This window comes from Mustela erminea, chromosome 2, assembly GCF_009829155.1.
Source record: "Mustela erminea isolate mMusErm1 chromosome 2, mMusErm1.Pri, whole genome shotgun sequence".
In the NCBI taxonomy this organism is placed as follows: Eukaryota; Metazoa; Chordata; class Mammalia; order Carnivora; family Mustelidae; genus Mustela; species Mustela erminea.
Genome location: NC_045615.1, coordinates 139,203,610 through 140,357,042, shown reverse-complemented (window position 1 = coordinate 140,357,042; position 1,153,433 = coordinate 139,203,610). Strand labels below are relative to the sequence as shown.

The 1,153,433-nt window shown below is 42.3% G+C and overlaps 5 protein-coding genes, 3 long non-coding RNA genes, 3 other non-coding genes and 1 pseudogene across 39 annotated transcripts; 8 read left to right on the top strand and 4 right to left on the bottom strand.

The window, feature by feature from the left end:
* Positions 1 to 187,935: 187,935 nt before the first annotated feature.
* On the top strand, positions 187,936 to 203,910 carry LOC116585088. The gene is made up of 3 exons (XR_004283458.1): positions 187,936 to 187,947; positions 193,702 to 193,704; positions 203,749 to 203,910. It is a non-coding gene; the product is annotated as an uncharacterized LOC116585088 (long non-coding RNA).
* A 42,899-nt stretch (positions 203,911 to 246,809) lies between these two features.
* Positions 246,810 to 426,861, top strand: LNX1 (ligand of numb-protein X 1). Of its 3 annotated transcripts, none has more exons than XM_032334302.1 (12): positions 246,810 to 247,508; positions 306,750 to 306,877; positions 322,275 to 322,760; positions 389,267 to 389,508; positions 390,019 to 390,171; positions 395,345 to 395,547; positions 397,866 to 398,237; positions 410,470 to 410,604; positions 416,585 to 416,762; positions 418,334 to 418,562; positions 425,784 to 425,942; positions 426,322 to 426,861. In XM_032334302.1, exons 3-12 carry the CDS (start codon positions 322,369 to 322,371, stop codon positions 426,455 to 426,457), a joined length of 2,199 nt encoding a protein of 732 aa, XP_032190193.1. In that variant the 5' UTR covers positions 246,810 to 247,508; positions 306,750 to 306,877; positions 322,275 to 322,368; the 3' UTR covers positions 426,458 to 426,861. The 3 variants fall into 3 exon arrangements, with proteins under 3 accessions (XP_032190193.1, XP_032190192.1, XP_032190194.1); XM_032334301.1 differs by lacking the exon at positions 246,810 to 247,508 and adding an exon at positions 306,435 to 306,616; XM_032334303.1 differs by lacking the exons at positions 246,810 to 247,508; positions 306,750 to 306,877; positions 322,275 to 322,760 and adding an exon at positions 330,437 to 331,327 and having other exon boundaries at positions 426,322 to 426,860.
* Positions 279,295 to 286,085, bottom strand: LOC116585087. The gene is made up of 3 exons (XR_004283457.1): positions 285,817 to 286,085; positions 280,539 to 280,639; positions 279,295 to 280,014 (listed from the first exon to the last, which is right to left on the bottom strand). It is a non-coding gene; the product is annotated as an uncharacterized LOC116585087 (long non-coding RNA).
* An 852-nt stretch (positions 426,862 to 427,713) lies between the features above and the next one.
* Positions 427,714 to 503,119, bottom strand: FIP1L1 (factor interacting with PAPOLA and CPSF1). Of its 25 annotated transcripts, none has more exons than XM_032334304.1 (19): positions 502,788 to 503,119; positions 501,581 to 501,625; positions 501,438 to 501,477; positions 495,635 to 495,692; positions 494,420 to 494,523; positions 488,312 to 488,376; positions 487,485 to 487,592; positions 486,840 to 486,970; positions 486,469 to 486,537; positions 477,032 to 477,141; positions 470,543 to 470,650; positions 461,103 to 461,196; positions 459,274 to 459,430; positions 445,904 to 445,930; positions 443,851 to 443,905; positions 442,384 to 442,439; positions 435,316 to 435,529; positions 428,609 to 428,746; positions 427,714 to 428,024 (listed from the first exon to the last, which is right to left on the bottom strand). In XM_032334304.1, exons 1-19 carry the CDS (start codon positions 502,870 to 502,872, stop codon positions 427,877 to 427,879), a joined length of 1,812 nt encoding a protein of 603 aa, XP_032190195.1. In that variant the 5' UTR covers positions 502,873 to 503,119; the 3' UTR covers positions 427,714 to 427,876. The 25 variants fall into 25 exon arrangements, with proteins under 25 accessions (XP_032190195.1, XP_032190197.1, XP_032190198.1 ...); XM_032334306.1 differs by having other exon boundaries at positions 477,032 to 477,135; XM_032334307.1 differs by lacking the exon at positions 445,904 to 445,930.
* LOC116584100 lies at positions 492,288 to 492,575 on the top strand (annotated as a pseudogene).
* Positions 503,120 to 511,708: 8,589 nt separating the features above from the next.
* Positions 511,709 to 939,982, top strand: SCFD2 (sec1 family domain containing 2). 2 transcript variants are annotated; one of them, XM_032334293.1, is made up of 9 exons: positions 511,709 to 512,686; positions 531,686 to 531,854; positions 590,347 to 590,474; positions 613,144 to 613,319; positions 705,324 to 705,573; positions 904,830 to 904,975; positions 916,017 to 916,151; positions 927,934 to 928,053; positions 938,488 to 939,982. In XM_032334293.1, exons 1-9 carry the CDS (start codon positions 511,852 to 511,854, stop codon positions 938,578 to 938,580), a joined length of 2,052 nt encoding a protein of 683 aa, XP_032190184.1. In that variant the 5' UTR covers positions 511,709 to 511,851; the 3' UTR covers positions 938,581 to 939,982. The 2 variants fall into 2 exon arrangements, with proteins under 2 accessions (XP_032190184.1, XP_032190185.1); XM_032334294.1 differs by lacking the exons at positions 904,830 to 904,975; positions 916,017 to 916,151; positions 927,934 to 928,053; positions 938,488 to 939,982 and adding an exon at positions 721,273 to 721,471.
* Positions 939,983 to 946,021: 6,039 nt separating this feature from the next.
* Positions 946,022 to 950,694, bottom strand: RASL11B (RAS like family 11 member B). The gene is made up of 4 exons (XM_032334292.1): positions 950,336 to 950,694; positions 949,626 to 949,682; positions 948,338 to 948,414; positions 946,022 to 947,528 (listed from the first exon to the last, which is right to left on the bottom strand). Exons 1-4 carry the CDS (start codon positions 950,478 to 950,480, stop codon positions 947,058 to 947,060), a joined length of 750 nt encoding a protein of 249 aa, XP_032190183.1. The 5' UTR covers positions 950,481 to 950,694; the 3' UTR covers positions 946,022 to 947,057.
* A 73,294-nt stretch (positions 950,695 to 1,023,988) lies between these two features.
* On the top strand, positions 1,023,989 to 1,039,934 carry LOC116585078. Its single transcript, XR_004283456.1, has 3 exons — positions 1,023,989 to 1,024,104; positions 1,035,356 to 1,035,428; positions 1,039,903 to 1,039,934. It is a non-coding gene; the product is annotated as an uncharacterized LOC116585078 (long non-coding RNA).
* LOC116585461 lies at positions 1,024,369 to 1,024,490 on the top strand. Its single transcript, XR_004283648.1, has one exon. It is a non-coding gene; the product is annotated as a small nucleolar RNA SNORA26 (small nucleolar RNA).
* An 11,045-nt stretch (positions 1,039,935 to 1,050,979) lies between the features above and the next one.
* Positions 1,050,980 to 1,051,118, top strand: LOC116585353. The gene has a single exon (XR_004283562.1). It is a non-coding gene; the product is annotated as a U4 spliceosomal RNA (small nuclear RNA).
* A 7,857-nt stretch (positions 1,051,119 to 1,058,975) lies between these two features.
* LOC116585460 lies at positions 1,058,976 to 1,059,097 on the bottom strand. The gene has a single exon (XR_004283647.1). It is a non-coding gene; the product is annotated as a small nucleolar RNA SNORA26 (small nucleolar RNA).
* A 34,986-nt stretch (positions 1,059,098 to 1,094,083) lies between these two features.
* Positions 1,094,084 to 1,152,330, top strand: USP46 (ubiquitin specific peptidase 46). Of its 2 annotated transcripts, none has more exons than XM_032334289.1 (9): positions 1,094,084 to 1,094,297; positions 1,117,765 to 1,117,845; positions 1,120,327 to 1,120,540; positions 1,121,937 to 1,122,166; positions 1,135,198 to 1,135,274; positions 1,141,890 to 1,141,973; positions 1,144,095 to 1,144,292; positions 1,145,568 to 1,145,646; positions 1,146,741 to 1,152,330. In XM_032334289.1, exons 1-9 carry the CDS (start codon positions 1,094,262 to 1,094,264, stop codon positions 1,146,840 to 1,146,842), a joined length of 1,101 nt encoding a protein of 366 aa, XP_032190180.1. In that variant the 5' UTR covers positions 1,094,084 to 1,094,261; the 3' UTR covers positions 1,146,843 to 1,152,330. The 2 variants fall into 2 exon arrangements, with proteins under 2 accessions (XP_032190180.1, XP_032190182.1); XM_032334291.1 differs by lacking the exon at positions 1,094,084 to 1,094,297 and adding an exon at positions 1,096,644 to 1,096,770.
* The last annotated feature ends 1,103 nt before the right edge of the window (positions 1,152,331 to 1,153,433 follow it).

The window sequence follows — 1,153,433 nt, the reverse complement described above, 5'->3', positions numbered from 1 at the left end:
CAGAATAAAGGGCTGCGCCCAGCCCCCACTCTTAAGAGAAAGTGTGGTAATGTGCCCCACCTCACTGGGGTCAAAGGGCAGGTGTTTGTGGCTTTCCTTCCCTCCTCCCCCCTGGTGCAGCAGCGCCCCCATGGGTTCAGGCAGATATCCACGGCCAAGACCTTGTGGGTTAGAGTGACCTCGAGGGCTGACTTCGATAACCGCCCTGGGGCCATCAAGTGGAGACGGTTTGCAGCTGGGGTGGGTGCTGGGGAGGGCCCAGTGGGGAGGGCCATCTGGCTCTGGTGGGATCTGGTACGGCCAAGGTCAGCAGGAACACGGTCTTGGTCTTGCTTCCCCCTTTCCGCCCATGTGCTGTGCTGGCCTGAGGGCCCCCTGTTGGCCTGTACCCCTCGGGGTTCTCATCCCAGGACATCAGGTCTCAGCAGAGGCTGGCCCGCCTTCCCTCAACGCCCCCGAAGGCTGGGACTTTCCACACCTAACTCAGGTACTGCAGGCTTTTTGTTGTTTCTCTAGCCCATTCATTCATCCGGTGGTTGTTAGAAATAATTCCTTGGCGGCTCAGAAACCCGCATGCCTGTGAAATAACAAACCACCTCTGATTAATTTATCAGGGGGACTTGCCAGCTGGTTCTGTTCCTAGCCCTGCGACTTAGATAAATCAAGCAGCCCCTGTGGGTCTGTACCCACCCCCTCTGTTGGTAATGGTGGTAACCATGATGGTGTAGGTCAGGCTCCCAAGAAGGGGAGCCTGAGGTGTGGATCCTTGTGTAAGTGATTTTGGGGGGTGGCCTCCGGAGAAGGGGGTGTGGAAGCAGGACAGGGAGACAGAATACGCTTCGTTGGATTCCTACTCAGTCCACTCCTATGGGTAGCTCTGGAGTGGAGATGGCCCCTTGAAGCCTCTCCTGCCTTAAGGTAGGGCGCAGGTCTTCGGGCCCCATGTCACGTGTTGCTGAAGAGTCCTGGAGGGGCAGCTCAGACACGGGGTACCCACAGGGGGACCGTCTAGGTCAGGCTGCTCCCTTTGGTATAGGCACGCGTTCAAAGAAAGGAGACAGGGTGGGCCATTCATAGCAGGCTCTAGTGGCAGCGAGGTAGGGGTGGGGTGGGTGGAGCACGTGCGGGGCTGGACGTTCATGCGGGGCACTGCAACGATAGTGGTAAACTCTGACGTGGCTGGAGCACTCACTGTGTGCCCGGCGTTATCCGGAGCCCCTTATAGACATGACATTTGATGCTCACAGCTGCCCTGTGAAATCCGTATTTCATTCTATTATCTGCATTTTGTGGATCAAGACACTGAATCAGAGAGAGGTTAAGCAACTTACCCAAGGCCATACAGTAAGAAGGAGAACTGGGTTGGGAAAAATGGTCTCTATAGTCTTTCTGTGACCCTACAGAAGAGTAACTTTAGTTACAGTTTGAGACCAGTGTCATGTATTTGCTTAGTTAGTTATCCATTTGACATTTACCGAGAGCCCCCCACATACCAGGAATTACAAAAATTAGCTCAGCCCCTCTCCAGCCCTTCAGGAACTTACCCTATTGGGAGAAATGCTGAGTGCACGTCCGTCAGAGGGGACTGAACAGCGAGTGCCCCAGGAAAGGGAGGTACAGAAGGCCAAGGGCAGCAAGCACCTTGCTCTGCTCTGGGGCAGTAGGAAAGGCAGCAAGGAATAGGGGCGCCCCCAGCATGGTCTGGAAGGATCGGCAGACATTATAGCTGGAAGGAAGGGGATGGGCGTTCTTGGCAGTGGGAGCACCACAGACAAAGGCCAGGGGCGACGAAGGTGTGGGGTGGCAGGTAGAGGGTGACAAGTGTCCGGAGACAGGCTGGGGGGCCTGCAGGGTTAGCGGAGGCAGAGGAGGGAGGCCCCACAGCGTCCATCAGACTGCACTGGCCCCGAGGCCAGCCTGTGGTCCCTCTTCTACCCGAACCGGCAGCCGGTTCAGTGGCGGTGGCAATGGGTGGCTGCCTCATCCTCAACGTCTCAGGACCTGGAGACGGGATGAGCAGACGCTGCACCTGCCCTCAGTTCAGCCCAGGGCGGGCGAGCTCTCTGAGCCACGTGCAGCCTGGAAAATCACCGTGAGCAAGGTCCACAGGTTACATTCCAGAGAGGGTGGTTCCGGGGACCTCTCTGCGCCTGGCTCGATAAGAAAACCGAATTGTATAATCACAAAAGGCATTATGATACAGATCCACTGTCACATGCCTCTGTCTAGCAACCCATCGTGGATACTCCTTTAAAAACACACACAAAACAAACCAAGGAGCACAATGCTTGCTTTTATCTCTGCTCATCCCGTAGAAAGCGTAATGGTGATCTCAGCAGGTCTAGCGCCCTCCCGCCTTTATCAAAGCGTTCCCCAGCTGCTAGATAACCACCTCTGGGGAAGCTGGGAGTGGAGGCCAAGCCAGGGACGTTCACGGTTCTCTCCCTGTGAACCGGGTCATGTCCTGGTGATCCAACTCTGGGCCAAGGGAAAACATTTCCAAGAACTAGGACACCTCCTTTCTTTCATCATGAAAGGGTTGACACAATGTTAAATTTTCAGAGGGGTGTCTGTCCCTATAGTTAGTAAGAACCACTGAGAAAGCAGGAGATTTTATTAACTTACTATCATGTCTTCAGTGCCTTATAGACTTCCTGGCAAACAGTGGGTGCCTAATAAATGTTTATTTCTCCTTTTGAAAATAGGAGCTTTTGTTTTTCCCAATGTCTCTTTCTGATGATTATACGTAACCACTGGATGAATCCCAGCATCTCAGGGTTTTACAAGATCACCTAAGATTTTCAGTTTTGTTTTTTTTTTTAATTTTTAGGCACAGGTTTTTTTTTAATTTTTAAAAATTGTGTTATGTTAGTCACCATAACCGTAGGTGTAAATTGTAATAGTTAGCATTTCCTGAGCATCTATGATGTGTCAAGCTCTTGCTAAAGCTATACTAATAGCAATTATTAACAATTAATAGCAACTAATTAGCAATTATGAAGTTATACCTAATCCTTATATAAACTACTCTTCCAGGTACCTGAAATATAACAACTCATTTAACCCTTACACCCTTACAAGAACTCTCTGTAGTATTTACCCAGGAGAACAATGAGGCTGTAAGGGTTGTATCACTTTCCCAAGGTAACTTAACCTGGGACTCTAACCTTTGATTCCACATCTGTAGTGTGGAAGGGAACTGCTAGGCTTGTCTTGGGTCCAGCTCACTCCCTGGGGGCAGGTTCCTAGAGTATGGTGTGCTGTCTGGCTTCATGCCCCCGTGGAGAGGGGTCTTCAAGTGTGGGGGCACATATGGAAATGCACACCCCTTAGCCATCCTGGTACCACTGGAGTCATTAATCTGGTTCCAGAAGGCAGAATAGCACCTTGGATCATTTCCTGGGATGGCCTGTCTTACGGCCTCAAGCCTCTTTGTGTTTCCTTTTTGGGGTGACTACGTAACAAAGCTTCTCCGTAGATTACTGGGAGCAGATAAACATGGTGGACAAGATGTGGGCTGAAACTGCCCCGCGCCTTTCTCAGAGAAGAAAAACCGTGTCTAGAGCACTTGGCTTCCCTTCAGTGGCATGGCCTTTGTGCTCCTGAGGAAGCTTCTCTCTAGATTTGAGCAATGGTGTCGGCTGCAGGGGTGGGGAAGGTCTTTTGAGAGGACAGTGGCAGGAAGTCCTCAGTGAGACTTACGGTTTCTAGGAGTTTGTTGAAATAATCTCTCCTGTCCTCCCGACACGTCGGGCTATGTACAGACTCTAGGCAACCCGCAGGCAAGGGCTGAGGCAGGCTCCAGCTGCTCCCCTCTCTCCACTCCCCTGCCCTATCCCTGCAGCCTGGGTATCCAGAACTTGTTTATAAAGGACCTGGGCGTTGAGCTCTGCCTGGAATTTCCTTCTTGGTTGGCTTTCTTTTCACCTCACGCCATTAAATGTTTATCTTTGAACTTTACTTCTTCGGCATTTTTGCAAAATCATTTAAACCCTTTTAGGTGAGTTGCCCATTGATGCTTAGCTGTGTTTGTGTGAAAGTTTGCAAAATTTGAGAGGCTGGGAGAATTTACAAAGTTCCAGTGAAAGCTAATACGGCTTTGAGCTCTTGGTGGTTTCCCCATAATCATTCAGTGATTGATTGAATGAATGAATGGATAGCGTAATGAATTAATTGAGCCATTGTAAGGGTTGAAGTATGAGTCGAATATCGCAGAATCAATGCTTTTTCTAATAGTGAGGGCTAGAATGGTTGTGTAAAAAGGGGTGGGGCAAAGGGACTAATCAGGGCAAACTCTTAGGTTTGGGGCCTGAGCTCCTTGGGAGTGACTTCATCTTTTCCAGAGAACAGGGCAGACTGCGGGAGGAATGGATTTGGGGCACAGAAATCAAGAGTTGTTTTTTCAGAGTTTTGTAACCTTGGTACTACTAACCTTTGGGTCCAGATAATTCTTGGTCATGGGGGCCCTCCTGTGCGTAGTAGGCTGTCTAGCAGTCTGTCTGGCTTCCGCCCACTAGCTGCCTATTAACACATCCCCTCCCCCAGAAATATCTTGAGCCAAGGCTCAATGTCCCCAGGGGTGCAAAACGTTCCTGGTTGGGAGGCAGTGGATTAAAGTGAATGAATGACTTGTGAGGTCACCATGGCTGGGAGGGGTGTCCGGGACGCAGGGAGAAGCCCAAGAGAGGCATAAATTGTAGCAGATGAGATTTATAGTAGATGCTGAGAAGAACTTTCTGTCAGATGATAAGATCCTGAAATGTATGGCTTTTGGTCTCAGAAATCATAGGGGAAAGGACTAAGAGCTGAGTGGACACCCTGTGGATTGGAAGGAATGCAGACTCTGGAGCCGGATGGGTCTGGCTCAAACCAGCTTCAGGCACTTAGGGCCACTTAGCAACTCTGGGTGCATGCTTACCCGTCAAAGGGAGCTAACAGCGTCTGCCTCCTGTAGTGGAAAAGAAGATTCGAGGTCTATTTAGAGTTGTGTGTGGGAGATCCCTAGCCCAGTGCCTGGCATATGGTAGGGCACTTGGAAATAGTAGTGATTGCTGTGACTTCTTTCTGCCGGGTTGTACGTTGGTGTCTTCTCCCCGGGCTTGCCAGCTGATGGTAGGCCACCGAGAGCCTTTTGGAACCTGTCATCCTGACCGGAATCTGTGCATACCTTCCTGTGGCAGTGCTTGGAACACAAAATGCAATTATCTAGAAAACAATTCCCAGTTACACAGTCACAGAAGAGGTTAGAACGACACTGTGGATATTTTTATATTTCAGCCCACCCCGTTCCTGGCAGAGAATGCTACATGTGTGTATTTAACAGCTACTTAGGTAGGCTTCTAGTAGGTTTTAGAAACAAACTTTCTGTATGGAAATGCTTCCTTTATTATCTTTTATATTTTTAACACAAGGGACACGTGATGTAGCAAGCCCTCTGGCGGCTGTCTCCTGGAGCAGCCACTGTTCGCGGGCAAATTTTGCATTTGCATTCAGGGCAGCTGGTTAAGTAACAAGTTGTAGGATCGCCTTTGCACCAAGGAGAAAATCAGGACACAGAGAGACAGATGCGTGCCCAAAGTCACACAGCTGATGCGTGGCTGAGTGGGGATTTTAAACCTAGATATTCTGCTCTAATAGCCTGAAACTTTAACCACTATGTCATGTGGCTAACTCAAAGTTTGAAGGGGACCTGTCTGGAGACCTTAATGATACCTTGAGGACCATTTTGTCATTTCTTATACGCTGGTCCACATTCCCAATTATGTTTTTTTCCACATACATCTGTTGGCATTCCATTTCATTTTGATCCCATTTTGCTTTTTTTTCCCCAAGGACTATTTTATACTCATATTTAATATTATATTTAAAACATCAGGCACAAGAGAACCCTTCAAAAGAAAAAGCCCTGTGAGTTTCTGAAGAAAATGCTTATGCAGTGCTCTTTATCTCATGCAGCTGAATATAATTTCCCCCCCAGATGTGACTTCAGTAACTTGGTAAACTAATCCTTAGCGAATGGAAACCAGTAGGAACACCACCAAGATCTGAGCTAACCAAGAGGACCCACAAACCTGGACAGCTGATAAATTTGTAGACAGTCTCTTTGGCCTCTTTGATCTCCACCAACCACCTCCTTAATAAACCTGACTGAGGACAATGCAGTTGGGTCATTTGCATATTCAAATTTTCTAGCCTTCTCTTCCTGGATGTGAATGAGTGAGACAGCTGAGGGACCAGAAGGACTCAGTGGGGTTGATCCATTTCTGGAGCAAACATGGAGGACTGAGTCAACCTTGTTGGCTCTTGAGTGGAGGCTCTTGGCTGAGTGTCCATCCTGGCTGCAGCCCAAGCCTGGAAGGAAGTCTGTACCAGTTGGGTCCATGGCTGCTTTGGGATGTTTGGAGCCTAAATGGAGACACATTGAGCTGGCTTCCCCTAAGGCCTTTTAACAACTTTGTGGACTAGAGCTTCTTGATTTTTCAAAAGGAAATGCCACTCCCCAGGCACGGTTCCAGGAGAAGAATCTGCTAGCCTTGTGATTTTAGGGCTCATCTCCCTGAAATTCTGTTCTGGTTGGGAGGAGGTGTGGATGGAGTCCCTGCTCATCTCTAGGCATACCTCAGCCCTTCTGCATTCCCCAAAGTCACCAGTATTGCTTCTTTCTACACATTGGTCTTTCGCTTTCTTCAGGGGTCTCAGAGAAAATGGTGGCTGAGGACTTGGGTTATGGCACCAAGAAAGGGTCTCCAGGGATCTCCTGTCTTCTCTGTCCTCCCCACCCCCACTGCTATAAACAAACTGGCATTGAATTGTCAACAGCCCTGACCCTGGCTGGGGGCTGGGCCCCCTGGAACCAGGCCTCATTACTCTCCTAAGGTGGCCAAAGTCTCCCCACGGGAGGTGCTAACAAGCTTTGAAGAGGAAACAAACAGGAGAAATTCAAAAAGTGCAGAAACTGTCAAAGTGAATTTTTTTTTTTTTAAAGCCTCCCACTGGAGCTTATCTCTGGTGTTCACTAAGAGCTGTTAGACTTTTTAAATGCTGAACTCATTAGTCCTATTATTGTGTCATTCTGCCACACTCGCCCACCAGTCACTTCGTGCCTCCCCACAAGCTGAATTCCGCCACCTTCAGGTCTTCTGAATCGGAAGGTGGTGGAACGGAACCCCCTAAAATACGCTCTTCTTTTAAAATATGTTTACATTCAAGTCACTCAGGTGCTCTGTAACTTAGTCAAAGATGTCAGACATTTTAAGGAAGAAGGATAGAGATGTTGTTAATCGGGCCTTTGGTCTAGTGTTCTGAGGTATTTTTCTAATGCTTCACTCAGCCCCTGCCCGTTCCCCCATCTTAACCTTTCGCCACGGTTCTCAGATGTTCCCCGAGCCAAGGAGCTCAGTCGTACCACAGGACAAAAGTAGCAGGAGCCGAGAGGTTCGAGACTTTTGGGTTTTTGTGGTATTAAGTTGGGATCCTAGAGATCCCAGAGCCTTTCTGCTCTGACCTTTTCTTTGCCCCAGTGGTTCTCCCCTTTGGCACTCCCCTGTCTGGCCATCTGTTCTCTCCCGTCCACACCTGACTTTAGGGAGTGGAGGGCCCAGTGGTTCAGGAGAACCAAGGCTTGGGAGTCAATCAGACTCTGGCTTCAAATCTAAGGTCCGTGTGACCTTGACCAGGTGTCCTTACCCTCTCTAGACTCAGCTTTCTCATGGGAATAATAGTACCAGTATCTAATTTATAGGGTTTTTGTAAGGGCTACATGAACAAATTTATGCATGTGCTTTTTGTTTTTTCAAAAAGAACTGAGATGGGGGTGCGTGGGTGGCTCAGTTGGTTAAGCGTCAGACTCAATTTCTGCTTGGGTCATGATCTCGAGGTTGTGAGATCAAGTCCCATGTCGGGCTTCCCATGTAAGATTTCTCTCCCTCTCCTCCTTCCCCTCCCCGCCTCCCTATCCTTCTCTGAAAAAAAAAAAATTAGATGAAACTTACATAGTATAAAATTAACCATTTAAAGTGAACAATTCAGTGATATTTAGTGCATTCACAATGTTGTGCAACCACTACCTTTATCTATATTTGAAAACATTTTCCTCACTCCAAAATAAAATTCCATACTCACTGAGCAGTCACTTGTCCTAGTCCCTGGCAACCACCAATTTGCTTTCTATCTCTGTGGATTTACAGAGCTTTCCTCTAAGTGGAATGGTACAACATGTATGTCTGGCCTCTTCCGTTCAGCATGCTGTTTTTTGAGGTTCATTCATGCTGAGGCATGGATCCTGACTCCATCTGTTTTATGGCTGAATGATATTCCACTGTATATATCCAGCAGAATTTGTTTATCCCTTTGTTCACAGACATTTGGGTTGTTTCTACATTTGGCTCTTTAAAATAGTGCTATTGGGGGGGGGGAGTCTGCTTCCCCTCCTCTCTCTCTGCCTGCCTCTCTGCCTACTTATGATCTCTGTCAAATAAATAAATAAGATCTTAAAAAAATAGTGCTATTAGGAATATTTGTGTGTATGTGCCTTCTTTAGAATGTAGTAAGTATTTAATAAATACCAAAGAAACAAAATCAAAGCCCAGGGTTTTATGTTGATGACCAGAAGATTTCTGGCCTTCCCAGGATCCCACACAGAGGTGACTCACAGCTTTATCTTTCATGAATGACAGGGCTTTTTGAATCTGTGCTTATCTAAGACTGAATCTGTCTTCACTGACACAGTACAAGTGAGGAGGAGTTTGAGAGAAACATGCTGAGTCTTGCTCAGGTTCGGCTGAATGACTTGTTGGACTGGATGACCTAAACAGGCCAGTGCAAGGCTCATGTTTCTAAGGCGCTAGAACAATCAGAATCCCACTAAACCTCACTAACCCTTAGAATCTCATCAAGCCTCAGTTTTCTTTACTGTAAAATGGGGTGACAGAGGAAATGACCGATTGTCCTGGTTTACCTGGGAAGCTAGTCATCAGTCCAGGATAGGACCTTGGACATGGACTGCCTCTTTCTTCCTTCCTACTGAAAACAAGTAAATATCAAAACAATAATTTCCTGATGAAAGAAAGATAATGTCATGCCCTTTAATTTACATAGCATATCATTTCTGAGCTTCTAATAATGTGCCAGGGACTGTTCTAGGCTCTGGGGACACAACAGAGAACAAAACAGATAAAACACTTGTCCTAATTAAGTTTATATTCAACTGGGAGGGGACAGATAATATGTAAATAAAATAAATTAAAAAGATGTTAGAATGTAGTAAGATCTCTGGGAGAAAATAATGCTGGCGAGAGGGGAAGGGTCTCTTGGCAAGAGAGAGAAGAGTGGTTTTGCGGTTTTTTCGAAGAGTGGTGTGGCTGGGACTGATTTCCTCGAGAAGGTGATATTTGGCCAAAGAGTTGAAGGAGGTGAAGGGAGAGGCAAGTGAATGTCTGGGGATGAGCAGGCCATACTGAGAGAACGGCAAGGACACAGGTCCTGAGGCAGAAGGAAGACTGGAGGTATTGAGACATGGCAAGATGGCCGCCAGTGAGCAAGCAGGAGCTCTGTTGGGGGAAATCAGAGAGGGAGTGGGAGCCAGGTGGTGTAGGGTCAGGCAGTAGGGACTTTGGCCATTGGATGGAGAGAGCTGGCAGGGCTTGTAGAAGGGGTGGCAAAGACTAGCTGAGGCTCTCCAGCTCATCTCCAGGAAAGCCAAGTCTTTACAATGGCTGCCAATAGCTACCATTACATAGAAATGGGAACTTGTGTTCCAACCCCAGCCCAAACATGTCCCTCCCTTCCCATGTCCCATCTTTTTCATCCCAGTGGGTGATGTCACCACCTGCCCAGCTGCTCGAGGCACACATTTCGGACTTCTATCATGTTTATGCTCATTCTCATACATCTTTGTCCGTCTGTCAGGAAGTTTCGTCAATCCTACCTCCCAAAGAGATCCCAAACGTGACCAGTTCTCTGTCTCACTGCTGCCAGCCTTGTCCACGTCACCAGCCCTCTGACTTGGTGTCCTCCACTGAAGTCCCCTCAGTCCCCCGGCCACAGAGCAGCCAGAGGGGTCATTTCAAAATGCGAATCTGACTGCGCTACCCTCCCTGCTTACAGACCTCTAGCGGCTCCCAAACACACTCAGAGAAATGGAAACTCCCTACTGTAGCCGACAAGGACATCTGTCCAGCCACACTATCCTTCTGACATCATCTGCATATGCAGTTGCGCTAGCCACTGACCTTCATCCCTTATCAGGGCCCCTGCATCAGCACTTGCCTTTGCCCTCTATATAACATGCTTTTCTCCCAGTTTCTGTGTCATTCTGGTTCCATCTTCAGTGTCACTAGGGTTTCCAAGGTCACATTGTCTAAGGTAGGCTTCCTTCCTCAACCAACCTGTTACCCTTTATTAAATATCCCCTTTTATGGTCTTTATAGCACTCAATTCTCTTAGAATTCATCTTATTTATTAGACATAGTGATTTATTTGTTTATAAGGCATGTAAGTTCCTTGAAAGTTAGGACCCTATCTGTCTGGTCCATTATGGCTCCTGTTATGGGCCAGACCCTGGGGATACGGCCGTGAGCAACAGTAAAAATGTTCTGTCCTCATGTAACTTGTATTCCAGTGAAGGGAAGCAGAGCATAAAATAAATAAAATGATAAATGCTGGATGGTGGTAGGTGCTTTGGAGGTTATACAACAGGGATGGGGAATGATGGGGTGCTAGTGGGAGGAGTATCCCGATTTTAGATGTGGAAGTAGATAAAGAGCCCACTGAAAGATGTTATGAGAGCAGAGACCAGAATGAAGTGAGGGAGCAAGACAGAGAATATAGAGGGAATGAGACTCCCAGATTGTGGGGACAGAAAGTACTGAGGGTCTGAGACAGAAGCCTGCTTGGGGGTGTTCAGAGAACGTCAAGTGCAGTTGGCTCAGAGAGGGTGAGGAGATGGGTGATACATGAAGTGAGCAGTGATGTGACCACTTAGGGGAGACTGTAAGTAACACCGCAGGGTACAATTGTGCAGGTTGTTTACTGCGCAAGGATGCCGGACCTCACCAAGCCTTGTGCCCTGATGCAAAGCTACTATCTCTGCCTGGAGGAAGGAGAATGTGTAGGGCCAGCAACCAGCTTTCTTTTGAATAACTATGGCTTATTCCACAAGACTTAGACACTCATTGTAGGATTTGGTGCAGAGGAATGACATAATCTGACTTAGGCCTTGGAGACTGTGCTAAAAATAGACTCAATAGCAACACACACACACACACACACACACACACACACACACACACACACACCAGTTCAATTACAAAATGGGCAGAAGATCAGAATAGACATTTTTCTAAAGAAAACATCCAGATGGCCAACAGGCACATGAACAGATGTTCAACATCATTAATCATCAGGGAAATGCAAATCAGAACCACAATGATATGGCACCTCAAACCTGGTAGAATGAATGGCTAGTATCAAAAAGACAAGAAATTACAAGTGTTGGTGAAGATGTGGAGAAAAGGAAGCCCTCATACCCTGTTGGTGGGAATGCAAACTGGTGTGGCCACTATGAAAAACAGTATGGAGGCTCCTTGAAAACTTAAAAATAGAACTATCCTATGACCCAGGAATTCTATTTCTGGCGATTTATGCAGAGAAAACAAAAGCACGAACTTGCAAAGATATATTCACTCCCATGTGTACTGCAGCACTATTTACAATAGCCAAGATATGGAAACAGATGAAGTTACCATTGATGGATAAAGTAGGGGTGTGTGTGTGTATGTTGTGTATGTGTGCATACGTCTGCACACACACACACGCGTTTGCTTGCAATGGAGTGTTACTCAGTTAGGAAAAAGAAGGAAATCCTGTCTTTTGCAACAACATGGATAAACTTGGAGGGTATAAATGCTAAGTCAAATAAGTCAGAGAAAGACAAATACTGTATGAGCTCTCTTATGTGTGGCATCTTAGAAAAACAAAAAACCAAAAAACAAATAAACCAAAAATGAGCTCGTACAGAGAACAAACAAATAAACAAAAAAAATGAGCTCTGATACAGAGAACAGATTGGGGTCGCCAGAAGTGGGGATGAGGATGGGAGAGATGGGTAACGGGGATCAAAACATATACAAAAAGTTGGCCTAATTCTCCATTTTGCCTGTGTAGACACAGCCTTGGTATTCTATCCCCACGAGTGTGTTTCCATCTGGAAATAGGTTGGTCAAAGGTCCCTGGCAAGGTGGGGACTGGAAAAAGAAGATAAAGGGAGAAACAGAAAAATTTCCCTCAGTGAGAGGGAAAATGAACAAACAAACAGAATGAAATCCATTGAAGACAGCAGCATTCAACTTAAGCGATGTGATTTTTGTGGCACACAAACCGTGGAGCTGAAGCTCTGGGAGGACGTGATCTAGTCCAGTGCATGCTTGGGTGCTGAAGAGCGTGTGAAATGTAGATTCTCAAGGAATGAGAAAGCTGAGGGATAGGACAGAAAGCTTAATACAGAGAAGAATCAGTCCTACAGTCTGAAAATTTGCATGTATGCAGCTGAGTTGGAAGTCTAAAAAAATAAAAAGATACCTAACCTCATTATTAATCCTAGATAAGCAAATTAAGGCCATAATGAACTATTGGTTCATATCCACCAGATTAGCAGAAATTTTAAAGTCGAATAATAAAACCATGTGGAAGGTTGCCTGGGTGGCTCAGTGGGCTAGTGTCTGCCTTCGGCTTAGGTCATGATCCCAGGATCCTGGGAGGGAGCCCCACATCGGGCTCCCTGCTCAATGGGGAGCCTGCTTCCCCCTCTCCTGCTCACCCTGCTTGTGCTCTCTACCTGTCAAATAAATAAATAAAATCTTAAAAAAAACAACACGTGGCACCACCTACACAGCTGAATATGCACATATATCCCAATAATTTAGCTCCGGTCAGTCTACACCTCAGATAAAAATACACCGCGGAAGTGGAAGTGAATAAACTACGAGTTCCCACCATAATGTGGTTGCATCATAAAAGAAAAAGGGGAAAAAAAGAAAAGACAGAAGAGGGCTTCCGAGCAGGGAGACCGAGTAGAAGCTTTAGCAAAGTAGGGTGACTCAGCCCCTTTGACAGAGTTAGCATCCGGGTACCCATCTAGAGGAGGGCAGCCTGGTCCAGCACTTAGCTCTCACAAGGCTGGCTCAGACTTTTCTGGAACCCTGTGTTAGCACCTTGCAGCCCCCTTGTGAAAGACCATCTATGAAACTTGGCCTGTTGTGTAACACTCCAAGTCACTGTTCGTGGAGCACCTGCCATGTGCCGCATGAACACTGTGCACATTCCTATCCCTTATGCCTCATGTGATGAGTCTTACAAGGAACCCGTGATGCAGAGCCCAGGAACTTGCCCCAGGTTGCACCATGGGTGATGGACGCCTCGGGGATGGAAAACACACTGATCCTACCCAGGCCTGGACCTTCACTACCTCGTGATTCACTGCCCTCACTGGAAGGCACCCTAGGGGAGGAGGAAGAAACTTTTCAGCTCTGCTCTGAGCTGTTGTTAGTCAAGCTGCAAAGAACAAGTCTCCCCCCAACACTTGATATGAATCTCTCCCAGGCCTTTGCTCTCTTGTGCTCCAGAGAAGCTGGCCAGACAGGCGGCTGATGAAGAGACGGCTATTTTTAAGGAGAAGAACGTACCATCATTTCCTTCGGTAAGTCAGTTGCTTCTGGTAAACAGTGACCCTACTGTCACCTAACAGGGCAGGACTGTGTCTTTTCATCTAAAGCCTCATAGGATGCTGACTCAATTAGTATTTGCTAAACAGATGAATGGAAATCACAAAGCTAGCAGAGAATTGGATTGAAGCCTGGGGAGGGAAGAGAGCCAGAGCCTAACCCTTGGGGCTGATCCCAATACACAAAGTTTCTGTAGAACCTGACCTTTTATCTTCTGGGGGCTGGGGAGATAGGGGAGAAGGCAAGAAAGGAGCAGGACACAGGTAGCTCTCAGGGAAAATTCTTAATACAAGAGAGGGGACTTTGAGAATTCTGAGTGGGAGCTCCTTTAAGGCCTATAGTGCTGAGGGGGGTGGGGGAGGAGACAGATCTTTTAGGGCCTCAGTTTTCTCCCTGGGAAAGCGTAGGGGGTATGGCCCTCCTGGTCTAGGAGTGCTCCCAGCTCTGTCATCTTCCTTAAGCTCCATGATAACCGATGTGCAGTGTTCTCCATTGGCCCTATTCTGCAGAGGTGGTGCTGAGGCACAGAGAGGGTAACGCCTGTCCAGGGTCACACAGCTATTGAGTAGTAGAACAGAGACTTGACTCCACTCGGTCTGTGATCTTAACATTGATTTCTACCAGCCTTGTTGTGGGGCTCAAGGGGGCTGCCCACCACAAAATTGCATTCCCATCTGTTTTTGCAGTAATAGTGCCTTCACTGGTCTTCCCACTTTCTGTCTCACCCCCATCTCTACACCCCACCACCCCGAATCTGCCTGGCTTCTCCATGTCAGAATTTTTAGATTTCCTGGGGCACCTGGGTGGTTCAGTCGTTAAGCGCCTGCCTTTGGCTCAGGTCATGATCCCAGGGTCCTGAAATCCAGTCCCACAATGGGCTCCCTGCTCATCGGAGAGCCTGCTTCTCCCTCTCCCTCTGCCTGCCTCTCTGCCTACGTGTGCTCTCTCCATATCCCCGGGGGTCAAGTTAAATAAAATTTTTTTTTCCCTAAAAGTAGCTCCAGTCATGGTCTTGCTTGCCTCAAAAATGGTTTCCTCTTACTGCTTTTGGAATCCACTCCCCTGGCTGATGAGCTGAAGCTCTCCACAATGTGGCTTTAGCCAGCTTTTCCAGCCTTTTCTTCTATCTCCTCCCTTGGCATGTGTAAGCCACGGGCCAGTGGCTCCTCTTGAACTGGGCCCACACTCTTCTCCATCTTGGCCTTGACTCAGGCCTGAGCTTCTCTTCCTGGGCTGTCTTGCCGGCTGTCGAAACTTAGCTGTTTTTCAATGCGAGTCTCTCCCTTATGAAGCTTCACTTCCGCTCCCCACTCTAGATGAATACAATCTGTCCTGCTCTTTGTTGGTATTCTTCTCAGTGGACTCCATTCTGCCTTATATCATGGTTATTTGTCACCTTGTATGATTTTTCTTGATGCTCAGTCCCTTAAAGCCTCGAACCCATGTCCTCCTCCCCTTTAAGGGTTTCACAAGAGCCTTATATGGAGCAGGAGGTTAGAAACGTGTAGAAAGAAAGAGGGAATTAACCCGGAATTAAAGACTCCTTCCCTTGCAAGAGAAGCCTGTAGGTTTCCCTCATTAAGAATAGGTAGAGGGTGCCTGGGTGGCTCAGTGGGTTAAAGCCTCTGCCTTTAGCTCAGGTCATGATCCCAGGGTCAGAGCCCTTATTGGGCTCTCTGCTTGGCAGGGAGCCTGCTTCCCCCCCCCCCCCACCTCTCTCTGCCTACTCTCTGCCTACGTGTGATCTCTGTCTGTGAAATAAATAAATAAAATCTTAAAAAAAAAAAAAAGAATAGGTAGATTTCATCGGCTTGCGTCTCAGGTTGTATGGAATCCTTTATTGGCTAAAGTGACATGTGTGTAGAAAACCTTCCCAAAGATTGCACATCAAGTCTGGCTCAGTGTGCCAACGTTCTGGGCAGTCCCCAAGAGTCCTTTGCTGGGGCCTCGATGTTTTGCGCAGAAGGCGTCCCTGGATCTTATTTTGAAATGACTGAAAATTCTTTTAGTACCTCCAAGAGGAAAATCTGACTCCCCTTTCCCCCAGGCTGATAGATAATAAAATCTGAGCACAAAGAGAAGTGAAAGATAAGTGTACAAACCTGCTCTTTGTCTGCAAAATGAAGGGTTTGAACCCAGAGAGCTCTCTGATACGTTATATATAGTTTGAAAAAAAAAAAGTATATCTTGCATTATATTCTTTGAGAAGTTTGGTCAATCTGGCTAAACACTGGAACGCCCAAATCGCCATTGGCCAGGCTTTCGTAGAGGGGGAAGAAAAGCGACTTCTACACACACACATTGCTTATTTTGTGGTGACCGCCGAGAGCTCAGTATCTCATCTCTTCCCCCATTTCCTGTGTTATGAAATGCTGGGCATAGTTTTCCCTTGGCTCAGCGGCGTTTTGATAAAGACCGAGGAGCTGGGATGAAAGGCGCAGTGAACACTGCCCTCTTTTGTCCGCACTGGGTTCCTGCCGGTTCTCCCCGCTGGGCGTGCGTCCGGCAGACAGTTTCAAAATCCTGCTAAGGAAACCTTAGCTTGGAATTGCGGTGCATTTGTTCTCCACGTGCCTCCAAAAAATTTCAGCAGCGTGGAGCATCCTTACTTTGGGTCACAAACGATTTACCCGAGGCTGCCACTTTGCAGCAGCAACCATTTAATGATGGTGGTTCCAGGCTGACCCCCCAAAAGTAGGTGGAAAGCAGAAAAGAGGCCCTATTGTCTGAGCTTTCCCTGCTCCTTTGCATTACCAGGAAGCCAGAGATAACCACCGGCAGAAAGCAACTGTCAGCAGGAATGGGGCAAGATTCCCTTTCCTGGCTGAGTAACCCCTCACTGGAAAGAGAAGCCTTTTGTCCCAGCAGCTTGAGAACGTCTCAAATCAATTGGTTATGACGTTCTTGTGTGTTGTGTGATATACGAAGGAAAGGACTTGGGGAAGCGAATATACTGTCACAGCGTTTGAATGGACTCAAAGCAGTACTGGCTAGGGGAGGGCATTTCTGGTTTTGGGACAACTTACATTTTTTTATAGGCATAACTAGAAATTAAAAATGAGTATGACCTCCTTTCCTGGTAGACCCGAACGACACTTTGCAGTACTTTCCTTCCTGTGAAAGTACGTTTGTGTTTGGAGGGGCTGCAGGGAGCATGGGAAGGGGTGTAGAGGCAGTTTGGGGGCAGGTGGAGGGTACATTACCTAGGAAGGCAGTGTCCCCCCGCCTCTGGGCCCCAATGCAAATTATTTAATTTGGAATGAAAGCTGTAAAAATCGTAGTGATGAGGCTTCCGGTGCATCAATAAACCATCGTGCGTTTTTGCCTCTGCCGTGCACTCAAGCAAGCATCTGAGCCCATGACACCGGTAAAGCTGTGTTATGATCGGAAAGGGGGACGTGTAATAGTTGATTCTAATTCAAGGAAATAGAATTTGGAGTCCTCATCACATCCTTTTGTTCCTGAACTTTCGCTTGAGTTACAGCAACTTTGTGTCCTTTATATCCCAGGATGGTTCTGGGGGTTGATATTCAGCTCCTTTCGGCTCCTAAAGGAACTTGTACATTTTAGACTGTGTGCTTTGATGGGTAGCTTGGAAAACACAGTCTGATAAAGTCATAATCAGCACAAATGGAGCTGTCAGGGAATGGGGCCCAGAGAACTTTTTCCATCCCGACTACTCTTTGCAAAGCCCTGCGAAGAGGCTATTGCAAATTTCTCTCTCATCCAGCCAGGAATACTGCCTTTGCAAAATGAATGTCAAGACTCTTCTGAGCCAGGGCATCCTCGCCCCCATGCTAGTTCTCCAAGTTATCAGGGGTAAAGTAAATTTAAGAGTTAGAAAATATCCATCAAAGAACAAAGTCAGGAAGCTGATCTGTTTCTGTTTTTTCTTTCTGCTAAGTGCCCTGACGGCACATTTGCATTGGCTTATGCTTCTGAGTCCAGAAGCAGCCAGAACAAAGTGGAGAATTTTCAGCCAGGTGCTGGTCCAAGAGCTCCATCTCTGTGATCGCTTCCATTCAGATACACGGAGGGGAAATCTGACACTCAGGGCTCTGTCTGTCCTTAGTACCTTTCTTGTATAGAGCTGCACAGTAGCCTGGTTAGGAATGGTTACTGTGTTGAAATATTTTGCAAGTACTGATACCAAAAGGTTTTATTCTGAAACAATTGTTCTCTAATACAGAAAACAAAAAGAAACCTATTATAGAAAATTCTACAGTCCCTAGGGATTGATGGTAGCACACATCATTTCAATGACTTACTTCAGAGAAAAGCAACTTTATAGGCTTTCCGGAAAAAATTATGAAGTCTCAGTCCTCGCCTCCAACACAGGCAGGCCAGAGGGAAGGAGATGTCTGTTTATTAACAAGAAAGTGTACATTTGCTTGGAAAGCTAAGGGACTCTTCTTTTTATAATAGCCTCCTAAGTTCATTTGCAATGTGAGACAAATATGAAGACTCCTTTTTTGCATTGATCTAGTACGCTACTTGTCAAAGATCTTTCTCACGGTCCGTTCATTTGGCAGTAAAGATGAGCCTGGGGACTCAGGTTAGGAGAGGAGCCAGCCTAGGGTGTTAGTTTAGGAAGCAAACTGGAAACAGAAAGGAAAGAATGTTATTTTCCCTCACTGGAGTAATAGGCTGGTGTTTGGCAAACTGTCCAGGGAGGGATTCAAGCAAAGAGCAAGCAGGGTGACAGGCTTCTTTCTCTTCTTTTCATCCCCACACTTCTCTGACCACAGTTTGCACACATTTGCATCACCAGCAGCATCAGCAGGGCCAGCCGGCCACAGGCTTGCTAAGAGTGTCCCCAGGGCTGCGTCTCCCCACGCTTCTCGGAAGTGCGGCTATAGACCAGGGAGTTACCGCATTTCCCCTACAAAAGCAGCCCTAAAAAAAAATGCAATCAGTGGGGCTGGCTGCAAGCCACTACTATGTGTTGGCACTGGGTGTACCACACTTCCAGGTCTTGCTCGGTAGTCCAAAATAATACAGGGCAAGCAAGTCGGTGTCTGTTAAGTGCCACGACTGTTTAGTTGGCTTTTACCATGGGAACATGGAATCAGTTTCTTTAGAGCTATTCTAGGAATCCCTCCTAGCCCTGAGGTCCCAGTGTTCAAGGGCATTTTTCACAGACTGGCTTAAGCTTTTGCAGCATTAAATAAATAAATGAAAGCACAAAGCTGCTAATGTCTGGAAGACAGCAGGTCCTTCTCTGCAGCAGGGGAAGGGTGTACACAGTGCACAGAGCCTCTCTGAACCCTTAGAGATGAGCTTCCCATCTGACAAAAGAGATTGGCTGGTTTGACTTTGAACTTAAGGGAGACAGAAACAAAAGGGAGGGCCAGGGACTCTTTTGCTAACTAAGGAGGCCTCTTTATAAGGGTATTAGTCCTTGATTTTTCAGAGCCTTTCCATGAGACAATATGTCTGAGAGTATTTTATAAACCACAGAGTCCTTCATAAAGCAACCATGAAGGCAATTACTACGTTGATGCATTTCTAACCTCATCAGGGCATGAGTACTGAGAGCATCAGGTGAGAGTGGACAGAAGCATGAAAGAGACAAGGAGTCCCTTCTAGGTACACAAGATGGCACGTTCATTTTCAGGGATCTCATTCTATAGCATGAAGATATTGCAGTAATTTAGAATACAGAGACAGGGACCCATGCAAAATGATAGCAGATAAAAGAGGGGACCTTAATGTGTTAGATGCTCTCCCATCCAGGTCTTGTTACTCTATACATCCTCCCTTCTTGACCCCGCTTTGGAGTGGGAAAACGTAGCCCTGCTCCGCCAAGGGGCACCTGGCAGCTCCCCTGCCATGTAAATGTGCAGGCTTACCCTATATTCTCAGGGTTAAGAAGTTGGGCCAAGGAAGGGTGGCCCATTGCAGCTCACAGGAGGAGGCAGCTATGGTGTCCGAGGCTGCCTGTCCCTCATCGGTCATTAAGCCTGTCACCAGCTGCTAAGATCTAAAGCTGAAAGGATGGATGTTATGGCACAATAAAATGTACAAGCCAATAAAGCCCTCCTTGCTGATTGGTCATGCTCTTGGGTATCCTGCCTGGCCGTAGCTCGTTTTTATCACCCAGGCTCATGGCGGGCCTCCGCTCACGGAGCTTGTCTACAACAAAGGCTCATTAGTTCCAGACAGAAGCATTGCCCCTGGGACAGCCTCTAACCTCTCTTGAGCAAGAAGCCGGAGGGAGAAACAGCTCTAACAGTGACCAGAACAACAAGACAATTTAAGATGGGACACTCCTAGCAACACTTTCCTCTGGGGAGAGCTGGTCTGGGGTGAGTTGGATGCTGGTTCCTGGGAAGGAGTATTATACGTTGGTATTGGTGGGTGCTGGAAAGACGATGCTGAACATTCTCTGGGGACCCCCGTATTGATGAAAAACTCAAGCCCCGTTTGGAGGGACTGTAGGACTTGGAAGGTGTGGGTCTCCCATGCCCCAGCCTCTCTGTGGAAATGACCTGCATACCTGGCAGAGAGAGGTCCTGCCCCTGTCAGGGTCTTCATTACTACGTGAAGAGAACCTGTGGTATTGTGGTGCGTTATAATTTATGGAGAACTTCCATGTACCCCTCAGAAGAGGATTCCACACCTCCTCTCAAGGTAGGTATTCCCCCTTATCAGCCACAAACGTGACCTTAAAGCACAAAGCTCCATTTCTTGTCCAACCATGACCCTCTACACAGATGCGCAATCTTGAGCCAAACATGGCAGAGAATACCATGGCTCGAGAAAGTTAAGTGACTTGCTTCTTCTGGGCGGAAGGGACAGCTAATGTAAAGATTCTCAGGGCAGGGACATCTGGGTGGCTCAGTCAGTTGAGGGTCTGACTCCTGGCTTGGGCTCAGGTCGTGGTCTTCGGGTCTGGAGATAGACCCCCAGGTGGAGCCCTACCTCGAGCCCTGAGCCTGGTGTCGGGCTCACTCTCAGCACTGAGTCTGCTTGTCCCTCTTCCTCTCCCTCTGCTCCTCCCCCTGCTCTGTCTCTCTCTCTCTACATAGGTAAATGAATAAAATCTTTAAAAAAAAAAAAAAAGATCCTGAGGTTGGAACAGGCATAGTCTGGGGGCCCTATTCTAAGGATGACTCAGTCAAGGTGCCTGACATTGGCCCTTCTCATGGCTGCTGCTTCTCTCCATGGCGATCTCTCTGTCGCGCCATCATAACTCTGTCCCGTTCTTCTGAATTAGTTTCTCCAGAACACTTATCACCCTCAAATTCTACATTGGCTTCCTTGTCATTTCCTGGCAGCTGAAGAGTCAGTTCCATGGAAGTGAGGACCTTGGCTGTGTTACCTCCACCATGGTATTTGCCGCACCTGAGACAAGGCTGGGAGACGCCTTTATTCAGGTGCACGTTCCAGACTCCTCATCTGAAGCCCGCGGGGTCCCAGTGTTTTGGAAATCCAGAACTTTTGGACTTGAGGAGGGTCACGGGATGCATATCATTAAGTTATGCAATACCCCCCAAGAGTCTGGGGGAGCATCGTATAATCAGACACATTGGCATATCTGCAGTGAAACATGCAGAATCTATAAATATTCATGCTAAGGGAGATGAATAAAGGTTTTTAAAGAGCCTCAGATCTGTTCAGGTCAGAAGCCCTTGTCAAATGAGGTTGCTGTCCACATAGAGAAAATCTTTTGGTTTTCAGAGGTTTTTGGAGTTCGGAATTGCAGATAAAGGATTGTCGATGTGCATTCCATTAGTATATTTTGGATGCATAAATTAGCAAATAGGATCGCCCAGGCATGGTGACAGGGCCGGCTCTAGAGCAATGGGGTAAAACACATAGGATCTTGTCCTTCTCAGACCTGCTAGGAAAACAGGCAGTTAAGCCATGCACCATACCACTCGGGAGAGCAAACCTCTGGTTTTTACAGTCATCAAAGGAAGAAGCTAATTAACCCTTCCCTTTCTCCCGCACATGGATCACATCTCAGATCCAAGCAAAATCAGTCATGGACTTTGGGAATCTGATCTTCAAGTGTAGTCCTTAGGGCCATAATGGAACCAGAGGTAGGAGAGGGAGTTTTACCCCTAGATGCCATTGTTTCTCTGTCCCTTCTCCCCACTATTCTCTTGGACACCTCCCCAGTAGGTCACAGTGTCAACCCTTCTGGCGGCTAGACCTTCTCTAGAGACCACAAATGCCAGGTAGAAACGCCAACCTTGCTAGGGGTGTTGTCGAACACTTTCTGGTCAGGGAAAGGCATGTGGGACTCCCTGGAATGTCAGTAGCATTTGTCCCAGAGGCAGGAAGCTGATTTCCCGATTCCACGGTGCTAAAGTCATCCGTCTCATAAGCAAAGGACTGTTGGCCTCTCTCTCTTTGATGGTCTTCAGAGAAGCCCTCCTCCCCTTCCTCTTTCTTTTCCCTCCTCCCAACAAGTGCTTGCTGAACACCTGCTCTGTGCTTGGCCCGTCCTAGATACAACGGTAATCTGGCTAAACTTCAAGCATGTAGAATACAGGAAAAGACCATCACTGATGCGACCGCCCCTTCCAAAAAAGAAAACGTTTGCCAAGTGACTTCGTATTGCAGTGATCTGAGAGACTAGGAGGCACAGCAGCTAGGAGACTTCAGCCCTGACCCGAAGCCAGCTCTGCCTCTTTCCAGCAAGTTTCCGAACTTGAATTGACAAAGCCTGCTTCTTCATCTGAAAATATAGGTTACAACCCAGCTTCATAGGACTGTGTGAGGATGAGACTGGAAAGATCACGCATAGGAAAATGACCAGCACTGTGTCAGACGCCTCATCAGTTTGTATCTGATTCTCTGGGTGTCGGCTCTGTCAGGTTGTGCCCTGAGGGCTGTGGATACCGAAATGAGCCAGACACACTCCCTGTCTTCCAGAATCTGTTAAGAACCTGTGCTGATTAGATATCCTACATATTTAAAATGGAGTTGGAATTCAGGTAGACCAATGTTTTCTCTTAAAAAAAAATTAATGTTGTCGTGATTATCATAAACGAAATCCATGCTCATTAGAAAGAAGAGGAAGAACGTAGGAGTAGAAAAGCACAGTGGTTTTGCATTCATGCTGAATTCGCTCAGCAAATATTTGCCGAGGACCTCCTGTGAACCGGGGCTGTTCCAGGTGCAGGGGACATGACAGTGGAAAACCAGACAAGACCTCTGCTCTCATGACGCTTTCATTCTGGTGGGAAGAGAGACATAAACAAATAAGATAATTCCTGGCAGTGATAAGTGCCCTAAAGAAAGAAGGTGATAGTGTAACAGGAGGGGGTGGGGTTGAGTATCAGAGAAAGAGACCACAGCGAGGTGATAATGGCGTGGAGAGGAGAATGACAAGGAACCAGCATGTGAAGGTTGGGAGAAGCGTCCTTAGCCGTTAGCCAACGTGAGCTTTTCCAGTGGTTTCTCAGTCCAAACACCGAGCTGTTTCTCATCTAGCCCCAGAGGAAAATGACGTAGAGAACACTGGCCCAAGATTTATAATTTAACCTTTCTAGTTCCAGAGCCAGTCCTTCCACTAGCAAGGAAACCCCTTTAACTCTTTAGTTCTTGTGCTCTTTAGAACGTAAAGATTCCTTTCAGAGAGGATCAGAAGGGTTTGGGCTCTCTACCGTAATGGAGATAACGATTTACACCAATCGGAACAGGACACGAAAACCTCAGGAAACGATCTGTCTCCAGACTTGGCATCTGCCAGGATCTTTTCCAAATGTTATGCTCACGGCTGGTCTCTGGAGAGATTGGGCCACGTCCAGCAGAACGCGGTCCGCTCTGTGTAAAGATAAAGTTGAAGGGTGTCCTCGAATATATTGAGATTTATGAAAAGTCTGATCCCGAATGCCTCCCCTGAGACAAGAGGGTGTCCACTCCAAGGGAGTTTTTGCCTAGACAGATGGTCATTCTTTATTTTGGCTGTCCGGGCAGTTCTCAGTCCATTTAAGTTAATTTCTTTCAGCAAAAGTCATTTGTTTATTCCATGTATGTAGAAGTGTGATTAAACTTTTATACCTTTTTGCAGGAGTTTTCAAAAAATCCTTTGCATATAAAGTGTCTCCATCTTAGAATCTAAAAGGATGGCCACGATAGCTGAAAGCACTTGAAGGTGGATTGAACTTCGGAATATAATATTTAAGGCGGTTATTCTACTGATAAGTAGAAATGGTTATTAAAAATAGGTAGAAAACATATCTCTTCATCTTAATGGGGCAGATATAGCTCTGCCTTCAAATAAGGAGATGTAGTTAGAGAGGAAATCGCACACCCCACCACTTATATTAATTTATGGCAAAAGCAATATTAAAGGGGCACCTGGGTGGCCTAGTCGGTTAAGCATCTGCCTTCAGGGGGCACCTGGTGACTCAGTTGTTAAGCCTCTGCCTTCGGCTCAGGTCATGATCCCGGGGTCCTGGGATTGAACCCTACATCAGGCTCCCTGCTCAGCGGGGAGTCTGCTTCTCCCTTTCCCACTCCCCCTGCTTGTGTTCCGTCTCTCTCTCTCTCTCTCTGTCAAATAAATAAATAAAATCTTAAACAAACAAACAAACAAAAAAGCATCTGCCTTTGGCTCAGGCCATGGTCTCAGGGTCCAGGGCTTGAGTCCCACACGGGGCTCCCTCCTCAGTGTAGACACTCTTCTCCCTCTCCCTCTGCTCCTCCCCCAACTCGTGCTCACTCTCTCTTTCTCAAATGAATAAATAAAATCTTTAAAAAGGGGGCCTGGGTGGCTCAGTTGGTTAAACAGCTGCCTTCAGCTCAGGTCATAATCCCGGAGTCCCAGGATCGAGTCCCACATAGGGTTCCCAGCTCCACGGGGAGTCTGCTTCTCCCTCTGACCTTTTCCTCTCTCATTCTCTCTCTCACTGTCTCTCTCCCAAATAAGTAAATAAAGTCTTAAAAAAAAAAGTCTTAAGCTACCCTATGACCCAGGAATTGCACTACTGGGTATTTACCCTAAAGATACAAACGTAGTGATCCAAAGGGGCACGTGCACCCGAATGTTTATAGCAGCAATGTCCACAATAGCCAAATTTTGGAAAGAACCTAGATGTCCATTAATAAATGAATGGATAAAGAAGATGTGGTATATATACACAATGGAATACTATGCAGCCATCAAACAAAATGAAATCTTGCCATTTGCAATGACGTGGATGGAACTAGAGGGTATCATGCTTAGTGAAATAAGTCAATCGGAGAAAGACAACTATCATATGATCTCCCTGATATGAGGAAGTGGAGATGCAATGTGGGAGGCTTGGGGGGTAGGAAAAGAAAAAATGAAAGAAGGTGGGATTGGGAGGGAGACAAACCATAAAAGATTCAATCTCAAAAAACAGACTGAGGGTTACTGGGGTGGGGTGATGGACATTGGGGCGGGTATGTGCTATGATGAGTGCTGTGAAGTGTGTAAACCTGGTGATTCACAGACCTGATATAAAGACCTGGGGATAAAAATACATTATATGTTTATTAAAAAAAATAAATTTAATTTAAAAAAATCTTAAAAAAAGCAATATTAAAACAAAATCCCACACAAGGATTGCTGACAATATGATCATGTCATCAAAATGGTTTCATGTAACTGTATTATCTCTATCATGTCATCTTGATACACACTTAATAGGCCCATCTTTGCAGAAATATTATAGACAGAATTTTAAAATAACAAACACATTCATTTAGTACTGCTATGTGCCAGGCCTTGTCCTAAGCCCTTTAAAAACACTAATTCATTTCATTCTCGCCGTAGCAGCCCTCTGACATGATATGATTCCCATATCAACTTAACGTGAGGAAACTGGAGTATTTTCCATTGTCTAGTTTATATTTCGGCTTTGGGCTATAATATTTTTCTCAAACTTTCATTTCACTTAATATTTTCCCCCTTTAACCTCTTCTTCTTTTCTTCTCATATTATGTCCATTTTTCCACAGCTTGTTTTTCTCCTCTAATAAATACACGGTGGACATTTTTCTACATCAATAGACGTGGACCTATCTCATTCTTTTTGAAATGCTGTCTAATATTCCATAGCATAGGTATTGTGCATGTATCCTATCTACTAGGTAAGTTTATTTCTAGAGGCTGGATTTCCGGAGTAGAAATGCTATCTGAGAGAAAACATATGTTTAAATGATGAGTTGCCACCAGATTCATTTTCTAAGTGGTGCAACCCTTCAAGTTCCTGCCAATAACATGTGCCTCCTCATACCGTTGTGTGCAGTGGGTAGAGCCTCCCTTTAGTTTTTTTTTTTTTAATAATTTTTTATTTTTTAATCAACATATAATGTATTATTAGCCCCAGGGGTACAGGTCTCTGAATCGCCAGGTTTACGCACTTTGATATTCAAATAGCTTAGGTGATGTTGAAAAGAAAATGGAAACTGCTTGTTCACTGTTAAAGACTATAGTTTTCTAATTTGCTGTTGGTTTTATCACGGATGTCAATGTAAGGCTTGACACAGACACCCCAAATGAAGTTTTTTAAAAGAAAATTTAGGGGCTCCTGGGTGGCACAGTCGGTTAAGTGTCCCACTCTTGGCTTTGGCTCAGGTGGTGACCTCAGGGTCTTGAGATTGAGCCCGCACCCCCACCCGCCAACAGCCACTAGCTCAGCAGAAAGTCTGCTTAGAGATTCTCTTTCTCTCCCTCTGCCCCTGCCTACTCTCTCTCTTTCTCTAAATACATAAATAAAATCTTTAAAAGAAAATTCAGTAAGGAAGAAACAGGATTTGGAGAGAGCATAAGAGTGTATTGCTTATGCCTTCAATCTGACAAGTTGTTGAAATACATGCAGACATCAATATCTTGTGTATTGGACTTCCTATACCAGGTTTTGGAAAGAGAGGTGGATATATATATACACACATATTTTTTTAAAGATTTTATTTATTTATTTGACAGAGACAGAAAGAGAGAGTGTAAAGTAGGCAGAGTGGCAGGCAGAGGGAGAGGGGGAAGCAGGCTCCCCACTGAGCAAGGAGCCTGATGTGGGGCTCGATCCCAGGACCCAGGGACCATGACCTGATCTGAAGGCAGACACCCAACAACTAGCCCCAGGTGTACCCAGGTGCCCCCAAACAGATGAATATTAGTGAGCCAATCACTTTAATCTGTAAAGCACTCAGTTTGATGATAGGATGGGAAACTATTTTCACCACTCCCTCAGTGGGTCTTATCTTTGCTTACATCCCTGTTCATGGGCATTTTTGCTATATTCTCGCTGCCAAGTATGTGTTAAGAGTGTGGCCTCTAGAGTTAGACTGAGAGAACTGGGTTCAAATCCCAGCTCTGCCTTTTCCTGTTTGATTTTTATGTTATTTAACTTCTGTGTGCTTCTGTTTCCCCAAATGTAAATGGGATAACAGTAGGATTTTACAAGGTTGTTTTGATGATTTAAATGAGGTAGTTTTTATAAAGTGCTTAGAATGTGCCTTAAAAATTAGTGTACACTAAGGGTACAATAGGAAACTTTTCTGATATTGAGTTAGAATCTTTTTTTCAATGATAAAAATTAAATGATGAAGTAAATCCAGATAGAAATCATCTTAAAACTAAATTCTGTAAGGAGTTAGAGTTTACAAAATTCTTTATAGCATAGTTTGGTGATTAAAATAGAGGGTCCTAGAGATTTGGACCCAAGTTTCAATTTTTTTTCTGTTATAAGTTAAGTAAATTGAGCAAATTATTTCATTTTTTTAAAAAAAGATTTTATTTGTGGGCGCCTAGGTGGCTCAGTTGGTTAAGCCACTGCCTTCGGCTCAGGTTGTGATCCCAGAGTCCTGGGATCCGATCCTGCCTTGGGCTCCCAGCTCTGCGGGGAGTCTGCTTCTCCCTCTGACCTTCTCCCCTCTCATCCTCTCTCTCACTCTATCTCTCAAATAAATAAAATAAAATAAAATAAAATAAAGATTTGTTTGAGAGAGAGAGAGCACAATTAGGGGGAGCAGCAGATGGGGAGGGAAAAGCAGACTCCCTCCTGAGCAGAAAGCCCCAGGCGGGACTCAATCCCAGGACCCTGGGATCATGACCAGAGAGGAAGGCAGATGTTTAACCGACTGAGCCACCCGGGTGCCCCTACTTCATTGTTTATAATGTTAAGAGTTGATTTGAACAAAAATTGATTCGAACAAGGCAGTGCCAAACCAGAAGCCCAAATTACTTGATCTTTTAAAGCCTCCATTTGTCTGTAAAATAGGGTTTGCATTGTTACCTACCTCATTGAGTTGTTTTGGGAATAAAATGAGATAATGTAGAAAAAGGGTTTGGCACAAAATAAAAACTTAATAGACGGTAGCTCTTACCATTATTTGGTTTATGTGCTTTGGCGTTAGAATTCTGACTGTAGTTGTTCAGCACCGCGCATCGAAGCATGGCGATTACATCCTACTCCTCCTGAAGGGGCTCTTCCATTCAAGAACTTGATAAAGCTGGCAAAGTTGCGCTAAAAATCTGAAATTTAGAAGATGCACCCTTCTCCATTTACCCCTCACAAGGGAAAAAAATGACCCTCCAAAAATCCAGTTCTGGGCCAGCCTGGATTCATCTGTTCGCTTTGGGGACACACGGGTAGACCCCAGACGGTAACATTAGGACGGCTCCATCTAGAGCACCTGGTGGTCGGTCGGTTAAGCCTCTGCCTTCTGCTCAGGTCATGATGTCAGGGTCCTGGGATCGAGTCCCACATCGGGCTCTCTGCTCAGCGGGGAGCCTGCTTCTCCCTCTCCTCCTGCTATTCTCCTGCTCACTGTCTCTCTCAAATAAAAGAAATAAAACCTTGGGACACCTGGGTGGCTCAGTTGGTTAAGCTCCTGCCTTTGGTTCAGGTCATGATCCCAGGGTCCTGGGATTGAGTCCCATATTGGGCTCCTTGCTCAGCGGGGAGCCTGCTTCTCTCTCTGCCTCTGCCTCCCACTCTGTGTGCTTGTGCTCACTCTCTCGCTTTCTCTGACAAAAGAAATCTTTAAAAAAAAGAAAGAAAGAAAGAAAGAAAAAAAGAAAGAAAGAAGGAAAGAAAACCTTAAAAAAAAAAAGGATGGCTCTCTCTTAATATCAGGGCTTTCAGTACTCATGATAGAAAGTTCTTAGGCTTCGCTTTTACATTTGTTGAGAAGACAGACTTTAAGAACTAAGTTTTAATCAATGTTTCATTTGGAAGGCTTGGTTTCCCTGGCTCTCCTCTACTCGGGGCTGTCTTCTCGCCACGGCAGCTGAAAGGAAATGGCTGCTGTTACCACAGCTGTCGCTCTGCCCTCGCTGACTTGTTTTGTGTCTTCGCATTCTTAGGCCACTCACCTCTACCGAGATAATTTTAGAATTGCATTTTTGGTATGGGAAAGGGCATTTCAATCTCTCCTGAGTGGAAAAATCCATTTTCTGTGGGAGTCGAAATACTGTCCCTCTTGGGTGGCCTCTGACACTTCCCAGAAGCACAAGCATCCATCCTAACCTTGTCCTCACTCCTGTACCACCGTTGTTTCTGCCTCATCAATGACTGTTTAATCTCCAGTGCGTGGAAACTTTTCATGCTGATTGTGGGAAACTCGAAGCAATGCAAGAAAAACAGAGGTAAAGAAATCATTCTCCAAAGACAACATCGATCACATTTCAGTGTATTGTCTTCCAGGCCCCCAAGGTGCTTCCCCCTCTTTATTATTATTTTTTAATAAGGAGTAGAGAGCAAACTGTTTATATACTTTCCTTATTGATTCTTTTTTGCTGGGTATTATAATAAGCATTCCCCCATGATTTGTGGCATTCTTTGTAGTTATAGCCAAAATGACCTTTACTGGGTTTTTACATATTACAAGAAAAAACATGTTACTTATTAAATCGGAAAGCGCAGATAAACTTAAATAAAAACCCATTAAGAGCATGCATAATCCCACTGCTCAGAGACAATCTCTGCTAATATTTTGGTACCTTTCCCTCTATATTTAGATCACCCATGTTATAGATCTGCATAGAGAACCTATTCTATGGATCATTTTTAACCTGGGTTATTCACTCAAAAAGACTTTGGGTCATCTTTTTTTTTTTTTTTTTTGTTGGGGAGTCATCTTTTTAAAGAATTTTATTTATTTATTTGACAGACAGAGATCCCAAGTAGGCAGAGAGGCAGGCAGAGAGAGAGAGGAGGAAGCAGGCTCCCCGCTTGAGCAGAGAGCCCGATGCGGGACTTGATCTCAGGACCCTGAGATCATGACCTGAGCTGAAGGCAGAGGCTTTAACCCATGGAGCCACCCAGGCACCCCTTAAATTAAGACTTACAGTTGTGGGTTTGGGTGAAATGGGTAAAGGTGGTCAAAAGGCATAAGCTTCAAATTACAAAGTAAATAGGTCCCGGGGTTATAACGTACAGGATGGGACTATAGTTAATAATATTCTATTCAAGTTCTCAAGACAAGAAAAGTTCTCAAGACAAGAAAAAAATCTGTAACTCTGTCTGGTCATGGATGGAAACTAGACTTACTGCGGTGATCATTTGGCAGTACACACAAATATCAGATCATTATGTCATAAACCTGAAACAATATATCAGTTATATCTCAGTAGAAAAAAGAGATGTACGATTCTATGAATGTTTGCACGGAATTCCAACTTATGTATGATTCTTTCATTCAAACATTTTCTTCTCATTGAACATTTACTCTTATTGTTGGACTTAGTTTTAAATTATTGCCCAATGGGCCAATGTTTCATGCTGCTAGCCACTGTGTCTTCCTTGCCTCTTCCACAAGCCTTGAGTGCCTAGATGGCAGCGAGAATCTCCAAGCCAGCTTATCATCCAGCTTGCTGCCTTGCGCCCGTGATATGGTCAATGCTATAAATGTCGGGGCGGGATGAGTGAATTCTTACTGAGCTCAGATGACCTGTACCCAACATACAGAGCTGATGAAATACAGAACAGAAAGGTTGCTGGCCTTGGGGGAGCTGTAGTCCTGGGGTTGGGATGAAAGTCTGTTGGTCTCTTCTACCTCCGTTAGAGTTTTCTCCAGGACCTGCAGTTTAGCTCATATTTATTTTTGAATTGCGGGCCTCTAGGTGTTACTTGCATTTCTCATTATTTGGGGAAAGTAAGCACTTTGGAAGAGGTGATGTAAGACATCGTAGTAGAAAGAACTCTGGATTTGCAATACATAGACCTGGGTTTGGTCCCTTGTTCAGCCTCTCAGCTTTGCAATCATGGGAAATTCACACAACCTTCCAAGCTTTGGTATCCTTCATCGTCAAGTGAGAAAATGGAAATAATACACAGTCTTCCTCTGTATACAGGGTTATTGTGATAGACGTGAGAAGGGCTGGGTGGGTACGGGAAAGGGGTGAGGTAAGAAGGTAGGCCCTTTGGCTTCACAGTCACAAAGATACACCCATGTATCTGTACACATATCAATGAAATACAATTGCATTGCATTGATGGCTTTTGTGTATGTGTGTTAAAAGTAGTAGTTTGCTGAGTATACATGTTTTAACTGACCCGTGATTTTTAGAACTTTCTTTGGGTCTGACTTTTCTCCACTCTGAGTGTGCTGGCAACCTTGGTCGAAGGAAGTGGCCGAGGTCTCCTGACTTGTGGGAAACCCTCCTTACATGCCAAGTCACCTCATAAACTACACACAACTCTGAGAATGTTGGAAACAAGATTGGAAGGGGAAAGAGCAGGGCTGTTCTTTGGTGGAGAGGGTGATGAAGGAGAGAAAGTTGGAGAGCAGACAGGAGTTTCTGGGGAATTGGTCCTTCCCCCACATTCCCGCTGCCCCTGGCAGCACCTGCCCCATGAATCCTCCAGCTGGAAACAGAGTCAGTGAAGTGAGAGCAATGAAGAAAAACTCATTTTAAATGTTGCCTTTCTTTCCTCAGAGAAACAGACACTTCTCAGTTTTTAGGCGAAACGGAGACATTCAGAGTCAGGGTTTTGAGCAGAAAGCCCAAAGGCACTTACATGCTACTGCAGGGAGCCCATCAAGGTGCTCATTGTAAGGGTAACCCTGTTACTGTGTTCCAGGGGGCCCACTGCAATGGGCTCAAGGTCTGTGGTTTCCCTTGTGACTTTCTAAAACCTGTTTAGGTCATCATTTATTACAGAGGGCAGTTTGTATCACAAAGCCCATCAAGTCCTTCCCATTCCAGATTTAATTGTGCAATCGGAAAGGAAGTTACCTCCCGATTGAATAAGGCAAAACCGAGCATTTTAGCATTATCTGGTGTTTTATAACCGGCTCGAGTTAATCATTCTTCCCTTTCACTTATGGAAAGGGAGTCCCAGCTGCCTCACATTTGGAATTTTCCAGGGTAGTCTTGATTTGGAATCCTCTACCAGAGGCTCTCTCACAGACACTCCTGGTTCTGATTACTGTTTCTGGAGATTTGCTGGTGACTGCTGGGTCTCGTTTGTGTGGGAAGTGAGACCAGTCCACCTGAGTCTCTATCCTGAGGGGACAGTCTGTCTCATCATCTAGATCACTGTTCACTATTCTCAAACCTGCTACAAAGGAGGAGAGCCCAGAACTCACGATTCTCTTTGCAGAAATTCATCCTGAACTGCTGCTCCATTTTATGGCACAGTTTGAATTAGAAGTGCTTTTAATGTGATGATTGCTTCTATGAACACTGGGGTACAGATGGCCCTTCTTTTCACTGCATCCATATCTTTGGGGTAAATACCCAGTAGTGCAATTGTCGGGTCATAGGGAAGCTCTGTTTTTAATTTTTTTGAGGATAGCCAAACTGTAGAAAGAGCCAAGATTCTCTTCAACAGAAAAATGGATAAAGAAGATATGGTCCATATACACAATGGAATATTACGCAGCCATCAGAAAGGACGACTACCCAACTTTATATCGACATCGATGGGACTGGAGGAGATTATGCTGAGTGAAATAAGCCAAGCAGAGAAAGTCAGTTGTCATATGGTTTCACTTACTTGTGGAGCATAAGGAATAACACCGAGGACATTAGGAGAAGGAAGGGAAAAGTGAAGGGGGGAAAACTGGGTGGGAGGGAGACATACCACGAGAGACTGTGGAGTCTGAGAAACAATCTGAGGGCTTTAGAAGGGAGGAAGGAGGGGTATGGGTGATCCTGGTGATGGGTATTAAGGAGGGCATGTATTACATGGGGCACTGATGTTATATGCAAACAATGAGTCATACAACACTATATCGGAAACAAATGATGTACTGTATGGTGACTAACATAACATAATAAAAAAAGTGCTTTTAATGATGATAACTGTGGCTTTCATAGGGAATGTTTTATCTAAAAATAAAGCACATGCATGGACTTCACGACACATAAATATAAATAGTTTGAGCCCCTTGACCCACTCTTTTCACTGTTCTTAGGGTCATCCAGGGCCTCCTCACTGGCCGGTTCTCTGGGCTAAGCTTCCCGAAATCATGTAATAAGCAGCAGTGGACATAGACGCTAACTCATTCCCTAAGTAGCTTTTCGTGACTCCCAGTCTACCAGTCCACCAGCTCTCCCCCTACTTCACCAGCTGCCCTTGCTGGGGATCCCCAGTCTGCTCTCCCAGGGGAGTGTGGGAAGGCTGTGGCCCAGGGAAATGTGCCTCCTTCCCAGAAAACAGCCATGTTTGCTCTCCCCGCCCTCTGGCTTCCCGCCCCCGCCCCTCCTCTCTCCTCCACTTCCCAGGGCTCTGAGACTAGAGAGTGTCTGAGCAACTCTTCTCCAGCCCCGAGGGCCCGCTGTAGGCAGAGTGGTTACAGGTGGGTCTGGCTCCCACCTCCATGAATCCGTTCCCTTACTGGCTTCCTCAGCCACCTCACCTGTAGGGCGGCCATGACACTTGTGCCAGCCTCACTGGCCTGTGGGGTATACTAAACCCTCCAAGGCCATGGTTCTCTAAGAGGGATGATTCTGTGTCCCAGGGGACATATGGCAACCTCTAGAGACATTTTTGGGGGGACAGCATGAGTGGGGTGGAGAGGTTGCCCCTGGTGTGTCGTGGGCAGAGGCCGGAGAGTGATCTTGCCGGGCAGTTCAGTAGAGCTGAGGTTGAGGAATCCTGGTGGCAGGCCTGAGGTGTGAGGAAGGTCATTGTTGTTGTGGTTGCTGTTACTCTTGGTGCAGCTGCTCCCCTGTCAGAGCTAGGAACGTTCTTTCCATTGCTCTCAGAAAGAGCATTTATTTTAGCCTTTCCATCTGTATTGCAAGAACACGACTCAGTAGCACAAACATGGGTGGAAAAATGGCACGTTGAACAACACGGCTGGAAGAAATGAGAAAAGAGAGAAAATTGGCTACATGTCTCAATCAAACACTAACGGGGGAAAACGGTATGTTATCAAAATAACAATACTTTTTACATATGACCAGTAATCATCCCTGCCAGTGAGGCGTGTTATGCTCCCTTTGGAGATGAGGAAGCCAACATTCTCAGCAGTTGGATGACTTGGCCCAGTGGAATGTTCTGGTGAATGATGGATCTGGGCTATGAACCCAGGTATTTTGACTCCACGAACTTTCCAGCAGACGGCTGCCTATCCTCTGCCTGCGCCCCTCTCACACCCCCCTTACCCCCCAGGTTAACCAGGCTTGACGATGTTCTGGAATCAGACCAGATAAAGCATATTTAGGTAATAAGTTTGACAATATGGAAAGGACACGAGGACATCAAAAGACAGTCGTTACCTTGAGATGATCTGTGTTTATTTGGAAATTTTTATTTTTGAAAAAGTCGTAACAGACTTAAAAAAAAAAAAAAGAGGTCTATGCAGAGACCCATGTCACAGTAACTTCCAATCCTGGTACCCATCTAAGACTCTTAAAGTCAAGAATAAATGAAAACCAAATGTGATTTTGATCTAATTAAGGAGCTGGACTGGTGATTCTTTGCTTTGTGAAAACACTGTCGTAAACTGGGAGTGATCTTCCGACCTCCGCTCTGTCCACCACCCCCAACACACAGATATCTTCATAATGTTCTGTTCTTTCTGAGTCCATTTCTCAGATATCTCTTTTTTCCCTCTGCGTCTGAAACAGGTTAGCATCTGACTGGAGATAAGTGGTTCCAGCACTTCCATTAGGGGAGAGACTACTGGGTGGGTGGTGGAAGCAAGGAAGAAAGTTTAGCAAGACAAAAGCCACAATTCTGAAGTGCACTAGTATTTCTCATCAGAAACAGTCTTTCTTTCTTTCTTTCTTTCTTTTTCTTTTCTTTAATTTCTTTTAGAGGGAGAACAGCCAAGTGGTGAGTTACAGAGAAGTGCCTCAGACGCTGGGCCCTCTGTACCGTTTCCCCAAACGAAGACAGTCGTGTGAGCAGTAACATCTGGATGGGGTCAAGCCCACTTTGAAACCCGAACATACAATAACAGCGCTTATTTAAACATTGTTTGTGTTTGAATAATGGCAAGAGTTAGAGCCCGCGAGGGACTTTATTTTTCAGGCGTTTGGACGTGGGCATAGAGAATGTCTGACAGGGTGAAGGCATCTGGAGTCGAGTGTGGGGGCTTTGCAGGGGGACATGAGACACAGTGGGTTCGAGCAACGCATTTATAGTCATGTTGGATTTTGGCGAAGTTTCTCTTTTCTTCTGTATTCAGCAGCTTTAAAGCATAAAATCCCTTAAAAAAAAAAAAAAGGCAGAGGAACCCATGGAGAAGTATGTGTAGGTGAGGATTTGTGGCTTTGGTGGCCGAGGGGCTGAGAAGGCTGGAGATGGGCTCTGTGGCCGGCACTGACCATGGGCGTTGATGAGGTGAGGCCTTCCAGAGCCCGGGAGTCTGTGGGGCCCACAGAGAATCCGTCAGCTTGCTTTGTGTTCTAGTCATTCTCCCCATCTTTTGCCAGGGTTAAAGGCTTTGAAAGCCCCTGTGTGACCATAACAGACCTTCTTCTCTCCCTCCCCCAGAGCACCAACCCCTCACTAGGTTGGGCTGCACCCATGTCCCCCTTTCAGGTCACTAGCGGCCTTGGTCCAAAGGGCCACCCCAAATACTCATACTGGGAATCCCCAGACTTTCTTCCCACCCATACCTGCACCCAACTGGCCACTTGTTTTTGTGTTTCTCCTACTTGTTTGTATCGTTTTGAAGGTAGGCCACAGAAGGTGGTTGACCAGAGCCAGATTTTGGAGTCAGATTGCGGCTCTCCGCTCATTAGCTCTGGGACTACGGGCAGGTCATCTAACTTCCTTGGTGCCGTGGACTGAATGGTTGTGTCCCCTACCATTCTTATGTTGAAACCCAATCCCCAATGTGATAGTATCGGGAGGTGGGGCCTTTGGGAGGTGATGAGGTCATGGGGGGAGAGTCCTCGTGATGAGATTAGTGCCCTTATTAAAGACACCCAATGGGGCCCTCTCCACCTCTTCCACCCTATGAGGACACAGCGAGAAGATGGCTTTCTATGCAGCAGGAAGTGGCCCTCACTAGACACCAAACCTGCTGGCAACTTGATCTCAGACTTCCCTGCCTCCAGAACTGGGAGAAATACATTTCTGTTGATTATGAGCCACCCAGTCTATGATAGTCTGTTAATTGCCGCTGGAACTAAGATACCTGGACTTCAATTTCTCATCTGGGTCAGGCACATCATTGACAAATGCTTAATAAATATTTGTCAGATGAATTGCTGTCTCTTAGAATCGCTGGCAGAACTGTATTAAAGAATGTAACACAGCACAATACCAGGCATGTGGTCCCAGTCCAATAGTTGCTACTGTCACATAATATACAATGTATGATAACCATGTAATACAGGTTAAAAAAGAATAATATTTGCTTATATAATAATAGTAAGATCTAATACATGTATATACGGTCTTACTGCATAACAGATCTTATTCCAAGTGCTTTATTAGGTAATTTATTCCTTTCAACAACACGAAGTAGGTGCTATTATCATCCCTATTTTACGAATAAGAAAACTGAGGCAGGAGAGGTTCAGTGAGTTGTCCGAGGTCTCACAGTTGGTCAGTGGCACAGGTGTGATTTGAACGAGGCCGTCTGGCCCAGAGGCTCCACTCTTCCGTCAGTCAGGCTGTGTTTTTGAGAAGCGAGGGGTGGCTGGCACGAAGATCTAACTGTCGAGGGGCAAGAGGTCCATCCCAGACATCCCAGGGGCTCATAGGTGAGTTGGGCAGACAAGACACAGAAAGATAACTTGATTTAGGGAGCAGTTTCAGATGCTCCCCCACGGATTCCAAGTTCAGCCACCTATGGGATTGTATAAGAATGAGCGTGTTATTAATGGTTCTCAAATCTTCATGTGCATTCATGATAACCAAGGGTCTTGTTAAAATGCAGATGTGAGATAGTGAGTCTGGATTGAAACCTAAGTTTTTTTTTAAATTGTGATATAATTAACCTACCATAAAATTCACCATTTTAAAGTGTACAATTCAGTGATTTTTAATAAATTCATAAGGTTGTGCAACCGTCATCACCATCTAATTTCAGGACATCTTCCTCACCCCAAAAAGAAACACCATGACCAGTGGCAGTCATTCCTTGATTTCCCTCCCCCTGACCGAACAAACTCTAGTGTACTTTCTGTCTCTATGGAGTTGTCTATGTTGGGCATTTCATATAAACTGGATAGTCCAATACATGACCTTTTGTGACAGCTTTCTTTCACTAAGCATGATGTTCTCCAGGCTCATGAATATTCTGGCATTTATCAATACACCATTTCCCCTTTCCCTCCCTTTTTAAATTTTTAAAATTTTAATTCCAGTGTCATTGGCATAGTGCTATTTTACTTTCAAGTGTACAATATAGTATCTCAGCACTTCCATACATCACCCTGTGCTCATCGTGACAAGCCCTCCTTAGTCCCCATCACCTGTTTCACCCATCCCCTCACCCACCTCTCCTCTGGTAACCATCAGCTTGTTCTCTATAGTTAAGAGTCTGTTTCTTGGTTTGTCTCTTTTTTTCTTTGTTCATTTATTTTTTTCCTTAAATTCCACACATGAAATCCTGTGGTATTTGCCTTTCTTTGAGTGACTTATTTTGCTTAGATTTTACTCTCTAGCTCCATCCATGTTGTTGCAAATGACAAGATTTCATTCCTTTTTATGACTGAATAATATTCCACTCTCCATACATCACATCTTTATTATCCATTCATCTATTGATGGGCACTTGGGCTGCTTCCATAATTTGGCTGTTGTAAATAATGCTCCTATAAACATAGGGGACATATATCCTTTCAAATTAGTGTTTTGGTATTTTGGGGGTCAATACCCAGTAATGTGATCATTGGATTGTAGGTAGTTCTATTTCTTTTTAAAGATTCATTTATTTATTTGAGAGAGAGCAAGAGAGAGAGCAGAAGAGCTTAGGGGGAGGAGCCGAGGGAGAGGGAGAAGCAGACACCCTGCTGAGCCCAGAGTCGTGTCCGGTGCAGGGCTGGATTCCACAAATCTGAGATCATGACCTGAGCTGAAACCAAGAGTCAGATGCTTAACTGACTGAGACACCCAGGCACACCAGTAGTTCTATTTTTAAATTTTTGAGGAATCTCCGTGATGTTTTCCATCATGTCTATACCAGTCTGCATTCCCACCAGCAGTGCACAAGGGTTCCTTGTTCTCCACATCATCACGGATATCTGTTGTTTCTTGCATTGTGGAGGTTAACCATTCTGATCAGTATAAGGTGACATCTCGTAGTTTTGATTTGTATTTTCCTGAAGCATGGCATTTCTTTTGATATCTGATTCCACTGTATGAATATGCCACGTTGGTGAACAAATGGGTTACTTCCACTTTTTGACTGTTATAAATAATGTTGGTAAGAACCATTGTGTATGAGTTTTTGTGTGGACATGTGTTTCTGATTCTGGTGGATACATACCTAGGAGTAGAATTGCTGAACCATATGGTAATTCTATGTTAGACTTTTTTGAGGAATTACCAAACTGGTTTTCAGAATTGCTGCACTATTTTACATTCCCACCAAATGTATGAGAGTTCCAGTTTCTCTGCATTCTTGTCAACTCTTGTTATTGTCTGATCTTTTTATTATAACCATCCTAGTGGGTGTGAAATGGTATTTCATTGTGTTTTTTACTTGCATTTCCCTAATGACTAATGATGTTGAGAATCTTTTCATGTATGAATTTGGTCATTGATATATGTTCTTTAGGGAATTGTCTATTCAAATCCTTGGCACATTTTATTTTATTTTTAAAGATTTTATTTATTTATTTGAGAGAGAGAGTGAGAGCATGAGTGTGGGGAGAGGTAAGGGGGGAGAAGCAGTCTCCCCACTGAGCAGGGAGCCTGATGTGGGGCTCGATCCCAGGACTCTGAGATCATGACCTGAGCAGAAGGCAGACACTTAACTGACGGAGCCCCCAGGCGCCCCAATCCTTGACACGTTTTAAATGCATTTTTAAAAAGTAATTTCTGTACTCAATTGGAGTTCAGACTCATGACCCCTAGATCAAGGGTTGCATGTTCTCCCAACTGAGCCAGCCAGGCACCCCTCCTTTTAAAATGGGTGCTCTTTTTATTGTTGAGCTCTGTTTATACATTCTGGATACTAGATTTTTTTTTATCAGATATATGATTCACAAATATTTCCTTTCATTTTAGAGGCTGTCTTTTCACTTTTTTGGATCATACTCTTTGATGTCTAAACTTGATGATGACCAATTTATCTGTTTTTTGTTTTGTATTTCATGCTTGTGGTGTAATATCTAAAAAACCATTGCCTAATCCAGGGTCACAAAAATTTTTCATTTTTAAAAATTCTCAGACTGGAGGCACCTGACTGGCTCAGCTGGTTAAGTGACTACCTTCAGCTCAGATTCCAGGGTCCTGGGATTGAGTACTGCATTGGGCTCCTTGCTCAGTGGGGTTTCTGCTTCTGTTCCGCACCTCCCTACTCATGCTCTCTCTCTCTCTCAAATAAATAAGTAAATAAGTAAGTAAATAAATAAATAAATAAATAAATAAAATCTTAAAAAAATCACAGTAATTCCAATGCTGCTTGTTCAAAATAGTTTGGGTAACAAGAAGCTAAAGCATTTCTTTATCTTTCCAAAGACCTAATGGAATTGAAGCTACTGCTCTCTTTTGGATGGCTTAGGGGATCAACCCTGATCCAGCCTGAATCAAACTGGAGTTTTTCTTAATCTATCAGGGCTCTCCCACAGGGCTCCAGGTGGGGCTGGAATCATGGCAGTGGGCTGCCTTCTCTTTTAGTTGAAAGTTCTGAACTCAAGACTATGGATCAGTTCAAATCCAGTTCTGTAAACTCTAGGTAAACAATGCTTTTGCTGTGTTGGAATTTAGTTGTTGAAAGTGTAGCTTAAATGAGTGAGCCTTTGTTTGTAGTGCTGAGCAAAGAGAAACTTCTGTCCTAGAAGCTTTGGCTGTAATGAGATTTGAGACCTAAATGGTAGGCAGCACTTCCAAACAAATCACAGAGCATGTGAACAATATAGTTGTGTGATTCTCCCAGCAAGCTCAGTTTCAGAATAAAATGCTCCCTCTAATGATAGGTTTATTAGCAGAAAGTTTAGTCTGGTCTCCTCTCCTTTGTTTGTTTTTTTTTTTTTTGTGTGTGTGTGTGTGTGTGTTTGTTCTTTACATTTGGTTGATGGTTTAACCAAACCACCACTTTCAGATCCAGAGCCTCAAAAATTATCCTGGGTTATTGATGTCTTTTTTTCCTGAACAATGGTCTTTCTTCCTCTCGACCATTTCCTTTCATAGATTAAGTGAAGGTGATCCCCACTGCCTGCACATACTCCAGAAAGCCATCCTAAAGGAGGTCATTGGCTAAGGGCTCAACCAGCCTGGCCACTGGACAGGAAATGTTGGCTGTGGACACTCTGGGTGAGCAGAGGAGTTAGTGGGTAACATTTTCCTGGCAAAGTCAGAATGAGTCCAGCCCTAGGGGGTGGAAAATATCACAAGGTCTCCTCCCCTGCCCCACCAACCTGGCCTTCTGTCCATTGTCCTGAGCCATTTCTCAACAACCCTCTCCATTTAGCCTTCTCTGAACTATTTCTTCTTGGAATGTGTGTGATGTTCACTGTTTAGTAAAGAAGTGTGAATGGGATTCATGTATTCATCAGTCATGCATTTGCTCCTTCTTACATATTTATTGAGCCCCTACTATGTACAGGTCTCTGCGCTTGTCACTGGAGGGATTACAAATACTGTCTTTGCCCTCACAACATTTGTAGTCTGATGGAGAGAGCTATTCTAATTCATTAGTCCAGCAAAGGTTTACTGAGCATCAGGCACTGTTCTAGGTGTTGTGGCTAAAGCAGCGACAAGAACAGGCCAGGCTTCTGCCCTCATCGTGCTTACATGTACAGCCAAGAGCTAGCTTTAACATAGGGTGGTTCAGTTAAAGAAGGATCTGCTGTCCTCATTCTCCATTCACTCACTCATTCACTTAACCATTTCGGAAGTAGTTACCAAACTCCTACTGTACACCAGTCCCCCTGTGGACTTCTGTGGAGTCAAGAAAGACCAGGTCCTTTCTCACTTGGTACTTATAGTCTAGTGGGGGAATTCACCATGAATCAAGTAATTATCCTAACAAGCCTGTACTTACAAACTGAGAAAATTATTTGAAGAACACCTAAAACAGAACTGTCCTTGCCTGATGCTCCTCCAGGAACTTACTGGCTCAGCGCACTCAGCTGAATTCCAACCACCAGCATCGGCACCTCTTCCCTTCACATCCCCAGCAAACTTTATCCAAAGACTTTCTGGGTTTGTTGGGCACAGAAAAATTACTATTACTTAACTTGTAGGGTTAAGGAATTAGTGACTTTCCCAGTTACCTAGTCCCAACTCCTCCATGCCAAAGGTTCATAGCTTTCCCTCTTTTGTTGACTATTTTGATAGAAACTTCCTGAAGTAATATATACTTTTCTGCTTTTAAGACCAATATATGTTGAGTGTAATTTAATCATAGCTCAATGAGTAGGCTAATATTAATGGAACGGCTTCCATCCAATATTTTAGTACCAATTGTCTTTACCTGAGTTGATTATTGATTTGGGAGTTGCTAAAAAGTGATTTTCTAATTTTATTATTCTTTCTATATTTGCTGGCTGCCATTCTTTTATAAAGAAGAGTCCCATCATGTATGCTCCTCTCTCCTTATATTCTCTTTCTTTACCTCTCTTTTTTAGTGTTACTGTGGATTCATGGATTATTTTCCTTATTCTATACATTGCCATTATTATTTCTTTTCTTTTTTTTTTTAAAGATTTTATTTATTTATCAGAGAGAGAGGGGGAGAGAGCGAGCACAGGCAGACAGAATGGCAGGCAGAGGCAGAGGGAGAAGCAGGCTCCCCGCCAAGCAAGGAGCCTGATGTGGGACTCGATCCCAGGACGCTGGGATCATGACCTGAGCTGAAGGCAGCCGCTTAACCAACTGAGCCACCCAGGCGTCCCATTGCCATTATTATTTCTTTTCATGCACAACTTGTCCTGAATTTGGCCAGGGAGAACCTATTTTAAATCAATTCTTGTATTCTTTTTTAAAAAGAAATAGTTTTATTATGGTATAACTGAAATACAGTAAATTGCACATATTCAAAGTGTACAATTTGATAAGTTTTGACGTATGTATATACCTATAAAATTATCATCACAATCAAGATGATAAACATATCCATCACTCCCTAAAGTTCCCTTGTGTTCCTTTGCAATTCCTCCCCACTCTTGCAGATTTCCTTCTTTCCCCAGGCCCTCAGGGAAATATAGATCTGTTTTCTTTTACAATAAAGTAGGTTGCATATTCTTGAACGTGATCTAAATGGAATCATATAGTATGCACTCTTATTTTGTCTGTTTTTTTTTCCACTCAGCATAATTATTTTCAAGTCTTCTTAAATTGTAGAGTATGTTTATAGCTTATTCCTTTTTATTGTTGGACAGTATTTCAGCAATAGTTTTTCTTTTTTTTTTTTTTTTAATTTATTTATTTTTTTTTTATTTCCAGCATAACAGTATTCATTATTTTTGCACCACACCCCGTGCTCCATGCAATCCGTGCCCTCTATAATACCCACCACCTGGTACCCCAACCTCCCACCCCCCGTCCCTTCAAAACCCTCAGATTGTTTTTCAGAGTCCATAGTCTCTCATGGTTCACCTCCGCTTCCAATTTCCCCCAACTCCCTTCTCCACTCTAAGTCCCCATGTCCTCCATGCTATTTGTTATGCTCCACAAATAAGTGAAACCATATGATAATTGACTCTCTCTGCTTGACTTATTTCACTCAGCATAATCTCTTCCAGTCCCGTCCATGTTGCTACAGAAGTTGGGTATTCATCCTTTCTGATGGAGGCATAATACTCTATCCCCAGGGGTACAGGTCTGTGAATCACCAGGTTTACACACTTCACAGCACTCACCAAAGCACATACCCTCCCCAATGTCCATAATCCCACCCCCCCCCCATTCACCTATGGATGGACATTTGTTTTCAATTTTGGACTTTTAAAAATGAAACTGCTATGAATGGTCATGTGTTTGTCTTTGTGGGACATATGCACTCCTTCCTTTCTCTTGGTAATTATGTAGGCGTGGAATGGCTGTAGCTTATGCTAAGTATATGGTTAACATTTTAAGAAACTGCCAACTATTTTGCAAAGTGGTTATACCATTTCACATCTTCCAATGGCATATGAGAATTCCTATTCCTCCACATCCTTATGAACACTTGATACAGCCAGTTTTTAAAATTTTAGTCATTCTAATAGATTTACCGTTGCATCTCATAATGATTTTAATTTGCACTTCCCTAATAACTAATGATGTTGTGTGGATTTTTATCTATTTGACATTCTTATATATATATGGAGATAGAGAGAGAGAAGTATCTGTTCAAATGTTTTTCTCTTTTTAAAGTTGGATTGTGCATAGCTCGATTTTAGAATTGCTAAGAATTCTGTGTGCCTCTTGTTCCCCCAGCCCCATTTTGAATATGAAAGCATATAGCACATATTCTTGCCTGTTTTGATGTTATATGTTGGGAGATGGTGGCAACTAACTTGTCTCTTTAGTTCGCAGTACAGATAGAAAAGAATGGTACCCAAGGAGTCACACCAAAGAAGCCTTGGCTCCACCAACCTGAATGTGATTTAAATGATAAGATCCTAGATTTCAAGCTAATTTCATAATGGGATAAAACATGGTGGTCTTGAGAAGAGGGAATGAGTATATTTGGCTAGTTGAAGGGATATAAACTGTTGTGTTCCAAAATGGCCACACAACAAGATATGTTGTCCTTCTTACTGTGTAATGCTGACATTCCTCCTTCTATCAACAGTGTCTACGTTCCTTTCCCCTGGGTCTAGGCAGGTCTGTGACCATAGGGAAAATGACACTATAGGTTTAAAGGCAATATAGTTTTCACCTAATATTTTTGGACACTCTTGGAAACCAGCCTTCAACGTATGAGGAAGTTAAAGTACATAGAGATGCTACAGTTGGTGTTCTGGGCAACACCCCATATCACCCAGCCTTTGAGATAACACCAGACAACATTTGACTGAAACTATGTAAGAAAACTGCTTTTGTCCTTTTTTTCTTTCTGTTTAGTCATATATTCATTAGCTTTTTAGTCAAGTTTCCCTTGATAAAGTCCTACTTATCTTAGCTGAACTAAGAATAGTTTTCATATATCAGCATGTAGAGAAAAGAGAGATCAGTGGCTTTATTGGTGGTAGACAGATAGGTAGCAGCAGCAGGAACCAATCACCCTAGAGCTCAGATAAAACACGGACCTGAGACAGAGTGTAGCCATCTATAAGGACTAGGTATATAAACAATGGTCCCGATCCACAAGTCATTTCATCACAGAAGTATCTAAGTTCAAGAACAGGCAATACAGAGGCACCTGGGTGGTTCAATTGACAATACATTTCTGAACATGGAATTCTGTTTGAAGTGACTTTGACTTTCGGGGTGCCTGGGTGGCTCAGTCAGTTAAGCCTTCGACTCTTGGTTTTGGGTCAGGTTATGATCTCGGAGTTGTGAGACTGAGCCCTGCATCTGGCTCAACATGAAGTCTGCTTAAGATTCTCTTTCTTCCTTCCCCCTCCCCTGCTCACACAATCTCACTTTCTAAAATAAAATAGATAAAATCTTTAAAGTGACTTTCAATAGAAAGTTGAAAATGCATGGGTATGAAAAGTATGTTGGGGGTGCCTGGGTGGCTCAGTGGATTAAGCCGCTGCCTTCAGCTCAGATCATGATCTCAGGGTCCTGGGATCAAGACCCGCATTGGGCTCTCTGCTCAGCAGGGAGCATGCTTCCTCCTCTCTCTCTACCTACTTGTGATTTCTCTCTCTCTCTCTCTGTCAAATAAATAAATAAATAAAATCTTTAAAAAAAAAAGAAAAGTATGTTGGCTCAATTATAATACAATTATCTCTCTGCAACTTCTCTGGAAATCTATACATTTATGAAAAGAACTAATTCCTGATTAAGGTATTGAAAGTAAGTTGTATTTTCTTTGTTTTGCTTTGAGGACAAATGACTGCCCTAAGCTTAAAAATGTAAAGCAAAAATAGCAATTAAAGCTTCATTGAATGCAAAAAAAAAAAGTTGAATTGTTTCTTATTATTGATTTTTGTATGTTTTTTAGTATAAGAAAAGTCTTGCCTTCACAATAGGAAATAATTAGTCCTAGAATGAGTACTTTCTGCCACCAATTAACTAATCTAAAAAGCAAAAGCCCCAAAGATCGAACTCTTTCAAAGTGATATAACTGTGCTCCAGAACAAAGCTTAAGATATACATAGGAATATAAGAGAATTCAGCAACCAACAAGGTAAAATTTGCAATGTCTGGAGTCATTCCATAAAATTACCAGCATGCAAAGAAGGAGAAAAATATTGCCCATAATGGAGAGAAACAAGTTATTCAATTGCAACTGATCCAGAACTAACACAGATGTTAGAATGAACAAATCACAATACTAAAATAGTAATTATAACCTTAAACATATGTTCAAAAGTTAAGAAGAGACGTGAATAGGAAAAATCCCTATAGAATATTTAGAAATGAAAGCTACAATGTATGATAAAATTCACTGGGGTAAACAGCAGATTTGATATTGCCGAAAAAAATATTTGTGAACTTGAAGACACAGTAATAGAAACTACTGACAGTGAAATACTAAAAGATAAAAAAAATTAAAAAAGTAAAAGAAACATCAGTGAGCTGTGGGAAAGATTTAAGTGGCTTAATATATATGTAATTGGAGTCCCCAGATGATACAGGGAGGGGAGAAAAAAGGTATTTGAAGAAATAATGGCTGAAGGATTTCCAGATTTGATGACAGCAATGAACCCACAGAGCCAAGAAACTCAATAAACCTCAAACATATGAAACATGATGAAAACTACATCAAAGGACATCAGAATCTAATTAGTTAAAAACAGCCATAAAAAATGTATTAAAAATAGCCAGAGGAAAAAAAAAGAAATGTACTAAGGAGCAAAGGTAAAAATGACAGCAAATATCTTATTGGAAATAATACTACAGAGAAAACAATGAAACAATATCTTTAAATTACTGAAAAGAAGAAAAGAAAACCCTGTCAAATAAAAATAGTACTACACTACAATCCAGCAATTACACTACTAGGTATTGATCCTTAGGATACAAAAATACTGATTTGAAGTGGCACATGCACCCTAATGTTTATAGCAGCATTATCAACGTAACCAAATTATGAAAAGAGCCCAAACGTCCATTGACGGATGAATAGATAAAGAAGAGTTGGTATATATAAACAATGGACTATTACTCAGTTATCAAAAAGAATGAAATATTGCCATTTGCAACAAACATGGATGGAGCTAGAATGTATTATGCTAAGTTAAATAAGGCAGAGAGAGACAAATATTGTATGATTTCACTCATATGTGGAATTTAAGAAACAAAACAGATGAACATAGGGGAAAGGAAAAAACAAACTGTAAACATCTCTTAACTATAGAGAACAAATTGAGGGTTGATGGAGGGAGGTGAGTGGGGAATGGGCTAAATGAGTGATGGGTGTTAAAGAGGGAACTAGTTGTGATCAGCACTGGATGTTATATGTAAGTGACGAATCACTGAATGCTATACCTGAAACCAATTTCACCATATGTGTTAACTAACTAGAATTTAAATAAGAATGTAGAAAAATGAAGCAAACAACAGAGATATTTGTTTTTTAAACATTTTAACTAATTTACCTTATAGAACACATATATAGAACACAAAATACAACTTCAAAATTCTTTGTTTTCTCAACAAGATCCTAGCCAACAGGATCCAACAGCACATTAAAAAGATTATCCACCATGATCAGGTGGGATTCATCCCTGGGCTATAAGGATGGTTCTTTGTTTTCAAATATACAATGAACCTTTACCAAAATTGACCATATCTAGGCCAGTAAGACAGGTCTCAATTTCAAAGAATAGAAATCCTATAGAGTACATTCTGTTTGTGCAGTGCAATTAAACGATAAGTTCAATATCAGAAAAAAACAGATATATTTAAATCCAGCCATATCAGTAATCACATTAAATGTAAATGATTTAAATATTCTAATTAGAAGGCAAGAGGAAAAATAAACAGGACCCAACTATATGCTGACTACAAAAAAGGCCTTTTAAATATGAAGAAAAAATAGATTAAAAGTAAAAAAAAAAAGAAAAAGACATACCTTATTAACACTAATTAAAAGAAAGCTAGGATAGTTTTATTAATAGATAACAGATTTCAGAACAAAGAATATTTCCAGTGATAAGTCTATTGATAAACTGATAAAGGATTCAATTCGTCAATAGGACATAACGATTCTAAATGTTTATTCACCTAATAACATAGCTTTGAAATACATGATGCAGGAAGCCAGAGTGGAATTTTGAAATAATTAATCTTGTCCAACTGCTTTCTCTCTCTATAATTCTCCCCTCTCTCCCTTCTTTCCTTCTTCTTTATTTCTCATCTTCCTTCCTCTTCTCCTCCTCCTCCTTATTTCACAAATGAAGAAACCATGTCCAGAGGTAAAGTAATTGCAGAGGTACACATCCAGTGAGAAGCAGAGCTGGGTCTAAGACTCAAATTGTCACACTTCTTATCTAGGACCTTTCCTTCTTCACTGCACTTTACTGAGGTTGAACAAACATTGTTCTTGAAAGAGAAGTATACAGAAGAGTATACAACCCTTAAACTGAAGGTATTAATGGTTCATAAATAATCAGACCACTAGATACAAAACAGAATTGTGACCCAGCCACTGTTCCTCATTTTTTGCTGGTTGACTGGCATCAGCCAGCAGAGAAGCCAAACAAAAGGTTGAAAAGAAAATTGGAGAAACTCCTGTCTTGTGGATTGAGAATTGTTCATTGAATTCCTGCTTTTAGAAGACTGGGAACCCTGGGATAGGAATCCTTTTTAGCAGTCATCATATCTTTCTGGCACTAGGTGGGTAAGACCACTTAAGTACAGGACTTTTTTGACATGAATATTCTAGTGGTTGCCATAGGCTGCCTCCTGCCTGTGCTGTCAACATGTCCAATGGCCCTGTTCTGCCAACAGGCCCAGGAATTCACATGGAAATCAATTACTAGCTGAGCAAGAGCTATGGGAGATGTTGAGTGCTGACCCATGCACTGGGATGAAGGCAATCAAATACAGGGTCATCTGAGGTCAAGCCCATGGCTTTGGATAGCCATTTGTCATGTAGAATTGGGCAGAGAACCATAAACACAAGAGACAGTGAGTGAAGCTAACTAATTATACACAACTGTGACCATAGCTTGGGTTGCTCAGACAGGGCAAGGCAGAGGCAGTTAGAATGCAAAAGTATATTTGAAAACATAACCTCTCCCAGCCAGAAATGGTGGAGTCACCACTGTAAAGGCATGAGTAGGAGTTAGAGCAGACGTCTCCAATTTGAAGACCATGGAACATGGGTTTGGAGAGGAGTAGAGGGTAATTTCAAGGTTCCTGGGCAATTAAACCAATGAGAGCTGCATTATGTCAGCTTAGGGTAACTACCAAGACAGGCAGAATAAAAAACAGAAGCTTCTAAAAATGCTTCTCCACTGAACAGTAACTCTGGGGCACTATAATCCAGAGCTTCATGGAAAAGAGGTTGTCAGCCAGACAGTCCATCAGATTGGCTTATCTCCCTCATTTATTATTATAAAGGGGGGATAAAAAGAAAAAAAAAATCTAACAACAGTATGCCAGAAAGAAGGCATATAGACTTTGGAGTTAAACAGATCTGAGTTCAAATCCCTTTTCAACCATTAGAAACTATGTGACTAGATCAAATTAACCAATTTTTCTGAGCCTCAATTTCCTCAACTGTCAGAGGAGGATGATTATATATACCTCATAGGATTGTTGTAAGGCCTAGGAATACTAAGTGCATGTATATAAGGTCCTTCATATGTAGCAGGAGTTGGTAAAATGGTCTTCCCCCTTCTCATTACCACACAGATGGTTTTGGGCAAGCTGTCTTCTTTTTCCTTTGCCTTTAGTTTAGTTTAGTTTTGTCTCAGGGTGGAAAAACTAGGATCATAATCCTGGTTACTAGACCAGAATCCTCTTTCCACTATGGAGTATATAATTTTGCCTTTCCCTCCACCGAGATGGTAAAAGTGGCTTCAGTTCTTGCTGTTTACGAGATTAAGTGTGAAGTTGCCAAGGCCAGGTTTCTGCATTATACACATGCCTAGCTAGTTCCTCCCTAAACTATGTACCTATCCTCTGTTTGATTAGAAGAAACTTAAGGGGCCACAACTAAATACATTTAATTTAATATCTATAAAAATCAATAATAGGTCAATGAGGCAATTGCAACTCAACTGATTGATTTCACAATCAATGCACATACATTATATTTGATTTTGGTAGTTGGTGTAGGAGCAGTTAAAGATGTTTACAAAGGAATTCTGTGGAACCATGGTAATTACCCTGCTTATAATCCCATAGGACCCCATTGAATATTATTTCCCAAACAACAAACATAAAAACAACTCTCAAGGCAGACCCATACTCCAGAGTAAGAGATAAAATCATCCCCTTCTCCACCGTTTACTACCCCTCCATGGCTGAGCCCTGCTGTTCCTATGGTTGAACACCTCTAATCCCTGCCCTATGACTTCCGACATATGTTTGTTTCTGATTTCACCATGTTTACCTCATCCCAATTCCTCTCTGTCACCTACCTTGATGGTTTGGGGTTGGCACTCCTGTCCCCCCAACTGCTCAAGAAGAGCTAAACTTCTGGTATAAGCATGAAGGCAGAAGAAAACCCAAGGTGTCAGCTCAAAGTCTGTCAGGCAAGAGGAATTCCCTTTTATTCAGGAGATGGTCAGTCTTTTTAAAACCTTCAACTGATTAGATGAAACCCACCCATATTAGCATGTAGCTGCACACCAGCAGACTCTAAGCCAAGGGTGAATGATGGTCCAGCAAGACTAGAGAAAAAACCAGAGATATCAGTCAAGATATAGTTTGATTAGGAGAACTTACAAAAAGGGAATCCAGGAACAGCCAACTGGACAAAGCATCTGCTGCTGGGATCTACATGCAGCAAACTCTTATAGTGTAGCAACTTAGCCTGGCAACTATCTGTAGCACTTCCCTTCCTTACGCAGCCAGCATTTCAAGGAATCAAGGCCTGCCCTTTGGACATTCTTCATTACCAGGGAAACATTCCAAGTTGGCTGCTCCTAGAGTACCCAACCTTGAACACTGAACAACACAGTCTTCTACATATTCTATTTAGTAGGAATATGGGGGGGGATGGGATCTCTACATTCTCAAGATAGCAATTAACAGTACATTCAGGGTGTGCTTGCACAAACTAGCTACCTCGCATGTACTGTACAGTTAGGGAGGGCAGTCTGCTTTTTTCAGATTCTGGATTTAAATGTTAAACTCCTCCAAAAACACCCTTGTTGGAGTCTAGTTTAAGATGGCAACACAGGAAGATCCTTTCCCCACATATATGCTGAGTCCATGGTTACCTGTGGAACAATTTTCTCTTTAAAAAAACAAAAAACAAAACCCTAAAGACCAGCTGAGTGACGACTATACATTAGGTGAACAAGAAGAAAACCATACTGAGGTGGGTAGGAAAGGCTGGGACATACTTTCACTGTAAACTCTACACCTGGGGTAGTATCTCATAACTGAGAAGGAATTTGGTCCTGTAGCCTCTCTGAGAAGTGAGGGGTCCAGACCCCACATTGAGCATCCCAACTTTTAGAATGTACACTTAGATAAGCTTCTGAAACATCTGGCTTTTAGAAAACCTTTAGGACTCATATCCTGAAGCCCACAAGACTCTAGAAATCCGAGAAGTTGATCTTGAAGGGCTTATGAAGTCAGAGTTGCCCACCCCAGACCAAGCTTAGAGGCAGCAATCATGCCCAGACTTAAAGAGAAGGAGACTAACCTTCTTAAAGCATCAGTTTGAGGGATAGGCATTTAACTTAACACGCACATCTAGGAATCTGCCTGATCACTCTCCAGGGATAGAGACTTAGGTGTGGGGTTCTATCTTTTCACTCTCTTTGCCATGCTCCAGAGCACTGGTGTTTCTTGGCAGGGAGAGTTTGTATGTATCTGGTGTCCTAATTCTTGTGGCTGCTGGTGAGGAGACACCTCTTGATCATCTGGTCCTAGGGAGCAGAAGAGCCTATGCTCCTGGTTACATGGGATTGTAATAATCAGTGTTACCCAGAAAGGAGCTTATGGGATTTTTTGCACCCGGTGTCAAGGGACATCGCTATATCACCTGGCTCTGTTGGCAAGTGGGGTTTATGCTTGTGGGTCCAAGGATTGTAATGAATGAAGAAAGAGTTCTTTTTTTTTTAATAAACATTTAAAAAAATTTAAATTCAATTAATTAACATAATAGTGTATTAGTAGTTTCAGAGGTAGTGTTCAGGGATTCATCAGTCTTATATAACATTGTGTTCATTACATCACATGCCCTCCTTAATGCCCATCACCCAGTTACTCCACCCCTCCACCCTCCTCCTCTCCAGAAACCCTAGTTTGTTTCCTATGATTAAGAGTCTCTTATGGTTTGTCTCCCCCTCTGCTTTGGTCTTGTTTTATTTTTCCCTCCTTTCACCTATGATCCTGTTTTGTTTCTTAAATTCCACATATGAGTGAGATCATATGATAATTGTCTTTCTCTGATTGACTTATTTTGCTTAGCCTGATATATTTAAGTTCCATCCACATTATTGCAAATGGTAAGATTTAAAAAAAAAATTATGTATTTTTTTGACACAGAGAGAGAGTGACAGTGAGAGACGGAACATAGCAGGGGAAGTGGGAGAGCAAGAAGCAGGCTTCCTGCTGATCAGGGAGCCTGATGCGGAGTTTGATCCCAGGGCCCTGGGATCATGACCTGAGCTGAAGGCAGACACTTAACGACTGAGCCACCCAGGTGCCCCACAAGATTTTTTCTTGATGGCTGAGTAGTATTCCATTGTATACGCATGCCACATCTTCTTTGTCCATTCATCTGTTGATAGAAAGCTGGTCTCTTTCCATAGATTGGCTATTGTGGACATTGCTGCCATAAACATGGGGTGCAGGTGCCCCTTTTGTTCACTACATTTGTATCTTTGGGGTAGATACCTAGTAGTGCAATTACTGGGTTGTAGGGTAGCTCTATTTTCAACTTTTTGAGGAACCTCCATACTGTTTTCCAGAGTGGCTGCACCAGTGGCATTACCACCACCAACAGTATAAGAGGGTTCCCCGGAAGAGTTCTTAAATAGCTATAACACTTAGGGCACAGCAAGAGACAACAGGCTCAGGCACTCAGCCTTTCTATGAAGGGAACTTATTAGCTAATCATTTGCCCAGGGGATGCCCCTTGATCACCTGCCTCTAGTGTTCGGGGGGTGGGCTGGAGCTTGCATTTCTGGGCCCTACAGGCCTGTGGCAATCAAAGAGATGGTTCTTGGCAGGTAACCAGTGTCAGGACCCTTTGCAGTCAGTCTTTCTGTGAAGAAGCCCTCTTTGTTTCTTCTGGAGCATCAGCCTGAGGAGCAGGCTTTGGGTTTGGCATACATTTAGTGGCCTGTGAAGCTTCTCTCAAGGAACGTAGGCTGTGGATGCCATCTTGGCACACTCCCTCTGTTTTGTTGTAACTTGCTGGTATCATTCAGAAGAGAGCTTATACACTTATCTGGAGCCCCAATTTCTGCAGCTGCCACTCAGAAGACATGTCCAGATGGTTAGCTCTGGTAGCCGGTAGGCTTATTCCTACAGTCCTATAGGACTGTATTTATTCGCATACTTTAAAAAGCTGATGCCTGAGGGTCTGGCTTTCAGTCAGTCTGAATCTAAATGCTGAGATCCTCCCTTTTGGGACACTGACAGGTCTTGGCACATCCTCAACCACTGGGAGCCATTTAAAATATAATAGGCTGCTGGATAAGCACAGAGGTTTGAGAGACAGGCAAGAACTGAGGCAGAGTTGAATAAGGGTCATCTCCTACATGAGGCCACACCTTCCACACTGGGAGAATTCATTGTTTCATCTACTGTATAGAAGCCAACACAGAGGCAAGCAAAATGAAGAACAAAGATGTTCCAAATGAAAGAATATGATAAAACCTCAGGAAAAAAAAAAAACTTGATGAAACAGAGATAGATAATTTACCAGATAAAGAGTTCAAAGTAATTGTTGTAAAGATGCTCACCGATCTCAGAAGAAGAATCGATGATTATAGAGAGGATTTCAAAAAAGAAATAGAAAATACAAGAAAGTACCAAGTAGAAGTCACAAAGCTGAAGAATACAGTAGTTGAACTAAAAATACACACTACAGAATTTCAGCAGCAGACTAGATGAGCAGAAGAAAGGATCAGTCAACTTGAAGACAAGGCAGTGGGATTCAATCAATTAGATAGGCAAAAAGAAAAAAAAGATGAAGAAAAGTGAAGAGTGCTATAGGACAACATGAAATGGACTAACATTTACATCATAGGGCTCCCAAAAGGAGAGGAGAGAGAAAAGAGGAAGAAATCTTACTTGAAGAAGTAATGGCTAAAAAAATTCCTTAACCTAAGGAAGGAAGCAGACATCCAGATCCAGGAATCCCAGAGAGTTCCAAATAAGAGGAATGCAAAGAGACTCACACCAAGACACAGTATAATTAAAACATCAAAAGTTAAAGATAAGGAAATAATATAAAAATCAGCAAAAACAATTTGTTACATACAAGGGAACTCCCATAAGACTACCAGTGGACTTTTCAGCAGAAACTTTGCAGACCAGAAGAGAGTAGCATGATATCTTCAAAGTGCTGAAAGAAAAAAAAAAAAACCCTTTCAACCAAGAATATTCCACCTGGCAAAGTTACTACTCAGAAGTGAAGACAAGGTAAAAAGTTTTCCAGACAAGTGAAAGCTAAAGGAGTTCATCACCACTAAACCAGCCTTATAATAAATGTGAAAGGGACTTCTTTAAGCTATAAAGAAAAGGTGCTAATTAGTAATAAGAACACATATGAAAGAATAAATATCATAGAAAAAATAAATAAATGGTAAAGGCAGTGAATTAATCACTTATAAAGCTAGTATGAAGTTTAAAAGATAAAAATAGTAAAAATAATTGATTTGAATAATTAGTTAAGGGATACACAAGATAAAAAAGATATAGAATATGACATCAAAAACATGAAACATGCTGGGGTGCCTGGGTGGCTCAGTCAGTTAAGCGTAGGAATCTTGGTTTCAGCTCAGGTCATGATCTCAGGGTTGTGAGATTGAGCCCCATGTTGGCTCCATGCTCAGTGGGGAGTCTGCTTGACATTCTCTCTCCCTTTCCTTCCCCCTGCTCATGTGAGCATGCTATCTCTCTCAAATAAATAAATAAAATCTTGAAAGAAAAACGACCTTGACATTTATTTTATTTGTTGTATTTTTTTTTAAAGATTTATTTATTTATTTGACAGAGAGATCACAAGTAGGTAGCGAGGCAGGCGGGGAGAGAGAGAGAGAAGTGGAAGCAGGCTCCCTGCTGAGCAGAGAGACCAATGCGGGACTCGATCCCAGGACCCTGAGATCATGACCTGAGCCAAAGGCAGAGGCTTAACCCACTGAGCCACCCATGTGTCCCCGACCTTGACATAAAAAAAAAATATATACAACATACAGTGGGAAGATAAGAATAATAATGCTGAATTATACAATAGGATTAAACTTAAGTTGTTACCAAGTTAAAATAGATTATCACAGATACAAGTTGTTATATTCAAGCCTCATGGTAAGTACGAAACAAAAAACTTATAGTAAATACATAAAAGATAAAGAGAAAGGAACCTAAGCATATCTCTAAAGAAAGTCATCAAACCACAAAGGAAGAGAACCAGAGATGAAAGGACCAGAGAGGAACTACAAAACACTCAGAAAACAATTTAAAAAGGGCAATAAGCACATACCTCTCAATAATTATTTACATGTAATTTAAACACATAGAGTGGCTGATTGGATTAAAAACCAACCAAACAAATAAAAACAAAGCCCATCTATTTGCTACCTACAAGAGACTCACTTTGAATGTAAAGACACATTCAGACTTCAGTGAAGGGATGGAGGAAGCTATTTCAAGCAAATGAAAACAACAACAACAAAAAGCTGCAATAATTCTGCTTATACCAGACAAAACAGACTTTAAACAAAGACAATAATAAGAGACAAAGTAGGGTGTTATATAATGATAAAAGGATAATCAAATTATGTAACATTTGTAAACATTTATGCACTCAACATAGGAGTACCTAAATATGTAAAGCAAATATTAACAGATCTAAGGGGAGAAATACAGTAATAAAGGACTTTAGTAGAAGTATATATAGTGTATATATAGAAATATAGTAATAGAAGACCTCACTTACATCCATGGGTAGATTGTCCATACAGAAAGTAAATAAGGAAAACATTGGTCTTAAATGATATGTTAACACAGATGGACTTAACAGATATTTATAGTCATTTCATCCAAAAGCAACAGAATACATTTTCTTCTCAAGTGCATATGGAACATTCTCCAGGACAGATCATATGTTAAACCACAAAACAAGTCTTGATACTTGAAATAATCTCAAGCATCTTTTTGGACCACAGTGGTATGAAACTAAAAATAATTACACAAAGAAAATTGGAAAACTCACAAATATGTGGAGACTAAACAACATGTTACTAAATAACCAAGTGTCTAAAGAAGAGATCAAAAGAGAAATTTAAAAAATACCTTGAGACAAATAAAAATAGAAATGCAACATTCCAACATTTATGGGATGCAACAAAAGCAGTTCTAAGAGGAAAGTTTATAGTGATAAATGCCTATATTAAGAAATAAGAAAGTCTTAAACAACCTAACTTTATATCTCAAGGAACTAGAAAAAGAACAAAGTTAGTAAGAAGGAAGGAAATAACAAAGATTAGAATATAAAGTAAAGAAAAAACACACAAAAGAAATAGATACTGAAAGGACAGAAGAATGAAAACAATGAAACTAAGACCTGATTATTTGAAAAGATAAACATAATTGATAAGCTTTTACCAGACTCAGCAAGAAAAAAAGAGAGGACTCAAAATCAGAAATGAAAGAGGAAATGTTACAGCTGATACCACGGAAATACAAAGGATCAAAAGAGACCATTTTAAACAATTATATGCTAAAAACTGAAAAACCTAGAAGAAATGGAATTCCTAGAAACATACAGTCTACCAAGACTGAATTGTGATGCAATAGGAAAACCAAAGACTGATTACTGGTAAGGAGATTGAATCAGTGATCATAAATCTCCTCCAAAATAAGGCTGGGCCTAGACGGCTTCACTGGTGAATTCTACCAAACATTTAAAGAAGAATTAAACCCATCCTTCTTGGGGTCTGGGTGGCTTAACTGGCTTAGTCTGACTCTTGATTTCAGCTCAGATCATGATCTCAGGGTCATGAGACTGAGCTCTGCTCAATATTCTCTCTCTCTCCCCCTCTCCTTCTGTCCCTTCCTGACCTCTTTAAAAATTTTTTGAAAAATTAAAAAAAAGTCCTTCTCAAACACTTACAAAAAATAGAAGAGGAAGAAACTCTTCCAAACTTGTTTTATGAAGCCAGCATAACTCTGATGACAAAACCAGACAGAGACACCACAAAAAAGAAAATTACTGGCCAATATCCCTGATGAACATAGATGCAAAAATACAAAATATAGCAAATTGAAATCAAAATGCATTGAAAAGATTATAAACCATGACCAATGGGATTTATTCCAGGGATGCAAGAATGATTCAACATTCACAAGTCAGTCAATGTGATACTCCACATTTACAAAATGAAAGAAACATCATATGGTTATCTCAGTAGATGCAGAAAAAGCATCTGACAAAATTCAACATCCGTTTATGATAAAAACTAAAAACATATATAAGGGCACATATCTCAATATAATAAAAGTCATGTATGATAAGCCCACAGCTAGCCTCATACTGAATGGTGAAAAGCTGAAAGCTTTCTCTCTAAGATCAGGAAAAAGACAAGGATGTCCAGTCTCACACTTTTATTCAACGTAATATTGATAGCTACAGCAATTAGGCAAATAACAAAACAAAAAACAAAGACAAAACAAAACCTCCAGACATCCCAATTGGAAAGGAAGAAGTAAAATTGTCACTACTTATAATGACATAATATAAATAGAAAACCATAAAGACTACAAAAACAAACAAACAAACCCTGTTAGAACTAATAAATGAAATCAGTTAAGTTACAGGATACAAAATCAATACACAAAAGTTTATGCCTTTATACAAATTAATTATCAGAAGGATAAATTAAGAAAACAATTCTATTTACAATTAAATAAAAAAGACTAAACTACCTAAGAATAAATTTAACCAAGGAGGTAAAAAAACCCTGTATATTAAACTCTATAAAACATTAATGAAAGAAATTGAAGAAGACACAAATAAATGCAGAGATATTTCATGCTCATGGATTGGAAGAATATTCTACCCAAAGCAATCTACAGATTCAATGTAATCCCCATCAAAATTTCTATGGCATTTTTCATAGAAATAAAAATAAAACATCCTAAAATTTATACAGAACCATAAAAGACCTTGAATAGTCAAAGAACAAAGCTAGAGACATCATGCACCCTGATTTCAAGCTAGATTTTAAAGCTTTAGGAATTTAAACAGTATGGTATTGGCATAAAAACAGGTACATAGATCAGTGGAACAGAATGGAGAACCTAGAAATGAACCCGCATATATAATTAATTTAGGAGAATAGAGCCAGGGGTATACAATGAAGAAAAGATAGTCTCCTCAATAAATGGTGTTGGAAAAATTGGACCGCTACATGCAAAATAATGAAACCGGCTCATTTTCTTACGCCATGCCCCGAGATTAACTCAAAATGCATTAAAGACTTGAACATAAGACCTGAAACCATAAAATTCCTAGAGAAAAACATAGGCTATAAGCTCTTTTACAATGGTCTTGTCATGGCATTTTGAACCTGACTTCAAAGGCAAGGGCAGTGGAAGCAAAAATAAGCAAGTGGGACTACATGAAACTAAAAATCTTCTGCACAGCAAAGGAAATAATCAGCAAAATGAAAAGGCAACCTACTGAATGGAAAAATATAATCGCAAATCATATATCTGATAAAGGAAAAATATCCAAAATATCGAAAGAATTCATACAAATCTATGGCAAACAACAAACAAACAAAAACCAATCGGATTAAAAAATAGGCAGAAAGTCAGAATAGACATTTTTGGAAGAAGATATACAGACGGCTAACTGCAACATGAAAAGATTCTCAATACCATTAACTATCTGAGAGTTCTAATCGAAACTACAATGAAGTATCATTTCATACATGTGAAAATGGCTACTATCAAGAAAAGTAGTAATAATAAGTGTTGGCACAGATGTGGAGAAAAGTGAATCCTTGCTCATTATTGATGGGAATGTGAATTGGTGAAGCCACCATGGAAAACAGTATGGAGGTTCTTCAAAATTAAAAATAGAACTACCATATGATCCCGCAGTTCCACTTTTAGCTATTTATCTGAAGAAAATGAAAACACTAATTTGAAAAGATACGCACACTCTTACTATCATAGCAGCATTATTTACAGAGGCAAGACATGGAAACAACCTAAGTGTCCCTGGGTGAACGAATGGATAAAGAAGATTTGGTATATGTACACGCACACACACGTACAGTGTAATATTATTCAGCCTTACAAAATCTCAGCCTTGCTATTAGTTGACAACATGGATGGGTCTTGAGGGCTTATGCTAAGTGAAATAAGTCAGAGAAAGACAAATACCATATAATTTCACACACACACAAACTGAGCTCATAGATACAGGGAATAGATGGGTGGTCATTAGAGGGGGGCGGGGGCGGGAAAATGGGTGGATTGTTTTTGTTTAAATAAATTGAATTTAAAAACCAGAAACAACATCAGAAAAAACACCTTCACAGAAACACCCATAACAATGTTTAACCAAATACCTGGGCAGCTCATGACCCAGGCGAATTGGGACTTAAAATTAACCGTCACAGATATGTATGGTACTACCTGGTCTGATAATTTTAGTTAATACAAGAAAGTGCCAGGCAAATGGTGAGCAGAAAATACATCCTTTGAAGTCAGTTGGATTTCCAGTCAAATTCAGCTGTGCCTCTCGTTACCCCATCAGTCTTTGATGTCTCACTAATAAAATACGGATCATATGTGTTCTGTTAGGTTCTAAGTTTAGCTGAGATGATATATGTAAAGCCTCCAGTAAATAAACAGGAAATGCTTAACAAGGGGTGGCTATTATGATTAATAATAATAATGTGTGATGATAGTAATAACGTCAGATATGTGATCTTTAGCTTACCAGTTGTGCTCTCTCTCTTACGCAGTTTTCTTTGGCTTTCGATCAGCACAATCTCATAGCAAGCCCAACTTTCCATTTCCAAATACACTGCTTAGTTTCTCAAAGTGCAGGAGATTGGATCTCTTTCTAGCTACTGTCCTTGGTTGAAAGACAGGGACATTTAATCCACTACAGGCACAATATGTAGGGCTTATGAGATTTTCAAAGGCCAGTAAAAATTTTGTTTTGAGAATTCCCTTTTCCAAAATATAAAAAGAAAGCTACAAAATTTTAATTAAGTATCTATTACGGTTAATTAAGTATCTATTAAAAGTAATTTTGGGGCGCCTGGGTGGTGCAGTCCGTTAAGTGTCTGATTTGTGGTTTCAGCTCAGGTCAAGATCTCAAGGTCATGAGATCAAGCCCTGACTTGAGCTCCATGCTCAGTGTGGAGTCTGCTTAGGACTTTTTCTCCTTCTCCCTTGGCCCTTCCCTGCTGAACTCATTCACTTGCTCTCTCTCTGTCTCTCTTTAAAATAAATACATAAGTCTTAAAAAAAAAGTAATTGCATGTCAACTTGTCAACAGCAGCAACTCAATCCGTCTATTATTATGTGGAAATTCTCTTTGATTGTGGATGTGGAGACAGTTTAGGATGTCGTTTTGTTTATGGGGTGGGACCTTCAAGAGTAAGAATGCTTAGGGTCTGTGAAGGTCTTAAAATAATCCTACAAAAGACTGGGGAATGTGGGTTGGAATGTGAAGGGGAGAGCAAATGGAAGAGGCTTTAGGAGAGGAATATGGGAAGAACTGGATGCTGATCAGGTGTGCGTGGCATAGCCTGTGAAGCTGCGGAGAGCCTGGAAATTGAATGGTCCTGGAGGCACCATTGGATAAAGGGGGAGTCAGGGAGGCCCTCTGGTGGTCCTATCACTGTCAGAGCCCCCGCTTCAGCATTGAAGTTATTGGAGAGAAAGATTCTCTGCCTGAGAAGAATTTAGCAAGTGGGGCAGGGAAAACCATCAGATGGAGAAGCAAGAAGTAACTGCTGGCAGCTCGAACCCCAATGTGTTTAACTAGGAAGGAGCAATTCCATTGGAGCTGAATTGCCACGAGCAATTCTAGTGTTAGTCATCACTTGTCCTCTCAGACCACCACTGATGGTTCCTTTTTGTGTTCCCTTTCTCTAGGCTCTTATGCTACAATCCATCTTCTTTGAGCAGTGGGCTCAATGGGTGAGCCTTATCCTCCTCTTTTCAGACAAAATAAATAAGGGTCAATTGATATAACTGACCCCAAACAACCATGACACAAGGGCCCTGTTTGCTGATTTCCTTTGATCCTTTCTTCAGTGTCAAATGGTGTGTGGTGAGCCCATACTTGTTATTGAGAGTTTGGGTTTTTTTTTTTTTTTTTTTTGGAGGATTTCCTCTCCAGGCTAGACCACCTCAGGCTCCCAACATTTTCTTAAGGGAAACATTTATGATTTTATTTAATAAACCCTTGTATATAGGGTTATATATAGCTTATATATAAGCTTGAAAGATGCCAAACATGGCTCTAGGTACAAGTATCAAACTATTTTATCCTACTCTGTGAGACAGGCACCTATACTGTTATGGTCTTCATTTTACAGAGAGGTAAAAGCAGGACAGAGAGGTTAGGTAATTTTTCCAAGGTCACTCTGCTTACAAGAGGCAGAGCAAGGCTCTGAGCCCAGCAGTCCCTTAGCCATGTGCTCTCGCTGGCCCATTTCTATCACTGTGGCTTTCCTTAATTCTCCTAAAATTTAAAATTACTCACGACACTCCAACGATGATTTTGCCTGTACTAGGTATGTGGGAGAGTCATCACTGAACCCAGTTTGTTCTCATATTCTAGTAGCAGCTTTGATTTAAATCTTAGATTTGACTTAAACTCCTTTCTTTCCCATACTTCCCTGTCCAGAGGCCCCACAGTTTCCTCAGGCTGTGTCAGAAAACCTGGAGGAGCAAAGAGGGTGGGACGGCATGAGGAGAAGGTTGACACCACCAAGAATAGCAAGATGTGGGAGAAACCCATCCCTGTCTATGAGCCCAGAACTTAGGGAGATGCCTTGGTATTTGCATTTGTTTTTTGTTTATTTATAAGCAGTGAAAATGGACTCTGGTTAAGACAAAAGAAAAAGAAAAAAGGAAAAGAAAAAGGGAAGATATCAGAAGGATTCTAGGTGGTTCAAAGAATCAAGAAAGGTTGACTGATTTGGCGAATTAGGTCTCAGGAAGGACTGGAATGAGGGTAGCTTGGAAGATTTCAGTAGTAGGATTCATGAATTTTTTTTAAAGGTCCTTCTAAGAAATATAGTCTCTTTAGACTTTTCCTATCCATGTGCCACTCCAGTAAAGATTTCATTCCTAGCAAAGAGAAGCTGAATGGAATAGGGCCATTCCCACGGAAGGCTGTTGTTTGGGCTGTGGGTACGGTACATGAGTGAAGGAATGGAGAGCTCCCCAGAGGAAAGTCAGGAAGGAGGAACAAATGCTGGGCAGGCAAAACCAGCAGCAGTCCACTGAGCGCCCCATATCCTCCATGGTTGAGCCCCGCTGTCCCTATGGTTGGACACCTCTAATCCCTATCCTACGATCTCCCACATATGTCTGTTTCTGATTTCACCGTGTTTATCTCATCCCGATTCCTCTCTGTCAACCTGCCTTGATGGTTTGTGGTTGGTGCTCCCGTCCCTCCCACTGCTCACTGCGTACCATCACCTCAGCCATAGTGCCATGGTAGGAGGGCTGTGCCCAGATTTCATTTCTCTTCTTGTGTTTGTGCCTAGGGATCATTTCCAATTTTTTCCCCAAAGATTTTATGTATTTATTTGACAGAGAGAGATCACAAGTAGGCAGAGGGGTGGGCAGAGAGAGAGGGGGAAGCAGGCTCCACTCTGAGCAGAGATCCCGATGCGGGGCTCAATCCCAGGACCCTGAGATCATGACCTGAGCTGAAGGCAGAGGCTTAACCCACTGAGCCACCCAGGCACCCTGATCATTACCATTTTTATTCTATAATCATTAACACTGGTTGACAATTTCACCTATGTTTTCTCATCTCATCTCAAAACCCCAATGAAGTTGGCCCAGTAGATACTATTCTCACCATCTCATAGATGAACAAACTAGGGCCTAGACAGACTGGCTGGCTCTGTCACAAAGCAATTAAGGAGCAGGCTACTCTACTAATATCTAGGATTTCCAATTCTGTGATTCTGAATGGCTTCCCACTTCTCCAACTGTTATGGTTATGGTTTCCATGTTGCTATTCATCTCCCCAGAAGGGTGTCTGTGATTAATTTAATGAACATCCTCTATTTTTGAGTAAGGAAAGAGAATGAGCAGGAAAAAGAAATGGCAAAGAGCAGGAGACTGTTTCCCCTGCTGAACATTTCTGCTGATGAAACAAGAATGTCACACAGTCACATTTATGTGATCAGGGTAACCAGGTTTTTCTTCCACATGCCACATTCATTTTTTCTTTTTTAATCCCTTGAAAAATCAGTCACAATTCCCTCGGAAGGTGAATAAGATCCAGCTCTCATTTTGGCTTTCCCTCAACCGACATCCCTGGCTACATCGTATTTCCTTCAACCTTGGTAGGAAAGTCCCCTCACCATTTAGATCCCTGTCAACGCTCATGGAAAACTAACACGAATGACAAATAGGTTGCTACTATCAGTCTTGTCAAACCTCAGATCCTGTTGAGTAGACTCACATGTGCTGGTTTTCCAAGACTCGCTTAGCAGATGCAGCAGGGTGTCTGGGAGGCTGGTGGTCTGGCTGGAATGGGTGTTCAGCCATCCTTCATGCTACCCAGAGATTATCCCAGAGAGTCCTCTGGTGCCGAAGTCCTGGGGGTGCTGACCGCCTCCAGCCTCCCTCTGAATTAAATTACTTAGGGACACATCTGTGAATTCACTTATTCATTCACAAGATATTTATTAAGGGCCAACTGTGTGCCAGGTGCTGTTCTGGGGGACAGAGCGGACAATTTAAATGTCCAGATCTCATTTAATATCAAGTGTCTCCTGATGGATGTGCATGTGTGGGAGCGTGCTTGCGTGTGCCTAAGGATATGCAGAGGGGCTGCTGGGTCTCCAGGCCCACCTCCTTTCATCATCCAGAAGCCAAGATAGATGAGTAATGTCAAGGGTGTGCTATCAGCAGAACAAGACACCTCAAAACTGAGTGGCCTCAAGCAAGTGCTTAATAGTAGAATCTGGGTTGGACTTGGTGGGTCACTTTCTCCTCTGGCCTCACCTGGGCTCATTCATGTGGCTAGCCTCAGTTCCTGGTTCAGCTGGGTTTGCCCAGTCTGGAAGGCCCTCCCTGTCTGGGGAGATTGTGGGTTGCTTCGGTTGTCCTCCTCTGGGCCTTCCCAGTGGCCCAGACTGGTTTGTTCTCAGGACGGCCTTGTGGTTCTCAGCAGCCAGAGACAATAGTCTTCCCTGTTCAAGCACTTTTCAAGCTTCAGCTGGTGTTTCCATTTGCCACTGTCCCATTGACTGAAGTGAGTCACCCATGCAAGACTAGAGTCCTGGGAGTACAGAAGAAAATGGTGATAGGGCATGGATGCCAAGAGGCACAGATACCCTGGGCCATTACTGCAGAGACCTATGAGGTATCACAGGGTAGGAAGGGCCTGCTGTGCCTTCACCTAGACACCTGCCTCTCCCACAGGGAGCAGCCACTGCCCGCTCCGCTCTCCCGCAGGGAATGTAGGTCTGGGATAGCCAGGTCTCTGGAATTCCATTCTTATTATCTTAGCTTGACTGGGAGATGATTGACAGTGTATAAGTTTAAGGTGTACAGTGTGATCATTTAATATACATATATATTACAAAATGATTCCCCAAATAAGGTTTGTTAACACATTCATTTCCTCACATACTTATTATTATTATTATTTTTTGTGGTAAGAATATTGAGGATCTATTCTCCTAGCACTTTTCAAGTACATAATACAATATTGTTAATTATAGTCATTATGCTGAATGTTAGAACCCCAGAATATAACTCGTAACTGGGCATTTATATTTCCTTTGACAAACATTCTCCCATTTCCCCCTGCCCTTGGCTACCACCATTCCATCTGTTTCTTTGTTTGGCTTTTTGTTGTTGTTGTTAGATTCCACATAAAAGTGAAATCATGCAATATTTGTCCTTCTCCGACTATTTCACTTAGCATCATGTCCTCAAGTGCCATCCATGTTGTCTCAAAGGACAGGATTTCATTTTTAGATCATCTGAACTTTAAGGAGAAGCCAGAAATCCAGAGTTGTATCTACATTCTTCTATTTAAAATATTGTCAGTTAGAATTTTACCATCCTTTGTGGCCAAACCACAATCCTCTACAATCTTTTACAATCCTCTGTGGGCTGAATTTGACTCATTAAGCCTCCAGTCTGTGACCTCTGTCAGTAAGAATGGGAAACCATGTTGGAAGGTGCATTGGTTCTCAAACATTTGGAGTTTTCAAAGAGTAAAAGGGAAAAAACTACAAAGAGTTCAGAGAAGACAACTAAGGATTTCTGCCAACTAAGGATTTTTTTTTTTAAAGCTACTATCATCTGTCATTCTCTAAAGGAATTAAACACCCAGAAGTAGTTAACATGAACTCAGAATAAATGCACAGCTTTTCAGTTATGACAGAATTCTACACCAACACATTCTCTTTATTTCTTCAATTCTAACCACATCTTTATCATCTATGAACAAACTTGAAATCAAGTTTGCCAGGACTCGCTGACTTTCAGAGTCTTTCTCAAGATCATTTTCCATGGAGTTCTGGTGGTGGTGAGTCTTATTTGCTATTCCTCTTTCAAATATGTCAGGCTAGGCCAGTGCAGTCTGCCTTGTTTTACATGGCTATTAATCATATACAATTGAAATTTTCTTTCTCTAACTTTGAGGCAAGGCTTCATGCCCACGGTGATCCAAACTCTGTGTTAAGCATACCTGTCCCCTACTCTGCACTTACTCCTTATTTTGTCGGACCTCTATGGGAGTAAGCAGCATTAGAGTGGCACCAAACCCAGATATAGTCAGAGGCATATTTAAATGTATAGCTCTTGGTGCAGCTAGGTATTAAAAGGGTTACCACTCTTCTTTCTGTTGGTGACCTCCTTATACAGTCTTGCCCTGTTCCAGCAGGTGACTGGATGCTTTCCTCACCTGTGCTCACCTTGAACACTGATGTTCCTGGTCCTCACTTAACAATTGGATTGACTTCCCTTGATTCCTAAACTGTGGCACGAGAACCTTAATCTGATTTGGATCCTTCATGCTCCTGATTTTGCTTCCTCTGTTCCCCATAGAAAGAAGGGAGAAAAGTAGAACAAAGACTTTAGGGTTAGATAAACCTTTTATTTTTATGTTATGTTAGTCACCATACAGACATCATTAGTTTTTTTTTAATTAATTTACTTATTTTCAGCATAACAGTATTCATTATTTTTTCACCACACCCAGTGCTCCATGCAATCCGTGCCCTCTATAATACCCACCACCTGGTACCCCAACCTCCCACCCCCCCGCCGCTTCAAACCCCTCAGATTGTTTTTCAGAGTCCACAGTCTCTCATGATTCACCTCCCCTTCCAATTTACCCCAACTCCCTTCTCCTCTCTGACTCCCCATGTCTTCCATGCTATTTGTTATGCTCCACAAATAAGTGAAACCATATGATAACTGACTCTCTCTGCTTGACTTATTTCACTCAGCATAATCTCTTCCAGTCCCGTCCATGTTGCTACAAGTTGGGTATTCATCCTTTCTATTTGTCTGTTGAAGGGCATCTTGGTTCTTTCCATAGTTTGGTGACCGTGGCCATTGCTGCTATAAACATTGGAGTACAGATGACCCTTCTTTTCACGACATCTGTATCTTTGGGGTAAATACCCAGGAGTGCAATGGCAGGGTCATAGGGAAGTTCTATTTTTAATTTCTTGAGGAATCTCCACACTGTTCTCCAAAGAGGCTGCACCAACTTGCATTCCCACCAACAGTGGAAGAGGGTTCCCCTTTCTCCACATCCCCTCCAACACATGTTGTTTCCTGTCTTGCTAATTTTGGCCATTCTAACTGATGTAAGGTGATATCTCAATGTGGTTTTAATTTGAATCTCCCTGATGGTGAGTGATGATGAACATTTTTTCATGTGTCTGATAGCCATTTGTATGTCTTCATTGGAGAAGTGTCTGTTCATATCTTCTGCCCATTTTTTGATATGATTGCCTGTTTTGTGTTTGTTGAATTTGAGGAGTTCATTATAGATCCTGGATATCAACCTTTTGTCTGTACTGTCATTTGCAAGTATCTTCTCCCATTCTGTGGGTTGCCTCTTTGTTTTGTTGACTGTTTCCTTTGCTGTGCAGAAGCTTTTGATTTTGATGAAGAGGACATCATTAGTTTTTGATGTAGTGTTCCAAGATTTATTGTTTGCATGTAACACCCATTGCTCCATGCAATACATGCCTTCCTTAATACCATCACCAGGCTCATCCATTCCCCCACCCACCTTCCTTCTTAAACCCCATTTGTTTCCTGGAGTCCATAGTCTCTCATAGTTCATCTCCCATTCCTATGTCCCCCCGTTCATTTTTCCCTTCCTTCTCCTAATGTCCTCCATGCTATTTCCTATGTTCCACCAATAAATGAAGCCATATGATAATTAACTTTCTCTGCTTGACTTATTTCACTCAGCATAATCTCCTCCAGTCCCATCCATGTTGATGTAAAAGTTGCATATTCATCCTTTCTGATGGCTACGTAATATTCTATTGTGTATATCTTTATCCATTCATCTGTTGAAGGGCATCTCAGTTCCTTCCACTGTTTGACCATTGTGGACATTGCTTCTATGACCACTGGGGTGCATATGGCCCTTCTTTTCACTACATCTGTATCTTTGGGGTCAATACCCAGTAGTGCAATTGCTGGGTCATAGGGTAGCTCTATTTTTGATTTTTTTTGAGGAACCTCCATACTCTTTTCCAAAGTGGCTGCACCAACAGCCACTTTGTTGCATTTCCACCAACAGTGTAAGAGGGTTCCCCTTTCTCCACAACTTCTCAAACGTTTGTTGTTTCTTGTCTTGTCCATTTTTGCCATTCTAACTAGTATAAGGTCGTATCTTATTGTGGTTTTGATTTGAATTTCTCTGATGGCTAATGATAATGAACATTTTTTTCAGGTGTCTGCTAGCCATTTGTATGTCTTCTTTGGAGAAGTGTCTGTTCATGTCTTCTGCCCATTTTTTAACTTGATTATTTATTTATTGGGTGTTGAGTTTGAGAAGTTCTTTATAGATCGTGGATATCAGCCCTTTGTAGTGTCATTTGCAAATATCTTTTTCCATTCTGTGGGTTGCCTCTTTGTTTTGTTGATTGTTTCCTTTGCTGTGCAGGAGCTTTTTATCCTGATGAAGTCCCAAAAGCTTGTTTTCACTTTTTGTTTCCCTTGCCTTTGGATATGTGTCTTGAAAGAAATTGCTGTGGCCAATGTTGAACACTCATGAAAGAAATGGAAGACACAAAAAGGTGGAAAGACATTCCAAGTTCATGGATTGGAAGGAAAACATTGTTAAAATGTCTATCCTGCCGAGAGCAATCTATACTTTCAATGCCATCCCGATCAAAATACCGATGGCATTTTTAAAAGTGCTGGAACAAACAATCCAAAAATTTGTATGGAACCAGAAAAGACCCTGAATCATCAAGGAAATGTTGAAAAAGAAAAACAAAATTGGGGACATCATGATGCCTGATTTCAATCTTTATTACAAAACTGTGATCACCAAGATAGCATGGTACTGGCACAAAAACAGACACATAAATCAATGGAACAGAATGGAGAACCCAGATATGGACCCACAGCTCTATGGTCAAGTAATCTTCAACAAAGCAGGAAAAAATATTGACTGGAAAAAAGAAAGTCTCTTCAATAAATGGTGCTGGGAAAACTGAACAGCTATATGCTAAGAATGAAAGTTGACAATTCTCTTACACCATACACAAAGAGAAACTCTAAATGGATGAAAGACCTCAATGTGAGACAGGGTTAGATAAACTTGGGCTCAGTTGCTGCTTACTAGCTCTGTGCCATTGACAGAATTGATTAGTTTTTCTGGACTTTGGTTTCCTCATTTGTACAATGGGTATGACAATGCCTGTCACATAGCATTGTCATGAGGATTAAATGTGATGTCATTTTTTTCCTGTTATAAAGTGATTTTGTTAAATTGATTTACACATACTGTAGGTCAAACAATACTTTCTGAGGATAACATTCATGGACTTTCAAGCTCGACATAAAGTTAATAGCTCTAAAACGTTAACTTTAGTGTGGCAGAATAATTCAAGTATGTAGAAGTATAAAACTCTAGAACTAACTGAATTATGTTGTTATGGAAAGAGCCTGGCACAGTGCTTGATTTGGAGTAGGCACTTAATGAGTCCAACAAGTATCTATTCACTATTCAACTTTTGCTACCCTCTAGATAGCATTCTAGCAATGGGGATGAGGCAGGGAATAAAACACATCTTCCTATTCACATCAAAGTTATTTTCTATAGCAAGTATTTATAAGTAAGTGGTGCTCACTGTCTAGACAGCAGGCAGGTAAATGAACAAAAGATGTCAGATTTGAAGTACTCTCAAGTGAATATGTCAGGGGAGATGAGAGAAAGAGATTGAGATGATGGGGGGGGGGCCCTCCAGGAAGGAGACTCAGCAAAGTTCTCACAGAGGAGGAGATCATTGGCCAAGACCTAGTTAACAAGAAGGAGCCAGACATGTGGGGATGTGAAAGAGGAACTTTTTGAGCAGAGGAGTCAGCAAATACAAAGTCCCTATGGACACATGTGAGCCCAGCTGGGTGTGGGTAAGAGGCCAGTGTGACTGCTGTGAGGGGGAGACAAGGGAGATGAGGTAGGGAAGCAGACAGTGTGTTTTGCAGGCCAGAGTAAGGTGTTCAGAATTTATTTGAAGCATGGTATTATTTTTTCTTTCTGCCCTTCCTTCTGAATGCAACATCAGCTGGGGGTGTCAGCCCCAGACAAAATCCTGATTCTAGTTTCCTCTGTCTCAGTGGGAAGGGCCTAAGGATCTTTCCCTGATACAGCCCAGATGCATTTTATTCCTAACTGTTGAGACTCATTTTCTCTGAGAAACCCATCTGCCTCACTTGAACTTGTCCTGATCACTACCTTATTTCCTGTACCTTGTCTTTGGACTTCCAGATTTTCATGTAGGTTTTGCATATTTATGATGTTCTCTGAGCCCTTACATACTGACTTCATCTCTCCAGCTAAATATAAGGTCTTTCAAACAGAAATATTACTCCTTTTATTTCTTTGATAACCCTCCATTGCCTACTATCATGTTTAGTTGCTGAGCGGATGAAAGCTCTCATCTTTCCACTCAAGCTAAAATAACCACTCCTACCTCAATGTTGATACCACCTTCCTGTTTTATGTTCTTTAGAGCTTTATCACTACCTATATTTGTCTGGTTTATTTATTGACTGTCTGCCCCAACAAGAATATAAGTGTCAAGAGAACAAGGACCTTACCCATCTTTTCACTGAGACTAGAGCAGTTGCCTGCCCAGAGGAACAGCTCAATGAATGAATGAATCTGCACCCAAGACTTGGTCTCCAGTGGATAACATTAGCTAAGTTAGAACCATTGGTCAGGTGAGCCTAACTTCATCATGCAGGGAAGAAACTCTGCTCTGGAAAGTTATTTTATGCTTTTCCCTGGGCTTTAATTCTTGGAACTCAAGACTATGGTGGCGGGGTGGGTGGGGATGTTCTGTCAAAGGCATGTTGCGTTGGGTCAATGGCAAAATCATTAGTGTCCTGTTGTGTCCCTGTAGTCTTTCTCTTGATACTCGATCTAGAGGTGGGAAGTTTTAGAGGAGTAGAAGCAGCTGCCCTATGTTATACATGTTCCCTGAAGCTGTGACTTCGTTTGTTTAATTCATTTCAACCAACTCCCCTTTAATTGACCATTTACAATCTCCTGGGACAATAGCAATGACCTGGGGGTTTAAGAGGAAAATAATGGTGTGTCGATGAGGGAGTCTGTTCCCTGAGCTCTGACACCCCACTCTGCCTCCCCCATTGGCTCAGGGAAGATGTGGTTTATATTAGTGACCTGGAGAAAGTTCATGCCCTCTGGGAAAAGTATGTCCATGAAATGGCAGGGTGATTAATGGTTTATTTACAGCACTGACATCCAGCCTGTCAGGACCCTTCAGTGGTCTTTGATGTAAAACATACCGAGAGGCATTGGGTCGTCCTTATCTCCTCAGAGGAGAGAAATCAGAAATGAAGAATGGTGGGCCAAGGCTCTGAATGCTGGGCTTCAGGGGTCTGAATGGTGAAAACAGACAGGGGCCAGGAATGGGGGTGGGCAGCACTCAGCAGGATGCTCCGGTGTCTTTCTCCAGGCGCTCATTTTTCCTTTTCTTTCTTGTATCTTCTTCTTCCTTGGGCATCCCCATGTCAACTCAGATCCCTCAAGTCACACAAGATAATGATTTCACAAATTACGCATGAATGTTCCCAGGAGTCATGTCATGGATGTTTGTATTTCTAAGGGTGGGTGGGTGGGCAATGGCTATGCCTCAGTATGAAACCATTAATGATCATTTAAAGCTCTTTGGCCTCTGGTTGAAGAAGCCATGTTTCTTTAAGAGAACAAAAGATCCCAAGATGATTCCCAGTTGCCCAGGGTAGAGGACAGAGTTTGCAAAGCCTACAAGCTGAATCCAGCCCACAGCTGTATTTTGTTTGGCTGCAGAGAGCTGAAAAACTTTTTAAATAGCTGCCAATATTTAACAATAAGATTTCAATTTCACATGAAAATTTGGATTTTTGCATTCTCCTAAAAGACTGGAGGTCTGGAAACACTGGGTTTGTATTCCCTCACAGCAAAAGGGGCTAAAGGTGAAGAGAGGTAGCTCCCCTGAATTAAGGCAAGCTCTCCTTTCAATGTCTTCTCAAATGTACTGTGTGTCCATTGTCATTTATCATTATGCTTGAAGTTCTGTTTCATTTATTCCTAGCCCACTTTATGCATGTTTTGAGTGAGTTATTTAGTCCAAATTTTTTGATTTCCATTGTTTTCATCAGTAGGTATAGACACCAGAAATACCCTAATAAGGTATTGCAATATTTACAAGAGATAGTGCAAATAAAGAGTTTAGCATAGTGTCTGGCATATAAAACATGTTCAGCATTGTTCAGACATAAAAAAAGAATGAGATCTTGTCATTCACGACAACAGGAATGGACCCAGAAGGTATTATGCTAAGTGAAATAAGTCAGACAGAGAAAGAAAAATATTGTATGATTTCATTTATATGTGGACTCTGAACAAACAAACAGAGAGAAATAGATTCATAAATGTGGAGAACAAATTGGTAGTTGCTAGAGGGAAGGGAGATGGGGGGATGGGCAAAATAGGTGAAAGAGGTACCATTTCTAGTTATAAAATAAATAAGTCATGGGGATGAAAATTACAGTGTAGGGAATACAGTCAATATGTTAAGCTTTATATGATGACAGATAATAACTACATTTACAGTGGTAAGCATTTCACAATGTATATAATTGCCAAATCACTATGTTGTTGACTTAAAACTAGTATAATATTGTATGTCGACTATACCTCAATTAAAAAAAAATAACTGGGGCTGGTAATAAGCCCAGCCATTTATAATTTGAATAAATTTGGCCTCAAATAAAATAAAAAAGTTCAGCAAGTGGTGCTGATTATCTTACTGTAGACATGACTTTAGGTTTTCCACTCAATAAAATCCCTCTGGTGGTCCTTTATTGGTTTTGAAGCTAAATTATTCAAATCAATGCTTTAAAAAATGTTTTGTCTTACTTTATCTATGAAGACCTCTCTGAGGTCAAAAGTATTTTTAAAGCAGTCTAGATTTGGAGTTTTAAAGAACTATATGAGAACACTGCCTGCAAACAATCCACTTTCTGAGGAGAGAATTATCACTTCAAGGTAAACTGGTATTAAGTTAACCAGAAATTCATCTGGCCAGCAATGAAAAGATACAAGAGAAGAAAGAAATATCCCACAAAAAAAGGATATGAGGATATTCTACAGCAGCTCTCTGCCTGCCATTTCTCTATTCTCCTGTGGAAAAAGTGAGGCAAAGGAGAGCAGCAGTTGGTCTAGTGAGTCATGTGACACATGAGTCATATGTGTCACCCATAACACGACACATGTGGCTTCAAATACTTGACTTCTAGTGACTTACTGTTTGCCTTCCTTATTTTGTAATTCTTCCTATGATTCTTCTCAGGCTGTTACCTACAGCATGGGAATCTGGAGCAATGGTGCTTGGTTTGATGTACAGTTACAAGTAATTCTGTCTATGGCCATGAAAGCATCATACTTAGATGTAGGGGACATGTTTGTTCATTTGAAATTAGGTACACTAAGGAGATTACCAACTCTTTTTTTTTTTATTTAAAGAAATTTATTAAAATGTGTACACTTTTATTTGCATATTAACAGCATTTAACTATGATGGTGCCAAATAATGCTTTTATTTTATTTTAATTAAATTTATTTATTTTCAGCATAACAGTATTCATTATTTTTTCACCACACCCAGTGCTCCATGCAATCCGTGCCCTCTATAATACCCACCACCTGGTACCCCAACCTCCCACCCTCCCGCCACTTCAAACCCCTCAGATTGTTTTTCAGAGTCCATAGTCTCTCATGATTACCAACTCTTATTTATTGTTCCTACATTATTTTATGAATAGAAAGATCTATATTTCTGGATAAGTTTGTCCAAGTTGTTTTCCATCATGGTTAATTTGCATGCTTTTGGCTACAAGTAACAGAGAGATGGAGGTATTTTGTTATCTCCCTCATCAACATGTCTGGTGTGGGTTTAGTTCTTTCCTATCAATAGGGGCTCAAGTTTTTGCTGATGGTCAAGCTACATTTCCCAGTGGCACTCATAGAAGAAACCTAGAATAAGACTTCAGAAATAGAAAAAGAATACTCTAACACTAAAACTCTATTTTATGTTATAGATAAAGTCTCATGTTGAGAAGTAGCTGGTATTCTATGGATGAACTCCACTGGGGTCTTATTTAAGTGTTGTTTGTTGGTGATTTTTTTTTTGTTTGTTTGTTTTTGTTTTTTCTTGCCACAGGTGGGAGAAGAAAAACATGTTGAGAATTTATTGATATCCATCAGTCTAAGGAAGGGACTATCCATGAGCTTGCATGTTATGGCAGACATCATCTGAGATTTTTGGCTGCAATGGCAGTGGGATGGCAACTGGATAAGCAAGGAATGCAATAACATGTTTCTGTTGGGTGATTTCAGGCTGTTTTAGCTGGAGCAGTAGCTGGCACATGGTGCCAGACACCTTCCTGGGAAGGGCTCCTGGGGGAGTGTCAGAAGCTCCTTAGCAGCTAGTATAGCACTTGCATTCCGAGCAGCAATTGGAGAAGATACGAAGCAAATTCCCAGATAGAGATGGTACTATGGGGGAATAGTAGGTAAGGATATAGGCCGGAATTTCTCACTCTGTATAGCTGTATCAAGTCCCCTGGGCAAATTTCTGAACGCTGGTCATCAACCTTACATTTTAAGGTCCATGGTCTGAGAATATGCATTTTAATCAAGATCTTCTAGGGAATTTGAAGGCCTAGAACTGAAAAGGCAATATGAACTGTACAGCTAAGACTCCAGAGGTTGGTAAATTCAGAGAAGTGAACTGATTATTCATTAGATTTAACCCTAGGAGGATGTGGCATGTCTGGGCGCAGGCTGAAGGTGAAGATCTCAGGTTTGTACCTTCAGAGGGCTGCATCCTTTAGAAGAGAACTGAAGGGATGCCTGGGTGGCTCAGTTGGAAAAGCTGCTGCCTTTGGCTCAGGTCATGATCCCAGTGTCTTGGGACTGAGTCTCACATCTGGCTCCATGTTCCATGGGGAGCCTGCTTCTCCCTCTGCCTCTGTCTGCCACTCTGCCTGCCTGTTCTCTCTCTGTCTTTCTGACAAATAAATAAATAAAATCTTTTAAAAAAATTTAAAAAAAGATTTAGAAGAGAATTGAAGGCCTCAAGCACATGACCAACTTTTCCCTTGGGACTTTTGTATCATTTGAGGATTGAACTGGAGAGACCATAGATATAGACAGCAAGCCTTTGAAAATCAGAGAATTTGTCTATCATGCAAGGCAAAAGTTAGTGTTGAGAACCTATCAGGGAGAGGGACTATGTATAATACACCTGGTCTGCAACAGAAGATCTTTAAGATCAAGGGAAAACAAATAGCATATTAAGATCATGAGGGCTGAAACAGAACTGTGCTATAACATCACATCTATTGGCTCAAGTAGATATAGTAGGGTATACCCTCTCTGAATGAAGTCCAGTCATCATCTGGAGCCTCTGCAGTTTTTTATATGCAATGTCCTTCATTAAAAAATCACTAGTCATGCTAAAGACAGGATAACAAGAATAAAAACCAAGTGATAAAACAGATCATAGAAATGGGCCAACATTGGAGTTAGCTAACAAGAACTTTAACATAACTATGACTAACATAACATAATAAAAAATGTATTACTTCTAAAAAAACTATAACTACTATATTTAAGAAAATAAAGGAAAAGGTAGAGAAACTATATGATAAAAGAAAATTTCACCAACTAATAGGAATTACAGGAAAGAATCAAATCCAAGTCTAGTACCAAATCAGAATACCTGAAATTAAGAGCTCATTAGCTAAATGCAACAGCAGATTAGGTACTGTAGGATATAGGATTAATGAACTAAAAAACATATTGACTGAAATTAACCAAACTGAGGCACAGAGAGGAAAAAAGAACAAGATTGACATAAAGATCATTGAGATATATGGGGCGTATTGTGATTGGAGTCCTAGTAGAAGAGGAGAGAGAAATAATAGGACAAAAGAATATTTGAAGAGATAATGGCTTAGAATATTTCCAAAATTGAGAAAAGATACTTACCTACAGATTCAAGAAGTTTTTGCAAACCCTAAGCAAAATTAATACAAAGAAAACCCATCTAGATTGATCATAGTAAGACTGTTGAAAATTAAAAACAAAAAGAAAAATATCAAAAGGAGCTTGGAAAAAAACCACATACTATCCGCAAAGGAGCAAATATTATCCCGATAACTGACCTTAAGTTGATGAAAAAACATCTTTAAAGTGCTGGAAGAAAATACTGTCAACCTGGAATTCTATACTTGGTGAAAATATTCTTCAAAAATCAAAGGAAAAAAAGATACTTTAGATTAAAACAGAAAAGAAAGGATTTATTGCCAGAAAACCCTCAGTAAGATTCTGAAAAGAATTTTTGAGACAGTTGGAGAGTGATTGCAGAGGAAAACCCAGAACTGTAAAAATAAAGAACAACCAAAATGTTGCTATACAAATGTGGATAAATATAAATGAATATTGACTGAATATTAATCATGTAATATATGTATAGAATTAAAATGCAGGACAACATTAATGTAAAATTTGGGAAGGATGTAAATGGAGTTAAAAGTTTTCTAAAGTTTTAGTGATATATGGGAAATGATAAAAACAGTAATTTGTTATAGTAAGTTAAGAAAGCACTATTTAAAAAAAAAGATTTTATTTATTTATTTGACAGACAGAGATAACAAGTAGGCAGAGAGGCAGGCAGAGAGAGAGGAGGAAGCAGGCTCCCTGCGGAGCAGAAAGCCTGATGTGGGGCTTGATCCCAGGACCCTGGGATTGTGACCCAAGCCGAAGGCACCACCCAGGTGCCCTTTAGGAAGCACTTTTAACCTGTAGGTAAACACTAAATTAGTAGTAAAACATGTGTAAAAGAAAAATGAAATAATAAATAATTGATTAATCAAAAGAAGGCAGAAAAAGAGAGAAAAAGGGACTGTGGGTTACATATGAACTAAATGGTAAGATGGTAATAAAACCCTCACTATAGCATTAACTACACTAAATATAAATGGACTCAATTAAATGACAGCATTTTGTTTTATTATTTTTATTATTATTATGTTCAGTTAACCAGCATATAGCACATTATTAGTTGTTGAGGTAGCTTTCAATGATTCTTCAGTTGTGTTTAACACGCAGTACTCATCACCACAGGTGCCCTCCTTAATACCCATCTCTCAGTTACCCCATACCCAAATCCTCCTCCCTTCTGTAACACTCAGTTTTGTTCCCAGAGTCCAGAGTCTCTCATGGTTTGAAATGATATCATTTTAGTAGTCAGATGGCAGACAGTGATATTGCAGGTTGGAAGATAGTGATCCATGTATTGCAGTGGGAAACACATTTGTTACTACTGTGTCTGAGCTCATGCAGCAAGAAGACCAAGAAGCTGTCAGCCCTGTAAATTTAGAAAAAAGTTTGGAAGATAGAATGTTAATAGTGTGTGTTGGTTTTAACTGGCTGCGTTTATCAAATTACCAGAAGGAAGAGATGAGTTCAGATAAGGATTTCTTGATTTGAAAGCCTAAGTAAAAAGTAATCTAAGGAGTCCAGTGTTTGTGTATTGAAAGATTGAAAAAGCCATCTGTTTTTAGATGCCAAACAGTAGGAAGTAAGATGGAGAAAGCCTTTCCAGAAGCAATGGTTCATTAAGATTCAGATTTATAGCAAGGATCAAATTAGGTGTATGGCTTTTCTATACAATCTGGATGGCCCAATGTTGATTGCCATTGAATTAGGAGAAAGTTATGAGGACAAGAGAGCAAAGAAATATATCAGGCTTGAGAATTATATCTAAAAACTCTCATGCAACTGACTGGAAGCAGATAGGTGGGAAACATACTATAGTTTAGAGGAAATTTTATTATCAAAGAAATATGGAGAAAAAAATCATGAAACTAGCTTGTAAAAGCCTTTTCTTGTTTGAAGCTTGAAACAATATTTATGACTGCCAACTTGAAACTTCAGGAACAAATTTGATAGCTGGGAACCTCCTAGAAGGGCATACTTTCCAATACCTACTTCAGATATAGCCCAGGAGGTCACGATGGACAAGGAAGTATGTCCCAGAAGGTAGATCCATGAGTCATGGAGAATAATAGACCTCTAATGTTCATCTAAAACAGCAAAATCAGAATCTAATCAAGAAAACTTTCCTATTTCTAGACTAGAGATTTTCATTGTACTTGTCCAGCAAAATTCTATCATTGCTAGGTTATAATTATGCTGAGTATCCTCCATGCTTCTTACTTGAGAATGGGAGTTTTTATTGTGGCTTTTCTTTCCTCCTCACTGCATAGGGTGTGTATATGTGTGTGTCCAGGAGATTGGATCACAAGAAGTCACATGTGGGTATGACCAATAGGAAAGAATCTGCATCTCTTGGAGGTCCTAGACTCTGAAGTGATTGGATGGGACTCCAGGTTTTCTCCCTTGGGAAGCCAAAATGTGGTTGATGTGGAAAGACAAGAAAAACGGATATTTGGTCACTAAAGTGTTAGACAGTGGCCAAGAATAGTATGTGATCACCAAAACCTGAGCCCACACCCAGACCCTTTGCTCAGTTTCCCTTGCAGTAACTTGAGGTCAAATGTCTGAGTTCTGTGGGTAAAGGGCCTTGTGCCACTTCTAGTCCTGGTCCATGGAAACCTCCTATATGATCTTCCATGTTTTCTCTTCATCCATAGACCAACTGGATGTCAATGTCCAAGGTGACTTTGGAAAACATTGGTTAAAGGTAGGGCCTCCAACAACCAAGGTCTCTGAATGACTTCATGGAGCCCCCTCATAGCCCCATTCTCAGATGATTGGCCTTTATAAACTTCCACTGTATTAAGTCACAAGATTTTCAAGTTTTATCAGTTTCAGTAGCATTATATATACATATATACATATATATCATCTCTAAATCAGTTTTCTCTACAACTCATCTACTGTTTTTTTTTTTTTTTTTTTTTTTAACATCCTTTAACTTGTAATACACACCAGTGGTACAAAGAACAGAGTGAGCTTTGACAGGTGGGCAACTGATAGTAGAGAACAAAGTACATTACCTTGCTGGAATTTGACCAACCCAGAGAACTGAAAGGGTAAAGCATATGGTCATGGATTACTCTAGAGCCATTGGGTGGAGAGTCATTTTATAACCCCCTACTGCCTTAATACACTTTTCATAATCCCAGTTATTGAAGTGGTGGCAAGTGTTGTGGAGAGAATATCCCCTTAATATTCAAAAGCTTTATTCAGCAATGGATATGCTTACAACATGTCCCTCTTAGGGCAGTTTTCTGAAATAGGGTCAACATATTTTTCCAAAAGCACAAATCCTGGAAATGTCTGACTAACTCTAGCATCATGTCTTTAAGGGGGTAAAATAGTTTTACTATCTGGCCCCAGGAATGTGGGCCTCCTAATTTCAAGTAATTTATCTCCTAGGGGTGTTTTTGTGTGTCTTTGTGTTTTTCTTGGTCAACTATACAGTCATCTCATTCTGCAGCCAGAAGCAATTTGTATCTCTGAAACCATCCAGCTTACAAGGTTTGCTTTCCAACCAGGAAGGGCGTTGCGGTGAACGGTCCTGTGTGACACAGACTGATTCATGATTGCGTTAGGGAAACAGTTTCTTGTCATCCTAGTAGAATATGAATTTGGCAGCCGGGGAAGACTGCAGTTTACAAAAAGAACAGTGGAGAATAAGGATGTTGTTGGGGCTGCGTGTGACCATGTGTGTCTGTCTTTTATTATGCAATGAGACTCAAAAATCTCAGCGAGATTCTCAGAGCCGTAGAACATGCATGCTTTGTCATGAAAACAGGAAGCCGGTTTTCTGGCAAGGCTGAGTATAGACCCAATTAAACTGTGATGAGGAGGAATCATAAGCTAACTGGTTGTCTTTTTCAAACATAGAAGAGTAGGCCACAGGAGGTTGTACTTTACTTTTGTCAATTAGAGGGAACCCCCTACCCCCTGGGGCCCCATGTTTGGGGAAGATAACTTCAAACAACTGTGTAGTTGGATTGTAGTGTGCCATTCACCCAAATGATCCAGAATCGAGAACTTGAGATTTGGGGATCTAGTGCTAGAATCTTACTGTTCTGTTTTGCAATGAGGCTGAGACTGAGCCACTGGCTGACTAATTCATTCACTCAACATGTACTTATTGAACAGCTGCCATGGTAGAGATTCTGAGCTAGGCCCTGGGAATGAGAACTATAGAGAGTTTCTGTCTCTGTGGAGGTTACTGTCCAGTGGGGGATACAGATCAATAGACAGACTTGGTTATAGTGGAGTATAGGGAATGTTCTGAAGTGGGTAATAGCATGGCTCAGGGAGGCCAGAGCAGGGTCAGCCAACCCAGCTTTGTGAAAGGGTCAGGGAAGTGTTCTTGGAAGAAATGATGTCTAGACTGTGACATGAGCAATGAGAGAGAATCAGCTGGGCGTGGGGCAGTGGTCAGGGTCAGGGAGAATTTGGTGAGGGAAGGGGGAGTCTAGAGAGTTTTAGGCAGAGGGGCTCACAGGAAGTATATAGAGTGGGTAGTGGGAGAAAGTGACAAGTGACTGGACTCTAACATGTGAGGAAGGAAAATTAAAATCTGAGTGAAGACGAAAGTCAGGTCTCACTGAGACTCCTGGAACATTCTAGAAGAGGTTGGACTTTATTTCAAGAGAGAGATGGGAGCTGTTGAACAAGGCTACATTAGTTTGCATTCTTAATTAGTCCTGTTTTTGCTGAGTAAAGAGAAAGAGGGAGGTTAGGATAAACCAGGGAGCCTCACGAAATCCACACAGTAGTGAGACTGGTGGTAGCACTTCCAATGGAAGAGCCTCTGGGCTTACAGATTCTCAGGACCTGTTTGTCGGTGTGGCTTTCTTCTCACCTCTGCCATGTGCCAGTTTTGTCCCACTTCTGACAGTCTCCAGAAATCTCACTTCTCTCAAGGATCTGCGCTAACAAGGTGGAGATGAGAAGTAGGTACCACAGAGTGATAGACAATCCTAGATCCTTCACTTGGTTTGGGAACGTGAAAAGGCACACGCGTGAGTGTGCACGCACGCACACTCCTCCACATCAACATATGCACTTTTTTAAGAACAGCTCTCTGAGCCCAATCGCTATCTGAGGAACTGCACATAGTCCTCATAACCATCTGATGAGTTTGGACATATGCATATCCACGTGAAATTGTTACCACAGTCAGGTAATAGACATCTATCACCTCTGCACGTTTTCTTGGTGCTTCTTTGGTTTTGTTTGTTTACCTGCTTTGTTGTTGTGGTAAAACACTTAACACGAGATCTACTCTCTTAACATATGTTGAGGTGCACAATGCAATATTGGTAAATGCAGGCACGGTGCTGGACAGCGCACACCTAGAACGTTATCGCCTCTTGTAACGGAAACTTTACATGCTTTGAACAACAGCCCTTCATCTCCCCTTCCGGGCCCTGGTGACCACCATTCTCCTCTCTGTCTCTGGGAGTCCTATTGTTCTAGATACATAGAAGTGGAATCATGCAGTATCTGTCCTCCTGTGTCTGGCTTAGTTCTATTAGCACATTGGCCTTGAGGTTCATCTGTGTTCTCACAGGAAGACTATTTCCTTATGTTTAAGCCTGCATTTACTTTTCTATTATTGTGTAATCACTCCAAAGCCATCATGGGACAAGGCTTAGGAGTAGGGTTTTCCATGCCAGCACCAGGGAAAGGGAGAGAGGTTGTGACGAAATGGGAAAATGGGTGTTGCCAACTATTTCCTGGCACCTTCACTTGGTACCCATGAACTTCGGGAGTCATAGCATTCTTTAATGTCAAACGGTGTTTTCCGAACTACCTTACATGGAACCCTAAGTTCTCAGGCTTTCAGGAGACAATGTTGAAAAAGGGGATCCCATGTTAAGCCATGCTAAGTAGCATAAGGTGAAGTTATTTCTTTTTAATAAATAGTTAAGTCCTTTCTTTACAAAGAAATTTAAGGCACATTGAATACACTAACGTGCATTATGACTCAGAGAAAAGACCACAATTTGCAACATGTTTGAAACTGTTCTCTGGAGGTTCTCCCAGCCTACTTGTCCACCGAAATCTTTTTATTTCTTTGTGGAGTTTCCTGCAGCATGGGGCTGATTGCATGTGGTTAAGGGAGGGGACTTTGTATCTCCAAGGCCAGAAGTGACTCGGGGACAGGGTGGTCCCAGGGGCCCAGGAGCTTGTGATTTGCCCGTGCATCTGTGACAGAAACATAATGTGGCCAACACACTAGCAGCCATTGGTTTCTTCTTTCCAGGAGAGACAGTTTGTCGGTTTGCTGAATTCTCCAGGGGAACATTCACAGAGTGAAGTAACAGGACCCGAGGAACAGCCATTCCTTTGTAAAAACAAACACAGACGCCCCTGCGTCAGCAAACCCCACGGAGAGCAACTTGCTCAATATTTTAAATAGATTTTAAAGGAGGATTTGGGGTCTTAAACTTGACATTGGGAAGAAAAAAAATAATCTGTGTTAAGAAAGAACATATGTGAGACAAATGTTGAGCAGCTGAAAATCACAGATAATTTTGACACATTTAAATTTTAATTTCAATTGAAAAATGATTTAGAAAACTGTCTTTTCAAAAGCTCCCCTCCCCTGCCCCTGCCACCAAAAAAAACCCAACCAACCAAACAAACAAAAAAACCTGTTGAAAAAGACAAGCAGCTCTCTGTGACATCTGCCTAATGGCGTGAAGTTTTGAAAACAAGAAAAGTGTGAGAGAATTCCTGAGACACATTTGTTGATAGATCCTAAATAGAAATAAACCAGATCTGTAGGATTTTCCTGAACGGTACATTCATTCTCAGACTATTCTTGCCCATCCATGTAATTTTCACCAGTTCTTTGTATCATTGGAAAGGTGACTCAGATAGAGTGAACAGGTAAACATGACTTAAGAATCATATTAATAGCAGCAACACCCACCAACAGAAAAGTTTCAACTGTTTACATCCGAAGACCACCCCCAAATCTACTTTGAACCATTGATCCAGGCTTTCAAAAATTGTAAGAGAACAAGTTGAATGCAGGGAGGGTAAAGCAAAAAGATAAAGCCTGGATCTTAACCAGAAGAGGACTTACATTTTTTTCCCCGGTAGGCTATACGCCAAGTGATTTCCACAATAACTTTTATTAATCTCACAACAGCTCAGAAAGGTTCACATTATTGCCAATTCACTAACAACTAAATTGAGTTCAGAGAAGTTAAGAAACTTTCCCAAGTCTTATTATATAGTTACTGTAGTATTGAATTCATATATTTTTAAAAGATTTTATTTATTTATTTGACAGAGACAGAGATCACAAGTAGGCAGAGAAGCAGGCAAAGAGAAAGGAGGAAGCAGTTTCTCTGCTCAGCAGGGAGCCTGATGTGGGGCTCAATCCCAGGACTCTGGGATCATGACCTGAGCTGAAGGCAGAGGCTTTAACCCACTGAGCCACCCAAGTGCCCCTTGAATTCATATTTTATCCCCAATACATCAGGCAATGAATGCCTGACCTTTACCCAGGGTTCCCACTTCCAATGGCAAAGTTATTCCTACCTAAAAAATTTTAATTTGAAAGTTAATGGTCTTGGACAATCAAGGAAAGTTCTGCTTTTATTTTTTTAATTTTAATTTTTTTCATTTTTAAAATATTTAAATTCAATTAACTAACATATAAAGTGTTACTGGTTTCAGAGGTAGAGGTCAGTGATTCGTCGGTCTTATATAACAGCCCGTGCTCATTATATCATGTGCGCTCCTTAATGCCCATCTCCCAGTCACCCCAACCCACCAACCTGTTCTGTTATTTTTTTAATTTTTTTTTTAAAGATTTTATTTATTTATTTGACAGAGAGAGATCACAAGTAGACAGAGAGGCAGGCAGAGAGAGAGGAGGAAGCAGGCTCCCTGCTGAGCAGAGAGCCCGATGCTGGACTCGATCCCAGGACCCTGAGATCATGACCTGAGCCGAAGGCAGCAGCTTAACCCACTGAGCCACCCAGGCGCCCCGTTCTGTTATTTTTAAACTATGCCGAATCCCAGGGTGAAAGCAGTGAAACTAGGAATGAAATAATTTCTGTATATCTATTCATTTTATTTGGCACACACTTAACACAGCTTTTACCTGACTCTGGTTTAAGCACTTTCTAAATGTGTACCTCCTAATAACCCTACAAAATAGGTATAATCTCCTTTTTACAGAAAATGAACAAGTTACGTGACTTGCTCAGGGCTACTGGGTGGACAAATGGCAGTGCAGAGTCCAAATCCAGGCTGTCAGGCTCCAGAGTCCATGTTTTGAATTTCACTGGTAGATTGTTTCTTTGGAGTACTTGAGGTGTAAGGAAATGCCACCTTGGATGCTGGGGCAGATGTGTGGGTTTACAATGCCTTTACTTGCCTACTGTGAGATGCACTTGAGGCCAAAGCAAATTTTCAAAGCTTTCTTGAATACTCCCAGGTCACAGAATATGAGGCCTGGGTGTCTGAATCTTATGTGGATCTCTTGACCCCGCACAACCTGCATGTCCTCTTCTCAGGGGTGGTCTAATTTCACTGGCCATGGTGAATCAAATCTCCCCCACTTCCCATTTTGGTAGACAGTAGATGGAGGGTCTGTGTCGCCTCCAGCATCAGGACCGTCTTATTGGCTGAGTAACAATGACCACACTATGCGCTACTCCATCATTTATAGTGCTTAGCCATATTATGCACTAAGATGTGCCCCCCTAACCCAGATTAAGAGTAAGCCTCATCACTAACACACACACACACACACACACACACACACACACACACACACACGTGCACATGCACACAGCTGAGTCAAGATCCATATGAATAAACATCCGTGCAGAGGCCCTGATGGGTTGCTGTGCTGGGGATAAGGACTGAGAACCCTCCCAGAAATGGTTTTAGCAGAGTCAAGGCCGCAACTGGCCCTACAAATAATTATGGCCTTGGGAAATAAGGAGGGTGATGGTAGAATACAGCACAGCGCTTTTGACTAGCAGTCTACTGATGGACAAAGTACTTCATGTTAGTGTATTCCCACTGAATTCCTTTTCCTCTGTCTAGGCCAAAGCATAAAGAATTTTTTTCCCTTTACTTTGAAAGATAAGTTATACAAACTATGAAGGAAAAGATAGGGAAAAATATAGATGCAGTTCTCTTTAAATCATGAAGTAGATGCTTCTGTTTTCTTTGGCTGACCATTTTCTTTTATGTAAAAAAACATGATAAAAACTTCCTTTCACTTGCTTCTATTTTCCATTGGTCTACCAACTTTATAAAAATTTCCATTTGTTTCTTTTAACCATTTTCCCCTCAGAAAGGTCTAAGGCACAGGATCTAACTTGCCCAGTTCAATTGGTTCTTAAAAGACACGTGAAGTCTTTGGGGAAAAAATATTTTCAAATGGAATATTTAATCTAGGGAGTATCATTTAAAATATGTCTCCTTATGGTCCAAACCTAACAGGTATTATTAGATCGACATAGGTCCGGATTTTTCCAACTGAAAACACCAGAAAGCTTAATCCTGTGGTCTGAGCATTGAAACCCATTCTGTTTTTGGAAAGTCAGTTTCTGGAATGTCCTGGGCATCTGCAAACAAGAGTGCTTGCCTGCGAGGTATGTTGAAGTTTTGCTCAAGAAGAGAATGACCACAATGCTAAGAATCATAACTGACCCTCAGCATTTCCAGATGTGGAACCAAGTGTCAGCATAAATTTCCCCAGATGTGTTTCGAGTCTGGGCTTGGCTAGCTGTGTTGCCCGGAACACACATGGAGAGGGCGCAGAGGTAGTGATTGACCTTTCGTGGGAAAGGGCTTTATCTGAGTGCCACCCAGCATATATCTTCTGTGAAAGCCAGCTCTGAAGAGACAAAACCAAGCCATGGTGTTGATTGCTTTGAAAGATCATAACCACTCCCAGTCCCAGAATGAGAAATACCAAGAAACTGAGAAGGGACACCCAAGAGAGAGGGATCCATCCCTCACTCATGAAGCCTAATCTTTATTTCAAGACACTTTGTTTCTTTGATTGGCTTTCTTCACTAGTGCGTTACTCTACACATTTTCGTGTGTATACGTGGTCATATAATCCTTATAATCACAATTTAAATTGTTGATAATATTCCCTCTCAGAGGTATCTTATTACTTAATTCATCATTCCCCTGCTATTGGAAATAGAGCACCTTCTAATTATTTAACACAATTAATGACCTGTAATTTGCATTTCCGTGGATATGGTTGACTTCAGGCCATTTTATGGTGTTTCCTTTTTTCCGGAGTGTCTCTTTTACTGGGATCTACATGCATCATTGGTATGCAAACCCCGTAAACTCTTTAGTCACACCATCACTTGGAAATCCATTAACAAGCAAGCCAAAAAAAAAAAAAAAAAAAAAAAACCCAAAAAACAAAAACCAAAAAACCCAACTAAGAAAATGTCCATTCAATGAAATCTGAATATAAATCTGTAGTGAGATCTATGCAAACCTTTAAAAATCAAAGTAACTTTTTAAAATGCAAAAGTGGAAAAATAGGCAAAAATGACCACAATCACAACCATACTAATATAATCATTCCACAGCCACATATACCAGAACAATACTCTTGTGTTATTTTTGCCTAACCCTTCTGCATTTGTAGGGGTAAAACAGCAGAGCAAAACTTAAAAGTGCTTACTTAGTACCAAGTTATTTTAATAAGAGTGACATAATAACTCACTGAACCCTTGAAAGAAAGCTATGAGAAAGCCACTATTATTTTCCTACTTTGCAAGTGAGGGAATTGAGCATCTGAGAGGTTAAATAAGCTTCCCAGGATCACAGCTCCAGGTGATGGTACTGGAATATGAGTCCAGGCCATTGGGCTCTGGAATTTATGCTCTTAACCACTCTGCTTCCTCCTGTTCTAGAAAGCACACACAAGTTGTCTGTATTTGGCTTTTTTCAGTAACATTATATCACATACATACTTCCCATTTATATGTGGTTATAGACTTTATAACAACCATTTGAATTATTGCATAATATTTCCTAATTATTTTCCATAATAATTCAACTAACCATTCCTCCACTCTTAGAAATCAAAATCTTCTAATTGTTTAAAATTATTTATAATCTGTAATAAGTTATTTTATGAACATCATTGTTTTCATAATTTCCTTGGTATAGAGTCCCATAAATGGCATTTCCAAGTCAAAGGGTAAACATTTTTGTGACTCTTTAAAAAATTTAAATTCAATTAATTAACATATAGTGTATTTTAGTTTCAGTGATTTACCAGTTGTATATAAGATCTGGTACTCATGACATCACGTGTCCTCAACACCCCTCACCCAGTTGCCCCCCCGCCCCCCCGAAACCCATTTTTGTGATTCCCGATACATATTTCAAGAATGATTTCCAGGGGCACCTGGCTGGCTCAGTCGGTAGAGCATGTGACTTTTGATCTCGAAGTTATAAATTTGAGCCCTGTGTTGGGTGTAGAAATTACTTAAAAAGAAAATCTTATCTTCGCTTTTGTTCCCTTTGCCTTTGGAGACATATCTTGAAAGAAGTTGCTGTGGCTGATATCGAAGAGTTTACCGCCTATGTTCTCCTCTAGGATTCTGATGGATTCCTGTTGAGGTCTTTTATCCATTTTGAGTTTATCTTTGTGTACGGTGTAAGAGAATGGTTGAGTTTCATTCTTCTACATATAGCTGTCCAGTTTCCCCAGCACCATTTATTGAAGAGACTGTCTTTTTTCCACTGTATATTTTTTCCTGTTTTGTCGAAGATGAATTGACCATAGAGTTGAGGGTCCATATCTGGGCTCTCTACTCTGTTCCACTGGTCTATGTGTCTGTTTTTATGCCAGTACCATGCTGTCTTGGTGATCACAGCTTTGTAATAAAGCTTCAAATCAGGTAACGTGATGCCCCCAATTTTATTTTTGTTTTTCAACATTTCCTTAGTGATTCGGGGTCTCTTCTGATTCCATACAAATTTTTGGATTATTTGCTCCAGCTCTTTGAAGAATACTGGTGGAATTTTGATCGGAATGGCATTAAAAGTATAGATTGCTCTAGGCAGTATAGACATTTTAACAATGTTTATTCTTCCGATCCAAGAGCATGGAATGGTCTTCCATCTTTTTGTGTCTTCTTCAATTTCTTTCATGAGTGTTCTGTAGTTCCTCAAGTACAGATCCTTTACCTCTTTGGTTAGGTTTATTCCTAGGTATCTTATAGTTCTTGGTGCTATAGTAAATGGAATCGATTCTCTAACTTCCCTTTCTGTATTTTCATTGTTAGTGTATAAGAAAGCCACTGATTTCTGCACTTTGACTTTGTATCCTGCCATGTTGCTGAATTGCTGTATGAGTTCTAGTAGTTTGGGGGTGGAGTCTTTGGGTTTTCCATATAAAGAATCATGTCGTCTGCAAAGAGAGAGAGAGAGTTTGACTTCTTCATTGCCAATTTGGATACCTTTTATTTCTCTTTGTTGTCTGGTTGCTGTTGCTAGGACTTCTAATACTATGTTGAACAAGAGTGGTGAAAATGGGCATCCTTGTCTTGTTCCTGATCTCAATGGGAAGGCTGCAAGCTTTTTCCCATTGAGGATGATATTTTCTGTGGGTCTTTCATAGATAGATTTGATGAAGTTCAGGAATGTTCCCTCTGTCCCTAAAGTTTGAAGCATTTTAATCAGGAATGGATGCTGGATTTTGTCAAATGCTTTTTCTGCATCAATTGAGAGGACCATGTGGTTCTTCTCTCTTCTCTTATTAATTTGTTGTATCACATTGATTGATTTGTGAATGTTGAACGATCCTTGTAGCCCAGGGATGAATCCCACCTGGTCATGGTGGATAATCTTTTTAATGTGCTGTTGGATCCTGTTTGCAAAATATGTCTCCAAAGGCAAAGGAAACAAAAGCGAAAGTAAACTTTTGGGACTTCATCAAAATCAAAAGCTTCTGCACAGCAAAGGAAACAGACAAAAAAACAAAGAGGCAACCCATGGAATGGGAGAAGATATTTGCAAATGACAGTACAGACAAAAGATTGATATCCAGGATCTATAATGAACTCCTCAAACTCAACACACACAGAAGAGGCAATCATATCAAAAAATGGGCAGAAGATATGAACAGACACTTCTCCAATGAAGACATACAAATGGCTATCAGACACATGAAAAAATGTTCATCATCACTCACCATCAGGGAGATTCAAATTAAAACCACATTGAGATATCACCTTACATCAGTTAGAATGGCCAAAATTAACAAGACAGGAAACAACATGTGTTGAAGGGGATGTGGAGAAAGGGGAACCCTCTTCCACTGTTGGTGGGAATGCAAGTTGGTGCAGCCTCTTTGGAGAACAGTGTGGAGATTCCTCAAGAAATTAAAAATAGAACTTCCCTATGACCCTGCCATTGCACTCCTGGGTATTTACCCCAAAGATACAGATGTCGTGAAAAGTAGGGTCATCTGTACTCCAATGTTTATAGCAACAATGGCCACGGTCACCAAACTATGGAAAGAACCAAGATGCCCTTCAACAGACGAATAGATAAGGAAGATGTGGTCCATATACACTATGAACTATTATGCCTCCATCAGAAAGGATGAATACCCAACTTTTGTAGCAACATGGATGGGACTGGAAGAGATGATGCTGAGTGAAATAAGTCAAGCAGAGAGAGTCAATTATCATATGGTTTCACTTATTTGTGGAGCATAACAAATAGCATGGAGGACATGGGGAGTTAGAGAGGAGAAGGGAGTTGGGGGAAATTGGAAGGGGAGGTGAACCATGAGAGACTATGGACTCTGAAAAACAATCTGAGGGGTTTGAAGTGGCGGGGGGATGGGAGATTGAGGTACCAGGTGGTGGGTATTATAGAGGGCATGGATTGCATGGAGCACTGGGTGTGGTGAAAAAATAATGAATACTGTTATGCTGAAAATAAATAAATTAATTTAAAAAATGAAAAAAAAAGAAAATCTTAAAAAAAAATGATTTCCAAAAGAGTCTTTCCAATTCACACCACCAACATGACTATATGAGAATACCAAATTCTTTGAAACTCAGCCAGAATTGGTTATTCAATTGTATTTATAAATTAATTAGGTTAAAAATGACCCCTTTTAATGTTAACTTTCATTTATTTGATTACCAGTAGTATGAAACATGGTCTATTTGGCTTTTTAAAACCAAGTTTATTGAGGTATAAGTTATATACAGTAACATTCATCATTTTTAAGTATATGGTTTTGGCAAATGCTTATGGTCCTGTAACCATCACCTTAGTCAAGATATAAAATATTAGCTTCACCCTACAAAGTTCTCTTTGTAGTCAATCTCCTCCCAATTTCCCCAATCCCTGCATCCTCAAATATGTTTTCTGTTCCTACAGTTTTTCTTTTTCCAGAATATCATATAAATGGAATCACATAATATGTATGATTCACTTGTGTCTGACTTATATCACTTAGCATCATTATCTTGAGATTTAGCTCTGTTGTTGCTTGTGTCAGTGGTTTGTTCCTTCTTGCAGAGTGCTACTCTATTGTACAAATGTGCTATAATTTGTTTATCCATTTGCCAGTTTGACATTTGAGTTTTGACATTTGACGTTTGACATTTGAGTTGTTTCCTTTTTGGACAATTATGAATAAGGTGGTTATAAATATTTGCAAACAGGTTTTTATGTGAACTCTCACCTTCTTTTGAGCAATTTTGTCCATCTAATTGTCTTTACTGGTATTTTAGGCTTTTGGTATCTTTTTTTATCAGCTCCACATTGAAAAAAATGTTTTAACTCTTTCTCAAACATGCTTTCCACACTTGTCTATCCTAGTCTTTAGAATTGTTTTTTTTAACTATAGATGTAAATTCTAAAATGCAAAGAAACCTGTCAACCTCTTCCCTTGTTATTTATTCTATTATCCTTCTATGCTTAGAAAATGACACTTATGTCAGAATTGTGATATTACATTTTCTTCATTGATAGATGGTTTGAGTTTTTTTTAAGATTTTATTTATTTATTTGACAGAGATCACAAGTAGGCAGAGAGACAGGCAGAGAGAGAGAGAGAGAGAGAGAGAGGAAGAATGTTCCCCACTGAGCAGAGAGCCTGATGCTGGGCTCGATCCCAGGACCCCGAGATCATGACCTGAGCCAAAGGCAGAGGCTTTAACCCACTAAGCCACCCAGGCACCCCTAGATGGTTTGAATTTTTACACTGAATTTCTAAGCCACTTGGAGTTGATTTTGATTCACAAGGTAAAATCTTTCATGTTTAGCTACTGTGTGATACTGTTTGTAAATATGGTCCTTTCACAGAATCCTATAAAGGGCAGTAAGTGAGGTTGGTCTGTGCAGAAGACATTAGTCAACACCCACTGTGTTCTTTGAAGCTTTGAGATAGAATTAGGATAGTATGCAGTTTCAGAGGAGCTAAGATGATGTATTAGGGTTCTCCAGAGAAAGAGAACCAATGGGACATATCAATATATACTGGGTATATATGATTTATTATAAAGAATTGGCTCACATGATTATGAAGGCTGGGAAGATCTACCTTCTGCTTTCAGGAAGCTGAAACGCAGGAAAGCTGGTGGTGTAGCTCCAATCTGAGTTTGAAGATCTGAAAAACAGGTGTAGGTCCCAGTCTAGAAGAGTAGGAGACCAGATCCCCAGCTCAAGGAATCAGGCAGAGAGCAGATCCTCCCTCCTCCACTTTTTCCTTCTATTCAGGCCCTCCAAAAATAGATGATGCCCACCCACACTGGGGAGGGAATCCACTTTACTCCGTCTGCTGATTCAAATATTAGTCTCATAAGGGAACACCCTCACAGAATCACCCAGAAATGATGTTTAACCAAATCACTGGGCCCCTGTGACCCCAGGGTGGTTAGCACAAAATGAACCATCACAGACAGGTACTTAAGATAGAAGGATAATTCAGAGTAAGTATTTGTTTGTTATCAGTAGTTATAGTTTCTGTGGTCCCAGAATTAATGGCAGCACCAGGAGGGCTGGAATGTTAATTTGGAATTTTAGGACTTATCAAAATCATGTACTAACTGGGCTGATGCCCATCAGCCCATATCAGAAATAACCAGGCCAAATCTGCCATGGATAGCCTTTGCCCAATCTTCTGAACATGATCACAGTCAACCAAAAAGTCAATTTAGAAAAATTCACTGTCTCAGCTTACATCTTCAGCCACTGGCATTCTTTCTGCCCTTTGTCCAGACTCCCAGAGAAAGGAAGTTGAGGAGGCAGAGTAGGCTGTAGCTTGACTTGCCCACTTAGCTGTTTGAGGGGGGAAAAAGCGGGAGCAAGAGGAGGAGTGAAAAATGGTGAACCAGCAGTGTCTGCTAGTTAGCATGTCCTATTCAGTGTCTTGGTCTGTCTCCAATCCTGTTAGCAAAAAGCCCTTGTTTGGAGGGAGGATGGGAAAGAAGTGAACAGAGAGATGGGGAGAAGGGAATGAAGGTCTCTCCTTTTGCGTGGTTGGCACTTGGGTATTCTCAACATAAGATCCCCGTGGTCTGGTATTCTCTTCTAAGACACTTCTTTGTTAGGGCTCAGGAGTCAGACAGGTTCAATTCCTAGATCTACCACTTATTATTAAGATTGTTAAGTTTGCAAATATATTTCTGTGTATATATATATTGTTGACTGATAAAAAGAAACACTATGAATCACTGAAAGAGGGAGAATTGCTGCTCTCCTTAGAATTAATGTGGAAGTGACCTCATCAATAGTGATCAAACCCTGAGGAGAAGAAGATCCCATCCTCATAATGCCAGCTGACATCCAGTGGCTCGCTATTGTATGCTGATACTGCGAGAACGTGTCACGACCTCTTCGCTACAGCTCTGTAAGGGACACAATTACTAATTTTACTAATAACTAAGTTGAGGTTCAAGGAACGTAGATAATTTCCCTAATAACCCTACATAGGTCTGTAATAAAGGAGTTGGGATTTGAATCTAATCCCTCAGATTCTAGAACATAAATTCTAACCTTGACACTTGCACTTCATAACACTAGTGGGGGCTACTAGGTGATTTTACCTCTCTTTCCTGGTACTTTTGCTTCCAATGCTAACCCTTGGAGGGTCTGTGTTTTGTTTTAGTAGGGTGGTCATTTCCCTAACAGCCCCCAAATCTCCATGAATATGCATGTTCTCTGTACAGGTCCCGAAACACTTATTTCCCTCCCATTTTCTCAATCATGTGATGTATTATTTGCACTTACTCTTTATAAAGGAAACCAGTCCAGGGGCAGAGAGGAAAGGGCTTTTGCAGGACTAACCCTTACATGGTTTTGCAAGGCAGGTCCCAGAGGTGCTTCCAAGGTACCACTATCATAGGTTGGTGTCTCCCCTGCGACCTTGAATCCCACGCTAAGAAACGTTCTTGACCCCATTTAGTGTTTGCACAAAGTGAAGGGCATATTCCTTTCTCTAGGAAATCTAACAACTTTCTCTTGCCCAGGCTGGCTTGACATGGGAGGGGTATTTAAGGGGATGCTCCAAAAGTAGCCTGGAGTGAAAGAGATGGAAGGTATTTGACACCTTTGATCTCTTGTCAGATTAGGGCAGTGGGATGACCACCATCAGAGGGTAGAAACTTAAATGTGGGTGGATGGAGGAGATTAGGGAGTTTGCATGGAGGTTGGTGGGGTTACTTGAGGGGAAGGAGGAGACTGGACCCCTCAGGTGTCATTTGGTAATTTACTGTTGGTTGTGGAATCCACTGGCCATCAATCTTAATGAGCTGCCCTGGTCACAGAGGTCATGTGTAAGCTCCTTGACCAGAGCTCTTCATTTGTTCTCTGTGTGTGAAGGCTGGCAGTCTGTTGGCTTCACTGGTTTTCTCTTATTTCTGCTCTTGCTTGACCAACGACTCCCTTCTACTTGGGGTAGAAAGATTCCAAGGCAGGCAGAGGTCTGGGGCTACTGGTTTATATCAGCATCTGATGTCTGCATTGAGTAATCCATGGTTACCGCCTCTCATGAGAAGTATAATAGATTTAGAAATCCGTGGGACTATGCCTATCTTTCCATCTTTGCTGTGGTTGCCTCCCTTAAAGGTACAGATAATTTAAGCCAAAAGAAATCTAGACTCAAAGTGTAGAAAGTAGGGGAGTTCACCATGTCAGTGAATCTTCTAGTACTTCTCCAGTTCATCCAGTGGATTTTTTTTTGGTTAGATATATAAATTCTTATATACAAAACTATTATGTATAGTTATATATCTAAATTCATATATACACACTTGTGTATGTGTACATCTATATGTGTATATATGAATTTTAAGCCAGTGGTCTTATTTAAATTGAAAAACTTGGTCAGCTAGGCAGTTTTCTTCTCCCCTGAGTATTCTCTAGTGATGCACAGTTGGACATGAACATCCCCCAATGGTAGTACCTCATTTATCACCTTTGGGGTAACTTCCTTGGCCACCACCTGGGAAAACAAAAAAAGGTACCTCCAAAAACCAAGGTTGAGGTTAGCATCCATTCTTTTTTGTTTGTTTGTTTTAAAGATTTTATTTATTTACTTGGCAGATAGAGATCACAAGTAGGCAGAGAGAGAGAGGAGGAAGCAGGCTCCCTGCTGAGCAAAGAACCCAACGTGGGGCTCAATCCCAGGACCCTGGGATCATGACCCAAGCCGAAGGCAGAGGCTTTAATGCACTGAGCCACCCAGGCGCCCCAGCATCCATTCTTTATGTATAGCTCCCTTTGGAGCTATTGTCATGACAATCAGCATGGCTCAAGGTGTGTAGACCATCTAACCCAGTGTGAGAGAGATGTAGACTAGACCCACAGCTTCCATGTTCAGTACTTAGTAAGGATCAGTAACAGGATGAGCCTCCAGAAAACCTGGGCAAGAGAGTGAGGATATTGGAAAGAGAGAACGTGGCAGCCTTGGTGTGTTGTCTGCAGTTGTGAGATTTGTGAGCCTGTGTGAAAAACTACTTTGGAGACTCGCACAGTGGGTGGAGAGGGTAAGGACTCTTGTTCTGAAAACAAGCAAATGGGAATTCTTACTTTGGCATTAATATCTGTGTGACCACATGTGAGTTCACAAGTTGCTGAAGCCCCAGATAGTCCAGGCTCTTCTCAATTTCCTCCCAACTAGCAAGCTCCAGGTCTGACCCTGCTGCCAGGGTGTTTTTCGTCCTTAAGCTTCATCACTCTACTTGCACCATTTGGTCCATAGTCAGCTTTTTCTCTCAGCAGCTAAGCTCCCTTGAGAAAAATGTTTTCCTCAGCCTGGGCTCCCAGCCAGTACCTGATCAAAACTTGCCCTCCTCACAGCATTTTATTCCAAAATCTAGTCAGTGTCCTCTGATACCTGTCCCTGGAGGCATTTACATTTTAAATGCAGTTTTGAAAATCAAAATTATACTGCACATCTTTTAAAATCGCATGCATCTATAAGGCATTCAGAATATATAGCAGACTCTCCCCACCTGTTTATCCCTCCTCTAAATCTCCCACTTTCAATGCCCTTTGTCTTTCTGATGAACTTTACCTTCCTGTCCTTAACATGGTCCTGCTACTTCTGGAATTTTCAGTGTTAAGCATGATCTATTGACTTTCTTTCTTTCTTTCTTTTTTCTTAAGATTTTATTTATTTATTTGACACACACAGAGAAATCACAAGTACGTAGAGAGGCAGGCAGAGAGAGAGAGCTGAACAGAGAGCCCAATGCGGGACTTGATCCCAGGACCCTGAGATCATGACCTGAGCCGAAGGCAGAGACTTAACCCACTGAGCCACCCAGGCACCCGATCTATTGACTTTCACTGTGGAAGATGACCAGAGCGCTTCATTTGCTCTTTTGCCCTTCTTTCCAATCCCCCTGTACTGTGGCACACATATGCTTTTTTTGTCCCCTGCCTTCCCAGTATATAATTTTGATAAGATTGATTGTAGCACATTTGATGACTGTGTAAATCCTATTCACATGCATGTTGTGAATGGTTATTTTCCTAGCACAAATTTTTGTTGTCCTTAAAGTTAATAATGGTTTTGTGTTTACATTTGCTTGGTTTCCTGTGCCATCGTCACCACTATATTCCTCAACTCTCCCCACATTGTGTAACTCAGTATCTTCATACACCTTAGATAGTCTATCAATTTTGTATGCTGTAAAGGGATTTCTCTTGGAGCCTGACTGGTAGGCCTGTTCATGACTGTCATCTTAGATCTGCCTTCATCATTTCCCTGCATATTCTCTTTACCTCTCTTTTTTGTTGGGCCTCCTATGTCCTGCATTCTATGTCTGCCTCTTCCTTGACTGCCTTCTTTATTTTGGTGAAACATTTCTAAGAAAGATGTGAAGGATATAGCATTTTTAAGACCTTGAATTCTGAAAATGTCTTGGGTTTCTTTCCTTCCATTTGTCTTGGATACTCAACATCAAGTCCTATGTTGGAAAATATTTTCCTTCAGCATCTTTAAGGAACTGCTCTACTGTCTTCTTGCTTTCAGTGTTGAGAAAACGGATGCCATTCTGGTTCTTGATCCTTTATATGAAGACTGCTTTCTGTCTCTGCTTTTGGGATCCTTTCTTTGTCTCCTATCACTTAAGATTGGGTTTCCTAGAAACAGAGATTGAGGCAGGGTTTTGAGTACATGTGATTAATTGGGGGATTAATCTCATGAGAAGGTAAATGAGGGAAGGAAATGGGGAAAGAGCTAAGGACATGGTCTCTCCTGGAGTCTAGCTTTGGCCTGATACGTGGAGCACAAGTTATACCACAGACTCAGTCTTCCTTTTGAGACAAGGTTATTGACCTTTCAAACCTTCTAGTCAATCACTGGTTGTGAGCTCTCCTATGCAGAAGCTGGAGAGGTTGGTGAAGGTCCCAGGAGATAGAGCTGCCATTTGGCTGAGGGCAGTTCCTCAGAGGAGGAGGCTAGGAGCCCTGAGGAACCAATACTCAAAGCTCTTAGATGTGCTAGCCTGGTACAGGTATTGAACAAGGGATGAACAATGTATTCTAGACATATGTCCTGAAGGTCTCAATGACTGTCTTTCACTCTAGAAACACATACTTCAGTTCTGGGGAATTTTCTTCAATTATTTTGCCCATAACATCATCTTTTCTGGAACTCTTTTTATTAAGATGTTGGAGTTTCTGAAATTGTTCTTTGATATCTTCTTACCTGTCCTCTCCTATTTCCTTTGTTTTCTTCAATTTGTTCTTCATTTATCTTCTTTTCTTTTCTTTCTTCTTTCTTTCTTTCCATTATCTTACTAATTTCTGAGATCTCATCTTATTTTTTTTTAAGATTTCATTTATTTGGCAGAGAGAGAGATAGACAGCAAGAGAGGGAACACAAGCAGAGGGAATGGGAGTAGGAGAAGCAGGCTTCCTGCTGAACAGAGAGCCTGATGTGGGATTCAATCCCAAGACCCCAGGATTATGACCTGAGCCCAAAGCAGATGCTTAACTACTGAGACCCCCAGGTGCCCCTGAGAGCTCATCTTTAAATCATCTCTTGATTCTGTTTCATATTCTTGTTTTGTTGTAATATCTTCTTTTTCCAAAGATATTAATAATCATTTTTTTCCTCAGTTTTTTTTCTTTGCATTTGTAGTCTCTGTCTCCAAGTTGTTTTCCTTATCATTCCTCCCCACTGCCAATCTTTTATAATTGAGGTGTTCCAATACTATATCTGTTTAGCTGTATGTTCATACTTAAAAGTAGGACACTCAAAAGCTGGCTGGAAATTCTGGGTCATTGGGGTTATCAGCTGTCAACTGGATTAGCCATTTTCTGAGGAACCGAAAGATCTTTAGGGGAGTTGATCAGATTCCATACAGAAGGCTCTGCTAATCTTCTGCATGAAGGATGTAAACCTGATTTCCAGTGTTCTATGAGCCAAGTAGGGGGAGACAAATTATTGAGTTTCAACATTCAGGACATGTTCATGTGGTCCATATATATATATATATATATATATATATATTTTTTTTTTTTTTCTTTTACATCCTCTCCACCCTCAACTGTGGTTCGTATCTTTCTGTCCAGAGACTATGACTTACCTTTTCCAAATACCAACTCTCAATCTTCTTTCAGGGTTGGGGATAGCTGGTCATCTGGTTCCATGGGATAGGGGAAAGTATACAGAGGGTCTAATTGCCTCTTAAACAGCCTTTCCTTCAATACCACTTGTTTTAGCCTCAACTATCCTCCAAGTTCTAGAAGTGACTGATGCCTTTAATTCCTAAGACTTTTGTGGATTCTTCATTATAAATTGTGTCTCTGCTTCTTTCTTTTTTTTTTAATTTATTTTTAATTTATTTTCAGCATAACAGTATTCATTATTTTTGCACCACACCCAGTGCTCCATGCAATCCGTGCCCTCTATAATACCCACCACCTTGTACCCCAACCTCCCACCCCCCGCCCCTTCAAACCCCTCAGATTGTTTTTCAGAGTCCATAGTCTCTCATGGTTCACCCCCCTTTCCAATTTCCCCAAACTCCCTTCTCCTCTCTAACTCCCCATGTCCTCCATGCTATTTGTTATGCTCCACAAATAAGTGAAACCATATGATAATTGACTCTCTCAGTCTGCTTGACTTATTTCACTCAGCATCATCGCTTCCAGTCCCGTCCATGTTGCTACAAAAGTTGGGTATTCATCCTTTCTGATGGAGGCATAATAGTTCATAGTGTATATGGACCACATCTTCCTTATCTATTCGTCTGTTGAAGGGCATCTTGGTTCTTTCCACAGTTGGGCGACTGTGGGCATTGCTGCTATAAACATTGGGGTACAGATGACCCTTCTTTTCATGACATCTGTATCTTTGGGGTAAATACCCAAGAGTGCAATGGCAGGGTCATAGGGAAGTTCTATTTTTAATTTCTTGAGGAATCTCCACACTGTTCTCCAAAGAGGCTGCACCAACTTGCATTCTCACCAACAGTGGAAGAGGGTTCCCCTTTCTCCACATCCCCTCCAACACATGTTGTTTCCTGTCTTGTTAATTTTGGCCATTCTAGCTGGTGTAAGGTGATATCTCACTGTGGTTTTAATTTGAATCTCCCTGATGGCGAGTGATGATGAACATTTCTTCATGTGTCTGATAGCCATTTGTATGTCTTCATTGGAGAAGTGTCTGTTCTTATCTTCTGCCCATTTTTTGATATGATTGTTTGTGTTGTATGTGTTGAGTTTGAGGAGTTCTTTATAGATCCTGGATATCAATCTTTTGTCTGTACTGTCATCTGCAAATATCTTCTCCCATTCCATGGGTTGCCTCTTTGTTTTCTTGACTGTTTCCTTTGCTGTACAGAAGCTTTTGATTTTGATGAAGTCCCAAAAGTTTATTTTGGCTTTTGTTTCCTTTGCTTTTGGAGACATATCTTGAAAGAAGTTGCTGTGGCCGATATTGAAGAGTTTACTGCCTATGTTCTCCTCTAGGATTCTGATGGATTCCTGTCTCACGTTGAGGTCTTTATTCCATTTAGAGTTTATCTTTGTGTATGGTGTAAGAGAATGGTCGAGTTTCATTCTTTTACATATAGCTGTCCAGTTTTCCCAGAACCATTTATTGAAGAGACTGTCTTTTTTTTACTGTATATTTTTTCCCGTTTTGTCAAAGATTATTTGACCATAGAGTTCTTTCATTCAGGATTTATCATTCTTGAGTGTACTAATCAGAAACTACTCATGCATCTGCTTTTTAACTTCCAAAATTTCGTTTCTACTGTATCCTCTCTGGAATTCTTTGTCTTTATGTACTTATACTTTTTTCATCCTTTTACTGTTATTTAAGTGGAATGTCAGGAGGGAGTAGACATTAAGGGATACTTTATATTCAACATCACTAATTGAAATCCCCAACAGGATTTTATAATCTTTCTGTCAAGGGAAAGAAATTTCCCAGGGAATTTCTCTTCACTCCATATTATTTATCTTAATCACATTGAGCTTGTCTTCTTCATCAGGAGTGATTGTCCTCATAACACAAACCCTCTTTCTAGTATGTACTTCATGTCAGGGGCATAATAATAATTTACTTTTTGCTAAATATTTATGCCACATTGTATGTCCAACATTATGCTAGACACTCAATGGGGAAAAAACACATTCATAGTACAACAGAGGGTTGTTCTAACATGTTAAAGAAGCAATAATCCATTCTGACATTCTGCAACAAAATATTTTTGAAAGGGCATATTCAGAACTCCAAATTAACATTTCACTAATTCACATGCTTAATCTAAGTTCCCTCAAGCTACAAACACTTTGTGAGAGATGGTGTTTTGACCATATGCTCCTAAGGTCAGCATCAGAAACAGTCGTGGTGAAATGCAAAGCTACTTCCCCTTCTTCATCTCCTCATTCCCCACTCCTGAAGATCATGAAAAGGCCAGTGCTTATAATTAGGAGAAAGAAACTTCTAAATTTGGGAACCACAGAGAAATAATCTTTTAGCATACACTGTTGGTGCTCTACTTACACTGCCTTGGCACTCACTTCTATTCACCCAAAGATGTTTGCTGTGAACATCTGGAACTCTATTCCTATAGAGTTTTTACCTGATTGTAGGATCAAGCTCAGCTTGTGCACAGGCCAGAAATACCAGAGTTAATACCCTTGAGAATCACCCTTGAATCAGTGGCAGACTGTGGAGAGGCAGATTTCCCAGCTTTCTAGTCCCTCCTAGTTAGTTGGGGTAATGCTGAGGCATATTCTACATTATCTTGCAGAACGCCCCAGCAGGATTCAATTCTAGTTGTCCACCCTGGTAACTGGCTCAGATATGCATCCTTCATTTCTTCCTTCCCTGTCTTGTTCTACTTCTCCACTTCCCTACAAGTGCTTCCTATGGTCACCCCATAAATCAAATATTTGCACTCGAGTTTTTGCCCCTGTTGAAACCCAGACCAGATATTCCCTAAAGAATAATATATCTCAGAGAGAGGTCATACTCTTACTCTGAACTTTATGCAAGCAGAATTAACTCAAGAGATATACAAGGAGAATGTAACCCCAGGCACACAGAACATTAGAATAATTCAAGAGCCAACGGCTTACACAGTTCCATATATCGAAGCTGGAAAGGGTTCATATGGTAATTTAGTTCAACTTCCCACTTATAACTGGAACCTCTCATTCTAAAGGTCTCTGGCCAGTGACTATTCAAATACTGCAAAACACAACAGACCATATAAAGAAACCCAACCCTTCATGTTTAAGTACCTTCCTTGGGTTGACTGTGGTAGACTCTAGAAAAGAAGGAAGGTAACAAGAGATATCCAAAAAGCATGGGTAGTTATTGGGAGAGAGCAATTTAGACTATCATCTATAAGAATATCAGTAAAACCCACCTTGGATCAACATGCTCAAGCCAATAAGCCAAACATTAAACCGCACTGTTTCTTTGGCTCTGAATTTCCAAAAGATTTTCTTTTTCAGTGTCTAAGCCGTCCTGCTTTTCCCTAAATAGAAATTTTCCTTCTCTGTCCCTCCCTCCCATTCTCTGTTTGAATGAACATATCTTGACAGCCACACCGTGGACCCTCTTGACACTCAGTAGATGGTAAACAGTTTTCACAGCACATGTCCTCTCCTGGTCACATAAACCTCATTAGAGACTCCTTATCACAGAGTCACACCCCCTGGATCAACAAAGAAAGGCTAAGAAGTAGTGTGGATACACAACTTAGTGCCAAGAACAGGAGCTGCTTATGCCAAGTGCAGCAGCAAACCCCGTCTTCCAGGGAGGATGCTAGAACGCTGGGCCGTTTGCCAGTCTTCTCCTCCTCTCCTCCCCCAACACAGCAACACTTTCAGAACCGAAGGAATACTGACATGCAAGTTACTAGACAGAAAGGAATCAACCAATCTAGGAAGTCCTTGAGGCCAGTGACAAGATTTCAGAAGCTGAGGACACACTGCAGTGGCGGTGTGAGTGTGAATGTCAGTAGCGTGAAGGGAAGAACATGTATTTGGGGATTTGTTAAGATGTGGGCTTCAATCCCAAGTTATGTGAATCTAGGACACTTACCCAATCTCTCTAAACCGTTGTTGTTTCAGTAAAATGGAAATAATACGGACATTTAAAAGATTCTTTTTGAGAGCAAACAAACATTTGAGTATGTTTAGTAAAACATCAGGTTAGAAGGCAGTGTACCAATGTTAGTCATTATTGCCTCTTCTTGTGGCCAGACTGTATTAAGTAACAACAAAACTGTGCCCTACTGTTATGAGCAACCCAGCCTGAATTGGGTAGCCTTAGTCAATACAAAACAGTGATTAGTTGTTGTTTTTTTTTTTTTAAAGTAGGCTCCATGCCCAGTGGGGAGCCCACTAGAGGGCTCAAACTTATGACCCAAGATCAAGACCTGAGCAGAGATCAAGAGACAGATGCTTAACCAACTTGAGCCACCTAGGCGCTCCAACAGGGATCAGTTTTAATTAAAAAATATTAATAATTACTACTGTTAAGACCATGACTTATGGAAACTTTACTGCATGTCAGGTACTATTGTGTGCTTTTCCTTATCATCTCATTGAATTCTTAAAATAGATGCATCACATGGGATATTATTCCTATTCTACAGGTAAGGAAACTAGGACTCAGAGAACTTAAAATTGCCTGTATGAAGAACACAGTGACCATTTTGGGGAGCCAGGACTAACACTCAGTTTTCTCTGATCTAAAACCTGTCTTGGGAACTGTCAATTAATACTTAGTAAACCATAGTGATTGGGGTCAGTGGAGTGGGGGAGCTGGGGCACCCCCAAGGAGGATGAAGTTGAGTGACTGGAGAAAGGCATCAACCAGGGGCAGCCTGGGAGACCAAACTTTGTCCTCTGATGGGGATAAATGAAGAGTTTGGCCTAGGTGTTGGTGGGAGTGTAATGAGTGCTTTCACCAGAGGTGTTCTGTTGAGGGGAAGAACACCATGAGAAGTCTAGTGCAATAAACTGAAGACTCAACTCAAAGTAGCCTAGACAGAATGGGCTTTATTGTCTCACTGAATACACAGTCCAGAGAGAAAATGCTTCCGATGTTAATTCAGCCATTTGATGACATCATGCTGCTCTTCCATTGGCAGAACGTCATAGCCCCTCCCCCTCACTCCTGCCAAGTTTTGTGTGCTGGTTGCAAAAGTCCCTGACATGTCTTAGAGAAACTCTGTATCCATCAAAGAAGAGGGGTGTTTCCTTCTATAAGCCTGTCTTTTCTTATTATGAAGAAAAACCTTCCCAGAAGTCATGAGAAGAATGCTTCTCAGATTCCGTTTGTCAGACGGGTTATCTGATCATGTCCAAACCAGCCCTTGGAAAAGGAAAGAAATAACCATGCTCTGTTTAAATTAACCAATATTCAATACATTGTGGGACCAGGACCAGGATGAGGGTTTTCTTTCCCTGACCACATGGTAGGTGAGGGCACCTACACAAAATCAAGTCTCTACCAGCAAGGAAGAGTACGTGTGTGTGTGTGTGTGTGTGTGTAGGGGGGGCTGTGCATGTGCACATGCATACACGTGCAAGTGTGAGCTTTTGGAGAGCAAATGACAGGGTCAGCCACAAGCAGGCAGCTTGCAATCTTTCTCTGGAAAGCAATGAGAAGGGAAAAAACTTTTCTGGAATTACACCCATAAAAATTAGTTTGCACCCAAACCTCCAAGCCAGAGATCTCTCTTTTCTCCCTAAGCATTCTTATTTTTTTGTTGATCCCTTTTACCTGGAACACGGCCCGTGACCACCTGGCCTAAATCAGGCCTGGCTCAGTTGACCATCTTCCAGACCAGTGAACTGTCTCTCACTACTTCCTATGGTTGATTCTAGAGCTCTTATTCTGAAGCTCTTTATTTTCTGATTTTTTTTTTTGATACCAGAACTTTCCACCTACATTTTTAAAACAAGTATCTCCTGACACCATAGAATTCAGTTTAGGAAATGCTAATGTCAGCCCTCCAAAATATAATCTGAAGGAGAAACAAAACAACAAAGACCATCTCGGGGAAAGAGCAGCCCGTCCTAAGTATTTCCACATTTTTCATTCCTGCCAGAAAAGCTCCTCTCTATCTCCCCTTAGATACCAGAGAAACAAAACCCTCCTTGCTGCTTCTCCAGGGCACATCCCTGTGACCGTCCCCAGGCGACTTGGCTTCCTCGGTAGGCATGAAACACGACGGAGCCCATCTTCTCTCATCAGAAGGGTGGTGAGGGTGGGAGGGTGGGCCTAATATTAAACAGAGCTGCATCTCGTCCTGAAATAAACAGTGGCAAGGAGCCCAGCAGTAAAGACATTAATAAGCTACAGGTTTTCAGAAACTTGCCAGCGACCCTCAGCAACAGGAAGAGGATACTTAGAGCTGTCCTGCTAATTCTCAACCGTGAGCCTTCTGCTCAGGTCTGAGGCTCAGGTCTGCTGAAACCACCAGCCTTGGAGCTGCCTCCAAGGGCACCGGGCTGAGAAGCTGCCGGAGATACCCAGGCATGCCGATGGGGGAAATCTCAAGATAACCTCTCCACTTGCAGGCACAGAGGGGGGTTATAAATGTCATTCCTTTTCTGGGAGATGTGGTATCTGACGCCATTAGACTTCTAGGAGGGCTAAAAACAAACAAACAGAAAATGAAAGGGCTTAGGATAATGGAGTGGGATCAGGGTTGCCACTTTAGCTGGGACCCATGCACCCTGCATTCCCGGCCCCAAGCGTGGCTGGGATTCAGGACTGTGCTGCTGCATCATGGAAGGGGCTGCAATAAGTCTGTGTGGCACAGCTGCGATCAGACCAGGCTTTGGGCTTCTCAAAGCTGAGAGCCTTTAGTTTTATGTGATAAGCTATTAGGAAGAATACAACCAGGAGAGTTAAAACAGATTGCTCACATGAAACCGAATGATAGTCAAGGCCTGGCAGATAGCCTAGTTAGTCCATCAGTATTTGATAACATAACATTCCCATCCAGTGGAAGCCTGAGGATCATGCATTAGAATTCATGGCAATGAGAATCAGGCCTGGCAGTTAGAACTCTGAACGTTATCATTCAATAAGAATGGTCTGTGCTCAAAGACACAAAAGTTGTGTCTTCTTCAAAACCTACTTTCTATTATTTAAAACCTTAACATCACCACAGACGTGTATCAAGTCAAATAATGATTTATTTTTGTAAGGCTTTTATTTATTTATTTGACACAGAGAGAGAGAGAGGGAACACAAGCAGGGGGAGTGGGAGAGGAAGAAGCAAGCTTCACGCAGAGCAGGGAACCTGATGCGGGGGTCAATCCCAGGACCCCGGGATCATGACCTGAGCCGAAGGCAGATGCTTAACAATTGAGCCACCCAGGTGCCACAAGAGCACATGAGAGGTCACGGGCACTATCTGAGCAGATAGTGTGTCTGGGGTATGGCAGCCCACCTGTGAATGGCGGGGTGGGAAGTAGCCTATGGAGGCTTCACAGAGAAGGAAGGATCTGGCTGGAGGAAGGGGGGAGAGACGGAAGAGCATGGCACAGTCACGTGTGAAAAGTCTGGTTTCACATTGGAGTTATTTACGCCCATACCCATCCACTTGTAATCACCTACCTGAAAATGGTTCTTCCTATGATCTTCTTTGTGTGGCTGCTTTAAAAGTTAATTATTTTTATTTTTAAGACAGCTTCGTTGAGTTATAATTGAAATGCAATAAATTGTACATGTTGGAAGTACATAATTTGATGTTTTGACAGACAAACACAACTCCAGAGTCAGCAGAGTGAGCGTATTCATCACCCCTAAAAAGGAGTAATCTTCTCTTCAAATAGGGAGCCAGAAATGTGGCTTCAAGACCTTCATTATACTTGGATTCTAAAAGCCAATTCTTCTCCTTCTCTGACATGAGGGCCCCTTCCTCTCCACCACAGAACATGGATTTCACATTTTAATAAGAATCAAAAGAGCCACTCTTCATGGAGGACATTTGGCAGCCTGGGGTTGTACTTATTTCTCTATTACCCAAGGACAATCCCAATGAGGTAGGTGTGAACCCTATTCCCATTTTGGAGACTGAGGCAGCAAACCTTAGGATATCAGTCACTTGCCCAGGGCTGACGGGTGGCGGGGCCACTACTGGATCTCAAGGGAGTCTACCTTTCAGGCATATACACGTGTATACATACTCTGTGACATTTGCAAACCATTTCTGGGGGTATAAAGATCCTTCCGTCTTGCACACAGGGAAGGAGGTTATTGAGGATTGAGTTTATAATCATTGAATCCCGACCATGGGTGATACAGTAACCTCAGTATGGCTGATTCAGCTTTTGAAAGTTGGACAGTATCAAGTTACAGTCTCTGCACAGGACTTCCTGTGCTCCTCATTGCCACCAATCCTTGTTACCTTTGTCTTTCTGGTAACAGCCATCCTGGGAGAGGAGAGATGATACCTCATTGTGGCTTTGATTTGCATTTCCCTGATGATGAACCTGCACTCCCATGGTCATTTCAGCATTATTCACAATGGCCAAGATGTTGAAATATGGAAACAACATAAATGTCTTTCAGTGGATGAATAAATAAATTAAAATGTGATAAGTGTATACACACATACACAATGGAATATTTTTCAGCTTTAAAAAAGAAGGAAATCCTTCCATTTGTGACGACATGGATGAACCTGGAGGGCATTATGCTAAGTGACATAAACCAGACTCAGAAAGACAAATACTGTATGATCTCACTTACATGTGGAATCTGAAAGTCAAATTCATAGACGCAGAGAGTACAGCGATGGTTACTAGGGACTGGGGACTGTCAATTATACCTCCATAAAACTGGGGGAAGAAAGAGCGTAACTTCTTCCCTTCTGCTTCCTAAGAAAGAGCTTTGTGGTTCCGAGGGGCAGCATTGCTGTCCCTGCAATGCTACTATTCTGAAACTCGGGGAGGATCTTTCATAACCAACAGAAGAAGCCAGAAAGAAGAAAAGCTGGGCATCTTCCTTTCCCAGTCTCCCCTCCTGGCCTCCACCACACCCGGGAAGGAGGGCTCTGCTCCAATCGCTGCTGTATAAATGTCCTGTCAAGCTGTTTATACTCACAGTGCATTTTCTTGGCTTCCCCAGCTCTGTTAATTGCCCTCAGTTCAGGAACCTTTGAAGGGATGAAAGCCAGATTGCAGAAACACACCAGTGTTTATCGTGAGGGACTTTCCAGGGGATCCCTATAACAGAAAGGGGCAGGTCCTTTTCTTCAGAAGCCAAAGCTTTACTGCTTCAAGTCCAGGCCTGAGTCTTGCTCCTTCACCAGCTCCCTTTGAACTGGGGGCCTCTGATTTGTAGGAGATGGCTGATTCCTCCTCATAAGTTCTAGCCTCCAAACTTGTATGAAGCTGCAGCTCATGATGCGAAATGCCTGTGCTGGGTGAATGGTTTTTTGATTGTGTGTTTCTGCATCACAATAACACATCCTCAAGCCCTTCCAGACAATGCTTCATGCATCCTCTGAATACTAATCTCACCCCACTCCTCCTTCCCAGCAAAGCTCACTCCTGTGCACCTCTATTTCTTTGTTAGCAAGAAATGCAGAGATCTGCAAATGTAAGTACTCAAAGAGGGTGTTGAAGAGTATGTATTTGCAAGGTACCATGTCAGAAGCACCCTTCTGTCAAGGAAAATACCCCCTGTGCAAGAATAACTAGAATATAAGAGAAAACAGGGAGAGTTCTCCAAAGAGACTCAACAAAATATGGGAGCTCAAAGGAGGATGAGAAGGCACCCTGTTATGGAGCAGCAGCAGGGATGTGTGAATTCACCGTGTCTCAGCTGTTTATCCTCAGGTAAGGTAAGGAAATCAGGGCTTGGAGAGAGGGAGTAACTTAATCAGGCTTCCACAGAATGTAAGCATTAGAGTAGGGATTTGGACTCTGGAAGCTTGGCCCTTAACTACAATGCCACACTGTTGAAGTGGTACTGAAGCTGGCCCCCTGGAAGATGAATGGGATCATGACTGGTGGAGCTGGGAACAAGCATCCTAGTCGGGAGAACAGGAGGAAAGCAGTAAAAGAAATGTAGTAAGAAAATCATCAAAAACATCCCTAGGGAAATTCATTCCTTCCTTCCTTCCTTCCTTCCTTCCTTCCTTCCTTCCTTCCTTCCACAACTATTTGTTGCACACTGTGTCCCAGGCATCGGGCAGCCTCTTGGGATTCATCAGGGTGCAAACAAAGATCCCTACATCCATGGAGCTCCTAGTCTAGCATGGGGAGACAGATGATAAAAGTGTAGTAGGTTCTAAGTTACAGCAATAGAGAAACACAGCCTGGTAAGGAAGGCCTGGGAGTGAGGAGTGGGACGGAGACGGGTGGCAGGTAGCACAAGGTGCTGAGGGGTAGGCTCATCACTCACTGCTCCAACTCTCCCTTCTCCTTTCATCCATTTGTTTATCCATCTCTCACACCAGACTCAGAAACCATGACATTCTTGAGGTAGTGTCTTAGGACAAATTCTTCCTGCTGCACTGACAATCTCAAGCTGCTGGAACTATCTTTGAACCAGCCTGGGAAGTGCTGCAGCCTCAGAAGGTTGTGATCTGGGCACAGGGCTGAGCACAGTCGCTGATGTTTCCTGCTCTCCAAGCCAAGCAGGGCTTGCTGTCTTCCTGTTTACCACATCCCACTTTGCTCCCATCCACACAAGAGGGTCAACTACTAGGGCAAGGTTGGGTACAAGCCCTCTACGGGCTGTGCAGCCAATAGCTTTGTTCCAAAATGACCCTCCAGCTCAGAGAAGGCATCAAAGGAATGCAGAGTGTGACTCAGGAAGGGGAGTGTGGAATTCCACTGAAGAACTACAACCCATCCCCAGCACCCTGGCCTGGATTCTGCAGTAAACAACTCAGGCAGAGAGTAGCACATTGAGGGATATGCGGAGACAGACGCAGTCTCAGAGCGGAGACACTGCCTTAGAGCAGAGTGCCATTAGGGAACTGAAAATGAACCAATGCTCTTCCTAACAACTCAATAACAAGGATGCAGAAGAACTTGTTTCTGGTCTAGTCAAGCAGCATGTGAGTGCCTGGGGGGTAAGGTGAGACAGGAGGACCTCTTTAACCCTTTGTCACTTAGAGAGCATGCCACCACATTGGTGTATCACCCCACACACTAAAATATCTTCTCTTGACCTCCAACTAAGGAATGAATCAAATCACAGATGTATATCAATATGGTGTGGTCCTTGCATGGTTCTCTCTTGGGGAGTCCTGTTGACCCCACCCCAGGGATCGCCAGCAAGCATTCATTATTTTTTCAGGGATTAGGAGAGTACGCAATGATGTCATGAGCTGGTTGAGACCAGGTTAAGGTTAGGTATTGTAAACTCACAAAAAGCTGAGGGCCTTTCCCAGTCAGATATTTAATTTCAAAGACCTGAAGACCATTCCAACTGGTTTCAATGAAGAAATTAATAAGGGTAGAGAGGAAGGTGAGGACTTATTGCTGGAAGGCTACAGAGGTATCGCATACACTCAGGTGTGGGGGAGCCAGTCTTCAGGAGGGCCTGGAACAGGAAGCCACAAGCTGAGCCCATTCTGAAGACCTCTCTTTGCACACACGTGTCTCCCTTCTTTCTCTGCCCACTGGCTTTCTTGCTTGCTGGGTACCTGCGGGCGTACTCCTAATATCACATGGCATCCAGTTCTTGCCAAGCGCTGACCAGAGTCTCTGGATCCCAATTCTAAATGCTTATGGGGCAGGTTTGGCCCACCTTGGGTCAACTGTTTATACTTCCCTTAATTAGACAGAGCCAGGGAGGACCAGGATTATTTATTACAAAAATGGCACAGAAGTTCTTAGAAAGGAGAGGTGGAAGTAGAAGTAGAAGAAGGACAATTTCCTGAGAAAGGGATTTAGTTAGGCAGTTATTTCAGAATATGTGTACCGCAGGGTCCTCCCTAATTGGAGAAATGTCTCATAGGATGAAAAAAATTAGATGTTATTGATTAAATTACAAGTGTGGCTACTCTAAGGAGGACCCTACTTTAAAGAAGATGGTGTTTATTCCACTTGCCCATAGTGGTTGTAGCATAAATAGACCGACAATGAGAGGCAACTCCACGGTGTCAGGATCTAGAGAAGGCAGCCTCTCAAATGGTTCCTACTGATCCTTTCCTCCTGGTTGGTATGCCCTTGTGTAATCACATCCCCTTGAGTGTGGGCTGGATCCAGATACTCCCAGTGGAGTCCAGTGACAAACAATACATGGCAGAAGGAGTGGGCTCTCAGTTTTGAGACTGGGATAAAAAAGAACCACTTTCCATTTTGCTGGCTCTCCCTCTTTTGCTGACTCTGGGAGAGGCCAGCTTCCATGTTGTGAGCTGCCCTATGGAGAGGCCCAGACTAAGTGATGTCTTAGATCAATCCAGTTGAGGCCTGATGGCTGCCAATAAGCACATGAATAAACCTGGACGTGGGTTCCACCACAGTCGAGCTCAGATTCAGCAGCCCTGCCCAACACCTTGACTGCAGCCTTGTGAGAGCCCCTGAGCCAGAGGATGCTGTAAAGCCATGCCCAGATTTCTGACCCAGAGAAACTGGGAGCTCAAAAATGTTTGTCATTTAAGTCACTATATTTTGGGATGAATTATTATAGAGAAGCAGCTAACAGAGGTTTCTTCCGTCTTGTTTCTCTGTCATTTGGGGGTGTCACCCTCATTCATACAGTCCAAGGTGACTCAACAGCATGCTCGTATCTCAGCTGGTAGAAAGGGGAAAGGGAATGGAAGGCATGCTTCTGATTTTTCAGGACCTAATTCAGAAGTGACCCCAATTGCTTGCACTCACATCTCATTGGCCAGAACTTAGCTGCATGGCTTAGCTACCAAGTAGGATGGAAGGGAAAATCAGGGATTCTATTACAATGGAAGAACAGGAGAATGGACTGGGGGATAATTAGCAGTCTACCAAAGACACCAATGCCACAAGTCTTTATTGGCTTTGAGTATATGATGGGGTTATAGCTACATCTCTATGGTCCATAGAGGCTGGGATATATATCATGATGAACCCAAAAAAGGTGAGAGATGGAAGCTAACCCCCATAGACCTGGCACGTTGCCTGCATGGAGGGTGACAGGTGCACGGGAGAGTTTGCTGAAGGGATTTACGAACTAGAAACCTAGGCCTTGTCTGTTATTTCTTCAGGGTCTCACCGCAATTGAGCAGCAGATCCATTATCAACCCAAGGGCTTCTGCCTCTCCATTCAGAGCTCCTTCTGCTTCTAAATGGCAACCTTAAAGTACTTATTTTGGGTAGGATTAAATGTGTGGTAGGATTAAATGTGTGGTATGAAAATGAGGAGAGAATGACACACAGCAAAAGGCTCATGATCATCACTTGCAGACCTGGCATTTTTTTACTCCTCTGTCAAACCCAAATAGTTTAATTTCTAGTACCTAGTGAATATGATGCCAGCTCTTTCTATCACCATGATCTCATTGGTACCCTATCATCCATGGATGTGCAAAACATTTTCAGTCAATTGAATCCAGGTGAGAGGAGAAAAGGTTCATCTCTGCTATGATTTCCCACAAAGAAGTGACTATATAAGGGATGGTCTTGTGACTTTAATTTAAAAATGGTAGGATTTTCCTTTTAAAAGTATCATGCTAATGAAACCCTTTTTTCTTGGAAGATTATCTCCACAGTAAAATAGAATATGGCACACAGAAAACATCCAATAAAGGTTTGTTCCATGAAATCATAGGCTCAATTTCTTTATAGTAATTACTGATGCATAGAAGACTTCTGTTACCTCCCGCCCCTCCCCGTATTTGTTTCCTCATTTTTCGTTTATAAACAGAACCCCTGGGTCTCACTGGGCACGTTGGTGCCCGTCAGCAGACTGTATTATCTAGCATCACTTGTGGCTTGGTGACCACATTTGGGTCAATGACATGAGGAAGGAAGGGAGGTGCAAGATATCTGAGATGTGCTGACCATGGGGAATGGTGGCAGTGGCCTTTGCAGCAGCATGTTTAGATCTGGAAATGCGAGCCACGTATTGAGAAGGGAAGAGACTCCAAGTGCATGCATGAGCTCATGGACTAGAACCCTTTCCACCCAAGACCACCTGCTTCACTTGGGACATTTATATTAGAGAGAAATAAATTTCCATCTTATTTAAAACTTCTTACTTGGAGTCTCTTAGTTTTTAGCTTAAATAATACATAAGGAAGTGTATCATTACTAAGACTGAGACATTGTTTAACCAATGGCTTTTCCTTTCTTCTTAAACTGCGTGTACACTTTAAAAATGTTTAGCCTCAAGTGTATAAAGCATTTTAAGACTTGGTGGTTAAAATCTCTCCAAGGTGGTCCCCAGTTAGAGTAAAGGACCACTGACCACTCAGTACAGATCTGCTATTCTGCTTCTCCTTCCATAGATAATGACATTGATTTTCCTCCATTAAGATACATTTCCACTTTGCCACATAGAGACTTTATCAGAAAATTAAGCTTACTTGTGGAGCATAAGGAATAACGTGGAGGACATTAGGAGAAGAAAAGGAAAAGTGAATTGGGGGAAATTGGAGGGGGGTGACGAAGTATGAGAGACTATGGACTCTGAGAAACAAACTGAAGGTTTTGGAGGGGAGGAGTGTAAGGGGATGGGTGAGCCTGGTGGTGGGTATGAAGGAGGGCACACACTGCATGGAGCAGTGGGTGTGGTGCATAAACAACGAATCTCGAAACACTGAAAAAAGTAAAATTAAGATGTTAAAAAAATTAGGGTTCTATGACTACTCAATGTGTTCTGTGAAGAGTAGGTCTTTTAAAAAAGAAGGCATGATGATTATATTTTATGGAGTTTAGAGTGTAAGAAATTCCACTGAGGTGATGGAAATACTTATTATTTGAAAAGAACAAAATGTACATCCCTGAGGACATCGTGAACCCCCATGAAATGTCCACTAAAAGTAATGAAATAATGTAAAAATGGACACTTGCCCCAACTGACTATCCTGAGTTTTCAGTCTGGCATCTGTTCCCAAATACAATGCTCTCCCCACTATTTTCTGTGTATTTGTCATGTGCTGACTTTTTAAAAAGCTTTTTTTTTTTAAATTTAAGTGTAGTTGAGGCACAATGTTACATTAGTTTCAGGTGTACAACATAGTGATTCCACTTCTCTACATTTTCCTGAGCTCACCACAAGTGCCTGCTACCCTCTGTCAGCATACATTGCTATTACAATATCACTGTGTTGACTTTTAATGACAAATTCTTGACATACAGTCTTGCTTTCTCTCTGAGGATCCAAGAAAGATCCTTGGCATTTGCTTCATCCTTTGCAGACCTGACTGGTTCCTACAACCATTGTAATGTGCCATCTTGGAATGGTATAGCACCTCTCTGCCTTATGCTTATGAACAATATGCAAACAGAGTTGTGTGTGTGTTGCACAGAAGTATGCATAATTGAATGAACTGAACATCAAAAATTCTAACCATGTCAACCCTTTCTTCCTATTCTCTACCAGATTCTCTGAGGCTTGAATTGTTCTTCCTTTCCCATTGGGTAAAATCTCAGGTGGATCCAGTAGCCATTTTGGTTCATTTCAGATCTTAAAGTCCAGTCCCACCCAGCGTGGAAACTCTGAGGTCGTACCCAATGAGAACTTTTCCCCTCTTCCATCTCCAACCTGCCTTGGGCCAGGGACCTGCAGTGGAAAAGACGTGGTCATTTTTTTCTCCCTTCCTCACTGCACTTCTTCCTCCTTCTCTTCTACGTGTTGCTTTGTGCTCAGATTCAGGACGGATGGGGTATGTGTGTTGGGTGAATTATGGGGTGACAGCAAAGTTGTCATTGTGGGTGAGCATTAAAGCCCTCTGTGGGCTGCATGCCCCATAGTCTCATCTTCCTCTGGGTTCCTTGGGGCCCTTGGCAGTGAAGATCTCATATCTGAGGTTCCTTTGGGGCAGTATCTCCTTTGGCTGCAATCACTCTCTACCCCATTCTCTGGCTTCTGGTTGGTGCTCTGATGGGTTCATCCCATCAGAGAGGGGAGGACTTCTTGTGCAAATCCCTTCAGAGATTACCTATCCCCCAGCTTCTTTCTTAAGGGGTCCACATTTGCCTTGGAAAACATGTATGCAAAGTTGCCCTCCCCATCCCAAACTCAGTGAGCTCTAGCCTTTCTCAGGCAAGGCTCTATTCCATGCTGCACTCACTTGCACACATCTTAGGTGGAACTATCAGCCTCTCCCAATTCCAGGGGACACACGTCATTTTCTCTAGTGGGTTGCTTTAAGTACCCCACAGTGGAGTCCTCATATGCCTTTTCTCTTCATGTTGAACAAGAGAAAGATCTGGCTTAGATCCACTAACCACAAAGTCTGGCTGAGGCTGCTCCCTTGGTTCACTTTTGACCTAGCCCAGACATGTCCATTAGAGTCATTTCCCTAAAGCCCTTCTTTCTGGTGATGGGCTGTCAGACGGGCAGTTGACAGCAGTCTTGTACCTAGCTGCATGGGGCCAGGGGTGGGGGCTGGACTCAGGGCACATTTGTCTCTTTAGCCAAAGTCCAATTTAGGTTGCATTTGAGAGGGGAGAGACTCGTGGTTAAGGGCCCAGTCTCTGGAGCCAGAGTCTGAGTTCTGGCTCCATCAGTCACTCATTGTATAACCTGGAACAAACACGATATGCATTAACCAATACACATTCCCATTGCCTTTCTGTTCAGTTAGGAGAATAATCCACAAAGTGTTCAGAACAGGGCCTGGCACTTGTCCGCTGTGCTAATTAAGCAGGGGAGGGTTGAGTATCTCAGTTACGCCATGGTGCTGTGGTCCTGTGTTGGCAAAGATGCTAAGAACCCAGCACAGCTGTGTGTGTGTTACATGTTAAGCTGGCTATAGACACTGACTGTGAACATACTACATCCCAATTGTGTCCTACAAAGACCCAGAAGCATTATTTTAGGCATCCTCAGCTGTCTCGGCTCAGGCTGCTACAACAAGATACCCAAACCTGGGTGGCTTATAAAGGTAATCATGCATGTAAAGGCACTTAGCACAGTACCCACCAAACAGAAACCTGAATTTGTGTTGGATATTAGCACGGTGAAAGTCACTAAGATGCCTACCATTGAAATTAGTGGTATAATGGTTTCAGGTAACGAGTCCATGATTTAGACCAGCAGTGCGTTAGAATCACCTGAAGGGCTGGTTAAGAGTACTGCTTCTTGTCTTGGGAGTTTCTGATTGAGTAGATCTGGTGTGGGGCCCTGAAATTTGCATTGTTAATGGATTGCCAGGCTAAGGGTGCTGCCGGGGACCTCAATTTGAGAACCATTTATTAGATGATATCCACCCTAGCCAGATCAACCTCTTTCTTATTTCTTGCAAGTGAAGTCAGGAGCACACAGAGTGGGCACCATAACCTTGACCTTAGGCATTGCTCTGAGTTTTTCAAAGACAAGGAGTATATCCACCTGCAGACGTCTGCATGAAGAGCAGAAGCTCTGACATTGGAGAAAAAGAAATGCCAACTCCTAAACTTTGGAGGAGAAGAGCAGGGGCCTCCACTCTACCCTTCCTCCCACTGACAGCCATATGTTCCCAAACAGGAAAGCTTGCACAGTTGTGCCGGAACTTCAAAGGAAGGTCTGTTTGCCAAATGTCTGCACGTGCTGAGCAGTCACAGAGCATCAGGGGCCCCTGGAGTTGCTGTGTCCTGGGGACAATTGTTTTACCTTGGCAGTGTGGGGCACTAGTGTTCCTCTGCTCTCCTGAGTCCCCGGCGGGACACTGCACCAAACAGAGCAAGTGCTGTGCTCCTCTTGTGCAACTTTGCAGTACAGCTGCGATGACTCAGGGGCACAGCAAGGCTGAATTGCATTTGAAGCACTTTGGGGGGCTCACAGACACATATTTTTGGAATGATTGTGGGGAAAAGCCCAGCTGGAGTGGTGATGGGATTGCAGAGTAGTTCCTGGTCATTGTTGTGCCCACTGTCATTGTTCAGCCCCGGGGGTGGGGGCTGGGCAGGAGGAGGTAGCCGAGTTTTATGTGGGGCTGGCCTTCAATCGATTTAACCATTTTGCCCAATGGGCGGTCTGAAGGTGGTTGGCACCATGAGCGTCGGTGGAATGGAAGTCTACGGGGTCCGCTTCTGATTGCATCTGGGACCGAACCCTTTGCTGGTGCTTCCTTTAACACACATGTAGACACTGGCTCTCTGAGCTCCCCTTCAGGGGACAGCAGGACTAGCTTCCTCGCTCACAGGTGTGAGACCTGTGCCGTCACCATGGGCTGCACGCTCAGAAATGTCCATACCCGATTGTATGTTCTCTGATCACCATCTTGAAATTCTGAGCAATTTTTGAATGGGTCCTCAATTTTCATTTTGCACAGAACCCTGAAAATTATGAAGCTGATTTTGGGGAGCCGTCTCAACCAGAAAGCAAGAAAAGAGGCATGGGGGGGGTGGGACGAATTTCGATGACAGCTGCTACATCAAGTGAGCCTTCAGTTTTGTTCTCCTGAAACCCTGGGAACTGCTGGCAGGGAAGTACTGCTCAGGTTCACTACTGACAAGTCAATCCACTCAACTCCCGTCTTCCTGGAAACTTCTTTGATGAAGTCTTACTGACTGTAAAGATTAGGATGGTGGGTAGAAGCAGGGAAAATTTTTTCTCCTATAGGGAACTCATTTCTCAACCAGCATGTGATGAAAGAAATCCGGCCACTCATTACATTCAGATGGAATTTCTCATGAGGTATCATCCTGTGGCGAGATCATTGCTTTTCTAGAGCACTGGCCCTCCCTCATACCTCATCCCCACCCAGCACTTGGCCTATGCTAGGCGCCCTCATAATTATTATTGATGGCGATAGTACTGATGGTGAATGCAAGTTTCATCTTTGCCTCCTCTGGATTCCCACAAAGCTAGGGCCACCTATCACCTGGAAGGATCCCTCCTAGTGAAACTGCAACTGCTTACTCTCCAAATTGCTTTCTTCAATACAGACAGGAAGTCAACCCTAAGTAAAACAAACCAGTCCCCCAAAGATATCAATAAGGGATCAAATATTTTTACTCATTCAGCAGTCATTCTTTTCTCTTTTGCTACTTCACTCTGATTATTTTGCAGTAAATCACACCTTCCCCTAGTTCATCAATGGAGTTACATCATAGCTGCCCTTTGGCTACCTCTGGTTCCAAAGGAAGACACATGACGTCATAATGATTCTTGTGAAGAGTCACATATCCCAGTATGTACCAAGTCTCTGTCGGTTGTTTGCTGGGTTGGCAGTAAAAAGTCTGGAGCTGCTGGTTCTTATCTTGTCCGCCACAATGGATAAGCCTGCTAGAGAGTGAAGTCAGTACAAAGGAAAGCAAGCAAAGGATTTTAGGAACAACTCTGAGCACCTGAATCAAACAGGTGCCTGAAGATGTATCTTCTGGACCTTTCCACCGCACAAACCAACACATGGCTGGAGTTGTTTCAACTAGTTTGAGCTTGGTGTCTTTCACTTGCGACTGATAGAGTTCTGAGGGATAGAATACAGTCTTGGAAGTGGGACCCACAGCATCACAAGCAAGTGAGATTGATCAGAGTTGAGCAAAGCTCAGGATTCACCCAGCTAGGCGCGCGCGCGCACATACAGTATTCTAGACCTGGGGACCAGACTTCCTTAGTAGTTATTGAGGCACTTCTAAAGCAAAGAAGCTTGACAAATGAATACAGCTATTCAGTATACCTGTGTATGCCAAGAGAGTCCTAATCGCATTATTTAAAATTGCTCGTATCGAGGACTGCCACAATGGCTACGGTTTTCTCTCTCCCTATTCCCACTAGTAACATTTTCAGTAGCTTCTTCCCAGGAATTGGGTAGAAGCATCTCCCTGAAGTCATTTCTTTTTGTCCATTTGGCTGTGATGAGAAGGCAGAAGCCTAACTCTGGACAGCAGGAAATAATGCATCACTTTGAACATGTTGTCTTTTTATTATAAATATGGTGATATGGTTAGGTGGGACAGTTTCAAAGAGACAGGATATTACCTTAAACATTTACAAAGCTGTGGTGAAAAAGGTCTCCTTAAACTACCTTTTCAACCCATGGAGCTTACATAAATATTTGGTTGCTGGTGACAGGCCTAATAAATCTGTTTAGAATGTTGCAGCAATATTTACTTACAAAGTAAAGGCATAAGCTCACATTGGCCAATAATTTTAAGAAGGAGAGATGCTACTTTTGAGCACCTTGCATAAATATTTGCAAGACCTGTAAATCCAAGATAACCCTGCCTCTTCCCTGATGCTATTTACTGCTTCCTACCATGTTCCACCTCAGTGCCCCTTTTAAGTGTCTCTCAGTTCCGTTGGAAAGCTTGACGTTTACTGGAGATGTATTGGAAGACATCAGTTATTCTGGGCTATCATGGGGGAGTTCTTCAATTTCTCCATGGTCTAACATTCTGCATGATACATTCGGGCTAGGGGAAGAGGAGAATCTTGTGCCTCTAAAGTCTGTGAACCAGAACATGAATATTTGGGGGAATAAATCTCATCATGTCTGACCAGGAACTAAAGAAGGCAATCTTTGTTTGTCCTTCTATGTTATAGGGATTCTAGAAAGTGCCTGAGACCAAATTATGAAGAATGGTGGCTCAGCAGAGCACCGTCTGCCCTGGAGAAATCAAGAGGGTAACCTAAATTTTTTTTTTATTAACATAATGTGTTATTTGCTTCAGGTGTACAGATCTGTGAATCATCAGTCTTACACATTTTACAGCACTCACCATAGCACATACCCTCCCCAATGTCCATCACCCAGCCACCCTATCCTTCCCCCCCAAACCCCCCAAAACCCTCAGTTTGTTCGTGAGATTAAGTCTCTCATGGTTTGTCTCCTTCCCTGGTCCCATTGTGTTTCATTTTTTACCCCCTCCTTGCTCCTATGACCCCAGACCCTGACTCTCAAATTCCTCATATAAGAGATTATATGATAATTGTCTTTCTCTGATTGACTTATTTTGCTTAGCATAATACCCTCTAGTTCCATCCATGTCGTTGCAAATGGCAAGATTTCATTTCTTTTGATGGCTGCTTAGTATTCCACTGTATATGTATACCACCTCTTCTTTATTTACTCATCTGTCAATGGACATCTGGGCTCTTTCCATAATTTGGCTATTGTGGACATTGCTGCTATAAACATTCAGGTGCACGTACCCCTTTGGATCACCACATCTGTATCTTTGGGGTAAATAACCAGTAGTGCAATTGCTGGGTCATAGGGTAGCTCTATTTTCAACTTTTTGAGGAACCTCCATACTGTTCTCCAGAGTGGCTGCACCAGCTTGCATCCCTACCAAAAGGGCAGGAGGTTTTCCCTTTCTCTACATCCTCGCTGACATCTGTTGTTGTGTTTTGAGCAAGGCTGTTGTACAAAATGCAGTCTACCATTCAGGAAAGAGAATGAGGGGCCATTTGACTTCTCTCTGGCTCTCTTCAGGAGCTGAGTTTTCCCCTGAATTTCAAGAGATGATTCCCCAAGAGGAAAGACACCAACAGTGGCTGACATCTTCTTATGAAGATCAAACAACACAATAACCTCTTGATTGCCCAATGTATCCCTGTACTGTTTTTTCATGGTTGAGTTTTTCAGAAACTTTAAGTGGTATTTCCTGTTTACTGAGTGGCAGAGAAACAAGCTGTAGAAAACTCATCCTAAGCACAAACACCAAAGAATCCTTAAGTATTTGATACTTGTATATTGCACTTATGTTATCACATTTAATTTCCAGTGACTGCCAATAAGCACATGGTCACACTTTACAAGAAAAAAGAGGAATTAATTTATAAAAATAACATTTCAAAGTATCGTGTGAAATTGGCTTTTTTTTCTAGACTTCTAATGAGTCCTCCTGGTCTGAACATTCTAGAGGAAGGAGAACAAAAGAACTTTGCTTTGGTGTTTTTACATTATCTAGGGCTAGAAGGAAAGACTACAGGACGACTTTGATGTTCTGAGGAGGACGGGAGATTATTTGGTATTTATTCCTTTTTAGTATGTGAATTTATACCAGATGGTCCATTTAAAATAGACCCCATTTTAAACCATTTTGCATGAAGTGAAGTGGGTCCTTCCAGAAAGCCGTCATTTCCTCTCTGGCAGTGGTTAATGTGAGATCAGCCTCCTGGGAGTGACTAGGCTGCTGGTCTTGCTTCTGCTGCCAGCCTGCAGGAACTCATCTACTTCTGCCCTGCCACCAGTTAATGCCAGCCTGCCACAAGGAACTCTAGTAAGAAAAGTGCTGGCCAGTGACTGCCATGCAGGTCACAACATTTTCTCTCATCTTTGGGAATGGTAGATGTTAACTGAACTTTCTTAGTGGGTTTCCTTTATTGCTGGGAGAATTGGAAAAGGCTTCACAGAAGATTCAATGATTATGTTAGTCAGATGGGCTACGTGCAGTGAGAAGCATCCACTGACAGGGCAGTAGACTCTTGGGGTCACAAAGTGAGCAGATTTATATGTTGGGAATTATTGAGTTTCCCAGTTTGACTCGAGTTGAAATCTGAAAGAACATAGTGCCTTTGAAGCATGCAAGATTTGAGGTGGCTGTGGTGTAGGGGGAGTCTGGTCAGAGAAGCGGGTTGAGAATGGAAAGTTGACAAGACAGGTGAGCCTAAAAGGAAATTTGAAACCAGATTGTGAAGTCCTTCTATGTTTTGTCTCTTCCAAGTGGTTTTCAACTCTGGCCTTTATACACTGGATAACCCATGAACATATTTAAGAATCATTATAGTTACATATTAGAAAGGTTAGTCTGTCTACAGTATGGAGTAGAGTTATGAGAGGGAGAAGCTAGAAAAAAGATTTGTTAGGAATTTGTATTTATTTATGTATTTATTTATTTTTCTCTCTCCCTCTCTTTCCCTTTTCTTTCTTTCTCTCTCTCTCTCTCTCATTCATGGAGCCCAACATGGGGCTTGAACTCACGACCCTGAGTTCAAGACCTGAGGTGAGATCAAGAATTGGACAGTTAGCTGGCTAAACCACCCAGTCACCCAAGGACTTTATATTCTTAAATATCATTGGTCTCCTTAATTCATGAAGGCCATTCAGACTTTCTTTTTTATGATCAAACAATCCTAAATGCACACCTAATATCTTTGTGCTCATAAACATTATGCGGAATGAGTTTAAGGAGTTTTCTTCATGGGAGGACATAGTGCAAGTAACTTCCAGAGCTCACCAAGGTCTTCATCCAAAGGTGAAAGACTAGGTCTTGATAGACTGAATAATTGTATCTTGATGAAACCATGTCATACGTGACCTGTCTGATACATTCCTAAACATAGGGAAGACAGTTAGATGCCGGATGGCCCCAAAGACTCACTGTGTCCAATACAATTATTATCAATCACCATGTTATAGTTCTTAAAGTAAAAAGATCTTTCAGAGGATTCATTTCCTATGGCTGCTATAACAAATACCTCAAAGTGCATGGCCTAAAATAGGAGAAATGTATTCTCTCTCAGTTTTGGAGAGAAACACAGAACCCAAGTCAAGTTGCCCACAGGGCCTCACTCTCTCTGAGACTCTAGGGAGCAGTCTGGTCTTTGCCTCCTCCAGCTTCTGGTGGCTGTGGGCTTACCTTGACTCATGTCTGCATCACTGTGTCTCTGCCTTTGTGGTCACATCGCCTCTTCCTCTCTTTTCTGTCTTCTCCTCTGTGTGTCTCTTATAGGGACATTTGTCACTGGACTTAAGACCCATCGTTCAAGATGTTCTCCTCTTAAAAGCCTTAATTACATCTTTAAGATCCTTTTCCAAATAGCAATATTCACAGCTTCTAGCAATTAGGATGTACGTACATCTTTTGAGGGCCATGATTTAACCCAGTGTAGGTACATCTTTTGGGGGCCCTGATTTAGCCCAGTGCAGAAGACATTGGTTCATTCCCTCCTCCACGTGAGTTGGGACAGCAGCCCATTTCCACTCGTTGTTGGTGTTGTTTGGGGACTGATGGTGTGTCCCCACTGGACTGAGAAGGCTGATGCAGAGGGAAAGACACCTTTAGGGGTGGGAGGATGCAAGGACACTGACCTCTCTTAAAGTATAAATCGCAATACTATGGAAACAATTTGGTACCACTTCTTTCTTTCTCTATTAAGGATGTGCTCAGTTACAGCCTTTTAACTCTAACTTGTTCATTTTAGAGTTTCCCTTTTAGCCCATATTACATGCTATCATGTTTCTCAGTGAGTTTGCATGTTGACCTTCACTTCCATATCATGAAATAAGGGCAAAAACAACTTATTCTTTTCTGTCTCCTCCCCTATAGCACCTGGAACAATCCTCTACATGGTACAGAATTCCTCAAATTGTGGTGAAGTTTTGTTTATGGGTGGGACTCAGAGATGGTATCTGCCAGGTTGTTTCCAACAACTTTGTTTACCCAATTCAGTTGAAAACAAATCCACAAAAACCCTGCACACAGATATTTACAGCAGTTTTTTCCATAATTGCCAATACAGGTTTCCCCCACTCTCCGAAGGCAGTGCTCTTATGAAAGCTTTCAGAAGCTCAAATGGCATAAAGTGAAAATCAAGTATCATTAATTTTCATGGAAAATTTTTCATCATTCCCAGACACACAAAAATAACCTCTCTTGGTCTCTTCTGATACCTTAGGGCACATCTTGCTAATGGATGCACAGAATAAATGGAGATAAAGCCCAGGTGCTCACAGACAGAGTTCAAGGCTCTTGCGGCTTGACACTGAGATGCTGAGTATGGTCCCAGTACTAGGATGCAGAGTGTGGTCTTGGGGATCTTGGTGGAACCCCATTCATGGCTCAGGGTGCAGTTATCCCTAGATGGTCTCTCGCTGTAAAACAAATGCTGAACACTACTTTTACTTTTGGTCTTTTTTTTTTTTTTTTGGTAAAAGTAAAAATTCTCCCCAGATTTCTTTCAGTTAGTGAAAACAGATACTAATGTAGGTCTTTGGGAAAGCAGAGGATACCTGCATTTGGAAGGAGTCAAGATGTCCCTCCTGCAGCAGGTAAATGGATACACAAACAGTCCTACAACCAGATGATGGAATATTATTATCCAGTCCTGAAAGAAATGAGCTATCAACCCACAAAAAGACATGGAGGAATCGTAAATGCATATTAGTAGGAAAGAAGCTAGTTTGAAAAGGCTAAATACTGTGTGATTCCAACTATATGACATTCTGGAAAAGATAAAACTATGGAGAGAGCAAAAAGATCAGGGGTTGCCAGATGGTGGGGAGGGAGGGGTAACTAGGTAGATGCATGGAATTTTTAGGGCAGTACAGCTATTATTATGGTGAATATGTCATTATACATGTGTTCAAATCCATGGAACGTTTAACTCCAACAATGAGCTCTAATGTACAATATGGATTTTGGTGATCAACACATATGTCATGTTGGCTCGAGGGATATTGATAATGGGGATGTATGTGGAGTAAATGGGGTAAATGGGAACTTTATACTTCCCCCTCAACTTTGCTATGAGACTTAAACTGCTCCAAAAAATGAAGCTCATACATTTTTTAAAAATCAGCCATCTTGTTTTTCCATTCTAGAAAGGTTGGTGATTCATAAGTACAAGTCTCATTTTGGAAACTTTCTCTCAAGCAGATTTCTGCTATCTTATCTTACCCCCCTTGAGGATAAAACCCAAGTTTCATATTCAGACCATTAGATAAATAATATTTTTGGATACAAATTTAAGGCTAATAAGCCATGGAACCAGCATTTCTTCTGAAATGGTAGTTCTGGACAACTGAGAATGCTGCTCATTTGGGAGTGTTTGTTGGATGGGAGAGGGTAATTTCATGGCCATCTCTCAAGGAGATCCCACAGAGGGAGGGAAATGCTTACCACGGGAGTTACAAAGAAGGCCGTGTTCTCCACCAGGGCTTCATTCCCCGGGCTGTAGAGCAAAGTCCTACAGCTTATTCTATGGTGACAAAACTTGAGTGTTTGGTATCCAAAAATGATGTCATACCCACCTAACCTTCGGTAAATCATGGGTTTGGTTACATTGGTTGAATTTCAAGACTAAGAGGAAAATTAGAGAATAAGTTGGTTCCTTTTGATCACACCCTGGCACACACAGACAGAAATCAAATAGAAAAGCCAGCTGTCATCAAGTAGTGAAAATATTGGGACAAGCAATAGACAGTAAACAGTGAGGCATCACAAGGAAATTCTGCAAGGCTCAGTTAGCTACAGTCAGCCACCAAGTCTGCTGAATGACTACTGAGCACCTCCTTTCTCTGCTCTCTGCTAAGTATTCCAGTCCTCAGTGAGGTAGACTCAGGACTAAAGAGTCTTTGAGAACATCTGGGTGCTTGATGATAGCCTGACCTCTCATGGCCTGAGTGGCCTCAAATGGCCTCTGTGCTGTCAGGGACTGACGTACCTGCCAACTCAAGGCCACCCTAACCTAACAATTCTGATGAACACACACACACGCAAGTACTTGCGCATACACACACACACACACGCAAAATAGACTTCCTCATCTTGTTCTTTAATGCTTAAAACTTTTCAGATGTGTTTCAGAGAAAGAATCATAGAATCTTCACAATATAGGTAGAGTTAGAAAATGATTTAATAATAAATCACTTAATAGTTTATTCATCGTAAGTAATAAGTGGATAATATTGTTCATTTACTTATAAGCCTTATCAGTACCAGCCACAGTGCTGGGGGCACGGGCGGTGGGACAAATCAGAGATGATCCTACACCCAGACACTCCCAGGCACCTGATGGGATGAAGTTCTAAGAACAATAACGTGAGGAGGCAGACAGTGTTTAATGCCCGAGAACAGCGCCAATGACAAGCAGCAGGGGCCTAAAGGGAGGAGTGGGGGATTCCTTCCAGCTGAGGCAGTGGAGGAAGTAATATCAGTGCTATAAGCAGTCCGTTGGGGAGGCAAGGTTGGGTCTGCAGACAGACAGATGGGAGGGCAGAGCATCCTAGGGGCCACTTGAACACCAGTTCTGGTGGAGGAGACATGCCTGCCTTGTGAGTGTGAGGGAAGGGGGCCTGGGGAGGGTCTGAGGGAGAGAAGGCAGTCAGGACCGCCCCAGCAAGGTCAGGCCTAGAGCAGGGGTTGCCGGGAGCGGAGATGCCAACACTTCTTGCTTCCTGGAGACCTGAGGAGCAGAGAAAGGAGAGGAAAGTGGTGAAGAGGCGGACTCGGTGGGAAGGTTTCTTAAAACGATCTGTTTCTTTTCATTTCTGTCAGGAGAGTTTTGGCCCTGTGTGGAGGCCAAGGGAGAGAAGCGAGGGCAGAGGGAGGAGGAAGCCCTGAGTGGAGAACCGGGGCAGGGGGTAGGTGGCAGGAAGAGCCCTGGAAGATGCCTCCAGGAGCGTCCAGAGCAGCTTTATTGAGCTGTCCAGCCCCGGGAGTGCTTCCACACACTGTGGCAGATGCGTTCTCACAACCGAATGCTACCCAGCAAGGCAAAAGTGGGAAGCTCGTATTTTAGGAACAGCATGGATGAGTCTCCCAGACACAACGCTGAGGGACACTGCACCAGTGCAGACCCCAAAGAGCTCCTAGCGTATGACAGCAGTTATGGGAAGTTCAGCATTAGGCATCGCTCCTCTGTGGCGAAAGCGGTCGGGAGAGCGGTTACCGGTGAGGAGGGCACCGGCAGGCGAGGACCACAAAGCAGCCCGTTGCGGGGTGGGGGGTGGCTGGAAATGGTCCACGTCCTGACTGAGGCGGGGAGTGATAGCGCAGGTGTATGCCTATGTAAAAACTCACTGCACCCTACATGTAAGAGCTGTGCGTTTTATGTAATTTATTCCTTTAGAGAGACACAGAGAGAGAGAGAGAGAGGAGAAGTTGGACGGAGCAAAGAGGTAGATGAGAAGAAGACTGGAACGGAGCAGGGGGAGGAGTCAGGAGGCGAGGCCTTTAGGGTAGAGTGCGGACCAACGTCGGTAGTGCTCTGACCCTCCCTGTCCGGTCATGAGCGGAAGAAAGCTTCACCTGGAGCGGTGGGCAAGATGTGGATGGGAAGACAGGGATGGATTCTGCCAAGGAACAATCTACAGGAGCTGGTAACGGAGTGTGGAGCAGAGGGGCCATCCACGTGTGAAGGGGTAAGCTAAGACGCTTCTGGGGCCCAGAACCTAGATGCGTGCCCGAGACACTGTTGTGTCCAGGAGATGGTCATTGACTCGCCTACCAGGGGCTCATCCCATTTCCAGAACGTGAGTACACGTCTAATTCGTGGCGCTCGGTCTTGTGGCAGTATTATTTAGCTGCTGGTTCTAGCTGACTCGTCAAGAACATCTGGCATATAAGCAAATAACAGATATCTTGGGGACTATTTCAGTTCCCATCGGCTCTCCATCTGATCCATGGTAAGACTGAATGAAACAAGGTTTGGGGTTTACAGTCTGCTCAATGCAGTCACTCATGAGGGAGCTAGCGATATTGTGAATTACGGGTGCCAATCCTAGGAGTTCACAAAGTCCACACAACGAAGGCCTGTACCTCCCCATACTGGTTGCAGCGGCCCAGGGCAGAAAGCAAAGGGAGGGAGATGCAGGAAGCCCATCATGGGCATAAGCTTCGCCTCTCCCAGGCAGCATCAGAAGAGCTAGGGGAGCACAATGTACATGGCTGTGCTCTCCCACTGGCCTCATGTCCTTCCTGAGGCACTCTGAGCCCCAGTGGGAGTTCTTTTCCTAGGTGATAGATAATTAGCTGCAGAAGTCTTGACCATCTAGGCAAGTTCAGGAAATGGGCTCTCAGGAATGCTGGGGGGCTGGAGGCAGAGACATTGCCCAGGGTCCACTGGGCACTGATCCTGTCTTGTCCCTGCAGATGAGGATGTGATCTCACTGCTGCTGAGTACAGGTCAGATCCTGGAGAGCCTGATGTTTGTAAACATTTCCATAAATGCAAGTACACAGATTGTTAGTGTAAGTTCTTCTTGGGGTGGGATGAGCCTGAGGCTAAAAGGACAGTGCTTGAATGAGGCCTGGGATGCTTTCTCAGCTCTGGCAGAGTCCCCTCTGCAGAGTGCAGCCAGCAGCTGTGCATTGTAATGGAACCCAGGAGCAAAGGAGGAACCCCTTCAAGATACACTGCACCTGCTTCTGCTCGGTGTGACCACTTCCCTTCCCTTATGCTCTGTCTCTTGGCTAAATAAACAGGGCGGTAGCATGAACATACCCACGCAGCCTGTAGATGAGAGCCCTTCACTGAGACCTAACTCACTGAGCCAGTGCTGTAAGGCACTGGGACTGCATTATGGACTAAGGGGATGGGTGAGGCATGAGGGGATTCGGGTGCCGGGGTGGGGTGTCTCAGGGAACACCGCAAAGATGAGATGCACCACTGGGCTTCAAAATATGTATAGCCTAAAATGCAGACAGCTTAAGGTGGGCCCAAAAGACACAAACATGAGATAACTCAAGGCCTAGTGGGTGATACAGAAAAGAGGTACTGAGAACTGAGGGGCAGGGAGAGAAAGGGACAGGAAAAGGGAGGGGAGAGAGTGGCCAGCAGGGGCAGTCTGAGAGGGAAGGCATCATGATGAGAGCTTAATCTGGGTCTTAGGGACACAGCTTAAATTTAGGATCAGCTGAGAGAAGGGAGAACGTTCCAGAAGAAAGAACTGGTGGGCACAAAGGCATGGAGTTGGGGAAGTGGACACAATGTTCAGGCACAGGTAAGGAACAGAGAAGAGCCATTGGGTGGCAACCGTGCCTGAGTGAGTCTACTTGCCACATATATGAAGCTGTGAGCTAAGTAGAAGGTGGGAAGATTAAGAAAATGTTCTGGAAGGAGTAGTAGACTATAACAGATTTGCTAACTTAGTACTGCATAGTTGGTGAACATAGCAGAAAGAAAGACAAGGCAGCCTGCTGCCATGCTCTCATAGTCACTGTGTGACGCTCCGCTTGAACGTCCTCAAGGCCTCCCAGCAGCCTGGCCATGTGAGGTAGCCGTCCTGGAGCCTGGCCTACAGACAGGCACATCTGGTTCAAATCCTGGCCCTGCCACTTTCCAGCCACAGGACGCTTAGCAAATTACTTGACCTCCCTGGGCCTTAGTTTTCTCATCCATAAATAAGAATCCCACAATAGTATGAACCTCAGAAGATTGTTGTAAGGTGTAATGAACCTGGAAAGAACCAAGTTCAGAGTCTGGCACATGGTGGGCACTCAGCAAATGTTAGTTTCTTTTCCTATTACTATAGTTTCTTTTCCTATTAGAGGAGCTGACAAGGTTCTCTGCACTTGCCACACGAGTGCTAAGACTTGCGTGATTCACAAAGACCCCATGGCAGAGAGCTCTGGTTGCCCACCCAATAGCTCTTCTCTCCCTCCTCCTTACCGACTAACCTTTCATTTTATTCAGTGTAGCAGTGTGCCCAGATTAAACACACACACACCTGCATTTCCTACCTTGCCTTGAAGCTACGAGTTACCAGGTTCCGGCCAATGAGATGTCAGCATCGAGTGTACCTTCTATGAAGCTCTCTACGGGAGCTGACTCAACAAGCTCACACCACTCTGTCCTTCATATTTTTCCTCCTTCCTGCCTGAGATACAGATGTGATGGCCGAAGCTTCAGCAGTCTGGTTGAACCACCTGTCACTCTTAAGTATGGAAACTTTGGACTAAAGCTGGATGGAGAGATAAGGAACAGAAGAATAGGTAGGTGGTGCTTGGGGCCCAGAAGATGATGTAACAGCACGATAGTCTTAAACTATCTCTTAGTTTTTCATTACATGATAAACATAAACCCCTACACTGTTTAAGTCACTGTGTCTGTGATACTCACCGCTGATTGCAAATTGGAAATGGTGCATTTCCCTTTGACCAAAAAATGTGATTGGGCTAGAGCCAGCTGGACTGATGCCAGAATTCTTAGGTAGGCAACTGGTTCCTTCCATGCCCTGACTTCTTCCTTTATCTCTCTCTCATGCTAGTTCCTGCAATGGACTGAATAATGGTCTCAAAGGAAAAAAAAATATGTTCATGCCCTCCTCTCTAGAATCTGAGAAGGTCACCTTATTTGGAAAAAGTGATGTAATTAAGTTAAGGATCTTGAGAGGAGATCATCCTGGATTCTCTGGGTGAGTTCTAAATCTAGTGCCAGGTGTCCCTTTGAGAGACACACAGAGGAGAAGACAGACAAGAGAGGAAGAGGTGATGTGACCACAGAGTCCGAGACACAGCGATGTGGCCATGAGTCAAGCTAAGCCCACAGCCAGCAGAAGCTGGAGGAGGCAAAGACCAATTGTTCCCTAGAGCCTCCAGAGAGAGTGTGGCCCTGCTGCCACCTGGACTTTGGGCTTCAAGGCTGTGAGAGAAGACATGTTTGCGGTTGTGAGCCTCCCAGCTTGTGGTGAATTGTCATAGAAGCCACAGGAAACTCATACAGACCCACCGGCACACGGCATCCCAGGATTGTTTGTGCGGTGTGGGGTTGGGGCCATGAATCCATTGCAACCCTTCAATTCTCCTTGACCCAAATACTATGTTGTCAACAGACACTCGCAGGCCAGGCTATTCGCCTGTCCTAAGGGAGAAAGAAGCAGGCCTACCCCATTGACATTCCCTGCATATTCCCTTTCACGGACTCTATAAACAGCTGTATTCCAGTGGCAGCAGCAATCCGACCATACACAGAAGACTAAAGCCACTTAGAGCCATCTGCAGGACATAGCCAGACCCTCTTTGCTCTGAAATGTCTCTGAGTTTAGAAATCTAAACACATATTCTAGCTTGTCAAACTTCCTGAAGGACTGGGATGTATTATATGGTTGCAAAACGCAGCTAAATGACTATACTGCCTGTGTCTACTTCCACCCCCACACCCGGACCCGTGTTGGGAGAGGAAGGAAGCAGGCTGGAGAAGACTGGGCTGGAGGATGGGAAACAGAAGGGCAGAGAAACACGGGGAAGCGCGCCCAAGACTGAAGAACCTTCCAAGGGGCTCTGGAAAGAAAAGCGGTCGCGCTAGCTTTCTCAGAACTGGAAAGCAACGCACAGTGGTGGTTGCATGTTGCGGTCAGTCATGAATCTGAGTCCAGGTTCTTCCCCTAGCCAGCTGTGTGTCCTGGACCAATTCAATCTGTTCAAGATTTGTTTTACTTATCCACAAAAGTGGGAGGTAACTATGCCTACTTCTTTGAGTTTCTAGGGGGATTACGTAGAATAAATGCATGAAAAATATTTTGGAAGTATCTGGTGCATGGGAAGAGCATGGTGTTCATAGAAACAAGGCTTACTTTTCTACAGAATCCTTGACTATATAAGCACGAGGCCTTTTCAGTCTTAGAAACCCATCAGTAGGGACGCCTGAGTGGCTCAGTCAGTTAAGTGTCTACCTTCGGCTCAGGTCATGATCTCAGGGTCCTGGGATCGAGCCCCACATCAGGCTCTCTGCTCAGCTGGGAGCCTGCTTCTACCTTTCCCTCTTCCCTTCTTGGCTGCTCATGCTCTCTCTCTCTTTCCTGAGTAAATAAAAATTCTTAAAAAACAAACAAACCCATCAACAATACATCCGTTTCCTGTGGAAAAGTTGTTCAATCCCAAACTTTCAAGACTTCTGTTTGTATCTTTTTTGTTTGTTTGTTTGCTTTTAGACAGAGCTGGCCCAAGCCTCTTACCATAAAATTCCTCCCTTCCCTTCCTCTTGCCTACAGTTCCACTGTAAGGGCTTTACTCCTCCAGAATCCAGAGGGGTCAGAAAACTACCTGGTGAGAACCAGAGAGTAAATATCATAGGTGACACGTGGTCTCTGTCATGTATCCGTCTTTTAAAAATTTTTTAACTTGAGAGGACTCTGGAGGCTGGATTTGGCCCAGGATCAGGGTTTGCCAACTGCTGCCAGATGATGGCATAAAGAAACCTGGAGTTCATCTGGTTAGATTGCTGATCTGCATAAATGGGGCTCTGGGAGGTATCAAACAGGGAAAGGGGCCCATTGCCCTCTCTCTCTCTCTCTATCTGTCAGGAGAAGAGGAGAGGACAATGGTGGCCACAGAGGGAAGGGACCCATCCCAGAGACGAGCTGGCTGATGGATGTAATGTAGACAGGAGGATGGGGTCACGTCTACACTGCCTGATCCTGCCCAGGGCCAGACTGTTTCTGACTATTCAGCCATCAGTGACGAACAGGTGAGAACCAGACTAACATCTGTGCTTCAATATGGCTTTCATCCCATTCCTCAGAAATGCTGTCATTTTTCAGAAGTCCAACCCAGGAAGACACTCAGAAGTTAAAATGCTTAAAGCCCAATTTCATTAATAATTCACTCCTGTTGATATGTTCTCCTCATCTCATAAGTTTTCATTCCAAGCAGCAGAAGACGGGCCTATACTTTGGACTCTGACAGCAACAAAGAAACTGTCTGGATGATAAAATGAGCTCATAAACGTGAACCCCAGGGACAGCAGACTTCCATCTGCATTTGGTAGAAAACGGGCTGGTGAAGGTACTGGCTACTGAGACAGGTTTGAACAGATACAGGTTCACAGAAAAGAAAAGAAGAATGCTAGACATTGATGAAATTGAGCCTGGAAGGAGTGTAAGCTCTTCTCTGATGCAGAGAAATTGTGCTAGATCAAATTTTCTTTATCCAAAATTTTGAAAAGAAAAAAAATTATAAACATGGTCCACAGAATTTGGAATGATAGTTTTTAAAAAGATTTTATGTATTTATTTGACAGGCAGAGATCACAAGCAGGCAGAGAGGCAGGCAGAGAGTGGGGGGGGGGAGCAGACTCCTCACTGAGCAGAGAGCCTGACTTGGGGCTCAATCCCAGGACCCTGAGGTCATGATCTGAGCTAAAGGCAGAGGCTTAACCCAATGAGCCACCCAGGCACCCCTGGAATGATAATTCTTAATGGTTCCCACTCAGGTGTATATTTCAAAGAAGTCTTTGTTTCCCAATCAGAATTCCCTTGTTCCCTGGGTTTCTTTATTCCCAATGTATTCCCAATGTATTTGTCACGTTTCTCCAGAGCAACAGAGCCAAGAGAATATGGTGTGTGTGTGTGTGTGTGTGTGTGTGAGAGAGAGAGAGAGAGAGAGAGAGAGAGAGAGAAATAGATTTATTTTAAGGAATTGGCACACTGAATTGTAGGGGCTGGCAAATCCAAAATCTGTAAGGTAGCACGCAGGCTAGAAACCCAGGGAAGTGTTCAATTTGTAGTTCAAGTCCACAGACAGTCTGCAGGCAGAATTCCCCCTTCCTTGGGAAACTTCAGTCTTTCTTTTTCTTTTTTTTTTTTAACAAATTTATTTATTTTCAGAAAAACAGTATTCATTATTTTTTCACCACACCCAGTGCTCCATGTTAGCCGTCGGGATGAGGTCTACAGGCATGATGGAGGGTGATCGGTTTTACTTTACTTTTCACTGATTTAAATGTTAATCTCTTCTAAAAATATCTTCACAGCAGCATATATATAGACTGGCGTTTGACCAAAGAGCTGGGTACAGTAGCCTAGCCACACTGACACGTAAAATTAGCCGTCCTACTTTTCTCTTTGGACTCCCCAGATTAGCCACAGGTACGGGACAATCTAATTGGGACCGTGTCGTCTTTTGTTATGTGGGCTGAGAAAAAGAATAGATATTATCCCCAAATGGTAGATTCTATCCATTGGATGCCTTTGGCTGTAAGCGATGCAAAATTGGACAGATAATAGCTCAGAAGAAGAGTTTATTTTTCTGTCATATCCAGAAACCCAGCGGTGCCATAAGGAACACATATTCTTTCTGTCCTTTGTTTTGCTACCTTAAATGTGTTGGAATCTTCCCCCCTCATGTGCATTGTTTCATGTTAGCTCAGACAGCACACAAGCATTCAGGGCACAGGAAAAGTGGGGCAGAGGGGAGGAGGGGTGGTATGGGCTGTGGCTTTCCCCTTTGTTACAAAAGCAGAACTTTTCCAGAAACTTCCTCAGCAGCCTTCCACTTGTTTCAACAGACCGACCCCTCGAGAGGCAAGAGAGGCTGGAAAAGCAAGTCCTTCCTAGGGCTGGACACATTGCCATTCCAAATAGAACTAGGATTCTGTTAGCAAGAAAAAAAGAGAAGACCTGACAATCTCCAGTGATTTTTATCTGGATTTGAGAAGTGTTTCTTTAGTTATGCATTTAGTCATTCATTCAATAAACACATCTTCTTTATGGTAGATTTGAGACGCCCTGTTGAATACAACAGCGTACTTGCTTTTAAGAAAAGTCTGTGCCAGTTTCCAGAAATAAACCACTTTTTATGAGAGAGATGTGTGGGAGAGGGATACCTAATTCACTATTCAGGAGGAAGTGGGAGGAAGCATTGGGACAGCTTCAATGAGAAGGTGATGGTAGGGCAAAGGCTTAAAGGATGACGAAGAGTTGACCTTGGGGACGGGCAGGGAGAGGGGCAGCAGAAGCCAAGGCCTGCGGCGGGCAAGCAGGTGCCGTGAATCAGTCTGTGTCTTCCCCCAGAAAACAGACACGTCTTTGGGTTTATACGACAGAAGGAATCGAAAGCACGGGATGGCTCTATGACAGAGAGAGATGCTGAGAGTCGAACATGGGCTGATGAGGCAATGCAGAAGGTGCCGTCAACAGAAAGCCAGTGTCGCCACTGCTAGAGGGATAAAGAAGGGTTGGAACCCTGAGAGCTACAACTTCTGCAGAAGACACATGCTTACTGCTTTAGAAGCCACCAAGGCAGCAAGGAAGGAAACACCCGGCCTTCTCCCCCCTTCCTAGCCTCCATGATTTTACCAGTGCCTCTCAGGGACTCAACCCAATGAGCTGGGCCTCTGAAACAACACCGCAGCCTGCAAGGGTCACTCAGGATGGGTAAAAACAGAGCAGGGAAGGGATGAGGCTGGATTCTGGACCAGTAATGCCTTTTCAGGTAACTGCGAGTATCACTCATGGGCAGTAATGACCGCCAACATATATAAGCATTTGTGAGATGCTGGACAGTGTGCTGATGTTCTACATGCATTACCCTGTTGAAGTAGATCAGGGATGGAAAGAGGAATGGCAGGACATGGTGCTGCAAGATGGAATTTCAAGCAAGGCTTACCTCCCAAAGAGTATTTATGCCACGCCCAGAGTTTTCGACTTACTTGTGAAAGCACTGGGGAAACTGAGACACTGGAAGCAGAGAAATTATATAACTTGCCTCGTATTTCTCAAAGATCATTCTATGACTCTGTCTGAAGTTCTGAGCATTGCTAATTCACCAACGTAAATAATGGAGATATGACCCAGGCTGCTTGGGAGTGTGACCAGCTTCTTGTTCCGTCTTCTCTGTGCCTCTGCTTGGAGCAGACAGCATCACTTCTGAACACTTGTGTCATCTGTTGACATACTAGGATTTTCGTTTACTTTAGCTCAGCAACCTGGAGCAGTAAAACCTTTTTAAAGCATGTCCTCTGCCCATTTCTTGATTGGATTATTAAAAATATTTATTGCTAATCTATACAATTGTTACAATAGTTAATGTATTAACATATTACTCACCTCATTAACACACTTCCAGAGGAATCTAGATCCTAGCAATGGTTTAGAGATAGTCTTGCTCTACTTCCTAGTCCCTTAGAGAATACATGGTCCTTCTGATTTGGTTTTCAACTTCTAAATAAATCAGTGTCCTCTGTCATTGGGTGTGGAGGTGGCATTTAGAGACAGAAACTCAGAGTAACTTGAAGTGTTGACATAATGTTACCACAGAGCTAAGCCTTACAGCCTCAGAAGATACATTCAGAGCTTCTCTCTTCCAACAACCTCTTTCACAGATGAGAAAAGCGAGCCACACAAACGAAAGAACTAGCCCAAGGATGTGAAAGTCTTTAGAGGAGGTAGGGCTACAACCCAGACTCCCAGACCAATAATCCTTTCACACTCGACTTCATTGCCAAGAGGTGTAGAGCTAATAAGAAGATGCTGTGGTTTTTGGTTTTTGGTTTTGTTTTGTTTTTGATTATTGAGAAAAGTGCTCAGGTGACAGAAATGTCATTTCACACAGACGTAAGCAGAAAAGGGGGTTAGTTGGTTCAGGAAACAATTTAGGGGGGATTCCAACTTCAGGCCTTCAGGGTCCATCTAGGGACTCACTGCAGTGGTTAGGACTCAGTCCCCTTCTGTTTCTTGGGTCTGCTTTCCTCTGAGCAGGCAAGGTTTCATTCAGACAGGCTTCTCCCGTGAGGACAAGGTGGCGACCAAGGTTCAGGCTCACGTCTGCTCAGCATCATGAGTAGAAAGAACGCAGCTCTTTCTCATTACTATCAAAGCGGTCTAGGCTTTGAATTTTACTGGTCAGCTTGAGTCATGTGCCTGTCCATGAACCAAACACCGCAACCGAAGGAAATGGGACACTCTGATTGGCTAGGTCTGACTCCGATGCCCACATATCATCAGGGAATGGGCTCAGCTCCCCCACTGTCCGATTATGTATTTGGAGAGTGAAAGCAGTGAGATTCCTCAAAGGAAAAACAAAGTTCCATCACCCCAAAAGGAGAGAACGGGTGCTGTGGGTAGGCACAAAACTGGGCTATACTCTAGACACTGGGACTAGGTCAAACCACAGAGTGGATTTCTAGATAATATGGGTTAGATTTTCCTGTCAGCCTGTTGGACATTACCCCTCACCGTAAAATGAATTTCTCATGTGCAAAGTACATGTGACCACCATGAAATTCAGAGAAGCCAATTACTTCACCGGCTTTGAGTCTGTGGTTTTATAAGGGTTTTGAAGAATATTTAAGGTCACTCTGAGTACAGGACCACGCCACCCCATCGAGTCCCACCCCCAGGGACTGATAACTTTTCTTTCTGGGCCATTCTCTGGGAAAAACTCTCTTAACAAGGAGGATCTCTTCTTGGCTCTGCATAAGAGGCAATTGTTCCAACTAGTTGAGCAAACTGAGTATTTAACAAGTAAGACGCTCAGGGGTGAGGAAGGAGCTTGAGGTAAGGTGAATGTATGTGCTCAGAACTCCCCCCAAAGAAACAGGATTCCAAATGAACCTGAGAACTCAAACAAAGAAGCAGCGTGCCTTTGGGTATCCTTGTGTATTGGGGGCTTCAATGGACTTTTCATCCTCTATGATAAATAAGCAAAACCAAGCCAACACCAGTAAACAAAAATATATAAGATTTTATTCCATTATAATATAAATCTTACCAATCTATTCACTGCCTCTGTTCTTTTTCATAAAAAATTCATAAAGCATAGCCTTGGGGTTTGATGAACCTCATCTAAAAGGCACCATCTTTCCTCAGAGAGCAGAGATCAATGGAGAAATTTGTCAGCATGATCCCCAGGCAGAAATCTTTTTTCTTCTTTTTAAATCTGAACAAAACCTTCTTTGGGTATATGGAAAACACTATTAAAAAGTTAAAGTGCAAATGACAAACTTTGCGGAAATATATAACTTGTATTAAAATGTGATAAAGAATATCTTTTACAGGGGTGCCCGGGTGGCTCAGTGGGTTAAAGCCTCAGCCTTCAGCTCAGGTCATGATCCCAGGGTCCTGGGATTGAGCCCGGCATTGGGCTCTCTGCTCAGCGGGGAGCCTGCTTCCCCTCCTCTCTCTCTGCCTACCTCTCTGCCTACTTATAATCTCTCTGTCAAATAAATAAATAAAATCTTTAAAAAAAGAATATTTTTTTACATATAAAAGGTTCTTATGATAACAAGATAAATATCACAATAAGAAAAATGGGCTAAGGAGATGAATAGCAAGTTAGTAAAAGAAAAACAAATGGAAAATACCTAAATGAAAAATAATGCATCTTACTATTAATGGAAGAGACGAAACAGCTGGACACAGTTTCCCTGGTCCTAGAGGTTAGTGTCTCTCTGAACCTGAGACCGGCCAAGCCCAGAAGCTCATAGGAGGCAACAGAGGGTAGATGCCTTCAATAAACGATTATTTCAAGTCTACTGAAAACATAAAACAAGAGTACCATCTTTTTTACATTACCAGATTAGCTGAATATTGACACTACCCAGAGGTAGCCACAGGTGTAACAGATGGGCAAGAAGATTGATAAAACTTGGCACAGGGTAGGTGCTGGGAAGGTTGCAATTTGACAACAACCATTCTAAGAAGGCACAGAACAGACACAGCATTGAATCGACATGTCTAGGAATTTATCCTAAGGAAATAAATCAGGAATCTGCACAAAGATTTAGCTTCAGGTCATTTATAATAACAAAATACTGGAAACAACCAAGCTGTGGAATACTGGGGAATTCAGTAAACGTATGAGGACATAATAATTGTAGGTATTGCTAAGTGGGAGGAGTGAGCAAATTATAAAAAGCGAGGTAGTGTAATCTTTCCCTTGGTTTCATCAAGGTTCTGAAGAATACTTGAGAAAATGTTAACAGCAGTTTTCTTTTTTGCTCATCTGTACTTTAGTCTTAAATGAACACAAATGAAAATTCTAATTTCAAATTATATTACATTTCAAATTATTATTTCTTTCTCTAAACTGCTTGTTTAATAGGGACCTTTCCTTAGGCACCCTCCTCGCTGCTGGGAGAGGCACAGAAACTTCTGCTTCCTTCCTGGGGTGGCCCTACAAATCCCTTCGGAAGATAGAAGAAAATGCCTATTTATTCTGCCCAGAGAGGCTTCTGATTTGGGTGTTCATGGTGGGATATTCATGCCTGGGTCCCCCTAGATTTGAGGGAGCCCCTAGATCAGTAATAAACAAGTCTGGCCAACACAGAAGGCTTTTGAAGTTTATGCCTAGACAAGCAAGTCCAAGGCTTAGCTAAGACTTGTTCACCATGCCAATGTGAAGAAGGAGAGAGGCCTTTTCACATATACTCGGGTGGCTTTTTCTTTTATTTTGGAAATATAATGTCTCTTGAATTCCCCACTGCCTTTGCACACACATATCTATCAGCTTTTCCCAAAGAAGAAAAATGGAAGGAGAGACAAAGGGAATTCAGTTGGTTCAACTTGTCTCCAGATCCTATCTTGTGTATATTTTAAGTCTGCTGCTTCCTATCTCCTTCTGGATTCTAAAACCCCTTGATAAGATTCCCCTTTGGTATCTCTATGCTTTTCAGGGAAAGAGGCTCAGAGCTGGTCAGACCCTTTCATCTCTGGCTGATAAAGTTCTATGTTTATTTAGATCCAGCCATATTGAATCCATTTCAACAATTACATATTACCACCCCCTGACCCTGAACAATGGATGCTCTCTTTCCCCCTCCCCTTAGGCCCACTCCTGGACTTCCAAGGAATGTAAGAGAAGAGAATCAGAGCTCTGGGATGGAATGGTAGGAAAAGAATTTCTAGTCCAGGAGTGCAATGAATCGGCGTGCAGTATTTTCAAATGTTGATCTCTTCCCGGCTCCTCTCCCACGCCATCTCATCTCATTTGATTTCATTTGGTTTTGTTTCATTTTTCAGCGTAGACCCTTCATTGTTCTGATCCCGTCTCATCTGGATGGAATTGCAGTGTTCTCCTCTCCCACCTGATGGATAATTTCCTGCGTGCACTTTGCAGGACAATCTGGTCAACACTCCTTCCTCCTGCTGAGCCAAAATGTTTCATAATTCTTCAGTCTTTCCCAAGAGGATCTAGCTCCGAAGCTGCAGTGACTCAGAGAGGATGAATGTTTCCTCTGGTCTTATCTTTTTTTTTTTTTTTTTTTTAAGTTTCTTAGTACATGTCTTGAGTTCTACCTGGGACTGTTGGGTCTTGTGGGTTGAGTCCTGCTTCAGAACTCGGGGGATGACATCTTCATGGCCATCCACCTCACTGGTGACTTTTTCAGTGGCTCCAAAAAGGCCAGGGGGAGGCAATGTACTTTCTTTCCCATCTGTTTATAATAAGACCTCAGAAAGCCCCATCAGGCTGGATAAGCCTAGTTCATGGAGTGCTTAGAAATCCCCCAAGGATAACCCATTCTCCCCCAAAGTCTTTTCATAGTTAGCAGACCTGTAGCTAGGAAGCAGATACTCCACATAATGGGGTAACCTGTTCCTTTCCTGGCTCTAAAAGTCAGTTTGTAATGGAGTTGTCCCAACTCCAGCTTCTAAGTTCCCACATGCATTAAAATCTTTGCTTCTAATGGTAAGTAAATAATGTTTTTCTTTACCTTGGGAAAAACATGGACACACTTTAGAAGTAAGGAAGAGACATCCAAACTCCATAGGGAATCTCTGGGGGTGATCTCTGATGGTATTTTTCTTGATTGTGGTGATGGCCTCCCAAACATATATATATGTATATGTATTTATCAAAGCTGACACTTTATTTTTTTAATTTTTATTTTTAGAGAAAGAGAGAAAGGGTGTGTGCAAGGGGTAGAGGGACACAGGGAGAGAATTTTTTTTTTTTGAGAGAGACTCTTGTTTTTTTTAAATTTTATTTATTTATTTGACAGACAGAGATCTCAAGCAGGCAGAGAGGCAATCAGAGAGAGGAGGAAGCAGGCTCTCTGCTCAGCGGGGCTCGATCCCAGGACCCTGGGATCATGACCTGAGCCGAAGGCTGAGGCTTTAACCCACTGAGCCACCCAGGTGCCCCTTGAGAGAGACTCTTAAGCAGGCTCCCTGCTCGGCATGGAGCCTGACGTGGGGCTCGATCTTACAACCCTGAGGTCATGATTTGAACTGAAATCTAGAGTCAGATGCTTCACAAACTGAGTCACCCAATACCCCATCAAAGTTCACAGTTCAAATGTGTGTAGTTCATCATGTGCCAATTATGCATCCAACATTCCCCATTTCCGGGGCCGAGTCTGCTACATTGCCTTGCACAGTTACTGGTAAAGAGGTGTCTGTTAAGAACAAACTCCACGAGGAAATAAGGTGGGCACAGGCAAAACCCTTTAAAGTGGCCCAGTGCCTCACTTCATCCAACTATCTTGCCTGCTTTCAGAACCTAGGAGAAAAAAAAAAAAAAACCAAAACCAAGATTCTATTTCTGGAAAGAGTTTGAAGGGTAAGATGCCATCAGAAGGAAGAAAAAGTGGTGAAGTTCTACCAGAAATTATTTAGGACAAAGCTGGATACAGGAGACAGCTGGGAATCTGCTCTTAAACAACCTTTAACATTTCTAGCCGTAGCTAAGGTGATCTTAATTGTTATCATATGGCTAACTTCTCACCCTTCTCGTCGACTGTGATTTCGGCAGTAGTTATTGGTCATTTTTAAGGCTAATGTTTCAAACAAGGCTCTGTGGATTGGAACAGGAAGCATGAGGCAGGAAAAGAAAAGAATCAACTATCATCTAAATGGTGAGAAATTGCCTTTTCTCTTTCACTGTCGAAAGTACATTGATTTTGCTCATTTACTTGGATCAAATGTTAAAACTGTTCTTCAACAGAGGACAAACAAACAAACAAACCCTGTTTGTAGACAGGGAGCAGACCAAGGGGGCACAGATCAGCAAGGCACTCACAGTGACTTTTCAAGAGTGACACTGGCTAATACTCACTGGGAGGGTGATCAACAGCAATGCTCGGCTCTACCACCCCGTGATGGTTTTCTCTCTCCATGGTGAGGGTGCACGAGAGGGGTCGTGGGTTGTAAAGCAAGTCCATTTTCCACCTGATGATGGCCAGGTTTGTTTGTTTGTAATGGTTTATACATTGCAAACAATGTATTTGTTTGTAATACATTGTTGCAAACAATGTGTCGATTGCAATACATTGCTTTATATGTATATATATAAAGCATGCTTTATATATATACATATAAACGTAAATGAGCAAAAATCAATGCCTTATACATGACATTTTTCCCTAAACCTCACACTTTGAAATAGGTGTATCGTTCCCACTTGATAGAAGGGTATCCTAAAGCATAGATATGTGAAGCAAGCTGCGTCATGTAATTCTAATAGGAATGTGAATGTTATTACTAAACCCAACAAGTGCCTGTATAGCATTTATTATGAGCCAGGGACGACTGGTTGTTTTATATATATTAACATATTTATCCTCCCAATGACCTTAGGAACTACTGAATATTGTTATGTCCACTAAAGATAAGGAAACTGAAGTAAGAAGAGCAAGAGAAACGTGTCCAAAGCTACACATTTGATAAGGGGCACTGTGTTTTATTGAATACAACATTGTGCATCTTTCTAGTGTGTTATAGGCACTCAGTGAAGTATGTGTGTGTGTGTGTGTGTGTGTGTGTGTGTGTGTGTGTGACAGTGAGTTTTTGTAGATGTCATTGGGACAGTAGGTTCTGGCAATATAATAAAGTTATTCTATTTCTAACCTGACTCCCCTTTTTAGCTCAAATGATTAAGGCTGGATTGGTTTTAACTCTGCTCTAGGTTTATGTTCTGCTGGAGACAGAGAATGACACATAGGACACTGTAGCCAGTTTCCACTGATAGTTTCCAACTCCCTTTGGGGAACGTGCCTACTCCCACTCCTGGTGGTTCTAGGAGGGTTGCTAATCACAGCGCTTACGCTTTGACCACAGAAGTGAGCATGTGTTCTATGCCTGGCCAGTCTGAAACGTCTCCAGGGGCTACAGTGACAGTGGGTCCAGCATTAAACATCTCACTGAACAAGAACTACTGAGGGTCCTTCCTGGGGATTGTATGTTTATATGCTTAGAGAACAAATCTCTGCTTTCCTCTGGAAATTTTCATGAGAAGTGGTTGTGCTTGAAGCTGTGCAAGGCCATGCTTCTCTTCACACCGTCCCTGCCCAAGGTGGAGGTTCAACCATAATGAGAGGAACTGAGGCCCAAATACAGCAAAAGCAGAGATTGGCCATGGGGACAGAAAAGGACAGAGGGAGAAAGCGAGGGCAAATGACATCATCTGAGTCTTAGGTTTTCAGGCCCTCTTGACTTCTGCCTTTCCTAGTTATGTGGACAAATAAATTTCCTTTATTATGTAGGGTGGTTTTATTCAAGTTTTTTTCATTTGTCACCTTACAAATACTGACATATACAGGAGTCTGCTTCTCCTTCTGCCCTTCCCCCAACTCATGAGCACGGGAGCATGGGGGCTCCCTCTTCCACAAAAATAAATACATAAAATAAAAAAAATACTGGCACATACATGAAATAGTCCTTTTCCTTTTCCTTAAAATGATAAAATTATATCCACTTAAATTTACTTTTAATAATAGTGGGAATCATACTTATGAGTGAAAGTAATTGTGATTATATACTCATAGTGAGAATATTATTCTATGTATTTTTTAAAGATTTTATTTATTTATTTGTCAGAGAGAGAGAGATAAAGAGTACAAGCAGAGGGAGTAGTAGGCAGAGGGTGAGGGAGAAGCAGGTTCCCTGCTGAGCAAGTAGCTTGATAGGAGACTCCATCCCAGAACCCTGAGATCATGACCATGAACCATAGGCAGACGTTTAACTGACCGAGCCACCCAGCTATCTCTGTTCTATGTATTTTTAAATAAGCCGTACTGTGGAATATGGTGTCAGTAGAGAGGAAAGTAGGAAAATTAAAAAAATCAGCGTTATAGTCCCTATTGTAATCAAAACAGAACCAGAAGAGCAGAGAGGGAACTTGCACATGACTAGTGAAATCCACTAGGTCTGAGGATAAAAATACACCCCTTATTAAAGATGGCTCCCTTGGGCAACCCAAAACATTAACCAGGATTGGTAAAAACGTGGTCAGCATTCTAGAATTTCCCTTTAAATCAGAATGCATTTGAGTGTTTTCTTATAAAATCTATCCTATCAAATAGATTTTAAAGACTAAGGGCTCTGGGGCAGGGAAGTTCCCATAGAGTTCTGTTCACCCCCATATGTTTTCTTTGGCTCCCTAATACCTGACAGTACACCTCTGGAGAGTCAAACTTTTGGATTAAGCATTCTGTCTTTCTCTGGTTTTCCTTGAAAAAGCTTCTTTGCAGAATAAAATAGTACATGGCTTTCTTCTTAAGACAGTAATTTTATAGCAGTTAACTGTATGAACTGAAGCCTGGAAGCTTGGGGTCAAATCTTGGCTTCACCATTCAGAAGCTGTGTGCCTTTATCTCTGATAACTGGACTTCTCTCTTTCTGTACTTTATTACCCCGTGCACCCCATGTAAATGGGGATAATGGTAATACCAACCTGGGAGGTTTGTCGTGGGATTAAAGAAGATAACACTCAGAGGGCTCTTCACATGGTACCTGGCACATAGGATGTGCGCAGTAAATGTCAGCTGTTATCCCGAGAGGGCGGCATCCTGGTTTTGTGCGAAGAGCACTGAGAAACCAGCCCTGAGTCCTGACACTGAGGCTGCTTCTCCGAACGCCATGTGAGGGGCATTGACTAAGAGCGATTTGATTTCCTCACCTGACAAAGGGCAGCACTCGTGCCCGTCATGCCAAGTTCCCAGTGGTGCCAAGCCCGAGATGAGTGTGGTGAGGATCAAATGAGCTGATAGCGACGAAAAAGAGGCTTGGAATGAGTCCGTGGACTTGACAAATAATCAGCACTAGTATGGGAAGGGAGTTCCTTCATTCAACTGCTTTTTACCAAACATTTACTGCATGCAAGGACCAAACTTCAGTTCTATGTTCAAGGAGGTGGGGAATCCTACTTTGTGAGGGAAGGAATTCAGAAGAGGGCACAGAAGCCAGATAAAATTAGGGGAAAAATTAGAAATTGCAGATGAGGGTAAGACCAACCTCACCTTCTTGGCGTTTTTGCAACAGGCTAATTCCACAGATTATTTTCTGGACCTTTTCTCAGGGTGGCCAACCCAGAGTCTGCCAGAAAGCACTCTAGTCTTCAAGGCAGTCCCCACGGAAGGTAAGTTGGGCACGAGTTTCTAAACAGGCAGGGAGAGAGGCCATTTCCACACGTCGTGCCCATGGCTTGGAATTAATGCAAGTCACTCCCCGAGGAGCAGGACGTACATATATTTAATTATGGCAAAATACATGTGACATAAATTTACCATCTTCATCACTTTTAAATGTACAGTTTGGTGGTGTTAAGCACATTCATTACGCTGTACTAGCATCACCACCTTCTAGCTCCAGAACTCTTTCCATTGTGTAGAACTGAGACTCTGTGCCCACCAAAAACACTCACTCCCTGTTCCCCTCTCCCAACCCTGGCCACAGGCATTCTCCTCATGAGCTCTATGATTTTGACTACTCTAAGTTCTTCACACAGAGATAATCACATAGTTGTCTTTTTGTGACTGGCTTATTCCTCACACAGCTTTTATTTTTTTAAAAGATCTAAAATCATTGTCCCTAGAAATTTGGGATTTGCCTCCACCCCCCTTTTTAAACATGTCCCATGCCCCTAATTTGTGCCGGGTTCTCTTCTTCTAGATTTTAATGCACCCAGGCCTCAGTAAAATGCCAGAAGGTGCCACTCTGTTTCTTATGGCTTCTAATCAAAGCAGCGGTGTCTGGTTCCTTGAATTTCACCTTTTGGGGGGATGCTCTCCATTTCCCTCTACTCTTCACATAAACAAGGCCTTCAGGGGGGTGGGGGTGGGCGGTGTGTGAGCCGTGTGGCTCCTTGGACACTTGAGTCCAAGGGGTTTAATGGAAGCTTCTGAAGTCTGCAAAGAAGTATGAGAAACAACGGCTGCTCATCCCCTCCGAGCCTCCATTAATAATGAGATGTGTGTTTGTCGTAAAATAAACAAACTCTGAAACAGAAACATCACAAGGAGGGCCCTGAGAGAGACTTACCGGTGCAGGGAGGCCAAAGGTACAGAATCTCCGGGCCAAATGACAGAGGTGTATTGCCCGTTGCCTTAGGAACAGACCTCCGCTCCCCAAACCTAGGAAGAACATGGGGTCTGTGTGTCCTCATCAGCTACAATCTGGATTCCCTACCTGTACTCTCAGCTAAGCAAAGCCCACCTCCTTTGTACAGCTGACTCTTTTTTTTTTTTAAAGATTTTATTTATTTATTTGACAGACAGTGATCACAAGTAGGCAGAGAGGCAGGCAGAGAGAGAGGGGGAAGCAGGCTCCCTGCTGAGCAGAGAGCCCGATGCGGGGCTCGATCCCAGGACCCTGAGATCATGACCTGAGCTGAAGGCAGAGGATTTAACGCACTAAGCCACCCAGGTGCCCCTACCATACCTTATTTAATTGTCACAATAAACTCATGGTTTGGAGAGTTCATCTCAGTTTTATAGAGCAGGAAACTGAGGTACGCAGATGCAAAGTAATGTGGTCAATATTACAGAGCTGCTGAGGGGAGCGTTGGAGTCCAGCTCCGTGAAGTCTGATTCCAGAAGCATTGCTCTGAACCATTCACTACTCTGGCTCCCTGATTGACTTGGGTGGCCTAGAAACTGCTGAACTGAGAGGTGCCATAGGGACTTACAGTCTCCGTCTCTTATTTTCCCCTAGGTCCACGAGGCCTGTTGTCTGACCATTAGAGTTGTTTCTTAGGCATTTTGTTTTCCCAAAGGTTCCTGTTAAAATGCATGTGTGTTGCTATGCAGAACATTCAGTTGTGTTTAATAAGTTAAAAAGACTCAGCAGAGAGAGGGAAGGCAGGACAGCACATTTTGACAAAGCGAGATGTAGTAAGAGATCCTAATCCTAGAATTCTATGGGATGAGAGTAGTCTGGGGGTCCTATCCAACCATCCTTCCATCCATCCAACCACCCAAACTCCCATCCATTTTTATTTAACATCCATCTTTAACAGATATTTATTGAAGGACTGTGATAGTCTACACATCACGCCAAAAGCTGGAATACAATGTTGAGCTGGAGCAGAAATAGACCAAGCTGTTCTGAGAGTGGAGTCTAGAAGGGGCAAAGCAAAATTTGAACTGTGATGAGATCTGGGAGAGAGGACAAAATACTATGAGAACAGATAACATAAGGCTGGACTAGAATGATCTGAGGGCACTGTGTGTTTGGAGGGGAGGGGGAAGAGACGCCAAAAGAGGCAGGGAAGGGGCTCAGCATGGCAATATTCAGCGTGATCTCCAAGTTAATGCCCCCTTGACATTTGGTGATGGACAAGTACATACGTGTGCAAACAGCTCTAGCTCTGTGAGGAAGTTATTATCGTCATACAGTGTGCTGTCATTCAGAGGAAAAGAAATAATGACCAAGCATGCAATCAGCCTTGACTCTCTTCTCTCTAACTTGATTGCTGAGGTACTTTAATAACATTAACTTTAGTTGCATCATAGAGAAAATGATAAGGCCAAACACTGTCTCTAATCTCTCTGGAGAGTCTGTGTGGCAATGGCAGGAGCCCAGAGGGATGCCTCCTCTGTCTGTCTTCCACTTTCTTGGAGTCTCTGTGGAACGTGAGTGACATGGGAGGCATCTGGAAGGCAACATGGCAGCAAAGGCAGTTAGGCCCCGGGAGTCCACGATGAGGGAAAGGGAGAGCAGAGAGGGTTTCCTTCGCTCTGTTCTTGGAGGGAGGAGAATCAGACAGAAAAGTCTCAACACTTTGTATACTACAATCTGAAAGCTGGGCTCATTTTTTTTTTTTAAAGATTTTATCCATTCATTAGACACAGAGAGATCACAAGTAGGCAGAGAGGCAGGCAGAGAGAGAGAGGAGGAAGCAGGCTCCCCGCGGAGCAGAGAACCCGATGCGGGACTCGATCCCAGGACCCCGAGATCATGACCTGAGCCGAAGGCAGCGGCTCAACCCACTGAGCCACCCAGGTGCCCAAGCTGGGCTCATTTAATGGGGATCGAATCAACTCATTTTGGAAACATCCCGCTAGACAGGATTTGCTTGGCAAATTCATAAAATAAAGAGTGCCATTCAAGCTACTTCTAAGAGCACATGTTTCAAGCAGTCATGTATCGGCTACTACTGTTACTAATAACAACAACAGGTAACATTCATAGAGCATTTACTATGTGCTAATTGCTTCACGTTTATTTTCTCATTTACTTCTCACATTAATTCTGAGAAAGAGATACTGCACTATTATCCCCATTTTACAGATGAGGAAACAGAGGTCTGGAGATGTTATGGGACTTGCCCCAGGTCTCACCACTGTCAGTGGTACAGCCAAGGTTGAAATTGAGGTCTGCTCATCACAAAGCCCATGCTCTTAAACACTTCTCTCAATTCCCCCCTGATATCCAAATATTTACGAACCTCTTACTTCTTCATTAAGAAAGGCAGGTCTCTAAAGACCATAAGCCCAGTGTTGCTAGATTTTACAATTGAATAACATTTTCAAAATATTTGGGCATTTGACAAAGGGATGTCAAATATTTGCTTTGCTAAATAAGTAATTTCTTTTTTTAAAGCCTCTTTCATTGTTTCATTAGAGAAAGAATAATCTAAAAATCAAAAAAATTAAGAATTAACTAATCTCAGAATTTAGAGGCTAAGTAAATTTAACCCCACAAACAAATCACTGCATGGTTCTCGCTTATTCCATTTTGTTCCAAATCAGTGAAAACAGGGACCCCACCCAGCTGACTGGCACCAGTGTGAGAACAGACACTGCAAGTAGCTATCTAGATACTAGCACTTTATTAACAACACATTAAATTTGAATCTAGCTTGGATAAAAAATAGGATGGTGTTTCTTATAATCTTTTGGAACTCAGACTTCCCAATAACTTTATCTGGTTTCTATCCTTTTCCACCACACAATTAGTCTGAATATTTGAGGTTTCCTTATTGTCTCCAGTAAGGTTCTTGGAGACAAGGTCAAATTAAGGGTAAGACTCACAGGTCAAAGTATCCTGTTTGGAGCCATATAAATGTGTCTTTAAATAATTCTTTGAAATCACTGTGTTACTGAAGTTATTTGGTTTTCAAACCAAATAGGTGAGTGAGCCATGGGTTCCAACCAAAGACCATTATTTGAAAGATGACGAATGATTTTAAAATGATAATCCATCATTGTACAAATGGACAAAGAATTCACTGCAACTATAGGGAAGGCAAGGCTCTAATCAGTGTTTGGGTGGGTCTGATTTGTTTGGGGCCAGTGACCTTGTCCTGCTCTGGCATTTTTTCAGGCTTTTTTTTGACCATTCAACAATCACAGTTCTTAGTTTATGAGTCCCAGGTCATCTTGAGGGCAACGTCTCCTTTTCCTGGGGGTCTGTATGAAAATCCAACCATGTAAGCTGAGCGCCATCATCTTTCTATTCCCTTCTTTGACACTTCAGGGACAATCTGTCAAAAGTGTGTGAAACATCTTAACATCTTCTTTTTTAAATAAAGTAAAGCTCACTGTGAGGAAAGACTACTCAGTGAGTTAATTAATGTTAAAAATAAAATACTGTACCCAATACTCATAAGATCAGTGAGAATATCATCAGTCTTAAACCAAGTCTCCACACCCTCAAGTCACTCATATAGTTCAAATGGTATAGACAGTTATTCAAATATTTCTGGATTTTGACCTTTCATTTCCCTCTCAGTTTTCACAGTGATTGAGAAGACAAATAAAAAGAAAGATAGGGCTTTGAGATTTTTAGTAAAAAATATTCCATTAGTATAGCCTAGTGCCTATAGACTTCTGGTGATAGACATTCCTGAATCCCCATGTGTGTTCTGCCACACCTGGACAACTTAACCTCTATAAGTCTCAGTTTCCACTTGGATAAAAAAGGAATGCAGCAAAACACTATATGTAGAGCTCCTAGCACTATGGCTCATGCATGATAAAAGTTCAGAAAAATGTGATAGAGACCATTTGAGCTCACCAAATACTCTATCTGCTCCCCTATATCTCCCAACTTTCCTCACTTATTAGTTGGAACAAATGGACCTTGAACATTTGTGTCCTATTGGGTTGAGGTCGTGAAAAGCTGATGTGCATCCTCTCTGTGTCTCCCCCCACCATAGTGATCGTGAACATTTTATGTTGAGATGGTAGTGTCACAGGACAGAGGGATCCTGGATCCTGTGTCTCCTGGAGGAGAACTTCTGCTGAGCCACATCAAATTTTCTTGTAAAGACACATCAAACTTTTTCCTACAAATGCCCTGAGGTTTTAAGGATTGTCTGTGTGGTAGCTTATGTTAATTAGCAGAACACAGCTAGTTACTGAGATACAAATTCACTTTCATTCAAATCATCAAACCTCCTTACTTCTACTGGGAGACCATGTTCATGGAGCTACCTCAGTTCCTTTTTGTAGGAAATTCAGGGATGCCTTTCTAGCTCATGAATAATTTTTCTCCTGACTCCTAGGAGGAGAAGCTCATTTGGAGATAGGACTTCCAACCATCCAGTTTCAAGTCACTGGGAGAATCTGCTTACCTGATGGCTGTGAGTTTGCTCTGTGGCCTGCCGGGATTTCCAACTTCTTTGCTCAGAATATTTCTACTCACTATAAGCATATATAACTTTCCATGGTCACATGTATTATTATTATTATTTTTAGCTTAAATAATAAGTTTAAAACCTGAATGAAAACTGGGATATGAGTTTCCTATACCTGTTATAACAAAGTACCACAGACTGGGTGACTTAACAAAAATTTGTTTTCTCACAGTTGTGGAGGCTGGAAGTCCAAGATCAAGGTGTCGTAGGGTTGGTTTCTCCTGAGGCCTCTATCCTTGGCTTCAAAAGGAAGGTCTCTAAAGACCATGAGCCCAGTGTTGCTAGATTTTATAGATGAATAACATTTTTAAAATATTTGGGCAATGGCGCAAATTTGGCCACTTTCTCCTTGGGTCTTTACACGGCCGTCCCTCTGTATGTGTCTGTGTCCGAAATTCCTCTTCTTTTAACACTAATCATGTTGGATTAGGGATCATTCTAATGACTTTATTTTAATTAATTACCTCTTTAGAGACCCTCTCTTGAAATACAGTCACATTTTGGGGTACTAGGGGTTAGGACTGCAACATATTAATTTGGGGGGAACATAATTCAGCCCATCACACTGGGCAACCAAGATATCAATAAGAGAAGAAGCCAGTACACTGAGTCCCTTGACTTCTGGCCTCACTGCATGCCTCTGAGACAAAGGGCTTTGAAGAGCATGTGGTGGGCCACAGTGTGGCAAGATTACTGGGACCAAGCTCAAGGCAGTAGCGGTCAATCTACATGCTTCTTCATGTAGCCACTTTGAATGATCTCAGCATTGATCGTTGATCTATCTAGAGCCAGCTCAAAGAATATATTGGGTAAAATATTACGTAGGATAGAAACATGAGTGTGCCTGGGTGGCTCAGTTGGTTGAGCAACTGTCTTCAGCTTGGGTCATGATCCTGGAGTCGGGGGATCGAGTCCACATCAGGCTCCCTGCTCAGCAGGGGATCTGCTTCTCCCTTTGACCTTCTCCCTCTCATGCTGTCTCTCTCTCTTATTCTCTCTCAGATAAATAAATATTTATATCTATGCAGATATATATAAATAAATATAAATAAATATCTCTCTCAGATAAATAAATAAAATCTTTTTTAAAAAAGATAGAAACATGAGGGGAGCTTTTCAATGGTTTCTCTTCCCCAAGTTAACCAACAATACTGGAAGATACAAAAGCAAGAGGATATTCAGTTTCCAGTTTGTTCTTTAGCTTTTGTGACTTTGTTTAGTTTGTGTTTATCAGTCGGCTGGAACTGGAAAGCTGGATCCGCTGATTTACTGAGTTAGTGTGAGTGGAAAGGCAGGTTAGCATGCCTTACTCTGGGGCCCACGGCCAGTCCTGCAAATAAATAAGGCTTGGCCATCATCTTTTCTAATTAGATGAAAACATTTCCTCTTAAATTGGTTTTGCTGTAATTTTTGAACATGTAAAAGACTGATTTGGGGTTTCATATGTACTTTAGGGTCGTTCCACTGTTTCAAACTCATGCATAAGTGTAAAAACATAAAGGGAAGTTCAATCGAGACTATTTGAGCAGGGAGACGTGATTAATTACTGGCCTTTTTAAGGCAAGCCACTACACCAAGTCGAGTAATAAATTAATAATGCCTCAGATCATGAGTTAATGAAGATGGCTTGCCTAAAAGGCAGATGAGAGTTTGTAAAGTCCTGTGCAGGCAAAATGTTTCAGACAGCCCTTAGGAGATAAAACAATTGAGAATAACATTCACCATGACAGCCCCCGCGTATTACTGTAAGAAATTTAACAAATCAATCTCAGATCCCAGAGCTAATTTCAGTTTGGTTGATAAAGAAGACTATTTCTTTTGACCTGCAGAGACTTTGGGCAGGGATGGTGGGGGTGGAGGGGCTAGTTCGTGGTGATGTTGGGGAGATGGTGGGGAAGAGTTCCAACAAAAACCTTCACGATCTGGCCTAACATACCAAATGTTCACTGATGTCCCAGAAGTCTGCAAATGAGCATCATGGGAAATAAAGCAGGTAGGAATCTGTCAGGCTAGGAAGTCGGTTATGGCAAAGAGGTCAGTGGCTGTCCTTCCAGTGGGAGAGGGGGGCCATCTCCAGGCTCCATCTCACTGACTCCTCCCCACCCCCGCCCCAGAGCATCCATTCTGTGCATCCCGCCCCCCTCCCAGGCGTCCAGCCCTGGTCCAAGAGGCCCCTCTCTGAGACAGGTGGCTGGGTCAGCAAGGCTGCTGAGAGCCTGCGGCCAACCCAGAGGAGACCAGGTTCAATCATTAAATCTGCCCCTTTCCCTGAATGCACCTGCATTTGGCACCAAAGGAAAAAAAAATCCTGTTCTGATGGGGGAGGGGGAGCCCAGATGCCATCCCTTTCTTACTGCCGCTCACTGCCTGAGGTTGATTTGTGCTCCTCACAAACTCTTAACCTTTCTGCGCCCTGTCACTCATCTGCTTGTTATGAGGTTTAATGAGGTAATATTTATAAAATGCATAGCACATGCCTGGCACATGGTAAGGGCTATAGAGAATTTTCTTAAAGAAGTCAGAGACTGATAAAATCTGCCGGTAGGGCGCCTGGGTGGCTCAGTGGGTTAAGACGCTGCCTTAGGCTCAGGTCATGATCTCAGGGTCCTGGGATCGAGTCCCGCATCGGGCTCTCTGCTCAGCAGGGAGCCTGCTTCCCTATCTCTGTCTACTTGTGATCTCTCTCTGTCAAATAAATAAATAAAATCTTAAAAAAAAAATCTACCTCATTTAAAAAAAAAAAAAAAATCTGCCGGTAGTGCTATGGAGTGAGCTCACTCAAGGCCTGGATGGAGGCCATTCAAGATCTGTTCTTTCTGTTCTGGACAGCATTAGCCCTGGGACACATCTCTCTTGAATCCCCATAGTCAGGCCTTTCCTTGGGGAGGGGCATGCACGGAAGCTTGGGGAGTTGCGGGAGGGGCTGGACCAGAGCTTCTGGGAGGACCCAGACCACACCTGACCTACTTCTTCCAGGCCCATTTGGAGGACCCCGTAAGGAGCGACCACAGGGCCTTTGAAAGCCCGACAGAGGGTGTGGCAGAAATGTCAGGATGGGGACAAATGGGACACACCCATCAGGAGGCGGAGTCAGAGCCTCCCGGCCCCTGTTCTTATCACTCCTCCTCTCCGGCCCTCCACCCCCTCCACCTGCATCTTCATAATGGTATGCAAAGGGCCTTGTAACCTGGTGAATTAGGGAAGGTGGGCCAGGGAGAGGACCGGAAGGAAGGTGGGGACCAGAGATGCTCGGCACCCACTCTTCCTCCGCTGCTCAACAAGACTGAGGTCATGTGTTCTAACCCCGTTCTCCCGCTGAGGAGATGGAAGCTTTACACTGGTGAAGTGACTTAGTCAATAAGCCCAGCCAGTAAATTGGGGGCGGGGGAGGGGGCTGTGTTAGTACTGGCTAAGCACCTCAGTGCTGAAGTCACTGTCTCAATATCGTGGCTCACATCCTGCCCTGGGGGGAGAAAACTGGGCTGTTGGCAAAAAGGGACCAAGTCCTTATTACTGGGAGAAATAGAAAAAAGTCAATCTCTGATCTCAGAGCTGACTCCAGATTAGATTAGAGGGACTGTTCCCTTTGACCCACACGGAGTTTGGGCTGGGGGGACAGTTTCATGCTTCCGACAAAATCCAACAAAATTTGTAGTGGTCAAGGCCAACGTAACAGCACGCACAGGTGGCCAGGGTCCGTGACGAGCACTGCAGAAAGCAAAGCAGGTTCGGCTGGGGGTAGGTTCAGCAGCAGGGGTCTGCTGCCTGGCTCCCAGCGTGGACCGGGGGGCTGGCTGGGGTCTGTCGGTGCTCGGGGACAGCGGCAACCAGCTCGTCTAGCCTCAGACTGGTTGCTGAGGAAAACAGGCTCAAAGTGCCTGGCGGGGAGCACTGTGCTCAGGGTTGGGAGTGTGGATTTGAGTTCTGACCGCCTTCCACATGTCCTGCGTGTGTGGCAAGGCACGTCACCTCCATGACCTCTGTTTCTTCCCTGGGAGACTGAGAACCGGAGAGGGCTTCCCAGCTGTTTGTAGCTGTCTACCTCTTTGTTCAGCCCCAAGCTGAAGGCCTGTCCGACCTGAGGGACCTCTTCAGAGAGCACAGCTTAAATGCCACAGTTTAAAGCAGTGCTTCTTGGGGCACCTGGGTGGCTCAATGGATTAAGCCTCTGCCTTTTTGCTCAGATCATGATCTCTGGGTCCTGGGATCGAGCCCCGCAGCGGGGGGCCTGCTCAGCAGGGAGCCTACTTCCTCCCCACGCCCGCCCTCTCTCTGCCTACTTGTGATCTCTCTGTCAAATAAATAAATAAAATCTTAAAAAATAATAATAATAAGGCAGTGCTTCTCACATTTTCATGTGCATTAGCATCACCTGGATCTTGTTAAAACGGATTCTGATTCACAAGTTCCGGAGCGGGGAGGGTGGGGCGTGGAGAGTGTGGAGGGGTGGGTGGGTGGGAGCTGATTATCCGTATTTGGGTCAGTCCCCCAGGGTGAGCTGCTATGTTTGGTCAATGAACCATACTTCGAGAAGTGAGATGCTCTGTTTAGCTCTAAAAGCTGACACATGCTTTTGACCCCTGACTCTGTGCACATCACTACCTGAGGTCCCCTCCAGTGATGGTTCTCGATGGAGTGGGGGAGATACCAAACACAACTTGCTGTGTCTGTCTGTCTGTCTGTCTCTATAGAAATTGAATGGGCACTTTTGGACCTCCCAGTGAGTAAGCACAGAGTTGGTAGAAGCTCAGAAAGTGCTAGATGTTCTGGGAAGTATGGGGCTGCCCCACATGGTGAAGAATTGGCCAGTATTCTGCATAGCTTTTTCTTATGTAAGCTCTGCAGCTAACAAAACCCTTGTTCCCTCTTCTTGAACTTCTTATTTTGGAAAATATTTGCCCGTACAGAAAAGATGCAAGAATAGTCCAAGGAGCACAGAGTCCCTTTCACCTGTATTCTCCAAGTGGCAATATTTTGGCACATTTGCCATATTATTTTCTCTGTCTTCCATATTTCTGTGTTCTTAGGACATCCTCTTAAGGCCTTTTTTTTTTTTTAAATATTTTTGTTTCTTACTGCATGTAATTATCTGTTTATAATTCTTCTTTTGTGTTAGACTAGGAATTTCTCAGGACAAGATGGTGTTTTATCTCTACTTTACCAGAACCCAAAGAAAAATTGACACCTATTAGGTATGTAATAAATACCAGATCAGCTGAACTGAAACATTCTAGCAAATGGGTCTCACTGCCTTCCATTGTTCCCAGCCTCCGTATTTCTGAAATAAAAATCCTTTTGGGGTTGCTTTTCCCTCTTGTCTTTAGGAACTAGAAGTTATCCTTGAGGTCTCCCTGCACCTTTAAAAGGTCATCTTCTGGGTGTGTCTCTGTCGACTGCAAGGCCAGAAGCGAAGAGGGCTTGTCTCCTATTTCTGCCTACTGTGACCCTATCTCCTTGGGGGAACCTGGGCTTTTCTGTCCATACTGTGACTGGGAACTGAAAGGACCCTGTACTTTCACTTGCCTTTCCTCTGTCCTTCTCTGAAGTCCACTTGGGATGACTTTTCTATGGATGTCTGGTCCAAGATTGCCAGAATGTCTAATTTCTCTATTAGATCCCACTGTATGTCCCACTGGGGACTTTCCCACCAGCACCAACTCCAATGACACTGACAGGTGATGTTTTTCTGTTTCTCAGGTCATTCCCAGTGAAACAGTTGTAAACACTGGCTAACCTCCCCCACCCCCCGCCCCCGCCCCACCCTGGGGGCTTCTGCTGAACCTTTTCCTTCCCTTCCTTGGAGCCTTAGGCTGGAGGCAACACTATTTATCACTTCTTTGGCTGAAAATTGTGGAGGAAGATGGATTCCATTTCCAGAAAATGGAATACAAATAAAATGGCATCTTCTCTCTCCCTTTCTCTCCTTCTGTCCCCCTTCTTCTTCCCCTCCCCCTCCATTTTCCTTTCTCTCTCTCCCTCCCCTTCTCTCAACATTTCTTCTGTGTCTCCCCAGGTTAGTGCTTAAGTGCCCGAACTCTGGAGCTAGGTGCCCTGGGTTTGGATCCTTGTTCCTTCACCGAAGGGCTACATGATCTTGGGGGAGAAATGTCACCCTTTTATACTGAATTCCCTCATCTCACGAGTGCTGATCATTATGCTACACCTAACCTTGTGGGATTGTTTGGAGTAGTAAAGGTAGCATGGAAGGGGTTTAAGTATATGCAGGACTTAAACAAGCAAGTACACCAAGGTTTAAGTGCCGGGGGGTTAAGGGTTCTCTTACTACCATTTCTACTCCCATCACCATGGACACCACCACCACCATGGACACTACCCTGGCTACCATCATTGAGCATATACCATTTTGTTTTTTTTTAAGATTTAATTTATTCATTTGTCAGAGAGAGAGAGAGAGAGAGAGCAAGCACACAAGCAAGGGGGAGCAACAGGCAGACTGAGAAACAGGCTCCCCGCTGAGCAGGGAGCTGAGTGTGGGGCTCAGTTGTAGGACCCTGGGATCATGATCTGAGATGAAGGCAGACGCTTAACCCACTGAGCCACCCAGGCTCATGCTGTTTTTTTTTTTTTTTTAAAGTACATACTGTTTTGTGTTTTTTTTTTTTAAGATTTAATTTATTTATTTTGGAGAGAGAGAGCATGAGCAGGATTGGGGGGAGGGGCAGAGAGAGAGGAAGAGAGAGTCGCAAGCAGACCCCTCACTGAGAGAGGAGCCCAACATGGGGCTCCATCTCACAACCCTGAGATCATGATCTAAGCAGAAATCAAGAGTCAAGGGCTTCACTGAGTGAACCACCCAGGAGCCCTGAGCATAGACTGTTTATTACTTGCCTGCTGTTTGCTGTACTAAACTCCAAAACCCTTAGTCCTTTTCATCCTCATTACAGCCTTAAGAGATAGTTGAAAAGCTAAGTTTTTAAGCGCTCTGTGTCAGGCTCTTTCACGCATTCTGTATACCTATTCTATTACTTTATTTTCACAACAAGCCTGTATGGTAGCTTCCACCGAAGTCCCACTGACACAGAGGAGAAGACTAAGTGTCTTTCCCAAGTCACCCCAGTTATATGTGGAGGAATTGAGATTGGAATTCAGGTTTGTCTAAACCTGTGATTCTCAAACACTAGTAGGCATCACATCACCTGGGGGGGCTTATTAAAACAGATTCCTGGGCCCCACATGACCTACACCCAGCAAGTCTCTGATTCTGGGTGAGTCTGGGTGGGGTCTGAGAATTAGCATTTCTAGTAAATTTCCAGGTGATGACAACACTGCCAGTCTGCGGTCATATTTTGAAGTCCCTATTAGTGGTGGCAGTGGTTTATCCTTAGAAGGCTTAATTCTTGGGTGCCTGGGTGGCTCAGTGGGTTAAGCCATTGCCTTCGGCTCAGGTCATGATTTCAGGGTCCTGGGATCGAGTCCCGCATCGGGCTCTCTGCTCAGCAGGGAGCCTGCTTCCCTCTCTCTCTCTCTCTGCCTGCCTCTCTGCCTACTTGTGATCTCTCTCTGTCAAATAAATAAATAAAATCTTTAAAAAAAAAAAGAAGGCTTAATTCTTTAGCTGATGTCTTGAATTTTGCCAAAAAGTCTTATGTAAAGTCATATTTTTTAATCAGCAGAATAAAGGGAACATTTTGCATTCATCACTCCACTGATAATGTTCCAGGGGACTTCAGCTCAAAATCTTACTTAAGAGCTAGTGGTTTCAAGCTAGTGCTCAAGGAAACAGACTCTCACCTACATCCCATGCTCTGGGTAGGCTCCTCTCCCTCTTTAGGTGTGTGTTATTTTATTAGTTGCTGTCTTTTCCCACAAAGATCTTTTTTTTTTCCCCCAGAGATTTCCCTGCAAACAAATCATGAGTCTGAGCACTAGAGATGTTGATGTTGTAGATTTCAAGTGGTGATACGTGGAGAGGCAGAGGAGACAATCAGGCATCAGACTGGTAAAGGGGATGTGACAGGTAATTTTATGGGTTAATTTGATGGGGCCCTGGGACACTCAGATTTAATGTTATTTTTGGGTATATTTGTGAGTGTTTCTGGATGAGATTAACATTTGAATTGGTGGACTCTTGGCCTCCCCAGTGTGAGTGAGTGTCATCCAATCCATTGAGGACCCAAATAAATAAGAGGTATAGAAAGAAAAAAACCTCACCCCTCTTCTCCTTGCCAAGCTGCTTGAATGGGACATATCTCACCTTCTTTAGCCATTAGACACAGACTTATAGTTTTTGAGTCATACCGCCAGCTTTCCAGGATCTCCAGCTTGCAGATAATCATAGGATATCTCAGCCTCTCTGCTCACATGAGCCAAAGCCTCATAGTCACTCTCTTTTTCTACACCCGCCCCCTATACATCCACGCACACATGCTTGAGTGCAGTGAGGAGCTCCTTGCCAGTGGGAAAGAGATGCCAATCATGGCATCCAGTGGCTAAGATGACTGGTGAAGAATGATCTGTAGCGAGGCACGTTGGATGGGTCCTCCTAGGAGCAGTAGAGCATTTAGAGAAAGCAAATGATGAGCTAAGGTCTCTCAAGCCATGCTCTGAGAACCAGAAGGTTGCTACGGCAGACCTGAGAAAATGGTTTGTTCATTGTAGTCACAGACTCACCTTGCTGAACATCAAACACAAAACGTGATTGGGAGGGTTGCAAAATTACAAGGTCATTTGAATTCACAGCCTTCCCAAAGTTTCTCATGTAAAAGAGAGTTGATGGAGAAGGAAAGAGATGCTAAACCATGAAGGGAGGTGTGACACTCTCAATGTGGCCAAGTCACTCTGGGCCTCCCCTGACACTGGGCATGTGTTCCTCCTGTGTCTAAGCAGACTAGCCTTTCTTTGATTGAAAACCCCGTGGTGACTTCACCCAAGACAGAAGCCTTGCAAGGGGCACTCCTTCTCTTCCAGACACACCGCAGCTTCCCTTTTTTGCTACTAGACCAATAACTAAGGTCAAATCTCAACATGCACCAGGGCCAGAAACACCTGAGGAGGATGTAGCTAATACACTTACATTGTAAGATTTTACTTAGATATAATGGCTGAAGCATAAAGAATGTGTGTGGGAGTGGATTTTGTAAAATATAATACTACGTCTTTTCTTTGGAGCATAATCAAGAGTACTTTTTTAAAAAAACAAACATTTTATGAAAGATTTATGGGGAGATTAGCCTCCATAGAAACTGAAAACATGTCATAAAGCCACAGTATTTGAAGCAGAATGATGTTAATACATGAATGAACAGAACAATCAGTTGAATGGAGTCCAGAGAAATACCTACATATGAATAGTAATTTGATTTATGGAAACAGTGTTATTTCATAGAAATTGTCAAAGAACAAATCAACCAACCAATCAGTCAATTAGTGTTCAGACAAGAGACTAGTGATGGGGGGGTGGGGGGAATGAGAGGAGAAAGGGAGAGAAAGAGGAAGCTGAGTTCCTACACCATTCCTTGACTAAAGGAAATTCCATTTTGGTCTATTATTTGTAACATATAAGAAAATCCATAAAAACTTTAGAGTAAAGGTAGAATAATATCCCCTTGGAGTAGCAAGGATCCTTTCAAGCATGACATAAGACCCAGAAGGTATAAAGAATAGGTTTATAAATGTGGCCACACACAGATTTTAAACAGCAATACACACAAAGCCAAGAGACAAACAACAAACTGGAAAATATAACAGCTCCCCATTTTGCAGACTAAGATTCACTTGTTTGATTTACAAAGAACTTCTGAAATTCAATAAGAAAAAAAGGTGAAAGCCAAACAGGAAAAGAAAAATGAAAAAAAAAAAAAAAAACAAACCCTGAGCATTTCACACTCAAATAAATACAAAAAACTATCCACAAGGCAAATGGGTGTCTAAATGTACTCAGAATTCAAGAATATAGGTGAACACGATGCAAAAAAACAGCACAAAGACCGATGAGACCCAGTGTTGATGAAGGTATAGATGAAGGGGAACTCGCCAACGCTCTTGGTGGAAATACAAATTGATTCAGTTTCTGAAAGTGTAACTAGTGAAAGCTATCAAAATTTAATATGTATATGCCCTTTGACCCAACTCTAAAGTATTTAGGAGAGAGACACTCACACAGGTGCACAAGATTCCTAACACGGGCTTGTATTAGTGAGGAGAATGGGGGAAACAGTCCAAATGCCCATTAGAGAGCTGGTCAAATAAATCATAATCCATCAAATGATAAAACACTGCAGGGCCATTTAAAACAATGAGGTAGACCTATAAGCATTGACGCAGAAAGACCTGCATAATATATTATTAAGCAAAAAAAAAAAAAAAAAAAAAAAAAAGCTAATTACCAAACCAGGTGCCAAACCATTGTATAATCTCACTTATGTTAAAAAAAAAAAAAAGTACATATATGCATAGAAAAAATCTGGAAGACACGCTGAAAATTGTGAACAGTTTTGACCTGTGGAGAATGAGACGGGGAGGCTGCGCCTGACAAGGAGCAAGAGATTTTCCCATTTTATTTCATACAGTTGTCATTTTAGTGAACATATACCAATTTTGTATTTGAAAAACACATTCCTTTCTCTTCTCCCTCTCCCCTTTTTTATTTTATTTATTCATTTATTAGATCTTATTTATTTGACAGAGAGAGAGAGAAAGAGAGATCAGAAGTACACAGAGCAGCAGGCAGAGAGAGAGAGGGGAAAGCAGGCTCCCCGCTGAGCAGAAAGCCCAACGCGAGACTCCGTCCCAGGACCCTGAGATCATGACCTGAGCCTAAGGCAGAGGCTTAACCCACTGAGCTACCCAGGCACCCCTCCCCCTTTTTAAAAAAGCATCTTCCTCTCCCTTTCTTCCTTGGTGCTCTCCTGCTTCATGGAAGCTTTTTCTCCAACATTTCGGCTGACACCTGGAACAATCACACCCAAGCTCCATGTGGGTAGAAACCTTTGGGAAGGCACCAACTGGGCTGGGCAGTGGGAGACCTGGGTCCTTCTCCTGGGTTCTGCCTGAGCCTGACAGTGTGACCTCAGGTAACTCCTGTAAGCTCTTAGAGCATCTTAGAGTTTCTTTTGGAGATGAGGCTGGAGGGAAGGCTTCTTCTAAGGTCTATGTCATATCAAGGGCCTGAGCAATGACCTTCTCCAGCCCGGCAGGTTGCCAACCCCTCCCTTGTCTCTGGAGGACCCCTCTCCTGCCTTATATGGGAAGCTCGCAGCGCTCTGATTCCCCAGCGCCCACCTTTCACACATAGGTGCTGCTGACACTGACGGGCAACAGAGGGCTTTTATTCCTGCTCACATCAGCTCTATTTTGGGGTTGCTATCAGCCATTTCACATCTCAGACTTGCCTTTGTTATCTAAATGGCCTATTTGGGCAGAAGGCGGGTAGGGACAGACGCCTGAGCCATCAGGGAGCACTGTCTTTTTCTGGGTTTGAAGAGAGTTTCTCTGAACAACGCTGCCACTCCAGCACCCGGTTGGCTCCTCCATTGAGCCTGGAGATCCTGGAGGTTGGATCACCCATATGTGGAAGGACATAACATGCCAAGCCTAACATGCCAGGGACAACTCCATAAACATGACCTTGGGCTTGTGCGTGCATGACTGTCTCTCATGGGGCACTCCCTCTGTGCCTGTGGGTGCTTTCCATAGGACCTCCCACGGACTCCCCCAACTGCCCTAGGAGTCCGTGTGGGTAACCCCATTTCACAGATGAGGAAGACTGAGACTCAGAGAGACAAAGTAATTGGTAGACACATTTGTAAGAGACCAGTGTTTTAAGAACTTGAGTCAAAGGGTAGACCCCAAAACTCTCTCCATCTAGATCCAGACCATCTTTTGGTTTGCTTTTGGCAAGAACATAGCAGGTTACCCAAAACACTCTCGTGAACAGGGGAGGAAAAGGAAATTCCTTACTGGTCTTTTCTCAATTCTTCCCCCACCTTCGCCGCCCCCAACCACCACCAAAATATGATTATTTCCATTCTCTTTCTTCACCAGATATTTGTTTAAATAAAAAAAACCTTATGGCCAGCAGTATCTGCCAAGTCGTGGTGGCTGGGTGGCAGTGGGGGGAGGCTACACTGAGGAGAAGGGGTGCAGAGCAAATTGTTTCTGTGTCACTTAAAATATAGTCTGTGCCTCTGTCAGCGGCTTGCACAGAGCTCTGAATCAGTGCCTTGACTCGGGCACATTTTGGAGGAAAATCAACGTTTCCTGAAATGTGGGCAAGGAAGCAACTTTATTGGAGTTTGTTTCTGGGTGGCAAATTCCACCTTATCTCAAGTAGCTCCATTCCTAAAACTATAAGCATATGTCCTATGACGATTGAAAATAAATTTGTTGGGATAACACACTGCCATGGTGGGGGACAGCGGGCAAAACAGGAAACCACTGACGTGTTTTCATGCTTCTTCCAGAGACAAATTACTTCGCCATTTTCACTAGCAGCAACCACAGAAGTTAGTGTTTTATTTCCCGGACCTATAAAACCTAATTGGTGCCCATATGTCAGATTAATATTTCTTCCAGCTCTTTTTATACTCTGCTGCAAGTTTAGCATGGGAGGGCAGGAGCAAGAATACTTGTGTTCTCTGGAGAACCAGATGACTTCTCCCTAAGATGCCCAGACTCCACCTATGAACTGTTTGGATATTACCTTTAATTTTCTTGGCTCCTCTCTTAGTCCCTCTCTCACAAGGAAAACCCCACCCAGCTCTTTGCATCTTCCCCATAATGGGAAAGTCCTAAACTGCTTTTTTTTTTTTTTTTTAATGACCCTAGAGATTATTCTAGAGCCCCCTAGTGAGTTTGGTAATATTCCAGAAGAAGATACGCATAAGGTTTTCAAGAGGACACAAGAACCTGCTTCATCATTATTGAATGTGAAGGACCTTTTGGGAGGACACAGGATTTGTCTGTTTTTCTCACTTCACATCCCCATCGTCTGTGACAAGTCCAGGAACATTCTTGGTGTTTCGATAAACATTTGTGAATCAAGAAATAAATTATAGTGGACATCAGCACTTGTCACCTCTTCGCATTCATTCCTTACGTTCTGCTAAGAGCGCACGGACGCTTCTCGGGAGAGCCTTCTATTTCCCACTGTCCATGCACCTGGCTCAGGCAGAGCTGAACTATCTCCAGCTCCAGGGGTGGGTCCAGGTCCCAGGCCTGAACCATAGTTCACAGTGATTGGTTCAGATGGGCACATGATCCAATGAGGGTCCAATGAGAGTCCGTCTTGAGGCTTTTATGGGAAGTCTGGGGATAAGGAGTCCCCCCCCACCCCCACCCCCGGCTGTAACTGCTATCTCTACGGATAACGTGAGTCAGGAGCTTTCAGCCTTCATTTCACAGAGAGGTCCTGCCTGAGAGTTAACCCAATACAGAGAAAAGCAGAACCAATAGATAAAGAAAGAAAGATTAACTTCTATGAACATTGTTTAACCTGGATCTAACTATACCTGGGGCCCAATCTCCTCGAGGTATTAACCACACGACCCAGTAAATTCCCTTAAGTCAACTGAGTTTCTAGAAATCTAATATTAAGATAAAATAAAAGAACTGAATTAAGGAAAAGTCAATGATTTAACCATCCTGGCAACTATGGTTTCTACTAGAATGTGTTTGTACTTGACTAACACCAGTCAAGGATCAGTCTGCTATTTTTAAGAGACCCCCCCCCCCCAAATACAGCGACTTAAACAAGATACATTTTTTTTTTCTCCCATGCAGGAGGCTGGAGGGCAGTACAGGGCTGTAACTGTGGCTTAACTAGGGTTCTGTCTTGTTACTTTGTCACCCTCAAACTGTGGCCTCATGCTCTTATGGTCCCAGACAGCCTTTGAGCTCCTGTCATCATGCGTCTTCTTGCAAATAGGTAGAGGAAAGGAGGAAGAGATAAGGTATGTCTCTCTAAAGGCATCATCAGCTTGGAGAAAGGTGCAGGTGGTTGGATCAGAAGTAGAGTGGAAAATAATCCCTCCCTCCCTTCCTCTGTTCCTCTCTCCATCCTTCCTTCTCCCCTCCCTCGTTCTTTCCATCTTTCCTTCTTTCCCTCACTGAGCACTGTGTACCAGTACTGTGTTGAGTGCTGGGGAATACAACGTCGAATGAGACAGACTCAGTTTTCAACTTCCTGGAGCTTATGCTTCTGAGTCATTTATTAAAAATGATAGAAGTTCAATTTTAGGTGGTGGTAGCTCTCAGAGTGATCTAGGGTTTCATTTTTATAAGGCCACAAAAGCCCAGTCAGCCCCAACTTCCCAAAACCCCAAGACTTGCAGTCTTATCCCAAGTCCACTAACCCAAGATGAGATCTGCTACCTTTATGTTCATTTTGAGTAAGATCAGTCACATGGGCATATTATTTTTCTCCACCATGTGTGGTATGTATAAACGGTTGATCTTTAATATGCTCTTACAGACTTTGTCTCTTTTCAAGGGAGTTTCAAGCGATTGCAGAAAGATGAAAAAGATACTTCTTTATCTATAAGAAGGAGATGTTAATGTTCCCTGCTTCTTAGATGGATTGCGAAAATTAAATGAGTTAATACATGTAAAGTGCTTAGTAAGTAAAGATGTTATTTCTAAAATCATGTTAATTACATTTTCTGATCAAAGAACATTCTTTCTCTTTCTAATCCTGTTTGGGTCAGCTGGTAGAGAAACTGGACTTTTTTTTATTTTTATTTTTTTTTAACAATGAATATATATTGCTTTTATGTTTGACAATTTAATATTCAAGAAGGATGACTTCTTACATTTGCAAAATAAGACATGCTTATTACAAAGTAGTTAATTAGACAAGGGAAAATGTATATTTTTAATAACTCCAAATGATTGTCATTGGGTAAATGATATTTCACAATTTTCTAAATAGATGATTCAGAGATCATTTCTGTAGTTTGTTACAGTGTTTTTGGCTTCAGTTTCAAAATATGTAAAATTCATTTCTTTAACACTCATGGAATGTGCTGATTTCTGTAATTGACATTCAGAGACAAGGTGGGCTGACCGGGCTTCATTTCTCTGTGATTCTGCCCTCTGTGGGTGGGGGTGTAAGTCTCAGGGTGGCTTTACTGGTGATAAAACCATCTGTAACCACAGCAGGCTGTCCACCTTACCCCCACCAAGTCCAAAGGGAGAGAGGGAGCCTCCTGTGGTCAGCATTCTCTTCAAGCTAGGAAGCCTCTTTCTGCAGAAATCCCTGGTGAAACTTTCTTCTCTCTAGTGGCAGGAATATCCCAGACTGTGCTTGTCTTTGCCCCAAGTTACACGGGATGAGGAGACCCGGGATTATCCCAAGACCAATCCACACCCCCCCGCGTGTTCTCTGGGGCTGGGTGCTGAGTTCCTCGGAGCCCACAGCTGGCCTGGCAGAGAGACGGGTTATTGAATGAAAATCCAAGTCCTGTGTGGAAGGAAAAAGAGGAGGAAGGGGAACGTAGCCTAAAGACAAACTGAAAGAGAAGCAAACAAAGGCAGATCTATTTTTTACAAAAATATGAGTATATTACACACGCTGTCTTAAAATAAAATAATAGATGTAATATCGCTCGAATTTAGCCTTAGAAAAGTAAAGCTAAAGTGAAACAATGAATTGCTGCCCTTTCGTTAAATGCATCTTTACCGCAAGAGATATTATTTCCTTCTCAGTTCCTCTTGGGGAAAGAAGGTTAAGAAAAGCAATGAAAAATGTTAAGAGGTTGGAGTCATTATTTTTTTAGCCATAGGTTTCCATTTCAGGCAGTATTGAATGACTCACAGATATGAAAGATGAGTAAGTCTTCAGACACGTGCTTCCCCCCATCCCCTGCCCCTCACCTCCCAATGTTGGCTCTGTTCCCATGTGTACAATATCCCAGTTGGTATTATGCACATTCTGTTGTAGAAATTCCACTGCCACGAGCACTTAGTATCACTGGTTCTATGTTCAAATGAATTGTATTTTCATGACAAATCCTTTCCACCCCAGCCTGTCCTTCCTCAAACACTTTATTTGGACTCCTCTCTAAATTGACCAGGCTACATCACTAAATAATTTCTTCAAAGAAGACCCATGGGTGCGTATTCTCCGAGTCCCTTCATGTGTCGCGAGGTATGTGGTTGTGGACTTCTGCTGGAACTTATCTCAGATGGATGAGATTGTCTTGAGTTACAATTTTCCTTGGAAATTCCAGATGGCACTTCATTATATTCTGGCATTGAAGATAGATTATCAAAGACAGAGGCCAATCTAATTGGCTTCCCTTACTTTTTATGTCAGTATGCCAAAAGAATTTTCTTTTTTTTTTTTTAAATAAAGATTTTATTTATTTATTTGACAGAGAGAGATCACAAGTAGGCTGAGAGGCAGGCAGAAAGAGAGGAGGAAGCAGGCTCCCCGCTGAGCAGAGAGCCCGATGCGGGGCTTGATCCCAAGACCCTGGGATCATGACCTAAACCCAAAGGCAGTGGCTTAACCCACTGAGCCACCCAAGAGCCCCTGAATTTTCTTTTTCTTAAGTCCTTGAAGTTCAGCAAGTTAAGAAAGCTATGTCATTCAGTATCTATTTTCTTCATTTGCGCTTTCAATGTTTTTTTTCATTCATCAGAACAATTTTCTCATTTCATCTCTTTGTATATTTAGTCTGTCCTATTTGTGGATTCTCTGCTTGAGGGACAATGAGGCTTGAATGGTTTATGCTTTTTATGTGTTCATTATGTTTATCTCAAGTGTTTTTGTCTGAATCTGTAATTTTATTTTGAGCTGTGTCTATTTAGGTTTTTTTTGTTATTTTTATTTATTTACAAGTTCCATGGTAATGTTTTTGTTTTTTAATAGTTTAATTGTTTCACTGGAACTAAAATCTCCTCCCCACCCCCCACCTCGATCATTCTCTTGTTGTATCATTTTCTCTCTGGGCCCCACTATGTTTAATTCAAAGTCTTATTCACCTGTTCTCTAACTCAGAATACTCAGGGGGAAATGATACACTCTGCTATGTTGCTTCTTAGATTTGGAGCTTATGATGAAAATTCTTAAGATTTTTAATAATGCAAGTTTCTAGGGTGAACACAGCGTTAGAAGCTACACTGAAAATCTCCCCTTTCTTTCTTGTCCTTCAGTTTTTGCAGGGCAAGACATTAGGTTGGCCACATGACCTTGTTTTGCGTGCTGCTGCTGGTTTTCTTTTTTTTTTGCTGGTTTTCATTATTTCTGTTCATATTTTAGATGTGGAGGGAGGAGGATCTCTATTTTGTTTTCATTCTCTTCATCTTCCTTCAAAAGTCTCCATTGTTGATATTTATGCTCACTCTAAAGTCAGAAGAAGTCATTCCCATTTAAAAAAAATCAATGAGATTGTGAGGTTTGTTAAAACCTTTGAAGTCGTATGCAAATGTTATCTTTAACAGGTGAGATCACAGAATCTTAATGTTGGCATAGACCTAGGGTCTTGTGTTTTAATCCCACACCCCATGCAGATGCCCGCCAGCAGCCTTCCTGGGGATGGCTTCCCTTGCGTTCTGTGAGGGGACTTACTTTTGGCTTTCGCTGAGGATGGGAAGTTCTCAGAATTAGTAATTATCTCCATGTCTTCAAGTGAGGTGTGCTTTCCTGAACTTCAGCCTCTAGCTTCTAGCTCTGTTATATTTAGCAGGGGGCACCCTGGACGGGATTTGAAGTTGTGACAATGTAGAGATACCGGCATATGAAAAAGAAAAAGTAGCAATGAAAAGATTTATGTGCTTACAGGGGAACAACACGGACAGAAAATGTGTGTGCATTATTTTGTTTGTACCCCAAAATACAGCAGAAAAATGCCAGATGAACTTTGTAGCAAATTTTTATCTGGATTTAACTGAAACCTGCAAAATGTTGGGCCAAGTTCATGGAGAGTTGCTCCTACCACCTTAAAAAAAAAAAAGAAAAGAAAAGAAAAGAAAAGGAGTGTTGCTGCTCTCTGGCCTCTCTTGCTTTTCTCTGCCCCTCAGGCTGCTGACTGAGCCCGTGCTGAGTGAGAAGCACGTTTCCCAGCGCTCAGTCCGCTTCTCAGGAGGAAACAATGGAGGACCACTTCCTAACCGACACACTTCTACGTGGCAGTGCCAAACCACCCGTTTGAAAAGTTGTTTGGATGAGTGACTGTTCCTGTAGCCAACTGTTGTAAAAATACCTAAAGAAAAACCTTCCGACGATGCCGATTCTAGTCTAGGGCAGAAATGCATTTCTATTTTACACCCTTGCTTGCATTTTCAACAGCTTCAGTTTCCCTGGAGAAAGCTTACGAGTTTATGGTGGTCTGTTGTTCTCCTTTTGAGAGTAACTGTTCCTCAGGAATTTGCATGGCACTTCCCTCCTGATGACTTAGGGGTTAGATGAGAAGCAGATGGAGGTGCGGGGCCGGGGGTGGGGGCATGTAGAGACCCAAGTGGCAAAGGTCAGGAGACCTCTGGCTCTCTCCAGCCTCATCCCTGCCTGCATGAAGGCAGACAGGCTTTGCTCTTTCTTCCCACAGCCTCTGTAATGACGGGTGACATCTCTGGGACTGGAGAAGCCCCAGAGACCCTTCTGTGGAGTTTCATTTTTAGATCAGTGTACGCAAACTGGGGAATCCTCATCCAATTTCACATTTTCAAAGAGCATTTCTTTCTTTCTTTCTTTCTTATTTTTTTTAAGATTTTATTTATTTATTTGGCAGAGATCACAAGTAGGCAGAGAGGCAGGCAGAGAGAGGGGAGGAAGCAGGCTCCCTACTGAGCAGAGAGTCCGACATGGGGCTCGATCCCAGGACCCTGGGATCCAGAGCCGAAGGCAGAGGCTTTAACCCACTGAGTCACCAAGGTCCCCCTCAAAAACCATTTCTTACCATCTTCTTTTCTTTTCTTTTTTTTCCCTGAGCACTGGGTCAGATTCTCTTCAGTTACAAAGGTGATGACCTTGGGCTTTTTCCACATCCTTCTTCCCCTCCTTATTTCTGGGAAGGGGCAGGTCTCTCCAATGAGCCCTTGTCCCTCCATCACCGACCTCATGGGTGAGAGCTCAGAGAAGACGGATGTCTCTCCCAGCACAGGAGCTCTCCCTTAACCTAACAGAGGCTCACCTTCCCTTGCTGGAGAGGATGCCATGTGCCAGGCCCTTGGCTCCCAGTAGGTCACTGAATGCTCTTAGCAACCTCTTGAAGAAGGTTCTGTCTTATTCCTCCTTCACGTGCTGGGACATGAAGGTGCAGAAAGGTTAAACGACATGCTCAAGGTTACTCATCTTGGAAGGAGAACTCAGATTTAAATCTAGTCTGTCTGATTCTAGAGCTCGTCCTCTTCAGGCCAAAACAAGGCTTCTGCTCTACTCCTGAGTAGAAGAGGTCTACGCGTGAAGTCCGTTGCCAGCGGCTTTGCTCTTCTCTCTGGTAACTCACTCAGGAGATCCCCTCCAGGAAACCTCTGGTGAGCACCTCCCCAGGTGCTATTTGAGGTGATCAAAGTGGCAGAGGAGGGTATTTGCTGGTGGCCTACACCGCTGGCATGGTCTCACACAGGCTCACAGGCCAAGTGGGATTTCATTTCCGGCAAGGTGTTGGATTGCGTTACATAAAACCCTCCTGCTATGAAACACCTGGAAATGCAGTATAAAATAGAGCTAGCATCCCTTTAAATGTCCAATTGGGCTCAAAAGAAAGGAAAGGAAATCCCAGGAACCAAAAATGAAATGGAAACTAAAAACCAGAGTACAGTCTGCACGCTAAACCTGGGGTTGCCTGGGGGGTAGTTGATGATCTCAGAAACCAGGAAGCTCAGGATTTAATGGTTACTCCGGGACAGAGGGAAACATTGATAGCCCACATAAAGCTGCTACCCTTAGTAGAAGGGTAAAGAGAAAAAAGACCCCCAAAAGACCAAAGGAAATGACAGGCATGCTTGCATTTCTTGGAGCGAGTTTGGCAAGGTAGAGGGAGGTGAGGATTTGAAACCCCGGGCCTGCCCTCACTAGGTGGGGGCTCAGAGGTGTTCTTGCTGTAGGGTGCCGGGGACCTCTGCATGTTAGGTTGCCATAGAAACAGTTCTTAGATGCTCCCAAAGTTCTGGGCAAAAGCCGAGGTGCTCACTGGAGAGACACCCCCAAACCTGGAGCTCCAGGATTCCCGAGGATCAGACATCACTTAAGATGAATTCGCAATCCAAGATTTTAAAAACCTCAAACACATGAACCCAAGCCAGCAGGCATATGAATAGAAGATGTAAATCTTTCCAAAACTCAGATCTCAGATACAGACTATAAAATAAGAAACTCTGAAGTGATTAAAGGTAAGAAGGGAGGAACGAGAGCAAAAAGAAACCATCAAAAAGACCAGCAGATTGTGTTACATAAAAATTTGAGAAATGGACAGAGTTACAAACTCAAGGGCTCCAGAGAAAAATCAGTGGAGCCCTCCATCCAGCTCTGTCTGACATCGGAGACAGGCATGAGAAAACTGCCCGCAAGGCCGTGCAGGAAAATGAGCTGGTCCCAGCAAGGCTGTCTGGGGTCTTTTACTAGAAGTGATGGACAGAAATGGTTCTTTTTGTAGTGGAGCTGCTATGCTGGCAAATGCTTTAAAGAGCCAGGTAATAATTATTTTGGTTTTGTCAGCTCTGCCATATGCGTCTGTCATATAGATTTCTTTGCATTTTTTACAGCCCTTTAAGAATGTAAAAGCTTTCCTTAGCTCACAGGCCATACAAAAGCCGGCATCGGGCGGGACTTGGCCGAGGGACTAGAGTCGTGGACCCCCGTCCTCAGCCATAAATCTGGAGCTGCTTGTGGGCATTTTCCATTGCACAGGGAAAGGCTGCCTGAGAGTGAAATTGCTCAGAAGGAGTCCTCGCCAGGAGGAGAGACAGAACCCAGATTCTCGATGACATGTTTTAGTATCTGGACCCACCATGCACAAAGATCCAGCCCAGAAATTTTTAGTTACGTGCACCAATAAACATTCCTTTTTAAAAAGTCTCTTTGCCTTGGTGTGGGGCCACTTAGAAACGAAAGAACAACATGAAAGGAAAATCACACTTAGCAATGCCCTTGAAGCTCACTTTAAAACCATCCCTAACTCCTTTTGTGTGTGATAATCTCCCTGCCCTCCTATTAGCTACATTGCAAGCACTTTTGTTCAGGAATGACTTAAAACCAAATGAATGCAATAGTGTTTTATAATCAGTTGCTGTGTGGAAGGAAAAGGCAATTAGCGTTTTTGTGTGTGTGTTGAGCACTGTACTGAGTGTTTTAGGTATTAGTTCGCTGAAGAGACACAACAGCTCATTTTATAAGTGAGAGAACTAGCCTCAGAGGGGAAGTCACTAGCCCAACGCCACACTTAGAAAGCGACAGGCTTATTGCTTGGATCTAAGACTATTCGGCTCCAAAGTCTGTGCTCTGTTACAATCCCACATTGCAAATGTCCTAGATCAGGGGTCAGCAAACTTTTTCTGTAGAGAGCCAGATAGTAAATATTTTCAGCTTTGTGGGCTGTAGTCTGTCTAAACAACATCGAATGCAGAGGGAGAGCAGCTGGAGATGCTACGGAAATGAAGGGGCGTGGCTGTCCCTTAAATATTATTTACAAAAACAGGTGATTGGGCAGGATTTGGCCTTGGGGGCTATAGCTTATTGACCCCTGTGTTAAATGAAGCTTTTCTCCCAGCAAATGAGCCTGTCTGCAAGGAGCTCTTCCTCTCCCACACGACCCAGAAGTTACCCGGGCTTCATGCACTATTGCCTTCAGAAATTTCATTAAAATGTCCACTTGGATGACCTCAATCATTGCTCTGGAATTTATCATTTACTATCTCTTAAAAATATAAATGATCTTTTCACGTTTCTGCCCTGAATCCCAGACTCGATTGGGTGCTCTGTGAGAGTGGGGGTGATTCATTCATTCTCCAGACACAGGGTCAGGGACTATCGTCTCTGAGTCAGATCCTGCCCATCGGCAAACTAGGGCCTGGGGGCCTCTCCCGCCCCCTCCCAGTTCTTATAAATAAAGTTTTATTGAAACATAGCCCAACTCATTCATTTATGTATCAGCTGCTTTTGTGCCACAGTGGCTGAAGTGAGTAATTATGGCAGAAATCCTATGGCCTAGAAAGCCAAAATTATTTGCCAGATGGACCTTTCCAGAAAAGGTTTGCCAGTACTTTCTCTAGACCGAAGTTATTATTTCCTTAACTGTTGTCTGAGATTTTTCTTAAGAGGGTACTGCCTTTGCTGGGGAAAATACATTGTTAAGCCTTTGGGGTTGGAAAATGGCCAATATATAGGTATTTGAAGGAGCCCAAGCAGAAGGAAAAAGAGGTACCATTCTATGTGAGAAAATGAGAGGGTTTTGGGGTTTTGGCTCCTTAAAAAAAAAAATAAATAAAATTGGAGGGTGAAGCAGAGTGGGTGGCAGAAAAAGACTGGAGAGAGGGACTGGGAAATGTTTGAGAAGTGGGAATGTACTAGTCCTGGGGTTGGGGGGTGAGGGTAAACAACATGGTTGCTGGAAGATCTAATACATGGTTTTGAGGTTTTTGCCCTGTTGTATGCCACGTCACCCCTCTCTGTGATCATTTGGTCTTCAGTAAGATGCCTTATTTACATGGTTATGTGGTTGCTTTGTGGGTGGGGAGAGGAGAAGAGAAAAGCTGTATGTTGTATGGAGGCTGATGTCAGAGCAGAATTGAAGACATAACTATGAGACATACAGCAGAGTGATTCTGACAAAGTCAGGACATAAAAAGAGAATTAACCATAAGACTGTAAGAATCATCTTCCCAGATGGGGAGAATCCTGAGGAAGTGCTTTAGGTTTCCCTAGTCTATAGGATCAGGACTTGAATCAATCTGACCTGGAATTTAGGGACCAGAAGACCCTAGCAGATAGCTTAGTTAGACACTTACTCAACAAGTGTCTTCTTGCTTCCAGGAGCTCACCCTCTGGGAAAAGCCTCAGAAACAAATGTGTAGTAAGTGCTCAGATAGAAAGATGCTGTGAAGCTATGAAGGACAAAGTGATTTACACTGCCAGCAGTATCAGGGAGGACTTCCTGTAAGAAGTGACATTCTAGCCAGATCTTGAGGGTTGAGAAGAAATTAATCGCTCAGACTGGAGAAGGGAGAATCTTCCACCTTAGTAAAGAGGAGATGCACAAATGAGAGTCAGGAAAAAGCATGCCAAGAAATAGGAAATTTCTGGGCACCTGGATGGCTCAGTGGGTTAAGCCTCAGCCTTCGACTCAGGTCAGGATCTCGGGGTCCTGGGATCGAGTCCTGCATCAGGCTCTCTGCTCAGCGGGGAGCCTGCTTCCCCCTCTCTCTCTGCCTGCCTCTCTGCCTACTTGTGATCTCTGTTTGTCAAATAAATAAAATCTTAAAAAAAAAAAAAAGAAATAGGAAATTTCCTGTGAGAGAAAGTGAGGAGGGCAGAGGGCATGGGGGGTGGGTCAGAGCCAGCTAATTCCGTCTACTTCTTTTTTTCCCCCCATAGTGCCTGTTACACAGGAAAGTGCTCAGGGGCCCAGCTAGCTCCATGGCAAGAGCATGTGACTCTTGATCTCAGGGTTGTAAATTTCAGCCCTGCATTAGGTGTACAGATTACTTAAAGATAAAATCTTTGAAACAAAAAACAAAATCAAGGAAGGTACTCTATAAAATTTATTCTCAGATGCATTCACATCTATTACTGAATAAGAATTGGGATTCGATGGGGTGCCCCTTTCCTATCTTGTTGCTCTCCTGAGTGGTTAATATTCAGCGGTTTTAGAACTGTGCTGCTTACTGGGAACGTGTGTCTTGGGTGAACATCATGGTTCTATCAAAGACTCAGGGATTTTAATGGACTCTATGACCAAATTAAAAGCATGGGCTGAGGAGTGCCTTAGTGGGTTAAAGCCTATGCTTTCATTTCAGGTCATGATCCCAGGGTCCTGGGATCGAGCCCTGCATTGGGCTCTCTGCTCAGGAGGGAGCCTGCTTCTCCCTCTCTCTCTGCCTGACTCTCTGCCTACTTGTGATCTCTGTTCTGTCAAATAAATAAATAAAATCTTTTTAAAAAAAAAAAAAAAAAAGCACGGGCTGACTTTAAAACCTGATCCTGACACTTAGCAGAGCACAGTTTATTTAACTGCTCGGAGCCTCAGTCTTCCCTCCATAGAAAGAAGATAATGATATCTATGCGGCAGAATCATGGTGGGAAGTAAACAACGCAGCGTATATGATATTGTCGGCCCCGTGGCTGTCACGTACTAGGTGCTCAGTAAATAGGAGTTGCCTATTTCTTGATTAGATGGATTCTTTTTTACATGGTCCTGTGATGATTGTTTAGAATAGGGATCACCAATAAGGTAGCCGCTGGTCACACGTGGCTATCGAGCCCTTGAAATGTAGTTGGTTAGAATTGGTATGTGCTGTGTTAGATATATAGCAGGTTTCAAAGACTTAGTATAAACTAAGGGAAAAAAATATTCTAATAATATGTGTGTATATTAAATACATATTTAAATGACAATATTTTGCATACGTTAGGATAAATAAAATACGGTCTTAAGAAATCTCACATGTTTGTTTTTAATTTTATGACATGGCTACTATAAAATTTACACTTAGATTTGTGGCTCCCCTTAAACGGCTATGGGACAGCGACTGGTCCAGAAAAATGATGAAACTAAATGACAAGGCCTCTCTAAAGTCCAGGTGATCAATGAAATATTTCTGTTTTTTTTTTTTTTCATCTTTTGCTATAAAGACCTAGTTGCCTAAAATTCAATGGCGCTTTGAAAGTAGGGTTAGGTACTTGATCATTAGAGGTTAGGTTAAATGTCTTTGACAGGAAAGAAGTCCAGTTGTCAACATTTACTTTTTTTTGCATGTCACCACCATCTGTGAGATCTGAATCCTCTGTCCTCTAATGTTACGAGTCAGTGTGAAGGTTCAAGAGCTGTCTCTGTCTCACCTCTGAGGGGTGGAATCCGGAAGCCCAGCCACATGCTGTGCTCTTTACCCCTCCTGGATTGCACAGAATTTGTTTTCTCTTTGTCAGTGACAGCACCTTCACTTTGGAAACTCCTCCTCCTCCTTACAAACCACACAGAGATGTTCTAGACTATAGAAGAGAGTCTTTTGAACTCTCAATCAGCAGTAGACCTTGGGTTTGATATTAAAATCATTTAAACACACATACCAATGAGGAAACCCGATATAGGATGTATGGCCTCTGTCAAAAAAAACCCAATGCACTACCTATCTTTGGGATTCAGGAAAGGGCTGAGGCATTTATCTGTCCATTGTATCTCATCTTCCTTGCTACCATCTGTGGTTCCATCTTCTGGGGGAGGCAGAGGGGTAAATGAGGTTTTTGGTAAGCACTTAGGCAGGTAGAGACAGAGAGACAAAAGAGAGCAAGGCCAGTTTTCATTATGAGGGCTCATCATTTTAATAGTCTCCATTTCCTTCTCTTCCAATCCCTAACCCTGTCTCCCAACCCTAATACTCCCCTACCATGGCTATCTCTCTCTAAGGACACCCATGCTAGCTCCATATTGCTAGATCCATTGGATATTTTAGTCCCACATCACATAATCCAGCATTGGCCCAGGGTGCCACAACTCTGCTCACTATCTCTCTTGACTTATCTCCCATCCAATGCTCTTCAGCAGGCTTCCTCCCACCAGGTCCTGCAGTCTTCCAAAGGCTCCTTCAGAGGTCACCTGTGACATAAACAGTGCTACATTAATGAGTGTTTTTCGGTTCTCATCTTTCTTCATCTTTCACCAATGTATCACTCCTTCCATTTGGAGACTCTCTTCCTTGGCTTTCCAATGCAATCCCTACCTGATTGGATCCTAGGTCTTTGGACAAGCTCCTCTATCTCTTTGGTAGGCTCAGCTTTTTCAGTCTGGGTATTAAGTGTCAGCTTCCTAAGACTTGGCCATGAGCTCTATACTCTTCTTGTATCCTACCTCCCTCAGCATTTAGCAACCATAACCACATCCAGAATTTCAACAGCTGATATTTCTGATAATTTTCAAATTTATTTCCTCATCCCAGAGTACTTTTCTGACCTCTGAACCCATATATCTAACCTCTTAGTTGACATCTTAAGTCAAATGTCTCAAATATCTTCAAAATCAACAATGTCAAACTAGACGCCAAGGCCTGGTTCTCTCTAACTATTTTATTTTTCAGGGAATGATAGTACTATTCATTTCTTACGTGAACCAGCAATCAAAGAGTCACATTTGAAACCTTCTCCTTTCTTTGCCTTTACTATCTTTTCATTATACTGTCAAATCCTGACATTCTAATGTGCTGAGAATCTCTCAGATCTATTCAGTTCTTTTTTCATTTCTGCCAATTCCCAAGCCCAAGCTCCCATCATGCCTTGCTTAGACTACTGAAGTAGCCTCCTATCTTTTTTTCTCTCTCACTGTTCCAAACCTAGCCACCAGAGACATATAATGTCTCATTTAATCAGACATATAACTTCTCAGTCCTGTTGAGTTCTCTCCAACCTGGTTTCCTTCCAGAGTATGGAAGCTTTGGGCACTTTGGGATATGTCCAGAGCTCCATGATTCCTAAAGCACTAGGACTTTGTAGGCGTTCAGAGAAGTTACTGCCAACAAATGTGTAGGAGTCTTCACAAAAGAATGGTGTTTGACTTTGAAAGATGTTTGAGCTCCTTTCATGTGGATATGAGAGAAGGTCATTGGAAGGAGTCAAACCATGACTATAAACAGGGAGGTAACAAAATACAAGTATTGATTCATCGAACAATTAACTATTGAACATTCCTTATGAGCTAGGCACTATAGTGGGTGCTGGGAATCAACTGATGAGCAAAACATGGAGTTTATAGAACAAGGAGCAGACAGAACAAGAAGAGAACAGTTGTAAGAGTGAATTAGGGCTAGATCATGGAAGGGTCTCGAAGAGAAGACAAGGCATTTCTGTTTTCACTCTTTCAGCCAAGATTCATAAACTCAAATGCTTTCGGGAGATAGTCAGAAAGTGTAAATCGGGAAAGTGGTCTGGGTATGGTCTGGGAAGACGCAAGAGGAAGAGCCAGGATTGGGGCAAACTGGAAATCTCAAACGCTGTCCAAAGCAAGGAATGATTACTCAACCACAGCTAATCATTGCTATTCAGAAGATGTGGGTCCAGAACCTCTGCTATCAAATGAAGGAAATGCGGGATTTTAGAAAGAATTTTGGTTTGTTAAGCTTTGGTTGTCTGGTGTCCATCTCCCAGCCACCCTCTCCCTCCCCTCCACCACCCAACAACCTTCAGTTTGTTTCCTGAGATTAAGAGTCTCTTATGGTTTGTCTCCCCCCTCATCCCATCTTGTTTCCTTTTATCCCTCCCTAACCCCCACGACCCTTCACCCTGACTCTCAAATTCCTCGTATCAGAGAGATCATATGATAATTGTCTTTCTCTGATTGACTTATTTGGCTTGGCATAATACCCTCTAGTTCCATATGTCATTGCAAATGGTAAGATATCGTTTCTTTGGTGGCTGCATAGTATTCCATTGTATATATATACCACCTCTTCTTTATCCATTCATCTGTTGATGGACATCTAGATTCTTTCCATAGTTTGGCTATTGTGGACATTGCTGCTATAAACCTTCGAGTGCACACGCCCCTTCAGATCACTACATTTGTATCTTTAGCGTAAATACCAGTAGTCTTATTGCTGGATCATAGGGTAGCTCTATTTTCAGCTTTTTGAGGAACCTCCATACTGCAGGAATAGTTTTTTTTTTTTTTTTTTTTAGGAATAGTTTTTTTAAAAGGAGTATGCCTTTTTGTCCTTTCTTCCTTCCACCTTTAAAAAAAAAAAGATTTTTATTTATTTGAGAGAGGAAGAGAGAGCACAGGTGGTGGGTGGGTGGGGCAAAGCGAGAGGGAGTTGCAGACTCCTGCTCAGCACAGGCCTGGATGTGGGGGGTGGGTGCTGAACGTGGGGCTCGATTGAGATTATGACCCAAAAGCCAAAGTCAGATGCTTGGCTGACAGAGTGACCCAGCGCCCCTTCCTTCCACCTTTTATCTTTCTGGCACACGGTCATGATGATGGTTGACACCCCAGCAGCCATCCAAAGCCAGGGTCAAGGATGATGATAGAGAATAAAGATGCAACAACTAGGGCGTCAAATAGCCACAGAGCCACCATCTCAGCCTGGGCTTGTCTACCTCAGGATTTCTGCTTGAAGGAAAAAGAAGTTTCCTGTGTCTACTCTGCTTTGTATTGTAGTCATTCCTAATTCCAACTGAGAAAGCATCTAATTGAACTAGAGAGCAGGAGGGCAGTAGGGGCGTGGGTTTGGGTATAAAGTGTCGGAAAGACGGGAGTGGCAGGAAGCTAGCCACACCCTGGAAAGAGCAGGTGTGTAGGTGTGTAGGACCTGTTGGGTGCTCCTGGTGATTTAGAACTGTGAGAAATAAATTTCTGTTGTTTAAAACACTTTAACAAGCCTCTATAAAGATTCTGTTCTATGACTGTTTTAAAGATGGGAAAACTTCGGCACAGAGAGACTGAATCGATTATCAAGGTCTTGCAGCTAGTAAGTGGCAGAAACTTGGGCTGTCCAAACGGCCTGCTCCAGGGCCCATACCGGTCACCTCCATGGTGTGCCACCTCACCCGCAGGGGGTCTGTTCCTGCCTTTGCTGCCCCGGCAGCTCTTCCCACTCTCCCTCTATATGTTGCCTTCTAGACACACTGCTTCCTCTTGCTCTTGAAAATGCCAAATCCCTTCTTGCCTCAACTCGAGGCTTCTGTCCTAACTAAACCCTGCCTAGAAGATTCTTCCCTCTGACTGTTGTACAACTAGCTGCTTCTCCTAATTCTGCTCTCAGTTCAAATATCATCTCTTCCAAGAGGCCTTTGTGTCAGTCATTGCGTTGCAAAGCATGTTCCCTGTAGGAGATTAGGCCTATGTCTACATTCTCAGACATTTATGGCTGTTCTTTTTTTTTTTCTTTTTTAAGATTTTATTTATTTATTTGACAGACAGAGATCACAAGTAGGCAGAGAGGCAGGCAGAGAGAGAGGGGGAAGCAGGCTCCCTGCTGAGCAGAGAGCCTGATTCGGGGCTCGAATCCAGGACCCTGGGATAATGACCAGAGCCAAAGGCAGAGGCTTAACCCACTGAGCCACCCAGGCGCCCCTATGGCTGTGTTTCTACATTTAAGCTAAATCAAATGGTCTATTGAAAGAAAAAAAAACCCCAAAAACCTGGAACTTGAGTTTCAGTCACACATGTCCTCAAGGAACTCTCAACTAATGGAGAGACACACAAGAAAATCCATGTATAAAGTCCATTATGCAAATAGTTGAGAGTGAAAATATACAAGTCTTTTTTTTTTTTTTTTTTTTTGCTGGACATATGACCACCCAAAACAATGACCCCATTTCCCAATCTCTTTTGCAGCTAATGTGGCCATGTGACAGATTTATGTGAGACCTAACTGGCAGTTCCTAAGTGGAACTTCTTGGAAGGGGCTGTCAAGAGAAGGGCACAACTGTCTTTGGTCCTTCTTCCTTTTCGTGGGCTAAAATGTGGAGCTGAGAGCTGGATTCCAAGCCGCCATCTTGGCCAGTGCCATGGAAGCTACATGTACAAAAAAGCAGAATAGTACCGTTGGAAGACCTTGGGTTTGGAATAATTGGAAAAACACACCTGCTTTGGATAGTTTATACCACGGTTATTTTTAGTTTATACCACGGTTATTTTTATATTTGCAACCAAATATAGTCCTGGTCCAGGGAGTTTTGTTGCTAAATGAGGCTGGAATGATACAGCCAAAACAGTGAAGTCATTATAAGGAATATTAGGAAATTTGAACTTCTTCCTGAAGCAATGAAAATTGAGTGTTTCTAATAGTAGATGGATAAGATTGGATTCATAATTTTTGAAGAATTACTCTTTGGAGTAATCCATCCAAAGGATGTTACTTTGGAGTAACATCCTCGGAAAGCATGGACCAGAGGGGCGAAGACAAGAGTCAGGGATGGCAAGTAGGAGGCTGTTGTAAGTTTCACAATGAAATGATACATTTCTGAACCACAGTAACATATATAGCATTAGAGAAGATAGATCGCCAGCAAAAAGAAGGCATAGAACCTTCAGAACTCAATGTATGGATGGGCTGAGGGAGGGGAAGGAAGCACCTTCCTCACTTTCAGGTTTCTGCCTTAGGTAACATCATCACTCAGCAGTGGAAGGCAACAGAAGGAGCTGTTTACAGGGCTGCAAAAGAGAGACCAGCCCCAAAGGAATGGAAAGTAGGCAGTTGCAGATTCTGGAAACGGAGTGTAAACCCAGTTTTAAGATTGCCAGCTCATCTGTAAAGTTTTTTGGCAGTCAAAAACCTACACCAAACATATTTGATTCAAATTTTGAATTTAGACCACACCCATGCTGCTTATCCACAGGCCGTTTATTTAACCTCCGGGACCTCCAGTTCCCTTGTTTATAAAATGGACACGATCACAAAGACCTCACTGGATTTTGTGAAGAACATGTGAAATCCCCAGTAGAGTCCCCAGTCTATATGTGGTCACTGTTTTTACTTCCTGCCTGTTAAATATTCGGGTCATTCATGTGGGAGCATTTTTCCTTCCCCCATGTTATCATGTTCCTCCCACATTCATGGGTCCATGAGACGGTATTTGGAGGTACAGGTTTTTTGTTTTTTTTAAAGATTGTATTTATTTGACAGAGAGAGAGAGAGCACAAGTAGGCAGAGCAGCATGCAGAGGGAGAGGGAGAAGCGGGCTCTCCACTGAGCAGGGAGCCCGATGTGGACCTCAATCCTAGGACCCTGGGACCATGACCTGAGCCAAAGGCAGCCGCTTAACAGACTGAGCCACCCTGGCACCCCAGAGGTGGAGTTTTGAAGGTAGTTAGGTTCCGATGGAATTGTGAGGGTCAAGTCCCCACGATGGGATTAATGCCCTTATGAGAAGGAAAGCAGACTTGAGCACAGTGCACGCTCTCTCTCTCTCTCTCTCTCTCCATCCCTCTCCATCTTGTGGCAATACAATGAGAACATGGCCATCTGCAAACCAGGAAGAGGGCTCCCACCAGGAACCCAGTTGGCTGGCACCTTGGACTTGGACTTCCCAGTCTCCAGAACTGTGAAAATTTTCTGTTGTTTAAACCACGCTTAAAATGTTATTTAAGTTTATCATGTTTTGTTACAGTAGCCTGAGATGACTACCATACCATATTTAGAGTCTTTTTTTTTTTTTAAAAGATTTTATTCATTTATTTGACAGATAGATCACAAGTAGGCAGAGAGGCAGGCAGAGAGAGAGAGAGAGAGGGCAAAGCAGGCTCCCCTCTGAGCAAAGAGCCCAATGCGGGGCTCGATTCCAGGACCCTGGGATCATGACCTGAACTGAAGGCAGAGGCTTAACCCACTGAGCCACCCAGAAGCCCCCGTATTTAGAGTCTTAAAGTTTGTTAGTATATAGCACAGAGTGGGGGACTTTCATTTCAACAAAATCTCAATACACAGTACAAAGGGAATAAAAGAGCCCACTGTGTCCATGCTAGTCCAAGAAGAACCTATTTAAGTTTATCCTCACTCGATTCTCTTCCTGCCCTGAGATCTCTCTCTGCTTCTCCCACTGGCTGTATAAGCTTCCCCCTAGAAGTTTCGGAAAAAGATTTAAAACATTAAATGTCCCTGATAGATTTTGGTAGATTTCTTAATGCCTTACTGTAGTATAAAAAATAATTCCTGGGGCACCTGGGTGGCTCAGTCTTTAAGCATCTGCCTTTGGCTCAGGTCATGATCCCAGGGTCCTAGGATCGAGGCCCACATCGGGCTCTCTGCTCACCAGGAAGCCTGCTTCTCCATCTCCCTCTCCCCCTGCTTGTGTTCCCTCTCTTGTTATGTCTCTCTCTATCAAATAAATATATAAATAATCTTTAAAATAAATTTTAAAAAATAAAAAATAATTCCTTTTCCTTTGTAAACTTTTTTTCTTTTTGAAGGAATCTCACTTGACATTAAGGAAACAAAAAATAAAAAAATAAAAAATAAAAAGCAGCAGGACATATATAATATTAACCAGCTATAAATCTGGAAGAAATTCAAAAACTAGACAGAAGTCTTTGATTTTTAAAGCATATTTAATCATCTTTTAAAGCAAAATGAAAGACCACAAATTTATTCAGACATTCCAAACAGTAAAGAAATAATTTTTTATCAAAATCTTGTAACCTTACTTATGCCAAAAGAAAATTGTCCCTAAGCAGCACTGACAGCCCTGTCTGAGGCATAAATCTGAAAACACTGCATATTTTTAAAATTATACTTTGGAAGCATTGAATGTACTCAATGAAATTCCAGAATTAATCCACTCCAGTTTTGCAATTGGCACTGACTCATCCAAAACTCCTCCCCTCTTTCCTTTTGGCAAAGTCTGTCCTTCCCCCCACCCATCCAGCACACAACCACACACACACACACACACACACACACACACACACACACATTTACAGTAAGAACCAATGAGCATAATACATCAAAATATTTACAGTTAACTCAATAGACTTTCATTTCTGCTTCCTGCCTCTGTTTTTCCATCCCAGATGGATGGGAAAAAAAATCTAATTTACCACCTGGACTATCTCCCAGATGAACTGAGCCGCAGAGATTCTCCCAACCTAAGGTGCTAGGTTGGCTCTTTGTGCCCATAAATCCAGGCAGCTCAGCAGTCTCTCACGGAAGGCTAAGACAACGGTGTGTTCCTGATTACCCCAAATGCCCAAATTGCAGTGGGCTGGCATTTATTCTGCAGTCATCAGAGGACAATGATTTTCCTGGAAAGAGACACGGTCTTCCGGTGAGATGACCTGTTCATTTTACTTCTGGCGCTAAAGAGGTAGGGAGAGTTCCTGAAACAAATGGGCTTCAAAGTCCACGGTTTCAGCCCGTAACAGTTCTTTTTAAAAAGTTTTGCTATTTTTGAAATCCAATTTACATCCTTAAAATTCACCCCTTTAAAGTGTACAATCCAGTGGACATTAGTATAGTCACACATTTCCACAACCATCACTACTATTTCCAGAACATTTTATTAGCCCAAAGAGACCCCTTACCCACCAACAGTTAATCCCGATTCCTCCAACCCCTCAGCTTTACTTTCTGTTTCTGTAGATTTACCTGTGCTTGACTTTGCGAGTACACGGCATCATGCAACATGTGGCCTATTGTGTCTGGTTTCTTTCACTTAATACTCTTTTAAGATTCCGGATGAGAGTTTTTGAGGGTAATTTGAATTTCTCTTCTCATATTTGGTGTGTTTCTGTGTTGAAGTGCTTTACATTCATGATCTCACTTCATCTTTGCAACAGTGGAATGGGGCATGTGCAATTATATTCACTCACAGATGAGGAATGGGGGCTTGTCGAGAAGCCAAGTAACTTGTCCAAGGTCAGACAGCTAATAAGCCATACATCAGAGTTTCAATCCACAGCCATTTGATTCCAAAGCCAGTGATCTTAACCTCCAGGCTCCGCTGCCAGAGTCCTTATGGATGAGTTCTGATATTGCTGCCCCATCCAGTCTCTTAAATAGGAAAAAGTACATCGTGAAGACGTTTTAATAGTAAGATACTTCTCTAAGGGCTGGACTTGGGCGAGATAGGTCCGTGAAATGCAGGATAGCTCATCCGTGAGCTGAGTCGCAGTGAGTGCTGGCTGGACATGTCGGGCTCCAGGAATCCCCGGGTCTTCGAGGAGGGTGACCCCAGAAGTTCCAACATACCAGATGGGCAAATAGGTTGGGGTGTCTGGCTGAAGCTTGGAATGCCACTAACGTCCCTTTTAGGGTCTCTAATTGGTGGGCTAATAAATCAGAATATTCACCAATGGAAACTGGTCTTCTTGCTGAATCTGGGAGAAACATAAAAGAAGAATCATCTTGCCTATCGCCGTGTCTCCCTAGCAAGTTTCAACCCTAAGAATCTAGGGATGAGATTCACTTATTTCTGAAGACTCTCCAAAAAGTGCCAAAACATCCAAACTGCAATCTGTCGAAGGCTATAGATTTCCCCGTTTTTCCCCAGAAGAAATGACATACATTGTGGCTGAAATCCACGGTCCAACCTTCAGCTTCATTTCAAATGTTTCACCTCTGAACCCGATATTTCAAGAAGCCAAATGGTCAGGAGTTCGCAGGCTCATTTCCCCTGGTTTCGAGAGACCTCACTATCCACAGACTGTGATGCAGTTTAGAGGTGGCTGGATGGGCTAGGAAGCCAAAGAGAGGTTCTGAGTAATTCCTCCCTGAAATACCAGAGCCTGGATCCATCCTGGATGCAGGTGCAGAGGAAATGGTCTTTGGATGATGAGGAATGATTAGGCACATGGTTAAAATGAAGCCAGCCAAGCTCAAATGCTCAGATCTTCATTCTGCTCCATTTCAGGCTTGAGTTGAATTTTTTCAAGGTATGAAGAGAACATTGTTCTCCCCCTCGTTGAAGAAGGGATGGGCTGTCCTTCTGCCTGGCTTCTACTCTGTTTCTGCCGTTTCTGTCAGCAGGAGCCTTCACCTCAGACCAAGCCGAGTGCTCTCTGACGTTACACCGGAGAGAGTTTCTGTAGCTCTGCATGCAGACAAAAGCACATCTGAAACCTTGTGCTGCCAATTCCCAGGTGCAAGACAAACGAACCTCCCCTAGCCTTGTTAAATGGGAATATTAATGCCAAGCTCTCAGGGCTGTTAGAAAGATGCAATGAGATAAAATACAGGAAGCACTCAGCAGAGCGTTGGACACCTAGCGAGTCCCAATAAACGCGGGCTATTGTTTTCATAAACGTCTCTGCAATTTTTGGATGCACATCCCAGGGAGCTATTACTCGGTTTTTTTTTTTCAGCCTGCTGAGCCCGTGTGTCGCTGAGAGAGGCTGGAAGGGAATGTGAGCTAGCTCTCCTAGCATTGAGCCCTGCGTCTCAAAGGAAAAGCTTTCAGGAGGCTTAGAAATTGACATGTTTTTGTCTTTGGCTCATTGGATCTCCTCCTCTTGGCGGAGCACTGGATTAGAGATTGGGTCCAAGTCAGAAGTCCAAGAATGGTCCCATAAGCTGGCCAGAGGGGAAGGCCTCATTTTAGAGAGGGGCGGTGGGGTAAGGGTAGATCTGGGCCAGGGAGTAAGATGGGGGTGGGGGACAGCCTTGGCCACAGCTAGCCAAAGGCCTCCTGGGAGTCAGTTAGGAAGAGGGTCCCCTTCTCCCAAACAAGCCAGCCCTCAGCAGGACCCATGGCTTGGTGGAAGTATTGGGGGAAGTGGAGGGGTGCTGGGGGTGGAACCCAAGCTGCATTTCAATCCCCCAACCTCCCCACTCGTGGCCTCTAATGCATGCCCAAGCAGGACTCAGACTTCACGGACCTAAGCACTGGCCCCGGGCTGGGGGTGGGTGCCGGTGTCTGGGTACGGACCAAGCATCTAGAACACGCAAGGGAAGAGCAGGCGGGCGGGTATCTGTGGAGGCCGGGAGAGGAAGAAGGCGGGATCTCAGCAGAGCATTTCTCTCCTTTGCCTTCTTTGGGAAGTGGCACAGCAGGTTGGGGGAGTCCTCAGAAACAAGCGGGATGAAGGCTGGGCTGGGAAGGGGGCAGAAGCAGGTTCCCACGGAGGGAGAGGCCGGGCGCACTGAGAACTTGACAAAGCCTTGGCCGGCGTTGGGGGTGGGGATGGAATTCAGGGTCTGGAGCAGGTGTTGCCCATCAAACCACCACCAAACCTGGGTGGATGGGGAAAAGGCATGACCTTGGGCGGTGGGCCGCTCCCTCCAGGCGCCGCGGGTCCTGGAGCTGCCTGCTGCAGGCTGTCTGTGGACCACACTCCCCACAGCGGAGGGGCAAGCAGTCCCATCGCAGTAGGACGCCGTCTTACGTGTGTGTCTTTTAAAGACATTTTTCAGAGTAGGTGCTGTCGATTCACTAACGCCGAGCTCGTGGAGCACGGAGCTATCGTGTGCACCTGAAGGAAGCTGACCTAAAGCAAGGCTTTTCCATGTAAGGCCCCGGGGGTCGTCTTCCAGCGCCATGCCCGGGATCGTTTTTTTAACAGCAAGTAAGCAAAGAGCACAAAAATGCCAAAAATGTGGCACTAAGTAGAGCACGGAAAAGACGCTTGTTGTTAAGTTTGGAAGCTGAAGAAAGACGGCGGAGCCGCCACGGTGTTCAACCTCCGACGCGAACGAGTGCTGCCGGGTGACCCCAATTTGTTTTCGCTCCGCACGTCCTCACATGACCCCGACTCACTGCAAAAGCCCTGTGAGTATCGGCTTGGGGGTGGCAGGTGCATTTTAGCAAGGAGGCAAGTTCCCAAATTCAGAACCCGTGAATACTGAGGAAATCATGGTTTCATGGGGCAGGATGTATTTTTTTCTAGCAGAGGTTAATTTCAATACATGACTGTTAAATTGCGATGGTTGGTCTTTATGGCTCCCCAGATCACCTCAGCACCCCCAGGGGTGCACAGACCTCAGGGGTGGGTGATCATTGGAGGCTGGCTTTTGTGGACGTCAGGGGTGTGCTATGTGGATGGTTGGGCCTGACCAGATCGTAGGAACCCCCCGCTCTCCTTGGGTTTCTGCTGGAATCATTCATTTGTTCCAGGATCACTGGGCTCCGAGGGACTTCTCTTCCCTATTCCACTCAGCATAGGCTATGTTTATCCTTCACTTACTAATAAAGAAACAGCTCGTGTTTAATGTGGATTGATCCAAAAAAGAGAATTCAGCAGCTTTCCAAATCCGCCAACTTCTTCCTGTGTGGTTAAATGTTCCCATATTGGATGAACATGGAGACAGGAAATGACAAATGATTTGGATATTACCCTGAAAGCGAGTTGTTCGCTTAAAAAAAAAAAATCTTAATAAAAGTTTTCTCCAATTTATTTTTCATGACTTTGTGGAAAGCAAGAATAATTTCCGTGAAAAAGCTGGTTTTTAGGCAAAAGCACCGTGTAATCTTAAAGCACACTGTAAATCAGTTTTAAGTGCTACCTGACATTTGTATTTTGAGATGTCCAGGGTTGAAAACATGGCAAAGATTTTTTGAGGGAACAATAATCACAAGGATGCAAATTGATTTCCTTCAGTGGAGCGTCCCTGAAAAGCCCATGAGCTTTTAAATTCGCCTCCAACCTCTCTGTTAGGATGTGATCTGACTACATTTTCCCGTAATTTGTAGACATTAGCAGAATTTTTTAATAGATAAAGCTAGATATCTGTTCGTTGAAAGTGGAGATGATTTAAATCAAACCAAAGACCATATGCATAAACTTTATTAACATTTAAATTATGTTCAGTGTTCAGGAATCTGTGTTCTGTTTTCTTCTCCTTTGTTGTGTCCCCTTTATCCCCCACAAACACATTTTTTAAAAAAAAATTCCAGCTTTATTGAGTTATAATTGACAAAATTCTGAGATATTTATTTATTTTTAAAAGATTTTATTTATTTGACAAACAGAGATCATGAGCAGGCAGAGAGGCAGGCAGAGAGAGAGGGGGGGAAGCAGGCTCCCCGGTGAGCAGAGAGCCCGATGCGGGGCTCGATTCCAGGACCCTGAGATCATGACCTGAGCCGAAGGCAGAGGCTTTAACTCACTGAGCCACGCAGGTGCCCTAATTCTGAGATTTTTAAAGCATAATATTTAAAGTGTATTTCAAGGTAATGAAATTATCTAGTCAATCTAGTCAACACATCACACATCACCTCACAGATTTATGTTTTTGTGTGTGGGTGAGAACATTTAAATTCTACTCTAATAGCCAGTTTCAATTATACCATACAGTGCTGTCAACTAGAGTCACCATGTTTTACACCAGATCTTCAAACCTTATTCATTTTAAAGCTGAAAATTTGTACCCTTCTTCCAATCTCTTACTGTTTCCCCCACCAGCCCCTGGCAACCTCTTTTTTGTTCTGTTTCTATGAGTTTGACTTTTCTTTCTTTCTTTCTTTTTAAAGATTTCATTTATTTATTTGATACACAGAGAGAGAGACAGATAACAAGTAAGCAGAGAGGCAGGCAGAGAGGGAGCAGGAAGCAGGCTCCCCGCTGAGCAGAGAGGCCGATTTGAGGCTCGATCCCAGAACCCCGAGATCATGACCTGAGCCGAAGGCAGAGGTTTAACCCACTGAGCCACCCAGGCACCCGACTTTTCTTTTTAGATTCCGCACGTACATGATAACATGTAGCAATGCAGTATCTGTCTTTCTCTGTCTGGCTTATTTCACTTAGCATAGTGCTGTCAAAGTCCATCCATATTATTTAAGTAGCAGAATTTTCTCCATTCTCATAGCTGATTATATTCCTGTGTGTGTGTGTGTGTGTGTGTGTGTGTGTGTGTATGTGTGTGTATACCATCTCATCTTTATTCTTTCAGACATTGATGGACACAGTTGTTTCCATATCTTGGCTATTGTGCCTAAGGCTGCAATGAACATCATGGGGGTAGATAGGTCTTCGATGTCCCGTTTTCACTTCCTTTGGATATATACCCAGAACTAGAATTCCAGGATCATATGATAATCCTATTTTAAAATTTTTGAGGAACCTCTACACTGTTTCCACAGTGGCTGCGCCATTTTATCTTCCCACCAATGATGCATGAACATCGCCTCTTCCCCACATCTTCCCCAACACTTGTTATCTCTTTCTTTTTGATGATGGCCATTCCGGCAGGTGTGAAGTGGCGTCTTATTGTGGATTTGATTTAAATTTCCCTGATGATTCCTAAAGTTGAGCGCTGTTTCATGTGTCTGTTGGCCATCTGTACGTCTTCCTTGGAAAAATGTCTGATTGGTTCCTCCTTCAATGTTTTATAAGATTTGTTGTTGTCGCTTTTGAATTGTATGAGTTCTATATATTTTGGGTATTAATCCAGTATCAGATAAATGATGTGCAAATATTTTTTTTTTCTCATTTGACAGGTTGCCTTTTCATTTCACTTTGCAGAAACATTTTAGTTTGATGTGGTCCCACTTGTTTAGTTTTGCTTTTGTTGTCTTTGTTTTGGGTTTTAAATTAAAAAAAAAAAAAACATCAGTTAAGACCAACATCAAGGATATTAGCCTCTATGTTTTCTTTTAGGAGTTTCATGGTTTCAGATTTTACACTGAATTCTTTAATCCACTTTGAACTGATTTTTGTGTATGGTGTAAGATAGGGGTCCAGTTGTATACTTCCGCATGTTGCTCTCAGGTTTTCTAACACCATTAATTGAAGAGACTGTCTTTTCCCCACTGTTTATTACTGGTTTATTGTAAATTAATTGACCCCATATGGCTGGGTTTGTTTCTGAGCTCTCTAACTTGTTCTGTTGTCCTTCGGATGGGGATTAATGTCCATGTCTGGGTTTCATTTGTAATGTTCCCCCACTTAATTACTTTGGGAGAGGGAAAGAGAAGTTGCTATAAATATAACATAATTGATAGTCCAACTCACCGGCTCTCCTCACCAGAAGGGACCCTCCTGCTCTGACTGTGGATTCCAGATGAAGGGACAGTCTCAGGTCCCAGCACTTGATCATCCCCAGAGTCTTCCAGGATAATTCTGCTTCCCCTGGCTTTGACAGCACCTGGCTTCACTCTCTGGTTTTATCTTGCGACGGTGATGGTCATTTCAGGCTTCATAGAATACACATTCTGATGTACATTTCTCCTGCTTTGTTCTCTAAATCATGACAACCACCAACGCCCCTGTCCCCCCACCCAGCTATGGAACAGAACACTGCTGTGTTGCAGACAGGTGACCGGTGTCTGACCCTCAGACATCATGATGGTCACGTGGCCTCCTGGAGTGGTTGGAGCCTCCTGAAGGTCTGGCTTGAATAGCCTCACCCATAGTCTAATACAGAGTGTAAGAATTCTCTCTCTGTGCATCATGACGTGAAAACTCTGGGGAGACCTATTCTGGACCAAGGGTCATCATATCCTCGGGGACCTTGAGGGGTCCTTTAGTACTTATATCCTCAGGCACGTTTGCTTGGCTCTCTGGTACCTGGTGACCGGTCCCCAGCACAACTGGCCCATCTCTAGACTTCAGACTTGTTTTTTCCTGAGGCAGTGACTGACTAAGTGCTCACCCAGTTCACTCTCGGGACAGCTTGGATGAAAACCACATTTCTCAGGCCTCTTTCACCTGGGTGGGGTGTAAGACCAGTCCTTGGTGGTGGAATGTCAGTGGAAATGGTGTGTCACTTCTGGGTCAAGTCCACTAAGAGCCATGTGTCTTCTTCCCACTTTGTTCCTGTCTTGTCTCCCGAAGTGTCCTTGGACACTGTATGCACTGGAGATGGCAGCTAGATCCCAAATGACCACATGCTGTCCAGTCATCCCACAGCCTCTGAAATGAACTCTGATATGACTGAGAAATAAAGGTTTTGTGTCAAACCTTCAGACTTCATTCAGATTTATCGATTATAACAATTAGCATTATTTATGGTAATCAGTACAATTTCTTTGTCATAGACGTTCATGATGTTATGAGCTATGTACCCCCCCCACCTCCCAAATTTATGTGTTGAAGTCCCAAACCCCAGTACCTCAGACTATAACCGTGTTTGAAGGTTAAGGTCTTTAAAAAGGTGACTCAGGTTAAAATGGGCCCTAATCTAACAGGACATGTGTTCTTTTACGAGGAGCAATACACGAGGGGTATTGTCCACAAAAGGATGACTGTGTAGAGATGGCCACAGGGTGGTCCTCTGCCAACCAAGGCAAGAGGTCTCTGAGGAGGCCAACCCTGCCAACACCTTGATCTTGGACTTGCAATTTCCAGAATTATGACACAATGCATTTTTTAATTGTGTTTTTTATTTTTTTAAAGATTTTATCTATTTGACAGAGAAAGAGAGTGAGCATAAGCAGGGGGAGTGGCAGGCAGAGGGGGAGGGAGAAGCAGGTTCCCCGCTGAGTGGGGAGCCCAATGCGGGGCTCAATCCCAGGAGCCTGGTGTCATGACCTGAGCCCAAGGCAGACACCTAATGACGGAGCCACCCAGGTGCCCCTATTTTTTAAAAAATTATTTTTATTTCAAATAAATTTCTGTTTGTTGTAAACCACCCAGTCTGTAGTATTTTGTTATGACAGCCCTAGCAAACCAACACACATGGTCACATCTTCTCATCTAGAGCCCTCCTGTATTACCCAGTTTCCTTCTTAGTTCCCCAAAGATTTGTTTGTACTTTGACCCTGTGAGCAACCGTGAGTCCTCAAAGATGCCAGGTTCCCCAGCTTTGTCTCTGCCACAAGTATCCTTCATGACCTGCAGTCAATTTTGGTAATTCTCATGTGAATCCAAATCCACACGTATCCAAATATCACTTTTGCGCGATAATTCCCACACTTCCCAGTCATCTTGGTCGCAGAGGTTTCTCTAAAAGTCTTCACCAAGCACTGCCACGGATTTGAATTTAGCCTCCTCCCAGGCCCCGCAGGGAGCGAGGTGGGTCTGGTGAACACAAGCTCCAAACATTTTTGCAAGATTCTCCCGTTACCACATTGCTCGCTTCTCAGCCTCTGCCCAAAGCCTGTCAGTAATAAAACTGCTACATTATAGGTTCTCTGACAAATATGTCTCTGGAGACTGTGGGCATGAGTAGCTCTGCGTGGTGTCTGAGCCCAGGATGAGCAGAACTGTGCCTCTCCCTTACCACGCTGGAACCAGGCTGGGTCTGCCCATGCAATCTACAAGCCTGTCTGATTGTGGCAACTGTCATGTTGAGCCAGAGCCACGTTCTGCTGATGGAAGCAAGATGCTAGCCCCCAGGTAGCCCAGAAAATGCAAGATACCACCCTGCAAAAGCTTTGTTCTGATTCCAAGCTTCCGAATAGGTGACCACTCCACGGATAGATGGAGTTTCCAAAGGATACCGGAGGCCACCTGCTTGGCTAATGGCAAATATTTTACTCTTGAGCTTGGAGAATTTGTTTAACACAGCTCCCTCTACTGGGCTGTTAGCAGCTCTGGAGTTTTCAGTGTCCTAAAACAAGGAGAAAAGAATCCACCCAGCCACCAGCTGAAAAACCAGCTGATAGAATCCAGAAGGAACCCGCACTGTCTGAAGTGAGAATACTGAGGGAGCATCCGTGGGACCCTCTGGGATTCTGCCCGTCCTTTTGCAGTGGTCAGCCACTTGGATCCTTCTCTGCATTTTAGTAACTTGTCATCTCAGAAAGAAGGGGCTGTGATCCTGACTGGCCTTCTAAGGAGCAAGGGATAATATGGTTACAGCATTTTCTTCTAGAGACAAGTAGGATCGCAAGTTTAGTTCCACAGGAAGGAGACAAGCAGGAGGAACAACAGGGCAAAGGTGTTCCAGAAAGGCAGGCCAGAACACATTCACAAAAGCAGCCCTTCCAGAACAAAGACAGACCGAAGGGAAAGCAGGCAGCTAGGCTGAGAGTCTCATCTGGGACCTCAGCAGGAGCTAAGGGCTTGGACAGAAGGCTGTGTGTGACCGCTGCAGAACTGCCACATACTCGTAACGAAGGACAGTCCGGATTTCATCCTGTGTGCGCTGCTTCTTCGTCTCTGGCTGCAGATATAGCTCGACAGGAAGCTGTAAAGCAGGGGGTGAGGTGGTGAAAATCCCGGAAAAAAAGCCTCCCCTTTCTGCAGAGCTCAGGGTCATCCTGGCCCCGGGTTGGCACATGGAGGGACGAGTACCCTCTACTGGGCCACAGTGACGAGCCCACCCGGTCGCACACCTCTTTCTGTCCACATCTGAGTATCAGTTGCCCATTTTAGAGTTTGAGGGAATTTAATAAATAGCCCCTTTCTTTCCTGTCCCGGGAGTCAGCCAGACGGAGGTCAACATGATATTAGTAATAGAAGCTGGGCTGGAGAGTGTGGCTTTACGTATGTAAGCCAAGCAGACTTTCCAATTTCTCTTCCCGTGCCGAACTTACTCACCCGACTACAAACAGCACCTTCCCGGCAAAGGCCTGCTTCTTTAAAGTTTATGGCACTGAGGAGCAGAACGGAAGGGTCCTTACCAGGAAATGACTGAGTCACGCTGTCACAATTCCCCTGAACTCAGTGATCAGATAAGTCATCCTGCCTCCCCTGGGGAGACAATTATAGGGCGGCCAGAGCCCAGGGCTGGTATTCCAGTGAGGGTCTCCCCAGGGAGAGAGCCATCGAGAGAAAGAAAGTATCCCCCACCACTTGGCTCTGGAAGCCTCCATTAATCCTTACCCACCTTCCCTCTGGGCAGGCCCCCGGGCACACTTGGGCACGCTCACCCACACTGCCAGGACCTCCCACAAGGGAGTCAGGAGGTCCTACCCCCCTGGGGGGGGTATCTTTGAAGCTTGTGGTTACCTCTATGAATTCCCTTATCATGCTGTACCACAATTATTTTTCTTTTCATCTCCTGCTTTCGAGCTTGAACTCCCAAAAGGCCGGACTGTGTTGCATTATTTCTCAGTGCATCTCTGTGTCCCTAGTGCTTCGTACATAATAGATACTCAAGAAAATGCTTCTGGGGTGGATGGATGGATTTAAAAAAATGAACAATGAATAAAATTGTGGGAGTGCGGAGATGGAGAGGTTTTTTTTTCTAGAAATAAATTAAGGCTCTGACTTGGTCCATGCACGAGGCTGCCTTAGGCCTGGGGGTTATCTTAAGCAACCCAGTAACCGACCAGCCTCACAGAGGCCACCGGAGTGAAGGGAATTGGGTCGGAACCAAATTCCACAGGGTTGCAGGTTCACTCCCACGGGACTTCCACAGCCTGGCTCGGGGCCCCTCAGCCCGAGTGCAGACCTCTCCGGTCCGGTTTCCCTCAACTCTCCATTCGGCCTCCTACCCTGGCTTCCCACCCTCACTCCTCTAGATTGTAGGCCTTCTAGATTCTGACTGGAGACCTTGTTTGGGGATCTCCAACCTGGGAAAGTATAACACTCTCTTGAGACTGCAGACTTAATAAACGAAGAACTAAATATTCACCTATTACATAGCATACTTTTTGGGGGGTCTAGACTTAAATAGCACCTGGTCTGGAAAATACTGGTTGGAGAAGAATTGATCCATATCTTCTGTTTAATTACATCAATAACAGGCGTAACAGCTTAGACTTTGAAGGGAGAAAGACAGTGGAAAAGAGGTTTTATAAGGCAGACTTTTTTTCCTGGGATGTGTGAGGTAGACGGCAAGATAAGGCAGGGGCCTGTGTTCGCCTCTGCCACGTCTTTGACTGGTCCTCTGACTTCTCTAAGCTGTAGTTTACTGTTGTGTAATCTGGAGATATTACTTGTATCCCGCCCATAGGACTGTTCAAGGGGAATTAGATAAAATAGAACATAAAATGCTTAGCATGCTATCAGGCACATAGTAAATTTTTAACATAAATATTTTTCTAAATTGTACATGTTGTTTGTTATTTTTATGAGTCAAGATTCTGGGGCAGTGCAGGCCGCCGGAGGTGGGGAGGGCATGGGGGTAGATTATAATAGGTTTTCCGGGGCCTGTGGCTGGGGGGAGGGGGGACAAACCAGGCAGGGTGGCTCCGTCAGTGTCACAGATCTGTGAACCTCCAGATGTTCGTAAGTGGAATGGATTTCTGCAAAAGGAAGACGAGGTATAAATGGGGGTGGGGGTGGGGGAGGGTCAAGGAAACTCACAGGGCCTCACAGAAAGAGCTAGAAGTGGGTTGTTCCATCACCAAATCCAGCTCAAAAAGAAACCCTGACAGAGGAAACTTGTGCTCCCTCCAGGGAAGCTGGCTCTCGGGATCTCACTCAAACTCCATCTTACACAGAGTAAGAGAGAAAGACACAGCCAGCCGGACCCTCTCATGCCTCCTTCTGGCACGCCTTGCTGCTCTCAAAACCTGCTTCCTGCCTGGCTGGTGAGAGAAGACGTGTCCTTTGGCCCCTGAGCCATCAAAAGGTCCTAGAGGGACCCCTTGTGCGTGGCCTGTCAGGGAAAGTGAGGCCTAGGGGGAGAGTCCTGGGGACACAGCCACGTGGGGTTCACAGGTATGGTCAAGAGGGACGCAGCTCCCGACCCCTAGGAGGGTCAGTGGGGTGGCAGAGAATCTGGAGTAGGGGCATGAACGGAGTGGGGGTTGGGGCGGGGAAAGCCTGTGGGCTAGATTAGGCCAGGCCCAGAACTGGAGTCAATGGAGGTTTTGTTTATGTAACATGTGCACAAGGCCCTTTGGAGAAAATAACCCCGGGTCTGCAGGCCAGGCTGCAGCGAGCAGGGGTGCGGCTGCGAGCTTCCTGTTGTTCTTGGCCAGGCTGTCCAGCTGTTTGCTCAGCTCCTCTCTCCGAGCCCTTGGCTTCCGTGCTGCCTGCGCCTTCCAGTGTCTTGGGCTCCCTCCCCACAGGGCAGCGCAGTGGGATTGCTCCCCAGAGGCCAGAGGCGGTGGTGATGCAGGCTCTGAACCCAGAGGATCGCCCCCTCCTCCCACCACCCCTCAGGGCATCCTTCGTGCACAATCCCCTAGCTGAGCGGGTTCGCTTACAGACCTCCAGGTTAGGGAAAGGCACAGGGCCTGACGTGCACCGGGCATGGGTCTGAATCCAGGGTGACCATTTGATCGTCGCTTGTCCTATGGCAACTTGCAAAATTCCTGGAGTTGTTGATGATGTGCAAACACGGATACAAATACACGAGAGATGAAGAATGCGTGTCCGTTCCCCTCACACAGGCTTGCTCCAACGTGTGAAGACTATATGGTTACCTTTTTGAAACACAGATTCCCTTGATGCTATGGTGTCAATGTTTGTGTCCCTTCAAAATTCCTGTGTTGAAATCCTCCCCCCTAAAGGTGAGGGTACTGGAAGATGGGGCCTTTGGGAGGGGCGTCAGTCAGAGGGAGGGGGCAGCGCTTATGAGTGGGATTAGTGCCCTTGCACAGGAGGCTCCTGGGAGATCCTGGCCTCTTTGCTATGTGAGGACGTGGCTGAAGAGGGCCCTGGCGGGACCAGGTCTCAGACTTCCAGTCCCCAGAACTGTGAGAATTGCTCTTGTTGTCTCTTCTTATGGGAGCTCTAGTTCTACCAAGTCAGGGCTCCACCCTTATGAACTCATTTAACCTTAATGACTTCAGTAAAGGCTTTATCTCCAAATGTAGCCACATTGGAGGTTAGGGCTTTAAACCTAGGAATTTGGGGGAATGCTGTTCAGTCCATGGCACGACCACCACACCCTGGCTTGTAGCTACTATTTCACCTATCATACCTCAAAACCAGAAGCAACCCAAACATCCATTGGCAAAAAAATGGGTAAGCAATCTTTGGTATGTTACTACAATGGAATACTATACTGCACTGAAAAGATTGGGCTCCTTATACATAAGACCCCTTCCTAGCATTCCTCTGAGCAAGTCATGCATGAAGCAAAACAACAAAGCATCTTGGAACTTGGGGCTCCCGATCTCTGCCTGGTCTTTTCCAAAAAGTTGGTTCATTCAGACCAAGTTTAATGATCCCCTCATGTTTGAAAGCAAAATTGCAAGTCTTTCAGGACTTTGCTTAAACACAGACAATTCTCCCACTTTGGGGTAGTGATGGAGACCCCAGCTCACAGCCTGAGTGGTTTCCAGCAGAGTCTTATTAATATGAAACATAGTTTTCTTGGGGGAAAAATTGACTTTGAATTTGGATTTTCTGTTGTTTTCGTTGAAGAACACTAAGTTAGCCAGTTGGCTAAGGAAAAAGCAGTTGTTTCAAATTAGTTGTAATTTTGCATTAAGCCAATGTTGGCTTAACAGGTTTTGCCCAAGATGTTTTTCTATACATAGGATGTCTCCCTAAGTCCTAGAAAGATTGTGGTAGATTTCCACATCCATTATTATTTGGCCTTGTGTTTCATAAAATAGCAGAGTAAGTTTATTTTTAACAGTTGTGCTGCCAGTTTGGGTTAAACTAACAGGTAAAAGGGTTTTTACAAAAATTATCTCTTTTTAGGCAAGTAGTCTTAATTCACTCAAATAATAGATTTTGATTCAGGCAGTTAGGACCTGAGGTCTGAGATAACAAACCACACAGCTCACAATTCTGTAAAAAGCAGGGGCTCCCAGAGGTTTTTTGGTTTGGTTTGGTTTTGCCTTTTTTTAAAAAAAAGACTTATTTATTTATTTGAGAGTGAGAGCAAGCAGTGAGGAAGGGCAGAAAGAGCGCGAGAGAGAGTCTTTTTTTTTTTAAAGATTTTATTTATTTATTTGACACAGAGAGAGAGAGATCACAAGTAGGCAGAGAGGCAGGCAGTGTGTGTGGGGGGAAGCAGGATCCCTGCTGAGCAGAGAGCCTGATGTGAGGCTCTATCCAGGACCCTGAGATCATGACCTGAGCCAAAGGCAGAGGCTTTAACCTGCTGAGCCACCCAGGCACCCCGAGAGAGAGTCTTTTTTAAAAAAGATTTTATTTATCTATTTGAGAGAGAGAGAGAAAAAAAAACAAACCAGCACAAGCAGGAGGAGTAGCAGAGGGTGAGGAGAAGCAGACTGCCTCCCTCCTAGAGCAGGAAGCAGGATGTTGGGTTTGATCCTGGGACTCTGGGATCATGACCCAAGCCAAAGAGGTGCACACTTAACCGACTGAGTCACGCAGTCTCTCCTGAGAGAGAGGGAGAGAGAGAGAGAGAGAGAGACAGAGAATCTTAAACACACTCCATGCTGAGCACAGAGGCCAACATGGGGCTCAATCCCATGACCCCGAGATCATGAGCTGAGCCAAAACCAAGAGTCAGATGGTCAACCGTCTGTACCACCCAGGTGCCCTGTTCCTGGAGGTTTCATTCTGGTTTCTGTGAATCTAGTTTTTACCCAAAGGTCTTGCTTGCCTGATGTCCCAATTTGCCTCTGCCTTTTTTGTACTAGAAGGACATTAAAATGGATAAAAGCAGAAAGGCCAGTGAAGTGAAGAGGAAGAGTCACATGTTAACATCAGAGAGACCCAGATTTGAGTTCCTGTATCCTCCCTGCCAGGCAGTTTACTTAACCTTTCCAAGTCTAAGTTTCATCATTCATAAAGCGGGGATGATAATGCCTTCCTCTGAACACTGATAAGACTTGGGAAATAATATCTATGGGGTGCCTGAAACATCGTAGTTTATTCATTCAAAAAATTTTTTTTTTGCATGAACTATTTATTGACCATGGATCAGAAACTTTAACAGTGGGAACAGAACGGTGAACACAATGATCTCTGCCCTCCCAGAGCTCAAAGTCGTTTGGTAAATCACCATTATTCCAACTGGCACATGAAAAGACGCTCAATATCATGAATCGTCAAGGAAATGCACATCAAGGCCATAATGAGATATCAACGCACGCCTGTTGGTAAGAATGTGCAGAAACTGGGACTCCTGTACACCGTTGGTGGGAATGTAAACTGATGCAGCCACTACAGAAGATAGTGTGGCAGGTGCTCCGGAAATTAACAGTAGAACGACCTCATGAACGAGCAAACTCATTTCTGGGCATTCATTCAGAAGTGTTGGAATCAGGGTCTTGGAGATTTATTTGTACTCCCATATCCACTGCAGCATTAGTGACAATAGCCAAAATGTGGAAAAATCCAAATATTCATTGATGGAGGAGTAGGTAAAGGAAATGTGCTTTATACATGCGATAGAATATTATTGAGGCTTAAAAAAGAAGTTAGTCCTACAATATGCGACAACGTGGATGAACCTTGAGGACACGACACTAAGTGAAATAAGCCAGCCACAGAGGGACAGATACCATATGATATCGTGAACATGAAGAATCGGAGATCAGAGTGTCACACTCATAAAGAGAGGAGAATGATTGCCAGGGATTGAGGAGAGGTGGAAACAGGGAGTTGCTATTTAATAAATATAAAATTTCACTTACTCCAAGATAAATAAGTTGTGGAGATTTACTATACAACAAGGTACCCACAGTTAACAATACTGTACGGTACATTTGAAAATTGTTCATGGGGTAAATCTCCTCCTGAGGGTTCCTACCACAATGAAAAAAGAAAAAAAAAGAGAGAAATGTGGATTGTAGTAATGTGTGCATAACTCTGTAAATTTAAATCTGTTAAAATTCATTGTGTTTTATGGTATGGAATTGATAGCTCGATAAAGCTGTTCTCAAGAATACGGCTTGTGGAATATTATTCAGTGTTAAAAAGAAATGGAGCTGTCAAGCCATGCAAACATAGGGAGGAAATGTAAACGTATGTGGCTAAGTGAAAAAAAGCCAATCTGAAAGGCTACATACACCTATCTGATTTCAATGATACGACATTCTAGAAAAGGCAAAACGATGGTGGTTGCCAGCGGTGCGACAGAGAGTAGGGATAAATAAAGAAGCCTTGGGAATTTCTAGGGCAGTGAAACTACTCTGTATGAGAATGGTGGGCATGTGCCATTCTACATCTGTCAAAACCCCCAGAATTACAACACCAAGAGTGAGCTCTACAGTAAACGATAAACTTTGGGCAATTATGACCTATCCACGTAGGCTCATCCTTGGGACACATGTACCGGTCTGGTGAGTGACGTTGGTAACTGGGGAGTTCTGCCTGTGCGGAGGCAGGACGTACAGGGGAAATCTCTGTACCTTCCTCTCAATTCTATTGTCAAACTGGAATTACTATGAAAAATGAGATCTTGAAAAAAACTCAAGGACCTCATCTCTAACAAGTCTGTTAGGTGTCGCTGTTCCCCTCCTAAACTTCCTTTGCCTGTTCCCATTTTTTTCCCTTATAATCACCTTGTGATACACTATATAATTTATTTTCCATATCTAATCTACATTGTGTGATTTTTTTTCACACTTTAACATACAGGAAATCGGGAAGCATTTTGTGATGGATCGCAATTAATAGGATTCTCTCTACCTCTAACGGTGCGGGGAATCATGGGGCATCTTCTCTGGTAGCTCTCTTAGGGATGATAAGCTACAGTGTTATGTTATTGTCTCTTGTCTGTTTCCCCCTCTAAACGCCAGCTCCAGGAGGGTAGGAGTCTTTATTTTGTTTGTCGCCATATTTTAAGTGCCTAGAATGGTACCTGGTACGCAGCCGGTCCTCCGTGAACATTTGTTGAATGAGTGAATGAATGTGTTAGGCCTGCTAGTAATAAACTGATAAAACAAAGAAGCTGAAATTAAAAGACAAGATAAGTTATTAGAACAACCTAGTTTCATTATTTCTTCACTGTTCCATCCCCAGACACTGGGAAAAGAGCTTAGTTAAGAAGAATTTTAGCGAGTCACCGGGGCTCATCCTCCAGGGTAGTAAGAGGCCCACAGAGACTTTGGGAGGGTTGCTATGATTGGCTCAGTCCCAGAACCTTCTGTGCAAACTGTCTCTTCACCAAAGCACTAATTGATGACATTCTCTGGAGATGTTGAGAGAAGCTCAGACTTACAGAAAAAGTGGGTAGAAGACCCCCTACTTCTCGTCCCTGCTTGGTCCATTAATCCCTTTTCCACACTCCCCAGTGGGCCAGGAATCACCTGTCCCCAAAAGCAGGCTGGGTCTTTTGGCTCTGTTTGCCAATCTTTGCATTGGCCCTCATGAGCAGTGACCTAGAGCCCCCTGAATTGGGCCTGGGGGTGGGTGGTTTCCTGGCCACTTGGAGAGGCTGCTGGGCATTCATTATTGCTGGCCTGGGGGCATGACTTACACCGGGCCTGGGCATGTGTGCCTGGGAATAGTTAATTTCCTTGTTAGACTGAGCCCGTGCTCTGGTTCACATTAGCTGACGTTTACCGATGCTGTCACAGGCTGCCTCTTTGTTTCCCATCAGTTTCAAGGGACAGATCTTATATTGTCCCTTCTCTTGCCAGCCCTTGGGAAGGGATTGAAGGGTCAGGGAGCTGAGGAAACCCATTTGGGGGACAAGTAAACTTCCCATAGAATGGGAAGCAGCTTTTTCTCTCTGGACAACTCATCCATTAGGCACAGGACCTGGGGCCCATAATCCTTTTCAGGGCCCACAAAATGTTTTCATTACTTTTAAAATCAGAAAGAAGAAAATGGATTTTTAGGGTTAAAAGTGATTTTATTTTTAATAATAAAAAAAATTATGAATGGATATTGAAAAAAAAAAAGCGCTTTTATTTTTATCTTACAGCAGAAAATAAACCCCCAGCAAATTGTCTAGGAATATCAATTGTATTTTGCCTAAACTAATAAATGAAGAAAATGTTACAGTATTTACGGCGATACCAAAAATAATGTTTAATTGGGTTATTCTACAAGAAAGAGGCCCACAAAAGTCATATTGCCACCCTGCCTATTACCAGACTAGAAAAATAATCTTGTCATTCACGAGCATTCTGGCAGATGAGGAATATTCGAGCTGTGGCACACGAGCCAGGGGAATTTTGAAGGAAACAGGCAGGCTGGGAAAAACATTGCTTGAGTGCCATTCTAGGGTAGGCTTGGCACTGGACGTTTTTGGTACATTTTCTCACTGAGGCCTTCCCACTCTGGAAAGTCAAATAATCACCTGATTTTGCAGTGAGCTTAAGTCACTACTCACGACTGGCCCCCAATGTCTCACTGTGTCTTTCCCTTTCTTAAAGAAATTAATTCACATATTCATAAATCCTTCTCAATTAGTTTATCTAAATATTGTTTGGGGATCTTTTTTTAAAAGCCTTTTCCCTTTTTGATCTTTTAATTAGAACCGGGAAGAGGGGTTTTGACAGCCAGAGGCGTAACTGAGATTCCGAACAAGCATTGGCTATATTCTGAGATGCAGCTAGGTTCTGGGGGTTCTTAATGATGTGGGGAAGTCTGCCTTGAGACTGTATAATTTTTATGTATTTTTTTTAATGAAACATGTTTCAAATGCCAAAACATAATTTAAAAAACAATTTCACAATCAGATTTTGGTTGTATTGGCCCCCATGCAAACACCCACGCTGCTTTCAAAATGTGGCTTTTTGGGCATTTCACTAGGAAAAACAGAAAACAAAGCTTGCCCACTGGAAACAATATCCTCCAAATTCTGGCCCTGGAGAACAAACAGTGGTGACTTCAGAAGCTCTCTTTTCTTGATTGGACAACTTGGTTCATTCGTTTATTCCATACCTTTGAGGGCCTGCTGTGTTATGTGTTGGGCACTGTTCTAGCAGCTGGGGATTAAAGCAAACCTGGGAGCCAGTCCCAGCTCTCAAGTCACTCCCATTCTAGTGGAGATAACTGTTCTGGGCCAAGCTACCACAGCCTCTCGTTCAGATGGTTCCAGAGGCCTCCTAACTGGTCTCCAGGCATCCAGCCTTGTCCTCTGTTCTGCACATACCAGACAGAGGAATCCCTTCAGACACATGTCAGATGATGCTCTGTGGGGAGCACTCTGTTGCTCCTCTCTGACCTATCTTCTCCTTCTCTTCTCGTTGGGGATGGTGTTGTGAACATACTGGATTTCTTGCCTTTTCTAAAGCAGGTCAAGCCCACTGCCATGTTCATGGCTCTTCACTTGCTATTCTGTGGGCTGGGAACGCTCATCCACCAGAGGTCCACATGGCTCACTTCTACATCAAGCCTTTATTCAGATGTCATTTCAGTGATGACCCCCCACCCCCAGTTGTCCCATTTGAGATTGCAACCTCCATTCGCCTCGTCCCAGAATTATTTTATTCCATTGCACTTCCCATAATCTAACCATACTATGTGTTTTACTTCCTTTCATTGTCTGTCTTCCCTTTGCTCCTTAACAGCAAGTATTTTGTCTGACTTATGCCCAACTGCATCCCTAGTCCTTGGAATAATGCCTAGCATGTAGTAGTTGCTCATTAAGAATTAGTTTATTTTTTGACAAAATGAGACATTCATGGAAAGCAAAAAAACAAATGCTACACAGGTATGTTGTTTTGAAAGCACTAAGGAAAATCCTATCTGTGTATAGATATCAGAAGACTCATTCAAAGAGTAAGCTTCATCTGGGGATAACTAGCACGTCCCCAGGTGAAGAAAAAGGGATGGTACTCAAGCAGATGGGATAATGTAACAAAAAGAATGTGCCTATTTGGCAACTGCAAGTAGATTTGATACAACAGGAGCCTAAGATGCATAAGTTAAGGGTGCTGGCATGAAATAAAGTTGAGAATATGAACCAACTCCAGCTCATGTCCAGCTAAGGACTGTTGACTTCCCTCTTAGGATCATGGGAGCTATTGAAGGCTATTAAGCAGAAGAGAGATAAGATTAGATTTATTTATGTATTTATGTATGTATTTATTTATTTATTTATATTTGAGAGAAAACACAAGTTGGGGGGGATGGGCAGAGGGATAAACAACCTCCCTGTTCCACAGAGAGCCCAGACATGGAGATCGACCCCAGGACCCTGGGATCATGACCTGAGCCAAAGGCAGCTGCTTAACCGACTGAGCCACCTGGGATTTATATTTTCAAAAGACGTCTCAGGGAGTCCTATGGGGAAAGAACTGGGGGAAAACTGGGAAAAAGGGCTTCAGAGGTTGCTTCAGCATAACTGCTGAAGATGCCTGGGCCGTGCGCAGTGACTGGGTGCGGCAAAAAGAGGGATTTAAGAGATATATCAAGTAGATATTTGCAAATATCTTCTCCCATTCTATCAGTTGCCTTTTAGTTTTGTCGGTTGTTTCCTTTGCTGTGCAGAAGCTTTTTCTCTTGATGAAGTCCCCAGTAGCTCATTTTTGTTTTTGTTTCCATTCCTCTGGAGACGTGTCTAGCTGCAGCCTAGGTCAAAGAGGTTGTTGCCTGTGTTCTCCTCTACGATTTTGATGGATTCCTGTCTCACTTTTACGTCTTTCTTCTGTTTTGAGTTTATTTTTGTGTATGGTATAAAAAAGTGGTCCAGTTTCATTCTTCTGTATGTGGCTGTCCAATTTTTCCAACACCATTTGTTGAAGAGATTGTCTTTTTTCCACTGGACATTCTTTTTTTTTTTTTAAAGATTTTATTTATTTATTTGACAGAGAGAGAGAGATCACAAGTGGTCAGAGAGGCAGGCAGAGAGAGAGGGGGAAGCAGACTCCCCGCTGAGCAGAGAGCCTGATGTGGGGCTCGATCCCAGGACCCTGAGATCACGACCTGAGCCGAAGGCAGAGGCTTAACCCACTGAGCTGCCCAGGTGCCCTCAATTGGTCATTCTTTCCTGCTTTGTGGAATCAGTTGACCATAGAGTTGAGGGTTCATTTTGGGGTTCTCTATTCTGTTCCATTGATCTGTGTGTCTGTTTTTATGCCAGTACCATAGTGTCTTGATGACGACAGCTTTGTAATGGAGCTTGAAGTCTGGAATTGTGATCCCTCTAGTTTGTTTTCTTTTTCAACATTCCTTTGGCTATTCAGGATCTTTTCTGGTTCCATACAAATTTTAGGAACTTTTTATTCCAGCTCTGAAAAATGCTGTTGGTATTTTGATAGGAACTGCATTGAATGTGTAGTTTGCTTTGAGTAGCATAGTTTAACAATATTTGATCTTTCCATCCATGAGCATGGAATGTTTTTCCATTTCTTTGTGTCATCTTTAATTTCTTTTTTTAAGTGTTCTATAGTTTTCAGAGTACAGATCCTTTAGCTTTTTGGTTAGGTTTACTCCTAGGGATCTTATGGGTTTTGGTGCAATTGTAAATGGGATCAATTCCTTGATTTCACTTTCTTCTGCTTCATTGTTGGTATGTAGAAATGTAACTGACTTCTGTGTATTGATTTTATATCTTGTGACTTTGCTGAATTTCTATTTTAGTCCTAGCAATTTTAAGGGCTAGTATCCAAAATTTATAAAAGATTTATCAAACTCAACACCCAAAAAACCAAATAACTCAGTCAAGAAGTAGGCAGAAGACACGAACGGACATTTCCCCAAAGAAGACATATAAATGGCCAACAGACACATGAGAAAATGCTCAGTGTTATTCAACATCAGGGAAATACAAATCAAAACCACAATGAGATACCACCTCACACTGGTCAGAATGGCTAAAATTAAGCAACTCAGGAAACAAAAGATATTGACTAGGATGCAGAAAAAGGAGAACCCTCTTATGCTGTTGGTGGGAATGCAAACTGGTGCAGTTGCTCTAGAAAACTGTATAGAGCTTCCTTAAAAAAGTTAGAACTACCCTATAACCCAGAAATTGTACTGCTATTTATTCAAAGGTTATAAACATAGTGATTCAAAGGGACACATGCACCTCAGTGTTTATAGCAACAATGTCCACAATAGCCAAAATACGGGAAGAGCACAGATGTCCACTGACAGATGAATGGATAATGAAGATGTCACACACACACACACACAGACAGACACACACACACGTATTTGTGTGAATAATGGAATATTGCTCAGCCATCAAAAAGAATGAAGTCTTGCCATTTGCAACGATATGGATGGAACAGAGGGTATTATGCTAAACAAATTAAGTCAATCAGGAAAAGACAAATACCATATGATCTCGCTCATATGTGGAATTTAAGAAACAAAACAGATGAACACATGGGAAGGGAGAAAAAATAAAATAAGATAAAACCAGAGAGGGAGGCAAACCATAAGAGATGCTGAACTCTAGGAGTCTGAAAGTTGCTGGAGGGGAGGTGGGGGGGCAGTTCAGAAAATTGGGTGATGGGCATTAAGGGGAGCACTTGATGTAATGAGCACTGGGTGTTATATGAACTGATGAATCACTAAATTCTACCCCTGAAACTAATACTGCAGTATATGTTAACTACATTGAATTAAATAAAGAATTAAAAGAAGAGAGATACCAAGTAGCAGATTCTAGAGGACTTAGCAACCTGCAGTCAAGAATGAGAGGGGGCCTGGCTTGAGCAGAGAGGGACTAGAATGACTCCCCCAAGTGCCTTTTAGGCAACTGAGGTAAATACGTAAGTTCATTCAACAAATATTTATTAAGAACCTATTATGTCCCGGGCATGAATCTAGGCACTGGGAACAGGGCTTTGAGCAAAACAGAGAAAGTCCAAGTGGAAGAGACTGTAAGTAAACAGAGTATAATTTCAGATTGTAATAAGCCTTATGACAAAACATAAAGCGTGGTGAAAAGGTGGGGCACGATGTTAATTTTATGCAGGAGTGAGTCAGGGGACAACTCCCTGAACAGGTGATGTTAGAACCCAGCAAAGCTATGTAAAGACTCAGAGGGAAAGATACCCTCTGGCAGAGGGAATAATGAGCATAAAGAAGCTGTGACTGAAACGAGGGATGCTTGTTTGGCAAACAAGGAGAAGGTCACTGTGGCTGAAGGTCAGTAAGTTAATTAATGGAACAAGGGGAAGGGTAGGCAGGGACTAGATTCTTATAGCTTCTCCCATGATGGTGAGTGTGGATTTCATCCAAAGTGTGGTAGAAAGCCATGGGATGGCTTTGAGCAATGGGGGAGACAGTTTGGCCATTGCTGATGTTGTCATTGAAATCATTGTGGTTGCAGAGTACAGAATGAATTTCAGAGATGCAAGAATGAGAGCAGTAGTTTGAGCAACAAACAAAAACAAACAATGGTGGGAAGCCGGGTTGCGGCAGTGAAAGTGTTGAGAAGTAGAAGTAGATAGCCTCTTGTTCTGTTTGAGGGTAGAAAAAAATCGGGATTTCCTGATGGAAATCAAGAATCACTCCTAGGTTGTTGTTGTTGTTCTTCTTCTTCTTCTTCTTCTTCTTTTTCTTTTAAGATTTTATCAATTTATTTGACAGGCAGAGATCACAAGTAGGCAGAGAGGCAGACAGAGAGAGAGAGGAGGGGAAGCAGGCTCCCCGCTGAGCAGAGAGCCTGATGTGGGGCTCAATCCCAGGACCCTGAGATCATGACCTGAGCTGAAGGCAGAGGCTTTAACCTACTAAGCCACCCAGGCGTCCCACTTCCAGGTTCTCAACCTGAGGAAATATGTGAATGTAGCGCCTTTACTGAGGTTGAGAAACATTGGGCAGGATTAGGTTTTAAGGCAATTGAGGAGGGAATCAAAGGTTTTGTTTCAGGCATATTTCACTTAGAAAGCCTATTCAATATCTAAGAGGACATATGGGAAGACAGCTAGATATACAGGTCTAGAGCTCATAGGGAGTTTTGGGTTAAGATAAATGGATAAAAATTTCAAGGTGTTTGATGTCATGACTTTGAATGAGATCAGCACCCCAGGGAGCTGAATGCCGCTAGGAAAGAGAAGGTGGTCCGGGGTTGATCCTTGTTCACTCAAGATAATAGTGGCTGAGTGGAGGAGGAGGAGGAGTAGCCAATGAAAGAGAAAGAAATATTGGTGAGATCTATTTGAGAGGATGGCATTCCAAATGCCAACTGAAGAAATTGTTTTAAGAAGGAGTGATCTTGCATGTCCAGTGCTGCTGAGAATTCTCCTAAGTTGAGACCTGAGAACTGACTGTATTGGACACAGCAAGATGGAGATCATTGGCAACCTTGACGAGGGTTGTTTTGGCAAAAGTCACACAAGGAGACTGGGAAGTGAGAAGGGGCGCATAAGGACTATAGATGACTCTTACAAGAATCTTTGCTTTACAAGGATATGGAGAGATGAAATAAGAGCTGGACAGGAGACCAAGGGGATTTATTTTGTTTTGTTTCTGCGGCATACTTATGTACAGACGGAAATTATTCAATAGAGAAAGGAAAGCTAACAATACAGGAGAGAGAGAGAGAGGTGAATTGTAGGAGTGGAGCCCTTGTCTAGGCAGGAGGGATGAAATACAGTGTGCAAGTGGAGGGGGTGGTCTTATGAACAGGTTCATCCCACCTGCTGGAAGAGGAGGAATGGAAGAACATAGGGGCACAGGGGTTTGGTCTTCCCAGGAGTCCTCTCTAGCCATTTTTATGTTCTCAGGAAAATACTCATCTGAGAGTGAGGAAGTGGGAGGAATGTTGGAATTTTGAGAAGCCACAAGGTTAGGAGAGTAAGTTGGATGGCAGATGTAATAGAACTGCCAGACCATGCTGAGTGCTCACCTAAGATATTTTTATCTTTATCTTTAAGTTTTATCCAGCTTTATTGAGATATAACTGGCCTTTAATATTGTAAAAGTTCAAGGTGTACAATGGGTTGATTTGATATACTCATCTACTGTGAAGTGATTATCCAGTAGTGTTAATTAACACTACCATCGTATCATATAATTACCATTTCTTTATTGTGATGAGAGCATCTATGAGCTACTCTCTTAGCAACTTGCAAGTATATGACAGAATTGTTAACTATAGTTACCAAGCTATGCAATGGATTGCCAGAACTTACTCATCTTGTGAGTGGAAGTTGGTACTCTTTGACGGACATCTCCCTATGTCCCCCACCCCCAGCACTGGCAACCACCATCCTACTCTCTGTTTCTTTTCTTTCCTTTTTTTAATGAAACATTTTATGATGTGACTTGTAAACTCATGGTTCCAAATTACCTCCAAAACCTTTATTGTCAGCATCAACAATAATTTAAGTGGATAATGTAACAAGACAACTATTGGGAAGGGCGACTTAAACTAGATACATTTCAGTTTCCTTAAAAAAAAAAAGAAGATTGTTATTCCATACTCACATGACCCTATATACCTTCCTACTCTTTTTCCATTTCAGATCATCTTCTACAAATTGCAGAGTGTGCAAAATTAAGAGCCAAAAGATACCGACAAGTGTCTTTTTAAAAAATTTTTTAATTTAAATTCAATTAGCCAACATATAGTACATAATTAGTTTCAGATGTAGAGTTCAGTAATTCATCAGTTGCATCTAACACCCAATGCTCATCATACTCTCACCGCCAAGAGCTCTCCAGAGGTTTGCACTCTTTTTATGAGTTTAGCTCTTTTCAGTTCCACATACAGTAAGTTGAGACCATCCAGCATTTGTCTTTCTCTGACTTATCTCACTTATCACAGTGCCCTCGAGATCCATCCATGTTGTTGCAAATGGCGGCATTTCCTTCTTTCTCATGGCTGAATAGCATGGTGCTTAATTTATAAGTGTGATCAGACAGCCTGGTTTTGTGTTTAACTTCAGCCAGTTTAGCCATAGGAGGGCAGGTGTGAAGTAGGCAGAGATGAGCAAATGAAGTTGCTTTGGGAGGCGGGGAAACGTGTTACAGGGTAGGAAGACAGAGAGCTCAGCTTGGCATGTGCTCGGTTTCAAATATCTAAGGAGAGACAGGTAGAGGGTAGATGGAGATGAGGAGTCATGCTGTAAATAAAGGTTTGGGCATTACTCACTGATATTTGCACATAATGTGTCCTGTGCGACAGACAAACTTATGGTGTGTAGCTCAGAGTTTTCCTCAGAGGGGGATACACAGCTCAGAGATGTGCAAGACGATCCTTGGGTATGTGGACGAGAAATATTTCGACTGTCAGTTACATCTTTCTTATGCTCTTTGATATCCGTCTTATTATAGGTGTCTTATTAATTTTATAATATGTTAACATAGTAGCACATATATTATTACATACCAAATATGTATATGTTTATTATTTATTTACTGATGGAGATGCTTGATGGAAAACATTTGGAAACGACTAGCCCCATGTGAGAGAGCAGAGAAAGAGAGATGGTATTTAAGAACCTGTAATGCTGACTCTGTTGAGGATGTGCATTAGGAGTTAGAAGAGTTTTCTGAAGGGCACAGCCCCTGAGTTATACCATTCTGTGTTGGGAGTGAAAATTCCTACGTGATGAGCCTTCTATAAATGGGACAGGATGAGAACGTCAAGGAGAGCTTTCTCATGATTGTGCTGTTGAGAAACAGAACAAGCTTCCATTTGGCAGAGGCAAGGCTAGGCTGCTAGGCAGGCTGTGGACAAGCGTGGTCCTTGTAGGACCCCTCTGATTTGACAGAGAAGCTCGAACCGCACAACCCTCAAGTGAGTTGGAACTGCCAGCATTAATGGGTGTACAAAGAATGAGCTGTGAAGCTGGAATTATAATAATCTCTTTATGCAAGGAGCTGGAGAGAGGAAGGGTGAATCATAGCCTTGCAGCTACAAAGAGAGGGGTGACGGTCTGCCCGGATTGTAACACAGGGAGAGCTGGAGAATGTGTCAGCATTTCCAGCTCACATCGTGGGAGAGAGTGCCTGAGGAGCAGATGTGAGCATTTTGGTTTCTGTGGTTGGTATTTTCCTATAGTGGAGATGAGTGACTCACAGGGTCCCCACAGGCTGATGAAAATCATGCTAGAGAGGCAGCTCGGGGTAGTGGAAAGCTACTCCCTGTATCATTAGCACCAGTGTTTTCAGGTGAGGACTCCAAAGCTCAGAGAGGCTGTCAGTAGCTCAGAGTCACCCAGCTGATAAGTGGAGGAGCTGTGATTCAAAGACAGCTTGATCTCGCTGAAAATCCCATGTTTTCTATATGATTTAACTCATGTGGAATTTAAGAAAGAAAACAGATGAGCAAAGGGAACAAAAAGAGAGAGAGAGAGAAAAGCCAAGAGACAGACCCTTAACTCTAGAGAACAAACTGTTGGTTACCAGAGGGCAGGTGGGTGGGGGATGGGTGAAATAGGCAAAGCGGATTAAGGTGTGCGCTTGTGACGAGCACTGGGTGATGTATGGAAGTGTTGAATCATTGTGTTGTACACCTGCAACTACTATAACACTGTATGTTAACTAATTGGCATTAAAATGGAAACTTAATTTAAAAATCCAATATTTAGTCCGTTATGTAGTAAATTGAAGAAATGATTTAGGGAAAATGCAAAGGGCCACAGGTGGTCAAAGAAGCAAGAATGCATTTCCGAGGATACAGGTAGGCTGCCGTAACAAAGAGAACCAAGAATTACCAAAACCAGTCATTGGTTTAAACAAGGTGAACATATTACTGTCTCTCACATAGTGGTCTGTGCGTAGGCCATGGATGTGACAGCTCCATTCTGTTGGGGACCAGAATCCTTCCAGCTCTTGGCTCTGCCGTCACTGATAATGTTGCCTTTATCTCCACCATTGGAGATGGCCTCACTTCCCACCCCTCCCCTGGGTCTGCGTTTCCTGCAGTAGGAAGCAAGAGAGGGAGAAGGGAGCCCCAGACCCTCTAGGTGTGACCCATCATTGCACTCTGTTCACAGACCCTTACCCGGCACGAATCACATGGCCACACTGAGTCATGAGGGGAGCTGGGGAATGTCTTCCTTCCAGGGAGCCATGTGGCTAGCTAAAACTCAGAGGTTTTATTTCTAAAAGAAGAAAAGTGGGAATGGATATTGAGAGGCAACCCGCAGCCTCTGGCATTGAAAATTACAACCATTAGAACAAGAAAAAAATGCACAGAGAGGCAAGATTTAGGCTGTACTAAAGCAAAGTTGGGGAGGGCAGTCAAGGCACAGAAAACAGTCTGGGCAAGGGCAGAACAGACGGGCCTCTTCTAGAGAAGAGCTTAGAGCCATTTGGCTGAAGTGTCTAGGAATGCACACGAAGGAAGTCTAAAAGACAAGATCAAAAATTTTTGTAGTGTGAATAGAGTAAGGCAAGGTAGAAAGTGGGCTGGGGCAGTGGAAAACTACTGGATTGGGTTCAGGGGGCCCAGCCACAAGCCCCAGTTCTGCCATTAAGCAGAAACTGTGTAGTGGTTAAGAGTTTGGCTCTGGAGTCATGGTCCCTGCTTTCCTGTCTCAGCTCCAACACTTCCTAGCCATGCAGGAAAGCCAGATAATATTCCCTGGGCACGTGCCTGGCACGTGGTGAGTATTAACTTAGCCAGTCCCTCAAGGAAACCTTCTCTTAGCTAAATGTAAAGCTTCCGTAGTTAAATGGGTTGGTTTCCAAAGATGTGTTTAGCCTTAAAATTCTCTGACTCTCTGAGTATGATACAAATGTTTCAAGCTGGCTGAAGAAATCTGAAAGTATTTTAGAATGGCTTTCTTTCCATTAGCTAACGTATTGCTCTATGATTTTGTTAAATTCACCTCCATTCCCCCAGACCAACTTATAATGATTTGTCTATTAAAGAAAAAGGGAAGGGTGCCTGGGTGGTTCAGCCGGTTAAGCATCCAACACTTGATTTTGGTTCAGGTCACGGTCTCCCGGTTGTGAGATAGAGCCCCATGTGGGGCTCTGCACTGGGCCATGGAGCCAGCTTAAGATTCTCTCTCTCTCTCTCACTCTGTCTCTACCCCCTCCCTCTCTCTCTAAAACAAAAAAAAAAAAAAAAAAGAAGGAAAGAAAAGGAGAATTATATTCAAACTCTATGTTACTTAGTGCAAAAAAAAAAAAAAAAGATGCTGGGTTAGGGCACTGAGGCAATACAGCTACATGCTTCTGTCTTCTTAGAAAAGAGGTGGAGACTCTATGCAACCCATGTGCTTTCTGGGTCAAATGGGGAAGCAGGTTCTTTCTCATGTCTTTTTTTTTTTTTTTAAGATTTTTATTTATTTGTCAGAGAGAGAGAGAGGGAGCCAGCCCAAGCAGGAGGAGTGGCAAGCATAGGGAGAAGCAGGCTCCCTGCTGAGCAAGGAGCCCCCTGCAGGACCCAGTGCCAGGCCCCAGGGATCATGACCTGGGCCGAAGGTAGACACCTAACCAACTGAGCCACCCTGGCATTTCATGTCTCATATTCTTTTAAGGAGGCTACTACAGAGAGCTCTAGGTCCAAATGCAGCTCCTAGACAGATTTTCTGTTTCCTGAAACATTACTGGGGATGCTTGGATCCCAGGTTTGAGAGAACAGGGCTCCGGTAGCTACAGGGATGGATACAAGGGGCCTGAGCCACAGATCTGAGAGGGTTCAGTCCATGCAATGGGTTAAATTTTGTCTCCGATCCCAAACCCATGTCTTTAAGTACCTCAGAATGTGACTTTGGTTGGAGATAGGGTCTTTACAGAGGTGATTAAGTTAAAATGCAGCCATCAACACAGGCTTTCATCCAATTCACCTAGTGTCCTTCTAGAAAGGGGAAATTTGGAGGCAGACACACATGCAGGGAGGGGCCAGGGTAATGAACCAGAAGATCTCCAGAAACAGCTGGAGAAACTGAGAGATGCATGGAACACAGCCGGCAGGACCCAGACCTGCCAGTGCCTGGATCTCAGCCTTCCAGCATCCCGGTTCTGGACGCTGGGAGGCAACTCATCTCGGTGACTGAGGCCGCCCAGTCAGTCGCTGGTACATTTGTTACTTCCGCCCCAGCAGACTGATGCCCTCCGCATCACACAGATGAAACGACCAGCGCTTAGAAACAATGAACGTTTGCTGGATGAGAACATCCATGCATGGAGATGCCATTTTGAATGAATGAACGACCTATCGCCTGCTCTCTCCAGGAATTCTCCCTCCGTCATCAGCTGCACAGGTCACACCCTACTGGAGAACAAAAGAGGGGAGAGAGGGGTCTAAGAACAGGAGGAGGAATCCGCCAGCAACAACCTGCAGTTCCAGAAATTCTCCCCAGGCTGCGGTGTCCAGGTCTTGGCCAGACCTGCTACGTTGGGGGCACTTTACCTGGGAGGGGTGAAACATGACCATTTATTGTTATTATTTGTTATTAGAGTTAAGAACTTATTCATGTCTAGAGATTGACTTGGCTTTTAAAAATCAGCAAAATCGTTTAGAAGGTTCGAGAACCTGGGGTAACCTCTGGTGTGTATTTTCTGAGCAGTTTTCCACTTCATTGTGGAAGACATCCGAGTTTCTGGGGAAATAGAAACCATATGTCTCTGGTCCATTTATCCTGAAAACTCCAGGAAAACTTGCTTTGTAAGCAGCACGTGAGGGAGAAGAAATGCTGGAGAGCTGTCAACCCATGCTCCTCCAACCAGTTGATTTCCTTTCGCCAGCTTCACTCGCGATGTCCTTGGAGTCTGTCCTAACCTGTTTCTCAACCGACCAGAGCAGTTCACCAGTGACTTTTCTGGTGGTTTCTGTTTCAGAGCACAGACGTCTGCCAGTCCCCAGACACTCCTGGAATGAGGCTTCCATGGGTTGCACAGCCCCAGACACTGGCCATGCTGCCATTGCCTTACTCCCCCTCACCCCCTCTCTGGACTCATCTCTTCATGGAAGAGGGTGGGTTGTTTCTTTTAGAGTTTGGGGTATATAAAAAAAAATCATGTAAAACCTGTGCTTACACCTAAGAGTTGGACAAGGTAAGAACTTGCTCAGTTTTATTAGGAACAAAATGTTGGTCTCATGCGGGTCAGAATAGGAGAGTTTCATAATAAATGTGCATGTGTCTCTGGTTCAGAGAAGCGTGATGCTTGTCTGTTCTAGAAAAATTCCAGAATGTATGAGCCATATGGGACTGAGCCCCTTCTGTTCGATGCTGCTTACAACTGGCCTCTTTAAGATTTGTTTAAGTCCATTGTTTATTGCTGCACATAGATAGGTAACTTCATAAACTCAAAAAATACATTATTATTAAGCAGCAAGAAAAAAAATAAAGGAGAACATGTCCTCGAAAACATTCTGGTAGAAGATATAAAAGGGAGAGAACAGTTAATGCTAGGGACAGGAAATCTATCAGTTTTGGGAAAAGAAGTTGAAGACATAAATTATGGAGCTGGCTGACAGCTACATCTCTGGGCTGTCAGTCACAGACGAGTGACATCACACCACTTAAAGAGGCACTGATCACTGCAGTCTTAGATCTCAGTCTTTTTTTAAAAAATTAACGTATAATGTATTATTTGCCCCAGGGGTGCAGATCTGTGAATCATCAGGCTTACACATTTCACAGTACTCACCGTAGCACATACTCTCCCCAGTGTCCGTAACTCAGCCACCTTGTCCCTCTCCTCCCCACCCCACAACAACCCTCAGTTTGTTTCGTGAGATTAAGAGTTTCTTATGGTTTGTCTTCCTCTGGATCCCATCTTGTTTCATCCCCTGCCCAATGACCGCCCCCCCGCCTCTCAAATTCCTCATATCAGAGAGATCTTATGAGAATTTTCTTTCTGTGATTGACTTATTTTGATCAGCATGATACCCTCTAGTTCCATCCATGTTGTTGCCAATGGCAAGATTTTGTTTCTTTTGATGGCTGCGTAATATTCCATTATATATACCACATCTTCTTTATCCATTCATCTGTTGATGGGCTTCTAGGTTCTTTCCATAGTTTGGCTATTGCGGACATTGTGGCTATAAACATTCCAGCACATATGCCCCTTTGGATCATTACATTTGTAATTAGATCTTCTCAGTCTTAACTCCTCCATCATTTACTCACCTGAACCACAGGTTCCCCAACGAGAAGTGAAATCACAGTAAATAAGCACTCTCTGTTCTGATTCATGGAGGGGAAGAACAGTTTCAGTTAGTAGAAGTGGTAAAGTCCACGTTTTTTCATTTTTTTTTCATTGTGTTAAATGCCCTCCTTAATCCCCATCATCTGTTTCCCCCATCCTGTCACACACCTCCTTTCTGGCAACCATTAGTGTATTCTCTATAGTTAAAAGTCTGTTTCTTGATTTCTCTCTCTCTCTCTCTCTCTCTCTCTCTTTTCCTTTGTTATTTGTTTTGATTCTTAGATGCCATATATGAGTTAAAGCCTATAGCATTTGTCTTTATCTGACGGATTTATTTCACTTAGCATTATACCCTGTAGATCCATCCATATTGTTGTAAATTGCAAGATTTTCTTCTTTTTTTTAATGGCTGAATTACATTCTATTGTGTATATATACACCACATCTTCTTTATCCATTCATCTGTCGATGGGCATTTAGATGCCTTCCATAGTTTGGCTATTATAAATAATGCTACAATAAATATATGGGGGCATATATCTATTTGAATTAGTGTTTTTGCATTTTTTGGTTAAATACCCAGTAGTGCAACTACTGGATTGTAGGATAATTACATTTTTAACTTTTTGAGGAATCTCCATATTGTTTTCCACAGTGGCTGCACCAGTTAGCATTCCCACTAATAATGCAAGAGGGTTCCTTTTTCTCTAGACTCCTGCCAATACCTGTTGTTTCTTGTGTTTTTCATTTAACCATTCTGACAGGTGTGAGGTGGTACTTCATTGTGGTTTTGAATTGCATTTCCCTGACGATGAGTGATGATGAGCATCTTTTCATCTATCTGTTGGCCATCTGTACATCTTCTTCAGTGAAATGTCTGTTCAGATTCCCTGCCCATTTTTAAATTGTATTATTTGTTTTTTGGATATTAAGGTGTATCAGTTCTTTATATATTTTGGATACTAACCCTTTATCAGATATGTCGGTTGCAAATATCTTCTCCTGTTCTGTAGGTTGTCTTTTAGTTTTGTTGATTGTTTCCTTTGCTGTACAGAAACTTTTTATGTTGATGTAGTCCCAACAGTTTATTTTTGCTTTTGTTTCCCTTGATTCAGGAGACATAACTAGAAAACTGTTGCTATAGCCAGAGTCAAAGAGATTACTGCCTGCGCTCTCTTCTAGGATTTTTACGGTTTCAGGACTCACATTTAAGTCTTTAATCCATTTTGAGTTTACTTTTGTGTATGGCAAAAGAAAGTGGTCCATTTTCTTTTGCATGTGGCTGTCCCGTTTTCCCAATACCATTTGTTGAAGAGACTGTCCTTTTCCCATTGTATATTCATTCCTCCTTTGTTAAAGATTAATTGACCATTAAATTGTGGATTTATTTCTGGGTTTTCTATTCTATTCCGCTGATATGTCTATTTTTAACTGGACACCATACTGTTTTAATTACCACCACTTTGTAATATAACTTGAAATCTGGAATTATGATGCTTTCAGATTTGTTTTTCTTTTTCAAGGTTGCTTTGGCTATTCAAGGTCTTTTGTGGTTCCATGCAAGTTTTAAGATTTTTTGTTCTAGTTCTGTGAAAAATATTTTTGGTATTTTGATAGAGATTGCATTAAATGTGTAGATTGCTTTGGGTAGTATAGACATTTTAATAGTATTTGTTCTTCCAATCCAGGAACATAGAATGTCTTTCTATTTCTTTGCATCATCTTGAATTTCTCTAATCAGTATTTCATAGTTCACAGTATAGGTCTTTTACCTCTTGGGTTAAGTTTATACCTAGATATTTTATTGTTTTGGTGCAATTGTAAATGGGATTTTTTTCTTTTCTTTTGTTTTTTTTTACAATTTGATTTTAATTTTTATTAATGGCAATTATAGTATTGGAAATCCATGCTTGACTGTAATTGCAGATTTTTCAATGGGGCCAAACATCACAAGAATCCTGAACCTTTTTTTTACTTTTTATTTTTTATTTTATCTTTAAAATTTTTTATTTAAATTCAAATGTAGTTAGCATATTGTGTATTATTAATTTTAGAGCTAGACTTTAGTGATTCATCAGTTGCATATAACACCCAGTGTTCATTACATCACGTGCCCTTCTTAATGCCCATCTCCCAGTTACCCCATCCCCCCACCCATCTTCCCTCCAGCAACCCTCAGTTTGTTTCCTAGAGTTAAGAGTCCCTTTTGGATTGCCTCTCTCTGTGTTTTTATCTAATTTATTTCATAAGTGTTCTATAGTTTTACAGATATATAATTGTATATAGTTTGTAATTATTATCAATTAATTCGTTCATGTCTGTTATTAACTATTTTATGTATTTGGGTACTCCATGTTAGGCACATAAATATTTACAGTCAATAAACCCTCCCTGTTCTGATTCATGCAAGGGAAGACCAATTTGAGTTAGTAAAAGTACTGATATGCATTTTTTTAACCTCACATACTAGTGTTGAATTAATTCACATTGCTCATTTCACAATGCGTTTTTATAATTAGTCCTTGGGAGATTCTTTCAATTCTTTTCTTTCCTTCTTTCCATTTTTCCTTCTTTCTTCTTATCTCCCTTCAACACCAGCATCCATTCTAGTATGTTTAATATGTATTTTGTGTGTATGAGTGCTTACAAATGAATCGTGTGTTCTTAGGAAACTACACTCTACTTTTTGCGTACTGTGCTGTGTTCTAGATCTTATGATTCATAACCGCAGCATAGAGTCATCAACTGTGGCAGTGGTGGATGTGCAGAGCTCCCTCAACATTCCTATCCATAATATGCTGCTGCCATGAATTCACTTATTCAGCAAATATTTATATAAGCAACTACTACCTTCTAGGTATGGCCTTGGGTACCTAGAATGTGTCAGAAGGCAAAAAGGTAAAAATTCTGCCTACTTTGGTGTTAGTAATCTGGCAGAGAAAGACAGAAAATAAACAATAAGATAATAAATAAGTAAGTTATGTACATATTAGAAGATGAGATATGGATTAAGAAGGAAGCCAGGGTTAGCAAGATTAGCCTTGTGGGAGAGGAGCAGAGGCAATTTACATAGGTTGTTGAGGTAGTGATTTGAGCAAAGACTTGAAGGAGTCAAGGGGATGATCATGCAGATAACTTGGGTTGGGGGAGAGATTCAAGGAGAGGGAACCGCCACTGCAAAGACTTAAGGCTAATACATGCCTGGCATGTTCAAAGCACAGCAAGCAGTCCAAAGTGACTGGAGCAGAAGGGAGAAGGCAGTAGGAAATGAAGACATATCATGCAAGGCCTTGGAGGGCATTTTAAGGACTTTGATTTTTATTTTAGGTATAGAGCCTTTGGAGACATTTGGGCAAACAAGTGCCATGATCTGATTTAAGGCTTCAAAAGATCACCTTGGATGGCACATTAAGAAAAGACTGTATGCCAAGCAAGGGCAAAAGCAGGGATTCTGGTTAGCTTTTGTAGTAATATGAGTGAGAACTTATGATAGACAAAACCAAAGTGGAAACAGTAAAGATGGTGAGAAGTGGTCAGATTTGGGACAAATTTTAAACCTAAAACTGATGCAGTTCCTCAAAATTCTGCTTCTACTTAGAATATAGAAAACCACAAGAGTACATTTTTCCCATGCTAACAATGAGAAAAACCTGGATAATCTATAAAATTATAACTTTTCATAAGTTCATCAGAGAGCTGAGGTCTCAAGGCAACCAAAGAAATGGAACTCAAAAAAAGCGACAAGATTCTCCCAGGAGAAAGGAGATACACAGGTTGTTTTGCTTTTGGCAAGGCCCAGAGAGAAGAGGTTGCTGACAAAGAAGTAAGAAGAAGCAAGCTAAAATTTTAGCAAATTTGTAAAGACCTAGTATGTGCTGATGGAGCAGTATAGTTTGACAGCAAGCTACAGACACAAGGGGAGTTCTTACTCTCAATCTCTTCTCCTTGGGCCTCTCACAGGTCTTCACAAAGATTAGAGGCAGAGTGAAAGACCAGAAAGAGCACCCCTCAGTGGCTCAGATTTGTAAGAGATATTAAGATGTTATTGTAGAATAGGCAAAAATCACTGCCAACCTTTCTGTCATACGATGCAAAGTCTTAAATTGCTGGGGAAATGCAGTACAAATATCTTACCCCCAGAGCTCCTGGGAGAGAGATAAAAAGAAAACCCCTGTGACTTTGGATGGGTTTATAAGCCTTCTGCTTGCCTGCCCTGTAGTCCCGCATTGAAGGAACCAGGCCAAAATCCATTTCTTCTGGAGGAAGGATAGAGGCAAAAGCCATCTCTCCTGGAGGAGGAGCAAGAAAACGTTTTGGGTGCCCAGCTCTTGTACCAGGATAGAGCAGAGGTCTGCTCCTGCTGCAGCAGGGACAGAAACATGTCTCTTGCTGGACCAGTCACACCATTTGTAGCTGTGAGAGGTGGGAGGAGGTGGAAAAGCAAGAATCTGAAAGGCCCAACTCTTAAGGTTAAGTGCATCATCCCTGCCTAAGACTGAAGCTGGGCCAGAACTGAAAAGCCCCTTCTGTTCCCCAATCAGGACCAAGCAACAAGCACCAATAATCTACGATAGGAGGAGGAACAGGGACAGGGAAGGAGAGCCCTTGGTGGTGTCAGCATGCAGGGACAGCTGAACTCAGAAGGTGGAGCAGAAACACAGACACAATTATTCTAGAATTTGAGGCCCTCCACTAAGCAAAATCTAGAGAGCGTTCCGTCAGAGGAGTTTGAAGTCTGCAGTGCACTGAAGGTAATGAAAGCGATAATGGAACTCAACCTAGCTTGGCTACCAGGTAGATTGACTTAGTTCCCCCACACTACTGGCCAGACAGAGGAAGAGCCATGCCCATTTCTGGGAGAGAATATCACTTACCTCGGTCACTACTGTTCTTCAATCACAATGCCTGGCAACCCCTGAAAAATAACAAGACACGGAAAAGGAAGGGGGAAAAAAAGACCCACGGTTTTTTAAAATTTTGCTTTCCCCAGTTTTATTGGGATATAATTGACATATAACCTTGTATAAAGTACACAACATAATGATTTAAAAATGTATAGATTATGAAATAACTACATAGCTCTTAACATCTGTCTTGTCACAGATTTTTTTTTCTTATGAGAACTTTTAAGATTTACTCTCTTAGCAACTTTCAAATATAAAAGACAGTATTGTTAACTATAATCAGCATTCTGTACATCACATCCTCAGTCCTTATTAATCTTATAACTGGAAGTTTGTACCTTTTAGCCACCTTCATCTACTTCTCCCATCCCTTCATCCTCTGCCTCTGGCAACCAATCGGTTCTCTAGTTCTATGAGACCCATTGTTGAAAGATAAAGGAATCCACAGAAGCAGCTCAGAGATGCTGAAATACCACAAAGTTAAAGACACTAGTGGAAAACTTGGACCATGCATGAACAGATGGGAATTGACCATTCACAGGAAAGGGGGTATGGAATTAGGATGACTCTTTGAACAGTTTCAGGTTGTGAGGAGGGTTTCTATATTCTGTAAGTGTGAATAGCCCTTCCTGTAAACTGAAAATATCAAGGTTATGCTAGCAAGGAAGAATGAGGAAATGATCATGATGTAGGCAATCAGCAGCAACAATGCAAAGGCACTTACAGGGCAAAGAAATCACTACTTTTTACAGGACACCTAAGACCTAAGGCAAACTATATGCTTTCACAGCCTTCAAGGAGTCTGTGTGTTTGCATGTGTGTGTTTGTGTATGTGTTTGTGTGCATGTGTAGGTTAGGGTTTTGTAAGTAGGGATGGTCACAGTGATACCAAATCCAAGCATTACTTTTTTTCCTGGACTGAATCACACTTCATTATATAGCAGATATCTCTTCCCACTCCAGGAAGAAATAGCAGTGGAAGAAAAAACCAAAAAGGAAATAAAGTCAAGCAGAAATGCTGGATGGGAAAAGGATCAGGATAAATAGCTAGAAGAAAAACACATGGACTGAAAATACAGTAAAAATGAAGAAAAGGGAAAAAGACAACAGAATTGAAAACAACTTCAGTATCATCATAAGCTGTGTCAGTTAAGATTACATTACTGCAAACAACTGAAGACTGGAGTGTAGTGGCTTAGACAAGGAATTGTTTGTTTTTTTCTCATATAATACGAAATCTGAAAGTCGACAGTTGCTAACATAGGTTCAGCAGCTCAGTAATGTTAGGTCCGACATCTTTTACCACTGCAAGATAGTTGCCAAAGCTCCAGCCATCACATCTGAGTTTCAGGCAGAAAGAAGATGGAAGATGGTGGGATAATGCCAGCTGTCTCTGTACTGCAGTTCTAGAACCATCTCTCCTCCTCAGCCTACTTACGTCATTGGCCAGCTAGTCACATGGTCACCACTAGTGGCCGGGGAATGTGGGAAAGCAAGTTTTGTCTTGGTCCATTTCCTCTGCAAACAAAATCCGGGTTCTGTTAGCAAGGAAGAAAAGAATATGCGATATTATACAGACGATACCAACAGTCTCTCTATGAGTATTCATTGTGACCGTGTATGCAGAAGAAGCTAATATGACATCTGGCACATACTACATGCTCAATAATTGTATGGTGGGTTTTTTTTTTTTTTTAAGCTGGAGAAAGGGAACTTTTTTGAGATGGAAGGATGGAAGCTGGCCTGTATTTCAGAGGTCAGGTTCCCACACTACAAGACTGACAAATTGAAAGTTTATACTTGATTTCATGAATCCTTAACATACTCAGCAAAGACACTGCCCTCCATTTTAAGAGTAGTATTAACATTTTAAGAGTATGGTATCAACAGTGAGGGGGGGAGGCTGTCCTTCTAGCCTTAGCGGGTGGGATGGTTATTGTAAACTGAGAGGAAAGAAATCGGGCCAGATACAGAGAAATAGCAAATGTAGCAGGAAATAAGCCATCGCAGAGGTAGCCACAATTCTGAAGAGGACTTTTGAGAGGTAGAAGACAAAGAGCATACGGAGTCTGTAAGTGTGTTGTATATACAGACATGTGCACTGTGTAAATAGCTCACAGGCTGTCAGCCAGTCTTCAGAATCATGATATAGGAGAAGTTTCCATACGCCAAAACAAATGATCTCAACATATCCCTTCTATCTGCTTTGCAAAGTTATTTCAAGAACATTAACTTTGCTGCTTTTAAGAAATTCTAGGGATAAGTTTTAAGGACTGTGAATGCACAGTCTAATCAAAGAGAGGAACTGATTTAAGCTCTGAGCTCTTTAAAATAATAACCCACCAGTGTACCAAATTTATGTTCACCGTAAAACCATTTTTATAATAATAAATTCTTGTTCTGACATTTCTGATGGCAACTGTTGCAGAATATCATTTTCATCCCTCTGCCTTCATCTCTCTGTACCTTCTTTGAGGGTGCCGGAGACAACAAGTCAGAAGTCTCACAGGTACAATGAGTACCTGTCCTTTTTTGCTGAATCCCCACTGCCACCTCCTTTTGTATCTAATGGAAAGTGGCAGAGCAGGGCAGCTACTAAGAAGTACCAGAGTATCCCAGTAGGAATAGCAGTTTGCAGAACAACCATTTAGTGGAGATCATCTTGGTTCAAATAATTGTCTTCAATCAATATTCAGTTAAGGGGTCCCCGGGAGGTTCAGTTGGTTAAGCGTCCAACTCTTGAATTCCAGTCATGATCTCAGGGTCGTGAGATCAAGTCCTGCGTCAGGCTCCAAGCTCACAGGGGGAGTCTGCCTGAGAGTCTCCCCCGTCCCTCTGCCCCTGCCCATTCTCCTTCTTAAAAAATAAATAAATAACTAAATAAATACATACCTTTAGGGATTATAATCAGGTTGTGAGACAAAAGAATACATTTGAGAATGATTTTTTTCACTATGAATGACTTTTTTAAAAAAGATTTTATTTATTTATTTATTTATTTGACAGACAGAGATCACAAGTAGGCAGAGAGGCAAGCAGAGAGAGGAAGCAGGCTCCGCACCAAGCAGAGAGTTCAATGCAGGACTCGATCCCAGGACTCTGAGATCATGACCTGAGCCGAACATAGAGGCTTAACCCACTGAGCCACCCAGGTGCCCTATGAATGACTTTTCAACTGACACAACCATACAGCTATGTTAAAAATTATAACTAATTACAATCATGCAATATAGGAATGTTTCTCTTGGACTATCAATCCCTCTTTATTTTCTCACAGTTTTGGAAGCTGGAAGTCCAAGATTAAGGTGCCAGGATGTTGATTTCTCTTGAGGACTTTCCTCCTGCGTTGCAGATAACTGCCTTCTCACTGTGTCCTCACATAAACGTAGTTCTGTGTATACCTGCCCTTGGCATCTCCTCTTCTTTTAAGGACACCAGTCCTCTTGGATTAAGGCCCCATCCTATGACCTCACTTTACCTTAATTACCTCCTTGAAGGCCTTATCTTCAAATATGGGCACACTGGGACTTAAGGCTTCAACATATGAACTTGAGGAGGACAGAATTCAGGCTGCAACATGGCCCAAGATAGCTGCTCTAGCTCCCACCTTAATACCCATATTCCAGCCAAAGGGTGGAGGGAAATAAAAGGGAGGACACAATTCGTCCCTTGAAGACATGGCGAGAAAGCTATCCACATCACTTCCACTCAGACTCCACCAGCCAGATCCTAGTCACATGGCCACACCCAACTGCAAAGCAGGCTGGGAAATCAATTCTTTAATGGAACTCCCCTGTGCCTGGTTTTAATTTCTATTCTGAAGGGGGAGAAGAGAGGTTAGGAGACAACAAGCAGTGCCAGCCCCTGTTAGAAAAGTCTTGTTGCCTCGTATAATCATATAATTTTCTCCATTTTGTGGTGCCCTCTCTCTCTGAACATTTCTCTTTTGTATCTCAGTTTCCCCTCAGGACTGTTGATGCCCCCCAATGAAACCTGAGAGGAGCACAGTGCACCCTTAGAGCAGAAGGCTTCTTTATGGCATCCATTGGAAACTTGGATGCATTGTTATATCAAAGGATTCCTTTTCCCTCAGGGATAAGGAGATAAAAATGGGAGGGGGAAGAGGGGAGGCAACTAGTCATGTGAGGGCAGTTAAGGGAAAATGAAGGGACAAGGGAGAGAACTGAAGTGGGAACATTAGAACACTTTGTCTGCTTGTGGGAGTGATAATGCTTTAACTTATTTTTAAATATCTCTAATAAGAGCAGACCTTTTGTGGGGGAGAGGACCTTAAGAGCCGTTTGACTTCCCACATTATTTTGCTCTGACCAACAAATGGATCTTGCCTCCTGCTTCATGTCTTTTGAAAGTGGAATGCCTCCTTCCGTTAGCATTTTTAATCTGGTTCCTCCAAAATTGTGCAATTTCCTGCAATTTCTCCTAGAGTAATCCAGCCAAGTTATGTTTGGGGGACTCTCCCCTGTTGCTTGAAGGTTTCCCAAAAACCTTCCATTAGTCTCCTACTCTTCCACACCCTTGCGGGAACACTTTGTTCTGGCACTCACGGGAGAACAGCTTTTAAAAAGTGCATCTTGTTACCTCGGCCCCATTTCAATCAGAAAGTATTTACTGAGTGCCGTCTTGGCTCCAGTGCCATTCTAGATCCTATAGAATATAGACAGAGCTGACTCTGATGTCTGGAAAGTTCGTCATAGATAACCGCTCATTTTCCACATGAGGACACAGAGGGCCAGATAATGAACAACTTTCCCCCAGGGTCATGAGGCTGTTTGGAAAAATAACCTACCAAATCTTGTCATTTCCTGTTCTCATTAGAATTTACACTTTGATTGGGAAGATGAAGGGAAAACATATGGACTAATATGGCGCCTCCTCTGACCCTCGCATCGTGTGTTCAGAATGTTATGCAAATTTTATTATACCTCAGAGGACTTAGTAAGATTACTCTGTGAGAATTCCACCAAAAATATTTTAGACATATGAATTAAATTATGCAGAACAGCTCCTCCCACTCCTGATCCCTATATGGATGGGCTAATCATCCAAATTCTAGACCTATAAAGCGAAGGGCCAGATCCTGGAACATGAGGGCACTGCTACTTTGCAGGGACTCTTGCAGAACCATCCACCAGATATCTAGGGCTCTCTCTTCCTGTTGGCCTTATTTAAACTTCTCCGTGTAGCTCATTTTATCTTCACAAGAATCCCGTGAGGTACATATCACTGTCAGCACTGGACGGTTGAAAACATCCAAGCTTCAAGAGGACAACCCAGGGCAGGAATCTGGCCTGATTGCAGAAAGATCATGATGGAATTATGATGGAATTATGTTTTATTGGTCCTTCTTCCTATCCTCAGAGTACTAGACTACATCACGCTCCCTTCTTTGTAGAGCTTCCCAAAGCAGAATGGTACAAGTGTAGGAGGCAGGGGCATTTAGGTGGACAAGATGAACTTGGTGGAGAGTGTTGGCCCTCACAGCTGATGGCTCTGTGCAGCTTGGAGGCCTGTGCTCCTTCCTATACAGGAAGAAAAGCTCTTTAGGGATGAGCAGGACAGAATGGAGCTGGGTCCTCTGGGAGCAGGCAGGGGCTAGGAGAGACTGTGGGGATTATATGGGGATGGAGAGAAGGGAGAGGCAGATTAGAGAAAGTGCTCAGAACAGGTGCCCACCTCATTCGCTGTTCGGCCTGAAATGGGATTTCAGGGGAAACACAACATTTTGTTTCCTTGTCTAATTGCTTTCTTGATGGAAATGGGTTTTGCCATCACAGCCTCCCTGATGCTGCTAGCCTTAGAATGGAGTAATATATTTGTGTATACTTGCAGGAAAAAAATGTCTGAAATAATACTCACCAAAAAAGTTACCAGTTGTGATCTTTGGGTGGAAGGGTTAGGTGATTTTTATTTCTCCTTTCTCCTTTCTGTCTTCTAAAAAAATAACTAAAATTAGTTTTTAATCAGAAAAAAATGAGATTTCCCCCTGCCCCACGTTTCACTGTCATTTGGGAAACAAAGAAACTAGCACATGTAGCCACTAACTCCAAATATGAATGCAGCCTCAAGCATGCTTGGAAATTTCAAAGGGACCCTATTTGCAAAATAATATCCTCTGGCTACACAAACAAGTTGAGAAGACATAGAATAAAATAAGATGCACACCCAGTTTTGAATGGGAGAGTGCATCTGTGTTATACCAGTCACAGATCATACCCTTCCTGGTTCCAAGAACAGGCTGTGTGATATCACATGTTTCCATGAAGTAGCAACTTCAGACTTCACAGCTATTTGCTCACTGCCCTTAAGGCAAAGGTTGCTGTTTACAACTTATTACGATTACCCAGGATCTAGTAGGAGAAGCTTACAAAACAAATGGGGAAACTGAGTGAGGTTTTTCTACATTGGAATCCAAGAAGAAAGATGATGTCCCCTCCACAGTGACTATGAGGAAGCAGACAAGAATCAAAGTAGACAAGAATCAAAACACCCTCCCTGAGTATTCTAGAGTGAGGCCAACTAAATGTTGGCCTGGGGTACTGAGGCAGGCTGGGGATTTCCTTCTTTGGAGGCTTCTTAGCAATTAATATATGAACATCTAACAAGATTTGTGTATGTGATCATCCTCATAAAGGCACAGAAATTGACTCCATGGATTTCCTAACCTATGATTATGGAGAGTTCATATTTTCCTTTGTTCCAAAAGGCAAACAACTGGTGAACAAACCAATTCTTCCTCTCCATTCTCACTTCCAGTGAGTATGGCAGTTCCAAAATTTATCACCTGTATCTAAAGGTTCTAGTTTTCAGGGCCCGAGTTATAAATGGGTCAGGGTTGGATCACTGAAAAGGAGCCCAGGAAGAGGGAGCAGGGGGACATGGGTCAGATACCTTCCATTTGGGGGAATTGGATCTTCTTTCAGGAAGGCTTACTTTCTGTAGACCTGCGCTGTCTGATATGGTAGCCACCAACCATGTGTGGCTGTGTAAATCTCAGTAAGTTAAATTAGGTATGGAGGTCTCCGGAAAATTCATGGACACAAACGGAGTCCTGAGTCCAGGACCATCTGCTACCTTTCATTTTTTTGAGATGTTCGAGAATGGGAACAGACGTATTAATCACCTCAAGAACATGTGGCAGTGGATTTCCTTTTAAAATAGTTTATTTTCTGTTCATGTGCATGGAAAAAAGCTCAGAAGGATACACAGCAAATGACTAACAGTGAGCCTAAGTCAGCGGAAGGGAGAACTCTCCCTCTACAACCGAGACAGAAGGGCCACAGGCAGAAGGGGCAGGCAGAGGGGGGGAAGGAAAGGCCAAGAGGCTTTCAATTGTTCCTTTATCCACTTCTGGGTTGTTGAGATTTTTTTTCTTTGCTGAGGATGCTTTCATTTTTAATGTGAGGAAAGTTAATAAAGAGACTTAAAAATCAATAAGCAAGCAAAAAAACACATGGATCCAAAATTGTAGCCAATCTCATTTTTCTTCTCTAAGAACAAAGATTGTAAAGAATAACAAACAAATGTTTGGGAGGAAATGTTATCCGCTTCCACCTGCCATATGTTTGGCCTGGTCCAGAGTGGCTGGCGTGGCACTTGTTTACCCATAATGTTTGCGTGACTTTGGTTGGCTTTTGTCCTGAGCTCTATGATTCTAAAATTAGCACAGGGCTAGCTGGGAACTTTCCCTTTCCTCATCCTCAAATGCTGGAGGACAGAGATTTGAGTTCTTTGCTTTGTCTGGTGACCTCCCCTGCATTCAAAGACTAATGCTTAGTTTTATTTAGAAGTCAAAATCACTGAGATGATGATTTTTTTTAAATCACTAAGGTCAATAGACATTGCAATGGTCTACCCTGTGAGTTTTTGCTTGTACATTTTGCTGCATAGAAGTACTTAGCGCTGCCTTCTAGCAATATGACAAAAGGTTTTATCATTCTCTTGGTCAGCTGGTCTATTTTCTTTATTTTTTTTTTTATTTAAAGGAAATCCATGGTGTCATTAAGCTCAGAAAGATGTTTTGAAATGTTTTCTCAACTAGTGTCAACTCCCATTTGCATTTAGCTTTGGATGAATTATAATGTTCCGTACACATTAGCTGGGAAATTCAGATTTATTTATTAGTAAAAAGACTTTGATGGTGAAGGATGGATAAATAGATAGAGAGAGTATGCCTATATTATATGTATAAAACATGTCATATACATCAAGAGGGAAGAAAGGGAGAGGTTATGGGGGAAGGTGGAAAGAGCCTCAGATATCAGGATTATAGTGGAAAACCTGTGAATGGAGTGCTGCAGGGAAGGAACATTGGGTAGGAAGAGCTTTATCCTATGGTGCAGCTTTGAGAACATCTCTGCCATGTCAATGGGGAGTCTTTGAGCAAAGACAACCCCTCAGGAAGTCCCAGCTCTAGTACTCTGCCCCCCCTCCCCCGCACTCAGTCATCAGGAGGGAGCAGCCCAGTGGAGCATGGCCTATATGTGAATGTCTCATCAGTCATTGATGCTCCCCAGGGCAGATTTTCTTTTTCTTCTTTTTTATTTTTTTTTAAAGATTTTATTTATTTATTTGACAGAGATCACAAGTAGGCAGAGACGCAGGCAGAGAGAGAGGAGGAAGCAGGCTCCCTACTGAGCAGAGAGCCCGATGCAGGGCTTGATCCCAGGACCATGGGATCATGACCTGAATTGAAGGCAAAGGCTTTAACCCACTGAGCCACCCAGGCGCCCCCAGGGAAGATTTTCTTGAGGGAGATCTGAGTGGTGCGAGGTATTAGTCTGCTAGGGCCATTGTAACAAATACTACAATCTGGTTGGCTTGCACAACAGAAATTTATTTCCTACTGGTTCTGGAGGCTGGAAGTTCAAGATCAAGGTGTCAGCAGGATTGGTTTCCTCTGAGAGTTATGAGGGAAGGATCCATTGCTGGCCTTTTCCCTTGGCTTATAATGGCATTCTTCTCCAATTTCTCACATCATCTTCCTTCTGTATGTGTCTGTGTCCATGCTTCCCTTTTTAATAAGGACACTAGCTTTATTGGATTAGAGCCCATATTGGATAGTGACATCATTTTAACTTGGTGGCCTCTGTAAAGATCCCATTTCCAAATACACAGGCACTGAAGATCAGCATGTGAATTTGGGGGAGGAAGCAATGCAGTCTGTAACAGGCACCTGTATGGCCACCCCAGTCCATCCCTCACACCACGGAGGTCGACTTTTCCAACTGGTTCAGGCAGCATTTCCTCCACAGTTCTCATTGGCCTCTCTTCCTGAGGAGAAACTTAGAAGAGGGAAAGAGGGAAATTAGCAGGACTAAATACAGCTCATTGGTCTGCAGTGAGTTTCAGGGCTGCCAGAGATACACTGCCTCTCCCTCCATCACCTTCCTTTCCAAACTTCCCCTCTCCCACTGCCAACAACAATCCCCTCAGCATGTCTTGGTGGCTTACCTGGCAGGGTGAAATTGGACAGTTCAGTATAACCTGAAGTATAATCTGAAGCAAAAACTTTTTTTGTTCTCCACCAAAACTGCTTTCAAGATTTCATTTCCTTGAATTACATCTTTTTGTGCAACATCAGAGAACAAGGATCTGGTTTTCCACTGAGGACACACAGAAATTGGAGCCTTTTGAATTTTTCAACTTTCAAACTATAGCTAGGTGACCATTTCTTTCTTTTTTTTTCTTTTTTTTTTTTTTTTAGCATAACAGTATTCCTTGTTTTTGCACCACACCCAGTGCTTCATGCAATCCGTGCCCTCTCTAATACCCACCACCTGGTTCCCCCAACCTCCAACCCCCTGCCCCTTCAAAACCCTCAGATTGTTTTTCAGAGTCCATAGTCTCTCATGGTTCACCTCCCCTTCCAATTTCCCCCAACTCCCTTCTCCTCTCTAACTCCCCTTGTCCTCCATGCTATTTGTTATGCTCCACAAATAAGTGAAACCATGTAATAATTGACTCTCTCTGCTTGACTTATTTCACTCAGCATCATCTCTTCCAGTCCCGTCCATGTTGCTACAAAACTTGGGTATTCATCTTTTCCGATGGAGGCATAATACTCCATAGTATATATGGACAATATCTTCCTTATCCATTCATCCATTGAAAGGCATCTTGGTTCTTTCCACAGTTTGGTGACCGTGGCCATTGCTGCTATAAACATTGGGGTACAGATAGTCCTTCTTTTCACTCCATCTGTATCTTTGGGGTAAATACCCAGGAGTGCAATTGCAGGGTCATAAGGAAGTTCTATTTTTTAATTTCTTGAGGAATCTCCACACTGTTCTCCAAAGTGGCTGCACCAACTTGCATTCCCACCAACAGTGTAAGAGGGTTCCCCTTTCTCCACATCCCCTCCAACACATGTTGTTTCCTGTCTTGCTAATTTTGGCCATTCTAACTGGTGTAAGGTGATATCTCAATGTGGTTTTACTTTGAATCTCCCTGATGGCTAGTGATGATGAACATTTCTTCATGTGTCTGATAGTCATTTGTATTTCTTCATTAGAAAAGTATCTGTTCATATCTTCTGCCCATTTTTTGATATGATTATCTGTTTTGTATATGTTGAGTTTGAGGAGTTCTTTATAGATCCTGGATATCAACCTTCTGTCTGTACTGTCATTTGCAAATATCTTCTCCCATTCCGTGGGTTGCCTCTTTGTTTTCTTGACTGTTTCCTTTGCTGTACAGAAGCTTTTGATTTTGATGAAGTCCCAAAAGTTTATTTTCGCTTTTGTTTCCTTTGCCTTTGGAGACATATCTTGAAAGAAGTTTCTTTGGCTGATATCAAAGAGATTACTGCCTATGTTCTCCTCTGGGATTCTGATGGATTCCTGTCTCACATTGAGGTCTTTATTCCATTTTGAGTTTATCTTTGTGTACGGTGTAAGAGAATGGTTGAGTTTCATTCTTCTACATATAGCTGTCCAGTTTTCCCAGCACCATTTATTGAAGAAACTGTCTTTTTTCCCATTTCTTGGTTAATGATGATATACATTTTGAAAACTAGTCATGGCAAAAGGTCAGGGTAGAGTATAAGTTTTCTGGTCCACAGTGGCGTTCAAGTGGGAGCCCTTCCAGTTCATATTTCTAATTCCCCCTTATTTGAACAATTAGTACTAGAGCCTTTGCACACAACCAGTGAAGTTGGAGAGCACTTTTTAAAACCAGGGTCCTCATTACTTAAAAAGATAAATTAGCTTTTGTGTTTTTCTTTTAATATGAGTCATTTAAAAAGGATGAAATGTGTTATTGATATTGAATGTTATTAAAAACCATGTTTGCTGTAATAGTAGAATCAAGCAGGAGTTTGATTATTATATATGGAACTGGTGCTCTGGATTCTTCTTTTAGGATTTCTCAGTCCTGTTTAAAATACAATTCCAACGTACTCAGGTTACAAATAATTAAATTCTCTGAGAGGGGTTGTAGCACAGTAATGTTTTAGTTGCATTGCTTTCAGCTACAAGTAACAGAATACCTCCATTAAAAGTGGTTGTAAGCAGAAAAGAATTTAGTAATCTCACAAAATGAGAATTTGAGAGGTAAGCGGACAAGGCCAGGGTTGGATCAGCCAACCAACAGCATCATCAAGGGTATAGGTTCTCTCTACTTTTCAACTCTCTACTTCACCATCTTCAGTGTTGGCTGCATCAGTACAAAAAGGCTGCTCGTTTATCCCCCACATTTAGGCAACACATTTATAGGAAACACATTTACACCCCAAAATATCTAGGACAGAGGCGGGGGAGAGAGTTTACTTTCCACAATCTTCTTTTAACAGTGGGAAAAGCCTTCCCCAGAGGTCTCCCAGTTGACTTTTTCTAAGGTCCCATCAGCCCACATTGGATAATGTGTTCTACCTGCAAGGGAAGCTGGGAAGGGAACATGTCTCCAGCATCTTTCAGGAAGGAGGAATAGTGGTTCTAGGCAGCTACCAGTTCTATCATGCAGAAGTTGACATATCAGAGCCTCTGATTCTAATCAGACTGATTAGAATGCCATCTTCTCTACTTATTACTACCATAAACTTGAATAAGTCACTTCTCTAGCTGGTGCCTTAGTTTCTTCCTCTTCTGCATGAATTAAATGTAACAATATATGTAAATCCCATTTAATGGTATATGTTAAACATTGTTAATTGTGCAGCCAGAATCACAGAGAGTCTCCTGGGACCTGGGGTTCTTTCAAAAGCTATGTCTAAAAATTTGAAAAGTTGGATTTAAGTTCCACGAATGTTAAACTTTTACAGGACTCTAGCCGCTATTATTATCTTTAATACTTCAGACCTAGTGCCTATCATTGTCATATTTTTTTTAAAAGCTTTTATTTGGCAGCCTTCTGTATTTAAATGTATTTCCAAAAAAGCTTGCAGAGATAGAAAAGTATCTTTGGGCCCTGTGGGAGGAGCCATCTGCCACCAAGGGTCCATCTGCTTCTCTCTCACATACCTTCAGAAATGTCATATTGGGGGAGGAGTCAAGATGGCGGAGGAGTAGCAGGCTGAGGCTACATCAGGTAGCAGGAGATCAGCTAGATAGCTTATCTAAACATTGCAAACACCTACAAATCCAACAGGAGATTGAAGAGAGGAAGAACAGCAATTCTAGAAACAGAAAATCAACCGCTTTCTGAAAGGTAGGACTGATGGAAAAGTGAATTCAAAACGACGGGAAGATAGACTGCGAGGGGGGAGGGGCCGGCTCCTGGCAAGCGGCAGACCAACAGAGCACAAATTCGGGACTTTTAAAAGTCTGTTCTGCTGAGGGACATCTCTCCAGAGGCTAAACTGGGGTGAAGTCCACGTGGGGTCAGCGTGGCGCCAGGTCCCGCAGGGTCACAGAAGGATCGGGGGTGTCTGAGTGTCACAGAACTTGCAGGTATTAGAACGGGGAAGCTGGTTACAGAGACAGAGCCAAGGAGTGAGCTCCCAGCTCGGGGTTACCTTGAACCGGTCGCAGCTTGGGTGAGCTCAGAGTGCGGGGGGAGGCCAGGGAGACGGGAGTTATTGGGCGCTATTCTCTGAGGTGCACTGAGGAGTGGGGCCCTGGACTCTCAGCTCCTCTGGTCCGGAGACCAGGAGGCCGCCATTTTCATTCCCATCCTCCGGAACTCTATGGAAAGCGCTCAGGGAACAAAATCTCCCGAAAGCAAACCCAAGCGGATTACTCAGCCCGGCCCCTGGTAAGGGTGGTGCAATTCTGCCTGGGGCAAAGACACTAAGAATCCCTACAACAAGCCCCTCCCCCAGAAGATCAACAGGAAATCCAGCCAGGACCAAGTTCACTTACCAAGGAGTGCAGGTTCAATACCAAGGAGAGCAGGGAATTCCTGAGGAGGAGAAAGCAAAGCATGGAACTCATGGCTTTTTACCCATGATTTACTACTCTTGCAGTTAATTTAATTAGTTTTTTTCTTTTTTCAATTTTTTTTCTTCTTTTGCTAATTTTTTTTAACTTTTATCCCTTTTCTTTTCTAACGTTTTTTAACTAGTTTATCTAATATATATATATATATATATATATATTTTTTCTTTTTTATATATTTTTTATTCATTTTCTTTTTTGTTTCTTTTTTTTTTTCCTGAACCTCTTTTTATCCCCTTTCTCACCCCCATGATTTGGGGTTTCTTCTAATTTGGTTAAAGCATATTTTCCTGGGGTCTTTGCCACCCTTTTAGTATTTTACTTGCTCCTTCATATACTCTTATCTGGATAAAATGACAAGGCAGAAAAATTTACCACCAAAAAAAAAAACAAGAGGCAGTACCGAAGGCTAGGGACCTAATCAATACAGACATTGGTAATATGTCAGATCTAGAGTTCAGAATGACAATTCTCAAGGTTCTAGCCGGGCTCGAAAAAGGCATGGAAGATATTAGAGAAACCCTCTTGGGAGATATAAAAGCCCTTTCTGGAGAAATAAAAGAACTAAAGTCTAATCAATTTGAAATTAAAAAAAGCAGTTAATGAGGTGCAATAAAAAATGGAGTCTCTCACTGCTAGGATTGAGGCAGAAGAAAGAATTAGCGATGTAGAAGACAAAATGACAGAGAATAAAGAAGCTGAGCAAAAGAGGGACAAACAGCTACTGGACCACGAGGGGAGAATTCAAGAGATAAGTGACACCATAAGATGAAACAACATTAGAATAATTGGGATTCCAGAAGAAGAAGAAAGAGAGAGGGGAGCAGAAGGTATATTTGAGAGAATTATGGGAGAGAATTTCCCTAATGTGGCAAAGGGAACAAGCATCAAAATCCAGGAGGCGCAGAGAACCCCCCTCAAAATCAACAAGAATAAGTCCACACCCCGTCACCTAATAGTAAAATTTACAAGCCTTAGTGACAAAGAGAAAATCCTGAAAGCAGCCCGGGAAAAGAAGTCTGTAACATACAATGATAAAAATATTAGATTGGCAGCAGACTTATCCACAGAGACCTGGCAGGCCAGAAAGAGCTGGCATGATATATTCAGAGCACTAAATGAGAAAAACATGCAGCCAAGAATACTATATCCAGGTAGGCTATCATTGAAAATAGAAGGAGAGATAAAAACCTTCCAGGACAAACAAAAACTGAAAGAATTGGCAAACACCAAACCAGCTCTACAGGAAATGTTGAAAGGGGTCCTCTAAGCAAAGAGAGAGCCTAAAAGTAGTAAATCAGAAAGGAACAGAGACAATATACAGTAACAGTCACCTTACAAGCAATACAATGGCACTAAATTCATATCTCTCAATACTTACCCTGAATGTTAATGGGCTGAATGCCCCAATCAAAAGACACAGGGTATCATAATGGATAAAAAAACAAAACCCATCTATATGTTGCCTGCAAGAAACTCATTTCAGACCCAAAGACACCTCCATATTTAAAGTGAGGGGGTGGAAAACAATTTACCATGCTAATGGACATCAGAAGAAAGCAGGGGTGGCAATCCTTATATCAGATAAATTAGATTTTAAGCCAGAGACTATAATAAGAGATGAGGAAGAGCACTTTATCATACTCAAAGGATCTGTCCAACAAGAAGATCTAACAATTTTAAATACCTATGCCCCCAATGTGGGAGCAGCCAACTATATAAACCAATTAATAACAAAATCAAAGAAACACATCAACAATAATACAATAATAGTAGGGGACTTTAACACTCCCCTCACTGAAATGGACAGATCATCCAAGCAAAAGATCAACAAGGAAATAAAGGCCTTAAATGACACACTGGACCAGATGGACATCACAGATGTATTCAGAACATTTCATCCCAAAGCAACAGAATACACATTCTTCTCTGGTGCAAATGGAACATTCTCCAGAATAGATCACATCCTCGGTCCTAAATCAGGTCTCAACCGGCATCAAAAGATTGGGATCATTCCCTGCATATTTTCAGACCACAATGCTCTGAAGCTAGAACTCAATCACAAGAGGAAATTTGGAAAGAACCCAAATACATGGAGACTAAACAGCATCCTACTAAAGAATGAATGGATCAACCAGGAAATTAAAGAAGAATTGAAAAAATTCATGGAAACAAATGATAATGAAAACACAACGGTACAAAATCTGTGGGACACAGCAAAGGCAGTCCTGAGAGGAAAATATATAGCGGTACAAGCCTTTCTCAAGAAACAAGAAAGGTCTCAACTACACAACCTAACCCTATACCTAAAGGAGCTGGAGAAAGAACAAGAAAGAAACTCTGAACCCAGCAGGAGAAGAGAAATCATAAAAATCAGAGCAGAAATCAATGAAATAGAAACAAACAAACAAAAAACAATAGAACAAATCAATGAAACTAGGAGCTGGTTCTTTGAAAGAATTAATAAGATTGATAAACCCCTGGCCAGACTTATCAAAAAGAAAGGAGAAAGGACCCAAATAAATAAAATCATGAATGAAAGAGGAGAGATCACAACTAACACCAAAAAAAAAATACAAACAATTATAAGAACGTATTATGAGCAACTCTACACAAACAAATTTGACAATCTGGAAGAAATGGATGCATTCCTAGAGACATATAAACTACCATAACTGAACCAGGAAGAAATAGAAAACCTGAACAGACCCATAACCAGTAAGGAGATTGAAGCAGTCATCAAAAATCTCCAAACAAACAAAAGCCCAGGGCCAGACGGCTTCCTGGGGGAATTCTACCAAACGTTGTTTTTTTTTTTTTTAAAGATTTTATTTATTTATTTATTTGTCAGAGAGAAGGAGAGCGAGAAAGCGAGCACAGGCAGGCAGAGGCAGAGGGAGAAGCAGGCTCCCTGCTGAGCAAGGAGCCCGATGTGGGACTCGATCACAAGATACTGGGATCATGACCTGAGCCGAAGGCAGCTGCTTAACCAACTTAGCCACCCAGGTGTCCCTCTACCAAACGTTTAAAGAAGAACTAATTCCTATTCTCCTCAAACTGTTCCAAAAAATAGAAATGGAAGGAAAACTTCCACACTCATTTTATGAGGCCAGCATCACCTTGATCCCAAAACCAGACAAGGATCCCTTCAAAAAAGAGAACTACAGACCAATATCTTTGATGAACACAGGTGCGAAAATTCTCACCAAAATACTAGCCAATAGGATTCAACAGTACATTAAAAGGATTATTCACCATGACCAAGTGGGATTTATTCCAGGGCTGCAAGGTTGGTTCAACATTCGCAAATCAATCAACGTGATACAACACATTAATAAAAGAAAGAACAAGAACCATATGATACTCTCAATAGATGCTGAAAAAGCATTTGACAAAGTGCAGCATCCCTTCCTGAACAAAACTCTTCAAAGTGTAGGGATAGAGGGCACATACCTCAATATCATCAAAGCCATCTATGAAAAACCCACCGCAAGTATCATTCTCAATGGAGAAAAACTGAAAGCTTTTCTGCTAAAGTCAGGAACACGGCAGGGATGTCCATTATCACCACTGCTATTCACCATAGTACTAGAAGTCCTAGCCTCAGCAATCAGACAACAAAAGGAAATTAAAGGCATCCAAATCGGCAAAGAAGAAGTCAAACTATCACTCTTTGCAGATGATATGATACTATATATGGAAAACCCAAAAGACTCCACTCCAAAACTGCTAGAACTTATATAGGAATTCAGTAAAGTGTCAGGATATAAAGCCAATGCACAGAAATCAGTTGCATTTCTCTACACCAACAACAAGGCAGAAGAAAGAGAAATTAAAGAGTCCATCCCATTTACAACTGCACCCAAAACTATAAGATACCTAGGAATAAACCTAACCAAAGAGGCTAAGAATCTATACTCAGAAAACTATAAAGTACTCATGAAAGAAATTGAGGAAGACACAAAGATATGGAAAAATTTTCCATGCTCCTGGATTGGAAGAACAAATATTGTGAAAATGTCTATGTTACCTAAAGCAATCTACATATTTAATGCAATTCCTATCAAAATACCATCCATTTTTTTTTCAAAGAAATGGAACAAATAACCCTAATATTTATATGGAACCAGAAAAGACCTCGAATAGCCAAAGGAATATTGAAAAAGAAAGCCAATGTTGGTGGCATCACAATTCCAGACTTCAAGCTCTATTACAAAGCTGTCATCATCAAGACAGCATGGTACTGGCACAAAAACAGACACATGGATCAATGGAACAGAATAGAGAGCCCAGAAATAGACCCTCAACTCTATAGTCAACTAATCTTCGACAAAGCAGGAAAGAGTGTCCAGTGGAAAAAAGACAGCCTCTTCAATAAATGGTGTTGGGAAAACTGGACAGCCACATGCAGAAAAGTGAAATTGGACCATTTCCTTACACCACACACGAAAATAGACTCAAAATGGATAAAAGACCTCAATGTGAGAAAGGAATCCATGAAAATCCTTGAGGAGAACACAGGCAGCAACCTCTTTGACCTCAGCCGCAGCAACATCTTCCTAGGAACATCGCCAAAGGCAAGGGAAGCAAAGACAAAAATGAACTATTGGGATTTCATCAAGATCAAAAGCTTTTGCACAGCAAAGGAAACAGTTAACAAAACCAAAAGACAACTGACAGAATGGAGAAGATATTTGCAAACGACATATCAGATAAAGGGGAGTGTCCAAAATCTATAAAGAACTTAGCAAACTCAACACCCAAAGAACAAATAATCCAATCAAGAAATGGGCAGAGGGCATGAACAGACATTTCTGCAAAGAAGACATCCAGATGGCCAACAGACACATGAAAAAGTGCTCCACATCACTCGGCATCAGGGAAATACAAATCAAAATCACAATGAGATATCACCTCATACCAGTCAGAATGGCTAAAATTAACAAGTCAGGAAATGACAGATGCTGGCGAGGATGTAGAGAAAGGGGAACCCTCCTACACTATTTGTGGGAATGCAAGCTGGTGCAACCACTCTGGAAAACAGCTTGGAGTTTCCTCAAAATGTTGAAAATAGAGCTACCCTATGACCCAGCAATTGCACTACTGGGTATTTACCCTAAAGATACAAACGTAGTGATCCAAAGGGGCACGTGCACCCGAATGTTTATAGCAGCAATGTCTACAATAGCCAAACTATGGAAAGAACCTAGATGTCCATCAACAGATGAATGGATCAAGAAGATGTGGTATATATACACAATGGAATACGATGCAGCCATCAAAAGAAATGAAATCTTGCCATTTGCGACGACATGGATGGAACTAGAGGATATCATGCTTAGCAAAATAAGTCAGTTGGAGAAAGACAGCTATCATATGATCTCCCTGATATGAGGAAGTGGAGATGCAACATGGGGGGTTAAGGGGGTAGGAGAAGAATGAATGAAACAAGATGGGATTGGGAGGGAGACAAACCATAAGTGACTCTTAATCTCACAAAACAAACTTAGGGTTGCTGGGGAGAGGGGGTTTGGGAGAGAGGGGTGGAGTTATGGACATTGGGGAACGTATGTGCTATGGTGAGTGCTGTAAAGTGTGTAAACCTGGCGATTCACAGACCTGTACCCCTGGGTACAAAAATACATTATATGTTTATAAAAAAAAAAAAAGAAATGTCATATTATATTCCTTTGTCTGTTCTCAGTACAGCTTGAGAGAAAGTACTAGTTCCACATGGTTCTGTATCTTAGCTCTGTGTCCTAATCCCCTGGCTTTGAATTTAAACAACTTTAGAATAGGGCATGAATTAGCTATTAGGCCTGTCCTTTAAAATTTGATATACTGTTAGTGGCATGGAAATTGGCACAACCATTCTAAAGTACCGTTTGGCCCATCAAAAATTTAAGCACATAATTTCCTTGACCCAGCCATTCCCCTTCTATGAATGTAAGCAGTAAATAAAGTTCATAAAGTATTGTATGCATTAGCGAAAATGTTTTCAACAACCCGAATGTCCACTAATAGTATGTTAAATCATGATGGCATTTCTATGTTATGAAATTTCCCTATTGGAACAGTTTAAAACAGGAGGCAGTTGGGCCGCCTGGGTGGCTCAGCAGGTTAGAGCCTCTGCCTTCAGCTCAGGTCATGATCCCAGGGTCCTGGGATCAAGCTCCGCATCAGGCTCTCTGCTCAGCAGGGAGCCTGCTTCCTCCTCTCTCTCTTCCTGCCTCTCTGCCTACTTGTGATCTCTGTCTGTCAAATAGATAAAATCTTTTAAAAAATAATAAAATAAAATAAAACAGGAGGCAGGTCTGTGCCTACTTAGATGAACGGATGTCTATAATATATTCTTGAATTCACAAATGAGAAAATATAGAGCTGCTTATCATCTTGTATCAGTTTCCTATTGCTGCATAACAAATCATCCCAAAAGCTTTAGTGCCTTCAAACAGCAACCATTTATTTGTTCATGATTTGGTTTGGCAGTTTGTGCTGGGCTCCATGGGGACAGCTCATCTTTGCTGTATGTCAAGTGCTGGCTGGACTCACTTGTACATCTGAAGCAGAAACAAGGGTGCTGGGGCCAGCCAGGTTCTGTCCCCTCACCCTCAAGGAAGTCTAGTGCAGGCTGTCCACACAGCAGTGACATTCCAAGAGGGTGACATCCAAAAAGGCAAATCTTGTGGTTGTGGCTCGGCGTCCCCACGAGCTCATTTCTCTCACTTTCTATTGGTCAAAACAAATTGTGACGCTAGGTCAGAATCAAGGAGTGTGGGGATCGACTCCTCCTCTTAATGGGAGTTCCTGGTTCATAAACATCCTCTGAATGCCCCCCCCCCACCATCGTTCTCACTTCCTGGGGTTCATGACTGTATGGAGTACATTTTGAGCCTTGGTTACTCTCCAGTGTGTGGTGGTGTGTGACTTCTGAGGCCAGATTGTGGGCGTGGCATCTTCTGCTCTCTCTCAGACCTCTCCCTGTGGGGCAAGTGTGCCATTCTCTGAGGAAACCCAAGCAGCATATGGAGAGTCCACAGGAAGAGGAACAGAGGCCTCCTGCCGAAAGCCGGCATCAATATGCTATTTTGGGAGTGAGCAACCTTGAGAGTGCGCCCTCCAGCCCCAGGCAAATCTTCAAATGACTGCAGCCCCAGCAAGTCTCCGGCTGTAACGTCGTGACAGCCCCCAACATCCCCAGAACCACTCAGTCAATCTGGTCCCTCTTTCCTGATGTGTAGAAAGTGAGAACGAAGAAATTATTCATGTTATTTTAAGCCACTAAGTTTTAGTGATTTGTTATGTAACATTAGATAATGAATAAGAGAAGCAAATAACTTACGGCCTGTGTGTACACACATACACAGACAACACCCTCACACACCCATACAGATCTCTCTCGAAGTTTGTGTATATAGATATATTGATTATCCCTTGAGACCGGGAATAAGTGTGTGTGTGTGTGTGTGTGTGCTGTTGATGATGAGGGCCAAAGGACAGGAGAACTTAACACATTACTCAAGGCCCTTTTCTTTTTGAGTTTTTTTTCACACAGAATGTTGGCTTCAGTAATTTTTTCTTTAATTTCAAAGCATTTTTATGCACACATGTGTATGAGCAACTAGGGTGAAGAAGGAGGGCACCGATCCATTTGAGAGCATTCAGAGGCCATCTGGCATGACTGCTCTGGATGTTTAAGGTCTGGTAGCCACACAACATGACCCCAGACACGAGTTCAGACCTGGGGTACCAAGAAGAATGCATTCCAACAAAGTGAAGCATAGAGACTCCAGTAATAAAGAGACTACAGGGGCACCTGGGTGGCTCAGTGGGTTAAGCCTCCACCTTTGGCTCAGGTCATGATCTCAGGGTCCTGGGATTGAGCCCTGCATCGGCTCTCTGCTCAGCAAGTAGCCTGCTTCTCATTCTCTCTCTGCCTGCTTCTCTGTCTATTTGTGATCTCTCTCTCTCTCTCTCTCTCTGTGTGTCAAATAAATAAGTAAAATCTTAAAAAAAAAAAAACTACATTGAGATTTAAGCATCCGTGTTCCTTCTAAATGAGATTTTCCCAAAAAGACAACATCCAACCTAGTCAGTGGAATGCAATTAGTACGTACAGATGGATCTAGTTTAGAACACTGAGAATCTGTTTGAAAAAACAAACATGAAATAAAGTCCAGCTGTCTGGACCAGTTTAGAGAAATCCGCATTTCAAAACAAATGCTCCTATATGTTTTCCGATCGCTTTTTCATTTGCAGTGTGGTTTGAAAAATAAAACACCCCAATCAGTTAGTGCACCTAACCAGCCCTTTTCAAAGTCAGGAATCTAAAGGCTTTTGTCCCCTGAAAATAGACGTGAAGTGTTATAGAATCTTGGGATTTTCCCCAACGTCGAAGATAAGTCCTTAAATTTCCTCCTGGATTGTAAGAAATCGGAGCACACCTCACATTGTTATTTCCACTCCTAATATTTATTATTGCTATTTTCATTTATTTATTAAGTGTTGACAGTATCCGCAGGGCTGGAAACAAAATCCTTGAGGAGACTGGAGTCCTTGCCTAATCAAGACAATTTGGTTTTCTTCTTCCGGACAGTTCTAGAATGTACAATATTTAGTCTTGTGGCATTTCAGAGTCCTTGAAAGAGATAGTTTCACCTCAAAGGGAAATATCCCTGATTTCAAAAACACCATCAAATAAAGAAATAGATATAAGACGATATCTTCCTAATCCCTGGGGATCATAAACAGATTGCTCAGAATTTCTAATATGTGTGATTTAGTGGAAGAGTCAGAAGTTACGTGTTTTCCCAACTCTGATTGAAAACTCACAGACACTGCAAATGGAATTTTATTTTTCTTGATGTAACAACTCTTTTTGTTTATCCTGACAGCTTCTAGTCCAACCTCTGTCCCCAAGTCCCCCTCAAGACAGTAATTTGGGGCACCTCATGTGTATAAATGTGAAAAGACAGCATTTCCCAGAGATTGCAAACTAATTTTTCGTGGGAAGCAGTTAAGAAGGACTACAGCCTCTGCCAAGTAATTTGGAATTTATAGTGCGCAGGTTTGGGAGCTGGACATCTGATCTGTCTGCCCAGCTCCAAGACTCACTGTGGTTTTGAGAAAGCCCTCTGCGTCCCTCCATGAGGCCTATACCCTTCCATGATGTGATGGCTATTGGTAAGCAAAGCCTTGCAAAACTATTTATGAATGGCATAAGTGTAGAAGAGAGATCCTAGATAGGGAGATAGGGAGGCGTGGCTGTGCATTCGATTGGGTTGACTCAAGGGCAAAGCCACTTAATATAAAATTCCTAAGGGAGTTGGCCTAGGTTTTGCTGAAAATTCTAGGATGTAGAAAGACTGGTTTTGTAGACAAAGGAGAATGCTGGACTTACACACTTTCCCATTCCAGAGCAAGTTTTGTTTCCACATGCATTTTATGCCCAGGTCTAGAAAAGTTGTTTATAAAAGGAGCAGACTTAAGTAAGGCACAAATTGTTGATGCTGGGGGGGAAATGGGTGTCCCCTTCTCATTGAGGACAGAAATAAAGAGCCAAAAGGAGATCTTATTACCCTATCTACCTTCCGAGAAGCTAGACCGAGAAGAGGGCAGAGCTTCATGCTGCCTCCCCTGAACTGTGAGGGCCGAGACAGTTCCACTCCTCCAACCCCAGCCAGGGAGAGGGAAGAAAGTGAGGCAGGAAAGCAGAGACCTGTGTCAGCTGGCCCCGCACACCCATATGGCCTGCCTAAAGCAGGGTGACTAGATGCTACATGGGCAGCCCCTCCATTTATCCAGATCTCACCAAACAAAACCCAAGAGGCAAAGGGAAAGAGGCCCTTGTTTTCAAAGCAACAGCTGGACCCCTTGAATAAGGGGGCCCTGGGAAAGACGTACTCTCCTGTCTCACCGATCAGATTGGTCATTGCTCCTCCCTCTGGGGAGGGGGAAGACAGGAGCTGGAGAGCCACCTGGAGGCGCCATATTGCTCCTTTCTGGGAATGAATGGGAAATTCCTTCCAAAATATGGACAGGAACATAAATGTTTCCTGGCTCTGCCTCAACACAAATAAATATAACCCCTGGCTGAATAAATTCTCTCATAGGCATTCCCACTGTTGTCCAACGGATGCTCACCAGGACCTAAGAGGAGAAGTCAGGGAAGCCGTGGCTGGTGATGAGTCACCATACATTTGAATTCATATAAAACACAAAACGGGCAACTCTCATTTAGAAGGTTTTTGTTCCGAGAAAGATTTTCTGTTGTTTCCTTTGTTTGTTTGGTATGTTGGTTGTTAGAATTCGGAGCACGTTTCCCCCCATAAACTGATGTTCTAAATCTTTTTTTTTTTTTTAAGATTTTATTTCTTTATTAGGGAGAGAGAGGGAGAGAGAACAGAGGCAGAGGGAGAGGGAGAAGCAGACTCCCCGCTGAGCAGGGAGCCGGATGTCGGGCTCCATCCCAGGCCCCTGGGATCACGACCTGAGTCGAAGGCAGATGCTTAACTGATTGAGCCACCCAGGTGTCCCAAAATATGAGCATTTTTAAAGGAATCTCTACAGTACCGCTTCATCGAAAACAAAAGAAAATTTGTGGCCAATTTCAGAAGTTATTTCCATCCAGGAGCTCCCTGATGTTCTAAATCTGAACAGCATTTGGTTTCCCAAAGCTGGCCCCCAAACATTTTTATAACAGAACAGTTTCCACTCTGTCCTCTGTTTCCATGGGGAATGAATTACAAAATCTAACACAGGAAGCGAGATACACATTAGTCCTGGGTCCACCACCATCTGCCACCCCACGTCCCCCGCCCGCTTCCCAGGGCTGTGGACCCACTGTCCCAGAAGCACTAGGAAGGGCGTCCATGAAAGGGAGGATCCTGTTAGAGGCTCTAGAACCACAGTTATTTGCTCGTTATCTGTACACAGGAAAACTGTATCTGCTTCTGAAAAGAACAAGCAAGGGTTGCTCAGTAGCTATTTAAGAAACTCTTCCTTAGGTGATCTGAATTGAGAAAAAAAACTTTTTTTGAGAAAAAAATTTTTTTAATGTATTTTGCATTAGGTTTTTATCTTAATTCCAGTATAGCTAACATACAGTGTTCTATTCCTTTCAGGTGCACAATCTAGTGACATTTCTAGACATTACTCAGTGCCGTCGTAAGTGTCCTTGTAATCCCCAGCCCCTATTTCACCCTTCCCCTCCCACCCCCTCTGGTGACTGTCTGTTCTCTAGAATTAAGAGAGAAAATATTTTCTTAGTCAATCACTCGTTGCTTCATTCAGCTGGACGTGTAGCTGCAAACAACACAGACACAGTTGCTGCTTTCATGGAAGGAAACGGAGTTGTGAAGGGGTGGGTATAGGAAGGTAAGTAATACACCGCCAAGAAAATGGTGTGTGTACGTGTGTGCGCACGCGCATGCATGTGTTGGAGGTTTCACTTAAGAACAGACACTTGAGGGGCACTTGGGTGGCTCAGTGGGTTAAAGCCTCTGCCTTCAACTCAGGTCGTGATCCCAGGGTCCTGGCCTGGTCCTTGGGCTCTCTGCCCGGCAGGGAGCCTGCTTCCTCCTCTCTCTCTCTCTGCTGCCTCTCTGCCTACTTGTGATCTCTGTCTGTCAAATTGATAAATAAAATCTTTAAAGAAAAAAAAAAAAAAAACACCAGACCCTTGAGCTGAGCTATGAAGGTTTGAGAAAGAGGCTGGAAGAGAGAGGGAGTTGGCATGGATATTATTTTGGAGGGAAGGGGTGGCAGGGGAAGTCTGTAGGTCAGTCTGAGCCAGTCCAGAAACAACATAGCTGTGAGGTGGAGAAAATCTTGGAATGTTCAAGAAACTGACAGCATGCTAGTGTGACTGGAGTGTGCCAAAAAAGGGGTATCTTGGGGTCACACTGGAGAGGTGAACAGAGACGAGATGTGCCAAACCCAGCTGGCCAGGGCAAAGATTCTGTATTTCCCCCCTCAGTACACGGAAAAGCCTTGATGCCTTTAGGTAGGCTAATGGCATAATCTGAATTAGATTTTTCAAAGTCACTGCCTGTTGTTTGCTGAGAGGAGGGAAAGGAAAATGGCCAAGTCCCTAATTGTTCAGAGAAGCCATTTTCTCCCTCCAGTTAACGATAAATCCACATTCAGCCTGACCATCTTGTAAAAGCGAAATAGGCCTGAGGGAAAGGTAGCTCGCATTCTGACTTCTTTGCCACACGATACTGAAAAAGTTCCTCTCCAATTTACATTTCTCAGATGTTCTATCTCTCCCTCCAAACGCACCAAAAAGGAAGACATTTTGTCTGTGGATAACTGGATGGGTCACTTCTTGGGGACACTCTAAAAATGGGCCATTTTCCTCACGTGGTGCAGTTATGTTTGCCTTCCGATGACGATCAGGATTCTAACCGCATCTGGACATTTCTGCTGAGTTGGATCCTGTCACTCCGCTGGAATGTCCCACACCAAATGGCAAGGCCACTAAAGCCATGGGGTTTGAGCAGACCCAGGGCTCCGCACTGTGAGCTGCCAGAGAGTGAGTAATTCTGGCTTTGGAAAGGGCACATTTGTAAAGCTAAGTTAATATATCCTGTTTTTCATCCGTGACTTCTCTCCATCTCCAGTTTGAAACAGTGAGCTCTCTTGGTTACATGACCATGCAAAAAAAAAAAAAAAAAAAAAAAATGGTTTGGCGTAATGTGTGTTTATTGTTAATGCCAGAACAGACTTAACTATTGGAAGTCATTCAGTCAGCGCTGACCCAGAGGCTCACAGGAGAGGAAGGTGAAATAAAAATCTGTCCACTTCACCTCTCAGAATGGAAAGCCCCAAAGCTTCTCATAGTCCCCAAATCGCTTGTCTTTATTCCCTGGTGGGAAAAAGCTGGCAAGCAGATGAGGAATATGAAAACCTCTCTTACATCAGCTCCTTTCCAACATTCTGATTTGTTTGTTTGTTTGTTTGTTTCATATGATAAGGTCAAAAAGGCCCATTGGACTGGTATAAATTGCCTTTCCTCATCAAAGAACTCCAAGATCAGAGTTTATAAACATATCTGGCACATGTTTAGTTGTAAACCACTGGGAAAGATGCAGGAAATGGTATCTAAAATCAAGTCCCAGTCCCTTTCCAGTTTTCTTTATTACCATAACTCTAATAAATAAATCTTTCGTCTTTGCTGAGAATGAAAAGCTGACCAACCTCAAGTGCCAAGGCCTACGTGGCCCCAGAGCAAAACAGCCCAAAGCTCCACCCAACCAAATCCAAGGGTAAAAAGGTTGAACAACAGCCCTGATGTCGCAACTCCTATATTTACAAGAACGGACAACTTGGACCCTGCTGGGAGGCATCTCCTTGTCTCCTAATTAACGGTTTTAATTTCCTCTGACCTGTGGCCAGCTGCCCCGGGTAACTGCCATGGCACAGGAGAGCTAAATGCTAACAACTGGAAGTAAAGAGGAGGCCAAGAAAACCAAAACACGTTGTGGTGTGACCTGAGGACCGGGAACAGGTGTGCTGGTTTTTTTCTCACCAAGCAGAAGGTTCCAGGCTGTGAACTTTTTGTCATTCATCCCTTGGAGTATGGATTAAAAGAAGTTTGTAACTGTTAGGCCCCTCAAATCAAAAGGACAAGCTCACAGTCAGACCATGATCAAAGCATGCAGAGGGACCAAGAGATTTGTAGGACACTTCCTTGTTGGTGAATCGGAATCCCAGTGAAGAGCCAAGGCTATATCAGCCGGCAGACTGTGGATGAGAGAAGAGAGGGTGCCCAGCCCATGTGTGTTCTACATACGGATTATATAAAGATGGCACCAAACTCTCAGCCCCGGGGAGAGACCACTTATCTAACCAATGCTATGCTCCATGTTTCTGTTTAGAATTCCATCCCCAGGGCTAAGGGTTTATTCAAGCAAGCTCATCACCAGAGATGTCAGTCCACAGAAGGGCTCAAGTGGATGGGTAGGAAAAACAAGACCCAGAAAAACATGCTTCTGGAAAGGCAATTTTTATATTTATAACTATTTGGAGCACTTTGCTCTCTAATCCTCAGTTTCTTCATCTCTAAAATGGGAATGATAACTGTAGGATTATGTTGATAATTAAATAGTGCAGGTCAGCTCATTAGCACAGGACCCAGCTCACGGTAAGGCCTCTATAGATGTTAACAAAGATGCTGCGGCCATCACCGTTGACCATGATGTTCAAGAATAAGTAGAGGAAATCTTTATTTAAACAATTTTCCTGAACCTTTAGAGTTAGAGATTTGAACTGGTATCAGCCATAAACTTGCTCATTTTTTTCTTCTTTGTCTACAAACATTAGTCAGTGTTCAGTTATAAGAGACACTGCCTATAGAAATCTTTGAAAGTTTTGGCAAGGCACTGAAACAGGTCAGGAGTTCTTGATTTGTCTGATAGCAATTTCAGCACCTGATTCTCTGCATAAGTAAAAATAAAAAGATGCCCAGGGTTCTGCAGCCTGTCTGGGCAGTAGCCCCTGCCTATTTAGGAACTGGTCCCAGCATGATGATGTCCCAGGCCTAGTGATGACCCAAAGGCGCGGTGACCCCGTGTTTACTTCCTTGTTGATTTCCCTTCTCTGGCTCCGAGCTCATTTTCCCATTGCCTGCAGGAAAACAACATCCAGGGGTGCGGTAGGACTGACTTGGCAGGCTTAAAGGTGAACAAAAGGATCCTGGCTTTAGTGAGAGCAGAAGGAAGTTCAAGGGGGCCTGGGTCGCATCCAGACCAGAACAGATTTGTCACTGATGCTAATGAGTGCCGCTCCGTGGGGTGCTGCTCTCCTTGGAAGCTCCTCAGAGGCTGATCGCAGGTTTATGGATCAGCGTGATGCAAAGCCTTGAAAAGGGGGCAGGAGGTGAGCTGATCAACTCCAAGGCTGAATGGTTTGCATGCATGTCTAGAAGAGGAGACACAGGAAAGAGTGAGAGAATTTCCCTGGGCTACTACTGAGTCAGAAGAGCTCAGCTCCCAAAGGGACTGTTTCTTGAGGCCTCACACTACTGGGAACGGATTCACAATGCAGCAAAGGTAAGAGGCCTGGTTCTTCGCACCAGGTAGCATCTTGTGCAATTTGAGAAACCTTGCTTCTGACTATCCCAGCCCAGTCTCACACCCCTAGCCCTACCCCACCCATCCACCCACCTACACACACAAGCACATACACACACACCCCCCAAATTGTTGAAGAGAAGCTAGAAGACAGAAATGCCTAGTTTTGTCTTTTTCAAGACACTCCAGAAGGACCCTCAGGATGTTTACACTTTTAATGTCTGATCTCTTTTTGTTTTTCTTTTCTTTCTTTCTTTTTTTTTTTTTTGTTTTTTTCTGTACTAGTCCTCATGAGAAACTTCTTCCTTCACTTGCAGAAATAATACTGCTTTTTTATTTTATTTTTTTCCTGGCCAAACAGGACAGTAAAAACATAAACAACCCCACTACTGGTGACCGGATATATATAACATTATTCTTCATCAGTATTCAGAATGCATTCACATATTTTGTTTCATTTCTACAGTAGAAATAGGCATTGCCATTGCAATTGGACTCATGAAGAGACTTAGGTCCAGAGAAATTTGATTTGCCTGATAGCATGTGGGTAGGTAAGTAATAGAGAGAACATCTTATCTCTATTCCTGCCTCTTTACAGTAGAATGGTGACTCTACCTTTAAAAAAAATTGATTGACTGATTGATCGACTGATTTAGAGAGCATGAGCAGGGGGCAGAGGGAGAAGGAGAGAATCCTCCCTGCTGAGTGCAGAGCCAGACTCAGGGTTCAATCTCAGGAGTCCGAGATCACAACCCGAGCTGGAATCAAGAGTTGGACGCCCAACTGACTGAGCCACCCAGGTGCCCTGGTGAGTCTACTTTTTAAACCAAATACCAGACTGTATTCTCTGCCACATATTCTGGCAAATGATCTGATGAAATGATAGGATTTTAGAAATTGGAGCTCTCTGAGAAAATCCAGGGATAGATAGCATACCCAGTATCATATACCACCTTGTTATTTATCACTTTTTACATCCATTCCTGGGCAGTAAATCCAGTTCAGCAAATGTTGGTAAACTACATCCTTGCTGCCAGCTCAAGGTCACAGGGGAGGGCATGGTGCAAACTACGTGCCCAAGGAATACAGTGTGGGAGCCAAGGGTGGAGTTTGTATGTGAGAAGACTCCACAGGACATGAGTTTCACACTTGGACTTGGCATAAAGGTGGGGGCTTTGACTGAGGGAGAGCCTTTCAGATTGGTATAATCCCTCACAGTAGGGATTTGCTCAGGGAACATTTACAGCAAGATGGCACCAACAGAGCAGGAGGTGAAGGGCACATTCTGGGAATTAGACTTGAATCCTTGTTTTGCTATCTACTCACTCTGTGCCATGGGATAATTCAGTTAACCCATGCAACCTCAGTTTTGTGATAGGTGAAATGGGAATAATGGTAATACCTAGTTCATGGAGTTGTCTTAAGGTTTAAATGAGATAATACATATAAAGCCTTTGCTGGCACATAGTAAGGGCTCAATAAATAATATTGTAATTATCCTATACCTGGTTCCATGGCAGATGCCAGGAATGTGGATAAGAGGAGCTCTACTCTCAATTTGATCAAACATTGTGAGTTAGTTGTGTGCAACCAACTATCTTCAGGGCAGTAAGTGTTCTGGGACTGTGGATGGAAGGATCTGTGAGGTTTTGGGGTGGTGTTCTGGGAAGCTTGTTGGGGGAGGCAGGAAGAGGTTTCATAGTAGAAGCCCTGTGCATACAGAGGTAGCCAAAGATAGTGAAAAGAGCTGCATGGATGTGATTTTGAATCCCAGCTTCGTCTTTCAACTACATACAGAGCATTGTCTTCATGTGCTAGGGATGCTGTAACAAAACACCATAGCCTAGGTCACTCACACACAGCAAATTTATTTCCTCACAGTTCAGGAGGCTGGGGGTCTGAGATCAAGGTGTTGGTAGGTGTGGTTCCTTTTAGACCACTCCCCTTGGCTTGCAGATGGCCATCTTCTTGCTGGGTCTTCATGTGGTCACCCTCCTGGTCTCTCCCTGTGTGTGTGCAAATTTCCTCTGCCTATAAGGACACCTGTCAGACTGGATTAGGCCCCACCCTAACAGCCTTATTTTAGCTTAAAAACTTCTAAAGGCTCTATCTGCAAATGCAGTCAGGGTCTGAGATGCTGGGGATTAGGATTTCAACATGCGAATTTTGGAGGACACAATTCAACCCATAGCAATGATCAAGTTACTAAACCTCTCTGATTCTGTCTTACCTCATCTATCAAATAGGGACAGTACTTATCAAGGACAACCATTGTGAAGGTTATAAACAGGACACATAAAAGGATACATATCCTAGTCTCAGGCCCACAGGAAGTGCCCGACAGGCTATGATTGTCATTATTAGCACTTTGTGCCAAACCTCAAATGACTGTGGAGTCCCGTGCACAATCCAAGTTCCAGATAAACACTGAAGAACTGATCGTTAGTTATCCCATGGACATTCTAAGAGGACAAAGGAGCCCTGAGTGTTTCTACTTCTTGATTCTGGCAGATGAGCCTACCATAAAATAGGTCAAATGCTGGTGTGACCAACTCTACAGATGTCTCTGTTTATTCAGGAATCTCTCTGTTCTTCACTAAGTAAGCAGAGTGAGAACACTTCTTTCTGCACCTCGCCAGAGAACCAACATGTCAGACAGACCCCGATCCTGCTTCTGGAGCAGCTACTAATCTCTATCCACCCAAAGCAGCCTCTGGGTGCCCATGCTCTGGAAAGTTTGGAAAACACTGTAATTCCAATCTAACACGTTCATTACAGTAGGTATGGATACGGATACAGATGTTGAATAGATGTATGTATGTATCTAGGAAAACCTCAGACTTCTAGAAAAGTCTCAGATACAGTACAGTATGAAGAATTTTGCCCTGTATTTTTTCTAAATCCTTTGAGAGTAAGCTGTAAAAACAATGTCTTTTCTTCCCCATGTACTTTAGTGTGGGCTTTCTTCTTCTTTTTTTTTAATATTTATTTATTTGACAGAGATCACAAGTAGGCAGAGAGGCAAGCAGAGAGATACGGGGAAGCAGGCTCCCCGCTGAGCAGAGAGCCCAATGTGGGGCTCCATCCCAGGACCCTGAGACATGACCTGAGCCAAAGGCAGAGGCTTAACCCACTGAGCCACCCAGGCGCCCCAGTGTGTGCTTTCCATACACAAGGACCTTCTCCCACATAACCACAAAGTTAGGAAATCAATGTTGAGACATTCCTATCATCTAATCCTCAGACCCCAGTAAGTTTTCATCAGTTGTCATTTTCCTTAATAATTTTTTGAAAAGATTATTTATTTGGGAGAGAGAGAGAGCATGCACACCAGCATGAGCAGGGGAAGGGGCAGAGGGAGAGGGAGAGAATCTCGAGAAGACTCCATGTGGAGCACAGAGCTCAGTGTAGGGCTTCATCCCATGACCCATGAGATCAAAACCTGAGCTGAAACCAAGAGCTGGATGGCCCACCGACTGAGCCACCCGGGTGCTCCCATCAGTTGCCACTTAATCCTCAGACCAACTGTTTTCAGAATCAAGCATTGTATTGAGCTATCACCATCTTCTTTGTTCTAAGAGCAAGCCTTCTTCAAGATTTCCTTCACTTTCATGACCTTGGCACTTTATAAAAATGCAGGCCAGTTACTCTGCAGAATGTTCCTCAATCTGGGTTTGTCAGAGTCTCCTTATGCTTTGATACATTTTACAATCTTGGCAAACAACATCACAGAAATGATGCTATGTTCCTCTCGTCGTATCCTATCAGGAGGCAGGTGATTTTAAACTTCACTGAGATTACTTTATGAGAGTCAGGTCTGTTGGGGCTCTCCACCGTAAAGTTACTCTTCTTCCCTTTTTAATTCTTATGTGTTCTGCAGAGTACTTGAAGTTACATAAGTGTCTCGTTCTTTTTTTTTTTTTTTTTTAAGATTTTATTTATTTATTTATTTATTTGACAGACAGAGATCACAGGTAGGCAGAGAAGCAGGCAGAGAGAGAGGAGGAAGTAGTCTCCCCATGGAGCAGAGAGCCCGATGTGGGGCTCGATCCCAGGACTCTGGGATCGTGACCTGAGCTGAAGGCAGAGGCCTCAACCCACTGAGCCACCCAGGCACCCCATGTGTCTCGTTCTTAATCCAACGTTCCCTGTGCCCTTCTGACATGTTCCCATCATTCTTTGACTACTTCCTGTCTCCCTGGTACAATGAGATGTTCCAGCCTTAAAATCAGCGATTGCTCCAAGGAGCTCTAGTTCCTTTTAGAAGAGATTTAGAATCCGAAGTTCAACTGCTAGATGTGTTTGTTGTGAATTAGAATATTGCTGTTCTCAGACTCTCTCAGTGGACAGAGCTAGGACCCGTGTGTGTGTTTCTGTATTGGTCTATATATACTGAAATTTGTAAATTCACGTGGCTGCTTCCAATTCTAATCCAGCACCACTGGATTTATGCTGGTTTTCTCCCTTTCACGATGTGTAAGTCTATTCTATAAAACTGGCCTGAGCTGGCTCCCATCACCCTTATACATTGATCAGTCCGCTTGCTATCAGTCCAACTGCTCTCTTGACCTCTGCCCCTCCCGCTCCCCCTTCCCCATGTAGCTGCCCTCTTGCTTGGATTCTGATGTTCTGTGCTAGGCTGGCCTCCGCAAGGATACTTCCTCTTCTCACCCAGACTCTGGCACCGGTACTAGGCAGCCCTTCTAGGTGCTACTCCTCACCCTGTTTAGGCTCTGACACCCTGTCCGAGCTGCCATATCTCCTCCACCCCCTGCATGAGTGACTACCTTACTTGGCCCCATAGCATAGTTTGAAAGACTAAATTATTTAGGAGCACAAAGGAAGGGAAAGAAGACATTTATTCACTTAGACATTTTTGAGAAACTCAGAAGTCACTCTGTGACCTGTGACACACATTAGCGCACATATATTTGTTTTTCCTCTTTGACTTGTGGGGAGCAGAGCAGCCTCCATTATGCAGATTGGGCCCATGTCTCCATTATCAGGCCCAAGAGACTAAGGTTCACACCACTCATTCTATTCCATTTCTATTTGGGCAATCACGGCTCCTTTTCCTAGTGTGTATTGTAGTATTGTACTACTTACTACTACTTACTACTCTAAGCCCAGTCTAGACTCTTCCTCATTTATTTCCTCAAAACCAAATCTTTAAACACTTTCTAGGTACCAGGGGCTTGGCTATGGAGCTTTGAACCCTGTGTCCACCTTCAAGAAACACTCAGTCCACTGTGGAAGAAGACAAGAGTCAGACAGTTACATTCCCATGTGACTAAGTGCAGTGTTAGCTGTCTCAAGAGCCTGTCGGGGGAGGGCAACCAACAGGGCAGCAGAGAGCAGATCCCAAGGGGAATCCTGATGGGCAGAGTCAGCAAGGTGAGGAGGGCTAGTGGGAGGCACAGGGAGTCCTGCATAAAGGGCCAGAGGCAAGGGCAGGCCTGGAAACGCAGGTGCAGGCCGGCGGAGGGAGCTCCCTCAGCATGACCTGTATAGCTGGATTTTAGACAAGAGGACAGGAGGCTCTAGAGCCAGGTTTTCTGGGTTCACACTCTGGCTCTGCCACTTACTAGCTGTGTGATCTTAGGCAAGTTACTGCTTTAGTTGTCTTGACTGTAAAACTGGAGATTATAGTAGTACTTACCTCATGAAGCTGGGGTAATTGTTGAATTAGTTCTTTTATATAGTACATAGGAAAATGCATAGTGTATATGAAGCATCTAACAGATATTAGATGTTATTTTTATTTCTTGATGGGTAGGTCAAAAGGAGGTTAAGGCACTGGCAAAGCAGAGGTGCTAAAAAACATTATTAATTGAAACAGATAAATTTAAAAGAATGGGTTTGAGCATTTCAACAGGAACTCTGAAGTCCAGATAAAAACCCAAATTTTGGTGCACTTCTATAAGCTTATTTTATGGCTTACTGTTGTTTTCTTTTGACATATTTTGGGGGATGGTAGTCCACTGGAATCTTTTCATTGTTTTGGTCTCTGAAGTTCCTAGAGTGACAAAAGAGACACTCTGTGGAGACCTCTGTTCTATCTCTTTCCCAGTCACAGAGATCCCTGAGGAATGGCCATTATACATACTCGTTGAGTCCCGGGACAATAGGATTGGTTATGATTGTTCTGACACAGATCATCTTAAAATTCAATTATTGCCAAAGCACTTCTCTACCCTGATTGCTCACAGTCTGAAAGTGGGGGCATTCTTGAAAACCATCCTACAGTCTTTTTGAAATAGGACTTGGCAGTCTTTCAGCAGTGGCCTTCTAGCCCCTTGCCATTGGAGCTGTGGGGCAGTCCTCCTTTCCCACAGCCACATCCCCTGGAAGGCAGGGGAACCAGAAACCGAAGCTCAAATGTGCACATGGTGCATCAAAATTAAAAACTTTGATGCATTAGACATAATCTAGTTGCAACCATATATCTGATAAGGGACTTATATCTAAAATATATAAAGAACTCCTACAACTCAACAGTCAAAGACAAACAACCTAATTTTAAAATGAGCAAAATAGACATTTCTCCAAGGAAGATACACAAATGGCAAGTAAGCATGTGAAATAAGCTCAGTGTCACTAATCATTAGGGAAATGCAGATCAAAACCACAATGAAATACTACCTCATACCCATTAGGGTGGCTGCTATCAAAATATATTAAAAAAGCCAAACCCACAAAATAACTTATTTTTTTTTCTTTTATTTATTTTTAGCATAACAGTATTCATTATTCTTGTACCACACCCAGTGCTCCATGCAATCCATGCCCTCTCTAATACCCACCACCTGGTTCCCCCAATCTCCCACCCCCCGCTGCTTCAAACCCCTCAGATTGTTTTTCAGAGTCCATAGTCTCTCATGGTTCACCTCCCCTTCCAATTTCCCCCAGCTGCCTTCTCTCTAACTCCCCTTGTCCTCCATGCTATTTGTTATGCTCCACAAATAAGTGAAACCATATGATAATTGACTCTCTCTGCTTGGCTTATTTCACTCAGCATAATCTCTTCCAGTCCCGTCCATGTTGCTACAAAAGTTGGGTATTCATCCTTTCTGATGGAGGCATAACACTCCATAGTGTGTATGGACCACATCTTCCTTATCCATTCGTCCGTTGAAAGGCAGCTTGATTCTTTCCACAGTTTGGTGACCATGGCCATTGCTGCTATAAACATTGGGGTACAGATGGCCCTTCTTTTCACAACATCTGTATCTTTGGGGTAAATACCCAGTAGTGCAATGACAGGATCATAGGGAAGCTCTAGTTTTAATTTCTTGAGGAATCTCCACACTGTTCTCCAAAGTGGCTGCACCAACTTCCATTCCCACCAACAGTGTAAGAGGGTTCCCCTTTCTCCACATCCCCTCCAACACATGCTGTTTCCTGTCTTGCTAATTTTGGCCATTCTAACTGGTGTAAGGTGGTATCTCAATGTGGTTTTACTTTGAATCTCCCTGATGGCTAGTGATGATGAACATTTTTTCATGTGTCTGATAGCATATTCTCACATCACAATGCTTTGAAACTGGAGCTCAATCACAAGGAAAAGTTCAGAAGGAACTCAAACACCTGGGAGCTAAAAACCACCTTGCTTAAGAATGCTTCGATCAACCAGGAGATCAAAGAAGAACTGAAACAATTCATGGAAACCAATGAGAATGAAGACACTTGGGTCCAAAACCTATGGGATACAGCAAAGGCGGTCCTAAGGGGGAAATACATAGCCATCTAAGCCTCCCTCAAAAAAACTGAAAAATCCAGAACACACCAGTTGTCTCTACACCTTAAAGAACTGGAGAATCAACAACAAATCAAACCAACTCCACACATAAGAAGGGAAATCATCAAGATTAGAACTGAGATCAATGAGGTAGAAACCAGAGATACAGTAGAACGTATCAATGAAACTAGAAGCTGGTTTTCTGAAAGAATCAATAAGATTGATAAACCATTGGCCACACTAATCCAAAAGAAAAGAGAGAAAGCCCAAATTAATAAAATTATGAATGAAAAGGGAGAGATCACAACTAACACCAAGGAAGTAGAAACAATCATCCAAAGTTATTATCAACAGTTATATGCCAATAAGCTAAGCAACCTAGATGAAATGGATGCATTCCTGGAAAACTATAAACTCCCAAAATTGAACCAGGAAGAAATTGACAACCTGAATAGACTGATATCTAGTAATGAGATGGAAGTAGTGATCAAAAACCTCTCAAAAAACAAGAGTCCAGGACCTGATGGATTCCCTGGGGAATTCTACCATACTTTCAAAGAAGAAATAATACCTATTCTCCTGAAGCTCTTTCAAAAATTGAAGCAGAAGGAAAACTTCCAGACTCTTTCTATGAAGCCAGCATTACCCTGATCCCCAAACCAGGCAAAGACCCTACCAAAAAGGAGAATTTCAGAACAATATATCACTGATGAATATGGATGCTAAGATTCTCAACAAGATCCTAGCAAACAGGATCCAACAGCACATTAACAAGATTATCCACCACGACCAGGTGGGATTCATCCCTGGGCTACAAGGATGGTTCAACATTCGCAAATCAATCAATGTGATAGAACAAATTAATATGAGAAGAGAGAAGAACCACATGGTCCTCTCAATTGATGCAGAAAAATCATTTGACAAAATCCAGCATCCATTCAAAGTATAGGGATAGAGGGAACATTCCTGAACTTCATCAAATCTATCTAGATTTGACCCACAGCAAATACCGTCCTCAATGGGAAAAAGCTTGCAGCCTTCCCGTTGAGATCAGGAACACGACAAGGATGCCCACTCTCACCACTCTTGTTCAACATAGTATTAGAAGTCCTAGCAACAGCAATCAGACAACAAAAAGAAATAAAAGGTGTCCAAATTGGCTATGAAGAAGTCAAACTCTCTCTCTTCGCAGATGACATGATTCATTATATGGAAAACCCAAAAGACTCCACGCCCAAAATACTAGAACTCATATAGCAATTCAGCAACGTGGCAGGATACAAAGTCACTGTGCAGAAATCAGTGGCTTTCTTATACACTAACAATGAAAATACAGAAAGGGAAATTAGAGAATCGATTCCATTTACTATAGCACCAAGAACCATAAGATACCTGGGAATAAACCTAACCAAAGAGGTAAAGGATCTGTACTCAAGGAACTACAGAACACTCATGAAAGAAATTGAAGAAGACACAAAAAGATGGAAGACCATTCCATGCTCTTGGATTGGAAGAATAAACATTGTTAAAATGTCTATACTGCCCAGAGCAATCTATACTTTTAATGCCATTCCAATCAAAATTCCACCAGTATTCTTCAAAGTAACTTATCTTGCTAAAAACCCCTATGCACCATTGGCAGACATGCAGAATGGTGCAGCTTCTAGGGAAAACAATATGGAAGTTCCTCAAAAAATTAAAAATAGAACTACCCTATGATCCAGCAATTCCACTTCTGGGCGCTTACCCCAAAGAATTAAAAGTGGGGATTCAAATAGATATATATACACCCACAGTCATAGCAGCTTTATTCACAACAGCAACAGGATGGAAGAAACTCAAAAGTGCATGGACAGATGAACATAGGGGAAGGGAAGGAAAAAGAAAATAAGATAAAAACAGAGAGGGAGACAAACCAAAAGAGACTCTTAACTCTAGGAAACAAGGTAGGTGGGGAGAATCAGGTAACTGGGTAACAGGCATTAAGGAGGACATGTGATGAAATGAGCACTGGGTGTTATATGTGACTGGTGAATCACTGAACTCTATTCTCAAAACTAACAATACACTAAAATAGTAAATTTTCTGTTGTGGGTACTGACCACAGTTAGAAATAATAATAATAACTAAGAAATGCCAACAAAACTGGGCTTTATTGCTTTAGCAAGGCGATTCTAGAAAAAAAAAAATGGTTAGGAGAACCATAGAAAGAAAATAATTCTATAATTTATAAAGAAATTTTCCACCTCTTAGGGTTCCCTAAGAAATGTCAGAGACCTAAACTTCAATACTCAAATTTTATTTTAAAGAACTTCTCTGGGAAAAGAGGTAAGAAAATAAATCTTAGTCAGAACTTGGTTAAATTCAAAGACCTGCTGAGATAGTCTCTGCTTTATCACAACCTACTGGTCTTTCTGTGACATAAGGAGATCACCTCCTAAAACAAATAAGAACAGCATCATTTTGAAGATACAGATGTGAAATAGGCACTATTCAATATGTTGACTGTTCAATCATGTGTGCACGGCTTAAACATTTAAAGCTTGCAGTTCTCGGCTGGGGGCAGGTGAGCCACAGGTGCTACGTGAGAGAGTTTTGAAAGACGTCCATCCTGATGTGTCTTGTGCTGGTTCCTTCTGTACCGAAAGGTACAGAAACAGACCCAGCGTGAGGCTGAATCTGAATTTGAGGTCATAGCTTGTGTCGGGTGAAACATCTGCCTAACCTCTGGGTCTGGGTCACCAAGAAGAGAGGAAGTAGAGCAAACAGGGCATTTCCTCCCTCTTTCCTGAATACCTGACCAGGAGGCCAGCTCTGCCTCCCTGGGTCCTGTCTTTTATTGCTTCCTCCACTTCTAATCTTACAGGCTCACTTCCCCTCTGTGGGGACTTAATTTCCTCACACGTAAAATTGGAACAATAATGAGATACTAACAGGCAACAGGGCTTTGTAAGCCATAAAAAGGATGTGTGTTTTGTTTATTTGTATACTACTTCATCCTATAAAGAAACTATGGGGCTGATAAGCAGATAATCAGAAGTAGAACAGTATCCCATGCTAGCCTGTTTCTGGCCAGCATGGTGTTTTTAGTTTTTCACATTAGCCACCAGAATCAAAAAATCAGATGATTTCATACAAAAATCTAAATTTCAAATTCCGTTAATATACAGGAGCATCTGGCCACATGGGTCCCATGTTTATCTACTAATTCACTCACTTAGCCAATGCGGGCAGACTGGGTGAGAATTCTGTGTCAGGCAATCTTCTGGGTGCTGGGACATAGAGGTGAGGCAGGCTATAATTAAGTAAACAGATAAATAATTACAGAAAGTGATAAATGCTACCAATAAAGTAGGCCAGAGGATAGAGATTGAGAGCAGGCTAAAGGAACAGTGCTATTTTAGTAGAGTGGCCAGAGAACTTTTCCAGTTTGCCGCAGTCCACACCATGTCCTATAGCCCTACTCACTTCAGTCATTTACTGCTGCCTGCTTGACAACTGGAGGCATCAGAGGTTGTAAGCTCTGCAGTAAAATGATGGAAAATATAATCAAGAATTCAAATTAGGAACAGGGAAAATATAAATAAAACAAGAATGACAAGAGCAGAAGAAATAGGAACCAAGTATGGATGTCACGAGAGCTTACATGAGTGGTAGAGTAGAGCATTTAACTCCAGGCTTCCTGGGACTCAGAGCCAAGGCAGATATGTCCAATGACAGCATTCTCAGTTTTTGGAAAGACAGAAATAAAGCCATTCATTTATGAGTACAGACCTTTCATCACCTGAACTTGGAGTAGAAATTGATCACATTAGGCTTTCTAAAGGGAACTCGTGGTGATAAAGTAATCAATGGTCTCACCAACACAGGCACAGATGCATTTTCCACTATGTCAGTCTTTCATTCAAAAGACCATGACGAGACACCAACATAAGTACTAGAGATGAAAAAGTCCTGCTGTTTTCTTTTCTTTTCCCCTAGTGTCCATAGATTATGGATGAGTACATAGTTCATCTAAACTAAACTCAGTGAAGGTCAAGATAATGCCATGCAGACCCCTTGTTCCTGCTAATCTCAACGTAGAGTAGTCAACAGAATAGACAGAAGGCCCATCACTCAAACTATCTTCCTTCCATAAATCTGTCTTCTCTCAGCTGGTTATTAAAACAGAGTAGAATTAACTGCTGTTTGTGACATTGCCCAGTGACAGCCATCCTTATTGCTAAAAGGCAATTTCTGTGGCCTTTGGATCTTTTGATGTAACTGGGTAAATGTCCTTCCCTTTTCTGCAATAGTCCAGTGCAGGAAATGTGGATGGTTATACACACTGACTCCTTAATGAGGAGAACAGCCCACCTGAGGGAAGGAAATTCCTACATCCTTCACCCTTGGCACAAGAAGATTCTGCCACATTCCTGGGCTAGCGGGAGATCGGGCCTGTCTTCTAGAATTTTCCTAGGGAGGTTTTTCTTGGCTCTAGTGTCCAGAGTGTTGTAGAGTTCCCTTGCCCAAGAAGCCCAAAGGCTTCTTAATTTGGGTTAGCTCCACTGTGAATTCCCAAACACAGAGCGTATCTATACTTCTAAATGTGCCTCTGGCCCCAAGAGGAAGCACACTGGCAAAAATACAACCAAGCCAAATTTTCTGTCCTTATATTTTGGCCCATATGCTGCCCAGCTGAGTCCTTATCACCTGAATTCTCTCTTGGCTGACTGGTGATTTTGTGGGCTCACTCTCCTGCACTTGGCAAGAATCGAGGCATTGTCTGAGGGCCAGAACCAAAACATTGCTTCTCCCTCACTCTTTTTGAAAACCGAGAAGAGCATTTTGACTGCCGGTTGTAATCCTTACCCAGACTTCCTCCCCTCCGTTACCACACCTCTCTGTAACTCGGACTAAATATCCCCTTTCAGCCAACCTTACAGAACTGGTTCTCTGGGTTTGCAACAATGACCTTCCAGAAACACCCTGAGTCCAGTCTGGCACCAGCCTCATAGTCTCTGCTTGGCCATCTGGCAATGACGCCCTTCTGGTGCTGAAGTAACCAACTCTATCTGAGATGTTATCCAAGTCACTTGAGGTGGAGTCCTGCTCCGTCTTGGAATGGGACAGCCCTCGAGTTCCCCAGGACTTGCCATGAGAGTCCCAACTAGTGCTGTGTTTTCCGACAAAGCACATCATGTATGTTTCTTTCCATGGGCTGTAAACAAATACGTAGGTATATATCGACACACATTCACCAATACCTTCATATATAACACACTGTTTTAACGTAAATCCCTTTTTATTCATTTCTTTCATCACTAAACCAAAATAAAAAACACGGTGAGTTCAACATATCCATCCAGCTTTGTTTCTGAGGGGCAAGGACTGTTGTTAAGGCTTTTCAAGTAAAGGTCTTTCCATAGACTAACAAAACTTGGTCACCAACTGGCACTGAGTGGCTAGGAAACACACCAGGCAAGGTGCTTTGTGTTCAGCAGGGGCTCCGTTCATGAAATAATAATCACAGCCACTCACTGGGGTCTTCTCCTGTGCCAAACCCTATGTGGCTTGGCTTATCTTATTTCATAATTCTAAAAAGTACTCTATGGTGACTAACATATCATAATAAATAATAATAATAATTTAAACAAACAAAAAAAACAAACAAAAATACTAAGGTTATTTGGTTTTTTAGAGGCTTAGAGAGATTAAGTAACTTGCCCAGCATCCCCGAGCAGCAGGACTGGGTTGGAAAGCATGTCTGCGATCCTCCAGAGCTCTGGGAGGGAGAAGGGATGAGGAGGAAGACTGGGAGGGCAGGAGGGCCTTGGGCAGCCAGCTCTTCACATCCCCTCAAGCTTCTGGACTCCTTTACATCATTACTGCAGTGCTCATCTGCTTAATGAACAAAGAACCTCTCTTTCAAAGCCTGTGACAATCCTATCCCCTGTTTCTTCTGGTCAACACCTGGTTAAATCATCAAGACCAGGGGTTCTCAGCCTCACCAACACTGGCATTTGGGGCTGGATATTTCTTGGCTGTGGGGAGCCATCTTGTGTCTTGTCTTGTGAAGCATCCCTGCCTTTAACCCACCAGATGCCAGTTTTCATACTCAAAGTATCAAAGTTTTGAGTATCAAAACTCAAAGTTTTGATACACAAAGATGTCTCTAGATGATGTCAGGCGTCCACCAGAGGGCAAAATGGCCCCATATGGAGAGCCACTGCACTGGATATGACCAGAGGTGAAAGGAGACTGAAGTCACACAGAAGTGATGGTGAACAAGCCCAGGGAGGCGAGAGCTTCTGTGCGCATGTCTGGAGGACTCTGGGATCCTTCGAGTGAAGCTAACCCTTTTCATAGTTACAGCACCAATAGGACTCGAACAAAGTGGAAAAGGCCAAGGCTCCACCCACCCCAAAGGAAGCCTCAGGCCCCGCAGGCTCTCAGGTGGGTGGAGCAAGGGGTCCTTCCAAAGGGCCCTAAAGGACCATAATCAACCTTCCCCATGCCACCACTGTGGCAAAAAAATTTGTGTATATCTGGGAAATGGTCCTTTTTTATACAGTCATCTCTATAGCACACATTTGACCCCAAGCATAAATAGTTAGAGGAACCAGGCTACATGTGACTTCAAGGGTATACGGAATACGTCAGAAGCGTCCCAAGCTGGTGCGGGTCTCTCGTGGTCTATCACAAGATGGCCAATGGCCAGGAAAGCCCTTTGTCTCCGGCCCCATATTGGGCCTCAAATTAAAAATCTTGACATCATTTCCAATGTTATATACATGTTGAATTTTTTGCATTTGGTTAAAAGCACCAATGTGTTCAACATATACATTTAAAATATATCATGCTTTTCATATGTCTCTTTTGAAATTTCTTTCATGTTTAACATCCCAAGAGCCTCCAGAAGTGGATGTGGTCTCAGCCTGTCTGGACTTCTGGCAAGGCCTGCTTTCATCATTATAATGGCACATATGGAGTGTTATCTCCAGGGGCTAGAAGGCCCTGGGTGCCCAAATCATTCCCCACATGCTCTGATTAGTGCTGAAAATCTCATTGAACTTTTTTTTTTTTTTCAGTGTCTTACATTCCAGGATAATTCTTGAAATAAAAAATATCCCTGGGAGAAATAGTTCACTGATTTCCCCAAACTCAATCATGAGAAAATAGACGAGCCAATTTATGAAAGGCTCAAAAGATATGAACAGTCACTTCGCCAAAAGAAGACACACAGATAACAAGTAAACACATGGAAATGATGCTCAACCTCATTAGTCATTAGGAAAAAGCAAATTGAAACCAGAATGAGATATCATCACATATCCATTAGAATGGCTAAACTGAGAAAGACTGACCGTACCAAATGTAAGTAAGGATATGGAGGAATTGGAACTGCTGGTGGGAAGGCAAAATGGTACAACCAGTTTGGAGAACACTTTGGCAGCTTCATAAAAAATGTGCACCTACTATATGATCCAGCATTGTATCCTTAAACATTTACCCAAGAGACAAGAAAGACTATATCCATACAAAGACTTGCACACAGATATTCCTAGTAGTTTTATTTGTAATCATCCAGAACTAGAAACAACCCAATGCCCTCAACAGGTGAATGAAAGTAGGACATTCATTCAGTGGAACACTACTGAGCAGTAACAAGAAATGAACTGTTAATACATGTTGAATATTCAACACAAGGAATCTCAAAATTCTTTATGCTGAGTGGAAAAAGCTGAACAAAACAGAATACATCCTATCTGATTCCACTTACACAGAATTCTAGAAAATGCAAATAACCGATGGTTACAGAAAGCAGATCAAGGTTTGCCTGGGGGTGGTAGCGGAGGGGAAAGGGGAAGGAGAGATGACTGATGTGCATTAGGAACCCGCTGGGCGTGACAGACATGTTCATTATCTCCCTGGTGGTGGTGATTGCATGGCCGCATCCAGATGCCAAAGTTGATCAGATTGTCCACATGGAACATGTGGCTTAGGAAGGAACTCTGGAGCTAGGATGCCATGAGGAGGAGAGAGGCACGGTCCTTCAGGAGACCCACTGGGGTGACTTCCCCATTGTCCTCTCACCAGACTGAGCACAGAGGTTGTAGACATTGCCTGGGTCGTGTTACTGGAGTCAAGTGTGAGAAACTCATAAAAAAATGCAGCAACTCACGGGCGGGGGAGAGCCCTGCCTCGGCACCCCTCAAACAACCTGAAGGCCCCCTTCATCTGGATGAGGCCTCTTAGGGCCAGAAAAGATTAGGTCAAAGCACACTGGACAGATTTTCATGGCAAAATCCCTTCTTAGAGAGGAGAGAAAAGAGAACGCCTCCCCACCCAGAGCAGAGAAAGTGACTGAGCGGCTTGGATCCCCTCCAGCATATTCAGGCCAAAAAACTGAGCAGTATCCCAGCGTTCATTGTGGAAATCAAATGTGCACACACACACACACACACACACACCCCACTAGAGCGAGCTGCTCCGAGGCTGGGGTCCGCAGGTGCAGGCTCCAGTGAGAGCAGCCAGCTTTCCAATACCTTTTCATCCCAAACAAGGGCTGGCCCTCAGCCCCCGCCAGGGACTGAGGAAGGCCCCCGGAAGGACGGCCGCCCAGAACCGGGAAAACAAAGACTGTCCGAATAAAGGCAGCTCATGGGAGTCGAACCTGAAACCCCAGCTTCAATTTTAAAACCTCCTGTGAGAATTAGCCACTGCACAATTTTGTGGAAAATCGGCCGCTGGCCACAAGGCAACAAATTGCCTTCCAAGACCCTCCACTCGACTTCCTGCTTAAGTGAGCTCAGGGAGTTCTCCCTTGGTGACCAGGGAAGCTCAGTATTTCCATAATGGCACAGTCTTGTTGGCTGTTTGCACTGTTGACAGCAGTTCCCCCTACGCGGATACGTTTTTCAAGATTACAGATGTAGGGCGGTCCTTCCATAACGGGTGACTCTTTATCATTTATAGCCCATCAAGGCATTCAGCAATAGACTTGGGCCCTCATTTTTAGCAAAGAGGTGTGTGTCTGATGTGCTTGTCAGTGCTCTGTCCTCCGCAGAAAAACGCTAAGATCACAGCCTCATTTTCTCCAACCCTCACCATCCTCCTCCTCCTCTTCCTCGCCCTCCTCGTGTTTTTTTACTGAATTATTTTTAAAGAGATATCTAGAAAGTTCAGGAAGCCTATACAGAGTTCTGTGCTTCCTCTACAATCAAGCCTTCTTATTCCACAGCCAAGGAAGCACTCCAAAGAAGGAAGTCTCGGCAGGCATCGCCTCCCCGTGCTGCCTTCTGGGCTGCTACGACCACCAGGCTCTGTTTGGGACTGCTTCTTCCCCTTCCTGAGAGTCTGTATTGTTTTTATTACAAATCTCCAAAGAAGTGTCAACCATTAGAAAAGTTAACAAAAGAATGTTTAAAAACCTATAATCCTACCATGTCATACTACCATTCTGGGTTTCCCTCCAGATCTTGCCATTGGGCATACTTTTTTGTTTACTCCCTGTGTGTGTGTGTATTTATATATGTGTGTGTATTGTGTGTGTGTGTGTGTATGTATTTACACAGTCTATACACGAGTAATGTATTTGCAAATTCAAGAATCCAAGAATAGTGAGAGTGACTGTACCGCCACTATATGAATGCCAGATACTGTGAAGACAGAAGGTGGTTGGTCACTCATCCTTCCCTTGGGAAAATAATTGTCACTCCTTGTTAAAAATGCTACCACAATGGCTGCCAGCTAGCGTGACAGATCCTTTCCTTCTAAAGTGGCACGTTCAGGAGTACCCCGTAGGAACCTTCCGTCTTGCTTCCAAGATCATCTTCGGAACCATAGGTGTGTTTGTGTGGAGCCCATTCAGGCTAAAGTCAGGAGGTCTGAGTTTGAGTGGGGCTTCAGGCTTCGAGGTCAGCAGCCTGACCTCGAGCAAGGCATGCGTTCCCTCATCTATGCAAGGGAAAGTCCATAGTTCATCAGGTCCAAGACGCTCATTCTTCCGCGTCTTAACATATCTCAGATGGTCTCTTTGTTTTATCAGTGATGACGTGTTATGGTTTAATTGGCAGCTTTCTGTTTTCTTTCTGGGTGGTACATCAAAGAAAGGTGCACATGCCACCCTTTGGTTGCTGTCTGAGAAATGATGAAATACAGCAATAACAGTACCTTCTTCCTGGTTTTATGGGGATTGAGCAATGCTTAGTCAAGTTGAGCATTGACTGAGCTCAATCAATGCTCGAGTGTGGCAGGCTTGTTGTGAAAAAGCATGTGTGACAGGACATGCATGGGGCCATCAATTCCAAATTCGGGAATGATTATCACGCCTTGCTCCTGGAATCGATTAGTCTTCTTACTTCTACAGTTCCTCAGGAAATTTCATAAAAGTTGTACCATGACTCCTATGACTCAGATTATATTTTTCATGCACTGATGGTACAGACATCTTGGTTTAGGGAGTCATTAATTTTTTTTTGCTGTTGGAAAGAGCTTCCAAAAAGAGTTTGAGAATTACTGCTTTGAGGACAGCAAAACCCAAGTTTCATGGGGGCTAGCGCAGTCCTTGTTCTATATTTACAAGGTTGCAGCTGTGAGGGTTCAGAGATCCAATTATTGGGATTCTCTTATTTGCAGCATGAGGTTCCTTGACAAAACGAGTGGGGCTTCCTCTCACTTAACTGCTTTTGCATATGTTGTGTCCTCGCAGTAGTGAAAGTGAAAACATCGAGGCAATCATTCAGTCCTAAATTATTAATATAACCCAAGCTTCTTCTGTCTGAGTCATCCACATTATCATTCCAATTGCTCTTTTTTGGTGGTGGGGGGGAAGGTTATGAAAGATTTTGTGTACAAGAGAAAGCTTATAATACCTTCACTTCAAAGAGGGGCTTTAAGTACAGATTTTGACCATGTTTCTTTGGATATATTTGTTTGTTCCTTGATGTAAAGGGCCAATATTAAATCCAAGAAATAGCTCTGGAGTCTGAATAAGGACATGGGATGGGAACAGCTAGCTAATCAGCCATATAAGGCCACCTGTATGCCCACCTCGCTGAGAGCAAAATATGGAGGTTGCTTTACCTGCTGTCTTGCTGTCAAATTAGTAGCAAAGTAAGTGAATAAATGGGAGAGGGGAGAAAACTGGGATTCATTAGGCTGCTTCTAGGTGCCATTTTGGTAGGTGCTTGTGTCTAAGTGTTTCAACACACCTACATATAGGCATTATCCTTTCTGTTTTCCTGTTATCCAGCACGAGGTGAAATAATTCATTTAAGGGCCCAAGAGTAAGGAACAGAATCACCTTCACACCCAAGTCCTACCTTCGAGCCCTGCTCATTATAAATCTAAGAGGCAAGGGGGAACCAGTCAGTGTCTCCAAGATGCTGTTACAATCGCTCTGCCATCCGCTTTTCCTGTGATCTCTGAGAGGAATTTCAAACTGGTCTGCTTTATTCACACCCTTCCTTGTCTTCTTACCACGGTGACAGCTATTAAACAGGTGCTTGCTAATATTTTTTTTTTGGGACAATAAAGTTTTGTTTTCTCCCAAACCAGGCAAGGATACCTCCCTTCTGCTCCAACATGCCTCCTCCCTTACAGAAATAAAAAGAGAGAAAAGAGAAGAGGTCATAGATGTGTAGTCTCAATGAGATTAGTCTTTGATTTCCATTCTGAATAGCAGGTATTGTCCTCAGTAATTATTGCTTTTGGGGTGCTGGCCAATAACGATTAACATCTCCTTTTCTTAAATGTCACACTGGAACACAGAGATTTTAATGGACCTGCCCAAACTCATCCAGAAATTAGCACTGGAGCCAGAAGTGAGGCCGAATACTCAAGTTCCAATGCTGGCCCACACTGCTGTCTTATGCACACTTAGTAAGTATTGACAGCTTTTAAATGTCTTCCCAGTCACAGTTAGGACAAGAAGTACATACATATGCATGTAAAACAGAAGTGAGGAAATGTGAACTTGAATGAAATGGACACAACTCCCCTGAGAGTTAAAGTGCTAGACTAAAACTGGGAGACCCAAGACTTAAGACTTCTACTTTGTTTTTTCAGTCTCTTGGTTGTTCTCTAATGTTCCGCGTAGAGAGTATAACCCAGACTAAAGGACCTACGGTCTGTGGCCACTTAGAAATGCACTGGTAAAAGAGAACGGGGAGACACTCACCGTGATGGTTTTCCAAAGGTTGTGATGCTCTGAAACACTGTGTAGGAAAAGCCTGTTACAAGAAGGCTTGTTTTTAATGCATTGGACAGAATACTGGTCAAATCATGCCCTTACTTCCCAATAGATATGTTTTATATTAAATCATCTATAACATCTGTTGAGATATTGTTTCTTTTTCTCTTTATGATGATATTGTAATAATTACAATATATGTACACTGAATGGACTCAATCTATTCTAATCACACATATTCTTTACTATAAGATATTGAGGAAGGAAAGCACTTGCACTTATTTAAGTGAAAATTTGTATTTCTTAATCAATTAAATTCTCTTAAACGCGGTAGTGAGTTCCGTAAAATAACCCCAACTCAAACTTACTAGAGAAAAAGAGGGATCTCATTGACTCACAAAAAGGAGACATCCAGAATGGGCATCCAGCTCAAACAATGTCAGCACCCTGTTGCTCTCCCCACAGCTACCTCTGCACTCCGCGTCTACATAGTGTAGTGCCAGCATTCTCTCCTCCCCAACCCCAAGTGACAAGAAAAGATGGATGGCAGGTCTCGAACTAAATACTTGTTTTCAGAACAGGGGAGGGTGCTACCTTTCTGCCCCAACTCCAATCCCAAAATGCTGGAGAAAGAGTCTGATTGACCTGATGAATCAGCCACCCTCTTGGACCAATCCCTGTGACCAAAGAAGAGTGGACTACAGCCAACGAGGCTGGGTCCTGTGTCCACCCTTCCTGAAGTGTGTAGTAGTGAATCGATTAGGCAATGACAGGCTAGGACCAGGAGTGGAGAAGGAGCCCCCCAGAGGGAAGAACATACCAATGCCAGAAGAAGGATGAAAAAATGAACTGGGCGGACAAAAAAGTATTAATTAGTTCAGCCTGTTCCATGAGGCTTATGATAATAATTATTATTATAAAAATCCAGTTGAACAGCTAATAGTGGGTGCACAAGACTAATAAATGACTTTCAGATTTCCCACCATCTTCAGTGTAGACTGTTATCATGACACACACGATTTACAATATACTCCATGCCCTACTAAGTTGATTTGCAATGGTATCAGTGTTATTAGCAAGAATATTAACAACAAAATACATTGTTCTCAATCAGTTTCTGCATAGGGTTCTAGTGTTTCCCACATAATATATTATGAATTGTAGGAGGTCCCGTGTGAAGGAGCTGACACATATTTTGCTGTATAACCTTTCTGGTGATGGAGAAACTGGGCCCTAAGGAGGTTATGCAATCTCCCCAAAGTCCCACCACCAGTTTGTGGCTGAGCCAGCAAACTCTCGTCTTATGTCCCAACTGCAAGGATCAGCTCCCTTCTGGTCCATCATTTGGCCCAGAGGAGGAAGATTGATGGTGATGAGGGCTCTTATGTCAAGCACTAGTGTGATTGGTTTTTAATGGTCTTTATTTTCATCTTAGAAGGAAAAGAACATATCCTTCTCTGGTTAAATACTATTTCAGGAAAAACCACAAAGCAGCCCCCTGGGTCCTGTTTACAAAACTAAGCCCAACCTAACTCTGCTGAGCTGGCAAAAACTGATAACCTCACTTCAGCTTCCCTGGCTATGGTCCATAGAACAAGGATCCATATTTCTTGATATTGCCATGTATCTTTCTTCATTTGTCATGGCTGGGGAAAGTGAAAAGTGCTGCAAAAAATAAGAGGTGCAGACCCTGGGAAAAGGAGATTGTAAAAGAAAGATATAAAAAGGGAGAAAGAGAAAAAGGAAAGACTAAGAAAACCATATGCATGGGTGACCAAAGAGGATAGTAGAGAACCAAGTTTGGAGGAAGGTGGTGCCAAAGTTCCAGGAGGGAAGGGAAGCTGACATTACCAAATCCCTACTATGTGCCAGGGACATTCACATCCACTCTCCTGTACTTAATGCTGTAATTGTGACCTCCTTGCAAGCAACGTATGGCCATCCTGTGGTCTATAGAGAAGGAAACAGGATCATAGTGTCTAGGTAACTTGTTGGATTCATGCAACTAAGAAGTGATGAAGTTGGGGCTGCAACCAGACATATCTGACCCCCAAGGTGAGATTCTTTCCACCCCTCTCTCCTCATCATCCATATACTATCTAATCACTAATAGGACAGGTTAATTAATTAATTAATTAATTAATTATAATTAATTTTCTTAGGACAGGTTAATCTAGATGCAGAGCCTGAGATAAGGATTCTTGTATAAGGAGTTTCCTGAGGAAGTGTTCTCAGGAGGAGAGGAGTGAGGGAAGTGGGAAAAGACAGGGAAAAACTCTAAGTAAAGATATAATTCAATTAGTCTAGGTTTAGCTGATCCACCAGGGAACATAAATTGCCTTTCAGAATTCATCCTACCCTGAGACAAAGGAGTTAGACTTTCGCACCTGTGCCAATTAGTCATTATCTGTGGCCATCCCTCTTGGTCAGGGGGGATGTGAGAGAGGGAACATCTCAGGGAAATGACTGTTTACAAGAAGATGGGTCTCTGGAGAAGGAGGTGGCTGTATCTTAGCAGCTTTGTTTGTAGCAGTTGGAGGATGGGTAGATGAGCACAGGGAAGGTGATCTGCACCAGGTAAGAGCATCTTTTCTGCATTCTAGCAGTCTCTTGACTGTGCAATGGAAGGGAGAAGGGGAGTCCAGAAAAGAAGTATCCACTGCCCCCTTGGTCACTGAAGAGCCCATTCTGAGTGCCATGTCAGCTCTGAAGGCCTGGCCACTGTGGTAGCTGATCTCTCAGCCAATCTGCAGGCAGCAGACCTCACCCTAGGGTAGTTTCTGTGATATGTGGCCCCATCTGCCCCTAAACCATACTGCTCCTTTCAATGGGTCCCTTACTCCCTTCTAGACCAAAATTCAATGGTTTCAAAGAATCAGAGGACCTGGGGTCTTTGATTTGCCCTTACCACATTCATATATTTATCATTAATTCTCTCTCCACTCTCCTGTTCGCTCTTCTTTCTCAAGCAGATTTTATTTTAAAATTTCTAACATGTAACTGCAGAATCTCACTAAGCCAAGGATTCCCAAGGACTTTTAAAATTACATATACCAATGCCTAGTCTCCCTCTGCCTCCACAGAGATTCTAAATCTATTAACCTGGGATTTCTTTTAAATCCCTGAGTGATTCTAATTGCAGGATTGAGAATCACTATAGCAGTCATTTGTCAGTCACTTTGGGCCTATATATTAGAATCACCTAGAACATTAAAAAAAAATACCCATGCTCAAATCCTATCCCCCAGAAATTCTGATTTGATGGGTCATAAGTGGGGGTCTGACATTGGGGTTTTTTACTCCCCAGATGTTTTCATGTGCAGCCAAGGAGGCTTGGGGATTTTTAAAAATTGATCCCTGGAGACACGTCAGAATAGGGAAATTTGGAACTGTGTTGGGATCAGAGTCCTAACAAGAGGACAAGGAGCTTCCATGGACAAGTAGCAGCAGAGGTGGAAAAAGAGATTCTCTCTATTACTTTGACATGGAAGAGCCAGGGTGATCATATTTCCCATTAAATATAAATGGATCAAGATTTTTCAGGAATGTTTTTGTTTCTTCAGATGTTCCTCAGCAGCTCTCTGTTGGAGATTTACTAAGAGGCTCCTCCCAAAACTGGAGGGTGGAAAGAAGATAACTGTACCAGGGATTAAACCCAGAATTAATTTTCCCAGTTAAGACAGCTCAGGCATCATCCCACTACACTCCTGATCCTTCCTTTCACCAGGTACATAGGTCCCACGAGTACCAGTGAATGAGTATCACTGAAATTAATTATTTCCCCATAGCTGCACTCCTTGCATTCTTGGCCCGCTGCCTTTCTCCCCTCACATCTCTCTCTCACATACATACACACATACATGTGTGTGCACACACAAACACAATTCCCTACCCCTGTGGTTGGGAACCCCAACCCTTTGGGCTGCACCTCTAGCCCAATAATAAGTAATAAGTGTAATAAGTGGACCTTATTACAAAGTTCTCATATTTCCCCTTGATGGCTCACCTGGACTGGTTTGCCCAAAGTCTGTGGCCAGGAGGGCCCTGACCCATCCTAGTGGTTGGTTCCCATACCTTGTCCTGATGCCCCCTTCTAAAATCTAAAAGCTGATCCAGTTGATTCTTGGTATTACTGGCAATTATGTCCTATAAAGCCACTGCAACACTAAATTAGCAAACACTGAACCACTGCTCCTCTGGAAAATATAGGGTTATTTTCCTGTTAGCTTCTGGTCACATTTTCAGCCAACAATCAATAAAAAGCCTTGTTTCATGTTTCAGACATGTTATTTAATATATATTATTGATTAATTAACATTGGGCTCACAGCAAATGCACTATCACTCATGCCAGAACAAAGCTTATCTGAGAAACCTATGTTCTTTATAAGACACACAACAGCTTCCTGTACTAAGGGACACTAGACAGCACTTCACAATGCTTAGGGACCTGTTTAGACAGAAGAATTACCAACAGAAAGCACAAAAACTATGGCACTTAAATAGACCATGAAAAGTCTGCTTGTCGAGCTGAAACAGGAAGGAAGACATAGCTGAGCATGTGCATGAAAGAGTATGCAGGTACCACAAATATAGAGTTTGGGTCACAAGTAAATACTAGCGGGTAGGGAAATTCACAATGGTGAAATCCACAAATAACGAGGATTGATCGTATAAGCATCCAGTTCTGAGTGACAAGATGTTTTGATGTCTTGCTACTAATTCAAACACCTCTATTTTAAGCTGGTGCTCCCAAAATACTATATTGTTGAAGTACAGTGTTGTTAGCTCCTCTTTTTTAAACCAAGTAACTATTTTCATAGGAAAATATTCATGTTTCCAAAGATATTTGAAGATTTTTTGGTTTGTTTTATTTCCTGGACCAGTGGAACCTAACAGACAACATGAGACAAGGTGCACTGTGTAGATTCTGGCTTTTCAGTTGAACAGTATTTTGGAAGAACGAGAAAAACAGATGTATTTGTGGTCTTAGTGTGGGATATATAAAGAGGATTTTTGTCCTTTTTTTTCAAAAATGGCATCATGCATTTAAAAAATTGAGGTGTGCCCATAATGTAAAACTAAACAAAAAGCTCTATCCAAGCCAGGGGTGTAGCCTCAGGGTTGTCTAGCTGAGATTGTTGGGAAGAGGCAAAGACTAAGTACTACCACTCAGATCACCCCACGGATTGAGCAAACATGGAGAATGGGTGTCTTTATTCCCAGCTCCCAGGTCTGATCCTGTCTTTTACCTACTGTCTAGCTTTACTGTGACATCCCTAAGGCAAATCATTTTGTCGCTGGTTCAGAGTAGCTGTGGGTAGGGCTACAGCCCACGTGCTTACAAACCATTGGGAAGGCAGACTTTATCTTTGACAGCACACTTTCTTTCCAGGTCTTGGAGGGAGCCCATGCTTTGGCACTTCCTGAAACATTTTTGAAAGGATGGGCCAAAGCAAGGGCAGAAGGAGCCAGAGTGAGCTCTCAGCATCGAAACTGCTAGAGTTAGCATGAATTTCATCTTTTTCTTGGTGGGGAAAACCTTTTAGTCATTATTCTGGCTTCTGCTAGGGATAGTTTCTTGTCCTGTTTCTCTTTGTGGATGTACCGAGGGAAGGTTAGAGGCAAGAAGAAGGGACCTTGGCCCAGTCTCCCATTTCAGGTACCCCCCATAGTCAGCCCAAGCAAACGTACTCTACCTGAGTGCTTGCCATCTGGACACAACTTCCAGAAAATTCTTCTTATTGCCCCATTCTTCCTGTTATGTGGCTGCCTTCAAGATTTGCCTAACAAGAAGTCCTGGAGATGATCCTATTTCCAGTGAGTTTAACTTTTCCTTCCACTTGAAAACTTGAAGAGGTGCTGAAGAACACCTTCAAGTTGGAGAGCTGTCAACTAATCGCTGCGATCTGTCTTCACTGCTTCCTAAATGCAGTTTTCCTCAGAGACTTGTAGAGTCAGGATCATGTAAACCACAGAGCCATTGACCAGAGCTTAGCAGTCCCACTGAACACCCATCCTGGCATCATCAAACGGAAAGTGGAGAAAGGGGACTGGCTCATGAAGAGGGTACAGGACTTCTCAACGAAGCACCTTCAGATCATTGAGAGAAGCAGCTGTGGCAACAGAGCCGTAACAGGTTCTGGTTCATTTCAGAGCATTAATTTTGAACAGATTGTGGCAGCCATCTTCAGAGATGCATGAACTCAAGACTGACCTCACCATAAGCACATATAAAGAAGAGAAAAAAATTACTTCACTTCCATGAATTCCTTCAACAATTATTTGACTTTTTTAATTTGAATTTTATTTTCTTCAGCATGGGGGGTATTTAGTTTGGGATTATTTCATTCATTAGAGTCAAGGAGCATCAATTCAAAGCAGGAAATCTTGTTTTATGTGATTGTTACTTTCAACAGAAGTGTTCACTATTCAAAGGAATTCCCATGGAAAGGCTAATGTGAGAGTCAACCCAAGTTATCTAGGAGGGAATTAAACTTTTCTTTTTTTTCTGGTAACATCAAGGACCACAGTAAGAGAATCAAGAAGATGGGAAACTCCTAGGTAATCAAAAACTCCAATCTGTCTTCACAGCATTCAGGGTATCCTTATTACCCTAGCAAAGTTTTCCTCCTCCCTGAAGACATCCCTGGCCTATCATACAAAGGCCGGGTGCAATGCTTAAACTGTCCAAGGCCAAAGTCCTCTTAAAACCCAGTGTGTGCCTGTGGGGCAAATGTAGCTGATTTGAAGGGCTCCTGTTGGAGTTTGTAGTGCTCCTACCCACGACTCCTGTCCAACCAAACTGGCCTCGTATCCTTGGCTGATCTTTTTATAGTGTTTCTTTGTCAAAGACGTCTGAAGAATGAAGATTCAGTCTGCCAGACTACTTGCTGCACTTCTAGCTTCACTTTCCATTTAAGACTCTTGGCAAAGAAGGGCATATGATATGTTTTTCATTAGATTTCAAAAGTAGAATTAATACTCAAGTCTTTGGCTTTTATGATTGTAAAGCTCTTTTCTGAAGCCCTTAAGAAACCTCAGAGCTTTCTTTGGATCATAAATGAGCTGAAGAAGAGCTTGTCTCCATTCTTTGGTTTGCCTATTTTTGGGGAGAAGAATGTAAAGAAAAGACTTTTAACTGAGAAGAGATATAGTTCTCTCTATTGGCTAGCTCCCAGTTTTGTTCACATGGCTTCTGGTGCCTTTCCGATCTGGTTTCTACAGCAAAGTTGGGGGATCTTTTCAAAATGTTGCTGTGCCCAGCACCTAATACTGTCCCTAGCTTGAAGCATGTTCCACAAAGGGTGAATAAATGAATGAGGAAGTGAATACTAGCTTTCAGGTAGCTAATTTCTACTTATTTTTTATAAGCTTTATTGAGAGCGCCTGGGTGGCTCAGTTGGTTAAGCGACTGCCTTCAGCTCAGGTCATGATCCTGGAGTCTGGGAATAGAGTCCCATATCAGGCTCCCTGCTTGGCAGGGAGTCTGCTTCTCCCTTTGACCCTCCCCCTTCTCATGCTCTCTCTCTCACACTCTCTCTCAAATAAATAAATAAAATGCTTTTTTTTTTAAAGCTTTATTGAGTTATAATTCACATGCCATAACACTCACCTTCTAAAATGTGTAATTCAATGGGTTTTAACATATTTACAAGGTTGTGCAACCATCACCACCATCAAATTGCAGAACATCTTCACCACCCCAATGAGCCAGTTGAAGTCCCTCTCTACTGCCTTCTCTGCTCAGCCCCTGAAAACTACTAAACTGTTCTTCTATCTCTAAGGATGTGCCTATTCTGGACATATCTTTTAAATGGATCATACAATATGTGGCCTTTTGTGTCACACATCTTTCACTTAGCATTGTGTTTTCAAGGTTCATCCATTTTGTAGCATGGATCAGTACTTCATCCTTTTTTATTGGCAAATAATATTCCATTTTGTGGATATACACTGCACTGTTTATCCATTCATCAATTCATGAAAATTTGAGCTATTTCCATTTTTTGGCTATTAATTAGAATGCTGTTATGAACATCTGTGCAAAGTTTTATGTAGACATATATTTTCAGTTCTCTTGGGGATACATATACCCAGGAGCAGAATTGCTAAGTCATATGGTAACTCTATTTCACATTTTGAGGAACTGCCAAACTAAAAAATGGCTGCACTATTTTATAAACTCGGTAATCTATAAGGGTTCCAATTTCTCTATATCCTCACCAACATTTCGCTTGTTAGTTTGCTTGATTGTTTTTTGTATTTATTTGTTTGTTTATTTTTAAGATCTTTATTTATTTGAGAGAGAGAGAGAGTGTGTGAGCATGCACATGCACATGCATGAATTGGGGGAGGGACAGAGGGAGAAGCAGACTCCCCACTGAGCAGGGAGCCTGATGCAGGGCTCCATCCAAGGACCCTGAGCCGAAGGCAGATGCCTAACTGACTGAGCCACCCAAGCACCCCTATTTATTTTTTCTTACCATATATAAGTGTACAGTTCAGTGGCATTAAGTACATCAACTAGCCATGCAACCAAGACATCAACTAGTTGCGCAACCATCACCACTATCCCTGTCTGGAATATTTTCATCTCCCCAAACAGAAATTCTTTACTCATTAAATGATACTTCCCATTCCTCCCTCCCTCAGCCCCTGGAAACCACTATTCTACATTCTACCTCTATGAATTTGACTCCTCTAGAGACCTCACAGTCTCATAAGTAGAACCACACAGGATTTGTTTTTTTGTGACTGGCTTATTTCACTTATGTTTTCATGGTTTATCCATGTTATAGTATGTGTCAGCCTGTCCTTCCTTTTCAGGGGTGAGTAATATTCCATTACACAGCTATACAACATTTTGTTTATCCATTCATCCACTGATGGACACTTGGGTTGTTCCTACCTTTTGGTGATTGTGAATAATGCTGCTATGAACATGGGTGTACAAATAACTGTTTGAGTCCCTGATTTCAATTCTTTTAAAAATACACCCAGAAGTGGATTTCCTGGATTCTATGGTAATTTGATGTTTAATCTTTTGGAGACACTGCTGTGTTCCATCAGCTGCTGTGCCCTTCAGCAATGCACAAAGGTTCTTGCCACATCTTAGGCAGTACTAGTTACTTTCTGGTTTTATTTTTTTAAAATAATAACCATCTTAATTGATGTGAAGTGATATCTCATTATGGACCAACATTTGTATTGTATTTTTTTTTAAAGATTTTATTTATTTATTTGACAGAGAGAGATCACAAGTAGGCAGAGAGGCAGGCAGAGAGAGAGAGAGGAGGAAACAGGCTCCCTGCTGAGCAGAGAGCCCGATGCGGGACTCGATCCCAGGACCCTGAGATCATGACCTGAGCCGAAGGCAGCAGCTTAACCCACTGAGCCACCCAGGCGCCCTGTATTGTATTTTTTATTTTAGCTACCCTAGTGGGTGTGAAGTGGTTTATCATAGTTTTGATTTGAATTTCTCTAACAATAATGTTGAACATCTTTTCATGTGCTGGTGACCATTTATATATTTTCTTTAAAGAAATTTCTATTCAAATAATTTGCCCAGTTTTTAGTTGGTTTGCTAGTCTTTTTGTTGTCAAGTTATAAGAATTCCTTATATATTCTGAATACAAGTCCCCCATCTAATATGTGATTTACCAACATTTGTCTCACATGGGTGTCTTTTCATTTTCCTGATGGTGTCCTGCAAAGCACAAAAGTTTTTTCTTTTTTTAAGATTTTATTTATTTTATTTGACAGACAGAGATCACAAGTAGGCAGAGAGGCAGGCAGAAAGAGAGAGGAGGAAGCAGTCTCCCTGCTGAGCAAAGACCGCCCCCCCCCCCATGCGGGGCTCGATTACAGGACCCCAGGATCACGACCCAAGCCGAAGGCAGAGGCTTCAACCCACTGAGCCACCCAGGCGCCCCAAGCACAAAAGTTTTTAATTTTGATGAAGACCAATTATTTTTTTTCTTTTGTTGCTTTTACTTTTGAGGTCATTTCTAAGGAACTATTGCTCGATTCAAGGTCTTGAGGATTGACTGTTACATTTTCTTTAAGAGTTTTTATAGTTTCTTTTTCTTGCATTTAGGCCAATGATCCTTTTTTATTGAATTATAATTAATATACAACAGTACTTTAATTTTAGGTATATAACATATGATTTGATATGTGTATATATTGCATAATGATTACCAGAATAAGTTTCATTAACATTTATCACCACTCATAGTTACAACTTTTTTTTCTTGTGATGAGTGCTTTTAAGACCTACTCTTAGCAACTTCCAAGTATACAATAAAGTATTATTAACTATAGTCATACCAATGATCTATTTTGAGTTTTTATATATGCTATGCCTATAATTTTTTTAAAATTAGCCTAAAAATACATTGCTCTTTCTAAAAACAATTGAATATATTCATTATTCTGCAAAAGAAGGTTGTTGCTGCTGTGTTGGGCAGTTTCCTTAACTAAAGTTATTTTCTTATGATTTCTTTAAAAATATACAAGAATATTATATGTAAAAAATGTTCTGATCTTTAGCCATATATACATTGCATTTAGTATTTAACCAACCATTGAATAAATTGTGTCTAATGTGCACATGCATCTCTTAAAGAAGTGGATGGTCTGCAGGGTCAAATGCTGCAGAAATGTCAAGGTGAAGGACAACTAAGAAAACCCTTTGGGCTTGGTGGTTAGCAATTTTAAGCACCCAGAGCAGACTTGGAGGGTGGCAGGAGGAGTGTAGTCACAGCTCAGAGGCTATTTGTTATGGAAAAAAGAGAAATAGGTTAATCATTAAAAGGTACAAAAGAGGAACAAATTACCCAATATAAGGGAAGCTGAGTATGTGTGCATTGAGAAGAGAGAACATAGGGAGAGCCTGGAGGAGCCAAGAAAAGGAGAAACTGAACCAGGTTCTCCAAGGTGAGCAGAAAGGATGACGTTAAGAGCCCAGGTTACACAAGGAACTTGGAAATCAGAAAAACCCATATTCCTTTGAGGAATAATTACCTATATAGAGATCTTTCAATGCAAGATTGTAGTTGAAACTAAAAGAAGTTCAAAACCTAGAACTTGAGCCCCAGGTGCAGGTAGACTGGGATTTAAATCCCCGCCTTGCTTCTCGGGAGCTGTGCAACCTTGGGCAAGCTATTTCACTCATCTGTCCTTCACCGTCCTCTTCTATAAAGTGGCAACAGTAACAGACCCGCCTCATCAGTTGTCTGAGTGAGGATTATATGAGAACTACCTATAAATGTCTTGGTAGTTATAAATTCTCAGTAGCTCTAACAAAAATAAAACTCATCCAGAGTCCTACAACCGAGAACTCAGTTAAAACTACTCTGTGTTCCACCATAACCCTCTTCGTACCACTTTTCCACAATACTCTTGACAAATACCTGAGAAACAAGATACGGTTTGTGTAAGAATGGTTTGGGACTCCTCTTCTTCATGTTACGTGGGGTTAAATCTCTTTCCCCTCCCATCCTCTGGTGTAACTGAGATGAAGTTACCATGGATTTTGGTCCAGTCACTCACACTGGTTGACTTGGACGTACATATGAGGTACACAGTCCTATGTCCTCTATCTAGGATAACGGATCCCTGAGGATGACATCAGCACACCATTTTGAAATCTCCAGCTCTGAGCTAGGATAAGTGATTAAAGCTCCTGATGACTGAATATCTCCATACAATATTGTCCTAATCTGCAGGTCATAAAAAGGCAAGCTCTTACGCAACAGATATTAGGCAAAACTCATTAACACTCCCCTCCCAAAGAATAACATTTTACATCGAAGAGGGACAAAATTGTGAAAGAACATGCTACTGACTTCGGTTTCAAGCTCTGTGACACAGACAACGAGGAGCCATTTTCCTGGCGACAGATGTGTCAGCCTCACTGCCTTACTCTAGTCTCCCCAGCAATGCTGGATTTTCCCCAGTAAATACAAGAAACTACGACTATGGTATCTCGTTTTCCTCAGAATATTTTTTCATTTACACTTAAACCTTTTCCCTCTCATGAGCTTCCTTTTTTGTTTTCTTTACTGTATCCTGTTGTAATAAGAGGATTTTGTTTTTACATCGATTTGGAAAACTTCCTTCCTGGCATTCAGATTCTCGCCTCAGATGTCAGACAGAGAGATAATGGTCCATTGCTGGCCCTGGGGAAGGGGATGACGGAGAAACAAGGAGAGCTGTAGTCTCCACAGGCTGGTCAGGTTGACATACTTCGTGCATGAGAGGGGCCCAGTGTGCACCAACAGTGCTTTACTGTTCACTCTCACGACACCGGGGCATTAACATGCAAGGCTAGTGTTTTGAAAATTGTCAGTATTTTCTAATCGATGCACTCTTTGAAATGTCAGTGGGTTTTCTAAGGAACTTAACCACTCAGAACAAGGTTAGATTTATTACAGATGCCAATTTTTGTGATCAAAACCCGCTCTTCCTGGGTTACGACATACCTACCTCTTTCTGAAGCAGATTGCATTCAGTAGCTGCCTTCTCGTGGAAAACTAAATATGCCATAAACAACATTTTAAAAAATATCTAGGGAAAGAGGAGAAACATGTAACTGAGTGGAACTTGCCTGTAAAAGAGATTTTGAAAACATTATTACCCTCTAGAGCCCTGTTTGACTAAAATCCCAATTTATAAAACTTGCCTACATACCCACAAATAGTAGAATTCTAGTGCTTAAAAAGATCTATGGCAGGGTTGGGGGGAGACCTATGGGATGGCTTTGTCCAACTCCCTCATTTATTAATGAGGAGGCAGAGCCCAGGGAAGTGAAACATGAGATCCAAAGCAAGGTAGCAAGAAATGGATTCAGCACCCAGCGCCTAACCCAGTGCCCATCATTTCAGTTCATGTCCCTGCCTCAGTCTTCTGAGGTGGGATCTGGGAAAGAAAAAGATAATGAGAAATCACAATGGAAACCTTTTAAATGTAGAAACTAGGTTTCCTTTTTAAGCACTGGCCACTTCCCCACCTCCTCTTCCCTAGCTTTGTCTGATTCTCTCCAACCCCAGCGAGCCTCCCAACTGACTAGAATTGTGTGATGTGGTATCTACCCTGAGTAATTGGCCCGTCTCCTTCTTCCGCACGATGTTGTCTCAGATGAACATCGACTGAACATCCATGATATGCAAGGCAGCAAGTAGGTCCTGAATCCCTGAAAATTATATAGAAAAATAAAACAGTCTCGCTGTCCTTGAGAAGTTAACAAAGTAGTCTTGAAAACCAATAGGGTACTAAACAACCCATAGCCAGCGTGCTGGCTTGAAAGGGTCCCAACTTCTCTAGGGGGCAGTGAAGGCAAGGAGGGAAGGGCATTCTGGGCAGAGAGAATACAATTTGACAGTCTGGGCAAACTGCTACGTCCTTCACAGTAGCTGAAGCTCATGGTTCTGAAATTTTAATATGCATACAAGCCACTAGAGCTCCTGTTAAGATACAAATTCTGATTCTGCAGGTCAGGAGTGAGCTCTGAAATTCTGCATTCCTAGGGAGCTCCCCAGTGATGTCCACGTATTCGGTGGCCCCCTGTTGAGTAGCAAGGAGCTAGAGAGAAGAGGAAGGTAAGGTCATAAGCAGGAGCTGGTTAATAAAGTGTTTTGAAGGTCATGCTATCAAATTTGGATTTTTTCCAAAAAATAACAGGAGTAACAAATATACTTGGATAACTTGAAGAGGATGTTGGCTTTCTAAGTTTGCTGGAAGCTTGGAAGTCATTTCCACCAGACAGCTTTCTCCCCATCTCTGGGTGGAGCATCACATGCATGTCTTAATTGAGAGCCTTGTCGCACTGTAAGGTAATGCTGATTCCCCCAAATGTCAAATTCACTTGAAGCACTGGAAGGACAGTTACGTCTTTGTCAGCATTGAATCCACAAACTGCATGCACCCAACACCTACCCTGTATCTGACCTATGGGAGTTTTTCCATGAATTTCGGTCCCATGATGTGTTTGCTCTAGATTAATGATTTTCAAATGAAGGCATGTGTCAGAATCACCTGGACAGCTTTTGAGGCAGATTTCTGGATCCCACTCCCAGAGTTTGTGATTCACTAAGTCTGGGATGGAGACGGAGAGAGTTGATAATTCTAACGTGCTCACAGGTGACACAGATGCTGCCAACCTGGGGACCACACCTTGAGAACCACTGGTTTAGGGTAGATCATTGACTACTTCCTACCAAATGGTGTTAACAAATAAGATAAAGTAAGGTAATGACTAAAAGCCTGCCACCAAAGTTGTAGAATCATGGGCAAATGAGTTAACTTCTCCAGGCCTCAGAGTGCACATTTGTGATGGAGATGATGATGGTGCCCACCTACTAGGGCCAACGTGAGGGTTCACACTGAGCAAATATGTAGAAAACACTCAGTGGATGTAATGAGCACTGGGTGTTACATACAATGGATGAATCACTGAAACTAATAATACACTATGTTATATTAATTAATTGAATTTAAATAAAATGTAAAAAAAGAAAGAAAACACTCAGGAATTGCAAATATGTATTAAATGTTCCTGCTAAATGAACTCCTCTCACTTGCTGATGGCACAGAGAGAAGAAAACAGCTTCTTAACCAAGCCACAATGTGTTAATCTTTACAGGGAAACATGGCAAATGTAAACTTAATCCCTAATCTTTTAAGTCTGTAGGAACATTCCAGCCCCTGTTGCATTTTTGTGGCCACAGTTTTTATATTTTCTTTATTGGTAAAAACATTAGCTGACTCCTGGGTTTGTTAAAAAGTTTTGCACTGCACACCCCTTGGGAAGGCTATAACCAAAAAGACAACGATAGCAAATGCTGGAGAGATTGGAAACTTCGTGTATTGCTGGTGGGAATGTAAAATGCTGCAGCCACTTGAGAAAGCAGTTGGGCAGTTCCTTAAAAAAGGTTAAACATGGAGTTACCAGCTGACCTGGCGATCCCACTTCCAGGTGGGATCCCCAAAAGAATCAAAAACGCGTGTTCTTACAAAAACTTTTGCATGAATGTTCATAGCAGCCCTGCTCATAGTAGCCAAAATGTGGAAAGAACCCAAAGCCACTTCGGTTGGTGAATAGCTAAACCAACTTGGTATCTAACCGCACAATGGAATAACACACATGCTATGACATGGCTGAAACTTGAAAACATTTTGCTGAGTGGAAGTTGTCTGATACAAAGGCCACATATTATATGATTCCATTTATATGAAATGTCCAAAATAGGCAAATCCATAGGGACAGTGCTTAAAAAGATCTGTGGTGGGGTTGGGGCAGGTTAGATGTTGCCAGGGCTGGGGAAAGGAGAGACTAGAGAGTGACTGATGGAGATACAGGATTTCTTTTGGGGATGATGACATGGTCCAGAATTAGATAGTAGTGACAATTATATAGTCTTGTGAATACACTAAACATTACTGAACTGTACACTTTAAAAGTTTCATACTATGAATTTCATAGTATGTAAATGATCTCAATGTTAAACAAAATTTAAGGGCACTTGGGTGGCTGAGTGGGTTGAGCCTCTGCCTTCGGCTCAGGTCATGGTCTCAGGGTCCTGGGATCGAGGCTCAGGTCATGGTCTCAGGGTCCTGGGATCGAGGCCTGTATCAGACTCAGCAGGGAGCCTGCTTCCCCATCTCTCTCTGCCTGCCTCTCTGTTTACTTGTGATCTCTCTGCGTCAAATAAATAAATCTTTAAAGAAGATTTAAGACACTAGAATCCTACTTGGTTAGAATATCATTTTCATTTTAGAGTTGCACAATGTAATGGCAGCCAATAGGCACATGTGGCTCTTGAGCTCTTGAAATGCGGTTAGTCCAAAGTGAGCTATGCTGTAAGTAAAAATACAGACTAGAATTTGAAGACTTAGTTAAAAAAAAAAGAAGAATATATATTACCTAGATACATTCTTGATTTTGAGGTGATACTATTTGGGAGATATATATAGTTAAATAAAATATAATGTTAAAATGAACTTACCTATTTATCATTACTTTTTAAAATGTGGCCACTAGAAAACTCTAAATTCTGTCTGAGGCTCATATTGTCTATCTAACAGTCAGCTCTGCCTTCGAGGTCACCCACAGCAGGTTGGTGTCTTTGCAGAGGCCCATATAAGTGTTTGCATCTGGAATTTAGTGAATCTGAGGCTGGTCCTTTCCTTCGTGAACATAAAGGGCTTTGTACCCAGGGCTTGATTAGCTCTGTTTCATTAGAATGACTCAACACATGTAAACAGGGCAATTCAATGGGTGCTTCCAGTTTTTGTTCTTTGAGTAGAAGGCCACCTGCAAAAACAGAGCCTTGTTATCTCAAATAGCAAGGTTCTGGGTCATTATTATTTTAGAAAGTACTTTTTGTGTCTCTTGCTAATGAACTACACAGCAAGTCATCTGAAAAAGGAATTTTTAAGATATTTCTTTCCTGCTCAGAGTGACTTTTTTCCAAGACTCAAGTTCTGTCTCAAAATATTCTTAGCCTTGACATGCATTTCTGGATTTAACTGAAAATGGGTCATAGGAATTCTCCTGGAAGGGAAATTGTTTCTAAATGCACGGAATGCAAGGGTTTATTTTGTAGATGCAATAGTTAAGGGCAAATTATGTAAATAGGGTAGGAATGTCCACCAGTGAGGAAGTTAACTAGGTTGATTGCTTTTTTAAAAAAAATCACAATATCTTTTTTATTATGAAAACAATGTATGTTATTTTGAAAAATCTCAGAAACACCAAAAAAACCAGAAATAAATAACCCATACTCTTAATCTCACAGCTGGAGATAATCATTGTTAATATACAAAATCTATCCTTCCATTGGAAGAAAGGTCTTGATAAGTCAAAATCATTCTAAATAGAGAAGACTAGAGCAAATACTGCTGTTGACTGTTGGATGACAAAGAGTAGGACACTTATTTTTCAAGCAATTAAAAATAATTCCATTGGCACTCTAATTTTTCAGAAGAAAAATCCAGTCTGTATAGGTTTAGTATACAATATCCCTGTGTTACTATTTAGTGGCTGGGCTTGATATAATCCTTCAGCCCTTACTTCCATAAAACAAGAAAGATATTTACATTACACACATAGAAGATGTGGGTGGGCATATCTCTATACATTTTTTTTTCTATTCGCCAGCAAGGTTGTATAAAAATATTTACTGCTTTCCTATAGGTTCACTTGCGTGCTGTAGTGTCCACGTCATGAGGCAGAAGGATGGATTATTCACTGGAGTTTTTATGGACCCACATTCAAGTGTTTCCCCAGCTGTGTTTACAGCTTTGGGTTTCTAAGCCTCTTGAGAAGTAATCAGTTTTGATTATCTTAAATCCCAAAGTAAATTTTCTTTTTTGGAGATTATTCTAGTTGTTAACACAGGTTAGTCTGGCCCTATTAAACCATCTTTTAGTGCTATGACATCCAAAAAGAAAGCTGTGGTTTTGCTTCAAGGAGAGAGGACGATTTGAAATATGAATCAGATCCTTCCTGGTAAGAGGCAAAGTCTCAGAACTCCTTTGCGTTCTCTTTCTCTTTCTTTCTCTTTTTTTAAATCTTGTCCTACTCTTTGGTCATTTCATTGAATAAGTCTGGTCTCTTTAGCACAAGTCCCTTTAGAGCCAAGATTCTTATATGATGTTTTTTATTAGTTCATAGTTTTATAACTTTCCATGTACAAACACAGACATATATTACGCTCTCAGTAATATTTGTTTCTTGACTAATGAGAAGAACATGAGATATTTAAAAGCTTGGGAGATTATAACTTATAGGTGATTTCTTGTTAGGTAACTTTTATAAGTGACTGTGTTTAATAGTCCTTCATTTAAACCTTAAGTATTCCTTAGCTGTAACTATACATTTAGCCACATTTAGAGCCAGAGTGTTTGTTAAGAGTGAAGGCTCTGCGTTTTAGCTGTTAGCTTGGGCAGATCAATGAACACATTTGTGCCTCAGTTTCCTTATGGAGAGGATAACTAACCAATTGACTAAATTAGTTAATTCATGGAAAGTGAATGGCATAATGACTGGCGTATTGATAAGGTCAGTAGATGTTAGCTGCTGCTCCAGCCCACCCCCCACTTCCTGTGATTAATATATCTACAACGACTACCTTCTTGACCAATTTACCCAGTCTTCCACCAACTGGTCAGATACTCTCTACTTTCATGCTGGGATCTTTGAGAACTATTATTTGGAAAAGTAAGGCAACAGAGGGACATCTGCAGAGCTGGACAGGTAAGACAAACCAACCAGCCATTTGTTTTGTGACAAATGAAATGAAAGCAGCAACAGGTGTCCCATGAGACCCTTAATTTGGTCAGCATATGCTGACCTCCCACTGGCCATACCGTGCTGTCCTGACTGCAGGGTCCTGAAGAGGAGACGTAAGATCCAGTGCCTGTCTTTTCCCTCTTGTCTCTTGAGAATTTTCTTGAGTGTGTAGTACTTAGGAATTACTTGTGTCCATATAGGGAATGCGTTTTCCTAGATTTCTAGGAGGGAAGAAAAAAACAAAAGAAAAGAAAAGGGCCATCACTATACACCAAATGCTAGAAAAGAGAAAGGATAGATAATTAAAGTGCCCAAGCTTCTATATTCATCAACTATTGCTAGATGATGAACCACTTCAAAACCCAGTGACTGAAACAACCACCATTTATTACTTCTCATATTCCTGGGGGTTGACTGAGCCATTCCTCTGCAGGCTTTGTCTGGGATCACTAATGAGACTGTCCTTAGCTGGAAGGGCCAAAATAGCCTCACTCACGTGTGTGGGAGTTGGTGCTGGATATTGGCAAGAGCCTCTTTTCTTCCCAAAAACTCTCCTTCTCCAGTAGGCTGGCCTGAGCTCCTTTGCAGCATGGCCATCTCAATGTTCCAAGAGAGCAAGAGGGAAAGCTGCAAAGCCTCTCAATGCCTAGGCTCTGGGACTCCCACAGAGTCTGGGGCCAGCACAGGCAAGTTCACAGGGGGTGGAGAAATGGCCCCAACTTCAAGTTGGGAGAAGTATATCACATTGCACAGCATCAGTTAACTACTGCTGAATTTAAAAGAAAAATAATAATAATAATAGATTATAACAATGACTTTTAAATTTCTCCATAATTCATCGGAGGCCGTCATCATAGTAATCTTACCACAACCCATTTACCACTCTTTAAATTGTGGCCATTTCTGTGTAGTTGCATGTTGACCTCCTGTTTCTCCCTGCAGTTAATCAGTTTGAAGTATCATGACAAAATTGGGTCAGTGATTTGAGGAAACAGGAGAACTTCATTTCTGTCTCACTCTCAGAGTCCAAAACAGATGAATGAATTTAGGAATGGTTCCCAAAGTCAACTTGGGATAAGATGAAGAGAGTACATGTTTTAGTAGAGAAAAGGAGCCAGATTCTGAGGCGGGGACACACCCCTAGAGTCCTCCCTGCACCTGGGGCATCCTTTGAAGTGAAGGAAATTGCTCTACCACAAGGAGGCTCAAAGAGGCAGACAGATGTGAGGGTGGAATGTAAAACTAGTAAACATTTTATAAACACAAGGAGACAAGGGACTCATGAACAGTAAACAGCATGGGCTGACTGAAGCTATCTCAAGTTAGTTGTTGGCTTCTTGTGTGTGTCTTACTTCATATTGGATCCTGAGGAAGTTCACAATTTAGACAAGTCTGTAATTCTAAGATGTATGACCTGAAGGATTGGCCATTTTCCCAGGTACCCTTTGCCTTCTGCCCAGAATCGTGTGATCCCCTTTACCTAGAAAGGTTAACCCAGCAGTCAAGAAAGGGAATATGGGCAAGAAAGAATAGAGGTAGAAACTCAAAGGATATCCATTTCTAGAAGATTGTTGGAGACTTTCTGAGTGCTACTTCTGAGACAAAATATTACATGATAGTAGGGGAAGTCTTAGAATTAAATATGGAAATCCCAGAATCAGAAACTCTTGCCTGGAGAATGTGTTGGTACAAGAATATTAGTGGAATCGCAGATTTTCCTGGACAGGAAGAAGTTATCTGCAAGGCAGAGTCCCTCAAATGGGCCAGGTAAATTCTTCGTATCTGCACAGCACACATGTAACATTTTCACAAATACACATGTGTGATTCAGTTCACGCATTGGTACAGGTGTGTGGTCATGTGTGGGTGGTCTTTTAGTTTTCTGCTTATTGGCTTGACACCTCCTTTTCTATTCCACACATACCAATTCCCAACCCACCGGCCTACCCAGATAACCCATAGTAATAGTCTAATATGTATCTTTCCTATTTTTACCAATGGCTATATAATAATATACCCATGGACACACACACACATACAAGTGCTATCTATCTGATCATTGTTTATTTTACAAATCTAGAGCCACAGTACACATAGTACACATTTTTCCCCTGCATTGTGCTTTACTCAGTCAACAACACCTTCTAAAATTCTTCCTGTCAACCAGTTCTTCCTGTCAACAGCTCTGAATTATTCTGCTTAATGTCTGCATGGTTCCATCATATGGCTACTCCACAGTTAGTTTTATCATTCCCCTATTCCTAGAAACACATTGTAGCTTTTACAAATAATTTGAAGAAAGAAAAAAAACCCCTCACCCTCCAAAAAATACCTTTATATGAACCTTTCTGGCCCAGTGACTTCATTTCTCCTTGAGAGGTTCTTAGGAAAAGGACGGCTGGCCTGAAGAGTATATGTATTGTAAATTTTAATACAGATCACCATACTGCTTCCCCAAGAGGCTATATCATCTCTTTAATTAATTTTTTAAAAGGGAGTAGGCAGAGGGGCAGAGGGAGAGGGAGAGAGAATCTCAAGCAGGCTCCATGGCCAACACAGAGCCCAATGCAGGCCTTGATCCCACAACCCCAAGATCACAACCTAAGCTGAAATCAGGAGTAGGGTGCTGAACTGACTGAGCCACCCAGGTGCCCTGGCTATATGATTTCTCACTCCATTCACACTGCATGAAAGACTCCCTTTCCTATACCCCTGCCAGTAATAAATGTTACAGATCTTTTAAATTTTAGACAATCTGACTTCTCATTTTAGTTTACTTTGCAGTCCCTTCCCTTGTGATGAATTAGAGGCTATTTGCATGTTTCTTGGCATTTGGATTTGCTTTTCTGAGTATTACTCATTCATATGCTTTACCTGTTTTCCTATTGGTTTGTTCTTGTTTCACTTGTCAAATTCTAATCTTTGTGTATTATAAAAATTAAATATATTATCTGCATTATATATATATTTCTTCAAAACTGTTACAGTCAATGATATTTTATACCTTTGCCTTAATAATTATAATTATTATAATTAAATACATCTGTCTTTTCTCTTATAGCTTTTGACTTCTCAGTTTTCATCAGAAAATTTTTCCTGCTCAATACAGTATGCATAATCTACTAGATTTTCTTGCAAGAGTTTTGATTTATCTTTATATTTTTCATTTGTATTTTTGTACCATATCGTTGGATGTGCCATAAAATTAGGACCCAATAAATTTCTGGTTTGAGCATACTGGCTTCATAGAGGGTTTAATTAACTGAAGTCCCCTGTCCCATCTCTATTTTTCCAAAATTACTTGTTTTGTCTTTGGTATTTATTTTTCTCTAGAAACTTTAGAATCACTTTACCCAATTACCAAAAACAAACACAAAAAATATCCCATTGTTGAAATTTGGGGGAATTTTTATGGCATTGAGTCTTCTCATCCAAGAATTTGGTACATCTTTCCATTTCTTCATTTCTCCTCTTACATATTTTAGTATGATTTTGTTGTTTATTTCTCTTTTTTTTTTGGTATATCTATTACTAAATATTTCACAAGGGTTTCTTTTTCTTTTGTTTTAAATGGATTTCTTCCATTCCTATTCTTATTGCCAGAATAAAGAAAAGCTACTGATGTTTTGTTTCGTTTGTAGTTTTGGTTCCATCTACTTTACCAAATTCTCTTCTTAATTCTGGGAGATTTTTTTACTAGATTCCTTTGGGTTTTCTAGGTTTACAGTCATGTCATCTGTAAAAAAAATAGATACTTTTTCCTTTTCTTTTCCAATGTTTATTCCAGTTTTAAAATTTGCTGCCATAAAATTTAATATTATATGCTCTTTTAATACTTGTAGTAATTTTAATCTGTTCTTTCTATTTCCCAAACTTTTATAATTTTGCTTTTTAAAAAACCAAGCTTATTTAGTAAATGTATACATTTTTAATATAACAAGATTTTGAATTTATTTACATATTTACTTTTTTCTTTCTACTTATTAATTTAAGATTTTAACTTTATTAATCACTTGGTTTTTGTTATAATTTCTTAGAATGTGGCTTTACTTTCTTTATCTCTTATCTTCATTCTTTCACAGGGACAACATTTTGACTAAAAAATTTTTATACAATCTTCTAGAGCTGTAGAGTGTACAATAAAGTTCCCTTTTTTGTGGCTTTCAAGATTGTCAGTGATTTCTCTTTGATTTCTTTAAGCCAATTGTCATATAAGTGTTTCTTAATTTCTAAGCAGTCAAGTTTTCGGTCATTTTTAAATATTTCTTTTCTTAGTAAATTAGGATCAGACCACACAACCTATAACATTTTTACTCTTTGAATTTGCTGAAGTTTTCTTTGTAGCCAGATTTAAGTGTTTATAAATGTTTCACAGACATACAAAAGTTTTCTGTTTCAGGAATGTAGGGTTTTGCCCTAAGATAGTGTTGGGAGGCAGCATGGCATAGAGTTTAGAGAAAGCAAAGACTTTAGAGAATATTTGTCTACTTTCTAATCTTCACTTTACCATATGACTGTGAGCATATGTGTAAGATATGAATGATAATGGTGTCTACTTCATAGAGTTCTTTTGAGGATTACATTATTTAATATTTGTAAAGTATTTAGAATAGAAATTAGCACATAGGAAATGCTATGTTGGGCGCCTGGGTGGCTCAGTGGGTTAAGCCGCTGCCTTCGGCTCAGGTCATGATCTCAGGGTCCTGGGATCGAGTCCCGCATCGGGTTCTCTGCTCCGCGGGGAGCCTGCTTCCTCCTCTCTCTCTCTCTGCCTGCCTCTCTGCCTACTTGTGATCTCTCTGTGTCAAATGAATAAATAAAATCTTTAAAAAAAAAAAAAAGGAAATGCTATGTTACTTGTTATAGAAATAAAAATAATCAATTCATCTATGTCCTTACTGCTTTCTTTCTGCAGAATTGTCCAATACAGTCCAAAGAGATATCAAGTTAATATAAACTTTTTGGTGCTTTTGAGGATGGCTTGTGAGTTAAAACAGTATTCTGGTGCTATTTTCTTTTTAATTAAATCTTAAATTATTAAAGAGATTAGTTTTAAAATATTTCCTTAACTTTTTAAAACTATATTTTTAAATATTTTTTTAATTTTTATTTTTTAAATTTCTTTTCACTGTTCCAGAATTCATTGTTTATGCACCACACCCAGTGCTCCATGCAATACATGCTGTATATATTCTCTAAAAAAAATTTTTTTTAACTTTTAAAGATTTTATTTATTTATTTATTTATTTATTTGAGAGAGAGCAAGAGAGCTGGGGGTGGTGCGTTGGCAGAGGGAGAGAGAATCTGAAGTAGACTCAGCACTGAGCCTAGAGCCCAAACAGGGCTTGATCCCAGGACCTTATGATCATGACGTGAGCCAAAACCAAAGTATGAACATTTAACCAACTGTGCCACCCAGGTGCCCCTAACTATATACTTTCAAATTGCATCTTTTTGGATTTTTCTTATCCTCATTGATTTTTTGTTTTACACTTGAACACACTTAAATAAAAAATTTTGCCCTTTTATAAACTTGGACCCAATCTCATTCTTCCTTAACTAAGTTTCCTTTTCTCCCACATAGCACATAAATAACCATTCTGATTAAACTTTAGAATGCTAAATTTTCTTCAGGGTAATTTGGGCAAGGAAAAATAGCCTGTGAAATCAGATTGGATTTGACATGTGTACTCCCAAAATTGTGTTAAATTTGTTCTTCCACAGTCCATTTATTTTTGCCATTTCCAGTGCCTTTTTAAAACAAACAAACAAACAAAAAGTGTAAATCCAAGTTTCTGTCTCATATTCCTTCTCCCTAAAGAAATTCCTTTAAGAGTTCTTGTGGTTCCTGTCTATTGGTAATGAATTATTTCAATCATTGATTATCTGAAAAAGTCTAATTTCCCTTCATTTGAAAGGATTTTCATTGAGTATAGAAATTTGGTTTTACAGAATTTCCTTTTCAGTATTTGAAAGGTGTTCCTCCATACCCTTTGGCTTTCATAGTTTCTGTTGAGAAGTCTGCTGACTTTCTCATCCTCCCTCCACAGATCTGAACCATTAGGAAGGCTTTCTCTCATCTTCCACCCTGCCCCAATCTTTCTCTTGAGCGCCTGCTGTGATTCTGTGATTGAATGTGAATTCTCCTTTTATCTGCTACTCCCAGGATTTCTATGCTTTCATGATAGTCCAAGCTTGACTTTAGAAATTCTTTACAAATTTTAGCAGGAGGTTTCTTACCTGATTTTATGGAAAAATCTGCCTTACTTTCATACTCTGCTTCATATTAACTAGTACTCCTATTTCTCCTTGGAGGTGTCTATTTTTTCTTGGATTTCAGGCTAGTTTGTTGCCCTAAAACCTCAGCCCTTTAATGGACCCCAGAAAAGTTGTAACTGTGAGATTATTCTGCTTTTGCTTTTTCTTAGGGTGTGAGTGATGCTCTTCCCAGATTTTAACATTTTAAGAGAAATCCATTTACTGAAATTTTAAGATTAATTGACAAATATTACTTAATGCATAAATCTAGAAAAAATGCTGTTCCTTCTTATGGCACTTTTATAACTTAATTTATTAAATTTCCTTAAAACCTGCACCATAAGTTATGTGCTATAGAGGTAATCTATTAAATATATCGTATATATTGGGGCACCTGGGTGGCTCAATGGGTTAAGCCTTTGCCTTTGGCTCAGGTCATGATCCAGGGTCCTGGGATCAAACCCACATCTGGGCTCTCTGTGGAACAGATATCATAAGAGAGGGAAGCTGGGGGTGTGGGGAAGCAAGCTCCCTGCTGAGCAGAGAGCCTGACATGCGGCTCGATCCCAGGACCCCGGGATCATGAACTGAGCTGAAGGCAGATGCTTCCCTCTCTTATGATCTCTGTCAAATAAATAAATAAAATCTTTAAAAATAAATAAATAAATAAATCATGTATATTACATGTAGTATAAAGGTGATATATTAAAATTTCTTCTTAGTTACGCAAACTCTCTGTTGAAGATAGCTACCATACCACAATTCCCATCCCATATGCTTTCAGTGTAAGCTCACTACTTTCCATCAAGAGTTAGAAACTATTTTTCCATCCCTTTAAATTTGGGTGGGCCTTGTGACTCCTTCTAGCACTCGAATATTTAATGTATATATATTTAATATATAATTGTGTTATATTTGTTGACTTCCACAGTCCATTTATTTTTGCCATTTCCAGTGCCTTTTTTTTAAAACATGTAAATCCAAGTTTCTGTCTCATATTCCTTCTCCCTAAAGAAGTTCCTTTAAGAATTCTTGTGGTTCCTGTCTATTGGTAATGAATGCTTTCAATCATTGATTATCTGAATATGAGAGGAGTTATGCTAATCAATTTCTGGGCATAGCCCTTAACTCTTTTCAGTTTCCACTTCACTAGGTTAATGGAACCCCCAAGTCTTGCAGTGCTTTTATAGTCCAGGTTTCCTGGATTCTCCCTTAACACTCTGATGAGTCATGCAAACCATCCAAGGGTTGAGAGGAGGGAGAAGTTGTTTTAACACTTGTTTAAAGTCAACTCATCTTTTTTGTTATTTGGTTCTATTCTCAATTATTTTAATATTCTGTCAACAAATCTTACTAGATCATTAAATTACCTCTCATTAATTTTGCATATCTCTTTTGGTCTGATTTTGTGGCCACAATTCCAAAGTCATTCTGGTGATGACATCCCAAAGATACCCACCAGAATTATATTTTTTTCAAAATCAAGTTGTTGTTCTATTTCTAACAGTGTTTGTTTTATATAGTTAGATGTCTGATATTTGATGCATACTTTGGTATTTAGTGCAAACTAGCTTAGGACTGTGATATCCTCCTTATAAAATGTCTTTTTTTTTTTTTGCCTTGCTTAATGATTTTAAATTTCAATACCATTTTTGCTGATGTTAATATACTATTTCCGACCTTTTCATCTCTGCAGTTGCCTCTTTTCCTGCCCTTATCTCATCACATTGATAGAATTTAGTTGAATTTTGTGTTTGAAATCCTTTGCTATTTACTTATTCAGCAAATATTTACTGAGCACCTTACTATGGCCTAGACTCTTCTAGACATTGGTGTATAAAACAAAGATCCCTGCACTCAAGGAAGTCTATGGGAGCAGAAAGACAATAAACCATATGCACAATAAATAAGCAATTTACAAAGCACTTTGGAAGTCCTAAATGCCATGGAATAAAATAAAAGAGCACAGTATAAAGGATTGGGAATGCCGCAGAGAGGTTTGTAACTATAAATAGAGTCATCCTTCTAGGTCTTGTTGAGAAGGTGATATTTGAGTAAAAGTTAAAGGAGGGAAGGGTCTGGCCATGTGGACATCTGGAGGAAGAGTATTCTAGGCAGAAAGAATAGCCAATACAAAGTTGTAAGATAGAGGTATGCTTGGTCTGTACAAGGGAAAGCAAGGAAGCCAGTGTGGCTGGAGTAGGGTAAAAGGAGAAAGTAGTAGATTAGGACTGAGAATCATCATGGATCAGACAATAGGGACATCATTGGTAACGTGGCTGAGTCTGCACAGCTTTGAAAAAATGGGAAGGAAATGCCATGTTCTTCATTCAGAATGTTGGTGGACATACTTCATCCTATTTTTTCTCTCCAATTTGCTTATTATGGATTTGATTTTTTTTTTTACTTTTTCTTTTTCCTGATTTTCAAAAGTTTGAACATTCTTGAAGGCAGGATATCTCCAGTCTGAATTTCTTGTGTTTTCTGGTCTCTAGCCTAACCTCATTTCTGTCTTTGCCTGCCACAAGAAGAGGGAGGGAATTTTAGCCTTTCTTTCCTGCAGGCCCTGGGTACAGAAGAAGGAAGAGGGCTGTGTGTAACTTTGGATCGCTGTGACAGTCTGGGAAGGAAACAGATCTCATGGTTGTATCAGGTCATCAAAAACAGCTTCCTGGGGTGCCTGGGTGGCTCAGTGGGTTAAGCCTCTGCCTTCTGCTCAGGTCATGATCTCAGGGTCCTGGGATCAAGCCCTGCATTGGGCTCTCCACTCAGCAGGGAGCCTGCTTCTCCCCAACCCCGCCACTGTCTGCCTCTCTGCCTGCTTGTGATATCTGTCTCTCAAATAAATAAATAAAAATCTTAAAAAAAAAAAAACCCGCTTCCTAAAGGGGCCATTCCAAAGGTGACACAGAGATAGTGCTTCCAGTGCTAGTAAGAGTATGTGTTTTAGTGGGAGGATGGTGTCATTACCACAAAGGAGAATAGAAGCAATGACTAGAACACTGAGAAAGAGTTTGTACCCTCTATTTGAAAACTAGTCACTTTATTAATCTAGAAGGGGAGTTAATTTTTATTTTTATTTTAAAGATTTATTTATTTATTTATTTATTAGAGAGAGAGAGAGAGAGAGAGAGAGACAGAGAGAGACAGAGAGACAGAGAAAGACCGGGGGGAAGGGCAAACGGAGATAGAGAGAGAAAATCTCAAGCAGAGACCGTGCTGACCATAGAGCCCCCTCCCTACCCAAGAAGTTCAACACCATCCAAGACACGAACACATATCCTTAGTCTAGGGGAATTTACTTTCTATTTCATTATATGAAAAGCAAGTTACTCTGTCTCAGTCTTTGGACTGATAGTCATAATTCACTTTTGGTTACAAAAAAACAAACAAATCTAGCTAGTCTAAGTGTATTCCAGATATCAGATGTTTTTCGGAGATCTAGTTAAACTTGGCCTGAACCCCAATACCACTACCTGTGAGAATTCAGTCCTCACCAATCTCTGTGAACTCTTGGGTCACTTTCTCTTGCTTCTTCCTGCCTCCACACTCCCATATTGGCATGGGCTCTGCTAGTTCTGCCTCTTGTCTACCAGGCTTGTAAGTCTAGAAATTTCACCAGTTTTCCCTCATTAGTTCAGCATTTTGTGAGTGTAAAAACTTAAATGACCAGTCACTTCTCATGGCCTCAGTTCATTTTTTCGTCAAATATTTTCCTATTTAAGGAAGGGATACTGTGCTTATGATAAAAGAATAAATAAAGAGTGCACCAGCTGTAGTTGCTAGTAGATTTTTAGTGAGCCAATAGAAAAGAGTAATATACATTCCTTCCCAGGAAGAACAGAAGAAAAACTAGCAGCTCATTGACAACTCTGAATGGACATACCATAAATCTGATAAACCACTCTCCAACAAATTCAGAGAAAAACAAATGAGTTTTCGCAGTTCCCTTTGTTTCTCAGCCACCACCATCTATATGAATTGTTAATACGTATGACAGCCCTATGTTGCAGTGAAAAGGCCATCAGAAATAAATTTTCCATTTGTGAAACCATTGCCAAATATTCCAGGCAGTATGATAGCCCATGTAACTAGAGGTCATTTTCAAAATATTAAAAATCAGTACACCACAGGCATCAACCAATAATAGACCTGACCAGTAAGACAAGGTGTCAGGAGTAAATACCTGGTACAGCCACATGATGGACACCAGCTGAGTATCTCCCTTACCTATAACCTAATAGCAACTTTGGAAATTCATATCATTTTGTGACCAAATGTTTCTTTTCTCTTTCCCTTTCCGAACTGAACCTTGTTCATCATGCATTCATTCAACAAAGACATCATTATACTTCTTCATGTGCTCTCCCAATCTTTCTCCAGCTCCCATTTCATTGTCACCCACATAGGTATTATACCTAATAAAGTCTTGCATGTTTCATCATATCTTGGCATCTGTTTCTCTCAGTGTCCAGACAAACTCCCTCATGGCTGTATCAGAATCACAGACAGCAGAACTCACTTGTTACATTTGGATTTACCCCTAGATCACTTCCGAAGTTAATTTCATTTCCATAACTTTTGGCATGTGCTTTGGAAGAACCTGATTTTTATTTCTCATTCTGTCCCTCTTTCCATCGACTACTAGAATCTTAAGACTTCCTGATGAGGATCCACTTTTGCTTTTCTATGGAATCTCATGTGATCATTTCCAGGGGAGGAAGATGGTACTAACAGAAGCTAGCCATTTAAGCAAGGGTAGAGAGGGTAGGTGGTGTACAGATTCTATAGAATGGGGAGATTTGTGGGAGAGGAGATGGGGTACGGGGAGAAAGAATGGCAATCTGTTTAAAGAGTTTGGCTTTGAGATGACTGACTTTTGGGTCTGACTCGTCAGTGACTCCTGGTGTGTGGTCCATGGTTCCTTTATCCTGGAGAAGATACCTTGCTACATTGAAATGAGTTAAGGTAGACCAGAAACATCACAGAGCTTCTTTCAACTTCAAGTTCAAATCAGTTAGTGCATGCAGCAGGCCCTAGGGGCAGGGATGAGGAAGGTACACCCTAGCACCACAGCTATCCCTCTGCCAAAATTTCGCAGCTACATGACATTGAAGAATGAGCCTCTCACGGTACACCTGGCTTGCTGCCACACTCACACTGTAGTCAGAGCTGCAAGTTTAATGGGCAGATGGAACATGAACAGTGTTGATCCAGGTGCAGCCAAGTCACCTAGAAGGACTGGCCACCCTGGAGAGACACCTTAGTGAGAGTCATCTAACCTGGGGGTGTGAGTATGCCTGTGACAGGACATGTCAAAGCTGCACTTCTAGTCCACCTCCTGGGGCAACTCAGAGAAAGTGGGATTGGGCAGGAAGGGTGGCCTCTCTTCTTGCCAAACGGACCGCACTACTTCAGGGGGACAACCTGAACCAGAAGAACCAGCCTGGCCACCCTGAGGTGATGGCCAGCACTGATACTGACAAAGCCTCAAATTAAGACAGTACAAACAAGGAACTTGGACATCTAGGGCCTCTATTAACCCAGATTTGTTAATAACACAGCTCCTGGCTCTTAACTCTCCATAAATTCTCAGTGAACTGGGCTGAATGGATTTGAATGTGAAATGCAGACCTCTTCTCAGACATTCTCACATCCAAGAGGGAATGATTTCCTGCTCTCTACCTATACTCTGGCCCCTCAGCTGCAGCTGAAGTCAACAGTTCCAACTCAGGATTAGTTGAGCTACTCAGTAATGGGGGACTCCACAAAAGGTCCATGACCATAACAACCCCACGGTCCCATAATTGTCAAAGGACAGTAGGTTAAAGTATTCATTACTCTGTGATTATCTGAACTTCAGACTGGAAGTGCGGCTTTCAAGCTGACTTTGGGAGGAGATGGCAGCTCCTGCCGCAGAGTTCCCAGAACTGGACATGGGGAAGACTTCCCTCCTCATCAACCAAGCCCAGGTCCACTGCTCCACCTCATTATGGCTTCATGACCACCAAGAAGTCTACCCTTGTTTACTGTAGGCACCTTCTCATGGGGGTGTGACAGGGAGCCATGGAAATCAGCTCTAAGAAAGGCCTGAAAAGGCACCCAGCCAGGTTCATCATCCAAGTTGAAAAGGAGCATCTTCAGCTGCTCATGATTCGAGAAAAGTCAAATGAACTTTCCTTTGCTGAGACTCTGTTAGTCAGAATCTGACCAAGAGGCCATCTCCTCATGAATGGTGAGTGGTGTTCATGATATTCTCTTTCTTATATTCTTTGACTTAGAAGAACTAAAGGACAGGCTTCTTGGCAATGATCCCCATTTTTGAGGACCTGCTCTTTCTTGGACAGAAGTGGAAGTTCGTTAGGAAGGAAAATATTTCCCCACCCCGAAAGTTGGTTTCCTCTGTGTTTATCACACCTGACAAGGCCAGCAAGATGACTCCCCTCTTGATTTCGCTTTTCCACTCCATCTCACTGGGGCATTTTTTTTGTGTGTGTATATGTAAGTCTTTATGTTACTAGTTATTATGAATTTTCAACTCCCTCAGGAAAAAGTTTGAAGAGGTCAGTCTCTTGGGCCTGGACTCTATAAGAAAGCAGAAAAGACAGCAAATATATTGGAGGGTTGTGGTGAGGAGATGGTAATTTTTTCTGCACTTAGGACTGATGGCACAAAAAACAGAATAAGATTACACCAGAGGCTTAAAAACTTTATGAAGTTTGAGGTGGGGATCTTTAAGAATGGCTTACAGAAGTAGACTGACTCCACCTTAAAGGAATTTCAATCCTACAGATACAAATATCTACAGATATTTCTGTCACCTGCAGAGAATAGGTCTTTTTCAGATTCTTCCCAAGGTGCCAGCAGTTCTGACTGTGGTCATGAAACTCTGAGACCACATATGAGAAGTAATTAGTCTTTCTACCTTCTCAGAGAACCCACCCCTACTATGTGAAGACTGTAAAGCTGTAAAAGGCCAGATTCTCTGGGGTGACACATTTAGATTCTAGAAGCAGGTTAAGATCCTGTTCTTGGGGGCCCTCTACATAGCTAAGGGCCCGGATAAGGCTGTGTGGGCACCTGGGAAGATGATGAGCCCTAAAATCAAGAAGAACTACACTCCAATATTGGCTCTGCCATTTACTAGCTGGGCAAAGTCGGGCAAGTGCTTTTTAACAACTTGGAGCCTTCAAACAAGAAGAAACAAGCCCATTCCCTCCTTCATGCAATTGCACCTGTGGCCACTCCTCTATTATGACAATTTCCACCTTTGATTGTTTAATCATTGGTCTTAAACTCTACTTGTCCTTTGACTATGAGTTCCTGAAAATAGTTTCTTCTTATCCTTGTCATCTACTCGTATGTTAGTGGTATTCAATAAATTTGTTGAATAAGCGAGTGAAAGAATGAATGAGTGAATAATGAATCTAGACTATGGTAGGACTACTATAACACTTCAGTGGGTTAAAATCTGTTCCCTTTCCGAAGTCAACAGGCCTAGACTGCTACGAGAAGGAAGGGCATCCTCAAGATTTAACTTGATGTGAGTTTCTCCATCTACCCCCCAACCCACTCCACCGCCTCCCTTTGTTTTATATTCATCTTTAGTTCTTTTAACTAATATTTATCACAGGGATTGGGCTAAGTTCCCTCCCAGCCCTGGCTGAGTCCTGAGGGTCTATGAAAAGCCGTGTTCCTTACCTGGCTGTCTAGAGAGGAGACGATCTTTTAAAAGTGGCAATCCGTGAAACACTTGCTGAAGTAGTGTGGCCAGCATGGGACAGGCACAGACCTTGGGTAGGTCACAGAAGGTTCTGTAAAGAAGATGGCATTTGAGCTGAGCCCTGCGGGTGGAGAAGGAGTTTCCCAGACTGAGGGAGGAGTTTACCTGAGTCTCAGGTCTGGCTGTAATCAGCTGGGCATGTCAGACAAGTTACATCACCTCTCAGAGACAGTTTCTTCATCTGTTAAGTAGAGTTAGTTCCTAGGATTTCTGCCAGGATCTGGTAAGAGAACACAGATAAAGTGCATATCATCAATCCAAGCAATGGTAAATGCACAATAAATATTGGGGTATCACCTGGGTAAAAGCCTGGAAGTGAGAGATGCAGATTACTAGGGGAACCACAAACAGGATTTGGGATAGCTAAGGAGAACCGTGGTAAACAGTGCCTCTTCCCCATCTGGGTTTGGGATAATTTGAGAAAATTCAAAAGAGTAATTATGGAGGCAAAAATACCACCTTCTAGAGGTGCCTGGGTGGCTCAATGGGTTAAAGCCTTTGCCTTCGGCTCAGGTCATGATCCCAGGGTCCTGAGATTGAGCCCCGCATCGGGCTCTCTGCTCAACAGGGAGCCTGCTTCCTCCTCTCTCTCTCTGTCTCTCTGCCTACTTGTGATCTCTGTCAAATAAATAAATAAAATCTTTAAAAAAAAAAAACCCACCTTTTAAATGGTGATTCTAACCTGGAGACCAGCACCTGGAACAAGGGAAAACAGAACTTGAAGACCCCAGGACAGAGCAGACCTGGCAGTGGCAGTTTCTCAAAAGGAAGCATGCCCAGAGAGGACTCAGAGCATGGCATGGCACAGGGAAAGTCCGGCTCACTCCCAAGACAGGAAAGGGAGGAGCAAAAGTGAGCTTACCTGGCTTTTCTTTTTCATTTCCCCAGTCAGGGACTCCCAGAGTTGGAGTGTGGAGCTGGCCGGGGTTTGCTTTGGAAACCACTTTCCTGTGGAAATGGGGGTGGGAGGCATTACTCCTCTCTGACACAGGGTGACTTGGGCAAGGTGGAAGGTGGATGGTGTTCTGTGGATGAGAAAGATAAGATGGTGATGAGTTTTGATGGGCAAGCAGAGACCAGATCCTGAAACGCCTGGGGCGTCAGTCAAGGAGAATGAACTGAAGGTGGGGGTGACCACCAAGAGGGAAGGAAGAGACCCTAACCAGGAGTACCAAGGAGAGTGACGAGTACAGCAGGCACTGTAGGACATCCCTAAATAGTGGTGCCAGGCTTCAGGCTTATGGGAAGAAAGAAGGCTAGCCCCATGGTCCCACCAGGTCAGTAGGAAATTGAAGATGCTGGCACAGAAACGGAATCTGGGCTAGATAAGCTGGAAGTGAAAAACACAGAGCAGATATCCGTGGTCCCCCTCCAGGCACCAGGGACCACCATCAGTGCAGAGAAGAAGGCAAAGATTGAGGAAGGGAGTGAAAACCTGAATGATTGAGAATACAGCAGAGAACAACATTCTCAGATTTTCTGAAATGGAAAATTTGGAGGTGATAAGAAGATCCAAGGGGTGGCCCTAAGAACCGGCAGCGTACAAGCACCTGGGTGATTCAAATGGTTAAGCTTCTGCCTTCAGCTCAGGTCATGATCTCCACGTCCTGGGATCAAGCCCCAGGTCTGGCTCCCTGCTCAGGGAGCAGTCTGCTTCTCCCTCTCTCTCTCCTCCCCACTGCTTGTACTCTCTCTCAAATGAATCAATAAAATCTTAAAAAAGAAGAAGAAGAAGGAGGAGGAGGAGGAGGAGGAGGAGGAGAACTTGCAGCTTAAGAGGAGCAAATGTAAATGTCCTCATAGTTGAGGAGGTCAAGGATGCTTGAGGGGTCATCTACAAGGACATGGAAGCCCTTATAACGAGGCCAAAGTTAACAAGGAGAAGAGATATTTTATATCTTTGATATATGGCATTGGGTCAATCAATATAACTGTAAAAGAAGGAACCAATAAAGAAACAAAGACATGACAACCATCACCAAAACATAGTGACAACCATCACCAAAGCATAGACTAACCCATTTGGTTTACACAGGAATGGAGTCATAGAAACATAAAGATATTTACAGGTATGGAATATAGGCCTTGTGATAATTACAGAGACCGCAACAATGAAGTCCTTCTGTGTATGTGTGCTAGAGCACAGAGGGTACTGGCCACAAATGTAGGCCAAGTTCACAAACTAGGTGCCAAGTCCAATAGCTGAGGTACTCTCTCCTCCCCAAAAAGCACACAAAGCAGAAACTGTCTGCTCCTAAACTGTAGATCCATAAAATGTTCTAGAAGCTCATCTGCACAACAGGCAATACCCAGGCCATGAGTTTCTTGAGAGAACCACATTCTCCTCCACATACACAGAACTAGACAACATCTATCACAGCCGCTGATCGCTGTGATTATTACTATTATTTTCTATAATTGCCTTTGTAGGATCTGCTTATTTGCTTCATGCTAAGCACTTGTAATTAGCCAATGAAAGATTTGGGGCTAAGCTAGTTAAAAAAAAAAACAAAAAAAAACAAAAAACAAAAAAACCTGAGGCCAAGATGATGGAATGTATACAGCCAATTCCATCTCATAATGCCAGGTACTTGCAGCCAAAGTGGCTTTTTCTTGAGATGTGTATATTAAAATCACATGGACTGTGTTTTGTTGTGGCATTTAATCATCTGAGACAACTCTACAAATATGCCATTAAAAAAAAAAAGAAGAAGCAAACAGGGGCAAAGTAATTCTGACGAATCACGAGGCATGCTCTTAGCAATAGGTTCATTGCCAGGAGGAATCCTTGAGAATGCCAACCTTCATTGTGTTGATCGAGAAGGACAGAGCTTTGAAACCAGACCTCCTTTCCCCCCTTAGATTTCCCTGTCAGGATACATAAAAGAATTCAAGCTAATCAAAAAGCCCAAGTGAGCTGGCTGGTTAACTAGGACAGGCCCAACCTTGAGTTCAGAGAGATTTCTAATGCATTCCACCTGTCCCTCCAGACGACCATATTTATAGGATATAAGGACTGCAGAGGAGGCGTGTCTCTGAAGATCATAAGGTAGCCAAAATGGCATCTCCTAGAGATTTACCTCCGCACTGAAGACATGGTCATTCTTTATTTTTCCTGGAGAAGTGTACTCTTGATCCCCTTTTTCTGTTTCACACCCATCCCCCTCCCACACCTCTCCTCTGGCAACCACCTGTTTGTTCCCTGTACTTAAGGGTGGATTTTTCGGTTGGTTTCTTAAAACGTTGTCACTCTTAATAAATTACTCCATGCTCAAGATGTTGAATTTCTTTCTTCCTTTTTTCCTCCAGTTAAAAAAGCTGCTTATTCATCTTGAGAGTAGTAGCCAGTAACACAGTAAAGACCCGAAGCAGTCAGTCCTTGAGGGTCTTCAGAATTTGGTCCCACCTTACCTGTCCAAACTGAGCATGCCATGGATCTTCTTCCCTGGCCTCCCTCTGCTCGCCCACCACCGCTTCCTCCTCAACACACACAGGCTGCAATAATCCCTGCCCCCATCTACACTGCCACCACGTCTGGAACTGTGTGCCCTTCCCACCATCTTGCCAATCCATCAGACTTCTCCATGAAGTCTTCCCCGATGGCACCAGCCAACACCACTCTGTTCCTTTCCCGATTATCCCTCCACCTTCTGTGAAACAAGACCTAGAAGTTACACTGTCTTTGGACTTTCATCTTGACGATTCTGAGGTTACCTCTCAGCTAAAGGGTGCCATGGCCCTTCAGCAAGGACTAGTGGGTCCCTTGTCTGGTGTGTAGGGGGAAGAATGGAACATTGTGCATGTAGTATTTGCCAAGCCAGGCTCAACCACCCATCATGGCTGTGGTTCATACTGGAACTTAACTTTACATGGTTTCATATTATCCAGTTGTAGGTAGTTCTGTGTTCTTAAGGCTGTCCTGATGAGATGTTCCGATTTTAAAGGTATAGACTGTTGGATTTTTACAGAGAAATCACCCTAAAAGATACTATTGAGATTTACAACTGATCATTCTGATGAGGCCCCTCAAGTTGATCTTCCATTCCTGGGGTGGGTTTGACAGGTTTCCAAACGGTGATGTCAAGTAATGCATCCAGAGTGTGTTTCCTCATAACTATATGCATAAATATGTGCATCTGTTATATATGCCTATATTTGCATATGTATATATGTTCTGTACACATATAGTCTACGTAGAAACCAGATTAATAACTGGTTATAATAACATTTGCAGCTGAAGACACTTCTTCCCAGAAACTTACACACACCCCCGGGGCTACTTCCACAAGATACTTCCTTCTGAATAGAGGAGGGGTTAGAAATTTAGTTAGTGTCCAAGAGGTTGCCCGGTGAGCATGAAATCAGAAACTCTCCTCCCTTTCTTTCCACTGGCTAAAACTGCTCTGGGCCAGCTACTTGCTGGCTGGGCTGCCCGTAAGTTCTCAGCCTTCCTATGCCTTGGATTTCCCAGCTTTAAATGCAAATAGTACCTAACATCTAGGACTGTTGTAAAATGTGCTTAGAACGGTAAGTAGCCCCCAGTAAGCACTTATTCGATGTCAGCTTTTTATGCTTATTACTTAAATCTCTTCACCAATCGTTTAGAAATATCATTTCCTTCATAATGTCACAGCCCTAATGGAATAAGGAAGCCCATATTGATTTTTTTTTAACCTTTAGAGATTGTTCTAAATCTAGGTATAGCAAGATGCACCTCACTGAGGATGGCTGATTGTGTAAAATGTATCTACTTTTTTCTCTTTCTCTTCATTTAATACAACCACACCAGGGAGCAAATTCCCCTCCTGCCTCAACTCTTGTTCTTAATTTTTATTCATCAGGCCATCAAAACAGAAGGCCAAGTGTATGTGAATCCAGCAAGTGAAGCCCATAGCCAGGAGGCCTTTGGATAAAGCTTCATGCACTGTCACTTCCTTCAAGCTCTCCCCTGGCCCCCCAAAACACATAGCTCCCCCATCAAAAAAACAAAAACAAAATAAAAAACACACAGAAAAATTATGTCTGTGATTCCATTCTCTGGGGACAGACTTGGAGGCCCTAGAAAAAGGTAAGGCATGATTGACACACAGGGAAGGCAGGTAGACCCAAGAGTGTCAGAGGTTGAGCCTTCTAGATGATTCATCAGGTTGGTGGCTCGCCCTGCCCTTCTCAGGGCGCAGGGGACACCCTATCCAAGTGAAGAAGAAGCCTGTGTTTTGCTTTTGTTTCTCAGTTGAGAATAAGCTGAGGGACTGGTACTTTTCCTGAATGACCCGCATGGAAAAGGGTTTGCCTCTTCTTGTTGTTAACACTGAAGGAAAGGCCACACCAATCTTAGTTTCTATTGGAGAAAAATATGCATGGGAATTTTTTTTTTTTTAAAGATTTTCATTCTCTTCACAGTGCACCCAGGTCCCAGGTGGGGAAGGTGGTGTGCCGTCTGGGATGGCTGGGGGAGAGGAGCCCGCTCTCCTCCTGGTGAAGTATGCAGAGTCCGCCCTGCAGCCCGTGTCCTTGACCAGTTTTGCTCCTTCTTCCCTCCCTGGTGGTTTCACAAGGTCTTGGATGATTGGCTGAGCCCAAAGTTGAGGCCAAGAGAACAGAATCAAGACTTCCTTCCTTTCCTCTTCTGCCCCTCCCCCTCTCACTGATTTCTCTTCCTCCACCCCTCCCCCAGCCAAGCCACCAACCTACTCACCCAACGACCGACCATAACCCACCGAAGCAGTACAATGTTCGAACCCATGGAACCAAAGGGTTTCTGGTATCAGGAGAAGAGGGACACAGAATAAGGGAGTGGGGAATAGGAATTTCTACTTTTTTTTTTCCTTCAAGGGGAATAAAAAGTCTCTCTGGACCAGCAGACCATCTCCTGGGAGGGAGAAGACACAATTTCCCCGGGGAAGCTGAATGGTCGGGAGATGCTGGGGGTGGGTGGGGGGGTAGAGGTGGGGGCAGAAATACAATTTCGTTTAATACAATGCAGGCAGTTGTTTACAATTGTCTGAAAGATGCCAAAGGGCTTAACAGTCAGTCATTATAGCTCCCAGCTGGTGCAGTGCGCGGGCAGAGCTGAGCTTGGCGTTCCTGTCCGCCTGCTGGCAGAGCTGAAGCAACACCGTGACTTGCCCAGGGTCACACAGCACGCTTGGGACAGAAATAATTCTGACTCCTTCTTCCTGGCTGTAATTCAGCAGACAAAGCCACCTTATTACTGTACGATCATTCAAATCTGAATCATTTAAATGGCTGCTAATTGCAGGCTTAGAGGGAACTGTCAGCTCCATGTGACTAACAGCCCGGGAAGCCGCGGTAGGAAAGACCCAAGTTTTACAAACTCCTGAATATGGAATTAAAACGCTGTCCTCCCGCCGGTGTGGGAGTAGGAGAAAAAGCATTTGAAAACCCCCGACCTTGAAACTGCCAACCAGTAGCCTGTTTAGATTTTTTTTTTAATGAATTTGAAGTGTCACCTCCAATTTTTAATATCGGAACAGAGAAGCGCTGGATTCAAAGGGATGCTATTCAGAACAACTTTTGAGGGCAATTCTCAAATGTTTTCCAAGCGGTCGAGGGATCTTCACACTCTTCTTTCTTATGCCCATCAACACACTGTCTCTGTGTTTAAATTTCCTTTTGAACTCTTTTTTATAGGTAGCTATTTGGGAAGGGGGAGAGAGGAGGGGGCCGCGGAAGCCACCGTGCTTGTAAATTCAGATCTGTCCACGGGGTTGGGCACGTGCTGTGCTCAGGAAAGAAAGTAAATTCCAGTGGGCCGATCGCTCTGATTCATCTGTCGGCACAGAGACGCCACCTACCTGCTCACAGGTATTCAGGTAAATGACAGGTGGGCGGGACCTATACTGACTGTTTCAATAGCTAAAGGCCCAGCAATGTTTTATCTGTGAGGCTCCCGTGATGTCACACGTTTCCTGCTCTCGACCAACCAATGCCCTCCTCCTTCCTTAGGCACCTGTGCACCAAGGTTGAGCCTGGTCACTGCTCCGGGAGCCCCAGGAACTGCCAGATTCACCCACAAGGCATGGGAACTTCGGGGCTGCGGCTGCCTTGAGTGCCCGGGACACGCACTGGAAAAGGTGAGTTGAAACCCTTCATTTTTCTTTTTTGGCATTTAGACCCCTGGCCCCTGAGGGATCTCTCTGAATGAGGAAACTGAACGAAAAAATAAAAGCTGAATGACTTAGCCCGGGTGTTTGTCCCACAGGGAGAAGCTCTTTTGAGAGGGAAGAGCAGAGAGATGCCTTTGACATTTGGGTTGTACAGGAAAATTCTCCCAGGCCAGATATTTAATCCTTTTTGTTTCTCTTAATCATTAAGCCAGGCTCTGCTTGTCTGGAAGTTGATCTGATTTTTTTTTTTTTTTTAACCCTGGAGTGGAGTGCAGTGGAGACTTTTTTGAAACTGAACTCAAAGACTCAGACCTATTCAGCCCGTTTTAAGGGAGGGTTGGGAGGCCAGGGCCGAATGAATTCAGAGTTGCCTTATTTTTGCCTCATTTGCCTTATTTGGCCTTACTTCTCTGCGTTTGTCTCACCAGAGGCAATTTCCATCTGAACCTGTGAGATGACCTTACATTTGCCCCCCCGCACCCGCCACCCCTGCCAGAAGTCGGGTGCTCAGATGACTACCTTCTGCTGCCCTTCTCAGAGGCCAACACTCATTTTCCTCCCTCTTTCTTCTCTAAAAAAGTCTACTGGGTTTTATTTTTTCTTTGTTGACGTTCTTAAAAAAACACTTTGCAGTCCGGATTAGAGCTGTTTACATCCAGACCTGGACTGGCTGCCTGCTGACCTTTGGTTAAAGTAAAGATTATTTCCTCCATGCTTAACAAGAATGAATGTAACTTCAGGTTGGATTTTTAACTTTTTTTTTTTTTCAATTCTTCCACCTTTCTTTTTCTCTTTTAATAGCAAATCTACCGAAAAGATTGTTCTGCCAGGACTTTTTTTTTTTTTTTTAAGTAATTTTACCTCTAGGATCCATTTTTGTTTTCTTAATCCTGATCTGCCAGCCTGTCTTACTCTGTTCTTGACAGCCCAAGAGCCACACTCCGCAGCCAGCACTGTCCTTAGAGAAAGGAAAATAAACCCAGTCCCCTGCCGGGATGAGCCAGAAACTGTAGAGGGAGAAATGAACCAGCCAGGGGACATTTCATTCTGGATTTCTTCATCAGTGACTTTTCTGAGATCTGTTTGCAAAGATCTTTGCAAAGGAATAAGCTGTTGGGAGTTACACTCATTTTCATTCCCCCTGGAAATTCAAGGCGCTTGTCAACTCTCCAGAAGGAAAAATGGAAATAAGCTGAGCAAAGTCTGGTCTCAGACCCTTGCTTCTCACCACTGAGAATCTGCCTGGGACCTTGTTGCCAATTTCTCTCTCCCTCCTTGGAAGCTCATAATGTTCTCGCACTGACTTTTGTCTGTTCTCCTCCCCCCACTCCTCCACCCCAGTGGTGTATTTGGATGGTGGCTGCAGGGTTGTCCCTTAGCAGTATTCTCACTTGATTCAGAGCTTTGTCAGCAGAAGAAAGGAAAGGATCTCCTCGATCCTGACTCTTTCTGGAGAGGACCGTGTCTTTAAAGTCACAGACCTCTCCACGAGACGCATTCCTCTGGATTACCATGGACTGTTAGCTCTTTGCACAGCAGTGATGTTACGATTAAATACATCCTTTCATCACTGTATGTCAAGGTCCTTCCCCACTAAAGGAACACAGCTCAGGATGCTATGCCTCCAGATAGAAGAAAGGAAAGAAAATATGGAGGCTGGAATCCAGAGTCAGGTTATCTAGAAGGCACTTGGTCTCTTGGATAATTTACACACAAGTATTGTCCAAAGGGGTGAAGGACCCACAGCGGCTTCCTTCCTGTAGTAACCCCATCTCTTGGTTCACGTGGCGATAGGTCTGACTGGAAAACACACAGTGTCTTCCATGCACACTCATGAGCAGGTTACTGGACTTCTCAGAACGTCCGTTTCTTCGTCAGTAAAACAGGAGACGAGCCTTATGATTGAAGTGCTCATGAGAACCAAATGGGGTAACACGCGGAGGGCGTCGAGTGACCAGCGACTGGCGCTACACAGGGACCAAATAGAGGTGCGGGCCATTCTTGAAGGAATTTTCCTGGGTGCTCGACAGAGGTAGTCTGACCTTACCAAGATAAAAGATCTGCGGTTGCCATCATTAGGAACCCTGATAGCTCTTGTTATGGTATTAATTGTACATAATTAACTCCGATGTTAACAGTTCAGAGAAAGAAAATAGGCAGGAGGCAGGAGAACGCTTAAACTACGTCACACGAGCCAGGCCAGTCAGTCTCTGCCAGCTCCCAAACATGCTTAGGAGCTGCTGTCCTCCTGCCTTTCCCACCGCAAAGCTCTCACACCCCAACAGACACACCGAATGTGGTCCTCCGCAGGCCTGCAGAGAAAATGTTCCTGTTGTCATTGGCTGTAATCTGACTTGGCAGGCGACCTTTTCTGCTTTCAACTATGCTCTCTCTCCTGGGCAGGGTGGGTGCTTGGTTTCCTCCAATCTTGCAGGTAAACACCCTTAACCACAACCTGGTGATCTGCCATGCCAACTCACCAGGACGAGGGGGAGTTGGCCAGTTGGGAGCCTGCCCTGCACTGGGGAAGGGGGCTTGTAGCTCCCTTGGAGATGACCACCTCAGTCCTGGAATATTCCATGCCATTGGAGGACCTTGAGGCATGGCATGAGAGCAGAGATGTTCCCAGGCTCCTCTAAGTCTCACCCTATCCTGAAAAGCTAAGGCAAGTTTTCATCATTCACCAGCTGATCGAGGACAAGGGTTCATAACCTCGACCCTACTCCTGGTATGCTTAGAGGGTCCTGGAGAGGAACCTCAGCCTCCCTGCCCAGCAGTGTCCATGTTTATTTACCTTCTGTTAGCATCAGATTGCCGGGGTTCCAAAGCCAGCACTCTCTTATGTTAACAGTGTGACCTGTGATGGTGATTGGACCCGCTTACCCCAGCTATAAAACAGGCTCGTTATGAGGAAGAAATGAGCGCGGTGTCCAAAGTGCTTAGACTACTACCTGACACAATGTGAGCTCTTGCTACTATTATTTTTCTAAAGGAAGTTGGAATGTGACAGATCTGGGTTCGAGACCCGATTCCACCACGTAATGGACATAAGCTGCTTCGTGCCTCTCGGTCACACACAGCCTCATCTGGAAAATGGAATACTTTCCAAAGACAGTGCTGTGGTAAGGATCAAACAGGAGATGGTTTCGTGCGAAGTGCCTGGTCCATGATAGAGTAGGGGCTCAATCAGTTAACCCTCGTTGGATTAGTACAAGCATAGCTTTTGGTACACGCAGTACATACGTGACTGGATTGCAGTTTGCAAATACTGCATTTTTTTTTTTTTTTTACAAGTGGAAGAGTTGTGGCAAGCCTCCCTCTAGCACGTCCATCAGTGCCATTTTCCCAACAGCATTTGTTCCTTTGTGTCGCCGTGTCACATTTTGGCAATTCTCACCGTATTTCAAACTTTTCATTACCATTACATGTGTTATGGTGACGTGTGCCCAGTGATTGCGACTCACTAGAAGCTCAGATGATGGTTAACATTTTTTAGCAAGAAAGGATTTTTAAATTAAAGTCCACACATCGCTTTTTTAGATGTAATGCGATGCCATGTGTAATAGACTATGATAGAGTTTAAACTTATATAAGTACTGGGAAACCAAAACATTCCCTTGACTGGCTTTATTATGCTATCTGCTTTGTGGTGAACTCGCCTTATTGTGGTGGCCTGGAACTGAACCCCATCTGTCTCTGAGGTGAGCCTGTAGAGGAAACAATGATTATTTCGGTTAAAGTCCGCCTTCTCAGGTCATGCTACAGTTTGGACATAGCAATGTTGGAAAGAGTAGTCAGCAGAGGGCCAAAGACTCTTTGAGAATAACAGATTTCCCGAAAGGCCCCCAAAGGTTTAGACAGAAAGCCCGTTAACATGGATGATCTTGTTTATCTTGGAGCTCCAGGGTAGGGTAGCTGCCCATCGAAAGGCCTGGTCTTCTGCAGACCTGTGGTGGGAGGATTCCATGAGGTCCATAAACAGTGGGTTCTCCCAGAGCAGCGATTCCCAGCTCCCTGGCTTCCAGTGTCTCCCTTTTGGGTGTGAATTCCACAGTTGAGTGGTGAAAAGAGGTTCTGCTGCTGGGATTCTGACCACTTGAAAGGCCATTCTTATAAGACGCTGCCAAGAGAGGACTCACGAGGGTGGCTCTGATATGTGTCCTCCTCATCACTTCAGCATTCATGGACCTCCTGCAGGTGACACATAACTATTCCTGATATTTATGGGTTGGCACCACGCAGACTCGCTTTTATGTGGGTGGCATATTTCTGGTCCTCTGACAGTGCCTCCAAGCTATCAAGGGCTTTTCAAAACTATTTTCAAGGAAGACTACATCTCTCTATTTGGGTTCATGGGATTTGGCCATCTGTGATCCCCAAAGAATAAGGGTTAACATGAAAACCAGACATGTTGTTAAGTACAGAAACTGCTCTTAACTGAAATGAGAAACCAAGAATGTCAATTGCCTCCTGTAAACCCCTTACCCTCACCATGTCCTCTTACCTCCTTTTGTTCTAAGTGAACAAAGACACCACAGTGACCTATTGCTTAGTTACATGGACACGTCTCTCAGATCAATATAAGAAAGAACTTTCTAAGAATGAGCATGGTCCAAAAATCCAGTAGGTTGCCTTTTTGGGGTACTGACTCCCCTGACACTGAAGGTTATTTTTTCTTGGTATGTTTGGAATATTTGTTTATTTGCTGTGTTTACATGTGCCTAGTATGTATTGAAAAATGAATGAGTGAATGCCAGAGAGAATTTGTGTTTCCTTAATGACACATGTATTCATATATAAAATGGGGGTTATATTGATCTCATAGCAATAGTCTCATGATTAAATGAGAAAATACACGTAGAGTACCCAGCACTGTGTCTTGCACCTCGTGAATTGCTCATTAAATAGTAATCATTATTATGTTTTATTTTTTACCATATTCTAAAAAGGAGAAGGAAAGGGGCACCTGGGTGGCTCAGTGGGTTAAAGCTTCTGTCTTCTGCTCAGGTCATGATCCCAGGGACCTGGGATTAAGCCCCACATCAGGCTCTCTACTCGTTAGGGAGCCTGCTTCCCCCTCTCTCTCTGCCTGCCTCTCTGCCTGCTTGTGATCTCTGTCAAATAAAATAAAATCTTAAAAAAAAAAAAAAGGAGGAAGAAGAGATTCCTGCCTCAGGGAGGGAGTAGACAAAATGACTTCCGAATTTGAGATTTACAGTTTTTACGAGAATCTCTTCATTTCTATTCTTTTCATCCCTGCCCTTCTTCCTCTGCCTTTCTGAAGGAACCTCTTCCCCTTGCTGTTGGGAACCATGCTCTTTGACCGGGTAAATTGACTCTACCCTAGTATAACCATCGCAGTAGGTTCTGGCCCAATTCACAGGGCACGTTGTTGTTATTGGTGGTGGTGTTTTTTACATCACTCGTTTGTGCCTTGGAATGTGTGGATTTAAATTCCACCATTATTTTCCAGTGACTCTTATTTGCTTCTTGTGTTTGATGCATTTGTCACAGGCACACAAAAGGCTTCACCAACAGCAGAGTGGAAAACTCTCCAAGAATTTTCTTTAATAGCCTCTTGGCACAGTGCATGGCAACAGCACATGTATGATGGTGAGGTGTAAATATGTCATTGCCATCTGGGAGATGATTTGCATAACTTGCCTATGACTGCTTTTGGCAGTCACGTGGCCGTCTTTGAATAGAACGCTGCGCGGTTAGGTTCCTACGTACTCACATTAATACATGAGTCACCTAGTGTCTTCAAACTCCTCGTTCAGTATCCTTGTTAGATGTGCATTATGCGCTACAATACACACACACACTCAGCTGGTGTCTCTGTAGTCTTTTTCCCCGGGGGCGCTAGCAAACTTGGCTTACCAGTCATCGTGGAAACATCTGCGTTCTAATTTTGTAATGGATTAAAAAAAAATTATTACATTTTTTTTTACAAGGGGAGCACTGCCTCCATAAGAATGGAGCAGTCTAAGTGGCTGTCATTCCCAACCTACTTTCCATATCCCTAAACCATGGAGGGAAGTGTTGGTGTGGATTCCTGGGGATGTTTTCCCCCATTCTAGGGGGGAACACCCCAGGAAATACAGAGCTTTCTGTGTTAGTTTCCTCAGGCCGCCATAACAGATCACCATAAGCCTGGTGGCTTAAACCAACAAAAGTTATTCTCTCACACTTCTGAGGCCAGAAGTTTGAAATCAAGGTGTTAGCATGACCTCACTTCCTCAAGAGGCTCCAGGAGAATCCTTCCTTGCCTCTTCCCACTTCTGATGCCTCCTGGAATTTGTTACCTTGTGGGGTTCCTATCACCTTCTCCTACGTGGGTGTATTCTCTTCTTCTGTGTCTAATGAAGACACTTGTCATAGGATTTGAGGTAAATTAGATAATCCAAGATGATCTCAAGATCCATAACTCAATTCATCTTCAAGGGCCTTTTTTTTTTTTTCCTGATAAGGTTCTGGGGATTAGGACAGGGCAAGATGTTTTAGGAAGCCAACATTCCACCTGCTACACACACACACACCCCACCTGACATTCATAGACATAGGCTCTCCCACTACTTATATAGAATGATTCTTTGTCCTTGCAGAGGCTGAAATATTGGTCAAAAAGTAGGTAAAGAGAGTTTATAATAGGCAGCCTTCACCACTACCATGTATTTCTTTTTTTTTTTCCATCATGTATTTCTGTGTTCAAGGTAAAATAGTGTTTTATGATCAAAAGATCTGCTGAGTTTTTTCAGTCAATAGTGTAAGGTATCTGCGAAATCAAATCAGTAAAGGCCATCTTATGTTGCTTTGAAATACAAGTAGTACCTTGGTTAAGGAAGCAACCCCTCCACTGAACCATGTGACCACAACTGGGTAGATGTCCACTTCTGGGTGCCATGTTTTCAAAGGGACCTCATCAAACTAGAGAACATCCTGGGTGGACCCTTTACTACCACCTCAACTATCAAGGAAGACAACTGGAAGAACCAGAGACAAAAAGAAAGACAAGAGAGAAACCACCAATTCCCTCATTAATGGGGGGTGGGGCTTGCCATGTTTTGAGGGAGTGAATGTGATCTATGTCACATTGAAACGTCGAAGTAACAAAAGGAAAGCATTTAGCTGTAGGAAAACTAATGAGCTCCCTGTCATTGTAGGTGTTCCAAGCAGAGGCTGATAGACCATCCTATAGGGCTTTTGTAAGGAGGATTCTTGTACTTGGGGAGAATCTAAGATTCTTACCCAACTCAAAGTCCTATGATTTCTTAAATAATTTTAAAATCATCATGTACAGGTCATCAAATACCAATATGTCTATTTCTCTTCCTTGACTGGGGGATTTGCTCAGGCTCTTCCCCTACCTTAATTTCTTCCCACTTGTCCAAACACCCTTAATCTTTGATGATCTGCCCTGAAACCCAACTATTCCACGAGCTGTCCTAACCCTTCTGGGTCACATTATACTGTTTTCTTACCTCTTTTCCTCCACAACTTGTCTCTGTCTCCTGTGGGGGGGAAGGGGGTGGTACACAGATCATACTCCTTGCCATACTCATTGTGTATTTTTTTTTTTGCAGTGCTTTAACATTTTTTTCTGTAAGTAAGCTCCTTTTTTCTAATTAGACTTAAACTTACTGAAGATAAAATTGAATTCCTTATGGGAGGTCCCACAGAATTCAAGACCAAGGCCAGGCATGGCATAGGTGATCAATGAATATATATAGAATTAAAATATAGCAGAAACAATATTGAGAATTCAAATATCTTCCTTCACCTTGTCTTTCCCTCTATAAAATTTGGTTATCTATTTAAAAAAAAAAAAAAGCATTTCGTGAATATGTTTTTCAGCCTTGGGTAGAAGAACGTCAGCCTGCTTTTCCATGCCTCTCCTCTGACGTTAGCTCTTCCCAAGATCCTAGGCCAAGTATTGGCATGAACAGAGTCCTTGGTCAAGCCAAAATAGTCTGTCTTCATTCTTGTTGTTGGCAGGGGGTCAGCTCCATTCCATCATGTTGGTGGACCAGGAGATGGAAAGACGTTTTTTTTTTTCTGGGACAGAGTTCTTACAAACAAACCCAGGTAGGAAAAGGGGCGCCATGATACCCAGACGAGAGGCAGTAAATCTTCAGTCAAGAGAGGCAAAGCTCCTCTCCAAGCAGCTTGTAAAAGATCTTCCCGGGGCTACTAAAGCTTGTATCTGATCCACTTGACCCTGGGACTCTTTACACATGAACACTTCTCTTGGGGTTCTGGACCCCAGACATTGTCTCCTCTCAGTTTGAGTCTCCTTTAATTTCTTGAAGATATTTTGACGTCTTTAAAGATTATTTAGATTTATTTTTTCTGTCCCTTCTAGTGTTGACAACACTATGCAGGCTGGTGTCACTCAAAGATGCAAGGAATGAATTGCTTGCTTTCTCTTAGAGATCATGGATTTTGATAAGAAGTAGGATCAGACCTAACCCTGACCTTTGCAACAGTCCACGGGCCTTCTTTGTGTTCTCTCTCCTTTTTCTGGAAATGTATATGGTGCCCCTGCTCCCTCAGCCCCCACTTCAACCCCTCTTGGTTCAAAGACAGTTTTTAGCTCAGGTGTGACCATTTCTATTCAGGTCCCTAAAGCATTTAATTCCTCCCTATTACTGATGTGTCTAGAAGCTAAGGAAGAGCCCCCAGAGCATTTGTTCACCCCTTAGTTCACAGTTGGTATTTCTTAAAAATTGATGGTACCTTATTGATACCTCCAAGTTTCACACAGTCTTTCTATAATTTAAAATGTAATTATAAATCTACTTTGTTTGCTAGACAGAGATAGAGCTTGCGCTAACTTTGGCAATCACTCCCCCTCACCCCCACCAATAATCTAATTTAGGAGTTCCGGGCAGGGTCATGGCAGGCCGTGGTTCGACAAACATGCCAGCTGATAATTATTTTGGAAAGAGAAATGAGGCCACCGATGTGATGAATTTCCCAGCACTCTTCCATTCGATTCCTGCATGAGTGTATTTCTGGTCTTCACGGTCCGGGACGGTGTTCCGGACTGACTGGGATCTCTGCGCTAAGGTGTGGCCTCCATGACCAGTTCGAACCCTGTCCTGCAATCCTTCTGCCCTGCATAGCTTCATGCAAAGTTCAAAGCATCCCCAATGATTAAAAACAAAGCAAAACAAAACAAAAAACCAAAAAACAAAAACAAAAAACCCTCCAGCTCTGTTCTTGAAGCTGAAAGTTTCCTCGGAAGTCCTCTAGCATAGGGGTTCTTAGTCATTATGGGTTTGTGTAAAACACTGGGGTTGGTGGAAGGGATTAGGAGATTTTGAACAACATTAAACACGTCAGCAGAACCCAGGAAGCAGCCCCATCACAGGAGGGCAGAACCTCACACTGTTTACAGGGTCACAGAGTCCCTGCTGGAGAGGATGCTTGTCACTTAACGACACACTCTCAAAACAAGGCTCTTTTGGGATTCAATCATCTGGTGATCATTTCGGGGCCTGGCTTAGATGTCACTTCTTCCCTCTCATGGGAAGCAAATTCTTCCTCCAACTACAAGCCCTTTGGTGAAAGGCTCACCTGGGGGAGGGGGCCAGGTGTCTAGGACACCTCCTTAGACACTTTTTTTTCCAGTCCTTGTGCAGCTTTTTGTCTTGGTCTTTTTCCTTTCCTTTCCTTTCCTTTCCCTTTCTTTTCTCTTCTTTCCTTTCTTTTCCTTTTCTCTTCTTTTCTTTTCTTTTTCTTCTTTTCTTTTTTTGAGGCGTGTCCAGAACTGCGGGACTTCCAGTTCCTGTCACTGGCCTTCCATCTGCTGCACATGGCCTCACTTCTTTAACTTTTTCATTTTCATTTATTGGGGGTGTCAGTGAGTGTTCATGGAGGTTTGCCCTCTGGATGAAACAGTGATCTCTGACTTGTCAGGCTTTTAAATGGTTTGCATTTCTCTTTGCTCCTGTTCAGGTTGTCAGTACATTTGAGAACAAGATGTATCAAAATATAAGCACGCTCACAGACAAATGGGAAAGTCCAGAGCCCCAAATACCACTCATTCTTGGGATTGGGATACGCCGCGGATTCCGATACTCCAGTGTTTAGCCAGTGAGGAATTTCTGTTTAAATAAATCCACCTAATTCCGCTAAATATCTTTGCATTTTCTAAACTGTGTTCCCAGCCGCTGCTTTTCCACTTTATTGCCCTGGATTTTGTTTTCCCCTCTGGGCTCAGGAATTGCTGATAGCTTTCTCCAGGCCTCAGGGCAGTGTCTGGCTCAGAGCAGGCCAGGACTACAGTGACCGCAGTGGCCCGAGAAAGCAGACGCCGTCCTAGGCTCTGTGCACAGTTAGTCTGTTTCATGCTGTCCTGGAGTTTTGGGGTTCATTTTACCCGTACACTGTAGGAGGGACCCTGAACCATGAGGGAGTTTCTGGAAGAGAGTGGTCAGCCTCACAGAGTCTAGGGAAACTAGAAGGAATGCCAGAAAGGCTAAGGCTGCTGGACCTGGAGGGGTGGGTGTGGGAAATGGGGTGTCGTCCAGTAATTAAGGGACTTCCGAAATTTGACATATTCTTTTGTTTTGTTGTTGTGTTGAATGTGACATGTTCTAAACAGCTCCTAGGAGAAATACTGGCACCCATGGAGGAAATAGATGAGTTCTAGAGAAGCAAATTTTTGTTCCATCTGCAGACTGTTCCTCCTAGAAGTTCGAGCTCTCCAATGCAGGACGATCTATTTTAGAAGGTAGGAAAGGGCTGTTTCATGTAGGAACCTTCTCTCAAGGTCCCTTTCAACACAAAGAGCCTATGACTATCAATGTTTCATCTTTGTCAAGGTCAAAGTCCAATGCAGTACACACTGCCTTTGACTGTGAGGATGAATTCTTTTTAATAATATGACATCCCATCACTGTTGTTGTAAAGCTGTGACTCATACAGCCATTCAGGAGGAGCCGTGGAGTCAAGTCTTGTCCTTTCAGGACGAGGAAAATGTGAAATTGTCAGTGCAGCCTGCCGCATGACGTATTTCTCCATTGTCTCTCCAGCACAGTGTATGATTTTCTCTCGGGTTACCATTTTCTGCAAAGCCAGGGTGCATTTAAAGGAGAATTAGCAGGACGCCAGCACACCAGGGACCCCATTGTTCTGGTAGGTTCTGTCATGCAGACATTTTCCCTCTCCCAAACAGTTTATATCCCCAAAGCTGTTCTTAAGACTATTGGATTTTAACATGCGGGTGACAAGATACAAATGACCTCTCATGAGCTCGCAGACAGTGCTGGCTCACGTTGGCTCTGGAATGTGGCTTTGTTGTCTGCCAGAGATGTTCAGAATTTGTAAGTTAGGTGGAAGAAGCTTCTGTACAAATTCTAGGTGTGACCATACCCCGGCGAGAAAAGAAGGGATGGGGAGTTTTACTTTTCCGGGCACTTCTCACCACTATGCTGGTGGACTCCACGTACCTCTCAAAGTCTCCCTGGGCTTCTGCTGCACCTCGAATCACAGCAGAGACGGAAAAGATCATTCCTAAACCACATGAGGGTTCTACGAAGGAAGGGCACGATTTTCACCCCCCTGCCCCATACACACACCCAAGGAGGGGGTTGACTTCCTTTCTCTTTCTCCAAACTGCGGGAAAGCCAGATTACAGCTCTGTCCCCTCACCTCAGCCAGGGCCAGAAGTGCTGAGGACCTGTGCACTCAGGGACGTGAATGACTCCAAGGTGACAGGCCGTCTCACTTACTTTTAGAAGAAAAAATAGCTTACCTTTAAGCCATAATGATTTTAGATAATTTCTTATCAGTTCAGCAAGGCACATACATGTCTTAAAAACACGATACGTCATATGTGTTTAGGAGATGTAAACTGGAAAGAAGACACCTCAAATTATATTAATCATATATATTTTTAAAAGATTTTATTTATTTAATTGACAGAGAGATAGAAAGCACAAGTAAGCAGAGTGGCAGGCAGAGGGAGAGAGAGGAGCAGGCTCTCTGCAGCAGGGAGCCTGATGTGGGGCTCGATCCCAGGACCCTGAGATCATAACCTGAGCCGAAGGCAGAGGCTTTAACCCACTGAGCCACCCAGGCACCCCTATTAATCATATTTTTTAAAGTCTACCTACTTCTTTCTTTAGAGCCCGTGCGGCTTTTTTTTTTTTTTCCCAATTCTCTCATAATTTGTGTCTATTCATTTAGGCTTTATTTAGTCTAAAACAATGTTGAAAAATATATACAAGAGTATTTATGTTAATATTATGTCAGGAATCTGATTCAGAATCACATGCACAAGCACCGGGGAAGTCAAATTTCCCTTCACAAAACAAAAAAGGTAAGAAAAAAGAATTGGGATTGGAGCTAGAACCCGCCATTTTTGCTTGTCCATTCCATCCATTTGGTCTCGGGCATTCCAGAGGTCAGTAAAGGCAAAGGATACTTTTAATCAGAGCCTTGGAAAAAAATCTATTAGCAATGGGCCTGCAAAGATTTTAAACCTCATTTCCTGGGGCTCTTATAGTCGACCAGTTACATTCCGACCAGTCATGATGCAGAAAGGTGCTGGGACACAGCACAGCGAAACGGTTAGGAACAGAAGCTGAAGTCATCATCACTTCTTGGTTTGTTTCTTTTCTGGTGAAACTGGCAAGTTAATCCCAAGTCACACTTCAACTTCTTCATCAGTTAAATGAAAACAAACAAAACCCAGCAACCCCCCGGGGGATCTGCATGGATTAAAAAACAGGGTCTAGACAAGGCCCCCAGGACAGTGCCCGGCACATGGTAAATGCTCAGAAACTGTTAGAAAGCAAAGAAAAAAAGATTTTCCCAAAAGCTGACCACCCAGAACAAAGGAAAACCCTCTGCATAATTAGCATAGAATCCTAGAACTCTGTTGCTGAAAGGGACTTTATGGAATCGGTCTGGTGGCTTGCCTTTTTTTCTTTTTTTAAACTAGAGTTCTTCCAACAGGATAGTATAAGGAAACTGATGTGTCAGAGACATAAAAATGGAGTTGGAACTGGGTGGGGTGGGCACAGCTCTGCCCAAACTGCCTTCCCATCTTCCTTCCCCTGGAAGATCCTGAGGCATCTGGCATGTTCCAGAACACCATCCGCAAAACCAAAAATCTGGTCCAGCTCCATCGTTTCACCCATAAGACCCAGAAATGTGAAGTTGGCTTTTGGGGGCACAACCAGAGTTGCAACTGCGTTCCTGTCGCTTCCCAGTACAGCACAACGAGAAAGAATGGACAGGACCCAGACACGTGGGAGCGTTGGACCGAGCTCTTGTCAGAGTTCCAAATGTGTGCACTTTTTTCCCCTGTAGTGGACGATCATCTTTTGGGTGGCCCATTTCCATTTTCTCGTTGACTTTTGGACTGTTTTTCATGCCACTTAAAGCATTTCCTGTGTGGTTCCAGGACCTTCTATCAGCCTTGAGGACACATAGCAGCTGTGTATGTTTCCATGAAATTTGACTAGAGAACAACTTCACCCTGTTCTGCACTCTCTACCTTAGCCTTCTGTGGTCTCTTTCGATGCCAAATAAAATGCTGTGATTTCTGAATGTTTTCGCATTCGGGACATTTTTCTTCAACCCCTTGACCAGAGTGTTCTTTCAGGCGTACTTTAAGTCCAGAAGCATAAACACGAAGTTGACCCAGCGAGAGCCTGAAATGAATGTCTTTTCTTTTTAAGATAAGGCTGCACTCCTACAAACAACCTTGGACTTCATCTGATAGAGAAAAAAGATGGAATTTGGTTTAGGGATGCCCTGGCATCTCCAAATGCAGCGGGTTTCCTGTTAGGTTCTTCATGTGTCTTTATGTTCTGGAGGAATGTCTAATGTCTTTTTGTTTACTTTCCAAAATGAAGAAAGCCAAGAGGGCAGTGGATGAGAGGGTGCAGGATTTTTAATCCTCATGACAGTCCACCTAGAGTCACGTAGTACACGCTTCTGTCCGCACTGGTCTCGCGGGCTGCCAGGTACCTGTCCTCATGCCTGCCTCCCCTGCACTGGGGACTCCATGAGAGCAAGGGCATGTTCTTGAAAGCTTCCCTGAAGGTCTCCTCCACACCCAGTTTACTGCCTAGCTCAGAGCTGGTGCTCAAAACATATTTACTGAATGATTCCAAGACGCTTCTAGTTATTAATCAGGAATGTTAAAATCTCTATTATTTGGACTCCTATCCCAAAGGAAAATGCATAGTGTGATAGTATTACACTAGTTTTAAATATGTGTGTGTGTGTGTGTGTGTGTGTGCGTATTATTAAAAGAAAGCAAAAAAGGTCAGTTATAGGAACTATAGCTTTCAGTTTCTAGCTCAATGGAGCTAGATGGTAGAACAGATAAATTCGGTAACAAATGCATGTAAAAATGGTAGCTGATAACTGCCTGAGCACTTACTGTACTCCAGAAACGACTGTAAGAGCTCTATGTCTCATATCTCATTTCATCCTCACAGCAACCCTAGGAGGTAGGCTGTTACCATTTTCCTCCCACAGATATGGATTAAATCACTGGCCCACAGCAGTGGTGGGATTTGAACCTGGGCAGTGAGGGCCCAGAGCCCACGTAACCACTAAGTGACTGACTGAGTGGATGAAGTGCATACGGAAGCGATCATTCCCTCAGCACATCAAAAATACAACGGACCTGGCAGCTCTCATTTCTTCTCAGATGATTTAGTTGAAGGCTCTGATGTCCTACATTTTCTGAGTTTTAGAGAAAGTTGGGAAGAAAGATAAGAAAAAGTCATTAGCTTATTAACTGTTTTTCTTCTTGTCCCAATCTGACAGAGCATTTTATTTTTTTAAAAGATTTTATTTATTTGACCGAATGAGAGAGAGAGAGCACGTGCAGGGGGAGTGGTAGACAGTGGGAGAGGGAGAAGCAGGCTTCCCAGTGAGCAGGGAACCTGATGCAGGTCTTGATCCCAGGACCCTGGGATCATGACCTGAGCTGAGGGCAGCGGCTTAACCAACTGAGCCACCCAGGTGTCCCCTGACAGAGCATTTTCTGAATCATTGGTCTAACTGAATTTTATTAACCATTTATATTTCTTAGGGCACACTTCTTTTGAGTTTCTCTGAGCATTTCCCACATAGTACCCCATGGTTTTTCCCACCCTAAAGTGAGGATGTTAAAGGTAAACATTATCACCACTAGGATGGATAGTAAACTGAGGCATAAGGAGGCAAGGTCCCTTGCCTAAGGTCATGTCAGTCACCAGGGTGGGCAGTGAGCCCTGGCCTTCTGAATCACAGCTTGGTTCCCTGCCCGCTGGTGGCAGAATTTCACGTCCATCGCAATGCAAGTCTTCAGGTGGCCATGAAAACAAAGATGAGCTGTCTTGTTCTCTTTCAGGTCTGTGGATGGCTCCTGGAAGATCTTGACTTTCTCCTGAGGACACCCTGTTTTCCTGGGTCAGTTCCCTGTCGGAGTATCTCCCCAGCAGACCATGAGCCAGCCAGACCCCTCCTGTCACCCAGATCCCAGCCCTGTACCCCTGTGTGCGGTCTGTGGCCAAGCCCACTCCCCTGAGGAAAACCACTTCTACACCTACACCGAAGATGTGGACGATGACCTCATATGCCACATCTGCCTGCAAGCTTTGCTGGACCCTCTGGACACACCCTGTGGTCACACGTATTGCACCGCGTGCCTCACCAACTTCCTGGTGGAGAAGGACTTCTGCCCCGTGGACCGCAAGCCGCTGGTGCTGCAGCATTGCAAGCGCTCCAGCATCCTTGTCAACAAGCTCGTCAACAAGCTACTGGTGACCTGCCCATTCTCAGACCACTGCACGGAGGTCCTGCAGCGCTGCGACCTGGAGCAGCACTTTCAGACAAGGTAGGGTCTCCTTGTGGGCCTGCCCCGCACAGCTCCATCCTCTCTGGGTGGGACAGCTGGTCTCGTCTGCCCCCTGGAGCAGTGCTATCCTTGGGGATGAGGGCTCTGTGACATGCCTTCTTCTCTGCAGCTGGTAAACGCAAAGGGAACTTTCTAGGTGTGGATTCCTAGGGTTCAGTGTGAGAACACAGCATGAGATAGAGCTGTGGTGTGTGTAGGGGTGAGGCGGAGTGGGTTATTTTATGGCAGTAACATACACATAACATAAAATTTGCCACTCGAACCATTTTAAGAGTACAGTTGAGCCCCCTTAAGTCCATTCCCATTGTCATGCAGCCGTTACCACCGTCCTTTCTCCAGAACTTTCTTCACCTTCTGGAATTGAAACCATACCTATCAAGCCAAAACTCGTCATTCCCTCCTGTCTGGCCCCTGGTAACCACCATGCTACTTTCTGCTTCTATGAACTTGACTGCTCTAGGAACCTAACAGAAGAGGAATCGTACCGTATCTGTCCTTCTGTGACTGGCTTATTTCATATGTGTGCATTCTGAAATGTCAGCAATCCTGGAAAGATCTGATGAGGGGCTTTCTCTGGGGCTCATGGTCCCCAAAAGATTTCCTGTCAGGCATTGCTTATCTTTTCTTCAGAAAAAAGAAGTCTCCCAATTTGATTCATGATTATTAAAATGTCCTCTGCATGGGAATTGACAAAGCCCAACTCTTCTTTGAGGAGATGCGAGGTATTGTCAAAAAGTTTTCAATGGAGAAATGTAGACAAGTGTTGTCTTCCAGGGACTTTTCTGCTAGGTTTTTGGGCAAGGTACACAGAGGGGGCAGAGGGATGGTGTGACCACCCCTGCTGGTGGCCAGCACCATGCCTTCCACCTGTCTGCCCCTTATGTTGTCCACTTACATCGTCATGTTCCTGGGCATCCCCAGTGGATGATCTCTGGACAGCCGTGATCTCATTGCCCATGAGACATTCTCTTAGAACATTCAAGGTGCGTAAGAGAGGGTGAACAGTAATACCGTAATTATTCATAAGAGGAAATGTGGAAACTAGTGTTTACCTTGGTTCCTGTCATGACAAGGGCAAGAGATAGGTGCAGGTATTTTTTTCTAAAGGTCACATACCTTACGTTGTGAATCTGAGTCTTTGTTTGTTAGGACAGTCAGATTCTCTGACATGGGAGTTTGCATCCAGGCCAGTGGCCAGCTGTAAGGCGTAGCACTTCTTTTCCATGCTAATTATGTCCGTGAACTTACTTTTCGCCCCCAGGATATTGAATGAAAGGCATCTAACTCAGGTTTGTGGGTTGCCTCTGACTCTCTGTTGTTGGCATCTAAACTAGGGTACCTCTCTTCTCATTGCCCAGAAGGAGGTCTGGCCAGAGGATAAGGGGGTGAGGGAGTCCCTTTGTGACCTTTGCTGAAAGTTTGGCCCAGCGTAGGGAGGCACTCTCTACAGGGAAGTAGGTCTGGGGCAGGTCAAAGGACTAAGGCAGGGGCCTCACTGGCTAGGGAGGTGAGGAACGGTGGAGGACAAAGGCCCTGGTAGAGCTCCCTGCACCCAACACAGTCCCTGCTCCCAACATTTGAATCCTCTACCTTTGTTTTGGGAGCTGTATGAGTTTCCCACTGTTGCTGTAGCAAGTGATCACAACTCAGGGACTGCAAACCACATACATGGGTTATTTTATAGTTGAGAGGGTTAGAAGTCCCATCAAGGCTTTGGGAGGGCTGATTCCCTCTGGCTCTAGGATAGAATTCCCTTCTTTGCCTTACTGCGCTCCTGGAGGCTGCCTGCCTTCCCTGGCTTGTGGCCTCATTCCTCATCTTCAAAGCCAGCAGCGTACAATCTTCCAGTCTCTGCCTGTCTGTCTGTCTGTCTCTGTCTCTAGGTCTCTCTCTTTCTGTTTGTCAATCTCTTTGTTTCTCTCTATCTCTCGCTCTCTCTCTCTTTTTTTTTTTTGAAAAGATTTTATTTATTATTTGAGAGAGAGAGCACAAGTGGGGTAAGAGGGAGATGCAGACTCCACACCAAGCAGGGAGCCCAACATGGGGCTCGATCCCGAGACTCTGGGATCATAACCTGAGCTGAAGGAAGATGCCCAACCAACTTCTTGTTTGCCTCTGTCTCTCTCTCATTCTCTCATCTCTGTTTCCATCATCACATACATCTCTCTCTGTGATTCTGGCCTTCCTGCCGCACACTTGGTAATTACATTGGACCCAGCTGGATAATCTATATCATTTCCTCATCTGAAGATCCTTGATTTAGTCACATCTTCAAAGTCCCTTTTGCCCAGTAAGGTGACATGTCCACAGGCTCTTGGGATTAGGAGGTGGCCATCTGTTGGGGCAGGCATTGTTCTGCCTGCTACAGGAGCTCCACAGGGGAGGGATGAGAGAAGGGAGAGCAAAGGAAAGAAATGGGGGTGGTCTCTGGAGACAATGTGAACACAGCGGCTCCTCCTCATCTCCTCATCAAGAACTGACTGAAGCCCAGATTACCAAAAACTAGGGATAAGATGGTATATGGATCAGAGGGCAAGTTCGCAACAGAAGTGGTGCAGAAAAAGGGCCAGGAAGAAGCAGTTGGGGTCCTCGGGGGTCTCCACGAGAGAGAGGGCACTGGCTCCCCTCAGCTGCCCAGAGTGGGAAGGTCATTCACCCACCCACACAGGCGCGATGGCCCACACACCTCAAGGAAGCCCAGGGAAAAGTCTGGATGAATCCTCAGCTGATAATGATATGCACAATTGAAAAACAGCAGTGAGGAAAGAACCCAAAACTAATTGAAATCACCTCTTCACACCGAGGCCTCAGAGTTTTTCACAGGCACCCAGCAGTAGCTCCCTGTGGAGGGGAAAACTCCCACGTAAGGGAGCTGTGGGCCTCAACACCCGCTCTTGGTCTGCCCCACACATCAGCTTCCTAAGTAGGTTGAAACCAACATTTCCAAAAATATGTTGTATATATTAGTCATCAAATGCTTAATATACCCTCTCTTCCCTTCCACCCTGTGGGCATTTGATTGGCAACAATTCGAAACTTGGAGCTCATCCAGGACCTGACTGGAGCCCTGTTAGGTGTTGGGCCAAGAACTGGGCCAGTGGACCATCTCTTTCCCTATCCCTCAGAACGGGTATGAATATTAAATTCTTGGGACTCTGGAGTCCCTTTAACTGGGAACCACCAAGAGGTAAGCAGGAAGCAAGTATTTTCCTTACGTTTCTGTAAGAGACCTTCAGGTTGGTAGCCACAAGTACCAGAGCGTGGTCATGCATTTGTACTAGAAGATAGCTTTCTCTGTAAATTTTGCATCTCAGTTTCAGAATTTAAAATGGAATGGATTTTTAAAAATATTATTGGCTTGTGGCATTGGAATGAATAGAAACTGGGCAGGCTCAGGGTCGATCTAGTAAAGAGACTTAACTACCATTCCGGTTGAAGATGACCGTGTGACCTATGTGCATCCACACGCTCTTCCAGTGGGTCCCAGCACCCGAACAGTTCTAGACTTCCTGGGGAACTGCAGACGTAGGTTTCTCCACCTGTAGAATGAGAACTTATTTCAGTTGAGTTCTTTGAATACAAAGCTCTTCAGAAGTGAATCACATTCAGAATGTTGTCATTGTCCCTCTAGGTAAGATGTGGTAGAGAACCAACTTTCGCCTCCGCCGAGGTCTCTGTTTATGACTCGTCCATAGGTCCATGCTCAGCCTAACCTTTCACTTGACCCCGAGAGGCAGGCAGCATCACGTCTTTAAACAAATGGTGCCTGTTTTCTCCAGAATTCATGTCGTTTGTAAACATTGTTGTAAACATTGTTATCTGGCCACTTGAGACCCTGAGTTGAATGTAAATCCTTAGGACAACTGTTCCTGACTTCAGATGAGAGGGTTCTTCCAGGAGAGTAAGCCTGAGCACATGAGCTAATGCTTAGAATCTTCTGGCTACTTCCATTGATCTCTGTCCTCTTAGATGCCTGTGGACTCCCATCACATGGGTCTCCTGCAAAGAACTCCCATGTGGGTGATAGGCTTGTTGAGTCCAGAGACAGACAGCCTTCTTATCCAAAGGTCATTGCCAGGAGACATGGCAGAGCTTCTCTAGGGGCCAGTCCCATGCATCTCTCTTGGCCCAGAGCAGGGAGAGGATGTGTGGGAGGAAAGCCTTCACTTCCTTGCTCCTCAGTGGGAGCTGCCTGAAGCTCAAGGCTACATGAGTCTTGTGTAATAGCATCATGACATATATAATATTTAATAAGGATCTACAATAGGCCCGGCCCAGAACGAAAGAAGCATCTATACACGCCATGATTTCTACCCCTGAGGAAATGACATTTGAAGTGGAGAAGTTGACATCTCATGCACATTGAATTGTTTCATAAGATAAGTCCCTTTGCCCTTCAGTTTCTATCTTATGGAAGATAATAACTAGGGGAGATAATAAAGCTGACACTTAAGCTACACTTGAGCAGGAATAAAGAGTTCATGGTTTGGTGTTCTGAAAACAGCCCTGAATGAAAATGTGTATAATTGGCCTAAGATACACATGACTGAAGGCTCCTTGGGTTTGGTTTGGTTTGGTTTGGTTTGGTTTCATTTAATTAACTTCACTCCCCAAGTCCTGGGAGTTTCTTCTCCAAAAACCTGCCCCAGACCTTTCTTGACCTGTACTCCCAGGAGGTGGCCCCTTTCGTTAGTGTGTTCTGTACAACACAGACTCAGTAACCACCTGTAGTGTAGGGAGAATTCTGCTGCCAGAGGAAAGGTCTAGGGGAGCATTGCCCTCTAGAAAGAAGGGTAGGTTACAAGTCTTGTTGGTCACATTAGCTAGGCTCCACATTTCCCCATAACTGTGTTTTGACATACATTCTTCAAGTGACATTCCAATCCTGAACCCAACTCTTTCCTGGTTCCTACCTGGCTGAGAGCTGCTCTTGGCAGACTGCAGACGTAGAAGAAATGAGGCAGTTGTCCTGCCTTGCCTTCTGGGAGAACCTTTGAATTTCTCTCATGCTCCAAGGAATTTGTTAAAGAAACAACATTCTTTGGGGCACTCACGTCCTGAAATCTTCCATACCTTTTTCCTTTCTTCTTGGACATTTGTTATCCATCTGTATGAATGCTTGACCCCTGCCTTGGCTCTTGGCCCATTTGAAGTCTTGAAGTCCTTTTGTTTTGTTTTGTTTTGTTTTGCTAATTTGCTTCTGATCAAGAAAGATTTGTCCAAAGTTGACTCGTGAACCAAGTTGAATTCTAGTTCCTCCAACAAATACTTATTGAGCATCTACTGTGTTCTAGGCACTAGAAGGAGGGAGGATACAGTGCAGAACAAGATCAGTAGAACTCCTGCCTTCAAGGAGTTCCCTGTTTAGTGAAAAGAGACAAGAAAACAGGAGGTTATGGGTGATATCTGAGATGACATTTAAGGTTAGATAGAAGTTAGGCGAAGGGTACAAGGTTTAGGGTTAGGGCAATTTACTGGCAATGTTGCTACAGAATACTGCCATTTGAAGGTGGGATTTAATCCCCAAGGAATTGTATTAGGATTACATCTAATGGAAGATATTAGAAAATTCAAATTATATTGGTTTAATTTTGCGAAAGTTTCGTTTTTCTTATATAACAGAATGTATAGGGGTAGGAAGTCCATGACTAGTATGATGTTATCATGATGCCATCAGGAGGAACCCAGGCTCTTTCTGCTTTGCAGATTAGCTTTCATCCTCAATTTTGTCACCTATTGGTCCCAAAATGGCTGGTCAAACTCCAGCATCACATCTAAGTTCCAGGCAGAAATAAGTTCCGGGTAGGAAGAACTGGCAGGAAGAGCAAATCAACACTGTGCAAATTGAGACTTTTGCTTTAAAAACTTTCTGGGAGGCCTTACCCACTAATTCCTGCTTCTACCTCATTGTCCAGTATTGTGTTATATGGCCACCCATCTGTGAGAGAGGCTAAGGTGCATTACCACCATGAACTAAACCTAGTTTCTGTTCAAAGGAAGAAGAGAAGATCAGATCTTGGGTGGGTAACCCACAGTTTTTGCAGGAGCGACATAAGCAGCAACAACAAAACAATTCCTTCATTTTCATGTTGCACTCATATCCCTTAACGAATTTAATGCAAGGAGGTAAAAGGACAAGCATCCTTCTTTTGTCATCGAGACATGGAGAGGCACTCTGACATACCCAACATTATCAGAAATACAATCTGGCACACTGTGAAACTCACAGCCTTTTTTTAGACACCATGCTCTTCCTGAGCCATGATCTATCCAGCAGATCCTGGACTCTGGAGAAGAGCATGTCCCAGGACTCCATGATACTCCATACTCAGGAAAAGGCTGTAACATTTCATGTCCCGAACGGCACAGGAGGAAAGAAGAGAAAAACAAAGCCTCCTGGAGATTGGCGCTGAGCTCCGGGCTGGGCTCATTCACTGTTGCGAGTGGTTATTATTCATTATTATCATTAATAATAACAATTTTTATAACGAGAGCTGACACTCATTGAGCCTTATGCTTTTAATAGGCATCATCTCTTTCCACCTTCCTAACAATGCTGTAAGCGCTATTAGTATTGTCTTTTTCTCACAGAGGAAGAGACAGCGGTTCAGAGAGGTTAAACAACATGCCCAGCGTCACACAGCTAGTACGCGGGAGACCTAGGCTAGGGGTCAAAGTCGTCTGACTCCAGCAGCTAAATACCCAACCTCCCTTCCTTCGTACTGTTCCTTCGCTGTACTTCCTGTTCACCCGCCCTGACTCACTCTTGCATACCAGGCTTACAGGGAATGGAATTCAAATGAGAGCCTCAACGAGACTGTAAATGAATACATGTCATGCTTTATCAGGATGGCTTATCTCTGACCAAAATCGAGGCAGTTAAACCCGGACGTTCTGAGGTTCTACTGTGCTTACGCTCTTTCAGCCCTGCTTCAGGTAAACTCACGGCTCTGAGGCCAAATTCCTGTCTGCTGCTGCTCACCACAGCGGGTCTCACCTCACTGACTTCTCCCTGGTCTTCGACCCGGCCAGTCGAGTTTGCTGGAATTGCTTGGGTGTGTTAGCCGAACTATCCCTTTAAGCCATTTCTGTTAAGATTGAGGCCTTGAGCCACAAAGACCCAAATGGATCCTAGCCCTCTTTTTGTTTAAAAAAAAAAAAAAAAAAAAAGATGTTATTTATTTGTCTGTCAGATGGAGAGAGAGTGCACAAGCAGGGGGAGCAGGGCACAGAAGGAGAAGCAGGCTCCCCGCTGAGTAAGGAGCCAATGTGGGACCCGATCCCAGGACCCTGGGATCATGACCTGAGCCAGAGGCAGATGCTTAACTGACTGAGCCACCCAGGTATCCCAGATTCTAGAGCTCTTGAAGATGGGGGAGAAGGAGCTTCTGGGGTATCACAGAGCTTAGGCATGCAAAGAAATCCTAATGGGACAAAGACTGAGTGTCTCCATAAAGGGAGTTGTCTTCTCTCAACTAGAAATGCACGACAGAGGCTGCAGATCTGTGTCTAACGGGTCAGGCATGAAGGGAGCTCCACTTCAGAGAGGAGGCAGCTACCCTCGGGGGATTACATGGACTGCCCCGCCTCCTACAGCGAGTACCAGGGCTTAGTTCAGCCTCTCAGGGAAGGAAGAGGAACAGAGAGACTTCCCTTCATGTAGAACCGGAACCGGAACTGAACCTGGTTCCGGCAGAAGTCCAGGTGTGTCTATCACGGCTCTCCGCTATTCTCAAAGAGAGCGACTCAGCCATAACCTTGTAAAGGGCCGGTTGTCCAAGTGAAAAGAGAAGCTGTCACTTCTCTTAAGGGCTGCCAGTGTCGTCAGGACAGGGACAGGTAAAACATCCTAAAGGCATGTTCTAAATATACACTCGGGGGCACAGTCCGTTCGTGTTTAACCCTCCTCTGTCTCAAAATCTGGAGACTCACTTCGAGCTCTGATCTCCAGGCTGTGTGCCAGGATGCTAATTTCTTACAGTGTCTTCCTCTAGCAAAGCAGGGGACAGCTTTTGATGCTTTGCCTAGCCACACTGTGGGGTGTGAACGTGTCATGCCCATGCCCTCTCCCCACGCAGCTCAGCTTCCAGTCCATCTGCTCCCGGCCGGTGATGTCAATGTACCAGCTGCTTCCCAAGAACCAGTCGGCATCCTGCAGGAGGGGCAGGTCCCTTTCCCGGGCATCAGCCTGCTTGCTCTCAGCCGAGCCCTCTTGCCAACCATGGTGGGTCCCTCGGGGCTCCTGTCTCCCCATCTGAGAAGCAGAGGGTACAACCCTCTTCCAGGCCTGTGATTTTTCAGTGTGGCTCCATCCCAGGGTTCCACATACCGTGCCTACTCTCTGCTGACTGTGGGGAGATGGCCAGGCTTGTATCAGGGAACTGAGCTGGGCTGGGCCCCTACAGCTGACAGAGCGAAGGTGGCCGGGAAGAAAGCAGCCTCCTGGTCGGAAAAATGAAGGCGCTTCTGCTGCTGGTCCTGCCCTGGCTCAGCCCTGCCAACTACATTGACAATGTGGGCAACCTGCATTTCCTGTGCTCAGAACTGTGAGTCCCGCGATCACGCTGCCTGCCTGTGTGTGTGTGTCGGGTGTGTTGGGGGTAGAACTGGACTCCGTTCCCTGGCTGGTATGTCTGTTTAAAGGAGTCAGTCCCACATGAGCTAGATGCACTTAACAAAGCACCCAGCCAGCCAGCAGTCTCAAGCGGCATGCTTAGGTCTGTAACTTACCAAAGGAAAAAAAGAAAAAAACAAAAAAAACAAAAACCACCATCTTACGGATGCCTTGCTTTCCCAGCGAGGCATTTTCTTCCTGCTTCTGTGCCAATGCTGCATTTTGTTTGGTTTGTTGTTTTTTTTGTTTTGTTTTTGGTACCCGACTTTTTCTCAATAAATGTGTCTTCTCTCCCTTCCATAAATAGAACCAAAGAGCAATTAAGAACCAGGCTTGCAGACACAGATCTGCAGCCCCTGTCGTGCATTTCTAGTTGAGAGAAGACAACTCCCTTTATGGAGACATTCAGTCTTCGTACCTGAAAACACGGACAGCATCAGCACAGCAGAGCGATCGCCCTGTGTGTAAAAAATAAATAAATAAGTAATAGATGTCCGCTGGAGTTTGGGGTTTGACCATTTGCAAACGTATGGGCGAGCCGAGAAAACTGCACAACGAGCCCCCACATCCCATCACGTCGGTCGCGCGATGACTGCTTTGCCACGTTTGCTTCGGGGAGTCTTTTATTCAGGTGGTTTGGAGTAAATGGCAGTCACAACCTTTTGCCCCCAAATACTTCACTGTGCCTCTTGAAGAAAATACAGACATTTTCCTACATGACCGATGTCCATTTTATAAGAGGAAATTACTCACACACCCAAACTCGACCGTGATGTTTTTCTGACTCCTTTTGTTAGTGAGCCTGACAAGAGGATTGCAGGTGAATGTGAACCATTTCTGGCCAAGGGCTGAGATGTGAAACCATTTCTGACCAAGGGCTGAGATTTCCTGCGGGCTGCTGTAGTGGTGACTGCATGTTTGGTAGGTTAAAGCAGAGATGTGAAAAGCTCAGGGTGAGGTTGACCTGCTCAGATAGAGGTAACCCACCCCTGCCCCCGCCCCTGAGAGTGTGGTGATAACCAGGACCTCTCTTGTAATTAGCGAGACTAGCCAATGTGTATAGCATAGTAGATGCTCAATAAATTCTTGATAAACAGAGGAGAGAATAAAGGAGTTAGGTCCTTGGAGACACACGATTCCTTCTGAAGACACTGCACTTCAGGATTAGCTGGTTCCATCTTTTTGGACTGTAACCCCAGTCCTCAGATAAGAAGGCTCAAAGGCGAAGTATGTAGTTGAGCCCGAACAGTGAACATCTTTGGGGTAATAATGGCATATGGAAGCTTTTCTAGAGAAATATACAAGGGCAAGCTCCTTGGGATTGTGGCAAGTCTCCTTCTTCTCCTTTGATGGTGTCTCTGAAGTCAGGTGCCACAGCGCCCCTCCTCAGTACCCTCATCCCCACCTGTTGTCCTTCTTGGCCACTGCGTTCCTTTCCTAGGGGCTGCTGTAGTGGTGACTGCATGTTTGGTAGGTTAAAGCAGCAGAAATCTCTTCTCTCTCAGTTCTGGAAGCCAGGGCCTTGAAATCAAGATGCGGGCAGGGCCCCACTCCCCAAGAAATCTGTCAGGGAGAATCCTCCCATTTCTGGTGGCTGCAGGCACATCTTGGCTCCTGGCCGCATTGCTCTAATCTCTGCTTTCGTCACCATATGACCTCCCACTTGTGTCCTTTCCAATTCTGTCTTTTCCTCTGCTTATAAGGACACTTGGCATTGGATTTAGGGTCCACCTGCATCATCCAGGATGATTTCCTCTTAAGATGTTTAACTGAATTACATCTTTTTCTAAGTAAGGTCATGTTTACAAGCTCCAGGTGGACATCTTTTGGGGACCCACCACTCAACCCACTGTAGGCGCTCCTGAGCCTCTCCATTAAGTTACTTACAGTTTTACAGCCTCATTAAAGGAAGGCTCTTCACACTGGCCTATCAGGTTTCTTTGCTACAAGTACGTGAATGGAGGCAACTTTTATGTTGAGTGACTGGACCCAAGCAGGCCATTCTTTCCAAGATGTGATGCAATCCAAGAAGCCTAATGCCAGGAAATTGCCAGAATGGTGTTCCCAGACTAATTTGCCAGAACTTTCTGGAAGCTTCCAGTCACTGGGCATGACTGATGAAAGAATTCTGTGTAACTATTACCTGAAGCTACTAGTGTGATAATGAACTACTCGGTAAATTAATGACACGTTTCAGGTACTATCGTGGTGTTTGAGAAATGCAGACGGTAAAAAAATTGGTATGGTACCAATCCTCAAGAAGCTGACAACCCAACTGAGAAGATGAAATTTATATAGTTCAGAAATATTAGCAGTGAGCCAAGGCATAAGGGGAAATAATACATTATATGTTAATTAAAAGTAATTTAAAAAGAAAAGTAGGGTAGGCAATAGGTTGAGAGGAAGTGGAGTTTGCCCGTTTCCATGAAATTGGTCAGGGAAAGCTTCTAGGGAAGTTGGAAGTTTGAGCTGGATTTTGAAGTCATTAGGGAAAAAGTAGGCAGAATCACAGATGGGAAGAGAAAGCACTTCAGGCAGGGTAAAGGCCACTCACAGAGGTTGCCAGGTGGCTGTGGTTGTCACCAAAGCTTTGAGAAACGACTGCTGGATCCCTTCACTGTTCTTGGAAGCTAGGGCCATGGGATGATGGCTGCATGTTCCTGAGTTGAAGAGATACTTCTCTCACTACCCTAGACCACTGGGATTTTGAAAGCATGCAGAGCTGTGTCACTGGAAAGGGCTAGGAAGCCACACTTCCTCCTGCCCACCCTCCCTTCGTCTGAGCTTTGGCACCTTGGCCTTGGGTGAGGTTGTCCTGTGTCCGCCATGCTCCCAACTGCAGAGACCTTCCTGGATTTTCCTTCCTCTTTAAGGCAAAGGTTCTCTCAGTCTGGGTCCTGTTCCTCAGAGCCCAGCTGGAAAATTGGAACTAACCCCATAAAAAGTGTCAGTTATATGGTTTAGCCTGGGGCCACAAACCCAAATGCATACAGGAACCAGGAAAGAGTTCTTTAAGTATGTGAATCATTCAGGTGTAAGACAAAAGGAACTGGTGAGGCCTCTGAACAACAGTAGTGTGTGTGTGCGTGTGTGTAATTCAAATGTTTTTAGACATTACATATAGTTGAATATATATTATTATATATGTATATGATCTGCATGATACATATTATAGAAGATATGTATAGTGTCTAAAAGCATTCATATTCAATTTAAAACAGCTGCAACACTCCAGCAGATCACTTCTGTCTGCCCAGCTGGGCCACAGAGTCAACCGTTTATGACCATGGGCATCTCGAACTTTAAACACATCCATGACCACCTGGTGCCTTGACACAGATAGTGAATTCCACAGAAGCAGCTGAAAACCAGAGCATTTGATGTGGAATCCCAGCCCCTAGGTTAGAGGCAGGGCATCTAGGATTGCTCTCAGGGCCCACAGAACCCCATGACCATGAAGCGCCATGCTCTCTTCCCCCATGAACCCTCACCCCCTCCCTTCTACAAACTCTCTGAATTTCCTAGACCCCAAAGTGAACGTAGGAAATGGACCCTAGTCTCATAAGCATGAGCATGGGTAGGGCCTTTTCATCCTGGGCTGCGCTACACCTGGGGAGACTTACAGGTGAAGTCTTGAGAGCAGTGTGGGTTCTGAGGACTCCTCAGGTGAGAACTGAGGGCTGGGTTTGTTTTTCTCAATGCAGATATTTGGGCTCTAAAAGCTGCTAAATCAAAAGCATTTGGCAGGGGGCATCTGTTTCCCTTCTGAAGCTCCCAGATGATCCTTATGGGCCCACCATCTTCATGCTCACCAAGCTCCCCAGGTGATTCTTTTGGGCCCTGCCACAAGAGAACTCTTAGCTCCAGCTCGCATATTCTCTTGCCCTGACTTCCCCCACAGAGAACAAGCCCTCCACTCTCAGGTCTGCTCTGTCTCCTCAGCGGTACCTGTCCTCTACCTGGTGAGTCCTGAGGGAGAGCCTGGGGGATGTTCCCTTCTGCACACCCAACTTCTACACCCTTTGTGCTTCCATGAAACTGGGAGACAGGAATTTGGCTCCTGTCTTGGCTAATTGCTACATATACTGCAAGGTCTTCTGAAGAAGACCCTGGTTTGGTTTCTGTGGAAGGGAGCTTGTTGATCCTGCTCATAAGGACTCGAGCCAGCCTGGTCTCTGGCATTGCAGAAAGCAATGGCTTTGATCTCCTGTGTCTTGGGTAATGTCTCTCTGTGTACTTTGTTGAGCAAAAACCTGGGGAAAACCTGGTCTGGTCGCTGGTGAGATGTGTTCTATGGTACACACCCAACTCTCAAGAGCCATTTACAGAAAACTGAAAAGTTTTGTCCTCTCTCGCCCCCCCCCCCATTACCATTTTTAGCTCCTGTCATGCTCCCAGCACTTCTCACTTCCACTTCCTGTGTGGCTGGGTGCTGCGTTCATGCCCGTGGTGGAAGTCTGAATGCGTCCTGGGTCCCGCTTTGCAAAGCACAAAACTGCCCTTTGCTTTAGAGCTACAGGTCGCCAGAAGACAGGGAGGCACAGTCACTGCAGGATGGCCAGTCTGCGAAGCCAATGCCACTGCCATTGTGACTCCTCGGGAAGTCAGCAAATGGATGTCATTATAGTCTGTAGCCAAATATTTTCGGTTTGTAAGTGGCCTATCTGTGAACAGTGTTCGTGGCAGTATCTGGAGGGAGAAACTCCACTCTGACCCCTGTAGAGATAGCAGTTCCAAGCAGGGAAGGTTTATTCCCCCTGGAATTCTGTGTGCAGGGAAATTAAGATGAGTGACTCCAATTTCATAATTGGAACCATTGAGGGCTACGGACAGATGAGGTCTCCTGGAGGAGCTGCCAAGAGCAGCAGGAGCTCTGTGACAGCCTTGTGTGTGTCCTCCCTGGGAGGTGGGGTAGGGCCCAGGCTTCAGAGATGCAGAACACCCACTGAGTGTCTTAGGTCCAAGGACTCCCAACCACCCACCGTCTCCATAGTGGAACTTTCTCCAACCAACCTGCAAAACACACTTTCTGACAAACTGCACCACCTTCCTGCAGCAAAAACCTTCACTTTGGGGCTTGCAGGCCAAAGAGCATCTTAAATCACTCCTAGCTCGACATTCCAGTGAGGATCACTGGCCTTTGTGTTGTGTGGCACTCATTTGGCCCTAGTCCAGCTTCTCAGGTTCCCATTCTCTAGGTCAAGGCTCTGCAGCAGCATAGGCCCTAGTAACTTCTCTACTCCCTGCTGACTTCAGCTAGCCGTGGGCTGGGTATTGGGTCCTGAGCCACATAGCCTGGGAGAACACTATCTTCAAAAGCTTTGTACCGGGGCGCCTGGGTGGCTCAGTGGGTTAGGCCGCTGCCTTCGGCTCAGGTCATGATCTCGGGGTCCTGGGATCGAGTCCCGCATCAGGCTCTCTGCTCAGCAGGGAGCCTGCTTCCTTCTCTCTCTGTCTGCCTCTCTGCCTACTTGTGATCTCTCTCTGTCAAATAAATAAATAAATCTTAAAAAAAAAAAAATAGCTTTGTACCACATAGCCTGGGAGAACACCATCTTCAAAAGCTTTGTACCACGTGGATCTCTACATGAGGTTGGTCCAGATGGTTGCATTTGGGCTCTGTCTGGCATGACAGAGGAGGGGAGGGAGCATAGTGGTATTACCTCAGCCCCCATTTCCTCTGCCCTTCACTGTGTTAACTACTCCCAACACTTCCCAAGTGTAAACCAACAGGTTGAGCTTTATGGATTTGCCAGTAAACACTTTCCAAGTTGGGTCTCCAAGAATTTGCTTCTTTCTCATCAAAACAGAGGAGGAAAAAAAAAGTTGCTGATCTCTGGATTTTTCTTGTCCTATGTTTTGAGAATCTGAAGTCAAGTTTGGATTAGACCTGGAAGGAAGGAGGTAGAGTTTACAGAGGAAATGGGGTGAGGTGGAGAAATCCTTCTCCAAAGGAGAGGAACACGCTCCAATTTGGGGGACCAGAGCCAGGGCTCACTTGGGTTCAGTGACTCTCTTAATGTCTTTCGAAGCATTGCAGTTTAGCACATGTTTCATAGAGCATTTGTCCTTAAATCTACAAACGTGTATATTTGGAAGGAAATTGAAGCCGCATGTTCCCGGTTCATCTGTACTTAACTCATCAAAATGTTGCTTCATAATCATTCTTTGATGTCCAAATTTCACAGGGATCTAACTTAATGGTTTTATTTATTTATTTATCTATTTATCTATTTATTCATTCCATTAGGAATCAGCAAGTTCTCCTTTGCAATCAGAAAAGCAACTCCAGTCCCAAACCATTCCCTTTCTGGTCTAAAATGCAAACTCTGGGAGTTTCAAGATCCCACCCAAATGCTTAGCCAATCGCATTTGCCTTTCTTTGGGTCACATGACTCAGGTGCATGACTGACACAGTGACGGTTTCTTTCACAGCAGGACTCCCTCACTGATTGCTTCATGTTTGGTTGACTTCATTTTCTTTTTAACTTCTTAAAATGAAAATCTCAATGCACAAGTAGAAAAGTATAATAAATCCCCATGTACCCTGTCTCCCATCTTAAATAACAATTCATGGATGTCTTATTTCATCTAGATCCTTGAGTTGTTTTCGAGGAAATCTCAAACCTCGTATTTGATTGGTAGACTTTTCAGTATTTATCTCTAAAGGGTAAAGATTCTTAACCATACCACTACTATCACACCATAAACAATTAATTATAATTCCTTAATATCAAATATCCAGTCAGTTCAAATGTTCCCCATTTGTCTATCTTTTCTTCTTACAGATTGTTTGATTCATGAGCTAAATAAGGTCTACACTTTGCAGTTGGTTGCCATATTTCTTAATTATACCTTTTCTCTACCCCCCCCCCCACCATCAATGCAAAATAAAAAGGAATTCTTCAGGTAAATTTTGAGGAATATAGCTTTGGCAAACTCCAACTACTAGGCTAGTAGCTGGAAAAAGAGAAAAAATAATTATATTAATTTACTACCAAGTTGAGGGAAATGTAAAGGCAAGATCCAAAACAATCTTATGAATATACCCAGAATGAGTGGGGTTTGTTTGATCTTGTCATCCAAAGCTTTGATGGGAACTTAAAGAGAATGGGGTGATAGTCTTCTCCTGAAGGTGATAGTCTTCCAACAGACCCATATCAATAAGGAAATTGGTCCATATGCCTATCCAATGTATAACTATCTGCTTACACCTGTATTACTATATTCTACCCATTAGAAAACCTAGCACAAATACTGGAAAAGGACAAAGTCTACATTAAGAGTTCTGTTGCCTCCTCCCCATATTCCTCACGGGTGCCTGCACTTTGGAGACCACCACAGAGTTAACGGACTCTCAGGACTCCTCTTGCACTGGAACACTGCCCCCTTCAAAGTAAACAGTAGATTTCCCACTGCCTGTCTGTGGGATTGGCCTTGGAAGGCATAGGGCAGGAAATGGCCCATTTTTGTGGGCCAAAGAAAACTGTGGGCCAAAGAACCAGACATCTTTCCTTAGTCATTTGCCCCCACCTTTTTTGGACCATCACTTCTTCATGTGGCCCAAGTGGACCCTACTCTCCCTACTCTCCCAGTTTCCTCTACTCAACCATTCCTATTTTCATAAACCTCCCTCACTGCCCCCCTGCCCCAGGAGTGGGGCTGGAGAGGAACCCAGGTTGTGAAACCTGAAGGATTTAGAGTTTGAGGAGTCCTCTTTTTAAGACACAAACATGAATTCATACTTGCCAGGTCCCCAGGCAAATCCTTGGAAGGCTCCTGCATGCCTCGAGGCATAATCATCAGTCTTACAGTAACCCCCTCTGTGTGAGCAATGACCTACAGTCTGTGTGTCCCCCACCTTCCCCTCACTACCTCTCTATTTCTGTGTAGAGACAGTCCTGGGAATCCTGCTGCCTACTTCTTTTGTGTTTTAACTCTTGCATATCCAAAGCTAAGAAGAGTTTTCCAATTCCCCATGGGCACCTGTGGTGCCTTCTCCATCCTCTTCATTAGCATTCCTACCTAGAGTAAGAGAAGGGAAAGCCAGGGCCCCAAGACAATGACTAAGTCCCTTTGTCATCCCAAGGACCATAATGGCCCAACACTGTGAAAGCTGGTGATGAAAGAAGTTGATGGCTAAAGCACATGCTCTAGAGTCAGACTGACTCAGGTTCCTATTTGGTCTCCGCCAGCTGGGCAACCTTGGGCAAATTACTTAGCCTTTCTGAGCTTTTCTCCTCTATAAATGGGGACAACAACACCTACCTCACAGGTTGTGGCAAGTGCTGAATGAGATTATGTAAAGCACATAATACAGTTCCTGGTACATGGCAAACCCTTTAAGTATAGGTTTTAATAATAGCAATAAATACAAGAATATATTTCATCAATTCTAAAATGTTAATATCTCTGAAAGTCAGTTGTGTCTTATCAGTGACACTATACAACGATAAGGGGCAGTATTTTTCTTTCTTGATAATCTGTAAAATAATGGCACATCCTACAATAGTTGGGAGTCTTTGCTGTCATGAAATTTGACCATAAAGCTCCATCCACAATGAGCACAGATGGGCTGAAATCAAGAAAAAGGGATTGCTGAAACCATACAGTCCCTTTTTGATTCCCTCCCTCACTGAAGAGGCAGGTAAGTGGCTGAAAAGAGAGAGCGTGTCCAGTATCTCAGGGTGAAGCCCGGAGAGGACAGAGCCATTTGTCAGTGGGCAAGGGCCACTCCTCCCATGTGGCTCCACTCCCATGGGTGACTCCTTTCCCACACCCCCCTCTCTCCCCAGAGTCTCCCTCAGCCACTTAGCTCTCTTCCTTGTTACCATCACACTGAAACTCCTACTTCCTTGCTCTTTCCTATCCATCTTTCCCCTTCCCCAATTTGTACAGGAAGGCCTGATCCAGCATGTTACTTGGCTGGTGGAATCTGTAGCCCATAACATCCTTTTTCAGAGCCAAAGGATTCCATGGAGTTGATCTGGTCCAATCTTCCCATTTATATAGAAGAAATTGAGGCACCATAATTTACTCAAAAGATTCAGCCCTGTCAGCACCAAACTATGTGACCTCAAACACATCATGACACTTTTGGGGGGAAAACGCATTCATTATTTTAATGTAGCCTCAGGAAACCATAAAGCTGGAGCTAGTTATTAAAATTTTAAACAGCTTCGGGCAAAGCAAGGACATAGATGTGCAACTGACCCATCACCTGTTAGGAACTGAGTGTCCTCTGAGGGGATCTGAGCAGATGTGCATGCTCAGAATGTTCTCTCAGGAATTCCTTGACCCATTTGCAAAAACTGGGGCCCTTTGACAGCAATAAGGCTTCCCATTTGATCATGACATTCCAAGGGTTTCATGTACAACAGATAGCAGCAGAGCAGCAGGGCTGAACCCAATCATGAGACAGTTATAAGCCTCAGCTTCTAGTAATTAAAACTATAGCCTCTGAAGCCACTCAGATCTGAGTCCAAATGCTGGTGCATCACTCACCAGCTATGTAACCCTGGAGAGATTAATTCACCCCAGTGGGGCCAGAAGTTCCCCATCCTTCAGTCAGAGCTCTTAATGGTAGCACCTACTTCATGGGGTAAGAATGAGATACATGCATGAGACACTTAGTGGACACCTGGAATATCGTAAGTGTGCTGCAAACGTCAGCTGTGGTAATGATATATAAATGACCTTCCTTGAACCTTACGGCAAACGCAGTGAATCCCCATCTTCCTGATGAGAGAGCTAAGAGTCCTAGAGGTTGGGAAAGCTCCCCTAGATGAGCCAGGCAGCCTGGAACACAGGCATCCTGATTCTAGGATGTGGACTTCCCCGTACTCTCCCCGCCCCCCACCCCCACCCCACCCCCCCACCCCCCTGCCCACCACATCTCCCTTTGTTGCTGTGAAGATGGCATTACTGGGTTGGGTGTCAAGTTGCTGTAGGTCTTTATAATTTACTAAAGCCAGGTTGGGGGACTGCAATGGTTTCTGAACTAGAAAAGCAAATTCCTTTATAGATGAAATTTTTCTAGGCAAAATATTTCTGTAGGTTCTCTGGCCAGTTAAAATTGTGCTGAAGATGGATTCTTCCAGCAGGTATCCTTGTTTTTTTTTTTTTTTTTTTCCACTGAAATAAACATAAGAGGGCTCAGCCAAAATAACCCTCTTTGGTCTCATGAGCTTCTTGATGAATGAGGAGACTATCAGAGGGATTCTGTTGTGAATGCATCTGCAATAGCCCTTTTCTCCAAAATGCTGCAGTTTTTGTAGAAAAACATCTGGGGGACCATCAGAAGCCCAAGCCCCTTCCCCCATGACACAAATCCTGTGAGGATCTGAGGGGTCATCAGGTGCAGGTCATGTAGCTTGGTGATCGTGAGTGTGGACTCCAGAGCCATCCAGACCTTGGCTCTCACTTACTAGATGCAGGCCTTCGGGCAGCCACCTTAACATCTCCAAGCTCAGCCTTGTGCTGTTTGTAAGGGCTACATGAGCTCCGGCATATGCAGCCTACATACCACGCCTGCGCATGAGTATTAGAGACCTATGGTAGCTACTTTTGCTTTCCCCTTTGCCGCTCTACAAGCCAACTCCTTTTCTCTGTTCCCCTCATACTTTTTCTCTGTATAAAAGAGACCACTGTGGTATCAGGCAGTGGTGGTAGTGGTGTCTGATTACTTACTGGAGACTCTTTCCAGAGGTTATCCTCCCTTTTGGCCGCCTCTAGTTCTACTCGGGACAGCAGCCCAGCCTCATCAGAGAATTCTAGTTCCTTTAACATCGCAAAAGAATGATTAAACACCTGAGAGATGCTGACTTTCCATAAAAAGCCCCCAAACACTTCTGACCTGCTTCAGAGAATTTAAAACTCTAAATGGCAGCTAGACAAGAATGGTGTGTCTAGGGCTCAAAAGTAGAACAGAGGAGGTTCAATGGGACAAAGAAAAGAGTGTTCGAACTTCAGCTTTGTTTCTTCAATGACAAAATAACCAGACTACTTAGGTTATTCTGTGAGAAATGTGGTCAATTTGGTTTTTCTTTTCAATTCCTCATCAGTTCCTTAGTATCGTTAAGAAAGCATCAGGGTGACAAGAACTTTTCAGTTGGTTTCTTTGTATGGATATCCATACCCTATTACTTTCTTGGTGTGGTGGATGGGGTTGGATTGAGACACAAAGGAGTCCAGTGGCTTGGTTCTCCTTCAGATTCCTTGTCTACTATTTAACAAAGACAGGGCATTTCTATTCATAAAATCAGTACCTTACAGAAACATATTGACTACTTTGTTCAGTAGAGGTAAATCAATGTTCTGAAAAAAATCTAGCAAGATCTCTCACACTTCTTAAAATTCTTCTCCTCTAAGTGCTTTGTTTTTCCAAACTAGGCAACCTGCCGGTAGATGAATTAGTAAAAACAAAGCACTCATTCCTGGGAAGTAATAATTTATTTTATTTTATTTTTTTAATTTTATTTATTTATTTGACAGACAGAGACCACAAGTAGGCAGAGAGGCAGTCAGAGAGAGGAGGAAGCAGGCTCCCCGCTGAGCAGAGAGCCCGATGTGGGGCTTCATCCCAGGACCCTGGGATCATGACCCGAGCCGAAGGCAGAGGCTTTAACCCACTGAGCCACCCAGGCGCCCCGGGAAGCAATAATTTAATATCATGTATTTATCAAGCACCTGTAAAACCTCAGACATGTTCTAGGGCTCTGAAAACCCTGCACTAAACATATGTTCCAACGAGAGGACAGTAAACAAACATCTGTCACATCAGATGGAAATAAGTGGTATGAAGTTAGACAGTGTCTCCCAACCCTGGCTTAATTATATAAGAAGGCCTCTGAGAAAGTGAGGTCTGCCCAGAAACCTGAAGGGAGGGAAGGCTGTGAGTGCATCTGGTATAGAAGAGTCTGACGTTGGAGTTGGGCTGACCTGTTTGCACACCCTAGGTCTGACACTGTCTTGGTCCACGTCTTCTGATGTGGCCTCTCTCCTCCATTGTCTCATCTGTAGAGTGTGAATGAGGATTCCTACACCCCAGGATTCCCATGGGTAAGGAGCCAGTTTCTGGGCAGGCTGGGTGAAGGGAAGCTCCTGCTACTTGGCTGGATGATTATTGAAAGAGGTTGGGTAGAACTTTCACCTGGTTAAACATCCCTCTGGGTCACATGCTCCCAATGTAGCTCTAAATGAGTCTGTGGTGCCAGTGGCCTCCCTCTCCACACAATGCCTCCTGCCCTTGTTCTACTGTGAGTTCATGTTTACTTTCCTCATCTCTAATTTGTGTCACCTTCTGGGTTTCTCCAGCCTGTTCATACCTGGTTTTGGTGGATTCTGTTTGTAGGTGTACCTGTCTGACCTGGTTTTCTCCTTTCCTCCCATCTCCAGTCTTCCAGGTACTCCCCCACCTGCATGTCCTCTATAAGTTTCATGGCACCCTGTCCTGGGCCCTCCATCAGGGCAGTGAGTCAGGGTATGACATGTAGGCAGAGTAAGAGCCCCCTCTGAAACACCTTTCCATGACTGGGCTTAATACCTCATTTACTTGGGATTTCCATCCATTTTCAAGCCTCCATTTTGAATCTTTGGACCAGTAGAAACTCTTTCCTAAGACTCAGCGCACATTCGGCTCAACGCTCTCCTCCCCATTCCGTTACATTCTTAACTACCACAAGAGCAGACTTAAAGTCTTCAAGATATCCATGAACTTGCCCATGGTACTTTAAATGCAGATTGTTCTTGGTATTCTGACCCTTTTACATTTCGCTCCCCTAATATTTATTCCACAACTAACATCTGCATGTGTCCTATGCTAATTTCTCACTACCCTTTGTTTTCCTTCTATATCACTATCACATGCTGTTGGTCTTTTTCCAATCTTCTGACATCTCCCTGTGTGCAAGGTAATTTTTCAGAAATAATTATTCATCTTTACTGCACCATTGTTCAGTAAGCACGTTAGTCAAATTCCCTTATCCCCCGAGGATGCGTGTCCTCTGGAGCAGCTGATTTATGTACGTGTGTGCTTGCCAAATAGTCCTGTTTCTAGTTTTTTTTGTCCGAACTGATCCATGTGAGTTTATAACTCTCAATTTCACTTATTTATGCTTACATTTTTAAAGGAGTTTAGCATTTCATGCCTTAACATTTTTATTTCGCTGTTGGCCTCTTTTAAAAACCTAGCAGATCTGTGTTCTTTTAAGCTTCTTGGCCTGATCTTTAGGACTCAGGGTGAGCTTACAGATTCTAAAGCTATTGCTAAGTGCTAAGTTCTTCTCTTTCAACTTGTATATTTTTTTCTCTGAGCTGAATTGATGCAGTCCATTGTCTGGGCATCTTACTCTTAAGTATTCAGGACGGTTTGGTGCCCTTAAGTCTCGGACATGACTAAATAGGTGTTCACTTTTTCCATTTGATCCAGAGACTGGAATTAAAGAATTATGAACTATAAATTTCAGGGGAAAAAGAACAATGGAATATGCTGATCTGTTTTTTAGAAACCACCAAGTCGCTCAACCTCCCAAAGTGTAGAACTTTCCATTCTGTGAATAGCTTGGCACTAATTATTCACGTTTTTCCCCCAGAAAATAATTTTATTCAACCCAACCTATCTTTGTAAGATAACCTTGCCAAATCAACATGATTTTAGAGAGCATTTTTCTGAATTCGTTCTGTTGTTATCTGTATCCTGACTTGGGTTGATCCCTCCACCCACCCGCTAGAGAATCCTGAAGTCCCAGCACACATTCCTGCCATTTATTTTTAGAATAAAACCCAACGCCCTTACTTCACTAAAGACAAATGTTTGACCCCAAAAAGCAAGGACACGTAAATCTGCAACCACTCTCTGCCCATGACTACTCCAACAGAAATCTCTGTTTATAATGCAATAACCCTTACTCTTAACAAGCTTTACAAGCAATAACCCTCATTCTTAACAAACTTTACAAGCTGGTGTGCCCCTTGGCTTTGAAGTTGGTATCAAAATACATTCAAGTGAAGCCCCATTGTCATTTAGAGCTCTTAACAAGAACCGTGTAGTTGCGGTGCCAATTTTATTTTAGTCAAATGACATTAGACTTGTATTGGTTAGTGACCTGAGCAAAAATAGCAGGAGCATCTTAAAACTAAATTTCCAGTCTTAACCACGTGGCCAGGTGAACCTTTGTCATGGATGCCCCACGCAAGAATGGCAGAAGTTAAATACTATTGGCACTCATTACAAAGAGGGAGCAGCTTGCAGTGTGGCCTACCCCCACAGCTTACAAGACTCTGTTGTTGCTGTTTTCTGAAAGCCTACTTTTAATCTTAAAACCTGTCGTGAGCAGTGGTTTTGATAGCATCATTTTAAGTAACAGCAGACCTGGTATTTGGTAACTTATGTTTACTCTGAAGAGCTCAGAGCAGAAGTTAAACCAGCTGGAAAGGAATCACTTTCTACAAGTCAAAGAATGTTTGTGTGACTCCTGTACAACAAGAGGAGAAATTCTAAAGTTCTCAAATCTTAAGACCCATTGGAAGAGGAGGGACTAGGAAACATTGGAGTATTTTGTCAGCCCAGACTACTCAGTAGGTAAATACCCATATACTCTACCCCTGTCTCCAGAGGAGAAAACGACTTCCCTACTTGTTGAGATTCTGCAGGATTAGAAAACCAGAAGGGTGGAAATATGGCTGGGGACTTTCTGGGAAGGGAACAATGGACATGTCTCTAGTCCAGACCTGGCCTCGGGCATCTGGCAGCTCCCCTTGGTGGAGGGCTCTTGTGGTCCTGTTGGTGCCAGAGGGAGCCCTTGGTTTTCGTAAAGCACCAAGAGTTCCTTTGATTGAGTAGGATGGTGATAGGGCTGGTCAGATACTAGTAGGAAATCTACCTTATTTAAAGTGTGGTATAAAAAAAGACCCTTCAAGGCCGATTCAGTCCTTGGCCTGACCCCACTTTCCGTGGGACTGAGTTGATTTAGTCCCCTTTCTGGAACCCCCTCAACCACTTGGCTGTCCTGGACTTGGCCAGGTAGAACTGTCTGCGCACAATTGTTAATGGGCTGTTTGGCTTTGCTCTCCCTGATTGCTTCCAGAAGTTGCAGAACATCTTGTCCCTGTTGAGGGTCTTCAGTTACCTTTCTTCCCCCTCCTTCCCACTCTACCCCAAAAGGGCCCCTGTGTCCGTGCATTCATGTTCCGCCTCTCCTGGCTATGAAAGTAACAAGACTGGACACTAATGGCTGCTGCATTTTAAATTTGTGTGTAGCGTCCCCAGTGAGCTGCACACCTGCGAGTTTGAAGGCTCTTTCAATCACAGCCTTTGAATCCCAGATGCACCACGTAAGACACGGGTGATGTGGGGGAGAGCTTTTAACCAAACACATGCCGGGATACTAGGCTTAAGCCATCTGGCATAGCAAGCAGATTGATGGACTTTTCTAAAATGGAAGACTTACTCAGATGGATTGGACCTGAGCTGCAATTTAGTGGTATTCCTGAGATGAATCCTAATTGGTTCAGAAAAGAAGCGTAGGGGGTTCTGATCTCTTACTCCCAGCTCCAGGTATATGTGTGCTTCCTCACTGCATTCCCCTGGAGTTGGTAGGAGCCCCCCCAAACAGCAGAACTATAAGGAAAAGCCGTTGTAGGTAACAAGAGACAGGGCTAGCAGAAGTGTTTTCCTGTCGGTGCTGATCTTAGTCCTTAGGCTTAAAGACAAGGTCGCACTCATCCCAGTGGTTTTGTGGGCAGTCTAGTAGAAAGGGATACAGATACAACACAGGCACAGTGGTGTCCCACCCACGGGCGATCCAGACACTCACCCTTCAGGCTTGTGTGTTAAGTACGGTCTCTTACTATGTGTTCTTTGTGCCAGGTTTGGAAATGTGTTCTTGATGGGATTTTTGAGGTAGTGGGGAGGGGTGTTGGTGTTTTGAGAGATATTTATATTTAGCCAAAGGCTGATTGAAACCAATTGCTATGCAAATTTCTTTACATACTTCACATTCCAAGTGAGAGTCATGAGAGAAGCAGTTCCTAACAGCAGCCAAGACCCACCCAGCCTTAGGAGACTCCATCTCAGCAGGTCATGGACTTCCCCACACCATCATCCAGAAAGAAGGAACTGGATGGACCAGATTGTACCTTTAAAGAGGAAGAAAGAGTGCTGCTCATAGGAAGCTTTCTCCCCACCAACACTGCCACCTCTTTTTTTCAAAGACCTCTTCCTTGGCCCTGTGAGAGAGTGGGGTTCTAGCCCCTGTTGGATGGGGGAGTAACCCAGGGTTGTCCACCGGTAGGGGCTCAGGCAGTACTGAGAGGCTCCTGAGTCTGACGGCAGAGCCAGTGTTTGGCACAACGTGTGAGGTTAGAGTAAATAGAGGGAGAGGTTGGGAGAACCCTAAAGGAACCTAAAAAGGGGCCACATCCCCATGCTTTGTAACTATTCACCGTGTGCATGTGTTTGCACATGCGTATGTGCAGCTACTGCTACCTGTTGAGGGAGACCCTGCAGCCTGCCTCCCTTCTCCACCCAGGAACAAGGCTGGACAGAGGAGGACTAGAACTCCGCCCTCGGACGAAAGATTCAGTCCATTAAGAAAGGGTGGACCTCAGGCTATTGTACACATAGGACTTCAAGAGTGGTGGTTACCATTTTAAAGCCTTTACAAGCATATTCCCAATTCCTGCATGGTTTGCACAGTGTTGAGCTCCAATCCAAAGCACTGGGGTATTCATGCAAGTTGGCTGCCTTTAAGAAAACCATACACCTTTTTTCACCTGTTTGTGTTTTTTTAAAGATTTTATTTATTTATTTGACAGGCAGAGATCACAAGTAGGTGGAGAGGCAGGCAGAGAGAGAGGAGGAAGCAGGCTCCCTGCTGAGCAGAGAGCCCGATGCGGGGCTGGATCCCAGGACCCTGGGATCATGACCTGAGCTGAAGGCAGAGGCTTTAACCCATTGAGCCACCCAGGCGCCCCCTTTTTTCACCTGTTTTAAGGCCAGTCTCCTTTGACAGGAAAGTCTCTATACTTTCCCCATCGCCGTCTTAAAATGCAAAGAAAATAAGCCTGGAGGTGAGTTTCTTCATCTAATGGCTTGCCAGGATAATGACTGGCTTGGCTATGAATAAAGCAGTAAAAAGAAAGGCGGAGTTTCCTAGGAAATGGTCACCACTAAAACCACGTCCGAGATAGTGTATTTGGCTACCATCAGTGAAAGGAACCATGCTGGCATGGGAGCCATCATTGTGTCAATGCTATTCCTATCCTAGTGTAATAAATGCAATTTACCACACTGTTGGTGATGGTGGTTTTTAACCAAGTCAAAATAACGTCCGGCGTAGAAGCAAGAAGGGGAAGAGAACCAGCTACTTTATATATGAACAAAGGAGTGATTTCTCATGAGCACCTTGTGCTCCATATAATCAAAGGCTCTTGAGGGTCATTTCAAGCATTCATTCAAGGAATCTGTCCCATCAGTGTCTGCAGAACTCTTCGTAAATAATGTGGTGAGACTGGGAATGGAGTGGCTGAGAGTAACCCAGAGTTGGTAGATCAGTACTGCTGAACAAGTTTTTATAAGGCACGTTTGTAGGATACGCCATACCACCAAAGGCATAGGAGAACAGGGAAACCTGAGGTCAGGAGCTGCTTGTGGTCAGGGCACCATGCCACTCAGTAGCATTTCTAGACACTTTACTATGACCGTTTTTGGGCTTGTCTTCCACAGAAGGAGTTCCTCAGGGGACACATTTTGTGGCTGTGTCCTTTGTGTTGGGACCATCCTCCAAAGGAAGCAAGCTGACCCTCTCCTCCCCCAGGTGATGCATAGCTTCAGTTACTCGAGGAAATCCTGTTAGGCCATTTCCCCTGAGATTCCCATGAGCATTTGTCTTGAACCTGAACATAGGAGATGCATTCACAGATGAAGGGCATTGCATTTATGTAGTTATCCCTACCCATTTCTTCATGGTTAAATAAGGAAAAGCACACAAACTTGTTATGTAGAATACCAAAGAAAAAAATGATAAGATGGTTCACGGTGTTGTAAAATGTTTGTTTATGAATCGGTGGGAAGACTTCAGGTCAGGGTCAAGTGATAAACCCATAAGGCTTCCATTGGTGCAGTCCCTGAAAACCTTTCAGAAGTAGTGACCTTGAGAAAGTCCAATACTTTGGCACTGGAGCTCCAATGCTTCCCCATTGGTAAAATGAGGGTGATGGTGCCTTTGTCAACAGTTATTAGATGCTATACTAAATGTAGGAGGTAGGATAGTCTCAGCCCCGTGTGCTCATGAACTTAGCCAATAGATGAAGAGGAAATAATGAAGAAAATGAAAGAGAGAGATTGCATAAAGAGGGGACATGGACTGGGGAGTCCTGGCATCCTTACAGCACAGGGTATGAGGAGCTGATTCAGGATCTTGGACTGATTATTGAGTCTGCTCCTACCTTGTCCTCCTACTCCAATCTCTATCAGGAGTGTTTGGTGGGTTTTGTTTGTTATAACTGATAACATTTACCGCTGAGATCATTAAAATGCTGTTTTAAGCTATTTGTGAATAGAATAGCAACACTAATCAAGAAAAATGACTGTTCAGTTTTATTTACAATGCAGTGGGCCAGTTTGTTTCATTGGCTGGATTGCTCATCCAGTGCTGCAGGTGATCAGAATTAAAGTTTGCTGTTCTGGATGGGGGGTGGGGTGGGAAATATTTCACTTGTGGCTACATCAAGTTGCAGAGTTTTTGTCATGGGAATAGTATTTCAGGAGAAAGACAATGATTACAGTAGAATTTGCAAAAAAAAAAAAAAAAAAAAGACAAAAAGAATCCTGCCTTAACCAAACAACAAAGCTTGGTCTCTTGTTTATGGAGTCTAAATAACCTAATGAAACAAGATTAGTTTGTAATGGAAACCGCAACATTGATGGGGCTCCTTGAAATCTATCCTTTGTGTTCCTTAGAGCCTAAACCTTTAAATTACGCAGAAAAAATTCTTTCTCTTCTGATTCAGCCATGAGGATTCATAATTATTCCAAGATTGCCAAACACCTTTTCCAACCATTCCATGACCTAACAGAAAAACACTGTCACTTAACAACAGCTCAACACTACTGGTTTCTTACCTTCCACACTCAAGCACAGTCATTTTTTTCTACAGTAACTTTTTAAACGGCCATGGCTCGGCCATTCCCTTAGCAGTCCCTACAGCTCTGCAGCCATCGTCCTGGGCAAGGACACTGAGGCCCCACACATTGACAGCCTGGCCAGAAGGCGGTAGCAGCTGAGTAGAGAAACAAAAGAGCACAAATGATTTGACTCTTGATACATTACTCTCTTGAGCTCTAGAAGACCGTCGAGCTGTTTCACCTGAACTTCTTCCCATCTTTCCCTAAAGACAGGTTCCCTTAGCCTTCTGTTGTACATCCTGTGACCAAAATCCAAGACCTGTTCTCCCCTTTTACCAACTTCTGACACTTAAGGTTGAAGATAGGACCTTACCCAGAAGTACAGGACACTCAGGAAAGGACTGGCAAATGCTCTCAGAGAATCAGCAAAGGCATGAAGAAAACCATGAGGAAATTGGCAGTGAGGCTGATAATTTCAGAGATACAACTTCTCCTCATACTCTTGCCTTCCTGCTTGGGGTTGCTGGACTTACTCTTAGAGACCACAGTCCCATTACAAGTCTTCCATGGGACTATCTTACAAAAAATTCATAGAGTAAGCTGTGGTTGTCTCCAGTGCTACTGATGAGGTCATATTCCGTGGAGTCCCATATCTATCTCCCGCCCACCCTCACTGCTCTGGCAACCTGAGGTCACTGGCTGCTTCCAAGGTGTGGACAGGGTCTCAAACTTCAGCTTGCATTGGAATCACCTGGTGAGCTTGTTTAAATCCGTAGGTGCTTGGCACCCCCTAACCAGTACAGTAAGGGGCAGTCTCTGCACTATTGACATTTTGAATGAGATCATTCTTTGTCACGGTGAGCGGTCCTATGAATTATAGAATGTTCAGTAGCATTGCTGGATTCTTCCCACCAGATGTCAGAAGCAACCTTCCCAGGTGTGCCAATCAAAAATGCCTTTAGATATTGCCAAATGTCTCTTGGGGCATAAAGTGGCCCTGGCTGAGAATTACTCTTAGGGACTCGAGTTCCTAAGGAGAGAGTGAGGTCCAGGTTCTTTCTTAATAAGCTCCTTGGGCAGATCTATTTTCTCTGTGTGGTCTCTGGGGCCCTCTCTTCCCCTTCAAGACCCCATGCCCTTCAGCCCCTGACTTCCATGGCCACTGAGAGGAGGAAAAGGTAAAGCTCGGGTCTTCCTTTGCCAGGCCGACTGTGCTACCCAGAAGGCCATGCGCTAAATAAACAAAATCCTGCTCTCTGCTCTTGACTGGCCCTCTTCGTATCTAGGGAGCATATGTGCTTAATAACAGAGTCTTTGGGCGAGAATGTCCCTGCTGTTCTTCTGTCACCCCAGAAGGTAATCCTTGAGCTCCCCTGATGGGATCTTCCAACCCAAAAAGAAGAGAACATCCGTGTAGCAGGTTCCCAGAGGGGGAAAGCTTTGGAGCAGAGGATGCCTGGCAGCAACTTCCAGGGCAGCCTGGAGCCTTCCCTGAGGGGAGGCTAGACCGGCACCCCCAAGGCTGACTCCAGAGCCTTTGCATGAACGATATGAGTGCTTTCAAGAATTCTGTTTATTCTGTCTCCTGTGGTTGGAACTTCCTCCCTAAATGGTCTTATTGGGGATGTTAGTCCCCCAACTGGCATGAAGAGAATTTTCTATGGGGACCGTCAGAGAGCTGTGCTCTGGAAAGAGCAGGCCCTTCTGCAGGGATCTTTATGGGAAGCAAAGGTTTTGTTTAAAAAGAAGGCCGGTGGCCATCTGGCTGTTCCAAGGGCCTCTAGTCTGTGAGTTTCCTGGGACTTTCAGAGATTGGAGCTGATGGCCTGGTGTCAGCAGATGCTTTCTTGAAGGGGACAGTGATAGCGTTCAAGGGATTCCTATTCTTTATCCCTTTCATAAGCCATTTGTTGCACAGTTACTTCCAGCAATAACCTTGCCTTTGTTTCACTCTGGAAGCCCTTTCTCGCAGGTGGGGGCGTCCGCTTCTGCCTTGTCTCTGTCCTCCGAGAGCAGCAGAGCTCTTTATCTCCTGTTTAGCAAAAAACAACAACTGAGACAGAAAGTGGTATCCAGTCTCCCCCAGCGAAGGCTGCACTGGGTCCCCCTAAACATTCCTGGAGAGAGAGAGACAGAGAGAGATCCATCACCAGGATGTTGCTAGGACGGGACAAAGAGCAGTAACACCCGGGGGCTAGGACAACTGACCTTAAGATCTCTCTTAAAACTCCAGGCCTTCATTCTGGTCCAACCCCAAGAAAAATGAAGTGCAGAAATGCTGGCTTGCCCACGGTTTGGTTCAAACGTATGACAAATGTGGGGCATTTCAGCCTCACGTTTAACCCTTGCTCACAGTTTACATGACAATTAGGAGTTCATTCACCTCGCTTTACATTCTCGCCCGGCTTATATGTTTACGGGGCGGCGAAACATCAGAGCAGCCGAAACTAAACAACGAGCTTCGAGCTAAAATAATTTATACTAAAAAAAAAATTTGAAAACTAAATATTATCCCAACCCCTGTCTGTTTCTGTGTGCGTTATCCAGAGAGCTGCGGGTGTAGAATGTGGGATGGAGCCCGTGTCTGAGCTCAAGCTCGAGCCACAGAATTTTAAGATGATTAGGGGCCTTCAAGATGGGCCCGTTGAAACCTCTGGCTGTGTAGAGGAGAAGTCCCCCTGCAGAATTAAGAGGTTTATGTAGGAGAACTCAATGAGCTAGGACAGGTGGCATATTTTAATTTCTGACCCAGTTTTCTGCAAACGACAGAATGCTGTTGCCCATAAAGCATTCCCTACCTCGTGCCCACAGCACTTCCTTGCTGGAGAGAGTAGAGAAATTCTTGACTAGTGCCTGTGGAGTTTAACTTACTGGAAGAATGTGGGAGAAGGCTGAAAGCTCTGTGAGCTTGGGGCATGGGCAGCGAGCTGGCGGTTACCTAGTACCACAGACTAAGCGGAGTAAATAACAGAAATGTATTTCCTCACAGTTGGGGGCTAGAAGTCCATGATCAAGGTGTAGGCAAGCTTGGTTTCTGCTCAGGGTTAGGAGGGAAGGATTTATTCCAGGTTTCTCTTCTTGGCTTTCGGATGGCCATCTCCTTTCTGGAGCTTCACCCAGTCTTCTCTTTGTCCCCTCCTGTGTCCTAAGTTTCCCTTCTTATGAGGACACCAGTCAAATTGGATTAGAGACACCTGACTGACCTCCTTTAACTTTCTCTCTTTAAAGGCCCTATCTCCACAGAGTCATACTCTGAGGTGCTGGGGGTTAGGAGTTTTATATGAATTGGGGGGCTGGTGGGGACACAATTTAGCCCCCCCATAAGGTATGTGTGCTTGCACATTTTTGTGCAAAATAGAAAATGAGAGCAACAGATGGGGAGAGAGAGAGAGAACATGAACGCTGACAAGAGTCCCTCAGAGGCGAGCTGAGGAGGCTCTAATCCTTTCATGCCAAGATGTTGGCAGGAGGTTGGAGAAAGAAGAAGAAATGAGAATGGTGAAGAAGCTGCAGCTTCCTGCTGGCCAGGCCACTGGACCCTCAGAACTTCCTGTCATCGTCTGACAGGGCCTGCTGTCTTGAGCTCGGTGCTGTCTGTCTTCCAAGAGAGCAGGCTTTGTGTGAGCCAGTGTGTTTGGTCTGAAACTAGACTGCCCAGGAGTCCACTCCAGAAGCAGAGGGGTCTCAAAGGGCTAACTGCGCCGTCTGTCTGTCATGGTAGCCACTAGCCTCATGAGGCTGCTAAGCCCTTGAGACATGCCACTTCTAGATCGCCATGTGCTGCACACAAGAGACACACAGTAGATTTCAAGGACAGGATTAAAAAAAAGAACGTAAACCATCTCAACTTTTGCTTAGGGGTGGAATTGGTAATATTTTTATCTACTGGGTTCAATAAAGCATATTAAAATATACTTGCTTTAAAAATTTTGCTTTATATAGTATGCTTGGTTAGTAGAAAGCTGTACTTAGGTGGCTTTCCAGTTCCGATGGGGCAGCTGTATGCTCAAAACCATGCATGGAAAAACTGGGGTGGAATTAGGATTGCACTAGTTCGAAAGGTTAGAGGGGCACTTGGATGGCTCAATCATTAAGCATCTGCCTTTGGCTCAGGTCCTGGGATGGAGCCCCACATCAGGCTCGCTGCTCAGCGGGAGGCCTTCTTCTCCCTCTCTCACTCCTCCACTTGTGTTCCCTCCTCACTGTCTCTCTATCAAATAAATAATGTCTTTAAAAAAAAAAAAAGAAAGAAAAAGAAACTATACGAATATGTGTATATATAGGTGTATACATGGTTTTCTATCTTGCATTTATATAATATTCATAATCCTGTTTCTCTTTTATTCTTCTTTACAAATATGATCTTCGACATATAGGGTAGCATTTTTTAACGTACACAGAGGGAATAGTAGAATAACCCTCCTGGATGCATCTCCCAATTTTAACAACTACATTTTATAGTTTTTCTCCCATCTCCAACCTCTCCTCCCCCTCCCTTTTTTTGCTAGAATATTTTAAAATAAATTATAGACATTATGTAATTTTACCCCAGTACCTCCACAAAATGTTTTTCATGAGTTGCACAGTATCACGTAATACTGTGTACAGTATCACATAATACAGTATCACATAATACTGTGCAGCTCGTGAAAAATAGTTTGTGGAGGTACTGGAGTACCTCTGTATTTCTGGCCTATCGTAATTGATGAAAATATTCTCTAAACATAGGGACATTTTTCTTCAATGTAAATTTTCAAATTTTCTCTATCCTAGGTAATCTGTGATGAATATTTTTTAACATAAATCTTTTTGAGGCGGAATTTTTAGATTTGGAATTTCTTTTTTTTTTTTTTTTAAGATTTTATTTATTTATTTGTCAGAGAGAGAGCGAGCGAGAGCGAGCACAGGCAGTCAGAGTGGAAGGCAGAGTCAGAGGGAGAAGCAGGCTCCCTGCGGAGCAAGGATCCCGATGTGGGACTCGATCCCAGGACGCTGGGATCATGACCTGAGCCGAAGGCAGCTGCTTAACCCACTGAGCCACCCAGGCGTCCCTAGATTTGGAATTTCTTATTCAAAGTAGATTCTTTAAAAATATTGGACACATAAGCCAAATTGCTTTCTAAAACATGCACACCCTTGTCTTTTATCTCCATGTTTCACTGTAAACACATCTACCAGCACTGGGTGCAATCTCTTATTTGCAAACATCAAATACTATCCCATGTTCTTTTTTTTTTTCTTCAAAGATTTTACTCATTTACTTGACAGAGAGAGAGGTAGAGAGCAAGAGCACAAGCAGGGGGAGTGGCGGGCAGGGGAAGAAGCAGGTTTCCTGCTGAGCAGAGAGCCCAATATAGGGCTCGATCCAAGGACCCCAGAATCTTGACCGAGCCAAAGGCAGGTGTTTAACCAACTGAGATACCCAGGCATCCCTCGATGTGGTTTCTTTTTTCTTTTTTTTTTTTTAAGATTTTATTTATTTCTTTGACAGATAGAGATCACAAGCAGGCAGAGAGGCAGGCAGAAAGGGGGAGAGAGGGAAGCAGGCTCACTGCCGAGCAGAGAGCCTGATGCGGGACTCGATCCCAGCACCCTGGAATCATGACCTGAGCCAAAGGCAGAGGCTTTAACCCACTGAGCCACGCAGGTGCCCCTCGATGTGGTTTCTTTAATTGTAATGTTTTTCTTCTTTTATTACAGCAGAGGCTTAACAAATTTTTCTTATGTTTCATTTGCCATGTACATTTCAATATTTCTTAGCCCTTTTTGGTGGAATTTTTGGTGATTTTACTATACTCTCTCTATATTAAAGATATCCTTTGATTATATATGTTGCAATTATTCTATTAGTTTTTGTATTTATCCTTTGAGTCATGTTTACAAATACAAAGAAAGACAATGGTAAAAAAAAAACAGATGGAAAATAGAACACAAATATTTATAGCTTGTTCTAACACAACCTTGTTAATTGTTTTGCATGAGAAAACAGGCGTTTTGACGTGATTCTCATCAGCTTCAAATATTTGTTGACAGAGTGTTTAATTTTTACTTGTTTAAACACATCTGTCTTTACCTTTCCCATTTCTTTGTGGTGGAGAAAGTTCTTCTTATCGAGATCTGAGAAGCATTTGCATCGTCTTCTGGGCTTTGCGGTGTTTCTCACAGCCCTGTGTTAACATCTTTCCCTCTACCCGGCCTTGAATGAGGGTCTGGATGGCATCTGTCCATTACTCTTGGCTCTGGTGGCTGTCCACTTGGCAGCAATGCGGAGGCTCCCTGAGAGGCACCGATCCCGAGGCGGTTCCACCGAGGGCCATCCCGCCAGATAGTAAGGTCTGTCTGCAAGGATGCTCAGTTTGTGCTCTGGTGGGAGCCTGTGCAACGGCCACCCCAGACCTCTCGCACCCTGGCAGCCCACCACGTACTCAGGCCTGTCAAATACCAGCTTGCTCTGTCCCCCAGCTCGCCCTGCAACCGTCTCTGCCTGGAGCTTCGTGCTCTACTGAGTGGACTGTCCCTCCCAGGATGCAAAGTGCCATTGTCCCTTCTCCCTTGACCTTTGTTCTCTTGTGTCCTGGAAATCACAATCACCACGCAGATGTAGAAATACATGAATATGATAACAGCAGCTCGTTTGCCTGAAAATTTAGCAGCCGCAGTACTCTACCCTCTGCGTGGGATAACCTCTCTAGGCATCTGTAGCAGGGTGGCTGGCCCTTCCCTCCTCCAAGCAGGAGGTTATGCGGGTAACCATAAGCAGGCGGTCCAGTTAGCATGGGTTTAGTTGATGTTGGCCAGTTACCTCTTCTCACTGGTTGCTGTGGAAGCTGTACTTGCTTTCTCAATATTCTGGATCTCCTCCCTGGGTGAGTTCAGGTCACTGATGGATGGGCCCTGCCATTGTCAAAGGGAAAACGTGCTGAACAGACACTACCAGTTAGGCAACAACATTTGCATTCTAAGGAATTTTAGGAGTCAGAATGGAAAGACAGCTGAACATGGTACAAAGTTTTGATAAACTTAGAAAATGTAAGACTTTATTCCCAGGACCTGGCGCATAGTGGGCTCAAAATGAGTATTTCCTGGGGAAATAAGTGAATGAAAGGAAAAGTCAACTATATTCAAGCATAAGCCTCAGTTAACTGCTGGTGGAATCTTGCTGGCTGGCTCGAGTAATGGGATTAGAATCCCTCTGCTTCCTTTCTTTGTTATTGGGGAAGATACTAACACCATCAATAAGGCGGGAGCTTTTGCAAGGATTCTGTTTTCAGAGTCTGGTAGCTGACAGCGCTGGGGCGCCCCCTTCCCCTGCTGGGGCTCCCTGTTGCACCATATACGGTCCATGTACCCTGGGGCTGTACCACTGATCCAGTGAGGAACCAGAACTTGTGCTTCCTGAGAGAAGGGAACGATGCTGATGGACACAAAAACACAGGACATGTACAGAAGAGTCCAAGCACTTCCTATGCATAATGAAGTGGTGAAAAGTGAGCATGCTTACAAGATGGAGCCAAGAAATGCTCTGCAGCTAAGAAACTTTCTAACAATCGAGCCAGCACCAAACTTGTGGAAATGGATTCCGGGCATGGGGAATTCACGCAGACCCATCAAAAAGATGGTGAAGCCATCAGACAGTGAGTCCCACAGCAAAGTAGGAAAACACATTTAAGTAGAAAATTATTCCCAGGAATTATTATTCTCCTGAAAGAGAAGACAACGACAGGATAAGTAAATAAGCCATTTTTCTAAGTCCGATTATTTGTACCACGAACCTGGGAATTAGCTAGTGTGTTGAACATACAGAACTAAAACTATATCCATGCACCAAAATTCGAGCTCAGTTTATAAAGATGGGATGAAGTTGACCTTGGTGCTGAGAATATAGAACTGGATTTTTTTTAATTCCCAGTGATATATTTCAGTTGAAGCTAATGTCTAAAAACACAACCTTGGATTTTTGTGGGGGGAGGGGCAGGAAGGGGCGTCAGGTCAGGGAAAGAAGAGTCTGAAACCTCATTTGACCCAGCATGTATTTGGCTCTAATTCTTACATTCCCTACCCCTATTTAGATTTTTTTTTTCTTTTCTTTCTTTTTTTTTTAGTTGACCTACAATATTAGTTTCAGGTGTACAACATAGTTTCAACATACATATACATTATGAATTGATTACCATGATAAATTTAGCTTACACTTAACAGCATACAAAGTAGTTACAATATTACATTCTCTATGTTGCACATTATATCTGCATGAATTATTTACTTCATATTTGGAACTATATACCTTTTAATCCCCTTCCCCTAGTATGCCCATCCCCCCACTCTCCTCCCCACTGTCAACCACCACATTGTTCTCTGGATCTATAAATCTACTTTTGTTTTTGTTCATTTTTTTTTTTAGATTTCATGTGTAAATAAAATCGTAGGTTATTTGTCTTCTTTTCGCTTCACTTAACATAGTATTCTCTAGGTCCGTTCATGTTGATGAAATGGCAGGGTTTCCCCCATTTTTATGGCTGAGTAATATTCCCTTGTATACGTACATAGATATACCACATCTTCTTTATCCATTCACGGACTCTTAGAGTGCTTTTGTATCTTGACTGTTGTAAATAACGTTGCATGAACACAGGGTGCATACAAATTTTTTGAACTAGTCTTTTTGTTTTGTTCAGATAAATACCTAGAAATGGAATTGCTGGATCACATGGTAGTTCTAGTTTTAATTTTTGGAAGAAGGTCCATGTTTTTCATTGCGGCTGCACCATTTTGCATTCCTACCAACAGTACATGTGGGTTCCCTTTTCTCTGTATCCTCAGTAACACTTGTTTCTTCTGTTTTTGATAATAGCCATTCTGACAGGTATGAGGTGATATTTTGTCGTGGTTTTGACTTGTGTTTTCCTGATGATGAGTGAATTGACCATCTTCTCATGTGTCAGTTGGCCATCTGTATGTCTTCTTCGGAGAAATGTGCATTCGGGTCCTCTGCCCCCTCGTTGTTTTATTAAAGACTGCTTTTATTCATTGGAGGGGAAGAGACGCATGAGAGCACATGGCGGGGAGTGGGGAGAGAATATTCCAATCCAGAATTCTTCTAATCCATGAGCACAGATGATCTTTATATTTATTTGCGTCTTCTTCTATTTCTTTCATCAATGTCTTAGAGTTTTCACAGTACAGTTCTCTTACCTCTTTGGTTAAATTTATTCCCAGGTATTTTATTCTTTTTAATGCAATTATAAATGGTATTGTTTTCTTAATTTATCTGATAGTTCATTATCAGTGTATAAAAATGCAATGGAATTATGTATATTAATTTTGATTCCTGGAACTTTACTGAATTCTTTGATTAGTTCTAATAGTTTCTGGGTGGAATCTTTAGAGTTTTTTATATATAGTATCATATCATCTACACATAGTGACAGCTTCCCTTCTGTCCAATTCAGATGCCTTTGTTTGTTGTCTGATTGCTTTGCCTAGGATTTTCAATACTATTTTGAATAAAAGTGGTGAGAGGAGGTATACTTTTCTTATTCCTGATCTTTGAGGAAAAATATTCAGCTTTTCACCATTGAGTATGATGTTGACTATGGGCTGGTCCTATATGACCTTTGTTATATTGAGGTATGTTACTTCTATATCCACTTTGTTGAGAGTTGTTTTCATAAATGGATTTTGAACTTTATCAGATGCTTTTTCTATATCTAATGAGATTATGTAATTGTCATCCTTTTTTCTTATTTTTAATGTGTATCATATTGATTTTTTTGTGGATATTGAACTATCCTTACATCCCTGGAATAAATCACCCTTGATCATAATGTATGATCCTTCTAATATATTCTTGAATTTGGTTTGCTTATGTTTTGTAAAAGATTTTTGCATCTCTATTCATCAGGGATACTGACTTTTAATTTTCTGGGTTTTTTTCATGTCTTTGTCTGGTTTTGGTATCAAGGTAATGCTGGCTTTGTAGAGTAAGTTTGGACACATCCCTTCCTCTTCGATTTTTGGAATAGTTTGAGAAGAATTGGGTATTAACTCTTTTTTAAATATTTGGTAAATTTCACTTACGAAGCTCTATGATCCTGGACTTTTGTTTGGGAGTTTGATTACTGATGTAATTTCATTAATTGTAATCTTTCCAGATTTTCTATTTCTTCCTGATTTAGTCTGGGAAAACTGTTATTTCTTACAATCCTTTGCATGTCTGTGGTATCAATTCTAGTTTCTTCCCTCTTATTTTTAATTTTACTTATTTAAGCCTTTTTTTTTTTCCTTCCATGAGTCTGCCTAAAGGTTTATCGAAATTATCTTTTCAAAGAAGCAGCTCTTAGGCTCATTGATCTTTTCTGTTTTCCTTTGAATCTCTATTTTTTTTTAAGATTTTATTTATTTATTTATTTGACAGAAAGAGATCATAAGTAGGCAGAGGCAGGCAGAGAGAGAGAGAGAGAAGGGAGCCCGATGTGGGGCTCAATCCCAGGATGCTGGGATTATGACCCAAGCCGAAGGCAGATGCCTTAACCCACTGAGCCACCCAGGCACCCCTGAATCTCTTTTTCTGCTCTGATCTTTATCCTCTTCTAACTTTTGTCTTTGCTCCTTTTCTAGCTCCTCTAGGTGTAAGATTAGACTGTTTGAGGTCTTTCTAGTTTCCTTTAGCAGGAGTATCACTATAAACTTCTCTCTTAGACTATTTTTGCTGTGTCCCATAGATTTTGGAACACTTTCATCTATCTCCATTTTTTTTTTAATTTCTTCTTTGATTTCTTCATTTACTCAATGGTTGTTTAGTAGCATGTTTAGCCTCCATGTGTTGGGGGAATTTTTCCCAGTTTTATATGCATAAGTGATTTCTAATTTTATACTGTTGAGTTGGGGAAAGATGTTTGATATGATTTCAGTCTTCTTAAATTTATTGAGACTTGTTTTGTGGCCGAACATGTGATCTATCCTAGAGGATGTTCTAATGTGCACCTGAGAAGAATGTGTATTCTGCTGTTTTTAGATAGAATGTTCCGTATAACTATTAAGTCCATCTGGGTCTAATGTGTTAAAGGCCAGTGTTTCCTTATTTATTTGCTATCTAGGTGATCCCTCCATTGATATAGGGGAGTGTTATTTTTAGTATTAATATTAATTATTAAACTATTATATTACTCTCAATTCTCCTTTTATATCTGTTAATATTTGCTTTTTGTATTTAGGTGCCCCTATGCTGGGTATTACAATTATAAAGTCCTTTGGTTGGATTGATCCCTTTATCGTCATGCAATGCCTTTGTCTCTTATTGCAGTCTTTGTTTTAAAGTCTATTTCTTCTGGGGGGCACCTGACTATCTCAGTAGGCAGAACATGTAATCCTTGGTCCAAAGGTTATGAGTTCAAGCCCCATGTTCGGTAAAGAGCCTACTAAAATAAATAAATAGTCTATTTTGTCTGATACAAGTGTTGCTAACCCCATTCTTTGGAGTTTTGGTTTTGGGGTTTTTTGTCTTTTTTTTTTTTTTTTTTTTTTTTTGCTTTGCTTCCATTTGTGTGGAATATCTTTCTCCATCCCTTTACTTTCAGTCTGTATGTGAATCTCTTGTAAGAAGCATAGAGGTGGATCTTGTTTTTTTATCCATTCAGTTACCCTATGTCTTTGGATTGGAACATTTAGTCCATTTATATTTAAAGTGATTATTGCTAGGTAAGTATTTATTGCCATTTTGTTTACTGCTTTCTGGTGTGTTTGTAGTTCTTTGTTGTTCCTTTTTTCTTCTCTTTTTCTCTTCCCTTGTGACTTAGTGACTTTCCTCAGTGTTATGTTTGTATTCTTTTCTCTTTATTTTTCTCTGTATCTGTTCTAAGTATTTGTTTTGGTTACCATAAAATTCGTATATAATGTCCCTTGTATTTAACTGTTTATTTTAAGTTGATGGGTGTTTAAGTTCAAATGCATTCTAAAAGCATTATATTTTTACTACAGCCCCCACGAATTGTTTCTGATGCCATATTTTACATCTTATTTTGTGTATACCTTGACTAATTATTGTAGGTTCAGACGATTTACCACTTTTGTCTCTAAACTTCATACTAGTTATGTATATGATTGATCTACTACCTTTACCATATGTTTACTTTTGCCAGTAATTTTTTTTTCATAATTTTCTTATTTCTACTTGAGTCTTGTTCTTTTCCACTTATAAAAGTCCCATTAACATTTCTCATAGGCCAATATAGTGATGAACTCCTTTGTCTTTTACCTGTCTGGATAACTTCCTGTGTCCTTCAGTTTTGAGTAATAAACTTGCTGGATAGAATATTCATCATTGTAAGTTTTTTTCCTTTGGGCACTTTAAATACAGTGTACCACTCTCTTCTGGTCTGTGAAGTTTCTGCTAAAAGTCAGCCAAGTCTTTTGGGGGTTCCCTTGTATATAACTGGTTTTTCTGTTGCTTCAAGATTCTCTGTAACTGGTAACACTTGGATTATAGTGTATTTGGTGTGAGTCTTTTGGGGTTTCTCTTATTTGGTAGACTCTGTGCTCCCAGATGTAGATGTCTGTTTCCTTCACCAGGTTAGGGAAGTTTTCAATCATTATTTTTTCAAATGGGTTTTCTGTCTCTTCCTTCCCTCTCTCTCTCTCCTCTTTCTGAGACCCAATGTCTCAGAAATATTAGTATGCTTGATGTTGTCCCAGCGGTCCTTTAGACTATTTTTAAATTTTTTTTTTTTTTTTGGTTTTGACTACATGAATTATATTCATTACTACTGTCTTCCAGACCACCAATCCATTCTTCGTCATCTAATCTGTTGTTGATTTCCTCTAGCATATTTTTTATTTCAGTGATTGCATTCTTCAGCTCTGATTTTTTTTTTTTTTTTTACATTTTCTATCTTCCTGTTGAAGTTCTGGCTATATTTATCTATTACAGTCCTGAGTTCAGAGAACATTTTTATGACCATTACTTTGAACTCTTTATCTAGTAGATTGCTTATCTCTGTTGTTTTGTTCTGCTAGGAGGTGTTATCTTGTTCTTTCATTTGGAACATATGCTTCTGTCTCCTCATTTTACTGAACTGTGTTTCCAGTATTAGCTAGATCAGTTACATCTCCCAGTCTTGAAGAGGCGGCTTTCTGTAGGAAGTGTCCTGTGGGGCCCAGTAGTGCAAACCCTCCTAGCCATCCAAGCCAGGTGTTCCCAGGGTATCCCCTGCGCTTGCTGTGTGCACTCTTCTGCTGTGCTCTGGCCACAACTGTTACATGTGCACTAGTGAGCTGGGCTGGCCCCCAGCCCATCTGGCTGAGAGTCCCAGCTGTGATTGCTGCAGGCATGCTGGTAGGCAGGGCAACAGCTGGCTCTGAGTCTGGCTGTGACCATTGTAGGTGCTCAAGTGATGGGGGGCTGTCCCCCATCCTCTCTACCCTTGGAAAGGGCTACTTGGAGGGGGCTCCAGTGACGGCTGAGGCTGCATGCAGTTAGGGTGGGGTGAGGACCACTCAGGAGGGGCTCTGGCTGGGGCAGGTGGGTTGGGCAGGATGAGTTCTCAGAGAGACACTAGGGTAGGGCAGGTGGTGCTACCACAGTAGACAAAGGGCATCAGAAATGGCCCTGCCAGTGCCAGGCCAGCTAGGTAGAAGGGAAGAAAATTTAAAAAAAAAAAAAAAAAAGTGATGTCCACCAGCCCTTCACTCCCCAGAGAATGTTCCAATATTCCCTAATATTAGTCAGTGAATTTCTATCACAGGAGCTTTTCAAACTGCTGCCTCTGTGCTGGGACTGGAGCCAGTGAGATTGTACATGTGCCCTTCAAAATCAGAGTCTCTGTTTCCTACTGACTACTGGCTCTTTCAGACTGAAGCACCACCAGTTTCTGAAGCCAAACATTATGGGGTCTCATCTTCTCAGGGTGGGGATTCCAGCATGGGGCCCAGACTCTTCACTCCTCAGGGAAAGCCTGTATGGTTTGGCATTACCACCCCCCATCTCTGCTATGTGGGTCACTGGGTTGGGGCATGGTCTTCACTAGACTGTCTCTCTCCGCCTACAAGTCTCAGGGTGGTGTTTTCTTTATATCCTTAGTTGTGTACGATCTTTTCTGCTAGTCCTCAGGCCATTCTCAAAGAGAGTTGCTCCCAATGTTGTTATAGTTGTGGTTTGTCAGAGGAGGTGAGCCCACCATCTTCCTTCTCTCCCAGCTGGATCCCGCCTGTGGCTAGGTTTCATTTTCTATTACTTTAGAATGGTGAGTGTCTAGCTTATGAAAAGGAATTTACTCTGGATTTTAATTCATTCTACAAATATTGTGAGCTTTCTATGGGGCCAGCTGCTGGGGAGGTAAAGATTTTAATCCACACTCTCTACCATTAAGATGCTCACAACTTAACTGGGACAACTGAGGAATTTCCAGCTGGAAAGTGCCAGAGGTTACAAAGGCTTATAAGAAAAGAATAATTTTATCCTGGGGTTTAAGAAAGCCTTTTAAGAAATGACCCTTAAGCCAGGTCTTAAACTCAGAGTAGGGTTTTGTTGGGCAGAGAAAGAGGGGAAAAGAGAATTTCAAGCAGACACTAGAGCAGACAGAAAGGCAGTGGGTTGGTTGCAACTCCCGTCCAGAGCAGACAGTGTTTGTGAAAGTCTGGGGGTCAGTTTATACTGTATCTTTACCTGCTGCTTTACTTTTAGGCTTTAAAAGTAGTCATTGTAGTATAAAGTTGCAACTTTTGGTTTCCCCACTTAGTGCCAGGAATTGGTGGGTTGATTGGTAGGTAATTCCGACACAAGAATTCAGGCAAATGGAAGTCATTCACAAGTAGCCATTGTGTGTTGTTTACATAGTAACCAGTACTCCTCATTTTACATCAACATTTATAAATTCCCCAAACTGCATTTCTGATGTAAACATGAGGATGAATACTTAAGAATGTGTCCAGTAATTAGGTTTTTTGTTTGTTCATATTACCATTGATTAGAAGAGGTTTCTTATCCAAAGCAGACAATTAAATTATACAGGAATCTTTTAAATTTTTTGCTTCCTAAAAAGTCCCCAAACATACTATAATGCTTTTCCTTGAGGTAACTTCCAAACAAATGATCTGTATTTTTTTTAAATCAAATGTCAATAGCCAAGCAATTATTTTGATTAAACAATAATTAGATGCTGGCAGTTTGCAACGTCCAATTTGCAAATTACCCCTTTACCCATTTTCTTAAATGACAGGGTACACGCTAACCCTGATCAGGTGGTATTTCCTAAAAATGTGACTGAGCTAACAAAGAACTTCATTATTTTAACCATCAGGTCAAATTACTATTGTCTTCCCCAGACACACCCCTTTCTGGGCATGCTGAGTACTTTCCCTGAGAGGGACGAGCTCTCAGCCACAGGATGATAGTATTGCCTACCACGTTATTTATTTATTTATTTATTTGTTTGTTTGTTTATTTATTTATTTTCAGTGTAACAGAATTCACTGTTTATGCACCACACCCAGTGCTCCATGCAATACGTGCCCTCCCCAATACCCACCACCTAGTTCCCCCAACCTCCTACCCCCCGCCCCTTCAAAACCCTCAGGTTGTTTTTCAGCGTCCACAGTCTCTCATGATTCACCTCCCCTTCCAATTTCCCTCAACTCCCTTCTCCTCTCCATCTCCCCATGTCCTCCATGATATTTGTTATGCTCCACAAATAAGTGAAACCATATGATAATTGGCTCTCTCTGCTTGACTTATTTCACTCAGCATAATCTCTTCCAGTCCTGTCGATGTTGATACAAAAGTTGGGTATTCATCCTTTCTGATGGAGGCGTAATACTCCATAGTGTATATGGACCACATCTTCCTTATCCATTCGTCTGTTGAAGGGCATCTTGGTTCTTCCCACAGTTTGGCGACCATGGCCATTGCTGCTATAAACATTGGGGTACAGATGGCCCTTCTTTTCACTACATCTGTATCTTTGGGGTAAATACCCAGGAGGCAATTGCAGGGTCATAGGGAAGTTCTATTTTTAATTTCTTGAGGAATCTCCACACTGTTCTCCAAAGAGGCTGCACCAACTTGCATTCCCACCAACAGTGGAAGAGGGTTCCCCTTTCTCCACATCCTCTCCAACACACATTGTTTCCTGTCTTGCTAATTTTGGCCATTCTAACTGGTGTAAGGTGGAATCTCAATGTGGTTTTACTTTGAATCTCCCTGATGGCTAGTGATGGTGAACATTTTTTCATATGTCTGATAGCCATTTGTATGTCTTCATTGGGCCTACCTTGTTTTTGATTCAGGAACCTTCCTCATTCTGTCTACCATTAAGAAGTTTCAAATGCTTAAGCTGTCTCTATTTGCTAGCCTAACTGGATCCTTCCCTCCCAATGGTGGTGATGGCTAGTGAACTTTGACTGAGGATCTGTGATATTTCTGAGGTCAGATTAGAGCTGAAGTTGCAAGAAACCAGCATCTTTGTGGCGGGCTGGATAAGCTAGTTTAGGCTGAACGCATGGAACTGCAAAAAGAAGAGATTCAAAAGTTCAGTTTGAATCTTCTTGGTTTACCAGCTGTATGGTTTTGGGCAAGAGACAGAGCCTTTTATTTGTTTTCTTAAATGTGTGACGAAAGGGACTGTAGCCCACACTGAGTGGCTTTGGGAGTTCTAAACGAGAGTGAAAGAAGAGTGAGGGCATGTGAGGCATGTGAAGGCCTTGTGACTGCAGACAGCTATAAAATGTAGATTACTATTTGTGCAACACATGCATGCTTTCTGGAAGCTCCCAAATCCAGCACAAATTCCCACTTGTACACTCTGAGTTCCTCCACATGAGACCTTCAGATCATGTGTAAATTAGAAGAAAGCACCCCCTTGACAAGTGGACAGGTTTCTTTTTCTTTTTTTCTTTCCTTTCTCCTTCCTTCCTTCCTTCCTCTCTCTCTCTCTCTCTCTCTCTCTCTCTCTCTCTCTTCCTCCCTCTGTCCCCCTCCCTCCCTTTCTTCCCCAAAGAAAGGTCCCCTTCCTATTGGCAGATGCATCCTCTCTTAGCATTTGGCTGGAAAAGCGGAGCACTAGCTGAATGTCAGCCCCCTGAAACCATCAGTTGGCCCCCTTTGTGCAGGAGCTAAACTGTCCGACTGTTTATTTCCCCCTAAACCTTATAATCTCAGAAATGCAATTAGCTTTATGGGAATTGGATGGGTTCTAGAAGTAAGATTTCCTACTAGAAAGACATGGGCTTAAAGTCAGACATGTTTTAAGTTTTGATCTGCCATTTACTAATTGTGTTAGAATGAAGGACTTCAAGGAAAAGCATCTTGGTGGTCTTGTTATGTGAGTGACTTACCATCTCTAGATCTGTTTATGTATCTGTACAATGAAGAGCAGCAACTCTATCATCCCAAGTTGGTGGTATTTAATTGTGGGATACCACATCTGAAAGGGTAGTACAGAACTCAGTAAGTTCATTTCCTCGAGTGCCACTTCTGCCACTTCCAAACCTGGCTCTTTGGTTTTCCCTAGTACAGGAAACCTCACTCTTCATAACTAGTTCTTCAAATCACAATTTCAACAAGATAATGACTTTAGCACTAACAAGGTCCAAGGAAAGCCTTGTTGACTATAACTTCAAAATGGGGGGGGGGGCAGGAAACAGTTTAAAAAACCGTAAGACTTTCCTATCAAACCATGTCATCTAAAAACAAATCAACACTACTAACATTAAGAGAGTAGACATCAGCTAAATCTTCTGGTTTTTGGTGGAAAAAAGGCCTTTATCCAAAAACATCAGTTTTATATAATCCAACTGATGGTCAATTTAAGAATAGGCTGGCCAGCCAGATTATAATTAAGTTAATAGATAAAGTTGTCCTCTGAAAATCAGTTCTCAGTATCCTACTTTTCAAAACCCTCTATAATAATTAACCAAATCCTCTATCATTGACAGGCAGATAGGAGAATGGGGGAAACTGTGAACGGAGCTGTCATAGGGTATTTCGGGACAGTTGGCAGAATAAAGAGAGCTACTGATTGTTTTAAGACTCTGAGGATATACCTGAATCCATAGTGATTTTTATAATGTATTTGGGTCTATCTTTACTCGAAGAGGCCAAAACTAAACTTCCAATTTCACTTATAAAACGGAAAATTGATGGTCTCCTTCTAGTAATCCACTGACTCATTTTATGAGACATATAATTTATATTTGAAAACTCACTATACACAGCTTGAGATAATTTTCAAAGTTCAAAACATAATGGTCTTTTTTCAATTTAATATATTTTATTTTTTAATTTAAAAAAATGTTTTATTGTGTTGTTAGTTACCATACAATACATCATTAATTTTTGATTCATTGTTTCTGCACCACACCCAGTGCTCCAAGCAATACATGCCCTCCTTAATACCCACCACCAGGCTCACCCAGCCCCCCATCTCCCTCCCCTCCAAAACCCTCAGCTTGTATCTCAGAGTCCATAGTCTCTCATAGTCGTCTTTCTCTGTAACAATACTAAAACATAAACCGATGCTCAGCTAGGTATTTCCTTGGAAGTTTTCTAGAGGGTCCTGTTGTTCAATCCAGATGGAGGCTTACTTGATTATTTATCTGTATTTATATTACGATAAACAATTCACAAATGAAATACTTAGCATCTTAATACAAATGTAAAATTTTAGAACCGCGTAGATCTAAAGGATGTTAGCCCCAGAGTCCATCATATGAAGATGTGGGTCTTTGCCCTTTGTGATAATGCTCTGCAGCTTTACTTCCCGGTCTCTTGTTTCTATTTTTGGCAGGGTAAGAGCTTGATTTGAACAACCTGAAGTCTACATTGCTCTAATAATTGTAGGGACTATGTTCATTCCCTTGGGAATAATTGGACAGATTAAAATGTTTGACCCCAGTGATTTCAGTGTGGTTCTCTGGTGATAGATTTTAGTCATGAATAGTTTGAGTGATAAATTGGATGGTTGGCAAGTGGCCAAAGTTTAAGTTTCACTTTTTTTTTTTTCCTATTCCCTTTCTTGGTTTTCTCTTCCCTAGGGACTGTTGAATTTCTAGAGAAGTAAAATGAATAAGAATCAAATGGAATGAAACCTAAAAGGCAACCTTAGAGCCTGCAAGTGATAGAGAGTAGGAGCCAGAGCCAGGCTCCGGATTCAGCCAGGGTAAGAGGAGTCAAAACTAAACAGTGAAGTTTGGAAGGGTCAATAGTAAAGACAGAGCCTTTAACATTCAGTCAAACCCTAAACTGAGTTGAAAATCATTAAGAGCACGTGGTGGGCAAGTAGTAATTTAAGACATTGACCCACATCAAGGATCTTGCGGGGGCTGAGGGAGAAGCAGGTGTGGAAATGGATGTTAATTTTAATAACGCCCCTTTACTTTATTCCAATTTTTTGTATAAGCCAAAATTTATTCATCTAGCTTTATTGAAGATACTTTTCATAAACATTCATGGTATTTCAGGCAAGACATAATCAGAGAATCATGAACAGTATACAAATTTCAAACTTCCTTCTTCAATGAACCAACAAAATCAGAAAGAGTATAAAACCCAGGGAATAGGGTGTTTTTTTTTCTACAGGTAATTGGAATCAAGAATTTAATTATTGAGGGGCTCCTGGGTGGCTCAGTTGTTAAGTGTCTGCCTTCATCTCAGGTCATGATCTTAGGGTCCTGGGATCGAGCCCCCCCTTCAGGCTTCCTGCTCTGTGGGAAGCCTGCTTCTCCCTCTCCCACATCCCTGCTTGTGTTCTCTCTCACTCTCTCTTTTGCTCTGTCAAATAAATGGATAGAATCGTTTTCAAAAGAAGAATTTAATCATTGAAATATTCCTGCAGCATCATTGACATGTTCATTAAGAGCCTCCTATATACCAAACGCTCAGCGTGCGCCCAGTAGGAATTTATCATTTTAAGCACAGACTTAGAGCTAAAAGAGAATCCAGTAGGTTCTATTTAAAGATTTTAACCAGTTAAGGTAATAGGGAAAAAAAAAAAAACACCTTTAATATGGCTTATTATTGGCCATAGGAAACCATCACTGTGTTTACTGAGGCGGTATTTCGATTTACCCCTTGACCTTTATATGAGTTTTGGGACTATTTTGTGATCATGTTGGCTGCCCTTTGATGGGTTGTTTGCCCGGTTATATCTTCATTATAGCATGCCAGTAAACAAATCTAAGAATTCAGTTGCTAACATTTTAGATGAAATGGATTCATGCAGCACATTAAAGCCTCCCACACGCATGCTGTGAAAGATCTGGATAAGTGGATACTGTCTAGTGGAAGAAATGACAATGAGTCTTAATTTCTCCCCTTATGCAAGTCCAAATGATTTCCACAGAGAAAGAAACCTTATTCCACCTCTTTCCCTTGGGGATTGGGAAAACCAGGTTCTACTACCCCAGACTTTATTCCAGACCGTTCTCTGCGCAGCATTTAAGGAAGGATGGGGAAGATGACTAGCTACCCTGAAAGCAAAGACACCTGGCCACCCAGACATCAACAATGAAATGATTTCAAGAACTTACAAGGCAATGAATGGTCTGTGGGCAGATTGTGCAAAGCAGATTGTGTAATTTGTCCAATTAAAATTTGTGAGATGGAAAGGATTAGGATAGTTCTCACCCATGACCTCAATTTGGGATTGCCTTGGGGAGATTTATGAAAACCCCAGTGTTTAATAGACTGACCCCAGAGATTCTGATTTAATTGGTCTGGAGTACCTACTAGGCTGGATCTTAAAAACCTTCCCAGGTCATTCTATTTTTCAACAAGACAAGTGAAAACCACTGGATAGTGTAACAAGCATGTTGATACACTGATAGCAGTGTTATTTAACAATATATCTCAAAAAACTTAAAAATATATATTTACTTGGTCTAATTATAGAAAAACAACACAAAACTGAAATATATATGTGTCTACATGCCTCTGCATTGAAAAGAAGTTGAAAGGGTAAATAGATTTGTATGGCTTTTCTTTGGGGATAGAGCTTTTATAGGTTATTTTCATTTTTCTCAATTTTCAAAAATTTCTTTCCTGAACCTATGTTGTTTTTCAAATTTAAGAAGACTGGACTCTAATAAAACTCAGAAACATTTCCTGAATACATCACGTCCTCACCCCTATATGCAAGACATGGTCTTGGGGAGTTTTGATCTAGTCCAAAACACACGCCAATGCCCATCAGCACTCCATGTCCGTATGTGGCAAACACCAAGCTCTTAGGGTAAATAAGTGCAGCTCATACTGTCCTTGTTTGTCTGTCAATCTTTCTTCTGTGCTAGATGCTAAGAGGGAAGAGTCTTGGGGCACCTAGCCTTGTGCCTTACATTTGGTGGACTGAAGCCATCACTCAAATATTTGTGGAATGAATGAGAGAAGAAAGATTCTTCTGACACTTCCAGGGAGAAAATGAGGTTGGGGCAGGACGTGAGTGAATGAGTTGAATTTGTCTGGATGGTGACCACTCCACGTGAGGAGCCAACTTGGACAAAAACCTGGGGTGGAGGCGGGCATGGCGTGAACAGGGACAGTTGGTAGACCTGCTCAACAGCAGAGAGCCCTGTCTGAAGCAGCAGCTGTGCCAAACCACAGGACTGAGGCAGAGGGACAGGCAGAAGGTGGCCTAGTGAGAGAGACGGAGAAAGAAGAGGCTTCCAGGGATCCAAGAAATAAATAACAGGGTCCCTCACTTTTCCTGTGCATAGAAGCATCCCCTCCATTTGCATAACACGATTTGGGGGAAAGGAAATACGATTCACAGAAGGGGAAAGTGGTTTCCTTTCAATATAGGGAAAGGGAAGAGGAGGCTCCTTTAGCAAATAGAAATGGGCTGGCGAAATAGGATTTTTGTTTGTTTCGCAGAAAGATTTGACATAGGAGAGTCCAATATCTTTGCATGACACGCGCTCGCACAGAGTGAGGAAGGGCGTGCATTCTCACCATCTGGCAAGTATTTTGTCCAGGAGGGCTACTGACACCCAGCTCAGAAAGGACCTGGAGAAAGTCCAGCTTTTCATAGTTATCCTAAGAGCTGGAATGGAATGCACTTTGAGGAATGAAGGAAATGCTTTAAAATGTTGTCTGGGAATGATTTCTATTCAAATGCTGCACCGCTGTCCTCCACGCCCACCTCCGTGCCGAGGTGTCCCCTCTGGACGTGCCCTGGGGCTGTGTGGACATTCGAGAAAAGACTCCTCCTGAGCGGATGGAGAGCTTGGCTGCTTTCAAAGCCAGCAGCCAACCTCCCTGTGCAGCCCTCGGAGATTTAAAAACCCTCACCACCACGAAATCCGCCCTTTCCCAGTTCCCCTAAAAACATTTCCTAGTCGTTCCTGAAATAGAAAATACAGTTGATCCATAGCCTGGTTTCCCGAAAATGAGAAGCTAAACGTGGGTTATTTCCCAGTGTTTTAAAGGTAAAGATGACCATTCTGAATGGAACCAAGAATTGCAGAGACCAAATGCTCACCAGAAAGACCACCTCTCCCTCTCCCACCCCTGCTGCCGCCACCACCACCCCCCACACATACCCTAAATCCATGGACAGTGGACGGAAAACTCAAGTCATCTGTGGCATGAGAATTGTCTGCACTCCCTCCCCCGGAGTGTCCGGGCAAAACACTCCGTGACCCCGAAGATGCTGGAGCCTCAGGGAATGGATAAACTATTCTGACGTCTCTGTGAAGAATGGACCTGGCATCTGGACTGTGCCCGAGCCCTCAGCCATCCCTCATGAACCACTGTCAACTCCACATCTGGTTGCGGCTTTAGTCTCCTCAGCTGTCACCCCAGGGAGCAGCACTGGTATTTATCAGGCCCTCCTGGCTATCAGCTAGGCTCTTCCTAACTAAACAGTGGAGTCGATTCCTCTAGTCACTGGAAGCTTTGGAATTCCAAGCGGTTTGGACCTGCAAGACGCGGTGCCAAGTTTGAGGGCGGCCCCTCTGGACACCCTCCTGGGAGCGTGTGGTGTGAGCACATGCTCGGAGGCACCTGAAACCACCGCAGCCCCACCCAGCTTGTTTCTGTCATTGTTCCACTGTGGCAGAAGTCTATGAAAGGGACAAAGCCTGAGTAGGAGGAGTACCGTGGTGAAGGGCAACTTATTTGGAGTCAGAACTGTGTTCTGACTCTCTACATTTTACAGTCTATCTTTGCTGCTTCCATGGCGGCCAGCACATTCTGGTCTACCTGGGAACTGACCTGGAAATCCCTTTGGTCACCTGGGTGGCTCAGTTGGTTAAGCGTCTGACTCTTGATTTCAGCTCAGGTCATGATCTCAGGGTCGTGGGACCGAGCCCTGCAGTGGGCTCTGTATTCAGCAAGGAGTCTGCTTGTGCCTCTCCCCCAGCAACTCCCCTTGCTCTCCTGATCCTCATTCTCTCACTCTCAGATAGATCTTTTAAAAAAACCTGGAAATCCTTCCTTCCAGGACCCCAATCAGTCCTAGGCAAACTGGGATGTTGGGTCACCTTGGATGTCAACTGTGTAACCCTGGGCATATGACCTTTTGTATTAAGTTTCTCCATCTGCACAACAGCGATAATATTATCTACCTCATTATGTTGGTGAGAGGATTCAATGAAAGAGGGTAAAGTGCTTAGACCTGCCTGACCCATGTTAAGGACTATGTGTGTGTGTATTATAAGGTAACTTGCCAGTGATGTGGTTTTAATTGACAATGGCATCCCAGATTGAGGAAGTATGTTTGACTCTCAGCTCCTTTGCTTACGGCTCTGTCATCTTAGATACGTTACTTAACTTCTCTCAACCTCGTGTGTCCCCATTTGTAAAGTGGGAATACTGGAATGTGCTGGGGCAATATTTGGTCCGACACACTGTAACACCATGGCTGGTGACAAAGACCGAGCACAGAACAAAGGACAGCTCAGGTGGTTACTGTTATGACTTGCTGTCAACAGGACAGACCATGTATCCCCAGCCAGTGTGGGACCGTTGGGTCTGAGTCTTATCTCACCCTGATCGAATAGAATCCCCTTATCCATCCCAAGGATCCATCCCAAGACCTGGAGGAGATGCCTGAAACTTCAGATAGTACCAAACCCTCTATTATTGGTACATACATACGCATGATACAGTTTAATTTATAAATTAGGCACAGTAATATATTAACAACTAATAATACGCTAGAATAATTATGATGATATACGGCAGTTTGCGTGAATGATCTCTCTCAAAATGTTATTATATGGTACTCAGCCTTGTTCCTCTTGTGACCAGGACGACAGAATGCCATGTGACAAGTGGGGTGAAGGACACAGCATGATGTAGCGTGAGGCTACTACTGGCCTTCTAACTGTACATCAGAAGGAGAATCATCTGCTTCCCAGTGGTTGTTGAGCAACTAACAAACCAAGGAAAGCGAGACAGTAGTTAAGAGGAGGAAACTGTAAATCCCGTTTTCCACCCAAATACTATATATTTATACTATATATTTGAATATGAATGCCTCGACTAAGGGGCCCCCTCTAGAAGATGATGCCCATACACCCTGAAAGGATCATTTTAAGCCTCTGCCTCTTAGGATGCTTGGGGGCACACCTATTCTTGGAGATAACTAGGGTATGGCAGAAAGGAAGAATGGCAGGGAGACAGTAAGTCTAAGGGCATTTGGGGTACATTGTATCTGCCTCTCCCCACCACCGACCCAACAACATGCTCTATAGACATTGCCCTAATGATGTGGCAAAAGTGAAGGTATGGACAACAGAAAGATCACTGCTCGTGTCTGTCAGCTGCAAGCCTAACTATGCCAACGGCCCCACTAGGCAGATCCTGCTATTGGCATTCCTCAGTGCTACTGGCACTGCTCAGTAGCAGATAGTGGACCATATCTGTAGAAAAGCATATGAGGCTTTATGGGTTTCCTGGGTAGCTCAGTTGGTTAAGCATCCAGCTCTTGATTTTAGCTCAGGTCATGAGCTCAGGGTCATAGGATCGAGTCCTGCGTCAGGCTCCACAGTCAGCGGAGAGTCCGCTTGAGATTTTCTCTCTCCCTCTGTCTCTGTCTTCTCCCCAATGCCCACACTCTCTCCTCTCTCTAAAATAAACAAATCTTAAAAATATGTAAGGTTATAAATAACCTGCTTCTAAGGTTCTTTGCTTCCCCCTCCCCTGCCTCCTACATTGCAGTCAGCTCCAAATCCTCAGCGGCCAGGGTGTATGGTATCTTATGGTGCAAAAGTGCATCCCTCCGTTAAAAGTCATGGGTTCAAATCTCCATGCCTCTACTTATCAGCTGTGTGACCTTTGGAAAGTTAACCTCTCTGTGCCTTAATTTCTCACTAATCAATGGTGATAGGGATCTTCCTCACTGAATGGCCATGAGGACTGAATGGGTTAAGCTGTGTAAAGCATGCAGAATAGCACCTGGTGTGCAGTTAAGTATACTATCCGTGTTGGTTGTAATTATGTTATTAACTCACAAGTTGAGGTTTGAACGATAAAAAGATGTAGCCACAGATTATCTTAAGACCTAACTCTGTACACAAATAGAAAAACATAGAAAAGGACAGCCATTCACATGAGGTTAAAGAATATCTACTTCTACCTTGCCTCCCACAAAATAGTGACGTCCCGCAGAGTCTGGCCAAGTCTTTCTATTTGTGTGCACAGCAGTGGGTGATCTGTCCCATAAATCACCGTAGGAAGAGATCAGCGTCTTGGGTAAACCGAGTCAAGTGTGCTTGCTTAGGTTGTCCATCAGACCCATCTGTTTCCTGAGCCGATTCTACCTTAAGATCACCCTGCATGTCTCCCCACTTCACCGTGCCTGAGTGAAGAGACTGGCGTTCCAGCTGCCCAAAGCTTGGCCTGCGTTTCCCCTGTTGCTTTCCAGTGTGTTTTTAATTTGCCCTTTCTGGTACTCATTAACAAGTGAGGCAGGGGTGGTTGGAATTGCTGGGGACATTTTCCCTGGTGGTTTGGAGGCAGAAGAAAGGGACTAATGAGAGGAAGGAGTATGTGGTCGGTGGTGATGTAAGAAGTCCATCGGCTCCCCAGGGGGAGAGCCTTTCAGGCTCAAGTACATAGTCCGGGTCTAAACGAATTCCCAGAGGGTGGGCTTGACCAACTGACGACCTCTCTTACTTATTAACTGATGTTTACTTCACTTGTGACTACACAAAAGTGCTAATGACTGTTTTCACGTATGGTTTCGAGTAGCTTCGTGAGCGACCATGTAATTCGATCCCAGGGAACAGGGGTTTTAACTTAGAGGAGGAGAAAAAGCAATCCAGACAAGGAGGAATGACTTTACCTAACATTCTTCCACTGGAGAGATTACTGGAGAAGAGGCAGGTATAGTGAGTGAATTCTAGAAACTACCCGATCTGAACTCAGGAAGTTCCCTAAGGAGATCCTGTGCTGCGACCAGGCTGCCTGAGAGCCAGACGAATGAATCCTCTTAATAGGAGTGGTGTTGCTGTCACTTGAGTCTTATCCAAGTAACATGATCAGGATTAATTCGCAAGGGTGGGTCCTGCTCGAGGGTGGGCTCAGGGAGCTCAAATGGGACTGTTTGGGGAAGATGATGATTGATGCATTTATTTTTATCTTAAACACAAGAATTTCTAGTGCTGTGCATTAAAAGGATCATGAAATACTAGTCATCGTGTATTTAAAATATATAGCCTGCCTTCTTCGAAAAAAAGAATCCAGGCAGCCTGCAACAAATAAAACACATCTGGGCCAGCACAATTAAAAGTATAAACATAAAGCATCTAATAAAAGGAGCAAGGAAAAACACAGCACAGGGCATTATGCTAAGTGAAGTCAGTTAAAGACAAATACCATATGATCTCATTTAAATGTGGAGTATTTAAAAAAAAGAAAAAAAAGAGTTCCTTAGGGCGCTTGGGTGGCTCTGTGGGTTAAAGCCTCTGCCTTCAGCTCAGGTCATGATCCCAGGGTCCTGGGATGGAGCCCCACATCAGGATCTCTGCTCAGCAGGGAGCCTGCTTTCTCGTCTCTCTCTGCCTGCCTCTCTGCCTATTTGTGATCTCTGTCTGTCAAATAAATAAATAAAATCTTAAAAAAAAAAAAAAAGAGAGAGTTCCTAGATACCGAAAATGGACTGATGGTTGTCAGGAGGAGGATGAGTGTGTGAAATGGGTGAAGGGCATAAAAAGGTACACATGTCCAGTTATATAATAAACCATGGAGATGAACGCACAGCATGGTACTACAGTTAATAACACTGTATGTCATATTTGCAAGTTGCTCAGAGTAACTCTTAAAAGTTCTCATACAAGGAAAACATCACTGTGTGTAGGTGACGGGCGTTAAGTAGACTTATTTTGATCATTTTGTAATATATACAAATATCAGATCACGCTGTCTACCTGAATCTAACAATGTCATATATCAATTATACCTCAATAAAATCCATCAGAAGAAGACAGCACGATTAAAAGTATAAACAGAAAGCATTTAGTAAAAGGAATAAGAGAAAGAAGTGTTTCCCAAATCTCTCAGGCTGCCGATGTACTCACGTGCATGAGTGCTGTCAGCACAGTTAAGAATGTCGCCGTGAGCAAGACAAGCTGGACTTTTAATCACATGGAAGCTATGTTCTTTTTGGGGGGAGACACGTATTTGCAAGGGAAGCAAGTAAACATACAAATTAATTTCCAAAGACGTGAAGGGCCAGGAAGGGAAATCAGGAGCCCGTGGGAAAGGAGGTCCATTTTAGATGGACAATCAGAGTCTCTGAGGGAGCTTGAACCTTCCACTCTCCACTGCATCGCTCCGGCTCCCTCCTATTCTCTCCAGTGTCAGCATCTGATTTCTCAGTGCCCAATTATCTCCTGCCCCCACGGGCATGGCTCAATCCTGCTGAACCTCAGAAGTGGATTAGCCACTGGTAGTCAGATGTCTTGGGTTTATCCAAGCATCTGTCCTCTTTGGTCTTACTTCGGGGCTTTTTCTTTTTTTTTCCCCACCACATCAATGTCACTTGGGACAAGTCCATCCCAATTCCATTATCAGGACTGAGCCCTTTAATGCTGGTACTTGCCATGGACTTGAATCCCTGGGATCATCGAATCTAACATTCATATCTAGACTGCCAGACCAACGTCCTTCATTTTTCTAGACTCAGCCCCAGTGTCCTGTCCTCTGGGAGGCCTCCTCTGGTTACCTCCAAGCAGAGCGAGCGGCCCTTCCTCTGATCTCTCAACACGTGGCTCGTGTCTCCTCTTTCAGATAATGTGGCCTGGTGGTTCTTTGTTTTCATGTTCATCTCCTTGAGTGCATTCACTGCTTAGGGTGGTTTCTTTCTTTGCCTCCATAGTGTCTAACATCATGCCTGTTATACAACCACTACGCTAATTACTGCTCATCACTCCTATATTCCAGGTGCTGTTAAGCACTTTGCGTGAATTTTTAAACCTTTGGGTAAACATTCTTGTGCCCATTTTATATCGGGAAATGAGGCTCATTTCCTGATATAAATTCTGATATAATTCCTCAGGGATTAAGGAATTTGTTCAAAGACACAGAGCAGGAAGGTGGCAGACTTAGGATTCCTACCCAGATGTTTTAGACTTGAAAGCCTGTGCTTTTCCCACTTTACTGTATAGTCTTTCTCAGGAAGCATTCCATAAGTCTGTATTAAATGAAAAACCAAGTATTTTAAGATTACTTGCCCTGCTCTACCAACATAATCCATCAAAAGAAGATGTATGGTAACTATTACTTAGTTTTACCATGTGTATACTAGTTTTGGAACCCAGATCAAATAAAATCCTGTTGGGTATCGAGGAGGGATTTAAAAAATGAGTTACTAGGGAAGTATGTGCAAAGGGGAGAAGGAATCAAAAAAAGGTCTTCCCTCTTCTATCTCATTTCTCTCCTCTAGAGTTGGAGTGAGGGAAATTAAAAGAAACATCATGAGCTTGCTGAGGGTAAGAAAGGAGACTGGCATCCTATCACAATCATGATAATTACGTTGTCGGGACCATGGGGTTGAATCTGTCCATTCTGTGTTTGGTAATTTCAATAAAGTGAACACCAGAAGGGTGACTGTCTTAGTTCAACTCAACAAATGTTGACTGAATGCCTCCCCTAGCAAAGGTACATGCTGTTCACACCCTCTAAGAGGCACGGGGTAAGTAAGACATTGTCCCTTTATAGACCCTGGAGCAAGACTTGCCCAGAGCTAATGGATTGGCTGGGGCAGAACTAATGTGCCTTGAAGGTAGGCAGGAGTGATGTGGGAATCTGCAAGCTGACTTCCCGCAGCACCAATATGAGCCCCAACGAGGAAGTCATCATGCTCCTAGAATGATCACATTTCCCAGTTTGGTCTATTGGCTAAAGTATGAAACCAGACTCTTCCCAGCCTCCCTTTGGAGCTTGCATGCTGTAGAGAAAAAATAAGCAGAACGGAGAGAGTGGGGATAAGATATGCCAGGGGGACAAAAAGTTGCTTTGAGTAAGGTGGTCAGGGAAGGTGGATTTTAATCACAGACCTGAAGAAGAGGGAGCAGACCCCATGGAAACCCGGAATGAGTGTTCTAGACGGGGCAACAGCAGACTGCAAAGCCCCCCAAAGCAGGGATATGCTGGGCCCTGCGAGAACCAGCAGGAGGTACATGAGTGAGGGGTGGGGATGAAGGCAGAAGTAATGGGACCAAGGACACAGGACCTAGTGAGCCACTGTGAGTACCGTAAGCTCTGTGGAGAATGGATGGGGAAGGGAGACAAGTGTAAAAGCAGGGAAGCCTCTTTGGAAGCTATTGTGATAATCCAGGCATTGGTGATGGTCGCCCGGACCAGGATGGTGGCCGTGGAAGTGATGAGAAGTAGTTGGAGTCTGGATATATCTTCTTGGTTGTCTTTGGAGTGGTGAGAGAAAGAAAGGAATTGGGGATGACTCTGAGGTTTCTGGCCTGAACAACAGGAAGGATGTTAGGTGCTGTTCAATAAAGCTGGGAAGATGTGGGAAGAGCTGGTTTGGCAGGGAAGCTTAGGGTGTTTGGATATGTTAAGTCAAGGTGCCTATGAAATGTGGAAGTGAAGACATGAAGGAAGCAGGTTGATCTATGAGCCTGGAGTGCAGGAAAGTTCCAGGCGGGAGGCCAGGCCATGGGAGGGAAGAAAGCATGGACCCCCACAGCCTGGATTCCAATCCCAGCTCTACTCTGTGAACACAGACAAGGCTTTCTTTCCCCACATCCTCATCCGTGAAGTGAAGGTGACGTTGTGACTATTTCAGGACAATTGGGATGGTTCAAGAAGACCACATATGCAGAGCATAACACAGTACATGGTAGGTCAATAGGTAATAGAGGTGTTCTTTCCAACCCCCTTCTGGGTTGCCAGACCCTGTGTGGAGCCCACGATCCATACAGATAGGGCAAAGTCTGGAATGTCAGTTCGAGGAATTGGGAGTATCTGGTAAACAGATACTTATATTTCCCAATATTTCTACAGGAAATTTTTGAGTAAATTGTGTTGGGAGGTTAGGATGGATGGGATGGGAACACACACGTCTGAGAACCAGTCTCAGTCTGTGGGGTCACCAGCTCCTTGATAAAGCTCCCTCGGAGCCTGAAGCACTATAGGTTCCTGAGAATCTCAATGGCCTGTCCCCCTGTTGCCTCATCCAAGGACACAAATGAGAGCCTGTTGCTATCTCATGGTGACCTTGTCTCTTGCAGCAGTCCCCTGGCCTGGCCCCAAGGTCCCTGAGCGAAGTTTGAGTGATTCTTTCTGTTCAGTGGAGTAGCTGAAGCCTAACAGCCAGCCATTGGCAAAGAAACTCACCCCCCTCCAGAACCCCCAATCTTGATTCTCTTTGCCTGAAAGAGCAAATACATCCATTAGGGTTGAATGGCTCCCTTTCTCATTATGTAATAGCTTAGGGCAAGTAATTAGCTCTCTTAGCAGTGAAAGACAAACAGCTGAGAATTCAGGCTCCTGCTCTGACTTCTTTGATCAGAAATAGAGCTGGGTAGAAAATCCCAAATAAAATACTAAAATGCGAGTAGAACTTATGAGTACATTTAACAAGGTTGCAGGACACAAGGTTAACTTAAAAAAAAATCAATTGCATGTCTGACTACTTGCAAAGAACAAATGGAAATTGACATTCAAATAGGTCATAGACAGTCATGTTTTCTGTGAATAGAAAGAGTTAGTTCTCCCTTTCCAGTCATATTCTGTTTACTACTTTTTCTTGCCATAGTGCCCTGGTAAGAACCTCTAGTGCAATACTGAAAAGGAACAGTGAGAAAGGATATCTTTGTCTTGTTCCTGACTTCAGTGAAAAAGCATGCACCTTTCAACATTAAAGATGTGGTTAGCTGTGGATGTTTCATAGATATTCTCAAGTCGAAAATTTAGGATTTAGGATTCCTACCCAGATGTTTTAGACTTGAAAGCCTGTCCTTTTCCCACTTTACTGTGTAGTCTTTCTCAGGAAGCATTCCATAAGTCTGTATTAAATGAAAAACCAAGTATTTTAATGAATATTGAACTTTATTACATTATTTTTGTACTTATAAAAAGATAGGGCTGGGGTAGATCATAAAAGAGAACCCCCTTTTGGAGCCATCTCCCCATGCATGAATGCACACACCCTCACTCAAATGGGGACAGAAGGAGATTGGAGAAAGAGTAAAAGGAGGGTACCATTGCCTCAAAGGGGACTGAGAAGAGAGAAATGGGTCAGACCTATTCACATTGGCAGGGTTGGTTGGTTTGTTTTAATTCCCACAGGTAGAAATTGTTATCCCTTGAGATAGATCGGGCTCACAGATGTGTTTTTTTGGCCCATGCCATGGGTTTTAAAATGTTGAATCTGTTGTTAACTTTTAAAAATCAAGAGGCTGCATATTAGAAACTAGATTTCAGCTTATAAAGTTTTCATTCCAGCGACACTAGTGTGTTTTTTTTTTTCTTGAGGTTTATCTGACATATAACTATATCAACGATTAGTTTCAGGTACACAACATAATGATTTGATATTGTAAAATGATCAGCACAGGAAGTCTAGTTAACATCATCGATTGCATAGTTACAAATTTTTATATTGGGGAGAAATTTTAAGGTTTACTTTCCTACCAACTTTTTTTTTCTTTTTTTAAAGTCTTGGGATTTTCCCCCTTTATTTAAAAAAAAAATTTTTTTTTTAAAAAGATTTTATTTGTTTATTTGACAGACAGAGATCACAAGTAGACAGAGAGGCAGGCAGAGAGAGAGAGAGGGGGAAGCAGGCTCCCTGCTGAGCAGAGAGCCCGATACGGGACTCGATCCCAGGACCCTGGGACCATGACCTGAGCCGAATGCAGCGGCTTAACCCCCTGAGCCACCCAGGCGCCCTAAAAAAAATTTTTTTAAATATATAATGTATTGTTTGCTTCAGGAGTACAGGTCTGTGATTCATCAGTCTTACACAATTCACAGCACTCACCATAGCACATACCCTCCCCAGTGTCCATCACCCAGCCACCCCCTTCTCCCAAGCCTCCTCCCCCCAGCAACCCTCAGTTTGTTTCCTGAAATTAAGAGTCCCTTATGGTTTGTCTCCCTCCCCCATCCTACCAATGTTCAACTATGCAATACAGTATTATTAGCTATAGTCACCATGCTATACATTATTATATCCCTATGACTTTTTAATTTTATAACTGATGTTTATAACTTTTTGATCTCTTTTACCCATGGTATCTACCCCCATATTCTCTCTTACAACCCCCAATGTGTTCCTATTAGCCTGGGACTTTTTGTCTTGTTTTTGCTACTATGATTTTGGATTCCACACATAATGAGATCAGATGGAATTCGTCTTTTTCTGACTTAGCCCAATGCTCTCAAGGTCCACCCACGTTGTCACAAATGGCAAGATTTCCCTCTTTTTTATGGCTCAATAATATTTTATCTTATAGATAGCACATTTTCTTTATCCATCCCTTTATTGATGGACACTTAAATTGCTTCCATTTCTTGGCTTGTGTAAATAATGGGCCAGTAAACATGGGGTGCAGATGTTTTTTGGAATTGGTGTTTTTGTTTTGTTCAGATAAAGACCTAGACATGAACTGCGGGGTCACATGGTATTTCTGTTTTTAGATTTTTTTGAGGAACCTCCATACTGTTTCCCAGAGTGGCTGCATCAATTTATGTTCCCACAAGCAGCACACAGGGGTTCTCTTTTTTCCATATCTTCACCAATACTGTCTTCAGTAACAGCCATTCTAACTGGTGATATCTCAAGGATATCTCACTGTGGTTTTCATTTGCACTTCCCTGACATTTAGAGATGTTGAGCATAGTTTCATGTACCTCTTGGTCATCCATATATGCCTATTTTCAATCTGATTGTTTCTGCTATTATATTGTGTATTTTGGATATGAACCCTTTATCAGATATATGATTTGTAAATATTTTCTTCCGTTTTGTAGTCTGCCTTTTCATTTCAGTGATGGTTTCCTGTGCTGGACAGAAGCTTGTTAGTTTCATGTGACCCCACATGTTGATTTTTGCCTTTGTTGTCTTTGCTTTCAGTGTCAGGTCCAAAAAGTGATCACCAAGATTGATGGCAAGGAGCTTACTGCTTGTATTTTCTTCTAGGAGTTGTAGGGTTGCAGGTCTTTAATCCATTTTCAGCTAATTTTTGGATATGGTGGAAAACAGTACTCGAGGTTCATTCTTTTGCATGTGGCTGTCCGGTTTATTGCACCATTTATTGAAGCACCATTTATTGAAGACTGCCCTTTTCTTATTGCATATTCTTGCCACTTTTGTCATAAATTGATTGACCATATATGTTTGGGTTTATTTCTAGACTCTATTCTCTTCCATAAATCCATATGCCTGTTTTTATGCCAAGACTATAATGTTTTGATTTCTATGGCTTTGTAAAATAGTTTGAAATCAGACAATGCCTATAGCTTGGTTCTTTCTCAAGATCGCTTTGGCTATTGGAAGTCTCTTATGGTTTTATACAAATTTTAGGTTATTCTATTTCTGTGAAAAATAACATTGGAAGTTTGATAGGGTTTGCCTTGAATCTGAATTGCTGTAGGCGCTATGGACTCTTCAATAATACCAGTTCTTCTAATCCACGAGCACAGGATATCTTTCCATTTATTTGTACCATCTCTAATTTCTTTTGTCAATGTCTTCCAGTTTTCAGTGTACAGATCTTTCACCTCTTTGGTCAAATTTATTCTGAGGTATCTTATTTCTTTTGATGCAATTATAAGTGGAATTGCTTTCTTAATTAGCAGAGATTGTTAGTATATAGAAACACAACAGATCTTTGTATATTGATTTTATATCCTGCAACCTTACTGAATTCATTGATGGGTTCTAATAGTCTTTTTGTGGGATCTTTAGGGCTTTCTGTAATATCATGTCATTTGCAAATAGTGACAAGTGTACTTCTTCCTGTCCAGTCTGGATGCATTTGATTTCTTTTTCTTACCTAATTGCTCTTGGGCTGGTCTTGTGGAGACAAGGACCAGTGAAGGCCTGTAGCGGCTGCTGGGCCTTGAAATGGAGCAGCTCACCTCACCATGGTCCCCACCTGGCCTCCTCATCCTCGCTTCCTCACTTCACTAGCATATGAGCTTCTAAGACTTGGTTTAAAGTAGGATCAGACGAGGCAAATAATGAACTCAGTATGAAGGACAGACTTGATGTTTACCTAGTTCAGAAGTGAACAAAGAGAGAAAGAATGTGAGGGAAGTTAGATCAAAGGGAGGTTGTGTGGTTAGCCAGACTATTATGATGAGGTATCGAGGCTCTTTCTTACAGACAATGTATACTCTTCTATCCGAAGTGGTTAAGGTCACTGTCAAAAGGGAGCCCTCCACTGCAAAACAGCTCATGCTTCCTGGTTGGCTGAATTCAGCAGGACACCTCATCAGAGCCTCTGTGAATTATGTTGGGGTCTATCATGCTTCAGCTCAACTCTGTTAGTAGCAAACTCATGGACTCAGGAATTTTTGCAAGAAAGGGGTTCATTTTCTCTTCTTGCTCCCCATTCCCTTACCAAAAAAAAAAAAAAAATGAGGACAAAAATGCCATGGCACATCCGTTGTCCACTTCTATATTAAGACTGATTTGTTTCTGCTAACCTTGATAGAGGAGCTCAGGATCCCAACACTATTATTACAAAAAAAAAAATTCATTTTCAGAGTTGCTTTGTTGAACAGATGGTATACCAAAGTGCATAGTTTGGTTGAAAAATGGGTTTTTTATGTTCCTTGTGTTTGTCATTCAAGTTCCTGGCCATCACCACCTGAGAGTACTTAGTGCTAGGGATAACTAAAAGGGAGAATAAATCCTGCTTGCTTTGAACACAGCCCAGGGTTCACTGTATGTTCCTGTACTGGCCAATGTTAATCAGCTCTTCCCCTCTTTTGTGCTTATAAATCAAGAGGCCTCAGTATTAGTCACCACGAAAGAGATAATTAGTGAGTACAAGCTGCTACCTTCATAGATCATTCCGTGCCTTGGATTCAAGCTAAGCCAAGAAACTGGAGCAGGCAACATCACACAATTATGAGTTGCTTTAGCAGAACATTGTTTTATATAAGGCGTACGATTCTGAATGTTTAAATCTAGATTCTGTACCCTGTGGCCGTTGTAAGGATAGCTATGATAAAAGGCCAAAGGGAAGGTTACTTAACCACTTTATAAGGTTTTTCCTTTCCTAGACAAAAAACAAAAAAAAAACACAAAAAAACAAACAAAAATGATAAAAGGCCAAAGGGAAGGTTACTTAACCACTTTATAAGGTTTTTCCTTTCCTAGACAAAAAACAAAAAAAACAAACAACAACAAAAAAAAGTGACTTTGGAACCCCAAGAACTTGGAACAACAATGGTTTCTTAATGGCATGGTCTTCAGAGTCTGGTATTTTAAATACCTTAATCCTCCACATAGATACGGCAGCAAATAAGATGTCCCTTTGTTCCACCGAGATATGCTATATCCTCCCAGGAAGCTATGGCTTGTGCCCTTACCAGCCATTTGTCCAACTGGAAAATTCATTTCCTGCTCTGGCAGGGCACATGGTCAAGGGCATTGCTTCCCCAAGAAAAGAAAGCCTGTTTCCAGTCCAACTAAATAGTCCAGGAACTTCCTTCCCATGCGTTGCTAACCAAATATTGCTGGCTTGTGTGGAAGTGTTCCACTCATGTATTTATGACTTTGGAGCTGTTCAAACGCATGCTGGCTTTTATTTTTTCCATCACACAGCGGTTCTTCCAATTTTTTAGTTTCCCATATCAACCACTTCGCTATTTTTAAGCAGAACAATTTCAAGCCAAAGTAGCTAATCAGAACAGTAAAACCTTACCAATTCAAGCCAGCAGCTTGAATTCTTTCAGTGAGGGAAAGACTAGCATTAACAACGGGAGGCCTGTTTTCATCTTCTATAAGCTAAGGGTATATAGGGTTGTATAATCAAAGTCCTTTTCTACTAATATTAAAACCACATCTCATCAAATCTAAGATGCCATTGATCATACAACACATATTTTATGTGCCAACCATTTTAAATATTGCCACTGGTTACATTATTCCAAAACACCTTTAAAGATTTCCCTGCAGTGTGTGGACTGGTCGCATCAGACTCCTACAGATTTGAAATCCATTCAGACAAATTTGGTGACCTCTCCTGCCCTCTAGTTGTATTGTTTGGCATGAAATAGTCCAGTCCAGTCCAATGATCTCAGTAATGAAATATAACACTGCTTTTTATCTCCTTGGGGGCATCTTCCTTTCTAAGCAAATAAAGCATTTGCTTGTCTCTTTGCAAGAAAATATGGAATTGCTGTCCTCCTCCTAACAATGAATATTCGCTTCATCAACCTCAAACTTACATCCTGCTCCTCTGTTTTTGAGGCTTTTAATATATACAGTAACTTTTCACTCCAGTGCTGAATCATAATGTAAACCTTTTTCTAAGACATTGAACGGCAATGAAATTCCATGGCATAGTATCAAGAATGGACACAACTCGGGACGCCTGGGTGGCTCAGTTGGTTGAGCAGCTGCCTTCGGCTCAGGTCATGATCCCAGCATCCTGGGATCGAGTCCCGCATCGGGCTCCTTGTTCCGCAGGGAGCCTGCTTCTCCCTCTGACTCTGCCTTCCACTCTGTCTGCCTGTGCTCGCTCTCGCTCTCTCTCTGACAAATAAATAAATAAAATTTAAAAAAAAAAAAAAAAAAAGAATGGACACAACTCAATGGAAGTTACAAGATGGCCCCAGTGACTGTGTTTGTCCCGCTCAGATAATGCCATCTGCATCATGATGGCAGCTTGACAGTAGAAGCTGCCTGACTCCCTCCACCACCCGTGCATTCTCATCTCAGAGATGTTAAGAGTGTGAACAAACCAGCATCCCAGAAATAGAAGTATCTACAGTCTCCTGTTGACTTACTGTATCTCTGGCAGGGTACTAAAAATCCTGACTTAATATCCACCTGAACTCACAGCAGCCCCAAATGTATGTGTAGGTTAGAAAGTTTAACCAGGTTAACAAAATTAGCCCCAGACTACACAGGCCAATCAGAGCGAGGAATCTGATCCAGACAATAAACCATCCTGTCCACCAGCTCTGGGTTTCTACAGACCATGTAAATTGGGTGCATATCAACTGTGGATGGCTATTGGATTCCTTTTACTTTGAAGAATGTGAAGCATCTCTCCAAATAGACTTTTAGAGGGTTATTTAAAATAGCTGAACCACATAAGATTTTCTATAATGAATTGATAAAAATAATTATTATCCATTATAAGCAAATGGCCATTTGTTAAAGGGGCTCACCCCCATGATTTCTGCCTTCACGACAACTGTGGGCGCTGCTGGGGCCATCCGCAGCTGCTTGCTGCAGTACGAGATCATCAACTCTTCACCACCTTCTGACCAAAACCCTACCTAAGAGCTGAAATGACTCTCTCAGTGACACATAGACAGTCACAGCAAAATATGGACCTAGGTCAAAATATGGCCTCTTGGCCCTTGGATCTGCTCCTCAACATGGAGAGTGAATGGTTATTTAAAAATTATGGTTTTCTTTTTATAGACCATGAATGTAGTTTTACTTTCCCAATGTTAGAAGACATGACAATGAATGGGACTTCAGTGCACAGGAGTCCCTGGCCCCTGGTTCCAGCCGGCAGCCCAGAGGTGAAGCATGGAAGCCAGCAAGCTTGCCTCTAGAGAATGCCGACACTAAGTAGCCCCTGTGGCTTTGTGGTGATGGCAATTCTGTCTCCACGGACAGTTAAATATGGAATCTGGGAGGAGCTTTGTATCTATGTTCAGTGCTTTGGGAACCAAACCCAAAAGAAAGGACTGAGTGTTACTAAGGGCTCTTGTGGTCAAAATAAACACCAACAAGAGGGAGTTACCAAGTCCAAACAGTTGAGAACTGCCTATCTCAAGCTCTAATCTTATAGACACCAGGAGGACTGTATAAATTTGCATGCCAGAGGCCAGTGGAGAGAGCGCTTTAAGAGAATGCAGAAAGCATTTTTTTTTTATTGTTTCCTCGAATCACTAAATCATTTAGTTAGTGAGTGTATATTGAGCACCTACATGGAATAGGGGGAGGGCGGGACTTGGAGCAAACAACTCCCGTTCCCAGTGCAGCAAGCATGAGTACTTGAAGAAGCTGGGCTGAACAATGAGCAAAGCCAAAGCCTTTTCTGACCTCCCACTGTTGTTTTTTGTTTGTTTGTTTGTTTGTTTGTTTGTTTTAACAGCTGTAAAGGTGCTTCCCACTATGGCCTGACCAAAGATAAGAAGAGGCGCTCTCAAGATGGCTGCCCAGACGGCTGTGTGAGCCTCACATCAACAGCGCTCTCCCCAGAAGTCTCTGAAGCTGCCACCGTCTCCTTGGTGACCAATGAGCCTGGCTTAGACAACCCTGCCTATGTGTCCACTACGGAGGATGGTCAGCCAGCAGACATCCCACTGGACTCTGGCCGGAGCAACCGAATGAGGGGTGAGTCAAGTGGGTGGTTGTCTGGGAATGGGCTTCTTGCCTTGAGATTGCCCTCTGTGGAATATTTACTGTAGAAAGTTCTAGAATTTTTTTTTTTTTAAGGGGAAATCATTCTGGTAGTTTCGGCAGCCATCCAATATCCAATTGTACAAAGTGAAATGAAACCACAAGTACCTCAGATCATTAAAAATGTGTAATCGAACTTGGTGGATGGGGCCAAGTTGGGTCTGATGATTCACCACCCCATAGTGTCAGCACCTTCCCATCCATGCTGCTCAAGAAAAGTGCTGCTACCTTCAGTCCAGCCCAGCAAGAAAGAAAAGCAAGTTTTTAAACCATATATATTTCATTGTAGAAAATGGAGACAGAACAGAGAAGCAAATCTCATCATCCTATCTCCAAGAAGTAATCACTACTCCTGTGTTATTGTATATATCTGACCAGACATGCACATACAGAGGATTTCTGTGAATGTGCATCTACTATTTCTTCCTTCTCTCTTGTCCTCAGCACGGCCCTTTGAGCGATCAACTATCAGAAGCAGGTCTTTTAAAAAAATAAACCGAGCCTTGAGTGTTCTTCGAAGGACGAAGAGTGGGAGTGCTGTTGCCAACCAACCTGACCAGGGCAGAGAAGATTCTGAAGACACCACTGCCCCTGAAGGTAGGCGACCTCCCCATGAGTATGGACATGAGCTGGGCTTCCAGGATGACCTCAGGAGCGATGACAACCAGACCACCATCCACTTTCTAAGACACCTCTCTTCACAAGGGCATAAAATATTTTTTACCTTGATCAGCCTACTCATTACACAAGTAACTAAAGGCAGAAATGATTGTTCTCTTTCCACAGAGGTTGAGCAAATAGGTTTTGGAGCCCTTACTTTCAGGTGCTAGCTTAACACAGTAAGAGATAATAATAATTAAGTGAAAAGCGTTTAGAACATGGCTGGCATGCAGTAAATGCTATGTAAGTATTTCTTTCTTTGTACGACTATGCATAATGTGTGGTTCTGAGTGTGCTTCTCATGCATTAACTTATTTAGTGCTCACAATGAACGTATGAAGTGGCTACTATTATTATCCCTCTTTTACAGATAAGAACATTGAGGCCCAGGGAGATTACTTAGCTTTGCCCCAAATTACCTTGCCTGACTTTGAATTCCAGTAATGTGGCTCTAGAACCTGGGCTCTGTTGGATCTTAGATCTTATGTGTTTATAAATGCAGCTGGGAAATACCTTTTTTTTAAAATTGTGTTATGTTAGTCACCATACAGTACATTGTTAGTTTTTCATGTAGTGTTCCATGATTCATTGTTTATGTATAACATCAGTGCTCCATGCAATCCGTGCCCACCTTAATACGCACCACCAGGCTCATCCATCCCCCCACCCCCCTCCCCTCCAAAACCCTCAGAGTCCACAGACTCTCATGCTTCATCTCTTGCTCCAGTTCCCCTCCACTTCCCCTTTCCTTCTCCTAATGTCCTCCATGTTGCTCCTTATGCTCCACAAGTAAGTGAAACCATATGATAATTGACTTTCTCTGCTTGACTTATTTCACTCAGCATAATCTCTTCCAGTGCCATCCATGTTGATGCAAAAGTTGGATATTCATCCTTTCTGATGGCTGTGTAATATTCCATTGTGTATATAGACCACATATTTATCCATTCATCTGTTGAAGGGCATCTCAGCTCTTTCCACAATTGGCAACTGTGGACATTGCCGCTATGAACATTGGGGTACACAGACCCCTTCTTTTCACTACATCTGCATCTTCTTATCTTATGTTAGAACTTCAGAGCAGTAACAATAGCTTTAAAAAAAATGGAGCTTTCTTGTGTTCCAGGTAGTTTTTGTCCTAAGCCATTTAGATGTCACAATGCTAAGGGATAGGAATGACGATGATTCTCATTTTATAGCTGAAGAAAGGGGACCCAGAGAGTAACTTGGCCAAAGTCATCCAGCTAGAAAATGACAGACCTAGGACTTTAGCTCAGGTTTTCCAGCTCCAGAGCCCACTCTGGTAACCACTGGGTTAAGCGCCCTCCCCCACTAGGGGTTTGAGAGGTAGATCCTAAACCACTGTCTTTATCATGCCTTCAGAGACTCCATGAGCAGTCCTTGAAAATCCCCCTTGCTTACTTGTCACTGCTCTTCCCTGCTCACGCATACACACACTACATGCCCTCACCACTCTGAGCTCATTACAGTCCTGTGAATACTGTCTCTCTGTCTCTCTCCCTTCCAGGCTGTTGTTCAGCTTTCACTCCCACACCCCTTCAGCCACCATTCTCATTCCTCCTTCCAGGAGCCACATAGGTTTGGCCTCCTCCTAGAAGCCCTCCCTGACTCCCTCAGTCCTCTTACCTTTGTGCTCTCAAAGCCCCTGCATCTTTAGTATAGCAGGTGTCACTTTTCACTGTCACTGCCTCTGTAAGAGCAGAGGTTCTTTTGTGAGTCTGTATCCTCAAGGTGGAGCATCATATCTGGTAGATACAGTTGTTCCCTAAATGTGCCGTGAACATGGGATTACAACTTCCTTTCTGCCAGTCCTTCCTCTCATGAAAGGGTCCTGAATTCTCCTCCATGTAAAGTTTGCTTTTGCCCGCATAAGATTTATTTGCCTGTTTCTTCCAGAAACCTTTTTAGTAAGAGATGACTGTGTGGAAATTACTGGCCTAGGCTTTATAATTTTATATAAAGATGATCAAATCCAGTTCCTGGCTTCAAGAGGCTCATTCATGACTAAAGGAGGATAAAATACCATGAAGACTGAGCTATAAATAAATGGCAGTGGCAGCCCCAGGGAAAGGAGCATCACTTCCCAGCAGGAAGTGTAACCCGTGTCTGTGGGGCGGCTTAGGACCTGGGGGGCACTGGGATCTTGACTCTGTTAGAAAGTAATGGGAGATGAGGCTAAGGCTAGATTAGAAGGGTCCTGGACGGCATCTGGGAGTCTTCACTCAGGGTTTTGCAGAGTGTTACTGCAGGATCCATGCTATGTTCCAGAAAGATGGCCGCTGTGTTAGGTGTGCAGGTGGCTTAGAGTGGAAGGGAATGGATTTCTCCAGATGCTCCAGGAAGCTGTGACTCCAGAATGGGATGAGGTGTTAATACCTGGCAAGGCTGGTCATGATGGTCTTTTCAGGATTTGTGAGGCAACGAAGCTTTCAAAAATGGCCAAGTCTCATTACTTCAGCAGCCTCTGGTTGGTCCCATGAACTCCCATGGCATAGTTTATCCATCCTTTTTACAAGGATGGATATCCTCTTTACAAGGATAAAGAGGCTCCACTGTTGATTGGCTGTGTGACCCTGGCCAGGTTACTTAACTTCTCTGAGCTCCAACATTCTGTCCTCTAAGAAGCAGGGATAATAAGAATCTACTTCATAGGGTTGTTTTAAGAACTAAACCCCAAAAATACACATGCAAGTGGCTAGCTCAATGCCTGGCACATAACAAACACTCAGTAAATAAGATCTTATCCTTAGTCCTTCGGTGAGGACACAATATTGAACAACTCTGTTTTATTCCAGACCAGTGCAAGTTTGGCAGCTGAAAAAAAAAAAGTTTTTTAGATTTATTTATTTATCTGAGAGAGAGAGAGAGAGAGATTGTGTGTGTGTGTGTGTGTGTGTGTGTGTGTGTGTGTGTGTGGTGCACTGGGGGAAGAGGGAGAGGAAGAAAGAGAATCCCAAGGAGACTCCCTGCTGAGCACAGAGCCTGCCTCAGGGCTCCATCCCACAACCCCGAGATCACAACTTCAACCCAAACCGAAAGTGGGCTGCCCAACTGACAGAGCCCCCAAAGCACCCCCAAAATTTAACTCTTCAAGGTCACTACAGTCTCTTTGGTGTGGTTCTAGTTAACACTGCCTACCAATGCAACTGGGTGTGTCCTTTCAGACTCTCAAATCAAATGCCCTGAGTAGCTTTGGTTTGGGAGGATGGTTATTGTCAATCTGTTGGTGGGGGAGGGGGTAGACAGGCAGAGGGAGGGGAGCAAGAACCAGCAGCTCTGATTATATCTAAATCTTTCTTTGTTCAAAGTGATTTTTTTTTAAAAAGTCACCATTCCCAGTCATGGGACCTGTTCCAACAAATGCTTATGGTAAGGCCTACTTAACGCAATCAAAGTAGTTTAAACATTAATTGAACTCAATCACCCAACTGCTGTTCGCACCAGGAACTGACAGATTAAGGCAGCTGCCCACAGCCTCATAGCAAAGCCAATCGCTTACGTTAAATTACATCCCAGTGGAGGTTAAGGACCCACATTTGCAAGGGCTCGGGCTTCCTCTGGCTGCTAAATTGCTTTGTTTATCATGTTCTGCAATACTTTGAAGTAATTTTAATTCTTTCTGTATTGTTCCTGGAGAGCTGAGCCGTTCTTAATGAACTCATAGTTCATTAGGGAAAATGGACTAAGGTCATGGGTTTTGAAAACAGAGCGCGTTAGGCAGAGCCAGACCTGCAGTTTTCCCCTTCCCGGATGACTTAATGAAGAGAGAATCTTAGGGCAAAGGCAGCTGTCAGCAGCTACAGGAGACGAAAGCATCTCCGCCTTCCACATCCACACTCAAGCAAGCAAGAGGGCGGGAGCTGCTGTTCCCACCCAACTAGGTGTAGCTTGCCTGGCCTGTCCTGGCGTCCCTTCTGCACACTTCTACTCAGACGGAGGCAGAGGATGGCTCCAGCCGGCATTGCTGGCTTATAGGTGACTAGGGCAAGTCCCCTGTGGGACTTCTGTGAATCCCTGGTTTCAGAGAAACCCAGCGAAGGTGACAGGATGGCAGGTCACCTGGAGTCCCAGGCTGTGAGTGGCCCTGAGAGCAGTCTTACTTTTGCAACCCAGCCAATCCTGTCCCTTCCCCACTCTAAGCTCAAAGCACCTCGCATGTAACAGAAAGCCACTCAACAGTCCCTGTCGCTATCAAACTGCACAACTGAGAAAGCTCTTCTGCATGTGGGCACAGGGGTAGGGTGGGGGCTGGTGGGGAAGGGACCCGTGAAAGAGTTCATGTGCAAAGAAGAGTCTCCAGTTAAAAGGTAAAGTCTGAGACACCCACCTAGACCCCCAGATCTCCTGTGAGCTCTGAAGTTAGCAATGCGGCCAGATCCGGGAGAAGCTTCTGGAAGCCACCACCTCTCCATGGTCACCAAGCAGGCTGTGTGACTTCGCTTTATTGACAACAGTGTCTGGGAGAGAGGCCTGGGAATTCCCTAAGCCTGAAAAAGCAGGGACTTCCAGGGAGAAATCTTCAAAATGGCCTGAGAAGGTAGAAGGGCAGGTTTGTTCGGTTTTGTTCTCGATAAGTAGGTGCTGAAACTGTAGTCTCTTCCATAACGACCCTTTGTTATCCTTCACTGCTCTACCCTCAGGAGGCTTGGGCTGACCTGACACTTGTGGTCTGTGCACACAGCCACAGGACAGTCAGAAATGATGTCTTCAAAGATCTCAGAGTCCAGAAGTGAACGTGGATGGTAACAGAAGGCTCAGTGCTGGGAGCAATGGAAGCTTTGGCAGTGGGGGGTGGGGGTGGGGATTGAGATGTTTAGACAGAGCAGGGAGAGAGAGGAATCAGGGTACAGTTTAATTGAAAGGGATCATTTCATGCAAGTCTTGAAGGAAAAATTGGGTCTAGGCCTAGAATGAAAAACATTCCAGGCAGAGAAACTGATGCTGGCACAGAGGCAGGAAAATGGAAAACATGTACGCGGAACGATGAATAGTTTAGTTTGGCTGAAGTCAAAGCTTGGCAAGGAGAAGAATGGCTGGAAATGTCCGTTGGGTGGGTGTCTTAAATAAACACTGTCTTTGTCCATTTTAGTCTTTCCAAGGTTGTATCACCTGATTCCAGATGGTGAAATTACTAGCGTCAAGATCAATCGAGTGGATCCTAACGAAAGCCTCTCCATTAGACTTGTGGGAGGCAGCGAAACCCCGCTGGTCCACATCATTATCCAGCACATTTACCGTGACGGAGTGATTGCCAGGGATGGCCGGCTACTGCCAGGGGACATCATCCTGAAGGTAGACGCCATCGCTGTGGGGCCACGAAAACGGGCTTAATAAAAACGCCTTCAGAGCCAGTCAGTGGATGGATGGAGGAAATGCTAAATAAATGTGAAGCGGTCCCTTTGCATAGTTACTACGGCGGGAGGACTCTTCGTCAGAGACTTGTGATTTAATTGAGATAGGTCTTTGCCCCTTTCTGTCTGTCTTGTTCTTCCGGTCTCTCCCTCTTTGCGTAGAAGAGTATCTCTGTCCCGGTATCATTTTCTCTGCCCTCCCCTCCAGCTCCCGCCCGCTGTCCTCTCTCCTCCTCCTGCTTCTCTCCCTCTCTCCTTCTTTCTACCCCCTCCTCCTACTTTAAGTAACAATAACATAAAATAATAGAAAACCGGAGCATAGATCTTCTTATGCTGTTTTTAGAACAGATTAATAGAACATTCTGTATTTTACCTAGTCAGCCCAATTCACACACACACCCCTCCAGAGTAAACGTCCAGTGGCTTAAGGGCCCTCCGTGAGAGAAACCAAAAAGTCATCCCAAGTTCTTCCCACCAAGCCACGGACGTAACGGGGCAGGCGGGTTGGTGGAACGGCACGCCTTGGGCATTTCTGTCCTCTGAGGCTTGGGTGCCAAGAAGGACATTGGGGCAGAATTTTGAGGAGCAGAGAAAAGAAGAATGGAGAATTGTTGATCAGACAGAAGTCAGACATGTGACGAGCGTGGCAAGAAATCCCTCCCTGGCCCTACGTTCCCTGTCTAATGCCCAGAGGAGAGCTTCATCCTGTTCCTTCTGAGTGGTTGAGGGGCCGGCTCCTGACGCATCATCTGCTCTTTCTCTGACAAAGAAATTCTTCTTTTTTTTTTTTTTTTTGGAATAAGAGGAGAAAGATTTTAAAGCAGTTGTCCTAACCATCCTGAAACTCCCACTGGCCTCTGAGGTGGAATATAAGGCAGGGCCTGTTGAGCTCCAGAGAGCATCCACGGTGGCCTCAGTGACACTCTGCGTGGCTTCCCCTCCAGAGGGAAGGAGCTGTCCTGCTCGGGAGGGTTGCATAATAAGCCATTTTGATTGTTTGGGCCTTCAAGTGGCCCTTGCAGACAAAGGGCTACTAGGACAGTCTAGCAAACACCCCTGGCCTTCTCCTGGCCTGGGTGCAATGGGAGAAACCAGACACAAGGATCAGTGACAGAGCAGAACGGGGGCTGGTGAGCTCCCCTGGGTGTGGACAAGGGCGGTCAGCTGCTCTCTGCACCAGAGCCTCCATCCTTCCTTGGCAGGTGGCAGAAGCCCAGGATGGTGGGCTGCAGAAAGACCTCTTTAAATTTCACCCTGAGTCGCATTTAGCAATTGGCTGCAAGTACAGGTACAAGAAATCCTACCCAACCATAGAAATCCAAGCAGATTGTCTCTCCTCTACGGAGCCCCTGTCCTTCGACCCTGCGCAGAGTATGGTGTTGCTGTGAAATCGCTTTCTTGCAAAGCAGTGACTGTCACTAGGGTCTGTAAGCCTCCCGGCTGGGTAATGAAAACCAGAAAGCCCCCTGCGGCATCAGCTCCGCCGATAATTAATGTGAGGCACAAATGAGCGGGCTGAGCTTGAGGACCTTTAAGTAGGCTAAAGGGATCCAGCCTTGCAGTCAGAGAGCCTAGAAACTCATTCACACCAGTTTGTTTGAAAATATGCAAAAAAAAATTTTTCCCTTTGTTGAGACCATGGGCAAAAGACGTCAGAGGCAGCAATTGCCTTGAAAACCACACACATGCACGTGCGCGCACGTGCACGTGCGCGCGCGCTGTACTGGGCCCTGGAAATTGCGGGATGGATGACCCGGGGAGTAAAAGTCATCTGGGGACTATTGGAAGGATGCTGTCAGCTCATCTTAATCTCAACAGCAGTTTAATGCAATCATGTGAACTTAAATGGGACATTTTCTTCTTTTGCCTTTTCCTACCTTTTCTTCCTTTTTTCTACTGCCCGCCCACCCCCACCCCACCCCCCTTCTGCTGAACACTGATTTTGGCAAGCACCAGGAGTGGGGGCTAGGACTGTGGAAATAAATCTGGGAGCCTATGCAGGGACAGGTTGAGGAGAGACGCCATCTGCGGGGAGAGCTGCGCGGGCAGTGCGGGTAACCAAAGGAAAGCGGGGCTAGAAGGCCTGTCGGGAGGTGGGGTTACCTGGAGATGGGGACAGAGGAGGTGACAGACCAGAGCAGTGTAGAAGGAAGGGTGCTGCTGACGCTGTGGGCTTGGACCTTCTGGGAAGGGTTGTGGCGGGCGGAGCTGGCTGATCCGCTCTAGCTTCCGGCGCCCCCCACCCCCCGTCCCACCCAGGTCAACGGGATGGACATCAGCAACGTACCTCACAACTACGCGCTGCGCCTCCTGCGGCAGCCGTGCCAGGTGCTGCGCCTCACTGTGCTGCGGGAGCAGAAGTTCCAGAGCAGGAGCGGCGGACAGGCGCTGGACGCCTACGGGCCCCGCAATGACAGTTTCCAGGTGATTCTCAACAAAAGCAGCCCCGAGGAGCAGCTTGGAATAAAACTGGTGCGCAGGGTGGATGAGCCTGGGGTGTTCATCTTCAACGTGTTGAACGGTGGTGTGGCAGACCGACACGGTCAGCTGGAGGAGAACGATCGCGTGTTAGCCATCAACGGACACGACCTTCGGTACGGCAGCCCAGAAAGCGCAGCTCAGCTGATCCAGGTGAGTCCCGGGTCATTGCCAAGATACTGGCAAGAAACTGCCAGCGTGAGTGGGATGCTCCTTACCCTGACCTACTGGCCCTGTTACTACCATGTGTGACATGCGGTGGCTCCCCTTCCGGGAGCCAAAATTGAAAGGGCAGGTAAGAGCATTCATTACTCAAGCAAATGATGTGTCTCAAGGTCATGGACATTCCCTAAATGTTGCCATGCAATCTGACAGCCTATAGGGTTATATGATGCAACCTGACCAGGTTAAGATCACTTAAGATCCGCAGGACTGTGTCATGCCTATACCCAGTGTGTTATTTGCAGACCCAGGGGTCATTCAGATGCATTCTGGACATATCCTAGACATCCAGATGTACTAACTCCCATAAGAACCTATGCCCTCTACCTTCCAGGAATCCTGTGGACAGAGACCACTATGGGATTGGCTAAGGCTAAGCAGCGTCTCCATGGCTGAGTTCAGCCTCCTCAGAAAGCCCACTGGAACTCAAATATGAATCTAGGACAAGGCTCCTAAAAAGAGAGGGATACAAAATATGTTCCCAATAGCCTGACATTGGTTCATATTAATTCACGTTCCTGACTGGCACAGCATCATCAAGCCCTAGCATGTATCTTGTTGCCTTTGGCTGGGTCACCATGTTTTTCTGCTGCTCAGTAAGCTGCCATCTTTATTCTTAGAAGGACAGTCTTTGTTATTCACTTATTTAGCCAAGATGTATTAAGTTTCTGCTGCTCACTTCACCATGTGTCGGGTATAGAGAACACAGAGATGATGGCCTCTCGGCTCTTCTCTCAAAGGAGCCCACAATCTAGTAGAGGGGATGTAGTTTCTGTAAGTAATTGCCATATGGTGTGTTAGCATTCTAATGGAGAAATTAAGTACAGTGTTGTTTCAAATGAAGGAGAAATTTTTGCTTGCATGGGCTTAGGAAGTCTTTACAGAGAAGATCTTGACTGGGACTTTGAGGAATCAGTAGAAGTTCCCTAGGTAGACAAGGCAGGGAGGGCCATTTTAAGGGGACACACCACAAAAGAACATTTCTCTGAAAGCTGGTTAGGGAAAGCATTAACACCTGGAGCCTGGTGTATATTAAGAAAAAGCAGCCATAGACAAATCCAGATTGGGAGGGACCAGATCCTATGGAGTTTTATGAGCCATGCTAAGTTCAGACTTTATCCTCAAGGCTGTGGGGTGTCCTCAAGACCAAGGGAGTGACATGATTTTCTAGATCCCTCTCAAAGTGGCAGAGAGCTGATAGGAGAGGGGCCAGATTTGAGGCCTTATCTCACAAAGCATTTGCGAATTACCTGGCAAGTTTCATCAGCTTGCTCTCAGTGACTCAATCATGCTTCAAGAGGAGACAGCAAGTCAGCAGTGGTTGACTGAAATTGTACCAAGTTCCACAGAAGACGATAATCAGAACACAGAGCCTGCTTTCTAGAACCTGATCACCTAAGCGCAGGCAAGTCTCCCTGCCCTGGGTTCCAGCCATGGGGTTCTTCCAGGTGTGGGCAACTCTTCACTGTCATGTGTGCGGTATCTTCTCCCTCTTCTTCAGGGAGAACCTAGTAGTGTGTGATACTGTCCTTTTATGGGTGGACAGCCTGACGTAAAGAGTACAAGGGAACTTACCCTACTTCCTCTGTCTCCCAGGATAGGAAGCACATGTGTATCTTGCCCCTGAGCTGTGGCCATTGGTGGTGTCCTGCTTTCAGGGGGTTCTGAATGTGGTGGATGTTTAACTGAGTAACGGGCCCTGAGGCCATAGTCTGTAGAGCAGGTGGAAAAAAGGGTCAGAGTTACAGTAGACACTTCCCCTCCGGAGTTTGTGCGGTTTATTTCCAAGTCCTTATGCCCAGCTTCAACTTCTTCTCTGAGCACCACACCTACATGACCAACTGCTGACTTGGTATCTCCATGTGGATATTTAAAAGGCATCTCAGGGCGCCTGGGAGGCTCAGTGGGTTAAGCCTCTGCCTTTGGCTCAGGTCATGATCTCAGGGTCCTGGGATCAAGTCCCGCATTGGGCTCTCTGCTCAGCCGGGAGCCTGCTTCCTCCTCTCTCTCTGCCTGCCTCTCGGCCTCCTTGTGATCTCTGTCTGTCAAATAAATAAATAATCTTTAAAAGGCATCTCAAATTTAATGTCTAAAACCAAATCCTTGACTTCTGCTTCCTCCTTGTCAAACCTGTTCTTTCCTCAGCCTTTTCTAGTCTCTTGAAATGGCACCATTTGCCCAGTGATTTGGGCCAAATTTCTTACTCTCTTCAATATACTCTCTTTGTAATCCATTTCTCACTACCTCCATGGCCTCCCTCAGCCATGCTACCGACGGCCCTGGGGCTCTGTGGGCGACCTCCCAGCTGGCCTCCTGGCCTCTACCCTGATTCTCTACCTCTGCGCTCTGCATAGCAGTTAGACGGCCATTTGCCAAGTCAGTCCCATTGTGTCGCTCTTCTGTTCAGCTCCCTGATGCTTCCTAAGACACTCAGAGTAAAATTTCCAAATCTTAATAGTAGCCTTCAGAGCCATATGTAATTTGGACTTTAGTTACCTTTCAAGCTTGATTTCTTTTTGTTTGTTTGTTTGTTTAATTTTTAAAATTTATTTTCAGCGTAGCAGAATTCATTGTTTTTGCACCACACCCAGTGCTCCATGCAATCCATGTCTAGCTTGATTTCTTTTTTTTTTTTCTTTAAAGATTTTATTTATTCATTTCACAGACAGAGATCACAAGTAGGCAGAGAGGCAGGCAGAGAGGGAGAGAGAGAGAGGGAAGCAGGCTTCCTGCAGAGCAGAGAGCCCGATGCGGGGCTCGATCCCAGGACCCTGAGACCATGACCCGAGCCGAAGGCAGCAGCGCAAACCACTGAGCCACCCAGGCGCCCCTCTAGCTTGATTTCTTAAGCAAAGTAGAGGATTTCTAGTATTCCTACCCTTGCCTTCCCATGCTCAGTCCCATCGCCTTCTTGCTACTGCTTCTCAAGAATTACAAGACCTTTGGAGACCTTGGAGGTCTGATGTTCTCACATCCTTCTGACTGGAAGAGTGTTCCAAATGTCTTTCTCACTGCCACGCTTCCTTCCGGTCTCCTCAGTTCTCACCTCAGAGAGGCTTTCACTGACAATGCCACTTAAAATAGCTTCTCTCACCACCCCCAGCTCTCTATCTTTTATTTAATATGCTTTTTTTTTTCCTCCCAACTAATTACTTTATTTCCAGTTGGCCTAGTATGGAATAATACAGTAGAGTATTGTGCCTCAAGCACTTAGAGAAATGCCTGGCAAGAATGGACACTCAATAAATATTTGCTGAACGAATACATTGAGTCAAGTTATAAAAATGTCAATATACAGAAGATAGCATTTATACATGAATTCCATCTCTTAGGGATTTTTCATCACACCATTTACCAAAGAACAAACCAGTTCTACTTTCACACGCCATTTGTCCCCAAGATGGAATTTCTACATCTTTTCCTCTTGAATTTGTTCAGTTCTTATTGGTTGAGCGCCTTCTAGGTGCCGACAGGTGTGCAGTACACAGGTAAACGAGACTGACACGGTTCCTAGCCTTGTGGAGCTTGGAATATATTCCTGTTCCTGATCTCAGATGCTGTGAAGTTGGCATTTAGCAGATGATTTTAGCCTGTGTGTGTCAACGGTGAGAAAAGAAAATAGACAACGCTTATGGAAACATGAAGCCACGGAACAAAATCCTTTTTCTCGTCATGAGCAAACTGCACTGTAAGCATGATTGTCCCCCCTACCCCCTACACCCCCACTTTGGAACTAGACTTTTAGGCCATCATCAGTTTTCTTTCTCATGTTGTGTTTGTCAACTCCCTCTGTAGGTCAGTCCGAGCAGCTCACGTTCTAGAGCTTATCTGCCAACTACTTCGCAATAGGCACAAGATAAACTCCCTTACTCATGCCATTTGGAAAAATTTTGATTACATGTGGCATTCTTCTTTTGTAGATTAATAACAGAAGAGGGAAAATTTCATCCCTGAGAAAGTAAATTTATGAAGTAAAATCTTGCCTAACAGCGAGACTTCCTAAGAGTCTTCTGCTTATTAAACAAAGCCAACGTGCTTTAGAAGCAGGGGAAAAGAGAAAAAAAAAAGTTCTTTTAAAGGCTTGGGCAAAGCTTGTTGGAAAAGAAGTGGAAAAAGTAGAGTGCTGGGAAAATCCAGTTAAGCAATCTCAAGAGCGGATTTTATTTATGTGATACTTGAAACATACACCAGGCTGGGGGAATTAAACTTAATACCCTTCAAACGTGGAGACTCAAGTTACCAACCAATCCTTGGCTGCCTGGCCTTCGTGTATCTCCTCCATGAATCATACTTGCCTTAGAAAGAAATTCCCAGACAACATGTCCTTCTGGGCATGTGTTCTCCCACAGTACCACACTTTTGCCTTTTTCTCCATTATTTCAGGGAAAAGTTATTACAGAGAAGCCACAACTGTTTTAAATTTGACCAATTTACATATGTAGAGTCCTAACCCCCACTTACTCAGCAGTCCCGGGTGTCATAGCCCAGGAGTGAGTCGGACTCCTCTAGGAGGAGAAGCCTAAGGAGACAGAAGCTTCAAATATAGAGTAACTGACTCCAATAAACTTGGCACAACTTTATTTTTCTCCATTGTCAATTTCTTAATTTTTTAAAAAAGATTTTATTTATTTATTTGACAGAGAGAGATCACAAGTAGGCAGAAAGGCAGGCGGGGGGAGGGGTGGGCAGGATGCAGGCTCCCTGCTGAGCAGAGAGCCTGACTCGGGACTTGATCCCAGGACGCTGGTATCATGACCTGAGCTGAAGGCACAGGCTCAACCCACTGAGCCACCCAGGCTCAGCCCCTAATTTCTTAATTTTTGACCACCATGTCTAGAATCCTTGTCAGAGGAACACCTGGATGGCTCAGGGGTTAATCATCTGCCTTTGGCTCAGGTCATGATCTCAGGGTCCTAGGATAAGTCCTGTGTTGGGCTCCTTGCTCACTGGGGAGCCTGCTTCTCCCTCTGCCTACCACTCTCTCTCTCTCTCTCTCAAAATTTAAAAAAAAAAAAAAAAAAAAAAAAAGATTGCATCTCTGCCCACTTACCAGTGTGGGAATGATTTATGCTGACAAAACTATGCCTATTCTGAGATGCTCTCCTCTGTCTGCAATTCTGGGGCACTGAGTTCAAATGTATTTGGGAGTTCAAATACAGACAATTAAGAAATGAAGAAAGTAATTTTGGATTTCAAATTTGAGTCTCCTTCCTGTGGGTTTTTTTTTTTTTTTTCTAGGCAACTCCCAGACTTGAGGCAGAAGCTTAAAAAAAAAAAAATTCAAAGTCGTTTGTAGAGGGAATGATAACTTGTAGGTTTTCATTAATACTTACATAGGTGTGAATTTTTGTTTCCTTTGCATAAATTAATATTTAAATGAGAAGTTATTTTATCAAAGAACAACCGACAACCAGGCTCTTCAAACTTTTCAAAAGGACATGAGCAGCCTCTAGACAGAGCCAGAAAGTAAATAATGAACGACTCGTATTACCTACATGTGTTCTGAGTACGTGATTCTAGCTTTCGAGTTCTGCACAACTGAAAAAAAGACAGAACTTTTGGGGTGCCTGGGTGGCTCAGTGGGTTAAGCCGCTGCCTTCGGCTCAGGTCATGATCTCAGCGTCCTGGGATCGAGTCCCGCATCGGGCTCTCTGCTCAGCAGGGAGCCTGCTTCCCTCTCTCTCTCTCTGCCTGCCTCTCCGACTACTTGTGATTTCTCTCTGTCAAATAAATAAATAAAATCTTTAAAAAAAAAAAAAAAAAAAAAATAAAGAACTTTTGTCCCTTAGAGCCAGTAAGAACGGCCAGCGAAACAAGACCGATAGATCAATGTGCTTTTTCCATATCAGTGCTGCTAATACAGAGTCAAATTCCCATGTAAACCCATTTTCTTAACATGGCATCATAATAAATTTAATACAAAGGCTAAAGAATACATGAAAGTAAAAACTGTCTCCTTGAGCTGAATTCTTAAAGTCCAGGTGATTTTTATACAGAGCTCTACATTTCATGCACTCGTGATAAAGCTGGCTTGGTAAATTGTACAGCTTTTTGGCTTCAAAATTTGTGAGTGAATCCCATGCACAGTTCCACACGGCAAATATTCGGAAATCTAATTTTTTTTTTTAATATTAAGGAATCTTGAGGCTTTGCTGCCTTTCCTTCAACTCAAAATATCCCTACGCATGCATTTTTTTTTTTTAACACCACGGACCAGAATCAAACACAAGAGTAGCTTCTAGATACCCTAAAAGAAACGATGTTTGAGGCAAAGGACTTGGGTCATTCTGATAACTTGGCAATCAACAGCCAAGAGAATTCCAGAACTAAATTCTTATTTTGACCTTGTCATTGACCTCTGTGTGACCCTGTGTACATCAGACTGTCATCATTAACGTCTTAGCCCTTAAAAGATGTGCTTCTGGGGTGCCTGGGTGGCTCAGTGGGTTAAAGCCTCTGCCTTCGGCTCAGGTCATGATCTCAGGGTCCTGGGATCAAGCCCCACATCGGGCTCTCTGCTCAGCGGGGAGCCTGCTTCCCCTCCCTCTCTCTGCCTGCCTCTCTGCCTACTTGTGATCTCTGTCTGTCAAATAAATAAATAAAATTAAAAAAAAAATAAAAGATGTGCTTCTGGGAGCAGAAGAATGAGTATGAAGCTACAGACAAGAGGGAAAGTAACCCAGATTTCTGTCTCTGATCTTTTCCTACCCTAATCAAATCCTAAGGTCCAATTCATCACTTTTCCTCAAAGCCTCCTGAGTTTCCTTTTCCCTTGGCCGGTCTCTGGCTGCTCTTCACTGCCTTTCCGGCAGGCGATATTCTCGCATCCTTTTAAGAATGCGCCAGGTGCTATGCTGGGGACTAATGTTTCAACGGTGACCAGATCAGTGTGCCCCAGGTTTACCTGCTCCAAGCTCATTTTCTAGAAACTCTCTGCTTACAGTGCACCATTAGCTTGTTCTGGGGTTCTGTTTCCCCCAAATTTTGGCTCAGTGAGAGATATTTTTCTCAATTTCTCTTGCTCGCTGGAAAAGAGGGGTAGGGCAAGGACTTTGTCTCTGAACCTCATTGTGTGGTATGTTGCCAGGTCAACAAATGACTGCTGACTTGGGTATTTTTCTAGTCTATCACCCAGGGATGGTTCTGATGCCTCTTGTGGTCCATATGGGCTTGTAGGGTCTATGCGCCATGCATGATCCCAGAGCTAGGCTGTGCTGATGTAAAGGTGTTCCCTAAGTGAGGTCCTGGGAGCCTCCCTGTCATCTTTTAATTAGAAATTAATAATGAAGACTGACATCTATGGAGCTCTTGGCTTCACAGAGCTTATCCCCTATGAATGTATAACATGGCAAAATGGGAACCCCATCACTGAGGTCTTGGGTACAGCTGGTCCATTAGCTTCGTATTGGGTCCAACCCTACACACACATACCCTGCTCAACTTTATTAGAGGGAGTCCAGAGTTTATCAAGCTTTTGAGATGACTTGAAAACATATGAAATATTAAAGAAAGTAGAAATAGTTAACCTGGAAAGAAGAAGAGTTAATGGAGAACAGTGAGCCTTATCTTCAAATAAGATTGTCCCATGGAAATTGATTTGGGGCTTCCCAAGAGGGTATGACTGACTGGAGCCAATGGACAAGCAAGATAACGGCACATTGAGCTCAGCCTAAGGACAAACTTTCTAATTAGTGCAAAGAATGGCCCACAATGCCTTGGGACACAGTGAGTTCATGGTCATCAGAGGCATGGAAGCATGAGCCATGTGACAACATGGCAAGGATTTTGCAGGGAAACTGAAGCATGGGTACCAGAGAGAATGTTGGATATAAGATGATGTCTGACATCTCTTCCATATATGTGGCTTTTTAATGATGTGGAACCAGTGGTCCCCAATTTCCCAGGGCATTGTGAGCTCAAGATAGATGAACTGACAAAGATACTTGAGTGGTTGATGGAAGAGAAGCTAAGATGGGGCAACCCCGAACAGTATAGGGGAAAAAAAGTCCCTACGACTGTACATTGAAAATCAAAGCTAGACTATCTGACTCTGGGACCCTGGGAAAATAAATGAGTAGGGAATGTAGATGCAGGGTGAATTATTTTTAAAGAAATGCTCACTAAAACCTCTGTTGGCAGAACGCTAAGGAAAGACAAGCTGATGTCACTGTAAATGCAATTGTAGCTCTCCGATGTCTCGGTAATGAGGCCTCCCAGTCAAACGTGGGTTGCCTGTGGACCCACACTGGTGTTATAATGGTTGTGTGTTTATGGTCTCCCTGCTCTGAGCAATAATCTGGATGCCTACCAGCTTGGAATTTCCCTGTTTCAGATTTAGAATGTTAAAAACTGTTTTATTTAAGCACATGCATATGTATGTATTTTTTTGTTTGGGTTTTTTTGGTTTGTTTGTTTTTAATTTTTTAAGACTTTTTTTTAAAATTTATTTGATAGTCAGAGATCACAAGTAGGCAGAGAGGCAGGCAGAGAGAGAGAGGAAGGGAAGCAGGCTCCCTGCCGGGCAGAGAGCCCGATGCAGGGCTTGATCCCAGGACCCTGGGATCATGACCTGAGCCGAAGGCAGAGGCTTTAGCCCACTGAGCCACCCAGGTGCCCCCATATGTATGTTTTTAAAGCAGCAAATGCTATAATGCATGTGGTTTGACTCAGTCCTCCTTCACGGTGGAGAGGTGGAGCCCTGGGCTTGGTGGGAGGGTCACGTCTTCAAGTACAGGCACACTGTCACCTCTTAGTCTTCACCTCTTAGTGCAGGCACACTGTTCACCATTGCATGTCCCCACACAGTGCTAGGATAGTAGAAAGAAGCCCTCTGTTCCAGTGTACAACTCTGCAAAATGCCTCTCCTGCCTTATGTGGTGGCATCTTTGTTTTCCATTTCTCTGCTCTGTGACGTTTCTGATCTGTGTGGTATCCTGACCTGCTATCAGCCACAGTGGCTTTCGTAGGGAGAAGAGCCATTCCCAGGCTGAACGTGACCGTGACTACCCCAGGACACTTGCTTCGCAAGGCGTCAGGATAGCGCTTTCAGACTCCTCCTTCCAGTTAGAGAGGTGGGATTTTGTTCTTTTTAAATGGGCTACATCTAGATGAGGCCTCTGCTTATTCCCATCATATAAACATTATTGGCTGTCTTGAGTCACCTCTCAAAAGAACAGAGGAAAAATAGTCCCGACATCATCCCAAAGACAAGCCTTATCATGGTCAATGCTACTCAGTTTTCACCCTTTGGTTTTGTCTGAATAATTAGATTTTTTCCTATTTCCATGGCTGGAAGTACTTGGTTCCACCCTTACCATGCATAGCGCATATCTCTTCCACAGCTCCTGACAGTCCCTGAAGTAGGACAGGAGCTGTGTCTGTAGGGCTCCTCGTGAAGTGCCTGGCCCAGAGCAGCCCATGTCAGCTGGGGGTACAGAACCACTCCCAACAAGCTAAGGTCCCCAGAGGAGAACACGGAGGCCAGCAGAAGCGCATCCCCTAACCTACAGAAGGGAGAGAGGGAATTTAACACTTGAGCTCTTGGAAGAGGAAGGCAAAGCAGGTGTAGCAGTCGGCCTGTGAATCTGGTAATGACCACGTCCAGAGTTTGCCTCAAAAATTGAGGATGTTTAAGGAAGAGAGAAGAGAGGAAATTTTACCGAAAAAAGATTGTCCTCTAGCCTTTGTCTGCTACTCAAGATAGCCACAGTTGTTTAACACTCCTTTGGCCCAAATCCAGCGTTCCAAGAGACGCAAGGGAGAGGCTATCCTACCCCTGTCTTGTAGCGGGCTCTTCCTCCGAGTGTGGTGTTGAAGCTGATGGCTCCACTGCGCCCATCTTTCTTGCACATACGATGGGGCACGCCATAGAAAAGTTTGTCTCCCCTCACCTCCCTTCTCACGCCAGATTCACAGCCAAGAAAGGACAAGCTTGCTGATGCGAAGGGCTGTTGCCCAACACTGAATCTAGCTGCTCCTGAGGGCTAAAGCCAGTACAAACACATTAGCCTGTTTTCCATCTGACAACTTCAAACACCAGGAAAGAAAGTGAATCCCACAGAGTCTCCCTCAGAACAGTTCCCTCAGAGTAAGGTGGCTGGTTACGAGCCACAGACCCAGCCTTGAGGAGAACTCATTTCCAAGGAAACTGATCCAGGGTTATTTACTGGAGCATTGATCCTGCCAACAACTTACTATCAAAGTCGGCATCTGAAAATCCGGTGAGAAATTTGTGTTTAAAAATGTGAATTAAACAACTCTCGCAAGCTGCTCTGTGGCATTCTGAATTTTGTCTGGCAAGCCGATTCGATGTGTAAGTCTTAGATTTTCCTCAGTTCTTATGAGGGGCCTAGGTCACATGATGACCCCTGAGTCAAATGAATGGGGTACCTACTCAGGCCAGAGATAAACCCCCCCACTGAGATCCTTCAAAACATTGGAGTTTCCCTGAAGATAAGGAGCACATTTGGGCTCAGGAGTTGGGAGTTTTGACTGGAGTGTTTGCCACTTATCTCTTAGTCATTTTTTTTTTTTTTTCAAGAAATTTCCTAGCGATAACCTCATTAGGATAAGTAAGGCTTACAGTATAAAGAAAATAACATTATTATGAAATACTGCTCTAAGAATTGAGTTTCATTGGCTCCTAGCATAGTTCTTCATGTCCACTTGCTTCATTATTGTTTCCTGAGCCTGTCATTTTTGTTCTTTGCAAGCTCTGTGGGTGATAAGAGGCACTAAGGAATTCAAGATAGGGGAACAGCCAAGGGAAGGTATGTAAATGACGAATGGGTAGACCAACAAGAGGGCTGACTGGGCTTTACATGAAGGAACATGAGTAAAGGACTAGAACTTGCTTTTTGGGCCCTGTTCAGTAGGATTTTTGTGAATACGGAGTGACAGAGACGAGTCCACTCGACTAGCCCACCGCCCACCAACAGACACTCTTAATGCTCCTTAGAGGTTGTTTTTAAAATGTCGTCTGATTTATGGCTACCCAGTTCATGAGCCCTGAGTTTCAAGAAAGCTCTGAAAAGAAATGTTTGCTAATATTAGCATGCAAATCCTTGAAGGTTTGGGCTGGCTATTGTTGGACAGCCGTGGGGATCTGATTTCATTGGTGCGGCTCTGATGGCTTAAGATTTTAAAAACAAGGTCATCCTTCATGACCTGATTTTTCCGTGGTCTGATAGCCAGACCTGTAAAGGAAGAAAGGCAGGCAGGTCAGTGACCGTCTCTGCTGCTGGGATGAGAGGTCAGGGAATGGGATGAAGAGAGGAACCCTAGAAACTTCCTCCTTTCTTCTCCACCTTGTCCCCAAATCGAGTCTTTCTTGGGGAACTTTCGAATCAACTCTGGGCCATTAGGGAGCTTGGTTGATGTACATTTCACAGGGCTAAGGTCTCCTCTGTCTGCCTCAGTAGTCAGCAGTTCTGGAAAAATGAGAAATGCTCTCGAACAGACATGACATTCGTCTGTGGCGGAAAGCCAATTTGTAAATTTATGGTGTGGAGTGGACCTCCCCAGTAAGCAATATATTTGCTGTTTGGAATGTTCTGTGCAAGCGTCAATGAATATAGCAGAGAGGAAGAGAAGTCAGAATTGGTGATGGTCACAAAAATATAAAGGATCAAGGCAAAGGCCTTGAATCAGGCTGTATTGGAACCTATGACGTCATCCCTGTATCTCTCAAGCGTTCATCCTTCCCCATGCCTCCGTGTCTAGCACTGTAGATGCAGGATTTCTCTTCTGGTGGTGGTAGAGTGGCTGCCACAACTCTGGTCCTTTTTCTATACTATTTGCCTTTGGTCTGGGTTTTAGACTTCACACTGTATGCTCTGTACTATCTGAAAAGTCCTTCAGATGTGGCTTGCACACCATGAACCATGCCTTAAAAATAACAACGTTTGATGAGGTCTGTTGCCTAAGTCAAACCTTTCCTAGTTTTTCCCCTTGAAATGGGTTTTACTCCCTGATGTAAAGATACAGGAAATAATTCTCATGTTCTTGCCAAATTACGAAACGGGGACTGCTGTGAGAAATACTTACTAGACACCATTTTTTTCCCATAAAAGTGGACTCCGACTCGCATCTTGGTGAGCCCCTGGTGCCGAACGTGTTGGCTGGAAGCTCTGAGAGTGGCTAATGTCTGTGTCTCCTCTCCCAGGCCAGTGAAAGGCGTGTCCACCTCGTCGTGTCGCGCCAGGTTCGGCTGCAGAGTCCTGACATCATTCAGGATAATGGCTGGAACAGCAACCGCAGCCGGTCCCCAGGGCCAGGGGACAGGAGCAGCATTCCTAAGGTGAGCCCCAGCTGGGGTGTGTCTATTCCTCCTGCAGGAAGCGATTTCTTGGGAAGGCCGAACACTTTACCATTTCTAAGTGTAACCTCTGGACTTCGTCACTTGAACACTGTTTGACTTGTCCTGTAAAACAGAAAGCCTAAAGTCCCATCCTCGGGACCTGGTGAGATAACAGGTGTCTCCCATCCAAGCAAGAGGGAAGAAGGTTCAGGAGAGTTTTGAAACCTGATCTTGCAGACTTCACAGGGAGACACAGTTTCAAGTCAAAGCCAAATAGATGTCATATTTTTCCCACAGTCATTTTACTTAAGGGCCGTTTTCATTCATTTTGAAATGAAACGGGATTTGCTTGGCTTTTGACTTTTGAAGTTCCCAGTCTGCATGAAGATTAAAGGATTTTATTAAAAGTCAAATTATTTATTATAATTACATATTATATTTCATATAAATTGAATTATTTTAATTAAAAATTAAAATAATTCTGCTAACTTTAGTATGTTTGTTTTTGCAGAAGAACCCAGGAAGGTAATATAAACACTTCAAGTTCATGTAACATTAGGGAGTGGTGGGGAATGGGGCAATCAGAAAACAGATGCCCTATCTTAACAGCACTTAAATTCAGAAATAACATCAAATAATGTGGATTAAGCAGAATGTATCTATAGATTGAATGCATCTTCAGGCTGGCAATTTGTAGCCTCTCTTTCAATCAGGTGACTTAGCCCAGTTTGTACTTCTGTCTTTGTCTTCTATTAGAGGCAATGCCATAATCTCTCCATTGGATGGCTATATAAAGCAACACAGACCTTGCTTAGCCCAAAATCAGAGTCCCAAGGCCTTGGTTGACATCCTACTGTGATGGCAATGAGTTTCTAGCCAGTTCTCCTAAGATCTGATTCCATTAAATCACTTATAACTAAAAAAAACCCAAAACTAAAAAACAAAAAATCTATAGGTAGCCCATTCATCTTGCAAGAGGGATTAAGGAATGCCTATCGTAATAATCAGAACACATCAGGCTGAGTTTCAGTTTGGAATAACTCCCAAGTTTGGGTTTTTGAGTAATGGATGCAGAAACAAGACTCAAAATCTTGATTTTGAAACATGCCATTAATGACACAGCCTAGAAGCCCACACCCCCACCTCTTTCCCCAGCCAGCTAGCCAGCCATGTCCCATGAATCCATAAATTTCAGTCTTATTTACAGTAAGCAATCTAGACAGAGCAGGCAACTCCTGCTAAAACATTTTATGGCTAAGGACTCCCAGGTGTCTTTGACTAGTAAATACCATTAGTGTGTTTAAATTAAACTAATGGTATTTATTAATGGAAAACTAGTTTATTAGCTTAATCTAATTAACTAATTATAGTTGGATTAACTAGACCATACTGTATTCTAGCTCATTAAACCACTAAGCATGAGGCTTCCATCAGCACTGTGGGTCTACAATCCCTTCCACCCAACCACCAGGAATCATGGAAAACAGCCGGAATGAGCTGTTCAAGTTTTTGCTGCAGGCTCTGTCATGTATCGAATTCCTGGAAAACATACAGAACAAACTGGCCTGGTGGGAAATTGTAACATTTTCTTTTTAACTTATGGTTCTGTCTGCCTTCTGAGATGCCCTGAAACACACACACACACACACACACACACACACACACACACACAGGGCCTATTTAATATAAAATGAAGACATGTGGCTCTTTGATGATTTAGATTTTTATGATCCTACTAAGCTTTGTTTTATCTAGGAAACAACATGGCTTTTTGAAAGTAGGACTAGCTTAAATGAGTCAGAGAAATACCAAAGAAGGCAAACCAAGACTTAGACAGAAAAGTTTGTAGCCAACTGAAAAGTTAAAAGACAAACAGGCATCAAATGTAGGTATGTGGCTACCTCTGTGGGCGAGGAAAGGGAAAGTGACCAGAGAGAAATCCCAGGGAGACCTCAACTAGAATGGAAACTGTATTTCTGATGCTGGGTTATAAGGTACAAGGGTAGGTCATTATGTTCATCTTTATACTTTTTTAAAAAATGAATCTAAAAGGTTTTATTTTAAAAATCCCAATATTCTATGAAGTATATATTTTTATAGCTATGAAGTGATAAGAAGACTGGTGTCCATGATGTTTTTGAATCCACTTGAATTAGTTCATACTAAATTGTGTTTTTGAACATTAAGGAACATCCTGAGCTCTCTGAAGGAGGGAATGGGGCTTGGGAGAAAACCCAGATGGAAAAGAAAATCTCTTTCATATTTAACTCTCTGACCAGAGTCAGGCCACTCAGCATGGGGGGAAGGGTTCATGGTGGTACTTGGGCTTTCCATTGCTAACATGGGTCTCTCTGGTGGGGAAGGCAGACAGCTGTCAGAAACACAAGACAATGATGGATATGTTTCCTTTTTGGGGAGCCCAGTCTTTTGTGTGGATCCCTCAGGTGCTTGAAACCTCTCCTTGCTCAGCACAGCAAGGCTGCTGGGTAAAGCCCTGAACAAGTGTGCAAGAAGACTCCACTCTCCAGGGACTCACATCTACAAGCAGAACTATTCAATCTGTGCAGCCAGGAGCATGTAGGTTTCAGCCTCTGAGTCTTATTTGTCATGTATTTTATTTGGCAGAATTGGGTTTGAGTTGAGTTCTGTGGTCAATGAGATAAACTGTTCCTGGAAAATTGAGGAACCGGTCTTTTCATGTATTTTTCTGACAGTTGTCTGAAAATTGATAGGTTAATTTTTATCACGTGTTAAAACATGACCTCCCAAAGCAGAATAGTGTGGTGGGAGATCACAGATTTAGTCAGATATCTGGGGTTTCAGTTGCCAATCCCACCTCCTGCCCACTGCCCTCCCCGCCCCCCCTCCGCTGCTGCCCCCCCCCCCCAGCTGGGGTTCACTGATCAGTTTCCTTTTAATGTTGAGTCTCAGTTTTTCTGTCTGGACACATTTAAGTAGATAATGAATATTTCTTTCCCTTTCCTCAAGGAATATGTGGCCAAATTGTGCATTATTCAAGGAATATTTACTCACAACAAAATAATTAGAGACCCACTTATTTTTATTAACTGGTGTAGTGGGTGAGAAGCCATTTCTGGAATATTTCATAAGATATGTGATTTTGCTACTTTCAGATGAATTCACTGACACATTTTTTTAAAACAGATTTTTGGGGGTTTTTTGGTCTTTTTTTTTTTAAGATTTTATTTATTTATTTGACAGAGATCACAAATAGAGAAGCTGGCAGAGAGAGAGGGGAAAACAGGCTCCCTGCTAAGCAGAGAGCCTGATGTGGGGCTCGATTCCAGGACCCTGAGATCATGACCTGAGCCAAAGGCAGAGGCTTAACCCACTGAGCCACCCAGGCGCCCCACTGACACATTTTTTTTAAACAAAATATTCTCAGATCAAAGGTCTTTCTTTGGTCACAGGAGTGCCCTACGTGGGCATTCTTCCCCACTTTGTAAATGAAGCTGGGGGAGCATTGAGCGATGATGGTATTATACGATCTCCAATGATACTACTGTTAGAGATCCGAATAACAATAACGTGTGTTTAAACTTACTACCTAGAAAGCCAGTTGAATTATTGGAATCTTCCTCTGGACAAATATTGTAAATATTGATAAAACCCAATATTGGCAGATGTGGGAAATCAGCATGTTCACAATGGATTGGTGAGATTATACGTGATCAAACTATTTCATATGTATCGAAATGTAAAATGCCCAGGCCCTTTGATTTAGCAATTGTACTTTTAGGACATTAGCCCAAAGAAATATTTACACAAGTGCATGAGATATGTGTCTAAGGATGTTCACAGTGACACTGTTTAATTTTGTAGGAGACTTATAAACAACCAAAATGGTCATCAGCGGGGGGATAAGACAGAGCCACGTGAAGAAGTACTAGGCAGCTGCTCAAGAATGCAAAAGACCATGTGTGCATGCGCGCATGCACGTGTGTGCGTGTGTGTGTGTGTGTGTGTGTGTGTGTGTGTGCATATATATATTTTTAATGGGAAAAGGTGTCTGTGTTTTCCAGAGGATTCCATACTGTGTTTTAGACATCACCGTGGGAGCTACCCCTCCAATATCCCTGGCTTCCATGTGGAAATAATGGAAGAAAACAAAACCCTTCTTTGTGAGGATCAGGAGTAAATGCTTTATGAACATCCTCAGGAACGAGTCGGAGGAACAGAGCAGCCAGTAGGAGTCCCTAGTTTAGAACTTCTCCCAGCATTGGGGGCATTTCAGACCTGCCTGCATCTTCAAGTAGGGCTCTTCTGAGAGATGTCTGTGATTATAGGTGGAGACCTGCCGGATCTAACTGCTCTGTGGAAGAAAAAAATCACATACTGAGAACGGACCTGGAGAGCACCTCCAGAACGACTCTGGAGTGCTAGGACCACTGTGTTCATACTGTTACTTATTTGTCTTATTTGGAAACTTTGCCCTGAAGAAGAGCTCATTTCAGTTTATAATTCACTTCTGATAAAGAGTCTCTTCGAGGTTCTGGGGTTTACAGAGACATACAATGGAGACCTTACAAATACTAATTGTAACATTTGCCTTGGCCATAATGATTTGCAATTCCTGATTCAGTATTCCGTTACTACCAAAAACAATTTGTGGCAACTTGTAATTTAACCGTCCATTTATTTGACAAACAGAGTTACCATCCTTAATGTGCTAAATGCTGTGTCCGGTGCTAGGGATATAATAGTAACAGGCTATTACTGGATACAATAAGGCCATTAAAACAGGCATGATACCATAGAAAATCATGAGATATAAATGAACAAAAAGCCTAGGCTTGTCTTCATAACGAAGTATTAAAAATGGACCCTTGTGCATGCAGGCAATAGTTCTCTATGATGTTAACCATCAACTTTACCAAAGTTTAATTATCATGCTTGATCTGGCTGGCCCCCACCTCCATGCCCATAAAGGCACTTGCTTGTTTCCAGAATGTCTTCATGAAAATGCTAATATTAATACAAATTCTCCTCCCCCTTTCAAAACAAAAGGTAGTATACTTACACTTTGTTTTGTACCCTGCTTTTGATTTAATTTTCTTTCTTTCGATACAACTGTAAGCTGTGTTTTGAGCTATGGACTTTTCTGAGGTCTGATCAAGTATTACAAATATTTATTTGCAGTGTATGTTCCCACTTATACCCCGAGGTCACACAAGCAGGGAGAATACATTTTTAGAAAATTATATGTTGATCTGTATTCATTGATAAACAGTGCCTTTGACTGTCTTATTGCTTCAAGATAATACTGTGGGTAGCTTTGAATGTTTTTTGTTTAAAGCTGTTGAACCAAAATCAGAGTTCTCTTACTTGCTTTTCAAAAGTTGGTCCTCAGTATATGCTATACAATGTCTATACTATATTTTTATGTAATAAAATCAAATGGTAGAACTGCATATTACTTAGAAATGCTGAAGTAAGAGGGAAGATGCTAATTGGAGGGAACCCAGTTAGTAGAGTGTTTTTTAGAGTAGAACATCTATAAAATCCATTATTTTTCTTTAGGGAGTTCTATAATTGACTCCCCACCTAAATTAAACTGAAACTATTTACTTAAAATATGGTTACTTTTTTTTTAACTTAGAAAAAAAAAATCCTGATACTCATGAATGACAAGACTTTTATGATACTACTATCAGGAATAAATGAGTCACCTGAAAAATTTGGGGTGCAGTTCACTTTGCGTGTTTACTGTTTCTCCAGTGATCTCCAACCTGTTCCTCTTCCATTTTTTCCATTCCCTTTTGAAATGTAAGCTTTCTCGGAATCAGCCTATAGAATTTGAGATAATGCCGCTCTGCTGAGGGTAGGAGGCAAAGCGAGGGTTCTCTCTGCAAGGACTATTGTCATATATTTATCCGACTTAGGTAGTTTTTGTATGTAGGAAACGCAAGCCCTCTTGTGAGCCGACGTGCTATGTTTGTTTTTCTGTCTGTGCCTTTAGCCCCTCCATCCTGTGGTCACTTGCCACGAGAAGGTGGTAAGTGTCCGAAAAGACCCCAGCGAATCTCTCGGCATGACCGTGGCAGGCGGGGCGTCACATAGGGAATGGGATTTGCCTATCTACGTCATCAGTGTTGAGCCCGGGGGAGTCATAAGCAGAGACGGAAGAATAAAAACAGGTAAAAGGACACCTCAGGTACTGGGGCAGCGGGGGGTTAAAATGAGTTAGTGGCTTGCTGGGTCAGGTCACTGCTTCCAGAATTAAGGAGAGGATGAGAGGCTGAGCTGCCCAGGACCTCTGTTACCCACTGACCGTGACTGGTTTGAGTCTAGCGGCTGGACTGGGTTTTACCCCTTAGTTTGTGTGGGTTGGTGTGGACCGCTTGGCTTGCTAATAAGGCAAGTACCTGCAAATATGCCAAGTAATGGGGAAACTCTACAGTTCAACTAAATAGCATAATTTGGCTTCCTTCTTTCTAAGTGGTTCTTGGCAGAATTGGTCCTGTGAGGAACCTATTCATGAATTGTTCCAGTGTATGGATTGGATGAGAGAAATGCTTTCATAGAGTTTGAGTCAATGACTGTTCAGTGAAAGTACCCTGCTAGGTCCTTGCCCACTGGTAAGAAGATTCCATTAATCTTATGTGTCCAGGGCTACTCTGAATGAAGGAAGGGGATGTCACATATGTGTCCTTAATGATATTGTCAATTTCCATGAAGGGTTAGTTCAGATGGTTGAGCAGCTCTGGCCTGTAAGGGCTCAGATACAAGAGAGGAATGTGACGTTTCCAAAGTACAGTTGCTCAGCATGCAGAGCCATGGGGAGGGGAGGGGTAGCATGGGGAAGGATGTCTTTGGCCAACCTAACAGTGCATCTTCTGGGGTCAGGCAGGACTCCAAGCCTTTCCCGTATGTCTCTTCCTATCTTTTTACTCTTGCTATGGCTATTTTGTGTGAAAAAGAGGATATTCAGTGGAGGCAGAAAATCAGGAGAGAGATAATAGAAATTGGAGGTAGGAGAGGTATGTTTGCGACTGTCTTGTTCTTCCTTTTCATCCCAGCACCTGGGTGGGCAAGGATGAGGGTCACCAAGAAGTGACTTGTTTGTGAGAGAATGCAAGCAGAGGATTGGGTAGTAGGGTGTGTGTAGATGGCCTTGCACAAAGTATGTGCTTGCCCAATGGTAGGAGTACCATCTTTGCAGTGAACCACAATGTTAACTCCTTTTTCCTTCTTCAAGGGTGTAGTTCCAGCTCATTTTTCTTAACTGCTACAGACTCCTCTGCCAGCCACTTTCAGGGGTAGTCTCTTATTCGCTCATGCAATCCTTATTTCTTGGTTAACTACCATATGCCAGGATCCATGCAGGCACTGGGAGTTTTTGCCAAATGCCCTCCCTTTGTGCTGAAAACAAGAAACAAGACATGAAGAAAGAGGTTTTCTTTGATTAAATAGTAAACAAGGCTAATTTTTCTTTCTTCTTTCCTTTTTTTTTTTTTTTTTTAAGGCAAGAGCCAAACACTAATGGGTATGCTTTAGAAACCTCCAAACAAAACTTACCTTGAAACATGCACCTGCTAATCATTTGCTATCCAAGAACTTGGCCTCATGTCAGTGCGGGAGGCTAACGAGAAGCCCCCTTGCCCTGCTCACTTTCCCACATCCCACTCCATCTCTGCCCCTTGGCGCTTTTATGCAAGTTTCTGTTTGCACTCTCACTAAGGACGGCTTCTGCTTGTTTGGCCACTAGGTGACATTTTGTTAAATGTGAACGGGATCGAGCTAACAGAAGTCAGCCGGAGCGAGGCGGTTGCGTTACTGAAAAGCACATCCTCCTCAGTGGTTCTTAAAGTTTTGGAAGTCAAAGAACGTGAGCCCCAGGAAGCCTGCAGCAGCCCAGCAGCTCTGGACTCCAACCACAACGTGGCGCCCGCCAGAGACTGGTCCCCCTCCTGGGTCATGTGGCTGGAATTACCACGGTGAGTCCCAACGTGACCTGCTTGGAGATGTGTGGGAGGAAACACCCTCTTAGAGCACTCTTTTATTCTCTTGGGCTGATTCCTGGCACTAGCATCTTCGTGAACCCCAGGTTGGATTGTAAGACTATTTGAAATAATTCCATCTTCTCTTCTGTAACTGAAAATTCATGCAGAAAGCCCAGGGCAGAGTGAAAGCCTAGACATGGAAGCTTTGTGATGCACTCAGGTTGAGGACCTTGGAGCTGGCCTGCATGGTTGTGTCATGCAGCAGAGAGAGCTCAGTGGACAGGGAGAGAAAGCTAGAATCCAGCCTTCTGGAACCCACTGTGCAACCAGGGGAAGGATTACCTTTCCCTAATTCACTAGTGGCGAGCCTCAGAACTTGCATGGAGGTGACCCTTCATTGGTTGGTAAAACCAACCCTTCATTGGTTTTACCTCTTAAGCATTTGTGGGACCCTGACTGAACAAATTGCAGAAGCACATTTTGCCTATACCTAGATGTTTGAGCATGACTGAGGTATGTCTCAGACTCTCTCTCCCTAGTTCCAACTCTTTTAAAGTTCTTTTTTCTTTTTTTTAAGATTTTATTTATTTATTTATTTGACAAGTAGGCGGAGAGGCAGGCAGAGAGAGAGGTGGAAGCAAGCTCCCTGCTGAGCAGAGACTGATGCAGGGTCGATCCCAGGACCCTGAGATCATGACCTGAGCCGAAGGCAGAGGCTTAACCCACTGAGCCACCCAGGCACCCCTCTTGTAAAGTTCTTATGTAAAACTTGAGGAAGCAGATGGGTTGTCATTTCAGTGAGATGTTAACTAGAGCTTTATGGTGAAGGCATTAAATTGTGTCAGACATTTCAGGAAAATGTTTAAGAGAAGACTTACTAAATGGCTAAAGACAGAAGTTAAATATTCAGAGGACAGATAAGTCGGGGTTGGCACACCTGCATCAGAGCATAAATTCTTGGCCTTCAAAGGATTGCCTTACAAATTCCAAAAGCATGATTTAAATGTAAGGTATTAGAGTCACTGAAGATGAAGCACCGTAGGATTAAATGAATGAAAGTAGGATGTTTGGTTTTAGTGCATTTTTCCTGAGGGTGGAGATAGGATGATCTCTCTGTATTCCTTTTTCTTTTTTTTTAATTTTAAAGGAGGTTTTAAAAAACATCCCTGTCTCAAATACACTGACCTAGATTCCTTTTTGAGCCTTTCCTAGTTGATAAATTATTTTTTTAAAAAGTATTTTTTAAATAGTTGAAAATTGAACACTGGGGCTATTTGAAAACCTTCAAGCTTTTGAGAATGGAGTCTGAGAGGAAGAAGAGGCTGTTACTTTAACATTAAAAAAAAATCTTTCTGAAACCAGCATCTATGAAAGTAGGTCATTTTTTTGAAAAAATTTTTTGTGCTTGAAAGCTGTTCTTCATGAGTTCAGAGTTCCTCACCGTGCATTCATGTGAGACAGGACAAATACGAGATGCTTTTTACTCCAAGTACAGCCACGTGAATGGCTTCCTTTCCCTCTACTCTTTGTCACTTGGCCTGAGGCAGCAGTTCTCCGCTCTTGCCAGAAGGATAGTCTGGATTGGGTTCCCTTCCTCTGAAAGAAGTAGACAGGAAGTGTGAAATGATGCCAACACAGACAACACTGGCGTTCAGTCACCCTGGCGGCCCCTGGTCTGCTCATGGTGATATCATCACAGTAGAATCTAAAGGCACCAAAGCGGAGATCTACCGTCCCAGACCCACTCAACAGAGGTAATCACGGTTACCAATTCCTTGTGCATGTTTGCAGGGAAAGCCTATGTCAGGGGTTGGCAGACTTTTTCTGGAAAGGGCCGGAGTTGAGGGTTTGAGGGTCACGCTCTGTGTTGCCAGTACTCAGTTCTGCTGCGTAGTGTGAAAGTAGCCGTCAGTATGCACACGAACGGGCTTGGCTGTTGGGTCCCAAAGACAGGAGGTGGGTTGGGCTGTAGTTTGCTGGCTCCTGATCTAGGTGTCTGTGTACACAAGCACACACAGTTGTAGTGCACACACTCTGTGTACCATGTTTTTTTTTTTTTAAGAAAGATTTTATTACTCATTTGCCAGAGAGAGAGAGCACAAGCAGGGGGAGAGTCAGGCAGCTGGAGAAGCAGGCTCCCAACTGAGCAAGGAGACCTATGTGGGACTTGATCCCAAATGAGCCACCCAAGCGTTCCAGAGTTTTTTTGTTTTTTTGTTTCAACTCTTAAGAATATACTCTGGGTATCCTTTCACATGAGTACATATCCATGTTGTTCTCTATATATCTATGTTCTCTTCTGTGGCTGATAGTGTTCTGTTGCACAGCTGTACCATGATTATTGAACAGGTTCCTTTGGGCAGTGAACATTTCAGTTGTTTTCCATTTCTGCTTTCACAAACAATGCTGCAGTAAGAATTCATCAGGAACATACCAGGTAGCCATTGCGCTAGTGTGGGGTCCACTTGCTATAGAGCTGGTTACGGAAACCACAGGGCATCTGCCTGGCCATGGGACAGGCTGCCTGGGTATAAAAGTATTGGATCACACTCTTGGGTACAGGGTAGGTTTCACATCACTGTGAGCGAGCGTTGAGTGGCGGAGTGGACAGATGGGAGACCCATCTCTTCCTCTGTATGCATGGCTTGTCCTTTTCACGTGATTATCAGATGACTGATATTTTGGGTTCTCCTAGGGAGGGTTCTCCTAGGGAGCCTAGATATGTATTTATCTTTTAGGTTTCACGTCTTATGTTTTCTGTTGAGTCCTTTTCAACTGTGTATTTCCTGTGCTTCCTTCGGTTACTGTGGCCTGTCCTGCATATTCCTTACTGTAGCTTATCCTTTCTGGTTTCTATGTTCATTTTGGTGGTGCTTTTATTCTTTCCTTCCCTCTCTTTCCTCTGTCAGCTCATTTCCTCTCGTGTCTCACGTCTTCCTGGAAATCTTACATCTCTGCATGGATCTCAGATTTACAGAGGAATTGCTTCAGCAGTATTTTAAATTCACAGTAATGTGGTTGGTTATAAATTTCATTTTCTATGGTAGCGTTTTGTTTCTGTGGCAGCATTTTTCTGGGGAGTGGTTTTTGTGTTACTGCTTTTGCTCTTACTTTTCCTCTTTTCTGTTTTCCTGTGTGTCTGCCTGCTAGTTCTTTTTAGATCTCCGACTTAGCTAAGTTTTTCCTGGACGGGCTGTTGGCTGGGGGTTCATAAGGGGAAGGAACCAGGGCCACCTTCCAAGTGGTAGCAGTGTCTCTTTAGGACACGGGGTTGTGCTGCCTCACTGCTCTCAGCCCAAGTTCAGCAGTCCACGTCTCTCCCTTCCACCCGGGCTGCTCCCTGGACGTACAGGTTATCTGTTTTTCTCGTGGCCTCACGCGTGCCCTTCTTCTCTGTCAGAGTGGGCCCAGGGAAGCTCTGCCAATAGCCAGCCTGCGCGTTTCCTGGTGTTCGGCTGTGGAGTGGGTGTTTTGGCCGTCTGAGTGGGCTGCTCCCTGCAGACCCCCAGCGGGGGACAGACTGGCTTCCGCCTTCCCCCTCATCCTCTCCCTTCTGCAGTCAGTTCTCCCTCGTCTGTAGTGACCCAGTTTTGCTTCAGCTGGCGTTTGCGTTTCTGTTTCCGTGTCTCCTAGTTGCCGTTAGAGTAATATTTAAAAGCAGAAGAGGAAACACAATTTTCACTCTGACATTTTGAAACCAGAAGTATGTTCACCCTGGCGTCTTCCAGACATCCATCATACTCCATTATACTCCTTTATCAGGCTCTTAGCTAGTTCCAGGATGTGAGCACCTAGTCATAACACTGCTACAATTTTTATGGATGGGAATATCTACTCACATCTCCAATCTTGACTATAGAGAGCTTCAAAGACCCCAGTTTCTCCCCAATTGATGCAGTACCATTGGCTTAAATGTCTCAAGTCATTTGGCATGATTGATATCCCAAGAATTTCAGGCCATTTGTCATACCGAGCAAGTTATTTGTCTGAACTGCTATAGACTGAGGCTAAAAATAGATATTTTTTTTTGAATTCACAAGGGCATTTCCCTCCAAGTTATCTGTTTACTCCAAAACATCTTCCCCTTACAATTTAACAGATTTTGAGGAAACCTATTTGCCATAAAGTATGATTCAGTCTGTTACCCAAGACTGCCTACCAGTGAAGGAAAATGGCATGTCAGCAGGTCTAGAAATAGGAAATCCTTTTCTAGGACATTGTAATCATGCCCTCAGGTACAGTCCAACACACAGAATGAATAATCGTGAAGAAGATAATCATACACTGAACCAGCAGCTGCCTGTTCTGAAACAGTAGGTGTCAGGTAGCAGGAGTAGCAGAGAGAGTAAAAGTGGGCTATACAGGACAGTGCAAATATACCTCACCCTTCTCAGTGGTGTTTGTGTGCCAGGAGTGACCCCTGGGCAGCAGCTCCACATGGGGGCTCTAAGCTATCCCAGTGATCGATGCCATTCAACTGAAGGGAGATGCAGAAATCACTGAAGACCTTCTGCTTTATCTTCTATTGGCTTTCAGGCCCAAACTCCACATCTGGAAGTCTTTCAGAACATGCTCTCATCTGATAGAGGAGAAATGAGTTAATATGTATTACTTTTATGCAGGCAGAGGGTGCTCTGGGAACCCAGACAAGACTTTGGAGTGAATTAGTGAAAAGAGTGGCAATTTTTTTTTTTTTTTTACAAACCTCTTTAATGTTTGGCTTGAATAAAAGATACCAGGACTCTCACTTCTACTTCTACATTCAGTCTGTTGCCAGATCACCTATTATGTGTCCTCTGAGCTAAAATCCTTATAAGAAAATGAGATTTTTTTTAAACAAAGGCAAATGTCTCACTATTCTGATAAAAGTATTTTTGACCTCTAGACTCCCTGAAAGGCACGTACATGGGAACCACACTTTGGTGTGGTGTAGGGGCTCAGTGAAATTTTGAGGTCCTCTGAGATCAGGGGAATCCTTAAAGGAGACTGAGCAGGAATAGCCAGTGAAACAGAAAAATATACAACTTCTTGAGCAACCCAAGACTTCACCGTAGTCCCTAACGTGGAGTTGATTTTTGAAGTAACCATAGTTTTCTCATTGGGAGGAATTACTAAACTCCTTGCTATTCTTTAAACTATGCCAACTCTTCTTCAATGAGGCCTAAATTTAGAGAATGAGTTCAGAAAAGGAAAAAAAAGCTCACATTGAGAATTTAAAGTCACTTAATATTTCAACAGTAAACCCTGAACATCATTGATCAAAGCCAGGCTCCACATTTCCCAATGGGGAATGAAGTAATTCAACTTAAGAAACAAATGCCAGTACCCATATGTTCCAGCTAACCAAGGTCTGACTGTGAAAAAATTTAACAAACTGAGTTCTTGCTGCTACAGTGAAGCTGAAATACGCCACACAAAGGAAGGAAAGTACTTAATGAAAAAAATACTAGTAATACTGCCAGCCACTTGAATGCACGGTACAGACGGCATGGTTTTTGTCTGCTCTGTTTACTAATCTCCCAGGTGCCTACAGTATGGTACACTCAATAAACGTCTACTGAAAAATGATCCAAGCAGACAGATACTTTCTCTCCAGCATCAAAACAAGAATCTAGGAAAATAGACATAATTCCTGATTTAATGTTAGGTTGAAAATTTTATACTGGACATAAATTTTAGATGCTGTGGTTTATTTATAGCTTGTCCACATGAAATAAAATAGTAAGAATCAATGTAAGGTCTGAAGTGATACTTAATGGAAAAAAAAAAAAAACCACCCAGTGGTCAAAGGAATAAGAAATACTTGTTTCAAGTATTGTCCTACGTACCCGTTTATGCTTTAAGGAATCATGGCTAGGAAGTGTTAAGATAGCGATTTGCTCATGACGTTGGGTAAGAATCACCCAACTCTTCATGTCCTTGCCCTCAAATATTGAGCACAGGAATGAATGTAATGCTCTGTTATTTGGAGAACTGCCAATCACCTGCTTTGTATATGAGCAGTGGGTGAACCATTACATAAATGTGCTATCTGACACACCACAGCTCCTACAGGAGAAACTTAACTATTGATTGACATCAAGTCTGTGAAATACAGCTGATGAATATTTTACAATCAAAATATAGTTTTTATTTAATGAAAATCATTCTTCAACTATCAGTGGAAGAAACGGATTATTGTAAATTATATGTGACAAGAGATACAAAACAAAATTGAACTGAGTTTTACCCCTACATTCTAATTTCAAGCTGAAACCAGCAACACTAGAAAAAGTCACATTATACGAATCAACAAGTCTGGTTAACAAATGTTAATGACCAACTTCATCACTTAACAAAACCTTTCACAAGAGACATTTTATTGGTTTTTCAAAAAGCAGTTCGTATTTTAAAGTACAGATTATAAACAGAACAATCATATTTTGATTTTTACCAATACGAAAATGCTAATTTTCTTTCAAACCAGTTATTGTACTGGGAGATTTTAGTCAAATCCAGTTCCCGACAACACTAGCTGTCACAATTGTAACACAGTTTACACTTGGCCTGCACCTATCTTAACTGTTCCAGCTGCCACCGGATATTAACAGTTTCTTCCATCTAGTCTAGAATACCTGTGGCCTCTCCTCCTCCCATTCCTTCTATAACTTCCTATTCAGTTTACTATTTTTTTCCTCCATTAGGACTTATTCTTGCAATCTTTATTCAATTTCCATTCACTTTATGCCTGCATGCTTCTCTATAACCTATAAAACATGTAGAACTACATTGAAAGCATTATTTTTCAAAAGTCAGAACTTTGGCAAATGCATTCATTATTAGGGTTAGGTTTAAGTGTTTTTTCACTAAGATTAATCATTTAGAGGATTTTTGCCTTCATTAAAATTATATTCACAACTAAATAAAAATAGAATATTGCTAAGTATGCTTGAATTTGGTTCATCAGTAAGGACTTAGGCCTATCCAATTTGTTTCATAGAAACAGAACACAATAGTATTTTTTTAAAAGGGCGTATAGCAATGGAAAACAATTCAACTAGAAAAAGGCCGCCAACAGCACAAAGGTCACTGGGCTTTGACAATTTTGAGTAAAACCCATCCAGTGCTATTTAGCCTGAAAAAAATGTCAATAAAGAGAATTGGAGATGAATCATAATTATTCCCTAAGAGTTCAACTTAAGTGTGAAGATCTATTGCTTACACATTCTATTTCAGGTACCTGTATAACTGTAAAGATGTTATATTACGAAGAAACACAGCTGGAAGTCTGGGCTTCTGCATTGTAGGAGGTTATGAAGAATATAATGGGAACAAACCGTTTTTTATTAAGTCTATTGTTGAAGGAACACCAGCATACAAAGATGGAAGAATTAGGTAATAATGACTAGTTATTACCAATATTTTGTTTCATATATGCAAAAGGTTGGGTCCTTAGAAATAATGCATGTACTATAAACTTTGTTTTATTGGTTAAAAAGAAAATGTACATAGCATTCAATTTCTAAAAATTCCTTGGTCCCGTACAGCAACTTCCTGTGCTTTTAGCATCCCTTCTAACAGAAGCTGACTGGAGAGTTTGCACAATTTGAGGGGGTGGGGGTGGGGAGGAGAAAGCCTTAATTAGATATTCCTAATTAGAATTTTTTGTAATTAAAATTGACAGTTGGAACAAAAACTAGGACCACTAAATACACTTGCACTGATTTCGGCTATGAATCAAAATGTTAATCATGTGTTGTTTTATGTTTTTTAGATGTGGTGACATTCTTCTGGCTGTCAATGGTAGAAGTACATCAGGAATGATACATGCTTGCTTGGCAAGGATGCTGAAAGAACTTAAGGGAAAGATCACTCTTACTATTGTTTCTTGGCCGGGCACTTTTTTATAGAATCAATGATGGGTCATAGGAAAACAGAAAACTACAGATAAGCTATGTTGAAACAATGTATTTATCTTGTCAATTTTTTTATTTAAAGGATACACTGTAAAAATGTAAACTAATGTCAGGAAAAATATGATCTAATGAAAGCCAATTACACCTCAGAAAATGTAATTCTCAAAACATAATTCTTATCAAGTTTTTATTCAGTGTGGAGGATTTCTCACTACTCCACAACTTTATTTTTCTATTCATTAAAAAAGCTCTTAAACAGCTGAGATCATTTGTTATTCCCCCACTGAATTCAAATCCTACAATTAAAAATTTGGTACATGCTGAGGTCTGTAAAGGGTATATTATGGGCATTAAAAAAAAAATTTACAGCCAGAGGATTTTAAAAGTACACTGCTGAAAAATGTTCATCAAATGAGAAATATTTTTCAAATTATAGCTGTCTTTTAGTATGTGATATTAAATTCATTTTTATTTATCACTATTTAAAGGATCCTAGTAATTCTTTCAAAACCATGTCATTACGATCACCGACAAATATATCCCAAGGCATATCCCTAAAAATGCTCACAGAATTATGAACTTGTATTCTTAGATCTAATGGGAAATGACTAATCTAAAGCTCTTGTCTTTTCATTCACAATTAGCTAGTAACTGTATCAAAACTCCACATGCTGCTCAACCAATGAGCTTTGGAAAAAGCATCAAGAAAGGCCAAACCAGCTTGACCCCATCTCACAGACAGCCATGAGGCAATTCAAATCTGTGTCACAGTGACGAGGCTTTGTCTTGTGCCTGCTACAAGAAACTACCCTCAGGGCAAGTTACTTCACAGACACCAGCCAAATGCCTTTATATTTTATTTATTTTTAGAATACAAAAGTTGCCTGTTTAGTTATACCATGAAACCAAATTGAGGACGCTGAAAACCTATCAAAAAGTTGTGATATCAAAACTGTATACGTGTTCTTTAATATGCTAAGCAAGAATGCCACAGCAGTACTGGCAAAATACTTCAAATCTCAACTCAGAGGAGCTTTTTGTAGCACAACCTCTTGAGACTGGTATTTGATTAACTCCAGAAAACTATGGCCAAGGTGCAACCTTGACCTTTATCAGCTCCCGTGTATGTACATAGCTCTTTAAAATTCCCTGCTGAGTGACTCATTCACATTACTTTCTTGGATATAAAGTCATTGCTGTCTTTTTTATTTTTTTAATTTATTTTTTTAAATATTACAAGACAAAGATTCTTAACTTAACATGAAAAATTCACTCTTTTATTTTGAGAAAAAAGTTAACTTTTCATACTAACAGAACAAGATTAAAGGTAAATTTCTTAAACATTATCCAGAAAAATAACAAGATCTATGGTACATTTCTGGCCATAATATACACACAAGGCCAGAGCCGTGCCTATTCGGCCGGTGCGGCTTCGGTGCTCTCTTGTTCAGGGGCGGGCTCACTGCCAGCTTCTTTTCCTTCTTTGCTTCTCTTAGATTTTTTGTGCTTGTGTCTCCTGTGACTGTCTCCTTCTTCACTTTCATGGCGACGTCTACTGTTACTGAAGGAAAAAAAAGGTTTGTTCTTACTGTTTAAGTATACACATAGTGACCCACTGTGTGGGTATGAAGTAATCCGTTCTTTTTCTCAAACACATTTAGAGGAGTAACCAGCTTTTTATGTGACTTTTATACGGAGATAGTATTTACATTACAGGCTCACCTTCACTGATAGTATCCTAGCTTCTCAGAGCCCATAGACGTTATTCTGAAAAACTACTATAAATTAGAAACCGAAGCACTAAATCGGAACAGAAAGTACTTTCCAGGGTTGATTTTAGGCAAACAATAGCCATATAATCTGACTATGAGGTCCTGGATTTTCTTTGATTAAGTATTAGTATTACTGGTTCATATGCTAAATAAAGCCCTCTCCCAATAAGATAAGCTGTCCGAGTACTAACTGCGGTCTTGTTAGATTTAAAACTCTTTGTTGAGCCTCTAAGGAACCAATTATTTCAACACATTATCTTAATCTTCCAATTAGGAACACATATGCACTACTAATTATTTGGAAATGTTTTTACTTTCTGAGGTCCAATCAATTTCTCCCAGCTTCAAAGGGATTCACTATAAAAGAGCAGACCTTCGAGAAGACTTGTGTCTGGTTTCCTCTTTCTCTCTGTGCCGTCTTTCTCTGTGTCGTTCTTCTTTCTCTCGACTTGCTCTGTGGCGCTCGTAGCCTCTTTCCGCGTATTCTCTGTATCTGTATCGTTCTTCGTCACTGAAATTGGAATAAAACCTCTTTATGACAATCGGACTGTTAATTCTAATGACTTCAAACTACAAGTGATGTAATCTGAGTCCAAACCAGAAGCCTAAGCCTCCGTATTATTATCAGCATCTTATACAGAATAGGCGCAAGTATTTGTTGAATTGAGAGGAAAACAATGCCATTCCCAAATTAGTACACATCTAATATAACACATAATTACATGTTAAAGGTACAGCTTTGTTTTGTGCTTTCACAGTTACTGAGTAGAAATTTTACATAACAAAATTTTTTTTCCTTCAATAACTGGGAGCCGTAACAGACTTAAACTTTAGTCAGCTTCATTTTCTTTCATTCCTTTTAAAATTAAAAGCATGTTTATATATCTCAGACTTCTAACCAAAATTCTTTTAGAATCTTTGTGTGCCCAAGATTTTATAAATAATAAAAATATCTGGTTCACAACGGCTATGTAGTAGAGAGCAGATGAAGATGCTTAAGTTTTTCAATCACATGAAGAGTACATTGTGCATCCAAGGAAGAGGCAGAGACATTAACAGAGGGACAGCAAAGCAACTTCTACAATATCCACACGAAACACAGGCAGAACACTACCCGCGGACTGACTTACAGTCTGACGTCCCAATTACTTATTACTACAGCTATGTATGTGTGTGTCTGGGATGGGGGGTTTCACATGGCAGAGAGCAGCAAGTACACACACCCAGGTTGTACCTCCAATTTCCTGATTTTGGGTAGAATGAATTGGTTAAACTGGGACTGATGACTAGAGTTAGAATTTTTTTTTAACCTCCCTAGACTTGTCCTCATTTTGTGTCTCCTCACTTATATTCTGCTCCCCATCTTTCTCTCAATCTTTCAATTTTGGGGGGGGGGTTAAGCACAGAAGTCAACACTTTCTACAACCTATTATCAGTAACTCCCTTAGAATAAAAATATTTTAGAGCACTATGTACTAAAGAGCTTTGGTTTCTAGAAATGTTTAATATAAATTAAGTCCGTAATCTGCAAGACACATAAAGCTGTTAAGGCATATGAGTAAAAGTACTGGACAAAGAATGCGGTGAAAGTACAAGCCATATAAAAGAAAAAGCTTAATTATGGTCTCCTAGCAAAAGTAATGATTCAGTAGTGCTACACCTAACAACTACTGCTGACCAAGTTCTTGCCTGAAATACATTCTACATTCAACAAATTTTAAAGTATATCCATGTATATATCCGTGTGTGTGTGTGTGTGTGTGTGTGTGTATCTGTGTAAATCACAGTTTTCTAACCACAAATGCATACTTTTGCATTTGGACACTGGAAGCATGTCCCCTGAAATGCAGTATGTTAGGACAGGCAGCAGAGTAGACCAGGCATCACATCCTGATTCTGTTAGTGACTACATGTGTGACCTGGGGTAAACTACTTAACCTTTCGGAACCTCAGCTTTCTCATCTGTAAAACTGGCAACCATCATTTTCAAGGTTGTCAGGGAACTGGCAGTAACATTTCTAAAGTGCTTAGTACCATAGGAGGCCCTCATAAGTGGCAGCTAATACACAGGCTCCCCAGCTTCAGTCAAGTGAATGCTAAACTTTTTTTGGAAGCAGAACCTTTTTGTAAAGGTGACTAACTCTGTAATAACATTTCTGAAGTAGAATTACCATGACAAATGAATATTATCGTGAATAGTATCCTTTTAAAAAAAAGAACACGAGGCCCTCTTTGTAACAGATTTACAAATTGGATTTACCTAAAGATAACTAAGGCTATTTTATTATCTCAACTGGTCATTTGTATCTCTCTTTTCCCTCTCAACTTAACACCAATTCTTCTTAGATGTGAGGCCTTTAAGATTCCGAAGACAGTCCTATGATGATGGCCATGCGTGAAGGGTGATAAAACATTCGGCCTTGTACACAGAACACGAAGGCCCGTCCTTCCACCGCCTTCTGATCAGGCTTCTCTGGGCCTGGCAATCATTACAGCTCATTTCAAACACCCTACAGTGACCGGCCTTCTTTCTGGCCCACACTTAACAGCCTAAAAACCAGATGTTGAAACAGGTCTATGATTTTCAAAACAATGACCCTATAATTTGTAACACAACACATATGATATGCCATATTGCAAAATGTCAGTCTTTAGGAAAAATGGCCCTCACTTACAGTTCACTGGGATTTCCCAGAGAACACTATTCCTGGGATAATTCCTAACAACACAAAATTCCTCTACCTTTTGCCTCCTAGGCCTTAAACTTTTAGTCAGACTTACGTAAACACTGATTCTTGATGCCCTACAGCTTAGCAATCTGGAAATCAAATATTGTTAATCATTAACACTTGTAGTTTCCATAAAAATTAAGTAGCACTTGTGTATGTGTGTGTTTGAAGCTGAAGAACCAGAGAACTTAGCTTCAAATATTCCACAAATATTGTATTATTTATGAACACTAGCAAAGCATTTCATTTTAGTCTTCTTTCCTATCAAGTTTATATTCAGCACTTTGTGAACATGTATATTCCAGAAATAGCCATGCTATCTCAAATACTTCATTTGAACTACATTAGAAACGATTCAACTTACTGAAAGTAATGCTCCTGAACAGAATCATGCACTATGTGGCTAAAGTTACCAGCACACACCCCACCACACAAACATAACACTATATGCATACACACACACTTATGTATATATCCTATCTTTACTTATTTATAATCAATAAAATTTTATCAGGTGCCTTTAATATGTCACTATTAGCAGCTATAGGAAGGAAAAACATTAATAAATCCTATTGTTTCTTATGGCACTTTTTTTTTTTTTTAGGTAAAGTTTCAAACTACTAACCAGTCCTAGTCACCTTGATAATAATATATGCTTATATCGGTAATAATAGTGTAAGATCATTTCTGTATCCTCAGCACACAGCTCTGCACCTGGTACATAACAAGGATCAGAAAATGTCAGTTACATGAATGAATGAACTGCCTCCCCCAACCCATAAGAAATAAACCACATAGAGAGTAGTAAAGATAATGAAAAGTAACAGAATTTTTAAGCTACCTAATTTCAAGACTCTATGTGTCCATTTCCTCATGTGGTAAATTAAAATTTAGATAATCCCTACAGACCTTTTTGGATTAAGAAGTCTGTAATTGCATCATCACATCTAACAAAACAAATGCTGCCTGAATCACGTACATGCTCACATCCAGAACTGATATATTATTCATCTCATCTAGCAAAATCAGAACAGTCTAAGTACATTTCTTTATCTCATCCATTAAAAAAGCTGATGCATTTCACTGTACACTGTGATGGTACGAAGACTGATACGTTAGCGAGATGCCAAAATGATTGCTTTGCTAGTCATACAGGTTGATTTTCAGTGATTTCAAAACCTGTCTGTCTAAGCCAAGTTTTAGTCAACAACTTTCAAAACTGTTTCTTCTCTACTATATTCATCTTCCTCCCCTGCGATGTGTTAAGTCATTTTATTCACTGCATGCCAGGCGTTAACGTACAAAGTGCTAAGACTACAGAATGGGAGATGGTGGTCAATGCCCTTCACAGGTTTGTTAAAAAACACAGGCTTTAAAGAAGATACATTACTGCGCGCCTGGGTGGCTCAGTGGGTTAAGCCGCTGCCTTCGGCTCAGGTCATGATCTCAGGGTCCTGGGATCAAGTCCCGCATCGGGCTCTCTGCTCAGCAGGGAGCCTGCTTCCTCCTTTCTCTCTGCCTACCTCTCTGCCTACTTGTGATCTCTCTCTGTCAAATAAATAAATAAAATCTTCAAAAAAAAAAAAAAAAAAAGATACATTACTTAGGGAGCATGTGAAGGAAATAATTCAACCTTCTTTTGGGTTCAGAAGAGCTCACAGAAGACAGACATGAGCTGGACCCTGAAGAATGACATTTGTGAAGCAGAGAGGAGAGGAGCAACATGAACAAGGAAGTATGAAACGAAAAGGAATTTTCAAAAGAGCAACCATCTGAGCACAGCTAAAACATGGGGTATACTGGCTTGAGAGAGAACTGGGGTTAACGTGTAGAAAGATGTAGGCTCGGCGGGAGCCTGCTTGGGATTCTATCCCTCTGCCCCTCCCACTCTCTCGCTTTAAAATAAATAAATAAATGTTTTTTAAAATGTAGGAGGATTTAGTGACCTGAACTTGTGGATCATAAGAAGAATTCTGAATCATTCTCTAGGCCAGCAGTACATGCCAGTACCACAGCAGTATATGAATTCTTTCCAGTAGCACAAGAAATTTTAGGGAATTAACTTCCAGATCCACAACTTCTATATTCTTTCTTAAATCTAAACTGCTTAATGATACACCAGTACCTTCACTAATTTTACTATGATACATTGACTTGGGGTGTGAAAAACATCCTGGCATTAAAAATATCTAATTTAAAATATTAATGTCAGATCTATTTCATTGAAGTAACAGTAAAGCTTTATAAGGCTTTAGGTCTTCCTATCTTACATGCTTTTCTGTCAAGGATAAACTACAGAGTAAGAAACGGGAGTATTCGGTATTCTAGGATGTTCTAACTTCAGATATTATAAGTAGTGTAACAATTCTCCTTGACCTAGCTCAAACAAACAAACAAAAAAAACCTACACAAGTCCCTTTGAAGGAAAGCAAACCGAAGTGGTAAGGGGCAGCACCTCATATTCATATACATGAACAGAAAGACAAAGTCAGACTTCTCTGATAAAAATGGATAGCTGTCAGGCTCGACAAGAGCTGTCTCTTACCAACTAAGTTATATGGTAGCTATTTTCCATAAATGGAATGGGGAAAAACTGCAATTCATGACAATACTTAATACATAAAAAGATGTTTCATTTTTTAAGGACTTTTTGCAAAGATGTATTAAAATGAACAATCCTTTCTGAGCATGTTCAGTTAAATAAAATGCATCTAAAAGAACAGTAACAAGTTAGAAGTCTTTAAACAAGTCTTGGTAAAGCCCTTCTGGTGTTCTTCCATGGAACTGAGAAAACGAGATTTTAAGACCTGAAGGTAGTGGGTTGAACTGTATGCCCCTAAGGAAGATCTGCTCAAGCCCTAACCCCCACATCTGTGAATGTGACTTCGTTGTGGACACAGGGTCTCCGCAGCTATAGCTACAAGGAGGTCAGACTGGATTTGGCTGCACCCTAGTCTAATGACCGGAGTCCCTCTACACTGAGGGAAATTTGGACACGGACACAGAGGGAGGATGCAGTATGAAGACACACACAGACAGGGGTGATGCATCTATGAATCAAGCAACACCAAGGGTTGCTAACCGCCATGAGAAGCTATGAGAAGGGCATGGAAAAGACTACCTGCCAGAGCGGAGGAGACGGAACCGCGGAGAGGAAATGCCTGCGGCTCCAGGCTGCCGGTGTGTGGTGCTTGCTTACGGCGGCCCTAGGAAGCAGTCACGCCGAGTAATAAATACTTATATAAAGCAGGTTTCCAATTCTCTGCTTTCAAAAAACTTGAGTCATGGCTGACAGGGCTGTTAACTATGTAATTCTGGCATATCCCTGAATCTAAAGGTATTCAAATAATTAAATGACAGAGCCACAACAAAATTCCATCAAACTTCATTGAAGTATTGTAATGTGAACAAGGTTTCTCAGTGTTTACATACTATATGCTTTTTTAAAAGAAATATAATTAATGGCAAAGTCTGTTTTTTCCTAACAATAGTAATATTCACTAATGGACACATAAATTAATTGGGGAAGGTGGAAGGTCCTTCATAACATTAAGGGACACAGATCCACTAATCATTTTCAGAAGTTGCATTATCTTCATATGTAAAAATAAGTGATAATTAAAATCCGTGGAAAAAATTTAAAATACTTCATCTTACATTCATAAGTTTTTTTAGACATTTAAACTTACCACAGGTATGCTGCAGGAAAGATGGATAGAATGAGCAACTAAAAAAAATACTGTTCTTATTTAAGAACAAAAATACTTACAGTAGAAAAAATGTAAGGGAAATGGCTCAGAAATAATTCAAGCACAGAGAAATGTAAAATTTCTGACTGTTAAAAGAGAGCCTATTATATGCATTTTTAAAAGAATGGATGATGATGTTTAGCAAGTCACTATAATGTTCTTAATCTACTGGATATGTTTAAAAGAGTGATGATTTTATTTTAAAACTGTAATGTTTATAATAAATGGGAAATTATATCTCCACTGCCAACTTATTGAACTTAAGATCAAAAATTTCAGATGGAAAGATAAAAATATTTTCAAATTCTTTTAAGGAAGAAATAAACAAATTGAAGACTGTTGCTTTACATGATGGAAAGCCTCTATCAGTTAAATAAATAAGCCTTGACACTTTTAAAATGGTTATCTCCTGAGATTTTATTCAGGACGGTATTATCTCAGTAAATTTTTTTGAAGAAAAATAAAAAATTAAATGGTTATCTCCTAGGAACTACTCTTAGAGCAATCCTTCCCTACCTGAACTGGGTCTTCCAACCTTGCACCAAATATAAACTCTCTGCACATGAAACACAGGTGTACAAATTCCCGCACACTTAACAAACCTGTTAAAAACACTTGGTGTAGGACTGTGATCACGCTCCCGCTCTCTCTCTCTGGTGCGTTCTCTTTCTCTGTCCCGATCACGGTCTCGTTCCCGGTCTCTGTCTCGGTCTCTATCTCGATCTTTCTCTCTTCTTGAATAATAGTCCCACTGCTTGCTGGTATCCACAAGACTAGGCCATGAAGGAGCAGAACCAGGAAGGTGGGGAAAGGCAACTAAAGAAAACAACAATTAAAAACAAAAGTTATGGCACTTAAAAAAAAAAAACAAAAACAAAACCCTACTGAAAAGGACAAAACTCTCATCATAATTGCTTCATTAGATTATAACAGAAACCAGTTTATAAATAGAAAAGATAAGTAACATATGGGGAATACCCACAGTCTGGGGTAATATCCAGAAACAAACCTTAAAGACCTAATATATACTCTTCATTTGCCAAGATGAGCAGGAACCAGAATTAGATACACCACACATTTTCCAACCAAAAACATAAACCAGACATCTTCAAAGTGTTGAGAGTAAGTAATGGCCAACCTAGAAATGTGTCCTCAACAAAATTAAATCTCAAGAGCAAGAATAAAGAGCATTTTTAATAGACTTGACTGAAAGAACTTCTATGAGATATACCTAATACATTCCAAGAGTAATCATTAAAATAACAGACACAGAAAGTACCATTTCAAAACAATATAAGGAAAAACAGAATTTTAAAAATCACCTAAAAAAACTTAGTTCAAAAAGACTTGGAAAAGGTAAGGGTTAGAGGGGACAAGTTTGATTAGTTCAATAAGCACAGTAATTCAAGAGACTCAATTCACCAGTTAAATAATAGAGTTTGTTGATTCGTACTTTTAAAAAATGTAAACAACAAAATAACCCTCTAACTATATTCTAAGTATGAGACATATAAACACACAAAATGGCTGAAAGTAAAAGGAAGTTCGGAGGAACAGAAAACACCAATTCCCTCCATCTCCATAGAAGCAGCTTGACTGATGACAAAACAGACCCACACTGAAAGGCTACGTGGGACAGAAGGGCTGAGGACAGGGAATGGAAGATGCAACTCACCAAGCAGACAGAACAAACGAAACTTCCAGGCTTTAATTTTTAGAGAGTAAAAACTAACATGAATACAGATAAAAACAGAAAAATCTACCATAATCATGGAAGATTAATATACTCTCAATTATTGCCACTTGAAGCAAACAAAAAAAAATTCACTACAGATATAGAACATTTGAGCAAAACACTTTCAACAGGGTTGATTTAATGGACATAACATAGAATACTGCCCATAACAGTTAAACAATAATCACTCTTCTCAAGCACATATGAAACACAAAAATATATTACATACTTTTATACAATAAGTATAACAGGCACCAAATCTCCATACGTGTCAAATTAAAGACACATTTCTGAAAACCCGGGGGCCAAAAAATAATAAGTTTTAAATCATTTAGGAATAAACATAAAAATATAACATATCAAAAGGGTAGAGATGCAATCTGTTCTGGAGAGAAATTTAATCTTAAAAATACTACATTAGAAAAGATGGAAAATTAATGAGCTAAAGCTTTCAAAAATTAAGAACCTGGGCACAAACAGAATAATCCAACAGAAAGGAGATAATGAAGATAAAAGTAGAAGTAAACAGAAAAGACCCATACAATAAGAAAAAGTTGAAAGGTGGTTTTTAAAGATTAGACAAATAAAGCATAACAATATTCTGACAAGATTAAGAAAAAAAAGAGGCCACAGAAACAATCAGAACCAAAAGGAAACCCTAACTACAGATGCTGCGGAGATGAAAGAACACAGAGAATATACTTTATACCAATGCTTTTAAAAACTTGGCTGAAACCAACTAATTTCAAATAATCAATCAGTAACTTACCAAGAAGTGATTCAAGAATAAAAAGAAATCTTGACTACTCCCCTATGAAAGACACTCATCAGTAATTAAAAACCTTCCCAAAAGACTAGATGCTTTTTACAGGTGAGTTTTGCTAATTTATAAGGTATAGACCATTCTAATATTATATGAACTTCAAAGAATAGAAACAAAAATTATTCTCTAACTTATCCCACATGGCTTATATAACATTAATACCAAAACCAGTAAATGTGCCACATTCACAGATTAGAGAAGAAAAACAGTATGATTATCTCAGAAAGCATTTGATAAAACTCAATATCCATTCACAGTTTAAAAGCTCTTGGAAATTTTCCTTGATCTAGAAGTTTCCCTGATCTAGAATTCGACCAATCACCAAACAGTAAAAGCCTAGTAATAAAATGTAAAAGAATTTTCTTTAAAAAGAAAAAAGAAAAAAGAAAAAAGAAAAAAAAAGGAGTTTTTTTGATTAGCATATATACTCTATCTATGTATAAATAAAACAAAAACTAATCCTAATTCTAAATACAAGTAAATACAAACAGAACAGGAAGTTCAAATGAATATATCATCTAAAACAGCAACAAAAACATTAGGTATGAATGACTAAATCTAAGCAAAGATATGCAAGAAATGCTTGGAGATAATTACAGTACTTAACTGAAATATATTAAAGAACATTTCCATAACTGAAGAGAGTCCCTGTTCATAGATGGACTCAATGCTCTAAGATATGGTTTCCATATGAACTGATCTAAGCATCAAAGCCATTCCAATATGATTTAGTTAGAGCAAGGACTCTGGAGCCAGGCTGAATGGTTTCAACCCCTCATTCTGCCACTTACTGTGTGATATTGGGAAAACTACTGAATTTGGCCATTCTTCAGCTACTCACGGAATAATAACAGTATACCTACTTTATAAGGCTGTCAGGACTATATGAGTTAATAGTGTTTTGTCTAAAGTAAGCAAATATAAATGTAAGTTATTAATCAAAATTCCAATACAGTTTTTCATGGAACTTCCAAAGTTGATTTTAGAATGGGTATATAAGAGCAATGGCCCAAGAATACTTCTGAAGCTAAATAAATAGATTTTGCTGAACCAGATAAGATTTATTATAAAATTCATAATTAAAATCGTGTGGCATTATTTCGTACAGTTAAACTTCAACAAATAATAGTAATAGTAATAGTAATAGTAATAGTAATAGTAATAATAATAATAGTCTAGGAAACCATGAGTCAGACTCAGGCATACTCAGAACCCTGTTCATGAATGGCTAGGACACTGTAGATCCCTCAGAAAGGACAGACTATTCAACAGATGATACTGCGACGATTATATCTTTACTTCATAACACAGGCAAAGATGAATTCCAGATGGCTTAACACATGAAAAACAATATTTGAAAACATTTTGGGGGGAAAAACTTGAGATGGATAAAGTCATAGTCAAATACGAACCCAATTAAAATGTAGTATGACCTTACGTGGCTGATGAAGTACAAGAAAAAAAATGGTATTTTAAATTTATTTGCCCTAGGGATCTTCTCCTTTCCAGGGCTCAAGTGTTAGAATTGTCTCTATAGTATACAGTAGTTACATAGTCACAATAACATAAATATGGCTATTGTTTAGCTTTTAGAATAAAAAAGTTATCAGGGCACAGATAGTTTTGGTTACAAGACAGATAAAAACTTTTTTTTCTTTAGAGATTTTATTTATTTATGGGGGGGGTGAAGGAGGGAGCAAGGGAAGGAGCAGAGTGAGAGGGACAAGCAGACTCGGTGCTAAGCGCAAAGACTGACATGGGGATCGTTCTCAGGGTCCTGAGATCAAGACCCACGTCGAAACCAAGAGTCAGATCTTAACAAACTGAGTCATCCAGGTGTCCCAAATATAAATGTTTCTAAGCAGAAGTATGGCTGACCAAAGCTGGTCAGCTTAGAGGGGAAGGCTTAGAAATTTGCACCATAATAGTAATAGATACTGACAGTGAAGGCTTAGAAATTTGCACAGTAATAGATACTGACAGTACATGAAACCAAGGGCATGTATATTTAAAAAAAAAAAAAAAGGGAGGAACAAAAATAGTGATATAAAATCATTGCTAGGGAAAAGAGGGGTAGTGATGGTAAGCATGCCAAATACACATCTATCAGAAGAGGAGGATAAAAGATGGCAACCATAGTTACATAAATCAAGAAACAGGGTGACAAGCTTACGGAAGAATGCCAATGCAGACCATAAGAAGAACTAAAAGCCATCAAACATGCTTTTCTCTTCAGTTCTTCGATAATTCTACAAAGATTACTTTTTAACTAGGTCTCATTTTATAAGCACCATCTTAATATGCACATCAAGAAAAATCAGTATTTCCATCTACAATTACGTCATAGTGTTTGAGGATACATTTCAAAATTCTTAAATAAATTAACAAAGGTAAAACAGAATTACTAACAAAGAGGAAGCTGTATCTATAACCTTTTTTTCTTCAAAAAAATTTTTTTAAACATTTTATTTATTTATTTGAGGGAGAGAGCAAGAGCTCATGCATACATAAGCACGAGGAATGGCAGAGGGAGAAGCAGATGCTTAACTGACTTAGCTACCCAGGCATCCCCAAAATTTTTAAAAATTGAATTCAATTTTTTTAACTGAAATATATTTGACACATAATATTGTGAAAATTTAAGGTGTGCAACATGTTTACTTGTTCATTTGTAAACAATTAATAATTATAATTATATTATTATAATACAATTGCCATTGTAATGATAGTTAGAACCTCTATCAAGTCATATAATTATTACTTCTTTTTTGTGGGAATAATTAACTTCAATTATTCAAGATACGTTAAAAAAATCATATAAGCAGGTGTCATGGTACTTAAATATTCCTTATATATGGTAGAAATTGTATTGACCTCATTTTTTTTCAGTGCAGAAGAATTATTTTTATTTAAATTCAATTAATTAACATATAATACATTATCAGTTTCAGAGGCAGAGGTGATTCCTCAGTCTTCTATAGTAGGCAGTGCTCATTATATCACATGCCCTCCTTAATGTCCATCATTCCACAGTTTTGTTTGATTAGGATGAAGAAAATTCCTAACTTTCTTCTCATTAATTCTTGCAATATGCTTTATAATTGTTATTACCAAAGAATTCCTTCATTTAAAAAAAATGTTTCTCTCTGAGAGAGTTGGGGTTGGTAAAGAGTGAGCAGAAACTTACTGATTAAAATTTACTTTGAGAAAAGAATGCTTAATTTAATTAATATTTTTTTAAAATTAAATCTTCCACAAGGAAACTGTAGGTTATCTCAAAAACGAAGTCTTATTCTTTCTGATAGGGGATATTTGTTCATGTGTATTCAAACAAATACAGAAGGAATCTCATGACAAAGCAGAAAATAACAAGTGACAAAAAAAGGTAAAAATAAAATTTTAAATAATTTAACAATGCTTACTTACATATTACATTTTACTGTGCTGAGCACTTTAGGCTCAAACTTTATTTTACAGAGAGGGAAAATGATTTAGGTTAACTTATCCCAAGTTGCTAGGATAATATAGATCCAGGACACACCCCCCAGGTAATGGCAGGGCCTATGCTACACTGCCTCAGAGTGCAGAAAAGAAAGAGAACTTGGGAGCTTGTTGGAGATGGGGAGGTATAATCACAGAAATAACAGCTAATATTTGGGTGTTTCTTAAATGGTAGGTCTAAGGTGTTTTAATGTAGTCTCACTGAACCTCAACTTTATGAGGAAGAATTATGCTACTGAAGACCTATGAAAGGAAAAGCAAGTTTCTAACCCAAGGAGCAAGACTTTCTGGAAGCCCAGCAATAATGAATAAACAAACAACCAATCAAATAATAAAAGATTGTTATAATCATTGAAATGAGTCAACCGACCACCTTTTGATGTAAATGAATGGCATATATGTAGTTGGAATAAGGCAGGTCTGAGGGACAGTACCACACCCCAAGAGAGAAGACTCGAAGGAAAATGGAAGGATACAACTGGTACTTGAGCTGCCACCAAGATCTAGAACTCCTGGTGTGTAAATGCCATTGGAGTCATTCAGTGTTCTCCATCCCCAGTGGTACTACCTGAATATAAGACACCATCGTTTCTTCCTCTGGATTATTCCAACAGCTTCTTGCTCTCCAACTAAATCAAGCATTTATGCCAGTCCTATCTTGCTACCCACCCTACAAATCCATAATTTCCTCACAGTAAGCAGCCAGAATGGACTTTTTTCAACTGTAAGTCTAGCAATTTCATAGCTCAGCATTGAACTAAACGGCTCCTCACAGCCCTCTGAATAAGGTTGGAAATCTAAATAGCATGGCTCCAACACCCTGCATAATCTCCTGTGTCATCTCAAAGCATTCATCATGCAACTCTACACTCCAGTCACACCACATTTCCTTCAGTTCATAAAACCTACCAGGTTCTCTCTCACCCCTGTGTCTCGGGACATGATCTGAACCTTAAATCACATCATCTACCTCTTCACTCCTTCTGGAGTGGGAGACCCCTCCACTATGCTCCCATGACACCTTCTCCTGCCACCTCACTGGCTATTCCTCACTGGTCTATAAATTTGATAAGGGCAAACTTAGGTTTAGTTTACAGTACTCCTAAAACCTAGTACAATGCATAGCATTTTTTTAAATGAATAAATGATCAAGAGATCTAACCAGAAAGTGGTAACAGAAGCCCTTAGAATGGATTATGTCGTAAAGAGTGAACAGGAAAGAGGACCTGGCCAAATGATCTACAAACAAAACAAAACAAAACAGCGAGGGCAAAAGAGGAGGACAATGTTAGCTGGATGCCATGACTCAAGAAACAAAAAAGATTCTGAACAAAGACTAAGTTTGTTAACAAATCTTAAATCCTTTTAGGAAAAGGCAAGGTAAAACTATCCTTGCTGTACCATCATTTCTTAATTTTTAGAAGTACAGTTGATAAAAAATAAAAAATTATTCTGTTAAGTAACCTGGAATGTAAGACCTAGTTATTCCATTAGTATTTTTAATTGCTCCATGAGATAGTATTTTAAAAGATGGAAGTATGTTTTTATTGCTTTTAAAAATACTGAAGTACTGGTTCAAATTGAATCTGGGCAACTAAAAATAATACTTACCATTGCCATATGGAAAAGCACGTGCAGAACGACTATCATAACCAGAGGAATGTCCACTGTTGAAGAAAAATATATTTTTATGTGTTGTGAATAAGTTCTAAATTTTAACAGTTTGGTACAAATGCAAAACATCAAGGCAGAATTATGACTTTTACTTAACCATCATATAATGATAAAACTTAATTGTGTAATTTTATTTTTTAATAAAAAACAGGCTTTTAACCTCAAAACATATTAAACCTAATACCCACTTATAAAGAAAAACATAGCTTGCTAGTACTATTTAATGTGAATAATCCAATCAATTCAGCCTGACTCCCAAGATAACAGAAACTTTGAGGCTAATAGAGTACTTGAGATTTCACCAAAAGTTAGTCTTAAAAAATGATTTTAATAATTCAGAAATTCAGCCCCACTGAAAGGATAAACAAATAATACTTTTTAACATTCTGATTGAGAAAAATATATATTTAACAAAGACCTAATAAAATTAAATCCTTATATTCTCACAATTAAAACTGTTGTGAGTTGTATCATTTCCTTTTTGAAAATTCTGCATGGTTTGATCCCATTGATATAATGTTCTCACAACTTTTCTATTAATATAATTTGGATCACTTTCTCAGAAATACATTATTTTCATAAAAGTTCACTTGTTACTTAAAAGGAAACAGTACTGGCTCCCATTTTTTTTTTTTTTTTTTTTTTAGTGAATTCCATTTGCCAAGAATTGTGCTGATGTGTTATATTCACCAGCTGTTTTAATCTTCACAACTTTATTAACCCTATCTGGTAAAAGGAAACTGAGTCTCAAAGAGTAGTTATGAACCTTCCCTAGCAATACAAAGCTAGGGAATTCTGAAGCCAAAATTCGAGCCAAATCTGAGCCAAAGCCCTATGTTGTTAAACACTATACTGCCATCTGTGAGGTAAATACTCCTTAGTACAGCATTACAACTAATATAAACCAAAAATGCGGGGTATAAAAAAGAAGGTTACTGCCATGCAGAATGGATCCAAGCTTCCTCTGTGGAAGTTAAGTTACATAGAGCCGGGCCATAAGGAGTAAGGCACCTTTATTATGGTTCCTGATTATAACTATCCCTCCTTAATCCTAAAACAGACATTATTATTCATGATTACCAGTCATCTGTTTGGGTATCCCTCAAAAATTACTATAGCCAAGTTTTTACCAATCTAGAGGCTTCTTTAATCAGGGTGTCAAATCAAAGCAAGATATTTCAAAATACCATCATTTGTTTTCTCTATCCTGTTTTGTTACCGAACTTTTAAGTTCAACATCTTATAGAAAAGTAACTACCATAGATCTAGACTCATGACTGAAAAGACAGGTACTACTTAATGTTTACAAAATTAAATCTTTGAAAATACTACCAAGATATGTATTTGGCTTTTCTGGCAAAAGTCTACCAATGATAAAGTTTTACCCTATTCATACTGATTTACCTTTCTATTGTTGGTATAAGAGATGGAGGTGGAGCGCCTGGTGGAGGAGGAAAACCTGAAACATTCAATCATAAGATAAAAAAAAGTTAACAGAATGTACTTTTAATGTCAAGTGTAAAACAAAGTTGCTGCATATCACTAAATTTCTCTGGGGACATAATGTGCTTCTCTATGTTATAATGGACAGAAAAAAATGGAGCTTAAACTTAATAATAGATTTTCTGAGCAATAAAACTTTAAATGAACAATCTGGTCTAACACACAGAGCACAAACTGGGAGTCAGGACACCCGGTCTTATTTTCAGCACCACACACAGCCCATTTTGTGAGTATGAGAAAGTTAATCTCAATGCCTTACCTTATCCATATACAAAACGGTAGTAGTATTGCCAACAGATATGTTATACTTGAAATACTTTTGAAGAAAAGCAAATAAAATAGCATTTACCTCTTTCAAAAAATATTTTGTGTTTTAGATGTGTAGAAATTTCCTTACGATATATAATTATAAATAAAATCTTACCAGTAAATATATAAATGCTTAAGGCTGAGAATATCCCTCATAAAATATGTTTTAAATAGCACAACCCTAAAGAACTATTTTACAAAGAAGGGCATATAATATAGTTTTCGTTAGTTTGGAGAAAATAATTTGCAACCTTTATATCATGAAGTCTGTATTCTCAATAATTCATAATACCTAAATGAAAGAACACAGAATATGGCTAAAAGGGACCTTAACAGTTTATCTACTCTGCACTTTCAAATTCAGATAGGCAACATAAGACTTTAAGATTCAACTTAAAAAACTTAGGATACCAATTCCTTCCCAAGTTTTAACAACCCTCACTATTAGGAAATGAATTAAATTCTGGAATTTAGATCTCTCACACTACAATTCATAGGCTGTCCTCAATGAGAACCAGAAGCAATCCATTATCATATTCTCTATCGCCCTCTGCATACTTGAAAACACTTCCACTAGCCTCCTCCTTTAGTATTCTATGTAAAAATGAATCCCAGTTCTCTAAACCCTTCTCAAAGTCCATTTAAATCACTTTTTGGAACTGCTACAAGTTGTTTCAAATTCACCATGCTTATCTTCACTATACCCAATTTCAAGATCTGTAACTCCTCTATTAAGCATCTCAGAGCTATGAAGTTAAGCAATGACCACAATCCTGTCTTAAACAGCTTTTCAACCACATTTCCTTTTAAACTAGACACACCAATGGTTCTTTTATGACTTGTCCTGATAAGCCTTTTTCAGCCACACTGATAGACAATCAGCGACTTACTATTCCACAACTAAATATGTGTACTGTCCCATGCTACCTAAACTCCCCTATTTCTCTTTATCAAGGCCATTTTTGAATTCAGACAAACCCTTCCAAGCATGGTCAACTCTCCTTTTCTTTGGCTCTGGATACTGAATTCAATAACAAATACACTTGCTATCATATTTGCATCACACTCTAAAAACACTGAAAAAGTGGGGAAAACCACCCTTGGTCCCACATAAACTATTGATCACACCATTACAACAATCAACAATTTCACCACTCTAAGAACCACCATCTGACTGACCAGTTGTCTGTCTATCTAATTGTACGGTTCAGAATGTATTTTCTCACAATACTGAGTTTTGCCAGCAGGGTTAAAAAAAAAAAATCAGAAACCATGATAAAGTCTCGATAAATGATCTTACTCTTCTTTTGCAGTTGCTTTATCATATAAAAAAATTCACTGGTCTGAAAAAAAACTTTTTCATAAAAGTCTTATTTTATATTCCATACTGTTTTCTTGAACAAATTGATACGGTGAGAATTTTCTCAGAATCGCTGTTTCTACAGAAATGGGTAAGACAGGTATAAGAAAACTAAGTATCTTAATCAAAACTGGAATGAAGCAAAGGCAGAGCTGAAAATAGGACCTTGAAACCCCAATAGCCTATTCCATAGTCTAACCATATCAACACTGTCCCTCCTGTAACTCTAAGCTTGAAATTTCATGTTTATTAACAATGATGGAGAAAACATGAAAAAAGTTTTACCTGGAGGTGGTACAGTTATTGGAATACCTAAAAAACAAGTGATGAAATTTAATATAGTAATTGGATTTTATAACCTGTTATGTATTTATGCCATCACCAAAAAAAAAAAAAAAAAAAAAAAAAAAAAAAAAAAAAACCAAAAACCAAAAACCTTTGAAAATAAAACCCCTCGCCTCATTTTCCTGGCTTATTCACTCAAAAGAAGCATTCTGTTTTCTTGCAGAGGACCAACAATTCCAGTATAACATCCGACTTCCTGATGAAAACCCAGTCTAACAACTTGGTAACAAGATTTCCCCTACTAGGTATAATCACAAACAAAGGTAGACATCAGTTGAAAAAGCACACTTGTGCATTTTTAGTGCACAAATATCAAACTCCATGAAATTAACACTAAGTCTGATAATCAACATCTGATCTTATTTAGTATTTTAATCGAGAAATTATCAATGGCATCTTTATACTGAAGGTAATACAAGGTAACTCTGAAGATGATGACTTTTCACTTTAGTAACTAAATTTTGTAGGACGTTCAAATGCTGATTTGGGTCATTTTACTATTGTTGACAGGACGAGAGGAAAGGCTATGATTTGCTCTGATTTGTGGGAGTAGAAAAGGGGGATATAGCCTATTCATATATACATACACCCCCAGGGCACATTAAATGTGGACAATTTATCTATAGGAGTCAGTGAATACTAATTTGAGCGACTCTCGTTCATTTGCACACATTATAAACTTTAAGAAATATACTATGTATAAATAACATTCTCAATTTACATTGGTCAAATGTGCCCTTAAACCCTAATGTAAAAGTTATGTGACATACAAATTCTTTTTGTTTGAAGAAAAATGACATTTCTAAGCCCTTAAATCCTAACGTAAAAGTTATGTGACATACAAATTCTTTTTGTTTGAAGAAAAATGACATTTCTAAGTAGGAAAATAGAAAAAATGTTTTTTTCATGAAAAATTTTATACCATAACTTCAATGTAGAATTTTTTACTGATCCTATCTTAAAAACTGCATCAAAATTAGTCCAAAAGAGGGGAAAAAAGTCAAATTCATTAATTAAATGCATGGGAAAAAATAAGGAAAACAATTACTTTCAAATGTTTTGTCAATGGAAACATCTGTTAATAATTTGGAATTTTCCTATGCATGTTTTACCAGAATAAGAGGTTTATATAAAAAAAAAATCTTAAGGCAGCCAGTGGCTTTAAAATGGAAAATGAAACACCTGATTTAACCACCCACCCATACAATAAAAGGATATGCTAAACTTACAATACCAACAATACTGAAAACGATATGTAAAAGACATGTAAAGCCATTATTTTTCAAAAATCATTAGACCTCCAAATGTCTACTAACTCAATCTATACTTAATGGCAATTATCCTCCATCCTGAAGTTACCTTGCTGCTTCCTAAATTACTGAACTAAAAGAATCCAGCAAACAATACAAGCTACCAAGATCCCAGACACCATACTAAATGGGAAAAGAAAGGCAGAGCATATTGAACTTTCTTAATATTAATATCTACTATTAAGTAATTTTCTTTAAAACGGTATAAAGTCTTTTAGAGCACTGTTTAACTTCACTATGTGACCTAGTTTTTAAAATACATTTTTGTTTGTTTTTTATATGTATAGTAGTCCCTTCTTAGTCATGCTTTCCACAGTTTCAGTTATCCGCAGTCAACCACATTCTGGAAGCAGGTGATCCTCCTCCTTATGTACTGCCAGGTCAACAGTAGCCTAATGCTATGTATGTCACAGTGCCTATGCCATTCACCTCATTTAATCTCAGGATATAGGCATTTTATAAACTCATGTCATCATAAGAAAGGTAAGCACAGTACAACTGAGATATTTTCAGAGAGAGAAGGAGAGATCACATTCAAAAAACTTTTATTACAGGGGCACCTGGGTGGCTCAGTGGGTTAAGCCTCTGCCTTCGGCTCAGGTCATGATCTCAGGGTTCTGGGATCGAGTCCCACATCGGGCTCTCTGCTCATGGAGAGCCTGCTTCCTCCTCTCTCTCTCTCTCTCTCTCTGCCTGCCTCTCTGCCTACTTGTGATCTCTCTCTGTCAAATAAATAAATAAAATCTTTAAAAAAAAAAACTTTTATTACAGTATATTGTTATAATTGTTCTATTTTATTATTATTGTTAATCCCTTACTGTGTCGAATTTATAAATTAAGTTTTATCATAGGTTATGTATGAAGAGGAAAAAAAACATAGCATATATAAGGTTCAATGCTATCTACCATTTCAGGTACTCACTGGGAGTCCTGGGACATAGACCTTGCAGATAAAGGCGGCGGGGGGCGGGGGGGAACTACAGTATAAGGTAACTGTACGAAATTCAGCAAACCACTCTATAATCCTAATAGACTACTTAAATGAACACGTGAGCAACATATATCACTCTAACTAAAATGCACTACAGCTCACTAAAATGTGAATTCATGCAAAATAACTAAGAAATTACTAGTCAGGCCTCTCAAAATTTAGTCTTCAAAAACCTATAATCTGTCAAATTTTCAGAAAACAAAGATAAAAAGACTTATAACCAAATTATTAAATATGCCCTGAAGGTTATTAAAATTAGTCTGCTTTTTATTTTAATCTCACCACAACAGTATTATAGGACAGGTTTTTAAAAAATCAACTGGAAAGAATTCACAAAAAGAAAATTCATGCTATATGTAAAGATGTCATTCTAGTCACTATCTACTCATCACAAGGTTAGCGTGAGAACTAAAAAAGGCCCTTCTTGTGAGGGCTGTATTTCATCTAAGATATTTCAATGCAAATCTTTATTAGTAAATGTTCACTGAACAAGAGCCACAAAGTTGACGAAACACAATACAAATCAATTCTTTAGTATTATCAGATGTACTTTCAAAATGCAATATGGAAGTTTAGTATGTGACAGTGTTGGTTCAATGTAATTCTTATTCAAAACTCACGATTTAGTATTTGACTTTTGTTAGCAAAAGAAAAACAACACAAGGAAAAAGAAAATTGGTCTCAAAAATTCCTGTCCTCACTCTCAACACTCCCACCTTTCTGAGCAACACACGTGCTGCCTAACCAACAGGCTGAAATGACACGAGGGAAGTACTGTGTTTCACTGTTTCCTTTATCTGTAAAAGGAGTAGGACAAAAATGTTGATTTCCCTGGAAAGCTTTGCATAACAGTAATAAGAGTAAGATTTCTAGTACTGTAGGCCAAAGCTTTTGGAAAAGTAAGATTCAAGTTCTAACAGGACTGGATAGATTATTGGTTTTGAAACTTTAGTGACCATCAGAAGCACCTGGAGTTGGTTAAAACACAGACTGCTGGGTCTGCTGAATTTCTGATTCAGTAGGTCTGGAATGGGGTCCGAGAATCTGCATTCCTAACAAGGAGATGCAGATGTTGCTGAGCAGCGACCATACTTCGAGAATCAATAAATCAGATCCTAAACCTCTCTACAGATTGCACTGCTTAACAGCTCAATATTCAATACACATAAATTCCATTTCAAATTTTCATGAAACGAACAAAGCATGTGACACCCTTAAGTAAAATAATTGAGCTATATGATAGCCTATGCTAACTATCTGGCATCCTTGAAAGAATCAGATTGACTTTTTCCAGTAATGCACACTCTTCAGGGGAAAGCATGTGGTGCTGGTGGTGGTGGGGGGACCTGAAATTCTATTTGGGAACTAAAGGAACTGAAGCAAAGAAATAGAAAGGCAGCAGCCCTGTGATATTTTTGTTCTTGTTTTGTTTTAAAGATTTTATTTATTTTACAGACAGAGATTACAAGTAGACAGAGAGGCAGGCAGAAAGAGGAAGGGAAGCAGGCTCCCTGCTGAGCAGAGAGCCCCGACACAGGGCTCGATCCCAGGACCCCGAGATCATGACCTGAGCTGAAGGCAGAGACTTTAACCCACTGAGCCACCCAGGCGCCCCATACTTTTTGAAAGGTATTTAACTATATTTTTAAAATTTGCACAAAATAGAGGCTCTGCTGTCAACAACAACAACAAATAAAAACTGTGTATAAACTCATTCTCAATGTAGCCCATCATTGTTTTTCTAAGGCAGAAAAGAGTTTATATATGCTAGGGTAGCCTCTGATACAGCCTTTAAGGATCCCTGATAGCAGATATTTAAGCTTTTTTCCCCCAAAGATTTTACTCATTTATTTGACAGGGAGAGACATAGTGAGAGAGGGAACACAAGCAGGGGGAGTGAGAGAGGGGGAAGCAGGCTTCCTGCCAAGCAGGGATCCTGATGTGGGGCTCGATCCCAGGACCCTGAGCGGAAGGCAGACGCTTAATGACTGAGCTACCCAGGTGCCCCTATTTATGCCTTTTTATACCTTTGGTATTTATACCCTCCCCCTGAGTATGGGCTGCATATAATGACTTATTTCTAACAAACAAAATCCAGCAAAATGATGGGATGTCACTTCTGTGACTAGACTAAAGACAGTGACTTCTATTTTGCTGGAATCCTCTACGGTTTTCTTGGCATGCATGCTTTCCTGAAGCAAGCTGCCATGTAGGAGAGGAAGTGAATCCTGATTGTAACAAAGAGGTGAATAATCTTGAAAAAGAGTATTTCCTCAGTGAGGCCTATGAGATGACCATCCCAAAGTCTGTGGCAGACTGAAGCAGAGGACCCAGCAAGCCTTCCCCACATTCCTAACTCACGAAAACTGTTCAATAAATATATTTTGTTTTAAGTCACTACGTTCTGGAGTGGTTTGTTACTCCGCAACAACTAACAAATATGTGTTAATAACTACCTATCATTTCTTTATTAAGTTCAAGTGAAAGAAAACATGGCAGAATTATGCAAATTATGCTTCCAATTTCTCACTAGTAACTTCTAAATTTCATCAGCACATTTATTATGTCACAAATCTGAGCTTGCTCATTTTAATCCTAACTGATTTCTACTTCTAAGTCAAGCCTGTAAGTAAATTCTGCACAAAGAAATTGAGTACATAAAGTCAAGGTTTATAAAAATCTTTAAATATTACCTTCCAGTGCTCGCTTCGGCAGCACATATACTAAATATTATCTTCCACTACATGCTTTTCTGTGCATCAATCTTACACACACACACACAGAGTCTAACATCTGCCCTTTAAAAATAACAGCCTATTTTGAGTTTACTGAGAATACTGATAGGCTACTGGGTTTTTTTTAATATTAAAAAAAGAGAGAGAGAGAGAAGATAAGTACAGTTCTTAAAAATCTCAAGGAATTCAGGACACCTGGGTGACTCAGTTGGTTAAGCAGCTGCCTTTGGCTCAGGTCACAATCCGGGGGGTCCTGGGATCAAGTCCCACATCAGGCTCCTTGCTCAGCGGGGAGCCTGCTTCTCTCCTTGCTTGTATACACACTCACTCTCTCTCTCTCCCCCTCTCTGTGACAAACAAATAAATAAAACCTTAGAAAAATTTTTTTCAAGGGAATTCTTTTTTAAAGGTACTTCTGGAAAATCTATTTTTGGCAAAAAGCATCAGTTAATAAGCAGATTTGCTGAGTAAGACCAAAAATCTTATAGAACTATAAAAATTAGCTTAATAAATATTATATTCATAAATTAACTTCTCAAAATTGTACTTTCTCAAGCGTGCGGATAATATTCATCCAGAATAGTCCAAGCTTCTGCCAAAGCAGCAGTTCTTAAAGTGTCACCTGGAGATTCCAGGCAGTCCCTAAGATCCTTTTAAGGAATCTGCAAGGTTAAAACTACTTTCATAAAAATACTAAGATGTTATTTGCTATTTTCATGCTCATTCTCTTACAAGTGTCCAATAAAGTATTCTAGAGGCTACATGACATGTAAAATGACAAAATATTTAATGCAGAAACAAAACGGGAGAATCCATTTTTTTTCTATTAAGCCACACAGTTATATATATATATAAAAAAAAAAAGTTTGTCAAAGTGTAAAACAAGACCACTCTTTACACTACATGTTAATGCTAATATGTAATGGGTTTATTATGAGTATTTTTTACATAACATTTTAACCTCACAGCTTTCTAATACAAAAAATATATGTACTATGCATAAATAAAAGCTCTTTGGGAGACTGTAGTAATTTCTTTTTAGTGTATAAAGTGCTCTCTGACCAAAAAGTTTAAGAGCCACTGTGCTGGAACTAGACTACTAACAGAAAACTAATCTACAATGTAGGCTTTAGAGGAAATGCCAAAAGACTACAGATGTGAGCTGCCTTTCTCCCTAACCCTATGTGTGTCACTGCTACAACCTCAAATCATCAAGATATTTAAGGAATGAACACAATTTTTAAGTGCATATAATTCAAAGTACTACATGACTAGTGAGACACTAATGTACTTGGTAATAGTTTTTAGGACTAAATTTAGGAATTCCTTCTAAAATGCAGAATTGCACCCATTTTAAGCTCTAGATAAACAGCTAAACCCTATATCCACCTTTAAAAGCAGGGATCATTGTTCTCTGTGGTCTGCACTAATTGGACTATTTAGTATCTCAGTAAGGCAAAGAGCCTTCCTCAACTTAATGGAATCCTGAGCTAGATTTTAACTGTTCTGAAGATTTACAGAACCACAGCCACATGAGCCTTGATTTTTATTAGTATAACAAGAAATGAGCTAAAATAAATCTAGTCTTCTCTCTTTCAATAAACTCTATTATTAAAAATGAAGATAAAATAGGATGATACTAAGAAAATTAACATTTGAAAATCTAAAGTTAAGGTTTATATTTAGTTTGTACATAGTTAAAAAAAATAGTTAACAAACATTAAATTACTTTAAAAAACAAGATAAGCCAGACACAGGACAAACACTGTAATGATTTCACTTACACGAAGTACCTACAATAGGCAAATTCACAGAGAAAGAAAGAATAGAGGCCATGGGAGCTGGGGGATGGGGTAAAGGTTACTGTTTACTAAGTACAATTGCATTATGCATAATGAAAAAGTTTTAGGTATACATCATAGTGATGGTTATACAACTTTGTCAATGTATTTAATGCCAATGAACTGGAGACTTACTGATAGTTAGAATAATTAAGTACTATGTATATTTTTACCACATAAAAAAGTACCATAAAATCAACTGCACTATAACACGAATCTTTTAATTTTACAATTCTTCTTCCAATAAACAAGTATATCACAACTGGTTTATTCAGTAAACAGACTTAACACAAATCAGGCAAACAGCAAAATCTGAGCTAACTGGATTAAAAAAAAAAAAAAAAATCTGGTTCCTGCTCTTTACAGGCTCCATAAACTTCTCTACCCAGAAATATAGATGCACGCACTTCAATATGAGGGGAAAAGTTAAAAGGAAAAAACCAAACAACTTTTAACAGACACGTTTTTGGGGTGAATATACATACACATGATACCATGATTCAATTCAAAACAGTTAACAAAACAGGCTTTTGGACAAAACCGCCTGCTAGTTCTGCTATTTCCTAGCTACTGCTTAAACTCGTTTGAGTCCTGGTTTCTCTTCTGTAAAATCAGAATAAAATCTATTTCAGTTGTTATCAAGGAGCATACTGCATTAATACATGAAATGTGCTCAGAACAGTACCTTTAATAATAAATAAGCATTCAATAAATATTAGCTGCTATTAGCTACTACAAGTGACCCTTGAACAACAGGCTTTGAACTGCACAGATCCACTTATACATAAATTTTTTTTTTTTTAAGATTTTAAAATTTATTCATGAGAGAGAGAGAGAGAAAGAAAGAGGCAGAGAGAGCACAGCAAGGGGAGAGGCAGAGGGAAAGGGTGAGGCAGACTCCCCGCTGAGCCAGGAGCCTGACATGGGGCTCCAACCCAAGACCTGGAGATCATGACCTGAGCTGACGGCAGACACTTAACCATCTGAGCCGCCCAGGCTCCCCATATGTTGATTTTCTTATAGTACAGACCTATAAATGCATTTTATTTTCTTTATGATATTAACATTTTCTTTACTCTGCCTACCTTTATTATAAGAATACAGGCTTTTATAATAAGGCTATAAAACAGCCTTACGGTAAATACAGAGAAAGTCTTGAATGGTCTGGAAAGGAGACCAAACCAGCCACCATATTCCCTTAAGCCAAAGGCTAATCCAGAGCAAGGCTCTTATAACCCTCCTCAATAACATAAAAAACATAAAAATAACATAACATAAAAAATATGTGTTAACTGACTGTTTGTTATTAGTAAAGCTTCCAGTCAACAATGGGCTATCAGTAATGTAGATTTTTGACCGGGGTTGGTGGCCCAAGGGTCAGTTAAATTTCTACTATTACTCTACTATTACACTGAAAGCATGAAGCCCCAAATAGGGGTGTAGCAGATCATTTCTGTATTTGTCTCATCATATACAGGCCTATAGCCTTGAAAGCATATGCATTTGAAACATATTTTAATGTTTAAATTCTCAAAGGATTTTTTTCCTTTTTGCATTTAGTATTTCTCAAGAAAGCAAAAAGGAAACCCAAGGTTTCTCTAAGAAAAATGGAGTACTTCTTAAGGCAAACTTATAAAAAGACTCCTCAACCACAGCTTTCTTTTATTAGCGGCTTATGATTCTAACGGTGATCTAAATCACAGTGACCTCTATAAAATATATTGTAATCACGTGGTTCTGTGGTAAATGGTCACTGAAAATATGGCTTTAATCTCAAGTCCTATAGTCCATAGGTAAGGATCTATGTAGCCATACTGTTATGGAAAAGCTCAGAACCACTCTGATAAGTGTCTGGGTGACTGTACCAACTGTCAATCTAAAAGTCTCTCTGGTGTTATGGATACAGATATATGTCACCTCAATCAGCTATCCAATTTAGGGAACGCCAAGTATACAAAAGATCTTTGTGACTAGCATTGTTGGGAAACATTGACGGAAATGCAAACCACCTTCTCTCCCAACAGCTCACAATCTAGTAAAAGTAAGGAGTAATTCAGATAGTCTCAATCTCCAGATACTTGGGTTTTTGTATGAATTGGTGTCTCCCTGCCACCAGCAAATATACCACAGTTAGATACTGCTTTTAAACCAGCATCAAAATTCATTTCAATCAGTATCCTTAAATGCTGACAGAACAGCATGACAAAATAAGCAATCAAAGGAAATGTGGATAGGTATTTAAAATATGGAAAGCATGTAATTGAAAATTAACATTACCGGCATACCTCATTTTACTGTGCCCTCTTTACTGCGTTCCGTAGTTACTGTGTTTTTAACAAACTGAAGGTTTGTGGCAACACTATTTCAGCAAGTCCACTGGAGTCATTTCCCAGAAGGGTTTGTAATATCATGTCTTTGTGTCACATTTAAGGTAATTGTCACAGTATTTCAAACTTTTATACTATTTTATTTGTTATGGTGCTTTCTGATCAGTAATCTTTTGACGGTACTACTGTAACTGTTTTGGGACATCACAAACTCTTATCATATATAAAATGGCAATCAACATATGTTGTTTGTGTTCTGACTGCTTGACTAATTGGCCATTGTCTTATCTCTTTCCTTCTCCAGAGACACAGTAACAAAATTAGGCCAGTTAATAACCCTACACTGGCCTCTAAGTATTCAAGTGAAAGGAAGAGTCACACATCTCTCTCTTTAAATCAAAAGCTAGAAATGACTAAGTTTAGGGAGGAAGGTATGTCAAAAGCAGACTGGCTGAAAGCTAGGCCTCTTGTAACATACAGTCAAATTGTAATGCAAAAGAAAAGTTCTTGAAGGAAATTAAAAGTGCTACTCCAATGAACACACAACCGTTAAGAAAGGAAAACAGCCTTACTGTAAATACAGGGAAAGTCTTGAATGGTCTGGAGAGGAGACCAAACCAGCCACCATATTCCCTTAAGCCAAAGGCTAATCCAGAGCAAGGCTCTTACAACCCTCCTCAATTCTATGAAGGCTGACAGAGGTGAGTTGGCTGTAGAAAAATAGTGTGAAGCCATCAGAGGCTGGTGCATGAGGTCTGAGGCAAGAAGCCATCTCCAGAACACAAAGTGCAGGGTGAAGCAGCATGTGCTGATGGACAAGGGGCAGCAAGTTCCCCAGAAGACCCAGCTAAGGGAATTCATAAAGGTGGCCACACTAAACAGCAGATTTTCATGGAGACAAAATAGCCTTCTGGTGGAAGGAGATGCCATTGCGGACTTTCACAGCTGGAAAGAAGTCAAGGCCTGGCTTCAAAGTTTCAAAGGAGAGGCTGACTCTCTGGTGAGGGGCTAATGCAGCTGGTGACTTTAAGTTCAAATAAATGCTCACCATTCTGAAAGTCCTAGGGCCCTTAAGAATTAACCTAACTCCACTCTGCCTGTGCTGTAGAAATGGAACAACAAAGCCTGACGACAGCACATCTGTTGACAACATGGTTTACTGAACATTTCAAGCCCACCGATGAGTCTACTGCTCAGAAAAAAAGATTCCTTTCCAAATATTACTGCCGATCCACAGTGTACCCGGTCACCTAAGAGCTCTCTCTCTGTTGAGACATACAGTAACAAGATTAATGTTTTCATGCCTCATAACAAAATATCCATTCTGCAGCCCATGGATCAAGGACTCATTTAGACTTTCAAGTCTTACTACTGAAGAAAAACATTTCATAGGACTACAGCTGCCACAGACAGAGTGATTCCTCTGATGGATCTGGGCAAAGTAAGTTGAAAACCTTCTGGAAAGGATTCATCATCTTCATCATTCGAGATGCCATTAAACATTCATGATTCATGGAGAAAGATCCAAATAGCCACATGAACAGGAGTTTGGAAGAAGTGGATTCCAAACCTCATGGAGGACTTTAGGGGTTCCAGACTTCAGCAGAGGAAGGAAGTGCAGGTGTGGTGGAAATAACAAGAGAACTAGAATGAGAAGTGGAGCCTGAAGACGGGACTGCACTGTTGCAGGCTCATGATAAAACTAGAACAGATGAGGGGTTGCCTCTCCTGGGAGAGCAAAAAAAAAAAAAGTGGTTTCTTGACATGGAACCTATTCCTGGTAAAGATGCGGTGAAGACTGTTGAAATGGCCAAAGAAGGATTCAGAATATTACCTAAACTTAGTTGAAAAAACAGCAGCAGAGTTTGGGAGGATTGACTTCAATTTGGAAGGAGTGTCTACTGTGAGTAAAATACTATCAAACCGCATCACTGCTACAGAGAAACCAACTGTTCATTAAAGGAAGAGTCAATGGTTGTGGCAAACTTCACTGTTGTCTTATAAAAAACTGCCACCCCAACCCTCAGCAACCACCACCCTGATCAGTCAGCAGTCACCAACATCAAGGCAAGGCCCTAACATCAGCAAAAAGGTTATGACTCACTTAAAGCTCAGAGGGTGGTTAGCATTTTTCAGCAACAAAGTTCTTTTTAATTAATGTATTGTTTTTTAGACATAATGCTACTGCACCAATCAGCAGACTACAGAAGAGTATGAACATAACTTTTATATGCACCGAGAAACCAAAATTTCATTTTGATTCTTTTTATTGTGGTGGTGTAGGACTGTAAGATCTCCGAAGTAAGCCTGTAAATAAATAACTTAAAAAAAAAAATAAGGAGTGTTACTCTACAGTATAATGCCATAGAGAATCTGAACATTATTAAAAGATATTATCTTTATAAACAGAAGTTATATGGCAAAGAAATGGAGTAGTCTTGTCATTTTGGAAGAAAGCGTGCTTCTAAATAATGCCAGCACCTATAAGCAATATCCTACAGAGCGTCTAAATATTCTTATACCAAAAATGTCTTTATTTTTTCACCATTTTCATACCTTCTCTCTCTCATATCACTTACTCTCTCATAACAGCTAGTGCTGACTATATAAACTGTTAGCAATCTGGGGATATACTACGCTAGCTAGCAATAAAAAAATTATTTTTAATCACCTTTAATACCTACTAAAGTTAAAATAAGATTACCAAGCAATCCAGCATAACACTATTATCAAATACATTGATTATCTTTTAGTGTCATTAGATCAAATATGTTCAGAATTAACTATTTCTACATTTTATCATGTTCAGTAGACAAAGGACTCGTTTATGAATCACTAAGTTTTCATTCCATACCCTTTTCCTTTGGTTAGTTCTCATCATATGGAAGACCCAAGAGTCATGGGTCCAATTACAACTTCTGAAATGGTTTATGCTCCAGAATAATAAACTCGTTAAATTTTAGAAATAAAGTTGTCTGGAGTAAGCACCTCCAACTTATTCAGTCTTCTCTTTCCTCTGTTTCCGAGACAACGCAGTCTCTAAAACCAGTCATTTTTCATAATAATTCTTATCCATTTTAAAGATAAAATTGACAATGGAAGAGAATCAAAGGTGCTGTGGCTGTGGGGCCAATGCAAGAGTTGACATTTAGAGACCAAGGATGAAGACTAGAAGACTACTCAGACCCCTTGTTTGCCTAGGTACTCTGATCATAACTGGCACCTTAAAACAAGCATGGCTCTCTCAAAATGACTATGTGGACATGGCTCTGCAGTATGAACTGATTTTACTAAAAGAAAGCAAATTTTAGCATTTCTCACATGTGTAGTTATAATTAAAAGCGAGATAGTTTTTATCATTTACTATTGGCATTTTCTGTAGGAAGAAAGTAGTTACTATCTCAATCAGCCTTATTAGTTTCATTAAAAACTGATGAAAGGGAATAAATACTGGAAGCTTACTGGGAATAATGTAACAAAGGCCAATGGATATAAGGTTGAAAAAGTAAAATTTAGGGTTTACTTGTGAATTTTTCTAGTGCCGCCAATAAAATAATAAATAATCAAAAGTGGCTCAAAATACGAAAGAAATTTCTCTGTCTTGTTTAAAAGCAGTTAAGTACCAGGTACCTGGCACCCAGAAGCAATCTCCTAAAAGGAAATCAGTATACAAAGATGAACAGACTGAGATTTTCACTTCACAGGATATATTTTTTTTTCACTTCACAGGATATATTTTTTTTAAACCTACTCCAATTCTAACTAAAACTTTTTTCAAAACAAGTTAACATGGTTTATAATTCAATATGGATTTATACATAAAATTTGCAACTTTAGTGATCACAATCATACTCTTAGATCACAATTTTAGTTATCTATCCTTTCTTCTCTATTTTAGTGTATTCTCTTTGCTATGCTGAAATAGCACATATAGATCTGTTTCACTGTGAATCTATTGAAGATTTAACATAGTAAATTTCCTATCAATTTTAATGCAGTATAATCAATAAAGATTTTTCATATATTTTAATTGTTAGAATTAAAAATAAAAGAAACACTCATGATTTTCTTTTTCCCCAAAATCAGATGTCTTATTTACTATTTACCTGGTGGTGGAATCAGAGGTGGAGCAGTGCTGACAGTTGGAGGAGGTGGAAGAAATGGAGGAGGTGGAAGGTGGGTGGGAGGAGCTCCTGGGGGGAAAAATGGAGGTGGTTTGCTAAAATTGTTGTCTACTTCAGTAGCAGATCTTTCAGAAAGGACCTAAAATTAAGCATAGTTAATTTAAAAAGTGAGTGAGTGTTCTAATCTAAGATTAAAAACTCAGTAAATTCATTTTATTTAATTTAAGAAATAAAGTAAAAAGCTTTATTCATAGACACATATTTTGGGGAGGCAGAAGTAACTTTTTCCATGTGTGTGCTATGTGTGTGTATATACAGATGTGAGTATACATGCACTCACACTTTTTAAAATGTCCATATACAAAGCCTAGAAAAAAAATGAATCATTACTCAAAAGAAGAACTAAAAACATTCTAAACAAGAGTACTTCTAAATTTAACCACTTTATAAATATAATGAGTATTACCTTTGTTACCCAACCAAGCGACGGTACTCAAATTAAGTCAATATAATCATTAGTTACAAATACCAGCGTTAGGAAATAAACATGGATGCGGAGATAAATATCCACTGTACTAGGGCTTCTTATCATCAGGTTGCACACATTAACCAGGTGCAAGTAAACAGGCAGCCAGATATGTAAGTAACTTTTTCATGTGAATCTTGTAACTTTAAGAACAAGAGTTTATACTTGAAAAGTAAATGTGTTTACAAAATACTGATCTATATAAACAGGTAAGGGGCAGGTAGCAAATCTATAGGAGTGACGCACAGAAATCTGGATTTTTAAGGTTCCCTGAGGGATTCTGATGTGCAAACACATTTGGGAAACAGCATAAATGGGCAACATAATGTTGTGCATTTAATTTCTACTTCTACAATCTTTGTGGGCTAAAGGTTATCATTTAAACATATAATCCCTCTTTTCATTAATTTTCCTGCATTTAAATACAATAATTTCTGTAATGCTTATGCTGATAAGCTATTTTTCAAAGTAGGGAACAGAATTATTTTAAGAAATTATGGCATTTTAATGGTGGGGGAAAGAAAAGAGGACTATCTTCCAGTTTAGAAATGTTTACCCTTAAACATGCTAAAAAGAAAAGATGAATTTACTAAAAGTAATGAGAATCAAAACACTTTGAAATTTTTTTAAGGTACTCAGGAAAAGGTAATAATAAAAAACAGTAATGATCAAACTAACAGCTGAAAGTCTCAGTCACTAAAATTCTAACTTGAATCCAAGTTACTAGTATCGCTTTCATTCTTTCCCTTGAAAACAAAGGAAATCTACTTCCCCCCCAAAATTACAGGTTAAGCTATGGTATATCCACAAAATGAAACTATCATGAAGGAATTTTCAGTATTTTTAAAAATATGGGCAATGCAAATGATAATTTTAAAAAAAGATACACAAATGGTAATCATAAAGTATATTCTAATCTTGTCTGGTGACAAAGAAGAGATGTACCAGAGTGTTAAAAGTGGTTATCTTTATATGCTAGATTTATTGGCGGTTTTACTGTCTTCTTTACACGTTTCCCATATTTTCCCTTTTTTTGGTCCAATTAACCTACATATTGTGTTTATAGCAAAGGAAAAGAAATCTTACCAAAGATCCAAAGGCAATAAATTTTAATGGGAATAGCTTTTATAATAAAAGGGTAATTAGCTCCATATTTTAAATTTCTTGGCAGTACCTAAAATACCGAACATATAGCATAGCACTAGAAATGTATATGGAATAAATTAAATTAGAATATGGATATAATCCTTCAGTTTAAAAATTAATAATTTTGAAAATACAAAACCTGTATGTTGCTGTTTTCATTTGCCCGTCGCCTTCCTTCAACTCGGCTAATTGTTATAGTTTGACCAATAACATCAATTGCCCCAGGTAATCTCCTGTAACACAGAAATTAAATCAATTTAGTTTCACTTAATTAGATGTTTGAAAAATAACACAAATATTAGGTGAGAAATGAAATTTAAGACCTTTTGCAATGTACTTTAAAATAAAACCAGATCACAAAACACACTTGAAAAAAAAAAAAACTTCACTAAAGTTAGATCTCATTACTTTGTACTGTCATTAAAAACTAAGCTTTATTAATAAGCTGGAACCAATGTATCCAAAGATGATAACGTTAAAGAATTTTCATAGGTTTTCTTTTAAATTTACTATTTTTTAATAGTCTCCAACTAAATTTATCTTTGTGAAATTCTATCAGGTAGCAAATGCAAAGCGAATGGAAATCACGTTTTGGCTCCATAATTATACAACATATTACAGTTCTAGTACAGAAACTCCCAACTAAAATTCTCCCAAAAGACCTGAAAAGAAATAATGCTCATTTTGATACACACTGTATTTTTCTTAGTGATTTATTCCAACCATTAGAAAGCATAAAAGGGATCCAATATTCCATTTCTGATAACCTGCCTTTAAATAGAAAACTTTAAATATTTAAATGCCTGCCCCACTCCAATTGTATTTATAATCAATTAAAGTTTAAGTATATGAGTAGATGGAAAAATAGTCTATCACAAAATAATGCTGCAAATTGCATTAGGAGAGGCCAGTAAGTTAAATTTTAAAAAATACTGTTAAGTCAGTAGTTAAGGATTTTATTAAAGTATATATGCTTAACAAGATACAGAAGTCACTTGAAGGAAGAAGCATGAAAAATGGATGCAAATTAGATCAATTTGTCTTCATTTCTGTTTTAGTTCTGAACAGTTCTGACTTTAAAAACTTTAAACCAAAGTACCATGGTTCCTTCCATCGTCACCAGATAGGTTTTTACAACAACTAGTAACAGTGACTATTTGTAGAATGTCTACACATTATACCTAAACCTCACAATAAGCCTTCACTTAACAAACTACTGTATACTTGCTAGAGATGTTAAAGCTACGGCTCACAGTGATGTCACTGACATCAGTAATAATTAAATGGCAAAACTAACTTTGAAATCTTAATCCTTCTGATTCCAAAGCCTTCCCTTGAGCTATGTATGCTCCCTCCTTGCAAGATAACTGGTTTTTAGACATTTGAGACTTCTGAAAATCAAGAACTGGTGGAAGTCTGCCTCAAGTGAACCTTGAAAAGCCTCATAAATAATTTAATGCTCACAAAAACAAAATGAAGACATCCCTATAAGAGTATATAATAGCATTTGAAATGTCTTCAACTACACAGTTCATTCCTACTTATCACCCTGCTCACTTTCAACTTCTGTTCTATATAATTCTAATAGAATTTTTTTTAAAAGTTCACGTTTTTCTGATTTTATGCCCATGTCACGGACTTCCCAGATTTCCTCATGAACTCAAAGAGAAAAAGTGATTTTTAACTTACCCTTCGATATAGGTGGAAACTATCCTAACAGTCACACATGAGAAAAATCCAAATACCTCAGACATAAAACAAATATAGCTCCAATTTTTCCCCTAAAACTTAGAAGATTAATAGCTATGACCACTGTAACTTCATATCAAAACCAATGCCATCAACTCTTGGATGTCCACACACATCTCTGATTCCAACATCCTGACAGATATAGGTGTATATCCTGAGGCCACAATTTCCCTCATCTTTTATTGCTACCTAGACTTCATTATAAAAATCTTTACCTCTATTATTTCCTTTTCCTTTCTCTTCCTGATTGCTGCATTCTCCCCCTCTCCATCTTTTAAAATGTATTCCCCTCAAGAACAAATTCTCACAAATATATCTGGGTTTGCAATTTCTCTAAATTGTTAAAGTAGCAAAACTTAAATCCAGATCTAACAGTCTAACGTCTGTGTCCAAATGAAAGATTTATATATACCATGGTTTTCTGAAGACCTCTGCTTTCAAATATTCTGGGACACATGAGAGTACTCATTCCTTAGAAGTTTATTTTAAGGAAGTCTAATTTTTCAGCTTTAAATGAATTAATCACTGAAGATTCAAAGTGGTAAATAATAAGCTTCTAAAAATATACACATGGAAAATCAGCCTTAAAAAAATGTGCACCAGTAGAAGGAATCCAGAAAACTGCAATTTCTTACATTTCCACAATAATAACACCTCTTTGTCCAGGGATTTTTACCACACAAACGGATTTAGCTTAAATTAATCAGAAATGGTGAACTTTGCCATTTTGTTCAGAAATATTTTAGGACAAGATACATAAGCATATACCAAAGTAACAAAAAATACATAATATTTAACAGAGATGAGTAACAATCTGTGTTATTCTGATGCCACATAATGAAAAATGATGTTGAGCCATATTATTCTGAAAATTTTTAATGAACCACTTTTTATTTCAATGCATAAAAATATTTAGTGGAGCTTCACTATGAGGATCTACTGCACCTTGAGTTTCCACATAGGACAAGTTTACCTGGACTTGCTTACACATTTTTTCAATAAGGCAGATAGCTAATGTAGTTATCAAGATTCTCTTCTCTATATCGAACAATAACAAGCTGAAGAGAGACAGAAACTAACCACAATGGATATCTGAAGTCTCACTAATCTACAGGCTTAATACAGGTGGTGGATTCCACAAAAGCCTCTACCTTTCATGAATATAAAAATATCTCTGAAATTATAATGGAATTAAATTAAAAGGACATACTTTGGTGATTCTGATGTAAGTTGCTTACAAAGATACAACAAAAACTTTAAAAGTGACAAAATTAGGGCCAAGGGAAGACAAAGAATTAGTTATTAATCTTTTGTCCCAAATTTATCTCTGAGCTTCTCATTTTTTTTTTTAACAGCCAAACTAAAGGACACTATTAATAACAGGTCTTTTAATGTGTGTGTAAGATAAAAACAAAGCATTAGCTCTAAAGATGGCATTTCCTGGTAATAACAGCTAGTGTTTACTGAGCACCTATTATGTGCTAGGAAAGCACTGTTCCAAGCACTTTATATAAATTCATTCTTCATGACCTTATGAAGTAGCAACTATCATTCCCATTTTACAGATGAAAATAAAGAGAAAAGAATTTCTCCTGAGTCCAGGTTAAGAGAAAATATAAAAGAGTAAAATAGTTTTCAAACACTTCTGATCCCAAAATACAGTAATTGATGAAACACATTTTGCACAGCAATCCAGTGCCCACATATAAAAAAACTGAGTTTCATGAAACAATACTCACTTACACTTATTATAAAGGAAAGAGTAACATTAAAATCAAACATGATTTATTAGTATTAAACATCACACCAAAAAAGCAGAACAATACAAAACACAAAATATCTGGTGGTTAAGATCATGAAACTAATTTCTTACCCATCACTAATGGACTGCCATCTTACACTATGAAAAACACTGAAATAGGGACAAAGTCTCCAATACTATTACAATGAAAACATAAGTGAATTTCACAGAGCTGTTTCTCGAAATGCTCAATACTGGGTGAAGCATAACAATGCACAATTCAATAAAAGCAATTTAATCAGGTGGACCAAAATGATGTTGTCTGAGTACATGCCCTCTTGATGAAGACTTGCTCTAAGGATTTAACTGTACTTTCTTTTCTTTTCTTTTCTTTTTTTTTAAGATTTTATTTATTTTTGAGAGAGAGAGAGAGCATGAGTCGGGGAAGAGGTAGAAGGAAAAGCAGACTCCCCAATGAGCAGGGAGCCCCACTCAAGACTCAATCCCAGGACTCTGAGATCATGCCCTGAGCCGAAGGCAGACACTTAACCAACTGAGCCACCCAGACACACAGATTTAACTGTACTTTTGAGCAAGAAACCTTAACTAGCATACATGGGATGCTGAGGGATCAGGAAATTCCTCAACTTAAATATATGCATGTGTATAAATGTATTTTTCAGGCAGAAGAGTTTGCAGCAAATTTTCAAAGGGTTACTGCTTCAAAGTTCAGAACCACTATTATAAAAGAATGAATAAATCAGATATCCTTGAAAAAATCTATGAATTTTTTTCCTCATAGCAGAGCTCCTAATAAGAACTATGCACTAACAGCAATAGTTCAAGGATTCATTCTCTAGGAAAAAAACCTAGATGGGACTATTAAATATTCCCAAGTGAAGACAGATCCAGTAGTATCACTGTCTAACTCAGGTCATACAGCTAAATAGATGCTGGTAACAATTCTCCATGGAAACTGGTGCAACATCTTTTAAGCTACCTTAGCAAAGAGGTAAGCCTTGAAAGACATGTAGAATGGATTTAGCCACATAAGATGCGGAGGGAGTACATTTTAAATGGAGGAAAGAAGATGAGCAGAGAAAGTATGTAAGGAAAATAGTATGTGTAGGATTTCAACTTCCAGTTTGATAAATATACTATCTACCTACCAGTCTGCAACAGAACAGCACGATACACCTTTGATACTGGCTACCAACCAAAAGCAGCAGAAAATATAAATCAAATGAGACTCACACAAAATGAGACTCTATAAGGTTGTAAAATGCTATGCAAACATCAGTTCCACCCAACTAAATCTTTCATTTTTACCTCACATTCCAACGTGGTCACTAAACCTTTGATTAATAACCAATTAATAATCTTTATGCCAAGCCAGAATCCTATCTCTCAATCAGTGGTTCTCAGTGCTTCCTACACATCAGAATTATCTGAGGGCTTTTTAAAACTCCCAATGTCCAGGGTGCACTATTTCGCAGAGACTATTTAATTCAGTCTCTAGGGCCTAAGCATCCACAATTTTTTTTTTTTTTTTTTTTTTTAGCATCCACAATTTTTTAAAGCTCCCAGGTAATTCCAATACATAGCCAAAGTTGAGGACTACGACTACAGGTATGCCCAAGAAAGACAGTTAATATTGTATTTTCTTCTAAAAACATTTAAAGTAGTTGATAAAAATTAAAACTTAACTCCTTAATTCTCAATAAATATAAAAGTCATACCTACCAAGGCCCGATAATTAAGGTAAGGCTGTCCTTCGTTGCATATATATTATACTGATATTTTGAGTTTTGTGGAGTCACATAGTACTGCCTCTATACTTTTTCTTTTAACTTCAAATGCACAAGAATAATTTTCCTACAATATATAGTTTATAAAGAAATCTTAATGTATTCTATTTTTTAGAAATACTAAATCCTTGAGGATTTATCAAAGGATAAATCCTTCAGGATCTAAATCCTTGAGGATTTCTAAATCTGTGAGGATTAATCAAAAATGCTATCTTAAAAAATAATGTATGTACAAAATAAAAATCACAGAATTTAAAACTGCTTTCAGAGTATGTCATGTATTGTCTATCACTACTACCATTAAAGAGACTGTGGTGGGAGCAGAGATCCCAAGGGAACTAACACTTATTAGGTACCCTGCAATAGGTGCTTCTGCAGCCATAGAAGCCATTTAATCCATGAGTACTTGGTTTAAGTCCAATTAGTTTCATTTTCACAGATAACAGAAAAAGGCTCATTTGTGAAGTAAAGTGCCAGTACCAAGATTCAGGCTCAGGTCTAACTCCAAAGTCTACATCTGCAAAATGTTTCTGATGCTAACTTCTGGGGTTTCTGATGCTAACTTCTGAATTTTTAAAATGTTGTTACTTTTATAAAATGTCCGAAAAACAAACACAAAACCCTGAAGGTTTAAAGGTGATCTACGCTAAAACTGGGCTCATTAACATGTTCATTAGAGAAGCCAAATTTACTCACTTTTGTGCAGAGCTTGAAATAAAGGTTTACCTGCCATATTTATGTTTAATTTCATTTTTTAAATTTGGAAAAGATATCACTGTACAGAGAATCCTTTAAAATAAAGGCCTTCAAATTTCCAACCATGTAAATTCTTACAAGGTACGTAATACCGCATGCTCAGTCATGTACATGACATGAAGGTACATGTACACCTTTTCAGTATATTATTTCATCAAGACATAAGTTGTACTGCAAGAACAAGTGAAGAAGCCAATCTGAGACTGAATGTCCACTTAACATCCAGTTTTATTGTATGTTTTACGTGTTATAAGAAATGCAAGCAGGTTTAAATATTTTAGTGATTCTACATTAAGCAATTTTTACTGTTCCTTTCAAGAGTCTCAGTTAAAAAAGCATTAATATTAAAAAACAAGACATTGTTAATAAGACAATTATTAGTAAGACAGCCTAGAATTTGAAACTACCTGACAAAATCTGATATTATAAAATGGAAACAGAACACACAAATAAACTGCACATTAGGATAAGATTACAGCAGTCATCAATATTGCTAATTACAATTTTCTGTGTTCATTAAAACTGCTTTATTCTTCTTACTAATTGGCTTAATGTCACAAATCTGAATTTATAAAACAAACTCATACCAATAACATGTCCTTGCTACACACATCTAGTTAGCTTGAAGAGTGCTATTAACCAAAGTTGGAAGAAGACCACGTTACATAAATTAATAGGAACACACATGAGATAAGAAGTCTGAGTCTCCAAATAAGCTACAGGATCGCAACCACTGTTTAATTGCTCTTTACAAAGAGATATAAGCCATGTTTCAAAAATATCCCTACATTTCTCAGTTATGTTAACTATAGGAGCCAGCATCTCAGTTTTTATTAAGGGTGTGTGTCCACATACACATACACCACCCAAAAGGAGAATAGCTTTTACTTAAATTTTTCTTCTTTTGTATTTTTCAAAAGCACAAAATACATACTGAAAATAGTGTTAAATTTCTACTATGTACATTCCCTGAGACTAATCACAAAGTCAGAATGGGAGCTTTCTGTATTTCCAAAGCACCTTTTTTAAGGGGTGGGGAGTGGGGGAGTAATAGTATCAACTTTGACATGTATTATTTTCAGTTATAAGAACTAATACCTTCTCTGTAAACTAATTATCTTACTTCAAGAAATAAACTATTGTATCGAAAGCACAACTATTTTAAGTAAAAGATTCTAATGATTGATATAAAAAGGAATTTCAGATATTGAAACAGTAGCAAAAGAAAATATACATAAAGTTTTAAATTGTATTAAAAATTAGTGATTTAAGGGGCCCCTGGGTGGCTCAGTGGGTTAAGCTGCTGCCTTCGGCTCAGGTCATGATCCCAGGGTCCTGGGATTGAGTCCCGCGTCGGGCTTTCTGTTCAGCAGGGAGCCTGCTTCCCTTCCTCTCTCTCTGCCTGCCTCTCTGCCTACTTGTGATCTCTCTCTGTCAAATAAATAAATAAAATCTTTAAAAAAAGTAAATTAATGATTTAAGTATTTCTATGCCTTTGCTTATGAAAATCAACCTGCTTTACCTGTAGGTACTAAAAGGCAGAAAGCCAGGAATTCTAGCCCTGACTTTTTGCCTCTATCAGCCATAAATTTGGGCAAATTCTCTACTTTCTCAGATCTCCTCTTCCATGTATAACAGGGACTAGGCAGAAAACAAAGACTTTATTTCATGATTAAAAGGGCCTTCCTGATAACACAGTCCAGCCTATCATGTTAAAAATGTAGAAAAAGAGGCCCAGAGATTTTAGGGAACTATCTTAAATTCACACAGGCACAAAACCAAACTTAATGTTCAAATCCAGGACTTGTGCCATGAAACTGCTGTAAGTTTAAGAAGGTAGTTATTTTTTATCTACAGAATGGCTACTGATTCATCTCCATAATAGAACAAAGAAAATGAAAGCTCTTATCGTCTGGCCCTTTGGGGATCAATAAACAGGCTGTTCAGAACTGCTGGCCTGGTTAAATGTAAATCTGAGTTTCTCTATGCACTTATGTTGTAATAACTAAGTTAAATATTATACAGAAATTATATTATTAGCACTCATGTTAAACTCTGGGGTTTCACAGAAATATTAAATGTGAAATGTGAACTATTACATGTGGAAAGATTCACATTCACTCTCCACACTTATCAGATCCAACTATTTAAAATAACTCTTGAAATTTCTACTGGTACTTCAAGAATTCTAGTTTTAAAAACTAAGATCAATATCATGTAATACTACGAAAAATATCAATGGGTATACTTTTAAAATGTAAGATATGCAAATTTTCATTCTATACCCTGTTAAAGCACACATGCCATGGAAACTATTCTAGGAATATAGATAATATATTTCTCTCTGCACAATTACTATACTTCTAGTTTGGATATTCTTTAGAAAGTCAAGATATTTTTGACTTTGAGATGAATAGCCACTTTTGAGAATGACTAAGCTTATTCTCTCCTAACAAGAGATTCTATCAGAGTCAAGCGGACTAAAAATTCTGGCTATTCACGGAGAACATATAATAAAGACCCCAAAGAAAAGGAAATATAAGAAAATAAAATTCTGATAGTGTTTCCTCTCTTTGCTTTTCTTTTAGTTGTTAGGATCAAAGGTATCTGATCATAACATACATACCTATATGGAAAATACTTAAAAGAACATTAATATAGCATAAACCTGCCCAGGAAGAAAGCTTAAAATGCTATAATGAACACAAACAAAATACCACTTCCATACCATCATTGTTTAAAACTTTAAATGGCAAACTAGGGAGGTGCGTAAGTCTGCATTTCCAAGTCAAGCAAACTGTTAATTGCTCAGACTCATAATTATTATTATTATTATTATTATTTGCAATGTACTGTTATATCTAACACATCTGCTTCTCACTACATCCCTTGGGGCAGAAATTATTATTCCCATGTTATAGGCTCAGAGAGTATACAGTTCCCATCCAAGGCTGCATACTTCCTAACTCTAAGATTTAGAACACAAACCAGAATTCTGCAGAGGGGTATCAGGAGTAAAAGCACAGTAACAACAAAGGTGATGGTACCTCCCAAGACAGCTGGCAGACTCAATGAAATGGCTGCTTTACGCACTGTAGTTATTATAAAACATTTGGAAAGATTCAGTGCAGTTCAATTTTACAAGTTCTAAATACCAGTTCAGAAGGCTAAATTTTATTCAGTAAATAATGAGAAACACCCAGGGATTTAATAGGGTGTGATATGAGAAAAAAGAATTAAATCTGCAGTAGTAGGGAGAAAAAAACACTTACTGAGGTCCCATTAGCATGGTTCCATGCAATTTATAATGCAGTATAAAAAGCCAGAGAGATGACAGGCAAGGAGTGAGGTGACAGGGCCTGACTCCTGATTTTTTTAAAACCCTCAATTTCTATAACGAAAAAGCATAATTGAGGGGGTAAAAATACGGTACAATCTAATCAAGAATTATTATCTTATTACTAGACAAAACAAAACTGATGATCTAAACATCAGGGCGTAGCCAATGTTTAAAAACAGCCTTACCTTAGGTCAGGTGATTCGGCCCTCCCATACCGGTCCTGCCACTTTCCAACGCTGGAATTGGCTTTTCTGGAGGCAGTACTTGTCTGAGACTGAGAAGAGGTGCTGTTTCTGGTGAGATAAATTTTCTATGTTTTTTCTTACATATTGTTGTCTCTGACCCCCCTTGTTCTATCTTTTTTTTCTTTCCTTTGACATGCTTTGTCTAAAGTCCTTTAGCATGTTCCTATTGTAGCACTCTGTCCAAGGCTCTGTGGTACTAAAACTGCTAATAGGTATTTAAATATAAATGTGCTATCAACATTTTATTAACTTTAGAATATTTTTAGAAATATTTTTCAAAATAATATGATGTCAAAATGCAAAATAAGAACCAAGAGCTTGTCAGGTTATAATATATTTATCAAGAAATAACCTTCTGTGCTTTTATGAATAACATTAACTTCTGTGGTTCCACAAAACCTTACTCAAAACTTTGGTTTTTCTTTCCCTATGTTCTTTCAATAACAGGTACAAATAGTGTACCAGATAACACTAACACTCTGATGTGTTTTATAAAAACCTACAGTTTATATATTTCATAAAAATTCCATTTCAAAACAATTCAAAATAAAAATTGAAAGTTAATTTTACCCATAATGACATATTCCATAAAAAGTTCAGGATTTACACTCTTGCCAGTCCTTTAAAGGACTCGTAAGACACTCTTTCAAGGAAAAATTTTCTATAGGAAAAATATGTATGTTTATGTATCTGCTTATTTTTGTAAAAAGAAACAAAGGAAGAATAAATCAGAAACTAGATGAAATGAAGTTAATTATTAACAGGAGTGAAAGAAATTGGGGAAAGTGACAAATCTGAGTATGCTTGGAACTCCTTATATATGCAAAAAATAAATCAATAAAATGGAGGAAAAGAAAAGCTGAATACAAACAGAAACAATGGATCAAATTATACTTTAAATGATTAATACAACCACTCTGAAGGAAATTTTAACTATATACCCTCAGCCTGGAAAAAAAAAAAAGAAAAAGAAAAAAAGAATTCCAAAGAAATCTTGAAATCTACTTAATAGATTTGGTTTTTATAAAGGCAGGTGAAGTCCTAATCTACTCTGTCTGTATTTTAGGATTAAAGTAAGAACAAACAATGAAGCTGGTGGGAACTAGGTTCTCAATGCAGTAAAACAGTAAAAGCTGCAAGATGGAAAAAACGAAAGGGAAGTAGAAACCTGTGGTGTGAAATGTGAAATAAAAGACACATGATGACTGCATGATTAAAATTATACATTATTTATTCTCCCAGCTGAAAATGTCTAGAAACCATGACACTCCAGCACCAATGAGCATACCTGGTGCCAACACCTTGGTTTCTAATCATCATTTCCCACTAAAAGGCATTAAGGTGCTTTCAAGAAATGGTTGTTTCCAGGGAGGGGGCAGAGAAAGCACAAGATAAGCCTGGAACATCTGGTAAAGCTAGAAAGTAAAAAAATCCTCAAAAAAAAAAAAGAAAAGAGGGGTAAAAATCAAAAGGTCACAGGAACCACTCTGAAGAGTCTGCGACAGCAAGACTGGACTAATTGGAGCTTCAATATGAATTACAATATATGTAAGCTTACATATACAGCTTACATATACAAATAAATCATACAAACACATTCTCTCACACATAAAATAAAAACTAGTGAATCTAGTAGATAATAAGTAAGTGGAGGTGGGAAAGCTCATTTTTAAAGGAGAATGTCAACTAATAAATATAAGAAAAATAATATTTAGATAATCACTATTTTACATCCATTACAGTATAATGGGAGAAAGCAAAAATCATCAATGGATACTAGAATTTGGGGGAAGTTTAAAAAGAAACAGGATAGATACATCTCCTCACAGATTATTACTAAATACAAAGAGCAAAAATAGTAACTTTGCAGTGCAGAATCCCAAAGAACACCATCACAACGAAATGATTAAAGCTCTCATCACTAATAATGGGGCAAAATGACATCATGTACCTCCGGGCTGATGCACTGAGGACATAACATCCCTTATGCGGTTTCCTGCCTAAAAAGCAAAACCTGAATCCAATAAAGAGGAAACATCAGGCAAACTCAGACTCAAGGATGATTTACAAAACAACTGGACTGTACTCATCAAAATCTAATCAACAAATACAAAGAAGGTCTGAGAAACTGCCTCAGATTAAAGAATAAAGAGAAAAAAGACTTAATTATAGTGGATGATCCTGGACTGAATCTTAAATCAAGATAAGAACTTCCATGAAAGAGATTATTGAAATAATTAGCTAAATTTATGGTCTGCATATTAATATACTGGCTCATTATTAGATTTTCTCACTTTGATAACTGTGTCCTAGGATTACAGAACAGAGTGTGCTTGTTCTTACATTCTGAAGTATTTAGAGGTTGATGGGGTATGATGTTCAAAATTAATAAGTGGTTCAAAAAGGAAAATATTTTGGGAAAATTATAAAGCAAATATGGCCAAATGTTAACAAGTGGAGAACTGGATGAACAATAAGTGAGGGTTCAGCTTGTGAAAATTTATCGAGCTGTACTTCTTGACATATACGAAAACTTTTAAAGATTAAGCAAAACATTCTGATATATTAAATATTAACATTTTACTTAAGTATGTCATTTTGCTGGGCAATACAGAATGTTAGAAACCTAGCATTTCTACCTATTAAGTACAAAGAACCAATAAAAACAGTTCTGTGCAAACATACCAACAGTCACCTACACATTAATAAGGCAATCTAAGATTTTTAACAAAGGTAATACAGTGGTAAGGTCAGTAGTATAGCTCATTACTATTTGTTGTATAGTCTCTATTATGTCTTAAGTGACATTGCTGTTTTCTCCCTGAAGTCAAAAAATTTTACTTTAACGCATGTCTCTCAAATCTCCATAAATACAAAGACTAAAACAGAAAAAAACACAAATATTTATTTAGGGAAATGCTTCACAATGAACCCAGAAAACAACTTTCCTAATGAGCAATGAGTACTGTTCTGTGTATCAAAAAGTGACAATACTGACATGTTAGGTATGTTTCTATATAGGTTGTGGTGGCAATTACCCACTTTTTTGGCACTGGTGATAGAAGTGTTAACGTTTCTATCATTTCTTTACTTCCTTTTTACTGTCTCCTGGCTTCTAGTAATCTCCATCTCTCCTTTAATCCACAGTCATCCATCATTTTAATCACTTCCAGGCCCCTCTCACCTTTCTTGCCCCTTTGTCATATTTGCCTGGTATAAATGTAACCTCTGCTAAATCCAGCTCTAGCTTATCTTCACGAACATATGAACACCTGACAAGGGCGAGAGAAACACACCCAAGCAAGCTGACTGGTGTCATTTTAAACCCACAGCCATTAACCTCCAGAAAAGGTGGTAATATACTGTCTCCCTCTCTGTGTCAATTTTTCACTCTACTAATTCATTTCCATCAATATAAAAAAATGCTGTAATATTTCCCATTTTGGGGGGAAAAAAAAAAGACCTCTTGGTGGTACATTTCCCTCCACGTGGTGCCTAGCAATCCTACTCCTTTCCCCTGGTTCACTCACACACCTCTAAATGACTATTTCAGAATTTCTCTTCTCTCCTCAAATATTCAACACCCACTTTCACACGTCCTCATGTTCACCAATAAGTCTGTATCCTTTGTGCTGGGAAAAACTGAAGCCAAGAGAAGAGAGGTTTCAGTTGCTTCCAGCAGTATTCTCTTACCCATCACCCTTCACCATGTCCCGTCTTCTCTCCTGTTACTATGAGTGAACCATTCATCTCCTTCTTAAAACTAACCCCACAGCCTTGCATATTACATCCTGTCCCTCTGACTTTCTTAAAGACATTGTTCTCACAACTGTTCTTTCTTCCTTCTTGAATTATCAATACACCCTGTAGTAATTCATTCTCCTAAATCTATAAACATACTGTAATTTCTAACATTTTAGAAAAAACATCCCCTGATCCCACATTTCCCTTCAGATACTATTTCTTTGCTCCCTCAAAAGAAAAAAAAATCCTCAAAAAAGTTGTCCATATGTTCTTATTCTAATTCCTTTCCTTCCATTCTCTCTTGAATTCATTCCAAAAAGTCTTTTTTTCAAACTTCACCTTATCCCACTAAAAATGATCCTGGTCAGGATCACCAGCAACCTTTACATTTTAAAATCCAACTCAGGGCACCTGGATGGTTCAGTCAGCAGAGCATATGACTATTGATCTTAGGGTTATGAGTTCAAGCCCCATGTTGGGTACGGAAATTACTTTAAAAAAATCTTAAAAATAAATAAATAAATCTAAAAGTCATTCTCAGATCTCTTCTTCTTACCTATCAGTATTATCTGATAGTTAACTGTTCCTCTACTTCGAAATACATCTTTTTAAAGACCTACACAGGGTGTTCTTCCTATGTCAGCAGTCATTCTTTTCTATGGATCTCCTCCTTCTCTTCATCCTTATTTTTCTGACCTTGAAGGAAGCACCCGAAGGCTCTGTCCCTCTTGCCACTTCTCTATCACTACTTATCTCCTTAATAATCGAATTCACGTCTACTACTTCATTTAAATACTACTTAAACACTGATCAGTCCCAAATTTCTATCCCCAGCCCATACCTTTCTGCTCAACTCCAGATCCATATATCCCCTTCCTATGCAAATTTTCCACTTACAGGTCTGACAGACATCTCAATTTCACTATGTCCTAAACCGAATTCTTGGTCTTTTCCCCCCTGAAAAGCCCTCCTCCTGCAGTCTCTTCTCTCTCAGATGTAAAAGATCCTCACCATCTGCACCAGAAGCACTTTGGTCCAAGTGATCTCTTGCCTAAGGTAACTGTTACAACCTCCTAACTGGTCTCCCAGTTTCTGCCCCTCACCTCTCTGCAGTCTGATTTTAATAAAGCAATCAAGACTTTAAAAACCTACAGTAGATTATTTCATTCCTCTACATAGACTGACAGTGACACCCCTTTTATTTCACTTACAAGAAAAGCCAAATTCCTTATATGGTACAATGCCCTATATAACCTGGCCTAAGGGTTTTGTTTTTTGTTTTTTGTTTTTTTTTAAAACAAAAAATAAAAAACAACAAAAAAAAAAAGGAGGGGGCAGGCAAAATTAAAGAAAAGCTGCTACTGATTTTTAAATAGTTTAATTAGCAAACATCTATAGAGTATTATCTATGTACGTACTACTGTTATAAAATATTTCACATAAATTAAATCATTTAACATACATAACTACCCTGTGAGGGATGGATGATTATTACTACATTTTACAGATCAGGAAATGAAAGAAGATGATTAGGGGATGTGCTCAAGGACACACAGCTAGTACGTAACATAGCCAGAACTGCAACCCCAGAAGTCTAGTTCCAGAGTCGAAGCTCTTCACATCATTCTATACTGCAGAACATGATAAACTGAATGAATGAAAGTGACCTCTTTATACAAAAAAAAAACAAAAGACTACATATTAAAAGGATCAGTATTCCTCCACTATCATATCTTCTTAGCCAAACATTTGATGAGGTTTCATTTAGTTTAAATAATATATGGACATGACCATGACTAGTAATTGTTAGGATGGGAAGAGACAGTCAAAAATCCAAGATGACTTTGTGACATTTAATTCTGGCTGAAAGTTTCAAGAATCTTCATCTTAGGGCTAAACCGTACGTTCCTATACTGTCTCTTCCTGCATTTGTATATTATGAAATATTATCTTTTACAGCAATTCAAAATTGCAGAATAAGAAAACCAGAAAACTATAAAATAAACTTAAGCAAATACCACAAAAGGTAAATGATCTGGCTGAGAACTAGTAACAGTGGGGTTACTGACTTGTTTCTGGCCCAGAGGAATAATTGATAAAGTCATCTTTATCTAACTCAAAATTAATCTGCTAACATCCAACTTCCTTACTTTTAGCTTACCCTTTACCACTTTCCTAATAACAGGCTAACCATTTGCCAGCACATCTGCCTCTTAAAATTGGTACCTTGTGGAACTCAAAGTTAGGTATTATCAAAACCAAAGAAAGAAAGAAAATGGTTTTAATCTGAAAGATTGCCCAGGCTCAAATCTATATAATCTTTTATTAAAGTTAGTAAAATATATTAAATTCAATAGATCTAGACTTAGAAAGTCCAATAATTCTTAATGTAAGAATAATAATAAGCACAGAAAACAGTAAGATTGTTGTCATCACCATCTCTCCTAAATGTAAGATTATCTTTTTGATATACATGTAACTATATACCATGCTTCATTTATTGCTTACCTAGATTTTTTTTAATGGGAAGGCACCCAGAAGAGTTTTTCACAGAGAATTCATTTTGTATTAAAACAACATGGAATGTTCCGTTTTTTTTGCAGAACATTAAGCACTTTTATAGCACTAATACAAGATGAAGGTACCAATGCCTTCAGTAATAGGAGTTATAATTGTCTAACTAACCTGCTTGGTGGGAGTCCAGTCTTGAACAAAGAAGGAGGAGAAGTAAACTCAGCTTTTGTAGATGGAAGTGCTGCTTCCTTCTCTGAATTTCCAGTTCTTCCCTGCTGTACCTTAAAAAAAAGGGTTATTAGCTTATTTAATAGAACACTCAAACATACTATACTAAACATGTTAAAATAAATTTGTAACATCTGATTTGAATTTAAACATGAAGAAAGTTTTGTTGCTGAATATTAAATAAAATTACCCTATTTTAGAACAGCACTAGGCGAAAGGCACCAAAGATGGATTAGGGGATCAAAATGTTCCCAACTATTAAGAAAGTTCATACTAATAATGTCACTTAAAAGTCCAATAAGCTCTAACTCTTTAGTCCTTTCATAAATTCCCTTAAATCATCACAGCTAAGTCCAAGATACTTGGTTATGACTCCATGTTTCGGAGTTCAAGAAAGGCCTTGAAGAATTTTCCCCTTTTATGTTTGCTACTATTCAGAAAAAACTACCAATAGCCATTTTAGCCCTTCAGACCATTTTCTATTCAGACTGTGATTTGCTCCAACATGAGTATCAATAATCTATTCCTGTGCTTCCATACCATTTATTTCCCCCTCATTATGAACAGTACCACCATCCTGTCCGTAAGTACATCTAGAAGCTTGAAGGTAGTAATCGGTCTCCTTAATAACCTCTTTCCCCTCTTTATATTCACCTTCAAACAGTTATCTACTTGCTCTATATTTTCTCCCAGGTTTAGCCAGCCTTTCTGCTCCTAGCAGAGCTTTTCAGAATGGTCCAGTCCTACTCCTTTACACTGGTGAAATTATTCTTTGTGCCCTTTGCTTTTATACTCACCTTCTGATTTGAAATCATCATTAATTTATTAAATTTAAGCTAAGTTGCCCAGCACTTGAATAATATCACACCATATTTTACGTCCTACTTATATTCTACTGTTCAATCTAAATTCAGGAACATTCTCTTTCATCATAAGGCAAAGGTCAAGAAAATATCAGACACCTTGACTCTGTTAACATTCGAATCATTGACTGAATTCCAGAAACCATCTACTTCTCACATAATCACTGTGAGAGAAAAATAATATATTTGAGCCAGTAAAGTCAGATCTCTCATTAGTACTGCTGAACCCAATCCCTAATGGAGTCTTCATATAATTAAGGCTCCAAATTGACATTTTAGAGCACTACTCCTTAAAAAAAATTCACTTAAAAGGCCCAGATCCCAGTGAGGGAAAACAGAGGATTAGCACTAAGAAAATGAGGACAGACGGTAAGAAATAGATCTGATAAACACTTGAAAGGTAAATTGACAGAACGTGATGACAGGGAAAATAAACATGGTTCACTCATCGAACATTAAATATTAATAGAAGCTGAGACTAGAGAGAGAAATACAACAAAATCTCAGACCATGGGACAAGACACACCAACTATCAGAGCAATACAATAAATGCTAGGAAGAAAAGTAACTGTGGGATAAAAGATGCTACGAGAACACAGAAAAAGAAATGCAATATTCTTCCTGCAAATGTCTGGAATATTGAGAGTTGACAGTACGATCTCAACTGTGCTGAGCTTCAGTAATTTATATCCAATGTCTTACGTACCTAATAAGCAACTCAAACTTACCGTGGCCTAAACAAAGCTACTGATTTTCCACAGATGATCCCTCAAACTGATCCTATCCAAGTCTTCCCCATAAGTAAAGAGCACCATCATCTACTGAACTGCTTAAGGAAAAAAAAAAAAAGAAATCCCAACAATTATCCAACAGATGACTATCCTACATCAACTTTATATCCACACTGAAAACCCAGGTTATATCTACTACCACTTCTAAACTGTTCTGCTAAATTTTTGGCTTTAGTGTTACCTCTGGAAAACCCATCCTCTGTATATAGCCAAGCAATCTTAGTAAAAGTGTAAATCAACTCATGTCTCTCCCCTGCTCAAAATTCCCCAATGGCTTTCTAATGCAAACAGAATAAAACCTTTTTTCTGATAAAAAATTTATCATGGCCTACAAGTATTTACACTGAATTAAGTCTTCATATAATTAAGGCTCAAAAATTTTTTTTATTCAAATCTGTATCCCAAGTACCTAAAAACAGTGCCAGGCATGTAATAATTGCTCAATATATATATTTTATTTGATTGAATTTGGGACTCAGCTTAAATGTCACATCAAAGTCTTTCATAGGATTTAAGATAAGAGTTTATAGCTATATAATTTTTTGGCCCAGTTATCTAATTAATGACTACTTTTCCTCTTAGTTCAAGAAAACTCTAAGATTACAAAGTCGAGGGCTATAATGCTCACCTCCTCTCCCTACTTAAGCCTGAGATGCTTCCTGGCATAGTCAACACTCAATTAAAAACTGGGAAGGGGAAAGGGAGAAGAGCTGAGGAAGAGAAGCATAAGGGGGAAAAGAGAGAGAGAAGAGAGCACAAATGAAAAGTTATTTTTAATAGGGGGAAAGCAAGAAAATCCATCAGGAAAACACAGCACAATTTTAAACGTATAATTTCTTTTCTCCTTAATTTTTTTTGTAAAATCTAATTATGAAAATCTCGCCATTTTAGCAACTCTCCTAATCAACTTGCATCCACTTGTCTTCAGACGTTAACACTCAGAATTACAGACTCAAAACCTGTTTAACCAGAATGAGACTTTTTTTTTTTTTTAAACATAATCTAGAATTTTGAGAAGTAACTATAAGGTACCACAACCGATTTTTTTTTTTAAACATTTTATTTATTTGTCAGAGAGAGCACGAGCACAAGCAGGAGGAGCAGCAGGTAGAGGGAGAGGGAGAAGCAGGCTTTCTGATGAACAGTGAGCCCGATGTGTGGCTCAGTCCTAGGACCCCAGCATCATATCCTGAGCCAAAGGCAGACACTTAATCGACTGAGCCACCAAGGTGCCCCACCATGACAGATTTCCTAAAAGCAAAATCATGTCAGGTCTTACATAACCAAACAAAAGCTGAATGAAGTTTGTAACCTTGAGAAACTAAATATTTACCCAACTTATGCTACCAATGGTACCAAAACTTAGTTTGTGAAATTTCCTTTAGCTGCCCTTCATAGCATTATTTATAAAAGGTTAACCTTACAAACAAAATAATGCCTAAAAAGAAATTTAAGTGTGGTACACCCAAATAATACATTAGGCAACTACTTAAAATGTTATTTATCAAAAAACTTTAATAAGCTAGGAAAACATCTGCCACATAATGTTAAGGTAAGAAAAGGAAAAGTAGCAAACCACATAAATTATAATTTTGTTTCAACCCACAAAAACAAAAAGACTGACAAAGCAATAAAATTTGGGACTCTGAAAGCATATTAAAAAACAGTAACTTATTGAGCAAACCAAAGAACCTGAATCGCAAGTCAGCAACAAGAAAACAAAGATACTATTATTTTCATGGCAGGACCCCAAAAGGTTCAGGAATTGACAACTCTAGTTCCCAGAACATTTGAATCACCCAAGTATAAACTCTCTAAGCAGGCCACTGGAATCTATTCCCTGAAAAATCAAATCGCCACAAAAAGAAAAAACAAAGTAACCCAATGACAGGGACACGTGGAACTGTTAAAAGCTCAGCTCTACAATAAAAACCATATCAAATTTCATTTATATTCAGAGCTTCCAATCACCTTTTTAGAGGCCCATTCCCCTATGGCCAAGGATCAACAAACATTCAAGGCGAGTCAGTCAGAAGCCAAAACAACAAACATACTATGCAAGAAAATAAAATTGAAACGAAATGAACAATCTATCATTAATAAAAATATCTTCTGAGAGACTGATGAGAAAAAAAAATACTCCAATACTGCATGCATGAACAATAGGATGCTACTGTTAAATACCAAAGAAAAACCTTCTTGGATATTCACAATATAACCACAGAAATGAAAAATTGAATAGAAGAGTTTTAAGGCCGAAGGAATCTCCCAGACAACAGAAGACAAACAGGTAGAAAATATGACAGAAAAGAAAATTGAAGGACTAGCATAAGAGATCCAATATGTGAACTGGAGGTCCAAAAGACATTAAAAAGCAGAGAAAAAGTAAAAACATTACAGAGGAAAATACCCCAGAAATGGGAGGATATGTGCTCCCAGATTAAGAGAGTACAAATGAATGCTTGGTACAATAGATAATAGACCAAGACACACGGTTGTGAAATTTCAAAACATAGTGACAAAGCTTCTACTCATCCACGGGGGAAAACAAAATCATCTATGCATTTGTGTTCAAATATAGACATAAAAATATTTTCACAGAAGGTTGTGGGTCAATTTTTTCTTACACGTTACCCCTTCCCACTAGTCACTCTTTCCCTGCCCCTCCCTCCAAATTATATAATTACACAATTGTTTTTGAATCCAAATAGGTGATTTTTATTTTTAAACCTATTAAACTGCATCTCCTTTCATTTCACTAAAAACAAAAACAAAAACAAAACAAACAAAAAAACCCCTTATTTCTATTTAAGTATATAGAAAACTATTAGAATGTCAAAATGTAGACAATCATTGAGGCATTATAGTAAACACACAGGGGTTCATTTTTATTATTTTATCTACTGGTTAGTATGTTTGAAAATTTACTTAACAAAAAGTAAAAAAAAAAAAAAGGTTATTTTAAAGAGGCTGGTAGGTGGCTTGTCTCTCAGTTGATTAAGGAGTTTAAAAAGTATACTTGGAGCAGACATGACAAGAACTTAAATCACAACTCTTAAATCTGTTCCTTTTTCCATTCACTAGCTTAAGATGGGTTCCTCATTCCTTTCATCCCCGCAGTGCTGCAACAGCTCTTTATCTGGTTTTACTTCCCTTTCTCTTCCTTATATTCTAAAGCCTACCCTTCTAAAGAGCACTTGTCAGTTTTCTAAAAATCAAGTCTGCTCAGGCCTAGCCTTCTACTCAAGAACTTTCAAATGGCTTCCTATGGCCGATACAAATGTCTATAGGCTAGTTTAGGGTTAAGGTCTTTCCCATCATGGCCCCACATCTACCATTTCCAGGCTTCTCTCCTCTAGTATCTCTCATCTGCCCCAACTCTCCTTTCCTGCTATCTGGTTTTGTTCATATTGCTCCTTCTACCTCTTTTCTACTAATGAAAACTCACTGTCTTTCAGTTAGCATGTCTGAATCCTTCTGGGCTCTGCACATTAGGATAACCTACTTTATCTTCTGAACTCCCTACTGCACTTTAGTAACAGCACTAACAATTCTCAAAATATAACGTGACTAGTTCCTATATATACATCACTCAGATCGTGAGCTTCCTGAATACAGAGATCCTGGTCTTACTACAGAATCTGGTACAGTGCCATGCACATTAGAGGTGCTCAGACAAAACAGGAAAATTGGGGAAGTCCTTTTCCTTCTGTCTGTCTCACCAACCCTAGTAATTGTAATTCAAACAATGGATTGGTAGATAAGATCTTAGACGATTTTACACCTTACACCGATGCCAGAATTATATTACTTAAAAGCCACATCCAGAATTGTGTTACTTATTCAGTACAAATAGGCAATAACTCCTCCAACTTGTCCTTGTTTCTAAGGCTTTCTAGTACTGAACCCTGCAAAGTCACCTCTCTTCTACTCCTTTCCAAAAGAACTCTTCTGATAAGGGTAATTTCAATTTTTTTAAATTCATGGGGATATTTTATTTTATTTTTTTTTAAGATTTTATTTATTTATTTGACAGAGATCACAAGTAGGCAGAGAGGCAGGCAGAGAGAGAGGAGGAAGCAGGCTCCCCGCTGAGCAGAGAGCCCGATGCGGGGCTCGATCCCAGGACCCTGGGATCATGACCTGAGCCAAAGGCAGAGGTTTTAACCCACTGAGCCAACCAGGTGCCCCCATGGAGATATTTTAAAGATTTATTTATTTATGAGACCGAGAGCATGTGTGTGCGAGCACAAGCAAAGGGAGCAAGGGGAGCAGCAGGCAGAGGGAGAAACAGGCTCCTCCCTAAGCAGGGAGCCCAATTCGGGGCTTGATTCCAGGACCCTGGGATCACGACCTGAGCTGAAGGCAGAAGCTTACCTGACTGAGCCACCCAAGCATCCCGATAAGGCTAATTTCTTAAACACTCTCATCTACTATCTACTCAATTAAGTTGAGTTTCTTTCTTTGCCCAAGCTACTTCCTAATCCAGAATACTTTTTCTTCTGTTCTCCATACTCAAGATTCTGATTAAAATGGCATATGCTTCTCTAATAACCCATCTTTAGACTCTTATTTATTTTATTTACTTAATGTAACACACAGAGAGAGCAGGGGGAGTGGCAGGCAGGCACAGGGAGGAGAAGCAGGCTCCCTGCTAAGCAGGGAGCCCCACACGGAGCTCGATCCCAGGACCCTGGGATCATGACCTGAGCCAAAGGCAGCAGCTCAACCAACTGAGCCACCCAGGTGCCCCCAACTTTAGACTTCTAAAAAATTTCAGAAATAGAAAGGAAGCTATATATGACACTCGAAGTTATTTCTAATCCCAGAGTAATTCTTTTTGCCTTTTTTAAATTTTAAAATCAATTAACATATAATTATTAGTTTCAGAGGTAGAGGTCAGTGATTAATCACTCCTATACAATGCCCAGTGTTCATTACGTCACATGACCTCCTTAAAGTCCGTCACCCAGTTACCCCATCCCCCACCCACTCCCCTCCAGCAACCCTGTTTCCTATAATTAAGTCTCTTATGGTTTGCCTCCCTCTGATTTTGCCTTGTTTTATTTTTCTCCCCCTTCCCCTAGGATCCTGTTTTGTTTCTTAAATTCCAAGAATGAAATCGTTAACTGTCTTTCTCTGACATGGTCAGCACAATATCCTCTAATCCCATCCACACTACTGCAGATGGCAAGATTTCATTTCGACGGCTGAGTAATATTCCACTGTATACATATTCACCTTCACCTCTTTATCCAGTCATCTGTCAACAGACATCTGGGCTCTTTCCACAGTTTGGCTATTGTGGGTACTGCTGCATAAACATTGGGGTGCAGGTGCCCCTTCAGATCACTACATTCCTATCTTTGGGATAAATAACCAATAGTGCAGTTGCTGGGTCACAGGGTAGCCCTATTTTCAACTTCTTAGGAACCTCCATACTGTTTTCCAGAGTGGCTGCACCAGCTTGCATTCCCGCCAACAGTGCGCAAGGGTTCCCGTTTCTCCACCTCCCTGTCAACATCTTTCGTTTCCTCACATGTTCATTTTAGCCATTCTGACCAGTGTAAGGTGGTATCTCGTTGTGGGTTTGATTTGTATTTCTCCAAGGGTAATTTCTCATCACTCAATTCTCCAATTTCTGTAGCATTTTGTCTAAAATAAACATCTTGGTACCTAATACTACCTAAGAAATTTACCTCTGCATATTTGGAATACCCATTACATTCTTAAAATATTTTTTGTATCTCCAGAGTTGCAGGATAGATAGTAAGAGACAACTCAGACTTTTTTTAAAGAATAATAGCCCTAGAGAAATTTGAACAAGGAAATTTTAAGGTAACAGAAAATTGTCTGAAATTTAATGTCAACGGCAACCTGAAAATGCCAAGCACTCCCATACAACTAGTAGTTGCAGATTTTGAGCAACATCAATAAAATATATCCTACAGATCACAATATACATAAAAAGTCTGAGCCTCACACATTATTAAAATATACACCCTAGGGGCATGTGGGTGGCTCAGTCGGTTAAGTGTCCAATTCATGATTTTAGTTCAGCTCATGATCTCATCAGGCAGGAGGTTAAGCACCCCGACAAGGTCGGGCTCCCAGCTCAGCAGGGAATCTGCTTGAGGTTTTCCTCCTTTATTCCTCCCCGCCCCGACTCATATATACTCTCTCAAATAAATATTAAAAAAATACACACCCTCTTTCCAAATCAATATTTGTAACAGATGAGTAATATTTAATGTGCATTATCAAGGCAAGAAAAAGCATTAGACTATATCCATTAAATTCAAATCCTTATTCATTCAAAACCAAATAAATGAGAATGGAACAATAACCTCCTCTCATATAGCCAAAAGAAACTTCAAAATAATTTTGATACACAGTATGCATATAAAAAATGCGTTCATGGTGACCACTTTCAGTAAGAGACCAGCCCCTGGGAGTTTTTTATTCTTTAGTTTCAGAAGTCGACTGCAAAAAATACACAGAACCTGGCAGCTTACAAGGTCATCTTGTTTTCATTTGTTAGAAGAAATAAGAAGGGCCACTGCAAATGAACTATTTCATCATTAAGAAGACAACTTTTCTACCTATTTGTTGTAATCCAGTGTAACAATATATTTACTCCCTAAATAAGGAGACAGCACCAAAAAGCACCTGACGACAATTTAAAATAAAACAGACATCATTAAACACTTTCAAAAGATTGACAGCAGAACAAGAACCAAATACTTACCCAAAGTAGGATGCAAATTAAAATTAAATTCTCTACCCACAACTGTGTCCAGCAGAGCGGCTACATCTGCGGCTATAGCACACGTATTGCATAAGGCAGTATTGCGGTGGACAGGGCTGCAGTCCCAAAAGGGTCACAGGAAAAGTGCCTGCCCGCAGAAGTTCCCTGAGTACATAACCCAATCTAAAAGCCACTCCCAGTCTTCATTCCAGTGTCGTTCAATACAAGAATTAAGAACTAAGAAGTAATAAGGTAAAGGAAAAGAGTACACAATCAGGTTTTGAGAAAAGTTTGCAGGTTGCAGTGTATTGCAGAAGTATGAAAATATGACATTACTCTTTGGATTGGGCCTGTGATCTATGGGATGGAGAAGCCAGAAGTCAGACTTGATTTCCAAGTGAGATTATCAACCTGCAAGCCCCTATAAAGCCTAATTCTTTTAAGCTACGAATTTTAAAAATCAATGGCTTTATCCTCTTCTGTTGAGTCTTTCTTAGAGACTCCTAAAAATGCATAAGCTTTTTGAGACATCTTAAACTCTAAGACACATTGCACCAATGATTTTAGTGTCATACAGATAATAAGCAGTATGCCATCTTCTTTACCACTTTTTTAAAAGAAAATTGAGAAAAATAAATTTCCAGTTCTGGTAGAATGATAGCACAATCTAAAATGAGAGCTTAGCCTATTGGTGTGAACATGTCCTACAAACAAACATAGACTATAATTTAAAATAAAATTACAACATATAGCAAGAATAGTTTTACTTGGCATTTGTTAGTATAATAGGCTATAAATTCACATGCTTGCAAAAGTGGAGATAAAACAACAATCAGCAAATTTGTAAGTCACCAGGAAGCTGAAGGTTTGGAAAAAAGGTAGCTATTTCCACTTTAATCTGATCCTTTGAGTAGTGGTACGGGAGCAGACTCAAGAACAAAAAATGAGAGCAACCAAGGATAATTTACTAAAATTCACCTTAAAAAGATTGAATCTGCCATCTTGGATCTCTGCACCTGGTGTAACTTCCATAGTACAGTCTTCGGCCTAAGTTAAATAACATATTCCCCATTAAGATACCACATAATTTTTAATTGATAGGCCATATAAAGAAAAACTAGCTGTGGCTAGTCTGTGACTTGAAACTAAGAACATCAGATAATCATTAATATGAAATTGAAAGGGAAGGAAGGGCAAAAAACAAACATGGTAAACAGAATGAAAATTTTAAACTATCTTAGAGCATTTAACCACCTTAACAGGGAAAAAGTGATTTATCTGGGGAGTAAAATTTGGGACTGTAGAAAAGCCTGGGAATTTTTACTAATTCTGGAATATTTACTAATTACCGTAATTTTATTTGTAGTAGAGGTAACTGGTATAACTTCAAGTCCCATTCGTATCCTCTTTTGTTTTTCACAGTAAGCTTTCCAGGTATCTTCATTAAACCCATAATTAAAATAATCAGAAAGATCAGCACCTAAAGATAAAGCACAGTGTTAGTGTACAAATATGTCAATCCTATTTTTATGCAGTATATAAAAGAAACTATAATATAAATTTAGTGTTCTATCAGTTTTATCACCCCTTCTAATTTTTCCCACTTACTGTCATAAAGGAATGGTACTATAAAAATTTTTGATCAAAAGTATTTCCTTCAAGCCAGAGTACTATGCTAAGCAAAGTAAGTCAGAGAAAGACAAACACCATATGACTGTACTCATGTGGAATTTAAGAAACAAAACAAACGAACACAGGGGGTAAAAAAGTATTTCCTTTAGAAACGGCATTACAATAAAAACAATATTCAAATCCACTTTGGTATGATCCAGTAAGATTTAATTATACAGGCCATTCTTATTCCTCATCTACTTAAAACAAGAAAAATTACATTAAAAATAATATTCTAAATGGGTGCTAAAAAAAAAAAACTTTTCTAATGACTATCTGTACTAAAAATCTTTTCAAACAGATACAATCCACAATAATCTTACCCGGTTTACGCCATGGTTTATCTTCAAAGGAATCCAAATCTACCTCCAAGAGTGGAACTCCATTAATGCTTCCAGGTGCATCAAGGTCCACCCCTTTGACTTTTGTCCCTATTTTATAAAATTACAAAATGGTGAAGGAGCTGTTATTAGCAAAAAGCTGAGAGATATCACAGAAAAGGGAAACCATTAACACCTTTTTACTACCGATAGCACTAAATACAGCAAAGGTTCCAAACAATGCATTAGAGTTATTTTTAACATAAATAAAAGGTGAGATCAAACTTTATGAAGCAGCTGTAAAATTAACTGGACTGAGAGTTTAGATGCTAGCTGCTTATAATGAATTCCTGTACCAACAGAAGTTGCTAACTTCCATGTTTTAAATCACTTTTTTGTACAGCCTGTGAGCTTAGTCTTTACCTTTTCAAAGGGTTATAAAACAAACAAGAAAGCCAAGCATGTGATTGGAATCCTGTGACCCACACAGCCTAAAATATTACAGAAAATGTGTCCAAGGGTACCTGGTTGGCTCAGCCAGTTAAGCATCTGCTCTCAGCTCAGGTCATGATCCTAGGGTCGTGAGATCGAGCCTCACAATAAGCCCCCGGCTCAGCAGGGGCTTCTGCTTCTCCCTCTCTCTCTGTGTGCTCATACATGTGCTCTCTATTTCTAGTAAATAAATAAAATCTTAAAAAAAAAATTTGTCCGTCTCTGTCATGTATGGTCAAAACCACTCTTTTTCACAGAGCTTTAAGAATTCTACCTATTTATGACCTTCATAATGTGCCTTATTTTCCTATTTATACAGTTACAAATACAAGTTTTACCTGTAGTTCCATAAACTCTTCCCCCTGTTTTGATGTTAAGATTTACAGGTGCTGTACCGTAACTCCTAAAAACAAAATAAAAATTATACTGAGAAACTTAAAACAGCAATATATTCAATGTGTACAAATAAATTATACACCCACATAGTAACTACATGAAATAACAATGACTCACACTTTTTGGAAAACGTTCTAAACTAATTAAAAAATATATTTTTTAAAAGTCTACCATTTTTTCCATCTAAAAAACCTACCTGCTACTAAGTCAGTATCTCACCGTACCAAACTTCGTTTAAGAAATTTGGCTAAGAGGAAAAAAGTCTATATACCTTGTCTTCATTTTCTCACCTCCTAGTTATTCAATATGCAGCAATCCTGCAATAAAGAAATTTCTCCATCTTGTTTCCAAGTCCAGTGACCTCCCTGTAATCCTCCCTGCACTGGTTACTATTGATAAATCCCTCTTTCTAATACCCATAGGGTATTTTTACCCATAAAAATGAATTCATTTATATTAAATCTAAAAATAAATCTAGGGTGATAAAGTAGAAAAGTGTTTGGAAGTAGTCTGTGGTTAATGACTAAAGAAATAAGAAAGAAATTCCTAGAATGCTAGTAAAGTCCCGTATTTTGATCTGGGTGGTTATATGAATGTACATATATGAAAAAATTATTGAGCTATACTTTTTTAATGTAATATAATATACACATGACAAAGGAAAAAAAATAGAAAATCTGAAGTCAGACCCAGGTTCAAATACAAGTTTTGTCAATTACTACTTGTATAGCCCTGGCTAAGTCACTTAAGACCTCATGGATTTTGTATAAATTTTCTGTAACATGGGTTTACAGACAGTTCTCTACCTCTGCATACAACGCATTCTCGTATATGAAGAGGAAAATCAAATACACTAACCGAAACAGACTAAAACATATAAGACCTCAATGTTTTCAATGATATATTTCTCACATTATATTCATGTTATTTAATTTACTTCTTTATTCTCACAAGTTCAGGTAATTGGACTTGTAAAGATTCACTATTTCTGATCTGCCTATTAATTTCCATTTTTTATCTACAATGTACTAAAATTATAAGACTTAAGTTATTCACTTTCATGAGCACCATCATTTTTCAGTTTTCTGCTTAAAAATGATATATAAAAAGTGAAAAATAAGTGTAATAAAATATTCAAATAATTGTAGAAAGCTCCACTGCTATAAATGCAGAAACTATGAAATAACCCAAATTAAACTGTCACTGTCAGGTAGTACTACCATACAATCCTGAGGTGTTTAAATCATTTCAAGGACATTAATTCATCAGTAAATGCTTAAATACAAAGAATGCTTCAGGCATAGTTCTAGGCTAAGGAATGAGAATGAGGAACTGAGCAAATATAGCTCCTGTCCCACAATGCTTACATTTCAACAATCTAAATCCAGCACAGCAAAAGCACTTTGGGGTTATCTATATCTGAGTTCTAGCTGTTTAAAAGTCAAATGTATAGGGGCGCCTGGGTGGCTCAGTCAAGGTTAAGTGTCTGTCTTCAGCTCAGGTCATGATCTCAGGGTCCTGGGATTGAGCCCTGGGTAGGGCTCCCTGCTCAGAGGAAAGTCTGCTTTCCCCTCTCCCTCTCTCCCTCCCCCTGCCTGCTCTTGCTCTCTCTGAAATAATAAAATTAAAAAAATTTTTTTAAAAAGCCAAATGTACAAAAATCAAGTAGTCTCTAAATGGTCCTCTTACAGAATTGCTAAGGATAAAACAAAATAGTATTCATAAAAGTCTTAATGATAAGTTTAATAAATGAACCTCTTGATTCCCACCCAGCTATTTTCCCTTCTATGTTTTGCCTTTAAAACACCACTTTTCAGGGCACCTGCGTGGCTCAGTCAGCTAAGTGTCCGACTCTGTGATTTCAGCTCAGGTCATGAATCTCACATGAGCTCAACCCATGAAGGGCTCCATACTCAGTGCAGCCTCCCCTCTCCCCCTCTGCTGCTCCTTCCCCTGCTCTCTCATTCTCTGTCTCTAATAAATAAATAAAATGTAAAAATATAACACCATCACTTTTCTTTTTTAAAACAACTAATGCTGGGACACCTGGGTGGCTCAGTTGGTTAAGCAGCTGCCTTCGGCTCAGGTCATGATCCCGGCATCATGGGATCGAGTCCCACATCGGGCTCCTTGCTCCGCAGGGAGCCTGCTTCTCCCTCTGACTGCAAGCCTGTGCTCACTTGCGCTCCCTCGCTCTCTGACAAATAAATAAATAAAATCTTAAAACAAAACAAAACAAAACAACTAAGGCTTTGGTATTCATGTGTGTAAAGAAGCTTAGCTGTTTGGAAAATTGCACTTAAGCTGATCTGATGCCTTCCATCAGACCCCCATGAGGTCTCAGGATTCTCTAGGTGCCAGACCTTACATATTTGGGTTTTTAAGAAACTTCAAAATAAATGCATCAAAAAAATGTATTTTAACCTACTCCTTCTACATTACCCATACATGCTAATATACTTTTAGGGACTCAATTAACTGCTCTAGAAAGCTCTAAGTCATTGAGTCCTTTATTTCACTCTGCATCCACAACCAGTCACCCATGTTACCGCTATTATGCACTCCAATGCGTCATTTTCCATCCATCCCTATACTGCTGCCACAGGCTTAGTCTGGCTTATCATCTCATGCGGACAATTCAAATGTATTAATTTCTTTCTATTCAGTCCACCTCAACTACTGCTCCAAGTTATCTTTTCAAATAAACTAACCTACTTAAAAACCTTTAATGGTACTAACCCCCTCAAGTGGTTTCAATCACCTTTTCCCATCTTCCATATTCTCCAGCCCTGTAGTCTCTCTAAGCCAATGCTTCAACTACAGCTCAGTAGTGTCCTCTGCTAAATCATAAGTCCTCTTCCTCCTGACTCAAGAATTATTCAAAGTTCATACACTATCTCTTCTAGGACCTTTTCCTAAACAGGTGTAGGCTTTTAGCAACTCTCCTCTCAAAGTTTTCAATTCACTATTCTATTTCTATTTCAGCACTTAAACCTCACTGGAAGTATTTGCTCACATGTCTATCCTCCTCACTACTTCTAGTAAATAAGGACTTTATTACTTTTCATAGTCTCATCATCAACTAATGTAGTGCCAACAAACATTTTTAAGTGTTTAGCAAAGGAGGAATCCCAAAGGTAAGAAACCACTTTTCTGTGCAAGCTTACAGATAAAATGAACTTTGTAACAAAAGTCTGTTGCCTGAAAAAAAATGCTATTTTGTACTTTCTGACCGCTAAACCCATTTAGTATTGTTCCTGGAATATAATTTGCTCTTTAAATTTGCTTCTGAAAATTCTGTGCAAAAAGTTGAATATTAATCAAATTTTATTTTCTCATAGACTCTTCCAGTTTTCAAGAGATATATTTTGAAATATCAAGGTTAAGTTTTACACCCTTCAGAAAGACCTGTAAGTTACTCTGAAATGCAAAAAAAAAAAAAAAAAGTAGATCAACTGAAGGGTAGAAGCATGGACAGAGATACATTCATTTACATGTATATTTGGTAAAGCAAACCCAGCAAAATGTGAATTGTGTAATCTAAATGATGGGTAAGATGGGTGTTCACACAATTCTTTCAACTTTCTTAGATAATCTGAAATTTTTCATGTTGAAATACTGAGGAAATAATACTGAGGAAAAGCTGTTAAGTCAACAAACATTTACTGAATATTTACTATATGTAAAGCACTTTGAGGAAAAGGGAAATACATAAACAATGGTTTCTACTCAAGGACTTTGGTGTCTAAAGTGATAAACATGAACCAACATAACTACATTTCATGAATCTGGAAATTGCTGTAAGAAATAAAGTTCAGGACTGCGGTGGCTGCAGGGATGACAAGAAACTACTAAACACCTATAGAAGTAAAGTAGAATTTCATAAAAACCTAATGGTGGCTGTGAAGGCCCTGATGCCATGAATGTCAACTGATCTCTTTGGATGGTCACGAATTTATTGTAAAAAGAGAACATACACTAACATCCAGAACAATAAAAGCCATGTTGAGCGGCCCAGGTCAGTTTGCTGAGAACAAACTAATGAAGTCAATTTTAGAGAGATCTCTTCACATGTGCTATCGAAAGTATGCATGTATTTTACCTACAAGGTTCACTACACTAACCACTCCAGAGATTCCTGAATTCCCAGCTGCACCTAAAATTGCAATGAAACTGCTAATGGCTGCAAACTTCCTAGATTGGTAAATAATAAAATTGTAACAAACTATTAGCTTTTCTCAGTAAAAAAAAAAAAAAGAAGGAAAAAAAATTAAGCTCAGAAAATGTACCACGGGAGTCTATGTACATTCAATATTTGAATGTAATTTCTACCAAAAATTTGGTCATATTAATAAAATAAACACTATTTGCTTTAACTGTTAAATAAAATTATTTGTATTTGGGGCACCTGGGTGGCTCAGCGGGTTAAGCCTCTGCCTTCGGCTCAGGTGATCTTAGGGTCCTGGGATCGAGTCCTGCATCAGGCTCTCTGCTCAGCAGGGAGCCGGCTTTCCCTTCTCTCTGCCTGCCTCTCTGCCTACTTGTGATCTCTCTCTGTCAAATAAATTAAAATAAAATCTTTAAAAAATAAACAAATAAATAAAAATAAAATTTGTATTTGCAACTACAGAAGAGTATTTACTACATACACAATGACTACAGTGTTCCTTTTGCATAATGCAGATGGCAAAGGCCTATTAACATAAAGGTCTACTGTCATTATATGTAAGCCCAACATTAATTTTTTAAGCGGAGATGAGAATACTGAGAGTTATCTACCCCTAACATTACTGTCTCTTCTCAACCCTGATCTCTAGAGTTATAAAATTATAGAGTCCTTACTATAGTGTGAAATGGACCATGAGAATAACCGAGTTACCTTTAAGCTCCTAAAATAACTTTAAAAAAAAAAATAGCTTTAGTATAGAAATAAAATATTCAAAAATATTTATCTATATATTGCTTGATTCCAGATAAGGCTGTATAATGAATTATAGTGCAACTGATGAAAAGTTTGTGCTCCCAATGCACAAGCACTGTATTATGTATCTAACCTGATAAACCACAGAAAAACACTCTTATTCTGCCACCATAACAAAATCACATTTGGTACTTTAATATATTCCCTTCTAGCCTTTCTCTAAAATTCTTCATGTGCTCAATGATCTAATGACAGTTGATTCACTAGATTCAGTTTTACAGACTATAAAACTTAAGACAACTTATTATCTTAAAATGCCAACAGAATAATTAACTTCAAAAACACACTATGAAGAGCAAAAAAAAAAAAAAAACCGTTTTTATTGGACAAAAAAATTTTAAAAACCTAAACTCAGTTTTGGATAATATAATGGAAGAACAATGTAGATGAAATCTGTAATTTAAAGTTTTCTAACTCTAACTAAAGAACTGGACTCCTCAATTTATGAAAACATCTTGATTTCAGAAATCAAAAACAGCTGCTTCCATGGCATTTTATCTAATAAACTATCTTTAAGAAAGAAATATTTTCATGGTGAAATTCCTTTTTGTCATGAGACAGAACTGAAACAACACTACTGATTTCAGGTGTACAACATAATGATCTGATATATGTATACTCTGAAAAATGATTACAGTTACTTATCACCCATCACCACACTGTTCTGTATTTTTTCTTGTGATGAGAGCTTTTAAGATCTACTCTTCCAGAAACTCACAGTGAAATTTTAAGACTTCTTGCACATCATGGTAAGATGGAAATATGTAAAAACAATGGAATCAACCACCACTGGTTTGATATAAGCATGCTACCCTTGATTTAGGCACACAACTGTTAGTTAAAAATAACTTACCACCCTGATGACTCAGTCAGTGGAGTATCCAATTCTTGGTTTCAGCTCAGGTCACGATCTCAGGGTCATAAGGTTGAGCTCCATGTAGGGCTCCACACTCAGCAGGGAGTCTCCTTGAGATTGTCTCCCCCTCTCTCTGCCCCTCCCGCCTATATGCGTGCACATTCTCTCTCTCTCTCAAATAAATAAATCTTAAAACAAAACAAAACAACTTACCCATACTGTGGTGCGCCCGTTTTAATGTCTCCTATAGTGACATGAACATCATCCTCATCATCATCACTGTCACTATCACTATCATCTTCAGTCTCGGTCACTTTCTATACCAACATAAACAATTATAAAATACATTCAATAATTCATCTCAACATCTAATATGAGTAACTGAAAAAGTAACCATTTTGTGTTTTTTGAAGTACAGTTTTAGAGAAAAATTATAATTTCATAGCACTGTTACCTCATGTGTAACTGTTATACATGATAAACAGGGATAAGAATGTAAAGTAAAATCTTTTCTTAGCATCATCTTTTTGTAAATAACACCTCACGTATTTTTTCCTATGATTTACAACTGCTTCTCTGAAAAAAAAAATCTAAGGCATTGTACTAAAATATTTAGAACATAAATTATAAAAAGTAAGTATCTGAGGAATTTTTATCAAGAATATGAAGAGGAAAACAATTAACTTTAAGAGTCATGGTTAAGAGACACCAAACAGTTAAGGAGCTGTTCAGTTATTCTTGTCATTCATTTACAGTAAGAAGAGTCCCTGGATGCAAATGATTGAGGAACTACTTTGTTTCTATGAGCATAAAGTGGGACCATTTACAAAGGCTTTGTTTTGGCTCTAAAAGGCAATTTTGTGGTTAGTCGCAGAATAGTAAACAAAAAAGTAGGTCACCAAGGCAAACTATTTTTTTGTATACAAGTTCAAGCCTGTAGAATAATGATTTCCTTCCTTTCATAGGATCAGAATGTTAAAATATTCGTAAAACCAATAATACATGTTTACCCCCCAAAACAACACTTTTAACAGGCATGACTGAAGTTAGAGAATATCACATATTTATGTAAAAACATATTGTTCCAAAATTATGACAATCAAATCTGGGCTGTGGGACTTAATGTTTTCCTTGAAAATGAGGTTCACTATGATCTCTTTAGTTGAGCTACAATCACTCAGTTCCTTGATAGCAGTCAGCTTCAAGCCTTCACACATGCTCCACTTAGTTCATGGAAAGTCTCTTTCCACTACTGCCTCTCACCACTTTGCTTTTGATGGCACCAGATGAGATGGAATATAAGAGCAGTCCAGATCACGCCGGACACTGAAAGTCATGTTCAATTTGTGGCTTTCTTCCTAAGTGAAGGGGAAACTACTATAAAGACTTTAAACAGAGAAGTAACTAAATTTCAAAGCCTTATGTTACCGGTTTCGGCACGCCATTTTCAGCAGTTTCGTCTTCAATTCCAGATGGAGGATTAGCACTACAAACAACAGAAATAAGCGCACAAGTCTGGTATTACTTTCCAGAAGTACAGACAGAGTATACTAGTATTTTTTAAAAGCTCTGATAGTTTACTAAAATTACTGTCTCCACTGGAAAAGAAAAAGGATGGCAAAAACTTTGTGTGCTATTCTGCTATTCCTACTGCTTTGCATAACACCCATATTCAACATTCAAAGTAGAATAGAACTGCCAAATGATGTCAAATTGCAAATCTGACAATGGTCTATAATTCAAGTTTTCTTATTATTTTAAAAATATGCATCACACTTAATTTTATTTAGCCTAACTATTGGATATACGTTATTTCATAAAAGATACATTTTAAGATTTAAAAGAAGTTTATCTTCACATAAGACTGCCTTTCCATTTGATGCCAATTAGTAGCTCCAGGCCTAATTTTGATGCATTAAAAAACAAATTACTTTTTGAAGGCCAATCAATACCTGAATTTGCCATATTAAAGCAAAACTGATATAAAATAATAAACCCCTCTTTTCTCATGAGACTCAAGCATATGGTCATTAATTACCAAATAAAACTTGTAGTACTGTAGTGTAACTGGCTTCTTATATTTTAATAAGTATGATTTCTATAGTGGCAACTAGCCATTAACCTCACTTTATAGTAAAAAAACCCAAGGACAAAGCAACTAACTCATATTTAGTAGGTTTTCTACGAAAAACCTCCAGATCTTTATATAGTTCAAACATCTTTTCATTAGATTTCTGCTTATCTCTTCTACACCCTACTTTGTGCCAAGCAGTTTTTATATACATGAATTTAATCCCTACATGGTATTTTACAATACAATCCTCATGTAAAGCAAAAATGAAGGATGAAAAACTGAAAACTTAATTGGGCGCCTGGGTGGTTCAGTTGATGAAGCAACTGCCTTCAGCCCAAGTCATGATCCTGAAATCCTAGGATCAAGTGCCACAATGGCTCCCTGCTCGGCAAGGAGTCTGCTTCTCCTTCTGACCCTCTCCCCGTCATGCTCTCTCTTTCTCTCTCTCTCAAATAAAATCTTTAAAAACAAAAACAAAAACAAAAAAAACCTTAATATGTACTTATTAAAAAAAAAACCTGAAAATTTAAATGCTATTTTACTTGTGATACTTCTTGACCCAAGAAAACAAATATACAACTATAATTCTTTAATAAACTTAGCCCCTGCTTAATTAAGTTTCTAGGTAGCCAGAAACAAGTTCAGTTTGCCACACAACAGTATATTTAGCCAAAACTTGGACAAATAAAACATGACAAAATTGGAGACAGCATAATGCAATGGTTAAGATGTTTTAACAATGAACCAGACACCAAAAAGCTGGGGAGAACTCTCATAGCAAGGACTCTGCTCAGTTAGGGCAAGGTGATGATGTACCAAGCTAAATACTAGAACACAGGTTTGGTGAACATTCCTTCCCCAGTACTTTCTAAGTTTTAATTCCCTATCACCATTAAAATGCTAGAAACAAAAAATTATAAGCTTTCCCTAGAAAAATTAAGTTTTATGGGTTGAAATTTTCCATAGGATAAGATAAACTTATAAGCTCTTCAAATAAAATTTTAGTAAAAAATACAAAGACATTTGACAGTAATACTCAGAGAAGATAGAAGACTTCCCTCCAATACATTTAAACAAGCTGAATATAGAAAAATTAAACAATGTGCAATCAGAAAGTAAGCCTTAAGAATTACAACCAAGAACTTATACCAACAAAATGAGGGGAATAGATTAGCTCACAAAAAAACTGCATTTAACATTGATTCTTGACAATTTAAAAAACAGGGTATGAAAAAATTGTAACGACTTTTATAACTATAAGCTACACAAATTACAACTTTGTGAGTAAGAATAGGGTTAGGAACTGGGTTGGATACACCGATTTTAATGATAAAATTTCACAAGATAGCAATGAGTGAAAAAAAACTTCCAAATTTGGGGATATTTTTAAGTGAAGAAGAATCCCTTTCAGCATCCCTTATGTTAATTCTATTTCCATGTCTCACATCTTCCCTCCATTTACTTTTTTAAAAATGCAGACATACCTCACGTTGTCATGCTTTGCTCTATTATACTTCCCAGCGAAGTTTTTCAAATTGAAGTTTGTGATAACAGCATATCACCTATCAGTGCCATTTTTCCAATAGTGTTTGCTCACTTTGTGTCTCTGTCACATTTTGGTAATTCTTGCAATATTTCAAACTTTTTCAATATTGTATTTGTTACGGCGATCTGCTTGATGTTACTATTGTACTTGTTCTGGTAGCTATGAATCGCAACCATTTAAGATGGTGAACTTAATCACTAAATACTGTGTGTGTACTGACTGCTCTACTGACCAACCATCACCTGTCTGTCTCCCTCTTCTCAGGCTCCCTAGTCCCTGAAGCACAATATTGAAATTAGTTCAATTTATAACACTCTAAGGGTCTAAGAGTTCAAGGGTAAGAGTCCACATGCCTCTCACTTTAAGTTTAGGGAGGAAGGCATGTTGAAGGCTGGCACCAGTTGGCAAATGTGTAAATGCAGAGAAAAGTTCTTAGAGAAGATTAAAAGTGCTAAACTATAGCGAACACGTCAATGGCAAGAAAGTAAAAACACCTTACTGCTAATACAGAGAAAGTCTGAGTGGTCTGGAGAGAAGAGTGAATCAGCCCCCATATTATATTCCCTTAGGCCAAAGGCTAATCCAGAGCAAGGCCCTTATAATCCTCTTCAATTCTATGAAGGCTGACAGAGGTGAGTTAGCCTTAGAAAAATAGTGTGAAGCCATTAGAGGCTGATGCACGAGGTCTGAGGAAAGAAGCCATCTCCAGAACACAAAGTGCAGGGTGAAGCAGCACGTGCTGATGGAGAAGCTGTAGTAAGTTCCCCAGAAAACCCAGCTAAGGGAATTCATAAAGGTGGCCACACTAAACAGCAGATTTTCATGGAGACAAAACAGCCTTCTGTTGGAAGGAGATGCCATTGCAGACTTCCACAGCTGGAAAGAAGTCAAGGCCTGGCTTCAAAGTTTCAAAGGAGAGGCTGACTCTCTGGTGAGGGGCTAATGCAGCTGGTGACTTTAAGCTCAAGCAAATGCTCACCATTCTGAAAGTCCTAGGGCCCTTAAGAATTAACCTAACTCCACTCTGCCTGTGCTGTAGAAATGGAACAACAAAGCCTGACGACAGCACATCTGTTGACAACATGGTTTACTGAACATTTCAAGCCCACCGATGAGTCTACTGCTCAGAAAAAAGGATTCCTTTTCAAATATTATTGCCCATCCACAATGCACCCGGTCACCTAAGAGCTCTCTCTCTGTTGAGACATACAGTAATAAGATTAATGTTTTCACGCCTCATAACAAAATATCCATTCTGGAGCCCATGGATCAAGGACTCATTTAGACTTTCAAGTCTTACTACTGAAGAAAAACATTTCATAGGACTACAGCTGCCACAGACAGAGTGATTCCTCTGATGGATCTGGGCAAAGTAAGTTGAAAACCTTCTGGAAAGGATTCATCATCTTCATCATTCGAGATGCCATTAAACATTCATGATTCATGGAAAAAGATCCAAATAGCCACATGAACAGGAGTTTGGAAGAAGTGGATTCCAAACCTCATGGAGGACTTCAGGGGTTCCAGACTTCAGCAGAGGAAGGAAGTGCAGGTGTGGTGGAAATAACAAGAGAACTAGAATGAGAAGTGGAGCCTGAAGACGGGACTGCATTGTTGCAGGCTCATGATAAAACTAGAACAGATGAGGGGTTGCCTCTCCTGGGTGAGCAAAAAAAAAAAAGTGGTTTCTTGACATGGAACCTACTCTTGGTAAAGATGCGGTGAAGACTGTTGAAATGGCCAAAGAAGGATTCAGAATATTACCTAAACTTAGTTGAAAAAACAGCAGCAGAGTTTGGGAGGACTAACTTCATTTCGGAAGGAGGGTCTACTGTGAGTAAAATGCTATCAAACAGCATCATTGCTACAGAGAAATCAACTGTTCGTAAAAGGAAGAGTCAATGAATGTGGCAAACTTCACTGTTGTCTTATAAGAAATTGCCACCCCAACCTTCAGCAACGACCACCCTGATCATCGGCAGTGTTCAATTTCAAAGCAAGACCCTGTAATCAGCAAAAACAGGACTTGCTGAAAGCTCAGACAATGGTTAGGATTTTTTTTTAGTGTGAAAATACTTTTTAATTAAGGTAGATACATTGTTTTGTCAACATAATACTATCACACTTAAGAGATTCCACTATAAAAACTTTGATATGCACCTGGAAACCAATTCATTTGACTCACTTTATTGCTGTGGAACTGATCCCACAGTATCTCTCAGGTATACCCCTACCAGCTTTGACGTAGATTTCATATACCACAAAACCCGCCAATCTGAAACATTCAACTGAATGGCTTTTCACATTTATAGAATATACAGAATAGTGCAACCATTACAAGTGCCTAACTTCAGGACATTTTCATCACCTGAATAAGAAACCTTGTATGTATCAGTAATCACTCCCCATTTTCCCGTGACCTCAGTCCTGGCAACCACTCTGTCTCTACAGATTTACCTGTTCTGTATATTTATTGTAATTAAACCATACAATATTCAGTTCTTTGGAACTGGCTTCTTCAGCTTAGCATAATGTTTTCAAGGTTCACACACATTGTAACAGATATCAATACTTCATTTCTTTTTTACTGCCACATAGTATTCCATGATATGGATATACCATATTTTATCTATCCATTCAACATTTGATGGACTTTTATTTCCATTTTTTTGGCTATGATAAACAATGCTGCTAGGAATATTCATGTATAAGTTTTTCTGTGAATATGTATCAATTTTCCAAGGCATATCTGTAGAAGTGAAATTCCTGGGTCATATAGTAACTATGTTTAACCTTCTGACTAACTGTTTTCTAAAACAGCTGCACCTTTTCCCAATTCTACCATCAGTGTATGAGAGTTCTAACTTCTGCATATCTTCACCAAACACCTGTTACTTTCTTTTTGATGATAGCCATCCTATTCTGATGGATGCAGAGTGATACTTCCTCTACTTTCTAAACCCAAATATTCTTTAAAAGATCTTTTTTTAACCACCCCTTCCCCATTAGGTGACTTTAAGTCATTGATAGTAGATTTGATGAGTAATGTCAGCATATCTCTGTACTCGTCTGTGTGAGTTATTCTGAAATCTAGATGTTTTAAGCTGTTTACATGTTCTGTAAATGAAACTCCAATCTTTCTAGCAGTCTAACAAAAGGAATCAATCTTGTAACACATTCATTAATTCCACTTTGAATTTAAATACAAAATATTGACATTATAACCAAAGTGCACTACCACCTTACTAATAAATTGCAAAAAGTTATTTAAAGGATTCTTTTAACCAAAAATTTTTTTTTGAAATTTTTTTATTAGTCTAATGGTTATGTTGATACTCCACTACTATGCTCACTTAAGAGTACAAAGTTACTTAATAGTGAAGAGTGTTCAAACCCTTACTTCAAAAACTCTGTCCCCTAAGCTACTAGCAAATAAACAGAACTGATTAGGTCCTGAAATAGAAATCAACTCTAAAGGATTCAATGTCTTTGAACCTTCAGTCAATATGCTGTATTCAAGCTAATGATTACAATGAAATAATTCTGACAATTTGTTGAAGAACCACTGTATCATACAATCTGTATAAATATCAACAACAAATTCCACTAACCTGGCATTTTCTTCTTCTGGCCTTTCAACTTCATTTTCATCTACCAAGAAAAATACATAAATAAATAAATAAAATTAACAAACAAACCACTATTAAAGAAACCAGTATTATGAAAATCTGAAGTGATCATCACAAGCACTAACCTAGGTCCTTTGCCAAATCACTGTGCACATGCACGTCCCATGGGCCTATAAGCACATCCAAAGTTAGATCACCTTATAATAACTTAACAAAATATGTCTTTTATGAAAAAAAAATCAGACTTTACTTGTATAAAATTAAGCTTAATTTAAGAGGCATCAACTATTTCTAGATCTTTGTTAAGGAAACCCTACACATTTACATTTCAAAGAACATGACTAATGTTAAATCTTTCCACCAAAAGTAATGAATTTTACAAGTCTGTCAAAATCAAAGTTTGTCAAAGTCACAGCATCAAGGAGCTGCATGATGCCCAAACGTGCACATTTACTACACTAAAGAATATACATTTTAGGCAAGGAACACATGTTAACTTTCAAATCTTGTTATCATTAACAGACAAGAAGAGACTGTGACTTAATGAAAAGTTAAAAACCAGATATCAAGTCCCTTTCAAGAGGGAAGTACAAAGTGCCCTGAACTTATTTTGGGGAAAAAAAAGATACATACGAAATAACTGAAAACTCTAAGGCTAAGGGACATGAAATACTTTTAATGATGTGGGTTAAAGAGCACTCTCTTAAAAATGAAAAACTTCACCTTAATACAGGAGACATTCGGGGTTTTCTTTATGGGCCATAATGTATTCCATCTCTTTCTCTCTCTCTCTCTTAATTAATTATTTTTAAAGCACGACTTTCAGACAAGGAGGTACCCTTGCAGGTGCATTCCATACAAACTGACCATCAAGAAACAAGACGTTAGTTTTACAGCATCAACTTTATTTAGCTATTATTACAGAAAGACTGTTTCTGAAAGAAAAGGACGGGGAGGGCATCCTACAGCCAAGGGGCAAGAAGAGACACACCAACAGAGCTCAGAATGGAGGTAATCAGTAGGGGAAAGAGCGCGGAGACCAGGCGGCCGGGAAGCCCTCGCGGGGAGGAGGGCGAGGCGGGGACCCGGCCCCGCGCCCACCCCGACCGCCCCCGGGTGACTGCGCGGTGGGGGCGCGGGCTGCGCGGAAGGGGAGGCCGAGGGGAGGCCGGGGAACGCGCACGCCTCGCTCGGCCTAAGTCAGGCCGGAGGAGGCTCCGTACGAGAGGCCCCAGCGGCGGCGTGAGGGGCCCGGGACGCCGGCCGTTTGCGGGCCGCGAGGGAAGGCCTGAGAGAACCCGGGAGTGAGAGAAGGGACAGGAAGTTCCGTACCGCCATAGAGCCACTCTTCCTCCTCATCCCCTCCGGTCCCGCCGCTCAGCTCCGACACTAGGCGCTCGACCTCGCCGGCCGACATGGCCGCCCCGAGCACAACTTAAAGGCGGCGATCAACAGCCCCCTCCAACCCCTTCCCAGCCTCGCTGCCCAGGGGCGCGAGAGGGGCGCGAACCCGCTGGCGAGCGAACGAAGAAACCGCGAGACTCAAATCCCAGAAAGGCGGCCGCGGCGCTGGAGGCTGCAAACAAGACGGCTCCAGCGGCGCTCCGCCTGCGCACGCGCAGGAGCAGCCAAGCGCCGCGGCGTCTTTAGGAGGCTTCGCTTCCGCGGCGCCGTCCACCTGGGCCCGGTTGCGCTTGCGCGCTGTAGTTGGCTCCGCCCCCGTGGAAGCCCGCTTTGCCTTTTTAGCGTGGTTTTCTCCCGTGGCGGCGTCCTGAGTCGGCAAGGGTTCCCCTCCCCCAACCTTTCCTCTAATAATCCTATTGCCTTTGCTGGCCAGTGCACCATTGTTTCCTCATCCCCCTGATGCTCTCTTTCTCAACTGTTTTTCTGTTTTTTAATCTTATGAAACCTCTTGTTTTCGTTCTTCATGGGTTGTGTCAGCCTTAATACAGAATTGTTACCTCATCGCTCCCGTTTCTCATTAGAGAAAGCATAATTCGTGCCTACTTTGTTGAAAATTCAATGTTAAGGGCAAACGAAAGTCAAGCTAATGAAAAGTGCATTCTCTTTGGTAAAATAAAACATTACAGTTAAGGTCGAAGACCCCCTCATCCACTACCCTCCCTTGCAGAAGTATCCCTTGTTGGCTGTTTGGTGTGAATCCTCAGATAATCTATACATTTACTTTATGTGCTTTTGGTGAAAGAACTTGAGATTAAAGAGTCTTAAAGGGTACAATACTGTATATCATTCTGCGGATTGCTTTTTTTTTTTTTTTAACAGTGTTTTGGAGAGCCTTTCCATGTTAATATATTTAAACTATATTCATTTTTAAATGCTTCTCAATATTCTTATAGCATGGCTATCACAAAATGAAGATGGTTATTTCCCTAGTGATGTACATTTAGATTGCTTTCAACTTTTCACTTTAACCAAAAAACCAAAACACTACAATGAATAACCTTGTAAATGACTTCTTGCAGGTCTGTACAAGTATTTCTCCAAGACCATAAAGTATGTGCAGTTTTTATTTTAGTAGATAATGCCACATTTTCAGGCTACTTTTGAACACAATTTTCAGGGAGAAGACGATAGATGGGTCAAAATTGGTGTTCTAGTTCTTAACTGCAACTACCTAGTTGCATGACTTCAGGTAATTAACGTCTCTTTGCTTCACTTTTCTCATCCTTAAAATGGAAAAGCTGAATTTGATGATCTCTAAAGTTTCTTTTGGTCCAAAAGTTTTCAAACAGGACTCTCACTTTTCAACAGAGAGAAATTCATTCTAGTTTACAAATCAATCAATGGGTTTACTTGCTGTCCAGTCACTAAATATTGTTCTTCATATAACAATTATTAAATATCTGCTGTTTAAGAACCCAGAAAGTAAAGATAGGAGTAAAGCATAGTCCTTGCCCCTGAAGAGCTCTCACTTTATTGAGAAAATCCAAAGGGTCTTAATTCACTCCCCTATAAGAGTAAAAGGTGGATATGCTTTAATAGAAACACAAAGGAAATGTTTACATCCCCAAAATGGCACATCATCTCCCATTATTTAAACAAATCCTGTGGTTTTAATCCCCCACCCACCCACTACCGCCTTCCTTTGAAGATTCAATTGCTAGGCCCAGTCTCACTTACCTGATTAGGATAATCCTTTGCATAGTTCGAAACTCTAATAAGGTATGGCCAACATTGTGAAATCTTTCCTGAATTCCATTTTATCTCCTTCCATTTCTTTGTTCTATAAATATTTATGAAGAGTCTACCATGTGCCAGGGGCTCTTCTAAGCTATGTAGATTCAGCAGTGAGTAAATCAAAGTCCTTCCTCTTGTGAAACTTTCACTCTAATGAGGAAAGGCAGAAAATAAACATATAAATGTACAGCATGCCAAGCTGTGATAAGGATTATAAATAAGAGTAGGATGGGGGGACCTAGGAAAGAATGATAAATAGGGATTAGGTGCAATTTCATATCAAGAGGTCAGGGGAAAACTATTCTAATAAGGTGATCTAAGGGTAGAGAGCTAAATGGAGAAAAGAAGTAAGCCATCGTAGATTTCTGGGTGAAGCCCTATCAGACAGAAAGAATAGGAAGTGCAGAGGCCCTAAGGCAGAAACATACTTGGTGCATTCAAGGAACCCCAAATGAACTGAGGTGGAAGAAGTGAGAAAGAGGATATAGGAGAGGTCAGCGTGATTGGAAGGTGGGTAGGGTAGTATACTCTTTAATACCCTGTTGCTTCTATGGCCTGTGCCCATCACATCCTCTAGTGATTATTTGACTATGTATCTGTTTCCCTAGGACATTTCACTAGATGAAGTCCTCTTTCAAACAGGGCATCTTCTTATATGTCACTTATTTGTGATATGGTACCTAACACGCAGTAGATCTTGGCCTGTACTGACAGTAATGGAATGAAGATTTCACATTCTGCTTCACAGTATCATAACGCAAGCTCATAGTCCTGTCTATTTCTTAATGCATGAGTCTATAATGAACTTTGGTGGTTTCGCGGAAGAGACAATTGCCTTCTGCTGAGAATCATCTTGCTCCGTTCAGCTGCCCAAAATAAGCTTGTCTTTCAAGGCTCTACTTAAACGGAAGAGTTGATGAATATTTACTGAAGCATCAGAATCACCTTTATGGTGGAGGTAGCATTGCAGCTAAGCTTTGAAAATAAAGATTTTCACAAGCAGAGAAGCCCATAAATCACTAATAACCACTCTGAAAAGGCCTCTTCCTTCCTTGCTTTTAAACTGAGTTCTTTGCCTGGATAAACTTCCTTAGTTAAAGATGTATTTTTCTCTCTATTCACCAGGGAAGAATTCAAAGATAGATAGTTTGAAGATATTATATAAACTTATGAACTTATAAAACTATAATATTCCATAGATTCTGACTGTATTTATTAGTTTTCCATTTTATCAGTGTGTGTGTATGCACGTGCGTGCGCGGTTTGTTGGTTCTCAGCCCAAAAAAAAAAAAAAAAAAAAGGCAGAGGCGCCTGTGTGGCTCAGTTGTTAAGCCTCTGCTTTAGGCTTAGGTCACAATCCCAGGGTCCTGGGATGGAGCCCTGCACCGGGCTCTCTGCTCAGTGGGCTACCTGCTTCTCTCTCCCACTCCCCAGGCTTGTGTTCCCTCTCTTGCTGTGTCTCTCTCTGTCAAATAAGCAAACAAAATCTTAAAAAAAAAAAAAAAAAAGACAAAACCAAAAACAAGGCATCAATTTTAATGTATCTATCTCCGGGAAGTACCGAAAGGGGTTGCTTAATAGGTGATGATTAAAATGATGGCAAGACGTGAACATCAAATAAAAGTGCCTTGTCAGTGGCTAATAGATAGTGAGTACTCATAAATGTGTTTTGCATGAATGTGGCATTTGGCCCAACTATGTTCTTTCCTGACAACTTTAGTTATGCCACTTAAATCTCAATGTTCTTCAGTTTCTTCATCAGTAAATTGATATGTTAAAATAACATATTACACCTGCTTCCTGGAAGGATAACAAAGCTAAATGAGGTTTCAAATGTCAAAGCATTTAACATATTAGAGGCAAAATGGTGCTATGCTATGGTTTAGGCCTTTCGTCCATTGAATGACCTGAATGTAGAGTTTTCCTTCCTTTCTAGATACTTCAACGGGGAATTAAGCCCCAATTATCCATCTTCCTCTACATTCTGATATATTTTAATACAAAATCTTATATTCCTAGTTCATTCTAGAAAATTGTGTCATCTACTTGCATGCACACTATCACATAAACTGCACTTTCTTTAAGGGTGAGAACAAATTTATTCCTGTAGTCACCAGATAAGTGCTCAAGTAAATCCTTAAGCCAAATATTGAATGTGAAGGACTTAGAAATTAGGTGAAGGGAGATGTGCTTGATTTTATGAGGAATAGGAAATAATTGTTATTTATTTTGAGCAAAGAAGTACAAATCACATTGGAATAAGGTAAATCTGATTATCTTAAGCAAGCAATTTCAGCAGAAATCCATTTGACCCCACCATAATGTCTGACAGCAAGGAATGGGTTTTTCCTGGATTCTCTTCTCTCTTCTCTCTAACCTGTCTGCCAGAGTCATTTCATCCAGTCCCATGACTTTTTTTTTAAAGATTAACTTATTTATTTGGGAGAGAGAGAGAGAGAGAAGGAGCACATGAGCAGAGGGAGGGACCAGCAGAGAAGGAGAGAATCTCAGGCAGACTCCCTACTGTGCCTGTATCCTGACACAATCTCCTCATGGGGCTCCATCTTAAGACCCTGAGATCAGTGGGGTACCTAGGTGGCTCAGTGGGTTAAAGCCTCTGCCTTTGGCTCAGGTCATGATCCCAGGGTCCTGGGATCAAGCCCCACATTGGGCTGTCTGCTCAGCAGGGACTCTGCTTCATCCACCCACCCCCTGTTGTTCTTCCTGCTTGTGATCTCTGTCTGTCAAATAAATAAATACAATCTTAAAAAAAAAAAAAAAAAGACCCTGAGATCACAACCTGAGCTGAAATCAAGAGCTGGGTGCTTAAGAGACTGTACCAGCCAGACACCCCTAATCCCATGACTTTTAATACCACCTATGTGATATGTGTCATTGACAGTCAATGACTCCCGGCTTTCCATCTGCAGTCTCAACTTTTCCTTGCGCTTACTCCAATGCTTCACTGATACCTCCCTTGGATATTTAATAGGCATGGGAAATTTATCCCCAAACAGAACTTGTGAACTGCCCTCTCAAACCTGTCCTATCCCCCTCCCACACTCCCTCTTAGTATCAATTACCATCATCCAACATTGTTCCAGCCAAAACCCAAAGAGTGACCCTTGATTCCTCTCTTTCCTTTTTGAGTCCCTCTCACACCTAAGAAAGCCTACTAGCCAGGCTCATAGTTCTTCTCCCTATAAAATATATCCCAAATCTGTCTAATTCCTTCCATTTCTACTGCCTCACTGCCTTTCAAGTAACACAAACATTTCAGTGGCTTCCTGTTACACATAAAGTAAAACTCAGACTTCCTACCATGTGACCTATGAGTCCCTTCATGATCTGGTAGCCCTGGGGTTCCATGTGGCCTGGTTTCACTGGTCACGCAATACACAACCTTCCAGGGTCTTCCACATCTCCTCATTCTTAGTCACTCTTTGTCGACACTTTTAGTATCATTCCCTCACATTCTCTGTGCTTATTCCCTCCCCGTGTCTTCAGGCCTACATCCCAACTCTACATTTACCTCTTGGTGCCTATTTTATATACACGTCTAATATTCTCAATAGTTTTAGCAGAAGGATGTCTTTACTCATTCACTGAAGCTGAAATCTAACTTCCTTCCAAGGGCAGCACTTCTCCTACTCTTTCTATACCAGATGCCCACCATTTCCCTTCACCCTATTCTACTGTAGAGCGGGGAGGCAGCATTGTCACATCCCTGGTTCATGTGGGCCCCCCCTGAACCATTATGGTTCCACTTTCCTGTAAATATCCTCCTCCTTGCCAGTACTTAGCACCTTCATTTACTACTTCTACCTTTTCCTCTTCAGGTCCCCTCATTCACAGAGATAATGTTGGAGTCTGATGCACAATCTTCCTTTTTCTCTACCACTTGGCATCATGAGCAACTTGCATATCCTGCTTGCGTGATATATTTTGACCTTCTAGAATCTAATTATTCAGCAACCTCAATTTACTCCACTTTTGTCAGTCCACATTCAAGGCTGTGCTCTGGATCTTCTTATATCACAAAACTGTTCCTTCCTTGAATTTTAGGGGCCAGGCTATTTTCTTTGACCCCAATTTCATATTCTTTCTCCCCCCCTTTTTTAGATTTCATCTCATTTTTCACTTTTCTGACACTTGCCACTGTCAATTACTCTGTCCTCTTTCAAACTAGTTTCCCCCATAAGTCTACTTACTGGTTTCACTTCTTTAGCAGACCTGGAAATGTTGCTCAGATATCTGTCCATCACGCTCATTGTCTTTCTTTTTTGTGCTGCCTTTAAGCAATATCAAGCACCCCCATTTGCTCATAATATCCAAACTATCAGACTTCTCTTCTGCAATCCACAATCATACATCCAACTGCTTACTAGATGTTTCCACCTGGATGGCCCACAGTACCTTCAAAACAACTAATCCCCACACAGTTAGGATGGCTAATACCAAAACAACAACAGAAAATAACAAATGTTGGTGAAAATGTAGAGAAAATAGAACTCCTGTGCCCTGTTGGTGGGAATCTAAAATGGTACAGCAGCTATGGAAAACAGAGGGTCCTCAAAAAATTAAAACTAGAATTACTATATGATCTAGCAATTCTGCTTCTGGGTACATATCTAACAAAACTGAAAGCAAGGTCTCAAAGAGTTATTTGTATACCCATGTAACCAGCAGCACTATTCACAATAGACAAAATGTGAAAGCATTCCAAACGTCCATTGACAGATGACTGGATAAAGAAAATGTGGTACACAAAATGATATATACAACGGAATATAACTCAGCCTTAAAAAGGAAGAAAATTCTGACACATATGTTAGGCAAATCTTGCTGATATTATTCTAAGTGAAAAAGCCAACCAGTGGGAAGGGGAAATGGGGAGTTGTTGTATAAAGGATATAAAGTTTCAGTTTTGCAAGATGAAAATTCTGGAGATTGGTCGTACAATGTTGTGCAAATACTTTACTGAACTGTGCACTTAAAAAATGGTTAAGATGGTAAATTTTACATATTTTGCCACCATTAAAAACAAAACAAAAACCGGTGTCTTAACTTAACTCAGTACATTTATTCCTCAACCTGCTTCTCTTCTGGGTTTCCACATCTCAGGGACAGCCACTTACCAGTCAACTAGGCAGCAAACTGGGTATGAACTGAAATTCTCCCTCTGCCTCATCCTTCTTTGTCAATCCAGTCACCAGCCTTTTGGGGTCCATTTTCTTAACATCTCTTTATATACTCCATGCTGTCTAGCCTCACTGTGGGTATCCTTATCTGTTCTCACCCAGAGTTGTTGCTGTGACTACTTTCTAAATACTCTCCCTGCCCTAAATCTTGCTCATTTAAGCCATTTTCCATTTTGAATAATTTCCTCCCCCCAAACCCCAGATGTGAACAAATTATTTTCACTCCTAATAATACTTTAACTGTACTCCATAAGCTGCTACTACTTAGAATTAAAAATAAGACTCACTCTGATCTAGTCCCTTTTTTCTAGTTCAGAGCTCCTATTGCAGTTTGGGCCTCTTTTCACACAACACAGTCCAGCTGTACTCAACTGTTAGTAGTTCCAGAGAATGTGTTGTGTGCCTCTACACCTTTGTCCATGATGCACCCTCTGTTTGAGTTGCCAGGAATGTGCCTCCCCATCCTGTCCACCTGATGAACACCTGGTTTTCTTGGAAGACAAGTCAAAACTCATGTCTTATATGAAACTTCTTCTGACCATTTCCCTTTTTCCTTCACTCAATCAGAATTTATTTTTCCTCCTTTGTAACTCTTATCCACTAAACAAATTGTTGCTTCTGTAACATTGTATTATTACATTTACTTTCTTTACCTGTATGGGTTCTTTATTTTGGATCTTTTTAGAGGCAAGACTGTGCCTTGTTTCTATTTATATTCTCAATGCCAAACACAGTATCTACAATATTGTACATGTATATTAAAAGTTGGTTGAATATATCACTTTTTATATGCATATAAATTGAAGATTTATTGATCATTTACTCAACAAACACTTATTGAATACTTGTGTATTTTCTAGTGTTGGAGAGACCAGGCATCTAGTGCACAATCTTGTAGGAAAACAGGTATGCTAAAACTTATCTCATGATATGGCAAGTACTTAGCAGAGGCGAAAATTCTTCAAGGATCAGGGAATTTATTAACCATTGTGCCTTTGGAGCCTACATCAGTGATGATACTCAGTATTTAATAAAGAGTGCTTGAATTGAACTAAACCTGTGAAATATTCTGGGCTCAATGTTGACTTAATTATTCAGGTATATAATGTTCCAGGCAGGCAGGGCGTAGGTGGAGAGAAATTGAGAAATCCTGAAGGATTTTGGTGCCATTATAAGGAGTCTGGCTGTAACCTGCAGGCAACCAGGCAAGGAGAGGCTTTTAAGCGGGAAAATGATCGGGCCAGCTTAGTTCATTAGAAAACTGAATCGGAGGGAGAAGAGATGTAGACTGGGAAATCATTGCTATTGTCCAGTTGAGTGATGATGGTAGAGTAAACCATTGACTTGGCAAGGACGGATGGGCCTAAGAGGCTGGAGTCTAGGATTTCTGAAATAGATCGAGGTCTGGTGCCAATGAGATGAGGGGAGATGGAGAAAGTGAAAACGAGATCAGCCGGGTTTTCATGAGATTTGAGCGCTATAACGCACGAGACAGCCATCTATAAACTACGAAACATTACACATCACTTGGTTGTTTTTATCTTCTCTGGCGTTTTTTAGTTTAGATGGGCAAAGCCACTTTTAGAGATCCAAGGAAAATGTCAAATTTCAGATTAGCTTTTATCATTCCCGAGATTTTTCAAGATGCACGGAAAGATAATCCGAGCACAGGAAGAGGAAAAAATACACACACACGCACACAAACGAACAGCAGTTGAGCTATTCACAGACCGTTCCTCTCAGACCGGAGCCCCGGAGCCCCGGAGCCCCGCCCACTTCTTCCCAGCCCCACAGTCCTTCCGCGGTTCTCCTGCCTAGCCAATCACGCTCAGTCTACGTCATCAATGTGCGCTGCCGACACCGGACAAGTCAGAGGCTGCACCACGTGTACTGTGTTGACTGTCAAAGCGTCAAGGAAAGCTCAAAGCTTCCCGGAAGCTGTGAGTTCTAAAAGAAGTTCCTGTACTCGAGTGCTCCGAGTCTGCGAACCCCCAATCATGAGCGCCCCGGGAGTGCTCTCCTTTACCCAGCAAGGCTGGGAGCAGGTGCTGGCCAAAATGAGACGGGCTCTGGTCTATCTGGACGCCCCCTGCGCGGAGAGCCTGCACTGGGGCTGCGGCTCCACGCGGCTTCTGGAGGCGGTGGGAGGTCCTGCGTGTCACCTGCGGGAGTTCGAGCCCGCAGCTGTCGGTGGTGGAGCCGAGCAGCCCAAGGCGGTGTTTGTGCTGAGCTGCCTGCTGAAAGGCCGGACGGTGGAGACCCTGCGGGATATCATCTGCCGCAGTCATTTCCAGTATTGTGTGGTGGTCACAGCGGTGAACCACGCTGTCCACCTCACCGCTAATCACGTGCCGGCGGCTGCCGCGGCGGAGCTGGAAGGGCAGCCGGTGTTCGAGCAACTGGAGGAGAAACTGTGCGAGTGGATGGGCAATATGAACTACACCGCCGAGGTGCTGCACGTCCCGTTGTTGCTCGCACCTGTTGCTCCCCACCTTGCCTTGACTCCAGCCTTTGCTTCCCTTTTTCCACTGCTACCCCAGGATGTGCATCTCCTTAACAGTGCCCGACCAGACAAGAGGAGGCTAGGAAGCCTGAGTGAGGTGGATGCCACCGTCCTGCCGCCTGAGCTGCTTCTGCAGATCAGGTGCCTGGTGTCAGGCCTCAGTTCTTTGTGTGAGCATTTAGGGGTGCGGGAGGAGTGTTTTGCTGTAGGTTCCCTCAGTCGTATCATCGCTGCAGATCTGGCTAATTATGGCCCTGCCAAGAACAGGAGGAAGACTGCCGCAGGCAGGGCATCCGTCGTCTTTGTGGACAGAACTCTGGATCTAACCGGTAAGTGAGATTGCTATGGGTCTTCCTAACCACTCTCCAAGGTTCTGGGACTTTCACTGATTCAGCATATATTTTATTGACACTAACTATATGAGGATACTGAGATGAATTAGATGGACACAGTCTCTGATCTCACAGAGTTTGTCATGTAGAGGGGAATACAGACAAGCAAATTTGCAATGAGAGTCAGTTCGTTAAATCCTGTAGTGGGTAAATCCATCTTGAACATGCACTGTTTTGTTAAACAACTACATCTAGCCAAAGGTATTGGAGAAATTATGCTGACACTGAAGAGAACTGCACACCTGGGAAATTTTTAGAAATGTGCAGATGGCAGTATTCACAGTAATCCTTTATAATGGGGCTCTAATTTGTTGGAGAGATGTTGACATATGAACCAGTGGAAGGAAAACTGTACAACAATACATGGAATTATCATAGACAGTTCAGTTTTAGGCTTCTTTGAAAGAGGTTAATAAATGAACTTGAAGTATTACCGGAAACTGAGATTAAATACTATTGTAGAAAATATTTTCAAGGGTTCATTGATTTATTCTTAGCTGCCATTCTATTGAAGATTAGGTAGATCATCTCACATTTTAATAATGTATCATTTATATGCATAGAGAACAAACATAACCCTTAAGATAGATGAAGAAAAAACACTTTCTGATAGTGACATATGCGTATTTTCAAAGGTCAATTTTATTGTTCTTTAATCAGGTAGATATAATGCTGCTAGGTGTGTAGCCTGGCCACGCCTAACTTCAGGGAGAATGATCAGGAAACTGACATAGGTAATCATTCTCTTTACTAGGTCAGGGAAAAAAATAGAATGAAGTTATAAAACCCACATAGCTGTATTTGAGTTTTTGACCTTATATGATTAATTTTCAGATCATAAAATAGAAAGTAAGCAAAGTGCTAATACCATGGTGTAAGCTTAATTATGTGACTGGAAAAACAGGTGTCTAGTCTGTCATTGTGATTTAAGTATAAGTAAAAATTGTAACATACCAGAACTCTTGGAGGATTAAAAATCGCTTGAGTAGTTTATGCTTGCTGAATTTTTGAGTGTGTGGTATATACTACTTATACTTCTATTTTTTATATACTTCTACTTTATTTTCCAAATATGATATTGTTTAAAAATTAATCAAGGTCACATAGTGTTGTGCCCTATGACTTCAGTTAGGCAGACATTAAAGTTCAGGTCCTCCAGCATCATGGTAACAGCTCTCTAAAGTCTTAGGCATGAATTCTTTGTATATGACTCTTGAAAGTATAAGTCATCAGAAAAATTTCATATCTTCCCATCACTGAATTACCAGCCTTTGTACATCTGTACCCACACTTTTTCTTTCCTTGCTTTGTTTTAAAAAGGGATATACAGTCCCTGCTATATCTAATGCAACCTTTGCAGACTAGGTCCTTGCCCTTTTCACTTCTCTCACAGATTTACCTCTGTCATATACCCTCCCCTGTTCCTAGATCATCATTTGAAAAAAATCTTTTTTACTGGATTTTCCTGGTCAGCATACAAACGGAATGTAACATCTCCTTCCTTAACACCTCATGCTCCTCCAGCTTGTTTTATTTTTTGCTCCATTTTATAGCAAACTTGAAAGAGTTGTCCATATTTGCTGTCTCTGCCATCATCTGCTCCAATTTTCCCCCGCCCCACTTCAGTTAGGATTCCTCCTCTGCAGTACTTCCCAGCAATTTCCTCTGTCAAGATCATGAATGACCATCATATTGCCAAGTCCAGTGTTCAGTTAGCAGGATTCATTTTGCTCAGGCTCAAAGCAGCATCTGACACAGCAGAGTATAGGATGCAAAGAGTTAAAAAAATAATATTAAAAGATGCACAAAAGATATACAGATGCACAGTTTCTTGTGTAACCCCATCAGAATGTAAATCTGACATGTCATTTGTTCGCTCACAGCCCTCCCACAGCCTTCCATCACGCCTACTATCAAATCCAGATTCCTTACCATTGTTTTCAAGGCCATACGTGACCTGCCTGTATGTAGCTTTCCTACCTCGTCTCCCACTCATCTCCCCTCACACATTACTTTCCCACCACACTATCCACCTGGCCGTCCCTCAACATGCCAATACGTCCCAGCCTCTGAGCTTTTGGAGTTTTTCTGCAGCTCACCTTGGAATGTTCTTCCTTCAGCTTTCTCTAACGCTTTCTCGTTCACTTCCTTTGAATCTCTGCTCAGATTTCTGTTTCTCAGACCAGCCTTCCCTGACCACCTTCTTTAGCTACTCTGTAACCCTGGTTGGGATTAGTTTATTCCTGTGGTCCTAGTAACATATAAATCAAAGTCTTTTTAATGGATACCTTTTGAATAACCACTCAAACTATCTTCAAGATGAAAAGATTAATAATTCATTTTTGTCAAAGATGTTTCAAAGTGGTATTATCATCCCATGTTGATAATATTCAGGGCTGATGTTCAGTTGGTACATAGCTGTATTGTAAAGCCCGTTTTTCAAACATTTAAATTCTTCTGTATTAGTGAGTAAAGAGAACTCCTCTTTCTTGGGAGGTCGCCCAATACTGTTGCCTGGTGGAGAAGAGTGCTAGGGCCCCGGAGAGTACTGGGGTGGACACAGCTGGTCTTCCAGAGCTGCTGAGGGTGCTGAGGCAGCGAGGGTGGGTCGTGATAGTTGTGGAGATGCAGCACTTGCCCTTTGCTCCAACGTGGCCCCAAACTGAGTCAGGTGGTAGGTAGGTGGTTTGGTGGCCTTAATTGTGGCCATGGGTGCTCTCTGTCCTTGGTCCAGATTCTGGTGTCCAGGAACACACCTGATCACCATGCTCAATTTTTTTTCTGATCTGTCTTGAATGTAACAAGCCTAAGGAGCTGGCGAGTCATAACAATGAATTTAATGGAGGAACTGTTACAAGAGTTTGGTGTGGATTCTTTTTTTTTTTTTTAAGATTTTATTTATTTATTTGACAGAGACAGTCACAGCGAGTGAGAGAGAACACAAGGAGGGGGAGTGGGAGAGAGAGAAGCAGGCTTCCTATCGCGCAGGGAGCCTGGTGTGGGGCTCGATCCCTGGGCTCTGGGATAATGACCTCAGCTAAAGGCAGATGCTTAACATCTAAGCCATCCAGGTGCCCCATTGGTGTAGATTCTTACGTCAAACTGTGACTTAGATTAGTGCATTGTTTAGCCAGTGATAACTGCAGCATACAAAAGATTACACCACCAATTTCTAAAAATGAAAAGCTGATTTGGAAATTATTGGAATGATTTGAATGGTCTGAATTTCAACTTGACAGCAGTTTTTTAGAGATCAAAAAGAAATACATTTTTAGGTTTTGATTTAGGTGTGAATATCAATAAACACATTATTTTATTTAGTTTATTATTGTTAAATATTTTGGATACATCCTTGATAATTTACCATTAGCAGATTTATATGCTGATATATCTTCTTAGATGTAAAATTAGCACTATGAAAAATAACCTCCAACAATTCATAAATATCCAACATTCTTAACATCCTCCTACAGTACAGATAAACTTCTTTCTCATCTTTTTGTCATCATCTTTGTAGGAAGTAATATTAATTTGTCTAATATTTGGTTTATTTTTTTCAGCAAACATTTATTGGAGGCTTGCTGTATGCCAAGTATTGTTTCAGATCTAGGGAAACAAGATAGACAATTTCCTTGCTCTCCTGAAGCAGTTGATAAGCTCCCAGCACTTAAAAACATAGAAAGTTTGTTGTAATTATTTGAGAAGTAAATGGTCGCTGATGTCTGTGGCTTACTTTTACCATGTGTAGACCACCCAGAAGCTTCTCTCTCTGAAGACAGAGTACGTTAGACATGTTTGCGTAGGGGATTTAAGTACAACATTCTATGGACTGTTCTGGCTTCTGATTTGTTTCAGAAGAGAATTAAAAGGTAGATGTGATTTATGAATCTCTGAAAGGTTTGAGTCTGGTTTCCTTTCCATTCTCTTTTGGCTCTTAGGATCGACTAGAGTGCTGTAAGTCCAAAATAAAAAGGTAGGAGGCGGCAGTAACTCTGGGAATTAAATTTCTTCTCCTGGTTCAGTTCTTCTGAATTTTAGTTCCGTGTAAACTTTTAAGTTAATTCAATTAAAGTGTGCTGTGAAATGTGTAAGCCGATGATTCACAGACCTGTACCCCAGGACAAATAATACACTATATGTTAATAAGAAAAAAGATTTACTTCCGATACAAAGGGTCACTCCTATTCCTCGGATTATGATACACTGATGCATTTATATTTGCTTTAAGATGTTTATATTATTTGTTAAAGTATTGAAATTTGAGACTATTAATACTAAATGTTTGAGAGCACGTTACTTTTCTCACACTCTACCTATCTAAGCTCTTTTAATTTTCAGTGGTTCTTTGAAGTATTACACATTTTTTTTACATTTTACAGATGAGGAAACAGAGAAATTGAGGAGTTAAGTAACTTGCCCAAGATCACACAGCTAGTAAGTGGCAGTTAGGATTTGAAACTTGGCAGAGTACTCCAGAGCTTATGCTCAGAACCCATCTTATATAAATTACTACTGAGAAATGTTTGAGAAGCCTTGTCTTAAATAGCACAGATGCTGCTGGTAGGGTGTCCAGAAGCTAGCAGCTTCACAGACTAAACACAGTAGTTGGGCCCTGGTGCTGCTGTGGTGTTCAGAAAAATGACTTATTCTTCCCCCAATTTGATTTTCCACAAAATACAAAGTAATTAACTAATATCTTCATTTTAGAGTTCAGTGGATACTGTTTAAAGTAAACATTAAGTGTGAGACATGATTTAGAAGCCCTTTAAGACTCTTATTAGATGGCTGGTATTAGATCCAGGCCAGTATAATAATTTCAAGTCCTGACTTAGTAACTTAGTTGTTGTTCAGTCTTCGTTGAGCCTTTTGAGGGTTTGCTCATTTGTGAACAGGGTAAAATAGTGACCTTCAAGTGCTGTTGTAAGGATATGAAATCATTCCTTCATTCCTTCATTCATTCAACATAGAACTAATACAGTGGGTAAGATTAAAAAGTGATAGGGTTTCCATTTTGGATAGCATAGTAGGTGAAGGCCTTTCTGTGGACGTGACATTTGAGCAGAGATGGAAAAAAGAAGAGGAAGCAGGCTGTATAGTTGTCTTGGTGCAGACCATAGAGACCCAGCAGCAGGTGCAAAGGATCTGAGGTGGGAATATGTTTGACATGTTTGAGGAACAATAGGAGGCCAGCATGGGTCCCTTCAGCTTCCCCTGGGAGGAGATGAAGTTAGAGCTATAGGCAGAGGCAGTGCACTGTAGGGCCAAGTAAGAACTTATGTATAAGCCAAAGTACGATAGGCAGCTTGGGGATTCTGGAGCTGTGATGTGACATGATCAGACTTATGTTATATGGGATCATACATGGACGGAGTGAGGGGATTGAGGTAGATCCTGATAGTAGCTGCTACTACTATCTAGGTTGTGTAATAGGCATGAGTGGTTACTTATGGTAGGCTTAGCTCTGCCCCTTTCTAGTTGTAAGTCCTTGGTCAAGTGCCTGCTTTAAATCAGTTTCCCAATCTGTGAAATCAAGATACCCATTCATAGTGTTGTTGAGGGGGTAACGTAAGTTAACACATCTAGCTTCTAAAACAGTGCCTGGTGTGTAACGGGCACTGGGAAATGTTTCTTACTTTTATTAATTAATGACATGCATTTAAAATTAAAATTATCATAGGGTTTCATTTATGTGTGGAACATAAGGAATAGCATAGAGGACATGAGGAGAAGGAAGGGAAAAATGAAGGTGGGGGAATCAGAGCAGGCGATGAACCATGAGAAACTGTGGACTCTGGAAGCCAACTTTCAGAGGGGAGGGAGGAGGGGGATGGCTGAGCCCGGTGGTGGGTATTAAGGAGGGCTCATATTGCAATGAGCACTGGGCATTATTTACAAACAATGAATCATGGAACACTACATCAAAAACTAATGAAGTACTGTATGGTGACTAACATAACATAATAAAAAAATAAAATTACTTAAGTTTTATTACTTCAAATGCATGTTTTCTCCCTAAGTATAAGACTAAGAGCATAAATATGAGAATGATTTGCCATACATGTAACCCACAAGAATTCTCTTACATGACCTCTTACTGCCACTAAAGGAAATGAGAGTTGGTTAGAGTGAAACATTTGTCAGGAACTATATTCTGTCATACCTAGAGAAAAAAAAAAGCAGAATAAGTGAGATTCCTCTATGTGATCCTATAAGATCACTACAATTTTGGTTACTTAGGAAAGTGCGAAGAATTGTATGGGTGATACCTATTCATTTTGTAAATGTTTTTTGAGCAACTTTGATGTGCTCGTTCTGTGATAGGTGATAGTGACATAAAACCTCACTACTCAGTATGTCCTGGGGACTGGAAGTGTTAGCTCAGCTGAAGCTGATTAAAAATACAGAGTCTCAGGCCTCACCAGAGACTTAAGAATTAGAATCTGTATTTTAACAACATCTTTAGGTGATTTGCGTGTACAATAACATGTGAGAAGTGCTGATGGAAAGAGCAGTCAAGGCTCTTGTCCATGAGGACCTCAGATTCAAATGAAGAAGCACAAAGCGCAGCAAATGATATGTGCCCTCATAGGGTTTAGGTACAAAATTCTCCTTGAAAGGGTGGCCATTTCTACACCAGTGGTTCTCAACCTGGCTTCACATTAGAACCATCCCAGAAAGTCTGATTCTTAAAAATGGGTCTGGGCAGATGCTAGAATCAGCATTCTTTTTAAAGCTCCCCGCAGGTGCAAAGATGTAAGAAAGAGTGTACGTTGTTCTGAGAATTCTTTTTAGATCATTTTAAGAAAAGATTTTATTTTATTTATTTGATAGAGAGTGTGTGAGAGAGAGAGAGCATGAGAAGGAGAAGGGTCAGAAGGAGTAGCAGGCTCCTTGCTGAGCAGGGAATCTGACGTGGGACCTGATCCTGGGACTCTCGGATCATGTCCTGAGCCAAAGGCAGTCGCTTAACCAACTGAGCTACCCAGGCACTCCTAGATCATTTTTTTTATTAGGGCTTACTGTGAATGAGGGTTGGGTTGCATGAAGGAGTGGTAAGAGATGAGGAAGCCTGATGGGGATGCTGAGGAAGGAGGTTGGGGCCATGTTCCAAAAGCCTTGAATTTCATGCTTAGTGAGGAGTCTTAACAAATTTTTAGGCAGGCAAAGTACATGAACACATTTCCTGTTGAATGAGTTCTCTTGTGGACAGTGTGGTGCATAGATGTATTGATTCCAAAGTGGGACCCGAGAAATGAGTCAGTCACTGGTTGGATGGATTTTTGTTGTTGTTATTGTAGTTTTGCTTGCTTTTGTTCCCTCTAGTCCAGTTTATTAAAGCATAATTTACATCCAGTAATATTCATCATTTTTAGTGCATACTTTTGTCAAACAACATACAGCTGTGAAACAAACACCCACAGTCGAGACTGTGAAGATTGATTAGAACTGAGAGATGTAATATCTAAGTGAGAGATGATAGAGTTTAAATTGAGTCAATAATAGAAAGAATGAAGAAAGGAGTAGTTGAGTACTTATGTGAGAGAATGAACTGATATAATGGTAGAGGGTTAAGAGAAGACATGCCAAGTTTTCTACCTTGGGCAATTTCAGAATCTATGCCCTGTGATGGGGAAGGTAGGAGTAGATTCAAGTTAGGAGCAATATAATGAATGTTATGTGGTTCTCTTACCTAAAATTTCTGTTTAGGAAAGGTGTTTATTGAGCAAACTCATATATTTAGTGTCTTATGATATTCTACCCCAGCACCCCCTCACCCCCTGCAAAGTCCTACCTGGTAAATGGCATTCTTTTTTTTTTTTTAATTTTTTCAATTTATTTATTTTCAGAAAAACAGTATTCATTATTTTTTCACCACACCCAGTGCTCCATGCAATCCGTGCCCTCTATGATACCCACCACCTGGTACCCCAACCTCCCATCCCCCCACCACTTCAAACCCCTCAGATTGTTTTTCAGAGTCCATAGTCTCTCGTGATTCACCTCCCCTTCCAATTTACCCCAACTCCCTTCTCCTCTCTAACATCCCTTGTCCTCCGCTTTCTTAAGCACACATTTGTCTAGTATGCAATATCTGATATACACCCTTTGTACTAGATTTAACTGATGTGAGGCAGCCATAGGTGGTTTTAGAAATAGTAGTGTTAATAGTACTAGTAAGAGTAGTGTTAGAGATATAATAACTAACACTCCTTTCTGCATCCAGAGTCTGAATCAATTGAATATGAGATAAAAAAGTTTGTCAGGTGGAGGCCAAAATACCTGATATATTATGGATACAGTGAACATTAAGGATTGTGGCTTACTACCATGGACAAGTGAGCTTCCTGATACCGAATCCTGGAGTTGAAAGGTTTACCCACACAGCAGGAAGACTGAACCAGAGCAAGTCTTTTTCCCTCTTCCCAAGGGCAGAATCTATTTTAGGAAAAATAAGTAGAGAAGAAGCTGATAGTCCCGGGAAAAAGTGATTGATTGAAGGAGGTAAAGCAGTTTCAGGAGTGCTATACTAACTGTTGTCCATCTACGTAGAAGGGAACATTAGGAATAATAAATATCCTGTTCTTACAAGATAGAAATATAATCAAATATTGAAACATCTCAAGCTAGTGAAAGACAGTCACAGATACTTGAGAAGGAATAGTGGGGAATCAGAAAGGAAGTGATGTTTTGAATATACTAATTCTAGGAGTCCAGTAGCTCTATGTCAATGCAAAGAGACTATGCACAACCCCAAAATACTGTAGTAACCTAGAAATATAGAGAATGCTATAGTTGCATTTCTGTCTTTTTAGCCATACTACAGTGTGACTAAGCTCTTGTGAGGGCTCCTACATTCTTTTGTTTTTACAAGTCTTTTTAAAAAAGATTTTATTTTCTTATTTGAGAGAGTGAGAGAGAGAGAGAGGAAGAGAGTACAGAGGGAGAAGCAGACTCCCCACTGAGCGGAGAACCTGATTGGGGGCTCTATCCCAGGATTCTGGGATCATGACCTGAGTGGAAGGCCGATGCTTAACTGACTGAGCCACCAGGGCGCCCCTCTTTTCAAGTTTTTATTTAAATTCTAGTGAGTGGCCATATATGGTAAAATTGGCTGCAGGTATAGAATTTAGTGATTCATCACTTATGTATAATTCCGAGTGGTCATTGCAACAAGTGCCCTTAATCCCTATCATCCATTTACCCCATCCTCTTCCTCCCTCCCTCCATCAACCTTCAGTTTATTGCCCATAGTTGAGTCTCTTATGGTTGTCTTCCCTCTTCTCTTTTTCCCTTCATCTAAATTCAACTGTTTGTTTTTTAAATTCTGTGTATGAGTGAAATCTTATAGTATTTGTCTTTCTCTGACTTATTTCACTTAGTGTGATACACTGTAGCTCCATCCACATCATTACTTGATCCCAGTACCCTAGGATCATAATCCCAGCCGAAGGCAGACATTCAACAGACTGAGCCACCCAGGTGCCCCTTACCTCTTTGGTTAGGTTTATTCCTGGATATTTTATGGGTTTTGGTGCAATTGTAAATGGGATTGATCCATTGATTTCTCTTTCTGGTGTTTCATTATTTGTGTGTAGAAATGCAGCAGGTTTCTGTACATTGATTTTGTGTCCTGCAACTTTGCTGAATCATGTACTAGGTTTAGCATTTTTTGGTAAAGTCTTTTGGGTTTTCTCTGTAGAGTATCATGTCATTTGCAAATAGTCAAGTTTCACTTCTTCCTTGCTGATTTGGATGCTGTTTATTTCTTTTTGTTGTCTGATTGGTGAGGCTAGAACTTCCAGTACTATGTTAAGTAACAGTGGTGAGAATGTGGTGAGAATGGTCATCCCTGTCTTGTTCCTGACTGTAGAGAGAAACCTCTAGTTTTTCCCCATTGAGGAGGATATTGGCTGTGGGTCTTTTATATATGGTCTTTATGATGTTGAGGTAAGTTCCTTCTGTCCCTATTTGTTGAGGGTTCTTATCAAGAATGGATGCTGTATTTTGTTAGATGCTTTTCCTGCATCTATTAAGAGGATCATATGGTTCTTTTCCTTTCTTTTATTAATGTGGTATATCATGTTGATTGATTTGTAGATATTGAACCACCCCTGCAACCCAGGAATAAATCCCACTTGATCATGCTAAATAAATCTTTTAATGTACTGTTGGACTTGATTTGCTACTATGTTGTTGAGAATTCTTATATCCTTGTTCAATAGGGATATTGGCCTGTAACTGTCCTGTTTAGTGGGGCCTTTGTCTGGTTTTGGAATCAAGGTAATGCTGGCCTCACAGTATGTGTTTGGAAGCTTTTCTTCCATTTCTGTTTTTTGGAGCAGTTTGAGAAGAATAGGTATTAACTCTTCTTTAAATGTCTGATAGAATTCCCATGGGAAGCCATCTGGCCCTACACTTTTGTTTGTTGGAAGATTTTTGACTGATACAATTCTTTGCTGTGTATGGGTCTGTTCAAATTATCTATTTCTTCCTGTTTCAGTTTTGGCAGTTTGTATGTTTCTGGGAACTTATCTTTTTCTTTCAGGTTGCTGAGATTATTTGTTGGTAGATAATTATTCATAATATCCTCCTATAATTGTTTGTATTTCTGTGCTGTTGGTTTTGATCTCTCCTCTTTCATTAATGATTTTATTTTTTTGGGTGCTTTCTCTTTTCTTTATGGTAAGTCTGGCTGGGGGTTTATCAATTTTATTAATTCTTCCAAAGAATCATCTCTTGGTTTCATTGATCTGTTCACTGTTGTTTTTTGTTTGTTTCTATATTGCTTGTTTCTGCTCTACTCTTCATTATTTCTCTTCTGTTGCTGCTTTTAGCCTTTATTTGTTTTTCCTTTCCTAGCTCCTTTAGGTGTAAGGTTAGGTTCTGTCTTTGAGACTTTTCTTCCTTCTTGAGGTAGGCCTGAATTGCTGTATATTTCTCTCTTAGGACTGCCTTTGCTGTATCCCAAGTCTTTTGGGCTGTCATGTTTTCATTTTCATTTGTTTGCATGTATTTTGTTTTTTAAGATTTTATTTATTTATTTGTCAGAGAAAGAGAGAGCAAGAGAGAGCGAGAGCGAGCGAGTGAGCTCAGGCAGACAGATTAGCAGGCAGCGGGAGAAGCAGGCTCCCTGCCGAGCAAAGAGCCCGAAGTGGGACTCGATCTCAGGACGCTGGGATCATGACCCGAGCCGAAGGCAGTGTGGCTTAATTGCTGAGCCACCCAGGCATCCCTGCTTGCATGTATTTTTAAATTTCTTCTTTGATATCCTGGTTAACCCATTCATTCTTTAGTAGGATGTTCTTTAACTCCAGGTACTTGTAGTCTTTCCAAATTGTGTGTGTGTGTGTGTGTGTGTGTGTGTGTGTGTGTGTGTGTTTGACTTCAAATTTCTCAGTGTTGTGGTCTAAAAATATGCATGGTATTATCTCAGTCTTTTTGTACTTGTTGAGGCCTGATTTGTGACCCAGTATGTGATCTATTCTGGACCATGTTCCATGTACACTCAAGAAGATTGTGTATTCTGCTGCTTTAGGGTGGAAAGTTCTGTATGTATCTGTTAAGTCCATCTGGTCCAGTGCGTCATTCAGGGCACTGGACCAGATGTTTCCCTTTTGATCTTCTGCTTAGATGATCTGTTCATTGCTGTAAGTGGAATGTTAAAGTCCCTTACTATTCTTGTATTATTACCACCAAGTTACTTTATGTTTGTTATTTATTGATTTGTATATTTGGGCACTTCCAAATTGGGGGTATAAATATTTACAATTGTTAGATCTTGTTGGATAGACCCCTTAATTATGATACAGTGCCCTCTTTCCTCTCTTGTAACAGTCTTTGTCTCAAAATCTAGTTTGTCTGATATTAGTATGGCTACTCTGGCTTTCTTTTGATGCCCATTAGCATGATAGATGGTTCTCCATCTCCTAACTTACAATCTACAGGTGTCTTTAAGTCTAAAATAAGCCTCTTGTAGGCAGTATATGGATGGGTCTTTTTTTAAAATCCATTCTGATACCCTATGTCTTTTGATTGGAGCAATTAGTCCACTTAAATTCAGAATGATTATTGATAATGTGTATTTAGTGCCATTGTGTTACCTGTAAAGTTGATGTTTCTGGTGATGTTCTTTTCTCCTTTTTCTAGTCTTTGTTGCTTTTGGTCTTTATTTCCCACTCAAATACTACCCTTTAATATTTCTTGCAGGATTACAAACTCCTTTAGTTTTTGTTTGTCTGGGAAACTGTCTTTCCTTCTATTCTGAATGACACCCTTGCTGGATAGAGTATTATTGGCTGCACATCTTTTTCCATTCAGTGCATTTGAATATATCATGTCACTGTCTTCTGGCCTGCCAAGTTTCTGTGGAGAGATCTGGTGTGAGGCTGCTTCAGAGTCCCTTGTAGGTTAAGGATATTTTCCCCTTGCTGCTTTCAGGATTCTTCCTTGCCTGTGTATTTTGTAAATTTTAATATGATATGTCTTGGTGTTGGCTGGCTGTTGTTGAATTTTTTGGGAGTTCTCTGTGCCTCTTGGACTTTGGTGTCTGTTTCCTTCTGCAGATTAGGGACATTTTCAGCTATAATTTGCTCAAATTAACCTTCTGCCCCTTTTCCCTCTTTTCTTCTTCTGGGACTCTTATGATGTGAATGTAGTTGCTGAGTTCCCAAAGACTATATTCATAATCCAGTACTTTTTCTTTCCCTCTTCTTGACAGCTTCATTATAGTCCATAATTTTATCTTCTATATCACTGATTCATTTCTCTGCTTCATTCATCCTTGTTGTCATTATATCTAGTCGGTTTTGCATCTTAGTTATAGCATTTTTTAATTTCAACCTGACTAGTTTTTATTTCTTTTATTTCTAAGGGATTCTTTAGTGTCTCTTCTATGGTTTTCTCAAGGCCAGTTACCATACTTAAGATTGGTGTTTTAAAATCTGGTTCACGTGGGGCGCCTGGGTGGCTCAGTGGGTTAAGCCACTGCCTTCGGCTCAGGTCATGATCTCAGGGTCCTGGGATCGAGTCCCGCATTGGGCTCTCTGCTCAGCAGGGAGCCTGCTTCCCTCTCTCTCTCTCTCTGCCTGCCTCTCCATCTACTTGTGATTTCTCTCTGTCAAATAAATAAATAAAAAATCTTAAAAAAAAATAAATAAAATCTGGTTCACGCATATTTTTTACATCTGTTTTAATTAGATCATTCACGTTATTGCACAGGGGTTCAGAATTTATGATAAAGTGCAGCAAAAAGAACTCTTCTTGTTCTTTTTTTAAGGGGTGAATTTCTCCATCTTATCATTTTTTCTAGGTCACTGTTTTGTGTGTGTTTTAGGAAAGCCTGTTATACCTGCTCCCGAGAGTAATGGCTATATTAAGAGGAGGTCCTATACTGTCCAGGGCCTGGTGCTTTGGGTAGTGTTTTAAATGTGCACTCTGCTGTTGTGTTTTGACTGCTCTTTCCCTCAGGTCGGTCCTCTGCAATTTCTCCTTGCCTGCAGTGGGCAGTGTTTGGACCTTGTTCTGTGTGTGGCATTTTAACTAGGTGTGCTTTGGTCTGCTTGTTAAAATAAGCCTGGTCCTACTTCCACTAGAGCTGAATTTTTGTAGCACTCTATGATCAGTGGACTTGGTGTGTGTGAGCGGTTTCTGCTGGCCTTTTGGGGAGGGTGTCCTGTGCTGGTTCTCAGGCTGACTTGCCCCGGTAAAAATGCACCTGCAGAGCCCAGGGGCTGGGGCTTGGTGTGAGTGGCTCCAGCCTCCTCGAAGGGGCACTGTGTTGCTCATGAGGTCTGTAAGTGCTGGTGGGTTGGGGTCGGGGGGAATGGTGATGCACAGCTCTTTCATCCCCAGAGCAGGAAGTTCATGCCTGCCGCTGTTCAGAAAGCCCTCACAGAAGAGCGAACAATCTCCACTCATGTCCTCATATTCTTTCAGATCCCTGACTTCACCCTGCCTGTGTCTGAGCTGTCTCCCTGCTAGTCAGCGGAGTACTCCTGTGTTTTAGCTCAGTTATGCGACTGGGTTTCAACACTCCAAATTTTAGAGACCCATTGTGCTATGGACCCATGCTGTTCCTCTGCGGGAGGGTCTTGCTGTGCTGCAGCTGGTGCCAGTTGGTCCAGAAAAAGCATTCATGTGATTGCACAGGGGTTCAGAATTTATGATAAAGTGCAGCAAAAAGTCGGCACCAAGCTTTGCTGTTTTCAGTAGGTGTTTCTGTTCCTATGCTAATGAACCAGGCAGCATGTTGTCACCCGTCATCTCTTTTGTCTCCTGAGAAGCCGTGCCACCCCTCCCAGATCCACTCCAAAAGGGGGAACGGTATCTTCCACTGCGATCCAGGGGATCCTCAGACCACACTCTCTGCTCCTGGGCCTCTGCCCTCCTTCCCCGTAGGAGCACTGATGTCCATAAGAGTCTACCTGGCAGTGGCACGGATTTCTAAAACTTCAGACTTTGGGCTCCACTGCTTGTAAAAACTTGCAGTAATCAGCTGCTGTAGTTTTCCCAGTCAGTGGATTTGGGAAGTGTTTCTTTTGGCAATCCCCTGCTCTGTGCTTTCTGTTTCTCCATCTCTCTCTTTCTCTCTCTGAGATCAAGGCTCACTCCCTCCGCAGCACCCACGATTCTTTTCTCCCCAGAATCACATTTTTGCAGCTCTTACCTTCTATGTTGTGGCTTCTTTTCTCCCTCTAGTCCGCAGTTTGTTCTCTCAGCATTCCAATATATTTTTTGGGTGTTTGGAATGTTTTGATATTTATCTAGCTATGTTTGAGGGACAAGGCAATCACAGGGTCCCCTACTGCTCTGCCATCTTAACCCATATTCCTTTTTTACATATATGTATGTGTGTGTGTGTGTATGTGTATATATATATATATATATATATATATATATATATATATATATATAGTTTTATTTTAATATCAGTATAGTTAACATATGGTATTAATGAGGGCTTCTAAATTCTTTTTTTTTTTTTTAAAGATTTATTTATTTATTTGACAGACAGAGGTCACAAGTAGGCAGAGAGGCAGGCAGAGAGAGAGGAGGAAGCAGGCTCTCTGCTGAGCAGAGAGCCCGATGCGGGGCTCGATCCCAGGACCCCGGGATCATGACCTGAGCCGAAGGCAGAGGCTTTAACCCACCGAGCCACCCAGGCGCCCCGGGCTTCTAAATTCTTGCTTCTCACTTTATTCTATGTGAGAAGAGGCAAGTAAAGATGTTGCCTGCCTTATGATACTGATACTAGCATATACATTCACATATGATCCACAAAGTAATGCAGAATTGGTACTTTTCTCATGCTGTTAGCTAAACAAGTTTAGCCCTTGAAGCAGTTGCCTTAGGATTTCAAATCTTGAGGTTCAGAGATATTTAGGTGTCATTTGACCAACTCTGAGTTTTTAACTTGGTAAAATGGGACCACATTTATGGAAGTTACCTCAGATTACAGAAGGAACTAGTGGAAGATGGGACCACTAGGACCCGCATCTCCAATTTCTTTTTCCTACGCTCCCTTGGAAAAGATGGCATTGGAAAATAAACCATTCTCTGACCATACTAAATTACATTGCTGTTGGCTAAAATAACAATTTTGGCTAACTTCTGATCTTAAGCTTTTCAAATAATATTTTAAAATTTCTGTAATAAAGGAAAAATTAAGCTCTCTGAAAATCTAAATGTGATACAAATTTCAGCATTTTATTCATTTCATAAAAGAATCTGAAGCTACTGTTACATTGAGAGGCCCCAAATTCTTAGTCTATGTTTGAGTCATATAAATGGCAGTAATTAAATTTATAAAATAAATATTGAACCCTCAAAAGCCAGAGATGGGAGAAACTGTATTTAGAAGAGCAGGACATGGGCGCCTGGGTGGCTCAGTGGGTTGGGCCGCTGCCTTCGGCTCAGGTCATGATCTCAGGATCCTGGGATCGAGTCCCGCATCGGGATCTCTGCTCAGCAGGGAGCCTGCTTCTCTCTCTCTGCCTGCCTCTCTGTCTACTGTGAACTCTCTCTGTCAAATAAATAAATAAAATCTTTAAAAAAAAAAAGAAGAGCAGGACAGTTAGTTGAAAGTCCATATCTGCTTTATCTGTCGTTATCAAACCTGTTAGATATACATACCCTTTTGACTAAATCTAAGAAGTTGAATGACTGTATTCATATAAATTTGGCATTTTGTTAATTCTCTCTCTTTCTAATATAATATTAGAAACAGTTCCTGATAGAATGTTAATTATTTTTCCAATTAGATAAGTGTCATGTACTCCTTCTAGAAAATATTGAGAAACAATGAAGTTTGTGTAGAGTTTATGTCAACCAAAATATCCTACTATCTAAAGATAAACCTTGTTAAAATGTTGGGATATTTGTGTATGTGTATGTATAACATATTTTTTATTCTTATTACAAAAAGAATGTATTTTTATCATAGCATGTTTAGAGACTATAAATAATTAGAAGAAAGTGAATATAAAAACTGCTTCAATAAATATACCATGATTCGAAAAAATTTTTGCCCTACCTTTGAACTTTTAAAATATTAGTATATAATATTTTAAGGATATGAATGATACTTTGGTTCTGCAGAAATAACTATGAGGTTTAAGCCATAATAAAAAATAAGTATGCTATGTTTTGACTTCTTGGGAGAGTTTCAGGAGGACTGGATTAGTCAACAGTTCGTAGAGGGTTTAATGAACTCGAGCTTAGAAAGGACCACTTCCTGACTTTGGCATAGGGGGAGGAGTGAAAAGCAGCAAGACTTTAGGAGTTAAAGAAGTTAGGGAAGAATGGTAGCATTTATAGACCACTTGTGTGTACCATGTGTCAAAAAATAGCAGTCGAAAACTAAGAATAACTTGAAGCAGCTATTCTTTGGGCACCAAGTTCAAAGAAACATTATTTTAGTGATGAGTGGATATTTATGAAAATTTTTCGTGAGTCATAAGGGAACTGGTGGAGAGAGAAATTCATGATGCTATGAGGTAATCCCAGTATCTCCATTCCAGGCTGAAGAGTATAATTCACTTAGGGACTTCTGACCCCCATTTGGATCTCAGGACACTTAGAGTCACTAGGCTTTTATTCAGCAAGGATTTAAAGAGCAGCTTATAAGTCTGAGTGCTGAGGAGACAACCATAAAGCATAAATAGCAGAAATAAGATGTGGTTCCTTCCAAGCCTAACAAATGAATGATTGACTAGTGGTACATGAACTCTTTCATCTTCACCATAGGAAGTAATCTGAAAGATTTTATTTATTTATTTGACAGAGAGAAACACAGTGAGAGAGGGAACACAGGGGGAGTGGGAGAGGGAGAAGCACACTTCCCACTGAGCAGGGAGCTTAATGCGGGGCATGATCCCGGGACTCTGGGATCAGGACCTGAGCTGAAGGTAGACGCTTAATGACTGAGCCACCAGGATGCCCCTAGAAGTCATCTTAGGTGCACTCATGTTGTCTCTGTCTTTTTTTTGGTAATTAATTTTTAAAGATTTTATTTATTTATTTTTGTGTGAGAGAGAGACTGAGCACAAGGAGAGGGATGGGCAATGGGGGAGAGCAGAGCTAGAGAAGAAGACTTTTGACTGAGCAGGGATCCTGATGTGGGACTCGATTTCAGGACCCTGGGATCATGACCTGAACTGAAGGCAGGCACTTAACCAACTGACCCATCCAGGTGCCCTTGTTGGCTCTGTCTTAAGTCACTTTAATAGGTCTGATTTTTGTTGTTGTTAATAGTGTGGTTTTGACAGTTTCTGCCTTTTGAGTTTGCATTCTTGCGCTGTAACTTACAAAGTTACCTAATACTGAGCAAGTTACTTAAACTGAATCATCTATTCTATAAATGAGCATAATAATACCCATCTATTAGAGTTGTTGTAAGAATTAAGTGGATAATAAATATGCAGTATGAAACTTAATACCTGCTTCATCACAGGCTTTCAATGTTAGCTCTGGTGATGAAGATCATGGTGGTGGCGACAGTGATTCCTTGGAGTCTGATTTGGTGTTTTGTCGCTAGTTCTGTCCAATTAATATGACATGGCAAAAACAACAGAGATAGAGATAGACATCAGGAAACAAAAGGTTGATTGATTTGGAGTGGGTGGGATCAAAACAAGATGTGCCAAGTCCCACCTATTGTTGGAAGGAGGTCTCCTGAGCAATGTTGTTTTTTAGAAAGATAACTTGGTTTCATGGAAAAAATATTACACAATGTCATAAGTCTTGAATTTCAGCTTGAGGTTCTAAGTCATTTGTTATTAGAAGAGTTAATACATGTGAAGTACCTAGAACAGTGCCTGGTACACAGAAAGTACTCTAAATGTTTCTGTCATTCATTCATTTAGTTTATCCATAATCTAAAAAATATTTAGTGAGAGCCTGCTAGCTGCCAGGTTGCCTGCTAGACATTCTGGGTTCAGGGTGAACTAGATAAACAGTTGCCATTTTGAAGATAGGATTCTAGCAGAGGGAAGGTCTGCTATTATTGGTCAAGTCTCTAAGCCCTTCTGGGCCTTAATGTCTTCATCAGTAAAATAAAGTTTGGCTGTCAAATCTTACAACAATATCTTCCAATGACACTATTTTCCTGGCTGAATATATGCTGATTACTTACTTATTTATTGAATGTTTCTTGATACCTACCATATGTAGACCCTGTGCTAGGTGCTAGGAATATAGTAGTAACTCGAGCGCAGAGCAGACACAGCATCTGCCCTCATGGAACATTAAGTCCAACGCACAAGGCACAGGTTGATTGGTTAGTGTTACAGAGGGGAAAACGCTAGGCTTATGTTATTGGTTTATGTGACAGAAACAAAATATATATATTAATCTTGATAGAAGGTCCATTATAAAACATTAATCTAGGTTTTTACCCTCCCATTTTGTGAGTTTATATTGTCTTGTCTGCTTAAACAGGAGCCACTGGACATCATGGAGACAACTTGGTAGAAAAGATCATCTCAGTTCTGCCCCAGCTTCCAGGCCACACCAATGATGTGATGGTTAACATGGTGGAGCTTACGGCACTCCAGAATGAGGAGAAAAATCAGAGTATGGTTGCACCAGGCTGTCTTGCACAATCCAAGTAAGATATACAGGTTTTTTTCCTTCTCTCGTCCTTCTCCCTCTTCCCTTTTCTATTTCCCTGAGGCCACCTGTTTCTGTAGGAGGGAAACAATGACGAGTTGGCCTGGTTGAAAAATTCACAGTGGATGACATTTAGAAAAACTCATTTTCCCCCCCAACTTTGAAATAACCCATACCGATTAAACCACAATAAACCAAAAAGTATGGAATTGTCATTTATAGAGATACCATTTAGATGTAATATAAGTTTGTTCTGAGAATCAGTTAGGTGAGTCAGTTTATACATCTCCATTTCTCAGATGGTTTCACATGGAATTGAATCCGGGCTTACTCAATTTCTTTTTCCCAGTGGGCTTTTTCACACAAAGCTATGAACCAGCGCCATCTTTCTACATGTAAAGGATATGCTCTGGGACATCAAGGAGAGGAGTTTTTATTTCTGTGGGTATTTTTCACATGCTTAGAGAAATCAGAAAAAGAAGATGGATTACTTCATGTTATGCAGAGTTCCAAAAATAGAAGAACATTTCTCCAGAAACATGGCAATAAAAAGCTTACAATAGTCACCTCCTCTACTCTGTCCTTCATCAATAATTCTTATGAGAAAAAAAAAGTATTAGAAGGTGAAAAATTATCTGAGATCTGTTTCCCTTATCTCTGTGTTTTAAAACAAAACAGGATATTTTGCGTTATAGTTTCAAATCTTAAAAGTAGCAAATACACTAGGAATTTCCTATCATATCTGGAATTAGTTTTCAGCTCTTAAATTTTTCAGCTTTTTAAAAAATCTATTTATTTATTTATTTATTTATTAGGTAGTTCATAACATTTATTGGGTGCCTGGGGTGTATGGGCCAGTGTGGGATGAAAATGGAAAGTTCTGCACCCTGTCTTTTTTGTAGACTTATGTACACAAGAAAAGCACAGGCCATGGGCTCACTTTGGTAGTCCATATACTAAAACATAGGCCTATGGGCTTGAAGCTATACAAAGCCGGAAGCAATTGTGATTGGAGATGTTTGTAGCTGTTCAGAGGGCCAGTAGATGTTACTTATCAAGGACTTAATATGAAGGACATAAAATAATAGAAAGTATCATTTTTGCCTTCAGGGACTACTTTTCTTATTGGGTAGCCCTTTTTACACACCGGTTCAATCAAAACATAATAGAAATTACATAAAGTCAAGACCCAGGTGTCTGTTACAGATTATAAATCCTACAGGATCAGGTCCACAGGGTCTTTGTAGATCAATGTGGGCCTTGTGGAAGTGGTGATGCTTGACTTAATTATATCTTGAAGAATTCAGAGAAAGAGAAGGCCTAATGTGAGCATAGGTATGGAAACAAGAATGGTCGGTCAGGGCTGGATAGGATGGGGTGTGAGGAAGAAAGACCACCTCACCAAATCCCCAGTGTCATCAGCAGTAATGTTTTTCAGGACTAACTGGGTACTAAGTGCATTTCCAGGCATTTTACATTTGGGGAGTCATTTAAATTTTATGATAACCTAATGAGGTAAGTGTTGATTTCCCCCCATTTTACCACTAAGGAAACTGAGGCAAAGAGACCTTAAGTAATATAGTTAGCAGGAGGTGGGTTTAGAATTTCAGCCCAGAAGGTTTGGCTTCCGAGCTACGCTCTTAAACTTCTATGCTATCTCCGTAGGGCCGAGAGAGGAGCTAGGCTCATGAATAGATTTAAAGAGACAGTGAGAGACAAAAATGAAGTTACTTGATGATTTAATTTTGAGAGTCCTATTCACTCAACGTAGCAGTTACACTGGCAATACAGATCAATTTTGGCTAATTTCAGCAAAAATAGGAGTTTATTAAAGAGATTGGAGAGCTGACACAATCAAAGGAAGAACTTTTTTTTTCTTTTAAAGGAAGGACTCTTAATCAGATTTTGGAAAGGTCAACGCAGTTCCAGGGTCTAGAATTTAGGAAAAACCTCTTTAAGGCCTTGAGATCAGAGAGACTGAATTTTAACTCTTTTTGGTCATGAGGCATTCTGTTTAAGCTTCAGATTCTAAGGGAAAATGTGAGATTGGCCTCACTTAGGCTTTGTGCCCACACTCTGCCCAGTGGTGACTGGGAGCAGTTCATACTGGTTGAGAATTGTGCCAGGATTGTATGGCCTGGTGAAGGGGTAGCTCTTCAAATGAAAGTGGAAACATTTATCCAAAGAAGGGGAAAGGCTGCTGAGCAGGCGGAAGCAGTAGATGCCCTTTAATAATATAATGCACGCTTATATAGGATTTACTGTGTAACAGGCATTGTTCTCATCACTTTATATATTGTGACTGGTTTAATTCCCACAACCTCTCTGTGAGGTGGGTTCTATTACCATCCCCTTTTATAGATGAAGAAGGAGATTGAATGACATGCCTAAGATGGCACATACAGTCAGAAGTGGTGGGACCTGTATTTGAACCCCAGTAGTTTATCTCTAAAGTCAGTGCTTACCATTACTCTATGCTGACTCCTCAGAAGCCTAAGAAAATTACAAAAAAACAAGTGAGCACCCCAGAGAAGTGTTCAAGAAGAGAGAAGATTTGAATCCAGTGTTACTGAGTGGGACCAAGCAAATTCTGACAAGTGTAGTAGGACAAATGTAAAGAATCTCTTAGATCTACGAGTTGTATTGTGATTATGATCAATTTATTTAATTTTGATTCCCCAGCATTCATTCTACCCCAAGCTTAGTCTAAGGCTTGAACCAAACCAGCCTTAGAATCCCATTTCCCTTGTCAGTTATGGCTTTAGAAATGGGGAGGTGATAAGAGAAAAAGTCTTCCTAGGGCTTCTTGATCAGGTTTCTTTGCTTCTGAAAAGAGACTCAAGAAAGATACGTGCTCTCCCCTCTTCCTCCCCTAAACCTCCCCCAATTCTCAGGACTCTGACTAAGTCCTGAAAGTGCTGAGGGATTCTGCTTACAACCTGAAGTTGAAGCTGACACATGGAAGGTGGCATGGCCACAGGCGTCACAGAGGAGAGCAGTGATGGGATACTGTGCCTGGCCCCCATATTATGTAGGAGAGTATGCTTCCTTATTGTTTAAGCCAAATCGAGTTTCTGTTTTCTATTACTCGCAACCAAAGTCTTCCTTACTGATACATTTTCTGTACCTCATTATTTCATCTATAAAATGAGGGCATTGGCCTCATTTAAAAACCAAGAGCCCTCTAAGGCTCTTGGTTTTTAAAATAAAAAAAAAGTCATATATTAATTAACCCCCCCCAGTCTTTATTTCCATTGGGTGCCTTTTCCTCTCATTTGATTCTGAATGAGTATTATCGTAAAATATGAGTTTTGAGAACCATCCAAGTAAAAGGGCATGGTCATAAATGTCAAAGGCAAGGATGAGTTCTAGAAGGATCTGAATAAAGAAAACTTTTCATGAGAGCAGATTTGGTGAAGTAGAAGGACTAGGAGTCAGTCTGCAGAAGGTAGAGAGAGAGGTAGTGAGAAAGTGACAAATAAAGGTTTAAAGCAATAAAGAGAAAAATTAGGTAGTTTCTTGACAATTGCTTGGAATACTGAGAGAATTGTACCGATCAATTTCAATTCCAAAAGAGGAATTGAAATGAATTACAGCTTTTGTAGTATAAACTCTAATCCCATCAAGATAATCACAACCATTACTACCTCCTACACCCCCCCCCCAAAACTTCTCAGGGAAATGAGCATGAGGATAAAAAAATTAGCGCTAAAATGAAAACAGATGGGTGCTTGGCAATAAACAATCTGCCTGCATGGGATAATCTTTAGAAAGCAGATCTCTAACTATGATATAATCCTTGATAATCAAAATTTACTAATATAATTTTTATAAAAGGCTGTGTATAATCCTAGCGATTAAAGTTACTGCCAATGCAAATGAGAAATTGATAACTTTAAATGAATTATATGATTTGGCTTTCCAGTCCTTGTCCATTGGTCCCTGGATTACATGGAGTCTTTTGTTCAAGAAGGAGGCAGAATCCTTTCTGTTCTTACGTGTTCCTTCTGTTGAAATTAGTTTCTATTCTCTGCCCTAACTCCACTCTGTCTAACCTGTTACTTGTTCAGTTCCTCAAGTAGCGATCAGGTGATTGCCCAGGTGCATTTGCTACTTCCGGCTTGCTGCCCCTGACTCTAGGCAAACCCATGACCCACGTCGCTGCTCGTTCTGCCTGGTCCATTATCCACTTCTCCCAAAGCTCCCCATATGCCTTCAGGTCTTTCTTCCATCTTAGGACCTCTAGCATTTCACATTTCCCTTCTCTGTTTTACTGTTTTGCTCCTTAGCACTGTCTAATATACTTATCTATGTTGTATTTTTAAAAAAATATTTTATTTATTTGAGAGAGACAGATATAGTGAAAGGGATCATGAACAGGAAGGAGGGGGAGAAGTGGTCTCCGTGCTGAGCAGGGAGCCTGATGTGAGGCTCGATCCCAGGACCCTGGATCATGACCTGAGCTGAAGGCAGATGCTTAACTTAAGCTGAGCCATCAGGTGCCCCTATGTTGTATTTTTGTGTCTTCCTTTCCTAGAGGGCTATAGAGAAACTCCCTGCTAGGAAGTTCCCTCAGAGGAAGAAGATTTGTCCGTTTTGTTCACTGTAATGTACCCAATGCCTAGAACAATTACCTGGCACTCAAAGGATATTTGTTGAAGTGATAAGGGCAGGATCCCTGTGTCGAATGAAGATGCTGAATTAAGAGAGTATGAAGCCAAATCTGAGCATAGGAGAGATTAGTTTGGAGATGTCTAGATTCTAATTTTTGGATATATGAAATGCTCTCATTGTGTTAGCAAAACATAGAAAAATTGGCCAAGCAATACTTACTTTTGGGATTTCTTTCATGGATGTATTCTGCACACATATAGAATAACCTATTACATTCAGTCATCACTAATTTGTAATTGCAAATCAGTTCTGTAAAGTGTATTATGCATGTGATGGAACTTCAAATATCTATTGAAATAGAAAGAAGAATAAAGAAGTTGTTTGTATACTGTTAAGCACTGAGCTTGACGTATTTCAAATGAAAAAAGTGAGGTATAACATGCCTATTTGTACAAAAGGGTGAAATATACATATTTGCTTCTAAATGCACTGGAAAAAAATATATAAATGGAAAAATATATAAGAAACTGGTGATGTTGGCTTCCTCTGTAGAGGAATGCTGCAGTCTGGGGGCACACTGAGAAGTTAGTGAAATGAGTAAAGACAGAGGGAGGAGCCACATATCCTACTCCATATACCAGTTCCTGTGCTTTGAATTTTCAATCCTGCGAGTGTATTTTTTATTAAAAATAGAAACTAGATTTAAATAAAACCACTATTTTTTTCTTAAGCTAACTTAAGATGGGATTCTATGCTTCAAGGAAGGAAAGTAGCTGTCTTTTATTTTGGAACCTCTGCAATGCTTAACTTCTTAAAATGCCAAAACCTGGGGCGCCTGGGTGGTTCAGTTAACTGCCTTCGGCTCAGGTCGTGATCCCAGGGTACTGAGATGGAGCCCTGTCTTCTCTCTCCCCCTCTGCCTGCCGCTCTCCCTGCTAGTGCTAGCTTTCTCTATCAAATAAATAAATAAAATCTTTAAAACAAAAAAGCCAAAATGCAGCACTGTAATTATTTGTTACATGTTCTGTCTTCCCTACTATATTGTAAATTCCTTGAAGGTAGTAACTGTGCCTGGAACTCTTAAGAGGTGTTAATAAATTGAATAAAAAAATGAATCAATGATTGAGTAAGTCTTGATAATAGATTGAGACCATGTTTAAAAATGATTATGTCAATCCATGAGAAGCCTTATCTACTTCACTTTAGCTTATCTACTTCACTTTACTTAAGTAGCTGTCTAGCATTGCTACTTGGGATCTATCTAATCTATCTTATTTCTTCCTTTTAGTTTCTTCTTTGTACTTCAAGTTTACCTCATTGTCTAGGTGAGTAAGAACAAGGAAGGTAACACTGAGTGCCTGAATTTTGCTAGGCATTATGCTAGGTATTTTAAAATATGTTATTTCACTTAATTCTTTAACAAAACTTCAACTAAGTGAATTTTATTTTATTTTATTTTATTTATTTTTTATTTTTTTATATATTTTTTTATTTTTTTTAAAGATTTTATTTATTTATTTGACAGACAGAGATCACAAGTAGGCAGAGAGGCAGACAGAGAGAGAGGAAGGGAAGCAGGGCCCCTGCCGTGCAGAGAGCCCGATGCGGGACTCGATCCCAGGATCCCGGGATCATGACCTGAGCCGAAGGCAGAGGCTTTAACCCATTGAGCCACCCAGGTGCCCCCAACTAAGTGAATTTTAAAGAGCTATTTTCTAAGAGGGAGAGAGGCAGAGGGAGAGGGTATGTGAGAAAGAATTTTAAGGTGCTTCCACATCCCGCTCAAAACCTGATGCGGGGCTCGATCTTACAACCCCATGATTATTAGATTATGACGTGAGCTGAAATCAGGAGCTGGACTCTTTTTTTTTTTTTTTTTAAAGACTTTGTTTACTTATTTATTTAACAGAGATCACAAGTAGGCAGAGAGGCAGGCAGAGAGAGCGGTGAAGCAGGCTCCCTGCTGAGCAGAGAGCCCAATGTGGGGCTCCATCCCAGGAACCTTGAGCTGAAGGCAGAGGCCCAACCCACTGAGCCAACAGGTGCCCCAGGAGCTGGACTCTTAACCAATTAAGCCCCCTAGGCACCCGCTAAAAAACTATTGATTTTATTAATGGATTCATGAATCGGGCAGCATCCTCTCTAGCAAGTGGAGGGGAGCTCCAAAGGGCTATAGAAAAGGAAAGGTTTTAAAAGATAGAGAGGGAGTGGTAAAAAGGAAATTATTAGCAAAGAATCCATTGTTTTAGGCAAGGTTACTCTCCTAAGGGGAACAGAAGGGGTCTGCCAGTATTTCCTAGTACTCACTAGGAAATTTTCATGTTGACTGATTAAAGGTTACATTTCCGAGGGGCTGGAACTGCAATTAAGTTCCGTATTAAGTCTTGATTTACCGATTTAAGGCCTTAACCTAAGTGATGCCATTTTGGGCCTGTAGTTTTTCTTTTAACAATCCTAAAAGCAGCTCTAAAAGCACAAGGTGGATATTATTCTTTTCTTTATTTCAGTAGAAGTTTTGAGAAAGAGACTTAAGTAATTTGCCCTAAGCCAAACTGTCCCTAAGTGATCGAATTAGGTCATTTAACAAAATTATTTTTTAATTCTAGGGCACATTTCTTTTCCACTGTATCATGACTCTGATAGATACTTACTTGAATAAATGTATAAATAAACCATAAATTCAGAAACATTGGGTATCCTAGTTTATGAAAAGCAATACTTTAAATCCAGTTTTCTTGTTAGTTTTTATTTGGGAGGTGGGGGTGTTTTTTTCCTATACTATTTAGCAATGAAATAAATGGAGTAGATCTTATGGAAGAGAGATAAATGCCACAGTGGTTTCAACCTAAACAATGATGAGCCAGTTTGTTGTTAACTTTCACAAAGTCAGGTAACGTGATAGTGGTTTTTATCAAAGTCATTAACTAGACCCTTGAAGTCAAACATTGTTAAATCACCTCTTACTAGACATACATTTTTCTACCCTTTCCTTGGTTTCCAAGTAGCAATTACATATTACAATTAGAGACAACATTTTCAGAGGGAAAAAAGGTAATTTTTCTTAGAGCCAGAGGTACTAGTCTGATTTTAAATTTACCTGCAGATAGAATGACCGAACTTGTATGTGAACATTATGCAAAGTATATTTAATGTAGAGTTTGAGGTGGAAAGCCAGCACGCAAGAGGGTGTCACATAGCTATGCTATCACATAGCAGTTTGTGAATGACCTTGGCACAAGTACAGACTATGGGCATTTCCTCAGCTTGTACCAAAAAATAAACAATATTAAAAAAAAAGCAAACAGAACTATTTGGGATATCTGGCTGGCTCAGTCCGTAGAGAATCTGACTCTTGATGTTAGTGTTGTGAATTCAAGCCCCACATTGGGCATGGAGGCTACTTTAAAAACAAAGAAATAGCCTACCCCCTCCCCCCCAAAAAACAGAAGAAGCTATTCAAGTAAACATTGCAGATTGAGTAGGAGGAAGACCCACCTATTCTTAGCATACAGTTTGCTATATTTAACTTTTTGGGGGAATTCTAAAGATCATCTGGTCTCAGTTACAGATTTAGAAAAAAGAATCAATGAATAATTTGTGGATGATGGGGGTGAAATAAAGCAGGGTTCTTTTCTGAAAATGAGGGGATAAATGTATCTTCTAAGAAATAAATAATAAGCCAGAGACAGTTAAGTTCTAGTTCTTGATAAAGAACTATGTTTGTTATATTTTTTAGAATTCCTTTTTAATGTGTATTTAAAAAAAGAAGAATTGAAGGTAGAAATTCTTTTTCTATAATTGCTTACATATTGTAACTCTGTCATGGTATCTGTTAGCTAAGGAATGTACAAGCAATCCCCAGAATCTTTTCCATATTGAAAAATTTAAAGTGGCTTGTGGTCTCTGTGTTTTGAGAACACTGAACTCTGGGTCATTGTGGCTTTTGGATCCATAATTTATATGGAAACTATGGCTCCTTTAGAAAAAGCTAAGAATTCTCTGAAGGCAGCTGAAACCGAGAAGGAGGAATAGAAAGACTCATTATATTTGAGTGACAAATTCCTGATCAGGTTGATGTTTACTGCCAAGCAAAAGTCAACAGGTCCAAACATCTAACTCCTCATGAGTTAGCCAGCCACAGCCTTTATTAGGGCTTCTAAATCTTAGGTTATGTAGACTAGAGTGTATTCAGTAGCATGGCAGGACTTTCCCACACTTCTGGCTACAGCTTCTCTCCTCTATTGTGGGCTGGTGTTCCTGCACAAGGGCCCCTTTCTTTTCATTTTCTTTTGCCTTCTGAGAACCAGGTCACATTGGGATTGTGACTGGTGGTAGGGTGGCTCGGATCAATAGGGTAGGGGTATATGCCCTTCTTCCAGGAAAAAGAAGATAAGAATGGGATGGTTTTAGCAATAAAGAAGGCATTTTGGGGGTTCAAGTTAGGAGAGGTCTGAAATCCAGGAAGCTCATTTGGGTGAAAATTCAGGAAGTTCATCGTGGATGAAAATATGGAAGTGAACCCTCCAAGCATGTTAATGTATGTTGTAATTTACTTATTCATGAATAAGTGAATATTCAATACTCATGAATAAATATGATAAATATTCATGAATATTTATTCATAGCCTACTGTATGACAGGCACTTGATGAAGACAAGATCTCTGCCATCATGGAATTTTTTTCTAATGGGGGAAAGAGAACAAACAGATACATAAGTGGATATAGTGTAGCCAGGGATAACTGCTGTGAAGCAAATAAAGCAATGTAAGAAAATCAAGAGTGACTAAGGATCTGGGGTGGTTCGTAGGTATATGGAGGGGATAGAAAAGGGTCTTTTAAACAGAGACTTCAGGGAAGTAAATTATAAGCCTTGTGGATATCTGGGTCTAGAACATTCCATCCTAAGGAAAGGACTACTTCTTCAAAGATAACTTTTGATGTTAATTTGCTTCCCCCAATAGCTAATTTTTTCCTGTACTTATGTTCCATCTGCATATTCTCTCTTTTTTTTGACAAGTAACCAAGTACTCTATTTTCCTCTCTATATTTCTATATAGTCTATCATAGTACATATACTAGTATAATTAATGCAAAGATATACTTCTTTTTTCTTTTCAGGTTTTTACTTAAATTCCAGTTAGTTGGGAACTGGGAGGCTCAGTTAGTTAAGCATCTGCCTTTGGCTCAGGTCATGATCCCGGGGTCTGGGGATCGAGTCCCACATTGGACTCCTTGCTCCATGGGGAGCCTGCTTCTCTCCCTCTGCCTGCTGTTCCCCCTGCTTATGCTTTCTCAGTCTCCCTGCTAGACAATTGAAGAAATTAAGTCTTAAGAAAATAAATTCCAATTCATTAACATACAGCATAATATTAATTTCAGGTGTAGAATTTAGTGATATCACTTACATAAACCACCCAGAGCGCATCACAATAACTTCTCTCCTTACAACCCATCACCTATATAACCCATCCCCCAATCTCCCCTCTGGCAACCCTCAGTTTGTTCTCTATAGTTAAAAGTCTGTTTCTTCAGTTGTCTCTCTCTCTCTTTCCCCCCCCGTATTAATTTGTTTTGTTTCTTAAATTCCACATGAATGAAATAATATGGTATCTGTTTTTCTCTGACTAAATTATTTCGCTTAGCATAATACTCTCTAGCTCCGTCCACATCATTGCAAATGGTGAGATCTTGTTCTTTTTGATCGCTGAGTAATATTCCTTTGTGTGTGACTGTGTGTGTGTGTGTGTATCTTCACATCTTCTTTATCCATTTATCGGTTCATCAGTTGATGGACATTTGGGCTCTTATAATAATTGCTATTGTAGATAATGCTGTTAGAACATCAGGGTGCATGTATCCCTTTGAATTAGTGTTTTTGTATCCTTTGGGTAAATACTTAGTAGTGCAATTGCTGGATCATAGGGTAGCTCTATTTTTAACTTTTTGAGGAACCTCCATACTATTTTACAGAGTGGCTGCACCAGTTTGCATTCCCACCAGGAGTGCAAGAGGGTTCCCCTTTCTTCACATCCTCACCAACACCTGCTGTTTCTTGTGTTGTTAGTTTTACCCATTCTGACTGGTGTGAGGTGGTATCTCCTTGTAGTTTTGATTTGTATTTCTGTGATGATAAGTGATGTTGAACATATTTTCATTGTCTGTTAGCCAACTGTATGTCTTTTTTGGAAAAATATCTGTTCATGTCTTTTGCCCATTTTTTTTTTTTAAAGATTTTATTTATTCATTTGACACAGAGAGATCACAAGTAGGCAGAGAGGCAGGCAGAGAGAGAGAGAGAGGAGGAAGCAGGCTCCCCGCGGAGCAGAGAACCCGATGCGGGCCTCGATCCCAGGACCCTGAGATCATGACCTGAGCCGAAGGCAGCGGCTTAACCAACTGAGCCACCCAGGCGCCCTCTTTTGCCCATTTTTAAACTGGATAATTTGGTTTTTGGTTGTTGAATTTGATAATTCTTTATATATTTAGGATTCTAACCCTTTATCAGATATGTCATTTGCAAATATGTTCTCCCATACTGTAGGTTACCTTTTAGTTTTGTTGATTCTTTTACTGTGCAGAAGTTTCTATCTTGATGAAGTCGATATGTCATTTGCAAATATCTTCTCCCATTCTGTAGGTTACCTTTTAGTTTTGTTGATGTTTCTTTTACTATGCAGAAGTTTCTATCTTGATGAAGTCCCAGTAGTTCATTTTTGTTTTTGTTTCCCTTGTCTCAGGAGACATACCTAGTAAGAACTTAATATGGCGGATGTCAAAGAGGTTGCTGCTTGTGTTCTTCTCTAGGATCGTAATGGTTTCCTGTCTTACATTTAGGTCTTTAATCCATTTTGAATTTATTTTTGTATATGGTGTGAGAAAGTGGTCCAGTTTCATTCTTCTGCACGTGGCTGTCCAATTTTCCCAACACCACTTATTGAAGAGACTGTCTTTTTTCCATTGCATATTCTTTCCTGTCTTATTGAAGATTATTTGACCATAGAGTTGTGAGTTTATTTCTGGATTCTCTGGTCCATTAATCTGTGTGTCTGTTTTTAAGCCAGTACCATATTGTCTTGATCACTATAGCTTCCTAAAATAGTCCCCAGGTTTGTTTTTTTTTTAAGATTTCTTTGCCTCTTCAGGGTTTCTGGTTCCATGCAAATATTAGGATTATTTATTCTAACTGAACAATGCTGAAAAATGCTGGTGGTGTTTGATAGGGATTGCATTAAGTGTGTAGGTTGCGGCAGCTCTTTCTGCCCATTAGTCCTATCCATATGCTTTAATAAAGCCACTTCTTGCACCAAAATAAAATAAAGTGAAAGTATAGATTGTTTTGAGTAGTATAGACATTTTATAAACATTTTAATCATATTTCTTCTTCCAATTCATGAGCATGGAATGTTTTTCCATTTCTTTGTTTCATCTTCACTTTCTTTCATTAGTGTTTTAGTTCTCAGAATACAGATCTTTTTTCTCTTTGGTTAGGTTTATTCCTACATATCTAATGGTTCTTGATACAATTATAAATGGAATTGCTCCCTTGATTTCTCTTTCTGCTTCTTCATTATTGGTGTGTAGAAATGTGACAGATTTCTCTGTTTATTTTGTATTCTATGACTTTTCTCAATTCATGTATCAATTCTAACAATTTTTTTTGTGGATCGTTTTGGGTCTTCTATATAAAATATCATCTCATCTGCAAATAGTGGAAGTTTGACTTCTTCTTCACTGATTTGGATGCCTTTTATTTCTTTTTTGTTGTCTGATTGGTGAGGCTAGGACTTCCAGTACTATGTTAAATAATAGTGGTGAGAGTGGGCATCCCTATCTTGTTCCTGACCATAGAGGAAAAGCTCTCAGTTTTTCCCCATTGAGGATGATAGTAGCTGTGTGTTTTTTATATATAGCCTTTATTATGTTGAGGTATGTTCTGTCTATCCCTATTTTGTTGAGGGTTTTTATCAAGAATGGATGTTGTATTTTGTCAAATGCTTTTTCTGCATCTATTGAAAGGATCACGTGTGCTTATCCTTTGTTTTATTAATGTGATATGTCATGTTGATTGATTTGTGAATATTGAACCACCCTTGCAGCCCAGGAATTAATCTCCCTTGATTGTAGTGAATGATTTTTAAAAAATTATTGGTGGATTAAATTTGTTAGCAGTCTGTTGAATTTCTTTATTCATGTTCATCAAGGATATTGGCCTATAATTCTCTTTTTTAGTGGAGTTTTTGTCTGGTTTTGTAATCAGGGTAATGCTGGCCTCATAGAATGAGTTTGGAAGCTTTCATTTCTATTTTTTGTAACAGTTTGAGAAGAATAGGTGTTAACTTTTCTTTAAATGTTTCATAGAATTCATCTGTGAAACCATCTGGCCTTGGACATTTGTTCGTTGGGAGATTTTTGATTACTGATTCAATTTCTTTGCTGGTTATTGGTCTGTTCAAGTTTTCTATTTCTTCCTGTGTCAGTTTTTCAGTGGCTTATGTTTCTAGGAATTTATTCATTTTTCCAGGTTGTCCAATTTGTTGGTATATATGCCTTTGCATAATATTCACTTACAAGAGTTTGTATTTTTATGGTGTTGGTTATTATTTCTCCTCTCTCATTTGTGACTTTATTTGTTTGGGTCTTTTCTCTCTTGTTTTTGATAGGGGGAAGCATTTATTAATTTTATTATTTTTTTCAAAAGATAAACTAGTTCCTGGTTTCATGGATCTGTTCTATTGTGTTTTTTTTTCTTTTGTTTTTTAGTTTCTATATCATTTATTTCTGCTCTAATCTTTATTATTTCCTTTCTTCTGCTGGTTTTAAGCTTTGTTTGCTGTTCTTTCTCTAGCTCTTTTAGTTGTAAGGTTAAGTTGTTTGAGATTTTTCTCATTTCTTGAGGTAGGCCTGTATTGTTATGTACTTCCTTATTAGGATTGCTTTTGCTGCATCCTAAAGGTTTTGGTCTGTTGTATTTTCATTTTCATATGTTTCCATGTTTGTGTTTTAATTTCTTCCTTGATTTCCTTGTCAACCCATTCATTCTTTGGTATGTTGTTTAACCTCCATGAATTTGTGGTCTTTAGCAATTTTTTTTTTTGTGTGTGTGGTTTACTTTGTTTCATAGCATTGTGATCAGAAAGTACATATACAAGTGAATTGGGGGAAACTGGAAGGGGAGATGAAGCATGAGAGACTGTGGACTCTGAGAAACAAACTGAGGGTTTTGGAAGGGAGGTGATGGGGGATGGGTGAGCCTGGTGGTCGGTATTAAAGAGACATGTATTGCATGGAGCACTAGCTGTGGTGCATAAACAGTGAATCTTGGAACACTGAAAAAACAAAATTAAGATGTTAAAAAAAAATAAAATCCTAATGAGACTGGAAAAAAAAAAAAGAAAGTATGTATGGTATGATGTCAATCTTTTTGTGCAAGTGGAGGCCTAATCTAGTATGTGATCTATTCTGGAGAATGTCCCATGTGTGCCTAAAAAGAATGTGTATTCTGCTGCTTTATGATGAAATGTTCTGTGTATATTTGTTAATTACACCTGGTCCAGTGTGTCATTCAAAGCCATTGTTTCCTTGTTGATCTTCTGTTTAGATGATCTGCCATTGCTGTAAGTGGATTATTAAAGTCCTCTACTATTATCGTGTTGTTATCAATGAATTTCTTTATATTTGTTATTCATTTTTTTTATGTATTTGGTTGTTCCCATGGTGGGAGCGTAAATATTACTATTGTTACATATTCTTGTTGGACAGTACCCTTTATTATGATATAATGTGCTTTTTCATCTCTTGTTTACAGTCTTTAGTTTATTTATTTATTTATTTATTTATTTTAAAGATTTTATTTATTTATTTGACAGAGAGAAATCACAAGTAGATGGAGAGGCAGACAGAGAGAGAGAGAGAGAGGGAAGCAGGCTCCCTGCAGAGCAGAGAGCCCGATGCGGGACTCGATCCCAGGACCCTGAGATCATGACCTGAGCCGAAGGCAGCAGCTTAACCCACTGAGCCACCCAGGCGCCCCATACAGTCTTTAGTTTAATATCTACTTTGTTGAGTTTAAGTATAGCTACTCTGGCTTTTGACATCCATTTGCCTGATAAATGTTTTTCTATCCCCTCTTTTTCACTATGTAGGTGTCTTTAGGTCTAAAATGATCTCTTGTAGGCAGCATAAAGATGGGTCTTATTTTTTGTATCCATTCTGACACCCTGTGTCTTTTGATTGGAGTGTTAAGTCCATTTACATTCAGAATAATTATTGATGGATATGTATCGAGTGCCATTTTATCCTATGTATGTCATGGCTTCTGGAGATTTTCTCTGTTTCTTTCTATCCTTTGTTGCTTTTGGTCTTTATTTCCCACTCAAAAAGTAGCCTTTAATATTTCCTGTAGGTCTGGTTTAATGGTCATAAACTCCTTTAGTTTTTGTTTGTCTGGAAAGTTCTTTATCTCTCCTCCTATTTTGAATGACAACCTTGCTGGATAGAGTTTTCTTCGGTGCATATTTTTCTGTTCAGCACTGTAAAAATATCATGCCACTCTCTTCTGGCTTGCAAAGTTTCTGTGGAGAGTTTTGCCGCTAGTCTTATGGGTCTTCCCTTGTAAATTAGGGACTTCTTTTGTCTTGCTGCTTTTAGGATTTGTTTTCTTTATCACCATATTTTGCAAATTTCATTACAATATGTCTTGGTGTTTGGCTGCTTTTGTTGATTTTGATGGTTGTTCTCTGTGTCTCCTGGATCTGGATGTTGGTTTCCTTCCCCAAATTAGGGAGGCTTTCAGCTATATATTTCCTCAATTTTCTGCCCCTTTTTCTCTCCTCTCTCTTCTTCTTTTGAGACTCCTATGATACAAACGTTATTACATTTGATGGAGTCATTGGGTTCCTTAAGTCTATCTGGTGTCCTATAATTCTTTCTCTCTTTTTTTAGCTTCAGTATTTTCCACAATTCTGTCTTCTATATCATTTATTCCTGTGCTTCTTTCATCCTTGTTGTCATTATATCAGTCTGTTTTGAATCTCAGTTATGGCATTTTTCAATTCTGTTTTTAAACTTTTATCTCTGTAGTAAAGGCCTTCCTGAGTCTTCCATGCTTTTCTCAAGTCCAACGAGTATCCTTATGATTGTTGTTTTAAATTTTCAAGCAGGCATATTCCTTATATCTGTTTTGATTAGATCTCTAGCTGTGACCTGATCTTTTTCTTTCATTTTGGATGAATTCCTCTGCCTTGGTGTTTTGTCTAAGTCTGTCTTCTGCTCTGTGTTAGAAAGGTTGTCATGTTTCCTGCTCCTAAGAATAATGGCTTTATTAAAAAGAGATCTTCTTATAAAGAAAGTCCAGGGCCTGGCACTTCAGGTAGTGTCTACGATGTGTGCTGCTTGTTCTCTCCTGTTGTGTTTTGGCTGCTCTCTCCCTCAGGCCAGCTGTCTGCAGAGGCTCTTCTTGCATGCAGTGGGCAGTGTTTGGACCTTGGCCAGAGTGTGGCAAGATTTACCTAGGTGTTCTCTGCTCTGCTTGTTAAATGGGACCTGATTCTGCTTCCACTAGAGTAGAAGCCTTGCAGAACTGGTCAGAAGGTATGGTTTGGACAAGGGTTTCTGCTGGTCTTCTAGGGAATGGGCCTGCTGTGCTGGTTCTTAGGCACACTTGCCCAAGAAAAGCAGTACCAGCAGAGTGTGGGGGTGGGGTGGGGTGGGACTTAGTGTGAGCAAGTTAGGCAACTAGTCTTGGCACAGTGCTGTTTACTGAAGTTAGTTTATGCTCCGGGGTGGGGGCAGGAAATTGTGCCAGCAGCTCCTTTTTCCCCAGAAAGGGGTCTTTGTGCTTGCTCCTCTCCGGGAAGCACTCCCAAAAGAGCGGATAATCTCTCCCCTATGTGTCCCCCCAGGTATTTTCCACCATTTTTGCATTGTCTGTCTATAGGTCGCTTGCCTGCCTTCTCTCTAGGAGCAGCTCAGTGCCTTCTGGACTCTGTCTCAGCCAAATCTGCTGACTTTTAAAACGCCGAACTTTAGGGACCTGGTATAGTAGGGAGCTGTGCTGGACTTCTGATGGAGGGCTTCAGTACACTAGGACTGATACAGATTTGACTGAGAAGGACAGTCATGCCAGAGTGCAGGGGTTTGGAACTTGGAGCAAGCAGGTTAGGGAGCCAGTTTTGGGCCCGAGATGCCCTCAAGCAGGTGTCTCTGTGCCTGTGCTGAGGGGCAGGCAAGGGAAATGGTGCCCACCAGCTCTTTTGTCCCTGAAGAGGCATCTCTGTGAAACCCACCTCTCACAGATGCTTTCCAAGAAAAGCAAACAGTCTCTCCCTGTGTGCTTTAGGTAATCCTCAGATGGTGCCATCTGTCCCCGGGTGGCTTGCATGCCTTCTCTCCAGGAGTAGGGGAGTACACTCAGAGCTCTACTTGTGTTCCACGGAAAAGACTTGCCTATGGTCCTCCTACTGTGCCGCCATCTTAGCTCCCCTCCCATCTGCATATCCTCTTAAAGATGATGTATGAAGTTCAGTTTATCAGGATTTCCTCTTATGGATTGTGCTTATGGTGTCAGGTTTAAGAGCTCTATCTAACCTTAGATTCTGAAGATTATCTGATTTTTTTGTAAAAGTTTTATACTTTTATGTTTTACATTTAAGTCTATGATTACCTTTTTGGACATTCTTTACTCAAGTAAAATTAACATACAGTGTCATTTTAGTTTCAGATGTACAATATAATGATTCCAACAATTCTGTACATTACTTGGTACTCATTATGATAAGTATATTCTTAATTCCCTTCACTGACTTCACCCATCCCTCCACATACTCCCCTTCAGTTACCTCCAGTTTGTTCTCTTATATTTGAGTCTGGTTTTCTCTCTCTCTCTTTTTTTTTTTGTTGATTTTGTTTTTTAAATTCCACATGTGAATGAAATCTTGCAGTATTTGTCTTTCTCTTACTAACTTATTTCACCTAGCATTATAGTTTGTAAGTTCATCTATGTTGTTGCAAAGGGAAAGATTTTTTCTTTCTTATGGCTGAGTAGTATTTTTTTTTAAATCCTTAAAAATTTTTATTTTTTTTCTTTCCAAATTTTTACTTAAATTCCAGTTAGTTAATATACAGTGTATGTATTAGTTTCAGGTGTAGATTTTAGTGATTCAACACTTACATAGAACACCCAGTGCTCATCACAAGTACCCTCCTTAATCCCCATAATCTATTTAACACCCACCTTCCTTCCAGGGACCCTCAGTTTGTTCTCTGTACTTAAGAGTCTGTTTCTTGGCTTGTGTCTCTCTCTCTCTTTTTTCTTTTCTTCTTTTTTTTTAATCCCTGATGTTCATTTATTTTCTTCAATTCCACACATGAGTGAAATCATACGGTGTTTGTCTTTCTGTGACAATGCTTGGCATAATGCTCTCTAGCTCCATCCACATCATTGCAAATAGCAAGATTTCATTCTTTTCGATGGCTGAGTAATATCTCATTATATATATACACACCACATCTCCTTTATCCATCAGTAAACAGGCGTTGGGCTCTTCCATACCCTGGGGTATTATTGAAAATGCTGCTATAAACACTGGAGACAGGTTTTAAATAAATAATTTTCCTCTATTAAAGGGTAAAAAACATTTTGCGAAGCTTTCTTTAATTGATGTCAGTTGAGCAGTTATAATATTTATCCAAAAGTGGGGGTAGAGCTCAGGGATAGAGCATTTGATTGCAGAAGTGAATACAATAAATGAGCATAGTTTCTTAGTCATTCCCAAAATTCTGACCACAGTTAGAGGCCAGACTCTATTCTTAGCAAATACCAGGAGAAAAAAGACCCGGCTGAGTAATATTCTGTTGTACATATATACCACATCTTCTTATCCACTTACCTATTGATGGAAACTTGCTTCCGTAACTTGATTACTATAATAATGCAGCAGTAAACATAGGGGCACATGTGTCTTTTTGAATTAATGTTTCTATTTTATTTGGGTGAATACCCAGTATCAGAATTACTGGATCATACGGCAATCCTATTTTTAAATTTTGGAGGAGTGTCCATACTGTTTTCTCTAGTGGCTTCACCACTTGGCATTCCCCCCAACAGTGCATGAGGTTTCCTATTTCTCCACATCTTTGCCAATACTTGTTACTTTTTTGTGGCTTTGATTTTAGCCATTCTGACAGGTGTGAGGTGGTATCTCATTGTGGTTTTGATTTGGATTTCACTAATGATTAGTGATAAAGAGCATCTTCTCATGTGTCTGTTGGCCATCTGTATGTCTTCTTTGGGAAAATGTCTATTCATGTCCTCTGCCCATATTTTAATTGGATTATTTCTATGCTGTTGAGTTGTCTAAGTTCTTTATATATTTTGGATATTAATCCCTGACTAGATATGTCATTTGCAAGTATCTTCTCCTATTTAATAGGTTGACTTTTCGTTTTGTTGATGGCTTCCTTCACTACGTAAAAGCTTTTTATTTTGTTGTAGTCCCAATAGTTTAATCTTGCTTTTGTTTCCCTTGCCAAAGGAGACATATCTAGAAAAATGTTTCTTTGGCTGATGTCAAAGAGATTACTGCCTGTGGTTTCTTCCAGGAATTTTATTGTTTTAGGTCTCACATTTAGGTCTTTAATTCATTTTGAGTTTATTTTTGTATATGGTATAAGAACCCAACACCATTTGTTGAAGAGATTGTCTTTTTCCCATTGTATATACTTGCTTCCTTTGTTGTAGATTAATTGACCACAAGATTGTGGTTTACTTCTGGGTTCTCTATTTTGTTCTATTGATGTCTGTGTCTATTTTTATGCCATTACCATGCTGTTTTGATTATTACAACTTTGTAGTACATCTGGAAATCTGGGATTGTGATACTTCCAGTTTTGTTCATTTTTTTTCAAGATTTCTTTGGCTATTCAGGATCTTTTGTAATTTCATACACATGTTAGGATTATTTGTTCTAGCTGTGTGAAAAATGCTATTGTTATTTTGATAGGGATTGCATTATATCTGTAGATTGCTTTGGGTAATGTGGACATTTTAGTAATATTAATTCTCCTAAATCATGAACATAGAGTATCTTTCCATTTGTTTGTGTTTTCAATTTCTTTAATCAGTGTTTTTTCTATAAACAAATTTATTTAATAGCAATAATATTATTATTTTAAGTAAGTTCTGTGCCCACGGTGGGGCTCGAACTTATAATCTTGAGATCAAGAGTTGCATCCTCTACTGACTGAGCCAGCCAGGTACCCTTCATCAGTGTTTTATAGTTTTGAGGGTACAGGTTTTTTACCTCCTTGGTTAAGTTTATTCCCAGTTTTTTTTATTTTGTTACAGTTGGCAATGGGATTTTTTTCTAAGATCTTTCTGTTACTTTATTATTAGTGTACAGAAAGGCAACTGATGTCTATACATTAATTTTGTATCCATACTGAATTCATTCATCAGTTCTAGTAGTTTTTTTGTGGATTCTTTAGGGTTTTATATGTAGAGTATCATGTCATCTGCAAATAGTGAAAGTTTTGCTTCTTCTTTGCTGATTTTGGATGCCTTCTCTTTTTGTTGTCTGATTGCTGAGGCTAGAACTATCAGTACGATGTTGAATAAACGTGCTAGGAATAGACATCCTTGTCTTGTTCCTGATTTAAGGGGAAAAGCTCCCAGTTTTTCACCATTGGGTATGGTGTTAGCTGTAAGCTTTTCATATGTGGCCTTTCTTATGTTGAGGTATGTTTCCTCTAAACCTACTTTGTTGAAGGTTTTTGTCATAAATGGATGTAGTATTTTATCAGATACTTTTTTGCATCTATTGAAATGATCATCTGGTTTTTATCCTTTCTCTTGTTAATGTGATGTATCACATTGATTTGTGAATATTGAACCGCCCTTCCATCCCTGGTATCAATCCTACTTGATCATGGTGAAGAATTTTTTTTTAACATATTGTTGAATTCTGTTTGCTAATATTTTGTTGGGCATTTTTGTATCAGTGTTCATCAGAGATATTGGCTTGTAGTTTTCTTGTAGTGTCTTTATCTGGTTTTGGAATCAGGGTATGCTGGCCTTGAAGAATGGCTTTGGAATCTTTCCATACTCTTCTTTTTTGGGGGGAGAATAGTTTGAAAAGAACAGGTATTATTTCTTTAAATGTTTGGACAGATTCAACTGTAGAGCCATCTGGCCTTGGACTTTGTGTTTTGAGAGTTTTTTGATTATTGATTCAATTTCATTGCTAGTAACTGATGTGTTCAAATTTTCTATTTCTTCTTGATTCTGTTTTGGGAGATTATATGTTTCTAGGAATTTATCCATTTCTTCTAGTTTGTTCAATTTTTTGGCCCTATAATTTTCCTTTATAGAAGAATTTTAATCTTTTGTATTTATGTGGTGTCAGTTATTTTCCCTCCTTTTTCACTTCTGATTTTTTTTTTGAATCCTCTGTCTTTTTTTTTTTAATGAATTTGGCTAAAGATTCATGAAATTTGATGATCTTTTTAAAGAACGACCTCCTAGTTTTGATGATCTGTTCTACTGTATTTTTAGTCCCTATTTCATTTATTTCTGCTGTAATCTATTTCTTTCCTTCTATTAGCTTTGGGCTTTGTTTGTTCTTTTTTAAGCTCCTTTAGGTATAGAGTTTGGTTGGTTGAGTTTTTTTCCTGCTTCTGGAGGTAGGCCTGAATTCCTGTAATCTTCCCTAATAGAACAGCTTTTGTTGAATCCCAAAGATTTTGAATCATTATGTTTTCTTTTTCTTGTGTCTCCATGTATTTTTTTGATATCTTTCATTTCTGGGTTGACTCACTCAGTGTTTAGTAGCATGTTATTTAACCTCCATGTATTTGTGTTCTTTCCATTTTTTCTTGTGACAGAGTTCTAGTTTTATACTGTTGTGGTCATAAAAGGTGCATGATATACTTTCAGTCTTTTTGGATTTGTTGACACTTGTTTTATGGCATAACATCTGGTCTGTTCTGTCAAATGTTCTATGTGCACTTGGAAAGAATGTGTATTTCACTGTTTTCTGATTGAATGTTCTGAATATACCTTTTGGATCCATCTGGTTCAATGTGTCATTCAGAGCTACTGTTTTCTTGTAGATTTCTGTCTGGATGATCTATCCATTGATGTAAGTGGGAGTGCTAAAGTTCCCTATTATTATTGTATACTATCAGTTTCTATCTTTATACCTGTTAATAATTACTTTATGTATTTGGGTGCTCCCATGTTGGGTACATATATATTTATAATTGTTATGTTTTCTTGTTGGATTGTACCCTTTATGATTTGTAGTGTGTTTCTTTGCCTCTTGTTACAGTCTTTGTTTTAAAGTCTGTTTTGTCTAAGTATTGCTACCTTAGCTTTCTTTTTGCTTCCATTTGCATGATAAATATTTTTGTATTGCTTTACTTTCAATCTCCCTTTGTCTTTAGGTCTGAAAGGAGTTTACTCAAGGCAGCAAATGGATGGGTCTTGCTTTTTAATCCATTCAGATACTGTTATGTCTTGATGATTGGGATATTTAGGCTGTTTATATTCAAAGTAATTATTGGTATGTATTTACTTATTACCATTTTGTTTTGTTTTGTTTTTAATTTTATGTAGATTCCACACCCAACATGGGGTCTTACACTCATGACCCTCAGTTGGGAGTTGCTTGCTCTATTGACTGAGTCAGCCAGGCACTCCCTTATTGCCATTTTGATACCTGTTATATGGTGATTTTTATAGTTCTTCTCTCTTCCTTTCTTCTTTTGCTATCTTCTTTTATGGTTTGATGGCTTTCTTTAGTGATGGGCTTGGATTCTTTTCTCTTTATTTTGTGCTTATCTGTTTCTGATTTTTGATTTGTGGTTACCATCAGGTTTATACATAACATCTTACACATAGTCTGTATTAGGGTGGTATTTACTTACATTTGAACCCATTCTAAAAGCACAAAATTTTTATTCCCTCTTCCCCATGTTTTATGTGTAAGATATCATATTTTACCTCCTTTTATTTAGTGAATCCCTTGAATGATTTTTATTGATATAATTGATTTTATTACTTTTATGGTTTAACATCTGTACTGTTTTCATAAGTGATTAATCTACTACTTTCATTATGTTTGTATAGACCTGTGAAATTTTTTTTCCTTTCTTAATTTTCTTACTCCTGCTTATGGCCTTTCTACTCAAAGAATTCTCTTTAATGTTTTTTGTAAAGGTAGTTTAGTAGTAGTGAATTCCTTTAGCTTTTGTATATCTGGGAAACTTTATCCTATTCTGAATGATAGCCTTGCTGGATAAAGTATTCTTGGTTGTAAGATTTTTCATTTTGGCACTTTGACTATTTCATGCCACTTTCTTCTGGCCTGCAAAGTTTCTGTTGAAAAATCAGCCTACAGCCTTACAGAGTTTTCCTTGTATGTAACTATTTTCTTTTCTCTTGCTGCTTTGAAAAATTCTCTCTTTGAAAAAAAAAAAAAAGAACAAATAAAATCTTCTCTTTGTCACAACTCTTTCCATTTTAATTATGTGTCTTTGGTGAGTTGATTTTATTAGGATCTTTCTATGCCTGCTGGAATTGGATGTCTATGTCTTCTGATTTGAGAATTTTTAAGTTATTATTTCTTAAAGTCAGTGTTCTTCCTTTTCTTTCTCTTCTCTTTCTGTGATCCTTATAATGCAAATGTTACTATGCTTGATAATGTCACTGAGTTCCCTTACCTGTTTTCATTTTGTATTTTTTTTCTTTTTGTTCTTCTGCTTGATTACTTTCCACTACTTTGTCTTTTAGCTTGCTGATCCATGCCTCTATCTCCTTTAGTGTACTATTTATTCTCTCTAGTGTATTTTTAATTTTAGTTATTGAGTTCCTCAACTCTCATTGGTTCTTTTTTACATTTTATATTTCTTTGTTGAAGATCTCTCTCTGAATGTCCACTTTTTCTCAAGTCTACTAAGTATCTTTGTGACCATTTCTATGAATTCTCTATCAGGCATCTTACTTACCTTGTTTCATTTAGCTCTTTTCCTGTTTTGTTTTGTTTTTTTCCTGTTCTTTCATTTGGGATGTATTTCTCTATTTCCTAATTTTGTGTAACTCTCTGTGTCTATTCCTATGTGTCAGGAAAGTTAGCAACATCTCCTGATCTTGAAAGTAGTGCCTGTAGCGCAATGTCTCCTGTTCACCAGAACATGGTACATCTCGCCTATGTGTTTGTGTGTTATATGCACCCACTTTTGTGGTTGAGCCATATTTGCTTTCAGTCCAGTTAGCTACAATGGCCCTCTTTGCCCATTGTGGGCAGGATTTGGTCTCTGTGCTGTCAAGGGGAATGTCTGGGGTTGCCTTAAACTTGCCAGAACTTCAATTACATGAAACTACAGGATTTCCTCCCTGGATTGTCCCTTGGAAGGCTTATATTGGTTGGCAGAGCCAGCAGACATATAAGTGTGCTTCTAGTCTGTTAAGGTTGCGGTGACCCCAAACTGCATGGTATTCTCTTTGTGCTACACCCTGTGAGGTTTCTGTTCATAGGTATGGCCAGCAGTCAGATCATATGTCTGTCCCCAGTCCATTATTGAGCTGCAGTTGAACTGGTGTATGTGGTTTTCTTCCCCTCTTCCCTGGGGAAGAGTCAAATTGGAGTGGTGCTGGCCATTTTGGGGCTGCTGGCAGAATGCAACATTTCGGGTGCTGCTTTGGAGGAACTCCTGGAGAGTGGGTTGAATTGGATGGAGTAGATGCACAGGAGAATGCCAGGGAAAGTGTACAGTGTTAGCAAGAATATTCATGCTGGTTCCTGTAGGTGTCCAGGTATGTAGGCTGCGGGGAGAAATGGCAACTGCCATCTCTTTTATTCTTGAAGAAGTCCCCCAGAAATCCCTACCCCTCCTGCATACATTCTGAGATTAGTAAATAAATCTTCCCAAGTACCCCAGGTACTTTTCAAACTGTTGCTTCTATACTGTATCTCAGTGGGGTTGTTTGTTATGCTGTCTTTTTAAGGGTTGGGACTCAGTTTCCTATAGCCATCTGGTTCTCCTAGAGTCAAGATCACTGATTTTTGAAGTTCCCAGTGTTAAGCTCCACTGATTATAAAGACTCATGATATTAACTCTGTCTGATTTTCAAAATGTTATGGAGACTCATTTTCCAAATGCATGTCTTGGGGTATGGAGTGATAGGTTTGGTGTCTGTTCCTCTCCTTTTTTTGTGCTTGTCTTGTCTCTGCCATCTGTGGTTAATCTTTTTTTTTTTAATTTTATTTTTTTCAGTGTTCCAAGATTCATTGTTTATGCACCACACCCAGTGCTCCATGCAATACGTGCCCTCCTTAATACCTTACCACCAGGCTCACCCAACCCCTCAGCCCCTCCAAAATTTTGTTTTTTTTCTCAGAGTCCACAATCTCTCATGGTTTGTTTCCCTTTTGATTTCCCCCAACTTACTTTTCCTCTCCATTTCCCAGTGTCCTCCATGTTATTCCTTATGCTCCACAGGTAAATGAAACCATACGATAATTGACTCTCTCTGCTTGACTTATTTCAACTCAGCATAATCTCTTCCAGTCCTGTCCGTGTTGATACAAAAGTTGGGTATTCATCCTTTCTGATGGAGGCATAGTACTCCATTGTATATATGGACCATATCTTCTTTATCCATTTATAGTGAAAAGAAGGGCCACCTTTACCCCAATGTTCATAGCAGCAATGACCACAGTTGCCAAACTGTGGAAAAAGCCAAAAAGCCATCTGTGGTTAGTCCACCTGGTTAGTTTGGTTCCTAACTAGGACTCTGCTTTTTGGTTTTTCTTTTTTAAACCATTTTTTCGATGTGGCCTTCTTCCTGTGTTTGACTGAAGAGAGTGGGTTCTGCCAGTTTTGCTTTGTTTTCTGGTTAGTTACACTGATGTGACTGTTATCCAGGTGTATTGATGGGATGAAGTGAGCTTAGGAATCTCCTGTGCCATCTTCCTCCTATCAATCTGTGATTAGTGTGAGTTTTTTTTTTATAAAGTATGGATGGATTGAGGTTTTAGTGAGTTTTTTTTTTATAAAGTATGGATGGATTGAGGTTTTTTCTTTTGTTTTGCCTTTTTGTTTGTTTCTTTCTGGCCTATACATGTCCAGTTGTTGTAGTACCATTTATTTTCTCTCCATTGAATCACTTTTAGCACCTTAGACAAAAATCAGTTGAGCACATTTCCTTGGACTTATTTCTGGGTTCTCTATTTTGTTCCATTGATCTGTATATCTATCCCTTTATCAATACCACACAGTCTGATAAATATAGCTATACAATAAGTCTCAAAGTCAGGTACACTGATTCCTCTCATTTTAACTTCTTTTTCAAAATTATTTTTGCTACTTTAGTTCCTTTGCCTTCTGTATAAAATTTAGAATAATCTTATCTATGTTTGTAAAACTACTGGATTTTGATAGAAATTACATTAAGCGAATAATAATTTGGGGAGAATAGACGTCTTTACTACACTGAGTCTTACACCAGTGAACTCAGTGTGTCACTCCATTTAGATTGTCTTTATTTTTCATCAGTCTTTTATACTTTCCAGCATTAAAGTCTTCTGAATGTTTTGTTAGATTTATATTAAATATTTCTTTTTTGAGTGATTGTACTGTGTGATTATAATTTTATATCTATGTCCACATATTTTTGATATATAGAGAATTCATTGATTTTTATATGTGCATCTTAAATCCTTAAACTTTGCTAAATTTACTCTTTGGTTCTAGGCATTTTTCTGGTAGAGTCCTTTGAATTTTTTTGTGTAGATAATCATGACATCTGCAAATAGGGATAGTTTTATTTATTCCTTCATGACGTTTTATTTCCTTTTGAACAGTTTGCTCTGGCTAGTACTTCCAACATTATTTGAAATAAGAATGGTGAAAACAGATACGCTGGCCTTGTTCTCAAACTTAGGGTGAAGATACTCAGTCTTCCACTATTAAGTATAATGCTCTCTATATTTTTTTCTTTTGGAAGATGCTCTTTATCCACTAAGGAGGTGTCTCTATCTATTTCTCTGAAAGTTTTTTTTTTTTTTTAAATCATGAATGGGTGTTGAATTTTTTCGAAGGTTTTTCTGCATCAGTTTGATATAATTATGTAATTTTCCCTTTTTAACCTGTCAATATGCTGGATTACGTAGATGGAATATTTTTTTTTTTTAGTTTCTTTTTTCTTTAAATTTTTATTTAAATTCCATTAGTTAACATTAGTGTAATATTAGCTTAAAGTATAGAATTTAGTTATTCAGCACTTAGATACAACACCCAGTGCTCATCACAAGTGCACTCTTTAATCTCCATTGCCTGTTTAACCCATCCCCTCACCCACTGCTCCTCTGCTAACCATAAGTTTATTCTTTAGAGTTAAGAGTCTCTTTCTTAGTTTGCCTCTCTCTCTCTTCTTTTCCCTATGTTCGTTCGTTTTGTTTCTTAAATTCCACATACGAGTCATATGGTATTTGTTTTTCTCTGACTGACTTACTTTGCTTAGCATCTTACTCTCTAGCTCCATCCATTGTCATTGCAAATGGCAAGATCTCATTCTTTTATGGCTTAGTAATATTACATTGTATACATATACCACATCTTCTTTATCCATTCATCAGTAAGTGCACCAATGGCTCTTTCCATAATTTGGCTATTTTTGATAATGTTTCCATAAACATCAGGGTACATGTGTTCCTTCAAATTAGTATTTTTGTATTTTGGGGGTAAATACCTAGCAGTGCAATTGCTGGATTATAGGGTGGTTCTATTTTTAACTTTTTGAGTAAACTCCATACTGTTTTTATATTGATGGGTTTTCAAATATTAAATCAGCTTCACATTCCTGCAGTAAACTCCACTTGATCACAGTGTATAAGTCTTTTTACTTATTATTGAATTCCATTTGCTAGTATTTTATGTATAGTGTTCTAATATTGCTCATATTTTGTTAGAGATTTTTGCATCTGTAATTATGAGGGATATTGGTCAAAAGGATTTTTTTTTTTTTGAACTTTCTGATTTTTGTATCAGGGTGATACTAGCTTCATAAAATTATTTGAGAAATGTTCCCTCCTCTTTTAGTTTCTGGAAGAAATTTGTGTAGTGATGATATTAATTCTTAAATCTTTGGTAGAATTCTCTAATGGAATAATCTGGGACTAGAGATTTTTATTTTGGTGGTTTTAAATTATAAATTTAACTTCTATAGTTATAAGACTATTCTCATTATCTATTTCATTTGGGTGAATGGTGATAATTTTTTTTAAGGAATTGGTCTATTCATCTAAAGTATAAAATTTATATATATAGAATTTTTCCTAATGTTCCCTTATGCCCTTTTGATGTATGTAGATTCTGTTCTTACATTTTGTTTCATTCCACACATTAGTAATTTATGTGTTCTTTTTTCTTTATTAATCTTGCTAGAATTTGTCAATTTATTGACATTTTTCAAGGAAACGGTTGTTTCACTGATTTTATATATTGTGTTTTGATTTCAATTTCATTGATTTATACTCTTTATTATTTCCTTTCTTCTGCTTGTTTTGAATTTATTTTGCCCCTCTTTCACTAGGTTATTGAGGTGGAAGCTTGGATTGTTGGCTTGAGATTTTCATACTAAATATTTCTAAACACTAAAGGTATGCATTTAGTGCTATAAAATTTCCTCTCAGTAGTGCTTTAGTTGTGTTTCACAAATTTGATATGCCATTGTTTGTTTTTTTTTTGTATTCAGTCTGTTTTATGATATATCTTCATAGACTTTCTTTTTGACTGATGGATTATTTAGATTATTTTGTATGTTTTTTAAAATTTCCAAAACTTTGGAGATTTTCCCATTATATTTTTGTTGTTGATTTTTGAGGTTTTTTTTTTTTTTTTCCCATTGTGGGTTTCAACTACTTAATTTGTTGAGGTTTGCTTTCTGGCTTAGGATATGGTCTGTATATAGACTTCATGGGCACTTGAAAATAAAGTGTATAATGCTATTGTTGGGTGGAGTGTTCTATAAATGTTGATTATATCCTTTTGATTGGTGATGTTGAATTCTTATGTTTTTTTCTAATTTTGTCTAGTTTTTCTATCAATTGTTCAGAAAAGGATGATGAAATGTATTGAACAGCTATAATTGTGAATTTGTCTAGTTTTCCTTTCAGTTCTATCAGTTTTTCCTTCTCATATTTATTTCTCAGCTCTTTTGTTTAGTGCATACACTTTAGGACTGCTCTGTCTTTGTGCATTTATCATTTTTTCATTATAATATATTATATTATATAATGTCCTCTGTCTCCGGTAATTTTCTTTGCTCTGAAGTATACTTTATCTGATATTAATATATCTACTCTTGCTTTCCTTTGATTAATGTTTGGATGAATATATCATTATACTTTTTTAAGCTTTCTGTAGTTTATATAATATAAACTTGTAATATAATTTGTAACTTGTAATATAATATACTTGTAATATAATTTGTAATTATATTACAACTTATAATATAATTCTGTTTGAAGTTAATTTGTTATAGAAAGCATATGGCTGATACATGGTTTTAAATGTACTCTGTGAACTTCTGTCTTTAACTGGTATCTTTTGACCATTTACATTTAATGGAATTATTGATTTGTTAGAGCTTGAATTTACCATTTTCATTTTTTTCTGTTTGTTATATCTATTTTTCATTTCTTTATTTCTTTAATTCAGTCTTCCTGTCAGTTATTTGAACTTTTTTCCCCCACAGAATTCCATGTGATTTATCTGCATTACTTTTTTTTTTTTTTTAAAGATTATATTTATTTATTTGATAGAGAGAGGTCACAAGTAGCAGAGAGGCAGGCAGAGAGAGAGAGGAGGAAGTGGGCTCCAGAGCAAGCAGAGAGCCCGATGTGGGGCTTGATCCCAGGACCCTGGGACCATGACCTGAGCCCAAGGTGGAGGCTTTAGCCCACTGAGCCACCCAGGTACCTCTATCTGCATTACTTTTGATCGTATCTTTTTGTATGTTTTTTTCAAGTGGTTGTACTAATTTTTTCATTTTCTATATACATAGCTTATCACAGGGCACTGATGTTATTTTACCTGTTTTAGGTGAAGTGTAGAATGCTTGCCTCCCATTACTTCCCTTTACCTTTACACACTTATGATTCATATTTTTTTAAAAAAAGTATTTTATTTATTTATTGGATGGACTGAGATCACAAGTAGGCAGAGAGGCAGACAGAGAGAGGGGGTGGGAAGTAGGCTCCCTGCTGAGCAGAGAGCCTGATGTGGTGCTCGATCCCAGGACCCTGAGGTCACAACCTGAGCCGAAGGCAGAGCCTTAACCCACTGAGCCACCCAGGTGCCCCATTATAATCATCTTTTAAAAAAGACTTTATTTACTTATTTGAGAGAGAGAGAACAAGCAGGGGCAGTAGCAGAGGGAGAAGGAGAAGCAGGCTCTCTGCTGAGCAGGGAGCCTAATGTGGGCCTCGATCCCAGGGCCCTGGGCCTAACGTAGATGCTTCACTGACTGAGCCACCCAGGCACCCCTCCACACTTATAAAATCATCTTAAACATTTCCTTATATAGACTTAGAACGACATCAGACAGTGTTATAATTTTTGTTTCTACCATCAAACATAGCATGGAAAACTCAAGACAGGAAGGAATGTTTGCTATAGTTATCTCTATTTTTGCTTACTGTGTTCATTCCTCCTTCCTGATGTTTCAAGATTTTTTCCTTTTAGAGAATATCCATTTGCCATTCTTTTAGGATACTAATTTTGCCCAGGATAAAAAACTTTTAGTTTTCACTTGTCTGAGAAGATTTTTATTTCCCCTCACAGTTGAATGATATTTTCACTGGATACAGTATTCTGGGTAGGCGGTTCTTTTCTTTCAATACTTGAAAATGATGCTACTTTCTTCTGGCCTCCCTGGTTCCTAATGAGAAATCCATGATCATTTGAATTGTTTTGCCTCTGAAACTAAGGCATCATTTCTCTTGTACAGCTTTCAATGTGTTGCCTTTGTTTTTATTCTTTAAAATTTTAATTACAGTGTGTCCTGGTATGGATTTCCTTGGGATTATCTTATTTGGGTTTACTCAGCTTATTTATCTGTAGGTTTATGTCTTTTGCTATTTGGGAATTTTTCAGCCATTATTTCTTTTACTACCTTGTCAGCCCCATCCACTTTCTTCTCTTCTGGGATACCAGTGATAGGTGTATGAGTTTTCTATTGCTGCTGTAGCAGATTATCATACATACACTTAGTGTTTTAAAAACAACATGATTTTATTCTCCAGTGTTCTGGAGGTCAGAAGTCTAGAATCAGCCTTACATGCCTAAAATCAAGGTCTTGGCAGGGCTGGTTCAGGTATTTTCTGTTTCTTGCCACTTGCATCTCCAATGATGTGCCTGTAGCCACATCATTCTAATCTTAACTTCCATTCTCACATTGCCTTTTCTTCTGACACTGACTCCTCTTGTGTCCTCTTAAAATGATGATTGTGACTACATTGGGCCCACCTGAATGGATTTTTGGAGCAAAATTTATGAAATTGTGAAATGCACAAATGGAATCATATAATATAAACTTCTTCATGTCAGGCTTCATTCATTAAGCATAATGATTTTAAGATTCACCACATTATTTTACCCCTTTCTAATGCTGAGTAGTATTACTCCATTACATTAATATATCACAGTTTGCTTAGCTGTTTTACTGGTGATGGAAACCTTGTCTGTTTTCAGTTTTTTACTATTGTGAATAAAATTACTGTGCACATCATCAAACAAGTGTCTTGGGGAAGATATATTGTCATTTCTTTTTCCTGTCAGTGGAATTTTTGGGTTATTCTTTCATTTCAGTAGAATTGTTATATCTAAAGTTTGTAGATACTTAGAGTTAGTAGATACTTAGTTTAACAATGAATCTTGGAACACTGTATAAATAAAATAAAGTTTAAATTAAAAAAAAACCCTACTAGATGGTTTTATAAAGTGGTTGCACTATTTTCCTCTTTCTCAGACAATGTGTATGATTTCTGGTTGACCCACATTCTTGCTAACAGTTGGTATCATCCATTGATATGGACTGAATTGTGTTGACACCCCAAATTCACGTGTTTCTTTTCAAACCCCTAGTACTTCAAAATGTGCCTTTATTTGGAGATAAGGCCTTTATGTATGTAATTAAGTTAAAGTGAGTCCCTTAGGGTAGGCCTTAATCCAATAAGAGGATTAATCTTACAAAAGGAAAAGATTAGGACTCCCGCCCCCCCAAAGATACCAGGAGATAATATATTATTTTGGGGTTTGAAGTGGTATCTCATTGTGCTTTGTATTTACATTTCCCTGATGACTAAAAATACCGAGCACTTTTTTGTGTACATATTATATAGAGAAATTGGAACCCTCATACATTGATGATAGGAATATAAAATCATGTGGCAACTGTGACAAACAGTTCGGGAGTTCCTCAAAAAGTTAAACATAGACTAACATATGACTTAGCAGTTCCATAACAATTACGTGCCTGCATAGCCACTGACCCTTGAACAAGGTGGGAGTTAGGGCCACTGACCTGTGCAGTTGGAAATCTGTGTGTAACTTTTGATTCTCCCAAAACTTAACTACTAATAGCCTACTGTTAATCAGAAGCCTAACTGATAACATACACAGTAGATTAACACTATTTTGTATCTGTATTATACACTATATTCTTACAGTAAAGTAAGCTAGAGAAAAGAGTTACTAAGAAAATCATAAGGAAGAGAAAATACATTTATAGTACTATATAAATTTATTGAAAAAAAAAACTCCTTGTATATATGATTGGATTGAGTGTTAAGAGATGCTATATCTGTTTTCTCTTTGCCTCAACAGCTGGCAATGTTAAGCCTGGATCCTAGGGTGGAGATGAGGCAGAGCTTAGTAAACCTGAAACATGAGTGGTAAATACATCTTTGTTGTTGTAAATCACTGAGGTTTTTTGGAGCCATTTATTACCACAAGATAACCTAGCCTATCTTGATTAATATATCAGATGATAAAATCCCAGGGTGGTAAAATTTCAGGTGACTTTTAATTTCCTTTTATTTTGATGTATTCAAATTCTTTAAAAATACCACATAGACTTTATACATTCCAAAAAAAAAATATTTTCATTGTGAAAAAAATATTTAAAAAGTTGAAAAATAATCAGGGGCAGTATTTATTGTTAGTAATCTTCCATAAATTGTTAATGATATCCTTACAGATAAAAATGAACTTATAGAGAGTTGGAATATTATTTTATGGATTGAATGTATTACCCTCACCACTTCTAAGTTGTTTTTGTTTTTGTTTTTTTAAGATTATTTATTTATCAGAGACAGAGAACACAACCAGGCAAAGTGGCAGGCAGAGAAAGATGGAGAAGCAGGCTTCCTGCTGAGCGAGGGGCACAATGTGGAACTGGATCCCAGGACCCTGGGATAATGACCTGAGCTGAAGGGAGCCACTTAAGCGACTGAGCCACCCAGACATCCCAACACTTCTAAGTTTTTAATTATGATTATCTCTATTTATAATTCCAAATTGTTTTCTTCACAGTAATATCACCTTAAAATATTTAGAGTTTTTCTTTTAAGTTTATTTGTTTATTTAAGTAATCTCTAACACACAACATGGGACATGAAACTCACAACTCCAATATCAAGAGTAGCAGACTCTTTCAAATGACCCATCCAGGTGCCTCTAGAACATTTAGTTTTCTTAATGACTCAGTTTATCAAGTATTTTCCAATACTTTGATGTAACTAGGCAAGATCTCTAATATTTTGCCCATTTTCATAACTGATTATTAAATTATACTCTTTGTACTCTTGGGCAGAAACATTGACCTCAAAGTTTAGATCTCTCTATATTTTTTCACAACTTAAATATTTTGCTTTTCTACTGTCGAAGAGTAAAGAATACTATAGAAAGGTTAGTGTGAAAAAAAAAAAGATTAGTGTGCATTAGGGATTAGCTGCTTTACATATGCACTTAATATAAATCACCCAAACAATCCTTAAGTTAGTATCATTATTTTTATGTTAGAAAAGAAAAAATTGAGGCTCATAGAAGTTAGTTACCTTGAAGGTTATAGAACAAGTAAGAGTACTCTGTATTTGAGCCCAGAACTCATCTTTTTAAATTTTACATTAAAAGCTGTCTCTGTATTTTTACTTTACTTACAGAAAGCTGACACATTCTATGTAGAATAATATCACTTTCTTTTTCTGCCAGGATTATACTTTTTTATCCTGCTGGGACCTTTTCATTAAGTAATACTGTATAACTACTTCAATTATAGGTTTTCCAATATTAGAATTAAATTTGGATAATTGCTTTATTAACCATATTAATGGTGGGATGAGAAAAAGGATTTTCTGAAGGCAGCCAAAATCTGTTCACACCCAGCACTAGTCTGTGACTAAATTTCTCCTTTGCTCTGAGGAGCACGGTGTCCTTTCTGATGGTTTTTCCAATCCACAGTTTGGCTTTGTTTATAATTTAGGATTTTCTTTGTTTTAAGGATTCCCATGCTTTAAAAAGTGTTAGGTGTGGGGCGCCTGGGTGGCTCAGTGGGTTAAGCCTCTGCCTTCAGCTCAGGTCATGATCTCAGGGTCCTGGAATGGAGCCCCGCATTGGGCTCTCTGCTCAGCAGTGAGCCTGCTTCCTCCTCTCTCTGCCTGCCTCTCTGCCTACTTGTGATCTATCTCTCCCTCTTTGTCAAATAAGTAAATAAAATCTTAAAAAAAAAATGTTAGGTGTCACATGGAAGAAGCCACAGGTCCTCACAACCTACATTTGATACAAGGATTACTCTTGAGCATTTTGAATTTAAATTGTTTCAGCAGCTCCCAGCATAATTTTTAACTTGGGAAGAGGGTTGTGAGCATTTAGGTACTTGGTATTTTACTCCTTACATTTTCTCCTTGCATTTACTTAGAACAGTGTTAATTAACTTTGTTAATTGGAGAGCACCATATTCACATACTGAACTTTTTAAAACGCGCTTGACATCCTTCTTTAAACTGATTGATACCTTCTTAAATTTTTTTCAAATAATTTCAAACATCCAAAAAAGTAGCAAGAATAGCAAAAGAAACATTTTTCTTCCTTGAACGAGTTGAGAATAATTTGCCTATGCACATCATTTCCAAATACTTTAGCATTTATATCTTTCAAAGGGTTATTCTCCAATGTATTACAATCATGAAATTAACACTGGTAAGCTACTACTATCTGATACACAAGTTTTCCACTTATCTCCATATCCTATACAAAAACAAAGGGATTTTGGTTAGAATCGCATGTTGCAATTATTTGCCATGTCTCTTTTGTCTCTTTTAATCTATGCAGTTCCTCCATCTTTCCTTGACATTTATGACCTTAATACTTTTGAAGAGTACAGGCCAGTTATCTTGTAGAAAGCCCCTCAGTTCAGATCTACCTCTTGTTTCCTCATGATTAGATTCAGATTATACATTTTTGGCAAGAATATCAAACCAGTGATGGTGTGTTCTCTTCATTGCATCCTATCAGGTGGCACACAATTTAACCTTGTCCATTCATAATGATAGTTTTATCACTTGATTCAAGGAGACATTTTGAGATTATGTAAATATGCTTTTCTTCATCAAACTTTAACCCAATGGCTTTAGCATTTATTTGTATTTCTTGGCTGAATTATTTCCATGATGGCTCTTCCTTTTGGGATATGTTCCAGACACCTATGCTTGTAATCCCTTCATTTTGAAGGGAGTCCTAGATTCCTTCCTTTTTTTCTAACAGGGTAATTTTGGCTGCCAAAATCTAGAAGAAAACCTGGAGATTCCTTTTTACTCTGTTCCTTGGATGTGGAGCTTTGTGAAGCGGTTCCCAGATTTTTGGATTTCACGGAACGAGAAATTAAGCAACCTAGAGCTTCCTACCTTTTATTAGTCAAGTGAGGTCCTCTAGTTTTGCCATACAATACACATGCACACACATGCACACAGATTATTCATCCTACAATATTAAAAACACTTTAAGTCAAATAATTTAGCTTTATGAGAACCTATTTCATCCTTTTAAGTAAAAATAATGTGCTTGCTGTGCAAATGCAACTTTATTATTTTTTTTTAATTTTTATTTTCAGCATAACAGTATTCCTATTTTTTTTTAAGATTTTATTTATTTATTTGACAGAGAGAGATCACAGTAGACAGAGAGGCAGGCAGAGAGAGAGAGAGGGAAGCAGGCTCCCTGCTGAGCAGAGAGCACGATGCGGGACTTGATCCCAGGACCCTGAGATCGTGACCTGAGCGGAAGGCAGCGGCTTAATCCACTGAGCCACCCAGGCGCCTGTATTCCTTGTTTTTGCACCACACCCAGTGCTCTATGCAATCTGTGCCCTCTCTAATACCCACCACTCCCCCAACCTCCCACCCCCCACCTCTTCAAAACCCTCAGATTGTTTTTCAGAGTCCATAGTCTCTCATGGTTCACCTCCCCTTCCAATTTCCCCCAACTCCCTTCTCCTCTCTAACTCTCCTTGTCCTCCATGCTATTTGTTATGCTCCACAAGTAAGTGAGACCATATGATAATTGACTCTCTCTGCTTGACTTATTTCACTCAGCATAATCTCTTCCAGTCCCGTCCATGTTGCTACAAAAGTTGGGTATTCATCCTTTCTGATGGAGGCATAATACTCCATAATGTATATGGACCACATCTTCCTTATTCATTCGTCTGTTGAAGGGCATCTTGGTTCTTTCCACAGTTTGGCGACCGTGGCCATTGCTGCTATAAACATTGGGGTACAGATGGCCCTTCTTTTCATGACATCTGTATCTTTGGGGTAAATACCAAGTAGTACAATTGCAGGGTCACAGGGAAGCTCTATTTTTAATTTCTTGAGGAATCTCCACACTGTTCTCCAAAGAAGCTGCAGCAACTTGCATTCCCACCAACAGTGGAAGAGGGTTCCCCCTTTTCTACATCCTCTCCAACACATGTTGTTTCCTGTCTTGCTAATTTTGGCTATTCTAACTGGTGTAAGGTGGTATCTCAATGTGGTTTTAATTTGAATCTCCCTGAATGCTAGTGATGATGAACATTTTTTCATGTGTCTGATAGCCATTTGTATGTCTTCATTGGAGAAGTGTCCGTTCATATCTTCTGCCCATTTTTTTGATATGATTATCTGTTTTGTGTGTGTTGAGTTTGAGGTGTTCTTTACAGATCCCAGATATCAACCTTTTGTCTGTACTGTCATTTGCAAATATCTTCTCCCATTCCATGACCTGTCTCTTTGTTTTCTTGACTGTTTCCTTTGCTGTGCAGAAGCTTTTGATTTTGATGAAGTCCCAAAAGTTTATTTTCGCTTTTGCAACTTTAAAATAAGAACTCTTTTCTACTCCTAAACAAATGGCAACCATTAAACCCCTCCTATGAAAAGAACTATTATATGTACTGTTCTCCTCAGAGTTACATCCCTATTAACACTTCAGCACTGTTCTGTATTTCTAAGGTGTCAAGGGAGATGGGAATTACATGGGAGTTAAGATGGTAAATAGTACAAGCTACATAAATTCCCATTCCTCCAGACCCACAACTCAAAACCAGTGAAGAATAAAATATGACTATAGTAATATTAATGGATCAAGTCTTCCCAATTTATTGTCTTTGAAACTTCATACCTGTGTATGTATAGATAAAATGGTGTTGCTCATGGTGGATAGAGTAATAAATTCTAGAATCACTGTATAATAATAGAATAAAAGGTTATGCTGATTTTGAAATGACCCTTCTTCATGGAGTAGAGTGAGGGAAGGGATAAAGTGACCAGATGAGTTTCCTTCTAAGAGCATCTATGAAACTGTCACTAACTCTTTATCTTAGAGTTTCTTGCCATATGAACTAATCTTTAGCTTTCCAAGTCTTGAATTCAAGCCAAAACACACAAATGTGGTCTAGCTCAAGGTAGAGCTCCCTAGTTGAGCCAAGTTCTGGCCTTGGACTGTCGTGGAAGTAACCCTTCAGGAACTTGAGATATATCCTCAGAGTTAGAAAAATGTGCATAGAGGGGATATGTGTTTGGTTGTTAAATAATCTAATTATGTTAGTAATTTAAAATCCTCATAGTGAGGGGTACCTGGGTGGCTCAGTTGGTTAAGCATCCAACTCTTGATTTAGGCTCAGGTCATGATCTCGGGTGGTGGCATTGAACCCTCTGTGGGGTGCATACAGTGCAGAGTCTTCTTGAGATTCTCTCTCTCTCCCTTTGCCCCTCTCCCAACTTGCTCTCTCTCTCACGCTCTCTCTCACTTAAATAAATAAATAAGTAAAATCTTTTAGTCTTTTCTGGAAACAACATGTGTTGGAGGGGATGTGGAGAAAGGGGAATTCTCTTCCACTGTTGGTGGGAATGCAACTTGGTGCAGCTTCTTTGGAGAACAGTGTGGAGATTCCTCAAGAAATTAAAAATAGAACTTTCCTATGACCCTGCCATTGCACTACTGGGTATTTACCCCAAAGATACAGATGTGGTGAAAAGAAGGGCCATCTGTACCCCAATGTTTATAGCAGCAATGGCCACGGTCGCCAAACTGTGGAAAGAACCAAGATGCCCTTCAACAGACGAATGAATAAGGAAGATGTGGTCCATATACACTATGGAGTATTATGCCTCCATCAGAAAGGATGAATACCCAACTCTTGTAGCAACATGGACGGGACTGGAAGAGATTATGCTGAGTGAAATAAGTCAAGCAGAGAGAGTCAATTATCATATGGTTTCACTTATTTGTGGAGCATAACAAATAGCATGGAGAACAAGGGGAGTTAGAGAGGAGAAGGGAGTTGGGGGAAATTGGAAGGGGAGGTGAACCTTGAGAGTCTATGGACTCTGAAAAACAATCTGAGGGTTTTAAAGAGGCGGGGGGTGGGAGGTCAGAGTACTAGGTGGTGGGTATTAGAGAGGGCACAGATTGCACGGAGCACTGGGTGTGGTGCAAAAACAAGGAATACTGTTATGCTGAAAATAAATTAAAAAAAAAAGTACTGTATCCTGTCACAAAAAAGAAAAAAAAGTCTTTTCTGTGATTTATTGTTTGGTATAAAGAAATTTTGAGTAAGTTAGTGCTTTATTATTGCTGAACGAAAAATGAAAATCACTTTCCTGTAGTATGAGATACATGATATCTATGAGACTTGAGGGGCAGATACCAGTGACTTGCTCCAAATGTGAGCTCCATCAGGGTTCATGTTCTTTCCGTTCTACTCTGCTTTGCCCTGCAAATGTACTGCAAGGTGATACTTGAGTTAAACATTTTTGAAGTGATCTTATCTTTTTCAGTAATGTGTTTGGTAATTATGAGAATATTCTTTAACAAAACTAACAACAGATACAAAGACTCATTAAAGCAATGTCCTCCTTTCAGTTAAACCATGAGAGACTGTTTTCTGTTGATTTGATTTTGTGTGTGTGTGTGTGTGTGTGTGTGTGTGTGTGTGTTCTTCAGCAGCTTCTGTTCAGTGTTTATTTTCTAGTCACTATTGTGCCCTAGCTGCTTTTCCACCAAGACCTCATGACATTGAACAAGGTACTTAATGTTTCATAGTCTCAGTTTCCTTCTCTATAAAAGTGAAGCATACTGGGTAATTTCTAAGAAACATTTGATTCAAATTCCTTTTCCTTTACAATTTCCATGTGCTGTGTTCAGAAAATAAAGTTCAGAGTAAGAATTACATGACGATAATGGCTTTATGTCTGTTTTGTTCACTATTGTATCCTGTTACCTAAGAATAGAGCCTGTGCCTAGTAGGAACTCTTACTTGTTAAAAAATGGATGAAACCCAACATAAGAACCTCTAAGAAGAAGAAATGGATGAATTATCTTTCCATTAAAATTATATTTAATCTTCACACTTTGAAACCATTATAGTTTTAGAGTCCAGTTGGGGATTATTTTTATGACTGGGGACATATATATATAATATATATAAATATATTATATATATATATATATTCTTATTCAGTAGTGTACATAGTAGTACATCTGATTCTAACCCTCCCCTGGTAAAAATCCTTTAATGGCTCTCCATTGCTCTCTGGGTAAAGACTACAATTTTTAATTTGTTTTAGAAGGCCTTCGTAGATCTTCTCCCTGGTAATTTTTGACTTCATCTTTATCTTTTCCTCTTCCTTCCTTCCCTTCCCTTCCTTCCTATATGCTCGCACTCTTGGCTGCAGCTACTACACTAGACTTCTTTCATGTCATCAAACTAATGCTGTCCCACCTTTTGGTCATTCTACATCTTAGTCTTTCTTTTGCCCCACCCCCATTTTTATCTTTGCATTCAGCGTTAGTACTTTTATTTCCTAAATTAGCTCATAGTGTATTATCTTAAAATTATTAGTTTAATGTCTACTTCTCCAGCCAGATTTAGGAAGCTTGTTAAGAGAAGGTCTGTGTCTGACTTGTTCATCCTTGTTCACTGTTGCACCTCTAGTGCCTGGCATGGTCTGTGGCCCATGGGGTGTTGGTGGTCTGAGTGCCCTGCCATCCATGGGCCATGCTGACATTCTGATAAAGCCAGAATGCTTCTGTTCTTAACACCCTTTGACCTCTTCCAAGTCATGAAAACAAATTTTCATTAATAACATGTAATTCAAGTTGGTGACTAGTGTTATAAATAAATAAGGCAGGTGGGATTTGGAATAAGAAGGGCCATATTAGCAGGGTACCTGGCTGGCTCATTCAGAGGGGCAGGCAACTCTTGATCTCGGAGTTGTGAATTTGAGCCCCATATTGGATGTGGAGATTACTTAAAGATAAAACCTTAAAAAAACAAAGGACTACATTAGCCAGAGTGGTCAAGGAGTGAACCCTTGAGTGGGACCTAGAACAGAACTAGCAATTGATAGGTATTTAATAAATGTCTGTTGAATGAATGAGACCTTATTAGTAAACATCTGGAAGAAGAAGGTTGTAGGCAAAGGAATAGCAAATACAAAGGCCTGAGTTGAGATTACATTTTGACCCATTCAAAAGGCTGAAATCGGGCCAGTATTACTGAAGCCTAATGGATGAAGCTGAGAAGGTAAGAGATGAAGTTGTACATAAATAATGAACTTGGATTTTAGTGTAATCGTAATGGGAAGCGTGGAAGGGTTTTGAAGGGGGGGAAATGATATGATCTGATAGTTTTAGGAAATCTCTCTCGTTCAAGCCATCCTCAGTTCTTGCTTGGACTATGTAGTAGCCTCTCATCCAGAACTGAGATCTGTTCTCTACAGTGAGTGATCTTTTTAATGCAAATGTGATCAGGTCAGTCTGTTGCTGAGGACCCTTCAGTTTCCCTTGGAAGAAAGTCTACAGTCCTAATGTGGATTACCAGGTCTTGGGTAGGATTTGCCCATAAGCTGAGGACAGTGACATTCATACGTCATGCTCCATTCATACGTCTCATTTTCTTGAAAAGGTCTCAAGTTCTCTTCCCATTCAGTTTTCCCTTCCTTCTCCTGTGGTCCTCCACACTAGTCCTTATGTTCCACGTATGAGTGAAACCATATGATAATTGTCTTTCTCTGCTTGACTTATTTCACTTAGCATAATCCCCTCCAGTTCCATCCATGTCGATGCAAATGGTAGGTATTCATCTTTTCTGATGGCTGAGTAATATTCCATTGTATATATGAACCACATCTTCTTTATCCATTCGTCTGTTGAAGGGCATCTCTTGTTCCAGTCTTTAACTAGCCAACTCCTACTCCTCTTTTGGGGCTTTTTATCATATCCTCAGCCGCCCTCTGCCTACCATCTCCACACCCAGACCTGGTTAGGTGCTGTACTCTCTTAGAGCTCCCACTCTCTGCTTTGTCTCCTCTGTAGGAACATGCTCAGTTCCAGATTCCCTGCTAGATTGCTAGCTCCATGAGGGCAGGGCCCTGGAGGCCCACTAGCAGCTGTGGTTGGCCCACAGGAAGGGCTTCTATTCTGAAAGGAAGAATGGGGAAAGGGCTACTTTCCAGTGCCAAGGGTCTATTTCATATATCTTTCTGTGTTTAACTGTTTTCTCTTCTACTGAGATGAAGGTTAATAGACAGTTTTGTTAAATATGAGGTAATTGTTTAGAAAAGTAGTCAAGAGGAAAGATGACTGTTGAAAGCTCTGTGAATAACTTAATGAGCAAACCTACCTTCAGAGCTCATCAAGCTCACCACTGGTGGAAGCTGTTATTTCCTGCTGTGGAGAACTATGACTCAGACAGCTCTTTGTTTAAACTTACTTGATAATGTTTTGTGGTTGTTGTAGCTGTTATCATTTACTTTCTGTTGGAATACTGTGACTATTACTGCAAGTCCTGTGACTGAGCATACCTTCCGTGCACTCCATGAAGAAGCCATTTCTCTGCGTTTAGTCACAAGACAATGGTGCGCATTCACGTTTCATCCTCAGTCTCTTAATTGCATGCCTTCCACTTGACTGAGGTAGCACTGTGATTCAACATTCAGCCATCTCTTAAAAATTAATGCTGTCCTCTTAATATTTTATTTGGTGATGAATATTTCCTGTTGGGTTCTAGCAGACTGCATTTGACATTTTATACATGCCAAACCAAAGCAGCTTCTAAGATTTCATTTACAGTTGAGTAATTCTGGTGAATAAAGAGCCAGGAATTAACTGAAAGGAGCATATCTTCATGTACAGAAGTTTCCTGACATTCAGAAAAGCTAATTCTAGCAAGTTATTATTATGTATATCTTGTTGGCTTACAGTCTTCTGCAAACATGACAAATAGTTTAATTTTTAAGATAATGTAAGATGACAAGATAATCAGTTTATCAAAAAAGAGCCTACATTTTGTAACATTTTATGTAGTTACTGACAATATTGAAACTAATTAAATTTCATAGTAATAAGACAGGTCTTTTCATAGGACAAATATCTTGCCTTATATTGTATATTTCAAGGAATCTATTGAAAAAAAAATGTTTTCAAGTACCTAAAATGAAATAAAATTTTTCTGATTGGAAAACTTAGCTTTAAAAACAGGGAAAAGGTTAGAAATTGTTTAATAAATTCTACAAGCTATTGGGAATATTCTTTTATTAACTATTATTATCACTGGATTTGGGAGAAAGAAAAGGGTTTTAATAAAAGAAATAAGAGGATGGAATATTCACTCATCTTTTACTTGAGTGTCACAGAGTTAATCAAATTGATATTTGTGGGGGGACTTGGGTGGCTTAGTTGGTTAAGTGGCCGACTCTGGATTTTGCCTCAGGTCACGATCTCAGGGTCCTAGGATGGAGCCCCATGTGGGACTCCACACTCAGTGGGGAGTCCATTTGAGGGTTTTTCTCCCTCTCCCTCTGCCCCTTCCCCTCCCCTCTCTCTCTCTCTTTCTCTTTCTCTCTCTCTCTCACACACACATACTCTTTCTTTCTCTCTCAATCTCTCTCAAATAAATAAATAAATCTTTTTTTTAAAAAAATGATACTTTAAAAAAAAAATGAACTTGGAGCACCAGGGCATAATGGAAACCATAATAACTTGTTAGATAATAACTTGTTAGAAATCTAAGGGATCTCAGAAATTAGCATTCTAGTTCAAGCCTTTTATTTTACAGAATAGTGTACTGACATGGTTAGTAAGTGGATTTTGGAGTTCACACGGACCTGGGTTCAAATCTGCACTTATTTGTTATGTGATTTGGGCAAGTTATTTCATCTCTTTAAGAATCAGCTTTCTTATAAAATGAGGCAGTGATACTTATTCTGGAGGGTTACTATTCAATGAGATAATATAGTCATATTGCCTATGATATAGTGAGTTCTCAACAAATGAAAATAATAAGAAAGATTAATTTAATTACACAAGGTCTCAGAAGCAGCACATAGCCCTTTGAGTGGTGGCCCAAAACTCTAAACCTTGCCTCCTTTCTTATTTACAATGGATGTGTTAGGCAAGTGGCTTCATTTTGTGTTTTTACAGTGGTCAAATAGCTAGAAGCCATTTATCCGAATGTTTTTCCCAAGGATATAATGAACAGCAGATAAGAGCATAGGTTACAAGTACTATGTTAAGGAAATTTAGACTTTAGTTTTTTTGCCTTTTCAGTTATATAAATGATATTTATGCTGAAAGATTTAAAACTGAGCAAAGCCATGGTGGGAAACATTTAAAGAAAGCTAAATAAAATTGGAAAATGACTGCAGTTGTGTAGCAAAATGGCTGTCAATGGCTAGGGGTGGCCTACAAGGGGAATATTATAATATATATTTTTTTAATTTAAAATTTTTTAAATATTTCAATTTAATTAATTAAATTATTAGTTTCTGAGGTAGAGTTTATTGATTAATTGGTCTTTTAAAAATTATTTTTATTTTTATTTAAATTCAGTTAACATATAATGTATTAGAGGTCAGTGATTCATCAGTCTTATATAATCCCCAGTGCTCATTACATCACGTACCCTCCTTAATGCCCAACACCCAGTTACCACATCTCTCTACCCCTCTTCCCTCCAGCAACCCTCAGCTTGTTTCCTATGCTTAAGAGTCTCTTATGGTTTGTCTCCCTCTCTGATTTGTCTTGCTTTATTTTTTTCTCTCTTCCCCTATGATCCTCTGTTTTGTTTCTTAAATTGCACATATCAGCAAGCTCATGTGATAATTGTCTATCTCCGATTGACTTATTTTGCTTAGCATAACACCCTCTAGTTCCAACCACGTCTTTGCAAATGGCAAGATTTATTTTTTTAAAAAGATTTTATTTATTTATTTAAGACAGAGAAAGAGAGATCATGAGCAGGGGTAGGGGCAGAAGCAGGCTCTCTGCTCAGCAGGGAGCTGCACATGGGGCTTGATTGCAGGACCCTGGGATCATGCCCTGAGCTGAAGGTAGACACTTAAGCAACTGAGCCACCCTGGCTCCTCCAAGATTTCATTGATTTTTGATGGCTGAATAGTATTCCCTGGTGTGTGTGTGTGTGTGTGTGTATGCACATATCATATACATTCCACATTTTCTTTATCATTCATCTGTTGAAGGACACCTGGGCTCTTCTCATAGTTTGACTATACTGGACATTGCGGCTATGAACCTTGGGATGCAGGTGCCCCTTCAAATCACTACATGAGTATCCTTGGGGTAAATCCCCAGTAGTACAATAGCTGGGTCATAGGGTAGCTCTATTTTCAACCATATGAGGAACCTCCATACTGTTTTCCAGAGTGACTGCATCAGTTTGCATTCCCACCAACCGTGTAAGAAGTTTCCCCTTTCTCCATATCCTCAACAACATCTGTTTTTTCCTGAGTGGTTGATTTTAGCCATTCTGACCAGTGTGAGGTGGTATCTTATTGTGGTTTTGGTTTTTATTTCCCTAATGCCATATGAAGTTGAGCACTTTTTCATGTGTCTGTTGGCCATTTGTATATCTTCTTTGGAGAAATGTCTGTTCATGTCTTCTTCCTATTTTTTGACTGGATTATTTGTTCTTTGGGTGTTGAGTTTGGTAAGTTCTTTATAGATTTTTCGATACTAGCTCTTTATCTGATATGTCATTTGCAAATATCTTCTCTCATTCTTTTAGTTGTCTTTTGGTTTCGCTCACTGTTTCCTTTGCTGTGCAAAAGCTTTTTATCTTGATGAAGTCCTAATAGTTCATTTTTGCCTTTATTTCCCATGCCTTTGGCAAGAAGTTGCTGTGGCTGATATGGAAGAGGTTGCTGCCTGCCTTCTCCTCTAGGATTTTGAGGGATCACTGTCTCACATTTAGGTCTTTCATCCATTTTGAGTCTGTTTTTATGTATGGTGTGAGGATATGGCCTAGTTTCATTCTTCTGCATGTTGCTGTCCAATTTTCCAAACACCGTTTGTTGAAGAGACTGTCTTTTTTCCATTGGATAGTCATTCCTGCTTTATCAAAGATTAGCTGACTGTAGAGTTGAGGGTCTATTTCTGGGTTTTCTATTTTATTCCATTGATCTATGTGTCTGTTTCTGAGTCAGTACCATATTGTCTTGATGATTAGAGCTTTGTAATAGAGATTCAAGTCCGGAATTGTGACGCCTCCCACTTTGGTTTTCTTTTTCAACATTCCTTTGGCTATTCAGGGTCTTTGCTGGTTCCATACAAATTTTAGGATTATTTGTTCCAGCTCTCTGAAAAAAGTTGATAGTATTTTGATAGGGATTGCATTGAGTGTATAAATTGCTCTAGGTAGCATAGACATTGTAATAACATTTGTTCTTAAAATGCATCAGCATAGAAATTTTTCCATTTCTTTGTGTCTTCCTCAGTTTCTTTCATGAGTATTCTATAGTTTCCTGAGTATAGTGCGTTTGCCTCTTTGGTTATGTTTATGCCTAGGTATCTTGTGTTTTTTGGTGCTATTTTAAATGGGATAGACTCCCCAATTTCTCTTTCTTCTGTCTCATTGTTAGTGTATAGAAATTCAACTGATTTCTGTGCATTGATTTTATATCCTGCCACTTTGCTGAATTCCTCTATGAGATCTAGCAATTTTTTAGTGAAGTCTTTTGGGTTTTCCACATAAAGTATCATATCACCTGCAGAGTGAGAGTTTGACTTCTTCTTTGCCAATTTGGATGCCTTTTATTTCTTTTTGTTGTCTGATTGCTGCGACTAGGGCTTCTAGTACTGTGTTGAACAGCAGTGGTGATAGTGGATATGCCTGCCATGTTTCTGACTTAAGGGGAAAAACTTTTAGTTTTTCCCCACTGAGAATGATATTCAGTGTGGGCTTTTTGTATATGGCTTTTATGATATTGAGTGAGGTCTGTTGCCTCCATCCCTACACTATAAAGAGTTTTAGCAAGAAAGGATGCTACTTTGTCAAAGGCTTTTTCTGCATCTATTGAGAAGATCTTATGGTTCTTGTCCTTTCTTTTAATGATGTAGTTTATCACACTGATTGATTTGTAGATGTTGAACCACTCTTATAGCCCAGGAACAAATCCCATTTGTTTGTGGTGAATCCTTTTAATGTACTTTTGGGTCTTATTGACTAGTATCTTGGTGAGAATTTTTACATACATGTTCTTCAGGGATATTGGTCTGTAATTTTTTTTTTTAGTGTGATCTTTGGTTTTGGGATCAAGGTAATTCTGGCCTCAAAGAAAGGTTAGAAGGTTTTCCTTCCATAGGTATCTTTGAATGTTTGGTAGAATTCCCCTGGTAAGCCATCTGCCTTGAACTATCTTTGTTGGGAGATTTTTGATTAGTGTTTTAATTTCCTTGCTGGTTATGGGTCTGTTCAGGTTTTGTTTCTTCCTGTTTTAATTTTGGTAGCTTTTACATTTCTAGGAATGCATTCATTTCTTACTGACTGCCTAATTTCTTGGCATGTAGTTGCTCATAATAGGTTCTTAAAATTGTATTTCTTTCGTGTTGGTTGTGATCACTCCTCTTTCATTCATGATTTTATTTCTTTGGGTCCTTTCTCTTTTCTTTTTGGTAAATCTGGCCAGGGTTTTGTTGATCTTATTAATTCTTTTTTTTAATAAGTTAATTTATTTATTTTCAGAAAAACAGTATTCATTATTTTTTCACCACACCCAGTGCTCCATGCAATCAGTGCCCTCCATAATACCCACTACCCGGTACCCCAACCTCCCAGCCCCCTGCCACTTCAAACCCCTCAGATTGTTTTTCGGAGCTCATAGTCTCTCATGGTTCACCTCCCCTTCCAATTTCTCCCAACTCCATTCTCCTCTCTAACACCCCTTGTTCTCCATGCTATTTGTTATGCTCCACAAATAAGTGAGACCATATGATAATTGACTCTCTCTGCTTGACTTATTTCACTCAGCATAATCTCTTCCAGTCCCGTCCATGTTGCTACAAAAGTTGGGTATTCGTCCTTTCTGATGGAGGCATAATAATCCATAGTGTATATGGACCATATCTTCCTTATCCATTTGACCTCATCGTGAGACAGGAATCCATCAGAATCCTAGAGGAGGGCACCTGGGTGGCTCAGTGGGTTAAAGCCTCTGCCTTCAGCTCAGGTCATGATCCCAGGGTCCTGGGATCGAGCCCCGCATCGGGCTCTCTGCTCAGCAGAGAGCCTGCTTCCTCCTCTCTCTCTGCCTGCATCTCCACGTACTTGTGATCTCTGCCTGTCAAATAAATAAATAAAATCTTTAAAAAAAAAAAAAAAGAATCCTAGAGGAGAACATAGGCAGTAATCTCTTCGATATTAGCCACAGCAACTTCTTTCAAGATATGTCTCCAAAGGCAAAGGAAACAAAAGCGAAAATAAACTTTTGGGACTTCATCAAAATCAAAAGCTTCTGCACAGCAAAGGAAACAGTCAAATAAACAAAGAGGCAACCCACGGAATGGGAGAAGATATTTGCAAATGACAATACAGACAAAAGGCTGATATCCAGGATCTATAAAGAACTCCTCAAACTCAACACACACGAAACAGGCAAACATATCAAAAAATGGAAAGAAGATATGAACAGACACTTCTACAATCAAGACATACAAATGGCTATCAGACACATGAAAAAATGTTCATCCTCACTAGTCCTCAGGGAGATTCAAATTAAAACCACATTGAGATATCACCTTACACCAGTTAGAATGGCCAAAATTAACAAAACAGGAAACAACATGTGTTGGAGAGGATGTGGAGAAAGGGGAACCCTCTTCCACTGTTGGTGGGAATGCAAGTTGGTGCAGCCTCTTTGGAGAACAGTGTGGAGATTCCTCAAGAAATTAAAAATAGAGCTTCCCTATGACCATGCCATTGCACTCCTGGGTATTTGCCCCAAAGATACAGATGTTGTGAAAAGAAGGGCCATCTGTACCCCAATGTTTATAGCAGCAATGACCACGGTTGCCAAATATGGAAAGAACCAAGATGCCCTTCAACAGACGCATGGATAAGGAAGATCTTATTAATTCTTAAAAAGAACCAGCTCCTGGTGTCATTGATCTACTGTTCTTTTAGTTTTTATTTCACTGATTTCTGTGCTAATCTTTACTAATTCTCTTCTCTGCTGCATTTAGGCTTCATTTGCTGTTCGTTCTCCAGCTCTTTAACATGTAAGGTTAGGTTGTGTATTTGAAATCTTTCTTATTTCTTGAGAAAGGCTCACATTGCTATATACTTCCCTCTTAGGACTGCCTTTGCTGCCTCCCAAAGGGTTTAAACAGTTGTGTTTTCATTTTAACTTGTTTTCAAGAATTTTTAAAATTCTTCTTTTATTGCCTGGTTGACCTGTTCATTTCTTAGTAGGATGCTTTTTAACCTCTATGTATTTGAGTTCTTTCCAAATTTCCTCATGTGATTGAGTTCAAGTGTCAAAGCATTGTGGTCTGAAAGTATACAGGGAATGATCCTAATCTTTGGTACTGGTTGAGACCTGACTTCTGACCTAGTATGTGACCTATTCTGAGAATGTTCCATGTGCATTCGAGAAGAATGTGTATTCTATTGCTTTAGGATGGAAGGCTCTGAATATATCTTTGAAGTCCATCTGGCTCATTGTTTCCTTGTTAATCTTCTGCTTATATATCCAATGCTGTAGGTAGAATGTTATAGTCCCCTACTATTATTATTATATTATATATATATTATAATATTATTATATTATTATTATTATGTTATTATTAATGTGTTTCTTTAGTTTTGTTGTTAATTGGTTCATATAATTGACTGCTCCCATGTTAGGGGTATAAATACGTACAATTACTATTGTTAGATCTTTCTGTTGGACAGACCCTTTAAGTATGATATAGTGTCCTTCTTCACCTCTTTTGAAGTCTTTGGTTTAAAATCTAATTTGTCCTTTATAAGGATTGCCAACCCCACTTCCTTTTGATGTCCATTAGCATGGTAAATGGTTTTCCACCCCCTCATTTTCAATCTGGAGGTGTCTTTGGGTCTAAAATGACTCTCTTGCAGACAGCATATTGATGAGTCTTGTTTTTTTTTTAATCCAATCTGATACCCTGTGTCTTGTGATTGGGGCATTTAGCCCATTTATATTCAGAGTCACTGTCGAAAGATATGAACTTAGTGTCATTGTGTTACCTGTAAAGTCACTGTTTCTGTATATTGTCTCTGTTCCTTTCGGGTCTGTGTTACTTTTGGGCTCTGTCTTTGCTTGAATCATCCCCTTTAATATTTAATATTTCTTGCAGAGCTGCTTTAGTGATCACAAATTCTTTTAGTTTCTGTTTGTACTGGAAGCTCTTTATCTCTCCTTCTATTCTGAATGACAGCCTTGCTGGGTAAGGCATTCTTGACTGCATATTTTTCTCATTTAACACCCTGAATATATCAAGCCAGTCCTTTCTGGCCTGCCTGCCTGTGTATAGGTGTGCTGCTCATCTTATGTTTCTACGCTTGTAGGTTAAGGAACTCTCCTGAGCTACTTTCAGAATTTGTTCTTTGTCTCTGAAATTTGCAAGCTTCACTAAGTCGAGGTGTTTATCTATTTTTATTTATTTTGAGGGGGGTTCTCTGTGCCTCCTGGACTTGAATGCCTGTGTTCTTCCTCAGATTAAGGAAGCTGTCAGCTATAATTTGCTTTAATATATGCCCCCTCCACTCTTTTTCCTCTTCTTCTGGGACCCCAATTATTCTAATACTGTTTCACTTTATGGTATCACTTACCTCTCGAATTCTCCCCTTGTGATCCAGTAATTATCTCTCTTTTTCTCAGCTTCTTTATTCTCCATTTTGTCATCTATATAACTCATTCTCTCTTTTGCCTTATTTCTCCTAGCAGTTAGAGCCTCATTTTTTTTATTGCATGTCATTAATAGCCTTTTTGAATTTGACCTGATTAGATCTTAGTTCTTTTATTTCTCCAGAAAACAGTTTTCTAGTGCCTTCTAAGCATATTTCAAACCCAGCTAGTATGCTTATAGTCATTAATCTGAACTCTAGTTCCATCATCTTATATTCATACAGGTTAGGTGTCTGGTAATCAGTACTGCCTCTGATTTTCTTTTTAGAGGGGAGTTTTTTCCATCTTATCATTCTGTCCAGGGAAGAATGAGAGAAGAAAATAATAGAATAGCAACAGTGAACTCAGAGAATTATACACTAAACAAATCAGAAGAGGCCAGAAACTGAGAAGAAAAAAAAAAAAAGGAGAGAATATAATCTGACAGGTGAACAAAACAAAGCAATACACTAGATACACTAGATCCCGAGTGTATTTTTGGTCTGTTAGAAAACCGGAGCCCAGAACTCCGGTGTATATATATGTATGTATATATACACATACATACATGTGTATATATATATGTATATATATACACACACACACACAAATAAAATAAAATACAATGAAAGGATTGAATGTAACTGTAAAAAATGAAAATTAAAAAGGAGTTAAAAAGAAATAAAAAGAGAAAAAATATTATCAGACAGATGAACAGAGCAGAGCAATAATGCACTTGATTCTGGGTGTATTTTGTCCTGTTAGGAGAAACTATATCCCAAAATTATAAAGAAAGAAAAACTTATAGATATATAAAAATAAAATTAAATATAATGAAAGAATAGAATATAATTTCAAAAACAAAAAATAAAAAAGACTTAAGAAAAGAGTTAGTAAAAAGAAGTTAGTTGAAAAGGAAAAAGAAAAGAAATTACAATTGAAAGACTAAAGAATCATGAAGAAACCCCCCCGAATTCTATATTCTATTTTTCTCCTGGTGCTGGAGTTTTATAGTTCTCATTGAGCAGTAAACTTGGTCTTAGCCAGATGTTCCTGCTGATCTTCTTGGGGAAGGGGCCTGTTGCACTGAATTTCAGGTTTCTTTGCCCTGGGCAGAACTGCACCGCCCTCGCCAGGGGGTCAGGGCTAAATAAGTGGCTCCACATTGCTCTATGTGGCTTTTCTTCCCTGAAGGTTTTCTGTGCTCCTTTAGAGGATAAAAATTAAAATGGCCACATCCCCAATCTCCAGCCCCAGAGCTGAAAGAGGGTGGCCCCACTCCTCAAGGGCCCTCAGGGAAAAGCAGCAAATCACTCCTATCTCCTTGGTTTCCGTCTGCACTGTGTACACCCAGCCTGTGACCAAGCATTTTTATCTCAGGCCCCTGACACTGTTTGGAGTCTGCCAACTTTGCAGCCTCCTGCAGTGCACACCCATGTCCCTCCTCCCTGGGGAAGGAAGGAGGGTCTCACCTCGGTTCTGCTGCTTGCTGGGCCCCAGCTCAGAGAGCAGTAGCCTGACTGTTTATGGCAACACTGAGCTGAGCCCACTCCTGGGCTTGCTGATTGCAACCAGCTTCCCTGTTCTGGTGCCTGCAAACTCTGCCATACTCACTCAATCTTGTTCTTCCTGTAACCCCAGGGGTCCCGAGATCATACTGTCCCACCTAGAATTCTGCCCTGCTTTGCCACCTGAGTGTCTCTCAAGCATGGCCATGCCTCAGCAGGGCAGATTTCTAAAAGTTCTGATTTTGCTTTCTCTTGCTATATCCCTTTCTGGTAGCCGGCTTAAGGAGGCTCCCTCCTGCTCCAGTTTATCTCCTAAGATATGGCCTCAGCTTCACTTCTCTGCACCTCCTTCTTTGCACAAAAGAGTCGATTTTCTATTTGTAGAATTGTAGTGATTCCTTTCTTAGATCTCTGGTTGAGTGCACAGGTGTTCAGAGTGATTTGATAGCTCTCTAGCAGAATTCTAGGGACCAGATGAAACTAGGGTCTCTTACTCCTCCACCATCTTCCCCTTTCTCTTACAATATTGCTTAAAACAAAAAGTACCAAATCCTGAGAGCAAGCTTTTCCTGTTTCATGAGGTAATATGGATCTACTTCACTTTTCACTCTATTCCATTCTATCTTATGTGAGGCTTACATATAAACTTACAAGGAGAATTGAGGATATATTAAGGATTATTAAAGAAAACCAATATGAAGACTTTAAAATTACTGACATTCTATGTAATCAATTCTCTTTGACGATTTGCAAAACACAGGCATGACAAGGTTTAGTAGAAAGATAACAAGCTCAGAAGCTAGTTGTCTGGGTGGGGGTGAGTCCTGGTTTTGTCACTTACAGGTTAAGTGTATTTACCTAAGTCACTTGGATTCTCTGAGGTTCTTTAAATTGGGCAGCGATCATGGCTTAGCTCATGCGAAGGTCAAATGAGACATACATTGTTTTGTAGATTCCTAAGTGCTAATAGAAAGGTAGTGTATTTAAAAGTATTTTTAAATATTATATTTTATTTACGTTTCAGAAGTCTGTCTTAAGTTAACCATGAAAGAAAGCAACAAACTGTTTTGGGGTGAGTCTGGTGATTAAAAGATGTTGCCCAGCTTTTCCTGAATTTAAGACAGTAGACTAAGCTAGATGAGGTAGGTTAACAGTCAAGCGCAAAGGGTTTAGATTAAGTATGAGTAGGATCTAATAGCAGTTTGATTTGTTTGCAGCTGTAGTGTTTTTCTCAGGCATATTATAAAGTTTTCTTTAGGTGCCTTCAAAAACCAAAACCGGATTTTCATGTGTTTGTGTTGGGTGAGGTAGTGTCCTGCTGAAGATATAAAGATGATTCATTTACTACCACCTTTAATGTTCACTTCTACCCCAGAATCATACATGCACTTTGTAAATCAGTCTGGAAATATTTATGGAATCTGAACTCCTCCTATAAGTAGCAATTCTAGTTTTAAAATATCCTGTTGTGTGCAGTCTGCAGAATTTCAATATAATTCATGAGGCAAGAAGCTGGCACAGAAGTCATTGCATAAAACCTTCCTTAATTTAGCCATTCTGACAGGTGTAAGGTGGTATCTTATCATAGTTTTGATTTGTATTTGCCTGATGATGAGTGATGTTAAGCCTCTTTTCATGTGTCTTTTGGCCATCCATATGTCTTCCTTGGAAAAACATCTATTCATGTTTTCTGCCTGTTTTAAAACTTGATTATTTCTTTAAAAAATTTTTGCTTACTATAGCTGTAAGTCTTGAAGTAATCTATAGAAAAGGTTCCTATTTTATTTATGAAAATCAAAATTCTTTATCTCAGGATGTCATATACCCGAGGATTGCTTGAGTTGGAGTTTTTAGTGTGTGTATCGTGAATTGTGTGTTATGTATTGTTAACCTTTTCATATTAGAAAATGAAGCTACAGACGGTGTTTATCCATACATGTATGCAAATAGATGGAAAAGACAATTTTATTTTTAAAAAAGCTTTCTTCTATATCTCATGAGAAAATTCTGACCTTTGTTTTTTTTTTTTTTTTTCCTTATCATTACCACCTTTGCTGCTACTGGTACGTTTAATATGTGCCAGGCATTGTTCTAGGTGCTCTGGTTATATTAGTACCTTCTTATAATAATCTGCTGACTGGGTACTATTACCATCCCCAAGTTAACATAGGAGGACACATGTACAGATACATTGAGTAACTCTCCTGGGCTAATGCACAGAACCAGACCCTTTATTGTTTGGTTCTAGAACGCATGCTTCTGCAGAACTGCCTACCACTAGTCTATTACACTGGCTCTGTGGTGATAGTACTCTGTGTATTGTTTATTCATCATCAGGAAAACAGAATATTTGCACAGTTGGAAAGGATAAAGTATTGCATTAAATGGACTAGTATGATTATCATGTGGGTTTAATTAACTTCTCTTGACTTACAACATTTGACACCAGGAATTGATTTCATGTGAAACTTCAGTGGTATGAAATGCCTATTGGATCAATTTTTATGAGTATATTAGAGAAAGGCAGTGATTAACTCCACATTCAACTCAGATGCTGATGTAAGAATTCAGTGTGTATTAGAATGGCCAAAATTAGCAAGACAGGAAACAACATGTGTTGGAGGGGATGTGGAGAAAGGGGAACCCTCTTACACTGTTGGTGGGAATGCAACTTGGTGCAGCCACTTTGGAGAACAGTGTGGAGATTCCTCAAGAAATTAAAAATAGAGCTTCCCTATGACCATGCCATTGCACTCCTGGGTATTTACCCCAAAGATACAGATGTCGTGAAAAGAAGGGCCATCTGTACCCCAATGTTTATAGCAGCAATGGCCACAGTCGCCAAACTGTGGAAAGAACCAAGATGCCCTTCAACGGACGAATAGATAAGAAAGATGTGGTCCATATACACTATGGAGTATTATGCCTCCATCAGAAAGGATGAATACCCAACTCTTGTAGCAACATGGATGGGACTGGAAGAGATTATGCTGAGTGAAATAAGTCAAGCAGAGAGAGTCAGTTATCATATGGTTTCACTTATTTGTGGAGCATAACAAATAGCATGGAGGACATAGGGAGATGGAGAGGAGAAGGGAGTTGAGGGAAATTGGAAGGGGAGGTGAACCATGAGAGACTATGGACTTTGAAAAACAATCTGAGGGTTTTGAAGGGGCGGGGGTGGGAGATTGGGGGAACCAGGTGGTGGGTATTGGAGAGGGCACGGATTGCATGGAGCACTGGGTGTGGTGCAAAAACAATGAATACTGTTATGCTGAAAATTAAAAAAAAAAATTCAGTGTGTAAACCATCACACACCAATGAAAGAGTGACTTGGAGCAGAAGTGGGTGCAGGACACAGCAGAGCTGCCAGTGAGTACAATTTAATCCTCTTCAGTGCCAGTCACTCAGAGAGCTAGAATTAGTTCCTGCATTTAAACCTGGTAAGCCTAAAACGACCAAGTATGATGTGGGTAACAGTTTGGTGTGGTTAGGAAACTGTTTTATTCAGAAAGAAACATTAGAAACTATCACACTATCTAGATAATCAAATTTGTTTATATCAGCAAAACAGTTTTCAGGGAAGCATGACCTCACTGTGTATCAGTGTTAGAGATCATGGGAAACTTATGTATTTCTTGTAAAAATGTTTCAACAGAAAAGAGCCAGAGAGTACAAGCCCCACGTGACTTTAATAGGTATGAACAAATCAGGATTGTATGAAAAAAATGCTCAGTGTCATTAAGTGAAGTTCCTGAATATATTACAAACCCTTGAACACATTGAATTTTAAGACAATATCGTAGTGATAGGCCCAACCATCACAACAAACACATCAGCTTACGTTTATTATGAATCAGGAGGTGCATTACCAGATTTAACCCTTACATCAGTCATCTGAGGTCGTCCCTGTCGTGCCCTCTGTCTCACAGATGAAAAGATGGAGGAAAACAGAGTTAGTTACATGCACAAGGTGAAACACCAAGCACGCTTTATTCATTCACTTATTCAGTATTTACTGAGTATACCTACCATGGGGCCTGGCACTGTTCTAGGGAGTGGGGACTTAGCAACAAGTAAAACTAAACCCCTACATTCCTTGAAGGACCTTACCTTCTGAGAAGGAGATAGATAACAAACAGATAAACATGGAAAGATATGCTCGGCCAGATGGTAACAAAGATTATGTAGAACAGTGAGCCCCAGGAAGGGGGAGGAGTGCCAGGGTAAGGTGCCAGGTTGGGCTGTCGTCACTTCCTTATACAAGATAGTAAGGGGGACCTCTCTGATAAGGCGACATTTCAGCAGACACTTTGTAAATGAAGAGCATTCCTGGCAAAGGAGGAGAAGGGGTCCCTGTGTTTGGGGTGCCTGTGGAAGATCAGAGAGGCTGTGTAGATGTTAGGGGTAAAGGGGGGAATGGTCAAAGTTTGAATGCAGATTTTTTTCTCCTCCCAAATCCCACATTTTAACCACTATGCTAATCCCATGGGGCAACCACAGTATTACATAACCCACTGTGATTTTGGAGACACTCTGTATTAGCAAAATGCATACTCTCATAGAAAAGAGGAGGGCAGTGAGGTTCTACTCTAGAAGTTGTGTGTCGAGTTGAAGATACATGAGAAATCTGTGTGATTTGGGGAGAGGTGCTTTGGGAGAACACACACAAGGAACAATTGTGCACTGTAGCTGGGGAACCTGGAAGTATACCTCCCCCACTCAGAATACTTTAGTGTTTCTCTATTGCCTTCAGAGTTTTGGGGACGTTATATAGTCTTCCCAAAGCCCCATAGGATATAGAGCTCATTTTGAATGATGATAAAGACTGTTTTCATTACTGCTAAGCTGTGCAGCTCTTTTCAGAATGTGAAATCTGTTGCACACTCCTTGGCTTCCTGTCACCTGCGGAATGATAAGCCTTGGCAGGGAATGCAGGACTGCATGTAGAGTAGCTCCTTCCTCCCCCTTTTCCCTGACTTCTCCTGCCCTCTCCCCTGCATCCGGGCATGGAGTAAACAGTACTCTTCAGTGCCATGTATGTGGGACTTTGTATTGGAACAAAATGTCTGAAATGTCCTTCTCCCTCTTGTTTTCTTGTTTTGTGATGAAGCTTTTATATCCTCCTTGAAGACTGGACCATTTTCCTTCCCAGACCGAGTAACAACTTTTTGCCATGGCTGCTTTTCAGAGCTTACATATCTCTGTACTTGCTCATCATTTCCAGTGGAAATCATTCTTTGAGTCCCGGTCCTCCTCACCAGGATTAGAGCCCTTGCTCTGTGCTACCAGGAAAATCTTTGCAAGCATGGACCTGCTTCTTATCACATTTTGGGGGGGGTTTAATTTTTCAGCCTCATTTTGAGCTTGTGCCTCATTTTGATCTATGTTGCAACCACTGAGATGAGCACTTGGCTCATAATAGTTTACCGGCTCATTTAAATTAAACTTAGAATATTGGATGCTGAGTTATAATGATGACAGTTTTGATCAGAGCAAAACAAGTAGAGTATGTTGAGCAGTGATGATAGTTCTGTCAGAAAAAATAAATGGTCATAAAAACAGTACTAATTAATGAAAGATTATTGTGTGCCAGATATTAAACTCAGTGCTAGAACCCATCATTCCATTATTCTAAATGAAATTCACACTTGAAAGCTACACCTCATTAGGTATAAATTTAAAGTTAAATTAATGTCATATTATATATAACTTTTTAAAACTAACCCCTCAAAAATGCATTCATTTTCAAACTGTTCCTCACTGGATAGTAGGAGATGTTAGTGGGGCTTTAAGTGGAGGGAAAATGTCCTCAGAAAAGGACAGACGCCATCTTTGTTTTTCTATACTCAGTTTTTAAAGCGTTGCTACAAACGTGTGTACTTGGCTACATGAGAGATCTTCCGGAAAGAACACTGTAGTCTTTTATAATTTGGGCATGGCATGGTGGGTGAGACAGAGGGCTGTTGGAAAAGGGAGCCCAGATGAGACCGTGCATAATGCATTGCTTCGTGCTGGATCAACGGTTAATTGTAAAGTCTTCCGAAGTGCCAGCCTTATAACCTAAGGCCCAAAGTGGGCTACTTAAGGCCACAGTCACTTAGCCCAATTCCTGACTTTCATTCAGTACAAAACCCATTCATTAGGAAGTCTATTGAGTAGTTTTGGAACAGGAATTCTCATTGCTGATTGCTTTGTGTTTCCCTGATAAGTATGCTCTGTCAAACGGATATGCTTACAATCACTGACAAATCATTTTTAGACAGGTTTTTAATTTTGTCTTACAAACCATTTATATGTTCCTTGAGCAATGTTGAATTATACTCTGAAATATTTTTGAATGCAAGTCTCCAAACACTTTATCATACACTTTTCTCACACTTGTCATAGCACAGTGTAGCTCCCCCCCCACACCCCCAAAAGGGGCCGTTGATTTTATTATCTCCTTAATTTCTTCAATATTTTGTGCTGAGTAAAGTGGATTAGATATTCTTCATTTAATCCGAATCCTATCAGTAGGAAAGGCTATATTAGTGCTCAGAAAGGATATTTAAGAAATTATTTTGCTTTTGACTCTTCTCATTATCCAGTAGACATTTATTCTAAAGCTCTTTTGTGGTTTTATTGCAGTGACACAGCTGCCAGAGCTCTGTGGGAAGCCTTACTGAGCACCAGGCACAAAGAGGCAGTGATGGAAGTCCGGAGACATCTAGTGGAAGCAGCAAGCAGAGAAAACCTGCCAATCAAGATGAGTATGGGTAAGCACATCCACCGCTAGGACAGACAGTGACCATGGGCTCTGAGGACATTGATTTGAGCTTCTCTGAACTATGGGCCAGGCTACGCAGCATGTAACTCAGTGAAAGTATCGAAGCCATTTGTACACTGTTGAAAGAGTGGGCAAGGAGTAGGGACACGCTGCCCTCAGGGGTCGGCTATGACCCCATTTTTTTAGACCCACCTAACTCACTCACTGCCTCTCTCCCTCCCACCCTCTTCCCCTCCCTCCCTTCCTCTCTTCCTTCCTTCCTTCCTTCCTCTTTCTTTTCACAGGTCTAGATACACATTTATGACAAGTGTGTTTCCTGTATGGAGTTCCTTATCCATGAGCATGGTAAAACAAGAACAGATTCGTATTGTGAATCAAGAAAAGTAGGACTGCACAAATGTTTTGTGATAAGGTTAATTTATATTGCAGTTCAATGATGCAGCCTAATGATGCTCTCTCATGGAGCATGAATCAATTTTTATTGCTCAGTATAGGACTCTTGAAAGATCAACACACTTTACTTTCTAGAGGATTTTTTAAAAAATACCAAAGCCAGGGGCATCTGGGTCATTCAGTGGGTTAAAGCCTCTGCCTTCGGCTCAGTTCATGATCCCTGGTACTGGATTGAGCCCCACATCGGGCTCTCTGCTCAGCGGGGAGCCTGCTTCCTCCTCTCTCTCTACCTGCCTCTCTGCCTACTTGTGATCTCTGTCTGTCAAATAAATAAATAAAATAAAAATAAAATAAAAAATATCAAAGCCAGAAATAAATTGTTCAAAAACAGACAGGTAACCCCATGAATTCAAATTTAAATGTTTGAGTTTTCTGTTGACCAAAGGGTGGGGAAAAAACCTCAGATGAAATGATTTGCATTCTCCCCAAACTCCAGACATGGGGAGAGAAAAAAAAAAAAAAGGGAAAGATACAGACAATTGTTAGCAAACTTTGGTTCCAAGAAGGACTGAAAACATTGGCCCAAATCACACTTTCCCCATGTGCCAACTATAATTTGGTAAAAGCTTAGCAGTGCGGCTCCTTGTTTCTGCTTCATATCACTAGTCAGAATTTCTGGCATGTCTCATTTTTATATACCAACAAATATATCACTGTGAACAGTAAGGAAAAGATCTGGAGCTTAAGCATAATGAAACCGTGGTATTTGAAAATTCCTTATCACATAGTTTATCATAAAAAAATCATGCTCTTGTCTCTTAGATGGCTGGAATGCTTTTTTCTAGCACCATTTAAAACTATGAAATATGCTTTAAACTATGTACTATTCTGCCACCCCCCACTATAAATTCTACTGAAGTATAAATTTTTCTGTGATAGAGGCTTTTTATACTTTTGAGACATTAAATAGAAATTTTAATTCGAGATTGAGGATTCTCTTGTATTTAAATTGATTGAGAGGGATCCCATGATTCCAACCTCAGATTTTAAATATAAAATTTATCAGTACAAGGTAAACTCATGTTAAGACATCATGAACACCAGTAGAAAGACACATCAGTCTGTGAAAGGAGAAAAGTTTAATTGCTAAAACAAAGAAAAAAATTCATTTTATCATTTCACGTATAAACACATGCCATCTTTCCAAGAGCTTGTTATTAAATTGTCAGTTAGCTAAATAAATGTGTTCCAGAAAAGTGATTTTTAAAACCCTGTAAACTGAATTGATTTTTTTCCTACTGGCTTTCAAGATGAAAAATGTATCCCAAAAGTACAAAAGAAATAGACTCTGAGAACCCATTCATTTGGCTCCAAGATGTCCAGTTACAGAAGAAATGGGTAGAAGATGCCTGTCTCAGTTTCTGCATTTTACACAGAATCTGTCTCTCTGGAGTCCTTCTGTGGCTGGAGAATCTTTACAGTTTGTCCTCTTGCTGTCTGCAGAATCGACATACTTCCCAGAGTTTAATGGGTGGCAGGGAGATCACATTGGAGCTGAAGGAAAACAGACTCTATGACATCATTCTTTCTTTTGCAGCCAGATTTCTTGGCAAAGCGTCCTACGCTTGATTCCTCTGTTTCTTCATTATTTTCTTGCGTATTAGTCTAGTGCAGCCTGACTTCTGACACTTTGTAACAGAAAAGTCTCCGAGATCATTAAATATAAGTTCGTTTTCCTCAGTCCTCATCCTTCTTGACTTCTTTGCAACATTCACTTCTAGACTCGCCGCGGCCTTGTGCTTGTGCATGTGATGGGTAAAAAGCCAGCTACATCTGGTTCTGTCACCGAAGAGCCGAACCTCAATTTCCCTGTCCATAAAAGTAGGGCAAATACCTATTTCCTGGAATATTGAAGGAGAAAGAAAGCTTTGAGCAGAGTGAGGGTTCTGACTGAAGCGGACTGGGGTTGGTGTGGGAGTCTGGGAGAGGGAGTCTACATGGGAAACCAGATTAAAAGGAGGTGGTTTGATGAGAGGGGAATCAAAGCAAACAAACGGATTTTGATGATTTTCCCCTGTCCTTCTGGGAAGGGAAATATGCTTACTCACTCTTTCCAATTCACGTGTCCTTCTCTGGTCTTTATGCTGAGTATCTCCCTGTTGATAATACATTCTCTCTTTATGCAGAATTCTACGTAGTTTTCCCATTTTCAGCTTAGTTACCATTGCATTCTGTTACCTTGTTCCTGACTCTGTTCACCCCCGAAATCATCTTGCTCGTATTTGGAATTTACAAGCTTCTGTGGTCACTTTTGGAGAAAAATCTCTTGAGCTAATTTCCAAACAATAATCTGGTCCACTACATTGAGACATTAATTTACTCTCCAACTGCTGGGGGCCATAGTGTCTGCTGCATACACTCACTATTACATGGGATGGGCCCTTTCAACCATTTGTGAAGAGACAAGCCTCTCCCACCTTTACCATCACCACTGCCTCTAGTTTGGAGCCAAAAAGCCCCAGTTTGTGAATGTCTCTCCAGAAATGTGACATCCAGAGTGGAAGAATGATGTCTTGGTCTTCACCTCTTTTCGGATACTATACTTCTCCTAATGAAGCTCCAAATGAGATTAGTTCATCTGTCTGATAATATTCTTTCTCTTTTTATTTCTTTTTAAGTCCTTTTTTTTTAAAATTTTTTATTTTTTATAAACATATGTTTTTATCCCCAGGGGTACAGGTCTGTGAATCACCAGGTTTACACACTTCACAGCACTCACCAAAGCACATACCCTCCCCAATATCCATAATCCCACTCCCCTTCTCCCAACCCCCCTCCCCCCAGCAACCCTCAGTTTGTTTTGTGAGATTAAGAGTCACTTATGGTTTGTCTCCCTCCCGATCCCATCTTGTTTCATTTATTCTTCTTCTACCCACTTAAGCCCCCATGTTGCATCACCACTTCCTCATATCAGGGAGATCATATGATAGTTGTCTTTCTCTGCTTGACTTATTTCGCTAAGCATGATATGCTCTAGTTCCATCCATGTTGTCGCAAATGGCAAGATTTCATTTCTTTTGATGGCTGCATAGTATTCCATTGTGTATATATACCACAAGCTGGTGCAGCCACTCTGGAAAACAGCATGGAGGCTCCTCAAAATGTTGAAAATATTTATTTATTTTGACAGACAGCGATCACAAGTAGGCAGAGAGGCAGACAGAGAGAGAGGAAGGGAAGCAGGCTCCCCGCTGAGCAGATAGTCCGATGCAGGACTTGATCCCAGGACTCTGGGATCATGACCTGAGCCGAAAGCAGAGGCTTTAACCCACGGAGCCCCCCAGGCGCCCCTCTTTTTAACTTTTTGAGGAACCTCCATGCTGTTTTCCAGAGTGGCTGCACCACCTTGCATTCCCACCAGCACTGTAAGAGGGTTCCCCTTTCTCTGTATCCCTGCCAATATCTGTTGTTTCCTGACTTATTAATTTTAGCCATTCTGACCGGTATGAGGTGGTATCTCATTGTGTTTTGTTTGTTTATTTGTTTTAGTTTCAGAGGTAGAATTTAGTGATTCATCAGTTGCGTATGACACCCAGTGCTCTTTACATCACGTGCTCTCCTTTATACCCATCCCCCGGTTAATTCATCCCCAACCCCCTCCAGCAACCCTCAGTTTGTTTCCTAGAGTTAAGAGTCTCTTACGGTTTGTCTCCCTCTCTGTTTTTATCTTTTTTTTTTTAATATTTTATTTTTTTATTTGACAGAGACAGATCACAAGTAGGCAGAGAGGCAGGCAGAGAGAGAGAGGAGGAAGCAGGCTCCCTGCCGAGCAGAGAGCCCGATGCGGGACTCGATCCCAGGACCCTGAGATCATGACCTGAGCCGAAGGCAGAGGCTTTAACCCACTGAGCCACCCAGGTGCCCCTGTTTTTATCTTTTTTTATTTTTTGTTTCCTTCTCCTATGTTCATCTGTTTGTTTCTTAAATTCCACATATGTGTGAAATCGTATGATAATTTTCTCTGATTGACTTCTTTCACATAGTATAATACCCTTTAGTTCCATCCATGTCATTGTGAATGGTAAGATTTCATTTTTTTAGATGGTTAAGTTGTATATATATACACCACATCTCCTTTATCCATTTATCTGTCAATGGGCTATCTGGGCTCTTTCTGTAGTTTGGCTAATGTGGACATTGCTGCTATAAACATTGGGGTCCAGGTGCCCCTTTGGATCACAATGTTTGTATCCTTTGGGTAAATACCAGCAATTGCACTGCTAGGTATTTATCATTGTGGTTTTGATTTGCATTTCCCTGATGCTGAGTGATGTGGAGCACTTTTTCATGTGTCTGTTGGCCATTTGGATGTCTTCTTTGGAGAAATGTCTGTTCGTGTATTCTGCCCATTTCTTGATTGGATTATTTGTTCTTTGGGTGTTGAGTTTGACAAGTTCTTTAGAGACTGGATACAGCCCTTTATCTGATATGTCATTTGCAAATATCCTCTTCCATTCCAAAGGTTGCCTTTTGGTTTTGTTGGCTGTTTTCTTTGCTGTGTAAAAGATTTTATCTTGATGAAGTCCCAATAGTTCATTTTTCCTTTTGTTTCTCTTGCCTTTGGAGACATATCTGGCAGCAATTTGCTGCAGCTGATGTCAAAGAGGTTGCTGCTTGCCTTCTTCTCTAGGATTTTGAGGGATCACTGTCTTACATTTAGGTCTTTCATCCATTTTGAGTCTGTTTTTGTGTATGGTGTAAGGAAATGGTCCAGTTTCATTTTTCTGCATGTGGCTGTCCAATTTTCCCAACACATTTTTTGAAGAGATTGTCTTTTTTCCATTGGATAGTCATTCCTGCTTTGTCAAAAATTAGTTGACTATAGAGTTGAAGGTCCAATTCTGGGTCTCTATTATATTCCATTGATCTATGTGTCTGTTTCTGTGCCAGTACCATACTGTCTTGATGATTACAGCTTTGTAATAGAGCTTGAAGTTTGGAATTGTGGTGCCACCAGCTTTTTTTTTTTTTTTTCTTTTTCAACATTCCTTTGCCTATTCATGGTCTTTTCTGGTTCTATACAAATTTTAGGATTGTTTATTCCAGGTCTGTGAAATATGTTGATGGTATTTTGATAGGGATTGCATTAAATGTGTATATTGCTTTGGGTAGCATAGACATTTTATCAATATTTGTTCTCCCAATCCATGAGCATAGAACATTTTTCCATTTTTTAATACCTTCCTTAACTTCTTTCATGAGTGATCTGTAGTTTTCAGAGTAGAGATCTTTTACCTTTTCGGTTAGGTTTATTTGTATTTCCTTTGGTTTTGGTGCAATAGTAAATGGGATCGACTTCTTGATTACTCTTTCTTTTGTCTCATTGTTAGTGTATAGAAGAAGCACAGCTGACTTTCATTCATTAATTTTATATCCTGCCACTTTGCTGAATTCCTGTATGAGTTCTTTCAGTTTTTGGGTAGAGTCTTTTGGGTTTTCCACATAGAATGTCATGTCCTCTACAAAGAGTGGTGGAAGTTTGACTTTGTCTTTGCTGATGTGGATGCCTTTTTTTTTTTTTTACCCCCTGGCTGATTGATGAGGCTAGGACTTCACTACTATGTTGAACAAGAGTGGTGAGAGTGGACATCTCTGTTGTATTCCTGACCTGAGGGGAAAAGCTCTCAATTTTCCGCCATTGAGAATGGTATTTGCTGTGGGTTTTTCATATATGGCTTTTATGATATTGAGGTATGTTCCTTCTATTCCTACACTGCAGATAGTTTTTTATCAAGAAAGGATGCTGTATTTTTTTCAGATGCTTTTTCAGCATCTGTTGAGAGGATCATATGGTTCTTGTCCTTTCTTTTAATAATGTGATATATCACATTGACTGATTTGTGAAAATTGAACCACCCATGCAGCCCAGGAATAAATCCCACTTGGTTGTGGTGAATAATCCTTTAAGTGTACTGTTGGATCCTATTAGCTAGTATCTTGGTGAGACTTTTTGCATCCGTGTTCATCAGTGATATTTGTGTGTAATTCTCCTTTTAGGTGGGGTCTTTGGTTTTGGGATCAAGATAATGCTAGCCTCATAGAGAATTAGGGAGTTTTCTTTCCATTTCTATTTTTTGAAACAGTTTCAGGGGAATAGGTATTAATTCTTCTTTAATGTTTGGTAGTATTCTACTGGGAGGCTATCCCTGATTATCTTCTTTTTTTCTGATAGTTGTTTTATGCTTTCTGTTCCTTACTTCTACTTTCCAAGATGACTGTAGATATTTTTGTATCCCTTGTTGTACCTTATGCATATGTACTCCGTTAATGATTGCTGCTGATCTTAAAGCCTACTTCTATCCCTCCCTCCCCTGCAAAAAACTGAAATACACATTCAGTTTCCTGGCTTTATCTTACCTAACACTTTCTCCAGCGTATCTCTTATCCCCTCCCATGCTCTCTAATGGACAGCATCTTATGTTCTTGTTGGTACTGTTTTTTGTTCATATTGCTATTGCAGTAGTTACTAGCAGACCCTGAGTAGTTGGGGCTGAGAACTCTTGCCTATGCTTCTTGGTATTATCCACATCTAACAGAAGATCTTGAACTTACTCTATATCCAGTAAATGTTCGTGAAGTTAGTAAGTACATTTTGAATTAATACTCTCAGTTGGTATTTGTTATATACTTGTTTAATGGATTGCTTTTTCTATCATTCTCTTGTGGAATCCAAGGGTGACATTGATTATGAACAATGGTTCTCAAACTTTTTGGTCTTAGAACCCCTTTACATTCTTAAAAATTATTGAGGACCCCATAAGGTTTTGTTTATATGGATTATATCTATTGATTCATTGGTAGGTAAATAATATTACATTAGAAATTCAAGCAGGGATAATTTTTAAAGATATTTATTTATTAATATAAAAATGTGGTAAACCTATTGCATGTGAACATGAGTAATGTTTTTATGAAAAATAACTGATTCCTAAAACAAAATAATGTAGACTAGCACTGTTTTACATTTTTGTGCACCTCTAATGTCTGGTTTAATAGAAGCCAGCTGTTTTCTTTTATTTGCTTCTTCATAATCTGTTATGGTGCAGTATTTTGGATGAAGTTTATAAAAATAAATGGCCTCGGAAAGATATATAGTTGGAAAAGGGAGGACTATTTTAATACCTTTTCAGAAAATTGAAGATATTCTTCTTTGATACTGCACCAGCTTTGCAAGAGGCAATTACTTATATTTAATTACATTGTGGAATATAAAATCATAACATTGGATTTTCCATACCATGTTACATAAAAAGCCATTGGTCTCTTATGCTTTAAATGGTCTTTTAAAAGATAAACTCTAAATAGATGAAAGACCTAAATGTGAAACAGGAATCTACCAAAATCCTAGAGGAGAACATAGGCAGTAAACTCTTTGACATTGGCCACAGCAACTTCTTTCAAGACACATCTCCAAAGGCAAGGGCAACAAAAGTGAAAATGAACTTTTGGAACTTCATCAAGATAAAAAGCTTCTGCATATAAAGAATAGCATGGAGGACATTAGGGGAAGGCAAAAATGAAGGGGGAGTAATTGGAGTGGGAGACAAACCATGAGAGACTATGGACTCCGGGAAACAAACTAAGGGTTTTATAAGGGAGAGGGGTGAGGGGATGGGTGAGCCTGGTGATGGGTATTAAGGAGGGTATGGATTGCATGGAGCACTGGGTGTTATATGCAAACAATGAATCATGGAACACTACATCAAAAACTACTGATATACTGTATGGTGATTAACATAACCCAATTAAAAAATGAAAAACAGCTTCTGCTCAGCAAAGAAAACAGTCAACAAAACAAAGAGGCAAACCACGGAATGGGAGAAGATATTTGCAAATGACACTACAGACAAAGGGCTGGTATGTAAAATCTATAAAGAACTTCTCAAACTCAATACCCAAAAAACAAATAATCAAGTCAAAAATGGGCAGAAGACATGGACACTTCTCCAAAGAAGACATACAAATGGCTAACAGATGCATGAAAAAATGTTTAATAACATTAGCCATCAAGGAAATTCATATCAAAACCACATTGAGATACAACCTTATACCAGTTAGAGTGGCAAAAACTGACAGGGCAAGAAACAAATGTTGGAGAGGATGTGGAGAAAAGGGAACCCTCTTACACTGTTGGTGGGAATGCAAGTTGGTACAGCCACTTTGGAAAACAGTATGGAGGTTCCTCAAAAAGTTAAAAATAGAGCTACCCTATGACCCAGCAATTGCACTATTAGGTATTTACCTGAAAGATATAGATGTAGTGAAAATGAAGGGGCACATGCACCCCAATGTTCAAGGCAGCAATGTTCACAATAGCCAAACTGTGGAAGGAGTCAAGATACCCTTCAAAAGATGAATGGATAAAGAAGATGTGGTCCATATATACAATGGAATATTACTCAGCCATCATGGATACCCATCCTTTGCATCGACATGGATGGAACTGGAGGAGACTATGCTAAATGAAATAAGTCAGGCAGAGAAAGCAGTTATCAAATGGTTTCCCTTATATGTGGAATGTAAGGTATTGCATGGAGGGCATTAGGAGAAGGAAGGAGAAAATGAAGGAGGAGGAAATCAGAGCGGGAGATGAACCATGAGGGACAATGGGCTCCAGGAAACAAACAGAGGATTTCAGAGGGGAGGGGGGTGGAAGGATGGGTTAGCCCCATGACTGGCATTAAGGAAGGCATGGACTGCATGGAACATTGGGTGTTATATGCAAACAGTGAATCATGGAACACTACATCAAAAACTGGTGATGTACTGTATGTTGACTAACATAACTAACTAAAATAAATAAATGGATCTTTTATACACACATTATTTATACCATATGCATTAGTCACTTGGAAAATATTGGTTCTCTAAATTATGCTGATCTTCTGGATGTTGACACATGTTATATTAAAAAACCATATATGTTGCTATCCCAATTAAATAATTAGAAAATATTTAGTTATTTGGGATGTAAGGATATAGGGGCAGATATAAGCTTTCCAAAATTAAAATTTTCACATGAAAACTTACTTCTGTTCTTGACAAATCATTGTCCTTGAAGTAACAAGCCCACTTCATTCTTTTTTCTTTTTTTGGAAAATGTATAAAGAATCAGAGTTTTTCATTTGTCTTTCCCAGTAAAAATTGTGTGCCATGAAAACAGGGGTTAGTTCAGTTCATAGCTCAATAATTGCCTCAGTGCTTTTCCTCAAGCCAATCATTATACTTCAGTTTGTATCAGAAGCGCTTTTTGTATTTTTCCCATTTCTTTACGCAGGATATTGATGTTTTCTTAAGGGTTGAGATTTGATAAAATTAACAACATTTGGGGTGCCTGGGTGGCTCAGTGGATTAAAGCCTCTGCCTTCAGCTCAGATCATGATCCCAGGGTCTTGGGATCGAGCCCCGCATCGTGCTCTCTGCTCAGCAGGGAGACTGCTTCCCTCTCTCTCTCTGTCTGCCTCTCCGCCTACTTGTGATCTCTGTCTGTCAAATAAATAAACAAAACCTTAAAAAAAAAATGAACAACATTTATAGTTTCATCAAGATCATTCTGAAGTGAAACTGACTACTTGTATAATTCAGCACCACTGCCTGTATTGGTATGATGGCCCCAACCCCTTTACCCACCAGTGTTTTTGTACCGGGGGTAAACACGAGTAGCAAGAGTAACTTTTCAGAGTTACTTTGCAGAGTAAGAAAATCCAGTAACATCTTAGTACTATTATGAAAATAACTTTGGCTTTTTTGACCACTTGATAGTGTCTCAGGAGCCCAGAGGCCTGTGGAACATCTTTGAGAACCATCATTTAAAAGAACTCCACATTCCCTGGGGTATAAGATTGACACAATTTCCTAGAGATTGTTGGAATTATAGTTGGGTGTCCAAGTAGAAGGGGAGAAAGCTCACTGGCATTTTTTTTTTCTAGATAATATTACAGCTAATAGTCATTTTTGTTCATTTGAAAGATATTTATTATCTGCATATATTATATATCAAGTCCTTATAGGGAATAAGAAATGTATAAAATATTATTTTGTCTTCAAAGTCATTTAACTTTTCTGAATCTGTTTCTCCATGTGTAAAATGGGGGGGGGTTAGCAGATTATCTGGTAATCTGATAATTAGATGAGGTGATTTATGTGAAACATAGTGTTTATGAAATACAGGGTGTTCTGTATAAGGAGGGTATAGTATGATGGAATTATTTATCATCTCCTGGGCAGGCAAGACACATTGTAAACACAATGACCAATGGTCTCGCAACTGCATATGAAGACTACTCTACCACATGTTGGGGTAGAATTATTCTGTCTAAAGGATTTGTTCCCTGATCATCTCAGTTGGAAAATGTGTGGCTAGAGTACTGATTTCCAGAAGTGAAAATAGAGATTAGGGATTTAGTTACCTGGTGATTATGTTGAAACCTAAGTAGTGAATTTCTAAAGGAAGCATAAGGTCGATCAACTAGAGAGAGAAGGTAGAATGGTTGAGAAAAAGGGCTGAGGCCAGAGTCCTAAAGAATATCTCTATTTAGGGATATGAAGATAGGGAATATACAGAAACATAAAGAGTTTCCTTTGAATTAATAATTGATAATGCCTGAATGCTTTAAGGCCACTAAACAAATGCCTTCCCCTTGAACTCTATCATTTAAAACAGACCTCAAATTATCTCCGCTTCTCTGTTTTCCTCATCTGCAAAATGGGAATCTAAGTTTCTAACATCCCTTCTTCAAAGATCTGCTCTCTGGCCCTATATTTTCAACTTAAATTGGTGCATCTTTTTCTCTTCTTTTTTCCTCATCCATCTCTTCCTTTTCCTCTTGTTCCTTTTTATGTTTTCTCAACATAAAAGGTATTTTCAACATGAGACTATGGGCTAGGAGTTTAAAAAACCAAGAGAATGATATGATGAGAAGGTCTGTGGCTACAGGGTGGGATTTATTTACCTAGAGGCTCCTCTAAGAGCAGAAATTCTTTTCCGGGTCATAGTGGTCCCACCGAGGAAATGTGCCTTTCCCGGCAGCCTTGGATACTGCCTTCCAGATAACAGAGGTAATCTATCTCTTCCCTTCCATGCTTTCTCTTGAGTTTATGAATGTTGATTCAGTGTTTAAGTTAGCCTCGGGAAGGCTACATTTCCAAGGAAAACCAAACCATAAATGTTTCTGGTGATTTTATATTTCAGTGTTTTATATAACTTTCAGAGAGAGCGGTTTATTTTCTATTTGTGACCCATGGTCCCTCAGCAGTTATACTTCATTCCAAGCTATTCTGAAAACATATTTTACAATAAACTTCTGAATTTTGGAAACATTTGAATTGATTTGTATAATTAAAATGCTATTTTCACATTAGTTTCTTACTCTTCGTAATGCTGTAAAGCTCAAAATTTGTGTAACAAGAAACATACACAATTTAAAGGAAATCCCAGGAAACCTTCATATATATGGTAGTATAAAAATGGACATCAATTCCCAGCTGTACTTTGTCCAGGTTTCACAATACAGATGGCTGTATATCCTGTCCTTCAGTCCCTACGGGAGAAGATTTATAACATTTTCCTTCTTCCTCCTTTAATAACTCGTTTCAGCATCTTTAGTCATTGCCATCATGATGTTTGTTTCTCATTCTGACTTAAATCTCTCCACCTGCATGTTAACCATATTTCTTTGCCCTTTGACCTCAGTAGAGGTGGGAAGCAGGCAGTTATTATTACTTTTCTATTTCTTTAATCTGTTGAAAGACAATGCTTCATCCATTGTACACATCTGTTTATTTTACCTGAGATAAACGATTTTATTTCAGAATAAAGAGGTTAAAAAGTAACACTAGTGGGCACCTGGTCCTCAGTGGGTTAAGCCTCTGCCTTCAGCTCAGGTCATGATCCCAGGGTCCTGGGATCGAGGCCTGCATCGGGCTCTCTGCTCAGCGGGGAGCCTGCTTCCCCCTCTCTCTCTCTCTGCCTGCCTCTTTGCCTATTTGTGATCTCTCTCTGTGAAATAAATGAATAAAATCTTTAAAATATATATATAAAAAAATAACACTAGCACATGCTTCTAGAAAATTCAAATCACAATGTACATAAAATAAGATATCTTCCCTCCCCTCCATCTTGCTCTTCAACATAATCTTTGTTCCTAAATTAATACCTTGTTTTCCAGGCCTTTTTCTTCGTAACTAGGTAAGAAGTAAGTAAGTAAATACGTAAAAATAGTATGAGAACAATGAAACAAAGATGCATAGTATCATATGGCAATGTATTTTCCACTGTGATTCTTTTCTCTCATTTTTATTAGTGTTTTGGCTACCAAACATAAAATACCAGAAGGAAACTTAGTGATACAGACATTGCTTATATACTTTCAAAATTATATTAAATTGTTAAATTTAATCAAATTTAAAATGTGTGAAAATATTCACACAACATGGAAAACTGTTTGACATTATCAACTAAAGTGAAGTATATACTCACCCAGCAAACATGTGGGCATGTAACCGCTAGAAATGAGTGCTAGTGTTCACCAAAAGGCATGTAATAGAGTGTTCATAGCATCATTATCTATAACGGCCCCAAACTGTAGAATCTAAGTGTCCTTTAAGGCAGAATAGATGAAGAAACTTCTATGGTAATACAGAGCAATAAAGCATGGTTAGAAAAAAGAAAAAAAGATTGAGATTCTGGATAATGTTGAAAAAAAGCTAGACACGAAAGAGTACATATGTATAACTTCACTTATATGAGGCTCAAAACAGAGAAAAAAATGGTCTGTGGTAGTAGAGCTAGAAGTAATGGTCTACCTTTGTGGGATTACCGGCTGGGTAAGTATACGTATACCAAGGAGTCTCCTAGAGTATTGGATATATTCCATATGTTGATCTGGATGGGGTTACATGGATAGATACATATGTAAAAAGTAGTTGAACTATGCACTTACTATTTGTATACTTTGCTTTGTATTATGCTCCTCACTTTCTACGTCCATCATACCTGAGGCTCCTGAGTCTGGAGTTGCTGGTTCCTTCTGGGGACATGGCTCCCTCCACCATACTGCCTTTTCATGTATTCTAGACCAAGCCTTTTTGGGGATGGGAGGATTATTTTTATTTGTTTTCCTCCATCCTTTAGTACTCTTCTTTTCCTCTTTTATCTTCCAGGCATTTATACTTTAGTTAAAATTTTTTTAATATGATAAAAATGACAGTAGTATTACTATATTAAAAAAGAGTTGACTTATAATTACTTGAATATTCTCATTTCTTCTTTTCTCAGTTGTAAATAAGTATAACTAAGCACCATTGTGTCTCCCAATGGAAAATTTCATTCAGGTTTTATTCCAACATGTAGATTTATAGCAGTATGTCTTTTTCATAACTGAGGAAATTTGGATATGGTCTTTTTCTTGGTGTGATGAAAATGTTCTCAAATTATATGGTGGTGATAATTATACAACTCTGTAAATAGACTATAAACCACTCAATTACATAATTTAAGGATGAACTTTATGGTATGTACCAAAACAAAATTCACCCAAAGTTTAAACATAAATTGAGAAACTCTCCTATAATGTAGAAGAAAACAGGACATTGAAATATGATAGAAAAGATAAAAGATAAAGAGAACCAATCCAGGATATCCAAGAACTATATTAGAAGTTTAAGAAAGAAAGAGAAAGCAGAGAATAAGAAATTAGCAAAGGACGGGGGCACCTGGGTGGCTCAGAGGGTTGGGCCTCTGTCTTCGGCTCAGGTCATGATCCCAGGGTCCTGGGATCGAGCCCCACGTCAGGCTCTCTGCTCAGAGGGGAGCCTGCTTCCTCCTCTCTCTCTGCCTGCTTCTCTGCCTACTTGTGATCTCTGTCTGTCAAATAAATAAATAAAATCTTAAAAAAAAAAAAAAGAAATTAGCAAAGAACGAATGTGAGACTTTCCCAGATGTGAAGGACATAGTCAAATTGAATAGGCCTACTGAGATAAAATTGGAAAGAATAAAAAGACCTCTAAATTAGACATGATCACTATGAGTCCTTAGAGTACAAGAGAGTAAGATCCTAAAGGTCCCAAGATGGAAAAAAGAAGCTCACCTACAAAGGAACAGGAATGAGACTAGCACACACTGTTTATCAGCAACCCTGAAAACCAGAGGATAGTGAATAATACATTATCAGCCACCTAGAATTCCAGACTCCAATAAACTACCATGAAGCTTTGAGGGTAAGAAAATGCCTTTTCAGGGATACAAAAACTGCTTTCTTCACAGTTCCTTTTCTGAGGTTACATAAGAATGTCCAGCAAGAAAAGGCAGTATACCAAGAAAGAAAAATCAGGGATTTAATGAAACTGTTCCAACAGAGGAGAGCAATAAAAGGAGTTCCAGGCTGCTGGCTATACAGAAAGGCCTAGGACAAAATTTGCCCATATTAGAATGGGAGAGTGAAAGGTTTGCAGTATTCAGAGAGGGGAAAAAGCTCCCAGACTCCAAAGACAGGACACTGTATTTGAGGTTAGAATACTTTAAAGCTTTGGTTAAGGTAGATAATGCAAAGGAAGGGCAGGAGTAGGAAGGAAGAAAGGAAGGATAAGAAAGGAAAGGGAAGGAAAGAAAGAGGGAGGAAGGAAGGAAGGAAATACACCACAGAGCATTCTAGTAGCGAAGTATTATATGCATAAGGAAGTGTAATCATAGCGCATAATTTGCTTCTGTCATTAATAGTTATATAGTTTATAATGATGTAGGCTTTATTGATTGATTTTGAACTTTTTTTTTAATGAAACCATGGAAAAAGCACATAAGACTAAATTATGGTTACAGAACAAAATATAAATGCCAGTCATCATGACAAGGAAAAAATAAAAGTACAGATGATTTGCAAGATGAAAGGGGGAAATAAGAAGTAAGGGGGATGTTTAAGGGGGGGCTATGATTCTCTTCTTAGAACATGAAAGGCCGTAGGATACCATCTGTATTTGACAGACCAAAAAAGAAAGTTTTAGTATATAATGTAGGTTACAAAGATAACCAACAGATGGGGGCAGAATGTTTGAAATCTCTTGTCTGCTTATAGACTATCTCACAATCTCTTTGTTGTGTGTTCCTATCCCTTTTTATTTTTTCTGTCATTCTGATGGAGTAAAGAGTGGATATACACTATGTGCTTGGTCTACTGTCCGAGCCTTTTGTGTTTTTGTTTTGTTTTAAGATTTTATTTATTCATTTAGAATAAATGAATATTTATTTATTCATTTATTTATTCAAAGAGGGAGCACAGAGGGAGAGTGAGAGGGAGAAGCAGACTCCCCAGGGAGCAGGGAGCGCAGTGTGGCTCAATCCCAGGACCCTGAGATCATGACCTGAGCTGAAGACAGATGCTTAATCGACTGAACCACCCACCCACCCAAGCGCCCCTAAGCCTTTTGTATGCTATTCACAAAACTCCTAAACCCTCTTTCACGCACAAGATTCTGGCTGTCTTATGTCAACTCTTGAATTACACTCGAAATTTTCTCTGGTGATGCTGCCAAAGACTCAAAAGCTTAACTTTAGTAAAGTTGTCACCTTTGATATATATATTGTTGTGCGTGTTTTTGCTATAATGTGTATAAATCCCTGGAAAAGTTGTTTTGCAAAATCACATACTAGGACAGAAAAAAAAAATACCATTAGCAGAGGCCCATTCAAACATCTTTGCAGATCAATAATCAGAGAACTGACAAAACCAGTAAGAATCTTGATAAGCTACCAGCACAATTAAAGAGACATGCTAAATTTCTAGAAATAAATGTTACAGCTTATACAGGACGTTATGTGAACAAAAGCGTTGAAAGTAGCTCACTGGACGGGGATGTGAAGAGGAGTGGAGGCTTATTAGTTGCACTAAAGATCAGGGAGAATCAAACAGGAAGCACTTCCAAGACAGGCCCCGTGGCCAGGCGGAGCCAAGAGGAAGAGCTAGAGACACATGGGCACTGCCTGTGGTGCTTGGTTCCTCTCATGGCTTGTGGTGTTCAGCTGTGTTTGTTTACTTTGTGTTCAGCTGCTGTTATTAGGTGGCACAAAATGTTGAAGTAATGAGAAAAAAAGCAACATATGAACAGATGTGACTTTTGTGTAATACTGAAATTATTCTGTTTCCCAATTGTGTATGAACAAATAAACCAGAGTTTCAGCAGGACCTCTTATATTTAAATATTAATGTCCTGCATCCTTATTATATTAGAAAAGTGATTGACAAAGAGACAAATGAAATGCTGATTTCTGGGAATGCAAGACTTGAAACACCTAAGTTTGTTTATTCCAATTTGGGTTTTCATGAAAATGATGAATAAAAAACGTGCAATGACAGTTTTTATTATTTCTCATGCCAAGAGGTTTTAAAAATTTTTAGTAGCTAAATACGCTATTTTAGACAAAATTTCTGGTGGTGGTGGTTTTCTACCATTACAACAGTTTTATGATTAAATCAAACCTGACATTGACAGAATATTCTTTATTTTAAGCATATCAACAAAGAATCATGTATGTGTAGATATGTGTAGATATTTTAAATATATTTTAACAAATATATTTAATATTCTATATATTTTAATATATTTAATATTATATATATTTTAATAATATATTTTAATATATTTTAACAAAACAGGTTGAGGAAATTATAATTTATCAAGTGTATGAGGTTAATGAAAAAATAGGATCCATGATGCATTTGAATTCAGTTGAATTCTTTATCATAAGGATCACAAATATTAAAATGTTAAATCCTTTTATTTTCCAAATGTATTCACTTTCCCTCAAGAGATAATTATATTTTAATGAGGATTTAAAATATAATAGAGAATTGATGGTTGATAGAGTTTTATGTTTTTCTCTTAGCTAAATCTAAGTAAGAAGCCTATTTCTCTTTCTTAAAAACTCTCAAAAAAAAAAAAAAAGCCCAATAGCTTTTCTTACTTGAAAACGATTTCTCGGATTTTAGATCATCATCTTTCAGGAAGTTGCTATATGTTATGTAGTCTTTTTCTTTTGGAGAATAATTGTTGAAAATATTTTAGAAAATACCTTTAATAGGAAAAGAGCGAAAACAAAAGAAATACCCTTTCATATAAGCAATAGAATGCCATGCTGAGGTTAGTTCCACAATAAAAGCCGCACTCATCTGTATGTGTGGCCAGGGATGGTGATCTGGAGAAAGGAAGCGAGAACTGAGATAGTGGTAGATGACAATTCTTTGCTTACTCCCTACAAATCTTATTTGGAGAGGAATCTGGAAACCATGAGTTAGGATAGTTTCAGTCTACTAGCGTGCCAGAAGCGGAACCAATACAATCTCCTGAAATAAAGGATTTGTGTCATTTCTCTGGGTAGCTCCCTAAGGGGTTTGGTTCCACCAATGAATAAATTTCCTATTTCTACACTAAACTCATCCTTTGGGATGAGTTTTAATCTCATCTCCTGCAGTCTTGATATCAACTAACTTTTGTTTTTATGGCTTTAAAAATTGTGTTACAAGGCCTTCTGAATGGACATCTTAAAATCACCATGTTAAGTCTGTACGAAACGCTTTTGTGATTGTTTTGTGATGTAAGTATGTCCTCCTATTACTTTTTCAGCACCTGCTTCTGGTTGCTTGCTGTTTTAGTGAGCTTTCTCGGGTCATCAGTCTCACTGTAGCATTTTGGTAGTCAGTTAGTTGATTTCCATTTGTTTCATGTAAGGTTGTGACTAAGTTTCCAATTTTGAAAATCTCACTAGCCTGTATTTTTTTTTTTTTTTTTTTTTTTGAAGGCCAAGCAAAGCTTTATTTCGAGCCAAGCATCGAGAATCAAACTAACCGGCCAGGGCCATCTCTTGCAAAGAGGTGACCTCTCTCTGCCTTACAGACTAGCTTTTAAGGGCAAAGGCCATGTGGTTGTGCCTGGCCATGCACAGGTGACCAATGAGACTGTAACACATAGAGAAAACTGCACAGTCATGCGAGGTCACAAATAAGTGACCAATTGAATTACAATTTACCCTAGTAGATATTTGAACTAGCCTATCACCTTGGTCAGAATTGGTACCCAAAAGGCGCCCAAAGGGTGGGGCCCGTTCAATCAGTGGGGGCACATACTGTCTCCTAGCTACCAAGGAATATAGCCTGTATTTTAAAGCACCACATGATGTACTTTTTTATTGAATTCCAAGTAGCATGCTAATGGAGTATCAAGACATACCCAATGACGTGTTACTAGCATTTGTATGTAAGAAAAAACTATATAGAGGGGAACAGAATAGGGCAGCAAATGCAAATAACTACTAAGTTCACAATGTAGTGTGTTGTTGCATTTCCAGTTACCAAGTTCTCTATACTCCTTTGTTCCTTTGGATCACACACCTTACCTGGGCAGGCAGCATTACGTAAATATGATGACTAGAGGCCGAGCTAGGAAATGCTAACTGGATAAAAAGTTCAACTCTGTTTTTGAATCAAAGAAACTCTTATCTTTGAATTGAACATACAGTTGTTATAATAGAAATCTAAACAGACCTTCTGATGAATTTCTCTGATGATTTTCACTTCTTTTTTTTAAATTTATTTATTTGACAGACAGAGATCACAAGTAGGCAAAGAGGCAGGCAGAGAGAGAGGAGGAAGCAGGCTCCCCGCTGAGCAGAGAGCCCGATGAGGGACTTGATTCCAGGACCTTGAGATCATGAACCAAAGGCAGAGGCTCAACCCGCTGAGCCACCCAGGCACCCATGATTTTCATTTCTTGTGTTCTTTCTAAACAACAATTAAATTGCAAATGGGTTGTATGTATTTTGAGCTTAATTCTGCTTCCCTAGTTAAGTAGATAGGGTTGGAGAGTTTGGCAGTTTTGAATCTTAAAGGGCCTTTCATGCTTCCAAGACATTTTATGTTTTTCCTTAGCAGTATTACTGCAATCATGATTAAGTAATTTTTTGTGTAATTGTTTAATGAATATCTCTCTTGATAGACTAAGCTCTACGTGTCCAGGAACAAAATTGCCACCACCAGCAGTACAATGTGTAAACAAGTACATGGAGGTCACGTCAATCGTGAATTGAACCCATTTCACGTGAAATTTTTTTTCATGTATTTAGTGTTAATATTAAATAGGCGTTAGAAGATGTCATTGTGTAAACATGTTATCATCTGCACAAAAGGCCTCCACCCCTAAATGAGAATGATATGTAATAGACTGAATTCATTAGAAGGGCATCAAGGAGATATATTTGTCTTCTGTATTTGTTCACTGTGAGGACAAAGAGTTTTGTCTGATTTGTTCACAGGTTTATTTCTAACAGCAAGAACAGTGTCTGTCATAAAAATATATGTTGAATCGATGACCTAATAAAAGTAATGGCACAATTTAATAACAAGAAAGTAAACAACTGGGTGCCTGGGTGGCTCAGTGGGTTAAGCCTCTGCCTTCAGCTCAGGTCATGATCTCAGGGTCCTAGGATTGAGTCCCGAATCTGGCTCTTTGCTCAATGGGGAGCCTGCTTCCCCACTTCTCTCTCTCTGCCTGCCTCTCTGCCTACTTGTGATCTCTCTGTGTCAAATAAATAAATAGAATTTTTTAAAAAAGAAAGTAAACAACCTCATAAAAAATGGGAAAATATTTGAACAGACACCTCACCAAAAAACATATAGCATGGCACATAAGCACATACAAAGATGGCCAGCATTACTCATCATTAGAAAAATACAAATTAAAGCCACAGTGAGATGTTGTTACCCATGTCTTAGAATGACTAAAATAAAAATAAGTGGTAGTAGCAAGTGCTGGTGAGGACGTGAAGTACTAGAACTCTCACAGGTTGCTGGCGGGACAGGCTGCTTTGGAAATCAGTTTGTCAGTTTCTTACACAGTTAAACATACATTTAGCATATGACCCAGTAATCCCAGGTCTAGAAATTTACCCAAGAAAAATGAAACCATTTGTTCACACACACATACTCCCATGAAAACCTGAACCTGAATATTTGTGAAGAATTTATTCATAATTTCTAAGAATTGGAAATAGTCCAAATGATCACTAACTGGTGAATGGATAAATGAATGGCTAGGTAAACTATGGCATATTTATACAATGGAGTATGATTCAGCAAGAAAAGGGAGCATACTATTAATATAGGCAACAGCACAGACAAATATCAAATGCATTAAGCTAAAGTGAAAGAAGCCAGAGTCAAAAGGCTCCAGACTATGTAATTCAACTTATAGAACATTCTGGAAAAGCTCAACTATGGGACAGAGATCAGATAAACACAGAGAAGTGCTCATCAGGGCTGGGGTGGAGAAGGAGAATTGACTGCAAAGAGGGGAAGCTCTTTGGAATGATGGAAATGACGGTGCTTACCCAACTACATGCATTTGTCACAGCCCATGGAGCTATACGCCAAAGAAGGGTGGATTTTACTGTATGTCAATTACACCTTAATAAACCTGACTCAAAACCAGACAAAGAAGGTGATGAGGCTCTTCTCTGTCAGTAGTTAAGCCAGTAGGTCAGTAGCTTGCCGCCTTGAGGTTCAGGAATGAACTCAGACTTTATCACGGAACCAAAGAAATGAGTGAGACTTGCTTTGCCACTTATCATCCCACTACTCTTCTTTTTGTTGCAGGCTTATAAGTTTCTTGTGGTGAGGTCTTTAGTTTTTGTGTATTGTGGTCAAAAACTGTTTATTAAGATACCTGATGTTTAGCGTTGTGAAAGACACTGAATTCCCAGTGCCTCAGGGGGCTCTCACAAGTGGAGCCCATGCCTTGCTTGCCACCGCATAGACTTGCTATGATCATCAGAAGATGGCTTGCTTGCACCATGTGAACTGTAAGGTGCTCAACAAATATAGGGGATTTCATTGCCAAATATTAAACCTAGATGTAATAAGCAAACTTGGATTTCAGGCATTGGAGAGCAACCCACAAGCATAGTGTGGATAAGCTGTGTAGGAAAGATTTACCTGACTCGCATCTATGTTTGGCCCCGTTGCGGCCTCCCTGTCCGACGGAGAGACTCTGGTGTTCTGGAGTTTTGTCCATAGCAGCCATGAATGGCAGGAATGCAGTTTGACACACTGGAAAATGCAAAGTGACTCACTTAAAGGACTGCCATAGGCAGTCCTTGGACTTAAAGGTTCTACAGAGTGAACCTTCAACAGGTGTTTTGCTTTTCTGTACTATGTCTAGTCTTTTATGAGATGGGGCTCTTGTTTTAGTCTAGGTGACCATTGGGGCACGTGTGCTATATAGCTCATGCCTGCATTTTCTTCTGATGCCTCATCTCCCAGTGTTTTTGCCACCCCAGTTCTCCATAGATTTTTATTTCATACAACAGCCAGCTTTGATCGTCATGACTTTTGTCATGAACCCATTGATCTCAGTGGTGAGGTTTGAGCCACAGTCGTAACAGACTTCTCTTCTTACTTTCTAAACATACACACACCATTAGAAATTTTGCCTTTTTGCTTTTTAAATCAGTATGCACTCTTCTTGGGGAGCCACGCCATGTTGAGCTCACCAGATACTTATAGGATGACTTTGAGAACTTACTTGTGGGCATTGCACAATTATAAAATAATTTCTTCTAGTAATATGGCCTTGGCCAGATCACTTAATATCTGTTTCTTTCCTTGTGTGTGTGTGTGTGTATGTGTGTGTGTGTGTGTGTGTGTGTGTTTAATTTTTTAATTTTTATTTATTTAATTTTAAAGATTTATTCATTTATTTTTAGAGTGAAAGAGAGCATGAGTAGGGGGACAAAGGGAGTGAGGGTGTCACGTATTCTCCTTGCTGAGCGTGGAGCTTCAGGCGGGATCTTATGACCCTGAGATCACGACCTGAAGTGAAACCAAGAGTCAGACACTTAACCAACTGTGTGCTTCCCAGGTGCCCCAGTTTGTTTTTTTTTTTAAGTGGGCTCCATGAACATACACCCCTGAGATCAAGACCTGAGCTGAGATCAAGAGTCAGATGCTTAACTGACTGAGCCACTCAGGCGCCCCTGTTTCTTTACCTGTGAAAGGCAGGAAATAGCTTCACATTTGCTCCTGTCACCATGTTGTTGTAAGAATCACAATAGCTTAAGAAAGCTTACAGCCAACTCTGAAATTCTGTGCCAATATGAAGCAGTAATGTTATTAATGGCATTCTTGTCATGAGTTCACTACTGATAGATTATTATGTTTCTCCAGGGAGAGTCACTCCAGGACAGCTCATGTCCTATATTCAGCTCTTCAAGAACAACCTCCAAGCTTTGGTGAATCACTGTGGGCTCCTACAGCTTGGACTAGCCACAGTTCAAACTCTGAAACACCCGCAGACTGCTAAGTGGGACAACTTTCTGGCTTTTGAAAGACTCCTCCTCCAGGTATGTTGCTGTGGGAGGTTCATGGGATATTAATAATTAAAATGGTCGCTTCTGGGGGCGGGGAACTTTGATATTTGTTGTAGTCTTAGTAGTAAGTCTTATAGTTGACATATACTCTATATCATATTCTCTAAGAGCCTCCAAATTAAAATTACAGTAGAAATTTTCCATACCTATGTTTTTTTGTTTTTTGTTTTGTTTTGTTTTGTTTTTGGACAGTGACATCTTTGGCATCTCACTCACTATCAAGAATCTTTTTTGAGCATTTGACCAATCTCTTTTCAACTTTATACCATTTGGACCTTTCTTGATCCTCATGGTATCTTTCTTCCATCTTTGCTACTCTCCTTGCTGACTATTACTACTATTTACATTTCTTCTGACACTAGCTAGTCTCTAATCCTCAAACAACATATAGCACATGGCTTAAAATGATGCTTAATAAAAGATGGAGGAAGACAAATTACACTTGTGAATGTAGTGAATTTGAAGTGATTTGTATGGGATGAGGACCTTTTCATCCCATACAATGAGGACCTTGATGAAATATTTTCATGGAAAACTTAAAATCCCTCTCCTTCTGCCCCTCCCTCTACTTGTGCTCTGTTTCTTTCTCTCTCACATGAAAAAGTAAAAGCTTTAAAAAAAACAAAAATTATGAAGCATTTCAAACTGAGATAAAATAATATGACATATCTATTTGTACTCTCCACATTGACTCAATATAATTTATCCATTTTTAATATTTATTTTATATCCTTTCTCATTAAAGAAATAAAACTAGAAATAAGGTTGAAACATCTCTGATACTTATACCCTTCCTTGATCTGATTCTCCTTTTTCCTTTCCCAGAGGTAATCACAAACATGATTCCTTGCTTCTGTATTTTTATTAAATACTTCCTTATTCATAAATAATACAGACTATTGTGCTCTGGATTTTACTTTTTATGTAAGTAATATTGTACTATATTCCTAAACAACCTGTGTTTTCCTCTCAACATTCTATTTTATTTTATTTTTTTAAGATTTTATTTATATTATATTATACAGAGAGAGAGATCACAAGTAAGCAGAGAAGCAGGCAGAGAGGCAGATGCTGGGCTTGATCCCAGGACCCTGAGATCATGACCCGAGTCGAAGGCAGAGGCTTAACCCACTGAGCCACCAAGGCGCACCTCAACATTCTATTTTAAAGATAATTCAAGTTGACATATATAGATCTAGTTCATTTATTTAAACTATGCCATACTATTTGATTGTATGTGTGTGTGTGGAGAGGGAGAGAGAGGAAAAAAAAGAAGAAGAAAAAAGAAGAATGTGGTGAATATCCTAGACCATGTGTTTTGGTGTACATGTGAAAGAGTTTCTCTAGGACACATATCGTGGAAAGTATGTTAGATTATTGACCATGCATATTGTTGAATTTACTAAATATTAATAAAGTGATCACCAACGAGGTGGACCTAGTCGACCCTTCTGCTAGGCATGGATGACATTTTGTTTCCCCACATAGTGTCAGGACTCAGTCGTTTTATTTTTTTTTTAAAGATTTTATTTATTTATTTGACAGAGAGAAATCACAAGTAGATAGAGAGGCAGGCAGAGAGAGAGAGAGAGAGGGAAGCAGGCTCCCCGCTGAGCAGAGAGTCCGATACAGGACTTGATCTCAGGACCCTGAGATCATGACCCGAGCCGAAGGCAGCGGCTTAACCCACTGAGCCACCCAGGCGCCCAGGACTCAGTCTTATCAACATATTTTAATAGTGGGTCTATTAGTAATGGTGGTTCTATTAGTAATCATGGGTCTATTATTAATAGTGATATTTCTTTATATAAGTTTGCAATTCTTTGACTACTGATGAGGTTGAGCATCTTTTATAGTATATATGGACTCCTCAGTTTTCCTCTTCTGTCAATTGCTCATTCTTATACTGTGCCCATTTTTATCTGTTGGGTAACAGAAGCACTGTCTTATGTCATGCAAATACTTCCCTGAGGCTGTGGTGTGTCTTTCAACTTTAATGCCAGTATGTTGTACAAAAGTTTAAAAATTTGATGTAGTCTAGCTGATTAATGTTATCCTTTATGATTTGTGCTTATTTATATTTTATATTAGAAATCTATTTCTACTCCTAATTTCGAAATATATTGTTCTATATTTTCTGCTAAATACTAACTTTTGACATTTGACATCTTAATCCACATGGAATTTATTTTTGTTTATGGTATTATTCAGATCTAGCTTTCTTTTCTTCTGTATGGATAGTCTAATCTCCCCACACTATTTGTGGAATACTCCACTGTATCATAAGTTACTTATCTAAGAGTCATTTTCCTCTTTCTCATGTTGGCAGAACACCAGTTTTGTTTCAGTGTCTACTCCTTTCCCAAATGATTCAAGCAAATCCTGATTGCTCTCAGAGTACGCTGGCATTGTCATTTCCCTACCTAATGATTAGTTTAGCAGTTCAAGCCAAACACAGGCAAAGGGTAGTTTGCTAGAAGTGTTTCTAGGAAAGATTTTCTTTTGCCTTGACAGAATATACATAATGAAGAAACAATCTCCTTTTTCTGCTTCTTGATGTACATTTACGACATGAGCATTTTGTGATAATGAAGGGAACTCACTGAGATCCTGAGGAAGATAGATGGAACCTGGATCTTTGATGACTTTGAACCCTAGTTCAAATATCTTATTTTGTGACATAATAATTGTTCTTCTCATTGTTTGAGCCACTTAAAAAATGTTGGTTTTCTCGGGCACTGGGGTGGCTCAGTGGGTTAAGCATCTGCCTTTGGCTCACTTCATGGTCCCAGGGTCCTGGGATCGAGTCCTTCATTGGTTTCCCTGCTCAGCAGGGAGCCTGTTTCTCCCTTCCAGTCGTGTTCTCTCTCTCTCTCTCTCTCTCTCATTCAAATAAATAAATAAGATCTTTTTAAAAAATGGTGTTGTTTTTTTTTTTTTGTTATTTGGAGCCAAAAGATATTCATCTTTTTCCTACTGATATGTAAAATACTAAAATACCACATAACAGTGGGTTTATTTCTCAGTTTCTAGTCAGTGCCAGTGGCCAGTTCATCTACCACAGAATTAATACCACAGTGTTTTAAAGTCAACATGTCCAGTTTTATGCTTTTCTTTATAAGAGGGGATTATTAGATTTATTTGTGAGTAGATTTTAATACCATTGTGAACTGAATTCAGTTTTCTGACTGTCTGTTGCTGGCATTTAGGGATACTCTTCACTTCTGCCTGGTGATCACATGTCCATCAACTTTGCATTGACATTTGTGTTTGTTTTTTCCTTTCTACACTTTCTTGATACCACTTTCATTTTTAGTGCTCTGACCAGATACTTGGACACTGTTCAAAAGAGGCAGTGAAAAGAGGCTTCTTCTTCTTATTCCTGACTTGAAAGAATTTTCTAAAATTTTACCATGAAATAGTATGTGCTGTTTTTTTCTAATTGGGCTGAGAAAGTTCCTTCCTAAACCTAGTTTACTAGGTTTTTGTTGTTTTTTTTATCTTGCATGAGTGTGAATTTCATTTCTAAATTCATTATGAATTTTTTTAGATGACTGTGTCAGGTTTTTTCTTCCTTAATTGTTAGTGTGGTGAACTTATAATTTTTTATTGTTTTTTCAGTGTTCCAAGATTCATTGTTTATGCACCACACCCACTGCTCCATGCAATATGTGCTCTCCTTAATACCCACCACCAGGATCACCTAACCCCCTACCCCCCATCCCCTCCAAAACCCTCAGTTTGTTTCTCAGAGTCCACAGTCTCTCATGCTTCATCTCCCCCTCCGATTTCCCCCAATCCACTTTTCCTTTCTTTCTCTTAATGTCCTCCATGTTATTCCTTATGTTCCACAAGTAAATGAAACCGTATGATAATTGACTTTCTCTGCTTGACTTATTTCACTCAGCATAATCTCCTCCAGTCCCATCCATGTTGATTCAAAAGTTGGGTATTCATCCTTTCTGATGGCTGAGTAATATTCCATTGTATATATGGACCATATCTTCTTTATCCATTCGTCCATTGAAGGGCATCTTGTCTCTTCCCACAGTTTGGCGACTGTGGCCATTGCTGCTATTAACACTGGGGTTCAAATGACCCTTCTTTTCACTACATCTGTATCTTTGGGGTAAATACTCAGTAGTGCAATTGCAGGGTTATAGGGTAGCTCTATTTTTAATTTCTTAAGGAAACTCCACACTGTTTCCCAAAGTGGCTGCACCAACTTGATTTCCTACCAACAGTGTAAGAGCGTTCCCCTTTATCCACATCCTCTCTAACACTTGTTGTTTACTGTTTACTGTTGTTAATTTTGGCCATTCTAACTGGTATAAGGTGGTATCTCAGTGTGGTTTTGATTTGAATCTCCCTGATGGCTAATGATGATGAACATTTTTTCACTGTCTGTTAGCCATTCATATGTCTTCTTTGGAGAATTGTCTGTTCATGTCTTCTGCCCATTTTTTGACGTGATTATCTGTTTTTTTGGGTGTTGAAGTTTGAGGAGTTATTTATAATTTTTTTTTAAGATTTTTATTTATTCACCTGACAGAGAGATAGAGAGCACAAGTAGGCAGAATGGCAGGCAGAGAGAGAGAGGAAGAAGCAGGCTCTCTGCTGAACAGGGAGCCCGACGTGGGGCTCGATCCCAGAACCCTGGATCATGACCCGAGCCCAAGGCAGAGGCCCAATCGACTGAGCCACCCAGGTGCCCCTATTTATAATTTTTTAATGTTAAATAATTATTATTGCATTCCTGGATAAGTTCAGCGTGGTCTTACACACCCACAGGCACACACATACACACAGCTGGATTTAGTTTGCTAATACTTTACTTAGCTATTTTCATTTATGCTCATAGGTGAGATTAACATATAATTTTTCTTTATTGTGCTGCTGACAAAGGTTATGGTAGGTTTTTAAAATCAGGGTGAGTTTCATTTTTGTATTTTCTGGAGCTGTTTATCTAAGAAAGGAATCACAGTTGCTCAACAGTGAAATATCTCTAAGGAATCATGTCAACATAGCTTTGTTTTTGTTAGATTTAGATTTTTATTGCTAATTTAATTATTTAAATGTTTCTAGACCTATTTAATTCTTCTGTTTCCTCTTGAGATTATTTTGGTAGTTTATATTAGCTTAAATCAGCTATCATTTTTATTTTCAAATTTATTGGCATAAATTTATTCATAGAATTTTCATAAGAATTTAAATCTCCTTTGATACATAGTTGTGTCCCATTTTTAAATGCCTAATATTTTTATTGTGCTCACTTTGGTCTTATTTTGGTCAGTATTAGCAGAATTTTATGAACCATTCTAAAGACTGAGATGTCTATCTCTGCATCTGTCGATCTCCTCTGTACCTCTGCCTGTACCTGTTAAAGGCCAGGAATTCATACAAATGCCCCAATTCTAACCGAATACCACAAGGTTACTGTAGTGTTCTCCCTTTCTGTATTTGTAGCTTCCCTGTCTGACAGTGAAGAACCTGTGTCCCATTACCCTCAACATACTTAATGATGTGATAAATTTCCCCACATGTAACCAATTTTCCATTGGCGGTGCCTCCCCTCTCATGCCCTTTGCACCTCACCTGGGCTCTGTCTTCCTGCTGCCAGCCATGGCCAAGTCCACATAGATACTCTCTTTCCTTTCACATGCAGGCAGCCCTCCTGAAACCCTCAGATAGATGCCCTTCTCATGTTACTTGAGCTCTGCCGTCGTGCACTGTGCTACCCCTGCCTCGCCCTCATGCATGGGTGCCCTTCTCACTCTCTGAGGCTCCATGACCCCCCAGCAGGCCCCACTTCTGCTCCCCTGACACTGATGCCTCCTCGCTCTGCAGGCTCTGGTCCTCCTACAATACTGCCGTGGCGACTCCCCTGTTTAGATGCTGTCACCTCCCTGCTCAGGCTGACAGGGTCTTGGGGATATTCTTCTCCTCCAACCTCTGATGAATGCTTCTCTCACCTCCTTTGATTCTGACAACCCATATAGGCCTGCTGCTTCATTTTCCCCCATATCCTGTGTCCCCTCCCCTTCCCACCATGCCCTCCTCATGGCACAGGGGCCTTGATAGACTTTTTGACCATATTCCCCCATTCCCATCCACTTTGCTCAGGTTCTTATACCTTGCACTGGGGCCTCATTGCTTCCAGCTTCCACGTGGATGTCCTCTCTATCCTCTTCAGGTTCCAGCATTGCTGGGCTCTGCCACCCATCATGTAAAGATACCTTCCTTAGGTGGTGACAGCCTGCACTGGGGCTTCCACCCCACCCATGGAAACCCTTTTCATTCCTTTGGGCTCTGATAACCTGCTCTAGGCCTCTTCTCCAACTCCTTTCCTCCTCACTGCCCTACCACACAGACAAAGCCCTCACCCTTTGTTTCCCCCAGCTCCAAAATCTAACAAAAGTGTTTCAAAATAAGGCAGAGCAGTGTTCTCTCAGGAACAATAATCTTTCAACTCAATAGAGGTTCCTGAAGAAACTTGACACAGTTTTAATTCTAACCCATCTTATATTTATAATTAATTTTTAGAATCCTGGTCCATATTAGACTGCCTCAGATGTGACCACAAGACTTGGTGTGGTTCTTTCAGCAAATAGAAAGGAATAAAAACACTGGGAAAAAGAAGTAAGCATTTAAAATGCCAAAACCCTGCTTTTATCGTAATTGCACATTGCCTAGGCAAGCCATGTGTTCTCGGTCATTTCCTTGCGAGTTAGTGCTTTAGCATAGGCAAACTTGCTGACGGGCCATCCCCACTGCTCCTCGTTTACAGCCATGCTTACTTTATATAGTTTACGCTTAGCCATTAGTGTAACAGGTCCTAATATTCGGTGAGCTGTTCCTTTTATGGACTTCGGTTTGAAAGTAGAGCATCTAAGTCTATTTTGAACATGAGGGTGGCTCCTAGCTTTTCCCAAAGACCTTGAGAGCCACCTAGATGCAAATCTCAGCCAGCATGGAGAGTTGTTTATTTCTTTGGTGTCTCATTTCCACCACTCTCTACCAGGCCACTGTCACCAGGACCTCAATGTTGACTTTATAACTAACATTATAGACAATCTTGGTTAAGAAAAAGAAATTGGTCCTGGAAATCTATAACCAAACACAGGTCACCGCCTTTCCTCTACACTACCATCTCTCAGTTCGGTGGTTTTGGCAATTTTGTGACAAATCAGCAACAGATCCTAGTACAATTCATAAGACTTATGTTTGGCTGAGGCTTCCGAAAATGACAGAAAGAGAGTGTTATTTTCTCAAAAGGGAAACTATTTTGAGTGTTGTTGGGACAAATCTAATATTTATCAGCAGTGAATGTGCTTTTCAAAACCAAAGGAGATAAAATATCCTCGCAAATCCTTTTCCTTTCCCTTATCTCCAGGGTCCAAAATCACAGTCTGTGTTTTAGGTGTTTGGTACATGTGTGCTCATTAAGAGAGAACTGTTTCTGTTTCAAGTTTAAAATGTAGAAAAGAGCAAATTTAACCTGAACATGGATACAGTTTTGATGCTATTAATGAATGTATTCACTTATAAGAGTAGCTTTGCTTTTTTTTTTTTTAAATCAAAGTATGGATTTACTTAATTTGGGTGGTAGCCTACAAAGAATTTTCATAGTATAGCAAGAAAGTTTGATTTAGTCACCTCATCTAATTAGGATTAAATTGCTTACCTCCTGGTGTTTGTTATTGTTAGGACTGAATAAAATTATGTATGTCCATCACTAAGTGGAGTGTTTGGCATGGAGTAAGTGCTCAGTAAATAGTAGTTGTTATTTATTCTTTCAGTTGAACCAGAAATATTACAAATGCCAATTTATTTTATGTGAGCAATGCCTTTAACATACTCTCACCTAGACTTTGTATTTCTAACTTAAAATTTGTTCAGGAAAAATGAGGTTTTACTTAGAAAAATGTTGCTGACTTTTTGTATTTACTGTTCAATAACGTTTCACAGCATCTTTCTTTATAAGTCTAGATGTAAATCCAATAATTTCTATAATGCATATCTTTATCTTTTTTTTATTAAGTTCAATTAGCCAACTCAGAGTACATCATTAGTTTCTGATGTAGTCTTCAATAATGCATTAGTTGCATATAACACCCATGTCTACCATGCAAACCTGATGTTTTCATGGTAATTGTCACAAAGAAAAACTTTATTGACCATAATTTATCATGGCTATGGAACAGTAGCAAACTCTGTGTAGAAGAGGGAACTGGGTTTATACTACCTAAAAACCGGCCTTGTACATATGTGTTATCTATCTCCAGTTAGTTCTTTAGGCACAATTTTTATTTACAAGTTAAAAAATCCAACTTGGAAAGTGATTTTTAAATAAAATACAAATGAGTTGCAAAGCCATTCAAGATAACCCAGGTACATGTTGCTTAGTTTTAAATTCTACCTGCCTTTGCAATGAAAAATAAGCATGCTACTTCACTAATTGTCAAAGAAATTTTTAATGGGTAGAGTGAGTTCTTTTTATGACGTACTAAATTTCAGAATATCTCTGCTACAACAAATCAGATTTCCCTAAGTAAGCAAGTGTCTGCCTGTGCTGTAACACATTGGGGGTTTACCTTCCCAGTCCTTCAGAGCTTGCATGTTGTCCCCAGCCTTGTGGCGTGGCTTGGAGGCGTCATGCCTCATTGCAGTTCCATGCCTGATCTCACCCACACCATGGGAGGTCCTGTTTTGTTACGATTTTTCACTTGCAAAAGTATTGGTGACATCGTGTAGCTAAAGAGTGAGTAAGAGGCAGAAAAAGATGATTCCCAAAGTCAGACCTGAGTGTCATTTATAGATTATAGATTTTTCATAGGGTTTTTCCTGAGGAGGAAAATTATGGACCATGTTTAAAAGAAAACTTCTTATTTCTTTTAATACTACTCTCAACATTTCTGGCACAAAACGTGTAGAGATTTTCCTACACCAATCAGTTATCAACTCCAGACTGCAATTGGGTGTCCTACATTTCAGTCATGATACTAACTACATGGGGCCAGGGCACACCCCCTGGGGTACAGGGTGGGTCCCACTAGACTGCCCCCCCCACTTCAAATACCAATTGCAAGTCTAGACTTCTCATACTTCTGATCAACCAGTTATATATTGGGTCTTCCATGACCCCCTCCTTGGGTTTGATAATTTGCTATAGTGGCTCAGAGAACCCAGGATACATTTATTTAAGTATACCAGTTTATTTTAAAGGATATTACAAAGGATAAAGATGAAATTCAGATTAAGAGGTATCTAGGATGAGGTCTGGAAGGCTTTTTAGTGCAGGAGATTCTGTCCCCCTGCGGTTGGGATGTGCCACCCTCCCAGCACATGGGTGTGTTTACCAACCCCAAAGCTGTGTACTTGAGGGATTTTTATGGAGGCTTCATTGCATAGGCATGATTGATTGACTCAGTCTCTAGCCCCTCCCCCTTTCCCTGAAGGATGGGGATGAGGTTGAAAGTTCCAAGCTTCTACTCACGGCTTGGTCTTTCTGGTTACCAGTCCCTGGGAGCTATCTAGGAATCCACCAAGAGTTACCTCATTAAAACAAAAGATGCTCCTATCACCCAGAAAATTCCAATGGATTTAGGAGTTCCATGTACCAGGATCCAGGGTCAAAGATCAAATATGAGAACAAACGATGCTCCTAGCATTTCTATTGCTCAGGAAAATACAAGGATTTAGAAGCTTTATGCCGGGAACTGGGGGAAGAGACTAAAAGCATGTTTTGTATGATGTCACAGTGATTTTCACAGTAATTATCATATGGTTTCACAGTATCACATCAAAAATGACAACAGAGGCAAGTATTAGAAAGCATCAAGTTTCCCCCACTCCCAATTTCCATGAGGAAGGGCTTTTCCTAGGCATGCTCTTAGTCTGTTTCTGACCCTTTACAGCCTCTTGGGAAGAGGGGTAGTTTTTCTGGTCGGCAAATTTGAGATGATTGAACGGTCTCAACTCTGCCTTTCCTCTTCTCGAGAGGGGCTCTGCCCATGGAGAGCACTGTGGTACTCTGCTCTTTCAGGACCAGAATCTGCCACTCCTCTTACTCTTTAGAGCCCACTGGCAGGCAAGGAGCAGGTGCTGTACCCTGGGTCTTCATGGGAGGCCTCACCTTGTAAGAGCTTGCCTCTGACCTGGAGAAAAAGCCTGCCTGGTTCTGGAGCTCCAAAGGAACGAGGCAACTTGACTAACAGACCTAACATTTTACCACCCAGACTGGCCTTTATCATTAATAATAGTGATGTTTGGACTTAGTAAATCAGCCTTTACTAAGGTCTGCTTTATTTCCCAATTTGTTCAGAAACATGGTTGGGAAGGGGGGTGCTGGGTTTCTTGGTGGCCCCCTTGGAGAGCCCTACTGTAATCAGCAGTTGTTTTGAATGAAATGTCTTCAGTACTTTTGGAGAAGAGTTAGATGGGGATTTATCAGTTACCTCTTTGGACATTTGTATTAAGCAGTTGTTACAAAGAGAGGTAGGAGGGAGATTGTGACATAATACAGAAGACAATTTTCTTTTTTGACAACTAGTTTGAAAATAGCAAAGGTAATTTTCCATCCTGAAAACAAATGGGACAGACTTGGTCAGAAGAATACTACCATTTCTCATGGATTCTAAGATGTCCACTTTTTTCACATTTTAGTATTTCTGAAATTGGAATGCGTCCTGAAATTCATGGTATTTCTTAGTTTAGTGGCAGTATTCTGTTTCTTGCTGGAAGCATATAAAATAATGGTGTGTGTTATCATCAGGGGTATCTTTAAGTCAATAAAAGGGGGCTTTGAAGGTAGGAAGTAGATGGAAAATCCCCCAGCCCTTAGGTCTGACTTGGTGTCTTCCTGACTGCCGTATTGCCCACGGTTTAAATAGTGTCATTGGAGAGGTAGTTTGCCTTCGCTGGCAAACTACATAAGGTTTGTTCCTTGGGTTATTCATTTCACTTTAGCACCTTTTGTAAGTTGAGGAGGTAATTTTTTTTCATCAAGTCTGTATCTAGTGAACTATGCTGTGAATACATCAGAACTATTTAAGTGACACTGAACTTTTGCCTAGTCTGCTTGAGGATCAGGGGTAGATGCTTTGGGGATGACCTCTAGGGCTGGCACTATGAGGTCTTAGGTTAAGGTTTTTCTCAGTGGATTCTTGATAGCTCAACAATGTGTTGACTTAACTTGGGTCTCCATAGTGAAATATAACTTGTATAATATTTTAAATGTAAAAACAGTGCCTTTAAATTATTAAAAATCATGACAGATTATCTTAGTTAAAATAAACCCATGATTAGTATCTTCAAGCAATACTAATGTACAAACTTTAATTATTGAATTTACTTATTACCTGTTTTATACGTAACTCATTTTGATTAAAAACACCCGAGACATTTTATTCACAACTGCTGATCATTCATTTCGAACCAAAATTTAGTAAGAACAAGAGACCTGAAATTAGTTAACTTTATTTAAGAGATATAAACACTAAGAAGCACTATTTAAAACAGGTGAAAAAAATAACTTCCAAATACAAAGGTTGCATGGTCTCTCAACGTTCCTAACCATTGGCTTTGTTTATCCTCCTTTCTTTGTAAATCGCTCCAAGGCCTCTTCTCACGGTGTTGGAGTGCTCCAGCTCTTAGGTATTAACTTCAATATCAAGTCCAACATCTCCTCTTCCCAGGCACACCCGCAGGCACACGCGAACACGTGCACGCGCCCACACACACATTCCTCCTCTTCCATGCATAATAGGCTCAAGTAAAGAAAATCAGAGCTGAAGCAACTTTGACTCTGATAAATGGGGAACCTTGAGACTTTAAAGTATTAAGGTGTTTTTTTCCCCAGCTTTTGTCACGGCTGACCCAGATCAAAACTTAACTGCCATCTCCTCAGGGAAGCCAAGCCTCCCCTAAGTAGCCTCGTGTGTTACTTTGTTTTAATTTTGCTTCTCCTTCCCTGACATTTTTTGTTTACACATTCAGTGTCTCCCTTGCTAGACTATAAGTGATCTGATCTTTGTTGACCTTGTTTGCGCGTATGTTCCAGAATGTACACTCCTTGTTTTCATGCTTGCCATAGCAGGCTTAACTGCCTGCCTGTGGAACTTTGAGAAGTTTGTTATAAATATGGAGTTCACTTGCCACAGATCAGCACCTGAATATGCATGAAGACTTAAGAGCTTTACTAGAGTCAAAAATGATGCCTTATATGGACAGACATAAGACAGAGGCTTCTTTATGTTAACACCTGTTCTGACTTCTTACAGAGCACATAGTCCCCAAAATAATAAATATACTTCCCAGTCACCTTTGCAGCTAGGTTCTAGTGAATGAGACACCAGAAGTGATACGGGCCACCTTCAGGCTGTGCACGGAAAGGGGAGGTACACGCCTTTTACCCTTTTCTCCCACGTGCTGAAATCAGCCAGGATGGCCGTCTTGGGTCATGAGAGGAAGCTGTGTGTTGGAGATGTTTGAATGAATGATGGAAGGACCATGGCTGGTTTGCTGAAGATGCTGTAAAAACCTTACCAGCCCTGGATCACCTACCTGGACTTTATGTAACTGAGAAATACATTCCTATCTTGCTAAAGCCACTATACTTTGGGGTCTTTGTGACCCTCCCTAAACTACATTCTGAGTAACATGGACACCTTTCGCTGCTGTTTTCATCACAGCAGTTTGTTCTGTGAGCCTTGTCATTCCGGTCATTTTATGACCTCATGAGAATGTAGTCAAAGTAATGAATTGTCTCGATGCCTGTCCTCTTAAATATCACCAGATTCTGGAGTATTTGGAAGTAGTCTATGAGATTTAGCTTATTTTAATGCAACCACAAATTGTTAGAGTTTTAAAAATATCTGAGCAAATTTTCTAAAAAGTCCCAGATGAAAGAATTAGAGAGATCTGAATAGACCAACATCTTGGGGTCCCCCAGGGACTCAGATGATTAGACTCTTTTATTAATTGTCAAGACCTCCCCTTCCTTTTCCCTCACAATTCAGAACACCTGGTGAGACACTGTAACTAGAGTAAGCTTTTCTGGTTCTCAGAAATATAAATCATCTCTTCATCCCTTTCTGTTTTCTCCCAAAGAAGCCCCTGCCTTCTAGTTCTCTGCCAAGAGAGGTGTCGCTTCTGAATGGTGGAGGGAAAATCAGCCGAAAAGCCTCTTTCAAAAGAATATATTCTGTTCATTCCATGTAATAGCAATCACTGAGCACATGCTATCTGCTGGACACAACCGGACCATTTGTGGTTTCTTTCTTGTGGATTACCTATCACTGCATGAGTCCCGTTTGTGTCATTTTCAAGTATCTGGGACCAGATAGGATTTTCTGGGCTGGTCTGAGTCCCTGAGTACTGCACTTACATTGTTGCCTTTAAGAAAAAAGTAAGTCCTAGATTCTCATCAACCAATTTATAAATAAACTTTCGGAACTGCTGATTCAGATTTGAGCCCCATATGGCAGAGGTTGGGCAAGTTACGAATTTGACTGTGGTCTTACGGCTCGTGGGTATTGGAGCCAGGGTGAGACCTAGATGTGTCTGATTGAAGCCATGCCCTGCACTACTCTGTAGAGCTGGAATATTTGTCCTGGGGCAAAACGGCAAGATGAATATTGGCCACTTCTGTCTCACATTCCATTTACTCTTGTTCTCAGGCATTTGGGTAAAATAAAAAAGTTTTCAAAACATAGTAGGGCCTACATAGCCCATTAATTAAATGTTCGGTTTATATGCATTTATTTGATAACTTCATCTGTGAGTACTGAGATCATTAAAATGATCCTTGTCCACTAATTTATTTTTCCTTGATCTGTAAGTTTGGCAACCAGGTTAGATTTTCATCTTGAATTTTACTCCCCAGCAAATCTTTTGTTGAAATCTCAGGAGACTTGTACATTTCTCCTTAAGTATACATTGTCCTTCTTACTATCACAAAACAAACTGAGGGTAACCGGCGGGAGGGGGTTAGGGACAGGGTGGTGGGGTTATGGACATTGGGGAGGGTATGTGCTATGGTGAGTGCTGTGAAGTGTGTAAACCAGGCGATTCACAGACCTGTACCCCTGGGGCTAATAATATATCATATATATATATATATATATATATATATATATATATATATATATATATGTATGTATGTATATGTATATATATAAAGGATACATTGTCTTCATTTCACTTTTCTCTTGCAGGATATTTTATTTTGATGTCATTCTTCTCCTCTATCACCTTAAAGTATTGCATTTTTGAATAATAAAAGAGACAAATGGAAAACAGAAAAAAATAACCCAACCCATGAATTTCTTTTTGTTTGTCTAGGGACGGCACATCGCCAGGTTTTGGAGTTAAGTGAATTTGTGCCAACCATCTGATTAGAAAGCGAGAGTTGAATATATAGGCTAAGTAAACGATCGCTTTTAAACTGGGCTTGCCTTACAAGTAATGATATCATATGTTATTCCAGCTGGAAGCCAGAGTTAGTAATCAGGCAAAGTAAGCTTAAGGCTAACAATTTTGGTTCTTAGCGTTTTGTGGGTCTACCAAAAATGTTTCAAATATAGATTTATGCCAGTGGCCAAAGGCACATCTGGGTGGGTCTTTGGTAAAAAACAAGAGCTACAACCATTCTGGTTTGCTTGACCAAAAGCGACATAATAATGATCTGTGCTTCCCTATGCTGACAGTCTTCTGTCCCGAGCCACTCCCTCTCTCTGTACTACGCTGTAGTATCCTAGTGGTTGCTGGGATTTTTTTTTTTTCTTTTTAAACATCTGGGCTCCTAAGAATGGAAGGAAATAACACTGTTTAATTGATTTTTTTTTTTTTTTTTGTAATGTTAGTTAGCCTTAGAGAAGCCAAGTCTTGTTTATGTTCACTCACAGGAAATCTTGGGTATAACTTAAAGGCAGGTCTTTCTTTTTTTTAAAAAAAAAAAAAAAGATTTTATTTATTTGACAAAGAGAGAGAAATCACAAGCAGGCAGAGAGGCAGGCAGAGAAAGGAGGAAGAAGGCTCCCCGTGGAGCAGAGAGCCCAATGCGGGGCTCAATCCCAGGACCCTGGGATCATGCCCCGAGCCGAAGGCAGAGGCCCCAACCCACTGAGCCACCCAGGCGCCCCAAGGGCAGGTCTTTCTGAAGGCTGAGGTTGGCTGAGTATTTACACGACCTTACCACTTCACTTTTTTTTTTTTTTTTTTTTAATTTATTTGACAGAGGGAGAGAGACAGCAAGATCAGGAACACAACCAGGGTGTGTGGGATAGGGAAAGCAGGCTTCCCACCAAGCAGGGAGCCCAATGTGGGGCTCGATCCCAGGAGGATCATGGCCTGAGCCAAAGGCAGATGTTAATAACTAAGCCACCGAGGCTCCCCCTACTCTACTTCTGACCTAAGGATTCTGAGAGTGCTAGAGGTTAGCTTGATATTAGTGGGTACCTGATATTAGACAGTGTTAGACAGTAGGCTTGGGTCTGGGTATGGATTTCTCTCTTAGCTCTTTCTTTCTTTCTTTTTTTTTGGCCAGAGGCTGCTAATCCTCAAAAATAAGAGAAATAGAGGAGGGTATGTGCTATGGTGAGTGCTGTGAATTGTGTAAGACTGATGAATCACAGACGTGTACCCCTGAAACAAATAATACATTATATGTTAATAAAAAAAAATCCATACTCCCCAAAGCCATCTATACATCAGTGCCATCCCAATCAAAATTCCAATAGCATTTTCTACAGAAATTAAAAACAAAAACCTAAAGCTCATAGAGATCCACAGAAGGCCCCAAATAGCAAAAGTGAGTCTGAGAAAGAATAAAACTGGAGGCATCACACATCTTGATTTCAGATTAGATGACACAGCTACAGTAATCAAAACGGTATGGTACTGGCATAAAAATAAACACATAAATCAGCAGAACAGAACAGAAATAAACCTCCAAATATAAGGTCAAAAAAAAAAAAAAAAGGAAGTAAGAGAAATAATTGTTCAGAATCTGAGGTTTTTTTGAGCGAGAGGCATTGTGAGGATTTGGCCAACCTAAGCACCTTGAATATCAGTGCCTTTGTATCCCCCTCTGTTCCTCCCGTTCCTTACTTCTGAATTAAGGTACTCAAAGCAGGGTGGGATGGTGCTGAATGGAAGCTGATCAGTCTGCCTGTCTCGTTTTCTCCAGAATGTGTTAGCACTGGAAGTGATGAATGTTGAATGAGGAATGTCGCATGGTCCAAATATCCTACAGTCACACATTCCTTAGGGGTATATGGGTCTCTTCAGCACACTTTCTTCAGTGTTCTCCAACAGGGACAGTGCTAGCTTATAATTTGCAGAATAGTGTTACAGTGTTATTTTACAGACAGTATGGAAATATTTCTCCTAGAGTAATTTATGTCATTTTGTGTCTGTGCAGGAAAAAAAATCTGCAGCTAGCCAATTTGACACTGGTCATACCCTGTGTTGTTGGTAGGAATATTTTCTGAACACATGCAGAAATAGTATTCTTAATTTTTTCAATACCTTGATTTTGAGCTCTTAAAAAAGGAACAAATGAGCAAAACAGAATTGTGAAAAAGTCTATTTCAAGGGAAATATTTGTTAAAAATTGATAAATTACCACCCTCCCACATGGAGCTGTTTCTATTATAATCCACTCATGGGATTTTGTTTTTTAAATCTTTATTGTGGTTTGACAACAGTACAGAAGGTTCCTTTTTTGTACTTAGTCCATGTGAAGTTGGTATAGTTTTTTCTTTTTCTCAGTAATGGTTTTGTTTTGTTTAGTGCTGCTATTTTATTTGTTTGATATACTACCAGTGTTGGAAGTTTGTTTTTCTTGTTCCATTTTGGATTCATAATTTTTAACTAGAAAAAATGAGATAAAATTGGAAAAATTTGGGTTTGCCATTCCTGGTTATTAACTCTACTGAAAAATATAGAATTTTTGTTCTTCTTTTTTTTCCCCTTAAATTTTATTTATTTATCTGACAAGAGAGTGAGATCACAAGTAGGCAGATAGGCAGGCAGAGAGTGGGGGAAGCAGGCTCCCCACCGAGTGGAGAGCCTGATGTGGGACTCAATCCCAGGAACCTGAGATCATGACCTGAGCTGAAGGCAGAGGCTTAACCCACTGAGCCACCCAGGCCCTCTTCTTCTTTTTTTACTTTGTATTCTTTCACTTTAGTTTTGATAGAAAAACAAAATATAAAACATTAGAGAAGTTACACATGTAGGGCATATTAAGGTGGTTTGGTAGTAAAGAAAAATATATATATACCTTTGTTATATATACATATATATAGTATCATTAGGTTTTTTGGTTTTTTTTTTTTTTTTAGGTAACTTTTGTTTGATGGATTTGTTTTCTTTTCTCCTATTGAGATTTTTTAAAAGATCATAGTCTAAATGAGAAAGAGGTATATTAACAGTAACCCCATAAATATAACACTGGGTGTGGTACCTAAACAATGAATCTTGGAACACTGGAAAAATAAAATAAGATTTAAAAAAATATAACTCTTTAGAGGAAAGCTTCCCATTTAAATATGATAAATACACTAACCAAGGCACATGTCGTGAGCACACTTTACTGACTAGAATAGTTCCTAGTGGCACTGACCAGATTGAAATTCTTCTTACAAGTAATTAGTATACTGAATAGGAAATAGACTAATTCAGTGTGTTCTTTCGGAGCATGACAAAAGAATAGAGTAAAAAAAAAAAAACAAAAAAAGGAAAATACAGATCAAAGTTTAGAAGCAAATATTTTGTTTTTTGTAAGAGTACTAGTGAAAGTCTCTAAATGGGGATTATTTCTTATGCAGTCACAATGTAAAAAGCCATCCTTCCAGCCAACAAATATTTATTGAGCATCTACCAGACACCACACACCATTCTTTGGCACTGAGGTTGCATGAGTAAATGAGAAAAAGAAGGTCTCTGCTATTGCGGAGTTGACATTACATAGTGAGTAGAGAAGCTCTAGATAGTTACATGATAAGGACCATAGCACAAATTTTGAGCAACTGTTGGGTGTGAAACAGCCAATTAGTTATTAAAAAGTGCTTTTCAACTGATAGAGGATGTATGTCTTACCATGTAAATGGTTTTTTTTTTAGTGTGCCATAGCCCTGCATCCATGCATCTGTGATAATGTGTCAGTCGTAGCATGGCTTTCCATTCTGTGTGTCTGTCTTCCTGTGCCACCGCCGCTCCCACACTGACAGAGCAGCATCTGATCATTTATTTATCCGTGCTTTCCCTTCACTTGGAATGTTCCTAACATACAGGAAACACACAGTGCACATTAGTTCAGTGAATGTGTAGTATCTTATGGTTAGTGAGGTATTTTCATCTGGTTTATCTCAACTTAATTTCTGCCACACCCAGAAAAGGGAATAATTTCATGGAAAAAGCATAAAAAGAGGAAAAGTTTAAGAGTTTAAATGATTATTTATGGTCAGGAGGAATATATGTGTATTTTTATGCACCAATGAGGCAATCATGGGTCATAGGTAAACCTACTCTAAGAACATGAATTTGATCTCAGACTTCCCTTTTTGTGAAAGGTCATAGAAGAGGGTATACCTGATCATGTCTGTAACTTGGGTTTCATCTTGTCAAATCTATGAATGCCACCAAAAACTTTTATCATCTTCCCGTTGCCCCCCCCCAACATTTACTGAGTGATCTTATGGGAACTTATTTACTCATTACTTATTATTTACTTATTACTCATTAAGCCTTAGTTTCCTTAGCAAACTTAGTAAGCCTTCAGAATATAAAAACTTAAGTAAAAGACCTGTCCTTTGCCAATCACATAGAAAACACAATAGCCATTATTATTACCTTTATAATTTATATATAGAATACTAATAAATCAAATCCCTATAAAAGGCAAACAAAATAGAATATTGCCATAAAGGCATTGATACACATGGCATGTGAAGAATCCATTCATGTGGATAAGAAAAACATAATTGTCCAAAAAAAATGGTTAAAAAAATGTGTCCAGCCATTTTAAAGATGAAGAAATAACAGTGCCTAATAAGATATGAAAAAATGAGTACTTTTCCTAGTAACAAAAAAAGTAAGCTCAAACTACATTGAGAAGCAATTTACCACTTCAAATTAGCAAGGCTTGACAAATGATAATTTAATGTTGGGCATAGCTTAATGGTGTGGTCATCAAGAAACACTACTTTTAGAATGAATTTTGTCATGGCATATTTTGGCAGTATATGACAAGACTCTTGAAAAGGTTTATACTTCCTGGTAATGACTATTTTTAATGAGGTCAGGAAATGTCAATCCTGTAATGTTGGTAGAAAATGTTTATTTATGTGGGTATGAAAAACAAAACTGCATTTATAGTGTGAACCCAGCTCTGTTACATAACAAGAAAAAAAGATTCAGCATAAAGGGATGCTAGTTACTTAGACAATATTAGGGGGAAAAAAGTGGGAAAAGATATGAAAATGTTTATCTTTGTTTTCTCTGAGTAGTGGGTTTTCCAGTTATCTATTGCTGCACAGAAACTTAACTGAAAACTTAGTGACTAGGTTATAATTTTGTGTGGCAGGAATTCAAGCAGGGCTCAGCTGGGCGGTTCTTCAGCTCTACATGGGAGGTGACTTGGTAGCATTTGGCTGGAAGAGGGGCTGATCTAAAGGACCCAAGATGGAGCCAGTCATGTGTCTGGGCACTGTAGCATAGAGGGGGGACAGTGGGCTCAGTTACAGTGTCTACGCATGGCCTCTTCAGCATGGCAGTCTCAAAGGCAGAGGCTCAGATATCCCAAAGTGTTCCAGAGGAACTGGTGGATGCTGCAAGACTTCTTATTCTTAGAACCTAGCCTCAGAAGTCCCGGAGCATCACTTCTACTGACCAGCTGGGAAACAACAGGGAAAAATTTGGACTCCACTTCTCAAGGGCAGGAGAAACAAATAATCTGTAGCCATCTTTAATCAGCCTCAGTTGAATTGAGTGATTTTTATTTTATATGTTTCTGCAAAGTCTCTAATGCAAATGCATTATTCTTTGTACATTTATAAGAACTCTTTATATATAAACCTTGAATTAGATAGCTTGCATCAAGTACTTAACATGGTGTCTGGCATAAATAGAGCCCTGTATAAATGTCCCCCTGCCATCAGTATTATCTTTATTCATTTCTTATTATAATAGAAATGTATTGGTGGGTTTATTTGCAGGGGTTTGCTCAAAAAGGCATTAAAGAGGCACAGTTTTGCCTGGGTAAGCCAAACAAGGTTTCATAAGCAGTTGATAATTAAACTATGTTTTGGAAGGTGAAATGGAGTTTACCAAGTAGAAAAGGGTAGGAAAGGCTCTGAAAGTAGTGGGAGCTGCCTACTCAAAGACAGGGAGTTCTGATAATTCATGGCAGGGTTCAGATAGGAGATGCACCTTTGTGGGAAATGGGCTGAAGCTTGGGGAGTAAGGATTAAATTCAAGAGTTACTCCAGGGACACCTGGGTAGCTCAGTTGGTTAAGCCACTGCTTTTGGCTCAGGTCATGATCCCAGGGTCCTGGGATTGAGTCCCACATGGGGCTCCTTGCTTAACAGGGAGCCTGCTTCTCCCTCTACCTGCTCTGCCTGCCACTCCCCCTGCTTGTGCTCTCTCTCTCTCACTCTGACAACTAACTAAATAAATAAATAAAATCTTTTTTTTTTTTTTAAAGTTACTCCAGAAACAGGATATACAGATCTTAGTGACTGGTGAGCTGTAACAATTCCTTGAGAGTTCCAGCAAGTAAAATTTATCTGTTCCTGACTCAGTTTCCTTTCTTTTAACTTCAACATGAATTGTATGTGAAAAGGACAAAATTCAGACCAACTGATAAACTACAGATGGATAAATTTCCTTTCAAGCCCAAAAAATAAAGAGTTGGAGGAAATGACCAGCCACGCTCTATCTCTAAGTTTAAAACAAAGTGGTTTATATGGATCCTTGTTCAAAAAGTCAATAGAACCAAACATTTGCCCATGATCTCAGAACAGTTGCTCCTGCCCGTCGAGCATTAGCTCCATTCTTATTGTCCCAGGGCTGTCACGTTCATGTGCCATATGGCCTCCACATCTGGTGACCAGTCAAGGCTCTTCTGGGGGGAAAAAATATCCTTCGAGGTACTTTATAAATACATTTCTGTAGAATCTGCTACTGCCCACATCTGCAAATATCTGGGTCCCAAATCAAATGCATAAAGCTGAAGTTTTATTACTTTTCCAAGATAACAGTAATTAAATAAGACACAATACAAATTAGGGCTTTAAACTGTTTGGCACCAGTTCTTTTCTTCCAGTGTATTACTTGTGTTGATATCCCTTTGATGTTTTGACATATCTCTGAAATCACGATTAAATATGGTAACCAGAACTAGTACTGACTTATTGTACTGGGCAAGTCATTCGGAATCCATATTATAGGGGGAAAAATATGCTATTTGGAATAGCTCTTCTACTTTTAATGAATTTAATTTGTGTTGATGTTCAAGTCTTTTTTTCTTCCTCCAGGCCTGTCATTAAAGTACTTATCTCAACAAGTTATTAAGCCAAATAAAAATTTTAAATAAAAAAGTAAGTTCAAGCTATTATTAACAAATGTTTATCACTCAATATGTTAAAAATTCATTTTAGACAGATTTCCGCCTTCCCATGGATTAAAAATTGACAATTAAGCTTTTTGGCAACCACTCATTTCTTCACTCAAAGCTTCAAGAAGAATGTTGGAGCACATACATGTGCATTGCTGTGTTAGTGACACAATCCGGATCTGTGTTTCAACACTGAGGTTTTTCTTCTCTTCTTAACTCATTGAGTCATTGGTGCTTCTCTCACTGTTTAAGAACATGATTAAAAATTTGTACCATTTTTCCTGTGTTAAAGAAACAAAGCAGGGAAGGATATAATCCACATACGATGGTAGTATAGGAACCGATTTTCAAAGTGTTAACTGATGTTGTGAAAAGCTGTTTTAGTAATAAGCCTAATGGGAAAACAATGTGGTCAGGAAACCCGGTGAAACTGAAATTTGACTCTTTCAAAGTAACGTCAGGTACCGGGAACAAAGGAACACGATGAGCAGAATCAGTCCCATGTGTTGTTAAACACAGTGTTTTGTTTTGTTCCTTTGCTGTGTCTTCAAGCCTTGCATGGTGTGGCTGGTGTTCAGGGACTGGAAGTGTCGCCAGCTGCGGGAGAGCTGCTGGGTTCTCCCTCTTCCTTAGTCAGCTCCTAACCACCATCTTCCAGCAATAGTAGTCCTGTTCTGCCTTCCTCTAATCTGTCTCCTGGCAACGCCATTTTAATCTTAATTTTTCTTTTCTAGCACAATAGTCTTGATTTGAAGTTCACATGAGTAATGAGAAATAAGAAAAAAGTAAACAACAATCCATGCAATCATATTCTAAAATTTATATTAAAAATTGGGGCAATGTCCATTAGGTGGGAATACATATCGTAAGTCATCATTGGAGATGTAGTCAGAGACAGAGAGGCATAAACATTCCACACTGTGGTGGTATTGTTGAGAATAGATAGCTACTAGGAAGGTCTTTTTAATTTCCTAACACTTGGATTGGGTGGGGCTTTCATTTAATTTTGTAATTTTAATTTTGTAATTTAATTCATTTAATTTTGTAATTTTAATTACAAGGCAACGTCTTGACAAAACCAAGAATGCGTAGGATTAATTTTGTCTCCACTGCCAAAGACCTGAATCAGAAGACCTAATTTTCAGTCTTTAAAATCCTTTGCTTCTCACCTTCTTCATCAGTCAAATGGGAATATTTTTTTCTCTCCCTTTCTTGAGCAGAGTCTGTGACAGTCAGTACTACCTCACTCTCAAGTCTCCAGGGAGAGTTGCTTGATCTTTCTAAGCCCCCCATCCCTTTTTTCCTTTGTGTAACTGGGGTTACTTTGTGGTGGTTCTGGGCATTAGAAATAATGTATACATTGTACTGTGCACAGTGCCTTGCAGCTTATGGATGCTGAAAAGATACATTTGACCATTGTAGTTACTACTATTACTTTTGCTATCCTGCTGCTGTTACTAGTACTAGGGTTACCTTCTTCTTTGCCAGTCCTTTATCAATACTGATTCTTTCCTATGCTTAAACTAAGCACCAGTCTATGGCTGAGATTCATTTCTACCACTTCTGGCATTCAAAATTTTGTTTTGCTTATTGAAAGGAAAGTGAAGTTAAGCTTTTTCAAATATCCCTGCATGTAATTTAAATTAGGCTTTCAAAAATTTTTTTTAATCCCAGTATAGCGTATTTATTTTCTTAGAGAGATTTGCCCTAGACTCTCAACAGCAGAAACAGTCAGAACTGGATGGTGTCTTTGGGACTCTTTTTTTATGTGAAGGCCTGAAGCTAACCTTTGAATCATCAAAGATATTAAATTATGGTTAGTTAGATGTTACTACTAATTGCTTGATTGTATCGAATGCTATAAACCTATACATATGTGTACATTTATATAGTCTTTGTATAATTCAGTACCACATTTAATATAAGAAATTCTTTGCATTTTTGATAAATGATTACAATATATTAACACATGGACACACAGAAAGTACTCAGTTACTTATGTCCACAAATAATTATTGGCAACTGTACTTAATAATACTGTGTTGCATATTTGAAAGTTGCTAAGGGAATAAAGTTTAAGTTTTTATCATAAGAACAAAAACTTTTTAACTATGTATGGTGGCAGATGTTAATTGGACTTATGGTGGTCATCATTTTACAATACATACAAATTTCAAATCAGTATGTCATACACCTGAAACTAAAGTATGTTAATTATACTTCAATAAAGAAACCAAATAATTAATACATATCTACTGTATGACTAGTAGTCTTGTTGCATGTGGTAGGAATAGAAGACTGAATATTGCAAAGTCCCTGCCTTCATAGAATTTACCTTCAAGTGAAGAAGACAGAGTAAACAAATATATGAGGCATGTCTGGGTAGTAGCCTAAATGATAATGAGCTTAGAAACTGATCAGCTTGTCTAAAAGCATCTGTCCTGTTGATCAGTGCCTTTGCTGTAGTGGCTCCTAAATAATCTGAGTATCACTGTTGGTGATAAGTGCGGTGACAAAAACGAAATCTGGGTCATGGGGATAGTAAATGGCGGGAGGGGTGGGAGAGCTGCCATGTGCTGTGTGGTCAAGGTTGGCCGTTTTTGAAAGATTTTGTTTATTTATTTGAGAAAGAGAGGAATAGCATGAGTGAACATATGAGGAGGGCAGTGGGGGAGGGAAAGAATCTTCAAGCAGACTCCACCTTGAGTACAGAGCTCGACAGCGGGCTCAATCTCACTACCCTGAGATCATGACCTGAGCTGAATCCAAGAGTCGAGATTTACCCGACTAAGAGGGTTGGACATTTCTAAAGATGTGACATTTGAATGGAGACTTGAGTGAAGAGAAGGAGTGAATCTTGTATCATCTAGGAAGTGAGTATTCTAGGCAGAGGCAGAGGAAAGGGCCAAAACCCTGAGGTAGGTTGAATGCCACTGCTGGGGTGTGAGGGTCAGGTAGTAGGGGGCAAGAGCTCAGAGAGCTGTGGTGGGGAGGGTGGTGGGCAGAGCTTGAGGCCTTGTAAGCCCTGGCACTGACCATTATTATTATCATTTGGTATTTTGATCTTAGTATGTCTTATAATAATGTTAAGCATTGAAAAAAAACATACAGTACTTTTAGTTGAATGGATGGGAAAATTTTAAGTACGTTTTGAAGCAGAATTCCACTGGTATTCTTATATGCTGCATTATTTGGTCATACCTCTTAATTTTTGAATTTTCTTTTTGCTTGAATGAGCATGCAGTTTTTGTGTATGAGCTCTTCTTAAGAGTTGTGACAAAAGAGATTTTTTTACGGGCATGACTGAAAGTGGGTTGACTCAAGAGGAGACCCTGCTCATTCTGTTTTTCATTTCAGCCTTCTCTTTATATTAAAAGTCATGTGTGGGGGGTGGGAGGTCGGGGGAACCAGGTGGTGGGTATTAGAGAGGGCACGGATTGCATGGAGCACTGCGTGTGGTGCAAAAATAATGAATACTGTTATGCTGAAAATAAATAAAAGAAAAAAAAGTCATGTTCCTAAAGAGAAATGAATGAAGTCAGAGACTTTTAAAGTTTTTTAATTAAAATCCAATGAAGATTTTGGAGTTTTTGTTTTGGCATTCTGCATCTCCAAGAGGAGTTTTCCACCCATACATCTGTATCAATAAAATATAAAAGGATAGTGATCTTAATTCCTTTACACATTTATGCTAGAGACTATTATATCTAAAGTCTTGATATGCGTTTGGACTGTCTTTATGCATTAAACTTCGTAAAAAAGTAGTGATTTTTACACAAAGACAACTAATTCTTGTGTAATCATCATTACTAGAAAGTATTTATATGTACCATATGTGTTTATACACACTTCATTTATCATTATTATGGAAGTGTTTCAGTATTTTAATAAGTGGAATAGCCATACTGATATATACAAGTTGAATATTTTCTTTGGCCCACTGTCTACCTGCACCCAGTTATGGGTAGAATTTTTTTTTTTGTATTAACTATATTTGCTAGCAAGATAGAAAAAGTAGAATATGCTGGTTAAAAAAATTAGTGGTGTAGTCAATGCAAATGAGTTAAGGTTCACTTGTGAAGCAGAATTTGAATGATACAATTGGTTTCCTTTTAAAAACTGGCATCATTTCAAGAGAACAAGTGTTCCCATGTAGCAGTTGTATAAAAATAACTTCTCTAAAACCCCATGTGTTATATGAACCATTCTCTATGTACCTTAATGAATATTAGTCTTTTTTTTTCTTTTTTATTTTTTTTTAAAGATTTTATTTATTTGACAGGGAGAGACCACAAGCAGGCAGAGAGGCAGGCAGAGAGAGAGGAGGAAGCAGGCTCGCTGCTGAGCAGAGAGCCCGATGCGGGCCTCGATCCCAGGACCCTGAGATCATGACCTGAGCCGAAGGCAGCGGCTTAACCCACTGAGCCACCCAGGCGCCTGAATATTAGTCTTTTGTCTATAATTCACCTCCTCTCCCTCACCTCAACACTCTCTGTCCCTCCCTCCTCATCTCCTTAATACTTTATTATGCTCTTCTCTGTTAACGTGCAAATAGCTTTATGCTTTGCTTTGATTTGGATACTCTCTTGAGCCTGTTGCAAACTGTGTTGTTGGTTTGGGAAGTGAGGTGGGCAAATAAGTTGCTGGCAAGGGAATTTCTTGCATTATGGCTACTTGGGTGCACTGACACACCAACCTAAATATTCTTCCCACATTTTGAATTTTTAAAAAATTTTTAAAGATTTTATTTATTTATTTGACTGAGAGAGAGATCACAGGTAGGCAGAGAGGCAAGCAGAGAGGGGGGAATTAGGCAATCCACCAAGCAGAGAGCCTGATGTGGGGCTCGATCCTAGGACCCTGAGATCATGACCTGAGCCGAAGGCAGAGGCTTTAACCCACTGAGCCACCCAGGTACCCTGCTTCCCATGTTTTGTATTGCCTTGTCTCCTTCAAGTCTTAGTCTTTTTTAAGCTATGATATGTGGTTGACTTTACCAACTTTGGGGGAGGAAAGGAGTATTTGGTTTTGTGGGAAGGAGCATGTCTTCCCAACAGTAAATTCTGTTGAGTTCTGGAAACTTCATCCTGGCAGGAGGAATGGAGATGCCATGCCCAATACTTTTAAATTCAGCTGGAGGAAATTCATCTTGGGAGTATAGCACCCATCCAATATTATCATGGAACAGAAGGAGGAAAGGAAAATTGTGGGCGAAGTAACAATAGAAAGTAAAAAAATGGCAAGATTTCATTTCTTTTGATGGCTGCATAGTATTCCATTGTGTATATATACCACATCTTCTTGATCCATTCATCTGTTGATGGACATCTAGGTTCTTTCCAACTATCATATGATCTCCCTGATATGAGGAAGTGGTGATGCAACATGGGGGCTTAAGTGGGTAGAAGAAGAATCAATGAAACAAGATGGAATTGGGAGGGAGACAAACCATAAGTGACTCTTAATCTCACAAAACAAACTGAGGGTTGCTGGGGGGAGGGGGTTGGGAGAAGGGGGTGGGATTATGGACATTGGGGAGGGTATGTGCTTTGGTGAGTGCTGTGAAGTGTGTAAACCTGGCGATTCACAGACCTGTACCCCTGGGGATAAAAATATATGTTTATAAAAAATAAAAAATTTAAAAAAAAAAGAAAGTAAAAAAATACCCTCATTAAGCCTAAAGTTCGAACCCCTTAGTTGGCAGTTTTGATTTTTTTTTTAAAGATTTTATTTATTTATTTGACAGACAGAGACCACAAGTAGGCAGAGAGGCAGAGGGAGAGGGGGAAGCAGGCTCCCCGCTGAGCAGAGAGCCTGACATGGGGCTTGATACCAGGACCCTGAGATCATGACCTGAGCTGAAGGCAGAGGCTTAGCCCACTGAGCCACCCAGGCACCCCGGCAGTTTTGATTTTTTTAGCATGTGCTTTAAACCAGTGGATCTCAAACTTTTTGGCCATAGGACCCTTTCACATTCTTGAACATATTATGGGCCCCACAGAGCTTTTGTTTATATAAGTTATGTCTGTTAAAATTAGCCATCTTAGAAATTAAGCCTGCAAAATTATAAAAATACTTAATTTGTTAAAAATAACAAAATAAATTAATTGCATGTTAATATGAATAATACATTTTTTAATGAAAAAAAGTTCAAAACAAACATCTAGTGAGAAGAGTGGCATTGTTTTACATTTCATGAATCTCTTTAAAATGTCTGGCTTACTAGGAGACAGCTGGACTCTCCTATCTGCTTCTGCATTCAATCTGTTGTCATGTCACACATTACATAGCTTCTGGAAAACTTCACTGTATGCTCCTGAGAGAATGTGAGTGAAAAAAGGCAAATGATGTCTCAGTATTATTATGAAAATAATTTTGACCTGTGGATCCCTTGAAAAAGTTCCCTAGGGGTCTCTTGACCACAGTTGGAGAACTGCTGGCCTAAATACATCTTTCCTGTCACACTCTTGTGTCAACCCCCATGTAGCCTTTTAGTATAATACTTCAGCCTGTTCTTCTCTCTACCCCAACCCATTCATTTTCCTGGCTCCCCACAGATTAAAAACAGAACCTAAAGCATTAAGTAAGTCCACCTACTACAGACGAGTATCATAGAAGTGTTCAGCTCAAGGTATTAAGAAAATAACAGGAGGGTTAATTGAGAATGAGTGAACCCACTTTCTGAAAATAAAACTGTAGTTGAAGTCTTATCCATGGTACAGACCCTGACGATAATTGAGAAGGTTAATTGAAAAAGTGGTTCAAAATGGAGTCATATACACATATCAACATTTCTTTTCACATATATAGTATATCCATTGATCCAGTCTTTTGATGTAGTGCCAGGTCTCTTCTTGAGTAAGGATTTGCTGATTGGAGTTCTCTTTTCTTTTCTGTTTTTTTCTTTTTTGCATAAATCACATTCAAGATGCATCATCTTCTATTTCCAATTTTGTGTTTTTTAAAAAATGCAGTCAAAACTTAAAGTCAACTTCAAAGGGATCCAACGGCTTTATGAGCACTCGTCTGTCACTTCTCTACAATGTAGTTTCTTAAGTACAGAGACTATTTTCTCATCTTCCTACTCTTAATACAGTGCCTGACAATAGTAGATACTGAATGGGTGTTAGTTGAGAACATAGTGAGGCACGCATCCATGAATGAATGAAGTAGTAGAGAAATGTCTGTTCATGCCTTCTGCCCATTTTTTAGTTGGATTATTTGGGTTTTGGGTCTTGAGTTTTATAATTTCTTTATATATTTTGGATACTAGCCTTTTTGGAACATCTTCACCTCCTCATCACAATCACTTTCCTCATTTATGTGGATGTAAGTTCACCCTCACTAAGATCCTCTGGCAGTTTAAGTGGAATCTCTTGAATGGTGGCATTGTCACATTCTTAAGTTAGATATTTCTTCTGTAATGACGTTTGTTTGAATTTCACCCCTAGTATTACCACTTTTTATTTGCTGTATTTTGGGGGAGCTAGTTTCTGTTTTTCATTTTTGTAAAATGTCCTGTGAGTTCATCACTGGGAGACAAGAAGGCAACATAAGTACATACTTTGTTGTCTGTGTGTGAACTGAATGACAGGTGTGTAGTAACCAGTCACTGACAGACATTGAAAGAAGTGATTTGATTGGTCATTGGTCATGTTACACATCCGTTATTTATGTAGTGATTTCTGGACTGAGGAGCTAACAGTGAAATTTGTACTCTGTACGGTTACAGTTAATATGCCAAGGAAACTGAAATTTGAGCTGTGTTTTGGGGAACTGCTGTTAATAATTAGTGTTAATGATGCCTAGATAAATATTGTTCACAGGTGAGCCTTATATTATGATTATGTGCACTTTTTGTGTTCTTGAGTTAAGAAATAACTATTTTTTATTAAATTTGATTTGTACTTATTACTAATTCTTACACATCTTTCAATACTTTTTTGGGGGGGTTCTATAATTTTCCATCAGATTAATCATATCAGAGTGAGGGTTTTAAGCAGTGTTGTTTTTTTTTTTTTTAACCTTCATTTTCTTTCTTGCTATGCCCTGTTCTTACCCTGGGCATCATCACTCTTTGTTTTTCTCATTTTAATTTTATTTGTTTTTTTCCTGGAATGTAGTCACTTTTTCTTGGATCTCTTCTCTTTATCTCTCCTGGTTTACTTCCTTCATTTAGTAGAACACATCCTCTAGTATTTTGTCACGTAAAAAAGATGGTTCAGTGGCAATGGCATGTTGATGACAGCCTTCACCATGCTTGTCTCCTGAGTCATACTGCTCTAATCTGGGTGGCTTGTCATATATGGTTTAGTGCATGGTTGTGATTCTAAGTTCTTTCAATACCATCAGCAGATTGCCTTTTCTTTTTCTCTCTTTTGAATCTCTTAATTTTTTTCTGTATCCCATGCCTTCCTCTCTTCCCTACCCCCACCCTGTTTTGTAGAGTACATAGTCTAGTAACTTGCTGAGAAAGAGGACATGAGGTATATCTCTTCAGACCTTGGATAGCTGAAAATGCCTGTGTGTTACCTTCCTCTTCTATTGCTAATTTGACTAGATGTAGAATCCCAGCTTAGAAATCATTTTCTTTTGGAATTTTGAAGGTATTGCTCTATTTTCTTGCTGCTGGTATTGCTTTTGAGATATTTGAGACTGTTTTGATTCCTAATTTATTGTAACTCTTTTTTTCCTCTATGTAAATGTACACAGTCTTATCTTTATTAGTAGTACTCTGAAATTTCACAGTTGTGTGTTATTTATTTTGCCTGGTACTCTGCTTTGCTATCCTTCAGCTTTGGGTAGTTTTCATGTTTTTTGTTCCTGTTTTTTGTTTGTATATGTTTTGGTGATTCCATTTCTCCATTTTTTCTATGTTTTCTTCCTGGTATTCCTATCATTTGGATGTTGACCCTCCTTAACTAGTCTTATCATTTTTAAGTATTTTTCCCTTGTTTTCTATTTCTTGTGTTTGTTTTCTTTTTTGCTTTTCTGGGAGATAGCCTCAACTTTATCTTCCACACTTTTTATTGCATTTTTATACATTTTTGCTATCATATTTTTAATTTCAAAAGTTCTTCATGTGTTTATATGTGTAAATATGTGTATTCTGTATGTTATTATTTTAAAAAATAGCATTTTGTTCTTGCTTTATGGATACAATATATTCTCCCTGCATGGTTTTTCCATGATGCCTTTTTAAAGATGTTTTTGTTTTTATTTTTTTTCCTCCATGTTCTATGTTAGAAGCTTTTTTCAGATGTTGGGTAATTCCTAGTTAAAGAACTAAGAGTAGCATAAACAGTGAATCTTGGAACACTGAAAACATAAAATTAAATAAAAAAAGAAAAGTAGATGTCTAAAAGGCTGATTGGATATGCTGAACCTAAGGTGGGCTTGTAGATTTGAGGTTTACTATAGGTAATCAGATGAACTGTTTGCTGGTGAACCATCAGAATCAGTAGTGGGTCTTTTGTCTTGAGCTAGAGGAAGTCCCCCAAAGAGCACCCTTCCAATTTCTTGCATAAAATGGATGAGATCTGGATGAGAGCCATGTAAGAGAAGGGAGGTGCCTTAGCCTACTTGGAAGGCTTTAACAAAATGCCACATACTAGGAATCTTATAAACAACAAAAGTTTGTTTCTCATAATTCTGAAGGCTGGGAAGTCCAAGATCAGAGTGTCAGCATTGTTATATTCTGGTGAAAGCTTTCTTCCTGGTTCATAGACAGCATGTCTTGTCTATGTCTGCACACAGTAGGAAGGGTTAGGGATGTTTCTGGAGCACTAATCCCATATGCCAAGCCTTACCCTCATGACTTAAGCATCTCCTAAGGGTCTTCCCTCCTAGTATCATCATCATTGGAGGTTAGAATCTCAATATAAGAGATTTGGAGGTACATAAACATTCAGACCATAGCCAGTGGGTAGTGTCAGCATCCAGCTTTTGGTGTATATTCGCTTAATTCCCAGGTTTTGCCACTCATTCCCCAAACCATGACTCTCTGTTTTGCTCACTCACAGAATAAACTCTCATCTGCAGCCAAGGTAAGGGTGGAGTAGTTGTTAAGTGATGTGGAGTGTTGGAGAGGACTTAGGTATCTAACCACTTCTCAAATAATTTCAACCCACTTATGATAAATGTACCCCAGTTTCCTCCCAAGTTCAGAGGAACATTTTGCTGCTATTTCCTGGGTCTTTTGTGGTTTCTGTGGTATAAATAAGGTTGTTTCTCTACTTTTCCTCCAGTTAAGATTGGGCTTTCTTAGTTTCTCCTATGTCCCTTAACACTTAAGTATCGACTTTCAAGCTTCCAAAATTTGTTGCTATTATTTCTTCAGTTTTCTTTGTATTTGTGTGTTTGTTTATTTAAAAAGAAAAAACAAACTTTTTTTTTTTTTTTTTTTTTTTTAGAAAAAACAAACTTTTTTCCTGTTTTCTCTTTTGGAAAGTTTTAGTAGGGTTTTGGGAAAAGCATATTTACATGTATATGTTTAATCTGCCATCTTAATTCTAAATTCCTAAATCTTCAATTTCTACTCCTCAATCTAAGAAGAGTCAAATACAGACCAAACAATATTGACCACATTTTCTTTTTAAAAAATCCGTGTTTCTATTATTTATAAATTATATTATCAACTGTATTTTCTAGCAAATACTCAAACTTTACTAAATTTTTAATTTTTGATTTTGAGAATGGATTTATATGTCTCTGATGAATATCAGGAAAATGTGCACAGAGATGAATGATTGAAGTGAATTCACTGAGTATGTGTTTGTGTGTGTGTGTGATGACAGTAAGTTTATTAGAAGCTATAAATGTCATAGTATAGGTTAAATTTTTGCCCTTATGACAAAATATACTTTTATCTTACATTTATCCCTCACTAGTAAATGTATAGTTAGAACTTGATCTGAACACATTTTGCTGAAACCAGAGACTATTTTATGGAGGAAAATTTATTTCAGTTGTTAGCAGAGCACTAATTCTATCTTTCCAAGCTTTCTTATCCTAACTTTCTGAACAGGATGACCCCCCCCCATCTTCTTTCCACATATACCTTGCTAGAGAAAAAGCTTTCACTTTAGAGACAAAACTCTGTAATCAGTCACAGAGAGAGAGAGAGAGACACTGCTTACATTTTCCTTTCAAATGTTATTATGGGATTCTGTGGTAATTCTTTTCATTTGTAATCCACTCCAAGACTTCAAAGTTTTCAAGATTCATGTTTATAACACTTCTTATGTGGGGTAGTTCAAGCTGGTGGTGCAGGGAGAGCCTGAACTCACCTCCTCCCATGGACACACCAAATCTACAGCTTCCTATGGAATAGTTCCCTTTGAAAAAGACCTGAAAACTAGCTGAACATCTGTACCACAAGAAAGGATAAAGAGACCACACTGAGATGAGTAACAGAGGCAGAGACATGGTCTTGCCAAAAGCCCCTGGTGTGACAGCCGACAATTAGGAGGAATCTCACAATACAGACCTTCTTCCTGAGAAACAGGGGTTCATGCCCCACCTCAGTCATCCCAACCCTTGGGACTTGCACTGACTTGTGCTGGAGAGATGAGCCAAGAAGACCTTCTTCCTGAGAAACAAGGGGTTCATGCCCCACCTCAGTCACCCCAACCCTTGGGACTTGCACTGACTTGTGCTGGAGAGATGAGCCAAAAAGTGTGTCGCTTTGAAAACCAAAGGGGATTACAACCAGGAGCCCCAAAGGGCTATAGAGAACATAGAAATTCTCTTCTTAAAGAACTTATGCACACACTCACTCGCCCTGGGACCCAATGCAAAAGCAGCAGTTTGGAAAACACTTAGGCTATGAAGGAGATTAATTTGTTGGAAAACCAGGGGCTACTTGGGTCTTTTTCAGGGAACACAGGCACTGGTGGGTGCCAGTTTTGCGTAGTACCTTGCTAGCACTGGTAGGTGTGTTCAGTCACAGCACTCTCCAGCTTTCCCACTAAACCTGGGGACATAGCATCTCTATATTGTTGTACTGCCCCCTTGCTGAAAGCATTTGGTGTGCCCCAGCCTTGCATTCTCTTTCTGCCTTGCTAAGTCAGAGGGCACATCCATCCCTGAACTTTCCTGCCACTTTGCCAAAGCTGGCAGGTGTGTGCAGTCCAAACAGAAGATACCCTTTTATCTCCTGGCTCTGATGGCCAGAGGGGCTTATGCTTCTAGCCCTACAGGCCTGAAACATTTGGAAAAACAGTTCTTGGCAGGTCACTATCCAGATAGCAGACTGAAAAATATCCTTCGGTCTTCCAGTAAAAAAGCCTATTTACTTGTCATGGTGCTTCAGTCTGAGGGACATGCTTCAGGTTTACCACACATCTAGAGGCTATGGAAGTACTCTCAGGTAGCATAGACTGGGGATGCCATCTTTGTGCTCTCCCTTGGCCTTGCTGCTGCTCACTGAAACTTCTCCAAAAAGAACTTATAAACTTGTTTGAAGCCCTGATTTTTGCAACTGTTACTCAGGGGACATCTCCAGATTGCCAGGTCTGGAGGCCCATGGATGTTAGGACTCTAACCTACACATGGTATAAATAGGGTTATTTTTTATAGTCCCAGAGGATTGTGTATATATTTATATTTTAAAGCTTTTGGCTGAAGATTTGACTTCCAATGAGTCTGAAACTAGGTGCTGACTGAGATTCCTTTCTTTGGAACACTGATAGGTCCTGGCACACCCTCAACATTTGGGACCTATCAAGAATGAATCAGGTTATTTGGAGAATTACAAAGTTTAAAAGACAAATCCAGAGCTAGGACAAGGTTGAATGATAAGTTTGCTGTACACAGGTCCTCTCCTACAGGACTGGGAGAGGTAGATATTATGTATAATACACAGAAACAAAGAGTGAGGCAAAATGAGGAAATAAGAATATGTTCCAAATGAAAAAAGAAAAAAACAAGATTAAAACCCCAGGGGGAAAAAAAACCTTAATGAAATGGAGATAAGTAATTTACCTGATAAAGAGTTCAAATAATGGTCATAAAGATGCTCACCAAACTCAGGGGAGAAATGGATGAACACAGTGAGAACTTCAACTAAGAGAAAGAACATGTTAAAAAGTACCAAACAGAAGTCATAGAGGAGAAGAGTAAAATAACTGAATTGAAAAAAATGCATTAGAAGGGTTCAGTAGCAGACTCAATGAAGGAGAAGAAAAGATCAGTGGTGTGGGAGACATGGCAGTAGAACTCACCAAAACAAATCAACAACAAGAAAAAGAATTTTAAAAAGTGAAGATAGATTAAGGAACCTATGCAACATCAAGCAGAATATCATTTACATTGTAAGGATTACAGAAGGAGAAGAGAGAGAAAGGGGCAGAAAAGTTATTTGAAGAAATAATGTCTGAAAACTTCCCTAACATGGGAAGGAAACAGATATCCAAATCCAGGAAACTCAGAGATGTCTAAATAAGATGAATCCAAAGAGACCCATACCAAGACACATTATAATTAAAATGTCAAATGTTAAAGAAAAAGAATCTTTTATTTATTTATTTATTTATTTTGAGAGAGAGAGAGAGAACAAGCAGGGGGCAGGGCAGAGGGAAAGGGGGAGAAAGAGAATCTTAGGTAGGTTCCACACCCGGCACAGAACCTGACATGGGGCTTTGATTTCATGACCCTGAGATCATGACTTGAGGCAAAATCAAGAGTTGGACACTTAACTGACTGTGCCACCCAGGCACCCTCAAGAAAAAGAATCTAAAAGCAGCAAGAGAAAAACAACTTGTTACATGTAAGGGAATCCCCATAAGACTATCAGTTGATTTTCATCAGAACCCTTATAGGCCATAAGAGAGTGGCATGATATATTCAAAGTGCTAAAAGTATACTCTACCAATCAAGTATACTCTACCAAACAAACTTATCATTCAGAATTAAGGAAGAGAGGAAGAGTTTTCCAGACAAAGGAAAGATAAAGGGGTTTAATCACCATTTAATCACCATTAACCCAGCCTTACAAGAAATGTTAAGGGGCCTCTTTAAGCTTAAAAGAAAAGCACTAACTAGCAATGAGAAAATATATGAAAGTAAAAGTCTCACTAGTAAAGGTAAATATGGAAAAAAGGTAGTGGATTATTTATAAGGCTAGTATAAAAATTAAAAGAGTACAAAAAGAACTATAGCTACAATAATTAGTTAAGGATCACACAAAATATGAAAAATGTGATATCAAAAACATAAAACCTGGGCAGGGGTATAGGAGGGAGAATAAAACTGTAGAGTTTTTGGATGCATACAAGCTTAACTTGATATCAATTTTATATGTGTGTGTGTGTGTGTGTGTGTGTGTGTGTACTGGAAAATAAGTGTTAAGTGTGTGTGTGTGTGTGTAGATATATATACACACACACACTGGAAAAAGATGTTCCATGTAATGGAATCTAGAAGAGAGCTGGAATAGCTATACTTATACCAAACAAAATAGACTTTAAAAGGAAAAGGCCATAATAAAGGACTTAGATGAACATTACATAATGATCAAAGTCAAGTTCAGGAAGAAAGATGCACGATTTGTAATTGTGCACCCAACGTAGAAGCACCTAAATATGTAAGCAAATATTAATAAACCTAAAGAGAGCAACTAACAGCAACACAACAATAGTAGAATACTTTAATTCCCCATTTACATTAAATAATAGATTACCCAGACAGAAAATTAATAAAGAAATATCAGCTTTAATAGAAATATTAGGCCAGATGGACTTAATAGATATAGAGAGTATTCCATTCCAAAAGAACAAAATACACATTCTTCTCACGTACACATGAACATTCCTGAGGACAGATCATGTGTTAGGCCATAAAACAAGTCTCAATAAAATTAAGAAGATTGAAATTATATCAAGGATCCTTACAGCCAAAATAGTATGACATCAGAAATCAATTACAAGAAAAGAACTGGATAATCACAAATATGTGAACATTAAATGACATGCTACTAAAAAACCAACGAAGGTCAGTGAAGGTTTTTTAAAAAACCTACTAAAAAACCAACGAAGGTCAGCGAAAAATCAAAAAAGAAATTAAAAATACCTTGAGGCAAATGAAAATGGGAATATAGCATACAATGGGAAATGCTAAAAGTCTATGGGATATAGCAAAAGCAGTTCTAAGAAAGAAGTGTTCAAGCCTACCTCAACGAACAAGAAAAACCTCAGATAAAATAATCTAACCTTACAGCTAACGGAACTAGAAAAAGAACAAACAAAGCCCCAAATTAGTTGAGGGAAGGAAATAATAAAGATCAGTGTGGAAATAGATTAAGTAGAGACCAACAGGACAGTAAAAAAGGTCAATGAAATTAAGAGCTGTTTCTCTGAAAAAATAAACAACTTTTACTAGACTCAATAAGAAAAAAAGAGAGAAGGCTCAGGTAAATAGAATTGGAAATGAAAGTTGGTTACAACTCATACCACAGAAATACAAAGGATCTTAAGAGACCATGATGAACAATCGTACACCAAAAATTAGTCTAGAAGTAATGGATATATTCCTAGAAGCATACAGTCTCTCAAGACTAAATCATAAATAGAAAATCTGAATAGACCATTTACAAGTAAGGAGATTGAATTACTTATACGTGGAGTCCAAAAAACAAAACAAATGAACAATCAACAAAAGTCATAGGTAAGAGAGAACAGATTGGTGTTTCAGACAAAAGGGGGCTGGGGAGGAGACTGGCAAAATGGGTGAAGTTAAGTCAAGAGATACAAACTTCCATTTATAAATAAGTCATGGGAATGTAATGTGCACCATGGTGACTGTTGTCAATAATTGCATATTTGAAAGTTGCTAAGAGTAAATCTTAAAAGTTCTTTTTTTTTAAGATTTTAAAAATTTATTTGACAGACAGAGATCGCAAGCAGGCAGAGAGGCAAGCAGAGAGAGAGGAGGTAGCAGGCTCCCTGTTGAGCAGAGAGCCTGATGTCGGGCTCCATCCCAGGACCCTGGGATCATGACCTGAGCCAAAGGCAGAGGCCTTAACCCACTGAGCCACCCAGGCACCCCAAATCTTAAGAGTTCTTATAAGAAAAATATTTTACAACATATATGTATGTATATGTATATATATGTATATATGTGTATATATATTTTTGTATGTGTATGTATATATAAATACTTTTTACATCCTACAACAAATATTTTGTTGATGGTGAGTATGGAGTTGGAGAAGTGGAAAGAGGAACAGGAGAAATTGCTGGTAGGAATTAGATGAACCTTTATTACAATGAATCTAGAGTTGACACAGTTTTTTATATCCTGGTTTAAAGGTTTTACATGCAGAATAGTCACCCACTCATACAAAGAAATATTACACAACTGTAAATTGTATTTCCAATTTTGATCAACAATCTCAGTTCTATAGGCTGAATTGTGTCTCCCTAAAATTTATATGTTAGAACCCCCAGTGTGATGGTATTTGGAGAGGGGCATTTGGGAGATAATTAACTTTAGATGAGATCGTGGGGGTGGATCTCAGGATGGGATTAGTGCCCTTATAAGAAGAGAAAACAGAGGGCATGCTTGCTTTCTGTCTGCCATGTGAAGACACAATGAGAGGGCAGCCACATGCAAGCCAGGAACAGAGTCCTCACCAAAACTCAACTATGCTGGCACTCTGATCTTGAATGTCCAGCCTTCAGAATTGTGAGAAAATAATTTCTTTTGTTTAAGCGATCTAGTCGATGGTATTTTATTATAGCAGCCCAGGCTGATAATACACTGGAAAATTCTGTAATTAGTTGTATGGGAGATACCTGGCTTCAACTCATTCCTACTCCTGAAATATAGCTGGGGATGTTTTCTAACACAAACCAATTCTATATTTTTTTCCTTATTTTTTTTTTTTTTATGTTCAGTTAGTCAGCATGTTGTACATCATAAGTTTTTGGTGTAGTGTTCAACCATTCATTAGTTGCATATAACATCCTGTGCTCATCACAACACATGCCCTCCTTAATACCACACACAAATTGGCTGTTCAGTAATTCAGTTCATTACTGACACTATCTGGGGTTACCAGCAGATCCCCCAAGTTACAGGGGCTCAGTCCTACAGACCACCCTCACTTTGGATGCTAGTTTCAAGTTTCACGCCAACCGTACTTCTGACCGACTAGCTATAGATCAGAGTTCCCATGTCCCCTTTTCAGGTTCAGTAATTTGCTAGACTGGCTTACAGAACTTAGTGTCAGTGAGAAAAACATTGTGTCTTCCTTGGCACCAATGCAATAAAGAATTAGAGATGGGCTCCCAAAGTGAAAGCAAAAGCTTTATTAAGGACAGTAGACTCTCAAGGTTGGAACCTGGGCAGATCCAGAGGTTGCAACTGCTGGAGGCTACAGGGGTCCTTTCCTTTTATGTGAGCAGGGTCTTGTGTCATGGACAGAGTGGTTATTGAAGGTGGCTACTTCTAATCATTTGGGAGACTGCTCCCACAGCTTGGGAGAGGGAATTTTTGACTGTACAAGGTTGGTACCAGAACCATCATAACAGCCTTCCTCTATTGGTGCAGGTGGGAAGGAACTATAACCACAATGCAAATGCATTATAATGAGTCTAGGGGTATCCAGAGTCAGAGGTAGATGAGGAGAGAACCCATGCCCTGCAGCTATAGCTCTTGGTCTGTTAGCCCTATGGTCTTAGAAGCCACGAAGTCAGGATGTTATGCCCTTAAGCTTCTAATAGTGTAACCTCCTTATCAGAATCCTTGGCTCCAGCTCAGGTCTAGCTAACTGCCTACTCTATCATTCCCTATTCACGGACTTGGGACTCTGTAATCGTTTAGGTCAAGGGATGAAGTTCAAGTTCCACAGGGTGTTCCTTCCACTGCCCTAACATTGGGAAAACCCTTTTTTACTTTTACCAATTTATTATGAAGGATATAGCTCAGGAACAGCCAAGTGGAAGAGCTGAGCAGGGAAAGCATGGGGGTTTGGGAGGACACAGAGCTGCTATGTCCTCTCCAGTGCACCAACCTTCCAGCAAGTGTATGTGTTCACCAACCCAGACACCCATCAAATCATCAAACCTTACTGTTGAAGAACTTTTGTAGAACTCATTCTCTGGCGGAGACTCTCCCCTTCCTTTCAGCCTGGAGGTGGGGCCGAAGGTTTCAACCCTCTTATCCCTTGGTCTTTCTGATGACCAGCCCCATTCGGAGCCTATTCAAGCGCCCTACCCTAAGTCACCTCATTAATATAAACTCAGGCATAACCCCTGCAAAGGAGCTTGTTCTGAATAGCAAAAGATACTTTTGTCACTCAGAAAATTCCTAGGGTTGTAGAAGCTCGGTACCAGGAATCTGGGACAGAGACCAAATACAATTCTTTATTATACTTCACATTTCAAAGGTCATATGTTTGTGGGTCAGCTCCTCAGTCATTCATCAGGTATGCGAAGAAGGAAGGGAGACAAAAAAACTAGTAAGCCCCTGTGGTGTGTCAGGGTGCTTTTTGACTATAGGTGACAGAGAAATGGCTTAAATAATAAGGAAAATATGCTAGTAGGGCAAAAATGCAGTGCCCTCCTCTGCCACAATTGCCAGCATTTAGAGGTAAAATAAATGCTCACCTTTGGAGGAACTGAGTGGGTACATCAGCTCTGCTACAGAAGAACTTTGGCCCCCGCATACTGCTTAAAACAAGTTCGGCAGTGATATTTTTTGGCTGGTGAGAAACTAATTAGAAGATGGGACCATTTTACATGCTCTTGAAATGACCAAGAGTTTCAACAGATGTTTTGGGGAAATGCATACCTGGTGCTCTTCCATTAGCCAATTACTTTGTTGTAACTGTCACAGGCTCTTTCGTACAACAATTATGAAGAATTATGTCCCAACTGGCAACTCAAATGTACATTGTTTAGCTCAATTGGAGGGAAATTTGGTGGTAATTATAGGCTCAGTTTTTGTGTTAAATCTTGAAAGGAAACTATCAGAACAGTTGAGAAGACTTTGATGAAAAGGCAGAGACAGACCACATTCTCCGGGAAGCTTACCTAGTAGTCTTGTAGAATCATACACACACACACACACACACACACACACTCTCTCTCTCTCTCTCTCTCTCTCTCTCTCACTCCCACACTCCCTCTCACACACACACATTCTCTCTCTCACACTCACAGACAGACACACTTTCTGGCAATATAAAACCAAAAAAACCCCAACTCCAAAACAATTTAAACAGAAATGATAGAGAAAGAGTAAGGAATAAGCTACAATATAACCTGAAGTACTGAAATGTAAAATTTATAGCACTTTTTAAAACATTTATAGCATTTAAACATTGCGTGAGTTCTTGATGTCCTCTTATGATTTCTCAACAGTGTTTTGCTTTTTAGGATCTCTTTTTGTTTACTTAAACATTAGCTTATATTACATAAAGGAATAGTTTTAAAATTGAATTTTTCAGTAGAATTACTAGTTCGGAAAAAAATTCTTATTGGAATCCATAGCACCTCACTCTCTTAAAACAAGCAAACAAACAAACCTGAGTTGCAATTAAAAAACAAAAGTGTAAGCACTTGTTAAGACTGTGTGAGGCTTGATTCTTTTAAAGTCAAATAATTAGTTTTTATTTAGTGATGTTAAGGCTTTCCAGTATTAAAGGTTTTTTTCCAGTATTAAAATTTTAATCTAATTTACAGGATTTAGAGAATGTCATACAGATTATCATTATGCACAGTTAAAAAAAAAATCCCATTATGTATCTATAGGCTTTTTTCTTGGAAGCTGGCGAAGAATTTGCTTTTTCCCTCGCAAACTCCCAAAGCCTTGTAAGTCATTGGAAGCCAAGCATTCAGTACAAACAGTTTCAGTTTCCATATTTCCTATCAGTCCAGCCAACAGCCATCCTAGGCAAATGGAAAGAAAAAGTTTATTTCTGGAAAATGTGAATACATTCTTATACTTGTAAATATTTTCTTATCCCATATTTCTTATATTAACATCAATTAGCATGGGTCACATTGACTTGTGTTTATAAGTCTCTGTCATTTTAGACCAAGATGAAATATTCATTCATTTTTTTTTTTTTACCGTCTCCCAATGTGATATTATATTTAAAATAAAGAACATCTGGATATTTGCAATTGGAGAAGTCTTCATGCTTTTGAAATATGACATTCAATAAATAGTTCTCCTTTCACTGTTAAGTAGCAATCAGCACGTCTCAGACATTTGGGTAGGTTTTTTATAAAAAGCATTTGCTTTTTGTATCATTTAAAGCATTTTAGTATTATATTTAAAGCATTTTAGTATTATAGTTAGGTGATGCAAAAGCAAGTTGGATTTCAGGGGGGAAAATCTAGAAGTTTGTAATACATTAGGAAATTATGCCAACATGGTTAAACCTTAATGAAGAATAATGGTCTTTTTTCTCTCTCTGGTTAGGCCTCCAGTGGGTCTAGCGTGAGCGTGGTGTGACAATACTGCCCCCTACTGTAAGATTTTGCCTGGCCCTGCCAAAGGAACGTCAAGGGAAAAATAGGAGAATCCAACAAGAGTCTGGGACGAGTATATCTTACTACATTTGGCATTTTAAAAGTGTATTCTGATGAATAGTTCAGGCCCCTTAAATGCAGGAATCTAGGGTAATAGTACAATCTATACTTCTGTTTCTCAGTTTGTTTTCTTTTGAATTAATGTCATTGCCACTCTGTTCCTTTGAGTTAAACAGAGGAAACTTCCCTCCCCTGACATACTTTGAGATGATGGATCTTATTCGGGTTTTGTGAGTGTGTTTTTGTTTTAATTAGTGCTGGTTTCAAGGAATTTTGATTCTTTGAAAAAAGCACACAGGGTATCTTTGAGGCCACATAAAGAATGATGCTTTTGTCCCTCTTCAGTGTAGCTTTGGTATTTTTAATAATAGGAACAAGTCTTGTGGTAAAGTATATCAACTCAACAAATCATATCTTGGAATTCATCCAGTCTTAAATCTAACTGTCTGTAAACAACTTTGTATTCTTTTCTGTTGAGCAAATCTACAAATTCATGTGAACAAGACTTTGGCATAAAGAAGATACAGACTCCCTCTTTTTTTTTTTTTTTTTGAGTTGAAGTCTTTTTCTCTTTTTTATGGGTATTGCTTAAACAAAATGATTTTGATGACATTTCTTTTGCCCATGCGTATTTTCTGACATTAAAAAACAAATCAAAAACCACTTATCATATGAATCATTGTTAAAGTCAGCAGTAATCCGCTGTGTAAAATCTCCCTGTAAAGACGCAGAGGCTGGGGGCTTAAACCTGGAGCACATTAAATTAGTTCCAGTCTCTCGCGAATGGGCTTTGCCTGGCGTGCTTAGGCAGGCAAAACGGAAACAGGCAGTTTATAACAAGAAGTCTGCTTTAAAAACCGTGGGGTTCATTGGAGAAAGATTTATATCCCCCACTTATATAAACATTACAAATGTGGACTGCAAGAGGAGGGAAACCTTTATCGAAATCTCTTGAAGAGCTTTTTCATTGTGAGTAAAATGGACAGCTTGCACTGTTGTTTGAAGATATGCCAGCATTTCGACAATCATCTTTTTCACTGCTTTGCCTGATTAAAAATGTAGCATTGTGAAGACTAACCAGACCACCTACTTTTAATTTATTTTCATGACGAGACCATGTTGGCATCAAAAGTAGAGCCAACAAACTCTCTGCCAAGGGAGAAAATTGTCATTTCAGGATTAAAAAAAAGAAAAAGACAATATAATTATCTAAAGTGCTGGGGTAAGGGGAATCTTAATGTCAGTTTATATCATCTCCTGATTCAAAATGATTTTTATATATAAACTCTATCTTAGATATCATGTTATCTTTAGGATTATAATAGAATACAGATGAGGCTTGAAATATTTGTTCTAATAAAATGAGAATGCCTGCAAGGAAAGATTACCATTTGAGATTAGAGTAGCTATTTATTTGATATTTCACATATGGTGATTTTAGGTCCATGAGCTAAATTTTTGTTTTCCTCTCACTTGTTTTTCGACCTCATTTTTAATATCTTGTAAATTGCCATAGACGTGTACTTTCCTTTGCCCCAAATATGCCAAACACTTACTAAGACTAAATTATCTTTTTTTTCTTTAGACTTGTTAATGATAGCTACTATTTGACTGGTCTTTGTCACAATCCAGGTTGTACTGAATCTGTTTTTCATAGGATTTCTTTAGTCTGACTGAAAGATGGCACTTGCGTTTTTAGCATTCTCAGCTGGTTCCCAGCATGAGGTTATTTCAAGTGCATCTTAAGAATCAGGACTGATTGTAAGAGGTGACATGATGAAAGCAAAGCCAGGACATGCAGGAGAGCAGGGCTTCACATCTCAGGGAGCTCTGACCAGGAAGGCCAGAAGGGGCTCTTTGCCCACCAGGACTATTAGCTGTGACTGCAATTAGAGATAAAGGCAGATTTCTGAAAAGGAAGAACATTTGTTTGACTTCACCAGGTGTGTAGAAATGGGAGATGTGATTAGGTCCAACATGAAATTAGCTCTCTGGCTAACAATGACGACAACAATAATAATAACAGAATTAAGAATAATGTTAGTGGGTCTGGTTTGTTAAGCTCTTATTATACGCTATACACCATACTAAATGCTTTATGTGTATCATTATTTTTTATCTTGGCAACAACTTGATTTCCTTTTGGTTCTTTTCATTTGTTTTTTGCAATAAGTTGATTTCTTAAATGAGGAATCCAGGTCACAGAGGCTTGGGGCACATGCTTTGGGCACAAAATTGGTCATTGAAACCAGGCATTCTGACCTAGAGCCATGCTCTTAGCCCTTTACCATGAATTTTTCTTGTTTTTAAGGGTACTTGGGATTTCCATACTTTATCTTTAACTTTTAATCCTTTTAATGCCAAACCTTGTCCAGTTTAGATGCATGGACTTTTTATCAGCAGCTGTATCTGTCCCCAGAGCCGTAGTACTCAGATCAGTGCCCCTGAGCATGACGACAGACTCTTTGGTGTTACGACCTGGGATGGAGGCAAAAGGATCCAGGATAATTTGTGCTCAAGGCTGTCAGATAGTGATGAGAACTCTGGTCAAGGGAGCCTGGTGCTCTGTATGCAGGATTATGATAAAGGATGATTCTTCCTAATCTGTAGTCAGTCCGTGATCTATCCTTCCAACAACGAAGTTATTTTAACTCTGTAATATTTTCTAGTGTTAGTTAGAATTCTACTATGGAAGTCCCTTAATTTCAAGGATAAATTGACCTAAAGTTAAAGGCAATATTCATAATCACTTAAAACTACTACTTCCTTGGTTAAGTAAAATTTTGTTGGCAGTTTTTTTTTAATTCTTTTTTTAAATTTATTTTTTATTTTCAGCATAACAGTATTCATTATTTTTGCACCACACCCAGTGCTCCATGCAATCCGTGCCCTCTCTAATACCCACCACCTGGTACCCCGACCTCCCACCCCCCGCCCCTTCAAATCCCTCAGATTATTTTTCAGAGTCCATAGTCTCTCATGGTTCACCTCCCCTTCCAATTTCCCCCAACTCCCTTTGTTGGCAGTTTTAACTTAAATACCTCAGTAATATGAAGGACAGAATATATATGTTATTAGAATGGATTTTCATAATGAATAGCAACCAATCCCCAAATGTAAGGCACAAATACATCACACAATAACATGTAATTTTAGGTTCTAAAGAGGTTGTGATAGGTAATAGTGAATTTCTTCTTTATTTTATGTTATTAGAGTAAGGCATTGACCTAGAGAAAGAAAAACCCAAAAGTCATAGCTAACATAATGGTAGTAGTAGTGAGATAAAGAAGAGGAAGAAAATCCTACGCTTGCTAGGATGTTTACCTAAGAGGTAAGGATATACAGACTATAACTAATTAAAGGAGATACAGAATTATAGCTATTACATTTATAGTATTTAAAATGAAGAAGGTGATCAGTAAAAAACCAAAGTTGTAATATAAAGGGATGGTGTCTATACGTGTGGGGCTGTATATGTGGGTGTGGGTAGGGATACCAGTGAGCTAAATTCTAGTCCGTCATAGTAGGAAGCCAATAGATGATGTCAAAGAAGCAGGAGTCAGTTTGGGTTGGGGGTGGATGGGTGGTGTGTGAGGCAGAAGACTGTTGCTTTCTGTTGCAAACCCTTCTGTAGTATTTGAACCATGTTCATGTTTTACTTTAGTAAGAATAAACACGTTTTTAAGACACTAGTGGGAGAAACAAAAGAACACTTAAGGTTCTGCTTTAAAAAGAAAAAGAAGAAGAAAAATCTCTTCACGTACCCCATTGTTCATTCCTTTTCCCCCTTCTAAGCAGGGATCTGAAAAATTCAGTAGAATACAGCACAGGAGTAACTGTTCTTGGTTTTGTTTAGTCTCAAGAGTTCCCTTTGTTGGTAAGGTGAAGGTTTCCAGAGAAGACATTTTTCAAAACTGTTTGGTTAATTAGGCCAGCTTTTTTGATGACTAAATAAACCTGACCAATGACCTGTGGACCATTTGATTAATTTTGGTTCCAAATTACTGAGGTCCATAGATTTAAGTGATGGATGTAGTGCCATGATGCCTCAAGGACTTCCTAGATTATCTTTGCCTTTTCGTTACTGTTACCGGAATGTACTTATATTCTGTAGGTCTGTTTCTTTGTAACAGATAATCATAGTAACCTTGACTGTCTGGAATCTTAAAGCTGGTTAACCACTTATGAAATCCTGCTACGGTCTCTGTGGAGGTGGTTGGTAATCCCAGCTCATTATATACTTTTTCGTATCAGCATTTGTCTTAGTTTCCTTTGCTGACTATTTTTGCTCATTTCTTACCATCATCTTTCCTAGATAGACCTTTTTTAAAATCATATATATTGTTCCTGAAAACCTTATTTGGCTGAACTTGTTTGACCTTAAACTTATCTTTAGTTCCCAGGAAATTTAGTCATTTCCCAGTTTAGCAATCTGACAAGTTAGATGTTATTTATGCTTATAGGCTTTTAAAATAAGGAGATGGTTTTCAGGGTGTATGTGTGTACGTATGTGTGTGTAAACAAACAAACAAATAAATATGTGTGTATGTGTGTGTGTATATATATTTTCTGAGTATGTTGTTTTAGGCTTAATGATTTCTTTTTTTAACCATTAACCATAAATAGAAAATAAAGCTTTCTCAGTGTACCATCCTTAAAGATTCCCATAAGTTACGTTGTTTTATAATATTTTTAAAATGTACTCTCCTATCCAAAGATTAGCATTTACTATATGGTGACACCGTTTTTCTGTAGAGCACTTTTACATCCTTATCCCGTTTATTATCACAGCAACCCTGCGATGTAGGCAGGGGAGGACTCATCATCCCCATCTCATAGGCCAGGAGAGGAGAAGGTGAGTGACTTGCATACAGTGCCACGGTGTGTGGTAGAACAACAATTCAGCGCTCCGAACTTGACTCATGTTACACTGCGACAGGATTTCAATCTAGTGCAGGAGCCAAGGATTTAATGAAATAAGCAGCAGAAGGCAGCAATCAGGGCTCATGCTTAAGAGCTATAAGGAGTTGTGTTGGGCTGTGCAGAGCAGGGCTTTCAAGCTCACCAGGAGCCAGGCAGCTAATATAAACAAGGTGTAAGATGATGGGGAGTTTCAGGGACAGTAGTGATGCTGACAGCAGGTGCCCAGAGCGGGCAATGGCTCTTTAGATCTTCCTTTTATTCAGCAGTTTCTCCTCTGTAGGGCTTAAACTTGCAGGTTTTTAAGAGAAGTTAGAAAGTTTGGATTTTTTTATGGGAAATTTCCCAATTTTCAAACACCCTTCTTGCTAAACAAAATACTTGACTCTCAGGCCTACTTTGGACCCCTCACCTAAGTGTTTAGGCACTTCAGGGAGCCAGTGCTGAGGCTCCTTCAGGGGCTGAGCTCACCCTTCCTTGCACCAGGGATCATCTTGCTTGGGGAGGAGACCATGAAAAGGGTGTGCTTGGGACAGAAGAGGTCACAGGTTGTGGACCTGGGACCTTTTTACCTCCAGAAAAGCCCTTTCTAAGTGGTATTTTCCCAATTTCCCTATGGAAAATCTTTTTGGAGTGACAAAGCGTAAGCCTGTTGTTTCCTAGATATTTATTTATTTCTGTTAAAAGGCCACACAACAATGGTCATTTTTTATGTATCTCAGAAAAAATAATTCATGAATATTTGCACACTTTATTTTTCTGCTAGTAAATACTGGTCAACTTTATATTTAATATTGTCCTAAATCCAAAACAAAGTAAATGCAAACCTTATACTTTTTGGTTATCAGCAAGTTTTTCTGTGATAACATAGTTTTGTTCTTAAATAATTTTATGTGTCTATTTTTGCTATGTTGGGGACCTTTTTATAGCAACTCTGGTTTTAAAAATATTTATAGCAACTCTCCAATCTCAACTTCTGGAAGAGTTCACAGGCATAACCTGTTATGGTTTATTGGATTGGAAAATATTCATATTTGATTTAATTTGAATCAGAGAACTTAATAATCCAGTTGTGATTATATTGGTTCATATGTCTTCACTCATTTATTTAGTACAGATTATTTCTCTGGCATTGGGAGTTGAACAGAGAACAAAAAACAAAACAAAACAAAACAAAAAACAAAAAAACAGATCTCTGTTCTCCTGGAGTTTATCTTATAGCTTGGAGAGAGAGATGATAAAGAAAATAAAGAAGTTAAACATGTAGTGCATTAAAAGGTCAAATGCTACGTAATAGGAAATATCAGTGGTGGAGAAGTTTATAACTGTAAATAGAATGTTCAAGAAGGCCTCACTGAGAAGGTGACATTCGGGCAAAGAACAAAGAGAGTGAAGGGGTAAGCCATGTAGATCATCTGCAGGAAGAGATTACAGCAAAAGCAAAGGTCCTGAGGTGAGAGGTGCAGAGGTGCCAGCTGTTTTCAAAGAAGAACAAGGAGGTCTGTCTGGCTAGAGCAAAGCAGGCACGGGGAGGAGATGAGATCAGACAGAGTCTGTAGGATCTTACAGGCCATGATAAGGGATAAGCACCCGCACGCACACACAAGGGATAAGCGCCCATGTGCGCGCACGCGCACACGCACACACACACACACACACACACACAATCATCTGTCTTCACTAAAATTTCAGAGCTCTTTCCCTTGTTGATTAAATGGAAAAAGCCAGTGATTAGGGGTTATTTTCCATTATTAAGGTATTCTGTGCCTATTGGATATTGAGCTAAAGAGAAGATGAAGAAATTGGTTGGCTATATTAGGAGCAATTCAGATTAATTCAGCATTGGAATATAACTCCAGAATCTCTAGTTTTCCACATAGAATTAGACCCCTTGTGTGTATTTTCATATCATGTTGCTGATACCTTTATTATAGCATTCATTTTATTGGTTATATTAAAAATAAGTCCCTGAAGAATTATTTAATTTGCATAGTCATTTTCCAGCAAATATTTATTGAGTAATATTATGTGCCAGACACTGGACTAGGCTTTGGGGTAAGAAGTAGTGTGCACTTAAGGATATAGCCTACATTCTAGTGACAGATTCTAGCACAATGAAGTTACACAGATGTGCTTGGAGGTAGCATAGAATAATCTTCTCTGGTCTACTTTTTTGTGATTCCAAAAGGAATTTAGGTAGCATTGTGGACCAAATGTTTATGTCCTCCCTGCCTCCATTCATATGATAAAGACCTAAAATGCTCAAGGTGATAGCACTTAGAGATGGGGCCTCTTGGAGGTGATTAGGCTTGGATGAGATCATGATGATGATACCTTCCTTATGGGATTAGTGCCCTTACCATAGGAGACCTCCTATGCACCATGTGAGAACACAGCAAGAACACCTCAATGCACCATGTGAGAACACAGCAAGAAGCCAGAAAAGTCGGCAAGTCAGGAAGAGGACCCTACTGTAACTGGACCGTGTTAGCAACTGGGACCTTAGACTTCCAGCCTCTGGAACTGCGAGAAATAAATGTCTGCTGTTGAGACCAGCCAGCCCATGGTATTTTGTTAAAGCAGACCCAGCTAAAATATGTAGATAACCATCCAACCTTTCACCTTATTTATTTATTTATTTATTTTAAAGACTTTATTTATTTATTTGACAGAGAGATCACAAGTAGGCAGAGAGGCAGGCAGAGAGAGAGAGAGGAGGAAGCAGGCTCCCCGCTGAGCAGAGAGCCCAACTTGGACCCTGAGATCATGACCTAAGCCGAAGGCAGAGGTTTAACCCACTGAGACACCCAGGCGCCCTCACCGTATTTATTGTCTCCTTTTGGTTTCATGTGACGGAAATTTAAATCAAATGTTGATGAATGGTTTCAGTCATGGCTGGCTCTAGCTTTTTAAAAAATAGTTTATCAGGAGACTATTTCTCTTTCTTGGTTCTTCTCCTTTCATTATTAAGGTTTAGGTAGATTCTTCCCAAATGATAGCGAAGATGTTGCCAACAGCAATAGGCTTATAGCCTCTCCATATGGAACTAAAGAAGAAACAAGGCACTTCCTCTCCAGGAACTTAAAGAAAATTTTCAAGACTGATGATCTTTGCCCCCAAAGAACATGACTTGGGCTGTGGCTGCTGAGTATTTGTTCTATGTAGGGGGATGAACATATTTCATGACCGTTCATGGGTTACCCTTCAGTTCCTAAAGTTAGCAAATAAGGTCAACTCCACCCCATGAGCCAAAATGTGAGCAGTAGTTCCTCAAAGGAAAACTGGATGTTGCTAACCAGACAAGGGGGGTGGATGCTCAGCAAGAAAAAAACAAGTGACCGTGTCTGGGGTTAGGCCTTGCAATTTAAGCAGTTATTCACTTAGCCCTATTTTTTATTTTTAAATAATTTTGTGTTTAGTATTTACTAGCTGAAGTGAAGAAACTTCAGTTGAATCTATTCCCTCATTGGTTTTAAAGATTCACAAGTCAATAGTCTGCTTTCAACTCTGTAATACTGTGGCTATACTGTTAACTCCTGGGATCTTTGTTCAGTAATAGTTGTGAGAATTAATCAATGTACCATCTAGAAACACAGCGCTGGGCCTGCTCCCTCTTTTCCACGGCAGGCGGAGAAGTGGGGTAAAAATGTTTGTGTTCAGACTGGCTTCATTATGAGGTTGGACCTTTCTTAGATTTATTAGGAAGCTGGAAAGCCATTAAACGCATGCACACACACCATTTTTGAAGCATGAGGTCTTTCTCTTATTGCCGATTACAAACTGGTTGAACAGATTTTTTTTCCCCTTAACTGTGACCAAGCATTTGAATCGTCAGCCAAGAGGTCCCTTTAAATTTGCAGCAAGCAATGAGTTATAGCATAGATAAACACACACTGGAAGTGTTTCTAGAATTATAACCATACAGATCAGTAAATCTTCCATAATTAATGTTTGTTTTTGTTTTTTCTTTTTGCTGCTGAGTAAGCATGAGATTAAGGTTTTAGCTTTATCCCATACTGCTTAGTTTTGTTTTGTTTTTGTCCCCCCAATGCTGTTCAACCATTAAGCATATGATGCTCCTTTGAGTTGCTTTGGTATTTAATTAAACTTCTCCACTGAGCTCCTTGAACTGCCTGCACAGTCATAGAACCCGAGGACTGATGCTCTTTATGGAACGCCTCTTCTGAGAGCACAATGCAGCCGCCATTGAGGATATGTTCTAGAGTCGGGGTATCCTGAACAACGGGGCAGGACTGTCTCCTTCTGTTTAATTTTTTCTGTTGGAAAAAAACAATTTTTATTATTTTCTTAATTACAAAAATATATTATCATAAAAATTAGGGTATGTTGCAGCTTCCCAAAGTCATGTATAATTTAACTATCTAGAGATAAGCAATATTAGCATTTTGTACATTTCCTTTCAGATCTTTTTATTCTATTACTGTTGCTTTTGACTGAAAATGGAATCATGTAATCATGTTCTGTCATTTGTATTTTTCATTCATGGCACTAAATATTTTCCATGAGATCACAGTATTCACCATGTTGTAAAGGTATTGTAATTTACTAACCATTCTTGTTGTTGAATCACTAGGTTATGTCCCGTTTTTCACTCTTATAGGCAAAATTTCTGTTAATGTATTTGTGCACAATGACTATTTTCTTGGTATAAATACCTAGATTTTCTAGGTCAAAAATTTTGTACACTTTATGGCTTTTGTAGCATCTGGACAATACCCTCCAGGATTGTGCCAATTTAAGCTCCCCACAAAGCTCTATAACTTGCCATTGCTCTATACATACATCAGTATTGCTGATTTAGTGTGCAAGATTTTTATTTAATTTTAACAGGCACCTTGTTGAGGTGCTTTTTGCCAATTGAGGCAAAAATTTCTTTATGTTTGCTCATTTCATTGTCTATATTCATATTTTGTGAAATGTTGAATTATACTTTCCAATTTTCTATTGGGTTTTCATCTTCTTGTCAGTTTGTCAGTGTTCTTCATATATTTATGATATCCATCTTTTTTCATCCTATTTGTTATTTGATATTTATTTATTTATTTGTATTTTAAAGAATACAATGACTGTTTTTTATGCAATCAAGTCTATCTTTTCCTCCTTTGTCTTGTTTTTCAACATTTATAGAAGATGCAATATCAGACATTATTGTAAGAACTCTAGTCATTATCTCATTTGATCCAACCCACAAGTTGTATGAGTCGAGTATTATTATTATCACCCCCATTTTACAGTAAAGAAATTGACTCCACAGTGGCAGTTGGGAACTGGATCCATGTAATCTGACTCCAAGATGGCTCTCTTGACCATTGATCTAATTCTTTCTTCCTTGATTTTGGTCCTGGTGTCATGTTTAGAAATGCCTCTACTTCTCAAGATTACATAAACAGTCACCTGTATTTTCTTTCAGTATAATTGTGGTTTATTATTTACCTATTATCTAATTTAAATGCTTTTATCCTTTAATCCCTAGGTCTCTTTTGTTCTCTCATCTGCAGACACAGAGAATGACTGCTTATTGCTTTCTTATTCAGGTTCTCTTTGTTTTTAAAGCTACTGCTAAATTCCTTTCTCCTTCCTTCTCCTCTTAATGCCAGTGTTAGTTCAATAAACATTTGCTGGGCATGTATTTTGTTCTAGAATCTCTTAGACAAGGTATGGATAAAAAAATTGGTAAGACAGAATCTACCTCTCCAGAGCTTGTGATGTAATGATAAGAAGGAGAAACTTACATAAAGAACTTTAAGGTAACCCAGTGATGGGTATTAAGGAGGCCACATGACACATGCTGAGCACTGGGTGTTACACGTAACTAATGAATCATTGAACACTACATCAAAAACTAATAATGTCTTATATGTTGGCTAACTGAACATTATAATTAAAAAACTATGATAAGTCTTATAAAAGAGAGACAAACAAAATATTGGGAGGGAGAGAGGTAGAAAATAATTTGAATTGGTGAAGAAAGAAGGAGTAATTAAGGAAGGACTTGTGAGGAAGTGAAATTTAAATCAGACCTTGAAGGATGGGAAAGATTCAGACGAGGCTGATCATAGAACCATTTCATAGGGCTGTTGTAAAGATCAAATGGATTAATACATGTAAAGTATGTAGAACAGTGTCTAGCAGGCAATTAGAGCTGAGTCAGTGTTGAGCATATAGTCTTCATGATCACCCCTGGAGCAAAACCTTGGAAAATGCTGATAGTAGAATAAGCCCTATCTTCTGGATGTCTATTTATATATCAGAATATCCCTCTTGATTTTTTTGTGTTAGTAGTTGCTGGTTTGTATGGTTCATGGTTTTCTGCCATGCTTTCTCAAAGCTGTTCATGTTGCATTTGGAGGAGGGCAGGCTGTTTCTAAAGAAAAATGAATTTAATTAACTTGGCGCCAGTATTACTTCTATATATCATGCTTTTGTTACAAATTAACCATAGACTTCTGTTTAATTTAAGAGTCTGATAGTCTCACTTAAAGATGATAATCACAATTTGAGTATCTTCAAACAGTTGTGTGTGTGTGTGTGTGTGTGTGTGTGCACACACACACACGTTATTTATATTACTCTTAGTAGCTAATACAATAGCTTAAAATAATACACTGGAATAATTCAAGTGTAAGTCAGACAGTGAATAGAGCTTTGAAAAACTGAGTTTGATGCCATTGCTTTTGGGTCACTTGGGTACTTGGGGGACTCTCCTGATTGGAGGTCACCCCTTGCCAGGAAGCAAGGAAGCCTCCATCAGAGGTTAGGAAGCAGGAAGCTCTAAGCTCAGAATGCCATCTTGGGAACAGTACTGTGTAGCAATCTGAACCCTGGGACCAGAACTAGCCCAAAGAGATAATGACTGCTAAGCCCATCTCTATCTCACCTGGAGAACAGAAGTCAGTCCCCATGACTTGAGGACAAGCTGTAGGCAGAAGTTCAATGCAGATGGACCAAGGGCTAGTTGCAGTTCTTAATGATCTTTAACATTTATGGAGCACTTGAGCGGGACCCAATGAAAACCCCAACCATATCCCTTCTTCTCTTCTTTCTATCCATGCTCTCATCACTCCCTTCCTCACTGGAATTGACATTGTCCCAGATGTGGATTTGGGGAGAAAAACACAGAACTACCACTAGCCCATAATGGTACTTTTATAGGAGTAAGAAAAGGTCTTCCTCAAGACACTCAACTGCTTCTGTTAGAAAATTGTCATAATCAATATACAAATCTATGATGTTTATGATTTGAATTGTGGTGCCTTCAGAGTATAGTGTACGACCATGTGGTACTACTCTTAAAGTAAAGCCTGCATGTTAGGAAAGAAGGGAGGAAAATGATAAAGGCCATTTGAAGATAGTTTCATCCTTGTGGTCTTTTTATCTTACCATATAACCTTACCTCCTCTCTTCTCCAGTAGAAGCAGAGTTGGCATTCTGAACTGCAAAGTTCTTTGTTACACACAACTGCCTTGGGCACTAAAGGGTATTAAGTGCCGCTGGCCCCCTTTTCCGTTTCCTACACTAGATGCTTGCTCTGTTCCCCTGTTACTGTGTCAGCCCAAAATACCCACTTCTGTTTCCAGATGCCCCTAGAGGGACATTCAGGTTGAGAACCTCTACCGTGGCCTCACAGCATTAACCTTCATTCTCCAGGATGCCGTGTATAAAAGCTTACCCTTCTTGTCACCCACTCTGTGAATATTTCCAGTTTTCTGTCTAGAAGGAAATGATCCTCCACTCTGTGCTCCCATGTAGCACCTTATATTGACATCTTTTAGGGCAAATAGCATACTACATTGGGGTTGGGGTTGGGGTCCTATCTTTATCCCCCCATTAGACTTTGAACTATATGAGGTTGGGGATAATATTGTCATTTTGGTATCCATAGAGTCTTAGCACAATCCCTGCATCTTCTTGGGAAGGTTTTCCTCCCCTTTCTCTATCAGGCCAACCAAAATTTTTAAATCTCAAAAACTTATTTTGATTTATGAAGGCATTTTGCTTAATGAAGTACCTCTTGGAATCAACCAAATAAAGGCATAATGTATTATAACTCAAAGTATTTGGGAATTGCTTCTTTAGTATATGTAAATGTTAGTATATGTTAGTTTTATATTTAGTATATGCTAGTTTCCTATTCAGACCAGGATTTTCAGGTCTGCTGGATTATTGGTGCTAGTATAAAACAACATTATTCTAGGTCAAAGTTGCCATGGTTCTCTGCCACTTCATGGAACAAGATAAGATGTTTTGTGATATGGTTCCTGTATAAGTGACTCGTCTTAAACTTAATTTTGCAAAGGATTCTCATTTCCAGAGAATTTTATCACTATCCATACTTCCCTTTGTGTTGAGAGTTCCACTGAGTCAGCCCCTGGGGCCTGAAGTAAGTGGAGAATATTTTTCTGTCTTCTCACTCTGTGATGTATGAGACTCAATTAACTATGGGTAATGCTCCCTGGCTTTGGTTTGGGGAGGGCATTTTTATATTTCATTTGATTTGTCTTAAATGCTTTTTTTTTTTTTTTCCTAGCAAGACACAGGTCAAATTCATCACAATAAATCCCTCTGTAAAAAGAATGCTTGCTTATCCAGAAAGTTAATTTCTTTTAGCTGCTATAAAGATTGTTTCATGGATGGCCAGGGTATCTTCAAGTAAGAAAAAAGTTCCCAAGCTTCTGCAAGGACCCATGATAACAAACAAAGGCAGTTCTTTCTGCTTAGCACTATTACCATTTGACAAGAATCAAATAATAAATATACAAGTGAGGCATTGATGACTTGACTTCTCTGGTGCCCAGGTTTGCTTGGGGGTACTGCACCACCCATCTGGGGAAGTCTTTAGACACATGGGGCAGACAGTAGTTCAGTTAGTTAAGATACGCCTTAGGTTGCTATAATAAAAGAATTTAAAGTACAGTAGGTACAAGCAAGATAGAAATTTCATTCATTCTCATGTAAAAATCCCTATCAATGTTCAAGGGCTAGTAAAGCAGCTTCTTGATGTTGGGGGCCCAGACACCCTCAATTTGGTTGTTTTGCTGCACATACTTTCATTTCGCGGTCTCACATAGCTGCTCCAACTCTTGCAAGCGTTTCCTTATTCCACAGATCAAAAATACGGATAGAGAGAAAGTGATGAGTACAATATGATTCCTTTAAAATTGTGACCCATCTGTCACCACAGCTCAACATCGCACTTGTCAGACCTTAGTTGCTTGGCCATACCTAGTTGCAAGGGAGGCTTGGAAATGTAGTCTTTTTTCTGGGTGGCCCTGTGCCGGGCTAAAGAGGTGGTCATGTAACCAAATGAAGAGGAAATTGAATACTGAGGCACAAAAAACAAGGTCTGCTAAAATGGTTCTTGCTATTAACTATAGTACTGAAAGTCAGTGAAATGAATTACATATTCAATGAAACATTTCTTTGGCGTAGAACTCTTTTTGTAGCTCATTCCATAATCTTTTTTAAAATTTCATAATCTTTGAAAGGTATTTGTTACATCAGGTAATGCTGATGGAATTAGCCACATCATGATCTTTGCTAGATCAACTGTGCTAGCTCAGATTATCTGCTGTGTGTGTCAGTGTTGTGTGAATGGGAAGCCAGAAGCAGGCAGCCGGCCATACTCTCGGGCCACTTGTGGCTGCAGAAATGGAAGAACTTTGTTCTTATAGGTGTTGTCTTCTCCCTACTCAGTAGTCTTCCTCATCCTAATAACCCAAATGTAAGGGAGATGGAAGACTTCATGAGCCCCAGAGTTTGGGTACATTCTTATTATAATTCTATTAAATGTTGGTTTTCACTTCTTAAGATTTTATTTTGTTTTGTTTTTGCTCAGTTTACTCTGACTTCCAAAAAAGAAATCTTAATTCCCTCTGCCCTCTCTTAGTTCCCTGGGTCTCTCCTACAGATTTTGTGTGTTCTTTACTTTTTCTGAGAAACTTTACTTGATCTCTGGATTCTGGATTGAGTACCCCAAATGTCTTCAACCATAACACCAGGAATGCCATTTACTGTCTTCAGACCAACCCTCTGTATTGTAATTATCTGCTCCTATGTTATTCTCCCCTGCTAGACGTTATGCAAGGGACGGACCTTGTTCATTTAGCAGTGTTTCTCCTCTGTCTAGCACACAGTGCCTAGACACATTTGTTTAAAGGTAAGCATGAATGGACAGAGAAAAGGAAGATGAAGGAGGAAAAGCAAACAAAGAGGGAAGAAGAAATAGAAGAGGAGGAAATACATTTGATTTCATTTATGTTGACGCGTTTGACTATAGTTTCTGTCTGATGCATCTGCTGGCAGCCTCCTCACAGAGCAGTCAAACCAGTCATCTGGAAGGCTTTGTCTGTCAGATGCCCACTCTCTTAGCATGATGGTCATTCCTTTTCCCCTATTCAGGCCCCTCCTCTAAGCTTATGGTAGGAAGCAGAGACAATATAGGGTGTGGGGGGAGTGAGAGCATTTCTGTGTGGGCTCACTGGCCTGCTGGCCAAGGTAAGAGTTTCATTTCCTCCCCAAGACATCTCAACAGTTCATTCCCAGGGAGCTCCAGAAGGCTTAAGGAGTGTTTGAGTAATTCATGCAGTATTTCAATCATGTAGCATATTCTACCATTTCACAAATATAAATTTCCTTTGGTTGTTACCTGTATCTTCAAGCATTCCTAATTTAAAAATCTACCTAGTATTCACAGACTTAACAGAATATAATCTTTTTAAAAATTATTTTTCATTATTATGTTCAAGTAGCTAGTGTATATATAATTTATATATATGCTAATATATATTAAATATTAAATTAAAAATTAAATATAGGTGAACCATGAGAGACTATGGACTCTGAAAAACAATCTGAGGGGTTTTAGGTGGTGGGGGGGTGGGAGGTTGGAGGAACCAGGTGGTGGGTATTAGAGAGGGCACGGATTGCATGGAGCACTGGGTGTGATACAAAAACAATGAATATTGTTATGCTGAAAATAAAAAATAAATTAAAAAAATAAAATATATTCTATTTATGCTTTAAGTTGCATACCTTTTTAAAAAAATACTTTATTTATTTATTTGACAGAGACAGATAGCAACGGAGAGAGTGAGAGAGAGCGAGAGTGGGGAGGAGAAGGAGAAGCAGGCTCCCCACTGAGCAGGTGGCCTGGGATGCAGGGCTCTATCCCAGGACCCTAGGATCATAAACTGAGGCAAAGGCAGATACTTAACCAACTGAGTCACCCAGACACACCGCAGACTTTTGAAAGTTTTTTGTATATGTGCCTTTATTTCTAAATTGACTGAGTTATTTAATTTAAATCTAGACATTCAATGATACATTTTATTATAGTGCATTCCATTATTATCTGCAGGATTGAGGGCTCTTTCTCAGTTTAGAATGCCTGCTCTGTAAAATAAAGTGAAAAGAATATAATTTGAATAGATAAGAATAATTGAAAGTGAGCTATTTTGTGGAGGGTAGAGAGCTATGCAGAACGGGATGTGTGGAAAAACCATTGCTGTGGTTATAAATTCACAGTCTTGGTGATGGATTCTTTTTTTTTAAATCAACATATAATGTATTATTTGTACAGGGATACAGGTCTGTGATTCATCGGTCTTACACAATTCACAGTGCTCACCATAGCACATGCCCTCCCCAGTGTCCATAATCTCGGCACTCCGTCCCTCCCATTCGCCTCCCCTCCAGCAACCCTCAGGTCGTTTCCTGAGATTAAGAGTTTCCTTTTTTCTTTTTTTAAGATTTTCTTTATTTATTTGACAGATTTTATTTATTTATTTATTTATTTATTTATTTATTTATTTATTTGACAGAGAGATCACAAGTATGGAGAGAGGCAGGCAGAGAGAGAGAGAGGGAAGCAGTCTCCCTGCCGAGCAGAGATCCCAATGCGGGACTCGATCCCAGGACCCTGAGATCACGACCTGAGCCGAAGGCAGTGGCTTAACCCACTGAGCCACCCAGGCACCCAAGATTAAGAGTTTCTTATGGTTTGGCTCCCTCCCTGGTCATATCTTGTTTGATTTTCCCCTCTTTTGCCCCCATGACTCCCTGCCCTGCCTCTTAAATTCCTCATATCAGAGAGATCATATGGTTAATTGTCGCTCTCTGGTTGACTTATTTTGCTTAGCACAATACCCTGTAGTTCCATCCATGTCATTGTAAATGGCAAGATATCAGGCATTTTGATGGCTGCATAGTATTACATTGTATATATACACCACATCTTCTTTATCCATTCATCTGTTGATGGACATCTAGGATCTTTCCATAGTTTGTCTATTGTGGACATTGCTGCTATAAACTTTCAGGTGCACGTGCCCCTTCGGATCACTACATTTGTATCTTTAGGGTAAATATCCAGTAGTGCAATTGTTGAGTCATAGGGTAGGTCTATTTTCAATTTTTTGTGGAACCTCCATGCTGTTTTCCAGAGTGACTGCATCAGCTTGCATTCCCACCAACAGTGTAGGAGGGTTCCCCTTTCTGAGCTTTAGTGATGGATTCTTAATAAATAATTAAGGAAGCTGGGACTTTGTGTTGTGGGATTATAAATCTGGAACTAGGAACCTTGAAATCCTCTTGTGCAGTGCTCCCATTTTACAGATGAGGGGAGAGCCCAGGTCACACATTTAAAGTCACTAAAAGTGGTTGTCTTTCTTGCTTCTTATTTAAAACACTTATGGCCTGTAATCATGTGGCCTGATGAAATATTCCATGGGAGGCCAACTTAAAGATGCCAAACTCTTCTACGTCACTGCTCTTTTTTCACTTTTAATCTTTTTTTATGGAAGAAAACTCTTTAAAAAAATACACAAACTAATAGTAAATATAATTCAGATTCATGGTAGTATTCCAGTCAACTTTGTAGTTAATTTCAATCTACAATGAATGCTAAAGAAAATGGAATGATTTCATAAGAACATAGTTATCATATAACTCACTGAACTACTTGCAGATTAAACCAATTATTTAGTCTCACTTGACATGCAAATGAAATTTTAAATTTAGTAAGATTTTGGGGGGTTACATTTGAATAATTTGGAAAATATTACAAATTTGTCTCTAGTGGATTTGCACATCTAATTTCTTCGTCCCTAAAAACAGGAAATTCAAAAATGCAAAGCGAGCTAAAATATATCACATTACATGGCCTTAAGAAATAAAATTTATTTCTGTACTAATAATATTTGCTTTTTACTTAAGCAGAAAATAGGTTAACTCTAAAAGTGACTTCAAGTTTTTGCTATGTGTTAGTTACCTTACGAGTTCCTGAATTTCAGTTCAAATTCCTGTGCAATTCTTTGGGGATAGCTAAATATACACAGCCATTGTTGGGGAAGAAAGTTTGCTTTGCAGTCAGCAGAATAGGCAACCCCAAAGGCAGTTGAAATTGGAGTGGAAGAGGAGACTTTTTCTAGTCAGTATGGTACAATGGTCTGTCACAAACATGCAAAAACAGTCCTCTGTGTTGCACAGCTTAGGCAGCAACATTTGCATGGATGATATGATCTTTATTACAAACAAAAACATTCCACGCCAGCTAGACTGAATAAAAGGCATTTCTCTTGACTGAGAACAGGGGTGAGACGTGGGGGTAGGGACTCACTGTTTCATATTAGCAGATGTTTTTCACTTTGTGGCAAATTTATTATTGTATTCTCCCACCCCAGAGTTCCAACAAAATGAAGAAATAAGCCAATTTCAGATTTCTTTACCGTGAATCTTGTTTCATTCTTCCTAGTGACTAATCATTTAATTGGAGTAGAGATGGAAAATAGAATTGATTTATTAAACCAGCATTTTCTAAACACTTCAGGATGTGCTTGGCAATGTGATAGGAGCTAAGTACGCAAAGATGACTGGTACTCAGGACTTTGACAATATTTTTTGTTCTACCATATCCAGCTTCTATTGTTGCCATTGAGACATCTGTAGTCACTGTGATATGGTTCCTTGGAATGTGATTCATTTTTCTTTGGCTTCTTTTCAGATGTATGGATGTGTGCAGGGGGGGTGCGGTGTGAGGTGTATTTGTGCCCCTGTGTGTATTTTTTACAGTTTCATTACAATGTTATGGTGTACAATTTTGGATTTTTTCGTTTGCCCTTCTTGATATAGTCTATGTTTTCTGTGCTGTGGATTTATGTATTTCTATAGATCTGGATAATTCTCATATATTATCTCTTGTAGTACAGATCTTCCTCAGCTTGGGCTAGAGTTATGCCCCAAGAAACCCATCATAAATTGAAAATATCATAAATCAAAATGTATTTTCATACACCTAACCTACCAAGCATCAGAGCCTACGCTAGTCTATGTATGTGTTGGAATAATTTAATTAGCCTCTAGTTGGGCAAAACCTTCTAACACAAAGCCAATTTTATAATAAAGTATTGACTATGCCACATAATTTATTGACTCTCATACTGAAAGTAAAAAACAGAATGGTCGTGTGGGTACAGAGTGGTTGTAAGCGTATTGATTATTTACCCTTGTGATCGTGTGATCGACTGGGAGCTGCAGGGCACTACCCTTGTCCAGGATCACTGGAAAGTATTTTACCTCATGTCACTAGCCCAAGAAAAGATCACGAAGTTTCTCCTGAAGGGGCATGAATTTTACATGTTTGTAAAGTCAAAAAAAAAAAAAATAGTAAGTTGAGCCATCGTAATCTGGGGACTGTCTGTATTATCTCTTTTCTGTTTTTTTTTTTCTTTCATTCTAAGACTCCCCTTAAATATATCTTAGATTTTCTCATTTAATCTTCTTTTCATATTCTTTGTCATATTTTTTGATAATATCTTCAGCTCAAACGTCTGCTTTCATTATTTTTATCTTTAGTATTGAAATCAGCATTTGAGTTTTTACTTTCAAATATTATGTTTTTCATATTTAAAAACTCAGTTTTAGTCTTTTTAAATTTTATTTTCATTTTTTTAAGAGAGGGAGGGGGTAGAGTAGGACAGAGGAAGAGAGAGAGGAAGAGAGAGAAGACAGAGGAAGAGAGAGAATCCCAAGCATGCTGCATAATGCAGAGGGTATTCTGACAACCCTGCGATCATGACCTGAGCCGAAATCAAGAGTTGGATGCTTAACCAACTGAGCCCCTTATTCTTTTTTTTTAAATAAAAGACTTAAGGTTATTTTTGATAGTTTATTATTCCCATTTTAATTTTTTCATTTTTAAATTTTGAATATTTAATGTATTATCAGTTTATATTCCTTAATTGTTAATTCCACTCTTGAAGTCACTGGGATCTGAGTCTGCTATAATGTATGTCTGCTGATTCATCCATTGTCTGCTTCTTTGTATGTTTTATAGTTTTTGGTTGTGAGCTCATATGTGGCAGGATAATCTTTTGTAACTCTGCAGGTATAAATGAGGGATATGTTCTTTCAGAGATAATATGGCTAGAGTCTTCCCCTAGAGCTATGTGTCACTGGGGATGCTACCAATCTATGACTGGTTTAGCTCACTTCAATGTCCTGAATTACTATAGAAGTTGCAGGTTCAACTCTCCCACTTGCAGTGTTCCCAAGGCCAAATATTTAGATTCCTACACAGAAGCCAATACTACCCTCAAGGCAACAGCAGCTTTCTCTTGGCCTGTTATCCAAAGTCTAGGTTCAGCTCACTGCTTGATTTGTGTTCTAGTGTTTTTGTCTGTATAGGTTTTCTTTGCTTTCTTATAAGCCAAGAATGAATTACAAAGAAAGTTTGTTATCATATATATGTGGTTTTATTGCATGTATGTATTATTGTAGCAAGAGGGTTTATCATAGTATTTAGCCTAATGTTACTCCAGGACACCAGAATATACCTCTGATTTTGGCCCACCAATAATCTGTATTGTTAAGAAAATAAAACAAATGACATAATTAATGCTGAGAAATTTGAATATCGTGGCACTTTCATGTAAGTTAGAGATTAGCCCCATAGGAAGAAAGCACTCTTCTCTCCTCTTGATTTTGTTGGACAGTATAATCAGTGCAAAATCTTGGCCTTTGGCACTGTGTTTATACTAGGTTAACAGGTATTTTTACATGATTTTTAAGCAAAATAAACACCCAAATCAAGTGTTTTGGTTCACTTATAAGATTGCAGATATAAATTCACTCATGAAGTAACATTTAGAAATGCCTGGGAGCAACTGGCCAGCTGGATATCTTGAGATGAGACTGTTTCAGGGGTGGAGTTTTTTCGACCTGTTATTTATACTTTGGTCATGTCAGTGTTCCTGCTGAATATTTGATTGATATTCTTTAATTTAGTTTTGCCTTTCCCATCATTCTTCAAGTTCTGCTGACCGGTTACCATTAAATGATAACCTACACATAAATGTAACCTGGGTCTTGAACACTGAAGTCAAGTAGGAAAGTTGCGTACACGAATAATTATAGCGCAGTAAGATAAGCTCCGTACTCGAAGAGGATATGAAGTTATTATGAGCATTCATGGGAGGGAGCATCTATGCCTGTGGTGCAGAGGATCTGACCGGCCTGGGAAGACTTGACAGATGAGGACACATATAAGTTTTGGGTATTAAAGAATAAGTAGGAATTACCAGGTAGAGAAGAAAGGGAGAAGGATGAGTTATTAGAAGTTGTTATTAGATAGAGTAGGTTAGAAAGGTTTGTCAGATGAAGAGGAAAAGATGCTTAAAGAGATGAATATAAAACATTTGTCTTCTTACAGGGAGTAAAAGCCATTGACTTAGTCTTTTTTTTTTTTAAAAGGTTTTATTTATTTATTTGACAGAGATCACAAGTAGGCAGAGAGGCAGGCAGAGAGAGAGGGGGAAGCAGACTCCCCGCCGAGCAGGGAGCCCAACACGGGACTCCATCCCAGGACGCTGAGATCACGACCCAAGCTGAAGGCAGAGGCCTAATCCACTGAGCCACCCAGGTGCCCCATTGACTTAGTCTTTTACAAAAACATATCTCTTTTATTCCTCATGTTCATGCCCTACCTCCTTATCCTAAATGTCTCTAAATACTTCATCTTCTTATATGGACCTATATTATAAAGTATCCACTATGTAGAGATCCTTTCTTTGTGGGCATCTTTGATCTTACAGCATTTTCTGTTCCTTAGGATAGGATCTCTCATCCTTCCAGCATCTTCAAGCCAGAGCTTGATTCCTGACCGTCTTTGTTGTGAATGCACGTCACCTTGTTTCTTGTGTTCATATACCGCTGTTTGCAGCAGGAGTGGGGGAAAGACTTTGCTTCACCGTAGGTTGCCATAATCCTTTTTCCCCTCATTTTTAGAAACTTTGCCTTTTTAAAGCTAAAGAATGACTTTATTTTTGTCTCAGATTATTTTCTTATAACTTCAAAAATTTTCTCTTTCCATTATGTCCTCTAAACTTTCATACCATTCTGTAGACCTTATCATAGAAGCTTGAAGGGGAAAATATATCAGCCATTACCAGTGCAAAATTAATAGTTTCTCTTCTTCAGGTGGTTTAGCTTGCTTCACAGATTGTTTTCTTTTTGCTGCTAAGGCAAAGAAAGGTATTAGCACATTGGCTTCTAAGGCTTTACCAGTTTTACTTGCTATGAACGGTGCATCTCACACACCAGTGTTCATAGTAGCATCATTCACACTCGCCAAAAGGTGGAAACAACCCAAATGTCTATCAGCAGATGAACAGATTTTTAAATGTGATATATACATGTAATGGAAGATTACCCAGCCCCCAAAAGGAAGGAAATTCTGACATGTGCTACAGCATGGATGAACATGAAAGACTCCATGTTAAGTGAAATAAGCCAGACACAAAAGGACACATATTGTATGGTTTCACCTATGTGAGGTACGTAAAGTGTCAGATTCATAAAGACAAAGTAGAATTGTGGTTTCCAGGGCTTGGGCCAGGGGAATGGAGAATTACTGTTTAAAGAGTATAGTTTCAGTTGGGGAAGATGGAAAAGTTCTGGAGATGAATAGTGGTGATAGTTGCACAACAGTGTGACTGTATTTAATGTCTTTGAGCTGGACACTTAAAAATGTTAATTTCACGTCATGGATATTTTGTCACAATAAAGAAAAAGTGCATCTGAGAAAAGGTGACTTGGAGAAAATCATATTGTGTCAGGGGTCATAATTTCAGAGACTTCATTGATTCTGTCATTCATCAATTCAACAAATATTGAGTTCCTACTATGTATCACGTATGTTTTAGACACCAGGGACACAGTGAACAAAACAGACAGTAATCCTAGCCTCACTGAGCATTTTAGTGAGGTGAGTCAGACAGTAAACAAAGTAAATCAATATAAGAAAATGTAGTGAACATGTAGTAAAAAGTTCTGTGGAAAAATATAAAACTGAGAAGGATAGGGTGAGTTGTGACTAGGTGAGCACTATAAAAATTTGTCAGGTTCGTTCTCTCTGAGAAGTGCTATTTAAGACCCGGAACCAGAGTATGGTCAGCCATATGAGGAGAAAAGTGGTCCAGGCAGAAAGAACAATGAGGACAGAGGTCCTGAGATGAACTTAGAGTAATAATAATAGATTTCATTTGCTGGGTACTAGTTTTATATAGTTTACTGTCAAGCTCTACAAGTAGGTCTTATTTTCCAGATGTGGCTATTGAAGTTCATGTAAGCTAACACAAGTTTACTTAGTCAGCTTTTGGCAAAGTAGGAATTTGCAACTATGTCTGTCTAACTAAATATCTTTGTGTTCCTGCTTTTCCCTATAGCCTTCTATGGCACAAAGGTAACAATATTAATTGGGTGTCCCCAACGAATAAGTTCCTCTGCATATAAAAACATTTCCTTACAATATCATGTGGGCTCTTTTAATAATAGTTTGTGATAAGGATCATAAAAATTAAACAGACTTCTAGTTTCTGTTTTCACAAGTAAGGAACTCAGAAATTGCCACATTGACCTAACAAGTAAGAAGCTGAACAGACTGAAAAATTAACTCTTGGATCCACAAGAGAGGTGAGGACACAGGGAAAACTGTGTCCCTAAGATCAGAGAGACAGCAAGACAAATACAATGAGTCCCAGCTTCTCAGAGCAAAGACTCACAGTGGAAAATGCCACAAGAACCAGTCTAAGTAGGGAAACTTGAACTGTAATTGATGAATTGCTGGAGGCTTGGTGCAAACAACTCTGAGAGTTAAGAACTCCAGGGGGACCCAGTTTGTGGGGGAGGTGCCACAATATTGTGAGATTCACCTCCAGGTGAACTTGAACTTGACTCCATTCACACAGCAAATACAGGAGAAAAATCCCCTCAGGCTTCTGAGAGGAAAAAGGAACTATTTTGAAATATGCCAGAGCACTCTCTTCTTCTCAACAAGGCCTAACCTCAGGGGAAACTAGTTAACCAGAGCCTAACCTGCTGGGGTATCCTCAGAGCCTAACTGGCCTGGGAAAGTGAAAGACACAACTCCGGCCCACTTCAGCCATCCTGTCCCAACTTAGAAGGGAGGAAAAAACCTAAGAAACACTTGTGAAATTTACAGTTCAGAGGCACGGACTTACTAAAACCCTGAGACCTAATCCTGGGATTATAGAATACTTTTCCAAACCTCACACCTCACTACCACATTACTAAAGGTCAATTTACAGCAGTTCCTTGTACCAAGTACTTCATATTGGCTATCAAAAAAATTACAAGGTATGCTAAAACTTAAAAAACACAATTTGAAGAGACAGAGCAAGCATCAGAATCAGACGTGGCAGGGTTGTTGGAATTATCAGATCAGGAATTTAAAACAACAATGATTAATATGCTAAGAGCTCTAATGGATTAAGTAGATAGCATACAAGAACAGATAGTGTAAGCAGAGAGATGGAAATTCTAAAATGCCAGAGATACAAAAATACAGTAATAAAAAGAAAGAATTCCTTTGATGGGCTTCTTAGTAGACTGGATGTGATTGAGGAAAGAATCCCTGAGCTAGAGATATATCAATAAAATCCTTGAAAAATGAAAAATGAAGAGAAAAAAGAATGAAAAAACAAAACCAAAAAACACCTCACCAAAAAACCAGAAGAGAATATCCAAGGACTGTGGGATAACTACCAAAGGTAAAACATGTGTGCTATTGGAATATCAGTAGGAAATGAAAAAAAGAGAAGATCAAAAGAATATTTGGAACATATTTCCCCCAAATTAATGTCTGACACCAAGCCACAGATCCAGGAAGCTCAGAGATCACCAAGAAGGATAAATGGGGAGGAAAAAAAAACCTGGGCATATCATTTTCAAATTATAGAAAATTGAAGATAAAGAAAATGAAATCCTGAAAGAAGCCAGGGGAGAAAAAAATACCTTACCTGCAGAGGAATAAAGATAAGAATTATATCCAAGTTTTCCTCAGAACTGATACAAACAAGAAGTGAGTGGAATGAAATATTTAAGCATTGAGAAAAAGAGCCTATCAACCTAGAATTTGTAACTCTGTGAAATTTTCCTTCAAAAGTGAAGGAGAAATAAAGATTTTTTCAAACAAAAACAGGGAATTTGTTATCTGTAGACTACCTTGCAAGAAATGATAAAAGTTATTTAGCGAGAAGGAAAATAATAAAGGTCAGAAGGTCAGTTCCATAAAGAAAAGAAAAGTTTCAAAGAAGGAATAAGTTGAGGTAAAAGAAGAATTCTTATTTTTTTGTTCTTAATTGATGTAAGAAGCAACAGCTTTTTCAAAATAATAGTAGCAATATATTAAATTATATATGCATATGTATAATTAAGCTTATGGATGCTTATATATAAATGAGATGGATGATAGCAATGATACAAGTAATGGGAGGGAATAAAAGAGGAATTTAGATTATTTTATTATTGTAAGGTACTCACACAACCTATGAAATGGTATAGTCCTACTTGAAAGTGGACTTGTATTAGTTGTAAACTTATATTGCAAATTCTAAGGCAACCACTAAGAAAGTTTTTTTTTAAGTTTTTTCTCTGCTAATAACAAAGAAAAATTGAATCATGTAAAATGTTGAATTAAAAGCACAAATGGCAGAAAAAGATTGGAAGACAAAATAGGAAAAAAGCAGAAAGTCATCAAGTAGAAGACAGTAATGAATACGGTAAATATTAATCCAGCTGTATTAACAATCACTTTGAATGTCAGTGGTCTCAGTGCACCAATTAAGAGAGGTTGTTGGAGTGAATCAAAAAGCATATGACTCTGTATATTGTTTATAAGGAGCCCAGTTTAAATATAAAGACCTATATAGATTAAAATAAGTGGGCAGGAAAAAATAGATCATGCTAACACTAATCAAAAGAAAGTAGCAATAATTATATTAACTTCTGACAAAGCAGAATTCAGAGTAAGGGACCTTATTAAGTATAAAAATAATTATATCATGATAAGGGTGTCAGTTCTCCAAGAAAACATAATAGTTCTTAATGTGTATACACTAACAACAGGTTATTAAGCTACATAAGGCAAAACTGATAGAACTAGAAGGAGAAATATATGAATCTGCTATCAGAGTTGGAGACTTCAACATCCTTCTCTCAGAAATGGGCAGATCCAGCTGGCAGAAAGTCAGTATATATATATAGCTGAACTCTACAATACCATCAATCAACAGGATGTAATTGTCATCTGTAGACTACTTTATCCAAAAACAGCAAAAAACACATTTTCCCTAGCTTACATGGAAAATTCACACATGTAAGTGTTGACCGCAATCTGGGCCATAAATGTATCTTAATACCTTTAAAAGAATAGAAATCATATAATATCTACTTTCAAACCACAGTGGAATGGAACTAGAAATCAATAATAGAAAGATAAATGGAAAATCCCCTAATACATGGAGAGGAAAGAACACACTTCTAAATAACACAAGGGTTAAAGAAGAAATCTCAAGAGAAATTTAAAAGTAAAGCACAACTTATTAAAATTGGTGAGATGCAGCAAAAGCAGGGCTTAGAAGGAATTTACAGCATTGAAGGCATATACTAGAAAAGAAGAAATATCCAAGATCAGTAATCTAAGTTTCCATTTTAGGAAACTAGAAAAAGGAAAGCAAATTAAACCCAAAGTAAGCAGAAGAAAAGAAATAATAATGAGAACAAAAACCAATGAAATTGGAAATAGAAAAGCGATAGAGAAAAATCGATGAAACAAAAGCCGATTCTTTGAAAAGATCATTAAAAGCAATAAGGCTGGGATGCCTGGGTGGCTCAGTTGGTTGGACGACTGCCTTCGGCTCAGGTCATGATCCCGGAGTCCTGGGATCGGGTCCCGCATCGGGCTCCCAGCTCCATGCGGAGTCTGCTTCTCCCTCTGACCTTCTCCTTGCTCATGCTCTCTCTCACTGTCTCTCTCTCAAATAAATAAATAAAATCTTTAAAAAAAAAAAAAGCAATAAGGCTACAGTCGGGCTAAGAAAAAGACATAGTATACAAATTACTAATATCAGAAACGAAAGGGGAGATATCACTGCAGATTCCATGGAAATTGAAAGAATAATAAAGGAATACTATGAAAAATTTTATGCCTGTAAATTTGATAACCTAGGTTGAAATAGACCAATTCCTTGAAAGATACAATCTGCCAAAATTCACACAATAAGAAATAGATGATCTGAATAGATCTATACCTGTGAAAGAAATTGAATCAGGGGCGCCTGGGTGGCTCAGTGGGTTAAAGCCTCTGCCTTCAGCTCAGATCATGATCCCAGGGTCCTCTGCTCAGGGTTTCTCTGCTCAGCAGGGAGCCTGCTTCCCCCCACACCTTTGCCCCCCTCTCTGCCTACTTGTGATCTCTGTCTGTTAAATAAATAAATAAAATCTTTAAAAACAAATAAAAGAAATTGAATCAACAATTAATAACTTTCCAAAATAGGAAGCATCATACCTAGATGGGTTGACTGGTGAATTCTACCAAACCCTTAAGGAAGAAATTATACCAATTCTCTACAAATGTTTTCAGAGAATAGAAACAGAAGGAATATTTTCTAACTCATTCTATAAGGCTAGCAACACCCTAATACCAAAACCAGACAAAGATATTACAAGAAAACTACAGAACCATATCTCTTGGGAACATGGGTGCAAAATCCTCAACAAAATATTATCAGCAAATCTAATCCAAAAATGTATAGAAAGAGTGACACACCATGACCAAGTAGGATTTGTCCTAGATGTGCAACAGTGATTCAACATTTGAAAATCAATTTAATGTAATTCATCATATCCACAAATTGAAAAAGAAGAAAAATTATATGACCATATCAATAAATACAGAAAATCATTTGACAAAATCTAATACCTGTTCATGGAAAGAAAGAACGCTCAGTAAACTAGGAAAAGAGGGGAACTTTCTCAACTTGGTAAAGACTATTGACCAAAAATCCTATAACTAACATCATATTTAATGGTGAGAAACTCAAGGCTTTCCCACAAAGATCAGGTATAAGGCAAAGATGTCCCCTCTCACTACTCCTTTTTAACATTGTGCCAAAAGTCTATTTCTTGTAATAAGGCAAGAAAAGAAATCTAAAATTATGTGGATTGAGAAGGAAGACACAAAACTGTCATTGTTTGCAGATAACATGATTGTCTATGTAGAAAATCAGAAATAATTGACAAAACACTCCTGGAACTAATAAGCAATTATACCAAGGTTGCAAAATGCAAACTGAGTATAGAAAGGTCAATTGATTCATTGTATAGTAAAATTGATCTTGATGAAGTCCCAAAAGTTCATTTTTGCTTTTGTTCCGTTTGCCGTTGGAGACATGTCTTGAAAGAAGTTGCTATGTCAGATGTCAAAGAGGTTACTGCCTATGTTCTTCTCTAGGATTTGATAGCTTCCTGCCTCACGTTGAGGTCTTTTATCCATTTCAAGTTTATCTTTGTCTATGGTGTAAGAGATTGGTCAAGTTTCATTCTTCTATACATAGCTGTCCAATTTTCCCATCACCATTTATTGAATAGACTGTCTTTTTTTCCACTGTATATTTTTTCCTGCTTTGTCAAAGATTAGTTGACCATAAAGTTGAGGGTCCATATCTGGGCTCTCTATTCTGTTCCACTGGTCTATGTGTGCTTTTGTACCACTAAAATGCTGTCTTGGTGATCACAGCTTCGTAGTAAAGCTTGAAATCAGGCAATGTGGTGACCCCAGTTTTGTTTTTTTCTTTTTCAACATTTCCTTAGCAATTTGGGGTCTCTTCTGTTTCCATGCAAATTTTAGGATTGTTTGTTCCAGCACTTTGAAAAATGCTGGTGGAATTTTGATTGGGATGACATTGAAAATGTAGATTTCTCTAGGCAAAATTGAACAAGTGGAGTTTGAAATTAAAAACACAATACTATTTACATTAGCACCCCCCAAAATGAAATATTTCGGGATAAATCCAATAAAATAGATATAAGATCTATATGAGGAAAATTATAAAACTCTGATGAACTAAATCAAGGAATAAAAACTCAATACTGATAAGATGTCAGCTTTTCCCAAATCGATCCATAGGTTCAGGGCAATTCTAATCAAAATCCCAGGTAGTTATTTTATGGATATTAACAAACGATTCTAAAGTGTATGTGGAAAGGCCAAAAACAGAATAGCTAACACAATATTGAAGAACAAAGTCGGAAAACTTATGCTACCTGACTGCAAGTCTTAGTATAAAGCTACAATAATTAAGACGTGTGGTATTAGTGAAAAAATAGAAGATTAATGTAACAGAAGAGAGACCCCAGAAAAAGACCCCTATTAATATGATCTCCTGATCTTTGACAAACTATGGCAACACAGTAGAGCAAAGATAATTTTTTCAATGAGTGGTGCTGGAACAACTGGACAACCACACACCAAATAAATAAATAAATAAATAAAAAGTCTAGATACGGACCTTAACACCTTTCACAAAAATCAGTATGAAATGGATCATAGGGGCACCAGGGTGGCTCAGTGGGTTAAGCCTCTGCCTTCAGCTCAGGTCATGATCCCAGGGTCCTGGGATCGAGCCCCTCATAGGGCTCTTTGCTCAGCGGGGAGTCTGCTTCCCCCATTCTCTCTCTCTGCCTGCCTCTCTGCCTACTTGTGATCTCTGTCTGTCAAATAAATAAATAAATTCTTTAAAAAAATGGATCATAGATGTAAATGTAAACTGCAAAACTATAAAACTCCTAGATGATGAAATAGGAGAACACCTAGGTGACTTTGGAATGGTGATGACATTTTAGATACAACAGCAAAAACACAATCCATGAAAGAAATAATTGATAAGCTATACTTAATTAAAATTGAGAAATTCTCTGTGAAAGTATCAAAAGAATGAAAAGACAAGCCACAGACTGGGAGAAAATATTTACAAAAGATACATCTGATGAAGGATTATTGTCCAAAACACATAAAGAACTCTTAAAACTCAGCAATATGAAAGTGGGCCAAAGACACTTCACTAAATGATATACAGATGGCATATAAGCATATGAGAAGATGCTCTACACCAAATGTCATCAGGGAAATGAGAATTAAAATGATGTTGAAATAGCATCATCTGTTAGAATGGCCAAAATCTGGAACAATGACAACACCAAATGCTGGTGAGGATGTGGGGCAATAGGAACTCTCTTACACATTGTTGGTGGGAATGGAAAATGGCACAGCCCTTTTTAAAACAGCTTAGCAGTTTCCTAGAAAACTATCCCTGTTCTTGCCATGCCATCCAGAAATCATGTAACTTGGTATTTACCCAAAGAAGTTGAAAACTTACGTCCACACAAAAACCTGCACATGAATATTCATAGTAGTTTTATGTTCTTCAGTGGGTGAATGTATAAATAAGCCGTGGTACATCCAGACAATGGAATATTATTCAATGCTAAAAAGAGCCACCGAGCTGTGAAAAGACTTGGAGGAATCTTAAATGCATATTCCTATGTGAAAGAAGTGAGTCTGAAAAGACTGCCTATTATATGATTCCATTTATATGACATTGCAGAAAAGACAAAATTATGGAGACAATAAAAAAAAAAATCTTTGGTTGCCAGGGTAGGGAGTTGGGGGAGAGATGACTAGGTGGAGCATGGTGGTTTTTAGGACAGTGAAAAAACTCTGTATATCATACTGATGGATACATCTCATTATAGTTTTGTTCAAACCCATGGAATGTACAACACCAAAAGTGAACCCTAAGGTAAACTATGGACTTTGAATGATTATGATGTTCTCACATAGATTCATTCTTGGTAAAAGAAAGTACCACTCTGATAAGTGATGTTGATAATGGAAGAGGCTATTCATGTTTGGGGGCAGTGGATATAGGGGAATTCTCTGTACTTTCTTCTCAATTTTGTTGTAAACCTAAAACTGCTCTTAAAAAATAGTCCTTACACTTACATCTGAGAAATTTTCTGTATGTCATAACACAATTAAAGATCCCCATTTTAAAAAAGTCCTTAAAAATCACATAAACATAAATATATATGTTAAACATATATATAAACATATATATATAAACATATATATATGTTTATATAAAATATATATTTTAGAGAGAGCGGGGGCAGGGGTGGGGAGGAGCAGAGGCAGAGAGCGAATCTTAAGTAGGCTCCAGGCTCAGCACGGAGCCCGAGTTGGGGATTGATCTCATAACCCTGAGATTATGACCTGAGCCGAAATCAAGAATTGGCTGATGCTTAACCCAGTGAGTCACCCAGGTGCTGAGCCATGCTTTATTTTTTATGTTAAAATACATTCATTAGACAAGTCTCATTTGATTTGGGGATAAATTTGTATACTCAAATTATAATTATGATGATTATTATTATTTTGCCTATTTATCCTGGACCATGGTTGTAATCTCATGCTTACCAGGTTCCAAATCCCTGACTCTACATTAATTATTATATTCTGTGTCAATTTCCAATGGCTGCTATAGAAAAATAGCACAAAATTAGTGGCTTCAAACAACAAAAATTTATTATATTACAGTTCTGGGGGTTGAAAATGGGTTTTGAAGACCCAAAATGAAGGTGTTGGCAGAGCTGTGTTCTTTTTGAAGGTTCCAGGAAAAAAAACATTTCCCTGCCTTTTCTAGCTTTTAGAAGCTGCCTGCATTTCTTGGCTCATGGCCCCTTTCTCCATCTTGAAAGCACATCACTCCTAGTTTTGCTCCTCTTGTCCTATGTTTTCTCTAACTTTGACACTTTGGCTCCCTCTTGTAAGAACCCTTGTGATTACACTGGACATACATGAATAATCCACAAATCCCCCTGTCTCAAGTTCCTCTTGTCCTGTAAGTTAACATACTCATAAATTCTGGGGAACAGAACCTGAACATCTTTGGGGGTCTATTGTCCTGTGGTCTGGATGCTCTTTCCTATTCTAGGCCATTTGCTCCATCTCTAAACCTTAGTTTCCTTGCCAGTAAAATAAAGATAATAGTATCTCACCATTAGGAATGAAATGAGATGTGAAAATGTATATTATATCTAGTTCAATAAGTGTTGAATCCCTGGTGTTGGTATTGAACTTGGAGTCTGGGGAAAGCACTAACACTAGAACAGCACTATCCAATAAAATGTAGCATGAGCTACAGTGTAAGCCACATGTACTATTTCAAATTTGTCAGTAGCTATGTTGAAAGATAAAAGGAAATGAGTGAAATACTTTGAATAATATATTTTATTTTATCAAATATATCCAAAATACCCAAAATGTATTCATTTCAGTAAGATACAATGCAAATTGTCAATGAGTTATAGATTTTTTTTTACAATAAGTCTTCAAATATGGCATACGGCATGGAGAATGCAGCTCAACTTGGAATGGTCACATTTCAGGTATTCACCAGCCATGTGTGGCTAACAGCTACCATATTGGTCAGTGCACATCTCATAGAACCACTGTCATTTCCTTGGGTAACAAGTACTTCACAGCACTTGTCCAACACTAAGTCTTCCACTCAGAGTGTTCACAGGCAGATCTGACACTTTGAGTCCATGTAAAGGAGTTTATTCATTTACCTAACAAGCTTATTGACCACCTTTGCAGCAAATAATTAAGAAAATCTTAGCTAATGATAAAGGCTGTGAATATAAGGTAGTGGCTTAAAGAGTGACTAGGGCTAAAAATGGTTATATTACTCCAGACAGCAAAGAAAGATGCTACTCTAGACAGCAAAGAGAGTTCTGAGAAGTGGACAGCTGAGGTGAAACCTGAATGATGTGACATCAGTTCAATGAATTTCTACCATGAAAAGACCCCAAAAAGAGCATTTGGAGCACAAGGATTAACTCCAAGTGCAAAGGCCCCTGATACAGAATGGCATGGAATAATTGAGATGCTGAATGGTGATCAGTGTGGGCTGACAGAACTGAAGGAAGGGAGGATAGAGTGGGGGTGGGGTAGGAGAGGAAGACTCCTTGATAAAACCAAAGAGGGAGGCTGGTGATCACATAGGGCTGTGCAGGTCAGTGCAAGGCATGCAGACATCATTGTGCCCCCCTGATCACTCGGACTAAAACTCCATCAGCTTTTGGATTCTTTTTCTTTTTTTTTTCTTTTTAAATCACTGCTTAGTGTTTGTTTTTTGTGGATTACATAAGCACAGGCAGAGATTTCTCCTTTCTTCAGGACTTTTTATCCCCCATATTTTATAAGTGTATGCTTGTAGTAACAGCACATACACTCTCAGACAGCTGAGTGATACCAAGACCCTTCTCCTTGCCTACCTAGTTCTTTTTTGTGGCCTCTCTAATATCCTTTGCCCTGTTTTCCTAGGAAACAGAGTTTATGGCAAAATCGACCTGGTAATTACTTTAAAGGGGAAGGAGGTGGAATCTGAGAGCAACAAGAGTGAGGGAAAGGGAAAATGGGTCAAGGAAGGAAGTAAAGCAAATCCGAGGGGACCTATCACTGAGCTGGCTCTTGGCTCTTAAGAAACCCAGGTGATTGTTCAGTCATGGGAGATAACTCTGAAAAGACTTTATGTAACACTATTGCAACCTGGAGTTTTTCCTAGGCAAGAAGTAGCTAAGAATTTACCTGTCGTCTTACCAGTCTCCCTGCCTTTCATTGCCTTAAAGTTTATTATGAGGGGTGACACTATCCTTATTTTCCAGTGGCATTCTCAGGGTCCTCTAGGTGAACATGAGTAAAGCCAGAGCCTCCATGAGTCTAGTTGGTTGGACCTAGGCGTGGGGCTGGTATGGCTTCCCCTGTGGTGGGTATGACAGAGCCATGTCAGTGTTGTCCCCAGGGAAGGCTAGAAGAGTTGGCAGTGTGGGGATGAGGCTGTGCAGCAGTGGCCTAGACCCTCCATTAAGCATGTGGCTGAGTTTCAGTGGGCAGCTGAATCTTTGGAGGTATATAAATATATCTGGTATACCAGGCCTTTTTCTAAAGAGAAGCATAGTTTTGGAGAGGAAGGTAATAGTCATAAATACAGTAGAGCAAATATAGACTACTTTATAGTTTATAAAGTGATCATCTCGCTGTATTCCATGAAAATCTGAAGTATGAGCTGCAAATCGGAGGTGAGGTATGTGGTATTATCCTCCTATCAAGAACTTGAGGCCCAGAAATGTCAAATGCCTCACTACAGTAAGGGGTAAGGTGAGGTTAAAATTATACCCTGTCATCTTGTGCTTTTAAGGAAGTAAGATGTTTACTTTCTGAACTATATTATTGCATTTTCAAAAGAGGAGGAAAAAATAGTATTATCTTTCAGTTAATTTCTGTTAAATGGGATTAGAGGAGCTCCAGAAAGGCTTTCTAGGACAAATTTCTACCTAACTACCACTGAACCCAAAATTTAACCATAGAGTCATCTTACTTCATCTCAGAATCTCTCTTCTTTTTTAAAATGCAGAATTCTCTTGGAAGAGTTTGTCCATTCAGTCATTCATTTCGTAGAGGAGTAGTACGTCATTGACTGGTGCTGGCAGGAGGCCAGTGAGTTCTGAAACTTGGTAGAGACAAAGGAGTGGCAAAGTCAGAGAAAGGAGAGACTACTAAAGTCAAATTTGCTGCCTTCATGATGGTGCGTTTGGGTCGCCACTCTGGCATTAGGCCTTCTTTGGAGTTTACGCAAACTTGCCCTCCAGAGCAGAGAGTGTTCCAGAACTGTTTCTGAGTAAGATGGTCCAGCCTGCTGAGATTCTGGCTGGGATGGTTCAAGGAGAGGGGGCTCTGGGACCTTGTCCCAGATCTACCAAGCTTGCACATTTCTGCAGGCAGGTCACGGATATCAGCAATGCAGCTTTGTTACTGAATAGAATTTCCACGTTGCTGGTCACTCTTATAAGGGAGCTTGAAACCTTGGACAGCACAGCACCCTTCTTTTTCTTACTTCCTATCAAGTGATATGAAATATTTTGAAACAGTACTTATGATAACTATTCTGGTTTTTACAGACCGTCTTTAGGCTGACCCTCTTTACTGATGCCTTCACCACCTTTTTCTTCCTCCTCCCCATTCGATAGGCTTTGCTTGGCTCTGTGGATCCTAAGAATCAAATTCTGTCCCAGGCTTGGAGGTGCAGTATCACATTCTGCATTAAGATAGCTAAAATTTATATTTTCATCTTCTCATATATCCCCTAATTTGCCAAAACATTACTCCTTTGCTGGAGTCAGCAAAATGACATCATTTCAGTTGTCTACTAAGAGTTACAAAATTGTTGCTTAGCCAAATTGAAAGGCAAGCAAGGAAGAAAAGGAAAAAAAAAGATGGGTTCTTAGATGATATATACATTCTATGGAATATTTTGTTATTAGAGGCAGAATTTACTGAGAGCTCAAGCAAAGACTGGACACATTGAGTTGGTGCTGATTGGTGAAGCGTGAATATTTTTATATAAGCTTCAGAAAGCCCAGCGTTGACCTGTTTTTATTATTTTTATTGGCTCCCTTGATGATAGACAAACTGGCCTAACCTGGGGCCAACAGGGCCAGCAGGAAATTTAGGTCACGGATAGTTGCATTTTAAAAACTCCAGTTTTTAGAGGCTGCTCAATCATTATAATTGATTGATGATAACATGGCAAGGAGAGCTCTTAAATCACTAAAGGTGGCCTGCGAAGGACAAATGGCTGGAGATCCTGTTGGACGCACAGTTCCCAACTCCCAGTGGTGTTCTGCTCTGCTCTCTGAACGAGTAGTTTGTCCCTCGTTTCTTGCAACTTATGGCCCAGCTGGCCTGTTTACAGAAAACAGCCTCTTACACTTGGCAGTTCTGTTTGAAGCACAGTGTAACATCATTTCCCAGGAGATGGGGGGGAAAACATTACACAAAAAGTTTATATCCCTCCTAAAACACATGTGTGTTTTAAACGGAACAGCCATTGAGAATTGTTCTTTTTGTCTTTCTCTGAAATCGAGGCCTTCGCTTTCCTTCTAGCCGAAGTTAAGTGTAACTGAATTAGATGCTTTGATAACTCCTCTAAGCTTCTTAAATGATCCTGCTCTTGCTTTGGATAAATGCTAATCTGTAATAAGAACTCTAAGTAGATAGCTCTGTTCTTCCCAGGATACGGGAAATGTGGCCAAGTATAATGGCATTTTAAAAAGATTTTATTGAGGTAAAATACAATATAGAAAAGTACAGCTCAACGAATTTTTACTAACTGAAGACATCTGTGTAATCAGCACCCAGATCAAAAAACAGAGTATTACCAGCAACCACGGAAGCCCCACTTTTGCTGCCACCCAGTTACTTCCTCCTTCCAATGGATGGGGACCTCTAAAAACATAGACTTGTTTTCCCTGGTTTTTGTATTTTGCATAAACAGGATCATCTGATATGTTCTTTTCCTATGGCCTCTTTCATTCAATATTGTATTTGTGAGATTCAACCATATTATTGTTTTACGGGAGTATGGATCATTCTTTACAGTTGCTATGTAGTATTCCATTGTGTGACGACACCATAATTTTTCTCTAATGGCATTTTTAGTGGGAGAGAATGTTTGTAGAATCTGTTTTCACTGCCACTGAGGACTTCACCATTTTTCAGTGCCAAGGAATCATTTGTCCCATAGACACAGAATGCCAGCTACTTTCAAGTGCCCCTTACAGGGATAAATTTGGGAAAACACATTTATACTTTGAAGTTGGACTTTCTGGGCTACTTTACACTGTGTATTCTTTCTGTTAACCCTTGCCCATACATTCTTCTTTCTCGTGTATCACTCATGCCATTATTTTGCTCACTCCAGAATCCTTCCATTCATTCTGGTCCCCGTTTTCACTGTCCCGGGCTTAGACATCCTGCTTTCTGAAATACTTATGTCTGTCCCATTCTCACATTTTCCTCCAAGCCTGTCCTCTCTTGTCATCTCCTTTGAATCACCTCCTTTTACTCTGAACCTCCAAAAACTTCCAAAGACCTCAGAATAATTCTAGATTCGTCTCTTCTCTCACACTCTGTATCCAGTCCATCAGCAAATTGTGCTGAATTTAGCTTCAAAGTATTTCCAAATTCAGCCAATATATACTGCCTGCAATGTGCCTACTGCAGACCAAGCCCCCTAGTTTCACGTGGGTTCCTGATTGCTTCCCAACTATCTCCCTGTATCTACCCTTATCCCTCCATAGTCTGTTCTCTTCACCACATCCTGCGTGATAGCCTTTTACAACATATATCTGACCATACCATTCCTTTGCCCCAAACCCCTTTCATCTGGGAAGGAAAGCACAAGTTCTAACAGTGGGCCATGGGGCCCAGAATCATCTGCATTCTTCTTTGCCTCATCTTAACGCCTTCCTGTTTCTCTCACATGGGGAACTGAGTCTGTCCAGACAACTTCCACATCTTCAATCCACCACACTCTGCTGCTTCTCATCTGCAGCTTATGCCATAGCCCCAACCTACCGTCTTTAAATCTGCTGCTCCTGGAAACCATTTCTGCCATCTTTGATGACTTCAGCATCTGATTCCTTTTTGTGCCTGTCTCTGAAGTGCAGCCTCTTCTTTTCTTCACATAGTTGCAGACACACATAGAAAGCTATGCTGTTTGTACAGGATGTACTGGGTTAACAGCTACACAGAACTTGGAGGCCACTTGCCCAGTTGTCTGTCTGCCCTAGGTCCTAGCCAGCTATCACTAGGGCTTGGAGTGGGAGGTAGACATGGCATGGTGACACCCTCATTGGGAAATTCTGCCTTAACATTTGTGGCTGGAATGACATGTCCCTTTACCAGAGATGTTTAACCTCAAATAAGGTTCTGGAGCCTGTCGTGTACATCTTTGGGGGATTCTAAGGACTTGCAAGTCAGTAGATCACCTGTGACTTATCTCATCTACTGGGTTCCCTTGATGATTTGTTCTTAGTCAGAATCCTAGTATCATATTCTGTCTCAAGGGTCTGGATTTTCCTTCCCCGTAAACTCTGGATTCCCTCTGACCAGAAAGCACTGGAGAGGAAATGCGTAATAGCCAGATACAGGTTCTGGAGAAAGACAGTCCTGAGTCAGATCCTAGTTCAACAACTCACTAGCTGCTGTCCTTGATAAGTAACCTTTCTCATCTTCAATTTCTGCCTCTGAAATAATAATACCTGTTACAGGGTAATCAGGAAGATTAAATGAGATAATCTATAATTATATCTTTGTAAGTGTTCATTTCTCTTTTTCTGGTGTCAGCAGCTTCATTATAGAGGTAAGTATGTTTTTGATACTATGTTCAAAGGAGTGAATTAGGTACTGGAGATAGCTTTAAGAATAAGACATGGTTCTTGTCACCAGGAATTTTTCAGTCTGAGAAGGAAGCTAGACCTGAGTAATTCAATTCAGAGTGATAAAGCCATGGTGGGGGAAAATAGAGACTTTTCCAAGATCACATTGTGCATCACACAATATGATCACATGGTGCATTTAATGCATCTAGGGAAGCTCTGAGGAGATAACACTGAGGAGATAAAACCAGGTGGAGAATGGGGAAAAGAACATTCTAGGCAGAGGGATAAGTCCAGAGGCAAATGCAAGCAGTTGAGCAAAGCTGAACTATCACCCATAAGGAAATGATTTATGATGGATGAGGCTGAACAGTTATGTGGGCTTTGAAGGTCAAAACGAAACAAAACAAAACTGCACATGTCATATTAAAGGCTTTATCTTGAAGGCAGTAGACACCGTAAAGTAATTTTAGAGAGGTTAAATCTTTGCTTTAAAATGAGATAAATCATGGTTGGAGATAATGGTAGCTACAACTTAGGGCATCAAGGAAGGAACAGAGAAGAGGAGATGGAGATAGAAAATTATGAGGACTTAGTGCTGATTTGGCGTGGCAGGGACAGGAGAGAGCTGCAGTAGAGCCCAGGGTTCCATGTTGGTCAGATGAAAGAAGATGGTACCACAAAGCAGTGTAGGGTACACAGGATGAAGAGCAGATTTGGCAGTAGAACACTTCATTTCACTTTTAGGTAAGTTGGATTAATTTTGCAGATGAGGGGCATTTAGGTGGTGCAGTCCTTTAACCATCTGACTCTTGGTTTCAGCTCAGGTTGTGATTTCAGGGTCATGAGATGGAGCCCCACGTCAGGCTCCACGTTTGACAGGGAGTCTGCTTATGACTCTATCTCCTCTCTCCCTCTGCCCCTCCCACTTGTGCTCTCTCCCTCTCTAAAATAAATAAATCCTGAAAAAATTTTCAGATGTGATATATAAATGGAGAAGTCCAATAGACATTTGACTCTCTGGGTAGGGAGCAAAGGAGAGACATTTGGCTAGAGATATGGGCTTATGAATTGTATTAATTAGTATCCAGATTAGGAATCAACAAACATAGTGATCCAAAGAGGATATTTCACTTCCCATACACATAGCTGCCTGGAAATTGTTGGGTGGTCCTGTCCAGATGCCACTCAAATGTGATCCACTGGCCAGCAACATTGGTATCACCTGAGAACTTGAACAAAATCCAGAATCTTCAGGCTCTATCCCAAACCTAATTAATCAGTATCTGCATTTAACAGGTAATCCACAGGCACAGAACATTTCGAGAAGCTCTGATTTAAACGATCATGTTGCTCTACTTTCCTCTCAAAGAATGTAGTTGAAGCAATCTTGTCACTGCTTTACCAGCATTTTAGCCATAAGAAGGGGAAAAAAAGAGTAGAAAATAATGAGCTTTCTTTTTAGGATCTGTAGATATCCTTAAATCGATAATTATTGATATTTACTGTATTAGAAATTAAAGCAGAAAATTTTAACTTATTTCTAATTTCGTTAAAAATAACAAGCCTGTTAATGCTAGCATAAATATTTTTATGAAAAATAAGTATACTTCCAAAACAAAAAGGAGTAAGGCAGAATGGCATTGGCTTATATTTTCACAAATCTCTTTAGTGTCTCACTGAGTAAAAAACAGCTCGATTCTCATGTTTGCCTCCTTGTTCAGTAAGCTGCCATATGTTGTTTGGGTTGAAGTTTATGAAGAAAATCCAGTCTCAGGCGAATACATAGTTGGAGAAGAGAAGAATATTTTGACAGCCTTTTCAGATATTCTTTTTTGATACATACCAAGAATCTACAAGCAGTGATTTCTTAAGGGTGAATTGTAAATTGTGATGTGGAATCTGAAACCATATGAGTGAGCTGTTTATACTCTTTTATATTAAAATCTACTGGTCTGCCTTGTGTTTTGGATAGATCTTTTGTCTGTCCCTGATTTTCTTACATCATACATTGGTCATTTCCAAATATTGGTGCACTGAGTTATACAGATCTTCCAATGTTGACATAATTCATTATGCAATTGAAAACAATCCCATTTTTAATGTCACCATTGATCTCATCAGAAAAATGTTTAAGTACAGAGCATCTGCCAGTGGCAGATACAAGTTTTCCAAAATTTGAATTTTTCCTCAAAAGCCAAAATTTTATCATTGGCAATAAATATGTTGGTTGTTTTTCTTGAAGGAACAAGATTACTTTGTTCATTTTTGAGAAAATGTTTGCCAAATACCTGAGTTTTAATAATGACAATTTCTCTGTCATTCTTTCAAGTAACGGTGGTTTTACATGACAGAAATAACTAGTACAGTTCACAATCCAAATAACTGCGTAGATGTTTTTCCTTGAGATAACCATTGTGCTTTAGCATACAGGAGAAATGCTTTATGCATAGTTCCTGCTTTGTTACACAAAATGTTAAAGAGACACTTGTTTAAAGGTTGGGGTTTTATGAGATTAATAATTTTTACTGCTTCATCAATGGCATGCTTAAGTGAAACTGCTTTTTTAAAAATTCCGCCAATGAACACATAGCATAGTGGTAAAGAGTACAGTGACCGTTAGCATAGTTTGGAACAATTCTCCTTGTTCTGTTAAGATACCAGCAACTTTACCCCCCTCCCATTATTTTTGCACTATCAGTACAAATGTCAACACAGTGAAAAAGGTGAAGAATGTCCTAGAATCATGATAAAAATAGTTTTGACATCTTGAAAAGCTCACTGGGATCTTGGATCTGTACACCACATTTTCCAAACCACTGTCTTAAAGGATTATTCTGAGGTGGGTGAATATTAGCTTTTTTTAAAATTAAATTTATTTATTTTCAGCATAACAGTATTTATTATTTTTTTCACCACACCTAGTGCTCCATGCAATCCGTGCCCTCTATAATACCCACCACCTGGTACCCCTACCTCCCACCCTCCCGCCACTTCAAACCCCTCAGATTGTTTTTCAGAGCCCATAGTCTCTCATGATTCATCTCCCCTTCCAATTTCCCCCAACCCCCCTCTCCGCTCTAACTCCCCATGTCCTCCATGCTAATTGTTATGCTCCACAAATAAGTGAATATTAGCTTTTATGAGATCACGTGGTTTTAGACTGACTGTTCTAGAAAAATTTAAGTAACAAATTTAGATTCAGTGTGTCTGTGTGCTTTCTCTTTTTGTGACACCCCTAAAGGCACTACCTTGTACCCTAGTGGGAAAGATGGAGTGACTACCATCCGAGGCACCTATTCAAGCTTGCTCTTGTTTGTTTGATTAGTCATTGGGCAAGTATTGAGAGAAGCCTACCATATACCAGGTTCTCTGTCTGGGCTTTGGGCTCTGAGGCAGAACTTGTCATGCCCTTCCTCACAAAACCACTTATATTAATTTCCTGTTGCTGTTGTAGCCAATCAAAACAATATAAGTTTACTCTTACAGCTCTGTAGTCAGAATCTAACACCAGTCTCATAAGACAAAAATGGAAGAGTTGGCAGGGTGCCTGGGTGGCTCAGTAGGTTAAGCATCTGCCTTTGGCTCAGGTCATGATGTCAGGGTCCTCAGATCGAGCCCCGCGTTGGGCTCCCAGCTCAGTGGAGCCTCGTCTGATTCTCCTTTCACCTCCTCCCCTCCCCATAACTCATATGCTGGCTTGCTCTCTTTCTCTGTTTCAAATAAATAAGATCTTTTTAAAAAATGGAGATGTTGGCGGCACTGCATTTCTTTTTGGAGGCTCAGGGGAGCATCCATCTCCGCATCTTTTCTAGTCCAGAGGCCCCTGCGTTCCTTGGCTTGCAGCCCCTTTCCTTCCCCTTCAAAGCTGGCAGTTTCACATCTCCCTCTGACCACAGCCAGTAAAGGTTCTCTGCTTCAGGGACTCGTGTGAGTAGACTGAACCCGCCCAGATCATGCCAGCTAATCTCCATCGCAAGGTCTATAACCTTAATCACCTTGGCAAAGTCCCTTCTGCCCTATTTGCTTATGACATGCTCTGGGGATTAGAGTGTGGGCCTTTTTGGGGGGGTCATGATTCTACCTACGCACTCTCAGGAAGTGGGTGTTAAAATTTGCTGAAGGAATGAAGGAAGGATCTTCGTCCATTGGCCGTTTCTCGGAGCTGTGCCCCTCCCCGAGATGCTAGTCGATGGCGGAAGGCTCAGTTGAGGGACCTTCCCTTCTGGGACCCAGTGCTCCTCTGCTGTCTCTCCAGAGTGGATGAGAACTTCCACTGAAGCACTTACTCACTGCATCTCCTCTACTGTTCACTCCCGCCCCCACTCACCTGTAAGCTCCTGGATTTGTGTCTTGCCTTGTTCTTGGGATGCCTGGAGTACAACACAGTGCCCGCACTTGGTATGTACACAGTAAGCATGTGTTGAAGAAGTCATGGGTGCATCAGTGAACGATTCTCACATCCCCCAAGTTCCATTTTTGCATTTTGCCTGTAGACGCCCATCACCCAAAGAAGCAGAGTGACTTCAATCCTGGGACTCTAAAGCCTGTGACAGGTGTCAGTGCAAGGTGGGGGGGGGCAGTGATGTTTGGGGTCAGAAGGGCCCTAGGCACCTTGGGGTCCCTCACTGGCAGCATCCATGAGCCTGCAGCCTGTGACCAAGCTGGACTGCGGAAGAGCCCCGGAGACGGCTTCTCCTGCAGCCCAGAAGAGCGGCTTTGGATTTCACGGAGGGACTGCCGGCCGCATCCCAGAGGAGCAGGTGCGGAGCCAGCCCGGCCTGCTCTGCAGCCACGACGAATGTGGTCTGTTGGCTCCTCGGGCCCGCGGACATAGCCAGCACAGAGCCTGACTCTGACTTCGCAGAGGTGTTTTAATTCAGCCCCCACAAATGGCTTTTCTAAAGACAACATGCATTTTACAGAGAGCCTTTTGTATGGCGTTACTGGGGACTCATTCAAAAATAACAGGAGCTCCAGACTACAGAATTAAAAAAAAAAAAAAAAAAAAGTTCTGTCACTCTAGATGCAGCTCTGGTCTTCCACCTCCTACCAGTTGGCGCATTTGTATCAAAATGAATGAGAAACTTAATCCCTGGTACTTTATAAAGAAGCCTTTTTTTTTTTTTTTTTTTTTTTGCCTCGGCTGTGGTTTGCTCTGCGTACGCTTTCTTAATGGCAGTGTTTAATAATGTTTATATTGCCTTTAACCTTTGACTCACTTTGCAGTGAAGTTCCCAGATGTGGTGTCACATCCAGTCCTGGCAGGCTGCCCCTCCCTCCTTTGAGACCATGAACTTCTTATTTCTAGAAGGTTTCTCATTCCCTGCCAGTCATCTTCATCACCCCTACTGGGCAGGCTGGTGGTCCCTGGGGCTGTAGGCCGTATCAGTGATAGGCATTTGCATCGATCAGAGGCTATGCACCAGGACCACGCTCTGTGATTTATTTCTGTTATTAGATCCTGAGAACAACATTACAGAGCGAAAACTGTTGCTCTCTGGCCTCAAATGTAAGGTCAAAATCAACCCTCAGAAAAGAGGGTGTCCTTTTATGTTTGGGTCCTTACAAAGACTGCCCCATGGTGGGGATTACTGTATTTTAAACCACAAAGTAGTTTAACTAATCATCCCAATATGAAAATGGGTGCCTGAGAGGCTGCTTAATATTTAGACATTTGTGGGATTTTGTCCATTTTGCAGGTGAGGAAACTGAGACTCAGAGAAGTTAATTTAAGTTGCCCAAGGTCACACAGCTCCTAAGTGCTACAGCCAGTTCCCAGGCATATAATTTTACTCCAATAACTTCATTATTATTCCTCCTGAGTTCTTTCAGCTTTAAAAAGGTTTCAATCTAGGGTCTCACCGATCTCTTCCTTCTTCTTCTTCTTCTTTTTTTTTTTCTCTTCCTTCTTCTTGTTGAGAGTTCGTTCTTAGAGCAGAGAGTATCGGAAATGGATATACCTCCAATCTGGAGTCATACTTTTACGAATAGTACTAGGAGGATCTAATTGGCCTTCTAAGCCAACGTGTGTAGGATTCCCTCTCGTTCATCTGTGCCAGGCAGTCTCCCTACCTCCCTTTGCCACTGATGGGAGGTTCATTGCTTCCCAAGCCAGTCCCTTACTTTGGTTCCTCTTTTTGAGGAACTCTTATACTCAGCTGAAATTGCCTTTCCTGGAATTTTCAGTCTGACAGAATTTTGAGTCTGGAGATCCGAAAGTACCTGAATTTGTCTCTTATTATCCTCCCTTCCCTCAACTTCCCTTTCTCTCTCTTCCCCTCCCCTCCTCTCCTCTTGCCAAAAAATGTTTCATTTTAGATTATTTTTAGATATGTAGAAAAGTTGTCAAGATAGTACAGAGAGTTCTGTATATCTCTCACCTTACTGTGAAAATCTTACAGTACTGTAGTATATTTGTCAAAGCTAAGAAGCCAATATTGGTACATTTCTATTGACTATAAACCCCGGACTTTATTCTGATTTTACTAGTCTCCCCCTCTCCGCCCTCCACCCCCTTGTTCTTTCTCTGTTCCAAGATATCATCCAGGATCCTATCATGTTTTGTCATTAGTCTCATCTGGTGTGTGATACTTTTTCAGTCTTTCCCCATTTCTCATGACTTGACAGTTTTGAGGAGTACTAGTTAGCCATTTTATAGAATGTTCCTTAATTAGGATTTATCTGTTGTTTGTTTTATTACAAAATTTTATTATTTTGTAATAAATATTACAAAAATTTATTATTAAAACTTTATTACACTCAGTTAGCCACTGCATATAGTACATCGTTAGTTTTTGAGGTAGTGTTCCATGATTCATTAGTCGCGTATAACCCCCAGTGCTCATCACAGCATGTGCCCTTCTTTTGTTGTGCGATTATGGGTTTGGGAGAAAAATACCGCAAATGCAAAGTGCCATTCCCATCACATTATATTAGGGACACATGATATCATTTACCTTATCACTGGTGATGCTAACCTTGATCTTCTAAGGTATAATTCTCCTCCCTCCTCCTTCTAGACACAGTTTTTTAGAAGCAAGTCATTATGTGCAGCCCACACTCAAGAGGTGGGGGGGATTACCCTCCTGGAAGGGGCGGTAACTACATGAGTTAATTTGGAATTCTTCTGTAAGGAACATGTATTTCTTCTCCTCCATCTATCTATCTATCTATATATCTATTATTATTTATGCAATCACTTATTTAGATCAGTATGGAACAAAGCATATTTTTTTGTACTCGGGATTATAATCCATTGCTACTTTATTTTCTTACACAAATTGCTTCAGCTTTGGCCACTGGGAGGCCTTCCAATTGTCTCCCGTGTCCTTTTGACATGCCCCATCCCTTTGTTTTTTAAGGACTTCCTTACTTTCAGGCACAAAAAGATCTTCCAAGTTCTTCTTGTATTTTCGCTGCCCATCCCTCGAATCAGCCGTTTCTCCGGGGATCCCTGATTCCTGTTATTTGAGAATGACATTAGAAACCACAATCTGACCACTGGGTGTGCTTACTGATACCAGGGTGTCATTACTTATTGATTTTCTCGGTGGCAGAACTGGGAAATAGATGTATGTGTATCAGTCCATGTCACACATGTATCTGTGATATTTCTGTGTCTACATTTGGTTCTTCAGTAAAGCTTGTCTTTTGAGCATTTATATTTTTCTGTGTAGCCAAGAATGAAATGTGATTCACTGCTTGCTATCACCAATATAATGTTAAAAAAAAAAAAGGAGAAGAAAGTGAAAACAGAGATGTTCGCATAAATATGACTGAAGAACTAAGCCATTTTGTAGTTGGATCATGCCATTTTAGAGATGAAGAGATCCTGAGAATTTATTGATATCCTACAAGCTTAAGGAGCTACTTACTGATATAGTCAGGTCTGGAATTTGGGTATTTGAAATGGGAGTCTTTTTATTTCCACCATATCTCATGCTTCTTTAAGATTGATCAGTATTCTTTGCTTTGTATTCAGCTCTATAATTCGCTTTTGGGAATATTTTAAGCAGATTAGAAAGTAATTTCATAAATTGATGTGCACAGGCATTACCTAGCTAACAGAAGTCTGCTAGAGTGTTACTGAGAGAGTTTGTTCTCCAGCAATGGATCTTAGATCAACGACTTGAAAATGATGCTCTCATGGCCAGATGTTAGTGGTTGAATCTTTTCAAGTGATTATGATGATTATTCTACCTTGTTTTACTTTGTATAACTACCTTTTAAAAAATCCTTTTGCTCTGGGAAGAGAATCCTAAGGCTCTGATAGGATAGATACTTGAAGCATATACCTGTTTTTCAGAAATGGGATATAATGAAGCAATGAAGGAGTCTGCTTAATGTTATCCAAAATGTTGGTGATAGGGTAAAAAGGAAAAATGAAAGCTGTGGCCCCCACAGTGTCACTTCTAATGGGCTGGCCACACAGCTCCTTTATTTTAAATTGCTCTTGGCAGCTTGTAAAGCAGAAATTTTATGAATGTTTGTCTCCAGAAGCTCCTGAGGCTGTAGGACAGATCTAGGATGCCTTCAAAGGTTTCAGCCATTTCCTTTGAGAAGTGGGTGTGTTTACACTGGGTTAATTGTGTCTTGTCACCATGGAACAGTAACATCTTCCTTCTGTATCTATTCATTCCAGAGACTTACCATTTTGTTTTTGTTTGGTGCATTGTGAACATCCAAGATTTTTAGTGGAAATAAATGGTAACAGCTGTTTTTCGTGTACCAAATAAAATAATAATGAACCTTAACCTTGAGATGATATGTCCAAATTTTTCCAGGTGTGGAACTGACTTGACTAGAAAAGTTCTTTTTGGGGTGGTCATCTCAATACAGAATCACATCCAGCTGCTTGCCATCAACTTCATTCAAAGAGAGCATTTCTATAGGCCATTTTTAAAATTCCAGTGCTCCCTTCTTAACCTGGCCTTTCCTCTTTAAAATAGTGTATTTTCATATACATAAGCATACACATACACTAAAATCCCATCTTCCTTCTTTCTTGCTTTATTCTCCATCACCCATACCACCATCTGGTATTCTGTATATTTTACTTATTTAGCTTTTTAATTGTCTGTTTTGCCCAAGAAGAATGTAAACTCTACAACAGCAAGGGATGTGTTTTGTTCACTGCTGTATACCTCAACCCAGAATAATACCTGGAACATAGTAGATACTCAACAAACCCTTCTGAATGAATGACATGGACATTGCAAGTTGTGATCATTTGGCCCCTGATTTTAATATAAATACAAATGGTTGAGTTTTATTTTGTAAGATTATTTTATAAGTGAAATAAAGCACATTATTTAAAATAGGGATTTATCTATTCACAAAAAATCTCAGAATTTTTACGAGACATAGTATAGTTACTTAGAAGCTATATGGTTACTCCAGAAATGCAATGCTGTTATCACGTGCAAGGAATTTTGAAATTCTCTGCTAAATATCACTGATGAAATTAGCGGAAGAGCTAAAAGGAAAAAAAATGTTTTGTTTTAAAGTGAATTACCTTCAGACTCACCCAAAGGTATCTTGAACCCTAAGTGACATTGCCCAGTTTGCTCCCTTATTCTACTCACCAGGTTTAGCAGGAAATGACTGTTGATTGTTTTTTTTTTTTTTTTTTTTTTTTTTTAAGAAAGTGGGAGCTTACTTTCTTTTTTTTTTTTTTTTTTAAGATTTTATTTATTTATTTGACAGAGAGAGATCACGAGTAGGCAGAGAGAGAGAGAGGAGGAAGCAGGCTCCTGCTGAGCAGAGAGCCTGATGCGGGACTCGATCCCAGGACCCCGAGATCATGACCTGAGCTGAAGGCAGAGGCTTAACCCACTGAGCCACCCAGGCGCCCGACTGTTGATTGTTATAAAAAAAATCCTATGATTCTTGGGGTGCCTGGGTGCCTCATCATTTAAGCAACTGCCTTCAGTTCAGGTCACAATCTCAGGGTCCTGGGATTGAGTCCCACATTGGTCTCCCTGCTCAGTGGAGACACTGTTTTTCCCTCTCTTTCTGCTGCTCCTCCTGCTTGTGCTCTGTGTGTGTGTGTGTCAAATAAATAAATAAAATTGTTAAAAATAAAATAAAATTAAAAATCCTATGATTCGGTAATTGCACCCCTGGATATTTACCCAAAGAATGCAGAAACGCTAATTGAAAGGGTATATGCATGATTATGTTTATTGCAACATTATTTACAGTAGTTAAATTATGGAAACAACTCAAGTGTCCATTAATAAATGAATGAATAAAGAAGTAGTATGTATATACAAGGGAATATTACTCAGCCATAAAAAAGAATCAAATCTTGCCATTTGAAACAACATGGTTGGACCGAGAGAGTATAATCCTAAGTGAAATAATTCAGTCAGAGAAAGACAAAATGCCACATGATTTTACTCATATGTGGAATTTAAGAAACAAAACAAATGAACAAAGAAAGAAAAGAGACTAAACAAAACACAGACACTTTACTATAGAGAACAGATGGTTACCAGAAGGGAGATGTGTTGGGTGATGGGTGAAATAGGTAAAGAGAATTAAGAGTACATTTCCCACGAGGGAAGAGTACCTTTCCCAGGAGCACCGAGTAATGTATAGAATTGTTGAATCACTATATTGTACACCTGAAACTAATATAACCCTGTGTGCTAACTTTATTGGAATTAAAATAAGAAAAAAATGAAAACAAAAATAAACTTTGATTTTGGAATAAAAACAACTAATATTTGCCAATATAGAGAATATTTTTAAAAATACTGTAAAATTCAAGGTTAATTCCTCTGAAAGTAGGTCAGCATTTGTTTGGATATATAGATGTTGATATGTTTTTATTTTTAATCATATTTGCTTTAAAAATACATTTTTTATTTTGAATTGTAAAATTTTTGGTACCTAAAGTACTTAACACTTTTAAAACTGGTGGATTCTTCCTTGTATAACCAGTATGTAAGATAACGTAAAAGGGCCTGTAACTTCCCTAGCTGTGTTATAAGCTATATCATACCAATCAATCTGATGCCAAATTTCTTGGAGCATCCTCTACAGGACAAGAAACAGACAAATAAAAAGCAAATAAGCAGACAAATAAAAAGCAAATAAGTAGACAAAAAGCAATCTAGTCAGTGAACATCACAAACCTGTTTGCAAGCCATCTTTGGACTGATACTGGGTACTAATTACATCTTTGTATAAGAATGACGTATTTTCATCTTCCCACCTTTTATTCCAGAGCATTGGGGAGTCAACAATGTCTGTTGTGTTAAATCAGCTGCTGCCCATGATTAAACCTTTGGACCAGAGGACCAATGACGACTACAGCCCAGAAGAGCTGTTGGTGCTCCTGATCTATATTTATTCCGTCAGTGGAGAGTTCACAGTGGACAAAGACCTGGGGGAAGCTGAGGAAAATGTGAAGAAAGCACTGGCTCAGGTCTTCTGTGAAGAGTCTGAATTGTCACCTCTGCTACAAAAAATCACAGGTGAGTGTTTAATAAAAAATACAGGACATAAACATCACTGATACAGAAAAGCGTTTAAAAATAAAGGCATTTTAGGAAGAGGATGAACCCATCCTCATTGGAGTTGTTTGGAATTTTATGAGGCCTGGTGAATGCTAGTCAGTCCTTAAGATTAGAGGTTTTCACTGCAGTATTTTTTTTTCCAGTTGTGGTGAAATTGTCTTTCTAATTGCCTGTCACATCTCCTATTTTTAGAGCCTAGTTAAAATAGCAAGATTTTCACAGGGTGCAGTATCTTTAAGAAAAAAACAAAACGTACAACCTATTCAAAGGGTTTCTGTTGACATATTTTCTTGGAGATTGTCATTTCAAACTTAACACACACACACACACACACACACACACACACACACACACACCCCTGTTTCCCTAAGATGTTGTGCAATGTCATACAATCGAAAATTGCAATTTTCAGAAGTACTTTCATACTTTTTACTTCTCATATTTCATTTTGAATCTGCATTAATTGGTAGTATCTCAGATAATATCCAGACATCCCAGTAAAGGAGGCTTTGCTGAATCGGGAAAAATATATAGTTAAATATCATACACTGTAGCCATTTTTACTTTTTTTTTTCTAGTTCGATGTATTATCTCTTTTTTTTTAAATTTATTTTTTATTTATTTTCAGCATAACAGTATTCATTATTTTTGCACCACACCCAGTGCTCCATGCAATCCATGCCCTCTATAATACCCACCACCTGGTACCCCGATCTCCCACCCCCCGCCCCTTCGAAACCCTCAGATTGTTTTTCAGAGTCCATAGTCTCTCATGGTTCACCTCCCCTTCCAATTTCCCTCAACTCCCTTCTCCTCTCCATCTCCCCATGTCCTCCATGCTATTTGTTATGCTGCACAAATAAGTGAAACCATATGATAATTGACTCTCTCTGCTTGACTTAATATTGCCATTTTTACTTTTAGTAAGAACTGTTATGTAACTCATAGAGACATTCATTTGTGGTGTTTTTTTTTTTTTATCAAACTCAGTATTATTTCTGTATTGTATGAAGTCTGTTTCCATTAGGATGGATGGAGCCTGCGTCGGTTTAAGAGTGGAAATTGTTAAAGCTTACACACAAAACTGAAATAGTCTAAAAACATACCTATTTCCGTTCATTCATGAACGTGTGTGTGTGGGAGTATATGCAGACCTCTCCAGTCAGGAAGGCCCACTGAGGCGCATTATGTACTTCCCAACTCCTCCTCCTGTCACCTGTCGCGCCTCACTGAGGGGACCATTCTGAAAGAGGCTGTGTCCTGTCCTCTGCAGTGGCCCATGCATGGTGCTGGCCTTCGTGCCCACGGCTGACCTTTCCTATGTTTGATTATGGAAAATGAAACCCTGACGAGGTGGAAACCGAAGGAAGTTTCCACAAAAATGAAACATTTCCTTGCTGAGCATTGACCCTCTTTGCCAACTTAAAATCTACTTAAGGAAAACTTGTGGAATTTGCTCGCATTTCATGAAGTTACAGCTCCGTATATGACTACGCGTGTTTGTTTCACTATAAATGAATATTGACTTAGAAAGGTTTAATACAGTTTATGCAGCACTCCAAACAGTAATTTGATTCAAAGTCAATTTGAATGCCAGGAGAATTTAATTGGAAGTTATTCTTAAAATGCATAATTTCAGAAACAGACAACAAAGATGGTTTGTTTTAGCTCAGGTTCTTTGGATGGCTTTTCTGTAACGTTAGTGTGTTACTGTATTATTTTGGGAATTGAAGTCATGCTGGGAGAGTATTCATTTAATACTCACTCAAGGTGTTTATTGACCAGGCATTTCACTCTTTATTACTTTCTCTATTTATGATTGCTTAGGATATTGCATTCTCTTCCTTTTAAATGTGATTTCATATTTAAAAACACTTCTGTACATTCATGTTGATGTAAGGAAATTAGTAAGTTTAGCAAATGAAGCATAAAAATAAGGATTTGTAGAAATGTTAGTACATTTAAATTTTTAGAGACATCTTATTTTGTAATATGAAGTATACATTCCTACCTACATTAACTTTGGATGCACAGTTTAAATAGGGTGGGTAAGAGGCGCTACTTAAATGTGGTGTAAGTGAACTTAGCCAGTGGAATACCTATGTGTTGCTCCACTTCTATGGACATTGAAAGGACTTTATTTCCGAAGATAGGCTTTTACTTGGCCACAGACATACCCCTACTAAGTACATTGGAAAGTCAAATGTTCTGAGAAGTAGGGTTTATGTTTACGATTAGCTGCGGAGATAACTGTTTATATCTCAGGACAAAAAGCACTAGGATGGTTTTGGGGTGGCAGTGACTCAATCTTGTAGAACAAGGTGGGCTATTCCATTATATACTGAAAGAATTGAATCGCCTTCCAAATTGCCTTCCAAATGCTTGACCAATCGTGAACTAAATTAACCTGGCTTTACCGCAAACTTGGGCACAGTTCTGGGTTTACGTTATTCCAGTTTCTAGTCTTGGCTGACTTGTTACTGGGTGGCGGAATTTCTTTTATGGCGTGCGCACAATTTGGGGCTGATGAAATTTGGTTTCAAACTATTATTGAAAGCAAGCAATTAATCAGTAAACCTCCACTTTTTCTATTACAATTTTATTAATCTTAATAGAATCAAAAAAACAATACTTTTTTTCCTACTGAAAACTCAAGCATGTGATCATCGCCCAAAAGTGAAAGGATCAGAATTTGGACCCAGGTGTTCTGGGTCTGGAGCCCAGGTCTTTAAACAAGAGATTCTAAACCTGCTACCAACTCACTTCCATCACCATTGCATTTATTATATTTTGTAACCAACGCTTGCTATGCTTACTGTTTTATGATATGCTTGCTCAGCCGTTCAATCATGTTCTTATTTCACAGACAGTGAATTAATATTTGGTTAATACTGTTGGTACCACCTGTTCTTTTTACTCTGTCTGTAAATAGCTACTTATAGGTGTTTCCCCATGCCTTCCTATTTTCGTGCATGTATTCTCTGTTTCTGCATTGCTATTAAGAAATTAAAATATTATTTCTAGTCATTGAAATCTGTTGGTTATCTAGCTTTTTAAAACAGGAATGGCAAACTTAAATTCTTCTTATTTCAATAATATCTCTTGACAACAATTGCCCTGTGTTTAAATTCATATTTTCTTTTTATATGTTAAATTTGTAGTTTACTTTTATCCATTTCTTTCATTTCTCCCTGTTCTTCTTCACTTTTATGGAAAGCACAATGAGAAATTGTAATTGGCAAAACATACCAAAACTTAAGCATGGTCAGTGGCAGCATACTTTTTTCCTTTCGATGGCTACTTTTAGGGAGAACGGTGGGCAATAACTCCCTTTTCTATTCACACAAAATAACAAGGGCTGGCTCCCTGGGTGTCAGGGTGGGAGTTGTAAAAAGAAAATTGGTACAGCCTGAAAATGTCATTTACTGTGCTTTCTCAATCTTGTTAGTTCAAAGAGATGATCGGTTTCTGTATATGTTAGTGTTTGCCTAGCTTTCACATGAGCAAACAAAGGAAAACCGTTTGAACTTTCTTCAGAGAATGAAGTCAAAATTCTAACTTTAAAGATCTGTGTAATCTTGGAACACAGGGAGGTGTATCAGATAAAGGATAGAGCTTAGATGTAAAAATCCTTAATTCAAAAGTCCTGGCTCTGTCATTTCCGAGCAGTGTGTGTTAGCCTATCATCCATCTTCGAACCTTGATAGCAGACGTAAGTGCCATATTGACTGCTCAATGATTTTACTAAAAATAAAATGATGTTATATGTGTGCACTCATTTCCAATCCATATACAATGTAAATAAGTAATCTTCTGGGGCGCCTGGGTGGTTCAGTGGTTTAAGCCTCTGCTTTCAGCTCAGGTCGTGCTGTCAGGGTCCTGGGATTGAGCCCTATATCAGGCTCTCTGCTCAGTGGAGAGCCTGCTTCCCCCTCTCTCCTTCTGCCTGCCTCTCTCTGCCTATTTGCGATCTCTCTGTGTCAAATAAATAAACAAAAAAAATCTAAAAAAAAAAACAAAAAAACCAAAACAAGTAATCTTCTCCCATGAGTGTTATTATTTTGAAAGCTAGCAGTTATGTAGGGCAGTACTTCCCAACCTTAATCACATTGTGACATGCACAATGTGTATGTCACATTGTGTATGTCACATACAAAGAGTATGCTTGCATAGTATACTCAGGTAAATGGACAGAAGTTTTTGGTCAGAAGCAACCAGCCCTGGGGCTTTGACCACTCCAAGCCCTACCTACCTAACCTGTGAGCTGAAGAGAAACAGCTGGGCACACATTTAACCTATTAGGACCAAATCAGTACTTGAAGGATATGTTGGTCAGAAGGTTCTGGAACCAGAGAAAAAGGGGGCAAAAAAAACCTTGCGTATTGTTTTTGACACCCAAAACTATTTTGGTACAATTTCCTTTTGGTAAGCAATTTTTGTGTTGCTTATTGATTTATGTCCTTGGATTTTTATAGTATCTTTAAAGGAAAGATCAATGGGGGCTAGATCTACTGAGTTTAGTGGAAAGCGAGGGAATGAGTGATTCAAACCAGCTAGGGAAAAAAAAATCGATGGCTTAAGATAGAGGCATAATAATACCATGGAAACTGTACTTCTATTTATTACACTGTTATTCTTCTTCCTGTTGAATACTTGGGATTATCACTTATTGTACAATTGTGTAAGGATTACACCTAAATATATGTAGTGGGAAATTTACCAGATTAGCTTAACAAATAGGGATTTATTTTTTTCTCAGCAGGAAGTTCAGGGACAGGCAGCAGAACTCATGTTCTTCCTGACTCCTTCCTTCCTTCCTTCCTTCGCTTTCTTTCTGGGTCTGCATCATGGTCATGAGATGGTCACCCCTCCTTGATTTATTTTGTCCTTGCGTCAACAATGAAAGAAAACGGTTGAAGGTAAGAGGCATGTATTAACAGAGGCTGTCCTTTTTCATATTAAGGAATACAGTAACATTTCTCCTGTCCTCCTTGTATCATTGGCTAGAACTGGGTTTCATGAACATCTCTGGCTCCTAGAGTATTTTTAACTGGGCATCTGTTTGTCATGACCAAAGTCAGTTCTGTTAGAAGAAAGAAGGTGAAATGGACAGTGAGTAAAAAAACAAAAAACAACAAACAAACAAAAAACAAAAAAACTTGTACTTGCTGCAGTTATCATTTTAGGTTTCCTTGGTAGGGAATGTTGTAAGGCAAGATAATCTACTATGAGGTGGAGCAATGCCCAAGGTACTTTAATCCACAGTTATAATACTGAAGTTTCTTTTACAGTATATACTGAAGTAATATGCTATTGTGTGCTAGTATCACTGGACTTATATCACAAATATTCTCAACCTATCAATATCTGTTGAATATGTCTACATACCTGGCATTATGCCAAGCTCTTGAAGCACAAAACCCCTAGGGGCAGTGGTCGTGGAATATAAAGCTTCTCAGCACAGGATTAAGAGTTGTGTGATTGGGTTTAAGTTCTGACTCTAGATCTTAGTAGATACACCATCTTGAGTAAGTCATTTAAGTTTACTCTCTTGTGAAGATAGTATTTTTCTCTCTAGATATATAGCTGTGCCTCCTTTGCCCTGTAAAATCTAGTACTTTTGTATAAAATAATGGCAGGATCCCTGTTCCTCTAACTGGAATGATCAGAACTTCACATTGATTTGGGTAAAATGCATACCTTGTCTTCATGATGGACCATGATTTTTTAAATCATCTTCAACTTTGTTCAAGTTTCATTTTAAGGGATCTTGTTTCCTAAGCTTTTTTTTTCCCCCCCTCTATCCTTTCTCACTTATCTAATACCCTCTTTAAGATCAATCACGTATAACAAATGAGCAAGGCAGGTCCACTGGGAAAGCACTGTTCTTAAGGACACTGGGAAGATAAACAGTCTGGTGAGCTTTCAGCTAGTTCCCTTGCATCCCCTAGAGGAAACCTAGTAGAGGAGGGTCTCTTCATCAACCCTGAATGAAGGAGCAGTTGAGAATTTGTCTTTCATTGGGCTGTGGAAGGGACATCATGGTACTTTCAGGTCCACTTCCCAAATGGAAAGCACTTTTGTGCCCTTATCCATAGTGAAACAAAGCCACATTCTACAGACAACAGTAAAAATCTTGTTGCAATGATTTATGCAAGATTTCCTCTTTTGAAAAGCTCAGGTAAACATAGACCATATAAAATTATTATTGCTATTCACATCTGCCACTTTATTATAAACACTTTCATCTGTGTTACCACAAGGCATAGATATTTTATTATGTTAGTAGAGATATGTCTTTCAAACAAAGCATTTTTTATAGTTGGCCAAATACTTTTCCCAGCCTTATAGAAAGTCAGTCTTCCTAGTAAAATATGAAGTACTTCCAAACAGAAAATTGTGAAAGATGAGGAGCCAATAAGAAGTTCTCCCCTTATGCTTTCTTTACTGTATCACCTCTGCATTCTTTCCTCATCTCACAGGTTTGCCTTAGTAATTAATCAGATTTCAGACTGCATTTCTGTAGATTATTACTCCTGAGGGCACTATTCCAATTGAAAAACAGTTTTCAAAATTTCAAAACTCTTTCCCTTGAGAAGTTGTTCCTTAGACCTTAAGTATCCCTCCTGGCTTGGCAATGAGTAGGCTGTTGCTGTGGTAACTGAAAGACTGCTCCTAAAAACTCATTACCAACCTTCATGTTACCCACACTTGAATGCGAACTCTAGCTCATTATAGTAGGTGACAGTGTACCAAACCATGATTATGGAATCCACCAACTCAGCTGGAGGAGTCCAGGAAGTAGGGTAAAATTTATTTTAGAAAGGATTCTACCTTATTTCTTGCTTCTGATTTATGGATTTTCAGTTCTTGTGGCATTCCAATATTGGACTTTTCATTAAGGAATATACCTCCATTTCTAATGTTTCAGATTTTTTTGTTTCAGGACGGCCAGAACAAAACAAAACAAAACCAACTTGAAGACTGTTGTTTTCCATTATGGTTTGCAATAGAGTTTCGTATAATAAGATCTTTTTTTCCCCTTGATTTCTAAGATTTCTGCTGGAAACTCTGATGAAGAACATATGTCGGCCCTAAATCTCTCCCATGAGAAATGTTGGAACTGTTACATTTAGTTTTACTGTCCAACATATTAAAATAGTTAACCACAGCACATATTACAAAACAGCTATATCAAGTGAAGTTTAAAATGTTTATTTCATATTTAAAATATATCACAAGCTATGTAGAAAGATACTTAGACCTGCCTATTAAGGTAGCTAACTAGGTAAGCAATTTTGTTAACATATTAAGAGATCATTGCAAATAACTTTCTCAAGTACTTAATTTTTCCATGTCACATCATAAAAACAATCATTCTTAACTAAGACACTGGAACAGATATTCTTGCATTGGTATTTATGTGTGCACAAATGTGTAAGACATAATGTTCATATCACTGATTTTTGTGTCTGCACATGATATCAATAGTAACAATTGTTAATGTTACAGGTGGGGATTAATTGTTGCTGATTCTTAATAATTGCACATTACATGAGGTGTAAATTTCTCAATCATGAAAAGAAGAAATGGAGTACATAGAATACAAGAATAGTTTTCTTGAACACGTAGCTATGGATGAAATAGGAGAGAGAGAGTGATGTGGCTGAAAAAGGAGCCGAAGGCAGTGGCTTAACCCACTGAGCCACCCAGGTGCCCAACAGACTCACTTTATTTATTTTTTTTAAAGATTTTATTTATTTATTTGACAGACAGAGATCACAAGTAGGCAGAGAGGCAGGCAGAGAGAGAGAGAGGAGGAAGCAGGCTCCCTGCAGAGCACAGAGCCCGATGTGGGGCTTGATCCCAGGACCCCAGGATCATGACCTGAACCAAAGGCAGAGGCTTTAACCCACTGAGCCACCCAGGTGCCCCGAGACTCACTTTAGATGTAAGGACACACACAGACTGGGCATGAAGAGATGGAAAAAGATATTCTATGCAAATGGGAACCGAAAGAAAGCTGGAGTAACTGTATTTACACCAAACAACATAGACTTAGAACAAACTTTAAAGACATGAAGATGGACTTACCTAATGATAAATAGGTCAATCCAACAAGGGGATATAACATTTGTAAATATTTATGCACCTGACATAGATGCACCTAAATATATAAAGCAAATATTAACAGACCTAAATAGGGAGAAGTAGACAGCAAGACAGTAGTAGAGAATTTTAATACTCTACTTACATCAACAGATTATCTAGACAGAAAATCAGTAATATCAGGGGCACTTGGGTCGCTCAGCCACTTAAGCATCTGCCTTCAGCTCAGGTCATGATCGAAGATCCTGAGATTGAGCCCTTGGTCAGGCTGCCTGCTCCATGGGGAACCTGCTTCTCCCTTTCCCTCTGCCTGCTGCTCCTCCTCCTTGATCTCTCTCTCTCTCTGTCAAGTAAATAAATAAAATATTTTTTTAAAAAAGAAAATAGTATCAGTATTAAGTGAAACTTTAGAACAGATGGACTTAACAGATATATACAGAAAATTCCATCCAAAAGCAACAGAATACACATTCTTCTCAAGTGCATATGAAACACTTTTCAGTTAAGCCACAAAACAAGTCTTAATAAATTTAAGAGGACCAAATCATACCAAACATCTTTTCTAATCACAATGGTATGAAACAATGTATGAAATCAATTACAAGAAGAAAACTAAAAAAAAAAAAAAAAAAAAAACCCACAAATGAATAGAGATTAAACAACCTGCTACCAAACAACCAGTGAGTCAATGAAGAAATCAAGGGAGAAATTAAAAAAAAAAAAAAACAGAGTAGAAATAAAAAAGAGAGACAAATAAAAATAATATAACATGTCAAAATTTATGGTATACAGCAAAAACAGTTCTACAGGGGATGTTAATTATGATATATGCTTCAAGAATTAAGAAACATCTCAAACAACCTAATTTCACACCTCAAGAACAAATGAAATCCAAAGTTAGTAGAAGAAGGGAAATTACAAAGATTAGAGTAAAGATAGAGATTAAAAAGACATTAGAGAGGAGCTTGTTCTTTGAAAAGATAAGCATTTTGACAAGACTTTACCTAGACTCATGAAGAAAAAAAAAAAAAGAGAGAGGACTCAAAATCTGAAATGATAGAGGAGATGTTACAACTGATACTGTAGAAATACAGAGGATTATAAGACACTACAGCCAAAAAATTGCTGAACCTAGAAGAAATGGATAAATTCCTAGAAACATACAATTTATCAAGACTGAATCATGATGAAATAGAAAATTACTAGACCAATTACTAGTAAGGAGATTGACTCAGTAGTCAAAAACCTCCCCCCTAACAGAAGTCTAGGACCAACTTCACTGTTGAATTCTACCAAACATTTAGAATTAATACCAATCCTTCTGAAACTCTTCCAAAAAAATAGAAGTGGAAGGAACTCTTCAAAACCAATTTTTCAAATATTACCCTGATGCCAAAAGCAGACAAGGACAACACAAGAAAAGAAAATTAAAGGCCAATATCCCCAGTAATCTTAGATGTAAAAATTCTCAACAAAAGGTTAGCAAACTGAATTCACAATACATTAAAAGGATCGCATCATTTTCAGGTGAATTTATTCCAGGAATGCAAGGATGGTTCAACATCCACAAAGAGTCAAAGTGATATACTACATGAACAAAATGAAGGATAAAAATTGTTACCATCATCTCAATAGATGGAGAAAAAGTATTTGACAAAATTCAACTACCGTTTATGATAAAAATTCTCATAAAATGGGTGGAGAGGGAATGTAACTCAACCTAATAAAGGCCATATATGACAAGTCTACAGCTAACATTATACTTAATAGTGAAAAGCTGAAAGCTTTCTTCTAAGATCAAGGATAAGACAAGGATGCCCACTTCACCACTTTCATTAAACATAATATTGGAAGTCTTAGCCAGAACAATTAGGTGAAAGAAAAGAAGGAAGGAAGGTAGGAACAAAGGGACTCTACCTCTGAAACTAATGATACACTATATGTTAATTAAATGAATGTAAATAAAATTAAATATTTTTCAATGGGACAAAAAAGAGCAGAAGATCTGAATAGATGTTTTTCCAAAGAAAACACACAGATGGCCAATAGGTTCATGAAATAATGTTCAGCATCATTTATCATGTGGGAAATGCAAATCAAAACCATAATGAGATACCATCTCACACCTGTTGGGATTGGCTATCATAAAAAAGACAAGAAATAAAAATAAAGGGAATAAGAGAATTTTTATGCATTGTTGGTGGGTATGTAATGGGGCAGCCACTATGGAAAACAGTACGGAGTTTCCTCAAAAAATTGAAAATAGAACTATACTATGAACCAGCAATTCCACTTCTGGGAATTTACCCAAAGAAAATGAAAACACTGACTTGAAAAGGCATATGCATTATAAAGGCATATGTTCATTATGGCATTATTCAGAATTGTGAGGCTATAGAAGCAACTTAAGTGTTCATTGGCAGATGAAAGGATAAAGACATTGTGTGTGTGTGTGTGTGCACACACACAATGTCTATATCCATTCACACACACACACACACACACACACACACACAAAGGAATATTATTCAGTTATAAAGGAATGAAATCTTGTCATTTGTGGCAATGTGGATGGACATTATGCTAAGTGCAATAAGTAAGACAGAGAAAGACATACCATATGATCTCTCTTATATATGGAGCCTGAATAAACAAACACACATGCATAAAAAGCTTATAGATCTAGAGATTGATGTTTGCCAGAAGTGGGGTTAGGAGGTAGGAGGAATGGGTGAAGGGGTTAATAAATCACTTATCTTGCTTTGGACTCAGGATCCTCATCATACAATAAGAGCCTTATTAGATGAATCTAAGTTCTCTTCTCCTCTACTATTCTATGGTTCTAGCTTTATACGCTTTTTATTTTTATCTGAATCAGTATACTCCCTTCCCTTCTCCTCAATACCATTCTGTCTTTTTCAGGATACCACTATCATCTCAGGGGGGCAGCAATGGAGTCACTGACTCAACTTCATCCTTTATAGGAATTGGCTACTCCCTGCAGCCCATCTCTATTGTCTGATATGCTGTTTACGTCTCTCCAAAGATGTTCCTTTATCCCAGGCAAAAGTTGACCATGGCCTTCTCTCTGTGTCTACCCACTCATTCATGACAACAGATGCCAAGCTAACATTCTTAAACTTAATTTTATGTTTTAATATCTTTATAGTTTTTCTTCCACAATTCCAGTCAGACTTTCTCATTGTAGGAAAAGTGCAAATGGAAAGAACAGTGTAGAGCCATATATAAATTTCACTTTATTGAGTACTGATGGAAAACATATTTTGCCATTTGTATTTACTCTTTTATGAATTGCCTGTTCATAGTCTTTTCCTTTTTTCTACTGTTATTCATTTAATTCTTAATGATTTAAAAATTAGAGCATTTGGATTATTAAGGTTATTAACACTTAGTCATATGTTTTGTGAATATCTTTTCATAGTCAGTATTTGCCTTTCATATTTCCCAGATGAAGCCCAGAGATAGACCTATATTTAGCAGAGTTGCGATCAGGACTCTGCATCTTCTAAGCTTCTCTGCCTTCAAAGTATTGGCCCCATTTTTTCAAATTACAATGGTGGACTTCTCATCCCTCCCAGCCATTCCTGGCTGATGTCATTCTAGAATAACAACCCAGGGGAAAAAAAGAAAGAGCGGGAGAGAGACAGGGACAGAGATTTTTTGATCAGTCTGGGAAACAAAGCTGACATTCAGCCAATGTTGCCAGGGGAATGGAGATTCCTCTGGCCATACTGAGTCATGTGGCCATTACTGTGTTGAGAAGCAGGAGGGAGGGAGGCAGGGGCAGGGATGTCGAGAAATGGATGGTGCACTGTGACTGACAATCCATCACTGCCTCTTAGAATGGGGTGGGGGGTGTTGGAGTGATTCTAAAAAGGAAGGGATACTGATATCCATTCCTGACATACTAGTGTATGCATCTTGAGAAATTCACTAATAATCCAGTTTTGCATCTTTATAATTAGACAAATACAACTGTCTTGTCTTCCATCTCTTGAGTTTGATATTTTACCTGTAGGTGGGTCAATATGTCGTTGACAACTAAATAATGGCTTTGAAAGTAAGAATTGGTATACCTAAAAGTAATTGTCCAAAATTTTCACTAGTGTCTTAGTATCAGAGCAACTGTCAACTAAAATCATTCTTAGGACTTTCACCATATGATTGCCCCTCAAAACTCAAGTACCAATAATTATGCCTATCATGCATCACTGTGTAATTACTTGTGAATCTTAGAATATAAGCTTTAGAAGGGCAGGAATTGCCATCTATGAATCAGAAAACCCCATTCATGTGAAATGTTCTTAAAATATCTATAAAAATATCTATAATTGAATTTTTTTTTCTGATTACAGGAATCATTTGTTCATAGAATACTTCAAAGAGCTTTTGTACCTTAACAAACACAGAATAAAAGATTTTAAGCATCACCCATAAACCCACCACCCAGAGAAAACTACTGTTAGTATTTTTATGTATGTTTGGTGATCTATGGCTAAGTAGAAATTTAGATTCCAAATATGCTTCACAAGTAAAGGTATCAGGTCGGATTTCGTTTTAAATCTTTTGACAGTTTCTCTATTAAGGTCACGGTGCCTAGAATAAGGAAGGTGCAGGTATATTGTCAACATAAGGTGTTTTAAAACTAACATTAGAAAGGAAGTTATTGAGAATATGATGCTGAATCCCTGCGCCAAGTCTTAGGAAACAGTGTCCCTCAAAAGTAAAATTACCTTTAATCACAATATAAAAGAAGACCCTGTAAGCCCAAAAGGAGGTTCTTAAGGACCTTGGGTAAAAAAAAAAAAAAAAAAAAACATAAAAATTTAGGTACAAGCAGTTCAGCCTAAAGTTGCAGCAGAAGAAAATTAAAAAGAGACACAACCGGCTGCAGGCTTTGACTTACACTGGCTTATTATGTGGGAATAAAAGATTAATATTTTAAAAACCAGAGGGAGAACATATGTGTACAACCATGGTGATAGTGATTTGTATTTTGAAATTTAGTTTTAAATGTAACCAGGAATGTAATTCCCATAGAAGCCTGACTTCTTCTGCCTTCATGTGTTGCCTGTTTATTCTGTCTTTAGCACCTGGACTGAATTGGTCCCAAAAGGAATGGTAATTTTCACTGAAGTGTTTATACAATGAAACCCCCTTCTCCTTTTTTCCCTTTCATTTTAAACACGAGACATATGCCTGCACCTCTTCGTCAGGCTCTTGACTTGGTGCCAGCCCGACAGAGAGCCATCTGGAACAGGAAACTGATACGACACAGTGTTCATTTACAATTTACATTTTCTAACATGCAAATGGTTTGGGGTTTTAATTTTAGAAGCTGTGGTTTGGTCCAAATGATACTCTTAATATAATTGGGCTCTTTATTTCCTCATTTTTATTGTGGTAGTGAAGAAAAACAGTTAAATCTGGTTTGCTCTTTTCATACAGTACTGTAGCACTTGGGATTTCTTCCCTATACAGATCACCAACTTGCAAAGAGTTCAATCCTTGGCCAAGAAAAGTTTCTTCAGAGTTAAGATATGGTTGGAGACTTCCTAACTGGGAATGCAGACCTTTTCTGTCAAAGTATAGAGACAATGCATGAAGTAAACAATAACACTTTAGTTATAGTTCACAGTAGTTTTGATGTTTCTTTGATGTATAAGTAGTGAAACATATGTTTTCGTCCATTTAAAAAGCTTCAAATGCTTTCTTAGAATGCTTAGGCTTTTGTTCCCAGAAACAGATTTCAAGGCACAAATTGATTCTATAATTGTATCTTTATTATTAAACTTTAATCTTTTACTCACCATCCACCTGCTTCCTTCCTCCCTCCTAATCTTGTACTTGTAGGAGAGAAATCAGAAAACTGGTCGCCTTGGGAGTCTGTACACTATATTCCTGATTATTTCATATTGTCCTCCTTGAGAATGCAGAAGCCCACACAAAATGACATCATCTGAGATGAAGATAGCCTTTTATTTTTTAAAAGGAAATTTAATGGCTTTTGACACTCGAGAGGTGCTAGTATTTCAGAGCAACAGCCCTTCCAGATATTAGAATGCAAGTGTTGAAGCCGTTATGTATCAGCACAGCCATCTACAGAGTTTAGAATAGAACAAAAGCCACCAGGATATATTTGTTGGAACTTTTTGGTAGGGTATGTGCAAATTAACATCAAAATACCAAATCCCTATTATTGCCTTATTGATAAAACCTTTGCAGATCTTTCTTTAACTAATCTATCCTTACATTTATTTTAAATTCAGATTCAACATGAAAAATCCGTGATAAAAATCTGAGACTATCTGTGTGTGTGTGTGTGTGTGTGTGTGTGTGTGTGTGTGTGTGTGTTTTGATTGGCTTTCTTTTAAGGACATGGCTCTTGTTTTGTGATTTGGCAGTGAAAAAAGTCAGTATTTTGCTTTAAATACTAGAATAACGAAAAATGGACATGATCAGGCTGAAAAATATCTGGGTCATTACTCTCCAGGGTAAGGAGGAGCCAGAAATGATCACCAAATAGTGGCTACACCCACGATGTTTTCTGTGTCTGGACCAAAGAGACACGCCCTCTGTGCTGGATTTTCCAGAGGAGTAGAATTGTCATTTTTCTGTGATCACCTTCTCACTCTAGAGGCTGTTTTATTCTTTCATCCCCTTTGTTCCAGCCACAGGCTTTTCAGTTCCTTAAATGCATTACAATCCCTCTAGATTTGAGATCCTTGCAAGAGCAGTTCTCTCCAACTAACTCACCACCCCAAGGCCACATGTAAGGCCTTTGGAGCTTGGTTCAGACTGTAGCGTCTGGGGTCAGCCTCCTCTGACTCTCCGTACTAGCCAAGCGTTCCTCTCCTCTCCTCCATCATGTGTCTAAAGTGGAGAGTTTGTTATGTATTTGTGTGATAATTTAATGAGTGTCCGCCTTCCCTCCCAGACAATAATCCGCATCGGTTTTGCTCACCATTGTATCTCGAGCACTGGGCATGCTTGGGCGCACGTGCAAGGCTCTTGAGTATTTACTGAATGAATCAGGGAATAAGAAAGATGCTCTGACTCACTTGCAGTATTTTATCTGACCCTTTGCAACATGGCAAATGTGTTGCAGCTTTACCGGAAGAACTCCCCTTTGGAGAGTAGAAAAGTTGGGCTGAAGAAGAGAATGGAACATCCAAAGAAGCCCAGGACACAGAATTGAGAGTTCTGACATCCCATTGTTTGAAATATAGCGAAGGAAATATTTCACACTGTGAAAATGGATGCTATCAGCCATTAATAAGGAACTGTTTTGTGTTTCAATATCTTCACGCTACCAGATTTTAAAACATGGAGGGTTTTGGTTAAATTGTGGCTTTCCTCCATTTCTCCTTTTTTTTTTTTTTTTTTTTTACATCTTTATCACTTGGCTCTTCTTCTTTTTCATCCCCTCATCTTGTTTTCCGGTCCAGCTCCTGATCACACCATTCAGGCACACCTGGGTTGCAAAATATTTTTAACCTTAACTTTAAACCTCTGGGTCTCTGACAGTTCTTCTCCAACCTGAACATAAACGTCTGTGGCAGTTCTTGACCTGTGGAAGGAACCATGGGGAGCAGGAGAGCTTCCTCTCAACATGATGTTTCTTGGGAACTCCACTTTTTCTTCCACGAGCTTATGCTCTGTAGTCATGTGGGCAAATTATTTGTCCTACAACGTAAGGCAGCTTCAAAGGACCCATCAACAAAGGAGAGAACCAGTAGGATGTAATCTAACATGGTCTGGCTCTTTAAATGGACAGTTCTTCCCTTTTTACTCCCTTCTGTCTTCTTTCCTTTCTTCTTTTACCCAGCTATGAGAAGGAATGACTGTGCTTCTGAGGGGTGCTAAGTATAAGAAAGGGACAGGGTAGGCAAGGTGTGTGTTGTATTGGGGTTTATTTTACACAGGGAGTATCTCTCTTCCATGCCACAGACACCCCTTAGTTTTGGCTTAACCTCTCCAGTTTTCCTTCAGACCCCCCTCAACATGCTTCCCTTCCCTTTACCCTCAACAGTAGGAATATCTGTGGAGAGTTCCCAGTTGTAGTCTCTCTTAGCTAACATTTCTCAGCACCTGTCTGCCAAACCCTCCCAAGGGGGATGGAACGGTTTTTCCAGAAATGTTTTCTAAAACAACTTGTTTTTCCTACAACCTCTGCACCCCCAGCCCCACCAGTAATCAGGACCTAAACCGTGGGAGTCCATCATAAAATCATCATTCCTAAATCACAGCATTATATTAGGTATTCATTGATAAGGAAAGGACTTAAGAGATATGATGGTTAATATAAAATGGAGGAGGGAATTTGCCCGCAGCCCCATGTATCTGTTTGTCTCTTTATGTTTAATAACCTGAGGCCTCACCATCAGGCATGTATACCCATTGATTGAACCTTGAACTTGCATCCTGGCTTCTGAGTTCAGCTTCTAAGTCTGAGTACCACCATTGGCTTTTTTTGTACTTACAGGGCAATGTGTGATAACTTTCTATTGCCTACAATGAATTGGAAAATTACAAAATGCTAATGAGGGAGAAGGGGAAAGGTTTTAGATGCAAGTAAACAATATGTTTAAGAACCCTTCCTTTTCTCTCTTCAGGGTTTAAGTAATTTTATTTCCATCTCACAATAAAGTATTTTCCAACTGTGCTATATTTTAGTACCATTTCCTATATATACAATACATCCCCTGCCCCCATTCTTACCAGTAAATCTCCCACCTATTCTTTCATTTTTAATATTTTATTTATTTGAGACAGAGAGAGTGAGTGAGAGAAGATGGGGGGCAGGGACAGAGGGAGAGGAAGAAGCAGCTTCCCTGTTGAGCAGGGAGCCCAGGGGGCTCAGTCCCACCACCCTGAGATCAGAAACTGAGCCAAAGGCAGACACCTAATGGGCTGAGCCACCCATGTGTCCCTCCCACCTCTTCTTTAAGGTGCAGCACATGATTGCTTTTCTTATTCCCCCTCTAATTATCCAAACTGCCATGACCCTTGCCCCTCACTGCTGGTTAGTGACACTCTGAGGACACTTTGATTCGTATTGCCTCATAGGGTTCATATTTGTACATGTGTGTTCCTCCTACCTGGTGATTTTGGATGAGTTACTGATTCTCTCTTTGCCTCCCCTCCACTGCTCCATCTTTAAAATGGTGATATAAGAATGCCATCTCATGAGATTGCTTTTTATAGCTTAGCCGTACATAGATACTGTTGCTTGTTATCTCAGTTGCATTAAGCTCCTTTAGAGCAGCAACCACATATTATTCACCCTTGCATTCTAGCTCCCATTTAAAATGGTGGTGCTGAGTGAAGAAAGGAATAAATACTGGGTTTTGACATTTCCACGCTGTCCACTTTCCTCTATTCCTACACTTGGTTCAGACTGAATGGAGACTACACTGACAGCTCACCCATTGAGGTCTCGAACTGGTTCTGAGATGTATACGTAGTGATAGAAGTATTTCATAAGGGTTCCTATTTTTGTAAAAATCTTACTTAAAAAATTCTATTTGCTGTATTGCAGAAAAATTTCTTTTCTATCACTGATAAGCCAAAACTATAAACCATATATCGTCTTCTTGGCAGTAAATCTAGATATTCTTTCCCAAAGCCACTTTGTCTAGAAATTGACTCTTGTTTTTCTTTCACACATACATATTTGGAACTGAAATATCTTTTTTAACTTCATAAGAAAAAAAAAACATTTAACCAATGCCTAGTTACAATGAACTTCCTTTCTTACACTTCTTTTCTCTGAAGAAAACCTTATGGTTGGGTTATAATCACCTGATCCTCAGCTTTCCTTGGCCCAGGCGGGTATACTTGGATTATCAGACACCAGTGCATTTGCCTACATGAGAAAAAGAGGGCTGATAGAGTTGGTGTCTCTTTCTCAAATACTTGGTCCCATGTTCCAAGCACTCCAACCAGCACTAATAGGAATTAATGTTTGCTTTACACCAAAAATGTCTAGACACAGCACCAAAGCTATCTTGTGGGATGATCTAGCTAACTGGACTCATAGTCTACATAATACAGTAAGATGTTGGGCCCTCTAATAAGACAGAGCCCTACTCCAGCAATATTCCATTCCAATAGGTTTATCATTGAGACACACAGGCCTTTGGTCACCTCCTCACTGGGATAGGAATTCTTAGATTGTTGTTATCACAGATAGGCCTGTGAAGATCTATTTGAATTCTTCTCCAGAGTGGTTTCCAAGTACTCTTTGCAAACGAGCTGTGCTAGAATCACCTGAGTTGTTCAACATATGGTTTTTCAGGTCCTATGCCAGACCTACTGAATCAGAAAGTTGAGGGATCTGATCTGAGGATCTGGATGGAACTGGAGCAGTGTGCTCTATCTGGAGCCTCTCCATCAGAGATGAGGAGGGGTTTTCCCTTGAGATATCATCCAGCTTAAGATGTCTAGGACCTCACCCTCTTCTCTGGAACACTTAACATGGTTTGGGGTCACCAAATTGGGTGGGAGTTGGCTACTTGGAGTGGGTCGGTTGCCATAGTCTTGGATATAAGCAAGCATCACTTCCTCAAGCCCTCAACTGGTGGGGTCTATCAGTGTGCATCACACAGCTATTGAGTAAAAGAGCTAGAATTCAGACCTATGCCCCTCTGGGGTGGGAGCAGACGTCTTTACATCTGCCCCATGTTGCCTGCTAGTTCCAGACTAGGCTGCTCCAGTCACTCCTCCCTACCTGTTTATTCTGTTTCTTTCTCATTGTTTACTGTGACATAGCTGTTCCATTTTATGGCTGAAGTTCTTGCCAGGACAGAGTTTGCACTGGGACTCTTTCTTCCTGTTTATGGTGAGTGAGCTGGAGCTTGTCAGCATGTCAGGGTTCCGAAATCACAGTCCAGGATTCTTTTTCCTGCACGTTTTCTTATTGGCACCAAAGTAAGCACGTCTTGGGAACTTATTCCTTGGGTGATCCCATTAGGTCAGAACCTGGTTTAAATGGATAATATAATGTGATGATGGCAGCTGAAATATTTAAAACAGCAACACATTTTGGAAAAGAAGATAAGAAAAATGAGACCGACTTGGTAGCTACTTATATTAGTGTTCTTGATTAATGTCTGCTTTTAAAAGAATTCAAGTTGCTAATGCATCTCTAATCACGGTCCCAGTCACAGCCAGTTAGTTGTGTTTATGTAATATTACACAGTACACAGGCATGCCTGGCTGGAATGTCACTTTCTTTCATGAAGAGAGTCAAGATTACATTGCTTCTTCTCTCCATATCTTGTCTTTGCAGCCCACCATCCTGGTTGTGACCAGGTCACTGCATAGCACTCGCTCAGCTCTGCCAGTAAGTCACAGTGGGCTCTTTTTGTGGACTTGGAAGGGACCCCCAAGGAACTACCCATGACAGCATTCTTCCCAGTCAGGCTGCTTCTTTCCTGCTACACCTCAGAAGCAAACTGGATGGCAGATTCATAACCAGCAAGCTGTTCTGTGGCACTGCTTTGTTTGGCCCGCTCAGTGTTTGTGAAATCTTTCAAATGAAGGCCAGATTAGAGCCCTAAAGAGACTTCACATTGCTGGAGATAAATACATATGTATATATTTATTTTTTAGTTTCTCTTTGAAATTATATTTTAGTTTCTCTTTGAAAAATGTAAAGAGTGACAGGACTTAGTTGGAACTGAGTCATGGCTGCCCCTTAGAAGGAGCCTGTGTTCTCCAGCTGCCCCTAGCATCCATCCCTCCCTTCGTTCTCTGGTATTACCTGCAGGCCCCCCGATGCAGGTCAGTTTGTGGCTTCCGCCTTACCATCACTGTCTTGTCCTTTCTCCACCTCCCTGTTAGCAGAACGGAAGAACAGCAGTTCTGATCCATTTGTGGATGGTTTGCTTATCATTGTGTCACTTTTTTTATGAACAGAAATCCAAGAAGCTCATATTTATGAGTGTCCTAAGAGGCCTAGAGACATATCAGGCACAAACTATGGCACATAGTAGCCCCTTAGTAAACATCTGTTGAATTATTGAATCTGTAACTACAAGCCACAGGTGCTTGGGGACTCGGGGTCATTTGTTTGGCTGGAAGAAGAGACATCATGGGGCAGCTTGGGGATATTAATGGCACTCCTTAAATACAAGCAAAGCTTGGATGACAGCTAGCAATTTTTCAGTTTCCATGAAATACAGGACTTTATTTTTATTTTGTGATGGAATACCTTGGCCACTTGATACTTAAGCCCTTTAGGGGACATTAAACTTTAGTGACCTTATAAAGTTTCAGTAAATTTTCTTTCTTCTCATCCAAGCAAAAAAGTCCTCTTGGGTTCAGTTGGGTCTGACAGTCTCCCTGACCTGATACTGCCTCTCTCCCAGTGCAGGCTATGAAGCAGGGACTGCATTCCACATCTCTCTTGTCTCTGTGCTCTAGTGACATTGGGAATTAACCGTGAATTCTTGTTTTGTTACTAACACACAGGCTCTGCCCTACCAGGCCAAATACACGTTTTTAATGCCACTGTCACAGTACTTTAGGACTAGGATTCCCAAAGATTGCCTGGGTTGGGAATCCTCATTATACTATTTTATTCATTGTGTGGCCCTACAAGGTATGTCATTTCTGTGTCTTAATTTTCTCATCTGCAAAATGGGTATCCTGGTAACACCTACGTCATAGTATTATTAGAACAGTGTCTGGCCGATTATGGATGCTCAATAAAACGAGTTGCTGTTTTGGTGGTGGTAGGGAAAGTGGCAGTAATATCTGTCTTAAATTATAAGAATGTAGCCACTAAGAACTTTTGTATGATTTAGGTTTTTTTTTCCTTTTATTTATTTTCAGCATAACAGTATTCATTATTTTTGCACCACACCCAATGCTCCATGCAATCTGTGCCCTCTATAATACCCACCACCTGACTCCCCCAACCTCCCACACCCCACCCCTTCAAAACTCTCAGATTGTTTTTCAGAGTCCTTAGTCTCTCATGGTTCACCTCCCCTTCTTAAATGCATTTAGTACTTCAAGAATTACAAAGTTATTTTGTTGCCATACTATAGAAGTATCAGATACCCCTCCCCTTAATGTACAATCAAGTTTGATTTGATAGAACAAGAACATTTCATCTACACACAGCTTTCCTGGTTATGCAAGACAGATGAGGCCTGTGTGAGGGAAGGTGATTATCTTCCCGTAGTCATCACTATTCTGTAAAACCCACCACTCTTTCAGCCCTCATTACTGGAGGAAAACAAGACTCTGTTTTCCCTCAGGAGCCCCTGTGGTAAAGGCCGTCTTTGGAATGTGCCGTGATGTCACTGCTGATTTGCCACAGGGATGTGGGTTTCATCTATGTTGTTGGAATACCTCCCTTTATCTACAGGGGATTACAGCACTCCTCAGGAGTTTGGAAAGTTCTGGAATGAAAGCATCTTTCAGGGGTAAGACATGCCTATCGCAAAACTGGCAATCCTCTGAAGGTTAACAGTGTGTGTTAACCTTAAGGAACTATCTTTTTCTTAAGCCATCAAACCACAGGACTTTTAAACTGGCTTTATTCATTTATCTCTCCCTCTTGTCTGCCCTCTTCCTTACTTTGGACAGAAAGTTGATTTCAGGAGGCAGTGCAGTAAAGTAAATGTTCATGTTGGGCTTTTTTTTTTTCCCCCCTACTTACTTAAAGATTCCTTTCAGGTCTACACCAAGAGGAAGTGAAATCTATCGGTTATATTTGGTTCCCAAAGTGGCTTTTGAAACCCAGGTGCTATGGATGCCACTTAAAAAAAAAAAAAAAGAAAAAAAAAAAGCCTTCCATTAGAAAAAAAAAAAAAAAAGCAGATGCCTTGCAGATTATGAAAGGAAATAAATATGGTATGGTGATTCCAAGAGAGAGAAGGGAGGTGTGGAAGGAAGTTTTTGAGAGTCAGAACTGAGTGTTTCTGCCAATTAGGCCCGTGACCGTCTGTAGTTCTTATCTGTCAATTTCTTCCTCTGTGAAGCTGGGACTCACAGATACCACCTTCACACAGTGTGGGGGGCACTCAGTAAGTAGTATGTGACCGTCTGTCTTGCAGGACCAGGAAAGCTGTGTGTAGATGAAATGTTCTTGTTCTATCAAATCAAACTTGATTGTACATTAAGGGGAGGGGTATCTGATACTTCTATAGTATGGCAACAAAATAACTTTGTAATTCAGAAATACTTGACTTAGCTCTCCCTTTGTGATCATATCTCATTTCGAATTTTAGGAATCACTCAGCCTCTTGATTTAATCAGTAACTACTCACAGATGGAGAAATGCAGTCATCTATATGACTAATGTTATTTACTTCTAATTCCTGGTAGATGTGAAGCTGCTTAGGCCAATCATTTCTTAAGTCATCACTTGTTTCCTAACTGCCTACGATATACCAGGTGGGAGTGGGTCCTGGGGACATAGTGGTGAACAAGAGAAAGCCCATGCCCTCAAAGAGCTTGTGTGTTAGCAACAACGTTGTTTTTTTCTCATACTTATGTCCTACTTATACAACATGACACCTGGCATACAGCAAGTACTCAGTAAATGTGGGGTTTTTGGTGAATTGAGTGTGACTTACTGAAATGGAAGTCCAATGTACTCTTTCTGAAAATGTGTTTTTAAGAAAAAAAAAAATCCAAGATTTTTTCCATGACAGGGTTACCTTGTCTATATGTTATTGTTATTTATTAAAAATCTCCATCAGTCTGGTTAGGTGGCAAAAATTGTTCTAGCTGATTATTGTCTTCTTGCTATTTGAAGAAGCTCTTCACTGTGATCCTCTTTCTGTAAAATTACCTGTGGTGTTTGTGGATGTAAGGAAATGCATAAAGGAGGTCTAACAGAAATACAGACCAAGGAGGCACATTCGCTCTTGAATGATACCAGACTTTGCAGAGCTTGACGAGAGCACTTTCTCTAATCTACACGAAACTCCTACTCTGCCTGCATACCAGCAGCACCCCCTTCTGCATTTACAAATATAGAACAAAGACAGTAGGCAGTGGGGTGGGAAGAAGGTAGCAGGGGAAGGAAGGCCTCTGTGGTGCTTGGCCTTGTATGCTTTCCGTTTGCTTAAAATCACCTTTCATCCCTGAGGTAATCGCTCTCCTCACTCTGCCTGATACAGATGAGGAGGCTCAGAGGCTAAAAACTTCCAAGGACACCCTGTGAGAGGTGGCAGAGGAAGGATTTGAGCCCAGGCTTGCCTACCTTGTCTGTGACAAGGCCACACGCCTTCTCTAGCTGATTGATATTCTTGCCTAAGTCTTCCTGAAGTCAAGACTCTTCCTCAAAGCTGCTCTGGGGTGGGTGAGATAGGTCACAGAATGTGGTAAGTTGGAGTGTGTTTTGTATTCTCCTTTCCTTAGGCTGGGATGTGTAGACTCAAGTGCGGCCATCATGGCTTGGCTTGGAATTCCATGTTTTTGGTGCCAGGGTAGGTTTAGTGCCACTCCCTGTAGAAAATAAAAACTTCCCTCTCCTTGGTTGATATTTCAGGGTCTGTCAAGATAAGATGCAGAAATTTTATCTAGGTGCGACAAGAATTAATGCACCTTTGGTTTTCTTTCTCTAATAGAGTTTTCAACTTTTATTTCACACAGAATCTGAGCTATCTCTGAAAGGGTGGTGGCACCTAGGGGCTCTGGCGTTGCTTAAAAACCTGTTGGTATTTCTAACATCCACCTTCTACCATATCCATCAAAATCTAAAATTACTATCTGACTCTGTTGTTTGTTGAGAAGCATGTGGCTTGGGATGCTTCCATTTGTCAGTTATAGAAGAAAATCCAACTGAACTAAGCAAAAGAGGAGGTTGGTTATTTCACACAAACTAACAGTCCAAGGCCATCCTCCTTCAGGTACAGCTAGATCCAGAAACTTAAACTGTATCATTAGCACCCTGTCATTCCCTTCCTCTGCCAGTGTTCTTCACAAGCTTGGCAACTCCAGGCTTATATCCTCTATAATTGTTAGCTGTTCACCAAGTATTTCCAGCTTTCCTTCATCTGGGTACATAGTAAGATTATGCTGTTCTGTCCCCTGAAGTTAGATGTGCAATGTGATTTGCTTTGACCAGTAAAAAGTGAACATAAGAGGCATGTATAACTTCTGGACAGAAGCTTTTAAGAACCGTTGCATTATTCACTATGTCCCTTTCTCCCTACCATGGTGATTACTGAAGCATGTGTCGAGATGGGGCCTCCATCAGCTTAGGTCCCTAAGTGACTTCAGTGAGCAGGGCTCCTCTGTTAACCCATGATAGATGTGTGGGTGAGGGAGAAATTTAAAGTCACTGAGGTTTTCACATTTTACTGACATAATCTAGCCTATCCTAACTAATATACATCCCCCATGTATATATATTCATATATAAGGAAAAGCAGAAGGTATTTCTATTCTGGTTTCTCAAATAAGAGTCTTAGCTACTTACTCTGAGTAACTGTAGTTAGGTGATGTATATCTCTGAATCAATCCTGTGGCCTAGAAATGCAGTGCTCTGAGAGGCCAGGCCAAGGCCGTATCTTTACTCCTGAGTCAGAGAGACAGCCCACACAGTGCTCATAAACAGAGTAAAAGATGAAGGGATATCATAAAATGGAAGATGATGATCTTGGGGTCCTGGGATTGAGTCCAGCCTAGGGCTCCATGCTCAGTGGAGTCTGCTTCTTCCTTCGCACCCCCCTGCCCCACTTGTGTTCTCTCTCTCTCTCAAATAAATAAATAGAATCTTCAAAAAAAAAAAAAAGGAAGATGAATGCTAGGTAGATCAAAAATAAGTATGTCCTCAATGAGAAGTAATAAAAAAATTTCTCCAGCAAAATTTTCTTTTTATTCTAGAGCAGGCATCCCAATATCTGACCTTTAGAAGGCCAGTATCTCACAAGCCTGATGAAGAAGCTTTTGCAGTCTTCTTTATTTCCGTACTATAAATAGATATATTAGGGAAAAAATGTAAATTAGCCAGTCTAAAGTGGAAGAACCTGTCAGACTCATATCCAGGTGCCAAAATAAAATAAAAGATTTAAATATTAATCCAATTGCCATTCCTTTCCATAAGTTGCTCCCATAGTATCCCACAATTTCAGGATTTTTCCAGGTCTAGTGCAAACACCACCAATGAGAGGATAGGTCTTGGGCTCTCTCTTGGTCTTTCTTTGGTTTCTTACAATGACTAATGATCTCTCTACCTCAACTGACATTCATTCTGGACTCTGGAAGTCAAGTTGAAAGCAAATCTATACCACTTCCTTGTATGTGGAAACTCCTAGCATGGACCTTGTGTAGAATAAAAAACAGATTCTTACTGTAGATTTCTTAAAATTTTAAGGATACCCTGTCCCAATCTTTACTTTTTTTTTAAATTATGTGATGTTAGTCACCATGCAGTACTTCATTAGTTTTTGATGTAGTGTTCCATGATTCATTGTTTGTATCTAACACCTAGTGTTTATTGCAATACATACCTTCTTTAATACCCATCACCAGGCTCACCCATGTGCCCTCCTCCCTCCCCTCTGAAAACTTCAGTTTGTTTACTGGAGTCCATAGTCTCTCATGGTTCATCTATCCCTTGATCCCCCCCCCTTCATTTTCCCCTTCCTTCTCCTAATGTCCTCGATGCTATTCCTTATGTTCCCCATATAAGTGAAGCCATATGATAATTGTCTTCCTCTGCTTGACTTATTTCACTTAGCATAATCCCCTCCTGTTCTATCCATGTCAAGGCAAAAGATGGTTATTCATCCTTTCTGATGGCTGAGTAATATTCCTTTGTATATATGGACCACATATTCCTCATTAGTTTGTTGACGGGCTTCTTGGCTCCTTCCATCATTTGGCTATTATAGACATTGCTGCTGTGAACATTCGCCCCTTCTTTTCACTACTTCTGTATCTTTGGGGTAAATGCCCAGTAGTGCAGTTGCATAGTGCAGTTTCTGGGTTATAGGGTAGCTCTGGTTTTTTTAAAGAATTTTATTTATTTATTTGACAGAGATCGCAAGTAGGCAGAGAGAGACAGAGAGGAGGACGCAGGCTCCCTGCTGAGCAGAGGGCCCGATGCAGGGCTCGATCCCCGGACCCTGAGATCATGACCTGTGCCAAAGGCAGAGGCTTTAACCCACTGAGCCACCCAGGTGCCCCATAGGGTAGCTCTATTTTTAACTTTCTGAGTTTTAACTATTTTCCAAAACGGCTGTACCAACTTGCATTCCCACCAACAGGGTAAGAGGGTTCCCGTTTCTCCACATCCTTTCCAACATTTGTTGTTTCCTGCCTTGTTAATTTTCGCCATTCTATCTGGTGTAACATAGTATCTTAATGTGGTTTTAATTTGCATTTTCCTGGTGGCTAACGATGTTGAACATTTTTTCATGTGTCTGTTAGTCATTCATATGTTTTCTTTGGAGAAGTGTTTGTTCATGTCTTCAGCCCATTTTTTTGGTTGTTGAGTTTGAGTTCTTTATAGATCTTGGATACCAGCCCTTTATCTGTAGAGTTATTTGCAAATATCTTCTCCCCTTCCATGGGCTGCCTCTTTGTTTTACTGACTGTTTCTTCTGCTGTGCAAAAGCTTTTTATCTTCATGAAGTCCCAAAATTTCGTTTTCACTTTTGTTTCCATTGGCTTTGGAGACGTGTCTTGAAAGAAGTTGCTGTGGCTGATGTCGAAGAGGTTACTGTCTATGTTCTCCTCCAGGATCCAATCTTTACTTTTTTGAGTTACTCTTACGTGTTTTCAGTTTTTCTTTTTCTTTATTTAAAAAAAAAAAAGTTTATTTATTTATTTGACAGAGAGAGAAGCAGCAAGAGAGTGAAAACAAGCAGGGGGAGTGGGTGAGGGAGAAGCAGGCTTCCTATGTGTCAGGGAGCCTGATGCAGGGCTCGATCCCAGAATCCTGGGATCATGATTTTAGCCAAAATCAGACATTTAATGACTGAGCCACCCAGGTGCTCCCAGTTTTTCTTTGAATGGCGTGCTTCTAAGTCTCCTCACTATGCTGAATATTTTCTTCTTCTTGTGTTATAATTTGTCTATGTACCTGTTTTCCTTTTATTTTTTAATCTATTCTATAATCTCTTCTAATTTAGTATGTTTAGCCCATTTCAATTTATTATAATTCTTGGAATGTTTGCATATAGTCTACCCCTTTATTATTTGTTTTCTGTTTCTTCCTTGTATTTTTCATTTTACTGTTTTGCCTTCCCTTCCTTTTGGGTTTGAACATTTTTAAAATTTTTTATTTTTTAATTTCTTTCAGTGTTCCAGAATTCATCATTTATGTACCACACCCAGTGCTCCACGCAATACGTGCCCTCCATAATACCCACCACCAGGCTTACCCAACCCCTCAACCCCCCCTTCCAAAGCCCTCAGTTTATTTCTCAGAGTCCACAGTGTCTCATGCTTCATCTCCCCTTCCAATTTCCCCCAATTCCCTTCTCCTCTCCATCTCCCCATGTCCTCCGTGTTATTCCCTATGCTTCACAAATAAACAAAACCATATGATAATTGACTTTCTCTGCTTGACTGATTTCACTCAGCATAATCTCTTCCAGGCCCATCCATGTTGATACAAAAGTTGGGTATTCATCCTTTCTGATGGAGGCATAATACTCCATAGTGTATATGGACCATATCTTCTTTATCCATTCGTCCGTTAAAGGCCATCTTGGTTCTTTCCACAGTTTGGCGACTGTAGTCATTGCTGCTATGAACATTAGGGTACAGATGGCCCTTCTTTTCACTACATCTGTATCTTAGGGGTAAATACCCAGCAGTGCAATTGCAGGATCATAGGGAAGCTCTATTTTTAATTTCTTAAGGAATATGCACACTGTTTTCCAAAGTGGCTGCACCAACTTGCACTCCCACCAGCAGTGTAAGAGGGTTCCCTTTTCTCCACATCCTCTCCAACACATGATGTTTCCTGTCTTGCTGACTTTGGCCATTCTAATTGGTGTAAGGTGGTGTCTCAATGTGGTTTTGATTTGAATCTCCCTGATGGCTAGTGATGATGAACATTTTTTCATGTGTCTGTTAGCCATTTGTATGTCTTCATTGGAGAAGTGTCTGTTCATGTCTTCTGCCCATTTTTTGACGTGATTATCTGTTTTGTGTGTGTTGAGTTTGAGGCGTTCTTTATAGATCTTGGATATCAGCCCTTTGTTTATAGTGTCATTTGCAAATATCTTCTCCCACTTCATGAGTTGTCTCTTTGTTTTGTTGACTGTTTCCTTTGCTGTGCAGAAGCTTTTGATCTTGAAGAAGTCCCAAAATTTCATTTTCACTTTTGTTTCCTTTGCCTTTGGAGACATATCTTGAAAGAGGTTGCTGTGGCTGATGTCGAAGAGGTTACTGCCTATGTTCTTCTCTAGGATTCTGATGGATTCCTGGCTCACGTTGAGGTCTTTCATACATTTCAAGTTTATCTTTGTGTATGGTATAAGGACCAAAAGACTCTGCCCGCAAACTACTAGAACTCATACAGCAATCCAGTAATGTGGCAGGATACAAAATCAATGTACAGAAATCATTTGCTTGCTTATACACTAACAATGAAAATACTGAAAAGGAAATTAAAGAATTGATTCCATTTACTATAGCACCAAGAACCATAAGATACCTGGGAATAAACCTAACCAAAGACATAAAGGATCTGTACTCATGAAACTACAGAACACTCATGAAAGAAATTGAAGAAGACACAAGAAGATGGAAGACCATTCCATACTCATGGATTGGAAGAATAAACATTGTTAAAATGTCTATACTGCCTAGAGCAATCTATACTTTCAATGCCATTCCGATCAAAATTCTACCAGCATTTCTCAAAGAGCTGGAGCAAACAATCCTAAAATTTGTATGGAATCAGAAGAGACCCTGAATTGCTAAGGAAATGTTTTAAGTTCGTTGTCCAAGGTCACACAGTGAGTAATTGAGGGAGCCAGGATTCAGATCCCCAGGGAATTTTGGAGTTCAAATCTTAATTATTACACTAAGTTGTCTCTAACTAAATTGTTATAATTATGTAATAAAATAATGAAAACAAGAGGAAAAGAAGAAATAATAGATCATCATTATTCAACATTTTGTCTTTTTTTCTATACTAATAATTGTATACACATTATCTCTTAATTTGTTCATCATTTTATTAAGAATTATGTTAGATACTATGCTAGGTGCTTGGGCCCCAAAAGTAGACAAGAAAACAGTTTCCTGCCCTAGTGGAGGTTATAGACTAGCAGGAAGAGGGTCATTAAACAAATGAATCCTGTATAATTATGTAATTGCAGTTGTGAAAAGTGTCACAGAGGAGATTGTTAGTGGGGAAAGCATTCTAGTGGAATTTCTTTTTTTTTTTTTAAGATTTTATTTTTTTTACAGACAGAGATCACAAGTAGGCAGAGAGGCAGGCAGAGAGAGGGGAAGGGAAGCAGGCTCCCTGCTGAGCAGAGAGCCCCACTCGGGGCTCATACCTGAGCCGAAGGCAGAGGCTTTAACCCACCGAGCCACCCAACTGCCCCTCTAGTGGGATTTCTAACAAATCTACCAATAAGGAAAGATAGATTATTTTGAAATAGCAGACAGCCTCAAAATTTTAGTGGCAGAAAGCAATGAAGATTTATTTCTTGCTTATACTATATGTTCATCAGAGGTGGGCTGAAGGCTCTGTTCTTTGTCATTATTTTTGTCTGCCTCAATCCAAGACTAATAGGACATCCACCAACAATCACAAGGCCATTCTTAGAAGAAGAGGAAAATAGCAGTGTGAACAGGGCTGGCTATTGAACCTTTAACCAAGAAATAACACAGCAGTTTCGGCTCATATTTCACTAGTCAGACTTGGTCACGGGTATGGGTGACTTCTAACTTATAGGAGCTAGGAGAAGCGCAGTCCTACCATGGACCTAGACGAAGGAAACTCCCAAATATTTGGGGAGCAGCACTAAGACCTACCAATCTGGTCTTGAGGTCAGGGAAATTTCCTTAGGCGATGATGTTTGGGTTGAATTCTGACGCAAAAGACAATGGGATTGGGGTTGGGAAGTCAATGGAAAGGCAAATGTGGCCAAAGTGATGAAAGTAAATGGGATTACACAAAGTCTTGGAAACTAGTTTAAGAGCTTGGGGTTTTATGTGACCCTAAGAGCTATGGGAAGCCAGCATTTTGGGTGCAGATAATAATCATATTTGTATTTTAGATGGGATCCCATGACTGGTGTGGAGAATGGATAGAATGAGAGGAGGTGGAAGATGAATAAGGATAAACCAGTGGAGAAGCTGCTGTCCTATGGGCTAGAGAAGATGGTAACTTGCTTTAGACAGTAGCAATTGACAGAAGTGTGTAGATTGGAGAAATAAGACTTCTAGATTAATGGGATAATCCTCCAAGATCCCCCAAGGAATCTACTATTATCTCTATTTTCTTTCTGAGGAAACTAAATCTTGGAGAAATAACAAAACTTTGCCAGTGAGTGGCAAATCAAGAATTCAAATCTCTCCTGATTCTAAAACGTGTACTCTTAACCACAAGGTCATACTACTTCAGGGAAATATATTGACAACATTTTATGTCTTCAGAAAGAATGGGGGAGCCTGCAGTGCAAATTTTCAGGTTTCCCACTTGGCCCAGTGGAACTTGCAGACCCTTTAAGGGCAGATGCCAGGACTCTTAATGTTCTCTACTCACCTTATAGACTTGGGGTCCTGAGTCCTACTTGCTATGCAGTAAATCCCAGCTAGGTTTATTAAAGTGAAAATTTAGAATCTTATGTAAATGATTTCCTTTAAATTAAGGTACATATTAAAGCTAGAGGTGTGATGTTTTGGAGTTGGTTAAGGTACCTTAGAGTTTTTAATACCTTTTCCTACCCCTCCCTTCTTCCATTCTGTTTTCCCTTTTTCTTTCTTTCATCATTAATGTGGTCCTCAGTCATTTTTTGAGTGATATTTATTGCAGGCCATACAGCAAAGTGATTCATAATGTGGACCCCAAGGTCCTTCTATAAAAACCCTTTCCCTGCCCTCCATTGACATCAGAATTCTAGACCTAGCTCAGTATCCACCAGTCCATGAAGCCTTTCAGCCTCTGTCAACCAGTTTTGAAAGACTTTCACGTAGTTATTTTAAGTACAATTATCTTAGGCTAACTCTCTACTGCTCTCTGTAGTCCATTCCCCTTGAGACTGAGGAATTCATTCTTTATACTTCTTTCACTTTTCCAAATGTACTCATCACAGTGCTAAGTACACAGTTACTTCCTAATGCCCTTGAGAATAGAAGAATGAATCATGTTTCATCTGAATCTTTATATGGGCTTGACTTTTGAATATAAGCTATGAAACACAAGTGGTCTTAAAATGAAAGCAGTAATAGAATTTCATATAACACAAATCAGAAACCAAATTAATATATTTATATAATTTTTTATTTTTTTATTAACATATAATGTATTATTAACCCCAAGGGTACAGGTCTGTGAATCTCCCGGTTTACACACTTCACAGCACTCGCCATAGCACATACCTTCCCCCATGTCCATAACCCAATCACCCTCTCCCCACCCCCTCCCCTCGGCAACCCTCAGTTTATTTTGTAAGATGAGGAGTCTCTTATGGTTTGTCTCCCTCCCGATCCCATCTTGTTCCAAAAGATTATATTTAAATGTGAAAAACTTTAAGTGGTAAAATTATCAACATTGCCTAGTATCCTTTTGCTGTTCTGAGATTCCATCCAGGATACCATATTACATTTAATCATCATATCTCCTTAGGTTTCTCTTGGCTAGGACAATTTTTCAGACTCTCAATATTTTTGATGACCTTGACAGTCTTAAGTACTGCTGAGATATGTTGTAGTATGTACCTCAACTGGAATTTTTCTGACGTTTTGCTGATGATTACACTGGCATTATGTGTTTTGAGGATAAAGACCACAAAGATTAAGTGCCATTTTCATCACATGGTTTCAAGGGTGCATACTATGAACATGATGTTGACCAGGTGGCTGAGAAAGTATTTGTCAGGATTCTCAACAGTAGTTACTCTTTTTCAACCCTTCACATACTGACGTCTTTGAAAAGAAGTCCTATATGCAGGAATGAGGAGTTAATACTCCACCTCCTTGAGAGCAAAGTATCTACAGAAATTACTTTAAATTCTTCTATACAAGAGATTTTTGTTTCTCCTCCATTTGTTAATTAATTAATTTATTTATATTGATACGTACTAAAGAAATATTTTGTATTGGGGGCTATAATACAATTCTACTTCATTCTTTTGTTGCTCTGATTGTTCCAGTTTGGTCTTTGGAAGCTCTTACAGTCGGTTCCTTGATACACCCTTATGAGATTTGTTTCATTTTTTTGAGTTCTTCCTTACTTTCTGAAACCACAGGATTATCCAGACTCATCTTTATATTTTATGGCTTAGTCCCAGATTCAGCTATTTCTTCAAAGGCCCTAGTTCTTCTTACTGGAATAATATTAGAAATCAAGAGCCCTGGTTCTTTTCACTGGAATAATGTTGGATAAGCTCATTGCTACTGGGATGCCATTGGTCTTCTCAAATGACAGAGTAAGGAAATGTGTGAATGTGTACAAATCCATGTAAATATATATATTTATAAATATTTCTATTATGAGACCATCGGTGTTCAGATTAAAGTAAACATTAGTTTACATTGATGTCTCCAGCTCTAATCCATTACCACATGGATCATTCTAGCTCCATTCCCTTGTTTATCTGTACACTTCCACAGCAACAGTTAGAAACCTAGCTCCTAAGCATCCATTTATTTGTTTAGGTTCAGTTTATACACCTCTCCCTCCAACCAGAATGCTGCGTAAGTGAAGTTGTAACATTCTGAGGGTAGCATATCCAGAGCCATCCTTCTTCTTTTGTGATGGTACGTTTGATCACCATGTCAAAGTATTGTCTGGCTTCTTCCTATAATATAATTACTATTTTTTCCTTTGCAACTAATAAACAATATATGATTATTTACCTCATTAAAACATGAGGTTTTAATGGTACTTTGCTATGAAAAGAAAACACTGTATTCCTTATGCAAAACACATATCTTTCATTATTTATAATAAAAATGTTGAACTGTCTTAGCTCAGTTAATGCAATATATAGTATTTTTTAAAATAATTTTATATCTGTGTACCACCCCATATATTTCATATTACTGCTTCACATGTACAGCTTTCTACTTCTTTGTAAGAACACCAACCAACCAAGTTTTAAATGACTAATGACTAATAGGCTTGATCACTGGGTGGCAGATGTTCTTTGCAGAGTAGTGCAAGTTTCACCTGTTGATTCTTGCCCAAACCAATCTTACAATGATGGTTGTAAAAGGATGATTTTCAAGACTACTGCTCATCCATTGACATCCATTAGGGAAAGAAACTCTCTTCTCCCATAGCTGTCTATGTATATATTTATTAACAGTATCGATTTATGGATTCCTATTTAATTAAATATGTTGTAATTCACTGATTTTGGTGCTCAGTTGACTCAAATCTAGCAAATGTTAGCCTCTTCAAGCTGGCTCCCGTATGAATTTGACATACCCCATTATTTGTGGTCAACTTTCTTACTTTCTGACACAACAGATGTTCTAGGCTTATCTTACACCTTTCTTACTTCATCCCTGGAATCAGCCATTTTTCAAAATTCCCTGGTTCCTTTCAGTGGGGAGTGGTATAGAGAAACCAGTCACTAAGTATACTCATGGTTACTGGGTGTCATTGCATACACACACACACACACACACACACACACACACACACACAAACACACACACAATATATATATAAATATATATAATTAAGTATATATAAATTTATATAAATAAAACAAATCTCATAAGGGTATATCAAGGAATCGACTGTGTGTGTGTGTGTGTATCTATATATCTATCTATACATATATATATGATATTTTATTTCACTTTTTCATAGTCAGAGCCTTGGCTCTCAGCAATGTCTCCATATGTATTCTATTTGCTTAATCCTACAGTACACAAAGTAGTTTGACAATTGCTATAGTCATACCACTATGAAAAAGACATCTACTAAAAATAGTTCAAGATTTACTTACAGTTCTTTTTTCCTAAACCAAGGGTATTTATCAAAGCTTTGTGTTCTAAAGTTACTTGGATCAGTTTTTCCCTAGCTTCTCCTCACCCGCATGTAGTTCTATTATTCAGTTGGGATCATTTGTTTATTTCCTGTTTGTATTCTTTAATATAAATTCTTTAATAACTTTATGGTTATTTCCTATGCTTATTAATCTAATTGTGTTTTGAATATAGGCAACATTAACATTCTTCCACATTTAAAATTATACAAAATCTTGTATTCAGAAATGTTACTCCTCCATCCCTTCCTCCCCTTTTTCCTCATGCCTCATTTATCCCTTTGTAGGCAAACAATTACATTGATTTCTGATTTATTTTTCCTGTGTTTCCTCTTGCAAAAATATACTGGGAAATGTATGGTTTCTTATTTCTCCCTTTTTCTTATTCAAAGGCAGCATCCTGTATGTACTCTTTTGTACAGTGCTTTATTTACTTAATAGTATAGCCTTGAAATTATTTACTTAATAATATAGCCTTCAAGTTCATAGAGAACTTTCTTGCTCTTTATTACATTTGCCTAGTATTTCTTTGTGTGAATGCACCATACTCTATCCAACCATCTCCTGATTTTGGAAATTTAGGTAGTTTCCAATATTTCAGGGTCATATAGAGTGATGCAATGGATAACCCTGTGTATGTGTTAGAGATACATTATGAGGGTAAATTCCGAATTGTGTCACTGTAGTCATGGTATCGCTGGCATGGAGATAGATGCATCTAGCTCTTTTAGGTATTACCAACTCCCCTCCATAGGGGTAGTACCCTTTGTCTTCCTGCCAGCCATGTTGGAGAGGGCCTGTTTGCCTTCATCCTCACAATAGGCAGTGTTGTCAAGCTTTTGATTTTTGCTAATCTGATGAGTGAGAAATTGTATTTTAATATTATTTTAATATGCATTTCTCTTTTAAGTGAAGTTGAACATCTTATTCTATTTTAATGTCATTTATGTCTTATATGGGAATTTCTAACCCTTGTCTTTTACACATCCTTCTATAGTATTTTTGGGTTCCTTTTTGACAATTTTTTCAAATTTCCTTATAAATTAGGGATGTTAATTCTTTATCTAAGAGATATTTGCACATATTTTCTAATTTTTTCTCATTTGATTTTTGCTTACAGTGTTTTTGCCATGCATTTTTAAAAAATTTTTTTGAAGATTTTTTTTTTAACTCATTTGAGACAGAGAGAGAGAAAGCATAAGCATGGGGAGAAGCAGAGGGAGAGGGAGAAGCAGACTCCCCACTGAGTCGGGAGCCTGACGTGGGACTCAGTCCCAGGACCTAGAGATCATGACCTGAGCCGAAGACAGAGGCTTAACCATTTGAGCCACCCAGTGCCCTGCCATCATTTTTTAAAGATGATCAAATATATCCTTTTTTTGAGCATTTGGATTTTTGAGTCATAGATACAAACCCTTTTTTAACCTTCCGTGGAATTACAGAGGAATTTACCAATTTAAAAATGTGTAATTTTATTTTTTAAATATCTGGTCAGTTTGGAGTCTGTGCTTATGAATAGCATGAAGAATGGATCAAAATTTATCATTTCTCGGGCGCCTGGGTGGCTCAGTGGGTTAAGCTGCTGCCTTCGGCTCAGGTCATGATCTCAGGGTCCTGGGATCGAGTCCCGCATCGGGCTCTCTGCTCAGCAGGGAGCCTGCTTCCTCCCTCTCTCTCTGCCTGCCTCTCTGCCTACTTGTGTTCTCTGTCAAATAAATAAATAAAATCTTAAAAAAAAATTTATCATTTCTCAAATGACTATGCAGTCATCCTACAGCATATATAAAATTAAGGTGGGCTTATGATGTGGTAAGCACTAGATGTTATATGCAACTAATGAATCATTGAACACTACATCAAAAACCAATGATGTACTGTATGTTCACTATTGAATTTAAATAAAAATGAAAATGAAATAAAATAAATTTTATTAATAATCTTTTTAAAAGTCCACCTTTGTCCCCATTTATTGAGAAACACCCATATCATATACTAATTTCTATCTGTGGTCAGGTCTCTTTCTGGACTTGCTGTTCTGTTTCATTGGTCTATCTGTTCATCTTCCACCATCACACTGTTTTAGTTATAAAGACTTTGTAGTAGGTTTTAATATTTTGTTCGGCTGCTCCTCTCCCACAGCTCTTCCTTTACATTGTTTTCCTTAGATAATTTTGTTATTTTTTTGTATGAACTTTAGTATTTAGTAAGCTCAATTTATTTATTTCCAGGAAAATAAAAAGGTTTTTTTGGTATTTTTATTGGGATTTCACAAAATTTAGAAATTGACTTAGAGAGCACAGGCATCTTTGATGATATTGAGCTATCCTAACCAAGAACTGGCATATTTTCCCACTTACTTAAGTCTACAGTTGTGTTTTACAGCAGTGTTTGAGAACTTCATATAAGTTTTAAACTTTTTAAGTTTTTTTCTAAGTTTTGTATCTTTTTCATTGTTATTATAAATGGATTTTCTCTACCATTATACCTTTTAACTTCAACCAATGTGTTTTAAAAGTCTGTTTAAAAGCACTGCTTAACACTTTTTTTTTTTCATTTTAAACAACTATCTCAGTACAGCCAGACTGTGTGCTAAAGAGCAAAGATAATTATTGCATGAGTAACTTCCTCTGTGTCAGCAAAAAAACTTAAAACTTTACACATGAGATGTGGACTAAACCCCCTGAAACCATCACCATCCAGAATTTAGAAGATCAGTTGTTATCAAAGAGAGAATATCATTCTGGGAGCTCTGTGAGTTGCGCTTTGGATTAGTACAACAGGAATGTTGTAACCATGATCCCCGCCTCCTCCCCAAAAAAGGAACTGGACCAGAGATCAGCACCAAGTCTTATTTAAACACCAGCATATGGATGTGCAGCTCTTGCACTGGGTTTTTGTACAGCAAACATAGGAGTGCTAGCACAGCCCCATGAAGCCATTCTGAGTTTCTGCAAGCTAGTCCTTTTTACAATGCACGACGGGTGGATTGTGGGAAGTATTTTACCATGTAGAACACACTGGCAATCTCTTGCTTGTCCTGGGAGCTGCAGGGCTTCAGTGGGATCTTTGCTCCTGACATTTTTCTGTCTCCACTGAGGCATTTGAAGTCATGCCAGAAGTGGAACTCTGTCTTTCCAACACTTCATCTCACAGCTGTGGGTTTTCGTGATTCATTCCACGACAGTGTTTGGAGGGGGGAGGGCAGTTGGAGATTATTTATGCTGGAGTTCTGAACGTTTGCATCGTCATGAGATTTTAATGGAAACTTACAAACCATCTTTTAAAAAAATTTTACCAATTACTTCCAACGTTGATATACTTTACACTCATTGGAAAACACAGATACTAGAAAATACTTCAAGGGGAAAAAAAGGCACATTTTCAGGACCCAGAATAATGCTGAAATGAAAGCAGAAGTTCAATTTCTGTAATCTCTTGGTGTTTGTGGAGTTTGGGCTGAGGCCATGTGTGATTCCATCGGGAAACTTGTGCGTCTGTCCACCTACACTGTTCATCTCTCATCCAAATCTGATTCTCACAGAATACCTTGTCAGAATGCCTATTGAAGCATCTTTTCGATAATAGCAATTTGTAATGTAGTCCTAATGACCTTTCAACACCTAATTTAATGAAGCCAATTAAATTTTGCGATCTAGCAGGGATAAACAGTGGCTCTTGTGACCAGTGAAATAATCAGATTAAGAAACCATTTCTCAGGACACCTGGGTGGCTTAGTCAGTTAACCGTTCGCCTTGGGCTTGGGTGGAGTCCCCGTGGTCGGGCTCCTTGCTCAGTGGGGAGCCTGCTTCTCCTTCTGCCTGCCACTCTGCCTACTTGTGCACTCTATCTCTGACAAATACCTAAATAAAATCTTTAAAAAAAAGAAAGAAACCATTTCTCTCTTTTCATATATACACACATACATGGGCATATGTTCATTTTTATATATAATTTATTTAGTCTTTCACAAGTATGATGGAATTTCTGATCCTTAATAACCTTAGGGCCATCACCAGAAATGCTCTTTTCAAAACATAATAAATAATAGTAATGGGTAATATTTGTTGTATACGTCAGTGCCAGGCACTATTACAAACAATGTATTTATTCCTCAGAGGAGCCCTGTTAAGTTGTTGCTATTATCCTGCACTGAACAAATGAGGAAACCGAGGCCAACTCACCCCGGTAGTAAGTGTTGGTAATTTACCTCTGGGGCTTTTAACTATCTCAGAAATAACCACTTAGAAGAAGTGAAGGTTAAGAGTTCTGGGTGTCAATCAGCAAAAAAAAAAAAAAAAAGACCAAAGCCATGCAGCTCCCTACAAGGGTCTTTCATGGTCTGTCTTCCTTGTCTTCTCAACCTATCAGCAGTATCTCTTGCCCCTTTACCCTCCCTTATTCCACCGCACTAAATCAAGTACCCTGAGCCTGCTCCTGCCCAGGGCCTGGCTATTCCCTCCTCTTGGCCTCACATACCCACTCGGCTTGCTCTGATTTCCTCCAGGAAGGCTTTCTGGCCATCCTATAAAAAATAGCAATAACCGGGGCTCCTGGGTGGCTCAGTGAGTTAAACCGCTGCCTTCGGCTCAGGTCATGATCTCAGGGTCCTGGGATCGAGTCTCGCATCGGGCTCTCTACTCGGTGGGGAGCCTGCTTCCCTCTCTCTCTCTGCCTGCCTCTCTGTCTACTGTGATCTCTCTCTGTCAAATAAATAAATCTATTTAAAAAATAGCAATAACCCTCTCCCCCATGGGCCCTCTGCCTTATTCTTTCCCTTGCACTCATCTGACAGGGTAGAGTTTTACTTTTACCATCCCTACCTTTTGTCAACCATTCACCTGTTCTCCATTTCTACAATTTTATCATTTTGAGAATGTTCTATAAATGGAATCATACATTACATGACCTTTTGAGATTGGCTTTTTTTTTTTTTTTTTGCTTAAATGGCCTTGAGATCTAAGTTGTGGCATGTATCAATAGTTCATTCCATGTTGTTGCTGAGTAGTATTCTCTGGCATATATGTCTCACTGATGGATGGACAGATGGGTGGTTTCCATGTTGGAGCTATTATAAGTAAAAGCTGTTATGAATATGCATGTACAGGTTTTCCTGTGGGTGTCGATTTTCATTTCTCTAGGATCCATCCCTCCAAGTATCATTGTTGGGTTGTATGGTTTACATGTAGATGGAGTTTTATTTTGTTTATTTATTTGTATGTGTGTGTATTTAGTTTTAAAATAAATTGTTGAACTGTTTCCCAGAGTGGCTGTGTACCATTTTACATTTCCACTAACAATGCAGGCAGGGTCATTTCCTTTTTTTTTTTTTTAAAGGAGGTCACCTGAAAGTTCATCCTCCCACTCCCCACATTTTCCTAGTCAGGAACTGGAAACCTCCTAGGAATCTTTTTTTTTTTTTTTTTTTTAAGATTTTATTTATTTATTTGACAGAGAGAAATTACAAGTACACTGAGAGGCAGGCAGAGAGAGAGAGAGAGAGAAGGAAGCAGGCTCCCTGCTGAGCAGAGAGCCCGATGTGGGGCTCGATCCCAGGACCCTGAGATCATGACCTGAGCCAAAGGCAGCGGCTTAACCCACTGAGCCACCCAGGTGCCCCGGTCATTTCCTTTTTAAGATGTAGAAAATACATGGAAACTTTTTATTAAGCATTGTATTATTATGTGTTTTATCAGACAAGTTGTAGTGTAAGTCCATCAAAGGCTGGGACTGTGGCATTCTGTGTACAGGCTTGTCGCCCAACGCCTGGCATATTGCACACTGCAAATATTTGTTGAATGAAATGAAGCACAAATATGGGCTGCAATTTACACAGTACATCACATGGCAATTTCTAATTGAGCTTTTGATTCCCTAGGATTATTGTGCATTATAGCATTCTGTCGTGCTTTTGAGGTCTCCTTTTCTGCCACACATACTAAGAACATGGAGTCGTGTTGACTTTGATTCGAGGATTTATATTTCTTCAAATATTAAATCATCAAGTTTTTTGATACTTGATATCCCTGTTATATATAATGTAAATTTAAAAGTGCTTTTAAGAGAAAAGCTATACATTATTAGAATTGGGGAGAAGAAAACATGACCTACTGTGTTTTAATAGTGAAGGTGCAGCATTGCTACAATGGGTTACAAAGTCACAGACCCCACAGCCGGAACCTGCACTATATTTTTCCTCCCAGGAGTCCCCAGTCTGCTGTGCTCTATTGCAGGTTACCTAAGCAGTGTTTATGAAAGTCGTGGCCACCAGCCTCCAGAGGGACTTTCGGTGTTCTAGATTTGAACTGTTGAAGGTTGAACTAAACTGACATTAGACAGGACAATGAGTCAGAATTAGCTTTTATTTTTTTTTTTTAAAGATTTTATTTATTTATTTATTTGTGAGAGAGTGCGCCTTAGAGGGGAGAAGGTCAGAGGGAGAAGCAGACTTCCCATGGAGCTGGGAGCCTGATGTGGGATTCGATCCCGGGACTGAAGGATCATGACCTGAGCCGAAGGCAGACATTCAACCAACTGAGCCACCCAAGCGCCCCAGAATTAGCTTTTATTTAGCAGTCAGAGTTCTGTAGATCATCCTGGAGGACTGTGTTAATACAAGGTATTTTCCAGAGTCTGAATTACTGAAAGACCATCATAAATAACATAGTTGAATAGTTTTTCAGGTTTTTTTTTACAACCTCAACCTCTTGTTAATAATCACTTTGTAACTTACACATCTCCCCAGCATGGATTTACCAGATTTCTTCTTTCACCTCTTTTCCTAGGGCGCCAAGGGTGAATTCTTTATCCCTAATGAGAGATAGTACTTTTCCATCTTAGAAAACCTCAGCTTTACTCCCTCTCACAGGAGCGTCTCTTTATATCTCCTAACTCCCTCCTCTCTCCTTTCAACAACCATCAGAGACACAAAGGTCCCTTTTTGGAGTCTGTGGATTGCAACTCTACAAATCTTTTTTCTTTTCTTTTCTTTTTTTTTTATTAAAGATTTTTTATTTAATTGACAGAGAACACAAGGAGGTAGAGAGGCAGGCGGGGGTGAGGGGTAGGGGAGAAGCAGGCTCCCTGCTGAGCAGGGAGCCCAATGCGGGGCTCGATCCAGGACCCTGGGATCATGACCTGAGCCAAAGGCAGAGGCTTTAACCCACTGAGCCACCCAGGTGCCCCGAAACTCTACAGATCTTGAGGCTTTCTTTCTCATCTGTAAATGACTATAATGCTATCACATAGGGCATGATGGTATAATGATCGTATTGTATGATTGTATGATTGCCTTCCCAAATTAAGTGAACATAGCAAACTCTAAGACTGTGGTCTGAGAGTCACATGGGGAACCTGTGATGGAGGGAAGATTCAGAGGTTCAGTGGTGAGGCAGAATTGCTTCTGAGCCCCCGGTTCCTGGTTCTCGGCAAGTCTCTTAACCTAAACCTCTATTGTCTCATCTGTAAATGAGATAATGGGATTGCTGCGAAGGTCCAAGGAGATAATACATATGAGCTCTGAATACAATGCTTGGCACAGTTTCCTGCCTCATAAGTACTAACTTTGAGGTGTAAAGTCCATGAGGGTAGGGATCTATCCTGTTTTGTCTAGCTTTATCCCCAGCACCTCAGACAGTCCCCATAGTTAAGTTCTCCAGAAGTAAGTGCTGAATGAGTGAAGGAATGGTCATTAAAGACATTCTAGAATACCACTTCCACTATCAGTATTCTTCCCTACTCTAACGGCAGACTGCGGTGTTCCCAGGTAAGCTCATTTCTCTCCTATCTGGACCAGACCATCCTTCCCTCTACCTTCTGTTAGCATACTGCACCAGCCCTGGCATTCTAAGACTACAGAGTGAAGAAAACTGTGTCTGCCCTTAGGGAAATTCTGCCCTTACGAGGAAGCACAACTAAACAAACAAGCTGCTTTCTGAAAAGGTGTCCCCTCCTGGTTTCCTTCCATTCTTCGTCCTCTCTCTTTTGGCACTTTTAGCGAGGTGAGCATGTGCATTTTCTAAACATTGTTGTCATGTATGATTTGAGTCCAACAGAAAATCTAGCTGTTTATGGGGAGATGTTTGTTTTGGGTTTCTTATTTTTTGTTTTGTTGCCAAAATAGTTTTCACTTGTTATCCTCTTTTGACTAGCTTCCAGTAGAATTTCAGATACAAAGCAACAGATGGCTGGAAAGAGGGTTTCACAATGTCCCCTGGGCCTAGTGAAATCCCACTTGCCACCCAGGCACTGCAGTTTCTGACAAACCTTCAAAGCCTCTCCAACTTGTTTTCCATTGCAAAACTATCCAGTGCTTGGAAGTCGCCATAGTATATTTTGATACTACCCTAGTGAAGTTTTGGCTATTGCTGCTCTCTGTAGAAGGAGCGAATATATCATACATATTGGCCCAGATGTCCTTAAAATTAATTTTTGTTTACTGATTGAGAATGTTTTGAAATGTCACAGGGGAAATATGCTTGTATAACTCCACATCTTCAGAAACGATGCCAAGCAAAGATGTTGTGTGAATTAATAAAATTAGCATGTAGTCTAGATAAAGACCCCAAAACGTTTTAAAAATACAGAAATTCTACAAACAGGCCGTCTAGAGATGGTCCTAACCTATGCACGGTCAAAGAAGTTGCTCAGATTCATTTTGATGTCTTGTCAAGCAATTTTGTCCTAACTTATATAGAATAACTTTTTTTTTTAAATTTCCATGTTTCATGACAAAATGAATTTGGTGTCTTCTGACTATGCAGTCTTTAACTTGTCTACTTCACAGATACTGTTGTGTTTATAACTACAGGATTAAACAGAAAAATAAATTAAACTAGAAACCTGATCACTGACAGATCTCTTAATTGAATAAATCAGCACAACTGGACCTAGTCCAAATTAAAAACTCATTTGCCTCAAATCAGGAGAGTGAAAAGACAGTCCACAGAATTGGAGAAAATGCTTGCATATCATACATTTGATAATAGTATAGAATTCTGGATATATAAAGAACTCTTACAATTCAATAATAAAAAAGAAAACCTATTCAAAATATGGACAACGATTTTTAATAGACATTTCTGCGAAGAAGATGACCAGTAAGCATATAAAAAATGCTCAACTTCATTAGCCTTTAGGGAAGTGCAAATCAAACCATACTGAGACCCCAGTGCTCTTGTACTGAAAAAGCTACAATAGCAAATGCTGAGGATGTGGAGAAATTGTAATCTTTTATACCTTGCTGGTGGGAATGTAAAATGGTGCAGTCTCTTTGGAAAAGTTAAACATAAAGTTATCATTTGACCCAGAAATTCCACATTTATACCCCAAAGAATTGAGGGCATATGTTCACACCAACATTTGCATGTACCTTTTGTTAGTAATAACACTCATAATTGCCCCAAAGTAGAGCAACCCAAATGTTCATCAACTGATGATGGGTTTGACAAAATGTAAGGCATCCATGCAATGAAATAGAATTCAGTCCTGTAAATAGTTGAAGTACTTACATACACCATAACCTGGATAAATCCTGGAAACGTTGTGCTAAAAGAAAGAAGGCAAGCAGGAAGGGCCATATACTGTATGATTCTGTTTATAGGGAATATTTGGAATAGGCAAATCTTCAGAGATAGAAAATAGATTAGTGGTTGCCAGGGACTGGTGGAGTGGGGAAAAGGGGGGAGGGAAGGGGGAGGGAGTGACTGCTAAGGAGTCTGGATTTCTTTATGGAGTGATGAAAATGGTCTGGAATATAGCGGAGACAATTGCATAAGCCTGTGAATATGCGAAACTCCAGTGGATTGCATGCTTCAAAATGGTGCATTTTATGACCTGTGAGCTAGGTCCCAACTTTTAAAAATGAGCTCGGAAAACCTGTTAAAAATCACTTACTGAATTAAAAATCATCTTGATGTGAAAATACAGTCATCCAAGGTTCGATTTTCTCTTTGAAGTCTCATTAAAAAATTGTTTATGAAAACAAAGATCGCTCCCAGGATATAAAGGGTAGATTTTACAGAAATCATCTGAACTTTGTTAACCCACACACTAGGATAATTGCCTGAAATTCTGCCTTCAGTGTGGTCAAGGGTAGGCTTCAGCGTGTTTCACATTTACAGGGCACTAGGAGGTAGACTGCAGTTTGCAATACTAATTGAAAAAAGATAGTGAGTAGCCCCTGAAGCAGAAGCCATCACGTACTTATTGTATGTCCTCTGTTCTAAAATGTACATGTTTTTTTCAAGTGTTAACATCTTCGGGATGTATCTTCCAGTTAATGGTGTCTTGGATTTGTTGAAAGATGGCAGTTTTGGATTGTCTGGGTTTGCTTTTAATACCTCTCTAGAGTGGTTAGCCATACAAGATTAACTTTGCTCTTCCCTAAAGGCCCATTTATATTAAAATATCATTGCCAGAGCACCCCCAGTGGTATGTTTATTTTGAGGTTTTAAAACAAGGTTGTTGACATATCTCTTAATTACACAAAAGATAGTTCTCAGAGGCTAAATGAAAGCTTCCCACACCACCCTCGCTATCTTTTTGTGTTACAAGTTCTAAGAATGATTCCCTCCTTTGTTTCTTCATGAACTTGAGAGGAAAGAGGCCTCTCAAGTTGCCCTGCCTTCTTATTCTTATTCTTATGCCTGTCACATTGGCCATATGAAGCAACTAAAATCTCGAATTAATAAGACATTTAAAAAATCCTATTTCTACATCTGATATTTGGATTTGAAACTTTGACAGTAAGGTCTTTGAAGTTTCTATGGTTGACCATAACAATCATTTATTAAAAATTGCTGTGACATATCCTAGTCAGACCATAATGTCCTACAATTGAAGATAGTTCAGCTTTTGCCCAGGTTATCTTCTCTAAGGCTTTTGGATCCAGTGGGTTTTGAAGTCCTGAGTGGAGACGGGGAGGATATTGTTAATCCATAGGTTATGAAATGTTTGTTTTACCCCTAAACACAAAGAGAACCTGGTAATTACAAATGGCGATACTTCTTAAAAATATGAACATGAGATGAAAACTCAGAGCATACTTAGCCTCAGAAGCAGTTGTCAAAGGGAGTAGAGGGGGAGGAGATATTTTCATTATTAGAACACTTGGTTCTGTGTGATAGGATCCTTTTACAAAGGCAAAGCTTTGCTGGCATTGCCTTTAAACAAATATATTAATCCTAACCATCTGTTTATATGTGTTATACAACAGGAATACCTAACTATTCCCATAGTGAAGAAAGGAATTTCTTCATGTATATATAAAAATGTATATTTATGCATATATATCTTCATGTGTGCTTTCTATATAGCGTAGATATGTATCTATGTATGCCATGTAGCCATCAAATATCCTCTGGGGTCTTAGCTCAATGGTGATTTGTAATACAGAGAGTGACTTTCTCATGCTCTTGGTTGAGTATTTGAAATTGGATAGTAAGTCCAAGTTATAAAGCTCAATGTTGGGGGAGGAGAAACATTTATAAGAGCTTAATAATTGCTTTACCAGGAACCATATAATAGTTATTATTGGGTGCTTTGGAATATTCTTTTCAGTGTGGATTCTTGTTAAAGAATCTTGGATGCGGGGCGCCTGGGTGGCTCGGAGGGTTAAAGCCTCTGCCTTCGGCTCAGGTCATGATCCCAGGGTCCTGGGATCGAGTCCCACATTGGGCTTTCTGCTCCGCGGGGAACCTGCTTTCTCCTCTTTCTCTGCCTGCCTCTCTGCCTACTTGTGATCTCTGTGTGTCAAATAAATAAATAAAATATTAAAAAAAAAAAATCTTGGGTGCTTGGGTGAGCAAGGTACTGGACAATCTCTCCTCTCTCATTTTCTTTCCAGCACTGTTCAAACCCCTCTTGGTGAAAGGGAAGTAGCTTTTAGAGCGAAGGGACAACCACAAGAAGTCAAAAAACTCTCAGTTCTCTGTCTACCTAGCTACCTGCCTAGGCATTAGAGCCAGTGATGGCACATGTGGCAGGATATCTTATGAAACACTCATTTCCGACCTAAAATAAGGCAGTGTTCTTGCCTGATTTATACCTCATTCTTTGTTCCATATTTACTCAGTGAGTAAAATAAAGCAACAGATTATAGCCACTTGAGAGACTGATTGATTTATTACATTGGGCAATATAACATTGTGGATAAGACCATGGACCGTAGAATCAGATCATATGCGTTCATATGGATTCTCTTGTTTCCCAGATATGTGACTTTGGGCTAGTTATTTAACCTCTTGGTACCTTGGGATTCTTATCAGTAAAGTATGTCTAGCAACAGCATATGCCATATAGCAGTGTCATATTATGAAGTTTCATTATATATGAAACCACTTAGAACATTACTAGCACACAGAGTAAATTGCTTCTTGATTTGCTATAGAAAATAGGACTTCTAATTTAGGCCTTATTGTTTAGAGAAGTACACAATATGGAGAATAAAAATAGAAACCTTACATTCCCACCAACAGTGTAAGAGGGTTCCCCTTTCTCCACATCCTCTCCAATACTTGTCTCCTGTCCTGTTAATTTTGGCCATTCTAACTCATGTAAGGTGGTATCTCATTGTGGTTTTGATTTGAATTTCCCTGATGGCTAATGAGGATGAACATTTTTTCATGTGTCTGTTAGCCATTTGTAAGTCTTCTTTGGAAAAGTGTCTGTTCATGTATATTCTACCCATTTTTTGACATGATTATCTGTTTTTTGGGTGTCGAGTTTGAGGAATTCTTTATAGATCTTGGGTATTAGCCCTTCGTCTGTAGGTTATTTGCGAATATCTTCTTCTATTCCATGATTTGCCTCTTAGTTTTGTTGACTGTTCCTTTGCTGTGCAGAAGCTTTGGATCTTGATGAAGTCCCAAAAGTTCATTTTTGCTTTTGTTTTCTTTGCCTTTGGAAATGTGTCTTGAAAGAAGTTGCTGTGGTCAATGTCAAAGAGATTAGTGCCTATGTTCTCCAGGATTTTGATAGATTCCTGGCTCATGTTGAGAGGTCTGTCATCCATTTCAAGTTTATCTTTGTGTATGGTGTGAGAGAATGGTTGAATTTCATTCAGCCACTTTGGAATACAGTGTGTGGATTCCTTAAGAAATTAAAAATAGAGCCACCCTATGACCCTGCAATTGTAATACTGGGTATTTACCCCAAAGATACAGATGTAGTGAAAAGAAGGGCCATCTCTACCCCAATGTTTATAGCATCAATGGCCACAGTTGCCAAACTGTAAAGAGAGCCAAGAAGCCCTTCAACAGACAAATAGATAAAGAAAATATGGTCCATATGTATAGTGGAATATTACGCAGCCATCAGAAAAGATGAATACCCAACTTTTGTATCAACATGGACAGGACTGGAGGATGTTATGCTGAGTGAAATAAGTCAAGCAGAGAGAGTCAATTATCATATGGTTTCGCTTATTGGTGGAGTATAAGGAATAACATGGAGGACATGGGGAGATGGAGAGGAGAAGGGAGTTGGGGGAAATTGGATGAGGATATAAAGCATGAGAGATTGTGGACTCTGAGAAACAAACTGAGGGATTTAGAGGGTAAAGGTATGGGACTTTGGGTGAACCTGGTAGTGGGTATTATGAAGGGCATGTATTACATAGAGCACTGGGTGTGGTGCATAAACAATGAATTCTGGAACTCTGAAAAGAAAAAAATAAATAAAAATTTATAAAAAGGAGAGTTGACATACAATATTATATTAGCTTCGGGTGTACAGTATAGTCATTTGACAATTTATATGCATTATGAAATGCTTACCACGATAAGTGTAGTTACTTATATTATACAAAGTTAATACATTATTATTGACTATATTCACTAAGCTGTACTTATTCTTAGGCTTATTTATTTTATAATTGGAAATTTGTACTTCTTAATTCCCTTCACCTATTTCACCCACATCCCCACTCCTTCCCTTCAGACAACCACCAGTTTGTTCTCTGTATTTATGACTCTATTCCTGTTTATGTTTGTTTGGTTTTTTAGATTCCACATTTAAGTAAAAACATATGGTATTTGGCTTTTTTTGCCTGACATATTTCACTTAGCATAATACCTCCTAGGTTCATTCATGGTGTCACAAACGGCAAGATTTCTTTCTTTTTCATGGCTGAGTAATAGTCTGTGGGTGTGTGGGTGTGTACACACTACATCTTCTTTATCCATTCATTTATTGATGGACACTTAAGTTGCTTCCATATCTTGGCTATTGTAACTAATACTGAAATAAGCAAAGACTGAATATTTTTTTTTCAGATTTTTTGTTTTATTTTCTTCCAATAAATACCCCTCAGTGGATATTTAGCTGATAATTCCAGTAGTAATGATAGTGATTTTACAATGTTCTTAAACATGCTGGTGCTTAACAGTGATCATGGTACATCTTTCATATACAATATTGGCCTGAAAAGAGAGACAAAGTATCACAAAGAAAATTGGTATATATTTTAGATGTAAACTAATAATGGCTGCCAATTATATAAACTTGTGTGAGTTATTTAATCATTCTATACCTCATTGTTGATATAAGGTGATTGGCCTAGATGACTTTTGAGAAATAAATGTCACAAGTTCAGGAAAGATAAAATAAGCTTTAATAACATAGAGGTGATTGAGCATTTATCACTTAATATTAAATTTATCATTTAACAAGGATGTAAATATTACTGGAGTTTGCTATGATGTTTTTTCAGAAAATTTGTGGGTATGAGGAAGGGAGGAGTGCAAATTAGATCTTAAAATTGCATCTAAACTGTGAAACAAACACTTAAAGGAATCATATGAATAAGGTTTTAAAACCACTGATCTAGCAGTGAAATAACTACATGTGGAAAAACTTATATTTTTATGTTATTTTTACCGTCATCTTGTGATATCTTAAAATTAAATGTGATCATACTCAGGGTCATTACCTGCATACATACCCAGATTTCCTCAGAAGAACAAAGGAAGGTTCTTTCTTACAGGAAGAAAATTGGGCTTAAGTTCCATGATGATTCCATTGGATGCTAGAGCAATATACCTCTTATGGCTGAATTGTATTCTTAGACCTTTTCTTGGCAAAGTTTGAGCAATATAGGAGATGCCTTCTGGTGCATTTAAATTAGGGCATTTACCAAGCCTATGTCTCCAGGTTCTACTCTGCTGCTGAAGGAAGAAATAATTTGTTCTTTAAAAAAAAAAAAAAAAAAAAAGCAAATATGAAAAATAAACCCAATTGAATAACCCCAAATGTTCCAGCAGCCTGCTCTGGGCCAGCATAGAGAAGCATTGCTGAAGAGCCCTGTCTGTCAGCATTAAAAAGTTCATCAAATTTGATGAAGAATTATATTTAAATGCTTGGAGTTGGCAGGTCCTTTTTCCTCACAGCTTTTAAAATTACTTCTTTTGCCACTGATTGGTCCATCTACCTCATTTTCCTCCTACTATTTCACTAGCACCTCTGTCCCTGACAGTTATGAGGACCCACGGCCAGCCAGATATCAGCAGGCTCTCCTAGCCTGACAGCGGCTCTGGAAGGCGTCTGACCAGAGCAGGGTGCAGAGGCTTTGCATGAATAATACTGTATGCTCGTCAGTGGTTTGGGCCCTGGGAGGATGCTAACATGTTTCCATAGCAGATGGGTCAGCTCTTGCCTGCCATTCTGTCTTTTGAACTTCCTGTTCAAGGGTATGGTTTTCATCAACCCTGATGCTGTAGAAAACACCTACTTTATAGAACTGGATTTATTTATTTATTTATTTATTTATTTAGCTGAACGAAAATAACTGGATGTTTTTGGATATAAAAGTTTCTTTAGAAAAGATTAAAAGGGGATGGAGTAAGCAGCCCAGATGTCTAAATGAAACATTGTAACTGTGATGGAAGGTTTTTTTTTTGTTGTTTTTTGTTTTGCTTTGTTTTTTTCTTTTTGTAATGCTGAAAATTAAGACTGAGAACAACCTTTTCCAGGCTCAGCTTTCATTAAATGCCATTAAGAAATTAAACTTTTTGCTACAAAACGGCTTTGCCTTACTTTTTTTTGTAAATAATCCCTGCACGTATATGTCATTTTGCCCTGCTCATGTCTACAAATCTTTTGGCAGGAAAAATAATGTCTTCACCTTTTCTTTTCAGCATCTTGATCTCATTTTCAGAGGGACAATCCAAGTGTGGTGTTCATAGGGTGAGCAGAATTTGGAATGCTTGGTATGCTAGCCTCATTCCAATGGTATTTACTGCTAGGGGCGAAACATGGCTCAGGTAAATTATAGGGACCAGCCTTATTAGACCCATAAAGTACGCTTTATCCAAGCAGTGGAAAGTGAAGAAATTTCAAAACTTTGTACATCTCCAGAGGGAAAAATAAGAGATCTCTGGGATATCCATGTAGTAGAAACATAAGTGTGTCCTACTTTAAGGAACTCTAATCTGTAAACATGGACACAGTAAAAGCATACAGAGTAGGTGGTGATTGTATACTCTCCTACATTTACACTCAGACTATTATTACTTGACAATGGGAACACATGGCAAACTGTTAAAGAGTCCCTAGAGACAGTTCCATGTGTAAATGTTTAAGGAATGGCCGTATGATACAGTAAGAATGTGTAACACAATCAGAAAGAAATGTCTGATGTTGTTGTGGTTTTTGACAGAAGTCCCTCTAAAATTTTAAGTCCAAGTAAATCTGAAGGGAAAATATAACCCCATTAATTAAAATATGATTCACATGTAATTTTTGAAGCAAAGACAGATATCTGTCTATAGTAGTGCTCTGATGATCACCAGAAAATTCATCCTGATTTGCTGTGCCTGACCGACTGGCTTGAAAGGGACCCCATGGTACAGATCTGACATGAAACCATTAAGGAAGGCAATGGTATTGCCCTCAGGGGTGGATTTCTGTTGCTCTTGTGTTTGAATATTTAGTAGAAGGGATGAAAAGCCTAAGTTAAGTCCTGGGTAGGCATGCATCAAACCTGTCCTGTGCCATAGATACATACTAGGTGTTCTTGGATGCAAAACAGTGATGGAGAGTAGTTGTAGTAGGATTACTGCCAGTAAGAGAAGAAGCAAGAGTTGGTAGCAAGAAGCAAAAGCCCATCCAAACTAGATCACATGAAAAAGGGATTAATTATAAGGAAAGATGGGAAAGATGGATTCCAACTTCAGGAAGTATAGCCAACCCTAAGATGAGCTAAAGCACCTTTGAGTGTTCAAGCTTATCCAGACATATAATTTGTCTTTGAGTTTTATACAACTGATTTTTTAAATTATACATGTAATATAAGATAATTAGAAATAATATTGACCTCTGCCATCCCCTTCCCCAAATTCTCACTGTTCCTGCAGTTATCAGTTTATCTTCCCATACCTTTATTACCGTGGTCTATGAACATTTATGTACAACGTAGGCTTTGATGTGTTTTTATTTGTTTGTTGTGTTTTGTTTTACAAAATTTGGACTATGTGTTTATTACTTTATTACCTAACATATCAAGGACATCTCCCAATAAATAGGATGGATCTTATTCTTAAAAATAGCTGCAAAATATTCCATTGTCTATGTGTGAATGGGGATGTAAGTTTGATTTCCCTAATAGTGGCTTAAACTATCATAGAAACTTTTCTTCCAAATAACAGTTCAGAAGAGCAGTCAGAGTGGACAGCAGTTCTAGCATGTTAGGGAGCCAGGCTTCTTCTGATTCATTGCTCTGCCATTTCTGGATGTTCTCTTCATCCTCCTGCTTCCGGAAGGCTCACCAGCACATCACATTCTAAGCAGTTAGAAGGGGGACAGGGGCAGAAATGACAACCATTACCTTTATTTTCCTATGTCACAGCATTTAGTCACATGGCCTCAGCCTTCTCTTATTGACAGATACTCGTTATTTTTATCTGTTTTCTTGCCATCACAGACAATGCTATATTAACATGCTTGTACATAAATGCTATTTACTTGCATTGTTATTTCCATAGGATAGGTCCTCCAAAGTAGAATTGCTATAAATATGCCTTTTTATATATTATGAAATAAAACCCTTGAAGTAAATTTATAGTTGGATTCATATTTTAGTTGATAAAGATCTCTAACTCTTGATGACATTGTCTCATACTGAGCGATCCTATTTTGACAACATCACCAGATTTGTTCAGCCATGTTTTGACAATTATTTGAATATTTTATTCTGTTTCATTGTTTATAAATATTAATGAGCAATGAAAAAATGAAAGTTTTGTTGATAATGAGATTGCTGCTAGAATTTAATAGAATATGAAATTCTTGAGAATTGAGAAGTCTTTTTTTTCTGCTTTATTCCTGACACCTTAAAGAGTATGTGACATATAATAGGCTCTCAGTACATATTTGTTGAATGAATGAAAACAATCAGTGAATAAATTGTCATTGAGGCAAATTGGAAATGATTAGGAGCACTAAAAATGGTAAATTTTAGGCTCAATTAGATACTATCCTTAATTGATTACCTGAGTGTTCATTTGTTAAAGAAAAAAAGAAAAGGAAAGGAAAGTAGAGAAAAGAAAAAAAAATACACAAAATGCCAGAAGGATGCCATTGAAGAAATGGTGGTTGAGAAGGCTCTGAATTATGGATTCACAGGTCACTTCAGTGTTTCAGTGCTGAAAGAAATTCACAGAATCGTGATATGTTGATAGGGATGTGGTCCACCAAAGAATCTTCTGAAAAGAAAGGAAGGTTGTTTAACTCTTTCATGACAAAATTTTAGAGAAGCGTAAGATTATGAAATCTAGCATCACAAAATTCCCATCAACAAATTCCAGGTCTCAATATTTTAAAAAAACCTTTTTCCTTAGTTTATGACTGTTTTTCCCTTGAAATTATTTATTTTCATAAGGTCAGGCACTATGTCTGTTTGGCTTACTGTGGTATCTTCGGCTTCTAGCCCAGGGCCTGGCATATAGTTGGTGCCTAATAAATGTTGAATGAATGCAAGAAAAAACACTTGGGAATTTAACTTACAATATTATGTTTAATGTTTTTATTGGTATTCTTTTGGTGGCAAGTGACAGAAACCCAACTCAGACCAACTACATACATGAAGAAGACAGTCTTGTTAGGAGACTCAGTCCAATCAAAAACTACAGAAGACAGGGCAGCCTGGATATCTCAGAGACTAAAACTGGGGTTTGGATTACTGTCAGGACTCTCTTTCTCTCTCCCTCTCCATCTCTCTCTCATTCTTTGGTCTTGGTCTGTTACATGAGGTTTTCTTTAAATATCTGAGTCCGTGGACTTCTATTCTAGCAACTCCCCCGCCAGAGAAGAAATGTTGTCCCAGCAGCTCCACTTTTAAAGTTGTTATGGGAGGGGCACCTGGATGGCTCAGCTAGTGAAGTTTCTGACTTTTGATTTTAGCTCAGGTCATGATCACAGGGTGGTGAGATCGAGGCCCGCATCGGGCTCTGAACTCAGCGTGGAGTCTGCTGGAGATTCTCTCTCTATTCCTCTCCCTCTATCCTTCCTTCCCCTATCTTTTCTCCTGACCCCCCCCGCCCCACCCCTGCTTGCATACACATGGTCTCTCTCTCTCTCTTTTTCTCACTAAAATAAATAAATAAATCTTAAAAAAAAAAAAACAAACAAACAGTAAAGTTGTTATGAGAGCCCTTGGATTGGTCTGCCTTAGGTTTTATACCATTGAGGAAGACACCTATTACCAGAAGAAAGAGGGGCAGTGGTATTAGGGAAGCATTGCATATTAAAGACTTTTTTTTTCAAAAAAAAAAAAAAAAGACTTTTTTTTCTACTTTTTGTATTTTAAATAATCATATGCAAATTATATTACTATCTGGTACTAAAAATGTAGAAGCAATTTTAACAGAATTAATAGCTCTATGATGTCTGAAACTTTGTTTAGTTATATGAAAAGAATCAGCCTTTTAGACTATAACTCTTATGTTTAACTTCTATATTAAATAGAAGGATATCAAAAAAATCAAATATCAAATAGATACCAAAATAGAAGGATATCAAAAATCATAAGAGTGATTTTTTTGCAAGAATAGGTGAGGCCTGTATATGTAATCTAGTCACTGAAACAGTGATAAGGATGTGGGGTTTGGAAATATTCTCCTTGGTTATAGTGTGTACTCTGTTATTAACTTTGAGCAGGAAACATACCCTGAGCCTTAGTTTTGTATTTATTCTTGCTTATAAATCAGTTTGGTGGGGTTTTGTTGTTTGTTTTTAAATCTATACACCAGTGGAACTAAAAACAGTATTTACTTCAGAGTATGACTGTGAACATCAAGAAGGATAATGGATGTGGAAAAAAATTGTTAATTGCAGGATACAAACATAAAGTGATTACCCTGTACCAAATATGTTTTTTACTACTTATTGGCTATAATCTTTTATATGAGTGTTTTATTAGGATTCTTATAATAAATTTAATCTTCACCAGTCAAAGAGACATGCATATACAAAGAATTACCAATACTTGAAACCACTTTTTAGGGTAATCTGAATTGTGGTCACTAATATTTTCTCCATTGATTTAGATGAGCATTGAATAATGTATAGAATTGCTAAATATCAATATGTTGTATCCCTGAAACTATAACATTATATGTCAATTATACTTTAATAAAAAAAAAATTAAGCCTAAGTTTCCTATATCACTCTAAATAAATGGAGAAAATAGTAGTGGAGATTTATATATACATTCTTAATTTGGGATCCATGGAACTCTCACATCCCCAAAATTACATGCAAAGTTGCATGTGTTTATACCTATATCAGTAACAGAACACCATGTAGTTGTGGCTTAACAAAATATAAGCTTACTTCCTTCTCAAACATGCAAAACTCCAGAGATAAGCCATGCTGGATAAGTGTAGCAGTTCCAAATCATTAGTGGCACAGGCTACTTTCCTCTTAACTCTTTTGCTTGACTAAGCCACTCCTCATAGTCCAATGTGACAGTTAAGCATTCAAGCCATCAATAAAGTAACAGGGGAAGGAGTGGAGGAAGTTCACAGTCCCTACATTTAGGAATAGTTCCTTGAAGTTGAGCATGACACACTTGTATCTCATTGACCAGAACTTGGTCACATGACCACATCTCACTAAAAGAGCAACCAAGATATATCATCTTTATTCTGAGGGTTCCATTAATAAGCAACAAAGGAGACTGATGAGAGACTCATGTGTATCTGTGATAATATGGATATATACTTTATACTGGAAGAGAATTTCCAGCTTTCATCAGTATCAAAGAGATCTATTATAACGTACAAATACTAAAAAAGAGACAAAACACTGTTCCAGAGTGGAATCAGCCACTTCCGGGTAAGGGTAAACTTCTAGATAAGGGGATCGTCTAGATCATCTTCTCTATCTGTGCTGTAAGCAGGGAAGTATGAAATAGTCAATCAGTAAGCATAGATTTGGTGCTGTTGCCTACGCATCACAGATAGCATTTCATAATGATGATTTTTTATTTTAATTTGCCCTCTTAAGTCAATCACTTTATATATCATAAGCCAGTCACTTCTTTTTCATAAATTCTGCTTATATTACTGAAAAGATTTTTAAGCAATTTAAAATTTTATCTCTACTCTTCTTCTTTCATCATTTTGAATACTAATCAAGATTCTTTTTGAGAATTAATTGACTTTTTTCATAATTAATTTAATCTCAAATTAGTAAAGTCTTTCTTAGCTTAATTGAATTTTTGCTTTTAATGCCTTTGCTTTGTACAAATCATTTAATCTTTTTATTTTTACCTCATTTTAAGTAGCACATGTTGAGCAACACATAAAATCTCAAAAATTCTGATTTAATTCACTTCAAAAGTAAACAACTGATAAAACCGACTCTAAGAAAATAAACAGTTTTTAGACATTTTAATAGTTTTATTTTTGTTTTTACTGTGCGTAGTCTTTGCTTATGCAGTCATTTGTAGCTATAAATGGCTGGGTTATTTATTTTAATTAATGTCTAGTAAGAAGTTTCTCTCTTTAGAAACAAGTCAGATGTCAACATTAAGCACATGACCAGAAAAATCTTATGAGCTTAATCGTCAAAGTAAAAATATGTCAGGATTTTTAAAGGATTAAAAATAGTTAATTATACAGCTATAAAAACATCAGTCTTGACTGACACAGAAAGATGTACATTTATATTGCTAAAGTGGAATGGAAGCTTACAAAGCGAGTATGTCTAATATATTTTTTTTAAATATTTAAGCATCAGGGAGAAAACTGCTTCTAACAGTATATCCCAGCTATCTGACCATCTCATGACATCTGTCTTTGGATGATGGAATTAAAGGTGATTTTTAGCTTCTAGAGTATTCCTTTCCATATTGTATGGACTTTTATAATATCATTTTGCAATATTTTTATTTCGGGGGCAGGAACTAACTTAGCAAAATTTTCCAATTTTGGTGAAAAGTTAGTTATAATAAAATGAATAAACTAGTTATAACTTTTTTTATACCACAGAGCTCTCTCTCCAAAAAGTAAAATAGTCACTTAGAAGGTAAAATTATATACCCATGACTTACTACTGCAATTTCGAAACATAGCATTTGGGAAATTTCCCAGGACATTTCATACATTGCTACTTCTATTGAAGAAGCTTCTTTGCATTGCCTGTGGTGGGCCGATAAGCTGCCCTGAATTGCAATGAGATAGGAAAATATAGTCACTCTGTGTGAATTAGAAACTCAGTCTCCTCAATATCCTTCCCTTCAGAGTCGCTGCCTCAATGTTAATGAGCATTCGTGTGTATTACTTATCTCAAGGTGTGAGATTAGCAGATGACTGCTGGGCAAATGAGTAAAGCTTTTGTGCACTGTGAAAGCAAGAATAAGCCAGCTATTTTAGCCTAAGCCCAGGCATTCCCTTCTCTGGATTCCCTAGCGGATCCTTCAGCTGAATCTGAGCCTTAAAAATAAAGCCACTTTCTATGCTTCTCTGTGCGGACTGAGAATCTTGCCAAAGCCTTCTATGAGGTATCTGTGAATTTACCCTGGGAGAACACCACACAGTGTCCTTGGCTTCCTGTCCTAAATGATCCACTCCAATGACACACTGTAATACTACTCAAGGTAGGGAGAATGAGCTGCCAAAACCTATTTATCACTTTGCTGGCCTTGAACCGTGCATATCCGTCCAAAGTTAAACAAGGGTCATAGGAAGAGCGTTTCTTCTCTCCCGCCTTGCCAACACTAGTATCTTGTATAAAGATTAAAATAAATTGTCTAGTGTTTCACTGCATTGGTTTTCCCACCCTACAAAGTGCCATTCTTTAAAGATGTATAAGAGAGTGAATTTGGGGAAATAGATGCTGGCCATTTCACAAATAAATACCGAATGTCCAAAACTAGGAGGCACTGGTAAAATAGATGATGGTTATTCATAAAATGGAATATTATGCTACCACTAAGAATAATGTTGAAGACTATTTTTTTTATTTTTTAAAATATTTTATTTATTTATTAGCACACGCAAGAGAGAGAACGTGAGCAGGAGGAGGGGCAGAGAGAGGCTCATGAGGCTTGATCCCAGGACCCTGAGAACATGACCTGAGCCAAAGGCAGACACTTAACTGACTGAGCCACCCAGGTGCCCCAGTGTTGAAGAACATTTAATAAAAGTGCCAATGTGGCCAGGATATTCCATTGTATGGATGTGTTTAACTAATCATATGTTTAACTAAAATATATAGAATATTATTCCAGCTTTTTTAATTAAAAATATGTACACGGGAAAATGTATAGAAAGATATACACCAATACACTTTTTGTAATTACTGTTGAGTGAAAGGATTATGTTTGAATTTTTCATTTCTTCTTCTTTTCTTCTTTCTTTCCTTCCTTCCTTCCTTCCTTCCTTCCTTCCTTCCTTCTGTCTTTCATCATTATTCAAATTATCAACTGTTGAAAGAAACTAAATAGCTGTTTAAAGTAAGTTAATTAGTGTTGATCCTTATCTAAAATAGAAACTTTGTCACTTAACCTGAAACAATAGGGACAGATTTTAGAGCATTTTATTTCTGGCATTTAACTTTATAGTTAAAAAAAGACACTCTAGAAACTGTAGGGGGGACAAGGGTGATACAGGAACTCTATACTTAGTCCTTGATTTTCCTTTAAAGCTTTCCTCTAAAACTTCTCTGAAAATAAAATGTATTCATTAAAATCCAAAAAATCCCCTTTATACTTGCACTACGTGGCCATCTTTTATTTTCTCACCTTCACAGGTTATGTCAATTAACACACGTCATGTTATTACTTGAGTTTTCACAAGCCATGGCCAGGTTCATGAGCAAGATGGTCCTAGCTGGAGTCTGGAAAGCAGTGAGGGCTTACTGAGCCCTTCAAAGACTGGTAGGCCCTGATACTGTGGCTTTCTCCTTCTAACTGACTCTTCCCGGCCTGTTAAACCTCAAACTCTCTAAGCCTCCTCCCCATTCTCATCAAAGATCAAAGCAGACTCTTTCTCCCCTGGATCAGTGTATGAGGTAGTGATGACTCCTATCCTTGGCCCCATCACTGTTGGCTTTACTGAGAAATCAGTTCAGTGCACACAGGGGTTCCAAAAGGTTGCCACAGTGCCATTACAGCTCCTTTTTTGGTTATGATCCAGCCTCCGGAAAACCTCTACTGAAATGAAAGTATGAATACTGACTGTATTTGACCAAAAGCAAGGCGTGAGGTCCAGGATGAGTAGAGCGTGTTTGAGATGAGTATTGGAGCAAGCAAGCCAAGATACATAGGACTGAGGATCTCCATCCCAGTCCTGTATATCTTGCTCCATGTTCCCTGTATCCTCATGCTATGGAGAGAAGCAAGAAGGAAACTGAATAACACTGATGTGGGCGGGGGGGGATACCATTATCCTGCGCTTGGCTTGGAGTGGAACACTGGTCATGATTTTACCTAAGTAGCCTGTAGTAATGACCTTACCAACTAATGGTAATTACTTCATCCCTTTCGCTTTCATCATTTCATAAGTACAACTTAGACATCTACTTTGCACCCAGCTCTGTGCTAGGTTCTGGGGCTAACATGGTGAGAACAAACATTTATGACCCCTTTCCCTTAATAGGCTTATAGTCTAAAGGAGGAGAACTGGTCAAATAACCACACATAAAAATGCGAAGCAGCGGGGCGCCTGGGTGGCTCAGTGGGTTAAGCCGCTGCCTTCGGCTCAGGTCATGATCTCGGGGTCCTGGGATCGAGTCCCGCATCGGGCTCTCTGCTGGGCAGGGAGCCTGCTTCCTCCTCTCTCTCTCTCTGCCTGCCTCTCTGCCTGCTTGTGATCTCTCTCTGTCTAATAAATAAATAAATAAATAAATAAATCTTAAAAAAAAAAATGCGAAGCAGCAACTGTGACAAGCGATATGGAAGAGCGGTGCGTTTATTGGGGGAGGGGGCGGAGGGGGTGTATCTAGGAAGTCAGGCAAGACAGCCACAAGGAAGGAACACTTCAGCTGAGATCTGAAGGATGAGTTGAGTGAGCACGAGGCAAGGAGAGTGGAAGGGTTTTCTAGGACGAACAGTATGTGCTAAAGCTCTACCTAACATTGTCCTGTAGTAGGGGACTACTAGAGTCCTGAGAAAAGCCTTCGATTTTTAATGTTCTGACTCCTGAATACCCCCAAGGGACTCATTCAGGTGCAAGTGAATGTTCTTCTAAACCTATGATAGTCATCTTTGGCGTTATGCTTCAGCTATAAAATTTGTTTTTACAGCTGCACTTTCTGGTACAGAATTTGAACACATATCATCAAACAGTCACAAGGAAAGCGCACACGTACTGATTGTTCAGAGTCTGATTGCTAAATGGCCGCTGTCACCCACCAGTTATTTCATCACCTTGATAACCATAAAATAAGCAAAAAAAGGTCAGGCTCTCCAATTTAGGCTGTCTTAATAACATGAGTCTCATACACTTTTTAATTTTGCTGAACGCCGCAGCTTTAATTTTAAGTCCAAGTGAAGTTAGATTGAGCTTTGCCTGCAAGTTGTTTTCTTTGTAATTTTTTGATAAGGTAAAGAGTTTTGTCAAGCACTGTTTTCAATGCTCAAGTTTAGAGAACTTCAAAGACAATTAGTCCTGGTCAGAACATTCATCTGTGATTACTTTCATGGTGAAATGGTGGTATTAAATCTCCTGATGTTAACGGAATGATTTTACTTCAAAGCACAGTTCCAGAATATTCTGTCTGGTCTTGCCACAAGTTCATGTTCCTTAAGGTTTTATTCTTCTAAGAGCTGTTCAATGAATACAGTAGCAAGAAAATGGATGGAAAACATATGGTGTTCTTGTTCAAGGGCTTGGTTGGTCATTTTCTTTCTTTAAACCTTCAGTCAGTAACCTTACTCATTTCCCCAGTGCATAGGATGGTACTGTGCCTATGTTAAAACTTTTGAAAAATGATAAAACATACAGTATGCTAGTTGGAATGGCAACAAGAAGCATTATGTATATTTAATTTTTGAGTTAGAAAGACACCCAACTCTGTCTTGATAAGATATGGTAACAGAAACCAAATGGAGAGAGAGAAAATTATTATAAAATATTTTAAGAGAAAATCTGGAACAGAATGGTAACAGTTTTGAATAATGTTGGCCTAAAAGATAGTATGACATAATTTGAAGTATGATGTTATTAATATAAATGCAGAATAATAGTTAATATCTTTAAATATGACTAAGTATAGCTGAAGAAAGATAATGAACTCTCTTAGATGACCCAGAATATTACTGATGGCTTGCTAGGACAGTTTCTCAGCAGGATTGCAAAGATTTTCCATTCTTTCTCCACTTATGACATCTGACTTATTATTTGTACTGTAAGTGTTCTTACAGTAGGAGTATTCATCTTCTTTCCAGACTTCCCTTTTTTATTTAGACCCAACTTTGTCTCTGTTATCCTTTTCCCCAGGTTACTTCCCTGATCTGTATCCTTGAATTAATTTATATATGGTATAAATATTCCCAGATCACTGGAGCCATATTGAATTTATCGTGCTAACTGGTGTAAGCAACCTATGACCACCACCAGTTACATGGCTGTCATTTGTTTTTGTTTGTTTTAAGGATTTTATTTATTTGAGAGAGACACAGAGAGAGAAAGTGTGCACGAGTGCAGGGCAGAGGGAAAGGGGAAGCAGGCTCCCTGGGGAGCCTGATGTTGGGACTGGATCCCAAGACCCTGGAATCATGACCTGAGCCAAAGGCAGACACTTAACTGACTGAGTCACCAAGGTGGCCCTGTCTTTGTTGTAATAATTATTTTACTGAGATGAGCTGCTGCTGGAAGTTTCTTGCCACTGCCATGACTAGAGTTCTTTTCTTTCCCTTTCTCTCTACTTTTCCTTTTGCTCTTCCCCCCTGCCTTTTTTTTTTTTTTTTGCCTTCCTTAACTATTGGGAAAACTAATTGGCTATTTTCTAAAAGAGAAACATGCTTACATAAGTAAGTTTCTAGAGACACTCATCCTAATGGAAAATTATAGATGATGCCCATGAATACATTAATAATATTCTAAATTATAAATCATAATTGATTGAGCACTTTCTATGTGCCAGGCACTAAGCTAACCACTTTACATGATTATCTAGTTGAACCTATGAAATCAGTTCCTTTTTTGTGCCTACTTTTCAGATGAGGAAATTGAAGCTCAAGTAACAAGAAACTTGCCCAAGGTCTCATAAACAGTAAACAGTAGAGCTAGAATTCAAAACTCATAGGGGCATATTTTAATGCTGTGGTCGTTTCTTTTTCCACATAAATAATGTCACACTTCATTGCATTAATGTATCTTCTGAAAGTGACCTTATTCAATAACAGAGTCACCACCAACAATTACATTTCCACTGTGTCATGTCTGCTTTCAAAGATTTCAATGATCCAGGACTTTCTCCTGAATTGTCCTCAGAGTTTCCCGAGATTGGTATAGGAAGTAAATAATGTTGCTTGTAGTTTTGAAGAGGAGGCATAAATGGACTCTATGATGTTTTTAAGACCTCTACCCAAGTAATAAATCCCTTCCTCCATTTATATAATCTTTTTTAACTTAGCAACAGTATTATTATTATTATTTCAGTGTTCCAAGATTCATTGTTTATGCACCACACCCAGTGCGCCATGCAACCTGTGCCCTCCTTAATACCCACCACCAGGCTCCCCCAACCTCCCACCCCCCGCCCCTTCAAAACCCTCAGGTTGTTTTTCAGAGTCCAGAGTCTCTCATGCTTCTCCTCCCCTTCCAATTTCCCTCAACTCCCTTCTCCTCTCCTTCTCCCAATGTCCTCCGTGTTATTCCATTTATAATTTCTGAAAGTTCATTGTTATTACCAGGATATTGTTAGAAGTTTCTTTAATAACAGCTTTCCCATTGCATTCAAGTGTCTGATCAAAAAAGGATGTGGAAGGTATTGCCAAAAGGAGGTAAACTAGAGATAACACTGATACTTTATATAAAAGAACAAACTTCTTTAGGAAGGAGGGAAGAGGGAGTATGTGATTGCAATTTGCCTCAACATTAGCCACAAATGGTAGAAGATTCAAGATAGACTGCTGATGCCTTGAGCTTAGCTAGAATAAAATTTTGATAAGCAGACAATTTGCCACAGGCACCCTTGTCCAGGAACGAATTCTGTTCATCTGGGGGTGGTCACAGAGGTTAATTTAATCAAGTAAATCTAATTTTAGTGATTTAGGAAGTCAGTTGGGAAGAAAAGACCTTGAATAAATTCTGAGCACCTTCATCAATTAACAGTGAATCTTATGTAAGTTATGTAGTGGTCTTTCCCTTGAGAGATAAGCAGTAAGGTCCTAGATTCAGACAGATTTGGATTTGAATCTTAACTTCCCTGTTTATTAGGCCTGAGATTTCAGGCAAATAATTTCACCTCTCAGAATTTTACGTTTTTTTTTAAATCTGTTCGAGGATAAGGATCATTAAATGGATTTATGAACATGAGATCAGATCCCTCTCCTTTGTTTTCTTTTTATCTCTTCATAAAATGGGAATTATTTTAAATGTATAATTTTTAATACATTTTTAATACATTAATTAAAATGTGTCCTTTTCTCTAAGGAACCGTGCCTCTCTTACTAGATCTGAAGAATTGTTACACTGGGGGATAAGTTGCATACAGATTAATTGCTCTGGGGCATCTGGGCAGCTCAGTCATTAAGCGTCTGCCTTTGACTCAGGTCATGATTCCAGGGTTCTGGGATCCAGTCCTGCATCAGGCTCACTGCTCAGTGGGAAACCTGCTTCTCCCTCTCCCACTCCCCCTGCTTGAGTTCCCTATTTCACTGTCTCTCTGTCAAGTAAATAAATAAAATCTTTTTTTTTTAATTTTTTATTTTTTATAAACATGTATTTTTATCCCCAGGGGTACAGGTCTGTGAATCAGCACTCACGAAAGCACATACCCTCCCCAATGTCCATAACTCCACCCCCGCTTCTTCCACCCCCCTCCCCCCAGCAACCCTCAGTTTGTTTTGTAAGATTAAGAGTCTCTTATGGTTTGTCTCCCTCCCAATCCCATCTTGTTTCATTGATTCTTCTCCTACCCACTTAAGCCCCCATGTTGCATCACCACTTCCTCATATCAGGGAGATCATATGATAGTTGTCTTTCTCTGCTTGACTTATTTCGCTAAGCATGAATCTTTGAGGAGAACACAGGCAGCAACCTCTTTGACCTCAGCCGCAGCAACATCTTCCTAGGAACATTGCCAAAGGCAAGGGAAGCAAGGGCAAAAATGAACTATTGGGATTTCATCAAGATCAAAAGCTTTTGCACAGCAAAGGAAACAGTTAACAAAATCAAAAGACAACTGACAGAATGGGAGAAGATATTTGCAAATGACATATCAGATAAAGGGGAGTGTCCAAAATCTATAAAGAACTTAGCAAACTCAACACCCAAAAAACAAATAATCCAATCAAGAAATGGGCAGAGGACATGAACAGACATTTCTGCAAAGAAGACATCCAGATGGCCAACAGACACATGAAGAAGTGCTCCATATCACTTGGCATCAGGGAAATACAAATCAAAACCACAATGAGATATCACCTCACACCAGGCAGAATGGCTAAAATCAACAAGTCAAGAAATGACAGATGCTGGCGAGGATGCGGAGAAAGGGGAACTGTTGGTGGGAATGCAAGCTGGTGCAGCCACTCTGGAAAACAGCATGGAGGTTCCTCAAAATGTTGAAAATAGAACTGCCCTATGACCCAGCAATTGCACTACTGGGTATTTACTTTAAAGATACAAACGTAGTGATCCAAGGGGGCACGTGCACCCGAATGTTTATAGCAGCAATGTCCACAATAGCCAAACTATGGAAAGAAGCTAGATGTCCATCAACAGATGAATGGATCAAGAAGATGTGGTATATATACACAATGGAATACTATGCAGCCATCAAAAGAAATGAAATCTTGCCATTTGTGACAACATGGATGGAACTAGAGAATAAAATCTTTAAAAAAAAAAAAGAATAATTACTCTGGGTTTTTATTAAATTAGGGCTTCTAATATAAAGATAGTGCAGTTTTATACTTTGAAAGTCATAAAATCAGTATTTATAAATAATGAATAAAGTCTAACAAAAACATTCCAAATACTATTTCCAGTTGTCTAGAAGGTGAAATTTCTAATTCTCATTTTCTTATTATGAAGCATGTGTTAAGTGCCTATTAGTATATGCAGGACTTTGTCTTCGTCTTTTAAGTATGAACATATATTTTCATAAGCAAAGCTTCCATTTTATCATCTTAATGTGAAAAGAACTAAGAATATTACCAGATGAATAGTTCTTTTTGGTAGGCCAAGCTCATTTCACATTTGTAATCGTGTTTTCATATCACCACACATCTGTTATACTATGTGTGTTCCGTGTGATGATGAGCAGTCTTGTTACTCCAGAGGTTAAGTTCCTGGAGTGAACTCAGAACCCAGGTTCCCTTGTGTCAAATCACACATGTGATATTACATCGCCTCTCACTTGAAGCAAAAACTTTCTTTCACTGTGTGTCACAGTTAAACCATAATTTTATCCTGCTATTACATTTATATCATGGCAGGAGAAAAGCTGAAAAATTTGAACTTTTTAAAACATAGGTAAGGGCACACCAGAGTGGCTCTGTAGGTCAAGCATCTGCTTTTGGCTCAGGTCATGATCTCAGGTGCTGGGATGGAGCCCCATATAGGACTCCCTGCTCAGTGGGGAATGTGCTTCTCCCTCTCTGTCTCCCCTTTGCCCCTGCTCATGCTGTCTCTCAAATAAATAAATAAAATCTTAAAAAAAAAAAACAAGTAGGAAGAGCTCTTGACTTTGGGTGTCAATCAGAATACCATTCTTCTCGCTCCTCAGTTCCCCAACTGACTAGAAATAATATTTTTGCTACTAGATATGCATGTTATAATATGCAAAAAGTACCTACCACTCTTTGTTTGGTTCTCTCTGATAACTAGGATTTGAGTTTGAGCAGAAATGCAGAGGAAAATTTCCAAATCAGCTACAGTGTACAATAGAACTAAGTGGGCTGATGGACACCAAGATATCTTTCATGAGAGAAAGTTACTACTACTACTGCTACTACTACTACTGTCATTATTATGTCGTATGTCATATCTTATCATTACAATAATAATACTTATGTTTAAGTCGCCTAAATAGCATACCTCCCTGGACTAAAGGCTTATACCACATCTGGATATAATAACATCAGGCAGCTGGCTCTGTCACCCGTCTGTCCCCCTGTGGGTTTGGCAAAAGTGACTGATCGTTTCTCTCATATCCTTGTCTACTCGTATCACATTTCCTTTCCGAGTGCTGAGGAAGGGCTGAGTAAAACAATCAGATTTGCATAATGGAAATAGGGGGCCATATTGTCTTTATGAGAATGTTGTGTGATGCACCTCCCCAGGGAAGAAGTCCTTAAAAACTGCCATCTGATCTCCCAGCCCTGAAGCACTTCACACATAGGGGTTATTTTCCAAATGAATAAATAACACAACTGCACTGAGCAGAAGTCTGCCCTAAAGGAGCCCACAACGTGAAGGCAACAGAAGGCAGAACCACGGCCTCTCATCCACATCCCATCACCCTCTTAAAAGCCTCGCTGGTGTGTATTTCCCACTACCTCATTTGTGCTTAAAGTGCTTTCTAGTCTGCGAAGTGGAGGATTCCTCAGACAGGAGCGGACTGGTATGTCCTATTGGTTTAGAGCAGGGGCTCTGCAAACAGACCACCCAGATCCGAATCCCAGCTCTCTCACGTACTGAAGCCCGACCTTGGATGAGTCATTCCGCATATCGTCTTGAGGACTTGCTCAGAGAACAAGCAGAAAACACTTAGAAATGGGTCTGGCAGAGAGAGCTCAAAAAATATTAGCCACGAGTATAGGCATAGCCATGAGTATTGGCAGTACCAAAGTGTAGGAGCTCACCTTTGTGTTTTCCTCACTGGTGGCGATGTTCAGAAGTCGAGAAGAGGCCAAACATTTTATAAGGTTTTAGCACATTTAAAATAGAGGAGTGTCAGAAAAGGCCTATAAAAACTATGGCATGTTTTAAATATTGATATTTCTATTACAATCTATGAAGAAGCATTTGGTTAATGCTTTTAACCAAAAATATAAAGCAGTGTATTTTTGGTACCAACAAAGTAATTACGGGATAGGTTCTGAATTCATGGTTCAGGGTAGGTGTTATGACCTAATAAGACAGCGATTCTTGAACTTTATGGTCTTTTGGGACCTCTTTACTTTCTTAAAAATAATTCAGAAACCCTGAAGAGCTTCATTTCTGTAAGTTTTATCTATTAAAATTAAACTGGACAATAATAAACTCATTACCTGTTAGCACATATCTTTACAAAAACTAACTGTATTTTCAATAACGAATAGTTAAAATATATATGTGTGTATATATTCATATAAAATAAGTGGCATTATTTTAAATTTTTGCAAATTTCTTTTGATGTCTTGCTCCATAAAGGGCAAGTGGATTCTCCTATCTCCTTTTGTGTTCAGTCTGTTGCGTTATCATGTCAGGTAACCAGTGTATACTCATTAAGACAATGAAAATGGAAAAGACAAATAATGTATCATGCCACATATCCACATTCTGAAGCCCTTCATAGGTCAGAGGCTGTACCAAATGGCCATCTGAGTAGCCCTGTGACAGCTTTGGATGATACAGTGCACAGTCATTTTTTCGCAGAGGAAGTGAAATTATCTGGTCTTCTATTTCCTTATACTCTACCCTAACTGTACATTTTTTTAACTTAAAAAATTAAATTAATTAAAAAAATTTGGTCTTCATTAATTCACTAAGCAGGGCATATTGTCTTGGTCTAAGTATTATGAGAAAATATTTGGGGGCTCATTTTTTAAAAAGATCTTATTTATTTGAGAGTGAGAGAAATAGAGAGAGTAGGAGGGGCAGTCAGAGACAGAGAAGCAGACTCTCCATTGAGCAGGGAGCCCAATGGGGTTTGATCCCAAGACCCTGAGTTCATGACCTGCGCTGAAGGCAGACGCTTAACTGACTGAGTCACCCAGGCGCCCTGGGAACTTATTTGAAATAATTATTTTTCTACACCTCAGTGTCCCCATTTGTAAACAAATGAGAAAATTGGACTAAATGAACCCAAGAATCCCTTTGGAGTGATGTTCTGTTTTTCTCACTTAAAGTGAAAGATTACCATTAAAATGTAGGTAAGAGCTTGCTTTATGTGTCTCGTTACTATAGACACAGGGATTTCTTACTGCATACAATTTCAGCTTGTGAAATTGCAAGTGACCTTGCAAATTCTGAAGTGATCACACTTAGTCTTCTGCCATGTCAAGGAGTCTTGAATTAAGTTATATTGCACTGAATTAGCTTTTGAAACTCAGCTATATGAAAGAAGGGGCTTGCAGATTACCCCTTCCCAGCCTGTCAGGAGAAAGAAAAGGAGATTTTGCCAAAAGCCATTTGCAAACTGGAGGTGACTCAGTGGGGCTCTGCCTGGTTTATAAGTTAGTGTGTAAGTGATCAGGCAGGCCCTGAAGTCAGACACAAGCAGAACCCACGTAGACTCCCACTCTGCCACTCAGTACTCACAGGGCCTCTGAGAGTTCCTGTCTCTGACACTCCGTTTCCTCATCCCTAAAATGCCTACTTCAGGCGCTTGCCAATAAGATTGGGTGAGACAAGATACTGTGGTGCTAGGCCCATGGTCGTTCCAGATGGTGGCTCTTCTTTACTGGGTTTCTTCATCTGTAGAGTGGAGCTAATGACACCTCCTTTTCACAGCTGTGGGAGGATTTGTTTGTTTGTTTTTTAATTTTACTTTATTTATTTGACAGAGAAATCACAAGTAGGCAGAGAAAGAGGGGGAAGCAGGCTCTCTGCTGAGCAGAAAGCCCCATGCAGGGCTCGATCCCAGGACCCTGAGATCATGACCTGAGCCTAAGGCAAAGGCTTAATGCACTGAGCCACCCAGGCACCCCATGTGGGAGGATTTAACCAGCACAAGGCCTAGCATATAGTAAGAATTCAATCGATAATAATAATATATAATTTATTATCATATAGTATAAATTATGTAATGGATTTTCTATTTTATTTTTATATATATTTATTTCTATATAAAATATATATATTTGTTTATACTATATCTATTATATAATTAATATTATATAAATTATATAAAATTCTCTGACTTATACAATATAAATAATTATATATTATTATTACTCTTATTTACGCAAGTAAATAAGAAACATCCGTTATACTATTGTGTACCATACGAAAGACATTTTACTCACCAATTTGTGCGTGTGTTTGGGCAGACAAATCCCAGACTGGGGGTAGATGAGATCCCAGACGTGGACAGAGAGAAGGTGAAGCCGTAATATCAGCTGCGGGGTGGGCTAGTGGGCTCTCAAAGCTGACAGCCTCCTCCAAGTATCTACTGCTGCTCAGCTACATTATCCTAAAGGGAGTTGAGGCCGGTCGTGGATTGAGTTTGGCTCCCTTGAGTGAAAGGAACATTTGAATTTCCTGTGTGTGCCCTGCCCCAAGCGCCTGCCTTCCCGTGTGCTGCTCTCTACCAGACACTACTCCCCCGCCACATCCCCCAACGCACCTCCCCCCAACCTCCAAGGTACCTCATGTCTCCGCTTTGCTCCATCTGCCTCCAAGTGAACGCTCAAGAAGATAACCTAGAAATTCGTTATAATGGCAAATAGTTTGCAGTTGTTACCATGTGAATGATTTATTCAATGGTAGGCGAATGACATCTAGAGACATTGGGACTCTAGACGTTTTGCCAAAGCGCTACATCCTTTCACTCTATTCTGGAAATGTTAAAACGAGCGAACAAAAAAAGACCCACCAATTCAACGGATTGAACAAAGTCTTTCTCAGGTTTGCTTAGGGAATTCTGTTTTCATCCAATAAACTGTGTGTTTCTGTGGTAGCAATCTGGAAACTGGTGTCCTTTGTTCTAGGAAACCTTCTTATATTATTTCTTTGATACTTTTTTTTGGTTTTTTGGACCTCTTATTCACATATTGAACCCAGAATGTCTCGAAGGATGTTTTCCTTTGCTCTTTCCACTTCATTTCCTTTTCCCTTTTTTTCTAGGTGTTAGATGACTTCTGCTTTATCTTTCAACCCTCCTTTTGGTTTTTCAAATTCTTTCTGTTATCATTTTGATCTCATGAGAGCTCTTTCTCACTCTCTGAATGTTTTAAGGCATCCTGTTCTTAAATTGATTCAGTTCTCTTCTCTCTAAAGATATTCCTTGTCATTTTGGTCATCCCCTGCATCATTTGTATATCCTCTGAATTTCTTGATTCTGTTTTTTTTATCTCTGTCTTTATGTCGGAAGCTGGTCTTAGGGGTCTGGTGACCTTAGTCAGCTTTAAGAGTGAGGCACTGAATGGATCCGTGCGTGGGTGGGGCCCCTGTAGCTAAGTAGCAGTATCTGGGGGCCTTTTCTCTCAGGTTGGTCCATTTCTCCAGAGAGGACTCTGCCAGCCCAAGGCCTCTTACGTCTGTAGTCTCAGGTCTACCTTTTTATATTTATATATATTTTTTTCCAGTAGCTGTCGCAGGTGTCTTGAGGGAATTTTTATACTCACCACTCACTTGAAATACAGCAGTTTGGGACCTAACACTAGATCTTACTATTTCATATGGTAAAATTTGGGGAATTGTATTTCAGTGTAATTAGTTTTCTTAGCAATCTTATATATTTTAGTTTATGCATTCAAAAACATCAGTCTGCACATGATTCCATAGGCTTCCCCAGGCTGCTGGAGGTGTCCTTGACACACAGACCCAAGCAAATGGTCAAGAATGCCCTTTCAGTCACCTCGCTGAAGGTTTTGGCCTTAGCACCAGCATTCCTGGAGCAGCTCACAGAAAGTGGGGTGAGCTGAGCATCACCCTCCGGTGAGAGCATCACCCTTGGCTATGTTTGGTGCCCTGGGTTTGGGGGGCTCTCTGTTTCATTTCATCCAAGATTAATCGCCTTCTCCTTGGAGGCAAGGGACAGATCTGTCACCTAGCTGGGGTGGATCTGCGGAAGAAAGCTGATAGTCTAACCTTCCAACCCTCACCTCCACTACCATGTACCTCCACTCTGCACCTGCAGTGGCTCCTAGTACCCCAGCTGCAGAGGGGTCCTGAGGTGTTGTGGCCAAATGGCATGTCACTCAAAGGCTTTCTCGTCGTGTGCTTTTTGAACTTGCCTCCGGTTCAACCCCCGTCCTACTGGCTTGTCCTGATGGGTTCGTACCTTCTTTACTGCTTTCATGTCAGTTTTGGAAGCTTATAGCCGAGCCGTATAAACTTGTATATTCGATGTTCCACATTTAACTGAAAGTTCTCAACAGCTGTTTCTTAATCAACTGATAGAGAGCGCAAGCTCAGAGATCCAAGCCGAAAGATTCCTGAAGGGCAGCACATTAGAGGCAATCTTGCGTTCCTTTCTGACGATAGTTTTGAACTTGGACTGCAAATCAGAATCACCTGAGGAATTTTAAAACTATTGGTGCCTGATCCCGCCTTGAGAGATTCTGATGTTGGACTAAGGTGTGGCCTGGGATAAACATTTTTTAAAACTCTCCAGGTGACTATCATGTGCAGCCAGTCCACTGTTAGTTAATACAGGCTTTGGCCCTGAAATGCTACAGATCTTTACAAAAGCCATTTTCCCTGGAACATTATGTGTATTTGAACTGAAGATACAGCTGTATATGTGATTATCTGACTGACTTGAATATTAAAAGCATACATTGTTTTTGTTTTACTAAATATAGGGGCAATTCATATATTTTCTTAAAATGAATTTCCTCTATCCTCCAAAATTATGTGACGACATACTAAGATTACTTATAAAGAAAATAGGTCTCTATTATTTAAAATCTAATCTATTTAATAGCATGGAATACTAAAACTACCATCTCTGTCTTAGCATTGCTATTTAAAGTAGACTTAAGATCCATCATATTTGTAACTAGATTTGTATTTAACTAAGCTAGTAATAAAGTCACCTGCCCATTGAATGGTCAGATTTCGTGTGATTGAATTAGTGGCCCTGGGCAGTTAGGTGCTGAAGGTAGGGAAGAAATGCCCTTTGCTTGAATTCCAGAGATGGCTGGCAGGGAATTCTGAGTGGCGTCTCTATCCGCTAAGCTACCTCCATTCTGCACGCTGGGGTCAAGTTTCTGCTAGTCTCTGCACTGCCCCTCAGCTGCTCTTTATTACTGTTAATGACTTTCTGGCTGCACACACAGTGCTAGGTATATATGACATCATTTTTATGCTCTATTGGGAAACTAACAAGAGGCCCCTAGTACTGTCCCTCTCTGCCTTGAATGCCACATGCCTCGTCCCTGCTTGAACGAGCTTTCATTCTACTTTCATTTCTTTTAACCCTTCCTCACTGTTGTCCAATATAGGCGAGGATCTAGAGCTAAAAAAGACAGAGGGATGTATCGAAACATACATTATTAGTGGCTAATGAGAGTTCTTCACTAGAGCAGCTGAACAATTAGAAACACACTGTATATTGTGGGAGATCCTCTATCTAGAAGGGAGTTGTGCGAGTCCACACTACTTGTTAATGTTCAAACTGCATTTCATGTGGGATTGTGCAATTTAACTGAACAAGATTCAGAAAAAAATATTAAATATCAGCTCTGTTGCCGTGGATAAAACAGAATCAGCACTTTTCTGTAAAATCTGCTCTTTTCCCTTTACTCAAGTCCAAAGCTGTCATTTCTCTGAGGGCCAAAAAATACATTTCATGTTAACATTTCAAGAGACGTCCGTGGGGTCCAGTCTAAACCATGGCTGAGTCTGAATGCTCGGGATTTGCCCTAAGAATGGACATCCCCTGGGCCCTCACCTGAGGTCATGAAATTGATTTAGTCTAGGCCCACTGGTTGTATTTTAATGTAGCTTAGCTATAAAAATACAAGGGCCCTTTGTGTAATACAGGCGGCGCATTGTTATTTTTCTAGGCCTGTCAATGTAAAAAATGTGTCTGTTTGCCTTCCCTTATGACCTGAAAAAAAAATTTTTTTTTAGCTATATTACAGAGTAGCAGGACACCCTGGAAATGTTGGTTTTGGAAGGTGCCTTGAAGAATAACACAAAAAATCTGGCAACGTAATTCGATAAAGGTGCCAGGGACACACATGTTCATTTGGGGGTACTTTATATTACCCTTTCTTTTTAGTTAAGTACCAGGACTCAGAGTGAACCACATTAAGAGTGTCTAAGAGGCTGGTGGTTCTCCTGATGGTGATCTGGTCTGGCTGGAGAAGTCATTTTCACCGTAGCCAGCCAAACAAAGGGGCACATGCTCCAATCCCCAGAACCCCAGGAAGCCACACTAAATATACTGTACCCAACATTTCCCTGAAATAAAGCAGCTGGCATTCGATTTGCCGGGGCATTTGGCTTTTTGTGGCTTGTTGCAGGACCCATGTGTCTGACAGAAGACTCTGTTGAGTCCTGGTGTTTTCTTTTCCTGTCTCTCTTTTTCTCTCTCACTTTTTTCTTTTTGGCATGGAGACGTTGGTAGCCATTTCTGCAGATATGTCTTCTTGTGGGTTCTTCTAGGGTGGTTCTGTTTTATCCTAGTAGGTATTGAGATGAATACCTTATAGGAAATTGCCACCCAACTTCATATGTGGTTTTGTAAGGGGCCTATTTTTAGGCTATTTTCCAGACCTCTGGGACTCCCAGGCATTCTTTCCCAACGGTTGGTCTCCAGCTGTGGACACCAGTATCTTGGACCATCAGCTTCCTGATGTATAAAAAGGAGATGAGGAGCAGACCTTCAAGGTGTTGCTTCAAAGATTAAATAAGATAATGAATACAAAGAGTCTAGTATATAGTAAGTGTTCAATAAATGTGGCATATGGTCATTAGTTATTATTGCTGCTATGACTCAATATCCTGACCTTAACCCATGCCCTACACCCACAAACACAAACCCCTTCATTGCCACTTCTCTCCCCTTACTCTGTTAAGTTCACTTTTTAATGATGATTTAAACTAAAGGCCTCATTTTTGATGACCAGGCTATTCATTGTGATTTATGTCTCCACTCATCTGTGGCTTCTTCTACTCTAAAAGGCTTGTCCTTGTGTTTTTTGCTACCCATTATATGGATGGCCATCTATTTTTCAATTCAAGTTCGACAGATACTTACCAGGGATCTTCTGTGTGACAGGAGCCATGCCAGGAGGTAGGAACACAGAACTGATGAACACATGATTCTTGCCTTCAAGGAGCCTTCAATTTTAGTGGGTCAGTAGGCACGTAAAAAGTCAACTAAAGAACAAAATGATAATTTGTCAGAAATTATAGGAGATCTGAAAAATATTCAGGGGGCCAAGGAGCAGACGCTCCCTACTTAGCCCCAGAAAAGCCAGAGAGAAGGGGGCAGCTATTTTCCGAGGACTAGCAGGGTACCAGGTAGACAGCCGGCTGACTCCTCTCTCAGCAAGGTAATAGCAAGGCAGAAGCCTGGCAGTGAGCAGCTGTGTTACATTTAGGGAGTTTCAGGAGAACCATGTAGAACCCTGGGACTGAGACAAGAGCGTCTGGAGATGGTGGAAGGTGAGACAAGAAAGATATTTGCGTATCTACCCGATGAATGTAGACCTGGTCCTAGAGAGGGTGGTAGAGCCCGGGTGGAGTTTTCAGCAGTCAACTGCCTATCTTCTTCATTCAGGCACCACTTACATACACAAGTATGCACGAGCTGGAAGTCTGTGGCCTAGTGAATTTTGCATGTGTGTACACTTGCGGGTACATACAGCATGTCCAATAGCAGCTTTGTAGGTCTTTCCCTTGGTCCCCTGAGAGGTAAGCACCATTCTGGCCTCGACCACCATTCATTGGTTTGGCTGCCGCAGAGCTTTGTGTAACTGATTCACACAGTGTGCGCTCTTTTGTGTCTGGCTTCTCTTATTCGGCACTGTGTCCTTGAGAGCCATCCAGGCTGTTGCCCATAGTAGCTGCCTGTTCCTTTTTGAATGCTGTCTAGTGTTGCACTGTATGGAAATGCCTCCGCAGTCACTAGTGACTAGTGATTTTTTTCTGCAGTTGTCCGAAGATTGCCTGAAAGGGGACCAACAATGACTCCTTCCCTGCTTCCATTTTTGCCCGTTTTACAAAATGCTCATTTACAAAAGTCTTGATTACCCACTGGCCTTTAAACTGGGGCTGTCCCACTATGCCATCCGAAGGACCAAGGATCTGTTAGTAGCTTGAACACTAAGACCTTGAACATATCAAATAACCATTGGCTCAAAGGTGGTCTAGTTCAAAAGGTAAGGTTCTTATTTTCTTTTTACTCTTTATTGCCTCCTATGACCTTCCACCTGTCCATTAACAACTGATTATTGAGAACTTACTATGTGCCAGACACTAGGACATGTGACAAGAAGTTTCTAATGAGCAAGCAGTTAAGATTCTGCCCTAATCCGGAGGTTTGGGAAGCCCTTTCTTAAAGAAGTGACAGTTTAACTGAGAACTGAAGGATAAGCAGGCATTAGCTAGGAGAAAGCAGAGGAACAGCATATGCAAAGGCCCAAGGTGGGAAGAAACCCTCAGAGTCCCAGAATCTAAGAGAAAGCTGGTATACTTGATGTGAAGAGAGAAGGGGGAAAGGGCGACAAACTTGGAACAGGAGATATATAGACAGTGACCCAATCATGTGACAGCTTATGGTCCCTTAAGGGTCTTGGATTTTATTATAAAGGCAATGTAAAACTTTTGAAAGGATTTAATAAGGTGAGTGATGTGAGCTCTGTTTTTGCATTTTTTAAATAATTAGATTCCCTGGGGCACTTTCATAGAAGAAAGGGGGCTACTGCCAAATATCTACCTGACCTATATCTACCTGACCCGTAGGTCCAGGCCCAATAGGAAAGTTAACTGTAACGGAGGGACCAGTCACTGTTCTTTGATGGCCTCATCTCATTTCCAACATGTTTAGAATGCTCTTCTGTATGTTTTTTCCTTCCTTGAATCCTAGACTTCCCGAACTGGCTTCCTTTGACTCGGACATGAGGGGAAGTACTCAGAAGCACTAATTTTGAAGTCCTTGCTCTCCTCTTTAATTGAAATCGTCGTTCCAAGGTGGAAAGATCAGGATCCTAACTTTAGAGGGGAGAACACTCTGACACAACACTAGACCACTGCAGGGTCATTAGCTCTCCTCTGTATCTAGACTGAGAAACAATTTAATGACACAAGCAATTGTATTCATCAGCATAATTAACCTTTCCCACTATAATTTAAAAACAAACAAATATGCCCAAACCCCATTCCCATGACTTATTCATTAGAGGACATTATCAGTGGTATTATAATAGCATTGTCTGACGACAAGTGGTAGCTATGCCTCCGGTGAGCAAACATAACATAGGAAGAAGCTAAACCACTGTGTTGCACACCTGAAGCTAATAAAACACTGTGTGTCAGCTGTATGCAAGTGAAACCAATTTTAAAAAAAATAAAAAAATAAAAAAAAGTAAAAACCCACGTCAAAGTGACATAAGCTAAGGACTCATTTTCTCACTCAGGCCTGGCCCAGTATAGTGGTGATAACCCTCATCCAAGAAGTAACTCAGAGACCTGGCCTCCTTCCCTAGATGCTTCCTCAGACTCTCAGAGTCTTTAGCTTCCAGACACACTGCTGGGGTAAAGAATGTTCCAGAAGATGGCATGGGATGTGATGTTGCTAGTCCTGAAAGGGGCAACCCATCCTGTGTGCACACGTCCAGCAGCTGGAGCATAGTCACAGGCCCCCAGAACCCGGCTAGCAGAAAGGGAGGCTGAGAAATGTCCCTGAGTGCCAGGAATATAAGATATAAGAAGTCAGCATCTAGCCATTCTGCTTCAGGGATATAAAATATGTTAAAATTTTGTTGCTTTTTGTAAATTCCATTTCTTTATCCTTTCAGTCACTAAGTCCCATGAGCACCGCCCTGTGCCAGGCTCTAGGAGTGCACTGGAGAGCAGGATGGCCAGTGGTTTCTGCTCCATGGGGCTAGCGGTTTAACCTAGAGACAGAAATAAAACAATCACACGAATGGGTATTTAATTATAACACTGTAATGAGTGCTGTGATGGAAAATAGCCTGATGTAATGAGAGAGCACATACTGGAAGAGACGTGCCCTAGTCGAGGAGAGTTTGGAGAGGGCCCCTTCATGGAGGAGGCAGGTAAGGGCCCACCTGGTGGATGACAGGAAGTGGAGAGAGAGAAAAGAATGGGCAGGTTTCGGAGGCAACAAGAAGGGGCGCTGGCAGTTCCAGGAACTGAAGGAGGCACGGCTGAACCCCAGAGAGAATGGGGAGATACGGGCCAGATGATTTAGGGCCTTGTGGGCCATGAAAACAAAACAGTTGGGGAAATAAAGCAGTAGGAAGCCACTGAAGGATTTTCAGCCTCAGAATAACATGATCGTATCTGCATTTTATAAAACACCGGCCTCAGTGTGGAGAATGGACTGGAGTGAGGCCAGAGATGGTGTTGGCCATCAGGAGCATTATCTGTGTGGCTTTTTCCTGGTTTCTGTTCTTCCTTCAAGCCTCCCACCACTGCATGTAAAACTATCAGGCTCCAATGGGAGGGCTGTAATTTTCAGTTCCAGACATGGAGATGTTATCTGTATTATTGAAGTAGAATAATCTAATCCAATTCTGAGCTCTGTGTCATCTTGAAATATCCCTCATGGCCTCCAGCGTCTGGTTGATTCAGTTAATCGTGTCAGCTATTTAGCCAGACTGTTGCTGACGAGGTTTGCCGCCACTTAATCTGAGCCTGGTAGAAAGCCGGGCTGGGGACTTCTCTGTCGGCCATTTTGAAAATGTCTGAGCAACACATCATTTCTCCCCTGTTACTGGGGCAAAGCTATCCCCTGTAAGATCTTGTTTCTCTTACCTACTCAGAGTTATTTTTAAGAATGAGATTCTTTCTGATTTCAAAAGTGAACATAGAAACATTATTAAAGACTGAGCTTTAAAGGAAAAAGTTCCCTTGACCCCATCATACGACATTTTTACTTTCACGTATCACATGAGAATATTTGTGGGCTTGTGTGCACATATCAAAATACCCTCTGTGGGTTTTTTTTCTTTTTTTCTTTTTTAACCTCAGAACAGTGTCTTCTGGTCAATAGCAGAAGTAAATAAATACTTGTTGGCTGAATCAAAGGACATATGAATGAATAAGTAATTGAAGAAATTTTTTAAATGCTGAAAAGCTACGAGAAAAAAGTTAGAATGACCTAAAATAAACTCAACAACAACAACAAAAGAACCCATAATCCCTCCCCTGAAAAATAGATTTTGCTTGTGCATTTTTATGCAGTTTCATGGACCATTTCATATCCCGCTTTTCTAAAACATTTTAATGGCCTTTCTCCTAAACTCTTTGATGTAATTTTCTGACATGAGGTAGAGCAGATACCATTATCAGAAATTTGACAAAGATAAACTCAGACCCAGATTAGATGGCGGGGTGCAAGGGTACAGCCAGGCAAGGCCCCCTGATTCCAAATGACACATTCCTTCCACTCGCCATGCCCTGTGCCTCTCTGTTTACTCTTGTATGTCATCCTGTCATTTGGGAACAAAAGAGGGGTTGGCTAATGGCAGTGACACGTAGTGGTTTAGAGTAGCAGGAAGCCACACTGCCTGGATTTCAACCACAGTTCTTCTGTGTGAACTTGCACAAGGTACTTCACCTCTGGACACCTACCCCTTCAGGCTGTCCTAAGGATTAAAAAAGTGAACACAGGGTATAAAGAGTGCATGGCACATGCATGGCACATGGTGTATGCACTATGTGAGTGTTTGTTATTATTACAACCAGTAATCTATGTCCAGGTCACTGTCCATTCCTCATCATCATCTACCTACATCGTGATAATGGGGTCAGCGCCTGGGTGGCTCAGTCGGTTAAGCATCTGCCTTTGGCCAAGGTCATGATCCTGGATTTCTGGGATTGAGCCCTGCTTCAGGGATTGAGCTCAGCACTCAGCAGGAAGTCTGCTTCTCCCTCTTCCTATGCCCCATCCTGTCCCCACCTCCCTCTGCCCTGGGGGCTCATGGGAGCCTCATGCGTGCGCATGCTCTCTCTCTCTCTCTCTCTCTCATATAAATAAAATCTTAAAAATACATATATATGTGTACCAGACAGAGTTCTATGGCATAAGATTTCTAATGGCAATGCTGGATAGACGTTCTTGAAAGCATGGATGTGTTTTTTGTCCTCACTGGTAAATTCCAGATTCACAAAGGTTGAAATTTATCCCTTTCCACATGGAAATAAACCTGTGAAGTCTTTTGGGCTAAATAAGCTGAACTGGGATAAAAGCAGATACTCTACTCCTTTGGGCTTATTCTCTGGGACATGTATTCTATTTTTTTTTTTTTTCAAGTATGCTCTTTGCCCAATGTAGGACTTGAACTCACAGCCTCAAGATGAGGAGTTGCATGCTTTACTGTCTGAGCCAGCCTGGGACATGTACTCTAATTTTCATTCACCTGTTCATCTAGTTCACTCTGCATGTTAAAGGTGGTCCCCAAGATTTGTTGTGATTGTTTATTTATTTATTTATTTTAGTTCAAGACAACACCACAAAAGTTAAAGTAAGCCACTAAGTTTTAATTAGACTGTTTAATTAGAATAATATCAAGTCACCTTGTCCCCAAAGCCCTGGGTCTTGTGCACTGGCTGCATGCCTGGCCCTCATTGAGTAATCAACAGCCAGTGTGTACACTTCCTTGAATGGGGCCATTCAGAGCAGGAGGCCTATCAGGGCTGGACAAGCAAGCTGTCACATTTTCATGATCAGATACCTGTAAAATAGTATTGGTTTAAATCCAGGAGATTACCCATCCTGAGATGCCCATTTGAGAGAAAATTTTAACCTCATTTATCTAAGGAAACAAAATAGCAAAACATTCCACAAAGTCCTTGGGAAGAAATAAATGTCTCTCGTGGCTTTTTTTTGGATATCAACAACCTAAGTAGAGCCCCAGAGTCTAAGGGTAGGGGAAGGTTTTAGTCATTCTGAATTTCAAAACTGTGAGAAGGTAGAAATGTCAATCCCCCCACCCCGGTGCGAGTATGTATACATGTATAATGCGTGTGTGCATTGGGGATGTGCGTATGAATGTGAACAAATGAGGGGATAGGGTGAAGAGCAGATAGTTAGGGGGTTGGGAGGAAACATAACCTTTAAAGAAAATGCTTGGAAGAGAGCATTGTGTTTTTACTCTTCTGAGAATAACAGGGAAGAGGTGTAATGATACATTCATATTAGGTGGGTCTTACTTTGTAAAAAGCATGGGAAAATAAGCTCCATGGGAAACAGGAAATTTAGCTTTTTAAAAAATTCACTATCTTCAAGATCTAGAGCAATTCTTTAAGTACAGTGGGCATTCAACAAATATTTGCTGAATATGCAATATGGCAAGAAATAAAAACTTTGGGAATAATTGCCATACATGTAATTACAGGCACACATTATATTGCTGAAGCAGGAGTGTCAGGTACCATTAAAACCAGAACTTTCTAATTCCTTTTAAAATATTATTTTGCAGGGGCACAGTCGGTTAAACATCTGACTTTTAATTTGGAATCAGATTATGATCTCAGGGTCATGAGGTGGAGCCCTGCATCAAGCCCCACACTCAGCGGGGAGTCTGCCTGACATTCTCTCCCTCACCCACTCCCCCTCCTCACACTCATGCTCTCTCCCCTTCTCTCTCTCAAACAAGTAGATCTTTAAGACTAAAATAAAATACTATTTTCTCATTTATAAATTTTCTTATTTTCTTATTTAGAAATTTTCTAGATATTACAAGAAAATTGTATGCTCTTTAAAAAATGGTACATAATTTAGTATTATCTTTGCCACTGCTGAGTCTATTATTTATAAGGAATAAAAATTTATTCTGAGAAGATTTTTCAGTATGTATTTTTCAACCATAGAAGAGAAGTAAAAACTGAGTGGAAAATCTGGAGAGCTGGATTCTGGTCCTTGGATAGTTAAGTGACATCTCTGATCTTAAGTTTTCTCATTTTTATTGTTTTTATTTAATTAATTTATTTATTTAGGTGCAAAAAAGGTGATTTTATTAAAGCACAAAAAGAGCTGCTGTTTAGTTTTCTCATCTTTAAAACAGAGTGGTTAGCTAAATGATCTCTAGGAGACTTGCCAGCTCTACAAAGCTATAATTTTTTTAATCCATGGGTAGTCAGTAAATGTTTATATTTTAAGAAGTTAAAACAATGAGAAAATTAGTCTCAGAGGAGCATTTCAAGGCGTATTAGTTTTTCTTAGTTAATAGAAACTTAAGTTGAAATAACCATAGACTATATTTTATTTTGAAAACTACCTAAATAATTAGTAGATAGATTAATTTGTTTACTCATTCAATAAGCATCTTTGACTACCTGTCCTGTGTATGCCAAGTATTATGTGCAGGTGCACAAAGAAAAAAATAACTTATTTGGCAGAATATGAGATATGTCCATGTATATAATGCAATCTAATTTTACAAGGAAATTTGGGGGAAAATAAAATTTTATGTATGTTTTATTATTCAGAGAGTGAACAAAGATATTATTTTATTCATACATGTTTATTTGCATAATATATGAAATTATAAGTTCTGGCCATAGGGTAATACCTTACCATCCCTCGAAATTGTACTTCTAAAGCTCCATTATGTATCTAATAAATGTATCGGCCGTGGAATGCTAGTACATAACAGACAAGGAAAACACAAATTGCACTGAGAAATGGAGTGCCCATATACTAATGGGGCTAGGAAAGCAGATACCAGTACCGCACCTCAGTGAATACTAGGAACTAAAAAGCCACACTGTGAAACAAATACGAATGAATTCCAGGAAGGTGCATGCCGTCAAAGCAACAATATTAGTAAAATGTAATGCAAAGGAAAGAGTATCCTGCTGTAAACGTGGCGAAATGCCTCTCCAGGGAACCTGTTTGTGACACTCACCGCTCTACTCTGATGTACAGGGCACACCTTTGCCACCTCCTGCGACTGTCCACCAGCTTCAGATGGCAGACTTGCTAGTGAATTTTCTACTGCAGCAGATTTGGTTAGTTTTAGGAGCATAAGTTCATACTAGGTGGACTCTAAGTTAATAGAGCTGATTCCAGACCCACGGCAGGTTCTCCTCTGGGGGGAGTGGAGGTAGAAGTGGGCGTGGGGAAGCAGGTGGATGCAACTGATGTGGTGGCAAAAATGAAACCAAAACCTGGCCATAAGAAATATTCTGGCCTCCTAAAGGACTCCCCATCGAGTTTGGGGTCAGAATTGTGCGCATATAACGTGAAATATTGCTCACTCTAACCCTGGCTACACCAAGTCTGGGAGGGAACTTTGTAATGTTCAAAAGGAGGAGGAAGGAAGGGGAGAAGGGGGAAGGCAACTGAAGACCTACAAAATCGCAGCTTCGGCAGGGTATTTTGAACAATTCTTTTACTGAGGCTGACGATGGGACACATGAGCGCCATGGTGAGGGATGAACTCAAATGGCCGGGCAGAAGTACTGGAGGAAGCTACTTGTGTGCCCTGCCAAGCAGAAGAGAAGCTGATGATGAACGTGATTACATTTGTGTCTGGGAAAAATTACTATTGGGAAGGGCGAGCCTGGAAACAAAGCCCCTGTCAGGAGGATATTGGCCTAGTGATAAACAAGCCGTTGCTGTGAGATGGAGAAAAGGTGACAGCTTCCAGAGGTGCTGAAGGGGAAGGTCAACAGACTCTGCCATGAGTAGTTAAAAAAAAAAAAAAAAAGTCTGCATTAGACACCTAGGTGTCAAGATGCCCAAGTAGGTGTTAAGAAGAAAAGAGAAGAGAAAGTAACCCAGTGTAGGAAGCACATAGTGGCTAAATGGCTTTGGAATGACTGTAGAACATTTGTCTAACAGGAGTAATGGTATTGTCTCCAAACTGAGGTCTCCTTGCTCCTGCCTTTGCTCCTGTGTCATCCTTCCTTAGCACAGGAGCCAAAATTGTCTTTTAAAAACATAATTCAGACCATGTCATTCCTCTACAGAGAAGATCCTATACCTCACTAAGTAAAAGCCAGTCTCCACATAGCCTACAGGTCCCTGCTATGTTCCGCATGACCTCGCCTTCTAGTCTTATCTTGCTCACTTCTTTTTAGCTACATAGACCCCGACATTGTCCCTCAAAAGGACCAGGACTGCTTCTGCCTCAGGGTCTTTGCACTTGATGTTGTTCAGGACCATGTTGAAGCCAAAAATAGGAACTAGGGACTTTAGTAAGTCAAAGAGTGGCTCTTTGCCTTCCTTGTTTCAGGTCTTTGCTGGAATGGTCCTGCCCTATTTAAAATTATAAATGCCCCTCTCCTGGTTCTCACTATACCAAAAATTTTCATATTTAAATCTCCACTGTAAATAGCTTCCTGAAAGACAAAGCCATATGTAGAATTACTATTCATTCATTCATTCATTCATTCATTCAACAAATACTAAGGATCTACCAAGTGCAGAGCACTGTTATAAGCACTGGAGATGCCACAGTGAACAAAACCAATATCCATGCCCTGGTAAAGATACGTTCTAACTGGGAGAGACAGACAATGAACAAGTTAGTATAATATATATTATTGTAGCATGGTACTTGCTGTGTCACTTGCTCTACAAACCTGGTCTAGGACCAGGACGATAGGAAAAGGGACTTAAGTTCATATTTAGCAGGAGAAGGTGGTGACAGGAATGAGGGTGCTTGCAATTAGAGCTAAAATACTGAATGGTGAGGCTTGGGCTGGAGAAAAAAGTAAGCAAAGTCCTAGAAACCATGACCAAGTTTAAAAAAGAAAGAAAAACATATCATACTCCTTTTACCCACATGATTAAATATTTTCATTTACTTGCTTCTAAAGGCTCAAAAATACCCTTACAGTTCTTACTTATTAACTTATTCAATTCAGAAAATACTTGCTGGGCACATACCACATGCTGGACACTGTTATAGTCTCCAAAGAAACCATGCTAGGCACATGATGGAATTACGGAGTTGGAAAAAGGACCTCAGCAATAAGTTAGTCTAAAATCACTCTATTTTTAATTTTTTTAAAAAGATTTTATTTATTTATTTGACAGATCACAAGTAGGCAGAGAGGCAGGCAGAGAGAGAGAGGAGGAAGTAGGCTCCCCGCTGAGCAGAGAGCCCAATGCTGGGCTCGATCCCAGGACCCTGGGATCATGACCTGAGCCGAAGGCAGAGGCTTTAACCCACTGGGTCACCCACGTGCCCCAAAATCACCCTATTTTTAAAATCACACAACCAAGCTCCAGAAATGTAAAGTGGCTTGACAAGTATTACCAAACCAGTCATGGCAAAGCTGGGATTCAAATTTGGGTCTTCAGACTCAAAATTCAGTGCTCATTCTCCAACATCATACTGTTCTCATTTCTTGAGATCAAAGCTCTTAAAGACATAAACTTGTCATTTTATGATGAAAATGATAGGGGAAATGATATTTTTTATATATACTTTTCAGCCTGCTTTTCAGGAACCTCCATAAAAAATAGTGCACAAGTACTCTAGAAATGAGAGATCTAATTGTTGAATATATTAGTTAAGAATTATGGTTATAAGTAATAGAAATCTACTTGAGCTAGCATACACAACATAAAGGAGAAGTCAGGAAGAATTTGTTATGGGTTGCTATAGTGACTGTTGTGATTTGGATTGTGTGTCTGCTCCTAACACTGACAATAAGGTCAAGACAAAGCTATATGGTAAAAAGAAAGCTTGGAAGGGGATATGGGGTAGGAGTGGAGAGAGGAGTTCTCAGAAAACAGAAGAGTCCTTGTAAAGTGTGTAGAACCCCAAAAGATGTCTCTGTTGAGTGGATCCTCCAGGAAATAGGTGCTGAGATAGAGTTAGAAGTGCAAGAGCCTTATGGGGTAGGGGGTAATCACTTTAAAAGATAAAGAGAGGAGGGATGAAATAAATAATACATTATATGTTAATTAAAAAAAATTCCCCAGGTTAAATGAAAAAAGTGGAATTTAAGAAACAAAAGAAATGAGCAAAGGGGGAAAATGAGAGAAGCAAACCAAGAAACAGACTCTTAGATGTAGAGAACAAACTTATGGTCACTAGAAGGGAGGTGGGTCAGGAGATGGATTAAAGAGTTGATAGGGACTAAGGAAGTCACTTATTGTGATGAGCGACTTGTGTTGGATGGAATGTTGAATCACTAAATTGTACACCTGAACTAATATTACACTACATATGAACTAACAAGAATTTAAATAAAAACTTAAAAAAAAAAAGGAAAAAAAGTCTAAAAAAAAAGAGAGAAAGAGAGAGAAGACTAGCAGGTTAGAATTCCACCAATGGAATATCTGTTTCCCTTGGTTATTAGCAAGTTTTTCTGAATCAGAATAGTTAAATGTGTGGCTGTTGAATTCCTAGTATATGGATGCAAATCCGAGCTTTTGACATAAGGCAAGTTATCTAACTCTTCTGTGACTCTTTTTTTCTCATTTATAAACTAGGGAGAATAATATTACATACTTCGGACACTGATTCCCAAGATGCAGTGAATTAAAATCTATAACATCTAGAACAATACCGAGGACCCAAGTAGTCAATAAGTGCTCATCACTACTACTGTCTTTATTACATTCCCACATTACTACTGAAGTAAAACATCTTTTCCAGGTGCTTATTTCCATTTTTATTTCCTCCTCTATGAAACGTCATTTGTTCTGTGGGATTATTTTTATTATTGAGTTTTAAAGGCTTTTTATATATTATAGATATTCGTAATTGAGTGTTAGAATGGTACATATGGCTTTGCTTATGGTGTCTTCTTATACATAAGTTTGTATTATTTACCATTGTCAAGTTCATCATTCTTTTTTATGGATTTTATTTTTTTAGTCCTGCTCAGAAAACTGTTTTCTTCTTCAGCTTATAAAAATTTTTTTCCTTGGTTTTCTAAAAAAAAAGGAGGGAGCAGAAAGGAGCAGGGAAAGTCGTTGCCTAGTATGTAGATCTGAAAACTGAAAGGAAAGAGGGGGAAGGAAGTCTAAGGAGGGAGAGCCTCAAACCATGATGCAGGTCTATCAAAGGTGTGACCAACCCATGGTAGTGTTTCGGAGCAAAGTTGCCTGTCAGAGGAGATCTCTAGAAGGAAATGGCCAGGCCCTAGATGATCATGCCTGCACCATTCTCAGTCATTGGCTGGTACTGCCCAAGAGGAATGTGCTTGGCCTTGGCTCAGACCAAGGAGGTTGCCAATGAGATAACAGAAGAGGGCTGCCCATTAATTGTACTGCTTGTAGCTCAAAGGGCAGTTCTTTCTTTAAGGGAGATCACAGTGGACCCCAGGGTAGTCACAGTGTCTGACATTAACTGTGACATGTTTTACTTACAAAATGCAGGAAGCATATAATCAGCATATCGATGTCAAAAAATAAGAGATTCCATACTTTAAAAATATATTGGGGGAAATTTGCATTTTTTTATTTAATTTTTGGGGGGTGCCAAAAGCTGTTTTTATTAAAGCATAGGGACAGGACCCATGGGCAGAAATACTATTCTTTAAAGGTTTTATTTACAAAGGGTATGTTTTATTTTCTTTTAATTTAATTAATATGGAAGTGCACAAATATTCTCTCAGTTACCACTTCAAAAATCTGGCCTGTGTCCTAACAAAGTTGTTTTCCTCTGCTGTGTATATTTATATATTCTGTATATATAAAAAGGGAACAGTATTAAAAGTAATATTGCTTTACAGATTGCTTTCTTTATTCAGCAAGATAATATCTCTAGTATACTTTCACATCTTTCCTCTGCCCTAACCCCTGTGTTGTTATAGTTATCTAGGAATTTTCTTCCAGATAATTATCATTTTTTCCACTTTATGTTTTCTTCAGTGTAATTAATTTTTATTTACGAATGCATGAAATTTCACACAATATGGTCAACAATTATTTAGAGTTTAAGCACGACTGGTTTCTTTTCTCAACACTATTTCTTATATGCCAAGTCGCTCTAATTCATTTATATTTGTTAGTTGACAACCACCTAAGATCTCCAGCCTAATCAGATGCTTTAATTTTCTGCCATCTGTTTTCAGCCTCTTTTTGGCTTGAAGCCATCTCTTTTCCTTCCCTCCTCACTGGTGTGGGCTTCATCTGATTTCCCCACAGGACCTTTCCTGGTTCCATCTGATCTGCTCTTGGCCTCAGAACCTTGAAGCAGAACTTTACAGAGATGTCTTCCTAGTGCCTTTCCCTCTCAGCCCTGTTTCTTTAATAGGAAGTCAGTTGATTAATTTATAATAAAATTGGGTTTCTGTGGAAAACTAAGCCCACTGCCATGGTCAAAAATGGTGAGGAGGTGTTTATTTTCAGAAGTAATGCCTGTGGCCCTGCAGTGAGGTCCAGGTGCTCTTTGGTTTCTCTGTCCCAAAGGACCGGATAAGTCCCAATACCTCCCAATACCACCCCAACCTTGCTCTAAGACAAACCAGAAATAGCATTTGGATAGCAATCATGTAGTCCTAAGAAGAGGCTGTAGGAAAATGCTCTAAGAAAGATGGTCAGCTCAGTTTGATTCTGGAGTTCCATTAGATTCCTGTGTTTGGAAATCTAATATCTGCATAAATGGGTGAAATTAGATAAAATGGTAATATTCAGCTGAAAAAAAATTGGTCGGGAAAAAAATAAAGAGGTAACTACTTTGAATATGTTTTGCCCCCCAAAGAATGTTTTGTCTTAGACTAGAACTTTTCCATATATACTTTCCTGGACACAGTGTTTTATTTATTTATTGTGATATTTAGCTCATGCCTTAAAAGTTCCAATCTCTAGGAAATTCAGTACATACTGCCGTTTTTTCTGTTGGAATGAGAACAGCAAAGTACATAATGTGTTTAGTCAAGCTGAAAAGTTTCTTTGTTTTAATTGGATATCAGTATATAAGAAGATTAATAACAGACTTACTATGTCAACAAGATGTTTCTGGTTCCTTTTAACTATATATGTTCCAGTATAAAGTTTATTGTTTGGAGGCCAACAAAATACTCCTAAAAATTCTCCAGTGTTTTCCTTAAAGTGTGACATTTCTGGAAAAGCATGATTAAGGTGAACGTATTTGGAGACTTTTCACTTCTTACTGATAAATACAACTTGAAGAGTGTCCATTCTGCATGTTTAGTTATGGATAAGGCTTTCCTCTTTAATGAGAACCATGTGGTAGCCAGCCTTCAAGATGGTGCCCAGTGATTCCCACTTCCCGGTATCCTTGTGTAGTCTTCTCCACATTGAGAAGGACAGACCTATGTAGCTAACAGAATGCTGTAGAAATGACAGAGTGTGATTTCCGAGGCTAGGTCATAAAAAAATATGATGACACCCACTTTGCTTTCCACTGGGGGAGAGGAAGGCAGCCATCACCTCATGAGGATAGTCAGTCCTGAGGGACGTCCTCAGCACCAATTTGCCAGCCATGTGAATATGCTGTCTTGGAAGCAGGATCTCTAGAACCAGAACTCCCCAGCTAAGCCACTCCTGAATCCTTGACCCCCAAAACTGTGCGATAAAAGATTTGTTATTATTTAAGTCTCTGAAATTTGAGGTAGTATATTAGAAATAGATGGCTAATATAGACAATATCAAAATCCTGACATGTGGAATTGAGCTGTGGAAGTGTTGCCGCATGTTCTAAATCCATGTTTCAGCCTCACACATTATTGTGAGTCCCATTATTCCTAGCCTTGTGTCCCTTTTCTAACAACTGAATGAGGTTACTGCTATGTTCTCCTCTAGGATTCTGATGGATTCCTGTCTCACGTTGAGGTCTTTTATCCGTTTTGAGTTTATCTTTATGTATGGTGTAAGAGAATGATCGAGTTTCATTCTTCTACATATAGCTGTCCAGTTTTCCCAGCACTTATTGAAGAGACTGTCTTTTTTCCACTGTATATTTTTTCCTATCTTGTCAAAGATTATTTGACCATAGAGTTGAGGGTCCATATCTGGGCTCTCTACTCTGTTCCACTGGTCTATGTGTCTGTTTTTATGCCAGTACCATGCTGTCTTGGTGATCACAGCTTTGTAGTAAAGCTTGAAATCAGGTAACGTGATGCCCCCAGTTTTATTTTTGTTTTTCAACATTTCCTTAGCGATTCGGGGTCTCTTCTGGTTCCATACAAATTTCTGGAATATTAGCTCTAGCTCTTTGAAGAATACCAGTGGAATTTTTAATGGAATGACATTAAAAGTATAGATTTCTCCAGGCAGTATAGACATTTTAACAATGTTTATTCTTCCAATCCAAGAGCATGGGATGGTCTTCCATCTTTTTGTGTCTTCTTCAATTTCTTTCATGAGTATTCTGTAGTTCCTCGAGTACAGTTCCTTTACCTCTTTGGTTAGGTTTATTCCCAGGTATCTTATGGTTCTTGGTGCTATGTAAATGGAATCGATTCTCTAATTTCCCTTTCTGTATTTTCATTGTTAGTGTATAAGAAAGCCACTGATTTCTGCACATTGACTTTGTATCCTGTCACGTTGCTGAATCACTGTATGAGTTCTAGTAGTTTGGGGGTGGAGTCTTTTGGGTTTTCCATATAAAGAATCATGTCATCTGCAAAGAGAGAGAGTTTGACTTCTTCATTGCCAATTTGGATACCTTTTATTTCTCAATTGAAGCAGAAAAAGCATTTGACAAAATCCAGCATCCGCTCCTGATTAAAACGCTTCAAAGTGTAGGGATAGAGGGAACATTCCTGAACTTCATAAAATCTATCTATGAAAGACCCACAGCAAATATCATCCTCAATGGGAGAAAGCTTGCAGCCTTCCCGTTGAGATCAGGGACACGACAAGGATGCCCACTCTCACCACTCTTGTTCAACATAGTATTAGAAGTCCTAACAACTGAATGAAAAAATAAGAGCATTCGTCGATTCTTTTAGGATTTCCTGCAGGTCCTGGGAATTCTTATCTATTATACCTGTGGGATGGGAAATCAATGAAACTGCATGAACTTCGCAGAAATGGTTTCTACTTCTTTGCAGCTTCAAGGCAGTGGTTTTCCTTTTGTTGGGTCGAGAGTAATACAGAACTTGTTACTGAGTTTTATTATTTTATAGAACCTTCCATATCATATAGTCTAGTGATTTCCCAATACTTCTAGAAATGGAATTCTTTGCATTCCGCATGAATTTTGCATGGAACCCTAAAATCTGAAACAGAATTGATTAGTGTCTTAATAGTACATTTTTATAATTTGAAACATAAATATACTACAAAAACTATCAGTAAGAGCAATGAGGACTTTAAGAATTTATAAGTTTAATATAAACTTAATATGATGCCTGTAATGAATTAAGGCATTTTGATAACTACAAAAATTTGAAATTGTGGATTATAGATGACAGTTGCAGTCTTCTGTCAGCTTTGGCAAACAGCTTGTTTATCTATCTTGTGTTAGTTATTATATTTAAAGCTAAATTATACTATGCTAATCAATGAATCCTGAAATTGCTGTGGCTTTCTGTAACAGAAGCTTATCTCACCCACCCACGTCAAAGTCTGACATGGTCGGGCACCTTCCTTCTAATTAATGACTTAGGAACCCAAATACTGCCTTCTTGAGGCTCTGCCAACTTATACTTGATGCAGGCAAATGATGTAGAAGGAGTGGGAAACAAGGGAGACAGAAAGTGAAGAAGGAACACATATCCTTAACCATATTAGCTAAGAAATTACACAATAACCTTGACTAATTTGGGTCAGAATTAGTCATGTAGCCAACCTAACTCAAGGAAGGCTAGGAAATGTAGAAGAGCATATTCATACTGTTGAAAAGCAACAATTTCTGCTAAAATTGCAAAAATATTGCCAAAACATTGATACAAACAGGCAAGCAAATGATATATATAATATATACACACATACGTACTCTTCAACTAAACATTAGGACTAACTGTTATCTATGTGGCGCATACTGGTGCTTTGGTAGAATTCCAGTTAACATGTGGTACATGTAAGTATGCATCTTGGTTTTTCTGGACTTATTATATTTTAATGACATAAATCAGATACTTATGGACTCCTTGAAAACTGAAGCCTAGAAATGAGACTAACAGAACCAAGACAAGAAGTTGATTTCTCAGTCTACCTTGTGCTTTTCCTCTGCTCTATCCCCATCAGCTCTCAAACACATTTATGCATTCAATGGCATCCTAAAATTAGTCATATATTTTGGCAAAAGCCAAGTTTGGTTTGATAGATGCAAATATGGAAGTCATAAGAGTATAAGGCCTTGTGCAATGTATCTTACCCAAAATTCTACAGAGATTACAAAGTCAAATGTTTGCTGGGACTAGACAGGTAATGAAATGTGATCAGGAGCCCTGAGTCATGCCATGGGGACTGGGAGCTCTTGCTCAGCTCTAGCTGATTGTGGCCATGTGGGAATCAGAGTCTGGTGTTCTCAGATCTTGGTTGCACTGGGAGAGGTGGGCATCTTTGTTGTTGTTGTTTTGTTGTTGTTGTTGTTGTTGTGTTTTGGAGAAGCCTTATACTATCTACATAGAAATAAATGTCTCTAATATCTGGTTGAGACCAGAACAGTGATTTTTTGTACTTTCAGATTTGAGTTGGAGAACTGATGCCCATTCTACTTCCATGGCATCTTAAAGAACTAGAGAAAATCCTCTAACAGTCCAACCAAGACCAATTAGGAAACCATGTCAAGGGTATCAATTTCCAAAGGGCCCAGAAGCCATCAGAAGCACTACACAGCTCTGCTAAGGAAAGTCTTAATTAGACCTATGAGACAGGGATTGACTCTATGTATACTTGAGACACATTTTTATCTTTTTGACATAGTCTGATCGTCACTTAGCATACCTTAGCAAAGTGAAGTGTTCTGTGCTCCATGCTGTTAAGTTGAAAGAAGACAAATACAGAAAGAAGGAAACTCTTGAGGGCGGTGGATGACAGAAATGAAGAGCTGGTAAGGCCAGCGAAATAGAGCAACACTATGGAATACTTGACAAGAATAAAATTTAAACATTCTGGCACCACCATGTCCAAATAATTTTATTTCCATGGAAATAGTGAAGCATGGTTTTTGAAGCAACTATTTGTGCATTTCTTAAGAGCTCTGTATAAAATCAACCCATGTACAAAGTGGCCTCTTCCATTTTCAAAGTCAGAGACAACATGTCTCATTCTGTTTGTTCCTCTCATCTTCACCCAATACTTACTACTGCAAAATGAAATTCTTATACTTCCCAAAGTGCTGGCGCAGGGTGCACAAGTTACTCACTTAGTTACTTACACCGACGTCTCATCTCCTGACCTAAATGCTGTTTTACTGTGCACAAGTGTTATAAATAGGTAAATGTAATGTGATGGTAATATATTCTGCATCGAATTAGCGTTAAAGTAACTTGATTCCATAGAAACTCTTGAAGTTTACCAAGTTGGGTGCAATGACTGTAAATCCCTATTATGTATAAAAACATAGCTTAAGATCTACTAGGCTCAACAACACTTTTGTTCCCATTGTCATCAGTGAGAATGTCAGGCATTAGCAAAACTATTAGAGACAGCATAAGATGCAGCGATGCTGAGGGTTCTAGAGACAAGCCTCTACTATTGGGGATCCCACAGATGGTTGCACAAGCCCTTTTAATTAGCATATTATTGACCCAATAATAGCTTCTTCTGAGAGACATGTTTTATATTCCAGCCCACCAGCTGGCATGGATATGCTGCTTAAGGATCACATAATAAAAGTCTTTATGAAAATGCACACAGCATATGTCTAGTAGCAGATTTATAGATGAAATAGGCCCCCTGTGGTTCTCTCTCTCTCTTTTCACCAAATAAGGGAGATGAATAAATATTCCAAACCTGAGCAAATATTTAGGTGCAGCAAGGGTTTTATCTCATTCAGTCATTCTCATATCAACAAGTTTAAAATCTTAACCTCTGTTTTCAAAATCAGCTCTCTTCATTCTTGGTAAAGATCCTTTACAAAGTTCATCAGCAAGATATGAGCCATTTAAAAAGCACGGTGTTTGTTGGCAATGCTAGAATGTGCAAGAAGTGTACATTGGAAGGACTTAATGTAACTGTGGTTTGCAGAAAAGGCAGGAAACTCAAAGAACAGAGATATTTACCTTTGCACAATTTACAGCCTTTTACACTTGATCTTGGCCAAAAGGCCAAGAAGCAATACAATTTAGAGCATTTTTTTTTAAATTTCAGCCAAAGTAGTCAGAGCAAAGTATCTATACTAAACTATGTGCTTTCTGTTTTTCACACTAGCAAGCTTCCATAACTAAATGTTTTAAATCTCAAATTACTTTCTTTTTATTACATCACAGAAAATTAAATTTTGGTTTCACATTCTGAAATTGAGGTATGATTAGAGAAAAAGATATCAAATTCCAGTGTGGATTGTTTATAAAGGAAAATCCTAAAGATGATTTACCTAACTCTCTACATTCATTCGATACTTTATTGATTCTAGAAAATTGATATTAGAGTAAAGCTTACTTGTCTCATAATACCCTTTGTGAGTCACACTGTCTGGTAGGTACATGTGCTTAGGACTGAAAGGTATATTAATTTATTTGATAACAGTAACTCAGCAAAAGAGTGCTCTTTTTTAAAAAGATTTATTTATTTATTTTAGAGCGCATGTGCACGTGAGCAGGAAGAGGGGCAGAGGGAGATGGAGAAAGAGAATCTCAAGCAGACTCCCTCCCAAGTGTAGAGCCTGATGTGGGGCTCAATCCCATTAACTCACAAGACCACGACCCCAGCCAAAATCACAAGTCAGACATTCAACCGACTGAGCCAGGCAGGTCCCCCAGCAAAGAGTGCTATTAGCAGAAATAGGAAACCAAGGAAGAATCTAGTTCAAAAAGGAGTATATGTAGGATTTCAGGCCATGCTTGCCCACTGTATCCTTGTTCTGTGTTCATGGCACTGTGCTATATGCTGGTGGAGGTGGTTTGTTAGTAAGGTGAGGTCACTGTCCTCTAACAACCACATCAGGAAGATAAGCACAAGTGAACATATAATTAACAACTCAAGACAGAATGAGATTAAGCATCAAATAAGTGATGCCAAGATAAATCTGGACAAGGTTCTGAGCAGAAAAGATAAGTGAAGGCCACATAGAGACAAGGGAAAGAGAAGTGGCTCTAGGATCAGATAGTCTTAAGAGAGAATCTTGTTTTCACCATTCTGTAACAACAACATGGTTTTAAGCCATTATCACAGAGTTCTGATTTCCTTGTCTATCAAATAGAGATCAGAATGCCTTCTTTCCAAGTTGTTATGATGACGAAATAGGTTAATGTATGGGAAGTACATGATTGGTACAGGAGGCACCCACTACATGGCAGCTGTTTTATGGTTATTGTGACCATAGAGGCAAGAGTAGGATAGTCAGTCCTCAGGCAAAAGATACGCTTTAACTCAAGGACAGTGAAGGATTTGCTTAGGACCTGCCATTTAAAGGCAGGAATTTAAAAAAAAAAAAAAAAAAAAAAAAAAAAAAAAAAAAAAAAAAGGACAGGCATCAGTGAGAAGGCTTGTCTACTAGAAATGTGTCTTAAAAATGGGCTAAAGTCAGCTTGGAGTCAGATTACAGAGGGCCTTGAATGCCAGGAAGAGTAGTTCAGACTACATTTTATGGGCAGTTGGGAGCCACTGGAAAATATTGACCAAGGCAGTTGCTGGATGAAATTGATGTTTTAAGGCTCTTATTTTGATAGATCTAGTAATTAGATATGCAATCTGGGTGGGAACTGGGAGTCAAGAGCTAAGGGTGAGACAGAGGGAAAATGAATGTTTATTGAACATCTATGGTATATGCTTTAGACCATTGCCTATAAACAAATATCTGATCCCAAATGGATTCTTCTCTAAGGAAGAATCAATCAATTTCTCTTCCTCTTTAATGAAATGGAAGGTGAAAGCATAGATGAGATTTTCGGAATTCTGAGGGGAATAGACAAGAGCAACCAAACTACCCTCTATATGGAATGAGAGAGAACAACGGTGCTCGTAGAAGGAAATTGCAGAATGCAAATTGTTTGAAGGAATATTTTTGTCAGTATTAAAATAGTATCTATTTTTTTCTAATAACAACTGGTGTTTTCTATGCTCTCTTCCCCTATCCTTTTGTACTTTGAGTAAAAATCACAATAGAGAATTTTCAGAGGCTTCAGACATAAGGCATGATTTCTCCATTCAAATTCATATTCATCAAAACCACACTGTATTAAAATGGGAGCTATTTAAAACAAGCTCTTCTGTGAACATTTGAACATCTGTAAGGAAATATATAGGAGCCCAGTTATCAATCTGAAAAGTTGTATCCAAAAAAATCCAGTTGCCTTTATAGTTGAGGGTGATCCAAGGAAGGGTGACTCCATTTTGGCAGACTCCCTCATCAATGGAATTCTCTTCAGACTCAGGAAAAGATTTGCCAGCCCTGGGTGGGCCAGGGGAAGCAAAGTTGGGAGTTGTGGGGAGCAACCACAACTGTACCTATACAGTCCTTTTACTGGAATCCAGTGAATTTATTGAGATAAATAGCTCGGTAAATCAGAAAGCAGGAATTTTTCTAGACTTGTATTCATTTTTCTTTTCAGAAGTATCTCTTCAACATGCTGTTTTTATTAAGGAAAATTCTGGGAACTGTGTGACTCTTAAAGAGTCAATTTGTGCTTCCAATTAACATTTTCAAAAAATATTGCACTGAAAGCCCAACCTCGGCCAACACTCTTAAAAATTTTTGCAGTACCGCCATTTTATTTTCGCTGAATGCAATCATAATAAAAACTTCCATATTCTGGCTTACATGGAAGTGGTACATTCCAAGAAAATATCCAAGATCCCAGGGTTTGGTTGAACTGTGACACTGTGTTCATTGTCAGATTGTTCTCATGTTTATCATAGATTTTCTTGTCTTGCTTGGCCAGGGTGAGTTCTCTGGCCTGTAACAGATAGATGTGGTTTTAAAGTCATTAGACATTTTTCTGTGAAAAGACAACTTTATATCTGAGAGAACATTAAATGTTTAGAAGTCCTAAGGTTTGGAGACTGTGAAAACCTTTGATTTTTCCATGCACCAGTGCTCATAGGATATGTCTCATATTGGTTTGCCTTTTTCATTTGGTTACATAAAAATGTTCTTTGAAACCTGGCAAACAGTTGCTGATTGACAACACAAATGCTAGCTCAAAGGGAACTTCCCACTCTAACCTTCAAATCTGACTCAAAATTCAGAGTAGAGCTTCCATTTCAAATACTGCTAAAACCTATTTTTAAGTGCCTGGCAGAAAACTCACTTAAATTCTGTGCTTTTATGGGGAAAAACATGCGTATCTTCAGCTCAAAACAACAGATTTTATATCTTTATAATTTTACATTATGAAAAACATCTATTTGTTTAAAAACTCCATACATTATTATAATAAATGGAAATCAGAAAATGAAAGTCTTTTATCATCCAACTTTTCAAAATATCTTCCTCTTACTTTTTTGGAGACTATTTCTCGTATTTTCTTTTCTTTTGAGTTACTAACATACACATGCATATATTCATTAAAATGGATTGAATTCACTATATGCCTATGCTTCTACAACTTACTTTTCTCTCTTACACATGTTTTCTTGCTATTATGTACAAAGCTATCTTATTTTTTAACAGAAATATTTTATTCCTTTGGGAAGTGGCCCATAATTTATTTGAACAATTCTCTGTTGATGGACATTTACATGAGATATTGTTAATTTACTTTCTAATTTATATACAGGACAATTCACTGTATGTAAAAGTGTATAAAGTTCTGCGAACTTTGACAAATGAATGCAGTCATGTAACTACCACAACAATGGAAATGCAGAGTTCATCACTTACACTTTCACTACACTGTTCCTTTGTGGTCACCCCCTTCCCCCACCACCAGCCCTCGGCAATCACCGAGCTATTTTCTGTTCCTATAAACTTAGTATTTCTAGAATAGCATAAAAATGGAATCATGCAGCATGTAACCCTTTGAATATGCCTTCTTGCACTTAGCATAATGTGTCTGTATCTGTCAATGTACCTATAGTTCATTTATTTTTATTGTTGAATAGTCTTCCGTCCTGTGGAGGTGCCAGTTCCTTTATCCCTTCAGCAGCTGAAGGACATTTGGGTTGTTTCCAGTTTTTGAAATTATGAAAAAAGCTACTATAAATATTCACGTATAGGTTTTTGTTTTGATGTAAGCTTTAATTTCATTTGGGTTAATGTCCAAGAGTGAGATTACTAGGTCACATGATAAGTGTATGTTTCACTTTATTAAAAACTGCCAGATTGTTTCCAAAGTGCCTATACCATTTTGCATTCCCACCAGCAATGTGTGAACCTTCTAGTTTTGCATACTCTCACCAGTATGTGGTATTGTCAGCTCTTTTGTTTTTTGAACCATTCCTATAGGTGTGTGGTGGTATCTCATTGTGGTCTGAATTTGCATTTCCCTAGTGATACTGGGTATCTTTTCATATACTAATTTGCCATTCATGTATCTTCTTAGATAAAGTATCTGTTCAAATCTTTTCCTGTTTTCTCATTGGATTATTTTCTTATTGACTTGTAAGCATCCTTTGTATTTTCTGGATACAAGTTCTTTATCAGATGTGTTTTGCAAATATTTCTCCCAGATAATATTTGTCTTTGCAAGCTGTGTCTTTTTGCAGATCATAAACTTTACATTTTGATGATATCTAATTTATCTTTTTTAAAATGGATTTGACTTTGTTGTCATATCTAAATCTTGGCCTAACCTAAGACCTCAATGCTTTTCTCCTTTGTTTTCTTCCAAAAGTTTTATAGCTTTATCTCTTAAATTCAGATCTTTGATTCATGAAGAGTTGGTTTTCATATAAGAGGAAAGATTTGAGGTTCATCTTTTTACTTAAGAATGTCCAATAGTTTCAGCACCATTCGTTGAAAAGATTAACCTTTGTCCATTGAACCGTCTTGCACATTTACCAAAATCAAGTGATCATATGTATATGGTTATATTTTTAGACACTTTATTCTATTCCAAAGTTATGCATCTTAAAGGTCTGCCATATTGCTACTAAATCCATTCCGAGAAATGAAGCTACCAAATCCCATTTAGACTATGCATTTGTTTCTAGCTTGATGAAGTCAAAGTGAACACATCTTATAGTTAAACTCAGGTCATTAAATACTTGCATAGTTTAAGGCAGAGTTGGGCATGGGGGAGAATGAAGTTAAGGAGAAATAATGTGTGCATCCTTCGGTTTAAATATTTTTAGTAGGATTTTTCCAAAGATGAAGATTGGTGCTAAAATTTCCAGATTCTTCCTAATGGGAAAGGTGTGAAATTCCAAAGTGATTCCCCTTTATACTCAAACATACAAATGCACACACACATACACACCACACATCAGAAGAAAAATTTTATAGCTCAAAAACATTTGATATTTGTGTAAACTCAAAATAATAGAATCTTTTTATTACTAAAATTTGACTTTCTTGTACTGGCACAGAATAGTAGGAACTGACTTTTTTGTTTGTTTGTTTCAACCAACAGGATCCTAAAGCAAGGTATAAAATATCCATAACATGCCTTTATCAATGAAATGGTTCAGAAAACAACCTCCTCCCATTATCTCTCCGCTTTGTATTAATAGCTTACTATATTCTGACCTCCTTGACCCTCAAAAGCCCGGAGGACTTTTTATCAAGCAAGTGAACCAACACTGTGGTAGAGAAATTAAAAAAAAAAAAAATTCTTTAGCAAATTTAAAAAGATCAGGCAGACATTCCCTTTATATGCTTAACCCGTTAAATGCTTGACCAGGGAAAACTCAGAACCCTAAGGAAGATCTTTCTTCTTCTTTTTCCCTTCCATCCATATCAAATAGGTGGCACTGAGCCATGTCAGGAAGGAATATGACAGTTTCTTCCTGATAATTTAGTTGGACAGGGAATACATATCTTCAGAACATATAAGCAATATAGTACAATTCACAAAGGGTTCTACAAAACTTAGTTTTACCATGGTACACTGATATTTTCTTTTTTACCAATAAAATAAAATAGTGACCATCTTTGTCTAATTAACCCCCTCGAAACAAAGTCTATCTTAGAAATAATAATAGAATCTGAATTAGCACAAAAATTTACTTATTTTTCATTGAGGATACATATATTAATTACTCATACTCTTCTACAAATCCACAGATTTCCAGGTAAGGAATTTTAGAACTACCAAAGTGATGAATGCAAAAAGTACTTGGGATTATAGACATGGGGGCTGAGAGGTATCTCTCTAATCGCCTTATCCAAGCCTGTCAGGAAACCCATGCTGGCCAACCTTGCCCTTTTTTACCAAGGTCACTGCCAAGACACTACAGACCTGGACCAGTTCTTCCCTGTGAGTAACTGCACAAAAGTACCACAGACAGTCTTGAAGGAGAGTGTGGGCATGAATGATAGTGGAGCTGCCCCAAGGAGCCGACAAAGGCAGCCAGGAAGGTGGGAGAGGAACTGGATAGGCTGGTGATGTGTTCGAAGAGCTTTCAAGTTCGGAACTCTCCAGGCAAGCACGTCCATGGTTCTGTATGAGGCTGGCTCCCTTAGAGACAGGCCCACTCATGGCAGCTCTGGTCAATGGGAGCCCAAGAGCATCTATTATGTGGGTGTATACTGATTCTGTCCGTCCTTAGAGTGACAGTTAATAATGCTGCTGTTTCAAAAGAGTAAAGCTTGCACATCTCGTTTGGTTAGAGTAGTTATAACTTCACACTTTTACTAGTAGGGAAAATCTGGAAGAGTTTAGTAACCATTTTCAGCTTTGGAATTTGTCATTCTCCAATCCCTGCTTCTTCCTTTTTATTTCTTTCTTCTTCTTCTTTTTTTTAATGGTTTAAGTCAGAAAGTTTGCATCTCATTAAGCTTCTTCTATTGCCACAGACCACACCCTATTTCAGTGACCTTGAAGAAGCAATTGTCACTGCTCTGGTTGTCTGGAAGTTATGGAGTGGTTCAGACAACCGGAAGGATCTGGCTCCTAGAACGACTGCCTAAAAATTAGAGGTTAGGAAATAGCAATACGATGGCAAGCCAGTATGGATTTGTAGGATTCTCAATATAATTGCAACGTGGTATCCACCACCCACAGGAGAGCAGATGATTAATTCAGCCCTGCAGATGCCCATCTCCATGCATGGGCCCCAATACCCCTATTTCCCACTTAGTGTATTACCACAAAACTGGGCTTGTGGCTTGGCCACGGTGCTGTCGAAGGACTGGTCAGGGAACTTAGAGACGGCATCGTTAGCTCCTGTTAAGGCATCTGTTTATCTAACAAGTATCTATTGAATGTCTACTATGTGCCAGGCATTGTGTGAGACACGGGAAACACAGTGTTAGCTCCTGCCCTAATGGAACTTCAGTTATACCTTGAATTGGGAGAATTAGGCAAATTTTCCTCTTCTGTGAATGAAGGACCTGGACTTCATGTTCTCGGAAGGTCCTTTACAACGAGAATATTCTATTCCTGAAAGCAGAGCATCCATAGTATCTCTTAGGGGAACTGAAGTACAACTTAAGCAGTAGGGAAAGACTCCTAGTCTAACAATTTTACACAAAGAATGGGCGGGAGGTGTTGTTTTAGTAGTGATAGCTTTTGGGGAAAATTTTACGGAGCTTTTCCTGAGAAGAAGAAAGAAGAAAATGAAAAACTTTAAAAGTTTATACCCTCCTTGTTAATTCAAGTAGGTGTTGAGAACATAATTCAGTCCAAATAAAAAAATTTCTTGAAACTTTTAATATATAGAATTATCCTTGTGTAAATCAATTCATTTTGCACTTATAGTTAACCGAGATGAGGTTTTGACAAACTGTTATTTAAAAATTAGTCCATGAACTCAATAATCATAGTCCATTGAGCAAATTCTGAGTCTCCTGGGAGAGGGGACAGCACCACAAGCCACACTGGCCATCAGAGGGGAGTGAGAAGACACAGTTCTTGTCTTCAAAGAGCTCACAGTGTCTAGTTTCTCCTGCAGGGACTGAGTAGCTTTTTAAAATTCTTTTTTTTTTTATAGTTAAGTCTTTAGCATTTATAATGGAAATATGATGACCTTGACTATATCATGAGGGGGATGAGAGGCACGATAGCCCCATACAACATGCTGTGAAGGCTTTGGAAGTGCGAACTTGTGCTTTGTCTAAAACACTGAAGTCAGAAGGAGCTGTCTTCCTCCCAGAAGAGTGATCTCTACATCGCACTTCCTACGCGTTTGCTATCAGCAGCCAGAGAATATTCCGTGTTCTTTGATGTATTTCTGGGTTTGGAAGTATCAATGTCATTTGGCATCAATTAAACTAAAAAATGTTTGCTCGTGGATTAACAAAAATGTTTGCTCTAGTGTTGATTTTCTAATTTTGTTTTAAAATAGATAGCCCCATCTGTATCTCATCCAGGACAGCTTGGAAATAAAGATATTTTTAAGGGTATAAATGTGATTTGAGAATTTGAAAAACTTAGCATGGTGTTTATATGAGCAAGTATAGATTCCTGTTTCAGAGGTGGCCACCCAGAAGGGCTAAGCCACCTTCCCCGCTGTTCTACCCCCTTTCCCCTTTTCATTCCATTCCTCTGATTCCTAGCTATCATAATAGAAGCTTTCAGCAGAGCAAACACAGCAGGGCAGTGGAGATGCTCACAGGATAGCTCGATCACACATGCCCTTTTGGGCCACGAGCAGATGAGCTACAGTATAACCAGAGGACCCAATGTAGCAGATCCAGAGTCTAAGTGGATATTCAGAGAGGAGAAAAAAACCCACAATTGTGGAAGCTGTATTCCTGCCTCTGGGTCACAAGGACTGCCTTCTTCAAACTTCTTGGGTTTGGGATAATCTGAGCCACTGTGTAACTATTAAAGTGGGGACAGAACAGAGACAGAGGGATACTGGAACCCTTCTGCGGTAACATAATTCCCCAGGTCACCTAAGAGCCTTGCTTGGAGTGACCACAGGAAAGGGAGATGGCTGTAGGCATGAAAAATCACCTTGTGATGAAAATACTATCAGTGATTAGTGGGGAAAAATGGAATATTTTATTTTTATAACAAAATTTATAAAATTTTGACAGAAAGTAATTGTCCCAATTTGGTAGGAGATGGCCAGTCTTCAAAAGATGCAAACAAAGAGTTTATAAAGAACTGATGGTGTCCTAGCCCTACCATTTATTCATTTAAACTCTTAGACATCAAGTATCTATTAATTGGCTACTTTATGTCACTTTTCCTCAAACTTCCTCCCCTCCTCTGTCTTTTTCTGAGCTATAGTCTTCCAAGTCAGTCATGCTGGTTTTTTCAACAGGGCTTTAAATCTATTACCTAGAATATGCTGGGCAAAAACTTTTTGCTTTTTGGTTTTCATTGTGTGTTAGCCAGCTTGAGCTGAATAAGAAAAGAACTGAGCCAGCCATCACCACTCTAGAGAACTCTTCTGGTGCCAAAATTTAGCCCAGAGTCCTACATACTGGGGAGATTAACGAATCTTCAAATTTTCAGGTTTCCTTGTGAAGGTTAAGACTGGCCATTGTGGTCTTAGAAACACTGCCACAAGTATTTAATGAAAGCAGACATCATGAAAACAGGAGGTTTCTGTTGGTAGGTTGTTCCCACATGCCCAAGAGCAGGATGGCTGCTGACTGTGGAGTTTACGTTCCAAGTCAGCCTCAGATTCGTGGGGGGAACTGCATCTCTAGAGCTCTGGCTTGTCGACAGGGCTTCGCCCCATCACCTGCCGCCTCGCACCCAAACAGAGATGTTCTCCATGTTGGGGATGTGGTTTGTCCATGAGTGACTCACTTCACTTGATGAGACTGTGCCACAGCCAGGGGTGACAAAGCACACGCACTTTGAGTTCACACCCCTCAGTTTCGCTCTGGATCAGCACCTGGAGCTACATTTATTAACAGCATGCCGGAAGAGATCCAGAGTGGTTTCCAGAGAGACAGGCTATAAAAACAGTGATGAGGCCAGGGAAAAAGAGAAAGTAAGAGTCGAAAACAAAATGAAACAGAAGGTAAGATAAAGGAAATCATTGATATAATTATAAAACATCACAGAAAAGCCACAGGGTCCTGTATCATTGACCTTGGTCTAGATTTGGCTCAGGGTGCCTAGCAGCCAAAGAAAAGAGAGAACTCAGGTCAGTTAGAATTCGGACCAGGGGACTGAGGTCGCAGCACTCCGCCCGCCCAGACTCCACTTTCTCAGCAAGGGCTGCGTCTTACGGATTCCCGCAACGGCCTGCGGCCACACCATCATTTTCAGGGCCAGGTTCACAGGGGTCTGTGATTCCTTCTCCGGAGTGTGTTCTGGGAAGCTGGTGCCCTGACGTTCCCAAGGTACTGTTGGAGTCAGGAGTTCAGTGAGCTGGAGACACACTTCAGGTTTCAATTTCTCATCTCAGCAATACTCATCTTTGGGGGAGACAGTTCAAATCCGAAAGAAGGACTGGGGGACACCTGGGTGGTTTAGTCCGTGAAACGTCCTTTAGCTCAGTTTGAGTTCCCAGAGTCCTGGGTTCAAGCCCTATGTAGGGCTCCTAGCTCAGCAGGGAGCCTGCTTCTCCCTCCCTGCCCCCCCCAAATTTGTGTACTTGCCCTCTGTCTCTCTCTTCTGTCTCTCAAATAAATAAATGGAAGGAAGGAAGGAAGGAAAATAGGGAAGTAACATAGCTGTTTACAATTAGCTGGAGTATCACAGGAAAGGATTTTTCCTCCCTGGCATCTAATTCTACATTTAGGCCCATGTACCCATGAGTCTAAGTATTTACTGGGCTCTCTATGCACAGGGATCCCAAGAAGACACAACTACGTCACATGTACCATAATTAAATCAGTAGCCTACAATGTACTAAAGAAGTTTAATGTGTCTTTCTTTACCCTTTGGGGTATTACTAAGCTCTGCTTCATCTATAGATTTACCTGGCCCTGTTTTTTCACTTATACAGTCAATCATTCTTGCTCTGCAACTTCGTGCCAGGCAATGTGCCAGGATAAAGCAGAGTAAAAATGTCAAAATCTCCACACACAGACTTTATAATTATTATTTTGCTGTTGTTAGTTAATGTTAAGAAGAACTTGACTCTTGCATTTTTTTCTAGCTGACCAATCGGTCTCTTAAGTATTATCTCATTTCTATTTTGATCTTTAAATTACCCTGTGAGGTAGTTTGGCAGGAATGAATCCCCTCTTTAGAGATCAGGAAAAAGTTGAAACTTGCCTAAGTCACACAGAACTGGGATTCCTAATCAGTTCTCTCTGCTCTAACACCCAGCCTTTCTCAAATCTACCATTCTCCCATTTAGGCATTTTCCCTTTGCTTTCTAACCTCCACTTTGCTGGATGGAAAAAAGATAAGCAGTTCTTTGTAACACTGGAGATGTAAGACATGCCCATTTCTCAGAAAACCAAGCAGATTGGGAGAGATAATCAGAACACAGGGCTTCTTAGATTTCCTGGCTGATTTAATGTCTACCTCTAAGAACCTCAGAGGCCCTAGTCGGGTCAGCTCATGCATATTTTCAGGGCTGCCTATAGGTAAAGAAGACAGAAAGATCCTGTGTTCCTATTCCTTGCCACTATCAATTTCCAAAATTCAGGCCCCAGGAAGAGAAAATAGCATTTTTCAATGCTTGTTCCTTTTATATGCAACTCTGAATATTTAACTTGCATTTGACATCATTTTGCTTCCAACCTCCTTTCCCAACCTTCCAGAGAGAATGTTTCCTACCCCCCAAACTTAAAGAACAAGGAGTGACAGGAGAAGGGCTTCTGAGAGCACCACAAATCCCTTGACGACATCCCCAGTGGCGTTAACCATCATGCTCCGTGCTCCGTGGACCTGTGGCCCCACCTCGTTTTTCTCATTGGGATGCTGGCCTCCAGTCACGGGATTAGCACTGGCCCAGTAATGTTCTCCATCTGCTGGCTTGGCACCAGTCATTCCAGAATGTCACCTGGGTTCTGTCTTACGGTCTCTAGGGCCCAGGCTGGAGGCACTACAGAATGATAACTGCCTTCGTCATCTGTCAGCGCTGTTTGCACTTCGAGAACAAAACAAGATTTTGCTGAGGTATCTAAGAGAAATTTACTGGAAAGGAAAAGTCTAGTCAAAAAGACCTGAAACACGTTTCCCCACCATCTCTCTTCTTTTCCTCTCCCCCATATCTTTGAACTCTGACGGATCTCCAGTGTCACCTTCTCTGAGAAGCTGTTCCTAACACCCCCCCCCCCCAAGTGGAGGACTTATTTCATCCTGCGTTGTGTCACCATTACTCATTTCTGTTTCTCTCTCTCCCACTGGACTGCAATCTCTTCAAAGGAGATCAGGCCCTGTATCCTTTAAAGCTCATACTATATAGTGTGTTTCTATTCAGGGAGTGATTTGGAAGTTTAGGAAAAAAAAAAATGAGTAATTTCTTTTAGTTTTCAACAAATCTGTAGGAATAAAGTTAGGAATAGAAGTTCAGTGTTGTGGTTTTAAGATATCCTTTTTAAATTTTTTTTAAAAACTTTATTTATGAGAGAGTGTGAGAGAGCATGAGTGGGGGGGACATGGCAGGGGGCAGGGAGGGACAGAAGGAAGGGAGAAGCAGACTCCCCATCAAGCAGGAAGTCAGACACAGGACTTGAACCCAGGACCCCAGGATCATGACATGAGCCTAAGGCAAATGTTAAACTGACTGAGCTACCTAGACAGCCCAGATATCCTTTTAAAGACAAATTTTAAGAACAACTGAAAGTTTTTATTGTCGAAAACCAACAGGATATTTGAAAGTGTTCGATAGAGTTTAAAAAATTGATCTAACATACTTGATAGGTCCATCAATTAAATGGCCCAATAAGTTCATGCTTGTGGCTCTAAAATGGGTTTCTCCTTTAACTGGAAGTTTCACATTGCTAGTATTCCATCATCTAAGTGATACAGATGTTAGCTGTGGTAGAAATTGTTCCTAAAACAATAGAAGGCTTTTTTTTTTTTTTAAAGATTTCATTTATTTGTCAGAGAGAGAGAGAGCACACACACACAAGCAGGGGGAGGGGCAGGCAGAGGCAAAGGGAGAAGCAGGTTCCCCACTGAACAGAGAGCCTGATTTGGGACTGGATCCCAGGACCCTGAGATTATGACCCTAGCCAAAGGCAGATGCTTAAGCACCTGAACCCCCCAGGTGCCCCTAAAAAGCTTTTTCAATGTATCATGTTAATGGTGACTTCAAGTTTAGGGAAAGAAGATGGACACTGCAATTCTGGAAGGAGGAAGGTCTGGGGCAGTATTTCACCTCAAACATCAGCCAAACCTTCCATCCGAGCCAAAGACCCTCCACACCAACTTTTCATTGTTGAAAGCCGGAGACGAGTATTCAAGACCGGCCCTCACCTGAATACCTGGACGCCCAGGCTCTGTCGTCTTCAACACCTGCTGACGCTGGCCACGTCCAGGAGCTCTTCACGGCCTGGCCGTGGCAGCGGCCCTCACCTCTTGTGCCCGGGATGACGGGAACAGCTCTCCCCCTCAGATCTGAATTCCTCTCTTTAGAAACCTAGACCCTGGCATAGCGCAGTGAGGGATGACAGGGAGATCCGAACACCAGAGCACTCTGGCCAGGAGTCGCTAGGACTTGGTAACTGACTGGGTGGGTAGTGACAGTTTCCTGACTTCCCCCTGTGTCTGTCCTGTGTGTCTTCAGGCTCTCTGAAAATTATTTCTAAAAAGTGACTGGACAGGGCTCTGGATAGCTCGTCTATTACTTAGTTCTGCATCAGTGACCCACTAACTCTAGAGAAGTGTAGTATAAGCTGGCTTTTCCCATCCCCTCTAGAGCATGCGCATGCTTAGTGGGACCATACCCTGATTTGAAAGGGAATATCACTTAATTAATGTGAATTAATGTTAGCAAGTACAGTGCTGTCACAAACACATTCAAGGCCTTTACAAGGAAGAAGAGTCATGAAATGACAGCCTAATTTAGTGTGTGGGCTCCGGAAAAATGATCAGCTATTCAAAAATAGTTGTAAGAGAAAAGAAACGACCAGGACAAGCTGGTTGCTAATGGTTCTGGCGTGGGAGGAAAAACTGCCTTGCAGTTCTTGGCTCTGAGGTGGGGTCAGGCAGGTCAGTAGCCCAGCATTGACCTTTGTGTTTGGAATTTCTCATATTGACTCACCAGACTCTTGTAATTTGGTCAGCCAAATGGCAGAAATGTAGACAGCAGCCTCTGTGCCTGAACTTTAAACCTCCTGAGTTGCTAGTCCTTTATGATAATCATTAGCATTGCTTGGGATCCAAAGCAGGGTACCCACCAAAGACCTACATGTTAATTTAATTAAATTAGTGAGTGACCACCAGAGAACCCACTAGGAAGAAGGGGGGCAGGCGGCTGATGGTAGAGCTCCCTACCTTTATAGTTTATTCGTTTGGGAGCCTTTTGGAGGTGATGTGCTACAAGAGTGATGTGTCTGAAAGATCGAGCATGTCAGCAGCATGGACATGATTCTCGAGCGCCAGGGTTCTCCTGTCTCTTTAAATCCAAGTGGGATTTTTTACTCCTTATTTCTTCTCCTCATGATGTCACTCGATTGTCAGTCCAATGGTATTTTTCACAAAATTAGGAAATATCTGTTTATGGTAGAAAACTATGAAGCCAAACATTTTAAATCAACCTTAATCCCATCACCAGAGATAATCACTGTAAATATTTTGGTAAGTTCCTTTCAATTCACAGGCATGTGTGTATATATAAATATGCATACATATACCTATATAAATAAAGCTTAAATACAAATTAACCTTAATATCAGGAGTACTTGCCAAGCTCTTTTCAAAAATTCCTCTTTAATAGTTGCATTATATTTTAAGAGCTACTATTATTTATTGAAACATTTCCTATTTTTGGACACTTCAGTTGTTTCCAGATTTTGAACATCCTTGTGCATAAATCTTTGTCCCTTATCTTTGATTACTTCCTTAGGCTAAAGTCACAGAAATGGAATTACTAGGTCAAAGGGCACAATTCTTTTTAAGACTCCTGTGAACATGAGTCACACTGCACCCCAGGAAATTTGCCGCAGTTTATTTGTATCATCTGGGTATGAGAGAGTCTGTCTGACCAAAATCATTTCTGCGTTGAGTAGTAGTCTTTACTCATCAAGTGAGAGCTGGAACATTCCACGGGACTATCATATCTGTAGCTTTATAAGCGGCTCTGCTTACTAACTGGCCATCTTGCGTACATACCGTGAGAGGCTTTGCAAGCCTCAATATGGCTGCCACTAGGCTAAGCCTCTAAGAACAGACAGAGACAGTCTGAGCCACATCCAGCACAAGCACAAGCATTGCACAGTTCTTTTTTTTTTTAATTTTTTATTTATTAATATGACAGAGAGAGATCATAAGCAGACAGAGAGGCAGTCAGAGAGAGAGGAAAGGAAGCCGGCTCTCCACTGAGCAGAGAGCCCGATGTGAGGCTCGATCCCAAGACCCTGAGAACATGACCTGAGCCAAAGGCAGAGGCTTTAACCCACTGAGCCACCCAGGCACCCCAAATTGCACAGTTCCAAAAGAACGAACTCAGGCTGGTAGGAGTTTTGTTATATTATATCTCCTAAGCATCCTCTGGGAGGGTTGTGTCTGGCCTGCAGAGTCAATATGCTGGGACTCTTCCCCCAGAAATGTCTGTCTAGCAAAAAAGGAGACTAGAAGCGTGAAAACTGCGCTCCATGGGCCCAGTGGAGTTTTCCTGCTCACAAAGAATTGATTGACTGAATAGAAATCACTCTGACTTGAGTGATTCTGCCCACTCAGGATGAATTGGGGAGAAATCACCAGAAGGAAATTGGCCTCTGAAGTGTGAGAACATTGGATTACTGCCGTCAGGAACAATGCTTGTCAGGAGCGTTGCATTTTCGCCTGATTTTGCCTCTTATATTATTCGGAGCCCTGTCGGAGTGGAGTAAGATTTAGACCTATCTTTCTGTAGGTGCGCATGTCCTACTTACTTCCTTTTCCATTTTAGCCATCTATGAACAACAGAGCTATAATTGTTCATTTTCGTTTTTAAGGCTTGGTTCATTCTGTAACAATATCAGAATTTCACCAGTTTTTCCTTACATGCTTAACAGTGTCCTCTAAGTCAATGAAACCCTTCAGTGAATGTGAGTGCCTGAATGAACCTCTTAGACTCCCTGGGATTAGAGCAGTGAATAAACCCAACCAGTCTCTGCCCGCATAGAGCTTGCATTCTGGTGTGGGAAGACGATAAGCAGATACAGAGCATGTCACATGCCGATTATAGCTTTGGAGAAAAAGAGAGCGGGGAAGGGGAGCAGGGAGGGCACCAACTAGGATCGGGGTATGCCATTGTGCAGGGGATGGTCAGGAGAGGCCTCCGTGGCCAGGAGACATTTGAGCAGACCTAAAGCAAACCGCCTTTTTGATACTGGAGGGGAGTGCCGTACCAGGGAGGGGATCTTGCAGGTGCAAAGGCCCTGAAGCAGCAGCTTGCTTGGTCCATTCCAGGCCCAAGAGCCAGAAGGCTGGAATGAGCAAGTGGGGGCGGGAGGAGAGATGGCAGAGTGCAGAGCAAGGAGGACCTACTCAGCCTTCCTAGAGACTTTGGCTTTGGCTCTGCATGAGCCAGAGGGTTTCAAGTGAAGTCACACGATTCGACTTCAGTTTTTGTTGGCAGCTGAGGTGGTTTATTCGCTGAAGCAGGAGGAAAGCCAGCGTTCTGTGGGCACAGGTGCGAGCTTGCAAGGTGGGAGGCGGGTACCCGCAGAAGGCCCCGCTGATGGCTTGGGCTTCTCGGTCAAGTAGGAAGTCAGGCCGCCAGCCAGCGGCAGGGCTGAGGGAGGAAGCCCTGGTGGTTTGAGGAAAGGAGAGGGTTTGAAGTTACAGTTGGGGAGGGCGGAAGACTGAATGGAAAAATGGAGGAGGAATGAGAATTGATATGGCTGTGAGCACCATGATTATTAATAACTTGAGTAAAGGGCCAGTTGTATAAATTTTTTTTTCAAAATTGTTTTCAAATTTTCCTTCAGCCAGCTGCCTCTCCAGCCTTCACCCTGTGGCCTTGGCCAATTGTCTTTGCTAATGAGGATGTGTTATAATGCTGAGAGTTTGGTAAGAAGAACTAACACTCTGGACTGATAGAGCTAGAAAGACCCTCAGAAGTCACAAAGCCCAAGCCCTTCATTTTGCCGAGAAAACCCACCAGTAAGATAAAGCGACCTGCTCAAGGCACAGAACTCACGTGCTTTGGAGCTGACCTCAAAACCTGTCTCCTGATTCCCAACACGGGACTCTTTATACTACAACACAATGCCCTGTGTTTTCCCCCAAAATCAATTTTAAAAGAACTAAATCGTACCAATGTCAGGCACTTCCAACTCCTGATTCTGATGGACCCTAACTGGTTTTTACACAACATGTCCTTATCGAACTAGTTTTTATCCATCCGCTCTCTCCTTGTTTCTGTTTGTTTGTTTGCTTGTTTTGTTTTGTTTTTAATGTGTGATTGAAATGTTTTCCACATTTATTTCCAGTGGGTGAAGTGTGGTCCATGTGGCCCCATTGCACAACAACCCGTACCCCTGGATAATCGCCTTCTTATTTTTAGAAAGCAGAAAATAGTCTATTGTGTTATAATTAACCAATGGTGCCCACCCAAACATGGATATTACGCAAGAACCTTTGCTTCTTTTCTCTTTTAGGGGATGGGGATGGAAGCAGGAGGGTGGATAAGATTTTGATCATTTTTTAATGTCCTGAAATATCATCTTGGGAAAAGCTTGTGGTTTTTCAGGTTCCCTAAGACACTTCAAAAAAAAAAAAAAATCCACACAAACCCAATTTAAAACTAAATGTTTCAAAAAGTAACAAGTATATGTTTTCATTCAACAGTCTTCTAATTAGAACCTCTTACTCATTTCTAACACAATTCATTTTTTATTTTGTTTGGTTCAAAGAAAATTTAGAATACTCACTCATGGTTAAAGACCTCAGGAGTCTTTGCTAGACAAAAATTCTGTACAGTGAAGCACTAGAGTTTTGAAAATCCACATAAAGAGTTGAATACTTTTTAAAGACTCATGTTATCACAGTAGTATACAGTTTGTCCAATATTTCTGAAACTGTTTGACCCCCAAGAAATGAGAATGTTAGCTCAGGGCAGCTTGGATTTTCTTGCTCTCTGCTCCTGTATGATCCAGGATGGTAACCAAAGAACTAAAATTTCAGCATTAATTTCCATGACAACTGACTGTAGTTATCACAAATATTGGATTATCGACTGGTTCAGGATGAAGGTTAATAAGGAAGATTCCTGTTTGCACAGGATCATCCAAAAGCAGCACCAAAGGGACTATTACCAGAGCTGCTTCCAGCCATTCGTCCTTCTCAAAAATGTTCTCCTTATCCCGAGAGCTTGGTTTTATTTTATAAGGGGTTTTGCTGTTGTTATTGTTTAATGTTTTCATTTTGTTTGTTATGTATTTAGTCCCCTCTTCCCCCCAGGGATGACTAGGTGGAAATATGATTATTTCTAGTAATAGAAGCCCCCTCTCTTAAGAAGCAGGGTCCGCCTTCATTTCAGTCTTCCTGCACAAATAAGATTTATTTTGGCCGTGCAGTCAAAAACATCTGTACTTGGTGCCAGACGAGCGGGTGCCCTCCTAGCAGAGCTGCCGGTCCTCCTTGAAGCTCCATGAGCCCACGTTGCGCTCTGAAAGCCCCTCCTAGAGAAGGGAAAGACTGTGCAGTGGGACTGAAAAGCTCCCTCATTCTTTAGCCCAGAGTGCCTCCGTGTGGCCTCAACGCGTTACTACAGGAGGAAGATGAAAGACTCCAAACTGTTTACCACTCGCTCTTCATTTCCCCACCTCCCCCAAACTTAATGCATTTTTAAAGGCAAATTGTATTTTAATGAGTGTATTATTTGATGAAGTAGTCAGACGGCAAAGCTTCTGAGAACACGCGGAGCCGCATTACCATCTTGGGAGATAAGGCAGTGTTAGTGAACACTCTGACTTGAGTTATTTTTCTAGTAGTGATGGAAAACACGTGCTGATCTGTTTTCAAAGTCTTATCTGAACTGCTGGATGATGGACAACACACGTTTGAGAGATTTAGCTTCTCCTGGGAGGCCTGCTGTGACTCTCCTGCTGGTTCCTTCAAAGGTTGGGTTAGTTGTAATTTTTTAAACTTACTTTTCGGCATCCCTTACTAGGTTCTGAATTCCCTCAAGGCGGAGCTGTTCTGTTCCCCACCTCTGTATTCCCAGGGCTCAGTACAGTGCCTGGCACATAGTAGGTCCTCAGTAAACACCGAATGAATGGTAGGTGTTTAAGGACCAACCATAGTGGATCAGAGTCATCAAATCCATAATCCTGGTCTGTGTCCTGACCATCCGAGTATATGGTTAGTCTTTATTACTGTGTTCTTCTGTACTTACTCTTTGAAAATTGCCTTAAATATAGTGAGTTTTGCTTAATGAAAAACCGAGGTAGCAAACAGTAGACCCTGTAATGATGCTGGACATTTTGACATAGTTCCTGTTCTCCCTCCCGAATTGCTGGCTTTGGGTTTGTTTTGCTAAATCATTAGCTTGTAATGTCTACTTTTTATTCAAAACATCTGCTACCCGGTATGGTACTAAACCAGTAAAATTTTCTAGCAGCTGCTATGGGCTCAAAGCAAAAAACCATGCCATGTACCCTAATGGCAGGGAGTGCTGAGTTATGCTAGGTTGCAGAGAACAGGTACCCCTAACCATTCTTTGATTGTCCACTTGCCATTTGCATTGAAACATGCTATGCAAGAAACACTTTTTTTCTTTTTTCTTTTTTTGGCACACTTCACTGTATTTTGAGAATTGAACTAGGTTCCACCAAACACAGGCATCATTCACAAACATTTGTTGATTTCCTACCCTGTGTTTGGCATTGTGCTAGGATTTCAGAGCCTGGGCTCCCTAGACCTCAAGGGAAGCCCTACTGCAGGGTGAGCCATGCTCTGATCGAACAATGTACACACAGAGAGCGGACTAGCACCGTGGGGAAAGTATTGTGTAGGAGGTGCTTGGTAAATGCTGGATGGATTGAATTCAGGGCCTTTTTAAAGATAACTGGAAACACCGCTATGTATTGTGATCTGAACAGAGAGCAGAGTCTGGAATTACAGCGAAATAGGCAAATAAGGTTACATGCCACACTTGAAAACACACAACTTGGGTGAGGCAGTAAGGAATGCTCGGATTTGGGGTGTGGCTCTATCGTCTCTTTCTTGCCTCCCCACCAGTGTGGACCACTAGCATCGACTCTCCAAAAACTCTTGAGCCTTTCTTTTCTTTTTAAAAACTTTATTTATTTATTTGAGAGAGAGAGAGAGAGAGAGTGAGAGAGAGTATGAGAGGGGAGAAGGTCAGAGGGAGAAGCAGACTCCCCATGGAGCTGGGAGCCGGACACAGGACTCAATCCTGGGATTCCAGGATCATGACCTGAGCCGAAGGCAGTTGCTTAACCAACTGAGCCACCCAGGCAACCCTTTTCCAGGCTTTTTAAAATGTTGTTGTTTCTGCCCAGAAGAGTCGCTGCTACTGTTTTCAGAGTGACTCTCCCCTTCATCCTGGAGGATCCTCCCTTCTCTCACCGCGCTCTGTACTCCGGCCTCAGAGAGCTTACCCCACCATAACATAAACACATTCACCTGTTTACCTACCTGCCTCCTCGTGTGACCAGAGCCACATGCGAAAGAGAGTGCGCCTTGCTTTTCTCCTACCACTTGTTAGGCACAAGGCTTGATAAAGACATATCGATCCAAACAGTTGATTGGTGAATTCCCAATGGCTCTCCGGTGTTGGATCTCTGCATGTGACTTCAGAAGACCAAATGTTTTTTAGCTGACCCTTTTCATTTTATGCTGGAAAAAGAGATAAGCCCTTCTCATATAGATGAGGGAAATACAAAATCCCTCCTGCATAGAATCCACGCAGTAATATCCTTTTCCTTCAATGGTAAACAGGGGAAGTTGCTTAAAGGATTGGAAATTATGTGTTTGTTTGTTTTTTTTTAAATAAAAAGGATTTACCCTTGAGCCTCTTTCCTCATCCATAAACAAGGGGCTGGGCCTGACGATCTCAGAGGACCTTCCAGCAAAAGTTGTTCTAGGAAGCCACACCATAAATACTAGAAAAACCATCTTCTTCCTGCCAAATATCCACATAATGTTTATTAAGATTTTGTAGAGTACTCATGAGTAGTTTAGAAGAGACTTGCCCTCCAGTGGCTCCTATCTAGTACACAAGACCTAAGTGATTTTTGTTGACTAAATGAATGAGGAAAAAAAGACATATGGGACCAAAAAAAAAAATGTAATAATTGTATGAGAAGTATACTTACTGTTGATGGAATTTTCAAGAAGGAAAGGGGGAATTGTATGCCAGGGCACAAATGGACATTTATTGTGAAAACATGTCATTTAAACAGTTCCATTATTTATTTACATGGGAAATGGCCCATGAACCTACAGTGGAAAACCCTTATAATAAGGGAATTAGGCCATGAAACTAGCCTAGCTGTATTTATACGCCAGTACTTGATAAATGTCGTGGACTAATGACTTGGTGAAGTGTCTTCTGAAATTTAGTTATATGGAGTCCCAGGAAGGTACCAGAAGGTGTGAAGGAAGAACGGTCTATTCTAAACACATTTCTTTTCTAGTCTCTCTTGGATGGCTGTGTTTCTGGGGCTTCTAAGCGTCTCCAAGCACAGAGCCGCCAGCGTGTTTGTTGTCAGCGAGGCCGCCTTTTGGAACTGGTGCGGGAGCTCTGCAGAGTCTTTTCTACAGAACAGTCTGAGTACGGTGCAGTTCAGTCTAGCTTGGGCCCCTTCCTGTCATAAATAAGATTACTTTCATTTCACTTGTGGAGTGTGCTAGTCCTCAGAGTAATGAATTTCCTCTGTGCCTTTGAGCACATAAACATGGTTTTCATTAGCTTTCTCTCTTTAAAACAGAAAAAAAAAAAGTAAGGGATAAGGAGGTAGAAGGAGGAGAGAGAATCTGAGCAAAATTAATAGATGTCAATTAACTCCATAAATGCAGATGGGTATTGTGCTGACTGGCTGGAAACGTGCTCACGAGTAGACCAGAAAGGCACTAGTTCATCCCTTCTGGAAAGCTACAAAAACAAAGTTGGTACAAATTTTGTCCTACACGAAGAAAGACACAAAGAGAGACAAAGAATATTCCTTTTTGACTCTTGTTTTAAGAATTGCCTCAAAAAGTCTATCAGAGTGGCCCCTGAGCCAGACGAATAGCCCTGGGTTGCTCTGGAATTATGGACCATGTCATGGAGGACGGCACACGTGGCCAGGCTTGTAGAGAAGTCTCTGCTTCTACCCACCCACCCCCAACTTTTGCTGTGTGTAGGTGTACACGCGTGTGTGTGCATGCATGTGCATGTATTTTAGACTAATAACTTATCCCGGTCTTTCCCAATTACAGATTTGTAAGTGGGATTTTTAAGTCATGCCATTCATAGCACTAAAAACCCAGGCGTTCATTTTTATGGTCTGGAACCTCTTGTCAAGCGGTGACTCATAACACAGCTCCGCATTTCTCATGGTTGAAGGTGCATACTTGAGCCTGAAAGCTATTTAGGCTCTGTCGACCCTTTGACTTCCGCCAGGATCTTTTTTACTGTTGTTTTTGGAAATTCGGGGACAGAGAGTTGGGGCATATGGGAGTGTTCTCAAATCATCCAGGAGGAGTTAAATCATGAAGGGGGTTAAAAAAAAGTCTACAACTTGGGTGCCTGGGTGGCTCAGTGGGTTAAGCCTCTGCCTTCAGCTCAGATCATGATCTCAGGGTCCTGGGATCGAGTCCTGTATCAGGCTCTCTGCTCAGCGGGGAGCCTGCTTCCCTCTCTCTCTCTGCCTGCCACTCTAATTGTGATCTCTCTCTGTAAAATAAATAAATAAAATCTTTATTTAAAAAAAAAGTCTACAATTGGGTTTTCAAAGTTACTTATTCTGAATGGGAAATCCATAGATTTATTTTTTCAGAACCTCTTCTGTCTCTCCAAGTCAATGTCTATTTCAGCCCCCAATTCGTAGTCCATCATGTGCTTATTTATATCTCCAGAGAGGGAGAGAGGATAATGCCCGGAAAGCACCAAGGAGATTTAGGGTGCCTTTGACAATTCACGGCGGGCAAATTCAACTGAGATAAAGAAGCTTGATGCTTTTCATGGTGAGGGGTCTTCCAGCCCAGCATTGACCTCCTGCATAGGTGTTTTCAGAACTGTTGAGAGCTACAGCTGGTTTCCATTCGAAATGGAAAGGGTGGAGTCCTGGAAGGAGCCAGTGCCTCTCCTAGGTGAAGGCTGCTTCCCTGAACGTGTACAACACACGACAAGGAACAAGTTAAAAACAAGTTTCCATTTCACCAAACTGTAGCACAGGAAATTGTTTCTGGCTTGTTTTTGTTATGAACAGAGAGAGCATTGCACATTAAAATTCCCCATCGCTGTTTAATATTTGCTCGGTAGTGCGCTAGTCCCTGATCGGTCCTTCCCCCCCCACATCATGTCAGCTCTGTCACTGTTTTCATTGGAAGTGTGAATTGAAACGTGGAAGATCTCCCAGGACGGTGAACCTCTGCAGCTGTGGAAGGCTGGGGCTAGTTACTGGTATTATTAAAAAGCTCAGTGACTTCTTTGGGGAAAAAGAGTTAAGACGGGGTGAAATTCATAAGGTACACAAAGATTTAGAACAAAGGTTCTATTATGAAAACAGCTCCGTAACAATGTCCTCATAGAAGGACGTACAGAATAGTAACGACTGCTCCATGAATTGGCAAATGTAATATTTTGCTATCTTTGTGTCTTTTTTAGAGGGAAAAACAGAATCTAAATGTACAGTATAAAATTAGACATTTGTGCTGCTTTAGAACAGTTTGAATCGAATGCTTTTCTATTCTCTTCTCAAGATACAAATGTCACTTTTAGTTTCTAAAGGGATTCTGAAGGGTTTGCCGCTAATGGCTTTATAGCCTTAATTCTCCTTGGAAATTCAAAATTTTCATTATCTAAAGATGTGACTGGCAAGATCACCTCCTGCTGTGTGAGGCTCTGAGGAATGTCTCAGAGTACAAAGGATGTGTTGGAGGGGCTGGATTTCAAGGAAGGAGAAAAAAAACAAAAGACACTGAGAACTTACGCTTGGCTACTGAGACCAATACCGTGCCTAAGATACTTCTTTTCCAGAGGGTTTCTTTGTTCATTTATTCCTTCCTTTATTCAATCATTTATTCCTTTAAAATATGTTTATTGAGCATCTGCTCTGAGCCCAGAACCATGCTGGGTACTGGGAAGTCTAATTCAAAGGCAACTTGCCCACAACAACAGGGCTTTCGGCCAAGAATGTTCTGTTCTCATTGCTCTACTGTAAGAAGTAGCTGCACTCCCCAGTTCAGCCCTGACATTCAGCAGAACTCAGTGTGTCTGCGTCTAAAAGCACAAACCTGTGGTTTTTTTTTTTTAATTCAAGTGTAATTAACATACAGTGTCATAGTAGTTTCAAGTGTAAAATATCATGATCAACAATTCTATACCTTACTCAGTTAAAAGCATAAACCCGTTTGCTTGGCCGTTCTTTTCATTGCCAACATCTTTACTATTTTGTAAAAGCCATTTGTTTTACAGCCTATCTTCCAGCTGGACATAAACCTTTGTCATATCTAGAAGAAGTAGTACAAGGCCGTAAAAAACAGCTTATAGAAAATATTTTTCATAGAAAATATTTTTAAGTCATTTAAAGAAAGTAATTGTAGACTCGGCATAATTCCGAAGTTAGCTGTCAGGGATAAATATCAAGAAGATCCTGCAAAGCTGCAGACATGCAGTAAATGTGTTTCCTTTGGGGCCAGAGCAGAATAATAATTAGGGAAGAAACTTCTAAAATATCAACTCAGCAAAGTAAATGCAAGACTTTGGGGGAGCCAGCGATCATGTGGGAGCCTCGACACTGTGGGAGATCTGAGATAGGATGGATGATCTCTGGCCTAATCTAGGGCAGGAAATGAAACATAAGCCCTTGACTTAGAAGATGGTATGCTTCGAGCTATTAGTGCAGCTCCAGAACAAAGGGCTCCTATAGGCCAGAGGGTCAAGGACATGTTGGGTCCTTGACAAAGTTACAGGAAACCATGCTGAACACATGGACAGAACCATCATGTGCTACTACCTAGAATGTGTACGATGTTTCTGACCTTGTTCCTCAAGAAAGATAGCTTAGGATGGGGCAGAGTTCCGAGAAATGCAATTAACATTAATAATTGCATAAAGGGGAGCAAGAGGTGATGGCAGAAGAGGATACATGCCTTATTAGGAAAAGACAAAATGGAGGAGCAGACTTTTTCCATCTAAGTGGAGGTAAGGTGAGTTATGGCTATAACAGAAGGCTACGTGCTAAGTCAACACTGCCTCTTAGTATTGCTACAACCAGAGAGCCAGTTAGTGGGGAAGCCTTGATCATGACAATTCCCTTCGCCGGTTTCTTCTTTTGTGATCCACACTCCCAGGTGTGTTCAGCAGCACACCTGTCCCACAAGCTGCCTGCTGGAGGAAAGGTGTCCTTGCATCAGGTAAGCTTGCAAATCTCTGCATACCGTCTCTTCCTCCAGATTTGTCATTTGCATTTGCTATTAAAAGCTCTCAGAGGGTTGTCCTTAAGGAAGGAAAACCTATTTTTCATTTAGTGCCTACAGGGGCTTTTGAAAACGTGTTGGGAAGACTGGATTCCAAGATTTTGGAGGTCCCCAGAAGGCCTTTAGTCCCAACCAGAGGACGTACTGCCTGGAAGTGTGGAACTTGTTACTTCTTGAGTCCTTATAGAAAGAAGGTCATTTGTGAGGAGTAGGAGTTTATGGCCATTTATGGTCAATGACGGGTTTATCAAAGGTAATGGGGAGGCAAGGCTCACAAAGGAAAGGCCCTATAGTCCACACCATGCTTTTCTGGAGCTGCTCCTGAGACTCAGGTCTCCACGTCCGGGCTTGGATTGTTCTAGCAGGACATAACACACACCATTCCGTGAACAAGTACATAGAGCAACTCATTGAGGTTTTGGCTGAACCGAGCAGGTAGTTCTGCGTGATTTTTTTTTTTTTTTAAATTATAGACAATTGGGAAACACTACTCTGGGGCTTTTTGGCCAGTCAGTTTCCATTCTTTAAATATCGAGGTCATGTCCATGAAGATAGTATCATCTGCTTTCTATAACTTGTCCCCATAAACTGGCTAAGCATTCAAGTTCAACAGTTTTGTAGACATGTGTGTGTGTTTTCTCTTTCTCTAGAAACTTTTCACTATTTTTTTTTTAAGATTTTATTTATTTATTTGACAGAGAGAGATCACAAGTAGGCAGAGAGGCAGGCAGAGAGAGAGAGGAGGAAGCAGGCTCCCTGCTGAGCAGAGAGCCCGATGCGGGACTCGACCCCAGGACCCTGAGATCATGACCTGAGCCGAAGGCAGCGACTTAACCCACTGAGCCACCCAGGCGCCCCACTATTTTGAAAAGTGATTTATACATGCTGCTTCCCATCTCCTGAACCGCTGGCCGACTTCTACTCCTCTCTCTCACTTCTCCACCTCCCCAAGCATGTGTGTATAGCTGCAATGTCCTTCCAACACTGTAAAATGTTTTCCTGTTATTTATTGGACTTTAGGGACAGCAAAAGAATATGACAGAAAAAGTATAAGGCTTGGGTAGCTTTCTTGTTCTCTAACACGTTTCAGCCTCTGTTCCTTTTGCTTCATCTTTCCCATTATACTTACTGTTCTCACTCTTCAGTCTGCTTTGTGTGGTGGTGGGGAAGGAGTTGGAGGAAGGTCAGCCCCTATGGCTTATATGCGTGGGCTCCAGAGCCACTGGCTTCTGGTCAGCATTGGCTACTGAAGAAGCATCAGCTGGAGATTTTAGGAGGAGACGAGGTTTGGGTATCTTTCACCTCACCTCTAGCCAGGCCAGCTTACCATAGCACACCTTTCTCGTGTTCTGGACCTGCTTCCTTCCCTTGTCTCTTCAAGCCTGGGCCTTCCCCGTGCCCCCCACCCTTGTTGTGACTAGCCCTCGAGGCCACTCTACCTCCACGGGTTCATTTGCTCAAGCACCACCCACATCTCTGTAACGCAACCCTTTATTAAACTCTCTTCACATTGCCCAGTGTGAGTGTTTCCTGCAGAGACCCTGCCTGAAACACCCACCTGCCTGTAACTTCCTCTGTCTTGTTGCTGGCCAGACAGGAGCACTGTCCAGTGGAGCCCAGCTTAGGTTCACCTTCAGGAAGCCTCCCCATCCCACATGAATCTCCTCTTGCGATGTCCCAGTTCTTACACTCTGCCCTACTTATAAGCACCTAAAAATGCTCTCTTGTATATTGACTTAAATGTACTAAGACTGATGCTTGTCTTGCTCAGAGGTGATCCTTCATGAGTGTGCAAGAAGGCCAGCTATGCTTAGGCAGTAACTTCCAGACACTGTCAGGCAGGTTGTAGAGTTAGGAGGTGGGTGATGTTATTATGTCCATTTTATAAATACAGATGCGGACACAGAGGAGTTTGCCAGCAGGCCCAGGACACACCCATAGTGAATTCTGAAGCTAAGATTTGAACCTCGGTGGTCTAGCTCCAGAATCCGTGCTCTTAACATGCCATTAAGCTACCTTTGACGGTGTTTAAAAATATTTTTTGAATTTTCAGTTATCTAAAATTCAGATTTCCAGGCACCTGGCTCCCTCAGTGGGTAGGGTGTGTGATCTTTAATCTCAGGGTCACAAGTTTGAACACCCTATTGGGCATTGAGCCAACCTAAAATAAAAAATAATAATAATAACAACAAATAAAATAAAATTCAGATTTCACTTTAACATCTGCATTTCTAGTGTCTCTTAAAAAAAAAAATGGACTGTCTGGTCCTTAGGACAGATCTGCCATTGCAAGAGTGGGCAAGGGATAAGTGGGAAGGACCCTGTTTGGGTAGGGCTCTCCACCCAGCCTGGTCCTGCATTTATATTCCTTCTCAATGACTGCATGAGAGCAATTTTTGTATGTGGGCTTTTGGAAACCACTTACATGCCCTTAGTCATTATCCCACACCAACTCCTGTTTTCCCCAGGTAGAAAAGTTGGAGGAGGGTAGCATCTATATTTCAAGCTTCTCATATCACCGAGCACCTAGGTTGTACTTGATAAAAACCTGTGAATTTGGAGAAAACAACTTGCTCAAGTTCACTAAGTTAGGTAAACAAGGTAATTCAGCAAGGACATGGCAGACATACTTGCACATGGATTGGGTCCAGTCCCTTAAGGCCAAACAAGTGAAGTCAGTCCCATTCCTCCAGCAGAGCTGCTGGTAGCAGGGTGGCAAGCACTGCTGACTAAAGACTGTGGAACTCACCTCTAGGCCAATGGGGTGAAGCTCGTGGGACAGAAAGCAGCCCCTTCTTGAGAGAGCTCTCGGGGAGGGGAGAGCAAGAAGGTAATAGGAGGTTTCAAAGAAGTTGAGAATGTAGAGGATCTATTAGCACTAATGCTAATGGACATGGGTTCCGGGAGGCACAGGGACTTGGAAGTTGCTCAGGGGGGAAACGGAGGCCAAGGAGAGATCTGCAGAGCTCCCGAGAGCAAGAGTGATGGGGAGTGCCTGGGAGCTTCAGGTGACAGATGTCACAAGGACTACAGGACGTGCTGGGCTTAGTCCTGATCTCCAAAGCAGATTGTTGTGGTGAGACTGTGCATGTCGAAGGTGAGGCAGGTGCGGGGGAAGGAATAAGGTTTTGTCAGAAGCACACAGAGCTCTGGGCCCCTTTTTATTCCTCTTTCCTCCTGGAGTAGATAGTGGAGTACATGACACACAGAAGTGCTTATTCAGAGGCAGGAGTCACTATGGGGTAAGGCCTTGTGCAGGATGAGGCCTTCTACATTTGTGAATGCACACAAAATCTGGACGGTTTCAGTAGAATTTGGTTATTAGTATAAAACACAGCTAAAAAGCTGGCTTCGGTCATGTGAAGAGTAGGGAAGTCTTATTTTTTTCAATGTGAAACTCTTCGGGTCTCTTCGATTGCAAGTTTTATTTATTACTTCTTATTAGAGTTTGACCTGTCCTTGTGGACCAAAGGACTTCAAGAAATAGATGCCAACTTAAGACAATGAATCCTCTTTCCAAAGACAGGGGGCTGGTGTACTTAAAAAGGTGTAACAGACATACCGGCCAATAAGGAAACCAAAGAGCCTAACGTGCTTGCAGCTGTCTCTTCATTTTAATGTACAAGGAGATTGGGGAGGGGCGCTCGTGAACTCTTCCTCATGAGTAGGAAAAGCTGTAGGTGGTTGGGGACGCAGAGTTGGCTAAGACTTGGGCTCTTAGTCCTCACTGAGAGGGGTCAGATGCCTGATTTGGGCAGGCAAGCCAGGGACTTTCCCATCAGCAGAGGCAAACTGTGGGGGGTCACGCTTGTTCCCTCCCCTTGGGGCTTCATGGAAAAGTACAGAATTTGAAGATCTCTTCAACTTCTCTTGCTTTGGCCTCTATGGATTTGGGGAGTAGCATCATAATGAAAGTTAAGAGTAGAAATCCCCATCTCCCAAGAGCAGGGAGCTTTGGTATAGGGGGGAGATACTTAAACCCTGAAAATACCCCCAACAGTGGGCAGTGTCCCAGATGTCGGGAAGAGGAGTCACCCTGAAAAGTTTCCAGGATGCCCCCAAAAGTTTAAGCAAGTGTGGAACTTTCTCACCACCATGCCTGCACTTTGGCCTTCCTGTCCCCAACCACACTTAGCATATGCCCAATGTCCTCAAATGCCAGCTCTACCCTTACTAGTTAATTGTGTGACCTTGCACAAGTTACATGCCCTCTCTGTGCCTTAATCCCTCCATCTGTCAAAAGGAAGCCTAAGAGTACCCATCTTGTAGAGCTGTTGTAGGGATTAAATGAATTAACACCTGGCATTTAATAAGAGCTATGATAAGTGTTAGTAATGGGACTTATTTGGATGACAAGGACAGTGGGGGTCTGGCTAGCCACCAGGTCACCTGTAGGTAAGACATAACGAGGTTTAGCCTCATGCTTCTCTGTGAGCAGACCTTGGTAATTGAAGTCAGCTGACCTGACCTCTGCGCACGGCTTGTTTACCTCTCTTTCTGCACTCTCCAATCTTCTGGTTCTCGGGGAGCTGGGATACCCACTGGCTCGGACAGCTCTAGACCAGAGCGAGTCTGAATCAGACCCCAGAGGTCTCCATCACTGACCACATATCGTGTGTATGTTGTTATTCCGTTTCCTTTTGTGGCTAAGGAGTGGACACCTAAGTACTGCTTCTTTTTATAGAAGGCTCTGACTAGCATATTTGCTGATTAGAAGGGAGGCCTCACAGAACATTCATTTGGAAGAGCATAGTAATACTTAAGAACCAGGACTATTTCAGGCATTTACTGAAAACTGTGTATTTCCTAAAATAAGGAGGCCACGCTTCTGTTTACTTCCTCCTAATGAGAATTCCTCCCGAGTTTGAAAGCTGTTACTGTGCTCCCTCTCTCTCTGCCTGCATTTCAGCCCTCCCTGTCCGAAAGGCAGTTAACTAGTGCTGTCATTAAAGTAAGCATTTAGCTTGGAAAAGAATTCTTTTCCACTCTCCCGTTAGAATTGTGGCAAGCCACCTTCGTTAACCAAATGTATGTCAAAACCTTTAATGTATTTCAAATCCCATTGCGGATGCCTCTGTCTTCTGGGAGGTATTTATTGTCCCCATCCTACTCTGTTAAGTCTTTCATCCTCTACACTGTTCCTATACTGGCTCATACCTTGATTGAGTGCTTACTGCCTTAACATGTAATGCCTATTAGATAGCACTGATTATATGCCAAGGCACAGTGCTAGATTCTAAAGATCTAGCCAAGATGGGATTCTAGAACGGTGCTATCTAATAGATCTCTTGGTGGTGATGGGAATGTTCTATGTCTGCACTCTCTGCTAAGGTAGCCACTTGACCCATGTGGCTATTGTGCCTTGATGTGTGACTAGTGCAACTGAGGAACTAAATGCATAAATAGTTACGTATGGCCAGTAACTACTCTGTTGGAGGCATGGCTCTAGATCATGAGCCTCATAAGAACAGAGATCTCTCTCTTCTGCTTGTCACTGTGCTCCCAGCACCAAGAACAATGCCTGGCATATGGTATGAAGGAGGGAGAGATGCGAGGGAGAGAGACAAGGTCTCTGACCTTGTAGAGCTCAAGGTACAGTAGGGACCTATTTGTTTAGAGATCTTGAAGTCCAGAAGGCAGGAATTATCTTATCTTTGCCTTTACTCTTAGACCCATTGTCTAGAACCATATGAAGGGCCATAGGAAGTGCTCAAGAAATGTAAGGTCAATTGAATCAGATGCTGAAAAAATGCACACCTGGCAATGGTGGTACTACCAATCATCGGAGTGGGTATTGCTAGTGACAGGAGGAAAAGTTACATTGTCTGTCTAATAGGCAGTGTTGGTGCTGTCTGGTTTTTGTATCCCCTCCAGACCTTCTAAGCCAGCAGGCAATCTGACTTTTCTGACAAGTCCTCCCCTTTGGTTCCCTGCTTGACTTGGCCATCCAGCTACATACCAATTAGACCATTACAGAGAGAAAGGGGGAGTCACTACTCGTTTTACTGCCCTCGAGCTTCGCTATCTTCCCCTTAACCATGGGATTCTCACTAATGGCCCTCTTTGGTGCCTGGCCCTGCTCTGCTGTGCTTCCTTTGCCTTACCATACCATGCTGGCCTTCCTCTGCCTCTCCTTCCTTCCCTTCTTGGTAGCCAGACTGGCTGGCAGGTTAGACAGTAGTCTCATGAGCTGCAACACCACTTAATAGCAGGTAGCAGAAAGAACGCTAACTTCAGAGTTAGACCCCCTAGATTTAAGTATTAGCTTTACAGCCTACTACTTACATGAACTTGGGCCAGTTACAAAACTCTTAGACCGTCAGTTTCCTCATCTATAAAATGGCTTAATAATGCATTTCTCATAAATTGTCAAGTATCCAGCACACTGCTTGGTGCTCAGCAACTGTTAGCTCTCTTCTCTCTGAGAATAGACCTACATACACCTGTTCCTCAACATAAAAATACATGGGAATTTAAAGGCAGTGGGGATGTTCACATTTTAATTACATTTCGCCCTTTTATTTTATCCTATATACGTTTTCCACTATTAAAAAAAGATTAAATTACCAAAAGAACAATCTAACTAGTTTACCCTTCATCTGGAAAACTGGTTTAATTATTATAAGAAAGGTAAACCTGATCTAAGTGCAGGATGGTAGAAACCCCATTTACAAGTAAATAAAAGTCAAATTTTCATCGTCTTTCTCCATTGCAAATCAAGCAAACCATGTAATTAAGCCAAATAAACAGAGAAAGAGGATAAAACAATGGAAAAGCACTCAGTAAAAGGCAGGAAAGTAGGTAATTAGGGTTAATTTCCATTCTGCTATGTACTGTGTTGATTGTCTTGGTAGAAGGGTCAACAATTTACTCACATAAATGATCGCTGTGGAGCTGCCCTTCAAGAGAGATACCTATGGTTCTCCACAGCTACCATGTGCTCCCTTCCCCCAAAAAGAGCAGGAACACCAAACAGCCCTTCAGCAAGCTCTCCTGTAGGAGGAAACCGCACCATACCACACCATTGCAGTTAGCTCTGATTACTGTGTTCCGAGATTATACCGGAGGAGTATCAAAAATGCTAGTTGGTGGTGGTGGTGTTGGGTTTTGTTTTCGTTTTTTGTTTTTTGTTTTTTACAGTGAAGGCAGCCAATGTCATAACATTTAGTGCAACACCTGAGAATTAATGACTGCTGTGCTGGAAGAACTCTAGAGCCTTCCAGATCAATGCTGGATAGGCTCAATTCAAGTCTCAGTACTGCCATCAGTTAGCTTCGTGACCTAGAATAGGTTCTTGAAGCTTCGGTTTCTTTATCTGTCAACCGAGGAGGCAGGGAGTGTAGCTGTTCTACTATATAATGTCTCATGTGACATATATTTGTGATATTATACCATAGCTATGCAGTAGGTACAAATATGGTATAGATCACCTGAGGAGGCTTTTTAAAAAATATGTATAACTGACACAGGTAGGTTATTAGACCACTTCAGCTTTTGGAATGAAATGCAGTTTAGGGGTTCCAGCCCACTTACAGCCATAGGAAATAAGGAGATGGAGAATCTTCATCTTGGGATGGAGAATTCTTCTCATTTTTCCTTTTGTCCTTTTAGAATTTTAATGACATTACAAAGTTTATTTATACAATAAATATGTATGAAACTCCCTCTGTGGTCTAAGTAAGATGCTGAGCAGTGTAGAATTTAAGAAGATAAGACCATAGCCCTGTCCACCAGGGCACCAAGGCCAGAACAAGAGATGGACAAAGTGCCGCGGTGCCCAGGACAACCTACCTCTTTCCTTGAAGTCAACAATGGGTCTCCTCCTTGGAGGAGGTCCTTGATGATTGAGTGCAGTTGTCCAGGTGCACAGGGCATGGGATTGTTGGAGGACAAGGCATGTTTGAGGCACTACATGTTGCTAAGCGGCATCGTGGTCCGCACGCATGTGCACATGTATGTGTTCATGCACACGTGTGCATGCATGTGTGCAAGAGAGAGAGAAAGGGATGGGAGGTGTGACTGTCACAAAAGGCCTTATACAGCAAAGCAAGGGCCTTATTCTGGAAGAGTTATAGAGCTGCTGAATGCTTACATAAGAGGACCAGCCTGATTGGATTCTCGGGGCCTCATTAAAAGTAGAACTTTTCTTTTTAGAATTTATGCACTTTGGCTTTTTGAGCCCACAGCCATACAACTTAAAGACAAGTACTGCTTCTTTGGAGATAGGGCCTTGAATTCTTCTCTGTCACCCTGTGTGTGATTTTAGTAAATCTTAGAGATAATTGCCCCAATGCAGAAGCATCTCTCTTATATAAGACAATGAATGAAACTAAGATTCAATGTGCATATTTGATCTATTTTAACACATGAGCAGGGATATATCATTCAAGAAAGCAATGTTGAGTGGCTACTATGTGCATATACTGTGTTAGTAAAATAGCCCTACAATAACCAGGTGCCCTTCCCTAAGGGGACCTTTCCTTCCCTCTGCTGGCATGAATCCACCAATGCAACTCCAAGGATGCAAATGACCAGGACCAAGTTGACTTGGAAGACAGGGCAGAATTCTGGGTATCATAATGCTTGGTACTGATACCATACCCTGGGAACTCCAGGACTCAGACTTTGATTTCCAGTACCCCCTGCCCGCTGTGCACAATCTAACCTGGCCTCTAAGCCGGCCCACAGTAGAACAGAGCTCACTCAGATGCCTCAGGGGCCACACAGGTAGTGTGGGGAGTCAGGAACAGTGTCCCATTTGGAGGGGTTGCCACTGCTCGGCTGTAGCCGATGGCCGCCAAGCCACAATTGGGCCCTATGTTGCAAGATCTAATTTCTCAAAAGAAGCTGGAAATCCCTATTTGCATATGAAATCTTTTGATTTTTTTTAAATATTGGAGGCAAAATCTGTCTGTGACCCCTGATAGAACTCAAGTATTTATCACCTGACTGCCTAATAGGCCGTCCAGGTACAGACCTCTTCTGGCCTTTCCCGTCCTGCGCTCTCCTCATGCTGGAACAGGGGGCACCCTGTGAAAGCAGGTGCATCCAGAGGTCCCACCCCCCGAACACCCAGCATTCCTAGGATTCCCAGAGTCTCTGCTGGATCCAAGCATTGTGCTGGAGGCTTGCTGTGGAGCAAAAGAGCAAAGACGTGAAAAGCACAGTCCCTAAGGAACTCCTGCTTATGGAGGACACGCAGAGAAACAGACTGTGACATGCTGATCAAAGTCAGGTGTGTGGTGTCCTGGCAGTTCAGAGGCTGCTGCGTCCTCACCATCTGGAACAGCCCAGCAGGGACCAGAGAGGACAGTGAGGAGTTCATCTCTGATACCTTTTCAGACTGCCCACAGTGACCTGACTGAGTCACACTGACCCATCAGCAGCAGATGGCCCTCAGATTATTTCAGAAAGGCACCGTTAACTCAGGAGTTCTAGAAGGAGACAGGAAGTATAAAGCTGAAGGTCAAAAGGATGAGAATATGTCATGGAGACTCTTCCCATTTTAGATGGCAGTAAAATAAATCAAGAGGCCTCACTTGTATTTCTGAAGCCTTCTGTAAAATCAAGTTTTCTTTTGCTGTATGTGCAAGAGGCTTGGAGACAAAAGCTACTGGAACGTTACTTTGAGGCTCCCCTTTATCCCCCAAAAGCCAAGTTCATCCTCACATGTCTACTGGAGGTTTTTGCTTAGGCTTCACGCAGTGAAAACCAGATGGGATGGACAAGGGGAATCCAGCCTAACACCTGGGGTGAGGGGGACAAATGAAAACATAGAAGCCAGCTGTCCTCAGCCAGATCAGTGCACAAAGTGAGACGTACTTTGCAGAGAGAAAAGGAGGCTTTTTCATTTTCCTGGCATCTGAGGAAGCCAGACTTTAAAAAATAGAATCCCTTTCGACGCTCTGTTGGTTTGCCTGCACTGCGAAATGTCAGTTCTCTTCTCAAGAAAAAGAATGGTACACGGTTTCCCACATAGCCCTGGCACTTGGGGCTTCCCCACAGGGAGTCAAAATCAGTGACTGATGGTCTAGGTGGCACACCATGAATTAACAGTTGTATTTGCTTAGCCCAGTATCTATGGGAACAGTTGGTACAAACTCTGGTTAGGATCTTTCCAGTGGGTTCAGCTGTATTCAAAGTTTAATAAGACCTAGGGTCCGTGGAAGGCTTCCTGGAAGAAACAACATCGAAACTGAACTCAATGGGTATGTAGAAGTTAGCCAGATATAGAGGAGAAAAAAAGAATGTTCTGGGTAGTAGAAATAGCATAACAAAGTCCCTTTGAGGGGCAAAGCTCAATGCTGGCCATGGCTTGAATGCAGGTCAGAGAGTAGTGGGAGGTAAGGCTGAGTGGGTAAGCAAGGGGCAGACCGTGGAGAGTTCACCCTGACGCCTCCCACCTCCCTTTGAATAGGAACGGAGCACAAGTGCTAGTGCATGGTGAGGAGGTAGTAAGGCAAATGACCTCTTCCACATTAAAGCATCATGTCCCCCTGCTTTCAGGATCCAGGACCCAGAAGAATGTTCTGGGACTATCAGACACATAGCTATATATGAAGTCAGCTGTGTTGAATATAGAATGTAAGTCTTAGTTCTGTTTGTTTTTAGAAATACTTCATCAAGGTAGAAACCAAAGTGAAGAAAAATAATGGCCCTATCTCATGAAGAAACCTCCCACAATTCCTTCAGATGGGTGTCACCTCCCCCTAGCCGCCATTTTCTTAATGCTCTGCCTCTGGGCAGGAGGAACAGAATTATCCTGCAACTGGATGAGAACTGTTAAATAGAATACAAACTAGTGAATTCATAATCTATTAATTTTGAGACTCTGGTAATTCTTCCTAATCATGGAGTGGATTTTCCTTTGTTCTTTGAAATAAGGGATTCAAAACAAACAGTATCAACAAAGGTTGAGGGAAGGGGAAATTGAGATGCTAATTACATGTAGTCCTTGTCAACTCAGCTGGTCCCCAGGGATTTTACTTGCCCATGTTCTTGTCAACTTAGAAAGGTCTTCTGATGTTCTTGAAAGTAATAATCATTCAATTCTTTAAAATCAATCTGCTGATTATTATCCCTTTATTGTTAAATCAAGTTTCCATTCAAATTAAATTTCAGAGGAAAATTGTAGGAAGCATATGCATGATATGATTTACAGAAGAGGATAAAGTACTTTTTGCCCTAGATGAGGATCTGTCCTCCAGACATCTTTTGTTCTAGCTCTATGACTCAGGGACAGTTAGGATGGGTTACAATGCCCAGAATGTGTTTTGGCTAAACAGTATTATTAACTTTCCATCACTATCATCATGATCATGATTAAGTAGTATTCAAGGACATTTCAAATAGTATTTTAAAACAGATTAAATAGTGAATAATCAATTATATACTCAAGTAGTATTTTTTTTTTTGAGATTTTATTCATTTGAGAGAGAGAGACATTGAGAGAGAGCATGAATCAGGGAGAAAGGCAGAGGAAGAGGGAGAAGCAGACACCCTGCTGAGCAGGGAGCCCAATGTGGGGCTGGATCCCAGGACGTGGGGATCATGACCTGAGTCGAAGACAGACACTCAACAGACTGAGCCACCAAGGTGCCCCTCAAGTAATACTTTCAAAACATCCATATTTTCAATTATTGTGGAATCAAAGATAAATGCACAGCACATTTGTGACTTCCTCACTCATGTCAATGATGACCAGGCATCTATGGTCATTTTGTGGGATCCAGCCAGAAAGAGATTCCTGACTATGGAGAAGGGTGGCTCCCATCACATCAACCATTATTTCCTTGACTGAGGATGGAGTGGTAGGGCCCAGGAAAGTTGAGCTAGCTCTTTAAAAATGGCTGTTCCCTTTGATGTTCATGAATATGGGAATATGCATTTGAGAACGAAGGAGAGGGATTTAATCTATGATCGTGGAGAGCCTCCAGCAGCTGAGTGTGACTTCAGCCTAGAACTACAACTTTCTCATGATATAAAGTGCTCAGAGGGACACCCTGCCGATAAATTGATTCTTTCTTGAACTACAACTGGCCTTGCTGCCATTTTCCCATTGTTCGGTTAACATTTTGTAATGTTCTATCTTGGAAGTAGTAATCCTTTCTCTCTCCTGCAAGGGCAGAGGCCATGTCTGGCTGATTCCTCACGGCAGCCCCACAATGCCTGGCACCACAGGAGGCCCTGACTCGGTATCTGATGAATGATTGCTAAGACTTTACCTCTTTGGTGTTCAGTGCTTTCTGACGATGCCAGCCTTTGCTCATAACCATAGCTTTCTTTGTGCACGAGTCCCAGTTTCACTCCTGACTTAACAATGTGACCTGCTAGATAATCTCTCTGGATCCTAAATTGATTTATCCCTAAAATAAAGAAATTGGATTTCATCAACTTAGAAGTCCCTTGGGTTTATACCAATATTTTAGCAAGAGTTTAAAAGAGTTTACCAAGAGTTAAAAAGACCTAGAGTCTAATAAGGAAGAATTTATTTCTGATGATGTAATATAAACATGTATTTATTGCTACTCTTTTTTAAGATTTTATTTATTTTAGAGAGAGAGAGTTTGAGTTGGGGGAGTGAGAGAGAGAGAGAGAGAGAATCTCAAGCAGACTCCCCGCTGAGCGCGGAGCCCAACATGAGGCTCGATCCCACAACCCTGAGCTCATGACTTGAGCTGAAATCAAGAGTCAAACACTCAACTGACTGAGCTACCTGGGTGCCCCATTTATTGCTACTCTTGATTAATAGTCAAGCCAAGATAATTGCCTTGACTTTTAGGTACGTCTCACTTAAAAAGAGAATTTACCAGCTTGCATTCCCACCAACAGTGTAGGAGGGTACCCCTTTCTCCGCATCCTGGCCAGCATCTGTCATTTCCTGACTTACTGATTTTAGCCATTCTGACTGGTGTGAGGTGATATCTCATTGTGGTTTTGATTTGTATTTCCCTGATGCCAAGTGATATGGAGCACTTTTTCATGTGTCTGTTGGCCATCTGGATGTCTTCTTTGCAGAAATGTCTGTTCATGTCCTCTGCCCATTTCTTGATTGGATTATTTGTTCTTTGGGTGTTGAGTTTGCTAAGTTCTTTATAGATTCTGGACACTAGTCCTTTATCTGATATGTCGTTTGCAAATATCTTCTCCCATTCTGTCAGTTGTCTTTTGATTTTGTTAACTGTTTCCTTTGCTGTGCAAAAGCTTTTGATCTTGATGAAATCCCAATAGTTCATTTTTGTCCTTGCTTCCCTTGCCTTTGGCGTTGTTCCTAGGAAGATGTTGCTGCGGCTGAGGTCGAAGAGGTTGCTGCCTGTGTTCTCCTCAAGGATTTTGATGGATTCCTTTCGCACATTGAGGTCCTTCATCCATTTTGAGTCTATTTTCGTGTGTGGTGTAAGGAAATGGTCCAATTTCATTTTTCTGCTTTGGGAGGGAGACAAACCATAAGTGACTCTTAATCTCACAAAACAAACTGAGGGTTGCTGGGGGGAGGGGCATGGGAGAAGGGGGTAGGATTATGGACATTGGGGAGGGTATGTGCTTTGGTGAGTGCTGTGAAGTGTGTAAACCTGGTGATTCACAGACCTGTACCCCTGGGGATAAAAATATATGTTTATAAAAAATAAAAAATTTAAAAAAAAAAAGAGAGAATTTACTAGCATCCCAGATCTCAGAATCTGAGAGCTGCCAGGAATCCAGGCATAGAATATCCTCTAGGCAAAGGCATTCTTCTCCTGAAAGAGTTGGACTTTGGCTGCAGTTTCTTATCTGACTATCTACAGTGGTGACCCGGTTATACTATATAGGAATCTCTGAGTCTCTTTCTGCTTAAGGCCTATTTCCTAGGAAAAAGAAGGGGTATCTTTTCCCCAGGCCAAAACCCTGGGCTTAGCCTTTTCTGCACTTCTCCATTCCCAAGGCCAGGAGGAAAACGAGAAAGTGACGTCAAAGAGTGTTTCTCTGAAAGCTCTGGGGCTCTTGCCTGCGTGGTCCACTCCAGACCTCCTCCTCCTGGTTCTGCTCCAGCGTGGGTCCCACAGAAGCAGGAGGCTTGTCTCCACACCTGCTCCTGGGAAAGACCAGAGAACCCACCACGAAAGGCTTTTTGTCTTTTTATTTTTTACCATGGAAAGTTCCAATTGCCCTTACCACCAGGGCCCACCTGTGTTTTCCCAAAGATCTTTTATTCCTTGATCCCACTCCAGGGGGCCCCCGTCTTGAGGGTTGGGTGGGAGGCGGGGAACCCAGAGCTCTCTTCAAAAGCTCATCTGGAGCCAACAATAACAACCTGCTCTACACAGGCAAGGGCACAAGGGAAAAGTTCAGGAGTGTGCTCAGGGGGAATCCGTCCTGAATGTCTCTGATGCTACAGCATAGAGAGGTCCTTGGTTTGGGGGAAGAAGGTCACAGTCCCCTGAGCCAAACCTAGCCAGTCCTTGGCCTGAAGTTACGCATGACCCCAAAGCAAGATAAAGTCAAACATTTGCGATATCCCCAGTGGCACTGCTATTCTGATGTTTTAGACACACAAATGCAACCCTGTGCTGGTGCGGGGTTTTGAAAAGAGATCTGACTGTGCTTCCAAAAAGTAGCTTTTCTAGTAGAAGCTCTGGAATGCAGCCTTATCTTCCCCTTCTCTTGGACCGATCCTTTGTCCTGGCCGCTGACCTTTCTCCTTCCTCACACGAGGCAGTTGCTTGATTGGGAAGAGTAACAGATGCAGACAGGCCTAATTTGTTCTTGGCAAGAACCACTATCTGCATTTCTGTGGGGTCAGGAGAATCATAAATAATTCATAGGGTTCTGGTTTTCTGAGCAGAGATGGGTCAAATTAGCCAGAATTTCATTTTTGTTCTCCCCAAACCCCATCCACTCCTGCAGCCGTGGATCCCCTAAACCAGCATCTCCCCTTTTGTTCCTTGGAAGGGGAAGAGGGGAGAGCTCTCTCCAGACGAACATAAAACACATTGAGCTGGTATGTGAAGATGCTGTGATGCAAAAACTGGGACATCTTGAAAGCCCAAACATAAAACAGCGTTTTTAAAAAGAGAAAATCGCTCCAATGTGTTTCCAGCATGGGCCGCACAGGAAATGGGAAGCAGGCCCCGGTACCCCTCAGGGGAGTCTTCTCTCATCGCTCTGTGGTCGTCCGCGCATCAGGGCCCCAAGACCTTTTTACTCCACCTCCAGGAGACAGTGGGTCCTAAGGAATGTCTGCGTGACCCTAGGGGCCCGGCATTACCCTAGGAGCCTGGTGTCTCGTTTGCACCTCAGGCGGTGTATTGGGGGGAGCCCGGCAGCAGTGGGAATCCTACTTTGGTCTACCCTTTCCACCTCGGGCTTCCGGTTGGTCCCTCTCCCCTCTGGCTCGCTCTTTCTGCCCGTTCCCTTGGAGATGGAGTCGAGAGAGAGATGTGCGTCCCTCAGAGAAGGCAGTACAGGGCAGCTTGCAACAAACGTTTCTTGGGAAAGACTGAAGGAGATGAAAGGTTTGGGAATTATCCATGACCTTTATTTCTCTTCCATTTTACTGAGACCAGGCATGAAGCTCATTACACAAGTGCTTCTCGAACAGCAGTGACTCCATCTTGCTTCTTGCTTTTAAGAAGCACCTAGAAGGGAGACACAGGAAACACAGTAGTCACTCTATGTGGCATCCCTTTGCTTCCTGTCTTACAATAGGGATTATTTAGGGCTAAGTTAACTCCTTCTCCAGCAACAGATGTTGGTAGGATCATTAAGGCGGTAGATATCTGTAAAGGTTTTTTAAACGTTGCTGACAGGATAAATATGTTTTCTGATAATATGCAGATCCTCCCATTCTTTACTAGTGTTAATGAGGTGAGTTCCTTTGCGTTGTCAACAGCGAGGGCAGAAAGGATGTCAATGTACGTGGCTCTGTAGAGTCTCACAAGCAGACAGGACTGGGGGGAGGGGCATGTGTGTGGGGAAAGTGGGGCGGGGGAAGGGGGAGAGCTGTGGAGACAGAGCGCAGGCCTGGCCACCCAAGGCTCTGGGGGAGCGCGTGGCTGAGCCGTGTGTACTAGGTTCTCCAGCTGGGTTCCTGGGTCTCAGGGGCCACATCACCTCTAAGTTCCTCACTGAACACTGGGCCCTGCAGCCCATCCCCCACCTCTGCCAGGTAGGGACTCTGTTGCCAGAGAGTTTCATCACCTCATCCAAGGTCACTACCAGCAGGGTCAGAAGTAGAACCCAGTTCTCGGGCTCTGAGTCCCCTGTTCTTGCCACCCCCCACCATCATTGCAGGGTGGCCAGGGACAGTGTAAGACGGTGGTGAAATGCTAGGGCTTTGCCAAAAAGTGAAGTGGTAAGGCAATGTGAAGAGAAAGTAGGGATCCTCAGACTTTGATCACAGCCCATCCAAAATGTGTCCAGAATACCGGGCTTTCTGGTATATCCTGTGGTAATCCGCTGCCCCCTGGGTCCATTCAGGGGAGTCACTGCCTGAGGGGGCTCCCCCTGCCCGCCCCCCCAGGGTCCCAGGAGTGGCCTCTGAGACCTCCCACTCCAAACCCAGTTGTCTCGAGTTGGGCCAGTGTCAGGATAGGGAGACAGATTGGGGGATGGCGTGCAAGGCACATCGGTGCCCCCAGCTTCCCTCACCATGGCATGGCCAACCGACCCACAGTTTGGGCCACTTGTCATCTTTTTGACACCCCCACCTCTCCCAGACTTCCTTCTGTCCTCAGCTCTGTTTCTGAGGGCATAGCTCTTTCTCAGTCAAGCACAAATCAGTCTAGGAATAATTTTAGTGTCAAGAAAAAAAAAAAGTACTGTCTTCGTTTAAAACAGCGTAGATTGTGTTTTCACCAAACAGCCCCCTGGGTCCCAGCCCTTTGCCGCTGTCCTTGTTCCTCTGGTATTCTGGAAGCAGTCATTTTGAGGAGAGAAACAGCATATGTGAAAAATTACATGGAGCCTGTAAACACACTTAAGGCCAAAACATAGAGCTGCTTTTAGACATTCATCCTACTGAGCCACTGAAAGTATTTGGATGATTTAGTCGCAGCACGTAAATAAAAGATCTGATTAACGGGAAAAAGATACGTAAGAAAAACACACACATACTTTTTAAGGCTGCTTGGGGACAGTCATGTACATTTTTTAAGTTTGTACCCTACCTCATTCCAAAAGGATTTAAGATAGCTTCGGGTCACGTGTTGGCAGGTAGAATGATCTGAACTCAATGTTTTAGTGCCAGCCTGATTTCCTGCCTGCGCAAGGCTCCCATTTCCACAGCTATAACACTACCTCGGGTCCCAGAACCAAAGAGAATTAAGGTGCCTCCCTCAAAGGGCAGCTGGGGGAGGGAGTGATGCCAAGTCACCTTGAGGCTGGTTCTGTTCAGATGTGGCATGGTGACAAGGAGGTTATTAGTCTGTCTCCAGTGCTCCGCTCCTTTTGCCCAACCTGAACCCAAGTCCTATCTCCAGGACAGTGTTGTTCACCAAAGCTGAGTCCTTCCTCAAAAACCTGTGTGATTTTCCTCATTCTCCAGGCTCCGGAATCTTTCATCCTCTCCCTAGTTGTCTTGGTGGTAGGGGCTCGACCTTGAGCCCTGATCCCCGGGGGTCTCCATTGAGTCCTAGTCTCTCTTCCTAAGGCAGCAGGGCAAGAATGTGGATTTGGAAATCAACAGATCTGGGGATAAATCTAGAGTCTACCTTTTGCTATCCTTACAACCTTGACAGCTTACCTAGCCTCAATTTCCATACTTCGAAACAGGAGGGATCGTGATAGCCACCGTGGAGGTTTTTGTGGGGGTGAAATGAGAGAACACCTACAACACACAGAGCCTGACACATAAGAATTAACGCACGGCTGCCATTGCTATTAACTCAGGTCTCCCCATGCACGGTGGACATCAGCCGCCAACCTCCTGAGCCCCCAGTATTGCCGGTAAACAAGCTTCCTGCAGATCTGCTCGGTCTGCCTAGATGCCCTCCCAGACCCCCTACTGAACCTTCCTCCTTCCTGCAGCCTACTCTCTGGCCCTCGTCAGTATGATGTCCTGATTCTGCACACAAGGGGCCTGCCTTGCTTGGCTTACCTGCAGGCACCTCTGCCTCATGGTCATGTGGGTGTGTCCAGGCTCTCCCACCCTCTCCCTGCACTCCCACCCCCACCTCAGCCCTGTTCTGATGGAAGGGGAGGACATGTAATGCTTAAGAGTTAAAACAGTGGGCTTTTCCCTCAAGATCACTGTATGTCTCCCTTGTTGGAAAAACCAATTCTTTGGGTGCTTCATGACTTATACCCTTGATTTTTTTTCATTCATTTTGAAACCACCAGCCACAGGGTGAGCAAGGTAGACACGGTGCCTGCCCTCAGTGTGTTGACACTTTAGGAAGGGAATTGTCTCCAGGGCACAGAGTCTACATTTGTCAAAATGACAGGGTTCCTCCCCTTGCTCAAGGGGCTTCAGTCCTCTGAGCCTCATTTTTCTTCGTCTGAAAAATGGCATCATGAGAGTCTCTCCCTGTGGTTCGACAAGGAACCTCAGCTCACCCCTCTGCGGGACCCCATAAGACAGTACACAAACTGCACACCCTGTTTGCAGAGCCCTGAGTTAGACAATTCAGCTGAAGTAGTTAAAACGAGGCCGGCACCTTGTAGGTGCCCAAGAGCAAGTTCATTGTCATGGTAAAACAAGGCTGACAGAACACGTGGGGCGTGCAGCATGTGGGGATCCCTCCATCTGTTGGCAGCAGCTTTGTCTCCTTAGAAACATGTTTGTGGTCATCATGAAGACCGCTTTCTTATGAACTGTTGCCAGTTCCTTCTTCAGGAGCTGCTGAGAGGTAGGATGTTTCTCTTCGTTTTGACCCCTGCCTCAGCACTCCTTCCAAGGGGATAATAAATGAGCGTGGTCAGTTTTCCTGCTGCCGGGAACTACTGCCTGTGAGCTGTGTCAAGAGATTATCCGAGAGCACTGGGATGGATGATAGATTACTGGGAGGCTATTTGTCAACGAAGCAATAATGGGGAGACGTTGAAGGAGGTATGAAGGATGCAGGGGAGGGACGGACGGGAGGCGACGCCGGAGCGTTAACAGCGAGGGCAGCGGAGGAGTCAGAGAAGGAGAACATGACGGGAGGTGAACAGCTGGGCCGGAAACACGCAAGCAGAGAGGGCAGGACCGGGGCTCTGGGGGGTGGGGGGAAAGGAGCACACAGGGAAGGAGAGGTCATGGTCAACACCCAGAAAAGGCTGAAGTTCGAAAAAACAAAATGCATCAGGCAGGTTGGGAAGAAGGTGGAATGACAGAAATGGAAGTTCAGGGTGAAGACAATTCAGTGCAGAAATGGAAAACGCACATTAGATTATGTCTATGTTATATAAGCAAAGGAGCAAAAGTTTTGTCTGACAGAAATTGCTGAGCTCCTCTGAAGTCACTACTATAAACATTTCATGGTGGTTTGATCCACTCCCACACCATTTTTTTTTTTTTTGCATTATATTTGGAATGGACACACTAGGGAAACTTCTAGAGTGTCTTTATTATAAGTCAAACTTCTAAGTTATAGCATTTCAAATACAGAAGTAATAATATGATATGATGATTAATACCGAAAAGGAAATTATAGTATGGATGAAAACAAAGCGAAAGTCGTAGTGTTACTAAGACTATTTACATGACCCATCCTTCGTAGGCTTGGTGGATAATGGCATATCTGTCTCACATCATAATCCTTTCAGCTAAATGGATGGATGTAGTGTGGTTTTTATTTCACCGAAAAAGATTAAAGGACTAACCAAATAATCCACAAGTCATTTGCAGACCTAGTTCCCTGGTCTATTCTTACAAGTCCTGCCAGCTCTGTTCATCCTTCAGAAGCAAAAGGTCAAGGGATTAGACACTCTCAGGTGAGAGTCCAGGTTACCTGATGTGTGAGCTTTATAAACTGGTCTCTCTGAGGTTTCATTTCCTCCTTCTGCAAAATGGAGCTACTATTACTTTTTCACCAGGATTATTGTAACAGCTAGAGATAAAATATATAAAGCATTTGGAGCAAGTAGATGGTCAACAAATTTTAGCTATTATTTTCATGCAACAGAAGATAGCAATATATATATCTTTAGAGTCAAGAAAAGGCATCATTGCATTAGCAAAAAGGGAGGGGGAATAGGGTAGCAAAATTAAATCAAGGAAGAGAAAAAATAATCGCAAGAAAAAAGCATGCTGGTGTCAGTTTGTTAATGGTGAAGGGAAATAGATTCCTTTCTTGTCTCTGGGTCAGTGTGCCTAAATGGAAATCAGTACAGAAACCGAGTACATTCAGCCACAGACTCCCTGAACTGCTATTAAAATGGAGGCTTGGCATCTCTCATAATATATTTTAATATGCACCTTAAGGTAATGAGATAAGTGGAAAGCAAACTGTAAGTGTGACACAGATAGAAGACTGGTTGTTTGGTGTTGGAAAACCTGGGAATCAGCAGCAGCCATACCCTCCTGGACGTGATGGTCTGAACTTGAATCCCTTCCAGAGCCCCAGGACACACAGGCCTCCTAGGTATGTTTGGAACTAGTACACTGGATAGATGGGGCTCATCAGGTCCAATCATAAAGCAACCCATTCTGTTTCCCAGTGTTCCTTTATTCAGTAGGGGTCTAGTTATTCCCCTAGCCGTGCATGAACATTTGAGCAAGTTCATACCTTTTCTGGTCACCCTTAGGAAATGCAGTCTTAATGTAGTCACTGGTATGTCCAACCCCATGTAATATAGTCACAGCTTCATGTCTGAGGTCACCTTAAGGCTTTTTCTCTCTCCCAGCTTCAAGGCCGGGTGACTCCCTGCCTCTCTTCCCTCCTGCCAGGCTCCTCCTCCTCCCGCTTCTCCTTCTCCGCTCTCCCTGCCCCCCCCAGCCCCCCATCTTCTTACTCTCCTCCTCCTCCTTTTCCTCCTTCTCCTTCCCCTCCACCCTGTCCCCCTCCTCCCTTTCTCCTTCCTCTCCCCTTCCCAGAGCTGATAAACCAGCAGTTTCCACCCGCGGCAAGGTTAGAGTCCAGAGCCATAGGAGAGGAGTGAGGGTGAGAAAGTCCTCACCGTCCTGACCCTGTAGAAAGCCAGCATGACGCTGTCTGGTCACGGTCCATGTCTCAACCTGCTTGTTCTCTCACACGCACTTTGGTGGGGTCTTTGGAGACACCCACGTTGCTGGTGACTCCGTCTCTTCTTTCCTCTGTGTGTGGAAATGCCATTCTCGCTATTCCCATTGGCCAGTTTGATGAGAGGCAGTTAACTGCGTTGTGGCACTTATTTTTTGATTTTGATAAAAATAGGTAGCCATGAGCCCTCACCTCCTCAGTTCACAATATAGAAACCATGAAGGGTAATTCAGGTAAATGAAAAGAGAGAGGTAAGGAAATCTGAGCAGAAATACTACTGGTTGGAATTAGTTTGGTGAAGAACTTATCATTTATTCCAATTTATAGGAGGCTCTGATGATATTGGCAGATTGTCATTCCCCAGTGGAATAAGTCCCCCCTTCTCAGATGGGATGCCCCACTGCCCCATGAGTTCTCTTTAAAGAGAAGTCCTGTAGAACAGCATGGGGAATATAGTCCATGGTATCATAATAGCGTTGCGTGGTGACAGATGGTGGCCATGCCTGCGGTGAACATGGCCTTGAGGTGAATCACTATCACACCTGAAACCAATGTCAAGTTGTGTATCAACTTTACTTAAAACAACAAAAAAAACAAAAACAAACAAACAACAACAACAACAACAACAAAAAACCATGGGGAAATGCTATAGAAACTTGTGCTCTGAGGATCTCAAGAAAAAGGAGAGCAAGATCTTGAAAAGGGTTGTCTTGAAGAGGAGAACGTTTGTGAAGAAAGGGATGGCCATTGGAAATGAGTTAGCTTATCTGCATTTTAGGAAAACACATTCTAATATAATGAAGAGAGAAAGGGAGTGATGCACTCATTCGTTTTAAAATCACTTCAAACTATTAGGAATTTGCATCTAAGTTATAAAGTATTATGTATCAAGCTCTAAATTCTCACCAAGTACTAGGTTGAGCCACAGGAAATTGTGATTTTATAATTTTTTTGGATGCTCAAATGTTGACAATTTCATCTGGTTCAGACTTTTTTTTTTTTTTTTTAAGATTTTACTTATTTATTTGACAGAGAGAGAGCACAAGCAGGGAGAGTGGGAGAGGAAGAAAGAGGCTCTCTGTCAAGCAGGGAGCCCAATGCAGGACTTGATCCCAGGACCCGGGGATCATGACCAGAGCTGAAGGCAGTCCTTTAACCAACTGAGCCACCCAGGTGCCCTGGTTCAGACTTTTCGTAACCTCTCATCATTAATACTGAATTCTAACTTGTAGTTCAGAAATTGTAAAACTTAGATTAGGTACATCTCTAATCCCACAACCAGACGCTAAGCTTCTTGCAATGAGGAAGGGACACTTCCTTTTTTTGCATTCCCTGCCGTACCCAGCACGCAACACTTGCTGAGAGAATACTCCTTAAATCATATCACATACTCAGAGTCCTGCCTGGACTTGAGCCATCAAATTATTAGCCACCAAATGGCAAAATTAGTTCCAATCATTCCCTTGATACACAAAGTGGAAGTTACAAGAAGTTTAAAAAACCTTACATGGGATCAGCAACTTCAAGAAAACCTAATCATTTTTTCCCCTCTCAACTGCCCAGGGAAAGAAGGACGGGGAAAAGGCAGTATGTCCTCCAGGATGCAAAGAGGGTCCCCTTTGGAGGGAAGAGATTGGGTGCAGCCTCTGGCCTCAGAAACCTAACCAATCCGGGGGGGGGCAGCCAGAGCAAGCCAGCCTCCCTGTGCTCCTCTCCTGATGTCAGGCAGGGCAAGAACACAAGCAGAATGTCGGGGGGACTCGTACGCCACTTCTGCCCACTCGGTGTCTAAGGAGATATTATTTCTTGGCGGTTGTTTCGGCATTTTTAAAAAAATCCCAGCCCCAGCAGGCTCTCTCTGGTGTCTTTCTGATCTGACTGGAAATTCCCAAGTGTGTTTATGGCTTTGTTCTAGAATGGGAGAACATAGTTGGAATTGCGCACTGTCATCTGTTGCATATTTGGTGAAAGTGCTTTTTTTTTTTTTTTTTAAAGATTTTATTCTTTTTTTTTTTTTTTTTTTTTTTTGAAAGAGATCACAGGTAGGCAGAGAAGTAGGCAGAGAGAGAGGAGGAAGCAGGCTCCCCACTGAGCAGAGAGCCTGATTCGGTGCTCCATCCCAGGACCCTGAGATCATGACCTAAGCCGAAGGCAGAGGCTTTAACCCACTAAGCCACCCAGGCGCCCTGGCGAAAGTTTTTTAAAACCTAACTCGACACTAACCTGCTAACTAACTCTGACCTAGAATTTCAATCAGATATTTGGGTCTTCTAAAATCATAAAGTCTTCAAAAAAAAAAAAAAAGTCAAAACTCACTTGATGTTTGTGTTTTTACTGTTCTAGTGCAAAGCTATTTGCATCTGGCATTTTGAAATCTTCTAAAGGAAGTTTTTCAGACACTTCGGGGGTGTGATTTCTTAACAGACTGAAACTACCACGGTTTAAAAGGCATTTGATGCCACTCCAGAACACCCTCAAATTTATCAACACCACAATCCCCAAAGTCACAAAGCCCATATTAGCATTTCATTATAAATGCCTTTGGGATCCTCTGTAACTTGAAAGTCTTCTATTTTCGTATTTCAGATGAAGCGTAAGGTTTAATTAATAAAATATGGGGCTAAGTATCATGCCAAATGAAATAAATATTTATTGGAAATAACTAAAACAACTTTGCTGGAGTAGAAAGTCCTAAAACCATACTCAGAGGAATGCTGAATGCATTCCTATGTCTTCACAAACACATGCTGAATATTACGTCCGGCTCTCCAGAGCTGGGTAGGAGCAGGGCAAGGATTACCCCTAATGCGAGGAGGCAGTCACACAGTCGAACAGTATTAAATAAGCATGTTATGATCAATACCCTTAAAACCCCAAGAGAAATTTTAAAACTCAAATTGTCTGAGGCTTAGCTGTATGGTTCCCAATTAACTGAGCAAGTTGTGTTTTTAAATACCCATGTCCTGCTGAAAATTCCCCATAGCTTTTTTAAGAAGCTATAAAAAGTGTTTCTGGCGACAGAATTCACCTTAATAAGTTTCAGAAGGTTTTGATAGTTCATTCACACTTTGGCTTATAAATGAGGTAGGCAAGAGAGCAGAATCATTTTTCCCAACTTCTGCAGGGTTGGGAAGAGTACAAAATCCAGCTGCATTTCATTAAAGCAATTTTGGTAAGTCCAAGACAACGCATAAGGAAAAGAGGACTCGAAAGTCAGTCCTTGGAACCCAGAGTGACCCATGGTACACGGTTCTCTGTGCCTCTCTCCCCCTATAGCAGAGGCTAGACCATGTAAAGCATCTGCTGACCTAAGGATTTATCACTGATGATTCCACAGCAAGGACTACTTAGACCTGTTCAGTCATTATAAGCAATTTCCCATTCATCTGTCCCATGATGGTCACTTTTAGTTCATATGGACCCTGACTTCAGAGCATCTTAAACCTTTGCAAGCTCTTTTATGAGGCTAGTCCCATTAGAAAGCATTTGATTCCAGTAACAATCACCTTGGGGCTCTTTTGTTTCCCTGATAAAGAATGAAAAGCAGTTGGGATTCTCCTACCAGTGTTTACAGGGTGCCCTTGACAACAGTGGCTTTGTGGCACAGTGCTGAGGTCATCATTTTATAAAGCAGACCCAAAAGGTGCTCTTAGAGACAAGACAATAGTCAAATTCTTCAACTGGCCATGTCCCTGACTTTAATTTTGTACACGTTCCTTCCTTTTATTTCAATATTAATATTTATCCTACACAGCTTCTGCCTCTCCCAAACTAAGAGTTTTACAAAAGAGCTTTGACATAACTTACCAACTGGGGTCAAGGTTACAATGTATTTCACTGGCTTCCTGTTTGGGGCCTGGTGAGGCAACAATGAGTAGGCCAAAGACCTGCTTTCCAAGGGCCCCTGATTTCCCTCCGTCATGCACCACAAGGCCCTCTAGCAGCTTTGCAAAGCAGTGGTAAACTAATTACCCTGTTTGCGCAGCCTGTGAACTAGGTGGCATCCCTACCAGGGGAGAGAGTTTCTCTTAGGAATGCAGATGATGTTCAACAAAGGAGCCTAAATTCTCCAGGAGAGATGAGATCAGATGGACTATCAGTCTTAACAAGGGCTGATTAGCAGACTAGTGTGCTAGGTTCATTTCTGAAGCAAATAGGATTGTTTTTTTCCATGTTCCAAACACCAGAACCAAACCAGAGAAAAGGAGAGGATTTGGGACTCCATTTCCTCTTAATTTTCCCAGCAGAGGTCACCACTTCCACAATGTAGATGGGTTCCCAGGTGTTAGGCAGGTTAGTTCTATAAATTACACTGGACAAATTATTGAAAGGAGCCCCAGGTTTCAGCAACTGAGAACAGACCCTCTAGAAGCCACTTTGTCCCATAGAGGAAAGAAAAATAGCAATTATTCAGAAAATGTAGGTCATTCAGGCAGTTTAATATAGATGTTGGTATTTGAGATAAGTCTCTAGTAAACGGAACACACTTTTTTGGAGCATTTGTGTGTGCACACTTACAACCATGATTTTAAAATTATTTTTGCTACTTTAAAATATGGCTTTTCTTCCATTTAGGGTATGTAACCCAAAAGAAGCGTCATAAATATGATTTATTGCAAAATTCTATTCTACTATGATTTTAGTTGTATCGACCTTTGAAACTAATTCTGTAGGCATTGAAAATGACAAGTGTACATGTTGAACATTGGAATTTAGTTTTATAGGATGTGATGCTCTTGATTTGATTTTATAGGCTGTGAAGCCCTTAAGTGGCTGGCCAGAGTTATCATGCCCTTTGGTTTCTTGTGAACTTCTTCTTTTTTTTTTTAATAAAGATTTTATTTGTTTATTTGATACAGAGAGAGATCACAAGTAGACAGAGAGGCAGGCAGAGAGAGGGGGGAAGCAAGCTCCCTCCTGAGCAGAGCCCAATTCGGGGCTTGATACCAGGACCCTGAAATCATGACCTGAGCTGAAGGCAGAGGCTTAACCCACTGAGCCACCCAGGTGCCCCTCTTGTGAACTTCTGTAGACTCTTGTCTGTCAAGCATCCAGGATTTATGTGAAAGGCATTGAAAGAATACCTTGTATAGGTTGAACCATAACATTCTCAAAAGTGTTTACAGTAAAGCAAGGGATCAAGGGGTTCACGCTGGAACTCAATAAAAATACCTTCTTTAAGAGAGAACAGGGAACCATGATCCTAAATAGTGCCCAGTGGAAATCCTTGAAAATGGATTGTCTAAAAAACATTTGTTGCCCCACATGGATCATTATTTTGACTATTTCTGGCATGTAAGTCTCCCTAAAATAAGCCGGGATGAGGTATAGGTAGAGAATAAAGGTTGCTGCTTCTGCCCCAGTGGACGTCTATGCGCGCAGTTAGCTGGTTGCTGAATCATTTTGAACAGTAGAGAGCAGTAGAGGAGTGTCGGAATGCATAGCTGGCCAAAAATCAAGATGCTGGAAAACAAACTAAAGGCATGTTCTCTTAAAATGATGTGCAGTTTCTACTGACTGGGGAAGACATTTTTGAACTATGCTGTAAATGTGTCCATTTTCACAGAATGGGTAACGAACATCCAGATGGGAAGCTATCAAACAGGAATGCCATTATCTATACTGAGAAGCTGCTGTTACAAGTTAAAGCTCTTGACTTTGGAAGAGTGGGAGAATTCGTAACACATTCTGTACAAGCTTCAGGTCATCCATCATTAACAACTCTAACCTAGAGCCGGTCTCAGACTAGTCATCTAGGAGAATCACCAAAGTCAATGTCGTTCCTATGAATGACAGTTTATACTAACCATTCACGACACTTGCATCAGTTCACCAATAAATGGGTCTGTCATTCACTACGTGGTCAACAAGCCCATATACATTTACAATACAAATCTCTTTTCTCATTGGCCTTAGTAACCCCACTGGTGTGGTAGTCAAAATGCTTGTGATCAATATCACTGTGGCCAGGCTTCCTCTGTGCCAGGCACCATGCAATTCACCTCTGTTACCCTGTTTCCATTTCAAACCTGACTTTACTACTCATCCCAAACTGAATTCCTGGTGCTCATCTCTGAAATAGAACCCCATCCACCCAAGCCAGTAACATAATGATCACCCGGGCTCCTTCCTTCTTCCTTATCTCCCACAAGTCCTCTTGATTCCGATCCTAAAACATACTTCGCCCCCATTTCCGTCTTTCCAGCCCCACTGACACACCTTCACCTGGATCCCATCATCTCACACCTGCACCACAGCGAAAGCCTCCAGCTTCTCTTGATCCTTCCGGCAGAAGTCTGGTCTTTATATTAGAAAACACAGATCAGGTCCGAGTTATTTCCCTGTGCGAAAAACCCTGCAACTGCTGCCCGTTGAACTTGGACTGCAATCCAAACCCCTTCTGATGGACCACCATGTCGTGACCATTCCCGCCCCCACTCCCGCCTCATGCCACACCCACTCCAAGATCTCTGACTCAGGCCCTTCCCACAGGCAGTTGCTTCCTCCTGAAGGCTCTGTGATTTGGGGAAGTCATCTAACCAGCCGGGCCTTGGTTTTTCTCTTCTGTAAGAGAAAGGGACCTCCCTGCTTCCTTTGAAAAGACTAAAGTTCTCCTGAATTTATCTTTTAAGAAATTCTACCAAGCACCGATTCTGAAATGATACGAGAAGTTAGCCACATGCCCATTGGCAAATATTTTCCATGTACAATACAAAATATAAACGCTTTGAAATTGAGATGTATATGTTAACCAGCAACGTTTTCAATTAATAGAGGGATGTATATACCATGTGAGAAACCTTAAAGCTTAAATTACAGTGGGATAGGAGACTTAATCCTTAGAAAGTAAATTCACTGCTCTCTTACTAGGTTAGGTTCTGTCTGACACACCAGTCACATGTGGGGATGTATCTAACTGGCATTCCAACCACCCTTTATTGAGAATACATTTTCAAGGTTCTCAAGGTTTATGTTATTCTCATCAGTAGGGCAGTATTGTCAGGTTTCCAATTTCCTGTTGTCGGGCACCGAAACCAGAATTTGGGGCCATATTGCCTACAAACCCAGTCCACACCACCCCAGGTCAATCCAGTTCTGTAAGCTTCGTTGAGCTCCCATAAATACCAGCCACCTGCTAAGATCCAGGCTGCAAAAAGGAAATCTAGGGCTGAGCCTTCGGGAGGCCTCCTGGTGCAGCACGCAGCCCCAGATGCAAACAGGTCAGGTTGGAGGGCTGTAGTCTTTGGGGCAATGAAGTGCTCTTCTCAGTGTGGAGGGAGCAGTGGGAGGCACCAGTTATATTTGCTTGTCAAAGAAGAAAACAGCGTTCCAGGAAAGGGAGGTGGGGAGGCAGCAAACAGGACTGCAGCAGCAATGTCCTTGGGGGAACAGGCAGGGCTCAAGAGGGTCTCTGGCCAGAGATGCAGCTGGAGAGAGAGGCAGGCAGTATGTTGTAAAGAAGCTGGTACGTCCCATATGCTCTTGGTAAGGTTTGAACCGCATCCTGACGTGCTACTAATAATAACCATATTAGGTAACCTCACAAAGTGCCACTTTACCTGAAACAACTCACCTAATAGTTTGTAGCTGTGATGGGGGCCATCTCTGCAGCCCTGCTGGGCACCACTGTTGAGCAAAGGAGACTTAACATTGCGTGACCCTGCACAAACCCCTCAATCTCTCGAACTCCGCTTTGTCATCTGTAAAATGGGGATAGCCGGTTTGTTTCAAGAGCTAACCAAGTGAAGAAATGTGAAAGGTTTAGTGAGCACTGTGTGTAGCCCCCCGGGGGACACCTGCTGTCATGACTGTCTTCAGCGGCAGAGTCGTAATCCATTTTTAAGATCAGATTAAGAAATGGAACAACTTAACCATATTTGCATGTGCAGGATGTCCAACCAGGCAGGCGGGGTCCGGGATGGGAGTGGAGAGCGGCCATATCACCAGCTCCAGGGGACTCCCGCCTTTCCCTTTGCAGTTAGAATGTGCCCCTCGGAGCCAGACAAGGGCTCTGAGAAGAACAAGACAGGAAGTAATCCAGAGACAAAGAAAGCTGCAGTCAGTGTAGGGGAGGGGTATCAGGGTGGTGGGAGGTTCCTAGTGACCGGTGATGGATGGAGTAGGTGGGGACAGTCAGGAAGTACCAGGAAGTACGGGTGGTCTTGGTCAAGGCCAAGGGAAGACACAGCCTGCAGGGATCAGCTCACATCAGTGCCTCTTTCTGAATCTGTGTCTCCAACTTTCCAAAAGGCAAAATAAACCTGATTTTGGACTAGCCACATTTTCCCTATTAAGTGTGGCTCTCCCGCTCAGGAGTATAAAGGACTGGGATTGACTGTGGGCTCAGTATCACCTCCCAGGGAGGCGCCATGCCCGGACACATGGCGGGATCTGTGATTTGCTGTTGTAGCAATCTTCTGTCTAGCAAGACTCACCATGCTCTTTCTGAATTAATGATTTCGATCACCGAACGTACCTGATTTTCAGTAAAGCAAGGTACATAGAGCAGAGAAGCCTCTCAGCAGTTGTGGGAAAGTTCTTCATTTTGCTAATGTGTGTTTAAACGTACCTCATCACAGGGTGGGGGAGAGTGGAGTTTTAGGGACAAAGAAGAAGAAAAATCTGTGTATCCTTTTGTAAAGACCACCTCAGAACATCCTGAAAATGAGACAGAAAAGACTATCATTCCCCACCCCCTACCTCACCCCCAGCCCCTGCCTCTGGCAACCCTGCTCTGGGTCTAATATTCACATGTGCAGACTGGGGGGTGGGGGGGTGCCAGCTCCCAGAGCAGACAGGTGGAGGGTGCAGGGGGCTTTCCTGTGCCCCCTGTTGGGTCCCAAAATAGCTTTCCTACTTTACCTGACTGTTAACTATTTCCAAAGAAAAACAGAGAGAGCTTAATAGCTCACGTCTAGCTTAAATGCATTTTTTGATGGATTTTATTTTTGCCCCTGCTTGACCCAAGTGCGATACCTCTCAGATATGCCCCATTTTATGGGTAAGCTTCTTCACTCCTGGGGGGCCAGAACCAGAGTGCTATCGCCACCTTGATACTCTTCTGGGGTCCCCTCTCTAAAGCACACATTCGAGCTGAGACCGATGTCATCCTGCTTACCCTTTATCCTCTGCTCCTTCCTTTTGTTTGTTCATTTTAGAGCAAAATATTCCCTTGTATTTTTAAAAAGTTACTCATAATAAACATCCAATAATTAGGACAAAAAATCTAAAAGCAAACTTGAGAAAAACAAACCATCTATACAATTTGATACTTCTGCAATTACAATAATAATAATAATAATAATAGCTACCGTTTATTGAGTCCTAGTCCTATCTAAATGCCATGCTACGTACATTATACGCATTGCTGTGTTTAATCCTCACGACTACCACGGAAGACATGTTACTTCTGGAGCACACTGGAGGAGCCTGGGCTATTTCAAATAACCTGACTCCCAGACGCTGAATGGAGTGTTTGTTGGCAATGCCCATAGGCCTGAGAGTCAGGGAAACGCCAGGGAGCACAGTGGCCGGCGATCCGGGGGCCCATGAGTGCACTCCCTGGTTCCATGTTGCCTTGGCCTGAATCTTGGTGGTTTCTGGAGCCGACCGCGGTGAGTGCCCTCTTGGCCTTGAGGCTCGCGGTTCCATTTCCTCCTCAGGTCCGAGGACTGTGTGCTTGACCCTGCCGCCCTCTCCATAGTGCTCCTTTCACACCTTCAGATCGTCTCTACGGGTCCCCACTGGCACTTTCTATGGCTTGGATGGACTGCAGTGAGCAGAACCGGTTTCATGTGGGCTCTGTTCTGTGCGTCTTAACTCTATCAGGCACAGACAGAAAATAAACAAGTGAAGACGAAAGAAATCCCCTGCATCTGACTTTGAAATCAAACCATGTTCCATCTCCTACATGACTGCAGGCTTCTGATCAACCACACTCCAAAAACCCTTCAGGGGCTTCTCCTCGTCTGTAATAGGCAATCCGTTTCTCCTTCGTAGGCTATCAGAATTCGCCGGGATAACCATGGCCTCAGTGTGCCTTACTCACAAGCCTGAATCGTGAGGAAGGCTGTGTCAGTCTAATTCCCCCCATCAAATTTCTCTCCATTGTATGTTCAGCCTCCCAGTAGCTAGTAGAGAAACTAGCCAGTCATACTGTCTTTATTCCCGATTTAAAGATCTGCTTCAGATCTTCATCTTTAACTGAGTGGACTAATCTAGAAGGAAACCTGATGCCCTCTTTTTAAATCTTTTCCTGCCAGATGCCTGAATCTTTCTTCTGGCCTGGGGTCTGACACCTTGAGCTCAGTAGACCCCTGGGCACCCCCGCTACTATTATCCCCTGATGATACTGGATTGGCACTCTTCCCACAAGTTCTCACCTCCTCTCCGCCTTTGGAGGGGAAAGGGGTTTGAATGCCTCTCTACCTTTGGGTGGAATACGGTAGACTCTTCATATTCTTAGGAACTAATCCAAAGCCCTTAGCCAGTGTTCAGGTTCACAAACGATGCTATAATAGCACATAATTTCTCCCATCGAGTGCAGTTAAGTGGAAAGGGCCTCTTCAAAACCTTAATGATGCTCTAAATATTGTACCAAAATATTTGAATTTCTTCTAAGAATTGTCGGATGCATACAACTCACGCCTCTCTCCACCTCCAGCAGCAGTACAAGGAGTTAATTCCCATGCGGCAGTTGCCCCAAGTAAGATTTGCCTCCCCAAGGGAGTTTCCGCTACTGCAGGCAGAGTAAAAACAGCAGGAGGATACTAGGTACGGACTCAGCGCTCACTGTGTGTGCGGCTCCATGCTCTGAGCCTTACAGATGTAGCTCTTAATTTCCCGACAACTTGCAAGTTGGATGTGATTATTTTCCCCATTTCTCAGATGAGAAAACTAAAGCACAGAGGGGTTGAGTAACTCCCCCAAGGTTCCCCAGCTAGTAAGTAGTGGAACAAGGATACCCATCCCGGCTGCCTGTCCCCAGAGTTAACGCCCAAATCTCCAGGCTGTCATCTTTCCCAGCATGAACAAGGAATAAAGCCGGGATGAGCTGTAGGTCTGAGTACTTGGCTGGGCCCCCTTTCTGTGAGTGGAGCCCCCGTACCTGCCACTGGTACATGACATTCAAATCCCTGACTCCGCCAAGTGGTACATTGTCGCACGTCTTAGGCATTTGTGTCCCTAGGAAGGTGAGCTTCTTCAGGGTCAGGGGCGCACTTCTTCTCTGGCTCATCAAGTTTTGTGTTTCTAGTGTGTGGCAGCCCCCTTCCCCTCCCCCAGACTTTTCCAGCTTTCAGGAGGAGGTTAAGCTGTGGGAGGGAGATCTGGGTTCGGAGTCAATATTTCTGATTCAAGAGAAGGCTGGAGGGAAGGAAGCAACAATTTCCTATGACTTAAAAGGAGGAAATAATTTCTTACCTGTCTCTGGAAGACAAGGGAAGTGCCTCCCTGTAACAAATTCCCTTTATTGAAGCTGCTGGATCAGTGTTACTTAATTTAATAACAATAACACCCCTCAGCAGAAGAGCTGAAATTTATTCCCAGGGCTTTCTTTCACAAAGTCTTTTGCTCTAAATTCAAATGTGTATGAGAATAGAATCTTAAGAAAGCAGCGATTGTTTCTTTCATAATTCTTGAGCTTTCTATCCTTTTTACAAGTGAAAAGAAAAAGAAACTGTATTAAAGAAGATGGTCCCTTTTAGAAATACGAACAAAGATTTTCATTTTTGCATGTCATCTTCCGTTCTAGGCTCAGAGTATTTATGTGTTTCCATGATGCCCCTGCAGCTCACGGTAGTAGAATAACTCCAGTAACACAGTCCTAAAGAACTCAGAGGCTTAACAGGACTCAGAGTCCCATCTCACTCCCTCTGCATCTCTAACTCAGGTCAGCAGAGGGCTCTGCTCGTCACAGTCACTCTGGCGCCCACGGGCAGGATGAAGACACACACTTCCACCATCGCTGAGACAGGGCAGATTACACACAGGCCCTTCACACTCTTTAAGGAAGTACCCCCCATTGCCTCAGCTCCTTCCCACCAGCCAAAGAAGTCCCATAGCCAGCACAACTTCCGGGAGGATGGGCTTATACATAGGCTGTGTGCCTGGAAGGACGGGAAATGGAATGTTCGAGAACAGCCCTCATGAACTCTGTAACTATGTTATATTCTACCATGAGCTATCATTTACCAAGCCACTTTTCTGCCATTAAATAGTGAGGCCAGAAGCAATGAATTTGTATGATTTTGGAATATGTATTTGAATATGTTCTATGGTACCACCCCCGAGTGAGATCCCTTGTACGTGTGCACACTCATACCCCCCACAACACACACACAGGCACCCAGACACACACGTGGCAGGCTACCGACCCCCACACCAGCAACATCCTCCCCACCACTTTCCCGTCATGTTTGCAGCAAGAGAAATATAAATCAGAGGTCCTGTCATACCCACTCTCCTGCTGCTGGGTTCTTGACCACCTCTGTGCAGACTTCCTCCTTGATGGTAAAGAATTTATAACAGTATCAATCTTCCATGCCAGCCAGCTGCACAAATACTGAGCACACACACGTGCACACACTCACATATGCACACATCTGATCACCTGTTTGCCCTGAGGCCACAAATTGGAAGATGAGACACTCAACACTTAGCTCAGCCATACACCCAAACATGCCTGCATGTTCTGATTTGTTCCCACTGACACACAGGTCATTGTCATAAGTACCTTGTCTCCTCCCTGCCGCAGCCTTGGACTCTGTGCCTTTTCCCAAGAATGTCTCTTGGACCTAGCATTTAAAGTGTCCTTTGCAGCTGAATGACAGCAGGCTATACCTTCAGCCCCAGCATAGTGCTGGGGAATACAGTAGTCACGTCCAAAGGAGAACAGAGATGACTTGAGATGTGAAACGGGGGCCCAGGGAAGCTTGTGCGGCCCCTCGCAGGTTGTGCCGTTCCCCAGTGATAAAGTGTGGTCCATGAATCCGGGTCACGGGACCACTGTGGCTTTGGAATCGAATTACTGTGTATTCTGATCTTTTAGATGATAAAGTAAATGTCGGTTGGACACTAGAGCTACCTGCCCTGTAGCTGAATACTTATGTTTAATGAAAAAATTAGTTACTGCGAGGAACTGGCTGAGGTTCCTTCGGGATTGGAAGCAACTCAGCACCCGTGAGAGTCAGATAGGGAAGGGGAGGAGACAGAGCAGCGCAGAGCATGAGGGGACAGGGGGCCTCAGCAGCTCAGACCAAGCTCAGGAAACAGTGGTCAGGCTGGCCAACAGGGCAACAGAGAGTCCAAGAAAAGCCAGCAAGTGCTGTAGTGTGATGAGGACACGAGTCCATCTGGGGGCGGAGCAGGGGTACAGAGAACCAAACAACTTCCCTGAAGGAAGGGAAGCTGGGATTGTCAGCAAGTAAAGGACAGTAGTGGATGTTTGGGGCTGCCTAACTTCTAATTCTGGGGCTGTCATTTGTTACCTGTATCTCTTTGGCAAGTTACTTAATCTCCCTATGCTTATTTCCTAATCTGTAGAATGGGATTAATAATAATACCTACCTCAGGGGGGATATTGTGAAGATTCGACAAAAGAATATGTGTATCTTATTATTATACATATCGTATACGTATGTTATATGTATGTAATATTATACATATTATATGGTATATATTGTGTATATTGCTTAGAATAAGAGCTGAAGCATAATAAGTACTTTAAAAATGTTAGTTTTCAGGGCACCTGGGTGGCTCAGTCCGTTAAGCATCTGCCTTTGGCTCAGGTTGTGATCTCAGGATCCTGGGATCGAGCCCCACTTCAGGCTCCCAGCTCGGCAGGGAGTCTGCTTCTCCTTCCCTCCTCTCCCTCTGTGATCTTTCTCACTCTCTCTCTCTCTCAAAGAAATAAATAAAATCTTTGAAAGATAGAAAGAAAAAAGGGAAGAGAGAAATTCATTTTCACAGGGGTTCTTAGAATAAGAGCCGAAGCATAGTAAATGCTTTAAAATGTTCGTTCTCACAGGGGTTCTTGGGCCCCAAATGCTAAATAGATTTTAGGACAAAGTCCCAGAAATAGAGGCAAGCTGGGGTTCCTTGTAGAAGAATGCCAAGTCCACACACGAGAATCAGGAGGTAGATAAACCAAGGTAGAAAGAGGTAGAATGTGCAGGAACATCCTTTTGAAGATGGTTGACAATGGAGATGGTGGGCAACATAGACTAGTCTTGAAGGCATTATGCTGAGTGAAATGAACCAGTCACAAAAGTACAAATACAGGATGATCGCACTTATATGACGAATCTAGCACAGTCAAATTCATAGAGATGGAAAGTAGAAGGGTAATTGTCAAGGCGGAGGGGAGAATGGAGAGCTATTGTTTAATGGGCCCAGAGTTTCAGTTTCTCAAGATGGTAAGAGTTCTGGAGATGGACAGAGGTGAGAGTCGCACAACAATGTGAATGGGATATACTTAATGCCACTCAACTGTTCACTTTAAAAATGGCTAAGATGGTAAATTATACATTACGCGTATTTTATCACATTTTTTGAAAACTAAGGAAGTTTGCATAAAATACGGACTTTAGTAATGATAATGTATCAATTTCGGCTCGTGAATAGCAACAACTCTGTCCTACTAAAAGTAAGATGTCAGTACGAGGGGAAACTGGGTTTGAGGGGTATATGCCAAATCTCTGTACTATCTTCATAATTTTTTGGCAACTCTAAAACCGTTCTATAAAATTAAGTTTGTTTTCAACAAATAGCTATAAAAGACAGGAAGAACCAGATAAAGAGCTGCTTTGGCTAGAGTAAGAGATAACTGAGATTACTGGAATGATCATTATGAGTCTAAAAACAGATTGTAAGTGTGGCTTTGAAGGTACTGTGGTGAGAAGGAAAAGTACCTAATATGGGAAGATCGCTCACAGTGTCCGCTGGACAGATGACCATGACAATGACCAGGAAGGGATTCAGGTCATCGAATGGACTTGTGCTCACACCAAGCCCCCTTTGCACATATGTAGAGAAAAGCTATATGAAGACATATCTAATCAGTTGAGCAGGTTTCAAATTCCAAATAAGGAAGGCCACTAAACCCGTGTGCTTGGACATTTCCGTAAAGCAAAACAACAAGCGGACAATTAGGAACGCACAGAATGGTGGGGAGCAGAGCATGAGGCATTGGTCCCAGGGTTCAGAGGGTCAGATGAGTTTAAATAAGGTAAACTATGTAAGCATGGCGGGACTGAACTGTCAAGTGTTGGTAGTGGGAATTAGATGTCATTTAAAAAATAAGATTTACTGTCTTAAATTCTTGTCTCTAGAAGTTCCTAAAAAGTCTTTGAATCAGATCCAAATTCACCACATTTTTAGCACGCATGTGGCTCTGTACTTGGCATGTTTACCCGTGTTCTTTTAATGCTCCTAACTAGTAGCGTTATTACTGTAGAGTGTTATATGAACAAAACTAGAATCAAATCATTCCAATAATAAGTGATGAAAGAAGGAATCAAACCAGGATCTGCCCACCAAAACTATGAACGAATGAATTGTGAGTTTCCAAGCTCCTTCTGTAACATGGTCAAACCAAACGAAATCAAACCATGTATGGTGGTGAGGGGCTTGCCTAGAGGCCCGATGCAGCCCAACATCCTGGCCACAGGAGGAGGGGCAGGAGGCAGCACCAAAGAGCAGAAGGGGGCCTAGAAGAGCCCTTTTTACAGATCACGTGCCTGCTCCACCCCTACTGGTGCCGGGGGCCGGAATGTCAGCAACATTGGCATCATCTTGAACCACTGGACATGTAGTGATTCTGACCCGTCGACATGGGAAGAGGGTGAGGAAGCTGTATAGGGTACCAAGATGCATGTCATGGTGCAGGCAGAAGGATGGGGAAATGACGGGGGCCTCGTGTGATGGGGACAGAATGAAGGGAACGTACACGCAGCAGGAGGAAAATGAGCCTTGGGGCAGGGGTACCAGAAGGACCCAAGGGCCCGGGATTGAGCCATCAGGAAATAATGTCTTTGCTATAAATGCGGATCAGTAATATGCTGTGAAAATGTCAACATGAGACCCCTCATATTTTTTACCTTCTATAGTCCATGTCATTGATTGGGATACTTTTAATGTGGCCCCCAGAAAAGGGAAGATATGCAGCAGGAGACAAGAATAGTGTGGAAAGGTGAGCATGAAACCTAGTCTTCTCCAGCTTGGCCTCTGCCACTCATGATGGTGATGGCACTTAGGAGGTTGCAAGGATGTTGGTTGCAACATAGTATAAATGGCATTAATACTGGTGTGTGTGTGTGTGTGTGTGTGTGTGCATCTTCATGCAACCTCAGTTACTATGTGCGATTTTTTAAAAATGCATCTATTTACTATCATATATTTTGCCTTTGAGGTCAAGAATCATGTCGTTAATGTCATCTTTGTAAGTACTAGCACTTCTCTGAGGCTTTTTCCATTATAGGACAGAATCTGAATTGATACAGTGCTCTAAATTAGAGATTGAGTTCACCTGGTGTTATTCTAGTGTGCTAAAGCGCTCATCCTAGACCCTTCTGTTTCATGCTGGCCCATCATTAGAAGCCAGTGAAGGCTGGCCACCAACTACAGGAGTCCCCTCTTCCCTGCAGTTTTGCCTCCATAGTTCCAGTTACCCACAGGGAACTGCGGTGCAGAAGCAGATGACCCATCGTCAGAAGGTCAATAATAGCCTGACACTGTGTCACAGTGCCTACATTATTCACCTCACTTCATCTTATCCCATAGACATGTTATCACCTCCCATCATCCCAAGAGGAGGAAGGGTGAGTACAATAAGATATTTCGAGAGAGAGAGAGAGAGACAACATTCACACAGCTTTTTTACAGTATGTTGTTATAATTGTTCTATTATTAGTTTTTGTTGTAATTTCTTACTATGCCTAATTTATAAATTAAACTTTATCATAGGGGTGTGTGTGTGTGTGTGTGTATGAAAAAATATCGTACCTGTAGGGTTTGACACTATTCGTGGTTTCAGGCATCCACTGGGGATCTTGGAACAGATTCCCTGTGGATAAAGAGGATGACTATACATCAGATAGGAGTTGGGAGTGAAAGATTCAAGGACCCCTCCTGACTCTGAGCCCACTTTTCTATGACCCCTAAGTCTTCCAAGGTCAATGTTCTCTTTGCAATATGTAGTACTTGAGTACTTCGTCTTCACATTGCAAACCAGTATTGTTTAGCATGAACCATTCAATTGATGACATGAAAACTCAAGCAACTCAGTTGAAACTCTTCTAGAATGTGCCTGGGAACACAGACGGAGATAAGCAGGGTGCTTTAGGGACCACTGGAAAAGCCTTTGTTTTAGGAAAGTGTAAGGTTCCTCTTAGTATAGCAAAATGTCTTTCTTTAATATTTTGGAAATGTTAGTCACTTCTAATGACTTAGCTCGATCAAATCCAACCTGATGATACATACATCCCCATCCTTCTACTAACTTCCTGTGCCTTCAACCAGTCCTGAACTTAAATTTAAAAAGGGAAAGAAAAAATCCTGACCTAGTTTTTGAATCTTTACATGATGCATAGATAAAAATAATTTCTCTGCACTAATTAACTGAAAAGGCTTGGAACCCAACAGCTTGGAAGCTTTCCATTTCTAAATTTGGTACCCAGAACATTGCTAAGTGGTTCGCTTTAGGGAAAGATGTGTTAGTTTTAAATAACCTGTCGTTGAGCTTTTTAATGGAAATAATTCAATAAAATCTTTGTATTATTCTTTCCCCCAATTAATCACAAGAGAATAATGTAATTTGGGAAAAACAAATGTATGACTAATCCTTCACTCCAATGTCTAATTTTTCTTAAGCTGCTTTTGATTTCCATGTATTAAATTAACTAATCAGATAACTACACAACATGGGACTTTAAAGTTCTGCAGTTATTGATTCTTCTCTTGTCCAACTTATAAAATCAGAAAGCAACATCTTCTCCTGACCACCACCTCTGCTCTTATCAAAAGCCTATCTGGTGGAGGGTGGAGCTAAGCCTGAGAGAGAAACAGACAGCTGCTCATTGGGTTTACAGAAAAGACACCTGTCTCAAAGAAGACCCTTTCCCCTTTCCCTAAGAAAACCAAATAGACCGTCATGGCCAGAATTTGAGTTCATCTGATGGACAGACTTTTGAACATAGTGGAGTTTGTAACTGTACCTTAGATGCTTTTTATCTGAAGGAACAGATAAGGATAAGGAACAAATGGGGAGTGGGGAGCGGATCGAATCACAAAAATGAAATGTCAAGTCAAGATCATGGGTACTCTCAGAAAGACAGAGTGCCTTTTGGAGCCTGGCTCCAAGAAACGAGGAGGAGAAGGCAGTTCAAGGACCTTCTAGCAAATTCTGAATGCAAAAGAATTAAGTGGATATAAACATTTTTAAAGCAATGGGATGAGTGACCCCAAATATTCCTGCTGCTCCTCTGACCTTATGTTGCATCAGAAGACAACAACAATAGCAGGCATAATGCTGATGGAGAGAAATGGTTTCTTTTTTCAATCCAGAAAGCAGATGAACTCATATGATCTCAGTAGTAACTTCTCTTGTAATTTTTCTTCTTGATCAGTGACCAGGGCATTTCTGATAATAAGTTGCAAACTGAGGAAGATACATTTGTTCTTTTTAAGGGAGGGTAACTAAAATGCTTCAGCAGCCAATGGCATGCTTTTAGAGTTTTAAACTTGGCCAAACCCATGTTTGTTTGTAACTTCTTGATTTAAACAAAGGCAAAGTGTGTGTGTGTGTGTGTGTGTGTGTGTGTGTGTGTGTCTGTGTGTGTGCATGCACGTGCACACACAGGGTTCTGGAAGAGGAGGAAGGAAATCAATGAGCTTGTATATAAACAAATCCCTTTTATGTAATTTTGAGACCTGGGCCCTGCTTTTTCTTCTGCCTCCTTTTGGGATCTCATCTAAGCTTGGGACTTCCTTGCTATGTCCTCCATGGAGATAATGAATTTGGAAACGGAATGTTCACAATGACCATGATAGTAAAATATTGGATAGTCTGTCCTGGGTAAAAGGGATTAGGCTTCATTTCTGGGGTGGCCCAATTCCAGCATCCGGGAAGCCAGCCTGGGGAAGGGGCAAGTCTCCCACCACTGATTATAGGAGAGAGAAGAGGAAGCAAGAATATACAACTTTTGCCTCCTTTCTGACTCTGTCTCATGCTCATGCTGGGTCCCCTCACCTGTCTTCATCAGTCCCAACACAGCCGTCATTTTAACATGTTACTTAAAAAAGAAGCAATAGGCAGGATGATGGCCACTGTTTGAGAGGATGGCCCAGGAAAGTGACCTCCGCCATGTGACTCACCAGCCCAGTGTGTTCTGAGCTGCGTCACCTTCAGGCAAATACTCCAGTTTGTGGATTGAATCCATGAGGAAGTTCTTTTCAGCTCACTAAAAGGAATTGTTTAATGTTAAAGCCACTTGGCAACAAAGCTGATGGCCTTTTATGATGGCCTTTTATGCCAGGCATAAAAAGTGTTTAAGGGAAATGAACAGCTGTCAGAATTTCCTGCTTTGGGTCAGAGCATATGCTAGGGACCCTCTGAGGTCACTAAGAACGGTGAGTTTCCCTCACTGCTGCATCGGCCCTTGCAGCCCTGACCTCGCTCCTGGAACCGGGACCTGTAGAATTGTCCGTGACTTCGAAGCCTACCTTATCCAACCCCATACAGAGAGGCTAAGGGAGTACCATGTCCCCCCTTGAGCTCTTGTCCCACGCCTTTGGATGCTGCCCCCTTAAGTCTCAGGGGGAGAATTCATCCCCCCTTTCAAACCGGCTCCACCCCTGCTTTCCATCCACGGAACCTCATCCACCCAGCTCAGAGGTACAGCCGCACAATCTGCCTTCTTCTTCCTTTACCACCCACCACCCGCTAGTCACCGAAGCGACTGTCCTTTTATGGTGTCATTCCAGGCCTCCTTTCCTCATCCCACCAGCACCTGCGGTATCTCCCCCAGCCTGGCAGTCATGGCCTTGGCGACATCCCTGATTCCAGTCGTACCCGCTCTGAGCCATGCCACAGACTATGCCCTGCTACTACCATCTGCACACAAGCTCAAGGTTGGAAGAAGCCAGAGGATCCATCTTGTTCTGCTGCCTCTCTCTTGCATGATCTGTCGCTGAGACATTCCCTCTTTCCTCAGCCTTCCCTTTCTTAGAGGCCCCCAGTGTCTTATCTTGCCTGTAGGCCATGAAGTTCTCATGCCTTAGCTTTCTGTTCATGCCTCCCTTCCCATCTCCAGACAAGTCTGCCTGTAATTCAGCCTTCCGGCTGGTGTTTCACCAACACCAGCCAGTGAAGCTGGTCTCCCCAGTCTTCCAAGAACCTCCTTACACACTTCTGCCTCCAAGTGACTAATGACAGGTAATCAACCATAGCTGCTTTAAAAAACAAAAACAGTATCAGCTTACCTTACGTAAATGGTCCAGAGATAGAGCTGGTTTCCTCAATCTTTGTCCTCAAGAGTCTGGCTCTATCTTTGTTCTGCTTTCCTCCTGGTTGATTTCACTCCCAGGTCACCCCCTCCAGCTAGTAGTAAAATGACCACCAGCAGCTCCAGGATTATGTCCCCTGAGCAAACAATCATGGGGAAAGGAGAGCTTCTCTTTACCCATGGTTCCTTAGATCCAATCCAGTCTCTCTGGACTGACCTGGATCATGTACCCATTCTGAAGCCTCAGAGGGGCCAGGTGCCTAGGGTTCTTTGATTAGCAAGTTCAAATTCAGTCCCACCTGACTCATAAGAGCTAAGGGTAAATTTGAAGAAAATCAGGGTGCTAAAAAAAAAAAAAAGAAAGAAAGAAAAAAGAAAATCAGGGTGCTATTATCCAAAAAAGTAGGAATAGAGACTGTAGTCCTTCCTACTCCGCCAAACACCCTTGCACACTCTCAGCTTCTCCTCCCCGACCCAGCCCAGGTACCACTTCTACCACTTTGTAACCAGCCTCTGTGCTATGACTCCTGAACTCCTACCATACTTGCTTTCTGGAGCATTCTAAGTCTCTATAAGGTGCTAAGGTCCTGGAAGGCTAAGACCCCATCTTATGCATCTTTACACCATAGTTTTCTTCATTGCACTTAGGACCTTGCTTTGTACAATTGATGCGTAAAAGATTTTTGTTGGGCTGGAGACTTGGGCTAATATTATTGTGCATGTGTGCATATGCATGTGTGTGTCAGAAAGTGGGCCGAGGTGCATGGGAAAAGCAGATGTGCATCTCCATGGAAACGTCTCGGCAGGCAGCCCCCAGGCCTGGTGGCCACATGGTTTTGTGGGTGTTTGGTGATCTTGGAAGCCAGGGTGGAGACCTCCGCTGAGGGGATTTGCTGCGTCTCCACAGTAAGATGGTGACGTGACAAGGTGAGGTGAATGCAGGCGGTGTTGTCACTCTGACTTAAGTTCCAGCAGCGAAGGACAAAAATAAATAGACCAAAAGGCAAATCGGGGGAAAGAATGAGGACAAAGGGGTAAGAGAGGCATTTTTAAGGGAAACAAGGATATAAATTAGGAGGAAAAGTCAAGACCGTGGTCAAAGGTGACAAGACCTCCTTGTTCTCAGTGAAAATAAGGCCTATTTGTTCTTACACTCTTTGCTTACAGCCCAGTTTTACCTGTTTTCTTCTGTGTGCATGATCTGAGTGTGTCTGTGTTTCGATTTAGCCGTGTCTGTCTCTGTCTCCGTCTCTTTTCCTCCTCTCTCATTTACTGTCAGTGTTCTCTGGTCCAGTGACCCTATCCTCAGTAACTAGTTCCATATGTTTAATGACTTCTATTTGTAAAATAACTTAATTAGCTAAGGTCATGTCATCTTGTTCTTGCATTCCTTCTAAATGGGAGGAATTTGTTTGGTATGGTTTAAACATTTCAGAGAATGGAAAATTTGTCCGTGTCATATATGAAACAAGATCTTGTGTTGGGTAAAGCTGATCTAAAGAAGATGTTCAGGATATTTGGGGGTTAACTTTGGGTCTTGAAGAGTCTCTAACAAAGGGAAAAAATGGGCCATTGTAATAGAGCTGGTGGGGACTTTGGAATCCTATACCCGGGGTTCTCGGGCTTTCGCATGCTTCAGAAGCACCTGGGGTTCTTGTTCAACAGATAGATGTCAGGGCCTTACCCCCAGGAATTCTGATTTTGTAGATCTGGGGTGGAACCAGGGGTCTGCATTTGAGCAGGTCTGCCAGGTGATCGCCCAGAATGGACCATACACCACACTTTGGGAAATACTGACCCAGGCTGAACTCCTGCTTTTAGGCATGAATAGACTTCAGCCAGTAGTTGTGAAGTGACCTGCTGGCTGTCACACACCATTACAGCCTTGTCCCCTGTCCCTCTCAGTTCCTTACTCGGGAAAGCAGGAGGAGGGGGAGTGTCTATTTCCAAGGGTTACTGGGAGGATTACATATGCTAATACACGTAAGGCACTTGGTGCAACACCTAATCAATCATAAGTTCAGGTTAATGCTTAAGTATGACGATCAGCTTGTTATTATTTATGGTACATGATTTCCCTGCTTCAATTGCATTTAGCAGTCGAGCTTGCCAAAAGCCGCAAGGGCCCTTTAGGATGGACTGCCAAGGAGTCCCTGGGGAACAAGAAAGGATCTCCAGAGCTGCACAGAGTCACTTTAGCTCTGGCCCGGGTCGTCCCGCAGTTCTGACCCTGGGTGACTGACAGAGGACTCAACTGTCTCCAAGTTAAGGCCGCCTGCCTGCGAGCTTTTCCTCTGTCCTGGGGCAGCTGTTGAGGAAGGGGGTCCATCTTAGATACAGAAATTTTGGATCAGGTGGGGAGCGGACGGAAGTCAGTTGCTGAGGTGAGGGTGAAACACCAGTGAAAGAAAGGTCAGTAAAGAGAACTTCTGAGGCACATAAAAAAAAGCCACTGCATTATAGAATGTTAGTCCTGAGAGGGACCTCTGCAAGCATCTCGCCCAGCCCCCTTCCCGCCTCAATTAGTAAGTGGGAAAAGGACCTGGTTCAAGACACAGCTGGGATAAGAACCCAGTTAATTCCCTTCCTGCCCAGAAAGAAACAAACATGTCGTACCTGCCTTATAATCTTAACAAAAGGGGCTCACAGCCCCGCCATGGTTTAATATGTAAGCCTAAGTTCATGACCTTGTAATAAAGACCAGGGTGAGGTGTCCGCATATGGGTGTATTTTCTAATTGCTCAGGGTGTCATTGCTTTGCTTCCCCACCTTGGGGAGCAAAAATAGCCCTTTTTAGTCTAAAGGGTCAATTTGGATGCAGTAGGAGAAAATGGGCCTTTTTTTCCCCTTTGTGTCTGACTTTATTTCACATGTACAAAGAACCTGTGTTTCGGGGAGTGCCTGGAGATGGCGACTGGAATCCTAACAATGACGTTTACTGTTCGGCCGCACAAGGAGGCCATCTGTCAGGTTTCACGGGGCTCTCTTAAAACCAGCAACGACCAGCCCGTTCATAAAAAGCGGCCTATGCTGAGTCCCCCTTGGGCTGGCTACCTTCGACCGATATTCACAAGTGAGCACGCCAGTCTAAGCCTGATCTGATGCAAGCCTGTACCTCTTACAGCCTGGGTGTCCATCTCCTCCTGGGACTGTGCCTGAAGTCTCCTCTCTGGGGACACAATCAGACGAGGACTGGGTCAAGGATGTCCTCTGGAGGAGGATGCCTTGGCTGATCTCTCCACCCGTGGCCTTCTCTCTTTTGCTCGGCCTGCATCGTGAGGCTGCGGGAGGGATGCGGCAAAGCCTCGCCAGCGTGCTCGGGCAGCAGGGGCCGTTGGAGCCACTCGGTACGGGGCCCCTTGGCCTTTGCAATGGGCCAGCAGGGATTTGTGAAAACCTATAAACTGCCCCGTCAGGAAGACCCGCTGCTGTGCTCAGCAGCCAAGAGCCGGCAGCAGCAGCCCACGCTGGGTTTTTTTAAACCCAGGCCCCAGACTGCAGCTCTCCTGCTGATCCTTCCCGTGTTGGTCTCAGAGTGGCAGATGGTGACAGTTCTCCAGATGTTGCAGCGTTCATGTTCATCTGATGTTTGTACGGCGCGCCCACGTTATTTCTGTCGCTGGAATCGTGTAGCCTGAGTGTGTGGACCCAGGTGGCCCGCTTTCCCGGGCTGGAGATCGTTGTTGGGGTGGGTTCTGCACTGGGCAGGGTTTGGGGGGGGTGCTGAGCCTGGACGGGGTCCCTCGCGTTTTCCCACCCTCCTGCCTATGATGCTGCATCCCGCTCCTTGCGAAGGGTGACATTTGCCCTTGAGTCCCCGAATAGTTTCTGAAATTGGGGGGTATTTCTGGCCCTCATGCCCTTCTCCCCCCGCGTATCTGACTTTAGTCTCCCAGACCGTGTGAGTTCCCCAGAACAGGGAAGGTCTGAATTATGAAGAAGTGTTTCATTCTGACCTCCTAGCCAATTTGTTTACTTTCATTTATTTTTTAAATATTTATTTATATGTCAGAGAGAGAAAGAGTGAGCACAAGCAGACGGGGGATGGGGGTAGGAGGCAGAAGGAGACACAGGCTCTCTGCTGAGCAAGAGGCCTGATTCAGGATTCGATCCCAGGATCCTAGGCTCATGACCTGAGCTGCAGGCAGCTGCTTAACCCACTGAGCCACCCAGGCATCCCCTCGCCCCTTTTTTGCTTTTAAGTAAATAAATACCCACCATGCAGAGCTCAAACTCATGACCCTGAGATCAAGAACTGTATGCTCTACTGACTCAGCCAGCCAGGCGCCCCTTCTCCAAGCCATTTTTGCTAGGATTTCTGCAACTGCATCCCCTCTGCAGCCTCCCCCTTGGCCGCTGCTCTAGCTGCGCACCCCAGAGCGGCTCCCCACAGGACTGCAGAGACCTGAGGGCCCAGGGCTGCCAGATCCCTAGGTGGACATGGGTGACTGCTCCCCTCCAGTGCTCCTGGGAACCCTGCCTGAAGAACTGCTCTTCCTCTCCCGCTGTTGCTTGGGGGGGTGGGGGGCAGTCTATCACACCACTTCACTCCGCTGGCCGTGGAAGCAAGCCCGCTGGATAGCTTGTCTAGGAGTTCAGTCACTGAAATGAGAGGATGAGCTCACCTTCTTAGCCATGAAGCTGGGAGGATGTGCTTGTGACAGCTTCTGGCAGCCACGTTGTCGTGTTTCATAGAGGATGCCGGTGTGCAGGGGGAAGCAGCTGACCATCAGAGAGAAGAGACGGGGGCAGAAAGGGCACAGGGGCTCCAGGACCTGGTTTCGCTGTCCCAGGACCCAGCTGGCCACCTTCCTTCCTTTGGCTTGGTTCCCTGAGTCAATACATTCCCCTCTTGGCCATGATAGAGCTATGTTGGATTTCTGTCACTTGCGACCAAGAGTTCTAATTACTCTTGGCTCCTTGGTCTCTGTTAAAACATCACTCCAACCTCCTCTGGCTCCTCAGCAGCATTGCCCCTTCTTAATCTCCAAGGGAAGGAGCTTTTCCTTCTAGACACGGCAGACGATTCTGACCTGCTCTTGGGGAGACAGCCACTGTTTCCAGAGATGATAGTTCTTTGAGCTTCTAAAGGTAATCCTGGGCTTTAGACTTAGAGCTCTGGCTATGGAGAAGTGTATTTCAAGACCCCTCACATGATGTCTTAGAGACCCCGAGGCCAGGAAGGAGATTGGGACCCCCTACAACCTTCACCTTACCAACAAATCTACAGTCCCCAGAGCATGGCTGACCATAGCAGCAAGTGCCAAGCTATTGTGGGACACCAGGCTGATCTACTCATTTATCTTCCATCCTTGGAAAGTATTCCCATGGCCACATAGTTGCCTTTCCTTGAATACAGCATCCTGTTTCAGGCAATATAAAGAATATTTTTCTCAGCCCCAAATCCTTATAGTGGACCACTGCCTTTGTCCCAAAGTACTGTCATGGAAAAAGCATATGGTTTTCTACTTCTGTGTATGTAAGTTCCAAAGCTTGAGGTAGATGCTGTTGCCAGTCTTTTCGGAAGTACCCTACAAGGTTATGGCAAGCCAAGACTGATTCTCAAATGGCATTTAGAAGAAGACTAAGAGCAGGGGCTCTGGAGTCCAACTGCCTTGGTGGGCCCCCAGCTCTGTCACGATCAGTGGCCCCTTCAGCAAATCACTTCACCCTTCTGTGGCTCAGTTCCCACATATAAAAAATGGGGATAATAATAGCATCTGTTTTATGGGACTGTGGTGAAGAGTAAATGTTCTAATGTCAAAGGGCTTAGCATAAGTTATACCCCACAGTAATCACCCAAAAATAGTAGCAGTAATAGTAATACTTTCACATGGAGCCCATGGGACTGCTTTCTTATATGATGACCCTATATTCTGTTTCTGGGAATGGACTTGGCAAAACTGGCAGAAAGCAGACCAGTGGGATGTAGGAAGAGAAAGATGCTGTCATGATCTCTTGCTTGTGTTGAAACCCACCCCCCTAAGCCCTCCTGTCCAGTCCAAGTACGAGGGGGAAAATCCCGGAACGCCGGCTGCCAACTGTGGAAAGCCTGGCCGGGCATCTGCCCCCTGCTTCCTCCTCAACAGCACTGCCTGTGTGGGAGAGAGGATGCAAGGTGAACCTCCAGGGTGGGAGCAAAGTAGCCGGCAGATGGAGGAGGAAGGCTCCAGAAGAGGCTACAGCGTGGGAGAGGGCTTGACGTCAGGAGCAGGAGGGGTGGGCGAAGAGGGTGGGCTGAGATTCTCTTTTGTGGATCAAAAGGAGCTGGGGAGAAAAGCAGCAGATGAGAAAGGAGTGTGTGACCCAGCAGAGAGGAGCTGGCCCCTCAGGGGAGGAGAGAGTCCCTCCATGTCTCTTTTATGGCCCTAAAAAAAAAAAAAAAAAAAAAAAAAATCCCTCCTCTTCCCACTTCTTAGTCAGATACGTGCATCTGCAAAGCCACCCGCCTCTTGAGTTAATGTTTGTGCTTAAAGGACATGATTAGGTCCTGGACTTAATTTATGCGTTTCTTTGATGCAGCTGTGTAAGCCGCGGTTATTTTATTTACATTTCTTCAGACTCTCCTTTTATGATTTTTGCTGGACTGCTTGTTCCTTTCTTCTTTTTTCTCTTTCTTCTTTCTTTTTTGCTGCTTTTCTGAGCTTTGGATTTGTTTGCCCATATGTATCAGGTTGAAATGGATGAGACTGCTGATTTCCCTCCCATATTTGGCCTACAGAACAGCAGTTTCATATGGTTCAACTGAATTCTTTGAAGTTTAGGTTCTAAGTAAGTTTCCCGAGGAGCAGGACCAGAGTCCCCAGCACTGGGTACCCTCACTGAAGTATATAGCCTGATGTGACAGAAAGCTGGCTAGCTGTCAAAGATTGGACATGAGACTAGCTCCCAATGGACAGTGACATTTGTGTGTTCGTGCTCAAAATCCTCCCATCAACCCCAAGGCATGGGTACCTGAAACATCCCCCTCTACATCTGGGAGGCGGAGGCAAAGAGAAGTAAGGGGACTTGCCCACAGTGACACAGACAGTAGGCGGCAGAACGGGGATTCGAACCTAGACTTCCTGGCTGGGAGTCACTGATCTTAACCACCACACTAAGGAACTTTTGACCAGTCAGTAGGCAGCCATGCTTGTCTGGCTGTTGCTGAAAAATGCTATTGTTATGATGCATCAAATTTTCCTGCCCAGCCTTTTCAGTTTGCAGAATTTCCTGGTAATGCTGATGGCTTAAAGTCCTTTTTCTGCATTAACACTAATATAAATCCATTAGTAATCCATTAGATGCAGATTTTGTTTTTTTCTGGTATTTTACCACCACCTCCCACATCCTATTTCATATCTTCACCTACACAGCCCCTGAGACTTCAGAGAGCCTTTCCGTATTTGGCCTCTCATTCACCCCCTCATGTCCCTGTCTCCCAGAGGAGGAAACTGATGCCCTGACGGTGGAGAGGACCTCCCCGTGTCACACACGTGACTCACCTCTGCAGACGGGCATTGGCCGTGATTCCCGCTGAGGCTGTCCCCAGAACTCACTTGGTATTGTTGAGGACATGTGAGAAACGCACCCCCTGCCCCATTCACTGCTTAGGACTGCGTGAGTTTGATGAGACAATCAGCCCTCCCTGAGCTACTATTTGTTTATTTTTAGAAAGATCGGAGGTATTTATACCTGGCAGGATTGGCAGCCAACACTGTCAGGAACTTCTCTATGTAATAGACATTCTAGAATGTTCCCTTCTTCCTTTGTGCTCTAGTCTGGCCGCCCTGATACTGAAGACACAGTCTGTAAACCGACACCAGATCTATAGGGTATAAAACAAACCAACTTAGATGCACACTGTCTCCTACTCTGGTGTTGTAAACTATTATTACGAAATGACTGTTCTTAGAGCTTTTCATTTGCCAGAGGGGACGAGTGTAATAATAACTCCCTCAGGGATGCTTGTAAGGGTTGAAGGAGAGGGTGGGTGGAGCTCAGGGTCTGGCACTTTCGGAGCACTCAGCTGACGTAGCTGTTGTCATTGTCGCTGTGATTTGTCGTGGTGTTCTTTTTCCAACAGGCCTGTAGAGTCAGCCTAATCAGTGGGGTACGATGCCAGTGGCTGGGGGACCCTATAAAGTTGTCGACACTCTTCTGCTATTCTGTGGCTCCCACACCAGAGACTTCTACTAGACGTCAGTATTCCAGTTGTCATTGTCTCATGGGTTCCCTGCCATCCGATGACTTTCCCTGGGAATAGTTAGGTCCCATGAAGATTTCTGTTCTCATCTGGGAAAAAGTGGGGGAGAGCGTGAGTAGCATTCTAGGGAATGAAAGGATTATCATTTTCTTGAATGGACCTGTTTCCAACATGCGTCCCCTTGTCACTGACAGATTGTAGAGCCACACCCCTTCTGCGCCGCACTGCATCATGGGTTACACAGCAGGAAAAGAAGCTTCTGTGAGCCGTCTGCTGGCAGCTCCCTCATGCTCAGTCACTTAGATGGTGCCCAGATGTGCCGACGACTCACTTCAAACACTGGTTTCAGATGAACGGGTGCAGTAAGGATGGAAATATTTTCAAGTCTACGAGGCTTTTCGGGGAGGGGGAGGAGAAGATAAACTTCATTCCAGAGTAAAATTAAAGTGGCCTTTTTTGCTGATTTTCTCTGTGTCTCTCCCTGGGTTGTTCCCCTTCAAAGGTGCCAGTCCTGAAGCTAGTGGCCTCCAGGGGGCTGCAGCAGGAGAGCAGCTACTTTTAGTTTGTACCCCCCCCCCACCCCCCGGAGAGACCCCTGACTGTGCTGTGTTACCCGATGGGCCCCACAAGGGACTGCCTGGGATTAGGGGGGTGGGAGGGGGGAGGGGAGGGAGCAGCTCCTGGCCTTTGCCCGGACAGGGAAACAAAGAAGGTGGAGATGTGGCTTCCCTACCTTCCCCGGTTTTCTGACCCTGGCTCAGGCTTTTTTCTACCAACATGGCCCCTGAAGCCAGGTCCACGTCCTCTCCCTATGTACAAATGTCACACGGCTGCCTGTCACTCCACCATCTCTTTCAGGATGTTGTTCTTAAAATCCCGGTCCCCCTGAGAGCAGAGCACCTTGTTTTCCGAACAGCCGCAGAATGTTTTCATAACCCAGCTCCCCCTTCTCATCATCATCCTGAGCACCAAGTCAGGACAGTCTGCTTTGCTGTAGGAACAAAATAGCCCCAAAGTTCAGAGAGTGAGTTCAGCCGGGAACCTCTTGCTCATGTCGCAAGCTCACCATGGCTTGGTGGGGTCGCTGTCCCGCGCATCTTCTCAAAGACTGGGACTGACGAAGGCTCAGAGATCTTGAAGCTTCTCCACCAGGAGGAAGAGGCCTGGTGGACATGATGGCGAGGAGAGAGAACGTCCGAGCTACAGAGGCACGTAAGCTCTTGGAGTGTCCCTTGTTAGGCGTATTGTCAAAAACCAGCCATGTGGCCCCTCCTAGTGGCGAAGGGGCTGGAAAGTGAGGAGGATATCCTTACGCAGACAATGGCTCTGCCACAGTCCATCCCCCAAATTTTCCAGACTACTGAATCGATTAGAGCTTTCTGATCACAGTTTAGTTTTCCTACCGGAACTGGTTGGAGAGAGAGGCGCTGTCAGGTTGCAAAGATGTCCCCGTCTCAGATTAGCAAGCTCTCCTCAGTGCTCCTAAACCACTTAGTATGTGGTTCCATTGCAGCCCTCGGCACATGCCTGTGTCTCCATCTCTGCCCCTCCCCTCCCCACCCACTCCTAGCTAAACTGCCAAATCTTGACAGCAGAAAACAGGTGTTTGGGGTTTAAAGGAAGAAAGAAAAAGCATTTCTGGTATTCAGCCAAGTACCTGGTTATATGGTGGGTCAGGGAGAGAAGGAGGAAGGGAAGGAAGGAAGAAGTCAAGTCACCTCCTAGAATGGGTTAGTCATAAACTAGACTCATCTCTTCTGGGCTGATTTTTACCAAGGTAGTGGGCACCAATCTTGGGATAAATGTTTAGTTATATAATACATGCAACTTCAAAATTTTTTCTCCAACTTTTAATTTGTACACTGTGCTCCCATGCCCCTGGTGGTGGAAACTTACTGTCTGGCAATTCCAGCCAGTCTTCCCCATGGCCATGTCTAAGTCCTGGGGACCAAGGCGATGAGGAGCTGGTGCCTGTTGGACAGGTACCATCTGTCCCTGAAGGCATCCCAGCAACATCCTTCACCCCAGTGCATCTCCACGGTCAGTCCACAAGACCCTGGCAGGTGCTGTTCAGGAGCTTTCTGCTGTCCTTGAGCGAGGGCCCGAGGAACTCTGAGAGTCTGTTGGTGGCTTCTTCTATAGCTCTGCATATAGGCTGGGCCACAGAGCACTCTGTGACCTCATCTGACACATGACACGGCCATCTTTGTTCTGGATCTTCTGCTTTCTTGGGCTGCATTCAAGGGATGAAACACCCATGCCCTTTGTTCTCTAAACCTACAAATGCATCCAAGGGTTCTCTCGCTCTTTCCCAGGATATCCCTGACCTAGGGACCTCTCTCTGGTCTTGGGAGCTAGAAGCCTACCTCTGCCTCTTTCAATTCCTGAGTATCCTCTGGCCTTTGAAAACTGAACACCTAGCTGATTGACAGGAGGTGGGTTGTAGGGTCAAAAGAACTGTGATTTCATGCAAGGATATGAAATCCATTAATATTTTAAAATATTACCTTGCCACGCTAATGTCACTCTTGGGGAATGCACTTCTTATATCCCCATATGTAATCTAGGGGTGTCTTCAATCTTGTCCCCATACCCTGTCCACTGGTGACTGCTAGCCTCTTGGGTATACACATGTGTCTGTTGAGGCCCTCAGTCCACCACCTGTGCCAGAGAAGACTCATGGTCAACTTCACATAGCACGTTTGAGATTCAATGCAATGCTAGGCTTTACCTGCCCAGCGGGAGACTCCCCTGCCACACAAGCTAGACTTCCCTCTGCTATCCCAGACTCAGCACCATGGTTCGAAGACATCTCTGCCCATTCTTACATTTTGGCACAGATCTGGCATATTGAGGCCCTAAATCAAAGGACAAAAGATTTGTACTTGCAATGTTTCCATGGGATACGGAGGTCTGGTCCTTATGGTTTGCCCATGTATCCCTGCATCTTCTAAGTGGGAAATGTGAAGACGTCAGAGAGGGTCCCAACAGACTGCCCTTCCAACAGCGGATCAGGGGAGAAATATTTCTCTGTGCCTCTCAGCCATCTTTTAGGAGAAACTCCATCTGCCTGGAACCCCGAGGGAAGGCAGCCCATCATGAAAAGAGTCTGAGAACACCTGTTGGTTAAGTCAAAGAGAAAAGTCATAGGTCTCAGACATCAAAAGGGAAAGTGGCTGATTTGGGAAGCAGCTGACAATGCAGGTGGTGGTTAGAGATGGAGACAGTGTTCCGTAAGGAGCAGCCGTGTGCACTTCCGGGTTCCCGGGCTCTTGAGCCCAGAGTTTCATAATGCAGATATTGGAAAAGATCCCACTGTGAAAATACCAACATAGAACTGCAAGTGTTAAATATAAACATGTGTGTGTATAGTGAACTAGTGTTCTGAGGGTATTTCAGTGGCCTATAAGAACTCTACATGAGAATGTGGAGCCCCAAGGTCATGTGCCTTTGCCTCAGGTCCCATGGGGAGTTGTTGGCTCAGCAACATTGAGCAAAGTCCAGTCTTTTTTGGCTGCTTGTCCTGAATTTCTCCTCCAGAAGCCTTTATGCTCAGAATTTTAACTAAGCCTGATGATGCAAGAGAATCTTTTTAAGCCGAATCTTAAAATACCTGTTTTTAATAAATTGGTATTAAAAATGCCTTGTAGCAAGAAGAAAATAGAAGACAGGAAGTGGGAGAAAAAGAATATACATTACAACTCTGGAAATAGGCACGCAGAAGGAATCAACCCGCCCATTGTTTGAATCCAGCCTGTCCACCCCCAGGAAGCTTAAACACACTGGCAGGATAAAGAATGGAGCTCCCATTGTCTCTTATTGGGTGCTTGGGCTGGTGGGGTCCTGACTTCCCCTTGGGGTCCTAACTTCCTCCATGTAAGCAGGAGTTGGAAAGGCTGATGCTATTTTTGTGCGGGAGCCGTTGGTTACAATGAGGAGATCTGGCACGTGCCCCCCAGTTGTGGGGCACTCATGCTGACTCACCTGTGCGTGCATCGGTCTAGGGTAAGCTGGAAGCTAGTGGAAGGCACTAGCTCATTGGCATCGTCAAGGTCACATCAAGGTCACTCTAGTTAAAGCTCTCTGCCAGAGAGGAAACAGATGGAGAGTTAAAGAAGCTGTGCAAAGTTCCACAGTGAGGCCAGGTCCTCTGACTCCAAAAGGCTCCCGTTTCCTCGGTGGCACTGCAGCTGTCTCTGTCATAGCTTCGGTCTTTTAGGGATGATCATGCCACATGAGGGTGCCCGGGAGGCTGGAGCCGAGAGCGGGGAGAGAGCACCTGCTGCATTCAGGTTGATACCCTCTGATCTCTCCGTCGTGCGTACAGCACCGCACAGTGGCTTCCCGGATGGACTGGCCCGCACCAGGCTTCTCAGTCTCTCGGTCTCCGTGCACTGATTCTGCGGAAGGTTGCATATGTGGGCATGTTGTTCACGGTTCACACGCGTTCCTTCCATGATGTGCCTGTCTGGATTCTTTGCCTATGTTCCTGCGTGGTTGTTTGCCTTTTCCCTGTTGATTTTCTTATTGATTTCTGCATTTGTCTCTGCAATCCTTTGTTGGTTTTCTATGTTACAAATATCATTTACTAGCTTTAGGCTTGTCTTTTCACCTTGTTTTTATAGTATCTTTCAATTTTTCTAAAAATTTAAAAATTTGGTTTTTTCACATTTAGGTCTTTAATGCCTTGGGATTTTTTTTCCCCATACAATTAACACTAAGGATCAAATTTTATATTGATTACATCCAAACACCACTTTGAGTAGTTCAATCTTTCCCCACTAGATTTCAGCATCACGTGTGCCAGGTATCAAGCATCTGTACCTGTGTGGGATTATTAATGGCTCTCTTTTCTGTTTCATTTCTCTGTCTCTCCCTATGTGGGGGTCACACTGTCTAAATCACTATTTGTGCATAATGAGCCTTGTTAGTCTTCAAATTTTTCTTGGTTCTCTCAACACTTTGCTCTCCCATGGTAGTTTTAGAATCAAATTATTAAATTTCTCACACACACACACACATACACACGATTTTCATTGGAAGTATACTGAATTCCTAGATTAATTTGGAGAGAAGTGATCTTTTTACAGTCCTAATCCTTCCTGAAACTTGAGTTTGACCTGCCACAAGTCCACGAAGGCCAGAGCTCTTTCTGAATAATGAAACGATGCCTGGTTTCTGTCTGCCAGTTGCCCTGTAAATGGAGAGTCCCTGCCAAATGGCCATCCTTGCCTAAACTTTTGGTGCATTACAACAGATATTTTTCTCCATGGTGAGCAAAAGTAGGAAATGCTTAACCTAGTGCAATTTGCCAATATATTTTTTAACGATTTTATTTATTTATTTGACAGAAAGAGAGATCACAAATAGGCAGAGAGGCAGGCAGAGAGAGAGGGGGAAGCAGGCTCCCCGTCGAGCAGAGAGCCTGATGTGGGGCTCGATTTCAGGACCCTGAGATCATGACTTGAGCCAAAGGCAGAGGCTTAACCCACTGAGCCACCCAGGAGCCCCTGCCAAGACTTTTTTCTAGCCAAGTGATCAAGTTTATGTAATTAGGGAAAGAGAGCACAGAGGAGCACTGCAGGGGGCTATGTGATCGCTGGATCCCCGTGGTGGTTTGCAGGAAAGCTCTCACATACACCAGAGCACAGTGAACAGGCCTCACAGGCTGCAAACTCTGCCCAGGAGACAGAGATTCAGAACAGAACGCTGGGAAACAAGAAGAGCGTCTTCAAGCCTGCTGAGTTTCACATGTCCCAGCCAATTTCTTTCCAAAGATTATTACCCTTTTTCCTCTGATGAGTACTGTCCTGTTCCTCCCAGCCTTCCTGCCATAAATACCTAAGACACAAAGAAAAACAGTCTGAATTCTGGAAAGGAGAAATGCCAAGCCTCTATTCTGGAAAGCTCTCATACTGTTGCATGGAGATGTTTTAAAGGATGAGAGCCCATTTCTTTTTATCTTAAGATGTTCACAAAAATCAAATAAGTAGCTGTATTATGTGAAACTACGGAAATGCATGTACTATTTCTAACGGGGGGATAAAACCTGATAGCTCGTGATTTTCATCCTAGTCCCTGTCGCAGTAAATCATTTGTAGTTCCAAATACCATGAGAATTGTAATACTGCCTTCTCTTTGTTCAAGAAGGAATAACAAATTTGAGGATTGGACATCAAACGTTTTTTAGGAGAAGCAAGGGGGAGGCAGATATTCCCAACCATTTTTGAGTTGGGATACTGCATTCTTTGCTAATTTGAAACCTGGCATTCCCTATCCTTCTGAAAGTACTCAATAGAATATATTTATTTTTCAAAGATTTTATTCATTTATTTTAAAGAGAGAGAGAAGGAATCTCAGACAGACTCCCCACTGAGCACAGAGCCCAAAGCGGGGCTCGATCCCAGGACCCTGAGATCATGACCTGAGCCGAAATCAAGAGTTGGCTGCCAAACCGACTGAGCCACCCAGGCGCCCCGGAATGTATTTATTTTTAAAATGGAAAATTTCTAAATAATTTGCTATGACATTGTGAGGGTGTTTTTTGGAATCCTTCTGAGATAACCTGTGGTATCCACGGGTGATCATAACTGCTTTGGAAATTGTGTTTTATACCAAGAAGGAAAATATACCCAGCTGACCATCAGAACCCACTGCGACTCTTAAAGTGAAGCTCCTGAGGCCCCCTCCAGGATATTCTGCAGTGCAGGCACTGGTGACAATTTTCTGTGCCTTGAAGCAAGCCTCTTATTCTCCCAACTCCTTACAAGTAACATATTCCATTTTTCCACTATAATTAATCATTACAAATCACAGGCTTTTATTTGCTTTTAAAATCCAGTTAATTCAACCGTACGAGAAGAATAAGACAGATATGTTTGATGCATAAATCCCAAAGTCATTCTTCTTTCTTGAGAAGAGAGAAAAGAATATTACAATTCTCACGAGTCTTTCTATAAGTGGAAGTTCGGAGAAAAAAAAAGAGAGAGAGAAAGAGAAAGAGAGTTAAATTTAAAGTCAGTAAAGAAATCACTCCATTTGAAACCCATACAGTCATAGGTTTCTTGGAAAGTCTACCTAGGAATATGTGATTACCGAAGCCTGGAAGGCCGTGTTCTGGTGGGAGCTGTGGTTTTCTGTTGATAAAGAATTCTGTCCACTTGGTTTTGTTTATTGGTGATGGTGTATTTGGATTTGAGATTTTTGCCCTTGACTTTAGCAGAAACACAGCTCATTTTCTCACGGATTAACACTAAGAACTGAGGGAAAAAGAAACATTTGTGAAAGGCTCAGCGTTACATCCTGTATTTATCTCCATGACAAGGATCCAGGATGATGTTGCTAAGTTTCAAATATATGTGTTGCAGAGGGTGGAGTGGGAAGAGGACTTAAGTAAGAAAATCTCAAGTGGGGTCTCAGGCTATAGAAATAAGGAGGCAACCAGATTTTTCTGGGCTCAGCCTTTAGTTCTCTAAGGAAAAATAAGCTAAATGTAACCAAATAACATTCATAACACATAGTATAATCTATGAATCAGTCTCACTGAACAATAGAGATAAAAGTACAAGTTCTTCTTGATGACCCTTTTTCCTAATTCCACTCATCTTTCCACCAGTAGCCCTTGACATCAGCTTGGATACAATCTTCTACACCCTTTTTTCTAAGTATTCACATACAAGTATATGCACAGTGTATAGGCCTTTAGAGTACATACACTAGTATAGCGTACATACACTCGTATAGCATACATACTGTTCTACGACTTTCTCTTTCCGCCTAATCTGTCTTAGAGTTCTTTCTGGGTCACCACATATACATCTTCCTCATTCGCTTTTTAATGGCTGTACAATATTCTATGTTATTAATTTACTCACAATCCACAGGTGTGTGTATTCAATAATTGTTTCTAATTATTGTCAGTTATAGTCTCAAGCATAATGACCACGCTTCTCCCTGCTCCTTTGTACCCAAATAAGATTATCTCTAGAGTAGCTTCCTAAAAGTAGTCAGTGGGCCAAAAGGCCTGCATATTTGTAATTTTTGTAGGTGTCCCTATATTGTCCTCCAAAATGACTTTACTAATCTTCATTTCCACCAACCCTGCCCATTATCATCAATGCTTGATTTTATCAAGCTTTAAAATGTTTGGGATTCATGGTGAAGGAAAAAAAATTATATTGTATTTTGACTTAATGAGATTTAGTATTTAATGCTTTGTAAGTATTGTCACATTAATAAATTTACATACACACCCAGAGGAACTCTTTGCACATATGCTTGCGTTTAGCTTCACTGTGAATATGTCTTGGTAGAGTCTGAGGTCAGTACTCACTCCAGAGCCCACTTTGAAGACATAATAAGTACCTGCTAAGGAAACCAGCTTCATGTTAGATGCTTGGAATAAGAGGTGACCATTCCATGATGAGAGGGGAGAAAACAGTGGCCTCCAGGAAAGAAATCCTCCTGCTGATGTAAACTGATGCCTGGAAATTTCTTTAGGAAAATAGGTCCCTTTAGCACTGACCCTTTGGAGAACAGAAAGGAGTTGGTTTGTAATATGAGAGCACTGGGTGGTGGCCATGGTCCCTTTCAGCTCTGAAGCTCTGTGACTCTTCTCTGAGACTGGCCAGCTGCTGGGGATAAGCAGAGCCTTGAGGGATTGGGATTCAAGAGGGAGGAGGCCGTCGACAATGTCTACAGCTCGGGCAGATGCAAAGTTTGATGACCTTTGGGTCACTCGAAGACACAGACTAACTGCAGGGAGGGACATCAGCCGGAGAACATCTTTCCCTGCCCACTCTTGGACCAGGAGGTTCCCTCCCTTCCTATAGCTCTGCTCAGAGGGATGTACGTGACCCAGAACTAGGTGACAACACGCAGTGCATCAACAAGACTGTATCTTGAGGGAGCCAAAATAGCTCTTCCTGATGTTAGTTACAATGCGTGAGAAGTGAGGCCAGAAAATTATGTCACGGAGAGCAAAATTTAGTTGAGAAATGTGTCATTAGAACAACAGATCTAGGGAATTGGACTTTCTTTTACCAAAGAGTCATAGCATCTGTTTCTTTCCAGGGCAGCAGGGTTCTCTGGTGCGACTCTGGAAGCCAGGAAGAATGCAGGTTTTTGTTATTCATTTTGTTTTATGGTCTCTTCCTTCAGAGTTGAACCCAATTGGTCAAGGTTCTCCTCTTAAATTCCAGATCTTTGTGGCATGAGAGGGTGCTTAGCATTTTGAAGACATGGTTTTTATAAAGCAGGATTGTCTTCAATGCCGTCCCCCACTGACCTTCTGGGTGTTGTGTTCTGTAATACCGTTGCTACATAGAAATCTTTTTAAAACAAGATAAATAGTAATATATCATTTGTATGACTAAAGAAAGAAAAGAATTCTCAGTCTGGGTCTCCGTTGACATAAAATAAGTATTGAGCGGTCTTATGCTGAATTATATTAATCCAGATGCAACTGAAAGAGACAAGGCATGTTTACAATGGCAAATGTTATCTGTCCCTCAATAATGTCCTCTCGGAATATTTTTAGTGCGCAGTATCTTTGTCAGTTTCTAGGGTTTATCTGCTGAAAAACTCTCTGCATTATGACCTCTTAAATCCTGGAGCTTTTATGTTTAAGCTCTCATTTCATCATACTGTTTAGTAAATAAAATGTCCTCGGTTGGCTAAAAATAAAGGTGTACCATGTGTCTGAAGTCACCCCTCCCTTGTGGTTCTATTTTAGGCACAAGAAAGGGTTGGCAAGATGGAGGAAGCTGAGGTGGGTCAGAGAGAGCCATTGTGTTGTGAGCCCAGGTCCCTCTTCACCTCAGCCCTATTACCCTAGCTTTGGGCCAGTGGATAAACCCAAAGCCTATCTTCCACGGGGATTTTTTAAAAAAAGAAAACCGTGAGTGACTAGCCTGGTTTCTTTGGTGTCAGATATTTAGAATTCAGCACATTCCATCTGGCATGCGCGAGGTCACTGCCAGAAAAGCTGGGGTGGCCCCTTGCCTTCTCATGTCAGGCGCCGCCATCTTAAATCATGGATCTACTCCCACCCCTTTGTTTTGTTTTAATTATTTTTTACCCTTTTTGAAGATTTTCTTTAGTAGCAGCAGGCTACTTTCAAATCCGAATAATGCCAAATTCCCCTCTGTTTCATGCTTTTCTTTTTTGCCCCCCCCCCCATGGTAGATTTAGATAAGCGGTATCTTCAGCTACCCATAAGCTACCTTACATGGGCGCATCTCCTTCCCATGAGGAGTAGTCTCCTATCAAAATGCTGAGGAGAGCTACAGTATTTCCAAGGCCAAACCACTGGCCCACCTGTTTGGAGCACTAGTGAACAGAGTGAAATGCTTTCTCTCTGTCCCTTACCCCCGCCCTTCCCTACCACTCACCCTGAGGCATCGCTCACTGAGGACCCCCTGAAGACATTACCAATAGCCAGCTGCCTTTCAGCTTCGGGCTCTGTTTCAATATATTCCCTTGAGTCTATTCCCTCATTCACTCCTCTCCACAACCCTCTGCAGGAGGTGCTATTATTGCCCATGTTTGATTGATGAAGCCCAGAGAAGTTAGGTCACCTGTCCAGGCCCACGCTGCTAGTGCCGAGCAGAACCAGGAATCACACCAGGCTTCCTGGCTCTGGAGCGCATGCGCCCACCGGCCACACGCTCCCACTTCTCCTAATTCAGCGAATCTAGCCAAGAGGACCCTCTCTCTCCACATCAGCTCCCAGTACCTCTCAGACAGGGTCAGCACTGGGATCCGAACTCCCGCCTTCCTCCAACTAGCACACACTTGCCAGCCTCTCCATCAGGCTCCACGGGCCCGCCTCCCCCGCTGCCCCAGAGGGAGATAGCTCAGAAGCCAGCCTTCTTGCAAATCTTCTGCAACATCTTCTCTTCGATTTCCTTTTTCTTTGGCTGCCAACGTTCTACCATCTAGAATCAATATTTTAACCCTTCACCTCCACTTCCTGTGTGGTCTAGTCCTTCCACACAGACACACTAAAAAATACTTGCTGTCATATATGATTTTCATCAAACTCTGCCCCGCCCGCAGAGAACCCGCTGTAGCTTCTCTTAGTCTGTAGTGTTAACATGGCCTCCTAGCCTTCACCATCGAGTGGGTCACTTGTTCTCGTGATGTGACTTTCTGAATCTCCCTCATCGCTGCTAGGGCAGTTCATCAGGTTAAGCCAGGCAGGCTGTCTCGGATAGAGCCATTTACTCAACAAGCATTTGGTGTGTACCTTCTCTCTGCCAGATAAATAGACCAGTGTGAGTGCCTGACTTCCAGAAGCTCCACGTCCAATGATGGAAGCAGTTGGGTTCAGCACAATGGGATAACATTCTGATAGAGCAGTTCTGGGAGCTTGGAGCTATAAGGTGGGTTGTTTTTTGGACCCCTCTTCCAGCTTCCTTTGCTGGATTTTTCTGTCTAGTAGAGGCTGGAAAACTAGTAGCTTAGCTCCCAGTAGCTTAGATGCTCTCCCACAGAGGCTCTGCCGTGTGCTTCTTTGTTGCATTCATGGCACGTATTCTATTCTAACATTTGTTATGGGTCTGTTTGTTTATTGTCTGTCTCCTTAACCAGAATGAAAGAACCCTCCACAAAGCAGGAGTGCGTGCTTATAGATGTATCTCCTAGAAACTATACCAGTACATAATAAGCACTTGATAAATACATATTTAATTTTGGTCAGCAGCAAGTGGCTCTCTGGATTTGTGCCAAGAAGGGGTGCGAGGCTACCTCCCTCTTCTGCAGGGGAAAAAAAGCCAGGAGGTAGAAATGTCCTTTCTGGGCTTGGAGAGAGGTTCTCAGCACCCAGGCTGTAAAATAGATTCCCCAGCAGTCCAGAGCCTGGGAGGAATCAAGGGAGATTGCATGGGCAAGGTGACATCCGAGCCAGGACATCAAAGAAAAGATGAGTTAACCAGGAGAAGGATCCAGAAGGACATTTCTAACAGAGTTAGTGGATGCCTGAAGTTCCACGAGAATGTGCCTATCCTTACCCATGTACTCCTTCTACCATGTAAAATGCCCTTTCCTTCCGAATTTTCTAGAAGTTTATGTTTTCTTCTCCTTCGTCTTCTGTTCTACAACAAGAAGCCTCTTGCCCATTGCCTCAGGACAGACTGCCCCCCACCCCGTCTGAGCCCTCAGAGATCATGAGTCTTGGGGACACTAAGGCGCCCTTCTGAAATGTAAACTCCCATGAGCAGAGCACCGTGTTTCCTCTTCTTTCAGCTCCATGCCTGCTGGCAACGGCAGCCCATCTCCACATTGTAAGAGCCCCCAGTTTCTCTTTGCTCTCCTAATCGGTGCATGAACCCTTCTAGAGCTGGATTTCTAAGTTGCCCAAAGACAGGGACCATTCCGGTAACTTCCACAGGAGGGTGCACTTCGCTCCCTAGGTCCCATGGGCGTGGACTGCGGCCTCGCTGTCTCTACCTTGACGCACAAACACCCAGGAGAGCCGGTGAGGTCTTCATTTCCAAAAGGGAGAGAACACCTTCCAAAGCTCCAAATTCAGACCTGTGTTGCTGGGGTGGTCAGGAGGAGCCTGAGACGTGCCGAGGTCTGTTCCTGATTGTCAGGTGCCTCTGACTTGTTGGTGCTCAGTGGCCTTTCAGTTTCCTTAAAGGCCTTTTCACCTCCAGGGCTTCTGTTCATTCTGTCAGGTGCCCGATCAACAGGGGCAGGGAGACCGTTGCCTGCCAGGCACGGTCCCAGGTCTGATGACTATGACCGCATGTTGTAGAGGAGCCAACTGCCCTCAGTCCGCCTGAGCCAGGCTGCCAGCCGCCCCCAGGAATGTGTGTTGCCTGTTCAGGTTTGAATTCCTGAGCCAGCTGGTGGGGGCTGTGGCTACCAGCAAGGCAGAGCGGGATGCTTTGATGTCGTCAACTGGTGACAGTGCCAGCCATAGTTGCGTGTGCCAGTGCAAGGGATATGGCATGTTCTTACCAAGTGTGTGCCAATGCAGGCAGGACTAGAATTACGTGAATGACGCGTCTCTATTTGGCATTATTCCTCGTTTGCTTTCCCTTCTCTACTGTTTCCCTCCCCCAATTTATTCTTCCTTCCATGACTTCAAGTGTCCCCCCCACAGACCCCACCCATCTTTACCCTAGCCAAATGGCTCTTGTTACTCACACTGAAACTGCCCCTCGACCCATCTGTAGCCCACACTACACTGTGAGCACCCCGGGGGCAGAAACCAGAGCGATCTTACTCATTCCGAGGCTCCTGCTCCAGTGCCCGGCACATAGTAGGTACACATGCTATGCGCGTTTGGTGAATGATTGAATGCCTTGCCCACCTAGTGCTCCAATGCATGGCTTTTTTTTTTTTTAATTGAAGTGTAATTAACATACAGTGTTCTGTTAGTTTCAGGTGTGCGATGTAATGATTCAGCAACTCTGTACATGATTCAGTGCTCATCAAGATGAACTCTTGGGGTGTCTGGGTGGCTCAGTCAGCTGAGTGTCCGACTCTTGATTTCAGCTCAGGTCAGGATCTCTGGGTGGTGAGATCAAGCCCCACGCATGTTAGACTCCACACTGGGCATGGAGCCTACTTCACATGCTCTCTCTCCCTCTCCCTCTGCCCCTCCCCACCTCTCTAAAAAGAAGAGAAAAGAGAAATATACTCTTAATCCCTCTTACCTATTTTACCCATCCCCCAACCCATGTCCACTCTGGCAACCACCGGTTTGTTTTCTATATTTAGATAGTCTGGGATTTTTGTTTGTCTCTTTTTTCTTTGTTCATTTATTTTGTTACTTAAATTCCACATATGAGTGAAATCATGGGGGTATTTATCTTTCTCTGACTGACTTAATTCACTTGTCATTATTCTCTCTAGGTCCATCCATGTTGCAAATAGCAAGATTTCATTCTTTTTTTATGGCTAATAATATTCCAGGGTGTGTGTGTGTGTGTGTGTGTGTGTGTGTTGTATATGTATATTGTGTGTATGTGTTGAGTGTGTGGTGTGTGTGTGATGTGTGTGTGTTGTGTATATCACCTCTTCTTTATACACTCATCATGGATGGACACTTGGGCTGCCTCCAAATCTTGGCTATTCTTAAGTAGTACGACAGTAAAGATAGGGGCATATATATCTTTTTAAATTAGCATTTTGCCTTTTTGGGTAAATACTAAGTAGTGAAAATACTGTATCATATGGTAATTCTATTTTTAATTATTTGAGGAACCTCCATATTGTTTTCCACAGTGGCTCTACCAGCTTGCATTCCCACCAATAGTGCACGAGGGTTCCTGTTTCTCCACATCCTCACCAACATTTGTTATTTCTTGTGCTTTTTTATTTTAGACATTCTTAGGGTGATATAGTTGTATATGCTTTTTATAGACAGTGTAACATAATCACACCATTCAAACAGACTTGAATTTGAAAACTCACCTCTGTCACTTTCTAGCCATATAACCTTGGCTAAGTCCCTTCTCTCTCTGACCCTCAATCTCCACGCCTGCAAAATGAAGGCAAGGCCTATTCTCAGTGTGGCCAAGAGAATTGTCATGGTAACATGGAAATATCTGAACTATAATAATGGTCGGTGTTTGATTTCATTTCCCTTCTAATTGGCTATATAAATTCTTTATGCATTTTCTTCTTTTTCACCCCAAATTTGGAGGGCTGGTATTTGAACCAGGTTGAGCTAGTTCAAGCAACAATGGTTAGATTCTTCTCTGGGCTTTGTGTCCACTGCAGGTGTGTGGGGGCTCTGCCCAACCGCCAAAGACCTCCTCCTGATATAGCCATCCTGGATCACTGAGGAAGGGGAAATAGTAAATTACATAGTGACTTCTGAAGGCTTCTGTGTGGAAATGGCAGATGTTACTGCCACTCATATTCTCCTGCCCAAAGTGAAACCCATGCTCCCGTCTCACTGAGGAAAGCACGTAATCCCACCACGTGCCAGGCAGAGGAGAACTCGCATGTCATTGAACACCCATGACGACCCCCTAAATATCTAAGATGAGTTGACTTCAAAGGACAATGAAATCTGAAGTTACTTTGACCTAGGTTGAGAATAAGAACTTTTGAGCAAATGAGTAAAATCAGTACGATTGTCATGGCGACGGTAAGGCCTTCTTGAGAGAACACACTAGTCTCAGGATATCAAGTGTTCAGTACGAGGAGGGGCAGTGAGTTGCAATCAGCCTTAAATACTCATCGGGGCCGAGAGGACGCTCTCTGCTTGTTGTAGATGACCAGTCGGCCCTAGCGTCACTATGCACTTGTACGTAATAAAAGTACATTTCTTTCCAAATAACTTGGAATGTAAACGTCGTAATTTAAACTAAGTTTTTTCCTACTTATTTACTTAACTTTGGGCTATTTTACCATGATTATACCATACTTTTTATCATAATCGCTCAGTTGTTTATTGATTGCTTGCTGTGGTAAAAATGCCACATTGAAGAGTCTGTGCTCTGGGTCCGAACCGTGAGGGGTCAAGTTAGGGTTCCGCCATTGGCTTGTGGCATTGGGCAAGTGACTCAACTCTCTGTGCCTTGTTTTTCTCATCTGTGAACTGGGGATGATGGTAGCACATACCTCATAGGATAATTCTGAGGATTAAATCAATTAATACATAGAATACTCAGACTAGCATTTGATATACATAGTAAGTACTTGATAAATGTTAACTGTCATCCTCATTTTTAGGCACAGTAAAATGCAAAGGAAGTTCAGTGAAGCCAGAACTTTCTATGCTTTGTTTGCTGCTGTATTAGCCCATGCTTAGAGCAGTCACATATCAGATGCCCAGGAAATCTTCACTGGCTGAATCAATGAACTGACTCTACTCTCGTGACATGGAAAAGCCAGCCTAACCCTTGATTCCTTTCTTGGATAATAAGAGAACTCCCTTTTCTATTCTTTTTTTAAAGATTTTATTTATTTATTTGACAGAGATCGCAAGTAGGCAGAGAGGCAGGTAGACAGAAAGAGAGGAAGCAGGCTTCCCGCTGAGCAGAGAGGCCGGTGTGGGACTCGATCCCAGGACCCTGAGATCATGACCCAAGCCGAAGGCAGAGGCTTTAATCCACTGAGCCACCCAGGCTTCCTGAGAACTCCCTTCTCTTAAGACTCTCTTGACCACACCAGGCCCTGACCTCACTGAGGGTTTGACTTGCCCCTTCACTTGCCAACGCACTCAAACGCATGTGGCAGAAGCGAACCTTGAGTCAATAGCTCTTACCTCTATTTTCTTTTTGAGCACTTACCTCTAAAGACATGTTATGATCTGTTGACTTGTGTATTTACTTAAATATCATGTTTCCCCCATTGAAATGTAGGCTCTGTGAGAACAGACACTGAGTCTGAAGTACCTAGCAAGTAGTTAGCACCCAGGATCTATTGACAGGAAGGGAGGAAAGGGAAGGAACAGAAGGGAAGAGGGAGGGAGGGAAAGAGGGAGAAGAAAACAAACCAAAGGGGAATACATTTATATGTATTTATAAATGTTGATAAAGTGCTTTAAGAAACACCAAAAGTACACCTAATACAGGCGGGGAGATCAGAAAAGCCTTCTTTGAGAAGATGCTGTTTGAAGCTGAGACCTAATATAGGGTAAAGACCAGAGCAGGGGGAAGTAAGAGAATGTGCGGAGACCCGGAGCTTGAGGTCTGCTGGGGCACGAGAAGGCCAGAGTAGCTGGGACCCCACGGACAGGGGGGCTGGGGAGGCACAGGCCCAATCATAGTTACATAACAGGTGACGGCTCTCCTGAGGCTAGTGTGGAGCAAAGCAGGTTTGAAGAAGGGGGCCAGGTGGCCATGAAGAAGTCTCGGGAAAGCAGAACCAGTCTGCCAGGAAGGCACCTGGACTTCTGAGACCACGAGGTTCTTTCCCAGTGCCTCTCTGTTGGCTACTCACTAAACAAGCCTCCCTCAAGCCATCACAGCTTCCATCCCATCATCTGAACAATGAACACGACAACACCTACTCTGCTTGTCGTCAGCACAGTCCCCAGCACCTGGGAACCACCTCATTGCCACGGGGGGTCCCTAAATGTCCTGTACGCAGTGCTCAGTACAGGTGCTGTGGTGGGGAGCAGAAGGAAGAGAGGACCACATCTCTGAGTCACACAGGAGCATCTTAGGGAAGGACATGTGCTCCCGAGCCCCATGAGAAGAGTGTCCACAGTGTACCCGCGAGTGCCACCAGTCCGGGGCACTGTGTCCAAAGGGCGCATGTGCCCCACAGGTGGTCTGCAAAAGGAATTCAGAGCGATGTGGATGAACAATTTTTTTCATGGTTATGTATTTTCCGATGCGTGTTAAAATAAGTAAATATTCATACATCAGATCAGCTTACATGGAACTAATAAATAAGTTGATATAAAGTTAACTCACAAGTAGGGCACCTAGGTGGTTCAGTAGGTTAAGCACCCGACGCTTGATTTCAGCTCAGGTCATGATCTCGGGGTCAGATGGAGCCCACTGGGGCTCTGGACTCAGCAGGGAGTCTGCTTAAGGATTCTCTCTCTCTCTCTCTGCCTCTGCCCCATGTTTCTTGAGCATTCTGCCTTTGGCAAAGCCTGGCACAGTCACACTGTCTTCTCTGATGCTCCTTCCAGGCTCCCTCAAACATAAGTGTGACCTGAACCCTCCGTTTCAGGAGGCAGGGCTCTGCCTCTCAGCTTGCCTGAGTTCTCTGTCTGTGTTTCTGGGGTCCACCCAAATACGGTCCTCATCCCCCTTCTCCCACATGCCACGGCCCTACTGGCAGCCCTGTCTGGACTTGGTCCCATCGCTGAATCAGGCATAGCTAACCCACACTCTAATCCACGCCACCTCTGAAAGAAAGTATAGAGAAGTGATAGATCAGGGGCCTCATTTAGAGGGAGCTTAAATTTCAGGCGTGGGGATGCTGGCTCGGTTCAATGGAGATTTATAGCGGCAGGTGCAGGGGAAGCTGAGACTGAGGCCGAGAGGGATTTTGTGTGTTGCGGGAGGGGAGAGGTGGGGGCCCATCTGATCTGTCTGCTACTGGAAGAAAAACAAACTCCATTTGCTCTGCTAGTCTCTTAAGAAACAAAAGGGATGAAAGAAACTTTAGGCCAATAAGCTTCCCTTTTATTCTTCCCTTTTTCTCAAATAGATCAGAAAATGATCCCATATTATTAACCACCTAGCCTTCCCTTAAAATATAAATTAAAAGAACACCGCTGTTTCTCCATACTAAGAAATCTCATGATAACAAGCTCTGTGAGGCTGGAGCTCAAGAAACATAAGGGAAAAGAAAAGACTGAGGCTTGCTTTCTTTTTTTTTTTTTTTAAAGATTTCATTTATTTACCCGACAGAGAGAAATCACAAGTAGATGGAGAGGCAGGCAGAGAGAGAGAGAGAGGGAAGCAGGGTCCCTGCTGAGCAGAGAGCCCGATGCGGGACTCGATCTCAGGACCCTGAGATCATGACCTGAGCCAAAGGCAGCGGCTTAACCCACTGAGCCACCCAGGTGCCCCAAGACTGAGGCTTTCTTAAAAACCCCTCTGAATGACGATGAGAACAAGAGGCAAGGAGGGTCAGACAGTCATTTGAAAAGCTTTTAAATGTGCCATGATTTTGACTTTCAATTTCATCCTTTCCTACAAACGGACAATTAGCCATAGCACAGGTTTGTATAATGCGCAAGCAAGCCAAACCCTGAGTGATTTATTCCTCGTGACGTGGAGAAGAGAGCATTTCCCAGTGACATGTTACAGCCAGAAATGACGCCACATTATTCCCACACTGTCAGTTTTATTAGCATTCCTAAAACAAAGTACAGCCTTCTCTCTTAAAAATGCTTCATGGGCAACGGACCTCTGATACTGTTTTAAAACCAGCAACTAGGGGCGCCTGGGTGGCTCAGTGAATTAAGCCGCTGCCTTCGGCTCGGGTCATGATCTCAGAGTCCTGGGATCGAGCCCCACATCGGGCTCTCTGCTCAGCGGGGAGCCTGCTTCCTCCTCTCTCTCTGCCTGCCTCTCTGCCTGCTTGTGATCTCTCTCTGTCAAATAAATAAATAAAATCTAAAAAAAAATAAAAAATAAAAATAAAACCAGCAACTAGACTGGACCTGGGCTAAGATTCAGAAAGAGGCGGAAATAGTGCAGGGCACCGTGGTCTGCCAGCACTTCCTTCTTGGCCTGCACCTCCAGGAAGCCTTCCAGGTCATCAGCTGCCTCTGCATGAGGTAGAACAGAGCAGCCCCTCCCACCAACACATACACATCTCTGCACCAAAGCATAGGGAGGGACAGACTGTGGAGGGTAACAAGGTACAGGGCTGGCTGCAAGTGGCGGCCCATCCAGAATGCTTCATGTTCAGCCTGGAGTGGGGCTTGGAGTGACCATCCACGGAAGGAGCCTCTGGGCCTCTCTTCTCCTTTCTTTCGGAAATGTCAGATTGGCCCCTTGGTTCGAAACTAGGCACTTCCCTGCAAAATTAAAATCATGGCAGTCTTTTCCCAATGCAAAGAAAAATAAACAAAGCAGATCAAATTTTCCCCACCATAAGTTTATATTCCTGTGCTTTCTTACCATTGTTGCTGCTTCAGCTTCATATCACTCAAAGAGAACAAACAAGAGGCAAGCAAATATTTAGCCCAAAGATGCAGGTGTAGTGAAAAGAAGGGCCATATGCACGTTCCTAGCAGCAAGGGCCATAATCGCCAAACTGTGGAAAGAGCCGAGATGCCCTTCAGCAGATGAGTGGTTGAGAAGATGTGGTCCATATACACTATGGAGTACTACGCCTCCATCAGAAAGGATGAATACCCAGCTTTTGCATCAACATGGACAGGACTGGAGGAGATTATGCTGAGTGAAATAAGTCAAGCAGAGAGAGTCAATTATCATATGGTTTCACTTACTTGTGGAGCATAAGGAATAACATGGAGGACATTAGAAGGGGGGAATCAGTGGGGGAGATGAACCATGACGGACTGTGGACTCTGAGAAACCAACTGAGGGTTTCAGAGGGGAGGGGTTGGGGAGATGGGTTGGCCTGGTCGTGGGTATTAAGGAGGGCACGTACCACATGGAGCGCTGCGTGTTATACGTAAACAATGAATCTTGGAACACTACATCAAAAAAAAAAAAAAAAAGAGGCAAGCAGATATTAACGTAAAAACTGCCAACTGTGCTTAACTCATGAGTATGCTTTGATGACACCTTTGCATACAAATACTGTAGCCGCATTTTCTTCCTGGTTTAAAAAATGAAGTCAACTGTAGTCCTTTGTCACAGTGTCCTATAAAGTACGCCACAGCTCCCAGGTGCTCTGTGCCACCTGACTACTTCTGAAAACGACCACATGCAAATTGTAATCTCTCGTCCCCTTTGGGGGTCCAGCAAGCCATTTTGAGCCCTTCCAAACCACCATCAATGTCAACACATTGAAAGGGGACTTGAAGTTGAAATGGCAAGTTTACCATTCAGTAGAACAGATTCAGGAGAATAAAACCAATGTGCCTGTTGGGAGACACTTGCCGTGAGATATGGTGTTTGAGAACTTGCCTGTGATCACAGTCAGGAGCCTGTGTGCTACCCTCCTTAGGAACGGGAAGGTTTGTGTACACGAGCTCTGGTGTAAGTGACTGTGTGGGCATCCAGTTCTCGCGACAGGTTTCACTCCCAGGAAAGGAGCCCAAAGACGAAATGTTATGAGAGAGATCTGATTTTCCAGCGCTGATAAGCCAGATCATAGGAGATTATATAACTGATCAGAAAATTGATGCCTGCCTTTTAGAGGAATAGCCCTCACGCATTAGGTATTTCCGTTACTCTGAACGCTTAATTTCAGGGCCCGTTGTCCAAGGTGACCAGGCTCCATTTAATAGGATCCCATATTCCCAGCACATGAAACTGTGTCATTTAATATGACGAAGCACCACCACCATTTTTGCAAAGTCCTTCGCTCCTCCCTTATGGAACCACACATCTTAAGATGGAGAAACTGAGTAGAGTTTGGGCAGTCAGGAAAGCTGCCTCGGAGAGAATTTTCAGAGTCATCTTCGAAGGAATGTTTCAAAATAGCAGGGGCTGTGTCTTCATTTCAGCCAGGACCAGGCATTGTCTGTCTGCTACCTCCTTGGTCCTTCCTACAGCGGTCTTTACATCCCGCGGCAAGGGCTCCTTATCCCACGGCCTGCATCCTGCTCTCTGGGCCTCACTGCCAACTTGACCTTGCACCCTGCCATTAAAAATGCAAGTTCCAAAGCGTCTTCTGGACAGTTCTTCTTCCGGCAGGCCTCCCCACTGCGTGCTTTCTCAGGAGACAGCCTCCACGCTCAGACTAGAATCCTGGCCAGTCACATCCTCTCCTGACTGTACAAGTCCTTCCCGGTCCGCGACACAGCCCAGACCTGCCTGAGGATCAAAGATCGCAGCTGTCACTTCTTCCTCCTGTCAACGGTTTTAGAAAACCCAATTTGCTGGAGGCTGGAAAAGTGGTACAACTGGTTTTTGTTTTGTTAGAGTTTTTTAAATGATGGCGGATCCATTTAAGAGATTGTCTGATAGATGGTATAAAGTATAATTATATAATAACCCCATGGACCCACCCCCTGCTTACTCACCTACCCCCCGGCCCCCCGCCGCCCCCCTTGGAAGTCACCCCTTCTCCAAAGTTTGTATTTATCATTCTTGGCCTTTTTTTTAAAAACAGTTTTGTCTCCTCTGGGTGTAGCTCTAAACCATGTGGAGCAAGCCTTGCTTGTTCAATTCAAGAATTTATGGAGCCCTTTGAGGCGGCTCTTCTCAAGTAGCCTTTTTGGGACTTAAGCCACTTACACGTGCAGCCTGCAGTTCCTCAAGACCGTCAGGGAGCTCTTTGTTTGAAATTTCTCCCACAGCTTGTTTTGCAGCTCCTCAGGAATCAGTGCTGTCTGTCCCTTTATGGCCCGTTTGGCCTGATTTGGCACCCTTTCTTCCTGTCACCTCTCCATTGCCCCTGCCCCTTTAGGAACTATGTGGTGGGGCCTGCTGTGGGCCAGGCGCTGTGTGACCTCAGCGGTAGACCAGGAAGAGCCCGTGCCCCCAGCCTCTTCTCCTTTCCTCCTGTGCCATGTGAGTGGTCACGGGCTAGAAGATTCCAGGCCCTCGAGCAGGATTTAATGAACAGAGAGACCATGGAGCAGCGTGGGGCTGGGAGCTCAAGCAGAGGCTTCTAGAAAGACTTCCAGAAAGTGGGCAGCCTCCATGGGCACTGTCCTGGGCCCTCTGTGGCCTCACGTGGATATTTCTGACTCCAGATTTCTTTGGGAAGCCAGACTGCCCAAACTCTCTTCCAAGCATCGTTGTGCCGTTAGCTCCACCCTAGCTGAGGAGGGCCTACCTTGTGGTGTGGATCCAGGACTCTGCCATGAAAGAGGAAATCAGCCCTGTAGGTGTTGGGATCTGACAACCCAGCTCGTGATTTTTTTATAGTAGAAGAACCTGAAAGTCCCACAAGGTCATCAAGCATGAGATTGTTGACGTAGACACGTGCCTGTATATAAACATGGAACCTCAGAAATATGTTTATACATGTCCTTTTTTGATTCATAGTTGATGTAAATACAATGAATACAAATAATGAATGTATAATTCATGTATTCACGACCAGCTTCCACCTGACCCATTCACCAGAATGACTGACGTTCTCCACTCCCTCTATAAAATACGAGGCCTAATGCCAACGCCCTGACCCCTCGTGGCTCTAGGGCGATCTCCACGTGCCGGTCACATCCCCTCCTCCTGGCCACCTATGTGATTCCCAAGAGTCATCAGCCCGCTAATGCCAGGTGTGCTTGTTACTAAGTTTCGTGCTTTAATTAAATGTTCCTACATTCTGATGAAATATGAATTCAAAAAGAAAATAATTTCGGTAAAAGCCAAGTGGAATGCTTTTGAAAGACTCCGTCAAGATGGGTCACTTTAAAAACCCTTTGGATTAGGTGTGAACAGGACGACTGTAGAAGACTGTAGAAGATTGAAGGGGAAAAGTTAAAATCTAGAAGAATTCTGCGCTCAGATTGTGTGACAGATGTCTTTAACGTCTCGTTCTACTGAAATGGACTCAAGTTGGAAATTGTACGTGGTATGTCATGGGTTTTTCTTTTTTTTTTTAATTTTATTTATTTATTTGACAGACAGAGATCACAAGTAGGCAGAGAGGCAGGCAGAGAGAGAGGAGGAAGCAGGCTCCCCCCTGAGCAGAGAGCCCGATGCGGGGCTCGATCCCAGGACCCTGAGATCATGACCTGAGCTGAAGGCAGGGGCTTCAACCCACTGAGCCACCCAGGTGCCCCTGTCATGGGTTTTTCTGAAGACAGAACTCTATTCAGAATAGCAGATAATACAGAGAAGACTTTGACCTTTCCTTGAAGATTAATGAATACAGAGATATTTATGATTTCATTTTAAACAAAATTATATATGCATATATATGACTATATAACAGATAATATAAATTATGTGTGTGAGAGAGATTGATTTTTCGTGATCCCTCTCTTTGAAGGACTCACAGTCCTATGGGTCACCTATGGGTCCCTAGCACGTTTGAAAAAGAGACTTCTAGTTGCTCTTACACACTTACTAGAATGCCCCACTCCAGGGTAGTTTATATACAGTAAACCAACCTCCCTGAAAGATTTCAGATGTGATGGTATTCGCTAAGGCTTATTTGTTTTTTTATTTTGTTTGGTTTTGTTTTCATTTGCCAAACGTATTGAGAGCCATGAGAAAAGAGCCTGGTTTAAAAACAATGGTTTGGAGCGAGAGGCAAGGGCAGTGTCAGACCGCTGGATGGATGAGGGAGGTCATGACCTCCCAGAGCCCCATCCTTTCTGGCCAGTCACACTCCCAGCTGACCTTTTCTCTCACTGCCCCGGGAGCCCACAGAGCGGGGACCCCTGCTCCGAGGCTCTGCTGAGCGGTGGGGGGCCAGGGATGCAAGCTGGGCAGCGGCCTGATGTTCCCAAACTCTCAGGGCCCACAGAAGGATGCGGAGACTAGCCTTGGATAACGTGGGTCCAGATGAGAAAAGGGCCTCTTGACGAGGCTCAAATCTTTTTGACTCTGGCTCTTCCCAGTCAGATGCGAGGGGCCTAGCAACCTGGGAGCGGGATAATAGAGCTGAATGGGGAAACATTTCAAATCCTATTCTAGCCACACACACACACACACACACCCCATACATCCAGCCACACAATTGATGGGCTTCTGTTTAAATGTGTGTGTGTGCACAGGCATGTGCGCGTGCATGCGCGTGTGTGTGCTCACATGTGTGTTTCGGAAGGCCTGAGGCCTCCAGTGAGGGCTGCTTCGGCTCCAGTCCAGACAAAACCCTTGAACACAGCAGGCTCCTGAGAGGAGACACTTTCTTTTCCTTAGTCCCCAAGGAATAAAACCAAACTAATGGGAAAAAAAGGTTCTTTTGAAAAGGTTCCTGGAGCACAGGATTCCAGCCTGCTCCCCGAGAAAGCAAACAGCAGCAGAGAGCTAGGCAGAGGGGAGTAGGGAGGGCAGCAGTGCCCCAGCCACCCCGGGAGGAGGGTTAGCTGGTCGGCCTTGCTCCGGTTCCTCTCGGTGGTGGCTGGAGATGTGGGTCCCTGCCGCGAACGGAGCCGCAGAAACCACTGTTCTCGCTCTCTCCCTGCTGGAGTTAAGGGACTTCAGTAAGTGGAGACAGGGGAGAAGGGAACAGAGGAGGGGGGACGCACGGGCACAAGAGCCCTATTTTGTTGCTCTGAGAAGTAACTGGACCCCTGCCCGAGAGCTCCCCAAGCCCTCCAGAGAAAGAACTGGCAGGGGTATGAGTCATTCCCCATTTCAGAAGAACACAGGGGGGCCCTGGGGGACCGGGGGCCTCCCTTATCAAGACGTAGCAACTGAAGTTCACAGATCATGCTTGGCGAAGGGCTAGGATCGGCTTCTGCTTCATTATCTATTTAACTAAGTGGATTAAATGAGAATTGACTGGAATTGTACACTTCGAGTCCCCTTACAAAACACTGTTATCTCATAAGCTGGCTTAATGGAACAGGCTGTCAGGGGCTTATTAGAGGTAACTGAATACAGCGCCTTACAGAGCAAAGATCCGAAGGAGGGTAAACAGCCGGACTGGGAGACCTCACACCTTCGGTGGCTACAAAAGACAAGCCTGGGGCATGACTGCAAACTGCAATGTTAACATCCACCTGGAGGGCCGGGCCGAGAGAAAAGGCCTTTGCTACCCACTCCGGTTTAAAAGCATTTCTTCGATGTTAAGACTGAATTAAGAGTTTCATTGATCTTTGATATATGTGGCCTCAGCACATGTGAAAGGCAATGGACTAGAGAGGCTAACAGGACCGTCTTTGGAGTTAGACTGCAAGGCTTTGACCTTCAGCATTGCTACTTACTAGCTGAGTGGCCCCTGTGTTGCTAAACTTCGCGAGGGCTCAGTTTCCCCGTCTGTAAAGTGGGAATGCTGTCAGTAGCTACCTCATTGTGTTTCTGTGGAGATTCAATAAGCGAAGATGTACAAACTGCCTAGCATAGCACCGGGCATGCAGATGGCATAGGGAGCGCTCCGTGATTCTGGAGACTTCTCTTGTCCCAGAAAAAATCATCTCATTTCAGAGCTTTGGTGCTCATATCATCTTTAGCTTTGATTCTAGCACAAATCCAGAGTGGGCTGCATGCCCAGAGGAGACTTGGGATGGTGGGTGGCAGTGGACATGGAGGAGCTCAGGTCTGTGATCAGCGGGACATTTGGAACCCTGACGCGGCCTGCGATGGTGATGTGATCTTGCACAAGTCATTTATCTTCTCTGATTCACATTTCTAAAGAGTGTGTGTGTGTGTGAGAAACTTTCATTATAGGTTTTGGGTAAGTGAGTATAAATTCTGCTTGGTGAGGACTGATAGAAATACGAAGGAGGCTCAGAGATCAGCGTGGTGTTGCAGAAACATGTACATTGTGGAACACTTGGCTTTGAGGACACCAGACACGTTGGGAAGAGTTGATGCTTTGGAAGCAGCTCGTGTGCAGTTTATTTGGACAATGAGGAGAATTGACTATTTTTCAGGGAAGCTTTACTTTATTTGTACATTGAGGACTTTTTATTTTCCTTCCAACAATGTGATAGCCTTATTTTTCTGTTGGGTTCCTTGGAGTTTAATTTACCAGTAATCTGTAAATGTTCCTGTCATACAATCTGTTCCACAGTGGACCTAAGTCTCTGCAATTACACATTAATTTCAATGTACAGTCCCCAACTTCCATGAATTATCTGTAAATGTCAGTAATCTATAATCCAGTAGACAATTCTATTCCACTCAGCCTACTAGATGAACATCATGTTACTCTCCAAAAAATTGAAATAGACCATATGAAAGATTGGATGAATCTTTCCATTAGCTAGAAAATGAATTACTTTGGGGCACCTGGGTGGCTCAGTGGGTTAAGCCTCTGCCTTCGGCTTGGGTCATGATCTCAGGGTCCTGGGATCGAGCCCCACATCGGGCTCTCTGCTTGGCAGGGAACCTGCTTCCTCCTCTCTCTCTGCTTGCCTCTCTGCCTACTTGTGATCTCTCTCTGTCAAATAAATAAATAAAATCTTTAAAAAAAAAGAAAGAAAGAAAGGAAGGAAGGAAGAAAGAAAGAAAGAAAATGAATTACTTTAAATAAAAAATTTAGCCGAGGGGCACCTGGGTGGCCGCGACGGTTAGGCAGCTGACTCTGGATTTCTGGGCAGGGTCCTGAGATCGAGCCCCACCTCCCGTCCATGCTCAGCAAGGAGTCTGCCTGAGAGTCTCTGTCTTCCTCTTCCTTTGTCCCTCCTCCTGCTCAAGCTATCTCTCTCTCTCTCAAATAAGTCTTTAAGGGAAAAAAAAGATTTCCTCTCTCCCTCTGCTCCAACTCCCCCACACTGCTTATGTGCTCTCTCTCTCTCAGAAAAAAAAAAAAAATAGCCTTCTAGCTGAATTGTGTTTTAGAGAAATTGAAACATTTGTGTGGTATTAGAACAAGTGACCATCTTTTTTTTTCCTGCCTTTTTTTTTTTTACTTGAAAATCTGGTACAGAATGTCCAACACAACACTTAGATACAATTGATATGATTTCCAATATTTTAAATGGCTCAGGCTGAGAGTTTAGGGGAAGAAGCTACATGAATGAGTGAGAATCCAGAACCTTCCAGGGTTTCTCCTGGTTGCTTATTGACGAAAGCGCTAGTCGGTCTGTCTCAGCTAGGGCTGTGATGCTAAGGGTAAGCAGGGTGTGGCATCAGCACATACCCTGTACCTTTGGATCTTAACGCTTTTTGGTTGTGAGCCTCTGTAAGAATCAGGAGGCGGTTATGGACATGTTTCTCAGAAACTGACACTTTCTCCTTTCCACAAAGCTTGACATAGAGTTCTCAGGAGATCCCATGAGCTCCTGACGGCCCTTCACGCCTCCCCTCCCCCCACCACAGTTCACTGAACATGGAGGCTTCGTCTCACTGTGCTTGACCACACTGATGTTGTTTTTTTTTTTTTTTTCTTAATGTCACAAGTTGGACCTTTCTGGAAACCAGGAGTTAAAGACCGGTCAGAGAATTTTTAGGATACAAAAATAAATATATATACTGGTCTTCGTCCCCAGTTCCTGGCATACAACTATTAGAGGATCTCCAGGGTGATAAGAATGTCTTCTATGCTAGTGGGATGACTAAGGGCTTGGGGCTCCTAACAGCTTCAGGGTGGGGGGCTTTTTTGCCAGAAAAACAAGGGCATGTGTGTAGAGAATTGGGAGTTTTCAGCCCCATCCCCCCAACCTCCAGGAAAGGGAGAGGGGCTAGAAATTGGATCAATCACCAGCAGCCAGTAATTTAATCAATCATGCCTATGGAATGAAACTGCCATAAAAACTCTTAAACAGTAGGATCGGAAGAGCTTCTGGGTTAGTGAACACATCAAGGTGCTGGAAAGGTAGAGTGCCTGAAGGGGGCTCCTTCCCCCTAATACTGCACTGTGCATCTGTTCCATTTGGCTTTTCCTGAGTTGTATCCCTTGCAATGAACTGGCAACAGTAGGCAAAGTTTTCTGGTAGAGTAGGTGGTTTCCTGAGTTCTGTGAGCTGTTCTAGCAAAGTATTAAACCTGAGGAAGGGGTCATGGGAACCCTCAGAGGGTAGGCGATCTGTCGGGAGTGCAGGTGGCCATCTGGGACCTGCAACTGACATCTGAAATGGACCTGAACCTTTAAGCTGTGGGGTCTACACTAACGCTGTGTAGTTAGTGTCCGAAGTGAACTGAATTGTTGGACGTCCAGGAGGTGCCCGGAGAATTAGACAATCGACTGACTGGTGTGGGGACATTCACACATTCATGTCAGATGTATTGGAGGTAAAGACAGTTCAGCATTTTGCCCTCCCTTAAAGAGTAATTACAGATGATGATCCACAGTCATTAAGAGTACAAGTTCAAGTACTCACATGCCACCTGGCTGTGAGTCAGGCGCCTTTGAATGTTCCTATATACGTTAGATACGCTCCATTTTAGTTTTACCTTGTTTGGATCTACCTCTGCTTCCTAAAAGCCATTTCTCCCTGTCAAAATCAACAAACATCTCCTCACTTCGCACCCACTAGGATCAATCAAGAAGGGTAACAATGAGCGTTGTTGAGGATGTGGAAAAATCACAACCGTCTTACACTGCTGGTAGAGGGCCAAATGGTGGGGTCATGTTGGAAAACAGCCAGGCAGTTCCTCAGAAGGCTAAACACAGAGTTGCCAACTCTATGGCAACAATCCTACTCCCAGATATTATCCGAGGGAAATGAATACGTATGTGTAGACAAAAATGTATAAAACTTAGCAGCCTTAGTCAGAATAGCCAAAATGTGAAAATGCATTCAGCTGAGGAACACGTCTATAAAATGTGGTATATCCATACAGTGAATATTAGCGATAAAAAGAAACGAAGCAGTGATGTATACTACAACTTGGATGAGACTTGAAAACATTATGTTAAATTAAAGAAGTCAGTCCCAAAAGATCGTATGTCTTATAGGACATTTATATGAAATGTCCAGAAATGGGAGATCCGTAGAGACAGAAAGCAGATTAGTAGTGCCAGGGACCAGGAGGAGAGTGGAAAAGGGGAGTGACAGTTCACAAGTATGGAGGTTCTTATTGAGGTGATTAAAAAATATTCTGAAATGAAATTGTGGTCATGATGGTCATACAACTATGTGAATAGACTAACAGCTATTGGGTTGTATACTTTAATTTTATGGTATTTAATTTGTATGGTATATGAATTATAGCTCAACAAAGCTGTTCCCCCTAATAATTATAGACTCCCAAAGAAGGATCCAGGTCATGTGTGTTTGAACGCCTTGGAAGTCCTGGTGTCCAGTGAGAGGGATTTGGGTGCAAGTACTGTATTTGGAAATATATTTCGGGAAGTATAGTCAGGAAGTAGGGAAGTGAGACAGGGAAGGAAAGCCAATAGAGGGTCATTAATGAGTGAGTTATCATTGTGGGGCTCCATCCTTCTGGGACTGAGCAAAGGCCCTGAAGACCACAATTCAGAATTGTCTCACCAGGGAATGAGAAAGCTGGGTTGTTCCAATGAATGCCGACTTCCTAGGACTTCCAGTCTGCCCCACACAAAGGCCAAGCATGCTTCTACAACCAGAAGAAGCCCACAGACAAAAAAGAGACAGAGACAGGAACACAGAGGCAAATAGATACTCAGGCAGCTTCTCGAGGTCAGAATCAGAGTACACAAGAACTGTTCCCCAAACCTACGGTGATGTCCAGGGTGAATGAGCACATCTGGGCAGAGCATTGCCAGCCTCTGCTCACGGGGGTGTCTCCTAACCACTCTGTACCTTGCTTCCTGCATCCCCAAAATGGGGAAAATGATAGCTCCTATCTCATAAGGGTGCTATGCAGATGAATGTGTTAACGTATCTGAGTATTTGAGACCACCCAAAACCTCATCTTGAATCTGTTTTTTTTGAAACTTCTGACTTATCCATAATCATTTCTCTTCTGAATGGGCTTCTAACAAGACAGAGAATAAATCCAGCTATTATAAGTGTCAAAGAAAAATAGAATCATTGCTGAGAACAGTCTTCATATTAGGCCCTCTTTGTGTGTTACCAACTTTGAATGGCTGCATTTTGAAAGGCTCTCAAATGCTTTGAGAGCGCATTAGGCAGACACCCGTCCCAGCAAGATCTGTCCCCGGCACAGCCCTAGCATCTCTCAGTTTTGCTCTTGTATTTTCTGGGAACTGTTGGTGGGATTCAAGTAAGAGGGGTTCATCACAGCACTCTCTGGTACTTTTCTTGGTGTCTCTTCCTATTTTCCCAAAGCTAAGTTCTGAGGATACTAGACCTGGGGAGCTTTCGTTCTGTGAAGCTTCTATAGTGTGGGGATTGAAGCCAGTGGCCACCATCCCAGAGAATTCCAAGTTCTCCTTCTGTCAAAAACATTTACACTTGGTATATTCCATCGCTCGTGGAGGATTAAAACCACCCAGTTGGGGAACAGCCAGGGGTAAAATAGGGTGAAAAAGAAAATCCAACTGTGTGACCTCAAGCTCAAGCCTCCATGATTAAAACTTAATTTAAAGATGTGTTCACCCAAGAAAATCTCTCTGGATTGTTTCAGGCTGTGACTCTTCAATGACGCTGACATTTCAGAAATCCAAAATTGCTGCAGATAAGCTCTTTGCCTCGCTTCAGGATATCGCCGGAGCTCGGAATCTCATGAAACAGTTTAAGTCTGTATATGCTCCTGGAAATCATACCCACCAGGCAAGTACATACGCCTGAAAGTAACCATCGAAACTGTGTTGTATTTTTAGGATTCAGGGACTGCCAAATGAAATTTCCATCTTAGCCTCTCTAAAACGAGGGATTTGTTCTAGATGAACACCAAGTCCCCTGCCAGTTCAGAGTTCTGGGTTCCCCTGGATGTGAAAGCCTCTTGGTTCATGTGCACTTACAGGCTTGATGCAGGGAGAGGAGCACTGGAATGGGGGCCAGCCATTTCTCTGCAGCTGTCTCATACTTATCCTGTAAGAGGCAAGTCCATTTACTTTGTTGGGCCCTAGTTGCTATGGGTGCAGGCCAGGGGCTGGCCTTCTGTGATTCCCAAGCTTCTAGATCTAAGCGCTCCCTAAACATTCCGAACAATTAGAACAAGATGACCTCATCATGCTATGGCAAGGAAAAAAGAAGTTCGTGACAGCAAAACCTTTGTTATTTAAAATTTCCCCACCACTTCCTAAGGGCAGTGGGGGAACTTTTAGAAAGGTATTTTGAACAGTGAGTATGACAATAGTATGGGAATCCAAGATTATAAGCTCGGTGAGGGAGGGGCCCCAGAGGGACCCAAAAGGAAGCTTAAGGAGTGAAGAAAGGCTGGAATCATGGAGGCTGGGCAGTCTCTGTTGGACAAGGATGGAGACACAGCTAACGTTCCTGGTGGCCGAAGATAGCTATGAAGGAAGAACAGATGTTTCTGGTGGGAAAGATCATTAGGGGAGTGTGCCAGCGACTTCTCCTTCATGTCCCCCATGAGATCTCAACAAAATCCACTCTGTTTGCTACAGCCGCTTGAGGTGCTGAATGTGCTGTCGGTGGAGACTCCGCTGTAGCAAGGGGTTCAGCTTTAGGATGCTGACCTTTTAAGGTGGGCATATAGACAAGAGCTAAGGTTATCTGCGAGAGTAGCCTAGCCAAATCCAGACTCTTCCTCCCATATATTCCTATAGTAGCCGATACCTTGAAGGGTACCCCCCCGTTGGGCTTGTCCTTTGATCCTCACAAGAAGTAAGCCAGGGAAGCATTATTACCCCGAGATCCAGGAAGGCCACGTGACTTGCCACAGACGCACGGGTGGCCAGGACCAGATGCCAGGTTTTGGCTGCCATTACGAAACCTCCTCCCCACTACACCATGGAGCTCATGGAGGCTCTAGAAGTACTGATTGATGGTGCTGATGGGCATCGAAATCACCCACCAACATATGAAAGACCTTGGAAACTGGCTCTCAACTTAGTAATGTCAATTCCCATCCTTTGTTCAATGACCTGAGAAACTACCACCACAAAATACAGATAAAGTCACTCAGATCATTCATCGTATGTAGTCTAGTTGTTAAAAAAAATCACCAGTCTTAAATACAGGAGTAGGGACTAGTTCTAGAAGACAGAGAACTGGTGATTTATGATGATATTTAGACCAAAGAATGTCAAGAAGCAAGCAGCTGCTATAGTTGGCAAAGTGCAAACAAACCACCAATTAATAAGGTCTTTTCAGTTTTACAATCATCATTGTGACTAATTTAGCCAAATTTGCACAAACATGCATTAGCCATAAATCTTGGGCATGATAAGGACAGTGATAAATTTTCTAGACTTTGTCTCTGTGCTGCCAACACTGCCATTTCTCCAGACTGAGAACCCTGTCCTGCAGCCATTGCCTTTGGAAAATGAACTTTCCTTTGTCACATATACTCTCCTACAGTGAGTCAATGACATCGACCCTTTCACTGAAAATCCTAAATGTCAATGAGTGGGAAGTAGGGGCAAGGTAGGGAGTTATGTGTGTATCTTAAAGTGATTTAGTAAATAATGATCTAGACACATGCTCTGAAATGTACGACCATTAAAATGAATGAGGCAAATCCAAGTGCACTTAGCAGAGCTGTATGTGAATCCTTGGCTCAGGCTCTGCTTCTTGGAGAGCTCAGACTAAAACAGAGGTTTATGATCCATTAGGTGGGGGGATAAAACATTCTGTCAAGCATGTGACATGCAATACATGTGTTTTTATCATATTTCAGAGGATTTGGGGGCATGCAAAGTATGTACAATGAGAAAAAGACAAATGTCGAGACTAGATTCAGAGTCCAGCTGTGTCTAGTTTTGAAGGTGGGCCTTGACTGGGCAGCCCTCCTCCCAACGTGGTCCTCATCCCCGAGGCTCCCGTAGGGGCGGGCAGGGAAAGGAGGGGAGTGTGTTTTCTATGTCGCTCCATGCAGTTTCTACACAGCATCTAGTTGAGATGTTCTGGGCTCACTGGATACCCAGGAAGGCACTAGACCTGGCCCAACCCCAGATTCCTATTCCAGCTCTGAACAGTGCTATATGAATTTAGGCTCTCTCCCCTGGATCCCGGGGCCCCTACCTGCCCCGTGCTCCATCCTAGCACCCCTCTCTCCTACTCCGGAGCTCAAGCTGCCTCCCAGAACCACTCCTGTTGCGCCTGCTAGCATCTGAGGCATCTCTTCTTTGACCTCTGTCCTTTAGCCCTTTGGGAAAGTGTATCAGCCACAGCCCAGAAAGCAGACATCACTTTCTTCATTTCAAGGAGAACATGATTTCATACAAGAAGTCATGTTCGTATAAAGTCTCTGGGAGAGCTGGAAGAGGGGGATCCAGACTGCATCTCCAGAAATGATCCCAGAAGATCACTGCACACCTGGCTCTCCAAGGAAGCCAGCCCTGCTGCAGCCAGGAGAGTGGGCATGGTGGGGATCGTGAGCTCTTGATGCAAGCTCTTGACTTGCAGAGAAGACTACCAAAGCTGGGCATGGCATCCACGTTTGTTCACCGTGGGGTTTCTGCAGAGCCTTGCTCAGTGCGTGCTTCCTAGGGGGTGGCTGAATGGTGAATGGATGGATGGATGGACAGATGGACTGTGATTCTTACCCACTATGGCATTTCTAATGCTCTTAATTCTTAGTGAGATGGAATTTAACAACAACATGGGTTCACAGCTGAGCACAGAAGCACTGAGTTCAAAGGTCCAGAGCCCTATCTACTGTGTGACCTTAAGCAGGTGACTTCACCTCTCTGTGCCTAGTTCCTCCACTGCACAAAGGAGTGAATAATAACCATACCTCTCAGAAAGATGCTCAGATGATTAGGTGAGTTCATACATGCAAAGCTCTTAGGATAGGAGCAGACAAAGACCACATTATGTAAGCTTTTGCTGCAACAGTTGCAGTCAAGGACAAAATGGGCCTCTTTTTTGTGCTCTTTTGTAGCATTTCACCTTTTCCTTGACTAGGGGATGGGCCCCATCGAAGGGGAGTCATTCTCAAGCCACTGCACTGTTAGCTGCTCTGGATAGTAAGGGCTTACTGCTGACGCCCGTTGGTCTGGAAAGTTTGTATTTGTTCCTGGACTGTGTTGAGTGGAAAGCTAAGCCCCCAGTTTTGCCTGTGCAGCAAGTCTTATGCTTTTGTTTCTTACTGCAAATGTTCTAGTTTAACGGGAGGCTTAACCTCCTCCCTAAACGTTTGATGTGCCGCTCGTCCTCAGCTGGGGCATCAGGAGGCCATTAGGCCCATGTCTCAGGGCGAAGAACTTCTGGGCCCTTTCAGGCAAAATACTGTCTGACTTCTCGCATGACTTGCTTTGGCAGAAGCCTCCAAGTGCTGTGCTGGGCTTGCTGGGGGAAGTTTTCCATGGATGCCTACTGTCTTCTGGGCCTCTGGCTGGCAGAACAAGAGTATTTAGAGCCAGGGGTGCCCGAGGAGGCCTAATTCATCTGGTGCCTGGTGAATTATGGCTCTCGAACAGTCTGCAGGTGCAGTCTCTTTGTCAGTGATCCTCGCTGTTCTTTTCCAAGTGCTAAGCTCGCTTCTTCCTCTTCCTCCTGATTCTGTCTTCCTCACTCCAGACCTGCTAGTACCCCTTTGGAAAGAAGCAACACAAAATGGGACAAAACTGGGGGTCAAGAGACTTGGCTCTGTCCTGTACCCCACTTCTAACTGCCTATGTGAACTCAAGCAAATTAGTAAATAGCTTTGGGCTTAGTTTTTTGCCTTTTTTTTTTTTTTTCATTGAAGTTGAAGAGACTACACTCAAAATTTTACAAAGTAATCTGCTTCTGGTTTGAAAGAAGGATGGATGGGTGGATAGATGGATGAACCGATAGGCAAATGAACCACTTTTTAATCTGCAGAGCAAACTATTTCCTTTAAGAAGATGAAAGGGGGAAAAAAATCAGTGATAGTAAAGCCAAAAATAAAAATAAATGAGCCATGGAACAACCAAAGCTCTCAGCAGTTTTGAACAGATGTTTTTCTATACCGTCATAGACTGAGACAAAATGAACCCTCTCTTTACAAGAGTATTCGAACCAATTTTGTGGGAAAGGGAGAAGCACCTAGGATGGAGAGGGCCCATGGCCACACCAACACCAGTCAGCAAAGCCAAGGCAGCAGGGGATATAGCTGTGGCAACAACTCAGGTTTTCTTGCAAACTGATTATCTTGGGCCATATTACAGATGCACCAAATTCAGGAAGATGTTGGAGTTTAGACTCGTTTATAGAAATTTTCTCTTGACTTATGTATAATATCAGAAACTATTATCCTCAGTACCTGTGTTCAAGACCTAGAATCAGGTCAATAAAAGAATCTTCCAGACCTAATCACATATCTACCACAGGAGTAACCAGAGACATAAACACAAATATTTTAATCTTCATATTTTGATTTACTGTAGTATTTTTAAAAGTCCAGTTTGTTCTGGAAGAGATACTGGCCATTTAAAGGAAAAGGAGAAAGCTTTGGTATAAGATCAGGTTTTTTGAAACTTCAATTTTTTCACATTTAATGCCAATCTAGGGATCTCATTAGGCTCTACCAAACTTTCTGGCTATCCTTATAAGGCTGTCATAAAGGGCCACATTATGATTTTCATAGTCCTACTCACTTTTGCCTTTATGGACCTCTTCCTCTATTAAAAAAAATACTAAAAATTATATGGTATAATTACATTGGTACAGAGACAATATTCTGTATCAGAACATTATTTTTGCTCTAAAAGTTCGTTTGTTTCCTTCTGATTTTAAACTAGTACATTTCCACGGACCCCTAAAAGTCTTGTGGGCTCTAGGCACTGTGCCTTCTGTGCCTAATGGGTTATTCAGCTATGGGGTCAAAGCCCCACTTGGCACCAGTCTTCCCAGGACAGGAGCATAGCTAGCCATGAGGGGGTCGCATGCATGTTTCTTCCCTGGAGTGGTCCTTGTCACCCAGGAGCTACCCAGTTTGGTCCCAAGATAACAGCTCAGAAGTGAAGGAACTAGACTCACATCTAGAGAGGTTTGGGGGCGGGAGTCTCCTGGCTTAAAAACTTCATATCCTCTAGGAGCCAGTTTCTCTGCAACAAGTCTGTGGACATAGCTCCCAGTGTTCCTCCAAGGGACATGCCCAGTTATACAAGAGTCATCGCACCCAGAGAAGCCCAGAGCTCTGGCTTTCTGGCCAATATTTCAAGCTCTCTTCAATCTAATGCAATTTACTAAGCAGGGGTCAATTTTATCATAAGCCATCTTGCCTGGCTACAGTTTGACATTCTTCTCTTATCAGGTTTCCATGGAAACCGAGCTAGAAAGTTAACCAAAGGTCAAATTCTTATGCAGAAGAGGGGGGAAAGGGCTTAATAATCCTTTGCCTATAACAGGCAACTTGCCAGTTAAAGAAATAATCATATTAATGTTACAGTACAGACTTTACTGTGTGTCTGTGTCAGAGACAATGTTCCCTGAAGTCCATTTCCCTTTCCTCCTGGGCACAGTTTGACCACAATTTCCAGATTCCCTTGGGAGTAAATGTAGGTTTGCGACTAATTCCGGCAATGAACAATGGGTAGAAGTGATACAGATCGTTTTCAGGCTGAGCGCATAAAATCTGTCTGGAAATCCTCCATGCTCGCTCTCGTGCACCTGCTGATGAGACACAGAGCTCCCATGTGGGATTCCGGTGCCCTAGGGAATGGGGGCACCAATGGACAGAAGGAACCTGGGTACCTGTACAGTTGTGTAGGGCAGAGACCCCCTAGTGTCAGCATACCCCGAATGTGATATAAGCGAGAAATAAATGACCAGCAAGAACAGGAAAGAATGAATTTGTTGGTGTTTTTCATTCCTCTCCAACCCACCCCCAAAGGTGAACTGACAGAGAATGTTAGATTAGGAAAATTAAATGACTCTGCCTAACTCTCTTAATGTCGGAGGAAACCATACAACTGATCCCCCCCCCCCGCCCCGCCCAGCCGTCCCTAACATGGGGGAGAACTTTGAGTAGAGCACCAGGGGAAGACATCTCTCCCCTATCACCACCTTCTATGTGGTCCTTTGCCAAGAGGTGAGTGGCTTCTGGTTAAATAGAAAATTCCATGACAGTCAGAGGTTTCTCATCTAAGAAGCCATTGCTGAAGCCCAGCATTCCAATCAGATTTCAGTCACATGATTTGGGACCAACCTCCATGGCTGAGAGAAAGGAGCCAAAGGTTCTTGTCATGAAAATCCCTAATTGGAAAAACTAAAAAATGTGTTTGGGAAGAGGTCATGAGGCCGGTACTGCTTTTATGCCTGAGAAAGTCTTTCTCAAACTGTGCTCTTTAAATGGACAATGTTAGTCCGTTGTTCTGTGCTTAGCTGTTTTAGTAAAGGATTAGAGGTTTTCTATATATGTAAGTGGAAAAAGCTATCGACGTCCCTTTGGTAAAGTATGTGGTTTAGTGTGCTTTTGGTTACAAGTGAAAACAAAAAATGCAAGAAAAAAAGCTCTGACTGGCTTAAACCAGGAAGGTAATTCATTGGATTCTGTGACTTCTAAGTCGTGAGAAGGGACGGCGTCCAGTGGTGAGGAGCCCTTGCTGGGGTGATGCTGGTGGGAACAGCGAATTGAATGGGGAAGAGCATGATCTCTCACTTCCTGCCGCCACTCTCCCTCTAGTGCCCCCTGGTGGCAGGCTACCCGGTCGAGCGTCTCGGAGCTAAGTCCAGAAGACAGCGCGTGGATTTGAGAGACAACAGCTTAATCACCATAACATCTCTGGAGCAGATGATTTTTCCACATTGCTGTCAAATGAAAAGATAATCCGAGAGAATGCAGCCAAGAAATCTAAGAAATGAGTATCACGGAGCTAGGTCAGGCAGTTAATGAATGAGAGCAATTATGTTATTGTTCTGGATTATGTGATGGGTTTGTTATCTGTTACTTTCTGTATGGAAGTTGTGATTTCTTTCCTCACTCTCAGTAAATGTAACCTACATACTTGAGAAAAATAAAAATAAAAAGGATTTACAACCTTCCCCAGTGGCATACAAGGATCGCAAAATCCCAAGAATGAAGGTAGTAAGGGACTAGCCCTTGCAAATCTCTGCTCACCCCCACGGGGGACCCCAGCTCAGTGGGTATTTTGAACTGGGTGCTTCGTTGCTCAGAGCTTAGCAAAAACTGGAGCAGGGGAGAAGACAGGATCCCCAGCCCCCCTACACTTCCTTCTTTCCCTTGACCCCCTCCCCTGAGGCTGCGCTAGAGAGAACCATCACCCCCAGCCCACTGCCCCCTGCACAGAGGAGTTACTGAGTCTAGCATTTTAGCTGGATGATAGACTTTTCCTGTGGCTGAGCTCCTTCCCCCATCACAACTCTTCCTCTTGGCAGGAAGCACATCCTTTAGAGAGCAACAACCTGGTTGTGTTTGTTGTAGGTTAGGGAACATATTCTCCCCTCTCTTAATCATGACAGCCTACATGTATTTCTCTGGGGTTCCACTTCAAGTTATTCTAGATATCTGCATACAGGCTAATACATTAAATAAATGTAAGCTCCTGGAAGGAAGACACGGCCCTTTACTTACTTACTTACTTACTCACTTATTTAACATAACTCCTTGGCCAGGAGAGAGCCCAGCGTGGGGTGTGAACTCATGACCCTTGAGATCAAGACCTGAGCTGAGCTAGAGAATTGGAGAACTGCCTGAGCCACCCAGCACCCCAGTTTCTTTATCTTCCCTTTGCACTTTGTATCAGTTAGAATTTCGTTCAGTTGCAAGTCACAAAGATCTGAGAGCTAATGGCTTAAACAGGAGGGTTAGAAAGGGAAAGAGCAGCCCTTTCTCTTTTGAAAAAGGAGCATTTTGGAGTCCCACTACCCTCCTGCTTACATCCCATTGTCCAGAACTTTGTTACTTTGTTACGGGGCTGTACCAGGCTGCAAGGACCAAGGAAAAAGTCAATGAGTGCCCACGAAATGCTGATAAGGGAGCAGAATTTTGGTCAAAGGACTTCTCTTTGGAGAACAGTTTAAAGTTTACGTTGAGAGTCAATGTCCAGAAAGGCTGAGATGACAGAAGGGCTCTCGAGACAGTTTACTTAGAGACGATGATGTGCAAAATTCAGAGGCTGTTCCACGACCCCATTTTTCTTTAACATGGAAAATATTTATTGGATCATATTAAGATTCCAGAAGTATACCTGTGAACTTTAGAACATTTGGCCAAAGAAAAAATAATGTCCCCTACTCCCAGAACCTAGACATCTAGACATAGCCCTAATTAACATTCTGGTGGGCTTTACTTCAGTCTCTTTCATGCATAAATAATTTGTTAATTTTTAACAAGTAAAAAACAAAATGAAATAAACAAACAAACAAAAAACACCATTCTTGCTGTTTGCCGTGGTGTTTTAACTGTTTTTGGAAAGCGATATATTAAAAAGCCTCCCCCCCACCCCCCCAACTGCCCCACCCCACCCTTTTCCCTCGCCCTGCTCTCCACTCTGGGATCACTGCTCCTGGCAGTCTCTGTAAATCCCATCACAATTAATCTTCTGTACATTTCAGCAGATACAAGCTTCCAAATCCCCTGGAACACATTTTACATAAATGCCAGCCCAACACACGCTCTGTTCTCACCTTGCCGTTTCCACCCACACTTTATTCTGCTTTTTGCCAGATCAACACCAGAGCTTCTCCCTTAGCTTCCGTGCCATTTCTTCCTGTGGCCGTGACCCATTTATTACCCAGCTGCTTCTGATGGGCACTTGTTGCTTCCAGTCTCCTGCTATTACAAACAATGGCAGTGGCCTTTTATAGGTCTCATTTGCATATGTTAACATATTGATAGGATAAATTCCTAGAGGCGGAACTGCCACATCAAATGCACTTGTAATAGTGATAGGAGCTGCCCAGTTGCTCTCCACGCTGATTGCAACAATTTGCACGCCCACCAGCAAATCTATGAGGGTCTTAAAATCCATCTTAATACAGCTTTAGAATGGGGAGGGTTGAATCATAGTGTTTGCTTTTTTTTACTTCTGTCTTAATGGTATTCCTGCTCAGTGCTCTACCTTTCATGAGTATTTACCTGTGAGATCCCTGGGTGTACAGGGGTCAGGAGTCGGTTGGACTAATGAACATGAAGGCTGTACCTGTCGGCTGAACAGTTCCTACTTCTCCCTGCATTTTATCCCTGATAGAGGCACTGACATTCTAGCTAAATGACAGTGTTTTCCTAAGATTTTATTTGTAAGCGATCTTTACACACAACCTGGGGCTCTAACCTACAACCCCAAGATCAAGAGCCATGCGCTCTACTGACTGAGATAGCCACGTGCCCCTAAATAATTGTTTCTTATTTTGATGGTTTGACCTGCTTTTTCCTAAAATATTTTAAGGAAGAAAGTTGGAATAAAGTAAAAAAATGACTATAAGGAAAGCAAGGTGAAGCCAGAGATGAAGTCAGTTCACCCAACGGCCTCAGCATTTTCACTTAACCCATGTACCAGTCATAGGTCTGGATGATGGTCTCTTGCTCTTAATTCTAGAACTTGCTAGAGGCAGGTCACAGATTTGGCCAAGGCCAAGAGCCAAAGAGTTCAAAACATCTGGCTCCATGGGAATCTGGCTCTTCCAAGGCAGTAATAATCACCCGAGTGCGTGGAGAGGAGACAGTGTTTCTTCTCTCAGCGTTCGTGCTCCAAACTCACATGCCCTGTGGGACTGGAGAGCGGAGACAGAGCAGGTCTGGGAGGAGGGCGGTCAGCTGGTGCGAAGGGAAAAACAGAGGATGAGGAAGAGCTTGGTAGGAAGAAGAACAAGGCACGAGGAGTGGAGGACATGCCCAGAAAGTGCCCTGGTCCAAAACAGAAATATCGTGAGGACAGGCAGAGATGCACCACTGATCAGACTGTAGGCGCCGTAGCAAATCAACATCAACTTCACTCTGCTGGAATTCTTTCGTACCACATGGCCTGCTTTTGCTAAGCCCTGACCTTGGCCACATTCCTGTTTGGCATCATGGCTTTGTTTTCTGGCCAAGTCCTACTTGGAGTTGAGCTCTATAGAGGAAGAAGGGATTGCGTTAGGCGTGGATCGTGGCAATACATCATATGAAAACATGCCAGTTCCTAGCAGAGGGGAGCATAACCCTAAGAATGTTCAGGAAAATTGGAGACCATCTTCATGTCTGTGTCAAATGACAATACTTTGCTTTCCCGTATTCTTCATATATAAAATTGTCACTTTATTTTCTTTTTTTTTAGATTATTTATTTATTTATTTATTTACTTGACAGAGAGAGAGCGAGAGATCACAAGTAGGCAGAGAGGCAGGCAGAGAGAGGGGGGGAAGCAGGCTCCCTGCAGAACAGAGAACCCCAGGTGGGGCTCCATCTCAGGACCCTGAGATCATGGCCTGAGCCAAAGGCAGAGGGTTAACCCACTGAGCCACCCAGGTGCCCCAAAATTGTCACTTTAAACCCAGATCTTAAAAAAGTAGTCCTACTAGGATTACAGCTCTGACAAGAGATACTTGCTAGTAGAAGGGGAGAAGAATAAAAAATGGCATTAGGGTATTAGGTTGAAATTTACCCAAAAAAACCCCAATGTTGTTATAGTTGCCTTTTCATACACACAAAGTCATAGCCATTGCTCAGTTTCCAAAATAAACGTGTTTTGCTTCATTTGGTGCAGATAAAGCTATCATCTCTCCAGACAAACCAAACAAACCCTTTAATTTATAACACAGTATTTTGTCTTTCCAGGCATCCTACAAGCCATTGTTGAAGCAGGTTGTGGAAGAAATATTTAATCCTGAGAGGCCAGACCCAGTGGATATTGAACACATGTCTTCAGGCCTCACTGACCTCCTTAAAACTGGATTCAGCATGTTTATGAAGGTAAAGTAATCCTGATTGTCTGGCTTGCTGTCTTTGCTGGGCATGAAAATGCTGCCACCAGTTTACCCTGAGGAGGACCATATAGGACAACCTCTGGTGTTTGGGCTTTTCTGAAATCAGGTGCCATCTTTATTTAACTTGGGTCATAAGCAACCTGACCTTCCAGCCTTAGCCAGCTTCTTTTGACCTAAGCGCTGTGGTGTTTTTTCAGTCGATACATGAGGATACGAGCCCCCTAGAATAACACGAATGAGAACGTTTCTCCTCCTTGGCTCACATTTCACCTAATCTGTATGCTAGTCACAGGTCTTGATGATGGTCTTTTGCTCTTAATTCTAGAACTTCTGTAGAGTAGTGAATGACTCAGTCCCATGACTCGCATCACCCCCAAATCCATTCAAAAAACTCTCGTTTTCGCCTCGTGGACTCCCAGTTGCCAAGGGCTAGACTTTCTCTGGCTAATATCAAGGAGAGGTCAAAATGACTGAACAGCCTTTGCCATGGGGATGAAAAAAGGAGGAAAAGTACACAAATGAGATCTATTTTTAACTCACTATAAAGTTTCTAAATTTAAAAGGATCTAAACAAGATTACAGGCTGGCCTCCTAGTCTATGCCAGGATTTCAGTCGTAATAACTCTTGGAAATAACAGAATGTTTTGCCTACTTCAAAGCGTCTTTGAAATCATGGATTAATCTACAGAGAAGATCTGGCCTTTCAGAGTTCAATAAATGCATATGCCAGGAAAACTGGTCCACTCGAACAGCCAGAGGACAGAAACCAGACAATGAGACTCTAGACAAAGCAGTTAAGTGGGCTGGAGGGGCCGCCCGGGTCTCCTTCCTGCTGCCTCCGATTAGCACTGCCTATTACTCCGTGTGCCAGATGGACTTTCCCCGTATTTATTTACTTATTTATTTACTTATTTTTAAAGATTTTATTTATCTATTTGACACAGAGAGAGAGATCACAAGTAGGCAGAGAGGCAGGCAGAGAGAGAGTGGGGGGAAGCAGGCTCCCTGCTGAGCAGAGAGCCCGATGTGGGGCTCGATCCCAGGACCCTGGGATCATGACCTGAGCCGAAGGCAGAGGCTTTAACCTACTGAGCCACCCAGGCGCCCTACATATTTATTTTTAGTATATAATGTATTACAGATCAGCTTCTTAAAAGTGTGTGGGGACTCCTCTGTAGAATGTAAGCCTAAGGTTGTCCAGTAGCCCTTCACGATGGCTAGTTTGTGTAGAAACTTCCAGACTAGACATGGTCTCCAAACCCTTCTCCACTTGAATACCCTCTTCCTTCCCTCACGAGCTTGGACTTCGCCCTGACAAGAGGCTAAAATGACAAGTGTGGGCTTCCAGGACCCAAGCAGGGAGATCTGAAGCCGGCTCCACAGGCCCCACGTGCTTCCCCAGTCATGCCACTGCCTCTGTGGTTGGCTGGGGGCACAGTGAAGGTTCCAGCCTGCCTGCTCTCTGCTCACCAGACGCATTTGCAGTCAGCGGAGACACACAGTGCAGGCAAGACCCTCTGTCTCGCTCTTGGCCAGCGGTGTCCTGCAGAAACAACTGTTTCTTCTTAGCAAATGGGTCCTGTGACCAAATTGGCTGAAACACTGGCTGAAACAAAAAATTATATTGCTTCTGAGGGCACGGTGCCTTTCCTATGCTCCTGGACTTTGCAAGTATCAGGTCAATATGGAGCCTCCCTTGTGGGAGACGATCGGCTTGCGTTTTCCATTACTGTTTCATGAACCGTGACACATCACATTTTTAAATTCCCCTTTTACGCTCTGCAGAGTGTTTTCTGCAGCTCTGTCTCTGACAAGAAGCTTTACTGTCCTAAGGAGGATTTTTGCCTAGGAAGATGCTTGGGGCCATCCTGGGCTGCTGTGTCTCTCTGACTTCCTATCTCTGGGGTTGGGACTCATGAAGAAATGCTCTGGCCCCTTGAGACTGATCTCAAAGGGAAGTTCCCAAGTAATGCATTTCAGAAAAAGGAAGAATTTGTATTTTCCCAGCAGCTGTCGGAATCCGTTCCTCAGCCCCCAGCTGCCAGGCTCTGCTCTCAGTTGCCAGGGGATGTCATCAGTCTGCAGGGGCTGGGAAGAATCTTGGCGGGCTGGGCACAAAACCCTCCCCACCCCGCCACCCCAACGGAGAGGAGTTTTGTTCTGTTGCTACATGGGCTTCCATGGCTGACTCTTCCCACGACACCGTGGAACTTGAAAAGAAACATTACCTCTGGCTCGTGCATTCAGGGCTTGAACAAAACAAATGGGATAAAATGTAGAGAAGAATGGTCAGTAGGGCCTTGAGGACTAACTGCGATTTCCCAAGGAGCTCTGTCTTTGATATGGAGGGAAGCCATCAGGAAAGAGTGTGTTGTACTCTGCTCTAAGACCCGTGGAGAGAAGAGCTTGCAAGATGTGTGTTTAAACAAGAGTCTCTGCCTCAAGCCAAAACTCTGCGCGAGAGAAGTCAAGGCCACTGCAGTTTGCCCTGACTGAAGTCCGAACCTCCTCTGCGTCCTACCGCAAGGTGTTACCATCTCCTTCCTGCATTGCTTTCATGTGTTTTCCTCCATAAAGGCTTTCCAGAGAACTCCCCTGTTCTGTTCTGGTTATCTCTTGCTGCGTAAGAAGCCATCCCAAAACACTGACTTAACGTACTATTGGTCACTGATTTCATTCATGAATCTGGACTCCGGGCAGAGCTCAACAGAGCGCGATTCACCTTCAAGATGGCACCCATGCGTACCAGCAGGTTGATGCTGCCCATCAGCTGGTAGCCCAGCCTGGCCCGTGAGCGAAGGGACGAGGTTCCTTTCTGTCACCCTGCGCTTCCTTCACAACATGACGGCTGTGGCCAAGGGCAAGCGTCCTCACAGAGAGCCAGAGAGAAACCTCAGAAGTCATGTGGCGTCCCATCCACAGTGCTCTGTTGGTGAAGGCAGTTACACGTATGCAGCCGGGTTCAAGGAGAGGGGACACACTCTTCTCCTCTTGGAAAGGGAGCAGGAACATGAGGAGCAGAAATTATTGTCATGGCCACTTTTGGAAAACACAGTCTGCACTGGGCCCGAATATGCCCTTGACTGTCCAGCCTGACAGGACAGCATGTGGCAGACTCTGAGAGTTTTCCCTCCAGGCTAGAGGATAGAAAATTCCCTGGTGCTCTTGACATTGGTTTCAAAATAAGTGCTCCCAGAAAAGCTTTGATAACGAGACACCTGCCTGTTCGCCATAATTTTTTTTTAGTAATATAATCTCAAAACCAATCAACAACCTACCAACCAAACAAAACCTTCCTGCGTGATAAGACACGACAGGACTTTCCTCTGCTGGGTTCCCTATGTCAGGCCCTAGAAGGTAAAGCAGACAAGCTGGGGAGAAGAGCGAGTGTGCCCACAAGACCATTCTTCGGATGGTTCTGAGACAGTGTTCCGCGTCAGCTACGTACACTCGTCAAACAGAGGATAGACTTGTGGTTACCCACATAAAGCTGTGGGCTTCAAAGGGCAATGCCCTGGAGGAAGGCAGGGTGACTATCAAACTGGGGAGAGACAGCTTTGGCAGAGCCTGACATTCTTCAACCAACCAAGCATTTCTCCAAGATGCTTGTGCACAGAGCACCTTGATCTCCTTACGGGAAAGCTTGATAGTGATCTAATAAATAAATCGAAACATACCTTACCCCTCGTGCTTCAACGTTAATTTAATTTAAAACTAGCATGTCTAATAGGCAGCACTTTTAAAAATGCATTTCTGGAATTTGTGGTTTGGATTTCAGTCTCCTGAAAATAATAGACTTTATATCTACTCCATGTGTTTGGCCCCCAACTTGTTTTGACTAAAGGACATGATTTGCCAAGATGTTTTCTCTGCTGGAATTGGCATGAGGAGGGTAGGTTTTATCTAATGAAATTGCGTGAGGCCCTTTTACCTCCTTTTATCTATGTTTTTTAAGAAGGTTTTTGTTGTTGTTGTTCCATTTCCTATGTGGCCATGCTTAATTGGAAAATATTAAAAGATTTAGGAAAAAGACTCAAAGAAGACCCGGTGCTCACCTCTGGGCCCTTTTCTGAATTGAGATGAGAGCTCCGTCGCCTTGGGCCCGCAAGGGCAGATGGAAAAGCTGCTCGGCAGGCCCTGAGAAGCTGGTAGTGAAAAGAGATCAGAATTAAAACTCTTTCAGCTGCAATGAAGATACCAAAAAAATGCACGACTTCATCATTTCTTGTGAATCCATTTGTGGCGAAGACCGAAGAGGGTCTTGGGAAGCTCGGGGCAGCCGTGTGGTGGGCCTCAGGGAGGATGGGGACTGAGACCTGGAAAAGCCATCAGGAACCCAGACAGTTCTCTGGGACTCGCTCTGGCCTGCAGAAGATGGAAAGCATCAGGGCCGGCATAGCACGGGTGCTCGCTAAGTATTCGTTGAGTGAATGGCTGGGTCATGATGCCATGGCCCTTGGTTTTTCTTAAGAGCTCAGCTTTGGGGCACCTGGGGGGCTCAGTTGGTTAAGCGTCTGCCTTCAGCTCAAGACATGGTCTCGGGGTCTGGGGATCGAGCCTCATGTCGGCCTCCCTGCTCTGTGGAGAGTCTGCTTCTCCCTCCTGCTGCTCATGTATGCAGTCTTTCTCTGTCTCTCTCTCTCTCTCTTTCTCTCTCAAATGAATAAATAAAATCTTGAAAAAAAGAAAAATAAGAGCTCAGCTTTGACTGAACCTCATCTGTCTTAGGTCAAATGTGTTGATTCCCCGGGAAGGATCTGGAATTGGCCCAACTGAAGTCTGCCGCCCTCTCCCAAAGCAGTCAGCTATGGCTGACGGGCAACCATATAGCTGCTGGGTGTACACCCCACAACCATGGGGGTAAAGGAGACTGCTCATGTGTGGGACGGAAGCGCCTGCCGGAGGGGGTGAAGGCTACCAGGGAGATGAAGAGCAAAAATAATGAGCCTCAGGTGACATTGGCCGCCAGGTCCTTGGACTGTAAGAGCTGGATGTGCCTGTGGGTCATCTCGTCCAGCTCATCCTTGTTTACATAAGCAAATAAGACAGAGAGATGGACTGTTGGTGTAGCTGTTACACTTAGTGGCATTTCTGACGAGAAGTGAACAGTTCGGCATTTGGTGTCTCTTGATTAACTCAGCGCACGTCCTGGAATTCCTGTTCACGACACTATTTATCCTCATGGTTTCCATCTCCTTCTTCTTAACTGTGCTTCCTCCTATGAGGTGAGGTTACTTTGTGTCTACCACCAGCTAAATATGACCCATCAGTTCTAGTGAGATGGGTTCTCATAATTGGAATCATTAAACCGAAGCAAAAACTTGGTTTGGGCAGTCAACGAACTTCGTCTGCCTGTGAGCAATTATCCAGAGCCTCTTCTGTGTGCTCGCACCTGTTGTGGGCCCGGAAGACATGGGGACAAACCAGATAGCCCACCTGCCCTGGCCCAGCTCACCTTGCGTGGCCTGCGGGTGATGGACAGGAAAATGGAGGACCGCAGGGAGGAGAGAGAAGTGGTGTGCCAGACGGGACGCGAGGGCACAAGGGAGGGGGAGTCAGACCGGGAGTCAGAGAGAACCTCCCAGAAGAGTGGAGTGCCATCAGTGCCGTGGGAGTTAGAAACAAAGCGACCCATGCTGCGGTTCCCGGTGGCCAGAGCTGAGGGCGGATATGGGGAATGGAAAAATGCGAAGACAAAGAGGGAGACAAAAGCCAGATCAGGACGGCTAGAGGTGTGAATTTTGCCAGAACACTGAGGTGCCATTGAATGGTTGTTAGGAATCTATAATAAGTTTATAGGTTACAAAGGTGACTCCAGCAGCGAGTGTAGGGGGGGGACGTGTGGCCAGACCCGCATCGGGCTGCAGAGGGATGGCGGGCAGATGAGGATTTCCAGAGCTCAAGCAGGGTAGGGGGTGTGAGGGCAGGGGTGCCATGCTGGCAGGTTCCCCAGGACAGGGTGTTGCTAAGATGAGAAGACACCACTGGGGTCATTGGCCTGGTGTGGGGTGACTGCAGGAACGGTGTTAACATTCTCTCTGACGGAGAAGCGGAATGGAGAGCAAGAAGACTCGCGTTTGAGAGTTTAGCTTTGCAGCCCCACGGGGCCTGGGCTGATGGGAGCAATCTGGGGCCATGGGGGCGGGTGAGCCATGGTCCGTGGGCAGGGCCTAGGTCACCAGGAAGGGCGTCTGGAAGAAGAGCAGGGGCAGAGGCCTGAGCAGTCAGGGACACAGCCTGTCACGGAGCAGGTCAAGCGAGCCGAGCCCTCTAAGGGAGACTCCAGGGGCGCAGGAGAGAAACTGAGGGAGTGGGGGAAGTTTCCAGAAAGAGGAAGGCACCCACTGCAACAGCTGTGGCAGGGAGGTCAAGCTGAACAACGGAGTGTTGCTGCCCGTGTGGAGACCGTCTGCGATGTGATTCGGTGAGGAAGTTTCCAGCAGGAACCTGCTAATTGGTCGAGGCTGCTAAGGAATGAGAAGCTCGGCCTTGAGAGATGAAAGCTAGCGAGAACGCTTTAGGTTTGGAGATCTGATTATAAATGGGGAGCTGTGGAAGGCGCTTCGTTCTGCAGTGAGAGAAACTTGGATTTTAGTCTTCACCGTCCAGCTCACTGAGACTGGGAGCGACTTACTCAGCCCTTCAAGCCTCCCTGTGTCGAGCTGTAAAACAGAGCTTCTACCCACTTCGCAGATTCTCCGTGTCACATCGTGTCCCGCTCACCTCACCCCTGCTTTCTTTTCCTCCAGAGCCCTTCCCAGCTTCCTTCCTCACCGGAGTGCTGGGTACTTCCTCATCCTCTATTTGCCTAGAAATAGAAATTCTGCAGCAGCCGCTGGTCTGGTCGGCTCGTGGCCACATCCCTGACATCCCTGAGGCCTGGAGCCTCGTGGGGCCCTGTAGTTGTTGCTCACTAAGTGTTTGTTGAGTGGACGGATAACTGAGTTTGCAGCACAGTGTTGGGCAGCGGTGGTGGCCGTGCTCGGGAGAAAAGCCATTGCCAAACCCATCTTCAGAGTCGGCACCCCTCTCCTCAGGGCCGAGTGCCCTTTAAGGCCAAAGTTCCTGTCGCGCTCACCCCCTTTTCGAAGGCTCCGCCATTGTTGGAGCATGGGGGCCTGGCCCTTGCTGGGGCTGGGGGCCAAGGAGTCACACGTGCAGAGAAGCCGAGTGGAGGAGAATGAGCAGCGGGATTCCCAGGACTCCTGGAGGGAAGTGGAGGAAACCCCCGCTCACCGAAACCAATCGGGACCGCAAGAGCTCTCAGGGCCCACAGCTGCAGAGAAAGTGCCCGAAGCCTGGACCTGCATAGGCTCGGGTGTATGGATGGTGGAGGGAAACTGTTTTCTCTGACCAGAACCCACGTCCGAAATCTCAGCCGGCAAAGGCTCAGAAAATGAAAGAACAGGGAGTCTCACCCGCTTTCTTAATCTGCGCATCGGCGACAGCTTACATCTGTCCCCTTCCTGTCCCTTACACTGGGAACTCGCAGACCCCGGGGACGCTGCAGTGTGGGCCTGACTATAAGGAATGTGTTATGCTGATGGAAAAGACTTCCAAAGACTCCGCCTCCCAATAGCCTGCCCACTGGGCTTGTTCTACAAGGAAAGTCTGGTATCGAAAAGTAAATCTAAACAGAAACCAAAACATTAATGGGACCTTTTTATGTGTCCCAAACCCAGCGTTCGCTCAACTCGTTGGCCCCGGGGCATTGTCCTTTGTTGTTACTGTTCTTTGTCTCCCTTTCATCTTTCCATCCATCCTTCCAAGGTTCTGGCAGCGGACTCCGGAGCCCAGACTGTCTTATGGAAAGCATATGTCTTCGGAACATACTGTCCCACTTGACATTCTGGAGCCAGTTGTGTTTCTTTCCAGGATCCAGTGAGAATCAGTTATTTGCGGGTCTGGAAGGAACCTGAGGTTAGCTTCCCAGCCAAGAAACATCACACTTGAAGCGAAGGAAGCGTTTCTTAAAGATCTCTAAGAGAAGCAGGATACCTCCGGTGAGCTGGCTGGCCTTCCTCATTCGTCCGTGCGTTTATTTTATTCATGCGACCTTTGTGGGAAGTTTACCACGAGCATGGTCTGTGCTCCACGCCCGAAATCCCCAAATCCCAAGAGAAATGCGATCCATCCTTCCCCTCCAGGAGCTTGCGGTCTTGTCAAGTTGCAGTCCAACTTGACAAGGCCAGGAGGGGTGCGGTCGGATTCAGCTCATGGGGCAGGAGTCGAGAGACAGGGAGAGGGTGCTTTTCAAAGAGGAGATGGTTTTCTCAGAGGAGAGGATGCTTTTCAAAGAGAGTAAAAGAGAAGGAGGTACAGAAGAGAAGGGGGGATCTTTAAATACCGAATAACGTAGGGGCTCGGACAGAGACCAAAGCGTACCGGTATGGTCCCAGCCAATGCCTGGGGGCCCCAGATCTTCCCTGCTGGCATGGAGAGTTTCCAGGGCTTAGAGACAAGTGGAGAAAGCAAAGTACAATGTCGACTTTCAGAAGTCAAGGCGGTAGTTAGCCTTGGTGAGGTTGTGACAGGAGAGTGGGGCACAAGAGGGACTGTAGGGAACCAGCTTTCCGTGTCTGGATGGCTTTGTTTATTTTGTGGAAGCAAATCAAATCGGACACTGTGATAAATGCAATTTTCAGTGCAAATGTTCAATCAGGCATCTTGTGTTTACCAAAATATCCAAAAAAACCCCAAATACCGTGCAGTCGGGTGTGGCTCAAATTCTCGTGAAGGGTTCCAGCAAACTGCATGCGTGGAAGATGGAAATAAAGGCACAAAGGAAAGCGACACTGAAAGGACCCTACGTGCTGAATGAGGGAGCTCGAACTTCAGCCTCAAAGACTCGTGGAGAGAGCAAGCACGCAGTGGAGCCGAGGGGCGTTTCAGAGCGTGGCCTCTGAAGTGCAGCCCCTCGAAGTGCAATTGAGTTACTTGGTGTAAACTTAAAACCCCCGCCTGAGAAATGCAGCCATGATTGTATCTGCCCCCAAAAGCTATTTTGAGGATTGACTAAGATAATGCAAATGTTTAGTAGACTGCTCCCTAGGGTCAGCCATAAATGTTTGCATTTTAGAAAACTTCCTCAGGCAGGAAGGAGAACGGACGGGGGACCGGCCAGAACGGCACGAGGAGACGATCAGAAGGCTGTGGCAGTGATCCAGGGAAGAGAGGATGAGAGCCTGACTGGAACAGGGGCAATGGAAATCCAGGAGAGATCCACAGATTTGAGGGGATACAATGAAGAGGCTTGATCTGGGAAATGAAAGAGTCAAGTCCCTGGAGATTGTCAGGTGTCTGGCTCAGGGGCATGTGCTGACGGTGATGCTGTTAGGAAGTCAACATGAGGGGCGCCTGGGTGGCTCCGTGGGTTAAGCCTCTGCCTTCGGCTCAGGTCATGATCTCAGGATCCTGGGATCGAGTCCCACATCAGGCTCTCTGCTCAGCAGGAGCCTGCTTCCCCCTCTCTCTCTCTGCCTGTCTCTCTGCCTACTTGTGATCTCTGTCTGTCAAATAAATAAATAAAATCTTAAAAAAAGAAAAAGAAAGAAAGAAAGCCAACATGAGGAAGAGACTTGGCAAGGTCGGACATCAGGTGTGGAGCCTGTTGAGTTTGGGGGTCCTGGGAGACACCCAGGTGGGCATGTCCACAGGAACTCAGCGGCGGCGTTCAAGCGGAGGACATAGATTTGGGAAGGATGTAAAAGCCTATTGAAGGCGAATGAGTAGGTGAGCTCCTTCGGGGATGACGTATTGAGTGAGGAGAGTCACGGGCCAAAGACGGAGCCCAAAGTAACATGGACATTTAAAGGGGCAGACCAAGGAAAGGAACCTGTGGAGAAATTTGAGAAGAAAGGATCAGAAAAAGTAGAAGGAACCACCAACAGGGAGTCTGTTAGAGTAGCCAAGCAGGGCGTCATCAACGGTGACAGTTGTCACAGAAATGACCCGTTCAGTGAAGACAAAGTAGTGTCCCTTGACTCCTACACATGGTGGCCACTGGGACTTCAGGGGAATAGTGGGGCACAAGCAGGCTGGTCCTCGGGATGTAGTACATGACTTGGAAGAAAGCAGCCAACAAATGCAATCCGGGGAAAGGAGAGCTACAGGGCAAGAAGCCGGGGGCAGGGGAGAGGCGTCAGTCTTTCCTGCAGATCAGAGTTTCCAGTATTCACCACCACCTGCTTTGGAAGAGGTTAGATCTCTCTCTCTCTCTCCCTCTCTCTTTCTCTCTCTTTCCTGTCTCCCTCCCTCTCCCTCCCTCCCTGTCTCTTTCCTTCTCTCCCTTCCTTTTTTCCATTTTGAGTTTCTTCTCCAGAAGCCAAAGAGTGACTTATGTAATGGAAACACTGAATGTATTCCCTTTTTAAGCATTTTTAAAATAAGATGTTGAGAAGTGGGTATATTCAGGCAAGGAAACCGGAAGAACCCAGTTGGGAAAGGAGTTGGAGCAGGGGCAGGGGCAGGAGCAAGGGCCTCCTGTGGGTCTGCTGCGCAGCCTGCTCCTGCTCGGGGACTACCTGCATGGGAAGGCCGTTTGGGAGTTAGCGTGAATGAGGGAGTACTGTCAATTTTCGGTGCAAATGTGGACCATTCCCCGCCTTTGTGGACCCTTCCTTTGCAGAGTCAAAGACTGGCCTGAGGGGCGCCTGGGTGGCTCAGAGGGTTAAAGCCTCTGCCTTCGGCTCAGGTCATGATATCAGGGTCCTGGGATTGAGCCCCACATTGGGCTCTCTGCTCAGCGGGGAGTCTGCTTCCTCCTCTCTCTGTCTCTGCCTGCCTCTCTGCCTACTTGTGATCTCTGTCAAATAAATAAATAAAATAATAAGGGAAAAAAAAAAAAAAAGCCTGGGCTGAGGCAGCCATGAGGGGAACTGGCATCATGCTTCCTGCCGTGACAAGCCATGGGCTCTGTCCTGGCCCTGCCCCCCACTCCCCCACTATGTGTGGGTCATTTTGCATTTCCTGAGGGGTTCTGTGGGTCATTTTCCTTCTGGTGTGTAAGACTTTGCCTTATTGGGGAAATCATGAGGCATCAGATGATTCTGCACGACATCCAGTGGGCCATCCTCAAAGGGTAGGCGCTCAGCTAAGGTTGTCTTGCAGAAGGTAAGAGCGTGAGGTCTGCGCTAGACAAGAAGCTGCCGGGGCGGGTGGTTGGCTCATGCGTCTTTTTACCTCTCCAGTGCCAGCTCCCCAGGGCTCTGACCATCCGTCCATTCCACAGATGTTTACTGAGCACCTGCTAGCTGCCAGAGATGGCACTAAATAAGCTGAGAGAGAATTCAGCAGTGAGCCAGATCCCCAGTTCTAGAAGAGGAGACGGCCGATAAGGAAAGAAACCAAAGGAACAAATCTGATAACCACAGGCTGTGGCAAGCTTTGACGGAAATCAGCAGAGCTCTGTAATGAGTAAGGGGCATGTTTGTGCTCAGACCTGAAGGCTACAAAGGAGGGAGTTAATAAGTTGCCCTCAGTCTTCTCTTCCTATTTAATAACTGCAATACCTTAACTTTTCCTTCAATAAAATATTCAAAAGGGTACAATAAGGTGATGTGGTATGGGTTTTCCTGGTCAGTGGGTTTAAAACCCACTAACACATACTATCCTTAATGAATCACCATCTTTCTAAGGGTCGTGTATATCACCTGCACTGGGGGCGACAGCCCTGGGGTCCCCATGGAGGGACAAGGGAGAAGGCGCCCCGCTGTGCGGCACTCTGCCCCAACACCAGCCACTGGAGCCCATGGGGGTCTGTTTTGCAGGTGAGCCGGCCTCATCCCAGCGACCACCCTCTCCTGATCCTCTTCGTCGTGGGCGGGGTCACAGTCTCAGAAGCCAAGATGATCAAAGACCTCGTGCCGTCCCTGAAGCCAGGAACCCAGGTACGGAGGCCTCTGCGAACGTGAAGGAGCGTCCTGAGGCACAAGCGGGAGGGTGGCCAAGGGCCCTTCCTTCGGCTTCCCAGCGCCTCTCCCCAGGCTCCATCCCGCCTTCCCCCACCCACTCCCGCCCTGTCACATTCCCCCTCCAGCTGCCCCCGGGCCAGCTGTCCTCCTGCTGGGGACACAGGGAGGAGCTGTCCCTTACAGTCCACGCCTGCCTCTGGGCTTCAGGGGCGAAGCTGCTCTTGTCCCCAGTCCCGATTCCTGAAGGGCATTTCTTCTCTTGCTTTTAGTTACTCAAGAGTTGTTACTCAAGGCGCGTCGTCAATGCAGTGACAGATGTAGTCTCTCTCCTCTCTCGCCTCCTGGCTGTGCCCGCTCATTCTCCCTGGAAGTGGCCTACCTCTTGGTGATGGAGGTCTGTCTTTGAATCCTGCCTCTGTCACTCACTGGCCCGCTGATCTGGGAGAGCAAAGCCTTCCATGTTCTCATGGAGGGAACAGGGCTAGGGTAGCTGTGAGTCTTAGATCAGATAAGGGGAGGGAAGGTACTTAATACCGCGCCTGTCCCATAGCTCTCCATAAATGGTGGCTGCCCTTCGCATCAGCCATTTCTGGGCGGTCAGCTCCCTGCTCTGCCGGAGGGTTTTATCTACTGGCCTGGGGCAATAGGAACCCAAGGGGAGGGACTCCAAGAGAAGGAGAGCCCCTGCCTCTAGAAGTTCTAATCTGGCTGGGGGCACAGAGCCTGTAACTCAGTAAGACTTGAAGTCCTTGCCTGCCTGGGCTCCCCCCCAAACAGGCCATGTGACAAGGACATGAGAGCAGGTGGTTTAAAGTGGGAGATGATCCCAAGAAGCAGAAGTGAGGGAATCTGAGAAGACAGACCATAGAGAGAGAAAAGCCAGAACAGAGGCTTTTTATTGTAGGCAGCCAAGGCTCTGTCCTCTGGGGGCCCGAGGAGTCTGGAAGACATGCTTCCGAATTGTCCCTCTGTGAGACAGGGAGTCCAACTCTTGCCTCCCACCCCCCATTTGAGACTTGCCGCTGGGAGCTTATCATCAGCTTTTGCAGGCAGCCGGGAGGCTTTCCGTAGTATGAAGTAAGCAAAAGGATGCAGGGGCCGTGTGTTGGGAGGAAATGCGGGCTCATGCAGGGGACTGTCCCCCAGAGCTGCATGGCAAGCAGAGGGGAGTCCGGCCGAGACATGGCACTGGGGGCACTGGTGCTCTGGCTCTCACCTGTACCCATGACTTTGCACATCTGATTGGCCACCCCAGTGGGCCTCTGTCTCCATTTCGGCCACATCACTGCCGGAATCCAGACTCCGCCCTTGGCCGTGCCACCCTGGACTGTGTGCCCACCTGCTTCCTGTTCGCTGCCCGGTCTCCTTGAGCAGACGGAGATTCCATAAGGGCAAAGGCTGGGGCTCCCCAAGCCTGAGCACATGGCAGAAGCTCCGGAAGCCTGGTCTGCGGGCCTGATTGGCTACAGAGCAGGCCAGACCGCGCGTGAGGCAGAGAAGGCCCGGGTCCTGTGGTCTCCAGACACCTAGCCGAGGAATGGACCTGAGCGTCTCGGCAGCTGCAGCAAGTCCTTGAACGGGGGAATGACCGGTCATCGGCTGTGACCGTTTCTGCTCTTACTTCCACCTGCCTTGACCACAGCTGGTGAAATTTCTGACCAAGCGGTCAATTCTGCCTCATCTAACACCCTTTCAGCCATGTCAAGGATCTGTTTAGCAAGCAGTTGCCTTTTTGAGCAAGACATTTTTTTTTTTCAATCAGAAAGCACATTTCTCCCAACCCCTAACGAGGGGAACCAAATTCTCAGCGCTCCAAGAGCAGTGCTGTGTTGTGCCACCCCAACAGACACGCTATCCCCGCTCTAGAAGGATAAAAGGCAGCCGTTTTCAAAACCGAGTTGGACAACCCAGACCCAGAGTCTGCAGAGGCTTTGCTACAAGCCGGCCCTGGGCTCGGTCATCCGCAGAGGGAGCTGCTCAGAGAATTCAGGGCTGAAGGAGCCGCTATGATTGCCGTGTGTCCGTGGTGCAAGAAGTTCCCCCGAGGAGCTAATGGCCCCAGCAGGACCCAGAGGCAGCAGGGAAGAACCTGGGAGGCGTTTCCAACCTTAGCGCCCTTCATCTTCAAGCTCCTGGAAGGAAGGGATGACCCGGATGTTTGCTGGAGTGATGCCTGCAGAGGTGGGGCTCCCTTCCTCAGACCTTAGCCCGCTCACACTGCCCTTGGTCCGCAGCTCCCTGGGCCCAAACCTGGGATGGAGCACCTGCCTGCCTTTAAACGTGCAGTGGAAATGGCGGCCTTGCTGCTCTAGCTGTCCGCAAAATGGCGGGCTTCCTGGTGCCATTGTCGGTTCAGACTTCGACGTCTCTGGAGAACACAGGGGACCTGACCGAAAGGCAGAGGTTCTACTGAGTCTGTGTACCCAGCAACCCCTCAACCAAGAAGCTGACTCGGATGTGACCGTCGATGTGAACAGTGGGCGTGTGTGTGCAAACACTCGTATTCGGTCTTGACTAGCCCGTCTACGTGGGAACACCCCCAGTGATGGGGGCTTGACCCCTCCCCCTGCAGCCTACTTGGGTCTTAGAGGGCCTTACTGTTAGGACTCTGTCCCCTTGATAAGTCCAAATCTGCCTCCTTAGAGCCTTGCCCATTAGCGCTGGTTCCAGCTCCCAGGCCCCAAGGAATTTACAGGCAAATCAGGCCTGTCCCTCAGCCGCATGTTCTTCCCTGGGTCTGCTCCTCTCCAAACCCAGGCTTTTAAGTCCCATGACGTGTATCTGAGAGTGACGGGGGTGGTGGCTGTCCTCAGCCCTGCTCTGTCTGTCCCTCTCATGCTCAGCTGGAACGGAGAGCCACGGTTCAGTGTGGACTGCTCAGTGCAGAGGCGGTTGGAGCCCACTCCTCCCCATCTCCCCCACAGCCAACAAGGCCCAGAACACCATCCGAGGGATTCTTCCGGCTCATTTTTCACAGCTCTAGGAGTGTTGACATCAATGGAGTCTATAGCCTTTTGTTTCTAAGTTCCTCAGTCCTGCCAACAAGACTTATACATCCTGAGGGGCTCCCGCTTGCCCTTATGCTTGCCCTCGCCTCAGCCAAGGAGGAATCTGCCATTTTGACTCAGGAAGGAGCACAGGGGCCAGCAGTGGTAGCAGGGGCCAGCAGGTCACAAGGACAGGAGAGGAGCCTCTACTGCCTCCCAAGAGTCAAATGCCGGCTTTTGGATCTTTTCTGCTTGCTCCTCTCCAAGCTCAGGACTTCAGGATTTTTTATTATTTTATTCCCAGCAGTTCTGGAGGCCTGGGTGGTGCGGTTGGTTAAGCGGTTGATTCTTGCTTTCTGCTCAGGTCCTGATCTCAGGGTTGTGAGATCAAGCCCTGCGTCAGACTCTGTAAAGAGCTCGGAGTCTGCTTCAGACTCTCCCTCTCTCTCTGCCCCTCCCTTACCTCTCTAAAAATAAATTAAAAAAGAAAAAAAAAGACCCACCCAGCCCTTCAAATAGAGTCAGGATTGCTGGGTGTCATGATTGTTCATTGAATGCTGAATACTGAACATCAGAAACTTTGCTTATTTATTATAGCATAAGATAAAAGTAGCTCTTCTGGAAAATTCACCAACCTATTGATTCATTCTTGACATTATGGGCAACTAAAACGAGCCTGACTTCTGTATCAATTCCTGTGAATCCACACCTTCTCTATATCTACATGAGTGCTTTGGGGACCCAAGTGCAGGAGCTACCATCACGTCTACTACATGGGATTTGCTGATTATTCAGTGAATATTCGTTGAATATCTACTCTGTGCCAAGTGCCGTTCTTATGCTAAGGATAGAGTAGCGAGGGAGCCAGACTTGTGCCTGCTTTTGTGGAACTTACATTCTAATAGTGAATGACTGATGTTAAGCACGAGAACTCCAGCCAGAGGAAAGGGTGCCAGGAACGCTGACGGGGCCGTGGTGGGAATAAGTGGAGGGAGACGTCCCCTCAGATGGCACAGGCCCCTCGTGGAGAAGAATTTGAAAAGCATTCAGGGACCTGCTCTTCAAAGGAAACTCACAGAACCCACTTCAGGCCCATCCAGAAATGAATTCTCTTCCACAGAAGGTGACAAGGGTGGCATGAAACATGGACTCCAGAAACCACATCCACACCTGCTAGTGTCTAGGACTGCTGTCGCACTCTAAAAGGGTGTGTTTCCTCCACATTCTGCCCCCGGTTGTGGTCAAGGTGCCCATGAGAAAAAGGGGGCAGCTGGAGATGGGGGCAGCTGGAGATGGGCCTCTGTCCCAAGTACAAAAAAAGGGATTGAAGAGACGGCTCCCCCCACTGTACCCAAGCAGCCCCAATCGTGAGGCAGGAAGCTTCTGGAGTGCATGTGCCTGGCACCCACCCCCATCTCCCTTGCTGCCTGTTGTGGGGCCCCATGCCCAGAAGGCACTGCAGGCTGAACTCTGTGGCTGGATGGGGGCCAAGAGGCCCGCAGAAGCCCGAGATTGTGGGAGGAGAGCAGCAGGGAGGGACCCTCCCAGAGGACACAGGGACAGGCTAGCTCAGGAAACAGAGGAAAGCACCGTGGACAAGTTGGCCTGCCGTCCACTACTCTTCATGGCGGGCACATGTTCCCACCCACAGTTTCTAGCAGCTCTACATTTCTGGAGCTGGATATGTAGTAAGAATGTAATAGAGAAAACAAAGTAGGGGCGCCTGGGTGGCTCAGTGGGTTAAAGCCTCTGCCTTCCGCTCAGAGCATGATCTCAGGGTCCTGGGATCCAGCCCCGCATCGGGCTCTCTGCTCAAGAGGGAGCCTGCTTCCCCCTCTCTCTCTCTGCCTGCCTCTCTGCCTACTTGTGATCTCTGTCTGTAAATAAATAAATAAAATCTTAAAACAAACAAACAAACAAAAAACAAAGTAGACCAAGAATATGCTCATACACACAGTTTTGCTTGGGGCTCGGAATTTATTTAAATCCTGGCTCTAAAACCTGGCTCCAGGTTATTCTAAAATTGATTGAAAGGCCCAGGGAGAGGAGGCCAGTGATTTCCTTATTTTCTGTTTTCAGTCTAGATTTATTTTATTCTTTTTTCTCTTTACATGTATTTATTTACTTGAGAGAGAAAGAGTGAGCTGGGGAGGGGCAGAGGGAGAGGTAGACGGAGAGAATCTCAAGCAGATTCCACAGTGAGTGCAGAGTGCGGCACGGGGCTCAGTCTCACGACCCTGAGATCACGGCCTGAGCAGAAATTGAGAGTCGGACACTCAGCCCACGAAGCCACCCAGGCACCCCTCGATTTATTTTATTTGGAAGTTTCTTACTCTGAGGAAAACATCAAGGGGGTTTTAAACTTATCTTTGTTGCCTGAATTAGCTTAGAACCTTATCATCAGAACCAGAAACACCAGAGAAAACGCAGATCCAGGTACTGGACGGCGGTACACACGTTCCTCGAATTCTCATCTCGTGCTGTCCTTCTCTCCCACGTGAGGACAGTGTGAGGTTTGCTTCTTCTTGCACCTCGAGTGACTTCTTACTACACAACCCCCCAAAGGGACAAAGGTGAGGCAATGATCCCAAATGTCCCACTGACGGTTCTTCAGGAACCCCGGCGGCATAGTCCCTTGACCGCGGCGGCAGTGTGAAAGAAAGCAAGTCAGACAGTTCGCGATGAGTTTTCCAGAAAACTTGGTCACGTCCCTGTAATGAATTAATCCACCATCCCACGGCCTAACAACCCAAACCTTCTACATTTAACACACGTGTGAGAGCAGGGGTAGGCAGTGCCTCGAACACGCTCCATGCTCCCAAAGCAGGTCACCAAGGGGAGGAGTGTGCCTCTCGGTGCCTGTAAATAGCTACTTTTACTGGGAAGAATCTCGCAAGTTTACAAGAAAAAAGGAGAAAACCCATTTTTATCCCCTGCTCCTCTCAGTTCACAATGTTAGAAATCAGATGGATCCGGAATCTAGATCCTGGACTGCCCTGCTTCCTCCAAGTTTGGCAGAAATAGAACAGCAAGATGCTGGCACCTGCGGATTACAGGGACGGCCCGCGGCGACCGGGCGTGGCGAGGGGCTGGCCGCTGTCGGAGCCTGCCCCGGGCCGAGCCTGCACGAGCCTGCACGAGCCCCCGGGCCTGCTGACACGAGAGGCTCTGGGGAGCCCTGGGGAGCCGTGGGGAGCCCTGGGGAGCTGTGACTCACCGACGGAAGTCTTCGTCAGTGCCCTCGGCTGCTGGACAAGAGCCAGTTTTCTAGAAGGAATTCGCTCATGCTAAATGTGCCTGCCACCGCACATTTGATGACTGTAAAATCATCTTACATCTAACAGGCCACTCTCAGACTCTTTTAAACATTTCCTTTCTCATTTTTGACCACGTTTTTGTCCCCCGTTTGGCTAGTTTTTTAGAGTATTTAGAACAATATTTATCAAACAATGAAGAAAGGCCTTGGTTGGGTGGGCTGAAAACCTCTGCAAATGCTCAGATGAGTCTGAAGACGAAAAGATGTGTAAGATGGGAAAATTCTCAAGGACCCTCATCTCTAACAGCGTAAATGAAGCATTAGCCCTCCTTGTGCTTCCCAGGAGGAAATTTAGACAAATCGTTGAACTGATTTGAAATAGTTTCCCCAGAGCTATTTGACCTATCTTTCATTAGAGCCTCCCGGTGTGAGAAACTCCCTGCTGACCATTGCTAAACTCACTGCCTCCTTCCTTGTTCTGTGTTCACTCATTTCATCTTTGTTCACTCATTTCATCATTTGCGGACTCACGATACCAAGGACCCTCTGTATTTCAGGCACTGGGCTCTAAGAAACAGTGGAAAGACTCAGGGAAGGCAGCAAGGAGTAGAGTGTGATACCAACAGCCATGGGAACACACTCCATCTTTGGGAAGGGTGGTCTTGGAAGGCTTCCTGGAGGTGGTGATACCTGAGCAGATTGTTGAAGGACCAGGAGGTCTTCAGGCAAAAAGTAGGGGGACTCATGTTCTGGGTAAAGAAGCATCCACAAAGTTCCACCCATGAAACTGCAGATAGTTGAGGGAGACCAGAAGGTGCCAACTGCTGGTGAAGGGGGTACGGTGGTGAGGGGGTGGGGTATGGAGTGCCAAACAGCCATCAGATTCTGAAGCTCTAGAATGTTCTCTCTGGAGGGTTGGGTATACCAAAGGGGGGTGAGAAGGCAGTCAGGATTTTAAGCTGATAAGTAATATAGTCTAATACAGTCAGATTTATACTTGGGGAAGATGCTCAGGTCACTCTACCTTCCCTGCACTGGCCCCAGGGCCTGCGGTGAGCCAGATAGAGGGAGCACAAGAGGGGCCGGAAAGAGTCAAGGTGAGGACAATAATGAAGACCATCATATAGGTACCCCTTTCTGCCCCTCGAGAGCCTGTCAGCTGCGCTAAATATTTTATATACATGTTCACGTGCAACCTTCGTATAAATCACGGCAGGTGGAGAGCATTATTCCCACTTTACAGATGAGGACAATGAGGCCCAGCTAGGGTCTGACTTCTAAGTCTGTGCTCTTACCCGCTGCACCAATGGGCAACAGTCCTTGGTCTCAGCTTTCTGGCCTCCTCAGAGCCCCTAGCTCCCTCCACACACTCCCCTGGTTTCCCATCGGTTTCTTTTCAGCCCTCCCCACGCATGTCCTGGTCACCCCCTGGTTCAGTCCTCATACTTGATACCTGCCTGTTCATATCTGAGGGGTCCAGTCTTTGGATCGAGCTCAGGGGAGCTCATGGAAGCCACTGTGTCCTTCAGCCATGGCTGGCAGCCGAGCACACCGTCTGAGGGACAGATTCTTTCTCCTGGGTATTCACTGCTCTAGAAGTGTCGTCATCAGCTGAGTCGACAGTATTTTCTCTCCAAGTTCCTCAGTCCTTCCAACAAGATTACCCATCCTGGGAGGCTCCCGCCCACCCTTATGCTTGCCCTTGCCTCAGCCAGAGGGGTATCTGCCATTTTGACTCAGGAAGGAGCACAAGGTTCAGCAGTGGTGGCGGGGGCCGGCAAGTCACGTGAGGGCCGAGAGGGGCCTCTCCTGCCTCCTAAGAGTCAACTTCTGGAGAGTGTGCGACGGACTTCTGTTTCTCTGCACACATTTTTAAAAAACATCTGAATGAGGATTTCTTACCTTGTGGCCTATGATTCCTAGTTGAACACAAACCTCATCTACAACTATCTTCAGAATCTCGTGTGTGTGAGCAGACATGTATTTTTCTAGAAAGTTCTTAGCTTTTATCCCATTCAAAAGGAGACCTGTGACCCAATCACAAAACCACGATAAAATAGCAGCTCACAATGGCTGAGTGCCTCCTGTGCTGGACACACTCGACTTTATGTACTCCTCGCCACAAGGCTACCAGCTCGGGCTATTGTTCTTCTTCTAGGACACGCAGACAGTGGCTCCAAGGGATGTGGCTTTCCCGGGGGCGCGCAGCCAGTCTGCAGTGGAGCTGGGCTCTGCAGGGCTCCAACGAGAGTGCTGGCCTGGGCGCCCCCATTCTTAGCCGACCGTTAGGCTTGGCAAGGGAGACCCTCTCCGAAACCACGTGTTCAAATGGTCTCTATGCCTCTAGCATTAGGGGATGCTAGCATTGACTTGATACCCTCCAGCTCTCATCCCCTGGCGTCCAAGGACAACTGCAAGCGCAGATTGCAGTGTTTCTTTTCCTGCCAAAAATACAACTTGGCTGACATTAGGCATATATTGTTTTAGATCGTTCTCTTTCAAGAAACAATAAAATAGCTGCTTGCCAGGGCTGATTTTTGTTTGAAACAGGAAATTTTTAATAGCCCTCACTTCTTTAACAAGAAGAAGAAAATTCTAAAATGCTTTCTTCTCTCTTTCCCCCCTCAACTCCGGCCCCATCTGTCGGTCCTCCGCAGTGGAGTGTGGACTCTTGTTTCTGACCCGTGAGCTGGGAGCTGGTTACATCATTGGCTTGGGTGTACCTGGAACAATGTGGCGGTGGTGGGGTTGAGGGGGGGACAGAAGGAGGAGACAGGGAAGTGTGCAGTGTCAGCAAGCAAGTCCCGGGCAGTACGGCTAGGTGAAGCCAGGTCCGGCTGCCCACCCTGCCATCCCCTCTGCTTGGGTGCTGAGCTGTGGAGTTCCGGCTCTAGGACCTCCTTCTCCATTCCCAGAGTCCGCTCCTCACCCGGCCGCCTGTGCAAAACCTCACCAGCCCCCAGCCCTTACCCAGCACATCACAGATCCAAGGAGTAAGTTGTTCCACTGCTACAAAGAGAAATCTACCCCAGAGGAAGGGTCCAGATCAAAGGAAGCAGGAAGGGTCACCACAGTGACAGGCCAGAGAGGCCCAAAGGTCTCTGTGGTCTAGAGGAGTAAAACAGCCTTGCCCAGACCCCTTGACATGACCAAAGTGACGGGATAGGCACTTGGATGCTAGAGTCTCCTGCGTGTCCCTGGACACATTATTTAATCTTTCTGTACTTGATTTTCCTTGTCTGAAAAACAGAGATAATAAATGTGCCCATTTCATACGGTTGTGATGACGATTACATGGATTTTAAGTGAGATCATCTTCAATGCGTGGCACATCACAGGAACCGATAAGCGTTGGCCTATACCATCCTGATCCCATCATTGTTAGAGGTTGACTTGTGCCCCCCTCCCAAAAGACGCTCAAGTCTGAATTCCTAGTGCCTGTGAATCTGACCTTATTGGAAATAGGTCTTTCTAGACAATCGAATTCAGATGAGGTCGTTAGGGTGAGCTCTAATCTGATATGACTGTGTCCTTATAAAAAGGGGACATTTGGACAGAGAGACAGTCATGCAGAGACACAAGGAAACTGAAAGCATGAAACTGATTTTCCCTCACAACCAGGCCAACACCTTGATCGTGGGCTGGTGGCATTCAGAACTCTAAGATAATACATTTCTCTTATTTAAGCCGCCTAGCTCTGGGTCCTAGGAAACTGGCACAGTCATCACCACCGTCACCCACAACACCATCCATCCCTTTGGTGTGCCTTCTCTTGGCTCCCCGAAGGAGCAAAGGCTCCCTGGAGAAGAGAGAAACCTTCTCTCTAGCGAGGTCGAATGACTGGATCAAGGCTTTGGTATGATTGGCTTCAGCTCTGCACCCACGTGGCGGCTGGGCGCGGCCATTCCCAGTGCCAGCTGGCTGACGGTTCGGGAAGCAGAGCCCCGCTGTCTCATAGACCAGCCTTCCCCGCCTGGGTACCCTCCCTTCTACCCAGGACCCAGGGATCCAGCGGCATCCAAGCTGCCACCCTCTGCCTTTTCTCCACAGTGCCCCCCTCCATACCCTCCCCCGGAGAAACACATTGTGTTTTATTTCTCGTCCTCCCATAATCTGGGACTGGCTTCCCTAATTGTCTGTGGTGTGTTTGTCCCCTCCTGCTGATAGGTCATCGTGCTGTCCACGCGACTCCTGAAGCCACTTAACATTCCTGAGCTGTTGTTTGCCACTGACCGGCTGCACCCAGACCTTGGCTTCTGAGCGGCTGCTAAGAGGACACCTGCCCGAGGTGGAAACACCTGTCCTGTTGCCCGCCGCCGTTCAAGACACACCTCCAGACCCCACGTCCTCTTGCTAATTGTGGGGAGGATGGAATTCTGGCCCAGACGTCTTGAGAACCGTGTAGCAAAGTGCTTTACTTGGACTGCAAATGGGTCTTTAAAAAAAATTGTATTTTTATTCATTTTTCTGAAGGTATCTCACTGTCTCTCAGTTGGCTTCATTCGACATAATTCCCATTTCTGCTTAACCCTCTGTTTATGATCTTCCCGATTCACGCTACAAACTCCTGAATTCTACGTAAACGCCTGTTGGCAAGTGTTGGTAGCTTACAAGCTATTTGATCTGCAGTGGCTCAAGAAATTAGACGTGCTTTAGAATTATGAGTGTGAAGAAAGTTTGGTTTCCCTTAAGATTATGTAACTGGGGAGGGAACGTTGCGAATCGGATCTGAGAGCTTGCTGAAAAAGGCAAGGAAGGGAGGGGTTAGCAGCTAGGGCCCTGCTGGTAGCCTGCCTGCCTCGTAACTGGGCCTGTCATTACAAAGGGCGGCATTGTCCCCTCGAGCTCACGCGGCAGGGTCCCCAGTCTATGTGCAACAGTAGTGAGAGAGGTTGACTGGAGGGCTGCTTCTGCCCATAAAAGCTTTCCTCCCCTCCCAAAGGAAGGCCCCCCTTAAGGCATCTGGTCCAGGGAGTCTAGATGAGAACCTCAACCCCTGGGACTTTTATGAGTTACTGTTTCTATTGAAATAGAGAGCTCTCTTTTCGGTTTGTCTCACTTTTCCTTCTGGTCCTAGCAGAAAAACCTAGACCCAACTAGTGAAATTATTTAAGAACTCTGGCAAAAATGAACTGCTTGGTACCCATACATTTGTAGGTGTACGGTTCATGGAAATTACTAGCCTCTCTAAAAGATGTGTGTAATGACGAGAGAAACCTGAAAAACCGTTCTAGAGTGGATTAAACAGGTGGGGGAAGTAGAATGTAAATTAAAACTCTCATGTGTCTCGGATTTTAGTAAAATGTAAATTAAAACTCTCATGTGTCTCGGATTTTAGTTCTCGGATAGAATAATGTTATTTTAATGAAAAAACTGTGAAGTTCAAACTCATTCTGAGATGCAATCCAAGCAGGTTTTATAGACACCGAAGTCCTTCTTCTTCTCCTCTTTCCCCTCCTCCTCCTTCTTCCTTTCTTCTTCTTTGGTCCAGGTATGTTCCCACCAGTGGCACTGATAATAGAAACCCCATGTTTCTTTCATTCCCCTGATCTGAGTTCGAATCTGAGTCAGGGAGAAAATGGCGATAGCCTGAAAGAAATGCTAATTAAAGCAGAGATTTAATTATATTTTCTAAAAATAAAAAAAGAAGAAGAATACGCTGTTACTGTGTCAGTGTGTGCATTCTTTCATTTCCACGTATTGAGGGTCACGTTCCGGGCACTCTGCTGGGTTCTGGCCAGGCCGGTGAGGGTGAGGGAACCAGACACGTCCCTGACTCTGGGGCTCTCGCAGACGGAGCAGCTCGGACTTCTGCCGGTCCTCTGGGCTGTGTGAGTATCTACTCAAGGTGAAGTCTTTTTTTTTTTTTTAAGATTTTTATTTATTTATTCGAGAGAGAGACAGCGAGAGAGAGCATGAGAGGCGAGACGCAGACTCCCAGAGCTGGGAGCCTGATGCGGGACTCGATCCTGAGACTCCAGGATCATGACCTGAGCTGAAGGCAGTTTCTTAACCAACTGAGCCACCCAGGCGCCCCTCGAGGGAAAGTCTTACGCCACACGTCTGTATGCAAAGGCACCTAAAAACCAAGCTGTTACCAAGTAGTAACAAGGATACTTGTGACAACGAGTACAAGCGGGAAGGCTCAGAAGAGGAGAGTCCCGCTCTCAGTCGAGCATTGTCAGAATGTTCTCCGCAGCAAACCCGTACATGGGTCACACTTTTGCAACTTTCATGTATTTTTTTACAAGTTAATTTTGTCTTTTAGAAAAGAATACCACAAAGCTTCTAATCCGGAATTACCCAGGAAGGAGGTCCCTGACTGTAAATGTTGTCATCTAGCCGTGGCTGGGCCCCCGAAGGCAGTCTCTGTGTGCTGGGGGGAAAGGCCACGAGTCGGGCTTACAACCGCCTTCTTCCATCTCTGCTGCCAGGAGGAACTGAGCTGGGCGGGCAACCAAGGGGCAGAAGGCGCCGGACACAAGCGAAGGTTCATGGTGACTCAAGTTCGTTTTGAGTAAGAAGGTAGGAGATGCGGGACAGAGCCCTGCTCTTGAATTAAAAGCAGGAGCATAATGGAAACTTGGTATAAATCCTACAAAGGGCCTTCAACAGATGGGGAAAAAGAAGGGACTCGGGAGGCGGCATGTTGGCCCCTTGACGGGGCCTCTGAAACCCTGTCCGGGGTTGCCTCCTTCTTGGGCTCAGGGCCTAGGAACAGGAGGGGCTGAGGATCGGATCACGCTCCCGAGCGCCTTCGAAGGTGTGAACTCGCTCAAACCCAGCGTGGGGCTCCTCGAGCCTCAGTGGCTCCATCTGGAAAGCACGACTCGCTCCCGCAAGGCACCTACGTCACGAGACATAGACGGCCACCATCCCTGACATAGCGGCTGGCGCGTGATGCCAAGGGCTGTGGGGTCCGACCAGGATGCCAAGCAAGTCACCTCACAAAATGGTCAAGGCTCCACAGGAGAATAATGTCAAATGAAGAGAAAATCTAGAGGCATTTCCGGGGACCACAAGGAGAGGATAGAGAAGGGGTAACTCCTCGGTCCCCCAGACTTCCAAGACAGTAGAGCCCAGAGGCCAAGCCAGCGGCCTTGGGTTCGCAGCCCGGGCTCTTCGACCCCACAGCGCACTTCCCTGGTCTCAGGGGACCGTGAAATGGGACAGTCACAGGGCCTGCCTCACCGGGCTGTTGTGAGGACGCATAAGGGCAAGAACATGGCACATAAGGGCAAGCAGGCCAAGGGCACGTGAGAATCACCATGCTCAGTAGTAACCGTCTGATGACTGCTCCCGCAGGGCCTCATGTCCCTACGAGAAATTCCTCCACCAGAAACGCTAACTGCCGAGTGAAAAGTCCCCCACTAATGGGTCCGTGATTAAAGGAGCGAGATTGATACAAAGCGAAGGTCAAACAAAGCTTTATTTTGCACCAAACATCGAGAATCAAACTGACCGCCAGAGCCATCTCTTACAAAGAGGCGACGACCCTCTCTGCCTTACAGACTAGCTTTTAAGGGCAAAGACCATGTGGTTGGGCCTGGCCACGCACAGGTGGCCAATGAGATTGTAACACAGAGAAAGCTGCACAGTCGTGCTAGGTCATGCATAAGTGACCAATTGAATTACAATTTACCCTATAGTAGATATTTGAACCAGCCTATCACCTTGGTCAGAATTGGCACCCGAAAGGCACCCACACTCCTTGGTAGCTAGGAAGACAGTATGTGTCCCCACTGATCGGATGTCTCCACCTAGTCTGACCCACCCTTGTATTTGGGCTCTGTTACCTGGGACTGGTTTCCCGGGCTTGCTTTTAAGTAAGTCCCCTGGGGCAGGGAGGGTGGGGGCAGGGTCAGTTTAAGTTTTACTGCATAAACAACAAAATGACTGTTTAATCCAAGATGGAATCGCTCTGGCTAAATAGGCCCTTCCACGGAGCAGCATGCGTGGCTTCTGAGACGGGCCTCCCGAGACGGACACCCACGGCCACCACATGCAAGTGGGCTGAAGGCATTCGGGCTGCCTGGAGGTGGTGTGACAGGCGGAGCCGAGGAGCAGCGCTGGTTTCCTCTCTCCAGCCTCGCTCAGAGAGTTTTCCACCTGAACGCTGGCTGGCCAGAGTCAAAACAAGCCCTCGAAAATGCACACCCTCCGCCAAGGACCTCACGGCCACTCGGTATAAACTCCGCAGACGGAGCTGTAGAGATGATGCAGCGACCGACTCCTGCCTTTGCAAACTCCTCCTGGGGCCCGCTTCCCGCAAGCGCCGGGCCCAGCGGCCTGGAGGTGCTCGGGACGGGCCGATGGGAATGGCTCTGCTTACATCAGGCCCCGACCGTCGCAGTTTTTCCCAACAACAAAGAATTCCGTCAAGCTCCCCTCCAGACCACTATTATTTATTTTACCCCAGTTACCAGAAACAGAATCTCACCAACAGATAACCCGGTGTTACCAGCGCTGTCCACCGTCCCTGCTTGAGAAACATGAAGAGACTCTGTCTCTCTTTTGAGGGGATCTTTAAACACAAAAGCAGATGATGGAGGGTTTGGAGAAGGGAGGTGAGGTGGCTGGGATCTTGCCACAACCAGTAATAACCCTAGTCCTGTTCTCTTCCCCCCCAGAGCTAATGAGGATAGTGAGAACTTTTTTTCTTGTTTTTTTTAAGATTTTATTTATTTGACAGACAGACATCACAAGTAGGCAGAGAGGCAGGCAGAGAGAGAGGAGGAAGCAGGCTCCCTGCTGAGCGGAGAGCCCGATGCGGGACTCGATCCCAGGACCCTGAGACCATGACCTGAGCTGAAGGCAGCGGCTTAACCCACTGAGCCACCCGGGCGCCCGATAGTGAGAACTTTTCAGAAAACTTCTCTCCTTAGATTTTAAGGGAGTGGAGAAAACAGGAGTTTTCCTGGTGTATTTATTGTGATAAATAAAGCCATCTAACGCCTTCTGGGCCATCCCGTCCCCCGAGGGCCCAGTGATGACTTACAGAGGGAGACTCTGCAGGGCCGTCCCCATCCCCCCTCACCCCTGCAGAAGCAGGACCCGGGGTTACTCGGTTGTTCATCTGTAAGGGCTTCGCCCACAAGCTTGTTCACCAAACACATTGGTTTTCTCCCTCTTGGGGTGTAAAGCGAATGTCAAAATCTCCTGTGTCTCCAGAACAAGGGGTACACTGTGCACACGCCCAGCTTCCAAGCAGGCTGGAGCGGGCGGGAGCCTGGCGGGAAGGTGCCCCCACCCCTGCACACAGCGCAGCCCGGCAGGCTGCAGAGCACTCCAAATGGTTTTGATTTGCGGCGGGGAGGAAACTCGAAAGCCAGACACCAAGACAGACACGGATCCGGTTGTGGGGCTGACGGGCTGCGGGCTGAGCTGCCCCAACCCCCCCCCCAACCCCCGCCCCCGCCTGCGTCTTTTATTACCGACCTGGGACTGGAGTCCCTTGAGCGAGGCTGATGGCAACCGCAGATGCTGCTGGCCCCGGGGCCTGGGGCCAGGGAGGAGCCACAAACCCAGGGCTGCCACCAAGGAGGATGGAGGGAAGGGGGTGGGGGAGAAGGGCAGGCCCTGGAAGAGGACCCAGGGGCACTTGCTTGGAGGAGGGTTGCTGGGAAGCTGGGGCTGGATGCCCGGGGACTAGGCTGTGGCTTCGGACACTCCTGGGTGTGTGTTGGGGGCGGTGGTTTCTGAATCTGCCTCTTAAGAGGTGGGTCAGCTCCCTAATTCTTTGCAGCCTCCCTTCTCCCTGTCTGCAGGAAGAACTAAAAATGGACTGTGGGTTGGTGTGGAAAACATAATTATTTCAGATACCCCATAGAGCCAGACACAGGTTTCAATACACAGAATCAGTCCCTGTTTCTCCCTGCGTGGCCCTAAGCACAGGATGTGATCTGAGCCTCAGTGTTCTTGTCTTTAAAATGGGAGTGGTAGTATTCTCTTCCTTATAGGATTCTTCAAAAGATGAAAGGAGATCCTTCATCATCTGGCACATCATAAATGCTCAGTGAATTCTAATTCCTTTCCTTCCTCCACCACACTCCCGGGCCTCCCATTCCTTCCACGGGTGGCAAAGGAGGCGTTCCCCGACCGAGGCCAGAGAGGGCTGTTTCTCTGTACCATATGGTTGCAGTTCAGAAATTTTAAAATAAACACACAGGGATTAAGAAATACTAATAATGAAAAAGATGAGCAAAGGTAATGAAACACGAAGCTAAATTCGTGAGAAGAAAATATGGTAGATTCCAGAACTATAAATATTTAAGTTAGCCTGAAACACTGGACAGAACTGGGACCTGGGGCTTTCCAGCAAGGTCTTTCTCTCTCTGGCAGGCACACACACACACACACACACACACACTCAGGTAACACTTCATATCCCTGGAAGGAAGAGAACGCTGAGACCCCCTACGCACCCAAACTTCTGAAGTGAAGTATGAGAGAGCGAGTGCCGCAGAGTGGAAAAGTGGGGCGCAGCCATGACGTTCTAGGTAGTGAGGAAGTGAAGCTCACATGGCAAGAGGGGAGGCCTGCCCAGAGGTCCGCAAGCTTGGAGAACAGATGGACTGGTGTGTGGCAGTCACTAATGGAGGTACAGCCCTGCTCAGCACCTTTCTGAGCTGAAGCCCCCAGGAGAACTCTGCATCTTCTTTAATTCCAGAATATGAGGAGAAGACCATTGTGGAGTACATAAATTTTAACCTCTTATTCACTGGACATCATTTATATAACCACACAGAAAAAATAAAACTAAAAACAAACAGGGGCGCCCGGGTGGCTCAGTCAGTTAAGCCTCTCTGCCTTTGGCTCTGGTCATGATCTTAGGGTCCGGGGATTGAGTCCTACATTGGGCTCTCTGCTAGGCTGGGAGCCTGCTTCTCCCTCTGCCTCCTGCTCCCCCTGCTTGTGCTCTCTCTCTCTTTCTAACAAATAAAGAAAAACTGGGGCACCTGGGTGGCTCAGTGGGTTAAAGCCTCTGCCTTCGGCTCAGGTCATGATCTCAGGGTCCTGGGATCGAGCCCCGCATCGGGCTCTCTACTCGGCAGGGAGCCTGCTTCCCCGTGTGCTCTCTCTCTCTGCCTGCCTCTCTGCTTACTTGTAATCTCTGTCTGTCAAATAAATAAATAAAATCTTTAAAAAAAAAAAAAAAACTAAAAACAAGCAAGAAGTAGCTGGAGAAACTTGTTAGTGCCTTTGAACTGAGACTTTTTTGAATTTCATGTGGATACCATTTCGCTCCCTGCCCCCCCACACACACACTCACACACACACACACCCTTCTCAGAGGTTAGCTTAGGCATAAGCATAGAAAACTACCCTCCTTGTAAGGAAGGTTTGGGACATCACCTTCCTTACTTCCCTTGAAGATAATGCTTCTGTCCAAGATGGCTGCTTCTCTCCATCCATGTGGTTTATTGGCTCACCTCTTGGGGTAGGCGGCCTTCCCAAGGTGGACTCTTTTCTCACTGGGAGCTGTTGATGGGGGGCCGTTCAGGAGCCGCTCCCGTGTAGCACGGTGTGTTCAAAGTGGCCGGGCCTCCCGCATCCTTCCACGCGGACCACATGAGTCCCCATCATCACGAGCAAAGAATGACACCTTAGAGGAGGGCTCTAAGGAGAGGGGACGCCGAGCAACACTTTGTATGAAGGACAGAATGGGAACACTTCAATGAAGACCAATTCAGGCCTCTGCTCTTTTAAAATGAGGTTTATTGTACATAAAATAAATTAATTACAGTTTAAGCCAAATCACGAGTGGCTTTTTAAAGTGCATTGTCGGGGATTTGGTGGTGGCCCCTCTATCTGTTCGCTCGCGGTAGGACCGTGTTTTCATATTTAAGCCACGACTCGGCCAGGCCTAGGAAACGACCCAACGTCATCGCTGTGAGCCTTTTACACAAATCACACCAAAGTCAATGAACACGGCTTTTTCTTTTTTTCTTGTACCTGATGCAAGAGTTAAAAAAAAAAAAAAAAAGATACCGTCTCACAATTACCCAAAGGCTGGGGCTCAAGGGTTTGAGATGTCAACCGTTTAACACGTGCTGGACTAAACATAACCATCCGGGTCAGGAAGGACGTTGCACCTTCCTGTGGGCACTATACGCTTACAGATGTCTGTCTGTCTACATCACATCTGGCCCATAAACCCCGCCCTTTGGGGGGACAAGGGGGCAAGAAATTTCCTCCTTATTCCTTAAAGAAAGCTGGGTATCCTTCAGGTTAGAAAGGCATTCTGTCACGACCGGTGTTCTGGAGATGCAAATCGGATGTGTAAGAGAAAAAGCAGTTCTTCTTCTGGGGGTGTGGGGTGGGGGAGAAAAGGGAAAAGGAAGAAAGAGAAGAAAGGGGACAGCCTCTGAGTGCTGAATCTGTTCTTTCGTGACCGTCGGCCACACACCCAGTCCGCCGCTGAATACCACTGACTGTCATTTACAAGGTCAGGAACAAACTCCAAAGTGATTCTGCCGCCCTCCCCATCTCGGAAGGAAAAGACACCCAGTCCGGGTCATGGTCTAAAGCGGCTCAGCAGGCTCGCTCTCAAGCCTCCGCGGCTCCGTCCCCTGCTCAGAACGCGGCTTTTCTGCAGCAGTTCCACAGGCCCTCCTGGCCCCTCGGCTCCGGCCATTTCTGGAACCACGAACTCCTGCCAGCATTCAACGTTCCTGCCCCGGAAGGACCTCGGGCCCCCTTCCCGGGAAGACCAAACCCCCGCGGACAGCCCCGCTTCAGACGGAGGTGACTGTCCTCACTTTGGCCGAGAGGGCTTGCTTGAACCTCCTCTTCAGGTCCTGCATGTTGGGGGACTTGGGCCGGGGGATGAGGGAGGTGCGCCGCTTCTCCGGCGTGCTGCTGGGCTGCTGTTTGTGACTCACTTCCTTGCACAGCACGTGGAAGGCGTTGTAGACGTCGTTGTAGTTCTCGCTGACGGACACCTCGTAGAAGGAGCAGCCCAGCACGCCTGCCAGCTGCAGTCCCAGCTGGGGGTCCACCTGCTTGACGTGCAGCAGGTCCGCTTTGTTGGCCACGACCACCACCGGCAGCCGGCTGCCCAGGTGCAGCTGCTGGACGTGCTGGTGGAGCTGGCTGATGAGTTCGTAGCTCTTGTAGTCGGTGACCGAGAACACGATCACCACAGCATCGGCCCAGCGAATGCATCTGTTCAGCTGTTCGCCGCAGCTCAGGCCGTTCTCGTGGACCTGCAAGAGGTTGGGGGCGGGGGGTGAGGTGCACGCCGGGGGGGGGGGGGGGCACATGGAGAGCCCCTGGCTCTGCCACACCTCCAGGTCTAAGGGGCCCTTGGCAGTAATGCGGGGTCGCAGGCCATAAACCAGCTAGCTCCCCACATGCTTCGGCTTTCTGGACAGCATGTTGATCCAGCTGCATGGAGTTGGAATAAATAATAGTGCAGCTCCCCACACGCCACTGGAAAATTGACCTGCAGAGAACTCCACGCGGAGAGACTTTGTAGTTGCACAAAATGGGAAATTAACTGGCTAGACAGTACGTCTGGGGAAGGGAAGACAGGAGCTGGAAGCATTTAAACCTGGATAACCGCCCAGTTCAAGAGGGAAAAAAACACACACATACACCAGCAGGGCTCTTTTGTCTACAGAGGAACTTTCCACAATATTAAAGTGATCCCACGGACTTCAAGACTGTACCTAAATGGCTGGTTTTTCAGGGCCAAATACACGAAGGTAAAAATTGATCGTTTTAACCAAGGCAAGGCAACCGTGCCAATTCCGTGTGGGTTTGGTTTGGTCTCTCCTGCCGGGTAGAACCCTCCTAAGATTTCTGTCCTCAGCCACATCCCCCAAATGAAGCCCGGCAAAGACTGATCAATAGCCAAAGACAACCCAAGTGACAAGCAACATGTACAAGCCTAGTCTTACCTCCCTCAAATTTCCCTCCTCTTCAGCAAAACGCGTTATTCTGAGAACAACTGAACAATTCCATAGCCAAGGAGGGTCCCTTTGACTTAGTCACGAATCTCAGAGCTTCTTACCTGAACACCTGGAGTGTCTTGAACTTGAATAGCCAGGGTTTCACCTTCTATTTGCACTTGTCTGGTGTAGAGATTACCTATAAAGGGCGGGGGGGGGGGGGGGAATATATATATATATATATATATATATATATATATACACACTCACATACAGTTTTTCCTCCTTGTACAACTTTGAAAACATAGTGGGATTTTTTTTAAGTAGGAAAAAATATACAACCTGAACCAATGCACACAAATAAGCTATAGTTTATTCTACTTAATGAGCATATTTCAGCTGCTTTTTTTTTTTTTTTTTTAAACAACTGCAATTCAAACCCCAGATTAGGGCATTTATTAAAACCAAGGCACGGTTTGCAAGTTTGTGGAGACTGACTTAGCTCATTTTAAATGGATCTCCCATATTTAGAGTATTTCCTTGAAGTAAATTTTCTTGTTCAGCATGCATGGCCGTTTGTTTTAATTTAGTACTTCATTACTCTCTGACATCCGCTTAGTCATTAGGTATTAACAACTTGGTAGGCAAATATTGCTAGTAAATGCACAGCCAATGTCATCAGTTGGAATAAAAATGTGACACCATGTTAGCCAGATCTACATCAAAGCAAAAGACTGTCATGCCTTATCTCGGGATGGTTTATAGAGCACATTTCAAATAATCCCCTTAGGTACTAAATATGGCCTAAGGATTTAAGCAATTTGCTAACAGAGCATAGGTAGAAAGCCCTTAAGCCTCCCCGGTGGCCATCTTTAATCACAGAGATTGAAATAGTGTCTTCTCGTTTATTTGGGAGCTCCCCTCCTCAAATTCTACCATCTAGTTATTTTTGTCTTTGTTAAGAAAAGAGAACTTTAGGTTTACAACAGCTCTCCTTTGGCCTCTGCTTTAAAAGGTCACCTCTGAAAGGCGGCCAACAGAGAGGGAGAGGGGTGGGGGGAGGAGCTGACCATCTTTTTTTTTTTTTTTTTTTATGACTTTTGCAGGAGTGTTTTGAAGGGAGAGGCTCTTGAGTACAAAGGGTGCTTCCAACTGGGGTCCCTATAGTTAAAACATACCAAGGAGAATACTTTCAGGCACTTGATAAAATGATGAATGGGCTAGGAATGGAATGAGGCCAGATGGCAGTTATGGGAACGGGGGAGCAGGGGAGGGGCAGGCAAAGTTGGAAGTGGCAGGATCCTGATGCTCAGACTGTCCTGTGAGGGAGGCTCCCTGGGAGACCCTGGAAAATGGTTAGGGGCAGTACTGTGCTAGCTGAGCACACTCTTCCCAAACGCGCCCCCTCACCTGCATTTCTTTCATAGTCACCAATGAACCGCTTGGTGAGGAACCGGACCACCAGAGCTGTAGGGCAGAAAAGAGAAAGGAGAGAGAGTTAACTCTGGCATAAGAAGTGAAATCGGTGTCCACCCCACCCCCAGCCTGGGAAACCACTCCGGCAGAGAAAGCAAGCCGGGCAGCCACCAAGTGAAATTCCTACCCTGCAGCTCCTTGACCCTTCTTCCAGACACAACGGAGAGGGGGGTAGAAGGCGTCCAAGGCCTCGTGAATTATGGCTCTGTCCAGCTGGAAGGGTCATTTGGCTCACCCCCCTCCTCTGAGCCCGGCTGAGCCACACCTAAGGCTTCCAGGAGACAAAGGTCTTTCTGAACCTTAAAGACCTCCAGGAGGGGTTCCGTTCCCTAAGTGCCCCTTCTGTTCCAGGCACCGCCAGACAGACTCAAGAACCCCAAAGTTCTAATCCCAGTTGCCCCGGCGGTGCCCAGGAGGAGGCTTGGTCCTCCTGGGGTCCCCGTTTTCCTCATCTGTTGAAGAAGGGGCTTGGAGGCGATACTGGCTCAGGCCCTCGCCGAGGGGCAGCGGATCAGTAGGAGGGCACGGGAGGCCAGCTGCCCTCCAGCCTCTCCCCCACGCCTCGCTCACACGCAGCCCCCAGCGAGGCCGTCCACGCCCAGCCCCAGGGATGGAGGCGTTCTGGCCCGAGGGCTAGGACTCACCGGTCTTGCCCACGCCGCTGGCCCCCACCACGGCGATCTTGACCAGGCGGCGGCCGGCCGCCCCCAGGCAGCAGTCGGCGGCGGCGGCGGCGCTGCCCGGGGCGGGGTACTCGGCGATGGTGCACATGTTCTGAATGAGGCGCATCGCCGCTCCGGCCGGGGCTGCACCACGCGGGACGCTACCTGCGGGGCGGGACCACTGCTGGGCTGCGCGGGAGCGGGCGGGAGAACCCGGCCAGAGGGGTCCCCGGTAAAAAAAAAAAAAAAAAAGGCTCGGGAGCGCGGCTGCGCGGCAACCCGGACTAACAGGGGATCGGGCTCCGGCTCGGGACTGGGACTGCAGTCGGGCTGCGCGCGCGCTGTTTTCTCCGGGGCTGGCCCCGCCCCCTGCCCCCCGCGGCCAATCCCGAGGCGCCCCGCGAGAGGCTCCGCCCCCGGCGCCGCTTGGCGCGCGCCGCGCCCCTGGGGGCACCCGGAGGCCGTGCGGGGCCCCGTGAGACGCGGGGAAAGTGGGGCTGCCAGCCGGAGAGGGGCAGCGTGTGGGCGCGAGCCGAAAGCGCAGCCAGCGGCGGGCGCGGGTGCCGCCCGCTGAGCGGGCACGCGGCCGAGGCTGTGGCCGTGGGGTTGGGGGCGCCTCGGGTTCCCGGAAGCGGGGCTTCGGCCTTACGGCGGGCGTGGGACCGGCGGCGGCGGCCGGGGCCTGGAGGGTGGGTGCCCTCGGGGTCGGGAGCGCGCGACCTGCTGCCCGGCTTACGCCCATCTCCTTCGTTGGGACGTGACTGCAGTGGCCTGAGTGCCCCCGATCGTAGATCTGGCTACGAAGGCCATCAGTTCCACAGACCCCATATCCACTCCCCTGAGCTGTGACAACTCACTTTGGGGCAAAGTAGTGTCCCCCGTGTTCTAGACGCACGTCCTCTGCCTCCGGCGCGCGGGGCCGCAGACCGGTCAGCCTCCGACCAGCTCGCAGGAACGCGCAGGCCGGGTGGGTGTACTGCGCACTCCGGCGAATCACTAGTAATTATAGAACAAGCTTTCTCGCGCCTCACACACAGTCACACCTCCTCTGTGAGCTGTGAAAGGGCAAGAAAACAGTTACCCAGCTGCCTCTGGGTGCCGACCGGCCTGGGAGTCAGGAACCGGAAAGGGTCCGCAGCACTCCGCTTCTGGTTCCAAGAAATGGCAAGACTCAGTGAAGTGACTTGATGCTGTGGGCTCGCACTCACAAAATCCCCAAATCCTGCCCCTTGGGGTCTCCTTAGGGAAAGGCTTCTGCGGCAGACCCCATCCAAGCAACGTTCTGTAGCTGGAACTGACGCGGCGTGCGTCAGGGGACGCGGGCTAACCACTCCCCACACCCCCATCCCAACCCCCCACACCCCCGTCCCAACTCCCCACACCCCCATCCCAACCCCCCACACCCCCATTCCAACCCCCCACACCCCCATCCCAACCCCACCTTTCTAACTTGGGGCCCCACGTGTTCCGGAGGCTTTTATCGGGGGGGGGGGGGAGTGGCAATCAATACTGTAAAGGCTGAAATATAAAAAGGTGAAATAAACCGATTCCCTTATCCATGCCTGTCAGGCATCTAGTTTGACTCCCCCTGAGGCTGTGAACTTAACTGACCAAGTAACTGACAGAATTTATGAGGCTGACCCAGTTGCTACCCTGTTGCCTATCAATTTAGGTGTCTGTAGAAACTCAAGGGGGAGATAGTAGGGTTATCTCAAACTTTGTTTGAGACTTGGTAGCAAGCAACATAATTAGCAAGGCGCACAAGCAACCTTGGCAATAAACATAAAAGGTTGACTTCTAGGAAGATCGCAAACATGAAATAAACTTAGCCACTTGAGTCAGAAGGAAAAAAAGAGCATTTCCAATAGGCACCATGTCTTTCTATGTGGGAACAATCAAACTAGAATTTTGTTCTTCCATAAAATCAAACTTAGCAAGACTGTAATTACAGGTAATCATGTTCTTTTAACCCTCCCCCCCAAAGCCTGTAATTCCATGATGCTTACATAGTAAAATAATTTTGTAGTCTAAAGTTTTTAACTGCTTTGTACATACATACACACACACACACACACACACACACACACTCATACACAGACATGACAACAGTTGTCAGGGCAATTTTGCTTGGAATCATTTTTGCTTCTGGAGCTTGATTTTCATGACCATGAGCCCGTACTAAGCCTATGATTTTTCTGTCTGAAAAATCACACACACAGGCTGAATTTGGCATTCCTATTTTAGGTCTAAATTATCTGGCTGTGCTTTAAAAAAAAACACAGAAAAGAAAGACACAAGAGAAAGTTGGAAAAAGAAAAGGGAGCTCGTCAAATTCAAAACACCTAGCAAATGGTCCACCTCCACCCACCTGCTTCCAGCGATCACGCTGAGAGTTACCCCTTCTTGGAAATGCATAGAATTAAAAAGAAGAAGGAGGAGGGGGCAGGGAGGGGAGGGGGAGAGGAGGAGGAGAGGGAGGAAGAAGGGGAGGAGCAGGAGTTAGGGGAGGAGAAGGAGGAGGGGGAGGAGGAGGTTGTTCTTAGTGAACCACCACAGACCTTGGAGGCTCACAGTTCTGTGGGTTGACTGTGCTCTGCTGTGCGGTTCTCGCCTGGGGCTTCTCATGTTGGCTGGTGGCTTTGGAGGGAGTCGTCTGAAGGCTCAGATATCAACTGAGCCTTGATGGGCTGGACATCCAAGATGGCTTCTTCTTCGTCCACATGTCTGCCTTTCAGCTGGAATGTCTGGGACAGCCGCCACTAGCCAGAGTCTCTCTCAGTATCTGACTCCTCTCTGTGGTTAGGTCAGGCTCCCCCACAGCATGGCGGGCAGTTCCCCCCAGAGAGGATATTCTAGGACAGGAAGCAGCACCTCTGCTAACCCCTTAAGGCCTGTGTATGGAAATGCACGCAGCATCCCTTCTGCTATATTCCGTTGGTCAAGCAATCACAGACCCACCGAGATTAACAGTCAAGGCTCAGGGCCACAGATCCCACCCTGTGATGGCAATAGCGTGAAAGGATCTGTGGTCATCTCTAAGGCCCCACACTTTCATCTTGTAAATGAGAAAACATTTAGCTTAGCTTAAAAATTCCTCCTAGGTCACAGATGCTATAAGGGACGGGGCCCAAGTCTGAGAATGATGAAGAACATAGAAAACAGCCAGGAGGTTCACAATGAGATGGTTTACCTGTGAACGCTCTCTCTCCCTCTTTTGTTCTGTTGGTGGGGGGGGGGGGGTGGGGGTGGGGGTGGGGGTGGGTTTTTTTGTTTTGGGGTTTTTTGTTTGTTTGTTTTTGTGGGTTTTTGTTGTTGTTGTTGTTGAGCTAAAATAGATGAGGATGGGGAACATGAGAAACTAGGAGAGGCAAAAAAAAGTATTTTGCCAAGTCCCGATTTTGTCTCAGCCCCTGGCGTTTCTGTCACTTCCTTTGATCTTTAGAGCTCATCTTTGATCTGCGAACTTCCGGAGACGATTCAGTTTCTGAAGCCCTTAGGGTAACAGAAGAGAAGTTCAATGTTGAATGTCTGGGCCCGGGATATCACAGGCACTCTGCTAGGTCCTGGGTCTACACTGGCAAACAGGACAGACACAGTCTTCACCATTACATGTAGCATGGGAGACAGAAATGGATGAGCAATTTCAATACAGTGTGAGAAAACACTCTGATGGGGAAGCCCCAGGAGCCAGAGGATTACATGATAGATGGAAAAACCTGGATTGTGGGAGTCAAGGAAGTCTGTGAAAACATTCAAGTGATTGAAAAGGTTGTGTATTGCTTACAGGCATGCATGTTTGTAGAAAGGCAGAAATGACTCCCAGAGCTATAGAACTGGCCCACCCAGGGAGCTGTTCCCTCTTCCACTCTACCATCCCTCAAAACCCACAAAGTTAGAGACAGACGTGGCAGAAAAGTCCAGTATCTCCACAGTGGGCCCTACAGCAAAAAGCAACCAAGCCACAGAAAGATGGAGTTATCCCTGCTTCTGCTTTGCAAATCTGAGTGCATCTAGTTAATGCGATTATGTATCCGTTACCCTAGCTGCAAGGGAGTCTGGGAAACGTTTTTCGCTTTCTAGTCTCCACAGAAAGGCTAGAAATGAAGCTGTGAGCCCAACAGTTCCTCTCTACTTGTCCAGTACCTGAAGAACGTGTAAGCCCAGAAAAGGAGAGATCAGACTCCACCAGACATTTAATTTTCAACTATAAAAGAATATAATGAAGTTTTCAGTTGACTGCTTTAAGACCACTATTTAAGAGCACTATTTTCCTGGCTTCTGTGAAATGTGTCGACACCCAGCTCTGCTTTTTAGAACTGTTTGCCTCTCGTCTGGTACAGGAACTGTCTATTAATTTCACTTACATAGATCCGTTTCCACTCTTTAATAAGAACCCCAACAGTCCCTTCGATACATCCCCTCCCCCGCTCTCATGTGGCTCAGGTAATGGTAATGGGGGGATACCGGTCCCTAACTGCAGGAGTGGATACCAGTAAGCCCCTGGGATTCACTCAGGGCTGGCCCAGGGAAATTCTTCCTTGAGAGTTTTGTTGGCAAAAAGGATGCCTCATTTGCCCTATTGTTAATAGAGTAAGCATGGAGCTCAGGGAGCCATGGTGTGGCAGCCCCGTGGGGGTGTCTGCTTCAGAATGACGCCAACCCAGAAGAAAGCCGAGGTGCGAGGCAGAGAGGCTCAGGCCCCCGATGGCATCTCTTCCAGCCCTGCGTGAAGCCGCGCCTGAAAATCCAAACTTACCCCTTGAAATTCCCAGTCACAAGAGTCAACACGGTCATTTTTACGATTGAGCTGCTTTGAGTGGAATCTCTGTCACTTGTACTGAACAAACCCGCACACATCCTGTTTGTGTGGAGTCCTGGGCTCTGCCCCGGCCGCGATGAAAGTGACCCGCTAGCGTCAGCATCATGGCTCATTCTGAACTCCGAGGCTCAGCCATTCCTCCTGCACGGAAGGCCGCGGCTGTCCAGCTGCTCCTTCCTTTTCATTCCACCTGTGCGGCTGCCCGGTCAGCGCCATCCTGCAGTCAACGGAAACACACACACGACTGAAAAGGACGGGAGGCCATCCAGACAGTGGAACAGGCAGCGCTCAAAAGAAAGGCGCTATCGTGACATGAAAAGACATGGAAGACCTTACACGCATATTAGTAAGTGGAACAGGCCCATCTGAAAAGGCTGCATTCTGTATCTTCTGACCATACGGCATTGTGGAAAAGGCAAAACCAAGGAGACACGAAGAAGATCAGTGGTCCTCCCGGGGGAGACGCAATGGCGGGATGATCAGGCGGGGGCACTGAGGGTTTCTAAGGCGCGTGACTACTCTGTGGGTTACTGCGACAGCGGGTGCAGGGCACTGTGCGTCTGTCCAAACTCACAGAACGAGCACCACAAGTGAACCGTATTATAAACTTTGGGTGCTAGTCATGTGTCAATACAGGTCAAAATAAACAAATATAACACTCTGGGGGTGGGGTGGGGGGTGGATACTGACGGTGGGAAAGCCACACCCCTGTGGGGGCAGGAGCTCTATTTGGGAAACCTGCGCCTTCTGCTCAGTTTTGCTGGGAATCTAAAACTGTACATATATAAAATAGAGCATCTAGTCCAACTCCCTCTTACAATATTCCTGCGAAGAGCCTGCCCAACAGAGCCTGCCCAACCCGCTCAGGAATGCTCACAGTGTTGGAGACTCCCGCCATTCACAAGGACACATTTACGCTGATTTGGTATCTTTTCTCCTATCACTTCCTAGCAGGAAGACAGATGTTGACTCCCTCAGGATCCCTCCCCACATCTGGCCCACTGCTCCTTTGACCCTTGTGATGGTTTGGAAGGACTAAAAGACCGGTAAGGGAAAAGGAAAGGTGACTGCCCGCAGCACGGACTTGTAAAGGAACAGCACACGTAGGACATGTGTCCTGCCACTGTGCTGAGGATGACTAGTGCTTTCAGCATTCACTTTTAAACATTAAAAAGAACTGGATTCAAGGGGGGGGGATTAATTTTACTTATTTTTTAAAGGTTTTGTTTCTATTTATTTGTTGGAAAGAGAGAGAGAGCACAAGTAGAGGGAGAGGCAGGCAGAGGGAGAAGCAGGTTCCTCGCGGAACAGGGAGCCCAATGCGGGACTCGATCCCAGAACCCTGGGATCATGACCTGAGCTGAAAGCAGAGGCTTAACTGACTGAACAAACACCCAAGCATTTCTGGAGAAAATTAATTTTAAACTGCTCGTTTCCTGAGAAATCTCAAGAGTACGAAAAAAGGAATAATAGAACTATCTGTGTAACGTGAGGTTTTCATCCAGTGGCTCTCTGCAGTGTATGTTAGATGTCTGAGACATAGAGCTACATGGTGGGGGTTTGATGGCTTTTTTTTTTTTTTAAATTGTTAACTTTTGTTTTAGTAGAAGCTGTAACTGAAAGACACTGAAAGAATCACTAGCTTCCAAAGACAAAGTTGGAGGGGAGGCAAGTTGGAACTCAATTAAATCAAAAGGATACACACATACACACACACACCTCTTGCCGTTACAAAGATCACCTATTGACTAGAACACTTTAACTTTGACAAAAGTCAGATCTGTAAGTTCCGGGAATGGGCCTTCCCTCCCCCTCCCACATACTTGGGTTGGTTTCTATGGTAGCAAATGGCCCACATTTCCCCCTTTCCACACTCAGGAAAAAAGAGGCACCAGCCTTCTACAGTTCTGTCCCCACGCTTCTCTATCAGATTTTGTCTCTCTTGCTCTGGAAGGTTTCTTCTACCTTCTGTCTTGTTTTCAATGCACTATATAAACCGAAGGTAAAAGAAAAGGTGAAAGTAATTCTTTTCCATTCAGGGCAAAACCTGATTTTTTCTTCTCCTCTCAGTGACTCAAGCCCTCACAACCCAAGTCATTTTTCTGGGAATAGAGACGATGAATTTGATAAACAATTTGATGAGCAGAACTCAGAATAAATTCAAGTTTTAAACAATACTTGGAACGACAAATGAATTTCCACTGTATTTTCACTGAGAGGAGGGAAGCTCACGGTGCCCGTTGTCCCCAAGAACAGGGAACAACATTAGGAACTGACATTACTGTGTTATTAATAAAGCCATTGTCAAGGGCTCCCTCGGTTAAATGGAAAGTCTAAAAAACATTGCAACCTGATAGTGCTAATGTTCTTGTAGGTAATTCCTTCTTCTTCTCTCCAGTGGGAAGACTCCTTCAAGCATGGCCATCCGCCCTTGCCCTTCCTCACTCATTGTGCCGAGCACAAAGGAACATAAGAGAGAAATAAATATCAGGCTTGGTTCCCCAGGAATGAGTGCTCTTGGGACACATGACCAGGTACTGTGATCAGGAAATATGCCCAAGCAGAAAGGTTCAGAAAGAATCAGACAATTGAGCCAATTGTTTGACAGAAGCTTGGGTTTCAAATTCCTAAGTAGATTGGACACACCTAATATTTGCCCTCTAACTTCCCGTAGGGGGTGCCTTAAAGGTCACCAAAGACACTCTAGGCATCCTTATTTGTCTATGCACAGAGGGCAAAGCATCTCCCCGCAGCTTTGATTATGCCTTAGCGTAATATACAAAACTAAAAGGAGATCAAAATTCTTCATATCCACCTGTGTTATGGGGAAAGCACAAGTTTCACTTCCCTCCATTCCTCAAACCCCCTGGACAGTGGAGCTAAGAGCGATTAAGGCAAAGTCGCTGATTCTCATTGTTTTATTTAGCTTTCAAAAACTGCTGTCACCATCAAATTCTTCCTAAGCTCTAATTAGCACCACTGTATCAGGCCGGTCAGTATCACAGACCACCGTGTGAATTACAGAAGTGAAGCCCTAGTGAGCAGAAAACTATGTAAGTTACTCTGTTTGTGAAAATACAAATGGTGATGTGCGCATTTCTTAAAGGAAGATGAAATTCGGCCGCCCCCAAAACACTTTACCATTCTAACTGCAGTCCAGGAAAGTTTAGGATTTTCAACACAATATCTACATTGTTAATGCAGTTGCCTTTCGATTAAAAAAGAAAATGAAGAGCAGATGAGAAAAATTTGATGGGACGGCTTTTAGGAAATGACTCATGGACTTGCTTGATGTAACAAGGTTTCTATATAAAGAAACAACTTCACCCCAGAATAGAAGCTACACACAGCAGAATGTAGCCCGTGGAAGAAATGTACATGCCAGGCACGAGGAACGTGCAGATCGGTATGCAGGGGCATCTCTGCTGGGGACGTCACGCGGGGCTCATTAATGATTCATTTGGAATGTAAAACTGTCCCGTCCAGGACCTTAAGTTTTTCAAGATAGGAACCCCCCCACCACCCCGTGCAGTTTGAGATATTTTGTAACTGGCTTGAAAAGCAAATAACAACAAAAATGTATCATTTTTTTTTTCTTTTGCACAGACTGTATACCCCCATGCTAGCTGGTAAATATATTTAGCTCAAGGGTAAATGAATTCTAACAGATGTTGTGACATACGATACGTTAACTATCCAACGAGATCAGACATATGAAAATGCCCTGTAAATTACACAGCTTGGATATCTTCGGTATGACAATGAAGGGATCTATTCCTCCAGCTTGGACTGTCCCTTAATCAGTTAGGGGCAGTCACGTATTTTTAACTCAGTCCAGTCCTTTCCCAAATTCTTCCTTCTCTGGGCCTAGATGAGGAGGTTGGCTGGAAAGACCGAGCTGGAGCCTTCCTGGTGTTCATTTGCCAAAACACACGGGAGAGCCAAGAGCCGGGGGGCGGGGCCCTGCTTCTGGCAGTCCGCAGGCAAGAGATGGAATGATCTCTTTCAGACGGGCTCTGGCACAGCGATATCAAGCCGCTCGCTGCCAGGCCCAGTGATCCGTGGATGAATCTTCAAGCCCATTGCGTTCTTCACCATCGGACATGTTGCGTGATTTGTTGCTTTACTCTCCATCTCTCCGCACTAGAGTGTAAGCTCCGTGAGAGGAGAGATTTTGTTTTCTTCTCTGCTCTGGCTCCAGAACCTAGAGAAATCCTCAGCACAGAGCGCATAATAGCATCTTCCAGATGTTTGTGAAAAGAATGAATGAATGAATGTGTGCATTTCCTGTGCTTTGAGAACGGGGCAGCGGCAAGAGCCTGAGGAAGCTGGAAGTGTGGAAGGGAAGGACCTGGGGACCCGAAGGCTGGGGTGGAGAACACAGAAGTGGGGCGGGATCTTTGGCTGTTCGGGGCACCAGCTCGCTGTTGCCTCACCCCTTCCACGGATACTGGGAGACCGACCAAGAGGCTGGGTTTGCAGTCCTACGTGATTTTGAGCTGCAGGTGGACGGAGTGCTGCTGACGGCCGGCTCTGGTATCAGGGGAGTAGAATTAGGCCAACGGCCCAGGATGGGGGTAGGACTAGGAAGCCGCAGAGCGGGAGTGGGGAAGGCTTGGAGAGAACGAAACAGGTGGGTTACGTCCACTAAAGATGCTTTGGAGAAGCAAAGCTCTAGCTGAAATGGTGGGGCAGGAACATGGAGCATGCTTGAGGTACCTGCACTCTCTCTGGGGACGCAGAAGAGAAAGGGGGCGGTGTCTCGGAGAGCCGAGGGGGTGACTTCATCCAGGATTTGGGGGAATGGCTGATCCTGGAATCTAAGTGGGAAGGGGATCAAGGATGTCCGTGGAGAGTCCGCCTGGTTGGAGAGCTCTGGGAAACCTTCCTGGAGCTTCCTGTGGCCAGCACCGCGCTCATAACAAGCAACCTAGGGCTGCACCCCGCACTCGAAGACCGGCTGTGAGTGGACAAACAGGCTGGACTGGAAGCTCACAGGGCTGATGCTATGATTTTTTTCCAGCCCTGTATTCTCTGCATCTAACAAGTACCTGGCGGATCTCAGCTGTCGATAAGTAGATGGTGAATAAAATAAATGAACAGAGCAGATTCCATGTGTGAACGGGCAGATGTGGTTTTCTATGGTTCACTGTCTCACGTGGGTCTTCTCCTGGCCCTTAGCAGACTCGCATGCTCCCCCCACAATGATAATTAATACTGATTAAGCACAGAGCGTGTCCCAGGCACTGGTTTTAGTGCTCCATACGTATTGACTCATTTCATCAACAGTGCCATCCCCACTCACAGAGGTGGAGCCAGACCCAGGAAAGGAGGCGGTTTGCTCGAGATGACACAGGTGGGAAGAGGGAAAGGGAGCATTTGAACCCAGACAGTCTGGCTCCAGAGCCCCGCAGCTCCCAACCCGCTGCCCACTTCTCAGTTGGCTCTACTGTCCAGCTACTGGGGGCAAAGCCTCCGCTGTCCTCGGCCTTCAGTGCACCTTTTCGTCTTATAAGTGGAGGAGGTTTGTCCTTGGAATGGAACGTGTGAAATGCAAGAATGAAGAGGGCCGCAGGTTGCTGTGGGCGGGGAGGCTGGGGTCCCCAGCTGTGCGTGGAGGGGGCGGGCAGGGGGGTTTTGGGCGGGGTGGGGGACAGGTAGGGCTCTAGTGGCTAAAAGAGGCTCTGCAAACCACCTGTGAGGGTAAGAGCCTCTCCCCCCAGGGCCGTGCGGATCACAGCTACGGGACCGTGATCTGACCAGGATGTCACCTACATGGATTTGGGGTCAGAGTACGGGAAGTTCAGGACCAGTCACCCGGGAAAGCAATGGCAAAACCAAGCCGGTCCGCTTATTCCCAGTGGCGGAGGAGGAACGAGTCTCCCTTCCTGCACTTAACGTAAGCATCCCATCCAGTCGCCTCTTCGTGTTGTCCAGAAGTCTCAAGGCCTGAAAAAGAAATCACTCAGGATTGAGTCTGTGGGGTTAGGGTTTAATTGAATTCCACCTATAAACAAACTACTCTGCAAAGTGCTTTGGAAAGAAAAAAAAAGGAACGTGGCGTTGGTCTATGGCTCGGTGTTTTGCTTTTCTACCCTCTGTCTATTACATAACACCAGCTCCATTGAGAGCCGGGATAATGCTTCACAATAGGCCTGACGCGGTGGCCGGCGGCACATTTGCTGAACACTGGAGGCTGGTGACAGACGCCGCAGCCCCACTTGCGCACGTAATCATCCACAAAGCCTTCGGCTGCTTCCTCTGCTCGGCCCATGTGACCGTTATGTATGGGGGACCAGTTCCAGCAGGGGTTTGGAGGAGAAGATTCTATTTCCTACTCCCCTGGCAGACGTAGGTACCTTCAGTGGTCCTCATCCAAGTGATGCCAAAAACGTTGAAAAAGTTGCTGCTTTTGCAAATACTAAAAATAATTAATAATAATAATAATAATAAGGTAGTATTTCACTTTGAAACAGGGTTAGTCGAGTTGATTTGTTTAATCGCCACGTGTGGGGGAGGCCACGGGAAGGTCACTGGAATAATTTGACGGGATCCCTGCCTCCTCCAAGGAATGTCTAGTCTAGTTAGGAAGGCGAGATCTGCAGAAGGAGGAACAGATGGTAAATTGTGATGCGTTAGAATCGTGCCAAATTGTACTCAAGGAGAGAGAGGGACATCCACGGGGCTGGAGTGGCCTTGGGGGCTCCTGGGAGAAGCTGGGAGTCAAAGTGGACCTTGAAGGAGAAGTAGCGGTGGACGAGAGAGAGCATTTGGTGGAGGAATTAACGTGGTGTTGGGTGAGGGCAGAAGAGGCCGCACTGACGGATGAACTGGGTGAGGTTGGGCTGGGAGCTCAGATGGGGGAGGGGGATCTCACAGGTTATGGAAGGATCAGGAAGCTGGGAAGCAGGGCATTTACACTCGAGTCTTGGTACTTGGCACTTGGCACTTGGTACTTGGTACTTGATACTTGGTAGGACCCAAACTCAATGGGAAACCTCAAGCTTCCTCAGGCACAAGGGGCTCTCCCAGGGGCCAGCTCCCCGCTCTGGAGCCCACGGGCAAGACTGGTACAAACCAAAAGGTTTGAGGGACCAAAGGAATTAAGAAAAGAAACATTAAAAAAAGAAAGAAAAGAAACATTATGACCAGGCTAATGTCAGAAATGGGAATAATTCAGTGATTGACTTGAATTGTAGTCCATTTCTGACACGTGTTTTCGCCCAAGAAACAAAGAAGATAACACGACTGAGCCTGGTGCCTTGATGTTCCAGGGGCAGGCGTCCTGGCAGGGTCAAGCAGGAGTAAAAGGGGGGAGAGAGGAGGAGGACGGGGCCACAAATCTGGAGAAGGACGACGGTGAGGGCCGGGAACCTGAAAAATGAGCTGCGGAAGCAGAACTCGTCCAGAAGCTGGAATAAGCCGTGAAATTGCTTACACGGAAAGCAGTCAGATACGGGAACAGAATTATTCCAGACGCTGATACCATGTCGCCACTCTTTACAGACAGAACGTGAAGGCAGGCTGGTGAGAAGGAAAGTCCTGGGTATCCAAACAGGGAGGCCAAAGCTTCGCCAGCCAGGGTTTCTTTCCTTGGTTCATTCATTCATCCTTCTAGCCGTTAACACAATAGATTAAGAGCTGTTGCTCCGTTGCCCAATCCTAGGGGGTCCCTTTCACATTGTTTCCTATAGAAATGGCACCCCGTGGGGCATCCTGAAGAGGAGCCTGGAATGGTGGTGACTCAGGCGCTATGCTCCGGGATGGCGGGATTGCACGCCTACTGTGTGCCTGGCCAAGCCAACCCGCCGAGGTCGGAGGTCGGGAGGGTGCGGAAGGACAGACGAGCGTGACACGGATGCCCAAGGCCCCCTGTCCAATCCTGCCAGGCCTCAGGACTGGGCTGACTCTCACTGTCTTTCCCCTGAGAAGAGATGCTAAGAAAGCCGAAGGCGGAGAGGTGCCCGAGCAAGAGGTGAAAATTGAAGAGTATTTATAGACAGATGCCAGATGTATAAACTCTCCTCGGCAGAGCCTCCAACCGGGCAGCTTCCTTCCCTGACATCAGCATGTGTACAAACAGGATGGCCCTCTCAGCCCCCCGAGACAGGCCAGATGCCCTGAGATGGCTCGACTCTCCAGCCTGTGCCGTGGAACAGATCAGTTTCCTGACGGCCTCTGGAAGGCTGCGGGTGGAGAATCCTTTCCAACCCGTGAAGACACCATCTCTCTGCCTCATTCAACACTTAGTTGACGGAGAAAGGTGAAGTCGGTAAAAAGTAGGGACCACCTTGTCCTAGTTTCTGCACAGCTTCAACTTTGCCTTCCCGTTGGCTGCCTGATTGACGGAGCACGAGCTAACGGTCACGAGCCGGGTACCCAGGGGGCACAGGGATGCTTTCAGGAAGGCGATATGAATGTCACGTGGACGGCTAATCCAGTAGTAAACGGGCCTCAGTGTCACGGCAGATGTCTAATTGCTTGAAACCATGAAAAGATTTCTACAGAAAGCCTGAGTCAGCAAAGCAACAGAGAGCCTGAGTGGTTTCCACAGCGAGCCTCTGCTCACAGCTGTCTCTTACTCAAACCGAAATCCCTTGGGTCACTGTTGGAGACCGGGTTGGTCACAGTGTCAGCCTTTGGTGCTGAGGAATAAGCCTGCTGTTAGCTAAGCGAGCAGGACTGGTCTCAGCCAGGAGCAGGAGTGGCAAAGCGGCTGGAGTGGTTTTCATTTTATCTAGGGAGGCTAGGAAAAGAATCTATCTTTGCAAATTAGTCAGGATACTTCCCGCAGAAAAAAAAAAAAAAATGACAGAAACTTAAATCCAACCCATTAAAGGATCTAAATGGAATTTCTGGGCTTGTGTAACTGGAAAATCCAAAGGTAGATGGGGTGGTTTCAAACATGACTGGATTTATAGGCTGCGACAGCATCCGTGGGCCCCAGGTCTCTGGTCCGCGTCTCTCTTGCCTGTCTGCCTCCCTGGGCAGGCTCTGGCCAAGGGTTTGTCCCTGGAAGCTCCAGGCTTCTGTCCGCCATACAGCTAGTAACTCTCAGCCAAGCGAGAAGACCTCTTTCCCAGGAACCGCAGCAAAACTTCCAGAATGGAGTCTATTTGGCCTGCCTCGGGTTACGTGCCCAAAGTCGATCATCTTGGCCACGAGGATAGAAAATGCTGTTTGACCAGGTCTAGATCACCTGCCAGCCCTGGAACATTGTGGGGAGGGTCAGCCCCACCAAACCGCTCGCACCAGCAGGAGCGAGAACACTCCTGGTCATACGGGGTGAGGCGGACGTCCAGGCAGGTCAAAGAGCAGATCGCCAATGTATCTTCTCCTCCGTGTATAAATGAGTAATCTCTTCTGGATTAGTCTTGATTAGTCTTGATTAGTCTTCTGGATTAGTATAAATGAGTAATCTCTTCTGGATGAGTCTTGACTCATAGGGGGGCCCAGTTCACGAGGCTGAAATAGAACGGGGCCTGCCCAGGCCAGAATATGCTGCCCTCCACCCCCACCGCCACCGGAGTCATCAGGGAGCTTTCTGCGTCTCCTTGCTTGCATTCAGCTCTGTCTCTCTGAAAGACAGAAAGATGGAATTAGTTGGCATTTCTCATGGCTGGTCCACACCACATGACCAGGTTGGCTCTGGAGGCTCCAGGCAGTAGAGGTAGTGATATTGAAAATATCTGTGGACCTTATAGTGCCCTGGGCAATCAAAACCACACTGGGCAGGGAGAGAGTAGAGAGGTTTACACTTCCAGATCTAAGCTCCCCCTTTACCCCCGGGGGCCCCAGGCCATCTCTGCTTAGTCTAAGAAATTACTGTAGACACTTTACCCCAAAGAGCGGTGAGAATGTGAACACTGGAAATTATGAGGAAGTACTTGATGGTTTATTAGTAAGAACAACAATAGTTACCATTGGCTGAGCCCCTACTATGTGTCAGACAGTACGTACAGGAATTATAATCTTGCCATTTGCAGGTAGAAAACTGAGCAGCCACAGGCAGCCTGTGGAAACCAGGAGAGCTAGGATTTGAACCCGGGTCTTTTTACCCCAAAGCCTGTATTCCCTCCACCATGTTCAATGATGTCTATAGAAGATGCTGTAAAGTTGCCCTTAGACACCATCTTCTTTCCTGGCTGTCCCTTCTTCCTGACCAACAAGATCCTATTTTGTTCTGAATAGAAATGTGCCCAGCCTGAAAGAGTGCATCATGATTCATCCACACCAACCAAAGCTATCCCATTCCCTCTGTCAGATACTTCCTTTCCCAGGCTCCCTTGCCACAAAGAATGGCCAATGAGAGACAACGGGAAGTCTTCTAAGAGCACTTTTGGGAAACTCCTTCCAGCTAGGTAAAAGAAATACAGGTTTGCTTCCTGCCCCCTCCCGCTCCATTATTTTCTGCTCGAGACATTGATGTGATGACAAAATGCTTGGAGCTGTGGCAACCATCTTGTGACCAGAAGGCAGCAAGCACAGGATAAAAAGTTAACTCAGTGGCAATGAGTTAACCAGGAGTGATATTGAAAATATCTGTGGACCTTATAGCGCCACACTGATGGCCGTCAGCCCTGACTAAAGGGCAGCCTCCCTGTCACTTCTCCTGCCCTCTGCTCTTGCCAGGACTTGTTTCACGGTATGAATTAAAATCTCTCGCCCCCACTCTAGCTACCTCTACTGCCTGGAGCCTCCAGAGCCAGCCTGGTCATGTGGTGTGTCAGAAGAAAGCTCACCACAACCATAAGAGCCAGGGTTTCTGCCTCTAATATCCCGGGCCTTTCCTGGGGGGTCGGGGGGAGACAAAAACGTGTGGAAGATTAATTGTAACTGCCAGAGACATGGAAGCCTCTACCATCTCCATCATTTCCACATCCACTCCCCTCCTCTATCTAGTCTCCTCCACAGCTGTCATACAAACCACCATCGCTACTGAAACAAGCACGGGGCGATGTGTGGAAGTGTTGAATCCCTGTATCGTACACCCAAACCGAATAGTACCCTGTATGTTAACTGTACTGGAATTTAAATAAAAACTTAAAAATATAAAATTAAGCAGATAATAAAAACAGAATCAAAACCATAACTACGGAAGCTTTTGCCTATCCGTAAAGCGGGTTCCATCAAAACCAGATCTCAAACACCACTGAAGAGTCCCCCCTTGGGCTTGTTGGAGCATTGGCCATCCCTCAGACGGGGCTCCCATCACCTCACAGCTGGGGGACTTCAGTGGCCATTCGCAGCGTGGTCCTTGTGAATAATCGTTGGATTGGCAGAACTGTGGTCACTGAAGGTTACCAGACTTGTGCGTCTCTCTCACGACTTTAAGTACTTCGATAGTTTCTCACTGCTCAAAATAAACTCAAGAGAGGGGTTCTTCAGTGTCTTCCTTGACCTTTGGGGCAGGTCAATGGGCCTTTGAGAGTCTTCTCCTGAGACAGGCCTCTTTGGCCCACCCAGTTCTGTCCATCCACCTCTGTGCACGCGTGCCTGCTTTTACTTCTTCCACACTGGTGCTGCGGCAAACGCAATGTCCCTGGGGTGCTTGGTGTTTGCTTATTCTGAAACCTCACAGCTGATGACTGTTCCCTACTGCTCGTGATGGCTCTTCCAGATCCCATTCATCAGCACCTACTTCAGGTCTCCAGTAAGGAGCCTCTGTACCCCCGTGCCTTTATCACGACCACAGATAGAGTAGACCTCACCATGACCCTTCTTTGGGGGTTTCCATGACAGAAAGGATCTCAAAGACCCCGATTTCAAAACTCGCTTATTTTATGAACCGCGTCAATGGACTGGTGAGAGACATCTTTCATTCTTTAACGACAACCACACACTATTCCATTTCTTAGGAAGCTCAGATCTGAGATTCGGGGTTCACCGAAGGCATACTCCTTTTCCTGAATATTCTGGTGTAACTATCTCACACCGTCCTTGCTAAGCCTTTGTTCTCTAATCCTTGCTTTAATCAGTTCACTGTGTTCTTTTTTTATTTTTTTATAAATCAATCTAAATTCCCAACATAAATGAGGAACTGAAGGAATAGGAGGAAATATCTACAAATCCTAAAGAAAGAAACAGACACAAACTCCACCCACACACTCATGTTTAGGCTGTGGGAACTGAGCGATCGCTCATGTCCTAGTTAAGAGTGACGATAAGGTTGAGGTGAGGTTGGTAAGTCAAAGGGCCTGGAAGAGCTCCATGCCTGCCCTTCTCCTGGAGACGTTCTCTTCTGATTGCTCATTCTTGCAGTGAGGCGGGGGGCAAGGCCATCGCCTGGGAGTGAGAACAGGGAAGGAGGCATGAGGGAACGGAGGAGAAGGTGTGAGTCATGGGGCAGCTGGGGGAGGTCCTAGCAACACCTCCCGGCATGACTGAGCAGACTCAGGGCTGACTTGAGGTTGGCGGTCAAGAACATGCAGTGAAAGTAACTCGCGTGCCTGAGGGGTTTTCTCCAGCCTTGTTCATAGGCCTGCGCACAGAGAATAGGAGTTCAGTAGGGTTCCTGTTTTGTTTAGTTTTGTTTTTAAAGATTTTATTTATTTATTTCACAGACAGAGATCCCAAGTAGGCGGAGAGGCAGGCAGAGAGAGAGGAAGGGAAGCAGGCTCCCCGCCGAGCAGAGAGCCCGACGAGGGGCTCGATCCCAGGACCCCGGGACCACGACCCGAACTGAAGGCAGAGGCCCTAACCCACTGAGCCACCCAGGCGCCCCTAGGGTTCCTGTTTTGACGGGAAAGGACAGTGAAAAGAGAGACGGAAAGGGGCCGAGCAGTCTTACAAGAAGTCCCTGAAAACGTGGACTGCGGATGCTCAGCTAGAGATGAAGGGAATGAGAGGAGGAGGTACGTGGGGGCAGTAAACTGGGTCCGGACTCTACGGAGTCTTCTGCCCCCACAGGCTGAAGAACAGTTTGAGTTGAGCTGTTTGAGGAAGGGAGCAGAAAACGTAGGAGGCGGCCAGGCGGGGGAGAAGGGGCCTTGAAATGAGGATGAAGGAGGAGGTGCCATCGTTGGTCACGACCAGATTCCCATAAAAGGCAGTGTCCGGGGTCAAAAAATGCAGGCAAAAGACACAATACTCTCCTCTTTCCTTCAATCTCCTTAACCCGACCCAAGGCCTGAAGCCCCAAAGGCACTGTCCTTCCATTTCCCAGCAAAGGGATCCAGTCCAGCCATGAACTGGAATCTTTTCTCCCCGTAGCTGATCTTCCACACCTCTCTTCTCTCCTCCCCATCCCTGCTAGGGACCTCGCAGCTGCAGCCGGACTCCAGGGGAACCCCATCTCCATTAAGGCCACAGGACGGGGCTTAGGGTGAGGAGGAGCTCCGGGGAGCCAGCTGGTCCCTGCGGAAACGGAAGGTCAGTGTCAGAACACGGGGAGGGGTCAGGAGCCAGAAGGGGGTACAAGACGAAGGAGGCGCCGGGTCTGCTCGGCTTGAGGGGGGTTCTTCGGGCCGTGACTCCCTCCTGTCCCTTAGGCTGCGGTGCGCCCGAGTCTGAGCGGTGGTGAAAGCTGGTTGGGGTCGAGCCGTGCTGCCTGTAAAGTTTGGGGCAGGTGAGGCACTGGGTTCATAAGCAGGACTCCAGAGCCGGAAAGAAACTTCACGGAGCAGCCATTACGGTTAGACGCGGCTACACTGAATTCTTGAGGTGAACATCTCAGGGGGTCTCCGCCGGACGGTCACGGTCACGCCACACTGGCCAGGGTCCTGGGGTCATCTGCCGCACACCACCTTACCTGCGGCTTCTGTCCTACTCATGTGGCTGTTTCCTGAGGCTCGGTTTCTCCCTCTAAAGGTAGGACTCGTAGCAGTTTCCGCTCCACGAGGCTCACGAGTGGGCAAACAAGACACGGTAAAACGTGCGCCGCGCCAGGGCCGGTGCCATAAATCTTAGCTGTGCTTCTTCCCTTCGGTTACTTACACTAGCGCCGCGCCGTGTTTGTAGTTGGAGCTCGGTAACTATAAAACTCAATACGGTTTTGTGGGACTGATCGTTAATTGCGGTCACGGGCATCGTGGACTTCACGCAGGACTCATGAGCTGTGTCCCGAGCCTCTCCATGGACGCAGCATCCGGGAGGGGCCTGCTTTGCCCGACCGTCCCGATTTCTGGGTGACCCGATTTCTGGGTGACCGTTGTCTGAACGGAACCGGCCCGGGGAGCAATTGTCAAGGGGCGGCTGAGGGCGGGAGCGGCCCGCATCTGCCCTGCAGAGCCCAAGGCCAGCCGCTCCAGCCAGACCAGACGCTGCTAATGGCTTTTGTTGGTCTGCCAAGTTCCCCCGATAGGCCTCCTCTGGGAAAGGAGCAGACAGGAGGCCGGACTGAGTCCTGGGGAAGACGAGGCATGCCGGGGGGGGGGGGGGGGGGGGGGGGGGGGTCTGGGGGCTGGGGAAGGAGTGCAAGGAGATGGTCCCTGGAGGCACCTGCTCTCGGAGGCTCTGCATCGGCCCCCTGCTCTGCATCGTACCCTTGGCCTCCTCCAGGCGTGTGCAAGCCTCTCTATAGACAGCCTGCCCTTCCCTTCCCCCTGAATCACAGAAGGATTGTGGTGAGGAAGCTCGCGGAAGTCAGCCCCAGCCCAGTAATATGAAAACCATATGAAACCGTGGCGGGGGCCCCCTCCAGCCTAATGGGCTTTTCCAGACGGCCAGAGCCCACAGACATTGGCCCTTTGTGAGGCCGGGGGCCCTGGCTCCCTCGATCTCGCTCTGCAAAGACATAATTAAAAAAGGAAAGAGAAACCACAGAGGCTACCAGACTCCTTTCCCTCATCTCTGTGCCTTCCAAGGGCTTCGCCGCGGAGTGACGTCAGGGGCTTTAAAGGAGTGCCGTGTATGGGCCCTGAGCTGCCGGCCAGGCTCAGCCCAGGTGGTTCTCGCCCCCTACCAGGTCCTTGTGCTACCCCTTCCAACTGAGGACTGTGAGAGACAGTCAACCGGAGGGACACAGTCGGGACAGGCGGGGTGGCCAACCGGGGCTCAGACGGCGAGCTTCCATTGTTCAGAGCCTCAGAGTCCCAGACGACCTCTCAGTGACTCAGACACATTTACCACCGTTCACAATGTTGCCTCCAGGCTTCGCTTTTAGAAAAAGATGTTTCCCATTCCAGAGAGAAATTGAGACATAATTTTGTCTTTCGATCTTATTAATCCTTGGGCAATACTCTAACATGCCAATTGTTATTTATACCTGAAGTTCCTGCGTCGCAAAGCCCGTTGGGATGGAAGAGAGACTGTCTCTTAGAACCATCATTATGCGGTGCTAAAATTAAATGTTCTTTCAGAGCAACGGGGAGAAAAAAACACAATTAAATCAGAAAGTGAGATAAACGGCTGTGTAAGTTGAATGGCTTGTGCTTCGGATTCTGAAAGACCAGACACACAGGCTTGATGGGCAAATACATAGGCAGACTGTAATCTGTCTGTAATCTGCAGCTATTTCTACATCCAAATATATCTTCTTGGGATGGTGTCTTGAAAATAGCTTAAAATTATTTTAAAGCTTGACGAACTTGCAGAAGACTGACAAGCCCCAGGTGTCCTGAATTTCTTTCTTATGGATTCCCGGGGGCCACCACCTGGGAAGGAGCCTGCTGCCCGGACCATTTGGAGGCACACAAGGATCTGCTTCCATTTCTTCATGCAAAGATTCATGGGGGCCCCTGGGTGGTTCTGTCGGTTGAGCATCTGACTCTTGATTTTGGCCTGGGTCATGGTCTTGGGGCTGTGGGACTGGACTCTCCACTGGACTCTAAGTTCAGCGGAGAGTCTGCTTGAAAATTCTCTCCCTCTGCCCCTCCCCCTTCTCACACTCTCTCTAAAATAAATAGATAAATCTTAAAAAAAAAAAAAAAGATTCATGAAGGAGTCTCATGCTTAACTGGGAAGAGGGAAGGAAACGAGCAGCCAGGAGCCAACACAGTCAAAATATAGGAGGTAAAACAACCCAAATGTCCCCCAGCAGGAGCTCCATTAAAGGAAGCCCTGCATAGCGGACAAAGGGGCACTATTCCGCAGTTAAGAAGGAGCTAGATCTGCAAGGATTAACAAAGAACCATCTTTAGATTGTTTTTCCATTTATATTACATCTTTCCCGTATGTGTGTGTGTGTGTGTGTGTGTGTGTGTGTGTGTGTGTGTGTGTTTGAGCACGAGAGAGAGTACATGCATGCAAGCAGGGATAGGGGCAGAGGGAGAGAGAGAGAAAAACTCTCAAACAGTCTCTGCACTGAGCACAGAGCCTAGCTGGGTAGTTCAGTCTCACAACCCTGAGACCAAGACCTGAGCAAAACCAAGACTCGGATGCTTAACTGACTGAGCCACCCAGGTGCCCCCTTTTATACGTTTTTCTTAAAGTACACACCAATATATAAGATCTATTTTTTAAATTGGAAGATGTCCATATCTATAGTTTTCTCTCTCTCCATTTGTGCATTTCTAGATTAATATCTATACACCTACACGAGCTTTGACTATTTCTGGATTGATCGCTAATGAGCTGGTTAACGATGGTTGTTTCTAGAGAGGGAAACTAGAAGCCTGCAGATAAGAGGTCAAAAAAATTCGCTTTCGCTATATACCCACTTATAATATTTGAACTGTAAAGCTTTTCAAAAATACTTTTTCCATCTCTCACATGGATTTGGCACATATTATGTACAAGGTACTATTCTAAGCACTTCACATGTATAAACTCATTTGATCGTCACTCTACGCTAAGAGATAGGAACCATTATTATGACCATTTTACAGATGAGAAAACAGGTACAGCAAGGTTCTACCTCTAGTATGTGGTAGAGCTATCATCTGACCCCAAGTAGAGGCTCCAAATGCCATAGGTACCATAATTACCAAAGTACTGCTTTCTTTTTTCTTTTAAAGATTTTATTTATTGGGGGCCCTGGGTGGCTCAGTGGGTTAAAGCCTCTGCCTTCGGCTCAGGTCATGATCCCAGGGTCCTGGGATCGAGCTCCACATCGGGCTCTCTGCTCAGCAGGGAGCCTGCTTCCCTTTCTCTGTCTGCCTCTCTGCCTACTTGTGATCTCTGTCTGTCAAATAAATAAAATCTTTTAAATAAATAAATAAATAAATAAATATTTTATTTATTAACTTCTTTGTCAGAGACAGAGAGAGAGAGAGCACAAGCCGGGGGAGTGGCGGGCAGAGGGAGAAGCAGGCTCCCTGCTGAGCAAGGAGCCCAATGCGGAACTCGATCCCAAAGGCAGACTCGTAACTGACTGAGCCAACGTACTGCTTTTAAAAAACCTAGTCAAGACACTCCTTCTGTAAATGCCAGCCGGACTTGTTGCAGCCATGTCTGACCTTGAGGGTGAGGTCAGCCCTGGTCATGACCACCAGGTCCAGTTCCCACCAGGGAAGGGCTGGGTGGGTCTAGGAAGGAGGTGTGGGTGAAAAGGACTGTGAACCCAGTGCTCCTCTGGGAAGCAGCCGGGGATTCATTCTCTGGACAGCTCTTGATCCCCATTATCCTTTCTCTAATTTAAAAATAAATAAATGAGGTTTTGCGTTAAGCCTCCATGGTGCTAACATACGAAGAGGAAGAAGTGAGAGGAGGGCCCCTCGGGGTCTCCCGTGGCTGGATGGAAGCTGAAACCCACCACGGGCGTTGGTTCCCCACTGCGTTTCAGAAGCACATCGTGTCCGCTAACGGGGTCCGGGCCCCTGGGGGAACGGCACTCTCCCCCAGGTCACCGCAGCGCTGAACGGAGCTGGGCTCTCCGGCCGCAAACCCCACAGAACTCTACTTACACTCAAAGCAATACTAATTGCCTTGTTAACAGAGCTCCTCTCGAGGGAATGCCGTGTAAGCCGAGGAGTATCAGAGCGTGATTTCAGCAGAACTGAGCTGATCCAAAGACTGATAGCATTTCCAGCAACCGCGTCTCGGAAGGCCCAGAGAGCAAATAAAGAACATTTTCATGGGACTGTCAGGAGGATATGACTTGTCAAGGCAGATTTGCAAACAGGAAAGGGGGCAGGGACCGTTCGTGTCTAGACATCTGATTAGGGGGAAATTGTAGGATTATGAGGAGTGTGGAGTTTTCTGGCTGCTCTTCCTGAGAAGGTCAGGCTTTCTGTGCAAAGGGCTGGATGAGAGAAACATTTGTCTGTGGGAGAAAATGCTGACTGGTCCTCACCCTCCCTTGGGCTCCAGCAGCCGATTGGATACAAAGAGAATGCATGAGTAGATTTAAATCTATGGCTTGGGGTGGGTCAGCTTGGGGAGGGGGGCGGTCTGGGGCTCCGCGATGAAGACAGTCGGCACCGAAATTTCACCCTGCAGTAACAGCCCGCCTTACGGCCCCCCACCAGCCCAGGATACCACAGGCACCACAGCCAGGCAGGCTGACGGCCATGGATCATGGGGTGGGCAATAATTCTTGCTGGCATAGTGATGAAGCCAGGTGACCTTGGGGTGTGTGTGGAATGATCACATGAGCTTGGGTAATGGGGGCAACTCTGGAGGTGATGGGTGGGTTCTAAAAAGAATGGACCCAGAAGTGCGTGGGTGGCTCAGTCGGTTGAACATCTGACTCTTGGTTTCAGCTCAGGTCGTGATCTCAGGGTTGTGAGCTCAAGCCCCAGGTCAGGCATGGGGAGTCTGCTGAAGATTCAATCTCCCTCTACCCCTCCCGCTCTGGAGCACTCTCTTTCTCTAAAGTAAATAGTCTGTCCTATCTGGAATTTTACCTTTCCCCACACTTCATTTCCCCAGTGACTAAAAGGCACAAAATGATGTCTCCCTTGCCTCAAGATGAGGACAGTTCTGCAGTGTTGTATGGGTATTTCCGAGTCTCTTATGGATCAGACCTAAGACCACATTCTTACTTGACTTTTTCCCATTCACTACCTGTTTCTTTCATTCCATTTCATTTGAGAGAGGTCTCCCTCCAAAAAAAAAAAAAAAAAAGGCACCCTGTCTGCACCAAATCCCTCTCTCAGGCTCTGCTCTGGAGAGATAACATCAAAGTTTTTTTGTTTTTCTTTCTTCTTAGTGCTCACCTCACATTCTATCCATGTAACTTCTCTGTCTGTCTCACTAACTGTCAGGCCAGGAGAGCAGTCACTGTGTCTGCTTTGTTCACTGTGACGTCCTCAGGAGCCAAAGCAGCACTTGGTGTATAGTTGTAGCTGGTGCTCAGTAAATAAGAGCTGAAAGAATGAGTGAGTCCTCATTCCTCCGCATGTCTGAGACTTGCACAAATCCTGAGCTTGTTGATCACGCTGGGGTCCTGGACTCCTAACTGTTGCCCACAAACTTGGCCCAGTTTCTCAACTGTTTTCTCTAGCCTCGTAAAGATGGCTTCTGATCCCAGCGGTCTAGTCTTCCCCATCTGGGTGATTTCCCAGGATCCCAGATCCTTGCTTGTTTGTCCAAAGCCATCGACAGTTCGTCTTGCGACTGATGACCTCCCTCTCACAGTCTACCTGCTCCTGTCTCGGTCAAATGATAAGCAAGAGAATTCTATCCATCTGCATCCAGGTGTGATTTGAAAACTAAATGGATGAGGAAAGTAAGAGATGGAAGGCATGCAAACAGGGCTGTTCTTCCTTGTTGGGGTGAGCGATCAGAATGTGTGATAGAGATGGAAATGACCAAGGGCAAGGGGGAAAGCTCCCCTTTTTTCTGGGCTGTCACCGTGCCAAACCAAGCTGAGAGCCATTGCCTAGCTCATTCTACAGGTTCATTTGGGCACAACTTCAAGGGGGAGCTGGGGGTGCGTTCCAGCAAGGTGGCTCTGCCATCAGCCCAGAGGGATGGCAAGGCTGACGCTGTGGAATCAGGCCATCCAGGTGGGGCTCAGATCAGGAAGGTTCTGCACTGTTGACCAGTCAATGACCTAGTTACTGCCCTGGGCTTGGTTTCTGGTCCGTGTATGTTCTTTGGTTTCAATAACAGCAAATGCTCAATACTGCTGCTCATGAGGGCATTCCTGGCTCTCCATTGCCCAGGGGCAAGTGAGGAAGGGGCTACAACTTCCCACCCAGGGCCGCACCTGTGCATGCGGGCAACTCTCCAGAGAAACAGGACACCTGGGAGCCATTGGCAGCTGATGTTTGCAGTGGCGTGGGGTGGGTGACGGGCTAGGAGAAGAATCTGGGTGAGGTAACAGTGGCATCTACCTCGGGGCGGGGGGCAGACAAAGTGTGGGGGAAGATTAAATTCCAGATAGGACAGACAGGGAGAGCTCACCGAGAAAGGACCCAAAGGAAGTGAGGGAGCTGGTTGTGTGGCCAAGGCAGGGAGGGGAGAGATTCAGGCAGAGGAGAGAGTTTCAGTCAGTGCAAGGGCTCTGGGGTGCTGGTGGCCCCAAGGTGCTGAAGGAGCAGCCAGGAGGTTGGAGCAGAGCAGCGTTGGGGGATGGGAGCGTAGATGAGGTCTGCCATGTCATGGGGAAGAGGCGGCAAACCGAGGGGGTACTTGTGGGTCCTGGAAAGGGCTATGGCTCCCTTCTGAAGGTCAAGTAGCCACTAGAAATTTCTGAGCAGAGGATTGCCATAAACCCGCTCGCGTTTTAACCAGCTCATTCTGACTAACATGTGGAGAGTAGACAGAAGAGGCCAAGATGGAAGCTCGAAGGCCAATTAGGAGGTCACGCAATAATCCAAGCGAGAGACAAGAGGGCCGTGGGCAAAGGCGGCGGCGGTGAGGGCGGTGAGAGCGGTCGGACTCTGGAGACAGTTGAACCAATAGGGTTTTCTGAGAGTCTGACGGCCAGTCATGGGGAGCGAGGAGGCAAGGGAGGCTCCAAGGTCTTCAGCCTGAAATATTGAGAGATGGTTTCCATGGACTGCGACGGGGAAGCTGTGGGTGAAGGATTTGCAGGGGGATGGTTGGAAGTTCTGTTTGGGCCTGTTGAGTTCCTGGTGTCCACTGCACACCCAAGTCCAGACGCGAGTGAATGACAGTTGGGCATCAATGTGGGAGTCAGAAGCAAAAAGACGGTGCCGAAGCAAGAGCAGCAGAGCTCCAGACACAGGAGCGCATCCCTCTTGGCCCAGGCCACGTCTCCTTCCGTGTCCCCGGAGTGCCTACCTGTGGTGATGTCACAAGGTGTGTCACTGACCCTCAGAAGCCCCCCCATCCGTGGAGCATCAGCAAGTGTTTCCGAATCACACATGCGGAGATGTTCAGAGATGAACGATACTTCTACACAATTCTTACATTTTCAAGAAAGAGAAAGGAGGAGGTTGACGGTGGAGACCAGGTTTTGTAAATGAGTCCCCAAGGACCTGCTCTCAGTCAAGCTGCACACACAGCCCTCTCGAGCATTTCCAGCAGAATCCTGTCTGTAAAAATACCGCGCCAGCCTTGAATCAGTGCACCTGTCGCTGGAAGTGTCACCTGTTCCCAGGTGCAGGTACTCAAAGGTCGTCCACTCATCCCACCCTTGGGAAATGTTACTTGCCCAGCCGCCCGTCAAAGCCCCCTTTTCCTGGGAAGAAGATGAGGACAGAGCAGGGACGGAGAAAGCAGAGCATCCCCTGTGGCCATCACCCTGGCTGTCGCCTGGCACCATGCGGACTGCAGCCTGAAACCTCTCCCTTCTGGCCACACGCAGATGGAAACATGCCACTGCCAGAAGACACTAAAGGAAAGAAGTTCCTTTTCCAAACTTACTCTAATTTGGAAACCACAGCACCTGTGCTGCGGTGGAAAGAACACCCGCCCGAGCGGCCTCCCGCTGGGGGGGCTGCCATGACCCAGCCAGAGGGCTCTGGGAGTGGGCTGAACTTGTATCATGGCCCCCTCACCCATGATACGGGAATCTGAATGTTCTGTGCCATTGCTCTGAGGATTAAAGGAAAAAGAACATCACAAAAGGACGTGTTGTTTTATTGTGTCATGTTAACAACCTAGCCCTTAGCTATTATTACTGCTGCCCACTTCATCTCGAACTGACTTTGTGCCAAACTGCTCTGTGATTCTTTTCTCCAAGCCCTGGGCTCCTACCCTCCGGGACGCTCCAGGGTCCCACAGCAGGGGGTGAAGAGCACCCCCTTCCAGGGTCTGAGACGGCGCAAGCCTGCAGTGACACATTCGGGTCGGGCCAGCGGCTGACCTGCTGCACATGGGGGATGGGAAGGCACTCTCACAAGGACAGGGACTTGGGAACTGGCACATCTCCCACCTCTTGCTCTCTCTCCCTTTCCCGCTGGAAGAAGGGTATCTTCTGCATTGCCCCCACGTCCCCCTTGCAGCCCGGATCCCTGGAAGAGCTGTACAAAGTGCTCGGAACATCCTATCCTGTGTTGGTTTCTGTCTATAATTTCAAGAAAGCAATCACATCTTATCAGTTTCTTCAAGGAAACAGGCTCCGCGGTAAACGAAAAGGTTCAGGCTTCTGAGAGTTTCTGTGTACAACATTTTAGGGTCTTGTTCACGGTTAAATTTCCCCGCCCCGCAACTTGGCTCCCCGGTCTTTTATTGCAAGCAGACACATTACCTGAGATTGGGCGTAGCTTGCCAGGTTAGGAGGGACTCGCTCATGGACAGCCACAGAACTACTGGGTGCCTAGGGCTGTGCCAACATGGGAAGAAGGAGGAGGAGGAAGGAGAGCTCTGGGCTAAGGGCCAGGAGCAGACCCAACTGAGGCTGACAGCAATCTAGGCAAGGTAACCATCTGGCCCCTGACTAAGTTAGAAATAGTATTTGGCTTCCAGTATCAGAGACCTGACCGGAACACCTTCAGCAAGAGTTTATTCCACTCTCACTTGACAGACTCAACAGCTTGTATAGTGGATCCAAAACGCATTAGGAACCCAAGCTGCTTGTAGCTTTCTGCTTCACTGTCCTAGTTCATAGCTTTTATCCTTCAAGATTGCCTCATGATCCAACAAGGCTGCAGGGAGCTCCAGCCATTACATTCACATTCCAGGCAGCAGGAAGGAGGAACCAAGGAACGGCAAGAAGAGAATGCACACTCTCTACTTTTTACAGAGCCTTCCCAGAAGTCCCATGCAGCAACTCTGCTCATGGTCTGCTCAGCGGCCAGCCACATGGCCGCTCCTGACTGCAGAGGAGACCATGCTACACATGAAGACACTGAGGATGGTTTGCAGGAAAGGGAAGGACGAGGACTGTTAGTAGCAGCTCAGCCTCCGGTTTCCTGTTCTGAGCAATTCTTCTCCGGCCCCAAACTTGCACACCCACCTAGGAAAAAAAAACACATCGTGACGCATCTGTTACTTGTAACTCAAATATCCCCTAGAGAATGTCAAAAGATTGTTTCCAACCCTGTTAGACTATACTCTCCTCCAGAGGAATCTAGTAAATTGAGTTTGATCCACGTTGTTACATTTCCAAGAATAGTTTAGCTTAACAGCAATGTTGCAACTCTCTTCGAAAACCAGTGACCTAAGTGACTTGCCAGATGCACTCAGAAGTCAGATGTAGGTGTTAGTCTTAGCAATGGCACTGTCTGTCCAGACCCTTTGTTCATTCGCCGAATATGTGTTGAACATCGAACCTTCCCGAGACTTTTTGCTAAGTCTTGTGGACCCAAGAATCAACACATGCGATGCCACTTCCCTCACAGTGCTCACCGTCTAGTGGGGCTTCTAGAAAATTCACGGACACCTATGATGTATGGTGGGGATGTGCTGAGGCTCCAAGTGTGAGGCTTCCAGTGGGTTCACTGACAGCATCCTTGACCCAACCTGGGAGTGTCACAGAAGCTTCCACAGAAGTGACCTCCCAGTCGAGAGCCAGAGGTCAGAGTTTTTTCCAAGTGTGAATAATAAGGAAGTCACAAGAGCAGAGGATAGAAGAGCCTTCTAACCAGAATCCAGAGAATGAATTGGAAAGGGGCCAGTGTAGAGGCAGGGAGAGCAGTGACGAGTCTCTAGTTTGATCCAGGAGAGCAGAAGAGAAGCAGGGACAGCTGCATGGAGAGCGGGGGAGACCCACTCTGGACGTGGCATCAAGAGAACTTGGGGACTGGCTGAGGAGAGGACCAGCTGGGGATAGGAGGAGGGATTCAAACACAGTGGTGGGTTTCTGGCGTCAGAAACTCCAGATGGTAAGGGGTCTTGGAGCTGCAGAACACAGGGGCCAGGCCAGGACCTTTAGCCAAAACCCGCACTATGGAGGGCCAGCTGCAGTGCCAGGAGCCCAGTCTGCAGAGCCCGCCTTCCCCATGCCCTTCCGTGGGAACAGCTGCCCCTGCCCCAGCAGCGGAGTGTGCCTTCCACAGGACTGACCAGCTCCAGACGCCCGCACGACCCTGAGAGAAGCCCAGAGCTGTCTGGGCAGGGAATTCTGGGGTGCTGGAAAGTAAGCATGGTTCAGGGGTTAACATGGGCTTTGGGTGTGTTCTTGTGGGAAAGGGCCCAGCCAGAAGACAGTGGGAGGGAAGGGCTCCAGGCATCCCTAGGATGGGAGCCCAGGACAGTCCTAGGGCAGCACCGCAGGGAATGAGTTGGGTGCGGGGAGATCCTGGGCTGAGCTCTGGACAGGCTGCGCTTGAAGAACCCGTGGAGATGACCAGAGGCCGTCGGAGAGGTAGCTGTCATTCTGGGTCACAGAAAAGACTGAGATTCACAAGAACGTCTTGTCCCTTGGCCCTAGGTGTCATGTGTATAAAACAGGACAGAGCTAGGCTGTGTGATGGGTCCCTGAGCCACCTCTCTGTCCCCACATTCTCTGTGCCTAACTTCCCAGACCTCACCGCCTTACCCCACGGCCAGCGCCCCATGTGCGAGCAAAGCATGAGGAAGTTTGTCCCGGGGCCCGGCCCTAGCCCGATTCACCAAATTCTCGTAATCAGTTTAGTTACAGGACAAAATTCAGATCAGAGTGAGGATTAGCCGAGGAAGTTTGCGAGGCTGCTTTGAACTTCACAGATGAAAGCCCCCCACCCCATTCACACAAAGCAATCCCGAGGTCTTAACCATGACGTAGACATATTGCTACCTCCCGGCCCCACTGCAGGGGCCCCCCGGCTGGGGGATGGGTTGGCATCTCTGACCGCCTTCCCCCCATGGCATTCCACCCGGGGCTCCCGGAGGGGGGGAAATGGATTCTGTCCTCAGCCTGCTGCTCCTGGAATTGCAAGCATTCGATGAGCCGACCCCCCCAGGTCTGCCTTCTCTGAGATTCCAGAGCGTGGCCCAGACTTGGGGGTGGGGTACGGGTGGGCGCAGCCACTTCCCCACCACCACCTCCCCAGCTCCCTGGGAGCTCAGAGCAGAGGGAGAGAAGACGGGGCAGAGGCGGGGTGGTGAGCAGCCCTCCTCCTCCTCGGCTCCACTGCTCACAGGTTATTGTTCCCAGACGGAGACTGTCAAACCCTGTCAGGCTCAGATACACTCTGAGAGCCCCACATCCGCATTCCTGGAATGTGTAACCGCCGGCTTCACCTCCAGCGGCCCCCAATTCAATAACATGTCAAGTTCCTTCAGTCTCACCAGCGCTAAAACGCTCTCACCTCCTCCCAGGCTTTGCATTCGGGGCACGCGGGCCCTGTGGCTGTCTAAATATTTAAGCGGGGCTAAGGGGCGCCCTATTTCCTCAGAATAAATTCCACTGGGTCGTCTCAGCCCCGGGGGGCTTCCCCTGTTAGTGCCCGCTTCGTGGTGAGCTGGGAAAGCCAAGGGCCACCTGCTGGGCTTGTTGGGCTTTCGGAAGAATGATCACCAATGCTGTCCCCAGAGGAGGTGGGGGGCGGCGCATGTTGTCAGGCTGTGGTGCTTGGGGGAAGGAGCGGTGCCATTTGGCTCGTTAGTTGGGGGTCTGGCTGCTGCAGCCACAAAGGCTCTGACAAGGTCTGCTACGCCCTTCACTCCCCATTCAACACACCCCATCTGTCATAGTGACCCACTACCCCAGGCCTGGCATTGCCTCGGAGCTGTGATGCTCCTTCCACACCGGCAGACCCTGTCCTCCGTGGGAATATTCTCTGACTCATCTTGTTCAAACTACATCGAATCTGCAGGCCCCAAGTTTCCTGGGGGACAGATGAGGGCACCCGGGGCCCAGGGATGCCGCGTGACCTGTTCAGGATCACACAGCAATTGGTGATAAAACTGGGTCTATGATCCCAGACCTTTGACTCTCTATCCATTATGGGTTGAATCGTGTCCCCCAGAAGGTGTGCTGATGTCCTAAGCCCTGGCACCTATGGATATGACCTTATTTGGAAGTAGAATCTTTGCCGATGCAATCAAGTTGAGATGAGGTCTTTAGGGTGGGCCCTAATTCAGCCTGACTGGTTCCCTAATAAGAGGAGGGAAATGCGGACCCAGCCACACACAGAGGGAAGATGGCCCTGTGAAGAGGAGACAGAGATCAGAGGTGAGCAGTCACAGGCCAAGGGACACCAGCTTGAAGTTACCCCAAGCCAGAAGGGGCAGGGAAGGGTCCGCCTGGGAGGCCTGGAGACAGGAGAGCCCCACCAGCACCTCGATTTCACACTTCCAAACTCCAGGACTCTGACAGGATACATTCCTGTTGCCTTAAGTCACCCAGTTTATGGCACACTGTCCTAGTAGTCGCAGGAGAGAAACACACCATCCAGTCGCATTTCTGATACAAGAACAGGGTGACATTCTGCGTGAAAATGTCCTTCCCTGGAAGCTAGTGAGAGAAGGCTCAATGACGGGCTTGGGACTTCAGAATGCCTGGCAGGTCACCTGTCACATGTAAGGCCTCTTTGGGGAGGACCCCAGACTCTGCCTTCTCTTATCCCGAGGCATGCCCTCCATCAAGGCCCAATGATATGGGCTCCTTATCTATGTTTACACTTTATGAGTTGATGTAAAATCAGAGGGACTTTCCTTCTAAAGCCTGCTCTAGGCTGCCCAACATATAACATGGATCATTTGCATTTAAGTGGCTTACCCATCTGAGGAATTTCAAGGCACTTACCAAACTCTGTGACCCACAGGGAGTGGGTCTCTGGGGTTAGGGATTTCTGGTTTACATCTGCCCTCTGACCTCACCCTGCCCCAGTGACTCCATTAAACTGAGTCATTTAGTTCAGTGGATTCAGTGAAGATAAGGGCCAGTGTAGAAAATACTGTGGTTCAGGCTTAGGACTGACTGTGGCTTGTGGGTTTGGGCAAATGGATGCTTTGCAATTAACCTGAATGTTTATCCTAGTTCTCAAGAGATGGAGATTATGAGCTGACAATTTCCTGAGAATCCACTGGCCAGCTTCTTGAGTCTCTGATGATAACTGCTCACAAGGCATCAGCTGGAGGTTTGCATCCAAGGATGGCTGTCTTCATGCCCTAAAACCCAACAAAACTGATTCAAGAGAACCCTTCAGCCTGCTGCCTTCCACCAACCTCAGATATTGGCTGAGGTTGGTTACTCAAAACCAAGTCTCCTGGTTGCATAACTTTGGGAGTGACTGTCCCAATAAACATGTCCCATTGAATTGCCTCGCTGCTCTCCACTGAAGCTTCTTGTTTACTATGGAATTCCTAGGAATCTAAACATGTCAAGGGACCGTTCTCCCTGCCCCTCAAGGCACGCGTTGAACTAAGTGGAACCATACCTTTGCTTTCGTCCCAAACCAACAGGTGGAACCAATTTAAAACCACACGATCATGCAATGCATGATCCCCCTGTGTGTTTCAGTGTTTCTCCCAAGAAGGACATAATGTTCTTGCCTGAGTTTTTTTTATCTACGAAAGACAAGCACCACACTCTAAGGGCAATTGGCCTAAACAATTGGCCACTGCTTAAATCAATTATGGTACCCCTGGGCAACCACGGAAAGTCATGGTTTGGAAGAAAATTTAATGACATGGGAAAATGTTTATGGTCTTCTATTAAATGAAAAAAGCTGCATACAGAACAGAATGCACCGTATGAAAACAATTATGTAAAAATTACGTATATATTCATAGAAAATCTGAAAGTCTGTGCTCCAAAACGTAGACGTTGATGGTCTACTCAGGGCTGTGAAAGGGAAATGGCCTGGTTCTGCCAGGCACAAGTGCAGCCTCTGGAGAGAACACGCCGTGGCTGACATCTTGGCACAGCGCTGTGCCTCCTGGGAAGGTCCATCTTTTTCTAATCCTGCATGGCACCAAACTTACTGGCATGAGCTCCAGGGATTATAGGTGAGCCTGAATTTCTTCTCTGTGCTTTTTCATGTTTTGCAAAAGCTCTTCCATGAGGATGTGCTGCTTTTGTGCCAAGTTAAAAAAAAAAAAAAAAAAGATATAGAATACAACCTATTTTTAAAAGGTAATTGGTGGAAATATGAACACGGACTGCATATTTGATGATATTAAGGAATTATATTTACGTAAGCTAGTAATATTGTTGTTACACTTTTGGAAGACTCATTAGCTTTCAGAGATGCAAATTGAAATGTATGCAGATGAAATGATATGATGTCTGGATTTACTTCAACATAATATGGGAAGGAGTTAAGTGGGTAGGAGCAGAGCATTAAAAAAGGTCATGAATTATTCATTGTTAAAGCTGAGTGATAGGTACATGGGGGATTGTAATACTATTCCTTTTTGGCATAAGTTTTAAATTACCATAATACAAAGTTAAAATAAAAACAGAAACTGGTTTAGGTCATGTGGCTGAAACTGACCTGAATTTTTCCTTATCTTTGTTTGATAGAATTGTGCAGACCTGCAGACTTCCAGCGTGTGTCTTCCCACATGGGGGGGGGGGAGGGCGAGTATGGTGGCTAGTGAGGGTATGATGCCATGAGACCAAGAAGGAAAGCAACAAGATGCCTGCCACCCACCCACTTCTGCCAAAACCGCCAGGATTTGGCAGAGTGGTGACATTTTCACCATCACAGCTGAAGATAAGCAAGTAGATTCCATTAACTGGATTGTGAGCAACTTCACAATAGCCATCCCATGTCTAACAGGCTTAATTACACAAAGATGGGTAACCAACAAGACTTCGTCTCCACTGAGATAAAATAAAAAGGGAAAGGATTCATTTACAGCGGAAGAAACTGGATTTAGCTGCATGGAAAAACCAAGTACAAGTAAGAAAATGTTAAATATCCATGGGTTATGTGTGATCTAAGAATGCTTTCAGCTGTCATAAATACATTTGTCATTAGTTACCAAGTAGTCAGCAGTTGGTCTTGGGGTTGGTTCTACAGCCAATGATGATATCAAGAAACCAGGTGCCTTATTCCTGGTTTGTGTCTTTGTTTTGTCATTTTTAGGAGACTTTTTTTTTTTTTTAACTGTGAACATGTTGTCTCATGGATACAAGATGGCTGCAGGTCATCATCACAGTTTCATGGAACCATGTCCAAGAGCAAGGAGCTGGCAAGGGGGGTTGGGGGTGGCATAAGTCTTCTGTCCAGCTCTTTCTCCCTTCCCTTCTTTCCTTCCCTCCTTCCTTCTTTTTTTTCTTTCATTCTCTCCTTCCTGCCTCCCTCTCTCCCTCTCTTTCTCTCCTTCTTTCTTTCCTTCCTTCCTTCCCAGAAAGGAAAACTCTTGCCCAAAAACCCTTCAGCACACTTGCCTATGTATCTTACTAGATGGTATTTTGTTGCCTGGTCCTTCCAGCAGCAAGGGGATGAGGAGAATGAGTTACTGGCTCTTTAAGACACAAGAGAGTTGAAAAGAATTAGAGCGGCTTCTGTGCAGCTCACCAACTGCCTACTTGCACTTGGAGAAAGCAGCCACCATGTGGGAGAACTCAAGATCGTTCTGTTGGAGGGAGAAGACACCCCAGGAGAAATGGTAGCTTCCATGGGTACAGAAGAGAGCTATACACTGTATCTTTCCTCATTACTGAAGAGGTTTTTTTTTTTTTTAATTTATTTGACAGATCAGAAGTAGGCAGAGAGGCAAGGCAGAAAGAGAGAGAGGAGGAAGCAGGCTCCCTGCTAAGCAGAGAGCCTGATGTGGGACTCGATCCCAGGACTCTGGGATCATGACCTGAGCTAAAGGCAGAGGCTTAACCCACTGAGCCACCCAGGTGCCCAATGAAGAGGTTTTTACTCATTCTAGGAAAACTGAACCAAGGCAGAAAATTACCTATAATGACATTATCTGAAGAAATGCACTGATAACATTTTAGTGTCAGGAGTAGCTTTTACTGGAGGTAGATCTCCTTTATTGGGTACCTGAGGCCAAGCAGAGGCAGAGAAAATCCTCAACCAAGGCCTTCCAGGTCTGTCATAGATTTGGGAGTCAAAGTACAAGGCTCTGTCTTGATCTCTTACACTCTCAGGAACAAAGAGAGGACCTCAAAGAGTTTATCAGTTATATATTGCTGCACAATGACCCAGAACTTAGTTACCTACGACAAGTCCTCATTATTGCTGGTGATGCTGTAGGTCAGGAGTCTGGGCAGAGCTCACCAAGTAGACTCTTTTTCCTGTAGTGGTAGCTAGTTCATTCCTGCAGCTGCATTCAGCGGACAGTGCATCTGCCCTGGAAGGTCCAAAATGGCACCACCCAGCTGTTTGGGACCTCAGTGCTGCCTATCAGCTGGGATGCCTTGGTTCTTCCCCCTGTGGTCTCTCTGGGTTCGTCCTGTCTGGTCCTCCAGGGCCAATTTCTCCAGGAAACCTCTCCCTCCAGCAGAATAGCCTCGAGCTCCCTGCATGATGGTTGCTTTCCCCAAGTGAAAGCCGAAGCTAAAAGCATCTGAAGGCTTGGCCTTGGAAGTTCTAGATATTGTTTTCACTGTGTTCTAACTGGCTGGAGCACATTACCAAGTGCAGTCCAGATTCCAAAGGAGGAAAAGAGCAGGCTAGATGGGAGATATTATTGTAGATATTATTGGAAACAAGCTGCCACATATGGCAGAAGATTTGCTCAAGATTGAAGAAATTTAAACACATACAAACACAAGCAAACCCACAAATACACTAATTCACAGCTGAAAACTGTTTCACCTTTGGCAGCTGTTTACATCAACTGTGATGCTCTATAATCCTTTTCAAATAAGAGCTTTGGGGTTTGTTGAGGAATCTCTGTCGATCTGCCATCATCAACCATTGATGAGAGTATAGTGCTTAATAACACCAAACTCGGAGCCAGATTCCCAGATTCAGTCCCAGCTCCCCCACATTTAGTCCTGCGGTTTGGGGTAAGTTTATCTTTGCCCTGTGTGTAAATTGGGGTTAATGCTGCCCACCTCCACGGTGGTCGTGAGGACTACATGAGTGAACATGTAGATACTTAGACCAGTGCCTGCACAAAGTGAAGACATTATATGCGTTCCTATTATTATATCCATGTACGTCAATTGCAGAGCTCCGTCTTCGTGGTGGTAATGAACCTGGTTTTATATGTGCAGTGAAATCTGTTTTTGAAGAAGTAGCTGACACATTTTCTCAACCTGGATTTTCAATTACGAATGATCAGTATCTCTTCTTTGCTACACACCGCACCCTCCCCAACCGCATTCAGCACAACCGATCACTCTCTTTTTTTTATTTACCTGCTCCTCTCTTGGCAGCCATGAACTCACCTGGTTTTCCTCCTGTGCCTCTGATCTCTTTTACATTCTTATGGCTCCTTCTCCTTTCCCTCGCCTCTCAATACTGGCACTCCTGGGCCCTTCTCTTCTCACTCTGAACTTTCTCCCGGAGCATATCCACTTCCGTGTCTTTAGGTATCGTCATCTAATATACTGGATTCTACTGATGTATCTCAGCCAAAACTCTCCTGAGCACTCAAATGTAATGCCACAGTAGCATCTCTCTTTCGAGATCACAGAGATATCTCCAACCCCCACATCTGTAAACCGAGCCTCTACCCAAGTCGGTAACCCCGATCCCTGTTGTTTTTCCAGTCTTCCCCATCTTGGTAAGGGACACTTACATACACTCTGTTGTTAAAACCAGAAACATGGCGGCCACTCTTGACATCTCCCTCTTCCTCCCCTTCCAAATCTAATCCATTACCAAGTTCTGTCAAGTTTTTTAGACTAACCCATATAAAATTGCCAAGTTTATAAGTAAAAAACAACCAAATATTGAAATTTTCATTGAGTTCACACTCATACTTCCAAAATCTCTCTCAAACGTGTTCACTTTTTCCCTCTCCACTGACATCCCACCCACTAGGCTACCATGGACCACTGCAAACACACTCCAGCTATTTAACTTTTTTTCCTCCCTACCCAGACCAGACCACTTTTCATGCATGACCAATATCATCTTTTGAATGTGCCCTGAATCATGGCACTCCCTTGCATAAAAACTCTTCAATGTCCTCTCCAGAACCATTGCATATGACCCCCCTTCCTTACCCTCCACCGCCCACCCAGCCTTCCTTCTGTTCCTCGTGTTCACCTAGCACAGTCTTCCTGAGGCCTGGCATGGAGCCTCCCCTTGCCTGAAGTCCTCTCCCCATCAGTCCTGTCCTGGAGTTTTCCTAGTCATCCTTCTCTGACTCTTCCTTGGGAAAGACCAGCCTTGACCCCCACTCAGCCGAAAGTAGGTCTCCCTTCTTCTCTTTTGCAGCAAGATGCCTGTTGTTTTCTTCCATGCCATTTATCGCAAATTATCATTATACGCTTATTAGTGTGTTTATTGGTTTCAAGTCTATATTTCCCACTTCAGTGTAATCTTCATGACCTACAGAACATGCGTCTATTTTCTTGACCATTACATATGTAGCATCTCAGATACAGGAGGGCTCGATAAATAGTTGTTGAACAAATGAATGAATGAGCCTGGGTTCAAAGCCTGAGTGTCAAGACACTGCTTTTCTGGAGAATCATGTTCCCTAGTAGATCCTTCAGACCACATTTCCTCATGTGAGTCACTAATATCTTTCCTAGAATCTTTTATTTTTTCTTCCATTCCCTTTTGTTCCTCCAAATTAAAGGAGACACTGCCTTTTTGTTAAATTTCCATCTTTTTTTTAATATAGTGGTAAGAATGGACATGATTTCCAGTTCATTCTGTGACTTCATTCCACTGGAGTCTAACTTTATAGTCTTACATTTTACGTTTACATTTATGACCATTTGGGGTTTATTCTCGTATAAGCCATGAGGGTTAGATTGAGTTTCACTTTATTTTTATTTTTGAGTGACATATAGATGTCCAATTGTCCAAACCACATTGCCGAAAGACTATCATTTCTCTACTAAATTAGTTTTGCAAAAAACCAATTGACCATATTGGTGCAGGTCTAGTTCTAGACTTTCTATTCTACTCTAATGATCTATGTGTCCATCACTTTAGAAAGAGACACATTGCTAATTGCTTCACTGCTTTGATGATTATAGACTTTAGAATAAGTGTTAAAGTTATGTTGTATCATTCCTCCAAATTTATTCTCTTTTTTTCCAAAATTGTTTTATTTTATTCCTTCACTTTTCCACATAATGTCTAAAATCAGCATATGTATATGTGTGTGTGTGTGTGTGTGTGTGTGTGTGTGTGTGTGTACTTAAATTCAATTAAGGTTTTGATTGGAATGGCATTAAATCAATCTGGGGAAAATTGACATCTTTCCAGTTGGAAAGCCTTCCAACCCATGATTTCTTTTTCAACCATTAGTGTTCATCATACAAATCCTGTATATGTCTTGTTAGATTTATAACTAAGTATTTAATTTGGGAGGTAATTATGACAAGTGCTATATGTTTTAAATTTTGGTTTTCAGTTGTTTATTGTTAGTGTATAGAAATACAACTGAAGTTTGGTGTATTCCTCAATCTTACCAAACTCACTTCTGAGTTTTTGAATTTTTTTAAAAAAAATCAAATTCTTTGGATTTTCATGTAATCTGCAAACAGGGATTGTTTTCTTTCTTCCTTTCTAATCTCAATTTCTTCATTTCTTTTTCTTGCCTCAATGCACTGGATAGGACTTCCAGTGTGCTGCTGAACAAGAATATAGAGGTTAGGGGTGGGGAAGAGAGAACATAGAGGTTGAAAAACTTTGCCTTTTTCTCAGTCCTGAGAGGAAAGTATTCAGCCTTTCAGCATGAACTATGGTGCTAGCTGTAGTTTCTTTGTAGATGTCCTTTAATAGACTGAAGAATTTTCTTTCTATTCCTTTATTGTGCTTGTAAGGCTGTGTGAAGGGACAGAAAGACTATGGGCTTCAAGGCAGAGGAGCCTGGCTCTGGGGTTCGGATTGACCACTCTCTCGTTATGCAATGGTATGTGGGGAGTGCAGAGTTTTCCATCCATGGAGCTAAGGGAGTGAAACCTTCCTCATGAGGGCCTCGTGAAGAACAGCTGAGATTGCATACCTGAAGATCCTGCCGCATATTAGTCATGTAAAAGATGCTCAATAGTTGTGTTTTTATGGTTAATTCCACATGCACCATTATTCTAAAGATTTGTTTTCCAACACTCTAAGGGGCCCTGCAATCTCTGTCAGCCTCCTCTGGTTTCTCTGTTACTTCTTTATCCTTGTCTCTCCTACTCCTTTCCCCTTCACCCTTCCTGCTTCAGCCACACTGGCCTCCATGTCACTCCCCACACCAGGCACCCTCCCCTGATAATGGGCCATTCCCTGTGTCCAAACAGTTCTCCCCGTCAGTATTCACACAGCTGATTTCCTATCTCCTTTAAGACTTCCTCAAATGCCACTTCTCCATGAAAACCACTCTGAACATTTATGTCCATTTCCAAGGACTACACATTACCATGATCTGGGTGGTTTAAAAACAACAGACATCTATTTTCTAATAGTGTTGGGGGCCAGAAGCCCAAAATCAAGGTGTTGACAGGTCCACACTTCCACCACAGGATGTAGGGAAGAATCCTTCCTTGTGCCTTCCAGCTTGGAGTGGCTGTAAGCGTTCCTTGGCTTAGGGCTGCCAACTTCTGCTTGTGAACTTTTTATCCATCTGTGTGTCTCATACCTTCCTCTGCATTTTCTCTTCTAAGCACATCCGTCATTGGATTTATAGTCCACCTGAATAATTCAGGATGATCTCATCTCAGGACCTGTGATAGTTAATTTTTTGCATCAACTTGATTAGGCTCAGGGATGCTCAGAGAGCTGGTAAAACATAATTTCTGGGCATGTCCATGAAGGTGTTTCTGGAAGAGAGTAGCATTTGTGTTGATAGACTGAATAAAACAAAGGGCTCTCCCCAACACCGGTGGGCATCATCCAATCCACTGAAAGCCCAAATAGAACAAAAATGCAGAGAAAGGGCAGATTTGCTTTTTCTCTGCTTGAGCTGAGACATCTGTCTTCTGCCCTTGAACTTTGGTGCTTCTGGAGCTTGGGTTTCTAGATTCACATCAGGATTTACACCATTAGCCCCTTGACTCTCAGGCCTTTGGACTTAGACTGAATTATACCACCATCTTTCCTAGTTCTCCAGCTTTCAGATAGAGATCATGGAATTTCTTGGTCGATTCCTACAATAAATCTCTTATCTATCTATCTACCTATGCATCCGTCCATCCATCCATCCATCCATCCATCCATCCATCCTACTGACTCCGTTTCTCTGGAGAATCCTAATACAAGATCCTTAACTGAATTATATCTGCAAAGACCCCTTTACCAAATATAGTCACTTTCACAAATTCCAGAGGTTGGAATTCAGACATACCTCTTGGGGGACCATTATTCAACCCACTATCCCACTCTACTTAATAACTGCAAAATTATGTGTGTGGACACACGTGGTCCTTCTGATGCCCCTTCCTGTTCTTATTTTGAAACCTTCTAATGTACTATATCATTTGCTTATGAATAGGTTTATTGTTATTCTCCTCTCCCACTAGAATGTAATCTCCCACTAGAATATAAATTTTGTTCATTGATAAAACACTTGATCATTATATTAATAGTTTATTGATATAACATCACTAGAGGTAATATTCTAGAGCGATCACTAGATCACTCTGGTGATGCGTGGCATATAGATGCTCACTAAACTCTTACTGAATGAATGAATGAATGAATGCCACATGTTATGGGAAACGAGTGGCCCAACTAGCTACTGGCATACAAGCAGAAGTCAATAAACACCTGCTGAATGAATGTCCCTAGGAGGACCCTGGGAGATCCTAACTGAAGAAACAGAGTTATTCTCTTCCCAAGTTTACTTATCTAGTTTTTAATTCTTTTTTTTTTCCCTCATCAGATTTCCAAATCCTGAGCTGCCCCCTTTAGGAGCAGTGATTCTCCATGGGTGACTCAGTGTTACATAGTTCCTGAGCTGGCTGAGCTGAAAATTACACCCCCAAATCAGAAAAGGTTATCCTTCCAGAGAATAAATTCTGGTCTCTTAATAAGATGTAATTAATCACACCGATGAGCATATTGACCAAAAATAGTTTCCAAAGAACAACTTAATGCTGGATAATTATAAATCAGAGGGTTTGATGACTCCAAGATGCTGCTAGTGGAGGCATTGATGACCCAAGTGGAGCAAATCACATATTCCAGGGGAAGCTAGAGATGGGAGTGTGGTCTGTGCCTGGTTTCTAGATTGCTGCTATCCCCTTGGCAGCCCACTCATGCTCACCCTCATTGACCTCTATGAGCTGCTCCGGGATATACTCATTTCTTTATTTCATGAAATAATGACCCTTAAGATGAAAATAAATAAATTAATTAAATGACTGGAGGCCAATAATACAGTTTGGGAGCAGGGGTGTTTGGTTGCATTATCTTATTTTAATTTGCTTTGGTTGTTTTCACCTTCTATAAATTTCACTGCGCAACAGGAGACTTTATATTTTTTTTTAAGATTTTATTTATTTACTAGAGAGAGAGAGAGTGAGAAAGCACAAGGTGGGGGGAGCAGAGGCAGAGGGAGAAACAGACTCTCCGCTGGGCAGGGAGCCCAACGTGGGGCTCAATCCCAGGACCCTGAGCCTGAGATCATGATCTGAGCTGAAGGCAGCTACTTAACTGACTGAGCCACCCAGGCAACAAATGAAGACTGTAAATAAAAGTTTCTTTCCCTCTTCCACTGTTGGTGGGAATGCAAGTTGGTGCAGCCTCTTTGGAGAACAGTGCGGAAATTCCTCAAGAAATTAAAAATAGAACTTCCCTATGACCCTGCAATTGCACTCCTGGGTATTTACCCCAAAGATACAGATGTAGTGAAAAGAAGGGCCATCTGTACCCCAATGTTTATAGCAGCAATGGCCATGGTCACCAAACTATTGAAAGAACCAAGATGCTCTTCAACGGACGAATGGATAAGGATGATGTGGTCCATATACACTACGGAGTATTACACCTCCACCAGAAAGGATGAATACCCAACTTTTGTAGCAACATGGACGGGACTGGAAGAGATTATGCTGAGTGAAATAAGTCAAGCAGAGAGAGTCAATTATCATATGGTTTTGCTTATTTGTGGAGCATAACAAATAGCATGGAGGACATGGGGAGATGGAGAGGAGAAGAGAGTTTGGGGAAATTGGAAGGGGAGGTGAACCATGAGAGACTGTGGACTCTGAAGAACAATCTGAGGGTTTTCTGATGGAGGCATAACACTCCATAGTGTATATGGCCCACATCTTCCTTATCCATTCATCCGTTGAAGGGCATCTTGGTTCTTTCCACAGTTTGGCGACTGTGGCCTGCCACAAGTGAGCGCTGTGTACAGCCAGGGGACAGTGTTGTGGGCTCCTCAGTCCTTAGAGCTAGGTGAGGAAGACAGTAAACAAATAACCATGCAATAAAATCTATATTTCCACAGTGAAAAGCTGTCAGGGAAAAGAACAAGGAAAAAGGAAAAGAATAAAAGGAGTTTGATCAAGGAATGTCTCTTTAAAATTGGAGCACATAGACTGAGACCCCAGGGGCGAGTAGGAGTTATCCAGGTGAGTAACATTCAAAGCAGAAAGAGCTACATGGGAGAAATAAGAGTGGGGTTAAAGTGTAGGGATACCTCCTTACACCAGTTAGAATGGCAAAGATGAACAAGGCAGGAAACAACATGCATTGGAGGGGATGTGGAGAAAGGGGAACCCTCTTACTCTGTTGGTGGGAATGTAAGTTGGTGCAGCCACTTTGGAAAACAGTGTGGAGATTCCTCAAGAAATTAAAAATAGAGCTTCCCTATGATCCTGCAATTGCACTACTGGGTATTTACCCCAAAGATACAGATGTAGTGAAAAGAAGGGCCATCTGTACCCCAATGTTCATAGCAGTAATGGCCACAGTTGCCAAACTGTGGAAAGAGCCGAGATGCCCTTCAACGGACGAATGGGTAAGGAAGATGTGGTCCATATACACTATGGAGAATCATGCCTCCATCAGAAAGGATGAATACCCAACTTTTGTATCAACATGGACGGGACTGGAGGAGATTATGCTGCAGAGAGAGTCAAGTATCGTATGGTTTCACTTACTTGTGGAGCATAACAAATAACATGGAGGACATGAGGAGATAGAGAGAAGGTAGTCTGGGGAAATCGGAGGGGGAGACAAACCATGAGAGACCGTGGACTCTAAGAAACAAACTGAGGGTTTTTGAGGGGAAGGGAGTACGGGCTGGGTGAGCCTGGTGGTGGGTATTAAGGAGGGCACGGATTACATGGAGCACTGGGTGTGGCGCATAAACAATGAATCTTGGAACACTGCATCAGAAGCTAATGATGTATTTTATGGTGACTAACGTAACACAATTTTAAAAATTAAAAAAAAAAAAGTGTAGGGAGCAAGAGGAAGATGGGTGCAAAATGAGGTCGAAGAGGTAAACCAGGAATGGGTCATGTAGGGCCTGGCAGCCCTCACTGAGTAATCTGGGATTTTGTTTCTTGGTACAAAAGGAAAAGACTTGTTTTGTTTATGTTAGGTTCAGCTACAGTGATGGAAACCCAAAATAACACTCTATTAAATGAGGCAAAAATGTATCTTTCTCTCACACGTTCCAAGATTTGTATAATCTGCCAGAGGCGCGGATGCCTATCCACAGTTTCAGGGACGAGCACCTTCTATCTTCCATCTGCCGACCTCAGAACACAGTTTATCCTTAAACCTCAGGGTTCAAGATGGCTGCTTGAACTCCAGCCATCACATCCACATGGCAGTGTGGAAAGGAGGAAGGAAGAGATGTTTTCCCCCTTTTCAGGATACGCATCATTTCCACCAACACCCCCTGGCCAGAACTGAACCACTTAATCATGTGACCAGACTTGTCTGCTAGGGAGACTAGTGCACAGAATGTGTCTATGCGCATAGTTAAAAACTGGATACTTTATTGTAAAGGCAGACAGGGAGAATGGATGAACACCAGTCTCTGCTATGCCAAGACTTCTTATAAAATAGGACACTGGTTTCATTGTCAGGGGTCCCAGGTTCTACAAGGCTCCTCCAACACACACAACTGTTCTCTGGTGACCTTGAGAATTCCTTTAACTTCTCTGGGCCTTTGATTCTTCATCTGCAAAGGGAGGTTATCCTGCCTGTCCCATAAAAGTGTTACGTTAACTAGCAAGGCTGTAATAATAAAAGGGCTTAGCAGGGATAGAAGTAAGCAGTTTTAGGGAGGATGTTCATTTTATCTAATCTGTAAACTATTTAAAGATTGGGAAATAAACAAACCTCTCTCTTTCCTATGTTCATCCTGTAACCTGGCAACCAGCAAGAAGTCCTTAAGTGCACAGAACTAGGCTGATGTCATCAGCTTCCTCAGAAATGCCGAAGTTAACCTGACTGGCTGGCTCCCTGAGCAGATGGCAGCCGCAAATCCCTTGGTCACAGAGCTCAGGTTCCTGAAACAAATGACCGGAATATGGTTTCCAGTAAACCTGGATGTGTTCATTCAAAAAAAAAAAAAAACAAAACAAAACAAAACAGGCTGGATGTGTTCACATGTCACAGAGAAGCAGGATTTTGAATGAACTGGTCTCTCAAATCTGGATTAGAAGCAAAGTCGAGACAGAACTAGAGTCCATTTGTCCTTGTGCTGAAAAGCTCCCTCCACCAAATAATATAATCAGATTAGCTATTGTTTGTGAACTGCCTGTAAGCTAAGCAGCAGACTCTGGGCTAAGCTCTTTAAATAATTATCTCATTCAACACTCAACAGTCCAAAGAGGCGGGTGCCAGTCACCCCTCTGTTTTCCAGATGAGGAACTTGGGGTCTCAGAGGCCACAGTTCTGTCAGGCTAACCACGCGATCTGTCCCAAAACATCTGGCTCTGTAACCCTTGAATGTAAACCATTGACGACCCTGTCTCCAACTGCCTGAAGTCTCAAGACGCCTCACGTTTAACTCGGCACACAGGCCTTACAGGCCCGCTATGTGCCAGGCTCTGCACTGGGTCCTGCTGTTGCAGAGACGAAAATGATACAGTCCTATTTCACAAGGAGTTTGCAAGCTGGTGAAGAGGTAAAGTGTTGCTGGGTCTGCTGAGTGGTTGCCTCATGCATGGGAGGAGAGCCTAACCCACCCTGGAGGCCATGCCAGAAGCAGTCAGGGAAGGCTTCCTGGAGGAGGCAACATCTGAACTCTGTGTGAAATACCCTTGAACGTGTCTGAGGTAGTATATATCACACACACGCATGCATGCGCGTGCACACACACACACACACATTACTGCTTCAGAATTACTCCCTTTTATCCATCAGTTTGATCCTCCTAATGTGTTCACAAACAGAGCTGCCGTCACCATTAGTAAGGATGGCTGGGTGGGCTTTCCTGAAATTCAGCCCACCTATTTTATGGCTCAGGGATTTCATTTTAGGTTCCAGCAGATTTTAGAGCAAAAGGCAGCCTCACATAAGAATTCAGAGGCTGACAGAGGCCTGGCCCACACCTGCCCCTGCCGCCCCCCTGTCTGGAGAGCTGGGCCCCTGGCGTGATCCAGGTCAACCTTTCTTTTCCTCACACTTCCTTACCACGGGCCAGTTCTGACCTTCATTCTCATCTTTTATCCCCACGAACATTGTTTCCATGGAGAACATTTCATTCTGTTGAAAAACACAAGCCTTGAGTCAGAAAATAATAATAATAATAAAGCATGTGTTCAATGAAAATATGCTTTTCTGAGGGTCCTCATGTGGAAGGGTCCAGGTCCTGCAACCGCCCATCTGAATAGTCTTTCTCTCTCTCTCTCTCTCTTTTTTATTTCTCACAGAGTAAGAAAAGTGAAAAGCTCGGGATTCCAGCCCATTACAAGAGAGTGAGATCCAGAAAGGGTGACGCAGGAACAGTGGAGACAGCCTGGGTTCCTGGCCTTGCCCCCTGAGAGGTGTGCTCTTCTGGATAATCAGTTAGTACTTACTAGAACTGGGGCCTGGCACAGAACTTGCCAGTGGGTGGCCGGGGTCTGTGGACGCAAAGAAGGGGTGTGGCAAGGGGACTTGCTGGGAAGCTGCACTTCACATTCAGGTGAACCATCTCTGGTCACTGTCCAAGATGGCAGCCGGGCCGTGATGAGGAAGGAGCTAAAGGCTAAAGCTAAAGGAAGCTAAAGGCTTCCTTCCAGGTTAGAAAAAAGACAAGATCCAGGGAGAGAGGGAGGAAAAGAATGAATGGACAAAAGGGAGAGAAAGAAAAAAAAAAGTTAAGAACCAGGGTTTCTTTCTTTCTTTTTTTTTTTTTTTAAGAGCTTATTTATTTATTTGACAGACAGAGATCACAAGTAGGCAGAGAGGCAGGCAGAGAGAGATGGGGAAGCAGGCTCCCTGCTGAGCAGAGAGCCCAATGCGGGGCTCGATCCCAGGACCCTGAGATCATGACCTGAGCCGAAGGCAGAGGCTTAACCCACTGAGCCACCCAGGTGCCCCAGCACCAAGGTTTCTAAAACCAGCTTCTGTCAGAAATTCTTGTCACCATTTGTTAAAGGTCTAAAAGCCCCATTTCATGAAAAATTGTCAACATTTACCATTAAGACTAGAACTCCTTTGTGCCACGATGGAGTGAATTGAAGCATTTCAGTCTTGGAGAAAAGCAAAATTGATTTTAAATCCTCATGCTACTGCTTCTTTGCCAAGTGACCTAGCATAAGCCTGTTTCCTCGCGAGTGAAATGGGTATGAAAATCCCTCGTGGGGGGGACAATGCCTGGGCAGGCCGGGACCCTGGTGGGCCTTTCCTTCTCTTGCAGGATTAGAAAACCTGATGGCCTGGCCGGACTGCTCCCTACAACCACCGGTGAGACAGGTCTCCGAGGAAGGCAGCTCTAGCTGCTAAAGGCAGGTGGGGCGGGGAGGGGGTTGGCTGTTGGGAGGGCATAGTGAGCGGTGTTAGACCACCATCAGGCTTCCAGCTGGCCGGCTCTGGCCGGGCATTTCACCGATGATCCCTGGTGCACTGGGTTCTCACATATTAATTACTTTTCTTATCCCTGTGCACAGCCTTGTGATACTCTGGAAAACAATGTACTTCTCCGCACATTTATATCCTATATTCCTGGCATGGAGCTCTACAGCTACTGTCCCGTTTTGGCTTTTTGTATGTTTGTTTTTTGTTTTGTTGTTGTTGTTGTTGTTTAAGTAATCTCTATGCCCAACATGATGCTCAAACTCATGACCTCAAAATCAAGAGTCACATGCTCTACTGAACGAGCCAGCCAGACATTTCTGTCCCCAGTTTTTAAGTTGATGGCACTTACGTTCCTTCTTCAGTAGCGGTCCCCTTCTCTTGGGTTATGTCGACCTGGGCTGAACTCACTCTCTTGAGTAGGGATTTGGCTCATGTTCAGGTTCTCAGAACCGAGCCCAGTTTGCTGTAGGGGCTGTGTGACTACGTGTGTGTGCACACGCGCACATGTGTGTGTGTGTGTACATGTGTGCAGGAATGGATATGTGTGTGTGTGTGTGTGTGTGTGTGTGTTCCCACCCAGTGTGGCACCTTCTGTCAGCTCTTCCTTTCTACTCCCAGCCTCTCTTTTAATAAGTTCATCCCCAATCCTTTGAAACATTTCATCTTGAAACCCACAAGAATGTTAAGATTCTAGCTGGGCTTCAGGAATTATATATTTGAAAAGTCACTTCAAATTGCATGAGCATTAATCTGGGAACATTATCCTTTTTGAATCTTTCAAGTTGTTTCACAAGCAAATCTAAAAGTGTCCTTCTGTCTCTCTGTTTATCAAGTTAATTAACCATTCTAGCATTGTCCTTATTTTTGATGCTAAGACACCCCCACAGTACTTCCTTGCATGATGATTTCTGACAGCTCCTGATATAGTTTGCAACCAGAAAAAAAAAATGATATTCTCCAAGATAGACTTCAAAGAATACGATTCTCCAGGAATGGAGTTAAAAGAGAAACTTACCTACGTAGCAATTGCTTTGGAATGCACTTTAGTACAGTAATTTCTTAATGTGATGACACAGTCTGAATATGTTTTCTTTGCAGGGTTCTTGAAACAACTTAGCAGGGTACTTTGTGCTGTGGAATGAGATACTTCTCACCAAGTCAAGAGATCCAAGCCCTCCAAAGAGAAATAGAACATAAAGCCTATTTGGGGGGATAGCTCCAAATGAGAAGAAAAGCTAACCCTTACTAAAACCAGGAAAATCCAGTGTCCTTAAATGAAGTGGTACACCTCTTACACTTTTGGTGGGAATGCAAGTTGATGCAGCCACTTTGGAAAGCAGTGTGGAGATTCCTCAAGAAATTAAAAATAGAACTTCCCTATGACCCTGCAATTGCACTACTGGGTATTTACCCCAAAGATACAGATGTAGTGAAAAGAAGGGCAGATCATCTGTACCCCAATGTTCATAGCAGCAATGGCCACAGTCACCAAACTGTGGAAAGAATCAAGATGCCCTTCAATGGACTAATGGATAAGGAAGATGAGGTCCGTATATACTATGGAGTATTATGCCTCCATCAGAAAGGATGAATACCCCACTTTTGTATCAACATGGATGGGACTGGAAGAGATTGTGTTGAGTGAAATAAGTCAAGCAGAGAGTCAATTATCATGTGGTTTCACTTACTTGTGGAGCATAAGGAATAACACGGAGGACATGGGGAGATGGAGAGAAGTGAGTCGGGGGAAACTGGGGGGGAGACGAACCATGAGAGACTATGGACTCTAAGAAACAAACTGAGGGTTTTGGAGGGGAGAGGAGTGTGCGATGGGTGAGCCTGTTGGTGGGTATTGTGGGGGGCATGTATTGCATAGAGCACTGGGTATGGTGCATAAACAATGAATGTTGGAACACTGGAAAAGTTAAATTTAAAAAAAATAAATGAAGCGGTTCCGTACAGTCAGTCTAGATAAAGATATTAAGATGCAGTGAAAACACTTTACTCTTGGATATATGAAATACAATTGTCGACTTAGAACCCACTCAGTGTTTCACGGGGACCTCATCTGCATTTCAGCTATTCAGGTATGTTTCATTTTGTCATAAAATTTACTAATGTATCATATAAATTGAAAGGCATGTTTTAATATTGAGGGAAAGTTTCCTTTCATATAAAAAATAACTGTTTTCCTATTTTAAAAAGTTACACACACAGACATACAAAGTTACACAGAGGGGTGCCTCGGTGGCTCAGTGGGTTAAGCCTCTACCTTTGGTTCAGACCCTGATCTCAGGGTCCTGGAATCGAGCCCCACATGGGAGTCTTTGCTCAGCAGAAAGCCTGCTGCCCTTTCTCTCTCTGCCTGTCTCTCTCCCTACTTGTGATTTCTGTCTGTGAAATAAATAAATAAATAATCTTTAAAAATTAAAAGAAAAGAAAAGAAAAAGAAGTTACACAGAAAAGCCCAGAGAAGATAAAAATCACCATAGTCACACCTTTAGGGAGAATCACTATTAACTTTCTGGTCAATTCTTCCAGCCATTTTCTCTGCATAAATAAAGTAGTTTTTAAAAATTGAGCCATCATCGTGTGTCTACAGTTGTGGGTCCTGGTATGATGTCCTTGTGGCTCCTTCTGAATGTATGCTGGGGAGGTTTCTCCATGTCCTCATATGCTCTTCCATCAGCACTGGCTACACAGTCTTCCACTGAATGACTATACCACGGTTTTTTAACCATCAGCTCCCTGCAATGCGTCCCCTGGACCAACAATGGCTTAGAAAGGTCTTTGGACCTATCTGGGATCCACTCTCTGGAATACGAGGTATGAATATTTGGAACACTGTTCCTATATAAGGCTGAGTTACCCTGCAGGAAAGCTGCACGAGTTCATACGCACCCCGGGAATATACGAGAACAGTGGGGAAGTTGGACGTGCGGACTCTGGGTTCACAGTGTGCCTGGGCCGCCCTCCAGTCATGGGATACTCCTCAGACTTACGAAAACAGAGGAGATAAATGTAGGTCATGTGGCCATTTTGAGGATTAAATGAGATAAAGAGCTCAGACCCGCAAACAGCAGTTCATGACCATTAGCCAGATTCTTGCACGTGTGATTCCCGTCTCTCAGCAAACACTTCCGAGTGTCCTCTGGCTGCCGGGCTCCGTTCCCGGCCCTGGGGATGCGCAAACAGATGAAGATCGCGGTCCTCTCCGAGTTCCCGGTCTGGTCCGGGGAGGGAGGAGAGAGATAATGAACAGCATAAAAACGAGCAGACGTACTAGAAAAGTCATTGTACGGTGTATTGGAAGGCAGTGAGCATGGTATGGGGGGGACAAAGCAGAGCCCAGTAAGGATTTCCAGGAATTCAGAGGGCTCCGGCTGGAATTTTAAAGAAGCGTTATCAGAACAGTCGCCGGTGAGAAGGTGACAGTTGAGCAAAGACTTGAAGGGGCTCTCGGGTTAGCCCAGCCCATAACGGGAGAGCGGCTCGAAGTGGGAGCACGCCTGGAGGCTCCGTTCCAAGCAAGGGGCAGCGTGGGTGGCACCAAGTGCTTCAAGGGGAGGGCAGGAGACGGTGACATGAGCGAGGTGGGGGTCGGGAAACAGAGCGGTGGGGTGTGAAGCGAGGAGCCATCGCAGAGTTCTGAGCAGGGGAGTGACATGATGTCTCCCATTTGGTAGAAATCACTCTGGCTGCCATGTGACTGGTCATAGTGACTCTGACCAGGGTAGGAGGAGCAAAGGTGACTAAAGTGGTTTGATTCTAGACATGTTGGGGAAGTCACACCAGTAGGATTTCCCGTGGGATGTGACTTGAGTGTGGGGTCAAGGATTCAGTCCATGGCTTTGACCCGAGCTCTTGGAGGTTGGAGTTAACTTTGATTGAGAGGAGGGAAGATCAGGAGTTGAGTTTGACAGGTGCTAAGTTTGAGGAGTGTCCCAGACACCCACGTGGAAATACTGAGGGGGCAGCTGGCTGGATGGCCGTCTGGGCTTCGGGCAGGAGCGCTACCATGAAGATGTCCATTTGGGAGTCATCCACATATGCATGGGGATTTTAAAACTACAAGATTAAATAAAGTCTCCAAGGGTATCTATTTAGATAGAAAAGAGAAAAGGGTCAAGGACTGACCCCTGTGGGGGGAGGGGTCCAATTTTAAAAGATGAGAAAAAGAGAGAAAACCAGCAAAGGGGACAGAGAAGAGGCAAGCAGCAAGGTAGGCAGAAAACTGGGTCAGTCTGACACCTTGGAAGCCCCGTGCAAGAAAGAGGAGCAAGAAAGAAGGAGAGATCCCGCGTGTCAACAGCCACGGAGGGATCACGTTAGCACAAGGACTGAGGGGCGCCTGGGTCACTCAAGTAGGTTAAGCATCGGCTTTCAGCCCAGGTCGTGATCCCAGGGTCCTGGGATCGAGTCCCACATCAGAGGGGAGGCTGCCTCTCCCTCCCTCTCTGCCTGCTGTTTCCCCTGCTTGTGCGCACCCACTCTCTCTGTGTGTCATATACATAAATAAAACTTTAACGCAAGGACCGAGAACCTGTGGGTTCGCATGCAGTCGGCAGCTTGGCCCGCGGAGAGCTGACTTGATGCAGTGGGTAGAACAAAAAGCTTGATGAGAGGAGGTTTAAGAAAAATGGTGAGACGACTTGCAGACAGTGACTACAGACAAATCTTGGAGGAGTTCGGCTCTAAAATAAACGTGACGGCAGCTGGTTGAGGAAATAGAAGGAAAAGAAGGTGGTGTGTGTATGTGAGTGTGTGTGTGTGAGGGTGTGTGTGTATGTGAGTGTGTGTGTATGTGTGTTTCAGAATGGGAAAGATAATGTGTGCAAGTTAACTGAAAGGGTCCTGAAAAGGGAGAGGAAAACTTTCTGATGTAGGAGAGAGAACTGCTGGCCAACATTTCGAGTAGGCAAGAGGGAATGGAACTCAGATTGGAGCATAGGAAATTTACCTGCACTAAGACAGGGCTTTGGACTCTGGTGAGTGGTAAAGGGCATCTTGAATATTTTCTCCCTGTTGCCACACTTTCTCATGTACCTACTGAGCATCTACGAGACGTCTGACACTAGGCTGTTCATTAGGTCGTTGTAGGTTCTGATAATAATTGACATGCCTTCCCCTCTCCAGAGAGCTCAGGAATGCTTAGAGGACGTACAGGGTTTCAGATGACAAGGGTAATGATGCCCATAGAAGCCTGAAGGATAAGCATCTCCCACAGCCCTCCCCGACAACAGGGGCCCTTCCTGGGGTCAAGAATTTGAAGCAGTTACCCTATTATCCATTACCGAACACCGATAAAACCTCCTGCTAAAAATAGTCATGCTAAAAATAAAAAGTCCCAGCCCTTATCTGAAGTTTGTCAGCTTAGCAGCCAACATCGACATCGACATATTTGGACACATCTGGACAGATACTTAGCTATTGGGAAACCTCGGAAACCCTGGCATCATTTGGCATTTGCGAAGGTTTTACTCCCTATCTAGGTATTTTGGTTTGGGGTAGACACAGCCAGGCAGTGTGAATCAGCCACTTGAAATCAAACCTCTGTCCACAAAGGGCTGATTCCATCCTCGTGGAAGCTCTTACTAGGGGAAGAACACAGCAATCGTGGAGCGACGGGAAACAAGATGTCATCGCCATTAGACCTCGACATTACCCCTGAATAAACACTCCCTTCTGTTTAGGGAGTGTTTCACCAAATCTTCATTTTTGTTTCAATTCTCATTCTAGGCAACTCAACTATTTGGATTACTCCAGTTAACTCAAGAAGTTACATCTTCCCCTCATCTTCTTTCGAATGTTTGATAAATTCTTTTTTTTTTAAGATTTTATTTATTTATCTGACAGATAGACATCACAAGTAGATAGAAAGGCAGTTGGAGAGAGAGAGAGAGAGAGAGAGAGAGAGAGAGAGAGGAGGAAGCAGGCTCCCTGCCGAGAAGAGAGCCCAATGCGGGGCTCGATCCCAGGACTCTGGGACCATGACCTGAGCCTAAGGCAGAGGCTTTAACCCACTGAGCCACCCAGGCACCCCAAACGTTTGATGAATTCTTAAACGCATTAAAACCCTTCCACACTGCGGCTGACAGACACTATTCAGGGTCTTATCAGGCCTCATGGTTAAGTCAGCTTTGCCTTTATTGTCTTTGGATTATGTTACTGCAATTCATTTTGAGCTGTTGGATAAGATGCTGCAGCGTAACTGACTGGAAATGAAATCCAACGTACTGTTCAGCTTTCCAAAAAACCCCATGATTCTCTGTAGTCGATTAGGTACTAAATTCAGCTTCCTGTATTTATTCAAGGTGTCATGATAAAAGATAGGCACATCTTTGATCTGTTTTTCTTTATGCCCTTAATAACACTTTGCGATCTGCTGTCCGTGTTTATACTTACTTATTATGTATGAAATTTTGCCTTTTGAATCAAGGTAAAGTGAAATTCTCAGTAGCTGGTTTCAGATTCTTTGATACCTCTTCAACCCGCTGGTGTATTAATAACTCAAGGATGTTTCAATGACTTTCTATACACGGTCTAACTGTTCAGAGGCAGCTAGTCAATCCGCTGCCTTCTTACTCCTTCCTCTATGGTTCCTACAGTATCCTATATATGATGTGAGTTTTGAGAGTTAAAAATTGGTGAGGACAGCGGTGCCTAGGTGGCTCAGTCAGTTAAGTGGCTAGTTCTTGGTTCTGGCTCAGATCAGGATCTCGGGGTTTGGGGATCAAGCTGTGCTGGGAGTGGAGCCTGTTCAGGATTCTTTCACTCCTCTCTCTCTGATGCTCCCCATTCATGCTCCCTCTCTCTCTTTAAAAAAAAAAAAAACAAAACCCTAAATTTTTAAAAATCTGTGAGGCAGCTCAATGCCATAAGTATATCTTTGAATCCCAGAAACGTTTTATTTTTCATCATGCATGTGTAAAAGGAAGAGAGTAAAATTATAATCATTGGTGAGTATGTATAACTCATCTTAGATAGGGTAACTCTATTACTTGAATTAGGTAGGATGTTGTAACAAATAAACCCCAAATTCCTGTGACATAGCAAAACAGAACTTTATTTCTTGCTCGTGTAGCAGTTCAGTATAGCTGTCGGGTTCAACCAGTAGCTGTTCGTCCCTATGGTCATTCAAGGACCTGGACTCCCTCCAACTTGGGGGTTCAATAGCCCCTGTTAATTTGGAGTCCTCTGCCCCTGGTACCAGATGGTGGAGGGGAGCATGAAAAATCCCCTTTCTTTCTTTTTTTTTTTTTTATGATTTCATTTATTTATTTGACAGACAGAGATCACATGTAGGCAGAGAGGCAGACGGAGAGAGAGAGGAGGAAGCAGGCTCCCTGACAAGCAGAAAGCCCGATGCAGGGCTCGATCCCAGGACCCTGGGATCATGATGTGAGCCAAAGGCAGAGGCTTAACCCACTGAGCCACCCCCTTTCTTAAAAGTCCCAATTTAGAAGTGACACGCCACTCTGTTCACACCCCATTGGTGAGAATTAGCCATAGGTCCTGATCTGGATGCAAAGGAGGCTGGGAAATGTAGTTCCCTGTGGGGAGCTGTGTCCAGTTCCTAAGCTAAGGAAATGAGTAACAGGAGTGTTAGCCAGCCATCTCTGCCATGCTCGTGTAATGTAATTACATTAAAAAGTATATTCTGTAAAGACTCCTACTATTAACATTTGGAATGCAGTTAACAAATCCTATACATACTGTTCTATTAACCAGATTTTTTTCATTAACAATATATTGAATCATACATCAGTCATCATACATACGTCATACATCACGTATTTTAGATGTACTTCATTTGTGGGAACAGAACATAGTTACAGGAGCAGCCAAAGCATTTTCTGGTGTGTCTGTTTGGTAGCTAATATCACAAAGACAGAGACCAGCATGACCCTGTATAATGGGGGGGGTGCGCTCAGGCTTTTGGGGTCAAGTGCTTATATTTGCTAGCTTGTAATGATGAGGAAGTGCTTTCCTTAATATGTAAAATGGGGCTAGGCACTTTGGTTTTTCTATCTGTCAAATGAGAACAGTAACCTTTTTTGTTAGGTTTCTGTAAGGGTTAGCAAAATAATTTACATAAGGCACTCAAATACCAAAATGGATGATGACTACGTTTTTTAACTATGATAAATGTCTTTGTAAGATGTGTAAGATTTTCATTGAGATACAGTTGACATAACAGTATATTACTTATATTAGTTTCAGATGCCCAATGTGATGACTTGATATTTATATAAACTGTGAAATGATTACCCCAGTAAGTCCACACCACACATAGTTACAATTCTTTTCCTTGCGATAAGAACTTCAATCATCGGGCGCCTGGGTGGCTCAGTGGGTTAAAGCCTCTGCTTTCGGCTCAGGTCATGGTCCCAGGGTCCTGGGATCAAGCCCCGCATCGGGCTCTCTGCTCAGCAGGGAGCCTGCTTCCTCCTCTCTCTCTGCCTGCCTCTCTGCCTACTTGTGATCTCTGTCTGTCAAATAAATAAATAAAATCTTAAAAAAAAAAAAAAAAAGAACTTCAATCATCTACTTTCATAGTGACTTCCAAATATAACACAGTATTATTCATTAGAGTCACCATGCTTATGTTACAGCCTGGGGACTTACAACCGGAAGTTTGTAGCTTTTGACCCCCTTGACCCACCTTCCTGCCCCCCCAGCACCACCTCTGCCAACCACCAATCTGTTCTGTTTCTGTGATTTGTAGGTTTTATAAGAAAACTTTTATAGTCAGCAATGTATGGCCTTGCGAGATGGGCCAGCAAGTAAAGCAAATTAGAGACGGTATATGCCTCACCTGGGGACCTTGATGCTGATTCAGCAGTTTTCAAGAGAGACCATGAATCTGAATTTTTAGCAATTCCCCTAGGGTGATTCATACTGCCCTTGGGACCAAAATTGAGAAACGCTGATATACTGGCTCTGTCTAGACAGCCAAAAGGAGGCCAGCAAATTTTTAAGAGTAAAAAAGCAGAAAATAAGATAAATAAATGAATGATGGCAGAGTCATAAGAGAAGCAGGAGATAAGAGGAACATTTAGAGCAGTAACGCAAGAGGCAATCTGAGTGAGACAAATTCTCGTCGTACGGGATCCTCCCAAGCATCGTAGACATTTTGCATTCCCATTCCCCACCTGCCAAATATCAATAGTATCTCCACAATTAATGTGATCCTGATAAACGCCCCACATTTTCCCAAATATCTATTACGGGAGCACACCCACCCACGGCTGAGGACCACTGATCTAGTTCAAAAGTGTCCCCTTTTCAGATGAGGATGGTGAAGTGACTTGCTTATGGTCACACAGCCAATGGGAGGCGTGCTGGGAGTAAACTAAGTATTCTCCAGGTTCAGGGTTTCTTTCCACCCTGTAGCCATCTCAGTTTAAAATGCTTTTAGGGGTGCCTGGGTGGCTCAGTGGGTTAAAGCCTCTGCCTTCGGCTTGAGTCATGATCTCATGATGGCATCGGGCTCTCTGCTCAGCGGGGAGCCTGCTTCCCCCCCACCCCCTGCCCCCTTCTTTTCTCTATGCCTACTTGTGATCTCTGTCAAACAAATAAATAAAATCTTTTAAAAAATGCTTTTAACTACAAGTCAGAAAGTCCTATCTGATCTTGCTAAGATCACAGGGAAATAGATTAGCACACTTCCTGGAAAGTCTAGTAGTAAAACCCATTCAGGATTATCTGACTTCAGTGGCTGTGATGCCGTCTGCTTGTGGCTTAACCGCCTTTGCCTACCTCTGTGTCAGCTTCATCCTCAGCCTGTGACAAGAGCTGGCCAGTTCCCCTGGGCAAGAAGAAATAGACTCGATAGTCACAGAGGAGAGTCAATGACCCAAGCTCAAAGAGGGGGTCATTCAAGTGTAGCCTATCTGCTGGGTCTCATCCTGCCAAACAGAATATTGAACACACTTGGGGCACCTGAGTGGCTCAGTGGATTAAGCCGCTGCCTTCGGCTCGGGTCATGATCTCAGTGTCCTGGATCGAGCCCCGCATCGGGCTCTTTGCTCAGCGGGGAGCCTGCTTCTCTCTCTCTCTCTGCCTGACTCTCTGCCTACTTGTGATCTCTCTCTGTGTCAAATAAATAAATAAAATCTTTAAAAAAAAAAAAAGAATATTGAACACACTCAAAGAACAATGTCTAGAAACCAGAAAGTAATTAAAAATAACTGTATGAATAACTAATGAATAACTGTAATAATAACTAATGAATCCTTGAACAGCACATCAAAAACTAATGATGTACTATATGTTGGCTAATTAAACATAATAATAATGATACTAATACTAATACTAATAATAGTAATTGTAGTCACTAGTTGTATGATCAAAGGCCAGTACAGGAATCTGAGTCAGATACCAGAGCAACACTTCCTTATCGTCTCAGGGCTCCTCCTCATATATATTTTTACACTGCTTCAGAATCTTCATGTTTCTCTCTTTCCTGGAAGCTTTATTCTCTTTTCTCTTGCCTCCCCTGTCTCCTGCTCTGTCACTCATACACAGTCTCTCGATGTCAAATGCCAAAGACCCAGAAATCAGCAAACCAAGACAGGATTCACCTCCAAGGTGGGGGTGGAGGAGAAGTTGAGCGGACAAAGACAAAATCATGCCATAACAGAAGACACCCTACCAACAGACACTGCTATCTGTAGATATTTGATGCTATTTCCCATACCATTCTCTCTCTCTCTCTCTCTCTTTCGAGTCCTTGACTCCTTGCTGATTTGCTCCAGACTTAAAGTCCTAGGCAGAAGAACCCCATTGGCTAAGCCTATTGCATATTCCCGTGTCCTAGGTGCTAAAGGGGAGAGGAAAGGGTATGTTTGAGCATGTGAACTATTATAATGGAAGACAGGTCCTACCTCGGCCAAGATTCATACATTAGGGAATTCCCCAAACAGGAAGGTAGTTCCGATGCTGGGCAGGCATCTGAACGTGGCAGTGGATGCATAGATGGATGGATGCATGGGTAGATGCGTGGATGGCTGCAAAGATGAATTTGGTGGTTCTGATGGGCCACGTACAGTTCCTCCCCTTTTCAATCCCCTGTTCTTTTCTCCTGAGGCTTCAAGGCACATTGGGACCTCCCCAGAGATTGGAGGAACATACTTTCACCTCCTTTTATGTATAAGTCAAAGAGAGAAGTTAAATTCGGGAAAGGATACTATTTATAACAGAGAGCCAGAAGTCGTCTATGCCTTTGTTAATCTAACATGTAGAATCGTAGTAGTTATGTGTGTGAATAAATAGGCCCTCAGCTTCTCTACCAGGTCTCGTCCGTATCCTTTGATGAGTCGTGTCTGGCATCTTCAACCTTCTATGGCCTAAGGAAAGACATAAGCCAATATCACACTAAAAAAGCCTGAGCAAGCAGGGCATTTAGTACATTTAGGATAAGGCATATCCTTTAAGAAATGACGATTTTGCTCAAGATCCATATATCTGCAGTTTTGAGCCTATACTGAAATATTAGCCACCTTGGCTATGTAATTGCACTTAATCCTGACAACAGGTTAACATTCCCCTTCTGTTTAGGAGGAAGCTGGGAGGGTATAGTTAGTTCTCTAGAGGGCACACGGCTAGTAAATAATAGAGCCAGGATTCCAAGCTGAGCCCATCCAGCTCCCAAACCTCCGCCTTGTTCAGTATAGCCAGCAGTCGGACTCACAGCCTAATTCCGTCCCACGCCAGCTGTACTAAAGCAAGTCCTTTCTTTGCCACTTTGATATACTCATCAGTAGTCAGTTAAACCGGTTTTTTATGCAGACTTTCTTAATGGATATTAATGCTTCTGTTCTAGAACTAGCTTTCCCTCCAGAATCCCCAGGAACATTTCAAAGTCATGTTGAGCAGTAACAAATTACATTTCCCTCAACAAATTTCTCACCCAGTCATAAAATTATGGATTAGGGTTGTTGCCTGCCTATGTTGGCGTTTTTGTCCTGGTTGTGAGCCGTAGTGCAGGAAAACATCAAAGTTTTGTGGGTGACAAAGAATCACTTCTGATCTTCACTTCAAAGACAACCAAACAAAAAAAAAAGCCTTCCCAGCAACACCTTTGAGGTTAACGTCAATCGGGTTTTTCTGCAACTTGTTGATACAAGTATGTGCATTATAATGAAGGAAGCGTGTTAGGAAACTATAAACCTCCTGTAAAATAGCCGTAAAAATACCTACAGGACACACACGATTTTCCCCTGATGTATTATAAGAGAATTTAGCAAATGGACACCTTTTGCCCCTTAGCCCTGATTCTGCCAAAACCAATATTAAACGGGTGTCAACAATGTTCCATCACAAAGGGACAGGGTGCTCTCTCTAAGCCAGGAATCTAGGCACCTGACATCTTCTGTACTGTGGGCAGTGTTCCTTCCCATCCTGCTCTTCTGAGTACGCATGCTGAGTTTCTCAAAGCCTTTGATCGGGGTCTGGGGCTTATTTGACATTCTCGATGCTACCTACACCTCTTCTGGAATAAGGCAACCTGAGGAAGGAGGCCTTGCTCCTGGCCCACTTCCCAGGCTGGTTGGATCCCTCCTGTTGGTGCCCCGCAGCACCCAGGGCAACCCCGACCCCATCACTGACTCCACGGCCTCATCTATGAGCTCTCAGGGAGCCAGGGCCCTGTTTGGATCATCTTTGTATCCCACACACATAGTCTGGCGCCCAAAACACAGTAGTGGGTGTCTGGTGTTGTCCAATTAAGTACGGAGCACGCTTCACATGCACAGTTGAAAATGAGTGTCCTCAGGAGTCTAGGAAAGGTGAGCAAGAGCAGTGGGTACCGGTCAGCCGGGACAAGGATGCGCAACAGGAGTATGTGATATGGAAAAGTCCAGGGAGGGGCGCCTGGGTGACTCAGTGGGTTAAAGCCTCTGCCTTCGGCGCAGGTCATGGTCTCAGGGTCCTGGGATTGAGCCCCACGTCGGGCTCTCTGCTCAGTGGGGAGCCTGCTTCCTCCTCTCTCTCTCTCTCTGCCTGCCTCTCTGCCTACTTGTGATCTCTGTCAAATAAATAAATAAAATCTTAAAAAAAAAAAGAAAAAGAAAAGTCCAGGGAGACAAAGGAAGTACACTTAACTAGAAAAGAGTGCATTAGACACAGCTAAAGGTGACAGATGATAATACATTATGGGGGCTGGGCTAGAGCTTCAGGCCCGGAGGGCTGACATTATTTTCCATGTAATCAGTGTCCAGATGGACTCCATTCTCTCTAACTCTTCCCACGCAGAAGGGTTTGCCTGGGATTTTATATCTATTGATGATGTGTTTATGTGAGGTCCAGGCTAATGTGACAGCCCCCTCATTTGTGGGGCAAATGCCGAACAGCTTCCTCAGCTCTGCACATCTACAGCCTCCATGATGTGTCAGCCCTAACAGGAGCTTGATAACACCCCCAGCCTAGAAAGATCATCGGCGAGCAATCTCCGATGCTATTGGAATTGGACTGAGTGCATTATGAGACACCTTAGAATGGTTTTTAAACATTTCCAATCAAAATACCCTGAATTTAATAACTCATTAGTCAAAACACATGTGTAGAGTTTCACCGACATGGTAGCTATTATGCTAAGTCCAAGGATAATAATCACAGTCGTAATTAAAATAAGAGCAACCATGGTCAAATGTAAAAACCTTTCCCTTCCCATCCCTGGGCTTTCACAGCCACAGAAGAATGTGAGCAAGAGAAAAAGACAGGAAATGTTTCATTTCCAGTTTCATCTCAAATCCAGCGTAGATTAAAAGGGCACATTCTCCTCTGAGTTACTGAAATGAGGTGAGAGTTGATTGGGGAGAATTTTTACGAATAGACCTTGTTTTCATTTCTTCTTTAAAATTCATGCCGGAGTCCAGAGAAAAAACACCAGTATCCACACAGCCAAAAGCACAAAGCAAACAGACGGATTCAGTTGCAGAAATCAGAATTCACGCTAGCTCTCTGAAAGTCAGGCTCAGAGGCGTGGCGGTAGAGAGAGGCTGCCTCTCCCTGGCTCAGGTCCTTCTTCATCAATGAGAGATGCAGCTCCTTGGTTCCTGGGGAATTGTGAGGAAGGGAGCAGAGACAGCCAGGCACGTTCTCCACCCTGAAATACCTCAACCTGGGATCTATAGGAGTGGGGCTCAAACTCTTCCCACTATCCAGCTCGGTATTTTGAAGTAATTGATTTCATTCCTTGTCACTCTGACCTACATTTTGCTTTCCTTTCTTTTTCTTTCTTTCTTTCTTTCTTTCTTTCTTTCTTTCTTTCTTTCTTTCTTTCTTTCTTTCTTTCTTTAGATTTTATTTATAGGCAGAGAGAGATTTTATTTGTAGGCAGAGAGGCAGGCAGAGAGGCGGGGGAAGCTGGCTCCCTGCTGAGCAGAGAGCCCGATATGGGGCTCAATCCCAGGACCCCAAGATCATGGCCTGAGCCGAAGGCAGAGGCTTTAACCCACTGAGCCACCCAGGGGCCCCTACATTTTGTCTTTTAAAAGCAAGTAAATCACATGTGCGTCTGACCTCATGGCTGCAGTGTGAAATGACCCCTCCCACAGCGTGTAGACCAGTAATGGTCACTGAGGATGGATACAGGAATCTTCTGACCAGGTGGAGCTCTGCAAAATCCCCAAGGGTAGGAGTGTTTTCTTACTTGTACCATCAACCCCAGGCCCACCGCGTCAGTACTGACATGGATGGAAAAATCTCAGAGTGGTCAGCAATCGCTCTCAAGTATATTATCACAAACGTCTCCACCGGTAAACTCATGTGGATAGCACATCCTGACATGCCAACTTACTTTTTAAAAAAAGTTTTAAATTTAAATTCAATTAATTAACATACAATGTATTGTTTGCCTCGGGAATACACATCTGTGATTCATCAGTCTTATATAATTCCCAGTGCTGATTACAACACATACCCTCCCCAATGTCCATCACTCAGTCACCCCATCCCTCCACCCCACTCCCCTCCCACAGCCCCCAGTTTGTATCCTATGATTAAGAGTCTCTTATGGTTTGTCTCCCTCTCTGGTTTGTCTTATTTCATTTTTTCCTCTCTTCCCCTAGGTTCCTCTGCCTTGTTTCCTTAAATTCCACATATGAGTGAGATCATATGATAATTGTCTTTCTCTGACTGACTTATTTCACTTAGGATAATACCCTCTAGTTCCATCCACGTCATTGCAAATGGCAAGATTTCATTTTTTGATGGCCAAGTAGTATTCCATTGTGTATATGTACCACCTCTTTATCCATTCATCTGTTGATGGACATCTGGGCTCTTTCCATAGTTTGGCTATTTTGGACATTGCTGCTATAAACATTGTGAAGCAGGTGCCCCTTCAGATAACTACATTTGTATCTTTGGGGTAAATCTTCAGTGGCGCAATTGCTGAGTCATAGGGTAGCTCTATTTTCAACTTCTTGAGGAACCTCCATACTGTTTTCCAGAGTGGCTGCACCAGCTTGCATGCCCACCATCAGTGTAGGAGGGTTCCCCCTTCTTTCCATCCTCACCAATATCTGTTGTTTCCTCAATGGTTAATTTTTGCCATTCTGAGTGGTGTGAGGTGGTATCTCCTTGAGGTTTTGATTTATATTTCCCTGATGCCGAGTGACATTGAGCATTTTTTCATTTCTTTGGCCATTTGGAGGTCTTCTATGGAGGGATGTCTGTTCATGTCTTCTGTCCATTTCTTGATTGGATTATTTGTTCCTTGGGTGTTACATTTGATAAGTTCTTTATAGATTTTGGAGACTAACTTTTATCTGGTAAGACATTTACAAATACCTTCCTCCATTCTGTCGGTTATCTTTTGGTTTTGTTGACTGTTTCCTTCACTGTGCAAAAGCTTTTTATCTTGATGAACTCCCAATAGTTTATTTTCGCCTTTGTTTCCCCTACCTTTGGAGACATATGTAGCAAAAATTTGCTATGGCTGAGGTCACAGAGGTTTCTGCCTGTGTTCTCCTCAAGGATTTTGATGGATTCCTGTTTTACATTTAGGTCTCTCATCCATTTTGAGTATATTTTTTTGGGATATAAGGAAATGGTCCAGTTTCATTCTTCTGCATGTGGCTGTCCAATTTTCCCAACACCATTTGTTGAAGTGACTGTCTTCTTTCCATTGGGTATTCTTTCATGCTTTGTCAAAAATTAGTTGACCATAGAGTTGAGGGTCCATTTCTGGCTCTCTTTTCTGTTCCATTGATTTATGTATCTTTTTTTGCTACCATATTGTCTTTTTTTTCTAATTTAATTTTATTTTTTCAGTGTTCCAAGATTCATTGTTTATGCACCACATCCTGTGCTCCATGCAATACATGTCCTTCTTAATACCCACCAGGCTCACCCAACCCCCCACCCTTCTCTCCTTTAAAACCCTCAGTTTGTTTCTCAGACTCCACAGTCTCTCATAGTTCGGCTCCTTCTCTGATTTCCCCCAATTTGCTTTTTCTTTCCTTCTCCCAATGTCCTCCATGTTATTCCTTATGCTCCACAAGTAAGTGAAACCATATGATAATTGGCTCTCTCTGTTTGACTTATTTCACTCAGCATAATCTTCTCCAGTCCTGTCCATGTTGATGCAAAAGTTGGGTATTCATCCTTTCTGATGGCTGAGTAATATTCCATTGTATATAAGGACCATATCTTCCTTACCCATTCATCTGTTTGAGGTCACCTTGGCTCTCTCTGCAGTTTGGTGATTGTGGACATTGTTGCTATACACATTGAGGTACATATGATCCTTCTTTTCACTACATCGTATCTTTGGGTAAATACCCAGTAGTACAATTGCAGGGTCATAGGGTAAATCTATTTTTAATTTTTTGAGGAATCTCCACACTGTTTTCCAAAGTGGCTGCACCAACTTGCATTCCCACCAACAGTGTGAGAGGGTTCCCCTTTCTCCACATCCTCTCCAACACTTCTTGTTTCCTGTCCCGTTAATTTTGGTTGTTATAACTGGTGAAAGGTGGTATCTCATTATGGTTTTGATTTGAATTTCCTTGATGGCTAAGGATGATGAACATTTTTTCATGTCTGTTAGCCATTTGTATGTCTTCTTCAGAGAAGTGTCTCTTCATGTCTTCTGCCCATTTTTTGACACAATTGTCTCTTTCTTGGATGTTGAGATTAAGGAGTTATTTATAGATCCTGGATATCAGCCCTTCCTCTACAGTATTATTTGCGAATATCTTCTCCCATTCCGTGGGTAGCCTCTTTGTTTTGATTATTTCCTTTGCTGTACAGAAGCTTTTGATCTTGATGAAGTCCCAAAAGTTCATTTTTGCTTTTGTTTCCTTTATCTTTGGAGACGTGTCTTGAAAGAATTTGTTGTGCCCGAGTACCAGCTTTGTAACAGAGTTTGAAGTCTGGAATTGTGATGCCACCAGCTTTGGTTTTCTTTTTCAATATTCCTTTGGTTATTTGGGGTCTTTTCTGATTCTTTTCCTTTTTTATTTTTAAAGACCTTATTTATTTATTTGTCAGAGAGAGAGAGAGAGAGAAGGTGTGTGCATGCAAGTGGGTACAAGCAGGGGAAGCAGCAGGCAGAGAAGCAGGCTCCCTGCCCAGCAAGGAACCCAATGTGAGACTCGATCCCAGGACCCTGGGATCATGACCTGAGTTGAAGGCAGACACTCAACTGACTAAGCCACCCAGGCATCCCTCTTTTCTGGTTCCATACAAATTTTAAGACTGTTTGTTCCAGCTCTGTGAAAAAAGTTGCTGTTGTTTTGATAGGGATTGCATTGAATATATAGATTGCTTTAGGTAGCATAGATATTTTACCAGTATTTGTCCTTCCAATCCATGAGCATTGAACATTTTTCCATTTCTTTGTGTCTTCCTCAAATTCTTTCATGAGTGTTCTATAGTTTTCTGACTACAGATCTTTAGCCTCTTTGCTTAGGTTTATCCTAGGGATCTTGGGTTTTTTTGGGTGCAATTGTAAATGGAATCGATGCCTTAATCTTTTCTTTTTTCTGTCTCATTGTTAGTGTATAGAAATGCAACTGATTTCTGTGCATTGATTTTATAGCCTGCCACATTGCTGAATTCCTGTATGAGTTCTAGAAAATGTGGCATGGGGTCTTTTGGGTGTTCCCCATAGAGTATCATGCCATCTGCAAAGAGTGAGAGTTTGACTTCTTTGTTGATTTACATATCTTTTATTTCTTTTTGTCGTCTGATTGCTGAGGCTAGGACTTCTAGTACTATGTTTAACAACAGTGGTGATAGTGAATATCCCTGCTTTGTTCCTGATCTTATGGGGAAAGTACTTAGCTTTTCCCCAAAGAGAATGATTTTCGCTGTGAGCTTTTTGAATATGGCTTTTATGATATTAAGGTATGTTATATCTATCCCTACACTGCGAAGAGTTTAATCAAGAAAGGATGCTGTACTTGTCAAGTGCTTTTTCTGCATCTATTAAGAGAATTGTATGTTTCTTGTCCTTTCTTTTATTAATGTAATGTGTCACATTTACTGATTTGTGGATGTTGAACCATGCTTATAGCCCAGGAATAAATCCCACTTGGTTGTGGTGAATAATCTTTTTAATGTACTGTTAGATCCTATTATCTAGTATCTTGGTGAGAATTTTGGCATCCGTGTTGATCAGGGATATTGGTCTGTAATTCTCCTTTCTGGTGGGATGTTTGTCTGGTTTGGGATCAAGGTAATACCAACTTCATAGAATGAGTTTGGAAGTTTCCCTTCCACTTCTATTTTTTTAAACAACTTCAGAAGAATAGGTAATATTTCTTCTTTAATTGTTTGGTCAAATTCCCCTGGAAGCCTTCTAGCCCTGGACTCTTGTTTGTTGGGAGACTTCTGAGTACTGCTTCAATTTCCTTGCTGGTTATGGATCTCTTCAGGTTTTCTACTTCTTCCTGTTTGTTTTAGTAGTTTTTTTTTTTTTAAGATTTTATTTATATAATTGACATAGAGAGAGAACACAATTAAGGGGAATGGCAGAGGGAGAGGGAGAAGCAGGCCCCCCACCGAGCAATGAGTCTAATGTGGGGCTTAATCCCAATACCCTGGGATCATGATCTAAGTTGAAGACAGATGCTTAACTAATTGAACCATCCAGGACCCCGGTTTTGGTAGTTTATACATCTCTAGGAATGCATCCATTTCATCCAGATTGCCTAATTTGTTGGCATGTAGTTGCTCATAAAATGCTCTTATAATTGTATTTCTACAATGTTGGTTGTGATATCTTCTCTTGAACTTATGATTTTCTTTATTTGGATCCTTTCTCTTTTCTTTCTGATAAATTTGACCAGGGGTTTATCAGTCTTATTAATTCTCTCAAAGAACCAGTTCCTAGTTTCATTGATCTGTTCTACTGTTCTTTTGGTTTCTTTTTCATTGAATTCTGCTCTGTTCATTATTATTTCTCTTCTCCTGCTGGGTTTAGGCTTTAGTTGCTGTTCATTCTCCAGCTTCTTTAGGTATAAAGTTAGGTTGTGTATTTAAGACCTTCCTTGTTTCTTAAGATAGGTTTGTATTGCTATATACTTCCCTCTTAGGACCACCTTTGCTGCATCCCAGAGGTTTTGAATAGTTGTGTTTTTGTTTTCTTCTGTTTCTGTGAACTTTTTAAATTTTTCTCTAATATCCTGGTTGACCATTCATTCTTTAGTAGGCTGCTTTTTAGCTTCCATGTATCTGAATTCTTTCCAAATTTACTCTTATGATTTAGTTCAACTTTCAAAGCACTCTGGTCTGAAAATATGCAAGGAATGATCCCAATCTTTTGGTACTGGTTGAGACCTTGTTTATGACACAGAATGTGAGTCTATTCTGGAGAATGTTCCATGTGCACTATAGAAGAATGTGTATTCTATTGCTTTAGGATGGAATGTTCCTTTTTTTTTTTTTAAAGATTTTATTATTATTATTATTATTATTTATTTATTTATTTTGGAGATAAAGAGAGTGCAAGCTGGGGGTTGGGAGGCAGAGGGAGAAGCAAACACCCTGCTGAGCAGGGAGCCCAATGAGGGACTTGATCCCAGTACTCTGGGATCATGACTGGAGCTGAAGGCAGACACTTAACCAACTGAGTGACCAAAGTGCCCCTAGGATGAAATGTTTTTGATTATATCTGTGAAGTCCATGTGGTCCGACATGTCATTCAAAGCCCTTGTTTCCTTTGTTGATCTGCTGCTTAGGTAGTCTATCCATTGCAATGAGAGGGGTGTTAAAGTCTCCTACTATTATTGTATATTATCATTGTGTTTCTTTAATTTTTCTATGAATTAGTTTATATAAGTGGCTTTCCTCATGCTAGGGGCATTAATATTTATAATTGTTAGATCTCCTTGTTGAATAGACCCTTATTTATGATATAGTGTCTTATCTCTAGTTAGAGTCTTTGATTAAAAATCTAATTTGTCTCATATAAAGATTGCCACCCTAGTTTTTTATTTTGTTTTGTTTTTGATGTCCATTGGCATGGTAAATGGTTTCCCACCCCCTCACTTTCAGTCTGGAGGTGTCTTTGGTTCTAAAATCATTCTCTTACAGACAGCATATCAATGGGTCTTGCTTTTTTATCCAGTCTGATACCCTGTATCTTTTTATTGGGGCATTTAGCCCATTTACATTCAGAGTAACTATTGAAAGATATGAAGTTAGTGTCATTGTATTACCTATAAAGTCACTGTTTCTGTATATTGTCTCTGTTCCTATTTGGTCTGTTACTTTTGAACTCTCTCTTTGCTTAAAGGATCCCCTTTAATATATTTTTCAGAGCTGGTTTAGTGATCACAAATTCTTTTGATTTCTGTTTGTCCTGGAAGGTTTTTATCTCTCCTATTTTGAATTACATCCTTTCAGGATTAAGTATTCTTGGCTACATATTTTTCTCATTTAGCACCCTGAATACATCATGCCAGCCCTTTTTGGCCTGCCAGGTCTCTGTGCATAAGTCTTCTGCCAATCTAGTGTTTCTATCCTTGTAGGTTACAGACCTCTTGTTCCGAGCTGGTTTCAGGATTTTCTCTTTGTCTCTAAGGTCACTATTATATGTCAGTGTGTTAACCTATTTTTATTTATTTTGAGGGGGGTTCTCTATGCCTCCTGGACTTGAAAGCCTGTTTCCTTTCCCAGATTAGAGAAGTTCCCAGCTAGAATTTGCTCCAATATACCTTCTGCCTCTCTCTCTCTCCTCTTATTCTGTGATCCCAATTAGTCTAATATTACTTTGCTTATAGAATCACTTATCTCTTGAATTGTCCCCTTGTGATCCAATAATTGTTTATCTCTCTTTTTCTCAGCTTCTTTATTCTCCATCACTCAGTCTTCTATATCATTAATTCTCTCTCTGCATCATGTATCCCAGCAGTTAGAACCTCCATTTTTTTAATTGCATCTTACTAATAGCCTCTTTTATTTTGCCTTGATTTGATTTTAGTTTTTTTATTTCTCCAGAAATGAATTCTCTAGTGTCTTCTATTTTTTTTCAAGCCCAGCTGATATCTTTATAATCATTATTCTGAACTCTAGTTCTGACATCTTACTTATATCCATACTGATTATGTCCCTGGCAGTTAATAATGTTTTTTATTCTCTTTTTTGAGGTGATTTTTCCATCTTGTCATTGTATTCAGAGAAGGAAAGATTAACAAGAGAAAGAAATACTAAAGTGGCAACAATGACCCCAGAACAATATACACAAAACAAATCAGAAGAGGTCCAAAACTGGAAAAAAAAAAAAAGAAGAAGAAGCTGAAGAAAAAAAAGAGAGAATATAATCAGACAGGTGAGAAGAACAGATCAATACACTATATCCTGGGTATATTTTGGTCTGCTTGTTAGAAGAAACTACACCCAAAAATTGTAAAGAAAGAAAAGCTTTATACACACACACATACATATATATTTATGTATTTACATTGAAAGGATAGAATGTAACTGTGAAGATGAAAATTTAAAAAGACTTTAATAAAGAAAGAAAAAAGAATAATAAGAAAAAGAGAGAGAGAGAGAATGTAATGAGACAGGTGAAGAGAACAGAGCAATGCACTAGATTCTGGTGTATTTTGGTCTGTTTGTTAGAGGAAACTGCATCCCAGAATTATAAAGAAAGGAAAACTTACATATATTCAAAAAATAAATTAAATACAATGAAAGGTACAATGTAAGTGTAAAAATAAAAATTAAAAAAAATATATTTTTAAAAAAGAGTTGATAAAATAAGAAATTGGTTGAAAGGAAAGAGAAAAAAATTAAAATTGAAAAACTAAAGAACCATGGGGAAAAAAACCCATGAATTCTATGTACTATCTTCCCCTAGCACTGAAGTTGTTCAGTTCTATGTGATCTGGTGAATTTGGTTGGATGTTCTTGCTGATCTTCTGGGGGAGGAGACCATTGCTCTGATTCTGATGTGTCTTTGCCCCAGGCGGAACTACAATGCCCTTGCCAGGGGCCAGGTTAATTAATCTGCTCTTGGGATTGTCCTCTGTAGGTTCCCTGAAGGCTTTCCTCACAGCTTTAGAGTATGAGAAGGAAAAACGGTGGCCTCCCAATCTCTGGCCCCAGAGCTGAGTGCTCAGGGCCCCACTCCTCAGAGCCCCCTCAGGGAAAAGTGCCCATCACACCTGTCTCCCTGGTCTCCATCTGCACTCCGTGCCCACCCAGCCTGTGACCAAGCATTTGTATATCAGGCAAACGACCCCATTTAGAGTCCCCAAAGCCACTCCTCAAGGGGAGAAAGGGGGGTTTCCCCCAGTTCTTCTGCTTGCTGGGCCCCTGCTCAGAGAGTGGTCGAATATGGCAACCCTGAGCTGGGAGCCCACTCCCGAGCTCACTGATCTTAGTTGGCTTCCCAGCTCTGACGCCTGGGAGCTCTGCCACACTCAGGTACCCTGGAGGATCCTGAGACCACCCTGTCCCACCTAGGATTCTACCCTACTTCACTACCAGAGCATCTTTCAGACATGGACATCCTCACCAGATCAGACTTCTACAAGGTCGGATTTTGCACTCCACTGCTATATCACTTTCTGGCTCTCTTGCAGAACCTCCCCCCCACCCCACACTTTATCTTCCCATATATCACCTGGGATTCATTTCTCTGCACCTCCTACCTTGCAGAAAGAGGTCACTTTTCTATTTGTAGAAGTGCAGCTATCCTTTTCTTAGGTCTGCAGTTGAGTTTGCAGGTGTTTAGAATGATTTGATAGCTGTCTAGCTGAATTCCTGGGACCAGAAAAACTAGGGTCCCCTACTCCTCCAACATCTTGAACCGACCCCTATCTTAATGAAAATAAAGAGTGTAACTTTGAAAAAACAAATAGACCTCCATTTACAAGACAACTCTTTTACTTCCTTTCTACTGTTTTGATTATCACTTGCAAGATTTATGTTATTCTCGCTTTGTTTAAATTTGGAAACTGGAATGTTGAGGAGCAGCTGATAAAGCACATATTCCAGATTTTAAAGTTTTAGCTTAGTATCAACTCTTCAGGACAAGAAAGAGCTAGCAGATTTTCATTTTTTTGTGAAAATATGGCAATAAAAATGCATTTGTAGTTACAAAACAGGTCAGGGTCATTTGCGGCACTCATTAGTTCTGCCACTCCCGTGAAAAAGGCTAAAAGCACTGTCTACATTTTACAAATGAAAAAAAAAAGTTAACAGGTTTCATCTTGCCCTGGGTATAATAGCAAAGCCTGTGGTAGAGCCAGAAATAGAACCTGAACACATTCATGTTCCTTTTTTGATATAGAACAGGACTCAGCTCAAGCAGCCTCATTAAAATTGTGCTGCAGAAGAAGCGGGTCTACCTCTTCACTCAATTTTCCTTAATAGAATTAAATGGCTCATTTAGGCTGTGCTTTCAACTGGATACCTTATGTTTATTCATTTAACTGACCCACCAAATATCATTTATACAGTAATTTCATAGACTACATTGGATGCTAAGCATAATAGGAGGCATGTAATCATTTTAAAGAATTCTTTTAAGAAAAAACAATATTTAAAATCTAATACAATCAACCAGTAGAAGACAGCAAGCACTGTTGCTTAGGGTCAGCTGGTCAATATGGGCCTTTGAATATGGCTGCCTTAATAGGATTCTGGATTTCAAAGGGTTCTAAATTAAATATTGTAATCACTGTGAAGGAAAAGCACCCTCAAAGTTGCAGAAATTGAGAATTCCGTGCTGCCATCCTGTGTCCACCATCTGGCCACTGCAGCTATGACTTCAGTTTCCTTCCCTAAGTTTGTACAAGTGCTGGGATGGAACTTGAGTCAGTGCTGCTACAGTGTTGCAGTGTGCTTAGAAACCCTAATATGTCCACCAGCCAGCCATAGGCCTGGACTGGGAGTAGAATAGTTCTCACAAAACTTTAGCAATATGTGGATCTTCAGGGGCAAAATGAGGAATTTCATCATGCCTACTGGACCCAGTGGGTAGCTGAAAAAATTAAATGAGAGCATCTCCATAGAGCAATATAAGCACAGAACAGGTAGTAACTGCTCAATAAAGGCGAACACTTTGTATCTTTAACACACTGGGCTGGTACATGCCAGCCTTGCAAACAGCAACATTTTATTGACATGCATTTATATACCATGTTATCAATAAGCATCACTTATGGGCATGTTTAACATGGTCTTCAAGGCCTGGCATGGTCTGTCAATGACCAGCATCTCCAGCCACAACTCCCCCCCACACACTGTAATCTACTCTATATCATGCCTTATCCTGTGTCTCTCTCTCCATGCCCCACCCATTGGGTTTTGTGCAAAAATCACAGCAACCTTCCTGCATTTCCATGAAAACACCAAGCTCCTTCCTATAATACCCGCTCTGTACATGCATTCCCCTCTCCATGGAACTATACCCTAGGGTTTTCTCCTTCTCCCCATAAACTCGTCTTCAGTTTTCTGCTTCAACAGAAAGCTGAGTCTTTGATCTCCATTGTAACTCTTCTTAAGCATTAATTTTGCATTTTTTATGTGATTCTTGTATTCATGTCTGTTTTACCCACTAGACTGAAGTTTCCACCAGGGCAAGGTCCATGTTTGGGGCTTTTTTCCCCCTCACGATCCTATATCCCTCCAGGTCTATCAGTGTTTGGCATATGTTACTTTCTCAATACATACAGGTTCTATAAACATATAAGGCTATGATTCCCAATGACTGAGCATTTCTCTTTCCGCTTTATTTCATAATCCCTGTTCTTCTCACCTCTGGCCTTAACTATAATTTGAAGATACACATATTTTATTAGGTTTAAATAACTTGGGAAAAATAAAATGTAAATTTCAGCTTAAAAAGAGAGAGAATAAAAGAGATTTCAATGAAATAAACATAGCGAGAAATGGGGCGGTGAGCCAACCCAAGGAGCAGTATGACTAGTGGTTAAGCCATTACTGCAGGCCCATTCCGGGGCTGGGAAGCTGAAGGGTTTGAAGACCCCTTTCCCATTGCCACCACAGTTAATCTTCTCCATAAGTTTCCTCTCACTAGTGACTTCTACTAGAATTGTGTGCCCCAGGGCAATGGGCCTTGTCCATCTTGGTTTCCTCTGCGTTATCAAATATGGACCAAAATAGGACCCTACCTGTGTGCAGGGTGCCAACCAAGCCATCACTCCTTAAAAAGCCTTTTATCCTATTTAGTCACTTCCACAGTGAAATATATTTCCAAAAGAGCCCACTGCCACCAGTTATGATTTCTGTTTGTTTCTTAGAGGCAGAGGGATGACTATTCACAGGAATGACTTTTTGCGATCTTCAGTTTTTCAAGTTGTAATAAATACTGACGTTTTTCTCCTTAGCATAAGACATACTGGTTTACTTACGTCTTGATTTTTCTCCTCCACTAGACTGTCAGACTAAGGCCTCGGTTTCATCCACCCGAGAATTAGAAAGTCGCATGGCACATAATAGGTACTCAAATGTGAATAGACCTGTGGCATGGGAAAGAACAGCTCGGGATTTTAGGAGGTGGAAGACCCAGAGCGGTGCCCCAGGTGCTGAGCGGGGGAGGTAACCGTGAAAGATTCGCCAGTAGAGTCCCCGAGGACGGGACGTTGGCCTGAAAGAACCAGATCCAAGAGAGTCCTGAGGGACGCCATTATCCCGCTGGGCCCCTCAGGCTCCGAAAATGATGGCCTGCTCCACTGGACTCGTCTTCCCGCCAAAGCAGGAGCCAAAGGTCCCTGGCGCTGAGACCTTCGGGGTCAATGGCCGGTCCCGCCCCCTCCCACCCCCTTCCCAAGGATTGGTTGCTCTCCCAGCCGCCCCGCCCCTGCCTTCCCAACGATTGGCTGCTCTCCCCGCCGCCCCGCCCCTGCCTTCCCAAGGACGGCTGCTAGACGCGCCCCCTGCCCCCGCCCCGCCCCCTTCCCGGGGATGGGCCACCCTCCCAAACCGCTTTGCAGCCCAGCGCAGCTGGCGGGGTCTTGGGTAGGACGGTTGTCGCTAACCTTTTCGTCTAGCCTACTGGGGCGGTGGGTGTGGCTCAGCTCTCAGGTGCCCTGTGGCGGGGAGGGCGCCCGGCTGGGGCTGCGCTCGCCCCGCGTCCCCTCGAGCTTTGCCCGCCGGGAGCTCTGTTGCTCCCGGCGGCCAGAACGGAGGGGTAGAGCAGTCTCCTCCGAGGCCCGGGGGACGGGCCACCTCGTAGCGGGTTCGGGGCCGGCCCGCCTGCGGGAGCCCGGCCCGACTCGGGGACCGGGACCGGAGAGTTTGTCTCCGACGTGTGCCGGGCTGCGTGGGCTGAGCTCTACGCGCAGGTAGGTCCGCGTCCTGGAGAGAAATGCCAGGACCCAGGCCCGGAGCACGTGGCCGCTGGCGACCTGGGCACCCACGTGTTCGGTTCAGTGGACCCCAGATTGGCCCTTCGGATTGGGGGAATGCGCGTTCCCGGGCTCCCCCAGCACAGCAGCTGCTTCCGGTGGGTTTTCCGACTCTTCAAGAAAGCGCTGAGATCCAGGGGACAGAGGAGAGGAGTGCAGGGATCCTAGAGAACCCTGTAGAAAACCCACCGGCCCTTCCCTGTGCCCTTTTAAGGCTGACGCAGTGCCTTAAGAGGCTAACACAGAAGGGTCAAGTAAGTCTCCATAAAACCCAGGGAAGAGATCGTAGACCTCCTCTTTGGATCCTGTCTGGAGTCACGGCTGAACCAGAGGGAAAATTTTCTTTCGGTTCAAGCAACCAGGTGATATTTTAACAGGGCTCGGAGCACAAGTGATGAAATCAAACTTAACCTTAGCATTGATGGTACATTCAGTGGAAGTGTTGGCATTTATCACGAAGGCAGGAACAACCTACTAGAATGACATAAAAACTATAGATTGAGAACGTCGGAAAGCCCTGGGTGACAAAGGTCATAAAGCCTCTGGAGACAGACTTCACCTGGTAGAAACACCAGATCCAGAATACTGAAAACTGACCCATTTTGAAATTTTTTTTGGTCACCCCATGCCTGCTGACATGTATAAACCTTCCATTCCTGGACTGGGTGAGCATATGGGGCCTTGAGTGAACAATTGATTAAGTAGACTAGTTACATACTGTTGGAGCATATCATCAACAGGTGGAAAAAAAACACGGTCTTCACTTACTAACAAGCCTTGCCGTACCTTTCTACCAGGAGATGGAGTATACACCAAAGTTTTTAGAAGAAAACTTGTATTATCAGCTCACTGGGACAGACTTTAGGAAATGCTGTTAACCATCTACGCTGTCATCAAAATTAAAATCTTCCAGGATTCCCATGAGACACACCCAAGCTAGCTCCAGATCATCATGCTGGTAACATTTAGAAGGCTATCCCTCTGAATGACCTCAAATTGAGGACTTCCAGAGCCTACTCAGACTCCAGAAGCAGATGACACTATGAAATAAGCAGCTTTGTCCAAGATCTTGAATCAAGAATGTTCTCTTCATTTATCTTCCCTTGAAGCCTTTCTCCCTGACCTGGAAAGTTCTCTGACCTAGAGATCTTTAAAAAACAAAAAACAAAAAACCCTTCCTCTTTCTTTATAGAAAGATTGGCCGGAGGTTGCTTGTCTTAAACTATTCTCCCTCTGTCCCTCCACTATGGGCTCCCTTCCAAACAGAGTCTTGCTTCAGCTAACCCTTGGTGCTTTTTCAATAATTCTAGCACAGCCCCATCACCCACTCCCACCACTCTTCCAAACCCCGACACCTTAGCTAATTTATCTGATCACCGGTTTTATCAACATCTGTATAATGCACAAGAACTGAACTAGTTTTTGTTCCTGCCCACGCAAGTACCTGGTGGAACCATTCTTTATAGTGGATGTGTAAAAGGGAACCGTATCCATAAACAAGAGGATAAAATGACTCTACTTGGCATTAGGAAACTTCTATAGAGGCTCAAGGCCTATCATTTACTCAGATGAAGCTTTTGGGGGAAATTTTCCTCTTTGTATTGAAAATAAAAATCACACTGGACCCTTCCTAGGTAACATACCAAAACAGTACTGTAATTAGACACGCTGGTTTGATTCCACAGATGGCACCTTCAGACCTACAGATGTTGTAAATGAGCCCAGGACTGATTATTATGATGCAAATGTTTGCCTGGCCACTGGACAATATTCCTAGTTTGCAGGCCACACATGTGAGACATGGAATAGCTTGGCTTTTCCCTTGGTTGCTCTGCCCAATACCCAAGACTATATATGGGTGGCCCCAAATTCTGGAATGACCTGTTAGGTAAAGACATCCATCTCTACGGCTGCCAAAACCAAACCAAAGGTCTTTTATACCAGATATTTGCAATCTCTTTTGCTCCTACAGGCTGAGAGAGGCACATGTAAGTGGACATGTGCATATGCCTACATAAGTAATGACGAAGGCCATGCTGGGCACCACATGCCAGCCTGGTGGGTCACATGTTCACTCTGACCTTGTCCATGGACAACAACCTTGGTGTTGTTATCTTAGGTAGTAATGAGGTATATAAGGAATTCCCACCTAAATGGTCAGGCCATGTGGACTTGGCCATCTGGCGCCTTCTGTCACCCGGTACCCTATTGTAAGTCCTAGCCAAATCACACACGCAGTCTCCTTAATAAAGTAGCACCACGTAGATCACCCAACCAGACCTCATAGACAGTCCACCCATTTTTCACAACACCAATTCAATAAGGACCCTTTCTCCAAGTTTGGGAACTTCCTGTCTAGAAGAAACAATCCTAAACATTTCCAAAGTCACACAACAAGAACTCACTGCCACAGTGTAGCCCTTGGAAGCACACCCATCAGGAGCCAGCAGTTTGCTCTCTGCACTCCAGAATCACCATCTGGATCTGCCGGCTGCTCAACAAGAAGCACGTACGATCACTGGCAAATGATGCTGCCCCCACGTGAGCATAACTCAGAAGAAGTCCCGTTTCATCTGAAGCGTGTGAAGGAACATGTCAACAGTCTACATCCAACAAGCAAATTATGATTTAATTGGACTGATTTTTTCTCAGGCGTGAGAAACGGTTCAGTGGCCCTTGGGGTCATGTGTTTGGATTTGTGCTTTGCTTTTTTATTCTTGCCCTGATCTGTGTTTTTGCTCACGGATCTCTTACTTTCCAAGTTCCAGCCTAAGCCTCCTCTTCACGGCAGTCCACTGGGCTGCTTGCTCATGAAACTTCATGTCAGGTTTCAAACAAGGAACTGGGGTGGGGGGGTGGCGTTAGTCCCACCAGGAGGGCATAAAGACCACTTTAAACCGAGAACATCTGAATAAACAGCAGCTGTGGAAAGAGGCCTACTTTAAACTTCTCTTTGATGAGTAAAGCAGGCCTTCCTGAGAATTCAGCTGTCTTAAGCCCCTCTCCGGGGGAGCCTTTTGTAAAGGAGGAGCCTGACTTGGTATCAGGACACCTGAAGAACTGTGTAAATAAGTCCTATGTGCTCCTTCCCTACTTTGCAACTGATACCCTGTCCGCTATCCCATTAAGCTGGTAGATAAAAGCTTATCCCTGACTGTTCCGACAGCTGCCCTGGATGGCCTACTCCCACATACCCATATAATAAACTTTCCTCCTATTATTCTGTACACTCACAGGCCTCTAGCCACTTGGATCTAAAATCTGGTATGTTTAAGAACTGAAGACTCTCTTTACTTCCGTGCAGGAGAAAGCTATAAACTGTTGACGCTGGAAGGGTTTGGTGTGCTCTCCTGATCTGTGTACATTTAATCTCCAGTCTCACAGGGAAGTGTATCTGGTGTGAGGGGTAGCCTTCTGGTCTCCCGTGGGCAGCCGCAGGGAGGAGGATTGTAGGGACAAGGCAGCATTTCATTGTATTGAACACATCATCTACCCCAGCCCATGGTGAAGTCCTTCCATTTTTCTGTTGAATCCTCCCCCACTTGGCAGGTGAATAAACTCAAAGGGTATCATTACCAAAAATAAGAGCAAGATGCAGAACAGGGTGTCTGGTGTGCTGCCTTTCATAAAGCAGCAGAAATAACATGTATATGTCTCCATATGTGTAGTTTCTCAGTTTTGCAAGTAGACCGCTCAGGAAGGATAGATGAGCCAGAAGCTAATGGAAGTGATTATATTAAGGGGCACAGGCAGTGAGAGTCCCACCTCTTTTTTAAAAGTTGAATGTAAACAGCCTGATGAACATTTTCACAAACTGACAACCTAGAGAAAATTGTTCTTTGAAGTCATGCAAAAATAATGCAAAAATAATCCAGTAATTTGGGGTACATCCTTAGAGGTAGGATTATTGCTCATAGTAATGTCAAAAGATTGAAGGAACAGACTAGTCCAGTGGTACAGAGCATAATAAAACCACCCAGGTTTTATTATGGGCAGAAGTATATAACCCATATTATGGGCAGAAGTCCTAACCACTTGCTTTCCTGTGTATGTTTAAAAAAAATGCAGCTGAACTCTTGGCATTGAAACCGGAGACGCCATTAAAGTAAGCACATAGCTTTCGGTGTCGAGCATAGTATGTGGATAGTATGGTAGATGATGCGTGTAGGATGCTATATTAGAGGGGCAGAAGTGCAAAACCATTGAGGGAAACCATTAGGAAAAGAAATCTAGATTCATAATCACGTCCATTTTCTTCCATAAAATGGATATAAACAGGAAAGGGTGGGTCGAGCCAATACTGCTTACCCCTCTTTTTTGGCTATAAAAATGAGTTTTGTTTATTTCATTTTAGGAGAAGATTGATGGCCACGGACCCTTGGATTCAGTGCTCCTGGTCACTGCTAAGGAGGTTTAAGACAAAACTAGATTATCTGTTGTGTGCCTGTTGTCTGTTCCCTGCTAGACTTTAAGCTCCACAAAGACAGGTGTGTTTGTTGAATCACAGTGAAGAGGGTTGTGGTAAAGATGAATGAATGCAGGTCAAGCCCTCACAGTTGACCATGGGCATTTCTTAGCTCCATGTAAGTGGGGGTGCACATATAGCTAATGTGAACCTCTGGCAGATTTGAACTTTTGCATTAACTCTTGTCAGATTTAAATTTGAAAACTTTTGAATAAAGATGATTACTAGATTTGGGAGTTCTTGTCCTGGCTTGCTTTGTTTCCTTTCAAGTATTCAGGTATATCAGAAACCTCACAAATACTACGCACTTGTATTTATTGAGCCCATTAATTCCACAGTGTTGAGTAGGAATAAAGTTATGAGGAAAACTGAAATAAGAGTGCAGTTGTTGGAGTGTTAGGAGATGTCATTGGGCAGATGAAATCTTATCAAACAGCATGAATGGTTTTGAAATATGTTAAACCCTACAATATTGGGTTAAAGGATAAGAAGGTTTTCTGCCTCCATATGTAAAGTTTGTAGGGGATGGAAAGTCCTGGAAAAATAGTTTCAAGCTACTAATGATAGACACAAAGACATTTTTTATATTTGAAACTTATCAGAAAAATATCTGTCATTATTCAATAGAACACAATACCTTGGTTGGGAAAGAAGTTTATTATTTATTAGCTAGCTCAAGATTTAGCAATTTGCTGGATTATTTATCAACATTTGCTGAGACTCAATGAAAGATACTGCAAATCAAGGGCCATTGTAATCAAGTCTTTTAGGATTAAGTGTAATCCTTTGAATGATTGTTAACAACAGTGAGTGATTTGAACATCTTAACCTACAAATAGGATTAGGATGGCTCTCCAAAAAACATTGTTTTTAAATGCTTTGTTTGCAAATTGTACCATTTTAGAAGTTTTGTTATAATGAATGGAAAACATCCAAGTTGAAGTATTATGCAAATGTCCTGTTTCTCCTTAAAGTTTATCTCACAAAATTGTAGCGTTCAATAGTAGATCTTTCCTCTGTTGCAATTATTACCGTGGTCTTTCAATGGTGATTTTCTATTTCTACATTTATTACTTTAAATTCTACTGTATGGCAGATTTATTTCAGTCATTTTTATCAGTATGGACTCATGGATATCCACATTATTCTTTAGCTGTAATGCAATACCAATCATTTCTCCTAGTGCTCAAATTGTCCCAACTTTGGCCCCTGAGTGCTCTTCAAAGTAGGTTCCTACATCCTTTTGACATATGCCCATCCTGTGTTTTCAGATAAACACCTCTGTTCTGGAACATCACGATGCTCTAGCTTCATCTTATGTTTCCTGCACTGCCTTAGAATCAGTCATTTTCTAAGAAACCATGGTTCCTTTTGCTGATAATGTTATTTAGAGACCAAAATCAGGGCACAAAATGTGCTCATTGTCACGGCTACTAGGATCTGTGTACATGAACCCATGTATATACCAGTACCTATATTTCTGTGCCTAGACATGGTAAAATAAATTAGTTCATATTGATTTCCCCAACACATTTATGATGTGGAGAACAAAGGAGAAAGAAATATAGAAAAAAATTAAACATCCTTAAAATTTACAACCCATTGATCAGCACTTGGGACAGGCAGAGTGACCTTCTCCAAGGAGCTTAGCTGTTCATTATTAATACTTTGCTTGAAGTAAAAGATAAACTTAGTTTGACATTAACCTGACCTCCAAGATCCTGTAAAAAATCCCTTTAGAAACTTCTTTATTTCTACCCTCCAAACATTCTCCAAGCATATGGCCCACTGATATACATCTGAAGAGTCTCATGACTAAGGTTTTACTGGACAGTAATAAACGATCTTTTTCTAACAACAGCTAGTCTGTCAAGGTCCTGGAAACCTTGCTTCCAAATTCTAGAGACCTCCACCATCCCTAGCCCCCTTCCATCTTGAAAGTATATAATCAGCCACTCCTCACAATCCCGTGCAGCACTTTCTGTCCAGAGATCCTGTCCCTGTGTTATAATAAAACCACCTTTTTGCGCCAAAGATGCCTCAAGAATCTTTCCTGACCATTCGTTCCTAAATCCCAACTTTTCATATCAACCTATGTATTTTTTCCTGAAACAATAAACTATTTTATCATATACATATAGGTATATATAAACCATAAATGTATAAGTATATTGATACCTCTTTAAAAGTTGATGCATCACTGGATCTAGATAATCTAAGTACAAAATGGAAGTGATCAAGAAAGCCACTTACATTACTTAAAGGAAAGAAAGTCAGTTCCTCACTCAATTCTAATGTTACGTAGATGGACTACGGGGGAACAAATGCTTTCTATTCTGATCATTACATTGCGACTTTATAGAAGATAGAGTATTTACATGTAGCCATCAAACCAGAAGTCAGTACTCCTGCAAAGAAATACTTCAGGGGGAACAGTTGCATTATTACTTTGCAACAATTTTGTAGACTGTGATTTTCAAACCTAGAGATCTGCAAAAATCAAAGATTAAGAGAATGCCCACTCAACATTAAAAAAAATAGATACTATATAGTAATAACAACTGTAGGTAAACGTGTAATAAAAGTAATTGTTAAGGAAAGTATGGATGATTTTCTCAGTCAACAAATCTTAGCTTATGATAAAATTCAATATTACTCACATTCTTTTCTCTTACCTTCTTTCCCTCCATTACACTCATCTGGTCAAGTGGCAGCTCTGCTGACCCTCACCCCTTACTTTACCACTCCCCCTCCCCGACTTCCCTACCCCACTCCACCCCGTGCTGCCCCAAACCATCCACCTACTCCTGGCTCACACCTGCACCAGAGCATTGCTAGAATCTAATGCCTAAATGAGTTGCCAGGTCTCACTAAGTTCACATTCACAAATCCAAAATTAACACTGCCTAGCAATTCTATAGTTTCTACTTTCCTGAACACCTATATCTTACTTTCTCTTCTTCTCTTTCCTCAGAATAATCTTATACTCTCTTCTCAAACAAACACACATTCCCATTTGATGACTTTGCCTCATCCTTCATGGAGAAGTGGAAGAAATTAGACCAATGGGCTATCATCTCACCAACCTACCCCTACGGTTACCGACACTTTGCCTTCCCTCTCTTCTGATGAAGCACCCTTGAACCTGTCACTGTCTGAGCTTCACTTTCTTCTCTCAACCCTCTCCGTTGACACTTCTGTCCACCAATGAGATTAGTCACATCAAGGTCACTGATGTCCTCCATCTTGCCAAGTCAGTGGTCCTATAAGTTCTTAACAGATCTCCCAGTGCCATTCTTAACATTTGGCCACTTTTTCTTTTCAAATACTCCCCGAGTCACCCTATGATGGTTAATTTTTGTGTCAATTTGACTGGGCCATGGGGTCACCAGATATTTGGTCAAACATTATTCTGGATGTTTCTGTGAGCATGTTTTGAAGATTAACATTTAAACCAGTGGACTGTGTAAAGTAAATTTTTCTCCCTGTTGTCAGTAGGCCTGAATAGAACAAAAGGCCTGCCTCTTCCATGAGCAAGAATTTCTCCTACTTGACTGCCCTCAAGTTGGGACATCAACTTTTTTCTTGCCTTCAGACTTGAACTCAAATACCAGATTTTCCTGGACCTTAAGCCTGTTGGCCTTCAGATGGGAACTCCATGATTAGCTCACCTGGTTCTTCTCAAGCCTTTCGACTTGGACTGGAGCTAAACCATCAGCTGTCCTTGATCTCCAATTTTTCAACTCATTCTGCAGATACTGGGGCTTGCTGGGCTCTAATAATGTAAGCCAATTCCTGTAATAAATGTGCGCGCGCGCGCGCGTGTGCGTGCACGCACGCTGGCCTGTGTGTGTCCTATTGGTTCATTTCTCCGTAGAACCCTAATCAAAACATATATTCTCCTGGTTTTCTCCTCCAATTAGGTACCCCTTGGCCAATCCTTCTGTGCTCCTTCTCTAAGTATTAGCGTGTCCTGGGTGTGGGTCTAGGCCCTCTGACCCTCTCTATCTACATAATAACCTAGACCAGTGTCCTCTGCCTGACGCTGTGGCTTTAAATAGTGTCTGTGTGCCAGTGATTCCCACATCTGTATTTCATACCCTGATTTCTCCACTCAACTCTAAACTCATGTATCCATACTTATTGTCATCTCTTGCTGGATTCTTCATAGGCATCTCTATATGGCCAAACTTAACCCCCAATTCCTTCCCCAAACATTGTTTCTTCTCCAGTTTTCTTTCTCTCCATGCACAATGACACTGTCCACCCCACTGCTCAAGCCAGAAGTCAGAGGGTCTTCAGCCACAAGCACACGGGGGAGATATTGTGAGTTCGGTTCCAGACCACTGCAATGAAGTGAATATTGCCGTAAAACAAATCAAATGAATCGTTTGGTCTCCCAGTGCATATATAAGTTATGCTTACACTCTGCTGTGGTCTATTAATCAATTGTGTGATAAGCACTATGTCTAAAAAAGTGTACATGCCTTCATTTAAAAATACCTGTTTGCCAAAATATGCTAACCGTCATCTGAGCCCTCTTCAGTGAGTCATTGCTTCTTGGCCTTTTGGCCAAGATCAAGTGAGCTTTCAGTGAGTCATAATCACTGATCACAGATCACTGTAACAAATATAATAATGATGAAAATGTTGAAATATTGAGAGAATTGTCAAAATGTGACACAAAGACATGAGGTGAGCAAAGGCTGCTGGAAAGATGACGCTGACAGACGTGTTCCACACAGGACTGCCACAAACCTTCCCTTGATAAAAGCCACAGTAAACCATACGACACAATACAAGGAGGTATGCCTGGGTTCCTTCCTCCTCCTTCCCCTTGCCATCCCCCTTGAATGATGCCATTCATCAGCCCATCGGCAAATTCTTTCAACTCTGTTGCCCCCATACAATCCCAATACCAGCCAGCATCACTCCAGTTCCAGCCATGGAGTCCTCTACCCTGGATGGCTGCAACCTTTCCCACCCTCGGGGTCTAATCTTGACCCCCCCCATCCCAAAATTCATTCTTTGTGCTTTAGGCAAAGGAGACTCAAGAAATAAACTCTATCACATCATTCCCCTACTGCAAGTCTCCAAGCGCTTTGCCTCATAATTAGAATAAAATCCAAACTCCGCAAGTGGCCTGTAACCCCCAGTATGATCTGCTGCATTAATCCTCCAAGTTTGTTCTTGCCTTGGGATCTTTGCTCTAGAAGGCGGCAGAGGGCTGCCCATGCTGCCCACCCATCCTCATGTTCACGTAGCTTGAGTTCTAGTCACTGAGGTCTCAGTTTACATAGTACCTCTGAGAGGCTTCCTTTATCTGAGCTCCCAGTCTGAAGAAGCCTGAGTGTCTCTCACTCCCAGGCTTTGTGCTACCTAGCCCTTCCCTTTCCCTCCAGGATGAATGGAGGAGAACACATGCTATAGCCATTGAAGAGCACAGCATTACAGAAAGAGTAGGAAATTTCAGGGTGTCTGACTGGCTCTGTGGGTTGGGCCTCTGCCTTCAGCTCGGGTCATGGTCTTGGGGTGCTGGGATCAAGCCCTGCATCAGGCTCTCTGCTCAGTGGAAAGCCTGCTTCTTGCCCCCCCCCCACTTCTGCCTGCCTCTGTGCCTGCTTGTGATCTCCATTTCTGTCAAATAAATAAATAAAATCTAAAAAGGAAGAAAGAAGGAAATTTTGAATGAGAATTTTAAAATGATCCTTTTGGGGCACCTGGGTGCCTCCGTCGATTAAGCATCTGACACTTGATTTTGGCTCAGGTCGTGAGATCAAGTCCCCAGTCAAGCTGTGTCAGGTTCCGCACTCAGTGGGGAGTCTGCTTGAGATTCTCCCCCTCCCTCTCTCTCTCCCTCTGCCCCTCACCCCCTGCTCATGGGCACAGGCACTCTGTCTCAAAAAAAAAAAAAAATCCTTTTGTCCTTTTGTAATCCTGTTTGTTTTCTTCATCTAGATAAGTAGTTTCTTGTTGTTTGCCTACTCACTCATCTATTCATTCAACAAACATTTGTTGAGTACAAACATTGGTTGAGTACTTACTACGTGCTAGCCATTGTTCTTGGTCCTGGACACATGACAGTGAATAAGACAGACATAAGGCTTCCATTCCATCAAGAGAAGAAAAACAAACAAACAAAAAATCACACTTCGGAAAGGTAAAACTAAGAACAGAGTGATGTGATCGCGAGCAGATGGCAGACTACCTTATAAGCCATCGGGCAACTAAATGAAGTCTCTGACGAGCTACTGTCTTGTAGTTTCATCAGCATCTTTCCAGACGTTTGCTGGGATTCAGTTTCATTACTGTAAGATGGGAATAATAATAATATAATTTATCTCATTGGGTCTTTGTGAGATAGTATGGGTTTTACACATCAAGTGTCAGAAACTTGCCTGACATATTTTAGAAAAAAATCTATAAATGTTGGTTTTTATTACTTTAAACTGGGGTCCCAGATAAGATTTCTTGGAAGAAGAAACATTTAAACTGAGGCCTAACGGACAAGAAGGACCCAGCCTTGTAGAGATGGGGGCCAGGAAGCGCGTTCCAGGCCGAGGAAGCATCCGGTACAAAGGTTCGGGTGGGGCGGGTCAGGCACTGAAGCTGCGCGGGAGTGATCCTGCGTCCCGGAAGCCGGATGAGGGAATGTGAATTTCATTTCAATGCTTTGAAAAAGCAATGATCATTTAAAACAGAATTCCTTGGCCTGTTTTGCAGAGAATGGAGTTTAGGGAAGGAAAGAACAGAAGCAGAGAGACCAGCTGGAGGAGGGGCTACGTCAGAGGTCAAGGTAAGAGATTCTGCCCTCAGAGCAGTAGAAGTGAGGGTCAAGAGAAGTGATGGGTTACTTTGTGTCCTACTTGATTTTTAAACCTCCTGTTCGGCTATGGTGCTTTCATTTTCCATTTTATAGATTTTTTTTTCTTGTTGTTTTTTTGCTTTGTTTTGTTTTAGAGAGAGAGAAAGAGTGTGTGGATAGAGAAGTGTCAGGGGAAGGGACAAAGGGGGAGGGAGAGAGAGAGAATCCCAAGCAGGCTCCACACCCAGCATGGAGCCTGATGTGGGGCTCGATCTCAGGACCCTGAAGTCATGACCTGAGCCAAAAATCAGGAGTCAGATCCTTCACTGGCTGAACCACCCAGGGGTCCCCATCTTGCAGATCTTTAAATCTGTAATATATATTCAGATATTCTAGACCTTTTCTATTGAGTTCTTCAAAGCACAGAGAAATTGACTTTTCTTCCACAGAAAAATTGCTTCAAAAAATGTTCACTAGTTAATAATTCTCCATGAATTAAAGCTTTAAAAAATTTCTTATCTATGGACTACTCATTTTTCATATTTCTAATAAATTATTAAAATATATTCATTTTCTTTATCTTTTTGACTTTGAAAAATCTTTAAATCTTTTTGTTTAAAGATTTTATTTATTTATTTGACAGATATCACAAGTAGGCAGAGAGGCAGCCGAGAAAGAGGAAGGGAAGCAGGCTCCCTGCGGAGCAAAGGGTCTGATGTGGGGCTCGATCCCAGGACCCTGGGATCACGACCTAAGCCGAAAGCAGAGGCTCAACCCTCTGAACCACCCAGGTGCCCCTTGACTTTGAAAAATCTTATACAGCCAAGCTTTCTGTTTCTTTTTTAAGTTGGTACTGTGTCTCTTCCTGGATTCTTATTCATTAAGTAGAGTCCTATTATCCTACAACTATTCTGAAATTGCTCCATAATAATTGTAAAATCTGTCAACAGCCCTCATCTCCTCTTTTGGGTATTTTTTTTTAAATCTTCTAATCTATTTATTTTTCCATACAAATTTTAAAAAATACTTTATCTTTATCATTCTCTATATATTTAATTGGGATTGCAGGGAGAAAAAATGCATACCTTAAACACAGGTATGCAATTACAAATTGCAGAGAAAACAGATATAAAAATACTTAGCATCAAGTTTTAGAACTTACTTCTTACATACCAATGTTTATTTATTTTCTGTCTCCCTCCATCCTTTCTGCCTGTAAACACACTCTATTTAAGAATATGCTATAGCTCTCCATCTATGTGATTCCTTTTTCAAAAGACTGCCAGTAATAAAGTTAAAAGCGAGCACTGAAATGATACTTACTATGTAGAAGGACTGTTTGAAGCACTTTACATTTTCTACTCATGTAATATTCCCAGTTCTCTAAGATAAGCATTATTATGATCCCATGTTATAGTCGGAAGAACTAAAGCAGAGAGTTAAATAACTTCCTCGTTCCTATTAAGAGTAGAAGCCAGGATTAGCACCCGGCAGCCTTCTCTCTAGGCCAATCTCTGAAGCACCACCCAATATGGTTTATTACTGTAGAGTTAAATATATACTACATCTTTTTTTTTTTTTAATATTTTATTTATTTGACAGAGAGAGGCATAGCTAGATAGGGAATACAAGCAAGGGGAGTGGGAGAGGGAGAAGCAGGCTTCCCGCCGAGCAGGGAGCCCGATATGGGGCTCAATCCCAGGACCTGGGATCATGACCTGAGCCGAAGGCAGAGGCTTAACCCACTGAGCCACCCAGACGCCCCCATCTTTTGTTGTTTTAAGTATGTTATATCTTTGTCACTTTTTAAAAAATTAGATATCTTATTTTTCAGCTGGCTATGACTGCTTATATAAGGATCTTATTGGCTTTTTCTGTATTTATTGCCATTAGCCTATTTTTATATATCCAGGATATTTTTAAGGTAATTCCTGGATTTTCTAGGAATATCGCTTGCAACATCTGCAAGTAATGGTGCTTTTCTCTTTTCATGTTTAATTACATTAATATGGAATTTCCAAAGCAATAGCAAATCATTATGTCAGTGGGAATAAGTCTTCAGGCCTGAAGTTAAAGAGAATGTGTTTCATTATTGGATCAAATTGCTTAAAAGTGTTTTTTTAACATATTTGAATATATTCATCTTGTTTCTGATAGGAGCAAACATTCCCCTAATAATAATAAGTAGAGCTGAGATTTCCCTCCCACTCAAACTTAAATTATAAAGTTCAATGCTTTGGCTTAGCACATCTTGAAAATATAAAACTGACTTTAATTCAGCTAAGTTGGATTTGAATGTAGAGGAAAACCGAAGTGTGATTTAGAGATTGTAGGGAAAGGAAATGAGCTTTCGATGAAAACACGTTTACTAGTGAACTGTTTATGGCACTAATTCTCAAGCTTGGCTGCCCATTGGAATTGACTGGTGAGATTTACAAATTTACTGTTTCCTGGGTCCCATTCCCAGGTAATCTGATACAGTTAGTCTGGGGTACAGTATGGGCATTGGGCATTTATTAAAGAACCCCAGGTGACTCAAATGTACGACCAAGTTTTATAACCACTAATTTGGGGGAGATTTTAAGCCTATTTCTCCCACTGTACAAATTCTGGTTACTAGGTTTCTGTAGGCTATTATTAAAATATACCAGTGTGGGGAATGCCTGGATGGTTCAGTCAGTTAAACATCTGCCTTCTGCTCGGGTCATAATCCCAGGGTCCTGGAATCGAGTCCTGCGTCAGGCTCCCTGCTCAGTGGGAGCTTCTCCCACTCCCCCTGCCTGCTGCTCACCCTGCTTGTGCTCTCTCTCTCTCTGACAAATACATAAAATCTTTTAAAAAGATTAAAAATAAATAAATAAATAAATAAAGACAAGCTTCACTGACTCTTTGAAAAAATATATAAAAAATATATAAATAAATACATATACAAATATATATTTAAGATACACACACACACACACACACAGCAGTGTGCACACCAACTTTCATAGCAGTATTATTCATAGTAGTGAAAAGATAGAAACAACCCAGTGCCCATTGATGCATGTGAATGGATGAAGAAAATGTGCTGTGTACACACAATGGACTATTATTTAGCCTGAAAAAGGAATGAAAGTCTGATAGATACCATAGCGTGCGTGCCCCGGGAAGACATCACGCTGAGTGAAATAAGTCAGACACAAAAGGACAAACACGGCATGATTCCACTTTCATGAAGTCCCTAGAATAGTCTAATTCATAGAGACGGAAAGTAGAGCAGAGGTTACCAGGGGCTGGGAGGAAGGCAGTGGGGAGTTATTATTTCACGGGTACAGAGTTTCAGTTTGGGAAGATGTAAAATTTCTGGAAACAGATGGCGGTGATGGTTGTACAGCATTGTGAATGGTCCTGATGCTGAAAAACAGTTAAAATGGTCAAATGTTGTGTTTACAACAATAATATAATTCAAACAAAAACAGTTGCCAGGAGCGGGCTGTGAACCGCCTTCTCCAACTAGATTTAGAGTGTTCTTGTGAAGGACTGTAGCTCAGGGTGGTTTCAAAATTGCCTTAATAGACTTCGTCTGGTAGTGGTTTTTCTCTCCCACGCCATTTTCAAAGAAGGTTGCCCTGTTCCTTTCCTCACAGAACCTTCCCACGTGCGCAGCCAGGTAGAGGCACGAAGCCACCATTGGCGGCAGCGCAGTGCTGGGAAGCCTATCACGGGAGCCCTTTGTCAGCAAGGACCAGAGAGGTGTGCCGCCTTCTCCCTCACACCTTTGAGCAGCTCCTGCCTGGACCGCACATGGACACAGCAGGCAAAACTGAGATGCCAAAATCACCATTGTCATGACTTTTCCCACTTGTCAAGAGAGGTCTCATTTTTTTCTGACTTGCTAATGCTCTGGGGCTTCTGAAGAGGAAGACAAATTGAATGGAATCATGTCTTTTTGGTATCGATTTTCATGAGGTAAATGAGGACTTTTAAAATCGGTCTCCACTGCAAGCGATGGACCACAGTATCAGAGAAAGGCTTTGAGTTACAGTCATGATCATGTGCTTGAGCCGAAGACAAGGAAGCTTTCTTGGCTTGGTTTGCCTATGCAAAAGGGCTGTATCATATATTCATATTGGAATCAAGTAGCAAGTTGCTCATATTTAGAATTTTTCTCAATTTTGAAAGATGTAGAGGCTAGGAGATCTGTCACATGTACTTTCTCCCCAAGAGTAAGATTCTAGAACTGCACTGTCTAGAGCGTGCTCCTGAAATGTGACCAGCACTACTGTGGGTATGAATTTCCTGGGACCACTGTCACAAATGACCACATACTTGGTGGCTTAAAACAACACATGTTTATTGTCTTACAGTTTGAAATCAGTTTCACTGGGATGACATTAAGGTGTCTGCAGGCCCACACTTCTTTTGTAGGCTCTAGAGAACAACTCCCCCCTTTTTTTTAAGATTTTACTTATTTACTTGACAGAGAGGAGAGAGAGCAAGAGAGAGAACAAGCACACAAGCCTGGAGAGCAAGAGAAAGACTCCCCACCGAGCAGGGAGCCCAACCTGGGGCTCGAGCCCAGGACCCTGGGATCACAACCTGAGCTGAAGGCAGACGTTTAACTGACTGAGCCACCCTGATGCTCCAGGGTAACCCATTTCTTAGCCTTTTCCCAATTCCTGAGCTTCATTCCAGGCCTCCCTCCTCTGTCTCGAAGCCAGCAGCATAACATTAGCTGTAGCCTTGCTTTCTATGTTCTGCCATCCAGTCACTCTCGGTTTCTTTTCTTTTCTTTCTCTTTTTCTTTTTTTTTTTTTTTAAGATTTTTATTTATTTATTTGACATACAGAGATCACAAGCAGGCAGAGAGGCGGGCAGGTTGAGAGCGGGGAGCAGGCTCCCTGCTGAGCAGAGAGCCTGACTCAGGACTCAATCCCAGGACCCTGGGGATCATGACCTGAGCTGAAGGCAGAGGCTTAACCCACTGAGCCACCCAGGTGCCCCTTGGTTTCTTTCTTATAAGGACACCTGTAATTACATTTACAGACTACTCAGATAGTCCAGGATAATTTCTCCAGTTCGAGTCTTTAGTTCAAGCACGTCTGCAATATACGTTGAAATTCACAGGGTCTGGAGATTAGGATGTGGATGTATTTGGAGGTCTGTTGTTCAAGCTACCATACTGAGGAACTGCATTTTGAATTGAATGAAATTTGAATTTAAATAACCATCTGGCTAGTGGCTACCATTTTGAATGACAGAGATACGGAAGATTTTCAAATTCACAGGAGGTTCTAAAGACCCCACTGCTTTCATGTTGTCTAAAAGCCAATATCAGTTATAAAATAAACAAGTCAACGAGATGGAACATACAGCATAGGGAATATAGTCACTCATATTGTAGTAACATTAATAACATTGTGTGGTGACAGGTAGTAAGTACACGTATCACGGTGAGCACTGTGTAATCAATAGAATTGTTAGATCCCTATATCATGCACCTGAAACTAATAAACATTGTATGTCAATTATACTTAAATAATAAAAAAGATTTTTAAATGCCTAAAGGTAAAAGAAAAGGCCAAAAGCAGGTGCTTCATTTCATAGTCATATTGTTTATTGTTGGTCTAGTCTTAAAAACAAAACAACAACAAAAAAAAAACTAAATAAATTTGTTATTTAGAGAATTGAAACACATCATCCCATAGATAGGATAAGGAAAACTCCTAGTGATTCTTCACCATCGAGCAAAGATTTAATGAGCATTTTTGATAGCCCAGGCACTGAACTCTGAAAGTAGTTCACGATCTACAACATACTGGATACACATCGTGATAGCGGGAAGCAGGGGAGCATGAGATCAGAAACTGACCCTAGTGAGGTCCAGGAAGGAATTCTGGAGGATGTAAAACCCAAGGTAAGAGATGGCCAAGTCAAGAAGGATAAGAAAGAACATGGGCAGAGAGAAAGGGGTAAGAAAGGTATTATCAGGAGAGGGAGAAGCATGCGCCGAGGAAAGAGGTGAAGAGAGAGGTCTGGGAGTAGTGCTATATGACTGAATTATGTGGGGTTAGGAGGGGCAAGGCAGAAAGAAAAGGCAGGGGCTGAATCTTGATGGGCAGAATACGTCATGATAAGGAGTTTGGACTTTTCCCAAGTGTCCATCAGGGTTAGATTGGATGCAGTTGAGAGAGGGCGAGTGTGAGTGTCTCAGACCAGGCCGACGTTTATATCTGCACCAAGGCTGATGGGGAAGCTGTGCTCCATAAGGCCCTCGGGGTGCAGATTCCTGCTACCTTATTCTTTTGCCTTCTCTACCTAGTGTATTTGCTAAGGCCACCATAACAAAGTACCGCAAACTGGGAAGCTTAAAGAACAGAAATTTAGTGTCTCAAGGTTCTGGTGCCCGGACACCCAAGATGAAGGAATTGACAGGATTGGCTTCTTCTGAGGACTGTAAGGATATACTAGAGAGTATTATGCCTCCATCATAAAGGACGAATACCCAACTTCTGTAGCAACATGGACGAGACTGGAAGAGATTATGCTGAGTGAAATAAGTCAAGCAGAGAGAGTCAAGTATCATATGGTTTCATTTATTTGTGGAGCATAAGGCATAACACGGAGGACATGGGGAGATGGAGAGGAGAAGGGAGTTGGGGGAAATTGGAGGGGGAGACAAACCATGAGAGACTGTGGACTCTGAGAAACAAACTGAGGGTTTTGAAGGGGTGGGGTGGGGGGGTTGGGTGAGCCTGGTGGTGGGTATTAAGGAGGGCACGGATTGCGTGGAGCTGTGGGTATGGTGCATAAACAATGAATCTTGGAACACTGAAAAGAAATTTAAAAATAAATAAATAAAATTTAAAAAAAAAAAAAAGGATAAATCTGTGCCAAGCCTCTCCCACAGCTTCCAGTAGGTTTCTAGACATCTTTGGTATTTTTGATTAGTAGAAACATCTCTGATTTCACCTTCATGTTCATATAGTGTTTTCTCTGTGTGTGCATGTGTGCGTCTCTGGTTCCAAACTTCCCCTTTTAATAGGGACATCAGTCATATTAGATGAGGGCCTTCCTCTACGTCTGTATGATCTCATCTTAACCAATTTACTTCTGCAATGACCCTATATACGATCACATTCCGAATAAGGTCTCATTCTACGATACTGGAGGTTAGGACTTGAAATTATACATTTTGGGGGCAAAGGGGGGACAGAATTAAACCTGTAACACCTAGGATGTGGTCCTCATCCTTAGGGCCCAAGGCAGCACCTGGGACCCAGCCGTCGTATTCACATTTAGAGTTTCCTTAAAGGGCTCATCCTTGCAGGTCCTTCTTCCGCATGGACTCCGATGTTTGTTCTGGAGGTGCTAGGAGATTCTGGTTCGGAGGTGATCACTGGAGCGTTGTTCTCCTAAAGAGGCCACTGACCACTTGTTAGCAATGCCTCTTTCTTAGACATAGGGTCAGAGAAAAACCTGGCTGAAGAATGAGGACGGCAAGAGGACAGGTGGTTGCTTGCTCTGATCATTCTAGAAGGACTTTGGGAAGAATAAGGGATTTCAAGGCACGTTCACAAGACCAAGCTGCTGGGCAATGTGGCTCATTTCCCACAGGTTGGCTTCATGTACCTCCCTTTCCCTTTTGTAGTGTCTGTTCTCCTGTGGGTTGTGGTCACTCTGTGTTTCTCTCCTTTACTAGACAAGGTGCGCCTTGAGAGGAAACAGACCCTTTGAGGTCTGATGTGTCTCACGGAGGTGGGAGGGAGGTTGGGGATTCAAAGCTTAAAACTCAGTTCTAGCACTTACTAGCGGCAGAAATTTGACCCCGCCCCCCAAAATGTAGCTTTGTCACTTGTAAAATAAGTTAACAATGTTTACCTTGTAGTGTCATTATGGTCTAAAAATAATAAGTGCAGGCCACCTGGGTGGCTCAGTAGGTTAAAGCTTCCCAGGTCCTGGGATCGAGTTCCGAGTCGGGCTGTCTGTTCAGCAGGGAGCCTGCTTCCTCCTCCCTCTCTCTCTGCCTGCCTCTCTGCCTGCTTGTGATCTCTGTCTGTCAAATAAATAAATAAAATCTTTAAAAAAAAAATAACAAGTACAAGTGTGTGGGCTACAGGAGATGCTCAATGGTAAATATTATCTATCATCTGTCCTAGGATCTCTCCAGGGCCCAGCTCAGGGCACCTTGCAGAGTAGGTGCTCAATAGTATGTACCATTATCCTATGTATCTTTTTATGGCACAAGACTTCCGTGTCTGGTGGAATAAACATGATAAAATGGTTTGAAAAATTCCTCACACACAGGAGACAGATCCGACCTGCGGTCAGAGGGCAAGCTCTCTCGAACACAGCTAGAGATAGCCCAGAAAAGGCCTCCCGGAGAGAATTCAGGGTGAACTTGGACCAGAACGGATAATTAACTCCATGTAATGGTCCTACAGCAGGAATCTTTTCCTATGATTTGGGGCTACATATTTTATGGTGTCTGATCATAGTAAATATCTCTCAAAGCAGTAAGCTCTCCCACACCTGCAATAATATTTTCATGGCTCACCCTGCAAGGTCAAAAGAACTGGGTGTCTTACCTAAATGTAGGAAGATGTGCTCTGAATTTCTAAAATGAGATGTTTACCCAGATATTTTTGAAAAACAGCCCAGCAATCAAGAGAAGCTGGCCCGTGGCTGTGATTCGAAGTACCTGGTATCTAGATGCCTTCTCCGGCAGAGCTGTCAGCAGAACTTCATGTGAGCCTGGAAATGTTCTGTGTCTGTGCTAATTTGGTGAGCCCTAGCTACCTGGCTATTTTGATTCAAAGTGAACAAAATTAAATATTCAGTTCAGGGATGCACTCTCAAGGGTTACTATAAAACAAATAGTAATGGAGACTGATTGATGCAAAGATAGACAAAACCAATCTATCAAACAAAACAGAGGTGGGAACTAGTCTACACATATATGGCCACTTGATTTATGACAACTGCAAATGGGCGGAATGAGCTTTTAAATGAACACGTTGGATTCATTGGATATCCACATGGGAAAAAAGGCATCTGGGTCCACTTCTATATCCCACCATCTACAACAATTGATTCCAAATGGATTACTGTTCTAAATGGAGCAAATTACAATAGTCATATTTTTAGAGGAATACAGAAGAGAAATCTTAATAACCTGGACTAAACACAGACTTTTTATTTTTATATATTTTTTATTTTTCAGCGTAACAGAATTCATTGTTTTTGCACCACACCCAGTGCTCCATGCAATCCGTGCCCACTCTAATACCTACCACCTGGTACCCCAACCTCCCACCCCCCGCCCCTTCAAAACCCTCAGATTGTTTTTCAGAATCCACAGTCTCTCATGGTTCACCTCCCCTTCCAATTTCCCTCAACTCCCTTCTCCTCTCCATCTCCCCTTGTCCTCCATGATATTTGTTATGCTCCACAAATAAGTGAAACCATATGATAATTGACTTTCTCTGCTTGACTTATTTCACTCAGCATAATCTCTTCCAGTCCCGTCCATGTTGCTACAAGAGTTGGGTATTCATCCTTTCAGATGGAGGCATAATACTCCATAGTGTATATGGACCACATCTTCCTTATCCATTCGTCCGTTGAAGGGCATCTTGGTTCTCTCCACAGTTTGGTGACCATGGCCATTGCTGCTATAAACATTGGGGTACAGATGGCCCTTCTTTTCACTACATCTGTATCTTTGGGGTAAATACCCAGTAGTGCAATTGCAGGGTCATAGGGAAGCTCTATTTTTAATTTCTTTTTTTTTAAGATTTTATTTATTTATTTAACAGAGACAGAGATCACAATTAGGCAGAGAGGCAGGCACAGAGAGAGAGAGGGAGAAGTAGGTTCCCTGCTGAGCAGATAGCCCGATGTGGGGCTCGATCCCAGGACCCTGAGATCATGACTTGAGCCGAAGGCAGAGGCTTAACCCACTGAGCCACCCAGGCGCCCCTCTATTTTTAATTTCTTAAGGAATCTCCACACTGTTCTCCAAAGTGGCTGCACCAACTTGCATTCCTACCAACAGTAAACACAGACTTCTTAAATCAGAAACACTCACCATAAAAATTGACACATTGGGATATTAAAAATTAAGATTTTTTTTTCCCTCAGAAGACTTCATTCATTAAAAGAATGAAAAGAAACCCAGAATGGGAGAAGATATTTGCCACATATAGACCTGACATAGGATGCATATTGAAAAAATCCTCTTATAATGCATAAACAGATAGAGCATATCTGTCCAGGGGAATATAACTCATCAATTAAAAGAAGTGGATTGCTGACACATGCAAAAGCATGGAATCAGAAATATAGTATACACTGTATAATTCCAGGAATACAAAATTTTGAAACACATAAAGCTGGACAGTGGAGAACAAATTAGAATAGGGGAAGCCCCCAGAAAAGTAGAGATGAACATTGACTGGGAGAAGGCATGGAACTCAAGACTCATGGGCTCAAAACTCAGCAGATGTACAATGAAGATTTGTGGATTTAATTTCGTTGAATTTGTACACCAAAAGAAACCTTAGACATTGAATTTCAGTTAGTGATATGCAGACTAAATTACTTACAGGACACGTGTTGCCATCTGTAATGTGAAATGCAACAATATAAAGGTGGATAAAAGGATAGAAATGTAACAAAGCAAGTTTTATAAAATGTTATTCATAGAATCTATATGGTAAGTTTATGTGTGTTTACTATAAAATTCTTTAAATTTTGCTAAGTATTTGGGGAACCTGGGTGGCTCAGTCATTTAAGCATCCAACTCTTGGTTTCAGCTTCGCTCGTGATCTCACAGTATGGGGGCTCGGTTGTAGGATTGAGCCCTGGATGGAGCCCAGATTGAGCCCCAAATGGAGCCCCAGGTCCAGCCCCATGTCAGGCTCCGCACTCAGTGTGGAGTCTGCTTCAGATTCTTTCCCCCCCTTCTCCCCTTCTTCCCTCCCTATGCTCACACACACACTCTCTTTCTGAAATAAATAAATAAAATGTAAAAATTTGCTAAATATTTGAAAATTATTATAATCAAATGTTAGGAAAAATACAGATGAAGAGAACAGCTCACAAACATGAGCAAAATTTCAACAGACACTAAATAAAGTTATTCCTAAACAACTAATAAACGTGAAAAAGTGCTCAACTTCATTAACTATCAAGGGAGAGGCAAGTTAAAATCACACAAGACACAATCATCTCCTACCAAAATAGCCAAATGAAAACAGATGGAAAATCCCAAGTATTGATAAGAATATGGAACAACCAGGACTGTCTTACTTTGCTGATAGGAGTCTAACTGGCACACTTTGGGAAACTGTATTAAAATATCCAAATTTGAACATGGCATAACCTATGACCCAACAATTCCATTTCTAGGTAAATATCCAAGAGAAATGCATTCATGATTCATCATGTTCATTGAAAGATCTCTATTACAGTGTTCATCACAATATTTTTAGTAGGTCCAAGATATAAACCTATTTCAGTGTTATCAACAATTGAGTTGACAAATAAAATGTGGTATATTCACATGGTGGAATGCAATACAGCAATACAGCAATCCTCATGAACGGGCTGTAAGTGGAGTCGACATATGGATGAACCTAATAAACGTAACAGTGAGTTAAAGAAACTAGACAGAAAAGAGTGTGTGCTGTAATGGTCCCGTTCATCATGTACAACAAACACAAGGCTGCTAGTCTACTCCCGACTTAGAATTCTAAGGATCGTGGGTCACCCTGGGGTGGGAGGGAAGTGGTTAGTGACTGGAAGGAAGCACTTTTGGGATGCTGGTTAACCATGTTCTGTTTCTTGAGCTGGTTGCTGGTGTGATTCATTTGTGAAAATTTCATTTATAATTTGTGTACCTATCTGTAAGTATGTAATATTTCAATAAAAAGCAGCTTCTGCCAGAAGCTGTGAGCAATATGGGGCCACAGAGGATTTGCCATTTGAGAGACTTGAGAATGATTTGAGAGACGGGATTAGATGTGCATTAGAAAGATTAATCCCTGGCTTTGTGGAGGATAGCAAGGAGAGGAGCTAAGGAAGTGTTTGTAGAAGTAATCCAGGCAAGCGATTATGAGCGCCTGAATTAAAGTAGGGCAATAGGGCTGACAGGGACAGAGGATAGCTGATATTTAGAGAAGAAACAGAACTTCAAGTCACTAAATCCCTCTGCACCTCCCTACCTCACTTGAAAAATGGAAGTTAACAGTAGCTACTTCACTGAGGCTATTTTGATGACTTAATGATCTGTTCCAAATCAAACGGACAACAAAGTCACTGCTCATTGCATACTATGCAGAGCCAGATACATTCCTAATCTTCCAAAGATTAGGAAGCTTTAAGGGAAACATCTTAATTTGGCAAGGTCTAAGCAACCCTGCCTTCTTTCAAGCACACATAAAGCCACTTCTCTGCCTAAGGCTGGGTCCCGTGGAACACAGTAAATGGCTACGGGTAGGAATAGGACAGTACATGTCAGAACCTGAGCGCGATCTGTTCCTACCGGGCCACAGGTAAGAAACAGGTGAGGGCTCTTCGGGGGCGGGAGTTCCAGCAACCGGAACCCAGCCCCTCCTCCCTACCGGCTCGGCTCAGAGGCGTGGCCACCGAAGGGGGCGGGGATCTAGGCCAAGGGGGTGGAGTTGGGGCCAGAAAAGATGCCAATGCGACGCGAGTTTTCCCGTGTTTAACCAATTGAATGCGCTCAGGGCCGCCCCCATTCTCTGATTGGCACAACGCGTCTGCCTGTGTTCTCGCGGTTTGTGGGAGCCTCTCCGCGGTCTCGCGAGGATGCGGGTCTTCGCCGGTGCTTGGTTAAGCGGGCGGGTTCCTCCGACGGCTGGTGGCGCCCGACCGGTGCGGTCCGCCTTGGAGCCGCTGTGCCGGAGGCGGAGGTGAGGTGCGACCCGGGCTTTGGGTTCTCGTGCTAGACCTCGCCTTCACCCGCCTTCTCTCTGCCAGCCGGCAGAGCGGCTCTGCAGTCACTTGGTAGAAGGACCCCGGTGTAGGGGACCGCGACCCGATGAGGCCCCGCTGGGTACTGACGCTCACCCTACCTGTGTTGTATGCAACCTTGAAGGGGACATTTGGGTTAAAAATAGTGAACTTGCGGTTCTATTGCAAACACACTTTTTAGTGCATGCAGTACGTCCAGTATACCATGCTTGTAGGGATTAACCGCCCTACTTAGTGCCAGCCTCCACCTTTTTTTTTTTTTTTAAGCACGGGCTAATTTACGGAGAGTTCGAGTGGAGCCACACTTAGATTTTGAACTTCGTTTTCAATGCAGACCCTTAAAAGCAGCCCTGCTCACCTCCTAAAAAGGTAATGCAGATTTCTGGAGTAAGGGAGCATGGCAGTATGTACTGAATTCTTGCACTTGTCAAAAACCACAAAATTACTTCAAGTACTTGATACTTAATAGTAAACGTCTTGAGCCTGACTCTGTGTTTCAGTGAAGGAAAAGCACTGCCAGAAAAGTAGGGGGCGGGGGAGGCAAAGGAGGATCCGAAAGCATGAAGACAACCTGTAGACTCCTGAATTTTCACGTAGAAAATGACAAGTGTTGGCGTGGAAATGGATGGTGAGCTTGGAACCCTTGTGCACGGCTGGTGGGCACATAAAACGGTTTAGCTGCTGTGGAAAAGTGTGATGGGTTCTCAAAAAGTTATACACAGAGTTAGCATCTGATCCAGTAGTTCCGCTTTCAGCGTAAACCCCAGAACACTGAAAGCAGGGATGCAAAGTTACTTGTACACCCATGTTCATAGTCACATTATTCCCAATAGCCAAATGGTGGAAACAGCCCAAATACATGTAGAGATGAGGGATAACAAAATGTATATACATGCAATGGAGTACTGGTCGCCCTTAGAAAAGGGGTCAGTAATACCTGGTGCAACATAGGAGAACCTTGAAAACATGGTAAGTGAAATAAGCCAGAATCAAAGACAGATAATGTATGATTCCACTTCTATGAGGTACTTAGTGTAGTCAAATTGATAGAGACAAAAAGTAATAGGGGTTACCAGGATCTAGGGAGAGGAGAGCATGGGGAGTTAACTGTTTAACAGCTACAGAATTTCTGTTAGGGATGATGGAAAAGTTCTGGAAAAATGATGGTTGCATAACACTGTGAATGTAAGTAATGCCTCTGAATTACACACTTAAAAATTGTTTATGGGAGCACCTGTGTGGCTCAGTCAGTTAAGCGACCTTTGGCGCAGGTCATGTTCCCATGGTCTTGGGATCTAATCCCGTATCAGGCTCCCTGCTCAGCAAGAAACCTGCTTCTCCTTCTCCCTCAGCCTGCTGCTCCCCCTGCTTATGCGCTCTCTCTTACTCTCAAAATAATAAATAAAATCTTTGCATGGAGGACAAGGGGAGTTAGAGAGAAGAAGGGAGTTGGGGGAAATTGGAAGGGGAGGTGAGAGACTATGGACTCTGAAAAACAATCTGAGGGGTTTGAAGCAGCGGTGGGTGGGAGGTTGGGGGAACCAGGTGGTGGGTATTATAGAGGGCATGGATTGCATGGAGCACTGGGTGTGGTGCAAAAACAATGAATACTGTTATGCTGAAAATAAATAAATATTTTAAAATCTTTTACAGAAATCATTTATGGTATGTATATATATACATATACACATATATATGTATATGCATATATATGTGTATATATATATATAATATTCACCACACACACAAGAAGCAAAACTCATTGATAAATACACTCTAAAGTTGCAACTAGTCATTGGAAAGCCTTGTCTTAATTTTAATTCCAGAATCTGGGTTGTACAAACATAATTTGTGAAACCCTTTTCAAATTTTGCTTTGAAAACTAAATGAAAAGAATTCATGTTCAGTGCTTACTAGATGCTATTTTTCAATGTATGTGTGTTTGTTTTAAACTCTGAATACACTAGGTAGTATGTGTCCAGAACTCCTAGACACCCAACTGCATACATTGTGTTATATAGGCTGGAGACAACAGCATCCATCCTCTTGTTATGTATTTGGAAAGAAACTATCTTGATATCTTGCATTTGGCCTCCCTATCAATCAATATCATTAGGAAAAATATAATTTCAAACTAGCTCTTTCTAAAATACAGCTAAGATGGATGGCAGTTTCCATACTGTTATTAGGATAGATTTTATCTCAGGGTGTTTTTTTTTTGGGTGGGTGGGGAGGCTAAATGCTCCTTGCATATAGTTCATGTATTTCAAATATCATTTTCTTAGCCATTTGACAAGTATGAAAATGCCAATTTATTTTCTCCCCTTTTGTAGATGGGAAAATAGAAGGCATTGAAGCTGAGATGGTGTGATGCTGAAATCTTCAGCAACTCCTCCAAAGATCATTTGCACACTTGTGTTTTAATTTGGACTAATTTTTCATTGTGAAATGAAGTTCATTTCTTGTGAAATCAGAGGAGTGATTGTTGCCCGGATAGAACATGTTTAGCTGCCCACAACCGTGCTTTCAAGGTTGCCAGCTAACTTTGAGTAGATGTGAGTAGCTTTGCGCAGTGGCAGTATCGTAGCCAATGAGGTTTATCCGAGGCGCGATTATTGCTAATTGAGTAGATGTGAGTAGAATTATTCTTTTTTTCCACCATAAAAATGAGTGACTATTATTTAGAGCAATGAGTTCCTCTTAAGCTTTGTGTAAAGTTAAATAAGTCTGCAAGTGAGACACGTGAGATGTTAACAGTAGTTTATGGTGAAGAAGTAGTATCAAGAGTGGGAGTTTTTGACTGGCATGAAAAGTTTAGAGAAGGCAGAGATGATATCCATGATGGTGTGGGAAGGGCTGTCCCCATTGCCCACAGAACACATGAAAACAATGAGAGGGTCAGAAATTTGGTTTATTCACATAGTCAATTAACTGTAAGAAAAATGGCCTAAACGTGAAATTTAGACAAAGAAACAGACTCATGCTGAAAGAAAACTTGCACATGAGGAAAGTTGCTAGGAGGATTGTATCTCATTCCATTGTGGTTGATGATCCTGCAGAGGCCAAACAAAACCAGAGCTGCACGTGAACCTGCCACTTGGGCGTATATTCAGGGCACAATCCTACAGTTTAGTTTCACTGGTCTTGGCGAAACTTCTGTCTGAATCTAAAATGAACTGAACTTCAAACATGTACCCTTGGCTTCGACAGTATATAGAGTTGAGTGTGACAAAGCAGAGAGCGTGGGGCTCAACGTTTATTAGGAACCTAGCAATCTCACCACGGGAATTAAAATTTCTACCTTGTTTCTTCAGGGTGAGCTCATTTGAATAATCAGTACGTTACCTACACACTGAGCAGTTAAACTTTCAACAGGATGCTAGAGATCATTGTTACTCTGTATGGAGATATTTCAAGAAAGATACGAATGGCCATCTTTAGGCAGAGATATTCAGACTTGTAATAATGAGACTTTTCGTAGTGGGAAATTGAGCTCAGACGTGGAAATAGGTATTCAAATCTGTCATCAAGAAAGAAAACAGAATTATGTGAGAGAGAAAGCACATAAGTAAGGGAGAGAGGGAGAAAGGAGGAGTAGCCCACCCTACCCACCCCCTCACGGAGCAGGGAGCCAGCTGTCCCACTCCATCCCAAGATCATGCCCTGAGCAGAAGGAGCCCTTAGCTGATGATCCAGCCAGCTGCCTCCTAAATCTCAATTTTAAGTAGATTTTTATATATAAATTCTTTGGGTCTGGAATTTGGTACCAAAAGTAGACAAATAGAGCTCCATTTTGTTGCTAACTTCCTTCACCAGGAGAATGAGATGCGATACTTTGAGAGAGTTTTGGAAAGCATCACTGCCATTAGCAACACATTAACAACAGACACAGTCATTTCATCAGTAACAAGGAGCTGAGGTTTTGTTTTGTTTTTTTTTTAAATTAAAGATTTTATTTGTTTATTTGACAGAGATCACAAGCAGGCAGAGAGAGAGAGAAAGACAGAGGAGGAAGCAGGCTCCCTGCTGAGCAGAGAGCCCGATGCAGGGCTCGATCCCAGGACCCTGGGATCATGACCTGAGCCGAAGGCAGAGGCTTTAACCCACTGAGCCACCCAGGTGTCCCCACAAGTAGCTGAGTTTGGACCTTCACATTTTCCATGTGTACTACTTACTGAGTGTGGTGGTCTTATCCTAAGCATGAGCTCTAATAAGCATTCATCGAAGGGGCACTACCTTGGCCACCAATAGTTTTAAGTACATTATGGTCAAGTCAATTGGTAGTTTTGCTGAAACACTAACAAAAAAAGCATTGCTCATACTTGAGATAGAGAAGTAATAGGTGAAACATGATGTCATATACATTTTGGTAAACCTAGAAAACAATTTCAGATATTGTTGTCCATGAACATTGGCATTTTAAGGAGCTAGTTGATCATGTGCTGTTCCTTCCCATAAGAAGAGATTTTGAGTTCAGTGAGGATGAACTTCTCATTCAGGAACCTGTTTTTGCTCGTTTCCTTCCCAGTCTGCGGTAGGATACTGTCATCACTATTGGTATGTTTCAACTTAGACACACCGGAAATTACTGTATAGGACTGAAGTCAGAGCCCTGTGCTGGTGCCTCTGAAAAGACTAGTTTTATTAGTTATACTATTCAGGTTTCTTGTTGTTTTAAAAAGACCCCCAAAAATCCAAGTCTGCATTTGGTGGAACATAAGCCAAAACTAATTGAGGTTGTTATGGAAAAAATGTCTCATTTTTAATGGTCTGTATTACCTCTGGGATCCTGCTGGCCAAAGCTGTATGGCCCATAAGGCAAAAGTTACAATTAGAATAATGGTTTTCATATTGTATTAATTTGCTTTCATAACTAAATTTTTACAACTTGATCTTTGGAGGTGTTTTGTACTGTGTAAATGAAATTTACTGCAAGTATACATAAGTAAACCATAAATTGACATCCTAATAAACCCTAAATGATTTTTTTTATATTAGTTTTGAACATCTGTGTTGTTTTACAGGGTATTTGCTAATCCTTGGTATTTTAGCCACATGCTCGGGTCTCGTGATTTAAATCTAAATGAAGTTTAACTTCATTGCCACACCTCTGAAATTTTTTTAAAAAATTGACTAATGAATAGATAAGATCTACCCCCGCTCAAACACCCATAAGGCACTAATAAAAATCCTGTAGGAGGCAGCGTGGTGGGGTTCCAGCTCCGGCAGTATTTGTGATCTTAAGCTTTCCATCTGTATTAGTTACCAGAGGCTGCTAGGCTCTATAACAAATTAGTACAAATGTGGTGGCTTAAAACAACAGAAATTTGTTCTCTCACAATTTTGGAGGCCAGAAATCAGATTCCCTGGGTCAAATTAAATGCACACTCTCAAGGTGGGGCTTGGGGGTAGGGGAGAGTGTATTTCTGGAGTGTTCCAGAACTTCTGGTGGCTGCCACCTACCCCTAGCCTGAAGCTGTATCGTTCCATAATCTTCAAGGCCAAAATCAGATCTTTCTGCATGTCTTCTCATGGCCTCCTCCCTTGAGCACAGACTCTCCTTTTTGCCTCCTTCTCATAAAGGCACTTGTGAGGCGCCCGGGTGACTCAGTCAGTTAAGCACCTGACTCTAATCTCAGTTCAGGTCTCACTCTCAGTTTTGAGTTCGAGCTCCGCAGTTGGGCTTCACGCTGGGTCTGCTGAATAGATTAATTAAATAAAGGCACTGTGATTAGATTTCCGGCTCAGAGATTATCCAGGATAATCTTCCCATCTCAGGAACCTTGAACTAATCACACCTGGGAAGACCCTTTTCTAAATAAGCTAACACAGGTTTGAAATTAGGACCCAATTATATTTGGAAGTCATTATTCGGGTCTACTTTGCCATAGGTTTTTCTCTTCTGCAAAACGTCGGCACCAGGGGCACCTGGGTGGCTCAGTGGATTGAGCCTCTGCCTTCGGCTCGGGTCGTGGTCTCAGGGTCCTGGGATCGAGCCCCGCATCGGGTTCTCTGCTCGGTGAGGAGCCTGCTTCTCTCTCTCTCTGCCTGCCTCTCTGCTTACTTGTGATCTCTGTCTGTCAAATGAATAAATGAATAAAATCTTAAAAAAAAAAAAAAAAAAACCAAACCTCTGCAACAGTATTGCCAACGAAACTTTCTTCTTTTTTTAAAAAAATATTTTATTTATTTATTTGAGAGACAGTGAGAGAGAGCATAAGCAAGAAAGTCAGAGGGAGAAGCAGGCTCCCCGTAGGGCTGGGAGCCTGATTCGGGACTGAGCTGGAGGCAGTCGCTTAACCAACTGAGCCACCCAGGCACCCCAGAAACTCTCTATAGTAATGGAGATGTCCTGTATCTGTTGTCTGGTACAGTAGCTTCTAGCCACAGGAGACCACTGAGCATCTGAAGCATGCCCGATGCAACCAAGGAGCTGAATTTTTTCATTTTACTGTTTTATAATAGTTTATTTATTTGACACAGAGAAATCACAGGTAGGCAGAGAGACAGGCAGAGAGGAGGAAGCAGGCTCCCTGCTGAGCAGAGAGCCCCATGTGGGGGCTCCATCCCAGGACCCTGAGATCATGACCTGAGCGGAAGGCAGAGGCTTTACCCACTGAGCCACCCAGGCGCCCCTATTCAGTTTTGATTTAAACTTAAATAGCCCCATGTGACGTGTGACTTGGGTATATTGGGCAGCACAGTTCTAATATCTATAGTTCTAAATGTTCTAAATTCTGAACTCTGAGGCCCATTAGGAAAAAAAGTAGTGTCCTTTTTTTTTCCCCCGTATCTGGCTTAAGACTGCTTCCATCTTCCAGCTGCTATTGTTTAGTCTCTAATGGACTTAAAACTTTTTAGCACCCAAACTTTTTCTACTGGGGGGCACCTGGGTGGCTCAGTTGCCTTCCGCTCAGGTCATGATCCCAGCATCCTGGGATCCAGTCCCACATCGGGCTCCTTTCTCAGTGGGGGAGTCTGCTTCTCCCTCTGCCTGCCACTCCCCCTGCTTGTGCTAGCTCTCTGACAAATACAGAAGATCTTTAAAAAAAAAAAAAGGCAACAAAAAACTGGAAAACCAAAGTGTAAACTGAGGTTTGGTAGTGGGAGAGGAAGGGGGTGGGTTGGGGGAGGACCAGTGGCCAACCCAGGGTCTCCACCTGTTCACCCAGCCCGGGGTGACTCTTCTAGGGGCAGTGGCAGCGGTTGGTGACACCAGTGGTTATTCTGGGCAAGCGTGTTTGCTATTCACACCATGAGACAGTGGCTAGAAAACAGTGGTTCCCTTGGCCCCTTATCCCTGAACCACTGTTGATGTCATGTTTTACCAGAACTTGGGGCTGCAGCCCCAATGGAAGCTTTAGGACTCTCCATTCTTCTTTCCCTTTTCCCACTTAGCACTTGAAGTCACCTCATACAGGCCTTCTGTTCTCCCAACCACCGGGCACCCCCGCACCCCTCCACCGCCATCCTCCACCTTGCTGACTAGTTCCTACACTGAGCAAGGAAGCCTCACGGGTCTTTACAAGGGAGGACTCTATCCGCGGATCAGTTCCACCAGTAGTCATGGACTTTTGTCTGCTTTATTCACTGATGTGGTCACAAAACCTACAGCAGTACTTGGCCCATGATACATACTCTAGTATAGAAATCAAAGCCAGCATTTTGGTATAGAAATAATAAACACCAGCACTGTCATTTTATTACAAGGACCATAAAATATTATAGAAATGATCCTATAGTTCTAACCAATTAATGACATTTACTGAGCACTTACTACTCACCAGGTAGTTACTATGTATGGACTCAACTTTAAACTATGAGGATTAGCAAGAGACTGAACCTATGCTTAGTGTTGTGCCCCTTCTAGTGTTCTTACTGGCTCTAAGCCAGTCACTTGAGTGCTGTATATAATTCAACCATTATTGATATTAGGCTTAATTATGATACTGCTCCTTGTAGCATACTCGTGATGGGCTTAGGGTTCAAATATACCAGAATCATAATGGCAGGAGCTTGATTAGCCCCTGAGAACATGATAGAAATCTAGATTGGGGGGCACCTGGGTGGCTCTGTGGGTTAAGCCTCTTCTGTCTGCTCAGGTCATCTTAGGGTCCTGGGATCCCCCACAATGGGCTCTCTGCTCAGTGGGGAGCCTGCTTCCCCCACTCTCTCTGTTAAATAAAATCTTGAAAAAAAAAAATGAAAAGAAACCAAGATGGACTTCAGTAAAGTAGGGGCAGGGCAGTAAGGTAACCATCGACTAGATTTTTAAGTATGACAAGGCTGTTATAGGATGTTAGAGATTTCTAGAACAAGAGCACTAATGGGGGGGGGGAGTGAGGGGAGAGATGATAGTGACCACAGAGAAGTTGGTTAAGACAGGAAAGAGTATGGGTGGTGCTAGGGAACATTTCTCAGTAAACATTATAGCATTCAGAGACTCAGGAGGCCAGAAGGTTATGAAATACCATCTTAGCCTGCATACAAGCGGTCATTTCTCTGCAGTTTCACTTTGCTTCCCCCCAAAACCTTTACACACTTCTCTCTTGGGGCCTTTTTGTTTTCACTCTGCCCAAAACATTCTTCACCCAAATACATACAGAACCACAGCATCTCCAGATCGCGGTCCCCGTCCTCCTTGGCCAGGCCTGAGCTCGCGTCCTTTACTTAGAGCGCACATACATGCAGTTCCTCTCTCCCTTTCCTACTTTCCTCCCCTCTAGCAATTACAGCCTTCTCACGTAGTTGTTCAATGGATGACCTGAAAAATAACCCCGAGGCTGGATTTCAGTGTCATATGCAAGTGTAAATGAAGTTTAGAAGGAAAGGCTGGCACAGTGTTATGAAATAAGCATTAAGAGGGACTCCACGGTGAATATTAAATATCTTTATTGAAAACTTCTGGAAAATGAGGTATTTGTAGACATTCAGGGCTGATCATGGCAAACCACTAACACATACTAGGCTCTGTTCATCTTGCTACACTATCTCATTTCTTCCCACAGGAAAACTTCCCCATCACCTTCAAGATTTTCAGATTCTAACCATCTAGCACCACTTTATCCTTTAAATCCCCTCACAGCTCCTTATGCTCATTAACCAAAAACCCCGAACATGCAGACAGATGCCCCCTTTCTGCCAAACTCTGGGTAACTCCCATGGGTTTGATGTAATTAAATACTAAGAAGACCTTATATTCTTAACAGCTCTAACTGTGGTCTCCCCTGACCAAACCAGCCTCAGCTGTTTCAGTATTAGTATGGTACCACTGGAACGTTAAATGCCAAGAGAGAAGTGACATTCCAGGAGGTCACATGGCGAGAAAGTTGTATTAGGACTCTTGTTCAGGGCTACACACATGGTGGGATCTTGAACCTGTCTGTTGCTTCATCTGTAAAATGAGAACAGTTCCGACCTCACACAGTTGTCAGAACTAAAGGACAAGATGGAAATAAAAAAAACACCTGCTATGCTGCCCGATCACTACCAGCACTGTCCTGTTGCTAACAGCTGCGAAGGCCATGCTGGACGCATGGCTGATCCAAGTGAGGAGCAATATTTGACCTCATTAGAGGCGTGTGTGTACCGTAAACTGCAGAATTGGTATAAGTCAATAAAAATACCAGCATTGGAATATCCCAGCTTCCACCGCTTGTGCCTGTGGTTTTCAACCTATAAAGAAGAAAAAATTCCAAATGACCTTTCAAACAGAAAACACCTTGTGTACTTTTTCCCCCACCTTCAAAGATAAGCATCTCTGGAGTATCCTCTAACTACGGTTGGGTTTAAATTCATCACTGTGCTAGGAACTGAATAAAAATATCACGAAGGAGCTCTTGGGTAGCTCGGTAGGTTAAGCATCTGCCTTGGGCTCAAGTCATGATCCCCCGGGGCCTGGGATGGAGCCCTGAGTTGGGCTCCCTGCTCAGCAAGGCGTCTTCGTCTGCCCAGCCATGGTGTTGACCTGTGCTCTCCACCGCGTGTGAAAGACCCGTGGATCCCCTTACCCAAGAATTCAACACTGCCACAGGATGCAAACAGCAAGAGGTTCTTTATTGTAGCGCGGGCACCTGCAGGTGGTCAGCAGCTCCTGCTAGCTGAGCACACCAGGCTGGGGTGGTGCAGGATTTTTATAGACAGGTACAAACAAGTTTTGGATGGGGCGGAGCTGATTGGCTGACAATTTGAACATTTGAAAAAGGCATACTTGGTGTTTGCGAATTGGCTTTGGAGGACCCGCGCCCGCGAAGAAAAAGGCGGGAAGGGGGAGTGAGGAGGGGGAGTTGGACCTTATTACTCAGCAGAGAAGCTCCTGCCTACGTGACTATGGGGCCCCCTGCCCACCTGACTCTGCCTCGGCTATTAGCAGAAGGTATCTTGTTCAAACAGGAGACCAGTGTCACACCCTAAAAGCCAAGCGGTTACAGGAAGGCAAAAGAGCGGTTAAACAGTTAACAACTGGGGGAAGGGTCTTTCACGTGCACGTGCTCGAAGATTAATAAAATCTTAAAATCACCAAGGTGCTTGAACCAAAAGAAAATTCCCCTCTGGTTCAGCTGTGACTCCAGACAGGATCCAAAGAGGAGGTCTACGATCTCCTCCCTGGGTTTTATGGAGACTTACTTTACCCTTCTGTGTTAGCCTCTTAAGGCACTGCGTCAGCCTTAAAAGGGCACAGGAAAGGGCCGGTTTTCTACAGGGTTCTCTAGGATCCCTGCACTCCTCTCCTCTATCCCCTGGATCTCAGCGCTTTTTATTTTTTTTTTAAGATTTGCGCTTTTTATTTTTTTTTTAAGATTTTATTTATTTATTTGACAGTCAAAGAGACATCACAAGTAGGCAGAGAGGCAGGCAGAGAGAAGGGGTGAAGCAGGCTCTCTGCTGAGCAGAGAACCCGACGTGGGACTCGATCCCATGACCCTGAGATCATGACCCGGGCTGAAGCCAGAGGCTTAACCCACTGAGCCACCCAGACACTCAGCGCTTTCTTTAAGAGTCCGAAAACCCACCGGAAGCAGCTGCTGTGCTGGGGGAGCCCGGGAACGCACATTCCCCCAATCCGAAGGGCCAGACAATCTGGGGTCCACTGAACCGAACACGTGGGTGCCCCCGTCGCCACCGGCCACGTGTTCCGGGCCTGGGTCCTGGCATTTCTCTCCAGGACGCGGACCTACCTGCTCGTAGAGCTCAGCCCACGCAGCCCGGCACACGTCGGTGACAAACTGTCCGGTCCCCGGGTCGGGCCGGGCTCCCGTAGGCGCAGGCGGGCCGGCCCCGAACCCGCTACGAGGTGGCCGCGGCGGCGCCCTGGGGGAGCAAAGCGCGAGGTTGTTAGGGCGGCGGCCTCGGGCGCGGGGAAGCCTGAGGGCGGCTCCGCGCGGCGCCTGTGCCTCGCGCGGCCCCGGGACGGACTGGGCCGCCCGTCCCCCGAGCCTCGGAGGAGACTGCTCTACCCCTCCGTTCTGGCCGCCGGGAGCAGCGGAGCTCGGGGCGGGCAAAGCTCGAGGGGACGCGGGGCGACCGTAGCCCCAGCCGGGCCCGCAGGCCGGGCGCCCTCCCCGCCGCACCCGCGCGCACTCACGACTCACCTTCACGGGACGCGGGCGGCGCAAAGACCCGCCCGGTCTCGCGGGCTCCAGGACCACCGCGCGGCGAGCAGGAGGCGGAGCGGCGGGCAGCCTATCCCGGGGAGCCTCCGGCCGGGGGCGGGGCGGGGCGGGGCGGGGCGGGCCCTGCTATTGGCGCCCGCGGCCCTCGGCCCGCCCAGGTCCTTCGGGCTCTTCCGCGGCTGGAGGACGAGCTAGGCCTGCGCGCGGAGCATCCTCCTTGGAATCCGGAGTCCTGACGCCTCCCCTTGGCCCTCGTGGTTTTGGTTCTCGAGGGCGGGGTGCCTTCCTCGGGGTCCCTCCTGGGGGAGGGAGCGGGTTCACGGTCACTGTAGGGCTGGGCCAGGACCCAGAGAGTCCCTTTCCCACGACTAGACCTGCCCGGCGTGTGTTCCGAGTCCGTCCTGCTGAACCGTGAGCTCCAAGAGCAGCCTGACCGAGTCTCTATGACCACGTTCACCCAGGGCCCCTCCTAAATCCGAGAGGACCATTATGCATTCATCAGCCTAGCTCAGTTTGTCGACCATAAACGGCAGGGGTTTGGGGAGCACCATAAACCCTCCCTAGGTGACAGTCTCAAACTTGACAAACAAGGGGAATAAAATCGGAGTATATGCGAAAATAAGAGAACTCCGAATACAGTCCTAAGACTTTGCCATCTGTTAACAGATTTAGCCTTAAAAGTATCTTTTCTCAGGCCCACATTTTAAATGGGGAAACACACGCAGAGTAGCTTTCCGAGGTGACAGAGTAGCTAGCAAGTGGTGGATCTGGGATTTCAACCCCAAAAGTCTTATTAAAAAGTAGAGCCCCTCAAAACACTACCACACTGCCTCTCCCCAGGTGTGTGGAGCCGGATGGGAAACCAACAGCATTTCCATTTGACTCTCTGATCAGGAAAGGCCTTCTCTGTGTGGCTGGGGGTCGGGAGGCCCAAAGAGCAGGAAAGCACTTGACCTTTTCAGGACCCAAAAGTATAAATGGAATTTAAGGATGTGGGAGCAGAGTGGCCTGAGATGAGGGTGCACGGGGGCCAGACAATGCTGGAGGCCCTGGTAGAGTGTGTCTTTTATTCAAAGAACAACGAAAAGCTATTCAGGCAGTTTTTAGGAGGGAAAATGATAGGATCTGAGGTAGGGTGTGGTTTGGGAGTCATTAAGATGCCTTTGCTGAGGAGAAGAAATGGAATAAATTTTTTTTTTTTTAAGATTTTATTTATTTGGGCGCCTGGGTGGCTCAGTTGGTCGGGCAACTGCCTTCGGCTCAGATCATGATCCTGGACTTCCAGGATCGAGTCCCCAATCGGGCTCCCAGCTCCTTGGGGAGTCTGCTTCTCCCTCTGACCTTCTCCTCTCTCATGATCTCTCTCACTCATTCTCTCTCAAATAAATAAATAAACTCTTAAAAAAAAATAAAGATTTTATTTATTTATTTGACACACAGAGATCGACAGCAAGTGGGAACACAAGCAGGGAGAGCTGGAGAGGGAAAAGCAGGCTTCCCACTGAGCAGGGAGTCCAATGCAGGGCTTGATCCCAGGACCCTAGAATAAATTTTATTAATAAGTCCCGGCAGCCAACCACTCCCTACTTTGTGGATATTTGTCAGATGAATGTAAAATGAGTTAGTGGCAGAGGGCACATCACGTTGCTGTCCCTTTAACTTATCTCAGAGTTTTCTAATCATGTCTCTAGTTTTGCATCTGTTCTAGTTACCGTCCCTCTGGGTAGCAGAAAGGTATTACCTTTCCTTCAGTTATGGCAATGAATGTGGACAAGTTAACTGCCTGGGAAGACTTGTCTGCAAAGAGATGAAGGTAGGAATTCAGCAGTGACGCAGCGGGCGTGCGAGTGGTTGTGCAGAATGTCTTCCTCCTGAGCCAGGTGATAAACACTGGATGAGGTCATGGAAGAATGACAGTTAAGGTTTCACTTGAACTTGGGAGAAATCCGCCTCAGTCTGAGGACTTCACACCTCTGAGCAAACGACATTTGAAATGAACTCCATTTTTACCATTTTACATTTTACCATTTGAAATGGTAAAAACCATTTGTTTGGGGTAGAGGAAAAATGTCTTCTCAACTATTAAAAAAAATCAATTCGAATTAATACAGACATGATGGACTGAAATTAACTCATTGTATAACTGGTTTTGGAGTTAAATTCAGGGTCATCTATGTTTCTTGTGAAAAATGCTTCTAATTCAGGTTAAAGAAAATGGAATCATTTCTTTATGATTATTTGACCTGATTATTTGAGAGAAATCTCTCCAGCCTGAGAGAATTTAGCTCGACCTAGAGGACCAGGGAGCCAGGTAGAAAAGCACAGGAAACCTGATGGGTGGGTACTGCCTTCATGCTTCCCAGAACTCCCACCTCTGTAAACTGGTACCTCTACCTTCAACACCATTAAATAAATCCCAGCCTCTGGGCTCCAGCCTCCATTCCTTCCAGCTTCCCTCCACCTCACAAGCTACCTGTTATTTGGGGGTATTTTTCCCTCCCTGTCTTGTTTCTCACTTCTCTCTGGCTCTTAGTTTCTCCATATATACACACTCTGTCACTTTCAACCTGAATAAACGTTCCCTCCATCAAATATGCCCCAGTTCCCAGATGTCACACTCTCCTCCCCTTCCTAACAGACCTTCAGAAAGACCGCGCTGACGTAGGCCTCCATTGCCTCAGCCTTATTCAGCCCCTAGGTCAGGATAGTCTGATTCTCTTCTTCCCCAACCCCCTGAAACTGCTCTCCAAGGCCACCAGCGACCTGGCAGTGAGACCTCCTGGCCTCTCCCTGGCATCGGACATAACTGACCGCTCCCTCCTTGATTCCTCTTTCCCTCTGGTTTCTGAGTCTCCCCTCATCCCTGCTTTTCCTCCTACACCGGTGGCTCCTCCTTCTTCCTCTTTTGTCCTCCCTTTTCAGGTGTGGGTTCGGGGTACGTTCTTTCTCAGCTCTCTTCTCTTTTTACTCTGTTCGCTCTTGCTGACCAACTTCCCAGGAATGACAATAATAGAAGCCATTTCCGGAATATCAGTCACTTAACACATGCCGGCTCTAATTCATAAGACAATCCCGCAAGGCAGATAACAAGACTGTTGTTAGTAACACTGAAGGAACACTTATGAACCAGTTATAGAATTCAGTCTTTTACATAAAAATACCATTAGCATCAGTTTAGAGATCATAAACTGAAGCCAAGAAAGTCTGAGTGACTGTCCCAGACTGCACAACTGTGGCAGAGCTAGGATGCCCATGAAGGACTCCCAGCCTGCCTGGCCTCTCCCACTCCAGATCCCCTCTTGCTCAAAGGGACTCCCTCAGTCTAAACCTCTCTCCATGGCTTTAAGTACCAAATACCCACAAATCCTGCTCACTTCTTCATCTGGAAGACCAGAGACACCTCAAAATCAGCTTGTCTCGAGCACAGTTCATTCTCTTCTTCCAACCCCACACTTCTCTTCTGTGTCAACTTGAAGAATAACAGTTCCTCAGCCCCGCTGTCCAGAACTGAGCCCAAATGATGTCCTTTCTTTGCGTCCTCTTCCCATTCCCAACATCCTGCTTCCTCATGTCCTTCTAGTCAGTCAGTTCTTTCCATAGATCATTCCATGAGTCTTCTCTCTCCTACCCACTCCCTGTTACTTTAGTTCTAGCTCACATCATCTCCTTTCTGGCCCATGGCAGCAGCCTCCACTCAGCCTCCCTGCCTCCAGTCTTCCCGCCCTAGTGCAACCTCCACACTGCTGTCATCTCCATTGGAAATCCATAAATGGCCCCTCACTGCCACCAGGACCAAGAACAATTCCCTGTCTGTCTTTCTGCCTCCCCCCGACCACACACACGTGTTATGATTCCAGCCATACGGAACTATTTCGAGCTCCCCGGATGCTCTGGCCAGCGCTGCTCCATACAACTCTCTGTGATAATGGAAATGTTCTATAATGGTGCTGTCCAATATGGCGGCCACAGGTAGCTAGCTAGTCAGTATTTGACATGAGGAACCGATTTTTAGTTTTTATTTACCTTTAATTTAAATTTAAATAGTAACAGGTGACTGGTAGATACCATATTGCATTAGCACAGCAATTTAGATCAAAGTGTGAGCCAACAGCATGGACCTCACTGAAAGCTTGTTAGAAATAATGAATCTTGGGCCCCACCTCTGATCTGCTGATTTATAACCTGCATTTCAACCAACGTCACTTGTATGAACACTGAAGTTTCAAGAAGCACTGCACTAAGAGCTTTTTTTTTTTTTTGAAAACAAAAAAATAGCTTTCCTTTTAATTGAGTATTTCATCCTGAAAGGGGCTTCTCCCTTTCCTCATTGACTGCCTTTCCCCTTTTCTTTTCTTTATTTTTTATTTATTTTCTTTCTTTCTTTTTTTAAGATTTTATTTATTTATTTATTTGTCAGAGAGAGAGAGAAAGGGAGAACACAAGTAGGCAGAGGCCAAGAGAGAAGCTCTTTTCTGAGCAGAGAGCCCAATGCAGGATTCGATCCCAGGACCCTGGGATCATGCCCTGAGCTGAAGGCAGCAGCTTAACCAACTGAGCCACCCAGGCGCCCCTAATTTTTTATTTCTTTTCAGCGTAACAGTATTCATTGTTTTTGCACCACACCCAGTGCTGGATGCAATCCGTGCCCTCTCTAATACCCACCACCTGGTTCCCCCAACCTCCCACCCCCCGCCCCTTCAAAACCCTCAGATTGTTTTTCAGAGTCCATAGTCTCTCATGGTTCACCTCCCCTTCCAATTTCCCTCAACTCCCTTCTCCTCTCCATCTCCCTATGTCCTCCATGCTATTTGTTATGCTCCACAAGTAAGTGAAACCAAATGATAATTGACTCTCTCCGCTAGACTTATTTCACTCAGCATAATCTCTTCCAGTCCCATCCATGTTGATACAAGAGTTGGGTATTCATCCTTTTTGCTGGAGGCATAATACTCCATAGTGTATATGGACCACATCTTCCTTATCCATTCCTCCGTTGAAGGGCATTTTGGTTCTTTCCACAGTTTGGCGACCGTGGCCATTGCTGCTATAAACATTGGGGTACAGATGGCCCTTCTTTTCACGACATCTGTATCTTTGGGGTAAATACCCAGTATGCACTAAGAGTTCTGGCTTCCTTGTCTTTGCATGTGCTGATTTCCTTGTCTGGACTGCCTATCACCTCTCCTTTGTTCCTTAACTCCTATCTATTCCTCCAGACTTAGCATCTACAAGCACAACATATCCTTAGTATGATTATCTGGAGCACAGAGGGTGGTGGGGAGGGGTGAGGAGGAGAGAGAAAATGTCTATGATAAAGCCACACGTATCTTGTAATCCCAAGTATCTAATATCTGTATACTGTATATCCATATGCACACATATTATAATCTGTATGTCCTCATGCAAAGATCGTTACTGTTAATGGTGGTTCTCTCAAGGTGGTGGGACTTCGTGTATTAATTTCCTTTAAATATTTCAGAATTATTCAAATTCTTTACAATGAGCCTATACCATTTATAAACAGAAAATAAAATAATCATCACTTTCATTACAGAAAATAAAAGCAGCTTAGTTTAGCCTTCTGTAAACACTTGTATGAACATGATATCAGAACAAAGTAGAGTTAACCTTTGAACAACATGGGGGTTGGAGGCACTGAACCCAGCATAGTCAAAAATCCACAGATAACTTTCGACTCCCCCAAAACGTAACTACTAATACCTCTTATTGACTGGAAACCTTACCCAAAACCTTAACAGTCCATTAACATACATTTTATATGTTATGTGTTTAATATACTGTATTCTTTAAATTAAGCTGGAGAAAAAAATGCTATTAAGAAAATTGTAAGGAAGAGGGGCACCTGGGTGGCTCAGTGGGTTAAAGCCTCTGCCTTTGGCTCAGATCATACCAGGGTCCTAGGATCGAGCCCCGCATTGGGCTCTCTGCTCAGCAGGGAGCCTGCTTCCTGCTTCCTCCTCTCTCTCTCTGCCTACTTGTGATCTCTGTCTGTCAAATAAATAAATAAAATCTTTAAAAAAAAAAAAGAAAATTGTAATGAGGAGAAAATAGATTCACAGTACTGTACTATATTTATAAAAAAAAAAAATCCTCATATAAGCAGACCTGGGTGGTTCAAACCTGTGTTTGTCAAGGGACAACTGGATAGCAGTTGTCCCTTGCTCATACCTCCCACAGTTAGGGATTGCTCTAACCTTCCATAGTTAGGGACACTCACTGAATTAAGGGCCAGGAACAGCCTGGGCACCAGCCACCACTCACTGAAATCAAACGAAGAAAACATCAGGATCTCCCTTGTGATGGCTTTGGTGCTCTCATGTCTACCCTGTGTCTCAACAGACATGATTCTGCAACAGTGATGACAGTCTGCCCTCCATCCCCTGTCTGGGTACAGGGGCTGCAGACTGAAAGGGGGGTTAGGTGTACTAAGAGGGTCACCTGGACTCATCAGAGGGAACTGCAGAGACATTCGGATGCCTTGGATGGCATCTTAGTTGGCCCTAAGCATCAGGGATTTGCTCTATTAAGCACTGATGTTTTTGTATATTGGCTGTTGCATTCCATTCTTTTCTAAGTTGTGGCGATCTTTTTCCTTCACCGAAGCAAGCGTGACAGTTACCTATAGAGAGGCTTTTTAAAATTCGTGGCAAAATGTGTTCTGCTGAACTGGGGAATGCAATTTCTGCAAAGACTTAATGGGCTCAGCTCTGGAAACCCATGGGCTCCTTATAGAGTAGGGCCACAAGGAGCCACCTGCGCAAACAGAGGGGGCAGCATAGCCTGGGGCCAAAACATTCTGTGCAACAATTTATCTGCAAAAGCAGGGAGTGGTGTGAAATTTGATTAAACAGCAAGGTGAAGAAGGCAGTTTTTGGAGAGAGAGCTACCTCTTCAGGGTAGGATGTAATGTGTTCTTTTTTTTTTTTTAATATTTTATTTATTTATTTGACACACACAGAGAGAGATTACAAGTAGGCAGAGAGGCAGGCAGAGAGAGCAGGGGAAGCAGGCTCCCTGCAGAGCAGAGAGCCCAACGTGGGGCTTGATCCCATAACCCCGAGACCATGACCTGAGCCAAAGGCAGTGGCTTAACCCACTGAGCCATGCAGGCACCCCAGGATGTAATGTGTTCTAAAGACAGATCAGAACATTTATACTCTTTCTTTTAGAGCAAAGGTGGCTCATCTCAGCAAATGAAGGTGTTTTAGTTATTTTTAAATTTTTTAATAAGTAAGTAATAAATAAATAAGTAAATATTTACTTATTTATTTGAGAGAGAGTAAGAACAAGCAGGGGGAGGGGCAGAAGAAGAAGGAGGAGCAGACTCCCTGCTGAGCAGGGAGCCGGACATGGAGTTTGATCCCAGGATCCCGAGATCATGACCTGAACTGAAGGCAGAGGCTTAACCCACTGAACCACCCAGGTGCCCCAGCAAATGACAGAGTTTTAAATCAATCTTTTTAACATGTACAGTCCTATCTATAAGTCTATACCCACCTGTCAATCTCCTGCTGTCAGCACTGGTGTGGCCATGTAGTGGGGGCGCCAGAGACATAATAGGACTTGATAGCAGGTGCAGCCAAACTTTGGGAGGCCTGAACTCAGATGACTTAAATGATCATCATCTTTGTCATCGTCGTCTTCTTCCTCTTTTCCTTTTTTTTTTTTTTAATTCTCAAAGCGATTTTTTTTAAAGATTTATTTATCCGTTTTAGGAGGGGGAGGGGCAGAGGGAGAGGGAAAGAGAGAACCTCAAGCAGAGTCCACACCGAGCACAGAACCCAATGTGGGGCTCGATCTCATGACCCTGAGATCAGGACCTGAACCAAAACCAAGAGTTGGATGCTTAACCAACTGAGCCACCCCGGTGCCCCTGAAACTCTCAAATTCTTAACGATCTCCTTTGTATTTCCTTTGGTTTCCTCATTCATCTTTAGAGGGAAATAGTGTAGACCAAGAGTGGAGAATCCACCCTCTGAAGTCAGACCACGTGGGTTCAGACCTTGCTATGCCACTTACTAGGTCCATGTACATGGGCGATCTCCTGAACCTCTCCGAGCTTTGGTTCCCTCAGGTACAAAATGCCATCATAGTAATGCCTATGTTAAGAGTCCTCACCTGCATGAGGGTGATCTGTGTCTGGTGCAGAAAAAGAATGCCAGAACATCTTACTTTTATGCATCGAACAAAAATACGCAACCATGCGAACATACAGAAGAACCCCTACTGGGCCTGGAACCTAAACTGGGCTCCAGTAGCTGTGTTATAAATCCGCTGTGAGGCTGGGATGCTTGGGGGAAAGGTACGCCCTGTTCTCCTTCAGTAACATCCCCAGCACAGCATAGCTAAGGAGAAAATCCCGTGTTCGTACCACTGAGCCTTCTTGCTGACTCATCAGAATAATGGCCAGCTTGCACTGCATGCCTATGATTGTGGGCCAGGTGCTGTTCTACGTTTCTGACACATATTGCCTCCTTGAAGCCTCATATGAAAGCTGAGAAATATGTGATGTTATGATCCCTTTTTATACATGTAGAAACTGAGACCCGGGACAGGTGATAACTTGCCCCAGAAGATGCACCAGCTGTGTACTGAAGCCCAGGGAGAGGCAGAAGCTGGTTTCCAGTGTTTGAGTTCCTGCCACGGTGCCCTTTCTGTCCAACTCTAGGACTAGAGGAAGGGGGGGAGGGGTCCTGAGTCACCATGCTGAGACCCAACACGTGACTAGGAAGAGCTTGGTAAGAGTGGGCGGTACTGTAAGTGACCAGTTGGTCACTAGAAGACGGACCCAGTTACCAGAAATGGGCAGAGGGTCCCAGCCAAATTTGGAGGGCAGGTGTGGAGAAGCTTGGTTTTGAGCCCCAGGAATCTCCCCTATGTAAAATGAGATTGGGTTTAGAGATGCAGAAATGATAGGTCAACCTACAGAAAGCTTCCCTGAGAGCCAAAACCTCAAACATAAAAACGGTCGACTGCCAGGGGCAGCTGGGAGGCTCAGTCGGTTAGGCATCTGACTCTTGATTTTGGCTCAAATCATGATCTCAGGGTCATAAGATCAAGCCCTGCTTTGGACTTCGTGTTCAGTGGGGAGTCTGCTTGTGATTCTCTTCCTCTCCTTCTGCCCCTCCCCCTGCTCATGCTCTCTCTAAATTAAATAAATAAAATCTTTAATTAAAAAAAAAAAAAAGATCCATTGCCTGCCCTCTCCCAACAGCCACCAAGCCCTCTGGATAAAAAGGGTGAACAGGCAACAATCTGACACTGCTTTTCTCCACCCTGTTTGGGATGGGACACATTTCACATGGGCTTGTTTTTTCCCACTTGCACACAAACACATTAATCTCAGACCATCTCGGAGGCGTTGTGTTGCTTTTTTTTTTTTTTTCCCCAACGTAGCTGGAAAACAATGATCCCTCAATGATGCACCGAAGCTCTCCGAGTCTTGCCCTCTTTCCTCTCCTCACGTTTTGCAGTAAACCCAGCTCGCTGACAGGTGATAAATGTCCAGAACGGAGCCAGAAACCCACGCGCAGAAGAAGGAAGCAGTACCTGTGAAAAGGGAAACTCTTAACCAAGTACTTAAAAGCAACCCGTAATGTATCTGTAATACTTTTTATATTTGTTTTTGTATTTGCTTATTTATGATTTATTTATTTATTGTTTATGCCCCCATTTTAGTCCAAAGAGGAATTAACTGTCATCTATAAGAATGCATTGCAATGAGTTTTAAGAAAACAGTGAGGAAATTGAAACATGGGGGCTAGTACACAAAATATTGTCCAGGAGGCTCTATACACTTGCTGGACGAAGGCCAAAAGTCCTCCCCTGAGCTGCCTGGCAGTTGACACAAAAATCAGAAAATAGAAGCCAACCAGATGCTCAAGAGAAGCACACATATTCCTGAAAGAAATTCCTCCATGGATCTTCATAGAGAGGGCACTGCAACCAACCTCCTGGAAAGAATCAGTATCAATATCCTGAAAAGAAGCCCTCAAACGTTTACGTGGCCAAGATTTTTGATGTCCAGGTAGAATGTTTCCCAGTCAACGTTTTTGTCAAGTCCTAATTATCCTGTGGCAATAGTGTTCTCGTTCAGGCGAGGTGACACTGGAGAAGAATGTGGGGTTCTGACTTTGAAGCAGATAGGTCACCCTTCCAGGTCATACCGAAATCAGTGTCTGAAGACAGATGGCAGGATCCTGTAAGAGAGATGGGATAATTTGGATGAATTCCCTGGTCAAAGATTCAGCATGAAGTTATATGTATATAAAGTATTATATGACATATATATAACATTAAGTTATATATGTGTGTGTGTGTGTATATACAGTCACAGATCTTTAAGGCAAGTAAATATCTCTAGTAAGATTATAAAAGTAAAATTCAGTTCTGAAACAATAGATTCCCGTAGGAAGTGCTACACAATAAAATGCGGAGCCCAGGATATTAGACACAAATATATTTTGATGTGAAATTAATTTCTTGCTTGATGTATCAGCTATATATTTAGTTAACAATAATTTCATCCTCTTAGAACTTCAAAAGGCTTTTGAGGACAGACTTTCAATAGGGTTTTTCTTTTATAAAATGACCAAAGAACTTTGAGTCCAGGGCCTTTCTGTTTTGTCCATTTCATTTCTCTGAATTCAAGGAAGTATTCAAAATTCTCCCTCTGGCCTTTTCCTGCTGAACAGCTCAAAACTAAAGACCTACCTCTAATATTTGCCCTTCAATTTCATCCTAACCCTTGGAGTATTTAAGCATACAAACTGAACTGAAATTTTTGAAATCAAAACAAATGAAGATAATTTGGAGTTCCTTTATTCTAAACTTTTATCATGAAAATATCCAACTATGCACAAAGGTAAAATTCAACATATCCCTGTGTATTTATTTTTCAGCCCACAACTATCAACCAAAACCACCCATTTTGCAGAATATTTTGTCAAATCATTTTAAAGAAAACCCAAGATATCATGTTATTTCACCCCTAAGTATCTCAGTATTCATCTCTAAAGAAACAGTATAATCATACCTAATAGGTTTCAGTATGATTGCTAAGAAAAGGAACAATATTTCCAATCCATATTCAAATTATCTCATTGTCTAAAATTTTCTGTTGGATCAAGATCCAAACAAGGTCTACTCACTGTATTTGGTTATATTTCCCATTTCTTTTAAGCCTCTTTTAGTCAAGAAAAAAAATGTCCTCCCCCCCAACACCTTTGTCAAATGACTAAACACAAACAATTGAGTAACAAGATTGATGTCCCCCATTCAAGGGAAAAACGCCTACGGACTGGAGGAGTACAATGCCTGTCAAACAGTGGGTGTTTGTTGGGTGTATGTTGGGGTAAGGTTTCTTTGAGAGGTGCTTCCTGCATGTACAGGTTGACCCAGGTTTTGATTCATGATGAGGGCTTAGGCCACTGGGGAGGCCTCCATTCTGTTGAGTCCTGATATGGGAATTAACTTTATCAACTTCAACTTTTCTGTTAATAGTGTTGGACATACAATTCACCCTTTTAAGGTATATAGTTCAGTGGGTTTTAGTATAATCATAGACTTGGGCAGTCATCCCCCGTTACCTAATTCCAGAACATTTTCATCATTCCAAAATGAAATTGGTCTGCTAGCAGTCACTCCCCCACCCTCCCTCCCCACGTCTTCTGGCAACCTCTAATCTACTTCCTGTCTCTGTGGATTTGCCTATTTAGGGCATTTCACGTAAATGGAATCACACAACATGTCGTCTTTGGTGTCTGGCTTTTTTTTTTACTTACCATAATGTTTCCAAGGCCCAACAGACAAGAGCAGTGCTATGCAGTGCTGGACTCCGTCTTCATTCCTTCTGATGTCTGAATAATATGGCCTTGAAGGGATAAAGCACATTTTATGATTTATCAGTTGATGGATATGATGTTGACTCTTTGAAGAAACCAAGCCCAGCTGTCTTGCAGTGTTCCACGTGCTGGTCGACTGCTTCCTCCTGCTGCTGGTTCAATTGTTGCCCTCTCCTGTTTTTCTCAGAGACTTGAGAGAAACCCCCATGCTTGAAAACTTGGCCATCAAATGCTGTGGAAGAACCAGTCTGGCCCTCTTCCTTAAGGTATAGAAATCTAGGCCCTATCATCAGAGAGACTAGACTTAGCAGGCTTGAGAGGGGACCCAGGAATCTGTATTTTTTTTTTTTTTTTTTTTTTTTAACACACCAGGTGATTCTGCTGAGGGTATTACCAAAACCCATTCTGAGAAACTCTGCTGGGTGTCCTTCAAACTTGACTTCAGTGACACTTGACATTTATAGGAAAGCCATAAAAACAATGATCGGCCATTGGCTAAGATGTTTTAAAAAATAAAGTTGGAAATATCCCAGAATTACTCAAAACAGCCTAGGTTAATATCCTAACTGATGACTGGTGGGTTGGAGATAGGCATTTGAAGGAATCCTGGCCAAGAGAGTTGTGTTGTGGGTGTTAATTAGCTACCTCGAGTGAGGGAAGCTGCCAAATTTAGCTTTAAAGGCAGCGAGAGCCGAGTTAAAGGACTGCACAGATCTTTCCAGTATTGAGCTCAGAATTTACAAGGGTGCCCAAATCATTAATTAGAGTACTTTTGGATTCAGGAAATTTTAATTCCTAATCTGAAGCCATTTTTTTTCGGTGACGAAGAGGAGGGTACATTGTAGATCTCTAAGAGAGCGCTCCCTGTGCTTTAGAAATATGCTACAACAAAGTACAACTATTTTTGCTACAATACTTTTCATTATTTCATGTATTTTGCACTACCAAAAACTCCTGAGTGGGAAGAGTTGTTTTCCCTTAATTTAATGATGAGTTTTCTTTCACTTAATACATGAGTGATGCTTTTAAGGGTCTTTTAATGGTTCTCAAGCAGCTAAAGCAGCAAATGGAGTTCCATTTACACTGTGCGTCTCATTAAGCTATTATAGCAGGGAGTAATGTGGGTGAGGAAAATGCACCACTGCTTTTTTTTGGGCCATGAGTGGGAAAAAATGGATTTCTGGAGATGAAAACTGAGTTTTGATTTTCAAATGCCCTTCCCGGCGTGTTTATAGGGGAGTTATCACTCTAAAGGAATGTTAATTCCCAAGTAATAATAACCTCAGCTTCTTGACTTCTTAGCCTAAAGAGTGAGTGCCTATAGTAAGAGGTATTTTCAAATTATTTAATTATTTATTTATAAGATTTTATTTATTTATCTGAGAGAGAGAGAGAGCAGGCGAAGGGGGAGGGTCAGAGGGAGAAGCAGACTCCCTGCCGAGCAGGGATCCTGATGCGGGACTGGATCCTGGAACTCCAGAATCATGAAGGCTGTCGCCTAACCAACCGAACCACCCAGTTGTCCCAAAAGGTATTTTTTAAAAAACTTTTTATTGTGGAAAATTTCAAGCTACCTTTGACTTAAGCCAAAATCAAGAGTCGGTCGCTTAACCAACTGATCCACCCAGGAGCCCTACGGTTAGCTTTTTCCATTCGGAACCCAAACAGGATCTATTTGGTTATGTCCTTAAATCTCTTCTATTCTAGAACAATCCTCTTCCTCACCTGACCACTGCTTTGTTCTAGAAACTGGGTCATTTGTCCTGGAAAATGACCTACGTTCTGGATTTGCCTTCTTGCTTCCCTTTGGTGTCATTTAACTTGGTTCTTTATTTTCTGTAAAAGGGCTTGATGAGATCTGAGTTGAATGTTAGGGGCAAGAAAACTTCCTTCTTCCTAGTGTATCACATTATGAGGCACCTAGTGGCGCATTTGTGCCGTTTTTCTAGGCTTCCTTGGTGGGTCTGGGTGGTGTCCCTGGGATTCTTCTTACACAGTTGGCCATCATCCTTTACTGAATGTCTTCAGCTTCCACTTCTGTTCATTCCTTATATTCTTTATCCCATTAGTAGCTATAAAATAGTAATTAGAAGTTCTTCAGAAATAATTTCTTCTATGTTCATTAGCTAGACTTCTGTAAACAACAACTTTCCCTTGGGGTGCCTGGGTGGCTCAGTCAGTTAAGCATCTGCCTTCAGCTCAGGTCATGATCTCAGGGTCCTGGGATCGAGCCCCACGTGGGGCTCCCTGCTCAGCGGGGTGTCTTCTTCTGTCCCTCCTTCTTCTTCTGCGGGCTGCGCTCCCTGCTCTCTCTGTCAAATAAATAAATAAAATCTTTAAAAACAAAAAAACACACACCTAGTTCCTTCAAGAAGGACCCAGCTGATAAGAATAATGTTACACGCTGTTAGCCTCCCTGCTGTGCTAGTCCACGGTTGCGACAATCTAGGTTCTTTTTGTTTTTGTTTTTTTAAAAGATTTTATTTATTTATTTATTTGACAGAGATCACAAGTAGGCAGAGGCAGGCAGAGAGAGAGGGGGAAGCAGGCTCCCTGCTGAGCAGAGAGCCCGATGCGGGGCTCGATCCCAGGACCCTGAGATCATGACCTGAGCTGAAGGCAGAGGCTTAACCCACTGAGCCACCCAGGTGCCCCCACAATCTAGGTTTTGATGACTCCTTCTTATTAGAATTCTGGGAAACTTTTATGGCCCTAAATCCCATCTGGTGTGGTTCAACATGGCACTGAACTAATTTCTCCTGTGGATTCCCATGGCCAGTGCTGCTCATATCCACAGCTTCAGATCCCACACAGCTGCTGTGCCGGGGCCCCAGCGACTCCTACCTCGGGATCTCTGTCATCTGTTCAGGTAACATGGTTCCTTCCTCCATCAGGACATGGCGCACCATTCGTATTTTAAGTCTCAGTCAGCGCTGTTCTCCTATGTTCTATTTTTGAATCGCTCATCTCCTCTAGGGAACTCACTCTCAGTATCTTATTAAAGTCCCCTAATGCCTGACATTTTAAGCCAAACATTTGTTTAGTTGGTTTTCCATAAAAATGATGGTCCATTTTTGTAATTTCATTGCCCTTTATTTATGGAGTTTTAAATAGCACTGTCCAATGCAGGGACACACGGGAGGAAGAAATACAGATGTTTGAAAGGAGAAACAAAGTTGCCTATTTGTTGAATTTTTTTTGCACATTAGAGAATGTCAAAGCCCCTCACTCTGCATTTTTCTGCCCACGTACTTTGGAAGAAAGAATGGGGATCAGGGTCCTAGGGCACAACACAAATCCCGGATCTCTCTGGATGAAGGAAGTGCCCAGTGTGTACCGTGAAGTTCTGTGTCCTGCCATACTGCCAACGAAGGGCGTGGCAGGGGCCACGATTGTGCAATCCTGCAGGGAACCAGATTCTTCTAACTGTTGCCCATGTCTGGAATTGTTGCCTCCAGGCAGAAACCTGGACTTGAGGCCATTTGATTACCGCAGCAGTCATAAACTCCAGTGCTGAGATTGGGCGGGGGGCGGGGTGGCAGGAAAGTAGCATAAAGGAGTGACGAGGCCGGGATAGGAGACTGGTGAGTAAGGGACACAGGGCTCTACCGAAGCCGGTTACTCCATTCAGTCTCGTCTGGCTGAGGCCAGGAATGTGGACCCTGAACGGCAAGAGCTTTTGGCATTTCAAAGAGAAGCCAACAATCTGAATGTGCACGCGAACTCTCTAGATTTCAAATGTTGGCATTAATTCGAATGGATGTGAAACGAAAAATGTCTGTGGGCCACCATTTTGGGGCTTTTGATTTAGGGGATACTGTACTGTAAATTAATACCACAATGAAATAGACGAGAACTGGTATTTCCCACATCATCATCACATCAAGATGAGTACAAGTTAGAGCCTAAAGCCAGTTTGCTGATGCCATTAGCAGAGACTCAAATCATAAACCTTACAGGGATAGGTTAGCTCTATTCTGGTCACTGGCCAGAGGCTAGAAGTTTGCAGCTGTGTGCTATTTGTCATCTAGAAGCTCTGGATGGATGCATTCAGATCAGTGCAGAGCCATAACTCAAAAGTTCACGCTCTATTGATTATGGGTCAGTGGTGACATCTTCCTACAAGGAAGCGATTCCATTACGGAGCTAGCCCCCCTTCTCGAATCCTTATAGGAAAACAGAGCTGAGTATTGATGTGGATTGCTTCATGAAAACTCTAAGGCTTGATGTGCAGGAAGAGAAGGTAGTGGGAATTTAGACAGACTGCTTTTGTCTTTCTCAAGAGTGATAGCCAATAACATATTCTGCTGGGATTAGATTTCAGTGTCAAGTTGTCTTCTAATTAGTCGGAGGGAGAAAGCATGGTGATATAATTACAGCCTTTGGACTGTTCAAAAGAAACAATGGGTCCAAAATGGAGTCCCTTACGTTAAGCCCCACAAAGACTTAATACCTTAATACCTACTGTAGTTTTGACCTCTCCTATGAGTGGAATTTTAAACTCAGTCTGGAATTTCCTGATCAGCACTAGTAAGGTAATCTGCTTAAGACTCCCCTGTTCTTCCCTCTAAGGGAAGGTTACCTTCCCTGAAACCCCTGAAACTGTCCTTTTTTTTTTTTTTTTTTTGGTAAATAACTCTCTTGTCCTGCCCCAGTTGTGCATAATACCCAAGCACTCCATTTTCCACAGTCCCTTGGAACATTCTGTGGGATGCTGCCCCATTTGTGAAACATTGAATAAATCCAATTGGATGTTTTAATTTACTCCATTGAATTTTGTTCTCTCTTTTTTTTTTTTTTTTAGATTTTTATTTATTTATTTGACAGAGAGAGATCACAAGTAGGCAGAGAGGCTGGCAGAGAGAGAGGGAAAGCAGGCTCCCCACTGAGCAGAGAGCCCGATGTGGAGCTCCATCCCAGGACCCTGTGATCATGACCTGAGCCAAAGGCAGAGGCTTAACCCACTGAGCCACTCAGGCGCCCCGGAATTTTGTTCTTTAACAGATTTGGTGGCAGTGGTGAATTGAAGTGGCATCCACGAACCCTTCGTGTTCTCATCCTATTCCCAAGGGCTGTTGGTAAGTTCTCAGTTCTGAGCACCTTTCTCCTTGCTTTGAGCTCCAGGTCTGACATTCCACAGTTCCCTGTTTTATCCAAAACCCCAACCCTTGGTTCCACCCCCAGATCCCACACGGAGACCTGCTGGTGGCAGCTGTCTGGAAACAGTCTACACTTCTTTAAGGTCTGCTGGTTCCCATCTTTCCCCAGTCCCCAGATTCCACACGGTGTTGGTGGTTATTACTGACCAGAGTTGGACTGGGTCCAGGGCCACACTGGATCCAATTTGGGCTAGGTGGGGTCTAGTGGAAGGCCTCAGGGGAATATTAAATGAGGGCTAGCTGCTAATAGGAATCTCAGAAGTCAACAAAGCTAGTGAGCACAGATAGCATTTAAAGGAGGTAAGAGCATGCGCCAGCCCAAGAAGATTCCCATGATAGGCCCCCTTTGGTATTAGCTGGGCTCCAGGAAATCCAAAGGCCTAGCTAAATTAAGAAATGGAATCCTTTATATCCGAAGTGTTGAGTGCACCGCCTTCCAGCACACCTGCTAATTTTAGGTTTAAGAAGTATAGTCTGGGGGCACCTGGGTGGCTCAGTCGGTTAAGCATCTGCCTTCCACTGGGGTCATGATCCCAGAGTCCTGGGACTGAGTCACTCATCGGGCTCCAAGCTCAGCAGGGAGTCTGCTTCTCCCTCTCTCTGCCTGCTACTCCCCCTGCTTTGTTCTTTCTCTCTGTCAAATAAATAAATAAAATCTTTTTGTAAAAAACCTTAAAGTAACAAGAAGTACCTTAAACAAAAAAATAATGAGACTGATGTGACCTCTACTGCTCCCCCGCCATTCCGTACTTTTTTAGAGTACTCACATTTTTACTAATGGTCCGTCTGAACTGCCCTTCCATTCTGAAGAAACCATGAGACAGATTCCTTTTAAAAGAAAACTTTGAGGCCACAGGTGAACCTCCTCAGTTACCCTGCATACCTTGGCCAAAGATGGAACTAAGGGCCATAGTTAAAGAATGCTGTACGCCTAGGGAGGAACCCCAAATTGTTAGAAGAATTTAGAGTCATCATCAGGGGCTGTGACCCTGGGCTACCCGTTCTCTATCAGCTTGCACAGATGTTGGTGTGATCTGAGGGAGCAAGACGGCAAAACCCTAGGATGATGTTCAAACCCTTGGCCTTCAGCAGCTCAGGGACCAGCAAAAGCTCACAAAATGGCCGCCACACTTTTATAAGCCGCTGGTAGGCTCGCCCCTGCCCATCCTGTTTGATCTGTTATGTAAACTTGCAAACAACAACAACAAAGATAACTCTCTGGCAGACTTTAAAGCCTGTGTGTAGACCATTTTCTATGGCATTTGGGGTTCCAAGCAATAAATAAGGCCACCCAGCCTGCTCTGGCTGCCCTCTTGGTACATGGCTTATCTCCCGAGATTAGTGGTTCAATAAAAAGGCAGAAAACAGGATAAGAGGCTTCTAGTCTGACTGAACTTGTGACCATAGCAGAGCATTTTGAGAGGACCCTGGAGCAAGATTGCAAACAAAAATCTGCCAAGCTATTAGCTTTACAGCTCCAAGGGCAGACACCCAAAGCAACAGCTGGGCCTCCAGCCCTGCACCTTCCTAGGGGTCGTTATCAAAACACTGGTCCAAAGATCAAGGTCACAGCTGTCATCGATTGGGGCATTGGAAAAGAGATTTTCCTCAAAGGTCCTAGGCAAATTCTTTTCTTTTCCTTTTTTAATTTTTTAAAAAAGATTTTGTTCATTTATTTGAGAGAAAGGAGAACAGAGAGAGAGAAGCAGACTCCGCATTGAGCAGAGAGCCTGACGCAGGACTCGATCCCAGGACCCCAAGATCATGACCTGAGCTGAAGGCGGACACTCGACCGACTGAGTCACCCAGGCGCCCAGGCAAATTCTTCTTAAATGCCCTCATGTTTCCCTGCAAAGGAGAGCCCCTCACATAGTTCAAGGGACTCTGAGGGCTTCTCTGCTAACCCATTACCAGAAACTCTCTTAAATAGCCAAGGGGAAAACTGAAGTCAAAATTAATGGGAAACCTTGGCAAATTTTAAGAGATACCGGAGTTCCACTTTCTACCCTGAACCCCACGCTCAAGCTGACAAATCCCTCAAGGTAAAAAGGAGGTTTCCATTGTTGGGGGGTAAGGGGCGTCCGATGAAGTTCAGACAGAATTTTTATCTCTACCAGTACAAACGACTCGGGCCTTTTACTGAAAAACATCCTTTTTTGGTGTGTCAGTCCGTTCTAGACAATATATTAGGTAGGGAACTCCTTCCTGGATTAAAAGGGCTAATACATTTTGCCTTCAATGGAGACTTCACCTTAGAATTTCCGGACCACTCTGAACCTGATCTTTTATGTTCCTTGGAGTCTGTCCTTGACACAGAAGAGGAAGAATTCCAACAAAAGTCCCTGAGTTGAATGGAGGAGCCCAAAAATCTGTGGGCTTCTAATATTTTCATTGGAAGAATAAGAGGTACAGAACCCATAAAAATTCAGACAGTTAGAAGTAAACCTCTCCTTACATTACGTCGATGTCCCGTCAAGCCTGAGCCCATGCAAGGCCTCACACTCATACACACTAGAAGACATTCCCAGTGCTAGTTCCTGTCGGTTTTGTCAATCCTGAAGCCTAATGGGCAGGGAGGGCAGTTTGCTCCAGATTTGAGAACTCTGATTAAGATGGTTATTCCAGTTTCCCAGCCATTCCCAGCCCAAACACCCTTATGCCACGAGTTCTACCTGACGCCCAGGGCACTGCTTTGCTTCTGTGATCAGCAGAGACGTCATCAGCCAGTATCTATTAGCCTTCACCAGAAATGATAGACACTCTATCTAGATAGTTAGTCCTCAATGGGTAACCAAGGCCCCCTCTTATTTCTTTCAAGTAACGTCACCGAGATTTAAGTACCCTCCAGTTCCCTGGGAAACCTTTTGTAATATGTAGATGACCTCTGGCCGTGCTTAGTCACAAAAGAGGGGTCCTCTATTTGTTATAACAGTTAGCTGAAAAGGGGCGCCAAGTCTCGAAGGCAAAACTACAATGATCTCTAGACATCGCTCAGTACCTAAGTCACGGGCGAAGTTCGGAAGCAGTTCAGCTGTCTCCAAAAAGAACTGAGATAATTCAGGAATTTCTGAGACCGACAAGTGAAGGATGGCATTGTGGATTTGTGGATGCTCTTGCAGGAACACGGTAATAGACGTGCCCGTGACCGCGTGCGGTGCGAGTCAGTGGCCGGGTGCCCAGCCTCGCTGCCTTCAAGCCAGAGCTGCAGCTGCGGAGTGAGCCCAGGTGACCCCAGATCTGACCCTAGGAAACGGCATTTATCTGGAAACTTCACACTTTGTCCCAAGTCGTCTTCACTCTGAACTGACTCCACGTTTCTCTGCAAGTAGACCACCTTCCTGAGTCCCTCCGCTTTCACCACCTAATCTGCATCTTCAATGTGGCAACACCCTTGATCTGGCTGTCTTATGACCTCTGCCTGAGGAAGGTGAGCCTCCCGGCTGGGGTACGGGGTGCCTCGTTCTGACGCCTCGTCCTGACTTAGGAGATAGCCCTTTAACGAATCAGAATCTACTCTGGTTTGTTAACGGGTCATACAGCAGAGGTGAAAAAGGAAATCTTCAGGCTGGTTGTGCTGTTATTACTGAGTATGACCTGCTGGGAAAGGAAAACCTCTCCCAAGCCCTGTCCACCCAACCAGCAGAGCTCCATGGTTAACCTGAGCATGCCGGTTGCCAGAAACACATATTGTTTTTGTTTTTCTCAAGATTTTATGTATTTATTTATTTGCTAGAGAGAGAGAGAGCAAGAGAGAGAGTGTACAAGAATAAGAGCAGGGGGAGAGGCAGGCAGAGGGAGAAGCAGTCTCCCTACCGAGCATGCAGCCTGATGTGGGACTTGATCCTAGCACCTTGGGATCCTGACCTGAACCGAAGGCAGCTGCTTAACTGACGAAGCCACCCAGGGGTCCCAGAAACAGATACTGTTAGCATCAATATGAATAGCTGGGATGCCTTTGGAATCATCTTTGATTTTATTTTACTTTTATTATTTTTATTTTTTTGAAGTTGAAATTTTTAAAAAATATTTTATTTATTTGAGACAGAAAGAGAACATGAGCAGGGGCAGAGGGGCAGGGGAAGAGCAAGAAGCAGACCCCCCACTGACAGGGAAGCCCAGTGCAGGGCTGGATCCCAGGACCCTGGGATCATGACCTGAGCCGAAGGCAGACGCCTAACCAGCTGAGCCACCCAGGCCCCCCTGGAGTCATCTGTGATTTTAGAACGTTACGGAGACCAGTGGGGTTTTCTTGCATCTTCTGGGACCCCAATCAAAAATGGGAAGAAAGCAAATGATCTTCTTACTGCCATTTTGCTATTCTCTTAACTTCTGAAATTGCTGTCATCAAAATTAAGACTGACCTGAATGCACGGAGTACCAGGGGATGTCCCGGCTGCCTCTCCTGCAAAGGCAGAGGCATGGGATTGTGGCACATGAGGACGAAGTCCATTCGGCTTCTGCAAAAAATGGCTCTTCGTTGCCAGATGTTTGCTATCCTGCTGTCCTGGTAACATGGCAACACTCTGCGCCGGAATCAGAGAAATAAAGATGGGTGAATAATGGCTATAAATGAAACAAACAGCTGGGCCTAAACTTAAGTCCATTTTTCAGCTTCTGTATTCCCTCCCCCACCTTAGGACATTTATGATGACCCAAATTATAAATAGATATTAGTAGGGACACTTCTGTAAAATTGCAAAAACAGCCTACCAGCCATGTCTGACCTGCCACGGCCACAATCCTGGCAAACCCTTTTTGTCCCGAGAAGCCTCAGATCTCCTCCCTCTGGACCCTCAGAATGCCCGCACCCGGACTTCATTCAACTGCCACTTGGTATGGGTGATCAATGTGTCCTTGTGACCATATGTGTGTTTTCCACGTGTGCTGACACCCTCCCCTGCCACAAGGCTGATATCCTCATAGTGGCCAAGAAACTGTTGGAAAGTATGTTTCTCACTTGGGGTTTACCTTCTATAATCTCTGGGGATCAAGACGCCCACTTCACTGGACCCGTCATCTGAGCCTTAACCAACACCTTGAAAACCTCTTGGGATTACCACTGTCCTATCACCCTTCAATATCACGCAAAGTTGAGAGAACTAAGGAGAGCCTTAAATTTAGAATGTCAACACTTGCAGAAACCACTGGATTTCCATGGCCACAGTTTTGTCTTTGGTCTTGCTGACTAGTCACAGCACTCCCTTTGGGAATGCTCCTTTACACACGATAGTCACTGGCAGATCGATGTCTATTGGTATATAACGTTCTGCGGAAGATATACAACTTTCATGCGCGAATGCCCACCTACAGTAAGGCTTATGCTGATGTCTCCTGCTTAAGCATGTCATCAACAGATTAAAGAAGCTTTTCTGGATCCCATTTCAAGGGATCCTGTTGGTCACAGTCTAGAGCCATCAGAGGACAGCCTTGTTGTGCCTCATTGGAAGGGATCGTCCCAAGTGCTCCTAACCACACTCTACTGCAAAACTAGAACACCTGGAGCCTTGGGGACATGTCTCACTGATAAAGAACACTCTGCCTGACATCTGGCCCCGGGCAGATGATGCAGACCTACAAACTGAATTGATAAGGAAGAGAAGTGGCCAACATTGAACTAGACTGCCTTCACCCGAGACACTGGATCAAGAACTCATACTTGAACTAAACATGAAATCCCTCTCTCCTTTCTTAACTCTGGCATTGGCCTGGAAAGATAATACTTCTCATTGTATCCCTCAGGCCATTGCTAAGGGGCAGAGGTTGGGGGTGGGATAACTCTCAGTTCTCTAGATTTGTCACGATGCAAGAGGTCCTCCCTGGGACCAATTTCTCGTCGAATCTCAATGTCAATCCCCAATCCCCCCTCCCCCGTGCCCCACTTAGAAGTATGCATCCAGTTAGACACATTTCCCCTTGTGAATCTTAGCACATTCTGACTCTTCTGTTCCCATGATTATCTAGACCAGGTCCTCCCCCACTCCCTGAGACAGCTCACTAGCAGCACCCATCTTTGTAAGGCACTCAAGATGACTTTTTATTTCAGGTTTATTTCTTTATAAATAAATATATATAATATACATTATATTATATATAATAAATATAAATATTTATAAATAGTCTTTATTTCTTTATTTCTTCCTATATTTGCTAAAACACTGACCCCAGGTTTGGGAGTAAATAGAAATGAGCATATGACTAAAAACCTCTCTTTCACTCTTGGAGACCCTGCAGATTCTGCTGCTAAGATACCAGCTGCCCAGCAAAGATCCTTGGACGGTCTGGCTGAAGCTGTTGGGAGTAGGGAGGTGTCTGAGCTGTGGCGCCCACAACCTGTTGTATCTGGATTAGCACTTCTGGGGAAGCTGCAACTCAATTAATTTGAGATTTCTGAGCAAGCCCCTTGGCTTAATAGCGTGATTTCTTCAATGGGGTCATTCATTGATGGGTTCGGTCTCGGGGACTGTGGCCCCAAAGTGCACTCCGAGTGTTGGGAATTATCCTGCTTATAGGTACAGCGATCTCCCTGGTGTGCTGTATTCTCCTGAGAGCTTTAAATGCACGTCTGCAGCCACCAAATAAACGATCTCCCTAAGGCTGGAATGACAACAAAGGAACAAAGAGAAGACCAACTACAAAATTGTGAGCCTGAAGGCATGACCCGAGAATGCCACAGAGAGTCAGAAAAACCCAAGACGAATGAAAGCTTCGAGAACTAGAGCAGTAGCTGAGAGTGCTGTTAATGCCTTGAGTTTCGATCACATCTCTCAGCCTGAGAGTTGGAGCAAGAGAGGGGAACCATTAAAAAGAAACACCAGGCCCCTAAAGGAGTCGCCAAGACTTCATGTCTAACCTAACTGCAGTTTAGGCTTCTCTGGATTTTAAACTCATTGGTTGGAATTTCCAGATCAGCCCTACTGATCTGCCTAAGTCTCCCTACCATTCGTTTCCTGCCAACTCCCACCAAGGGAAGGTGCCCTTGCCTGAAACCATCCTTTCTTTTCTTCTGCTAGTTAACTTCTCCGTCCCACTCCCGTCTGCCTATCTAAGGCTCTCTGCCTGCCTCTCTGCCTACTTGTGATCTCTCTTTCTCCCTGTCAAATAAATAAATAAAAATCTTAAAAAAAAAAAAAAAGGCTTCCATTGTATACAACTCCTTGGAACAGCCTCCTGTTTGTTAGATGGGATGCTGCTGACTCCTCATTCTGAAATAAAGCCAATTAGATCTTCCAATTTGCTACGCTGAACTTTCTTCTTTAACAAGACATAGTGGGCAGCGCCCGGGTGGCCCAATCAGTCAGGTGTCTGCCTTGGGCTCAGGTCATGATCTCAGAGTCCTGGGATTGGGGAGTTGGCGTCTCCCTCCTGTCCTTCCCCCTTGACACCACATACTCTCTGTCTCTCAAATAAATAAACGTCTTAAAAAAAAAACACAAACAAAACAAAACCCAACAAGACAGAGTGGTCTTTTTCATGGTTAACTTAGTGCACTTACAAAATTAATCTGAACTTTGGGAAATTAAATTTAAAGAATTTCAGATTTCAGAAAGTCAGTCCGTGGACTAAAATTCCGGGTATCCTGTGAAAGGCTAAGGGTGTATGGACCTGAATTCTACTTCTGGCTCCGTTGCCCTGGATCTGGGTTCTCATGTAACCTCTCTTGGCTTTAACTTGGTTGAATGAGATGAATCTAATTGTAATGTTCAGTTCTTCGATCGCTTATACTTGGCTTTTAAAAATTTCGTGGTTTTTCTGTTATTGCTTACAGTTATTGACTCTTTCTCTACCTTGTTTTGTTTCAAGAAGCTATCAGGTGAATCCTTTTGTTGGCTAGATAGGTCAGATGGATGGGTCACACCTCAATATCATTGTTTTTGTATTAGCTAGGTCATGGACTGATCATTGAGATGGACCAAAGAGGAAACAGGCTGATGTGCACTCATTACCGAAAACATTGTAATGATTTTTATGAAATCGTACGTGGCTCTCCCTGTTCTGCTATAAAAGGAAACACAGTTAGTAGTTCATTAAAATACAGTACTCTAATAACCACCATGAAATATAGCTATATACACATACAACCGTATATACACAACTATATAAATATATACACACAGGGGCGCCTGGGTGGCTCAGTGGGTTAAAGCCTCTGCCTTTGGCTCAGGTCATGATCCCAGGGTCCTGGGATCCAGCTCCGCATGGGGCTCTCTGCTCTGCGGGGAGCCTGCTTCCTCCTCTCTCTCTCTCTCTGCCTACTTGTGATCTCTGTGAATGAATAAATAAAAAATCTTCAAAAATATATATATACACTCACAATTACATGAATATATATACACAATATACAATATATATTTATATACATATATTTATATTTATAACTTATATATTTTTATATATTTATAAATATAAATATATATATATATATTTATATACACACTCGCCAAAATGGCTAAAATTAAAAATGGCTTAAGTTAAAAAGCTAGTACTAGGTATGGGGAGGATGTGGAGTTTGGGACCTGATACTCGGATAGTGGGAACACCAAGTGGACCATTTTAGAAAACGTGTTTGGCATTATCTGCCCAGGTTGAACACACACATGCTCGATGACAGCATCTCATGCCTTGTATGCGCCCAGCGGAGATGTGTGCATGTGTATGCCAGAGGACACAGAAAGAATGCTCATAGGAGCATTTCTGGTCATTGCTTCCAGGGAGAAAAAACCAAATACCTAGCAGTGTTGAATTTGTAAACAGACTACTGGCTCTTCAGACGACGGAATGCTACACAGCAATATGAACTAAGGAACCACAGCTTCTCTGAGCAACGTGGCTGAATTGCCTAAACATGATATTGAGCAGAAGAAACCAGGCAAAAAGGCTACATCTCACATGCCCGTGCACCCCCCGCCCCCCCACAGGACCCAGGCAAAACTAAGTGCAGGTGTTAGAAGTCATGACAGGGCTTACGCCTGGCAAAGAGGGCTCAGGGATCTGGGGAGCGTCGGGAAGGGCTTCAGGGATGCTGTAATGTTCTCTTCCTTCACCTGCGTGGCATCTGCATGTGTGCGTCTGCTTTGTGACAATTCCCTTAAGACTTAAGCCCCTTTCTGGATGCATGTTTTAGTGAAAAATATTAAAAACAGAAAAATGTGATGGTTTCTGCTTAGTCAAAATAATAATAGCTCTTTTAAAAGTTATAATAACCTGTAGGACTCTGTAACAGCTGCTGCTGAAGCTCATTATTTTATAACACTGACTTTGACCAAATGGCTCATAATTAACCCCTCTCCTAGGGGGGTGGGGAGTAAAAAGTAAGCTATCTTGAATTGTCCTTATTTATTTTTTTTAAAGTCCGCATAGCAATGAGTGTAGCATGCCTAAAATTAAAACATCTACAGTATCATCATTACAAAGGTTCCAAGTGAACCAGAATACCAACGAAACAGCAAAAACCATTTGTAATTATTTGAATTAAGTAGTATTCTTGAAACTTTTGAATCCATTTGCCTAGCTCGTGTAGATCTTGAAGGGCTTACTCAATGCCTACAGCCTTCTAAGCCAGTCAGTCGCTTACAGTCTACATCTTTGGGGTCATCCTGATGGTGAGTGATGGATAGGGTGTGTATAGAGCTTTACAAGGCACAGAGTGGCACAGTCTCCACCAGAAGCATGCTGCTCACTGGCCTTGTCAATGGCATCCTTAATCTGGCCTCTGTTTTCTAAGAAGAAATGCAAGAGTTGAGCCTTAAACCGCCCCCCCCCCCCAACGCTGGGCACAAAGCTGAACAGACAGTTCAGGACAGTCATATCTTGTTTCCAGTGGTTGCCAACTTTCTAGAAGGGCAGGAGGGAAGAGGAGAATTATGGGCACTGCCCCCTGAAGGGAAAACTCCTTCCAGGGGCCACATGTGAATCCCTGCCCTCCCACCAGGTGGCAATGGGGTTTATTAAAAAGATGGAGATGATCGCATGTGGGCCGCTAAGGGCATGAGGGTATAATTTGGCAAAAAGACCTACATTCCCTTTATTGAAAATAGTGTTTGTGGATATGGAAGGACTGTACACGCCCCCAAGGAGAGCCCGTTCTATTGCTGATCCGGCTATAAAAGAACTATTCACCTTACCTGGAGAGTCTCTACTTGGAGGTCTTCCAATCTTCTTTCAAACACTTGAAATAATATCCCCATTCAACAAATATTTACTGAGCACCTACTATGTGTCCCCCATTCAACAAGTATTTACTGAGCACCTACTATGAGTCTTACTATTCTAGGGATATAGCAGTGGACAAAGCAGTCAAAACCTCTTCGAGTGACCATGGAGTTTGTATTCCTTCCTGCCTACTTTACGGAGAAGAAGGAGGCTATTTCCTGTTAATTTCCTCAACATAATGGATGGACTTGTTCCTTTCCAAAGCTCTAGGGCTCCTGATCTGTCCCTCTACCCTACTAATAACTACCTTCATCCAGCTTCACTGCTAGGTTCACTAGCCCCCCATTCTTTGATGACAAACACTCAGGGTCTCCCCACACTAATAAAGGGGACAGATAATATGGTCAAAGGGACAGATAATATGGTCAAACCTTCAACTGATTATCTTGCCTCCCTTAGAGCATCGGAGACCTCTCTTTATCACCAAATCTCTCTAGAAAATCACATTTATTTCCTTCCTTCCTTCCTTTCTTTTTTTTTTTTTTTAAGATTCTATTTGTTTGAGAGAGAGAGCAAGTGGAGGGGAGAGGGAGAAGCAGGCTCCCTGCTGAGCAGGTCCCAGGACCCTGAGATCATGACCCAAGTTGAAGACAGACACTTAACTGACTGAGCTACCCAGGGGACCCTCTCTAAGGGAGGCTCATTTGCTTCAACTTCCTTACAGCGCACTTCCCTTCCAAGCCCCGCCCTCCCCTCCCCGTGAAGGCTGTCAGTTCTATAGAATTCGGATCAGAACGTGGAGAAAAGAGAAAACCACCAGGAGAGCAGGACAGTGATTAAAATGCTTCTGAGCAAGTGAGCCAAGCGTTTCACTTAAAATAATTACCTGCGAAGCGAGAGCCTCTTGTTGGGTGCTTGGCATCGTGCCAGGAATTTGAGGCTTGCAGAGAAATACAAAAAGTGACCTTTGATAAAAACTTAGCAAGGTAAGATGAGGCTGAGAAGGCTTCCTCGGGAAGTAAGGTTTGAGCTGAGTTTTGAGGAATGAGTGAACTTGCACTAGAAGGAAGAAGAACTGGCTGAGGGTGGGCTGAGGGGCATCACGAGCCTGAGGACATGGAAGCAGGACACAAGGATGATGTTTGGCTTAAAACTTGGAAGAAGTGGGGCAGAGCCAGGGTAGCCATGACCTTGTAGACCAGGCAGAGAGCCACCCATTCAAAGTATTTTTGAGCATGTCAAGCCTCTACCACCCCTTCTCTTTCCCTTCAAAGTCAGACATCTTTACTGTCTTCTCCCTTCCCTTTCGCTTACCAGCCCATTCCAATAGTTGCTCTATCCTAGCTGCCCCCTGCAAACTGCCCTGGAGAGAATTCGAAGGACTCCTGAGTAATAGGCTTTGCTGAGAGGATATTCTCAGGGATGGGGCAGATTACGTAACACTCTGAGCCTCAGTTTCCTCTGAAATGGGGATGACACTATTGCCTTCCGCAAAGGGTTGTCGGAAGGATTAAATGCATCTTAAAGCCTTGCTCAAGAACTGAACATTGTTACTGTTATTGTTTCTCTTCCTTGAGCTCTTAGCTGCATCTGACTGCGCTCTCCATCTTGGAATCCTCTTTGGCTTTTCCTTTTCCTGGCTTTCCATTAGTTTTCTTTAGCTCTTCCTCCTCCACCTGATCCTCGCATGGTGGAGCCCCTCGTGACCTTCCCCTTGTCTCTTCCCACTCTACACACGCTCCCTAGGCAATTTCATCCATAACTGCATGTCCTGTGCTAGCTCCAATATATTAATTAATATTACATGCATCTCCAATCCGGACATCTCTTCTGAGCCCCAGACTTGATAGAATTCAGGTTTATCATGGTTATCTGAATCTCAATACCTATGAAATAATCTCACTTCTTTCCAACCATCAACACCTGAACCTTCTCCTTCAGCATTCCCTATGGTAAAAAATAATATTCTTGGGCAGCTTGGGGAGCTCAGTGTTAAGCGTCGGAGTATTGATTTTGGCTCAGGGTTGTGAGATCGAGCCCTACCTGGGGCTCTGCGCTGCGTATGGAGCCTGCTTAAGATTCTCTTCCTCTTTCTCTGCCCCTCGCTCCCCTGCCCCCCCAATATATTCTTTTTCATTCCAGTTGGAAACCTGGGACTCATCTTTGTCTCATCCTTGTCTACCACTTTAGCCCACTGTCTCCAAAAAGAGTCTTCAGTTAGCCCACTTCTGTTTATCCACTGCTGCTCCTAAAGTAAACCCAGGCTACTGATAGCTCTGGGACTCTCCTGCCCCAGATTTCTAACTGGCCTCACAAAGAGTGCTTTTGCTCCTTCAACCTTTTTTTCCCTGGCTGGTAGCCAGCTTTTCTTCAGTTAATCAAAATGTCTAAGCAAATAAGAATCTAATCAAGTTCCAACCTAGCTTCAAAATCTCTCCATGGCATTTCAGTTGCCACTTCAAAATAAGCCAGTTGTTCCAAAGGCTTAGAGACTCTTAACCACCCATGAATACACTCATGATCTTTGAGGTAGTGTCCCTCTAACTGGAACTCTAATTTGATGTTCACTCCCAAAGTTAGCTTAGCCGTATGTTATCCTTATTGCATGTGAAATGTAGCAAAGATAGTCATGAACAATGTTAATATAATACTGCAGTAGAAATCAACCAGTATAAAACTGGGGCTGCCTTCTTTTATCCTAGGATCACCAGTGGCTCACACAGCTTTAGGCACAAGGTATGTGTTTCGTAAGCAGGTGTCTGATGCATGATGAAAAGGAAAATGGCTGCCATAAAGTTCCTTACGGAATTGAAGTATCATCCACAGAAACGGCTTTGGTTGCAAACTCGACAGCCCGCAAAATATTTTCCCCAGGGAGGGCCAAATGTTTACTAGCATTTGCATATCAAATGAGCTGCGATAACCTATTTGGCGATGAGGGGAAAAAGAAAGGAAAGAATGTGCCAAGCACAGTGCCTGAGACCTGGTGAGATTTTTCACAAATGCCCGAGACAAGCTTCTTTCTCTCCAGGAGCTTCCAGGCCACCTGGAGAGAGGCCAAATTGTCCAAAAATTGAACGTTCACTCTCTTGCCGCCTCCTATGGAAAAGGCAGTGGTCTTCCTTTAAATGTAAAATGGCGAGTGAAAACAGGGCTGGCTCTCAGTCTCATTATGTCTCATAAGGGCTGAGAATCAGACATTAATCAAATAATCACGGGCATAATAATAGCTGCTATTCTATCTAGTGACTAGTATGTGCCAGGCATATTTTTAGTCCTTAAATAAATTAATGCAGTCACATTCTATTGAACTCTTACTATCGTCAGTTCATAGAGACAGAAACTGCAGCACAGAGAGGTTAAGAAACTTGCCCAAGGTCATACAGCTGGTCCAGGCAGTCTGGATCCAGCCTCCGTACTGTACAAGATACGGCATAGACATATTTACAAGGTCCACGAAGGGAGGGTGGGTGATGCTGTAAGAACATCTAACAAGGGCATCTCAGTTTGTCTGAAGGCTGAGTAGTGTCAAGAACCAAGCAAAGAGGAGTAGTGGGAGAGGGAAAGACACGAAACTGGTAGGAACAGGAGGGGAGAGTGTGGAACCACCTGGATATAGTGGTTGATTGGTAGTGGTGATGAGTGGAGGGAAGGAATCTGGAAGACCTCATGGAGGAGGCAGATCTGAAGGAAGACCGTGAAATAATTGGTTTAGTTTGTAGAGAGGATAGGAAAGGGGAACATGAACTCAGACTGAATCTAATTAATTTGGGGGAGAGGAAGACACTGGTTATGAGGATTCTTCCAATTGCCAGCAGACACTCCGATGGAACTGACCAAAGAAAACAAGGACTTCACTGGCTTGAGCTGCGGAAGAGTCCGGAATATAGAGTTGGCAGCGGGGAGATGAATGATGTTAGGGTCGCTCTTCCATTCCTCAGTTCCATTTTTCTATGTTGGTTTGGATCGCAGGCGGTGGGAATATGGAAGCTCTGGATTTTATCCTACCACTTCGGCAAACTCAGGAAGTGGGGTGCTTGTTTCTCTAAAGACCCCGTGTGCACCCCCGTTAGCTCAGCTTATACTACGTTCTCCTGGTTGAGTCAATCACTGTGGCTGGACCATGAGAGGTCCTCCCATTGGCCAGGCCTGGATTACGTGCCTTCCCCTGGAAGCAGAGGGCAGGGTCGGCCATACCTGAACCATAGGTTTTGAAAAAGGGACAGCTGCCCAAAGTAGAATCTGGGAACCAGGCAAGCAAAAACTGAGAATGCCATCACGAGTGATTGGCTGGACGGGTGTTCCTCACACGTCATACACAGAATCTCATCTAATAGGTTTGGACTGGGACCTTAGAGGCCAGACTTCTAACAGCCTCCCGGGTGAGGTCAATGCTGCAGGTTCTCCAACCGCGCTTCATGCGGCAAGGGGCATACCACCTGTGACTGTCTCCCTCAAATTTCTTTAGGCTGTTCAGTATCCCAACCTTCCATTTGCCTGCTTTTCTCAGTTTTGACTCTATACCTTTCTACTCGCTGGCCCATACGTGTGAAATACGTTTCTTCCCTGTTCTCTCATTAATGTGTCAACATTTTTATGACTTTGCCTCTTATTTCCTCCAAACGTTTACTCGCTGAGTGAAGCTGGGGTTAGGCTTCTTCCTCTTCAGCTGATGCTATTTCCAATTTGGACCTGTGAATACTAACCCTGTAGTAGTGTAAAAATGTATTTAATTATTCACAAGCCTGACAAGACCTGCTGTGTTCATTGATTTGTTGTGTGTGTAAGTCACTGCCTGAGTTTCAATCTGGGTGTTAGTCTATATTGAACACTTCGGTTTTAGGCTATAGGCTGTTAGAAGGTATGCAAAATACCCTTTGAACGTGCTGATGTAGCACTCGGTAATCAGGTGATGTCCAATTTTCATTGTGTCAGCGGTGTTTTCAATCTTCTGGACTTTGCAAGCCACTGTGCCGACACTGGCAGAAATACGGAACTCAATTATGGTACACAATTTCTGTAGCATTGAAGGCTTTGGATTAATGCCTTTAGAAAGGAATGTCTGTGAAACTGAGGCCCAGAGCCTGAGTTTTAGACTCAGGTTTGCTCCTGAACTTGTTTTGTGACTATGTTCAAGTCTGAAAACCTCTCTAGGCCTCTTAATGGACTAGACGCTATATTGGGTGTCTTGCTGCCCTCCACTCTCCCATGGTGCTCGGCCAACTTAGCAGACTCACTTCATTTGTAACATGGGGGTGACCCCATGGAGGTAAGACACCTGACTCTGGAAGCCTTCTTTTATCCATCTGCCAAAGACAATATTAATCATTGACGTGATCATGGCAATGGGAGGTCACGAATGTAAAGAACATCCAGACGGACAGTGGTAAGAAAATCATAGTTAACTATTATCCATCGCTAAGTTTTTGGAATGAAGGTGTTGGCTGAATGACTTGACATAAGCAGGAGTATTATTCCTTAAATCCATTGAAATATACAGAGCCACCATGATCCCAGGGACTGTCACTCAGCAGTTGTCTTTTCTTTACACCCATGTTCTGGAGATATCAACAATCAATGGCTCACACACCTGACACAAATCAACACAAATCGTACATAAGGGAGGATAGGAAGCATGATGTTTTCGCAGCATGTTAGCCTTGGTTAGGAAAAAAACTACCTTCAATTAGTTTCTCTTCTCATTCAATTTGTCATTAAATATATCTATCGGTTTACGAATTATCACGGGTTCCACTTGTACAACCTCTGTTGAAAGCACTGAACTGCAACTTTGTAGAATTGTTTCACGTTCGGGAATGGAATCCCCCCACTTCACCTGAACAAATCGGCTGAACGGTGTAGATTGGCGCTTTGAGCCAGAAGCCACGACCTTTCATGCGGGAAACGCGTCTACACCCATGCAGCAAAACCTTCTCAGAACCTAAAGAGGCTGGGTCCCGGAGAGGTCTGCTTTTCTTGATGCGGAAAAGTTTGGTTCTCGGTGTATCCGGATTCCAGTCGCTGCTTGGACGGTCTCTAATCCTCCTCCAGGATTCAGACTTCTGTTTTGTACCTGCTACTGCCACAAACTGCCCGAGCGCGCCGCGCCTGGCCTCCGCCCAGACCCAGATTCCTCTCTCCTCCCGGCGCCCTCTACCAGGCAGGCGTCCCGCTGCTGGCCAGGGCTCTCCCACAACCCCGCGTCCTGACCCCATTTACTCCTTGGGTCCCCGCGGGTGCCATCTGGCTGGAACCGCGGGGGAGAAACTAAAAGTTGGACGTAGTCATCCCTGCTCTCTGCCGTCTTCACTCGCCCCAAATGAAAAACCGGGGCTGCCGGCGGACGAGAGGCAGGAAGGAAAAAGCTTAGACGGGAAACGGCCTCGGGGCCCCGCCGGCCCTCTCCGCGGCGCCCGCCTTCCCCGGCTCGCGCCCCGCGCCCGAGGCCGTCCCCGGGTCCCCGCGGGCTGCTGGCGGCGTGCGCCCCCTCGTCGGGGACGGTCCGGGGGAGGCGCGAGGCGCGGCTGCTGCAGCCACGCGAGCGAGGGCCTGGCCCCGCGCTCCGGCCCTAAGAGGGTGAAGCAGGAAATAGGCGACGAGAGAGGCCGGGGCGGGGGAAGGGGGACCCGGGGCGCGGGCGGAGGGCGGCGGGGGCGGGGCGGGGGCCGGGCGCGCGGCGGGAGCACTCGGAGCGCGGGCTGCACGCGGCGCGCTCGGGCCGCCCCTCCTCCCCGCGCCGCCGGCCGCGGCCCAGGCTCCCTCGCTCCGCCACTCCCCGCCCCTCCGCTCTCCCTCCCGCCTCCCCGCCTTCCCCGCCCTCCCCGCCTCCTCCACCTCCTCCTCCTCCTCCACCTCCTCCTCCTCCTCCTCCTCCTCCTCCTCCTCCCTCCCGGCCTCCCTCTCCCAGCCAAACTGCCCGCCGGACCCCAGGCCGCCTCCCCGCCGCCGCCGCCCCGCCGCCCCGCCGCCGCCCGGCCTCCCCGCGAGCGCTCCACCATGGACAGTCCTGTTTTCACCTTATAAAGATGGCGGTGCGGGATCGCTGCAACCTTTAGACTAATGACTGTCCGAAACATCGCCTCCATCTGTAATATGGTGAGTGGCGGCCGCCGCCGCCTCGGGGGTCGCGCCGGAGGCACGGCGAGGCGAAGAAAGGGAAGCCCGGGCCGCCCACCCGCCGGGCGCCGGGGTGGGGGCGGGGGGCGCCGGGGTCCGCGCGGCGCGGCCAGAAGTTCCCGGCCCCCGCGCCCGGCGGGCGGGCCGCAGCCCCCCGGGGCGGCCGGGGGAGGGGCCCGATTCCCCCGCCCCCCTCCCAGCCCCGGGACCCGGGAGCCCGCCCGCCGGTGCCCGGGCGCACCGCCTTGCCTCCGCCCTCGGGCTGCGGTGGAAGCGTCCTCGGGGGGGATAAGCTGAGCATGGGGGGGAACCCATCCCGCCTTTGCGGTAGATAAAGCCCTACGGGTCTCCCTGTCCGCCCTCGTCTCATTTTGACTTCGCTCCTTAAACTATATTTAAAATTCACTTTTGCAAAGGCAGTCGGTGTATCTGGAGAAATTTGAAATGTAATAAAGCTGAAAGTGCAGAATTGTGGTTGGAGAAGTGAACTTCTACCTGGTTTGGGAAGCACGGTAATGTGCTTTGGATGCCTCAATTTCTCCACCTGTGAAAGAGGGACAAGGTTATTTGGCGGTAACATTTGGAGGCCCTGAGGGCGGGGCCGTCTTTGGGCTTGGAGGAGGTCTCCAGGGTTATCTGGCCTGATCTGCTGCAGACGCCTCCGAGGCTGGTGAGCGTGGTCTGGTGAGCGTGGTCACAGCAAGCGGATGTCTTCGGGCTCTGGCGGGGCTGGGTCCATGATGCGGTGCTCACTTTAACTTGGTTTTCTCCCATTGCTACTCTCCCTTCTTTTTCAGTGTTTGCAGGAACAGCTTCCAGCCCTTGGGTTCCCAGGGTGTACCTTGCTGGCACCCCCACTTGTCAGAGCTTTGGGAAGCTCAGCTTGCCCCCCTGGAATAAGGCAATGGTCCTCCTGGGCAGGGTGAGAGTGTGTGTGCTTTGCCTTCACTCTCGGGTGGGGGGGGCATTCCCCTCCATCAAAGGGCCCCTCCCCCGGCTGGAACACGTGTTCATTTAATGCCAGTTTGGGGGAAACCTACCTTGAAGCTCTCATACAGGCCCCAGAAGGGAATCTGAGAAGGCAAGATTGAGAAGCCCTGGGGTAAGGTGATCTGGCTACCCTTCCCCCATCGCAAGCTTTTTAAATCTTCTGTCCCACATTCTCCTGCAAGATTAGCACAGAGGGCAAAGGAGCATTCAGGAGCCATGTGTTCGCTCAGGGGTGCAGTCAGGACCCACTGGCGCTGGCTTCAGTTCTCAGCACCGCCAGCAGAGCAAATGCTGGGGCTTCCCGGAGTGAGAGCTGCAAAGGTACTGGCGCAGGACCAGTTAGATGTGGTGGGTGGCTCCTGGAGGAGTTCCGTTTCCTCTCCTTTCCTTCCTTCTCCGCACAGAGACAGGTCTCCTGCTCCTTCCTGTCGAGTGGTGTTAACATTGGTTTGGTGCAAGGAAAGGGTGATGCCTTGCTTCCTGGTTTTCCTAAGACCAGTTTGTGAGGGCCACCAGGAAACCGGAGCATCTCTGATCCTCCCTCCTGCCTGCTGTGTGGCCTCAGGCTGCTGGGCCAGTGAGGCATAGTCCTAGCTCTTGGTGGTGTTCCTTTCCTGCCTGGGTGCGGTGACACCCCTCTGTAGTGAAATAGCCTGGGAACTTGAGAGCTCACAGGTCCCAAAAGGAAGCCAGCATCTAGACTGCCCCCCCTCCCCCATGCTGCTGGGGCTTCTTGGCACACCTGGGCAGAATGGCACAACCAGGTTCCAGCAAAACTCAGGCTGCAGGGAAGACATCAGTACTGTGTCTGCAGAGTTGACACCTTGTGTGGAGTCCCTGAAGCGGCACCAAAGTTAGGGTGGTCACCCGGGTGAAGTGAGGAGCCAGTAATTCCTAAGTAGGGAGTTTTCTGTTCCTAGTTGGACACTGTGTCTGGAGCAAGTGCAGGTTCTGGTTCGAACATGTACCAGCTTTTTGTCCTTGAACAAGTTGCTGTCTTACTTTCCTCACCTAGAAAAGGGATGACCGTGGTTTCCTCCCTCATTAGGCTGTTGTATTAAATGAGCTCCTGTACTACAGGGCCTAGTACATCGCAAGCATTCAGTGAGGGCTCGCTGTTATTATTAACATTTTTCTCATTATTATGCCACCTTCCAGTGTGGCTTAAAGAATAATGAAGATGATAGGCTCTTGGAAGCAGCCACTAATATAAACAAGCCCACGTTCATTTATGCAAGTTCATTTATGCAAACCAAGCCAAAGGGCAGGATGCAAAGGCTGGGATGAGAATCCTTAACCCCACCCCTTATAAAAGCGTGCTCAGGTCAGCCCTGCCCCTCCCAGTCTCCCTTCCCACGGGAGGGAGAAGGCTTGGGGATGAGGAGACTGTCTTCACCTGATCAGATGTACATTTGCACCAGACCCCTCCTTAGGTTCTTCCTGGATGATGAATTGTTTCCAGGTAGGTCTTCTCTGAATCTCTGTTGACTGGTTATAGTTTCTCTCTGGGGCTCTCTCCTTGGTCTTTTCTGCTCCTAACATGATTAGGTCCTGGCTGGTTTGCGTAGTTGTAGAAGGAGCAAGTGGCAATTGCCTTTTCTTCTACGCAGAAGAAGGTTTGGTGTGTTTTAACCAGGCGGATGTGTCCAGAAAGGGTGTTAAGAGGTACCATTCTCCTAGGTGAGACTTGAACAAGCCAAAACCTAGCTTGGAACAGCGGACTTGTTTCCTCTGTCAGACAAGAAAGGACCCAGCCGAGCAGAAACAAAACTTGTAGCAAATCCTTTATGTGATTGAGGAATGAACCCCTTCTCTTTCCCTCATACTTCTCCCTGGTTTAGATACGGAAAAGATCCACATTCCTCGGCTTGTCTCCTTATACACTGAGGTTTTATTGTCCCTTGGGAGGGTAATGCTGGTTCCTACCGATTTGTTTGAGTTTTACGTTCGTGTGAAATCCTGCCGCCATGGTTCTTGATCAACTTGCTTGTGTCAGCTTTAGCCACCCGGTGTGTCTGCTTCTGAGATAGTAAGTAAGCTTGTTTGGCTAGTGTGTTGTAATTTTTAAAATGTACTAGCTGCTACCAAGCATGAGGAAATGTCCCTTGTTGGTAATCCTCTGGTTTTTGTCCAGATAAATGGATTTAACTTCCTATTAATCACCTTGCAAATGGAAAGTTTTTTGGTTTCACCCCCTTACCCCCCCCACCCCCCATAAGATTTCAGTTTGAAGAGCTTGAGAAATTTTCTCTAGAGGAAGCCTTTGCTGGGAGAAACCAAATGTGTCCTCTAGACTTGTACCAATGCAAATTGGTCTGAATCATCGAATCTTCATTTCATTTGTTAATAGTGCTGTAAGATGTACCATAGAGAAAATGCTGGGTGTCAGATTGGCTACGTTTTTGTTCCCGTAAGCAACCATTTGTTGAGGACGTGCTGTGTTAGCGTTGGCATGTACTATGGGCAGGTGCTCCATAAATGAACGAGATGAGGCCCAGCAGTTTCTTATTTTGTGGGTGTGACATTGGTAAAGACTGAACAGTTTCAGTAAGGTGCATTTACTTGCACAGCTGAAGGTGCTGCAGAGTCTCAGAAGCAGTACAGTGAAAAGGCTGATACCACAGCAGGTGTTTCTTTAGTATAGTTTGCATTTGGTCCGAGTTTGGTTTTTTGTTTTGTTTTGTTTTATATGAGGACATGAATCTAGTTAGTGTACCTTCGAATGGGCATCTGTCGCAGTGCCTGTCTCTTCAGTTAAGCATGAGCGTAATGGTAATGTTGGACAAATTGTTGTCTTTCTTGGGACCCAAGTCTTTCTCACCTTGTAAAACTGATGTGTTTTGGGGGGGGCTGTCCAGAGCTTCTTAGTGAACAGTATTTCTTCGAGTCTTTATAAAAAAAAGTTCCTTCCCAACATGGGGCAAGCATCTGAAAGATAATTCAAGGCACTTGTGAAAAATCTGATGATGTGGGAGGGGCCAGGTGTTCAACTTGAGTTGATCCACGGTCCATCCCTGACGATGCGGCTGTCAGAAGCTCATGGAAGGATACAGGCTTTGGGATTTCCCAAAAGAGGGTGCGCCCAGGGTGGGGGCGGAAGGGGTCTCTCTGGCCTGGGGGTTCACTTTCTCTCTCAGTCATCTTTGGGCCAGTGGCACCTACTTACCATCGACTGACGAAAAGTTCAGCACACAGATGGGAAGTCTTGTGGAAGGCGGAATGTCCTGTGAGGGCGGAATGTCCTGTGAGGGCGGAATGTCCTGGGAGGACGGAATGGTGGGCCTTGGCCTCACCAGCATCGCAAACCAAGGGAGAAGTTCCCGTCCCTAGATGGGCCCTGACCTGTCCTTTCTTCACTTTGAAACGCCTCAACACACTATGTCATGAACCAAGCACTATAATTTCTTTTTTAACTGCTTTATTGACATATACATTTGGCATATATTTAAAGTGTTAAAAAAAAAAATCCTTAATTGTCTCTCAACCATTTAAGGACCTAACCACCTTATTTAAAACTGTCGAATATACCAGATATTAGCAACTTAGTATTCCTTGAACAGTCCCAGGATATTATTGGATACCACAGTGAGTGCCGTATTTGAATTGTTTTAAATAAGTGAAGTTTTTCTGATATGAAGGGTAAGTAGAATTAATAAAAATTTGAAACAAAGCTAGAGGATTTTATAGAGATTGTTTTATCTTGTTGAGTCAATCACCTGAGGCAGTATTTTGAGACGAGTTGGAAAAAATTTTTAAAACTATTAAAAAAGTATGTACATCTTGTAACTTGGGAGGAGACATAATTTATCTCTTCTTCTAGTACTGTCACTGTTGCTTCCCGTTCTCGAAAATAATTGGAGACTGTAAGCTTGGTTTAACGTATCATCTGGGAGTGGTTAAAGTCACATGTGAAGTTCTACTGTGATAGTCATCAGATTTTAAAAATTGTAGCCTGGGGTGGGGTGGGCTGATGTTTAAAGAAAAATTCTCTTCTTCTGGTCTCTTGGTGTAACATGTAGATGTTTGTGTTGGGTCAGGACCTGACAATTAGGCCTATAGCTTTTTCTCTGTTTTTTCTTGGAATCCTAGAGGAAAACAAAGTTGAATGCCAGTATTTAGTTAGCATGAAAGATTGTAATATTATTTTCTAGATATCAACTTTTTATCTAGTTCACCGATACAATAAAACCTACTTATTTTTTTGACTAATGTGGAATTTTGGTATTTTGGCTTGTAATAGAAAGTAATTTTCAGTTTGGGTCCTCTTAGCATTTAAGAGAAATTTCTGTAGTTTTCATGTCCCCTTTTCCCCAGCCTGCTGTGTCTAGTTCATTCAGATGACTTGAGGCTTTATGATAGTGTGTAATTCTGTGGTATCATCAGAAAGGTCTCTCCTGGTGGCTTTATCTCCAACCTATTCATGGAACCAGCCCAAAACAAAGGGACTGGAAGAGTTCGGTGTCTTTTAGGAGATGTAATACTTCTGGCCTATTTTAATGCACATTCTTGTTACATCTTTGATTGTGATGAAACCAAATGCTAATCTAAGGGTTTGATAGGCCTGATGATCCTTTAAGAGAAAAAGCCACCCCCAAATGAATGAGCAAATACTTTTTTGAGAGAAATAAATTCTGTATCAACAATCAACCCTGTCATTAAAGGCTTCTTGGAATGTTTCTGTACTGAGCTTGTTGCCAAGAATTTCGGGTATGTCGTAAGTCCTTGACATGCAGTTTTACTACAGTTTTAAGAACAGTTGTTTGTGCTGGATGTTGGTAAGTGTGGAAGAAACCCTGTTGGTTCTCAAAGCTTCACTTTCCACCTCTTGGTCCAGTCTTCCGCACTTCCAGTTCTGATGCCACTTTTAGAGCCTAATCGTGTTTAAAAGTAGTTTGGACTTCTGACTCTTTTTCTGGGTGATGATAGATTTCAGGCGCATAGAAGAATACAGAGAATAAGAGAGGGAACCACCCGTGTGTTTCCATCTACCACCCAGTGAAGAAAGAAAACACTACAAGCATAAGCGAACACTTCATCATCTCACTCCCCCTTCTTCTGGACAGTGACCGCTGCTCCGACCTTGACGTTTATAGACTTCAACTAGATGTGTCCGTCATCCGGATACATTGTCATTTTCTCCTGTTCGAAACGCGCTCTCTGATACTGAACAGCTTCTTCTCAGTTTGCTTTTCCTTCAGTATGGCTTTGAGGTTTACCCATTGGAATGTGTGTAATTCTGGGTTATTCGCTGCTATCTGAGCTTCCGTCACGAATCTGCTCCCAAGTATTCATTTTATTTTATTTTTTATATCAATTCAGTTAGCCAACATATAACGCATTGTTAATTTTTTTGGTATTGATTTTATTGTTGAGTAGCACTTGGGTTTACCATGTGTTGTGTTTGTCATGACAGCTTTGAACTTGTCGCCCTATGCCTCTGTTTAAAGTTTCTCTGTGGGACCTGCCTCCAGGAGAAATTGCTGGATCCAAGGCAAGGGGCATCTTCAGCTCTTAGTACATTGCCAGGTCGCTCTCCAGAGCAGGTGTGCCCGTGTGCATCCCACCGGCGGCGCTGCAGAGCGCCAGCGGCTCCGCGGGCTTGCAGACACCCGGTATCCGGAGTCTGACATTTTGCCAGGCTGATGGGTGGGAAGGGGTATCCCGGTGATTTAAAATGTTTGCTTCCCCGTTTACTAACAAGGCCAGACATCTTTTCCTGTGTTTATGGGGCTGGGCGGTTTTTAATCCAGGGACTCAGGGGACAGTTTTCCCAGGCTTGAGAGTCAGGATGGCAGTGTGCCTTCTGTCTGCAAACAGGGAAAGGAAGGAGGCAGGGGAAAACTGGGAGGACCGAAGGGCAAGTCCAGAGCCGGAGGGCAGGAATGGAAGCTGGAGGCTGAGGGAACGGTAGCAAGGAGGCGAAAGTGTACAGTGAGATTACAGACCAGAAGTGAGACGGTGCATTCACGGAGCCCCGAGAGTGCGTCTGGGCTGCCTTACTGCGCTGTCCTGGCCTCTCTGTTCAGGGTACGTCGTGCACGCTTTGACCGAAGTCGGCTTTGGTGAACACGTGTCCGTTTCCGGGGCCTCTTCCGTGGAGAGCGGCAGCAAGGCTGGACTCAGGGAGTTTTCCTGTTCACCCAGTTGCTTTTTGACGTTCTTTCAGAAAGGCGGTGTGTTTCTCTGGAAACGGTGCTGCAGTGAACTGCACACGTGCCTTCATTTCTCCAGGACGGAGGCCCTGAAACGGAAGAGCTGTTCCGACGATGCGCCTGGCTGCGGCTTTCCTGGGTGTTGCCAAATGGGCCCCGACACGGTTGCATGATGTGGAGCTTTTCTGGTGTGTGGCTTCTGTGGCCCTAGTCCCAGAGCCTCCGGCTAGGCAGGGTGTAGGTAGCTCTGGGGTGGGTTTTAGGCACCTGGGATTTTTATTTTTTGTAAGTGCCACAGCTGATTTTGATAAGCCTCTGAAGCTGAGAATCCACCGTGTTAAGACGGGCAGCTCGGCAAGGACAGGGCGTTCGGCACGGGCACATCTGTGCCAGCTGCTCAACCAAGGATTACAGGAGAAGGGACTGGGGGGCTGTATGTAGCGAGCTAGAATGGAAGAGTTGCTGTGCCCGGAGGCAGTGCTCATCACATGTCACTGTCCACAGGAATTACCTGGGGATCTTGTTAAAATACAGAGTCAAATTCAGTGGGTCTGGAGTGGGGGATGAGATTCTGCGTCTCTAGCACGGCCAGGTTCTCCCAGCTTGGGGAGCACACTTAGAACAGCAAGTCCCAAGGGGGAAAAAAGAGACCGACTTCTTTCTTCCCTACAGCTTTCAAGTGCACAGAGTTTGGGATTTGGAATCCTGCTAGGTAGATCTCGAAGCCCGTTTCTTCATCTCTTTATAACACAAAGAGGAAGGTGATAAAATACCTTTTGCACAGCATTTTTGGGGAGACTCAAAGGAGATCATACTGCCTGTGAAAGCATTTTGTGAACTGCGATGCTCTCACACACATTACGTTCTGTAGTCCTCTTTCTTGTAGGGAATTAATGGTTTCCTTCAGTTTGCTCAAAGCACAAAGCTATTGTTAAAAGAAATTGAACAGATTTAGGGAAAGCTACCAATAAGTTGAGGTAGTTTACGGATACACCAAACACGGGGAAGGACAACACACTGACCTCTGAGACTCCCTGGTTTATTGGAATTCTGCTTTCATTTTGACCGGCTGTCTGCAGTTAGTGGGCATTTTGGGAGGAGTGGGATGGGGGTGGGGGGTGGGCACAAGCAGAGGCAAAATTCACCTTGTGTGGTTCTGAGTGCAGGTGCTAGGAAGCGAGGGGTTCCCTTCTCACTGGTTTGTGGTGGGAGAGGAACGGGGCTAGGAAGAGCCCCACAGCTCTCTCCCACTCAGCTCTGCACTGTAGCAGATGATGGACAGTAGGGATTTACTCCCCAAGTCAGACACTTCTCTCACAGTGTGGAGGGATGTACTCCAAGTGGTTACTGGGTATTACTGATCTACTGTAGGTACAGGTAGAGTTACTCAGCACAGACCAGGCCTGGGGTCAGCCCCAGGTTAAGCCACCAAAGGACACGGCCATTTAAGTGCAGCATTTCAGGGTGCTTTATTTATTGGGGATACTGCCTTATCCACCTGAGAGAGGCAGTGTGGTCTACAGGGGGAGGGCAAATAAAAATAAAAAAGTGACCTTCAGAGCTGGTGTGTATTGAATGCTGCAGTTTCTTCCCATTCCCAGCCTTCACTCTTTTTATTCGCACTTTTCCCCTATGTCTTTGAATCACTTGAATGTCATAGTAGTTTTCCTTAAATCCGTGCAACTTCGTTTAATCCGGCCTCGTTTTGTGCTAAGACATCTGTGAGGTAATGGGTTTGATGAGCTAGTTATATGCTTTTCTAATGCATATCAAAAACATAATTGCTAGAGATGCAAATATCAGAATCATTCTGCTGTACACCTGAAACTAATATAGTGCTGTATGTCGATAAGTCAATAAAAAGACGCAGAATTGCTAGAGTTGGAAGTGTTCATACTTGAGCTACCTAAGATGATCTCACCTCCCTCTGGGATTCATGGGTTTAGTTTGGGGAGGCATTGGCTCAGATAAGAGGTTCTTCATGGCAGGTTCAATTAACTGGCTATTTGAGGAGCCCCCCCCCCCTTTTGTAAGTAATCTCTTTGTCCACCTTGGGTCTCGAACTCATGACCTCAAGTTCAAGAGTATTCTGCTCTACCGACTGAGCCTGCCAGGCACCCCTGGAGGAACACTGTTAAACCAGTTAGTAGATGACAGGTTAGTCAGCTTCCTTGGGAGACCGGTTAGCCTGTGGAGGAGATCTGGTTGGATGTCCCCCGCTGCTGTGGGTTGGGTGTGAGAGTTGCTGTTGTTCCCACTCCCAGAGATGCTGCTTGTCACCCGTAACATGGGGGTGACAAGAGAACTTCCCTCCCTGGGGCATTGGGGCTGCAATGGAATCATTAACGTTTGGTGCTTACCCAGGACCTGACCTTTCTACTAGTGTTTTCTTCCAGTGCCCCTGGCTTTTGCACTAGCTCTGGAGTCCAAACGATGTAGCAGAAAGTGCCCTGGTGTCCAAGGTCTCAGGTTCCAGTGTTGACGCTGCCACTCTGTAGCTTTCCAGACACGGGCCTGGTGACTCAGCCTCTCAGAGTCTGAGACGGGAGGAGCCCCTCCTGCTGGGAGCAGTGTGAGAAGAGGAGCCCCGCGGGGCAGGGTAGCCTGGCTTCCAGTTGGAGACCAGATGGGGGCCGGGCGAGCACAGAGGGGACAGAAGGAGGAAGAAGCTGTGATTTCCTACTGAAATGTCGATGGTAGACAAGGTGCTGATGGCGTGTGGCGAAACTTTTGTAATCATCAGTAAGATACTGTGTTTTTCCCTTTCCTGATGATGAGGGCACATCATGTAGGTGGAGACTTTTCGCCATTTCATAGGCATCTTACAGACTCTTGTATTACCTGGCGCACACAGTTCAGTGTTCCTGGCTGAGAAACACATGAAGTAGCTGAGCGCAGTTTCTTTTTCTTTTTTAAGATTTTATTTACTTATTTATTTGAGAGAGAGAGAGCATGAGCTCGCGTGCACCTGCACAAGCCGAGGAGGGGCCCAGGGAGAAGCAGACTGCCCGCGCCCTAGGTGGCAAGCAGGGAGCCCTCCTCGGGGCTCCGTCCCGGGACCCTGGGATCATGACCTGAGCCAAAGGCAGGTGCTTCACCAACTGAGCCACGCAGGTGCCCCTAAGCTCCGTTTCTTCTAAAAAAAAAAAAAAAAAATCAAAAACAAAAACAAAACTTAAACTTTTTTAAAAAAGATGAGTTTCCACCGTAGGAGTTTCCAACTGTGCAGAAGGCTATAATGTTGACGACACACGCACCATCCGGTCCTGGCCTCCGCGCAGTTTCTCCTCGCAGTTCCCTCTGCTTCCGTTCATTGGTATCTTATGCACGTAGAAGCAGATATGTTTATTTCTCTCGTCATTTTTTTAAAAACACAAGCAGTGCTTTTAGCCTGTGCTGGTCTATCCTGATCTGCCCCTTGCTTTCTGTGCCTTGGAGGTGGGTAGCGCTAGTCTGGGAAGAGCGTCCCCATTCTTTTTTAATGGCTTGCAGAGTATTCAGTTCCTTGAATGTACTGCCCTGGCTTACCCAGCCCCCCACAATGGGCAGAAAGGTAGTTTTCCAGTCTCTGGCTTTTACAAACAAGGCTATAGGGAACATCTATCCATCCATATGTCCACATACCATTTTCATGTGTGGGGATAGAGCTGTCACCTCATTTCTTAGAAATGGATTTGCATTTGTAACTTGGATGGATTTCGCCAAGTTGCCCTCCACCAGCAGCAATATGTGCGACTCGTTACCCGCAGCCTTGCCAAAGCCGCGTGCTCTCCAGAACCCCTGTGGTCTCTGCCAGTCAGGGGGAGAATGGTGTCCTCGTGCACTTGTAGTTTGCGTGCCTCTCCTTAGGGGAGCTTGAGCAGCAATTCACACGTTCAGGAAAACAAGCTCCATTTCATTTAACTGTTTTGTTGTTGGCAATTATTTTCCGAGTCTGTAGGGAAGGACCAGTTTTACTTTGCCTTTCAATCTGTCACAGACTGGTATTTTTGTAAAATACAATAAAAAAGAATTATTAGCAAAATGGAGTTAAAAACTCCCAAGATACATAAGCACACAAACCCCTCTTTTATGATTAAACTTGACAGATACAAAATAACTCTATCCATTCGTCTTACCTGTTCTTAGTTTCTGAACTTAGCTCATGGCAGTAATAATACCTTGAGTGATACTGCCGTAAAGAATTCCTGACTTGTCTCTTTTCTCCCATGGCCACCCTGTTTGGGGATGAGAGAAGAGAGCGCAGAATTTTCTATTTTCTTTCTTTCTTTCTTTCTTTCTTTTTTTTTTAAAGACTTTATTTATTTGTCAGAGAGCGAGCAAGCACAAGCAGAGGGAGAAGCAGGCTCCCTGCCGAGCAAGGACCCTGATGGGGGCTCGATCCCAGGACCCTGAGATCTTGACCTGATCCAAAGGCAGACGTTTAACTGGCAGAGCCACCCAGGTGCCCCGACTTTTATGTTTTCTATTTCAGAGTCAGTACTAGATGCTTTCATTCCATTAGAGTAAAATATGCCTGATGGTGCAGGACCGATTCAGAGGGCAGGGGTGCCGCGCAGACCCATCCGGCCACACCAGCACCTTGCGTTCTCCCGTGCTGGGATGGGGTGCTGGTGTCCTGGTGTTTCATTGATGAAGACCTCGAATTACTAGAGGGCGTTGGGTGGGTGGAGAACGCTCAAAATCCCCATATAAGTCAAATTCGCAGAGCTGTCCTCTTTGACCTGGGGCTTTGCTGGGAGCCCGGGCCTTCCCGTGCTGCTTTTCTGGGGAGTGACGTGACGGCAGGGGCTCCGGGGTGAAGTAGGAGCTGCGGAGACCTCATGAGCAGGGTGGCGTGCTTGGGGGCTTGGTTGTAGAACGTTGGATTGGGAAGGAGTTATTGCTTGTAGCACACGGAGTTCAGTGACTGTGGGCGAAATTTCCTTTTTCTCCCCCTCAGCCAGAAGATAGATACTGACCAGGATCTTTTGTTCTGCTTTTGAGTTGAAATTTTCTCTTTGCATGAGGACTTTTTTACACCGTCGCTAGGCATGTGGAGAGCTGTTTTACAAACCAGAGTCTCTGGCTGCCCTTTAATGTCCCTTCCCGTGAGGACTGGGGATCGTTATGTACCCCAGGGTCATCTTTCTTCAGCAGCACACGTCTTTGTTTCTGTGTTATGATCATTGAATGAAGTCATGTTGAGTTTTTTTTTTTCACTTCTTTCCCTACCCAGTATCCTGTAAGGCGTGGAAATGGCCCGCGACTGTGGCGCAGGATAGAAATGTACTTTAACTGCCTTCTTGTGGATGACGGCCCCCGGGGAAAGCCTGGAGAGACCCGGGAGGGGGCTGAGCGCTCTCGCACCGGGAGCTGGGGTTGCAGTGTGACGGTGTTCAGATCCCGGGTTCACAGCAGACCTCTGCTTCATACGACCACCTGACCTTGGCCAGGTCCTCAACCTCCATTAACCTCATTTCCCTTAGCTATGAAATGGGGCTGGGGAGTCCCCGGGAATGATTTTTCTGAATGGAGAGTTTTGTTCAGTGTTGCTCCCTGGGACTGGATGACCGGTCTGCTGTCTGAGCAGGACGGACATCCATAGCCACCTTGGGCTGTCGCGCCCCCGGGGGTTAGGTGACGAGGGCATGAGTGCCCGAGAGCCAGGGACCACGCGGTCAGAGGCAGCTCTGGCTCTCTGCCTAGTCCCTGGATCTGCAGTTCGGGAATTACTAAAAATATGAATGAGAAGATCCTCTCCCCTGACTGGCGGTCAGGGGCCTGGGCTCGGAATCCGAATGGCCTACATTAGAGTCGTGTCTCTGCCTTTACAGACAGAGTGAAGGTGAGCAGGTTCTCTCCCTTTCTTCAGGAGTAGAAGAAAGATAATAAGTGTAATCTGGCTTGGGCTGGACGAGAGCGGACCAGAGGGATGGAATGTATGGACGTGCAGTCTCTGAATGCGTGGCCTGTGCTACTTACCCCTTCCCCCCGTTTGCACATTACTCAGTCGGCAGATTGATGTCGGCGCCTTATTACACGCCAGAGGCTCTGTTAGGTCCTGGCAAACCAACCAGACCTGATAGAGCCTGGCTTCATGGAGGTTATGGTCTCGTGTAGAGATCACCAGGCTTTTCGGTCAAGGGCTAGATGGTAAAGATATTGGGCTTTGTGGGCCACAGTGTCTCAGTCACAACTACTCCACTATTGTGAAAGTAGCTGCAATAAGTCAGTGGACACTTGTGACCGTATGCCCGTACAACTTTATTTACAAAAGTAGCTGTGCCAGATTTGGTCTGTGGACCATCACTTCCCAACCTGTGGTTCAGTGGGAAAACATGTTAAATAATCACCAGGATGTTATCACAAATCATGGTAAGCTTTATGATGTTCCATACAGGATTCTGTGAGAGAGAGGTAAAGGAAGGTAGCTTTGAAGAAGTGGCATCGAAGCAAACTGGCGAGGGGAAGGGAAAGTGGGGGCCGTAGCTCAAGGGCCAGGGAAGTGGCCACACCAGTTCTGAGCCTGCATTTCTGCCTTTTAGAGCTACAGTGGATATTTTGTTCAGAATTACAGCCTGCATTTCTGTTTTTTAGAGGTATGACAGATAGCTCGCAGCTTCCTTTGGATTTAAAAAAAAAAAAAAAAAAGGAAACTTTCCTGATATATAATTCATACCAGTTCTCTCCCCCTTCCCCACCCCCTCACCCCGTTATAATCTTAACACTGAGAATTGAGCAAGCTGTATTAATAACACATTTTGGGGTGCCTGGCTGGCTCAGCTGGAGCGTGTGACTTTTTTTTTTTTGGAACAAGAGAGACAGAGAGAGAGAGTGAGCACATGAGTGGGGGAAGGGACAAAGGGAGAGGGAGAATCCCAAACGATTCTGCACTGAGCTCGGAGCCCGTTAGGGCGCTCGATCTCACAACCCTGAGATCATGACCTGAGCCAAAATCAGGAGTTGGATGCTTCACTGACTCAGCCACCCAGGCGCTCCTGGAGCGTGTGACTCTTGATCTCAGGGGTTGTGGGTTTGAGATCCACGTTGGGTAAGAGGTGGGTTGAGCCGCTGCCTTCGGCTCGGGTCATGATCGCTGGGTCCTGGGATCGAGTCCCGCATCGGGCTTTCTGCTCGCCAGGGAGCCTCCTTCGTCCTCTCTCTCTCTCTCTGCCTGCCTCTCTGCCTACTTGTGATCTCTCTCTGTCAAGTAAATAAATAAAATCTTAAAAAAAAAAATTAAAAAGTCTAAAAAATATATTTTGTTATGCATTCTTGTGGTAGGTTCTTTTTCTATGACATTGTTTTCCTTATATAACCGTCAGTAACTAAAAATTTACAAGTTAGAGCAGTAAGATTGCATATTATTTCATTATTAGGTCTAAAGTGTTTTACCCCTTAGAACTCATTTCTATTTTGTTTTAAAGATTTTATTTATTTTTGAGAGAGCGAGAGAGCACGGTAGGGGAGAGGGATAGAGGGGGAAGCGGGCTCTCTGGTGAGCAGGGAGCCTGATGCGGGGCTGGGATCATGACCTGAGCCGACGGTAGACACTTAACGGATTGAGCCATCCAGGTGCCTTCATTTCTACTTTTTTTTTTTTTTAATTTTTTTATTTATTTGACAGAGAGAGAGAAATCACAAGTAGGCTGAGAGGCAGGCAGGCGGGGTGGGGGGAGGAAGCAGGCTCCCTGCGGAGCAGAGAGCCCAACATGGGGCTCGATCCCAGGACCCTGGGATCATGACCTGAGCCGAAGGCAGAGGCTTTAACCCACTGAGCCACCCAGGCACCCCTCATTTCTACTTTTTGATGCTGTTTTCTCTTTTTGCCTTGTTAAACTTAATATTATTTACTTTTCCTGCTTGGCTAAAGGTTCACAGCACTTAAAACCATTTGGGGCAAAAAAAAAAAATAGTCCGTTTTCCTATTGACTACATCCCGAGTTTTTCTTGACTTCCAACCTCCGTTGTATATTTGCTTTAAACAGGTTGCAGTGTTCTGTAGAGATTTTACAGAAAAGGACAGGTGTGCTGCTCACTGTGGCTATTTCATGGGGTGCCTTGGAGTTAGGGGTTTGCCTCTACAGCTTTGTGACCTCTTCAGGTTTTCCTTCTGCCATTCTGGGATTCTCTTGACGCTCCTTGAGAGTCAGAACAGTTTCGTGGTCGGGAGCCTCCTGGGGTGAGTTCAAACCCAGTTCACTGCACTTGGCTGTGCGAACTTTGATAAAGTTCACTACCGTCTCTAGGTCCCAGTCCTCTTATCTTTAAAATGGGGACAATGATGGCATTCACCTCCGGAGTTAAATGGTGAGGTGATGATGACAGGAGTAAAATACACATCCCGTCCTGACGGCAGTGACTGGGCGTAGTAAGGCTGATGTGTGTTATCTTTTGTTGTTATGATGACTAATTATGCAACTCCTCCGTAACCATGCCTAAATTGTGGCAGGTGGCTCCTGACTCATCCTGAGCTCTGTGTCACCTCATTTTCATTTCACTCTCTCTGGGAGGCTGTAAGAATGACCTTCAGTCGTCAGAAGTCAGGGACTGCTAGTCCTTGTGAAAGCTCGTTCTTGGTGTATGTTTGTACTTTGAAAACTTAACTTGATAAGTAGAATGGCCTCTTGAGCGTAGACCTAAAAATGTGTTTTCAGCCAACAACATTCACTTTGTCATATATTTCAACCCTTGGCTTATTATTAGGGACTTGTTCTCTGAGTACTCAGGAAATCCTTACATGTTGTTTTTGGCCGTTTGTGTGTGTGTCCCTTCTTTGTGCAGCCTTGAGCGAGGCTGCCTGTCCTAGGATTCGCAGAAGTGGGCTGTCCTGAGGTGATCTTGGGCAAGGAGGCTTACTTCTCTGGGCCTTGGTTTTATTGTCTGTGAAATGGGTCTAGCTGATCTCCAGGGATGCTTCCTGGTCTCTACGGTTTTCTGCTCAGGCACTGCCATATGATGGTGATCGTCTCATCGGCTTTTATAGACCTCGTAGTGTCGTTCTGATTGTATCATTCTCTGGGGTGAGATTCTCTGTCTTTTTTATTCCCCCGTGGAAGACATTCTAATATGCTTTCCTTATAAACTGCTTTTAAAATCGCTTTGAAAAGAAACGCCTTTTCTCTGTGCATCTGAGGCATCTACGCTTCACCCTTCCCGGTTGTTCTTGTTGTTTATTTGCTGATTTTGCAGCCCCCCCTCGGCAGTCACAGAATTGCTCTCAGAAGGGCTCTGAAGAGCTAACATTACAGTCTTCTTGTTGGAACTTGTCCCAGCCCAGATTCTATTTTTAATAAAGTGTGGCACATTGTTTTTCAAAGGCCACCAAATTTTTTACTGATGGAAATAAGATCTTTGTGTTTCTATACCTCCAGACCCTGTGATTTACCACTACAGATTGGGTTTTTTGTTCAGCATCTGGCCTCGGAGCGATTACCCTCCATGCCTCCCACTCTGTCTTTTGTGCTTCTGCGCGGGGCGCGAGCAGGAACGCAGGCTCCCGGCTTTGTAGGCTGCCCTGCCGTTGACATCGTGTTGGTGACAGCCCGGGTTCTGCTTGACTCTCCCAGCCTGCCGAGCAGTCAGATGGGCTGGACACCAGCCTCTCTCCCCTCTCAGCCAGGAAACCGAGGCCAAGAGAGCGGAGTGACCAACACCAAGGGCACATTCCTACCGGGAGGAAGAAAATGGCCAAATGCAGTCTGGATTACGTGCTGTGGGCTTTAGATAGCTGGTCTGCTGGATATTAGTTTGCTAATTTTTATTAAACTTTTTGTATGACAAAAATAATACATGCGCAGAGTAAAACATGTAAATGGTTGAGAAGAGAACCTGAAAAGCCCCTTGGTGATCTCCCAGCCCCGCCCCTAGGCCCTAGGGATGACATGAATGATTTCTGCGGTATTCTGGAAGGGGCTTCCTTTAGTGCAGGGGCGGTGAGTGCGGGCAGGCCTGGTCGGCTGTGTTCACGTGTGGGCCTCAGGTCGAGTGCTGGGCAAAAAGCAAGGCTCTGCGTCTGTTGATGAAATGAGCGACATTTCCAGTATCGGCCTATGCGTCATCACTCTCTAACATGCTTTAACTTACTACTGTATCTTGGACAGATTTTATAGCAGTACCTGTGTGGCAACTTCACTGGTTGCACATGCAAGGGAGTGAGAGAGAGAGAGAGAATCTGAAGCAGATTATGAGCTCAGGGCAGAGCCCGACATGGGGCTTGATTCCACAACCTCGAGATCATGACCTGAGCTGAAACTAAGTGTTGGATGCTTAAGCGACTGAGCCACCCAGGTGCCCATTAACTTTACTTTTTAAACAGCTGCACGGGACTCCGTCATATGGTTCACTGTAACTTTTTAACCAGTTCAGATTGTTTCCACCTTGTTTTCTGTTACAAACCTTGCCACAAGGACCCTCTGAGACATTGCCTGCTAGTTGTTCCCTCATTTTCCGTCTTCCTTTTTTTTTTTTTTAAAGATTTTATTTATTTATTTGACAGAGAGATCACAAGTAGGCAGAGAGGCAGACAGAGCGGGGAGTGGGGGGTGGAGCAGGCTCCCCACTGTGCAGAGAGCCCGATGTGGGGCTCAATCCCAGGACCCTGAGATCATGACCTGCGCCGAACGCAGACGCTTAACTGACTGAGCCCCCCAGGCGCCCCTCCATTTTCCATTTCTAATGTTCGCTAGTCATGGCTGCTCAGGTGAAGACCACTCTTGCCAGCCTCCCTCGCAGCTAGGTAGGGATGCCATGCAGGTGCCCCGGGTGGGAAGCAGGGCTTATGTGGTGGAAGTTTCCTATTGCTGCTGTAAAAAAAAAACACCACATACTTAGTAGTTTCAAATGACACATTTATTCTCTTAGAGCTCCAGAGGTCAGATGTCCTAAAATCAAGGTGTCACCAGGCTGCACACCTTCCAGAGGCTCTAAGGGAGGATGTGTTCCCTTGCCTTTTCCAGTGTCTGCGGCTGCCTACATTTCACAGCTCACAGCCCTTCCTCCGTCTTCACATCCCCCCTTGGAACTCTGCTCCTGTTGGCGCGTCTCCGCACTGACTCTTGCCTCTTGTCTCCTTCCTCGTGGACCTTGTGGTTACCCCGGGCCCACCCACATAATCCGGGTCATCTCCCCATCTCAGGATCCTTAAATTAATCACACCTGCACAATCCTGTTTGCCATGTGGGGTCACAGATTCACAGCTCCAGGGACGAGGGCGCAGACGTCTTGCAGGGGCCACTCTACTTTCCGTGACAGGCACTCCCGGAGCCTGGGGGTGGTCAGCGAGGAATTCCCTGAGAGCGTGATGGGGCGCAGCCTGGTGAAGAAGCTGGGGAAGGGCCTTCAGATGGGGTGGGGGGGGCGGGATGTGAGGTGTGTGAGGTGTGTGAGGAGTGGAATGAAGTCGGTCCTGACAGGCAAGGCGTGGGTGGCCAGAGCTGACCCCAGAGACAGCAGCGGGGACTCGGTGGTTTTAGAGTAGATTTGTATTTACGGAGAATACTCGTGCTGCCATGTTGATGTGGGGTTAGAGGTGGGGACATGGGTGTCAGGACGCTGTCCTAGCTCCAGCGAGAGTGGCCTGGCCTTGCTGGCGATGACAGGAGATGAAAGAGGCCTGAAAGGTGGAAGGAGCGAGAACCCAAAGACAGGGTGGGTGGGTCAGGGAAGGCCCCCAGGCTAGATCTCCTCACGGCCAGAAAGCAGGCAGCATTGTCATTTACTCTGTGAGGAAAGACCAGGAAAGGGTTGGATGTGGGGGAAGGAGAAGGGGAGGCTCTAGTTTGGAGTAGACTGATCGGGAGCGCTTCAAGCCATTGGAAATGCCGGTACGCATCCAGTCTGAAAGAGCTCAGAAGTAAGTTTTCTGGGATGAAGATGAAGTTGGAAATGGTAGCTGCTGCTTGAGGCCCCATGAGTGGTTATTAACCAGACCCTAGAGAGGGGCATGGAGAAGAGGCCTCAGTGCCTGGAGAAGGCCAGCTGCTCAACGTGCGCCCTGGAGTTGGCCATGTTTGGAGCACGTCAGGGATGAAGTGGGGGTAGAATCCAGACGAGAGATGTGGAGGTGAGGAAAGAGAGACAAGCCTTCAAGAGTATTACGGACAATCTCTAACAAATTGTATTAGTGTCCTGTTGCTGCTATCACAAAGTACCATAACTCAGTGCCTTAAACAATCCGGATTTATCATTTTGCAGTTCTGGAGGTCAGAGCTCTGAAGTGGGCCTCCGTGAGCCAACATGAAGGTCGTACGGGGTGAATGCTGCCTGGAGGCTCTAGCAGAGACTGCGTCTTCCCTTTTCCAGTTTCTAGAGGTTGGCTCCTGGGTTCCTTGGCTCTTGGCCCCCTTCCTTCATCTTTGAGACTGGCAAAGGCCGATGGAGTCCTTCACACATGGCATCACTCTCGTCTACCATTCTGCTTCCGTCTCCCACCTTTAAGGCTCTTTGTGATCACTTTGGACCCACCAAGAGAATCCGGGACAGTCCCGCTATCTTAAGGTCAGCCGACTGGCAAATTAATCCCATCTACAGCCTGAATTTCCCTTTGCCATTAAGGAAATATAATCACAAGTTCTGGAAATTAGGACATGGGGGTATAGGTACTTTTTTTTTTTTTTAAAGAAAGATTTTATTTATTTACTTGACAGATATCACAAGTAGGGAGAGAGGCAGGCAGAAAGAGTGGGGGGGAAGCAGGCTCCCCGCTGAGCAGAGAGCCTGATGCGGGGCTCTATCCCAGGACCCTGAGATCATGACCTGAGCCAAAGGCAGAGGCTTAACCCACTGAGCCACCCAGGCACCCCCTGTACACGTACATGTTGTGGTGTAGATGGAATGGTGTAAGAAGCCCCACTACCCAGCACTCAGCTTCAACAACGAAATTGTATCCCCACGTCTCTGCACCTCAGCACTGGATTTTTTGTTGTTGTTGTTTTTAAAGTTTTTATTTATTTATTTATTTATTTGAGAGCGCGTGCGGGCATAAGAGCTCTGCAAAGCTGGGTGGAGAGGCAGAGGGAGTGGAAGAAGAAGGCTTCCCGCTGAGCAGGGCTTCATCCCAGGACCCTGGGATCATGGCCTGAGCCAAAGGCAGACGCTTAACCGGCTGAGCTCTTCAGGGGCCCCTCACCACTGGATTATTTAAAACAAATCTTAGACGTTCTATCTGACTCGTCTGTAGTTGTTTTGGAATAGAGAGTTCTTTAAAGTTGAGCCGTGATGCGACGGTGACATTGGTGGAGGTCACTGGGGGAGAGGTGTGGGAGAGTGTGCACGCATGTATTTTTAGTGGGAGAGGCACTGAGGCATGCTAAATTCTTCACGTTGACCTTCAGAGCCCGGGGCAGAAATGACATGGTGTAAACATCTGCCACGAGCCTTTACGACAGGCATGTTCAATTCTGATGGGAAGGATCTAACCGTAGAGGAGACATCGGCTTGGACAAGAGCGAGGGCTCCTTCATTAACCGAGGGACATAGGTTGGAAGGTTTGGGAGTGAAATTAAGGGAGTTCCTCCCTGCTGGTTTAGTTTAATTCAGTTAATTTTTTTTCCCCCTGTATTGAGTTGGAGGCCAGGGAGAGACACAGAGGAGATCTAGGGGATGTGGAGGTTTTTTTTTTTTTTTTTTTTTTTTTTTTTTATTTTTTTTTTTTTTTTTAAAGACTTTATTTATTTATTTGACAGAGAGAAATCACAAGTAGATGGAGAGGCAGGCAGAGAGAGAGAGAGAGGAGGAAGCAGGCTCCCTGCCAAGCAGAGAGCCCGATGCGGGACTCGATCCCAGGACTCTGAGATCATGACCTGAGCCGAAGGCAGCGGCTTAACCCACTGAGCCACCCAGGCGTCCGGATGTGGAGGTTTTGATGAGCTCCGGGAAGGTTGGAAATTGTCGTCGTGGCGTGGAGAATGAGTGCCCTGAAGACACATTGTTTGAAGTGAGACCTGTTCGGGGCCACTTGAGTGAATTCGGGTGAATCCAGCCAGCGTGGCTGTGTGACTCCCACTAGCACTGCACATCTGTGTGGGGGTACGTGTTCAGAGAAGGTGGACAGTTCGGTTCTTGCTGGGTTGGTTTTCACTAGGTGGTGTGCCCAAAGGACAAGGTGTAGGTTGTTTGTCAGAGCCGTGGAAGTCAAGATCCCTGGGCTCTAAGCTGAGTAAGAAAGAAGGGGAGCGAGAGGTTCTGGGCAGCACATGGAGTGTGGCTGCCTCAGGAAGCCGGCAGCCAGAGCTGAGCCCGGGTCCACGTCAGGGCAGTGAGCAGATCCGGAGGACGTCTCTGGGAGTGAGGTGCTCGAGTGGAGTGGAAGAGGAGACAGCTGGAAAACGGGACCTCCAGGGACGGAGAGAGCGGACCGTGGGACCGCTCCCCCACATGGGGATGGCGACCACCTGATGACGGCGGGGACGGAGGGTAAAGGTGGGCCAGCCAGGGGAGGAGATAGGAGGGCCTTGCCAGCACTGGGAGGCGTGGGCCTCCGAAGGACAGGTGTTTTGAATAGGTTTTTTCTCTTAAACTTTGCCCTCCGTGTGAATGATCACCTCCCCAGCACCCCCTCCAATGGGAAAGTATTAAGATAGGTTGAAAGAAGCAGACTCGATCCAAGAATTCCTGAATAGCAAAAAGCACGGATCAGCTTGAATATATGGCTGCCTCGTAAAGGGAGATTTAATGAGCTCTGTCTCCGTGTGCTGTACTTTTATATCTGACATTCCTCCTGGGCTCTAAGCCATATATTCTAATGCTGCTTCCGATATGGCTGTGGGGGTATTTAATATGCATTATTTGTATTGATTTATGATTGAGATAGAGCTTTTTTGAAAGTTTTTAGTGATTTTGTCTATGCCATAAAATCCTGCTATAATATGCTAAACATTATTTAAAAGATCCGGCATTGGGGCGCCTGGGTGGCTCAGTGGGTTAAGCCTCTGCCTTCGGCTCAGGTCATGATCTCAGGGTCCTGGGATCAAGCCCCACATCGGGCTCTCTGCTCAGCAGGGAGCCTGCTTCCTCCTCTCTCTCTGCCTGCCTCTCGGCCTGCTTGTGATCTCTGTCTGTCAAATAAATAAAATCTTTTAAAAAAAATAAAAGATTCGGCATTATATATGGGGTTGCATTATTATGAAAGGTGGTGAAGACTATACACACACACACACACACACACACACACACAGTAAAACTGTTGAACACACAGATGACCACCGAACTCAAAGTCTCAGAAGACAGGAGAAGGAATTCAGAATGTGGGCCGTGTAATGGACCTAGAGGACATGGGAAAACACTTGGCCCTTAGCAGTTTGTTCCATGTGGTTGCTCTCCTAGCATTTGTTAAGATCGTGGGCTCCCAACTGTGACTCCTGGGTTCAGGTCCCGGCTCTGCCACTTATAGACTGTGGTCCTTGGGCAAATTTTTAACTTGTAAACCTTATGTTCCTATTAAATGGGGGTTATGATAGTACTTACCTGTTGGACTGTTGCGAGAGTCAATAGCACAGTCCCTGGCACATAGTGGGACTACCCAGTAACTTCCCACTGTCTTGTTGGAGCGTTAAACTTGACTTACTAATTTGATGCATTTGGGAAGTGTTGGGTTTTAAAGGGCATTGCTCCCTTATTCACGATATTCCTTGGACATTTCACTTTCCCAGGCAAGACCCTCCCCCACCCACCGAAAGCGCCGACTGTCCACACTCCACCCTGCCTCCATACCTCTCCTCCACCCTTACTCCCCGAGGTCCACACCCTCAGTTCCGACTTTATTTTTCCTCTCGGCACTCACGACTTTCCAGTATATTGTCTAGCGTATTTGCTTTTTCTTTCCGGCTCTCTTCATCTGCTAAAATGTGAGCTCCGTGAAAGTGGGCTTCCTTGTCTGTTTCTTTCACTGTTGGAGTGCCACTGCCTAGAACAGTGCCTGGCACATAGTGGGTGCACAGTAAGTCTTCGTCAGAAAGGAGAAATGCACTTCGAGAGTGGTGATATGAATCTTTAGACCACTAAGTATTATAAAAGCTGTCGAGCTTAAACATGGCTTATTCACAAGTTCTTAATGATAGTTTGCTTCTTTGCCTATCAGACCAACTTTCCTGTTAGAAGATCATCGAAGCCACCAAATAGAGCAGGTTTGAAGGGATGATTAGGTTGGATGAGGGGAAGAATAAGGCTGACATTATTAATTCATTTGCTGATTTACTTCTGACACATTTTTTCCTAGCGTGAACATCACCAACCACCATGAGGACCCGGGGATCAACAGAGGACTCTGCTAAGGGTCTGTTGTCCATTTTACCTACAACGGAACTTTTCTTTTTCTCTTTCAGGGCACCAATGCCTCTGCTCTGGAAAAAGACATTGGTCCAGAGCAGTTTCCAATCAATGAACACTACTTTGGATTGGTCAACGTAAGTATTCAAAAATTACTATTTTTATCAAATGTTTGAGAGCATTTGAAGCAACTTAATGGCAGTTTTTCTTACTACCAATTTTTAAATAATTTTTCATGTGCCTTAGTTCCTAGGAATGGCACATGTTGGGAAGGGAGAAGTTTAGTCCAGTTTTTAGAAGTGTCAGTTGTCCCAGTAAAAGGGTTTAATTATTGCCTTGTTGGGTTGGATTCTCACCGCCACCCCCCCCCAGCCCAACTTACGCGATTTCCTTTGTACACATAACTTTCGGAGCAGTTTTGTTAGACTTTATATCCAGATCAGCTTATATCATCTGGACGAGCTCCTTGGGCAGTCTCTGTTTTAGTACGCGTCAGTACAGCCAGAGCGTTAAGGGTGTTACCAGCTCATCCCCAGTAACCGTTTAACCATATAAGCTGATGGTGGTACTTAAAACAGAGGTGGGTCGTGGGGGAGAACCGGGACCCGTGGATCGCAGAACTCCTTGGCCCCATTTTGTCTGTGCTCGGCAGTGGCTCCCTTGTGTGTGGCCACGGTTGGCAGGCTCTGCTTCCTTGGTAAGTTGATCCTAAGTACTAAGGCCATATTACCTGCCACCCTTGTGAGCTTTCTTCCTCACCCGATCCTTCCCCCTCTGGCACGGAGGTTTTCCACACACCAGGTGTTAACTCCTAAGTATCCGGTTTTCGGGAACAATGGCTCTCAGCAGAATCTGCCCATACCCATGTGTTGTAAGTGGTAGTTTCACCGGGGAAGCTAGAAATGTTCTCAGTGAGTGAATGCCATGTGTGGCTCATGGAAAGAACGTTGGCTTCGAAGTAATATGGACCGAGTCTAAATTGTGCCCATGCTGTTTACTAGCTGTGTAGTCTCGAGCAAGTCAGTTGGCCTCTCTGAGCCTCCACTTCCCCAGCTGTAAAGTGGAGACCATGCGACCTCTATTTCGTGAGTTAGAGTGAAGGATCGGTGAGAGCTCCTAGTGAAGATCCTGACGGGAGTCTGAGACACACAGTGGACACTCCGTGAATGTTAGTTCCTTTTCTTTCCCTGGAGGCATCCCCTGGCTCGGCTCCAAGCGTTACTGAAGTGTGTCTAGGTCAGGGCGGGGCAGTGAGTCGAAGGGCAGAGGATGCACGGGAATATAGGGCGTTGTGTGGGTGAAACACTGACTCCTAATTTTATTAGCTTTTTCTAGTCATTATGCACAGGCCTCTGCTTAGCTCTGTGAAGGTAGTTACTCAAGTTGTAAGAAATTCTGCCTTTGCTAGGGAATATACGAAAGGGGAGAAAAGAATGAAGGCCATTTCCTAGTTTGTGGAAGCGTTGTGAGATTAAATGTATTAATAGCTTCATTTATGTTCACTTCGAATGGTAATTCATGAAAGTTCCAGCTTCTCTTTAAAAAGAGGTTTGTCTCCTGTTACATAATTGTGTCAAAGTAGATTAAAGTATGTAAAAATAGGAAGTGTTCTATCTTAGCACACGTAGAAATGTCACATTAAGTATGGCGGAGCATCTGTTTCACTCTTGGGAAAATGGCACACCAGCCAACAACCAGTCTTGAGAAGATGTTCATGTTCTATTTTAGTCTTACACAGCGTCTTGAAATCTATGTTATTAATCTTGTGATTCCTTTAAATTTTTCCCTTTTCGTTTTCCTATGTGTGGAAAACTCTAAAGGGATAGCGATAGTCCTGGCTGTGTTCTGCCACGGAGTCGCAGTCTGTGGAAAACCAGTGAGATGATGGCATTTTCCCTCTTTGATCATAATCTGAGTGTCCATGGTTCTTGAGAGGAACAAAATATTATGGCGTGGGTCCTCCTGTGAGTACGTAGGCGAGCAGGAACCGAGTGCTGTTGGGTTGGGACACTCGCCATCTTGGCAGAAACCAGATGGAGGGTGACTTAGGAGCTGGAGGGGAAGAGGCTGGTGGGATGACCTAGGGGGGACCCCTCTTTGCCTCCGTTGCTCTGGAGTAAAGGAGGACTTGCATGAGCGGGGACACTAGAATCTTGACGGAGAAAAACTAAAGCAAGTTCCCGTGGAGTTAAGGGTATTTCACCCGAGCAAATGGATCCTAGTTCCTGGGTTTCTTTCTGATGGATTTTTATTTTCTGTCCTAGTGGTTTCCATGTGTTTCAGTGGGACCTCTCGTAGCTACTTGCCTGGGTCGCCATATTATGTCCCATTTTTCTTCTACCCCCTCCCTTTTAAGCACCACGTGGTCTCCTTAGATTTTTTTTGTTTTTTTAAAACCAAAGCTCATATAATTTTAGGGACTTTCATGGGCCAGAGAGGCCCCAGGTGGATGTAAATTTCATTCCTTTCCCTGGTGCTCAGATAGTCCCCGGTGTGGCGAGTGGTTTGCTCGTCTCTCGCGTGGCGAGCAGGACGCTGCCCCTGGGGGGTCTGGGCTGGTTCCCGGAGGGTGGGCTTCCTCGGACCGTGAGCTGAAGTGCCCCTGTTGTCCCTTGCAGTTCGGAAACACGTGCTACTGTAACTCCGTGCTGCAGGCCTTGTACTTCTGCCGGCCGTTCCGGGAGAATGTGCTGGCATACAAGGCCCAGCAAAAAAAGAAGGAAAACTTACTGACGTGCCTGGCAGACCTCTTCCACAGCATTGCCACGCAGAAGAAGAAGGTTGGCGTGATCCCACCAAAGAAGTTCATCTCGCGGCTGAGAAAAGAGAACGGTGAGTCCTGGGTTTAAGGGTCCGAAATACAAATTCATTGTTCTGTGGCTCCCCCAAAGGACTCTCCCCTCTGCCTTTTTTTTTTTTTTTGAAAGGGAAAAAGAGTCTGGCCAACTCAAAAATCACTTTTTTTTTTTTTTAAAGAAAAGAATAACATAACATAAAATAAATCTGCATTAACATACATGCGTATAAATTCAGATTTATCATTCCATTTTGGAACTGTTTTTTATTTGTTCCACCTTGGGAGTTGTTTTTCTGGGTAGGACCTTTGTGAGAGAGAAATTGCCCAAGGCAGCCTTGTGAGCAGAACGCAGGTAGGAATACATAGGTTGGTACAATAATCAAATAAAATAGTACTCATATAAACTTGTCATAAGTGATTAAAGTAGATGTATATTTTCTAATCAGAGCCTTGCTGTTTTAAAAAGAATACCTCTGACTTTTGCCTAAGACAATTGAAGGATATTAAATTGGAATCTTTATATTATTAAAATGTCCTGCTGTCACCTGATTTTTTTTTTCCCCCCTGGTTTTTCTATCTTCTTTTTCGGGAAAAGTGGTAGTAGAGATGAGCTTGTTCCGGAAGCTTCGCATTGGTAATTTCTACGACTAGAAATAGTTGATACAGCAACTTGTGTTTATCCTAGATTCCAGCCTTACTGCAGCAGACTTGCACAGTGAATCAGATGTTTGTTTTATAAAGTCTCATTTAATTTGATTGCTGTCTTTTAAAGTTGTTGTAGTTTATATGTACCAGAATAAAAATAATCTGAGCAGGAAGCAGAGCACTCCCGAGTCTCATCGCGAACATGATTAATAATGAAGTTTTCCAGCTGCGTTCGCCTCCTGATTGTTTGTCCTTATGGCAGGGAGCAGCAGGAGGCTTCTGGAATCCTTTGTATTTGGTTTCAGAACTCCGTCAGATACAGGGGTCCCCCATCTCCCATATGTGTTTCCTTTAAGCTGCTTCCAGTCTGGGCCAGGGCTTAAGATGATCTTTGGGAAGAGACCCCAGTTGCTCTAGATAAAATTGCAGAATGAATAATGGATCGTTGGCGGTCACATCATATTAAGTATTGATATTTTATCAGGGAGCGTATGATGTAATTTCTGGGGTTTTCTGTAGGATAAAAATTCTGGTTGTGTTTTATATATGGGATGACTTTAGGGAGCCTAGGGGAAGTGTAGTTCTTGGTGGGTGGTAGAAAAAAGGATAAAAAAACAAAAATTCTTCCGAAGTTTACCCATTAAAGTTGCAGAATAGAGATGGATAGATGTGGTACCTGTCCAGTTGACATTTCGATATGAATCTTGAAGTGCGCGCTTAAAATGAAGCGTTTTGTGTTTGCCTTTCAAGAACCGCAGCTCGCACTCATGACCTGCTCTGTTCCAGATCTCTTCGATAACTACATGCAGCAGGACGCTCATGAGTTTTTAAATTATTTGCTAAACACCATTGCGGACATCCTGCAGGAGGAGAAGAAGCAGGAGAAACAGAACGGGAAGTTAAAAAACGGCAACATGAATGAGCCTGCAGAGAGTAATAAACCGGAACTCACCTGGGTCCATGAGATTTTTCAGGGAACGCTGACCAATGAAACGCGATGCTTGAACTGTGAAACTGTAAGCACTGGGAGGGCGTGCGCAGAGCTGGCCTGGGCCTGTCTGTCCGGGCTCCGTTGGGCACGGGTGTGCTGTGGGCTGTGGCACCCGGCAGATGTCTGTAGCAGATGCGGACGATTCTGCTAACGTCTGTGAGCCCCGGGGACAGGCTTTGGGAAGCGTGTCCCCATCCAGGGTGTCTCCGCTGGCTCAAGCAGACGGATGAGGGGAAAATCTCAAAAACTGAATTGCTGTGCGTCACGGGCAAATGGGAGGGTCCGTGAATTGACCTTCACCAGTTACCTTGAAAAGGGTTTGGTCACTCAGAGGTCATGTGAGACGTAGACTAAACCATCCCCCCAACTTAAAGGAATCAGCCGTGGGTTGGTGAACTTGAAGTTGGAAGTCGGGCTTGGCTTTTGATTCCGCCCCAGTTCGCTGGGCGTGTGGGCGAGTCCCTCCCAGTGCTGTTGCCAGGGCCGGGGAGGGGTGGGGGGGGCTCGTGTGTTTGGATGAGTCTGGCACACAGTAGGCTCTTCCTGTCATTGAATTCGAAGACACGGTCTCCAGAGCATGAATGACTCAAAATGTCACGTTTGCTTGGTGTCTTTGATTTAACCCTGTGAGTGGCCTCATCATTCGGTGTTTAATCCAGGCTGCTGAGTTCGTATGCCGGTTGTGCCAAGCCTTAGTTACGGGACCCTGGGCGTATTTATTATTCAGCCTCTCTGTCTGCACTCTCCTCATCTGTAGATTGGGTACGATGAGAGCACCTATGTCATCGAGTCTTTTGAGAGGATGAAATGAGTTAATAGTTGGAAAGTAAACGGAGCCTGGGTGCCCGTGCTTGGCCCCTAGGAAATAAGCAATGAATTGTCAGCTCTTATTATGTTCTGTAACTACTCACAACATAGCAGGTCTCTGAGTTCATAAGCAATCTCTCCGTTTCTTCACATCGCTCAGAAAAATTCTGTAGGATTGTGCATCTTTCTGGAGGAGGGAGAGAGTACCTCTCATTAGTTTCTGCAAAGAAACTAGGACCCAGAAATGATTAAGAAATGTGGATTTGAGTGGGAGGCTCTTTGTTTTTTTTTTTTTTGGCAGTCTTTCTCCTGTCCTTTTAAACAGTTTTTGAATCAACGTTCTGATTTGTTCATTGTAGAAACAGCTAGAAAACATAGCTAAGCAAAAAGAGAAAGAAGAGAGTAAAAGTTACCAGTGATCTCCCCACCCTGAGATGATGAATTTGTAACATTTTCTAAAAATTGAGATCACATTTGCCCAGAGAGAACCGCTTGAACATTTTGAGATACATCCTGCCAAAACATTTTCTACACATACTTTTCTATCTAGAGATCTTTCCTCCCTCCCTTTTCCTTCTGTCCCTTTATATTTTATATTCCAGTAAAATCCAAATGAGTACAGAAGTAGAAGAGTAGAGTAAATCCCATATGGGCATTACTACGACTGTTAACGCGCCGGCCCATCTCGATCATTTCTTGTTTTATGCCGCCTCCCCCACCCTTGCCAACCTGGTCATTTTTAAGCAAATCTCAGAAAACTCATCATTTCCTTTATAGTTTCTTCACCACTTTGTTAGAGAGCTCTAAAAGGTAAGACATCTTTTTTTTTTTTTTTTAAACAAAAGTACTTTACCATTATCACCCCTAAAAATAATTGCTTTACATCGTTATTCCCTTACTGTTCAGGTTTTTCTGATTATGCCTTTTTTTTTTTTTTAAGCAGTTGGTTCATTCACATAAGGATCTAAACATCATTCACACACTGCCTCCCGCCAGTTCTGTCTAGTCTGGAAGTTACCGCCCACTGCTCCCCCTCCCTTCCTTTTTTCCTTGCATTTTAGTTACTGAAGAAATCATGTTTGTCCTGTAGAATTTCCCACATTCTGGAAGCATCCTGTGGTATTCACAGGTACAGTGAAATGGCAGTATGTTCCTGCCGTCCTACTCTGTCTGTAGTTAACCCTCTTGTTTTCTATTCCTTTTCCTTTCTTGCCGCCTTTTGTATCTGTGATACTATTTATTTATTTATTTATCTGTGCATCGGCGGTCCTGTTAGTTCCAGATTCTCTTAGCGTTTGCTCTAGAGACTGCCACATACATCTTTGCCTCAGTTAATTTTTTTTTTTTTACCACTTCCCCAGCATTGCGAGACCTCGTGGACTACTTCACCTCCGTTTCCTTCTTTTGTTTTATTGTTTGAGCTCGTGACTTTTAGCATTTAATGTGTTTTAAATCCATTGCCGTCTTTTATTCTTCTTGATACCGAATGCATTTTTAGCCCAACTTCACTCCCTTTTAAACATCAAAATCCGGTCTGTATTGTAAATATTATAATTTGCAGATTTATAGTCTTTTTTTTCTTTCTTCCCTCTTTTTGATAAGGGAGGATTCGTTCCTTGGCACCGTCTTCACTGCAGCTCTTGAAGCTGCTCCTTCGTCAGGTTCTGCGTGTTGTGTCTCTTCTCCACCCTCCACTTCTCTCAGTCCCCACGGCTCATGCCCGGCTCAGCAGCGCCCCCTCCACCCCGCCGCCCCCCGCCAGCTCTTCACTGCCAGTCTCAGCTGAATTGCAGTAACTTCTTGCTGGATTTTCTGCCCTTTCTCTTGCCTCCTCCGTGTTACTGTCCTGTCCAACTAATAACAGTCTTTTCTTTGAATATTTGGTGAACTTGTGACTTACTGTTTTGAGTATTTAGTGAACTTGTAACTCAGATGCATCATTCAGTTTGTCTTGTTTTTGTCTTCGTGTAAATGAAATAATACAGTATGTATTCTTCCATGTACTGTGTTTTGGTTTTGCTTTCCTGTCGAGTGTCCCTTGTGAGATTCAGCTGTGCTGTTGCGGGATGCGGTCATTCGTTTTCATTGCTGTATAGTAGTTCATGCGTGAATAGGGGCCAGTCCACTAGTTCATCTCACTGTTGGTGGATATTTGATTGTTTCCAGGTTGGGGCAGCCATGAGCAATGCTGCTATGAACATTCCAGTTCATATAATCCAGTGTACATAAATCTATATATATATATTTTTTCCTCTCTATCTATATTTTTTAGGTCCTGTGGTATGCTTATCAGAAAACTTCTTGTCCCATTTTACATGTGGAGTGTATGATCATTATTTCTCCACATTGTTGTCTATACCTACTATTTTTTTTTTTTTTTAAAGATTTTATTTATTTATTTGGCAGAGAGAGAGATCACAAGTAGGCGGAGAGTCAGGCAGAGAGAGAGAGAGAGAGAGAGAGAAGCAGGCTCCCGCTGAGCAGAGAGCCCGATGCGGGGCTCGATCCCAGGACACTGAGATCATGACCTGAGCCGAAGGCAGCGGCTTAATCCACTGAGCCACCCAGGCGCCCCTATACCTACTATTCTTTAGATGGCTTCACTTTGGGTAATATGGTGGCTGTGGAGCTGAGTCTTAATTTCGTTCTGTAAGTACCCCACCCCCACCCCGCCTCAACCTGCTGCGTAAAAGCACAGATACCGAGGATACAGCAAGAGCCTTGCCTTTCTGGAACTTGGATGTGGAAGGCAGACCTTAACAACAAAAGGAATAGTGAGTTTTGTCACGACGATTGTAAAATGGTGTGAAGGAGCGGTACAGAGTCCCCTGTGAGGTTATGGCACAGGAACCAGAACACTGGGGCGGCACGTTTTTGTGGCTGCCCAGGAAGCCCGCAGCAGACAGTGTAGCTGGGCCGTCCTTTTCGGCTGTCACGGAAATTGATGTGGTTACTAAAGCCCTTCTGTGGAAAACTTGGTAGGAGTTTTCAGGAAGGCTCACACGAGAGGCTTAGTCACATCTGTAGTTTCTGTTTTTAATCTGTGAACAGGTTATTTGATCCCAACAAATGCAAATAATGCGCCCTCAAATAGTTGTGTGGCAGAAACTCTTACCAGCCTGTTACTTTCCTGGGGGCCCAGAGATTCCCTTCAAAACTTCGGGGTGATGGCGGGGCACCTGGGTGGCTCAGCCAGTTAAGTGTCTGCCTTCAGCTTGGGTCATGATCTCAGGGCTTCTTCCTCTCCCTCTGCTGCTTGTTATAATGGGATTCCAGCCATTAAAAATACTTGCTTTGTGGAAGTAAGAGCAAATGTATGAGTCTGTCTTTATGGAGGATGGCACACTCTGAAAAACCTGTAGTTTTTAATTTTTTTTTAAAGATTTTATTTATTTGGAAGAAAGAGAGCATGAGCGAGGGAAAGGCAGAGGGAGAAGCAGACTCCCCACGGAGCAGGGAGTCCACCGTGGGGCTCGATCCCAGGACCCTGGGATCATGACCAGAGCTGAAGACAGATGCTTAACCAACTGAGCCACCCGGGTGCTCCTGTATTTTTTTTTTTTTGTCTCTTCAAGGGATTAGACGAGGCAGGAGTTTTCTCTGGAGCTACTTAGGTCATCACCTCCATTTCTTAGATCCTTTAACTGGATGGGTTCCTAGGAGTCATCCAATCCTTCCCTGCCAGTGCTTGCGTCCCTTCTGTGCCATCCTAGCCAGTCGGTCACCAGCATCTCCTGTCCTCTGGCCAGAGATGGGGAACTCAATCTCCTGGCGAAGCGTTCCATTTTTAGAAAGCTCTAATTGTTAGGCAGGCCCGCTACTTTCGAAGAAAATACATAGCCTGCAGGCTGTTTTTGAGGACTTAGTGTAAAAGAAGACCTAACATTTAAGTTTTCCTTCACGGGGTGAGAAATATGGGTCCCCCCTTGAGTAATGTCTGGCCCAAGGCAAACAGCCTTTAGATGGTTCTGCTGTGGCAGTGTGCGATCTCACAGTGGGATTCCGCTGCGTGAGGTCCTGAGCTGCTCGTTAGCCCCTGGGGGAGCAGGGGTCCTTGCCACCGTAGCCAGCTCACCCGCTGGTTCCTGCAGTTGAGCAGAGCTCTTTGTGCCAGACTTCATGCTCTCCGGAAACATGAATTTTTTTCTTCTTGGTCTCACCCTTTGTAAATGTTGCTGGTGATTGCAGTGCAAATGTCAACCGAACGATTTATGGAGACGAACAGTTTCACTCCGCAATACACTTGCAGAGACTGTTTTAAGGGGGTGATTCAGTTCACACTCGCCCATGTAACCTTGATCAGGGCGCTTCAGGGCTGCAGCATGGGGACTTCCCAGCCTAGCCTCGGTGCTTCTTCGGCTGTTCCTCGCATGGTTCCTAAGATTTGAGGGGCCACTTGGAGCTTAATTTTGTTGTGGTACTTGTTGTTAATTTCCCCCCCGTTCCATGTAAGCTGAGTTTCTGCTTTACAAACCTGTGGCTTTTAGTGCTTCCTGGAGGCTTTAAGGCACATTTAAATCTGTCACTGGAGCCAAAGTCGGTCTAAGGAGCTGCTTTATGAAGTGCCAGTTGTACGGCTCCTCCTTGCTGCATTTGCAGAGGTTAAAATGGATTTAGTAGAGCTTCTGAGCCCTTTAGACATGAGGAGTGGGGACGGGCGAAGTGGCCGGGTGAGTTCACTGAAACATGACTCTGCGTCCCTCAGGTGGGCTGTCGTTCCCGCCTTCCCTAAGCCCACTGCTCTGTCACACTGCTCGGAGACAGCGTATTTTCGGTTCCTGGCTGATCATCGTGCAACAGCCGCTTGGCCAGCTTTTCTGTGCGCCAAGGAAAGGAGTCTGGGGATTCGAAGCACATTTGAATATGGTGTTAATTACTCAGGACCTTCGGAAAGCTCGTGATTTGTAGGTATGTTCCACATACTAATCTGCCCTATTAGTTGATTTGTAATTAATTAAATAAAAGGAAGAACAGGTAAGGTCACTTAATTTTCCTAGATACCTTTTAAGCTAGTTTTGGGGGAACTCCATGCCCAGAACTAGGGAGAAGAAAGAATAAGACGTAGCCCTTGCTTGCTGAGAGTATTGGAGTCTTAGTGACATATATGTTTCCTTGGAGACAAGCTGTATTTTCACTTAGACCAGAATGAGATCCTTGTGTGTGGGAAGAAAATGGTTTCATTATCTGGCAGCTTTCTGGGGAGAGAGAAAGGCAAAAAAGAAATAGAAAAAAAATTGCGCGATCACCCATTGTTTTTGACTGTATCAGTCTGAGTCAGAGGGAGAGAAAAATCCTAATGGAAGGGTTTAGAGCCCCGTGTTCAAATCTGCCAAGGGAGTGATCTCCCTGAGCGGTGTTTGCTCACACTCTAAATTCTGGAAGCAGTTTACATTGGGCACTAGGGGAAGGTACAGTAACTTTTTCATTCAGTTAGTTAGGTTTGTACCTTTTTCCCTTCCCTAGAATAATTAAGAAGAGAAAAGATTTGTGTCCAGCAGGAGACAATGTTTCGTTGTCTGTGCACCCTTCCGGTAAAAGCTTTCCTAGAACCTGATCTTCGCTCTCTAAGTTACATATGACTTCAGTTGGCTCTGATCCTTTTATTTTCTCCTAGAGAAGGACCATTTAGGTTTAAAAAGTTTTACTCATTAAAAAATAAAATACCTATGGATTATCTTTTACAAATCAGACACAGGAATGTATAAAAAGAAAATCATTTATAATTCTGCTATCAGATGCCACCATTGGATATTAGAAATCTTTCCATTTGTTCAGTTACACGGTCATGCATTTAGTAAATATTTATTGGGTCCCCACTAAATGTTGGAAATTATTTTATGCACAAGGGATGTAGCATTTAAAACAAACAGAAGGGGCGCCTGGGTGGCTTAGTCGATTTAGTGACGGCCTTCGGCTCTGGTCATGATCGCAGGGTCCTGGGATTGAGCCCCACATCGGGCTCCCTGCTCAGCAGAGAGCCTGCTTCTCCCTCTTTCTCTGCCGGCTGCTCTGCCTACTTGTGCTCTCTTGCTGTCTGTTAAGTAAATAAATAAATAAAATCTTTAAAAAAAAAAACAAACCACAAAAGGTAGTCCCTGCTCTTCTGTTTACCAAATATGCACATTTAAAGCTACATGTTTTCCTTTAAGCACTGTTTAAGCACTGCTTTAGCCGCATTCCACAAATTCTGATTTTTTTTCATCGTTCAAAATGTTTTCTAATTTTTCTTGTGCCTTTTTCCCATGATCCATGTATTACTTAGAAGTATGTTTTTTAAGTTGCAATTATTTAGGGTTTTCCTAGATAGCTTAATTTGATTGACTTCAGATTTAATTCCCTGTGGCTCGGGAATCTATTCTGTATTGTTTCAGTCTTAAAATTTACGGTGACATGTTTTATATCCCAACACCTGGATGATCCCAGTAAGTGTACTTTAAAACAAGGTCTCTCAGCCTTGGAACTCTTACTCTTTAAAGTCGGATCATTCTTCGTTGTGTGTTCCTGCCCTGCCCATCGTAGGATGCTTAGCAACATCTAGCACAACTACTAGACACCAGTAGCAGCCCCCAGGAGGTGACAGCGGAAATGTGTCCAGACATTACCACATGTCCCTCGGAAGGAAAAGTTCCCCTTGCTGAGAACCCCGGGGTCGAACAGAATATATACTTTGTAGCTACAGAGTTCTTCAGATTTCCCATGTTTTCCTTGATTTCCCCCTAGCCTTTCTGTTAGTTGCTGAGAAAGAGGTATTAAAATAACCTAACTGTGATTGTGGGGGGCGTACAGTTGATTATGCATCCGGACTCTTGATTTCAGCTCAGGTCGTGAGACTGAGCCCGTTGTTGGGGTCCACACTCAGTGAGGAGTCTGCTTGAGAGTCTTTGTCCCTCTGCCCATCCCACTCATGCCGTGTCTCTCTCTCAATTAAATAAACCTTAAAAAAAACTTAACTACAATGGTGGGATAATTTTTTTTTTTTTAAAGATTTTTATTTATTTATTTGACAGAGAGAAATCACAAGTAGATGGAGAGGCAGGCAGAGAGAGAGAGAGAGGGAAGCAGGCTCTCTGCTGAGCAGAGAGCCCGATGCGGGACTTGATCCCAGGACTCTGAGATCATGACCTGAGCCGAAGGCAGCTGCTTAACCCACTGAGCCACCCAGGCGCCCGATGGTGGGATAATTTTATTTCTTCCTCTAATTCTGTCAGGTTTTGCTTCATGAACATTTTACCTTTTTATTTTTTAAAGATTGTTTAAGATTAGAGAGGGGCGCCTGGGTGGCTCAGTGGGTTAAAGCCTATGCCTTCGGCTCAGGTCATGATCCCAGGGTCCTGAGATCGAGTCCCACATCAGGCTCTCTGCTCAGTGGGGAGCCTGCTTCCTCCTCTCTCTCTCTCTGCCTGCCTCTCTGCCTACTTGTGATCCCTCTCTGTCCAATAAATAAATAAAATCTTAAAAAAAAAAAAGATTATTTGAGAGAGAGAGAGAGCAGGGGGAGGGGCAGAGAAAGGGAGAGAGATTCCTGAGTCAGACACTTCACAGAGCACGGAGCCCAATGCAGGGCTTGGTCCCAGGACCCCGAGACCATGACCTGGGCCAAAATCAGGAGTTGGCCACCCAGCTGACTGAGCCATCCACCCAGGCACCCTGTCTTTTTTTTTTTTTTTTTTTAAGATTTATCTATCTTAGAGCATGAGTTGAGGGTTGGGGAGGAGAATGAATCACAGATTTCCCCACTGAGTGTGGAGCCTGACAAGACAACACCGGGCTCAGTCTCACAACCCATGAGATCCCAACCTGAGCCAAAATCCTGAGTCGGTCACTCAACTGACTGAGCCACCCCAGCGTCCCCTCTTACTTTTTAAAAAAACAGCTTTATTGATGCCATAAAGTTCATCCTCTCTGTAATTTTTAAACTAATGTGGTGAGTTGTGCAGTAATCATCATAATCCAGTTTTTTCTAATTTTTATTGGAATCCATATTCCAGTTTTAAAACATTTAAAACATTTCTGTTACCCCAGTACGATCCCTTACACCGAGCCAGTAATCTCTGTGGCAAGCCTCAGGCCACCACTCATGTTTATTCCATTAATGTTTAATGTAGTTACTGGTATGGGTGGGTTTGGGGCTCCCACTTTATTATTTGTTTTCTATTCATTTCCCCTCATTTTTTTTTTTGTTTTTATATTCCTCCTCCTTTGCTTTTTTTGAAAAAATATTAACATATATACATATATATTTGTATAAACAGTTCCATTTTAGTCTTCCTCTTAATATGTGTTTGTGTGTGTATTGTTTGGGTGTTTCTCTAGAGATCATAATATACATTCCTTACTCCTCACGGTCCGTGTACAGTTAATAATGTTACTATTTCCTATAAAACAGCTTGTAACCATACAGGTGTATATTCCTTCTGCCTGTCCCTGCCTTACCGTGTCCTTATGCTGTAGCTGTTGTATGTATTACATTTATGTATATTACAAACCCCACAGGGCAGTGTCAAAATTACTGTTGTTTCTTCTTTCCTGAGGATCTGGATTTCCATCTGGTATCATTTCCCTTTGGCTTGAAGAACTTCCTTTAACGTTTTATTTGCAGTGCAGGTCTTTTAATAATGAATTCTCCTTATTTTGTCTCCATTCTTGAAGGATCAATTTATGGCCAATTGACAGTTTTTTCTTTTGGCACATTAAAGATGTTGTCCTTCTGTCCCTGCCCCCATGATTTCTGATGCAACATCAGCTCCCACTTGAACCACTCTTTTGTAATACGTCATTCTTCTCTCAATGTGTTTAAGATTTGCTTTTTACTCTTGACTTGTTACAGTTTGATTATGATGTGCCTTGGCTAACCTTCTTTGTATTTATCCTACCTGGTGTTTGTTGAGGATCTTGAACCTACAAATGTATGTCTTTCAGCAAACGAGGAAATATTTTGCCATTATTTTCCAAATAGCTTTTCTGCTCTATTCTCTTTCCTCTTCTGAGACTCCAGTTATAAATATGGTATTTTCTAATAGTCTTCTGAGTATCTGTTAATTTTTATTTCTTTTTTCCTTTATTTTCCTTGGATAATTTTCTGTCGATTTGTCTTTAAGTCCACTTTTTCTTTCCTTTGTCATTTTCCAGTTCATTGTCAAGTCCATCTGGTATATTAATTTTTCATTTCTGGAATTTCCATTTCTTTCTTTCTTTCTTTCTTTCTTTCTTTTTTCTATTTCTCTGCTGAGATTTCTTATCTGCTAAAAAAATAATTGTGTCTGCTAATTTCAACAACTGCATCCTCTGAGGACTGGTTTCAGTTGTCTTAAGAATATCTCCCATTAACTAGGTGATGGACACTGGGGAGGGTATGTGATATAATGAGCACTGGGTATATATAAGACTGATGAATCACAGCCCTGTACCCCGAAACAAATAATGCATTCTGTGTTAATTAAAAAAGTAAAAGACTGTCTCCCATTTTCCTGGTTCTTCACACGTTTTATAAGTTTGAATGTTATCAAGGACACTGAGGATGTAAAACTTGAGACAATTCTGGGTTCTGTTATTTTTCTTCAGTGAGTGTTTTGTTTTCTTGAGTCCTGACAGGCGGTTCATCTTGGCTGCACTCAAACTACAAATCCGTTTCTTAGGCAGCAGACCCTTGGTCAGCCCTTTCGTCTCTGGCTGAGTTGCTGAGTCTACTCTGTGTGTAGGTGGTTGAGTGGGCAATCAGAAGCGTTGGGAGTCGCCCAGAGTTGGGAATACCCGCTGAGATTCCAACCTCTGTGGCCCATAGACATGGTTTCCCAGACTTAGTTTTCTGGTTCCAAGACCAGACAGACTGCATTTGTTCCCCTCCAGATGCCCAGGTAAAGGCTATGAAACCATGAACTTAATCTGTGCAACTCTTCTCCCCGTCTGTGTTTGTTCTCCAGCACCTTCAGGTAGCTACTTGTATTTACAGGTAGCTGAGTTTCATAGCTCTCTGGAGGAGTGTAGGAATGGCCAGATCTTAGTCATTACCGGAGCCAGTCTTTCATTTTAGTGAGGGAGAGTCAGACAGTAAAATAATACAAATGAGATATTTATAATATGAAGTCATTGTATGGTTATCTGTTGCTTTGTTACAAACCACCCCAAAACTCTGAGACTTAAATCAATGTCATTTATTACAATTTCTTCAACTCTGGGGTAGCCGAAGGCCCCCTGGTCTAGGCTGGACCTGCGCTGAACTTGTGTGTTAGTATTTCAGCAGGCTCACTCCTGTATCTGCAGGCTGCCTAGGCATTTTGCTCTAGACCGGGCTTGGCTGGGGCACCCTGGTGAGAACAGCTCTCTTTCATGGGTCTCTCATCTTCTTCCTGGGCATAGCGGACCAGCCTGGGGGCCCTTGGGAGGCTCAGTCAGTTGAGCGGCTGCCTTTGGCTCTGGTCATCATCTTGGAGATCCTGAGATCGAACCCCATGTCGGGCTTCCTGCTCAGTGGGGAGTCTGCTTCTCCCTCTCCCTCTGCCTCTCCCACCTCCCCACCTCTTAGGCACACACTCTCTCAAATAAATAAAATCTTAAACACACACACACACACACACACACACACACATTGGGCTAACTTGGGCTTGTCTTTCTTATGGTGACAACAGAAATGCAAGAGAGCAATTTCATAAATGCCTGTTCAAGCTTCTGCTTATGACATGTCCTCTAATATCCCACTGGCCAAAGCAGGTCGTATGGCTGAACTCAGAATCAGGATGAGAAACACATCTCTTGATGAGAGGATCTGTAAAGTCCTCCAGCAAAGAAGCCAGTGTAGGCAGTGGCAAATATTTGGGCCTTTCATGCATTGTGCAATAGCAGTAACAAGTGCCATTTACCAAAAAAAGGCAGAATGACGAAGTGTGTGTATGTGTGTAAGGGCATGTGTGTGTATGTGTAAATGTATACATGCCTTTTTTATACAAAACTGGAGGTCAATTCTATAAGGATGTATAGCCTGTGTATTAATTTAATATGATACAATACCACCAGGTAGTAAACCGTTCCCAGCTCTTGGCTCATTTGAGGCCATTTGCAATGTTTGCACCCCTCCCCGACTTACTGAGTGTTTACCTTTGAAAGCACCTTACATGTATTATTTTATCTTTACAACAACCTGATGAATATCTACTCTTACGGTCCCCACTTTATAGATGAGGAGACTGAGGCACTGCAAGGCTGAGTAAGTGGCCTGCGGTCATTCAGTGCGTAAGTGGCAGAGACCGGAGATGAAACTGGGAAGTGTGTCTCCGCACCCTTTGTTGTGTGCAGTAATGAAAGTATAAGAGATTGTGTCTGTGTTCTGAGTATTTCTTTAGAAAGTGGCCTAACAGTGGAGTATCGGGTCATAGAGTGGTTGTCCCACTTAAAGAAGTGTTTTCTCACTTTCCTGCCGATTGATTGAGTACTTCAAGGTCATTGCTGAGCTAGTCTGCCCCTCCCACAGCAAGGAAGTAAAACGCCAGGCTTGCCAGTGAACTGCTGGAATGCTGGCCGTTTGTAACTCCATGAACTTCAGCGAGTTGGAATGCCAGGCTTGGTGTGGTCTAAACAGTGGGCGCCGAGGCACAGCTGGGCTGGGGAGCCAGCTCCCGAAGGGTGGCCCGCATGAGCCAGTGCTCCAGGCCAGCTCCAGGTCCCACTGATCACAGACAGCTCAGGGCTCTGCCGTGAAGGCCAGATGAAGGCCATTCCCCAGCTCGGGGAGGGGACAGGTGCACCTGCGGCCAGTGTCACCTTCAGCCCGGCCCCCATTATCTCCCTGGCCCCATACATACTCCTGCAGGAGTGATTTCAGGGGACTGGCTGAAGGCACTGCCCATGGCCTCACAGAGATTGGCCCTCAGAGTAGGGAGTTTTAGAAGTCTCTTGTCTTTTTTCCATCTTTTCTCCTTCTGCCAGTTTGGGGTCTATGGGTGTTTTGTCTGATTCTTCCTATTTTGAAACGATGGGAAAAATGAACGGAGAGGAAGCGAAATCTGGTTGAGTGTGTATTATTGAAAGTTCTGAAAGAAAACTGGAACAGGAATACAGGTACATGGAGAATTTGGGGCTTTCTCTAGATGGGGTTATTTTCAGTATAAGTTGTTGCCAGTGAGCATACAAAACCACACATGACTACGCCTGTGGTTTTGGGTTTTAGTTGCCTATAAGCGTTGAGAATTTTATCTACTGTATCTATTATATATTTTGTACCTAATCTTTTTTTTTTTTCTTTCTTCTTTGCTTCAGGTTAGTAGCAAAGATGAAGATTTTCTTGACCTTTCTGTCGATGTGGAGCAGAATACATCTATTACCCACTGTCTGAGGTAACCTCCTGAATTCTGACCATGATCTGAGCTTTTGATCAGGCCAGTGAATATGTGGGGGGAAAATACTGTATTTCCTCGGGAGGTAATCTTCCTTTCAGTTAAACCCACATAATCCTATTATTTTCTATTTCTTCTTTCCCAAGAGAGATTAAAAATAAGTATATGTGGTGTAGAGAAGAAGGATCATGCTGAGAAGAAAGAGGATCAAGTCATTAGTCCTTAAGTTTAAAAATAAGTTTTAATCTTTAATACAGATGTGGGCTTTGGCTTTCATCGGTGTCTCTCTCTCTCCTGTTTGTCTCTGACACACATGATTAACACACGCTACCCATGCCTACCATTACTCTTTCTAAGCCAATTTAAAAGATTACGTACTTTTGAGTTGAGAACCAGTGGGGGAACCGTCTGTTCCTCCATCTTTCAGTGTTCTGTGGAGATGAGTGATGAAAAGATATGCCTCCTTGTCAAGACCTAGAGAAGGTACGGAACCCGGAGCGCAGAACGCCACCTGCCCAGGATTTCCAGGCGTATTGTGTGTTGACTTGAACATTGGAAATGTGCCCAGAGGCGATGCAGAGACATGATTCTGTTTCCCTTCTTCCATCCCTTCCCCTTCCACACCCCCAACCCCCCCACCCCCGCTCTGCTTTTGTGAAGGCTTAGAAGCAGCCCAGCCCTGCTCTAGACACTGGGCATGGAGGAGCAAGCCTCAGCTACATTGAGGCTCTCGCAGCCCTTACATTCTAGGAGGACTCCACAGGCGATGATCGGTGCCCTGAAGGACATTAAATAGGTCTCCAGAGTGCTTGGTTGTGCAGATGCCAGGCGGGACCTCATGGTCAGGGCCGGCCTCCTGTTGCTTAAGGTACCATAGCTTGGGCATTGTCTAGTGTCTGACGAGGCACAGTGGATCTTTATCAATGGCGGTTGAGTGACAGAAGTGTCATTTCAGGAGTTCAGGTAACTTGGAACCTTTCAGAAGGAGAGCTTAAGGGGACTGGCGGTGGTGGTTGGCTGTTAGAACATCGTCTTGCGGGGCGATGGCACCAACGCCAACATGGAAGAGCTTCTTGGCTCCTGCGCCTGGTGTTGTGTTATGTGAGTGGGTGTTGGGGGCGCTGATTGCTCTCTGGTTTCCCAGGGCCCCCTCGGCTCCCTGCACTGATGAGCTAGTTACATGGCGTTTCCCGCGGGTGTGGCGCACCAGCCCATGTGTCCAAGTGCCTCAGGTCCAGGTGTCTAGGACGAGTGTGTTAACTCTTTGTTGGCAAAGTGTTTTGTAGGCCAGGGTGGCCTTTGTTGTGGAAGATTCTGTGTAAGCATGGGTCCCTGATAGTCCTGTGACAGGAAGCCATCTGATTTCCCCAAGGTGTCATGATCACAGGGAATGGAAAAAGCCATGGTTTTGCCAACTTCAGTTGCACGTGAAAGAACGGGAGGAAAGATACTACTTGCCTATTCCCTCACCGTTTGTTTGGGCTTTTTTTTCCCCAAACACGTTGATGTTAGGGAGAATTTGGTTAGGTTGACTACTTCTCCTCCCTTCTAAGAAATTCCTGGGCTGCTCAGAAGGACAGATGGCTGGCAGTGGCTGTAGCTTTGAGATCTGTCAGCCAGGTAAAGGGCTGACTGGTGAATTACGATTTTAATCTTCGGGGAAACTTGTTATGAAGAAATGTAACTCAGATTTATGTTACCTTGATTGATTGATTGATTGATGAGTGGATTTGAGAAATGTGTGTATTGGTCATGCCTGCATGAGGAAGGCAGGCTGGGGACATTTGAAGATGTTGAAGCTGGGGTAGGAGAGTATGAAAGAGCTTTGGAATGCCTTTTTCTTTTTTTTTAATTTTTTAATATTTTTCAAGATTGTTTCATTTCAGAGAGAGCGAGTGAGCAGGGGAAGGGACAGAGGGCGGGGAGAGAGAGAGAATCTCATAGACTCCCCCAAGCACGGACAAGAGACTCGATCTCACGACCCTGAGTTCTTGACCTGAGCCAAACCAAGAGTTGGACACTCAATGGACTGAGCTATCCAGGCGCCCCTGGATGCTTTTTAAACTACATTAGCTTTGACTGACTTACCCACACCTGCCTTCACAGGTGCCTGACACCTTACCTCTCCAGCAGGAAGACTGGGCTGGGCTGGGTGTTGCCCCTCACCCTCACACTCCCAGGGTTTGGGGCTGGGAGTGGCCGCTTTCTAACCTATCCCCGGAGAACAAAGTGCTGAGAAAGGCCCGGGCATCAGTGATGCCCGGCTGACCCATTAGCGTTTTCCATCTGAGGAAAAAGAGAAGGGATGAGTACAGTCATTTTGGGGGGGGGGGTCCCCTTTCATGGTTCAGTTTGATTTGCATTCTTAAGGGTTTGTTTTTAAAATTAGAACTGTGCATTTCCTTCTTACCATGTCTGCATTTGTCTTCTGATGTGATATGTTACCTTTCTTTCATTCTGATGGTGAAAAAGAAGTTAAAAATGGAGCTGAAATTGTAGGATTTGAATGTAAGGTCTCTGCCACCTCCTTCCAGATGATTAATTCCATTATAGTTTCCTGGCTTTTGTCCCAGAGGAATGATGAAGTAAGCAGTGGTTACAGTCAGGGAACAGGGCTACGAAGCTGAACTAGAATCCTCACATTTCAAATTTCAGGACTGTCTAGGCAGGGTGAGCCATCTGTATCGCAAGTGAATACCCAGGATGTTTTTTCTTTTCTTCTTTTTGAAAAGCTCAAGGATGGCCTCAGGCAGAAACTTCAGATACGTGAAGTTTATCTTAATTATCCTTCCATGGCCTTCTGGGTATTTTTTGCAGTTCGCTCCAGTGCCCAAGTTCCCTCCCCACGGCTCCTTCACAGAAACCTCCTCTTCAAGGGCCGTTCGGAAACCACTCTCCCTTGCCTTGTCCTCGTATTTAAAGTGCCGGCTCTCCCGGTGCCGGGGAGGTCCGCTGGGAGGGAAGTAGCTCTTCATTCTCCCATAGCTCTGTTTTAAAAATGGATCTTCTCTAAAATGAGTTCCTTTTCTACTTACTTTGAGAAGCCTCTTTTAAGTCCCCTCTGCCTGACTTATTTCACTTAGCACTGCACTCTCCAGCTCCGTCCATGTTGATGGAAATGGCGAGATTTCATTCTTTCTTATGGCTGAGTAATACACACATAGCGCCCCTCCCCCCAGGTCTTCTTTACCCATTCATCTACCCGTGGACACTTGGGCTGCTTCCACAATTTGGCCCTGGCCGTATTCAACTTCAATGAGCCTAGGCCTCTATTTTTTTAAAGATTTAATTTATTTATTTGACAGAGAGAGAGATCACAAGTAGGCAGAGAGGCAGGCAGAGAGAGAGAGAGGAAGCAGGCTCCCTGCTGAGCAGAGAGCCCAATGCGGGCCCCGATCCCAGGACCCTGGGACCATGACCTGAGCCGAAGGCAGAGGCTTTAACCCACTGAGCCACCCAGGCGACCTAGGCCTCTATTTTTAATTAATTTTCTACGTGATTCTAATACCACCGAAGTTTGAGATCTGCTGCTCAGATAGTGGTCCATGGGCTAGCATCACTGACGCCCCCGGGAGCTCATTAGAACAGCATCTTAGTCTTCCCCAAGAACGAATGAGCGAACCAGGATCTGCATGTTGACGAGATCTCTGGGTGGCACAGGTGCATGTCGAGGCTGACAAAGCACTGGGAACAGTGGCTGCTCACACTTCCAGGTGTATCGGAACCACCCGCTCCAGCCAGAGAGCTTCTTTGTGATTGAGTGGGGGCCAGGGGAGGGACTAGGCACTGAAATTGCTTTGAAAGCTCCCCAGGTCATTCTCAGGGGCAGCCAGGAGAACTGCTGGTGTTGCCGATGTCAGCCTTAGAACAAAGCTTCCCACCTGGTGCACCCCAGGAAGGAGGTTACCGATGTCTCTGGATTCCCCTTGGCTTCTGGGAGGGAGGACAGAGCAGCTGTACTCAGTTACCTGCTGGGGTCAGCCCCTTCTCCTGACCTAGCCTCATTGTCCCATTCTCCACCCACAGATGCCCTGGGAGTGTTACCGTGTCCCTCTAAGGAGTGGGTTGGGGGGGTCGGTGAGCCTCCAGCAGCTGGGGTGGGGCAGGATGGTGGTTATTTGTAAATTGGGCCTTTCAAGTAAATACTAACTTTGGTATATTTCCACCTATCTGGGTCTGCAAATACTTCAGGGAACTTGCTTTGAAGAGCAAGAGTAGAAATTGTCTAATTCCTTATTTGCTGTGGGGCTTGCCTTAATGATTCTGGTTCTTCAGCTGGGTGCAGAGGTGCGTCTGTGGTGGACATCCCAACGATGTGCAGCTCCACCGTCACGCAGACTCTCTCCCCCTCCTGCCCCCCACCCACCAGCTCCACCCCAATCCTGTGTAGGCCAAGAACAGCATTCGCATTTGTTACCTCTCTGAAGAGTTAGCCTGTGTTCATTCAGCTAAGTCTGAGTCTCCATTAGGCCCCAAGCACCTGAGATCTGCGAGTTGAGTTTAATTGCCTCCTAAATTGTTTTCTGGCCTCTTAGCCCCTCTGGTCCTTCCTCCATAGTGCTACCAGAAATGGTCTTTCTCAAGAAGCACTGATTATGTCTTTTCCTTGCTGAGACCTGTTAGTGGAATTCTAGAGCCACGGGGTCCGCACTAGCTTCTGGGACACAATCCCCACCTCGCCTCCATGTCCCTGTGGGGCAGCAGTCCTTCTGTCTGGAATCCTGGACTGTTACCCACCCGGCACACTTTCCCTGAGAACCTGACTTCGGCCTCACCCCTTGGGAATGGCGTGCATCACCCCAGTTCAGGTTCATTTCTCCTTCCTCGGTGCTTTCCCCTGGACTTGATACACTTGCTTCTGTCTTCACTCAGCCCACAGATGGAGTGCCTTAGTGCTTTGGGCCTGTCCTCAGGGCTGGGGACATGGCAGTGAGTGAGACAGATGGAAGGAACCACTGCCCACAGATAGAGGAGGCAAGCGATCAAGTAAATAGGAGGAGAGTTTCGGACGGTGCTGAGTGCTCAGAAGAGAGCGAGACAGCCAACTGGGTAAAGGCTGGTGGATTTGCAGAAAGTAGACAGAGAAGTCTTCTCCCAGGAGGTGATATTTTTGCTGAGCTCTGAGCAGTGAGTGGAGCCAGCCATGAAAGCATCTGGAAAGGAGCTGTTTGGGGAAGCGGCATGTGCAGAAGCCCTGAGGCAGAAAGGCTGGGTGGCACTCCAAAGGGAGGGTAGGAGGGAGGTCAGAAGAACAGTCAGGGGCCTGGCCTTGGCAAGGTATCTGGTTTTATCCCTAAGTGAATTGGGCACCGGCTCGAGGGCTTTAGGTGCGAGAAGTGTATGCGGTGATTTTGTTTTTTTAACCTGTCGGGAGCACTGCCTGTTGTGACGGCTCACTTGCACGTGTCTGTCAGAGTGAGGGCAGCGTGAAGCGCAGGCGCTTCTTCGAGCCCCTGCACCAAGCCCAGGGGACCGTTGCTTAACGTCTGAGTAGTGAACGCATGAGCCGTCTACGGTTTCTTTTGATAAGCTCTGTGTAAGTGTGTGAGTCAATAACACCATGTAAATAACATTTTCTCTTTAATAAAATCTGATCATTCTGGTGCTAGGACGCTCCCTGTGCATAAAGAAGTACCACAGGCTCTCTCTGGACTCCAGGGTATTACATTCTGGATGTTCTCCTCAGCCTTTGAAGCCTTACCACAGGAATGTTAAGTAGAATCTCAATGACCAGGAAAGAATGAAAAGCCGTGACATTTAAAAAATGAAAACCATAAGTAGTGCAGTAAAACCTCATGATGGGGGTGAATACAGATCTAACGTCGCAGCGGCATTTGTCCTCAAAAGGATCCAAGGTGCGGGGTGGGGAGCAGGGGATTGGAGGAAGCCGGCATCGCCTGGTAATTAGGGGTTTTCTTAGTTCAGTCTAAGGGCAGTTGTCTATGGTTTAAATACCATTATCTTTACCTTTGTGCCCTTTGAAAATATAGATCACCCGAGATACACTGTTTTTCACTACCTGATAATGTCATCTTCTGTTTTATGTGATTGACTTTTTTGGACATGACTACAATGTAACAATGGGCTTTTATGGTAGTGAGTACTTTTCTGTTCTAATTTTTAATCGCCGGGGTACAGGTAGTCTTGTTAAACCTTGAGATTTGTTTTTTGAATCCATTAGAAACCCTCATTTATATCCACCCATGTACCATGAAATAAAGATGCCTTTGAACATCTCCGGTGGTGAAATCATAACTCAGTCCAGCAGACAGGGTCTAATGGTAATCATAGCACTGACTCAACAGAAAGATCTTTTCTCATTACTTGTTCCCCACATGCACTTAAAAATTACCTGTAGGTCGCCTGGGTGTCTCGGTCGGTTTGAGTATCTGCCTTCAGCTCAGGTCATGATCTCAGAGTCCTGGGATCGAGCCCCAGGTCGAGCTGACTCTCTGCTCAGCTTCTCTTCTCCCTTTGTGTGAGTTCGACTCTTTCTCTCAGAAATAAAGAAAATATTTTTTTAAAAATTATCCTATGGGTAATAAAGGGTTTAAAACGTGTATAGCAAGTACGTTTTGGACTGTGTTTTGAGATGGAAAATATTTTTCTCCGCAGAGACTTCAGCAACACAGAAACACTGTGTAGTGAACAGAAATATTATTGTGAAACGTGCTGCAGCAAACAGGAGGCCCAGAAAAGGTGCGTAAAGGATTTAGCCCAGAGGGTGGCTTTGTGTTGAGGGAAGGAACCATGTCTGATTTTGAATCCCAGTTCATGGGCTCATGGCCAAGTCGCTTTGGAGAAGTTAGTTGCCTTCCTCCTTGGAGAAACAAGGGTAAGAATGCCACCTTGGGGACTTGTCCATTTGTCTGACTGTGGGGTCCTTTGTTCATTCATTCATTCTACTAATATTTATTGCATGCCGTGTGCCAGATACTGTGCTGGGTAAATGAGTGAGATCAGGTGTAATTACTATCCGCTTGGGATGAAAGTCAGATTATAAAAAGGACAGGGCGTACAACACCTAGTAGATCTCTAGTAATATTGTTGGGGTTGCCTAAGTGTTGGAACTTCTCTGCGTGCACAGAGACACAGAAGGTGAAAAAAGATAATCACTGAATGTGGAAACATGAGGAACTGCTAGCACATCAATTAAATGGATGGGCAATAAGAGGTCATCACTTTCTGAACTGATATTGGATCCAAACTCGCCTATCTTTACCAGCACCAGCCGGTTACAGCCCCTGGACAGTCTGCAGTAGTCGGGGCTTCTCTGTGGTCTGCCCCAGATATCAGGAAACTTGACATTTTGATTAGCCCGTGAGGCTTTCCCATGAGTTAAACTTACCCTGCTTGTGGTTGTGGAATATTCAGAATAACTCACAGGAGCTCGTTACTGCTGTCGGAAGCCTTCCGGGGTCTAGAGCCCAGGTGGAAATAGTTCCTGTGCCAGCCTCCCTGGCTCTGCCCGCCCCCCAGACATGCACGTCTATCCTCATTGCATCAAAACTCACGAAAGGTCAGTCATTCTGGCAGATGGGAATGGAGGGCAGAGGTGGTGAACTCTTGGGAGTGATCAGCGAGCTCATTTCTGCTCCCTGTCCTTAGAATCTGTCTGCCCACGGCCAGCCCAGACCTCCCCATGTGGCACCAGTATGTGTCCCGCTCAACCTTGGAGGTTTTATTGGTTAAAATAGCGTGTGTTCCTATAAAATATGGCGTTCCCCATGATTCTTGAAAAATAGTAAAATATGGGGTTCCCCACGATTCTTACATTTCTGCTGGCCTTACTATTTTCTTATCTTTATGAACAGGGTTTTACTTCAGTAGAATCCTGAACAGTAGTCTCTTAAAATTTATAGTCTCTTTAAAATTATTTTTCAAATAAATATGCTTTGACAGCGTATACAATCTGAACGACATTGATGCGGACCCAGGATGGGGGTCCTGGAAGGTGACCGAAGGGCCTCTCTTCTAGCAGAGTTACCTACATAAACTGTTGTTTGTGTGAGTTTTTTGCTGAGGAATATTCATGGTCACCTAGGGAAAAAAGCGTTCTGTGTTCATAAAAGTTTGGGGAAGGCCGCATCCAACATAGGAGAACACTTCCTTCACTGTAGGATTTCTCCAGCCCTTCATCATGCCATGCACAGCAGAACTTCAAAATAGAAAGTAACCCTGTCCACACCAGCACCCTCAAAACCCCGGCTCGGTGAACACCTCCGGTGCTCCACGAAGCCCATTTTGGGGAGAGTAGCCCGAAGCCAACCCCTGCATTTTCGGAGGGGCGGCACCGAGGGCCGCACTGGGGCTCGTGCTCCCAGCTCCCCAGCGGCTGCGGTGTAGTCGGGAAGCGCCCCCGCTGGTCCTCAGAACCCGCAAGTCCAAACCTCAGCCTTCTGCTTTCCGTCCCCCCGCTTCTCTCAAGAGCTGCCCCCCTCCTCTCCACTGTTTCCAGATGGGGTGGAGGGGACTGTGGTTGTCCAAAGACTGTTCCTTTCTGGAAGGCAGCAAGCAGTCATGGAGAGCAGTCGCACGTCCTGGGTTTTACTGGTACAAACTCAGGACGGGCTCCTTTGCCCAAACCGAAGCAGAGACCCGCCGTGGCCCCTCGCCCTGGCCGGCTGTGCCCCGGTTCGCCGAGAGTTGGGGGAGCCGGCTCAGCGCACGCACGCTCCTCTCGTTCTTGCGAGCGGTCCGCGTGTTTGCGGGACCGACGCCCGTGAGCCCCTCCTGCTGTCCGCTGGGGTGGTGGCATCGGGTTCGTGTCCCCCTGACGGCCGTGGGGGACAGCTGATGGTCTGTTTCGTGGTCCCCTAGGATGAGAGTGAAGAAGCTGCCCATGATTTTGGCCCTGCACCTGAAGCGGTTCAAGTACATGGAGCAGCTGCACAGGTACACCAAGCTGTCCTACCGGGTGGTCTTCCCGCTGGAGCTCCGGCTCTTCAACACGTCCAGCGACGCCGTGAACCTGGACCGCATGTACGACCTGGTGGCCGTGGTGGTTCACTGTGGCAGGTGAGGGCAGGCGGGGAAGCGGGCGCTGCGGGACAGCGGGAGGTGCTGCTGGTGCCCGGGTAGCCCCAGCTGTGTCTTCCTGGGCGATGAGATTCCGTGGTGATGGTACTTTCGAGAATGTCTTCCGAGCTCCTCCTTACTGCAAAATAAATCTAAAATATACTCTTTAAGCTTTATTTTTTAAAGATTTTATTTATTTATTTATTTATTTATTCGACACACAGAGATCACCGTGGGGGGGGAGTGCGGTGGGAAGCAGGCTACCCGCTGAGCAGAGAGCCCAATGAGGGACTCGATCTGAGGACCCTGAGATCATGACCCGAGCTGAAGGCAGAGGCTTTTCCCACTGAGCCACCCAGGTGCCCCTAAAATGTACTCTTTTTAAAAAAAAATTTTTTTTGTTTACATGTACTCTTAAAAATATTCTTTATGCTGTTTGTAGTCTTTACCCAATCAGAAACAGAGTAAGAGAGAAGGCCCCTAGATAATGGAGATGCAGAGTTTTTGCTGGAAGTCCTTTTGTCCTTTTGAGCAAATATTTTTTTATTCCTTAGCTATAGATAGAAGCATGGAAAAACGTCCATTGAAAATTCATCCGTTTATGATTCTATCCTCAGCTGGGACAGGATTGTGTGTGGTCTCTTTCCACGCTGTTACTCTGGCTTCTTTTTTTTTTTTTAAGATTCTATTTTTATTTATTTATTTGAAAGAGAGAGAGAATGAGAGAGAGAGAGAGAGCTTGAGAGGGGAAAGATCAGAGGGAGAAGCAGGGTACCAGCCGAGCAGGGAGCCCAATGCAGGACTCGATGCTGGGACTCCAGGATCATGACCTGAGCCGAAGGCAGTGGTTTAGCCAACTGAGCCACCCCGGCACTCCCCTCTGGCTTTATTCTTCATGGCCCTCATTACACCTTGAAATAGTTGTATTTTAGTTCTGCCTTGAGAAGGTGGGAACTTTATTTTCGTTGCTGTTCTTTTGTCTGAGAGTCGGGAGACAGTCTGGCACACAGAGGGTGTCCAGTCACTGTCAAGTTTGAATAGCTGCTTTTCCCCATGGGACTGTGGGTCTTCAGAAGACCCGTGTCTGCATTTTGCAGAAGACTCCCTCATGTGCCCCACAGCACGCCCTGCGGCTCTCCCTCCCTACATTTCCACCGAACCACCGTGGGCACAGACACGACAGAGTTTGTTCTCGTAAATCACTGCTTACGTGGAGTGACATAGTCTTTTTTTAAAGAAGTAAATGGTAACCTGACAACTTTTGTCCTTTTCCAGCGGTCCCAACCGTGGGCATTATATTACTATCGTCAAGAGTCATGGCTTCTGGCTGTTGTTTGATGATGACATTGTAGAGGTTGGTATGCCGGTTACCCTCAGTGGGGCTGGGGCACAGACTGTGTTTGGGGGAGTTTGTGGAGGTGGGAGGGGGCACTTCCTACAACAGGCCTGTTTTCCCCTCAAATGGTTTACGTATCTCTTGAAACTAAATTCTGCCGCTCTTCATTCTCTGTGGAAAGAGACAAGGGCTGTGATGGGGGCTCACTGATACTGTGTTCCTGTTGACTGGTCCACCATGCATGTGAGTTCTCTGTGTCCCCCGAAATCATATTTATGTCTAAGCCCTGTTTTCCACCGCGACTGAAGCCCTGTCTGGTACAGACCAAATAATAAACCTTTTTTAAAAAAAAAAAAGTTCTATTAGAATTCTTTCATTATACCAAATTTTCCTTGTATCAGTTGTTAAAAATACCTTTTCAGTTTGTTGGACCTAAAAATCATTCCATCACACTCAAGTTGTTCCGTGTATTGATTTTGTTGTAAAGGAGTCCTAGCTGAAGAGATGCCACTGTCGGATGCGGCCCATTTTAGCTCACAGGGTGACACTAAAGGGAATGAACTCTGATGATCTGAAGAAATTAAGGTTTTCCCCAAGACCCCCCGGTCTATCCTTTGAAAGGCAGAAGCCCTGCCTTCTTCAAAGAGTGCCCACATATGGTGGCCTCATAAATTAAAGGGTGGCTTTCCTCCTCAACAGTTTGCAGTTTACGTAACCGTGGCCCGTTGTCAAGTCTGGGGCACTGCCAGGTGGCCGCTGAGAGTTCCCAGTTGTGCTTTTATTTATTTTTTTTTATTTTTTTATTTTTTTTTAAATTTTATTTATTTGACAGACAGAGATCACAAATAGGTAGAGAGGCAGGCAGAGAGAGAGAGAGGAGGAAGCAGGCTCCCTGCTGAGCAGAGAGTCCGATGTGGGACTCTATCCCAGAACCCTGAGATCATGGCCTGAGCCGAAGGCAGAGGCTTAACCCACTGAGCCACCCAGGCGCCCCCAGTTGGGCTTTTAGGACTGTGTTCCTTACATTCTCTTGTCCATCCTGTTCACTTTTCTCTCCTTCTCTCCATCCACATGTTAAACAATGGTATTGTTTTGTGTCTCTTCTGTTGCAGAAAATAGATGCCCAAGCTATTGAAGAATTCTATGGCCTGACATCAGATATATCAAAAAATTCAGAATCTGGATATATTTTATTCTATCAATCAAGAGAATAACTTAAAGAACTGCGGGACTCATTCAAATGGAGGGAAATGTTCCAAGCACTCCTACGTGGTTTCCCTGCACCCTTTCCTCCCCAGCTGCCCACCAGGGGTAGGACGCCACGTCTGATGGTCTGGCTGTGTTAGACTTTCTCTCCCTTTGGTTTATTATTTTTTATTTTATTTTATTTTATTTTTTACATGCAGCACTACTCGTGGTTTTATTTTAGTCTGAGGTAGAGTTAACTGCAATCAGATCGTAGTAAGATTTCTATGAGTAACAGTTGCTAATTTTAGGATCGGGTAAACGCCCCACCACTGGCCGTGTCTGGCTGAATCCGAGTGACATTTCCAGCGAATGTCTGCAGTCTGTTTGGGTCTCTGCTGCACGGCCTAAATGCCTCCCGGGATCGTGTCTCAGTGCATTCCTTTCCCTTGTCCCCAGACGCACTGCTACCCAGTGTTTGCTGCTCTGCCTCTTTCCCGCCAGAAGGACAGAAGAATTGGGTAGATGTTCACCTTTTAGGGGCTGCAATCATAGCTTTAAGTTTGTGCAAACGAAAACGTTTCAAAGTGAGTAACCTCAGTACGCAAAGCCTCCTCCAGGCCAAACAGGGTGACGAGAAGCTGTTCCTGATGGCTGGTGGCTAGCGCCAGCCAAGGGCTGTGCTGTCCCAGCCGGGAGAGCCCCCGAGGCTAAGAAGGGAGGGAGCTCAGGGCAGGCGAAGCCCAGAGGAGGAAGCATCCATGGACAGGGAGAAACTACTTTTCTTCTCTTTCTACCAAAACCACGTGGCAGGAAAAGAACCCTGCGCTGTTTGTCTTTAGGGACCCTCTACTTCCGGAGGTCCCGTGAGTTGTCTGTCCTCTCTCTGGCACTGCTGAGCGTTGTCACGGGTGTCTCTCCAGGCCTGCCGGTGTTGTGCGGTCTGTGGTCACAGGGCTGGGACACCGCGGCCACTGCTTCCGGCCCAGCCCTCTGTGGCCGGGCAGCGCCCACATCCTTCTCGCTCAGTGAGGACGGCGCTGCCCCCTCGCCGCCATCGGCCTCGTTGCCCAGCCGTCGGCTTTGTCACGTTTCCGGCCGTTTGTGCAGGCACCGATGAGCCCCGGGACTGCCATGGAACCTTCCCAAGAGGGGTTACTGGAGTTAGCTGGGTGTGGAGGTGGGTCCGAGGAAGTGCGAGTGGGTGGGCGGAGGAATGAACAAAATGGTGGCGTCTCTTTGGCTCAGACTCCTTGAATGCTTGACAGGACCGCTTTCTGGAAGAACCTCATCTCACTAGAGTTACTTTTACCTTTTTCACTTTTGTTATGTATGTATTTATTAGATCATACGCGTGTTGGTACCTTTTATTGAAAGGGTCAGTTTGGTGTTTTGCTGTCGAGCTGGTTTTTGGATTCTTTCAAGTAACTATGGGTCCTAGATCTTGGCGTCCTTTGGGAAGCCAGTGACTTCCATACACTCTAACATACTGTGAACGTATTATTTTGTTACCTAATAAATCGGCGAGTGAACACGCAGATGTTTGGCATAATGTGAATTAAAACTGAAATCGAACATGTTAGTGGCCATCTTGTAACAATGAAGAGCATAGCACTTTATCTAGGTGAAAACTGGATTTCTTGTCTTTGAGATACCTTGAACTGTTTATTGCTCAGAACCTAACTAAGCATGCCAACACTTCATTTGTTCATGCTTGTAGTGAAACGTTTTACTTTTCACTGGAAAAGACAAAAACAGGGTGATCTTCACGTTATTGTTTTATACAAGTGACGAAAATATACCTTGCCTTGTTTAGAGGCGAATTCGTATTTATAAATATTTTGTCTTTTTTTTTCCCTCCATGAAACATATGCAGTAATCACTTACCTGGAAGGTGAGTATTTATTCTGTTTTTAAGGAGAGACACTTTGCAATTGAAGGTGACTGATACAAGGAATTGTTTGTACTATATATAACCCATATATTTGACTTCAGGTTGCAAAGTTTTAAGAAAAAAAAATGATGGTTCATATCTAATATATTTGGAACTGATTCATAAGAAAAACTATTAAAATTATCTTTGAAATGACTCTTGAAGCTAATTTATTAGAAAAAAAATTTTTCAATTGGAAGCCTACAATAGTAATATCTAAATGCTAAGTCCTAGATTCAGAGCATTTTCTTTATTACTAATATTATTTCTTTTGTATGTGTAAAGAGTTTTTTCCAGTGACTTAACAGAAGAAACTGAAAGGATCAGTTAAAATTCAGTATTCCTGGATAGAGGTTAGGAATAGAGAACAAGTATGGAAGGTAATGGAAAAGCATTAAAATGGTGAGGCAAGAAAAGAAGATTGGAGAAAGACCAAATCACACTTATCTGCAGTCACTCCATCAGATTTTTAAACTTTAGAGCTATCTGATCATTTCTTTCCTCTTCAATAAATGAGACAAACACTAGGCAGCTACATTTCCCCTGTATCATTTCACTTCATGTAAAGACAGTAGCATGCAAACACTTCCATTTTTCATCCCTCATTCATCGTGGAAAGCAGAACGGTGTGAGATGTGTGCGACCATTCTGAGGTCAACGATAGCACAAAGGCTCAGCAGTATTCCCTCAAATCGCAGGGGTTTTGTGTGTCATCTTCTAGCGGGGAGTGAGTGGGCCTGCTGTATTTCTTTTAACTGCTGCGGTTTCAGAATAAGTTACAGTGTTTCCCACTTGAACGAGAGAAGACATGTTTGCTTTATTGGTTACTTACTAGCTGAGCACCTAGGTTACGGTACAGTTTGCTAAAAAGGCATTTGTATGAGAACAAATTTTGGCAAAATGCTGACCCCCAGTCCTGTTACACGGGTGCATTTTCCATTCCAAGGCAGCAGTGGGCTGCTGTGCAGAGAGCCAAGGAACACTACAAAAAGGTGTTGGCTTGAATCGGAAGCCAGTCGTATGTGGCATTACGGCCTGGCATATTTTGGATTTCAGATGAAATAGGGAAAAAAATGATAGGAATGGTCCCTATACATTTATTTTCATGAATGTGCTTAATTTCACGGGCATGCCTAACCACGAACTATGTTCTAACTGGGGCTTAGGACTTATTTTAGCTATTGGAGTGTAGCTTTATTACAGATGGGTTTTATCTTTAAACTGCATTTTGATCAACTTTGTATATTCACATGTATTAAAATATCGTGCACTAAATGTTTTGCCCTCATTTGCTCTTAGATGGTCAAGGCATTTATGCACACTGTTGTGAATAACTCATGTAAATGGCATGGGTCAGAGAAAATTATTTCCCACTTTTCTGCCTAATTAAATTTCTGTTTTCCAGTATTACATTAATTTATTTTTGGCTTTCATTTTTTTTTGTAACCAAAGTAGTTACTGTATTTGTGTGGCCTTTGTTTGATTTTGTTGCTAAAGAAAAGAAAGTTTAGTTTTTATTTAAAATAATCTGTACCTTAATTTTCTTTTTAATGTAACCAATTCAAGCACTTTAAGCAATAACGTCAATCTTGTGAAAGTTCAATCAGTTTAACACCCTGCGTCTAAAATTGTTTGCAAAAAAAATAAATAAATGTAATAGGAATTCTCTTCCTAGAGAATTATATCTTGGTAATGTTATACACATGGGTTATAAAACCCCTTTTATAAAATGGGAGTTATTGGCAAGTCTCCGGCCCCGGTGATCATTCCCAACTTAATTTCGAAGCAGTGGAAGTGTAAATAACCTTCTGGTTGCTGGTGATATATAATTGCAGTGCTACTGTCCAGGTTGATAAAGTCGGTGTTCTGAAGGTAACTTGGTCCTGTTTCTGAGTTTAAAAAAAGAAAAGAAAAGAAAAAGATCAACAGAAGTAATCCAGAAACCTGTATTTGGGAAATAGCAAATTGAGGCTCTCAGTTAGGGGAGAAAAAAGGGGAGGGGGGTCAGGTATATTAGACATCACAGTGAATTCCTTAGCTCGGGCTCTGCATATAAAAATCTTTTACCAGTTATGAAATAGAAAGATCCATTCCCCATATAAGAAAGTGGCTTCCAGCCTCTGAATTCTAGGCCCGAGTCGCGGTATGATCCTGGACCTCTTGTACTGACAGCCGGCCCGGGGTTTCTGGAGGTTTCTGAGCTGTGGGGCCCCCAGCGGGGTGCACCCCACTCCCTATAGGGACCTGCCTGGTGGGGGCAGCATGTTGTCTCCTTCCTGAGACTCAGGCTTGCTGTTAAGATGCTCTAGGCTTGCCCCCATCTCTCCCCGCCCCAGGCCATTCCCTTCAGGGGGTCCGCGTGTGGGCAGGAGTTGTCATCTGAATGCATCTTGCATGCATCTGCCTGCGCCCAGTGATGGGAACTAAAGACCCACAGAACAATTTCCATCCATCTTCTCTCGGGGCAAGTCAGCTGAACCCGACTGAACTGGAAGGTCACCAGGGTCTGCCAGGAGTTTCGCAGGAAGGGAGGACCTTAGGAAAGCCTCGCTCTTTTCTAGGCCTGGTTCTGTCCATCGGTTAAATGGAGTACGCAGGATAGGTATGTCCCCACCAGCAGAACCCATTTCTGGGGAATGAGATGTGTTCTCCATTTATCCTCCGTTTCTGTACATTGACACCTAAATACCTTTAACCGTATGAAGCCTGCCTTTACCTTCTGTTTCCATGAACATAAAAATCCTCGTGAAGTCGTTTTCCCCGAGGGAAGATTTTGATCTGGAGAATGGTACTAAAGACAAACCACTTAGACTTGTCCTAGAGATGCTCCAAGTGGAGAGATTTCTAATGAAGTAACCATTCAGCACCTATTACGTGCCAGATTTGTTGGGAGTCAGGGGACAACAAAGGGGAGCAGACAGGACCCCCTTTCTCATTGTTTACCTCAGGAAAAAAAGAAAAGTGTCTCTGGAAAAGAAATTTAAATGGAAATACTGTGTCTGAGGGGAATTCACAGCTGAGCACAGTTTGGCCAGAGTCTCACGGAGCAGGTGGGCAGTTAGATAAAGCAGGCCAGTCCCTTTCTCCCTTGGGACCCCCCTCTTGGAATCCCACTTGCGACCCTGCCTGCTCCTGCAAGGGGCAGCCCATTTTTAAAAAACAGTGTAAATCTGTTACATTGTAGCAATGGCCTTGAGCATTTTGCCTCTTAATTTCATGTCAGAAGAGCCAGAATATTCAAAGTCTTAACAGAGGGTTTTATGAATAAAATAAACAATCCTTTTACATTGTTACCAAATAATTAACAGCCTGTCCAAACGTTAGCCAAACCAGTCTGGGCATGAGCGTTTCTAAGCTATGTGACTAAATGACTTTATGGACTTAACCAACCTGTGTTCCCCTTTTTGAGTTTCCCTATGTTTTAAAAGCGCTTTGAACAAAGCACGTGAGGAGCTTACAAATGAGAAGCTTCATTTCGGTTGTGAGACACCAGAGTCAGAAGCGACATTAAATGTTGTAAAAAGAATTCCTAATTTTGTGCTCATTTCCCACACGGTGGTTCATAATAAAGTATTTATTAACGACCCGGGGGTATCCTGTCTGTGTTGTGAGTTACGTGGATGCATCTTCGTTTTATCCCCTCCCTCGACTGAGCACACAGCTTCCATGGGGGGTTCCACCGAAGCTCTCCTGAGAGAGGGTTGGGCACTTGTGCTGTGGGTTGAAGCCCTGTTTTGTTCTTACCTCCTCCTCGTCGTACAGAGCTTGGAGAAGAAAACAGAGCTGTAGATCTCACTTGGCAGGAGGCAAAACAATTTAATAGTTGAAGCCACCATTTCTATGTATTTAAGTGAGTTCTCCTGTGATCCAACTCAACTGTGTTTGTATTAAAGAGTGTCTTAGTAGACCTTGCCTGAGAGAACATTCTGTGCTAAGGTAACTGAAAATAAACATGGGAACAATTTAAGAGTGAGCCTTCATCCCTCAATCTCTTTCCCGGAGAGCCCGTCTCCAGGTTGAGAATTGCTTCTATCACACACTGAGGGGTAGAAAAATATTTTCTAATGGGTTATGAAATCTGCGTGAAGACTCCTTCTCTCCCCCGCCCCGGATTTGAAAAACTGAAAAGTTGCTTCTGCATATTTTTCCCTCTCTTCAACCCCCCACCCCCAGCCCCTTCCCGCAAAGGCCAGGGAACAAAAATAAGGATGAGTTGCCAGCGGATGTAGGTCATCTGTGCTGGTCTGAGGAGTCAGCAGAAGGAGGGGGAAAGGCTGTGGGCTGGAGAGGATCCCTCTTCCCGGATGATCACTGATGGCCCTGCTCTAAGTTACGTCCTTGGAGAAGCCAAAGGTTATGAGGAGCAAACTCACCTCAGAATCTGCCCTCAAGTGGGAATTCGTGCAAAGCATGGGGCTCTCAGAGGCCTCAGTGGAGGGGACTCAGGTTGTAGCTTCTAGCCTGCGTCTCACTGCTGCTCCTGGCCCAACCTACATCTGCCCTGCAGGGTTAGCTGAATCCCAGTGAATCCCACAAGTACTAGAGGTGCTAATGCATGGTATTTGGCAAAGGGGCCCTTCTGCAAGGTTCTCGAGGGGCTTAAAAATGTCCAGAAACAGTGGAACGCCTAGAGGAGCTCGTGTCTGGGATGAGGACCTGGGGCAGTGTGCTCTCCTGCTTCCTCTGA

Coding starts and splice junctions, on each gene's coding strand:
- LNX1 (XM_032334302.1), top strand. CDS start 322,369: ATGAGCCAGCCAGACCCCTCCTGTCACCCAGATCCCAGCCCTGTACCC. Junction 390,172..395,344: donor AGACACCACTGCCCCTGAAG/GTAGGCGACCTC, acceptor TGTCCATTTTAG/TCTTTCCAAGGTTGTATCAC. Junction 416,763..418,333: donor AGACGGAAGAATAAAAACAG/GTAAAAGGACAC, acceptor TTTGGCCACTAG/GTGACATTTTGTTAAATGTG.
- FIP1L1 (XM_032334304.1), bottom strand. CDS start 502,872: ATGTCGGCCGGCGAGGTCGAGCGCCTAGTGTCGGAGCTGAGCGGCGGG. Junction 477,142..486,468: donor GCAGATTCAATCTTTTTAAG/GTGAATTTTAGT, acceptor CTTTTTTTTAAG/GTACAGCAGGGAAGAACTGG. Junction 442,440..443,850: donor CTTATACCAACAATAGAAAG/GTAAATCAGTAT, acceptor TTTCTTCAACAG/TGGACATTCCTCTGGTTATG.
- SCFD2 (XM_032334293.1), top strand. CDS start 511,852: ATGAGCGCCCCGGGAGTGCTCTCCTTTACCCAGCAAGGCTGGGAGCAG. Junction 512,687..531,685: donor CAGAACTCTGGATCTAACCG/GTAAGTGAGATT, acceptor CTGCTTAAACAG/GAGCCACTGGACATCATGGA. Junction 916,152..927,933: donor GATTCAGCATGTTTATGAAG/GTAAAGTAATCC, acceptor TCTGTTTTGCAG/GTGAGCCGGCCTCATCCCAG.
- RASL11B (XM_032334292.1), bottom strand. CDS start 950,480: ATGCGCCTCATTCAGAACATGTGCACCATCGCCGAGTACCCCGCCCCG. Junction 949,683..950,335: donor CAGCGGCGTGGGCAAGACCG/GTGAGTCCTAGC, acceptor TCTGCCCTACAG/CTCTGGTGGTCCGGTTCCTC. Junction 948,415..949,625: donor TGACTATGAAAGAAATGCAG/GTGAGGGGGCGC, acceptor CGCCCTTTATAG/GTAATCTCTACACCAGACAA.
- USP46 (XM_032334289.1), top strand. CDS start 1,094,262: ATGACTGTCCGAAACATCGCCTCCATCTGTAATATG. Junction 1,141,974..1,144,094: donor AAACAGGAGGCCCAGAAAAG/GTGCGTAAAGGA, acceptor GTGGTCCCCTAG/GATGAGAGTGAAGAAGCTGC. Junction 1,145,647..1,146,740: donor TTGATGATGACATTGTAGAG/GTTGGTATGCCG, acceptor CTTCTGTTGCAG/AAAATAGATGCCCAAGCTAT.